This window comes from Taudactylus pleione, unplaced genomic scaffold, assembly GCF_031769625.1.
Source record: "Taudactylus pleione unplaced genomic scaffold, aTauple2 ptg000156l, whole genome shotgun sequence".
In the NCBI taxonomy this organism is placed as follows: domain Eukaryota; kingdom Metazoa; phylum Chordata; class Amphibia; order Anura; family Myobatrachidae; genus Taudactylus; species Taudactylus pleione.
The window spans coordinates 4,180,017-5,333,449 of record NW_028284558.1 but is presented as its reverse complement, the minus strand read 5'-3'; the positions used below and the strand labels follow the sequence as shown (position 1 = coordinate 5,333,449).

General features: G+C 43.6%; 4 protein-coding genes and 1 pseudogene across 7 annotated transcripts; 3 read left to right on the top strand and 2 right to left on the bottom strand.

Moving 5' to 3' along the window:
• Positions 1-66,212: 66,212 nt before the first annotated feature.
• LOC148521618 (5S ribosomal RNA) lies at positions 66,213-66,330 on the bottom strand (annotated as a pseudogene).
• Positions 66,331-244,142: 177,812 nt separating this feature from the next.
• KCNH7 (potassium voltage-gated channel subfamily H member 7) lies at positions 244,143-765,192 on the top strand. 4 transcript variants are annotated; one of them, XM_088474824.1, is made up of 16 exons: positions 244,143-244,494; positions 263,160-263,390; positions 476,917-477,072; positions 523,554-523,982; positions 537,316-537,339; positions 544,456-544,667; positions 609,345-609,770; positions 628,676-629,075; positions 635,077-635,276; positions 719,161-719,413; positions 726,788-726,993; positions 728,603-728,699; positions 739,504-739,764; positions 758,284-758,455; positions 763,394-763,586; positions 764,599-765,192. In XM_088474824.1, exons 1-16 carry the CDS (start codon positions 244,419-244,421, stop codon positions 764,863-764,865), a joined length of 3,603 nt encoding a protein of 1,200 aa, XP_088330950.1. In that variant the 5' UTR covers positions 244,143-244,418; the 3' UTR covers positions 764,866-765,192. The 4 variants fall into 4 exon arrangements, with proteins under 4 accessions (XP_088330950.1, XP_088330951.1, XP_088330952.1 ...); XM_088474825.1 differs by lacking the exon at positions 537,316-537,339 and adding an exon at positions 536,489-536,509; XM_088474826.1 differs by lacking the exon at positions 537,316-537,339.
• A 63,795-nt stretch (positions 765,193-828,987) lies between these two features.
• Positions 828,988-855,449, bottom strand: GCA (grancalcin). The gene is made up of 8 exons (XM_088474823.1): positions 855,242-855,449; positions 844,837-844,971; positions 844,022-844,091; positions 842,041-842,084; positions 840,540-840,687; positions 839,289-839,402; positions 837,375-837,433; positions 828,988-830,129 (listed from the first exon to the last, which is right to left on the bottom strand). Exons 1-8 carry the CDS (start codon positions 855,263-855,265, stop codon positions 830,103-830,105), a joined length of 621 nt encoding a protein of 206 aa, XP_088330949.1. The 5' UTR covers positions 855,266-855,449; the 3' UTR covers positions 828,988-830,102.
• A 129,096-nt stretch (positions 855,450-984,545) lies between these two features.
• IFIH1 (interferon induced with helicase C domain 1) lies at positions 984,546-1,060,634 on the top strand. The gene is made up of 18 exons (XM_088474889.1): positions 984,546-985,057; positions 992,165-992,333; positions 993,951-994,109; positions 998,224-998,397; positions 999,864-1,000,025; positions 1,007,867-1,007,935; positions 1,016,601-1,016,821; positions 1,020,881-1,021,079; positions 1,022,332-1,022,549; positions 1,024,917-1,025,030; positions 1,033,471-1,033,594; positions 1,041,139-1,041,357; positions 1,045,107-1,045,363; positions 1,045,616-1,045,765; positions 1,048,488-1,048,649; positions 1,051,298-1,051,488; positions 1,056,635-1,056,728; positions 1,060,018-1,060,634. Exons 1-18 carry the CDS (start codon positions 984,611-984,613, stop codon positions 1,060,213-1,060,215), a joined length of 3,327 nt encoding a protein of 1,108 aa, XP_088331015.1. The 5' UTR covers positions 984,546-984,610; the 3' UTR covers positions 1,060,216-1,060,634.
• Positions 1,060,635-1,079,864: 19,230 nt separating this feature from the next.
• LOC148521614 (speriolin-like) lies at positions 1,079,865-1,091,902 on the top strand. The gene is made up of 4 exons (XM_088474765.1): positions 1,079,865-1,080,045; positions 1,080,302-1,080,317; positions 1,090,447-1,090,615; positions 1,091,585-1,091,902. The coding sequence occupies exons 1-4, from the start codon at positions 1,079,865-1,079,867 to the stop codon at positions 1,091,900-1,091,902; spliced, it is 684 nt and encodes a 227-aa protein (XP_088330891.1).
• Positions 1,091,903-1,153,433: the final 61,531 nt, after the last annotated feature.

Genomic DNA, 1,153,433 nt, shown 5'->3' with positions numbered 1-1,153,433 from the left:
TGTCCTTAGAGGACAGCACTAAGTTCAGTGATCCACATATTGTCAGCTTTTTTTTTTTTTGCCAAGACCCTGGATGCCTACATGGACAGAAGAGGATGTGATCCAGGCATAAGAGCTTTGGATGGATTTTTTATTACAGACACTCTATGGATTCTTACTGCACAAGGGGACATGATGGCTTTAGGGATACATAGGTGAGTATGTGAGATAGTGAGTGTGAGTGTGCATGTATGTTTTAAACTTTTACTATCACAGTGTGTTCTGTAAAGAGAACATGATATTGTATGTGTGTCTTGTGTTTTTTCTTCCTCTATTTGATTTTTTAGGTCAGTGCCATGAGAACCTATTTCTCACTCCGATAATGTGTATATTATCCATTTGCCAGTGTCTAAGGAGATTTCATGTTTTATTATCCCTGCAGTGTCCCATTGGGCTACTAATATGTTGCTTGATTATTTTGTTGAGTTGCCCAGTATATTAATGGGGACATGGTTCCCATTTCCCCCAATTAGAAATTTTACAGGTTAAAGTTAAGGGTATCATGTTTTTGTCATGTTTACTGTGTGATTAAGTGTAATTTAGTTTGTTATAGATATGCAAGATGGAATTATTTGGGTTTTGGGCATCGTGTGCTATATTTTATATTGGCTTTGTTGCTATAAATCTCTTATATTTATTGCATTTTTTTATTCCAGGGTCACATAATGTTGCAGTGCTTTGCTTTCAGCTGTGCAGAATTAGTTTAATTTATCTATTTCCCAGTCCTTGTATTGTTCATGTTGTTCATAGATATCCAGGATAACTGTGAGTAGCTCAAAGTTGGAAGGAAAGGGCTCTGTCTGCTTGCCTGGAATGTTAAGGGCTTAAATAACAGGATCAAATGGTTTCTTGTTTTTATACAGTGTTACATGTGGTACTATGTTCAGCAATTATGACTTGCCTGTACAAACTCAGAGCACTTTGACAAGTTTACCCAGCATTACAGGTTCTGGACATTTGCAACCATCATCCACAGGTGTAGAGAAGCGGATGGAAATGGTCGGAGACTGTTATCACAGGTACAATGGATGGTGGTAATAAGACTATATAATCAGAGTGCTTTGAGTAATTATTAATGAAATTATTTTATGATGCATACAAATACCAGTAAAAAAAGTTTTATAAAAAAAAAAAATGTGTTTATAGCCCTTTTTGGATAATGGAATTTGCGGGTCTGGGTTTTATTGTGCAGGATTCCAATGTAAGCCTTGTGGAGGTGGGTCTACAGGTACTGTGTTTAGATGCCTAACTTTCCCTATCTAGTACCTGAATCTTCCTCTTGGCTGGTCACCTCTCCACTTGTGCGGCCACTTCTGGTGACGGCGTCTGCGAGCTTCCGGATTTCCGCTATCATCAACCAACGTGTTTCATGCTTGTAGCACTTTGTCAAGGTTGTTGGTGGTTTCATGAGGTTGCTCCTTTATACTTTAAAATTTCAACAAACTTTATTAGCTATTTGAGGTTAAAAATGTATATCTTTTATACATTTTATACAGGAAGTGATGTAAGGAGAGCGACAACCATGTGGATTATTTCTTTGGTATTGCATGCATGGGTAAAATGTTTCTCTTAACTTGTAAAAATTGTATAATAAAAGATAACATTAAAAATAGATTACATTTGTATATTTCTTTATAAAAAAAGGTTTTAATTCTAGATCTACATTTAGACTGTGAGGTTTTAGTGTTTTTAGGTAAACAATCCATTTAGTTTCATTTCTTATTAATTCTGAGTTTGGATTTCCTCCTCTCCAATTATGTTGCACCTTTTGAATACCAGTGAATTTAAGAAAAGATGGATCTCTATTGTGACAATCTGAAAAATGTTGGGAGACACTATGAGTTTGGAGACCCCTTTTTATATTATATATATGCTCCAATATTCTCACTTTTCATTTTCTTTTTGTCTGACCCACATATTGGTGGCCACATGAGCATTCTGAGAGGTATATGACATTTTCAGTATTACATGTTATTTGATCCTTTATGTCATATTCCTTTTTTGTTTGATTCGATTGAAACGTTTTTTCGGGGGCAGTATTGATTCTTTTTGTGGTTTTGCAAGCCATACACTCTAGAAAGTAGTAATGTCCTTTTCCTTCATTTTTCTTTTTATGAGTCCAAGTGTCAATCAGTATGTGGCTTTTTGTGAGTTCTTCTTTTAAATTTCTGGATTTTTTATATATTACCTTGGGGTTTTTTGGTAAACATTTTGATAGATGTTCATCTAACTTAAGTATGTACCATTGATTTTTTAGATTTTTTTCTAATAGATAATACTCACTACTAAATTGTGTGATAAATGCGAATTCAAAGTCATTTCGTATAGTTTTCTGTTTATAATTTATCATTATTGTTCTGTCCATCTCTGCAATCTGTTTTATCTGTTTATGGAGGTGTTCTTCCTTATAACCCCTTTCTACAAATTTTTTCTTCATGTTTTGACTTGTAATATGTAGTTTTCTTTATTTGTACATTTGCATCTTACTCCTCTGAATTGTCCTCCTGGGATGTTCGCCAACCAGTTATTATGATGGTTACTGTTGATGGATATGGCATTGTTTCCACTTATTTCTTTAATGTGGGTCCTCGTTTCTATATTTTCATTTTTCGCAAAGATTTCTAGATCCAAAAAAACAACTGTTTCCTCACTATTCGTCAATTTGAACACCAGACCATATATGTTGTTATTTATATGTTAACATCTTCCAGTAGTTATTCTGGGCCATTCCATACATAAAAGAGGTCGTCTATGTACCTATATATAAATTTACTGGTATTCAAAAGATGCAACATAATTGGAGAAGAGGAAATCCAAACTCAGAATTAATAAGAAATTAAACTAAATGGATTGTTTACCTAAAAACACTAAAACCTCACAGTCTAAATGTAGATCTAGAATTAAAACCTTTTTTTATAAAGAAATATACAAATGTAATCTATTTTTAATGTTATCTTTTATTATACAATTTTTACAAGTTAAGAGAAACATTTTACCCATGCATGCAATACCAAAGAAAAAATCCACATGGTTGCCGCTCTCCATATATAACTTCGTGGAGAGGTATCAATTTTTAACCTCAAATAGCTAATAAAGTTTGTTGAAATTTTAAAGTATAACGGAGCAACCTCATGAAACCACCAACAACCTTGACAAAGTAGTACAAGCATGAAACACTTTGGTTGATGATAGCGGAAAACCGGAAGCTCACAGATGCCATCACCGGAAGTGACCACATCAGTAGAGAGGACACCAGCCGGGAGGAAAATTCAGCACTACATTAAGGTACTAGATAGGGAAAGTTAGCCATCTAAACACAGTACCTGTAGACCCGCCTCCACAAGGATTACATTGGAATCCTGCACAATAAAACCCCCACACCTGCAAATTCCCTTATCCAAAAAGGGCTATAAACACTTTTTTTTTTTCAAATAAAACTTTTTTTACTGGTATTTGCATGCATCATAAAATAATTTCATTAATAATTACTCAAATCTGTTAAAGGGGGTAGGAGGGCGTAGATCCAGGGCATGTCACTGTATGAACATAATGATCATCATATATTTGACAGGAGATTGCAGCACAAAAAGGAATATAGCAATTTCTCCACAGAAGTGAATAGGCAATGGGCAATAACACTTTCCAATAGTTAAACTGGCTTATTTTACATTTGCTGCAGCAGCACCTCTTTGGCTATACCTAGGATAAGGGCAATTTCCCAATAGTTGTCTCAATATGCTATACATTTTATATTATTAGTATTATGGACCCATTGCCTTTACATCAGTAGGAGTCTGATGAAAGATAGGGAATATGTTTGGAATGACAGGCAGTAGCAAAGGGATGTGTATATTTTGCCTTTATTGTTTTTCAACCAAGTAATGTGCTGAGGGAGATGTATAAAAAAGAGAACATATTGTGGAATAGAGGTGGTCTGGTACCCAACTTATTGTATATGTACCACCATGTCACATCATCTGTTTCCATAGAAGACACAGCCTGCATGAGCGGTTACCTCTAATAAGCTAGCCAGGGTAGAATTGCACCAGCGAGAAGATGAGCTATAGGCTACACAGTGACAAGGTAAAGCAAAAGCAAAATCCACTGTGCCCCACCTCCCTCCCTTCTCACCACTTTTCTGTACAGCTAATGTGCCTCAATATGCCTGTGTCCCCAATCTGGGTCTTATTATTGCTGACAAGTGCAGACTTTCATGGGGACATCTCCCTATGAACAATTGCTGCACCTATTCACTCACCTGGTCTGCTAGTGAAATGGCTAGAGACCACTCCCAATTTAAACTAGCTCCAGTGTTCAAACCATTGCCTGAACAATGAGTTCATACCCAGATATTTTAAGGCTCCAGGAATTCTCTGTATCCTCTATTGTGTCCTACGAGACTTCCTCATTGCCTCATCAATTCCAGCAAGTTACCATCCTTCGCTGAATATTGCTCACCAGTCAGCTTCACAGCATTCATGCTGCTACAAACCAGCATCATAGCGTTCACACTAATATGCCAAGTTCCATTTACCACAGTATTCCTATCCTGTCAGCGCTGCAACTTACATGCTGTGGACAGATCCATTACTCATCTGCCGCTGAGTTTGCAGTCCCGCCAGCATTACAGTGTCCACGCTACTCACCATCTTGTAAACATATACCACAGTGCTCTGTTACCTGCCAGGCCTGCAGTTCCCATATTGCATACAAGTCAGCCATACCATCGCACTCCAACCTGCAAGTATACTCTGCTATTTACCTGTGAACTGTATACATCCTCGGTCTATACCTACCGCTGGGACATTGCTTGTTGTTCTGTTCTACTCTGTGTTCAGTAGTTATCCAGGTATATAGTATACTACCCTGCTAGTGGTATTGGTTTCCCTGCACTGCGGTCTGTTGTCTTGGGCTGGTTTAGAGAAAGGTGCTGGTTCCAGGACTGTGGTTCAGTGTAAGGTATACAGTCTGTGCACTGAGATGTTCAGAGACTATTACTTTTCCTAACATTCAGTTTCTGAGTTCTGCACTGGTTCCAGTCCCAAGTCTTGCATCAGAGCTGTGCCAGGTTGACAGCTTTCTCAAATTATATTCTGGATACATAAGACTCCGATTCCTGGTCTGAGTTCTGAGTTCCTATATACCAGTACTATGCTATTCTGAGTTTTGGGGTCACTCTTGTGGTTGGAGCATATTCCTGGTCTAATAGGCCTCCATGGTTACTAAGCAAGAGAGTGCCCAGTTACCTAGGTCATCACCCAAGTTCCAGTTTAACATCCTTGCACATTATTAGTCCGTGGTTCCCACACTTGCAATAGTGTCTAGCCTCCTGTTTGCTCATGAGCCAGAGCTGGATCAAACCATCTCCTTTCACAAGCACATCAGCCAGACCCAGGGGTCCTGAGGCAGATCTACAAAATAATCAGATCATGACAGCCTGCCCACAATCCACTCTGCCCCATCTTCATCCCTCCATCCTCACACCTTTTCTGTACAGCACCACAAAATAGAAGAGAGCTGCTCCCTCCTCTGCCTGGCAGCCGCTGCAAATAGTTCATGTTGATATCAATATCACCACTGTCCATATATCACAGTCAGACTGATGTATTGAACTGGGTTTTGGTAAAGGCAGCAGAGAAGAGAGAAAAGAATGGTAGAGGGACACATGGGGGCACAAAGAAAGAGGATGAAATATGGAGCAAAACAAGAGATAGATGGGAGGACATGAGTAAAGAAAGAGATAGGGAAAGGGTATGAGAGCCAGATAATGGATAGGACAGGAGGACAGAGGTACAAAAAGGGGAGGGAGTGGTACAAATAAACAGAAAGACAAGATGGCAATGCTGGCCACAACAGCTAACAACTCACCACACAAGCATACTACCCCCAGCAGTCACAGTGAGAATAGGAGGCATAGGGGACATAGGACAGGAACCAATAATGAGGTAAGAAAATCATAGTAAAATGGGGATATGGGAGAAATAGGGTAATATAGGAGGAATGGGAGAGATGAGAGGAATAGGTAAATGAACACATGGAGACATAGGGATAGGTATGAGGAAAAGGGTGAGATGGGAAGAATAGGAGAAGACAGAAGGAATAGGGAGAGATGGTAAGAATTGGTGAAGATTGGTGGAATAGGGCAAGAAATAGGGGAAAAACAGAGACAACAGGTGCAAGAATAGGGGATACAAGAGGATTATTGAAAAATAGGGAGAGACGGGAGAAATATGGGAAAGAACAGAGGGAGATGGGAGGAATATGGGGAAGAAAAGGCAAGATGAGATGAAGAGGGGAAGAATAGGGAAATAAATAAGGTAGACTGGAGCAATTGGGACAAGATAGAGGGGAGAGGAGGAAAGGGGAGACTGGAGAAATAATGGGAGAAAGAGAGGGCGATGGAAGGAATAGGTGGAAGAGTAGATGGAGATAGAAGTCATAGGGGGAGAATGGAGGAATAGGGGAGAGAGATAGGTAGGTGGGGAATTAAGAGGAAAAAATCTGCACATTTGCTAGTGACTCGGCAAATGACGAATCCAATATACTAGGGATATGTGCCGACACCAGTGTTTTGGTTTTGGTTTTGGATCTGTATCTCCTCCAAGGATTTGGATCTGGATTTGGGTTTGCAAACCACCCTCAAGTGTTTTGGTTTTGGTTTTGGATCTGGATTCTTTAAATAAAAAAGAAATAAAAAGTTTTAAAAACAGCTAAAATCATGTAATTTATGTGATCCAAAACCTGAAATTCGGATTTAAAATCCGAATTCCGAACCGCAAAAAGATCAGAACCGCGACCCAGATTTAACCGGATCGCCTCAGTAGATTATAACCGCGACTCGGATTTACCTGGATTCACAAACTTCGGGTGGTTTTGGATTTCTGGAGAACCGAACTGCACATCTCTACAATATACTATTATGTATTACTAAAATATGTCTTTATCGTAGAAGTTGGAACAAAAAGATAACATTATTAGTATTACAGTACCTACAATCAGTTTGAAACATTATTAAAACAACAGATTATGGTCAGGAAACTTAAGGCAAAATATAAATTATTAACAGACCTTCACTGTGCACTGTACCCATGGGATAATGCATTATTCGGTAGATAAAGACTATATTTCCACACCAGGTCTATTAAATCTTCTATTATTGATGTACATACCATTTGATTTAAATATCAGTTACCTGTAAGCAAACTTTTCCAAACTGTCAGGTAAACAAGAGATTTAGCGAAATATATAAATACTATAAAGAAAGACGAAAATATATAAAACAGTCTTGTAAGGTAGTAAAATTAATAGGTAATAAGCAAAGCATACTGCAAAGTATTTCATGTATTCTTGAATTTTTGCTGCTGGCACAATAGATTGTCTAAGTTGCCCTGAGCAAAGACATTCATCTAAGACTCCAAGATCAACTATATTTTATATGCTACAGTCAGGACCAACCATTGGCATATTATTGTACAGAGAATAATCCTTGCACCCTTCCTTATCTTAATGTGCTTCTTTCAGACATCTCCTTACCCTCTTCAATCCAAGGGGTCTATTTACTAAGTAAGCAGTGTTAGGAGACAGAGTGAAAAGTGATAAGATGCCAGACGATCAGCTCCTAACTGCTATCTTACAGGCTGTGTTTGAAAAATTACAGTTGGGAGCTGATTGGCTGGTACCTTATAACTTTTCACTCTGTCTCTTAACATTGCTTAGTAAATAGACCCCTAATATTCTGTAAATCAATCTTTATTATTATAGCCAAAATAACTAAAGTATATTGCAGTATACTAAAGTATGTGAAAACAATAAAGTTTTGTTTAAAAAATAACCTGTGCTATAGGTATCCAGTAGAGCACAGGTTCTCAAACTCGGTCCTCAGGACCCCAAACATGTTTTCCAGGTCTTCTCACAGAATCACAAATGAAATAATTAGCTCTACCTGTGGTTCTTTTAAAATGTGTCAGTCAGTAATGATTACACCTGTGAACCTGCTGGGTGACCTGGAAAACGTGACCTGTGTGGGGTCCCGAGGACCGAGTTTGAGAACCACTGCAGTAGAGGATAGGAGAGGCTGGGAAGAGCATTGTAGACAATAAAGTGTCCTGGGCTCGCAAGCCAGCCAATCTGAGTAAGCTGAGGTTTGCTCAGCTGACCAGAAACCCGTCACCGTCCACTATCGCGGCCATCGACCAAAGATGGTCGCGATGGTGATCCCAGCCTTTATCCAAACACCGGAATGGTACTGGAAAAGATGACTGAACACCGTGGACAAGGAGAGTGTAGTGTGAGTGTATGTAATAAACTTCTACTTTCTATGCTGTGTGTGTCCTGTCTTTATTTTAATAATTTATTTTACAGTGGGGGTACCGATGCTGGTCAGCTGCTGGCACTTGTAGTTCTACAAGTGCCAAAGGGCAGGCATGCTGTGACCAGTAGTCCTGCTGTAAAAAGCAATATTACATTATGATTATTATTGCTATTACCCATGCACCCACTGCCCAGGTGTACAGTAAAGAGACCCGGGCTCCAGCCCAGACCTGAGGTGGCCAGGAGAGGGGGAACCCCTTTATTGGGGTTCCACTAGTCACTATACCTCGGCTAGTGGAACTTGGTGCTGGTTTTAAAAATATGGGGAACCCCAAGCATTTTTTCCCCGTATTTTTAAAACTAGAACCAGCTCAGTGAGCCCAGTACTGGTAAATGAAATATGGGGGCCCCCTATACATTGTATCCCCTGTATATTTTGAACAAGGACTGGCTCACAGACCCTGGGGCTGGTTATGCTTTTGAAGGGGGACCCTCACCATTTTATTTTCACTTTAACCCTTTTTTGCGCTTAGTTACAGGCAGAAACATGCACAGATCACACTGATCTCTGCATGATTCTGTTAAACACGAACTTCTATTGTGGACCGTGTATGCTTAATTACATCCGTGATTACAATCATGATTCTTGGTAAATTCCCATTTTGTATTCCTGTCTATGGAAAGTATCTGCAAGTTTGACCAATGTTGTATTTATTTCTATTTGTGTTTTCAACCGTGTTTTCATGATTTCTCACCTGAGTTTGCCTTTAGTAAAACACACCCGTAAATGCCCCCCTCTTACCTGTCAGCAACCCAGCACACGCTACTGCATGCTGGGCTGCAGTGGGAGACTGCTCGCTGCTGCTAAGCATCAGCAGTCTCCTCTTCTCTGCGTGTGGGGGGAAGTGATCACGACCCTCCCTGGAGTGGTGCCCGGCTGAGGGGCTCACCGCGCTCCCTCCCCAGCACGCATAAATCCCCCCCCGAAGGAGGTGTGGCCGCACCTCCAATGATTAGGCCATGCCCCCTTCCCGGGCTCGGTCTGGCTCTCTATGCCCCTGATGTTACATTATTATTTTCTTATTGTCATAATGGTAAATAGCAGAGAGCACATATGAGTTTTTTTTTAACAAAAAGCATTCTCCAGTATTTCAGTCACAAACAGTGATTTTCATCAACGGTACCATTGTCTACTACTATTATAAATGAACCCACACCAATGGCATTCAGTCCAGCTACTTGTGATGTTACAGCATGCCACATACATACCCTCTCTCAGCTTTGATATAAGCAAACCATTCATGAGTTTACTGCTTAATAACAATTTTCTGAAGCATTGTATTACTTGATAACTGCTACAGGAGAATTATTAGAATTTTTTCCGTGGCAGATAGTCATATGCCAGATGTACCTGTTTACTATATACAAGCATGCAATGAAATATTTTTTATCTAGACATTATTTTTAATAATTCTACACACAATGGTCTATAAATAAGTAAAGTGTATTTTCCTTAATACAATACAATGCCTATTCGCTTCAAATAGAGAGCATTGACCAGTGGTTCCCAAACTGTGCACCGTGGCACCCTGGGGTGACTTGGGACACTTGCAGGGGTGTCTCAGGTTGGTGGTCCAGCACCAAATATACTTATTTATGGTCAATGTAATGTAAGTATGTGGACAAACAGAAGCTCAAACCTGTCCACTACCACATAACTGAATCTAACGATGACAGGTCAGCACAATTTACTTCACTTTACTACTATTTTTATTTCTGAATTTCACAAACTTTCGGTTTAGGGGTGCCGTGAAAACAATGCTGATACTTTAGGGCACCGTGATTCAAAAAAGTTTGGGAACCACTGGCATTGACCATACATCTACTGACATTAGGTTGCTGATATAAAAGTTACAGTTTCCCAATTTTGGAACTTTTCCAGCAGTTTATATGTATGAGTAATTTTCACAGTGAAATACTTTGATTAACTGACATTTTATTAGTGATGTCATTTTATATGCAGAACACCAAAAGATCTGTGCTGTATTTTGTTTTCATAGTACAGTATGTAAGCTTGTTTTTGAAAGTGAATTCTTTGTATATACTGCCATCTGCTGGTAAATATCTGCAAAACGTAAATTATCTGCGTGTAAAGGGGGATATTTCATAAGAGGAAAAACAGCAATTTTACCTTCATATGTCTTACGGATTCTCCGTTTTTGTATTGTGTATTCTTCAAATATATATAGCTTCTATGTTAATGAGTAAAAAGTGCTTGTGGATTAGCTAACGTTATAATAAAATGTAACTTTTATTAGAATACATGTAATGTAGTAGCTTTTAATGTATTTTTCCGATCGAATTAACACATACATACATTCAGTCCTCACTTGGGGGTCTATTCACATCATCGGGGGCCGTATCCACCTCGCCGCGGGGGATTCTCATCACAGGAGCAATTCATCATTGCTTCGGTGCGAGGACAGCTGCTCCGAAAAGCAGGTGTTGCTGTGATCGGTAACAATACTACTTAGCAGTGTTACTTACCTATCCCCTTCGCTCTCTTCTGCACATGTGTGACCTGAGGTAACTCATGCGCAAATCAGCTGAAGAGGCAGTGAGGAGGTGGCGGAAGGATCCGCACGGATCCCTCTTTGCATCCCCAGAACTCTTTCCAATAGGAAGGAGCAGTGCTCTGACAACAAGTGCCATCTGAAGATGGTGTTTGTTCTCACAGGCAAACTTCAAAAACTTTAGGTTTTTGTAGTTTGCTGAATATCAGGTGGTCCTATCAGAGCTCTGATGATGAATGGACCTTTTAATACACTGTAAATGTGTTGGTTCATGTAGACACACATTACATGACAATAATCATAATCACATACATTTTGCTACATATAGAGATATATTTACCCTAGACAAACCTGTATTTTTTTTCTCACAAATATCTGCTTGGATCCACACGCATATATTCTCCCGAAATACCAACATGCATTTTGCCTTGAATAAATGAATATCCCTACATACACATACATACAACCAGTCCCGTGTACACATGCATTCTTTCTCACAAACAAAACCTACAGCCAGGGGCGGAACTAGGTGTTTGTAATGCCGCATACACACTACACGATGTGTGTACGCAGCGATATCATACTCGGCGGACCCAGCGGGGGTGCCAGCATTGGCAAGTGTATACACACTTGCCGATGCCGACCAGCGACAGACGACGGCAGGGGATCAGTGGGACCATGCTGCATTCAGCAGCATGGCATTGCTCACGGCAACCCTAGATTGGGCTGCATGTACAGCCGACTGGGGTTATTGTAAACGACCAGCGGGAGCGTGCATCGCTGGTCGATTTTAGCATAAACACTAGTCATTATCGCTCAATCGTTCAAAATATCGGCTAGTGTGTAGTTGTGTATGCACCTTAAGGGCCCCTATGTACCACCTAATGATGAAGAATGTATATAACACATGTTACCTTGACAAGGAAGATGGGTTCCCCTCAGCACTGGGCCCCATAGCAGCTGCACTCCTTGCTTGCACCTATGCAGTGGCATCACAAAGGGGGTGCGTGCCGCCAAGGGGTGACACCAAAGTGCCAACTCCTCTTCAGTGACAGGAACCGGGTGCTACTAGCATTATGTACAGCACTCGGCTCCTGACACAGTGAGGGAGCCGGCACTGAAAACAGAGTGGTCCCCGGGGGCAGTCCGTATCTCCGGGACCCCCAGTGTGACTAAAATGTGGGTTCAGGCCGCAAGGCCACACCTAACCTACCCCTACCCCCTCACCTGATTACTGACCTTCTGGCTCTGTGTTGTGAATGCAGCAGCATAGTCAGCACTGTTGCATAGAGCGCAGAGTGGCTCCTGAGGCCCCACATCAGTGATCAGCATCACAGACATGTGTCACGTGATGCTGATGACAGGACACCGGAGCCGCTATGTGCTGTATGCAGCAGCGCTGACTGTATTCAGAACACAGAGCCATGGTTCAGGGCAGGGGCAGACTCAGGATTTTCCGGGGGATTCCATATATATACTGTATATACAGCGCATCCGGAAAGTATTCACAACGCTTCACTTTTTCCACATTTTGTTATGTTACAGCCTTATTCCAAAATGGAATAAATTCATTTTTGTACTCAAAATTCTACGCACAGTGGGCCTGATTCAGACCTGTTCACGAGCGCTGAGCGCTCGCAAGCGGGTCGATGGTGGCCCAGTGCACATGCGTACGATGGAGCCGGCTTCGTCGTGCGCATGAGAGAGACCCAGATAGCGACGGCCAAAAACCGTTGCTCCGGGTCTCGCACCAAAGGGGGCGTGCTGTCAATGTTGGGGCGTGGCTGCACAGATGGAGGCGTTCCCATGGGAACGCCTACCATCTGGGGCCAGCCTCATTGACATCACAATTGATGTCAGTGGGAGTGCTTTCGGCTCTGTTTGAGCCGAGAGCACTTCAGGGCTTGCGGCAATGAGACCCTACCACAAGGGTCTCGTTGCAAGCCCAATGGTCGCGATGGTCTTGACCATCACGACCATCTTCCTGGCCGCTCGCTATAGCTGTGGGTGGTCACCCACAGCTATACGAGCGGCCAGGAGGCCGCTCTAAAAATCAAGTAGGATGGCCCTGATTCAGAGCGAGTGCTCTGTCAGAGCGTCCAGCTCTGAATCAGGGCCAGTACCCCATAATGACAATGTGTAAAAAGATTTTTTTGCGATTTTTGCAAATTTAATTAAAAAAAAACAACTAAGAAATCTCAAGTATATAAGTATTCACAACCTTTGCTCAATACTTTGTTGATGCACCTTTGGCAGCAATTACAGCCTTAAGTCTTTTTGAATATGATGCCAAAAGCGTGGCACACCTACTGTATCTTTGGGCAGTTTTGCCCATTCCTCTTTGCAGCACCTCTCAAGCTCCATCAGGTTGTGACTGACGCTAAGGGCGCCCTGGACTTACCTTGTTCGGGCTGGCGTCCTTCTGCATTTTGGCGTTGGGATTAAATATAGGCGTCAGTATTTCGACACCTATCTTTATTCCCTTGTCGGGATTTGGATGTTGATATGGAGACTGGTGGCATCGCGGCCGCAGGTCTCATAAAAACAGACCCCAGAAACACTGATGAAAATTAACATACGATTGGGAGTCTTTCTACATCTACAGTCACTGTTACAACTGTCGTAAAACGAGATACCAAATATGAGAAAAAGGCCCCCCCCTGGCCCTATAGTAGTCCTTGGCCTATTGACCCCCCCCTATGAAAAGTCTTGCTCCTAAAGTTTGCCCCTGTATGAGAAGACCTCTCATGTTTTCCAGCTTCTCTATTTCATTGCCCTACTTGTTAGTTTTGTACAGGAGTCTTCATCACACTCCACTATTGATTAATTAGAATTAATTATTTCACATGTGTAAGTAAAAGGATCAACAAATATATGATATATTTTAAATGATTAATTAAATTAAGCTTATCTTCCTCCTCCACAGAGCGACAACACGTGGGAATTGTCTGTGGTTATGATGAATGCGCGTGCTCCTCTTTTTTCCCGGAACATGCCCAATGCTCCTCTACAAAGCGACAACATGTGGGAATTGTCTGTGGTCTTGAAAAATGCGCATGCTCCTCTTCTGTCCCGCAACATGCCCAATGCTCCTCCACAGAGCGACGACATGTGGGAATTGTCTGTGGTTTTGATAAATGCGCATGCTCCTCTTCTTTCCCGGAACATGCCCAAAGCTCCTCCACAGAGCGACGACATGTGGGAATTGTCTGTGGTCTTGAAAAATGCGCATGCTCCTCTTCTTTCCCGGCACATGCCCAATGCTCCTCCACAGAGCGACAACATGTGGGAATTGTCTGTGGTTATGATGACGTGCTCCTCTTCTTTCCCAGCACATGCCCAATGCTCCTCCACAGAGCGACAACATGTGGGAATTGTCTGTGGTTATGATGAATGCGCATGCTCCTCTTCTTTCCTGGCACATGCCCAATGCTTCAGATTCCATGGTGTTGGCCAACAAATTTGTGAAAAGTATAAATAAATAATATTGCATCTTGAAACTAGTTTGGCAACCCACAGTGGTTTTCGCAATGCTATATTGCTCGTAAATCTTTAGTTACATTCTGCCGATAACAGTTTTTTACACCTTGCAAAACTCTGAGATAATAGGAGGATTGTTTTTGCAAAAATAATGCGAAAATTTCAACATACATTTTTAAAAATGTTAATACAGTATATAAACACCAAACAAAAAGATTATGCTAGAAAATTACACTATGATTCAATGAAATACAATGTATTATACTTATTTCAATGTTACACTTGTTAAAAATTATGTACTGCATGGTTATAGAGAAATAATGCTGGGTATACTCACCAGACTGAGGGGAAGAGAGAGGGATGTCTGTATCCTCTACGGTAGCATCTCATGAAGAAGTACTTGATATAATAATTCCTCATCAGTATATATTGGATGGAAAGAGTTGACCACCTCCCATGCTAAACTCAGATCTCATCTCATAAGATATTTTCTCTTTTAACTTAGTGTATATGAGAATCCTTTCCTGTAGGTTTCTACGTATTGAAGCTCCACACAACTCTGGGCCTGATTCAGACCCACCCGCGTGCGCTGAGCGCTCGCAAGAGGGTCGATGTTGCCCAAGTGCGCACGACGGAGGCGGCTCAGTCGTGCGCATGTGCGAGACCCGAATAACGACGGCCAAGCTGTCGTTATGGGTCTCGCACCAAAGGGGACGTGCTGTCGATGGTGATTGACAGCACGCCCCCTTTGGTGGACATGCCGGGGGCGTGGCTGCCCAGATGGAGGCGTTCCTATGGGAACGCCTACCATCTGGGGCTGGCCCCACTGACATCACTAGTGATGTCAGTGGGAGCCAAAAGCACTCCAGGGCTTGCGGCAGCAAGACCCTACCGCAAGGGCCTCGTCGCAAGCCCGATGGTCGCAATGGTCTTGATCATCGCGACCATCATTTTGGCCGCTCGCTATAGTTGTGGGTGGTCACCCACAGCTATGCGAGCGGCCAGGAGGCCGCTCCAAACAGTAAGAGAGACGGCCCTGATTCAGAGCGAGCGCTCTGTCAGATCGTCCGGCTCTGAATCAGGGCCTCTGTCCACAGCTGTCACTTTATGGCCATTGATGTTTTGGAAGCTTGACTGCCCAAAATTCTCTAATAGCATGTGACAATGCTAGATCAGAGGTGGACAAAATACTTCCCGTGGGCTGCATGCAGTTCGCCAGACAATTGGGTCAGTCCAGTGCCTCTTACTAATTTGTATGCGGCCTGTTGAGTGGATAAAAAATATTTTGTGCGATTAGTCCTTGGTGGCTAGTGTGTCAGAAGTCTCTATGGTCTAGTTATGGGCGGCTGGTGTTTTTATGACAGACACTCTGTCCTGCCATCTCCCTGCCCTGAAGTCCCAGAAGCTGGTAGTGAGTCAGGATGGTTGCAGAGTCCAGAAATCATCCTCAAGGGGGGCAATTGGTGGTGGTATGTGCTTATCTAAGTGGTCTTCAGCTTTCTGTGACCTTGCACAGAATAGCAGGAGGGCATCAGCACACTAAGGGCCTGATTCAGAGCCGAACGCTCTGACCAGAGTGCTCGCTCTGAATCAGTGCCCTCCTACCTTAAAATGGAGCGGCCTCCTGGCCGCTCACATAGCTGTGGTGACCACCCACAGCATATGCGAGCGGCCAAAAAGATGGTCGCGATGGTCAAGACCATCGCGACCATCGGGATTGCGACGGAGACCCTGCGGTAGGGTCTCGCTGCTGCAAGCCCTGGAGTGATTTTGGCAAAATCACTCCCACTGACATCACTAGTGACGGACTCCGTCGTGCGCATGCGCATTGGGGGAACATCGACCCACTTGCGAGGGTCCTGCGCTCGCGAGCGGGTCTGAATGACCCCCTGAGTACAGTGTGGTGTACTGATCAAGAGCTGAGAACCAGGATGTATCCTCAGGGAGCCTGTCACTCTGGTATATCTGGGTCCAATTTCCCCATTCATGGACACTGAGGCCCCTAGTGTCAGAAAATGATGATGTGGCACACTCATAACTGAGCTGTTATTCTTTTTACTCCTTCATTCCTGGAGTCACTACCAGGAGACAATTGCCACACACAGCACTAATCAGGGATAATGGCATTGACTGATAACTCAGGGTCTTCATTGATGACCTCACATTTTACTTCAAGTTGACAAATAAATCTGTGTGACATAATTTCTGGTTCTCATACAAAGCTGAAATTTACAGTAGATAGTAATATTTCCCATTCCCTCTGCTAATTACCCATCCCAGAGAGCAATAAACCAAAAGGGGGCTGATTTTTCCTGCTGGAGCTAAATCACTAATTTACTAATACTTTAAAAAAGCAACTGAAATATCATCAGTTAGTAAATGTGTGATTTTTCCCCAGAAACACACCATCGTTGTTGATCAATTTTCATTGATTTTAAATCGATCGACCTTTAGTAAATATATCCCTAGTTCCTTTTTTTCCCCTAAGTCTCTCCCCCTCCTCCTCTGCTAACTGCTGCCCTATGGAAATGTCTATCACTCAGCAATCAATAGTCAACTTACAATGCTCCGCTAATCTGTCCTCTCCTCTCCCTGCTCTCTCTGCAGTCACAAATCCCAAAACCCCTTTCCTGCTAATAGAAGTCTGCAGGTGTACACAGATGGTGAGGTAGTAATCACATGGGTGTCACGAGTGGTTTGGAATCAACCAGTCAAAAAGAAGCTTAAACTGTTTGGAAGGTTTTGTCGGGTTCGAAGCCACCATACATTGTTGCCACAACCAGCCATTGCCGGCAATTAAAGTTTTAACCTTCCAAACCACTACATACATAATAACTGTAGGGAGATGTAAGGAAATATGCAGCAATTAAAAACCCAGAAAACGTTGTGTGATAAATGTATGCAGTGGTGCACACACTGAGCCTGATTCAGAGCCACTCGTAAGCGGCCGCTCGTTCGCTCTGAGCGATGTTCGCACATCTGCACATGCGTATGGGTCGTAATGCGCATGCGCAAACCAGTCATTGTGGTCGTAAATCGTGCTCTCGCAAAACAGCGAGGGGCTGTTAATTTGAGTGACAGAATGTACCATTTGTGGGTGGTAACAGGGGAAGGTGCTTGAAAACGGGGGAGTGGAGATCCGAATGCAGGCGTGCCTAACAGTAAAAAGGGCGTTTAATGGGAGTGCATAATTAGTAAAGGAGTGTCATCGACCACGTCACTTGGTTGTCTTTTAGCCTGAACTGCTCGCAGTGATTGCGGTAGGAAAATCCTACCACAACCACTGCGAGCAGTTCTGATGCCTTTCGATGTTCCCGATTAATCTAATAAATACCGGAGATGATGTGTGATGCGAACGGCAAAGGGGCGTCTTTACAAAATAGCAAGCGCATTTTTCGTTCGCTCGCTCAGACATAGAGGCGTCAACAAACCGCAAAGAGCGAGCGCTCAATTTAAATAGCCGGCCCCTTTTTTGGAATGACCGTCCGCAAATAGCGTCCGGGTCTGAATCAGGCCCACTGGTCACTGCATCTTTGTGCAGATCCCCCGCAGAGATAATATGCAATTGCTAGTTTCAGCCTATTTCTTGTGTTCTAGCGTGTGCCAGAATGTGCAAGCCCTGACACACCTGCTTTCAGAGACCGTGCACACTACAACACTGCCGCTCACTCTCAACAATCCACTATTGGCGCACAAACGCGTGCACCATCCACATTTGCAGCAGCTCCATGGCAGATGCAGTGTCTCCAGCTGAACATGGCCTCAGTGTTTCCGTACACAACAGCGCATTTGTGCATACACTCAAGATAACACATGTGCCATAGGGGTTTTCAGAATATTTTGTGCAAAATAATCCTTCAACTATGTGAAGATCGCCATTGCCTCCACTTATCGTGCCACTCTGATTCAGGACCAGGGTTATCAAAGCACAGTGAATTTTTTAAAATAAGTTAATTTAGAACACATACGGTAGATAGATAGATAGATAGATAGATAGATAGATAGATAGATAGATAATAATTCAAAATGACCACTAGATGTCACCATTATCTTTAAAACTGTTGGTTACGCAACACAGCAATCAGGCTAAGAATCTCATGGTGCTTTGAGTTTTCTTTAGATTTTATTGAAAATCACTGGAATTAATTGTAATTCCCCAGTAATTATCTCCAGGACATAATTATAGGGTGTATATATAAGTTTGCTGAGCCAAAAGTGTGTTTAATTTACAATGCCTTCAAAACAGTCTGTATCTCACATGGTATATAATGTACATAAGACCACACTATCTGTAATGGTGTATGCCAGATTCCATCTGAGGCCCTGATTCAGAGCCGGATGCTCTGACAGAGCGCTCGCTCTGAATCAGGGCCGGCCCTCTTGTTTTTTTAGAGCGGCCTCCTGGCCGCTCGCATAGCTGTGGGTGCCCACCCACAGCTATAGCGAGCTGCCAGGAAGATGGTCGTGATGGTCAAGACCATCGCGACCATCGGGCTTGCAACGAGACCCTTGTGGTAGGGTCTAGTTGCCTCAAGCCCTAGAGTGCTTTTGGCTCTACCAGAGCCGAAAGCACTCCCACTGACATCACTCGTGATGTCAGTGGGGCCGGCCCCAGATGGTAGGCGTTCCCATGGGAATGCCTCCGTCTGGCCAGCCATGCCCCCAACTCGCCCACCAAAGGGGGCGTGCTGTCACTCAACATCAACAGCACGCCCCCTTTGGTTCGAGACCCGGAGCAACGGCTTGCCCGTCGCTATCCGGGTCTCGCGCATGCGCACGACGGAGCCGGCTCCATTGTGCACATGCGCACTGGGCCAACATCGACCCGCTTGCGAGCGCTCAGTGCTCGTGAGCGGGTCTGAATCAGGCCCTGAGTCTCTACCAATTACTCTCCAAAAGAGTGTGAGCAGCATGAACTGCACAACATTCACACAAGAACAACAGGTAGTGGTGGGAAAATTGCCGCATAGACCAGAACTATCACTTAAAACTATTAAGCTACATATGTCTATTCTATTTTTCCCAGTTTTGCTGATTTACTATTATGCTATATATCAGGGGCAGAACTGTACTGGGTGCAGGTGGTGCATCGGCTATATGAGAGTGCAGAGGTGTGGGTTAACCCCACATTGGTGGCCCTTAGGCCCTTGCAGGGGTGTATTAAGAGAGAAAGGAGAGGGGATGGGGCCCGTGTTCACTGTTCGGGGAGTGAACACGGGCCCCCATCCTATAGGGCCGTAACTAGGGTGGTGCGACCTGTGGCTGTGCCATGGCACAGGGCACCACAGGTCAGGGGGCGCTGTTTGGGCCTGTCAATTTGCCTGTTTATAATCATTCTCACTTGTAGCTTCCTCTTCTTTTATCCCCAACATCTCCAGACCTCCCCTATCTCTTCCCTGACCCTTCCCCATTAGGCCATGGCCCTTTATCAGGTGCACTATTTTATGTCCCTACTTTAAAAATGGGGGGGAGGGGGCGCCAAAGCTCTCTCTGGCACAGGGCACCAAAAAGTCTAGTTATGGCTCTGCCCTGCTCTCTCCCAGGCTGCCGTCAGTGAACTGACAGCAGCAGTAGACTTCGAGCACTAAAGTGCCCTGCAGCCATTTTCCCGGTGATTTCCTACTTGCACTTGCATGTGCACAACGCTGGGAAAATGGCAGCGGTGGCCATTTTCCATGCGTTTTCAGCAGCGCTACTCCATGGGACATTGGAGAGGTAAGTATGAAAAAAAAGGTATGGGTACAGGGTGTGCAGTGAAGGCCCCCCTGGCCCCAGGGGCCTGTCTGCACCGCATACCCTGCACCTATTGTAAATACGCCCCTGGGCCCTTAATCTTAAAGCAGCAGAGCTGGAACTTCTGTCCAGACTTTATGTAATCCATTGAGAGCACATAGTGGGCCCGGAGGAGTAACCAACATCGCATGGTACCTACTCAAATGTTACTTGGGTAGCATAGACATATTTAAAATGGGTGCAGGTCAGGGGAGTAGCGAGGGTGGTTCCAGTGTAGCATGAGCTCCGGGCGCCAAAATGGACAGAGGGCGCCATCCAGGGTTCCGGAATTCATGGGGTGCTGCACAGTATGATGGCCGCCTGTTAGTGTTATCTCGGTTCGTTTGTTCTATATCCTAAATAAGTTATGGATCTGAGATCCGTTTATACATTTCATGCTCCCTCAAGCTGCCCAGATTGCCTCCACTCCCTCCTCTGTGATCATCTTCTGTCACCTCCCCATTCCTAAAATAGATATACAAGAGAAGGAAAACCTATTGGGCGCTATATTGTTTGACGATTTAATATAGGTGTAAATGGAAGTCACTCGCTGCCACTCGGAGGAGCTGACCCTCCTATATAAATATGAAAACACTAGAAGGGGATAGTGGAGCACTGACTTTGACTGATTAGATAATCACATAAATTAATAAATATTAAAACATGTTTAATTCATATACAAAATGTAAAAACAATTACGGACAATAAAAATACAATAAATCTAAGTCAAAGAATACACCCATAAAATAAATAAAGACCTATAAAATACCACCATATATAAAAAGAACTGATGTAAATAAAATTGTGGTAATGGAATATTTGTCAACCAGGATCAGTATAAATAAGCACTGATAAGCACTGTTCAGTTTAGCAGTAAAAAGCAGGTAGATTCAGCAGCCAGATAGCTAGTAGGTCTTCAGTTAGTAACAAAGGTGGTGAGTAGGGTTAATATATTGTCTTTAGTCTCACACTGAATATATAAAAAGAACCTCAAGTGTTGATCAGACACTGAGGAATTATCTTAATAAATCGTGGATCTTGTTTCCACCTAATAGCCACAACTGATATGAAGTCTGTAATACCCCTTTTACACTGGAGCTAAAACCCGGGTTTTTGAAGGGTTAACTCGGGCAGCTCCCTGGTGTAAAAGGGCAGAAGGTTGGATCGCCGGGTCGAGTGACCCGGCAATACAACCCAGGTAACTAGCAGGGTTTAACACGGGCGTAGCCCGTGAAACCCTGCTATGGGAACAGCGCACTCCGGGTCACGATGACCTGGAGTGCGCTGCGAGCCGGCCGATTGGTCCGGCTTCAGTGGCGCTTGGAGATTACGTCATCTCCAAGCGTCCACTTTCACTCCGCAAAAGCCGGGTCTATGCAGACCCGACTGCGGTGTGAGCGGCGCTGACTCGGGAATATCCCGAGTCAGCGCCGGCAAAATTCCGGGTCTGATCCGGATAGGAACTTTGGCCCTCATTCAGAGCCATACGCTCTGAGCAGATCGCACGCTCTGAATGAGGGCCGGGCTCCATGAAAATGGAGCGTCCTCCTGGACGCACGTATAGCTGTGGGTCACCACCCACAGGCTATACGAGCGTGCATTGTGATGGCCACGATGGTCGTGACCATCGCGACCATCGAAATTGCGAGCCGGAGCCTGCGGTTGAGGTTTTCAACCGCAAGCTCCGGAATGATTTTGGCTCTATCAGAGCCAAAATCACTCCCACTGACATCACTAGTGATGTCAGTGGGCCGGCTTTTGACGGGAGGCGTTCCCGTGGGAACGCCCCCATCAGGGAGGCACGCCCACCAAAGGGGGCGTGCTGTCAATCAACATTGACAGCACGCCCCCTTTGATCGGACACAACGAGCGAAGGACTTTCCTTCGCTCGTCGCGTCTGGCGCATGCGCACGACGGAGCTCCCTCCGTCGTGCGCATGCTCAGTCCATAACATCGACAAACAGCCGCTTGCGAGTGGGTCTGAATCAGGCCCTTTGTTCCAACTCCGGGTCAGACCCGGAATTTAGGTGGAAAAGGGGTATTACTGGACAAACAGGAGGTATTGCATCTCCAATAACATTTATCTCCAGTTTAAAGCTGTATTGCCTCCACTTGGGAGAAGGGTTACTCTCTGTGCACAGAGGGCCTGATTTAGAGCCGGACGCTCTGAGCAGAGTGCTCGCTCTGAATCAGGGCCCTCCTACCTAAAAATGGAGCGGCCTCTTGGACACTCGCATAGCTGTGGGTTACCATCCACAGCATATGCGAGCGTCCATGATGATGGTCGCGATGGTCAAGACCATCGCGTCCATCGGGCTTGCGACGAGACCCTGCGGTAGAGTTTTGTGGCCGCAAGCCCTGGAGTGATTTTGGCTCTATCAGAGCCAAAATCACTCCCACTGACATCACTAGTGATGTCAGTGGGGCCGGCTCCAGACGTAAGGCGTTCCCATGGGAACGCCTCCGTCTGGGCAGCCATGCCCCCGGCATGCCCACCAAAGGGGGCGTGCTGTCAGTCACCATCGACAGCACGCCCCCTTTGGTGCGAGACCCCGAGCGACAGCTTGGCTGTCGCTATGCGGGTCTCGCGCATGCGCACGACGGAGCTCCCTCCGTCGTGCGCATGCGCATTGGGGCACCATCGACCCGCTTGCGAGCGTCCTGCGCTCGCGAGCGGGTCTGAATTAGGCCCAGTGTCCCATGGAAATTGCGCTGACTGCTGACCTCTAATAAGTCACGTTTTAGCGCTGCCCAGCGTGGTCCTGCAGTCTGTGTATGCCAGCCTGGAACTTCGCCGCTCGTAACTGACAGCGTGTAGTGCATCTTATTGCAGATTACTTCCTGGTTTGATGTCAGAGGGCGTGGCTTAACGTGTTTCTTGGCCAAATGCCGTTTCGTCAGAAGCACTTAGCCCTCTTAGGATACCCTCTTTTATTAGGCTGCCAGCCAATCGGCTATTACACACTTTCAAATCTTAGTTAGTGCATTAAGAGATCAGTTATATTAATAAAGTACTCCAACGAGCAGCAATTATATTCTCAAAATAGGTTTAGTTTAATGTTTGGGAAGTTGACATTGCTGGCAATGACCTCTACATACAGACTGGATCTACAGAGGCAATATGTCATTGTCATTATCATTCTCATTTCTCATCAGTGTGTACATCATCTTCACACAATAATAATTTGTCCCTCGCAGGAATCCACAACCACAGGTGCCTCTGGACTTTGATACAATTGACTTTAAAGGTCTTCCTAGTGGATTTGTAGTTAATTTTGTTGAACATAATCTTTTCGACATTTTGAGGAAGTAGCCTCCTACGTCGATCGCTAGCAAGGTTCCTGGCTGTGCTGAAAACTCTTTCTCAGTACACACTGGAGGGTGGGCAGCTTAAGTAAAGCAAAGCCAGTTTGTACAAGAGCCTCCAAATTGCCTTTTGTTTCTGCCAGTAGTCAAAGGGACTGTCTGACATTTCTATTTGAATGCAGTTATTTAAGTAATCCTCCACTATTCTTTGAATGGTGATCATATCAGATAAGGTCGCGGTAGAGGTGTCACTAATTTTAGGCATGTCTCTTAGACCCGATCAGATGTCAAAATCTTGTGTTGACTCATCTACATCACTAGTGAGTCTCTTAAGAAAGCTAACTTTTTTTTCCTGGCAGCTGCAGGAGAAGATGTCATTGTGTCACATGCCGCTTGAGCTGAGAACTTGCTTGCAAACAGTTCTTTGCATCTCTTAAGATCATCTTTTCAGAAAGACACAACATACGACTTATACCTAGGATCAAGCATGACTGCCAAATGTATTGATCCAATTTCAAGATGCTGATAACCCTTGGATCCTGGCAAAGCGAGCAAAGGACTTGATCTACAAGTCCGACATAATTAGCGGAATCGCTTCATTTTATCTTCTCCTTCAGTTTCTCAAGCTGCTGTTCCAAAAGTCTAATTAGAGGAATCACCTGACACAAGCTGGCAGAGTCTGAACTCACCTCACATGTGACTACTTTGAAGGGTTTCAGTAACTAGCACAACAAGGAAAGTATTCTCCACTGCGCTGGAGTAAGGTACTTTCTCCCTATGTCATGGCTCACTGTGTAGATTTGAATGGCTTTTTGCTGTTCCTCCATCCGCTGAAGCATATAGAGGGTGGAATACCAGCTTGTTACTATCTCTTACTTCAGCTGGTGGCAGGGCAAATGGAACTGTTCTTGCAGGTGCTGCAATCTTCTATATGCAATGACGAAAATTACCTGAAATTTTTTCGGTCCACAGACAGCATCTTTTGCACATCCCTGTCATTTTTCAAACAATTCTTCACTACCAAATTGATTGTGTGTGAGCTAAACAGGGCATGTGTTCGAAATCACCCAGCTGTAATGCTCTCACAATATTTGTGGCATTGTCAGAAAGAGTCCAAGCAGGGTAAGCCATTTTGCAATAACTTCCCTGAGTTTTTCTAAGAGGTTAACTCTGGTATGCCTCTTAGTGAAGCAAATGATATACACAGTAGCCTGCCTCTGAATGAGCTGATGTTTGTTAGATGCTGCTGCAGTTTATGATGCTGAAAGCAATACGCCCACCCATTGGGCTGTCACAGTTATGTAATCTTTAGTTTTCCCAGTTCCATTTGTCTGCATATCTGTGGTTAAGTGGATACAACAGCATTTTTTAGGGCACTGATTAAATTTTTTTTAATGTCCATGTATAGGTTGGTAAATGCTTTTCCAGTGAAATGGAATCTAGATGGGATTTGGTAGTGGGGACCTCAATTAACTGTCTAACACACACTGCATTAATGGCAGATATTGGATGCAGATCTAATACTAGCATAGCCAGTATGGTGTCAGTTATTGCTGTGCAACTGGGTGACAGCTGTCATACTTGCTTCCACTAGCAAAGGATTGTTTAACAGTCATTTTTTTAAGCTACTACTAGTAGTCTTCTTGGTCTCCTTCTGGTATGAAGGTCCACCCCCAACAGCAGGCCTAGCACTCAAGGATTCTTCTAAGGAATCCTGGATAGAGGAGGAGTCAGTTACTTTATCAAATTGGATGCAGAACTATTTCCAATAATTATTAAGGATATTGATGATGACGTAAGCATAAGTTTCTGATTTTGCCAAAAACTTTTTATAAACATGTTGCAAATCTCATTACAGAGAGTAGGTTCCTAGATGGTTAAAGTTTACAAATGCTACAGATGGAAAGACAATTGTTGGCTACATTTGGGTAAAAATAATTCCACACAAAAGAGGTGGATTTTTCCATCTTATGTCCAAGCATGGCAATTACTTTCTTCTTATCACAAGCAAGAACAGTTTCCACTGGTGCCTCACTTACACAAATAACAACCTCATAATCAACATCCTCATCATCAACATCCTCATTAGCACCGGGTATACATATATCCCCTTCATCCTGTTGCACTTCTACCATAGCATCCTCAATTTCTAGATCAGAGTCTTCTTGACACCACATTGGCAGAGGGTGCAGAATGCTGGAAGGAGGCTTTCGTACAAGTACAGTATTAGAAAGATCAGGCTCACACATAGCGCTTGCAAGTACACTTAGACTCTCCTCAGGGTTTTGTGATGTTTCTGAACAACACACTGGGCCTGATTCTGCAAGTGTCATAATTGCAAAGCTGCACGCAGATATGGTAATGCAGCATGAGGCATCATTCCTCCTGTGCATTGCTTATCCAAGCTGCATTGTCCAATGCAGCATTGTATAATCTGTGTAATCTGCATACGATCACACGGCTGCAGTGACCCATGGGGCCCTGTAGCCGGCTGCCACAGTTTAGAGGAAGAGGCCGGGAAATCTCTGTCAGCCAATGGAGATCCTAGCTTCTTCCTTCCCTCAACAGCAGTGAAATGCCTCGTTTCAGGATATGGAGGGCATCACCGGCCCCTCCCCACCCACAAATGGCAGCAGACTGTCAATCACTGATGGTTTGCTGACAGTCTGCGAGCGAGTTAGCAGGACCCATTGTGCACACTTGCAGAATGGGTCCTGAGACTGCGCAGATTTCCAAACATTGGGAATCTGCATTCTGCTAATTCAGGCCCACAGTTTGTTCTACTGCCTTAGTGTGTTCTTGCATCACTAATATACCACTTTTCATTTTTTGGCACCTCTTCTAGAATGAGACACTCTTGCATCATCATGTGAGGCAGAAGAAGATGCCTGACTAAAAGCAGTTGCAGAACCACCACTCAGAAATAAAGGACAAGGCCTCTCCTTGTCACTGCGTGTGGTGTATGGCTTGGTTGCAATTTTATGTTTTTCTGCCTGAATCATTCCCTTTATTAAAGGTTTTTTTTTCTTTAGCAACGTAGTAAAATGTTTTTTTTTATTTTAGATGCCCTGACTGAAAGCCTCTATGCCCTTGAGCATCGGCTTTAGTAGATGATGTTAAAGCGGTATAGTCATGATGAATGGTGGTGGCAGCAGCTGCAGTGCTAGTGCTTGGTTGCTGCTCCTGCTGTTCTATTGACTGATCATCGTGTTCCATATTGACACCTGAAGATTTTTTTAACAAAAAATAAACTACCCACCAACTGTGACACACTGCACAGATAGTATAAAGGCAGTGGCCCTTGACCTACTGACCATTACTGTTATATATTGTCATAGTATCACAGCCTGAAGTTTTTTTTTTTTAAAAAACACTTTTTTTTACCACACATAAGTAATTATTAATTTATTATTACTATTAGTAATATTAATAAATTATGTTCCTGCACTATAAAACAAACAAACAATGATTTGCTGACTGCCTATCCAAAAAAGTAGCTCAGCCTAGGGTACTGATGTTTGCGGCACTGCCCGTCAAAGACTGTGTCACTGAACCTGTCCTGAACTGTCTATGTCTCACCCTCTCCAGTCTTCTAACTGACTACTCTAAAGCTGGCCACACTCTAGACCAACTTACATCCAACCATCCAACTAGCTGATTGGTTGGAATGAAAATCTGGTAAGGGATGAAAGCAAATGACAATCAGCAATTTTCTCCCAAACGCCGGAAAGTGGACTAAAAACTGTTGTTTGAACAAATTGTTTAGATCAAACATTTAACAAACTTGTCTGATGACCATTTTCATCTGTTTTCTGGCATTTACGAGCAAATTGCTGATCATCAGTTACTCCCATACCTTACCAGATTTTCATTCTAACCAATCAACTAGTTGGCTGGTTGGATGAAAGTTGGTCTAGTGTGTGGCCAGCTTAAGTTCTTGCCCTCCAGTGGTCCTAAGACAAATTATGCAGAATCACAGAGGGAGGGACTTATATCTGATCCAAAACATGTGAGAACCAATGCCGGGTAGATGATGTTACGCCTCGTTTTGGGATCCGAAAATGGCGTGGTGATCTGAGTAGCAGCTCGGATCTGCTCGGTAAAGGTAAGTTCGGGTGCATTCGGTTTCCAAGAACGCTCATCTCTAATAGAAATGTGTCTAAACATTTATCTTTGACGGTAACATATTCAGCTGCAGTGAAGAGATATAAAGATGAGGAATGTTGCAGATCTCTCAATCACTTGTATTTACTTCCACTAAAAACCCAAATGATGTGTTAGGATTGATGTCTGAGCTCTAACACAGTTTCTTTAATAAGCATGGACTTAGAAATGCCCTGTTACATGACAGCATAGAACACTGCGAGTTACAATTTATTTCCCAATCAATCTACCTAGAAGCCACAGTTTCACACCATCAAACTGATCTTTCGTTAATTTCTTCAGTAAGGTCTTATTACACTTGTGCCAAAAAATGAAAAACAAATGTCAGGCTGCCAACTTTATTTTCTTTTTTCTACAAGAATTGTAAATTAGTTCCAAAATGAAAACAATCCCTGTTACTGAAAATGACAGAAGATATTAAGTTAGTCCTGAGTTTGCTGTGCGCTCTGTCAATCGTTCATTACATGCTGGTATTCTTCATCTTGTACACATAATTTACTCATCTAAAATAGCATAAAGAAAACTCAAAATGAACCCGTCATCTGCACACCGTGTAGGCATCCGCTTTGGAGGTTGAAGATGTATGCAGTCTATTAATGGGCTTGGGAACAGAAATGATGACAGAGGGCCCTATTCACTACTTAAGTATCCACCTCGCAGCGGGGGATACTTATCACCGGAGCAATTCATCATTGCTACGATGTGGGGACCGCTGCTCCGAAAAGCAGCTGTCCCTGCAATTTGTAGCATTATTTACCTATTCCCCGTCGCCACTTCTGCACATGTGTGACCTGAATGACCTGAGGTCACGCATGCGCAAAACTGCCAGGGAGTCAGTGAGGAGGATGCAGAGGGATCCACTCTTTGCATCCCTGGAACTCCTTCCCATAGGAAGGAATGGGGCTATGAGAACAAGCACCATCTAAAGATGGTGCTTGTTTTTGCAGGCAAACTCTGAAAACTTTCAGTTTTATGAGTCTGCTAAAATATCAGGTGGTCCTATTCGTACCCCTGATGATGAATGGCCCATTAACTTAAATATGCGGAAATTAGCATTTCCACATGGTTACTGGGCCATTTAATATATGATGAATAGGCCCCTTAGTCACTATTCATGGCTTATAGTAGATATAGAAATTTGCACTTCCTGTTTGGAATTGTATGTTTTTGTGATGTAAAATAAGATAAGAAGATAAATAATGTCAGATCTTTTTCCACTTTTAAGGTGATCTTGCAACCAACAAAAAAGCAAAACCATATGGGGGGATGTAATAACCTGCAACTTGCAGACTTCGGCAATCATTTAAAAGGCAAAACCATACGCGCTGGGATCTTGCTGGCTATTACATTTCCTCCATGGACATTTTTAGGAAACAGGTGTAGTATACAAAAACCTACACTGCCCTGGTTGCACACCCTTTTTTGAAGTGGCCGTACTGTAGCTGTGTTCAGATTTAACCAATCACATTAAAGGGCATATTTATTTAACAATGAGTGATATTCTTGTTATCACTCATTACTAATCTTAAATGGTGCCCCAAAAAATGACAGTTAGGAGCTGACTGGTTGGAGCACCATTTAAGATTAGTACGAATGATAACATGCATATCACTTGTTATTAATTCATACCCTCAGAATTATGTTCAAAGATAATTAGCATACACCGGCCAGCAAATAAAGGTCAACTATTCCTGTAGAAACTGTCCTTCTAGTACATTTTATAGCATCCTACTGGGCTAGCCATGGTACATAAGAAACTTTCAAAACATTCAGGAGAGGGGTATAAAATAATTTTACAGCCATTACTTGGACCACAGAAAACTGTGAGACTTCTAAATCTTACAAGTATTATAAGTAAATGGAGAAAATGTGGCACATTGGGAACATTGCCAAGATTAGTTGATGACAGGACAAAGAGAAAGCTAATTTGGGAGGCTACCAAGAGACCTAAGGCAACATTAAGCTGCAGGAATATTTGACGGGAACTGGCTACACCTTGCAGAGGTTGAATAGACACTTCTACCATGTGAGGAAAGTTCACCAAAGTATTATTAGGTGAGGGGAGTCCAACCCCTTTGCTCTTGGTTCTCTTAGGACATGCATAAACACACCACAACTACTGTAACATTAATAAAGAAATATCCCAATGAATCAACTATCCCATTATAAGTAATGCTTGTCTGTAGTACCTGACTGAAGATGGTGTGATGGGCTGGGTCACACAGACTAATTTCAGTCAGAGGACAGGGGCTGGAATCAGTAGCAACAGCACAGGAAACAGCATTCTGTGATTTCCTCACACACACCCAGACAGGTAAATACCAGATAACAGAAAAGCATCCTAAACATAATTGTCATGGCACTAGGAGTTTCTTGATTTGGGTCGGAGCCCTTTAGACTAGTTGTATGGGCTGGAGTGTGAATGAAGCTGTGTGGCTTGATAATTCTGTTCCTCATGCAGGTTACTAGTAGCAGTAGAATACTGATGCTGCAGAATGGTATTTAGAATAGGTGCAGGCTAGCAGGATAACCCATGGCTGTAGCAGAATGTAGGATATTTAGAGACAGACTGTGATACACTGTAACTGGGTGCTGGTATCCCAACTGAGGCTGACCACAATGAAATATGCTGTGAAGCAATACTGGAGCTGGTTTTTCAGACAGCATGGGATCAGGATGCTGTGAAGCAATACTGGAGCAGGTTTTCTTAAAAGCATTGGAGCAGAATGCTGTGAAGCAATACTGGAGCAGATACTGAACCAGGAGCCAGGGTACTGATCCTCAGAGAGAGATGTTGTTCTGGCAATGAGCAGTCAACAGCTCTTGGTATACAAATGACATGCTTAGAACTGACAGGTTGGATGAGTCATCTGATCAGAATTGCTGGAGACTGGTTTGTCAGAGCGGATCATGTGATACTATCCAAGATGCAGAACAGCAAGAACTGCATGTTTACAGATGAGTGATCATATGTCTCAGGGATGCAGGCAGCCAGTAGGGACACATATGGCAGTAAGGTGATACCACCAGACCCAGTAACATAGACCTAAAACCCAAATTTGTGACAGTATTGGAAGTGGAATTGCAATTCTTGCCTACCATCCTGGAATGGCCAGGAGGCTCATGGAAAATTAAGTGCTGCTCTTGGCCATCCAGAAAGGCATATGAGTATTCTGCAATGTCCCCCATCTACCCAGTGCTGACCAGTTCCCTGAGTAAAGTGGGTGGCTGGGCAGCTGATGATGCAATTTGTACTGAATTGCGTCATCATAGCCACACACCCTGCTTTACAATGCAGCCAATATAGGCACTGTATAGCAGGACCCTGGCCACAATGATCCTATAATGCTGAAAAGCCCCCTGCACCACCCACCTATGGTGCGCCATGCTCATGGGTGCCTACCTGGCTGCCCACTCCCAAAGGGGGCAGCCAGAATGTTGACACGAATGGGTATTAGGTGACAACCTAGAACCAGCACGCTAAATGTAAGCTGATCAGGGAATACCTCTCACTGGACAGGGCCCTCATGACTTGGAGTGAGAGCCTGCCACACTTCTACAGGCTTTATATAATCACACAGATGGGCTATTGCCTCAACTAATAGAGTGAAAATGTCGACATTACTGTTAGGATTAGGAATTAGGGTTAGGGTTGACATTATGGCAATGTTGACATGTTACAAGTCAACATCGTACATGTTGATATGATGAATATGTTGACATGTACTCTGTAGCCATACAGTAAATATCAACATTGTGTAGTTGACATTATGACCACCAAACATAACGTGTGTATCCCTTTGGTGGGATACCCATAGCTTTTTACATTATTATTCTCTCTCTTTCTCTCTCTCTCTCTCTCTCTCTCTCTTTCTCTTTCTCTTTCTCTCTTTTCCATTCCCATGGTCTTTGGTCTGTTCAACATTTTTTAAACTAATTCTTGGTTGTCAACATTGCATGAGACCTTTGAAATCACCTGCCATGGATATAAATCAGACAGGATACAATGTTACCTGGCTCGGCCCATCCAGATGCAGATTACAGAGGGGGCATGTCCATGGGTATGATTGGAATTCCCTATTTTTCCCTCTCTTTACTCTGCCTTCCATCGATCTCATCACCACAGATGTAACACACTGTTGTCTTCCTATCTAGTCACCCACTGTTCCATATTGCTTGGTCTTCCTTACTTTCTGCATAATTTATCCATTTGAAACTTGTATTATGGTCTGGTATTCAATGTGCCTCCCTCCACTACCAGCATTTACACATGTGTTTTCCTTTCCCATCTCATACCTAAAACATCAACCTCTTCCTGCTATTAATTTGTAAGGCACCACAGTTGTCTGCAGCACCAGGCCATCAACATACAAGTTTACACTGAGATTATAAAGGAATCTTTGAGAAGGTCAGGGAAAGATTACAAAAGAAAACAATCTGCCAGATACGAGCAGAAGTTCAAAGCAAATCTTCATATTTTAATTAAAGTCTTTACAAGTTTTTTATCTGTAGTTAGGCTTTTATCAAATAATTTTTGATGGTTGCTACAAAAAACTTCTTGTGTGCTCCAAAGACACTTTTTGGAGGGAAAGCAAGTGATATACAGCAATCTGTAAGATATCAGTTAAGACTTGTCCCAAAGCATCCCCAGTTAGTGACAGCAGAAAACCTTGACTGGGAGTCCAGCAGCCATTTTGGTAGTAACTTTGTTTGAAGTTGATCTTTTTGAGGAGACATGAAGTGACAAAAGAAAAGAGACCTACAAAAACAACTGAGAAAGAGAGAAGGTGGTGTAGGACCCTGCAAAAGCAAAGGTAGGCATCCATTTTGTGGACTGAACCTGTTTGCTGCCTGTAAATTTGCTAGGAAACAATTAGAGATACTGTCAAATATAATATTCATGAGGCTTAAATCATTCCCATGAGGCACTGGATCCTAGTGCATTGATAGACACCTTCTCATCTCAGTTCAACCCACAAAATGGCTGCTCTGGACCCAACTGTGTGTAGGATAAAATTCCACTTTATACAAATCATCATTGCATCCTCATAGCTTATGACAAAAGCTAAAGCAAAACTGTTTTTATCTCTGACTGTTCAATATTTCTTCATTGTCAGATACAATATGTGTGATTAATAAAATTCTTGAGAACATTGCAAGATGAAGAACAATGTACATTATTGGTAGCTTTCAGAAACACTATATCATTTATATATGCACAGTCAGCATTTATATTATTTATATGGTTATGTGGCCCTTGTGATTGACATATAAATGATTCATGCGAAGAGTTACATTCATCAGAGAGAATAAGCTTTCATTGTAAGCAAGTCAGAGTACAGTCTGTCCTACAGATAATTTATAATATAGTTGATGTCTAAAGCTTTTCTGGACTGTATAAATTTGGTAACAATAATTATTTTACTAGGGAAAGGTTTCTATTTTATCATAGCAATATTCAATTGTTTACTAGAACAATTGCCAGAAGGTTGTCTATTTTTGAATACAATTACTATTGAAAGTATACTTGGATTGCACCAGAGTACCAGTCCCGGAGGCTCACACACATTTTTGCTAACTTTAATTACTGACATATGTAAATGTAGCAGGTAGTATAGTAAGGTCTAATACTGTACAGACTAAATTCAATCCGACAGAACATGTTTGGATTATATGTGCAACTATTACTAGTTAAAGGGATATGTTGGATCTTCTGTTGATACGTGATGTACTAACAACTCATATTGCTTATTGTGGATTCACACTACGTATGCAATAATGGACTCACCAAACAATGAGTTTGCTGTTTCTGCAAGTAAAAAATGGTCTGTTCAATAGAAGAAGAGGAAAGTTGGGTGACTATGTTAATTTTGAGATGAATGGACAGAGACTCACCACCTTATGATTAATAACATGTTGGGAGCAGAATTAAAGGTGCATAGAATCTTTGCTACCAAACAAATATTGTCCAAAAGCTGATAATTATTTTTTTTTTAAATGCAGTACCAGTCATGATCCCTACATGCAGAGCTCGCCCATCTAAGCTATACATTTATTGTTTAATGTAGATTACACTAGGGCAGGATTTTGATATACTTTATTATATGAAATATATGTATTACAAAGTCAGATGTATGATTTATATAAAGGTGCATTTGATACCACAAACTTCCTTCATCACTCTGTGCTGCTGTGTACTTTGTAATAATCTGTTTTGATTCTGGTTGCATTATCTCCATCCACTTAAAAATTTGGTTAATCTGGATGCGTCGGGAATAAAGACTTGACATGTAGAAAGTTCTCTGGCATGAATAAAGGCATCATAAAATTTGATGGGTCATTTAAGAAAAAATTGGTGGCCATGAAAATCTTGTAGTTGTTCTGTTAAAAGATGTTCACTGTACTACAGGTTTTACATTTGGAATCTGGATGGACGTCCATTTCCAAACAATCCAAGATATAAATTATATTTTCTGTTAGAAATCATGAGATGTTTAACTTAATGGAACTGTCTGTTTTAACCTACTTATCCATGCAGCAATACAGACATTATCCTAGGTTCTCATTCCATAAAATTACAGTTGATTATGGCTGGAGCAGGTAAATGAGATGACAATTAAACAGTATGTAGAAATATGGAATCACAAAAAAAACAAATAGCTCGGAACAGGTTAACTCAGCCCAAGGCTAAAGTCAGCTTGGGCCTTCCTGACATACTAACATTCTCCCAAGCGTCAGCTTATTCTCACTTTACTAATCTGATTTCAGAGGAAGCCCTGTTCTCCCCTTTTTCCCTTGTTGCTCTTTTACATATAACACCCTCCAAACTTCCTAAAGGGATCGCAAATAATATTTTATTTAGAGATATATAAAGCCTGGCATATGATATACATGGGTTCTGACACTTACTTTTCTACCATCCCTCAGCATTTCTCATTACACAGTGTGGAGGAAAAAGTGAATTGCCAAATTGCTAAATATTTTTGATCCTGGAGGCTGACTTTATTCCTCTCTGGACTTTTTTTTATACCTGCAAGCTAGACATTACGCATTTAGTAAGTTACCTCCCAGCACCACTTGTCCACCTATCACACAGTGGGCCTGATTCAGACCCGCTCGTGAGCGCATAGTGCTCGCAAGCAGGTCGATGGCCGGGCAGTGCTCCCAAGGGTCTAGTCACAATCCCGATGGTCGCGATAATCGTGACCATCGCCAGGCCACCCGTTAAAGCTGTGGGTGGTCACCCACAGCTTAGCGAGCGGCCGGGAGGCCGGTGAAAAAAAAAACGTCCCGCCCTGATTCAGAGGGAGCGCTCGCAAATAGCGAGCGCCTCTGAATCAGGGCCAGTGCCCTATTTGCTCTCTTTTCACAATTTTCAATTCTCAAAAATGTAAATACTGTTTTTTTACTATGATTTATTACCAGATAATGTTGAGAAATTTTGGTCTAAAATGTTGGCAGAATTGTCCTTTGACTTTACGGATTGTGTTTAATATTTTTGTCATCTGTGCAAACCACCATGTGATTTGTTGGCATGGCCAAAATACAGGAATTCCATGTCAAATGTATTAATAGAGCCTACATTTCACAGGCCCAGACATTATATACTACCGGAAGATACAAATTGCAGACAAAATATCATGCTACTGCAGATCTGCAACTTTCATACATAATGTTTGGCAAGAGCCTTGTTTGGGTATATACTAGAGATGTGCAGTTCAGCTCTCCAGAAATCCGAATCCACCTGAATTTCGCGAATCCAGGCAAATCCGAGTCGTGGTTTTAATCTCCTGAGGAGATACAGGTGAATCCAAGTCGCGGTTCTGATCTCTTTGGAGTTCGGAATTCAGATTTTAAATCTAAATTTCAGGTTTTGGAGTGCATGAATTTCATGATTTTAGCGGTTTTTAAAACTTTTTATCTATTTTTTATTTAAAAAATCCAGATGCAAAACCAAAACACTTTAGGGTGGTTTGCAAAACCAAATCTAGATCCAAAACCTTAATGGAGATACAGATCCAAAATCAAAACCAAAACACGAGGGTCAGAGTACATCCTTAGTATATACTCCATAATTTAATCACACAGTTAAAAAGAGTTCCATTACCTTTCTTCAGTGAGGCATTTGTATTCGCTCATTTTGATTCATGGTTATCTACTGTTATACCCATTATTTATACCCTTTCTCTCAGCATTGATTAGTTTAGCCAGAAAGGTTATGGAAATGGTTCTTCCCGAATTCTCTCTTGCAAGAAATGGTTAAGGCTGAACTACTTCCAATATTATACTTAGATAGATGTACAGCAATGCTCGATATTGAAAAAGGTGTGGCCAGATTTCATAAAAAAATATCACCTGTACCTTTATTATTAACCCATTACTACATCCAAACAAACCTGATATCCAGAATAGATCCATACTTTGGGGTCTACGACTATGCCTTGGAGAGAGATAAAGTGGATGGAGATAAAGTACCAATCAATCAACTCCTAAGTATAATTTTTCAAACACAGCCTGTAATGTGACAGTTAGGATCTGATTGGTACTTTATCTCCATCCACTTTATCTCTCTCCAAGGCTTTTTACTAAGCAGTGTTAGGAGTCAGAGTGAAAAGTGATAAGGTGCCAGCCAATCAGCTCCCAACTGTCAGTTTTCAAACACAGCCTGTGAGATGACAGTTAGGAGCTGATTGGCTGGCACCTTATCACTTTTAACTCTGTCTTATGGAGGGTATCACTAAGCGATTTAAACAAGCGATTGCACGATAACGATGTCGTTATCGTGCAATCGCTTGCAAATCGCGCATGCATCGGGCATGTTTTGGACGGAAGCGACCCGCGATGCACGTACCCGCGGGTCGCTTCCGACATCCGACATCGCCCGTACATGCAGGTCAACCTGACGATCTCGTCAGGTTCTGCATGTGCGGGGATGAGGGATGTGCCGGGACTGAACGAGTGAACGTTCAGTCTAGGCACATCACTAGCTATACAAACGATAGCACGATTGCAATGTCGCAATCGTGCTGTCGTTTGTATATCCCCTTTTGTAAATAGACCCATATGTACATAGACCCCTTTATCTTTATGTCTACACTTTGTCACACTTGTTTTTATGATGATTGTTGTAACAGAGCATGGTTCTCTCCCCCTCACTCCTCTCATTCTTATCCTTCCCCTATCCCCATTACTCTAGGGGGTGTATTTACTAAATATGAGCGTTTTTAGAAGTGGAGATGTTGCCCATAGCAACCAATCAGATTCTAGCTATTATATTCTAGAAGGTGCTAGTTAAATGTTAAGAATCTGATTGGTTGCTATGGGCAACAACTCCACTTCTAATGTCTCTTCTGTTCTATACTCTTTTTCCACTTTTATCTCTATCACTATCATACCATAAATTAAAAAAATATGTATACTGAGTTTGCCATTTTAAATTACTCTCTGGACATTTATTACTGTCAATTTCCATCTGTTGATGTTTATCTTCTGCTTTCTTGATTATTACCAAAAGTCTAACAGGCTGTAACATCACACGTCAATTAATTCTATGCAAATACTTCTGATCTTTCTTTTGTTGATGTTGCTCTGTCTTTATATCCACTTGTTACATACTGTCATGTACAACGCCATATATTTTTCATTTTGTGTTTTGCATCCATTACTCAGAAAAACAACCAGCATGAAGAAGGCATATATTTATTTATTTTGTTCTGAAGAACACTTGAACTAATTCAACAGGTTTATATCAGTATTATTTTGTAAAACCACAAATTCAGGAATTGCTCCTGCAAGGAAAAATGTTATGTTTATCAAAACTGCAAATGTAAAAAGTCTATTGTTGACAACACAATCAGCAATTATTCATATTTAAATTTGTGCATTCAGTGTGGGTCTTCATAATATCCTATAACAAACAAATCTCATTTTTGCATTTGTACCATCTCTATAATCAGCCATATGATTGGGCATATTCTGAATACACATTAACAAGCAGACCTGCTCATGTCTTGTTAGCTTTTTTCATCATCATAAAAAAAAATGTATTTCTCCATCAACCGTTGCTGCCTCGTTATACTAATTGGCATACATGCCAACAGTCCCAATTTTCATTGAACAGTCCCAAAATTTTGGAGACCAGGAGAAGTGTGGTCTCCTGGAAACAGGGCCTTGTATTGCTGAAAATGAGCTCGGTGAACGGATTGGAAAACAATTTATCCAGAACGCAGATCAGTGGCATGACCTAATTTATCCCAAATTTAATTAGCCTTGTGTAGCCTAAATTTGTACATACATTCCTAAACAGGGGTGTCGCAGTGCAACATAGGTGCTTTATGTAACAAACATAAACAGACTTAGGAGCCTATTTATCAAAGTATTTCTGCCCCAAAAATGCAGATATTACTATTGCTACATGTTTATGGCAAAATCAATCAACATGTCTATTTAAGAAGGCTCCAAATCAGGAGATATCAGAGATTTATCCTGCCTTGCGAGCCCCAGCAATTGCAACAGATGTCCACATAGTTTTCTATGGGAACAGCATTCATTGGACTATTTGGTGTTGGTCTCTGATCACTAATGACATCTGTAGATGACTTTAGCCTTTTCTACCCTATGGTGGAAACCAAGCCGGAGAGGGATTTTCTGATCCCTACCTGGTGCACAGGATCTCTGTCTGTGTCCAGTCCCAAAGGTAAAGTGTTAACCCCATAGTGTTCCTGTTTGTGTAAGACTTCTAGTGCGCTCAATGTCCATGCAATTGGTAATTTATGGAAAATCCTCTTATACTATAAGATCTCTTTGATTTTACTTGTGCTATCATGACTATCAATGGGAAAGTCATTTTACATCATGTTCTACATACTGTAAAACGGGTTCTAATTTTTCTATCAAGCAATTTGAGGTTTGATAGATTGTCAAGACAAAGTAGGTACATTTTAGTGCAAAAAAAACTGTAAAATCTACTCAAAGTTTATTTAATTTATTTAAAATGAGAGCCTAAGTTTGGAAGTAGATGCTGTTCACATATCAAAGAGCATCACAATACAAACTGAAATTATTCCATTGGACCAAAGACGAATGCTCTACTGAAGTAATGGTCAATGTTCATTATATTTCATTATACAAGAATAGAAAAAAAATCCTTTAACATATATATTGCTGTAGTAGCCTATTATAACTATGACATCTGAAAACACAGTTATGGAATTCAAACTGTTTTAATGTAACACTACAAAACTGTCAGTCTTCATGTACTTTAATCTTTTTATAAAAGCTAGTTTAGCCAGAGGGTTTGTTTTTTTCTCACTAATTATGTGGCAATGACAGGAATGGTTAACAGCAGGATTATATGGCTCACATCTGGTTCCATGTCCATTTCATGAACTGTAGAAACACAGCAGAAATGGAAACCAGCTTATGCAGAACACATTTATCTAACTGTGTAAGCTTCAATATTTAAACGTTATGTTCCAAAACCCAGTGGGTATAGACAGTCAATTGTACGTTACGAAGTACAGTATAGCTTGCATAAATGGCTTTGCATGATGCCTTGTGTTTGATAAGCATTCACATCACATTAGAGCTGTACTTGATAATGCCATTCAGTGCAATGTTAAATTGAGAGGCAAAAATTTTGTGATTTGTTTTTTCATTTTACATTTTGCATTTAAAATAGAAAATTAATACAGTAGACCAGAGGCGCTTTAAGAAAGGAGGGGGCCGTGTGCAGGCTCCGATCGGGCCCCCTCCTCTCTGGCAACGCAGTAGACTCTGGCATTGTGCCAGAGTCTACTGCACATGTGCAGGTCTCCGGGAACATGGCACCCATGCCGCGTTCCCGGGACATCTCTATTGTGCATGCACGAATCACCAGGAAAATGGCAGTGGTGGCCATTTTCCCGGTGATTTCTGCAGCACTGCAGCCAGCACTGGGCTGACAGAGAGGTGAGTATATTTAATTGGGTATGTGGTGTGTGGGGCCCTCTGGCTCCAGGGGTCTGTGTGTAAAGCACACCTTGCGCCCATTATAAACATGCCCATGCAGTAGACCTCTGCTCACATAAACAGTTTTTGTCCACTAGAGAAAAAAATAATACAATTTTGTCTTCTTTTTTTTTGTAAAAGTCTATTGGTTTTCAGGAGATTTATAAACAAACAAAAAGGATGAAATGGGTGGGGAAGTCATTTTGGGTTTTTATAAATAATGTATCAATGGTTGGAGCCATATAATTGGTTTACATAGATCACCCTGAACAAAGTTCATGATTTCAGAACAAAACTGCATTTACAGGGGGGTTATTTTTGCCTTCATTGTAAAAAGTGGAGCTAAAAATCAAAATATTGTCTCAAAATTGCAAATTACCCTGTGAAAGGATGGGTTGGGGGCCTTGCTCATTACTAGGGTCCATGCAGCATAAATTGTGACTGCAGAAAAAATAAGCAAATAGATTTTTAGAAGAAGTTCTAAATCCTGTATGCATAACTGCAATTCATAGATTATAGATATTATAGACATACCTGCCGACTTTCTGGCTGCTCCTTCCGGGAGGGAGCAGCCAGATCGGCAGGACAGGGGGCGTGGCCAAGACCAGGGGGAGTGGCCGGCTGGGTGACATCACCTGTGGGCGTGGTGGGGGCGGAGTCACGCTATCGCGTCAGTTTGGCCCCGCCCCCGCTACACAATGCCGATAAAATAGGCATTGTGAAGCAGGGGGCGGGGCCAAAATGACGCGAATTGCGTCACCGGCCCTGCCCGCTGCGGGGGCTGCAGGGGTTATAGCGGGGGGATAGGAAGGGTGAGCGGCAGCCGGGAGAGTTGCCTGCCTTCCCGGGAGGTCGGGAGCGGCACCCGAATTTCGGGAGGCTCCCGACCAAATCGGGAGGGTAGGCAAGTATGATTATAGCTCTAAGACATACAGTAGATCAGCTGCCTATGCTTTCTCAGGGTATGAGTGCAATAAGCTGCACAATATTCTAAGCAGTAGCAAAACTAGGGTACTGGAGCCCAGGTCAAATTGAAAAATGGAGTACCACCCCCCCACTATGTGCACGTGCACCAAAAAATGGGTGTGGTCTCATGCCACAAGGAGCGTGGTCACTGAATAATGGGGCGTGTCAACATGACACAACCTTTTTTCATCACTCTGGGAACATTCCTTTCCATTCCATATGCACCTTACTGCAGTGCCCCTTATACAGTCCCCCCTATGCAGTGCCCCAAGTAGTGGTCCCCCTTATGCAGGCCCCCAGTAGTGCACAGTCTGATTCTCATTGGCTGCTGAAACACACACATCGCTGCCACGCCAGTGGCGATGTGTGTGTAAATGTGTAGTGCTGACCACATTCACTGAGGTCTGCACTAAACTGGCTAACTAGGACGGGCCTGTACCATGGCCAGCGGTGACCCCACCCCCAGTGTCGATGGCCCCACAGCGCCCAGGGCACGAGCCCCGTAAGCACTGCCCTAGTTACGCCACTCAGTATTAAGTTCTTTATTTTTCTATTTCTGTATGGTTTCATTCTTAGCCAATGGTAACCTTTCTGTGGTAAGAGTGATCATGAAGTATCTTCTATTGTACTAGTCATTCTTGTCTACTCCCTCGATTCGGCCGGGAGCCTCTGGAAAATCAGGTGGTGCTCTCAGCATTGTGCAGCGAAGGCGGGGCCAAAATTATGCAATTGTGTGGCCACACCCCCACTCCGCCCCGATTGGCGGGTAATATCCCCAGCCGAGCCCCCCTATGCCACACCATGCACCCCCCCTTGGCTGACTTGGCTGTCCCCTCCCAGAGGGGGCTGACAGATTGTCGGCGAGCATGTAGTAACTGCAACCTTGATCTAATAAGTATCTTACATTTCTACTTACAGTGGAAAAATTTATGCTAAAACTCTAAGGGCTAGACAGCTATAATCTGATTATTTGCTATACCCAACAACTTCACTGATCTTTTTTAAAAGTATTAGTATAAGTAACCCTGAATGCGACGTCACTGTATTTCTTTTTCATTTTACTAGAGCAACATCATTTATTTATTAATAGTCATGTATACAGCACATGCATACTCCACAGCACTGTACAGAGAATTTTAGACATTCACATCAGTCCCTACCCTGGTGAAGCTTACAATCAGTATAATCTACATATATATATATATAGAGAGAGAGAGAGAGAGAGAGAGAGAGAGAGAGAGGCAGCGGACCGGCACTCTGCTAAACTACTGTTGTAGTGCTCCTGTGCCAGCAGTCGTAATGAGATATAGCAATGGTAGATCAGCGGGACTTAAAGTCTGTCAAAAAGGTTTTAATGTGATTCTTTCACAAAGCACCAACGTTTCGGGGCTCACACGCCCCTTTGTCAAGGTAGATAGAATAAAAGGAAGAGAAAGCTTCTCCGGGTATAAGTATAAGGTAAGTGCTTTCTCTCCCATTGCTATATATCTATCTATATCTATATCTATATATATATATATATATATATATATATATATATATATATATACAATATATTATCAGTATGTTTTTGGATTGTGGGTGGAAACCAGAGCACCTGGAGAAAACCCATGCGAACACGGGGAGAGCATACAAACTCCACACATTTAAGTCATTAATGGGAATTGAATCTAAGACCTCAGTGTTGTGAGATTGTCATGCTAACCACTACCCCAACCATGCAGCTCATTAATCCAGCAATACTTTCATACACTTTGCAGTTTTCAGAGATTTGATGACAATAACCGTATGCACCAAGCACCGGAAAGCAAAGCTTCCCCGAGCTTTTTCCTAATAGAAGTCTACGGACTTATCTGAGACTTCCTGGAGAGGTATCCAATAGGATCTCTCCCAGGGTCCCCCTGGCTTGTACATGCACTGGCCAATGGCCACACATGCGCAGAAGGACTCCCGGGTCATAAACCCAGCAGTCTCCACACCGCAAAGGACAGCTCTTATCGAAAGAGCTGTCCTTTGGTTAAATCTTCATGCATATAGCATTACTAAAAAGCTGCTATGCATGTGACCAGTGGCGGTATGCATCCTGCCATGTGTGCTAGATCTAGTGGACTTTAAACAAATGATTTTGCTCTTGATTCCCTAACTAAATCTCAATGTTGTCATTCAGAGTTGGAATCTATTTTTATAAATGTCCGTTTGAAGATACTGTAAGGGGTAAATTTACTAAGAGTCGAGTTTGTTTTTTTTATCTCGATATGCATCGCCGAATCTCGGGTGATTTTCCCATTTTTCATCTTACAAATTTACTAAGAAGTGAGTTCAGCTGAAAGTGAGTATTCCGATGGTGAAGCAGATCAAGATATCTCCCCCGAGTTGCAAGTTAAGATGAGATTACTCACCCGAGATTGCAGTATTTTCTCTCTGCAAATGTCTCCCGAGCTAGCAGCCTGCACATATCAGTGAGATATATGAAGGCTGCTTAAGTGTTATACATGTAAAAGGAGGGTTAAATTAAAAATAAAATGATGTTGAGCCCCCCTCCAAAAGCATAACTAGCCCCGGATTGGTCAGCCAGTCCTGGTTCCAAAAATTACGGGGAACAAAATGAGTAGGGTTCCCCCGTAATTTAGGAACCAACACCTGGCTGCAGGGCCAGTGCTGGTTTTAAATATAGGGAGAAAAATATTGCATAGGGCCCCCCATATTTAAAACAAGCACCAGACCCAAACCGACCAGGGTGTAGTGCCACAGCCAGGAGACCCTATTACCGGGTCTCCATGGCCAAAGCTTTCTCACCCCAAGCTGGTCAGGACAAGCTGGTGATATCAGGGAAGTGGGGACCCCCCAAAAAAGGGTCCCCCCTCTCCCGGAACCCCAGGCTTGGTCTGAAGCCCTGCTCTCTTCCCCTCACCCCTTGGCTCCGGCTCTGACAGTTCTCACGTGGGCTGGTCAGTGAGTCAGGAGCCAGAGCCAATTTAGCACCCGCTCTACAGTTAGCACCCGCTGATTGGCTGCTGGCTCCTGACAGTTCACACTGATCAGTCATGAGCCGGTTAGCGGTGTATGTGGTTACACACATATACCACTGATGTAAGTATATGGTTCGGGTGCCGGTTTGTTTTTTTGCCATGACTCTATGATGCTATGGAGACCAGCGTGAGGATGGAGGTGAGTATAAGATCTTTTTTTCAGGTACTCCAAACGAGATCTATGGGGACAAGTGGACATGAACATCTGGCAGTAGGTAAGTATGTGTGAGTGAGGTAGGTATGTAATAAAGCTCTACTATATGTGTGTGTGTTCTGTATTTTTTTAACTATTTATTTTACAGTGGGGGTACAGGTGCCGGCCATCTGCTGGCACTTGTAGTTCCACAAGCGCAAAAGGGCAGGCGTTCTGGCACCTGTAGTTACACTATAAAATACAATAGTTTAATACTATTTTACACTTTATTACCACCGTACCTACAGCCCAGGGGTGCGGGGAAGAGACCCGGGCTTCAGACCAAGCCTGGGGTTTTGGGAGAGGGGGGACTCCTTTTTTGGGGGGTCCCCACCTCCACTGAGATCCCCAGCTTGGCCTGACCAGCTTGGGGTTAGAATGTTTTGGCCATGGAGACCCAGTAGTAGAGTGTCCTGGCTGTGGCATTAAAGCCTTGTCGGTTTGGGTCCAGTGCTGGTTTTAAATATAGGGGGACCCCTACCCAATTTTTCCCTCCCTATATTTAAAACCAGCACTGGCCCTGTAGCCAGGTGCTGGTTCCTAAATTATGGGGGAACCCTACTCATTTTGTTCCCCATAATTTTTGGAACCAGAACTGGCTGACCAGTCCGGGGCTGGTAATGGCTTTTGGGGGGAGACCCTACATATTTTTTTTTAAATAAAAACACTACACATTGACTACACATGCAGAAACATCAAATCACACTGATCTGTGTATGTTTCTGGCAAACTCGCAGCTCAGGAGGGTGAGTGTGTGAAACTTCAATTTCTCTGCGAGTTTGCTGTAATCTCACCTGAGAGTGAAATCTCAAATGTTAGTAAATTTGCAAACTGCATCTTTTCATGAAGAGTACTTCCGAGTTTGCCTGATGGTGAGAAGATTCGAGTTTGCAATCTGACCCGAGTTTTACGAGTGAGATTAAAGAATTCTCTCCCAATCTCACCAGTTTGCCTTTAGTAAATATACGAGATGAAAAACATGCCTAAACTCCCCCAAGATTGTAATCTCGACCAATCTTAGTGGTAAATTTACTAAGTTGTTATTAAAATGTAAAAAAAATATTGTTTACTTTCTGTACAAGAATAAACAACATTGGTTTATTTATTGTCTTTTTCTTTTTTTGTTTTTTGATATATGCAACCATTATGGATGCTATCTCCCCCACAGTGGTTAACATTTGAATATCATTTCCTTGGAAACTTATTTGAAAGCAGGTACTACTGTCTGTGTGGAAACCAAGGGCATTAGGAATGTCTGCTTACCTTCAGTATCGCTACACTATCACAGCATGCTTATTTCGCAGTGACATTCCAAGGCTGGAATAAGGCCGATGAAGTATTTTTTTTCTGAATGATCCACATATTTTGCTTGCACACAGCCTAATGACAGTAGAAAATGATGCTCCCTGCGTTGAGATATATCTTTATGACTTGTTCACTGTAATTGAGCTCCTGCTGGAGTTAGAACAATACAACACTGCTGACTGCTAATAGGTTGTGTTTACATACAAATGAATGCCCACACGTGGAGGGACAGAATGACCTCTGCTGTAGAGTCAATTCTACATGTTTTTAGGATTTTTGTAAACAAGGTACCTACAGCAGCTGGAGATCTACGTATTGCCTAATTGTGCTACAGATCAACATGTTATGATAGTATGTCTGTCTACACAATTTAACCATTACCCTAATGAAATGTCCAAAAACTAAAATTAAGTCATTGTAGCTGTGCAATTGATTATCAGCATGGATTTGGTATATTTCACGTTGACAGTGACCATATTCACTAACATAATGTCAACATGAGAACGTCTACAAAGAGCATGTCACCCCTGATGACTTCCCAGTGACCAAACGCATTGGGTGGCCTCCCACATTGTTATTGTCTTGGACCATGGGACTCTTCTATGAACTGGATTGCAGATCAGCCCATTTGCATTTTTTTAATTGTGTGTAACCATATTATTAATTATTTTTTATTGTCTGATTAAAATCCAACAATATCACACTATAAGGGGCATATTCAATTGGGCACAAGGTTTAGCGAGGAAAAAACCTTGTGCCCCTCGCACCCAATTTTGGATTACCATGGGTATGCACACTCCCGATACCCACGGTATCCAATTGTTAAAAAGTGGTTGCATAGTTTTCACCTCTGAAAACCCTGCGCAGAGTAAAAAGGAAATAAAAAATTCTGCACTTACCCACCCGGGGGTCTCCGGTGGTCTTCGCAGCTCCCAGTTGCCTCCCTTCTATCTTCTCACTGGAGAGGGTGCTGCTGGGAGTCCCGGGGAAGACACCAGGGGCTGGTGGGAGGGGCAAGGGCTGCTGGGAGATGTAGTTCCCCCCATCCCGGGGTGCACATAGACACTGGGGGACACACACATACAGCACTCATACATACACACTTACAAACACTAACAAACACTCGCACACACTGACATACTCACCCTGCTGCAGAAGACCTGGCTTCCGATGCTGGATGCAGAAGAAGATGCAGAAGACAGCCCTGCAGAAGGTAAGTAATTATGGACTAATTAAGCTAATTGGAAACTTCCAATTGCTTAATTAGTCCTCAGGGGGGGTGCCGCTGGGGTCCCAGAAAAAAATCACACTTGATCTGGAGGTGCGAGCATAAAAACCTCCCGGGGAGCAAAAAAAGAAAAAATCTGCACCTAATTGAATAGCAAAAATCCCAGGTGCAGGATTTTTGCTTTTCTCTCCCCCCAATTGAATATGCCCGTATGTTTGCCCGCCTTAGCCTGTGATTTTTTTTCTAGGGCACCAAGTAGTGGTCTTGGCATGGTTTTCCATTTGGGATGCAAAGATGAACTATATAGGTGGTGCTTTTGTACACAAGACAAAGGTTAAAAGGAATAATATCCTGTTTAATTGAATATAATGATAAGAATACAATATGCACACAAGTAATAGGCACAATTCTAGGTAAGACCTACAAGTTTTATATACTGTAGTGCAACTTTGGTTCATTTTTGGGGCGTGGGTCCCCCTGGATTGCCTTTGTTGATCTGTTTCAGGGTACCGCATTATAACACATTTTTCTTTTATAACACATTTTAACCCTTCACTGTTTGTTTATTATATATGTACCTCACTTTTTATTTTCATTCTTTATATGCAGCAGTAGCTGCTCCTAACTATCTCTTTCACACTGCACTTTTCTTACTATGGCGGTGCCCTGGGTTGGCTTAGCTGGGCTATTTTGGGGGTGTCCTGCGCTCTGGATTTGAATCGTAGTATGTTAGGGACCTACCCTACAGAGGTTACCTGGATATAGTGGGTAGGCCCATAACCTGGGCCAAGATTATGCTAAAAACCTCTATTGATTGCAAAATTGTATTGCATTTATATATTATTAATAATTTGGAGTTGTACACCTGAGATTTGTCTGTTTTTGTGCCTGCAATTTGTCTCATCAGGTAGCACCTCCCATTATATATATATATATTCAGGGTGTGCAGTCCAGAAATCTTTCCCATATAAAAGGAATAATATCCTGTTTAATTGAATATAACGATAAGAATACAATTATCTTAAAAACAGTAACTGTACAATTGACAAAAACTAGCGCTTCACAATATAAAATTATATAAATATATTCCATTTGAGAAAGCCTCTTGATGAGGAGAAATGCGTTAAGGTTACAGAGCACTGGTGTTGCTATATGCAAGACCATCTGTGTCACTTCTAGAAGTTTCAAGCAGACCGATTAAGTGGTGTCAGACTTTACAGTTTAAGGAAGCACTGTGCCGCTGTGCTCGAAAATCCCTCCTCCCCACTCCTACCAGGGCTGATTACCTACTACTGGCACCTCCATCCATTCACTGGAGGCATCGGCAATCAAGTTACTGCGTCTGCCAGGCAAGAACCTCGCTCAGTTGAGCTAGCGAGTGGGAGGCTGATAAGTGCATCGCTGACCGGAGGTACCAGTATACACTTACTTATGGCCGGACCTCTCATGTATTATACCGATTAGAGACTGTGGGGTAAATTTACTAAAGTGAGAGTTTTTAGAAGTGATGTTGCCCATAGCAACCAATCAGATTCTAGCTATTATCTTCTAGAAGTTGCTAGTTAAATGTTAAGTAGAATCTAATTGGTTGCTATGTGCAACATCACTTCTAAAACTCACTTCTAAAAACTCTCACTTTAGTAAATTTACTCCTGTGAGTATTAATGGAGAATTAACACTCCCCACAGCTCTTTTGAACTTTGCTGTTCTACTGCTATCTCACTGTTGGACCAGAGGATTCAGGTCCTCATTCAGAGGCGGTCGCAAGAAGCGATCGCTCTCTCCGAATGAGGGCAGCCACTTCTTTTTTTTTAGTGCGGCCTCCTGGTCGCTAGCTAAGCTGTGGGTTACCACCCACAGCTTAGTGACCGACCATGGTGATGGTCGCGATGGTCAAGACCATCGCGACCATCGGGGCTTTCGACGAGACCCTAATGTTGGGTCTCGGCAACCGCAAGCCCCAGGGAGCTTCCTGCTCTGATCAAGCAGGGAGCTTCCCACTGACATCATTGCTGATGTCAGAGCGGCCGCCCACAAAATGGCAGGCGTTCGCTTGGGAACACCTCTGCTTGTGTAGCCACTCCCCCGCCCCACCTACAAAATGGGTCGAGCTGTCAATCACCATCGACAGCCGCCCCTTTTGTAGTGAGATCTGGAGCGAGAGAAATTCTCAGTGCGGCTGCTTGCGCGTGTTCAGGGCCTTAACATTGACCCGGTTGCAAGCGCTCAGTGCTTGTGACCGGGTCTGAATGAGGTCCTCAGTGCTCACTTGATTACAAACTGATTGTGTTATCTAGGAGTCGACTGGAGACAGTGATTAATGGGGCAGATGTATGAAGCTCTGGGAAGTGATAAAGTGGAGAGTGATAAACAACCAACCAACTAACCAGCTCCCAACTGTCATAGGTGTGGCACTCAGCTCAATACATAAACACAGACACATAGAGCAGATCAAAATTTCAGTGTTGGAAATACTATTATCAGGATAGTACCTTAAATAGCTGTAATCACGACGGGGAACTACACAATATTAAGTTAGTGGTTTTAATGTTATGGCTGACAGCCATAACATTAAACCCACTAGCCTAATGTTGTGTAGGTCCCCCTCATGTTGCCAATGAGCTCTAACACATCAAGGAATGGACTCCACAGGACCTCTGAAGATGTCCTGTGGGATCTGGCATCAAGACATTAGCAGCAAGTCCTTTAAACACTGGAAGCTGCAAGGTGCGGCCTCAATGACATGGACTTGTTTTTTTATCACATTCCACAGATGCTCAATCAGAATGAGATCTCCGGAATTTGGATGTCAACACTTTGAGCACTTTGTCGTGTTCCTCAAAGCATTCCTGAACATGTTTGTAGTGTGATAGGGTGCATAACCCTGATGAAGGAGGCCACTGCCATCAGGTATTACTGTTGCCTGCAACAATGTTTAGGTAAGTGGTATGCGTCAAAGTAACATTTACATGAATCTCGACTTGCTTTCCTCGCATAATGCATCCTGATGCCATCTCTTCCCTAGGTAAACAACGCGCTCACACCCGGCCATCCACATGATGTAAAAGAAAACATGCTTCATCAGACCAGGCCACCTTCTGATGCTCAAGTGCCCATTGTAGGCACTTTTGGCATTGGACAGGGGTCAGCATGGGCACACTGACCAGTCTGCGGCTACACAGCACCATATGCTGAAAGCTATGATGAACTGTGTGCTCTGACACCTTTCTATCATAGCCAGCATTAACATTTCTTTCAATTAGTGCTACATTAGCTCTTCTGTGACATTGGACCAGATGGGCTAGAATTTGCACCCCACACGCATCAGTAAGCCTTGGATGCCCATGTCCCTGTCTCCAGTCCACCAGTTGTCCTTTCTTGGACCACTTTTGGTAGGTCCTAACCCAGTGCACCCAGAACACCTCACGAGACCAGGCGATTTTGAGAGGCTTTGACCCAATCAGCTAGCTATCACAATTTGGCTCTTATCAAAGTCACTGAGATCCTTACACTTGCCCATTTTCCGGCTTCCAACACACTAACTTTAAGATGTGAGTATTCACTTGCTCCCTAATATATCCCACCCTCAACAGGTGCCCCTGCAACAAAATAATGCATGTTACTCAGTAGTTTTAATGTTAGGGCTGACCAGTGTGTGTGTATTGAGATATATATATATATATATATATATATAAGACAAAGTGCGGCACTCGGCGGTCTAGTAAACACAACTCATAAGTTCCTTAAACAAGCAACGTTTTGGGCTTTATTGGCCCATCCTCAAGCGATATATGTCGCCTGAGGACGGACCAATAAAGCCCAAACGTTGCTTGTTTAAGGAACTTATGAGTTGTGTTTACTAGACCGCCGAGTGCCGCACTTTGTCTGTTTATTATCTATTTTGGTAGTGGGCACCGCGGCACATTGCATTTTGGAAGGAGTGTGCGTTTACAAAGGAAATTATATATATAATAGAATGCATTAAGCAGCGACTAGTGAATGACTACAGTGGGTCTGATCTGGTGGAGGAGAAATCATAGGTCAGGAGGAAACGGTACTATTAAGATTCCGGGGGTTGGTGGTCTGGTTAATGCCTGTATTTGGAAACTTGGATGTACAATATGTGTTTACTATAATTAAAGTTGTGTTTTATACATTATCTTACCATTGTGTGCGTCCTTATCTGGACAAACTCCTAGAGAATCTGAAGCTTAATGGAAAGAGGCATGTTGGGGAGCTGCCACCTTACTATTGACACTCCACCTGAGAAAGAGAAGTGGACATTTAAGAACTTTGGCCTTATTGTGCTGGACATTTCTGAACATATGTATTTTATATTTTTTTTGTATGGGAGTGCCGCCCGACTTGGTCTCCCTCTCTCTCTATAAATATATACAGTATATATGCATATATTATATATACACATACAGTGTGTATATATGGAACTGTGGTCTTGATGCACCCCAAAATACAGATGGATGGGATTCCGGCGTTCAGAATTTCAGTGCCGGAATCCCGACACATGTCAGAATCCTGGCGAGACGGAATCGCGAAGGTAAGTACCGGACTTAGGGGTAGGGTTAGCATTAGGGGTTACAGTTAGGCACTAGGGGGAGTCTTAAAGCTAGGCACTGGGGGGAGGGTTAGGTTTAGGGTGCGGGAAGGGAGAGTTTAAGTTTAGGCACAGGAAGGGGAGGTTAGGGTTAGGCATCGGGGAGGGTGGGTTATGGTAGGGAGAGGGGGAGAGTTAGCATACCTACCAACAAAGTGTCAGTATCCTAACCCTGTTGGGATGCCAGCATCAGGATTCTGATCACTGCAATCCCGAACGCCAGCATTCCGTACCCATCCCCCCAAGAACACATTTCCGTAGAATCCCTCTGGTCCTTAATGGCAAAAAGATCTTTCTTGGGATACAAAAACAGCCTTAACCTAATACCCCTTTCAAAACTCAAAATTAAAACATGGGTTTTTGCATGTGAACCCGCATCAACCCAGGTCTGGCGTACTGTAAGTCTGAAAAGTGCGACTCAGGTTGACAGTCCCGGGTCGCTAGCAGGGTTTTTCCTGGGACTTGCAATGCGGGTTGATGACCCGGCTTAAGTGTGAAAGTTGTGACCTGGGTCTTGATGATCCAGGTCACACCTAAAACAAGCTTATTGGCTGGAGACAGTGGCACTTGGAGATGAGATCGTCTAGAAGCGCCCACTAAATGCAGTGATCCACATCCGAAGTGAAGGGTCACAACCCAGGAATAACCTTGGTCATCCCCCTAAGTGTGAAAGGGGAAGCCCAGCTTCAACCCGTGCACAGTGTCCTGGGTCCGAGCCAGGTTGAACCTGGGATTGTAGATCTGAAAGTGGTATAAAGGACATTTTCATTGAACTGCATTGTAAAACCTTTTTAATCATCTGATTATTTCAGCTCATTATAGATATTGTATTTGTAAAATATATATACTGTATGTGTATATATGTATTAGGGGTGTGCACCGGCCACTTTTTCGTGTTTTGTGTTTTGGTTTTGGATCTGGATCTTTCTTCGTGTTTTGGATCTGGATTGGTTTTGCCAAAACCACCCTTCCGTGTTTTGGGTTCTGGGTTTTGTGTTTTGGATCTGTATTTTTTTGAAAGAAAGCATAAAAACAGCTAAAATCACAGAATTTGTGGGTTTTTATGCTCCTATTCAATTATTAACCTCAATAACCTTCATTTCCACTCATTTCCAGTCTATTCTGAACACCTCACACCTCACAATATTGTTTTTATGGCCAAAAGGTTGCACCGAGGTAGCTGGATGACTATGCTAAGCGACACGAGTGGGCGGCACAAACACGTGGCCCATCTAGGAGTGACACTGCAGTGGCAGACAGGATGGCAGTTTGAAAAACTAGGCCCCAAACAGTACATACTGCAAAGAAAAAAAAGAGGTGCAAGATGGAATTGTCCTTGGGCCCTCCCACCCACCCTTATGGTTGTATAAATAGGACATGCACACTTTAACAAACCAATCATTTCAGCGCCAGGGTCTGCCACACGACTGTGGCTGAAATGATTGGTTCATTTGGGCCCCCACTAAACAAGCTGGCAATTAATGTGCCCCTGCACAAACTGGCTCTACGGAGGCAAGATGTCGTCCTCATCCTCCTCATTCACCGATTCCTCACCCTCTTCAGTGTTGTGTACATCCTCATCCTCACAGACTATTAACTCGTCCCCGCTGGAATCCACCACCACAGGTCCCTCTGTACATTCTGGAGGCTGGTCTCCCTGGAAGAGTTGGTAATTCATTTTTATGAACATCATCTTCTCCACATTTTGTGGAAGCAGCCTCCTACGCCTTTCGTTGACAAGGGCCCTCATTCAGAGCCGTACACTCTGAGCAGAGCGCACGCTCTGAATGAGGGCCGTCCTCCATAACTATGGAGCGTCCTCCTGGATGCTCGTATAGCTGTGGGTCACCACCCACAGCCTATACGAGCGGGCAGTTTGATGGCCGCGATAGTCTTGACCATCGCGACCATCGAAATTGCGAGCCGGAGCCTGCGGTTGAGGTTTTCAACCGCAAGCTGAGGAGTGATTTTGGCTCTATCAGAGCCAAAATCACTCCCACTGACATCACTAGTGATGTCAGTGGGCTGGCTTCTGACGGTAGGCGTTCCCTTAGGAACGCCCCCGTCAGGTAGGCACGCCCCCGGCACGCCCACCAAAGGGGGCGTGCTGTCAATCAACATCGACAGCACGCCCCCTTTGATCAGACACAACGAGCGAAGGAAAGTCCTTCGCTCGTCGCGTCTGGCGCATGAGCACGACGGAGCTCCCTCCGTCGTGCGCATGCTCAGTGCAGAACATCGACCCACTTGTGAGCGGACAGCCGCTCCCGAGTGGGTCTGAATCAGGCCCTAGGTTCCCGGCTGCACTAAATACTCTTTCGGAGTACACACTGGAGGGGGGGGGCAACTCAGGTAAAATAGAGCCAGTTTGTAAGGGGCCTCCAAATTGCCTCTTTTTCCTGCCAGTACAGGTGCAGACTGTCTGACATGCCTACTTGGATGCTGTCACCGATGTAATCCTCCACCATTCTGTCAATGGTGACAGTATCATATGCAGTGACAGTAGACATGTCAGAAATTGTTGCCAGGTCCTTCAGTCCAGACCAGATGTCCAAACTTGGTCCTGTCTGCCCTGCATCACCGCCAGCGGGTTGCTTAGGATACCTAAGTTTTTTCCTGGCAGCCCCAGTTGCGGGAGAAAATGAAGAAGGAGCTGTTGACGTGCCACGTTCCGCTTCAGCTGACAGTGTTTTCACCAGTAGGTCTTTGCACCTCTGCAGACTTGTGTCGGTTGGAAAGAGAGACACCACATTGGCTTTAAACCTAGGATCGAGCACGGTTGCCAAAATGTAGTGGTCTGATTTCAACAGATTGACCACCCTGGAATCCTGGCAAAGCGAATGAAGGGCTTCATCCACAAGTCCCACATGCCGAGCGGAATCGCTCCGTCTTAGCTCCTCCTTCACTTTCTCCAGCTGCTTCTGCAAAAGCCTGATGAGGGGAATGACCTGACTCAAGCTGGCAGTGTCTGAACTGACTTCATGTGTGGCAAGTTCGAAGGGTTGGAGAACCTTGCACAACACGGAAATCATTCTCCACTGCGCTTGAGTCAGGTGCATACCCCCTCCTTTGCCTATGTCATAGGTGGATGTATAGGCTTGAATGGCCTTTTGCTGCTCCTCCATCCTCTGAAGCATATAGAGGGTTGAGTTCCACTGCGTCACAACCTCTTGCTTCAGGTTATGGTGGGGCAGGTTCAAGAGTGTTTGCTGGCGCTCCAGACTTCGGCACGCAGTCGCTGAATGGCGAAAGTGGCCAGAAATTTTTCGGTCCACCCAAAACTACTCCTGCATGCCCCTGTCGCTTTTCAGAAAATTCTGCACCACCAAGTTTGTGTGAGCAAAACATAGGATGTGCTGGAATTTGCCCAGATGTAATGCCTGCACAATATTGGTGGCATTGTCAGATATCACAAATCCCCAGGAGAGTCTAAGTGGGGTAAGCCACTGGGCGATGATTTCCCTCAGTTTCTCTAAGAGGTTGTCGGCGGTGTGTCTCTTACTGAAACCAGTGATACACAGCGTAGCCTGCCTTGGAATGAGCTGGCGTTTCTGAGATGCTGCTACTGGTGACGCTGCTGTTGTTGCTGCGTAAGGTGATACATCTACCCAGTGGGCTGTCACAGTCATATAGTCCTTAGTCTGCCCTGTTCCACTTGTCCACATGTCCGTGGTTAAGTGGACATTGGGTACAACCGCATTTTTCAGGACACTGAGGACACTTTTTCTGACGTTTCTGTACAGTCTCGGTATCGCCTGCCTAGTGAAGTGGAATCTAGACGGGATTTGGAACTGGGGACACACTACCTCCATCAATTGTCTAAATCCCACTGCACTAATGGCGGATACCGGACGCACGTCTAACACCAACATAGCAGTCAAGACCTCAGTTATACGTTTTGCTTCAGGATGACTGCTGTCGTACTTCATCCTCCTCGCTAAGGACTGTTGGATGGTCAATTGTTTAGTAAAAGTAGTGGTGTTCCTACTTCCTCTCTGGGATGATGAACAACTCCCAGCAGCAGCAACAGCAGCAGCAGCAGTAGGCGTAGCAATGCAGGATCCTCCGGAGGAATCCCAGATAGGAGAGTCTGTCATGCCAGAGACATGGCCTGCAGGACTACTTCCGATCCTGACTAAGGAGGAAATTGATGAGGAGGGAGTTGACGGTGTGGTTTGCAGGCGCTTGAATACAACAGGACAACGGGATTTAGATGTCCCTGGACTGCTTACGGTCTTAGCCAAAGTTTCTGAACTTGACAGTAACTTTTTATGAACGCGCTGTAGGTGCCGTATAAGGGAGGATGTTCCTAGGTGGTTAACGTCCCTACCCCTACTTATTTCACCTTTACATATGGTACATATGGCAAGACAGTTGTTGTCCGGATTTGGATAGAAATATTGCCAGACCAAAGAGGTGGAATGTTTGGTCTTCTGCCCAGGCATGACTGTGATGGGCTTTTTCATCCCACGGACATCAACTGTCTCCCCCGGAGCCTGATTTAAACAAACCACATCACCATCAGAATCCTCCCCGCCAACTTCCTCCTCAGCGCCAGCTACACCAGTATCCTCATCCTGTTGTACTTCAACAGTGACATCTTCAATTTGCATATCAGCAAGTGGACTGTGGGTGCTCCTTTCAGCACTTGCAGGTGGCGTGCAAATGGTGGAAAGAGCCACCTCTTCCCGTCCAGTGCTGGGAAGGTCAGGCATCGCAACCGCCACCACACTTGGACTCTCCTTGGGGATTTGTGATATCTTCTTAGAACGCACAGTTCTTTGCTGTGCTTTTGCCAGCTTAACTCGTTTGATTTTTTTAGCGGGAGGAGGGCTTCCATCGTCATGTGAAGCTGAACCACTAGTCATGAACATAGGGAAAGACCTTAGCCGTTCCTTGCCACTCCGTGTCATAAATGGCATATTGGCAAGTTTACGTTTCTCTTGAGATGATTTAAATGGTTTTTTAAGGTCATTTTCTTGAACTTTGTCATTTGGGATTGTACTATGACATTGGGCATCGGCCTTGGCAGACGACGTTGATGGCATGTTATCGTCTATGTCATGACTAGTGGCAGCAGCTTCAGCACTAGGAGGAAGTGGTTCTTGATCTTTCCCTATTTTATTTTTATCGGAGAAAGTTTGGCCCTCCATTTATGTTATATTGATTTGATATATACGTGCGGCTAAGGCGCACACAAACACAGAAAATATTTTTTTATTTTTGCTGGAGACTAGTGCACTTTGTGGGTTACACCACCCTTTAAGAAATGAGCAAGACGGCTCTTTACTTATGGGACACAGGCGCACGTTTGGCGCTGCTCCTTTGTTGATGCACGTGCAGCCACAGTGCACACAATTCACAAACACAGAAAATATTTTTTTATTTTGTTTGGAGTGTACTTTGGGGATTTCAGCACCCTTTAACGGACAAGCCAGCTGGCCCTTTACTTATGGGACACAGACAAACGCTTGGCGCTGCTCCTTTGTTGATGCAAGTGCAGCCACAGTGCACACAATTCACAAACACAGAAAATATTTTTTATTTTGTTTGGAGTGCACTTTGGAGGTTACAGCACCCTTTAACTGACAAGACAGCCGGCCCTTTACTTATGACACAGGCGCACGCTTGGCACTGCTCCTTTGTTGATGCAAGTGCAGCCACAGTGCACACAATTCACAAACACAGAAAATATTTTTTTATTTTGTTTGGAGTGTACTTTGGGGGTTTCAGCACCCTTTAACGGACATGCCAGCTGGCCCTTTACTAATGGGACACAGGCGCACGCTTGGCGCTGCTCCTTTGTTGATGCAAGTGCAGCCACAGTGCACACAATTCACAAACACAGAAAATATTTTTTTATTTTGTTTGGAGTGTACTTTGGGGGTTACAGCACCCATTAACGGACAAGCCAGCCGGCCCTTTATTAATGGGACACAGACGCACGCTTGGCATGGCTCCTTTGTTGATGCACGTGCAGCCACAGTGCACACAATTCACAAACACAGAAAATATTTTTTTATTTTGTTTGGAGTGTACTTTGGGGGTTAGAGCACCCTTTAACGGACAAGACAGCTGGCCCTTTACTTATGGGACACAGGCAAATGCTTGGCGCTGCTCCTTTGTTGATGCACGTGCAGCCACAGTGCACACAATTCACAAACACAGAAAAAAAATTTTTATTTTGTTTGGTGTGTACTTTGGGGGTTACAGCACCCTTTAACGGACAAGCCAGGTGGCCCTTTACTAATGGGACACAGGCGCACGCTTGGCGCTGCTCCTTTGTTGATGCACATGCAGCCACAGTGCACACAATTCACAAACACAGAAAATATTTTTTATTTTGTTTGGAGTGCACTTTGGGGGTTACAGCACCCTTTAATGGTCAAGCCAGCCGGCCCTTTACTTATGACACAGGCGCACGCTTGGCACTACTTTGTTGATGCACGTGCAGCTACTGTGCACACAATTCACAAACACAGAAAAAATATTATTTTTTTTTATTTTGCACTTGGGGGGAGCACCCCTGATGGACAGAGCACCCCCTGGACAACACTACAGCACCCCTTTAGGACTGGGACACTGCACAGGACTTTGGAGTTGACACAGCCCCTATGGACAACTGACTGCACAACACAGTCCAGCCAGCCCCTATGGACTTTGGAGGAGTGGACACAGCCCCTATGGACAACAGCAGCACAGCACAGCACAACACTACACTGCACTACACTACACTACACAGCCCAGCCAGCCCTAACTCCCACCCTCCCTCTTCACTGTCCACAGCCGAGTGAGAAAATGGCGCCGACGCGGGTACCTTATATAGGATCCAAAACCCGCGAGACCCGGAAGGCGGGATGATTACGTTTTGCCCCGATTTCAGATCTGAGTCAGGCGGGAAAAGTCGAGCCTGACTCGGATCGGCCTCGGATCGGGTGGCTCGGGGGGTTCAGATTTCAGAAATCCGAACCCGCTCACCCCTAATATATATATATATATATATATATATATATATATATATATATATATATATGTACAAACAGAAGGGGAAACAAAGATGAAATGTCGCATTGCTAGAATTTAAATTTGGGCTGGTCACAAAAGGGAGAAAAGCATTCAGTCGTTAAAAAATAAGTAAATGTAATAAAAATTCTTATGGCAGACCAACAAATGTTATTACTTATATATCTGGTTATACTATTCTGTTTTGTTTGCATTTAATTATCACCAGGGAATTATAGTTACAAAGTAACTCAATAGTTAAAGTGTGAAGATAATTCATGCTTCAGCCTTCACATACAGTGGACGGGGAGAGAAAATGTCCCCAGGAATCATTGTGCTCTCTGGTGGAAGTGGAACAAAGAGGAGGATTTGTAAACAAATCAGCAGCAGACAGCTTATGGTGCTGAATGAAATGCTTGTTTCAGTCAATGACAATAACCTGGTGTTGACAAACGTCTTGTAATAAGATAAAGGAGGACTGCTAAACATGCTCTTCATTTATCCACACACAATAAAATGATACATTATAAAGAACATGCTGATAAGTGTGCTAATGACTTTGTTGTAAGTTTTTATGTGTTAAGTTGTATTATATCACCTAAGTCTTTATACAGCATACCATAGTATATATTATATAGAGATAAGTCAAGATTTTTTAAAAGGATTATAAATGACAACATTTAATTAGACAAACACTGTTTTATCACAGTTATTAAAATATATTGGTAGTTGTTGCAATATTCATTCTACAAAAAAAAAATATTGGAGTTATAAATGAATAAAAATATTTAATCAAATAATTTACCCTCAAAAAAGCTGTGAAATAAAATTTGGGACAAATTTTTGTTATAAAATGTCGTTTTTGAACAGAATGCTTCTTCTGGTGGAGGGAGTTGGGGAGATCATGATGTTCTATGCCAAGTGATGGCTAGTGTCCTTTATTCACATTGTATTGTACCAGCAAAAGGGCAAATTAATTAATGGACATTCGCATCTGGGCTTGTAATCTACTATATAACTGCAGAATGCTATTTCAAAGGAAAAAGAGGCCATGCACCGGTATGTGCATTTGCAAAAAAACTAAATGCTTTGAGAGTCCACATCTTTCATGGTTAATATAACAGCCTTAGGCCTTGTAACACTGATGTTTTTTTTAATATCTGTTTGTCACTAGCATTTTTCTAGTGATTTAAGGTCATTTGAAGTCACATTATAATTCTTCATTGTATTTATATTTATATTTTTGTAAATGTCTTAAATGGATCAAGATGCATTCTGCAAAACACAATGCACCAATATATAGGATATGGTCAGGGGAAGATTAATAATAGGTCACTGGCCTCACATACAAATAGGTCCTTCAGGTTGATGCCACACGCCATGCCAGCCAGAATGGGTATGAAATACTGGTGGCTGTTTAGCAGCCAATTCAAATCCCGACTTCAAAGCCCGAGAGGACAAGATCCCGACTAGTGGCCGTATTAAATTAGAAGTGAAAAGCCGTTTTCCGCTAAAAAGTATCGCCGATTCTGGCTTTTCGCCTGGTCAGAACTTATCTCCGTATTCAATTCAAGACAGTTTTCGCCTACGTGGAAAGTCAATACAATGTTATAGGCGAAAAAGATTCGCCTCTGAATAGCAGGGGAAAAGAAGTGCAAAATTTTTATTTTGGGGTGCAAAGGTGGGGAAACCTCTCAGAACCCTTGGAACAGCCCCCATAGGATAACTGTGTCAAAAAACCCCAGGAAAAAACTTAAGAACACCCCAAAAATATACTATCATTTTGGGGGTGAAAATGCACAAAGTGGGGGGTCAGGCATAAAAACTAGCAAAATAGACTTCTTGAGGGTCTGCAAGGATGGGTCAGGTGTTTTTATGATTGCAGGTGCATGTAACACGTGCGTTTTTCAAGTTTTATAAAACTTCACTTTAGAGACTATAAAATACTGTATGCTAGGATCCATTTTCAAGTACCTCAAATTTGACAGGACTACTTATTTTCACCAAAAAATACTGCTTAATGCCATTATTCACCACTTGTGCAAATATGCTAATAAGAAGCTATTGAAACAACTTAAGTACCAAAAAATAGCTTTATTAGGGCTATTCGGGGACATCTATATTGATCCCCCAATGTTAGTGCATCTTTTTGGGGGGTTCAGGCTCATTTTCCCAATTCTGACAGCACTTTATGCTTGTTCTGAACTTGCCGTTTGCCATTTTCGCGTGGTTTGGAACTGAATACGGCAAATAGCAGGGACGTATATAATAACTTTCTGCGTCCAAAACACGCAATATCGGCGGAAAATCCGGTAGGCGAAACTTTTCCGCAGCTGCAAATCTAATTGCATACGGCCCTAGGCTGGTAAGTACCCTTACCCTCCTCTCTCCCCCCAACCCTAACCCTCATTTAGTGGTGCCTAACCCAAGAATCTCGGGGTGGTGCCTAACTCTAAATCCCCCAGGGGGTGTCTAAACCTAACCCCCCTCCCCATAGCCTAACCCTAAACCTCCCCTCTCTAAGCTTGGATGATAACACTAATATAGGGAGACTTACAATATGAGATGCTGCTGTCATTGGCACAAAACAAATGACTTCGGCGCTAATCCAACTTATAGAAATCTTTACAATTGTTTTATTGTGTAACCAAATCTAAAGAGAAAAATCTATAATTACCATATCAGCTGCCAGTCCACAATTACAGGGTGTGTGTACACCCAGAAGAAGACAAATTATATAATAAGAATGGGGCCGCGCTTATTTATTGGAACCCCCTATTTTGCAGCACCTTGATCTGTGATAAAGACACTGGAATGTCTTTACGGAGGAAGCCCAGCAAGCCCACAAGACAGTATCAGGGCTGCCCGAATCAGGCTGTTCTCTACAGCAACTCCGTGGTTCTGGTACACCTAGTGCTGTCAAGTGTGACACCAATTAAGCTTTACAAACATTACCTCATGGTCTTCTCCTTTTCAGGACTGTTAAACCATATGTGATCCCCACAGAGCATTCTATTCCATTTATGCGCATGCAAGTAGAATACTATTCAATACTAAATGTTTGCATTCACATTGCGAATGCAGCCAGGCATAAGGATGCCTGCTTCCCCTTACTCATATCGGTATACTAGGGCAAAATAGCAAAACAATCGGTAACATCGAGTAATATCGGACCCATAGGCACATTTGCACAAGCCCTGACCTTACTCAGAAATGGCTAACATTCACAAACGCTATCATTGCTATGGCTGCTTATGGCCACATAGTGGATAATTTATGCACGCCCCTGCAATGGCGTTGCAACGCACTGGCACTCCTGAGTTTGCACAACCACCCCCCCGTTACCACCCACATTTGGCACTTCCTGTCAATCATTCTGCTCTGGGTCTGCGTAGCCTCTGTAATCGCAATTCTGTTTGCAATTGCTAGTTCAAGCATGCGCACTGCATTGCATACACATGCACAAAATGCAACAATCAACCGATTGTGTGTGTCTTTGCAACTGCAATCTGTGATGAATCAGGCCCTTTATATGAAATCAGCTTGGTCATCATGGGGCAAAATGTCCGAGGAAAATAAGGCCCACAAAAAATTTCTGCCCCATAACTGGTCCTGACACCCCATCAATGGTGGGTGTCAGGGTTATAGTTAAAGGACAAAAATATTTAAGTTCTATTGTTAGGCTTACCATACTATCCCTTTAAACAAGGGACACTCATGAATTACACAAGTTCAGTGGCTGATTAAAACCAGGTGAAATGCAGGCTTGAAGTCAGGCAGCCACAGAACCTGTGTAATTCATGAGTATCCTTGTTTAAAGGGAAAAAATGGTAATCCTAACTATGGTGAAAATAATACAAGTCCTAGCAGCCAGGGCATTACTGGAACACATCGTTCCACAATAGTAACTAACAGTAGAATATTATGTATACATCACAATTTTAATAGTCCTTTAAAAGGGAACTACATTTGTTACATATAATTTAAAAGTAATAAAACTTAATTAGGTTGTACTAAAGTTGCCATAAATCCCAGAGACCCTTGGGCCTCATACACACTGGTGCCCATGCATTTTATTAGCCTAGTACAGTGGTACCCCAAACTTTTTTGAACCAAGGCGCCCAGGAGTATCAGCATTGTTTTCACGGCACTCCTAATCCAAAAGTCTATTACTGAAAAATTCTGAATTTTTTTTTTTAAGTAGTAAAGTGAAGTAAATTGTGCTCCCCTGTCATCCATAGGGTCAGTTATGTGGTGCTGGACAGGTATGTGCTTCTGTTTGTCCACATATTTAAATTACTTTGATCATAAATAATGTGATTTGGTGCTGAACCACCAACCTAAGGCACCCCTGCAAGAGTCCCAAGGCACCCCAGGGTGCCACGGCGCACAATTTGGTAACCACTGGCCTAGTCAATGCAAGTACATGGCATATAAATGGATCTGAACACAGTATTGGCTTATTTATAATGGGTGCAGGTTGTGCAGTGCACATGGTCCCATGGCCCACACCGCACACCCTGCAGCCATATATTAATTATACTTACCTCTGCGAAGTCCTGCATTGGCCGGGTCTGCAGACTGAAATCACTGGGAAAATGGCGCGGCAGACATTTTCCCAGTGACTTGTACATGCACACTAGAGATGCCTCCAGAAACATAGGGTGGACAAGATGTTTCCAGAGACCTGCACATGCGCAGTAGACTCTGACACAAAGCCAGGGTCTAATACGCTGCTGGAGAGGTGAGGGCCCGCACGGAGGCTTCACATGGGACCCCTCCTTGATTAAACTACCCCTGGAATACAGATACCATTTTTTCCTATGACACTTGGCCAGATGTACTAAGTTCTGGGAAGTGATAAAGCAGAGAGTGATAAACCACCAGCCAATCAGCTCCCAACTGTCATTTTTCAACATGACAGTTGGGAGGTGAGTGGCTGGTGGTTTATCACTCTGCACTTTATCACTTTTCAGAGGTTAATACAACTCCCCCGACCTGTTTTTTCCCCAAAACCCTTGTTTGCTTTAGTCTTCTCGTAATCTTCTTTATTTGTTCCTGAAGTTGTCCAATTGGAAAAGAACAAAAACTAAAACAATAATTGGCTTTGCTTCTAGCAGAGCCACAAGATGTGCCAATTATCTTTTTAGATGTTGAAGGCTCAATATGAGAATAACAAATCAGAATGGTTTTCCCACACTGCAGCCAATTAGATGAAAGCCAATCTGATTGGTTATTGACCCCTTTATTCATTCACATCATGGCTCTGATAGAAGCCAGTTACATTCATCTGCACAATGGGATTTAGCAAATGTTTCCATCCCGAAGTTGGATTTAATCATTCTCTTAATGAATTGCCCTTGCATTTGTAATACACTTTGATTTACAATTGTTGTAAATAGTTGATATCAAACAAAAAAGATTGTTTCCAAACAAATGTATCTAGAATATGTAAAGTATCTATTGTTTGATCATATATTATGCAAGCCGACCAGGACTATTTCTTGTACTACATGTATATATTACCTTGCTCTGGAGGGAAGAGTATCCTTCCTGCATGAGTTGGACATACAGTAACCTTATAAATAAGTCATACTTGCACGTAAATTATACATTCAAATCCTGACTTGTTTTCACTTCTTTTGTGACCAAGTAAAAACCTGACCATCTATATTTAATATTACTATACTTCAACATGACCAAGTGTTTTTAGTTTTTCATTTCTTGACATTAAGGCTCAGTTACTAACATTGCATTTTAGTGCAACAATTGCAGTAAATAATAACAAAAGTCAGATATTTTCATTGTTTGGCTTCTATAAGACAGATAAAAGTAAACTGGTGATTGGTTGTTTTTTATGATGTAGTGTAAATATAACACCTAATTGCAATGCTAGCTGAAAGCTGTAGAACAGTGGTTACAAAACTCAGGACCTGATTCAGAGAGAGACACAATAGTGATTTTTACACAGATTAAGCAAACGCATGCGCAAACGCCACACATTACTTTGCGACTGCATTTGTATAGAGTGACCATTTGCAAAGTAAGTGACAAGTAGTCAGCGTTTGAGGGTGGTAACAGGGGGGTTAGGTTAAAAGAACACAGCTGCGTCTGACCATTTAAATGCCGTTACAGGGTTGTGCATAAATGAGTCATTGTGATCTCCTTTGCAGGATGAGAGCTCTCTGCGTGTCAGGAGAGCTGCAGTGTTTGCGGCTGGTCAGACTTGTTGTGCATCGATAGTACCAATGTTTATGCACTTGTACATCATCGGATGCATATGAGAAGGCAGTCCCTATGCCCGGCTGTGCTTTGGAAGGCATTAGCATATTTTATCAACTGCGATCCGTGAGTGTATGCAGTTGCGTTTGCATTAGTGTCTGTCCCTGAATCTGGCCCTCAATCCTCAAGGCACCATAACAGTCCAGGTTTTAAGGACAGCCATGCTTTAGCACAGGAGACTTAGGGACATATTTCAAGGTGGACACAGTGACGCTGTTTGCGCACTTGAGTGATGTTTTGCTACTGCACTTGCGCTTAAAGTCTAGGAAACCCTTTCAGCTCACACACGGACCTAGTTGTGCGATGGTGTACGCAGTTCCATACAATATTACTAGAGACAGCATTTGAGATTTATGGGCATTTCAGGGTGGAGACTGGGAGGTCAACTGAAGCAAAAAAGTCACCATATCATGGGCGTGTTATGGGGGTGTCATGCGCGTTATTCGGAATACAACTGCAAATGTTTTTGCAGCACTACAGCCAAAGGGGCCATATTTTAGGAATGTTAAAGTGAAGACTCTGCGCTAGTCAAGGGCTGCTCAATAGATGATGTTCTAATTGACAGTGCATCAATAGTGGAGTGGTCATTTCCACCAGTGGACTTGAGCATTGCTCAGATATGCAAAGTGGTCATTGCAGGATTTGTTTAATGCGTTGCACGTCACTGCACAAGGGGAATACTTAAACTGGCATTTGCATACAGAAATGTTCACAAATTAGAATCCATGAGAGATCGCTTACGCACCTTAATATCATCCACCTTTGAATCCGACCCTTAACCAGTACCTCAGTCAGTTTGATTATACCACCTGTGCACAAGCATGGATATCCTTAAAACCTGGACTGTTAGGGTGCCTTGAGGACTGGGTTGGGAAAAACCTTCTATAAGAATGTCTCAATATGATATGCCAAAGTAATTATAGTCATTATAATGGTATGTTAAAGTTTATCTTGTTGGAAAAAATGCGTAGAATTTATTCAATATACAATATTAATCGTATATATCTACCACACTTTTTACATTTTATTGTAAATATTTTAATGTTAATATCTTATTGTTAAGCCATATATGTACGAGGGCTGATTGAAAAGTAATGAGACTGCCTCTGTTTTTCTGTCCATACTGTAGGTAAACGTGGCAACGCTATGTTGGTTATTGTGATTCTCATACATCAATGTGTCTGAACCTGCGGTTGGACTGCCGTAGTCTTCTTTGTTTGGTCACAGCGAGTGGAAGATCTTCATAAATTTTATCATGGTCGATGAGGAAGACGTGTCTGTGAGATTACATCAGAGATATGTGATTGAATTTTGTGTTAAACTTGGAAAAAGCGGAAATGACACTCATTAAATGTTACGACAAGCATACGGTGTAGAAACAATTAGCCGTGCTACAGTATTTTGGTGGTGGAATCACTTCAAAGAGGGTAATACGTGAGTGACTGACAAAGCGCGTTCTAGAAGACCATCCACTGCGGTTACAGATGTCAAAATCGCCAAAGCTGTGGAGATGTTGCAACATAGAAGAAAAAGGAAAGATTCCGCACAGAACCTATATTTTAGAAATTATTATAACCAACCATATTACATTACTAGATATTCATATTCATAATAATAAATACATGTTGGTGGTGCTCCCGCAGCCTAAGATAGGATACAATAGAAAACTAAGAGAAAACTAAGAGAAAAGTAAGGCTTTTTGTTGGGGCACACTTTAAAGAAAAATTCATAAATATTAAGTTAAAATATAACTTGAATAAGTATATTAAAATAATGTTAGAAGGTACCAATACTCACAAAATTAATTGCCGAAAATATTGAGTAGACAATTTCTGTGATTCACTTGACACACTTCAAGTATCAGTGAGTATACTTTAATAAAATAGGAAAATACCACAGATATTGGTATTCAAGTTACACCATGTGCCATCCTATTGGCCCCATTAAACAGTGCAGTTTTTTTAGCCTACAGCACCTGGTCTTCCTAGAAGGTCTCCCATACCAGTACTAACCAGGCTTTTACTGTTTCGCTTCCAAGATCAGATGGGTTTGGGCATAATCAGTAAAGTATGGCTGTAGGTTGTTCAATACCACTGAAAATGATTGGGGAGCTACCCTATGCACATGGTATAAACTTTTAAAAAAATGTAGGACTTTACATCAGAAAAGTCCAATTGATTATTGATAGAATTTTCAAGAAAGGTAATGCATAGGCATACTTTGCTTGTGATGCACACAGTTTGTAGTATAAATGTATAGATAATAACAATAACATAAGTATACATCACATGTGATAGGGTCCTAGATCAATAGGTATTTAGACAAAAAAGTATACAAAATTGATAAATGTTTAATAATTGCTTATATATAATGTATTATATTAGCCACAGAATAACTGAAAAACGCACATAAATATGGTCTCTCTCACTGTATACCCATTGCACATGCACCCAATACAGAGGGTATTCAATAGGTATAAGAGGACCTTTAATGCGCTAAATGGAAACACTGTTGAATGCTATAATCATACTGACCTACATTGGTCCTTTAGTCCCCAGACAAACCACTGGTTGAATAGTGTAAGATTTGTAGGGTTTAATATCCCACATAAATCTCTACAATACACATCTATGTATGGACAAGTAAACCAACAGGAAAGAGCAACATATATACATGTGTCAGTTAATCAGATACCACATGTCAGTTAATTAAATACCCAGATGCCATGATTCAGAAGAGGAAAATAGATGGCTGGTGTCAGTTTGTATTAACATGGGCTAAGTCTGAATAGACAATTGCAGGCTGACCAAAAAACAGTAAATTATCAGCCTAAATAAACAGTTTTAAGCTGGTAACTATGTACAGCAGTGTGAGTACAGGTCAGTGTGAGTGAGTGAATGAGTTTGTGCATGTATAATATAAGTATACAACCTTTGGTGAGTGTCCTTTCTTTATTTAATTTTTTTTTTTTACGGTAGGTTGGCAGTTTTATTACTATGTATTTTGCAATGATATACTGTATCATCATACATTTTCAGTACCATTGATCTGTCATGTTTTACTTTTACTGTGTATTTACCCTGTGGATGATTTGTGGCACCATAAAATGAAAGGATTATATTACAAATAATATTTATTATAATAATAATAATAATAATAATAATAATAATAATAAATCTTTCTCTACCCAACTCTGCCTCACAAAGGACCTCATTCAGAGGCAGTCGTTAGATGCAAGCAGTCGCACAGAATCAGGGCGGCCGCTTGCATCCTGAACGGCCGCCTCCTTGTCGATCGTTAAGCTGTGGGTTACCACAGGTTGATGGTCGCGATGGTGATCACCATTGTGACCATCGGGGCTTACGACCAGACCCTAAGGTTGGGTCTGGGCACTCGTAAGCCCCAGGGAGCTTTCTGCTCTGATGGAACAGGAAGCTCCCCACTGACATCACTGATGATGTCAGTGCGGCGGCCCTCAAAATGGTAGGCATTCGCAAAGGAATGCCTCCATTTTGGAAACCACCACCCCCGGCCCGCCTACCAAACGGGGGCAGCTTTCGATCAACATCGACAGCCGCCCCTTTGGTAGCTAGCCCACGCGCATTGTAGCCGCTGCGCGCACATAGGCCAAACCATCGAGTCGGTTACGAGTGCATCGGCGCTCGCGACCGACTCTGAATGAGGTCCAAAGTGCTGCTCTTCTTGAAATACAACCATCTAATGTCATTTGAAATGTAATAATTTGAAGAATCATGGAAAAGTATATTTCTTGCTTAAATCATTTCTTTGTAATGTGTCACTTACAATTCAAAGATATTTAATTGCACTTGGAACTGACTTTGCCTGACCTTGTATGGAAGACAAATTGGCTTTTTGCATACATGGCAAGTGGCCACAATAAGGCACTTTAATACATTATATATATGTATATATATTGTTGTATAGTGGAGAATAAAATCTTCTTTCCTACTGTTGTGGACCTGCATTATTTCACTGCAGAAAAAATTCATATTTTATACAAGATCTTTCACTGCTAACCAATCACAAAGGGCCAACATGAGAAATTGCACTTGTGATTTGCTGTGGGTAAAGGAGAATACTGGACTTGATCATTTGTAGAGTAGAAGTTGTTTGGAAAAATCTTACACTTTTGCAAACTAAGGGCCTAATTCACCAGCGGACACAATGGTGATTATTACGCAGATCGAGATATTGTTTACTATTGTGTATGCGCATAAGTCGCAATGCGCATGCACTTCAATCGCATTCCGATTACAGACGCAAAGAGGAATCCATCACAAAGTGAGTGACAGCTTATCAGCATTTGGTGGTAGTAATAGTGGGATGGTCAGAAAAATGCAGGCATGTCTGACCGGTTGAACGCCGTTTCATGGGCGTACATAAATTAGTCACTGCGATTGCACATGCAGCATGAGAGCCCTCTGCGTGTTAGGAGAGCTTCGTGTTTGCTGCTGGTCAGACATTCCGCAAGGGCAAGATGGCTGCTCGGTATGCATCAATGTTACCGATATCTATGCAGGTAAGCGACTTCATACGCATATGAGAAGGCAGCAGTGGTCGTACCTATGCTTGGGTGATCTTTGGAACTATTAGCATATTTTCGCAGCTGCCTTCCGTATGAAATCGCAGCTGTGATCGCATTAGCATCCATCTCTGAATCAGGCCCTGAGTGTGTAATGGATTTTGCACGCTCATCTGACTAGTTCCCATTGAAAACATGTGAAATGTCCCAAACATAGGGGTAAATTTACTAAGATGGGAGTTTTATTTAAGAAGTGATGTTGCCCATAGCAACCAATCAGATTCCAGGTATTATCTTCTAGAAGGTGCTAGATAAATGAGAAGTAGAATCTGATTGGTTGCTATGGGCAACATCACTTCTTAAATAGAACTCCCATCTTAGTAAATTTACCACATATACTGTAAAATAGTCCTATAGAAGCACCTATTGCAGCTTGTGTATAGGATGAGAAGGACCATCCTATAGCTACCTCCACAGTCAGCAGAATAGTTACTCACAACGGTTCTTGCAGCTATGTCTCAAAATGTGGGTCGTGTGGGGAAAAGAAATCAAAATGTTTGTGGGAGCTAAATATAACATATATTTATAAAGAAGAAAAATATATGTTTTTAGGAAATCCTTCCACTGAACTATACAATAATCTTTATACATTAGTTGAGCATCCCGTATTTCATTGCCATAAATATGCAAATCGCATTTGTCTGAAATATAATTTCAATGTAACATTTTAAAATCATTGTTACTTTCTTATAACACATGTATCTATTCCTGTTTCAGCTGTATCTCCCTTGATTTTTCGCTAAAGGCCCTGTATTTTGCTTTGTACACTTTTAATTTGGACTTCTCTGTTTGTCCTTGGTCAATGACTATATCTTGGCACATAAGATTGTCCCTTTTCCTCAGTGTGAGATATCATTGCCAACTGAAAGCTAGCATACAGCTGTCCAATGTACACTGCGCCAAATGGGAATAATTGTTTTAATGCTAAATAAATTGCCATACAGTATATTATCTATCTATAATATATACTGTATATAATTACACAAAAGCTAGAATATAATAGATTGCTCATTTGTAGTGACTTATTCACATTTACAGTGTGCAGCGATTTGTTCTTCAAAGTCACCAGATGTACAGTAAGAGCTGTCCATCTTAAAGGATACTATGAAGCTAAATGGCAATTTATGGCAGTTTGTAGTTAGCAGTAATCTGTGAACTTCTGACCATTTCACCATGGAGTTTCATTAAATATGGTGATTCTTGAAAATACTGCATTTTATCCATTTAGTGATAAAGGAAAACTGAACTTGCGCGATTTTGCCATCTCCAGCTGGGTTTGGCATATTATAATGGTATGTACTGTAGTTCTGTGGCCAGCGGGCACAAGGCCGCCGGTCACAATCCCGACGGCAGAATGCCAGCTAGGGATTCATGATAGGCGTCAACATACCGACGCCTATCATAATCTCGTCACCGTAATCCAGGATGATGTGGGCCCGAACGAGGTAAGTCTGGGGCACCCATCCTCTCAGCCGCAGGGGGGGAGGGTTAGGTTTAGGGAACACCGGGGAAACTTAGAGTTAGGCACCCCCCGGGGAGGGCTAGGGGTAGGCTAGGGGAAGGGGGGGGTTAGGGTTAGGCGCCATCGGGGGGAGGTTAGGGATAGGCATCCCCCAGAAGGGTTAAGTTTAGGAAGCGGGGAGGGGGGGTTAAGTTTAGGTACCCCTGGGGGGAGGTTAGGGTTAGGCGCTAGGAGGGGAGGTTAAGGTTAGGCACCCCTAAGGCAGGGTTAGGGGGGAGAGGGGAGGGTTAGGTTACTTACATGCCGCTGTCGGGATTTCCTCCCTTCGGTCAGCCGCTTCGTTCAGCTGTTGTCAGGAGCTTGGTGAAGGAGCTAAGAGAGGATGCTGTATTGCGGACTACTGACAACACACAAGTAATAACTGAGTATACCCAGGCTCAAATAATGATAAATCAAATTATCTCAGCTTTTTCACAGCTACACTCAGCAATTAGTCAGCATATACCTGGCCCAACCAGATTATGGACAAAGCAGTACAGGCGGCTGCCTAGGGCCAGGTGGAGCCTGGGGGACCCGTCTGTTACCCACCGCCATCTGGGCTGGACTCCCATTTAGTGATTGTGGACAGGGGCAGCGTCATACACAGCCCTTACAACAAGCAGCCACCAGCAGTGCAGCATAGGAGGAGCTACTATGCTGCACTGCTGGTGGCTGCTTGTTGTAAGAACACTGGAACTTGAGTAATAACTACAGCAGTGGTTCCACTGTTTTGAATCATGGCGCCCCAGAGTGTCAGCATTGTTTGCAAGGCACCCCTAAGTTTAAGTTTGTGAAATTCAGAAAAAAATTAAATAAAGTGGTAAAGTGAAGTAAATTGTGCTGACCTGTCATCCTTAGGGTCAGTTATGTGCTGATGGACAGGTTTGCACTTCTGTTTGTCTACATATTTACATTATATTAGCCATAAATAATTTGTTTTGGTACTGGGCCACCAACCTGAGGCACCCCTGCAAGTGTCTCGAGGCACCCCATGGTGCCACGGCATACAGTTTGGGAACCACTGAACTACAGTATACTGTAGTTAGTCTTTATTCAGCCATTACCAAACTCTAGAGACTTTCAGTTAAGAATCATGCTTGCACATAAAGTAAGGGAGTGTCTAAAACTACTATACTTCTACATTACAGTAACATCACAACCTGGGGCTCTCCCATCATTGTAGCCACTCAGCAGCACATTGATACATTGTTCTAGACTTGACGGAAACCTACCAAACTTTCCAGGGGACATTTATGTAACATTTTGCACTGGCACATGCTGTCAGAATGCATTAGCCCTGACTCTGTTCATTCATTGTGGTAACATTTGCAAAGTTTTTGTAATGAAATTTGCAGTCTTTATGGATCCTAATAAATAGATGCTAGTCATTGTATATTTGTTGTTAGATTGTTAACTAACATGATATACCTTCTCATGCCAAGTGTCCAATGATGCCTTGACATTGGTTGCAGATATTGGGAATAACTTATTCATTCTTCTCTTTTGTCAGTGGTGAAACCAAGGAGTTGGGTGGGAAAGTGGTCAGTTGTGATGGGCCTGTGTGGTGCCTGAGGACATGCAATAGGGGGTCTGATGGCATATGGTTAGATGTGACGGCTATGTAAGGTGGATTCCTATGTGCATCCGTAGTCCCAATGTGATTGCTACACATGCTCAGTGTGGCTTATATGCATGGAAAACAGTTGTTTGATCTGTGTTCGGAATTGCCATTGCATCCAGCTCTGAATCAGGCTCATATTTAATTTATAGTCAAATCATTAATATTGTTTACTATAATGTTAAATATGGGATCAATACCAACATTGGAATCCCGGCAAGGGACTTAAGATAGGCGTCGAAATATTGATGCCTATCTTAATTCCGATGCCGGAACTGCAAAGGACGCCAGCCCAAACGAGGTAAGTAAGGGGCACCCTTAGCGTTAGCCGCGAGGGGTGGAAGGTTAGGTTTAGGGAGCGTAGCTGGGTTAGGGTTAGGTTTGGGGGGCGTCCTTTTAGGCACCACTGGGGGGAGGGTTAGGGTTAGGCACCCCCCGGGAGGGTTAGGTTTAGGGAGCAGTAAGAAGGGGTTAGGGTTAGGCACTCCTGGGGGGAGGTTAGGATTAGGCACGAGGGGGGAGGTTAGGGTTAGGCTCCAATAAGGGAGGGTTAGGGGGCAGAGAGGGATAGGGATATACTGACCTGCCCTGTCGGGATCTTCTCCCTTCAGGCTGCCGGCGTCGGGATATTCAGCTGCCGGGACTTCATACCCATTCCGTTAAATATAACAGCTCAGTCTTGAGTGCATTTCAGTTAATATTTTTATGGCATGATTTAAAGAGTTCTTTATGACCTTGTACAAATAGTTGTCTAAATTGTTAATGCATTATAATATCGATGTGTCCCTGTTTAGGTTCAATATTTGATTTACAGGCAGACACTTTGGCTTCTGAGGTTGGAAATGATCATCCTTGCCAAATATTTATGGAGTTTTATAGCCTAATCCAAGTATTTGTGGTTTACTGTAAACTTGATAATGGTATTTTTGAGTATGGTTGATAAAGGTTGAAACTTAAAATATAATTACTGCATCTTTTTATAACAATAATATGCACATAGGGCCTGTTTGAGCAAGGATCACTATTCTGCTAATACGCACGCAACTCAGTTGCTAATATCAGCGGTGATATGTAAATGTTTGCATTTGCATTTTGAACGCAGCCTAACATAAGATCGCCCACTTCCCCTTACTCACATTCATATACTTTGGCAACATAGTGAATTAATCAATAACATTGGCCCCATGCGCACAGCTAAGGCTGGTCAGACCTCACTCAGGATTTCTAACTTCAGCCCATCGCAGTGGATCATTTATGTACACCCGTGCAACGGCGTTGAAACGCACTGGCACGTCTGCTTTTGCCCGACCACCCCCCCCGTCAACACCCAAAAATGGCACTTCCTGTCAATCACTCTGCGATGGGTCTGCACAGTAACTGCGATCGCAGTCCCGTTCGCAGTGGCTAGTTCATGTACGCGTACTGCGATATGTATGCATGCAAAGTGTGAAACAATCGTCCGATTGCGTGCGTATTAGCAACTGCAATCCATGCTGAATCAGGCACATAGTATGCTGTTCTCCTTTCAGATTTTATTACCTGTTTTAGCATTTTGTCTAGAGATGTGCACGGACCCCCGTGTTTTGATTTTGGCAAAACCTCCCTAAAAGGTTTTAGTTTTGTTTTTGGCAAAGTGTTTTGTTCTTTTCTGTATGTGTTTTCTTTAATATGGATTAAAACTGTTTAACTGTTATAATTTGGGCCTGTTTTTGTTCCCAATGTATTATTAACATTAATAGCATTTATTTTCAGTCATTTCCAGTCAATTTTGACCACCTCACAGCTCACAATACTGTTTTCACCAAAGGCTGCAGTGAACTGACTGGCTAAACTAAGACACAGAGCAGTGACACATGGCAGTTTTAAAAAGAGTATAGCACATCTGTGAAACATACTGGCACCGCAGTGACAGACAGGATGGAAGTTTAATATTATCTATACAATGCTATACAATGTTTTCATTAATCAAGAACTAGAGCAGAGACCAATGGCCATCACAGGTAAATGGAGGTGGAGTATTTAGTGGAAGCCAGGTAAAGGATTAATTGGTTGGTTGATTGATTGATTGATTAATTGATTGATTAAAGTACTGATATAACATATATAAATCTGAAATATGGAAGATACTATTAAAAAGAAGCATCCAAAATCCCAATAATAATTTTAAAGTGGAAACTGAATCAAAACAGCAAAGCACAGGCCTCAAGATTAAAGACAAAGTAAAAACCTAGTCAAAGTCTTTCATTAATTATTCATTATATATAAAATGACCTGATGATACTACTCTGCATCTGCTGAGAATCTGCAGGAAATGGGGGCCTACACACCTGGATGAGAAACTGGTAATAGATGGCATTGCAAGAACATGAACACCCCAGTAAATACAGTAATATGCAGTACAGTACATGTCAAACACACACAAACTTGGCAAGGCCAACAATGAAAAATGGACGCATGATGGAATTGTCCTTGAGTCCCCCCATCCAAACGTATATTGTATATTATAAAGGACAAGGACACCATGCACTTCAGTGACAGGGACTGCTTCTTTTGTTGCTGCAGAGCTTGGTTTGTTTGGACCCCCACAAACCAAGCTACCAAAGGGCTTAAGGTGGCTTACAGTGTTGTTAATTATCATCAAAGTTGGAAGATGTCATTATCATCCTCACATTAATGTTAATATCATTCTAACATCAGTGTTAATATCATCATCACACAATATTAGCTCATTCCCACTGGAATCCACTGTTACAGAAGTCTTTATACTTTGCTGTAATTGGTGGCATGTTGTAATTCATCTTTATGATTATCTGTTTTTCCACATTTTTTGGAAGTAGCCCCCTACACTAATTGCTCACAAGGTTCCCTGCTGTGCTAAACTCTCTTTCCAAGTACACACTGGAGAGTGGGCAGCTTAAGTAAAATAAAGTTAGTTTGTACAAGGGGTTCCAAATTCCCTTTTTTTTCCTCCCAATATTCAAAGGGACTGTGTGAGATTCTAATTTGTGTGTCATTAAAATAATCCTTCATCATTCTATTGATATTTACTGTATCAGATTGAGTCAGGGTAGAGGTGTCAATAATTGTGGCCAATTCTTTTAAACCTGACAAGATGTCATAATTGTTTTTCACTCTGATGCACTGATTCTCATTCTCATCACCAGTGTGTTTCTCGGAAAAGGTCATTTTTTTTCCTGCCCGCAGCAACTGCACAAGAAACTGAATCAGGAGACGTTTTGTAAATGTGCGACTTGAGCAGACAAGTTGCACGCAAGGAGCTCTTAGCATTCAGATGTGGATGCCGTGCACATCGCTGCTGTATCTTTGGATGCAGCCACAATTTGCAAATATTCTAATACTGTAGGAGGCTTCTGAAGGACATCTCCTGTCAGCATCTGCAATCTGAGTGCTGCCTCCAAAGACACTACATCAGATAACCAGAATGACCAGCAATCATACTCAGAACTCAGTACTTACCTACATTGCCAAGACCATGAAATCTGGAATGCAGGTGGATGCCACTCCCTCCCCACCCCCCCCAACAGTGGCAGACTATCAATCAGGCTACAGCTGTCAGGCACTGTGAGCATGATCGCAGGACTCAGTCTGCACATGTGCAGAATGGGTCCTGCACATGCTCAGTTCACCCACCATCGAATTAATACGTAAGCCACAGTCAGCATTTCCTGCACCTCTCATTTTACAAAAATTCTGAACCACCAAGTTTATTGTCTGTGCAAAACATGAGATGTGTTCAAATTCACCCAGTTGCAATGCTTGTACAATATTACTTGCGTTACAGGAAATTACAAATCCTGAGTAAGCCATTTTGCTGTCACAACCCTTAGTTTTTCCAAAAGGTTGACACCAGTATGCCTCTTAGTGAAGCCAGTGATACAAAGAGTAGCGTGCCTGTGAATGAACTGGTGTTGTGTGTTAAATATTGCTGCTGCTGATGGCGATACACCCATCCAGTGGGCTGTCACAGTCATGTAATCTTTAGATTGACCAGTACTGCTTGTCCACATATCTTTAGGTGCACGATAGCCTTTACTAGGCCAAGAATAAGTTGTTATTTTTGAATTTCCCGGTACAGGTGAGGAATTGTTGTTCTAGTAAAATTGAATCAAGAAAGAATTTGGTAGCAGGGACACAGCACCTCAACTAATTGTCTAAAACCAGATGCATTGATGGCAGATATTGGACACAGATATAATGCTAACATAGCCATCATAGCTTCAGTGATCCATTATGCAAAAGGATGGCAACTTTCATACTTGTTTCCTCTTTCAAATTATTGTTTCACAGTCAAATGTTGTTTTAAACTACTAGTCTTCTTAGACCCCTTCTCCCCTAGATTCACTCCTAGGAGCAGAACTAGCAAACAAGGATTATTCTTGGGAATCCTGGAGAGGGGTGGAATCAGTTAGCCTTTGCAGATTGGATGCAGGAGAACCACCTCTGATTATCGATGAGGAGGTTGATGATGAAGGTGTTGCCGGTGGATATTGCATGTGCTGGGATGTATCCATTCTGCTGCTAGCTGATACTGGACTGCTTGTTATTATTTTACAGGACTTTTAAGATTTTGCTAAATAACTTGCATGAACTTCCTGCAAATGATGGAACATGGAGGAAGTACCTAGATGGTTAACTTCCCTACCTCTAATTACTTTGGCTTCACAAATGGTACAGATGGCTTAACAAAAGTTATCAGTATTTGGGAAGAAATAATTAAACACAAAAGTGGTTGTTTTTTTGGTCTTATGCCCAGGCATGACAATGGCCTCTTCTTATCACTGGCAAGAAAAGCTGCCACTGGTGGATGACTTACTTTGACACAAACAACATTCTCCTCCTTAATTTTATCAGCTTTTTCTTGGCCAACACTGGCCAACACATTCATCATCAACATCCTCATTAGTGTCAGATACACAAATATCCCCTTCATCCTGTTTCACTTCCACAGTAGCATCCTCAATTTCTATGTCACCATCATTACTTTTACTACTACTACTACTCATCCTCACATTTGCAGAGGGTGCAGAAATGGTGCAAAGAGGCTTCTCTAAAATTACAGCTTCAGAAATGTCAGACTCACACATAGCACTCATGTACACCCTTATTGATCTGTGAAGTTTGCGAACACACAGTTTGTTCTTCAGCTTTAGTGTTCTTTTTGTGCCCTGATTTGACTGTTTTAAAGGTGACAGCTCTAGACAGAGCAATAAGGTGTTGCATGCGAGGTTACAGAAGATGCTCCTGCTTCCGCATTAGGCCTTTTAGTGCATGAAACAGCAGTAGCAAGAATACCCCTTGCAAACGAAGGCCATGGCCACCTTGCCACTGCGTGTGGTGTATGGTATGTTTGCAATTTTACATTCTTCATTAAATTTTCCCTTTATTGTTAGAGGTGATGTTTTTTCTTTAATATTGCGAAATACTGTATCAGGTGCCTTTTTTAAGCATTGTTTCCCCTTGACCACCTTTAATAGATGTCAAAGAAGTAATGTGACTGGCAGCAGCCGCAGCACTGGTACTGGGTTGCTGCTCCTAATCTTCTGATCCATGATTGGTTTTATTTTTGATACTAGGGCAGGAGTAACGGTACAGTTGTTCAACTTAACTGCCTTCATACATCAAGTGAATGTACAACATTGAAATAAGGAAAGGGCAGACTGTTACCTTTACCATGCAGTTTTATTAAAATAATAGAGTTTTTTTTTAAGCACAAGCCAAGATACAATTTTTTATACTTGAGAATTGTTTTGTGGTGCAGATGATGTGGGGTGGGGGGGGAATATCACTGCAAACATCATCGACCTACACTGGAAGGAATAAACACTATACAATTTTTTTTAATCATTTTTTTTTACACTGTTTTTACGCACTAGGAGGAACAGGTCTCCTTTGCAAGAGTTGTCTTGGGGTGCAAATGATGGGAGGGATGCCACTGCAAACAGAACAGAAATGTATGCTGCGTCACTTGTCTCAACACACACTTCTTGAAATACACAATATTTTTAAATGGAATTAGAAGAAACTGCAAGGGTTTTTTTTTTTAGACAACAGGAAAAGAAACATACAGATGTGTCCTTTTACATCCTTGGCCGTCGCGCTACAAATGTGCAAATGCATTGCACCATGCGATTACCCGCAGCAGCGTATGGTACACTATGGTGCGCACTGCAATCACGCCAATCAATCCTATGGAGTCGCTGGTGCAAACGCAGTGTGCGTATCCGCTCATGGGTGCACGCCTCGCACCGCATGACGCAGCAAAGATATAGCCGGACACATCTGTATATTTTTTTTATTTTTATAATAGGAAAAAAGACTCAAAACAAAATGGTCTTCTTGGGGTGCAGCAGCCTCAGCTCAGACACAGAGTATTTTTTGGACAGAATATGTAAAAAAAAGCCACCGGCGCTGCAAAGAACAATCACTTTGTCTATGAACACACACTAATTGGTGTTAATAATGTAGGTGTTTCACGCTGCTGATAAAGGTTGCTAACCATAGAAAAAACAAACAAGAAAGAGGATAAGTTTCACAGCGCTGTTATCCTCTTTCTTGTTTATTTTTTGGACAGGTAAACAATAAAAAAAAGATGCAGGTTCATTTTAACAAACAAAAATCAACAGCACCACACACAGTAGCCCATTCGCACTGCAATGTGTAAGTGTGCAGTCAGTGTGTGACAAATAACAAACACACATACACTAACAATGATGCCTGCAGTAACCCTTCCCAGGCATCTACTCCATCTAAATAAAAGGTAAGTGAGCGACGCTATACGATATAACCTTTCATTAAACCTTATAGTAAATCAATCTCAATACCATATATCTTTACCAATCCTTAGAGGCATCACTTACATGGGTGACACCCGGTGCGGCTGGATTGAGTTATTTTGTGCACCGTAGATGCGTGCTCTCTCGACCATCGGAAGCGCCCGCACTGCGAGCTCTTCAGTGTAAAAAACAACCAGGATCATGAGATCAGGAGATGTTTTATTGACAGCAAAAGTTTGAAGGTAGAAGGAAATAAGCCAGTAGAGAGGGACATGATCAAGGAATGAGATAGTTGCCAGCAAGTGTCATGCAAGAGAGAGTGGAGGGAGCATGGTCAATGGAAAAGGTTGAGGGGCAAGAGTATGAGAGCAATGATGGTAACTCAGTGTCCCTAACAGGAAGGAAGATTGAGAAGGTGGCAAGGGATTTGAAGAGCTACAGTACAGAGAGTGGCTTATTATTTATTTTATTATTATTATTATTATTATTATTATTATTATTAATAATAATAATAATCATCTTCATCATACTATAGTAAAGCCGCATACACATGAGCGATATCGTTCAGTGTTGTCCCTTCACCTGCCAGGCTCAATGTCGTTCCCGACATTGAGCATACACACTGAACGATATTGTTAATGATATCGTTGAGTGACATCACCGGCTGCATCACCGAACCTTAAGGATCTGACGATATCGTCAGATTGGTCTGCATGTACAGCCGATGAAAGATATCGTTAACGATCCCCGGGAGTGCGCATCGCTAACAATGTCTTGCATACACACGGAACTATATTATATTGAACGGTATGAACGATATCATTATCGTTCATATCGTTCACTTTATCGGACCATGTGTATGCGGCTTAAGACTGACTTAAGATTGTGCTCCTCATATTATATGTTCTCTCCTTTTTTGCCTCCATGTTCAAGGGTTTTCAACCTCCCCTGCTTTCTTCCCTTTTAAAAAAATTAGACATGTAAATAAAATCAAAACAGCAAAAAAAAACTTATAATGTTACCCAAAAAATATTTAGATATTATTTTTATAATGGATAATTTCATAATACTGTTTCCTCCAAGCTGCTTCATTGTCCCCTACGGACCTCTAAAATATATTTTCATTCAAACTCATCACCCTCCTCCATTACATACTCCTAAAAGCCTAACCTCTCATTGAGCTAATTGGGGTACAGCAACCATGTTGCCATTGGGTAGGCAAAGGCTCCATCTGTCAGACTAATATCACCCGTTGGGATCAAATGATAGATACAGGGGTCAATAGCTCCAAAACATAAGCCATATACATAGATGAAATATTTTTCTAAGCCTCAGGAAGTGGATGGGAGAACGTTGTACAGCATATAAATTGACAGCCCCTTGAGTAATCACTCTTTGAAGAACTTCCAGAAACATTTACTTTTACAGTTCATACTGCAAACGAGGGAAAGGAAATGAGCAAAATAATTGAATATAGTAAGACATGTTCACTCATTATCACGTTATTGCTAGGTAACCTATATTGTATATACAGTAATATGTATAATACACAACATTGACAAACGTAGACTCATATTATAATTTACATGAACAATGTACAAAGAAACAAAACACAAAAAAGCACAACAGATACTTTGGATAGATTTAGTAGTAAAGCTAATATATGAATAAACTTCTGTGCAGTAAGTCCAGATTCTAACTTAACAAGGACAAAGTACACTTATTTCATATAGCACTGTTTGGTAGTCCCCAGAGCCGTAACTAGACTTTTTGGTGCCCTGTGCCAGAAAGAGTATTGGCACCCCCCTCATTTTTCAAAGGGACATAATGCACCCAAAAAAGGGGAATGGCCTCATGGGGAAGGACCAGGGAAGAGATAGGGGAGACCAGGGGATGCTGGGGATGAAATAAGAATAAGCTACAAGTGATAATGATAATAAACAGAAAACTGACAGGCCCAAACAGCGCCGCCTGCCTTGTGGTGCCCTGTGCCATGGCAATGGCCGCACTACCCTAGCTACGGCCCTGGTAGTCCCACATCACTATTGAGTGCTATCTCTTAAGGGGTGGTGGCGGTGCAAGGTTTTCAGGCATCCCAGGTAGAACTTCAGTCTAGGTACCTCCCCTCCCCCTATTACACTTACTGGCACTCAACATACAGTACATGTGTTGTTAATATATATATTATATACAGTATATTACATATAGTGACAATAAATGTATGTTGTGTGTCAGTAAATGTAAAGGCGCTATAGACAGTATATAATATATTGTATATAGTGCCATTACACTTACTGACACACCCACATTCAATACATACATTTGTTGTTAATATATATATAATATTATATATACTGACTGTCCACAGCAGCATGGTTATTACACTTACTAATAGTGAAGTCTCTGAACTAAAAACTGAGTCTCGTTCCATTCCCAGCCGGGGTGGCATCCCTGCTCTTCGTCTCTGAGAGGAAGATGAGGGACAAAGAAGAATTAGAGGAGGCTAGAGGCAGGTGATTGATTAATTGATTTCACAAGCAAGTGAAAGCAAGCGCAGCGGCACGTCAGCGGCAGCGCTGACACTGATACAGGTATCCCGGACACAGCGTGAGGAGGTGCAGCACTGCCAGTGCACACTGTCTCAGTCACTGACAGAGCGGTGGCTGCGACTGGCTACATCAGCGCCGCAGCCACCGCTCGGGATTCATCAAAGTCTGACACAGCCATGACTCCTTAGTACATAAGCACATTTATAGGTGGTGTGTGGCACCCTCCAGTGGCCGGCGCCCCTAGGTAGCTGTCTAATGGTGGCACCGGTGCTGTTAAGGGGGTATGAATCAAGCCTTGTAGAGAGATAAAGTGGAGGAGTTGCACATAACATCAGCTTCTATAACCCCTTTCAGATATAAGACCGGGGAAATACACATGTATGTAAACCTGGCAATTTCCCGGGTCTCAGTCTGACCCTAGTACAGAGCAGGGTTGTGGACCCAGGACTTCGACCCGGGTCATTTCTTTTTACATATAGCAAAAACGCGGGTCGAATCGTGTTCACAGCAATAAACCCAGGTTTTTGCTGTATGTTTGAAAGGGGTATAACTGTAATTTCAAAGACTGTACTAGATAAATGGCAGAAGCTGATTGTTGTTTTGGGCCACTTCTCCAATTTATCTCTCTCCAAGGTTTGATACATCTCCTTCTCAGTCTGTGACATCTTACTGCCTCTATTCCCCTACCTTTTAATGGTACTATGGGGCCTCATTTACTAATGAGTTTTATCACCAAAACAAGTGTTAAATTTCCCAACTGTCAACTGTTTGAAAAATGATAGTTGGGAGCTGATTGGCTGGAGCACCATTTATCATACACAGTGACATTTATCACTCGTTTTGGTGATAAAACTCGTTAGTAAATGGGGGCCTATATCTGTCACATACAGCTCTGTCCTTACTATAATGGTTCTTAACTGTGCCTTGTGGCACCCTGGGGTGCAATAGCACACACTCAGGGGTACCATTGTCGGCCATATCAAATGATATGGACTTGCTTGTATGTAGGCTGGGATGCATGCTGCACGATAGCCTTAGAGAGGCAGCACATGGCCATTTAGGGCAGAATTCAATTGATTCCTGCCCCCATCGCGCCCGACGGAGCTATTCAATTCTTGCTCCTGTCGGGCGCAATCAGCTTCCAGTGCCACATTTCAGCTCGCAGCCCCTGGGGGATGAGAGCTGAAATGTGCGAAAAGCGACATGTTTGGGTGCCCAAACATCACTTTTCGCGATCGCGCCCTGCACTTTGGTCGGGTTTAGCTGCTTTACGCGGCTAAACCTGACCACTTTGGGCACAATCAGCACGAAAATCTAGAACAATTGCATAGCGGCCCGCAATCTCCTGTCACTTTAGACAGGAGATGCGGGCCGCGAAAACAATTGAATTCCGCCCTTAGTGTACAATAGTTGCCACTGCAACCCAACGCCTCCCATTCTGTAGCTCACAGTGGAGCACTTACAGTGAAGTCATAATTACCTACTTTTTGTTTTTCCTCCCCGGGAGAAGTCAGAGGAGAGTAGGAAAGTATGGCTGTACCGAGTTAGGAATTCATTAATTGCATCTACTGCCTGAATAGATGGCTGCTTATTCTTTTGCTTGGCCCTATTCTCTATTCATAGCAGGAATGAAGAAAGAGTCAAATTTAAGTACTGTAAGTGGTGTCTTCTCCCCCCCCCCCATGCCCCATTCTCACTCCGGTCCCCATCCCTCCATGTTTGTCACATTATTATTATTATTTTTTCTTACCAGTTATTTATATGGCGCACACATAGGGCCTGATTCAGAGCTGCTCGTAAGCGGCCGCTCATTCGCTCCGAGCGATGTTTGCCCAACTGCGCATGCGTATGGATCGTTATACGCATGCGCGAACCAGTCAGCGCGGTCGAAATTCATGTGCTCGCAAAATAGCGAATGCCTGATAATTTGAGTGACAGGAATAGGCGTATGTGGGTGGTAACGGGGGAAGGTGCTTGAAAACGGGGAGTGGAGATCCGAACGCAGGCGTGCTTAAAGGTCAAAACGGGCGTTTTATGGGTGTGCATAATTAAAACAGCAGCGTCATTGATCATGTCACTGGGTTATTTTATAGCCAGAACTGCTCGCAAAATTGTGGTAGCAAAAACCAACCCAAGAATAGCGAGCAGTTCATACCCTGGTCGATGTACTCGATTAATCTAATAAATAGCGGACGTGACGTAGGATGCGAGCGGCCAAGGGGCGTATTTTTTCAAAAAATGACCGCAAGTTTTGTTCGCTCGTTCAGACCTAGAGGCGTGAACAGACCGCAAAGAGCGAACGGTTGATTTGAATAGCCACCCCTATTTTCTGGACGAGCGAGCGCTAATTGTATCCGGCTCTGAATCAGGCCCCTATTCCGCAGCGCTTTAGAGAGAATATTTGGCCATTCACATCAGTCCCTGCCCCTAATGGAGCTTACAATCTATGGGGTCGATTCAGACCCAGACGCTAAGCTGCGCTCTCTCACTGCCAAAAGGAGCCATGTATGCAAATTCCATGATCGCACTGTCTGGTGTAAGGATACTCTCTATGTCTTAGACAGCGATGGCAGAGCGAACGCACACCAGTATAAAGACGCCCACTTTTCTTTCTTAACACACGTCATCTCCAGGAAGTGTATGATTAATCAGAACCATCGAGAGCCATCGGAACTGCACGCAGTGCATGAGGTAGACCCTACTCCACCGCAATCACTGCCATCACTGCAGGCTGAAAAACAACCAAGTGATGTGTACAATGACGCCTCCATGTTAATTATGCACACCCATAAAACTCCGTTTTGATGCCCAGACACGCCTGCGTTCGCAGCACCACTCCCCCTTTCACAAGCACCTTCCCGTTACCACCCACAAACGGCGCTATCTGTCACTCAAAGTAGCGCTCAGTCTTTGTGCTAAGAGCGCACGATTCACGATCGCAATGACTGGTTCGTGCACGCACACTGCAATGCATACGCATATGCAGTCAGGCGACAATCGCCCATAGCATGCGTCCACGGTTTAGCGTACGGGTCTGAATCGGGCCCTATATTCCCTACCACATGCACTCTGCACTCTAGGGTTAATTTTTGTTGGGGGCTAATTAACCTACCAGTACTGTATATTTTTGGAGTGTGGGAGAAAACCGGAGTGCCCAGAGGAAACCCACGCATGCATAGGGAGAATATACAAACCGCACTGTTAGGGCCATGGGGGGAATCGAACCCATGACCTCAGTGCTGTGAGGCAGTAATGCTAACCATTACACCGTCTGTGCTGTCCTGTCACATCTTGACTCCCCTTTTCCCCTCCCTTTTGCCCTCTTGATGTGTATGTCTCTCATTATCCCCCCCATCCTATCTGTTCCCCCGACTTTTTCCCGCACCCACAACCCATTGTGCACCACACATTCTCCCTGTAGCCTTCCATTTCACTCATTTTCATGCAGTCCTTTCCTCAGGGGTGTCTTAACACCCAAGAGGACCTGTGCGCAGCAGACCCCTCCGCTGAGCAGCGGGCCCTCACTAAGCCCATGATCTTACCCTGTGCCGGCAAGCAAGTTCCTCCTCTTCCACTATGCCATTGTCCCGAGGATGTTCGGGCAGATGCCACATGCGCACAAGAGAGCAAATGCTCTGTAAAAGTACCACAGTTTTTGCTTTCACTGTGCAGTGCTATCTTCCCGAAGATATCACTGGGAATATGGAGGAGGTCCCGCATGCACCGCCCACCCTGAACCCTTTATAAATATGCCAGTGGTGTCATGGCACACTGGAGTGCCTTGCGACACTTGTAGGGGTGCCTCAGGTTGGTGGCACAGCACCAAATCAAATTATTTATGGCCAATGTAATATGTGGACAAACAAGCACAAAACTATCCACCACCACATAACCACCACATAACTAAACCTAAGGATGACAGGTAAGCACACTTTACTTCACTTCGCTACATTTTTTTCCGAATTTCTCAATAACAAACTTTTGGCTTAGGGGGTGCTGTGAAACTAATGCTCATACGTCTATGTCTTTCTTCCTCTTCTGCTTGATGTTATAGGCAAAACCAGTACTGCCAGAGTAATGTAGTTAAATGACCAACGGCCGCGATGTCGTGGGTCAAAATGCCCGATGGGGAATTTCAGATAGGCATCAAAATGCCGATGCCTATCTTAATCCCGACGCCGGAACACAGAAGGACGCTGGACCGTACAAGGTAAGTCCGGGGCGCCCTTACTCTTAGCCGCTGGGGGGAGGGATAGCTTTAGGTACACCTGGGGGGACTTGGGGAAAGGTATCCCCCCTGGTGAGGGTTAGGGTTAGGCTAGGGGATGGGGGGGTTAGGGTTAGGCGCCACTGGGGGGAGGTTAGGTTTAGTCAACCCCCCGGGAGGGTTAGGCTTAGGGTGCGGGAAGGGGGGGTTAGGATTAGGCACCCCCAGGGGGATTTAGGGTTAGGCACCACCCTGGGAGTTTTAGAGTTAGGAAACAGAGGACGATCAGAAGCAGTGTGGACAAACAGAAGAGCAACCGTGTCCAGTGCTACAGCACTGACCTGAGCGATGGCAGGTAATCACAATTTTCTTTATAGGAAACTTTTGGGGGCAGATTTATTTAATTGTGAAGTTTTCCCTGTGTAAACAGCTGGTTATTACAGTACAAAAATGTTGCTCAAAGCCACTGAAATAATCTTACCCTTAGCCTAGGTGTCTCTTAAATTTTACAAGTACTGTACAAGAGACTATTTTAGGACTCCTATGAAGCCTTCATTATTTACAAGTCTAAGCTGTAAATTTGCTAAAGTGATAGTTTTTATAAGTGGAGATGTTGCCCATAGCAACCAATCAGATTCTACTTTAACATTAGGGCAACATCTCAACTTCTGAAAACTTTCACTTTAGTAAATTCTAATAGTGGACCACCTGTACAGGCAAGCCTAGGGTAAGTGCCCCTTTTCAAAAACAGCCATAAACAGTCTTCTACCTCTAATATATTATATTCTGCCTGTTCTGTCTGTTTCCAATAAACTGTTTCCAATAAACAGTTTCATCATTGTATTGCTTTGTGACTTTCAAGAATCAAATAAAGCTGTACTTGCTAAAATGCAGTACAGTATATATTAAATAGGTCGGCCAATCCTAAGAGATAAGACTTGCGTCACTAAAGGTGGCCCACCACTGTATGAGGAATATCCTGCCCTGTCTCCATGCACATATTGTAAAACACAAATATTTCTTTGTCAAAAGCTCAAGTAGGTCAAAGAAGACAGTTAAATATTTTAGTTGAACACTGTATTTATTGAAACAAATGTATTAAGAGACATGTGTATCTCTATTCAGTTATGCATACTAATATAGTTCATTAAAATACTGTCATCTGGCAAGTGGGTTAGTGTCAGCTTTAAATAAGATAACGCAAGTATTTATAGCACCTAAAAATCTGAGAATTTCTATAAACATTGGAAGCAAATGAGAAAAACATGCAGCAAGATACATTGAAACATCATATGCTTCAATAAGTCATACGCAATTTGTTATTAATGCTTGTTTTACATACATCCTACGATAAATTAGGCTTATATTTGACCTGTTTTGTCTCCTATAATCAGAGGGAACAGCCATTTTGTGGTGTGAAATAATATTTAAAAAAATATTTTTTTCAAAAGTTACAACCACATATAAAACAATGGGTATAACTTTTTTGGATGGATTGTTAAGTCATTCAATGGTTTTATTACTCCAGTTTGTTAACATAACGTAACTAAACTATAGAAATAAAGAAATGGACAAAGATATTTGGAATAAAGAGGTCACAGACTAATATATTGACCAAATTAAATAATTGCTTTGGTGGCAGGAAAAAAGCAGTATTAACACTGGAATAATAAAACTGTAAATAATAGGGACAGATGCCCGCCCTAGAGCAAACTATATTGGGCAATATCACCCCCATAATTGGCCCAGCATTGACTCCTCCCTGAGATGTAGAATAGGTTCTCCCCTGACATAGTGACCAACAAGTCGCCGCTCTGAAAGGGGAAATGCCACTCTAGTGCCATAATAGGCCGCCGTGGAGTACTGCTTTCCACCCCAGCTAGGTTTGAAGAATTTGACCTGCCTAGAACTAAAGAAATGAACAAAGATTCTTAATGAATAACTCCAAATCTACACCTGTGAGATGGACCCCATCTGGCCTATAAAAATTCTCTTCCTCAAAAATCAACTGGTGATGCATAACAACATGCCCAGCCAGACTAATAACAAGCTGGGATATTGCCTGATTGACTTTGGTACATACCTTATCCAACGCTGTGCCCCCTGTGTGCTCCTCCAAAAATGACGTGGTATGATCTCTGTCCAGACAACCCCAGGACAACGAATTACAAGCACTTGAATGTCATACTTAATCGCATTTATGAGTTTAATGTCTTTGCAAGTACTTAAATCAATTCCCCCTAGATGAATAACCACAAATTCAGAGGCACAAAACCTTGCCTGAGCCACCCACAGACTGTCCAAAAGCCTATTCCAGTGCATCAACACAACCATCATACATAACTGATTCCCAATAATAGCAAGGCCCAAACGGCTAAAGGGTGTTTACTAGCCCAGTAAATATATGAATGTCCCACAAACCACATCCAACTGTTAGACCTCCCAAGCAAGCCTGTAAGGAAAGTTCTCAAAGTTAGAAAACAATAATACACACAAACAACTAGCCATGAGCAGAGAGGGCAGGAGTTGGGTGACCCAGATGAAAGAGATAACCACAAAAACTTCTTTGAGAGCAATAAATGGAAAGAACTTTATTCCATCAAAAACTCACAGGAAGTGCAGTTAGATATGAAACTTATCCCTCCATAAGTAACTCTTGTAGACTGATGACTTCCACCAACCTAACTGTTTTATGCAGACGATGGAAGAACCTATCCTAAATGAGTGGGTTTCAAACTGGTCTACAGGTAAACCTAAAGCAATTAAGCATTTATGAAACACACTATTGAATTGAAACTTGGGCATTGGTGAAAGGTCGGCATGGATAAGCCATTGAGCATTACCTGCCAGCTGCAAATTGCTAGAGCGACCTGCCAAAACCACCGGGTGAACTAAAGGATCCAAATGCATTGGAATAGAAATCCACCGCCCCCTAGCCATTTGATCTCTCTTAGCCCTATGGACTTTGCATAAAATTAAATCTGATTTAATAATGACATTAACTAACAGCAGCCCCAAGGTCATAGAATGTTTATTAACTGCCACCAATTTGCCCACCCTAATCTCCCCAAACAAAGCCAACAAGAATACCATACTAAAAAGTGATGCCTCGTAGTCGCTCCCAAAGCAACCCCAGGTTCAGATCAAAAGGATTGCGGGAATCACCAGGACCCGCTCGCTCCCTTGCCCAACTTTTCAACACCTTGGAAAGTAAGAATGATTTTGTTGGGTCAAAAAAACCATGCAAATGAGAAAAATAAGAAATGCAGGATAAAGTCGCCTTGGGACAGCCCAGCTCATGCCTGCCTCCAAACAAACTCCAACATACAGTTATGAACTGTCTTACCTCACTGATCCCTCGACAAAAGGAACATTGTGAATCACTCTAAGGGGTAAATTTATCAACATTCGTTGTGGTCCCGATTTGCATTTTTGGGTGATAATATAACTTTTTTGCAAATCGGGAATTTACTGTCATTAAAGTCGGGTAATTTATTCATTTTAACAGGTTGAAATCGGGTGGTTTAATGCCGCAAATTCGGCCGTTTTAAACAACAGAAATTATATCACCGTCGGCTCAATTCGGAAGTACTTTTCACTTTTTTAATACAAATCAGGAATTTACCATTATTCGTTTGCTAAAGTCGCCCATTTACACTCAAATCGGGGACTCAACAGAAGTTTTAAATGCACCACTTCCTGAGCTGTGAGTTGCCATTGAACGTACACAAATCAGTGTGATTTGTGTATGTTTCTGAATGGCAAGTGTGTTCTAAGGGTTAATTAAAAAAAAAAAAACAACTTGAGGTCCCCCCCAAAAGGCTAACCAGCCCCAGACTTGCCAGCCAGTCCTGGTACCTAAAATTACGGGGAACAAAACATGTAGGATTCCAACTTAAAGTAGGTACCAGCACCAGGCTGCAGGGCCAGTTCTGGTTTTAATTATAGGGGGAAAAAATTACTTAGGGGTCCCCCTATAATTAAAACCAGCACTGGACCCTTATTAGTGTGGGGCTGATGCCACAGCCAGGGGAGCCCTTTCACTGGGCCCCCCAGCCGCAGCATCAGTCCTGATCACTAGTCAGCCCAGGCCAGGGATCCCTGGGGAGTTGGGGACCCGCTCCATCCTAATTTAACCCCTGTCAGTGACCCACTGCCAGACCCAGGGGCAATTTAAGAGAGGAGGGGGCCTGTGTGCAGCCTCCGTGTGAGCCCCCTCCTCCCTGGCAGCGCAGTGGACTCTGGTTTTATGTTAGAGCCTACTGCACATGCACAGGTCTCCAGGAATATGACACCCACACGTTATTTCTGGGGACATCACTACTGCGCATATGCAAATCACAGTCTGCGGAACTGGCCAACACAGGACTTCGGTGAGGTAAGTATACTAATTATATGGGTGCAGGGTGTGCGGTGTTGGTTCCCCTTGACCCAGAGACTCAAGTGCACTAACTAAACACCCTGCACCCATTATAGATGCGCCAATGGCAGGACCTCAGGTGTGTGCTAGTGCTACTGGCAGCACCTCCCGATAGCCAGGCCATCGGGCAGGAACGTGAAGCCATGGGCCTGCATTTCTACAGTCTTTTCCTTAGGGCCATCATTTAGCGTAACTTCACCATAAACTATTGTGATACAGTAGGTGCTTGCAATGAAATGAATGCCCTGAGAGAGCTCAGATAATATATGCATTATGAAGAAATAAAGGAAGCATGTCATAATATAGCTGAACATCTGCTTAATTAGTACTCATGTGTGATTGTTCTTTAATAATACAATCTATATTGATGTGATTAATATGCCTCATGTGTTACTTTTAGGTAAAAATAAATCAAATTCAGTTCATGTAGAGACATTTGCTTACTTAAAACATTACTTATGGTGACCTAAGTTTGCAATAACTGTGTAAAAGCTTCTTCCCTGTCTGTGCCCATATCTTTCAGCATCAATTGTTGTCACCTTGTCAGTTACAGCAGATCCGTTGGTAACAAACATCGTGAAAATTGTGAACATGTGAACAGATGATCATGTCTCTTTGAGGAAAGTAATGTATATCTGTACCTTGCTATTCAGTTTAGATTACAAATAATTTCCATGTCAAATTTTGACAGATTACAGATCATTACATATTATTATATCATTCAAATGTGTTATATGGCTAAACAACATTATGGCAGCACAAGGGAGAAATGATTCATAGTACTCACTATAAAATTGCTTAAAAAAAGAGGCACTTTATTTTCTATGGTAACATACTTCGGCAATTAATTGATCTGTCTACGGTTGGCAGCCCTTTGAAATATGTTAACTATTATGACAATTTCTATTGTGCTGTATAATATCATTACTTTAGGAACAATGGACCTGGGGCCTGATTAAGCAAGGACCAATTGTTGCGTTCTACTGATGCATGTGAATCGCAGTGCGCGTGCGCGAACACTCCACTGCAATCGGGACTGCAATCGCAGTGACTATGCAGACCCATCACAGAGAGATTGACGGGAAGTACCGTTTTGGGGTGGTGACGGGGGGGTGGTCAACAAAACACAGGTGTGCCAGTGCCTTTCAACGCCATTGCATGGGCGTGCATAAATTATCCACTGAGATGCCATATGCAGCTGTGTACTCATTACATGCGACCAGGTTAGCAATTCCTGAGTAAGGTCCGACCTTGTGCAAGTGTGCGTGAGGCTGCGATGGTGCTCGATGTTACCGACGGTTTCGCAGTCTTGCTAAGTATTACAGATGTGTGCAAAGTTATGTTGTTCTGCAACGACATAGCGATCGCAGTGGATTAGCGTATCATTGCAGTGAGACTGCGCGCGTAATCACAGATGCGATCCCAGTTGTGTTCCGTACTGAGGGCCTGATTCAGAGATGTACGCAACTGTAAATCGCACACAGATTGAGCGATTGTTTGCCATTGCGCATGCGCGAAGGCAGCAGTCCATTCGCTGTGCGTTCACGCAGACCACGGAGTCCAATTGCAGATTGATTGACAGGAAGTGGCCGTTTGGGGGTGTTGACAGGGGGTGGTTAGCGAAACGCAGGCGTGGCCTGGCCATTTGAACGCCATTACGTGGGCGTGCATAAATTAGCCACTACAGTTGTATACGCAGCTCTGCATGGCAGAAGAGCTCCCTGGCCTGCGTCAGGTCAGACCTGCCGCAAGGGTGAAATGGCCACCGATGAACTTCGATGGTACCGAAGTTTAAGTAGGTATGCGTAGTTGTACACAGGTGAGTAGGCAGTAGTGGGCGTCTTTATGCTCGGGTGATCTTTGGTAACATTAGCATATTTTTGCGACTACGTTGCGTACGGAGACGCAGTTGCGGTCGCATTAGCATCCGTCTCTGAATCAGGCCCTGAATCAGGCCCCTGATGCAGAATTGAATGTAATACAGGTGCCATTGCTCCAGCGTTGTGTGCATGGAGATAAATGGGTATATTTACCCTTTTACAGGGTTGCATATTGACGGTGCACCCGCCTGCTACCCATAAACTTGGTTTGCTACTCGCCATCATCAGGTCCCAAATGCACCAGCCTATACTTGGTGCAAAGGATATGTCTGGAAACAGGAATACAGTATTTACACTTTTGTACAATTCTGCATAGACTGCAATTTTATTATCATAACCTCTCTGAACTCTGGGATTGGTATGGGGATCCCAGAGACATTAGTGTACCAGGCCCCAACATTTCTGTTGCCGGCCCTCTGTGAGAACACCCAATTACAGCCTAGTTACACCCCTTAGTTCCCAACTGGAGAAACAGCTGAACTGCATACAATTATGCATTGCCCATATTTGCACATGCATGGTTCTGAGACAAGCGCAGTGCGAAAACAAGCAAGATACGCTCAGCAAATAGGTGTACTGTACATTGTCTACTCTGCAACAGCCCCAGTGTGTGCCATATAAGACAATGTTCCACTACAATTTAACTATACAGTTATAGGGGGTATATTTACTAAAATGAGTGTTTTTATAAGTGGAGATGATGCCCATAGCAACCAATCAGATTCTACTTAACATTTAACTAGCACCTTCTAGAGGATAATAGCTAGAATCTGATTGGTTGCTATGGGCAACATCTCCACTTCTAAAAACTCTCACTGTAGTAAATTTACCCCATAGTCTTAGCTATGGTTTATATGTAAATCTAGCTCGGCAGAACCATACATGCCTACCCTCCTGGAATTCGCGGGAGGCTCTCGATTTTTCGGGTAGAGTAGTTGCTTTTTTCCTGCATTCTGCCTACTTCCTAGTGAAGTGGGCAGAATGAGGAGAATTTCTGTGGCGATCGCGGGTCCCCGTGTAGGGGACGGGGCTTAATGACGTGATTCTTAATGAATCGCATAATTTAGCCATGCCCCCTATTTAGCACCAATCACGGTAATTTCCTGCAAAGGGGCAGGGCTTAATGATGTGACCCGTCAGGCACCGCCCCCATCAAAACCCACCTGCCTCACATCCCCAGGCATCTCCCGGGTAAGAGACAACAAAGGTAGGCAACTATGGGCAGAACAAGCATAGGGTTGGCAAATATTAATGCTACTGTAGCAATCCTCCAGAAGAAAACAAAAATGTTTTGTTCTTCCCACATAAGGCTATTTTAAAAATACCACTCTAACTAAATCACCTTGCTATGTTTGACTAATTAAATTATTCCTATTTGCATTTACTGTCATTAAATTGTTCCTTTTGGTCTCCAAGATGCCTGCAACCATCTGGCATCTATCCACTCTAATGGGTTAGCTTAGTGCCTTTGAACGAGAATTTTATTTCAGTTGTACAGTATTTACAGAAATTTGCAAAAGGTAATTGAACTGACAACTACCATCAAAATATGTTACAAATTTATTTTGATATGTTTTTTTAAAAAAGGGAGTGTGCACTGTAGTACTTGCTTTAGGTTGAATGTCAGAACAGCTATTTTTATCGAGAAAATCATTCACTACATTCTGCTTTATTTATATTTTTCTATCATTCACTGACTTAGGGCCTGATTCAGACCCGGTCGCTATCTGCGTATGCTCGCTGGATGCGTATGCAAATTTGTCAAAGTGACGCCACGGGAAGCAATCTCTCGCCAAGGCATAAGCACACCCACCATGTCTTAGTGAGCGGCCGCTTTGCGTATGCATACACCCAATTGCACAGGCAGAGCCGCCCACCAGCACACGTCATCTCCAGGAAGTGTATTAAAACATTGGTACATTGAGCACCATCGGATGCTAACGCAGTGCTTGCGGTTGCCTTACCCTACCACAAGCATTGCGAGGAAATCAGTGTAAAAAAAAGGCAAGTGACGTGTACTATGACGCTGCCTGTTAATTATGCATGCCTCTAAAATGGCATTGAAACACTCAGGCACGCCTGCGTTCGCATCTCCAACCCCCCGTTATTAGTGTCCTGCCTCTGTTACCACCCACAAACAGCCTCTACTGTCACTCATTACCCTGGGCTGCCTTTGCTGGGCGAGCGAGAGGGTTGCGTTCGCAGTGTGTAGTTCGCGCACGTGCAAAACGAAGCATGCGCATGCGCATACGCAGAACATCGGGTCGCTTGTGAACGTACAGCGCGAGCGAGCAGCTCTGAATCAGGCCCTTAGATCAATAAATAAACTGACAAAATACCCTAACCTAAAAAGATCAATGCTTCCTTCTTTATCGGAGGTTTCAAAGCTCTTATTATGTAGTTCTCAGTGCTGTGGTCAAGGAGGACACATTTTAGAAGTGACATATACAGGGCGGGATGTATTAAGCAGCAAAATGCGTCAGTTTGCTGAGGTTTTCCACAATACATATACTTCCCCATGTGTATTAAAGGGGTGTGGTATGATACGTCGACAATCATAATGTCAACAATCATCATGTCGGCATGAGAATGTTGACATTGACCATGTCGACATTCATCGTGTAGATAGTGATGAAATATCGGCATGGGAAATGTCAACATATCGCCCCTGGTGGCCCAGCAGTGACTTACCTTCTCCTGGTGGCTGCAGCGGCATCTTCCAGATCCCAGTGGTCATGTGACTGTGACTTCTGGGTCAGACCTCCAATCCTCCAGCATTCCGGTAAGTAATTCTCCCCTATCCCTTAGCCTAATCCCTATCCCTTACCCTCTCTCTAGTGCCTAACATTAACCTCCCCCCTGCAACGCAAACCTAACCCTCCCACCTACAGTCTAACCCTAATTTCAACATTCTGACAATGTCGACATGTCACATGTTGACATTCTACGATTGTTATTTAACAAAGTCCACATCATAACTAATGGCATTGTGTTGTCGACATTACAGATGTAAATATTGTTACTGTCCACCTTTTGACTACTTCCTGTATTAAAGTGGTCTGCAGCGGATTTTGGTGATATACGCTGCGGACCACCACCACTGCAAACCCCACAGCATTCTATGGGGCTGCAGTGTGCCCATATGCATCAAGCTCCGGAAAGCAAAACTTTCCACAGCATGTGCCCTATAGATGGAGTTGCCCATGGGCTTCTCTCCACAGAAATCCCCTCTCCCCAATGCCTTGCACATGTGATGGTCGACAGCCGCACAGGTGCAATAGTACTCCTGAATCATAAACCTGAAAGTGCTTTCATCACAAAATATCAGTTCTTATCAGAAAATCTGTGCCTAGCATCAGTAATCATGGGTATGCATGCAATAAGGGGCAGGATGTATCGTACAGTACATGCGATACATGATACATCCCATCCATAGTACTACATCATGACACAAAAGTTGGTTAAACTGCTCATAACAAATGTAAAATGACAACACACTGCAAAAAACCATCATATAAAATGTTGTATGGCATTAGAGGGCCTAGACAGCAAACAGGGATGCCCACAACATAACTTACATATGAATGTATTACCTAGCACAACTCTCTACATATTATATTCTTAAATGTAGGCTGTTCTGCATATTGAGAACAGTCAGATCTTGCAGTTGATGTGTTGGAAGCAGAAACGATGGGTTAGTGTAAGGGCACCCAAGGCTCATTGATGCACGTGGGAAGCAAAGGCTAGCCTGTCTGCTCTGATCCCACAGAATAGCTACTGTAGCACAAAAGGTTAATGCTGCCTGTGATAGAAAGGTGTCAGAACACACAATGCATTGTAGCTTGTTAAATATGAGGCTACGTAGCCACAGACTGGTCTGAGTGCGCATGTTGAACCCTGTTCACGGCCAAAAGTGCCTACAATGGGCACATGAGGGTCAGAACTGGACCATGGAGCAATGGAAGAAGGTGATCTGCTCTGATTAGTTTCTTTTACATTATGTGGACGGCCGGGTGCGTGTGCATCATTTACCTCTGGAAGAGATGGCACCAGCATGCACAAATTCCCTAGATCTCAATCAAATCAAGCATCTTTGAATGTGCTGGATAAACAAGCATGGGTGCCCCGCCTCGCAACTTACTGGATTTGCTGCTTGGCACCATATACCACAGGGTGCCTTTAGAGGTCTTGTGGAGTACATACCTTAATGGGTCAGAGCTGTTTTGGCGGCACAAGGGGGACCTAGACAATATTAGGCAGGTGGTTTTAATGTTATGGCTGTTGGGTATATACATATAGCATGTTTCACCTGCACTCACCTGGTGCATCTGTTTCCTCCCACAATGCAAAAATCAGGTGTTTGACTTAGGGGTGTATTTACTAAGCATCAGATATACTGTCTAATTCAAATCAATGGGCATCAACAGCAGATTGCAGTCTAAAAAAATTGTATTAAAAATGAATCAGTTTTGACATCCACTGTCGATATCCGTCGGATTTCAACACCCTATTCATCAGCGAAGCTCACAGCAATCCTCCATCAATCTGCTACTGATTTAAAGCAATGATCTGTGCAGGCTTCTTAGGTGTAAAAGGCTAAAAGAGTTAAAAGTTAAAAACAAAAATGTTTGAGGGCTCCCCATTAAATCCATAACCAGCGCCAGACCTCTCAATCTGGTCTAGTACTGGAAAATCATGGGAAAGAGGGCGTGGGGTTCCCTCTAATTTTCAATAATCAGCATCAAACCAAACTATCTGGGGGGGGTTATGCTATAACAGGGGGTACACACAGTGTGTGGTCCTCTGGCCATCACATTAAGTAGCCCCAAATTGGTTAGCACAGAGCTGGAATTTCTCTGAAAGTGGGGACACTCCTGAGGAACAACCAGCCCTGAGTCCACTGAATTTAACCCTTTAATTGCATTTACCTAACAAAGCCTGCACAGATCACAGCGATCTGTGCGGTGCTTACCCAAATTCGCCTGCCACAGCAGGTCCATTGTTTGAGTGGCTTTGCTACCGTTTGCCATCGGGTTTTGTCTGTTTTAAAACTAACCCTTAGTAAATCTCCAGTTTAATTGTTGGTCTGATGTTCTAAAGTGTTCTAAAGTCAGAGTTTTTGATAACGTTTGTCTTTAGTAAACATGTGGTTTTGGGTGGTTTGCAAAATCGACAGAAAATTGACCAAAAACAGTATTTACCCTTTCTTAGTAATAGGGGTGAGCGGGTTCGGATTTCTGAAATCCGAACCCCCCGGAGCCCCCCCGATCCGAGGCAGATCCGAGTCAGGCTCGACTTTTCCCGCCTGACTCGGATCTGAAATCGAGGCAAAACGTCATCTTCCCGCCTTCCGGGTCTCGCGGGCTTTGGATCCTATATAAGGTACCCGCGTCAGCGCCATTTTCTCACTCGGCTGTGGACAGTGAAGAGGGAGGGTGGGAGTTAGGGCTGGCTGGGCTGTGTAGTGTAGTGTAGTGTAGTGCAGAGTAGTGTTGTGCTGTGCTGCGCTGTGCTGCTGTTGTCCATAGGGGCTGTGTCCACTACTTCAAAGTCCATAGGGGCTGGCTGTGTTGTGCTGTGCTGCTGTTGTTAATAGGGGCTGTGTCCACTACTTCAAAGTCCATAGGGGCTGGCTGGCTGGACTGTGTTGTGCAGTCAGTTCTCCATAGGGGCTGTGTCCACTCCAAAGTCCTGTGCAGTGTCCCAGTCCTAAAGGGGTGCTGTAGTGTTGTCCAGGGGGTGCTCTGTCCATCAGGGGTGCTTCCCCCAAGTGCTAAAAAAATAATATTTTTTCTGTGTTTGTGAATTGTGTGCGCAGTAGCCGCACGTGCATCAACAAAGTAGTGCCAAGCGTGCGCCTGTGTCATAAGTAAAGGGCCAGCTGGCTTGACCATTAAAGGGTGCTGTAACCCCCAAAGTACACTCCAGTCCAAACCAAAAAAAAAAATATTTTCTGTGTTTGTGAATTGTGTGCGCAGTAGCCGCACGTGCATCAACAAAGTAGAGCCAAGCGTGCGCCTGTGTCATAAGTAAAGTGCCGGCTGGCTTGACCGTTAAAGGGTGCTGTAACCCCCAAAGTACACTCCAGTCCAAACCAAAAAAAATAATATTTTTTGTGTTTGTGAATTGTTTGCGCAGTAGCCGCACGTGCATCAACAAAGTAGTGCCAAGCGTGCGCCTGTGTCATAAGTAAAGGGCGGGCTGGCTTGACCGTTAAAGGGTGCTGTAACCCCCAAAGTACACTCCAAACCAAATAACAAAATATTTTTTCTGTGTTTGTGAATTGTGTGCGCAGTAGCCGCACGTGCATCAACAAAGTAGTGCCAAGCGTGCGCCCGTGTCATAAGTAAAGGGCCGGCTGGCTTGACCGTTAAAGTGTGCTGTAACCCCCAAAGTACACTCCAGTCCAAACAAAAAAAAAAATATTTTCTGTGTTTGTGAATTGTGTGCGCAGTAGCCGCACATGCATCAACAAAGTAGTGCCAAGCGTGCGCCTGTGACATAAGTAAAGGGCCGGCTGGCTTGACCGTTAAAGGGTGCTGTAACCCCCAAAGTACACTCCAAACCAAATAAAAAAATATTTTCTGTGTTTGTGAATTGTGTGCACTGTGGCTGCACGTGCATCAACAAAGGAGCAGCGCCAAGCGTGCGCCTGTGTCCCATAAGTAAAGAGCCGGCTGGCTCATTTCTTAAAGGGTGGTGTTACCCACAAAGTGCACTACTCTCCAGCAAAAATAAAAAAATATTTTCTGTGTTTGTGTGCGCTTTAGCCGCACGTATATATCAATATAACATAAATGGAGGACCAAACTTTCTCTGATAAAAATAAAATAGGGAAAGATCAAGAACCACTTCCTCCTAGTGCTGTTGCTGCTGCTGGGAGTTGTTCATCATCCCAGAGAGGAAGTAGGAACACTACTACTTTTACTAAACAATTGACCCTCCAACAGTCCCTAGTGATGAGGATGAAGTACGACAGCAGTCATCCTGAAGCAAAACGTATAACTGAGGCCTTGACTGCTATGTTGGTGTTAGACGTGCGTCCGGTATCCGCCATTAGTGCAGTGGGATTTAGACAATTGATGGAGGTAGTGTGTCCCCGGTTGCAAATCCCGTCTAGATTCCACCTGCATCCTCAAAGCAGCAGCGACAAGCGTGCGTCTGTCTGTTAAAGGGTGGTGTAACCCTCAAAGTGCGCTCCACAAACAATAAAACAATTCCTATTTTTTTTTTTGTCTTTGTGAAATGTGTGGGCTGTAGCCGCACCTGCATCCTTAAAGCAGCAGCAACAAGCGTGTGTCTGTCTGTTAAAGGGTGGTGTAACCCTCAAAGTGCGCTCCACGAACAATAAAACAATTCCTATTTTTTTTCTGTCTTTGTGAAATGTGTGGGCTGTAGCTGCACCTGCATCCTTAAAGCAGCAGCGACAAGCGTGCGTCTGTCTGTTAAAGGGTGGTGTAACCCTCAAAGTGCGCTCCACAAATAAAAAAAATTTTTTTTTTTTCTGTCTTTGTGAAATGTGTGGGCTGTAGCCGCACCTGCATCCTTAAAGCAGCAGCAACAAGCGTGCGTCTGTCTGTTAAAGGGTGGTGTAACCCTCAAATTGCGCTCCACAAACAATAAAAAAAATCTTATTTTTTTTTCTGTCTTTGTGAAATGTGTGGGCTGTAGCCGCACCTGCATCCTTAAAGCAGCAGCGACAAGCGTGCGTCTGTCTGTTAAAGGGTGGTGTAACCCTCAAAGTGCGCTCCACAAACAATAAAACAATTCCTATTTTTTTTTCTGTCTTTGTGAAATGTGTGGGCTGTAGCCGCACCTGCATCCTTAAAGCAGCAGCGACAAGCGTGTGTCTGTCTGTTAAAGGGTGGTGTAACCCTCAAAGTGCGCTCCACAAACAATAAAAAAATCTTATTTTTTTTTTCTGTCTTTGTGAAATGTGTGGGCTGTAGCCGCACCTGCATCCTTAAAGCAGCAGCGACAAGCGTGCATCTGTCTGTTAAAGGGTGGTGTAACCCTCAAAGTGCGCTCCACGAACAATAAAAAAAATCTTATTTATTTTCTGTCCTTGTGAAATGTGTGCGCTGTAGCCGCACCTGCATCCTTAAAGCAGCAGCAACAAGCGTGCGTCTGTCTGTTAAAGGGTGGTGTAACCCTCAAAGTGCTCCAAAAAATAAAAAAACTATTTTTTTTATGTGTTTGTGACTTGTGTGCGATGTAGCCGCACGTGCATCAACACAGTTGCAGCGCCAAGCGTGCGCCTGTGTCATAAGTCAAGGGCTGGTTTGGACATCTGGTCCGGACTGAAGGACGTGCCAACAATTTCTGACAAGTCTACTGTCACTACATATGATACTGTCCTCAAAGCAGCAGCGACAAGCGTGCGTCTGTCTGTTAAAGGGTGGTGTAACCCTCAAAGTGTGCTCCACAAACAATAAAAATATTCTTCTTTTTTTTTCTGTCTTTGTGAATTGTGTGGGCTGTAGCCGCACTTGCATCCTCAAAGCAGCAGCGACAAGCATGCGTCTGTCTGTTAAAGGGTGGTGTAACCCTCAAAGTGCTCCAAAAAATAAAAAACTATTTTTTTAATGTGTTTGTGACTTGTGTGCGATGTAGCCGCACGTGCATCCTTAAAGCAGCAGCGACAAGCGTGCGTCTGTCTGTTAAAGGATTACATCGGTGACAGCATCCAAGTAGGCATGTCAGACAGTCTGTACCTGTACTGGCAGGAAAAAGAAGCAAATTGGAGGTCCCTGTACAAACTGGCTCTATTTTATCTGAGTTGCCCCCCCTCCAGTGTGTACTCCGAAAGAGTGTTTAGTGCAGCCGGGAACCTTGTCAGCGAAAGGCGTAGGAGGTTGCTTCCACAAAATGTGGAGAAGATGATGTTCATAAAATGAATTATCAACTCTTCCAGGGAGACCAGCCTCCAGAACGTACAGAGGGACCTGTGGTTGTGGATTCCAGCAGGGACGAATTAATACTCTGTGAGGATGAGGATGTACACAACACTGAAGAGGGTGAGGAATCGGTGGATGAGGAGGATGAGGACGACATCTTGCCTCCGTAGAGCCAGTTTGTGCAGGGACAGATTAATTGCCAGCTTGTTTTGTGGGGGCCCAAACGAACCAATCATTTCAGCCACAGTTGTGTGGCAGACCCTGGCGCTGAAATGATTGGTTTGTTAAAGTGTGCATGTCCTGTTTATACAACATAAGGGTGGGTGGGAGGGCCCAAGGACAATTCCATTGTGTACCTCTTTTTTTTCTTTGCATTATGTACTGTTTGGGCCTAGTTTTTCAAACTGCCATCCTGTCTGCCACTGCAGTATCACGCCTAGATGGGTCACGTGTTTGTGCCGCCCACTCGTGTCGCTTAGCATAGTCATCCAGCTACCTCGGTGCAACCTTTTGGACATAAAAACACTATTGTGAGGTGTGAGGTGTTCAGACTAGTCTGGAAATGAGTGGTAATTAAGGTTATTGAGGTTAATAATAGCATAGGAGCAGAAAAACCTACAAATTCTGTGATTTTAGCTGTTTTTATGCTTTTTTTCAAAAAAATACAGATCCAAAACACAAAACCCAGAACCCAAAACACGGAAGGGTGGTTTTGGCAAAACCAATCCAGATCCAAAACACGAAGAAAGATCCAGATCCAAAACCAAAACACAAAAAGTGGCCGGTGCACACCCCTACTTAGTACATGCTAATATTATTTTTTTATTAGGCTTTATTGTTATTGCAATTATTCATCTTTACATTTTGTGTTCAGTTTAAATTACATTACATTATTCTTTTTGTATTGAAATACAATCTGCACGTTATAAACCTGTTTTGTGCACTGTTACTGAACAAGCATATTTCTTGTAATTGTTTATGGTTTATTTTACTTGTGAACTGTACATTTCAAGATTTTGTTTGATTTACACATCCTTAGCAAAGAGACATTGCAATCACATCAGTGCTAAAGTATTGAAATAAATCACAGTCTTATCCATTGAATCAGTTTTTTCATGTTGCGCAGTTCTTGCAGATGATATATAAGCCCCTTAATTCATTGTCATTCCAATGGGCTTTTAACTATGTGAGTCATACATATAGTGCCCTAAAGCAAGAATGAAAACAATGAAATAAGAATGAAAACAATTTTCATTTTGCTGACCTGGACCAAATCTAAAAATGGAGAAAAAACAACATAATCTCAGATGTATAAGTAATATCCAGACACTGACCAAAACGAATATTGTATATACCAGACTTTGGCCCTCATTCAGAGCCGCTCGCTAGCGGCAGTACGCTCGTTCCGAGCGATGTTCGCACATCTGCGCATGCGTACGGTTTTTAGTACGCATGCGCGAACCAGTCAGTGCGGCCGAAAATCGTTTGTACGCTATATAGCGAGTGCCTTCTTTTTGGAGTGACAGAATGAGGCGTATGTGGGTGATAACAGGGGAAGGTGCTTGAAAACGGGGAGTGGAGATCCGAACGCAGGCGTGCTTAAAGGTCAAAACGGGCGTTTTAAGGGAGTGCATAATTAATACATCAGCGTCATTGACCACGTCACTTGGTTTTTTTTAACTCAGAACTGCTCGCAAAATAGCGGTTGAAAACACCAACCACAAGAATAGCGAGCAGTTCATACGCTGTACGATGTACTCGATTAATCTAATAAATAGCGGACATGACGTATGGTGCGTGCGGCCAGGGGGCGTTTTTATCAAATAAACGAGCGTATGTTTTGCTCGCTCGTTCAGACTTAGAGGTGTGAACAGACTGCAATTTGCGAACGGATCATTTGAATAGCCACCCCTTGTTTTTGAACGAACGACCGCAAATAGCGAACGGCTCTGAATCAGGCCCTTTGTTTTTTTCCTGGCTTAATAAATCTTATGATTTACTTACCTTTCTCCGTGTCCTTTTCTCTGCTTCTTCTCCTCCGGCAGACGCTGGCAACGGCACTGCTCCACGGCTCTTGCGACAACTCCCATCCAGACAAAGGCGCGGCATGAATGTCATGACATCACGAGTGCCGACTCCAGGATAAACCATATTGACTATAGGGGCTGGCAGACCTCAGGGCGGCATGTCCTCATTTTACTTTATGGGGACCGGGTAGTGCAGTCCGGGTCAGTGGCAGGTGTTAGCAGCAGGTGGACCCACCTTTTTCACTCAAGGGAGCTGCGGGCTGTGGCGACCCTGCCAGGGGTTCCAAACCCCGTCATTACAGTCCAGGTTTTAAGGATATTCATGCTTGAGTCCAGATGGTTAAATCACATTAGGGGCTCTATTTATTATCATTATTTTTACTAAAATAAAGTGAAAAAGGGTGTTTTCACACTTCACATTATTTTAGTAATTTAGTAATTTCTAGTAATCAGAACGCATTTCCCATAATTATAATGGGAAATGCGATCTGTCGGGTAGTTACTAAAAATAAATTGTGAAAAAAAAAACCGGGGGAAGTCCTTTGATAATAACGCCATCTGGAGGTGGCGTTATCCAGGGTCTCCCTCGGTTACTGGATTCTTGCTCTGCTCTAACATGCAGGGCAGAGCCCAGAGCCGGCCCCAGTGATCAGCTGTGTGGTCTAAACAGACCACACGTTGATCACTGCTGAAAAAAACAAACTTACCTGAGTCCAGGGATCGGAGATTGGGGATCCGGTGATGTCCTTCCTCCGGTCAGCTGGTCTCCCATCCTGCACTGGGACCCACTCAGCTGACCAGGTCCCAGTGCAGGATGGGAGCTCAGCTGACCGGAGCCATGGAGGACATAACCGTAGCCCTGATCACCGTAGGTAAGTGTAATTAAGGGAGGGGGGTCGCAATCGCAGGGGGGCGGGACTTAGCAGCGGCCGGTTGGAGCATGCGCAGGCACTTGTCACTGTATTTTTTGCTAAATTACCGTGATAAGTGTGCAGAGAGGATTGGCAAGGACAGAGCTTTATCGCAAGCTCTGTCCCTCTAAGGGATTTTTTATAAATCCCTGTGATATTGGTTGAATTCGCAAAGTGAATTCAGTCGGTAACATCATACTACAATCTGCATTCCAAATGCGGATTGTAGTAAATAGAGCCCCAACTGAGGTACTAATGAAGGCACCTGTGCTCAAGCAGGGATATCCTTAAATTGTGGACTGTAATGGCAGAGGTTGGGAACCTCTGATATATACTACTAGCATTTTAAAACGTAAATGGGGACTACAAGGGCTGCATTATCTGCATTATTTGTGTTTATGATGCATAAAAAGCACAAATAGGACACATACTTAGCTTGACTTATTACTCATGCATTAACAATTAATAGCACATAAAGTACAAAAAATAAACAAACATTAAAATCACTTAAACAATTAGTTTTCCTGAGTTTTTATGCAATTTCCGCACACATATGTGTGAACGAGCCCTGGCAAATAGGTTTGATAACCTTTAACATGTTTCCTTCTACTGTTATTGGTAACTGGATTCCATTCTATCAACAATGATATCAAATTTGTCCTTAATAGCAATAAAAATATCTAACAAATATGCAGGGCAGTAGAGAGCTCTGCCAGGTACAGAGGGGGTGTGGCCTAATCACAGGAGGCGTGGTCACACCCCCTTGAACAAAAAAATTAAAAAAAAACGCACCAGGGAGGAGGGTGCTGTGAGCCCCTCAGCCCAGCGCAAAGCCAGGGGGGGCACGATCAGTGTGATTGCTCCCCCCCACAGGCATAAGAGACTGTTTCGGCTGCTGCTCAGCAGCCACGAGCAGTCTCCCACTACAGCTCAGCACACGCTGTGTGCTGGGCTGCTGTGTGGGAAAGAGAAAGGAGGGGGGGTGGCGCCGGGCCCCTCTGGATTCCCGGGTAAACAGCACCCGCTCCCCCCTCTCGGCGCCCCTGCAAATATGAGCCATGGAGCTAATAAATATGACACAAAAACATCAGCAATGAAACATCAACCACTCACCACTAGTGATTCTGCAAAGTAACCCTTGCGTAGAACGAAGCGTGCGCATGAGCGTATGCAGAACATTGGGCCGCTTGCGAGCACACGCATATAGCGAACGGGTCTGAATTAGGTCCAGTGTTCCAATGGTCACTGCTACTTTGTAAATCGGTTATTGCTCATCAGGTAGTGTCAAATTTTCAATCAATCGTTGGCAAATTAACACCAATTCAAGAACCACAGAAATTCTCACAAATTTACAAATGGGCCAAATCGATTTACCTATCTCTAGTATCGTGGCCCTTTAAAGTGTTTTCTTTTTTTTTAATATCTGAGAATTATAGTTGATATTACAAGAGTAGATAGCTTTCTTTAGTTTATCTTATAATTGTGGTAAGGTTTTTGAATACTAAGGAGAAGGAAATACATATATGTATAAATGCCTACTGGCAGCTTTTCCCCTTTAGTATACAGATAGCTTTATTTTGGTAAAGTAAAATATATTGTAGGGATCTCTCTCTCCCATCCGCCCTACACTTTCCCCATCCGCGCCATATTTTGCCAACTCCTCAGCTCTCGCCCCTTAGTCCCTACTTCTTCTCTCAGTCCCTACAATTCGTCCCCCATAGTGGAAGCAATAGCACATGCCCTGGATCCCACTACACATCTCACAGATAGGACAGACCATCCATGATTATTATATAGATATATATTTTTATTGGGAGACTTTCAAATGCTGTCTTTTATTCTCTTGTTAATGTGATATTTTTAAGAAAGACAAATACACTCTGTAATCTTTCACCAATATTTAAACCTTCTATCGGATGAGGTGTTGTCATGTGTGCAAACCACTTATCATACTAACATAAAATAAAGACACTGAGACGTGGATTTGGCAGATAACTTGATGGCGATTTATTGGAGAAATTAATATTATTTATTAATTCTTAAATTAATTAAGGATGTATGGTGGCAAAGAAAGGACGGCCAGAAATCAGCCAGATCTGCTATGCCCACACACAAACAACAAAAGACATAGCAGGCGTAGATCGCCCAGAGTGCATACACATAACCATGTAAACCATGTCAAACACAAAAGGTAACGCTCACCCTCTAACTTGACTACCCACCCGTTTAGGTGATGATACTGCCCCCCGTTAGGTTGGTACAGCCAACTACCAGTCAACGAAGGGAGCGCCCTTAAATCATAATTGCACCTGGACTGGTGAACTGCCGTTCTTTCCCGCCACAGCAAGGTTCAGCTTATAGAACCGCCGCACCGCCACCATACCAAGTACTACCCCAATAACGCCAACTCCTCAAAAAGATCCCCAATAAACAATGACACACCCTCCTCTGTTAAATGAACTCCATCAGGTCTATACATATAACTAAATCGAAATTGAATGTTATTATGGTAAATGAAACGGCCATAATTGGCCATCACAAATTTGGCAACTGCGAAATTAAGTTTCTTCCTAGCTTCGTCATTAGCAGGAAAACTCCTAACCCCACGCCAGACCTGTCGAGGTACAATGCAAGACCAAATTAATTTACACAAGGGCCAGGCCGATAGCACCCTCGCCAAATCGTTGACAATATCAACTCGTAATTCTACAGTGGACCTCTGCCCTAAGTCGTTGCCTCCTAAATAAGCCACCAAAATACGTGGCCTACCAAAAAGCCTTGCATACTCTAACAGTTTAGGACAAAAGGAATGCCATCTCATACCTCTGGAACCTATCCAACGGACCCTAGCTGAATATTCAAAAATTGGAGCTTGATCTGAACTCAAACCTAGCAGCCCAGAAAATATATGAGTGGCCTATAACCCAAATGTCCTGCGTGTCAAAGAGCAATCCTAAAGGTGGAGGAAAGCAGTAAATAAAAAATTAGTAATTGTCATAAAACAATAAAATTTTATGGTGTATTAGTGGGATCTGATAGAACATAAGTGAGTATCTGCCAAAAAGAAAAATTTTCTATTGGTCGCCGACTTTACTATTTGAAGTGGCTGAGACAAACAGAAGACACAAAGGGGAAGAATGGGTGGGGGGGAATTGGGAAAAAACAGGTGAACTCGGCAAGAGGTAAAATAAAAACCTGCTGAGGGATGGACTATGGCCTAATTAAATGATTGAGAATAGCCGAATTGAATCCGTCAGTTCAGGTAAAAATTGTAAAATCCCTCAAGACTCCCATTGCCAGCAATGGCGAGTAGCTAATCCCGAGTAGGACGGACAGGGGTAACAGACAAGACAGGACAGTACATGAGACAAGACAAAAACCAGGCAAGCATAAAATATAAACGTAACCGGAACAGACTGTGAAATGACTTTAAACAAAGGGCCTTCATGCCTAGGTCGAATGTAACCTTTATAACTATCCGATTTCCAATGTCCTAGGGCCTTAATTTCTGATGCCGAGAAACCCGCAGCTGCCGCCGAAGTTGCGGCTCCGATCAGAAACGAGTGTGTACCAAAATCTTGAGGAGAGAGGCCTAAAACTGATACACACCTCTTCAAAAACCAACCAAACTGGTATTTGGTAAGCGGAGTCCTGTCCATATGCATGAGTCATGACCCAGGAACATCCGGCCGCAATAACTCATACCGCATAGCTAGTGCCACGGGGCAGATCTGTTCGTCCCTAGATGGACCCAACGAGATCCACCCACCCCTACCAGTCTGGTCGGTCTTCGACTGCCGAATCCTACAGAGAACAGACCTCTCACTGACCAGGATATCCGAGAGGAGCATGGCGGCATCAACCCATTTGGATGATGCCACCAGCTCCGATACCCTCAAGGTGCCGTGAAAAGCCTCCGAAAACACCACTTGAATCAGGACCGCCTCATACGCAGTAAGAGCCACTCCGAGAACCGCCCCTAATACTGCCGGAAGCAGATGAGCGTCCACAGGTCTCCTACGGTCAGCTACTGGCCGGGAGACCCGTGCCCAACCCTTTAAAGCCTTCACTATCAGAAAACTTTTAGTAAAGTCAGGTTGGCCCTTCAATTTACAATAAAATGCAATGCCCCCCAAAGAGCGCGCAACAGAAGCCCTGGATCTGCCAGCCAAACGGAGACTCCAAATAAAAGAAAGCATCGAACGATGCTGACTCTTACCTGCCTGTTTGCTGCTACGGGAATAATCTTCCCATTCATTCCATGCCTGCCGATATGCTCGCAACGTGGAGGGGGCTAAAGACTGTTCTGCTTAGCCCTCCATGCCGGCTCGATCACCTGCCAAACATAAGAGGGACAAAGCACAACGTCAGCACCAGGGCCACAGATCGGGACCTAGCCCACTGGAAACGTGATAACGCATCGTCTATCTCATTCTTCACCCCAGGAACGTGTCTTGCCTTAAACATGATGTTACAGCGCAAACATGTGAGCACAGCTGCGCTAGCAAGCGCAAAACCAGCAGGGAAGCCGCATGTTGCTGATTGTATCGCATGGACCATGCCCAGGTTGTCCCACCTGATAATGATGCTGCGATTGCGTAACCATTCCCCCCAGATTTCCAAGGAAACCATTATGGGAAAGAGTTTGAGAAGGAGTAAGTCCTTAGTCAAACCCTTTCCCACCCATTCTTCCAGCCAACGGCCAACGCACCAGGAGCCATCAAGGTAACATCCGAACCCCGTGGTGCCTGCTGCGTCGGTGAACAGCTGCAGCTGCAAATTGTCAGCGGCTGGAGACATCCACAACCGAACGCCATTAAAATCCCGAAGAAACGAGACCCAGACAGAGAGGTCCTGCTTAATCTCTGAGGATAAACGTAGCAAATGTCTCGGTTAGTGACACCAGCCGTGGCCCTTTCCAATTTACGTGAAAAAGCTCTGCCCATTGGAATTACTTTACAGGCCCAGGAGGGATTGCGCCTGCCGCAGGGTAATTCTACTGGAAGCCGTGCATTCCGCTATGGCATTACTTGACAGGCTTATCGAGAGGAATGCGACAAGAACCCACCGAGGTACAGATCTCGATACCCAGGAATGACAAGGGGAAGGGCCCTCCGTTTTGTCCACAGCAACGGGAACTCCAAATGAAAAAACAGCGCTCGTAAAGAAAACAAAAGATAACTGCATCTGCCTGAACCGGAAGGGCCGACACACAGAAAGTCATCGAGATAGTGGGCTATTCCATGACTACCGCAAAAATTAAATAAATAAATTCCGCGCACCAGTGTAGGAAGGTGCTGAAATGCTCGAAAAACGCACAGGACACAGAACACCCCATAGGCAAGCATTTGTCTATGCAATATCCGTTGTCCAAGCTAAAAACCCATAAACTGGAATGACTCTGGGTGCAAAGGAAGTAGACGAAAAGCTGACTCAACATCTATCTTAGCCATCAGTGCGCCCGGACCATAACACCTAATGACGTCCAAAGCATCGTCAAAAGACTGGTACACCACCGAGGAAACCTCAACTGGTATGGCATAATTTACTGACGAGCCTGGCGGATAAGACAGATGTTGCATGAGCCCTTATTTTCCTGGAATTTTCTTGGGAACCACTCCCACCGGGGAATTCACAAGATCCCTAATGGGGGTTCTGCAAAAGGCCCAGCAATGCGCCTGCGCTAACCTCGCCAGCCACTTTTTCCCTAAGAATGTGAGGCAATTCAAAGGCAGACTTCAATTTTCTAGGCGAATATGTGTCGACATCCCTGCAAATAGGTAAACGAAAACCAAAACTGAAGCCTTTTAACGAAAATTCTGCGTCCTGCAGAACCGGGTACCAACTCAACCATTTTGCTATCGCTGTGACACGGACAGGGGATGGAACTTTACTTAGCACTTGTGCCTTTTGCTGGCTGTGCAGGCTGCTGCTGGGCACCCCCCTTGAAACACTTGGCAACTGGGTGATTGCCACCACATCGCAAGCAGAGGTGACGAAAACGACATTTTAATGTGGAATTATTAAAGGCGAAGCATTTTCCCCAGACGCCTGCTGTTAGCCCTGACGAACTGAACTAGCTGCTTTGCACGCGTTGTACCCCTCATAGGCAGGACGCGAAGGCTGCGTGACCTCCAGCAATGTATATTTGTCGAAGTAGGAGCATAGCTGAGAATGGAGCTTCCCGGTGATAGCTGCTTGGGGCAGTGATTGCAATAATAAGCTGTGCACCCTGTAGAAATTCACTGTAGCACATGTATTCTGTCTATTTTGTAAGTTAAATGCTCAGAATACAGTATATAATACAATCTCCTCTATTGGCTGATAATAATGATTCAAAGGAGATAAAAGCTAGATCTTAGGTGCTATAGATAAATAAAGCAGTGTCAAAGCCATTACCCCTTACTGTCATATAATATAACGCATCACTAAAGCATTCTATTCCCCCAATGATACCTCAATGCCCAGCATAATACTGACACTGTTTGCTGCAACTGTTTTCTACCATTAAGAGGGCATAATCAGCACTTAGACCATCTATAAAATACATCATACGAATGTACTGAATGATATAATTCTGGCATATACAGGACCAGCAAACACAGTAAGTAATTATATGTAGAAGTAGAGCCATCCTGTCTGAGCTGAATCTTTTTATTTCATGTGCCGGCTCCTTTACAGATCATATGAGCAAGTTGGGGAATCTGGGAGAGGGCAGAAAAAGAAACCATGCACTGTCCTGGAAACAGATGCACAGATTGGTCCCCCTATGTACTGGATGGTGTATTATCCAGTATTAATAATTGATCCAATAGGTGATCCATATCAGTGCACCCCGTACAGTGCATGTTTTCCAGATCTAGTTGGTGCACAACAATATTCATTACTGGCTTTTTAACTTTTTCTACTGGCTGACACATTTAAAAGATCAACAGGGACTGTAGTGCTAGTTATTTCATTTGTGACACTGAGGGGATCCTAAAAAACATGCAACTTTAGTATTATATGCTATTTCTATTGTAGTCATCATGGTGTGGGCTGAGGGGGGGTTCAGGCAAGGCACTCATAAACCCCTCCTGCATTTGCCTATGGTGCTGGCCATTGCAGCCACAAAGATAATATTGACCAGGGGCATTAAGGACTAAAGGGAAGCACCCCTCCCCCACACTGGCACACCTTCCACAAAGCTGCTGCAGCCTGAGGGGGGATAGAACTATCAATAGGGGAACCACACCTGCAGCTCCTAATAACATGGGGACACTGTGGAGCCAGGGACCAGGGTCTGGGGAGGCTCATTACTAGGCAGGACATAGCTACACCCACCCCCAGCAGAACAAGAAATCAGAAAAGACACTGATTGAGGACAGAAAGGAAAAGTAAAAGCAATGATATGAAGTAAATGAAAAGAGACTAAATACAATAAGGAAAAGGAGGAGAGAAGACGGAGAAGAAGGAGAAGCACTAAGAGAGTTTTATTAAGGAAAATGACAACTGACAAAATGCACTTCCCTGTCCTGGAGGAATCTGGAACCAAGAGGCTTTGGCCCTCACTTCTAGCCCCTTATATAATGTCTCTATTGAAAACCCGCCCCTGCTAACGATAGGCTAACTCTAAACAGTAATTTGCATACATGCCGGCCCCCATCCTAGAGGTTTAACACACCTCTTTTCTTATGCAATCTTTCGGTTTCACTTCATCCATAATGGGCAGATGACATAGATAAATATACACTGGTGTCCAACTCTAAATCAGATCATTGGGTATAGTATGCCCATTTTAGAAAAGAATCGGATTGGACAGCTGAGATGTGTTCTGTGGAGAAACTGAAAACTGTTTGGACAAATGCCATGAAATCAGCTGCTGCTATCTCAATGGAAGAACCTGCTAGCGGTTCAAAGCGTGCGATGTGAGATGTACTTATAAACAAGGGATGTCTAGATGTTAACGTGGGACCTAATTGAGAAATGTACACCACCTCAATGGTTTATGTACATCTCCGATATTTTTGGATCTGCGCAGACGCAGAAGTCGCACTGCACATGTGGATATCCGAGACTGCAATGTTGCTCGCAGTGCCTCAAACAACAGACAGAGGACCTCATTCAGAAGCAGCCGCTCGGTCGTACGCATCCGATGTTACCAAACCACGCATGCGCATGGTTAGTTGGGCACATGTGCGTACGAGGCTTTGCGATCCAAAATGCTCTATTTCGTACGGCTTACGAGTAGGAAGTGGCTTCCGAGAGTTGATTGACATGAAAGGCCGTTTGTGGGTGTTGACAGGGGTGGTGGTCTGAAAACGCAGGCGTGCCTCAGCGTTTTGAGGGCGTTTTAGGGGAGTACATAAATTACCTGCTACGACCGACATAGAAGGCCGGAAGTAGTAAAACGTCACTCTGCGAGCAGGTACGAGGCCTGGATGATCGTCCAGCTTGAGGTTGGGTACGTGCTCTTGCAAGCCCCAGAGTATAATCGATACTATCGAATATTACTGAGGTTAGGATTGATGTTTCTATTTTGAGCAACACAATGCAAGCAGCTAATAATCGTTTGTTGAAGCTAATAACACCGCTAATTGGATTGTAATTGATTCAGCTGCGTTTGCATTAGTGAATAATAAGAATAGATAAATTTCATGGGGATGGCTTATTCTATGCGGTTTTTTGTTCATTTTTGGTGTAATTTGCATTATTATTCCAAAATCCTGGTTTAAAATCTTTTTTATTAACAAACGCACTCCCAGTAAAACATCAGCATGAACTAAATGACATTTGAACAAAACAACATAAGCGGCCGCAACCATCAAAAGAAAATTAATATACAGCGACTGATAACGACTGACAACGATTGACTCGATCGCTAGTTGCTATCACTCGTTAGCTAGAGGAGGTGCATTGTTCACGTATGGGCGTCACTTTTGCTTCCTTTGTCAGTTTCTCGGTCATTAGGCGTACGACCGACCGACCGGCCGCTTACGACTGACTCTGAATGAGGTCCAGAGTCCTAGAAGACAGGTGCAGCAAGAATTCCCTGGTCATCCTGAGCAACCTGTGGGTTACTCGGATGACTGATGGTCACGTAGATGATCCGATGCTCAGATGCAGCAGAGAAGCCGTCAGGAGGCGTCTAAGTACACAAGACGCCTCCTGCAATATTAGTATATTATCACACAGCTTCTGCGTACAAAGTCACAGCGACTGTGTGATCAGCATCCATCTCTGAATGAGGCCTGTTATCTTAGAATATATATTGTTTTCATTAATGCAGCACATTTAATGATATATATAAAATACCTGACAGTCATTTCAAGAATCTCACAAGGTACTATTTTTAGATTTCTTTTTTTTAATTAGCCTGAAACGTATCAATGTGTTGTTGCGTAATTGTTCATATAGTATATTAGAAATAGATTATATTCAAAAATATCCCTCATGTATTTTCCTCTCATGGGAAATTGAGTTTGAGTCTATAACCAAGTGCATAAAATATTTATATATTAGTCCGTATAGTGGCAGAATCTAATCTACACAAGCATAACTCCAGTGATTTTATGCATTATGTTCTAGACTCTTGGCAGAATGTTCAAGCGAGTGAAATAGACCATGGCTGCACTTTGACGGATTGGCTTCGGGTTTACCTGCGACATAAGGAGTAAGAAAATCACTTATAAACAATAATTTACTACAGCAGCATTATATGTTCCCTATGGTGTTGCAATTAGTGATGTATTCATTTCTAAATTAAATTGTTGGGTATTTTAATCACAATTCAATTCTAATAAACAGAGCTCGTATTGTTTTTTTGACACTTTTTACCTGCCACACTCACAGATAGAAAGCTGACTTATTTTTTAACATTATTTTAGAGTCAGCAAACTTACAGTAGGGGCCCATTTGTCAGTAGTGTGATAATGTTTGTGATAGTTAACATTACGTATTGCATGTTACAAATTAACATAATCATTTGAAGTTATCATGGGTCACCAGGAAGAATAGTGGTTGTAAAAACCTGCTGTCAGCACTTTTTCATTGCGCTTTTTAACATATATAGAAAATAGTGCTTGCTCAAATCAGCTTAAGGGTTTTTCACAGGTGCATGTAAAGGACTACAGAAAAAATAAATAGAAAAGTTTCCCCCCAGCACACTGCAAAATGAAAAGCAGCAAAAAGACTTGAATACTACATGAAAATAGAAATCCAGAGGTCTTTGTTTCATATATTTGCAAATACATGATTAAGCACCGGGCCAAGTCAAGGCTCCTCTGTATCGGCATCCCTAACAGTGCATAACAATTAATAGCACCCACTCTAAGTCATGATTGCATACTGTTGTGCCACATGATAACAGCACATACATAAATATATTTCGGTTGAGAGCCAACTCACTTATACCCCAGAAATCTCCAAATAGAATTACAGGAACCAGCACACCCTCCCAATGCTGGTGCCATCCATGCCTCTCAGAATAGCAATACAAAATAGTGGTTGCTCATATCAGCTTAATGGTATTTCACCGGTGCTTGTAAATGGCAGGGTTTACTCTGGACTACAGAAAAAGAAAAAAGTTTCCCTCCAGCACACTGCAAAAAAAAAACAGCATAAAGGTTTGAATATTACATGATAATAGAAATCCAGAGATCTTTGTTGCATATATTTGCAAATACATGATTAAGCGCCATATCAGATGTACAGTACATCACCTCCGTATAGTACATCCTATACTGAGGCTGACACCTCCAGCACAACAGCCATCCTACCTCTGACTATCCTCTGCTCATTATATTACAACTAGCACTGCTATCATCTTACCTCTGAATGTCCTGTACTCAACACAACCAGCACTACTATCATCCTGCACCTGTACATCCTATGCTCAGCCTGTCATGACCAGCACTCCAAAAATCCTGCCTCTATACATCCCAATGCCATAACAGTGCACTAAAGGCCATTTGCTTTGGGATGGCCCTGTTCCTCTCCCCCATGGGACCAAGAAGCTAAGTGTCCTGTGTGTCCTAATGTAGTTAATAGACCAGTGGAATAATTTCCACCGGTTTATATCCCGACACCAGAAGACCAGCAAGGGACAGAAGATAGGCATCAAAATACCGACACCTATCTTCATCCCGACATCGGAGTACCGAAGGACCTCGGACCGATCAAGGTGAGTCCGGCTATACCAAGCACTTAGCCACGGGGAGGGTTTAGGTTTAAGCACCCCTCGGGGAACTTAGGCTTAAGCACCCCTGGGGAGGGTTAGGGCTGGGCTAGGGGAAGGGGAGGTAAGGTTAGGCACTGCTGGGGAGAGGTTAGGGTTAGGCACCCCCCGGAAGTGTGAGGTTTAGTGTGCAGGGAGGGGGGTTAGGTTTAGGCACCCCCAGGGGGGACTTAGGGTTAGGCATTACCCCGGGAGTTTAGGGTTAGGCACCCCTAAGGGAGGGTTAGGGTGGGAGAGGGGAGCATTAGTTGACTTATCTACTGCTGTCAGGATTTCCTCCTGTCGGGCTGACATTGTCAGGATTTCAATCCTATTTCATCCTAAGGACACACTGAGCAGCTCTTGTGCTGCTCTACATGCTGCGTGGTTCCATTACTGACACCCTATAAGCCAAATACAAGTGCCATTGGCCTTCAATGGTTCCATACACACACCCTCAATCAGCCTTGGACCAAGGTGGCAGTGCTGCTTGCTACGTAATGCGATGGTGTCACAGCTACAGACACTTGAGACTCCTGGGAAGAGTCAGGCTTACTAGGTAGTATGAACTGAGGTGGTTTTAGGAATTACCTTTTCATGAAATATCACTAGCACAAAATAAAAGTAAGTAGAATTTATTCAAGAACGAAAACTGTATAGCAAAGTTCCACATTAAATCTCAATAACACAAAGTTCATGACATGCACTAACAGGTGCAGGGGTATGCCCCTGTGAGAAACAAAGTTCAAAGTACACACTGAACTGGTGTGGGGTGAAACCCCGAATCCGACATGAGGCTAGGGCCTCAGGATAGAATGGAGGTCAATAACAGGGTTGAGCCCCATATCGCGACGGAGGTCCGGGACTGGGTTGAGCCCTGAGATGTAACAAGATCCGGAACGAGGTTAAGCCCTGAGACATAATGAAGATCCGGAACAGGGTTGAGCCCTGAGACGTGATGAGGGTCCAGAACATGGTTGAGCCCTGAGACGTGATGAGGGTCCAGAACTGTGTTGAGCCCTGAGATATGATGAGGGTCCAGAACAGGGTTGAGCCCTGCGATGTGATGAAGGTCCAGAGCAGGGTTGAGCCCTGCGGCATAATGAAGGTCAGGAGCAGGGTTGAGCCCTGCGACGTAATGAAGGTCCGAAGCGGGTTGAGCCCTGCGGAAGGATGAAGGTCTGGAGCAGGGTTTAGCCCTGCAATGTAATGAAGGTCCAGAGCAGGGTTGAGCCCTGCGGCAGGATGAAGGTCCGGAGCAGGGTTGAGCCCTGCGGCAGGATGAAAGTCCAGAGCAGGGTTGAGCCCTGCAATGTGATGTTGTTCTGAAGAGGATAGACTGTAATGGTGCAGTTGACAACTGTAGAAGAAGTAACCCCAGTGTACGTATGAGTCAATTATAACAAGTAAACCAAATAGTGTAGCGTAGAATGGAATAGCAGTAATAGAGCAGGATAACAACGGAAAGACAATTGCAATACTGAGCTCTGTAGTGCAGCTGATAACCTGTATCAGAACTTGAACCAGAACACGAGCAGGAATGTAGTGAGGTCCACAGCATACACCAGGCACAGCGGGGATCTGGCAGGAGTCCAAGGAAGACCTGAAAGTAACGTTGCACAGACAATGAGGCATAGTTAGTAACAGGCTTTATACTAGAGGTCTGTGATCCATAGGAAGTTCAGAACATGTTACCCAAATAGAACCAAGTTTGGAATAATAACCAATCAAGAAATCCAACAACCTGACAACACCTAAGAAACAGATGATCACTTTAACTCTCTGCACACTGCATGTGATGAATGCCAGCAACCAGGATAGATCCTCCAACGACCACAATGGAACTTCGGCAAGTGTAGTTTATCTTTATGTACTGAAATAGTCAAAGTCCTGACAGATGGTATGATTGACATGCTACAGCATTGAGGAAGCAGAACAAGGGCATGCTTAGACTATGTTCCTGGAAACAGGGGTGTGTCTCCCCTGTTTTTCGGGAGTACAGAGGCCAGGGTCTGCATCAATGGATGCAGATTTCTTGGCCTCACATGCTGCTTACTCAGACTGGCCAGGACTGCCGCCATCATGACCAATGATCTGATGCAACATCTGCGAGCACTGCACTCGGATCACAATTGCTGTCAGGAGGTATCTGCTTCCTTTAGACGCCTCCTGCAGCATTTAAATAATTGCTGGACGGTATTGCACAGTCGCTTCCTTGCGGCTGTGCAATACTGTCCACATCTGAATCAGGCCCTTAGTATTTTCATCATCCTATATGGCACATTCATACTTACATAAAAAAAACCTACTTGTATGTTATCCCTTATAAGGGTTTTATTCTGCTGGCGCAATTCCCTTGCTTCCTGCAATGGATGAATAGAGTGAAGAAGAAGTGGAGCCACAACACAAAAGGGATCACAGGGTGTGATTCAGGTTAGGATGGAAATGCATCGCTGCACACAAGCCGCTTTGCAATTCTGTCCTTGCTAAAACGTAAATGCAGCAGAAGGTGTATGATAGCCCCTGTTGCATTTGCAATACCAGCACTGTGATCGAGGTCACAGGCTGGGATCACCATAGTGATGGTGGACAGCGCCGGGCTGCCAGCCAGCTAGTTAAGCCTCAACTTACGCAGGCAGGAAACTGTCCGTGGATGCAGTCTGGGCTTTGCCACTCCAAGAAAATGAGGCCGACACTCCCCGTTTCCAGGAACGCCGACCATGCCCACCCCTTAAATGCCTGCACATTTACAGAACGGGTCTGTGCATGCGCAGATTACCGATAATCAGCCCCACAGTCCATAGGATAATCAGGGCTTACAAAGCCATGCGGAGAGAGTTTTCATTTACAAAGACAACAACAGCTTAATAAATACACAATATCCCATTTTCTTAAATTAATGCAAGAGACATATGTACCTGAATACATTCATAAATAGGAATGATACATACGTGATAATCATGCAGGAAGTTTCGTTTCTGCATGATTATTGCACCCGAGTACCCTCTATAATAGGCCTCCTAATTAGATCCCCTGATGGTAAGTTGTCAGGTCACATGTTTTAGCCAAAAACAAAGTACCAATACTTTATACTATGTTAGATATATACAGATTGATACTAGCAAGAACAAGTACTGACAACCATGTGGTACAGATTTATCTTGTAGGTCACATTCTCCTAGGACCAATTACCTGCCAGACTCCATATTTTTTATAATTAATTTTTTACTCTCAAGAGGAACCCCTAAAAATAAATAATTTATTTAATACTTTTAGTTGATGAATGTTTTTATGTCCATTCATTTTAAAGTAAAAAATTGGTAAAATGTGTAAATGTACATCGATTCGACAATCTCTGTTTATGCTGACTGGTCTTTAAATACAAGACAAAGAAAGATGGATCAGATTACCCTACATGTCTATATAATTACATTACACTAATGTTCTAATGTTAGAAATAAAGAGGCACATTCTGAGTTGAATAGATCTCTGTGAACAGACGTTTTTGCATACAGCACCTCCGCAGATGAGAATTTCCAAATTTTTCCACATATTCGTCCTATTCTAAATCGGGCAGCTGGATCTGTCTATTCTGTGAAATTAGGATTATCGGGCCAGAACTGAGCAGCAACAATGCAATTGTACTGAGCCGACGTTACTTGTGAGAGTGTCATAGTAGTACCATGGGCGTGTATCAAAAGCTTAGTGCGAGTCGTACATACAGGTAAAGCTGGGTACACACTTAACGATGTGTGTACTCAGCGATGCGATGCCCGGCAGGCCGACATATCGGGTGGCTGGTACACATTACAAAATCCAGCACCATTCCTCGCAATATGTAGGGCAACGGCTCCATTCACCTGTCTGGCATCGTTTATCACATTGACAGATTGATGAGCATGTACTGCATATCTGTCGATGTGATAAATGACCCCGCAGGAGCGTGCAAGGACCGGCATAGTGGGTACACATTTGCCGATGTGCACGATATCATCTAATGTGTACCTACCTTAAGGGATGTCTATTTCTGATGGCTCTCTTGCACCAAGCATGGGGCTTGTGCAAGTGTCTACGCTAAGAATGACGGTTTATGGCGGCTGGCGTAAAATCGATGAGTGGCTTGCCTTGCAGTAGTATGGACCCCTGCATTAGCTGAATGGAATCTCGCATGAGCATAAGCTAGTAAGTTTAACTTCCACAACTGCTTGTAAATACAGCCGCCAACTCAGAACCAGCCCCAAAATTAGAGATGTGCGCCAACCCCTGTGTTTTGGTTTTGGATCTGGGTCTCCCCTAGTTTTGGATCTGAATCTATTTTTGGATTTTTTTCCTTGGTGTTTTGTTTTTCGGTTTCGGTTTTGGATCTGTATTTTTTCCAGAAAATGATATAAACAGCTAAAACTACATAATGTTGGCCTGTTTTTGTTCCTACAGTAATATTAACCTTAATAACATTCATTTTCAGGCATTTCTAGGGAATTTTAACCACCTCACAGCTCACAATATTGATTTCACTATTTTTCACCAATATAGGACATCTATGAAACATTGCCACACAGCAGTGGCAGACTGGATGGCAGTTTAATAAACTATAATAATGTCAGTCAGTAATTCCCCAAACTGTGCCAAATGTAAAGTAAAGAGGTACAAGATGGAATTGTCCCTCCCACCCACTCTTATGTGGGATATTAAAAAGGACATGCACAGTTTAACAAACCAAGCACTTTAGCCACTAGGACTGACACTTTCGTGGCTGAACTCCTTGGTTTGCTTGGGCCTCCACAAAACATTTTTTGGAAGGACTACATTCAATTATTAAGGAGGAGGTTGATGATGAGGGTGTTGGTGGTGGAGATTACATGTGCTGGTCCAAACTGCTGGTAGCTGATACTGGATTATTTGTTATTAATTTACAAATTATAATTTTGTTAAACAAATTGCAAGAACTCACTGCAAATGACGTCACAGGGAGGAGGTGCCTAGATGGTTAACATCCCTTCCTCTGCTAACTTTGGCTCAACAAATGGAACAGACGCATTCACAACTGTTGTCAGAATTTAGATTAAAATAATTCCACACCCAAGACGTGGCTTTTCTGGCTTTCTTTTTATCATTAGCAAGAACTGCTGCCACTGGTGGCTGATTTACGCAAACCACATCCTCATCATCAACATCCACATTAGCGTCAGATAGGACACAAATTTCCCCCTCATCCTCCTTTTGCACTTCCTCCACATTTTTTATTATTTCACCATCTAATACTAGCACAGCCGTCATGGCATCAGTGATCTGCTGTGAAACTGGGTGACAGCTGTTATACTTACTGCCTCTATCAAAGGACTGTTTAATAGTCAATTGTTTTTTTAAATTACTTCCAATCATGAATGAGGATGTTGATGATGCAGGTGTTGGAGATCGAAGGCACTTGGATCCCACAGAGAGGGAGCAGGTAGGTGACACTGGACGTTTTGAGTTTTGGAACTTGGCGACATACAATTTGATATTTGATGAATGCGCTCCAAGTGACGTAACAAGGAGTAGGTTCCTAGGTGGTTTAGGTCCCTCCCTCTACTCACTCTTGCTAGGAAACAGTTACATATGGCTTGACAACTGTTGTCCGGATTGGGGTGGAAATAATTCCACAAGTGAGAAGTGGATTTTTTTTTCTTTTGCCCCGGCACGACAATAATGAGCTTTGGCTTTTTCAATCCATGGGCAACAGCTGTTGCCTTACTAACACAAAGGACATCCTCGGAGTCAACATCCTCATCACCAACATCTTCATCATCAACATTCCCATCATCCTTAACGCCTTCAACTACCAAAATATCCTCAATGTGCAATTCCACAGAAGCATCCTCAATGGCTACGTCTGCAAGATTTTGACTGCCCTTCCCCACATTATTAGAGAGGGCACGCAAACTTTGGAACTTGGAGGATCCTCCAGTACACTAGTATTTAGGTCTGGCTCACACATGACAACCGCAGACATACTTGCACTCTCCTCAGGGATTTGTGATTTCGATTTCTCAGGGCACACAGTTGTTTTTTCTGAAGGGCTATCAGAATCAGCAGTCTTCCTAAAGAAAGGCCAAGGCCTTATCCTTTTCTTGCCACTCGTGTAGTGAAGGGGATATTGCCAATTTTTTGTTAATCTAAAGGCAAATTTCCTTTAATTTTTTTTTCTTAACTTCATTACAAGTAGCTTTACCATATCGATGGCGTGACAATTGATTTTTATTTTTTTTCATCTCCAGAACTTGAGCCCAGAGCACCGATTGATCACGACTGGAGTTGGGCAGCACTAGGTTGTTACTTGCGTTGCTGGCTGGATCTTGGGAATTAAGCCTAACACGCATGTACATACAGACAGTAAAAGATCACAAAAAAGACAATTGATTTTTATTTTTTTTCAGCTCCAGAACTTGAGCCCAGAGCACCGATTGATCACGACTGGAGTTGGGCAGCACTAGGTTGCAACTTGCGTTGCTGGCTGGATCTTGGACGATTAAGCCTAACACGCACGCACACACACAGACAGTAAAAGATCACAAAAAAGACAATTGATTTTAATTTTTTTTTAAGCTCCAGAACTTGAGACCAGAGCACCGATTGATCACGACTCGAGTCGGGCAGCACTAGGTTGCAACTTACATTGCTGGCTGGATCTTGTGCGGTTAAGCTTAACACGCACACACACACAGAAAAATATTACACAAAAAGACACTTTTATTGTTTTGTTCTTTTGACTGTTTTTTTTTTTTTAGTCCAGAACTTGGGCCCAGATGGACGCAGCAGAGCCCAGATGGATTCTGCACCAACCCAGATGGACACAGCAGACAACACAGTACCACCATCCCAGGACACAGCAGACAGCATCAGCCCAGAATGGATCAGCAGTGCCTCAGTCCAGGACACAGCAGACAGCAGACAGCACAACACCAAACAACACCAGCAACTCTCCCAGCCCTACACTACCCACCCTCCCTGATCAGTCTCCACAGCCGGAGTTAAACGGCGTCTGCCGTGTGGTCCCTACACTACATTGATCATAGAGACGTAAGCTCGCGAACCGCGAGATTTCCGACTCTATGGTTTTGCCTCAGTTTTGAGATCCAAGTCAGGTGGGAAACCCCGAGCTTGCTTGGATCCAACTCGGATCTGCTAAATTCGGGTGGGTTCGGATCTCTGAAATCCGAACCCGCTCATCTCTACCCAAAATGTTTAAAACTGTTTTGCAGAATATTAGCCTCATCCCACAGGTGGGCACATAATTACACGCTTTTCTCCAGTATTTATTTAACCTTACGCATTCTGCATGTTATTTCACGATCTCTTTAGTTCCTCCAGGACTTACCTCTTTTTTATCCCAACCACAGAGCAGAGTAAATAAGCACCCTTATTTTCCAGACCATGAAATTAACAACATTGAGAATTGACATATACATTGTAAAATCAGTGATCGATCAGCTCATTAGTGCTATTCATAACAACATGAAGCAAATCTGTAGACCCATCCTCAGGTCATCTAACTGAAAATATGTTTGTGAATGGCCCCAATACGACTAATTGCTGAAAGTCTATGCCGGTGTCTTTTTATTTTTGCTATATGTTGAATTTATAAGCTAGTCAGTTTTTAAAGAGTACACTGCTGCCCCCCTGCCGAAACGAGTTTCAAATATTTTTCTTACTTAAAAGCACCCTTAGGGACACATTACTGAATAAAAGGTAGTGTAATTATTGCCCACTGTGCTAATAAGTGGGACTTGTACACTCATGCTTTAATTACCTACACTAGTTAGAAAATATACCCAAACCTTGTACTTTTTCATCACATTAATAGAGCAATAGAAGTACATACATTCATACATCTAAGAAATTTCTTTACATAAATGAGCCTTTCTACAGAACTCCATTGTAGTTTGCAGAGCGTTAAGGCTTCTGAACTCTGCTGGTACTGTACTTCCAGAAATGATGCAAAGCAAAGCTTGTCATATTATTTTTGGTCTGAACACATCAAAGGGCATTTAGCAGTCTTTGAGAAAGTGTGTTAAGTGCTTCAGTGATTTAAAAAAAATGCCAATGTGTATTGGATATTAAAGTCTTTTGGGGGGTGTCAGGCGGATTTTCCCAAATCTGACTGGACTTTTCGCCAGGTCCAAATTCGCCGGGTCCCGTTTTTGCTGATTTCTACAGTAATTGAATATGGGGATAAGCGGGGACGAGCGCGATACATTTTCCCATGGAAAACCAGTGATGTCGCCGAAAAGTCCGGCATGTGAAAAGTACGGGAGTTTTCGCACACAATTGAATATGCCCCTTAGGGGGAAATATATCAAAACTTGGAGAGATAAAGTACCAACCAATGAGCTCCTGTAATTTTTGAAATACAGACTGCAAGATGACAGTGAGAAGCTGATTGGATGAAACTTTGTCTTTCTCCAGTTTATCTCTCCCCAAGCTTTTATGAATCTCCCCCTTAGCATGCAATAACAAACTTGGCCCTGCACATTTTAGATTTAAATTTGGTAGTGCAGCCCCTTTATGGAGGTCAAATGGCTGAAACCGGAGGTAATTGTTATAGTTGCAGCAAAGATTTAACTACCTGGCACCAGTGACGTCATTAGGAGGATGCAGGCCGCACACGGATGTCACCCTCGGAGGGGGTGACACCAAAATGCCGGCTCCTCTGCAGTGACAGGAGCAGAGTGCTGCAGTATGACATTCTCCTGCAGCACCCGGCTCCAGTCATAGAATAGGAGCCGACAGTGCAGACTGCCCACTGTCCGGGGGGCAGCCCAGAATCTCCGGTGATGCTGGGCTGACCACGGAGTGATGTTAACGGGATCCCCCACAAAGCCACGCCCCTTTATTTAGGCCACTCCTCATTTTTGGCTGGGCGCACTTCCAATGCGCTAGAGGTATCCAGAGTGCACGTCGGGTATCACCAGACCCGGTGGCATCTGTGCCTGACACCTTTTTTTAAAAAAAACAAATGCCAGATATGTGTAAAGCTGGCCAAACATCTAAAGATTATCTGTCCAACCAGCCAACTAGTTGACTGGTTGGAATGAAAATCTGGTAATGTATGGGAGTAAATGATGATAAGCAATTTGATCCTAAATGCCAGAAAACAGATGAAAATGGTCGTTCAGACAAGTTTGTTAAATGTTTGATCTAAACTATTTGTTCAAACAACAGTTTTTGTCCATTTTCCGGCATTTGGGAGCAAATTGCTGATTGTCATTTTCATACCTTTACCAGATTTTTATTCCAACCAATCAACTAGTTGGCTGGTTGGACAGATAATCTGTAGATGTGTGGCCATCTTAACTCTCAAGAAGGATATTTGCACCAGATCTGAGCTAATGAAGGTCTAATATCATCCTATTGTACATGTTTAATGAGACATACGTTGGGTTTCCGTTGCACTTTGGCTGTGTGCAGCTTTATCTGCACATTTTGCCAATGTAAATACAAACATGTCACATTAATTTACCTATTAACTGATTCTAAGCCAAGCAATAGTCTAGGGCACAGGTTCTCAAACTCGAGACCTCATTCAGAGTCTCTCGCAAGATGCAATCGCTCGCTTGCAAATTGGGGCCGGGTATGCAAATCAAGCGATCGCTGTTTGCGCTGTAAGGACACCCTCTATGTCTTAGTGAGCAATGGCAGTTAGCGTACGGTGGACTATAAAACCTCCCACCTGTCACTCGCAGCACACGTCATCTCCAGGAAGAGTCTGATTAATCGTGAACATCGAGGACCATCGGAGCTGCTCACAGCGCTTGGAGTTGACCTAACCTACCCCAAGCACTGCGAGCAGTTCAGGCTAAAAAACAACCAAGTCACGTGTGCAATCACGCTACTTTGCTAATTATGCACACCCATTAAATGCCGTTCTGATGGTCAGACAAGCCTGCGTTCGCACATCCACACCCCCGATCACAAGCACCTTCCCCTCTTACCATCCACAAACGGCACTATCTGTCACTCAAAGCAGCGACCTGAAAGTGGCTTGCGAGCTAGCAAAATCAGATCACAACGAATTACTTGCGCACGCGCACTGTGAATTATATGTATGCGCAGATGTGCGATTATCACTCCCAGCGAGCGAGTGTGCCCTAGCGAGAGCCTCTGAATGAGGTCCTCAGTCCTCAGGACCCCAAACAGTGCATGTTTTCCAGGTCTGTTCACAGAATTGCAGTGAATTAGCTTCACTCGTGGATCTTTTAAAATGTCATTGTGTAATGAATACACCTGTGCACCTGCTGGGTGACCAGGAAAACGTGAACTTTGGGGTCCTGAGGACCAAGTTTGAGAACCACTGGTATAGAGCAGTGGTTCTCAAACTCGGTCCTCAGGACCCCACACAGTTCTCATTTTCCAGATCACCTAACAGGTGCACAGGTGTATTCTTTACTCACTGACACATTTTAAAATATCCACATGTGGAACTAATCACTTGTGATTCTATAAGGAGACTTGGAAAATCTGCACTTTTTGGGGTCCTGAAGACCGAGTTTGAGAGCCTGTTGTTTAGGGTAGCAGTTCACAAACTCCGCCATTACAGTCCAGGTTTTAAGGATATCCATGCTTGAGCACAGGTGGGTTAATTAGTATTAGTACCTTAATCAATTTGATTTAACCATCAGGACTCAAGCATGAATTAAAACCTGGACTGTAATGGTGGAGTTTAGAAAACTCTGGTTTAGGGGAAAGACTGAAGATAGAATTTTATGAAAGGGTGTTTCTAAAGAGGTGTACACATACTTGCCAGGTCGGCATAGCGGGGGGTGGCTATGTGACACCTGTGAAACGGACACCCCTAGGACCATGAGGAGTTAATACCACCTTGGGCCGGGAAGGAGTTAATATATATCTCCCCAGCACGTGTGAAGCACGGGGACAGAGGGCGCTGATTGGATGAGCCTGTCCTGTCTCTCAAGCGGTGGGTGTGGCCAGGTGCACACGAAGAAGAGGGTCAGTTATAGAGCGCGCCAGGAGCTGAGGAGAAGTGTGGCGTGCAGCGCAAGGACAGCATGCAGAGACCGCCAAGCTGCAAAGCTCTAGCGTAGAGTGGAGCAGCCGAGCCGGGAGCGTGGACGCCGGGGACCCGCAAAAGATAGACCAGGTCAGGTGAGCCACAGCAGTGGGAAGTTGGGACCAAGGGCAGCACTGAGCAGCAAGAGCCGCTCGTGGAGATACGCAGCCACAGTGGCAACACGCAGTACAGGGTAATCATCCTCCCTGCCCCATACCAAAACAGCAGCCATCATAGGGTAACCCCAAAGCACCCTCATTTAAGTTATACTACTTGTAAGAGAAGGCGCTGTCCTATTACGATTTATAACTTTTCCTGCCAACCACAAGATGGCCGCAGACTAACAGCAACACTTGCTTTGAGTTGCCATGCTGCCAACCACAAGATGGCCACCAATTAACTTCAGTATAGACATACAGCTCCAGCAGTGGAAAAGTTACATAGTCTTGCACCCGAGGTAACTACAGGAGTGGAGTGGTGAGTGGAGGACTGATTGCACTACAGGCAGAGCTGCACTGACACTCAGTATTAGTGGACTTTCTCATACCTTGTTGCAAATAGCAGAACCTCAGTGTTACCTTCACTTTCATTATATACGAGTTATCTGCTTCACCGACCAAGCTTACTACTATTTACCCTGCATGTTTTCCGGATCACACCAAGTCTGTCCTATTTCACAGCACAGTGATTCTTTGATACTTGAAAGCTGGAATACACTACTTAAAGGAGACAATATAGCCCATCAACCTGGGATAGAACTGTGGGACACTTTACAGTAACAGTTGTCTAGGAATATTGAATAACCTTCTGATTGCCTGTGAATTGAATGTGCCTATAGAGAGAAAAGTGGAATTAACATTCAGTGACTGAATTGCTGTACTGCGTACAGGACTTCCATATACACATTGGCGATTCTTCCCTCCGAGATTTAATACTAACAAACGTTACACTAAGTGGGACTAGTACCATGGTCAACTTAAACTGATCTATAAGAGCTCCACCAGCTGCAGCAGCGAAGACGGGTAGGAATACAGTGTTTTGTGGTTAAGGTCATGTGGACATTGAAATTGTTAGTTAGTTAAGTACTGTCATCATTGCTGAATTGTTTTCTTGTAGTGTGCAACCATTTGAGATAAGAATGTATGCTTAATACTAGGGGTGTGCACCGGCCACTTTTCGTGTTTTGTGTTTTGGTTTTGGATCTGGATCTTTCTTTGTGTTTTGGATCTGGATTGGTTTAGCCAAAACCACCCTTCCATGTTTTGGGTTCTGGGTTTTTTGTTTTGGATCTGTATTTTTTTTTTTAAAAACATAAGAACAGCTAAAATCACAGAATTTGTGGGTTTTTCTGCTCCTATGCTATTATTAACCTCAATAACCTTAATTTCCACTCATTTCCAGTCTATTCTGAACACCTCACACCTCACAATAGTATTTTTATGTCCAAAAGGTTGTACCGAGGTAGCTGGATGACTATGCTAAAAGATTCGAGCGGGCGGCACAAACATGTGGCCCATCTAGGAGTGACACTGCAATGGCAGACAGGATGGCAGTTTGAAAAACTAGGCCCCAAACAGTACATAATGCAAAGAAAAAAAAGAGGTGCAAGATGGAATTGCCCTTGGGCCCTCCCACCCACCCTTATGTTGTATAAACAGGACATGCACACTTTAACAAACCAATCATTTCAGCGCCAGGGTCGGCCACATGACTGTGGCTGAAGTGATTGGTTCGTTTGGGCCCCCACAAAACAAGCTGGCAATTAATCTGTCCCTGCACAAACTGGCTTTACGGAGGCAAGATGTTGTCCTCATCCTCCTCATCCACCGATTCCTCACCCTCTTCAGTGTTGTGTACATCCTCATCCTCACAGAGTATTAACTTGTCCCCGCTGGAATCCACCACCACAGGTCCCTCTGTACGTCCTGGAGGCTGGTCTCCCTGGAAGAGTTGATACTTCATTTTTATGAACATCATCTTCTCCACATTTTGTGGAAGCAACCTCCTACGCCATTCACTGACAAGGTTCCCGGCTGCACTAAACACTCTTTCGGAGTACACACTGGAGGGGGGGGCAACTCAGGTAAAATAGAGCCAGTTTGTACAGGGGCCTCCAAATTGCCTCTTTTTCCTGCCAGTAGAAGTACAGACTGTCTGACATGCCTACTTGGATGCTGTCACCGATGTAATCCTCCACCATTCTGTCAATGGTGACAGTGTCATATGTAGTGACAGTAGACATGTCAGAAATTGTTGCCAGGTCCTTCAGTCCGGACCAGATGTCCAAACTTGGTCCTGCCTGCCCTGCAACACCACCAGCGGGTTGCTTAGGATACCTAAGTTTTTTCCTGGCATCCCCAGCTGCAGGAGAAAATGAAGAAGGAGCTGTTGACGTGTCACTTTCCGCTTCAGCTGACAGTGTTTTCACCAGCAGGTCTTTGCACCTCTGCAGGTTTGTGTTGGCCAGAAAGAGAGACACCACATAGGCTTTAAACCTAGGATTGAGCACGGTGGCCAAAATGTAGTGGTCTGATTTCAACAGATTGACCACCCTGGAAGCCTGGCAAAGCGAATGAAGAGCTTCATCCACAAGTCCCACATGCCGAGCGGAATCGCTCCGTCTTAGCTCCACTTTCTCCAGCTGTTTCTGCAAAAGTCTGATGAGGGGAATGACCTGACTCAAGCTGACAGTATCTGAACTGACTTCACCTGTGGCAAGTTCGAAGGGCTGGAGAACCTTGCACAACATGGAAATCATTCTCCACTGCGCTTGAGTCAGGTGCATACCCCCTCCTTTGCCTATGTCATAGGTGGATGTATAGGCTTGAATGGCCTTTTGCTGCTCCTCCATCCTCTGAAGCATATAGAGGGTTGATTTCCACCGCGTCACAACCTCTTGCTTCAGGCGATGGCGGGGCAGGTTCAGAAGTGTTTGCTGGCGCTCCAGTCTTCGGCATGCAGTTGCTGAATGGCGAAAGTGGCCAGAAATTCTTCGAGCCACCCAAAGCGTCTCCTGCACGCCCCTGACGCTTTTCAGAAAATTCTGCACCACCAAGTTTATTGTGTGAGCAAAACATGGGACGTGCTGGAATTTGCCCAGATGTAATGCTCGCACAATATTGGTGGCGTTGTCAGATATCACAAATCCCCAGGAGAGTCTAAGTGGGGTAAGCCACTGGGCGATGATTTCCCTCAGTTTCTCTAAGAGGTTGTCGGCGGTGTGCCTCTTACTGAAACCGGTGATACACAGCGTAGCCTGCCTTGGAATGAGCTGGTGTTTCTGAGATGCTGCTACTGGTGATGCTGCTGTTGTTGCTGCGTAAGGTAATACATCTACCCAGTGGGCTGTCACAGTCATATAGTCCTTAGTCTGCCGTGTTCCACTTGCCCACATTTCCGTGGTTAAGTGGACATTGGGTACAACCGCATTTTTCAGGACACTGAGGACACTTTTTCAGACGTTTATGTACAGTCTCGGTATCGCCTGCCTAGTGAAGTGGAATCTAGACGGGATTTGGAACCATGGACACACTACCTCCATCAATTGTCTAAATCCCACTGCACTAATGGCGGATACCGTCTAACACCAACATAGCAGTCAAGGCCTCAGTTATACATTTTGCTTCAGGATGACTGCTGTCGTACTTCATCCTCCTCGCTAAGGACTGTTGAACGGTCAATTGTTTAGTAAAAGTAGTGGTGTTCCTACTTCCTCTCTGGGATGATGAATGACTCCCAGCAGCAACAGCAGCAGTGGCAGCAGTAGGCGTAGCAATGCAGGATCCTCTGGAGGAATCCCGGATAGGAGAGTCAGTCATGCCAGTGACATGGCCTGCAGGACTACTTCCGATCCTGGCTAAGGAGGAAATTGACGAGGAGGGAGTTGACGGTGTGGTTTGCAGGCGCTTGGATACAACAGAAAAAGGGATTTAGGTGTCCCTGGACTGCTTACGGTCTTAGCCAAAGTTTCTGAACTTGACAGTAACTTTTTATGAACGCGCTGCAGGTGACGTATAAGGGAGGATGTTCCTAGGTGGTTAACGTCCCTACCCCTACTTATTTCACCTTTACATATGGTACATATGGCAAGACAGTTGTTGTCCGGATTTGGATAGATATATTGCCAGACCAAAGAGGTGGAATGTTTGGTCTTTTGCCCAGGCATGACCGTGATGGGCTTTTTCATCCAACGGACAACAACTGTCTCCCCCGGAGTCTGATTTAAACAAACCACATCACCATCAGAATCCTCCTCACCAACTTCCTCCTCAGCGCCAGCTACACCAATATCCTCATCCTGTTGTACTTCAACAGTGACGTCTTCAATTTGCATATCAGCAAGTGGACTGTGGATGCTCCTTTCAGCACTTGCAGAGGGCGTGCAAATGGTGGAAAGAGCCACCTCTTCCCGTCTAGTGCTGGGAAGGTCAGGCATCGCAACCGCCACCACACTTGGACTCTCCTTGGGGATTTGTGATATCTTCTTAGAACGCACAGTTCTTCGCTGTGCTTTTGCCAACTTAACTCGTTTGATTTTTTTAGCGGAATGAGGGCTTCCATCGTCATGTGAAGCTGAACCACTAGTCATGAACATAGGGAAAGACCTTAGCTGTTCCTTGCCACTCCGTGTCGTAAATGGCATATTGGCAAGTTTACGTTTCTCCTCAGATGATTTAAATATTTTTTTTAAGGTCATTTTCCTGAACTTTGTCATTTGGGATTGTATGTGCCCTCTACTATGACATTGGGCATCGGCCTTGGCAGACGATGTTGATGGCATGTTATCGTCTATGTCATGACTAGTGGCAGCAGCTTCAGCTCTAGGAGGAAGTGGTTCTTGATCTTTCCCTATTTTATTTTTATCGGAGAAAGTTTGGTCCTCCATTTATGTTATATTGATATATATACGTGCGGCTAAGGCGCACACAAACCTAGGGGTGAGCGGGTTCGGTTTTACTCGGTTTTACTCGGATCTTTTTAATGGCTATCGCTGAACACGTGTTTTGGATAGCGAATGAAATCGAGCCAAAATTGCGGTAAAGTGGCGATAAGAACCGAGTAAAACCGAGTAAAACCGAACCCGCTCACCCCTAACACAACCACAGAAATTTTTTTTTATTTTTGTTGGAGACTAGTGCACTTTGTGGGTTACACCACCCTTTAAGAAATGAGCCAGCCGGCCCTTTACTTATGGGACACAGGCACATGCTTGGCGCTGCTCCTTTGTTGATGCACGTGCAGCCACAGTGCACACAATTCACAAACACAGAAAATATTTTTTTATTTTGTTTGGAGTGCCCTTTGGGGTTTACAGCACCCTTTAACGGACAAGCCAGCCGGCCCTTTACTTATGGGAACACAGGCGCACGCTTGGCACTGCTCCTTTATTGATGCACGTGCTGCCACAGTGCACACAATTCACAAACAAAATATTTTTTTATTTTTTTTGGAGTGCACTTTGGGGGTTACAGCACCCTTTAACGGTCAAGCCAGCCGGCCCTTTACCTATGAAACAGGCGCACGCTTGGCGCTACTTTGTTGATGCACGTGCGGCTACTGCGCACACAATTCACAAACACAAAAAAATATATTTTTTTATATTTTTGGAGTGCACTTTGGGGGTTACAGCGCCCTTTAACGGTCAAGCCAGCCGGCCCTTTACCTATGGGACACAAGCGCACGCTTGGCGCTGCTCCTTTGTTGATGCACGTGCAGCCACAGTGCACACAATTCACAAACACAGAAAATATTTTTTATTTTGTTTGGAGTGCACTTTGGGGGTTACAGCACCCTTTAACGGTCAAGCCAGCTGGCCCTTTACTTATGACACAGGCGCACGCTTGGCACTACTTTGTTGATGCACGTGCGGCTACTGAGCACACAATTCACAAACACAGAAAAAATATTTATTTTTTTGCACTTGGGAGCACCCCTGATGGACAGAGCACCCCTGGACAACACTACAGTACTCCTTTAGGACTGGGACACTGCACATGACTTTGGAGTGGACACAGTCCCTATGGACAACTGACTGCACAACACAGTCCAGCCAGCCCCTATGGACTTTGTAGGAGTGGACACAGCCCCTATGGACAACAGCAGCACAGCACAACACAGCCAGCCCCTATGGACAACAGCAGCACAGCACAGCACAACACTACACTGCACTACACTACACTACACAGCCTAGCCAGCCCTAACTCCCACCCTCCCTCTTCACTGTCCACAGCCGAGTGATAAAATGGCGCCGACGCGGGTACCTTATATAGAATCCAAAACCCGCGAGACCCGGAAGGCTGGATGATGAAGTTTTGCCTCGATTTCAGATCCGAGTCAGGCGGGAAAAGTCGAGCCTGACTCGGATCGGCCTCGGATCGGGGGGGCTCGGGGGGGTTTGGATTTCAGAAATCCGAACCCGCTCACCCCTACTTAATACTGAATTTAACTGTGAATAGAAACGTAAAAGTTGTCTTACATTGTACGGTCATACTGCCGAAGTATTATTACACCAATTCGTATGGTGCCCTGCAAATGCCATTGTTTTTTACGTGTAATCTCATTATTGATGTTTTTCCCACTGATAATGCAATACGAAAGCTGCCTCATTGAGTGAGGTGTGTTATTTATGCAAGTGCCCTGCCGACTCTCTAATAAACCTGTGTTCACAAAATAAAAACCACAAGCTGCCTCGTCACCCCTTCACGTGCTTCCATTACTCTCACCTCTCCGTAAGTCGAGTGAAGATTGAACCACAACATACAAGGTAAACTCTTTACTTACCACATAAAGTCAAGGTTACAACAGCATAACATAGGGGGCGTGGCCGGGATATTACCCTACATTAGGGACGTGACCATGTTGTTTTGCCATTTTGGCCCCGCCCCGCTACACTATGCCAAGATTACCAGCATTGTGAAGCAGGGTGCAGGGTCATAATGACGCGATTCAGCATGAATCGCATCATTGATCCCCCCCGCTGCAGTTTTTTTATAGTAGTTGTGGTGGCTCCGGGGGTGTCGGCCGGGAGACTTTTCCAGCCGAATCGGATGAGTAGGCAAGTATGGGTGTACATTTCATGGAACATAGAAACTAAAAAGATTTAACATCTGCACACAAGCCCTTATCACTTTTCTTTCACTTGCACTTATTGGATCTGATTCAGGGGTGGATGAAACTGCAGATGTTGTACGTAGTGGAGCAATTTCTTTGCCACTATGCATTTATTTATTTATTTATTTATTTACAGTTTCTTATATAGCGCAGCATATTCCGTTGCGCTTTACAATTGTCAACATTTATAGAACAAAACTGGGTAATAACAGACAGATATATAGGTAGGAAGGTCCTGCTCGCAAGCTTACAATCTATAGGGAAATAGGCATTGATACACAAGGATAGGTGCTATATATTGCATCTTCGTCTATGCATGCACGTGTATCCAGATTGTCTCCATACATGCATGCACGTGTATCCCGATTGTCTCCGTACATGCATGTAAGTGTATCCCGATTGTCTCCGTACATGCATGCACAGTGTCAGACAGGTACATGAAGGGTCCACCGGGGGAATGCAGAGCTAGGGGCCCATGCTTAGTGGGTGTGGCTAGTCACCACAGAGGCTCGGCTATCTATTAGAGAGTACATTACCTGCAGGCAACATGGATACAATAGTGTCTGGGCCCAAATATACTGTACAGTGCTAGCTAACGTCCAAATATACATGGCGCGGCTAAATTAGTTTGGCAGGAGATGGATCTTGGTGTAGTTTCTACAGAAACATATCAAGTTCCTGCTCTGCTAGGTAGCTGATCCTCTAATAGCAACAATAACAATAATAATAACAATTGTAATTCATAATAACAAGGTATAATGCAAGTACACAGTCTAGAACCTGAAATTAGAAGAAGGGATGGGGCCCAGAGGCAGTGGGGCCCATCGGGGATTTCCCCTGTACCCCTGTTGGCCAGTCCAACCTTGTGCATGCACATGTATCCCGATTGTCTCCGTACATGCATGCACATGTATCCCGATTGTCACCGTACATGCATGCACGTGTATCCTGATTGTCTCTGTACCCAGTCGCAGTTAAGATTTCAGATGCACACATGGAGAAATGTAATAAAAATTTAGTGGGCGTTCCTGGGCGATGAGAACGAGGTGTCTTAGCACATGCACAGAGATGGTCCATCTTATGGGTGTGTTAAGCAAGTGTTGAGGGCGTGTCAGTGAAAATGGTTGTGTACACAGACGGTAGTCTGCGCACACAGAGTGCCATACTCTGATGGAGAAAGTGCACTATAGGGCTGGTGTAAGTTTTGATAGTGCATCTAAAGAAGCGCCAATCAGTATTACAGCGTGCACAGGCACTGAGAGTAGGTGTCTCAGTCTCCGCACATTCGGAAGCACAGATGTGGACAAGGGTAGGACTTTGTCACAGTATTTGCATACAGTTGCAGATGGGCGACCGACAAATAGACGTAGCTGCAGGAGCTTCTGAATCAGGCCCATAGTCCCTCAATTATGAACGTCTTAGACATCACTCTCTCAGCAATTGATGGTGTTGTAACTAACAATACATATCAAAGTGCAATGGATATAAAAAATTACTGTATCTTTTTTAGGCTGTCATAAGTGTGGTTTAAATATAATGTATTACATGTTCATTGACTACACAGAGGTTTAAATAATTCACATGTACTGTTACAAACAAATCATTGGCGTATCTATAATGGGTGCAGGGTGTGCAGTGCACACTGGCCCCTGGGTCCAGAGGGGCCCACACCACACACTCTTCACCCATATAATTACCTCTAGTAATCCAGTTATTTGATCTATCTGATTTAGTGCAAATGTGGGGCCCAGTACACTAACTGGACCATTCAGAGACTGTGATGAGACCTACCAAGCCTTCTAAAGAGGACAATTGCTCCCTAATTGTATATGCACGACTATTGAAAGGTGCTTTATGCTACATGCAGTGGTCGAAGTGTGTCGGTATGGAGCGGTATGACATACCGGCACTTCGATTTTCACTGACCCAGAAGTTGCAGTGTCTTTACACTACAGTGAGTGGCTGCACAGCGGAGGAGTGACTTTAACGCTGCACATGTTACTCATACAGCCCACACACTCCAGAGCCCTGCTCGCCTGTATAATATTATATTCCCTGTGGGTCGATGGCTCAAGGGGCCGTTTGTTCCGGCCAGTGCAGATTTGTGCTGTCACTTTAAGCTCCTTTCTGGTGGCTGGCCCCTTCCACCAGAGGAACCAGCCATGCCCCCAGTCTTACTACACCAGGGCCGGGCAGTGTGCTTAACTGCCCGGTGGGGAGCACAGACGGAACAGGCTACAGGTAAGCCGGCTCCTACCTCCTCCGCACACGCTTTACTGAGTGTCCAAGGCAGCGGCCGAATCTCCGTGCTCGTCAGTCGGTTTCCACCAAGCCAGGGCTCAGGAGGCTGATCTTCTATTAAGCCTGGCAGCATGGTGTGAGCTGGGCCGGCTCTAGCTTATCAACAGCTGGCCCAAGAGATATCTGTTCCTGGTGGCTGGCCCCTCCCCAGGTACTATCCAATATACTGCTGCGGTCACACAAATCAGCCCAGGGCTGATCCGGACAGTCTGTCCTACACCTCCTCTGCCACTGCCTCCAAAAGGTGGTGACATTTTCTCCCCTCCCTTCCTAAAACAAGTGGCAGTCGACAGGGAGGGAGCTCAGATCTGTAATTTATCACAAGTGTCCCTTGCCACTGACAGACCCTCCAGTGCAGCGGCATCCCTGCTGATTTACACAGAGGCTACACACCAAGAGGTTAGCAGACTGGAGATCCAATATTCTGGGGTCTCCTACATAGGTAAAATGATACCTCTGTGTTTCTCTAGCAGTGATATCAAGTCCCAGCATTTTGTATCTTGTCAGCTGAATGTGCTGGTACTTGTAGTGCCACCACAGTTGGGGAGACCCTCTGATTCTCTATCTCATGAGCATGAAACACAGAGCTCCTGACTGACCCAAATACCCCCTCACACACACACACACACACACACCCCTTGTTCCCTTTCTTAAACACCATTCTCCTGTCGCCATTGAAGGGACACCCATCAGCAACACAGAACTCACAAAAGCCCTGGGGGACTTAATTATTATATTAACTATGGGATACTTATCCCAACTTAGGGCCGTATTCAATTAGGCTGCGAAAACCCGTTATCGGTGATAATTTATCGCCGATGACGTCATTCTCGCCTGTTTCACTTTTCCCCATAGTCAGTTACAAAGACTTTTCGTAGGTGTGAAAAGTCTTTGTTAAAAAATGAGGATAAGTATTCACCACTCTTTAGGTGGTGAAAAAAAGTGCAGAATTGGGGTTTAAGGGTGCAGAAAAAAATAGCCTGCAGCCTTTGTAATGTCCCCTTAAAGTAATCTGTCAAAAAAATTAAGAAAAGTTCATTAGGACACTCCAAAGAAAGGTACTTTAATTTTGGGGTTGAAATAAAAATATTGGGGGACAAACTTCTAAACTAGTGAAATCGATCCTGTGGGGGTTCCCAAGTAAGCGACAGGCGTTTTCTAGAATGCGGCTGGTAGCGGCAGGTGCATTATTGAAGAATTAACAAAAATCACTTTAGGGACTTAAAAATATACATGCACCCATTTACATGTACCCCAAATTTGATGGACATAGTTATTCCCCCCCCCCAAAAAAAGCTAAGTACTATTCTTCACCCATTCTCCTAAAACCGCATATATGCACCTGCCGCGGCTATTTAAAAACCCAGACTACCTTCAGCAGGCCAAATCGGGGGTACCCATTGTGATCCCCCATGTCAGGACATCTTTAATTTAGGGTATTATAACACTGCTGTTATCTGAATATATTTGACTATTTCAGGACTTTGTTATGTGATTATTGTATGTACACTATGATTACCTTATAACTTGATGTATCTATTGTTTTCCATCTGCCCTTGATATGTGAGACAGTCTTGGGACCCACAAAACATCATTTTACATTATACTGCTCAGTATTTTATCTACGACTAATAAAAGTTAATTCTTAATAGAATATATGCTTTAGGGTATTCGCATTTCTCTTTCATTAACTGACATCTCGTACAAATAAGAGTGCCCCCAAAAATAATTTATCTCTTTTCTTGCCCATACATCTTTTATAACCAATGTCTCCAGGTATTGTACAGTGATGTACTAATCCTGCCTACTTTGGTATTGGTCATGTCTACAGTTAATTTGGTGCCGCCCACATGAGGCGACTTCCAGAAATTTTTCCAGGGCCACTTTTAGTCCCAATCCGCCCCTGAGCCTATGTCTCTGTGTTTATTCCAGTGGTGGCCTATGTGTGTGTTTTTTTTCTGTGGGAGCTTATGTGTGTGTGTGTGTTTTTTTTTCCCTGTGGGAGCCTGTGTGTGTATGCCTATGTGTGTGTGTGTGTGTGTGTGTGTGTGTGTGTGTGTGTGTGTGTGTGTGTGTGTGTGTGTGTGTGTGTGTGTTTATTCCTGCGGGGGCCTATGTGTGTGTATGGTTTTCCTGTGGGGAATGTGTTTGTTTGTTTTTTTCATGTGAATTCTAAGGGTGGAATTCAATGTGCATAATGTGTAATGGGCATTACTGTGCGGCATAATGTATATGGGGCACTACTATTGTGTGGCATAATGTGTATAAGTGGTACACTACACTGATGAAAAGGGAGTGTGTCTTAAGGACACACCCCTTCTGAGTAGTCACACCCCTTTTCCAGCCTGGCGGGCACATATTTACGACCTTAATTTTTCCATACTCCCACTTCAAAATTCCCACTTCGACCACTGGCTACATGATAGCTGCTTGTGATTTGCTTGAGAGTATACTCATGCAGAATGAATGAAATGCTTCTATTTGACCCAAGGGATAGATGTTTTTTACTTGCAATGTTATTCTGATTCATAAATGTTATTTGTTTTCCATTAAAAGGTTCTGAAGCATCAGTTTTATTTGCTTTTTATACATGTAGAAGAATGCAGTCAGGGCCCCTGTATAAAGGAGGGGACAGGGGTGTCATGACCTCCCACTTTGATTGGCAGGAGGGCTAATCTTGGTGTAGTTTCCCTACAAACAAACCAAACACCCAAGTTCATCCATGATATTGCACAGCTGGTTACTGACCCTTATAGAGGGAAGGTGAAGCTTCCATTAAATATTATTATTACATTTTATTTATAGGGCACCACAAGTAGTCCGCAGCGCCGTACATACAGTAAAGGGTACACAGAACATCACAATACAGTGACCAAAATATAAACAGAACACAAGTAACAATTAGCAACACAATTTTCCATACACAATACAGCTCTGAAGGTGAAGGCTGTCATAGAAGTGCTAGAGAAGAGGGGTGTGAGACAGTGGGGAGGAGGACCCTGCTCCTAGGAGCTTACAATCTTATAAGCAGTGGTAATGTGGGATTGTATTGTATTGTATTATACCTTTCATCAATATCTACTTCTCATATTTCATTGGCTGTTAAAAGCTTTTCCCACTTAATAAAACCATGTCCACATGTTTTGGCCATGAACATTTTACCCTTGAATTATTGGTGTCCCTGTGAAGGGACCCACTTCCGCTGTCATGTTGGGATCATAGAATGAAACCAGGGCTCCAAAAAAGAGAACCTGGTGATCACCTTGTGCAGGAACCTTATACCTGTGGAGTTATGTTTCAAACTTTCAAGGCAATATGTTCTAGTGCCTTACATAATGCTCCTAATCTGAAATGCAAGCATTCCAGTATGTTACCATAGCATCACAGTCCTTATTTGTGCAGACTAATGGGGTTCCAAAGAAAATACCACAATTGAAGTAATAGTGGAATAGTGGCCTGATTCAGACCCGCTCACGAGTGCATAGCACTCGCAAGCGGGTCGATGGTCGGCCAGTTCGCATGCGCGACTTCACTCGCTCCGGGGCTCGCTACAAAACGGGGCGGCTTTTGATGTTGATCGACAGCTCGCCCCGTTTTGTAGGCGTGGAGGGGGGGTGGCTGGACAAATTGAGGTATTCCCGAAGGAACACCTCCCATTTGTGGGCGGCCCTACTGACATCATTCGTGATGTCAGTAGTGAATTTCCTGCTCTATTAGAGCAGGAAGTTCACTCGGGCTTGCGGGAACCGAGACCCTACCACAAGGGTCTTGTCGCAAGCCTGATGGTCGTGATAATCACCCACAGCTATGCAAGCGGCCTGGAGGCGGATTTTTTTTTTTGTCAAATCTGCCCTGATTCAGAGCAAGCGATCACAAATAGCGAGTGCCTCTGAATCAGGCCCTAAGCCTTTATTGGTAGCGTTTTTCTTCCCGTTCTGGATGGTTAAAGATTGATGTGTAGTTACGTGAATAAAATGTGGCTGCCTCATAGCAGCCATCTGGTTATTACTGTTTTTTTTTTCTTGATGAACCACAGAAAGTTAAATAAGAGTGATAACAGGAAAACATCATGCATTTCTCCCAGAGTAAGAGCATGACTGCACATGGCTAGCAGGCTAGCAGTACCTATTATCTCCACTCATACATGCTGACATCTCATAATGTTTTCCCACAAGTGCTGAACAGAAATAGACCATGAAGAAAGCATCACAGGAGAAAAACATTCCTTGTCTCTCAGAACAATGGAAAAGAATTACACAGAGGACATAGAGGGGCCTTATAAGCCCAGCAATAATCACAGACCATTATTTATCATATGCTACTGTCATAGTGCTTTTATTAAATGTTCAAATGTCAAAATATAGCTTTTTATATCTTGTACAGTAGTTGTAGTATCCCAGTAACAGATAGAATAGATGTTATAATGGCCTTACATGTTTAAAGAGTTTTATCTGAAATAGGTTGTCATGTACAGTACAATTGTAGAATTTTTATGTGAGCAGAGGCAATCTGCTGACCCCTTCATCTGACATCACTTTCCAGCTCTGTTCTATAATCTCACACTAGGCTTTGTTCACACTTACTTTTGCACTATGAACTAGAGATGTGCGCAGACCCCCGTGTTTTTGTTTTGGTTCTAAATAATCATTTTGTTTTGATTTAAGCTAAACCATCTTCAAGTGTTATTCCAGTATTATTAACCTCAATAATATTCATTTCCAGTCAATTTCGACCACCTCAGAGCTCACAACATTGTTTTCACCAATTTCGGCCAAAGGCTGCAGTGAGCTGACTGGCTAAACTAAGCAACAGAGCAGTGACAAACTAATGGCAGTTTTAAAGAATTTAGAACATCTATGAAACATAGTGGCACAGTAGAGGCAGGCAGGATAGCATTTTAATAGCCCAAAAATAAAAGCCTAGTAGAAAATTTAATATAACACACTTCTCCAGAAAGCAAATCACAGGTCTTAGCCCAATACAAGTGATTCAAGCCAGAGTACCAGCCTAGTAGAATAGTTAATAATGCCTGTACAGGTAAATTGAGATGGGGTAACAGGCCAATAGTTTTTACAACAAAACAGCAAAGTGGGCAAAGATCATAATGAAAAGTAGTGCATGACAGGATTGTCCTTGGGACCTCCCTCCCACCCTTATTTTGTAAAGTATATTAAAAAGGACATGCACAGTTTAACAAACCAAGCACTTCAGCAACAGGAACTGTCACTTTTGTTGCTGAAGTGCTTTGGTTTTTTTTGGGCCCCTAAAAAATAAATTTTGGTGGTTTGGTTAAAGCAAGTACCGATGGGCTTAAAGATTACATAATTAATCATCATCAAAGTTCAAGATGTCAGCATCCTCATCATTGTTCTCCACTGCTGTTAATATCATCATCATCATCATCATAACACAATATTAGCTCATCCCCACTAGAATCCATCGTTACAGTCTCTGTAATTGGTGGCAAAGATATTCCTCTTTGAATTTGTAGTTCATTTAGATGAACATCAGTTTTTCCACATTTATTTGGAAGAACACTCCTATGCAGATCACTCACAAGTTTCCCAGCTGTGCTAAACATTTTTTCCTAGTACACACTGGATGGTGGGCAGCTTAAGTACACCAAAGCTAGTTAGCTTAAGAGGATCCAAATTGTATTTTTCTCTTCACAGTGTTCAAAAGGACTGTGTGCTAATTTGTAAATTATCATTGAAGTAATCCTCCACCATTCTATTGATGCTGACTGGATCAGAATGAGTCACTGTAGAAATGTCAATATATGTGGGCAATTCTTTTAAACCTGACCAGATGTCAAAATGTTTCTATCCAGTGTGATCAGTATACTTACCATCATCATCTTCATCAGGGCCGCCATCAGGGGAGGACTGCTGGGACTGGAGTCCCGGGCCCAAACACTCGGGGGGCCCGCCCGTCCGCTCCTACCCCTTGCCGCAGTACAAGCCCAGGTAAGTCCTCCCGCTCTGCCCCTAACACAGCAGCGGCCGTACAGTCACTCTGGGGGCCCGCCTGTGCCTAACCCTGACGGTGCATAAGCCATGGCAGCAGCCGGACACTCTGGAGGCCCTGCCCGCTACTAGTATCGCCGCCAGCCAGCCCATGCCGCACACCCATTACCATTATTTACTGTGTCATAGCAGGAATTGCCGCTGCGCCGCCGAGCAAGACCATAGAGCTTGGCAGCGAAGCAGGAGTTCCTGCTGTGACACAGTATCTCCTACCTAAAGGACTGCTGGGAGCGCGATGCTGACCTTGTGATGTCACGTTGCGCTCCCTGCCGAAGAGAGGAGCCGCCGGCCACATGGGACTGAGACCCGCCGGACCAGCTAACAGAGGATCATGCAAAAGGTAAGACAAAGGGGTGGAAAGGGGGACATAGGCTGGAAAGACAAGGGGGTGGAAAGGGGGACATAGGCTGGAAAGACAAGGGGGTGGAAAGGGACATAGGCTGGAAAGACAAGGGGGTGGAAAGGGGGACATAGGCTGGAAAGACAAGGGGGTGGAAAGGGGGACATAGGCTGGAAAGACAAGGGGGTGGAAAGGGGGACATAGGCTGGAAAGACAAGGGGGTGGAAAGGGGGACATAGGCTGGAAAGACAAGGGGGTGGAAAGGGGGACATAGGCTAGAAAGGGGGGGGCTACCTATTTTGGTAGTCCCGGGCCCCATGATTTCTGATGGCAGCCCTGATCTTCATCATCATCTTCAGTGTGTCTCTTGGAAAATAACAGTTTTTTCTGGCAGTTGCATTTGCAGGTGAAACTGAAGCAGGAAACATGTCATATGCTACTTGAGCTGATAACTTGCTCTCATGGAGCTGTTTGCATCTCTTAAGATCTGTGTCAGTTGGAAGGAAAAACATTACATTGGACTTAAACCTAGGATCAAGTGTGGTTTTCAAAATGTAGTAATCCAATTACAAGATGTTGCAAACTATTTATTCCTGGCAAAGTAAATAAAAAACTTGACCTACTAGTACAACATACTAAGCAGAATCACTCCTCCTTCAGCTTCTCTAGCTGCTTTTCCAGTATTTTAATTAATGGTATGACCTGACTCTGGTTTCAGTAGCTTGCATAAAACCAAGAGTATTCTCCAGTGCAGTACTGCAGTAAGGTGGTAAATTGTTCCCCATCTTCCTAACTCATGGCTTGATGTATACATCATAATGGCTTGTTGCTGTTCCTGCAGACTCTGAAGCATATAAAGGGTAAAATTCCACCTGGTTACTACTTCTTGCTGCAGTTGATGGCATGGCAAGTTGATCTCTTCTTGCAGCTGCTGCAATGTTCTACATTAGCTTGATGAATGTTGAAAATACCCAAAGTTTTTCAGGCCACAGCCAGCAACTCCTGCATGGACTTGTAATTTTTTAAGAAATTCTGAACCACCACGTTTACTGTGTGTGCAAAACCTGGTACATGTTGAAATTCACCCATTTGTAATGCTTGTACAATGTTACTTGCATTATTGAAAATGACAAATCCTGAGAAGAGTCTTAGCATGGTACGCAATTCTGTTATTACATCTCTGAGTTTGACACTGGTATGCCTTTTAGTGAAGCCAGTGATACAGAGATTAGCCTGTCTGTGAATGAGTTGGTGTTGTGTTTTAGATACTTCTGCTGATACAGTGGGCTGTCACAGTCAGGGGTGCCAAGAGTGAGGGGGAATGGGTACAAATACCAGGGCCTGGGTTTGCTGCAGGGGCCTGGAGGGGGCCTGGGTCTGGCACCACTCCCCCTCCATCTTAAGTCACAGCAGCCCAGCACATGCTGCTGTGTGTTGCGCTGCACTGGGACACTGCTCGTGGCTGTTAAAGCAGCAGCCAGAGTAGTCACCTATGCCTATGGGGGGAGCGATCATGCTGATCATGCTCCCATTGGCTGTGTGCCAGGATGAGGGGCACACAGCGCCCCCTCCTTAGTGCGCAGCTGCGCTTTGCAGCGCTGAAATAATATTTTTCCCTGTTTTTTTCTAAGGGGATGTGGCCACACCTCCCATGATTAGGCCATGCCCCCTATCACTTGGGCCCAGCGCACCTCTCATCAGCCCTGGTCACAGTCATGTAATCTTTAGTTTGACCAATATCACTTGTCCACATATCTGTAGTTAAGTTGATAGTCAGTACAATGACATTTTGTAGGCAAAGAAAAACTGTTTTAGAAAATAAATGTGTTCCGAGTTTGTTAAAGTAGTATTCAGCTGCTTAATCAGATTCAATTGCTTGGATTGTTGATAATAGGTGCACTATTAAATTATTAAATTTAAATATGTGTATAGGCATTGATACTGACAAAAAAAATGAGGAAAATACATTTTGTAGTTAAAACCACATTGTAATGTTTAGGCTCGTTTTTCGGATTTGATTGTGGAGACCAGGTCCAGAGCCAACGATAAAGGATACGGTGGCATATTGGGCTGTCCATACACTTCCACTACCTTATCCTCCTGGCAGTCTGGATCACCAGTGTTTCTCTCCCAGTCTGGCAACAATAAACTAAAAGCTGGAGGTGCCCAGTGATAATGGCACTTTCCTCTGTGCTGTGAATCTCTGATCTCCTGTCTGTCTCTCTCCAGATCTAATACTAACATAGCCATCATGGCTTCAGTGATCCGATGTGCAACTGACTGGTGGCTGTCATACTTGATTCCTATTGCAAGTAATTGTTTCACAGTCAATTGTTGTTTGAACAACTAGTCTCCTTGGTGGATTTTATGGTCTTTTTCCCAGGCATGACAATGCACTTCTTATCGCTGACATGAAGTGCTGCCAATGATGGCTGACTTACTTCATTACAAACAATATTACCCTCCTGAAAGTTATCAACTTATTCTTCTCAAACACATTTATTATCCAAATTAGTGTCAGATATACAATTCTCCCCTTATCCTTTTGCACTTCCACAGTAGAATCCTCAATTTCAATGTCTAACCATCATTATCATCATTACATTTTCTACTACTGATCCTCACACTTGCAGAGGGTTCAGAAATGGTGGAAGGAGGCTTCTCTAGGATTGCAGAAATGTGAGACTCACACATAGCAATGTTAAGTTTGTGAACAAGCAATTTGTTCTACAAACTTAGTGTTTTTTGTGTACTGATTTGCATGTTTTAGAGGTGACACATTTAGTTTCAGAGCAAGAAGGTGGTACATCCGGGGGTTACAGAAAATGCCCGACTGTATTTGGACCTTGCATTTGCAATAGACATTCTAATTGAAGAGTAGTAGCAGGCCTACCACCCACAAAGATACACCATGGTCTGAGTAGCAGGCCCATGCCTAGCAATTAAAGGACATGGTCTGAGCCTTTTTTTGGCACTGTGTGTGGTGTATGCATGTTGGCAATTTTACATCTTTCCGCAGAAACTTTTCCTTACATAGTTAGTGGTGATGTTGTGTTTAAGATTGTGAAATATTTTTTAGATTTGAGGTGCATTTTCTTAAATCTTTCCACTTGACCTCATTAAAAGTAGATGTTGAATTATTATGGCTGACAGCACCAAGACAGAAGTAAAGCTACTGTACTTGAACCATGCAGTTTTATTAAAAGACCAGAATTATTTTATTATTTTGTGGTGCAGCTTATGGGGCCACAACATCCTCTAGGTATAGATATATACGCTGCCTCCCAAAAACACAAAATCTTCCCTTTAAATTAAAGATGAGCGGCTCAGTTTTGGCTTGGATCTTTGGACCTGATTCAGACCCATTGGCTAGATGCGGCCGGTCGCTCCCTGCGTATGCAAATTCAGCGAAGTGATGTCAATGCATGCGATCGCACGGCAAGGCATAAGCACACCAACTATGTCTTGATGAGCGATCACTTTGTGTATGCAGATGCCCATTAGCATATGATAAGATGCCCACTATCTCACGTCATCTCCAGGAAGTGTATTAAAACATTGGAACATTGAGGACCATCGGAAGCGATCACATCATTTGTGGTTGCCTCTACCATACCGCAAGCACTTCGAAGATTTCAGTGTAAAAAAAGGCTGGTGACATGTACTATAATGCTTCCTATTAATTATGCACGCCTCTGAAACGGCGTTGAGACACTCAGGCACGCCTGCATTCGCACCTCCACTCCCCCATTACTACTGCCCTGCCCCTGTTACCACCCACAAATGGCCTCTCCTGTCACTCATTACTCTGGGCTGTCTTTGCAGGGCGAGCGAGTGGGTTCCAATAGCTATGAGTAGTCTGCATGCATACGCATGCGCAGATTAGCGAACATTGGCAGCAGCGAGCGGATGCTTGCTAGCGACCGGGTCTGAATCAGGCCCTATATGCCAAGTTCAGATCTCACAATGAGGCAAATCATTATCTTTCACAGATATCTCAGCACACATGTCTGTGAAAGATAACATTTTGCCTCATTCTGAGATCCAAACTTGGCAGGAAGATCCAAGCCAAAATTAAACTGCTCATCTCTACTTTAAGGAGAAATTACTAAAGGTCAATTTTAATCGACTAAAATGCGATCTAAATCAATCAAAATCAATGTCATGTTTCCGGAACTAAATTGCACATTTACTAACACTTAAAAAATGTATATAAAAAATTGGCTGTTAGTAAATGTGTGATTTAGCCCCTGAAACACAACATCGATGTTGATTGATTTAGATCGATTTTTAACAGATAAAAATTGACATTTAGTAAATTTACACAAAAATATCTAAATTGAATTATAAAACACTTTAAATATTTTTTAAACCGCAAAAAAATATTTTTTCCACTTTTATTATTTTGGAATGCTGCTGATGGGAGACACCACACCCATTTAGTACAGTAATGTATGCTACCTCTCAAAAACACACAACCTTCCCTTGAAATATCTAAATTGACACTGAGAGTTCACTCAGACAAAGCACAATGTACAGTAAGCTTGCAATGACTATACTGGCTCTACCCTAGTGCACAGTAAATAAACCCTTGTTAAAAACAGTTGTACAGTAATTTGTAAGTGCAGCTCAATTCAACAAACAGGAACCCTCACAGACACACACATTAAAGATGCGTTATTTTAATATATACTGCAGTGTAGATGATAGAGACAGGGCCACCATCAGAAATTGTGGGGCCCAGGACTGACAAAATATGAAGGCCCCCCCAGCCCCATTATACAGATGGAGGCATATTAAAAATAGCTGGAGCAAGTGGAGTTGACCATGTTACTGTAATCACATCACAGCACCCCCCCTTCAGTAATCACCTAACTGAAAGTCCTCCCCATCAATAATCACCTCACAGCTCCCCCTCTTTAGTAATCACCTCACAGCACCCCCTCCTTCAGTAATCACCTAACTGAAAGTCCTCCCCATCAATAATCACCTCACAGCTCCCCCTCTTTAGTAATCACCTCACAGCACCCCCTCCTTCAGTAAATACCTCACAGAAAGTACCATTCTTCAATAATCACCTGACAGAAACCCCTCCCCTTCAGTAATCTCCTCACAGCAAGCCCCCCCCCTTTAAAAATCACACTACAGCTCCCTCCCTCCTTTAATAATCACTAGTCTCATATCCCCTTCCCCAGTAAACTTACCACCTTCTCTTTGGTCTCTGGTCTACCATTTTTTCCTTAGCTGGCTCCTGTGCTTTGATGGAGGCTTTCTCCACAGCAGCAGCTGGCATGCAGCAGAGCAGCCTACCCTGATGTGACATTGGGGCAGATGTAGTAAGCTCTGGAAAGTGATAAAGTGGAGAGTGATAAACGACCAACCAATCAGCTCTTAACTGTCATGTCACAGCCTGTGTTTGAAAAATGACAGTTAGGAGCTGAGTGGCTGGTCGTTTATCACTCTCCACTTTATCACTTTCCATAGCTGGACAGCTCAATTTCTCTGAGCACCTCAAGCACTGCTAAGAGGTGCTCAGAGAAGTGAAGCTGTGCTGCTCGACTGTGTTAAAGGCTAGCAGCACAGAGCAGTCGGGGAGCATCCTCTCCCACAGCCAGCCCTGAAAACGGCGGGGTTGGGAGGATGGGAGGAGAGATAGGGGACAGTGACTACTGCTGGCTGGTAGGAGTGGGCCCCCGGCCGGGCCTGTCAGTGACAGTTACTTACTTTTATTGTGCCAGGGGGGAAGGGAGGTAGCAGGCGGGCCCCTCGAGTGTCCGGGTTTGGGACTCCAGTCCCGGCAGTACCCCCCTGATGGCGGCCCTACCCACTTCAACCCCCAACAACTTGCTACAGCCCTCAACCCTCTACATGCACTCTCCTGTGTATAATGGTGCCTGAAACCACAAGTGAGGGACTTATATGCACTCTAAAACATGCAAGATCCAACATTTCTAAAAACATTAAGCTTTTACTCGTTTTGAGAACCAAACTTGGTGGGAGGACCCGTGCCGGGACTCAGATACACTCAGAAACTCCAAAATGTGGTTCTGTCAGATTCTCCAGAATCCAAACTGCTCATCACTATTATCAACAAATTCATAAATACACAAAGTTAATTAAATGGAGGTCAAATAAGATTCAATGATGCCACTTTCACTATGGCGTTATAGGAATTTTCTGCATTTAAAATTTTAGAATGTGGTACAGGCTCTTTATCAATTTTTACCTGGTGCTACACTTTGAGTCTCCCATATCCAAAATGCTTGGGACCAGGGGTATTTTGAATAACGGAATATTCCGTATTTTGGAATAATTGCATATTATAATGAAATATCTTGGGAATGTGACCCAAATATACACACAGAATGCATTTATGTGTTATATACACCTTATACACACAGCCTGCAGGTCATTTTATACAATATTTTCAATATTTTTGTGGCTCAAGCAAAGTTTGTGTACATACATGAAATTCATTTATGTTTCATATACACCTTATACACACAGCCTGAAGGTAATTTTATACAATATTTTTAATAATTTGTGCCTTAGACAAAGTTTGTGTACATTGAACCATCAAAAATCAAAGGTTTCATTATCTCAGTCATGCCAAAATTATTCCGTATTTCGGAATATTCCGTATTTCGGAATATTTGGATATGGGAGACTCAACCTGTACCAGTATAGTAGACTGTATTGGTAAAAAAAATTCTAGAAAAGAACATTGAAAAAATGTATTAAAAACATACATGTAAAATACTTCTAAAGTTCTTATTAGTTTCAGATGCTACTTACCAAAACTGCTAGCACTTCACACATTATAAGATCTGAGCACATTTTTGTTATCAAACCTGTGCTTGTCTGTGTCCCCTTCTTGACACCCTATAGCAACTCAGGGCTTGATTCAGACCCGCTCGCTAGATGCGTTCACACGCAACCAGCGTATGCAAATCCCGGGATCGCACGGCAAGGTATTAGTACGCCCATTATGTCTTAGCGTGCATCGGGGTGTGTAACTAGACGCCCACTAGCCTGACTAAATACGCCCACTAATGCACATCATCTCCAGCAAGTGTATGCAACCATCGGTTCCATCGGATGCATACGCAGCACTTGTGGTTGACCATACCCTACCGCAAGCACTGCGAGCGCTTCAGTGAAAAATTTAGCCAAGTGACGTGTACTATGATGCTGCGTCTTAATTATGCATGCACCTGAAACGGCGTTAAGACACTCAGGCACGCCTGCGTTCGCACCACCACTCCCCCATTTCCAGTGACCAGCCCCTGTCCACCCACAAATGGCTTCTCCTGTCATTCATTCTGGCAAGGTGGCTATGCTCAGCGAGCTATCACTTTGCGATCACATGGACTGGTTCGCGCGCACTACAATGTGTACGCATGCGCAGAATGCAAACATCGGCTGGTTGCGTGCAAATGCATCCTAGTGAGCGGGTCTGAATCAGGCCTTCAGATCCTTACAAGGAGCACAGAGCATTTCAGGAGATGCTTATTCAGTCACACAGTTTGGTGATGCATGCCATACAAATCGATAACCTGTATTACTGAGCACTTTGCCCGTACTAGAATTTTAGGCATTTTAGAACAGGAAATCTGCAGATCTCTAAGGAAAATGTGCTGGTTAGAGGCTTTGTGGGGCTCTTAGTGATTGGCAGCTGCCCAGGAAGCCAGAGCACTTTGGAGCTCATTCAGAGCTGCTCGCAAGCGGCCGCTCGCTCGTTCGCAGCCGATGGTAAGCGAATGCGCATGCGTACGCATCGTTCTGCGCATGCGTGAACTACTCTGTGCGATCGCGAACCACACGCTCGCCCAGCAAAGACAGCCCAGTGTAATGAGTGACAGGAGAGGCCGTTTGTGGGTGTTAACAGGGGCAGTGCAGTAAAAACGGAGGAGTGGAGGTGCGAACGCAGGCGTGCCTGAGTGTTTTAACACCATTTCTAAGGCGTGCATAATTAACAGGCAGCATCATAGTACAGGTCACCTGCCTATTTTTTACATTGAAGTCCTCGCAGTGCTTGCGGTAGGGTAAGGCTACCACAAGCGCTGCGTTAGCTTCTGATGGTCCTCGATGTACCAATGTTTTAATACACCTCCTGGAGAAGACGTGCACTAGTGGGCGTCTCAACATATGCTGATGAGTGTCTGCATACACCGAGCGACCGCTCGCACAGCCAAAGTGGGTGTGCTAATGCCTTTCCGAGCGAGCGCCTGCCATGGCATTACTTTGCCCGATTTGCATACGCTAGATGTGAGCGATCGCATCTAGCGAGCAGCTCTGAATGAGCTCCTTACTGTACATCTCAATCACAGCACTGCTTAAAATGTATGTGGCAGTGCAGGAGTTAAAACTGGGACCAGTAATAATATATTCTCTGCTGTAGAAGTACACTGAAAAATAGATCCTGAAGGAAAATCCATTTTGTCTTTTGTTCTAATCAGGCAATTGCATTTCTATACAATCACATCAATATATAATTAAGTCAAATATCAAAATAATTTAATATTACAATTACATTTTAATAAATGAAATTAGTCTAATTGCACATCACAATATTGATCTGTGAGAGCATTTTCATGTATAGCACACAGATGCACTTTTAAATCTTTATGTGTTATAGAACTGCATATTTTATGTAAAAAAACAACAAATGTTCAAGTTTATGAACCTCTTATAGATTATAGATTACATTCTATCCCAATGTATGTGGTGATTTATATTTTTTTTATTCCTCATACATTGTCATGGGGGGGGGGAATGTATGTTATTTGGACATATTGGGCCAAATGTAATAGGTAGTCTGTTTTGGTAAATTGCGAGTTAGGTGCTAAGCTCGCAATTTTTCACAACTCTCCAATGTAATAGGGTGTCTGTTCACTAAAACTCGCATTTTTCAGAGTTACTAAAACTCTCCATTCTCAAACTCGCATCCAGATGTTTTCACATTGAAAACAATCAACTCACCCAATGTAGTAGAGTGTCTGTTTCAGACTCGCAAAAAAAAGATTACCAAAAGTCCCCAAATAATAGACCTGCTTCAGGCTAGCGAGTACATCCTGAGCAGGTCAGATTAACACAGAAACATGCACATATCCATGAGATTTGTACATGTTTCTGTGTGTACTTATGTTAAATGTTTTAAAATAAAAAAAAAATGACGTGCACCCCCTCCCCAAAAGCATAACCAGCCCCGGGCTTTATAAAGCCTGTTCTGGTTCTAAAAATACAGGGGCCAAAATGCATAGGGGGCCCCTGTATATTAAGAACCAGAACAGGGCTTTGTTGAGCTGGTCCTGGTTCTGGAAAATCAGGGGACAAAATGAGTAGGGGTCCCCTGAAAATTCCAGAACCAGCACCGAACTCTTTCTAGCAGGGGGATAATGCCACAGCCAGGGAAAACCTTTCACCTGTTTTCCTGGCCAAAGCATTATCCCTGACTGCTAGTCAGTCCAGGCCGGGGATCCCTGGGGAGTTGAGGACCCCCCCAATAAAGGGGTCCCCCTCTCCAGGGCATCCCAGGCCTAGACTGATAGCTCGGGGCTGTCCCCGGCACCCTAGGGCAGCGGGTTCCGGGTTGATAGTGTAAAGTGTAAAATTAAAGTTTCCATATTGTCTTTGGTTGTAGAACCACAAGTACCAGCATGCGGGGCATTACGGGCCCGCTGGCACTTGTAGTTCCACAACTAAAGAAATACGTAAATAAACAAACATACACCATGAAAGTATAATTTTAATACTAAGAACCAGAACAGGGCTTTGTTGAGCTGGTCCTGGTTCTGAAAAATCAGGGGACAAAATGAGTAGGGGTCCCCTGAAAATTCCAGAACCAGCACCGAACTCTTTCTAGCAGGGGGATAATGCCACAGCCAGGGAAAACCATTCACCGGTTTCCCCGGCCAAAGCATTATGCCTGACTGCTAGTCAGTCCAGGCCGGGGATCCCTGGGGAGTTGAGGAAACCCCCAACAATGGGGTCCCCCTCTCCAGGGCACCCCAGGCCTAGAGGTGCCGGGTTGATAGTGTAAAGTGTAAAATTAAAGTTTCCATATTGTCTTTGGTTGTAGAACCACAAGTACCAGCAAGCCTCCCCTGCATGCTGGTATTTGGAGAACCACAAATACCAGCATGCGGGGCATTACGAGCCCGCTTGCACTTGTAGTTCCACAACTAAAGAAATACGTAAATAAACAAACATACACCGTGAAAGTATAATTTTAATAAAACATACATGCACACTCACACTCACACTCACACATACTCACCTAGTATCCGAAGTAATCCGTAGGGGTGTACCTGAAAAAAAAAATCCATACTCACCTCTCCTATGTGTCGATCATGTCCACTGCCAATCCAGGGGTTAAAATAAAAAAACGCAAAGAAACCCGATCCATACGGACTGAGCAAAGGTATGTGTGTACACATACCTTTGCTCCGCGTAAATGACCGGGGCACACGTGTGCCCCGTCAGTGAAAAGGCCGCCAGCCAATCGTAGCCGCAAAATTAATTGAGGTTAATCTTGTGGTTACATCAATGATACAATGTCGCGACATTGTATCATTGATGTGACCACAAGATTAACCTCAATTAATCTTGCGGATACGATGTAGCGGTTCTCACAATAGACGTCTATGGGGATTTCTCACCATAGACGTCTATGGGACACACAGGCTGGCCGCATTCAGCTAATCAGGGAGCTGCTCCGACGGCGATGCTCCCTGATTGGCTGGCGGCCCCTTCACTGACGGGGCACACGTGTGCCCCGGTCATTTACGCGGAGCAAAGGTATGTGTACACACATACCTTTGCTCAGTCCGTATGGATCGCGTTTTTTTGAGTTTTTTTATTTTAACCCCTGGATTGCCTACTTGGAGAAGAGGATGTGATCGACGCATAGGAGAGGTGAGTATGGATTTTTTTTTTCAGGTACACCCCTATGGATTACTTTGGATACTAGGTGAGTATGTGTGAGTGTGAGTGTGAGTGTGCATGTATGTTTTATTAAAATTATACTTTCATGGTGTATGTTTGTTTATTTACGTATTTCTTTAGTTGTGGAACTACAAGTGCCAGCGGGCCCGTAATGCCCCGCATGCTGGTACTTGTGGTTCTACAACCAAAGACAATATGGAAACTTTAATTTTACACTTTACACTATCAACCCGGCACCCGCTGCCCTAGGGTGCCGGGGACAGCCCCGAGCTATCAGTCTAGGCCTGGGATGCCCTGGAGAGGGGGACCCCTTTATTGGGGGGGTCCTCAACTCCCCAGGGATCCCCGGCCTGGACTGACTAGCAGTCAGGGATAATGCTTTGGCCAGGAAAACAGGTGAAAGGTTTTCCCTGGCTGTGGCATTATCCCCCTGCTAGAAAGAGTTCGGTGCTGGTTCTGGAATTTTCAGGGGACCCCTACTCGTTTTGTCCCCTGATTTTTCAGAACCAGGACCAGCTCAACAAAGCCCTGTTCTGGTTCTTAGTATACAGGGGCCCCCTATGCATTTTGGCCCCTGTATTTTTAGAACCAGAACAGGCTTTATAAAGCCCGGGGCTGGTTATGCTTTTGGGGAGGGGGTGCACGTTTTTTTTTTAACACACACAGAAGCCATCACGGATCTCACTGATCTGTGATGGCTTCTCTAAAACTCGCACCTTTTAATGCTACTCGCATTAAAAGGTGTCAGTTTACATAGTCCTAAACTCGCCTGCACTCGCAAATGAAGTAGCCTCGAGCTGAAAAGTTTGCAGGCTGTTGAATTTGCGAGCTTCAGTACAAACTCGCACTTTTTAAAAGTGCGAGAAAGTGCGAGTTTGTACTGTTACTAAAACTGACACCCTATTACATCTGGCCCATTGTCTCTAGTAATCGACAACTAATCAGAGTACGGCGCTAATCAAAAAGTACTAAAGAAAGCCAGAAAGCAGGTAACTCTGGCTTCATTGAAATATATACCGGCCAGTGCTGACTTACTTGGTGTATTATGAGAGTCCAGAATGGGCTTTGTACTGTGAGCTGCGGTGTGGTTCGTGCTGCAAGTGGGCTAACGTTCATGCAAACATCCCTGCACTGCATTTACAACAGGATCAGTATGAAAATCAAATCCCGACGCTGGAAGACCGGCAACTGAAGATCCCAACAGGTAAGTATTTTAACTAGGGGTGTGCACCGGCCACTTTTCGTGTTTTGTGTTTTGGTTTTGGATCTGGATCTTTCTTCGTGTTTTGGATCTGGATTGGTTTTGCCAAAACCACCCTTCCGTGTTTTGGGTTCTGGGTTTTGTGTTTTGGATCTGTATTTTTTTTTTAAAAAGCATAAAAACAGCTAAAATCATAGAATTTGTGTTTTTTTCTGCTCCTATGCTATTATTAACCTCAATAACCTTAATTTCCACTCATTTCCAGTCTATTCTGAACACCTCAAACCTCACAATAGTGTTTTTATATCAAAAAGGTTGCACCGAGGTAGCTGGATGACTATGCTAAGAGATACGAGTGGGCGGCACAAACACGTGGTCCATCTAGGAGTGACACTGCAGTGGCAGACAGGATGGCAGTTTGAAGAACTAGGCCCCAAACAGTACATAATTCAAAGAAAAAAAAGAGGTGCAAGATGGAATTGTCCTCCCACCCACCCTTATGTTGTATAAACAGGACATACACACTTTAACAAACCAAACATTTCAGCGCCATGGTCTGCCACACGACTGTGGCTGAAATGATTGGTTCGTTTGGGCCCCCACAAAACAAGCTGGCAATTAATCTGTCCCTGCACAAACTGGCTCTACGGAGGCAAGATGTCATCCTCATCCTCCGATTCCTCACCCTCTTCAGTGTTGTGTACATCCTCATCCTCACAGAGTATTAATTCGTCCCCGCTGGAATCCACAACCACAGGTCCCTCTGTACGTTCAGGAGGCTGGTCTCCCTGGAAGAGTTGATAATTCATTTTATGAACATCATCTTCTCCACATTTTGTGGAAGCAACCTCCTATGCCTTTTGCTGACAAGCTTCCCGGCTGCACTAAACACTCTTTCGGAGTACACACTGGAGGGGGGGCAACTCAGGTAAAATAGAGCCAGTTTGTACAGGGACCTCCAAATTGCTTCTTTTTCCTGCCAGTACAGGTACAGACTATCTGACATGCCTACTTGGATGCTGTCACCGATGTAATCCTTTAACAGACAGACGCACGCTTGTCACTGCTGTTTTAAGGATGCAGGTGCGGCTACAGCCCACACATTTCACAAAGACAGAAAAAAAAAGAAGAATATTTTTATTGTTTGTGGAGCGCACTTTGAGGGTGTCACCACCCTTTAACAGACAGACGCACGCTTGTCGCTGCTGCTTTAAGGATGCAGGTGCGGCTACAGCCCACACATTTCACAAAGACAGAAAAAAAAATAAGAATTTTTTAATTGTTTGTGGAGCGCACTTTGAGGGTTACACCACCCTTTAACAGACAGACGCATGCTTGTCGCTGCTGCTTTAAGGATGCAGGTGCGGCTACAGCCCACACATTTCACAAAGACAGAAAAAAAAAGAAGAATATTTTTATTGTTTGTGGAGCACACTTTGAGGGTTACACCACCCTTTAACAAACAGACGCACGCTTGTCGCTGCTGCTTTTAGGATGCAGGTGCGGCTACAGCCCACACATTTCACAAAGACAGAAAAAAACATAAGAATTTTTTAATTGTTTGTGGAGCGCACTTTGAGGGTTACACCACCCTTTAACAGACAGACGCACGCTTGTCGCTGCTGCTTTAAGGATGCAGGTGCGGCTACATCCCACACATTTCACAAAGACAGAAAAAAAAATAAGAATTTTTTTATTGTTTGTGGAGCGCACTTTGAGGGTTACACCACCCTTTAACAGACAGATGCACGCTTGTTGCTGCTGCTTTGAGGATGCAGGTGGAATATAGACGGGATTTGGAACCGGGGACACACTACCTCCATCAATTGTCTAAATCCCACTGCACTAATGGCGGATACCGGACCCACGTCTAACACCAACACAGCAGTCAAGGCCTCAGTTATACGTTTTGCTTCAGGATGACTGCTGTCGTACTTCATCCTCATCGCTAGGAACTGTTGGAGGGTCAATTGTTTAGTAAAAATGGTGGTGTTCCTACTTCCTCTCTGGGATGATGAACAACTCCCAGCAGCAGCAACAGCACTAGGAGGAAGTGGTTCTTGATCTTTCCCTATTTTATTTTTATCAGAGAAAGTTTGTCCTCCATTTATGTTATATTGATATATACGTGCGGCTAAAGCGCACACAAACACAGAAAATATTTTTTTATTTTTGCTGGAGAGTAGTGCACTTTGTGGGTTACACCACCCTTTAAGAAATGTGCCAGCCGGCTCTTTACTTATGGGACACAGGCGCACGCTTGGCGCTGCTCCTTTGTTGATGCACGTGCAGCCACAGTGCACACAAGTCACAAACACAGAAAATATTTTTTTTTTTGGTTTGGACTGGAGTGTACTTTGGGGGTTACAGTACCCTTTAACGGTCAAGCCAGCTGGCCCTTTACTTATGACACAGGCACACGCTTGGCACTACTTTGTTGATGCACGTGCGGCTACTGCGCACACAATTCACAAACACAGAAAAAATATTTTGTTATTTGGTTTGGAGTGTACTTTGGGGGTTACAGCACCCTTTAACGGTCAAGCCAGCCGGCCCTTTACTTATGACACAGGCGCACGCTTGGCACTACTTTGTTGATGCACATGCAGCTACTGCGCACACAAGTCACAAACACAGAAAATATTTTTTTATTTGGTTTGGACTGGAGTGTACTTTGGGGTTTACAGCACCCTTTAACGGTCAAGCCAGCCGGCCCTTTACTTATGACACAGGCGCACGCTTGCCACTACTTTGTTGATGCACGTGCGGCTACTGCGCACACAATTCACAAACACAGAAAATATTTTTTTATTTGGTTTGGAGTGTACTTTGGGGGTTACAGCACCCTTTAACGCTCAAGCCAGCTGGCCCTTTACTTATGACACAGGCACACGCTTGGCACTACTTTGTTGATGCACGTGCGGCTACTGCGCACACAATTCACAAACACAGAAAAAATATTTTGTTATTTGGTTTGGAGTGTACTTTGGGGGTTACAGCACCCTTTAACGGTCAAGCCAGCCGGCCCTTTACTTATGACACAGGCGCACGCTTGGCACTACTTTGTTGATGCACGTGCGGCTACTGCGCACACAATTCACAAACACAGAAAAAATATTTTGTTATTTGGTTTGGAGTGTACTTTGGGGGTTACAGCACTCTTTAACGGTCAAGCCAGCTGGCCCTTTACTTATGACACAGGCGCACGCTTGGCACTACTTTGTTGATGCACGTGCGGCTACTGCGCACACAATTCACAAACACAGAAAATAATTTTTTTTTGGTTTTGGACTGGAGTGTACTTTGGGGTTTACAGCACCCTTTAACGGTCAAGCCAGCCGGCCCTTTACTTATGACACAGGCGCACGCTTGGCACTACTTTGTTGATGCACGTGCGGCTACTGCGCACACAATTCACAAACACTGAAAAAATATTATTTTTTTAGCACTTGGGGGGAGCACCCCTGATGGACAGAGCACCCCCTGGACAACACTACAGCACCCCTTTAGGACTGGGACACTGCACAGGACTTTGGAGTGGACACAGCCCCTATGGAGAACTGACTGCACAACACAGTCCACCCAGCCCCTATGGACTTTGAAGTAGTGGACACAGCCCCTATTAACAACAACAGCACAGCACAACACAGCCAGCCCCTATGGACTTTGAAGTAGTGGACAACAGCAGCACAGCACAGCACAACACAACACTACTCTGCACTACACTACACAGCCCAGCTAGCCCTAACTCCCACCCTCCCTCTTCACTGTCCACAGCCAAGTGAGAAAATGGCGCCGACGCGGGTACCTTATATAGGATCCAAAACCCGCGAGACCCGGAAGGCGGGATGATGACGTTTTGCCTCGATTTCAGATCCGAGTCAGGCGGGAAAAGTCGAGCCTGACTCGGATCGGCCTCGGATCGGGGGGGTTCGGATTTCAGAAATCCGAACCTTCTCACCCCTAATTTTAACTATAACTAGCTCCCCTCTAACCCTACCTTAGGGGTACCTAACCCTAATCCCCCCCCCAAGTGCCTAACCCCCCTTCCCCGCAGCCTAAACCTAAGGCTCCCGGGGGGGTGCCTAACCCTAACCTCACCCCGGGGCTGCCTAACCCTAGCCCCCCCCTTCCACTAGCCCAACCCTAACCCTCCTGGGGGGGTGCCTGACCCTAGGTCCCCCCTGGGAGCCCCTAACCTAAACCTCCCCCCCACGGCTGTCTGCGCCCGCCGCCCAGCTTACCTCTGATCGGCATGCCGGACGTCTGGCTCCCGGCGTAGGTAAAATGACAGGCATTGGGATTTCGATGCCTGTTATTAGACCCCTGCCAGGATTAGACAGTTGGGAAGCCGGCAGTCGTCATTTTGACCGTTGGCTTCCTGACTGCATTCCTTTACAACAAGGCCCACTTGCAGCACGGGTCACACATCAGCTTACAAAACCCTTTCTGGACTCTCATAATACTCCAAGTAAGTCGGCACTGGCTGGTACTGTATATATTTCAATAAAGCCAGAGTTACCTGCTTTCCACAAGCGCTTATTATACACACAGGATACCCAATGTCAATCGACGGCTGAGACTGTTACATTGTTTCATACTGGAGTTTATGTGTTACGAGACATTCTCAATTTCCAATCCCAGTTGTTCAGTTCAGTTGGAACATTGAGTCCTTCATTTTTATAGAGTTACATTTAATTTCTATGTAAATAATATTTTATATATATATATTTTCCTTTTTTAATTTTTATTGATGTGTTTTATTTCTGATGTTTTCTTTCTATAATAAATGAGGATATTTATTGATGTGTGTTTGAGACCATAATTATATCCTGAAGGTGCGCAGTTTATATACTTGCTATATTGTTTCTAGGGCCTGATTCAGCAAGGAAAGCAGCTGTGTATACACATGCAATCGGTCAATTAATTCGCACTGCGCATGCGTATGCAATTTGCGATGGTAACTGAGTTTGCAGAGGCTACGCAGACCCAGAGCAGAGTGATTGACAGGAAGTGCCGTTTGTGGGTGGTGATAGGGGATAGCCGTGCGAACACAGGCGTGCCAGTGTATTTCAATGCCGTTGCATGGGCGTGCATATATTAGCCACTGTGATACCTGACACCTCCTGAGGTCTCATAGCATGTGCAGAAGTTAGCAATTCCTGGTTGAGGTCGGACCTGCCCTAACTGTGCATCTGGGTCCGATGTTACCGATTGTTTCGCTATGTTGCCCTAGTATATAAATGTGAGTAAGGGGAAGTGGGCGCCCTTATGTCAGGCTGCGTACGCAATGTGAATGTACACATTTAAATAGCACCACTGATATCAGCAATGCAGTTGTGTGAGCATAAGCAGAATAGCGATCCGAATCAAGCCCCTAGTTCCTTTAATCGTATTTTCAAGAAAAGTGTCAGTCATACATTTTAATTCCATGTACTAACAAAGGTCTAATGAGGGCAAGCCAAAATATGCTGCTATCAATATTATTAAAAATATACAGTATGTTTCACATCCTTTGGCCAATAAGAGAATCTATAATTCTAATTATCTCACACTGTCTGTTCTGAGGAATTGGTCCACCCAGTTCTCCTCTCTATCATATTCTTTTCATACCACACAGCTCTTTTCCTTACAGTACAGAATGTGCCTCCATTTTATTTGTTTGATTGTGTGTGTGTTTTTTGAGGAAGAGGCGGTGTTTGGACCTGATTCAGACCCGCTCACTAAGGCGCGATCGCTCGCTGTGAGCAATTTTCACAGATCTGCGCATGCATATAATTCGCAGTGCGCGTGCGCAAGGCATTCGTTGCAATCTGATTTTGGTAGCTCGCAAGCCACTATCAGGTCGCTGCTTTGAGTGACAGATAGTGCCATTTGTGGGTGGTAACAGGGGAAGGTGCTTGTGAACGGGGGAGTGGTGTTGCGAACGCAGGCGTGTCAGTCCCCAAAATGCCGTTTAAAGGGTGTGCATAATTAGCAAATTAGCGTCATTGTACACGTCACCTGCATGTATTTCAGCCCGCACTGATCGCAGTGCTTGCAGCAAGGAAAGGCAACCCCAAGGGCTGCGAGCTGCTCCGATGGCTCATGATGGTCCCGATTAATCATACATTTCCAGGAGATGACGAGTGTTGCGAAAGGCAAGGGGGTGTATTCAGACACTTGCGAGCGCACTTTGCCATAGCTCGCTAACACACAGTGGGCATCCTTACGCGGCGCAGCGCGAGCGCTTAATTTTAATATCTGGACCCTTTTGGCCAGCGAGTGATCGCATCTTGTGAGCGGGTCTGAATCAGGTCCTTTGTTTTTAAAGCATAGCCGGTGCAGTCCCTAGAACCCTGCACAAATATTACCTAAAACTTACCTCTCCGAGGTCATGCATCAGGTGTCTCAGCGCTGCTCAAAATGCTGGAAAATGGCCGCTGCGCCATATTTCTGGCATTTTGCGCATGCGCAGTGAGGAAATTGCTGGGAAAATGGTCACCGCGCCATTTCCCCGGCAATCTGTGCATGCACAGTAGACTCTGGGCACACTCTAGTGCCCAGAGTCTACTGATGCTGTTGTGGCCGGCAAGCTGCATCAGTCAGCTGCTGGTTGTCGGGGAGAGAGAAGGGGCCCCGGACGGGGAATCCACATAGGCCCCCTCCTCTCTTAAGACACCCCTGCCCTAGAAGCTGGTGTTTTGCGCATGCGAGGCGCCACCACCGCCAGATTCCATGGTCAGGTGCCGGGACTGCTTCCTCCACTCCTTAAGCAGTGGCAGACCACTCCATCCAAGAGGGTAGGACCCGCTGTTGGAGCTCAGTAACATATGTTACTGCCAGTCACCTGATCTTGCTCACCTGTCTCTTCTGCAAATCTGCCCTGATGTTTTTGCTGCAAAAGTAGGAGACTGTGGGGGAGATTTTTCAAAGCTTGGACGAGTTAAAGTACCAACCAATTAGTGCCTGTACCGAGCAACTATATAATAATAACAAAATAATATTTTGTTAAAAAAACTAATTCTGTGCAGGGTGCCTAGCCATAGAACACAGGTTCTCAAACTCGGTCCTCAGGACCCCAAACAGTGCACGTTTTCCAGGTCTTCTCACAGAAACACAAGTGAAATAATTATCTCCACCTGTGGATCTTTTAAAATGTGTCAGTGAGTAATGACTACACCTGTACACCTGCTTGGTGACCTAGAAAACGTGAACTGTGTGGGGTCCTGAGGACCGAGTTTGAGAACCACTGCCATAGAACATAACTTAGGATATATGAAGATCTCCTTTAATACCCAAAGTTGATTAAATCATCTATATGAGGTGCATAGGGCTGGCTGACAACTTTTAACCTAAGGTGCAAGCCCAGTAACGGCCCATCCTTAAATGGACATTTTTGTACAATAAATATTTATCAGTAATAACAAAAATTCATAGTGCTGGCACTAATAACAAAAAATGACATCTCTGATTTCCACACAAAATATCTCAAGGAGGTGGTATCAATTAAAACATATGACAAAATAATTTTGATAAATTAAAGGGTACTTGTGTACTTTACGGACTCATTGCAGAGAGAACCCAATGAATGTCTTAAATGGTACTTGTGTACTTTACGTACACAAGTACCGAAAGTTGTCCCCACCTAAAGAAGAAAAGTTGTCCCCTCGCGGGCTTGCTGCGCTCGACCACGCTTCGGGCTCGGTGGCTCGCTACGCTCGCCACAAGGTTATATTCCCCCTCCATGCCCACTTGGATGGTAGGGAATGACGCTGGACACTGGGAATGATGCTGGACACTGGCTGATGATGTCATGGTCCTCTCCGTGAAGGGGATTTAGACATTAAAAAACAATTCATTGGGTGCAGCCCCTGGCTGAATAATTAATGAAAAGACATTCATTGGTACAGCCCCTGGCTGTAAAATTGATAATAAATTAATTTTAAAATAAATCATTGGTTCCTAAACCAACCATAACATTAATTTAAAATGTCAGGCAGTGGGAAAACTTTTTCACATTTTTCGAATGGAATGGTTGGAAGCCTCACTGCAGAAAGAAAGATTTACAGAAAAGTTCTTTGAGACTTGGGAAAGCTACATAGGCACATTGCCTCAGACACTCAGGGAACAGATATGGAAATGTTTTAGAAATACTCTCTGGTATGAGACATGTGTTTGTGGACAAGATCCCCCGATCTCCCCTGATGTTACATAGACTAGGGTTGGGAACTGATGGTTACATACCTGGGCTCACACTTTTCTACTTTATTTTGTTTTCTTTTTTTTCTTTCTTATTTTATTATATATTAATATGCCATTGTGTAATGCGCTGACACTATTATATTTGAATTATGTAAAATGGTCACTATTCTGTAATTTGCTATATCCATGATTGAATGTGCTTATTTCAAATTTAAACTGTATATTTTAAGTGCTATGCTTCAATAAAGAAAAAATGTCAGGCAGCAATGCCCCAGCCAGCACATAATAGAAAGATAAAAGGTGCAAGATGGATTAGTCCAATTTTTTTACCAACAGCTCTTTGCACAGTTTTAGATTTGGGTCTGTTGGAAAAAAGCTCACAATGTAGGACTTAAACCTAGGATACAGAATGGTCGCCAAATATAATAGATTAACGACTCTTGGATCCTGGTGAAGTGAATCAAGGGCTTGATCCACCAATCCGACATACTTTGCGCAATCGCTCCGTTTCACCTCCTCCTTCAGTTTCTCCAGCTGTATTTGCTTAAGTCTGATGAGGGGAATGACCTGACTCAAGCTGGCAGTGTGTGAACTAACTTCACGTGTGGCAAGTTCAAAGGGTTTGAGCACCTTGTACAACACGAAAATTATTCTCCAAAGCGCTTGAGTAAGGTGCATTCCCCCTCCACGGCCTATGTCATAGTCCATTGTATAGCCCTGGATGGCCTTTTGCTGTTCCTCCATCCGCTGAAGCATATAGAGGGTAGAATTCCACCGAGTTACTACCTCTTGCTTCAGCTGATGGCAGGGCAAATTTAACAGTACATGCTGGTCATGCAATCTTCGACAAGCAGTCGCCGAATGTCTAAAATGTTCGTATACTTTGCGGGCCACCAAGAGCATCTCCTGCACGGCAGAGTCAGTTTTTAAAAAACGTTGCACCACCAAATTAATTGTGTGGGCAAAACATGGGACGTGTGTAAAGCTCTCACAATATTGGTGGCAATTGTCCGAAATCACAAAAAATCAGAGGAAAGTCCAAGTGGGGTAAGCCATTTAGCAATGATTTCCCTGAGTTTTTCAGTGGTATGCCTCTTAGTGAAACCAGTTATACAAAGAGTAGCCTGCCTCTGTATCAGCTGTCTTTTGGTAGATGTTGCTGCTGCCGTTGCTGTTGCAGGCAATACACCTACCCAGTGGGCTGTCACAGTCATGTAATCCTTAGTTTGCCCTGTCCCACTTGTCCACATATCAGTGGTCAAGTGGACAGTGGGTACAACAGCATTTCTGAGGACATTAATAAGGTTTTTTTTATTGCCCTTGTACAAACTTGGAATTGCTGTTCTAGCAAAGTGGAATCTAGAAGGGATCTGGTAGTGAGAACACAGGACCTTAATTAACTGTTGAAAACCCACTGCAGTAATGGCAGATACTGGATGCACATCTAATACTGGCATAGCTGTTATGGTGTCAATAATCTGTTGTGCAAATGAGTGTTTGCTGTCATATTTGTTTGCCCTTGCAAACGATTGTTTAACAGTTAATTGTTTTTTGGAGGATACGGTACAAGTAGTCTTCCTCCTGGTCCCCTTCTGGGATGAAGATCTACTCACAGCAACAACAGCAGCAACAGGTGTAGTCATCAAGGATCCTTCTGAGGAATCACGGATAGGAGAGGAGTCAATCATGCTTCGAATACCAATATTGGATGCAGCAGGACTACTCCCGATGATGAATGAGGATGTTGATGATGCAGGTGTTGGTGTTGGAGATCGAAGGCGTTTGGATCTCACAGAGAGGGAGCAGGTAGGTGACACTGGACTTGTTACGTTTTGAGTTTTGGAACTTGGCGACATACACTTTTATATTTGATGAATGCACTCCAAGTGATGTAACAAGGAGGAGGTTCCTAGATGGTTTAGGTCCCTCCCTCTACTCACTCTTGCTTGGCAACAGTCACATATGACTTGACAACTGTTGTCCGGATCGCTGTGGAAATAACTCCACACGTGAGAAGTACATTTTTTTGTCTTTTGTCCCGGCATGACAACAATGGGCTTTGGCTTTTTCAAACCATGGGCAACAGCTGTTGCCTTACTTACAGAAAGTACATCCTCGGCGTCAACATCCTCATCACCAACATCTTCATCATCAAGATCCTCATCATCCTTAGCACCTTCAACTACCAAAATATTCTGTTCCTTCATGTGCAATTCCAGATAAGCATCCTCGATGACTATGTCTGCAAGATGTTGACTGCCCTTCCCCACATTTACAGAGAGCACACAAATGTTGGAACTAGGAGGATCCTCCAGTACACTAGTATTTAGGTCTGGCTCACACATGGCGATCGCGGACACACTTGCACTCTCCTCAGGGATTTGTGATTTCGATTTCTCAGGGCACACAGTTCATTTTTCCTGAGCTGTCTTAACAACTTTCAAATTTTTAATTGGTACCACCACCACTACTTCTACAAGCAGAAGGGCTATCAGAATCAGCAGTCTTCATAAAGAAAGGCCAAGGCCTTATCCTTTCCTTGCCACTTTGTGTAGTGAATGGCATATTGCCAATTTTTTGTTTATCTAAAGGCAAATTTCCTTTACAATTTTTTTTTCTTAACTTCAGTAAAACTTGCTTTACCATATTGATGGCGTGACTTAAGCCCTGGGGCATGGGGCTTCATAGAGGACGAGGAAGTTGACGGCCCTGCACTGTTGGTGACAGCTACAACATGTGGTTCTTGAACTGGCTCTCCTGTCATGTGACAGCCCTCCATATTTTCTACGGTCTTGAAGCAGTGTCACAAGCACCAATAGTGTAGCCAAGGTGCGGTTACAAAATTCACACACGTGCAGTCATGTGCACACAGACAAATATTAGACAAAAAACATTTATTTTTATTTTTTTTCAGGTCCAAAACTTGGGCCTGAACTGGTCCAAACTGGAGTCGAGCAGCACAAGGTTGCAACTTGTGTTGCTGGCTGGATCTTGTGCAGTTAAGCCCAACACGCACAAACACAGAAAAATATTACACAAAAAGACACTTTTATTGGTTTTTTTTACAATATATATAGATTTTTTTTTTTTTAGTCCAGAACTTGGGCCCAGATGGACGCAGCACCAGCCCAGATGTATCTGCACCATCCCAGAATGACACAGCAGACAGCACAGCACCAGCCCAGAATGGATCAGCAGCACCAGCCCAGGACACAGCAGACAGCACAGTACCAACCCAGAATGGATCAGCAGTGCACTCTATGGTTTTGCCTTGGTTTTGAGATCCGAGTCAGGTGGGAAACCCCGAGCCTGCTTGGATCCGACTCGGATCTGCTAAATTCGGGTGGGTTCGCATCAGATCCGTACCCACTCATCGCTAGTATTAATAATGACAACTGTAAAATATATCACAATAGTAGGGGGAGTAACCCCAGCACCTACACCTACTCCCTGCACTCCTGTAATAGTGGTAGGCCAAACACTGGTGGGATTATACCCAGCACCTGCATACACTCATTGCACTCCTGCAATAGTGATAGGTCAAACACTGGTAGTATTATTCCCAGCACCTGCAGACACTCCCTGCACTCCTGTAATAGTAATAGGCCAAACACTGGCAGCATTATACTCAGCACCTGACCATGCTCCCTGCACTCCTGTAATAGTAATAGGCCAAACACTTGTGAGATTATACCCAGCACCTGCAGACACTCCCTGCACTCCTGTAATAGTGATAGGCCAAACACTGGCGGGATTATACCCCACAGCTGCACACACTCCATGCACTCCTGTAAAAGGCCATAAATTGGAGGGATTAAACCCAGCACCTGCATACGCTCCTTGCAGGGACATTTCTAGAGAGGAGGGGGCCCGTGTGCAGTCTCCAATACGGCCCCCTCTTCTCTGTCCGGTGGGCGGCAGCGCACTGAGCCGTGCGCGCCCAGCACCGGAGTTATAGACCCTGGGCACTAGAGTGTGGCCAGAGTCTATAGAGGATGCACTGGTCACCGGGAAAATGGCCACGGCGGCCATTTTCCCTCTACTGCGCATGCACAAACGACAGGAAAATGGCCGCGGCTGCTATTTTTCAGTCATTTTTGCAGCGCTGGACCCCTGCGCTGACGTAGAACTCCAAAAAGGTAAGTAATTCTATAGGTGCAGGGTGTGCAGTGCGGGGCCCCCCTGGACCCAGGGGCCCGTGTTCCCCGCACACCCTGCACCCATTACAGATACGCCCCTGGCTTCTTGCATTCCTGTAATAGGCCAAACACTGGCAGCATTATACTCAGCAAGGCCGGCTCCAGGGGTCTGAGTACCCTGTGCTGGCCTGGTACGCAGCGCCCTGCAATCACGCGCGGCGACCGAAATTGGGGGCATAGCCTCATTACCCTAAGCCACATCCCCTAAGTGACGTTATTTGGAGGTGTGGCCGCAAGGCAAGCCTCCAAATAACGTCAGGCTGGGGGTAAAGCCTAGCCCTCTGTCACTGGCTGGGCTTCCCCCAGCCCTCTCCCGTCAGTGAATGGATGCCGCGCGGTGGGGTTCCCCAACCTCCTGATTTGACCACCCACGGACCACTTCGGCCCACGGGTGGAACAGCGGGACAGTACTGTCCTGCTGAAATCGGGATGTTGGGGAGGGGTGCGCCCTCTATGGGTGGCACCTCTGTGCGACTGCACTGGTCGAACACCCCTAGAGCTGGCCCTGATACTCAGCACCTGACATTGCTCCCTGCACTCCTGTAATAGTGATAGGCCAAACGCTGGCAAGATAATACCTCGCACCTGACCATGCTCTCTGCACTCCTGTAATAATGATAGGCCCATGGGCATAACTACCATAGGTGCAAGGGATGCAGCTGCTGTGGGGCCCAGAGTTTAGGGGAGACCATCTCTCTTGTCAAAGTTACATGTGTTATATACATTTTTCACCATATGTTGTACATAGGAGCCCTTACAAACTTTTCTATGGGGCCTTCAAATACCTAGTTACACCCCTGGAAAGGCCAAACACTGGTGGGATTATACCTAACACCTAAACATCAGGGGGGGACTGCCGGGACCGGAGTCCCGGGCCCGAACACTCGGGGGGCCCGCCCGTCCGCTCCTACCCCTTGCCGCAGTACAAGCCCAGGTAAGTCCTCCCGCCCCGCCCCTAACACAGCCGCGGCCGTACAGTCACTCTGGGGGCCCGCCTGCGCCTAACCCTGACGGTGCATAGGCCATGGCAGCAGCCGGACACTCTGGAGGCCCTGCCCGCTACTAGTATCGCCGCCAGCCAGCCCACGCCGCACACCCGTTACCATTATTTACTGTGTCATAGCAGGAATTGCCGCTGCGCCGCCGAGCAAGACCATAGAGCTCGGCAGCGAAGCAGGAGTTCCTGCAGTGACACAGTATCTCCTACCTAAAGGACTGCTGGGAGCACGATGCTGACCTTGTGATGTCACGTCGCGCTCCCTGCCTAAAGCTCCCTGTGCTCCTGTGATAGTAATAGGCCAAAAACTGGTGGAAATCCAGACCCCCTCGACCTCCACATGCTCCTTATATGACATTAACTCTTCTACATGCCTCTAGTATAACATCAGACCCTAGCATTAGTACACAAGTTTGTCCATCTATATAATAAAATCTTCCTGTTTTTATTGGTAAAAAAAATAATAATAATGTAAAATAGTAAACATGCACTTACCTGGATTTTTTTTTGTTTCTCTTTTCTCTTGTCTAGATTAACCCCTCCCTTACTCGCACCTGTAATGGGTTTAGATATTGATTTGAGCAACCACTATTTTGTGTGTTAATGTTATGAGAGGCATGGATGGGATCAGCAGTTAGTGGGTGTGCTGGTCCTTGTAGTGCCATATTGGAGGTTACTGGGGTGCCTCCAGGTGAGTTAGCTCTCAAATTATAAATATATCAATGTATGTTCTATTATCATGTAGCATAAGAAAATGCATATATGTATGACCCACATGGGTGCTATTCTCGTGTAGCGTTAGGACCACCAAAAGCAGAGACACTTTGGAGTGGTTGGTGGCTTAACCAAATGTTTGCAAATATATATACTGAGATCTCTGCAATTATTATTATTTTATATGATTCAAATCTCTTTACTGGCCTATATACAGAGTGCTGGGGGAATTGTTTGTCTGTTTTCTCTTAAATAATCCCCTATGACTCCACCAATGCAAGCATTTAAAAATTAAATTATGGTTCATAGCATCTATGTGAAAAATTACCTATTAGCTGCATGATAAAGGAGATATACTGTATGTACTCAATATGTTCTCATATACTTTCAGCAACAGGTCTATAGTACCTCTATAAGATTTTTTTGACTACAGAGATACTGTATCTATGAATAGATAAATGGAGACACAGCCCTCTTCCACACACTCCTACTTTTGTACTTCTTAAGCTGACCAACCACCAGGGCTGCCATCAGAAATCATGGGGCCCGGGACTAGCAAAATAGGCAGGGACCCCCCCTTTCTAGCCTATGTCCCCCTTTCCACCCCCTTGTCTTTCCAGCCTATGTCCCCCTTTCCACCCCCTTGTCTTACCTTTTGCATGATCCTCTGTTAGCTGGTCCGGCGGGTCTCAGTCCCACGCGACCGGCGGCTCCTCTCTTCGGCAGGGAGCGCGACGTGACATCACAAGGTCAGCATCGTGCTCCCAGCAGTCCTTTAGGTAGGAGATACTGTGTCACTGCAGGAACTCCTGCTTCGCTGCCGAGCTCTATGGTCTTGCTCGGCAGCGCAGCGGCAATTCCTGCTATGACACAGTAAATAATGGTAACGGGTGTGCGGCGTGGGCTGGCTGGCGGCGATACTAGTAGCGGGCAGGGCCTCCAGAGTGTCCGGCTGCTGCCATGGCCTATGCACCGTCAGGGTTAGGCGCAGGCGGGCCCCCAGAGTGACTGTACGGCCGCGGCTGTGTTAGGGGCGGGGCGGGAGGACTTACCTGGGCTTGTACTGCGGCAAGGGGTAGGAGCGGACGGGCGGGCCCCCCGAGTGTTCGGGCCCGGGACTCCAGTCCCGGCAGTCCCCCCCTGATGGCGGCCCTGCCAACCACTATACAATATTCTGTCATATATGTGTCCAATCTGGCTGGTTGGAATGAAAACCTGGTAATTTATGGGAGCAAATGACAATCGTCCATTTGCTCACAAACACTGGAAAATAGCCAAAAATGGTTGTTCAGACAAATTGGTTAAAACACACAAATTTAACCAATTTGAAAACTTTTTTTTGTCCTTTTTTCAGTGTTTAAAATCATATGATAGATTGCCATTTGCTCCCATAAATTACCAGGTTTTCATTCCAACCAGCCAGATTGGACAGATATCTGACAGAAAATTGTATAGTTGATGGCCAGCTTTACCTATCTTTCCTTCTCCATCTCTAAAGTTTCCTGTAAAATTATAAAAATATGAATGAAAAATGACAAAACAAAAATGTATACAGTATATTATTGTGCTTCAAAACATTTTCAGGGGATAATATTCAGCTAAAACAATAGTCTATCGGGCATATATCAATATTATTTTTACTAAAATATTGTGAAAACAAGTGTTTTCACACCCTTTTCACATTATTTTAGTTTCACCTAAATGTACTAAAGAGTAATTGTAGGAGAATTCTTAAAATTCTCCTCCAAGTCCTAATTATCACATTTTACCAAGCAGTTTGCATTTTCCACAATTTTAATGGGAAATGTGATCTGCTCAGATTTACTAAATTTGAATTGTAAAATAATAACGAGGAAGCCTAGTGATAATAACACCACCTGGAGATGGCATTATTATGGCTTTCCACCTTCTCACCGAATCTTGCTCTGCTCTAATAGGGGTATTCAATATGGGTGCGATAACATCGTTTTTGCGTTAATATCAGAGGTATGACGTCATTATCGCAGGTTTTACTTTTACACCGTATTCAATTTCAAAGATTTATCGCAGTTTTGAAAAGTCTTTGATAAAAAACGGGGATAACTTTTCACCATTGAATAGGTGTTGAAAAAAAGTGCAGAATTGGGGTTTAGGGGTGCAGGCATAAAAAAAATAGCATTCACCCCTGGGACTGACATTTAAAAAAGAACTGTGTAAAAAAAAAATTAAAAAAAAACATAGGGACACCCCAAAAAATTAATTTAAAAATTGGGGTGAAAAAAAAAATGGAAAAAAATTGATTAACAATAGGGAAATAGGTTCAGGGCTATTCTGCATGTATGCGGCAGATGTTTTCTAGAATAGAATTATAGCGGCAGGTGCACAAATGCAGAATTTTTGAAAACTTACTTTAGGGACATAAAAATATGCTAGTACCCATTTTCATGTACCCCAAATTTGATGGGACCACTTAAAAAAACGAAAAAAATAACCTAAGTGCTCTTCTGCATCACTTCTTCAATGTCGGGAAAAAAACACCTGCTGCGGCTATTTAAATCCCCGACTTTCAATTAAAGGCTAAAACGGGGGTACCCATAGTGTTCCCCCATGTTTTTACAACTTTAGGGGGGTCTTACAATTATTTAAGGAAAAATTTGTAACTTTACGAAAATCCAACTTCGGAGTTTCCCATTTTCGTTAATTTTATATTGAATACGGGGATAAGCGGGAGCACGCACCATACCTTAACGCAGAAAAAAACTCCGATATGAAACGTTAACTTCGACAGTGAAGTTAACGTTTCATATTGAATATCCCTCTAAGAGGCAGAACAGAACTGGTAGCATCCGCCTGTGATCAGCCTTGTGTGTCTAAATAGAACACAGGCTGATTACAGCAAGAAAAATATTTAAAGAAAAAAAGCACTTACCTGCACCCAGGGTACTGGTGATCAGCGATCCGCTGTGCTCCACTGTGACTCCAGTCAGCTAGTTGCCTGGATCTTGCTCTGGTACCCCATGGTCAGCTGCTCTGCTGGCATATCAGTTTACAGCACAGAACAACTGACCGGAGGTCACAGAGCAGAATCCTGGCAACCGGCTGACCAGAGTCACAGAGGAGCTCACCAGATCACTGTTCACTGTACAGGTAAGTGTTACTTTAGTGGGGGAGAGGGTTGTCATGGGAAAGAGGGTAGTAGGTGAAGCATGTGAAGTCACACTGTCAGTGTCTTCTTTGCACAAAATACCCTGAGTAGTGCAGGGGAGAGATTTGCAAGGACAGAGGGCCTGATTCAGAACCGGACGCTCTGACCAGAGCGCTCGCTCTGAATCAGGGCCCTCCTACCTAAACTTGGAGTGGCCTCTTGGACGCTCGCATAGCTGTGGGTTACCACCCACAGCTTATGCGAACGTCCATGATGATGGTCGCGATGGCGACGAGACCCTGCGGTAGGGTCTCGGTGACCGCAAGCCCTGGAGTGATTTTGGCTCTATCAGAACCAAAATCACTCCCATTGACATCACTAGTGATGTCAGTGGGGCCGGACCCAGACGGTAGGCGTTCCCATGGGAACGCCTCCGTCTGGCAGCCATGCCCCCAGCACGCCCACCAAAGGTGCGAGACCTGGAGCGTCGGCTTCCCCGTCGCTCCCCGGGTCTCGTGCATGCGCACGACGGAGCTCCCTCCATCGTGCGCATGCACACTAGGGTACCATCGACCCGCTTGCGAGCACTCGCGAGTGGGTCTGAATCAGGCCCAAGATTCCTTGCAGACTCTGGCCCTCATTCAGAGTCGATTGCAAGAAGCGATCGCTCACTCTGAATGAGGGCGGGCACTTCTTGTTTTGAAGTGCTGCCTCCAGGTCGCAAGCTAAGCTGTGGTTTACAACCCACAGCTTAGCTTGCGATTAGGGTGATGGTCGCGATGGTCATCACCATCGCAACAATCGGGGCTTACGACCAGACCCTAAGGTTGGGTCTGGGCACTCGTAAGCCCCAGGGAACTTCCTGCTCTGAGCAGGAAGTTCCCCACTGACATCATCAATGATGTCAGTGGGGCCGTCCCCAAACGGCAAGCGTTACGACTGGAACACCTCCGTTTGGCCGGGCACGCCACCGGCCCGCCCAGCAAATGGGGCGAGCTGTCACTCAACATCTTCACTAGCCGGGGGCTGCGCTTGCACACGACGGCTCCGTCGTGCGCATGCTCTGTGGGGACCATCGACCTGGTTGCGAGCGCATCGGCGCTTGCGACCGGGTCTGAATGAGACCCACTGTCCCTGCATGCGATATTTGATATATCCTTGCGATGTATTCAAATATTGCATGACATCCCATCCGCGTCTAAGATACGAATTTGGTTTTGGTTCGGTTTTGGACTTCATAAAAATAAATAAAAACTGATAAAAAATTGATAAAACAGCTAAAATCATGGAATTTGGACCTGTTTACATGCAATCCACAACACGAGTTCGGTTTTTAAATCTGAGTTTCAAATAATACAGTACTGAAGGTTTGAGCTGTGAATATATAATATGATCTCTTTGTAGAGGCTATTTAGACTTTATCTGGATAAGGTATTAAATTGATTATCTTGTTTCCCAACACAACAGTTATACATCGCTCTACACAAAATTGAATAGTATAATATTGCTTTTAAAAAGAGATGACAGTAAGAAAGATTTGTGATCATGCTTTATATCAGCCTAACACTGGGAGTGTACTCTGTGCAATAATAATGCGTGGTATGTGTATTAAAATGGACTGGATGCTTGAAAATTGTTGCAGAAACATCGATTTATAATCTTGAAAGAATAAAAATCCTCGGGAAATCATTTGTTTCAGAATGGACTTTACATCTATTGTCTCTTGTCAATTGCTGGGACTTTTATTGTTCCTAAATAGGGACATAGAGTCACATACTGTATTGGGTGGTCAGATTAGAAATAAATGTAGTGTCTTTCTAATATCAGTTTCTTCCTGTTTACATGTACATTTATTTTTATTTATTTTTTCCATGTGTGACCATAACTATAGATGCTGTTATTGTGTTCTCTTCTGTTTTCTTTTTTGTCACATAGTAATACAGTATGTACATATTGCCTTAAAAATATTATGATTTAAAAAACTAAAACAAAATAGTAATGAGTGAGTGTAGACATGTTAATAGATTTCTGTCTTTGTGGGTGTTCAGGTATAAGTTTTATATATTATTATTTTTCTCTTTATTAACGAATTTGCTGATCTGTTTGAAGTTCTGTTGTAGGGCCAGATTCAGCAAGGAACGCAGGTGCTAATTTGCACGCAATTGGCCGATTGTTGTGTTCTGCACATGCGTATGCACCGCAGAACCGGCCACTGTGATCGGGACTGCGATCGCAGTGACTACGCAGACCCATCGCAGAGTGATTTACAGGAAGTACTGTTTGTGGGTGGTGATGGAGGGGTGGTCGGAGAAACGCAGGCATGCCAGTCTGTTTGAACACCGTTGCTGGGGCCCTACATAAATTAGCCACTGCGATGCTGTATGCAGCCTGAGGTCTCCTAGCGTGCGTGGAGGTTAGCACTGTCTGAGTAAGGTCAGAGCTTGTGCAAGTGTGTGTGAGGCTGCGATGGTACTCAATTGTACCAATGGTTTCATAGTCTTGCTAAACATTACGGATGTGTATAAAGTAAAGTGGGCGTCCTTATATAGTGCTGTGGCGGCATAGCTATTGCAATGGATTAGCATACTATCGCAGTCGAACTGCGTGCATAATTGCTATTGCATTCGCAGTTGCAATCCATAATGAATCAGGCCCATAGTCTTTGTAGTGAGGATTAATATTGGAAATGTAATTATTACAGATGTGTCCTCATACATCTAGCCTTAATATGCCATGAACCGTGACTTGCCTGACGTGAGTGAGCCGCAAGTTCCGTGATACTCTGCTAGCGTCAGGCATATTTTTTTGGCTGAAAATGCACTGATTAATTTTGTATGTGGCACTTGTATATCTGTGTGCACCTGAGTCTGTACATGAAGCACAATGGAACTTGGAATTAAACAGTTGCAGGTGCTACATTGTAGCACTTCGTATACAGATTCAGAGTCTCATTCTCACACAGATATACAAGTGTCACATATCACATTAATCAGCACAGTCCACTGGTACATCCTAGTCTCATCTCATTGTGACTTAGACACATTTTTGGCAAACAAAAGACACAAAAAAGATGTCCGGCAATAGCAGAGACTCACGGGACCTGACGCGCCGAGAGGGGCTTATTAGCACGACTACAGCAATGATGTGTAAGGACAAATCTGTATATTCTGGACCTTTGATGCATGCAGCACAGTAAACATCTCTGTCATAGTAAGGTCAAAAAAGGACACAAGTTTACCAAACTCAACCTTTCACAAATTGTAATTGTGGTGATCTGGTGGAGGGTAAATCAAAAAACCCGTGGGGACACTTACCAGTTTAGTCTCACTTTCTGACCCCCAAAATGCCAATATATAAATTACCTGGCTCAATGACTCCTTTACTGTTCTCTACTAATCTTCACTACACATACTATTTCTTGTAAGAAAGACATGCAACCCATTTTTGAAGTATTCCATCAACAACTCATGTAGAAAAGAATTCCACTTCTTAAATACCCTTACTGTAAACAACCTTTCTATGTTCAATGTGAAGTCATCTTTCAGACACAGGAGATGTTCATTCGTAACCCCTTACCTTCTGCATGGCACTCAGTCATGTCTTTTGTAACCCAAACGTTCTAAAGGACACTATGGTTGCCATTTTGAAATGTCCTGTATGTCTGAACAAATGTCTGCTCATATGTTCTGGAAGGTTCTCGTCAGTTGAAAGGAATAATGTTACCTGTAGGAGATTTATAGATACTTCCTGCTATACTTTCGCTGATCCATGATCTTACTATGTTTCTGAACAGTGCCTTGTTCACCTGGTACCTTGATCATCAACCTAATTACTGATTATTTGTTACTCCAACCTAGGCTTAACACTTTGACCTTTGGCCTTATACTCCTGGTGGAGATGATCTAACTGAATCAATATTGACCCTTTTTGATATTGCTTCAAGATGGACTCCCAGTGGGTGGACTCCTCCCCAGTAGATAAAAGCTGGGTTGGGTAAAACATTGAACTGCAGTCAAAGAAAACAATGGGGATCTCTCGTATCCATTATAGGCCTCCATGGGTTGTAAAACCATGTCTTGCAGTTTTATATTTGTCCCATGACACCATTCAGTTGTTAGGGCCCACACTCTTTTCATGTCCAGAAGTGAAGATCACACTGGGAAAGAGAAAAAACAATTTGAAGTTATTTACAAAATCATTCATAATGTTTGACAGTGATTAGTTATTGCGTTACACATAATATAATTTCTCGTTCATGATAATCTATCTTAAACATCCCCTTAGGTACCATAATACACTTAAATAAAAAAAAACGTATTTGTGCCAAATGTTATTTAATCAATTTAGATGTAACAGTTTTACTTTCTGAAAATCTCAAGAGATGCTTAATTTTCTGCTATTATTCACACTTTCACATGTTATCATTATCACATAGTTGTTCAGCAGTTTATAAAAGATCAGACTCCGTTAAATATTATGACAACAAAGGTTTAAGTAAAATGATACTGTGGTGGTGCACTTTATTGTCTAGTTCACTGGATCTTGGGAGGCATTCTGGTAAGATGCTCTTAGAAAGTAAACTCTCAGTTATTTTGTCTGTGTGCTTGTCCCTGCTTTATGTGTGCCCCACTTTACCTACTGCTGCTTCAGTGCACTGTGTTGCCTTATCAATCAAGGACAATAATACTGTAGCAATAGTAATATCAGTTCCTCGACCTTCCAATTTACAAAATTGTGTGAAAGAAAATGAAACAAAAAGAAAAATAACAATGTGATTTCAGAAACACATTCTTAATGTATAATTATTCTGGAATAGTCTTGATACAAGATCCCATTTCCCATATTGCTAACTTGCTCTTTCATCATATTTGACACTAATTAATTACAGGTCTCTAATGTAGAAAAATCATTAAATATATTATGTACTAAAAGGTTGTGCTTCATATAGCACATTTAAAGAAGCTGAAGCATATTACTGTACATTACTTTACAGCCAATCTATTATATTGCTCTGCTATAATGTTTCTTGTAAAGTTAAGTAGGAATGTTTGTAAAACACATTAAACCACTAAGAATTTATTTTACTCCTAACCAGATAACAATATACAAGGTACCATAACACATTATTGGCATTCTACAAAGCAGTGATGAAATGTGATAGTTTGTAGAGATGAGCGGTTCGGTTTTGACTTGGTTATTTTCTCCAAGTTAGCGCAAGTTCGGATTAGTTCGGATTAACCTTATTGGCTATCCAAAACACGTGAAAGCCGGATAGCCAATATGATGCCGTTTTTGAGAATCGAACATAACCAAATAAATCAGAGTAAAACCGAACCGCTTGTCTTTAATTATCTGGTAAAGTTGTCAAGCTAAAACCAAGCTCTCTAAACCTCCATGAAGTGCCATAACAGAGTGTTGCTTCATGCACCTTGCAAGCCAAGTATTGGGTCCACCTGGGCAGCAATAGTGTTGTCCTTTTGTCCTGAGAGATGGCAAGTTAGAAAACTTACCTTTGATTCTGACTGTCGGGATGCCTATGTTGGTATTCTGACCGCCAGCATCCCGACCACCAGGATCCCGTCACAGGCGTCTCAGGGAACACTACTCCGTTCCCAATCACAATTACACTGCTTTAGAGGTCATGTTTAGTTGGATTAGAGGAAAGTAGCTAGAGTAGCCCCTGGGCAAATGTTGATGGTGCAACCGATGTTGCATCAATGTTGGAGTGTTTACAATCTCCAAACAAATGCACAGACCACACCACCTGAATAGTGAGCGTCTCACCGCTCGTACACTCCATCGTATGATGGTGCACAAAAGGAAAGCTGAAATTAGCATTTGCATATTCCCGTAACCGCTATTGTGAGAGTGGCTGTGAGCGCGGATGTATTAGAAACCATCACTGAATCAGGCCCTGTATCTTCAGATACTTTTTTTCTTGGTATGGCACCTTTTTACATAGAAAATAAGATCATGGTATATGTATATAACAGGATGCGGTCAATATCCCGACCATGGGGATTCCAGCTCTCAGAATGCCGGCTCCAGAATTCCAACACTTGTCAGAATCCCGGTGCCAGAATCCCTAAGGTAAGTAGCGAGGTTGTGGGGAGAGTTAGAGTTAGGGTTACGAGTTAGGCACTAGGGGGAGGGTTAGGCACCAAGGGGGGAGGGGTAGCTTTAGTGTGCGGGGAGGAGGAGGGTTGGTTTAGGCACTGGGTGGGAGGTTAGGGTCAGGCACTGGAGAGGAAGGGTTAGGGTAGGGAAAGGGGGAGGGTTAGAATACTGACCAAAAAGTGTCAGTATTCTATTCCTGTCAGGATGCCAGTGTTGGGATTCTGACCGATGGGATCCCAACAGCAGTAGGAGTCCCAATCCCGACCGCCAGCATCCCCATGATAAGTACTAGGGTTAGGGGGAGGGTTAGGTTTAGGCTGTGGGAAAGGGGGATTAAGGTTAGGGGTAGGCTACTTATTGTGATGTTCTGGGTTGTTTGTGGACCCGGGGTGGTAGCAGGAGCGATCACAGAAGCAGATTTAAAAAAAAAAATAGAATTTTAATAAGTGCTTGAGTAGACATATAATGGCAGTAAATAAAAGTCCAGGAATATATAATGTGCGCAAGAGTTCTGTGGTGGGAGTAAAAGGGTTAATGTCCAAGTAGAAACAATTAGAGCTGTCCAGGTGTGCAGGTAGTGAAACTGAAAATAATCAAGCCAGGTTTGCAGGTAGTGAACTGAAAATAAACAAGCCAGGTATACAGGTAGTGAACTGAAGCGCAGGATGTCAGCAGGCTCAGGCACTCAGGTATGGGCAAGGGTGATGGAGGAAGCAGGGTAGTCCAGTGGGAGCTAGGAGCTGACAGGCAGACTGGCAGACAGCGAATTCACAGGAACAGGAAAGCACAGAGAACTCCCTCTCAGCTAGGCTGAGATACACGTTGCACTGGCAAAGAAGGAAGGCACTGACCCTTCCTAAATACCCCATGCCGTGCTGTTACTGGCCGGAGGGAACATGTGACTCACCAGGATTGGCCAGCCGCATCACATGGCCAGTAGGCAAGATGGCGGCGCCCATGCCAAACGGAACGGAGATGCCGCCAGGCCTCACCAGCACAGAGTGACAACAGGGCCGCACAACAACGCGCGCAGCCAAAGACCCCCGCCAGACACCAGCTCTACCACCAGACAGCCCGTGCCACAACGACCTCACAGGTAACACCCGCCTAGCGCCATGCTGAAATACCCTGGCCGTGACACTTATTTCAGGCATCAGGATTCTGACTGTCGGGATGCTGTTGTTGGAATTTGACTGTCGGCATCCCAACCGCCGGATTCCCGTACCCAACCCAAAACAACATGTTTTCAACCGTAAGGAGAAGTGTGTAAGTATATTGAGTTCTTGATCAGATAAATATTGGTTTCCACTCACAAAGCTGGTTGTCCGGTCTAGGGTAAGTGACATAAGTCTTCCCTGTTGCAGTGCTCCTATGCACACCTTTATCTCTATTATCACATTCATGTGTTATGATGTTCAACAAATTCCTTTACACTTTACATTTTACAATTACAACACAGGGGATTACACTGCACAAATATATTACTGCTGTCTTGAGAATGAAAGAGATTAAGCAGAAATGGGGATAGTCGTTAACACAAAAGCCGTGTTGTTTCTATGAATACTTGTTTTACCAGCTACAGAATGAAAAATGCATGACTTCCTCTGGGAAAACAGAGGCGATGCTGCATCAGCATATTCACTCTAAAATGTGAAAGTTATTTATAATATATGACACCAGAAACGGAAACTACCATTAGAGATTTCTCTTTTTTTCCTTCTTTTTTTTTTTCTTTTCATTTTTCTTCTGTATTGTTCCCGAAGACCCTAATTCTACTGCAACATCTATAACACTTGTGTCTATTGTTGGCATGTGTAGAATATATGCATAGGATGATGTCCTGAATATGAAACCAAGAGATATTTACAGACCAAAATATTTTAAATGCAGACAGATCCCGCGGATATAAGTAAACTACGCATGTGCCCTAGAAAGCAATCACAGACTATGCATGTGCACACGGACAGAGGGCCTGATTCATACCCGGTCACAAGTGCTGAGCGCTCGCAACCGGGTCGATGGTGGCCCACAGCGCATGCGCACGGTGGAGCCGACTCCGTCGTGTGCATGCGCAAGATCCGGCTAGCGACTGGTACTCCGTCGCTCCGGGTCTCGCACCAAAGGGGGCGAGCTGTCAATGTTGAGTGACAGCTCGCCCCCTTTGGTGGGCGGGCTGGGGGGGTGGCTGCCCAAATGGAGGCGTTCCCATGAGAACGCCTGCCATTTGGGGGCGGCCCCACTGACATCACGAGTGATGTCAGTGGAGAGATTCCGGCTCTGTTAGAGCCGAAATCTCTCTGGGGCTTGCGGCCATGAGACCCTACCACAAGGGTCTTGTCACACAGACCCTACCACAAGGGTCTCATCGCAAGCCCGATGGTCGCGATGGTCACCCACAGCTATGCGAGCAGCCAGGAGGCCGCACAAAAAAAAAATGCCCTGATTCAGAGCGAGCGTCCGGCTCTGAATCAGGGCCAGAGAATATAAGCAGTGGTGGCTCCAGAGGTGGGGTCACACCAACTGCCACCCCAAATGCGCCAAACATCACTGGTCGGGACTCACTGGCAGTTGGTGTGGCTCCCCTATTTGAATTTTGGACTGTGCTGCAGCTCCACCTCTGGAGCCATCACTGACTGTAAGTGATGATGAAGTGATCCATTCATTGATGCAGTTCTTTTTCTAGGATATGGGTGGTTCTGGGCAGCAACCAATCACACAGAACTGATACATTTTGCGGGACTGTCATGGAAGTGTCATTGTGCGTGTAGACAGGCTTCCATGCTCATTCACAGCATGCAGATGAAGAAGAGACGCCTGTTTCAGACAGATCTACTGCATCCAGCATTAGGTGAGTGTAAGTCCCATTCTAATGATAAAGACTGCAGCTGCAGATGAATAAATAGTGGACCCTTCATTTCCAAAGAAGTTGGAAAAAAGAAATCCGTATTGATGTACGAGAGTATTGATTGACATAAGTTTAAAATATAACCTTTATATACATCTTTTAAAATTATTACATATGTATGCTCACGCAAGTGAAATAAAGTTAAAAACAAAAAAAAGTGAAGAAAAATCTTTAAATAAAAATTAAGAATTAAAATAAAGACCCGGTGGTCTCGTCCATTCTTTGTTTATTATTTATTTTTAATTTCTTATAATCATCATTACAATTAAATTATCACCTTTTTATTGGCCATCCCAATCCAGTCCCATTATTCTATTTATTATAGGGACTGTTTTATTATCAAACCAGTCTGCAAAGAGATTACTGGTATATTTTACTGCAATCCCTGATAAAGTGACAGTTGCAACTGTGTAATGAAAATTACAGTATTGTTACCAAATATATTATTTTACTGCAACAGTTGCTTTATCATGTCACAATTTTGTCTACAGATCACCTCATGTACTGGGAGAGATGAATATGTATCTAATATCTTGAAATCTATTTGTGGTTTATAGAGATATAGGTAGACGGTTTGCAGAAGGTAGATATACATCTATACAATTGGAGACAATTGTTATTCTCATCATCTCATACAGGTTCACATGACCATGTTTTTATACCTGAAGTACATTTCATACAATATTAATTAGGAAACCACCGGGTCCTTATTTTATTCACAATTTTTATTTAAAGATTTTTGTTAACTTTTTTTATTTTTAACTTTATTTCACTTGCTTGAGCATACATATGTAATCATTTTAATAGATTTAAATAAAGGTTGTATTTTAAACTTATGTCAGTTAGTACGCTCGTGCACCACTGCAGATTTCTTTTTTCCAAGCTAGCCGTCGGCATAAAGAATGATGCATCAGCATGGGAAGGGCGCATACTTGCCATAGGATCAGGTAGCAAGCAGGCTCACACAGCCGCATGGAGATGCAGCCGCATATGTGCCTGATTCAGGATTAACCACATTAAATTTAAATTACTTTCTGCTCTCTATGTATATATATATGTTATATATTTATATGTAACCATAAAAAGCACACAATTGATGGAATGAGAGGAAGCATGAGAGGACCAGTGTTGGCCTGGGGCATGAAGGGCATACCATGCAGGGGCGGATTGGGAACTAAAAGTGACCCTGGAAATTTTTGTAGAAGTGGCCTCATGTGAGTGGCTCCAAATCAACTGTAGGCAACTGTAGGCGGTATCAGTACAGTACATCACTATGTACGGTGTGTGTATATATATATATATATATATATAGTGTATATAAAATCAAAAGAGTATGTAGATAAAAAGTGCATTATAATTAAAATTAGTACACATGACATTTGTAAGATATCTCACTATTGCACCAATTATTACATGAAAGGTTGTAAAGCACTATTATATACATGCACAACTCTCTCTCTCTCTATCTATCTTCGATCGAGAAAGAGAGAGAGAGAGATTTAAAACTATCTATCTATCTATCTATAATAATCTATATCCAGCTCTGGTGCTCCTTCTCCTGAATGCACGCCACAGTGACCTGGTGACACTGCTCCTGTCCATGACAGAGGTACCCGGATGCCTGCTCCCATTACTAGCCTGGTTGCTGGTGCTGCTGTTGGCTCCGGCACTGTGTGCTTGACCAGCTGTGCAGGGTACAGGATCTTGGTGGGATTGTTCTTGTAGGACAGGCATCTCCAGAGCAGGAGGCAGGCCAGATAGAGAAGGCAGCTCTGGAAGCTTAGGATGTGCATGGTACAGGCTGGAGTTACTGAGAGCTCCCTGTTAGCTCCCACCCTATATATACCAGGAGTGGATGAAGGGGCATTCCCAGGTGTCAGCAACTGCAGGGAGGGGAGATCAGCAGTTGTAGGTGGGTAGTTACAGGGAGCAGGTGGGGGCACTTGCAGGGAGTGGGTGTTTCAGTTGCAGGGGTACAGTTACACTGTGCAGGGGTGGGAGTTACAGGGTGCATGGGGTGAAATATACATGGTGCAGGTGTGAAAGATATAGGGTGCAGGGGTGTTACTTGTAGGGAAGGCAGTTTCAAGATGCAGGGGTAGCTTTTGCAAGGTGCAGGGGGAAGTTGTAAGGAGATAGTTTCATTTTCAGGGGATGGGTAGGCACAATAGCAGGGTAAGGGACAAGTGGTTAGTAAGGGACTGAACAATACCTTAGAGGGTGTGTAGGATCACAGCTCCAGGCATCAGGCAGGAACAGTCCCAGGTATTTTAGGGATAAGTGTCTATCTGCAGCAACAGGAGAGTAGATGAAAATGAGTTGGGAGAAGAGCACAGCAGGAGCCAAAGGCCAGCAACATCCCACAGCAGCAGCATAAGGCCAGATGGATGCAGTCAGAGGGGGAGATAAAGTACCAACCAATGAGCTCGTAACTATCATTTTTCAAACACAGCCTTTAAACTGACAGTTAGGAGCTGATTGTTGGTACTTTATCTCCATCCACTTTTCTCTCTTCAAAGCATAGTACAATAGACCCCTTTGTCTTGGTGATACTTGAGAAGGTGGAAAGAACGTACTTACACAGTCGTGCCTCTATTCACTGGTATCATAATTGTAAGTGCACTTAAACAATGAGGAATCTCTGGTGGGCCTACTGTACTGCTCAGTAGCTGTCGGCAAGAGTGCCATGGGTTTTCAAATGTCTACAACCCTCTGCCTTGTAGGACATCATTGAAATAATGGGACAAATGCCACAATATCTTAATAAGATGAATTACCTTTGCAGTTCTGCTGGTAGGTGGAGAATTAATGTTTATGGTGGCTGAAGGCTATTACTTAGATCAACTAATGACTGTACAGTATGTCAATGATAAGTTTGAAAACATGGATATGACAGCCAGCAGCAACAAGGCATCTGATGTGTGAAAGATTATGTCACCAGTCAGAGATCATGAAAGTTATCAATCTTTATTCAACTGGGGATGATGATTGGGAGACTTTTAGGATGAGAAGGAATATCAGAGTTGCACGCAGGTGACTGAGTAAGTGTTCTAGCCAAGATTGCTGAGTAGGCCAAGCTATTAAATGCCAAGTACAGATGATTGTCCATCTGGTTTATGGCTGGGTAGTGCACAAGCAGAATCTCTGGTGGTAGTATGGTACCACTCTCAACAAAGTCCATAGTCTACAAAGATCAGGACTTCGAGTCCTGCAGCATGTCTGCATTAAGTTGATACCATACTTTTAAAAGTGATCATTGTAAGCAGAATCATTTAGTTTTAGGTACAGCAGCCAAATTGACTTGCATACTTCTTAAACAATGGAGAAAAGATAAATTGCCATTTGGCTACTCAGTATTTTTTCTTATTCATTGGATAGGCTGTATTCTCATGAATTTGGTTCAGGGAACAATACGACTGCTTGCACCAGGGTTGGACTGGCCCACAGGGGTACAGGGGAAATCCTCGGTGGGTCCCGCTGCCTGAGGATTGCATCTCCTCTTCTAATTTCAGGTTTCAGGTAATGCACTTGAATTATACATTGTTACTCTATGACAGAGTTAGTTACCTTGCAGAGCAGGAACATGGATGAACAGACCATGCACTGTAGTATCCATGTTTTCTGCAGGCTATGGACACATACAACTGTCTTCCCCAAGTAGGCCCTTCATGCCCCAGTCCAACACTGGCTTGCATTACTATGGCCAGGTGGCAGGTGTGGACTGTGGACATTTGTTTAATGTGAGCAGTTTTCATGACTCATTTTAATGCATACAACCTTTGTTTGACATTACTACACACGTGCCATGAAGTGCCTTAACTTTTTCCATTTGATAATGCTTTCCATGCTGCTTAAGATTTCTGTTAGCGTAATTGGAGATCTAAACTGTATCAGGCTTCTAACTAGACAGTGGCAAGATAAATCTCTTCTGTAGCTAAAAGTAGCAAGCAAGTCTCGTATCATAATGACCTTTTAATTTTTCAGTGGTTGTGAGCTATTTGTCCTGTGCTAAGAGCTGCACAGAAAGCTTGAGCAATTGTGCAGAATCCATCAGTCACTTTCATATTTGTACAAATTGTGTCATGAGACTAAACTTTTGTAAATTTGAAGGAAAGCTGTGAATATGAAAACCAAAGAGCATTCTGAGAAAAATAAAGATAAAGTTATAAACAAGCACAAGACAGGAAAAAGCTGCAATATAATATCCAAAATCTTAGATGGAAGCTGCATTATAAGCCAGAACTCAGCATCAGAGCAGGGAGACTTGTGAAGGAAGCCACAGAGAGTACTGTACAACTATCTCTTTGAAATAAGCCATTACTGAAGAAAAACTACATGAGAACATGTCTGGAGTTTGCCAGAAAACATCTGAGTCAACAAGCTAAAATGTAGGATAAGGCTTTGTGGTCAAAACTTTCTTTGGCCCCAATTCAAAACTCTATTGGGCAGATCAATTAAGTGCGGACTTCCGGACGTGCGTTAATTCACAGTAGACTAATTCTGCTCCTAGCCTATAAATGTGTGAGCAGAATCAGCCCATCGTAAAGGGATGATAAATGCACAAACTGAACTGTCAAGCTTAATTAAATCTGTCCCTACTGTATGTGTGGCACAAACCTAACACTGCACATTCCTCAGCAAATGTTTTTCTATTTTCCAAAGACCAAGGATGCCTACCTGGACCCAAGAGGAGGCCACCCATAGGTTTGGTAAATATGAACTTTTTTTTCTTTCTTTGTTTTTTTTTAAATAAGAAAGATATGGACTACAAGTGGACAAATAGTGCCAGTGGGCCCTTAATGTCTAGGTAAGCTGGCACATGTTCCACAAGTGCCGGAATGCCTGGGTTGGCTTGGTGAGACCTAAAGTCCGCCTGTAAGGAAAAATATTATTCATTATTGCCTGTTCTGCCATTATCAAACCCAAGCCTGTTTCCGTTGCATGGCGTTATTACTGTACATCCTGACAAAATAGCAATGAATTTCAGCTGCTGATGTGTCATTTAGACTGAGAAATCTGATCACACTACGCACCTCAATGTTTGACCATGTTTCCGCCAGCCATGCCATCTTACAGCTGATGTTGGGACAGTGTGACTGATATGAGGCGCAGGCTAATGGCCATGAGGGGAATCAGTGGTCTACCTGCTCTAGCCTGGTTAGAAATTAGAATGAAATAGAGAACATTACACACATGAGAGGTCTTGTTACGTTACTTATTGAACCACCCTCGTATATTAAATATTTTTTTCTAGTAGGTGATTACTTTTAGGCTATTAGTTCTTGATTACTAAAAATATTCTATCGTCTCATGTAGTTTATTAAACTGCCGTCCTCTCTGTCATTGCTCTGTCACTATTCCTATAGATTGTAAGCTTGCGAGCAGGGCCTTCCTACCTATATATCTGTCAGTTATTAAGCAGTTTTGTTTTATTAATGTTTCCAATTGTAAAGCGCAACGGAATATGCTGCGCTATGTAAGAAACTGTTCATAAATAAATAAAATATTTAATAGATCTGTTATATACTTTTAAACTGTCATGTGTTTGTGCAACTGCTCTGTCCCTTTTAGTTTAGCCAGCCAGTTTGCTGCAGCCTTTGGCCAATACTGGTGAAAATAATATTGTGAACTGTGAGGTGGTCAAATTTGACTGGGAATTAATGTTATTGATTTTCATAATACTGTAGGAATAAAAACTATTATTAAAGAAATCCAATATTAAAATATTTGAGGGAGTTTTGTCAAAACCAAGACACGATAAAGATTTAGAACCAAAACCAAAATACGGGGGTCCATGCACATCTCCCAGACAGGGTTAAATATCCTACTGTTACCTGCAAGAAGAATTCTGCACACATGTGCTTTACATGGGTGTGTTTGGTTTGGGATATGTGGAGAGGATAAAAGGACTGTGGGATCCGGCAGGCAGGGCTTCGAAAGCTGAATAGCAGCCAGATGATAGCTAGGGCTGGTGGGTTCAGTTAGTGTCAGGAAGCTATGGATTGTTTTAATTGTAGTGTTACAGTGTATCTCTGATGAAATAAAAAAGCTATCTGACTAAGTAGACCAGAGTGAGGAGTAATTTTTAAGCAGGATTCTTACAAAGTGGAGCATTGAGATGTCTTGGCTTTACGGCAAATCCTGCCAAATGTGCGCTAGCCATGTCAGAGGCCAAATACCTTGGCTATGTGGTTGGTCTGGGGAACATTAAACATGAGGTGGATAAGGTAGTAGCTGTGAGAGACTGGCCTAAGAAAAGAATGGAAGTCTCAGCTAAGGACTTTCCTGGGTTTCCTGGGTTTGGTCAGCTACTACTGGCGGTTTGTTAAAAATTGCATTACCTGAATTGCTTCATTGACTGAACTACTTACAAAGAACAATCTAGGTTAAATTTGCCATATGGAAGGATATGAAGAAAGCCTTGTGTATGGCACCGGTGCTATGGGCACCTCATTTTGGGGAGTTTTTTTCTGCAAACAGATGCATCGGGAATGGGTCTGGGGGTAGTTTTGTCCCAAAGAGTAGAGGCCGAGGAGAGACCGGTTCTTTTCCTCAGCCGTAAACTCATCCTGAGAACAAATAAATATGCTACAGTGGAGCAGGAGTGTTTGGCCATTAACAGGGCAGAAGAGGCCCTCCAGTACTTTCAACTTGGCAGGGATTTCACCTTGGTCACCGAACATGCTCCATTACAATGGATGCTCACATATAAGGAGGTAAATGCAGGGTCACATGTTGGTTCCTGGCATTACAACCTTTTAACTTTTTAGTGGAACATAGACCTGGGGCTCTCCATAATAATGCCAATGCCCTGTCGTGAAAGTTTGTGCCTCCCAGGGCAGCCGATTCTCAAAGTTTGGTGAAGCTAAGAGAGGGAAAGTTGCGAAAAGGGAAATCTTTTTCCGGAGAAGAGTCCACTTCGCTAGTATGGCAAAGCGGATGAAATAAAAAAGCTGTCTGACTATGCAGACCGGAGTTAGGAGTCATTTGTAAGCAGAATTCTTTATATATGTCATGCCTGAGGTTTGGATTTGGTCGGAACAGGCATTGGAGGCTGAAGAGGAGACTTGGGAGCTGTGGATGAAACTGGATGACTTGAGCTGTAGAGGATGATGGGCACGAAGGCGAGGACAGTAAAGTGAATGTCTTTATTGAACAGCAGGTTGGACTAGGAACTGGACATATGATACCAAAGAAATGGGCAGAATCAGATTGGAACCGATGATGCTGGATTGGGAGCTGGATCGGTTTGAGACAGATATTGATGAATTGAAGAACTTGATCGGTGTGAGACTGATGTTGATGAATTGAAGAACTTGATTGGTATGAGAACAATGTTGATAAATTAAAGAACTTTATCGGTTTGAGACCAATGTTGATGAATTGAAGAACTTCTTTGGTTTGAGACCGATGTTAAATATATCGGTTTGATATCAATGATAGATGATATCAGATGAAACCGGTATTTGGAGATATCGGATGGGACTGATGTCGGCAAGTATAAACAAGTCTCTGTGGTAACCCAGACTGGAGTGGTAGATGGAATAGAGACTTGCAACCACATTTGAAACTGGAATCACACGGACTGGTACCGTTCAGATACAAAGTACCTTGGAGCTCAGCACAGAACTGTAACTTCAGCAGAAGCAACATTGTACTGGCAACAGAGGCCAGTCAGAAAATGGAATTTAAAGGGGAGGATCCCCAGGGTTTGGATGCTGCGATCAGGTGATAAAGTCCAACATGACTGCATCCATACTGTGGTTTAGGAGGGAACTCTGACATACAGCTTGTGTACCATCATGATGGGAAGATACACTGTGAGACATCTCCATGCTCAGTGACAGGACACTGAGTGGACAGGGCAGGATCAGCACAAACAGACCTCAGCACCAGCCAGTAGCGATGTGCAGCATGAGTGGACCTCTGTGCTATCCGGGAGCAATGCACAGTGCAAGCGGTCCTCAGCGCTAGCCTGGACAGACACTGGAGAAGAAAGTGGTTTTTAAGGGGCATAATGTGACAAATTTTATATATATATATATATATATATATATATATACATATATAATATGTTCATATATATCCCTCTGGCTCATACCATTTGTAGTTGGTGGTGTGAGCAAACGATGTTGTGACGGCCCAGTATCCAGATAATAGCCAAGTTTTGTTCACACCACTCAGCTTAGCCTTTTCAGGAGAGTGGAAATGTTTAGTCCAAGACCAAAGTCATTCAGCACAACATCCACACAATGCATTTTGGATTAGAGACATTCTTTATCAAGCATGGATCTATGCTTGATAAGGGATGTCTCTAATCCGAAGTGTGTTGTGTGGATACTGGGCTGCCACAACATTGATATGCTCACACCACCAACTACAAATGGTATGAGCCAAAGAAATATATGTATTTTGTTGACCATATATTTAGTTCATTACTGCAAATTATATACCAAATTCATTTATATTTATTTATCTTATCATATTTTTGAAACATGGTTGAATATTGTACCTACAAAAAGTTTTTTAATATTTTTTTAAATATATCATTACACAATAAATGTATTCTTCCCTTCAATAATTCAGAATTTTCTATCAGCTGGAGGCTTAAGGGTAAAACATTGTGTATGGACAATTTACGTCCTTTATGAAAAGAGAGCTAATATATACTCACCTACTTTTACTAAAGGCTGTTAAAGAGACAGTGCTTGTTACATGCTGTTAATTTTAGTGCCACATCAAGTAAAGTGTTTTGCTGTGCTGAGAATACAGTGAAAACAAAAGCTGTTTCTGTGTTTATGATGTGTACTGATAAATATGGGGAAAAAGAGGCAAGCTCTCATAAAAGGCAGGTAGCCTACAAGTGGAGAGTTGCAAATCCAGGACTTGAGTGTACAGTCTGAAAAGTGAAGCAAGTGTGTTGCAAGGAGGTGATTTAAAGTTGTTTGAAATCCTCTGGGGTAATTATTTTCAAAATGCTGGGGCTCAAAGTAATGTTCCAGAGAAAGAGACATTTAAATTGCCAAAGCAGAGTATAACTGGTAGTGTGTGTGTGATCAGTGTATAATGCAAGGTTTATATCAGCCTGGAAGAATTTGACCATATGCATAATGATTTGAATGACAGTAATACGTATTATGCTGGGCAGATTGATGACTTAATGGAACAGTTGGCTAATTAGAGAAATTTGCATGAGCAAGCTGGAAAGAAATTATGGAATGAAGTCTCCTCTTTAAAAATATTCATTGAACAGGAGGAAGAAAAAAGACTTAAAGCTTTTATAGAGATAGACCTTGTTCGACATTCTCTCGCTCTCCTCTTTTCCCAACACACAGCTAAAGGTCTAAAATGGTTATGCCAAACCTTTTATGAAAAGGGAGATAAGGCTGATAAGATTCTGGCATCTAGGCTCCGTGCGACACAAACCCATAGAAATATCCTCATGGATTAAAAAATCACCTTCTTCATGACCCGGCAGCTATTTGTTCTGAATTCCAGAGCTTCTACAGTAACCTGTACAACCTGCAGTCTTCCTCATCCCCTACTTCAGTCCCACTCATTGAAACAGCAATTCAAGAATTTATTTCCGCTGCCAATCTTCCTCAGTTGTCTCATGAGGTGATCCAGGGTTTGAGTAAGGAGATCTCAGAGGAGGAAATCATAATTTCCATTAAACAGCAGAAGTCCGGCAAGTCCCCTGGACCTGACGGCTTTACAGCTGCATACTATAAAAAATTATGGAGCATCTGGTTCCCCACCGGCACTCCCTTTTTAATGATGCTCTACAGGGGGGCTCTTTCTCTACAAATATGCTAGAAGCCAGAATCATCATGGTGCCTAAGGAGGGTAAGGATCCGTACAATTGTGCTAGTTATAGGCTTATCTCCCTCCTCAACCTAGATGTTAAAATATATGCTAAAATTTTAGCCAATAGACTTAACCAGGTCCTTCCCTCCTTAGTCCATTATGATCAGGTCGGCTTTGTCCCAGGATGTCAAGCTCGGGATAATACCCGTAGGACCATAGATTTAATCCATACCATAAATTCTAGGAAGTCCCCGGCTGTTATCCTTTCTCTAGATGATCAAAAAGCATTCAGTAGGATCTCCTGGACCTTTATGTCTCAAACCCTACGATCATTTGGGATATCGGGAGACTTCCTGACTGGTGACATGGCCCTCTATTCCACTCCCTCTGCTACTGTTTCCATCAACGGTGTCCCTTCCAACCGTTTTCTTATCTCAAATGGCACCAGGCATGGCTGCCCTCTGTCCCCTTTGATCTTCACCTTAGTGATAGAACCTCTGGCCTCCCTTGTCCAACTAAACCCTAGCATTCATGGAGTGCAGGTAGCATTCATCTTCCAAAATCACCCTTTTTGCTGACGACATTTTACTTACCCTTGCTCAGCCCACGATATCTTTACCCAACCTGTACAATTTATTAGACCGCTATGGTGTGCTCTCCGGATACAAAATCAATTTTTCTAAATCTGAGGCTATGCTCCTCCATATCCCACACCAAGACGCTGAGGCCCTTAAATCCTCTTACAGCTTTAAATGGCAACATAGAAAAATCAAATACCTTGGGGTCTTCTTGACATCCCATTATGATCTTTTATATCAGGAAAATTTTCCTCAGCTTTTTACGAAACTACAAGCAGATCTGACTTCCTGGAAATGGCTTATACTCTCGTGGCTGGGCAGGATCATCGCAGTCAAAATTAATATTCTCCCTAAATGGCTCTACCTTTTCCAGACCCTCCCAGTAGCGGTTCCCTTTACCCTAATTCAAAACCTTCATAAATCTATCAACAATTTTATTTGGAGTGGTAAACCCCCTCGGCTATCTTTGGCCATTCCTATTTCCAAAGGGGGTAGAGGTCTCCCAGTTTTTAAGCTCCACTACCTGGCTTCACACTTTTCCCAAATTGTTTCCTCCTACTCCCCCCATGGAACATCCTCCTGGCTTGATATTGAATCCAGCTATATCAATTCCCTGGATTTATCTTCCCTATGGGGCCTACAAAAGAAACACCGTCCTCCTCCCTCTTCCCTTCCTCCGAAACTTAAATTCCTTTTACACATATGGGTTTTATACTCACTTAAATTTGCTATTACCACTTCTATATCTCCTCTTACCCCCATATGGTGTAACCCCAATTTCCCCCCAGGTTTACATGCGGCTCACACAAGGTCATGGATAACAGCATTGCTTAAATTTCCTGCTGATTTTAGCTCACAGGGGCTCTGGCTTTCTCTCTCAGACCTACAACTGTAATGTCCAACCCAATACCTAAACCCCTTTGAATATTTCCAAATAAGACACTTTTTAGGCTCCTTGCCACAGGCCCCACTACTCCGCGACCTCACTCCTTTTGAATGACTCTGTAAATATTTCCTCATGTCTAAAGGGACGATTTCTCAAATATATGGCATTGTTATAGATGCTGCTCTGCCTACTAATAGTCCACATGAATCCTCCTGGGAGATAGATCTTGGCCCTCCACCTGACGAAGAGGCTAGGGACGACATGAGACTTGCAATTGCTAAAACCTCTATCTCTAGCTGCCTTAATGAAATTTCTTACAAATTGTATTACCGTTGGTACTATACCCCAGTACAGCTCTCCCATATGTTCCTTTCTGCATCGCCTCCTTGTTGGAGAAACTGTGGCCTCTAAGGTACCCTCAGTCATATCTGGTGGACCTGCCAACTCTTGAACTTTTCTGGACCTCAGTTCATGCTCTTCTGAACACTGTATTTGGGACCCCGATTCCGAAAGACCCATGGACCTTCCTTTTTAGTTACCCCCCTCCTGATCTTAGCAACTGTTCTGTTAAATTGTTGTCCCACATCTTAGTTGCTGCTAGAAGTTTGATTGCCCATAACTGGAAAAACCCTCTTCCACCAACCCTCTCTGCCCTAAAGTCACAAATCCGGCATATAGCGGAAATGGAAAATATTACCTACTATCTTCATGATAGAGGCCATGTTTGTAAGATTTGGGCTCCGTGGCTCTCATACGAAAACACTTCACCACCTCTGCTCCCCACGCTCACTACCCATATGTGACCCATCCACGATGGCTGAGTCTGCTCCCCCCAATCTGACCCCTCTGTGACAAACCCCCCTAATTAACTGAATACTTTTCACTACTGTTCTCCAAATGGCATGTTTTTCTTCCTTATAATGCTTCTTGTCTAGCATTTGGTATTCTCTATGGAATCTTGCTTCCTCTGGTAGTCCTGTACTCCCCCCCCAAAACACCCTCCCACCCCATCTACTGACCCTTCCTCATATGCTTGTTGCTAATTATTTCATTTAAAAAATGGCTCATTTGTAATGTTTATTATACTTGTGTTCCTCCATGTTTTCTTTTCCTGTGAGCTTTCTAAATAAAGAATAAAAAAAAAAAAGAACCAGACTTCAAACTAGCGGTTATGTCTGAACACCTTCAGGAGGCTGAAGCATTAAAGTCTATGATAAAGTGTGAAAATTATATGCTGCTCACAAAGAATGAAGTGTTGTTGGGAAAAGAGCATGAAAATTAGCAAAACAAAAGCAAGATATTGTTGAACTGCATCAGAGGTGTTTGGAATTTCAGAGGGAAGCGGAAGTGGAGACCGTGATGTCGCCATGTAATCAGAGTGATGTGAATGTAACCAGGTCATCCAATTTTGCAGTAGACAGCAAAGTTTTAAAAAAAGTTAATATTGACAGACTTGTGAAGCGTAAAACTACTGTATGAGAAACTGTTTATGTATCCAAGATGAAACTTGCAATGCAGATGAATTTGTCTGTGAGGAAGTGAAGTTGTCTCACACTACAAGGCTTGAAGCAGGTAACATAGATAAACAGAAGCTGAAATTAAATGGAGGGTGAATCTGGATCTGTGCTGATGGAACATGTTGAAGTCGTTCATCATAATTTCAATGCCCAACAAGTGGATGCCCCAAAAGATCCGAGAGATATGAGCATTGTGGAAGTGGCAGATTGCCATCAAATCTATGAGATAAAGTTTATGGGTCAATAGAAACATTTCAGTATGTTACATGGACAAGAGAGTCCAGAATCTGAGAGAGGCAGTGAAAGTTTGTCCTCTGATGATATAAAGCCAAAGGCCCTGATTCAGAGCCACTCGTAAGCGGCCGCTCGTTCGTTATGACCGATGTTCGCACATCTGCGCATGCGTACGGATTGTAATACGCATGCATGAACCAGTCAGTGCGGCCGAAAATCTTTTGTTCGCTAAATAGCGAATGCCTGCTATTTTGAGTGACAGGAGGAGGCGTATGTGGGTGGTAACAGGGGAAGGTGATTGAAAACGGGGAGTGGAAATCAGAACACAGGCGTGCTTAAAGGTCAAAACGGGCGTTTTATGGGTGTGCATAATTAATACAGGAGCTTCATTGACCACGTCACTTGGTTTTTTTAAAGTCAGAACTGCTCGCAAGATTGTGGTAGGAAAAACCAACCACAAGAATAGCGAGCAGTTCATACGCTGTTCGATGTACTCGATTAATCTATTAAATAGCGGACATGACGTATGATGCGAGCGGCCAGGGGGCGTCTTTTACAAAATTAGGACCACATGTTTTGTTCAGTCGTTCAGACATAGAGGCGTGAACAGACCGCAAAGAGCGAACGGTTCATTTAAATAGCCAGCCCCTTTTTCTGAACGAGCGAGCGCAAATAGCGTCCGGCTCTGAATCAGGCCCAAAGTCTGAAGTTTACTATGCTAATGGCACTCAGGATGATAGTGGCTCTTCAAAAGAGTATGGGTTACCAGTGAAATGGGCCAGTAGCCAATACAGTGCTTTAAGGCTGAAAGTTAGAGAAGTTTCAAACAGAAGTCCGACTGGTGTGCCAGTAAGAGGTTTAAGCATGAGAAACCTTGACTCTGTTAAGAAGAAAACAAGAATAAGATATGCTTTGTCTGAACTAGAAGATTCTGAGGAAAATAACTTACTGGATTTTGATGTAGTTGACGAGTGAAAATGAAGTAGATGACTTTGGGAAGAATTACTTCAAATTCTTAATGCTTAACATGGTATCCAACAATTAATCTCAAGTACTGCATACAGAAAGCAAGGAGTTCAAGTGGTACCATAAAGTGAGAAAAAAAGGAAACAAAAGAGTCTGGATGATCTTGGATGCGGTGGATGCCCCTCATGAGAAAAGTGAAGGACTTTACCATAAGAATGCCTCTTCCCATGTTGCTTAACCCAGGTGTTGTGAGCTGGGGAGGGGAATGTGTGGCAGTATCAAGCTAGGTAGTTATGTGAGCCATGGATGGGATGGAGGGATCCGCTCACATAGGTAGAAAAGCTAAGTGTGACCACACCTAAAGGCTGACTTTTGAACAGAGCTCAGGGGGGCTAACGAGGCAGGCCAGTCAGGCTAACAAAAGAGACAGTCCAAGTGGGATTGTGGCAGCTATAGAGTCCAGTGTGCCTGGAGGCCAGTGGGGGCCAGGAGGCCGGTGTCCAGACCTGCAGTCAGGCAGGGAGGACCACAAAACTCTGATTGTGTTTGCCAGGCAGGAGGCAGGGAAGACCACAAGAGAGACTTTGTGTAAAGGCCAGGAGGTTGTGTCTATACTAGGGGTGTGCACCGGCCACTTTTCGTGTTTTGTGTTTTGGTTTTGGATCTGGATCTTTCTTCGTGTTTTGGATCTGGATTGGTTTTGCCAAAACCACCCTTGCGTGTTTTGGGTTCTGGGTTTTGTGTTTTGGATCTGTATTTTTTTGAAAAAAAGCATAAAAACAGCTAAAATCACAGAATTTGTAGGTTTTTCTGCTCCTATGCTATTATTAACCTCAATAACCTTAATTTCCACTCATTTCCAGTCTATTCTGAATACCTCACACCTCACAATAGTGTTTTTATGTCCAAAAGGTTGCACCGAGGTAGCTGGATGACTATGCTAAGCGACACAAGTGGGCGGCACAAACACGTGACCCATCTAGGCGTGAAACTGCAGTGGCAGACAGGATGGCATTGAAAAACTAGGCCCCAAACTGTACATAATGCAAAGAAAAAAAAGAGGTGCAAGATGGAATTGTCCTTGGGCCCTCCCACCCACCCTTATGTTGTATAAACAGGACATGCACACTTTAACAAACCAATCATTTCAGCGCCAGGGTCTGCCACACAACTGTGGCTGAAATGATTGGTTCGTTTGGGCCCCCACAAAACAAGCTGGCAATTTATCTGTCCCTGCACAAACTGGCTCTACGGAGGCAAGATGTCATCCTCATCCTCCTCATCCACCGATTCCTCACCCTCTTCAGTGTGTACATCCTCATCCTCACAGAGTATTAATTCGTCCCTGCTGGAACCACAGGTCCCTCTGTACGTTCTGGAGGCTGGTCTCCCTGGAAGAGTTGATAATTCATTTTATGAACATCATCTTCTCCACATTTTGTGGAAGCAACCTCCTACGCCTTTCGCTGACAAGGTTCCCGGCTGCACTAAACACTCTTTCGGAGTACACACTGGAGGGGGGGCAACTCAGGTAAAATAGAGCCAGTTTGTACAGGGACCTCCAAATTGCTTCTTTTTCCTGCCAGTACAGGTACGGACTGTCTGACATGCCTACTTGGATGCTGTCACCGATGTAATCCTTTAACAGACAGACGCACGCTTGTCGCTGCTGCTTTGAGGATTCAAGTGCGGCTACAGCCCACACAATTCACAAAGACAGAAAAAAAAAAGAATATTTTTATTGTTTGTGGAGCACACTTTGAGGGTTACACCACCCTTTAACAGACAGACGCACGCTTGTCGCTGCTGCTTTGAGGATGCAAGTGCGGCTACAGCCCACACAATTCACAAAGACAGAAAAAAGAAGAAGAATATTTTAATTGTTTGTGTAGAACACTTTGAGGTGTCACCACCCTTTAACAGACAGACGCACGCTTGTCGCTGCTGCTTTAAGGATGCAGGTGCGGCTACAGCCCACACATTTCACAAAGACCAAAAAAAAAGAACAATATTTTAATTGTTTGTGTAGAACACTTTGAGGTGTCACCACCCTTTAACAGACAGACGCACGCTTGTCGCTGCTGCTTTAAGGATGCAGGTGCGGCTACAGCCCACACAATTCACATAGACAGAAAAAAAAAGAACAATATTTTAATTGTTTGTGTAGCACACTTTGAGGGTGTCACCACCCTTTAACAGACAGACGCACGCTTGTCGCTGCTGCTTTGAGGATGCAAGTGTGGCTACATCGCACACAAGTCACAAACACATTAAAAAAATAGTTTTTTATTTTTTGGAACACTTTGAGAGTTACACCACCCTTTAACAGACAGACGCACGCTTGTCGCTGCTGCTTTAAGGATGCAGGTGCGGCTACAGCCCACACATTTCACAAAGACCGAAAAAAAAAGAACAATATTTTAATTGTTTGTGTAGAACACTTTGAGGGTGTCACCACCCTTTAACAGACAGACGCACGCTTGTCGCTGCTGCTTTAAGGATGCAGGTGCGGCTACAGCCCACACAATTCACATAGACAGAAAAAAGAAGAATATTTTTATTGTTTGTGTAGCACACTTTGAGGGTGTCACCACCCTTTAACAGACAGACGCACGCTTGTCGCTGCTGCTTTAAGGATGCAGGTGCGGCTACATCGCACACAAGTCACAAACACATTAAAAAAATAGTTTTTTATTTTTTGGAGCACTTTGAGAGTTACACCACCCTTTAACAGACAGACGCACGCTTGTCGCTGCTGCTTTAAGGATGCAGGTGCGGCTACAGCCCACACATTTCACAAAGACCGAAAAAAAAAGAACAATATTTAAATTGTTTGTGTAGAACACTTTGAGGGTGTCACCACCCTTTAACAGACAGACGCACGCTTGTCGCTGCTGCTTTAAGGATGCAGGTGCGGCTACAGCCCACACATTTCACAAAGACCGAAAAAAAAGAACAATATTTTAATTGTTTGTGTAGAACACTTTGAGGGTGTCACCACCCTTTAACAGACAGACGCACGCTTGTCGCTGCTGCTTTAAGGATGCAGGTGCGGCTACAGCCCACACATTTCACAAAGACCAAAAAAAAAATAACAATATTTTAATTGTTTGTGTAGCACACTTTGAGGGTGTCACCACCCTTTAACAGACAGACGCACGCTTGTCGCTGCTGCTTTAAGGATGCAGGTGCGGCTACAGCCCACACAATTCACAAAGACAGAAAAAAAAAGAACAATATTTTAATTGTTTGTGTAGCACACTTTGAGGGTGTCACCACCCTTTAACAGACAGACGCACGCTTGTCGCTGCTGCTTTAAGGATGCAGGTGCGGCTACAGCCCACACATTTCACAAAGACCAAAAAAAAAAGAACAATATTTTAATTGTTTGTGTAGCACACTTTGAGGGTGTCACCACCCTTTAACAGACAGACGCACGCTTGTCGCTGCTGCTTTAAGGATGCAGGTGCGGCTACAGCCCACACAATTCACAAAGACAGAAAAAAAAAGAACAATATTTTAATTGTTTGTGTAGCACACTTTGAGGGTGTCACCACCCTTTAACAGACAGACGCACGCTTGTCGCTGCTGCTTTGAGGATGCAGGTGGAATCTAGACGGGATTTGGAACCGAGGACACACTACCTCCATCAATTGTCTAAATCCCACTGCACTAATGTCGGATACCGGACGCACGTCTAACACCAACATAGCAGTCAAGGCCTCAGTTATACGTTTTGCTTCAGGATGACTGCTGTCGTACTTCATCCTCATCGCTAGGGACTGTTGGAGGGTCAATTGTTTAGTAAAAGTAGTGATGTTCCTACTTCCTCTCTGGGATGATGAACAACTCCCAGCAGCAGCAACAGCACTAGGAGGAAGTGGTTCTTGATCTTTCCCTATTTTATTTTTATCGGAGAAAGTTTGGTCCTCCATTTATGTTATATTGATATATATACGTGCGGCTAAAGCGCACACAAAAACAGAAAATATTATTTTATTTTTGCTGGAGAGTAGTGCACTTTGTGGGTTACACCACCCTTTAAGAAATGAGCCAGCCGGCTCTTTACTTATGGGACACAGGCGCACGCTTGGCGCTGCTCCTTTGTTGATGCACGTGCAGCCACAGTGCACACAATTCACAAACACAGAAAATAATTTTTTTTTTGGTTTGGACTGGAGTGTACTTTCGGGGGTTACAGCACCCTTAACGGTAAAGCCAGCCGGCCCTTTACTTATGACACAGGCGCACGCTTGGCACTACTTTGTTGATGCACGTGCGGCTACTGCGCACACAATTCACAAACACAGAAAATAATTTTTTTTTTGGTTTGGACTGGAGTGTACTTTCGGGGGTTACAGCACCCTTAACGGTCAAGCCAGCCGGCCCTTTACTTATGACACAGGCGCACGCTTGGCACTACTTTGTTGATGCACGTGCGGCTACTGCGCACACAATTCACAAACACAGAAAATAATTTTTTTTTTGGTTTGGACTGGAGTGTACTTTCGGGGGTTACAGCACCCTTAACGGTCAAGCCAGCCGGCCCTTTACTTATGACACAGGCGCACGCTTGGCACTACTTTGTTGATGCACGTGCGGCTACTGCGCACACAATTCACAAACACAGAAAATAATTTTTTTTTTGGTTTGGACTGGAGTGTACTTTCGGGGGTTACAGCACCCTTAACGGTCAAGCCAGCCGGCCCTTTACTTATGACACAGGCGCACGCTTGGCACTACTTTGTTGATGCACGTGCGGCTACTGCGCACACAATTCACAAACACAGAAAATAATTTTTTTTTTGGTTTGGACTGGAGTGTACTTTCGGGGGTTACAGCACCCTTAACGGTCAAGCCAGCCGGCCCTTTACTTATGACACAGGCGCACGCTTGGCACTACTTTGTTGATGCACGTGTGGCTACTGCGCACACAATTCACAAACACAGAAAATAATTTTTTTTTTGGTTTGGACTGGAGTGTACTTTCGGGGGTTACAGCACCCTTAACGGTCAAGCCAGCCGGCCCTTTACTTATGACACAGGCGCACGCTTGGCACTACTTTGTTGATGCACGTGCGGCTACTGCGCACACAATTCACAAACACAGAAAATAATTTTTTTTTTGGTTTGGACTGGAGTGTACTTTCGGGGGTTACAGCACCCTTAACGGTCAAGCCAGCCGGCCCTTTACTTATGACACAGGCGCACGCTTGGCACTACTTTGTTGATGCACGTGCGGCTACTGCGCACACAATTCACAAACACAGAAAATAATTTTTTTTTTGGTTTGGACTGGAGTGTACTTTCGGGGGTTACAGCACCCTTAACGGTCAAGCCAGCCGGCCCTTTACTTATGACACAGGCGCACGCTTGGCACTACTTTGTTGATGCACGTGCGGCTACTGCGCACACAATTCACAAACACAGAAAATAATTTTTTTTTTGGTTTGGACTGGAGTGTACTTTCGGGGGTTACAGCACCCTTAACGGTCAAGCCAGCCGGCCCTTTACTTATGACACAGGCGCACGCTTGGCACTACTTTGTTGATGCACGTGCGGCTACTGCGCACACAATTCACAAACACAGAAAATAATTTTTTTTTTGGTTTGGACTGGAGTGTACTTTCGGGGGTTACAGCACCCTTAACGGTCAAGCCAGCCGGCCCTTTACTTATGACACAGGCGCACGCTTGGCACTACTTTGTTGATGCACGTGCGGCTACTGCGCACACAATTCACAAACACAGAAAATAATTTTTTTTTTGGTTTGGACTGGAGTGTACTTTCGGGGGTTACAGCACCCTTAACGGTCAAGCCAGCCGGCCCTTTACTTATGACACAGGCGCACGCTTGGCACTACTTTGTTGATGCACGTGCGGCTACTGCGCACACAATTCACAAACACAGAAAATAATTTTTTTTTTGGTTTGGACTGGAGTGTACTTTCGGGGGTTACAGCACCCTTAACGGTCAAGCCAGCCGGCCCTTTACTTATGACACAGGCGCACGCTTGGCACTACTTTGTTGATGCACGTGCGGCTACTGCGCACACAATTCACAAACACAGAAAATAATTTTTTTTTTGGTTTGGACTGGAGTGTACTTTCGGGGGTTACAGCACCCTTAACGGTCAAGCCAGCCGGCCCTTTACTTATGACACAGGCGCACGCTTGGCACTACTTTGTTGATGCACGTGCGGCTACTGCGCACACAATTCACAAACACAGAAAATATATTATTTTTTTAGCACTTGGGGGGAGCACCCCTGATGGACAGAGCACCCCCTGGACAACACTGCAGCACTCCTTTAGGACTGGGACACTGCACAGGACTTTGGAGTGGACACAGCCCCTATGGAGAACTGACTGCACAACACAGTCCAGCCAGCCCCTATGGACTTTGAAGTAGTGGACACAGCCCCTATTAACAACAGCAGCACAGCACAACACAGCCAGCCCCTATGGACTTTGAAGTAGTGGACAACAGCAGCACTACACTACACTACACTACACTACACAGCCCTAACTCCCACCCTCCCTCTTCACTGTCCACAGCCGAGTGAGAAAATGGCGCCGACGTGGGTACCTTATATAGGATCCAAAACCCGCGAGACTCGGAAGGCGGGATGATGACGTTTTGCCTCGATTTCAGATCCGAGTCAGGCGGGAAAAGTCGAGCCTGATTCGGATCAGACTCGGATCGGGGGGGCTCGGGGGGGTTCGGATTTCAGAAATCCGAACCCGCTCACCCCTAGTCTATACCTGTGAGAGACAGGGCTGAGACTTTTGAGACTTTTACATTTGCAGACTTGCTGCCTATTATAGTAAGGGTTCAAGAAGTGAGATAGTGCCCTAACTGTGGGGTTAGATTGTTTTATTTTTGTCCCTGAATGCTGATAGTAAAGCTCCATTTATATTCATTTAAAACTGAAAAGCTGCATGTGGACACTTATTATACACCTAGACACTGCAGCACTGAGCCTCTACCGAGCTAAATTACCTCAAGTTATCGCAATACATACATACAAAAAGTACTAAAGATGATGTCTTCTTTTTAATACTTGTGATGTTAAAATGTACATTGTGTATTATCACAGAATCTAGACCATTGATCAAAAACTAAGTGGTCTCTCTAATCATTCGAACTACTCACCTGGGACAGCCATATCCCTTACTACTGCAAAAGGCCAGAAGTCTGATGGATGTATTTTAAGAAATAGGAATCACTTCAAGCCCCTTGGGAAAAAAATATTGAACATGAAAGTAATTGCCTTCTCTACAGCATCAAAAGTCTTCAATAAGATTGAGTAAAAAAAAACCAGGAAAATCAGATACCTACTTAACTAATATCCATTTGATACACATAATTATATATTTAGTACTTTTAATTTACATGTGGCTATAACCAGTGGCATAAGTTCATCCCAGACGCCCGGAGGGAAATTATAATTTGGTTCTCCCCGTCACAGCCACTGACACTGTAATGTAGCAATTCGCATGCAGACAGGCTACAGATAGACGAAGGCATTAGGTGATGGTGTGACATGGAGCTCTCCACTAGTGTATGGTGGCTTCTCAGGTGCCGGAAAGAGGTGCCATGTATTGGGCGGCCGTGACGGTACACTATGGGTACATAGTTGCAGCCCTAAGTGGGGTGAATATGTTGGGACAATGGAGGAGGTGCCCCCTTCCGAGCTGGAGCCCGGCGGCAGGCATCTCCATTGTCTCCAATAGTCCTGGCCCTGGCTATAATTTTATGCAAGAGTGCAGTATCCTAATATGTTTCCTTTGTTGCTGTTTTAGTAGTATATGTTAGAGGAGGGGGCCAGGGTGCCATCTCCATTTGGGCTTCTTCCTATTTAGCCTGTGGTGCAAGTGAGTATACTCTGGGTATGTGCCAGAGTCTACTGTGCATACACATGTCTCCAGGAAAATGGCAGGGCGGCCATTTTCCCAGTGATTTGTGCAGCGCTGTTGCTGACGATGCAGGACTCTGGAGAGGTAAGTATTGAAGAACATTGGTGCATCCATTATAGATATGCTACTGGATCTGTGCACACAAAAGACCTGATTCAGAGGTGAATGCAGTGTCTACCAGTATGTTGGACACAAGCAGCCAAAGTTTTCAGTTTGCATATGCATCCAAGTTGCATTGCGCTTACGTGCTGATCTCACTGATCTCTGCATGCTTCTGTGTAACTCGCACCATGTAATGAAAGTCAAATTACAAGATGCACGTTTACCTGCAGCTTAACTTGCATGTACTTGCATGCCAGTCACAGTCAGACTCAGACCCTTTCACCCGCACCCTATTACATTTGCGAGTTTAGGGACAAACTCACACCTTAACCCGCAATAAAAACTCGCACCCAAGGACATCCTGACCCAACTCTGAATTTTCATCAAATCAACAAAATGCTAAATGTTATGGAAGTGTATACACATTATCAGTTACAGTGATTAAATAGATCATTTTAGATAAGCCAAAGAAAAAAAGTACTTTGGAAACTTGCAGTAATTTAATATTTTGTTTGACCTCTATGTAACCTCTTACAAATATAAATTATATTATCACCAATATCAAACCTGATCTCATTTGCTCAATTCAGTCCTTCCATTTTTAAATGTAATGAAGAGGTAAATTTACTAAGAATCGTGTCTGGCCAAGTTAGTATTCCCATGAGAGCTTCCCCTGATTTATAGACATGGAGATTTACTAAAGGCAAACATGGGGGTAATCTATCTGCTAAACACGGGTGAAAACACAAATAGAAGTCAATACACCATCGGCCAAAGTCGTAAGTACATTCCATAGACAGGAACAGAACACGGGGATTTACCAGAAATCGTGTCTACTCACACAATCGTAAATTCAGCAAATTTGGAACAAAATAGAAGTATCAAAAAGACCTCCTACCTAGCAGCGTGTTTAGCAGAGGCATGAACAGATCAATGTCAAACAGTGCTAAAAGGGTTAAATGTAAAAAAAAAATTATGTGGGGTCCCGCAAAAGCCTAACCAGCCCTGGACCTCTGGGCCCAGACTGATAGAAGAAAATCGGGGCAAAAACCGACATTGGGTTCCCCCTATTTTCCTTTTACCAGCACCAGGCTGAACCAGCTGTGGTGGTAATGCCAAAGCAGGGGGATACAGCAAGGGGCCCCCCTGCCAAAGCATTAATCAGCCCAAAACTGGTCAGCCCAGGGCTGGCAATCCTCTGATAATGGGGACCCCCTATAAACATATATTTTTTTTTGTATCAATTTCTTTATGGCTTTCTGAGCACAAAAAAAGACCTGCGCTGCTGCAGGCAATTCCTTGGTTGTCTGAAAAAAGGTGATAAGGGTGCAGGAAGTAAAGGTCTTATAAGACTCAGGACAGTTCACTGACAGCAGTCTTAGGGGTAGATGTACTAAACCTTGGAGAGAGATAAAGTACCAACCAAACTGCTCCTAACTGTCAAATACAGTCTGTAAAGTGACAGTTAGGAGCTGATTGGTTGGTACTTTGGGGTCTATGTACTAAGGAGAGAAAATGGGTAAAAACAGTAAAGATAAAGAAAATCCCTGTACCTAATACTTCTCAGTATGTACTAAAGTGTAGGCTACCTACGGCAGCGCTAAGTGTCCCAGGTGTACTAAGAGGAGAGGTCAGCTACCATCGGGTGTCTTCTCCTGCATTGGTATCGCTGCTTTTATTAGTTATTTGCTTCTCTTCTGAAGAAGAAGAAGCAGGAATCTCTATGTCACTTTGTCTGGATGTCAATAAAGTTTGTTAAAAAAAAATATCTTTGCTGCTTCTTGGGTCTCAAGAAGTGACAGGTGAGTCCATAGTGATGATGCAGAGTCTGCCTGTGCGGCCATCGCCAAGGGGGTGACTTACCAGTTCACCCTTTTCGACAGGGCCGTTCTTAGCACAACTTGTGGTAGCCATCAGGTTTTGCCAATATGAAAAACGCACTGAAGAATATCCCTTTGTTATACTTTTAGAAATAAAATAGATATAATATATATTATTTACTCAACTGTGGTACCTAAATGACAGTCCTATTTATCCTGAAAAAAAAAACAATATAACATTTACATGGGGTAGAGAAAAAAAAAGATTCATAATAAAATCAACGCATCACTATGGGGTATATTTAGTAAAGTGCGGGTTTTTAGAAGTAGAGATGTTGCCCATAGCAGCCAATCAGATTCTACTTATCATTTATCTAGCACATTATAGAAGATAATAGCTAGAATCTGATTGGTTGCTATGGGCAACATCTCCACTTCTAAAAAAAACCCGCACTTTAGTAAATATACCACTAAGTATTCGAAATTAACTCAACCTGCGGAGTGATTGCATCCCCTCACACCAGCAAGTGAACGTTCCTCTATGAACGTGCCGAACAAGTATAGGTGTATTTATGCAAAACAGTATTTTTTATTTTGGTAAGTGAACTGTGTATCTTTATACATGCAATTATCCATCTTGTCTGTATGTGCCCACTTGTCTGACTTGCACTGTAATGTATTCTATAAAAAAACATACACATAAGTCAGTGAAAGCAAAAGCACACAAACTCTAACTGTAGGTGTGACCAGCACACAGAGCCGTAACTAGACTTTTTAGTGCACTGTGCACCCATTTTTTAAATAAGGAAGTAAGATAGTGCACCTGAAAAAGGGCCATGGCCTCATGAGGAAGGGCCAGGGAAGAGATAGGAGAGGCCAGGGGAGATGCTGGGGATATAAGAAGAGGAAGCTACAAGTGAGAAGGATAATAAACAGGAAAACTGACAGGCCCAAACAGTGCCCCCTGACCTGAGGTGCCCTGGCCCAGGTCGCACTACCCTAGTTACGGCCCTGCCAGCACATCTTGTCACTTAGGGCCTGATTCAGAGCCGACCGCAAGTGGCCGTTCGCTCGTCCGCCGTACGAGCGGAAATATTAAAATTCAAGCGCTCGCTTGTAAGTTCGCTCGTAGCTAATTTTCCGCCCCATAGTCTCCCAACCCCTCCTCTAGCTAGCGAACGTTCAAAATAGCGACCGTCCGTCTCCTCTTTGGTTGCAGGGAACGCTCGCACAAGTCAATTCCGGAAGTGGCCCTGTCAGTTTTCGATTGCCTGCTATTTCATTCTTCAAACATACTTTAATCGTTTCATGGCAATCACTATATTAATTACCTTAATTGCTATTCACATGTTTTCAATCCTGTTTTTTTTTTCATTGTCAATAAACTTTATTCTTGTCAGTGTGTGTCATTTGTACCGCAGAATACGTGCGGTTTTACCAATGGTATTGTTTTTCGAAATTAAAGGTTTTTTGGAATGATACTATTGTTTTCCGTTGTTTTTATAGGCATATTTTAGTACTTTAATTTTTTTATTTAAATTAGCTTACGCATGTCACTGCATCAAGCCTATCATAACTCACATTATATTTGTGAGGCTGTAGTCACATGACTCATACAATAACCAATAGAATGGTTCCTGTTAATTTACAAAGTACATTAGCCAATCAAATTTTTTCTAGGGCCTTTATTAAAACTGTTTTGTGTAAAAAAAATCATTGCCATCATGAGAGCCTCCGCGTATTGTAGGCGTGAGCTCCTGGTCCTCACAGAAGTGATGGACCAGAGAATCACCTATCAGCCTCCCCCCATCACAAACCTCCGCAAGCGGATGGCTTACGTGGAGGTGCGCCACCGCCTGCGCTCCCTCGGCTATCGCCACAATATCGGTTAACTTGAGCGCAGGTGGTCGGATTTGCGCTGCCGGACCCCACGCCTGCTTGCACGTTTGCGTCTCCAGATTCTGGAAAGTAAGTGTTTATGTGTTTGTATATCTTTTTTGTTTTAGTTTTTTGTGGCCCTACCTGCGTGTGCATGTTTCCAGTATAGCCCTGTTTGTGAATTTTGGCCCTACCTGGGTGGGCATGTTTCTTACTATGCTGGTGCCCTGGGGCGGCGTGGCTGGGCCAGTTTTGGGGGGTCCTGTGCTCTGCATTTGAACCCTAGTATGTTAGGGACCTACCCGAAAGAGGTTACCTGGATATGGTGGGTAGGCCCATAACCTTGTCCATGATTATGCTAAAAACCTCTATTGATTGCAAAATTTTATTGCATTTATATATTATTAATAATTTGGAGTTGTGCACCTGAGATTTGTCTGTTTCTGTGCCTGCAATTAGTCTCATCAGGTAGCACCTCCCATTATATATATAGTCAGGTTGTGCAGTCCAGAAATCTTTCCCATATACTCCATTTAATGTGCTTTATTGCACTTCTGAGGGAAAGGAGACGCCCTCATTCTGGCCTAGCACCCTTCCTTATTGGTTTCAAAGCATGGAGTATGGTAATGTATATGCACACTGTATTAGGCACAATTCTAGGTAAGTCCTACAAGTTATATACTGTAGTGCAACTTTGGTTCATTTTTGGGGTGTGGGTTCCCCTGGATTGCGTTGGTTAATCTGTCTCAGGGCACCGCATTATATCACATTTTCCTTTATAACACATTTTAACCCTTCACTGTGTGTCTAATATATATGTACTTCACTTTTTTTATTTTCATTCTTTATATGCAGCTGCAGCTGCTCCTAACTATCTCTTTACACTGCACTTTTCTTACTATGCTGGTGCCTTGGGGCGGCTTGGCTGGGCCAGTTTTGGGGGGTCCTGTGCTCTGCATTTGAACCCTAGTATGTTAGGGACCTACCCGAAAGAGGTTACCTGGATATGGTGGGTAGGCCCATAACCTTGTCCATGATTATGCTAAAAACCTCTATTGATTGCAAAATTTTATTGCATTTATATATATTATTAATAATTTGGAGTTGTGCACCTGAGATTTGTCTGTTTCTGTGCCTGCAATTAGTCTCATCAGGTAGCACCTCCCATCATATATATAGTCAGGTTGTGCAGTCCAGAAATCTTTCCCATATACTCCATTTAATGTGCTTTATTGCACTTCTGAGGGAAAGGAGACACCCTCATTCTGGACTAGCACCCTTCCTTATTGGTTTCAAAGCATGGAGTATGGTAATGTATATGCACACTGTATTAGGCACAATTCTAGGTAAGTCCTACAAGTTATATACTGTAGTGCAACTTTGGTTCATTTTTGGGGTGTGGGTCCCCCTGGATTGCGTTGGTTAATCTGTCTCAGGGCACCGCATTATAACACATTTTCCTTTATAACACATTTTAACCCTTCACTGTGTGTTTTTAATATATATGTACTTCACTTTTTGTATTTTCATTCTTTATATGCAGCTGCAGCTGCTCCTAACTATCTCTTTACACTGCACTTTTCTTACTATGCTGGTGCCCTGGGGCGGCTTGGCTAGGCCAGTTTTGGGGGGTCCTGTGCTCTGGATTTGAACCCTAGTATGTTAGGGACCTACCCGAAAGAGGTTACCTGGATATGGTGGGTAGGCCCATAACCTTGTCCATGATTATGCTAAAAACCTCTATTGATTGCAAAATTTTATTGCATTTATATATATTATTAATAATTTGGAGTTGTGCACCTGAGATTTGTCTGTTTCTGTACTTTAAAATATTACATGTCTACATTGTGGCAATTTTAAACATTATGAGGAAATAATTACCTAAAAAATCTGGCCACAACTTCATCGCGTATGGCCCCCCCACATACTGACCTCCGACCAACCTCGGGAGGGCCGTTCTCAGGCAAGGCATCGTCTGGCTTGCATTGGGACACCACTCCTTATGGCGATGTTGTGAAATATCCCACACAGGACCACAATTTTTGAAACCATAGCCGGCAAATACATGAGGTCGCCACCAGAGCGGTGGAGGCATCTGAATCGGCCTTTTAAAAGGCCGATACAGCGCTCCACCACCTGCCTGGTGGCTGTAAGTGTGGAATTATACTGACTTTGTGGCCCTGGTGTGGGAACCAAATAAGGAGTGAGCAGCCAGGGCGTGCAAGGGTAACCACTGTCTCCTGTGAAAATATAAAAAACAACATCAGGACCATTCTGTACCAAGCTTTGCATTGGTTTCAACAGAAGGTTTCAACTTACCCAGAAGCCACGCATCACCAGCTTGTAGGTTGTTTAATTTGTGCCAAATCCCTGATTGCCGGATGACGAAGGAATCATGTGCACTGCCGGGGAATTTGGCATTCAGGGACAGGATCTGGAGGGAGGCATCACATACCACCATTACATTCATCGAGTGAAAGTGCTTTCGGTTCCTAAATATAGCCTCCAGCCTTGCTGGAGGCTGAAGTGGTATGTGAGTGCCATCCACAACCCCTATGATGTGTGGGAAGCCAGCTATTTGGTAAAAATTAGCCTTCGCCACATTAAGGGAACCCATATCCAATGGCATTTTAATAAAATGATGGAGGTGTTTAAAAAGTGCCTCCATCACTGCCCTCAGGATCCTTGAAAAGGAGGATTGGGATATTCCAGCGACTATTCCCACAGTGGTTTGGATCCTGAGGCACAAAAATGTAACACAGACATTAATTGCGTAAGTGGTGGTATTGCTGTAGGACTGTCAATTTGCCGTTCAAGATCACTCTCTATTAATGAGAGAGTGTCTATGATGAGTTGTGGCAGAAGACGGTAGCGCCTTAACACCTCATCATCTGGCATTCCAAAAAGGGTGACACGTGTTCTATATATCTGGGGCCTTGCACGCCTACGAGGCCTACGCCTGGGACGAAGTTGAGGTTGGTCGGGTTCTGGAACCATGGCCAATATAATACGACCAACATCAACCTGAAATGTTAAGCAAGGTAGTTATTGGTTTAGACAAATGTGTTAAGAAAAATATACTTATCTTTTCCAAGCAAACCAAAGATGCTTACAGGCCTGGGACGTGTCATGTGCAAATCAACCTACATTTCAAAATTAGAAATTTTTTTATAGATTAATTTAAAAAACTATGATTGAAAACAAATTTCGTATTCGAAAAAATAGAGAAGGGAGCACACATTAGTTCTCAAAATAGTACGCTACATTTAATGGTAAGACATGATTTTACACAGAAAAATTCAAAATACATTAGTTCGCTAAATAGTACGCTACTTTTACAGTTAAATAAGGACACATTAGTTCGCTAAATACTACTCTACTTTTACAGTTAAATAAGGACACATTAGTTCGCTAAATAGTACGCTACTTTTACAGTTAAAACCACTAAAACATTAGTTCGCTAACTAGTACGCTACTTTTACAGTTAAATAAGGACACATTAGTTCGCTAAATAGTACGCTACTTTTACAGTTAAAACCACTAAAACATTAGTTCGCTAAATAGTACACTACTTTTACAGATAAATAAGGACACATTAGTTCGCTAAATAGTACGCTACTTTTACAGTTAAATAAGGACACATTAGTTCGCTAAATAGTATGCTACATTTAGTGGTAAGACATGATTGTTCACAGAAAAAAAAACATTACTTAGCGAAACATATGCTAAGACCAACACATTGAATTTGTAAATTCATGAAACCAAAAACACTTACCAAAAACAGACAAATATGCCAAAGTTAAAAAACGTCACTGGGTCACTGCCAAAATAACTGTAAAGAAAGAAAAATATAAAAAAAAAATGTAAACTATTTACTATTATTTTTTACGGTGGTTTTTTTAAATACTTACTAAAAAATTCAAACAAAAAAAGCCAAAAAATAAACAAAAATGCTAATGGAAAATAAAGAAGTAAGTAAAAAAGCAAAAAAATCCAAAAAAACAAGTCCTCCTTCTACACAACAATCACCAACAATCCACTCCTACGCAAAACCTCCAACAATCATAACATGCCATCTCAACTCGAGTCACACCAAGCCATAAATAGGCTTTATTTTCCCGCTCAAATTAAGGACGGACAATAGGAGCGCACAAGGAATGATGCGGCCGAATAATGCTGACGCATGTCTAAAAACGTCACTGAAGGCCAAAATCGGTCTGCTATATTGAGAAAAAACAATGAGTACAGAGCAGCAAAGTACTAGCCAACAGGCACCATGTAAGTGTTTTTATTTTTGATGGGAAAATGCGTATGTTTAACATTACATTTTAAAACATTTTACTTAAAATATTTTTTAACATTTAAAAAAAAAAAGGATGCCATGGAAGAGGCTGCTGGCCCTAGTAGGCAAACTAGGGCCAAAAAAAAAAGGCAGCCACAATTCACAAGGAAGGAGATGGAGGTTTTGGTGCAAATGTGCAATGACAACCTGGCACAGGCACCAAGGAATATGGGTGCAACCCAGAGATGGAAACTGTGGGACGACATAGCCAGTGGTGTCAATGGTGTGGGTGAGTTTGAACGTTCAACCCGGGAGGTCAAACGCCAGTACGCAAAAACTACATTTTAGTAAAAAGTGTTTACAGGTCAAAATACTGCAGGAATAATGCCAAATTTTAAACCAACAGATGGAGCGACTTCAAATATCGGCTTAAACAAAAACTGGCTGATAGGGCTAGGCATGCAGGGGGGACAGGTGGGGGTACCAGCCCTGTGTCACTTGAGCTCACAGATTTGGAGGAGCTGGCCCAGGGGTGTGTGCAGGATGAGGAGGTGTTTGGTGTGTCGAACATGGATACCGACATGCCAGACCTTGCGGCTCCTCATGTTGCCCCAGGTAAATGTTGTAATGTTAACAACTCAGAAATGTGTTTTTGACAATATCTAGATTATAATTTTACTCTTTTCTCTTTTTTCTCACAGAGACACAGGCGGATGAGTCTGCTCCAGAGGTGAGCTTTGGCCGCAGAATTTCTTCTGGCTCTGCAGGGGAGGAAGCAGTAGATCCGGCTGGGGACCCTGTGGAAGACAGTCCAGGGCATTCCCCCTCACAGGCAGTGGCCCTCCCTCACTGATCTCAATGGTATAACGGATCAGCAGACCGAGATTCTGTTGAGGATGGACGCCAATCTGCTACGGGTGGCGGATGCCCTGGAGCAAAGTGCTGCGGCCAATGTGACCATTGCTAAGGCCCTTGCGGAAAATACTGGGGCCAACGTGCGAATAGCAAATGCCCTGGAGCAGCTCGTTCACCAGCACATGTTGGAGCCAGCCTTCCTTCCTGCCGGAACATCAGGACCCTCCACCTCTGGCACAACAACAGCCATCCCTCCAAATGTGCCTAGCCCTATGCCTAGTCCAGAGGCCACAACATCTGCCTCTGGCCAGGCCAGCCGAAGGACTTCCCGGACCCGTTCAGGCTCCCTCCAACCCCCGGCCAAACGGCCTAAAAGGCGATGACAGCACTGGCTAATTTCCCCACAATCCATCTCTGTGTTTGCCCCATATTCCTGCATGGCAAAAATCTCCCTCTCCTTTCTTGTGAATTGTTTTTATTTGTTTTATTTCTGTTCAAATGCCACTTATTTTGTGGGTGTGTGTCGGCAAAATGATTTCTAGATTTTGTCCCATGAAAAAAAATATATTTACTTTAATAAAAACTTGAAACAAAAATAGCAAAAAAATTAATAAACTTTGGAAGCAAAATTGTAAAATTCTATTGTTGATTTATTCACAAACTGGTTAAAAGGTAATCGCTCTAACAAACTTACAAACAGTACAACGGAAATAGAAACATTTCATATTTTGCCTTAAAAAAAGGGTTAAAATCAATTTATGAGTTTTAATTAACAAGTATCAAAAAACAAAAGGACGATTGGTTTCTTGGTCAAAAAAAAAAAAAGAAAAAAACCAAACATGCATACAATATTGTTTGCCTACAAAATAAACACTTACAAATATGTAAAAAGCACTCAAAAAAAACAAACATTTGTTAGCTAATTGATTGTATGCCCCAGAAATTAGCAGCTGAGTAGTTCACATTCGTTTCGGTTTTTAGCTACTAAAAAAGGTTTATTTGCTAAACACCTTAGAAGCTGTTTAGCAATTAAAAGATAATTGTTTTTGTTGCCTCATTTGATTAATCGCAACACCATCGATGAGTCCAGGGAAGTACGAGGAGACCATCGTCATTGCGGTAGACTATACCAGACCACAAGCTGAGCGAGCAGTCTTAATGGAAATTGGATCACACAGTGACGTGTACAAAATAGCGTCCACATTGGACGTTTGCACAAGATAATACATGTACGCCCAAAAAACGCCTTGCCACGCCTGCGTTTTCTCATCTCCACCCCCGTTACCACCCATAAACGGAACATTCTGTCAATCAAATGACATAGGTCACTTCCTGTTCGCTGTGTATACGAGCAAACGAAAAATTATCCAGCCGCACATGCGCAATGAGAACCGGACGCATGCGTGGTTTAAAACAATCGAATGCGTACGAGCGAACGGCTGATAGCGTCCGGCTTTGAATGAGGTCCTTATTTCCTTCAGCCAAATTGATAGGTGGTATTTGTACAAAGTTTTAACAAGTCTACTTTGTACAAGGGAAATGTAAATGGTGCTACATAGTGGCATGCGTCATATCTATCAATCACTCTGGCAATTTAACATGACCTCTGTTGCTTCTCATTGTCAGTTCCTTGTTTGCCTTTTAATGAACAAGAAATTGAGAAAAGAAACTCTCTTTTTTGTGGGGCACTCTATTAATTATGTTTAAAACTTAACTTTTAATATATCATATAAATAAAAAACATACATATTCAAAACCAACATATAGGAGTAAAAGCAAAAAGAGCTCATCTTAAAAAAAGCAACGAGATTATATTATGCAGGATAATTCAATCTAGAAGCACATTCATTGGCCCTCATTCAGAGCCGTACGCTCTGAGCAGAGCGCACGCTCTGAATGAGGGCCGGCCTCCATTTTCATGGAGCGTCCTCCTGGACGCTCGTATAGCTGTGGGTCACCACCCACAGGCTATACGAGCGTGCATTGTGATGGTCGCGGCGACCATCGAATTGCGAGCCGAAGCCTGCGGTTGAGGTTTTCAACCGCAAGCTCCGGAGTGATTTTGGCTCTATCAGAGCCAAAATCACTCCCACTGACATCACTAGTGATGTCAGTGGGCCGGCTTCTGACGGGAGGCGTTCCCGTGGGAACGCCCCCGTCAGGGAGGCACGCCCCCGGCACGCCCACCAAAGGGGGCGTTCTGTCAATCAACATTGACAGCACGCCCCCTTTGATCGGACACAACGAGCGAAGGACTTTCCTTCGCTCGTCGCGTCTGGCGCATGCGCACGGCGGAGCTCCCTCCGTCGTGCGCATGCTCAGTCCATAACATCGACCCACTTGCGAGCGGACAGCCGCTCGCGAGTGGGTCTGAATCAGGCCCATAGTCTTTTCTCTTGCTGTTTGGCTATGATATCCTAATCCTATAAACTCATTGCTTCAATATCTGCTACAGTAACAATTGCAGCTGTTACACTACCTCCTCCAGAATAAAGTCCCGCAATACACATTACAGGATAAAAGGCCTGATTCAGCAAGGAACACAGTTGCTAATATACACGCAATCGGCCGATTGTTGCGTTTTGCGCATGCGTATGCATTGCAGTGCACATGCGCAAACCAGTCATTGGGATCGGGACTGTGATCGCAGTAACTACGCAGACCCATCGCAGAGTGATTGACAGGAAGTGCCGTTTGTGGGTGGTGATGGGGGTGGTCGGCCGAACGCAGGTGGGCCAGTGCGTTTCACCGCCCTTGCATGGGCGTGCATAAATTATCCACTGCGATACCATATGCTGCCTGAGGCCTTACAGCATGCGCTGAAGTGAGCAATTCCTGCGTAAGGTCTGACCTGCCTTAGCTGTGCGTATGGGTCCGATGGTACGCGATTGTACTGATGTTTTCGCAGTCTTGCTAAACATTACGGATGTGCGTGTAGGTGAAGTGGGTGTCCTTATGTAGTGGTGCGGAAGCATTGGGATCTCTATGGATTAGCATAGATTCGTAGTTAAACTGCGTACGTACGCTATATTGCGATTCAAGCTGAATCAGGCCCAAAGTCCTCACTCAGGATGCATGGCTGTGATATATTTATACTACAAATAAGACAAAGGCATGTTGATAAGCAGTCCATATAAAATTAAAGCGTAATAATAAAAGCTTTCCTGCTAAATATGAAAAAGGGGTTGCTGCAGTCAAAGGCACGTGTTTTGCAATTAATTTGGATATCCCAAGCTATTTATATTGGAGTTGGAGAGTGCTACTGTGCATACTCCATACTTAGGTTCCTACAGGGAGGCTTCAAATCCCTAACCAAGATAACCGCCAACTCTATTACTCATACCCCCAACATTAAACAGCCTGAAGGAGGGACACCTCGCATGCGAGACACACTACTGGAAAAGGGGCATGGTCTAATGTGGGGGGTTGTGGCCTAGCATGGAGGGACATGGCATCACTGCAAACCATTGTTCCATCAATCAGGGGTGTGCCCAGCGCTTCCGGAGATGCTGGGCTGACCTCAGAGACTCTCCCTGCACTGTATAGATGCCATGCGCATTGCATCTACTCACCAGCTGTTCTGCTATGCAAAGCAGCACTGTGTGCTGCCGCCAACTTCTCCCCCACACTGTGCGTGGGTGGCATGGGACAGTCTTCGAAAAACGGGATTGTCCCACCCAAAGTGGGACAGTTAGGAGGTATGATTACTGGACATGCACGACGCCATCTTGTCACTGTTAGAACACCATAGATGAAGATAGACATCTTCCACTTAGCTCCAGACAGACCTGGAGTGTGTCAGGACGGCTGTTGCAGCCTCCCAATCAACTACAGACAAGAAAGTTTCTGTTGAAATTCAAAACTACTAATCAGTGGCCTAACTAGGGTATTTGGAGTCCAGGGCAAACTTGAAAATGGAGCCCCCCCCCCATGTGTGCGCCGAAAAATGGGCATGGACAATGAAAAAAGGGGCGTGTCAATATGACACACACCCCTTTCTTGTCACTGGGAACATTTCTTTCCATTTGCACCTTAATGCAGTGCCCCTTATTCAGTCCTCCCCTATGCAGTGCCCCTAGTAGTGGTCCTCCGTATGCAGGCCCCGATTAGTTCCCCTTATACAGGCCCCCAGTAGTGGTCTCCCATATGCAGTGCCCCTTACACAGTGCCCCCTGTAGTGGTCCCCCTTATGCAGCCCCCCATTAGTTCCCCTTATACAGTGCCCCCAGTAGTGATCCCTCATATGCAGGCCCCCAGTAGTGATCCCCCATAAACAGTGCCCCCAGTAGTTGTCCCCCTTATGCAGTGCCCCCTGTAGTGGTTCTCCATTTTCAGTGCCCCCTGTAGTGGACCCCCCTGTGCAGTGCCCCCAGTAGTGAGCCCCTTATATAGTGCCCCCAGTAGTAGTCCCTCCTATACAGTGCCCTTTATATAGTTCCCCCAGTAGGAGCCCCCTTGATGCAGTGCCCCCTGTAGTAGTCCCCAGTAGTAGTCCCCCACAATGCAGTGCCCACAGTAGTATCCCCCCCCAGTGGTAGTCCCCAGTAGTGGTCCCCCATGATGCAGTGCCCACAGTAGTATCCCCCCCAAGTGGTAGTCCCCAGTAGTGGTCCCCCACGATGCAGTGCCCTCAGTAGTATCCCCCCCAGTAGTATCCCCCCAGTAGTGGTCCCCCCCGAGGCAGTGCCCCAGTAGTATCCCCCCCAGTAGTTGTCCCCAGCAGTGGTCCCCCCGAAGCAGTGCCCCCAGTAGTATCCCCCACCCAGTAGTAGTCCCCAGTACTGGTCCCCCCAACCTGAAGCAGTGCCCACAGTAGTATCCCCCCCAGTAGTGCCCCCAGTAGTAGTCCCCTTCTTTGTAATAGAGCGCGCCCCCCCCCGAAATACACACTAAAATGAAACAAAAGAAAAATACTTACCTGTATCCACGCTCCTGCTCCCGCCGCCGTCCGCACGTCCATCCTCCCCGGCCGGGCCGCTCTGCATTATGGGAGAGATGTCATGACATCATGACGTTTCTCCCATTACCACTGCAGGAGCCGGACAGAAGCCCGGCTCTTGCAGTGGGCGCGCAGCAGTCAATGAGAGTCTATCTGACTCTCATTGGCTGCTGATTCACACACACATCGCTGCCGCTCTGCAGTGATGTGTGTGCAGCAGCTGCAGCCAATGAGAGTCTGTCTGACTCTCATTGGCTGCTGATTAACACACACATCACCGCCAGTGCTGGCGGCGATGTGTGTGTTATGCACAGTCTGAGCCCGCCTGCCACCTTCCTACTGGCGCTATTGGGCAAGCGCTCAGGGAGAGGGAAGGGGCTCAGCTGTGCAGCACAGGACCGGCGCTGGAAGCCTAGCGCCGGTCCTGTGTAAATGTGTAGCGCTGACCGCACTCACTGCAGTCGGCGCTACACTGGCTAACTAGGGCGGGCCGGTACCATGGCCGGCGATGCCGCCAGTCCCACGGCGCCCAGGGCACGCACCCCGCTCGCCCTGCCCTAGTTACGCCACTACTACTAATGAGTTTTTTCTGTATGGTAAGGTTCCCATGATGAAAATGCTGCTACATGAGCTTTACAATAAAACATGTCTGATTGGAGTTCTAGAAATATTTATGGCATGAGCATTGTACTTTCAACATCAGCATAGGTCAACTTCCACTAAAAAATATATTTTAACATTCATTATTTTCCCTACTCTCAGGGGCGTAGCTAGAACTTTATGGGCCTGATAGCAACATTTTTAAGGGGCCCCTTCTCCCTTGTAAAGAGACACCTCTCACTACAGCAGTTGTTAATTTTATGCACCATAGTAGTGCCCTAGTTAATTTTATGAGCTATAGTAGTGCCAGGGGCGTATCTACCCATTGGCCAGGATGGCACTCGCCAGGGGCGCTGGCCAAAGGGGGAGCACCATCCGGCAGTGCCACCAGCAGCCAATGGGTGGACTACCCTGCTAGTCCCCTGGACCCTAAGTGTAGGGCAGACCGCAGTGAGAGCGGTCTGCCCTACATAGTTTACAAACACACAGCCGCCAGCCTATAGGGGGTGCTGTAACATTATATGTTGGTAATGATTTCCAACCTATGCAACCACATGATTGATTATACTCTGATTTAACAGGGGGCATTACACTTTGAAATGGGATATGGATACATGTTCCCATGTGGCATATTTCTAAAATTGAAGAAGTACTTTGCCCTACAGAGGCGCTGTGATTATTACAGTAAAAACAATCATTAATCTATAGTCTCAATCATTAAGTTGAGACTGGCAAATTGTACAAGTTGCACGAATGCATTATTAGATTGAGATATCATTACCCTTATTAATGTATGAAGAAATTTGAATATTGCCGTTTATCCACAGTTATAGGTTTGCAATAGGAACAATCCATTTGGGAATATCAATATCAATAAGGAAGTGATCATAATTTAATTAATAATATCGAATGGTTTAATATACACAACAGAATAAGGACACAGAGACAAACAGATCATAAGTTACTTTATTGTTTAATGTTGATAACAAACTATTAGAACAATATATATTCATATGTCTGTTTCATGATTTACTTTTTTATGGAATATTTCACTAGTGAGGCAAGGTGAATTTTAAATATTTACAATAAAAGTTATATTTTAATTTATTTCTCTATTTGTGCACCAACAAAGAGACAGTGCTTTTTCTTTTTTCGTCTTTTGTATTGTTCATTACTGTCTATGGCAGCACCCCCATGGGATAATTGTACATTTGTGAGTTATAAATAAGTTGGGGCCACTACATCATTAATTATTTTCATATTAAACCTTATGCAGAGGTGTTCTCCAAGTTCCCCATTCCCTACCTTATTAATAAGAGAGACTACTACTGGGGGCACTGCATAGGGGGGACTACTAGTGGGGGACACTTTCTGATATTATGGGGGGCACCAGTCCATTACCTTGCCAGGGGAGCTCGGATCCCTAGATACACCCCTGAGTAGTGCCCTAGTTAATGTTATACCAGAAAGTAGTGTCCTAGTTCACATTATACACACAGTGCCCCCAGTTCATATAATGTCACTTTGCAGTGCCCCACGTCAACAATATGTCACAGTGAACTGCCCCCAGTATATATGCCACACAGTTCCCCCAGTTCAGATTATAACACACAGTGTTGAGCAGGCATTTCCGGGCCCCTGGTAGACAGCTTTATGACCTATGTGCATTTGAGTCAGGACCCAGAGGTCGGCCCCCTAAGCCTCTAGGCCTCATATCAATGTCACTCCCTGCACCCACTATAGCAATGCCCATAGTATCTGCTGATATGCATCTCAAAGCGAAATGCAGGTAGGATGTGATTTCTAACCTCAATAAGATGATCATGTGACTAGCTGTAAAACTGTCAATTATCAGTTGTATTGTATCTGTTAATATGTCTTCTGACCGTGTAATGTAAGTTCATTTTAACCTAAATGTTAGATAGATTATAAATAGATAGCAATTGTAAAATGCAAACAGGATGTGATTTTTCTTCTCAGTATGCTGATCATGTGACTTGCCTACATCATAAACAGCCTTTGTGATGTCACTCAGCTTTGGTAGAAAGGTCATTGCTTTGTAGAAAACTGTCAGTTATTAACTGTGTCTGCTAAAAAATGACATCTGACAGTGTAAGGTATGCTTTTTTAACCTAATTGTTACATGGTACATTGTTAATTGAAAATGATAGATTTTTCAAGGGTCCCCTTCCCACTTCTAAAGAGTTATCTCTCACCATAGCAGTTGTTAATTTTATGCGCCATAGTAGTGCCCTACTGTAGTATGTTTATACCCTAAAGTGAACCCATTTCATATTTCTTCTTCAGGGTCCATAGCGATCCACAGGGATACCATGTGGTAGGTGATGGTGTATAAGGATTGGACACCAAACAGTTAAGCTTTCAACTGCCAGGATGCAATGGTCCCTCCCCCCTAAACCCCACCCATGATCCTGAAGTAAATCAGGAGCTTGGATCACCTTTTTTTGACCGCATGATCCACTAGACCACCAGGGTACATATGGTGTGGGAATCCAGCTTCCTGTTTGTCAAAAATCAGCCAGGGGAGGTCAACTTTCCCTATTAGAGAGGCCCCTCCCCCAGCTCAAGACGCCATTCCACCTCGGTCTGGACGCTCATAGCTGTTATCCTCCCTGGACCCCACCCCCTCAGAGGTCTCCATCGACCATTTTCTGCAGGCTCAGCCTCGGCTCTCTCTGGAAAATGCTGGGTCCGGTCCCCCTACATACCTCTCCCAGGAGTCAGGTTATGTAGCACTATAGCCTAGTAGACATTGCGTCTGCGTAATTGAATGTAGCGCCCTTTTGCAGTTAGTATTTTTCTGCATAGTGTGTGACTTTTGCTAGCGCTGTCTGTCTTTATGATTTTTCTAATCTGTCAGCCTATGACTTTCCCTTTCCTATCACTATACCCCTATCATACCGGTGTATTCAGGGTCTACTATACTTCACCTTTACTTACAAATTTGAAGGCTGTCACATACTGTTTGGTTGCACTCTACACAGTACCATATTCTGTGCTGTGCTCTCCTGCAGCTTATTTAAGCATAGGCAGGATCACTATACTGAATACCCATTTGTATACAGTGTCGCATATTAGCATCTGCATACCCATCTGTATTTGGTGTATTCTGTCGCATAATAGCTTTTGCATACCCGTTTGTATTTGGTGTATTCTGTCGCATATTAGTGTATACTCTGTGACTAAGAGCCGTATTCAATTAGAGTGGACCCGCGATACTTTTCCGCCTCCCAGACCTTTCGCCTACATCGCGTGTTTTGTAGGCGGAAAAGTATTGCGTGCGTGCCCGCTTTACCCGGTATTAAATTTGAAAGTACGCAAAAACGGGACCTGGCAAAACTTGAACAGGCGGAAAGTACTGTCAGATTTGGGGAAATCAGAGTGAGATCCCCCAGAAGATGATCTGACATGGGGGTTAGCTATGGTTACAACCGATTTGGCTTGCTGAAGGTATTTGGTGTTTTTAAACGGGCTGCTAAATAGCGTTTTGTATACGTGGTGCAGAATAGTATTCAGTTTTTTTGCTTAAAATAGCTTAGCCCAGCAAATTTGGGGTACTTGAAAATGGGGGCCAGCATATTTAAAATTTGCTAAAGTAAAGTTTAATAAATCGTGAAAAATCCACCTGCCGCAAGCACCTGCAATCAAAAAAACACTTGGGTGTTCTTAAGTGTGTTTTTAAACATTTTTGACACAGTTTACCTTTGGGGGACTGTCTGAAGGCTGCATGGGGGTTCCCGCAACGTTGCACTCCAAAACCTCAATTCTGCACTTTATTCCGCCTCCCATTCATAGGCGAAACTTTTCCGCCTATTACATTGCATTGAGTTTCCGCCTAGGAGGAAAGTCTTTCAAAATGAATACGGAGTAAAGTCAAAACAGGCGAAAATGACGTCATCGGCGAAAAGTTTCCGCCACAAACACGCGGAAACAGCTTTTCGCCTCAAATTGAATACGGGCCTGTGTCTAACAAAGGCAAAAGTAGCAAGCAAGCAACTGCAACTACATTGCTCTCATGCAAATCCTGTGCAGCAAGCTTGAATGAGGAGAATGTTGTCCAGGACGCACTATAAAGAACGTGTTATATTACACCTGGTACGCCTTCTGCCCTTGCCCAGGAGCCTCCTTGGGCATCCCTGACTCAGGAGCTAGCTACTTTCGCAGACCACCTGACAGTCCAGGCAGTAATTCCCCCTATGGGGTTGCCGCAACAGGTACAGGCAGTACCGGTACCTCCATGGGTAGATGTCCTCTCTACTATGGTACAGAGTCTAGCAGCTTCCTCTACAGCCTTTCAAAATATGTTGCAAGGTGAGAAGCCCCTACCCAGTAAACCTACCAAGCGTACTAGTCTTCACAGTCTACGCAACTTTTAGAATCTGAGATATCATCTGAGGTAGAAGACGCTGACGATCTCTCTGATACTGAATCTCCCTCAGGGGATGGAGAGCATCAATCTAAAATGAATATACCTGCTTTGATGCGAGCTGTCAGATCTATCCTCCAAATAGAAGATGATAAGCCCTCCCCCAAATCAAAGCACCCACTATTTAAATTACAAAAAGTGGCTTCAGCAGAGTTTCCTCTCTCTGATTAGCTAGCTGAACACATGGCAGCAGCACAGCAGATGTCTGGTAAGAGGTTTCAGCTCCAAAAATGCCTGACCTATTGTTACCCTTTTCCTGCAGCTCATTGCGCAAAATGGGAGGCTCCCCCAGCAGTAGATTGACATGTTACATGATTGATTATAAGCTCCACATTACAAAAGAACAAATGAAGCGCTAGTGACAATCAAGTGACCACAGTATAAATATAAGTGTTTATTACAACAAATAAAAAAAAGTAAAATGGTAACCATATACTATCAAAGCACAGAGATAAGTAACATGGGGGACCGATGGAATAGAAATGATGAACCGGACCACTATATGGTCTTCCTTCTATATATGTCCACAATATGTTGTGCGGCAGTCCACTGTGTATAGTTCCTCGGTAGATGTGGGAACAGCAGCAGTAACATAAGATACCTGGTATGTACAGAGTGTAAAAAGTCACCTATGTAACAATGCCGGTGGTCACACTGGAGTGGGTCAGACTGATGCCTAGTAGTACTCCGGGATCCGTTCCAGACGGGGACCAGGCGTAACACACTGATGTGGCTGATTCCACCAAGGTGCCGGGGGCCGCATAGATGATCCACTTGGCTAGAGGTGAACTTTCTATCCCTACAACCTCCTCATTAAAGGACTCTACGGATAGAAAGATTGAAACTGGCCTTAAATCTGTTGCCTGGGTGGCAAAAACAATTGAGAGCTGGGCAGATGCCCTAGAAGAGTCTTTCTCCCTAGAGGTCTCTAGGGATCAGATGTCTTATATAGCTCACATAAGAGATGCAGCTTCCTATATCAGATAAACAACCTTGGATGCTAGTCTCCTGGCCTCTAGAAAATTGGCTATGTCAGTGTCTGCCCGCTGCACTCTTTGGCTATGGCCATGGAAGTAGGCCTTAGAATCATTACCTTACAGTGGTGAGATCCTGTCTGGCCCAGATATAGACAAGATTGTAACCAATTTGGCAGCATCAAAAACTGCTTTTCTGCCCTCAGCAACTACTGCAAAGCCTCGGACAACATCCTTCAGGTCCTTTCACCCCCAGGGAAAGCCTAAGGACCAGTCCTTTGCTCGGCAATCGGCTTCCACTAGGGCAGTCAAGCCCAGGACCAAGCAGACCTGGGCCACCTGACATCCTGCTTCCAAATCTGAGGACAAACCTTCAGCCTGATGGGATGGGTCTCCCCCTGGGGGACCCCAAAGTAGGAGGCCGACTTCTTCAATTTGCCCAGTGCTGGCGTCAAAGCACCACAGATGCTTGGGTACAAGAAGTGTGCCCTCTCATTCCCAAGATTGCCACCCCACCAGTTTATTTACTTTACACAGGCTCTCCATCAGACCCGAACAGGACTTTGCTTATCCAGAAAGCCATTCAGTCCTTGCTGAAAGTGGGGGTTATGCTATTGCAGCAAGGGAACAGTTATTATTCTACCCTGTTTCTGGTGCAGAAACAAATTGGGTCTTATCGGTCTATCCTCAACCTCAAATCCCTGAATAAATTCATCAGGGTGCCCAGATTTCGGATGGAAACCCTGCACTCTATTGTACTAGCTATGGAGCCAGGGGACTTTATGGTATCTCTGGATATTCAGGACGCTAACCTACATGTACCTATAGCACCCTCTCATTAGCGATATCTCCGGTTTGCTGTACTACAGCAACATTTCCAATTTCAGGCCCTGCCCTTTGGACTTTCTACAGTGGGTCTTTACCAAAATTATGGTGGTCATTGCAGCCCACCTGCATTGTCAGTATGATGACCTCTTGCTCTTAGCATGCTCCCCAGAGGTTCTTCAATGCCATCTTCAGATAACCATTGCCTTCCTACAGAGACACGGAGGGTTAATCAACTGGAAAAAGTCCTCCCTGCACCATTCACAAAGGATGGTCCATCTGGGGGCTCTTTTGGATTCTCAAGCTCAGAGAATCCTCCTGACAACAGACAGGATCTCCACACATCAACAATGAGTGTGCAGATTACTCCGCAGTCACCGAGTCTCAGTTCACTCAGCAATGCTGATTCTGAGATCCATGGTATTCACCTTCCTACATGGTGGAGTATGCTCAGTTCCATCCCAGGCCTCTGCAACACCTAATCCTCTCCAGATGGAATGGGTTGCCCCATCGGATCAGATCCCATACAATGACTCTCTCTGCAGAGGTTTGTCTGTCCCTCTTCTGGTGGTTACAGATGTCCAACTTACCTAAGGGTCGCCCCTTTTGGATCCTGGAGTGGGTACTCCTTACAACAGATGCAAGCCTCCAGGGCTGGGGTGCAGTGACCGGTCAACACTCCTTCCATGGCCATTGGGCATGGGTCGAGTTGACCCTGCCAATCAGTGTACTGGACCTCCGAGCCATCTACACAGCCCTCACTCTGGCTCAGGACATTCTTCAAGGCAAGCCTGAACAAGGGCAGTCCAACAATGCCACAGCAGTGGCCTACATCAATTACCATGAGGCACTCGAAGTCGGTCAGCTATGGAAGAGTTGTCACGCATTCTCGCATGGGCCGAAGGTCACCTCCCAGCCATCTCTGCGGTGTTCATTCCAGGAGTTCTCAACTGGGAAGTGGACTTCCTCAGCCATCACGACATGCATCCCGGGGAATGGTTTCTCCACTCAGAGGTCATTCTGCTCCTAGTGGACAAGTGAGGCCTGCCAGAGGTGGACCTCATGACCTCCCGACACAATCGCAAGCTGCCAGTGTATGGGTCCAGAACAAGGGACGCCGAAGCAGCCTTCATAGATGCCTTATCGGTGTAGTGGACCTTCCATCTGGCATACCTATTACCTCCAGTCTCCCTTCTTCCTCGAGTCCTTCAGAAGTTCAAGGAAGATGGAGGCACTGTCCTGCTGGTGGCTCCGGCCTGGCCCAGATGACATTAGTATGCCAATCTTCACAGCCTCTCCATAGATGCTCCTCTCATACTTCCTCAATGTCTGGACCTGTTGTCTCAAGGTCCATGTCTACATCCAGACCTAGCCCATCTGTCTTTGATGGCGTGGTTCTTGGGACATTCCTCCTAAGTTCCAAAGGATTTTCTAGCTTGGTGATCCAGACTATGCTCAGAGCGTGTAAGCCAACCTCTATCGACTAGATCTATCACAGAGTGTGGCACACATACTTCCAGTGGTGTGCTGCCAGAAGTTTTGGCCCTCAAGTTTTTAGGGTCTCTAGAGTCATGGCCTTCCTTCAAGCAGGATTGGACCTTGGACTCCGCCTGGCCTTGGTGAAAGTGCATGTCTCTGCTCTGTCCATCTGGTTCCAGTGCAGAATTGCTCCAATGCCGGATGTTCACACCTTCCTTCGGGGTGTCCTCCATATTCAACCTCCCTTTGTCCCTCCAGCAGCACCATGGGATTTTTCAGTGGTTCTCCAGGCCCTTCAGTGCCCTCCGTTTGAACCCCTGGAACCTGTGGAACTCAAGTGGCTGACAATAAAGATTCTCTTTCTACTGGCTCTTGCATCCACCCGCAGGGTGTCAGATTTAGGGGTGCTTTCGTGTCGCTCCCCATTTCTGATCTTTCATCAGGACAGGGCTGTTCATCGAACTCGTTCTGACTTCCTTCCAAAGGTTGTTTCTCATTTCCATATTAATGAGAAAATCATAGTCCTGGCCTTCTAATAACCAGACCTCTTGGCAGGTGAGGCCTCCTTGGATGTGGTCCGTGCTCTCAGAATCTACGTGGACTGTACAAGTTCTCTTCAAAAAACAGATTCCCTATTTGTCCTCTATGGATTCCACAAGAAGGGCTGGCCAGCTAACAAACAGACTCTGGCCAGATGGCTTCACATGACTATCTCACAGGCTTACACACAGACGGACCTTCCTGTCGTGGCTACCGTCTCTGCTCATTCCACTCACTCTGTGGGACCCTCGTTGGCAGCTTGGCATGGCATCTCAGCTGAACAGTTTTGTAAGGCAGCCACGTGGTCTTCTGTCCACACCTTTCTTAGGTTTTATACCTTTGATACCTTTGCCTCTTAGGATGCTTCATTTGGATGCTTCAGCTCAGGACCCTTGAACACTGGTATGGGACATCCCCATGGTATCCCTGTGGATCCCTATGGACCCTGAAGAAAATGAGAGTTATGGTAAAACTTACCTTTGTTAACTCTCTTTCTTAGAAGTCCATAGGGTCCACAGGGCAACTGCCCTGATGCCCCTGGCTTCTCTGGGTTGGGTTTCCTGGTCACCGGTTTCCTGTCTCTTTGATGTGAGAGTGCGATTCTTCTGTGTACCAATCTTCCTTCTCTCCTTTCCTCCACCTTCCTTGGGCTTGTTAACAAACTGATTTGCCTCAGGCTCAGGGGTGGGGTTTAGGGGGGAGGGACCGTTGCATCCTGGCAGTTGAATGCCTAACTTTTTGGTGTGCCCGGTCTTTATCCACCACCACCTACCGCCCCCACCCCCCTCATGGTTTCTATGTGGACCCTATGAACTTCGAAAAAAGAGAGTTAACAAAGGTAAGTTTTACCATAACTCTCATTTTTGTCACATCGTAGTCAACAATATGCCTCCAGTACACGGCACTTAATTCCCCCAATTCACATTATATCACACAGTATTTAACGGGCAATTCCTGGCACTTGGTAGACAGCCTTATAATCTATGTGCATCTGAGTCAGGCCCCGTAAGCCTTTAGCCCCATAGCAATGGCACTCCCTGCACCTACTATAGCTATGCCCTTGCCTAAACTATATAACTCCTATAATTGAAAAAAATCCCCAACTATACAGTAGCACCAAAAGAAAATCCCTATCCTGAAAACAACAATAATATGTACCTCGTATGATTTCTTTTTCTTATCTCACATATCTGACAAATGTGTACTGTATACTGATTGGTTATCTCTGGCAACCTTCTGTTATTAAGGTACCAATGGGTGTCTGTTTCTAGGTTGGGGATGAGGAATTTACTATAGATATTTGTATTTAACACATGTTTATTTAATGACGTTGTGTGATACCGCAGGAAATCCATAAGCCCAGCTTATGTTCAATGAATCTCTATTTTATTCTTTCAATATGCAGAGTGAGTGCCACTTAAGTATCGTAGTTATTCAAAAAATGCCACGCATCATAGCTACACAGGCTGCTCTGCCAGGCATCATAGCTACATGGGCTGCTCTGCCAGGATCATAGCGACATAGGCTGCTCTGCCAGGCATCATAGCGACACAGGCTGCTCTGCCAGGCATCATAGCTACACAGGCTTCTCTGCCAGGCATCATAGCTACATGGGCTGCTCTGCCAGGCATCATAGCGACATAGGCTGCTCTGCCAGGCATCATAGCTACATGGGCTGCTCTGCCAGGCATCATAGCGACATAGGCTGTTCTGCCAGGCATCATAGCGACATAGGCTGTTCTGTAAGACATCATAGCAATATAGGCTGCTCTGCCTGGCATCATAGCTACATGGGCTGCTCTGCCAGGCATCATAGCGACATAGGCTGCTCTGCCAGGCATCATAGCTACATGGGTTGCTCTGCCAGGCATCATAGCTACATGGGCTGCTCTGCCAGGCATCATAGCGACATAGGCTGTTCTGTAAGACATCATAGCAATATAGGCTGCTCTGCCTGGCATCATAGCTACATGGGCTGCTCTGCCAGGCATCATAGTGACATAGGCGGCTCTGCCTGGCATCATAGCTACATAGGCATCCATATCACTGCTCTGATGGTGGCTTTACCAGTGATTGATAGGTAAGCAAATCATTGTTCATTCAAATACCACAGTGCTTTCAGTTCTGGATAATAACACATATGTAACCAACTAATAGTAGCTAAATGTATAAAGCTGACAGGAAATGCAGGAATATGGAAAGCACAACAGAATATGCTTGTGCTATATAAATGTGAATACATACATGTAGTTCCACAATGGCTGCAGACACATGTTGCTTGAGCCTCATAAATATCTTATTATGTCCAGTAATGTACAATATGTTTGTACTACCATTAAATGGACCCACATGTATTGCAAGTCAAATTGACATGTTAGTAAGAAAGTAAGTAGCAGTCAGTAAAATTGAGATTCTCCCTATCACTATAATTTTCAGATTGATAGCATTGTATACACTTTATTTCAAATTCCTGACAAGCCCCTTCCCACATTTTGTTGTAGATGCTATTCTCCAATCAGTTCTGGACACATTTGCACAATACCCTTGCAGTCAAACAAATGCAATCCACCAGAATATTACAAAAAAAGTCAGTGAAGGATATTTGGCAATCATGGTGGCAGATGTATTACTGTAACTATATCAGCTGAATATATTTTAAGACGAAATAAAGACAAGCTTTTCTGTAGCATCCTGGGCTGCACTGTTTATTTGGATCTATCTTAGGAATAAACAAAACAATCCTTTTGATGTGCGATCCATCCGGACTCCTTCCTGGCTGTTAAGTGATGAAATCACAAGGACTATTGATCTGCTCCTCTAATATCAGATGCTGCTGCACATTAAAGTGAATACAATACTTATATGTGACGAGCCAGTAGCAGCAAGAAGTGAGAAACTCAATACAGCTTTTGCAGATAATATTTAATCATTCACATCAGTCTCTGCCGCTGTGGAGCTTACAATATAATTACCCTACCACATGGTACACACATATACACTAGGGTTAATTTTTTTGTCAGAAGTCAATTAACCTACCAGTATGTTTTTGGATTGTGGGAGGAAACTGAAGTACCTGAAGGAAACCAACGCAAGCATAAGGAAAACAAACTCAACACTGATAGGGCCTTGGTGGGAATGTAACACTGGACCTCAGTCTCTGAGGCATCATACCAATCATTGCATAAACCTATTTTCCACAATAAGAGATGGCATTGGGGTTATATACCCACCATCTCCTTCCTGCTCCTTCCATATATCATAACACCCCCTAATAACAGTAACTGTATAAACTGTAAGGGCACAATTCTATTCTACACAATGTGAATAGTGCTGGGAATCAGCTCCCAGAGTTATTCAATACACCGCGCAGCTAACCCCGACTAAGGTTTTTTTCTCGCATTGCTCCGGGGATGCGAGCAGAAATCCGACAAAAGTCCCGGCGCGAGGCTGTTTTCTGCCCTTCGTGCCTGGAAAACTGCATCGCGCCGGGAAGTTAGGCCCTCATTCAGAGCCGGACGCTATTTGCGGTCGTTCGTTTAAAAACAAGGGGTGGCTATTCAAATGATCCGTACGCACATTGCAGTCTGTTCACACCTCTAAGTCTGAACGAACGAGCAAAACATACGCTCGTTTATTTGTTAAAAACGCCCCCTGGCCGCACGCATCCTACGTCATGTCCGCTATTTATTAGATTAATCGAGTACATCGACCAGCGTATGAACTGCTCGCTATTCTTGTGGTTGGTGTTTGCTACCACAAATTTGCGTGCAGTTCTGGCTATAAAATAACCCAGTGACGTGGTCAATGACGCTGCTGTTTTAAATATACACACCCATAAAACGCCCGCTTTGACCTTTAAGCACGCCTGCGTTCGGATCTCCACTCCCCATTTTCAAGCACCTTCCCCTGTTACCACCCACATACGCCTCATTCTGTCACTCAAAATAGCAGGCACTCGCTATATAGCGTACAAAGGATTTTCGGCCGCACTGACTGGTTCGCGCATGCGTACTAAAAAGCGTGCGCATGCGCAGATGTGCAAACATCGCTCGGAACGAGCGTACTGCCGCTAACGAGCGGCTCTGAATGAGGGCCTTAGTTCAGGGAATGCCTGTTCTCGCAAAACCCACCCTGTTTAAGGCACGAGAACAAACCTTCCCCAACCTACCATCACGATGGATTGAATAGCCCCGGGAGCTATCTCCCAGCGCTATTTACATTGCGCTCAATTGCATTGAGCCCTAATATTGTACATTGTTTCATATTTGTAGAATACATCACTTTTTCCCCTCCATCAAGAGCTGGAGCATTAATTATACAAATGGAACATGCAGAGATTTCTGATTAAGGAAATACCGTTCACAGATTATAATTATATATAAATTCTAATGTGGAATTTTACTTTACTTTTTTTTTCCAACATAAAAAATGACTGTACATAATCAGCAGTTTCCTAATATATTTTACTAGTATCATTATGCCCCTCGGTTCTGTATTTCAAACAGCATAGTAATAGGGAGCACGTCTAGTGGGGAGCTGTCCATGGTGCTGAGCAGTGATCAGAGCAATTGCAGCCTATGGATAGCTAGTCACAGAGCTTGTGCCTTCAGTTCTTATACATGATAGTTACATAAAGCGATAGTCTAGGAATAGCTATTAGCGGGCAGTGATCAGCCACCATTATGTACGCATGACATTTGCTGTCAATGTCTAGTATTATGTAAGTAATCCCTGCTGTCATTTTGTCAGAGACAGCCAGTCTGGTTGTCTCAATAAACAACAGAGGAAACCTAAACCAATATTAGTCATTTTTTAAATCCAAATATTTATTTTTTATATTTGTGTTTTGTTAAGCTTCCAATGAATGCGCATTAAATTATATAACGCTAAAAAAAAGTTTGCCAGATCATCATAAATTATAGACTTGTCGTACTATAGGTAAGGCAATTGATGTCATGGTTCTATTTATAAAGAGATAAAATAATCTGCTCTCTCAACAATAATTTATTTCAAATACTTTCATTTTTTACAATGCTTACACCAGTTAATGTAGTTATTTTACATTTGTTTCTAAATATGGCTTTTATATACCTTCACTAATTTATTTCTATACAAGGCAGGTTACCCTACAAATCAGTTATGTCATAAACGTGGACAGGCTTCTTTCTTTTGGACACTTGGGGGTAGATGTACTAAGGCTTGGAGAGAGGTAAAGGAGAGAGAGCTAAAGTACCAACCAATCAGTGCCTAGATGTCATTTTTCAAACACAGCCTGTAAAGTCACAAGAGCTGATTGGTTGGTACTTTATCTCTCTGCACTTCGGACCTGATTCTGAGATGGATGGAATTGCACAGCTGCACACAAGCGGCTGTGCAATTCCGTCCATTTAAAATGCAAATGCAGAAGGTGTCAGACACCTCCTTGCTGCATTTGCGTGGTCCCAGTGCTGCGACCCAGGTCACAGCCTGGGGTCACCATCAGTCACCATTGAAACAATCGCGACCATCGCTTCCCACAGCCTGGCCGGATCCTGGCAGTTTGCAAGGCCAGGAAGTCTGCGTGCACCCACGCAGACCCTGGCTCTGTCCCACCTGGAAAACATGCCCCCGTTTCCAGGAACACTGCCAGGGAACGCCCCCGCTCCGCCTCCCAAGTACCGCAGCCTGTCAATCTGCGGCTGGGACACACTGCGGGCTAGCAGTGGGAGGGCTTCACATCTGCAGTACACCTGCTGCACATGCACAGTCCTCCAAACATCTGAGATGTGCACTAACCATCGGGTTAGAGAACATCTCTGAATCAGGCCCTTTATCTCTCTCCAAGGCTTTGTACATCTGTACATGCGTCCAAAAGAAAGAAGCACTCCCCACTTTTATTACATAATTGATTTGTAGGTAACCTACCTTGTATAGAAATAAATTAGTGTAGGCTTAGTACATCTCCCCCATGGCGAGATAGATGAATTCAGTGAATTCCATTGGTGGCTTTTGCTTTTCAGAAAAAAGTGTCACAATTTGCTATCATATGTATTTTCAATTATTCTTTAATTATGTATTAATAAGCTACTGCCCCGAGCTAATATGCCAAATTATATACTGTATGCTAAATATATTTTAGTTATACAGTAAGCTCATCTTCTTGTGATAATATTGGTGACTGACTTTCTGTTAAAGCACAGCTGTTAGAATTCTCTATGGAGTGTGCATTGCAGAGTTTATACAGGGTCATGTGTAATGTTCCAATACTCTGCAGTTACAGGGTTGAGTTGATTATTTAGAATCAATAAACCAGATTTCACTTCATTCAATTGAAACCTTAAAGGTAATAGTGTGAACTCAGATACAGTGTGCTGCTCATTGAAATTTAAACATGTAGAATGTTAAGCGTTTTCTATGATATATGTCATAGGCCTAGTTATTGATATAAATATATAATAATACCCATATTACAAACACGTTCAGTACTGATGACAATCCTATACATGTACATCTAATTTTATAGTATACTAGCTGAAGTACCTGGCGGTGCCTGGGTTTAAATCTTCAAGTTATTAAGTTATTATGTGATGTCATCCAAATACATCCAGTGGAAGACCCAGAACAGGCTTCTTGGGTCAAAGTACTGCCCGGCGCACTCCGTCGTGAGGTCTGACTGGGACTCCATTAGGCATCCCAGACCAATTGCCACCCCTCTGTGAAGTTTTCATCTAAATCCATCCAGTAGAAGGCCAAGAACAGGCTCCCTGGGTCAACGTTCTGGCCAGCGAACACCAACGGGAGGTCCATCCAGGACCTCAACCCCCTAGTATGTCTTCTGGGATCCAATATTACCACTCTGTGAGGCTTTTGTCCAAATTATCCAGTATTAGGCTCAGAACAGGCTCCCTGGGTCAAGGTTACGCCCAGCATACACCAATGGGAGGTCCGGCCAGGACCCTAACCCTCCTAAAATCTGCCCAGGACCCAACTGGACCACCTTGCACTGGTTTCATCCAAGTCAGTGCCGGGGTGTATCTTCAAGTTATTACGTTTTATTATGTGATGTCGTCCAAATCCTTCCAGTGGAAGGCCCAGTTCAGGCTCCCTGGGTCAAAGTTATGCCCAACACACACCAGCGGGAGTTCCGACTGGGACCTCAACCCCCTAGAATGTCTTTTGGGATCCAATGTTACCACTCTGTGAAATTTTCATCCAAATCAATAAAGTGGAAGGCTCAGAACAGGCTCCCTTGGTCCGAACAGGCTCCCTGGGTCAAAACTACGCCCGTCGCACTGTGCCGTGAGGTCTGACCAGGATCCCAACCACTCCAGTATGCACCCCAGACCAATTTCCACCCCTCTGTGAAGTTTTCCACCAAATCCATCCAATGGAAGACCCAGAACAGGCTCCCCGGCTCAAAGTTCTGGCCAGCGTCCCCAGGTCAAAGTTCTGCCCAGCGTACACCAACGGGAGGTCTGACCGGGACCCTAACCCCCCAATAACTTGGCAAGGATCCAATTGGACCACCTCATGTTGGTTTCATCCCAATCATTGCAGGGGAATCGGAATGCATAACAAACAAACAGACCAATGCATTTTATATATATTTGTACACTTTTTTAGACAGTATTTCAATATGCTAGAAACAATAATAGATAATAAAAATAAAGTTGTCTACTTTAGTACTGTTTAGTGACAATTAGTTTTATTTCCATATCAAAAAATAGTATATAGGTTGAAAAAAGGGAATTATCCTGAAAAAAAAAAACAATGGATACATGGGAGCCCTAAATATGGAATAATAAGAGCAGCAAGTTTAAGTGAACTACAGGTCCCAGCATGGCCTTGTTGCCAAAATGGCTTCCAGAGTCTGTTGGCACTTGGAAAACCACAAGTGAAAGTTTAAGAAAACCATGTATACTAAATACACAGACACAAAGTTTATTTTCAGTCATGTTTTATTTTATACTTACCTTGTCTCATTGTCCTGAACGAGTCCACTTACCCGCTGTAAATTGCTGCTCTACTCACGACTGCTGTCTTCTCCTCGCATCTCATGCAGCTCTAGAACAGAGGCAGCCTTGCTTTGAAAACAAGATGGCAAATGTGAAACTGCTTTAGCCATACAGCAGTTTTACATTGGCCATATTTGATCTCCTTGAGGGGGAGGCACAGGCAGGAGTAAAATTAGTCTGACAGAGTATCAGCCTACTTCTGTTAAAATCATTCAGTTGGGGGGGAGGTCCATCTTTTCCTCTATACTAAAACGATTATTTGGGAAAAATCAAACGTTTGGTTTCTCCTGCTAGTTGGAATAACCATTCTCGTCCATTTTTTAACTTGTGGGAGCAAACGGCTGATTAACGTTTGTTCACACATACACCAGCAGATTATTGTTCTACACAGCCAACTAGAACAATAATCCTTTATTGTATGTCATCTTAAGATATTTTGAGAACCAGCATTTCTTCTTGTATGTGAATTATTATGCAGTGTAACTTTAAGCAAAACGTCTGGTTAGCAGGACTGTCCAGACACAACTTGGATTAAAATGTACTCCATGGTTGGACTGGTCCCCCACCGGGTTCCCCAGTAAAGCCCAAGCCCAGGTATTTAGCACCCGCCCACCCATATCTCAGCACCCATGCTGGTTAGTCCCATTATATTTTTATTATTATTTATTTTTATAGCGCCAGCAATTCTAGTATACTGCACAGCTCTTTACATTGCAGAACAAACACAGTAGAGACTGGGGGCGGGATGTAATAGAGTTCTAGTTTTTAGATTTTGCGAGTTTCCCGGAAAACTGGTACATTTTGTAATATTGTCCAATGTAATACCGTGCGCAATCCTGCAAACTCGCAATTTTCCAAATACACATTTTTCAAACTCGCATCCAGATGTTTCCCCAGGTTGTACATACAACTCATACAATGTAATAGGGTGCGAGTTCAAAACTCGCACATAAACCATTACCATAATCTTGCCAAAAAATAGACCAAAGTGACAATGGAGAGTTGAAAGTTAAAAAGTTAAAAAAAAATTCTAAAAGGTTACAAATGAATCTTTCAATCCATAAACATATATAAATATGCATATAAGTGCAAAAACACATTTTTAAGGCTGTAAATCCTCATATTTCTTAATTATTACCAGCAATACTTTGACGCCTCCCGGACTTTTTGCCTACTTCGCCTGGTTTGCAGGCAGAAAAGTATCGCGCGCGCGGCCCGCGTATCCCCGTATTCTATTTGAAAGTAGGCGAAAACAGGACCCGGCAAAACTTAAACAGGCGGAAAGTACTGTAAGATTTGGGGAAATCAGCCTGACACCCCCCAAAAGATGCTCTGACATGGGGGTTAGCTATGGTTACCCCCGATTTGGCTTGCTGAAGGTTTTTGGTGTTTTTAAATGGGCTCAATAGCCTAAAATAACTTATCCCAGCAAATTTGGGGTACTTGAAAATTGGGGTCAGCATATTTAAAAGTTCCTAAAGTTAAGTTTAAAAAACTTGAAAAATCCACCTGCCGCAAGCCCCTGCAATTTAAAAAACACATGGGGCATACTTGGGGACCCCCCCAGAGTCAAGTTCGCTAGTTTTTAACTTTGTCCCCCAACTTTTTTTTTTCCCAAATTCAAAGTGTTTTTTGGGGTGTCCTTAAGTGTTTTTTTTAAAATTTTTGACGCAGTTTACCTTTGTGGGACTGTCTGAAGGCTGCACGGCGGTTCCCGCAACATTGCACCCCAAGACCCCAATTCTGCACTTTTTTCCGCCTGCTATTCATAGGCGAAACTTTTCTGCCTATTACATTGCATTGACTTTCCACCTAGGCGAACAGTCTTCCAAACTGAGGGCCTGATTCAGAGCCGCTCGTAAGCGGCCGCTCGTTCGGTCCGAGCGTTGTTCGCACATCTGCGCATGCGTATGGGTTTTAGTACGCATGCGCGAACCAGTCAGTGCGGCCGAAAATCGTGTGCTCGCAAAATAGTGAATGCCTGCTAATTTGAGTGACAGGATGAGGCGTTTGTGGGTGGTAACAGGGGAAGGTGCTTGAAAACGGGGAGTGGAGATCCGAACGCAGGCGTGCTTAAAGGTCAAAATGGGCGTTTTAAGGGTGTGCATAATTAACAAAGCAGCGTCATCGACCACGTCAGTTGGGTGTCTTTTAGCCAGAACTGCTCACATGATTGCGGTAGGAAAATGCAACCACAAGAATAGCGAGCAGTTCATACGCCTTTCGATGTACTCGATTAATCTAATAAATAGCGGAGATGACGTATGATGCGAGCGGCCAGGGGGTGTTTTTTACAAAAAAAGTCCGCATTTTTTGTTCGCTCGTTCAGACATAGAGGCGTCAACAGACCGCAAAGAGCGAACGGTCAATTTAAATAGCCAGCCCCTTTTTCTGGACGAGCGAGCGCAAATAGTGTCTGGCTCTGAATCAGGCCCTGAATACGGAGGAACGTGAAAACAGGCCAAAATGTCGTCTTGGGGAAAAGTCTTGGGGATAAGTTTTCTCCTCGGCGTAAAGTCACAATCGGTGTTTTTTATTCCCAGAAACCTACTTTTTGCTGATATATAAATACAAACATCTGTTCCATTTAAATAGAGTTTCAAATAAATGATACAATCTAAGTTTAGTTTGTAAAGAAAGACAGACACAAATTTAATTCAACTTACTTTACTAAACTAGTAAGGTTGTAAATATAGGGTAAGGGGTTTGAGGGAGACCCTAAGCACTGGTACCAATGATAATTAAATAATATAAATCAGGCAGAAAACTCCAAAGCTAAATAGACAAAAATAGCATGGTGGGGTTAAGCATACCCAAATGTAATAAGAAAAGAGGTGCACTCTTGAGAGTAAATTATAGCAGAAAAAGGGGAACGAAAAGTACTCTCTATTATTTGGGGCACAAAGACTGCCTATAATTGTATAAAACGTAACTTTTAATATATATTATTAAAAAAACAATAAATTACATAAAAGGACTGACAAGACTAGTCAACATATATAGAATAAATAAGCCTCATATACCTATATGTGAGGAAGGTCAATATTACCGTCCTAAAATGGTATATAGGTAAATCACACACGGTTATTGGTAAATTGTTGGTATAACATAAACACTCCAGCATATATCTGTGATCACATGTGATTAAACTCTATCAAGGACAATATATGAGGAAGGTCAATATTACCATCCTAAATAGGTTTATAGGTAAATCACATACAGTTATTAGTAAATTACTAGTATCACATAAACACTCCAGCATATATCTGCGATCACGTGTAATTAAATCCCTTTAAGGATATATGTGCTATCATAGCAATAGTTTTACAATAATACTATCCCAAAATGGTTTATAGGTAAATCACATACTGTTATTGGTAAATTATTGGTATCACATGAACATTCCACCATATATTTGTGATCACGTGTAATTAAATGCTATCAAAGATACGTGTGCTATCATAACAATCATACCAACAGTTTTTCAATATTACTGTCCTAAAATGGTTTATAGGTAAATCACATACAGTTATTGGTAAATTATTGGTATCACATGAATATTCCAACATATAATTGTGATCACGTGTAATTAAATCCTATCAAAGATACATGTGCTATCATAACAATCATAGCAACAGTTTTTCAATATTACTGTCCTAAAATGATTTATAGGTAAATCACATACAGTTATTGGTAAATTATTGATATCACATGAATATTCCAACATATAATTGTCATCACGTGCAATTAAATCCTATCAAAGATACGTGTGCTATCATAACAATCATAGCAACAGTTTTTCAATATTACTGTCCTAAAATGGTTTATAGGTAAATCACATACAGTTATTGGTAAATTATTGGTATCACATGAATATTCCAACATATAATTGTCATCACGTGCAATTAAATCCTATCAAAGATACGTGTGCTATCATAACAATCATAGCAACAGTTTTTCAATATTACTGTCCTAAAATGGTTTATAGGTAAATCACATACAGTTATTGGTAAATTATTGGTATCACATGAACATTCCAACATATAATCGCGATCACATGTGATAAAATCCTATCAAGGATATATGTGCTATCATAGCAACAATTGTTAGGTCTCAATAAATACATGTATTAATACTAAATATATAAATATATTTCTGTAATAAGCACTGGAGCATCAATCCGCCGAAAACAAATAATCACAAACATATCATAGGTATCAGTTGCCAAAACATTTGTTTATATAAGGCACAGTATAAGTATTAGTGATATAACACTGTCCAAAAGATTATACAATATATGGAAATTAGATGTTAATCACCACACAACAGAATACATATCAGGGTACTGATGTGACGATAGTCTGTATAACCGTGGTACTTAAGTAAAATCAAGGACAGAATAATGTATCAGGTATTGTGAATGATATCTAGGTTATTATTAGATAAAGATAGAGATACCACTCACTATAGGTAAGGGAATAGGTGGCTTCTGTGTCCCATGTTCTGTTGTAGTGAATGGCACATGAGCGGACCTACCGTATATACCATGAGGGTATGATATAATATGATTAATCTGCATCCACTAATATCCCATGTTCATCCACCTCAGGCCTGTTATGTGAATATAGGCTAGTCGGTGGGACAATAGGGGAGTGGGAGTGCTTAAGAATAACCAAATAGATAGTTGATAGCAGGGTGGTCAGGAGTCACCAGCGCCAGATAGGAGAATACTCTCGATATAGAACTGGTCAGTGTCTCAAGTGTCCTGCACCCACTACCATATAGAAAAGAAGGGAACAAACCGGAACTGCAATGAGCACACCTCACCCCACTGATGTCTCTATACAGCTCAGTGGGACCATTGAATGAGGCGGTGCAGTCCGGGTGTCCCTTGAAGATGTAGGAGAAATACCTGATACTGTGTGTGATGGCGGCGGTGTCTAGGCAGCGGGAGTCTCCAAGTGCACTCCGGAGGCTCCCCGCAAGCAGACGCGCGCTTCACTTGAGGGCTTCGTCAGTCAGTATCAGGAAAAAACCACAAATTTACAAAACAACAAAAATTACTGTGAGGCAGATGAACCTCTACCCCTCCCTGACCCTGTAGTTGCAGCCCCCCCGTGTCTGGGCACTTCACCTCGGGGGACTCATTGGTGAGACCATTTGGGGACTGGTGTCTTGTGAGCTGGGTGTAGATGCTGATGGCACTTCCCTAAGGGCCCTTTGTGCCACCAGCTCCCTTTGTAATGCCACAAAGGCCTGTGTTTGCTCCCGTATGGCAGCATTTTGGTCTCTGGCGGCCTGTGTTTGCTCCCGTATGGCAGCATTTTGGTCTCTGGCGGTCTGTGTTTGCTCCCGTATGGCAGCATTTTGGTCTCTGGCGGCCTGTTTTAGCTCCACCAGATGCCTACTGAAGTCACTAGCCATACGGGTGCAGGTCCCCTGGGCTACTGCGGAGGTCCTATTTAGCTTCCTGAGCTGGTGTGTGATGCTGTCCATTTGTATTTTTTGCATCTCCATGTATTGCATCTGGTGTTGATGGAAGCTGTGCAGGGACTGAGGCAGCTCATCTGCACTGGGGGTGGCTGGCTGTGCTGGTTGCTGTATTGGTGGCTGTTGGTGCTGTGCAGGTGGATTTTACCTTGTTTCCACCACAGGACTAAGAGAAATTGTTGCCACCTTATGGTCCTGAAAAATGTAAATAAAATATAGTAGATATAAAATGTTTAAAAATGTGTTTGTATTTATTTTTGAGTTTCAGTTTCACATATATAAAAACCAAAACAGGTACATTCAGAAGTGACTCCAATAAAGTGACACAACGGGTGTATCTGCATGATAAATGCTACGTTACAGTGGCATCGCTTATGACACTGTAACGTAGCATTTGGCATGCAGATACACCCGCTGTCTGTCAAAAAAAATAGGTATGCCGCATATCATTTGAATCAGAAGAAGCTGCTTGTCTATTCTTTTTCCATTGATGTGCAAATAAAACACATCGTTACAATTCAAATTTCTATAATATTTAAAAAAAAAAAAATTATAATGCCTGTTTAACATGCAAGGAGGCTATGTTTGTGTACACCTCTCTATCATTAACTTTTAATTAATACTTTAAAATAAATAATATGTGTAGAACATAATTTCGACTTCTCTATTGTTGTAGACTTTAATGTCACAATGCTAAGGTTAATTAAGTAATGTGACATTTTGTAGAAATTCAAATAAAAAAAAAAATCTGTTTAAGTGGGTTTTTCAAACGTTTGCTTAACTCACCAGCCTGCTCCATTGACCTTTCCATGCAAGGTCTTTTAGGAGCTCTTGACCTCCTTGGTGCAGCAGCTGTGTTTTAATAAATTTAAAAAAAAGAGATTATACAAAAATAAAACAATTTGGCCCTTATTCAATTGGAAAGGTCACAAAAAGGGCACCCGCCAAAACTAAAAGAGGCAAAAAATCCTGTCAGATTGGTGTAAAACAGCCTGACACCCCCCAAAAGATGCACTGACATGGGGGATCACTAGAGCTGTATTCAATTTGAAGCACACCCGCGATACTTTTCTGCCATGCAAACCAGGCGAAGTAGGCAGAAAGTCCAGGAGGTGGAAAAGTATCGCGCGTCCCCGCGATACTTTTCCACCATGCAAACCAGGCGAAGTAGATGGACAATCCGGGAGGCGGAAAAGTATCGCACGTCCCCGCGATACTTTTCCGCCATGCAAACCAGGCGAAGTAGGTGGAAAGCCCAGGAGGCGGAAAAGTATCGTGGGTGCAAATCAAATTGAATATGGCCATTATGGGAGTGCATACAGGTGCGTACACACTACACCATTTAAAATGAAAAACAAACATGGGATCTACAATACTTTGAAAAAAATACAGTGAAAAGTAGTAACATTTTTTTGCATACTCACCACGACGCCTAAGGGTTGCTGGCCGGTCAGTGTCTACAATATGTGGACCTGGAAAAACCTCAGGAGCAAAAACCGGCCTCAGCTCCTGTTCATATGGAGTGAAGTGAACACTCACTGCTCGTCCACCTTCTGTCACGCGTCGCTGACTATGCTCCTCAGCCATTTTCTCTTTTGTGTTCCTTTTAATGTCATTATAGCGCTTTTTGATATTTTTAAGGTCACGCCGGTATTCACTCACAGCATCAGTGATGTTATGCCACATCTCCTTTTGCCGCGCTGCTGACGTCCGGTGTGACTGTGCCCCAAGTAGGTTTGGAAAAGCAGGTACTATTGCATGGACCAGGGAGCAATTTTCATCATAACTGAAGCGTATATTATGCCCAGTACGTGTTTTCCCAGGGACTGGGGGTGCTTCAGCCTCCTCATCCTCAACACTACCCTCAGCCTCAGATTCCAGCTCCTGCGTTTCCTGCTCCACACTCTCCTGCTCCTCCACCTCTTCACTGCTCACCTCCTCACTGCTCACCTCCTCACCAATATCAGGTTGCAGTACAACCTCCTCCTCCTCCTCCACCATCCTGGCCACCCTCCTTGCTTTTCTGGATGCCATGCTGCAGCACAATAACAATACAATTCTAGGCTTTTTTTACTCTCTCTCACCACTCCTTCACAAAACTCCTTAATACCTTTCAATGGGCAAAATGGAGGATAGGGGTTTATATATGGTGTGTGAGGTAGGCATTAGGAGACTTTGGAGGGCCAATGAGTGACTTTGTTTAAACTCGACAGAACAGTAAATGAAACTCGCATTCCGGTTGGTCCAAAAAAACGCATACTTCCGGATCTGTATTCTCGCGAGAACATGCATGCGAAATCGCATTTTGGCAAAAAAATCGCACCCCATTACATCGCACGAGTTGTATGGGAAACACGATCAAAACAAATGTGCAAGAATGTGCGAGTTTAGAGATGACTAAAAACTAGAACTCTATTACATCCCGCCCTGGGTATTAACAACAAAGCAATACGAGCACCGCTGCTATTACCATTAGGTGAATAGTTATGGGCAGTGGTGGCTCCATAGGGGGGTCTGCAGCACAGTCAAAAATTCAAATAGGGGAGCCACACCAACTGTCACCCCAACTGGCAGTGAGGTCAAAGTCGAGCTCCACACTCCCTGTCTGAGCTGTGGGCACTGCTCTTAAGGGCTGCTGCACTGCTTCTGGGTGGGGCATGACAGGGCCTTGGGCACCCCAGGGTTTGCTTTGACCCTGTGTAAAAGGGCTGTGCTTGCAATCTTAAGCCGCATATCCACTAGGCGACTAGGGAAAGACAGTACGATTACAACATCATAATCATACCGTCGTTCCCCATCCCCTGCAGTTCCTACACTGAATGATTAGTCATTCAGTGTAGGCACCCTCCATCATCCCCGACCATGGCCAAACTGTCGTTATCGGCAGATTGACCGGCATGTTCGGGCAATAATTGATGTTGGGAACGGTCAGCGGGAGCGAGCATCGCTGGTTGTTTCCGACATTGTAGTGCACGATTTGTGCATGATTAATGAGCGATTGCATTATTACGATGTTGTAATCGTGCAATCGCTTATTAATATCGCCTAGTGGATGCGTACCTTTACAATATATAGGGAAATAAGAAATGGATACATGAAATTAACTGCCACGTAACACGTAATATTTCAATTAGATTGCAACAATTACAAGTGCTTTAGATCCAATCACAAAACAATATTGCTTTTTGGGTCCGTCTCTTTTTGGGGTTTTTTTATTTTCGTTTTTTGAGTGAAGGTGAAAAGTTCAAAAAAATAAAATTTTGCACCAAGAGTGTAGATGGATGTTAATCGGGAAGAATAGTTTGTGAGGCTAATTCAGGAAATGGAGAGATTGGTGTGGAGGCATGTGTTTTCTGGGACAGCTTGTTGGCTTGGAGGCTAAAGGAATGTCAATTTCACATAGTGGTGCTCAGAGCCATAGCAAGGGCTCTGAGCCCCCTGTGCTGGCCCCATCCTTTTTGCGCATAGTGGGCACCGGGAACTATAGAAATGCCCAGAGAGTCTTGAAGACGCTCCGGGCAGCTGTAATTAAGGCAGGGTGCCTGCCTGTAGCGTTCCAAAGGATGCTATAGGTGGCGCTGCCACAGGCATCTGCTAGCCAGAAGCAAGGGCTGTGTGCGGTCGCACCTGTTGCACATCCCTAGTTACGACCTTAGTGGAGCTAATTCTGAGCTGGTAGCAATGCAATAAAAGCAAGTAACTTTGCACTTTGATAAAACCATGCTGCACTGCAGGTGGAGCAGATATAAAATGTACAGAGGGATTAAAGCGGGCCATACACGATATGGCCCGCAATAAAGCAGCCGATCCGATGGATTGGTATGATTTGGCTGCTATATCGCACCGTGCATGGCCATGATGTCGAACCGAGCGCGCTCCCATGGGGTCGTACATCGCACCTCTTGATCTTACTGCAGGATCAGTCGATTAGGGGATGCAATGTGTGATCCCATGCAGCGCTATGCGGGTGGGGGAGAGGGGAGCCAGTATATGACCACCCGATCGCACCGTGTGTGGGGACCACCCGATATGTCGGACATCGGATCCCCGTCACGTCGCACGGTTCCATCGCACTGTTTATGGCCGGTTTTAGATTTGAGAGGGGTGTGTCCAAACTGAAATCTAAATTTCAGTGTACAAATAAAGCTGTCCAGCATTTGTGGGCTAGCTACATGCAAAAGCAGCCAGTATTTACCCTGCATGCAAATAAACAATATATATGTATATATTTTGGGTTTAAATGGTTTCACTTGTAGATGGCTGCTAAATTTTTTTATCTGATAGACCTCAGGTGGTCAAGGTGGGGAAATCCAGTTCCAAGGAGTTGGTGCAGAATGTTGCACAGGGGTGTGTATTGAGCACAGCTCTGTATTCATTGTTCACCCATGATTGTGCGTCTCAGTCTCGGTCTCTTTAGGTTGTTAAATTCAAAGATGAAATCACTATCGTTGATCTTATAACTAACGGGGATGAACCTACCCGTAGAGCTGAGGTGGCTAGAATGTTTGAGTGGAGCAGTGGAAACTGTCTACTCCTTAACACAATAACAACAAAGGAAATGATTGTTGATTTCAGGAGACGGAGTGCTCCTACAAAGGCCCCTGTTTGTTTAGGTGCTTTGACCATCGAGGTAGTGTCTTTTGCTGTTTTTTTTTTATTTTGTATACCTTGACATGGTCCCTGAACTCAACATTCTTGGCTAAGAAAACACATCAATGCTTGTTTTTTCAGCGTCGTTTAAGATTAGCATGTGTGAGTAGGGGGACCCTTCTAAAGTTTTATTGTAGCATTGTGGAAGGTATCTTGACTGATGGGATTGTGGCCTGGTACGGTAATTGTACTGTGGCTGAATGTAGGGCGTTGGATCGGGTGGTTTGGACGGCTAGCAGAATTATTGGAGTTGTGCTACCACGCACTCAGGAGAATATATGATATAAATATATATATATATTGATATGAAAAAGATTCCTGAAGAAATCTAGATCTATTCTAGTAGATCCCAGCCATCCTAACCATGCTCTTTTTGAGAAATTGCCATCTAACAGGCGTTTCAGAGATGTGCGCACTCGCACAAAACGTTTGCATAATAGTTTCTTTCCAACTGCAGTGCGTATGCTAAATGTTTGATTTATATTCCTGATTGATCAATGCTGTTTAACTAGTAATGTAATTGCTGCCTGTTTTATTATGTGGTATAGTGCTGTTTGTTTTTTTGTTGACATCATTCGTGCTGTCAATGACAATAAAGTATTATTATTATTATTGTTGTTATTATTATTTAACCTATTGTATTGCAACATGATTTGTTTTAGATACTTTTTTCTCTTCACTCCAAAACTCAAAATTAGCCCCAATGTGTGCAGCCCAAAACAAATCCGGAATAGGAGCAAGGTAGGAATGCATTTGCAGATATATAAAAAAATAAGGGGTATATATTTTGAGACAAGTGAAGAAATGCACATTAGCCTCAATGGTATAATAATCCATCATATTATGAATATATTAAATCACATACAAACTGGATGATAGCTAAAATGCTGCTGTGAACAAAAGGATACATCTGTGAAGAAACAGGCTATTTGGCTTCATATTACAACCACAATGCCCCCCTGAGCTGACGACAATAGGCGGCAGCAGCCCTCAGACATTAAGGTCACATCATATAGTACATTATATAGTACATTATAAGCACACGTAGCTAAGCAGCTGTCAGGTTCCCTGAGCATGTTTCACATGCTTCCTGTACAACCTGTCCTGTGACTGCTGACAGCTCCCTATGCTGAGAATGAGCTGTGCCAGCTGCACACCCGGGGACCTGGGAGGAGGGGGCCAGTCCTCCTGAGAGATGCTGATGACAAGGGCTCTTTAAGAGCAGTAAGGGAGACACGCTCTTCCCTCTCCCATGGAGCCTCCTATAGAGGCTGCGCTGTGACTGCCTTTCCCTCTCTCCCTCTCTCCCCTCCTCCCATAGCATCACTAGCTGTGCCTGCTTGGGCTCCGGAGGTGAGGAGGGGAAGGACTCTCTGCATTGGGGTGGGGGGTAGCACCTGGCATGCTGCTTATGAGGCTGTAGGACCCCACTATCCCTGGCCTTTATTGTTCGCTGGAGAATGATTTGTGAAGGAGAAGACATCGTACAGATCCTGTAGAAGCAGCAGCACAGGAGACCCTGCTGGGAACTAGCATTGTGCCCACTTGGGATACTGAATACACACACTTCCAAAATGCCTGTAAGGAGGGGACATGTGGCCCCACAGAATACATTTCTTGGAACCATAATAAGGAAGTTCGAAGGACAAAGTAAGTGTTCTGTTATACTGTCTGCTGAATTTATGATTATAGGTCTTATTATCCCTGCTACTTGACCATTGTTATGCAATTTACAGTACCAGCTATTTGACATTGTATTTTTTTATTGCTTGAGCATGAAAATGTGTGTATGCAATAATTTTACTCCCCCCAAACAATAATAATAATAATAATAATAATAATAATAATATAATATATATATATACACACACACACATAAACACACACACACATACACACACATATTCTGTTGTATGAAGCGCCCATGGATAGAATTGCTTTGGCCATGCAGAAAATGAGGCAACTTTATAATGACACTTATACTAATAGAGCAAGCTGCACGCATGCAGTTATGGGGATGAAGGCACTTGGCTGAAGTCAGTCCTGACTTACTTATTGTACATTAGGGGACTCAAGTTTACCTTGAAGCTTTTCCGTACGTGTTGTAGACACACAGCAGGTTCATGAATGGATGGAAACGGTGCTGTAAATAAATAGACCAGTAACAAGGTGTGTTCAGCAGGAGTAGAATGGAATATGCATTGTGTGCTGCATTTTGGAGATGGGTTACGTAATGATGCACTATTGAGAGCTAGGGGATTGTATACTGAGTAAAAATCTACAGGATATAACTGTTTCCATTACCTAAATCTATTTATATTGTAAATGGGTGTAGTATAGTTATTTAACCCTTTGGGTGAATCGATTATCTATAAACACTGGAGTACTCTTTCAGGTATATCTACCTGAAGGCTCTAATATGACATGTATGGATTACAAACACATAATGATACTAAGCGTACAACAGACGTGCAAAAGAAAAACATGATGGTTCATTTTATTAGTAGCTTAGAGAGGATGTTTTATTTGTCAGTGTGTTACCTTACAAAATGCAGGTAAGTCAGACCATAAACATTTTCTCCATCAGTCTCTAGTACACGGAAATATTATAAGCACAAGTGACCTTTTACAAAATGATTGGATGGTAAAAAGTCACTGACTAATTGGATGCCTTCGAGGACAGGGTACAAGATTATTCAATTTCAGTCTCTCGTTAAAATAAATACATATAAGGTGATGCAAATTACACTTATGTCCATGTGTAGTCATTAAAAATTGATATAGGTCACAACTGATACTGTAAGTCTGAGGTTTTCAACATGTGATATGTGTACCCCAGGGGTACAGATATATTTTACAGACAGAAGTAACCCTTAACGCTAGCAGCCAATAATATCATTTGGGTTAGTAAAGAATAAAACATTCACAATACTAATCCGGAGGAGAAGGGAGGTTCTTAAATAGTTGAAACACATAAGTATAAATTTGCACAGATTAGGGAATACTATAATTATAGTATAGTACACATAAGGCAATACTTAGTAAAAATGACCGCAGGTAAAGGGGTACTTAGTAAACATTTAACATCACAATGGGGTACAAGCTAATAAAAAAGGTCGCCGCACCTTGCTGTACATCAACATTGCATGAAAAATATTGATCATATTTAAATAACGTTCTGATAACTGTAAACATTAGCATCTTGTTTTTAAGACCCCCTCTACTGTACTCCGCAAACTGTTAATTAACTTTTATCAAAATCATGTTTGGAGTATTTGTATATGCCATGTGTTTATGTCATGTTATTTTGTTTTCGGCTGAACCCATACTGTAACTATATAGCTGTCAATGATTATCTTTTCATAGTATAGGGAAAACAGTAGCCAATGCTGTAGGAGTCCGCTCAGTGGGTACATGAGCACCCCCAGTAATTGTGCCGCCTAAGCCACTACCCTTGCCTATGCATGACAGTTTTTATTCATAGTCGCGGGTGAGTAAAGTGAGCTTCCCCGACCCCAGTTATTAAAAAAAGTTGGCTGCTATGACTAAAGCCATATGTGCTGTGATATAGAAAATAGTCTACTTTTGGCAAAAGCTGAAGCATTGTATACCATATTATAGATTGTGAAATAGATGTTCAGAAAGCTACAAGACCATAGAAGTATATGCCAACAAACTTTCAAATCCCCATAACAAAACTAAAATCTAAACGGAATATTTTTCAGAATACATCCAGTATTTTATTATTATATACAGTAATTCCATGTTTCGCATATATAGTTGAACTTTTTTAAGCACTTACATATAAAAAATATTTTAATTATACTCAAAAAGAATAGTGTTTTGGTGCACTCATCTAAAAATATTATTGAAATATAACTTTTAATTATAATTTATTAAAATTACATCTACACATGGTGAAATATTAATATACAATGACAATTCTGTGTCCGGGAACTCTGTATTCATGTCAAAATCTATACTTTCTGGAAGGGACAACCTTTCGTGTTGTATCCTCTTCCTTTCTTTTCATTACCACTGCTTGAATATGATGCACTTTGGTTCTAAAATATAAAAAATATTTGTAAGATAACAAGCATTTGTTTTTATATATTGGAACGTAGACCACTCTAGTCATTTAAACTTGCTACATATGTTTTTGCAATAATTTGTGACTTTTACTCAGAAGTTAGTAGCTTTGGTTTTTCAGCTACTGTGGAACTAAATGTTCCAGCATGCCTAAAGTTGGGTGCACACCACTAGATATATTGTTCGATCGAGCGACAACAATATATCAGTAGCGGATCGGCTGGTGTGTACACCCGATATGTCTGTGAATGATGTCGTTCACAGACATATCAGGTCAGCCCTGCCAGCATAGCCGATGCCAATATATTGGTGTATCTGCATGTGCGGTACGGGCAACCCACTGCCCGCCTGTATACTGGCTGCAGGGACTGCTGACTGGACGGCCAAATTTAAATGCCCGTCCAGTTGTGATTTCTGGCCAGACATATCGAGTGGCAGATTGGTAAGTGTGTATCGCTTACCAAATCAGTTGGTCGTTTCGTCAGGTGTGTAACCAGTTTTGGTTAGTATGTCTAAAAGACTACTCAGATCATTAATGCTAAAGTAGATTTATTATTCTGTGGTGGATGTCCAGTTCTTTCTTTGTTATCTGGAGGAAATAAACAAAAACGAACAAAAAAAATTGATGTACAAACGCTAATGAGAACTGAATACAATAAGAACATTCACATGTAAAACCTACTCTGATAACACAGTCCTGGTAACACATGATAACAGCATAAGTGCTGTAAAGTATTTTAGTTACTGCTTTATAACTGAAAGATTGCAGAGATTGTTTGCAGACCCAGATTTAGAGACACAGACCTTCCTAGGATCCGGGAAATATCCTGTAATGTTGTTGTATAGCAAAACTTTCCAATTTCACTACAAAATCTTATGAGAACACAATTTTATTCTATTACATGTTCACGCCTTCTCAGCTAATAAGTAATTCTGCTTTATAAAATATGATTTTGATAAAGAGATTTACAAGATTCAAATATTTGCAACTTGGATGGGAACAAAACTTATTTTTATTCATTAAAACCTTATGTGTGTATTGCGATTCACATTCATCATGTATATTAAGAAAAATGCACCTTCTATTTTGGGCGGCATGGTTAAGTGAATTATATAGCTAATGAGGGGCTGATATGTATATCTGTCTACTATATATAGTGTTCATTCTAGCACCCTGCACCTGTCACAACCTGTGCAGTTCCTCTTTCCTGACTGGCGTGTCGCTTTCTGCTCTGGTGCTTCTAGCACACTCTGGTTTCTATCCAGCAGTTTGTTATTTCAGCTGAGTGTGCTAGAAGCAACAGAGCAGAGAGCGACACACCATGCAGGAAAGAGGAACTGCACAGGTTGCGACAGGGGCAGGGTGCTAGAATGAACATGATATATATATCGAAATTGCAAAAGTCATGGCATAGATGACTAGTATCATATAGGAGCCCCTCTAGCCCAGCGAAGTGCGGCAACTCGACATGGCATTGATTCTACAAGTGGATGTAAAATCTCTGGAGAGATGTTGATCCATGCCATCTGGATAGTTTCCCACAGCACCCTTATTGTACTGTAGGTGCAGGACCTTCTGTGTGAATGGACCTCTCTTATTTGTTGGAACTCTCCAGTATGCTCCTCAAACCAATTCGGGGTAACTTGGGACTGATGACATGGTGCATTATCCTGCAGGAATATTCCATCGTTGTGGAAGTACATGAAGTCCATGAAGGGCTGCGAAAGCAACATAGCAGTTACATGTAAATTCAGGCTGACCAGCAGGCCCAACCCATGCCATGTGATTATGGAACCACCACCAGCCTGCACGGTACTTTGTTGACAACTGGGGTCCATGGCCTCATTGAATCTGTGCCACACCTGAACCCTACCATCAGCCCGAAACTACTGGACCCATGACTCATCGGACTATGCCATATGTTACCAATCCTCCAGGGTCAAATTAGCAATGCCACGAGCCCAAGTGAGACACTGCATCTGGTGTCGTAGTGTTAACAGGGGCACTCTGGTGGATCTTCTGCTCCCATATCCCATGGAAACTAAAAAACGCTGCACTGATCTACTGGATATGTGCTGGTAACTCCTGCATTGAATGTGATATGAGTCAGTGTCGCTTGTCTGTTACCAAGGACAATTCTGGCCAGACGCTGCTGGTCACGATCATTAAGAATCCGTGGTCAGCCACTGCACTGTCCACGCTGGGTGGTAATGCCTTCCATGAGGTATTCCCGGTACACACGTGACACCATAGACTGAGGAATGTTGAATGTTCGCACAACTTTGGAAATGGATGTCCCATCCGTCAGGCACCCACTATCTAGGCACCCACTATCATGCCCTGTTCGAACTCAGATAATGCACATCACCTTGCCATGAACAGACCAGGCTGTTTTCAAACGGACTCTCGAGATATCAGATTACAACTAATGCAGGTCTGGGCATTTCCAAGATGTCACAGTATGTTGACGCCACCTACCATTACCTTTGCATACCGCTATCCCATGCATGACTTTTGGAACTTTGGTATATTTATATGTGTGTGTGTGTTGTATAATAATATGTGTTTGTCTGCACAGTATATTCCAGAAAATTATCTTAACATTATATTATATGCACAGTGAGTTTTCACATGCTAAATTTTACAGATTAATTATGAAGTAAAGTTCTAGTATACAGTAGATTATCACTACTTCCTAATCCAATTTCCAACTCATTCATAAGCATTTTCCACACTGGACATTTCATTATCTCCCTTAATTTTACACCTCTCATGTCACTTAGCTAATTGTCCTGTCTAAGAAGAGCTGATAGACACCACTTTGAGACATCTCTCTAGACGCACATTCCTTAGGTCAATGTTCCCTAGGTGATCTGGCAGTAAATAAATTAAATTCTCTTTTTTTGGCTACATTGAGAATATGATGTTCAGCACAGACCTGCACAGTAAACTTTTCCTTCTATGTTTTCTTCTATGTTTTCTTTTTAACACTGTTATTTATATATTGTCCAAAACTAGATATGGGTAAATTTTGAAATTCGATTGAAATTCCGTGATTCTCAATTAGATCTGGCTTTGTCCTTATTTTGCATACTAATGTAAACACCTGGGAAAATCAGTTTAATCATAGCGCATGCAAGGTAAAGAAGCCAATCAGCAAGGATCAAGAAGCTTCGCAGGCTTATAAAAGGAGATCAGAGGCCCGTGGCATGTATTGAATTTTTGCAGGGAAAAACATCTGTGAATGCTGCTACTTGTGATTCTGACTTCCAACAGTCTCCTTCAAGACTGTTGGAAAACCATTCCAGGAGACACCTCATGAAGCTGATTGAGAGAATGCCAAGAGTGTGCAAAGCTGTCATCCAAGCAAAAGGGGGCTACTTTGAGGAATATAAAATATAAAACATATTTTGATTTGTTTAACACTTTTTTGTTTACTCCAGTCCCGGCAGTCCCCCCTGATGGTGGCCCTGGCAATAGCCTTTTTTAACCAAGGTCTTATAAGATTTCCTTGTAGACAACATTAGTCGTTATTCCTCCTGACGTCAACACGGACAGTTTTAGTCACGTGACATGCAAAAGGGCCATGTAAACTTGTCCATGAGAAAAACAGTCTCCACTCAGGTCAGTTAAGTGTCTATCCCTGTGCTTTATGTATTGTCATGCTAAAGCAAACTCTTACCAGGAATTGCACTTGTTTGAAATTAAAGAATCGTTTTTCACATGAATAAAATAGGAAAGTGAAAAAAGGCAAAAACTAACATCAGTAAACAGGGCTTATATAATTTTTTATGGAGAAAACGGATAATACGTATCAATCATTACATGGTATAAAATGAAGTCCATCGTTGTGATATATCAGTAACGTTTTATGCAGCGGAAGCCAAGAAAGAGTTCAGACGTCCGTTTTTTCATTTACTTGCTTCACTACAATCGTCACTGCTCAGCTCCCTTATGTCATACATTAATGTTTCATACACCTAAATCTTCCTTTCATACACCTAAACCTTCCTTTCATACACCTAAACATTCCTTTCATACACCTAAACCTTCCTTTCATACACCTAAACATTCCTTTCATACACCTAAACCTTCTTTTCATACACCTAAACATTCCTTTCATACACCTAAACCTTCCTTTCATACACCTAAACATTCCTTTCATACACCTAAACCTTCCTTTCATACACCTAAATATTCCTTTCATACACCTAAACCTTCCTTTCATACACCTAAACATTCCATTCATACACCTAAATCTTCCTATCATACACCTAAACATTCCTTTCATACACCTAAACATTCCTTTCATACACCTAAACCTTCCTTTCATACACCTAAACATTCCTTTCATACACCTAAACCTTCCTTTCATACACCTAAACATTCCTTTCATACACCTAAACATTCCTTTCATACACCTAAACCTTCCTTTCATACACCTAAGCCTTCCTTTCATACACCTAAACATTCCTTTCATACACCTAAACCTTCCTTTCATACACCTAAACCTTCCTTTCATACACCTAAACATTCCTTTCATACACCTAAACCTTCCTCGACAAATGCTCTATAGAATAGTGAAAACTGCATCAATATCCGTCCAGTGGTTTTCGAGATTAGCCCAAGCATACAAACAGATGCCTACCAGGGAGTTTATTTTATACTATGAGACGTATTAAATTCGAGCGGACCCGCGATACTTTTCCGCCTCCTGGAGTTTTCGCCTACTTCGCTTGTTTTGCAGGCGGAAAAGTATTGAGCGCGTGCCCGCATATCCCCGTATTCAATTTGAAAGTATGCGAAAACGGGACACGGCGAAACTTAAACAAGCAGAAAGTACTGTCAGATTTGGGGAAATCAGCCTGACACCCCCCAAAAGATGCTCTGACATGGGGGTTAGCTATGGTACCCCCCGATTTGGCTTGCTGAAGGTATTTGGTGTTTTTAAACGGGCTCAATAGCTGCTAAATAGCGTTTTTGTATAAGTGGTGCAGAATAGTATTCTGGAGGTTTTTTTGCAGAAAGTAACTTATCCCAGCAAATTTGGGGTACTTGAAAATGGGGGTCAGCATATTTAAAAGTTGGTAAAGCTAAGTTTAAAAAATCATGAAAAATCCATCTGCCACAAGCACCTGCAATCCAAAAAACACCTGGGGCCTACTTGGGGACCCCCCTGGAGCCTAGTTCTCTAGTTTTTAACTTTGTCCCCCCCAATTTTTTTTTTCCGCACCCAAAATGAAAGTGATTTTTTGGGGTGTTCTTATGTGGTTTTTTTTTACAATTTTTTGATTCAGTTTACCTTTGGGGGACTGTCTGAAGGCTGCATGGGGGTTCCCGCAACGTTGCACCCCAAAACCCCAATTCTGCACTTTTTTCCGCCTGCTATTCATAGGTGAAACTTTTACGCCTATTACATTGCATTGACTTTCCGCCTAGGCGGAAAGTTTTTTAAAATTGAATACGGCGATACTTTTCCGCCTGGCGAAATGACGTCATCGGCGAAACTTTTTCGCCGATAACGGCTTTTCGCTCCAAATTGAATACGGCCCTATGTATAGATTTACATCATACATACATTTTGCCCATCTACTCACATCATTAAGTACTGGAATAAATCCAAACCCTATTGTTTCTACATTTTTTAATAACTATATTGGCAATCTATTGCTACAGTATCTCTTACTAGTGTACTGTTTACAATGAATTGACTGAAGAAACAAACTTAACTTATCATTTGTGCCCTTAGTTATCAACATGCAGAAATATCCAAGCAATATATTTCCATTCCACCTGGTATAGATTTCACTGCACTTATCACTATCTCTAGTCTGTCTATCTACTCCCTCTCATGGAAACTGTTTGTACTGGGAAGCCAAAATGCTACATTTATTGCACTGACAGTAACTTACAGATGAAGGTGACTTGTGTGATTAATAGAGAAGTACTCACAATATTTGGTGGGTTTGTAGATATGGGTCAAACATGTGAAGTTATTCACTGGTCCATGTTGGTGGCTCAGATGATAATGAATCTCTTATCACCTGAATCTTTGTCACCCCCTGTCAGTGTCTGACATATACCATTCTATGTTTAGTCACACCTTTGTGGAGTTTGAAGACAATGTGTAAGGTCCTAGCAGTGGGTAAAACAAAGTATATTTTAAATTAAAAATTAAATGCCAGCAATTACTTACAGCAGTTTGAAGATGAACATGATGAGATAGTAGGGCATGCTACAGGAGGGGACGGTTAATGTTAGGCTACTGGGAGGTGATGGTTAGGGTTAGGCTGCGGAAGGGGACAGTTAGGGTTTGTAGCAGGGGCGGTTTTGGGTTAGGCACTAGGGGGAGGTTTAGACTGCAGGAGGGGTGGGTAAGGGACGGTTAGCGTTAGGCTATGGCAGGGGTGGTTTAGGGTTAGGCACTAGGAGGACGGTTAGGCTGCAGGATTGGATGGTTAGCGTTAGGCTGTGGCAGGGGTGGTTTAGTGTTAGGCAATAGGGGGAGGGTTAGGCTGCAGGAGAGGATGGTTAGGATTAGGCTGTGGGAGGGGACAGTTAGCAATAGGCTGTGGCGGGGTGGTTTGGGGTTAGGCACTAGGGGGAGGGTTAGGCTGTAGGAGGGGATTGTTAGAGTTAGGCTACGGGAGGGGACGGTTTGGGTTAGGCTACTGGGAGGGGATGATTAGGGATAGGCTGCAGGAGCGGACGGGTAGGGTTAGGCTACTGGGAGTGGACGGTTAGAGTCAGGATGCAGGAGGGGTGTATTGGGGTTAGAATATTTACCAAAATCTGTTGGGATTTTGACTGTCGGGATGCCGCTGTTGGTATTGTGACTGTGAGCATTCTGACTGTCGGGATCCTGTACCCAACCCAACTGCAGTAGTACTGCAATGTGGTAGTTATCCTCATAGTGTTGACTTAGATGAACATTTACTATTAATCCATACCCATGGATGGTCATATGAGGATGAAAAATTACTAACAAGACCTTAAAAGTATAAACATGCTCACATATCTTAGTACATTATACAAAAAATATACAATGCTGGTGCTTTGCCAACTTATTTCAATTTAAAAAAAAAACATTATATAGTAAGGAAATGTGTAATTTATCATGATCGAAGTAAAGCTAATAATGCAGTACCATACAGTGTTGTGGATGCTGTTTTTTGTGATAAAACGTTTGAAAATCGAGAAATAAAAGGTCCGAGACCACTGCAAGCTGAAAATTGTCACTTAGGAGGTTTTTTTTAAGACTGACATAGACAGGGAAGGATTTATGGGTCAGGGCACCCCTAGGCACAACAGTAATGGCTGCCCCCCTTGCCCAATGTTATCATTTTCATTGTTTGGTCATAAGCCCTTATTTGATAAGTAGCAATTTAATATAACATTAAATAATCCATGACTTTTCAATTTATTTTTACTTATGTATACATAATTACTAAGTAGGACAACTTCCTGGGGCAGTCTCCACATGTGTACTCACCCACACTCCACTCAAGATAGTGTACAGTACAGTAGAGTGGAAATATTTTGTAATTACAGTAAATTTCGGACTGACGCCACTAAAGCAACCCCCAAGCGCTGCCCCCAACAAGTGTCGCCTCCCAACAAGTGCATCCCCTAGGCATGTGACTAATGGAAAATTCACCACTGGACATGAAGAAAATGAAGAGCCTAGTATGTGGACAAAAGTTTGGTCGAGGTCACCAGGAAACAAAGCATGGAAATCTGTTTCAAATTCAGCATATGAAAAATAATTACTCTTCTTTGGGAAAAACTCATAAACTCTGGAAAAGTATATGGCAATTCAAAACGATTAATATGTTCATTTCAATGCTAGCATTGTTGTCTTTTGTGATGATGGGGAGTGATGATGTACAAGATTGTTCTCAAACTGAAGATGTAACCAATGAAAATTGTGACGTTCAAGCTGTAGGTTACTAATTATCAGCAGGTCATGCTTGCAGTGTTACCAGTCACCATGTCATGCTTGTAGTCCAAAAGCCATAGACAGCTAATGCAATCCTTACTTGCATAAAATCAACATTTGAGGAAATGTGAGCACTGGTTGTTGCAAAGATAACCAACGTAGGACATTTGTAAACCACTGTATCTCTTTGATGAGATGACTACGTTTCTTAGTTTATTGGCAGGAAAGATTGTGGCATTACTGTAACTACATTTCACTTCTTCTTTTTAGCTAGAGCAATTATTAAGCTGTATGCAACGAGCTGCTGCCCACTCCAAACCAATGATGAAGCCACAGATGTACAATGTCGGAAATGTTTGCCACTTCAGGAAGGGAGTCTGTGTTTTGCTGTTGCAAAGTCTTCAGTATTCGAAACCAAGTAAATGCTTCAGATAAAAAAGCATAATTACCTTCAAAACAACGTTATGGTAATGATTGTGCTAATGAAGTTCACCAAATTGTCACCCAGGGTAAGAAGAAATCACTCAATACCAATGTAAAAAGCCTACATCAATTGGAATAATGCTGAAGTTTATTGAAATATAGGATCAAACACCATAAAATTCTTCAATTAATGGACAGAAAATGGTAGCAGCATATTTGTTTTACCTTGAGTCCGGAAATATTCACATTCACAAAAAATTACAGTCAATTATGAATGCATTCCTGATCCTGAATGTGCAGCATCATGTTCCCAGCCAAGGTATCCTTGCAAGACAGACATCGAAAACAATCATGTACAGGGATCTAAAAATATAATTTCATTAAAAAGGGAAGTCAATCCACTCTTGAGTTCCTACACAAGTGTATTCTGCTGCCTTGAAGTTGGTTGGCGCTGAGCCAATGGAGCACAAGCCACCAATTACACAATGCTGGTAAAGATAATCCCAGGAGCCTGTGTGCATTTGTGTTTGGCCCTGACAGCATCATTGGGGGCTCTTTGTTTTCTACAAAGAGTCCATTGTTATGGGAACAACCTTCATATGGAGCATTAGTCATCCCAGTGTAGACAGGGTCCTCTACAGTTGCTATTAAATTCAGGGATATCTTTGTCCAGATACGTCCTTGTGCTCCCTCCACAGATGATGGTAGTGGGTGGAGGACTCCATGTACATACGCACAAAAACACTAATATAGAATATGTGAATTTGTTTCTATTAGGCTTATTTAATAAAGTAAGTTTGCAGGATATCCCCCCCTTTTTCGGGTATATACAGCTATGCGTTAGTCACAGATAAGATGACCTGTATGGTGCAATTAGCATTAGACTCAGAGTCCTCCTGATGGAGGCGAAAGCCAACTGATGTGGAGTGGGGAGCCCTCCTGATACCCTTGATGGAGGGGAAAACCAACTGATGTGAGTGAGGGCTTTGAGGACTGAGCTTGAGTCAAGATACTGTAAGACTGCTACTGCGGTGGAACTTCAAATCATAAAATGCCCAGTCTACTGCCAACTGCTTCATATGCTGGAAAGTTGCTCCACCAAAAGATGTGCCCCCAGATTCAGTCACTGGTGCCCCAGGCCACCGCCTCCCATGCCCTCTTAACCGCAGTCTGGTGCATCCTTGTTGACATCCAGCTACTGGGAGATTTGCAGCCACCCTTATGTTGGGGTCTGCCGCACAGGTCCGTGGCTAGAGCTGCCACCAGGGTGGAGTGAGAAGGGGAGTTGTGGGTGAGGGGGGGTGCCAGAGTCACACTGGCATGAGAAGCTGCTGAGGAACAGCGACATTAATGTGTGGTGACAGGCTATGGATAGACAGAAGTGGCATCTTATGGTCTGACATGGAGCCCTCCACTAGTATATGGTTCTGGTAGCTTCTTAGGTGCCGGGAAGAGGTGGCATGTATTGGGTGGCCATGATGGTACACTCCAGGTACATATTTACAGCCCTAAGTGGGGTGAATATATTGTGGGCAATGGAGGAGGTGCCCCTTCATTGCTGACGCCCGGCGGCAGGTGCCTCAATTGTCTCCCATAGTTCTGCCCCTGGTTGTAGTGATGGCCCAGGTGTACCAATGTCTGGACTCGTAGCTCAGTGATGTTAGTAAATTAATGGCGTTTTTTAGAAAAGAGCAGAAAATACTGACAATACATAGACGACTATGAGCAGGACTCAGGGCTATCCACATCTGTAGCAAATGTGAGTAAGGATAGCCATGTTCATCTAGAAAACTACGGGATGGGATGAATCCTGATAAGAAGGTAAGGTATCTACTGGAGCAACATCTATCTGTGACCGAGTACTATTGATAATGTACAGCTTTACCAAAGTAGAACTGCCAAAATCCTACAATGAAGTGATCAGTACTGCTGATGCACCCCCTATCAGGCTAGTGTTGGCGTTGTCTTGCCTCCTCCCCCCCTTTTATGTTATATATAGGATTGTTGCTGAATTTATCAATACATTGAAACACGTAAATTTTATAATAAAAATTTTCAGACTGAAATACATGTAAACAAAATATACTGTACAAGGTAAAATATTTAAATGGTTTAATGTTGTGTTATTTATTTGTGATGTGTATGGTGTAAGCTTTAGCTCTGAAGAAAGAGAATAGTTTTTACCTGTTCTAGTCATAAAACAGAAATACTGTGTCAAAGTAACTTAAGTCAGATCGAGAACAAGACTGCTGATTGTAATAGAATGGTTAAAATGATACATATGGAACTTGATACTTTCCACTGATCTACAGTACATGTAATTATCGCATTCTAAATTATACTCCACCAGAATTTGACACATGTGGTATTCACTAATACAGTATGTTAGCGCACTACTTTAACTAATACATTAAATCATATTAGCACAACTGATATTGTAAACTGAACACATACAGATGATCTAATTAACTTATTATGCCCAAAGGCATTGTAACAGTCTGTTTGTCTTAATAAACTAGCGGTAGACAAATAATTTTCAATATTAAAAACAATTACTTAATGGATTATATATCAACAGAATGTATCTGTTCAATGTTCTCACATAATAAATCCAGTCACTGCATAACAATTTGCTCATTTCCAGGTCCATCAAACCTAAAGTAGAAGTTACTTTATGTACAAGAACTTCTAGCAGTAGTCACGAGTTCTCTCTTAGGACTACTGTATAGCACAGAAGCCTGTAGACCAGGGGTGGGCAATAAGCGGCCCTCCAGCTGTTGTGGGCATGTTGGGATGTGTAGTTCTACAACAGCTGGGGGCTGCTTATTGCTCACCCCTACTGTAGACACTGATGATAGCTCAGCCCTGCCCAGCCTCCCCAGGGGCCATCACATTTTTGCTTTCAGTTCCACTGTGATAGTTATTACATAGGAATAGATCCACGAGGTATTTAATAATGCCCATATGCAACTGAAGTGATACAAAAAGTTGTCTTAATTAGAGATGTGTGGTTTGGTTTTACTCGGATTTACTCAGATATGTTCGGTTCTCAAAAACAGCATAACACTGGCTACCCGGCTCTCACGTGTTTTGGAGAGCCAATAAGAAAAATCCAAACTTGCGCTAATTTGGCGATAAGAACCGAATAAAACCGAACCCGCACATCTCTAGTCTTAATACATTCATTAAAATTATCATTAATTTAGCAGTCATGGCAATTTAGAAATTATATTAATACCCTGTACTATTGAAATGCTTAGCTGGGAACTCTGCTTCCCCTCCTTGTAATAACTGAGTGCATGTCCAGGGGGAGGAATCTCATTGTTATATGTAAAATTTATTTATGCCACCTATTCCGTAAATGCATTTTTAATCCCTTTTTTCCTTTGTGCTACACCCACTTGATTGATTGGAGTTCTACTCTTTTATGTTTGACACCTGGGGATCATATACTTAGGGGTTGATTCAGATATAGAAGCAAATTAAAGAAATGGCAAAAAAGGAGGAATTTGCAAAATTGGAAAACCATATTGCACATCAGGTTGTAGTGGTGTATCTATAATGGGTGCAGGAAGTGCGACGCACATGAGTTCAGGGGGGAAACCACACTGCACTCCCTGCATCCATTTCACATACTTACTTCTTGCCCGTCCCTGTCCCACACCGCTATTACATTAATATCTGTGGAAATATGTAACGGGATCCATGTTTCAGTAATCACCACAAATATGGTACTTGCACCATATTTCTGAAAATAAAGCTGGATAATTTTGCACAGTGCAGAATATTCTGGCACAAAATAAATTTTTTCCCAGAGGGGAAGGAGCCCACAGACATTTGCAGACGGACCTCAATCTGGCATGAAGAGCACAGAGATTTGGAGTTGGGAAATTGTGTGTTCTATCTTAATTGTAAATTTCATTGTAAAACTAAAGCTGTCCAGTATTTGTTCTGTTATTGAGAGTAAGGAGACGTCTACCAACATTTAGACATGGAAAGTCAGGACAAAATAAACCATATCACTAGCTGCCCAGAAATGCTTGTTTTAAGGAGAAACTCCAACTTTCATGGTACGCAAATTTGTGACTGTTCCACTTAAATTTGGACAGTGGGTAAATTTTTGGTCATTCTTAGGTCTTTATATTAATATGCATATTTTAGAAATGGCACCATTTATTAAATGCCTAATATAGAACAGGTCTGACACCCCTTAGGCTTCACAGAACAGAATATACCCACCCTGTACATTTCATATACTAAATATTTTTCTGAGATTACCTCCATACAATTCCTATTAATGATGCCTGTACATCTGTCCATCTTTTTGTTTTTATTTTTCACTGAAAATTTGGAAAAAGACTGATATGGCATAGAATGTGGGAACATTATTGTACATATAGTTTTGTGCTATCGGGACCAGATTTGTGTGCTGGCCTCCATAATTGGATCTTCCATTAGGCAATTTAGGTTCCTGTCTAGTGACCCTGATTACCCAACTCATTTCTATGTTATTGTTTTTTTGACAAATGGACTATGATTAGATAAGGCTGGGCCTAGTGCAGCAGGATTGCACATGGCAATATTATACCACATATGGAATGATGATGTTTGTCCATGAAAGATGATGTTTTGCCTCTTTCTAAGTCCCGTTTTTTGGATGGAAAAAATCCGAACCCGGCTTGCAAAACCGAATTAATCCGAGCCTGCACATCCCTAATATATATACATATTAGCTGGGATACCTGTCATTGCCCAGGTTGAAGAATGGACCTTGAAGTACATATGCAGCCTTCACACATGCCGGTGTTCCCTGTCCGGCAAAAAAACAGCCGTTTTTTTGTCATGTGGTGAATTTAATGATGCATGGAAGCAAGTGAGTTCTTTCACACAGCACGGGCACTGCACGGTCGCCGCGTAACAGCCGGGAGTATCCACTGAGCAAGACGGCTGCTGTGCCATGTCCGTGCCATCCAAGCAAGGCAGTGGAGTATAGAAATCAATGTTTCCTTACACATACACCGACCGGCTTGCACTGCAGCTGCAGCTGCTGCGCATGCTCAGTAGATGAAGGGAAAAAAACCCCATTAAAAACGTCTCAAAGCCATTCCATGTGAAAAGCACTGAGTGCCTGAAAAAAAACAGCCAGCTTCTGCTTGTTTATTGGCCGGCCGGCCAAAACCGGCAGGTGTGAAATACCTCTATGGCATATGGAAATGTGCTTGGAGGAAATTAGTAACTGTCAGTGCCGATGCAGTTTGACAGTTGATCCTCTGACTTACTGCTCTTTTGTTGGAGCTGTGCCTGCCCCCCACTGGTACATATCAACCTGTACCTTCAGATCAGTGCAGTTAGGTACTTGAAGACATCCTGAGCAAACTCGCTTAAACCAAAATTTCAAATCAGAAACCCCAAGGCCTACTTGGTGGGCAACATGTAGACCTCCATGGCTCTGATGAACTTCAAACATAGCCAAAAAACCTAATTCTGGTCAAACTACACCACTATGTCAAATTTCGTGGAGCTGGGTACGACAAACAGGCTAACACATACACACACAATTTCTTGCACATATATATATATATATATATATATATATATATATGTATGCATATATCAAAAACATCAGGTCCGGCACTCCCCTTCTCTTATGCCCCTCCAATTGACTGGCTTGGTGCCTTCCTAGGGGTTAGCATGCCCCAACATAGAAAAAATAATAGAAGGCAGCACTCCAAAGCTGTCTAATTTGTGAAAAACGTGGTGGTTATTCAATCGACTTTTCCGGGTTTCCCCCTTGGTGTGTCCTGAGGAAGGGGGAAACCCTGAAACGTTGATTGAATAAACACCACGTATACAGCCTTGGAGTTGCGTCTTCTTTTATTTTTGTATATCTATTTATATATATATATATATATATATATTTATATATGTACTAATGTACTATTGCTGAGGGTAGGGCAGCAAGTCTTTTGTTCTATTATACAGGTGGGTCCTAGGGTAAGCTGTATGCGTGGAGCTTTGCAGCATTGTTGTGTGCCCAGTAAAAATGTTTGTAGAGACTTGGTTGGCGGTGTTCCATATCTGTAATAATATAATAACTTATATACCTGAGAATGTTACAAAATGGCTGCCCTTTTTATATACTTGATAAGATGAAGGTGGTCTTTTAATATACATTCCCCAAACATGCAAATGTGCTCCATTCTTTAATATTTCCTATATGCAACATGAGCAATAGAAAAATTATCCTATTAAAGAGATTTAAAGCACATTAAAACGATCATCAATTTGCACATATGTTCCAGAATAGGAGAACTCCCTCGCCCTAAAGGGTGGAGTGGAGAAAGTGGCTATATTTCTAATTAGTACATATATTAAACTACCACAGGGTCACTTTTAGTATTGAAACATTTAATGATAGACTACATTCACTTGGCTACTTTATTTTAATACTGAGAGTGCTGCAGTGTGAAAAATTAGGCAGCAGTAATATTCATTCCACTCCTTGCATTCATGAACAAGCAGTTATATTAGAATTAGAAGAGGCATCCATCTAAACTTTAGGATGGTATATATAGGTAATATACACTGTAGTAGAGTATACTTTATTTGTTCAATATCAGCCTCGGCAAACTAGAAATTGCCTAATGAATCCTTCCAAAGCTGGAGGCAATGTTCTGAGAGCAAACCATTATGTAAAAAGACATGGTGATTTGCTTGTTTAGCACTGTAATATGTGTAATCCTATACGTTTCATAAAAACAGCTCCATCATAATAGTAATACTTTAATCTGCTCCTCATTGTAAGTAATATGAGAGATAGCGATATAAAGGGTTTGTGACATAAACTGCTCCTAAGTGGTAAATGTATTTACTTAGCTGCAGTTAGTGGCTTGGGATATGGCATCATACAGTCATGCTATAAACAATGAATACATGACTTCATAGAAAAGGTAATCTGGTAAATAATCAACAGTATCACAGTGGAGGATAGTAGGGCATGCTGTGACTTGTAGTTCCACACCAGCTAATGAGCCACATGATGCATAGTTGCCTACATTTTTTTTGATAACCTCTAGGGCATCCAGTGAGGAGGAGGTGGCCTCATTAGGGCTCTGCTTCCAGTGGCGTAATGCTGCAGTTTGTGGCCAAGATGAGACAATTTACAGTGAATTGTATCATCACGCTCCTGCCCACTTCATTGGAATAGTGGGCGATATGAGAAAGGATTGTCTAGGGATCCCACGAGAACTTCCCCAAATCAGGGAGTTTCCCGGATAATCTGGGAGAAAAGGCAAGTATTGCATGATACCTAAATCTAATGTCCTACTTTTGGTTATAAAAAAGTGCTGTCTAAAAAGAAATAAAATAATAAAATATTGAGTTAATATACCACTATTGTAAGACAATCTACTTCTGCCTTTTCCAGTTTTCTAGAGACCCCCTCATATACAAAGCTTAGCTTACAAATGTAGCAATTTAAGCTAAAGGGCAGATTCAGGTCGACACAAGGTCCTGTAGTAACCTCAAGGCTATGTCTCTAGACACAAATGCCACAATAAGAGTTATCAAAACATTGCAGATTGTTGCTTACACTCCAATGAGGTACGAGCAAATGCTTATAACCTAGAACATTGTACGGTTACAACTGCATGCCCTACTACTGAACTTCAGCGGACGTCTAATCGAATCAGTCACTATAAATCAAATCTTGTAGGTGATGTAATGTACTGTATAGGCATTTGGTTGATTTGTCTTTCTTGATTTTGTGTTGTTTTTTTTTTGCATTAACCATGAGTGACTCCATTTATGTGTTAAGCAGTGCTAACGCCTGACTAACCATTGTGATATATGTTTCTGTTGCAGATAAAAAGTTCATTATTGCTAACGCCAGGGTTCAGAACTGTGCGATTATTTACTGCAATGATGGATTCTGCGAGATGACAGGATTCTCCAGGCCAGATGTCATGCAAAAACCGTGCACTTGTGACTTCTTACATGGGCCGGAGACCAAGAGACATGACATTGCCCAGATAGCTCAAGCCCTGCTGGGATCAGAGGAACGGAAAGTCGAACTCACCTACTATCATAAAGATGGTAAGGCCTGCAGGCAAGATGTTCAGCACTGACATCTATACTGAAAGTCATATTGATTAATCTATATCCGTCTGTTGTCTGTCAACAATGTGTTGACGGCAGCCGTTATTAACGCATCCCTCATGGACACACTGTATTCCAGGATCTAAAGGAATCAATATGGGTCAAACAAGTGTGAAATCAATCGTTTGAGAAAGGTCTTAAAAAGGTGTATTCCATACTTAACGTTTGATGAGTGTTTCCATTTTGCGCCCATTGTTTGCAGTATGACCTTGGAGTTTTCATAAATGAGGATATCAACTGGTCATTCCAAGCCTTCATAATGTAGCTCGTAAATATGTGTTACAGCAAACAGCTGTTACTTTAAGAAGAATGTATTTTCCTCCCCATTTTGGAGGGGAGTAGGGTTTAGGTAAATGCTTTCACCTGGGCTCGATTTATGACATGCTTTCCACAACTGATACAGTATTCAACAGTGCAGGATAAAAGTCACTTTTAATCACAGTACAGCCTCTTAGAAAAATAAAGGATACAAGAAATAAACTGGAACCCTACTGATCATGTATTGGTAGGCAAGTGTTTAACTTAATGCAATGATCAGTCTAGCATAATGTTTAAGTTTGATGGATTCCTTTTTGTGCAGCTTTATTTTCAGATATTTTTGTATAATATGTACTGATAATATACGACTACCTTTGAATGTAATATCATACTTGACATATAATACATGAGCACCTGGAATATACACTTATTGCACATTTGTTAGAAAAAGACTAAAATAAACTCTTCTGAATAGACCTCTTTGTTTTCTCCTAACACTTTGCAAAGATAAAGTGATAACAATAAACCGTCTTTTAGTTTATCTTCTTGTTATCAGTCACAAAGGCTGGCACATAGATAATAAGCTGAAGGCTAAACGGATTGTTTTTAATATGTGTCTTATGTATGGTTATCTTAACTGTCATATGGTTATCTGGTTGTTTTCTGCACTTAAACAAAATTCAGTATATAAAATAAATGTCTCACGTTTGGAAATGCAAATGATTATATTGGCTGTGGGAAACAATACTTGTGAGAAATGGATTAGATTGGAAGGGGTATATTTACTAAAGTGCGGGTCTTTAGAAGTAGAGATGTTGCCCATAGCAACCAATCAGATTCTACTTAACATTGTTCTAACACCTTCTAGAAGATAATAGCTAGAATCTGATTGGTTGCTATGGGCAACATCTCCACTTCTAAAAACCAGCATTTTAATAAATATACACATAAGTGTTTGACCCCCTATATATGTGGACTGAACTAATATTCTTGAGCATATAAGGAGCCACTGCCATCATTGAGACGTGCCTTTAAATAGCAGCTCCCATAGAGTGTAGAGAACACTTTAATGATGATGTTTTTGCTCAATTTTCTATTATTCGTACTCACTAAGTTATCCATAAGCTAAAGTGGCTATTTCATTTGCAAATAAAAATGTAAATTTTGTTTTCAGAAATATGCAGACATACTTGACGATTCTTATATAGGAGCATGAATTACTTCTCATCCTGAATAGAGATGACCAAATTATTCAAATTTGCTTGAAAGTTGATCAAATTTGGCCTGTGCCTCAAACTTGTTTGTGCCACAGTCATGCTAATGATGTAGTTTCCACTTCCTATGCCAAATTTGTGGCTCAAACTTTGGGTTCAAAGTTCACAGTAAAAAATAAAATGTTATAATAATACAATTATTCAGACTAAAATAGCTACTTTTTTTTCAAACAACTGTACTGCACAATGTATCCTTTCAAACTAGAAAAGCTTTATCCTAGGAAAAGCTGTATAATGAATTTAGCTTTTTGTTATTGCAAATTTTTAAATTTTATAGCTGTTTCGGGAAACCGGTTCAAGAAACACTTTGAAATATATTCAAACATACCTAATGCTTAATAGTATTAAAATCTATGTGTTTGGGGGTTCCACTTTTTTTTATGAGGCTACATCATATTAAAGTAGATTCGTACAATAAAACAACTGTGTATAGCCAATAGAGCATACTTGCTCCTCATCGGGAGATACTGAAGGGCAGGTTCTAGAGACATGCATAGGAGGTTTGATGGCGTGAATAACGTTATCATGGTACCACCCTCAACTGTGCTCTGCTGCCATTCGTAGAATGTGTGAGTTGCCTGGAGTAACTCCTTGAATATTTATGAGTTATTCCGATGGAGTAGACGAGTCTGCAATACTAGAGCATGACCAAAGAGGACATTTGGTAGCAAAACAGAAACATGGCTGGTTCTTAGATCTTCAAGAGGGGATGCGGTCAGGATACCGGCGGGCGCTATCCCGACACTCACATCCCGCCATAAGCCTAAAGATAGGTGTCGAAATCCCGATACCTATCATTAGTCCCAATACTAAATGCCGTCACCCGGCATACTGAATGAAGGTAAGCCGGGAGTCTTAGCGTTTAACCGTGGGGGTGTTAGCTTTAGGGACCCCCGGGGAGACTTAGAGTTAGGCACCCCCACGGGAGGGTTAGGGTTAGAGTAGGGAAAGGGGGGGGTTAGGGTTAGGCACCACTGAGAGGGAGTTAGGGTTAGGCACCCCCTGGGAGGGTTAGGTTTAGGGTGCAGGGAGGGGGGGTTAGGTTTAGGCACTAATTGGAGGAGGTTAGGGTTAGGCACTTCGGGGGAGTTTAGGGTTAGGCACCACTAGCGGAGGGTTAGAGTAGGGAGAGGGGAGGGTTAGAGTTATTACCTCCTGTTGTCGGGATTTGACCCGTCGGGCTGACGCTGTCTGTATTTGATCTGGCGGCTAAACAGCCGTCGGCATTACATACCAATTCCTTTCAAGAGCACCTGTCTGACTATTGTTCATTAAAGTATAGCTGATAGTCACTTGAAACCAACGAATACGAGTCACACTTATTTGTCATTAAGACACTGATTTAAATAAAATTAAAAATTAGCCATACACTAATGTTTCTGCAGCTCTACATATATTAAGCTATGCACATTTTTAAATCATGCATATACTTGCAGCAGATACAGCTCCTAAAAGACATATATTAAAAATATGTATAAGAATATCAGATGCTTCTATAAGGGGCAGGGCCACCGAGAATGCTGGCAGGCCGCGGCACTAGCCATCATGGTAACTGGAGGGGGGCGTGGCTATGCCCCCTCATTCAGGATGTACCTATGGTGGGTGCTGCTGCTTTACGTAATGAGGGGTGTAGTTACAGCTTTACAGGGGTGTAGTCCTGCCTCCTACATCATGGTGCCCCAGCTATGGGACTAAGCACAAGGGGTTGTAACATTTTTATGCATAAATGGACTTATGTCGAACTTTAACCCAGGCCCTATGTGTACCTTTTAGTTAGTAAAGAATAGATAGGCAGCTTGCACATTAATGGTAGTCTGACTGTCACTCATTTTGTCTGTGCTATTTTATCAAATTTGATTTGTAATTTGCATATATATAGCGTTACAGTCTGTTATCCTAAGACACTGCGAAAATAAATCATCTTACAAATAGATAACTAGTTATCCTGGAAACCAGAATAGTTATTTGGGATTATTTCCTAAACACTTTTTGAAGTGTTAAGAAGATTAAGATAGCTCAAATTTGACATCTTTTGGGGTATTTTGGGATGACTGATGCTGGGTCCATATTTAAATCAGATATCTGAAAGTCTTCCAAGACTCCAAAAAAAATTTACAATCCTCCTAGACTGTGGGATACAACATATCATTTCACAGTGGTGGAGGCCTGCGGAAACTCATGTCTCGTCACCCAACGCGATAGCCTTGATTTTGTAGGCTTTTCATCTTCATCTACCATAGACCAGTTCTATGTAGAGGTGTAGTGTGTAGTGTGAAGCCATGGTGCTTGGTGCTACGGCGCTACCCCCCCCCCCCCCGTCCCCGTCCCCATCAAGGTTTCCAGAGAGGGTGCATGTCCAGCATGTGGGGGCAAATGAAAGGGAGATTAAAATAAACATATGGGGCAGGTTTGAAAAAAAAAACACATTTGCCCCCACAAAAAAGAATAAAATACATCGGCCCCTACAGGAAAAAATAAAACTTATTGGAAGAAAAAATAACACATTTGTCCCCACAACAGAAGAGTGACCTGCCAGGTGCTACAGGGTTAATCCCAATTGACTTGAGGACTGCATCCAGCCCATAGGCCAATGTCGAAGAAGCAACAGCAGGGCTCCAGGGTTGTCCAGGCACCTCCCAGCTAATGGCACCCGGCAGTGCCTTCTAGCTGGAGCAGATGACAGCTTCTGGTTTGCATTCCACAGTGGAATGCAAATCGCGGAAGCGTGGCAGCCACTATGAAATGGCCCAACATAGGGGAGAGCCATGGGCTGTGGCACCACTGAGGGGAGCATGGGACCAGCCCAGCGGGAACTGTCCCGTACTCTCGGTGGCCCACAAGACAGTTCCATTGGCCCCTGGTTGTATATATAGACAACAAGTATGATTTTAATAGATATATATTGTGCTTATACAGCCTTTGGCTCTCCAGCTGTTATAGAACTACAAGTCCCAATATGCACTGCAAGCCAGGCAGAGCACACTTTGGTTTGCATTTGCAAAATGTTGGGACAATCATATTTTTGCCTTGTTCTTTATACGTTACATTAAACCAATGAATCTATTATCATTGCGATCTAATGAATTTAGTAAATTAACATTCAGCATGATTTAGCAGGCGTAATAATTGTGTGGGATGAGTGAATTCCCGTTTTTTACTTGACTGGTTCTGAATGTTTGAAAATAAATAATTTTAAAATGATTTATACATTTGGAAAATGATGGCCATTTATAACTCTGCTGTAGAAATAAATACATATATTTCCCAAGTCAAGAGCTGTTATAATGTGAGCCTGAGGCAGTATTTTCCTCCAGAGATCTCAGTGGTAATCTAGCTTTGCTGACTAATCACTTAACAAAATTTGACACAGTGGACCATGTTTTGCTCAGTGTGCTTTGCTGCCTTCACATCCAGAATTTCATTTCTCTCTGTTAAACCTTACTATATTATGGTTTGCACATAAAATAAATGGTACTGTTAGGCACTATGCATTGACAACAGAAATAGATGTAGCATGTGTCAGTTTAAGACTTTATTTTCCACAGTTATGCCTAAATGGGAATCCTGTTTGTTAAATATGTGGTTATAATGTAACCTATACCACTAGCACATTACAGTTGACCAATATAGTGCAAGTTATGCCAATAAATGGCTTATTGTTCGCTATGAGCATATTAAGATGGGACCGTATAATGAAAACATACGGAGTAAACCTAATTAGTGTTGTATAGGTTATAACTAACACTGTCAAACAGTTAAAAGAAAATGGATACATTTATTTCATAATTTAATTAAATTAAGTTAAGCATTATCTGCAAAATGTATTTCATTAGACCACAGGTTCTCAAACAGTGCATGTTTTCCAGGTTTCCTCACAGAATCACAAGTGATATAATTAGCTCCACCTGTGGATCTTTTAAAATGTGTCAGTGAGTAATGAATACACCTGTGCACCTGCTGGGTGACCTGGAAAATGTGAACTGGGTGGGGTCCTGAGGACCGAGTTTGAGAACCACTGCATTAGACCATCCTCACCTGTTATTTCATCCCACATACAGCTTCCCTCCAATTCATCCACCAACCCTAATCATTATCCCCACCAGCCCTGTTAGTTGTCACCCCCTTTATTATCTCCTTTCTTCATTCCCACCCCTTTTATTCATCATCATGCTATAACGCTGTTAATCATCATGCCCACCATCTCCCCTCCCATCAATGTTTGACACACACCTCATCCCTCACCATCACTGCTCATCTCTAGCCACTTCTCTTACCAACAATAGAAGAAGCTAGGGTTGCCATCGATAATCAGAAATGTTTTCAATCCAATGGGGATGGATTTTCAATTCAGCTCCAGGAGGGCAATGGTGGCAACTATCGCCTGCTTCATTCCAATGGCTGGTTTCCAATGTTTGGTGATGCCTCTGCATACACTGTTTCCATAGCAGAGCTCCTTTTCCAGAAACTATTTCTGTCGATTGCCCATGCAATTCCATCAATGGTTCAAACTATCAGATGTTTAACAAGCGATGGTTACATGCCATCTATCTCTCCTTTGCCATGGCCATCCCTAGAAGAACAGAAAAAAGGTATTACTGGTTGGTGCCTATTGAAAGGCAGATCCTATGTTTGCAGACAAGAAAAAAATAGTTGCTTCCCAAATTACCCTTCAAAAGTCATATTGTTTGAGAGACAGAAGGATTCGAGCAGTTCTATGAAGGGTCAATAATTCCCAATATTTAAATACCACAAAATCCAACGGTGCACTCTTCTTTACTCAATCAAGATATTTGCTTCACAGTTTCAGATAAAAGCATACAGGGGTCTATTTACTAATCCTTGGATGGAGATAAAGTGAACGGAGATTAAGTACCAGCCAACCGACTCCTAACTGCCATGTCACAGGCAGTGTTTGAAAAATGACAGTTAGGAGCTGGTTGGCTGGTACTTTATCTCCGTTTACTTTATCTCCATTCAAAGCTTCGTAAATAGACCCCAAAGGCAGTGTATTAAACATTTTTTCAAAAAATATAAACCCTCTCCCCCCATAATATATAAAATATAATAATAATAAAGATATGAAACAGTGTTTTTTTTAAGATGCAAAAATAAAGCATAAAATTAAAAAGCCTTACTAAGTCACTCTAAGGAAGCGGCCAGGCACCGTGAAAGGTGTTGCAGAAGTACAGTGATACCTTTTATTTATTTTATGGTTTATTTTTTATGTTTTATCTATATCATGCCAATATTTTTATCATGTGATACTGTGATTCAAAAATATTTTTGTATTAATTTTTATCTTTCATTTAATTTTATTTCATGTAGTTGGTTTTATGTACATTTCTGTTATAATAATAGTTAGAAGAGTGTTAGACCTTTTAATCTGTCTCTCCATGACGCCATGGTTATGTATCTGTGAAAGTGCACTTTATTACAAATAATTTATTTTTTTAACATCAATTGTTGTTGGACACTTCATGTTTATATAAAGCTCAGCCTACTGGTGAGTAAAGGGATTGGTTCCGCCACATGTTCATCTGTAAAGTATTTATTGGTCAGTGTTGAGATATAGGGTCTGATTCAGAGCCGCTCGCTGCTGGCGAGTGCTCTCTCTGAATCAGGGCGTGTTTTTTTTTCTTTAATCTGGCCACTTACAAAGCTGTGGAAGACCTCCCACAGCTTGTGCGAGCGGGCAGGAGGCAGTCGCGATTATTGCGATGAGACCCTGTGGTAGGGTCTCGGCTACCGCAAGGCCGAGTGGACTTCCTGCTCTAATAGAGCAGGAAGTCCACTACTGACATCAATAATGATGTCAGTAGGGCCAACCACAACGCCAGGCGTTCCTAAGGGAACGCCTGCGTTTGTGTTGCCACCCTCCTCCCCGCCTACAAAACGGGGCGAGCTGTCACTCATCATCGACAGCCACCCCGTCTTGTAGCGAGCCCCGTGGCGACTGACCAGCAGTCGCTGGACGGGGCTCGTGCATGCCAGACGTGGCACGTGCGCAGTGGGGGACCATCGAGCCGCTTGCGAGCGGCTCTGAATCAGGCCCATTTTCCCATCATTCACATATGTGTCACAGACACCATTCCCAGACTAAGGTTTAAATTATGCTTCCAGTGCCAGAGAAAATCTTTTTTTTATAGATCAATTGTTGACATGCTTAGGAGATAGTTACACTTGCTGTCAGCCCTGCGGTCACAGTATAGCTGCTGCAGTCTTCACTCAGCTTATAATGGGTTAGAGAAATGCGATGTGATGTCACATTCTTTTTTCCTCTAAGCATGATAAGAATGCTTCATCTATGTGCTATGCTTGAGATTGTGTGGAGTATACAGAGGAAGTTTTGCTCAGACCTGAGCTGGAAGTATGTAATTTGCCATCCTCCCATAAATGGCACACCGGTCATGTACGTATATGGTTGTTGTGGCTTCCTATCCATCAGTGGGGTGGTGTATGGGCATACATATAGGCACCTATTTCTGGAGACCCTCCTACCCCTCACCACAGTCATGCCTAGTCTTCATCCTAAACTCAGTGGGTTAGAGCTTACGTGTGTGGTACTGACACAAGCATAGGTACAGTTGACCCAGTGGCTGGACATAAGACCATCTGACCTATGAGCATCTTTTTCTTCCTATACAGCATGTAGTTATATGGTCCTCAATGATATCTCTTTACCAAATCTTACACTTCCTCATCCTGGGGTTGCCCCTTAGCCTAGCACTATTTTCAGGCATATCCAGGTCTCTTTTCTTCCCCTGGCATCATCTCAACATTGACTACTTGTATTCTCAGTTCAACCTGGAGTTTGCAGAAGGATAGACTCTCACACTTGTACCTCTATGGATGCATCTCAGATTGCACACCCATTAAGCTTTCACAATTAACTAGTGTAGGGGTTTTCAACTCCAGTCCACAAGTATACTCAACAGGTCATGTTATTGGAGTTGCTGTCTGTACAAACACTTGGGATAATTACTGGCCCAATAAAATAGATTAATCCACCTGTGCGTGATTAAAGAAACTCTGAAAACATTATCTGTAAAGACCCCCATACATCTGAAGGCAGATTGCGTGATCCTGCGATCAGATCAGAAACGCTGATCCGCCAGCCGGAAATGCCGACCGGAGGACATCGATGCTTTGCGATCTGTCGCAGGATCAGTGAAATTCTACATGTTAAATTACACCGATGTGCCAATCACGATAAGTTTTTGATAGTGATCGATATATCTGCGAAATCCAACATGTTGGATTTCACAGATCCTGCGATGCCGGGTTGCAGGATTGCAACATCGCGACAATCCGTTGCAGATGTATGGGGGCCTTTAGGCCTAGAGTTAAAAACACCAGCACCTGGCTTCATTTCACTTAAGCTCTTTTACCGTTCTTATCTGCGGATACACAGGCTTGTTAATTACAGCTGATTATTGCTATCTCTAGGAGCTTCTGATATGTAGACAGGCTACTGGGTAGGAAAGTCTTCAACACTGAAACAAGAGTGCATCAGGTAGCATCTTGGGCTTGAAGGTAGGGTACTATACAGAGACACTTGTACAAAAGAGGCATCATATGGTAATTTGTATAAGAATGACAGGGGTAACTTTTCATTTGCCCTCTCACACCTCTCTCTATGTTACATAAAAAAACAAATATTTATTTATTAGCACGTTGCAAATAGATGTGATAGGCTACAATCATTAAAACACAATCAGCTTTTAGCAGTATATCTCAGTTGAATTAATTAAAGCTAATATCTGATTGGCTGTAATGAATCACATGTTCTGCTTGCCCTCCTTTATTAACCCTGGAACATTAACCTTAAAAAAAAAATAACGTTATTGTTAACCATGGGTCTGAGAGATACAAATAGTTAGACCTACACTGTTCAGACACTAACCACTGAATATTTATGCTAATAAAATTTTGTAGAACTCAAGAAGATTATCCACAGACGGTGAGCCATACACATAGGTATTTCACAGTTTGTATACTTGAACGACATCTTCCGGTCCTTAGACGAGGCACAAAAACCAAATTTTTGGCGAGTTTATAGTCTTTGGGTAGGTTGTGCTGGAGCTTGGTTTACTTGAAGGACACTGCAATAATGCCCAGGTTTCCCGAGGAAAAATTGGTCACTCCAAACGGTTCTCCAACCACGGAACCATCAGACTGTAAGCTAGCTGTTAAAGAAACAGACGCCTAGCCAATACAGTTTTGTTTTGTCTGATGTTGTTCTCACTGTAGATCACGTAGGTATTTATTCCTACAGCATTAAAATACACATAAGGGCCATCGCTATACATCCACATTATCACTAACCATGGGACTGAGAGACCCGAATTCTCTGTAACAGCTAAACTATCAACATTCCCAAATTATGGCTGATATAGATGATCTAATATTATAGTAAGGTACAGAAGATATCAGATTTAAAAAACAAAACAAAAAAAAAGGTTTTATTTACAAATGTGAACAATGTTCAGGTCTGACAGACCCATGGTTAGTGTTCCAGGGGTAGTAATTCCTAGTGTCTCTATGGGGCTGAGTGTGACTGTAGTATGCCAGATTTACTACATTAAATACTTGCCTACTTTTGAAAAAGCATTTCAGGGAGATTGTGAAAGCATAACCTATGAGCGCGGCGGTAATGTGGACGTGTACTGCTATATGTATATATCTCTGTTTTGTTTACATATCAGGGGAGTAAAGTGCAATCAGGGAGATTGGTAGACTCTCCAGGGAAATAGGGAGATTTCTGCTATTTCAGGGAGTCTCCCTGACAATCAGGGAGAGTTGGCAAGTAGGCTACATTATGCTACTGTACTGTGAGAATGTGGGGGCTCGTGCATGTGCAAACAGAAACCTGTGCCAGCCATTAATTTCACGCTGGTCGCCTAACCTGTCATCATTCTACCAGCTTCATGCTAAGTGCAAGAAGTCTATCACAAATAGGCACGACTAGCTCTTTAGATGCACAGCCACACCACTCCCATGGCACTCCAACAAGTCAGGCGCTTCTGTGTGCTCACATTGTTGTCACCCCGTTGCAGCTCCCAAATGCCCAATTTCACAGAAAGACAGATCCGACCGAGTTCCCTATGACAGCAAATAAGATGGAGATTTTTTAAAAAGCGTAAAAAACCGTATCGGCGCATGCACTATAGGCAAAACAAGCTCGCAATTTGTGCCCACGCCCAGAGATCCATCTAACTCGGAATAAGCCCTGTTATGTGCAAGCTTGTTAGTAAAACTGAAATGGAAACCAATATACTGTACTGTGGGCCTAATTCAGACCCGCTCGCGAGCGCTGAGCGCTCGCAAGCGGGTCGATGGTTCCCTAGTCCGTATGCGCACGACGGAGGGAGCTCCGTAGTGCTCATGCGTGAGACCCGCATAGCGACAGCCAAGCTGTCGCTATGGGTCTCGCACCAAAGGGGGCGTGCTGTCGATGGTGAGTGACAGCACGCCCCCTTTGGTGGGCATGCCGGGGGCGTTGCTGCCCAGATGGAGGCGTTCCCATGGGAACGCCTACCGTCTGGGGCCGGCCCCGCTGACATCACTAGTGATGTCAGTGGGAGTGCTTCTGGCTCTGATAGAGCCAAAAGCACTCCTGGGCTTGCAGCAGCGAGACCCTACCGCAGGGTCTCGTCGCAAGCCCAATGGTCGCGATGGTCTTGACCATCGCGACCATCTTTTTGGCCGCTCGCATAAGCTGTGGGTGGTCACCCACAGCTATGCGAGCGGCCAGGAGGCCGCTCCAATTTTAGATAGGAGGGCCCTGATTCAGAGCGAGCGCTCTGGTCAGAGCGTCCGGCTCTGAATCAGGCCCTGTGTTTACTGGAATACTGCACCTAATATGTATAATGTATATGTATAATAAGTATATGTATAATGGACAGGTGTGTATATACCTGTAAATTTGTAACACTGTCATCTCTCATCATCACAAGTTGGGGTAATGATGTCATCAGGAGTGTGATTTCACAATACCGCAATTGTCACAGTAATCTAATTAACACTTGCCATTGAAAAATAGACATTTTTCCTATGAAAGGTAAAATTGTACAACATATACAAGATACCAGCCAGGGGTTATTTGCAAAACGGTCACTTTGTTTTTTGTTTTGTTTTTATGAATGTGCATCACGGTACATAAAATGTATTTATTTTTTAACTGCTTTCTGCTTGTTTTTAGTTAATTTCATCTAAATCCTGTATTATTGTGTATAAAATGTACATAAACATAAAGCACAACAATTCAGTGCAATTTCATACATTCATATGTCAGAATTGTTCTATACCACCAGCCTAGATCAAGTTGTTTGTTGATATTTATACAGCTATTGTGCAGTTATTATTTAGTGAGCGCCCAGCAGGTTTTGATAACTTGTTAATTATGTCACAGAGCTATAGAAAACATTATTGAGTGTAAGCATGATATACGCAGCACCCCTGATGGTGATTAGTGCATTAACTCGGCAGTGGTTATGGCAAGCTGGATACATGATGTTTGTATTCTGGAATACAGCAAATGTACAATAATGATCCATGTAATTACCATGTAAGGTTTTATTTGATACAAGATCGCATTAAACATATTGGTATCAGATATACTTTAGCTGAAGAGTAATTATTTTTAAAATGTTTTTTTAATAGGTCATTGCATAGAATCTACCACTCCCCATAATAATCTGACCTTTTGGTGGCACCGTACTATTGATATCTGAGGATGAAACGTAACACGTCCTGAGAGCAAGCACTAGAATAACAAAATGAATAACTAATAGACATGTATATTAAACATCCTCTGCGATGCAGGTGTCCAGATTAAATGGTTAGTTCTACTTATAGCAACCAATGTGCTATAAATAGCAGCAATTAATCTCTGCACATTTCTGTAAGTGTTTAGGGGTTTCGTGTTTCTGGCAAAATGTGAATTGAGAAACATAATTTATATACTTCATATATAAAGAAAATAAAACAAATACTGTAGGGAATTGTGAAATCATACATAACACACATAGGGGTGATGACGAGCTTTATACAAGTCAGCAGTAATTTCACGGAAATAAATGTGTATCTTGCAGCAATGTTTATAAACCATGTCCTTGTCCTGCTTTGTACTGTAAGGGGTATATTTACTAAAGTGAGAGTATTTAGAAGTGGAGATGTTGCCCATAGCAGCCAATCAGATTCTAACTATTATCTTCTAGAAGGTGCAAGAATCTGATTGGTTGCTATGGGCAGTTTTCGCCATTTCTAAAAACTCTCACTTTAGTAAATATACCCCTAAGTCACTGTTTTCTTGATTTGCTCATTCGTAAGGAGCTGCAGAACCCATATGGCGCCATTAAAAATAATAATATTCCCTCTAATGCAGAGATGTACCCATCTTTGCGAACGAACCGCCCCTATACACTAGCGCACACAAGGGGGGGTTTCTGAGTACCCAGAAACCCCCCTGACAGACCCGAGAGCAGGCACCATCCTCTTAAACCCGGCTCCCTCGCAGCAAAATGCAGCAATTCGCGGGTCAATCTGGAGGAGGCGGAGCAATATGACGTGATTCCATTAGAATTGTATCATTTGGCTCCGTCCCCTCCCTATTTACTCGTGAATAGCGGCATTTTGTCGCTAAGGGGATGGACCTAATAACATGGTGCCAGCCTGCCAGGTCCCATCCTTATCAGGTCTACAACCTGCAGCTGCTGCAAGGTAAGTGTGTGTGTACGTATGTATTACATATATATGTGTGTGTGTGTGTGTGTGTGTGTGTGTGTGTGTGTGTGTGTGTATGTATATACAGTCAGGTGCATAAATATTGGGACATTGACAGATTTTTCATATTTTGTCCTCTATTCACCACCACAATGGCTTTGAAATGAAACAAACAAGATGTGCTTTAACTGCAGACTTTCAGATTTAATTTGAGGGTAATTACATCCAAATCAGGTGAACGGTGTAGGAATTACAACGGTTTCTATATGTGCCTCCCACTTTTTAAGGGGCCAAAAGTAATGGGACTATCAACTCAAACGCTATTTCATGGACAGGTGTGGGCTATTCCCTCGTTATTTCCTTATCAATTAAGCAGGTAAAAGGTCTGGAGTTGATTCTAGGTGTGACATTTACATTTGGAATCAGTTGCCGTCTACTCTCAATATGAGATCCAAAGAGCTGTCACTATCAGTGAAGCAAGCCATCAGTAGGCTGAAAAATCAAAAGAAACCCATCAGAGAGATAGCAAAAACATTAGGTGTGGCCAAATCAACTGTTTGGAACTTTCTTAAAAAGAAAGAATGCATCGGAGAGCTCAGCAACACCAAAAGACCCGGAAAACCACGGAAAACAACTTTGGTGGATGACAGAAGAATTATTTCCCTGGTGAAGAAAAACCCCTTCACAACAGTTGGCCAAATCAAGAACACTCTCCAGGAAATAGGTGTATATGTGTCAAAGTCAACAATCAAGAGAAGACTTCACAAAAGTGAATATAGAGGGTTCACCACAAGATGTAAACCATTGGTGAGCCACAAAAACAGGAAGACCAGATTAGAGTTTGCCAAACAACATCTAAAAAAGCCATTACAGTTCTGGAACAACATCCTATGGACAGATGAGACAAAGATCAACTTGTACCAGAGTGATGGGAAGAGAAGAGTATGGAGAAGGAAAGGAACTGCTCATGATCCAAAACATACCACCTCATCAGTGAAGCATGGTGGTGGTAGTGTCATGGCGTGGGTATGTATGGCTGCAAATGGAACTGGTTCCCTTGTATTTATTGATGATGTGACTGCTGACAAAAGCAGCAGAATGAATTCTGAAGTGTTTCGTGCAATATTATTAAATGCTCATATTCAATCAAATGCTTCAGAACTCATTGGACGGCGCTTCACAGTGCAGATGGACAATGACCCGAAGCATACTGCAAAAGCAACCAAAGAGTTTTTAAGGCTAAAAAGTGGAATGTTATGCAATGGCCAAGTCAATCCCCTGACCTGAATCCAATTGAGAATGCATTTCACTTGATGAAGACAAAACTGAAGGGAAAATGCCCCAAGAACAAGCAGGAACTGAAGACATTTGCACTAGAGGCCTGGCAGAGCATCACCAGGGATGAAACCCAGCGTCTGGTGATGTCTATACGTTCCAGACTTCAGGCTGTAATTGCCTGCAAAGGATTTGAAACAAAGTATTAAAAAGTGAAAGTTAGATTTAGGATTGTTTAGTTTGTCCCATTACTTTTGGCCCCTTACAAAGTGGGAGGCACATATAGAAACCGTTATAATTCCTACACCGTTCAAATGATTTGGATGTAATTACCCTCAAATTAAATCTGAAAGTCTGCAGTTAAAGCACATCTTGTTTGTTTCATTTCAAAGCCATTGTGGTGGTGAATAGAGGCCAAAATATGAAAATTCTGTCAATGTCCCAATATTTATGCACCTGACTGTATATGTGTGTGTGTGTGTATGTGTAAACCCTCCTGGAAAAATCCTACATTTTCCCCTGCTATCTGTATGCTCGGTTTGTTACCCATCATCACGCTCCAGCCCTGTCCTTAGCGCAAAAGGTACATCTAAAAACAGGTGTATTTACACTTGTGGCTATCTTTTGGCGCAGCCCCCAATTCCATTACCATTGCCTATCTTAGCTATGCCTATATGAGAATGCTCTAGTACAGCCCTGTTACTTTCCTTCAGTCGTGAAGATGCGATTGATATGCATACCACTCTGTATCGCCTGCATGTACACACACTTGGTTACAGAAAAAAACATGCAAGAGGTGCTACAAAAAAAGGGTGTACATTGTTCAACTGTGCCCAAGCCCCTAAACAAGTTTAAATACTATAATGTATTGTGGTCCAATTGTTTTGCTCATTCAAATAGGTTAAATAGTGAAACTAGGGGAGCAATGGCATGCATCTGTACATGGCATTTGTGCTATCTCATTTTTTTCTAAGTTAATATGGCAAAGATGAGTTCTAATGTCATGTGTTAAGGCGGTACGATAACAATATTGTGAATTGTTATTCTGGGCATGTCAGCTAAGCTTAAAGTTTTCTTAACCCAACATAACTGCTAAATTTAGCACAAGCAAAACAATCTTTGGCACAACATGCTGTATCTATTCTTAATTAAATATGTCAAAGCCAGCTGGGGAAATCTGTTAAGCTAATCTTTAATTAACAAATATTGCAATATATTCATCAATGCTAGAGGCCAAAAAAATGCTACCAGGCTTTTTTTATCCCATGACTACTGTAATCTACTTACTGACATATGGGGATGTCAAATTTTGCAACCTGACTTGTCAACGTAGGATATTTAAGGCAATTAACAACGTAAAAACATGAGGTCGCTTCACTTGAAAAGTAGCTGTTTTTCTTTGTTATATACAGGGTTTTTCATGTATTAACTGGCAGGCACATACCATAACAGGTATATAGTAGCAGATAAAGAAAGCCGCCTATACACCTGCAAAAGTCACAAACTTCCCAAATGGAGAATTGGTAAAAATGAGGTCATGGCCTTAACCACCAGGCCTTAATCCACCCTTTCCATTTGGACTACACTATATAGCCCAATTTTTCCAGTTTTTATTGAAAATTATCAATTGAAGTCCAGTGAATAACCTGAAATGGTACAAAGGTAAGCAATAAACTGCTAGAATAAAAAAAGTTTAGGTTAGTAAAAACCTGAAAAATTATCTAGATTTCAAGTTATGGGCTAAGGACTTACAGATGTTCTGCAGCAATTAAAAAGAGGCTTGTCTGGGCAACGCCACAACAGGGCTTTTACCACCGCCCTGTGCTGGCCACGCTCCCTGAGTGTATGACGTCATGACCAGCGCTGGAACTCTTTAGCCGGGCTTGTTCTGCAAACTCCTTTCCCCCCGCTGCCGCCCTTGAAGCAGGAAGTGGTACTTCGAGGAGGGGGTGAGAAGAGCACATGCTGCTGTGTGCTGGGCTAGGGAGAGAGGCTGCTGTCAGCAGTCAATCCACCCTCTCCCTTCATGATGTGCGGGAGGGAGCGTTCACACTAAACCAACCCCCCCGCGCGCGCACCCCACCAGATCTGCCATCGATGCCCTTCTGTGTGTCGCGTGTTGCTCGCACACCCCTGCTCTCTACTCCTGGCCAAGAAAACACAGCCAGTGGACTACAGAAGACTGGAATAAGGTCTTATGCCCAAATTTATAGAAATTTATATTCTGTGGTCCATCACATAGGTATTTGTAAGTCGTTGAGTCAGCAAAATGATGGCTCCTCAGTGGGTTTATTCAATTAGTGGGAACCGCTGCTTCCCAGTGTTTTTTAACAAAATTTAAATGAGTATTTCTTATAATAGCAAAACACCATGTGTGGTACAGTAAATAAGCTTTTGTGGTATGCAGGCATGAAGCCTGTCATTTTACCGACGCCGGAAGACCGGCGCCCGGCATCCCGATCAAAGTGATGCCGGGCGCCAAGCGTCGACAGCCACAGGGGGGGAGGGTTAGGTTTAGAGCTCCCGGGGGGGACTAAGGGTTAGGCACCCCCCCGGGAAGTTGTGGTTAGGCTAGGGGGAGGGAGGGTTAGGGTTAGGCACCCCCGGGGGGGACTTAGGGTTAGGCACCCCTAAGGAGGGTTAGGGTTAGGGGAGGGAATTAGGTTAGTGGATACTTACCTCAGGGACGATCAGGATTTTCACCCATGTCGGGCAGCCGCTGTCGGGATTCCAAACCGCCGGACAAGCGTCTGGCGGTAAATCATACCGGCTCTGCCTTTGTGACACCACCTGTCACACATGGAGGAGGTAGCCAAGTCTGTGACTTGCACAAAGTGACTGGTACGCTGAAACAAAAAGGGCTAACACACCCATAATATTTATTTTGTAACCTTTGTAATGAAATGCTCTCAAATAAAATTGAAACATTTTATTTTTTTGGATACAGTTAGCTCTCTTGCTTTGAATATGCACCATCACTGTATCACTGTAACAAAAAATCGGGATTTCTGTTCAGTGGATGAATCCCTAATAGAGATTTGCAGTATGGTTCTGTCTTTTCCAAAGTGTAAGGGCTTTAGCCTGAATACTCAGAAACTATATCAGATATGTAATCATAAATTTTGCAAAGTATGACAAGAAACCAATAATTGTTCCAAAATTCAACTTGCAGATGTAGTGGAGATTATTACTGGTAAACTGAAAATGTATTCTCATATCTATCAAGTAAATTTGAAAAGATGGCGTGTTTTCTACCCTGCAATACAGTAGCTCTTAGGGGGAGATTTATAAAATTTTCTGAAGAGGAAACATGGAAGTGTTGCTCAAAGCAACCAATAAGATTCCAGGTACCATTTTATAGAACTTACTAAATAAATGATTGATAGCTGGATTCGGATTGGTTGCTATGGCAACACCTACACTTGTCCTCTTTAAGGCCCCCATACATCAGCAATTGATTGCAGCAATCGTGCAATTTCGATTGTGTATAAAAATCTTTCCCTTTTTCAATCGATTGTGGCATCTCTGCAATCTGCAATCGATTGAAAAAGGGAAGGATTTTTATACACAATCGATTGCAAATTGCACAATCAATTGCTGATGCATGGGGGCCTTTAGATTTGATATACTCCCCCCATTCCCTCCCCATAAGGGAAAATTCAATTAGCACACAGGTTCTGACATAAATAGCCCCACCTGTGGATCTTTTAAAATGTGTCAGTGAGTAATGAATACACCTGTGCACCAGCTAGGTGACCTGGAAAACATGAACTGTTTGGGGTCCTGAGAACTGAGTTTGAGAACCACTGAATTTTTTGCTGACACCTGCTTGTACCTTCTGTAGTCATGTGCAGTAATCAACATAAACACACTGCAAAAGTCATTTTAATTTGCTCCCATTGACTGGGCTAATTGAGGTTAATTGTTGGAAGCATACAATCCTTAAGGTGGATACCAGTTGATTGGACGACAATAAATAGGTCGACATTCAGAAGGTCGACACATTCTGAATGTCACCTAAATACATGTCTTCAGAATGATGCTCGACCTAATGACCATGTCTTTACTGTTGACCATTTATATAGATGTGTCTTGAATTCCCCTGTTAAAGTAACCAAATATGATGTAGTTCTGTCAGGCAGATATGTGGTTTTAGAGCTCATGAGTCACAAATCGCAGCAAACAACATGTAATCTTATGTTGATCAGACTGGAGGCTTTATTCAGAGGTGGGCGCAGTGTCCATGCCTTAAGTTTTCAGTCTGCGCATGCATCTGAGTGGCACTCATAGGCATGCACAGAACGGTACCACTTTGTCATTTTCCACCTCCGACAGGTCATTGACTATCCCCCCTCCCACCAGGGCATAGACTACTCACCTGGGCAGCCAGGTTAGTCCAGGTGAGTAGTGTATGTCCCATAGGGAGGAGGGACCGGGTAGTCCATAACCCGGCAGAAGGGAAAGTGACGAAGTGGTACCCCCTGTGCCAGCTTCTGTGCAAGCCTATGGTGACACTGCCCATTAGTCCCAATGGTGGTTACCGCTGAAAGAGCAGAATGAATTTGGATGCTGAGAGATGCCAGTGGGCATTTCTGGGTGGTGACAGATGCGGAAGTGTCACGGTCAGTGACTGCATCTTGCTGCTGTTGCTCTAGCATTGGCGACCAATGGTGTATCTTAATGCGGATTAGCGCCGCATCTGATGGAAATCTCTGAACAACGTCCATCATTTGTGGCGTTAGCATTAACATACAGTCACACTGGTGCAAAAGACGCAATTGCGGCTGCAATAACATGCACCTCTGTATTAGGCCCTGGAGATCTATCTGTATATACAGTTATTCTCTGGCCAAATTAATTCTGTCCATATGATCTGACTGTTTGATTCTCAGGCTGACCAGCTACATTTTTGGGGGCTCAATTAATAGCTATCAGAGCTTGTGCCTGGTGTCCCAATATACTAGCTATAAGGGTTTAATTACATTTATTTTCCTATATTTGCATACTGGCATATATTTTTATGGTCATTAACCATGGTCAACACATACGTACTGTGATCCAGGACATGCAACACTGCCTGTAGGACGTTAATCTGGAAAAGCAGACACTGCAGCAAATGAGAAGCGCTGTATGTTTTCATGTAACTGAACTGCGTAGGCATTCTGTAAAAGCGCTCTCTATGGCTGCTTTATCTGATGTTGCTGATTGAATCTAACACTGGTGTGACAAGTCCTCCTGGATATCTGTCATCTACACCTAATGACTGTGCCACAGAGGATAACTAATGGGGTAAGTACTATCTGCGTAGAATGGGCTCTGCGTTGACAGCAGTAAGTAGCAATGCTTCTTACAGTATGAAGAGACACAGGGGTGTATTTCTCTAACAACATAGGTTGTTGCAACTGTTTTAATGAGTATTAGATTGGTTGCGCTTTTCACTCAATCATTTAAAACTATGGGGTATCTTTACCAGAGGCGGCTCCAGAGGTGGGGCTGCAGCGCAGTCCAAATTTCAAATAGGGGAGTTACACAAACTGCCATTTCAAAAGCTGCCTAACATCTCTGGCTGGAACTAGCTGGCAGTTTATTGTGACTCCCCTATTTGAATTTTGAACTGCGCTGCAGCTCCACCTCTGGAGCCGCCACTGATTTTACTAAAGTGAGAGTTTTTAGAAGTGGAGATGTTGCCTATAGCAACCAATCAGATTCTACTTAACAGTTAACTAGCACCTTCTAGAGGATAGTAGATATAATCTGATTGGTTGCTATAGGCAATGTCTCCATTTCTAAAAACTCTCACTTTAGTAAATATACCCCTCCCTATGTGTTACTTGTATAGAGATTATTAGAATTATTAATTATAATGACCAACTTCATTGATGAGAGCATCTCCTCAAATATAAATAGAATTTTCTATTTATCTTTTCAGGAAACACACACACGCGCCCTGAGAAAGTGTCTGTGCTGTAAACCATGTTGTAGTGGATGCAAACATTTTTTGCATGTTAAGCAAATTTTACAGTCTGCATGTCGGAAACACATACTTATTACTCATTTGCCTTTCAGAGTTGTGTTAGGCCACTCCATCTTCCCAACACTAAATTAGGCTATGCATTTTACAATGGGACTTAACATGGGTGGCAAATGTAGGGGTGGGGGGGTGTGGGGTGGAGGCATTGTATAGTGCAGTGGTTCTCAAACTCGGTCCTCAGGACCCCACACTTTTTCACTTTTCCAGGTCACCCAGCAGGTGCACAGGTGTAATCATTACTCACTGACATGTTCTAAAAGACCAACAGGTGCAGCTAAGTATTTCACTAGTAATTATGTGAGGAGACCTGCAAAATATGCACTGTTTGGGGTCCTGAGGACCGAGTTTGAGAACCTGTGGTATAGTGGATGACAAATGGTACAGGTGGATTGTCTACTTATTATTTGAGGCTGTTCTGCATTGTTGCCTGTTGATCAGATGTACATTGTGTTTGAGTGTAGCTCAAATTCAGCAAACAAAGTATAAATGTGGAATCAGGCAGCTTTATGACCCGCAAAGGTTCTCCTGATTTGAATTCTTCTAAAGCTGGCCACATACTAGACCAACTTACATCCAACCAGCCAACTTGTTGATTGGTTGGAATGAAAATCTGGTAAGGTATGAAAGCAAATGACAAACAGCAATTTGCTCCCAAATGCCGGAAAATGAACAAAAACTGTTGTTTGAACAAATTGTTTAGATCAAACATTTAACAAACTTGTCTGACTACCATTTTCTTCTGTTTTCTGGCATTTAGGAGCAAATTGCTGATCATCATTTACTCCCATACGTTACCAGATTTTCACTCCAACCAATCAACAAGTTGGCTGGTTGGATGTAAGTTGGTCTAGTGTGTGGCCAGCTTAAGTCAGTATATCTGCAGTAATTGGGTATCATCTTTAAACCCCGCAATGAGCGTATCTTTTCAAAAACCAACCTGTGTGGACATATTGGATGCGGCTTGCCACCCTTAGGGCTCTGGCCGGCCATTTGCTAGTTCATGGGCACTAACTATTAGTGCTGCAGTGATAATAAGCTTCATGCTGTTTTTCCACCCTAAAGCAGCCTACAAATGAATAACAATTACTGTATATTGTCCAACGGGGAATATAAATAGCAAAAATGAGTGAGTATCACATTTACATTTTGCATGAATTTATAGATTGAATAATCACTCACATTTAGGAATGGAATGGACAATTATGGCCATAAAAATATAGTTGTCAAACAAAAGAATCTTTCCATAATAATGTCACCTTAGATCCTGATTTTTAGATCTTTGGTGTATGCCTATTATTATAGAATTGGTGAGTTTAGTCAGGTTGTGTTTGTTGATTTAATTATGCTACAATTTGTTACCCCCCCTGAGGGCAGCTCAAGAGCCTCTTTCAAGGAAGAGTCATATTGCTTCACCGTTGTATCTAGATTTACAACTACGTGTTCTAACATTACTTGTTTCCTCGAAATTCTCATATCAAGTTTCATGTTTCCATTTTTGGTATATTTGAAAGCTGAACATTTAATCACAATTACTAAACTAACTCTGAGTTGACAGGGGCTAAATGTCTTAAATTTGCTATGTGACCAGAGACAATAGAAAGTTCGACAGTTCATTGAAAATATTCTATCCTACCACAGGAGTAATTAATCCCTATCGCTTTCTTTCTCACCTGGGTTTACATTTTCAATGAGACGGTTTCTGATTTTTAACATCAATAGTTTACTGTCTGGAACTCAATTCCATTTTAAAACAAATATCAATTGCTTAATCGACCAATAGAATTTAAATAGCAATATATTTATATTTATGAGCAAATGACATGCATTGGCTGTTTGACAAATATAAGAAGATCCTATACTGTTAATATTTGTAGATACAGTTTTTCATAAAAAAATATTATATAAAAGATATATATATATATATATATATATATATATATATTGTATAAAGATAAATGCAGAGGTACAGTAGATGAACCATTGTTGGACGGCGTCTCCCAGCAAGTGTGAGTTAAACCCTGTTGTTTCTCCTCCACGTCATGTCTTTCCCAGCTCATTTGTATTTGTATAAATAGATTATGCGAAATACATGAATACATGGCTGGTATTTACATAGTGTGACAGGCAGAATGTGTTTCTTTCATGATGTAGGAGTATTTCAGAACAGATGGAAGCTTATTTACCAAGTATCATGTGTGTCACAGACAACATGGCAGTTAATTGTGTGTTTTGCTAAAGAGCTATTTATGAAACATATTTGTTTAACATATAAGTGTGTGTTTAAGGCTATTAAATGACCACGCTGGCGTTGTCTACAAATCATTTGTGCCCAGAGCTCCACACACATCTCTCCCTTGTGCTTCCTGTAATATATCATGGATTGTGTCTGAGCAGAGAACACAGAGTTCTTTCCTGATTGATAGTGTGTTAGATCATGTTCTTCAATGATCTGCAAAACTACCAGTATTTTCAAGTGAGACAAACTTAGACCTACACATAATTACATAGTGGGAGCAATTCATCAAATGCTATAACAGGTCAGCACTAATGTGTCATTAATTTTATCTGCTTCTCTCTATTGCGTGTGCTTCCTTGGAAAATGAGAGGTAAAAAGAACTTAAAGACTAAAGGCCGGTATCCATTAGACGATATGCTCCATGAGCGATATCGGCAGTGATGTGCTCAATGTTTTTAACGACATTGAGCACCCACACTGAACAATATATCATCCAGTGACGTCACACTCCCTCATCTCCGTACTTGCAGAACCTGATGACATCAGGTTGCCCTGCAAGTACGGGTGATGAAAGATGCCGTCAACGACCAGAGGGAGCGCGCATCACTGGTCATTGATGGCATATACACTGGACGATATTGCAGACGATGAACACTAACGATATCGTTATCGTTCAAATCGTCCAATTTATCGTGTAGTGGGTATGCGGCTTAAGGGACTGCTACTAAATTGAATGCACACCTGTTGGTGGAGCATCATCTTACGTTTTAATATTCTACGCATGAGAAGCTTGTGATGCAGTTTGCAGATGTATTTAGGCTGACGCAGAGAGGCGGAATAAGTAAATGAGTTGTGCTGCAGCTTTAAGGATCAATCGAAGTGGAGAGAGTGGGTGCGAGGCAGGCCAGAGTGGATTAGGATGCAGTAATCCAGGTGGAAAATGATATGGGCATTGATGAAACTATGGTAGCATAAATGATGAAAAAGGATCAGATTCTAGAGATATTACAAAGGTGGAAGCACCAAGATTGCAGTAGATTGCATTCGGGGAGTGATGGAGAGTAAGCAATTAAGGTTGGGAGGAAAGGGGCCCTGGATGGGAAATACAAAGATTTTGGTTTTAGACATATCGAGTTGTGAAAGGGTGAACATCCAGGAGGAGATGGCAGAAAGATAGTTACAGACATGAGAGAGGATGGATGCAGAGAAGATAAGTGGTAGATTCAGGTGTCATCAGCATATAAACGGAAGGAGTTGTAAAGGGAGAAGAGAAGGTGGGCAAAAATAAACACCCTGGGGATACCAACAGGTAGAAGGAGAGGGAGGAGGAGGAGGAGTAGGAGGAGGAGATGCTATCAAAGGAGGAGAAGTAGCAGGTAGAAAGGTAGGAAGTCAACCAAGTAAAGAACAGAGACCAAAAGAGTGAATAGTTTGAAGTGGAAGAGGGTGGTATCAAAAGCTTCAGACAGGTCCAGAGAATAAGTAGCAATGAGTTTTCCTTGACAGGCAGTGCAGTTCAACTCCTCTCACCCCTGTCCCGATGTCCGCAGATGGTAGTAAGAAAGAACGGTGATTGCACCTGATGTTACTCTAGAAATTGTAAACAATTAGGCCCATCGGCGATTACAACAGCCCCTCTCTGGACCAGTCTGACCCTGCTGAACATACACAGGTATAAGAGGAACACAATGCACTTATAAGAACATTTAGTACCTCATTTATCATAGAAAGTGCTGTCTTCACTTTTCTTTGTCTGGCCTTTTGGTTATTCACGAAGAACTGTTATAGATTATGACCAAAAGGTTGTAATATATTCACTTAGGCAATAAGCACATTTTCTAGCACTTTTTGTGTGTAGTGTTTTCTTTGAAAGGGGTAGCAGGTTAGAGCCTTTTTGGCTACCAACTGCCTAGTGGAGGTTAGGGTAAGCACTATGGTTTCCAACACCCTGAACATTTCCAAGTTTTCCTTTTTGTTGGGTGGAGCCATACTCTACCTACTCTCCTCGAACCTCCTGGAGACTACCACATTTGCAGGGAGTCCCCCATGCTCCTGGAAGAATAGGTTGCCCTCCTTCATTATTCCCACTTCCTAGTGAAGAGGGTAGGGTGGGGAGAATAATGCTGGGAATCACAGCCTGTGTAGAGGGGGCAGAGCCAATATGATGTGATTCTATTATAATGACATAATTTTGATCTCACCCCCTCTTCTCAGATGCGCAATCAGGTATAGCAATTTGAACAGGTTAACAAACTAATGAAGATGGCCAGCCAAAGCTCAATCTAGATCAGCAATGATCTTTTCCCATAATTTGCAAATTAGCCACATTCCTGACAGATCTATAAAAAAAACTAATAATAATTAGAAATAAATATTTAAAAAAAATGCAAAGCAACATAGCTACAAATTTTGTATGTCACCTCTTGCTCACAGAATTACAGTTCCTTTCCCCTCTGTATGAATTAACCCCAGTGGTTACACAGCTGCTGAATTATAAACATCACAAATTGGAATAGGGCTTATCGTACATTGGTGCAAGCTATACTGGGCCTGATGGGCCCCCTGTTAGTAGCTGCTATTCCTAGTATCTCAGCAGCTATCAGATTTAATCACTGCAAGTTACATTTCATATATGTATTCCTGATTAATCAACTGATCTAGTAAAAATACTTTGAAGACTTACGGTGCCTATTTATCAGTTATCACAAAACGGCCCTGAAGATTAACTTACCATATTGTTGCGTATCGTCTGATAGAGCGTCTATAAGGAATTATTTTTTGTCAAAGACTTCTGGTCAGGACAGCTGCTTGGATAAATGAATGCTACAAGCTGTACTTCGACACTTATTGCAGTTGAGAAAGTTTACACTGCTGCTTAAAACAGCCAAAGGGAGCAGAGGGTTCTCTAGGGATATCTCTAGACACCTATACAGATAGCTCTTTCCATTGCATTTTCATCTTGACCAGTAGCGCAATTGCAATGTTCCCATGTATTGTATTGTCCCATATATTGTATTGTCCCATATATTGTATTGGAATGGAGGTGCGTTCTGAGACTGACATTAGTACATTGATATATAAAGCATTAGACAATTGATAAATAGGAACAATAGTTTATTTAGACAAAGTTGAAGCCAAAAAGCATGTTTGTTTGTTTTTACAGTAAATAGGCTGCTGAGCAATCTGGAATTCTTTAGTATTTCTTAATGTGGAAAAGGAATAACCATAATTATGGGCCTGATTCAGATGTAGCTGCAAAGCCGGTAATTATTGAGATTGGACGATTGTCAGTCATTGAATATGCATGTAAGTTGCACTGCGCATGCTCAGCGATTGAATTGTGGTTACGCTCACACAAAGGATTTACTCGCAAATTGAATGACAGGTAGTCAGCGTTTGGGAGAAGTAATGGGTGGTTAGAAAAACGCAGATGTGTCAGGCCATTTAAACACTGTTTTCTGGGCATCCATAAATTAGCCAATGCGTTCACGCTCACAGCAGGAGAACCCTCTCCGTGTCTGGAGACCTGCTATGTCTTCTGAGACTTACTCAGAAGGCTGACGGCTGCCTGATCTGTGTTCAATGTTTCCGGTTTTGTGTGTGAGCAGCGCATGTGAGATGCTATCAGTGCACGTCTCTAAGCACTGGGTGGTGAGTGAGTCATTAGCATATTTTCGCAATTACGAATCCGTGAGAGCTCGTAGCTGTGATGGCAATGCATTCACATCTGAATCAGGCCCTATGTCTGCGGTTTTCTCACATAAAACCAATAGATAACACATTATGGGGCTAAATCTGAGTCGGACACAGAGTGACTGTGTTTGTGCGGTGCAGCAGAAGCCTGATTTATTACCTTATGCTAATGAGAGTTTCCATAGGGCTAATGGAGGTTCCATGCAGCTTCAAGCAGGAGAACTCCGCCCACTGGTTTTCTTTCCACAGTCACAACCATCATCATTAGATCACTCTAAAACAGGCTTTCCTTCTTAGTATGCACAACTCAGTGCAGCATGGAACTCTAGCTACATGCCCACAACACTTTCATGACACTCTCACAAAACACAACAGCTCCATCCAATCGCATTGTCACTGCCCAGTTCCCACCCATAAAGCCTATTCATACAAAGAGACATATCTGGCAAAGATCCGTACATCTCGCAATAGGACGGAGATAGGCAGAGATGCATAAATTTTCATCTGCTCATGCGTTGTATTCCGCGACTCCTAGTTTGTGTCCATGCACAGAGACCAGCCATCTTGCGGGCTGAGTCAATATTCATAGAATGCACCCTTTGAATTCAGCAAGATTCAGAACTCCTGAGGCAATTCGTGACCCATTCACAATGCATTGATTCATAGATAGTTTACATACTCATGAATATTAATGGAGCCAACCTAATGTTGCTAACCTTGTGCATGAGTGCAGTTTAATGCAGAGTGTCTGGTTCGAGCTGTCATAACATTTTAAGCAGTCTAGTATTATGATGCAGCATGCTACTGATATGATTTGAAAATTGCTGCCAGTCTGAGTCACTATCACTATAGCCAGACATTGCTACAATATTGGAAACATGCAAAATATATATATAATTTTGTTACAACTTGCTTTGAAATATCTCTCCTGCTGATTCTTGACTGGTAACTTAATGTGTGTTTATGAGGTGTAATCACATCATCGCTGTCATTCTAAACGAGTCAACAAAAACCAGTAAATAAACAATTACAAGTAAATTTAATTTCTGTGGTAATAGGTTACATGTGTCTACTAACCAAACAGTTTTGGAATGGTATTTCAAATTAATTGCCACATTATTTACAAAAACACATTTATTAAATTATCAAAATACATTTACAGTACCTTCTCACTGTTTTATGAAGGGTGGCATTGTGGGAGTCATGTTTTTCAGGTGTGATTGCGATCATCTTTATTTGGTACAACTGCACGAGTCATTTCTAAAAATAGGTTAATATAATTATTTAAATATATTTTGGGGCAGATTCAATTAGCCACGGTGCTCACCGAGGACAGATAACCGTCCCGGAGCTATTCAGATATAAGCCCATTTCCTCCTTCGGTAAACCAGTGGCTAATGCATGTTAACCCATAGAGTTAAGTACCTGGAGCTATGGGTTAAAGCACTCACGGTGGCCACAGTAAAGAAAACAGCCCCATTACTACTTACTGTATTATATACTGTTACTACTGACAACCGCTGTTATACTGAGTAAACCACCAAACCTGCCAACGGATAAACTTACCGTCTTAAGTGCTGCAATTGAATAGCTCCAAGCACTGGTACAAGACTGCTTCAAATCAGTGGCAACTCCTACCTATGAGGCTGCCGCTGCGCTTCCCACCTGAGCTGCACTGTGATGTGAGGGAAGAAAACAAAATGAGGCTTACGCACAAGCTGCACCCAGGGCCGGATTAAGGGGAGGGTGACAGGGGCGGTCATCCCGGGGTCCCCACACACAGAGGGGGCCCCCCACCACTAGAGCACACAGTGGGGGTTTCTGGGTACATAGAAACCCCCCCTGACGACCAATTCCCCCTTCTACCTTTGCCACAATGGGGGCGGAGCCAACATGACAAGCATGAGGGGGCGGGGCCTAATGAAGTGAGCAGCAGCTGCGTAGAATGTAAGTGTATACTGTATGTATGTGTATATATGTGTTGTTGTATATATTGTTCTTGCGGCAGGGCATGGTCAACCTCAAGTGCTGCGATTGCATCCGATGGTGCTCGATGTACCAATGGTTTCAGGCACTTCCAGGAGATGACTTGCGTAAGTGGGCGTCTTATGAATGGCTGGTGGGTGTCTGCATACACATAGTGATCGCACGCCAAGAAATAGTAGGCATTCTAATGCCTTGCTGTGCGATTGCCTGCCTTGCTGGGTGTGCGCTGGATTTGCATATGCAAGGTGTGAGCGAATGCATCTAGCGAGCGGGTATGAATGAGCTCCTATATCCGTATTTAATTTGAGTTATACTCATTTTGCGTGCGCTCATCTTCTATCCTTATGGGTTTTTTTTTGGTACTCATCAAAAATGCTTTGTTACACCCCAGTTAAGCCTCCTCAGTCATAAATGGCGATCCAGTTGAAGTGCATATAGCACTGCATTGCCCTTACTTGAGATGTACTATGCAAACTGGCATAAGTTCAACTGTATACAGCGCCTTTTCCCAAAGTCTGCAATGATGCAACTAAACAAAGGAGACTGTGTCACAGTTTGTAAAGGGGAGACTCACAAATGTCATTCTGTCAATCTTTGGACCCTAAAAACCACCTGTTTACCTCTCTGGTTTCTGTCCAGGCTAGCGCTGAGGTCCGCTCATGCTTTGCATCAATCCCAGATAGCTCACGCTGCACATCGCTCCTGGCTGGTACTTAGGTCTGTCTGTGCTGCTCCTGCCCAGTCCGCTCAGTGTTCTGTCACTGAGCATGGAGATGGCTCTCCGCAGTCCCTTGCTCACAGCGTGTCTCCCCAGTATGATGGCACACAAGCTGCATGCCAGAGTTCCCTCCTAAACCACAGTATGGGCGCAGCCATGTTGGACTCTGTCACCTGCTGCTCTTCCTCCACTTAGAGTGCTGCTCCCAGACCAGCTGATCGCAGCATCCAATCCCTGGGGATCCACCCCTATAAATTCCATTTCCTGACTGGCTCCTGTTGCCAGTACAACGTCGCTTCTGCTGAAGTTACACCTCTGTGCTGAGCTCCAAGGTATTCTGTATTTGAACGGTACCAGTCCGTTAAATTCCAGTTCCAAGTCTGGTAATCCAGTCTCCTATTCCATCTCACACTCGAGTTTGGTTTTACCACAGAGACTTGTTATTATCCATCTCCATCGGTTCCAGCCGATACCTCCATTCATCGGTCCCAACCGATCTCTACAAAACATCGGCCCCATCCGATATATTTAACATCGGTCTTAAACTGATCCAGTACTCCAATTCATCATCATCGGTCTCAATCCGATCGAGTACTTCAAGTCATCATCATCGGCCTCAAACCGATCCAGTACTTCAATTCATCATCACTGGTCTCAAACCGATCCAGTTCTTCAAATCATCAACATTGGTCTAAAATCGTTTCAGCTCTTCAATTCATCAACATCGGCCTCAAACCATTCCAACTCCTCAGTTCAATATCATCGGTCTCAAACCGACCCTGCCCTGCAATTCAGCATCATCGGTCCCAATCCGATTCTGCTCATCTGTCCAGTATCATCAACTCCAGTTACATTATCTTCTGCTCACTATCAGAAGCCGAGTCACTGACAAGTGATCGTTCACATCACAAGTCACAATGACAAATGGCAGCAGACATTTTCCCTAGAATAGTCCCATATGAATGAATGCCAGAGGGGCTTTAATGTCCCAATTATATGGCTCCTCAAAACCCAACATTTATATGCTCCTTTAGGTTCAATACAATATGACGGCAAGATTCTCCAGGGGCATAAATTATTAATCAAATTTGGGGTGACTCTGGATTCTGGAATGATTCACAGATTGATTCAAGACACATGAATCACTAAACCGCAGCAGAATATAAGTCAGAGAAATTCATTTATCGACCTTTACTGAAAATCACAAAGAGAGCTAGAAATAAAAAAATAATGTATTTAATAGACGTTACAGTAGGGCATGCACATTAAAGTGCAATATATTGAGTTTAATTTATCTGCAGGTAGAAACCCATTTTTAACCTAAAATTAGAAATGCATGGAATAAACTTTGGACTAATTAACTAAAAACTTGTTTTTTGAACCTCTCATTTAAGAATGTAATTGGACATATTGGGGCTGATGTAGCGTGAGTACTAGGCGTATCTTGCAATTGTAGAGTTGCACGCCTCTGACACTTATCACTCCTTGGGGGGAATTCAATTATTAGTGCTGGACATCGAACTAATGGGCGTCTATCAGAGGAATTCAATTGTTGCTCTGATCAGAAACCTATTAGTATTTTACATGCCCAATAGGACAGGGTTTACCCAAGTAAAGCTGATAACCCTGTTTAAAATCCTGCTTTGGACGTCTAAAGTCCTGGTTTGGGTGCCTAAACTAAGGACTTTTCACCCATTTGTTCTCGCATCTCCAGAGGCTGTGAGAAATAATGTGACTGCCATGGCTAATGGGCGTCTGATCGTAGCAATAATTTAATTGCTCTGATAGATGCCCAGTGCTAACAAATTAATTCTCCCCTTTGACTGGAGGAAGAGAATGAGGGAGGGGGGTAGGACTGGTCTAACATGGACTGTGGGCCTGATTCAGAGGCGCTCGCAAATAGCGAGCACTCGCTCTGAATCAGGGCGGCCTGTTTTTGCTTTTTTCTTTTTTGGCCGGCCTCCAGGACACTCGCTAAGCTGTGGATGACCACCCACAGCTTTAGCGGGCGGCCAGGTGATGGTCGCGATGGTTGCGACCATCGGGCTTGCGACGAGACCCTTGTGGTAGGGTCTGATCCACCGCAAGCCCCAGTGAACTCCCTGCTCTAATAGAGCAGGAAGTTCACTACTGACATCACGTGTGATGTCAGTAGGGCTGCCCCCAAACGGCAGGCCTCCGTTTGGCCAGCCACCCCCCCGACCCACCTACAAAATGGGGAGAGCTGTCAATCAACATCGACAGCTGCCCCGTTTTGCTGCGAGCTCCGACCGAGTGAAGTTCTCACTCGCTCCAGGACTCGTGCACGCGCAGTGTGCATGTCGCGCGTGCGCACTGCCCGGCCATCGACTCACTTGCGAGCCCTGAGTACATGAAGGTATGTTCATGATAACGCATATATACCTGTTAGTAAATGTTTGTTTTGTACCTGCCAAGGGGCTGGCGCAAATATGCAGTAGGGTGGTGATGATGATGATGACTTTTTATAAGCTAGGAGTTTACACTGCCAATGTGAAGATGTTCGCAACTCTTGAGATGTGTAGGTCTCTGCATACTGTATGTGGGCAAAAATACGCTATTTTAGTAATTTACGCCCATGTTGCTACCCAATCAGCCCCATAACGTCTTATCAATTTTGCTAAACTTATCATCAACCAGATAATGTACATTTTATGCAACAAGCAGCACAGATGGTGTAATGGTTAGCGTTACTGCCTCACAGCACTGAGGTCATGGGTTCGATTCCCACTACGGCCCTAACTGTGTGGAGTTTGTATATTCTCCCTGTGCTTGCGTGGGTTTCCTCCGGGTACTCCGGTTTCCTCCCACACTCCAAAAATATACTGGTAGGTTAATTGGCTCCTCACAAAAATTGACCCTAGTGTGTATGTTTGTGAGCATGTGGTAGGGAATATAGAGTGTAAGCTCCACTGGGGCAGGGACTGATGTGAATGGTAAGATATTCTCTGTAAAGCGCTGCGGAATATGTGTGCGCTATATAAATAACTGGTAATAAATAAATAAACAAGCAAATACAGATACCATCTCTAATGTTACCTACTTTTAGCTCTATACACCTAGGCATTATGTGAAAATTGCTTGGCTTATAATATTAGCCTTGATGCTGGGAGGAAAAACCAATGTGTGACAAAGCCAAATAATTCACCTCTTAGCTTCAAGTAACTAGAGCACGCAATCTTATACAATTTTAAATAATAGCCTTATAATACAGTCAGGCTGTATTCTAATATAATTTATTTGAGCAGTAAGAACAAAATACATCAATGTGCAGGGCATGGAACTTCCAATTAATTACTATTTTACATATGTTTTCAGCTTGCATGAAAATTCCATCTTTTTCTAGCAAGTATAAAAGTTACTTTGAAATGTAAGTTATAATTAAGGGGAAAAATGTATATTATAATAAATAAGGATCTTTTTCCAAAGTAAAAAAAATAATTATTTTGTGCTAAAGGAGCTAAGGGTCTGATCCAGAGATGGACGCAAAAAGCAGAGCTGCTGTGTCTTTGTACGCAGTGGCTGAAAGAAATTACGCCGATGCCGCAGGAGGCATCTAATGTAAAAAGAACGCCTACAGCCGGCATCTCAGATCCGAGTACTGCATCCAAAGTCGGAGCATTGGATCTACCTAGCGACCATCGGTCGCAGCTTTGGCCATCTGAGTGAGCCTAAGGCTTCTAGAATGGCTGCCTCATCTCCGTTGCTAGGGATAGTAAATCAGCATTGTCACTGTCCTCGGCACTCCCACAAAATGTAGACGAATTGCCTCTGTTTCAGGAAGCGGTTCCTGGGTCCACATCGGAAGGCCTGCAGCCTGTAAGTCAGACTGTGGCATACAGGTCATTGTGATCGAGTCGCACGAAGAGAACCTGCACATGCGCAGTGCGTCTTTTGTGCATGTGCAGAGATGTATGTGAACATCAGTTTCGTACATTAGGCCCTTAGTCCTGTAATTAACCACTTTTTGTTATTTATATGGACTCACTAATACCCAGCACCACTAGTGCTGTCCACAAGTACACACAGCCAGATGCGCCGATATATCTACAGATACATCGGCCATCTGCTGTGCTACAGAGCAGATGCCATATGTCTGTGAATGACATCGTTCACAGACATATTGGATTAGGGGTACACACCAGCCGACCCGCTTCGATTGAACGGCTGATATATATCGCCCAGTGTGTACCCAACTTTACACACTTTGAGCAGACAGAAATATATCATCTTGGAGATAAAAACCTTAGGTATAGTTTTTTTCCCACTAACGCGTTTCGCTCTCATTGCAGGATTGTTTTTTAAGTTATCTAAAATGAGGGTGGACTGTGTTTATATACACTCCTTAATAAATACCTACTGTAGTATGCAAACTTGCATCTAAGTTCAGAAAATAATTTCTCAAGTCTCATACATCTCATACATCTCTACATGATTTTTGTCTCTAGCAGTCTGTCGTTGATATCTTGTTTTCCTACATAATTCTCAAAATGGCTGCTTCCACTGTGTGTAGGCAATGAGTGCACTTTATTGATGCAGAATAGCAAAGGCTGTCACGACTCACGTACAACACTAACTGACTTTGAAATTATTTCTTCTAAGTTCCTGGGGGTTTTATGTATCATTTAAAGGCAGTGAAATACTTTTGTTTAAACTCTGTGTCAAGAATCTGAAAGCCAGTGTGCACAGCTTGCCGTGTCAAGATTTACAGGCTACCTAATTACTCAGGAACTGACATTCTTTTCTTTTTCTACTTTTCTATAAATTAAAACTACATTATCAAACTTTTACACTCAAGTCTAATTCCAAATACTCTTCAAGCATCAGTAAAATTTAATAGAACACTGAATTTAAGATTAACTGCTTAGCCTTTGTATTGCATGAATCCAAATTAATCTTACATACATTAGGAAATGTACCTTTTAATGCACAGAAAAGTGGAGAACTTCAGCATTTTCCTTTTTAAAGTGAAAAACAAAAGAATGCAATGTTTGAAAATGGTGGGTTGCACAGTATGTTGTTTTGTAGAACTGGCAGCTTCGGATACACAGTGCCTCCACGCTGCATAGATATTCAGAGATATACAGCAAAAAATAATGTTTCCTAGGAAAGGGTTTTAGCTGATAAATGCAAAAACACAGCTGTTGGTGTGTAAAGGGGAAGATAATTGATCTTTTACCATTCATTCTACATCATTGCCTTAACACCACTTAGTACACCACCATGTAATATCTGCTGTATGTTTTGTGGAATCTAATTCCATAGGGCATTAGTATTCTGCTAATTGCAGATGTAAATTCTGTGCCTGCACAAAAACTGATACCAAGTTTGTGCCCCGCAAAAGGATATTTAAAAACTATTAGTACATTGGACCCATCATTCGATAGCTAACGTGCTTGACGTTGCAGGGTTTTAGTTTTTTTACACCTGTCTTCACCCACCTTCCTATTTCTGTTTCCCCAACCCACTGTGGGTTCCAGTCAATAGAGAGACAGCAAACTTGTCAACAATGTCTAGATAGATAACACATGTTAGGCAGGCAATAGGCCGACAGGCAGGGGCGTAGAGAGCCCGGCTGGGCCAAGGTGAAGGGGGGAGACTGTGCAGATTAATTTGATATGTGATTCCTATATATCTGTGTACGACTGAGTCTCTCAATCAGCATGCAAAGTGCGACGATGCAGCGGCCGCAGCTTGTTTTCCACAACAAGTGCCATTTATAGTCTCAGACGCACACAGATACACAAGTGTCACATAGCAAATTAATCAGCACAGTCTCCTGGTGCATTCTGGTCACATCACATAGCGACTTAGGTGGACTCACGCCAGACATATCGCGCTGCAAGGAGTATTGAGGCTAGATGAGCATGGACACATCTATACATAAAAATGGATGTATGTCTCTGGTGAATATAGAAGTCATTATCCTCATGAATGTGCACCAGCCTTATACTTGTTGCTGGAGCTCTGTCCGAAGGCACCCATCGTCTCTGCACATGCTCACCTCTGAATAGGCTGCAACTTGTTGTCAGCTTACCTATCACACGGCAAATTTAGCCTACCTGCGAACACCCTGTTGCTGCCTAGTTACATGCACTTAGGGCCTGATTCAGAGCCGGACGCTATTTGCATTCGCTCGTTCAGAAAATAGGGGTGGCTATTCAAATGAACCGTTCGCTCTTTGCGGTCTGTTCACGCCTCTATGTCTGAACGAACGAACAAAACTTGCGGTCGTTTTTTGAAAAAATACGCCCCCTGGCCGCTCGCATCCTACGTCATGTCCGCTATTTATTAGATTAATCGAGTACATCGACCAGGGTATGAACTGCTCGCTATTCTTGTGGTTGGTTTTTGCTACCACAATTTTGCGAGCAGTTCTGGCTATAAAATAATCCAGTGACGTGGTCAATGACGCTGCTGTTTTAATTATGCACACCCATAAACGCCCGTTTTGACCTTTAAGCACGCCTGCGTTCGGATCTCCACTCCCCGTTTTCAAGCACCTTCCCCTGTTACCACCCACATACGCCTCATTTCTATCACTCAAAATAGCAGGCATTCGCCATTTAGCGAACAAACGATTTTCGTCCGCACTGACTGGTTCGCGCATGCGTATTACGATCCGTACGCATGCGCAGTTGGGCAAACATCACTTGGAGCGAACGAGCGGCTGCTTACGAGCGGCTCTGAATCAGGCCCTTAGTCACAAGTTGAGATGGGTCCAACTCTGAATCCGCCATTATTGCTTAAAGTTTCATACGCTGACCCCGATGCATTTGCTGTTTTCTAAAAATTGCAAGATCCGTACGCACACTGAATTGTATGCAAATCAGAATATTTCTATTTTTACTTACTATCGGATTGTGTCCAAATCCTTCCTAAAGAAACAGTAGAGAGAAAAAACGCCTAAAGAATAACTTTCTGAATTTGGTCTTCACATAATGCCAGAAATAGAAAAATATAATAATCAGACTTTCCTATAAATTCCTTTACTTGACACTGAGTATCCAGCATGCCCAAAACGATGGCAGACAATTCAATCCTGTCTTTTGCTTATTAGGTAGTCTTTGGTTTCTAAGAGAACAAAAAACTTACTCAGCAATACAAGTGGAAAGATCTGCCAGGTGATTATCTGTCTTCAAAGTTCAGCATGAGATCTGTCATATGATAACAGTGAAATCTTTGAGCAGTTGGGTTTAGTGGAGTAGGCAGTGACAGATCTTATTAGCCTGGAAAAGTATCAGCCATCAACTTCAATAATAAACCAATTATTATGTAATCTAAAGAGGTGCTGCTGAGAACTTAATTATATTACTTTATACTTCTGTTGGTGTATTATATGATAAAGGAACGATCAACTCTTTAAACTGGTAAGAACATCACCTTCCAGAGTTATCATCTGGCGGGGGTGAATTACAAAGTTTCAAATAGCCAATGTATCTTTGTGTCGCCAATTACTCCAGTACACATTGATTTCCATCAAAGTGCAAAGGTTCAGGGAGTAAGATGGCTTTGTGCCTGATATCATATAAAGGTTTATGCAATTGCTGCCGCAGCTGCGAATTAGTATGCAGCGCTGTGAGAAAATATCCAAATGTAGCAGCCGCCGGGATTTGTATTGAGATGCCCACCGACGGCTTTGCAAATCCAAGTGACTGCGTACAAAGCCGCCACATCGGTCGCAGAACATTCGGTGATTGGCCTTTTAAGTACCTCTATGGTCGCGCAGACTGGCCGTGGGAACTAAGACGCCGGAATAATTTTTACTGTATACGGGATCACAGTCATAGGCTGACATGCCCCAAAACGGTTGCTACATGCCTGCGTTTAAATATACACCCCCCTATTACACTCCCAGAAACGGTCCCTGTTTGTCCATGATTTTGCAAGTAAATCCTCACTGGGACCGACATCTGTAATTGAACTTGAAACATGCTCAGTGCTACTTGGACGCATGCGCATATTACTGATAATCGCTCAACTGTGTAAGCATCGGCATTAGCGTACATCTCTGAGTCAGGCCCTTAGTTTGCAGTGGAGCTTAAGTAGGATGTTGTAAAGGTGGCACTTGTTAAGTATGGCACAGGGCTGGGGGCCCATGTTCACTCACCGTCTGGGGCCCCATCCTCTCTCCCTGGCTGCCGTCAGCGAACTGATAGCAGCGGTAGACTCCGGGCACTAGAGTGTGCCTGGAGTCTACTGTGCATGCGCAAATCACTGGGGAAATAACACGGCAGCCACAGGGAAAATGACTGCCGCGCCATTTCCCCAGTGGTTTCCTACTGTGCATGCGCAAAATGTCGGGAAAATAGCCACTTTTTTTATTTAATAAAGTTTAAAATGTATTTTTAAAAATATATTTAAATATTTAATTGAAAAAAATTATGCCTAGGGGGTGCCCAATACCGCCCCGTGACCATAGGTCCCCGTTCTAAAATTTCTCCCAGTAGACCCCCCAGTGGTCATAAATCCTATTAACAATACCCCCTGAGTACTAAAAGAATCACTGTTTTATAAACCAAACACCCCCTGTAAAAAGCTCCTATTTACCTTTTAAATTATTGCAGATTTAAATATAGTGGCTAAATCACCTAAATATTTTGGCTGCCTGCGACATACAGCCTATTACATGTACCCCATAACGTCTGATTCAGAGTTTACAGAGCGTATCTTGTGTGCCTTTGCAGTTTCCAGCACCCTGATATCCAGGCTTTAACATACTGTACGTACACTTATTAAAACAGCCTTGCCGCCTCCTCCATGATCGATGTCTCCCTGTATTTGGAAGCGTTATGGATCATTTCCTGCGTACTGCAAGACTCACAGTGCAGTGGATTTCAGATGGTGTTCCCCAGTGGCAGAGGTCACGTGATCCTCCTCTGATGTGTATGGGATTTCCCAGAAGAATAGCAATATTTTTTCCTGTTCTGCTTCACTGGAGCCTGATCAGGGATATGTTTCCCAGGCACTTGAGTACTTTATTAGTTGTTGGTAGCTAAGCTGTTGTTTGTTTGTCAGTATAACAACTAGGAGCTGGGTTATTAGAAAGGGGTTAGAGGTTAGGAGACAGACTTTCCCTGCAGTAGATAATAGCAACAAATTGATCCTGTCTATTATTTGCTGATCTGTTCAGTGTTTATGTGCATATGGCTGTTTCTCTGTGCAGTTGCTGGAAAATAAAAATAATACATTCATACCTGCGTCCCCAATTGGTTCTAAATGTCCCTCTTCCTATGCAGATTGTCCTTCTTTTTGCTCTGATATACAGATGGAGTATACTTTATTATAGCAGTAAATGGAATGTTTTTATACAAAATCTTTGGGGCAATTAACGCAAATATGTCTAGCTTCTCCCACTTACACATCAGGTATATCTCTTATAGCAGAGCCGGCCTTAACCAATTTGGTGCCCTAGGTAAGATCATACTTGCCAATCTCCTTTATTGTCAGGGAGTCTCCCTGAAATAGCAGCAATCTCCCTGTCTCACTGAAGAGTCCAGCAATCTCCCTGATTGCACCTTATCCCCATTATTAAGCGGTTATATAAAAATAAAAAACAGATATATACATTCATATGGGATCATTAGTATAATTTCCCTGCATTGGCTATAAGGCACATTGGACCTGATTCAGAGCCGCTCGCTAGGATGCGTTCGCTTGTACTGTAGCTGGCTAATTTTTGCTTTCAGCGCATGCGTACGCATCATAGTGCGCGAACCAATGCTAGAGATCGAGAAGTGTTCGCTCGTTGCGCATAGACTACCCAGCAGAGTGAGTGACAGGCGAAGCCGTTTGTGGGTGGTGATAGGGGCTGGCTGCTAGAAATGGGGGAGTGGACATGCGAACGCAGGTGTGCCTGAGCGTCTCAACGCCGTTTCAGAGGCGTGCATAATTAACACGCAACGTCATAGTACACGTCACCTGGTTGTATTTCACACTGGAGTGATCGCAGTGCTTGAGGTAGGGTATAGTCAAGTGCTGCATTCGCTTTCGATTGTCCCCGATGTACCGATGGTTGCTACACTTCCAGGAGATGATGTGCGCAAGTGGGTTTCTGCATACACAAAGTGTACACCAAGACATAGTGGGCATGCTTATGCCTTGCCGTGCGATCGCCTGCCGTGCCATCACTTAGCTGAATTTGCATACGCTGGGTGCGAGCAAACGCATCTAGCGAGCGGGTCTGAATGAGCTCCAATGATCCCTATGGCTACATGCATTTTCTGAAAAGTATCAGTGTGTTTTCATCAACAAATAGATCTTACTAACTGCTTTGGGGTTCATTTACATTTGGATGTAAGTCAGGTTTATGACATGCCTCTCAGATGTAGCAGTACACGGCCACGTTTTCACCGCACCCATATGTGTTGTTTTCACAATCTCCCTGAAAGATTTTTTTAAAAGTAGGCAAATATGGGCAAGATTTTGGCTGGTGTCCCCTAGCAGATAATCCCACCACCAAGCTTAGTGTTTATATACGGACAACATAAACAACACGTTGGTTTGTGACTTATTTTTTATTGTGCATTGCCACATATTCATTCCCTATATTTATACTGTATAGGGCCACAATAGTGTATTTAAGCTCCCAATTTTCACTTGCCTCTAATTTGTTCCTCTTTTTTCTTGCTTCCTCTTCTTTCTTCTGGCAGAGGACTCTCTCTCTCTCTCTCTCTCTCTCTCTCTCTCTCCACACACACATACAAAATATAAATATTGACATATATAGCCATAAATCTAGATATATAGATATATAGCTACATATATCACACACACCCTTATACCACATACTGCCCCTTCACTGCCCATCAAACAGCGGAAGCTTTTTCTGGTCTCCCAGTCTGCCGCTGGCCCTAGATTTGGGAATAGGGAGGCCTCTAGGCATTTGCCCACGTACTTAAAGCTAACTTGTCACAGCGACTTGTGTTCCTTGTTTCCTGTACATAGGAGAGAGCATTTTATCCAGTCCTGTATGTTCTCTCATTGGTAAGCATCCTTCAGCACGCACAACAATCTAGGACGTGTGGAGGAAGCCATCCTGCAAACGATTTAATCCTTAGCTGTGATGCCTTTTATGATTACAGCAATAACATCTTCATCTACTATGGAATGCCACATCAGCTGTCTCCAACACCTGTCACTTTGTATATATTTGTTAGGCTTTTTCTGTCATTGCGTTTGCATTTAGCAGGCAGTGTTATGTGAATAACTTCAAAGCTGCTTGCACAGGTCTCAAGTGGGAATAATACAAATGCAAGTCCCTATCTGTAGATATTTTAAATGTTGGAGGTCAAGAGTGAGGTTCAGCTGCACGTGTCAAGGCAACTAAGTGGTGGCAGTATTTTATGGGCCAAACCAACATTGAATTAGAGACTTCAACTTCAGAATTTACTAGCAACTAGTGACAGTACTGAGGTGTGAGAAAACACATCACACCTCAATGCCTCATTCATTTTTGGTTATGCCTCATGAATTTTAACCAGGTTTCATGAATATCACTCATGATGTTATGCAGTGATGTCACTAGGTGCTAGTGGATTGACTGCTTGCAGGCTCATGAATATTAATTCAGACCACTATATGGTCTCCTCCATTGGCTTCAATAAGAAACTTTAATTTGTTCAATGCAAATAATTAATTTTATCTTGTAAATATCATGCCTGAACTGCAGCACTGTTTGCTGTATTTACTATTCCCTGATTTGTAAAATGTACTTCCACCCCACTGTATGTTATACTGGTGTGCTATACCTCCACTGTATGCTATACTGGTGTGCTATACCTCCACTGTATGTTATACTGGTGTGCTATACCTCCACTGTATGTTATACTGGTGTGCTATACCTCCACTGTATGCTATACTGGTGTGCTATACCTCCACTGTATGCTATACTGGTGTGCTATACATCCACTGTATGTTATACTGGTGTGCTATACCTCCACTGTATGCTATACTGGTGTGCTATACATCCACTGTATGTTATACTGGAGTGCTATACCTCCACTGTATGTTATACTGGTGTGCTATACATCCACTGTATGTTATACTGGTGTGCTATACCTCCACTGTATGGTATACTGGTGTGCTATACCTCCACTGTATGATATACTGGTGTGCTATACCTCCACTGTATGTTATACTGGTGTGCTATACATCCACTGAAGTGCATCCTCCATGGGCAGGATGTACTTCATGTGGATCTATTCACACAGTTCACACAGAGTATATTATACTGCCACACATGTGTCAGTTTCCCATATATGCCTTGGGTCCTTGTATGGTTTATCACCCACAGTGCAACCCTCGTAGTACGCCCACCATGGCTGCCTCACCTGGTACACTCGTGGATGGGATGAAAAATACATGGACCTGACTATTTTGATGGGAACCTGCTCCTAGCGTCAGGACGCTGTAACCACACCCATTTTGTGTCATCTCTTCTATTCGTAACCTATTCCACCCAGGGTAATCCTACGTAGTGTGCCCAAGACGGCTGCCTCATTTTGTACCTTTTGTGGGAGGAATATATAACCCATGGAAGTTATTTCCCAAAATGTCTGCACCAACCATGCAATATGCTTATTGTGCTCTCTAGGTTTTGGTTGATTTTAATTATCTCTGTGTGGTTTTCTATTTTTTGCAACACCAAATCCTTGTACAATGTACCATGTTTTCTGATGTCTGTAAAGCGACTTTGAGTGCTATATAAAGAAAATTATTATTATTATTAAATAGAATGGTGTCAGAATTGTTTGGCGGACACCATTTCTGCGCTGGCCTTGAATTAGGAATTAAAAGATCATTAGGAAAGGTCTCTAATTTTAAGACATGATCCACTGAACAATTTATATAAGACTTCATAATCATTAATTATGATTTACAGTATACTGTATGGATATGGCACCTACATAAACAGCTGTCAGAGCCTGTAAGGACGTAAATCAATAATATATTTGTTATGACTGCATTGTATATAGTGAAGGGTTATTGGCTTCTTTTTCTCTTTGAAATGAGATTTGTTTGAAAGTCATTCATTCAGCTGTATCGGGCAGCTTACCTTTCCCTGTGTCACACTGATTTGCCTGATATTGCCAAAATTTTATGCAAAAGAAGCAAGGCTATTTACTATGGAAATATAGCTAAAGATTGATCTCCTGGCCTGTCTGAAAGGCAAATTAGCACATGGTGTATTTTACACTGCTTATGCAGTGGAAGCTGTCACTTTTATATATTATACTGTAACTTACTGTGTGAACGATTTAAACCATTCAATCAACTTCACAATAATCGTCGGAGGTTATTACGATGAATTATTTTTCCTGTGGGAATATTTATTTGAATACATTAACTAACCACCCCTTGCTACAGTTTAAATACTGTTTACCATGTAAATGTGGTAGGAAATGAATTTTGTACCCTGTGTGTTGCATGTAAATCAGGTGTAATAACCAGATCTCCAGCTGGTGTCGGATTTTGTCACAGTATAGTCTGCAAATGATTTCTTGTGTTTCCATGGTTTGTAAATGTAGTGACTATATAAAAAGGGATTACCACCAAACGTTTTGTTCATTTAATCTCCTTAACAGTGGTGGTATCACCCATACTAACTCGCTGGTAGATAATTACCACTTCCACGTCATGAGATGAATGGTGTCAGCTACGGCTCCCTACTGGCATTGTTATGACAACCTTAATATCAGGTTTTAAATATAATTACACAATTTTCACATAATCCAAACTTCTGTCTCTACTGAAGCTTCAAAAATGTTCGTTTCATGTGTACTTATGTATGCTAGTCGGGTACAGTTTGGCAAATATAATCAGCAAGATGAGGACAGGGTTCTTGTAGAAGTTACTTGCAAGAATGGACTTTCCATAAAGGGCTGTTGTATCAAAAGTACTTATACTTTCAACATATATTGATCGACACAGAATATCCTTAATTCCATTAACATACAGAGCTCTACACTGTACTGCAACTGCAAACATTATGGGAGAGATCTTTCCCAGCCGTTACATGCTATTGGCTTGGTAGCTGCAGGCATCCTAGATGGGTCAAAATGAATTTGTTCCTCTATTCTAAGATGTTTAAGTGTTACCTGTTACCTATATAGCTATAAAGGTGTAGATAATAAGGTTACTAAAGAGGGACAGAGGAACAGATCCATGACCAAATTTCATGTCCATATGTTATAAGTTGGACCATAAAAATCACAGGGTTTCTTTACATTTTTTTTTCAGCACTTCCATAACTTGGTTTTGAGAGAAAGGTGAGAAATCAATGCTTTTCATTATACACTCTCAATATTTCTTAGTAGGAACTGTTTTGGTAACAGTTAGTTAAGCATAGAGCAGTAGAGGGATGCGGTTAAGATGCCGGTGGACGGGATGCCGGACGTCGGCATCCTGAATGCTGGCATCAAAAGGTAAGTATGGTAGGGTAGCCCGGGGAATTGGGGTTAGGATTAGGGACCCCCTGGGGTGGGTTACGGTTATGCTGCTGGGAGACGGGGTTTGGGTTAGGCACCACCAGGGAGTGGTTAGGGTTAGGCACCACCCCGGGAGGGTAAGTTTTAGGGAGTGGGAAGGGGGGGTTGGAGTTAGGCACCACCGGGGGGATTTTTGATTTAGACACCACTGGGGGGGGGTTAGGGTTAAGCACCACCAAAGGAGGGTTAGGGGGAGTTAGGGGGATGGTTAGAGTACTTACCGGCCTCTGTCGGGGTGTTTAAGAACGGGATGCTGCTGTCGGTCTTCTGACCGCCGGCATCCCGTCCATTGATATAGCATACTGATTCCGCAGTAGATGCCATGTTGCTTTACGGTATATTGATAACAAATGAATCTCTGTCATCTTTATGTTATGTTTTTATAGAGATGGCAAAGCATATGCTTAATATCACTAAAGCACAGACAATCGGGACTGTAAGCACAAATCTTTGCTGTCCTATGCCCTACAGATTGGCTGTACAGCTTTTACATAGAACATTCCCGTAGTTTCATGCACAGCGTCATAGAGCTGCACATAACAGCACCACCCACAGTTGCTCATCTATTTTAAACTATGTTCTTTAAATTATCACTTCCCGAGTCAATTTATCTTGTCCCCACTCCAGTTAATGACACCTCTCAGTTCAACCCTTTGGCTGCCAATGTCACATATTTCATTTCAGCACAGTCTAACACTTAGATAGATGCATACATGAAACCCATGCCAGCAGCCAAGCAATAAAGGCCATAATGAATCTCTTCTTCGCTCTCCCTCTCTCTCTCTCTCTCTCTCTCTCTCTCTCTCTCTCTCTCTCTCTCTCTCTCTCTCTCCCTCTCTCTCTCTCTCTCTCTCTCTCCCTCTCTCTCTCTCTCTCTCTCTCTCTCTCTCCTCTCTCTCTCTCTCTCTCTCTCTCTCTCTCTCTCTCTCTCTCTTTCTTGCTCTTTCTGTACCCCTCAGATTTGTAGGATGACTATTTTTAGCCTGGCATCCAGTCAGAAAACACAGGGCTTTATGTACTAAGCCTTGGAGAGAGATAAAGTGGATGGAAATAAAGTACCAACCAATCAGCTCCTAATGTTCACTTTACTGGCTGTGCTTGAAAAATGGCAGTTAGGAGCTGATTGGTTGGTACTTTATCTCCATCCAGTTCATCTCTTTCCGAGGCTTAGTACATTGACCTCATAGTTATATAAGAAATACGTTCTTCTCAATGAAAACATTAGCGCCCCTCTAATATAGGATGATGTCACCAATAGCCAGAAAGTCTATGTTGTTGTAGGACAACTGTGTACATATACAAAATATAAGAGCATTTAATGTAAGCAAATTAAATAATTACTCTCCAATAGAAGATACATGATTTTACACTTTAAAAAGTAATATTAAATTATATATATTAAACATTGCACATTCCGAGAAACATTTCCATATAAACTTGAAGTGGGAGACCCACTTACAGAAATTAAACTTCTACTAAAGTATAAATGTATAAACATTGCGATACATTTGTAGGTTTGCACTAACTAAAATAAAGTAATGATGGCTAATTGTCTGTATTTTTCCTAGAAGTGCAAATGTTTCCCTAAGTAATCTAAATATTTATTGATGACCTATTGTACCTACAGTCTGTAAATCAGCTTTTATCCATATGCTTGCGGACAATACTATCTTCTATGCGCACAGTTTAAGCTTTCTGATCATAAGAATATATTGCTGTCCAATTGTTTCAGAACATTGCATAACTCAAAAACATTAATTAAACAGTATCCATGTCTTTTGGGGCAAAGGCAAAACTTGCATAGTGTATACAGTATATTCCTACAGTATATACTTATTAATGCAAATGTTGCTGTATGGCTTGATTCCAAGATTGGTTTGTGTGTGTGTGTATATTTAATGTAACAAATTTTATGAACAAAGTTACATTTTGTTATTCTTTTTATGTCTTGAGACTTTTGGACCACCCTGTGGACTGTGGGATTTAGGGCCTGATTCAGAGCTGCTCGCTACTGGCGAGCCCTCGCTCTGAATCAGCGCGTGTTTTTTTTGTTTCTCCAGCCCACTTGCAAAGTTGTGGGTGACCACCCACAGCTTGTGCGAGTGGTCTGGAGTCCGTCGCGATTATCGCGACCATCGGGCTTGCGACAAGACCCTGTGGTAGGGTCTCGGCTCCTGCAAGCCCGAGTGAACTTCCTGCTCTAGTGATGTCAGTAGGGCCGCCCACAAACACCAGGCGTTCCTAAGGGAACGCCTGCATTTGTGCAGCCACCCCCCCTCCCCGCCTACAAAACGGGGCGAGCTCTCACTCACCATCGGCAGCCGTTTTGTAGCGAGACCCATAGCGACTGAGCTGCCGTCGCTGGACGGGTCTCGCGCATGCGCTTGCTGGAGGCGGCGCATGCGCAGTGGGGGACCATCGACCCACTTGCGAGCGGGTCTGAATCAGCCCTTAGTTTGCTACAGATTCTCAAATTCAGCTCAGAAAGTATAATACTATTTCCATCTAAATCCAATGTTTTATTTTATTGTGTAACTACAAAACACACTATTGTGATATGCTGTCAGTTCTAGGATGTCTGGTAAATTCACTAATGATTAATTTCAATTGATGTTATTCTATTTCAAATCGATCTAAACTGATCAACATCAATGTTGTATTGCTGGGGCTAAATCACACATTTACTAACACTTAAAAAACAAATAAAACATTGTCGGTTTGTAAATGTGTGATACAGGGGTCTATGTACTAAGCCTTAGAGAGAGATAAAGTACCAACCAATCAGCTCCTAACTGTTGTTTTTCAAACAGAGGGCCTCATTTATCAGCAAATTTTATCATTCACAACGAGTGATAAAACTTGTTGGGTATGATAATGGTGCTCCAGCCAATCAGCTTCCAACTGTCATCTGTTTGAAAAATATCAGTTGAGAGCTGATTGGCTTGAGCACCATTTATCATACACAACAAATTTTATCACTCGTTGTGAATGATAAAACTCATTGATAAATGAGGCCCAGAATCTGTAAAGTGACAGTTAGGAGCTAATTGGTTGGTACTTTAGCTCTCTCTGCTTTATCTCTCTCCAAGGCTAAGTTCATCGCCCCCTTTATCTCTTACAATTTTATCTCTCTCCAAGCTTTCATGAATACCCCACTTTATCGCTCTCCAAGGCTTAGTTCATATTAAACATGAACAAACAAGTGTGATAATGAGCTGCATACAAGGTGTAAACATCCAAGTACTTATTAGGAAATTAATCAAGAGAATGGGATGGGTCTTAAGGGGCCTATCCATTACCCATGTCCATTACTCGACTTTATAAACAATCCGACCAAAACCAGGAGGTTTGGGTCGCATTGTTCACAAAGTCGGGTAATGGATAGCCGGCAAGGACCAGCGATGCGCGTGCACGCTGGGTCATTGCCGACCCCGACTGTCTACTGAACATGCCCGTCAACCTAGGTTCAGCATGTTCAGGGATAGGAGGTTGGGCTCGTTCACTGAATGATGTTCAGTGAACGCCATTCAGTGCGGTGTCCGCACATCGGCGACATGAAGGTCTGAACGCTGGACGTTCAGACTTTCATGTCGCGTAGTGGATACCCCCCTTTAACTTTCCAGTCTGAATGTGATAGTCTGACACTGGAGAAGACATCAGGGGATCACTAATAGTGTAGTAAGTAAAATAAATAGTTCATATCAGTGGTTCTCAAACTCGGTCCTCAGGGCCCCACACAGGACACATTTTCCTGGTCACCCAGCAGGTGCACAGGTGTACTCATTACTCACTGACACATTTTAAAATATCCACAAGTGGAGCTAATTATTTCACTTATGATTCTGGAGGAGACCTGAAAAACATGAACTGTTTGGGGTCCTGAGGACCGAGTTTGAGAACCTGTGGTTTATATAATAGGCTCAATGGTCTTTGAATAATCATCATAGTAATAGATGTTGAAATGATGGAAATGAGCATTGTTCGTGCTGTAATGAGGCCATGAACCAGTTCATACTGAGGCTGATTTGAAGTCAGAGACTTAAAGTTTGAATGGAGTGATCCATCTGCTGACAGGTCTCTCTTTGCATATAATGGGTGCTTCTGGGTGGTGTGAGCAGACGGGACAGATCCATCTCATGGGAATAGCATAGGAGTGTCTAGGGCATGTATCTGACTTCCAAGCTTGCTTGAGGAGTGCGTATGGAAAGGGGACACCTGGTTTTTACTAATCTTTTGCACCCAACATGGGGGTCTGTAAGTTCTTATACAAATGATGATGGCTGCACAGGGGAAAAATAGTGATTGGGCCGGCCATCCGCATAAAGACGGACGGATAATTGGCACAGATGAGTGAAAAATTGCTTTAGCATAAAGTAGCAAGCAGGCTAATATGGAAAGGTGGCCGAAGGGGTGTCTGAAACAGGTGCAATATATCTCTTTCTATCCATACAATGTGGACCTCTTCATTTCATATTATACAGTGGGGCAAAAAAGTATTTGGACAGCCACCGATTGTGCAAGTTGTTGCACTTTAAAAGATGAGAGCGGTCTGTAATTTCTATCAGAGGTACACTTTAACTGTGAGAGACAGAATCAGAACAAAAAATTCCGGAAATCACATTTTATGATTTTTAAACAATTTATTTGTATATTCTTGTGGAAACAAAATATTTGGACAATCAATACTTTGTAAAGTGACCTCGGTTGGCAGTTACAGAGGTCAAATGTTTCCTGTAGTTCTTGACCAGGTTTGCACACACTGCAGCAGGTATTTTGGCCCACTCTTCAATGCAGAACTTCTCTAGATGTGTCATGTTTTGGGGCTGTCGCCGGGCAATACGGACTTTCAACTCCCTCCACAGATTTTATAATGGGTTGAGGTCTGGAGACTGGCTAGGCCAATCCAGGACCTTGAAATGCTTCTTACGGAGCCACTCCTTTGTTGCCAGGTGGTTTGTTTGGGGTCATTGTCATGCTGGAAGACCCAGCCATGTTGCATCTTCAATTCTCTTACTGAGGGAAGGAGGTTTTTACCCAAAATGTCATGATACATGGCCCCATTCATCCTCTCCTTAATATGTATCAGTCGTCCTGTACCCTTTGCAGAAAAGCATCCCCAAAGCATGATGTTTCCACCCCCATGCTTCACAGTGGGTATGGTGTTTTTCGGATGCCACTCATCATTCTTCTCCCTCCAAACACAGTGTGTGGAGTTTATAGCAAAAAGTCCTATTTTGGTCTCATCTGACCACATGACATTCTCCCAATCCTCCTCTGGATCATCCAGATGGTAACGGGCAAACTTTAGACGGGCCTGGACATGTGCTGGCTTAAGCAGGGGGACCTTTCGGGTGCTGCAGGATTTGAATCCATGACGACGTAGTGTGTTACTAATGGTAACTTTTGTGACTGTGGTCCCAGCTCTCTTGAGGTCATTGACCAGGCCCCCCGTGTAGTTCTGGGCGATCCCTCACCGTTCTCAAGATCATTGCCTCACCGTTCTCAAGATCATTGATACCCCACGAGGTGAGATCTTGCATGGAGTCCCTGGTCGAGGGAGATTGTCTGTGATCTTCTATTTCTTCCAATTTATTATAATTGCGCCAACAGTTGATCTCTTCTCACCAAGTTGCTTGCCTATTGTCGAGTAGCTCATCCCAGCTTTGTACAGGTCTACAATTTTGTCCCTGGTGTCCTTAGACAGCTCTCGGGTCTTGGCCATGGTGGAGAGGTTGTAGTCTGACTATTTGAGGGTGTGGACAGGTGTCTTTTATACAGTTAACCAGTTCAAACAGGTGCCATTAATACAGATAATGAGTGGAGGATAGATGAGCTTCCTAAAGAAGTAACAGGTCTGTGAAAGACAGAATTTTTGCTGGTTGGTAGGTGTCCAAATATTTATTTTCCACAAGAATATACAAATAAATTGTTTAAAAATCATACAATGTGATTTCCAGGAATTTTTTGTTCTGATTCTGTCTCTCACAGTTGAAGTGTACCTATGATGGAAATTACAGACATCTCTCATCTTTTAAAGTGCAACAACTTGCATAATCGGTGGCTGCCCAAATACTTTTTTGCCCCACTGTAAATACAACCTCTTCAGTACAGACAGGGGCGCCGTGGCTGCTCTTTACCGGGGCTCATGCCTGTTGGAGGGCCAATAGGGACCTGCGTCCTGCAGCACCCCCGCCCCCCCCCCCTGCGATATTTAAAGCAGGGAGAGAGAGGACTGACTGCTGCAGCAGCCTCTCTCACCAGCCCAGCACACACACAGGCACTCTCCCTCCCTAGACACCAACACCCCGCTCTTTTTCATAAGGAGAGGGTCTGGCCACCCCTCCCTGAGTTGGCCACGCCCCCCCTCTCCCAGTCCCGGGTACCGGCAGAGCTTTCGGCAGCCCAGAGTACATATGAATGAATGAAAAACATGCAATGCCAATAACAGGTTACAGTAATTAGAAACATTAAAGTTAATGTGCATTCTTATCCTAGGATGTACATTTACTTTATTTAAAGCTCAGGTGAAATGTGATCGCATTTATTTTCAGTTATGCTTTCTTATGAATCTGTACGAGATCCAAGTATCGATTAATGTTAATGAAGCCTTACTGGCCTTTTCAAACATAATAATACTAAATGACAAAGTTATTTTTAATGCTGTACATTCAAGTGATCAAAAATTAGAAACAGCATTTCCATCGTCACAAATCATAAACTGCAAGATTTTAAAGAAGGATATTAGATTATGAAGACTTTGCTGGTTCATGTAAGGTAACGATCTGTCTTCTGCCGAAATGGACAATAATGTGTTATGGTCCTCCCTTGCTCCTGCAACTTCTTTCTAGATGAAGAAGGAATGCATTTATTTTCAAAGGATATACATTTATGTTAGACTTGCTATGGGAATATAATACACTGTGATTAAATGTGGTCCAGTTACTAAGCCTACAGTGTCGTTATTCATGTCAGGACAATGCAGGATTACTAGAAGAGGTGGAGGTTCGTGGGTGTGTGTGTGTGTGTGTGTGTACAATTACACCTGTCAAGAGGTGGGATATATTAGGCAGCAAGTGAACAGTTAATTCATGAAGTTGATGTGTTGGAAGCAGGAAAATTGGGCAAGCGTAAGGATCCGAGCCACTTTCACTAGGGCCAAATTGTGATGGCTAAATGACTGGGCAGAGAATATCCAAAACGGCAGTTCTTGTGGTGTGCTCCTGGTATGTGCTGCTTAGTACCTACCAAAGGTGGTCTTATGAAGTAAACTGACTACAGGGTCATGAGCACCCAAGGCTCATTGTTACATGTGGGAAGCGAAGGCTAGATTATATAGTCTAATCCCACAGAAGAGCTACTGTAGTCAAATTTGCATAAAAAAGTCATGCTGGCTATGATAGAAAGGTGTTAGGACACACAGTGCATTGCAGCTTGCTGTGTATGTGGCTGCGTAGCTCCAGACCGCTCAGAGTGCCCATGCTGACCCCTCTTCATCGCCAAAAGCTCCTACTCTGGGCATGTGAGTGTCAGAACTGAAACATGGAGCAATGGAAGAAGGTGGCCTTGTCTGATAAATCATATTTTCTTTTACATCATGTGAGGAAGAGATAGCACCAGGATGCACTATGGGAAGAAGGTAAGCTGGCAGAGGCAGTATGATGCTCAGGGCATTGTTGCAGACCAAGAACACCCCTTCATGGCAATGGCATTCCTTGATGGCAGTGGCTTCTTTCAGCAGCATAATGCACCCTGCCACACTGCAAACATTGTTCAGGAATGTTTTGCGGAACATGACAAAGAGTCCAAGGTGTTGACTTGGCCTCCAAATTCCCAGTTCTCAGTCCGATCGAGCATCTGTGAGATGTGCTGGTAAAACAAGTCTGAGCCATGGAGACCTCACCTTGCACCTTACAGGACTTAGAGGATCTGCTGTTTATGTCTTCATTCAGGACACCTTCAGAGGTCTTGTAGAGAACATGCCTCAATGGGTCAGAGCTGTTTTGGCAGCATGAGGGGGACCTACACAATATTAGGAAGGTGGTTTTAATGTTATGGCTGATCGGTGTGTATATAATAATAATAATAATAATAATGTTATCTATATAGCACTTCTCCCAATAGGAATCAAAGGGCTTTACATTTACATTTAAAACACAAAATACAAATAAGATTAACAGCAAAGAGAAACATTTGTGAAAGGATATTAGTGAAATGCGTGAGTCCTGAGTCTGTTTTTGAAGGATTCTAGAGTGGAGGCCTCTCGAACTATGGGCCTGATTCAGAGCCGGACGATCTGACAAGAGCGCTCGCTCTGAATCAGGGCCGTCCTACCTATTATTGGAGCGACCTCCTGACCGCTTGCATAGCTGTGGGTGACTACCCACAGCTTATGCGAGCGGCCAAAAAGATGGTCGTGATGGTCAAGACCATCGGGCTTGCGACGAGACTCTGCGGTAGGGTCTCGCTGCCGCAAGCCCATGGGAACGCCTCCGTCTGGGCAGCAACACCCCCGGCACGCCCACCAAAGGGGGCGTGCTGTCACTCACCATCGACAGCACGCCCCCTTTGGTGCGAGACCCATAGCGACGGCTTGGCCGTCGCTATTCGGGTCCCGCACATGTGCATGACGGAGCTCCCTCCGTCGTGCGCATGCGCACTAGGGCAACATCGACCCGCTTGCAACCGCTCAGCGCTCACGAGCTGGTCTGAATCAGGCCCTATGTGAGGTAGCGAGTTCCATAGAATCAGGGCCGCAAAGCTAGAAGCTCGACCCAGAGATGAATTCAGGGATATTCTATGTACTGTTAATAGTCCTAACAGATTGCAGTAATCGAGTGGGGCAGTAAGGGATCAGAAGCTGCTTCAGGTACTTTGTGCCCTGGTTCTCTAGGGCTTAGAAAGTCAGTAAGCCTATCTTGAAACAGATTCACCATGTTACAGGCAGCCATTGATGGGAGTAGAGAATGGGTGTTATGTGGCTGGAACGGAGCTGGTTGGTTAATAGTCTTGCATGTGTATTTTGTATTAGCTGCAAGCGGTGTATATAATGGTAATGTATAATGTCTAAAATAAGGGACGGCACTCCAGGGGGCATATTTACTAAAGTGAGAGTTTTTAGAAGTTGAGATGTTGCTCATAGCAACCAGATTCTAGCTATTATCTTCTAGAAGGTGCTAGTTACAGTAAATGTTAAGTAGAATCTGATTGGTTGCTATGGGCAACATCTCCACTTCTAAAAACTCTCACTTAAATATATCCCCAAGTATTTTCTTTCAAGTATATAATGTATTAAAAGTACATCATGATTATAGTGCAACTTTCAACGTTTCAGTGCGGCATGTGCACCGTTTTTAAGGCAATGTACCGACAGACGTAAATAAACAGACTGACACATTGTGGGTGCATTACTTTTAAAACTTTACGGATGCCCATTGGAAATTGCACTATAACCATGTGCCAGGGGCTCGCACACAGACATGAAGAGTCAGCTGCTTACAGGGTGCACAATGCCATGCCGAACTGTGCTGGAGGAAAGTGACTTCATGGATCAGTAGCTGCTTATCGTTAAACTCCTCTTAAATTGCTTCACCTCAACCTGCCTTCATATCTTAATGGTGGGAGGGGTCCTCTCATTCGCCATCCCCATTCCCAGGTCAGTGCTTCCAAGATGAAGAAACAGCACGTTCGCACAAGCCTCCTGTGTCACCATGGCTATGTTTTGTCATGAATCACTGTATACAGTTATTATTTCATATAGTTTCATGTGTGATTTACAGTCATTTAATTCTGCTCCCATTTTAAGCCCTAACATGTAATTACCATTAAGATTTTTTTATTGGACATTGAACCTGAAAACTTCCCTTTGTCTTATTTATCTTTACTTAGCAATCCATTAAAGGCATTCATCACACTCACATTTCCTGCTCCCTACAATGCAGAAAAATACTTTAGAATTGCTGTTAAAACCCAAGATGTTCGATTCCAGTTTAAGTGCATTAAGATTGCATTTTCTTATATTATATTCTGTTATTATACTAGGAAATGGTATTGGTCAATTTGAACTTAAAGCATTGTAGCCCTTAATGCATAATTATGCTATTATAAGGCGTCATATTGTCAAGAATGTCCTAAGGGAAAAAAGCACGCCTCCACCATGAAATATCCAGAGTCATAACTTGGGTAATTCACAGCATTTTAAACAACCATTACAGAAATACTAAAGGCACTAGATATAAATATTTTGTATGGTGTACCAAGAGTATTATGCATAGCTCAAAGACCACACAAAACTAAAATACAGTACAGGGGCAATAACCATCTTCAGTGTACTTTATTTTCCATGTGTACAGCACCGTTTTCTCCTAATACAGGGGTCGGTTCAGGGTTGAACGCCAGTTGGCCGTAACTACTGTACATTGGCAATGCTCACACAGAGCTAAATGCAGCTATTCGCCTGTATGCTGAGTTGTGCATATCTCTGCAGTCGGACCGATCCCTATCGGTACACTTAGTTAAATAGCCATCATCGTTATCAGTGTGCATTTGCACCAGCCCCATCCTTGGCGCAAGATTATTTATTTATTAACAGTTTCTTATATAGCGCAACATATTCCGTTGCGCTTCACAATTGGAAAGAAATGCGTCTGAATTTAGACTGATCTCTGCATGGGCACAGTATAGCCAGCAGTTACGTTCAAACACATTGTTGCCACCCGGTTACGCCCCTACAGTGAGTTGTGCATGGCTCGGAAAAGCCCTTAGAGGCGTGCGCTCGGCAATACGCATGCACAGTTGATAAAAATCGCAAGATCACGCCACAAAATGGAGTTGCACTGACATCAGCGGTCATATAGAGATGAAGATTCTGCACCTCCATAAGGCTGGTGCAATCTCCAATGGTTCGTCTAAATCATAGTTGCCGACTTTCTGGCTACTCTCTCCACGAGGGTCAGCCAGGTTGGCACAGCAGGACACGTGCCACGTCAAAGGACGCGTCCCTGCATGGTCACATCATTGTGGCCCTGCCCCCTATTTTACAATGCTGAGATTACCGGCTGGGTGGATGTGGCGGTGCACACTGCAGCCTTCGGGAAACTTGAATGCTCTTCGGGCGGCTGGGAGCAGCACCCGAGATTCAGGGGCCTCCCGGCTGTTCCAGGAGAGTAGGCTAGTATAATCTTATTACACACAGCAGCAAATTAGCGTTGAATACGATGGGCGTCTCTGTACAAAGTGGCATTAGCATATAGTTGCAGTTGCGCTATGGCAGAAGACACAGTTGTAACCAATCAGCTCCTAACCAGGGCTGAAACTATGAAACTAGGATTTTTGTCAAATAATTTGCCGCCCCCCCCTCCAAAAAACCCAATATGCGCAGTGCCGCTACGGACTGGACAAAGTCAGTGATGGGGGTAACCGGGGGATGGTAGGGGCGCTTAAACATTTTTCGTTTTTTTGCCTACAGGCTATAGAACTTGTGCCGGACGGGCGTCCAGACCATTATTAGGTGGCGTTGACCTGTTTTGAGCAGCTGAACCTCGGGGCCTCGGGCGGATGTACCCGTTGTATCCCCCTGTCGCCGGGCCTGGTCACAGGCTGTGTTTGAAAAATGACAGTAGCTGGTTGTCTGGTACTTTATCTCTGTTCACTTTAATCTCGATCCAGGGTTTAGTAAATACACCCCTATATTCCCTACAACATGCACAAGGGGTAATTTTTAGTCAGAAGTCAATTAACCAACCATTATGTTTTGTATGGGAGGAAACCAGCTGAATTAATCTACAGGGGTGTGAGGAATTATTGCTAACTGCTACGCCAGCCATGTTGTCAATATATGCTGTATGTTATACTGTAATGGAAAGATAACTTTTACAATTGTATTCCTTTCTTTACAATTACAAAGAAGAATAAAAAGAAAAACTTAAGGGAAACAATTCTAAAAACTTTTTGTAGTAAAAGGCTAAACATGATAAGAACTTAGTAGCAGCGCCGTAACTACATTTCCCGGCGCTCGGTGCATGACATCACGTGTCGGTAATTACAGCATTGCTGGGATGCTCCGGGGTGCTGTAAGGGCAGTGGTGGGCACGTCTGAAGTATCCTAAGGAAGCTCCAGGTGGCACTGCTGCAGAGATTCTGGCACCCTGCTAGCCGTTATTAGCACCCTGCTAGCCACATGCAGGGAACGTGGGTGAGCAGCGGTGCCGCCCACAGAGCTCTACGCAGCCACACCGCTCGCACACCGGTAATTACGGCCCTGCCAAGCAGTATGTTGTACTTTAAACCTTTCAACATAAACTGCTTTGGAATTGTATTTTTATTGTAGTATAATGATGTTGATTCAGGTTTGTTGTAGTTGTTAGAGCATCCTTACTGTGACAAAGTGTTTTCATCGTATCATGAAGTGAAAATTTGTAACATCATTTCTAAGATTGTTTCTGTAAGTCATGCTAAGTATCTTTGTTGCTCTAAATGCTTTCTGTTTAATCTGTGTTGTTTGTAAGTTATACAACTTGATTTAAAAGGGCGTGATGTACTAAGCATCGCTTCCACGATGCGGCACATCCCCCCTATCTTCGTTTATTACCGTGGTATATACCAAGAATATCGCAAAGGACAGCTATACCGATAAGAGCTGTCCTTGGCGATGGCTCCGGAAAGAGGGACTTCCGGGTTTAACATCCAGAAGTCCCTCTGGCGTCCTTCTGCGCATGCACAGAAGGACACGGGCTGTGGGGGGTGATGGGAGGGATCCCATCGGATGCCTCTCGAGGGGGAGCATCCCAATAAGAAGCCCATAGGCTTCTATAGGGTGATGCCAGCTGAAGGTGGCGTTACCCATCGGGACGAAGGATGCATTCTAGTGCTTAATACATTTGGGGAATGCGGTAAACCCCCCCGAAAATGCATTTTCAGGGGTTTTACTGCATTTTCAGCTTTAGTACATCCCGCCCGAATACATTTATACTGTTACAGTTGAATGGAGTAAGTGGTGAGTATAAAGATCTGTTTAATTCATATATTTAGTCCATATAATATATAGAACAGCAGGCGATGGGACAATGTCATATTCATACTGGTCACTGTTTATGTTATATAGTGCATTCACACTCTGCTATTTACATACAGTGCAATTCCATGAAGATAAATATATATGATGCTGGTGGTCACAATTATAGAGATAGGTTGGTCATAGGGGTCATCCTTAAGACCATGATATGAAAATTATATTGGTTAATTGCAAAAAAAAGAAAAAGCATACCACTAGAATGCAAAATATAATTTTACAATGTATTTTATATTATTATAACTGGCTTTTATACATTTTATCTCTGTAATAGTTCTATTTGTTTTTAGCCTTGTGGAATTAGTGATAAAATACAGTTCAATATTTTGCTAATCAGCTGAATTTTTGTTATTCTTATATTGTTTTGTATTTTATACACATTTCCGTAATGTAGGCTGATTACAGTAACAGCATCTTCACTTAAATTGGAGGTGCTGCAGGTGAGGTGCAATGATGACGATGATGGTTATCAGTAACTCTGTCTAGCTGCTTCATATTTGGGAGGGGGTGCATGAGACATTACACTCGGGATGCGATGCATCCCACCAGTCTTCACATGCATGCCAGCATTGGTAACGCCGGTAGGCATGATGATCACCGCAAAGGACTGCTCTCTTGGTAAGAGCGGCCCTTTGTGATGGAGGAACTTCTGTCCCATGTGTGCCGTGGTGTGTGCTGGGAGGGATCCTATCGGATGCCTCTTACAGCACTCCCCCGATAGAAGCCCATAGGCTTCTATGGGTAACAGGCTTGGTGCATAGGAGAAATGCGGTTACCCCGAAAATGCGGGTTTGGCCGCATTTCTCCCATTCCTGCAACCCACCCTTGATCCTTAAAGGGGACAACAGAAGTATGTGTTTCATTTCATTTGTAAAATAATTTTGGGTTTGTTCTTGAATTTTTTATATTTTCTATTGAACATGTGACTTTTGGATTTAGAACTGTGTCACTCTTAGGTACATGAAGCTTCATTACATTATTATATTGTGTACAAATAGGGTAATGAGTCTTTACAGTTAATATTGAAACTCAAGCCACATCTCTTTGATGCGTAAGTATACACTAGAGGTTCGGTTCTCCAGAAATATGAATCCACCAGAATTTCGTTAATCCAGAACAGATCCAAGCAGCTGTTCTGATCTCCTTAGGAGATCCAGACAGATCCAAGTTGCGGTTCTGATCTTCCCGTGGCTCGGAATTCGGATTTTAAATCCAAATTTTGGGTTTTGGATTGCAGAAATTACATGATTTTAGCTGTTTTTAAAAACTTTTTGTCAATATTATTTTAAAACAACAGACCCAAAACAGAAACACTTGATGGTGGTTTTGCAAAACCACAACACGAAAATGAATTCATATCCAAAACCAAAACACAGGCGTCAGTGCGCATCTATAGTATACACACTTGTATGCCTGACATAAGTCTGGTTCAGCTGCGACTATTTTAGAGGTGGACACATTGTCATATACAAATAATAAATTTTTTTAATGTGCCTCTTTTTTTACTTACGTTTACGGCAAATACAGTATGTCCACCTCTAAATAAGCCCCTTTATTACTTTGCCATTTGAGTTAATTACTGAGCTGTTTTTAGCATTATGAAATCTGGGAACATGGCTATTGCCACTCTTTTTTATTTTACTTGGTTTTGACCCACTATATATTTTCCCAGCAAATGTAGTCAGAAAGTGTGGTGGTTTGCTAGACAAAATAATATTAAACTGTGTTTTCAGATACAACATTGGGTAGATGTACTAAGCCTTGGAGAGAGATACAGTGGAGAGAGATAAAGTACCAACCGATCAGCTACTAACTGTCATTTTTAAAACACAGTGGTAGATGTATGATGCCCTGTTATGGGGTTTAGCAGTATCTGCGTACGTTATATGCTGCAGATACCAGTTTTCCCCATGTATTAATGTGGGGTTATGTGTTAAACGACAGGGGAGCTATGCACCTTCATCATTATCAGTGCTGCTATCTACAAGATAACATGCTGATGTGCCAGCCACCTTATGAACGGTCAATGGCACTGTGCCTGGCTGCAGCGGATACTGGGCTCCGGGCTATGCACGGGAGATCTCACATAAGCTCACTTGAGCCGGTCAGGATGTGAGACACAGTGCATCAGCACTACGCTGATGCGCTGTGGGGTCTGGCAGGGATCACCGGAGGGGGGAATTTCCACACCCCCACATGTTAATATATCTCGTCGGCACAGCTTTCTGCTTTTCCTCGTTAAAGAGGTAAAGAGGCGTAAGAGGAAGAGCTCTAGCGGCAGGATCCTTGCCACTATAATACTGCTCTCCCAGAACTGTCTGTAAAATTACAGTTAGGAGCTGATTGGTTGGTAGTTTATCTCTCTCCACTTTATCTCTCTCCACGACTTAGTACATCTCCCCCATAGGCCGGCATCACTTGTAAATATGAGTAGCTGTTAGAATGCATTGAAGCTGAATTTTGTACAGTATAACAATTCATATGCCACTTTCAGGAACAATCAAGTTTAATGTATACATGTATAAGTGACATCTCTTTGTGGAGCTAATGGATGTCCTACATGTGGATAATACAAATTATAAGTTGTTCATACAAAAACCTTGTCGACTGTCCAAGTGGTATCAGCGGTGCTGCCCTAACTACTGCAATAAGTAATTAGAACAGTCTGTAAGTTCTTTCTGCATAATCACACATTGCAAAATGTACAGAATCATGTAACATTTTAATTGGAACAAGCAATCAGTTCTCTGGCTTGTAATATGTTCTTGTAATATTTTGTACAAAGTTAATCCAATTCTTCTGTCTGTGCCAGCACATAATATCTGTTTATTAATTAGACTTCACATTCCTATGTAACGGTTGATAGTAATACAAAGTTGAATTATGATATATTTGATATATACTGTAACTCTATTTCTTAAAGTTTTCCCATGTAATTTGTCTAAATTCCTCCCTATTGTCTTTGTGTTTCCACTACTGTCTGCTATCATTCCCTTCTTATACCCCTCCTTATTTCCTACCTTCACAGTTTCCTCATCCTCTCTTCTATTCTTTGGACTCTTGTTCTTCTGACTTTTTCTTTTTTTCCTGGGAATCCCCCTTTTCCCCACCATTAGACAGCCTTGGTTGACTGTTTTACACAAAACCTCTTTTAACTTTCGCTAAATAAATGTCTTTATTTTTCTGACTTTTTTCACTATCATTAAAAAAGCCTCTTATATCTTCTAAGTAGCTTATTTTTTATGATCTTGTACATTCTAATTACCGGAATACATACCAAAATTTGAGGAATGGGATCGGCAGTGCTGTTCTGTGCATGCAGAGTAAAGCCCCGTTTGGGGCGTCAGTTCCGGAAGCTGAGGCCTCACATAGACTAGTATAGTTGGGCCACCTCAGCTCTGAGCCCAACGACCACCACAACTCCTGCAAAAGTGTTAGTTCCCCCACTGGTATATGACATATAACTAATATCTATACGAACTACAAAGCAGACAGGAGCTGTAACATTCAAGGTAAGTGAGCCATAATTTACCACCTATAAAAACCTCCCCTCTAGAGATCCTAAAAAAGAGGTGCGGGGGAATGTGGCACCGTGAATTGCATCCTCATGTCTCTACTCTACGCAGCTCAGTGTCGCAATCATCATTATCATGCAATGGGAGCCTGGGCCACAAAAACGTGTCATCAAGCCCTCAGACCTCCCACTTCCAAGAGGGTGGTCTACTCTACTGAGAGTTTTGAAGAGTTCCCCAAAATTGTGGAGTCGCCCTCACATAAACGGACAATAAGCAAGTGTGCAAAGAACTTAAACAACAGACTAGTTGATGTACAGGCACAAGTTACAATAAATAAATAATGTATAGTAAAAATTGCTAGAGAATACGTACAAACCAATAAACCTAACACATCAAAAGGTAGAAGGCATTTTAGCCATTCTTATTGTACGTCACCGAAACCTATTCACTCTCCTATCTCTTCCTATGGCTCTGAATACACAGTGCAATGCAATGCAATAATATGTTTACATAACATATGCATGTACTCGCATATTAGCTATGCAAACATTATACACTACGCGGCCGTACACCTGTCACCAGCTAACAGGCAGATGGCTCACAGATAGATTGTTTCATGACCTTTAGGTGTATGTGATTGATTGTTCTTCTAGACTCTTAGTGAATATCCATTTAACTATAAATCCAACCTGTTCTATCTAATTTGTCATGTGATTTGCAGGTGGAGATATTGTGAATAAGTCTAATTAGAATAATAAGAACGTAGACATGTTACATGTTGTAATGCTAATTAAATTGTGTTGTCCTACTCTTACCTAAACAAAATGTGGTATACAGTACTGTATATAAAATATAAACTTACCAGTTTCCTATGTACATATAAAGATAACTGTTAAATGTATGTGGATGTGTTGTATGTCTACACTATTAAGTACATTTACCATGTACAGGACATATACTGTAGCAGGAAGGACTGTACCATTACAGTGATTGAATAGAGTACTGGGTTGTACTATTTATTACCTTTCTTTTAATACTTTTCTGTAAAATGCAAAGGTTTTTTTATGTTTTTGTGCTGTTAAACAATAGAGCTGTAATTACCATTTATTTAGTGTTCTAAGCATTATTAGGATCTGTGGTAAAAAAAATATCTTCATGTATCAGCCTTTCCCCAAAACATTTCTGTCAGGTTGCGGCCTAGGATCGGCTGTTATTCACCTCAGGGCTGGCTTCCCCTGACCTCCCGAGCGGTTAGACGCCAGGCGCTGGCGGTGGGTGACGCACTGAGGATTATACCTGGGGTTTGCTAGGACATCCATATGCTCGCTCCGTGATGTGGTTTCTGCGGTTATCGTCATGGACACAGCCATGACAGTCTATATCCTGATTAGCCCTTTACCCAATGGTAGCATTGGTTGCGGTCAGCTGACACAATCCTCCAATGGACTGCTACCTTAGGGTATTTAACCGGGCTCTGGATAACAGGAAGTTGCCTGAACAACACTGTTACTTCCAGTGAAGACTTGGTGTTGCAGCGTTCCAGGTCCCAAGCTCCGTTGCTTCTAGTGACTTGTTACTAGTGTTTATCCACGGTGTGTGTACTCAGTACGTCTACTAAGTACAAACTCCTAGAGTCATCTCCTGTGCCAGTTATTCAAGTGCTATTTCATTATACCATTCTCCTGTGCCAGTTCTGCATCTAAAGCCACAGTGTGTGTACTTAGGGCCTTATTCAGCAAGGAACGCACTGATGCACACGCACCCAATCGGCCGATTGTTGCATACTGTGCATGCATATGCATCGCATTGCGCGTGGGCGAACTAGCAAATGCGATGGGAACTGCGTTTTCAGAGGCTACGCAGACCCAGAGCCCAGTAAGTGACAGGAAGTGCCGTTTGTGGGTGGTGATGGGGGAATGGTCGGGCAAACGCAGGCGTGCCTTGCGTTTTGATGGCGTTTCAGGGGTGTGCATATTTAAGCTCTTGCGGCAACAGACGAAGCCTGAGGTCTAGTTGCACACAGGAAGTGACAGGAATCCTGCGTAAAGTCAGGTCAACCACTATTATGCTAATGTGTTTGATGGTTCTCGATGTTCCTGATGTTTCCGCTGTCTTGCGTGGTATAACACATACACATATATACACTGTATATATAGAGCAAACAGTCAAAGTGGCACTCCCAAATAAATTCTGTCCAATTTTGCTGGGGTGTCAAACCTCAAGCTATGCTGCAGAAATCATCCACAACATGCTATAATATAGTGTAGGATAAAGAGATCACTCACCAGTCTTCTTAAAAAAGTTAAAAAACTCCTTTTAATAGCTCACATATTGCCACAAGTCCATTTGGTCGATGTTTCTGGCCTCGGCGGACCCTTTGTCAAGACACAGAGACCACAAAGTTTGTCCAAAGCAGATACAGATATATAGCGTACGCATATTCTGCAGAGTGGAAATATTTAATAATTCACAACAGTTCCAGTGGAGCTTACAGTCTAAAGGCCTGATTCAGAGCCGCTCGTAAGCGGCCGCTCGTTCGTTCCGAGCGATGTTTGCACAACTGCGCATGCGTACGGATCGTAATACGCATGCGCGAACCAGTCAGTGCGGCCAAAAATCGTTTGTTCGCTAAATAGCGAATGCCTGCTATTTTGAGTGACAGGAGGAGAGGCGTATGTGGGTGGTAACAGGGGAAGGTGCTTGAAAACGGGGAGTGGAGATCCGAACGCAGGCGTGCTTAAAGGTCAAAACGGGCGTTTTATGGGTGTGCATAAATAATACAGCAGCGTCATTGACCACGTCACTGGGTTATTTTATAGTCAGAACTGCTCGCAAGATTGCGGTAGGAAAAACCAACCACAAGAATATCGAGCAGTTCATACGCTGGTCGATGTACTCGATTAATCTAATAAATAGCGGACATGACATGGGATGCGAGCGGCCAGGGGGCGTAGTTTTCCGAAAAACGACCGCATGTTTGCTTCGCTAGTTCAGACCTAGAGGCGTGAACAGACCGCAAAGAGCGAACGGTTCATTTGAATAGCCACCCCTTTTTCCTGAACGACCATCCGCAAATAGCGTCCGGCTCTGAATGAGGTCCTAAGTTACCATCTACATATACACACATATACACTAGGGTTAATTATAGATTTAATTATTATGATTTTATGTGACTCACATAGTGCGCTTCCAAAAAAAATGAATTGTTGGTTAATTATACTTAGTATAAATAGACAGATTAACAGTACCTATAAACTGAAAGGCAATTCGCTATTGAAGCATGGTTTATTTGCAGCGTATGTTGTTATGTTAGTTTCTGCTGTAGCCAAATAAGGAGTTTGTAGTTTACCAGTCATCCTCGACAGACCCTTATGCTTCTGATTGTTTTTGTGGCATTGCTGAAAAGAACGACCATACTTGACAATCTGTTATTCAGATGCTATATCGCCAAACAAAAATCAAACATACTGTTTAACTCAGTAACGCAACATGTTACCAGCAGAATTTCTGGATGAATGGCTTAAAGTAATATATATTTTTTTTCATACTCAGTTGTCCCCTAATTCTAAATGACATTCAAAATGTTTTTATATTGTATAAATCAGTTTTCTGCATTTTTAATTTACTGGTCCACTAAGCTAAAAAGTAAGTGGAAGTATGAAATATCATCTTGTTACCTTCAAAAATATAATCACAAAGATAAAAATATGACCCCTACCCTAGAGAGTGTATATGTCAAAAGGTTACTGACAGGACAAAAGAAAACCTAAAACCCTTACTGTAGGTCTATCAGGATATAAAGGTCACTCCTAGATTATACTTGCCTTCTTTTGAAAAAGCATTTCAGGGAGATTGTGAAAGCAACACCAATGAGTGTGTGTTAAAGCAGGCGTGTACTGCTACATCTGAGGGGCGTCATAAAATTGCCTTACGACCAAGTGAAAACAAGCCCCAAAGCAGTAAGAATGATCTACTTGTAGATGAAAACACACTGATACTTTTCAGAAAATACATGTAGCCATAGGTATCATTGTGTCTTTTAACCAATGCAGGGAAATTATACTAATTATCCCATTTGAATTTATAGATCTGTTATATATACACAGTCGAGTCACATTATTATGACCACCTCCTACATTTGACGTCGGCAGCGCGTAACCCATGAAGTACTTCACGTGCCGTGCGCTGGCTTGGTGTGGTTTTAAGGTGTGCGATAGGCCGTCTACACACATATCACTCGTTGCTGTCATGGGTAAGAGGGGCGATTTATCCGAGCTGATTATTGGCTTTTGGGCCAAGGGTGGCAGTATTTCTCAAACAGAGCAGTTTGTGAACTGTTGATGTTCTGCTGTGGTGAAGGTGTATCGTAACTGGACAAATGGCACCATTGTGAATAACCGACGTGGAAACTGTGGAGCACCACGTGCCATTGATGTGAGAGGTGAACGTCGGCTATGAAGGTGCATGAGGGTCGACTGACACGCTACAGTGGAGCAGCTCACTGTCAAAATGAACATGTAGGCCACCAGACGTGTGTCTAAAATGACACTTCAGTGAACCCTGCTGCGTATGGGGCTCCAAAGCAAACGGATGGTCACTGCACCTTTACTAACGAAGATGCATTGGTGGAAAAGGCTTCAATTTTTACACCTGTATCGGTATTGAACCTCCACTGATTGGCGAAGGTTTGCATTTTCCGATGACTCACGTTTTCTGCTTTATCGGACAGATGGATGTTGGAGTGTCAGGCGAGAAACATCGGAGAACACACACCCTACAACCATTGCTGGAAGAACACAAGCTGGTGATGGCAGCGTTTTGGTCTGAGGAATGTTTTCATGGCATTCTCTGTGCCCAGCCATTCATGTGAAAGGCACTCTCAACCGATTTGGTTATGAATCCATCCTTGCATAGCACACACACACCCATACATGCTGATAGTCTTCTCTGAGGCAGATGGGATCTTCCAGCAAGACATTGCGACATGTCACACAGCTAGAAATGTCTGACAGTGGCTGGACTTCCAAGTACTTCCCTGGCCTCCTAATTCCCTGGACTTGAACCCAATTGAGCATCTGTGGGACCACCTTGATCGGGGGGTTGGTGGAAAACCACAAGTCACGTCATGGTGACCCCACCCCCTGCGATGGAAATGCCAAGATTTGCGGCATTGTGTTCTGGGGGGCAGGGCCATAATGACAAGATTCACAATGAATCGTGTCATCACATCCTGGTCCCTCAAGGATATTATTTTATTGGCTTGGCTGGAAAAAATTAAACATATTGGAAACTAATAGGGCATAATATAACAGATATATATTAATGCTTGTGCTTTGTTTTCTTGGAATCATGGCAACCGTTAATAGACCAGAACAACAAATCTGTATATTTTCTATGCATTAGGATATATTTGTTTTTTATTATAAATGCAATCTGTATTTCTCCACAGGGATCTTTTATCCCTGTCTCATATAATGGTTTGCTGCGATCATCCACAAGTCGAACATAGTACGAGCTGAGCGTATCATAGGTAGATACAAAATTCAGTACGTGCACAACCTTATATATATATCAGTTACTGCGTATCTGGACCCACCCTGATCATCATAGCTAGGTGCTTTACACTGCATCTAATAAAAATGGATTCCTGCTATACTATAGCATACTCTTGTCTATTATTCTGGAATGTCCGAGAGGCCCCCGACACCCGGATGGGTAGTGAAGTCTCCCAGACATGGGCGTACCTACTATAGGTGCGAGGGGTTCAGCTGCTATGGGGCCCATAGGAGATAGAACAGACGGGTCACCGAGGGTCCCCTTTCAGTTGTCCTGGTTTGCCTATATCAGTGCCGGCTAAATATACTGAGAGTCTGAGCACCATATCAACATCGGAAAAACTGGTAATTACACAGCTACTAAGTAACAAGATTTCAACACTAAACTATATAGAAGGGACACCACAAGGGAGTGAGTTTTTGGATAAATTCCAACTATGCATGCATGCTTTATTTTTTACACACTCCTCCTGTCAATCATGCCTAAATGAATCCACAGTTTACTATTTTTATATTGGAACATTTATACGTCATTCTTGGATCATTTGTTCTCTGTGTGTCCACCTAACACAGTTAATTATTCACAGACTTGCCACTTACGGTTCATGCCGTTTTAGCTATACAAGTTTGATCTTGCTACAAACTGTTCCTTGGGAATATCAAGAACCCATGAAATAGGTGGAAACAATTCTATTGATTGATTTTTTTTTGTAATATCACTCTTTTTTGCTTGTCCTATTTTTCAGAATATCTGACTACCAATTGCTATACTGTGCGATTGCCTAGACAGGACTGTTATATTATCATGTATACTGGATATTAGATGCATTGTAATCTTTATTTTTAAAGAGGATATTTTTTTGTTTTTATTTCTTAGTGTATTTATCTCTTTTTTTTCATTCATTTATTTATTATTTCAATTTATTGTTTTTAATAGTATACATTTTTTCATATGTTTTATCGATATTAAACCTTTTGTAGTTTGACCAGCGCCTCTCACACTTTTTGTTTTTTTATATTTCTTATTATTGGGGTCCAGGTCCCCAATTTGCGTAGGGGCTGCTGTCTATACTGTTTTAGTTTTGTGAGTGTTAACTACCCAGAAGGTTAGCGCCTACTTTTCGTTTATCCTAACAGTGTATGGGTCTCATTCAGACCCAGTCATTAGATGCAAGCGGTCGCTGTGAGGGCGGCCGCTTGCATCTTGAAGTGCGGCCTCCTGGTCGCTAGCTAAGCTGTGGGTTACCACCCACAGCTTAGCGACTGACCAGGGTGATGGTCGTGATGGGGCTTGCGACAAGACCCTAAGGTTGGGTCTCGGCACTCGCAAGCCCCAGGCAGCTTCCTGCTCTGATCAAGCAGGAAGCTCCCCACTGACATCATTGCTGATGTCAGTGGGGCCGCCCCCAAATGGCAAGCGTTCCGTCGGGAACGCCTCCATTTGGCCGGCCACCCCCCAGCCCGCCTTCCAAATGGGGCGAGCTGTCAATCAACATCGACAGCTCAGCCCCTTTGGTGCGAGACCCGGAGCGAAGGAGCGGTCGTCGCTAGCCGAGTCTCGCACATGCGCACGTCTGAGCCGGCTCCGACATGCGAATGTCCAGTGGGCAAACATCGACCCAGTTGCGAGCGCTCAGCGCTCGCAACCGGGTCTGAATGAGGCCCAATGTGTCTGCCCGTGACCGTGGATTGCCCCTCATCAATAGCGTCCTAGCAGCACTGGGCCTAGCTCCTGACGGAGTTTTCAAGTTGCTAGAGAACACAATTCAAACTGCCGGGGGTGGGGGAGGGGTGTTTCAACGCACACAGGTGGCTTTCTCAAGAAGCGGTTGTGTTAGTTTGGCGCAAGGATTCATTTGTATTTGCTCTTTTTCTTTGCTCCCACCTCCAAATCAGGCCCTTAATGCTTTTTAAGTAACTATTATTTTGAATATATAAAAGGGCAATGGCATGCAATAAGTGTGCGAGATGTTGGGCCTTAGCTGCACAGTATAAGAAGTGTCCAACCTCATGAAACTAAATATTACTAATAATAACATGCACTCTGGGGATAATTCTGTTGAGAGAGAAAACAAATCTCACCTTTACCTGACAGCATAACTAGTGTCCTGACCACTATTGTGAGGAGCCAGTGAGGAAGAATTACATGCTGCATACATCGAGATATACAGTATTATCATTTGGGAAGCATACAATTGGGAACAATACATGAAATGATTCCTCCCTCACCTAATTAGTTGGTTCCCATAGGATTTATATCTCAGTACATGCGTACAAACAATGGAATTATTTCTCATACAGAAGAGTACTCATAATCATTCACAGTAGACTCCCCCCCTCAACAGAATTATCCCCAGAGTGTGTGGTATTAGGTGTAATATTATTTTTGTAATTATTGAGCATAGTGACGGGAACGGTTCTTAGATGTCTTTCAGCATTAGTCTAACATACAAGTTAACGCAAACTTTATTTAAAGAGAACCTGAAAGAAACATAAGTAGATATTTAATAGTGTTCCCAATTTCTGTGTGGCCTTACTGTCTGTGTATTATTTGTGGGGTCTTTGGGGTATATCCCTACAGGAACTTTGGGTCAAGAGTTGAGAGACGATCAAAGTTGTTCAAGTAAGTTTCTGTGGGCAGCACATCAAGGCTAAATACACCCAGTTTATTACTCGACTACCTGTGTTACATACATTATGGTAAATCATGCCTTGTTAGTGGGCCATGAGGACTGGATTTGAGAATTACTGGCAAGCACAGATCAAGCCTGGGCATCCAATTTTTTGCTGAGTATGGGGCAATTGCATCTGCAACTGATTGCCGCAATTCCCCATTCTGCCAACAGCTGGCTTTGGGGACTGGAGAAATTCAGCATGTTGGATCTACCCGACTGACCAATTCCAACCAAATAATGTTCAGGTTCGGCGAGTCGGGAATTTTTAACATGCTGTTTTTTCCTGATCTGCCAACGGATTGCCGATCCTCGATGGCTGGTTTGATCGCCAATCGGTGGATCAAATCGGCAGAATGGAGAATTGGGGCCTTAGATGTATGTCCTGCATTAGTGTTGCTAGTATACCTTTCAGTTGCCCTCTTTTGAACTGAAATCCCACTGACTACTTACTACAACATAGAGGTCTATTAAACTTTGGATGGCAGTGGGCAGCGGTAGCCAGGGCCGGATTAAAGGGGGGGCTACAGGGGCGATCGTCTCTGGGCCCCCACACCTGAAGGACCCCCACACCCAGCCATCGGGGTTAAAGTGAACCGGAGGAGACGGAACCAGTTCCGCCTCCTCCGGATACCTAACCCCGGTGCCGCACGGAGACACCAGGTGCCTGCTGAGATTGTAACCAGCGTGTGCATGGCTCCCACCCAGCAGCGGAAGCCAGAGCCGGAGACTAGAGCTCACTCATGAGCTCCGGCTTACGGCTCAGGCAGTGAACTATGCGAGAGACGATATGCATCTCTCCAATAGTGCAGAGGAGCAGCGCCAGCCGAGCGGATCAGAAGGCAGCTGGAGTGGGGCTTAAGGTAAGTATGATTTCTTTTTTCTCTTCAGCGCAAGCGGCTTTTTCCACTGCTGGGGGGGACATTACTCGGGGGGGACATTACTACTGGGGGCATTACTCGGGGGGGGGCATTACTACTGGGGGCACTACTCGGGGGGGGCATTACTACTGGGGGCATTACTCGAGGGGGACATTACTACAGGGGACATTACTCGGGGGGGGCATTACTACTGGTGCCACTACCACAGGGGGCATTACTACTGGTACCACTACCACAGGGGGCACAACTACAGGGGTATTACTACTGAGGCCATTACTATTGGGCACACACAGGGGGCATGACTACTTGGGGCACAACTACAGGGGTATTACTACTGGGGGTATTTATACAGGGGCATTACTATTAGGAACACTGCTACTGGGGGTATAACTACAGGGAGCATTGCATAGGGGGCACTGGGGGCAACACTCCTGGGGGCACTACTACTGGGTGCACTGCATAAAGGGCACGTAATAGGGGCCTCCACATGTTTGTTGCCCAGGTGCCCCCACAGACCTTAATCCGGCCCTGGTGGTAGCTATCATTATACAGTATATCTCTGCAATATTCTTTACTTATGTGCCCCAGTGCAACCCCCAAACCCCCAGTTTCACTAACGGTCACCACTGGCGAAGATAAGTACTCACATGTGCATAGTTGTTTAATATGGTGGATCAGAATACCATTACCTAGTGGAAAAACTTTCTTTTTGATGCTAGTTAAATTGCATGAAGACTTTGGACCTGATTCAGACCCGTTCGCTAGATGCGGCCTCTCGCTCCCAGCGTATGCAAATTCAGCTAAATGACGTCAAGTCATGCGTTCGCACGGCAAGGCATAAGCACACCCACTATGTCTTGGCGACCAATCACTTTGTGTTTATAGATGCCCACCAGCCTGTCTTTAGCCGCCCACTAGCGCACGTCATCTCCAGGAAGTATATACAACCATCGGTACATCAGGTTCCATCGGATCTGACTGCAGAGCTTTCGGTTGCCTTTACCCTACCGCAAGCACTGCAAGCATTTCAATGTAAAAACCAGCCAGTTGACGTGTACTTTGATGCTGCGTGTTAATTATGCACTTCTCTGAAACAGCATTGAAACACTCAGGCATGCCTGCGTTCGCAACTCCACTACCCCGTTACTACTGGGGTGCCTCTGTTACCACCCATAAATGGCTTCTCCTGTCACTCATTCCACTGGGCTGTCTTTGCTGGACGAGCGAGCGCTTCCCGATCGCTCAAACTAGTTAGCGCATGCGCACTTGAATGCATACGCATGCGCAAATGCATAACATCGGCTGCATACGAGCGAGCGGCCGCTTGCAAGAGGGTCTGAATCAGGCCCTTTGTCTCTATAGAGGTCTAATTCTGCTGTCTGCAATTTGGTTAATAAAGCAGCATATTTAATTCAACCTTTAAGTCTACCTTAGTGCATGTGTTTATGAAAGCAGGAAAAGAGAGCATCTTTTTATAGCAAACATTAGGCGTCAAGCTTTGGCCTTATGAAATGTTGGTATGAGAACGTGCTGCCTTTACCAAATGTTGTAAATGTTGTTTTATATAGAAATGTATGAAATCAGTCACTTCTGTGTTTTCAGATGGTGACTCAGTATGTAGATAACTTACTATTTTTGTTGTTGTGCTACTAGTCATGGTTTCAGTTTGGCAGGAATTATACACTATGCTAATTCTAAAAGAGCTTATGACTCTCAGCATGTTAAACCTGTAAAAGTAATAGATTTGTGATTAATAAAAATAATAATAAAAAAATAAAAAAAGCAGTTCATTTGTTTTATATGAGCTTATCATTAACCCTAAAAATGATGGCCATATTTGTACGTGTATTCCTCAGTACCTAGCTGATCTTAATCTATAGGAAATTTTAATTTATAGTATTATATGTTTTTTTAGAGATATCCACTTCTGAAAGAGAGGTACTTATGAAAGGGTGGAAAGGAGGTATTGTTATAACAGGCTTTTTTTCATATCGCTGTATACATGAAAGAATAAACCCTGACGGTGATAGCATCCACATGCTGAGCCTGTGCAGATGCCCAGAGATTGCTTCAGTGAAGAGGTAACTTAACTCTTACTGGTCTGGGGAAGTATAGCTAGGGCAGCTGAGTATCATTCAGCTAGTCCAGCAAGATTTCCTTAATGATTGTTTGTTTATCTCCTAATAAGTGGAGCTTCATTAACCACTTCCCTGGCACTGTCGCAGCCAGCTGGGCTTCAGCATCCTCCATCTAGGGACGACCATCAATCATTGATGGTTAGAAACCACTGATGGTTTTACCATTGATGGCAGAGATTTAGATAGTTTCTCCCCGCTATCCGTGAGCCCAATGGTTTTATTTTCACACACTTGCACTGCAGCACAGAGCTACTAGGCTGTCAGCTACTGCAGTAGCCCTTCACTGCGGTGGTGCCACTGGCTCCAAGTCTGGTGGCTTACAGTTCAACGAGACAGTCAAACTCAGTCAGTGTGTGATGTGTCTGGGATAGGCTGGCCCATCGACCTCGTTGAGTTGACACTGGCTGATCTCCTCTGTCAGTCAGAAGTCCAGCCCCACCCCCAGCTCACTCACATACAGCAGTGATTGTACCACGATGGATGGCCCGCCCTTGTTCTCTACTCCTAGCTGCTGAATTGAAAGGCTCATCTGTCAGTCAGCAGCCACACCCCGCCCACTCACTTTATTTTCATAGGTGGGCAAGTTGATCAGCCTCAGAGAGGAGTTGATGACTCTGTCGCTTCTTCTGCTCTGCTTATCAGAGAGTGAACATGACACGAAGTGGCAGTCGAGCATGAGCAGGGGAAACTTGCCCCACTTATTCTGTCTCTGATGCAGAGCCGGCCTTAGCCAATTTGGTGCCCTAGGCAAAATTTTGACTGGTGCCCCCCTAACCCTACACACACATATATATACCCACTGTAATGGTGCCACTTACGCAGTGCCCTCAGTAGTAATAATGCCCCCTGGTAATATTGCCCCTAAAAATAATGCCCCCTGTAGTAGTGCCCCCAGTAGTGATGCCTTTGCAGTGCCCCCAGTAGTAAGGGCCTGTTCCCGGTGGAACGAGATAAGGTTCTTGGATACAGAAGGTAAATTAAGCCACACAAACCAGTATCTTGAAAAAAAGATATAATTTATTACAACAGATAACAAGATATGGAAGAATAATAGTTACTTAGCTTCGGAATATAAGATGGTTACACGATCCAGGAGCCTCCTCTCAGAATAGAGCTGGAACAAACAATATCCTGGCCACCAGCTGCAGTCTCTGGTCCAGGCATAGGGCAGGCCACTGGAAGCTTCTTTGTTCTTTGCTTAGATAGTATCCTACTTGCATACCCATCTAACTCTTACTAATATGGGCATAAACCTACTTCAAACTACTTTATTGGTTAACTACTGATAAGGACTTTCTAAAACTTAACGCAAGTACATCGCAGTAGACAATGCCTTGTGGATTTATGGCCTGTCTGCTTTCCACATTCCTGTACCATGTCATGCCTGATACACCATTTCATGTCTGATACACACATAAGAACCATGAATGGAAATGGCTGTCAGTAGCCATTTTGCTATCCCAATACAATCCACCCTTGGGCTTATGGTGTGGAAGACATGTATATCATGTTCTCATAGGAATCTTTCCTCCTAATCGGCATTAATTTAACAGAATCCAGCATGTTACAACATTTCCCTGCACAAAGAAATAATACCTTGATCCCGTGATACATACATATTATGATCATTGGCCCTCATTCAGAGCCGCACGTTAACAACAGTACGCTCGTTGCGTTCCGATGTTGACTAACCGCGCATGCGTCGGTGTTACACCGCGCATGTGCGTACGGCAGATTGCGAGCTTTTTTTCTCTCGTTCCTAAAATAGCGTACAGGAAGTGACATGTCAAATGTGATTGACAGAACAGGGCGTTTTTGGGTGTTGATGGGGGTGGAGATGAAAAAACGCAGGCGTGGCGAGGCGTTTTTGGGGCGTACATACATTAGCAGATGCGAACGTCAAATGTGTTCGGACCGTCTCATACGTCACTGAAACATCCGCTTTCCCTTCAAAATGCTCGCACAGCTTAGGGTCAGGATTACTCGACCACATTGGCGATGGCCTTCTCCTCCGTCCCGGGACTCCACGATGGTGCAGCGATTAATCGCGGCTGGTCAGTAAAGTAATTAGTGTTGGATTGAAATCCGGCTTGGTATGTGTTTGGAAAGCAGTTTATTGGGATAGCACAAAAGCGTACGCAGGTGGAAATCAGAGCTGCTAATGTCATGATTACACAATCAATTAGCGTACATTTTTGTGGTTTTATTTTGGCCACAATTTGGTGGTTATGGCCTATTGTAACAATAATGTCATCATCTTTTAATTAGCTCCCCTTTGTTTTGGTTTACTGTGGAATTTGCATCGCTATGTGATTTTTTAAACGTTCCTTAAAGAGGCCTTTTTTTTTTTGAAAGAGGGTCAGTTTTTGCGTTTAAGGCCAGGATTAAATGTAACCCATTTGTACAATAATGTCACAATACAATGTCAGTGTTTTGTTTTTAATTTATTGTTTACACACAAACAAATTGGCCTAATATTGTATTGCCTTTTTTTGTGGCCAAGATATTTGATCCAAAAAAAAAAAAAACATAACTACTAACATAAGCGTAAATACAAAATTTAAAAACATTTCACAAGAAAGGAGAGGGAAGTTTTGACCAGAAAGGAATATGAGCCAAGCACAGAAGGAAAGTGGGCAAAGTCGCCATTGGTGTCACCGTTTTCTCGCCCGTTTGGCTGGGTGAGGGTGGGCGCCAGACCGGGTCCGGGATGCCATCGGGCTGGCCTGTCCAGAGGCAGATGTTGTGGCCTCTGGACTAGGCACAGGGCTAGGCACATTTGGAGGATTGCCTGATGTTGTGCCAGAGGTGGAGGATCCGGATGTTCCGGCAGGAAGGGAGGTCGGCTCCACCATGTGCTGGCGAACGAGCTGCTCCAGGGCATCGGCGATGCGGATGTTGGCCCTGGTATTTTCCGCCAGGGCCTGACCAATGGTCACGTTGGCCGCAGCATTTTGCTCCAGGGCCTCAGCCACCCGTATCAGACTGGCGTCCATCCTCTGCAGAATCTCCGTATGGCAATCCGATTTAAAATTGAGTTCTGTGAGGAGGCCCACTGCCTGCGAGGGGGCACGCCCTGGACTGGCTTCTGCAGGGTCCTCAGCCGGATGTACTGGTTCCTCCCCTGCAGAGTCTGCTGAAATTCTGCGGCCAAGGCTCCCCTCTGGAGCAGACTCATCCGCCTCTGTCTCTGTTAGGAAATTGGAGAAAAGACTCACATTAGAATCTACATATTGGCACAATAGCATTTCTGAGTTGGTGACATCACAAGACTTACCTTGGCCAACATGAGGAGCCGCAAAGTCTGGCATGTCCGTATCCATGTTGGACACGCCAAACACCTCCACAGCCTGCACACACCCCTGTGCCATCTCTTCTAAGTCTGTCAACTCCAATGACACAGGGGTGGGACCCCCACCTGTCCCCCTTGCATGCCTAGCCCTGTCGGCAAGTTTTTGTTTGAGACGATATTTGAAGTCTGCCCATCTGTGGAATGAATTTGGAACCATTATCCTTTTTTTTACAATGGGGTTTGTTTATAGGATGGGAAAGTGTTTACTTACCGCCGTTTGACATCCCGGGCTAGACGGACATAATCACCCACCCTATTGACAGCAACGGCGACCTCCTCCCACATTCTCCACTTCTGGCTTTGGCTCATATTCCTGGCTGCCTGGGGCAGGATGTCAACGCACTTCTGGATCAAAACCTCCATCTCCTTGCTTGTGAAATGTGGCTGCCTTTTTTTTTTGGCAGCTTTGGCGGGTTGACTGGGGCCAGCAGTCTCTTCCATGTCATCCTCCTCAAATATTTGGGTAAATATGCAGATTTAGCCACTTCACAACTTGCACAATATTATGTTTTAAAAGAATCATTGACACAAAATGCATGAAGGCCTTACCGCCGCAATTTTGACCATTGTTACCCTGGTTTGAAGCCATGTCTCTGCTTCCAGCATGAAATCATCCAGAAATTCTATGTGATTTCGTGACGTATTTATACATGCGTCCTTAGTTTGCGGCCGCATCATTGATTGTGCGTCCCTATGATTCATCCTTAATTTGTGCGGGAAAATAAACACTATTTATGGCTTGGTGTGTGTGGATTCGAAGTGGGGTTGTTGGAGTGTTGTCGGTAAAGTGGTTTGGATTTGGTTGGTTGGTTGCGTTTGGAGGATTTTGGAGAGTTGTTTTTTTGTTTGTTTTTGCTACATTTCTTTGGTTTTCCCGTTCGCTTTTTTTTCATTTTTTCAACATCCTTTCCTGATTTGGTAAGTTTTGTGCATTCAAATTTGTGGCCAATTGGTGTATTCTTCTGTTTTGTGGTTCGTTAATTTGTTTAACACTCATTTCATCTTTTTTAGTTTTTTTTTGTTTTCGGACCCAAAGAAGTTTTTTGTGGAAATCTTATATATTCGAGTTGGGTAAGTCCATTTTTTGTCTTGCATTTGCGAATGAATTACGGCATTTTTGACTGTTGGTGTAGTGACTTGCATTTGCGAATTATTTACCGCATATTTGACTGTTGGTGTAGTGACTTGCATTTGCGAATTATTTACCGCATTTTTGACTGTTGGTGTAGTGACTTGCATTTGCGAATTATTTACCGCATTTTTGACTGTTGGTGTAGTGACTTGCATTTGCGAATTATTTACCGCATTTTTGACGGCTTATTCATCATATAATCCAGTTTTGCTTTTCCCTTTTCCATTTTTTGGGTCCATTTGAACCCTATTTGACGTACGGTGTGCAATGTAGTTTTCATCGATGGCCAAATGTGTTTTTCCGCTATTTTCTGTGTTGGCTTGCAACAATTTTTAAACAAAAAAAACACCCTCTAAATTTTTGAAGTCTCATTGTTGGCTTTTTTACAGTTTATACGTATCATGACAATACCCCGGCATGTAAGCAGCTATGGATGGTATCAGAAAGCTAAGTTGTTTTTTCTTACTTTTGGGGTGGGTCAAAAGCCTTACATTGTAAACTTTGGATTTCAGGTAGATCTGGGGCGAATTGTTCTGGCCCTGCTCCCGGAAGACGACCAACCTCAAACTCGTCCCAGGCGTAGGCATCGTAGGCATGCAAGGCCCCAGATATTTCGAACACGTGTCACCCTTTTTGGAATGCCCGATGATGAGGTTTTAAGACGCTACCGTCTACCTCCCAAAATCATCATAGACACTCTCTCATTAATAGAAAGTGATCTTGAGTGGCAAATTGACAGTCCAACAGCAATACCACCACTGACGCAATTTATGGCGGTGTTACATTTCTGTGCCTCAGGATCATTTCAAACAACGGTGGGAATAGTGGCGGGCATCTCCCAATCCTCCTTTTCCAGGATCCTGAGGGCAGTGATGGAGGCACTTTTCAAGCACCTCCATCATTTTATTAAAATGCCTTTGGATATGGGTGCCCTTAGTGTGGCCAAGGCCAATTTTTACCAAATAGCTGGCTTCCCACACATCATAGGGGTTGTGGATGGTACTCACATACCACTTCAGCCTCCAGCACGGCTGGAGGCAATATTTAGAAACAGGAAACACTATCACTCCCTGAATGTAATGGTGGTATGTGATGCCTCCCTCCAGATCCTGTCCCTGAATGCTAAATTACCCGGAAGTGCTCATGACTCCTTCGTCATCCGGCAATCAGGGATATGGCAGAAATTAACCAACCTACAAGCTGGTGATGCGTGGCTTCTGGGTAAGTGGAGACCTTTAGTACATAACAATGTTAAGCTTGATACACAGTGTTCCTGATGTGGTCTATTTTTGTTCACAGGAGACAGTGGATACCCTTGCATGTCCTGGCTGCTCACTCCTTATTTGGCTCCCACACCAGGGCCACAAAGTGCGTATAATTCCGCACTTACAGCCACCAGGCAAGTGGTGGAGCGCTGTATCGGCCTTTTAAAAGGCCGATACAGATGCCTCCACCGCTCTGGTGGCGAGCTCATGTATGTGCCGGATATGGTGTCGAAAATTGTGGTCCTGTGTGGGATATTTCACAACATTGCCATAAGGAGTGGTGTCCCAATGCAGCCAGAGGATGCCTTACCTGAGGATGGCTCCCCCGAGGTTGGTCGAAGGTCAGTATGTGGGGGGGCCATACGCGATGATGTGGTGGCCAGATTTTTTAGGTAAGTTTGAACAAAACTCCAGTGTTTATACCTAATGTGTTTGTGTTTTTTGGCGAACATCTAATTTATTTTTAATTTTCTCACCATCTTCTGTTTGTTCACATAATCTTTGGCACTCCAACGCTCACTACTTCCTGCTACCCTTACCAAACCTGGATCTGGTCCTTTTGGGCATATATTCTTGAACCCATATCGCAACGCCATGTTTGTGGAATCATGTTGGCATGGTCCTTCGTCAACCAGTTCTTGATTTTGTGTTTTTATTTAATTATTTCTTGGTATGTGTTGTATTTTCAATTTATCACTGTGTATTTTTTTTGGGAGTGACCACTTTGTTTTCTCTGTTATGTTGTGAATAAATGTTTGAAGAGTGAAATGGTCTTCCTTTTTTGGGACGTTAACAGCAAGTGTAACCAGGTTAACACAAGTTACATTTGACTAAGGGGTAAACCAGTACTGACGCCAGTTGAGCAAAACTGAAATATGTTTACAGCTTCCCAATCCACACCAAAAGGAAGCCGGGCCCAACCTTGGGATTTGTAAGATTGGCCTAAGCAGCTTGCGCACCAAGTAGGAACCTGGAAAATGTAGAAATCTGAAATTGACACTACACCCAAAAAGGGAAATTACATTGTTACTGTTATGTGTTTCTGGTGTCTGTTTGACATACAAAGACAAAACACAATCTAACTTTTAAAAAAGGGAAATCCTTGCAGGAACTTATGTCAGGCTAAACTATCTTGGTTTTGGTTTTTAAAAATGAGCCACAACGTATATTTGTCTTAATAAATTTATTTGGCAAATAGAACAAAAAAAAAAAACTAATGCCGAAGGAGGCCAGACAGCCGGTCGAGGGCCACCAGAAGGCCGATTACATGGTGGCGCATCTGCCCCACAACATCCGCCACCTCTTGCCGACGCCTCTGTTCCTCTGTGGGTGAGAAAAGTGTGTGGGTTAATACAACAATAGGGACTCCACAGAAAAACATTAAAAAAAAAAACAAATCACTACTAAACCCAAAAACATAAATAAAAAGGGTGGGCTGGCAAAAATACAAGGCCTAGGTACAAATTCCCACAGGTATGATATGTGTATGCTTAAATCACCAGGAAGAGGTAAAGGCAAACCTTCACAATCAACAAAAGTCAAGCCACAAAAACACGAAGAAAGGCACGACACATGATTACATACAAACAGTTTGTGCTTTAAAAAAAAAATTTAAAAAACATACCGGGAAACAAATCGGGAGCTCCGGCCAAACCTCCATGATCCTCCTCGGAGGATCCGTCATTCCCCAAAGAATGGGGCGGAGTTATGCTGGGGAAGTGGGACGGAGGGGAAGGAGGCCCGACATTTCCGGGAGAGGGTCTGGGAAGGATGGGGAGGAGTGGGGAATAGGGGAAAGATTTGGGGTGGAGTGTTGGCTGGGGGTTGGGGAGAGTGGGCGGGAACGCCGACGTTGACGGCGGAGTCTTGGCTGTCCCCCTAAAATATGTCAAATAAATTGCATTTAGTTTATGGACAAATCCGGGCAAACAAACAAAAAAAAAATTAAAAAAAAAAAAATAAAACCAAAAAAAATAGCAGTAGAATTAAAAATTCAGAAAAAGAGGGAAAACATGCAGACGCAGATATGAGTACAAATAATAAATAGAACAGACAGGAAAACATGCAGACGCAGATATGAGTACAAATAATAAATAGAACAGACAGGAAAACATGCAGACGCAAATATGAGTACAAATAATAAATAGAACAGACAGGAAAACATGCACACGCAGATATGAGTACAAATAATAAATAGAACAGACAGGAAAACATGCACACGCAGATATGAGTACAAATAATAAATAGAACAGACAGGAAAACATGCACACGCAGTTTGCCCCACAAACACAAACATTAAAACCACAATACATAACACTTACTTGCCAGGATCTGCATGCGAAAACATGCCAGCAAGCGGGGCGTTCGCCGTTGCAGGTCGGACCACCTGCGCTCCAGCTGCCCGATGTTGCGGCGTGATCCGAAGGACCGCAGGCGGGACCGTACCTCCGCATACGCGGAGCGCTTCTGCCGGTTGGTCATGGGTTCTGGCTGGCTGGTGATCCGGCGATCCATGACCTCCGTAAGCACCAGCAGCTCACGCCTGGTGAATGCGGAGGCTCTCATGATGGCAATGGTGTTTTTCTTAAAAATCATTTTTGATAAAGTGTGTAAAAATTTTCTGATTGGCTAATGTATTTTGGAAATTAACAGGAGCAATTTTATTGGTTAGTGTATGAGTCATGTGTTCGACAGGGCCAGAAATCTCTGGAGAGTTAGGATAGGCTTGATGCAGTGACATGCGTAAGCAAATTTAAATAAAGAAATGAACCCAGGGAAATATGCGGGGATCCACAGCAATAGTACAATTGTTTAATTGTGGTTCACATGTTTTTTGAACAATAAAAGCGAATGTTTCATCCGTACGTATTCTGCGGGTAAACACAAACACGGACAAGAGTAAAGTTTCTTGCATTGTGTTGAAAAAAACAAACAATTAAGCTAATTGATACATTGATTGGCATGATACGATTGATGGAGGTAGGCAGAATAAAGGAGCAGGTAATCGACATCTGACAAGGCCACTTCCTGTTTATACGTGTGCGTGCGTTCCTTTCAAGCCATTTCGGGGATGTACGCTCGCTATTTCGTACGCTCGTTAGTTAGAGGAGGGGTCGTCAGAGTTTAGGGTGGAATTTTAGATGCGAACGAAAATACGAGCGAGCCATTGAATTTAAATATTTTTGTACGTACGCCTAACGTACGTGCGCCCGCTTGCGAGTGGGTCTGAATGAGGGCCATAATTCCATAAATAAGCATATGCAGTAAACCAGTGAACCAACCCCCTATTTCTGAACAGGGTTGAACCACCGTAACCAACTTTCCTCATAATACTGTTTTAAAGGCCGCACTGCTCTCTTGGTTAACAAATTATGCGGAATCTGTTTGGTATAAATTTGATTCCCATCTGTAAAGAATGTGGTGGGTATCAAACGTCCCAATGTACAATTACCAAATCCCCCATAGGACAACCATTTGTAGGCCTTTCTCCCACAAAGGTAAAACACATCATCTGGAAGACTATGTGGAATATTAGCCAACACAGTGTATACAATGGCCTAAAGATCTCTGATCTTATAGGATCAAGTGTTAATTGCATCGTGTCTGGGGTATCACTACAATTACGTGTAATGTTTAACAGAGCCCGCCATTCACTGGCAACATCAACCAATTGAGCTCCTACATCCCATATTTGAAATATCTTCCTACCCACCATACACTCAGACATCAGCAATCCCCTTTTATATGTGAATAATAATACAAATGATTATATCAAATATATCAGTTACTTATAAGAAAATTAATATCAGTAAAGTAAAAAAGTCTTGAGAATATTGGTGAGTGTGGATCCAACCAATATAAGGCACAAGTTCAGTTTTGCAGAATACACACAGATGTATGTAATGGCTGTGCCATCAGATCTTGTAACTGTTGTCCTCCTGGATTCTCTCTTCTGTATAAGATATCACTCTCAAGCCATCGCCATCTTAGACACACCTCCAGCGACGTTCTCTCACCTCCTGCTCCAACCAGCAACCTGTTGGCTTAAACAAATAAACAGTGTGAGATAAACCATAACAACAACACAAAATAAGCATTTATTTATCCTGCTGCAATTATCTATTACACCTGTCTCTATTCTCTTCCTACTAAACATTTCTTTACAATAACCTTGTCATAAGTGTTTGTGTCTGTGCACCAGATGTCTTACTTTAAAAATTCAACCTTTTACCACCCTCCGGTTATCAAAATATATATATGTACATCCTGCTCTAAAAACCCAACATTGTGTATATATATATATATATATATATATATATATATATATATAAACAGTCCTGTTTCCTAAACAACACATCCATTCATTCAATCATACGGATGTCAGTTTTGTGAATGGTATGAAGCATAGAAAACCCAATATACTCCATGTTGGTTCTGTAAAATGAGTGTCTGTCTGCTTGAATCTTCTTGGACATCCCATATGTCACAGTTGGTGCTAGTGAGTTACCTGTATCAGGTGATGAGCTGGAATCACTGGAGGCCGGCTGGACTGGAACCATGGTTAACATGAATAGCTCTTTATTATAAGAAGTGGGTAGCAGTGAGAACTGCCTTTGGTGATGAGTGACTGGAACTGGAAACTGGAGACGTTGGAATGAGACCAGAAGGAACTCGGAGGGACCGGACTGGGACCGGCAGGTAGGCTGACTGAGCTGGTCGGGGTACCAGTAGATGAGCCTGCAGATGGATGGTAGCACGGAAGCTACTTGGTGCAGCTAACGAGCCGTGAGGTGAGTGAGCTTGGAGGAACTGGACTGGGACCGGCAGGAAGACTGGTATCTGGATGGCTACGTGGAGCGGCCGGTTAGCCGTGGGTAGACGCTGGTAGCTGGGTGGCTACGTGGAGCGGCTGGATAGCCGTGGGTAGATGCTGGTAGCTGGGTGGCTACGTGGAGCGGCTGGATAGCCGTGGGTAGATGCTGGTAGCTGGGTGGCTACGTGGAGTGGCTGGATAGCCGTGGGCAGATGCTGGTAGCTGGGTGACTACATGGAGCGGCTGGATAGCCGTGGGTAGACGCTGGTAGCTGGGTGGCTACGTGGAGCGGCTGGATAGCCGTGGGTAGACGCTGGTAGCTGAGTGGCTACGTGGAGCGGCTGGATAGCCGTTGGTAGATGCTGGTAGCTGGGTGGCTACGTGGAGCGGCTGGATAGCCGTGGGCAGACGCTGGTAGCTGAGTGGCTACGTGGAGCGGCTGGATAGTCGTGGGTAGACGTTGGTAGCTGGATGGCTTTGGGGAGCGGCTGGATAGCCGTGGGTAGACGCTGGTAGCGTGGAAGCTACTTGGTGCGGCCTGGGAACCGTGGGTGAGAGATGGTAGCGTGGAAGCTACTTGGTGCGGCCTAGGAGCCGTGTGGAGAAGCTGGTAGCGTGGAAGCTACGTGGAGTGGCCTGGGAGCTGTAGGTGAGAGTCTGGTAGCGTGGATAGCTGAATGCAGCAGGCTTACGGATAGCACTGGTCTAGGAACCAGCAGGAGCCTGGGACATACTGGCACACAGAGGAACAGCTATAGCACAAGCAGTACACCACGGAACGTAACACGATGTTCAAGCACTGAGTGCTATTAGAGGAGGATCTATATACCTAGAGTCTGGCAGCGATTGGTGGATACAGACAGGTGGTCTGGCAGTGGCATTCAGAGTGGAGCAAGGCACAGCATGCAGAGGGAGTATTCATCTCTGCAGCCCTTGAGAAACAGGACCACACCTGTGATTCCAATTAAGACTAGCAATGCTCACAGACAGAGCAGGGTCCAGGTGTTTAATCAGTGTGGGGGGAGAGCAGTCTGCACACACAGAGATGTTACAGCCAGCATGATTCAGCCAGAGCAGATATCCCAGGAGAATTACAAACACAGATCCATGGAGCAGCTGGCAGAGGTAAGTCACAAAAGGTAAAAACTAGCCAGGATTGTGACACCATAATATCAACAAATCAGTCTGTGTCACATCTTCAGGAAAGTCTCTTATCTTGTATCACTCTGCTTGAGACAACTTCACTCCTGTATGACAGTGTTTTGTAGCTGTTCAGTACAGCACTCGCCCTCCATCTTCTTGGTGGAAAATGATGAATTCAAATTGCCAGACTTGTACAGTCATTATTTCACAGTATATGAGGCCTTCAGTAGCAAGCAAGGTAGGCCACATTTTCCAGCTGTTGGCAAACACAACAGGTTTTTGCAATGTCTCTGACCATGGTTTTGATGTAAGGAAACCCTTTGATTTGAGCTTGCTCGAATGCAGCTTCAGCTCTGTCATGGCTTAACAGTTCTAGCACCATCAGTGCTGTCTTTGCGGTGAATTGCACACCATCTTCTGTATCCAGTTCAGTTGTGCACACACCATTGAAGCTGTAGGTGTATGCATCAGCATGTCCCACGTCGATCTTCCAGCTTTGGACAGCAGCGCATATAGACTTTGTGTCTAATGTCCATTTCTCAGTGTGAAGACTTACAGGGCATCCAGTCTTGTCAGTGACTTGGAAAACAGTCATAGATGCAACAAGTTCGCTAGCCCCTTCTTCTGGCTGTCGGCTGTCAGCTTGTAAAGAAAGATGCTTTGCTTCAGCAAAAATCCACAACAATCCTGTATGGGTGCAGGCGACACCATAGTCCATGAACCAATAATGCTCTCTGTCTTGGAAATCTTCCCACAACTGTGGAGCTGTGATCATAAAGAAATCCAGTATGGACAGTTCAAACATTGGTTTAAATTTCACTCGGCCAGCAAGTAGTGCTTTGAGCTCCTCAATTAGCATGAGAATTTCTGCCGTTGTCATTAACAACTGTGTCTTTCAGCTGCTTCAAAACCTTTGGCTGGTAAGGCTTTGTAAGGAAATACACTGGGATGTGAATTTCATTACCAAATACAAAATCTACAACTTTGTCACTACACAAACCCACAGTCAGTGTGTCTGTACTGCATGTATGCCCCTTGTGGTTGGTCAGTGTGTACCCACCAACCCCTCCTTCACAATGAGCAAGTAAACCATGAACATCATTTGCAATGGATGTTTCATCAGAAAACACATCTTGTTCACTTTTTGCATTGTTAAACTCAACAATGACACGCTGATCATGTCATGTAAATTTAATGTTGTCATGGGGGAAGTCTTCAGTCTCAGGGGCATGGTCTTTAACTGCAATCCTGCCTAATTCCCACCCTTTTTCTTTGGGCAATGCCCATGTCTCATTGGGCAAGGCAAAAGGCATCATCACCACCCCTTCACTTAGCAACACCCCTTTGAATGGCCATGAACATACATCCTGTTCTGCATTCATATCACAATGGTTGGCAAGCTGGACAGTCCTGGACAATTCAGGCATATCATCATTCAGCTCATGAGTACCAGAAATCAATGGCATGTTATCAGAAACTTCATTTGCATTCAATTTTGACTCTGATTTCTGGACATATTCTTTGCATTCATGTGTTTCAACATTTTGTTCACATGTTGTCAAATCATGACACATTTGCATCACACAATGACTCCTCTGATCAAAAATATTTTCTGTTTCAAGTTCTTTCTGACACACTTCTCTGTGTATCTCAAACTCTCTAATTTCTACACTTTCTGTGTGTAATAAATCAGCACTTATTTCTGCGCTAGCTGACATCTCAACTCTTACTTGTGAAGATTCACTCCCCCTCCCTATGGAATTTCTGGGACAATGTGAATTCAGGCTTACTCTCTCTATCTGTGAGACAGGCTTTCTTATCATTGCATTCTTCTCAACAGATTTTACACTTCTTTCAACATATATTGGTCTACGCAAAATTTCACTATTTTTACTCGTATCAATACCAGGCAGTGAAAAACCAACATTATGCTTTTTCTGGAAATCAGCCAGCTGAAATCCCAATTCATCTTTCAACATATTTACATATTTCTTAAAATGCATTGTTCTTGTTTGTTTCAACAACACAAAGACAGTAAACAGACAACATACAGATATACTGTGATGTACAGTATATACTCTGTGACTGATCAGGTCACACCTCCCTCATTCACTTATGAGACAGAGGATTTTTTACATGGGTTTGCACAACCCTGCATTTGCACAACACTACGTTTGCACAGCAATGCTAAAACAATCGACTACACATTCCAAGCAGATTTATGACTATTAACTCTCTGTATCCCACCTTCTGACACCACTTTAATGTTCCTGGTGGAACGAGATAAGGTTCTTGGATACAGAAGGTTAATTAAGCCACACAAACCAGTATCTTGAAAAAAGATATAATTTATTACAACAGATAACAAGATATGGAAGAATAATAGTTACTTAGCTTCGGAATATAAGATGGTTACCCGATCCAGGAGCCTCCTCTCAGAATAGAGCTGGAACAAACAATATCCTGGCCACCAGCTGCAGTCTCTGGTCCAGGCATAGGGCAGGCCACTGGAAGCTTCTTTGTTCTTCGTTTATATAGTATCCTACTTGCATACCCATCTAACTCTTACTAATATGGGCATAAACCTACTTCAAACTACTTTATTGGTTAACTACTGATAAGGAATTTCTAAAACTTAATGCAAGCGTACATCACAGTAGACAACGCCTTGTGGATTTATGGCCTGTCTGTTTTCCACATTCCTGTACCATGTCATGCCTGATACACCATTTCATGTCTGATACACACATAAGAACCATGAATAGAAATGGCTGTCAGTAGCCATTTTGCTATCCCAATACAGGGCCCCTGTAGTGCCCTCAGTTATAATGCCCTTGTAGTGCCCCCAGTATTAATGCTCCCTGCAGTGCCCCAATAGTAATGCCCCTTGAAGTGCCCCCAGTAGTAAGGGCCCCTGTAGTGCCCCCAGTTGTAATGGCCTTGTAGTGCCCCCTGTAGTAATGTTCCATACAGTGCCCCAGTATGAATGCCCCTTGAAGTGCCCCAGTAGTAAGGGCCCCTGTAGTGCCCCCAGTTATATTGCTCCCAATAGTGCCCCAGTAGTAAGGCCCTTATAGTACCCCCAACAGTAAGGCCCCTGTAGTGCCCCCATATGATGCCCCCAGTAGTAAGGCCACTGTAGAGCCCCCATATGATGTCCCCAGTAGTAATGCCGCTGTAGTGCCCCCATATGATGCCCCCAGTAGTAAGGCCCCTGTAATGCCCCCTTTAGTGCCCCCTGTAGTGCCCCCATATGATGTCCTCAGTAGTAAGCCCCCCCAGTGCACACACATACACACCAAAAAAAAACCAATACTTACCTTAAACCCCAGTGCCTGCTGCCATCTGTCCCCGAGGCCCGCTCCTCGGAACTATGGGAGTGATGTCATGACGTCACTCCCATAGTGCAGGACCCAGAAGCCGGAGCTCAGGAGTGAGAGAGAGATAGATCCCCTTCTGTAAATGTACGATGACGTCATCTGCCAGTGTCCAATGTCATTCCCTACCATCCAAGTCGGTATAGAGGGGGAATATATACATGTAGCGAGCAAAGCGAGCCACTGTGCCTGCAGCATGGTGAGCGAAGCAAGCCCGCAAGGGGCAAACTTTTTTATTTTCGTGGAAAGTATGGGCAGAAACCTCTGCCCTCACTCACGTCACTTCCAGGTACGGCTACTGAAGGGGTTTTATGCTCCTCCATCCTCCGGCTGCTGCTGGCGCCGGGGGGGCGAGAGGAGAGAAGGAGCCGGGCGCCCGCTGGTAACACACTCTCAGCGAGCGCCCGGCAAATGGAGGATGCAGGTGGTGCGAATGCTGGGCCGGCGGGCCCCTGGGCCGGCGGGTACCCTTTGCAACCAAACCCCCTGCATCCTCCGTGGTTACGCCACTGGGCAGTGGCAGGCGGGGAGCTGCGCCAGGTGGGGGCAGCATCTGAGCCATCGGATGCCCCGGGGCATTCCACTTGCCCCTAGGCAATGGCTTATAATGCCTATGCCTAGGGCCGGCTCTGCTCTGATGTCAGCGCGGGCCAAGTCTCTTCTGCATATGCGCGAACCTTCATTGGCAGAAAACATTAATGGTACTCCATTGCATAGTTGAATACCATCAGTGGTTCTCCAGTTTTATCTATCTGCTCTGGCTCCCCGGGAGTGATGTTGCAGTCTATGACCGTTGACATCACTCAGGAAATTGCAACCCAGAATGGCGTGCGAATGGCACTCTGAGGCAAATGCGTCATATACTAAAAGTGTGAGGAGGGAAACCGAGTTGCCTTCTGTGCAGTAGTACGCTGATTTGCTTAACAGTAACTGCAATATTTGAGTTAATAGCAGAATAAAACTTCTGTGCCATAGGAAGCTGAACGGTATCAGCATACAGCTCAGTCAGTTTTATTCCATTCCAGCTATAATAGAATGATAGGCCCCTCTCTGTGGATCTCATTCAGAGCCGGTCGCACAGAGCGTGCGGTCGGTCTGAATGAGGGGAGGACGTCTTGAATTTTCAAGACGTCCTCCTTTGCGGTGGTAAGGCTGTGGGTTAACACCCACAGCCTTACGACCGCCTAAGGTGATGGTCGCGATGGTCAAGACCATCGCGACCATCGGGGCTTACGACGAGACCCAAGGGTAGGGTCTCCCTTGTCGTAAGCCCAGGAGAGCTTTCGGCTGTGTCTGAGCCGGAAGCTCTCCACTGACATCACTAATGATGTCAGTGGGGCCGCCCCCAAACGGTAGACGTTCCCATGGGAATGCCCCCGTTTGGGCTGCCACCCCCCCGGCCCGCCTTCCAAACAGGGCGAGCTGTCAATCAACATCTACAGCTCGCCCCCTTTGGATCGAGACCCGCTACGGCCAGCGCTGTCAGTCGTAGCAGGTCTCACGCATGCGCACGACGGTGACGTCGTGTGCATGCTCTGTGGGGGACCATCGACCCGGTCCGAGCGCATCGGCGCTAACGACCGGGTCTGAATGACCCCCTGTATCCTTTACAAATCAAGATTTCAAAATAAGAAAACATGTATTTGCTACCAATACCTGGAAAAAGGTCAGTAGGTAGCTAAGTAGGTCACATGACCAATTGTACCATTTTATGTGTTCCAGGCCTCATTTTCTGTGACTGAAAGGATCTGGTTTTACCATTTTGAAGGCAGGGGATGTTCTCAATTAAAGGGGTTTGTGTTTTTATGGACTGAAAAGGTTGTAAAAGCTCTAGTGTTCATACCACTCAATTTGCTCCAATGCTGACACACTGAGGTGATGGGGTGACGCTCCCTCTCCCATCTAACACCAGTTTGTCACTCTGCTAAGTGATGATGTCAAGGAATGATTGAACTTGTGATGGATAAACTGTATCCATCAGAAGTCCTATGGACTATTATAGCTGACATCTTACCTTGGAAAATCTATACCAGAATATTATGGAGAAGCTCCCAAGTCTTTGAATGTGATATTAAAACTGGGCATAGAGAGGCCTGATTCACTTACGAGCAAATAAAAAACAAAAACAAAATAAAAGGAGCAATTTGCACCTTGGAAAAACCATGTTGCACTGCCGGTGGGGCAGATTTCAAATGTGCAGAGAGATATATAGGCCCGTTTTCAATTAGTTTCGCACCCGCGATACTTTTAAGCATGCCGGACTTTTCGGCTCTAATTGAAACCGGCCCATAGTTGGGAAAGACATATCCTGCTTAATACTAAATTTCAGTGTAAAAAGAGAGGACGCAGTATTTCCATTGCAGGCAAAAACTCCATCTTGCATTGAAACATGGTTCTAGGAGCAAATTGCTCCTTGGTTGCTCCTTTTTTTATTTGGTCCTAGCTTATAATCATGCCCAGTGTATCTAGACTCTATCAAAAAGCATTATTGTGCTTGCAGACTCCCAAAATGTCCCTGAGATGCCTGAATTTTGGGGCGCTCTCCCGCACTCCCATGAGAGCAGATCTGCCTCCCGGATCCTACCTAGTTGCCCAGTGGTGTGCAGTCTGGGGGCTTAATTATACCCCTTTTACACCGGAGCTAAAACCCGGGTTTTTGAAGGGTTAACCCGGGCAGCTCCCTGGTGTAAAAGGGTAGAGGGTTGGATCGCCGGGTCGAGTGACCCGGCAATCCAACCCAGGTAACTAGCAGGGTTTAACACGGGCGTAGCCCGTGAAACCCTGCTATGGGAACAGCGCACTCCGGGTCACGATGACCTGGAGTGCGCTGCTAGCCGGCCGATTGGTCCGGCTTCAGTGGCGCTTGGAGATGATGTCATCTCCAAGCGTCCACTTTCACTCCGCAAAAGCCGGGTCTATGCAGACCCGACTGCGGCGTGAGCGGCACTGACTCGGGAATATCCCGAGTCAGCGCCGGCAAAATTCCGGGTCTGATCCGGATAGGAACTTTGTTCCAACTCCGGGTCAGACCCGGAATTTAGGTGGAAAAGGGGTATAACATGATTTGCTTCGAAGTGCATCATTGCAGCATCGTCCCCCTCTGCACAAAGTCAAAACTTGCAGCATTTATTTGTGGTGCCTCACACCAGCACCTACCCTCCATGAGATAGCTGACAAATTAAATACCAGCATGCAACTGTCAGCTAATGTTTGGTATCTGCTGCTGCCTTCCACTACTTGTTATTAGCTGTATAACATGACACTAACTCTATGGCAATGCAGCACAGCAATATCTTGACTTGTTTGTCAAAACATCTCTGTTTACTAAGCTAATCATTTACTAATTTTATCTCTATGCCTCAATGCTGTCAATTTTTAATGAGAAAGTCCTTCCAACTCAATGAAAACCTGTCACCTTTTAGTTAATTAAATGTGTTAAATGCATATAAAATTGCAATGTTGTTGTATTTTTCTGAGCACCTTATTGTATTCACTTGGCAACACTTGCTCATTCTGAATATCCTCCCTGTTGGTGTGGGCGAGGATAGAACAACCTGTTGTCAATCATATCGTTGGGACATCTCTAGCAGCGGGAGATGGGTGACCTGTCCATTCCTGTGATTGTGTTAGTGAGTACAGGGCTGCGTGTGACAGGGACAGTGTCATGATGTGAGGAGGGGAATGTACACAGCAGTAATGTACAGACCCTTTTCACATTATTTTAGTTTCACATAAATTTACTAAAGGGCAATTGGAGTAGAATTCGTAAAATTCTACTCCAAGCCCTGATTATCACTTATTTTTAGTAATTAGATCACATTTCCCATAATTGTAATGGGAAATGTACCTGAGATTTACTAAAAATAAATTGTGAAAAAAATACCGGGGAAAGCCCTGTGATAATAACGCCACCTGGAGATTGTGTTATCCAGGGTCTTCCCCCGGTTCCCCGACTCCTGCTCTGCTCTATCAGGCAGAGCAGAGCCGGGAGCCGGGTCCCAGTGATCAGCCGTGTGGTCTAAACAGACCGCAAGCTGATCACGACTAAAAAAAACCTATAACTTACCTGCATCCAGGGTGATCGGCGCTCCGGTGATGTCCTCCATAGCTACAGTCAGCTGGTCTCCACTGGTGACCCGTGTCAGCTGCTGAAAACTTAAGACCTCAGATATAAGTGCTGTAAAAACACACCAATGTCATACTCATGTAAATACTAAAGTAAAATCAATAATCAATCCAAATTCTCTTCCAATTTCTTCTTTTTTTCCCCCCTCAATAGTCCAGACAACCGTAGATCGAGTTAATAGGAAGAGAGGGAGAAAAAAAGTAATGTCGGTCCTTATTTATATTTCACTGATATATGGTAGCAATAAGAATATCCATTAAGTGCACCTTACTCACACATGGTAGTAAGTAGGTACATATATCAAGATATCTTTCAACTCGTTTTAGTATTTCATATAAGAGGACACATATAATAAGTAAGGGATGTACCCCACTCACTTAAACATGTGTCTATATACTCCTATAACAGTTTCTTTGTAAGTGAGCGTACCAAGTACTCACATACAGCATCGGATGTTCTCTCCTGTATAGGTTTCTTTTAAGTTGGTCCTAGATATGGATGTCCACACGATCTTCATAGATTCAAACAGCTGACCGGGTCACAGTGCAGGATGGGAGACCAGCTGACCGGAGCCCTGGGGGAGGACATCACCGGAGGGTGGTGTAGTGGCAGCCGGTCGGCGCATGTGTGGCACCTTGTCACTGTATTTTTTCCGAAATATACAGTGATAAGGCTGTGGAGGGGATTCGCAGGGACAGACCTTTATCACAAACTCTGTCCCTGCAAGGGATTTTTAATAATCCCTGTGATATTTCCTAAAGTATCAATGCGAATTCAGTCAGAAATATCATACTACAATCTGCCTTTTAATGCGGATTGTAGTAAATAGAGCCCTGAGAGTTAGGGGTCTATTTACTAAGCTGTGTAAGGAGATAAAGTGAATGGTAATAAGGTACCAACCAATCAGCTCCTAACTGCCATTTTCAAACACAGCCTATGACATGGCAGTTAGGAGCTGATTAGCCGGTACCTTATCACTGTTCACTTTATCTCCTAACACAGCTTAGTAAATACACCACTTAGATCAGAGCTTACTAAACTATTGTCAATAAGCCCCCTAACAGCACTGCTTGCGCACAGATGACTTAATTAGTATCTCAGTCATTTTAATTTAACTGTATGTGCTCAAGCATTGATATCCTTACAACCTGGACTGCACTTACCTATTATCCCAGAACATCCGGGAGACTCCAGGGGAAAGTATGATGCAATTCTATGAGAATCACATCATTTTGGCCAGCCCCCTCTCTAGGGATGTGCAGTCAGTGTAGGCAGAATCTCCCATCGTACTCCTGAGATTTGATATAAAAATTATAAGAATAGAAGATATTTATAATTTATAAACCTCTTTTTGGTTTATTGTTATCACTTTTATAGTTAACACTCACCAGCTTTGTGGAGCTTTCCTGGGACTGCAGGGAGACGGGAGTTGAAGCAGCAATAGTTCAGCCTTGCTTCTGTATAGTCAGACACTGCTTGACAGAGTTGGGGGCGGGGCCACACCACGGGCAGTAAGCTGCACAGAAAGAGAGCTAACAGAGACATGCCTTTGAGTATGGGGGGCCTGCCTTGATCACTGGTGGACACCGTTGATGTGACATGTCACCCTGAAATGCACTGCAGTGTTTAGAGATCGTAGCTCAGTCAGCAGCAGCAAGAGAAGACCTAGTGATGCGGTAGGAGAATCAATGGACGCTGAAGCTTAGTTTAGTGAGGGGAGAGTTACAGTCAGTAGGGGGTGAGACAGGCTCTCAGCACTTTGAGGTCCAAGGGAAACACCAAGGAGCTGGGTCCCCAACTGCACAAAGTAGTGATGTGAGGTGTCGAACACACCTGTAAATGAAACAAACTGCATACATACAACCCATACTTGCCTACCCTCCTGTAATGGATGGGAGGCTCCCGAAAGTCACACGGCCAGCCGCCTACCCCTGGACCCCCTGCATCAGCACATACCCCTGCAGCGGGGAGGCTTATGACGTGATTCACGCTGAATTGTACCATCATGGCCCCGCCCCTGATTCACAATGCTGATAATCTCACCATTGTGTAGCGGGGACGGGCCATGATGAAGCAGTGGCACGGTCACGCACACCCCAACAACACCCAATAAAGCACCATGCCCCCTCCATGCCCCCGGAGGTGGCAGCCAGAATGTCAGCAAGAATGATACTACCCGCACACAACATGCTGCACTCTGACCCAAGCCACAAGCCGAGTGCTTGCTATGTACAGATTTGTCCATATACATCTTACCTCTGTGCGCTACAAGCAGTGTCATATAATGGGTGCAGTGTGTGCAGGACAGACGAGCCCCCGGGTCCAGGGCGCCCCACACCGCACACACTGCACCCATATTATTTTAGACTTACCTGTCCATGGTCCCACGTTGGGTGTCAGCGCTGCTGAGAACACCGGAAAATGGCCGCTGCAGCCATTTTTCCGGTGTTCTGCGCTTGCGCAATAGACTCCGTGCACACTCTAGTGCCTGGAGTCTACTGCACATGCAAAGAACGCTGGAAAATGGCCACCGCAACCATAGTAGACTCTAGTGCCCGGAGTCTACTAAGTCTCCGGTTGCTGGCTAGCCGTGTCAGTCAGCTGCCGGCCACCAGGGAGAGAGGAGGGGCCCCCGCACAGGGAGTGCACACAGCCCCCTCCCCTCTTAAGACGCCCCTGGCTACAATTCGCGTTAAACATAATGTGTGAGTGCCGAGTATCTTTTTGTGCGACTTTTTACCTTCAAATGCATCTTATTCGCAACTGCGGGTGTATCCGCATGCCCAAAATCCTATGTTACAGTGTCAGTGGCTGTGACACTGTAACATAGAATGTTGCATGCAGATTCAGCCGCAGTCGCACACAGTATATAGGCATGCCACATATCATTTTAATCAGTAGAAGCTGCTTGTGCATCCTATTCACATTGTGTTGCGAATAAGACATATTACGTTAAGCAGTCCGTCTAGCCTCGCATGGTGAGACTAGTCGGGCTGATTAACATGCAAGGAAGTAATATGCATGTGGACACATCTGTATGCTATAAATTGTGTCAATTGTGTGATTATTGACAGTGGGGCAGAGGAAGTGATTGTGGGAAGCTGATAAAATAAATAGATATAACATATGGAAAGAAAGAATGAAAACATGAGTAAATAAATAAAAATTATAAAAAATCTATGGTAATAAATAAAATGAACGTAAATCAAATGAAAATAAAAGTTAATGGAACAACAAGAATTTTCTTGTAATGTTTACGCTCTTTATAGGCATTTTTATGGGCTCTGAGCAGTTCAGCGTTGTGGTTGGTATCTGTAAACTTACTCTATTCTTACCCTATAACTTGCGGGGTCATCAGACCTAAGTCCTGGTCCTCCTCAAATGGTCTTTCTGGCTTGGAGCGTGGCAGTTCCAGCTGCTGCGGTTGTAGATGACGTTACACGCCGATCCTGGTTTGGCCCGTGCTTCAGCATGCATCCAATGCATTTCATAGCTATTGGCTACTTGCTACTTTTTCAAGGAGGATTAGTAAAATGGCTGGAAACTCCTTTTATTAGAAAATCTTTCAAAAAACTTTATTGAAAAAACAGAAGTTAAAAACAGGTAGTGCTCCTTAAAAGGTGGGAACCTCATGTTCCTTATTATTCTATTACAAGTTATAATGTGTTCCATTCAGATAACTAAATGAAAAATAATAATAAATAAAAATAAAAAATAAATAAATCTAAAAATAAATAAATATAAATAAAATAAGTATAGAAATAAAAATATAAATATAATAAAAATAAAAATAAAATCTAAAAATAAAAATAAAATAGGTATAGGAATGAAAAATGGACAAAAATGAAATAAGTAAAAGTAAAAGACATGAAGAAGAACATTATTCTGGGGCATTGAATGAGTGTTTAAATCATGTTAAAAAAATGGATATAAAATGTTAAAATGAGACTTTGGTAAAAATTGGGTTTGGAAAAGGATTTTATAATGCACAGGATTTTATAAAAAAACATTTAGTTCAATATCTATGATTAAGCCATATGGCTGTAGTGTTTTTAGCAAGTAGATCCAACATGTATTTTTTAGTGCTGTGATTAGACAACCACCTCTCCAATCCTTATTACTTTTTAAATTCCCACAAATTTAAGTCCTTTGGGGTTTTTAGTGTGACAATCTGCAAAATGTTGTGGCACACTATGGACCTCATTCAGAGTCAGTTGTTGCAGCCGCACGGTCATACGCCACCGATGTTCGCTAAACTGCGCATGCGTAAAGTTCACAATGCGCGTGCGCAAACTAGCTGCTACGATCAGAAATTTCTCTCTCCTTGAACACAGCCAGGTCGGTAGTTTGAGTGACAGAATGAGGCGTCTGTGGGTGGTAACAGGGGAAGGTGCTTGAAAACGGGGGAGTGGAGATCCGAACGCAGGCGTGCCTAATTATGCGAACTGTATTTTATGGGAGTGCATAATTAACAAAGTAGTGTCATGGCACACGTGACATGGGTGGTTTGTACACTGACCTGATCGTAGTGCTTAAGAGAGGGTATAGTCAACCTTAAGCTCTACGACCAGTTCCGATGGTTACCCATGATCTCGATTAATCCTTATATGGCTGGAGATGACATGTATTGCGTACGAGAAGGGGGCGTATTTTTTGTGTTATGGCCGCATCCTCGCCTTGGTCGGCCAGCTAACGATCCAATCTTAAGGACACAACTTGCGAGTGCATCATCAGCATATCCGGCCCCTTTTCCCTTACGACCGTGCGGCCGCAACGACCGACTCTGAATGAGGTCCTATGTGTGTTTAAAGTGACCTTATTAAATCAGTAACAGTGACCTTGTTAAATCCTCTTCAATACTATAATTATTATTATTATTATTATTATTATTATTATTATTATTTATTAACAGTAATAATATTACTACTGCTGTGGTGTTGAATTTATTTGTCAATATACTAATAACAATATAACCATTTTGCATTGTTATGATACTATTTTTTTTTTTGCGGTTATAATTATAATTTAAATCACAGCAGTTACTGTATGTAAATTATTGTTCTCAGCAGCAGGCAAATCACAAGCATTCATGACTTTGTCATTAATTTGCAATGACTGAATTTTCTTTTGATTTATTGTTTTTGAGTGTAAGCAAATGTGGCATTTACATAAATTGTGGGTCATCAAAAAAAAAGTGCTGCCACCTTGGAATTCCTCAAGTGATTTACAAATGTTTTGTACAAAGCTAAAATTAAATGGTGTCTACAGTGGGTGTGAATAGTGTTTACAACACAGCACAACAAGTGAAAAAAACATGAAGCTGTCATTATGTTGAGACTCACTGGTCCACTCATGTAGGAAAACACTGGTACAGCTAACTGGTAAAATTGTACAAAGGGGATAATTCAGAGTTGTACACTGATCACATAATGATGTGAAAAAATGGTATTGCCGCATATAGTGCATCATATTCAAGCAGTGGTAATAAAAAGAAAGGAAGAGGATACAACACGAAAGGTTATCCCTTCCAGAAAGTATAGATTTTGACTTGAATACAGAGTTCCCAGACACAGAATTGTCATTTTATATTAATATTTCACCGTGTGTTGATGTAATTTTAATAAATTATAATTAAAAGTTATATTTTAATAATATTTTTAGATGAGTGCTCCAAAACACTATTCTTTTTGAGTATAATTGAATGCCGCATAAGTAGCCAGAAGACATAGCATCAGATCACTATCCCAGTCATTGGTCATCTAAGTAAACCTAAGGAGGAGATGTACTAAGCCTTGGGAGAGTAATAAATTGGAGAGATATAAAGTACCAACCAATCAGCTCCTATCTGTCACATTAGAGGCTGTGTTTGAAAAATGGAAATTAGGAGCTGATTGGTTGGTACTTTATCTCTCACCATTTTATCACTCTCCAAGGCTTAGTACATCTTCCTCTAAGAATAGCAACCGGAACTCCTCTGCCGAGGCCAAGAAGTCTACATCTGAATTCGCAAACCGTGGCCTCGGCATGCCTATAAAATGAGGGTGGCACGCCACTTTTTGGTAAAACTGGCTCTCCTTCCTTCCCTGAAATGACCACAGCCTGTCAAACAGGCTGCAGCTTAGGGGGCACAACGTGCGACGACAGTCCTCCCACCATCGTAGTTGTATGCAAACCATCGGCTTTGCGTACAACTATGACTCAGGCCCAAAGATCCAAACTACATGCTACTATTAACATAACCCATTAATTGGCTATAAGGTCTTTAAGATTAGAAGGCTTTTGCCCTTTTATGGCCAAATAAAGTTTCTTGTTTTATGATGCACTGATTCTTTTTGTTTAAGATCTTTTTTTTACTCAAGTACTATAATTTAAAGATAGAGATTTTATTTGCTTTTGTATTGCTGTACATGAATTTTAATTTTATGGACACACAATTGGAGCTACCACATACATGGAATTTAATGAACTTGCTCTTCTTAATATAGGGATAGCAAATAGCAAACATGAGTGAAATTGTCAGAACTGTTCCACAAATATTCACAATGTTCAATATTTGGCCATGAAGGTCTATACAGATCGCCAGAGTATTAACCTTAAGTGTTCCCAGTCCTAGACCAACTGCACCATCCAGCTGAGTGAATTGACTGACACCACACCAGCTGTATACATACAGCAGAATATAAACTCTGTAAATTTACAGTTGCAGTGCAGAATTTAAAATTTGCGTACAAATCTGAATCAGGCCCAGTATACAGACCAAGGTGCATTGTTCTGTGTAGGTTGTCAGTATTGAGAAAAACACAAAATTTCCAGGAACAAATCTTAAAAAATTGGGATAGCTGACAACATAACATTGTGTGATGCCCTGGGGGGGTCCTTGGCTGGGCTGGTTTTGGGGTGCCCTGCTCCCCAGATGTGAACCCCAGAGTGTTAGGGACCTGCTCAATGAGGTGACCTGGATGCTGGTGGGCAGGCCTGTATCATTGGCCACTGATATGCCAGCAACCTTTGAAATTAAATTTAATTACAAAATATATTTAAATTGGATAAGTAATGATCGCATAGTGCATCAGCAATTTCCTTTTTTTTGTATAACATAACATTTTAAAAAGTGTGTTATTCTGGACTGAATAATACTTTTCCAAATGTTTTAATATACAAATAGAAATATTAATATATTTGTGTGCTCCAATTCACTTGGGGTCTCTTCTAGGACTGTGAGGATCATAGGTGAGCATCTCCTGTAACTGCACTTTGCTCCTTCAATATTTTCTTGTAAAGACTCCATCACATGCATCATTGAGTATAATAGATACAGTCAGGTCCATAAATATTGGGACATTGACAGAATTTTCATATTTTGGCCTCTATTCACCACCACAATGGCTTTGAAATGAAACAAACAAGATGTGCTTTAACTGCAGACTTTCAGATTTAATTTGAGGGTAATTACATCCAAATCAGGTGAACGGTGTAGGAATTACAATGGTTTCTATATGTGCCTCCCTCTTTTTAAGGGGCCAAAAGTAATGGGACTATCAACTCAAAAGCTATTTCATGGACAGATGTGGGCTATTCCCTCATTATTTCATTATCAATTAAGCAGGTAAAAGGTCTGGACTTGATTCTAGGTGTGACTTTTGCATTTGGAATCATTTGCTGTCGACTCTCAATATGAGATCCAAAGAGCTGTCACTATCAGTGAAGCAAGCCATCATTAGGCTGAAAAATCAAAACAAACCCATCAGAGAGATAGCAAAAACATTAGGTGTGGCCAAATCAACTGTTTGGAACATTCTTAAAAAGAAAGAATGCATCGGAGAGCTCAGCAACACCAAAAGACCCGGAAGACCACGGAAAACAACTGTTGTGGTTGACAGAAGAATTATTTCCCTGGTGAAGAAAAACCCCTTCACAACAGTTGGCCAAATCAAGAACACTCTCCAGGAGGTAGGTGTACATGTGTCAAAGTCAACAATCAAGAGAAGACTTCACAAGAGTGAATATAGAGGGTTCACCACAAGATGTAAACCATTGGTGAGCCACAAAAACAGAAAGACCAGATTAGAGTTTGCCAAACAACATCTAAAAAAGCCATTACAGTTCTGGAACAACATCCTATGGACAGATGAGACAAAGATCAACTTGTACCACAGTGATGGGAAGAAAAGAGTATGGAGAAGGAAAGGAACTGCTCATGATCCAAAACATACCACCTCATCAGTGAAGCATAGTGGTGGTAGTGTCATGGCGTGGGCATGTATGGCTGCCAATGGAACTGGTTCCCTTGTATTTATTGGTGATGTGACTGCTGAGAAAAGCAGCAGAATGAATTCTGAAGTGTTTTGGGCAATATTATATGCTCATATTCAGTCAAATGCTTCAGAACTCATTGGACGGCGCTTCGCAGTGCAGATGGACAATGACCCGAAGCATACTGCAAAAGCAACTAAAGAGTTTTTTAAGGCTAAAAAGTGGAATGTTATGCAATGGCCAAGTCAATCCCCTGACCTGAATCCGACTGAGCATGCATTTCACTTGGCGAAGACAAAACTGAAGGGAAAATGCCCCAAGAATAAGCAGGAACTGAAGACATTTGCAGTAGATGCCTGGCAGAACATCACCAGGGATGAAACCCAGCGTCTGGTGATGTCTATGCGTTCCAGACCTCGGGCTGTAATTGCCTGCAAAGGATTTGCAACAAAGTATTAAAAAGTGAAAGTTAGATTTAGGATTGTTTCGTTTGTCCCATTACTTTTGGCCCCTTAAAAAGTGTGAGGCACATATAGAAACCGTTGTAATTCCTACACCGTTCACCTGATTTGGATGTAATTACCCTCAAATTAAATCTGAATGTCTGCAGTTAAAGCACATCTTGTTTGTTTCATTTCAAAGCCATTGTGGTGGTGAATAGAGGCCAAAATATGAAAATTCTGTCAATGTCCCAATATTTATGGACCTGACTGTATATACTGTTTTTAGAATTGTTGTTTATCACACTATTGTTTTGTTTACTGGAACTTAAGCACATGCTAATAGTTAGTGTGCTCAGATCCTTTTATTTCTTTATGCTTTTGGTCCTATTTTGCCAGACAATATTCCTCACTTATTTATCTGTCCGACTGTGACACTACCATGTGGTCATACAAATCGTTTCAATCAATTGTAGAATTACTATTTGATAGGACATGGAACTTATATTGAGTTTATTTTGGTAGATTGCCTTAAGCACTGTATAATACAGGTTATCAGTTTTGCAATCTCTCTCAGTCTCAGTTGCACTTCAGACATTTCACACTAAACAGAATTTGCTGGTTAAGGATAAACATATTAGTAATTATATTTTGCTGGTGGGGAAAATAACAAATAGCCTCAAATGTAAGAATTTTCTTAAACCAGAAAGTCCTTCAGCGCTGGAGAAGTGTGCAGAACGTGATAGGATCTGGGGCCCTCTGGCAACGTTGGGCTGAATTTGTTACATTTAGTATGAAGTGATTGGAATGGGAGGAGAGAATGAATCAGAAAGGTTTTGTATATATTGCTGACTGCTTTCTTTATAAAGGGTTTGTTATGCTTTAAGTCACTGTACAGTAAGTACCAGAATAAGAGCACTAATGTTGTTACTATGCAGTTTGCGCTCTTTGTGGATTGACTGTATATACTGATAATGTTTTCAGTACATGGTATTACAGTGTTCAAATATTACTTTCATATACAATGAATGCACAAAATGTTATATTCGCTTACAGAGCTCTACATAGCTTTTCAGCTGTCCAATGCTTCCCTTCATATAAATCATCAGAGATATTTCACTTATAGCAATACACTATATAAAATACAATTATAGACTTTTTATTTGATTTATTTATGAAATTAAAAACCTCACAATTTATACTTTAGCAGAAAGAAAAATAGAATTTTTAATGCATAACTTTTTTTTCTGCTTAACCCAAACCCTACTGCCTGAGCCAGCTTTGTATCCTAATAGGGACAACTCTGCAGAGACATTACCGTGTGTGGTGAAATCCAATGTGGCACCAACAGACCCGACGTGCGTCAAATGTGCGCACACGTGCAAGGGAGGAAGGTTTCAGGCCCACCCTACAAGGCCACGACCCCTTGTTTTTTCCCATTTCGGATCATGCGTCCCTGTTGTCAACACACTGGGTGCTTGCCCAGCGCTCCAGACACAGAGGGGTGTGAAATAGCAGAGCAGCTCTGCTATTTTGGTGTCACACCCTTGGATGATGTCACCTGGTGTGGCACACTTTCCCCTAGTGATGCCACTGCAACTCTGTTAGTATGGCAGTAAATAAGTATTGTATACAAGATATGTATTCTATTCTTCAATCATGGGGGAGATGTATCACAAAAGAGGACAATAGGAGAAATTTCCCGTAGCAACCAATTAGTTTCTACTAGCTATATTTTTTCAAGTACACTCTATAAAGTTTTAGGCACAGTAGAAGCTGATCTGGGCAACTTTTCTACCTGTCCTTTTAGAAGATCTGAGACATCATGGGGACGGCTACCTGCAGGTGTGCTATATCATCTCCATTGGTAGTCAAATTACAAGATTGTACACATCACCGATTAGTTGATCAATGAAACATCTAGTGACCTGGTTCAGAGGTTTTCTTGTTCATCCAACAGTAAGAAGAATAATGTAGTAATGAGCAACTTGTACAGCTCTATGAAAGTACATGACGGGTTAGATTGGTTGTATATGTGTACAGTTATCACAAGGTTTGGTTTTGGTGGCAGATTTTCTATCAGCTATCTTTGCTCTATATAGTTCTCCATCTGCAAGGGTGTTCAGTAATGGCTTTCTCTGGGACATGTTCCCCTTCTCTAATGGTACTAGACAAGGGTGTGCCCTTTTTCCTCTAGTGATTGCATTAGCTGTTGAGCCTTTGGCAGCTGGGCTTTGAACAGACGGATCCTTACCTGGAGTTACCATAGGTTTGGACACTCACAAGCTTTGTCTTTTTGCTGATGATGTTCTTCTTTTTGTCTCTAATCCCTTGGTTTCATTGCCTCATTTACATTATGTTTTGGATGACTTTTGCTTTGCCTCATATTGTAAGATTAATACACCTTAGGTTGATGCATTACTTGTTAATCTCTCAGATTCTGTGGTCTCCATTCTTCGCTTTCAATTTTCTTATAACTGGCAAACTTCCTCTATTGAGTATCTAGGCATTCATATCCCTCGTAATCCTTCCTTAATGTTTTATGTTAATTTCCCACCATTACTTGAATGTTTGATGCAATTTACTAGATCTTGGTTATCCTATGAGATTTCCTGACTAGGTCGTGTATCAGCATTCAAGATGACCTTACTCCCCAAACTTATGTATTTTTTCCGCACAATCCCTTTTCACGTCCCTATCAAATATTTGGATAAATGTCATTATACCCTGTCCCGCTATCTTTGGAAGAATCACTTAACAAATAACAACTAGTAGAAGAGGACAGATAGCAGTCTGGTGCTAGGCATAATTGTAGGGGAAAATATGAGATAGGGATCCAAGCGCCCCTGGCAATGTAATGAGCCCCCAGTAGCAGGCACCCCCCCATAAAGTGCCCCAGTAGTGGCCACCCCCTTTTTCAGTGCCCCCAGTAGTGGCCAACCCTATAGAGTTCCCCCAGTAGTGGCCACCCCTATAGAGTGCCCCCAGTAGTGGCCACCCCCCTAAATTGTCCCCAGTAGTGGCCCCCCCATATACAGAGCCCCCAGTAGCAGGCACCCCCCCCATAAAGTGCCCCCAGTAGCGGCCACCCCTTATTTCAGTGTCCCCAGTAGTGGCCACCCCTATAGAGTGCCCCCAGTAGTGGCCACCCCCCTAAATTGCCCCCAGTAGTGGCCTCCCCTATAGAGTGCCCCCAGTAGTGGCCAACCTTATACAAAGCCCCCTGTAGTGGGCACCCCCTATTTCAGTGCGCCCCCTACACACACAAAGAAAAAAAAAAACTTACCTTATCCTCGCTCGTGACATGACTGCTGCTGTCCGCTCAGTCCGGCCTGCTCTTCTCCTGCATGGGAGAGACATCATACGTCATGACGTCTCTCCCATCAAATGCCTGCAGAGGGAGCCGGAAGACGGAGCTCATTAGTGAGCTCCAGCCGGCTCCCTCCGCGGAAAATGCAGCAGCAAATGAAAGTCTGTCTGACTCTCATTAGCTGGCTGCTATTACAAACACACAGCCACTGCTGGCGGCTGCGTGTTTGTATACTGTGTAGGGCAGACCGCTCTCACTGCAGTCTGCCCTACACTTATGGGGCCGAGGGACTTGTCCACCCCTTGGCTACTGGTGGCACTGCCAGGTGGCGCCCCCCCTTTGGTCGGCACACCCTGGCGAGTGCCATCCTGGCCAATGGGTAGATACGCCCCTGGTAATATGGTAAATATATGTGGGTAAATGTACATGTAAACTTGCTTAAAACAAGTAGTGGGTGATATGGACACAGGAAAGATAAGGAAGCAGGGAGAATGGGTTGGACAAACACAGCAAGAATCTCTGCTGTCTTCTGATGGTGTCCCTTATTTTGAGTTCTGTAGCATTTGGCAATACCTTGTATAAGCTTTTAAGAGATACTCTGTCACTGTCGGGTCAAGTCATACTTACAGATGTGTCCACATACATCTTACTTCCTTGCGCGTTAAACAGCCCTTCTAGTTACGCCATGCCGTGGAATGACTTGGTAGCACTGAGCGTCTTTTCGTGCAACATTTTACTGTCAAATGCTTATTCGCAGAGCAATGTGAATTGGATGCACAAGCAGCTACTGCTGATTAAAATGATATGCAGCATGCCTATATTCTGTGTGCGACTGCGGCTGTATCTGCATGCGAATGCTACGTTACAGTGCCACAGCTACTGATACTGTAATATAGCATTTCACTTCCAGACTACATTGATTCCACATCCACTGCTGGCAATATAGTCCCTCTCTTGGCTATAAGATCTGTTTCTTTACTGCAGGAAGAGTTTTCATATCCAACGTACATTTCAATGTTGTTACTATACAGTAGGCAGTTTATACACTGATGTATACTGTACAACAGCATTTTTTATGGCACCTGTCCCTTGAGCATTCACTTTTAGCATGGATCTTCAACCCATGGCACGCGGAGCCGTTCCCCGTGGCCGGCCGATGGTTAGTGTAGTTTGTTTTGGCAGCCAATGAGAGTCAGACAGACTCTCTCTGGCTGCTGCGCCCACTGCAGGAGCCGGGCTGAAGCTCACTCATGAGCTCCGCTTTCCGGCTCCCGCAGTGGGTCATGGGAGAGACATCATGACTTTTCTCCCATAGTGCAGAGCAGGCCGGGAGGATGGCGGACGGAGGAGCGGACAGCGGCAGGTACAGGGATTTAGGTAAGTGTTGTTTTTTTTTGTGTCTTTGTCCAATATTTGTAAGGGGCACTGTATAGGGGCGGGGGCACTGCATAGGGGGACTACTACTGGGGGCATTGCATGGAGGACTACTACTGAGGGCACTGCATAGGGGGGACCACTACTGGGGGCACTGCATAGGGGGGACTACTACTGGCGCACTACATGGGGGGACCACTACTGGGGGCACTGTATAAGGGGGACTACCACTGGGGGCACTGCAGAGGGGGGACCACTACTGGGGGCACTAGATAGGGGTGACGACTACTGGGGGCATTATATAAGGAGCACTACTGGGGGAACTGCATAGGGGGGACTATTACTGGGGGCACTATATAAGGGGCACTGCATAATGGGGACCACTACTGGGGCCACTGCATAGGGGGGACTACTACTGGGGGCACTATATAAGGGGCACTACTGGGGCAACTGCATATGGGGACTACTAATGGGGGCACTGCATAATAGGGACCACTACTGGGGCCACTGCATAGGGGGGACCACTGCTGGGGGCACTATATAATGGGTACTACTTGGTGCACTGCAGAGGGGGCAGTTATGGGACATAATTGTTTGAGGATGGGGGCAACTATCTGACATAATTAATGGAGTAGGAGGGACAGTTATGGGGCATAATTATAACTGTGGGAGGGAGGGGGGCGTTCTGGGACCTAATTAAAATTGTAGGAGGGGGCAGTTATGGGACATAATAGTGTGAAGAGGGGGCAGGGTCTAAATACTGCAGTACAGCTTAGTGGCCCTCTGGCTTCATTGAATTTTTTAATGTGCCCCAAACTATCTTAAAGGTTGAAGACCCCTGACTTATAGCATATACTACATGCAGCCTTCCAGTGAATAAACTTGAATAACATTGCCCAGCGAGCATAGCCAGTCTCTCAGTTTGTCTGCAGTAAATAGCACACCCATGACATTTTAACAACAATCATATATCATAAGGAATAACAGCTGGAGATTACCAAAACATTGAGAGATGAATAACTGCCCCAAGAGCTTTCTATCTAGGTCAGCACAACACTCCAGAATATGTTGGAAATTATAGTACAGAATTATTTTACTACTGCACACATTATTTGGAAACAGACGTCACAGATTTTTACATTAACAACAAACAATTACTCTCCAATATTCGTAGATATAATAAATTTTATCTACCTTTCTTTTCAGGGTGGTGTCATATGGATAGTAGAGCAGTGCAAGCATTCACAAGGGCAGATTCAATTACCCACGGCCTGTGTAGTGCAATATCTTCTCCAGAGGTGCAAGCAGAAAACTGCTACCTGAGGGCTGCTCACGGGTTGATCTTGGGCCTCTTAATTGAATAGTTCCGGGCACTGTACCCATAAGAAAAGAATGTGCAATGCAATGTATGGGTAATTGAATCTGCCCCATAGTGTTCAAAGGCTCCTGTAATGAAACATTGAAAGTGAATGGGGAATGCTCATTTCTTGTCACACTGGGGCGGTTACGCTCAGTAAAAATCACCTGTGTGTATCATTCACATTAGAGTGTCAGCATACAGTATGAGCACTTCATCGCTAGCTAGGGATGGCCATCGATGGGGTGTCCATCGGTGATTACCATCAATGGCATCTATGGTAAACCAGAGATGGTCTGCACCCCTTGATGGCCACCATTGCTGGGGGCACGGCGGGTTAAAGGGAAATAAAAAATGGGGGTGGGGCTTTGCGAACACCAAGGGACAGGGCTAAGCACTGTCCCGTAAAAATCTAAAAATAACCATTTGCTCCAACTCGTCTATCGATGGCGGAGAACCATTGGCTCTCAGTCATCAACAGTTAACCATCGATGATTGCTAACTATCGATGGTCGATGGCCATCCCTATAGCTAGCAATGTGATACCAACCTTACTGGAATGTATTATGATAAAACCAAGTTAAAAAATAAGATATATAACAAATAACTTTTAACTTTGGGGGTCATTCAGTCCCGCTCTCGAGCAAAGGACGCTCGCAAGCAGGTCGATGTTGTGCAAATGCGCATGCGCACGACAGAGGGAGCTCCGTCGTGCGCATGCGCGAGACCCGGCGAGCGATGAGGAATACGTCGCTCGGGGTCTCGCACCAAAGCGGGCATGCTGTCGATGGTGAGTGACAGCACGCCCCCTTTGGTGGGCATGCCGGGGGCGTGGCTGCCAGACGGAGGCGTTCCCACGGGAACGCCTACCGTCTGAAGCCGGCCCCACTGACATCAGTAATGATGTCAGTGGGAGTAATTTTGGCTCTGATAGAGCCAAAATCACTCCTGGGTTTGCGGCAGCGAGACCCTACCGTAGGGTCTCGTCGCAAGCCCGATGGTCACGATGGTCTTGACCATCGCGACCATCTTTTTGACCGCTCGCATATGCTGTGGGTGGTCACCCACAGCTATGCGAGCAGCCAGGAGGCTGCTCCATTTTCAGGTAGGAGGGCCCTGATTCAGAGCGAGTGCTCTGGTCAGAGCGTTCGGCTCTGAATCAGGCCCTTTACTCAGATGACTGTTTTGGCTTAACTGGTAGGTTACATAGACATGAAACATATGTAATTATCCTGAAATTCATATTCCTGTCTACAGCATTGATTTTCTATACTTATGAATGTTTAACAACTGTTGTATGCATTAATTTTCTTGATTCAACAAGCTTTCAGCAACTATCAGGAAACTGCAAATGCTGGGGGACAAAATCTAAAATGTTTTTAATGATGTATTAAGAAACATGTTTTATTACAACATTAACAAGCATAATCCACTCAGTATGACTGGGCCAATCCTCCTCAGGCTGAGATATTTTACCTAAGCTAATATGCAGCGAATATCTCTATATTGCTTTGACTAACAGAGACATCCTTAGGTAATTCTTTGCTATCTCTTAAATTATCATGTATTATATACAGCTGGTCTATTTTTTTTGTAATGCTACATGTCATCTCTGCTATTGTGCGACTAATGATAAATTATGAAGATTTTAATATTTAAATCTGACTGCATCACAAATATAGAGACGGGGCTAAATTATATAAGCAACCGGTTCTAAATCCTGGCGGTTTTGCAACCCACCAATTTACTAATGCCAAAACCGCTACAAAACCAAAGAGAAAGCACACTTTAGAATAGAATAGATCAAAGCATCATTGATGTTTTAGGCCATGGAAAGAATAAAATAGAATAGAATAGAAACCCCGGATTTATCAAACAGCGGTTTTGAAAACCGCCGACAAACGCGCCCATAAAAATGATTTTGCTCAGACAGACATATTTGTTGAAACAGCAGGTAAATTAATTGGTTTTGACAGGCAAGATTGATTGACAGGAATGTCATCCAATTGGGCTATGGAGGATTATGATGTCTCTTAGCAGACATGACTGGACTTTAACAAAAATACATAAGCAAACAAAGAGAGAACACAAACATGCAATCGCACCACACTCACACATGAAAAAAACACACACAGGACTTTAAAAAAAAAATTTAAAAAGAAAGAAAAAAAACAGACTATAGGGCTTAAACCTCTATATGGGAAACACCTCAAATAAACAATGGGGATGATTCACAGTTGTACGCTTGAGAAATATTTTCGCAGTTTGCCTTTTTTTCTGATTTGCATGGCTGGAGCCGCACTGCAAATACACTTCCGGGTTTCCAGAAGTGTAATTTGCAGTGGCGCATAAAAGGCGCATGCAAGGCCATTGAAGTTAATCTACAACATAACCCTTATTGATATTATAATAATAATAGTAATAATAATAACATATATCCAGGACAAGAAACACTAAGGGGTCAATCCTATTAGCCGCGATGATCTCGCAGATGCGAGTCATCACAGCAGTGGCCACACTTTACGGTAGCCCGGATTCGGTTAAAATTGCTCACAGCCACATAGGCTCGGAATGGGCCGCGAAGGGTGCAAGGTGCCGGACTGTTGCCAACGTTTTAACGCCGTTGCAACGGCAACTTGCACCCTTCGCCTGGAATATCATTGTGGTTGCGAGTCGCGAGTTTGTTTCATGCAACTTTCAGACTTTGCACAAATGCGCGCACCTGAGAATTCTCCAATACAATTAAATATGTCTATTCGTGGTGCCATGAAAAAGTGGGGAGAAAATCCTGGAACCCTCAAAATTGATAATGTCGTTAGCAGGACCGTATAGAAGGCTGTTTGGGGGCATTAGGAAACCACTGAAGGTTTTTTAATGGTGTCAAATAGTTGATTTGTGCTTTTTTAAAGAATGATAAAAAAAGGTAAAGAACAAACTGGTTTTGTTTAATTTCAAACTAATTAAACAAACAATGCAAAATAAATCTGTAATTAAATTTGGGGTATCTAAACTAATGAAAAAAATGATTTTGGGGTAATTTGAGGCATTTTTTACCCCAAAAAGTGACATGTTAGAGCCAAAAGCACTCCAGGGCCTGCGGCAGCGAGACTCTAACGCAAGGTTCCCATCGCAAGCCCGATGGTCGCGATGGTCTTGACCATCGCAACCATCATTTTGGCCGCTCGCTATAGCTGTGGGTGGTCACCCACAGCTATGCGAGCGGCCAGGAGGCCGCTCCAAACAGTAAGAGGGACTGCCCTGATTCAGAGCGAGCGCTCTGTCAGAGTGTCCGGCTCTGAATCAGGGCCTGTATTTGTTAGAAGTGAACTTGACGTGAGGTGCACATACTTACAATTGTTTTTCGTAGAGGTGCTATATTCTGTTAAACTGCCAAATGTGTTTGTGCCGATGCTCTGTCGCATAGTTTAGCCAGTCAGCTCGCAGCAGCCTTTGGCCAACATTGGGAAAACAATATTGCGAGCTGTGAGGTGGTCAAAAGTGACTGAAAATGCATGTGTTTGATGTTAATAATACTACAGTATAGTCAGCCAATAGCTCCTAAATAAAATTTGACACGTGGCATCCATGGAGAAAATCTCTGCTTATTTGGATAATGCCTCTGATAAATTCCTTTGGGTTTGGTGTGACTGGTTTGTCTATAATAAGGTGCGTACACACGGTATGATTATAATGGACAATATGAACGATAACGATATCGATCATACTGTTATCGGTCATATCATGCATTTTTCGTCCACCAATGACCTGTGATATGCGGGCACGTATGGTCGATATCGACCATCGCCCGTGCATGCAGGCCAACCTGGTCGATATCGACCAGGTTACTATAGGGTTGTTATAGTCGTTGGTGCATTGGTGGTGCGCTGGATGATCGATATTGATCGTCCAGCAGACCCGTGAGATCGAACAACGATATCGTTATCGTTGCCGATCGTCCCGTCTGTACGCACCAATAGGCTCCACGCCCCACGGAGCTCTTCCTTCTGGCGTTTTGAACCTCTTGCTATAACTATTTTAGGGATTCTCTCTACTGCTATTTTCTTTCTAAAGCTTTTAAACTCCTCTCCTCTACTATATACTGGGGACCCGGAATGGGCACTGGCATGACCATGGGTGCCATCAGCAGTAATTTATTTAGCAAAATATATTTCAATCAATACAATATTGTGACTTTTCTGTCATCAGTGTCAGACTACTCATGGCCAGTGGCACTTGTATTGAGATTACAAATATATTAACATTTAGGAAGACAGTACCTGTCCAGACAAATGCATTGGAAGATAACCATCGGAAAAAGAGTTATACCGCAGCGTTGTGCACACTCAGCTGGCCAAGCGAGGTGTACACAGCGACCTGATCTGGCAGCCTCACTCTTCATTTTTACAAACCACTCGTGTCTGCGCATATTTGAAAATGCTGCTGAAAATGAAAATATATCCCTGTTGCTGTGGTAACCAGTATAAAAAATAAACACTGTGCCAATAACTATTAAAATAAATGTAACATATTCATGAGCCAGTTTATACTTGCGACAGCAGTGATTTGCAGTCTTATTCATAATAAAAGGTCATATACAATAGCCTCACCTTATACAGAATATGGTAATAGCAGAGAACTCACTCTAATAGGTTGATACATTTTAATTAAGTGAAAGGAGGATATCACAGTCTTTGTGAAATAACTTATATTAACTTGCAGAATATTAGTTATCTCTTTAGCAAACTTTGCAGCATTCTACTTATCCTACAATGAATGTGCTTTACGTATATGTAAGAGGGGCAAGGGTTGGTCTACTGTGTGCGCCTGCTGCCATGCAGGTGTGGCGGGACACTTAACCCTCGCACCCCATTGCTCTCACCTTCAGGCCGCCATGGTACTCTTACCGACGGTCCTGGTCTCTCTGGTTTAACACAGCCGGGGTTTAAATAACCCGCCACACGGCCTTCTGGGGTTGATGACGTGGTGGGCCCTCATTTGCCCGCCGTGTTGCCTGATGATGACGCGCCACACCACGTGGGCGCGCCTGGTGACGTGGGGTCGTTCCTCTTCGGCGTCTTCGCGTAAGGAGGGGCACTCTTCCCTGGACCTCCCACACTCTCCCCCTCTTTTCCTTTTGTAGTTCCGACAAAGACCGGGTGGCATGACCACTTGAAGTCGGGGTCCGCAAACCATGGTGGTGGCACTCCCTGGGTCGACCTCGTGGACCTCAAGACTGGAGCACGGGGGACTGAGTGGCTGGTTTGGCCGGTGGTGGGCTGCCCTGGGGTCAGGGCTATGGCGTTCCCGACGTCCGTGCTTCCGGTAGGGGTGGTTCGGTTCTCGCCGGCTCCTCTGTGGCAACAGGAGGGTTGGTCGCTCTGGAAGGGGGTGGGGGTACCCACCAGGTGAACGGGGTGAACCTCGGGGCTCCTGGTCCTGTAGGGGGGGTGGGTGGCTCCATGCCCTGCCCACCTGGCCCCATGTTGTGGCCCCGCTCCTGTGGCTCTGGCTCGTGTGGGTCACCAAACTCCCAGGGTCGCAACTTGTCTAGGTGCAGGGTGTGACCGCTGGCGTCCTCAGCACGCACCTCGTGGGGGAAACTTGTCGCTGCACGATGTAGGGCAGCACCTCCCATCGTGGACTAAGCTTATTACATGGGCACTTCTCGCGAACCAGTACTCGTTGTCCAACTGGGACGGGCTCCCCCATGGCCCCGCCCCTGGGCTGGGGGTGCCTGGTGGCACCGATGTTGCGCGCTGCCACCTCCCCTGCCGTCCTCATCTCCTTTGCTCTTCGATTCACCCACTATGGGTCCACTCATCTTTCCCCTGGGGTAGAGATATGCCAAGGTCCTGCAATTCCCTCCCGTACCTACCAAACAGTAGGAAGTAGGGTGAAGCGCCCGTAGTCCAGTGTACTCATTTGTTGTACACCCACACCAGTTCATGAACGAATTCTGGCCAACGGTGTTTCTTTTCGGCTTCCAGGGTTCTCAACATCTGTAACAGAGTCCGATTGAACCATTCACAGGCCCCATTCCCCTGGGGATGGTAGGGTGTGGGCCTGGATTTTTGCACGCCGTAGGTCTGCCAGAGTCGTTCCATCACACGGCCCTGGAAACATGCTCCTTAATCTGAGTGGATGCGCTCGGGGCAGCCATACCTTCGGATGAAGTGTTCCTTGATGGTCTTGGCGGCTGCTTTCGCTGTCTGATCACCGGTGGGCACCACCGGGGTAAACTTGATGAAGTGGTCTGTCATCACCAGGGCGTACTGGTACCTGCTCGTCGACTCCGATATCAGCATGTAGTCCACCATCAACAGCTACAAGGATTGCCTTGTCTGGATGGTCTGCATCGGGAATCTCTGTTCGGTGATCTTGGTGACCACGCACGTCAGGAACGCCCGACACACGTCCTCTACCAACCCTTGAAGCCCTGAGAAGAAGTTCTGAGTGCATATCCACTGAATGGCCTTGGCCACCCCGAGGTGGCCCCCCTCCTCGTGGGCCTCCACTATGTAGCCTCGGGCCAGGCCTTCCGGGAGTATGACCTGCCAGACTTCAAAATTCTTGTTCCAGGTAGGTGCATCGGCACAACACCCCGGACGATACTTGATCTTGGGAGAAAATTTTGCCAGACAGGCAACCCAACACTGCTCCAGGGCCCCAACTTGTCCGTGTCCAGTTGTGCCAGAGGGTTGTTATCTATGATGACCTCAAACTCCGCCGTGGTCAAGTACTCGGCAAACTGCTCCATCACTGCCCACACCACAGCCAACAGCTCAAGTTTAAAGGAGCTGTAGTTTTTGGGGTTCGTCTCGGAGTCCCGCAGACTTCGGCTCCCTTAGGCAATCACCTGTTCATGCCCTCCCTGGATCTGGGAGAGGACTGCCCCCAGTCCTTTGTGACTGCCATCGGTACAGACCAAGAAGGGTTTGTCAAAGTCAGCGTAGGCAAGTACCGGGTCGTACTGCTGGACATTTGCGGGCAAAATGGCCGGGTTGATCACTCCCAGCAGACTGGACCCCTTGTGTCCCATCGGCGTGTTCCCGTCGACTCCCAGCGCCTGGACGGGTCTCGCTCGAGGGGCTTTCGACGTAGGGTGTCGGCCCGCTCTTCTTCGACACGGGTCTCCACCTGCTTCACCTGCTCCACTTATTGCTTTAGCTGGGATACTTCCTAATGGACCAGCAGGAGCGCATTGGTCAACTCCTTGACGCAACTCTCCGGTGGGTTGAGGGGTGGTTTGGGGTTGCGGGCGTCTGGGTGTGTCGGTTGGAGGGACACGGAGCAGGAACCAAACTCCTCGTCCTGATCTTTAGCCAATGCCTTCTCCAGCACCTTATGGAACAGAAGGTGGGGTCCCCTTCGATCCTGTCTTGGAAGTGGTGGCATAGGGGCCTACTCCTCAGACCTGTCACAAATAGGTCCCGTAAGACCAAGTCTGGGTTTCCAGCCAGCCAGTCGGCGTCCTGCCGAGCCTGTATCCGATCTGCGCAACGTTGGAGGGCGTTGGCAATTTGGGTGATCGACTCATCCTCGCACTGGATCCGAGTGAATAGCCATTTCCGGAGGTTGGTCTGTGTGGACCGGTCCCCATAATTGGCCTTCAAGATTTAAAACACCCCCTTGAGGTCCTTCCTCTGCTCAAGGGGGGGTTGGTGACGGATTGTTTAGCTTCCCCCAGGATGACCTGCAGCGCCAGGTCTACCTGTACCATCACGGGGAGATGATACAGACGGAATGCCGACTCCACCTGGTCCATCCAGTAGTCCAGTTCCATGTTCCATCCATCGAACGTCTAGTGGAGTTGCACGATGGCTCCGATGGCCGGGGTGACCCGAGGGTTGAAAATTGGGTCTGTCGTCCCTGATGGGTGTTCTTTGGTCAGAGGGGCGGAGGCTTGTTCCGTCATCTTTGCTGGGGGTCCTCCGGCTTGCGTCAGATCCTGCCAGCTACGCCAAAAGGAAGAGGGGCAAGGGGTGGTCTATTGTGTGCGCCGGCTGCCATGCAGGTGTGGCGGGACGCTCACCTCTGCAGCCCGTGGCTCTCACCTTCAGGCTGCCAAGGTACTCCTACCGACGGTCCTGGTCTCTCTGGTTCAACACAGCCGGATTGGTCTACCCAGTAAGATGGGTCGGACACACTGAGCCTCTAGAAGGGATCTTGTTGCCATCATTACGGACTAAAGGACAGACCGTATGGGGACTAGAAGATGGTCATCATTGGCACTTTTGGCCTCAGACTGGTTACACCCGCATGTCAGGCACCAGGGTGCAACCCAAACGGAAACGCCCAAGGAGGGAAAAGGGGTAGAGGGGATAACATACACAACAATAATCTCAAAACACGAGCACAGAATGCGCTCACTGGGTATGCTCTTGTCCCCTTGATGGACGGGTGGTCCTGGTCACAACCACTGCAAGAGAGCACAGCAGCCTACCGCCGCACAAGAGCAATACCTGCGGCCTATCACCAAATGAGCACAATACCTAAGGGCTAGCGCCATATCAAAGCAATACCTTAGGCCTACTGCCATCTGAGAATATACCTGCGGCCTATTTTCACAATAACTACGGCCTAGCGCCATATCAAAGAAATAGCTGTGGCCTACTGCCATCTGAGACTATTCCTGCGGCCTAGCGCCGGATGAGAACAATACCTAAACAAGGAGATACAGTGGCATTGGCCTAGCGCCGCATGGTGGTGATACAGTGGGTACAATGATGCACAGTAGCCTAACAAAGGGGGGTAAAATGATGGCCTCGGCCTAGCGCCGCACGGTGGTGATGCAGTGGGTACAATGATGCACAGTAGCCTAATAAAGGGGGGGTACAATGGCCTCAGCCTAGCGCCGCACGGTGGTGATACAGTGGGTACAACGATGCACAGTAGCCTAATAAAGGGGGGGGGTACAATGGCCTCGGCCTAGCGCTGCACGGTGGTGATACAGTGGGTACAATGATGCACAGTAGCCTAACAAAGGGGGGTACAATGATGGCCTCAGCCTAGCGCCGCACTGTGGTGATGCAGTGGGTACAATGATGCACAGTAGCCTAACAAAGGGGGGTACAATGGCCTCGGCCTAGCGCCGCACGGTGGTGATACAGTGGGTACAACGATGCACAGTAGCCTAACAAAGGGGGGTACATTGGCCTCGGCCTAGCGCCACGAGGTGGTAATACAGTGGGTACAACGATGCACAGTAGCCTAATAAAGGGGGGGTACAATGGCCTCGGCCTAGGGCTGCACGGTGGTGATACAGTGGATATAATGATGCACAGTAGCCTAACAAAGGGGGGTACAATGGCCTCGGCCTAGCGCCACACGGTGGTGATACAGTGGGTACAATGATGCACAGTAGCTTAACAAAGCAAGCAAGAAGGGGCCTCACTGAGGGCTTACCTGATCCGCTGATCTGCGCCCTGGACTCTGTCAAGCGCCGGTCCGTCTGCTTTGGTAACTCCCGTACACTCCACCACACTGGGCCGCACGCAGGGGTTTAAATAACCCGCCCCGCGGCCTTCTGGGGTTGATGATGTGGCAGGCCCTCATTGGCCCACCGCATCACCTGGTGATGACACACCACACTGGCGATGCGGGGTCCGGTCCTCATTGGCGTCTTTGTGGGAGGAGGGGCGCTCTGCCCCGGACCTCCCACATATACATGTTGATTATCTTATTGAATGAATTATTGTATGGCACTGCATATGATGTTATAGTGCCATTAAACTATATTTGGCTTTACCATCTGTCACCCACAGGGTAAGATGTGTTTTTGCCATTGGCAGTGTCTTAAGAAGGGTGGCAAATAGTGGGCCACATAAAAAGTAACGCCAGCTCTTTAAGTTAAAACACATGCTCTACTCTAGTAGTAGTTGGCAAAGGGTTAGGTATGAAATACTGGCAGTCGGGATGCCAGCTGTCAAAAGACCAACAATGGCATCACGATACTCAGTATCCCGACCATTGCTCAGTGAGTATGTTAACCCTCCCCCCTTCATTCAGGGCAGGATTGAGGGCTACATGGGCCTGGAGCTGAAAATGATCAAGGGCCTATTATGAGAAGCAGATGACATGTGACCAGTGCTGTGTGGTGTGGTCGGAGCCACATGGGCATATACACACTCTATAATTTCATCCCCAATATCTCCGTAAATATGTAAAAGAAAAAAAATGCATTATTTTGTGAGGTAAATAGAAATACAATTTTTCTACTTATGATTTATGGCTGACCGTGTGGAGAGCAGATGGTCAGTCAACATCCTGCTGTCATGATGATGGGCCTATTTTTATTTGGAGGCCTGGAGCTGTAGCTCCATCCGCCCCATTGTTAATCTGGCTTTGCCCTCTGTTCCTGCATCCTAACCCTAAACCTCTCCATTGATGCCTAAACCTAACCCTCACCTTTTGGTGCCTGAGCCTAACCCTCCCCCCTTAGTGTCTGAACCTAACCCTCCCCCTTTGTGTCTGAACCTAACCCTCCCCCCTTAGTGCCTAACCCTAACCCCCCCTAGTGATGCCTAAACCTAACCCTCCCAGACCGTATTCTAACCCTATTCTCCCCCCGTAGTCTAACCATAACCCCCCTGACCAAAGAACACCCATCAGGGACGGCGGACCCAGTTTTCAACCCTTGGCTGTTGGGATTCTGGCGTCGGCATCTGAACTGGCATCGGGATTCCGGCACTAGTGTTCTGTCCCAGGTCGGGATTACAGCACCGAGATATCAACAGCCGGCATCCCAGTTGTAGGTGTAATAACTACATCACATTGGCAAAGCACTGCACTATGCCCAGGCTCAGACTGGGCTGCCAGGGATTCGGGGGAATTGATATATAGCCACGCACTTTTTTGCGGGAGGGTGGGACTTTGTTTACGACACCGGCATCGTTGTTTACATGTGCAGCTGCTTGCCGAGCAGTCAGACTGTTGACTGACCCGGCGGGAGCAGCGGCGAGCGATGGACGGCGGATAGCAGGTGTCCAGCAGCCGGCTCCTTCAAGTGACACCACTGATTCCATTTTCACACACTGACTGTGCAGCTGCCTACCTGGCAGTCAGGCCATTGACTGACCCAGCGGCAGCTGCGGGTGGTGGTGGGCAGCGGGCATCCAGCTACAGGCTCCTTTTAGAAGAAACACCACTGATTCCACTTTCTGGAATCAGTGGTGACATCACGGTCGGAGGGGTTTAGCGCAGGTAACTAGCGCACCGTTGTTTAAACTGACTGTGCAGCTACTTGCCGGGCAATCAGGCTGTTCACTGATTCGGCGGTAGCTTCAGTGGTGCGGGTGGTGTGCGGCCGTCAGTGGGTGTCCAGCAGTCAGTTCCTTTCCAAGTAACACCACTGATTCAATTTTCCAGAGTCATTGGTGACATCACGGAAGGAGGGGCTTAGTGTTTGTAGGTCCAAATATACAATATTTGGCCACTCACATTAGTCTCTGCCCCAGTGGAGCTTACACTCATTTTTTTGTAGTGTGTTTATAACACCTCGTCTCCACCTGTCAGAGACATTATCTCTCTTGGAAAGCTGCACATATGTATACATGATGTTTTGTTCAAACTAAAACGTTCTAATTTGTTTTTAAGCGGGGGTGAAAAAAGACATCTCATTGAGAACAGACACAAAGGGTGCGATTCAGAGGTGGATGCAGATGCCGCTACATGCTCTGTGAGGTTATACAAATGCCGCTACATATCCTTTCTCTGCTCTACATCCGTGTGGTGAAACGCCCACTTTTAGTATGTGTGCATGCAGTAATAACGATTGGTGCATCCTTAGACGCTACCATCGGTCGCACCATAGAAACTTGCACCAGCCCTATGACAGGTTCAGTTTCTCCATCTGACCATGGCCTCCTATGTCTGTCCACCTCGATCACAAGACTGCCGGTGTGTGTACATACACTCTGTGTAACGCATGAGCCATACAAGTTCTTCTAAATGTTTGCGAATGCGCAGCTGCAAAAAATTTTGCAACTACATGAACATCGGCATCGCATTCGGATTGTACCATAAAATACTTAGGCGCCGACGCTAAGTTGGACACATTTTGCACCAAATACACAGTTCAAATTGCTACAGAAGGACAGATGTGTCCATTTTGTAGCTTGCAGAGCTGGGTGTATCTTACTTTGCATCCATCTCTGTAACATTATGCACCAGGTGTATGGATAGAGAACAGCAATAAACAGTATGTGCCAGGTTGAAGCCAGGAGAAAACACTAGCACAGTATAAAGTAGGGGTGTGCACCGGCCACTTTTCGTGTTTTGTGTTTTGGTTTTGGATCTGGATCTTTCTTCGTGTTTTGGATCTGGATTGGTTTTGCCAAAACCACCCTTCCGTGTTTTGGGTTCTGGGTTTTGTGTTTTGGATCTGTATTTTTTTGAAAAAAAGCATAAAAACAGCTAAAATAACAGAATTTGTAGGTTTTTCTGCTCCTATGCTATTATTAACCTCAATAACCTTAATTTCCACTCATTTCCAGTCTATTCTGAACACCTCAAACCTCACAATAGTGTTTTTATGTCCAAAAGGTTGCACCGAGGTAGCTGGATGACTATGCTAAGCGACACGAGTGGGCGGCACAAACACGTGACCCATCTAGGCGTGATACTGCAGTGGCAGACAGGATGGCAGTTTGAAAAACTAGGCCCCAAACTGTACATAATGCAAAGAAAAAAAAGAGGTGCAAGATGGAATTGTCCTTGGGCCCTCCCACCCACCCTTATGTTGTATAAACAGGACATGCACACTTTAACAAACCAATCATTTCAGCGCCAGGGTCTGCCACACAACTGTGGCTGAAATGATTGGTTCGTTTGGGCCCCCACAAAACAAGCTGGCAATTAATCTGTCCCTGCACAAACTGGCTCTACGGAGGCAAGATGTCATCCTCATCCTCCTCATCCACCGATTCCTCACCCTCTTCAGTGTGTACATCCTCATCCTCACAAAGTATTAACTCGTCCCCACTTGAATCCACCACCACAGGTCCCTCTGTACGTTCTGGAGGCTGGTCTCCCTGGAAGAGCTGATAATTAATTTTGATGAGCATCATCTTCTCCACATTCTGTGGAAGCAACCTCCTACGCCTTTCGCTGACAAGGTTCCCGGCTGCACTAAACACTCTTTCGGAGTACACACTGGAGGGGGGGCAACTCAGGTAAAATAGAGCCAGCTTGTACAGGGGCCTCCAAATTGCCTCTTTTTCCAGCCAGTACAGGTATGGACTGTCTGACATGCCTACTTGGATGCTGTCACCGATGTAATCCTCCACCATTCTGTCAATGGTGACAGTATCATATGCAGTGACAGTAGACATGTCAGAAATTGTTGCCAGGTCCTTCAGTCCGGACCAGATGTCCAAACTTGGTCCTGCCTGCCCTGCATCACCGCCAGCGGGTTGCTTAGGATACCTAAGTTTTTTCCTGGCAGCCCCAGTTGCGGGAGAAAATGAAGAAGGAGCTGTTGACGTGTCACGTTCCGCTTCAGCTGACAGTGTGTTCACCAGCAGGTCTTTGCACCTCTGCAGGCTTGTGTCGGCCGGAAAGAGAGACACCACATAGGCTTTAAACCTAGGATCGAGCACGGTGGCCAAAATGTAGTGGTCTGATTTCAACAGATTGACCACCCTGGAATCCTGGCAAAGCGAATGAAGGGCTTCATCCACAAGTCCCACATGCCGAGCGGAATCGCTCCGTCTTAGCTCCTCCTTCACTTTCTCCAGCTGCTTCTGCAAAAGCCTGATGAGGGGAATGACCTGACTCAAGCTGGCAGTGTCTGAACTGACTTCACGTGTGGCAAGTTCGAAGGGCTGGAGAACCTTGCACAACACGGAAATCATTCTCCACTGCGCTTGAGTCAGGTGCATAACCCCTCCTTTGCCTATGTCATAGGTGGATGTATAGGCTTGAATGGCCCTTTGCTGCTCCTCCATCCTCTGATGCATATAGAGGGTTGAGTTCCACTGCGTCACAACCTCTTGCTTCAGGTGATGGCGGGGCAGGTTCAAGAGTGTTCGCTGGTGCTCCAGTCTTTGGTACGCAGTCGCTGAATGGCGAAAGTGGCCAGAAATTTTTCGGGCCACCCAAAGCGTCTCCTGCATGCCCCTGTCGCTTTTCAGAAAATTCTGCACCACCAAGTTTATTGTGTGAGCAAAACATGGGATGTGCTGGAATTTGCCCAGATGTAATGCCAGCACAATATTGGTGGCGTTGTCAGATATCACAAATCCCCAGGAGAGTCTAAGTGGGGTAAGCCACTGGGCGATGATTTCCCTCAGTTTCTCTAAGAGGTTGTCGGCGGTGTGCCTCTTACTGAAACCGGTGATACACAGCGTAGCCTGCCTTGGAACGAGCTGGCGTTTCTGAGATGCTGCGACTGGTGGCGCTGCTGCTGTTGCTGCGTAAGGTGATACATCTACCCAGTGGGCTGTCACAGTCATATAGTCCTTAGTCTGCCCTGTTCCACTTGTCCACATGTCCGTGGTTAAGTAGACATTGGGTACAACGGCATTTTTCAGGACACTGAGGACACTTTTTCTGACGTTTCTGTACAGTCTCGGTATCGCCTGCCTAGTGAAGTGGAATCTAGACGGGATTTGGAACCGGGGACACACTACCTCCATCAATTGTCTAAATCCCACTGCACTAATGGCGGATACCGGACGCACGTCTAACACCAACATAGCAGTCAAGGCCTCAGTTATACGTTTTGCTTCAGGATGACTGCTGTCGTACTTCATCCTCCTCGCTAAGGACTGTTGGAGGGTCAATTGTTTAGTAAAAGTAGTGGTGTTCCTACTTCCTCTCTGGGATGATGAACGACTCCCAGCAGCAGCAACAGCAGCAGCAGCAGCAGGAGGCGTAGCAATGCAGGATCCTCCGGAGGAATCCCGGATAGGAGAGTCAGTCATGCCAGTGACATGGCCTGCAGGACTACTTCCGATCCTGACTAAGGAGGAAATTGACGAGGAGGGAGTTGATGGTGTGGTTTGCAGGCGCTTGGATACAACAGGACAACGGGATTTAGGTGTCTCTGGACTGCTTACGGTCTTAGCCAAAGTTTCTGAACTTGACAGTAACTTATTATGAACGCGCTGCAGGTGCCGTATAAGGGAGGATGTTCCTAGGTGGTTAACGTCCCTACCCCTACTTATTCCACCTTTACATAAGGTACATATGGCAAGACAGTTGTTGTCCGGATTTGGATAGAAATATTGCCAGACCAAAGAGGTGGAATGTTTGGTCTTCTGCCCAGGCATGACCGTGATGGGCTTTTTCATCCCACGGACAACAACTGTCTCCCCCGGAGCCTGATTTAAACAAACCACATCACCATCAGAATCCTCCTCGCCAACTTCCTCCTCAGCGCCAGCTACACCAGTATCCTCATCCTGTTGTACTTCAACAGTGACATCTTCAATTTGCATATCAGCAAGTGGACTGTGGGTGCTCCTTTCAGCACTTGCAGGGGGCGTGCAAATGGTGGAAAGAGCCACCTCTTCCCGTCCAGTGCTGGGAAGGTCAGGCATCGCAACCGCCACCACACTTGGACTCTCCTTGGGGATTTGTGATATCTTCTTAGAACGCACAGTTCTTTGCTGTGCTTTTGCCAGCTTAACTCGTTTGATTTTTTTAGTGGGAGGAGGGCTTCCATCGTCATGTCAAGCTGAACCACTAGTCATGAACATAGGGAAAGACCTTAGCCGTTCCTTGCCACTCCGTGTCATAAATGGCATATTGGCAAGTTTACGTTTCTCTTCAGATGATTTAAATGTTTTTTTTAAGGTCATTTTCCTGAACTTTGTCATTTGGGATTGTATGTGGCTTCTACTATGACATTGGGCATCGGCCTTGGCAGACGACGTTCATGGCATGTTATCGTCTATGTCATGACTAGTGGCAGCAGCTTCAGCACTAAGAGGAAGTGGTTCTTGATCTTTCTCTATTTTATTTTTATCGGAGAAAGTTTGGTCCTCCATTTATGTTATATCGATTTGATATATACGTGCGGCTAAGGCGCACACAAACACAGAAAATATTTTTTTATTTTTGCTGGAGAGTAGTGCACTTTGTGGGTTACACCACCCTTTAAGAAATGAGCCAGCCGGCTCTTTACTTATGGGACACAGGCGCACGCTTGGCACTACTTTGTTGATGCACGTGCGGCTACTGCGCACACAATTCACAAACACAGAAAAAATATTTTGTTATTTGGTTTGGAGTGTACTTTGGGGGTTACAGCACCCTTTAACGGTCAAGCCAGCCGGCCCTTTAATTATGACACAGGCGCACGCTTGGCACTACTTTATTGATGCACGTGCGGCTACTGCGCACACAATTCACAAACACAGAAAATATTTTTTTTTTTGGTTTGGACTGGAGTGTACTTTGGGGGTTACAGCACCCTTTAACGGTCAAGCCATCCGGCCCTTTACTTATGACACAGGCGCACGCTTGGCACTACTTTGTTGATGCACGTGTGGCTACTGCGCACACAATTCACAAACACAGAAAATAATTTTTTTTTTGGTTTGGACTGGAGTGTACTTTGGGGGTTACAGCACCCTTTAACGGTCAAGCCAGCCGGCCCTTTACTTATGACACAGGCGCACGCTTGGCACTACTTTGTTGATGCACGTGCGGCTACTGCGCACACAATTCACAAACACAGAAAATATTTTTTTTTTGGTTTGGACTGGAGTGTACTTTGGGGGTTAAAGCACCATTTAACGGTCAAGCCAGTCGGCCCTTTACTTATGACACAGGCGCACGCTTGGCACTACTTTGTTGATGCACGTGCGGCTACTGCGCACACAATTCACAAACACACAAAAAATATTATTTTTTAGGCACTTGGGGGGAGCACCCCTGATGGACAGAGCACCCCCTGGACAACACTACAGCACCCCTTTAGGACTGGGACACTGCACAGGACTTTGGAGTGGACACAGCCCCTATGGAGAACTGACTGCACAACACAGTCCAGCCTGCCCCTATGGACTTTGAAGTAGTGGACACAGCCCCTATTACCAACAGCAGCACAGCACAACACAGCCAGCCCCTATGGACTTTGAAGTAGTGGACAACAGCAGCACAGCGCAGCACAGCACAGCACAACACTACTCTGCACTACACTACACTACACTACACAGCCCAGCCAGCCCTAACTCCCACCCTCCCTCTTCACTGTCCACAGCCGAGTGAGAAAATGGCGCCGACGCGGGTACCTTATATTGGATCCAAAACCCGCGAGACCCGGAAGGCGGGATGATGACGTTTTGCCTCGATTTCAGATTCGAGTCAGGCGGGAAAAGTCGAGCCTGACTCGGATCTGACTCGGATCGGGGGGGCTCGGGGGGGTTCGGATTTCAGAAATCCAAACCCGCTCACCCCTAGTATAAAGTATTATCATCTTGTTACTGTTCATTATGTCTATTATTGCAGTATCATATTTATGACTACTGTTTAGTTGGTGCTGTTACAAAGAAAAAAAAAAGAACAGGTAGAGTTATACTGGGTTTCTGACCTTGCAGCTGGTCTGAGTGGATTTGCTCAAGATCTCTATGATGGAGACATTACTGATAGAACATACCATTGACATCAGGCGGTCCAATTCAGGCCAGTGGAAATATACAGTATATTTAATAATAGATGATTCCAAGACAATTTCTAGGGCTAAATAATGAGTTACTGTAATTCAGTTTAGCAATTTTCATCACTGATGAACAGTTTTTCTTCACTACCATCTTCTTCTTTTTCCAAAATAGAAAATAAAGCTTGCATCTTACAAGAAGCAGGCGTGACCACTTTTATACAATTGAGACAACCAGTTTTAGCACTGGAATATAAGTTAAAACATGGAGTGATAATAAAATAAAATGTCCTTTAAAAACATGGCTTATTACATGTAATCACATATTGTACACTAATGAAAATCTTTGTCTGATCGTGTATTGTGTAAAGATTAACTCCTGTGTGTCGGTACCCATGGGTCACCCATCTAGCCTTAGCTCAGTGAATATCTCTGACTTTATTACCCTGTGGGTGAGCAAGCAGGTGTTCCCGCACATGTAGGTTTAAGAACGAGAAATCAGATGTTGTGCAGATGCAACTGGTGAAATGATGCACAGGTGACAAGAATGAGACCCAAGTCATGTTAATTGGAGTAATATATGAAAGATGTGTTTATTAACAGTCTCTTATTTACAGCCTCTTGCCTTTTGGTTTGTGGACATTTGACAACACACATCATGTTGCTGCACCATATTATTTTGCTGTACAAATCACTTTGTTGGACATCACTGGGATAAAAACATAAATAATTATTGTGCCATTTATATGGCTTAGTTAGAATACATGTAAAGGAATGAGATTTGTTTTTTTGAGAGCCCTCTAATTATAGAGCAGTGGTGACCACTCTACATCAGATATCTACCAATTTGTTCACTGACCCAGCATTATCAGAGTATGACAATATACTGTAGATGGTTGGTCATCTAGGTGGCCACCATGCCTGCTTTTGGGGATATTTAGGGCTTTTGGCGTATAACTTTAATGTGTCAAGTACAGGTTTGAATACCTATAATTTTGTTTGTCTGAGCTGATGATGAGTTTAAATTAGGATAAATGTATGGTTCCAAATGACAGATTTCCAAGTGTAATATCAGAGAAGATAAATCATTATGCATTTACTGTAACTGCTAATTATCTGTTTGCTTTCTAATGCATCATACATTATTAAAAGTGCGGCTTGTAATATTTCTGCTGGAAGGTTGATAACTATTTACTGTAATTGGCAATTTTTATATTGTTAGTTTTTTCTAGCTGACTATGTAATGTTACAGCATTTGTAATCTGCTTTATTATGTGATGGAATGCTCAATATTCTGTCCTAGGATAATTGCCTTTAGTATGATGCTTGTTCTGGACATGAACACTTAGGGGTAGATTTACTAAAGCTTCTAAAAATGAAAAGTGGAGGTGTTGCCCTTAAGGCCCCTACACACTAGACGATATCTTGAGCGATTTGGCCAATTCCGACACATCGGAACGATAAATTGTTCATATTGTTCAGTGTGTATGCACGATGCCGATTCACACTTCCACAGGTCATCCGTCGCATCCTCAGATATTTTGTATGTGCAAAAAGATCTGAGAATGTAGCTAGCGATGCCATGCTGCCGAATACAGCATGGTCCCCGCTACCCCCCGCCGTTGCTGTGGGCATCGTCAAGTGTGTATGCACTTGCTGATGCCGGCCACCCCGCAAGGGTCCCGTCGCTCACAAGATCGTGCTGGGTACACATTGTCTAATGTGTACCCAGCTTTAGATTCCAATCAGATTCTGTCTATCATTTTCTAGGATGCAACATAGAAATGATAGATATAGTCTGATAGGTTGTTATAGACACTACCACCTCTTTTTATTTTCAGAGGCTTTTAGTAAATCCACCCTTTAGAGCTCTTCAGTTTTACCTGTTTGGCACACTTGTGGGGGAAAGTTAGTGGTTTGGAAGACCAAGGTGATGAGCATAGAAAGTTTTGAAATTCTTAGGACAACCCCCACAGCAGAAGATCCTGCCAATCACAAGTCTTGTTATACTGAAGAAGGAGCGCATAGAAGGGGTTGTTCACTTTTAGACAAGTCAGTTATATATCCTGCATCTGCAACTGAAGCTGGGAGATGACTTGTACCTCAGTTCACTTCACTGGAGTATTTTGAGGCATAATTAACCAATATAGTGGCCAACCCTCGAAAATTAACATTCCTCATCTCCACATATCATATGGAATGTAATTTCTGGGTTATTTACCCTGGCTGACACGCCAGGACATGGTCTCCGAAAAGAATCTGCCCGTTAAAGGCTAAAAAGTTTGGACACGGCCCAGTTACTGTGCATGCGTGGCCAATGGGCTGCACCAACATGAGCCATGATCACCAGAGAGGGATCTGGAGGATGCCTATGCGAAAAAAGTGGTGAGATGTAGTCCACAGGATACAAATGGTTAGTGACATCTAAAGATGGTGTTAGCTAAGGTATCCACGTTCCAAAGACCTCTTAGGAGCTTAGTAAATAGGGCTCTTTCGCAGTCCCCATAATCAACAGCTTTGGGGATTGCATTTGCATGTTTTAATGAACGTTGTGGGGCTGCAGCTGATGTTAAATAGCCTTGATACTAAAAAAATTACAACAATGCTTTAAAAACAGCCATTTTCGTAGGATTAAACACGCTGTTTAGTATGATAAATAGGTCCTTTATTATGTTCAGTCTCTTCAGCAGAGTTCCATAAAGCTACTGAATAAAGTGTACAGGTTAGAATTCAGCTTCATTTATTTCCAATACAGAGAGAGTGGAGGGTCAGGTCTTGTGCAGGTGGGGTTATCCAAATATGGACAATTCCTTTAAACGTAATACCTTAGGTCAATATTAATTACAATATTATGTACCTTAAATGTAGGAAATGAGGCAATAGAAAACAGGAACAGGACATACAGTATGTCTATGCAGTGAATGATATCACTTTTCCAGCCAGGCAGCTCTTCCGGGGGGTAGATGTATCAAGCCTTGGAGAGTGATAAAGTTTAGGAGTTGCCCAAAGCATCCAATCAGCTTCTAATGCTGGGTACACACTGGACGAAATATCATTTGTACAGTCAAGGAGTGATGTATCATCCGGACCGTTGGCTCTTGTACAATGTTGTCACAGATATATAATTTCGTCCATGCAGCCCAGCATATGTGATATATCTTGCAGGTATATCATTCACATCTGCTGGTGTGTACACACGACTGGCTGACCGATATGTCTGGCCACAGGAAGCAGTTAATATGACGTCAACACTGCCTCCATTGGCCAGACAATCGGTCGACTGATCATTAAGTGTTTATGCACAATCAATTGGTCAGCCGGTTGGCCGTTAATTGGTTGCGGGCAACTTCTCCACTTTATCTTTCTTCAAGGCTTAATACATCTAACCCCCCCCTGCATGGTAAATAACTGGTCCCTCCCTGTAACACAGAGAGGATGATTCTGATTTAAGAGTAAAGCAAGATGCAGGTTGGCATGGCGGCATGAATGCGCCATCGTGGCCACGCCCTCGCTATACAATGCCAAGATTATACACACACTTGTACAAACACACTCACAAATACATACTCTAGTAATATACAGGTGCACACAATGAATAAATACACAGTTATACAACAAAAACAGTGCAGTAATAATGAGATATACACACACACACACACACACACATGTACAGACTGGTTATGGGGGATTCATAACCATATCCGTACCATTAGTGTGGTGAATGCTGTATAAGTTTGTACTGTTAGAGATTGTCATGTATTTTATTGCTTTTCTTACTTACTGGCAACAATGTCAATATTTTTATTTTTGCTCGTTCCGGTAATGTACAGATCATGCTTTATTCTCACAACAATGCTATTAAGCATTTATGGCACTTGAGTCATGCTACCTCGCTTCCACTCTTGCGTACATCAGGTCACCACTGTATAATATGAATGTAATCCATATCACAGTTGATTTGAACTGCAACATAAAGGTATATTTGTCCTGTAACATATACTTGCCGGGATCATTTGTAAGTGAAGCTAGCAAGCAACACCTGTTTTTGCCATACTGCTAATTGGTGTTGTTACTAGGAAACCTGCCCCTCTTTTCTTACTTTTTATTGTGAAGTATTGAAAACCGTTCGGCCTCACTACAAAGTAATATTAGAAGGAGTAAGTAAAATGAGCTTTATGGACTCTTCTTCTAATACAGAGGTTCCCAAACTCTGCCAGGTTTTAAGGATATCCATGCTTGAGCATAGGTGACTTAATTAGTACCTTAGTCTATTTGCTTTAACCATCTTGGCTCAAGCATGGTTATCCTTTAATCCTGGTCTCTATTGGCAGAGTTCAGGAACCTCTTTTCTAATGCATGAAGAATTGGAGGGGTGAAAATTCAAAGATAAAACTGTTGGTGGCAGTGGTGGCTCCAGAGGTGGGGCTGCAGAACAGTCCAAAATTCAAATAGGGGAGCTACACCAACTACCCTACCAAATGCTGCCAAACATCATTGGCAGTTGGTGTGGCTCCCCTATTTGAATTTTGGACTGTTCTGCAGCCCCACCTCATGAGCCGCCACTGGTTGGTGGGTATCCTAAGCTGGCCAACTTAAGAATGGAAAAAAAAAAAAGAATGGAAATCAGAAGTGAAGATAGAAGTTGGTGCTGTGTTATGTACTGTTTAACATTATGGGGCTGAGTCTCAGTTATGCTCGACCGCGTTAGCGATTATATGCTAACGCAAGTAAAAGCTTTTCCCTTGGTATACAAGTGTGTGCCTGAATGTGCAAGGATTGGGATGTCCACTTTGGACATCTTTAGATGCACTAATACTGCTTGGTGGGCCTGATTCTGAGGTGAAAGCAGAAGCTCCCGTAGCTGTGTCTATTGGCAGACGCTCATCTGAGACTTTGTGCAAATGCCGGTACAAATCCCTTCCCTTGTGTACATCTGTGTTTCTGTATGTGCAAGGACTGAGACAACCACTTTCGGAGCCTGTACACACAGTAATAGCGATTGGTGAGGCTTTAGACGCATCGGCATTGGTCGCACCATTGAAACTTGCACCAGCCCTAAGGCAGGTGCAGTTTCTCTGATCAACTATGGCCTATGTGAGAGGCTGAGCATCTGTGTACGCAACCACTTTCACCAACATGCCTGCAACATACCATAACACATACTGTAAGATGGACCCTCTCCGTGCATATGCTAAGACTCCTCCCTGTCATCATCCGGGAACGTCCGCTACATTTTCAATATTTGTGCATTAAATCACAACTGTGATAGACGCAATCATGAGACGCACAACTGTGATAGACACAATCATGAGACGCACAACTGTGATAGACACAATCATGAGACGCATGCACAGTGCGACTTAGATGAATGCACAGTAGCAAAAACTCCCTCCACTATGTCCGACATCGGCAGTGCGTCCACCTCTGAATCAGGCCCAGTACATATTTAGAAACTTGCACCAGCCCTATGCTATGTGCAGATCATCCATCTGAGTATGGCCTCCCATGTAAGTGATTAAACTCCTGTGCACGCAACCATGTCAGCTACATGCTCGTGACATGCCCATAATGCACCCATAAGATGGACCATTTTTGTACATCTACTGTAGACAGCCACCTCCCAGGAATGCTCTTCACATCACAAATACACCTCTGAGACCTTGTGTCTCAATCGCAACTTAGCCTCTGGGTGTACACACCGTGAGACACTTGCGCCATACGACTTTTAAGTGACTAGGATGCTTGCGCACTTGCAAAACAGTGTTCAATTCTGTGAACATCGGCACTGTATATGTTTGGCTGTATAGACCTGTCAACTTCACATATTTTTCACAATTTGATCTACTATATTATTATTGAATGAAATGCTACTCTCCACATAATGTGACAGCGAAAAGTAGAAATTGTGCATGAGACATACAGTAATAATGCACTTTATACAGCTGTATGTGGAGAACATACAGTACATGCACATGTCCAGCACAGGGCCAGCAACATAATTCTTGGGGCCTGGTATATTAATGTTTTTGTGGCCCCCATCCTTGGTAAATACAGGCTGATTGACCATCGGTTCATCCCCCTGTGTCTATCCAGCCCCATCCCAGTGTCTTTAGTACCATGCCTAACATGTCTCTCCAGCCTCAACCCCTCACTGTCTCTCCAGCCTCATCCCCCTCCCTGTGTCTCCATCCCCAGCCTCATCCCCATCTCTGCCTCTCCAGCCTCATCCCCCTCTCTGTCTCTCCATCTTCAGCCTCATCCCCATCTCTGCCTCTCCAGCCTCATCCCCCTCCCTGTCTCTCCATCCCCAGTCTCATCCCCATCTCTGCCTCTCCAGCGTCATCCCCCTCTCTGTCTCTCCATCCCCAGCCTCATCCCCATCTCTGCCTCTCCAGCCTCATCCCCCTCTCTGTCTCTCCATCCTCAGCCTCATCCCCATCTCTGCCTCTCCAGCCTCATCCCCCTCCCTGGCTCTGCATCCCCAGCCTCATCCCCATCTCTGCCTCTCCAGCGTAAACCCCCTCCCTGTCTCTGCATCCCCAGCCTCATCCCCATCTCTGCCTCTCCAGTGTCATTCCCCTCTCTGTCTCTCCATCCTCAGCCTCATCCCCATCTCTGCCTCTCCAGCCTCATCCCCCTCTCTGTCTCTCCATCCCCAGCCTCATCGCCATCTCTGCCTCTCCAGCCTCATCCCCCTCTCTGTCTCTCCATCCCCAGCCTCATCGCCATCTCTGCCTCTCCAGCCTCATCCCCCTCTCTGTCTCTCCATCCTCAGCCTCATCCCCATCTCTGTCTCTCCAGCCTCATTCCCCTCTCTGTCTGTTGATCTCCAGCCTCATGCCTTCTCGTACAGGCAGGGTCGGTGCAGGGCTGGTGGCAGCGGTCAGAACCTAGACCGGACTCTGCGGTCTACTGAGTGGCTGGGGCCCCTATAAGTCCAGTACAATTATTCCCCTAGTACCCTTGTCAGCAGCCTGTTCCAGCACACGGATCCAGAGTTTTACATAAAGTTATGTGGCAAGTATAAAAGCTCTCTGCATAAGCTGCCACCATATTACACCATATTGCACCACAAAGCTCATAATGTCACTATTATTGTATAACATCATCATCTGATCTAGAGTTGAACAACCTGATCACATGGGGCCCAAGCATCAGCCAATGGTGTACTGTATGGTTCACATAGACTGGAGACAGATTATCTGGCATGTCTTATTACAATCTGGTTAATTCATCCCAGGTTTAAATGGTGTTTGTTGGCTCCATGCACATAGCAATGTATGTGCTATTTGTACAAATGCATGCACATCTGATTGTTCGTGTGACCATACTGTATTTATTATTAGTTTTTATATATTATTTATCATAGAGAATATAGCATCAGAGAGAGCAGAGGGAAATGGTGCAGGCTTCAGTGATCATCAGATTATTTGAGAAGAAGCTGAGTCATACTGAGGGCTGTAGATTTTAGAAAGACTGCGAAAAGCAGGGAGGGTTTTAATGGATTTTTTGACAGTGTGAAGTCATCCGTGGTTTGAGTAGTAGCTTGCAAGAAACCTGATTCCTGAAGTACTACAGTATAGGCCGGAGATCTTTATATGGCTGTTAGTGCTAATGGAAGGAATGGAAATGTCTGAACAAAAAGGTTGCAGAATAAATCAAAATGTATAATCTTGTGATGGAAAAGAGAACACTTTTACCGTATTGTTTGACCTATTAATTTTTACAACATTTCTCCTGTATTACCTCTTTGACCGGCATTTAACACCATCCCCTAAACCTCTATGGGCATGGCAGCTTAAAAAATGTAACAAGCAGTGAAAAGCTTTTCACCACTAAGTAATGCCATCATAAAATGGCATTACCTACAGATGTGTACTCATACATCTAGCTTGTATACGCCATGCAGCACGACTTGCCCGGCATGAGTGAGCCACCAGGTCAAGTACAACTCTGCTATTGTCGGGCGTCTATTTTTGCCGAAAATTAATCTAAGTTATAATGTGATGTGACTACGCAATACGATCCAACTAGAACGCACCAGACTGTGCTGATTAATTTGATATGCAACACTTGTACAGTATATCTGTGTTCACCTGAGTCTGTACATGTAGCACAACCAAACTTGGAATGAAAAAAGCTGCGACCACTATATTTCAGCACTTCATATACAGATTGAGAGACTCAGTCGCACACAGAAATACAAGTGCATACCTCCCAACTTTTAACTTCCCTGAAGAGGGACAGTTTGTGCACCCGAAAAAGTGGTGCGGCTTCGTGTGTGTAAAAGGGGTAGTGCCTTGGAAAAAAAGGGAGGAGCCTTGTGCCACCCCCATTTTGCATCACCGTGGGGGCGTGCCCAGCACTCTCTGAGATGCTGGGCAGCCCCCAGGCTCTTCCTACACTAGTGAACAGATGCCGTGCGACGTGGAGCAATGTTTTTCATATGTGCGTCCCAATTTTGATCGTAGTACAGATTTGGACGCACAGAATAAGAAATGTAAGGGGCATTCCTGTACAGTGACTGGGAGGGGGGATGGGTAAAAATAAGCACGTAGATGCTGCATCTTATGGGAGTATAGTGGGCATGTCACCGAAAGGGGTTTTGTCCAGAGATGCTGAACTGCTCACATAGGAGGCCATACTTACAGAGAAACTGCACCTGCCATAGGGCTGGTGCAAGTTTCAATGGTGTGACTGATGGCGGCGTCTAATGGTGCATACACACAGTCAGATTTCCCTGGTCGATTTGAACAATAACGATATCGATATATTGTTATTGTTCAAATCGACGAGTTTCTCGCCCCTTCAAACGACCAAACGATGGTCGAGGCGCGGGCATGGATGGTCGATATCGATGTTGACCATCGCCCGTGCATGCAGGCCAACCTGGTCGACATCGACCAGGTTAGCCTGGTTACTATAGGGACCCTCGATCATTGATCGAGGGTCGTTATAGTAGTTTGTGGAATGGTGCATGTGCTGGATGTTCGATAATGATCATCCAGCACATGTGGGATGAACAGACAACGATATCTGATCGTTGTCTGATCTGACTGTGTGTGTGCACCATATAGATGCAGCAAGCTGTATTTCAGCAGTTATGGACGCTGGCAGTGGGCGTCTCCTTGCACATTCAGACTTGGATTTACACCATTGGCGCCTTTGCCCTATAGTTTTAGAATGGAATTGAAATGAATGTTAAGCAAGCCTGATTAAGTATATATTTCAATTGCCGTTTTAAATCTGTCAAAGCCACCAATGATTGGCAGCTTTGACAACCCACTGGTTAGTAAATATTCTCCTTGGTGCTTGTCAAAATATATGATTGCCATTTTTAATCCATCAGTCAAAGCTGCAGATGAATGGCCACTTTGACAACCTGCGACTTTCTCTGCAGTTGCACTGATTCCGGTGGCCATGTTCAGATGGACATTCTGTGCCTCCATAGGTTAGAGTACAGTACATCTGATGTTTTAGGGTCTGGGACCCGTTTGCACATGTGCAGAACGGGTCCTGCGATCTCGCTCGCAGACATGATTGACATTGATCACCTAGGTCGCAGCACTCAGATGCAGCAAGGACGTGTCTGTTTCCCTTGTGTGCAGCTCTGCAATTCCGTCCATCTCTGAATCAGGCCCGAATTCCATCAGCTGCAGCATTAGCATGAAGGCGCACTCGTGCTGCATAAAGGGTCACAGTCGAGGCTGAATTAACGTCCTCCTGTGATTCAGTAAACAAGGTATAAGATAGCAGTATGCCTTACTGAAGATTTACTCTGTGGCTGAAATAAATGTACTCGCTTTTTCTTTTTCTATTGCGGCAAGCAATGTGTCTCTCCGTATAATCTCTTAACAAGTGCAGCAGGTAATAGGTATACTTTTTATTCTCTGCGTATGCAGATTTGGGAAACCTATTCTAGCAGAAATCAGATTTCTTTGTCAGCACCCAGCACTCAGGACAGCTCCCTCTGCAAGTCAATCCACGCTGCTCTCTCTCATACTGGATGTATACTGTATTACACTTTTACAGGTCTCACTTCAATTCTGCTTCCTCTGTATCCCCTATGACAGGACTTGCAGACTTGCCCAATTCTTCACTTCACCCCTGCACCATCTGATCACCACTGACAAGTCAGACTGAACTCCTAGCTGTCACTTCCACATACTCTCTTGCTCTCACTAAGGGCTCTATTTACTACAATCCGCATATTGAATGCGGATTGTAGTGTGATATTACCGAGTGAATTCGCATTGCGAATTCAGGCAATATCACAGGGATTTACTATAAATCCCTTGCAGGGACAGAGCTTGCGATAAAGCTCTGTCCCTGCGGATCCCATCCGCACTCTAGTAGCGGTATTTTCGGAAAAAATACCGCGACTAAGAGCCCGCGCATGCGCCGACCCACCGTCGCTGCTACCCCCCACGACGCTAAGCCCCGCCCCCTGCGATCGCGGCCCCCCGCGACCCCCCCTCCCTTCATTACCTGCATCCTCATGGCCTCCGGTGATCTTTTCTGGGCTTCCCGATCAGGTGATCTCCCATACTGCACTGGGACCCGATCACCTGATGACCGGGCCGCAGTGCACTATGGGAGACCAGCTGACCGGAGAGGAGCCATCACCGGAGGCCCGATCACCGGTCCCTGAATTCAGGTAAGTAAAAAAAAAATTTTTCAATTTTTTTTTTCTTTTTTTTACAGCAATCAGCTTGCGGTCTGTTTAGACCACATAGCTGATTACTGGTACCGGCTCCCGCCTCTGCTCTCCCCGTTAGAGCAGAGTGGGAGCCCGGTAACCGGGGGAGACCCTGGATAACGCCACCTCCAGGTGGCGTTATTATGACAGGGCTTCCCCCGGTATTTTTTTACAATTTATTTTTAGTAACTCTGGTGGGATTACATTTCCCATTACAATTATGGGAAATGCGATCTGCTTTACTAAAAATAAGTGATACTAGGGGTTGGAGTAGAATTTTACTAATTCTACTCCAATTGCCCTGTAATAACTATAGGTGATACTAAAATAATGTGAAAAGGGTGTGAAAACACCCTTTTTCACTTTATTTTAGTCAAAATAATGTTAATAAATAGAGCCCTAAAGGTACAGGGGCATAACACATTCCATGCAGCTCCTCTTTATATACACAGCAGCTCCCTATGCCTTCATCCCTGATCACCACAAAAACCACTTCTAGTATATTCAGTGGCGCGTGACCTCCCAAGTCTTTTCTAGCATTAACCCTGCTCTTGCCAGATCTGAAAGCTCTGTTGGGTGAATCTCGTCCCAGCCAGCAGACGCTGCCGGAACTTATGATTTCTTCAATTTCCCTTCGCTCACAAGTTAACCTTTTCACTGCCATCCTTCAGCACAAACGCATTGAGGGGGTACATTTAGAAAAATTAATCTACAGTGCCTTTTGACCATATCTTCATCCCTATCCACTTACTGTACCTTGCTTTCTCTTTGCTATTAGTGTCAACAGCAGAATTAACACTGTATGTATGCTGTCCTGATGTCCACTCCTCACTGTCTTCCTGTCTGTAGTAGTATGGTGACAAATCCCCAACTTACCTTGAGAAACTGGAACTTGTGACAGACTACGTGACGATATGTGTGAGAATGGGCACTCTAGTGGGAAGTCATGCTTTCTCCGACACGCTCAATTTGAATCGGAGCCAGTTAAGGAGTCCAGGATTGCTGTTTAATTACCTGTTTTGTTCCCCCAGAAAAACAGCAATGCCGTTATAGAATTGTATTAATATGTCCACTGGTTAGGTCATACTGGGTAAAGAATAACTACTGTATAGCAACCTATATACGTAATGAGTATAACAGAATTGTATTATTATGTCCACTGGTTAGGTCATACTGGGTAAAGAATAACTACTGTATAGCAACCTATATACATAATGAGTGTAACAGAATTGTATTATTATGTCCACTGGTTAGGTCCTACTGGGTAAAGAATAACTACTGTATAGCAACCTATATACATAATGAGTGTAACAGAATTGTATTATTATGTCCACTGGTTAGGTCATACTGGGTAAAGAATAACTACTGTATAGCAACCTATATACATAATGAGTGTAACAGAATTGTATTATTATGTCCACTGGTTAGGTCATACTGGGTAAAGAATAACTACTGTATAGCAACCTATATACATAAAGAGTATAACAGAATTGTATTATTATGTCCACTGGTTAGGTCATACTGGGTAAAGAATAACTACTGTATAGCAACCTATATACGTAATGAGTATAAAAGAATTGTATTATTATGTCCACTGGTTAGGTCATACTGGGTAAAGAATAACTACTGTATAGAAACCTATACTATATACGTAATGAGTATAACAGAATTGTGTTATGGTCCAACACAATTTGAATGTACTCTTTTGTGCTGTTGGTTTTTAATGATGACCTCATCATGCATAAATAATATTATTGGTTCACCCATCATGATGTATTTTACACAGTTATTTTTTTCTTATATATTTCTTCAATGTCGCTTTAATATCTCTTTAAATTTTGCATGAACACAAAACCGGCAGCTGTTGTCACTTAGGCTGATATGTTTTGAATTATTCAGGCCACAATAGGAGTCTGCCTTTTCACCGCAGAGACTGGTGTTGTAAAGCATGCATCAGCTGCACAGTTACTTGCCAAACAGATCTGTCAATTATTGCTCTGTTTCTTAAACCTCACCCCCCCCCCCCCTTTAAAAATGTGACTTTAGCATGAAGATTGAGAACTCTACTTCCCAAATATACTGTAATGCAGATACTGGAGTGTTCTTATTTCATAAAGCCCATTCATTTTAATACTTATTCTGGCAAATGTACCAGATTTCTCCAGTGTGTTTCTTTCAGTGCATTTTCTGTATTCCCGAAAGAGATCTCCAAAATTTGTCATTTTACATAAAAAATCATTTGTATTGTAATTAAAACTAAATTTCATCAATTTTCACATGTTGACTTAATTGAGGAAACAGATTTGTTTCCTAAATATATACTTCATTCAAAGTAGCATTCTATATATACTGTAGATAACGTTATTATACATACAGATGTGTCGTCATACATTCTTACTGCAGGCACGCCAAACAGCCCCTCTCGGCGCTCCAGGTCCCATACGATACTGAGCGTCTTTTTTGCTTCCATTTGGGACTAAGACCCGCGAGGAGACTACACTGATTAATTTGACGTGTGACTGAGCCTGAATCTGTATACTTGGTGCTATGTTGCCAGGGTTGTCTTAACAGCAGTGTGGGCCCTGGGCAAAGAAATGCACTGGGCCCCTACCCACCCATTCATGGGAAAATTTTTTTAAAATTCAATAAAATTAAACCCCCCTGCATGCCCATCAGACCTCCCACACTTGCAGAGAGACTCTGTCTGACTGGTCTGAAGCCAGCAGATGAAGTAAAACTGGGACTGAGGTGAGTATTCGCGGCTTTAGGGTGGGTGGCTTGGTGGGCCCCTACAAGCTTCGGGCCCTTGGGCAACTGCCCAACAAGCCCAATAGAAGAGATGGCCTTGTATGTTGCAGCAGCCAAGTTATGTTGTGCAAATTGAATCAGTGCAGTCTCCTGTCTTATTTGCATTACATTGCGACTAAGATGCATTTTGGGGCGAAAAAGACGTTTGGCGCTGACAGATTGACACGGGACCTGGTGGCTCGCTCACACCAGGCGTCTCGTGCCACATGATGCATGGAGGCTAGATGTATGAGGACACATCTGTAACTTCTGATCACTGAGTTGGGAGAGGGGGTGTCTATGTCACAATGAGGTGTGGCCACGTCCCCTTGGGATTTGCTTAGCACTGAAAAGAGCTAGATTGCCTGTGCTCTCCTATATATACTCCTTCATTGACATGAGCACAAGTCGCAGAAGAGGATAAAGTGAAAAGGCTGAATTTTTTAGGCCATCCAGAGCCAGCTGGGAATTTTCAGCACTGTCTAATAGGACAGATCCATAGCTGAATATTCAAATGATATTGTTCATCTTCGAAAGAATATTGTTGTATTATCAAAGCAATTACTGGGACTCTAGTGTAATATAATGAATAGCTACAACATTTTTTTTTTACATTATAATGAGAATTTCTGGAAATACAGTGTGTGATTGGTTGATGCCATTTAAAAGTACTTTGCTGATACAGGCATAATGTGATAAGCTACATTACCCGCTGGGATGCACCAAGTTCCAAAACAAACTTAATTTTCCAGCAGCTGGGAAAGGAATGATTTTGCTAGTAGAGAATCTGTTAACATCCTTATTGAGAACCAAAGCCGTTCTTTCCAAGCAAAGGTTGAAATGGGTTTTCTTTCCCTCAGAGGGTGTCCTGCTGTTATCTTGATTCAATAGATAGGCATATTGTCAGAGTAGATGTGTATCAGGCTTACTTAAGAGATTTTGGGATGGCTCAGGCAGGTATTAGAAAAACAATTGAGTTATTGTGTATTAGATGGGAAACAGGACTGATTATCTTATCATGAAACGCTAAAGATGGAGCAAGTTTGATCTGTATTATAAAATCGAATTAATTGTCAAGAATAAATCACAACTTATTTGACTGCTTGATTAATCTGGAATTTATGTATTCTTTAGAATGTTTAAAACAAAATTCTATTAAAATGTTTTTATTTTGCATAGTGAATATAAAAATGTGTATAATTTGTTTGACAGTCAAATACATAAATAGCCATTTCATTATTTATTAACAACGTTAGTCCTTATTTGATGCAGTATTATGATGAAAAATGATTTACTATTAAAGGAGAGAGGGTTATTTGTAGAGCAATAAATAAAATGAACATAGATTTGTATAATGATACTTGCTCTAGATGATAGTTTAGAAATAGTGACCTTTCTTATTTATAACTACGGAATATAGCCGAAAAGACACACACACACACACACACACACACACACACACACACACACACACACACACACACACACACACACACACACACACACACACACACACACACACACACACACACACACACACACACACACACACACACACACACCTTTGTTCTTATGAGAGCAGAGTGGTGACCTAGAGGAAATTGTATAAGATATGCCCAAATGTTTTAAGGAAAAAGACCAGTGGCTAAATGTACTGGTTTTTATTGGCATAGAGTGACTTACTGGAAACCCCACTGTTAATCCCAGTGCATCTATTTTTGATTTTAGATGCCCACACTAGCTACCAACTATAGTGCCAAATGCATTAGCTGAGCATATCTCAGCCATAGATACTGTTTCTTTGTGTGTACGAAAAAATTGTACATACTCACCCTTATGCAGAGTTGTACTCTATCCGTGCACTTGGTTCGATATCTATCATCATCAGGCCCCATGGCAAATGCATGTGACTTGCAGGGTGCCTGGAATGGCTCTCTGCAGCCACTATTACTACTACAGAGCTATCCGGAGCGTCAAAGGGACAGGGCGGCATACAGCCTTGTTACGTCACTGATCAGGGTGCACCTGCACAAGCCCTATCCTTGGTGCAAAAGATGCATTTGAAAAAAAGGGAATATTTATTCTTCCGTCCTACTCTGCAATGTCTGCAATACTATCAACACACTTTCTCTGAACTTTGCCTACACGAGAGTGCCCCATTACAGACCAGTTGCTAGTGAACCCGCATTCTGTTCAGTAGCACTGGCCATTCACTAGAATGTACGACATTTATGCCATGTTAATTGGAAAAATGGACAAAAAGTGTGCTGGGAACTATTAGGTATTATGGCTTCCCAAGCAATCAAAGTTCATCTAAAGCTAACGTAGAGCCAGCACAGGAGAGTTATGTAATCTTCCTGGGCCAGCCTTATGTTACCATTACAGATCTATGGGTTAAGTCATGGTTCGTCATATGCCGGTCACCATGGTGACTAAGATTGTTGGCTAAGATTGTTGGCCTGGTGACTAGATTTTACAAGAGCCAGGTACTCTCCCTTGCATGTTGCAATGTGTGAGGCTGACTGTAAAAAAAAAAAATTCAGGACAGTGACAAAGTGCAGGTCTCCCCGGCATACAGGTTATTGGAGTGGGCGGTCTGTTACATGGAGAGAAATGTAGGCCAGCCTGCCAAATTCAGTAAGTGTGGGCCATCCCTTATGTCTGCAAGATGCTGCCAAGTGAGTGTTTGGAGTCCAGACCTTCTCTCTGCAGATGCAGTACTGTCAGCTCAGTAAAGGGAAGAGCATAGTATGGTAGAGTGCAACCTCCTACAGGGATCTGGGTACTGGCAGTTCCAAAGCAAGAGAACCCTTGCACTCCCTCATCCCTATGTAAAGGAAGTAAATGACTTGGAAATATCTGGTAGCTGTTACATTAAAGGGAAACACTTATTTTGCTATAACTTGTGCTTATAAAATAACAATAACAGTCCATTGTTACACAGATAATAAAGGATACGCTAAACTAGCAAGGCCACTTCTGAAAACTGAGGCTAATGAGAATAGCCATCAAAGTATAACTCATAGTAACCAACAAGATTTTATAGTTTTTCTACAGTAGTACTGTGTAGAATAGGATACAGAGGGGTAAATTTACTAATATGGGAGTTCTATTAAGAAGTGATGTTGCCCATAGCAACCAATTAGATTTTACTTCTCATTTATCTAGCACCTTTTAGAATATAATGCCTGGAATCTGATTGGTTGCTATGGGCAACATCACTTCTTAATAGAACTCGCATCTTAGTAAACTTACCCCAAAGTGTCTGTGCAAAAATTATGCTGTTAATGATAGTGGAGCTAAACGAGATTAAAGATCCGTTCCCCTCCCTAATTGTCTGGCTCTTGAAATTTTAACATGCCTCCTAGATTTTACAAAAAGTGTCAACACCTGGATTAACTGGTCTGCATTGTAAAGTAGAAAAAGGAAGGGGGTTGAACCCCCTATTGTTCCTTAGCTCACTGAATTATACTTGCAACAATATATGAAGACTATATGGTAATAGAAATTCAGAGATATTAGTTGCATGCATTTGCAAATACATGGGAGGCTGCTAGGCCACATCACGGCTTCTATGTCACTAGCAGTCCCTAACACTAAGGGGTTCACGTCCGGGGCGCAGAGCACCCCAAAAAAATGTCCAGCCCAGGACCCCCCCAGGGCATCACATGAAAAATACAAATGCATGCAACTAATATAGATCTGAATTTCTATTACCATATAGTCTTCATATATTGTTGCAAGTATAATTCAGTGTGCTGAGGAACAATAGGGGGTTAAACCCCCCTCCTTTTTCTACTTGGTATGACCCCTCCCTTTCATGCACCTGAAAAGCACTATCAGATTGATTGAGCAGCTGCCATTTTTTGTTTGCTGCATTGTAAAGTCTCCAGCAATTGGTTGATCAGAATTGTAAAGTCACTAGAGATTGAATGGATAGTCTGTATTGTACATCGACAAGAGATTCGGTGGTCTGCACAGTAAAGTCAGTCAGCATTGTAAAGCCACCAGAGATTGGATAGTAGTCTGCATTGTTAATCCACCAGAGAAGTCAGCATTGTAAATTGAATTCAAAAAGGCACCAGAAATTTTGAGGTGGGACTCATTATTAACCCACCAATGACTGGGGGGCCAGTTTTGTAGAACCACAAGATATCTTGGTTTTGGATAATAATTTGTTAGATCGCTCCTCTGCTTCCTACTCTTTGTGAGCACATCAGCTGACCTACAGTACAGTCGCAATCCCTTACGATCTTGCACTGAAAAGTTATTAGCTGGAACCAATGTTAGAGCCATTCATTTCTACCCTACTACCTGTCATTAACCCTATGCTGTTCAGGTCAGACCAGTGACGCACAAAAGATTCCCAGAGATGAAGCTGATGATACTTGGAACTTGAAATCGCATTGATGTGATCTGTGTGATTCGCATTGTACTGCTCAGTAATAGGACACATTAATATGTAAGGGAGGTAACATAGTTTGGAAATGAGTGATGAAGTATTCTGACACTAAAGTACGTAAATGATTGGATGTGTCAGTAATATATTTAGCAGACGCTCACTGATGTGACATGTAATCATTGTGACACTTACAGTGCTTGAGTGAGGAAAACGGAAAGAAGTTGTGTTTGTGCACTGCTGATCCATACTTTGCTAAATTAAAACCTAATTGACAAAAGGAATAATTGCAATAACATTAGCAGAAATGCCTTAAGCACATTAGATAAATATATATAAAAAAAATATATAAAAAAAAAAAATTTTTAGGCCAGAGATTATCGCTGTTCAAATTTTCACTGAAATCCCTACATGCCGCAAACATAATATCCCACTTCAGATCGAATTAACCCCATTCAAGACATCTCCGCGACCAAGTTTATATTAAACTTTTCATTTGATTTCGATTTTACTGGGAATAACTTATTAATTTTTTAGTCTACACATGTACATGTAAAGGAGCGTACACACGGTATGATTAAAATGCATTATATGAACAATAACGGTATTGATCAGATCATTATCGTTCATATCGTGCATTTTTTGGTGCCTCCAACCCACCAACAACTATGCTCGGGTACGTATGGACGATATCGTCCATCGCCCGTGCATGCAAGCCAACTTGGTTGACATCGACCAGGTTACTATAGGGACCCACGATTGGCCGTTGTTGGTGGGTTGGTGGTGTGCTGGATGATCGATATCGATCATCCAGCACACTCTTGAGATCTTCAACGATAACGTTATCGTTGACAATCGTCCCGTGTGTATGCACCATTATACTTTGTTTTTCCAGACATAATAGTATGACTTATCAACACCAACAACAGTGAGTGTACCACATAAACTGGAAAGGGAAAGCCAGCTCACAAAATAACACATGCGTCCAAATCACTTACTATCCATTTTCCTTCCCCGCAACAAATAGTTAATTAGTAACTATTAACACTACAAGCTCCATGGATTAATCTTTGACTGTTGTAACTCTAATACCCTCTCCCAAAGAATGCTCATTCACATTTATAGAACCTTACTACATTCCCAGACTCTGCAAGACGCATATTTCAATATACAAAAAGTACACTCGTATATAGCTTAAAGCACAAAGCATGCATAAAATATAGCATAGATGGCTTTATTTCTCATTTTAATAACCACCTTTCTGGCATCTCTTATTGTACGTCTCTCTTTGCTGTTCCATGTAGGTTTAGTCATATTTCTACAGAAATAATTGCACCATAGTTTGCACATGACACAAGTTTTGTGTCATATTTTTTGAAAAGTTAAAAACTAACTTACTTGTTTGATGTGGAAAAAAAATTACTTTAATGAACTGTCCTTAACTTTATTAATAGGAATCCCACCATCACCAGGGCGAAATTTAGAAATTGTGACTAGACCTTAATAGCTAAATATGGTCCAGTGGCTAAGTGCACTGTCATTTTCTAGATGCCCACCCTGATGCTTATTTCATAGGCCAATTACCAGCCATATGCAGTGGTGTCACCATGGTTGGTAAACCTACTCACCGTGTCATCCCGACCACTGGACACATTGCGCGCGCCAACGGTGCATGCTCATGAAAGGGAACGTGACCTCATGCCAGCAAAGCCACATCCCCTATTGTATGACATTTTGGGGGCGTCCCCATTCTTGTTTCTCCATGTACAGTGTAGATGACTCGGGCATGCATGCATCATCCATCACTGTTATCACAGCTCTGCAATTTTGGTATTACCTAATGCGGCCCCCAACCCCGCTTCCCCCACGTAAAGCAGCTAAACATGTGCAAACTACTGTGCGTGATGACTTTAGATGCCCAAAAGCCCAACTTTAGGATGATTTCTGCTCGCCACCTAAGGAAGGTGCGAGCAGAAATAATGGGCACCCGCGGCACAAACAATTGAATAGCTCCCATCACTTTAGACACGCTGCGGGAGCACGTAAAGAATTGAATTCCCCCCATAATGTCACCAGTTTTCATTAGTATGTAGGCAGCAGGTATACTTTAAGAAATGTATCACTGCTTCTATTTGCAGAAGAGATAAATAACTCCCAAATCAATTGCTAAACCGAGACTCCATCTGGCGCCTGTAAGCTGTTATAAAATGAGAAGTACAGAAAAGTAAAATGTATTCATGTTTCATACAAAAGTCAGATAGAACATTTTAACTTAACTAACAAATTCCTCACAACTTTTGCTGTCATTTTTTTTTCTTCATTATACAGTAAATGTATGTGGCCACAGTAAAGTTTTATGGAAATCCGAGTCAAGGAACTTAGAGTTTTGTCAGAGATACTTTAACATTTTTGCTTACAGAATGACAAAGGGGGAAACGTACTAAGCCTTGGAGAGAGATAAGATGAAGAAACATAAAGCACCAACCAGTCACCTCCTGTCATGTTTTAAACAAAGACTAAAGTGACATTTAGGAGCTGATTGGTCGGTACTTTTTCTCTCTCCACTTTATCTCTCTCCAAGCTTTGATACATCTCCCCCAGAATCTTTAATTGTGTGTGATTCAATTAACCTTCTTCCGCACACAAATGGGAATTTCCAATATATTGTATAAATGTATCTTTATTATATAAATGTATCTTTATTATTGGTGCAGTTTTAAATACAGAAATTTTACATTGGTACTCCCATTTCTGAATTAGCATGTTGATGTAGGTAGCACTGAAACAATTAACATCTAGCCTACTCCAATGTAAGGTGAAGGCATCACCGTGACAACTGCAGTACTTTCATTTGAATGCCTAATGTGTCACTATCGGACTGTGGGTCTCATTCAGACCTGGTCGCAAGCACCGATGTGCTCGCAACCGGGTTGATAGTTAGCCCTGCGCACGTGCGCAAGCCTCGGAGAAACTCTCTTGCTCCAGAGCTCTCTACAAAAGGGGCGGCTGTCGATGTTGATCGACAGCTCGCCCTGTTTTGTAGGCGGGCCGGGGGGGTGGTTTCCAAAATGGAGGCATTCCTAAACGCCTACCGTTTTGTGGGCGGCCGCACTGACATCATCAGTGATGTCAGTGGGGAGTTTCCTGCTCTTTCAGAGCAAGAAGCTCCCTGGGGCTTGTGGCTGCCGAGACCCAACCTTAGGGTCTCGTCGCAAGCCCCGATGGTCGGTCGTTAAGCTGTGGGTGGTAAGTAACCCACAGCTTACCTAATGACCAGGAGGCCGCACTTCAAAAATGAAGCGGCCGCCCTCATTCAGAACGAGCGCTCGCTTCTTGCGAGCGCCTCTGAATGAGGGCCTGTGTGCGGTCATCTTCTAACCGAACTTAACAGACCCCAGTCATGCCAGAAATGTTCCAGCTACTTGGCCCAAATGGGTAGATCTGGGCCATTTTGTATTTATTATTCCACATTGGCATAACCACATTGAGCTGCTGGGAAGCAAATTTGAAATGTGTGGACAGATTTAGTGTTGGGAGTGGAGAGTGTGAATGCAATTTGTCATCTTTAGCTGGATTTGCTACTTATTGTAAATGAGGCCCTATGGTGGCAAAATTGGACAATGGTTGTATCACCAAATCATACTTACCGACCTTTGGGCTGCTAGGCCAGCAACGCAGGAAGCGTGGAGCAGCTGAAGTGGGTGGTGCCTGGGTCATGGCAACACAATTGCGTCATCTGGGCCCAGCCACCCTCTAACCTGTAGCTCGCGAGCTACTGGTAGCTCGCGGTATTAATTATGGTAGGTAACCTAGCTGCAGTACTGCAGAGTCAACTAGGAGGAAGTGACCTCTGACGTGTGCTCCCCCGTGGCATCGACGCCATTGGTGGAGCCACAGGGAAGCACGTCAGGTGATTGCTGCAGCCTCTTACCCACGGCGTCTACACTACGGTGGTGCAAGTGACTCCTGCCCAGACCTGCCGGAAATTCACACAGCAGCTTTGCCTATATCTTTTGCTCCTCTACTGCACGTACCTCCTTGGAGTCGGTAATTAACAGTGAAATGTGCCTGTGCTTAAATGTTATTTACAAACTGAAACAATATCACTGTAATAATTAAATGCATTTTTATTTTCTATGAAACCTTTTTTTTTTATTTAATTTTCCTTAAATTACCTTCAATAGTTTGGTTATTAGCTCTTCAGGAGGTTTAATTTTTCTAAAGTAGCTCACACCCTAATTAACCTTGGAGACCCCTGCTCTAGACCATACCGAGATGACTGTTATTGTACAGCAGGGGACGGGGCCAAGATGTCGCGATTCACCGCAAATCATGTCATCAGCCAGGGTAGCAGCCAGCACCAGGAGAATTGGCTTCTTTTCCATGCAGCAGGGCGTTCCACCTGATTTACGGGAGCATCCCACCCATTCCGGGAGAGTAGGTAAGTATGCACCAAATGTGTGTGAGAAGATCGGCCTATGTGTGGCCAGCTTAACTAGTGTACAATGTGCAGTCATTGGGGATGAATTGCGTTACGTATTGATTTGTGTTTATATTGACTTTTTCATTGATTATAATATAGCAGTGATTTATTACACTTATTTGTATTTATAAACATTAAAATTGCCAGTTTAAAGGAGGAATCCCATGATCATAAATTAGAGATGAGCGCGAACTCTGGATCTCAGAGCGAGGCAAAACGTCATCTTTTACGGACATCTGTGCCGAGATGGCCGCCAAAGATGACATTTTGCCTCATTCTGAAATCTGAGCTTGGTGGGAAGATTAGAGCCAAAACCGAACCACTCATCTCTATCATAAATCAAAGTAGCAGGCGATAAGAAAATCCTTTGAAATGACCATTGTTCCTTGGTTTGTTGCTTCAGACTACTATTCATGATTTATAATTTTGCAGAGTTTTCACAGTGTCATTGACTACTACAGCAACCACAGTCGTGTTATGTAGGGAGCAGAGAAGCTTCGGAACACTCATCGAGCTTTGTCTGCACTGTACATAATAAAATCCATGTTCTCCTTCTCCCCCCTCTCCTTCTCCTTTTCTGAATATTTTACCAAAAAATTCCTAGCTTACTTAGGACCTCATTCAGAGTCGGTCGAAGCGGCCGCACGGTCGTACGGGAAAAGGGGCCGGATATGCAAATGATTCCCTCGCAAGTTGCGTCCCTAAGTTCGGATCGGTAGCTGGCCGACCAAGGGGAGGAAGCGTCCGGAATTAAAAAAAAATACGCCCCCTTCTCATATGCATTGCACGTCATCTCCGGGCATATAAGGATTAATCGAGACCATCGGGAACCATCGGAACTGGTCGTAGAGCTTAAGGTTGACCATACCCTCTCTTAAGCTCTACGATCATGTCAGTGTAAAAACCTCCCATGTCACATGTGCCATGACGCTACTTTGTTAATTATGCCCTCCCATAAACCGTATGCACTCCCATAAAACGCCGTTCGCGTAATTAGGCACGCCTGCGTTCGGATCTCCACTCCCCCGTTTTCAAGCACCTTCCCCTGTTACCACCCACAAACGCCTCAATCTGTCACTCAAACTACCGACCTGGCTGTGTTCAAGGAGAAATTTATGATCGTAGCGGCTAGTTTGCGCACGCGCATTGCGAACTTTACGCATGCGCAGTATAGCGAACATCGTTGGCGTACGACCGTGCGGCCGCTTCGACCAACTCTGAATGAGGTCCTTAGTTTCTAACAGTTTTTATTTCTTCATCAATAGTAATATTGTAGCATTGCTTAATTATTTTGTGTTAGGCAGTCAATGTGATTCTTCTCAGTTGAACAAGAATAATCAGATTTCCTTGTTGGTAGCACATTATCTAATGGTAGAATATGCATCTGTATTTAAAGCTTCAATGGAGACAGCTAAAGAATAAAACGTGTATTGATCATCTAATGCAGCAGAGCTTTGTGAGAAAAAGGGAACTATACCCATTATAACTTTAAGAACATTGATTTCTCACTTTGAATTATCACTGCATAATCCCATATCACACAAAATCTATCCATCTGTCCCAAAAATACTTAATTTATTTAGTTTAAACTTCCTTTTTCTTATTTTTAGTTAATCCCTGTTTGTTTGTTTTTGTTTGTGTGTGTGTTGGGGGGGAGGGGGGAGGGGGGGCACTGCTTCACTTATACAGTGGACAGTGCTAAAGTAGTATATAATTCAGGGACATGGTCAAAGCAGGTCACATGGCCAAGCATGTCCTGTAATTATTTATTATTCTATTAATTAAGAAGTCAATGTTTTTGATGACCAATCAAAACACTAAAATGTTACGAGTCCATTATATTCACAATACAATAAAATAAACCAGCACTTCACTAATCGATGTAGCGAAATATATACAGGAGTGCACACTCTAACCATGCTGAACCTAATAATATAACTGCTAAATAGCATCAAAGAGGTTCTTTGCATAATAATGGCCATAATTATGGCCTTGCCAACCGCGTCCAGATGACCTCTATCAGGCAGGTCCCTAACACTCCTATGGAACAAATATAGGGCACGGGACTCCCCAGGGAAACCCAGCAGAACCGCCCCATGGCATCACACTAGTGTGAGATTTAAAGTGAGGGTTAAAGAATAATAAAGAAAGACTTTGTGTTAAGTCCTACATAAGTAGGAGGTTACAATAAAAAGTGTATAAAGTGCTACATATATAAAAAACAAACTAAAGAAGTGAAAAAGTGTACATTATGATGCCATGAAGCAGTCCAGCCACACCAGTCCAGAGAGCCCCGCACCCCAATACCAATACCAAAACTGACACAGCATATATATGATACGTCTTGCCCTCAGTGTACCTCATTATATGTGCAGTCTTGGAGTGCAAGGACTCCTTGCTAATTAAAAACACCCAGGAACAGGTGGGAGGAATGCTAATCAAGGTGGGAGGAGTCTCGTCCTTCCAGTGTACATACATACACACAGTACAAAATACATAGGTGGAGGGGCCTTAGATTGTGATTGGCCCGTGGGCCAATCAGTATCGGGGATACATAGCATAGCTCTTCCCCCCGACACCTGCAAAGACACTTTGCAGGTGTCGGGGGGAAGAGCTATGCTCCGTGTCCTTGCACCTTGAAAAAAAAAACTATTCGGTTATGTTCTTCCATCGGAGGGAAACCATCTGGAAAAACATTTGACATCGGCCATAAACCATCGATGATTACAAATCATCGTTCGTCGATGGCCATCCCTAACTGATACACATCCCTAGTGTATGAGACCACATCTGTATAGCAATGTAAAAGTTGCAGTACAAACCAATACATTAAATCTTTCAGAAGGTGATCAAGGAAAGCATTGTCTGAAATATTTTTAAATGTTTGCAACTATGCCTGTAACATTTTTGCTTCAACTCTATAAATTGAGTCATTCATCACTTACACACAGAGAAAATAACAATTGCTGAGTAAGGTCAATAACGCTCCGCCCCTATCTATCACATACCCATGTGACCCAATTTCCCAGAGTAGGACATGATTCTTTGTTGTAACTATGGTTACCATTCAAGTATAGTATATCATTAATCACAAACTCCGAGTAAACTGCAGGTGAGGTTAGGGAGGATTAATCGATGGTAGAAATGTATTACAAGGCTGTACCAATTAAAGCCCTTTATGGAGCCAAGCATAGAAAATACAAGAAAACACTTACATTTTAAGCAACCAGCAGTTCTAGCTTAAGACAACAAAATAACTACATTCATTGAATTATTTGGTAACTTTTAATCTTAAACAGCATCCTATTAAGGCACCATTGTATCTCGATATGCAGATACAGGGACCTTTTTATTAAGGTCAAAAATGCGGCCAGTAATTTAAAAAGATATTTTTTAGCGGATTCCCATATTCAGGAGAAACGTGGCAATTTAACAAGGAGGTAACTCAGAAGATAGCTCTGATATTTGCAGCACTCGCCCACTTTACATTTGCAAATGCAGTATGTTTATAGGGAAAGAGAAAATGCCCCATTTACCCAGCTTGGCCCTGTTAGCGATAACCATCTGTGCACATAATTATAACACATCCACAGTAGCTCAGCAAAGTCCAAACACAGAATTACAGTGAACACTTGAGCAGTGAGCATTCCCTCATCAAGTGCAGAGTCCTGTGTATGAAAATGTCATTAGCCATTACTTTGGGCATACCCCTAACTGGCATACTTTTGGAGACATTCCTGCTTTTCAGGCACTGTCCCACCCATGAGCCTCAATGTCCCACCAAGGGGGGAGTTGGGGAGCACTCACTTAGCAGAGGGTGAATAGATGCTCAGGGAATCTAAACTATGTGATTGTGATTCTGGGGGGAAGTTAAGCACCCCAAAGGGATCCTAGAGCATGCCCACAGAGTGATGGGAATGCCTGTCATGAGGTCACATCCCTTGTTGGAGGCATGCACAATGTGGTCCTTCTTTCTTACTCCTAGATGTTGGGAGGTATGCTTCGGTGTTTATTTTAATAATGTATTGCAATGTTTAGTAATTTGATTTAACCAGTAACAAACAAACAAACAGATGTATCTTTTATTTTCTTAAATTATATCTATAATCTGCTAAGTTGCAGGGAGATAGAACACATTGTGCCATACTTGCCGACATTCAGCTCCCTCCTTCCAGGACGGAGCTGAATGTCAGCTTACAGCGGGGGGTGTGGCCGGATGCTAGTGACGATTTGGGGGCGGAGCTGAGGGTGTGACTGCGAGATCGCGTCATCGCGGACCCGCACCCTCTTCACAATGCCGGAATAAACGGCGTTGTAAAGCAGGGGGCGGGGCCACGATGACGCGATTTAGCGTGAATCACGTCACCATGCCCCCCCGCTGCAGGGGTTTCTCCATTTACTCTGGGGTGGGGGTTGGGAGGGACGGCGGCCTGCCTTTCCGGTGGGCGGCTTCGGGAGGCTCTCGGCCAAATCGGGAGGGTAGGCAAGCCTGCATTGTGTACATTTTATTGCCATAAACAAGCCTTAGTGTTACGAATGTCTCTTTTTGCTGGTCCATCTCAGGACCTTTGGATCTAGCTGAGGCAGGAGTTCTGATGAAACGGTCCATTTAAGGTCTGAAACGCGTTACGCTTGGCTTGTATTTACTCCGAGGGTGATTACTGTTTCTGACTTATTTGGTGGATGGATACACACCTATTGAACATTATTTTCACACATTGGTGAAGTGAACATGTTTTAAGAAAGAGGTGCGCCAGAGGTTTGCATAGACTTTTTTATTTATAGTTCTATTTGCAGAGTATTGGATGAATGCTCCTTTTCTGCATATCTTGCAGCATCTTTTCCTTTATTCTTTGTGCACTTTTCATTTTAATTATTGTATATTGTATGAGATATTACAAAGTAAAACTTTATTTCTATAGCCACTTAGTTTGTTCCCCATGCATTATACTGGATGTAGTGCCGCCAGTCACAATCGCGACAGCGGAATGCCAGCTAGGGATTTATGATAGGCATCGAAATACTTACCTGCCTCCGTCGGGATCTTCATCCTGTCGGGCACCCGCTGTCAGGATTTGAACCCCACCGACATTTCAATCCCATTCCGCATTATACTTATTACAAGTTAGAGAAAAGTGTGTAATTATAGTGGCTTGTTTTGCTTTGTCAATAAATATTGTAAAAAGTTTTCATTTATAAAGGATGCTCAGCTTCTGGCAGCCATTTTGTGGGGATGTTTTGTCCTACATTGATACTCTGAGTAGTTCCTGCTTAATTTAAGCAACTTTGGATATTGACTACTGATTTGGACTTTAGATTACTGTACATCTTCCAATAATGTCATGCACAGCAACATTTTCAGAAAAAGAATCTGAATAACATCTTCAGGTAAGGACTATATAACAAATGTTGGCCTGTCACCCTTACCCCTTCAGACACCTCCCTCCATTTTATCTGCAGGTTTGAATTTTTAAACAATGATAAAGCAAATTATTATTCGTCTGACATGATGCTGAATGGTTTAAGATGGGTACACACTTGTCCAATCCACCGGGGATCCAGCCCCAGACCAGACTTGACACAAACCTACTGAAAACCTGGATGCAGATTCAACACCCAATATATGCATTCACACCTGTCCAATTTTGTTAGATCTGTATCTGATAAGATAATTTGCTGAAAGGATTGTGGCCCTGATTCAGAGCCGGACGCTCTGACAGAGCGCTTGCTCTGAATCAGGGACGGTCTTTTTTTTTTTTAGAACGGCCTCCTTGCCGCTCGCATACCTGTGGGTGACCACCCACAGCTATAGCGAGCAGCCAGGAAGATGGTCACGATGGTCAAAAGAGATTTACACTCGTGATGTTAGTCAGACCGCCCCCAAACGGAGGCGTTCACATGGGAACGCCTCTGTCTGGGCAGCCACCCCCCCCGGCCCGCCCACCAAAGGGGGCGTGCTGTCACTCAACATCGACAGCACGCCCCCTTTGGTACGAGACCCGGAGTGACGGAGTGCCCGTCGCTATCCGGGTCTCGCGCATGCGCACTGGCCCACCATTGACCCGGTTGTGAGCGCACAGCGCTTGCGACCAGGTCTGCATCAGGCCATGTGTCACCGTTCACACTCTTCCAAACTCGCAGTGCACATGCCGCGTGTGCGCACTGGGCCACCATCGACCCGCTTGCGAGCGCAATGCACTTGCGAGCGGGTCTGAATCAGGCCCAAAATGCCTAATTCCCAGGACAGTCCATAAGAATCTCGACTGTTCTGCTAAAAATGGAAAGTTGGGCATACAGTATGTTAGTACATGTACTAATTACAAAAGTACAAATCCATAAACAAAATGAAAATAACAAGGTTATTCTTTTGTTAAACACTATACTTAAATTCAGCATGTGCTCAAATCTGTAATTTTGCTATTTTAAAACTGGCAGGAAACACCTTATCCTGGGGTCTGTTGGTACTGACTGGCATACAGAAATCAGACGTCAGAAATCAGAAATAGCTTCCAGGCTGAAATATACCCAAAGTGACTTGACGCATCAGGAGATATCTTTTTAAGTCTAGCTGTTTTGTATGTTTAACATTGACTAAGAGCCTGATTCAGCATGCGTCGCTGTTGTGATAGCGTAATCAGTCGGCCGATTGTTGCGTACTGCGCATGTGTATGCACCGCAGTGCGTGTGTGCGAGTTAGCATTGCGATAGCACTGCGATCACTCACGCAGATACAAAGCCATCGCAAAGTGGGCGATGTCAGGTCAGCGTTTGGGGGTGGTGACGGGGTGGTCGGAGAAACTGCATGCGACGAGGTTAGCAATTTCTGAATAAGGTCAGTCCTTCTGTAATTGTGCTTGAGGGGACGATGTTACTCGATGTTCCAAATGTATACGCATGATTGCAAGGTATTACGGACGTGCGAAAGCGGTAGTGGGCGTTTCTATGCTGGCTTTGGGCGTCGCAGTCATTAACATATTTTCGCAGCAGATCTGCGTGCGTAACCGCAACTGCGATTGCAATAGCGATCCATGCTGAATTAGGCCCTAAGCTCCTTACCTAAACGTTTGCTTGGTTATACCTTCATAAGACTGTGCGGTTAAAGGTTAAAGAGAATTCAACTGCATATTAAACTTATTACATTATTCTCCTGTGAGAATAAACATTGTAAGTAAATGTAATTTCCACTCCATTAAAATAAATATAAAGCTTATTTTGACTTATGTACTCAAAGAATGTAAAACTATTAGTGGATCCACCAGAAGACATTAATCTACGTACTAAATGCTAATGCAGAGATTCCCATTTCCCAGCAGCAGAAACACAATAACAATGTTTTTGTTAAATCAAGACGATCCAGATGTGATCTTTAAATTAACCATATACATATATATATATATATATATGCATGTAATGAATTTATGTTTAACTGTCACCATTAAGTATTAAAGGGCCATATTAATAAAATAGTTTTAGTTTCAAATGATTATTTGCAAGGCAGGTTATAATAGGTTATATCTCCCAGAATGCCTGTGCGGCACATCGTGTAACATCATCGCGGCCGCATCTGGCATTCTGGGTCTGTGAGCAGCCGCAGGGGAGAGCAGACCCGGACACAGAGGAACAGCCTTCAGCCTGAGCCTGGAGGGACAGTGCTTGGCCGACCTTACTGCCCCCTCCCGGAGGGGGCTGGCAGAATGTCGGCAAGCATGCTCTAATTTGGCACCCAGCACCCTGACGGCTACTGATCCTGTATATGCCTCTTACAGCTATATTCAATTTGAGCCGAGCCGCTTAAAGTTAACGCGGACCGCACTTAACGCCGACTTCGCCTGTTTTGTAGGCGTTAAAGTATCGCGCGCGTGCACGCTTTACCCCATATTCAATTTGAAAGTACGCGTAAACGGCACCCGGCGATACTGTAACAAGCGGAAAGTACTGTCATTTTTGGGGAAATCAGCCTGTCAACCCCCAAATGATGCTCTGACATGGGGGTTCACTATGGTACCCCCCGATTTGGCTTGCTGAAGGTATTTGGTGTTTTTAAATGGTCTCAATAGCTGCTAAATAGCGTTTTTCTATACCTGATGCAGAATAGTATTTAGGAGTACTTTTTCCAGAAAATAACTTATCCCAGCAAATTTGGGGTACTTGAAAATGGGGGTCAGCATATTTAAAGTTGAAAAAATCATGAAAAATCCACCTGCCGCAAACACCTGCAATCAAAAAAACACCTGGGGCATACTTGGGGACCCCCTCAGAGTCAAGTTCGCTAGTTTTTAACTTTGAACCCCAACATTTTTTTTTTTGCCCCCTTTTTCAAAGTAAATTTTTGGGGTTTCCTTAAGTTTTTTTAACATTTTTGTGACACAGATTACCTTTGGGGGACTGTCTGAAGGCTGCAGGGGGGTTCCCGAAACGTTGCACCCCAAAACCCCAATTCTGCACTTTTTTCCGCCTGCCCTTCATAGGCAATAATTTACCGCCTATTACATTGCAGTGACTTTCCGTCTAGGCGGAATGTCTTTCAAATTGAATACGGGATAAAAGCAAAACAGGCGATAATGACGTCATCGGCGATAACTAAACACGGATCCGGACTTAACACTTCAAATTGAATACGAGCCTTAGACAGTGATACTCAGATTGGAAGTTGCTCCAAATTAATATACACAGGTGTGCGAAAGAGTGGGGTTATTTAAACAAGAAAACAAAAGTTTTAGAAAAATTGATACAAGGATCTGCCAAGAGCAAAATATGTATAACTTGAAATACGCATGTTTAATACATCAAAGCACATTTTTACATCCTATAAATGGACTTATAGTCAACTCAAATTGAGGCCCTTAGCTTTGCTAAATGCCTGTTTTTGCCCAACATGCCACCAGTCCTCCAAAGAAATGCTTTTTAGGGGGCAGTGCTTCTATTTCTTATATCATTTCAGAAAAGAGAGTGTGACTGTGAACAATACTTGCTTACTTTTTGTTGCTCCTCTCCAGGAGAAGCCTGTAGAGGAGAAAAAAGCTGACCACTTTGGGGGGCAAGGTCGGGCTCTCACTTCATTAGTCCCGCCTACCCCATCTGTGTCACTCCTGTTTGTTTGCCCCTCCCTTAAAGAATGTAAGCTCTTTCGAGCAGGGCCCTCTACCCTTTTGTGCTTCTCCCTACTGTAATTTAATTTATCTCTTACTCGCCACTAGGGTAACTAACACTCGGCTGCTTATGTGGGCGTAAAGGTCGCTAATATAACAATGTTTATTATACATGTCCGTGTCCTGCTTTGTATTGTATTGTAAGTCGCTGGTTACTTATTGTTTATGTACTTTGTAAGGCGCTGCGGAACACTTATGGCACCATATAAATAAATTATAATAATAATAATAATTAGGCCCCGTATAAGTTGCAATGTGACTATCAGGCACCAGCAGACTGTGCTGATTAATCCTGATATATTGACACTTGTATATCTGTGTGCGACTGAGTCTATATACTGTATGAAGCACAACAGAACTCAGAATGAAAAAAGCTTGCGCTGCTACATTATTCGCACTTTGTATACAGATTAAGAGACTCAGTCGCACTTACTGTAAGTAGTACTTCTAACTAGAACTGTGTAAGTAGATCTGGTCTGACTATGAACTACTTTGGGTTGCTGTTAGAATGGTTGCTATTGGTTAAAACACATTCTTGTTAAAAAAAAAATATATATATTTTTTTCTCCTTATTAGAGCTGCAGGTTAAAAAATAAACAGTATGGGGTTAGTCATAATCAGACAAATATGGAGGACATAGCAATAGATTTCCATTTTTCCCTCCATAATAACAGGTGGGATCATTTGGCTGGAGTTGGATTCCGTACACAGGGCCTGATTCAGAGATGGACGGATTTACACAGCCGCACACAAGCGGCTGTGACAAACCGTCCATCTCGCATGCAAATGCAGAAGGAGGTATCAAACACCTCCTTGCTGCATTTGTGATCCTAGCACTGCGACCAACGTCTGAGGCTGGGATCACCATCGGAACCATCGCTCTATTGGTCAGGCTGCGGGAGCTGAAGCTTCCTGCAGATTGGCTGGCGCCTGGTCACGCAAAAGGCCAGGAATCTGCATCCGCCAACTCAGACCCTGGCCTTCTCCCTCCCGGAAAACAGATGCGACATGCCACGTTTCCAGGAACGACGACCAGGCACATCCCTGCTCTGCGCAGGATGTAGACCCCTAAACATCTCTGAATCAGGCCCATAGAGCCGTAATCTTACTTCCATATTACAGATTAATGACAGATAATAAAATGTTGATATCTACAAATCCTCACTGCACATATATTCTACATTAGGCACAAAAACTAAATGTCTCATTGTCGTTATTACTAGACCTAGAACCTAGAACTATATTTGATATGATCAGATATGGTGCAGTAGGAAGCCGGCTAATTGCAGCTTTTCTGTATAAGTGGTTTAGTGCATCCATTGGCTCACTGTAATGCATCTCTCAGCATTTCAAATAATTACTAATAAAGTTTATGAACCGTTCATTGAGTTTCTCAGTGCTCTTGTATAATGGAGGAATTATATCTCTATTGGCCATTATTCTCCCCCCTGAGAAACAACTGGGACTAATGAAACCCAAATCTTTGTTTTAGTCCATTCCCTTAGTTATCCATAACAGCCTGTACTGATGCCTAGCATATGTCTCCATTCACAAATTTCCAGAATCATTTATTTTATGTTCCTCCTCAAAAGCTATTTTGTAAATACATGTGTTAGAAAACAACACATTCAAGCTAGTAAAGTGGTAACTCCATTTTCCACATGGTGTCTCATTGTTGATGTATCAAGTTATGGAATGTATAAATTTCTGGACTTGTATAATTTTTTTGCATAGCTATATAAAAAAAATTTAGTTAGTGACAGAGCCCGCCCTAGGCATAGGCAAACTGGGCAAATGCCTAGGGTATTTGGAATAACCAGGGCCAGCTCAGCTTAACAGCGTCGAGACCGGGACGAGCGAACGACACAGTCGACCCCTGTTCTGGCTTCCCTATTGCAATCGGAGTCTTAGCTCAGCACCGATCAGGCGGCAGCTCATACAGCCGGCAGCAGCGGGAGTGGGGAGCAACACGGACAGTGGGGGCAGTGGGCAGTAACAAAAATGGCCCAGCCGCAATTTTTTTTCCTGTCATTATAGATCATCTATGGATGTTTTTTAATTCAATTTTCAATGATGTCACCATATCATACAAAACAATGTTGGCCATACCCTGCAATACTGTAGTGTCAATGTCACTTTGGTCTGACATCGCTGGTGAACATCAGTCAGTAGCTAGTAAGAAACAAGGGACTCACCTCTTTTGCATGTGTCCTTGAATTTATTACAGCCCATACTTACCGACTTTTGCAAACTTCTCTTCGGGAGCAGCCCACAGAGGAGATGCTGCTGGCCGGTTCGGGGGTTAGACCATAGACGTCATTAGGCCCAGCCCCTTTCCTGGAAAGTCCGACATTCGGTGGTCCATGAGGAGGGGGCTGGGCTAAATTACGAGATTTGTCTCATTTAGCCATGCCTCCTCCCTACGGAACCACAAATTCCCCATAAAATCTCCCCATCCTGCCCACTTCACTAGGAAGTGGGCAGGATGCAGGATTCCTGCCTACGCTTCCGGGGGTGTGGGGGGCTACACGAAAAATCGGGAGCCTCCCCTGACTTCTGGGAGTGTAGGCAAGTATGTTACAGCCATGATTGGGAAATACTCCCACATACCTGGACTTCTTTATTTTTCTGCAGCAGGTTATTGTCTATTGATCACACTGATCACAAAAAAAAGAATACTGTATGTAAGGGGACACAGAGTTTGAAAGAGGAGTTATTATGACTGACCAGGCCGCCACCCCCACTCTATGCCACGTTTAGTTTCCGGTGGGGGGCTAGATTAGAATGTTTTTTACTTTTTAAATACTTGCATGCTGTAGATAAGTAGAATCACATCCCTGACTTTATCTGTTGTTCTGATAAGTTCCTGTAACTCTTTCGCAGGAGCACTCAGAAGACTAACAAATAAATAGGTGAAGACGCTTCTCACAGGCGCTGTGCAACAGCTCCACAACATCCAATATAAAAAGTGCAATAATAATAAAACAAATTCCTTTATAAAATCACCTTTATGGTGAACTTCCATGTCCATTAACCACCACGGAGTGAACTTAATTTTGCAATTTTAATTCTCATGATTTATGGCCAACCATGTGGCCAGCAGGGCGGCTGGTCATCATCATACTGTACTGTCACAATGATGGGCCCATTTTTATGTGGAGACCTGGGGCTACAGTTCCATCCACCCCATTGTTTGTCTGGTCCTATCCAAGTTGCATCATAGACAGAAAAAATAATTTGGCAGACGAAAAGCTTCTATTGTTCCATGCGGTCACACCCCTCCTAGCTTGTGTGCACAGCACTCTCAGCATGGGGGGTGGAGTGGGATTACACGCACTTTGGTTGCTTGTGCAACCTCTGAGGATCCAAAAGGTGGCCCAGCTTTTACATGCCTACTTCATACTTGCTGTCTTCGGAAATACCTCTCCAGGAGTTCCCAAGAGGGACGGTCCAGGTGGGTGGCACGCTGCAAATTGCATCATCGCGGCTCTGCCCCCTGTGGTGTTCTTCCAGGAAATTCCAAGGAGAGAGAGGTTCAGGTGAGTGGGAATGGGTCGGGGCACCACGAATCGCACCATCGCAGCACTGTACACATTATATTTTGCCAAGATTCCTGGCTTTGCATCAATGGAGGCAAGTGATGTTGCAATTCATAGCAAATCATTGCCCGTTGTCCCGCTCACTTCTCAGTGTGGCCAAGGTTGATCAGAGATTGTGTGAGAGTTAGCCACTTTTCAGAGAACAGGGAAACTCCCCACAAAAATATGGAATCTCCCTGAAGTATGGCCTACTTGTGAATCTTGTTGTTAGCATTAACTTGTATTGTGGGTTCAGAAGTCCTCTACAGGTGTAGCAAGCATTATATATAGAGCCATTTAGCACCTATCTAAATGTGTATTTTTAAAGTATGCCATTTGCTAACCATGCACTGGTGAGTAGTCTCTGTGCCCCCCCCTCCCCCCCCAATTCCCCCCATAAAGCCGACATGTGCTGAGAAAACTTTGGCTCTGTGTGGCGCCATTTTTCCAGTGGTTTTTGCAGCAGTGGCAGAAAGATAAGTATAGTCAATAGGTACAAAGTCAGCAGTATGGGCCCCCATTGCCTCATGGGGTCCGTGTGCACCAGACACTCTCCATCCAATATAGATATGCCCCTGTTGTTAACTTATTCACAAACACACTTCACACATGTGTATAGTACTATACCTGAATTTAATATAAATATGTGTTTTTGATGCACTAATGAAAGACTGTTGTATGATGGCTAAAGGCAAAATAAGTGTTTTAATAATATTGACTCCTGCTCTTTCTTTTCTTAGCTCTTCAGCACCCTGCAAATCATATATATATTCCTTACATACATTAGATATAGGCTGGGAAGAACATGATGTCCTCTGCAGATGTGCTGAGCCTTATCCCATGAGGTTTCACTGCAAGAACCAGCTCAGCTACAATGTCCAAAGTAATAGAGAAAAGGGTCAAATCATTGTATTCATAGTAGCCAAGGGAGCAATTGCCCTCTGTCACCACTGGCTATGAGAGCATAGTTGGCAGTAAGGTTCAAATTACAGAAAGAAATGATGATAACGGAACTCGAAGTCTTCATAAATTTAAATTGACAGTGAAGACCCTAATACCCAACCATATATATGTGAATAATGGAGTGTATTATAATAAGGTCATATTGAATTTCTATCTGGGTGCTTTAAAAATTTAAAGCAATGATGGAATCCTATGATCATCAGTTATTCTGCCTAGTAGAGGACTTTGAAAGTCATCAAGGCAACACTGAGCAGTGTTATTAATAGCCGAGCTTTACATTTCAAAGGACTTTGCTTCAATTCATTATACAGTTGAAAGAGTCCTTCTTCAGGTCTTTGTGAAATGTGTTTGTTCCCTACAGATATGTAGAATATTGTATGTCATGTTACATAAATATACCGGTAACACTTGTCCAGTTTCAGCAACGACTCCTGGGTAACAGAAATTGGTAACTTGAGTCAATGATATGAGTGTGAGATATTAATGGAATGGGAATTTGGGTGTAGGCCAAGAACAGATTTGATTTCTTAGTGTTATTTATCTAGGTATTTATTTTGTGGAATACATATACAAGACACAGACTAGCCATCTAAATAAAATAAAACATTGTACTACCTTATATGTACATAGAACAGTATGACCCAGCTTACTTCAGTCAGTAGACAGGGTTCATCTTATTTCTGTCATTATCCTCAGTTAGACATTTAGGGGCATATTTATTTAATTATGCGGTGTGCCCCTGTAAATTAAGAATCCTTATCACCACAAATGGCAGCAATAAGGATTCTTGTTCCTCTTGAATGAATCAATTTGAGATTGAGCCCGTCCTGGCGATCAGGAAGAAATAAAATGATTGTGTCTGCCATCACTGTAATTCTATGTATCTACCGTCTTCTGTGCAAGCGCGACTTTCAACCTACACATGCACAATGCAGCAAGCCGCAAAGGGCTTGGGGATGTCCTGCAGCCTACCGGAGAGGGATCAGGGCAGCCCTATAGCAGGTATTGGGCTAACACCATCTAAAAATGGCGTTAGCCCACACAGGCAAGCTACGCAAAGCTTCGTATTGTGGATCTTGTTAATACCGTTCCCACAGAAAGCTATGTGGATGGCGTATGGAAAGCAGGAGATGCAGTATCTCTGATATCTCCTGCTATCTTCGGTGGCATATTTGAGGAATACATAATGCTGTCCTTACCAGGAATCATTTGGGATGGTGATTTTTTCTACTATTAGGGGTAAATTTACTAAGATGGGAGTTCTATTTAAGAAGTGATGTTGCCCATAGCAACCAATCAGATTCTCCTTAACATTTAACTAGCACCTTCTAGAAGATAATACCTGGAATCTGATTGGTTGCTATGGGCAACATCACTTCTTAAATAGAGCTACCATCTTAGTAAATTTACCCATTAGTGCTTTATGCGCCCACAGTACATAGCACAGTAGGACAGCAATCAAAACTGGATACTTTTTACTGAGTATCAATTATGTGATTTATTATGATTGTTTTCGTATCCATATCTGCAATATATGTATAATATGTTTGTGCCTTATTAAATATTTTTACGTTTAAGAAAAACCTGTATTATTGATCAATCAAACCTTTGTTTTTATACCTGCTCTAGCGCAGTTCCTCTTTTTAGTATGTGGAAATAGCAGTTTTCGCATATTTCAAGGGCAGGATTAATTAGTAAATATGCCCCTTCTGACCTTATTCAGGGGCTGATTCTGAGTTGGGAGCAAAGCAAGAAAAGCAAGAAACTTTGTATCTGGAACAAACCATGTTGCAATGCAAAGGGTGCAAATACATTTATTTTATTTTGCATATAGAGTAAACATTGGCTATCTTTCCATTTAGCACACAAATACTGGGCAGCTTTATACTTACAGTATACTGCAATTTATAAACAATTTATAAAGTGCCGGCATTGTATAGCGGGGACTGGGCAATGACAATGCTATCAAGGTGCCACACACCCGCGCTGCTCCATGCCCCCTTGGACCTCCACCTAGCTGCCCCCACCTGCATGCTTGATTTCTTTCCACACTGCACAACAATACTGGAAAGTTAATCAGATTCTAACAAATTTAACCCTAGTGTTTATATGTGTGCATTGTATATTAGGGAACAGACTGTAAGCTCCAGTGGGGCAGGGAAAGGCAAATCATATATATTCTCTGTATGGGGCTACACAAAGTGGTGCCACTATGTAAATAAAATATTATCATAATAATAATAATAATAATAATAATAATAATAATAATAACAACTAATGTCTTAATTGCTTAGGCATGCTGCCAGTACAATAGATTGTATTGGTAAAAAAGTGAATGCATCACTAAACGGTGTCTCAGCATTTCAGAAGAACAGAAGGCATTTTATATGCCTGTAGTGCATTAAACCTCTAGTCTGCGTCTAGTTATATTGTTTCAGCAGGAGTTAAAATATTATCAGGAGGAGTTACAGTATAGTATGGCCAGTGTTTCCTTTAGCCTATTAAATATTTTGGGGGGGAGGGTTGTTTGTGGGTCTAGTTTGTTAGGGTATAGTAGTTGTTTCTGGGTGGAGGAAATCTCTTGGATTGGATACCTTAAGTGTGCATATGATGGGCTGGCAGAAGCCACCTGATTGGCCTGATTGGGGTTTTGAGCAGATGGCAACACTGCTGTGTAGAGACGTTCTTTCTTTGCCCTCCTTCCTATCTTATAAATAAAGCCGACCCTTTTCCCTGCCAATATGTCTCTATCTATCGATCTATCTATCTAACTTAATTATATGTTTTATCTGCTTAGAAATATAGATGGATATAGGGAGTTTATTTTACCCATTTTGCCATGACAGGTGGATGGCTGATGTGAAAAAAGTTGATCACCTAGACTTAAATTGTCTATGTATACAACTTTTTTTTGGTTGAAACAGTAATAAAATATTTGTGAATCTATTTGCCACAAATGTAACTAAATGTAACTGTAACTGAATATAACAAATTGTTTCATATACTGAACTACAAATAAACAAATGTTTAATCTGTTTTTGAAATTCGATTTCCTTTAAAATATGTATACTGTCTATGGGCGTGATTCAGAGATGGACAGTATTACACAGCCACAGGGTGGTAGCTGTGCAATACGTCCAACTAATATGCAAATGCAGCCGAGGTGCCTGTAGAGAATAGACTCCTCCTGCATGCTTCTGCCATCCAAGTGCAGCATGACGACCATGGAGATCCTGGACTTCCATGCCTCCAAAATGGGTTCCACCATTTTGGAGCGCAGTCCTTGTGTCTGTCCCCGCTCCACCCCCCAAATGCCGCAGCATGATTGACATGATGATTCACCAGAGTGGCAACTACGCAGACTCTTGGCTTGGCACGCCTCCAAAATGGGGGCCTCCGTTTTGGAGAACAGTTCTTGTGTTCACCTCCGCTCCGTCAACCCCTAAGGGAGACTGTGAGCGATCATGTAGGACTAGTTTTGCAAATGCAATCCATTGGGTTTGCGTATGTCTCTGAATCAGACCAGATATGGGCATGTCTGAGCTTCAGTGCATTCAGCAAAAAGTGACCCTATACAGTATGTCACTCTAACTTTCCATAGGATATACTGGTCCATATGCTGACTATAGGCTTGATGCATATGGACTGAACAGAGGAGCATGAATGTAAATAGTGCAGTGTTCATGCTCTGTCCTCCATTCCCTATAAAATCCACGTATATAGATGTAGGGACCAATGATCCTTACTAAATGATTATCTCAGCTCCATTCACCCTGTTCACTATGAGCTGAACTGAACAGAATCTCAGGAATAGAACCTCAGTGTATATACTGTACAGTTAATTGATAAAAAATAAACTATTAACACTTCTATTTTTTAAAGTATTATTACTTTGCAGCATTTTTTCCACACCTGCCTAAAACATTTGCACAGTATTGAGGAAGTATATAAGTGGTCCAGTGCGCTCTTCAACAATAAGCTTATGTTAATATTTATGTTAATATTTGACTGTTGGTAATCTATACCCTAGTGCTGCCTCAAATACCTGTGGCTTTCCTGTACCACTTGCTTGAAATAGATAATAGAGATCGTATAGGGCGCAAAATAGAGTAAAGATAATGGTCTGTAAAAAGGGATAACAAAAATAATTTATTGATGGTTACATGTATGTTAAAAGATGATCCTGGCAAGACAAGGATTAAAACAAAAAAATTAATATGAACGTTGATTATAATGGTGATATTCTATTATTCCTAATTAGATCAGGATTGCTATATTAACAATGGTATGGTGTTACCCTTGTTGGATGGATATATCACAATAATGGAAACAAATGGATATTAAAACATATAAACATGCAGCATATAATAAAAAAACAAGTATGGTAAGTAGCGTGGGTATAATAAATAAATAAATAAGTATAGTCCAAGCTAGTAGCAGCAGCTGTATAAAAGATCCAAGAATGTCTTTTAATAATGGATGTCTCATAAATCCTTGCTGTATATAGTCATGTAAAAAGACATGTCAGAGTTCAGTTTCCAAAAAATGTTTTAAAACGTTGGTCGGTGCATGCACCTCCTACCTCCGTGTCAGTATAGGCAATGTCAGCATTCCTTACTGGTGTGTCGTGTATTGCCTCCTTGCGGTTAAATCCCCGGTCCCGTTGGAGATGTTAGAGACCCGTCCTGGGTGGGTCCCGTGGGGTAGCAGCCGAGGCGATGGAATTCTTCAGCCGCTGTAGAGGGATGTTACCGGCGGTGTGCGTGCACGTCTGTGTCACCGTCGGCTTCCCTCTTCCGGGTATTGTTCCGTACAGGGGGCGTGGCCTACGCGTTTCGCCCGTAGAATCAGAGTGCGGGCTTCGTCAGGGCTGTGAGTGAGTCACAGCCCTGACGAAGCCCGCACTCTGATTGGACGGGCGAAACGCGTACGCCACGCCCCCTGTACGGAACAAAAATAATTTATTGATGGTTACATGTATGTTAAAAGATGATCCTGGCAAGACAAGGATTAAAACAAAAAAATTAATATGAACGTTGATTATAATGGTGATATTCTATTATTCCTAATTAGATCAGGATTGCTATATTAACAATGGTATGGTGTTACCCTTGTTGGATGGATATATCACAATAATGGAAACAAATGGATATTAAAACATATAAACATGCAGCATATAATAAAAAAACAAGTATGGTAAGTAGCGTGGGTATAATAAATAAATAAATAAGTATAGTCCAAGCTAGTAGCAGCAGCTGTATAAAAGATCCAAGAATGTCTTTTAATAATGGATGTCTCATAAATCCTTGCTGTATATAGTCATGTAAAAAGACATGTCAGAGTTCAGTTTCCAAAAAATGTTTTAAAACGTTGGTCGGTGCATGCACCTCCTACCTCCGTGTCAGTATAGGCAATGTCAGCATTCCTTACTGGTGTGTCGTGTATTGCCTCCTTGCGGTTAAATCCCCGGTCCCGTTGGAGATGTTAGAGACCCGTCCTGGGTGGGTCCCGTGGGGTAGCAGCCGAGGCGATGGAATTCTTCAGCCGCTGTAGAGGGATGTTACCGGCGGTGTGCGTGCACGTCTGTGTCACCGTCGGCTTCCCTCTTCCGGGTATTGTTCCGTACAGGGGGCGTGGCGTACGCGTTTCGCCCGTCCAATCAGAGTGCGGGCTTCATCAGGGCTGTGACTCACTCACAGCCCTGACGAAGCCCGCACTCTGATTCTACGGGCGAAACGCGTAGGCCACGCCCCCTGTACGGAACAATACCCGGAAGAGGGAAGCCGACGGTGACACAGACGTGCACGCACACCGCCGGTAACATCCCTCTACAGCGGCTGAAGAATTCCATCGCCTCGGCTGCTACCCCACGGGACCCACCCAGGACGGGTCTCTAACATCTCCAACGGGACCGGGGATTTAACCGCAAGGAGGCAATACACGACACACCAGTAAGGAATGCTGACATTGCCTATACTGACACGGAGGTAGGAGGTGCATGCACCGACCAACGTTTTAAAACATTTTTTGGAAACTGAACTCTGACATGTCTTTTTACATGACTATATACAGCAAGGATTTATGAGACATCCATTATTAAAAGACATTCTTGGATCTTTTATACAGCTGCTGCTACTAGCTTGGACTATACTTATTTATTTATTTATTATACCCACGCTACTTACCATACTTGTTTTTTTATTATATGCTGCATGTTTATATGTTTTAATATCCATTTGTTTCCATTATTGTGATATATCCATCCAACAAGGGTAACACCATACCATTGTTAATATAGCAATCCTGATCTAATTAGAAATAATAGAATATCACCATTATAATCAACGTTCATATTAATTTTTTTGTTTTAATCCTTGTCTTGCCAGGATCATCTTTTAACATACATGTAACCATCAATAAATTATTTTTGTTATCCCTTTTTACACACCATTATCTTTACTCTATTTTGCGCCCTATACGATCTCTATTATCTATTTGCACAGTATTGTATATCCACATACTGTAGAATGACTCCACCCAAAAATAAATGTTGAGTACAATACCCGCTGCTCACGACTTTTCGAACCTTGGAGGTCCAGTGCCTGGGACCAACACCATCTGTAAGATGCTCACCCCCTGTGTATATAATTATTTTTCTGAAGATGGAATGGGAAATTTGAAATATTGGTGTTTTGACATCTCATCTTTTCTGTTTGCGCGAAGTGAAGTCAGAATGGTGGGCAACCGACGATGTAGCTGTAGTGCTTGAATGCTAAACTTTTTCTGCCTTCTCTGATAGCAATTGTACCATAAAGCACGTTCCAAATAGCGACAAATCGTGAGAGTGTCAGACCCAACAGTCTGCTAACCTGGGAATTGGAGGTTTCCCACTAGAATTGTATTGCTGAATAAAATGCATGAAAATGCATTGAGATTTGTTGCAATATGATATGTGCACTGATAAAATCGTCTCACTTTCTTCAATTAAAAGTGTTCCTAACCCGCCATACCTTGTACTATACTGGCAATACAAACGCACAGCTTGTAGAGATAACTACACCATCATTGTAAGCATTGGCCCTCTGAGATTGCTGGAGAGAATGGAACAGAAGGCACAAATCAATGAAGACATAGAACTCTGACAAGTGTTACAGACCTTGGCTAATGCATTAGTATGTTTGGAAAGTACAATAAACAATACTGAAGAAGAAAACACAACACAGTTCAGGTACAGAAATAAATCTGAACGAAAACGCTGTCTCTGTTTGACAGGTTTACAATTGTTTTAACACTTTATTTATTGCAGACAGGTGTACATAGATTCCCCACTTTAAAAAGGTTAAAAAATAGTTCACAAAATTTGCTACACATCTATAGCCAAGGAAGGCTTATAGACTCCCCTATCCAGGAAATAAAAATCTTTGTATCAATCATATTGCTTCCTGTACAGTGGGAGGAATTCTGTGTCATGGTATACCTCTCTCAGATAACTAGTTCACTCTATCTCATACATTTCTACAATTTTACGAATGATCATGAAAATAATTTAGCTAGTACAGTATGAAAACTTCCAATGATCCAGGATGAACTGTACTTAATTTTAATGGGATCGAAACTAAAATGATGGCATTATTAGGGCGCACATCCACTAGGAGATATTAATGGACGACTGAACGATAACGTCATCATTATCGTTCAGTCATCCATTAATCAGTCATGAATCGGGCACTTAAATGCCGGAAACGACCAGCGATGCACGCTCCCGCTGGACGTTTCCGGCATCAATCATCGCCCGAACATGCTAGTCAATCTGCCGATAACTACAGATTGCCCATGTTCAGGGATGACTGAGGCCCCCTAAACTGAACAACTAATCGTTCGGTGTAGGCACTGCACGGGATGGGGAACGACGGAACGATGTCGTAATCGTATTGTCTTCCCTGGGTTGCGTAGTGGATGTGCCCCTGTCGTTTTAATAAGTAAATAAGAACTTCAATGTTCTGTTCTAAAAAAAAAAAACCAATGACTTTCATAATTTGTCTTCTAGCACAAGGAGACTAATGGTAAAATAGGTGAATATTGTTGACTAATTACTTTTCATGTGGTAGTAATAGTATAGAATTGGAAACAAATTTTTCAGGCATGTGAAAAATAAAGTATTAACTCCTATGAAATTTGTGCTTTTACATATCAGGTCATAATAATAATAGTCCTCACTAACAGGGCCAGATTAGCAATTGGGCAGATAGCACTACAGCTCCAGGCCTCCACATAAAAATAGGCCCATCATTATGACAGCATGATGATCACCAGCTGCCGAGCTGGCCACACTGTTGTGCCATAAATCCTAAGGGGCAAATTAAGTTAGCCACGAAAAGCCAAGGTCGGTGAAAAGCGCAATGATTTTGCCTGTTTGGACGCAATGTTTTTGCCATGCGCGTACCCGCTTATCTCCATATTCAATTCCAAAACAGGCGAAAACGTGGATAGGCGAATGTATTTAATAATGAAACTAGCGAAAAGGACAGAATATTTTGGGGAAATCAGTCTGTACCCCAAAAAAACCTCACTGGCCCTGGAAATCAATATAGAAGAGTATTAATAGCCCTAATTAAAGTATGTAGTGATCTTAAAATGAGTCAAATGCTGTTATTTTAGAAAAATAAAAATATTTTTTTAGAAAAATAAGTACAACAGATAAATTTGGGGTACATGTAAATGGGGTACTAGAATATTTTTGCGTGATATTAAAGTGAAGATTTAAAAAATCTAAGAAATACACCTGCTGCAGCTTCCTATAATCTTAAAAGCACCTGTCTCAACCTTATAGCCCCCCAAAATACCTGCCCCCTACTTTTTAACCAATTTAATTTTCACCCCAAAAAGACATGTCTTTTTTTGGGATAAATCAAGATAATTTTTTGACTAATTAGTCATTAGGGGGGTGTCTAAAAGGTCCTGAACCAAATCCCAACATTTGTACCCAAAATATGGATTTTGCACTTCTTTTCTCCTGCCTTTTGCTGGAGAAACTTTTTCGCCTGTTTTTGCCTATAGAGTTTTCGCCTAGGCGACAACTCCCGGAAATTGAATACGGAGATACTTTGAAAACAATTTAAATGCGCAACTCGTTGAAAAATTTTCGCCAATTGCGGCTTTTCACCTCTAATTGAATTCGGCCCTAAGTATTAACATTTTTCTAGTTTTCTCACAAAGTTATGCAATTTTAATGTATGTAGAAAGACAGTGGGGCTGATGGTGTAGGGGTGTACTGTACATACCCACATGGCTCTGGTCACACCCACACATCACTGATTACACCCACATGCTCTGGCCACACCCACACAGCACTGGTCATAGCTCCTCCCCTTCTCATTATAGGCCTTTGAAAATTTTCAGCCCCAGGCCCATGCTCACTGAATCCTAAAATGTCATACACCTTGTTTCTTGATAAATAACCCATTAGGGGCCCTATTCATTATGATAATAATGTGCACAGTGATGATTAAGGATTGAACACGCTGCGAGTTCATTCTAAGTATCGGAGACATTCATGCCACCTATACTTAATTATTATATCCGTAAAAGTTGCTCTTTTTGAGAGGACAGCGTTTCGGAAATAGGGCATTTTTTTCCTTCTGCTTCGGTCTTGGACTCTTCGCAGCCTGTGAGAGCTGTCCTTTGTGAATGTGGGGCTTCCGGGACTATGACCCAGAAGTCGCTGTAGTATCATTATGCACAAACGTAGAATGATACACACACCACGGGGGATGCCTGGAGGGATCCGATTGGAACCCTCACATCACTTCCTGAATAGAAGCCTATAGGCTTCTATAGGGTAACGCCATCTGTAGATTATGTTACCCACCACATCCAGGCTTGGTGCATATGAGAAATGTGGTCAAACCCCCAAAAACAGCATTTTCGGGGGTTTGATCGCATTTCTCACATTGTGGCATCCCACTGTATGACTCTACCCTCAGATAAAAACTAAACCAGAGTTGCCGATATTCTGGCTTCCCCTTCTGGGAGGGAGCAGCCAGATCGTCATAGCAGGGGGCGTGGCCAACACAAGGGGGTGGGGCCAGACATATTACTGTTATTTGTGGGCGGAGCATGGCGTGGATACGCAATCGTGTCATTTTGGTCCCGCCCCGCTACAAATGCAGAGATTACCGGCATTGTGAACTGGGAGGGTAGGCAAGCATTAACTAAACCAGATGGATGAAAGTTGACATGATTGATTTTAATACTTAATGCCGTGACCAAATCAGAGCATTTCCGCAAGTTCGTCATACCAACTGTCAAGGACTGTGGCGGAGGTGTAATGATTTGCTGTTGTTTTGCATCCACAGGACCTGGACACTTCACAATCATTGAGTACACCATGAAATTCTAAGCCCACATTCAGAAAGGAACATGTGTAGCAGTTCTTTGCATCCACACTGAAGCTCCTAGGCAGGGCCGTAACTAGGGTGGTGCGACCTGTGCCCTGGCACAGGGCACCGCAGGGCAGGGGGCGCTGTTTGGTCCGGTCAATTTTCCTGTTTATTATCATTCTCAATTGTAGCTTCCTCATCTTTTATCCCCAGCATCTCCTGGCCTCCCCTATCTCTTCCCTGGTCCTTACCCATAAGGCCATGGGCCTTTTTCAGGTGCACTATCTTATGTCCCTATTTGAAAAATGGGGGGGTGCCAATGCTTTCTCTGGCACAGGGCACCTAAAGGAATCATTTTGCTCCTAGTACAAATGTAATTCCAGTGACTTGGGTGGAAATGTATTAGATATTCTAAAGAGTGAAGAAGCCCATAACAACCAGTTGGCATTTATCAAATACATTCTATAAAATAATAGGAAGAAGCTGATTGGTTGTTATGGGGTATGATATATCTCACCTTTGATAATAACACATTTTGAAGAACATGCAAATGCTTTACCACATATAAATTTAGATACATATGTCTCCTCATACACTGAGTGTCTTTAGGCCATACGGCACGATATGCCTGGCATTATTGAGACACTCCAAGACATGTAGCACCCTGTATTTATCTTTGCATTTTGCATCTTAGTTACATCGCAGATGCATCGAAGAGCTGCTCACAGTTATTGAGTCTGCATCAGCTGCAGTCCCTAGAAAACAACTAGAGCTGCCGGAAGGACTAAGTAGTGGCTTTCTACTGGAATTGCTCTTTGTGTTAATCGTTGCCCAGACTTTCCATCCCAAGGGAGAAAACACCTTCTTCTGGGACTTCCTGTCCTGAGTGTGATTGGCAGGTAGCGCTTCCAATGGCTCACTCGGGGTGGCGGATTTTACTGGGGGGGCTGCAGCCCCTAGGTAAAATCCACCACTGATAGTGGCATCAGTGATGTGCAAAATGCAGAAATGATTTATTTACCAGCCTGTTTCCCAAGGATTATTGCAGTATTTGTGTTGCAATCTCCAGACTCTGTAGGTCGGGTAAGCCTTTCCCCTAAGCCTTTCCTGTCCGTCTAACTTTGAGTTGAAGAACTTTCGCTATCACTTCCATTGTTCATGGAATTCTTGCTATTTTGTGTAGAATCAATGTGCTGTAGTAGTACTCAGATGATTTTGGCACACTTGTATTATTAATGGGTACACTGTACATGGCAGCACCGCTTAATTACACAGCCCATTTATCTAATGGGAGATGATTAAGTATTCCAAGTACACTGAACTGCAAATCGTGCCTTTCAACTCTACAATCTGCCTGACTGCTTCCAGTTTTGGGTATCTAAAGAAGAGGTAAAATTTCAAGTGTGATAATATAATGAGACAATCTAGAAATCAAAATAAATAATGTTTATTTTTCTGAAAACAGGCGGCCCTCTTTAGTGCTTTAGCTTAGATATCCTTTTTCTTCTCGTTAATCCAGGTCTGTGCTGCACCATCCTTCATGCCATAAAATGACATCACCATTAGCCTGTCCTTATAATGCTAATGTGGTGTATCTGTAGAAAGACATTAAGTTATCTTAATAGGAAAGAAAGCAGATGGAGGCATTTCTTATTAGATGCCCTGCCCGATTGCACATTTTCTCATAAAGCAGCATGCTTCTATATGTTGTAATATGTCCCACAGACAAAAAATACTGCAGCCCAGCCACAGACAATTAGCTCATTATAGCATGTAACAGTGTTTTCTTATTCATAGTGACTGCATTGCTATTTGTGAGTGGCTGCTTAATTGGCATATATTGATTTTGTATTAGGTGTCCTTACAGCTCCTGCATTTCATGGTATTGTCTGATTTATGCAAATACATGTAAATATATACAGTATGCAAACCTCTTTCTGATTCCTCAGTGCTAAACTATTATTTCATGACTCTCCTCAGTAGTGGAGAGGGTGTGACCGACAAATGGGAAGTTAAATGAAATCCCTGTCCAGAAAGACCCCAGAGGGGGGGGGGGCACATGCCCCCCCCTATCCTAAATCTAGCCCTGGATTAGCCGGCACCATCTCTATTAGACACTGAAGCTTGGGCAGTGACATGCTGCGCCTCATGGGGGTATTACCTGGAGAGATCCCAGCAGGCTGTTACAGAGGGAGCTTATCCAATCGGGGAAGGTGAAGGAGGAGATTGTGGCAGGTGGGAGACTTCTGCTCTGCCTCTGCATGGGATCCAGGAACAACAAGGATGTGGCGGAGAGCTCAGCTGAGTTGATATTTGGGGAAAACTGATGGCATATAAGTTGTGGGCAAGGGTATTGAAACGGGGGTTTGGGTGGGGGTGGGGGCCCCTCCCAAACATTTGAGAAGGGTGCCAGTCCATGTACTGGGTCTTTCGGAGGGCGAGCCAGTATATTGACTGGTGTCCCTCTCAAATGTTTGAGACAAGCCTCTGTAAGAGCAGTTCTGACACTTGCCTGCTTGATATAGTACGAAGGAGTGGAGGGCACATTATATCTCCTCCTCCATGCAGTGCAGGGGCATGCAGCCTATTCCTACAATGCACAACCACTGCCTTCTCCCCGTTGGTCCTGGCCTCCTCCCCCGTGGTCCCTATCTCCTCCTCCTCCCCCATTGTGCCAGCCTCCTCCTCTCCGGTGGTTCAGCCCCCAGTCCTCACAAGGCACCACAGCTAACTTGAACCCTGTTTCCCATTGTTGCTAAAATCAACAAACTGGCTCTCATTGGCTGCTGCAACAAGACAGAGAAGACATAGGAGCGTGACCCTGACAGCAGACCAGACAGACGATACTCAGACTCAGTAACAGGAACGTTGGAAGGGAAGGGAGGGTGAAGGGTATAATTGAGGACAGTTAATAAGTACAAGGGGATAAGGTATGAGGAGGGCTCATTATGGGGGTGGAAGGGTTAATGCTGTGTTAAGATGAAGGAGTTTTTGCTTTTAATTCAGTTAATTAAGATTTAAGCCGGCCATACATGGTGAGACAAGCCACATGTGTCGCAACTGGGAATCCGACGTCCGACATATCGGGCGGTCCCCACACATAGTGCAATCGGGTAGCCGACCACCCAATATGCCAGCTCCCCTCTCCCCCACCCGCATAGCGCTGCATGGGATCGCACATAACATCCCCTGATCAACTGATACTGCAGTAAGATCAGGGGGTGAGATGTACGACCCCACGGGTGCGCGCTCGGTCCGACATCATGACCATACACTGTGTGACCGAGCAGCCAAATCGTACCAGTCCGTTGGATCGGCTGCTTTATGGCACCGTGTATGACCGTTTAAGGAATTATTTTGATTATACTGAGGGAGGTAATGAGGGGGTCAATTAATGAATTCAATTAATTGATATGTGAGGAAATGGCAACATTCAGTGATTCAGGGGTGCCAAAATGAAATTATATCTTGGCCCCACCCAAACTAAAAACGTTCTTCAGCTCCTGATTGTGGGGACAGATGATGGGCATATAAGGAAAATTGAGGACATCTGACAGACATATAATTGGCATGTTTGGGACATTCGACCGGTATACAGGGGCGCAAAGGGGGAGGGGGCTTACTAATGATCTCTGGGCTTGTTGTCTCCTGAGGAAGCTGCCGACTTTGTCAAAGGCAGAGAAACACGTAGAGACGTTCTTGTGAAAGTTCTGACTGGTCTTCATTTACACCATTCCCATGGGTTACATTGTGCGAGAGGCCATAGAAAAGAACAGGCTAACTGCCTAATACACCATCTGTACTGGGATCTAATATTCTACAGATACATTATCTGTGAAGACAAATATCTGGTTGGTGATTTATAGGACTATACACAAGGCTTATTTTCAAGTGCTTACCTATTTCTATATGTTAACAATATTTGGGGAGTGAATGACATTTCGCCTAATAGAGAAATCAATATATCCAAATAGCAATGTATTCTTTTCTCTACAAAGTGTGACAAGTAAATGACTCCATGATAACATGTTGCAATATGGAACAAAGAAATTCTGACTACAGTATACTGTATATTGGATTTATTTGTCTGCACTGGTGGATACAAATTACTAAATGTGTCATCGCTATTTGAAACACAAGCACTTGGAACTAAAATAACAACGAGCAGTTTGTCCTAATTTGTACAATAGACAATTATCTATTTTTTTCCGGATTTAGAAATGTTGTTTTTTTTTGGGGGGGGGGGGGGGGGAGTTACGGTCATAGGTTTTATTACATTGGACTTATTGTATTTTATGTATGTATGTACACTTTTAATATCTGATTAAATGTATTAATCTGACAGCGCCTTGGAACACTTTTCTATTTTTGCTACTTGTTGGAAGGGCCTGGGTCAGCTGCTGAGGGGGTCAAATGTCCCCCTTTGCAGCACTGCTAAATGCTGCTCAAATGTTCCCCGTTGCAGCACTGCTGAGGGGCATAAATGTCCACCTTTGCAGCGTATGGTGCAGCATAGTATCTTTTCACATTTTTTGTGGAGAGGGCATGGCCATGCCTACCTTTTGGCGATGCCCCCTAATACCTGGCAATGTTGCTGTTGTGGAGGTAAGTACCCTAATCATTTTGCAGATGTCTACTGCACGTTAGTTGCCGACATCATAACTGTCGACATCTCAACAGTGTCGACATTGTTACCATTGATATACTGACAGCATCCCCATCTTCCAACTACATTCGCCAACATAACCAATGAGTACAATGTTTTCATTTGGATCATTATCGGTCAAATGGATTTGGGGTCACGCAGATAGCAATATAAGTCTAATCTGAAATGATCTGTGCCAGTCTCATATCAATAGCACTGTGCCAGGACAGGACCTTTACCATCTTCTGCTTATTCAGGAACTTCTGGAAATATTACATGCAAGATGGTCAGAAGGTGGGGACACTGCTAGAGCCGCCAAAAGGGGGTGTGGCCAAATCCGGGTAGGAGTGGCCACAACACATCAAAACAAATTGTAAAACACGGTTTCCTGCGCCATAAAGGGAAGCCCAGTTAATTAGTAACAACCCCCCTTTCCCTCCCAGGCGCCCTTGGGCAATGAGTTAATAAACTTTGCCTGTGACATCTCGGCCTGTTCAGCCCAGGTTAGGATTAATTTGTGTTCTGTTTTCTGAAGATAGTTCAAATTTTGTCAATGGAAATCTTTACCTCAGAATGCTTATTCTCCAACTATTCTAACTTTTGAAGAATCTGAAATACTTACAGTAGACACGAAACTCGTAATAGAAATTTTATGTCTGTATCCAGGCATTTACTCATTATTACCTTCACTAAAAAAAAAAAATCACAAACCAGCCATGAAAAAGTTAATTGCATAACAGAATCTGATTAATGTGAGATCAGAAAATTTGAAAGAACTTCAAAGGTCACCATATTGACCAGATGCATTTTCAATATCCTTCAAACTTTAGGTCTGTCAACCTATGCCATGGAAACATTGCAGGTCATGTGACCTATTTTAAATCAATTTGCTTATGAACAATTAGAGTAGAGAAACCAATCGATATAGTATATGTGGAAATAGTACACAGTGCCAAGCACTGAATCTAAAACCGACGTTCGGTGTCACAATAAATTCAGTATTTACAGATATGAGATGGATGCTTCATACGGGCAGTAAAACACAGTCTCAGGCTAGCTAGACAGATAAGGAGATGTTTCAGAGTTTGGGAGCAAAGCAAAAAAGAAGTAGATTTGCAAATTGGCTAAACAATGTTGCACTGCAGGGTGCAGGGGGACAGACCTAAAATGAGCAGAGTAATATAGAGTTGGAAGGGGCGAGAACTCCAAGTTGCAGCATATAAATAGAGGGTAGTGTCCACTCTAGATGCCCTTCACCGAGCCAACCCTGACGTCATCAGTTACTGTCCAACGTCATTCCCTACTATCCACGTGGACATAGAGGGGGAATATAAACCTGTGGTGAGTGAAGAGAGCCACGGTGCCCGAAGCATGAAGAGTGAAGCGAGAGGGGACAAATTTCTTCTTTTGGTGGACTGTATGGGCATAGAACCGCACTTCCGCCTTCACTGCACATCACTTCCAGGTACTTAGCATGAAGAGGAAATAAGCTCAACCATAAATAGACCTGTCTAGTATTTTGTGGGCTGTATGTAAGGTATGCAATCGGGAAGCCGACTGCCTTAATACCGGCAGCCGGCTTCCCGACTGTCATATCCCGGCGAGGGTGAAATGCCGGGCGTCTAGATGTAGACGCCCGGCATTTCCCCGACGCCGGGAGACCCGCGCCCGGCATCCCGATCGTAGTGATGCCAGGCGCCGCGAGCGGACAGCCGGGGGGGGGGAGGGTTAGGTTTAGGCCACCAGGGGGGACTTACGGTTAGACACCCCCTCGGGAGGGTTAGGGTTAGGCTAGGGGGAGGGAGGGTTAGGCACCCCTGGGGGGGACTTAGGGTTAGGCACCCCCCCGGGGGACTTAGGTTTAGGCAGCGGGGAAGGGGGAGGTTAGGGTTAGGCACTTAGAGGGGGGATTAGGGTTAGGCACTTGGGGGGGAGGTTAGGGTTAGGCACCCCTAAGGAGGGTTAGGGTTAGGGGGGTTAGGTTAGTATATACTTACCTATCCACGATCGGGATTTCCAGCGCTGTCGGGCTTCCGCTGCCGGGAACTCTGCTGATGTCGGGCTGCCACTGCCGGGAATCAAACCGCCGGCCATGTGGCCGGCGGTATTTCATACCGATTCCATATGTAACAGCAGCCTGTATTTAAGTGTATCTGTACCCCTTGCATTGCAACATGGTGTGCCCATGTGCAAAGTTGCTCCTTTTATTTGCTCCTAAATCTGAATCAGCCTCAGTCATAATGCTCTTTGTCTACATCAGACCTACAACTATTTATCAATATTTTGTCTTAAAAAATAAAATTGAAGCCTATTAATCAATAGACCCGTTACACCAGTAATAATGTTAGTGTCGTACCACCAATTATCATAGTGATAAAAAATCCATTATGGCTTATTATTATTACAGTACAAACAATAAGGCTAATCAGTTTTTAAAGTTTTTCAGTCCCTTCTTAAGAGGGCAGGTTGTGATGAAATGAGTCACATGGTTATAGGTCCCTGTGCCAGGAACGGCTCCGGTTTCACAGTTAATGAAATTCCCCCCACAGTAGTGCCCCAGTTTATAATAAGCCCCCACAGAATTGCCAGTTAATAATATGCCCACACAGAAGTGCCAAGGTTAATTATATGTCCCCACAGTAGTGCCATTTAATAATATGCTGCCACAATAATACCTCACTGAATATTATGCCCCCACAGTAGTGCCACAGTTAATATGCTCCACACTAGTGCTCTAACTATTATTCCCCTACATTGTAAAGCCTTATATGACCCCATACTGTAGTGCCGCATATGCGCCCACTCTTGATGTGTCCCATATGCCCCCATTCTTGTAATGCCCCATATGCCCCTACTCTTGTAGTGCCCCATAATGTATGCCCCTACACTGTAATGCTCTATATAACAATTACCCACAGTACAATGTTTGTTATTTAAAACAAGTAAGCTTCATGAGTCCCCAAGCCAAACAAAATCAAAATACCAGACATATATAGTACCAGATTTTTTGATATTCTGCTATCTCCACGGAGTACATCCAAAAAGAAGGCTACCAGCAGTGCTGGGAACCCAATTGAAACAATGGTGCTTGAGGCTCTGGCACTATGTACCATATTTCTGGTAGTGTTTCTGGTGTGGGTCCCCCTTGACCCACCTTGCACCTATCATAGATAAGCCAGTGGTCACTGCCACCACAGTTCTGAAATATAAAATATCACTTGATATTCCAATACATTGGAACCAAATACCTTTTAACATTAAAGTCAATTTTGATTCCCCCTTACATTTTTGTATATATTTTAGAATAGGAGCTATAAAACAAAAGCTGTATTAGTAACTGGGGTATACCATTAACTTAATCAAGAGCTAAATGGCATTAGATTCCTGGTTACTCGCAGAGAAGGCCATCATATAATTAGGTTTAATTCCATGTCTATATTTCATCTCATTAAAGGTTGCATATGGTAAGTATTTTCTGTGATTAGGATAACTTGATCTTACTGCTGTCATTTTATGCTGTATAATGAAGACTGTTCTCCAGACAATTAAATTGCACCCATCTCGGCCATTTCTTCCTTCAAAACTTTTTACATTACTGTTCTCTATGACTCCTGCTTCAGCAATTTTAACATTTGTATAATAATTAAAACTAATGCAAAAGCTTTTGCCTTTAATAAAATATAAGGAGAGTTTGTAACTGTGGTTATAGTATAATAATAATAGGCCAGCATTTTGTAGACTACAACACTACAGTGTACTGTAAAACAATTGCCCTCTCTCCATGGTGTTGGCTCAAGTTATTCAAGTTATCTAACTGCAAGACATTTACATGTGTCTCTAAAGGTTTCTCCACATACTGGATTTCAGATAAAACAGACTTAAAAAAGATCAGCAAACTCTGCTGGATTAACAATATGGCAGCTGGGGCTTTGTCCCAGGGACCAACTCACGGGGAGGGAGGGGGGGCAGGGATGGTGCTAGGGTGTATGGCACCTATCAGCGAACTATAAATTTGCAACCACATATAGTTATCATTCACAAATTTCTAATGAAGGAGCAAGTGATTGACTGCAAAGTATGAGGTGATAGGTTTGAATCCCAGGTAGAACAGTATTTTAAATTAATAAGAATGTGAAGTAACTTCATATTGTTAGAATTCACAAGCTTCCATTGTAGGAGCGTATGCTCCATTGGTAAGGTAACTGACTGCAATATATGAGGTATGAGTCGCAGCTATGACAGTGTTTTGAAATGTGTTAAATTAAGGAGAATGTGACTGAAGGAGCTTAGGGTCAGAACTCAGAAGCAGAGCAGAGGAGATGCTGGGAAAGAATGGCCAGCTCAGCAGAGCGGGGAAGGCACCTCTCCAGCCCTGCACCCCCCTGCAATGCTTACCGCACTATGGCATATGGGGGCACTATGGCATATGTGAACTTTGGTTTCTGTGTGACATAATGCGAACTGGGGGGCACTACATTATGTTTAATACATTTGTGGTACTGGGAGTATTTACACATTATGTTTTTTAATAACATTGCCATCATATCATATTGACAAATATTTTGATAGGGCCCCCTACAAGTTAGGGCTTCCACAATCCTTAATCCAACCCTGAGTGAACTGCTAAAATGATGGTTCAGAAACTTGCATCTAGAGAGCATGTAGTCATCTGAAGCAGATGAGACAGTGGTCCTGATTCAGAAGTGGACAGAGTGTAGATGGTTGTGCGATTGTCCATTGGTCTTTGTACTGTGCATGCATCCGTGTCGTATTGTGCATGCTCCCTGATGATTACTGCAGGGGGACGCAAAACGAATTTGGATGCAGAGAGAGACAAATTCAGTGTGCATTCCTGGTGGTAACAGCGGGTGGCTAGCTATATGCGGGCGTGTCATGGCCAGTGATGTCTTTCTTTGCAGTAGCACTGTATATGCGGGCGTGTCATGGCCAGTTATGTCTTTCTTTGCAGTAGCACTGTTTATGCGGGCGTGTCATGGCCAGTGATGTCTTTCTTTGCAGTAGCACTGTATATGTGGGCGTGTCATGGCCAGTGATGTCTTTCTTTGCAGTAGCACTGTATATGTGGGCGTGTCATGGCCAGTGATGTCTTTCTTTGCAGTAGCACTGTATATGTGGGCGTGTCATGGCCAGTGATGTCTTTCTTTGCAGTAGCACTGTATATGTGGGCGTGTCATGGCCAGTGATGTCTTTCTTTGCAGTAGCACTGTATATGTGGGCGTGTCATGGCCAGTGATGTCTTTCTTTGCAGTAGCACTGTATATGTGGGCGTGTCATGGCCAGTGATGTCTTTCTTTGCAGTAGCACTGTATATGTGGGTGTGTCATGGCCAGTGATAACTTTCTTTGCAGAAGCACTGTATATGTGGGCGTGTCATGGCCAGTGATGTCTTTCTTTGCAGTAGCACTGTATATGTGGGCATGTCATGGCCAGTGATGTCTTTCTTTGCAGTAGCACTGTATATGCGGGCGTGTCATGGCCAGTGATGTCTTTCTTTGCAGTAGCACTGTATATGCGGGCGTGTCATGGCCAGTGATGTCTTTCTTTGCAGTAGCACTGTATATGTCGGCGTGTCATGGCCAGTGATGTCTTTCTTTGCAGTAGCACTGTATATGTCGGCGTGTCATGGCCAGTGATGTCTTTCTTTGCAGTAGCACTGTATATGTGGGCGTGTCATGGCCAGTGATGTCTTTCTTTGCAGTAGCACTGTATATGTGGGCGTGTGATGGCCAGTGATGTCTTTCTTTGCAGTAGCACTGTATATGTGGGCGTGTCATGGCCAGTGATATCTTTCTTTGCACTAGCACTGTATATGTGGGCGTGTCATGGCCAGTGATGTCTTTCTTTGCACTAGCACTGTATATGTGGGCGTGTCATGGCCAGTGATGTCTTTCTTTGCAGTAGCACTGTATATGCGGCCGTGTCATGGCCAGTGATGTCTTTCTTTGCAGTAGCACTGTATATGTGGCCGTGTCATGGCCAGTGATGTCTTTCTTTGCAGTAGCACTGTATATGTGGGCGTGTCATGGCCAGTGATGTCTTTCTTTGCACTAGCACTGTATATGTGGGCGTGTTATGGCCAGTGATATCTTTCTTTGCACTAGCACTGTATATGTGGGCGTGTCATGGCCAGTGATGTCTTTCTTTGCAGTAGCACTGTATATGCGGCCGTGTCATGGCCAGTGATGTCTTTCTTTGCAGTAGCACTGTATATGTGGCCGTGTCATGGCCAGTGATGTCTTTCTTTGCAGTAGCACTGTATATGTGGGCGTGTCATGGACAGTGATGTCGTTCTTTGCAGTAGCACTGTATATGTGGGCTTGTCATGGCCAGTGATGTCTTTCTTTGCAGTAGCACTGTATATGTGGGCGTGTCATGGCCAGTGATGTCTTTCTTTGCAGTAGCACTGTATATGTGGGTGTGTCATGGCCAGTGATATCTTTCTTTGCACTAGCACTGTATATGTGGGCGTGTCATGGCCAGTGATGTCTTTCTTTGCAGTAGCACTGTATATGTGGGCGTGTCATGGCCAGTGATGTCTTTCTTTGCAGTAGCACTGTATATGTGGGCGTGTCAAGGCCAGTGATGTCTTTCTTTGCAGTAGCACTGTATATGTGGCCGTGTCATGGCCAGTGATGTCTTTCTTTGCAGTAGCACTGTATATGTGGCCGTGTCATGGCCAGTGATGTCTTTCTTTGCAGTAGCACTGTATATGTGGCCGTGTCATGGCCAGTGATGTCTTTCTTTGCAGTAGCACTGTATATGTGGGCGTGTCATGGCCAGTGATGTCTTTCTTTGCACTAGCACTGTATATGTGGGCGTGTCATGGCCAGTGATATCTTTCTTTGCAGTAGCACTGTATATGTGGGCGTGTCATGGCCAGTGATGTCTTTCTTTGCAGTAGCACTGTATATGCGGCCGTGTCATGGCCAGTGATGTCTTTCTTTGCAGTAGCACTGTATATGTGGGCGTGTCAAGGCCAGTGATGTCTTTCTTTGCAGTAGCACTGTATATGTGGCCGTGTCATGGCCAGTGATGTCTTTCTTTGCAGTAGCACTGTATATGTGGCCGTGTCATGGCCAGTGATGTCTTTCTTTGCAGTAGCACTGTATATGTGGCCGTGTCATGTCCAGTGATGTCTTTCTTTGCAGTAGCACTGTATATGCGGGCGTGTCATGGCCAGTGATGTCTTTCTTTGCAGTAGCACTGTATATGTGGGCGTGTCATGGCCAGTGATGTCTTTCTTTGCAGTAGCACTGTATATGCGGGCGTGTCATGGCCAGTGATGTCTTTCTTTGCAGTAGCACTGTATATGTGGGCGTGTCATGGCCAGTGATGTCTTTTTTTGCAGTAGCACTGGTACCGGCAGCCATATTCTGGCGGACATTCTGAGCAACCATAGGGTTGTTCTAATATCTGATGGTATGACCAATTTGTCACTTTTTACATGAAGCAGCGGATTAGTGATGCAGCCGGTGGGTATCTCTGTACAAGACCTATCGGCTGTGGCATTAGCATGAAGAAGCAGCCGCACTGAGTAAAAAGACGCTGAATCAGGCCCAGTGTCTCCAGGTACTGCAGTGTATTACGGCTCTCTATAGGCTCTCTGTGACACAAACCTTCTCAGAATGTGTGACTTACTGGGGATCAGCCCCACTTCAGATGTCTTTGTCAGGGTTCAACTAGGTGTTACATGAATCCTTTAAAACACCACTGGGTGTTGCCATTTTATTTTGTGTTATATAAACAAGCAAGGACACATTTACAAAAAAATTTGTGTCAATATGTTTTTAAATATCCAGTTTTAAATGATGGACTAATAACAAAATTCACAATTAATGCTGATTGCTTCTCTGAATATGAACTCAGTGATGTGGAATTTAAAGACATTAAAATTCTAAAAAAGACTGATCTGTTTAATGGCGTTTTCACACATGTTTTCACTTAATCGAGAAAGAATTAGGGGTAAATTTACTAAAGTGAGAGTTTTTTGCACCTTCAAGTAGATAATAGCTAGAATCTGATTGGTTGCTATGGGCAACATCTCTATTTAAAAAAACTCTCACTTTAGTAAGTTTACCCCTTAGAATTAATTTATTTTAAGATTACTTTAATCATTTATTTATGCAGTTTTCTTTTAGATCAGTCCTTTGTATAAATCATATGGGGAAATCCCGAATCCATCTGAAGCAATGATGTCAGGTGTGACAATCTGTAGAAGGCTGACTGTCAGAGAGCTCACCTTCTCAGGTGCAAGTGTAGAACATGAAGGACATTTAACTATGATTCTCTCAGAAATAGTATTTATATTGCTTGTGACCAATCCCTTCCTAACATTAAATATTTCTGATAATACTTTTTCTCATTTTAAGTACTTAAAATCCCTACTGAAAATCCGATCAACTTAATTATTACACTCCAGTATTGACAATAGTTAGCGGCACTAGAAAGCCTTCTACGTGTGAGCTGCAACGCCCCCACCAATAATACAGGGGCAGTTTTAGCAAAGGCATGGCTACGATGGTGTGATTCCTAGCGAATTCCGTTACCACACCCCTACCCACTTTCCGGGAGCATTGGACTGGATGCAGGAGGGTTGGCTACACTTCCAAGATGACGGTGCTCTCCCCTAAGATCATGAGTCTCCTGGAAATTCCAAGAGGGGATGTAGTCAGCATCCTGGCAGTCGGGTTGCCGGTGGTCAGAATCCCGGTGCCGGAATCCCGACAGTAGTCGGAATCCCGGTTCCAGAATCCTGATGGTAAGTACTAGGTATGGGGTTAGGGTTAGGGGTTAGGATTAGGCACTAAGGGGAGGATTAGGGTTAGGCTGTGGGAGGGGGTTAGGCTGCAGGAGGGGGGATTGGCTGCGGGAGGGTTAGGGCTAGGCTGCGGGAGGGAAGGGTAAGGGATAGGCTGCAGGAAAGGTGGGTTAGGGGGAGGGTTAGGGTACCTGCAGGTGTCAGGATTCTGACTGTCGGGATACCACTGTCGGTATTCTGACAGCTGGCTTCCCGTCCGCTGGGATCCCATACCCAACCTTCCAGGAGAGTAGGCAACTATGTAACATGTGTGCTCATTGTTTTCCTGCACATAATGTAGAGTAACTTATTTTTCCCATGTGCTTCCACAACATACAGAGCAGCCCAGGCTGTTCTCTGTCTATTCCATTTTATAACATGGAGAAAATGTGGTTTTACACATTCATTCTCATATTTACATATTCCTTCTCATCTTTGTCTATTTACAGTGGGCAAATGCCATTGTTTCAACACAATTTTTACAGGCGATGTGCAGACGTGCAGTTCTTACTATAGTAATAAATGAGGCAGCTGATGGAAAATTTTTCTGTGCTTCTACTGTGACAATCGCAAAGGGATGAGGAGAAAGTCATAGGGGAGTGAACATCAACATGAATCATCGTCTAACTAGGAATGGAAATGTAAATATTGTAAATGAACACTGATTTTTGGCAAGTTTTCCTCGGCACGAGGCAGTTTTTTGGACATGTAGAGATATATTCAGGCTAGTGGAAAAAAAGAGAAGTTAACATAATTTAGCATGGTCAATTATAACATTAATCTTTATTGACAGTTATTAGAGGACGCTTGTCAGAGCCAGTGACTCAGAGGATAAGCTCATTGTACTAATACAGTTGCAGTGGAATCACAGGAGCATTTCTGCATAGAATCTCTTTAAATAATAGACAACATCATGTTTACACAGAACTCTGTTTTGACAGCGTGCTTAAAAATCAAGTGAAGAAATAGCCAGAAGGTTTTGATTACAACAATCCGCTATTCGTAGCAATAACAGATGACGTCTATTGGCAATTTATCAATATCCTCTTCCCGGGACAGTGTTTCCGATAAGAGCATGTCCCGATGAAGAGTGAATAGTAAAGTGATACCGTAGCTTTCACTATATTCTTACGGCATACTTGCATAATCTACCGAAATGGCTGGGAGGCTCCAGAAAATTGGGTGGTACTCCCGACTGCCCGTAAAAGAAGCCAAGTCTTCTTGTGCCGGCTGCTACCCCAGCTGCGGCCATCCGCTTCCCGAGTTTGCGGTGAATTGAGTCATATTGGCCCCGCCCTTTGCTTTACTCTACCAGTAGTCTCGGTATTGTCTTTGGGAGCCACATGTATCACCACGCCCCCAGCACTGCCCACTTTAGCTGCTCCACACCCCACGCAGTGCCAACCTGGCTGCCCCCTCCCGGAGGGGGCAGCCCAAAGGTCGTAAAGTATGTCTCACTGGTGGTACGTATGTAGTTTATGTACTGCACAGCAGGGATTCAAAAATCCCAGGGTGGTAGCTGAGTATCCCTCTCTAGCGAAATCTTTGCCTGTAGGCTACCATGGCTTGCAACCATTTGAACATCATGTTAGCTATCGGGGCCAAATTCCGAAAAGCTGATTGGTAAATTTGGACTATATCACTATTCTCAGAGACATCTATGAGAGTGGCAGATTTGTGCTGGTCCTTAATTAACACAGAAAATATCTGTGATATCTCCTTCTTTACTGCTTGATTACATACCCCCAACACTTTTTGTAACATACTAAAATTGTAAATAGGCCCCAGAGCCTGTGTGCAGCTGAAATGACAGCAGTGTCAGTTCAATCTACTCTGCTGTAGTTGGAGAAAGAGGAGGGAAGTCCGCATGGTAAACATGAAGCAAAATGACCCAGAATATAAAGGGTCACCATTAGCTCATTTTTAAAGTCAAGAGGTTCTTTATCAGCTACACAGCAGATTATTCTCAAAGACTATGAGTATGATATCACATGGTTTGAGAAACAGTCTAAGACTTTGATGATTAAACAGTGCAAATGAGCAGTAAACTATAGCAACACATATTTGGCGATGCCCGCTCCCTTCCCTCTCTGTATGGTGACTGCTCCCTCCCCTGGGCCACCAATGTATTGCTGTCTATAAATCCCTTCTCCTGCCTCTATATGTCACTTGTGAGGGTATTTGTGGCATGGTAGGCTAAAATTTTGCCTAGGGCGTCATGACACCTTGCACCTACCCTGCTTACATGTGGCCTGCTGTGTCTTAAATTGGTATAACTCTTGTGAGTGACAGACACCCCCTCTCCAAAAAAAAAAGAACCCAAATATACCAATAGTGCAAGTTGCGTGACAGGGATAACTGTGTGATGTAACCTCTACTAACTGGGTTATGTAAGTGCTACTAACCTCTACCGCCTTCTGGTAAAGCAAAGCTTTGGACATACATATACCGGTGCTCTTCACTCCTGCTTTGTGAAGTATATTTTCTTTTGCTGTGGAAAATGAACTTGCTACAGTATCTTAGATATAAATTCCCCCCTACCAAGCACTGCCTCCTCTAACCGCCTCTATTTCTGTGCTGCAGCAAAAGCTTTTTAGTTACGGCCTCTGTTGATAGAAAGTGATGTAGAATTTGCCATCTGCTACAGGATACCCTTCAAGTAAATGTCCCCTGTATTACCATGCTGAGCTTCCCCCTTGACTCACTGGTGTAAAAAAAATGATGCAAACTGTATAATGGTTTTCAGTGAGGCAGCAGACTCCTCAACGCAGCAATTGAAAGGTTTATTTCTTACCTGTTTTTTTTTACAATCAAAGTTACAATAATTAATATCTGCCAGTATATTCTATTACTATCATTGACTATTTTTGCTAAATCTTCATTGTAATTGTGTAAGGTTGTCTTGTCTTCTCAATGTGCGCGCACCCCAATGGCTCCCACTGTGAGCGTGAGAGTCAGGACAGACCTGGAAGAGGAGACTGGCAGCCACCAGGGTAAGTCATACTTGCCGACTTTGCAGAACTCCTCCCCGGGCGCAGCCCGGAGAGGAGACTCTGCAAGCATTTTTGGGGGGTGGGGCCGAATTGTAGATATCATTAGGCCCCACCACAGGAAAAGACTGTATTTTGAGAGTCCGTGGGTAGGGGATGGGGCTAAATGATGCGATTCGCCTCATTTAAGCTCCACCCCCTCCCGACGAACCTGTAAATTCCTAGGAAAATCTCCCTATCCTGCCCACTTCACTAGGAAGTGGGTGGGATGCGGGAGATCTGCCTACACTTTCGGGGGTGCGGGGGGGCTACCCGAAAAATTAGGTGCCTCCCGCGACTTCCGGAATGTATACAAGTATGCGGTAAGCATGATAGCAAAGGAAAGGGATTCGCGTCGGAGCCACAAGGAGGGAGGGAAGGGGGCTGATGGAGCCATGATGGAGATGGGGGGAAGGAGGGTGGTTACAGGAGAGAGTGCCAGAGTGGTGGGCGGAGCTGAGGAGACGAAGGGGGGGGGCTGAGACTGTGGTGACCAGGTATATTCCTGGTCCGTTATACTAGTATGATAATAGAATTGCATGCACTTTATCAATATTTAACAAAAAGTATACATTGATGGTAGTTCTTGCCATGCAAGCACAACCACAAATAACGTCACTTAGGGGGCATGACCTATGGTCATTAGGCCACACCCCCATTTTGCAAGCGACTAGAAGGCGCAGTATACCCAGCATGGCACAGGGCTCGGCTACCCCTGGAGCCGGCCCTAAGTACACACCAAGTAGCAGGGCATGATTACTTGACCAAAATGTCACAGCTCTGCCCCTAGATGTTTACTGAGGTGGGCTGGGCATAATGACGTGGCAGGAATAGAGGCTAATTTTATAAATGAAACACAAATGCTAAATATTACTCCCCTGTGTCCCAGCGATCCATATAATGATATCTGCCAGTGTCTTGGAAAGCTGTGCATGCTTTTGGCAGCAGCATATTGTCAATGGCGTATTTATAATGGGTGCTGCACCTATATATAGTTATATTTACCTCTCCACAGTCTCCAGAGTACAGAGCAGCAGAAACCACATGGAGAATGGTGGCGGACATTTTCCCTGTGAGTTGCAATTGCACAGCAGAGATGTCCCTGGGAATAAGGCCCGGTCGCCATTTTCCAGGGACCTGAGCATGTGCAGTAGATTCTGGCACCAAGCCAGAATGTACTGTGCTGTCATGGAAATAGGGGGCCCAGACCGAGTCTGCACATGATCCCTCTCCTCTCTTTAAACACCCTGCTTAGTACCCCCCCCCCCCCTTGGCAGGAGCTCGGATAGCATATTTAGAATGTTGCAGTCATTGGGGGGTCTATCCTTACTATCTGCCAACAAGCCTTTATTCAGTGTTGTCCATTGGCTATCAGGTGCGACAACAGCCTGCTCTGACCTTGTCTGATGTGCTCCAGGTAAGTAATATTATACCTTTGTGGTTAGCTTATTGTATAAAAATACTATTTTTCATTATCATAACATACCTTTTAATATTTTATATGTGTTCAACATTTACTAACTTAGGAACCCTGCTTGAAAAAAAAAGTTTTTATTTTTTTTATTTATTAATGACTATTTCAGTGGTTCCCAAATTGTGTGCCGTGGGGTTTCTCGGGACACTTACAGGGGTGCATCAGGTTGGTGGTCCAGCACCAATCAAATTAGTTATGGTCAATGTAATGTAAATATGTGGGCAAACAGAAGAGCAAACCTGTCCACCATCACATAACTGGATGACAGGTCAGCACCATTTACTTCACTTTACTACTTTACTTCATTTTTTTCTGAATCTCAATAACAAACAAACTTAGGGGTGTTGTGAAAACAATGCTGATACTCTAGGGTTCCGTGATTCGAAAAAGTTTGGGAACCACTGGACTATTTATCAAACACAGATAGTGGTAATAAACTGAAGGAGATAAACATAAAACTTCACAAACTCAGTTATACATCTGGAAAATAATGTTTGCTTGACAGTGCAAAACAGCCTGTGCTCAATTGTATTTTAATGAACAGATGCTTCCCATAGTCAGCTGCGATGGGTACGTATCCTGAATATAGGAGCACAATAATGAAGACCATGGGGTTTCCCTATTTTGGCTCACTTCTCCCTTATCAGGTTAAAAAGGTCACACACATGCAGACTGACACTGTAGGATATAAGAGATTTTGACAGTGAGTTATGAAACCCAGCCAGCGATCTATAAACAGATGGCATGAAAATGCTGACTATACAAAGAAGCTGAATATGTAGAGAAATGAAATGTCAGAAGGCGGAGGGAAATAAAATACATGAGAAGGTAATGCTGCTTAAGTGTGGAAATTCATGGAGTGGAAAATGTTGTTGATCTTACTCATAAAACTCAGGGCCTGATTCAGAGCCGATCGTAAGCGGGCGCTCGATCGCTCCGAGCGATGTTCGCACAACTGCGCATGCATATGGGTCGTAATGCGTATGCGCCAACCAGTCAGTGCGGTCGGAAATCGAGCGCTCGCACAATAGCGAGTGCCTGCTAATTTCAGTGACAGGATGAGGCGTTTGTGGGTGATAACAGGGGAAGGTGCTTGAAAACGGGGAGTGGTGATCTGAACGCAGGCGTGCCAAACGGTCAAAACGGGCATTTTAAGGGTGTACATGATTAACAAAGCAGCGTCATCGGCCACGTCACTTGGTTGTCTCTTAGCCTGAACTGCTCGCATGATTGCGGTAGGAAAATCCAACCACAAGCACTGCAAGCAGTTCAGACGCCTTTCGATGTACTCGATTAATCTAATAAATAGCGGAGATGACGTAGAATGCGAGCGGCCATTGGGCGTCTTTACAAAATAGCGAGTGCATGTTTCGTTCGCTCGCTCAGACATAGAGGCGTCAACAGACCGCAAAGAGCGAGCGCTCAATTTAAATATCCGGCCCCTTTTTCTGAACGAGCGAGCGCAAATAGCGTCCGGCTCTGAATCAGGCCCTCAGTTGGAACACCTCGAGCTTGCGTTTTGTATGTACAGCTCATTGCCAATGGGATTAGCCGACATTTTTTATGATTTTGTACATTGTTTCAGAGACGAGCTTTAATCAGTATCCACATGAATGGGCTCCGTTGTAGGAAAACTGTGGCTCCCTTGAACTACAAGTGCCAGCAAACCCTTCCATCAGTCATTCTACAGTGTGACAAAGTTAGCTACATTGTCATTTACTAGACAAAAAACAGAGTATTAGTGCATGTATGTCGGCATATACATATGCCGCACTCATTAAAGCTGGCTGACCATTGTGTTGACCATGCAGTTCGATTATTTTAGATGTGATATTAATGTTAAATACCAAACTATTACAGTTTTACTTATAATTCCATAGATAATCACACGGTTTGCTGTTGAGTAATTGGAAACATATGAGGTTGTGGGGTGAGAAAAGCAGATTACACTTACTAACAGATGCTGCCAACTATAGTTAAGTGAAAAATTGTATTTCATTTGAAATTAACGATTTAGTGATAACTTGTGCTCTCCCTGTTATTTATTATTATTTATTGCCAGTTATTTATATAGCGCACACATATTCCGCAGCGCTTTACAGAGAATATTTTGCCATTCATATCTGTTCCTGTCCCAGTGGAGCTTACAATCTATATTCCCTATCACATGCGCACACACATACACACTAGGGTTAATTTGTGTTGGGAGCCAATTAACCTACCAGTGTGGGAGGAAACCGGAGTACCCGGAGGAAACCCACGCAAGCACAGGGAGAATATACAAACTCTGCACAGGTAGGGCCGTGGAGGGAATCAAACCCACGACCTTAGTGCTGTGAGACAGTAATGCTAACCATTACATCGTCTGTGCTGTTATAGTGCAAGAAAGTAAGTACTGTGTAGTGCTGATGGTGGGGCTGTCACAGTCTGCTTTTATTGAATTATTTACCTTATTATGCAATATCTGCAGCATCTGTGGCTTCCTTAAACCATAGTTGCCCGGGAGGAGGCACTGCAGGGAGCGGGGCTCGGTGTAGGTGTGTGGGTCGGTTGCGGTGGTGGGCGGGCTCGGTGAAGGCGGGCACTTCTGGTGATGTGACAATGCATTGTAGCACCGCTCCACACTATGCAATGCCGAGATAACCGGCATTGTGGAGCGGGGGGGGGGGTTAAGCCACAATAATGTGATTCAACGCAAATCGCGTCATCAGTCACCTGTGCCCCCCACTTCCCCAGTGAAGCCCCAGCCCCTGAGAGACTTGTCCACCTTTCCGGGTGGCTGCGAGTACCACCCAATTTTCGGGAGCCTCACGACCATTCCATGAGGGTAGGCAAGTATGTCTTCACCATTTAGCAGAGACAGTCGCATCCCATACGACTGTGCAGTCCCTCTGCATCACCCGGCATTTAAACAGGGAATCCGTTCTGCACATGTACAGAACTAATTTCCTCTGAGTCCTTGATCCCCCCCCTCCCACCGCATTGATATATGATGACTGCCAACATCACTGCAGGAAATAGCAACCCAGAATACAGTGTGAGAAGATGGAAATTCCTCAGGTAACTGTGATGGCTCTACAGTGTGCTGCAAAAAAATGTACCCCCAACTATTCCCCCCATATCGCTGTTGAAATCTTCTGATGTTGGGAAGTATGCTATTAAATTACACCATTTTCAGCTATATATTATTTTTGAAACCCCTTTCCACAGCTCTTGTTTTCAGGGTTTATTTAATTGTGTACAGATGAATAAAAGGTCTAATTATCTATGGGAGAAGAGCCATAGAAGAATGTCTGATTCTGATGGAGACATGACTTCTCCCTATTTAGGAAGCACCGAAGCCGGTGATGGCCATTGCCGGGCAGTATCGCCGGCAGTAGCTGTCGCTCTGGCTGTCCTGTGATAGCATGGGAAAGTTACCCATTGCATCTCAGGATGGCAATAGTAGAGGCATTTGAGAAGAAACAAAAATGTTTGTTTTTTATATAAATGTATATACAGATAATCATTTAATATTTTTTTTACAGATGTTATTTTTTCTGTTTTTCATTTTTTATTAAATGTAGAAACTGTTTCTGTAAGCCAAAATCTGACCTTCCAGAGCAGTGACTATGTGTGACCTGGCATGCTTACTGCGGCCAGCCAGTTTCACCAGGGAGCTGGGCATCGCTTAGCTGCACTGATTCATTTTTCTTGATAAATTGGCCTGACAAAGGTTTTTTATTGCCGTGAGAAGTTCTGATAGGCGGGGAATGATTATGAGATGAGGGAATGAATATGAGATGAGGGGGTGGAGAGAGAAGGAACTTGAGGAGCACTGTAGAATAGGGGAGATAGAACACTCATCTCCAATGAATACCATGGAAAAGTTGGGAGGAAGGAGATAGGAAACCTTGAGAGGGATAGGAGGGGACAATGGCAGCACTAATAGTACTCCCACAATGGACATTGCAATGTGAACTAGGCTATAGGCAGCTAGGTGCTGATATTCAGGGGAGAGATAGATGGCGTTTAGTACTGAAGAAATGCACCATGGTACATGTGCTGTACAGTAATTCCCCACGTCTGACTCACAGAGCTGTGATGCCACTGCAACGTACACCTTATTAAGACTGCATTTTAAAAAGATACCAAGCCAGACAACTGCTGGCATTCAGAGAAAGCTACAAAAGCTATTACTGTGGTCACAATGACACAAAACATGAAACGCTTATTAGCTTTATAACATATATTATTTCAAATGGGTTTACTTATAAAAGAATTTCAATTTTGGCTGCTCCAAAATTGAAAAACAGAATTACCATGAAGCCATGGTAATAAAGGTAAGTGCTAGATATGCTCTCTAATGAGTCACATTTATTTAGAAATCATCATTGTACAGTACCTATAGAGTATCTTAGCCAGGATAGAGTCAAAATGTGCATTACAGAGCTTACCTCAATTCACAGAGATTGTATTGCTATTCATAACTTGAAACTATTAGAAGAAAAAAAAAACACCATATCATATTATACATGCACACAGGGGCTAATTCAGCATTGCACGCAGATTCCCGATTATCAAATGTGAAAAACGGGTCCTGCGTGATCGCACTCAGCCCCTTCTATGCCTTCTATGCCTCTGCCTGATTGACACGCGAAGGCATTTAAGGGCTGGGTAGGCTGGCGTTCCCGGAAACGGGGAGTGGCAAGGCCAGGATCTGCGTCCATGGTTTCCTGGCCTCGCAAGCCGGCGAGTCTGAGTATTTGTATTTTTACAAGGATGGAATTGCAAAGCTGCTTGCGTACAGCTTTGCATTTCCATCCCATAGTACATAGTAAGATTTTCCTGAGAAAACATTTCTCTTTATCAGTACACAAATGCTGTATTGATAATTACGTAAATCATATATCAGGAGTTAAAAACTTAACTGCACTATCTTGAATATTACGTCCTCTTTCTTGTGTTTCTAATTATGCCTAATCTATTAGGCCAGTGGTAGCCAAACTCAGTCTTCAAGGCACCATAACAGTCCAGGTTGTAAGGATATCCTCAAATAACTGCAGTGACGGTAATATAATACAAAGAGCTTCAGCGATGGCCATATACTGTAAATACAAAGAGCATACGTGGTAGCCATGTAATATATCAGTGCCTGCTATATAATACAGAGAGCATCACTAACCACCATGTAATACAGAGAGTATCAGTGACCACCATATAATACACGGAGCCTCTGTGTCTGCTGATCCACTCTGTCAGTCCCTCCATTGGTTACTGGTCTTCTACTGTATTCAATATAAAATAGTTACACTCACACATAAAGCTATTAACCAAACCATACCAACATCCATCTCTTCACTTATCTCAAAATATCTTCCAACTCGATATCTCCGCTCTGCACAAGATCTGCGTCTCTCCTTACGCATTACTTGTTCCCATGCACGGTTACAGGACTTTTTTGTGCTGTACTCACCCTGTGGAATTCCCTCCCACGCACAATAAAACTTTCCGCTAGTTTCCAAACATTCATGCGTTCTCTGAAAAATCACCTCTAGTTTATCAGATTCCAGAATCGCCTACATAACCTTTATAGCTTCCCTATGTAACTCTCTTCTTATAGTATACATATCACATTTTCTCTTACTTCAATTTCACATCCTCCTAACCCTAGGCCAACTTTCCAGTGTGACTGGATCATACAGCTCACCAAGAAAATCTGCAATCGGGCTGGACCAATTTGCAACATGTAGCCCCTATCCTTGTGTGTCAACACCTATTTCCCTATAGATTGTAAGCTTGCAAGCAGGGTCCTCTTACCTTTATGTCTGTCTCTTACAACCCAGTTCTGTTCTATTAATGTTGTTTCAAGTTGTAAGACGCAATGGACTATGCTGCGCTGTATAAGAAACGTAATAAATAAATAAATAAATATATTACAGAGCGCATTAATGTTTTCCATACAATAGAGATCATTAGTGACTGCCATATAATACAGAGAGCATCAGTTACCACCATACAATACAGAAGGTAGTACATTAACTCCCTAATTACCTCCCTCAGTCTTACAGAAAAAAACCCAGTGCATTTAATTAACTCCTTTAAAGTATTATCCATTTAGCCGCTTATTAATGATTAATATGACCCCCAATATACTATACCTAAACCCATTCCTTCCTATACCCTAACTTACTTGATCACTGGTGTTCCTTTTCTTGCAGCCATAGTAGGATTCAGGAAGCAGCCAGGCAGCAGGACCCACCAAGGTTGTGAGCAAGGAGGGGGTCCACCAGAGGGGAGACAGGGACCATTGAGACTATTGCTGCTTGCGCCTCCTCTCTCCGTCACCCACTAGCTGTGCCCCTGCCAAGATCTCTGGAGGCGGTATACCAGATCCTTATATCTGTGGTGGCAATACAAATTGCTGATAGCAATGCAATGGAGGAAGTGTTGCTAAAGCATTTCTGGCACTGTGATTGGTGAATAGCACCAGCCATCCACCAATCACTCATACTGTACTAGTCTGACTACAAAATGAGCCAGAGCAACTAGTCATATTGCTGGAAGGGCCAGTTTATCATTGACCCAGAGCTTGTCACAAACTCTAAAGCAGAACTTCAGGTTCCAGTATGCTCTGCCAACAATGCAAGTCAAAGGGGATGCTACATCAACTAGCAGGAAATGTTTAATGAGAAATCACCTTCTCAGAGATAGCGAGGTATGAATGCAGCAGAAATATGAAACAGATGGTATGATTCCTTCTCGGTGCTGTTCTGACAATCAAGGAATAGCAATATAGCACAGTTCTTACTGTACCAGAACTTTTGAGTTTTACTTACAATGTTTTGTTTAGCTGTTCTTGCTCTTTCAATATGCTGATGAAAAAAATGTCAGTATCTACATTCTTGTTTCCATGAAATGACAGGACTCTAGCTTTAGGTGAATATTGTCTAGTACCATTTGAGAAGACCTTTAAATTATTAACCATAAGACAATCAAAGAAAACATAAGCCACTGTAGCTCGACTACTGAGGCAGATAGCTTTAATGTGTTAACTGAATCCACTGACTTATATTTTTTTAATGCTTTTGCAAAGTTCATTTGTGTAAAAGGTCAGGAAAGAACAGCATCTCGGCAGGTCGTTGACCATTTACATATGTACATGGAAGATAAGATGTGCTAGCTGTCTTATATGGCTTCCCTTACCATTCTGACAGATGCTAATCAAGCTTGAGTATAAAGTTTTATTCACTGAGCTTTGCAATGTGTTACTGATGACCTCAGCAAGTCTGTCATCACCAATTAGATGTCGTCTGTCTACTGGACAGACACACCGGCAAGGCTGCTGTTACAGTTGATGCTGTGCATTGTGAGTGAGTACACCCTAAATGAGAAATTATACCTGACTTGCACCCCATTCACTGATTCTGCTCTATCCAATGACCCCTTCTTCATTATTTTTTACATAGGAAAAATAGATCGAAAATACCAACTGATATAATAAAATTAAAGCCATAAAAACAACAAAAAAACAAAAAAAAACGCTGCAGGTGCTTAATTTACCTGATTAAAAACAAACTGTAAATACATGCCCAATGGGGTTTTATCCTGTAGGCTGTATTTATAGAGGGTGAGAGAATTAATGTTGGGCTGCAGATGCCTATTGTATTTTCCACAAAAGCTATATATCCTATTTGATCAACTATTGTGTATACAGACTTCTTTCATAACGCTGTATATTTATAGTTTGATGTAGTTGGTATATATTATTAGGACATAATTTATACATACAGTACAGCGACAGCGGGAGCGGGCATCGGCATCGTAATTATCACCACACACCACACTTGGTCGTTCCAATCGATCGAAAATGGCCAAGTCGTGTAAAAAAATCGCACCGTGCTTGGGGACCTTAAATCATCAACTGAAAAGACAAGTTAGCTAATTTATATACTCCTGTTCAAAATATACCTTTTTTACAAGAGGGAAGTAACTGGGTATAGCAATAGCCGAATTAAATTAGACTGTTCATTAATCCCATTGTAACTTCTGAATCACACACAGAATTGGGGGAAAAGAAAAAGAAAAAGAAAAAAACAGCTTGATCTTCTCTCATCATCAAATGCAATTGATCGATGACCTAATGTATTTTTACACCTCTAGCTTTATGCTTTCACTTCGCCCACCACGAGCAGCAGTTCTTATTGATCCAGCACATACTTCCATTCTTAAATCTCTTGGCATTTTCAAACAAACTCAACAGGGCAGTCGTGGCAAGCGAGGCCGAAAATCTCTAATCTGCTGTAACCACCTAAGTTCCTTGCCTTCAGGCTCAACAGTTTCATATAGGAGACAAATAGGAGTGGTACCTAACAAACGGTCCTGTGCTTGGAAGAACAGACCTGTAAATTCTTGCTCTGTGACTGACATGCCCAGAGCCCCTACTAAATATAAAGAAAACTACAGGCCCTCTGGTATGCCCAATCAGGTCTGTCCTTTGTACTGCCAGCTCTATAAGAAACAAGACTACTACAATTGCTGACCTTATTCAATCTTCAGATCTTGCCTGTATTACAGAGACTTGGCTAGATGAAAATGCAGCACCTACTGTATCTTACAAGCTGCAGTTCCGCAAGGGAGGGAGAATGGCCATATGCTTTAAAAAAGCACTCCAACTTAGGGTCCACCCATTGGGAATTACTCCCTCATTTGAGTGCACTGCTGCTCGGAGTTCTACAAAATTAAGATTCAGAGTACTTCTCTTTTACCGCCCCCCTAGAGATGGAATGTTATTTCTACAAGAATTTGCAGATATTGTTGCTGGACTACTCCTGGAGCATCAAAGATGGCTGGTCATTGGTGATTTCAACGCATGAGTTGATGACGAGCTCTCACTCCATGGTCAAGACCTCCTGTGCACAATGAATGCTCTGGGCCTCACACAAGTCATTCTTTCTGCTACGCATATAAGTGGTCACACTCTTGATCTTGTCTTCCAGATTGGATTAGAAGTCCCTGACCTAAATATAAACCCAGTCATGTGGTCAGACCACCACTCACTTTGCTTCTCAGTTGCAACGTCTCGAAATAGAACTATTCCCATGGAGCTGACAAGGTATCGTCCAAGGAGGGGCATGACACCCCAGGCTCTTACAGCAAACTTGGATCTCTCTGCAGTAATGGGGGCCTGTGAAGATCCTTGTTCCCTAGTCCATTACTATAACAGGCATTGTTACAGCTGCAATGGACATTATTACTCCTGTGCATATACAACCCCACATACCACACCATCAAGCTCCTTGGTTTGACGGTAGTGTTAGTGAACTCAAGAAAAGGGGTTGTAGACTTGAAAGATGATGGAGGAAGACGAACCTGGTAGAGGATATGTTAACACAAATCAAACATATTGGAGAATATCAATCAACAATCACCCGTAAGAAAACAGAGATCCTTTCAAATAAGATCAAGGCAGCAAACAATAGGCCAGCTCAGCTTTTACGTACGGTGGAGATGCTTTGCAAACCAGCATGCCAGCAGCTTGATGAAACCCTCTCCTAGTTAAGATGCAATGAGTTTGCAAAATTCTTTGCAGATAAAGTATCCTCCATCCGGGCTGGAATTCCCACAGTGCCATCAAAGTGCCAAACTACCAAGTCTGCCAAGGTAAGCCACCTGTCTCCCTGGAACAGCTTTGATATAGTGGATGTAAAAGACATTGCTAAAATTATCAGAATGTTGCGACCCACCACCTGTGATCTGGACCCTGCCTCAACCAAGCTTCTCATAGGGTATATGGACATGATTGGCCCTGTATTTGCAAAAATTGTTCAATGCTCTTTGCAGACAGGCATTTTTCCAGAACCACTAAAGGAAGCAATTGTTAAACCACTTCTTAAAAAACCTAATTTAGACCCCGACTGCATGTCCAACTACAGACCGGTATCAAACCCTCCTTTTCTAGGAAAGCTCATTGAGAAAGTGGTGGCAATGCAACTGGAAACCAGCCTGTCTACCCATGATATTTATGATCCATTCCAGTCAGGATTCAGGAGAACACATAGCACTGAAACAGCCCTGGTATGTGTGCTTAATGATCTTCTGGTGGCAAAAGACAGATGATTGTTCAGTCTTAATCCTTTTGGATCTCTCTGCAGCATTTGAAAGCATGGACCACGGGAATCTAATTGAGAACCTGAAAAATTTCTGTGGACTGGATGGCAAAGTCCTTAGCTGGTTCAAATAATTTCTGACCGGTAGGTCGCAGAGAGTTTCTTCTGGAGTAAATTCTTCATCACCAGTGCTACTTCCATGCGGTGTCCCACAGGGTTCAATACTATCGCCATGCTTTTTGCAGTATGAATACTAAAATAACGTTATTTAAGGAAAATGTCCTTAAAAACGTTAATTTAGTGTTGATGAACAGGCCCCTGAGTCTTTTAGGAGAAAAGCGCTATGTAAATAACAGTATATTTATATATATATATATATATATATATATAGAAAAGTAGAAAAAAAGAAGAAGAGGATTATTGTGATCCCATATGGGTGTGTCACCCCAGCAATTTATTATTGAAGACGAGAGTGTGGAGCTATTTGGACTATATATATATATATATATATATATATATATATATATATATATATATTTATATATATATATATTGTTGTGTATATATTATATGTACACTATGCATATATCAAACATGTATGGCATTTGACTATGACTATGAGGATGAATTGACTATGAGCATGAATTGACTGTGAGCATGAATTGGTTCTAGAGATGTGCGCTGACCCCCGTGTTTTGTTTTAGGATCTGGTTTCATCTTCACATTTTGGTTTTGCAAAACCACCCTCAAGTGTTTTGGTTTGGGATCTGTTTTTTAAAACAGCTAAAATCATGTAATCTATGCAATCCAAAACCAGAAATTCGGATTTAAAATCCAAATTCTGAACTGCGGGAAGATTAGAACCACGGCTTATGTTTGTGTAATCTTTCTCTAAAACATTTACATTTACAATTCTGCCTTTGCCCCTGAGCTGCACCACTGTACCTATGAAATGATCAAATACTGTAATACATATGTGAAATGTGGCCACTACAGTCTTCATCATTCTGCGTGTTCCAGCAACCAGAAATATATATGAGAACGTTTAATAAAGTTTGTACAGACTTTGATGATGTTAAGCTGGATTTGCTCCATAAACCTTCTTACACCCAATGCCGCTGCCTCTTCAGCGTTTATTGTCCCGGCATTGGGCAATATATATTTTCCTTATTTATTGATCAGAATTAAAGTTTTTATGATAAATTATTGTAGGTCACCTTGTCAAACATGGTCCACCCGTCTCGGAACAGTCTGTACAATTTGATCATGAATATATTTTTATATTTTTAAAGCTGGTTCATACTATTATTTTGCTTCATTTTAGTTTTGTGTGAGTGATCAACTGTCATTTGAAACTGACTTTGCTTTTAACCCTAACATTAATTAAAGTCACTTTTTTATAATAGCATCATTATTCTAGTTCATCTTCTAAGCTATGTACTGTATGCTTAGTACTTAGGGGTCTAGTTACTAAGTAGTGTTAGGAGACAGAGTGAAAAGTGATAAGGTGCCAGCCAATCAGCTCCCAACTGTCATTTTTCAAACACAGCCTGTGAGATGGCAGTTAGGAGCTGATTGGCTGGCACCTTATCACTTTTCACTCTGTCTCCTAACACTGCTTAGTAACTAGACCCCTGAATGTGGTTAAAGTATCTTATTACAAGGTGTATAAAGTGGATTGTTTCTTGGGGCTGCTATTAATAATGTCTAATTCTGCAGAGTTTCCCCAGTGTCATGGACTACTATGGCAACCACAGTCACGTGGCACATGATGTAGAGGAAAAAACAGCTTTGGAATGCCCCTTTATGATCTATCTTCTCTGCATGCTGTAAAATCCTCCCCTTCTTCCCCCTCTGCCTCCAGATGACATGCTGAGAGCTGTGAGTCTGTATGTGTGTAGTTGGCAGCCATATTGGGAATCCCTTCCAGAAGGATATTGAAAATTAATGATTTGTAGGAGAGCTAAGAAAATGACTAAGATGCTTAAAAAGTACTTTATTTGCTATTTAAAAAAAAATAAGTTATATATGGGATTGATGATTTTAAATAAAGATAGGTTGTGTAATATCAGGCATCTTAAAATGAGCTGTATCCATCTTAGTAAGATATTTATACCTATAATGAATGACTTGAAAATAACTTGAGCTATTATTGCTTTCTGAGATTCCATTTTCCATTATAAATATGGTTTTGATAGCTTTTATAGTCCTATAAATGTCACTTTTTAAAAAAGAAAGGATATTTAGAGCTTCTTGTTGAAAGATATACAATTATAATAATAGACTAGTGAGAAGTTGTTTGATTAAATGAGGCTCAATGAAAAACTGAAAGAGGAAGTGTACCATACGCTCCCGGCCCCCCGGAAAGGCAAGCAAGCCTCCCGGCCCCCCGACCCATCCGCCCCCCCCCCCCTGCTGTTACAGTGTAAATCCCCGGCAGCAGGGGGCCGTTGATGCGATTTGTGCTGAATTGCGTCATCGTGGCCCCGCCCCCTGCTTCACAATGCCATTAATAACGGCATTGAGAAGAGGGGGCGGGGCCACAATGATGCATTCACGCTGTCAGCCCAAGCTCCACCCCCAAATTCATGTCATTTGCCGGCCACGCCCCCTTTTTACCGCGACCCGCCCCCCACCGAGAATGCCCAACCACTCCCTCCCAGAAAGAGGGAGCGAGATGTAGGCATGTATGAAGTGTAAAGTAGATTTTGTGTAACATTTGACAAGATTTTTGGAGTATCCTTTTTAATGCAATTATCACCTTTCAGGGCCTATTTATTATCTACCCGATAAATTACAGCTGAACTGACATCTCCAATTTTATGTAGTTATTTATCATAGTTTACTTTGTGGAGAGCACATTCAAAAACAACATGTCACGCCAAAGCACTTTCCTCATTGTGAAGTCTTTCAATGAAAGCCCTCACATCCCAGATACCTTGGGGAAGCTACTGTGCACGCGCACAGTCCATCTGCAGATGGGAGCCAAAGATACCTCTCCAGTAATACAGTGGCCCATAATTTACAGCAGCTAATGAGGAAATAGGGACTACGGTCAGTAGCGTTAGTTTGCCTAACGCAGGAGATATCACTTGCTTTCAGGTTTTATTAAATAGCCTACTGTAGTTATGTAAATCATGCTAAAACTATTTACATATAATTTTTGCTTGAACTTAGTATAATAACTAGTCCCCCTAGGTGTATTAGGCAGTAAGGTGAAGTTCAATTCCTAGGTATACATGTCTTATGGGAGAATCAGTTCTCAGTAGATATCTATTTTCATGCAGATGTTGGTTGGGCCCATAAACACAGCAATTTGTGGTCAATTAATAATAATAAAAACAAATTAGTTATTAAAATTGTAGCAGCTATTGGCTCCTTAAGATAAACCCCTGAAAAATAAGTGTGTGCACATACACACTGGTCAGTAAATGCCCAGTTGTTCATGATAGATTTCCGAGAAAGTAATTTCTGTTTGTGATGGTAAAGAAGAGGCGCACCCATTACAGTACCATTTTTGCTAGTACATGTTGACATGTTGAGTCTCCCATATCCAAATATTCAGAGATACGGAATTTTTTTAGCATGACTGAGATATTGAAACCTTTGCTTTTTTATGCTGCTATGTTCACCAACTTTGTTTAAGGCACAAAATTATTACAAATAAAGTATAAAATACCTCAAGGCTTTGTGTATAAGGTGTGTATGAAACATAAATGAATTACATGTATGTACACAAACTTTGTTTGAGCCACAAAATTATTGAAAATACTGTATAAAATTACCTGCAGGCTGTATGTATAAGGTATATATTAAACATAAGTGTATACTGTGTTTAGATTTGGGTCCCATTCCCAAGATATTTAATAATGGTATGCAAATATTCCAAAATATGTAATGTTCCATTATCCAAAATACCCCTGGTCCCAAGCATTTTGGATATGGGAGACTCAACCTGTACTATAGATAGTAGAAGTCTCCCATTTGCCATTGACAAAATATTGGACAATGTGTCTTGTAAACCATGCTAAGGCATGTCTTGTATATTATGCATTGTTGAGGCTTGCCTCATTTTTATGTATTATATTTAAAGTACAATGTTTGACAAGATTTATGAATGAAATCCCCTATGAAACTGACTCACTATGGGCTCTATTTATTAACATTATTTTTACTAAAATAAAGTGAAAAAGGGTGTTTTGACACCCTTTTCACATTATTTTAGTATCACCTACAGTTACTATAGGGCAATTGGAGTAGACTTCGTAAAATTCCTGGAGGTTGCGTTATCCAGGGTCTCCCCCGGTTACTGGACACCTGCTCTGCTCTAAAAGGCAGAGCCGGGAGTCGGTCTCAGTGATCAGCTGTGTGGTCTAAACAGACCGCAAGCTGATCACTGCAAAAAAAAAAAAAAATAGTAAAAAAAAAAATTTACTTACCTGACTCCATGACTGGTGGTCAGAGCTCCGGTGATCCGGTGATGTCTCCCCTCCGATCAGCTGGTCTCCCATGCTGCACTGCGGCTCGGTCATCAGGTGATCGGGTCCCAGTGCAGTATGGGATATCACCTGACCGGAGGACATGGAAGACATCACCGGAGGCCCGGCTCATGCAGGTAAGTGTAATTAAGGGAGGAGGGGTCGCGGGGTGGGGGTGGGGCTTAGGGCTGGAGGCGGGGCTTAGCACCAGGGGGGTAGCAGCGGCGGCCGGTCGGGCACTTTGTCACAGTATTTTTTGCGAAGTGCAGAGGGGATTCGCAGGGACAGAGCTTTATCGCAAGCTCTGTCCCTGCAAGGGATTTGTAGTAAATCCCTGTGATATTGCCTGAATTCGCAATGCAAATTCAGTCGGTAATATCACACTACAATCTGCAGTACAAATGCGGATTGTAGTAAATAGAGCCCTATGCCTCTTGCTAGATTTGCATGCTTACCACCCTTATTCTCCAATATTTGGTAGGGATGGGGGAGATTATTGTGCTGCCTCTGATAGTTTGTAGACTTTTGCCAAATCCACCAAAAATTTCACGAACATCAATGAAAAGTATCTATTGAGCACCACAATATGGTGGGTCGACGGTATCAGAAAACACACACACACACACAATATGTGACATATTTTAAACACATAACAAGTATACTGTGTATATATATATATATATATATATATATATAGTGTTTTATTGTTCCTGTCTTCTGCTTTATTTCCATATTTGTTGTATTATCTTTTGTTAGTAAATGTGTTCTAGATGAATCTGTATTGCTCTTTCCTAGCTGGAAAATGTAAACAAACAATTGAAAAGCCATTTATAAATGCTGACGCTTGCTGTACATTCAGATGAAAAATCTCCTATCTGCCAAGACAGCTTTACGGAATATTATTCATTAGCCTAAAGACTGCTATTCTCAGATTGTGAAAGCTATAGTGCTTATTTAATCAGTCTGAGCTGCACCTATCCTACAGCATGGCTATTTTTAGTAGTTGTGGAACAGTCCTAGATTGCTTATTTTCTGTTTACTAAAGTCATTTTGTTTGTTTCCATGGAAACTGAGGCAAGTGCCATTGTATAACTATTCCATGAGATGGTTTTAAAGGCACAATGGATAAAACTTGAGCAGTATGATCATAACAAACAGATAAACCGAATTGAACTTAAAAAAGTCATATACTGTACTATAAAAGGGAATAAATACTGTGTTGAGAAACACAATTGTTGTGGAAACAAATATTTATCGTGTGCTTGAGGAACAGGAGTACTCACATTAATCTGAACTGCTCTGTTCAACAGCCTAGCAGGACCTATACTTTAATGTGCTATAAAGTACATCTGGAAAGTATTCACAGCGCTTCACTTTTTCCACTTTTTGTTATGTTACAGCCTTATTCCAAAATATAATAAATTCATTTTTGTCCTCAAAATTCTACACACAACACCCCATAATGACAACGTGTAAAAAGTTTTTTTGAGTTTTTGCAAATGTAATAAAAAAAAAAAAAACGAAGAAGTCACATGTACATAAGTATTCACAGCCTTTGCTCAATACTTTGTTGATGCGCCTTTGGAAGCAATTACAGCATCAAGTCTTTCTGAATATGATGCCACAAACTTGGCACACCTATCTTTGGGCAGGTTCGCCCATTCCTCTTTGCAGCACCTATCAAGCTCCATCAGGTTGGATGGGAAGTGCCGGTGCACAGCCATTTCAGATCTCTCAAGAGATGTTCAATTGGATTCAAGTCTGGGCTCTGGTTGGGCCACTCAAGGACATTCACAGAGTTGTCCTGAAGCCACTCCTTTGATATCTTGACTGTGTGCTTAGGGTCGTTGTCCTGCTGAAAGAGGTCAAGAGTGCTCTGGAGCAGGTTTTCATCCAGGATGTCTCTGTACATTGCTGCATTCATCTTTTTCTCTATCTTGACTAGTCTCCCAGTTCCTGCCACTGAGAAACATCCCAACAGCATGATGCTGCCACCACCATGCTTCACTGTAGGGATGGTATTGGCCTGGTGATGAGCGGTGTCTGGTTTCCGCCAAACATAATGCCTGGCATTCACGTCAAAGAGTTCAATCTTTGTCTTATCAGACCGGAGAATTTTGTTTCTCATGTTCTGAGAGTCCTTCAGGTGCATTTTGGCAAACTCCAGATGGGCTGCCATGTGCTTTTTACTAAGGAGTGGCTTCCATTTGGCCACTCTACCATACAGGTCTAATTGGTGGATTGCTGCAGAGATGGTTGTCCTTCTGGAAGGTTCTCCTCTCTCCACAGAGGAATGCTGTAGCTCTGACAGAGTAACCATCAGGTTCTTGGCCACCTCCCTGACTAGGGCCCTTCTCCCCCGATCGCTCAGTTTAGACGGCCGGTCAACTCTAGGAAGAGTCTTGGTGGTTCCGAACTTCTTCCCTTTACGGATGATGGAGGCAACTATGCTAATTGGGACCTTCAAAGCAGCAGATATTTTTCTGTACCCTTCCCCAGTTTTGTGCCTCGAGACAATCCTGTCTCGGAGGTCTACAGACAATCCTTCAACTTCATGCTTGGTTTGTGCTCTGACATGCATTGTCAAGTGTGGGACATTATATAGACAGGTGTATGCCTTTCAGAATCATGTCCAATCAACTGAATTTACCACAGGTGGACTCCAATTAAGCTGTCGGATTATCTCAAGGATGATCAGTGGAAACAGGATGCACCTGAGCTCAATTTTTAACTTCATGGCAAAGGCTGTGAATACTAATGTACATGTGATTTCTTAGTTGTTGTTTTTTTTAAATTAAATTTGAAAAAATATCAAAAACATTTTTTACACATTGTCATTATGGGGTATTGTGTGTAGAATTTTGAGGTAAAAAATGAATTTATTCCATTTTGGAATAAGGCTGTAACATAACAAAATGTAGAAAAAGTGAAGCGCTGTGAATGCTTTCCGGATACCCTGTATTACTGGTCTTCTACACACAGCCAAGGGAGCTACTGTAGTTTCACATCGCTATAGACTAGTAACATAATTAAGGCACTTCTGCCTCCATGAAGTCACAAAGTACCAAATTAATCGAAAAACAAATTGATAAGCTATATGATCATGAATGGTGGTCTAGTCACAAAATGACCAAGTCCACCATGAGCTGACCAGTCAACTGTAAATGTATTAATTTTAAGAAGTTTAGTAATAACCTTCAACTCTTTAACTCTTTAGATTTATTTGTTAAGTGAATGTGCTATGCCAGAAACTATGACAGCCGTGTTCATTCATAACAATTACACTTCAGATCCGTTGTGTCTAGGGAGGCCAATCGGGGTCGGCAGGATCTGGGAATTTTGGCCTAAAATTGCCGGCATTTGAAGCTTCTGGACTAATGAGTACATTCATTTTTTAGGTTGTTTTTTGCTGCCACCTGCAGCCCTCACTCAGACACTGCCCAGCTGCCCCTGCCTCTGGCTGTGCAGCGTGACATGACGTCGGAGGTCACGCTGTGTAACCACATGCCAGCCTGCCCCTTCAGCTGTGCCCGCTCGACCGGGGATTGGCCTCCCTAGTTGAACATCATTATAGATCTTTGTAGGGTTGTATGCAATGGAATGCAAGTTCTATTTTTATGGTTAGAGGAGAAAAACATATATTTGACAAAACTTCCATTGATATTTTAATTCCCAATACATTTCTAATTTAAGTAGTCGCTGATACTTAACAAGAAAAGATAACATATTATATATACATATTGTATAATATTATTTTAAATACTTGTGTTGGAGGCATGTCCTTGTACAACAAAGTTTGAATACAAGCGCTAAGAGTTTGTTTCTTTTATTAATTTATACTTAATTTTATAAACTAGGGCATCAGCACTTTTCATTAAGTCATTAATCAATATTAGGGGATTATCCATGACATCCCCTCACGTGAAAGACTAAGATAAAAATATGAGATGAAGAACTTTTAAATAAGCATTACTCTAATTAAAGTAATATGTTTCTATTAAATAATGCATGCAAATTAGTACAGCTAAATTTAAGATATAAATTATTCATGTTCCTGCTGTTTGTTTTTAAAATGACTACAGTACACATTTGTTCACTCTCTGACTCAAATATATAAGTTAATATAGTTCATTTTAAAATTTCCACTGCTTCCAACAACTTCTGTCTTTAATTTCTACTCTATCCTGTCCTAATCTGGCACTCAATCAAACTCACCAGTATCAGTCCATGATCATGTATCTCCAAATACTTTTTCCTGAGTGTTGAACAAAATCTTTTTTGGACTGCGCTGTAGCCCCACCTCTGGAGCCGCCACTGCTCCTTACACTCTATCACCTGTCTACTTGACCCTATCCCCTCACAAGCCAATCGATTGCTTTCTCATGTACTTATCTTATCACAGCCTTAAATAATATCTGTAATCTCTCTGTTCACTGTATATTCTCATCATTATTCAAGCATGCAATAGTTGCCCTATCTAGAAAACATAAATTCTGACCCAAGCTCTCTCACAGATTACCATCCCATATCTCAGGTCCCATGTCCCAACAAGATTCTTGAAATGGCTCCTCATACCGGGGTAGTATGAAGCAGTGAAAAGAGTGGAGAAGTGTGCCAGTGGAGAAGCTGCTCATGGCAACCAATCAGCTTTGAGGTTGCATTTATTAAGTACATTATATAAAATGATTGGTAGAAGCTGATTGGTTGCCATGGGCAACTTCTCCACTCTTTCCATTGCTTCTGTTCCTTTTCTCACACAACATATTGAACACTCTTTAGTCAAGGCTCAGTCCAGACACTATGCAGAGATTTCAATGACTAATATGGTCAATGATTTGATCACTTCTCATGTACAGTAAACACTTCTTTCACTAGGTCTTTAAGACACTGGGCCTGATTCAGACCCTGCGCTCGCAAGCGGGTCGATGGTCCCCCACTGCGCATGCGCACGCCAGAGCCGGCTCCGGCGTGCGCATGCGCGAGACCCGGCCAGTGATGGGCGCTCCCTTGCTACGGGTCTCGCACCAAAGCAGGGCAGCTGTCGATGATTGACAGCTTGCCCCGTTTTGGAGACGGATAGGGGGGTTGGCTGGCCAAACGGAGGCGTTCCCGAAGGAATGCCTGCCATTTGGGGGCGGCCTCACTGACATCACGAGTGATGTCAGTGGTGAGCTTCCGGCTCTATTAGAGCCGAAAGCTCACTGGGGCTTGCAGGAACGAGACCCTACTACAAGGGTCTCGTCGCAAGCCCCAATGGTCGCGATGGTCGTGACCATCGCGACCCTCACCTGGCCGCTCGCTAAAGCTGTGGGTGGTCACCCACAGCTATGCAAGCGGCCAGGAGGCCATCTTTAAAAAAAAACAGGGACGCCCTGATTCAGAGCAAGCGCTCTTAAAGAGCGTCCGGCTCTGAATCAGGCCCACTGTTATAGCCTAGTTCTTATTCCACTTATGAAGCCACTTCTTTAGTGTTCATTTCTCTGGAACCACCACTGCTTCATCTATCAGTTGGTGTACCTCAAAGTTCAGTATTAGGACATCTACTGTTCTCTAGAGTACTTACCTTGCCAGAGTAATGACCTCCTTCTTATTATTTAAGTACAGGTTGAGTCTCCCATATCCAAATAATCAAAAATACAGAATATTCCAAAATACTAAATTATTTGAGCATGACTAGTATAGTGAAACCTTTGCTTTCTGATGGTTCAATGTACATAAACTTTATTTAAGACACAAAATTATAAAAAATATTGTGTAAAGTCACCTTCAGGCTGTGTGTATAAGGTTTATATGAAACATAAATGCATTCTGTGTTTAGATTTGGGTCCCATTCCCGAGATATCTCATTATGGTTTGCATATGTATTCCAAAATACGGAATATTCCGATATCCAGAATACCCCTGGTCCCAAGCATTTTGGATATGGGAGATTCAACCTGTATCATCTCTATGCAGATAACAACCAAGTCTATCCTCTTCAACTCTCTCCCCTGTGTTGGCCTGGTTACAGATTATCTTGCTGCATTTCATTGCGGATTTCCTATTACCACCTCAAACTCAATATTTCAAAAACTGAGTTACTAATCCTAAGAAGCACCCCACCTCAACAACACAAAATTACATTTTATTCCTTAGACTTGCTGCCTAGGTGTCATTCTTGACTCAGAAATGTACATTGTTACACACATCCAATCTCTATTCAAATCCAGTTACATACAGTACATCCCGGGAATATTTTCATAATACACACATACGGTATCTCACACTTCAAAATGTTATCAATGCTCTCACACATTGACTATTGCAATTCTCTCTCTCCTGATCTTCCCTAACCAGACTGTCACTCCTACAATCTATGTTGAATACCAAGGCTAGACTTATTTTCCTTGCAAACTTTCATCTACTGCTGCTGCGCCCTGTCAGTCCTTTTGCTACCTGTATTTATTACCAAATTTATGTAAAATACTGTTACTAACATGCAAAGCTATTAACAAAAATGCACTTGTAGATGATTCAGAATCACCAAAGAATGTCAGTATACTGGAGATGAATGAATATGTCTTTACTATAAGAATGCTAATACCAGACTGGCTAAAACAGTGGCTACCGGGGAACTTCTGGGGCAGAGAGCAAGCTGGCAGGGGGAACATTCCAACAGCTGCATAATATCTACAGTAACAGCATACATCTCTTCCCTTGTTTCAAAATATCTTTAACTAATACCCCTTTCACAGTGCCAATAAATAACCCGGGTTATTGCACATGAATGCGCAGCAACCCGGGTTACTGTGCAGTGTGAAAGGGCCCAGTTGAAATAACCGGAGTCGAGCAACCCAGCATTTCAACTCGGGTAACGAGCAGGGTTGAACACAAGTTCAACTCGGCTCGCAGTGCAGTGTGAATGGGTAACCCAGGTCCAGGCGACCCGGGTCCCGTTAACTGCATAGGAATAGCCGCGTTTGCAGATGATTTCATGTCCAAGTGCCGGCTCAGCAGTGATGGTGGTGATGTCATCGACCCGGCATTATTGCCGGGTTGGGCCGTCAGTCTGAAAGGGGTCTCAGCCAGGTCACATCCGTGATCGATGCATGCACAAATCCCAGGTGCGATGTGAAAGGGGTATAGCTTGTCTAGTGGGCCCAGCAGGGGCTAGGCCAGCTGTGCAGGTGGCAGAATTCCCTTCTCCTCTGTATATGTAGTTTTTATTGATTCTTTTTGCGAGCAAGCGTGGTCATGCCCCCAAGATTTGGACACACCTCCCCCTTCACCAGGGCACACTGTTGCTCTCTACGGCCCTGCTGACTCCTGTCTGGATCATATAGCCCCACAAAGCACTTTTTCTGAAAGCTCTCTGGTTATCCTTTCCGACATTCTGGCAGGCACCTACTGGAGCGGGCTGCCATGTCGGTGCAGCAGGGAGGGTGGGGGCACCTGCCCCCCGCTTTATAATGCCGATATTACCGGCATTACAAAGCAGGGGGCGGGACTACGATGCCACGATTCAGCGCAAAACGCATCATCGCCCCCCCTGAATCGCCCACTGTCACGTGTGGGCGCAGGGGGCCTGAGAACAATGCAGAGGACTTGCCTACTCTTCCGGGGTGCCGGGAGTGGCACACAATTTTTGGGATCCTCCCGACAATCCCGGGTGAGTAGACAAATACTATGTCTCTGGTGTCACCAATATTAAATAAGTGACACAACATCATGTTTCAAACTCCTATTTTCCTATAGAGGTTAAGCTTGTGAGCAGGGCATTGTTACCACTTTGTCTATTAATACAGTTATATAAATACATTTTAATAATAATCCACTATTTAGCTTCTTATAAATATTTACCTTCCTACCTCCTGCAGAGGTATAACTGTCATAGTATGCAATGACAGGTTTTCCTTTTAGTGCCTCTAGATTAGTTACTTAAATTTTCTATATTAAATAGGCTCCTTATAATAACTCTTATTTTATTTTTTACATTTTTCAACTTTTTACATTTGTTTTATTTTTATTTTCACATTTGTTTTTTTACTGTTGGAGCTTCTCCTTTACTCTCTTCCTCACCTCCCACCCTGTGGCACTGTGTTCCCTGGTGATATACTGTGTATGCAATATGTTTTCTTTAATTGTAATCTGCAGTGATTGTCGAGTGCCTGTTAAGTATGCAATCTTACTCTAATATAACAATTCCATTCAAATTAGCAACACTGGTCTTCGTGTGTTGCTTGCGCAGCGATATCTCGCATTAGCCTTTATATGGGATGGAAACCCACATTTTCTCCAAATTATACCATGCTTTCCCAATTTCAATGAATCGATGAGTCCCACTGCAGCAATCCATTCATACAGGGTCCAAATGTAATGGCCTGCGAGATGCATGCAATTGCGAGATTTCGGCAATGTAGCTGTTAAGTTTAAGCCTTACAACAATTTGCTGCTTTAAATTTAGCAGCTACATTGGCAAACTCTTGCTGCTGCTTGCATCTCGTGCCTTTACATTTCAGATTAAAACTTTGAATTAAGTTATGTCAGTTCAACATATGCACAGATATTTGTAGTAGGAGCTTGCCTCCCCTACCAACCAAGGGAAAACATCTGCAGAACTGTAACGCTGGGTACACACTACACGATATATCTTAGTGACACGGAACAGAACGATATATCGTATGGATCGTGTCGTTTATACGGGTTGGGTACGGGATGCCGGCACTCAGGATCCCGGCGGTCAGAATCCCGACATCGGCATCCTGCCAGGGTTAGTTTACCGACACCTCTCTGTAAATATCCTAACCCTACTCCTAAACCTAACCATCCCTCACCACACCCTAAACCTAACCACCGCCCTAGTGCCTAACCCTAACCCTCCCCCCCAGTGCCTAACCCTTACCCTCCCTACTGCTTAACCTTAACCCTCCCCCTAGTGCCTAACCCCTAACCCCACTACTTACCTGGGGGATGCCCATTCCCGGCACCGGGATTCTGACTGATGTCAGGATTCCGGCGCCAGCATTCTCAGCACCGGCATTCCGTCCGCCAGGATTTAAACTACATCTTGTTTATACGCCCAGTTGCACGTGCATGACGATCGTTCATCGCATCGTCCCATCTTCTGTCAGACAGAGCAGATGGAACGATGTGGTGAAATGGCCAGGTGCTGTTACAATCAACATGTAACGACACATCCTGCAGTGTGTATGAAGCGATGTATCATTACATCGCATCGCACCATCGGCTGGGTCACACATTATATAGTGTGTATGGCGCGATGTATCATTACATCGCATCGCACCGTCGGCTGGGTTACACATTATATAGTGTGTACCCAGCTTTAGAGTTGTACAATGTACTGTAGTTGTAGCAGAGAAATTAAAGCTGATTCATTGGGATTCTAACAATTTTTTTTTAAGCAACAGGTAATTTCATACTGACAAATCATTACAAGTGAAGTTACTACGACAATGATATTATAAACTGTATTGATCTGAATCTGATCCTAGATTCATTTTATCTTCAACAAATTTTGTTCTACCTCTTTTTGATGAAAGCACAATGCTAACAGGTCTCCTAATAATATTGTCTATTCTGACTGAAGAGTACAGACCCAACTATTATCTACAGAATATATTAGGGTACCTTTACTGCTAACGTTACATTTAGGCTGCAAAATTTACACTACATCATAGCAGCCAATGAAAAAACTGTTTTCATCATCTAACTTGCTCTGACAGATAAAAGCTGCTTGCTGTTTAGTAGGTTTGGTGCAGCAAAAATATTATACCAGTATGCAATGTTATAAAGAGCCCTACTGATTGCAATATAATAAATCCATATATAGTGGAACAAAACAAAATTGTATTTCATCATGACTTTTAGAGTAGGGTGAACCATACTTGCCTACCCTCCCGATTTGAACGGGAGCCTCTCGAAAATCGGGTACCGCTCCTGGCTCCCCGGAAAGGCAGGCAAGCCTCCCGGCAGCCGCCGACCCCTCCTGTCCCCCCCCCCGCGATTGTATGAGAATCAGTGGGGGCCAGTGATGCGAATCACGATGAATCGCGTCATTTTAGCCCCGCCCCCTGCTGTATAATGCAGGAAATCATGACATTGTGTAGCAGGGGCGGGGCCAAAATGACGTGATTTTGTGGCCATGCCCCCGCTCCGCCCACAAACACTGACCATGCCCCCAATTTTGCCATTCTGGCTGCCCCCTCCCGGAAAGGGGCGGCCAGAATGTCGGCATCTATGGGGTGAACTAGGCCTATATTGCCTTACTTCATGTTTGAGCAATTAAGTACATTGAATCCTATATACTAGATAAGGTACAGATATGTCCACTACATCTAACCTCCGTGCACTACAAGTCGCGTTGTAACACGTGAGTATCGTGTGCCTCGGTAGCACCGAGCGTATTTTTGTGTGACATTTTACCTTCAAATGCATCTTATTCACAAAGTGAGGCGAATAGGATAAAATGCTATGTGGCATGCCTATATTCTGTGTGCCACTGCGGCTGTATCTGTATGTGAAATGCTACGTTAGTGTCACAGCCATTGACACTGTAGCATAGCGTTTCGCATGCAGATACATCCACAGTTGCACACAGAATATAGGCATGCCACATAGCATTTTACAGCTTCTGCGTCCTATTTGCATAACTTTGTGAGTAAGACACATTTGAAGGTAAAAAGGCGCACAAAAAAACTCTGCGCTACGCAGGCACGGCATGGCGCAACTAGAAGAGCTGTTTACAGCGCCAGGAAGTAAGATGTATGTGGACACATCTGTATGCGTTAGTGCTAAATATAAGGATATTAGAAGATAACAAATTGTCCTGTGACTTTTAATGGCACAAGGTTTTAAGATGTGTTATCATGAAAAACAGGTGATTTCTAATCTTTGTAATAATAAGTTAGGTTACAGGATGTGTTTTTTGCGGTACCCTGGGGTGTCTCGGGACACTTGCAGGGGTGCCTCAGGTTGGTGGTCCAGCACCAAATCAAATTATATATGGTCAATGTAATGTAAATATGTGGACAAATAGACGAGCAAATCTGTCCACCACCACATAACTGACCCTAAGGATGACAGGTAAGTACAATTTACTTCACAGTACTACTTCACTACCTTTTTTCTAAATTTCTCAATAACAAACTTTTGGCTTAGGGGTTTCCGTGAAAACAATGCTGATACACTAGGGCGCCGTGATTCTAAAAAGTTTGGGAACCTCTGGCATACAGTATGATTTTAAAAAAAAGAGAAACACCCAGCTTCTGTTCTGCATTTCCCAGTTGTAAATGTGATTTGACCATTTAAGAATAATTTTTAAATATTCCATTTAGGAAATGAAACTTAAATTGAAATGTCAACATTATAACAACTAATGTACCATACTCAAATAATTTTAAATTATGTTCTCTATTTCAGGGTCAACATTTGTTTGCAGCACACATGTCATACCAGTGAAGAACCAGGAAGGTGTAGCAATGATGTTTATTATTAATTTTGAAAATTTGTCAAAGATTGAAAGTCCAAGTTCCCCTGAGAAGATAAGCCAAATTCTTCCAATCAAGGCAGAAAACCGTGAGTACATATTGACACATTGTTTCATTTTTTTTTTCATTGTTACTTAATTTTAAGCAATAAAGTGTAAAATAAAGCTTAAGGCCCCTATACAGCTGTGATATATTGGGCCAATTCCCAGATCCCTAGATGCCAGGGTCGGGGCATCTGTGAAATCCAACATGTTGGATTTCACTGTTTTGCTGATCCCTATCAAAATATGGTCTGGATCAGAAAATGTGAGATTTTTAACATGAAGAATTTCACTGATTGCCCAACGGATCAGCGATCATCGATAGCCCTCCAATCAGCATTTCCAACTGGCGGTCCTGGTACAATCGGTGACTCAGGGAAATGGTCGGCAGATGTATTGGACCCTTTATTCAATAGAATTTTGAAAGCTTTTTATCTGCGTGATTCTCAGGGGCCAATTCAATGAAGCGTGAAGTCCGGCTGTAGCCTCGAGTGATGCTTCTTCCATACAATGAACATTGCTAATTTTTATAGAGGCAAAAATAAGCAATATTTTATGTACTGAAATTGCCATAAATTTGTGTAGAAGATAATCGCACAATGCTGCAACAGGACATTGTGCATTAATGAATATGCCACTTATAGTGGCATATAATAACTGCAACTATTATGGGGATATATTTAGTTGCAAGTTAGAGAACACACAAAAGGAAACTAGTGAATTATTACTTTAGTTGTAAACACAATTCATATCACAGACTAAAAATAAGCTAAGAAATGTTTATTAGAAATATCACAACACAAGAATTAATAAAAAATATAACTATTGAAGACCACAGATTGACTTTATAGAGGTGGACAACTGAATTTATTTTAATTCACATATTCTTGTCTAATATCACTACTTTAATTTTTATATTTCGCTGCTACAAACACACATTATATTTTAAGGTACAATATACAGAAATATTACGTTTTAAGTACACAATATACATTCATAAATAATTCTTTGGTTGGATGTAGAAATATAAAAAAAAAATGAAAAAAAGAAAAGTGCTGTATGCTAAAGAGGAGTAAGTGCACTGAATAAAGAAATCCCCACTTTCCTCTTTCTTCAAACTGAGGGCCGTATTCAATTAGTTTCGCTCTGGCGAAAAAAGTTCCGCCTACCAGACTTTTCGCCTACATCGCGTGTTTTGGATGCGAAAACTTATCATTCGCGTCCCCGTTTTTCACCCTATTCAATTACTAACCAGGCAAAAACGGCAAGCGGCGAATGTAGAACAAGCGGAAAGTACTGTCAGAATAGGGTAAATCAGTCTGAACTCCCAAAAAAGATGCACTAACATTGGGGATCAATGTAGAAGTGTTCCAATAGCCCTAATAAAACTATTTGGGTACTGAAGTTGTTTAAAATCCTTGTTGTTAGCGTCCTTATAAAAGTGGTGAAGAATGGCATAAAGCAGTATTTTTTGATGAAGATAAGTAGTTTTGTCAAATTCGGGGTACTTGAAAATGGGTGCTAGAGTCTTTTAAAGTCTCTAAAGTGAAAGTTACAAAAAATGTGAAAAAACGCACCTGCAATCCTAAAACACCTGACCCATCCTTGCAGACCCCTAAGAAGTCTATTTCACTAGTTTTTATGCTTGTCCCCTCACTTTGTACTTTTTCGCCCCCAAAATGAAAGTACTTTTTTGGGGTGCTCTTATGTTTTTCTTCCCGAATTTTTGACACAGTTGTCCTTTGGTGGCTGTCCCAAGGGTTCTGAGTGGTTTCCCTATGTTTGCACCCCAAAATAAAAATGTTGTACTTCTTTTCTCCTGCTATTCTTAGGCAAATTATTTTCGCCTATTACATTGCATTGACTTTCCGCATAGGCAAAAAGTGGATGGAATTTAGGGCCTGATTCAGAGCCGCTCGTAAGCGGCCGCTCGATCGCTCAGAGCGATGTTCGCACATCTGCGCATGCGTATGGATCGTAATGCGCATGAGCCAACCAGTCAGTGCGGTCGGAAATCGTGTGTTCGCAAAATAGCGAGTGCCTGCTAATTTGAGTGACAGGATGAGGCGTTTGTGGGTGGTAACGGGAAGGTGCTTGAAAACGGGGAGTGGAGATCCGAACGCAGGCATGCCAAACGGTTAAAACGGGCGTTTTAAGGGTGTGCATAATTAACAAAGCAGCGTCATCGGCCACGTCACTTGGTTGTCTCTTAGCCTGAACTGTTTGCATGATTGCGGTAGGAGAATCCAACCACAAGCACTGCGAGCAGTTCAGACGCCTTTCGATGTATTCAATTAATCTAATAAATAGCGGAGATGACGTAGGATGCGAGCGGCCAGTGGGCGTCTTTACAAAATAGCGAGCGCATGTTTCGTTCGCTCGCTCAGACATAGAGGTGTCAACAGACCGCAAAGAGCGAGCGCTCAATTTAAAAAGCCGGCCCGTTTTCTGAACGAGCGAGCACAAATAGTGTCCGGCTCTGAATCAGGCCCTTAGTTTGGAGATAGGTTCCAACCATGCGAAAAGCCGCAATCGGCAATACTTTTTCGCGGAAAACGGCTTTTCGCTTCTAATTGAATACGGCCCTAAGTGTGTATAGCTTACCTAATCTGCCGCTCAGACGGTGGATTGGTCTACTGACCGATCCATCGTCCTAGTGTGTCCTCAGCATAAGTCCTGAATTAATTCTCTAGCTGACATAGTAGTAGCTGAGATATATAACCAACCCCTTTAAATAAAGGAAGACATTGTAAAATTCACATACTATAAATAAAGCAAATTCTATAATGTACGGTACCTTCATAGAAAATAAGTACAAGGTCTGAAATATAGGTACAGTATTTTTATACTATTGCTTACATGGCGTACTGTATAAACCTGTACAATGCTGCCTTTTACTCATCTGCCAGTCTAATTATTTGTTAGTGACTGTGACTTGCTTTATCACAGCGGTTCCTTCACTGTTTGTAGAGAAAATTAAACATTTCAGGTTAGATACAGTATTGGATATAGATGGCAAATTCGTACCAATGATTTAATTTCTAAAATTGATTGTTTTTCTTCTATTGTATATAGATTTGTCAGTATTGCAACTTTGTATATTGCTATGAAAAATTAAATATGCCCTCTTTTAAATATATTATACATTCAAACAACCATACACAAATACATATATTATTATTATTATTATTATTATATTTTATTTATAAGTCACCACAAGTTGTCTGTAGTGTCACACAGGTATTAAACAACACAGTTATACATCAATACCTAGGAATGTAAGCGAACAAGTATCCTCCCATCATATGGGAAAATGGCCATGAGTCACGAATAAATAGGGTTAGTGTCTATATACTAATACAATATATTTTATGGATGAAACCAGCTCTATATATAGCTCTATATAGAATATAGCGGATTGTGCCTGTGAAGGACACTGGGGGGCCTATTCATCATACCTAAAATATCGAGGGAGGTAATTAGGTTTAGAACTCGCATGGAGTTCTTCCTAATTACCAGAGGAATTCATCATTTTTGCAATGACACCTTTTCGGGAAATAGATAGTTTTCCCTGCCTGCTCTAACTTACCGCAGTTGGAATCCGTGCTGCGCATGCGCTGTTACAATCATAAACCCAGCGTATGCGCAGCACTACTTACAGCTGCGGTAAGTTTGCATGTGCCCCCCAACCCCACCTCCCCCATCCCGCACTTACCTGCCCGCTGCAGCGCCTCCGGCTCCGTCCTGCTGGTCTGTCATGTGGTCTCCTAGCAGCCCACAGTACAGTTTAGAAAAAAAATATATATATTTTTTCTAAACTTTATTGTGTTCTGCTGGTAGAACACAATGTCAGCATTGCAGACGGAGCCAGAGGATGCATCAGAGCGCCGGAGGGAGACGTCGGGGGACCTGCACGGCTGGAAGCAGGTAATCCTGTCCTGCTATTCGTCACCTCACAGCGGCGAACAGTAACTCCATCAAATTCCGAAAATACATAATTTTCGGAATTTGATGAATACCATAATTTCCATATCCCCATACTAATGTATGGGGAGTGTGGAAATTAACGCAGGGGAGCTTAGCAAGGAGATATCAGTGATATCTCCTGTGCTAAGTGGCTTCATGAATACTAAAATAACGTCAATTAAGGAAAATGTCCTTAAAAACGTTATTTTAGTGTTGATGAATAGGCCCCTGGGTGTTAAATGTATTTATCCAGCAGGAGGACAATACACTTGGCCACAGTGTGAAGGATGTTAAGTGTGTTGCGTAGTAGAATGGTGCTAATGGCGGATAGTCCACATGTGCTACCGCTTAACCAGCTCTTAGGTTTATATAACCAGGTATAATAGAGACCCAGGGATATAACAGGTATATTCACTATATGGTGCAGCCTGGAGCGCAAGGATATTGCTGGTTGTTGTAGTACACTGTATGGCTTTCTGTCTGCGAGAGTCTTAAGAGGGCACGACCAAAGAGCTGGAACACTTGGGAAGAAAGATGCATCAACAGGGTGCGCATGCCCAGGTCAGAGTTTAGGTCTCCTCCTGAACCGTAGTGGGTCCTAGAGATGCGCTACCATTAGGCAACTTTAGGCAGCTGCCTAGTGCATCAGCTCCTGGGGGGAAGGCGACATTGGGTTTGCCTACAAAAAATATGAAGGAAGTCTCTTTATGGTATGGCGGTCTGAAAAATGCTCTCAGTATTGTGTAGTGGTCAGAAAAATGTTCTCAGTATGTATTGTTTAGAGGTCACAAAAATGCTCAGTATTATATGGCTGTTACAAAAATGCTCTCAGTATTGTATTGTGGTAAAAAAAAAAGCGCTCAGCTGTATGGTGGTCACAAAAATGCTCTCAGTATTTATTGTATGATGGTAACAAAAATGTTCTCAGTAGTTTATCGCGGTAGCCATGGCAAAATCTGGTAGGCTTGTCTCTTCCTGTAAAAATTGTAAGAAAATATTATATGCTCGGCACATGGGTAACTCCAGAGGGGGTTCAGGAGCCAGCCCTCCTGTAAAAATGTTACTCTCTGCCCATTACCGATGCGGCTGTGTATGTATGCCCGCACAGTGGTGGCACATCGGGCAGTTAGAGAAAGGAGACTGCTTCTGCTCAGAGGCAGCAGTCTCCTCTCTCTCACTGCCCAATGTGCCACTGCAGCTGCACTGCTATACAGACGCGGCCACAGCGATAGTGGGCAGAGAGAAGAATTTTTCAGATGGGGGTGATCGCTAACCCTGGCCCCTTCCGGTCCCCTCCAACCAGCTTGGGGCCCTGTAAGAAGTATTCGCTCGCCCCTTCCTTTTCAGCACCCTGGCTCCAGTAGATTGGATATGGTTTTCCTAACTTGGTAATGTCTTGCTATATACATAAAAGTAAGAATACTGCTTTACTTTGTGAGGAAAATAGAAATACAATTTTAATACTTATGAATCATTGCCAACCATGTGGCCAACTGGGCGACTGATCATCGTTATGCTATCATGATAATGGGCCAATTTTTATATGGAGGCCTGCAACTGTAGTCCCATCAGTCAAATTATTAATATGGCACTGCAAGTTTTATATAGATGTGCCATAAATTACATTGCTCCAGAGCAATACAAGTTGCTTGCCTCCTCTGTGCACCATGCAGTGACACAGACAAATCTTTAGAGATGCATTATACAATTGTGTAAACCTTAATTGAATGTCCAATCAATTTCTCTTTTGATTCCACCATTTTCAGTTAAACAAACCTTTAACTATATCATAAGATAATACTTGATTTAGGCTCATGTATGGCTTACGACATAGTAGTGAGGGTTTTTGTGATATTTGAGCCTCTTTATTTCAAGTGGTATTTTTATCTTGTATGAGAAGTCTTATGGCATTGCTGAAGTGCACATAGTAGAAATGTGTTTCCCAGAAAAATTGAAGGTGCCAAGTAAGTTTGCCCAGTGAAAATGGCCAGAGCACCCTTCTACGTGGCATGGAATGCACTTGGAAATGCACCTTTTCCACTTCTTTACCTTATTTCTCCAGTCTAGCCCCAGATCCTCTAATCTTGTTTCTGCCAATGGTCCATGTTTGTCAGGATCAACCGTTCAGGTCTGTAGCTGCAGGGAGCCCTGAGTACCTGCAGCAGTTTGGCTCCTCCCATGTGATGTCACCGCTGATTCCCGAAAATGGAATCAGTGGTGCTGATGCACAGTACACTGGTGACTGCCGCTGCTGGGTCAGTCAACCGCTAACTGCCCAGGAAGTAGCTGTACTCTGCCCTGCAGGCCAATCTAACCCTGGCAGCAGCAGCAAAGAGCGGGTGCACAGGCACTTATTGTTAGTGAAGACGGATGCTGCTTGGGACAATGGAGAGGTGTCCCCTTCGAGGCTGGCGCACGGAGGCGACCGCCTCCATTGTCTTCTGCAGTTCTGCCCCTGCTCCCTGGAGTCTGGGAGAGCCACTCAAAAATTTGGAGTCACCTGGACATTCCAGGAGAGTAGCTAAGTATGAAACAAAGGCCTAACACATTGTTTCTGGCTATAGTTTCCTCTAGGTTACATGACATTACAAAGGCGAGCATTGGGCCTGATTCAGACCCACTCGCGAGCGGCTGTCCGCTCGCAAGTGGGTCGATGGTGTGCACTGAGCATGCGCACGAGGGAGGGAGCTCCGTCGTGCGCATGCGCGAGACGCGACGAGCGAAGGACTTTCCTTCGCTCGTTGTGTCTGATCAAAGGGGGCGTGCTGTCGATGTTGATTGACAGCACGCCCCCTTTGGTGGGCGTGCCGGGGGCGTGCCTCCCAGACGGGGGTGTTCCCAAGGGAGCGCCTACCGTCAGAAGCCGGCCCACTGACATCACTAGTGATGTCAGTGGGAGTGATTTTGGCTCTGATAGAGCCAAAATCACTCCGGGCCTTGCGGTTGAGAAACTCAACCGCAGGCTCCGGCTCGCAGTGGCGATGGTCAAAACCATCGCGACCATCAACCTGTATGCTCGTATAGGCTGTGGGTGGTGACCCACAGCTATACGAGCGTCCAGGAGGACGCTCCATTTTTATGGAGGACGGCCCTCATTCAGAGCGAGCGATCTGCTCAGAGCGTCCGGCTCTGAATGAGGACCATTGTTTGCTCTTTGACAACTTAGATTTGTAATTACATGAACATGTCCTTACTGTACCTACAGTTTCCCTCCCCCATTCTGCCCCTAAGGATGCCAATAATTCTGCATTCCTTGTTGGTAAAACAATAATTTATCTATTCATCAATCAGTTGGGTAATTGGACAATCTTTCTCAGATATATGGCAGCATGCAATGAGTAAATTAATTTATTCAAGGCTATCTGACATCTAAGGTGGCATAAGAAAATTGTAGTTCAATGTTACAAAACATCAAACTTTTTTAACTTGTGAGGTGACATACTGTATTTCCTTCAGTCAGGAAACACTTGTTGGTTAACTATTTTGATGTCAATGTTAGTAAGCTGTTGTTGTTTTCCCGGGCTCTATGTTATCACACATTCTCAATTGCATGATGTCCTGAACATCTCAGAACACTGAGTTCATTTTCTTGGAGATTGTGATAAAACATTTACTTTCACTGGTTGTTACAGCTTTACTATCTGTCATGGAGAGAAGGATTATTGATGTCCTGCCTCTCAGCATGGGAGATAAAAACATTGCAAACAATGTCGATTTGATGGAAGTAGAAGAGTGTTGCCTGGCCATTGAGCAAGAGACTCGATAATTGTTTCAATATGTCAAAGGTAGGAGAAGATGAGACAGAGGAAGACACTGAAACAGACGTTGCAGAAAATAAGTTATGTAATTCAAGGGTGGAACATTGCATCAGCAACGTTGCGTCAACCCAACTCTTTACTCGGAGAACAAATTCATGCCTGACCAAGTGATAAACATGGAGATAGATGTGTCTTACACAAAGTCATTTGACCCCTGCAGGGAATAAACTGATTTGACACAGACAAGGAGATAAACATGGATGAAGATGTGCCTTCTACAAAATCATTTGGCCCCTGCAAAGAAACACCTGAATGGACACCTGTCAGGAAATAAACAAGGAAAGAGAAAAGATATCAACAGAGTAATTTACCACCAGTAAATCATATGGAGGGTGTAACAGCAGCAGGAATCAAAGTGAGGATCTACAAGGTGGTGAACATGATGTTGTATGGAGAGACATGAAGGTAACACAGAGGCTGATGTCACTGGTGATATACAGGAGGGATGAAATCTGCAAGACTTGTTGAGGAAATAAATGAGTGATTGGCTGACCTGCGTGATAGCTACTTCGAAAGATGTAAGTGGATGAATCCTATTGGACAGAAGCAGTGGCGTAACTAGGGGGGGTCGGGCAGGGTGCGTGCCCTGGGCGCCATGGGACCGGCGGCGTGGGGGGGCGCCGCCGGCCATGGTCCGGCCCGCCCTAGTTAGCCACCAGTGTAGCGCCGACCGCAGTGAGTGCGGTCAGCGCTACACATTTACACAGGATTGGCGCTAGGCTTCCAGCGCCGGTCCTGTGCTGCACACCTGAGCCCGTTCCCTCCCCCTGAGCGCTTGCCCAATAGCAACAGGAGGCGGGCTCAGGCTGTGCATAACACACGCATCGCTGCCAGCGCTGGCAGTGATGCGTGTGTTAAACAGCAGCCAATGAGAGTCAGCTAGACTCTCATTGACTGCTGCAGCACCCACTGCAAGAGCCGGGCTTCCGTCCGGCTCCTGCAGTGGGTAATGGGACAGATGTCATGACATCATGACGTCTCTCCCATAATGCTGAGCGCGCCAGCCCGGGAGGACTTGCGGGCGGTGGCGGGAGTGGTGTCGCGGACCGGAGCAGCAGCAGCGTGAATTCATGTAAGTATATTTTTATATATATTTTTTTTAAAACCTGCCTGCACTACTGGGGGCACAACAGGGGAGGGGGTGGCTACTACTGGGGGGACCTCTACTGGGGGTGGGGGCACAATGGTGGAGGGGTGGCTACTACTGGGGGCACCATTATTGGGAGGACCTCTACTGGGGGGCTATTACTGGGGGCACCATTATTGGGAGGACCTCTACTGGGGGGTCTATTACTGGGGGCACCATTATTGGGAGGACTTCTACTGGGGGGGCTATTACTGGGGGCACTTAATTGGGAGGGGGAACCTCAACTGGGGACCACTACTTGGGGGGGGACTACTACTGGGGGCATTATAAAAGGGGCCTACTACTAGGGGCACTGCACTGGGGGGACCACAACTGGGGGCAATAATAGGAAGGACAACTACAGGGGGCACTGGATAGGGGGGATCTCTACTGGGGGCCTGCATCAGGGGGACCACTACTGGGGGCACTGCATGGGAGGGGGGGAACTAGTACTGGGGGCATTATAAAAGGGGCCTACTACTAGGAGCACTGCACTGGGGGGACCACTACTGGGGGCAATAACAGGAAGGACCACTACAGGGACCACTGGATAGGAGGGGTCACTACTGGGGGCCTGCATCAGGGGGACCACTACTGGGGGCACTGCATGGGAGGGGGGGTACTACTGCTGGGGGCACTATATAAGGGGCTTACTGCTAGGGGCACTGCACTGGGGGGACCACTACAGGGGGCACTAGATAGGAGGGATCACTACTGGGTGCCTGCATAAGAGGGACCACTACTGGGAAAACTGCATGGGGGGGACTACTGCTGGGAGCACTATATAAAGGGCACTGCATAGGGGGGGGTACTACTACTAGGGGCACTATATAAAGGGCACTGCATAAGGGGATACCACTACTGGGCGCACTGCATTGTGGGGAATGCTACTGGGGGCACTGCATAAGGGGGAACACTACATAGGGCACTGCATTTGGGGGGACCACTACTGGGGGCACTGAGTAAGAGGGACCACTACTGGGGATACTGTATAAGGGGCACTACTATGGGCCTGCATAAGAGGGACCACAACTGCATACTGGGGGTATAGTATAAGGGGTACTACTGGGGTTAAGGTGCATATGGATAGGAATGTTCAGCGTGAAAATAAAGGGGTGTGTCATGTTGACACGCCCCATTTTTAAGTGACCACGCCCATATTTCCCACGCGCGCCGAAGGCGCGCGCACATATCGGGGTGATGTGGGGGGGGCCTCCCTTTTCAAATTTACCCTCAGCTTCAAATACCCTAGTTATTCCACTGGTCAGAAGAAAAACTGTATGAGACTGAAGATGCTGGTTCAGCTGATTGACTGAGCGATGTATGAAACCATTCTTGATGGGCTTCTGGACTCTGTACTTACCGGAGAGTGAATCAGTAATTCTACAAGCACTTGCATAAAAGAATGCACATTATCTGTCAGTAATTGCTAGTACTTGTAGTGCCACAGGTGATTGCACCATATTTGGACAATTTTATTCTGGTACCCAATGCCCAGGGTTACCAGTATAGTTACCAGGAGTACTACTCAGGGTTATATTCTATAGATGCGAGGGCCTGATCATTTTTTGGGGCTCCCTCCTATAGGATCAGGCCCAATAATGACTACACTTAGCTTTCATAAAATGGAGGGGGGCAGAGGGAGCATTTTTTTAATGCCATATTAATTAAAGGGTGTGACATATTATGTGGACGGTCATAATATTGACTTTGATGTGGTCGACATGACCATGTCGACATGGTTGTTATGTCTACATTGAACATATCTACATATTCATTTGGTTTACATTGATCAACATTCAGCCTGTCGACACTGATGTAATGGTGACATAGTTGAAATTTTGGCAATGTGATGTTAGTTTGCTTTTATCCATAACGCTAACCATAATGCATATGTCGACATTTTCACAATGTTGACATTTTATATGTTGACATTCTGACCTTGTTGAAATTTTCAGGTATCGAAATTTATGATGTCAACATTTCAACCATCAAAATCATAACTGTCAACATTCTGATGCTGACATTCTAAAGGTCGATATTGTGAATACTGCATACCCAATTATATTCGAGTTAGCTGGCAGGGTGACTTCCTCTCGGATTGCCCTTCCGTATAAGTTTGCCTGGATAATCTTTTAGCTACAGTACAAATGATTATACAGCACTTCTTAATCTAGAAGGCCCTATATACTGTATGCCACAGATGACAATAAAATAATAATATATATAGTTTTTGTCTAAGGAGGCAACATTTGGTCCTGGGTAAGCAGAAGTAAGTGGCAATGGTTCTACTGAAGCATGTGTTTATACAGTAATAGGCTATTATGGGATGGACTGCAGATATAATAGTCATGAGGGTTCCGCGGCTGTGTTCTCTCTGTTCCCTTGCAGGATAGACATGGCTATTGGTGTTTCCTCTCCTGAAGCATTTTATTAAATTCAGTGAAATCTGCTATATAACTTCCTGGCATCATACTTGCTGACTGTACCGGAATCACCAGGAGGATTCCGCAAATCTGGTGGCCCCCCGCAAGAGAGGGCAAGTCTGCCAAGCTGGCCGCAAATCCCCCCCCTCCTCCGTACCTCTCCCTCTCCCCCCTGCACTTTTGTACGGTGATAAGATACAAGGAACAGCTGCAGCAAAATTATACTACAGGCTCTTGCGAGTAATGTTAGAAGGAGATGAATGCTTTATGGGTCTGATTCAGCGTTGATCGCAGTTACTTATACGCAGGCAATCAGGCGATTGATGTGTTCTGTGTATGCGTATGCATCGCAGTGCACATGCGCCACCAGTCATTGCGATCGGTACTGCGAGTACGCAGACCCATAGCACAGTGATTGACAGGAAGTGGCGTTTGTGGGTGGTGACCGGAGGGATGGTCGGCCGAACACAGGTGTGCCGGTGCGTTTCAACACCGCTGCATGGGCGTGCGTAAATTATCCACTGCGATACCATACGCAGCCTGATGCCTCATAGTGTGTGCTGAAGTTAGCAATTCCTGAGTGGGGTCTGACCTGCCTTAACTGTGCGTGTGGGCGTATGTTTTCACAGTCTTGCTAATCATTACGTACTGTGTATGCGTGCAGGCGAAGAAGGTCGTCATTATGTAGTGGTGCGGCAGCATTGCGATCGTTATGGATTAGCATAAATTTGTAGTAAAACTGCGTGCGTACGCTATATTGTGATCTGTAGTGAATCAGGCCCTTTGCTGTTTTGAAGGATGAGGAACAGATATGGTGGGTACACACTGGGCGATATTACTGAGCGACTGCACGATTACGACATCGTAATCGTGCAATCGCTCAGTAATCGTGCACAAATCGTGCACTTTTTTGTCGGAAACGACCAGCGATGCGCACTCGCTCAGGGAGCATATCGTGTAGTGTGTACGCACCTATAGTGTCACTTATCTTCCTGCATCTGAAAGTTTTCAGCTTCATTTGCAACTAGAGCCAAAGTGATATCTGCCATAGTTTCTCTCTTAAAGCTCGAGTGAATACCATCTGGTCGTGTAGAGTTAGTAAAATGTACCCTCAGGATCGCTAAAATGTTTTCTTTTCAATGATCTGTTAAATGCCTCCCAGTGAATCAGGTTTTGACACTGATTCTTGAATAGCAAAAATAATGTACCAGGAGACAGCATTTCAAGTATTAAAGTTTTTGCCTGTAGCTCAGATCATTATAGTCATAAAAATCAGGGTTGTAAGAAGCCTTACAAATTCTGTTTGCCGCGCTGCAGCCGGATTTTGGTTCAAAATTTGGGATTGATGCAAACATTTTTTTTTTTTTAAATTCTGCATGTTACTTGCTTCTAATTGTTCTAATTTTGTAAACAAAATAGAAAGAAAAAAGAACTTATGTGTGGTAGCACAGTTTCTATTGAAGCTTAACTTGTATTAACGGTTTACCAATAAATTACATACAGTACAAATATAACAAACATAAATGGTGGAAGAACTTTAGTGCTGAACCGTTTTGTGACACTTGGGGGTAAATTTACTAAGAATTTAGTTTGGTCATGTTTTGTTTTTTTTAAACTTGTGTGATTTTTTATTTTTTTTTGGTTGCAAATTTTCTAAGAAGTGAGTTTAGTTTTTCGATGGTGAAGCAAATCCAGATATCTCCCCCGCGTTGCAAGTGAAAATGAGATTACTCACCTGAGATTGCAGTGTTTTCTCAGTGTAAATCTCTCTCGAGCTAGCAGCCTGCACATATCAGTGAAATATGTGCTTGCTGCTTGTGTGTTAGGACCTGTAAAAAAGGGTTACATTTTATTTAAAAAAAATGACGTGAGGTCCCCCCCAAAGAACTAACCAGCCCCGGACTTGTCAGCCTGTCCTAGTTCTTAAAATTACAGTGAAATAAATGTGTAGGGTTCCACTGTAATTTAAGAACCAGCACCAGGCAGCAGGGCCAGACCTGGTTTCAAATATATGGATAAAAAAATTGCGTGAGGTTCACCATATATTTAAAACTAGCTCTGGACCCTTTCTATCGGGGGTACTTGCGATCTGTGACGAATCAGGTCCACTGTTCACTGTCTTTGATGCACAGTGAGCAGCAGAATACGGAAAACAATTCTACACTATCCTATATTGGGATCAATTCAGTTATATACGAAGGGTGCGAGTTACCGCTGCAACTGTGTTACAATGCCAGCAAAGGCACCGCACTTCGCACCCCTTGCGGCGTGCCCTCCGAGCCTGAATTTGCATAATTTTGGTTCAGGCTGCCGTCAAGTGCTGCGAACTGGTGTTTTCAGGGATTTTACCTCAAATACACCTTGATAAATGGGCCCCTATGAAACCAGCATACAGGGTTTGTCAATCTGGACAGTAACATCAGATAGAAGTTGTGCAGAACAGTAGATACATTGAATAAGTAATTTAAATAAAAATATATATTCATACAAAGTATATGTAAATATTTACAGATCAACATATTCAAATCTATACAGTACATGTATGTACAGTCAACATGCCCCCCACCCCCATTCCTACCCCCAGCAACGACCCCATCCTCATAGGATAAACCAAGCAAGGAAAAAAGGAGAGAGAAGAAAAGAAAAAAGTTTGACAAACACCATAGATGATTTATAGCTCTTTTGAGATAATTCAATGGAGACCTACTAGGATAAATTCCAAAAGGTGTGCAAGGGATCACATACTGACTTTCCCTACCTCTATCCTGGAATGGAAGTGGCAGTAAAGTCTGTTGGTCTTGTCCCGGTGATGATGCGATCCCTGCCGATGGTACTGAGATGTTAATCTCCGCTAGGTGTGCAGAATGTCCTGGTGGTCTCCACTGATAGTCTCAAGGAGGCCACCAGGACATTCTGCACACCTAGCGGAACTCCCCGCATCCACACCGTCACCCGCTGCACCCACCAAGTACATCATCACCCTCCGCAAGGCTGGGCCGGTCACGCCGGGATAGAACGCTGTAAACAACCCACAGCTGCAAGCCGTGAGAGACGCTTTACCACCAGGAGGCAGCAGCGGGAAGGAGCGCGGAGATTAACATCTCAGTACCATCGTCAGGGATCGCATCATCACCGGGACAAGACCAACGGGACTTTACTGCCACTTCCATTCCAGGATAGAGGTAGGGAAAGTCAGTATGTGATCCCTTGCACACCTTTTGGAATTTATCCTAGTAGGTCTCCATTGAATTATCTCAAAAGAGCTATAAATCATCTATGGTGTTTGTCTAACTTTTTTCTTTTCTTCTCTCTCCTTTTTTCCTTGCTTGGTTTATTTTATTGGTTTTATTACATCAGTAGCGCTCTTATCATTTTTTATCAAGTTATTTATTTCATATAGAGCTGCTTTTCATTTAGCGCGGCTACACTGTATCTGCTATCCATCCTCATAGGGCTTGGCTTGCACTTGACAGACTTACTTTACTTTAATGTTTTACTGCCAGTCAGTCTGCCACAGCCCACAGAGCCACTGCTTATCTCTCCTGAGTGCCGACCACTGTCCCCTTAGTCAGTGACAGCCGTTGCGGCTGCTCTGGTTTCCCCGGCATGGTGTCCACTGCAGCCACCGGTGCAGTATCTGAGACAGTCTGTGAGTCTTGGCTCCTCAGGCGGGCAGTCACATGGTCATGGGCGGTCACATGCTACATGACGTCCGCGACCACAGAGTTCAGACATGGAGGAGGAGCACCGCTGATTCTGATCGGCGCTCAGCTCAGTGGCTCCTCTGTTTTCGAACTAACTACAGTTTGACACCACTGACAATGAAGGAGGTGCCCCCTTCAGGGCTGGCGCCCGGCGGCAACTGACTCCATTGTCTCCGGGAGTTCTGCCACTGGCCTGATTCATAACACTGGGGAACAGTCAATCTTTTGCCATTGATTTAAGAGTCGATTTTGATTAATTTTGTGCTCCTGATCATGAATATGCCATGCTTTTTTCAATTGGTTCTAGTTTTTGAGATATGCATATGTCTTTAATATTTATGAACAATTTAATTAAACAATGTTAAAAATAGTTAAAAAGATATATTTATATTTATAACATTTAAAATGTTATAAAAACACACAGGATAATTACATACATAAGTGTTAGGAAGCTATGAGAACCGTTATTGTCCCTCTGCAGACTCCAACAGTAATCAGCCATCATGTGACGTTCCCACCTTCCTTGATATCTTTCTTCCATTACCAGAATATCCTGGTGGAACCGTTCACACTGTTCTTTGCTTAAATCTCCTAGATTGGACAGGAAGTGATCTAAATGGCTGTACAAAAAATGTACTTTAATACTCATGTTGGCAACTACTTTCTCGAAACATTTTAGCATGTTGTGGACTAATTCATGATAGTTGTCTGCCTTGTGATTGGCTAAAAAATTTTGAATGACAGACACATAACTCAGATTCAGTTTCAGTCATAGATGTAGTAAAATTTGGATCCTTCACCAGTTTCCGTATCTGTGAGATGGAAATGTTCGACAAATATACGTGAAACAATCGCCTGACTTGTCAATGCTTTTACAAATTATTTCATTAAACCCAGTTTAATATGGAGAGGTGGCAGTATGATTTTTTTCCTGTGAATTAATGGCTCATGAATGATGTTGGCTTTTCCTACAGTTATAACTTCTGTTTCTTTTGTTTTGCACGACTGTCCCATAAGATTATGTGACAAGGATACTTAGTATATCCACTTTGTTTCCCAAGTACAAAGTTGACCATTTTTAAATCGACACAGTCAGACCGCTGATGCTGAGAATAAGCAATTTTTTTTAAGACTAACTTGATATTTTCATGCTGTTCTTTAAGTTTTGATGAATGACCAATTTGACTCAACGCAAATTTATTCCCATTGTGCAGTAATACGCATTTTAAGCTCCTTTTAGAGTTATCCAAAAAGAACCGCCAGTCTTTTGCTCGATATTCTGGTAAACCCATCATCTGGAGAAGTTCCGGAATATTGTTGCAATAAACAAAATTGTTATCTTGGCTAAAGAATGGCAGTATTGCTTGTTCTTTATTTCCATACGACGTAATAGTAACATCTGGCTCAAGACAGTGCTTTTCTTGAAGTCTGGATGCTAAAAGCTCAGCTCCTTTTTTCTATAAATTCAAGTCATGAATTAAAACGTTTAGTTCGTTTTGAGAAAATTTGTTTGGAGCAGAGGAACTTTCTTCAAACTGACTTTCATCTGTGTTGTCACTTGCACTGGATGAAATTAATGGGATCGGAATGAAACACCACCGGACGCATGTTCAAATCCCGAAGCCGGAAGGCTGGCAACAGAAGATCCCAACAGGTAAGTTTTTTTACTATTACTAACCCTCTCCCCCCCCTAACCCTAACCCTCCCTTAGGGGTGCCTAATCCTAACCTTCCCCCAAGTGCCTAACCCTAACCCCCCCTGTAAGTGCCTAAATTTAACCCCCTTCCCACAGCCTAAACCTAAGTCTCCCAAGGGGGTGCCTAACCCCCACTTCCCCTAGCCTAACCCTAACCCTCCCGGGGGTGCCTAACCCTAAGTGCCTCCCGGGAGCCCCTAACCTAACCCTCCACCCCACGGCTGTCCGCGCCCACCGCCCGGCTTACCTTCATTTGGTATGCCGGGCGTCGGGCACCTGGTGTAGGGATAATGATAGGCGTTGAGATTTCGATGCCTATCATTAGTCCCCTGTCGGAATCGGCTTCCTGACTGCATGCCGAAATTAACATTTCCACATCATCACATTCAACTTCGCACAAAGAACTGAATGATGGTACAGGTAAATATTTGCTATGTGGTATCGGTTGTTTTGCATAATTCATACTTGGGTATTCCCATTTGCATTTCTTAAAGCGATTCATACTCTTCACATGTACAGCACAAAAATAGCAGTCACTCAAGTGATCTTTTGGCTCACACCACATCATAGGTATGCCAAAATGAAGTTCTTTAATCCAATTGCGGAGTGAATCCACGCAGATTTTACAAACTTTGTGAGGCACCCAAATCTTGTCTTGCTGGCTTACGTGACGTCCAAAGTAAGCCTGATACACTTGTTTTACGAATACAGTTATATTTTTTCTTTCTTTTGCAACACTATATTGCCGCAAATATAACTAAAAACATCAGGGTTGTTAGTACACCATCTCTGAGAAGAACTAATTTTTACGGCGAAAACGTTTTGTTTCACACATTCAGTGCTAACTCCCAACAAAAGCCGAGGACGTACTGAACAAAACAAGCCCAAACGGCGGGAAATTGGTTGTGGTGGGACAGAGAGAGAGCCAAACAAAGGAACAGGAGGTGTGCTAACTGCGTCACTCGGTCCTCTCCATTGCTCCTCTCTGTATGCTGGGAGGAAGCATAGCTGTGGTCTGAGGATGTCCCAGCAGTGCACTGCCACGCCTCCTTCCAGGAGATTTGAATGTGTTATGTGTCTCAAATGTGACTACCAGCTACATTATCACAAATAAAACAAATTCTTGTTATTGTTGAAAGAGGGTAGTTGTTAAAAAAGCAAAACTAAGGGCCTGATTCAGACCCGCTCGCGAGCGCACTTCACTTGCTTCGGGGCTCGCTACAAAACAGGGCGGCTGTCGATGTTGATTGACAGCTCGCTCCATTTTGTAGGCGGAGAGAGGGGGTGGCTGGACAAACGGAGGCGTTCCCGAATGGAACGCCTGCCGTTTGTGGGCGGCTCTACTGACATCATTCGTGATGTCACCAGCGAACTTCCTGCTCTATTAGAGCAAGAAGTTCACTCGGGCTTGCGGGAACCGAGACCCTCGTCGGAAGCCTGTCACCCACAGCTATGCGAGCAGCCTGGAGGCTAATTTTTTTAAATAAAAAATCCGCCCTGATTCAGAGTGAGCGCTCGCAAATAGCGAGCGCCTCTGAATCAGGCCCTAAGTTGATTCTGTTAAGTAAAGCAGGCCTAAACTAGTAAGGTCCTCGAAATGAAAAATTATTTTCTCCATTAATTTGAAAACTGGAGCCAATTCAGCTATAGCGAAGATCTAATGAGAAAATAGGACCTGTGAGTACTCTCAAACCGATCTTAAATTCTTGGCAAGAAAAAAGTGTTTTTTTTGTTCCCCAGTGTAATTGGACGCGAATAGCAATGGGCCTGATTTAGCAAGGATCGTAGTTGCTAATACGCATGCAATCGGCACCAATGCTGCGGTTCTAACCACTTCATAGAAATGTCTCCTTCTATCTACTTTTTCCACTAATATGGCATCATGATGCCTCTGTTACAGTCACTGTAGACCTTTATTTATCTTTCAAAGGACACAATGCCTGTGTCCCAGATGAGCGCAGATGTTCAGGCACCAGTACCTCTTTATCTGGTGTGGGTATAGTAGCTCAGAGAGGATGCGGTTAATATCCTGACTGCAGGGATTCTCACGCTCAGAATGCCGGTGCTGTAATCCCGGCACTTGTCAGAATTCTGGCGCTGGCATCCCGACCGCCGGAATCCTGGAGGTAAGTAGCAGGGTTTGGGGAAAGCTTAACGTTAGGGATAGGTACTACAGGGAGGGTTAGGATTAGGCACTACAGGGAGGGTTAGGGTTAGGCACTAGGGGGAGGTTAAGGTCAGTCTTCGGGGAGGGAGGGTTAGGGTAGGGAGTGGGGGAGGTGGCTGCTATTTGAGGCAGTGGCACCAGTGGCCCTGGAGTACCTGGCAGAAAGGAGCAAGCCTATGCTGACATATCCCTATCAGGGTAATAAGCAAATGCGTGGAGACTTCTACAAGTGCTTCTGCCAGCATTACACAATCTCTGGCTTTAGAATCATCCACACAGCTCCAACCAACATGCTGGTAACAATTTTTGGTGACCAGGATGAACTCACTGCTATACATTCCGGCAAAGTACATGCGCTTCCATTCTATGGAACATAAGTCTGAGCAGTGATATGTTCTAAATGCAGCTGTTCAGCTAGCCATGTGTGTGTGTTGTCAGGTTCCGTTACTGGAGTTGAAGGACCTCCTTGCACATTTACAGGTAATGCTTTACAGTGTATAGAGAGGTGATTTGTAGAAGAACAATAACATCTGAAACAGATTCCAAAATATTAGAGCATACTCATCTAGAGACAGATATGCTTGTGTAATCATATTTTGTAACTGCTTTATTTTTACTTCTTCTTACTGATAATTGCTGAAGCTGGCACTTTCAAACATTCATTGTTTTAAACCTTGAAAAAAATAAGACAAAAGGAATTTTTCTCTTTATGCCTCGATCCATTTCTTCTGTATGACATACAGAAGTTTCTCAACAATAGCAGTATCTAGTTAACTGATCCTTGAGGGTTCTTCGCATCCCATGAGTGCATGTGTTGAAAAGGATCACATTTACTCTATCTGTATCTAGTTACTTTCAGCATCAGTAATCTCTACTTTATTGGATAAGAGGACCATTGTATCAAAACTTCTAAAAATGGGCAAGTGGAGAAGTTGCAGAGCTCTGTGGGCAGCACTGTCGTCCCATGGCCCTTGTTTCTGGTTAGCAGATTGCCTTTAATGGCACACATCAGTTAGAATCACCATCCTTTAGATGCTTCTGGCAGGCACCCAGTGGTCTGTTCCAGATGGTTAGTAAAGTTTTACTGGTGTTGCTAAGCCACTGGGATTTGAACTAAGCTCTGTCTCAAACCCAACTCCAGGATGTAGTGTAGGCAGTCTATTGGATAGGATAAAGGGCTTTAAGTTTATACACCGATCAGCCATAACAGTAAAACCACTGACAGATGAAGTGAATAACATTGATTATCTCATTACAATTGCACCTGTCAAGTGGTGGATATATTAGGCAGCAAGTGAACAGTCAGTTCTTGAAGTTGATGTGTTGGAAGGATGAAAAATTGGCAAGTTTAAGGATCTGAGTGGCTTTGAAATGGGCCAAATTGTGATGACTAGAAGACTGGTCAGAGCATCTCTAAAACAGCAGGTCTGGAGGAGTGCTCCCATTATGCAGTAGGTAGTACCTACCAAAAGTGGTTCAAGGAAGGACAACCAGTGAACCGGAGACAGGGTCATGGGCACCCAAGGGTCATTGATGCACATGGGCTAGCCAGTCTGGTCTGATCCCACAGAAGAGCTACTGTAGCACACATTGCTGAAAAAGTTAATTCTGGCTATAATAGAAAGGTGTCAGAACACACAGTGCATTACAGCTTGCTGCGTATGGGGCTGCGTAACTGCAGACTGGTCAGAGTGCCCATGCTGACCCCTGTTCACCACCAAAAGGACTTACAGTGGGCACGTGAGCATCAGAACTGGGCTATGGAGCAATGGAATAAGGTGGCCTGGTTTGATGAATCACATTTTCTTATGCATCATGTGGATGGTCGGGTGCATGTGCGTTGCTTGCCTGGAGAAGAGATTGCACCAGGATGCACTATAGGAAGTAGAGAAGCTGACGGAGGCAGTGTGATACTCTGGACAATGTTCTGCTGGGAAACCTTGGGTCATGGCATTCATGTGGATGTTACGTTGACACGTACCACCTACCTAAACATTGCTGCAGACCAAGTAGACCCCTTCATGGCAATGGTAATCCATGATGGCAGTGGTCTTTTTCAGCAGGATGATGCGCCCTGCCACATTGCAAACATTGATCAAGAATGGTTTGAGGAACATGACAAGGAGTTGAAGGTGTTGGCCTCCAAATTCCTCAGATCTGAATTTGATCGAGCATCTGTGGGATGTGCTGGAAAAACATGTTCGAGCCATGGAGACTCCACCTCGCAAGTTACAGGACTTAAAGTTCTCCTAACGTCTTAGTGCCAAATACACTTTCAGAGGTCTTGCAGAGTCCATGCTTCAACAGTCAGAGCTGCTTTGGCGACACGTGCAGGTGGTTTTAATGTTAAGACTGATCAGTTTATAACCCACTAAATTAGACTAATACAGCCAGGCAAAGAAACTCTCCCATAATGCCATACTTCTTTTCACCATCAGACATTGTGTGTTTCCTGTGTAAATCTTGGGAGGTATAAACCAGTTGTTTTATTCTTGTATGAAATTGATAGTGTTTGTAAATTACTTTCGCTTATCTGATGCATTAGCTGTTGTTACTTCATCCACAAAGAAAAAGCCAATTTCTTTTTCTCTCCCGTATAATGATAGATGGCAGTATCGCCCCTTATTGTCTTTCAGAATTCTCCCTCCATGATGTGTATTAGATTCTCTGTATTCCCATCTGTGTGATGGACTGAGTGACCTGCCAGCGTAGTAGAAGAATCTCAGCTGGCCTATTACACATTGCACCTTACTATAAAACAATGATGTTATCGTTAAGTTGCTGTTTCAGAAAAACCAATGACACAGCGTTTAGGATTGGTGAAAAATCATAATTACAGTTGTTTAATTTTGCTGTACAGCACAACAGGGAAATGCTGCAACTGGCAATTTTATATCAAAGCACAGAGTTTTACAGTGTGATTGGGACCAACATCAAACACATTATACGTAATACAGTATGCCTCTGTGTGTAAGAAATGTGGATGGCACATAACAAACGTAGGGAAAGGTTGCCAATATCACAGCTGTAGAGAAATACTGTATACTTTAATAATTAGATAACTGATTGACCATCCAATTCCATTGAATGGTGATGGGCAGCACAGACGGTGTAATGGTTAGCATTACTGCCTCACAGCACTGAGGTCGTGGGTATGATTTCCACTATGGCTCTAACTGTGTGGAGTTTGTATATTCTCCCTGTGCTTGTGTGGGTTTCCTGCGGGTACTCCGGTTTCCTCCCAACTCCAAAAAAATACTGGTAGGTTAATTGGCTCCCAAAAAAATTAAGCCTAGTGTATGTGAATGTAAGGAATTTAGGGCCTAATTCAGACCCGCTCGCGAGCGCTGAGCGCTCGCAAGCGGGTCGATGTTGCCCAAGTGCGCATGCCCACGACAGAGGCGGCTCCGGCGTGTTCATGCACGAGACCCGAATAACGACGGCCAAGCCGTCATTATGGGTCTCGCACCAAAGGGGGCATGCTGTCGATGGTGATTGACAGCACGCCCCCTTTGGTGGGCGTGCCGGGGGCGTGGCTGCCCAGACGGAGGCGTTCCCATGGGAACGCCTACCGTCTGGGGCCGGCTCCACTGACATCACTAGTGATGTCAGTGGGAGTGCTTTTGGCTCTGATAGTCACCCACAGCTATGCGAGCGGCCAGGAGGCCGCTCCAAAAAGGAGGAGGGACGGCCCTGGTTCAGAGCGAGCGCTCTATCAGAGCTTCCGGCTCTGAATCAGGGCCACAGATTGTAAGCTCAACGGGACAGGGACTGATGTGAATAGACAAATATTCTCTGTAAAGTGCTGCAAATATGTGTGCGCTATACAAATAAGAAATAAATATTGAAATGAGTATAAACAACAGGAATATGTACTTCAGTGAGATTACAAGTGTATTGCAAGATGCGGCACTGTATTCTGGGCTTTATTCAACAGTGTACACAATGGCGATTACGCATGCAGATTGAGTGTTTGTTTGCCATCGCGCATGCGTATAAGATGTTTACAGACGCACAGATGAATCCAAAGTGAGTGACAGGTTGTCCGGGTTTGGTGATGGGGGTGGTCATAAAAACACAGGCGTGTGCCCGTTTTAAACGCCGTTTCATGGGCGTGCATATATTAGCCACTCCGATTGCATACGCATCATGAGAGCTCTCTGCTTGCAAAGAGACTTGCAGGGCCTGCCGCTGGTAAGACGTGTTGTAAATGCTGCATGACTGCCCAATGTACGTTAATGGTACAGATGTTTATGCAGCAGAACGACACTGGACGGACATGAGAAGGCAGCAGTGGGTGTCCCTATGCCGGCTGTGCTTTGGCAGTCATTACCATATTTTAGCAACGATGATTGCAGTTGCGATTGCATTTGCGAACGCTCCTTACTCAGGACCCATGCTTGTCATCTAGATCTAGCTTGTGATCATGCTTGTGATCCATCATATATTGTGGACTTTAAAATATTCTCCTGCTTACAAGTTACTGGAAGTCTTATGAAATTCCTCCACTGATCTGTTTTTCACAATATGATGCTGGATACACACTTAAACAACAGATCGGTCAGCTGACCTCTCCGCCATCCAAGCGGGCTATTTGTAAGCTACAGATATGGCCTCTCGCATCTTTGCCGATCGCGCTACAGACGCATCGCGCCCTGCGTTATACCATTCCACGCGTTGCATTCGTACCATGCAATCCTATGGAGTCGCTGATGCGAGCACAGTGCTCGTACCCACTCGCGGGAACGCATCTCTCGTCATGCGTGGCGTGTTTTGCCGCAAAAGTGGCAAAGATGCAAGAGGTCACATCTGTATACACAATTACCAATCAGCTGCTCAATATGTCTGGCCTGACACCAGACATAGGGCATTTAAATTTGCTCACCCAGTTGTGATCTCAGTGTCGGCGGTCTCTGCAGCCAGTGTAAGGGTCAGCCGTACACACATGCAGATGCACTCTTATATCTTTCAGATATATCGGCATCGGCTGTGCTACAGGGCCCACCTGATACTGTATGTCTGTGCACAACGTAGTTCACAGACATATCGAGTGTACACACTAGCCTATGCACTGGTAATATGTTCTTTATTGAAATTTATCGATCGAACGAACAATATAGTGACAAGTGTCTACCTAGCTCGGGGGCAAACGCAGGAATTTTAAGGGGGTTACTTGTGTGTATATAATATATATATATATATATATATATATGTGTAAATATATATATATATATATGTATATATATATCTTATATATTTACACACATACATATATGTCACACATACATTACACACACGCACACTTACCATGCTGCAGGTTGGAGATGGATACGGGACCAGGCACCATGCCAATAAGCCCCGCCCCCTCGTGGCTAAATGCTGCGATTCCTGGGTCGTTTGGGAGGGGGCGGAGCCAAATGATGCAATTCTAATTATATTGCATCATATTGGCTCCGCCTCCTCCCCATTGACACGCGAATCGCTGCATTTTGCAGCGAGGGGGCGGGCTTAATAATATGGTGGTGCTTGATCTCCCCTCTGTCAGAGGGGGTTTCGGGGAACTCAGACCCCCCCCCCATGTGTGCTACTGCAGTTTAAAACAGCCACTGCACTTGATAACAAATAAATGTCATAAGTAGTACTGGTGCATCGAGTATCATGATAACCATCTGGGGTAATGCTGTCTACATCTTATCTTCCTGATAGTACAGTACCAGGACTTCTTACATACTGTATATTTGTAACTGTCACATGATACTCTACAAATGTAGAGTATCCATGAACTTTTGAGGACAAAATTAGTTGCCCAATTCACACTTATATTTAATAACAATTTCCTTCATTTATATATCTAATAATATCCTGTTAGCAATCATCTTCTATTGCTAAACAGTGAGTCTATGACTTTGTATAAATATAATGCATTTAGACACACCTCAGTTTATAATACAGTATCATCATTTATCAACCCTATAACAACTGTGTATTTTAATTTATCTATATATTATTAATCTATCCATTCTGTGTGTGTTTTCAACTTTAATAAAAATTTTTACAATCACAGTTATAATGTACTGTATGTTCAATAGCAAAACAAATGGAATCCTTTAAATATAGAATCCATAGAAAATCTATTGTGCAATCGTTAATAAATGGATGCAAACAGCTTAAATCTTGTTTGTAAGCAAATCAATTGTGAGAAATTTGTACAACTCTAATATATGTTATTGTAAAATATGTGATTTACCTTGTACAGTAGCGCTGGGTAAGGAAGGTGAAATGAAATCGCTTCATCGAGCATGAAGATATTAAAGGACCATTAAAGCTCTAATGCTGATACATAGCTGACACCTGCTTCTTTAGGCTCCTTGCCTGCCTGGCAGGTACACTACCTTGTCGCACAGAGCAGTGCCAGTTTCTGCAAGTTATATGTGCATGATTGTGCCCAGGTGTATGCATGCATTCATCTGTTAAATCACTAAGGTAACCTATGAGAACCCTACCTATTTCATTTGCTCCTCAGCTGGTCAACAGTTGCCCTGTGGTTCTTGCTCCACAGTTCTTGTTCCTGCTTTTACCCTATTGGATTTACCTAGTATTGGCTCAGCTTGTGTTTATCGCTTGATAAAATATGAAGTGTTTAAAATTGTGTATTCTGGTAGTTGGCTGATTCAGTGGCGTAAGCAGGGTATTTGGAGCCCAGGGCAAATGTAAAAATGAAGCCCCCCCTACTATTTGCGCAGCGAAAAATGGGCGTGGTCAGTGTAAGTGCTCCCAGTATAAGTGCCCCCAGTATAGGTCCCCTCCATTAGTGCCCCCAGTATAAGTGCTCCCAGTATAAGTGCCCCCAGTATAGGTCCCCTCCATTAGTGCCCCCAGTATAAGTGCTCCCAGTGTAAGTGCCCCCAGTATAGGTCCCCTCCATTAGTGCCCCCAGTATAAGTGCCCCAAGTATAGGTCCCCTCCATTAGTGCCCCCAGTATAAGTGTCCCCAGTATAAGTGCCCCAAGTATAGGTCCCCTCCATTAGTGCCGCAGTATAGGTACCCTCCATTAATGCACCCAGTATAAGTGCCCCCAGTATAGGTCCACTCCATTAGTTCCCCCAGTATAAATCCCCTCCATTAGTGCCCACATTAGTGTCCCCAGTATAAGTGGCCCCAGTGTAAGTGCCCCAGTATAAGTGCCCCCATTAGTGCCCCCAGTATAAGTGTCTATCTGACTCTCATTGGCTGCTGTTTAACACACACATCGCCGCCAGCGCTGGCGGCAATGTGTGTGCAGCAGCAGCCAATGAGAGTCTGTCTGACTCTCATTGGCTGCTGATTAACACACACATCGCCGCCGCGCTGGCGGCGATGTGTGTGTTAGAATGCACAGCATGAGCTCACCTGCCACCCTCCTCCTGGCGTTATTGGGCAAGTACTCAGGGGGAGGGAAGGGGCTCAGCTGTGCAGCACAGGACTAGCGCTGGGAAGCCTAGCGCTGGTCCTGTGTAAATGTGTAGTGCTGACCGCACTCAGGGCCTGATTCAGAGCCGGACGCTCTAAACGAGCGCCCGCTCTGAATCAGGGCGTTTTTTTGTTTTTTTTGGTGCGTCCTCCTGGACGCTCGCATAGCTGTGGGTTACCACCCACAGCTTATGCGAGCGTCCATGATGATGGTCGCGATGGTCAAGACCGTCAGGACCATCGGGCTTGCGATGAGACCCTTACGGTCGAAGGGGGCGTGCTGTCGATGTTGAGTGACAGCACTCCCCCGGCACGCCCACCAAAGGGGGCGTGCTGTCACTCAACATCGACAGCACGCCCCCTTTGGTGCGAGACCCGTAGCGACATCTTGGCTGTCGCTATCTGGGTCTCGCGCATGCGCACGACGGAGCTCCCTCCGTCGTGCGAATGCGCACTAGGGCACCATCGACCCGCTTGTGAGCGCTCTGCTCCCACACACCCCAGGGGCCCCACCACTCCCCGCATCGCCGTTCCCCCAGCACCCATCTCTAGGTCTTCGGGTAGAACAGGCAAATTTCCCTGAATACTCCACTTGGACCTGTTTTGTATGCCGGGTGTCAGGCTCCCGGCATACAAAACAAAGGTAAGCCGGGCGCTGGGCGCGGACAGACACGTAAGGTTAGGTTTTAGGGCTTCTGGGGGGACTTAGGGTTAGCCACCCCACCGGGATGGTTAGGTTTAGGTTAGGGGAAGGGGGAGTTAGAGTTAGGCACCCCGGGGGGAGGTTAGGGTTAGGCACCCCCCCAGGAGACTTAGGTTTAGGGTGCGGGGATTGGGGGGTTAGGCACTTAGAGGGGGGTTAGGGTTAGGGGGGAGAATAGGGTTAGTTATACTTACCTTTTTGGGATCTTCACCCCTGCCGGGCTTTCGCTGCTGCTGGTGGTATTACATACTGATTCCAAGAGCACAATATATGAAGGAGATGAAAGCCTGATGACTAGCATTCGCTAGAGGTCGTTCATTTGTCCAAATGTTAACGGAAGTCCAATAGTGATCAAACTGTGTCCTGTTAATGTAAATAATTGTCAATTGACATGGTGTGGCATGAAAAACGGTGCCTCGCTCAAAATAATGGTACCTGTAGTTACAAGTTGATAGTACTGTAGCTTCCTCACTCTGAATAAGTGTGCAGATGCTTAATTAATACATTTTTACAATTATTTTACTGATTTCTTGTTTCTTGAACTATTTCTAAGAATTATAAATATGACCCCCAAAAAAGGTTCTGGTACTGTATACCTTTGAGTAGTAGCACAGAAACACTGGTCATTGGGCCTGATTCAGATTTCAGATGTAGATGCTATTTCTATGTCCACACATTTGTGGACAGCGCTTACATCTTAGCTACGCTGTGCATGCGCGGCCATTGAATAGCAATCAAATGTGACTACGGTTGTAGTGAGGGTCTATTCGTAAGTGGGACGCATCAGGGCAATTATCTGCCTACGTCTGCAATCCCGTATGCAGAACATATGGCGCCAGCATCTCCATCCCCGCGTTCATACTGCTCAACAATAGGGTTACTTAGATGGTCAATTGTCAAAGGATCTGCGACTACCGCTGCTTATTCGTACGCAGTTGCTTGGATCTGCGAGGCCACTGGTGGGCGTCTCAATACATTTCTAGGCGGCATATTTTCGCACGCCAGCTGCATTCAAAATCGCAGCTGCTAATGCATTAGGGTACATGTCTGAATCAGATCCCTTGTTATGTCTGTGTGTCGGTGTTAGGTCCTTTTTAAATTGTATCATAATACATAACCTAGCCATTACAGTTGAGCAAAACGTTAAAACTGGCCTATGGAACAGTCACCTCATTCCGCATTTGACTTTAGAATATCTCACATTTCACCAGCTTGATTTTGCTATGGTATTGACTGGTCTGCATACAATTCATCCAATCACTTTTACTCCAACTAGGTTTTCCACGATCATTTATGGTCCACTAACTTTTCTGTCATTATTCCATACTTACCTACTTTTGAAAAAGGTTTTCAGGGAGATTGTGAAAGCAACACCAATGAGCGCGTGTTAAAGTAGACATATGCTGCTACATCTGAGAGGCTTATCATAAAATTAATTTACATCCAATTTTAAGTGAGCCCCAAAGCAGTTAGTAACATCCATTTATTGATGAAAACACACTGATACTTTTCAGAAAATGCATGTAGCCATAGGGATCATTGGCCCTCATTCAGAGCCGTACGCTCTGAGCAGAGCGCACGCTCTGAATGAGGCCGCCCTCCATAATTATGGAGCGTCCCTCCATGGACGCTCGTATAGCTGTGGGTCACCACCCACAGCCTATACGAGCGTGCAGTTTGATGGCCGCGATGGTCTTGACCATCGCGACCATCGCCACTGCGAGCCGGAGCCTGCGGTTGAGTTTTTCAAACGCAAGGCCCGGAGTGATTTTGGCTCTATCAGAGCCAAAATCACTCCCACTGACATCACTAGTGATGTCAGTGGGCCGGCTTCTGACAGTAGGCGTTCCCTTGGGAACGCCCCCGTCAGGGAGGCACGCCCCCCAGCACGCTCACCAAAGGGGGCGTGCTGTCAATCAACATCGACAGCACGCCCCCTTTGATCAGACACAACGAGCGAAGGAAAGTCCTTCGCTCGTCGCGTCTGGCGCATGCGCACGACGGAGCTCCCGCCGTTGTGCGCATGCGCAGTGCACAACATCGACCCACTTGCGATCGGACAGCCGCTTGCGAGTGGGTCTGAATCAGGCCCATTGTGCCTTATAACCAATACAGGGAAATTGTACTAATTATTCCATTTGAATGTATACATCTCTTTTTTTTATATATATATTTATATATATAACAAATTCATAATGGGGGTAATGTGCAATCAGGGAGATTGCTAGGTGTATATTTACTGAAGTGCGGGTTTTTAGAAGTGGAGATGTTGCTCATAGCAACCAATCAGATTCTTCTTAACACTTATCTAGCATCTTCTAGAAGATAATAGCTTGAATCTGATTGGTTGCTATGGGCAACATCTTCATTTCTAAAACCTTGCACTTTAGTAAATATAACCCCTAGACCAGGGATGGGGAACCTCATGTCCGTGGTCCGTATGAGCGCCCCGGAAACATTCCCGGGTGCTTCAGACGGTCACACCGCTGCCCATTGCTGTAACCACCGGCGATTGTGGCCCCGCCCCTGTGTGACATCACAAGGAGGGGGTGTGGCCAGCACCAGCATTAACCACACCACAGAGAATTAATACCTTTACCTCCACATTTGAATCAATATATCTTAATATATGAAACAGCATACATTTATATGTGAGTGCTAATTATTATTATTTCGCAAGTTATATTAAATAAGATACAGTATCTTGCACAGTGTTTAACATCACTAATGAGCAATGCTTATGGTTTTACTTAAACACTATTATTAATTACCATTGACCTAAAAAGGAGATACAGTATATATCACATTTTTGGTATGATACAAGGTAAAAGTTACTTATAATTTCCAATTAAAATGATGACCTAGTCAAACGTTTCAGAAAGTTTCAGCAGTAATTTTGGAGCCTTGCTTGACGGCACAAGTATATTTCTAGTGAGATAACTGTAGCGTTGCCCTGGTAACGATTTATGCAAGATAACTGACTTACGTGGTTACTACATTCCAGTGTATGGGTATGTGTGATTTACAACAAGGGATCATTTGAAACATCTTCCAGGCCATTGAAAAATCCTGAGTAAAGATGCAGCTCTGGAGAAGCTTTTTACAGCAGTTGGCAAAGTACTGTATGTTTGCTTAGTTGGCAGGTGCCCCTGATTTCTAGAGACAGTCCTAAGTTTTAAAAATTTGCTCCTGAAAATTTTTATCCCAGGTCTAGACTCAATTTTTCAGCATTGAAAAATTTTAATATACTATTATTTTACATCTGGAGCAAATCAGAGCATCACTGGGCCTCAAAGCAAAATTTGGTTAGTGACCCAGGGATACTACTCTTATATCCATGTCCCATTGCTCTCAAAACATCAGTGCCCGCAGCATAGAGCCTGCTGTGCATACAACACTCAGAAGAGTACTTTTGTTTGCTATTTCGAGTCCGGTAACCATGCGGAAATGCTAGTTTCTGCATATTTTAGTTACCGGGCCATTCATCATCAGGGGTCTGATAGGACCCCCTGATAGTCAGCAAACTTCGAAAGCTGAAAGTTTTCGGAGTTTGCTTCTGAGAGCAAGCGCCATCTTCAGACCACGCTTGCTCTAGTAGCCCAACTCCTTCATATGGGAAGGAGTTCCGGGGATGCGAAGAGGGATCCGACCGCCGCCTCAACACTATCACCCCGGTGGCTGTGCGCATGTGTGACCTCAGGTCACGCATGCGTAGCCGGGACAATGGGGAGGAGGTAAGTAACGCAGCTACAGATGTGGCTGCGATACTAACCGAGGGGACAGCTGATTTTCGGAGCAGCTGTCCCCGCACCGGAGCAATGATGAATAGCTCCGGTGTAATCTTTGCCCCGCTGCGAGTTGGATACTTAAGTATCCCTCGCAGCGAGTTCAATACTTCATCATCCGGAGGCCGGAGATCAGGACCTTAGCGGAAACTAATTTATTATTTTTTTTATTAAGCATAGTCTTACCCCCTCACCTGCTGCTCCTGTAGTGGCTGCAACCATTATAGTTCCATCACTGTTCTGCATTTAAAATGCAGATCTTATAATTTATTATAAGGAAGAAATGACTATGCACATTGCCACTTTATATTACAAAGGCATAAAATAGTCAATTTGCGCCAGTCCTTTTAAAATATTAATGAATTAAACGTATCTAAACTTCAGACACATAGTACAGGTTGTTGCCATTGCTAAACAATGATTGATTATGTTAATATTTTATTACATTGAATGTGAGCTTGCAGTGGAACAAAGCAATTACAACAATACATGGGCTAATACAAACATACGTACATATATTTAATCATTCATCTGTAAGCAATTAGGCATGCACAAAATGCAAACATGTCATGCCACCAACTAAAGTAGTACACATACATCTTCTTAAAGGAAAACCCCAGTGTGCAATATATTTTTATATAAACATAGATGCGTAAAAACTCAATCCCCGGGCCAACGGCAAAATTTATGGAGGGGCAACAAAGCACGGTAGAAGCACCATAGCAACCTCATTAGCTGCACCTTCCCCTGAAAAGAACTCTGATGTTTTGTTTTTATTCACTAACATACACTAAGATTTACTTGAGTAATAGGTCCTCATTACTTTGCAATTTTCCTTCCCCAAAACCTAGTGTGGCATGCATTTCACATAAACTGTAAATACAGTATTAGTTTTATAATTTATTTATATAGTGCCTTCATTATACTGAGGGCTGTACATAGATATTTATCATTCACATCAGACCCTGCCCCAGAGGTTCTTACAGTCTAAATTTGATAACTTGGAAGTGCACACACTCAAGGGTTCATTTTAGTCAGCATAAAATTAACCTATCGCCATGTTTTTGCAATGTGGGAGACAGCAGGAGTACCCAGACAAAACCCATACATGTGAAGAATATACAAACTCAACACAGATGGATCCTGGGTTGGAAATTGAATTCATGATCCCACTAATGTAAGGCAGCAATCCTAACCACTGTGCAACCCATATTCTCTCAGATACATACTTGGTTATCCAGCAATAATAGTGAACTGCTCGTTGGTTAAAAATAATGAATCATACTGGCATATTTCCTCCTGGGCCTATCCACTCTCAAGCTCTACACACAGTTTTAACAAAATCCCAACATCAAATTATTTTACAAACACCCCAAATTTGTTAAGATAAGCTCATAGTGGAAAATCCAGCAATTCGTGAGATGAGATACTACTAGGGGTGTGCACCGGCCACTTTTCGTGTTTTGTGTTTTGGTTTTGGATCTGGATCTTTCTTCGTTTTTTGGATCTGGATTGGTTTTGCCAAAACCACCCTTCCGTGTTTTGGGTTCTGGGTTTTGTGTTTTGGATCTGTATTTTTTTTTAAAAAAGCATAAAAACAGCTAAAATCACAGAATGTGTTGATTTTTCAGCTCCTATGCTATTAATAACCTCAAAAACCTTAATTTCCACTAATTTCCAGTCTATTCTGAACACCGCACACCTCACAATAGTGTTTTTATGTCCAAAAGGTTGCACCGAGGTAGATGGATGACTATGCTAAGCGACACGAGTGGGCGGCACAAACACGTGGCCCATCTAGGAGTGACACTGCAGTGGCAGACAGGATGGCAGTTTGAAAAACTAGGCCCCAAACAGTACAAAATTCAAAGAAAAAAAAGTGGTGCAAGATGGAATTGTCCTTGGGCCCTCCCACCCACCCTTATGTTGTATAAACAGGACATGCACACTTTAACAAACCAATTATTTCAGCGCCAGGGTCTGCCACACGACTGTGGCTGAAATGATTGGTTCGTTTGGGCCCCCACAAAACAAGCTGGCAATTAATCTGTCCCTGCACAAACTGGTTCTACGGAGGCAAGATGTCGTCCTCATCCTCATCCACCGATTCCTCACCCTCTTCAGTGTTGTGTACATCCTCATCCTCACAGAGTATTAACTCGTCCCCGCTGGAATCCACCACCACAGGTCCCTCTGTACGTTCTGGAGGCTGGTCTCCCTGGAAGAGTTGATAATTCATTTTTATGAACATCATCTTCTCCACATTTTGTGGAAGCAACCTCCTACGCCTTTCGCTGACAAGGTTCCCGGCTGCACTAAACACTCTTTCGGAGTACACACTGGAGGGGGGGCAACTCAGGTAAAATAGAGCCAGCTTGTACAGGGGCCTCCAAATTGCCTCTTTTTCCAGCCAGTACAGGTATGGACTGTCTGACATGCCTACTTGGATGCTGTCACCGATGTAATCCTCCACCATTCTGTCAATGGTGACAGTATCATATGCAGTGACAGTAGACATGTCAGAAATTGTTGCCAGGTCCTTCAGTCCGGACCAGATGTCCAAACTTGGTCCTGCCTGCCCTGCATCACCGCCAGCGGGTTGCTTAGGATACCTAAGTTTTTTCCTGGCAGCCCCAGTTGCGGGAGAAAATGAAGAAGGAGCTGTTGACGTGTCACGTTCCGCTTCAGCTGACAGTGTGTTCACCAGCAGGTCTTTGCACCTCTGCAGGCTTGTGTCGGCCGGAAAGAGAGACACCACATAGGCTTTAAACCTAGGATCGAGCACGGTGGCCAAAATGTAGTGGTCTGATTTCAACAGATTGACCACCCTGGAATCCTGGCAAAGCGAAAGAAGGGCTTCATCCACAAGTCCCACATGCCGAGCGGAATTGCTCTGTCTTAGCTCCTCCTTCACTTTCTCCAGCTGCTTCTGCAAAAGCCTGATGAGGGGAATGACCTGACTCAAGCTGGCAGTGTCTGAACTGACTTCACGTGTGGCAAGTTCGAAGGGCTGGAGAACCTTGCACAATACGGAAATCATTCTCCACTGTGCTTGAGTCAGGTGCATACCCCCTCCTTTGCCTATGTCATAGGTGGATGTATAGGCTTGAATGGCCTTTTGCTGCTCCTCCATCCTCTGAAGCATATAGAGGGTTGAGTTCCACCGCGTCACAACCTCTTGCTTCAGGTGATGGCGGGGCAGGTTCAAGAGTGTTTGCTGGTGCTCCAGTCTTCGGCACGCAGTCGCTGAATGGCGAAAGTGGCCAGAAATTTTTCGGGCCACCCAAAGCGTCTCCTGTACGTCCCTGTCGCTTTTCAGAAAATTCTGCACCACCAAATTTATTGTGTGAGCAAAACATGGGACGTGCTGGAATTTGCCCAGATGTAATGCCCGCACAATATTGGTGGCATTGTCAGATATCACAAATCCCCAGGAGAGTCTAAGTGGGGTAAGCCACTGGGCGATGATTTCCCTCAGTTTCTCTAAGAGGTTGTCGGCGGTGTGCCTCTTACTGAAACCGGTGATACACAGCGTAGCCTGCCTTGGAACGAGCTGGCGTTTCTGAGATGCTGCTACTGGTGACGCTGCTGCTGTTGCTGCGTAAGGTGATACATCTACACAGTGGGCTGTCACAGACATATAGTCCTTAGTCTGCCCTGTTCCACTTGTCCACATGTCTGTGGTTAAGTGGACATTGGGTACAACGGCATTTTCCAGGACACTGAGGACACTTTTTCTGACGTTTCTGTACAGTCTCGGTATCGCCTGCCTAGTGAAGTGGAATCTAGACGGGATTTGGAACCGGGGACACACTACCTCCATCAATTGTCTAAATCCCACTGCACTAATGGCGGATACCGGATGCACGTCTAACACCAACATAGCAGTCAAGGCCTCAGTTATACGTTTTGCTTCAGGATGACTGCTGTCGTACTTAAAGGACTGTTGGAGGGTCAATTGTTTAGTAAAAGTAGTGGTGTTCCTACTTCCTCTCTGGGATGATGAACGACTCCCAGCAGCAGCAACAGCAGCAGCAGCAGGAGGCGTAGCAATGCAGGATCCTCCGGAGGAATCCCGGATAGGAGAGTCAGTCATGCCAGTGACATGGCCTGCAGGACTACTTCCGATCCTGACTAAGGAGGAAATTGACGAGGAGGGAGTTGACGGTGTGGTTTGCAGGCGCTTGGATACAACAGGACAACGGGATTTAGGTGTCCCTGGACTGCTTACGGTCTTAGCCAAAGTTTCTGAACTTGACAGTAACTTTTTATGAACGCGCTGCAGGTGCCGTATAAGGGAGGATGTTCCTAGGTGGTTAACGTCCCTACCACTACTTATTTCACCTTTACATATGGTACATATGGCAAGACAGTTGTTGTCCGGATTTGGATAGAAATATTGCCAGACCAAAGAGGTGGAATGTTTGGTCTTCTGCCCAGGCATGACCGTGATGGGCTTTTTCATCCCACGGACAACAACTGTCTCCCCCGGAGCCTGATTTAAACAAACCACATCACCATCAGAATCCTCCTCGCCAACTTCCTCCTCAGCGCCAGTTACACCAGTATCCTCATCCTGTTGTACTTCAACAGTGACATTTTCAATTTGCATATCAGCAAGTGGACTGTGGGTGCTCCTTTCAGCACTTGCAGGGGGCATGCAAATGGTGGAAAGAGCCACCTCTTCCCGTCCAGTGCTGGGAAGGTCAGGCATCGCAACCACCACCACACTTGGACTCTCCTTGGGGATTTGTGATATCTTCTTAGAACGCACAGTTCTTCGCTGTACTTTTGCCAGCTTAACTCGTTTGATTTTTTTTAGTGGGAGGAGGGCTTCCATCGTCATGTGAAGCTGAACCACTAGTCATGAACATAGGGGAAGACCTTAGCCATTCCTTGCCACTCCGTGTCGTAAATGGCATATTGGCAAGTTTACGTTTCTCTTCAGATGATTTAAATGTTTTTTTCAAGGTCATTTTCCTGAACTTTGTCATTTGGGATTGTATGTGCCCTCAACTATGACATTGGGCATCGGCCTTGGCAGACGACGTTGATGGCATGTTATCGTCTATGTCATGACTAGTGGCAGCAGCTTCAGCACTAGGAGGAAGTGGTTCTTGATCTTTCCCTATTTTATTTTTATCGGAGAAAGTTTGGTCCTCCATTTATGTTATATTGATAAATACGTGCGGCTAAGGCGCACACAAACACAGAAAATAATTTTTTATTTTTGTTGGAGACTAGTGAACTTTGTGGGTTACACCACCCTTTAAGAAATGAGTCAGCCGGCCCTTTACTTATGGGACACAGGCGCACGCTTGGCGCTGCTCCTTTGTTGATGCACGTGCAGCCACAGTGCACACAATTCACAAACACAGAAAAAAAAAATGTATTTTGTTTGGACTGCCCTTTGGGGGTTACAGCACCCTTTAGCGGTCAATCCAGCCGGCCTTTTACTTATGGGACACAGGCGCACGCTTGGCACTACTTTGTTGATGCACGTGCGGCTACTGCGCACACAATTCACAAACACAGAAAATATTTTTTTATTTTGTTTGGAGTGTACTTTGGTGGCTACAGCAGCCTTTAGTGGTCAATCCAGCCGGCCCTTTATTTATGGGAAGCACACGCTTGGCACTACTTTGTTGATGCACGTGCGGCTACTGCGCACACAATTCGCAAACACAAAAAAATATATTTTTTTTATTTTGTTTGGAGTGCCCTTTGGGGGTTACAACACCCTTTAACGGACAAGCCAGCCGGCCCTTTACTTATGACACAGGCGCACGCTTGGCACTACTTTGTTGATGCACGTGCGGCTACTGCGCACACAATTCACAAACACAGAAAATATATTCTTTTTTTTAGCACTTGGGGGGAGCACCCCTGATGGACAGAGCACCCCCTGGACAACACTACAGCACCCCTTTAGGACAGGGACACTGCACAGGACTTTGGAGTGGACACAGCCCCTATGGACAACTGACTGCACAACACAGTCCAGCCAGCCCCTATGGACTTTGAAGTAGTGGACACAGCCCCTATGGTTCAACAGCAGCACAGCGCAGCACAACACTACACTACACTACACTACAACACTACACTACACTACACAGCCCAGCCAGCCCTAACTCCCACCCTCCCTCTTCACTGTCCACAGCCGAGTGAGAAAATGGCGCTGACGCGGGTACCTTATATAGGATCCAAAACCCGCGAGACCCGGAAGGCGGGATGATGACGTTTTGCCTCGATTTCAGATCCGAGTCAGGCGGGAAAAGTCGAGCCTGACTCGGATCGGCCTCGGATCAGGGGGGCTCGGGGGAGGTTCGGATTTCAGAAATCCGAACCCGCTCACCCCTAGATACTACTAATTGTTCATAAGAAATGATCAGTTATTTTCTTTATATATGAATACCATAATATATCACAAACAATAAGATTACACAGGGATGATTATCACAGAACTGGCTAATGTCACAATTTACAAAGGGCTTCTGGCAGAAGTCAAGGAAGCCTGAGAGGGGCTGGTACAATGCCAAACATGGTTTTAGATTTAAGTTGAGCGTGACTTCAATACAGTGGATTTGGCTTTATTTGGGTCATACTTGCCTACTTTTGACAACTAGTTTCAGGTAAATTATGGCTGGTAGTAAAATGCCCCATTTAATGGGCATGTCAAGCTCTGCCCAAAGGGTGTGTCTAGCTCCTCCAATGGGTGTAATAACACCGGTAAGCATCTCAAAGGACAACTCTCCCGGTAAGAGCGGTCCTTTGTGATAAAAGGACTTCCGGGTTTATGACCCAAATGTTCTTCTGTACATGCGATGAGTGACGCACGCGCGCCATGGGAGTTCCAGGGAGGGATCTGAATAGCATCTGCTGGCTGCAGTGGCTGATATGTAAATCTTCACAGGCTGTCGTGTAAACAGCAGTCTATGTAGATTATCAGGGGTGTTTGCCATCTGAAGATGGCGTACAGTAAAACCACCAAGTTCCGCGCCCATTGGCATATCTATAATGGGTGCAGCGTGTGCAGTGCGCCCATAATTATACTGACTTCTCCGAAGTCCCACATCGGCCGGTACTGCAGAACAGCAGAAATCACTACAGTGTGGTATAATGTTAGTTCATGTGTATTGGTCTCATTTACCAACAACTGATCAGCATTGCAAGGGTTACTGGGCGGCTCACCACTACCTCTCTGACTCCTCTGCGCTTACCACTGCCTCCGACCACTCCATACTCACCACTACCTATGTGCACTACCCTGATCTTTCCTTACCTAACCCTATCTCTCTGCACTACTTCACTGACCTCTCAATACCCACCATTACCTATCTGCACTAACGCCCTGACCTGTCCTTACCAAACACTATCTCACTGCATTACCTCCCTGACCCCCGAATACACACCACCTTCTATCTGCACTTCCTTCCTGACCCCTGCATAGTCACTACTACCACTCTGCACTATTCCCTTGACCCTTCTACTGTATACCAAACACTACTGTACCTCTCTGCAGTCTGTGCTATCCCCCTGGTCCCTCTGCCTCCATAACCCCTCCATGCCCACCACAACCTCCCTCACCCACGTATCTGACTGCCATCCACAGGAGTAGTGTATATATATATATATATATATACTAGAGATAAACGGTTTGGATTCTGTGGAATCCGAACCACTCCGAACACCGGGGATCCACGGCTCGGGTGTTCCTGCCTGACTCAGATTCCACTTCGAGGCCGGACGTCAGCCTCCCGACATCTGATTCTCGCGAGAGTTCGTTTCTATATAAGGCGCCGCAACCGGGTCTCGGCGCCATTTCACTGTTTACTCGCATGCTGCTCACTGCTCTGCAATGTCTCTCTGCATATCTTAAAGTGGCTGTGTCCAAAGTGGCTGTGCTGGTAAAGTGACTGTACAGGGCACACTGCACACTGATGTATGCTGCGCTATTCTGCTGATTAAAGTGGCCGTAGCCTGTGTCCAGACTCCAGACTCACAAGTGGCTGTGCTGTTAAGTGACTGTGTATAGGGGGCACACTGCACGGCACACTGATGTATGCTGCGCTATACTCTGCTGATTAAAGTGGTTGTGTCCAGACTCACAAGTAGCTATGTGTGCAAGGCATACTGATGTATGCTGCTCTGTACTCATGCCCATCTGCTCCAGTGTAAAACAAAAAGTAAAATAATATTTTTTTTAAAAGTATAAAAAAAGTATATAAAATGTATAAAAGTTAAAAAACTGTTTTTCTTTCAGTGCTGTATCCCACTGTGTACTGTATACAAGCACCATGACTACTTGGGCCGTAGCCCTCTGTGTATACAAGCACCATGACTCCTTGGGCCGTAGCCCTCTGTGTATACAAGCACAGTGACTCCTTGGGCCGTAGCCCTCTGTGTATACAAGCACAGTGACTCCTTGGGCCGTAGCCCTCTGTGTATACAAGCACAGTGACTCCTTGGGCCTTAGCCCTCTGTGTATACAAGTACCATGACTCCTTGGGCCGTAGCCCTCTGTGTATACAAGCACTGTGATTCTTTGGGCAATAAGCCCTCTGTGTATACAAGCACTGTGACTCTGCTGGCCGTACCCCACTGGGGGCCCCAAGGACAATTCCATCGCACACTAGCTTTAATTTCTGCCACTGCTGTGTGGCAATGTTTCATATATGTGCTTTAAACTGCGGTCTCTGTGCTGCAGCTCTGTCGCTTAGTAACCAGCTGGCTCAATGCAACCTTTGCCCAATAATGGCGAAAACAAAATTGTGAGCTGTGAGGTGGTCTAAATTGACTGTAAATGACTGGAAATTAATGTTATTTAGGTTAATAATACTCTAGGAACATAAAAAATTGTGATTTTAGCTTTTTTGTCAATTTTTGTAAAAATTTTGTAAAAAAATCCAAAATTTATTAACGACTTTGAGAAGCAGTTGGTGGGGCCACAATGGCGTGAATCACATCACTGCCCTACCCCGCTGCGGGGGTGTATTTAAGGGAACGCGATTTTCGGGAGACTCCCCGCCATCCCGGGAGAGTAGGCATGTATGTGGAGGGGGAGTCAGCTAGGGAGGAGATAGGCGCGGCCATTAGATGACAGGTATAAAATAAGAGGAAGCTACAAGTGAGAATGATAAACTAAAAATTGACAGGCCCGAACAGCACCCCCTGCCCTGTGGTGCCCTGTGCTGTGGCACATGTCTCACCACCCTAGTCAGGGCCCTGCTGCAAGAACTATTACTCCTATAATTCATAAATTCTACATATAATATTCTACTGACTGCTCACAAACAAGACGTCTGGTGAGAATATAGAATGCTCCCTCATAGATCACACACTTATCTAAAATATTTTTATCTATCTAGTTTATGAAATCCTGCTTATATATTTGTGAATTGTACAAGTCCTGTATCTACTGTATGACTTTTATGCTTAAGGGATCTAAAGCCAGTACAGCATATGTTACTTATACACTTTTAAAGTAGATATTGTGAATTATACATCAGTAATGTAATGCTATATGTGAAAAAATAAAACAAGACAAAACATTGCAAGTAGAATCAAAATGCAAGGTTATCATATACAGTCATGCTGCTTTCAATAGGATTATATTTAACAGCGATCTAAATTGTACATACAGTAGTACACGGCAAAGCTGTTTCTCTCCGAGCTATAAATAAAACCATGGTGAGCAATCTCGAGTTAAAAAAAAAACGTATTGCTTTGCTGGTTTCTCATAATGTTGTTAGAACATGGCATAACATACCGTGAAATAGTTATCTTTTGGTTTTGATCCAAATACTCACAAAGTTTTAATTATTTCTGATTAGCATTTTGACAAGTAACTTTTATGGGATATAAAACAGTAATATTTTAGCCTGGCAATGCCTCTTTTGAGTGACACTTTCTTTAAGCTGGGTACACACTAAATGATGGGTGTACCTAGTGATGCGACTGACGGCCCCCTGCCGAAGGGCCGACATAGGGGGCGGCCGGTACACATTAGACTATACTGTGCACGACCGCCCGATATGTCAGCCCCTGCCGCATCCCGCTGCATGGGGTCATCAGTTTAATTGTCAGATTAAGCTGCATGTAGGGCCGACCTGATGAAGCGGCTGATGACTCCACGAGAGCGTGCAGCAGCCGACATAGTGGGTACACACTAGACGATTTTGTCGGCCCGATCAGTTGGATTGGGGGAAATATCAACTAATGTGTACCCAGCTTTAGTTCTTTAATAAATAAATTGCAATGGAAATGATTAAAGCTTGATGTTTATACTGTACATACTTTCTGTTCTTAATGTTCGCACACTAAGATCAATATCAACTACAGCTACTGCAGGTGACATGGCTGTTATGGGCAGGGGCATAGAGAGGGGGGGAGCCAGCACTAATTACCCGGGCCCGGGCTGCTGGAGGCATCCGGCACCACTCCCCCCTACCTCATAAATCACAGTAGCCCAGCACAGGCTGGAGTGTGCTGGGCTACAGTGGGAGACTGCTTGCGGTTGCTGAGCAGCAGCTGCAGCAGTCTCCTATGCTTTTGGGGGGGAGCGATCACGCTGTTCGCGCCTATCCCTGCGGCTTTGCGCCGGGTTGAGGGGCTCAGCCTCCCCCGTGTGCAGCGCCGCGTTAAAATATCCTTAGGGGGCGTGGCCACGCCCCTTTCACCTGGGCTCGGCCGGCCTCTCTATGCCAGAAGTGACTTGGGCTCACATATGTAGAGCCATCCTCTGACGCCTGTTCTAGGCTTTTCTGAGCATCACTGGGCTCTCTCAAATATTGCTTTCCGGTATGTCATGTTCTGCAGCTGACTAACACATAAAGTTTTATATTGTGGAATAGCTTTAAATCAAGATCTTTAAGCAGTGGTTTACTTCTGCTTTAATCTCCTGAGGGGCAGGGCTGCCCATGGCAGATTTTTGGCATATTTGTGACCCTATGTCTATAAGTGGCACCTGATACCATCAAGAGAAAGTATGCAATGGATGACTGTGACCATACAGTACTTAATAGTTGTCATGGCATGTCATGAGTGAGGAACCAAGCTGTGTGATTTCTGGTCATGTGATCACCCTCAGCAAATCACAATGAGCAATATACAACGTATTTTTAAATGAATGAACATTCTGTAGCCAGCCCTTTGTCATTCCAAGCCGTTTTGTCTGTGCCTATGAGGAAAGAGGTATTACTGTAGCTAAAATGTTACCAAGATGTTTGAAAGAAACGTATGGCTATTATTTATTTACTCCCTACCCTCTTTTTATTATTTATTCTCTTCAGGTAGATGTCAGCTAAAGAAGGGATTATGCAGATAATAGGAATGCAAACACATATAAGAAGTTACTTAATAGGGCATTATGCCATCAGATGCAGCCTATGGGCCTTATTCAGAAGTAGATGGAGACGCGCCTGTGTCTATTGGCACTTGCCTATCTGCGGCTTTAAGCAAATGCTGCTGCAAAGTTGTTCCCTGGTGTACATCCATGCGTCCAAATGTGCAAGGACTGAGATGACCATTGTCAGTGTCCATAGGCGTTGAAATGTCTTTTTGTGCACCATCAAAGCTTGCACCATCCCTCTAGCAGGTGCACCATCTCTATCTGTGTATAGCCTTCTGTGTGAGCAGTTTAGTGTCTGTGTATACAACCACTTTCACCAACACTCCCATTATATAGCCATAAGACAGACCATTTCCACACATGTTCTAAGCCACCTCCCAGGAACCACCCAGAAACATCCATAACTATTTCAAGACCATGAGTCTCGATTGCAACACCACCTTTGTGCATACACCCTGTGTAACATATGCGCCGTAGTACTTTTTGGGGATTTTCGCACACGCAAAGTAGTAAAAAATATCACAAAACTATGTGAACAACGGCATTGGGTGCTGCTCTGCATCAGGCTCTATATGTGCTATGACATTGACTCTTCCAAAGACAGTAATTGTGCTGGATAGATGCAGCACTATCTGTCCACATGTCACCCATGACACATAGTGGAGGATGGTGGAAAATCGGAATCTAAATTTGGTTCATATCTAGTGAGTGAAAGGCCATGGCACATGAACATGTAAACAATCAAGAACATGGTAAATGATTCATCTGGCCGCAGCCACCCAACTATGATGTCTTTACGGCAGTTCCCACGAGTCCCAGTCATTCTTATAATCAATCATTAGTTATTAGTGTTAAACATTGAGGGCCTGATTCAGAGGTGGACGCAGCACTGTAGCAGCTGCGACTTTTGACGCAGCCACTGCGGCATCTGTATGGTAATGTCGCTTAAGCTCCATACCCCTTGCACCAGTCAAGAAAAAAATATCGTTAGAATTGGATTGCCACCATCCATGGAAAAACCATTGATCATCGGTGGCAAACCTTTGATGGTTGCTAACCATCAATTGTCGTTGGCATCCATACAGTGAACAGGTATATGAATTACTTTGCCTGCTTATTGAAGTGATGGGTAAGAAGCTCGTTCTGAGTTTTACACTATAGAGAATAGTATCAGTAGAAAAGGTTAATGGCTACCTTTGATGCAAACTATGAAGAACCACACAATCAAAAGAGAGCCAGCGCCAAAAGCCCAGAGCCCAGGAGTGTGAAAGAGACTGGTAGAAGCAGCTGCATGCAATGTTACATACTGACAGTGGTTTGCCATGAGGGTGAAAGAACGACACTCGCATAATGTGAGGATACAAAGCAGACAGCCACAGATATCCCAGAGTAGTGTGTCAAAGGAAACACTTAGCCCTTTGTGGTTAGCCCCTAATACAGAACTCTTCACCTTCTGCAATGCTCAGTGCAGAGAAGCATTCATGTGCAGACAATTACATGCCTTTAGAGTTTAAGCAGCTATTTATCTTGGATGACTGTAAGCTTTAATTATAGAGCAAACAAATGTTCTGCTCCGCAGTTCATAGCTGAAAATCCCACATATAGCTCTGCAAGTTCTGAAGGCCATCTACTGTGCCAGAACACAGGAGGTTTTGGTGGCTTATTGGTCTACACATCCCCTACAGTGCATCATATTTTCTGCATTGAAGCTCAGGTCACGTTATGAAATCGGTATATACAGCACAGATAAGTGATATCACTCTATAATGTACAAGTAGCTATATACTGTATGTTATGGGGTGCAGTTCTCCAGTTGCCCATGCTTTGGGGAAGATTCAGTTAAGCGCAAGTCTTGTGTGACATATTTCTATGGGATGTTGTGGTACTAAACCTTTGCTTATTTCTTTAATTGCAAGTTAATCAATGTTTACAGTACAGTACACACTGCACACACACATCACGAAGGCTACTACAAGATCTCACACTTACCTTCTTCACGGAAGCGGGCAGATTCTAGTATCACTGCAATGCAACATTTGTGAAAATAATACCATTTCCATTTATTGGATGCCTACTACAAATCGACTCCTGCAAAACAAAACAGGAAGGTTCTAGGTATTTCAAAGTCTCTGCAAAGACATTAAGGAGCCCAAAAATCAGCTTCCAAAGATGTGCCCCTCCCCCCCCCCAAATCTAAATATGTGTTCCATGATTTCTGGTCAGTGTGACATGTTCAGGCAGCAGGTAATGCGTCTGAGTCGCACTGTGCATCTATCACGATTGTTACTGCATGGAGACGCAGAACAAATTGGGGCGCAGGGAGTGTGGATTTTAGTGGGCGTACCTGGGAGGTAATGGGGGTTGTTAGGCAGTACCGGGCATATCTTCAGATGATGTTAGCTACTGGGGCCAAGCTCTGGAATGCATTGCATTGCAGTACGTGGTAAATTCGGCAAAAAAGAAACCTACATTCAGTACAGTACGTACATTCAGGTCATAAATATTAATTGCGGGTACCCCCGGGAAAACTTCTGTTTTCGGGGGATATCTGTCAAATAAGAATTGATAAATAGGCCCCTTACACTGGACAGCCCTGACTTCAAAGACTGCTCTACCATCCTGACAGTCAGAATTTTTGTCGTGACTGCCTGGACTCTTGGAGATGTGTCTCACTTAGGGGTATCATTTTCTATAGTGCGGGTTTACCAACATGGACAGGTTGCCCATAGCAACCAGTCAGATTCTACTTACCGTATATACTCGAGTATAAGCCGACCCGAATATAAGCCGAGGTACCTACTTTTACCCCAAAAAACTGGGAAAACTTATTGACTCGAGTATAAGCCTAGTGTGGGAAATGGCAGCAGCTGGTAGTGCCCCCAGTAGTAATTCCCCCTGGTTGTGCCCCCAGTAGTAATCCCTCCTGGTAGTGCCCCCAGTAGTAATCCCCCCTTTCAGTGCCTCCAGTAGTAATCCCCCCCTGGTAGTACCCCCAGTGGTAATCCCCCCTTTTAGTGCCCCCTGTAGTAATCCCCCACTGGTAGTGCCCCCTGTAGTAATCCTCCCCTGGTAGTTCACCCAGTGGTAATCCCCCCCTGTAGTAATCCCCCCTGGTAGTGCCCCCTGTAGTAATCCCCCCCTGGTAGTTCCCCCAGTGGTAATCCCCCCTTTTAGTGCCCCCTGTAGTAATCCCCCCTTGTAGTAATCCCCCCCTGGTAGTGCCCCCTGTAGTAATCCCCCCCTGGTAGTTCCCCCAATGGTAATCCCCCCTTTTAGTGCCCCCTGTAGTAATCCCCCCCTGTAGTAATCCCCCCCTGGTAGTTCCCCCAGTGGTAATCCCCCCTTTTAGTGCCCCCTGTAGTAATCACCCCCTGTAGTAATCGCCCCCTGGTAGTGCCCCCTGTAGTAATCGCCCCCTGGTAGTGCCCCCTGTAGTCCCCCCCCCCAGTAGAGAGAGACGTGACAAGAATAAAATAAAAAAATCACTTACCTGAAACTCCCGCTCCTGGTCCCGCCGCTGTCCGCTCCTCCGGCCGCTTTGCATGGGAGAGACGTTGTCATGACGACGTGTCTCCCATCACCCACTGCGGGAGCCGGAAGATGGCTCCCGCAGTGGGAGCAGCAGCAGCCGCTGAGAGTCTGACAGACTCTCAGCGGCTGCTGATTACACCAAACACGCAGGTGCCGGCTGGCGGCTGTGTGTTTGGCAGTGTAGCGCTGACCGAACTCCGTCCGGCCAGCGCTACACTTGACTCGAGTATAAGCCGAGGGGGTACTTTTTCAGCACATTTTTTGTGCTGAAAAACTCGGCTTATACTCGAGTATATACGGTATCATTTATCTTATCATTTACCTTCTAGAAAATGATAGCTAGCATCTGATTGATTGCTATGGGCAACATCTTCACTTTTGTAATCGCTCATTAATCGTTCAGTAATCGTGCATGTCGATTATGTCGAAAACAACCAGCGATGTGCGCTCCCGCTGGTCGTTTTCGACATCAATCATCGTCTGAACATGACGGTCAATCTGCCGATAATGACAAATTGTGCATATTCAGGGATGAGGGAGGGTGCCTGCACTGAATGACATATCGTGCAGTGTAGGTACTACAGGGGATGAGGAACAACTGTACGATTACAATGTTTTAATCGTACTGTCGTTCCTCTATAGGCAAGTGGATACGCACCTAAATGAACTTTGGGAGATTATATTGCTGTGCATTACAATTATTACTCTCAAGACGTATGGTAAATGTATTTCTCCATTGTTTGCCACAAGGATGACATATGTCTTTATACTCATATATCAATGCATTGTCACTTGTCTCTTTTCAGGTAAATTATTTGGATTCCGATTACCATCACTGAGACTCCTGAACTACAGAAAACAGTCGTTACCGCAGGAGGATCCTGATGCCGTCATAGTGGACTCGTCCAAGCACAGCGATGACTCTATGGCTATGAAGCACTTTAAATCCCCTACAAAGGAAAGCTGCAGCCCATCCGAAGCAGATGATACAAAAGCACTAATTGACTCAAATAAGTGTTCACCTTTGGTTAATATAACTGGACCTCTAGACCATTCTTCACCTAAACGACAGTTTGACCAGCTTTTTCCAGACAAGTTGCACGATGGATCTCGATTATCTCATGCACGGTCAAAAGAAAGCATTTGTAGCATGAGAAGAGCCTCATCCGTGCATGACATAGAAGGATTTAGCATTCATCCCAAAAGTGTTTTTAGAGACCGCCATGCAAGTGAAGGTATGACCGCATCTTTCTATAATTAAATATTCATATATGAAAATATTACAAGAGTACTACACATCATCAGACATTACCTGTTGATTCCGATAGTTTCATCATTCAAAATGTTTTTATGAAATGGCTTATTGTATTGGTTAGTTTGGTAGCATGTCCCATATTACAGGTGGTGATATTGTTGTCACACATTCATGTAGAATCAACATGATTGTTCTTAGGGGCCTCCGTTCTGGTAGGCACTTAGTCATAGCCCATTACAGTATATTTGTAGAGAAGAACCTGATTTTGAAGACATAGGCCAATATCCAATTAGCCACGAAAAATTTTCGGATGCAAAAAACTACGATTTTGGGGTCTTTTTCACCAATTGTTTCTTCGTGCTATCCAATTAAACCCCGTTTTTTACGTCCACAAATTTTCTGTTTTTCTCCCGAAACACATAGGATCCGCGAAAAGTTGCGGACATATGTATTTTTACTGCCGTGATCGGAAGTAAAACAGCCTCTTATCATGAGGCAAGTGAAACAAAATCCCTGATAAGTGCTGGCCTCAGGGCTAATTAGATAGCCCCGACCGAGGTAATTAGCCGCTGTAATTTACCACGGCTAATTAGATACAGGCCTTAGTGGTAAACTTACTAAAGGCTCATACACACTAGACGATAAAGTGAACGATATGAATGAAAACGATAGCGTTCATTGGGCCTGATTCAGAGCCGTTCGCTATTTGCGGTCGTTCGTTCAAAAACAAGGGGTGGCTATTCAAATGATCCGTTCGCAAATTGCAGTCTGTTCACACCTCTAAGTCTGAACGAGCGAGCAAAACATACGCTCGTTTATTTGATAAAAACTCCCCCTGGCCGCACGCACCATACGTCATGTCCGCTATTTATTAGATTAGTCGAGTACATCGTACAGCGTATGAACTGCTCGCTATTCTTGTGGTTGGTGTTTTCAACCGCTATTTTGCGAGCAGTTCTGAGTTAAAAAAAAACAAGTGACGTGGTCAATGACGCTGCTGTATTAATTATGCACTCCCTTAAAACGCCCGTTTTGACCTTTAAGCACGCCTGCGTTCAGATCTCCACTCCCCGTTTTCAAGCACCTTCCCCTGTTACCACCCACATACGCCTCATTCTGTCACTCAAAATAGCAGGCCCTCGCTATATTGCGTACCAACGATTTTCGGCCGCACTGACTGGTTCGTGCATGCGTACTAAAAACCGTACGCATGCGCAGATGTGCGAACATCGATCGGAACGAGCGTACTGCCGCTAGCGAGTGGCTCTGAATGAGGGCCAATATCTTTAATGATGCGTGCTCTCGCGGATCGTTAACAATGTCTTCCATCGCCTGAACTTGCAGGACAATCTGACGATATTGTCAGATTCTGCAAGTTCGGGGCATGGCATGGTGATGTCACTTTTCAGTGTGTATGCTCAATGTCGTTCCCGACATTGAGCCCGGCAGTTCAAAAGATAACACTTAACGATATCGCTCACGGAGCATATCGTTAAGTGTGTATGAGCCTGAAGAATCGTGTCTGGTAGAGTTAGTGTTCCCTTGAGAGTTTTCCCTGACTTTCAATCACGGAGCTTTACTAAATGCAAACACAGTAGTAAAAACACAAATATATCTGCAAAACAAGGCTGAGCACACAGATAGAAGTCAATACACCATAGAATACAGGGATTTACCATGAATCATGTCTGCTCACACAATCATAAGTAGAGCAAACTAAGGTCAAAACAGAATTTTGAAATAGACTACCTCCTGAAAAAAATAGGGGGTACCCCACATTTGTTTATTTCCCCCAATTTTACTCTACCAGAACTGGCTCAAAGTACCAGGGCTGGTTATGCTATTGGGGGAGACCCCACGCTGTTTTTTTTTTAATTTATTTTTTATTAACCCTATTATCACTGTAGAACACACAGAAGCCTGCACAGAACACACTGATCTATACAGTGCTTCTGCTAAACAGGGAGCTCACAGGCAGGTCTATTGATATCACTCCAAATACGACTGAACACACACACTTGCAAACACGATTGCATACACCATTGACAAACACCATTCAGTCAGAACATGATTCTTAGTAAATTTGAGAGTTTGCGCGCAACAAACGCACTCGTGTCCATGTGATGCCCAGCGTGTTTAATACTTGGCCAGACACGATTTGTAGTAAAGTCACCCATTAGGAGCTATTATGTGTGTTATTCTACATTGTATGAAAACAGTGCATCAGAACTGCATGTTTAATCTCGGATGAGTGGTCAGATATGCCATCAGAATGACTAGAAAAGGACATATTATAACAAGCAATCTTTTAGTGTGCACTGTACGTACAGCCCAAACAGTAGAAATGTATCGCTTGCTAGTCAGCTTGGCAAGAATATATAACCAAACACATTTTTTTGGGATAAATATTTACAAGAATGCAGCCTGTCTAGTAACATGGCATTATTCACATCACTTTGCTGATTCACAGTGTTCCGTTTGTCCTGTTGGCTTACATGATATTACAATGGGCTGTGAACGAGAAATGCATCCACTTTATTGAAGACATACATTAAGGTCATTGTCCTTCTGCATTTTTATCAAACAGATAAAAGTTGTTTACAATATTTTCTTTTTTGATGTACTTATTAGGACTCTTAGGGGGACATGTACAGTATCAAATCTTCAAAAGAGGGCAAGTGGAGGTACTGCCTATTGCAACTAATCAGATTATAGCTACTGTATCACTTATCTAGTACTTTCTATTAAATGATAGCTAGGGCCAAACATAATAGGGTGAAAGTTTAGTAGTAAACTCTCACAATATTATATTGATCGAGTTGTATCTTCAAAATGGGAAAACATCTGGATGATAGTTTAAATTGTGAGAGTTTTCTGAGTCTGGTATACATGCACTTTTTCATGTTCTTGGACTCTATTACATTGCCGAGTTTAAATAGTGTGAGAGTTTACACTCACATTTTCCAAACTCTCACCCTATTACATTTGGCCCCTAGAATCTGATTGGTTACTTATCCTCTTTAAAAGGTATGATAAATCTCATCCTTAGATCCATTTTAATTAGTATTGTAGTCAGATGAGTGTACAGCACACATTTTAGTGCAAGTGTATTGAAAGTTTAAGACAGTACAAGACTGTAAAGAGACCAACCTCTTTGAAGGTAAAAAGTTGCATGAAAAGACGCTCAGCGCTAACGAGTCACGCCACGGCATGGCGCAACAAGAATGGCTGTTTAACGCAAAGGAGGCTAGATGTATGTGGACACATCTGTAGGTGTTCCTCCCTTTTCTTTCTTCCTTTAGGAGTCTGGCAGAGGATACAAATTGTTATTTATCTGCCCCCATTTTAACATATCAGCACCCCATATCCAGCAGAGCATCCCGGCCCTCATTAATTATGCACCCCTTTCCCAGCACGTTCAGCACCCCTTATCCAGCAGAGCACCCCGGCCCTCATTAATTATGCACCCCTTTCCCAGCAAGTTCAGCACCCCTTATCCAGCAGAGCACCCCCGCCCTCATTAATTATGCACCCCTTTCCCAGCACGTTCAGCACCCCTTATCCAGCAGAGCACCCCCGCCCTCATTAATTATGCACCCCTTTCCCAGCAAATTCAGCACCCCTTATCCAGTCGATCAACCCCAGCCTAATTAGTTATGCACCCCTTTCCTTGCACCTTAAGCACCCCTTATCTACAGAGCACCCCTGTTCTCATTAATTATGCACACCTTTCCCAGCACAGCACCCCTCATACATCTAGCTCAGTCAGCACCCCTAGCCAGCCTGGCCTCTATGCAACCAGCCCTTTGCCAGCACAGTCAGCACCCCAGGCACAGGCAGCACCTCTCAGTCAGTTTAGTCAGATCCAGACTCCAGAATCACCCCTCTGCCCACAGTGCCCTGTCCCAGCTGAGAGCTCAGCTTCAGCTAACATAGACAGATACAGTCACACTCTCTACCTGGGAGTGTGACCTACCTTCCCTGCTTCTCCTGTCTGCTGTCCTCACTTGATGGGCACTGGGCAGCGGGGGAAAATAGAGGTGGAGCTGTGAATTGTGACTCATGACTCACCTACGCAAAGGCCCATGGGAGGAGTGGCCATGGCTGGGCATGCGCAGCAGCTCATTCTGACCACTGCCCAATCTGAGCTGAGCTCCAATCGTGGTAGCCGGCGGGGGCTGGCATCGTCGGAGCTGCTAGGGCTGGCTTTGGGGTAGATAGCCGGAGCCATCATAGCTGCAGAGTTGTGGGATGCCCCTAAGGCCTTCCAGATGCCATAGGCATTTGCCTAAAATGCCTATGCCTAGGGCTGGCTCTGCCAGGGATAATCCACTTATGCATACAGAAATTATAAAGTTAAATGCGGTTAAACTAGAAATAAAAGGTTCAGCACCCCTTATCCAGCAGAGCACCCCGGCCCTCATTAATTATGCACCCCTTTCCCAGCAAGTTCAGCACCCCTTATCCAGCAGAGCACCCCCGCCCTCATTAATTATGCACCCCTTTCCCAGCACGTTCAGCACCCCTTATCCAGCAGAGCACCCCCGCCCTCATTAATTATGCACCCCTTTCTCAGCAAGTTCAGCACCCCTTATCCAGTCGATCAACCCCAGCCTAATTAGTTATGCACCCCTTTCCTTGCACCTTAAGCACCCCTTATCTACAGAGCACCCCTGTTCTCATTAATTATGCACACCTTTCCCAGCACAGCACCCCTCATACATCTAGCTCAGTCAGCACCCCTAGCCAGCCTGGCCTCTATGCAACCAGCCCTTTGCCAGCACAGTCAGCACCCCAGGCACAGGCAGCACCTCTCAGTCAGTTTAGTCAGATCCAGGCTCCAGAATCACCCCTCTGCCCACAGTGCCCTGTCCCAGCTGAGAGCTCAGCTTCAGCTAACATAGACAGATACAGTCACACTCTCTACCTGGGAGTGTGACCTACCTTCCCTGCTTCTCCTGTCTGCTGTCCTCACTTGATGGGCACTGGGCAGCGGGGGAAAATAGAGGTGGAGCTGTGAATTGTGACTCATAACTCACCTACGCAAAGGCCCATGGGAGGAGTGGCCATGGCTGGGCATGCGCAGCAGCTCATTCTGACCACTGCCCAATCTGAGCTGAGCTCCAATCGTGGTAGCCGGCGGGGGCTGGCATCGTCGGAGCTGCTAGGGCTGGCTTTGTGGGTAGATAGCCGGAGCCATCATAGCTGCAGAGTTGTGGGATGCCCCTAAGGCCTTCCAGATGCCATAGGCATTTGCCTAAAATGCCTATGCCTAGGGCTGGCTCTGCCAGGGATAATCCACTTATGCATACAGAAATTATAAAGTTAAATGCGGTTAAACTAAAAATAAAAGGTAAACTTAGATCCCTGGGTTGCATCTGAAACTTAAAAGTTGAGCAAGTATTGGTTAAATAACCTCAACATTTGTAAAGTGAAGGTGGAAGAACTCAAGAAAATGCTACTGATACTTACATTCTGAACAGTTCTACCAGACAAGAAAGATCCAGGGGCCTATTCATCAACACTAAAATAACGTTTTTAAGGACATTTTCCTTAAATAACGTTATTTTAGTATTCATGATGACACTTAGCACAGGAGATAACACTGATATCTCCTTGCTAAGTCCCTCTGCGTTAATTTCCACACTCCCCATACATTAGTATGGGGATATGGAAATTATGGTATGCATCAAATTCCGAAAATTATGTACTTTCGGAATTTGATGGAGGTACTATCTGCCACTGTGAGGTGGTGAATAGCAGGTAACACTTACTGTACCTGCGGTCAGCTGGACAGGTCCCCCACAGCTCCCTCGGGCACTCTGGTCCCTCCTCTAGCTCTGGTGGTTGCTCGCACACTGGGCCTGATTCAGACCCGGTCGCAAGTGCTGAGCGCTCGCAACTGGGTCAATGTTTGGCCACTGGGCATGTGCACGACGGAGCCGGCTCCGTCCTGCGCATGCACGAGACCCGGCTAGCGACGGGTGCTCCGTCGCTCCGGGTCTCGCACCAAAGGGGGGTGAGCTGTCGTTGATGATTGACAGCTCGCCCTGTTTGGTAGGCGTGGCCGGGGGTGGCTTCACAAACGGAGGCGTTTCCCAGCAAACGCCTGCCGTTTGTGGGCGGCCCCACTGACATCACCAGTGATGTCAGTGGGAGAGCTTCCGGCCGTATTAGAGCCAGAAGCTCTCTGGGGCTTGCAGCCACGAGACCCTACCACAAGGGTCTCGTCGCAAGCCTGATGGTCGCTATGGTCTTGACCATCACGACCATCAACCTGGCCGCACGCTATAGCTGTGGGTGGTCACCCACAGCTATGCGAGCCGCCAGGAGACCGCTCCAAAAAAACCCCAAAATGCCCTGATTCAGAGTAAGCGCTTGATAGGTTAATAATCCACACTAACGCGTTTCGCTGCTATTCCAATGCAGCTTTATCAATTTACCATCACTACTCCAAAAATTGGGACACTTTTTTTATCTGTCAATCATAAAGGACTCTACCAACAAGACAACGCATACTGGTGAGGAATTCACAACCCCCCATTAATATTGGGATAACAACCACTATTGAATACGGGACTGTTCCTCCAGCGGTGTGGAATTGGGAGACCTAATATGTGGAATGTATTCCAGCATGCCTACATGCCATTTTGTCCTAGTGAGTAGTAATATTTCAGTCCAACCAACAAATTAGGAACAAGTGTATGTATCATTGGTTCTTGTACCATGTATTTTACTATTTATTTTTAAAACTTTTTATATATTTATTTGTAATAAATACCATTTAACTGTGAGACATACTGTTGTGCATTTTGCTACCATGGGCATAGACATGCATGCCCCAAAAAGATGCAATAATTTACACAAATCCTTAAAGATAGGAATGCATATTAATCTACATATTTTTGCACAACCCATGGAGTAAGTTTTAGCTTTGGTGATCATAACGGCCTCATCTTTGCAGTGAAGTTGTCTATACACTAGGTTAATAGCATACTTGCCTACTTTTGTAAAAGCATTACAGAGAGATTATGAAAGCAACACCTATGAGCGCAGCGTTAAAGTGGGCGTGTACTGCTACATCTGAGAGGCGTGTCATAAAATTGATTTACATCCATATCATACTTGCCGACTATTAAATCGTCCTCCCTGGGAGAAGGCCGGGGAGGTGAGGCAGGTAGGCGGAGTAGGGGGGCGGGGCCAGCCAGATTGCGTCGTTAAGCGGGAATTCACCATGATTGTGCATAATTAAAATAGGGGGCGGAGCTAAATGATGCAGTTGTCATAGAATCGCGCCATTAGGTCCCGCCTCCAACACTCCGAACCACCGATCCCCGCTAAAATTCTCCCCATTCTGCCCACTTCACTAGGAAGTGGGCAGAAATTGGGAGAAGTGCCTACCCTTCAGGGGGTGCGGCGGGTTACCCGAAAAATTGGGTGCCTCCCGCGAAAACCGGGAGGGTAGGCATGTATGATCAATATGTAAATGAGCCCCAAAGCAGTCAGTAAGATCTACATGTTGATGAAAACACACTGATACTTTTCAGAAAATGAGTGTAGCCATAGGGATCATTGTGCCCTATAACAAATGCAGGGAAATGATACTAATGATCCTATTTGAATGTATATATCAGGAAGATTGCTAGGCTCTTCAGAGAGTCAGGGAGATTGCTGCTATATCAGGGAGACTCCCAGACAATCAGGGAGAGTTGGCAAGTATGGAAGAGTTAACTGTTGTACCAATAGTTTCATGCATACATTCGGCCCACGTTTTTGCTTTTAACCCTAAATACTGCCCTTTCAATAAATGTTCTGTCTTAAGCCCATTACCAGATTTCATTGTGTTAATGGCTACTGCAAGTAAGTAACTAGTGAAGAGTTGTTGTGGCTTGCCAAATTATTCTGCAGAGAGTAGGGACTAGTATCTATTCAAATGGAATTAATATACTGTAGTACGTGTCAGATGAAATCTCAAGAACACAAGTAAATAGGCTGGAAATAACTTTATATATGCTTATGATAAGATGGCAGCAGGAAAGTTAATAACAATATATTGTAAAACGTCTTATTATAATTTGGGGGAAATGATCTTAATTGTGTGGACATCCCTTTAAGAGCTTTATAAATATTTATTTCCGTAACTTGTTTGTTTGTTACCTTTACACACTAGTTCCCTGGAAAGTAGTCCTATTAATCTTGGGTTCCCCATGTTTCTCACAAATTCCTGGGCTAAGTACATGGATGATCTTCTGGATGATTATATGTCAGTGTTAATATAATGTGCCTAACTGGCAGCTAGTAATAGAAGTGACAGCACTGGCCAGCAGTTTGATAAGTGAGCAGTGTTTTACAAGTTCTGCCATTAAAATAATATTTTGGTGTAGAATCCTAAAGCTACACACATGCAAAGAAGGATTTGATGGATAGCAGGGATGTCTGTAAAGTTGCACAACTGGGATCTATGTGACACATAAACATATTATATTGCATTTTTAGTAGAGAAAAGAGACCGGAATACAAATATATGAACTCCAAAGCTCTCGGGCTCATTATTTAGTTATATCATGCATCAAAAGACGCTGCTTTTTGAAATAGATATTTGTATTGATCGTATCTCGGCTTTGTATGCCAGTTAGGGCAGGACTCCAAGAGATGTGTTTTCCCAAATGTCTGGCAGAGCTCTGCAATCTTGTTTCATGGAGGAGCATTTGGTGGCAGTAATGAGAAAGTGACCGTAAGAAAAGGAATCTTGTGCGAGTCTACACATCCGTCTATAGTTTTATAGAATGCTCAAATAGAAAGCAATAAAGATGCAAGAAAATATAGAAAAAATAAAGAGGTAACTTTTGGACATTGCTAATTCCTAGTTCACTTTAGCTGTAGCTACAGTGATCCCAAGTGGCTTACTCAATGTATTATTTATTCCAGCGATTCCTAACCGTTTTGGTTTGCAAAGCTGTTTTAATAAAGAGCAAAGGAAAGTGCAATTGCACTGGACCTTGGAGATACCCTAAAATAGTTTCTCTCTCAGCCCCAGGCATCTGTTGTTTTAAAGAGAGGAATGTCTTCTTTGATGTGCTTTTTATGATATAATTCAAAGATTTATTTCATATATGTTTTTCTATTAAAAAAATAAAAATCAAAGCTGACCTCGACCCGCAGTTAATAGTCTCGTATAGCAATATTGTTAGACCAAGGTTTAAATATGGACTTACCCTAAGTTTGAACCGTAGACTAAGGGGTATATTTACTAAAGTGCAGGTTTTTAGAAGTGTTGATGTTGCCCATAGCAACCAATTAGATCTACTTAACATGTATCTAGCACCTTCTAGAAGATAATAGCTAGAAGCTGTTTGTTTGCTACGGGCAATATCTCCAATTCTAAAAATCTACACTTTAGTAAATATACTCTTAAGAGACATGATGACCCATTAATGTGATATTTGCCCTGGTCTTGCCAAACTCTAAAATGGACCTGTTAAATATGATAAGAATTATATCACATTCAGCTTTGTGAAGATTGTCTGCTTTTCCACAAGTAATGAACTTCTTTTTCTTTCATTTATAATTATTTTTTGACAACCACTTTTGTTTACAAATAAATATATTTTGTTATAAAATTATTGAAAAGAAGAAGAGACCAGGGACTTGTCCGAAATTATAATATTGAGATTTAATTAGTATTAATATACCACACAGTGCAGTTTACAAAGAGAGTATTGTGGAGACCCAGTCTAATGTGAACAATATTTTGACTCCAATATTTTGAATCCAACAATATTTTGACTCTATCAATGAGTTTTATCATTCTCAACGAGTGATAAAACTCATTGCGTATGATAAATGGTTCTCCAGCCAATCAGCTTCCAACTGTCATTTTTCAAACAGATGACAGTTGGGAGCTAATTGGCTGGAGCACCATTATCATACCCAATGAGTTTTATCACTCGGTTTGAATGATAAAACTTGTTGACAAATAAGACCCACAGGGGGAAATGTATTTACACGTTATGTGCGCTGATACCGCTTCTCTCCCATGTATGATTGGAGGTCTGGGCGGTAAATGAAAATATCAGCGCTGTCATCTACAAGATAGCGCTGATTACCTGGGTTATAGGCACTAGGCTGATGCGCTGTGGTCTCTAGCGGGGATTGTTAATACATCTCATTGTTAGTGCTTCCTGCTTCACCTCGGTAAAGAGGCAAAGCAGGAAGCATTATAGCGGCATGTTAAGTGCCGCTATTATACATCTCCCCCACAATTATGTCATTTTCTCTGTAACTGTTTTCTATACTTTAACTAATAGGTGTTAAGGAGATAAAGATTGCCCGAGTTATGTGGTTTACTCACTTGGCCGACGGTGCCATAATCCGATGGAACCAGCGACCGATTTTAGTAAGCATTCACACTTACCAAAGAGCTGGTCAGTCATCACAACTGGATGGACAGCCCAGTTGTGATGTCATTGTCGCTGGCTCCTGTGGTCAGCATATGGGTTGATCAGTCGTCTGTACACAAATGCAAATGTGAACAATATATATCTTTTAGATATATCGCATGTGCCATGCTGCTCGACACATGCAATTTATCTGTGAAAGTTGTTGTTACATACTTACCGACATTTAGAGGAGATGCAGGTGGACAGTGATGGGGCAGGTCCAGACTATTTGCATCATCAAGATCCACCCCTTGTGGTAAAATGCCAACAATCCCACATATTTTGCCTAGGGGGCTGAGCCAAATGACACGATTCTCATAGAATTGCATCATTAGGCCCGTCCCCTACTTACAGACCCACTAGTCCCTGAAAAAATTCTCCCATTCTGCCCACTTCAATAGGAAGTGGGTAGAATGTGTGAGAAGTGCCAACTCTTCCGGGGGTGCCGGGATTACCCGAAAAATCGGGATCCTCCTGCAGGTCCTGGGAGGGTAGGCAAGTATGTGTTGTTCACAGATGTATCGCGTGTACACACGAGCAAATGCACTAAACGAATGATATAGTTTGTTGGCTGTACGATTGATATATCGCCAAGTGTGTACCCAACATTAGGGTAAGCTCTGTTGATTCTGTTTATGCTCTCTATTGTAAAGCATGCATCCCTTTGAACAATTTCGAAAAACACAATGGATTTCTGTGACTTGTGGACCTTTGTCTCTGTGTTATAAATCTGCATTGATAATATGCACTAAAATGTACAATGTCTATATTATTCTATATATAAAGGAAACTACAGAATGTTATGCTTTTTAATACATGGAATAGCTTTAAAAATTATTGCAAACTAAATTTTTCATGAAATGTAAATGCATGGGATTTTGTACTATTTGGGAAGTTGCTGCTTGGCCGGCTATGTCCTCAACCCTAAAACACAAAAATGTTTAGTGGAAATCAGAGTCTTCATTCTTGAGTTCCTCTCCTCCATTAATTGTATAAATCCACTCTGGCGAAGTCCCGAAATACAGCTGTCTAAAAATTTTATATTCTATTAAAGAATTCTTCCAAGTGGAGTATTTTCAGTGGTATAAGCATGGCACTCCTACATAATGTGAGTAACCTGTATGTGTAGCAGTGAAGATAAATGAAACACTTCAAAAATTACATAACATCTACCATGTTTTATAGGTTTGAGTACTATTTATATTGTAAATATTATAATTAAATAATTTGACAATAAAATTATTTACAAATCATTGATTCATTTTTACCGCTGCCTTATGGCAAAAATAAAGTAATTACTAATATACTGTAGAAACCTCAACCAGACCTATTTCATACAAGAGATGGTTGTTCACTCCTGCAGTTAGCACCAACTTCCTAGCAGAGTAAACCTGGGATTAGTTAATTAATTGACATATTTTATATTAATTAGTTAATTGAGCTGATTAATATAGTCAGGAAGCAATTACCAAGAACAGAAGCTGACAGAAATCTTTCATTCGAAATGGGTTAAATTTACAGTTCTGCAATAAAAAAAAAAAAAAAATGTCTGCAGAAGAATCCAAGTGACCTTAAGCAAGTGAGTTTGACAAGACATTAGTCTAGAGTTTCACAGTTTACGCTCAGTTGATACAGTACTTGTATAAACTGTGTCTTAAAAGAGTTACCCTTTATTAATACAGAGATTCAGATGTAAAGCTGATTTAAATTGTGTATCTTAAACAATAGGTAACATAAGAATTAATTATAATGTTTGAAGATTATCTTTTTCAATGTGACGTGAATTAAAAATTGACCTAGGTATCTTCTTTAAATTGTGGTGGTGGGTCTTTCTTTATAATTTGTAGAGGAGTTTTTCACAGGATATGAATATTTTAAACTTTGCTGTGACACTTTGCTGTTATGTGCAAGTATAAGGTAACTAAATTTCCTTGATTAGTAACCAACATTCATATAATTCTTTCCATTTGCTATATTTCTCATTGTCTTGAGTCCAAACCACTTAGAATATTCTCTTTTGTATTTCCTTTGCTCTGCTAAATATCAGACAATGGTCGCGATATCAAAGGTAATGTTTGGTTGATGAATGTCTTATTTGACGCTTTAAAGTGCCATTTTGCCTGGCATGTTAACTTGCCTGTTGCATGATCTATAGAGTATGGTGCCCTCTGCTGGCCTGATAATGACTAGATGCATTTTTGAACTTGTATTTGTCTTTTGATGTCTAGCTGGCAAGTTTTCTTTGTGGCAACACACAATGCAGTATAATGGTGCATACACATGGGACGACCGTCAGCGATAACGATATCGCTGAACAATCTCCCAGGTGTGCTGGATGATCGATATCGATCATCCAGCACACCAACAACAACGGCCAGCGACCCGCGATCAACGATCGCGGGTAACTAGTGTAACGTGGTCGATATCGACCAGGTTGGACTGCATGCACGGTCGATGGACGATATCTTTATCGTCCATACGTGCCAGCGCATCGCATGTTGTTGGTGGGTTGGAGGCACCGAAAAATGCACAATATGAACGATAACGATATGATCAATATTGTTATCATTCATATCATGCATTTTAATCGTACCGTGTGTACGCATCATAAGTAGAGTAGTAATAATAAATGTTACTTAGCAGCATGAAATTGTTCAAATTAAAATAGTAGCTACATATACTCCTAACTACTGATTTATTTTTTAATTTTACAGGGTTGGAGATACAATAATGAAATCTAGTTAACTCCTTTGCTGCCAGACACATCACTATTTATTGCAATATTTATCCTCTGGTAGCAAAGAGGTACATTTTCAAAGAAGCAAAATTTGCATATTTTCTTCATTTACTCCTCTTTTGTCTCCTTAAAACTAGTTTCACATTCCTGGATGGCAGGGGGTATGGTTTTTTAAGTTTAGATATTCATGCATGCTTTTCTGAATGCAACACCCACTGAAATGGTTTGCCCTGTGCACGGGATCTGTTTATTTGGTGCCATGTGCATCTAAGCAATGATTCTCAAACAGTTCCTTAAGGCTAGGTTAAGGTTATTTAATAAAACAGCTCATTCAGGTTAACATAGAGGTCATGTAGATTCCAAGCCATTGTAAGTTACAGCAATGTTGGGCAATTTGTCGTTTTGACAATCACAGCTCATCAAATTACCTTTAAGCAATATTTATTGATTTGGCATATGTATAATTTTCCTGCCTCATAAATACAATGTATAGGTGATAACCATCTAAATTAAGAGAAAGCATATTTTCCATCTTGACCTATCCCCTGGCACAATCATCTGCCACCATTATCATTTATTTTCTAATTCCATATTTTAATTTCTATATGTCAGTGCATTAACTCTGCTACATACTGAAAATATTGGGGAGCCCAGGAAGGAACCCCATCCAAGTACCAATAAAGGGAATTTTATTTAAATTTACTGAAAGCAAACACTCCTCCCCCCTCCATCATTAAATGCACTTAATCAGGAACTGTGTAATAATTGGAAAATTGTAATTAAATTAAAATATTGTCATCCATTCACATACAGTATCTTTTAAAAGTAGTTGCTCACAGGTCAAATATCTTTAATAAAAGTATATCACATAATGACGTTTACGAAGGTTGTCAGGAAGCTGCCCCAAACCGCAAGCTTCCTGACAGGTTCCATAAACTTTCTTCATTTGTATGGCCAGCCATGGATCAACAGTTTACAACAACAAATTCAGCCCAGGCCACTGCAATTGATAAATAATTCAAAATAATCCATCAAAATCAATTATGCACTACGTGGCATGGGTGATATGGCTGGGTTAGGCATTTTGGCAATAATGGGTAAATTTACGAAAGTGCAGGTTTTTAGAAGTGGAGATGTTACCCATAGCAACCAATCAGATTGTACTTAACATTTATCTAGCACCTTCTAGAATATAATAGCTAAAATAAGATTGGTTGCTATGGACAACATCTCCACTTCTAAAAACTCACACTTTAGTAAATATACAGCTAAATGCCTGCAAGGAACAATCTGCTTCTAAGAAGAAACTATAGAAGATCTAAGATACATTTCAGAAAACAGGTCTTAAAATTAGGAAACCTAATTGGACAGTGGCGTAACTACCATAGGTGCGGGGGGTGCAGCTGCTATGGGGCTTGGACCTCCTCCTGCACCTATGGTGCCAGGCCTCGGTCTGCGTCCCCCCCTCCTCCGCACCCCCTCCACCCACACCCTTCTCACTCCACTCTCCTTGAGTCAACTTACCTGCTCCGTGGTCGCACCCCCCTCAGTGGTCACGTACTCCCAGTCAGCTCCGCCTTAGGCTCTTCTGTCTTCTCATTGACTGATACTGGGAGGAGGCGTGGCCGCCTCTTCCCAGCATCAATCAGTGAGGACTGAGGAGATGGAGCCGACCGCGAGAGGAAGTGTTCCTGCCCTGTGCAGCACAAACACCGAGCAGATAAGTCTACTGTCGAGGAGAGGAGGGTGCGGGGGGCGAGGACCTATGAGGGCCCGTGAAAATTTTGCTATGGGGTCCCCCTAAGTCCAGTTATACCCCTGTAATTGGACCATTTTCTGTCACTTGTTTAACAAAATAACAGTAGCCCCTTACCCCTTATGAGATTATTTATGACAAATATATAGGCCATGCTATAAAGTTTCACATTCCTTAACCAGGATCCTCTGGTTCAGGGCCATCTCTTCCATTGGGCTTGTTGGGCAGTTGCCCAAAGGCCCAAAGCTTGTAGGGGCCCGCCAACCCACCCCCCTTCAGCTACGGCCAGTTGGTATATTTGTGATATTTTTATAAGCTGGCCGCCGGTGCACTGTATTCTGATCTAACCTCCCTCAGCCCCATTCCCCCCCCCGGTGACGAGTACTCACCTCAGTCCCAGTTTCACTTCATCCGCTGGCTTCAGACCAGTCAGACAGAGTCTTTCTGCATGTGTGGGAGGTCTGATGGCATGCAGGAGGGTTTAATTTTATTGACCATTTATATTTTATTCCCGTGAATGGGTGGGTAGGGGCCCCAGTGCATTGCTTTGCCCAGGACCCACACTGCTATTAAGACAACCCTACTCTGGTTGCCCAAATACATTTTCTGCAGAACACTGGAGGTTAGGTGAATTATACACAGTCATTATTGCACTCTTACAAGTCTACAGTCATAATGCACTTTTATTACAATAGTCATCTTTTCTGGAATCTTGGAGTGGTAGGTTAACAACAGCCTTGGAAAGACAAGTTCACAAATCCTATAGCATATTGTAAAAACATTTTACTAATCTCGTTAGTAAAATATACATATTTAAAGTTAGTAATGCTATTGGTCTCTTTTATACAACATAGTTGTCAATTAATGCCCGTGGCAAACGATTCAGTGCGGTATTTGAGCGTGAAATTGCTAGCTTGCACGCTGTGTATGATTATGTCGTCATAACACATTGTATGCTTACTAACCATTGTATTTGTTTGTATTTGTACATGTAGTTATTAATCTTCCAGATGAATGTGTACTGATATGAAACATGCTTTTTACCTATATGATATACAGGATTCCCACTAATGCATATATTAGTATATATTATTTTATTGAACATTACATTTTAATTTTTCATAATGTGTTATCTCTGGATTACTTATCATTGAAAGTATGCACATTTCCAAAAGTATTTTTAATCACACTTTTTTTTATTTTATACAACAATGAACACTGTCAGGCACAGTTGCCTGGAACCATTGACGTTATAGTAACATTATTGGTGCCTGGGATACAGGTAGACAAGGTGACATGTCGATAGTCACAAAGTGATACAAGTGGATTTTCTCTTAGTGTTGATCAGTGCCCTTAACACTTGAGCACTTGAGATTTTCTCTTTTAAGTTGTGCAAGGTCAACATGATTCAGAATCTGCAAAGTGAATTAAGGCTTAAATATCCAGGTGTGAAGGATCTCATTTAGCTTTGCATTTTCCCGAACCACTACAACAGAGGTTCCCAACCATGGTCCACAAGGCACACTAACAGTCCAGGTTTTAGGGATAGCCATATTTGAGCACTAGTGACTTAATTAGTGCCTCAGTTATTTTGATTTAACCCTCTGTGCTCAACCATGGATATCACTAAAACCAGGACTGTTAGTGTGCCTTGAGGACCGAGGTTGGGAATCACTGCACTACAGTATTTCAACCATGCCCAGGTACATGGGCAACTTTCTGGCAGGGGGACAAAAACAAGACTGCAGGAGTGCGAAGATGCCCCCATAACTCCTCTTGGAATGATTACATGCTCAGATCCAGATTCCTGATGCAATAAGGCTAACAGGATCAGTAGAAATGTTATCCAACAACTTTTAATGTTTTTTGTACTAAAAAATTAACGCTTTGGATGCATGAACTTACGGAGGTGTCTTTGACCCAACTATCAGTGTGACATAAGCCTGATATCACTAGCCTGTGCTGCCGTATCTAATGTTCAATCTAGAAGAGATTTGTGAAATTTTCAAAAATTTCTCCCCCCCCAAAAAAAAAAACACTTTACATGTTTCGTTGGCCACAAGTATTCTGCACAGCATTTCCCTATTGTTTCTGTTCTGCCTGGATTTCTTAGCTGATATACCGCAACTACACCACAAAGCAGAATTAATTAACTTTCTATTGGACCCAGCTCTATTTATAGTTTATACGTTTAAATGTACAAATACTGGGGCAGTTGCAGAGTTGAAGTTGGCAGTAATTGCTCCTGCGTTGCGTTAGCGGAACTAAGTGCGTGCATAGACCCATATGCAGATTTGTACGCTGTACACGGACAGACTGCCCCATCTGCATGCTTGTTTTAATACCCGTCATCATTATCAGTGTGGACTTGCACCAATCCTATACTAGGTGAAAATGATACATTTAAGCAGACATTTTTACAGGTGCGCATGCTTAGTATATCCCACAAATCTGTTGATGTGCCCACACTAAACTTAGTCTGCATGTAAACGACTCATTTCCACCCAGTTATGCCTCTTCAAAAACAAGTAGAAATGCAATTGAATGGCATAAAACTCTGCATTGTGGCATAGACTCGACTCCAGAGCATGCACAGTGTGATAGCAAACAAGATATGTGCACAAAACTGTCTTGCATTCAGCTATGTGTCAGCCTCACAGCATGCTTACCAACTTTCTGTCTGCCCACTCCACATATAGGGGGATGTGGGCAGCTACAGGCGATGCAGGAAAGTGGCGGGCAGCTCCGGGAGACTTGCCTGATCTTCTGGGCGGCCGGTAGCACCAGCCAATTTTTGAGAGCCTCCTCGTTGTTCTGGGAGAGTAGGAAATTATGCCCACAGTATGGATGCCAATTTGCAGAAAAAAGGCAAAAACTCTGAAAATCGTGTCACAGTAACTGCACACTGCCAAAACTGCCTGTTCCGGAGCAAAAACTCTATAAGTGTGACACTTCACTGGCAGTTTGCTCATCTCATACTGTAGCTTTCTGTTTACCTTCATTCCACTCCTCACACTGTAACACTGCCCATGTCACATGCTGCTCTGCCATCACTAACACAATCACATGATAATTTCCTGAAGTGTTATGTGCTGCTGTGAACATTTAATTATTTGATTGGGGCCATATGCATACCTTCCATTATTTAGACACACAAAATAAGGGCAAAACAAGCACAGCTCCGATCTGCCCAAACTCCGATCCGATGCACTCACGCCCCACGCTAGCCCAGATATGCCCACTTTGGTTCAAAATTCTGGCCCTTGGAAGGTCCGCCAATCATGTCTACCCTGCCATAATCTGGACAATTGGAAGGTATGGCTGTATGGAAGTGCAATAAAAAAAGATTCATAATTAATATGAGCTCTGGCTTTTGTCAAATTCACCTACAAAATAACGGAACCATAAAAACATTTTAAATGTTGGAAGGTATGCATTGTGTTCTTGTACTAATTGAAGTATGAAAGGCAGTATCTATGTTTTTATCTGCAAAACCAAGAATCCTGGGGGGCACTTGCCCTCCTAAATGCCCCCCCCCGAAACCCTTTTAGGTCTTGTCAATTTTGTTTCCTATTATCAACATGCTTATCTTTAATATTTTTTTTAATATGCTTATGTGCTCATAACATAGAAAGATATAAAGTTGTATAGACTGTTCTCTCCTTTGCAGAAGTACAAAAAAAATTGTCTAGAAAGACTTAAAACTGAAATTGTAAATGTATTATTAATTTAAATGCATAATAATAATAATAATAATAATAATAATAATAATAATAATAATATATCAGCTGTTACAGAAAGTGAGTAAACAGCACCAATCAATTAAACTAATCTACATTTCTCCTTGATCAATTAAAATGTCTTTTGTAGTAAGCCTCAGTGTGTCATATATTTTATTACACAAGGTTTTTAGTTTCACAGTTAATAAAATGTATCCATCATTCGTCTTTATCTAGCTGTTAGACAGATCAAATTAGTGATTTGAGTGAGTCATGGACGTATTAAGAGATGAGGCTATGCTGGATAATTGTTCAGCCCCCACTGCTCTAGTGGGACAAGAGACAAAAGGAAATAATACTTCACAGTTCAGGAATATTCTGTGCTCTATTAAATGGAGCTTACTGCACCACATGTCAGTGATGAGCCAGTTTCAGTAGCTTAAATATGAGTAATCATACAGTACATAAACAAATAGGGGATCTTTTATCCAGAAAATCTAGAAAGCATTCAATATTTGCAACTGCTTTGTGTTAATATCTTACATATAGACCTGATCCCCATGTGCCTTTTCTTGCAGTGACTGTGAGGAACACTGCTAACTAATTAGCAATGTTAAGGCCAGCATGGGGAACGACTAGGGTAATATTTAGATGTAATTTGGTATAGATGAAGCAAAATGCACAAATTTATGACAAAAATTCCTTTAATAGGAACCCCCCAAGTTACAAGCATTCTGGATAATGGGACTTGTACATACATACTAGTTGTGTAAGTGTTTGGGGGGGGGGTGGATTTGCAGACTGAAGACCTAATGTAAGTCAGTACTGTTTTTAACCTTTTCTAAAGCATTAAGGGAGAGATACTTCAAGCCCTGGAGAGAGATAAAGTGGAGGCGTTGCCCAAGACATCCAATCAGCTTATGTCATTTATCTAGCACAGTCTTTGAAATTGACAGTTAGAAGCTGGTTGGTTGCTTTGGGCAACTCCTCCAATTTTTCTAAGGCTTGGTGCATCTCCCCTTTTGCAAGTTGAGTTTTTATATACTTTTGGCTTTTAGTTCTATTTTCAGTCAGTGGGTTCCATAAACTGAAAAAGGCCTGTTGCTGCCAGATTAGCTTCTCGGCCCCACTGCCGTTTTATTGACCTTTTGTGCAAAGCTTGTACCTTTTACTAGCTCAGCTTCCAACACTTTGTAAGAATAGAAGCTGTTTGTTGTGTTAGCCATGTCTCCCGTTCCTCACTGTAATGTGCTTTACTGTACGTAATATAACAATTGAGACAGAGGTGGTATAAATGGAGCTCAACTTTATGATTGCAGGGTAAAGGCACTGTAATCTTATTTCCCTTTGTATGTGTTTAATGAAAATATTTAGAACTTATTGTATGACAGTATTCACATTATAGGGCTTTGATTATTTACTATAAAGGGGCCAAGTCTGCTTACAAGGTTCGACCGACCTTACGCAGTAGACTATCTCTGTCTCACAGTCCCATTAATTTATCCTAAAGCCACTCAGTCAATTTTATTAATCTATAATAATCATCTCCTAATACCTTAGGGACGTTACCTACTGGCTACCTCCAAACTGCATTTCTTTACCAACCAGACAGCAGTCGTATAGCAGATCAAGACTTATATCTATTACTAATCTACCATACATGCTAACTGTTGCTCATTTCTACATAACATAGTAACACATTGAAGCATACCTTTCTCAGAGATGAACACGATCATTCAGTGTTTTTACTTACAGTTTTCTGTGTCTGTCCATTGATAACATGTGTTTTTAACTACTTCCAGGCCCTTTTAATCATATCAAATCCAGCCTTTTGGGTTCTACATCTGATTCAAACCTGAACAAATACAGCACCATCAACAAAATCCCCCAACTCACTTTGAACTTTTCAGACATAAAAAATGAAAAAAAGACATCATCACCTCCTTCTGAAAAAGCAATTATAGCACCCAAGGTTAAGGAACGAACACACAATGTTACAGAAAAGGTTACGCAGGTAAGCCAACCCCAAGTAACTTTTTAAAGTTTTTGATTCTAAGTACAATATACAATAGTTAAAACTCTCAGGCAGATGTTCGGATTTGCAACTGTGATCCTCCAAGCTGTGTCTACAGTAGCTTCTTCCTTACACAGTGTGTATGCCATATATATTTTTTTAATGGAATTAAGTGTACGTGATTACACAATACTTTAAGTCTTTTTTAATGTCCCCTCTGGGTGATCATGGAGGGGACAGCCAGGTGGGAGGTACCATGAAATGCATCATCCTGACCCTATCCTTACTTTAATCTTGCAATTTGTGGCATTGATCAGTGGGGGTGGCACTATAATGATATGATTAACTGCAAATCGAGTCATCAGGCCAAAAGGCTTCCAAATGGGGAGGCTGGTCTACTCAGGAGTTCGTAAGAGCTTCCCAAACCTCGGGAGTGTCCTGGACATTCTGCAGGAGTAGACAAGTATGGATTATGTATTGGTAACAAAATAAACCTGGCGGTATAACTACTATCAGAGCAACTCTTCAGGCACCTGGTAGTGAGGAGGCTCAGTGATATGCCTCCAATAAAGTGGCCTGAGCTCAGCACTTCTGAGCGTGCTCTGTGGCCGGCACATGCACAACCCATCCCATTTTAATTAACAGTTCTACAGTGGAATTGTAAGCCCAAACAGTGCTCTACAACTGTTCTGGACCCTGTGCAAGCCTCATAGAGTAGACAAGAGCTTCTAGTGTGGTAGGAGATATTAATTGCCAGGATCCGCCACCCACCCAACAAATTTTGCCATGGGGCCCAGTGATTGTGAGTTATACCCCTAATGCAAGTAATCAATTCTCTATTAACCAATTAGTTCCTCGGCAATGTCTCTGGCTCCCAATGAATTAGTAGGCTGCATTCTCATGAATATTTGTTCAGTCCTCAGAATGTCGATCTCCACTTTGGGTTGCTTAAAGGTGTAATTTAATGGTCCGTACACAATGATTTTAAAATTCTGCATTTACAGTAGCAGACATAGTTCTAACGCAAGTATAGCTAAATAAAAACGAAAACTTTATTGCAACAAATGAAATAATTTTAAATGCATTTAAGTTATGTTGTGCTGCGGTTCACTTTTAAACACTTCCAGTGTCTTCTATCTCAGTGCATCTGACAAGCATTAACTATGCCTCCCAGCTATCTCAATTTTGTTGTGACTTTCTTAATTTGAGGGGTCTGTCCTATGGTCAACATGGTCATCACAATTTGCAGGAAGTTGGAACACATTTCCCTGCTCATTATGGTGAAGTTATACAGACAGGAGCTTGACAGCAACAATGTCTACTACTTACACTATGTGACCGTACAGGTGTCATCATTTTAAACATGTCGGTAAGCATGCAAGTAGAGTTCCACCCATGTTAAGATTCTGACATCGGCCTAGTGAGGTAAATATAGTGACTGGTGACTTTCAGAGGCGTCAGTGGGTGTGGTGACACCCGGTGTAGCAACTACCGACCCCTCGTGGGCCCCAAAGGCGGAGTGGTCACGTTGCCTACAAGACCAAACCCCCTAATTTGTGCAATGTTGGAGGCGTGACTGCATATCAGGTCCCCGTCCTTATCACGCTGAGGGCCTGCTACTGCAGCTCTGCTCATTAACAACCTCCGAGTGGGTGACAACAAAATAGCAGTGCAGCCCTGCTATTTTGGTGTCACCTCCTTGGATGGTGTCACCTGGTGTGGCCCGCATCCCCCTAGTGATGCCACTGGTGACATCTCTACTGTGGACTTCCTATACCCAGCCCATCGTGATCAAGGGCTGAATGCAGTGATGGCAGGTACCTCCAATGTGTGTGCAGCAATTCAGTGAAGTTTTAAGGGGAAGGGAGAGCAGCTTAACACTTCATAAATGCTAAGCACACTAACGGGGGCATGGCCACGCCTACTATGACACAGACACGCCTTCAAAGTGCTGCATCCATGTCACTGTGTCCCCATTGGGACTCAGCAGATGCTGGATGGTATACATCAACAGAGTCAGAAATGTACATTCATCTTAATTGGAGAGAATTATGTATTGTACAGATAAGAAGCATAACACATGTGTTTTCCCATTGTGGGTCAGTGCTTCCTGTTTTGTCACAGAAACATGTTTGCCAAAGGCAAATTGAACACATTTGTACATACTATGAAGTCTATTACTGGACTTTAAGTTAAAGTTGTTACTTACAGTATGTGCCCAATCTATTACACTTGTATTTATACTTATTTTATCGCTTTTATGTGCTCATCCTGTTATTCTAGTGCTAACCACAGTGTCTACATGTTATGAGTACTCCCTGCAGGCATTGCTGCCTTCCAGTGATTTAGTGGACATTTGTCTCACATGGTTCCCTGCTTCTTTTTTTTAATGTTCTACCCGTGAGAGCACCTAATTGTGAAATTAAAATAATAATGCAATAATACAAAATAAAATAGGTATCAATTTGGGAGTCTCTGCAAAGGATACAGAAATTAATGCTATCAATTAATACTGAAGGATCGTTTTAAATGTACTGTGAATAAGGGGATGCAGTTGAAATGCCGGCAATTGGGATACTGGCGCTCAGAATGCCGGTGCTGAAATCCCAACAGCAGTCAGACTCCCGGCGCCAGCATCCCAAAGGTAAGTAGTGGGGCTAGGGGGAGGGTTAAGGTTTAGGGTTAGGCACTAAAAGGAGGGTTAGGGATAGGCACTGGGGGGGAGGGTTAGGGTTAGGCACTCAGGGGGGGTTAGAGTTAGGCACTGGGGGGAGGGTTAGGGTTAGGTACTGGGGGGGGGTTAGGGTTAGGCACTCAGGGGGGAGGGTTAGGGTTAGGCACTAGGAGGAGGATTAGAGTTAGGCACTGGGGGGAGGCTTAGGGTTAGGCACTAGGAGGAGGGTGAGGGTTAGGCACTCGGGGGGGAGGGTTAGGGTTAGGCACTAGGAGGAGGGTTAGGGTTAGTCACTCAGGGGGGAGGTTTAGGGTTAGGCACTAGGAGCAGGGTTAGGGTTAGGCACTGGGGGGGAGGGTTAGGGTTAGGCACTGGGGGGGAGGATTAGGGTTAGGCTCTAGGGGGAGGTTAGGTTTAGGGTGTGGGGATGGAGGGTTAGGTTTAGGTGTAGAGTTAGTATACTTAAGGACCGTTGTTGGTATTTTAACCCTGTTGGGATGCCACGTCAGGATTGTGACCAACCCGTGAATAAGCATAGAATAAAAAATTTATTCTCAACAACAGATATCTGCTAAAGGAGTGTGGTATGATATGTGGACAGCTATAATGTTGATATAAGAATGTTGACATGGTCATAATGTTGAGGTTGAACATGTCGACATTCATCATGTAGACAGTGATGAAATGTCGACATGTTAAAATGTGGACATATCGTCCCTGGTGGCCCAGCAGTCACTTACCTGCTACTGACGGCTGCAGCGGCTTCCAGGTCCCGGCAGTCATGTGACCGTCACTTCCGGGTCAAATCTATGATCCTCCAGCGTTCAGGTGAGTATTCTTCCCCTAACCCTAACACTCTCTCAAGTGCCTAACCCCAACTCCCCTTCCCGCAACCTAACCTTCCCCTAGTGCCTTACCCTAGTCCCCCCTGCAGCCTAACCCTACCCCCCGCAGCCTTACTCTAGCCTTCCCCTAGTGCCTAACGCTAACCCTCCTGCTTGCAACCCTAATGTGCACATTCTGACAATGTCTACAATTCACATGTCGACATTCAGATAATGTTAACTGTTGACATTTTAACAATGGTGACAGCATAACCGGCAACATTGTGGTGTCAACAGTATGAATGTCGACATTGTAATTGTCACCATAATGACTACTACCTCCTTGCTCTAGGTGTTTTCCAGTGGATTGGAGGACAGTCCCACGAGGTGGTGCTGGTCCATATGCTCCCTTGGAACCTGCTTTTTACGAGAGCCCAATAGTAATGGCAGGTCACTTGCAGGCACTACGATATTAATGAAAGAGCTTGGGTGTTGCCATTCTCTGACTAGTCAGATTGCTCCCATTCATTCCAATGGCCTGCCATTACCTCCAGATCGATTAGAGATAAGCGTCGACGGGGCTGCTAATGAGTTGATTGCAGGTCTGTAATAGAATAACTCTGGGCACTTCAACTACGAGAACAGACTGCACGACTCAGTTGGCTGTGCCTCTATTCTCAAATGTGCAGCCATTTGGTGGACTGGAATGACCTCAGGATTACAATATTGCAAGATGCTTCTCAGGCCACCTTCCCCCATAGGGAACAGTGGGATGACACATTTGAAGATGGCATTAGCAAACGCAGGCAAAAACTTATCTTTCGGAGCTTGTTAAACAACCGACCATATTGAAATTTATGAGGATGGCTACTGAAGAACTCTGTTGTTTCCAAAGCGGGAACTAACTCTTATATCTCCTGCTTTTTTAGCCTTGAAATATCTGTTTCCACTTTTTTTAAGGATATAGGGCCTGATTCAGACCCACTCGCGAGCGGCTGTCCGCTCGCAAGTGGGTCGATGTTATGGACTGAGCATGCGCACGACGGAGGGAGCTCCGTCGTGCGCATGCGCCAGACGCGACGAGCGAAGGAAAGTCCTTCGCTCGTTGTATCCGATCAAAGGGGGCGTGCTGTCAATGTTGATTGACAGCACGCCCCCTTTGGTGGGCGTGCCGGGGGCGTGCCTCCCTGACGGGGGCGTTCCCACGGGAACGCCTCCCGTCAGAAGCCGGCCCACTGACATCACTAGTGATGTCAGTGGGAGTGATTTTGGCTCTGATAGAGCCAAAATCACTCCGGAGCTTGCGGTTGAAAACCTCAACCGCAGGCTCCGGCTCGCAAATTCGATGGTCGCGATGGTCTCGACCATCGCGACCATCACAATGCACGCTCGTATAGCCTGTGGGTGGTGACCCACAGCTATACGAGCGTCCAGGAGGACGCTCCATGGAGCCCGGCCCTCATGGAGCTCCATGGAGCCCGGCCCTCATTCAGAGCGTGCGCTCTGCTCAGAGCGTACGGCTCTGAATGAGGGCCATAATTAGTTTGATATACAGACTCCAGTCCTTAGAGAGTTACTTTTCTGTGTTAACAATATTGCCATGTAAAGGCAGTATAGATTATTTTTAAAAACATGATAGCGAATATCTACTCTCATTTCTGTATAAGATATCAATTTCCAAAATGCCACCAATTAAGCAAACCTGAAAGGCATATTTGTAAAGCTCTCATGTGTTGCAATTTTTTTGTCCTTCTGTACTTTCTTGCTATGTCTAATACAGAGCTGTAACTAGACACTTCCATTCCAGTGGGCAAGAGAGCACACTGGCACCAAAGCATATTGATGAAGTAGATACTAATCTAATCTAGGCATCTCCCCCTCCACATAAGCAGCATGACATTAAATTAATAGTGTTTATGTTCAATAAATAATGTTACTTCTCCTCCCAAAAACTACAACATTAAATTTAGAACTTTAACATTTAATAAGTAACATAATTCATAACCTTCTCATTTAATAAAGAATCTTATTTTCCTCCACCAGCTCAAAAAGTAAATTAATAATATTCCCATTTACTAAATAGGTCTAATTCAAATATAAAGTTAATAACATTTAACCCAACGAGCCGTGATATTATTTTATTAGCCACCTTATTTACACGACCCCTACATTGCTTTAATAGCACCCAACACAACATCACCTAAACAAATTTAATACTGAGTGCAGTACATAATAGTTGAGTAGGTTTAACACAGTGATTCACAAGCAGTGATGCAATGCAGCATGTGTTCTCTGTCACCTACAGTGTATGCCGATGTACTCTACTAGAAACCAAGGGGGTGGGGGTCACCAATGGAAGTAGATTGGACAAATGTAGGATACATTTAGAAAAGCACTCCCTGGTGACCGTCCTAAGCAAAAGGGGTCAGGTCACAATACTGTCTCAAGACTAATATGGTTGCTATAGTTTTGCCTCCTATTCTATTTGTTAGGCAAGAATAGTATCTAACCTTCTATAACATAGGTTGTATGAAAAAAGAAATAGAAAACCTGGGCTGTTCCATAACAACAAAGTTTGAGAAATGTTACTTTAACAAGCTAAAATGTTTGTATTTGTTCACAGTTAATCTGTTATTTGGTAATTGTCATTTTATGCAAATATTCCCAAATATTTGCAAATATGCAAATATTCCCAACAAGTTATAACTTTAAAAGTACAAAGCTTTTAGAACCCTTCCACAAGAATTGTAAATATGAATATTCACAAATTATTAGTCTGTTGATATGGAGTATTGATATCCATTTTAAATATTGAGCAATTTAAGTTAGTAAGTTTTTAAATTATATATCATCATTGCAAGTTAATGCTCTCACTTAGATATAGGTAAATAAATAAATATCCCTAACCTGCCCCAACATAAAATTTTTATCCCCACAAATCATGAAGCACCCATTTAACATTTATACCCCCAACAGCTCCTCAAAAATAGCATTTGCCTGTATTAATTATGACAGGGATCATAACCATGACCATTTAGTAAATAGATGGCGGAACCTAAATATTGAATGGTCAATCTTGTCATAAAAAGCCAATTGGTGTGAGCAATCATTTATTACATGCAGAATACAGACAGGTATACAAATACGGTATACCCCTGAATTTACAGCCTTCCAGCACAAACATGCATTAACAAAAGCCATTTTGGTGTCATGGGATTTAACACAATTGGCCAGGCCCAGACGGCAGTGGTCTCAGCATTTCATGCAGGGTCAACTCTTCATGGGTGCTGCCATCTTAGATTTACTTCCTTCTCTACCTCCTCTATTAATAGGCTGCCTACTTACCGGTAAATCTTTCCTGTTCATTGCAGCATTGCATGAATATCATCTCTCCCTATAGGATTGCTCTAGAAGGCACCTGTTGATTCCACTGCCCTGCCAGCTAGATGCTGAGCTCCATTCTTGAATCTCCATTATTGCAGTGTCTCTCCAGATTGCTGCATATTCAACTCAGCAGTACTGTATCTCTCCAGTTACATATGCCACTACTACAGTCTCTCTCCAAACTGCAGCAAAAATTAATCTCAGCATTATACCTCCAGCCATATACACTGCTCCTGCCGTGCCTAATCAAATCACTGCATATTCATTTCAACATTATCTCTTTGGCTACCTGCAATGCCCCTGCAGTTCCTTGTCTAGTTTCTGCATTCTGTGTTCTGCAGTATCTCGCCAGCCAATGTGAGCAGCTATCTTCTCATGCCAGTTCATTTCCAACTGCAAGACATCTCTGCTACTACTTGCAAGTTTCTATAGTGCCTACTCCATCTGTGCTAAACTTCCACTGATATCTGATTTTCATCATGTACACCATCTTCAAGTCCCATCTCATCGCCCTCTATCTGCCTCTCTCTTCTACCTTAGAGGCCTGTGACATGCTCCTAGCATTGCTAGTCCTTTGCAGTCTATCCTGCCTTGTGGCAGTTCTTGTTCATCACCAGAGGGCTAGTTAGACTTTGGGCCCCTAGGTCAACAGTGCCACACAGAGAAGGAAACTCCACAAGACTTCCCAGTGCAGTAATAAACAGATCCACAACAGGTCTCCAATAGTATTGCAATTGTATATACAAGACCTCCTTCAATAGCTTTAGATTGAGTTAAACATATCTGTAATCATCGGATTTTCTTTATCCTATGTATTTCCTTAAATTAAGTTTTTAATGCAGCAACAGGAGTATGTAATGTACCAATGACTGGTAACTATGTATTGCACAGAAACACAAAAATTTAAGAAGGCTGTTTTTAAATGGTATCTCACCAATCACCAAACAAGAGGTAATTTGCAGAAATGACTGATAGTTAGTGTGGACCAACATAAATAATAATTATAATAATATTCCAAAGTAGTACAGTGGGGAGATATAAAAAAACATTAATTCATTACAATATAGGTACATAAAATAACCTTTTGTAAGTGCTTATTATCTAATTAGCTGTTACTTGCAACTTCACCCACGATGAAATAGCTTCTGCCAACATTTTATTTATTTGAGGTGTTCTAGTTGTATTGCTTTGCATAGTGGCCCTGTCGCGGGATTGGCCCACGTGACCAGCAGTGCTATATAGACTGGTGGCAGCAGCGCCTTCACCCACCACTCACACCAATGTCGCTGTGTGCCTGTGCACAGACTGCTATGTAGCCTATCCTATTCACCCACCACTCACACCAATATCACTGTGTGCCTGTGCCCAGACTGCTATATAACCTATCCTATTCACCCACTACTCACACCAATATCACTGTGTGCCTGTGCCCAGACTGCTATGTAACCTATCCTATTCACCCACCACTCACACCAGTGTCACTGTGTGCCTGTGCACAGACCGCTATGTAGCCTATCCTATTCACCCACCACTCACACCAGTGTCACTGTGTACCCTGTGTACAGACTGCTATGTAGCCTATCCTACTCACCCACCACTCACACCAATGTCACTGTGTGCTCTGTGCACAGACTGCTATGTAACCTCTCCTATTCTCCAACCACTCACACCAATGTCACTGTGTGCCCTGTGCACAGACTGCTATGTAGCCTATCCTGTTCACCCACCACTCACACCAATCTCACTGTGTGCCCTGTGCACAGACTGCTATGTAGCCTATCCTATTCACCCACCACTCACACCAATGTCACTGTGTGCCCTGTGCACAGACTGCTATGTAGCCTATCCTATTCACCCACCACTCACACCAATGTCACTGTGTGCCCTGTGCACAGACTGCCATGTAGCCTATCCTATTCACCCACCTCTCACACCAATCTCACTGTGTGCCTGTGCACAGACTGCCATGTAGCCTGTCCTATTCACCCACCTCTCACACCAATGTCACTGTGTGCCTGTGCACAGACTGCCATGTAGCCTATCCTGTTCACCCACCACTCACACCAATGTCACTGTGTGCCCTGTGCACAGACTGCTGTGTAGCCTATCCTATTCACCCACCACTCACACCAATGTCACTGTGTGCCCTGTGCACAGACTGCTATGTTGCCTATCCTATTCACCCACCTCTCACTCCAATGTCACTGTGTGCCCTGTGCGCAGACTGCTATGTAGCCTATCCTATTCACCCACCTCTCACTCCAATGTCACTGTGTGCCCTGTGCACAGACTGCTATGTAGCCTATCCCCCCACCCCTTATCGGCCGCAAGCATGGTGCCACACCTATCTCTTGCATTGATGATGTCAATAAATTTTGGTTTTGTTTTTGCTAATGTGACAAATCGAGATGGAACAAAGTGCAGATTATTTCTAGGAGTTTCCACTACAAAATGATGGAGCTTTCATGAAAATCGGTTCTGTAGGTTTAGTGCCAACTTGGAACAAACAGACAGACAGAACGTTCTTATTATATTAGTATAGATAGTGAATACAAGAGTGATAAATAAGGAACACAAGGGAGTGTTTATAATAGGTGCGGTGCACACTGGCCCACACTGCACACTCTGCACCCATATTTTTTAATACTTACCCCTCCAAAGTCCCGCGTCAGGCTGTAGCACTGGACAAAGCACCTGAAAAATATTCACCGCATACGCATTCGGGAAATCGCCGGGAAAATGGTGGCCGCCCCATTTTCCCAGTGACCTGTGCATGTGCAGTAGACTCTGGGCGCAGACTAGTGCTCAGAATTTACTGCTGCGGTGACGTGGCTGGCCACCGGGTAGAGAGAACGGGGAATGCACAAGGGCCCCCTCCTCTCTTAAGACACTTCTGAAGGCACAAGAACATATTTTGAGTATTTAATTAGTTAGAATAAACCAACTTTGTTTAGCTCTGTCTACATTTTTGGTAACTAAACTTTTGACATTAAATAATGTAAGTTTCAGTATTAGAGTCCATAGCATATAACATTATATGGATTGATGTTCCTGTGCTTTACTTAAATGCTTTCGTATTTACTACCTAATAAAACCCTATCTGCAGTATTTTATATATGTATATTCGGAATGGGATTTAAATACCGGCGGCTCAACAGCCGACAGTGAAAAGCTGGCAATAGGAGATCCCGACGGCCGGTGGTAAGTATCCTAACCCTCCCCTCTTCCCCCCCCTTAACCTAACCCTCTTTTAGGGGTGCCTATACCTAACCTCCCCTTATGGTGCTTAACCCTAACCTCCGCCAAGGGGTGTGTAAACCAAACCTCCCCCTCCCTCACCCTGAACTTAACCCTCCCGTTGGTACCTAATCCTAATCTCCCCCTAATGGCGCCTAACCCTAACCCCCCCCTTCCCGTAGCCTAACCCTAACCTTCCCAGGGGTCCCTAAACCTAACCCCCCCATCCCTGGGCTAAGTGTTATATTTACCCGGCAGATGACGATCAGGATGGCGGGGGTCGGTCTTCTGGAGTCGGGAGTAAGATAGGCGTCAGTCCCATGTCGGGCAGGAAGTGTTGGGATTTAAACCCGCGGCATTACGTCCGCTGGTCTATTAACTACATCTCGTATATTCAGCCCATGTTTGATATTTAGAATAAGTTATATTTTTTTAAATAGCGCAATTCAATTATTTTGTGTGATATTCCTTTCCAAAAAATATCAGCTATGGAATCTCTTGTTATCATTGTTAAGAAATGAAAGTAAAATTATTTATGATTGATGTATAGAGTAAGAGAAGTTAGTTATGCAGCTTTTCATGGATTGCGCAATCAGATTACTTCTTTTTTTTATTTATTTTTTTACACATATTGTATTGGTAGGTTGACAAAAACATAATACATTATGTAACAGTGAGCATCGTTAACAATGGAAAATATTGAGGTATTTCCAAAACGGAAAAATATTCATATATATATTGCATAGAATATCAGTGTCTAGTTCCAACACTAGGCAATAAGAGTCCACAGAGCAATTATAATCATCAAACCATACAAGATGAGGCTAGAATGAGATCTCAGGATGTATATGATAATTTGTGTCTGAGTATATATTCCAAAAGGCCCAAAACTTGGAGACAGATCACATCTGTAAAGCAAGTTTATTCGATTTAGGGAATTGGAAGCCTAGGCTAAAGGAAAACACAATACAATAATTTGAATTAATCTATCTTTACTATTCATGACTTAATAGCTTATTCAGGGCTGCCTGGCTTTGCACATCTTCTTAAACAACTGTAGCCAATCTAATAAATATTCATTAAAGTATTTGTGATATAAAGGCACAACTTAAGATGCTGTTCTTCCTTGCTGGCTAAAAAAAAATTACATTATTAATATATTCATAATTTAATTGGCTTGCATGCTAACATTTAGATATTATGGCTTTACATCTGAATGTGGATTAAAAGATAAAGATTATGCGGGCTTGCAAATAGGAACTTTGAAACATTAAAACCATTGCAGGTTCAGTGAGTTTAATAAATACAATTTAAGTTATTCTTCTGTTACAAAAAATGTAAATAGATGAAGAAGAATTAAAGGAACTAATCTCAAAATATATCAAGTACAAGTTCAAGAACCAATAAACCCCAAAATGTAATTTTCAGATAAGGACTAAAAAAGTTAAAATATATCTATGGCCCTGATTCACAACCAATCGCAACTGCGATTACGCACAGAATCAACCGATTGTTGCGTTCTGCAAATTCGTATGCATCGCAGTGCACGTGCACGAAGACTCCACTGTGATCGGGAATGCGATCGCAGTGTCTACGCAGACCCATCGCAGACTGATTGACAGGAAGTACCATTTGTGGGCGGTGATGGGGGGGTGGTCGGTGAAACGCAGGCGTGCCAGTGTGTTTGAACGCTGTTACTGTATAAATTATCCACTGCGATGCCATATGCAGCTTGGGCTTTCACTGCGTGCGATGAAGTTAGCAATTTCTGAGTCTAAGGTCAGACCTTGTGCAAGTGTGCGTGAGGCTGCGATGGTACTCGATGTTATCGATCATTTCACAGACTTGCAAAGTATTACGGATGTGTGTAAGGTAAAGTGGGCGTCCTTATGGGGTGTGGTATAAGAGATAGACAGTAATTAGTTAGACAATGTCTAGATAGACATCAGATGTTAGACAGTCAATAGTTAGACAGGGAAAAAGTTTGACACAGACAAAAGTCAGACACACTAAAGTTAGACATGTAAAAAGTTCGACAGGTGCAAAAGGTCGACAGGGTCAAAAGTTCAAACATGAAATTTTTGTTTTTTTGTTTTTTAGCCCTAATCTTTACCCTAACTCTCCCTTTGGTGCCTAACCCTAACCGTCCCTCCTGGTGCCTAACCCTAACCATCTGGGTAAGTGCCTGACCCTAACTGTTGGGGTAAGTGCCTAACTCTAACCCTCCCCTTGGTCCTTAACCCTCCCTCCTGGTGCCTAACCCTAACCGTCTGGGTAAGTGCATAACCCTAACCGTGGGGGTATGTGCCTAACCCTCCAGTAAGTGCCTAAACCCTAAACCTAACCCTAATCCTAAAAAAGAAATTAAAAATGTGTCAACCATTTTTGTGTTGATCATTTTCATGTCGAACTTTTGACCCTGTCGACTTTTTTCTACCTGTCGAACGTTTTACATGTCTAACTTTAGTGTGTCTGACTTTTTTCCATGTCAAACTTTTATCCTTGTCTAACTATTAACTGTCTAACATCTGGTGTCTATCTAGACATTGTCTAACTAATTACTGTCTATAGTCGGGAACCCGTCCTTATGTTAGGTTGCAACGGCATTGCAATTGCAATCATTAGCATATATTCGCAGTGAGACTGCGTGCGTAATCGCTATTGTGATCGCAATAGCGATCCTTACTGAATCAGGCCCTATATGTGCTATCCTGACATTATACATCAGGTGAAGATGAATCAAACCTTCTAAAGAGAACATTAAAGAGGTACATTCTATAAAATGATAGCTAGAATACGATTGCTTACTATGGGCAACTACTACACATTTTAATTACTTAATTATTAAGTTATTAAGTTTCAGAATCAGGACCATTCATTAACACAGTAACGCAGGTAATAGCACGGATATCTTCTCTTTACAATTGTCCCCCGATAATTTCTACAGTCCCCATACTTAAATATGTAAACCATCAAGTTCCGAAAAAAAAAATGTTTTCCGGAACTTGGTAGTGTAACTGTACGCCATCCTAAGATCCTAAGATGGCGTACAGCCCCTGAATGTGTTCAGAAGCTGCCATTTACATGGCAGCTTGTGCAGCAGAGGTCATTTTTCAGATTCCTCCCCGCTGTTTTCTGTCTGTCTACAGCTGCTAGCTCAGCCCTGTCCCTCCTCCCAGCTCCACTGCACTCATGGCTGCATGAGAGGAGTCTTCATGCCGGTGGTGGTTGTCAGCACTCCAGATGGTCCCTCTGTAACATCTGTCTTGTCTCACTTTTCTCCTGCTGTCCGGTCTTCCCAGAATCTTCATAGCCTGTCTTCGCGCTTTTAGGAAGTATCTCACTTCCTAAAAGCTGACTCCGTAGAAAGAGCAGCTATTCAGAAGTGATAGGTTAGGTAATGAGGCATGATGAATGTCTCCGAAAAGTTATTTGAATTTGTAGCAAGTTCAAAACATAATTATCACTATTGACAATTATATCATGATGAATAGGCCCCTTACTCTTACATCCAGTAGTAACTCTTACACTGCCAGTCATTCTGGAATAGTACTGAATACATTCAGAATCAGACAATTTCCACCAAAATACAATGTCACTCACAGCCCTGGGTGTGGCATTTAGCTGAATGGAATCACTCTTCTGCAAAGCAGGTCAATAAAAATCTCTCCTCTGTCACTCCGCTCTCTGGTCTCTTGCTGCTCCACTCTGACTGCTGCTCCTATCTGTGTCTCTTCTTTTCTCACCCTCAGTGTTCTGTACTCTGTGGGGGAGATTTTTCAAGTTTAGGAGAGAGATAAAGTGGAGAGAGATAATGTAATAACCTATCAACTTTTTTCTGTTATTTTTCTAGCACAGCCTTTAAAATGACAGCAGCTGATTGGTTGGTACTTCTCTCCAAGGTTCTGCTACTCACCTCAACCTGTTTGCATCTGCCTGCTCTTTGATTTCACCTTTGCTGCCATCTCCTACTGTCTCTAACACTTTCTCTCTCTACTCCATCTCTCCTACCACCGCTGGCTGCCTCGCCTCTTTTCCTCACACTTCCCCCTGACCAACTGCACCTCACTAACTGCCTCCTCTCTTTTAAGATCCATCCTCCAGCTGACCTCTCACCGGACCCCTCTCTGCTTGCACATGCGTAGTAAGACACAATGATGTGTGGCAGCTATAATACCCCACATACAGTATGAAGTGGTATTACAGCAGTGGCCATGCTCCCATGCTTGGCCACATCCAACCTCTCATACCAAGGCCCTCAAAATGTCTCAGTGTCATTGATTGTTTATCAATTTCTTTAAGCTGATTTAATAATTATGATAACATTACCTATTAATTCACAGTGTGCTAGTACCTCATGAATATGAGTCAGGCCTCATGAATTTATGTAAGGTAGAGCCTCAGTGATGTCACTAGGTTCAGTCAATCACTGGTTCAGCCCACAAAATGGTCATCTTAACAGTTTTTAGATGACAGGCCAACTTTAACTGGTTTGCAGTGCATCAACTCCAGTTCCTTGATTTGCGTAAGTCAGACAGGAAACCATAAAAATACACACTACAGCTGGGTACACACTATATGATATAATGGCCGATCTGCAATGGACTATCATATAATGTGTACACCCAAATCCACCCAATTCATAGACCGGTATTCAATTAGCCCCGATATTATGTCGGGGGTGGAAAACGTTTTTACGCTGATGTTTTTTTTTCCCCATATCCTATTATTTTGGACAAAAAAATAGGATATTTCACCAGAAAACACATAGGATTCGTGATAAGCTCAAGGTGTGTTTTAACCATTTCAGCAGTGAAAAAACGTCACTTTTCGTGAATAATTTTTCGGGACGCATCAGGTCCCGACAAAACCGACCATAAGTGCCGACGTTGGGCGGCACTTTGAGGCTAATTGAATAGCCCTGCAATGATCCATTAGCAGCGATACTTAGCACTGCTAATTAAATACCACCCATAGTTTGAGAAATTTTGTGGTCGCACATCAGATGTGCTGCACATCAGGTGGGATGATGCGCTGTTGTTACATTAGGTACATAATTATATATTGTGTCACGGCAAATCGTACAGTTGCACGGCGATGCAATATATCATTACATCACACTGGCACATTGCTGAGTTGTGCACCCAGCTTAAGGAAAGGAAAATTTATCAATCAAAAGAATATTTACAGTAATCTTGCAGTATTAATGTCTATAACAGTATATGACATGCACATAAAATATTTTCCGTCTCACAGAAGTAGGCATGCAATAATGTCTGACTTCTGTAAAAAAAAATGTCATTTGATCAAGGACTAACCCTTTGGCAACATGTTACTATATATAGAAAAACTTACATTTGGACACAAATTATCAGGTAATTGAACCAAGCTGGGCAGACTTCCTGTTCTAAGATTGTGGGCTTAGCTGTAATCATTTTCTAGAAACATAGGCACAGTGATGTAAAAGTCATTCTTTCTTCACATACAGCATGTCTTCCGATGCAATGCATTATAAATGTGCTTTCCTAAAATAGCATATCCCTGTATTTATCATCACTAATGAGCTGCTACATTATTACCATTTCTAGAATTACCATATTTATATTTCACATTTAATTCTATGTTCTTTTTAGTCTAAAAGTGGCCTAATTTGGAATGTGAAAAAATTATAATTGTAAATAAATTATATCCTCTTTATATATTTAACGAAAACAGCAGTTTGCAATAATTACATACAGTACATCTATTTATTTTTTGAATGTCAATACTGTACTGTAGTGCTGATATTCCTATTTGAGTATGAGCAATGTGGTATGGCATATATATATATATATATATATATATTTATATTATATATATATATATAATATATGGAGAGGGGGGTGAGTTGACAATAGGGCAACTGGTTTGCTATAATATCATGTGTCAAGAGGTAAATAACATTCCATGTAGTGCATAAATATAATAATTACAATAAAAAGTGCCAGTGCAAAATAAATATATATAAAAAACTATTTAATTTAGAAACAGAGATAAAAAACCTTTTAAATATCAGGCTTTTCTTATTCAAATATTTGTAAGCAGTAATTTCAAAAATGGCTAAAAAATCAAGAGGCAGTTCATACAATAATGAGGTTTAAATGGAGGTAAAAATTGGAATTGAAAAAACAGTAAATAAATATAGCAGCTTATCTGATAAAATGAGAAAGGTTTTTCTTCCAAAGTTCATGAGGCATGTGTCAAACACTCCCAACGCGTTTCGTTCTAAGACTTCATCATCCCCTTGATGGGGATAAGCTGCTATATTTATTTACTGTTTTTTCACTTCCAATTTTTACCTCCATTTTTACCTCCCTGCGATACGGCCGGAGTGTGTGCGAGGCTGCTGCGCATGAGCGGTACCCATTGCCGGCGGAGGGATCTGGGAGATCTCTCCGCCGGCTGACTTGCGGTAAGTCCCCATAGACTACAGCAGCTAACACTATCTTCAGATAGCGTTAGCTGCTGGGGCCAATATCGGGAATGCTTCGCATTCCCGATATTGATACATTTGGCAGCATCGCATCCCCCACAGAAACCTATGGGGGAAGCGGCTGCCGGTGGCAATGGAGGGATCACAGCAGGTATCGGAGATACCTGCTGCGGTCCCTCCTTCATACATCCGGGGGATACTAAGTATTTGAGGTAAACCCCCGAAAACAGGCGTTTTGGGGGAATTTACCTCAAATTAACTTTGATAAACGGGCCCCTTGGTTTTGCGGTTAGATCCTGGGAATTATTCGGATTGTAGCTCCCCTCTTTAAACCCGGGATTCACAGGTGGCTTAAAAACTAAAAAAATAAACAAAAAAGCAGGGGACATTATATCGTGCATGAATTGTTTTATTTTAAAAGCATAACAAATATTCCAGGTGTTAGCAGGTAATGCTTGTACCTAATATGAAAACTCTGTGGACTGGGTACACATGGTATTAATAATGAACCTCCGTGGCAAAACTCCAGCTGTAGCCAGTAACCGGGACTTTCTCCGCGTACCGCGGACAAGCCTCAACCGGATGCGGCATGCCGGGACACCGGAAACTCATGCTGCAGACAGGAGCACCACTAGGTAGCAGGAACAGCGTCAGTCAAGCTCCGAACTAATGCGTTTCGTATCACACTGCGTCAGAGGGCTGGCTTGACAGACACTCTGAACAGGCTTTGTAGGAAACTAGCAACAAATTGCTGCACAGTATGTCATATATAATTACATAAGTAAACAATTATGTCATCACTGGATGCAGGTGAAAGGGGATTTTTTTCTGCTAGTATTAATAAAAGACCCATGCATAGGCAGATCTCCTTTATTTAGCAATCTAATTGCTTAGTCAGACCATATCATGTTCTAACTAAACACTGGTCATGTGACAAGCAAATAGCTATATAATCCTTCAGGTAGATATAATGGATATAATACAATACACTGTAGTATAACTTCAAACTGTATCATCCATGATATCTACCTGAAGGATGATATAGCTATTTGCATGTCATATATATATATATATATATATATATATATATATATACAAATAGTGGTATACAGCGATATATATATATATATATATATATATACAAATAGTGGTATACAGCGCTAGTCTTCTCTCAGATCAATTAGTTCAAATATTTGTTCATAGAAAACAGTCCGTTCAGTATTTCAGTCTGCTTTAAATGCACTTCTCTATACATAGGGTGGCTGCTCCGCTTCCCAAATAACTGTGGTTCAACCAGCTCCAATAGTAACCTGAAAAAGGTGGAAAAAAAGTTTTATAGGCAACAATAATTATAATTTAGCCTTTACATATAAGATTGATAAATACCAAGCGGAATATCTAGATCTGGTACTGATGAATATAAGTAACGAGATACAAACAAAGAATTTTGTCAAACCAGTCGATACTAACTCCTATGTGCACTATAAGAGTGGCCATGCTTGAAAATGTAAAATTTTTTTTTACCATATTCCCAATTTTGTAGGGTAAAAAGGAACTGTAGCATTGAACAACACTGTGAAGCACAATTGGAAGAATATATGAATAGATTTAGGGATAGGGGCTATCCAGAAGAACTTATTATGGATTCCATAAATAAAACAAGGAACACTGAATGTACAGATCTGTCACAATATAAGAGTAATACTACAGATAAAGGTGAGGAGATTCTGTTTATCACTCCCATCAATATGGATGAAAAAAGAATACGGAAGGTGTTAACTAAACATTGGAGCATTTTACAGAAGGATACAGTACTTAACACTATTCTACCAGATAAACTTAAAATAGTTTTTAAAAAGGCTAAGAATTTAAAGGAAATTTTGGCCCCCTAGCCAGTTGTGACAGATTGTCCCCAAAAACAAGGTTCCTTGGGAGAACCTTTGCAACGGTTTTTATAGATGTGGTCATTGTAACATCTGTAAGTACACCCATCCCAATACTTGTTCCTTTGGGAATTACAATGATTCAAAAAGTTATCGAATAAAAGACTGTATTAATTGTACGACCACATGGGTCATTTATGTTCTCGAAAGTCCATGTAAACTCAAATATATTGGTAAAACTAAACGTCTACTAAAAACAAGGATACAGGAGCATGTTTGGAGCATAAAGAATAGATTAGAAACATAATTCAAATGTAGAAGACCTTAGATTTAAGGCTATTGAACATGTGACATTAGGTGAATGAGGGGGGGGGGATTATGACTATAAATTGTCCAGACGAGAAATGTTTTGGATTTATGAGTTGAATACTCTTGTCCCTAATGGTCTTAACTACAATTATGAAATTGCCCCATTTTTATGAATTTCTTAAAAAAAAAAAAATATGATCATTTACTGATTCTTATAATTATTATACATATCTTTTATTATACTCATGTTGTCTCTTGCTTTTTAAGATCTTAGAGATTATATTTATATATTTTTAACATAATCTTCTCTTATATGTTTGTTTTATATATATCAAATTTCTTTGATATAACTATTATTATTAATGTACCTTATTGAAAGCCAAAGCACTTTATTCCTGTTCATTACCATAGTAACTGAGCATGATTTACCATGTACTACGTGTAATGGACATTAGAAAAGGGTTATAGCAGAGGTATTGGAGTCAATAAGAACATGAGACTCCAACAAAATGGGCACTGCAATGGAAATGTAGTTACTAGGAGTAGGAGACTCCAAAAAAATGGCCACTAGGACTCTCGCGTGATTTGAGCCGGGACACTCATGATGAATGGAACTGGCGGCATTGTGACCGCTTACTAAAGATCCAGTTTGTGCGGGTGAACAGGAGCAGGACGCGCAGTAAGAGTTTTAGGTATGTAATAATGATGCGGCTGTTAGCCGCAAGTATTGAAAGGTTTCTCTGGGTTCCGAGAAGTGAGGTCACTTCCGGTCCACTTCCGGTACATGGAACGCAAACCGTGATTTTGCTGTACACACGCCTACTAACTAGGCTAATAGATAGGGGTATTTATATGTGCTTGAGCATACTATTATGTTATTCCTCCTGATGAAGTCCAAGGGTTAAGACACAAGGACGAAACGCGTTGAGGCGATAAGGTCATATACTACATCCATCCTCTACCTATTTGGAGATGGTATACTTCAGATAAGCTTTTGGTTTTGCTATTTGGTTTGATCTGTACATAAACCTGTGTGTGTAGAATCACAATATGTTATTTCACTTTTTTTCATGTCTGCTCTGAGTCTTACCGGATGGTTAATCCTGGTAGTATGCCAAAGGGATTAGGACCCGGTGATTTGCTATCCAAGGTTTTTGGAGTCAGTACATGTGAATTATCAAGTGGTGTAGTCCACCATTTAAGGTACACCTCCAACACATAGAGGGTGCTAAGTCCTGGTGAAGGATTTCTTTCTTACCAAAAATACTGCACTAGGAGGCGCTTTTTTCCACCTTTTTCAGATATATATATGTTCAGCAACTCAACTTGGCACTGATTTTACAAGTGGACGGAAGACCTTTGGAGAGATGTTAACCCATGCCATGTGGATAACTTCCCACAGCTCCCTAATATTTGTAGGTGCAGGATCTTGGGTGCGAATGGACCACTCCACCATAAATGCTCTATTGGGTTCATGTTGGGTGAAAGTTGTGACCAAACCATTCGTGGTAAATCTTCAGAATGCACCTCAAACCAATTCTGGACAACTTGGGACTGATGACACGGTGCATTATCTTGCAGGAATATTCCATCGTTTTGGGGGTATATGAAGTCCATGAAGGGCTGCAAATGATCATCAAGCAATGCAACTTAGAGGTTACTGGTCAATGTTGTATTCAGACATACCAGCGGACATAAACCATGCCACATGAACACACTCCACACAAGCATGTTACCACCACCAGCCTGCACAGTGCCTTGTTGACAACTGCAGTCCATGGCCTCATGGGGTCTGTGCCACATCCGAATGCTACCATCAGCCCAAAACAACTGGAACCATGAATCTTGGGACCACGCCACATATTCCTCCAGGGTCCAATTAGCAACATCACGAGTCTAAAGCAGTCTCTGCTGCTTGGTATAATCATTTGCACCACACTGAACACGGACCAGAGAAAGCAAGGGAGATGAGGAGATCAGAAAGAAAATGATAAGCTAGCATGTTAAAGGTAAAGGCTATAGGACCATCTACATGCAGCTTGATGTTCCTGTGACTACATTTGCAGATATTATTAAGAAGTTTAAAGTCCATGGGACTGTAGCCAACCTCCCCGGAAGTGGCCGCAAAAAGAAAAATGATCCCAGATTAAACAGAAGAATAGTGAGAATTGTAGAGAAAAAGCCATGGGAAACTTCCAAAGAGATACAAACTGAACTCCAAGGTCAAAGTACGTCAGCATCTGAGCAACAGTGGGCTTCATAGAAGAAGACCCAGGAGGAATCCACTTTTGAAAAAAACAACATAAAAGAATTGCTAAAATGCATATTGACAAGCTACAATGCTTCTGGGAGAAGGTCATTTGGATAGATGAGTCAAAAATGGAGCTTTTTGGAAAATCACATCTGCTCTATGTTTACAGATTAAAAAAATTAAGCTTTCAAAGAGATGATCATCATACCTACTGTGGGACATGGCAAAGGCTTAGTTATGTTTTGGGGCTGCTTTGCTGCGTCGGGTATGGGGTGCCTTGAATCTGTGAACAATGAAATCACAAGATTTTCAGGGCATTCTGGAGCAAAACATACTGCCCAGTGTTAGAAAGCTCTGTCTCAGTCACAGGCCAGAGGTCCTCCAACAGGATAATGACCCAAAACACACAGCTTAAAGCACCCAAGAACGGATGAGAACAAAACATTGTACTATTCTGAAGTGGCCTTCTATGAGCCCTATTCTGATTCCAATCACACATCTATGAAAAGAGCTGAAACATGCACTCTGGAGAAGGCACCCATCAAACCTGAGACAGCTGGAGCAGTTTGCTCAGGCAGAGTGGGCCTGTTGACAGATGCAGACATCTCATTGAGAGCTACAGAAATTGCTTGATTGCAGTGATTACCTCTAAAGATGGGATGTAGTGATGAGACTGGCGGCCGCGACGCCGCTGGTCTCTATCCCAACAAGGAAATTCCGACAAGGCACTTAAGATAAGCGTTGAAATACCGACACCTATCTTAATCCTGATGCCGGCATGCCAATGGATGCCAGACCGGGGAGCTCTTACCGCTACCCAAGCCTAACATGGGGGGGGGTAGTTAGGTTTAGGGAGCATAGCAGGGTTAGGGTTAGGTTTTTTGGGGAGGGTTAGGGTTAGGCACCCCTTGAGTGGAGGGTTAGGATTAGGCACCCCCGGGGGAGGTTAGGGTTAGGCACCCCCCCAGGAGGGTTAGGTTTAGGTGTGGTAAGGGGGGGTTAAGGTTAGCCACCCCAGGGGGAAGTTAGGGTTAGGCACTAGGGGGGATGTAAGGCACTACTAAGGGAGGGCTAGGGTTAGTGGGGGGAGAGGGGTAGGGATAGCCGGGACTTCATACCCATTCCCTAAATATGGTGCAACTAAATATTAGGCTAAGGCTCACTTCATTATTGTCCATACCATTTTCATTTGTTTTATTCTTTAAAATATTCTGTTAATAGAAATCAGATTTTGCATTTGATTTTTGATTTAAGTATGGAATTAATAATCATGGATGCCAAATACATTTGTTACAAGTTATTTCAGCATAAAAATATGGGTTGTTCTTGTGAGCATCAACAAATTTGTCGGTCAAAACCGTCAAAATCCTCCTTTTCCAGTTTTCCTTTTCCAGTTTTTACTGAAATGTAAGCAACTCAAGTCCAGTGAATAACTTGAATGGTACAAAGGTAAGCGGTAAACTGCTAAAGGTTAAAAGAAAAAAGAAAAAGTTTAGGCTAGCAAAAACTGAAAATATTGTCATTTTCAGAGTTACAAAAAAAGTATTTTTCACAGGTCATGGGTTAAGAACTTGCAGCTGTTCTGCAGCAATGAAAAAGAGGCATGTCTGGGCCAGGAAGCAGCGCTAGTGTACTACTGAATATTGGAAGAAGGTCTTATGGACCGATTAATCAAAATTTTAAATCTTTGGTTCATCACTCAGGGTTTTTCTATGATGTTGAAAGGATTGTTTCTCACTGTATAGGGCTTATATACTAAATGGTGTGTTAAAGCCCAAACTTTAAAAGGGCAATGCTTTTAATAGCAAAATAACCCATGTTTTATTATGAAAAGCATTACCTTTTTAAATGTTGGGCTTAAGCATGCAGGGAAGTGACAGGTTTTACTATTAAATAAACCCTGGTGACACCAACTGTCAGCCATGGAGATGGAAGCATGATGTTCTGCACTCTTTTACTATTTTAACTATTAAGATGATCATGAGCAACCACTATGTTTGTATTGCTCTTTTACTGGATTCTGAGTCAGCAACTTTCACAGAGTGACTGGCACCCTGAACCAAAAGAGCTAACACAGCATTATGCAGGACTATGTAATAGTCAGGGCCAGATTAACAATGAGGTGGATGGAGCTACAGCTCCAGGCCGACACATTAAAATAGGCCCATCATCATGACAGTAGATAGCATCCTATTGACCTCATTCCCCCTAAAGCCATTCACTATATTTTATATAACCCTGTACGTTGGGACACCTACCATTACGCCAATGTGTATGTGTGTCATGCCTTTGGAATAAAGCCTTGTTGGAACTGAATGTGAGTGTCGGTCTTTCACTTTAACCTTGGGTAAGAGGTGAGTGTGTTTACATCTTATATAGCACATTCTCCCTAAATAGTGCTATAAGTAGGGATGTCATAATTTAACAGCCCTGTACATTAAGCAGGCTTAAACATACTGCTCACAATTAATGATTTAACAACTGGGGCATGCTTTTTTGGCAGGCTATCTGATATTGTGACTTTGAAAGAAATGTGGCCTTCATGATAATGTTGGTGTGGCTAGGTGCATCTGGTCAGAGCAGTGGTGGCTTCTGCGGGTTGTATCTTGTCATGATTTTGCTCTATAATTTATTGGGAAGTATGTGCTCCCCTAATTCTCCCAAGCCATAAACCCAATGCTATATAGCAAAAAAGGAGTATTCAATGAAAACTGGGATGCTGTGGTCCGTAATAAAATTTTATCTGTAACTATACACATAGAATGCAGACTGCCGGCTTCCCGACAGTGAAATCCCAGCATGGGACTAATGATAGCTGTCGAAATACAGACGCCTATCATAAGCCATACGCCAAATCCTGATGACCGGGATTCCAAACATAGGTAAGCCGAGAGTCTGGGGCTCATAGCTGCGGGGCTTTAGGTTTTGGGACTCCTGGGTGGACTTAGGGTTAGGCACCCCCCCTGCCGGGAGGGTTAGGGTTAGGTTAGGGGAAGGGTGGGTTAGTATCAGGCACCACCGGGGGTGGAGGTTAGGCTTAGGCACCCCCTGGGAGGGTTAGGGTGTGGGGAGGGGGGGATAGGGGTTAGGTTTAGGCACACCTGGGGAGAGGTTGAGGTTAGGCATTAGGGGGTGCGGTTAGGGTTAAGGGAGGGAGAGGGGAAGGTTAGGGGGCTTACTCACCTCAGTCGGGATCTCCGCCAGGCTTAGGTCAATACATACCGATTCCGGGGAAAAGGACACACAAACATTTGTGGAAAATATATAGCATAGCCTTCGGGGGCGATACAATTGTTTCAATTGTTTTTTATGGCACGCTATGTTTTGTTGCAATTCAATTGTTTTTGGGTGTTGCTTCCAATTAGACCGGGTTTAGCTGCATAAAATGGCTAAATCTATTTAAAGTCCTTGCCCAAACCACAGACTTTTCGCATATAGAATCCATCTCAAGTCCATCCCAAGTCCATTAGAAAACCAGCACACACAGATCATGAATGAATGCAAAAATGTACAATCCATAATATAGAATAGCAACAAAGAAATCACAGCAAGTTGCAAGACATCATATTCATATGTGTAAATTCAGTTTAAATACCCCCATCTGATGCCAATATTTACATAGAAGTATGAATGACCATGTTATCAATTAATGCAAACATACAAAAAAATTGAATAGATATTGCTTATCAGTGATTGTAACATTATTATTTATCTGCTCTCTGATAAAAGGTGTTGGGTATGGGATACCAGCTGTCAGTAAGTATCCTTCCCCACACCCTAAACCAAACCTCCCCATTTTAGTACCTAAACCTAACCCTCCTCCCCTTGTGCCTAACCTTAACCCTCCCTAGTGCCTAACCCTCTCCTAACCCCAATACATACCATGCGGGATGTCGATGATGGGATTCTGACTGGCGTCTTGATTCCAGTGCTGGCATTCTGGGTACCGGTATCCCAACAGCCGAGATTTCAACTACATCCCAATAAAAGGGTCATCAAAGGTTTATAGTATAGGTTGTATTTCAGAATAACATTTCTATTTCCACATATAATACAGTAGGTTAAAATCATAAAAGGTTAAATTAAAAACACAGTATCTGCAATTAAAGGTATGTTGTGATTATATTTATTTCCTATGATTCCATGATAAGGTTTTCTGCTTCCACTAGAAATCACAGTAGGAGTTAATTACATGATGCAGTTACTAGGACTGTCACCAGGGTAAACAATTAAAATTTACTCCCAATGCATTTCATCTCTAAGGACTTCATAAGTCCTTACCATTAAGATGTATGTAAGTCCTTACCATTAAGATGTATGTAAGTCCTTACCATTAAGATGTATGTTTACACATAATATGTTATAGCACTTGTAAAACTAAGAAATATGTGTAATGGACAACATAGCACAAATAGGAAGATTGGTCTCCTCAGTACTTTCCATCATCAACAGTGATTCAATTAATTGGTGCTTTAGCAACTGTTAAATTCACACATGTGCATTATGATCTCTTTGATCTCTTGTGTTCAGTATTCACACATACAGATGGACATGATACAAAGTGTAGAGAACATGTACAGTAAACTTCCTCAAATTAGAGTGAAGAATGATTTATAGATGTATATATTGTAGACATCATGGGGATTTATACAAGTGATACCATACTAACTGTAAAGGAAATACTTAGAAATATAAAAAGATGAGTAATTAGCCACCAGTGTTCTGTAACTAGTAATAATGCAAATGTTTACAGAATATATAAATAAAAGATTATTACATAATTAATTATATCTGTTTAATCTATTAAAAAATGATAAGCGATCGTAGAAACTAATATGTTAAATGTATCATAAGACAATTATAATTTATATGAGAGATCCTAAGGGGAACATTGAACACTAATGAGGAACTGTGCAAATCATGACTTAAAGGTCCCAAATATACAATTAACATGATTGCAATACAATTCGGGACATAAATTAAGCAGTAACCATCAGTATAATGTTTACATCTGATGGCACTTGAAGTAAAATAAAGTTATCTGATTGCACAGTTATTTTTATATTTAAAAACACCTAAAATAAACAATAACAATATCATCTATAAATGTAAGGGGCATAGAGTATGTATGAAAGCTGTATTTGCGATAAAATGCAGTTTAAAGGATTTTTCACGTTTTTATCACATTTTTATTTTTTTTTGCATATGCATTATATGAGGTATTAAATTTTTATAAAAACTTTTTGCTGCATTATTTGTCTGCATTAGCAATAATGCAGAACAGTTCCAAAACCATAGAAATTAATTAAATTGTGTAAATGTTCATATGTATCAAAATCTTAGGTTGGGTATAGGATTCCGGCTTTCAGGTTGCCGGTGGTCAGAATACCTGTAGTGGCATCCCGACACTTTTAGGTAAGTATCCTACCATTAACCCTTACCCCTAAGCCTCCCTCCCCAGTGCCTGAACCTAACCTCCCCCTTATGCCTAAACCTAACCTCCCCCTCCCCTCACCCTAAACCTAACCCTCCCTCCTTAGTGCCTAATGACAAAACTGAAGGGAAAATGCCCCAAGAACAAGCAGGAACTGAAGAAATTTGCAGTAGAGGCCTGGCAGAGCATCACCAGGGATGAAACCCAGCGTCTGGTGATGTCTATGCTCTTCCAGACTTCAGGCTGTAATTGCCTGCAAAGGATATGCAACAAAGTATTAAAAAGTGAAAGTTAGATGTAGGATTGTTTAGTTTGTCCCATTACTTTTGGCCCCTTAAAAAGTGGGAGGCACATATAGAAACTGTAATTCCTACACCGTTCACCTAATTTGGATGTAATTACCCTCAAATTAAATCTGAAAGTCTGCAGTTAAAGCACATCTTGTTTGTTTAATTTCAAAGCCATTGTGGTGGTGAATAGAGGCCAAAATATGAAAATTCTGTCAATGTCCCAATATTTATGCACCTGACTGTAGTTTCACCTTGCCAGTCCACAGAATAGGAAGAGGCACAGCACTGCAGGATAAGATTACTACACTTTTTTATATGAAAAGTATACTTGCCTTTAGTACATCTTAATCCTCACATATAGTCAACATTTCAGGGCCTCACAGGACCCCGTCATCAGAACAGAGAAGATGCAGAGTAAAAGACAGATACAATATATTTATACACACATGCAGAATGATATATACATAAATACTGTTACGGTCACCTAGGACTCACCGTGTAAGACCTCTAGAACCACTGAGATGAGATCTTTACCAATAATAGCCATCTGCTGTTCCAATAGTACTGGAAATGTTCACCGTTACTTAGGTGGCTGCCTGGACTTAACTTGAGACAGTAGAGGCTTGCACGGTTAACCTAGGGCCACTAGATGTTATGGGACTGATGGAGATACAGCTTTGAGAGCCGAGGTGGTGCAGACTAAGATGCAGCCTTATTGGCCGAGGTGCGGCTAGACAGCCAGGATGCGGCTTAGAAAGCCGCGATGGTAACAGACTGAGGTGCAGACTTGTGGGCTGAGGTGTGGCTAGACAGCTGGAATGCGGCTTTGAGAGCCCAAATGGTAACAGACTGAGGTGCAGCCTTGGGGGCCGAGGTGTGGCTGATAGCTGGGATGCGGCTTTGAGAGCCGAGATGGTACAGACTGAGGTGCGGCCTTGTGGGCTGAGGTGCAACTATTAGCCGAGATGTGGGTTTGAGAGCCAAGATTATAACAGACTGAGTTGTGTCCTAGCGGGCCGCAGTGCGGCAAGACAGCTGGGATGCGGCTTTGAGAGCCGAGATGGTAACAGACTGAGTTGCGGCCTAGTGGGCCAAGGTGCAGCTAGACAGCCGGGATGTGGCTTTAAGAGCCAAGATGGTAACAGACTGAGTTTTGACCTAGTGGGCCGAGGTGAGGCAAGACAGCCGAGATGTGGCTTTGAGAGCCGAGATGTTAACAAACTGAGGTGCAGCCTTGTGGGCTGAGGTGCGGTTGATAGCCGGGATGCAACCTTGAGAGCCGAGATGGAAACAGACTGAGGTGTGGCCTTGTGGGCCGAGGTGTGGCTGATAGCCGGGATGTGGTTATGAGAGCCTAGATGGTAACAGGCTGAGATGTGACCTTGTGAGCCGAGGGGCGGCTGATAGTCAGGATGTGGCATTGAGAGCCTAGATGGTAACAGGCTGAGATGGTACAGCTGGCTAGAAAGAGCAGTGAGCACGCAGGCAGAGCACAACCAGGAGAACCGCAGGGAGCACAAAATGAATACTCTAGATGACAGAGTAAGAGTGTGGGATTAGGATTGCTGAACTCAGCAGAACAGGCACAGACAAGCAGGACCACGACTGGCAGGAACCGGAAGAACATGTACAAACATGCTATAGCTGGTGATGAACCAACAGGCTTAAATTTATTAATGGAATCTACAGGTGAGAAGGAGGCCTCATCCAGTATCACGAGCAGTAGACCAACGTTCCAATCCCCTAGCAACTGAAGATGCCATCCCAATACAGCGTGTACATTGTCCGGGATTCCCTGAGAGTGACTGCGAACCAGGAGGAGAGACACCCAGAGAATGAGTAACAAGGCGTGCTGGCAACTTATAACAACTGTACATACAGAAATTATATATACAGTATACATATATACTTATACATATACTGTACATATATATATATATATACATAAGAACGGGATGTAGTCACAGTCTCGGCACATGGGGTGCCAGCGCCGGAATCCCAACACCTGTCAGAATCCAGGCGGCAGCATTCTGAAGGTAAGTATTGGGGGGATAAGGAGGGCTAGGATTAGAGTTAGGCACTAGGCAGGGAGTGTTAGGGTTAGGCACTAGGAGGGGAGATTAGATTCAGGATGCGGAAAAGGTGGGGCAGGGTACGGGAAGGGTTAGGATACCTACCAACAGGTGTCAGTATGCTAACCCTGTCAGGATGTCAGCATCTGGATTTTAAACGCAGGGCACCCCTGCGTCGGCATCCCATACCCAACCCATATAAACAAGAAGTAAAGGGTGGCACTCACCAGGATTTATATTTCAAAGTAGAAAAACAGTATTTATTTCTCACATGTCCAATAGAAACTGTCTCATCGTTTTGGTCTCCATAAGACCTTTTTCAAGAAGTTCAGCAGCAGCAGAGCAAAAGATTAATAAATACCTGGGGCATATATACTAAAGGTCAATTTTAATCGATTTTGATATAATACTTTAGAAAAAAATGCAAAAAATTGTCTGCAAAATTAATTTTCATCAATTTTAAGTTGATAAACATCAGTGAAAAGTAACCTTTAGTAAATATACAACCCTAACAGTCTCTGCACTTGCAGATATCAGCAAAATAGTGCTTTTAGGAGAAGACTTCTGTCTCCGGTTCATGCACTCCAGAATGACGTTTGCATTCTGTGCTTCAGCTTGTGAGCTGTAGCACAGCTGGCTGTGGTCACATTACATGCAACCACACCAGTTAAGTGGTTAATGGTTCAGAGTACCTAAACTCTGATTTAGTCCTGTCTGTTGTTTGAAGACATTGTATTGGCTGCAGTTTCTCTTGACACTGGATAACTGAGAATAAAGAATGTTATTCTTCCATTGTTTCAGGTGACAAATGGTTTAATTCAGATTATTTTTTTTTAAATAATTCGGCCAAATCTTTTTAGAGTCTTGAAGACAATTTAAGATTGGAATCTTTGGCTTCAATATATACCATAAAATTTATGAATTCTTAAGAACTGGCTTGCTAGATGATCAAAATGTGGTCAATATAGCTTTTCTAAAATGTAAAATGAGAGGTAAAAACATATTCATCCAGAATATAACAGCTCATCTACACCCTACATGTTGTTTTGCATAGCTTGGGGCAAAGACAGCCCCCATTGCTGTCCCTCATTCCTGTAAGTAAATACATCTAAGAAATATAAATATTTAAGTTGGAATAATGTTAACAAGTGCACAAATTAGATTTGGTTACTATATGCTTATCAATAGATGAACATTTCCTGCTAAGAATGTATTCTATAAGTGTGTTTAGTATAGATATAGAGGACAATAAAAATCATCTAAGCAGCCAATTTTTTGCAAGTGATTTAAGTTGTTTTGCTATCTGTAAGGTAAAAATTTAATTATGTGACATATTTCTTAAGAAAAATATCTATATATTGAGAGGCATGTGCTTTTAGTGTACCAATTATTTATATGATGGGTATCCATTGTAGATTCAACAGAGATTCATGAATTTTCAGTTGGTAATAAAAAGTAGCAATAATCAGATTAGTTTGAAGGCTGTATTTATGTTTGTCATTATTGATGACTTTGTTACTGAGACCTTCACTTAGAAAGGTGACTAATACATGAAGTAATTAGATATAGCATCAGAATTAAATTTCTGATAAAAAGTTCTATCTTGAAGAAGTATATCCACGTCTGTAATATGGTTTAAATTACAATTTTTAGAGTTAACTGATCATATTTAGGTCAATTAGATTTAGGCAGCAGAAGGTTAAAACATGAACCATAGAAATTTTAAAACTGTCTGCTGATGTCAACTACAAGTGTCCTTCACCATTTATTCCAATTAAATTTTATTCCTAATCTCGTTTTAAAGAAGGGTTTTGCTCTCGAGCTGCACAGGTACTATAGTAGTTATCCATCAGTTTTGAAGTAGCTAGGTGCCTGGTATTTCTTTAGTATCATTCTCACTGCTGGAACATAACCAGGATGGTCTTACACCTCAATGTTCACCCTGTACACTTTGATGACCTTATTATTTAGCTGGAACAACTGATGACATAAAATCATAGATAATTAGTATTTATGAATGTATATCTATAAAAATAACTGTTTTAAAATAGTGCTATTTCATGCTGCCTAACACCTCTTTGGAACAATTCCCTATGGGCATGACGCAGTTGACCATGAGTCGAATCTGCAGTGCTAGTGCATCTGGAGCCGCACAGGGGCAAAAGGATCCCGGAAGGAGACGGACTGGGGCAAAAGGATCCCTTTTCGCAACCCGGGACTCCTTTCCGCTGATTGCGGGAGCAAACATCATCAGATGATGGCGAATGCTCCCGCAGTCAAGCTCAGGAAATATAGTATTTTCGGGGCTTGATGAATTTCTGTCCCCATACTAGTGTATGGGGACAGCGGGCCACATTGCAAGTGAAAGTAAGCAGGAGATATCTTCTGCTTTACCTTTTTTGATGATTGGCGCGGACACTTAATTTCTATAAAAGCAGGTGAAAATTTTCCTTTTTGATCTGCTTTCATAGAAATTAAGTGATAATGAATAGACACCATAATGTGTGAATTGCTACAGCACTAATTATTTTCCTCTCCCTACACATGCAGCAGGAAATGCTTTACAGTATATTTTGTGCATTAGATGTCATGCTAACTTTGGGCCTGTTTCATGAAGGATCGCAACAGCGTACGCATATCGACTGATGGTGCATACTCCGCATGCATGTTAGCATTGCGATCGAACTGTGATCACTTATGAACTGCAATCACTTACAAAGCCATCGCAGATCGAGGGATGGGATGTCTGCGTTTGGGGGTGGTGACGGGGCAGTGGTTGTAGAAATGCAAGCGCATCTGTCCGTTTGAACGCTGTATCCAGGGCATGGATAAATTAGCCACTGCGACGGCATACGCAGCTTGAGTACTCACTACGTGTAACGATAGTTGTAATTTTTGAGTAATGTCAGACCTGTTGTAATTGTGCATGAGGAACCGATGTTACTCAAAGTTACCAATGTATACGCAAGACTGCAAGGTATTACAAATGTAAGAAAGCACTAATGGGTGCCTCTATGCTGGCTTTGCGATGGCAGACATTAGCATATTTTCACAGCAGATCTGCATGTGTAATCTTACCTGCGATCGCAATAGCGATCTGTAGTGAATCAGGCCTTTTGACCCTTAACTATTATATATTATGCCGTATGAGCAGTGCTCGAAGTGTGCCGGTATACAGCGGTATGATATACCGGCACTTCCTTCGAGCACTGAGCCCTGCTGTGCCTCCCATTGCCCGCCATGAAGATGTTTGTTCTTGCAAAAAGAAAAGTTTGCAAGAACAAACCGGTTTCTATTGAAAGAGCGCAGCATACAGCACAGCCATCATTATTAATCTGGGACTGTCTGCGAGCTAATTGTAGCTCCCGGACAGACAGCCAATCAGGAGCAGCCGCAGCGGCGTCTCTTGATTGGCTGCCAGTCCATAAGCTAATTAGCTAATAGACAGCCCCAGATTAGAAATGATGGCGGTGCTGTGTGTTGCGTTCTTTCCATGGAAACGACGTTCCTCCTCATTCCGGACCTGGCCGTCAATAAATGGCTGTGCCCCCGTGACCCCGCTGGCCCACCCACCGCCGCATAGGCAAAACTGTTCAAGGAGCCGCCGCTGGCCCACCCACCGCTGCACTGCCCTCACGCTGCCTGCCCACCACCGTCTTTTTTAGACCCGGTGAGAGAACAAACCTGCCCGGCCGGCGAGAGGACACCTATCCCCTGTGCTGGAGGGACCTTTCCGACATCAGGTTCTGGACGGAGCTGAGAGCGGAGTAAGGTGTCCTGACCCAGTGCTAAGGGGACAGCAGTCTGAGCAGGGGGTGGGGTAAGTGATGTCAGGAAAGGTATTTGTGCTGTGATGGGGTCTGTGCTGTGAGGGGGGGTCAGTGCTGTGAGAGGGGGAGTCTATGGTGAGGGGGGTCTGTGCTTTGAAGGGGGGTCTGTGCTGTGAGAGGGGGTCTGTGCTGTGAAGGGGGGAGTCTGGTGAGAGGGGTTTGTGCTGTGAGGGGGGTCTGTGTTGTGAGGTGGAGGGGTCAGTGATGTGAGAGGGGGTCTGTGAGGAGAGGGAGGTCTTTGCTGTGAGGGAGAGGAGTCTGTGCTGTGAGGTGGGTCTGTGCTGTGAGGGGGAGGGGTCAGTGATGAGAGGGGGAGTCTGTGGTGTGGGGGGGCTGTGCTGTGAGAGGGGGTCTGTGCTGTGAGGGGGGGAGTCTGGTGAGGGGGGTCTTTGCTGTGAGGGGGAGGGGTCAGGGATGTGAGGGGGGTCTGTACTGTGAGGGGGGAGTCTGTGCTATGAGGGGAGTCTGTGCTGTGAGAGGGGGTCTGTGCTGTGAGGGGGGGAGTCTGGTAAGGGGGGTCTGTGCTGTGAGGTGGAGGGGTCAGTGATGTGAGTGGGGGTCTGTGGGGAGAGGGGGGGTCTTTGCTGTGAGGGGGAGGGGTCAGTGATGTGAGGGGGGGTCTGTACTGTGAGGGGGGGTCTGTACTGTGAGGGGGGTCTGTGCTGTGAGGGGGAGGGGTCAGTGATGTGAGAGGGGGGTCTGTGCTGTGAGGGGGGAACCTGTGCTGTGAAGGGGGGGTCTGTGGTGAGAGGGGGGTGTCTGTGCTGAGAGGTGAGAGGGGTCAATAAATGTGAGAAAAAGGGGGTCTGTGCTGTGAGGGGGGGTTCTGTGGTGAGAGGGGTCAGTGATGTGAGAAAGAGGGATTCTGTGCTGTGAGGGGAGGTCTGTGCTGAGAGGTGATCGGGGTCAGTGATGTGAGAAAGAGGGGGTCTGTGTTGAGAGGTGATCGGGGTCAGTGATGTGAGAATGAGGGGGTCTGTGCTGTGAGGGGGGTCTGTGCTGAGAGGTGAGAGGGGCCTGTGCTGTGAGGGAAGGCGGTGGTCTGTGCTGTGAGGGGGGAGTCTGTGCTGTGAGGGGGGTCTGTGCTGTGAGGGGGGTCTGTGCTGTGAGGGGGATGGGTCAGTGATGTGAGAGGGGGTCTGTGCTGTGAGGGGTGGAGTCTGTGCTGTGAGGGGGGGTCTGTGGTGAGAGGGGGGTGTCTGTGCTGAGAGGTGAGAGGGGTCAATAAATGTGAGGAAAAGGGGGTCTGTGCTGTGAGGGGGGGTCTGTGCTGAGAGGTGATCGGGGTCAGTATTGTGAGAAAGAGGGGGTCTGTGTTGAGAGGTGATCGGGGTCGGTGATGTGAGAATGAGGGGGTCTGTGCTGTGAGGAGGGTCTGTGCTGAGAGGTGAGAGGGGTCTGTGATGTGAGAATGAGGGGGTCTGTGCTGAGAGGTGATCGGGGTTAGTGATGTGAGAATGAGGGGGTCTGTGCTGAGAGGTGAGAGGGGTCTGTGATGTGAGAATGAGGGGGTCTGTGCTGAGAGGTGATCGAGCTCAGTGATGTGAGAATGAGGGGGTCTGTGCTGAGAGGTGAGAGGGGTCTGTGATGTGAGAATGAGGGGGTCTGTGCTGAGAGGTGATCGAGGTCAGTGATGTGAGAATGAGGGGGTCTGTGCTGAGAGGTGAGAGGGGTCAATAAATGTGAGAAAAAGGGGGTCTGTGCTGTGAGGGGGGTCTGTGCTGAGAGGTGGGGTCTGTGCTCAGAGGTGATCGGGGTCAGTGATGTGAGAAAGAGGGGGTCTGTGTTGAGAGGTGATCGGGGTCAGTGATGTGAGAATGAGGGGGTCTGTGCTGTGAGGGGGGTCTGTGCTGAGAGGTGAGAGGGGCCTGTGCTGTGAGGGAAGGGGGTGGTCTGTGCTGTGAGGGGGGAGTCTGTGCTGTGAGGGGGGTCTGTGCTGTGAGGGGGGTCTGTGCTGTGAGGGGGATGGGTCAGTGATGTGAGAGGGGGTCTGTGCTGTGAGGGGTGGAGTCTGTGCTGTGAGGGGGGGTCTGTGGTGAGAGGGGGGTGTCTGTGCTGAGTGGTGAGAGAGGTCAATAAATGTGAGGAAAAGGGGGTCTGTGCTGTGAGGGTTGGTCTGTGCTGAGAGGTGATCGGGGTCAGTATTGTGAGAAAGAGGGGGTCTGTGTTGAGAGGTGATCGGGGTCGGTGATGTGAGAATGAGGGGGTCTGTGCTGTGAGGAGGGTCTGTGCTGAGAGGTGAGAGGGGTCTGTGATGTGAGAATGAGGGGGTCTGTGCTGAGAGGTGAGAGGGGTCTGTGATGTGAGAATGAGGGGGTCTGTGCTGAGAGGTGATCGAGCTCAGTGATGTGAGAATGAGGGGGTCTGTGCTGAGAGGTGAGAGGGGTCTGTGATGTGAGAATGAGGGGGTCTGTGCTGAGAGGTGATCGAGGTCAGTGATGTGAGAATGAGGGGGTCTGTGCTGAGAGGTGAGAAGGGTCAATAAATGTGAGAAAAAGGGGGTCTGTGCTGTGAGGGGGGTCTGTGCTGAGAGGTGGGGTCTGTGCTCAGAGGTGATCGGGTTCAGTAATGTGAGAAAGAGCGGATCTGTGTTGAGAGGTGATCGGGGTCAGTGATGTGAGAAAGAGGGGGTCTGTGCTGTTAGGGGGGGTTCTGTGGTGAGAGGGGTCAGTGATGTGAGAAATAGAGATTCTGTGCTGTGAGGGGGGTCTGTGCTGAGAGGTGATCGGGGTCAGTGATGTGAGAAAGAGGGGGTCTGTGGTGAGAGGTGATCAGGGTCAGTGATGTGAGAATGAGGGGGTCTGTGCTTTGAGGAGGGTCTGTGCTGACAGGTGAGAGGGGTCTGTGATGTGAGAATGAGGGGGTCTGTACTGAGAGGTGATCGGGGTCAGTGATGTGAGAATGAGGGGGTCTGTGCTGTGAGGAGGGTCTGTGCTGAGAGGTGAGAGGGGTCTGTACTGTGAGGGGAGTCTGTGCTGTGAGGGGAGTCTGTGCTGTGAGGAGGGTCTGTGCTGAGAGGTGAGAGGGGTCTGTGCTGTGAGGGAAGGGGTCCGTCTGTGCTGAGAGGGGTTAGGCTGCTAGGGGGATGGGAAAGATTAGGTTGCAGGAAGGAAGGGTTAGCTTTAGGGGAAGGGTTAGGATACTTATCGGCAGGTATCAGTGTCCTAACCTTGTTGGGATACTGAGCGCCGGCATCCCATACCCAGTCCATACATACATAGCTGATGTTTCAAGGCCGCAGTGGTGCTGTACACCTGCTGCTGCTGACTGGGAGATAAGAGGCTTCTGCTGGTTGCTCATCAGAGGTAGGTTATAGGTTGTTTTAGGGACACGGGGCAGTAAAAGGCTGCGCAAGAGCTTAACTGTGGCATGATGTGTAAGGGGCATTAATACTTCATGGCATAATTTGCAAAGGGTATTACTGTGAGACATAATGTGTAAGAGGCATTACTATGTGTGGAATAATGTGTAAGGGGCAATACTGTGTGGCATAATGTATAAGAGGCACTATTACTGCATGGCATAATGTGTTATAAGGGCACTATATATTGTGTGGCATTATGTGTATAAGGGGTACTTCAGTGTGGTACACTACATTGATGACATGGGGGCGTGCCTTAAGAGCTCACTTCTTTTGAGTGGCCAAATCCCTTTTTATGACGTGCAAGCACCTTCGGCACGTACATAGGTACAGCCTTAAATTTTCCATACCCCCACTTAAAAATTCCCACTTCGACCACTGCGTATGAGGATATTATGTTTGAGAGCCTATTATAATGACAGATTATGCCAAATCCTGTATGATAACAAAAGAAGAAATCTAGAGCAGAATACAGTGTACACCTTTCTATTCCATTCAGGGTGAATGTGATTGATATTAGAATGAGATTCCCTTTGCTGCATCATGTCACAAACAAATTTCACACTTTTATGCACATTTGGTCGTTCATTTTATTCAAGGTTTTGAATGCGACAGTTCTTTAAAAGCGTCAATTAATTCAACAAATCCAGAAAGTTCTCATTAAACTTGTCATGTTAATTAATTAAATTTGGATTGTAATTAGCATATTGTCACTATTGACTGTCAGATATCACTGACATTTTTTTTTAACTGGCTTTCTTAAAAACCTTTTTTATGCTGTTACTTAGCTACTTTATAATAAAAATAAATTTAATAATATTATTATTTTGTAATAATAACTATATATAACTTATCAGGATTGGATACATTCCGATAAGAGCAATCATGCAAAATGCATTTATATTATGTTTCTATTGATCTGAATGATTCAACCTTCTTGTGACCGCAGAAGTACCAGGATATGGTTGAGCTGTTATAGGACGCCTTCTATATAGGAAGCTCTGGGCGCTGACATCATCACAGTACTCCCATGACAATTTATTACCAGAAACCTTCATATGTAAAGCAGGTCAGGCTGATGCTCCTGTGATTACAAGAACAGAGGTAGTGGAACTAAATCATGGGAGGCAACGGGAAGATCTCACTGGAGACAAGTGGAGATGGCCTTGAAGGATAGACAAGGAGGGAAGGTGTGACGGAAGGGGACAGACAGGAGATGGGATGGGAAAACATATAACAGATAAAATAGGTTATAATGGTAGGCAAGGCAGGCAAAGTCTCTGGCATTATGAAGTGTTGTAATAGGCACATGTAGTACTAGCTAGAGCAACACAAAGGAATGTAAGAAGAGTTGCTCATTACTTTACAGGTACAGGTGTGTTTTTGTTATCTAGAAAGCATAGGACAAGGTTTTCACATGGGTTTATTTCTGTGTTGTATGGATCTATGCGACTGCATTGCCCCTATCAATGTGCTTGATTTCAAAGGCATCATCACTAGCAGGACGCTCTTGCACCCGCCCTACCCAAGGTGCTTGAGAATAGGTGCATCTTTACTAATGCACAACCCTGCATACAGTAGCCTGTAATTCTGTTGGCAAGCTCTTGCTAAACCTAGCCTACGCGTGAATGCCCCATTACCACCCAGTTATGCCTACTAAGCTGCAATTGGAGATGTGACTGAGTTGTGTATGAAACTGATTTGCCCATAGATGGGTGCGCTCAGCTACGGAGCATGTGCAGTGTGGAAGCAAGCAAACTGACTTGCGTTCAACTCTGCATCAGCCCACTGTCCCTATCATTCTCTTCCCTATGATATTGTATAGCAGTGCTCCTCACAGTTACTGTACCATCATAACATATGCAGTAAATAAGAGACTGGAAAAACACAAAGCAGATTGGCATCAAAACATGCAAAGTGCTCTATCAGTTCATCTACTGCTTACTTAAAATCTCTTAGGCACTGAAGATTCAAAGCTACATACAGTAGGTCTTATGGAAGCCAGCCAAGCCTGGACATTTTTGATTCCCAAAAATAATCCGTATTAGAATTATTAAATCCCTGGTATTATGGGATTCATAATATAATGTGGATTGGGCCAGTGGCAGTGGGGTAATACTGACCTTCTTGGTTCCGGTTACATTATCCAGTTCTAGCAGGCTCTCCCAGCTGCCCATAGAATAAATGGAGTCCCATGATTCAAATGCTCTCAGGCACTGATAGTCTGGAAGTGCACTGCGTGGTGACATCATCACTGTGCAGCGCCCCCCCAGCCAATCGGTAACTGAGAGCAACTGTATCACAGGACTCCAGCTCTTCTACTGCAGCTGAGCCTAGGAGAGGACCGGACAATGGGCCTGATTCATTACGGATCGCTATTGTGGAAAAAATGCTGCAAAGTAAGAATGCTTTAAAAAATAGAAGTGTTAATAGTTTACTTTTATCAATTAACAAAGTAAATTAACAAAAGAGGAATTTAAATCAAAACAATATATGGTGTGACCACCCTTTGCCTTCAAAACAGCATCAATTCTTCTAGGGACACTTGCACAAAGTCATCGATTTTGTAGGATTATAGTCATCATTTTCATATGTAGGTTGAAACATAGGCCCTGATTCAGACCCACTCACGAGCGGCTGTCCACTCGCAAGTGGGTCGATGGTCTGCTCCGTCGTGCGCATGCGCGAGACGCGACGATCGAAGGACTTTCCTTTGCTCGTAGTGTCTGATCAAAGGGGGCATGCTGTCGATGTTGATTGATACACTCCTGGCAGGAGTTTCTCAACCGCAGGCTTCTGCACGCAGTGGCGATGGTCGCAATGGTCAAGACCATCGCGACCATCATCCTGCACGCTCGTATATGCTGTGGGTGGTGACCCACAGCTATACGAGCGTCCAGGAGGACGCTCCATATTTATGGAGGTGGGCCCTGATTCAGAGCGAGCGCTCTGGTCAGAGCGTCTGGCTCTGAATCTGGGCCATAGTCAATAACTGAAACAAAACCAGCTGTGCAGGAAGCTTAAAACTGGGTGAGGAACAGCCAAACTCTGCTACAAAGGTGAGGTTGTGGCAGACAGTTTCGTGTCACAGGTCATACACCATGGCAAGACTGAGCACAGTAACAAGACACAAGGTAGTTATACTGCATCAGCAAGGCCTCTTTCAGGCAAAGATTTCAAAGCAGACTGGATGTTTAAAGATGTGCTGTTCAAGCTCTTATGAAGAAGCACAAAGAAATGGGCAATGTTGAGGCCCGTAGATGCAGTGGTTGGCAATGGAAACTTAGTGCATCAGATGAAAGACACATCATGCTTTGAAATGCTTTGAAATCGGAAGATGTCCAGCAGTGCCATCAGCTCAGAACTGGCAGAATCCAGTGGGAAGTCTGGCCAGAAGTTGTCTTCATGGAAGAATTGCTGCCAAAAGCCATACCTTTGATGTGGAAATAAGGCCAAGTAATTCAACTATGTACGAAAACATAGGAACTGGGGTGCAGAAAAATGGCAGCAGGTGCTCTGGACTGATGAGTCAAAATGTGAAGTATTTGGCTGTAACAGAAGGCAGTTTGTTTGCTGAAGGGCTGGAGAGCGGTACAATAATGAGTGGCTGCAGGCAACAGTGAAACATGGTGAAGGTTCCTTGCAAGTTTGGGGCTGCATTTCAGCAAACAGAGTTGGGGATTTGGTCACGATTAATGGTGTCCTTAATACTGAGAAAGGGCGTCTGATTGGCTCCAAATTTATTCTGCAGCAGGACAATGACATACAACCAATGTCATTAAGAACTATCTTCAGCATAAAGAAGAACAAGGAGTCCTGGAAGTGATGATATGACCCCACAGAGACCTGATCTCAACATCATCGAGTCTGTCTGGGAATACATGAAGAGACAGAAGAATCTGGGTAAACTACATCCACAGAAGATCTGTGGTTTGTTCTCCAATATGTTTGGAACAACCTTCCTGTCGAGTTCTTTCAAAAACTGTGTGCAAGTGTACTCAGAAGAATTTATACTGTTTTGAGGGCAAAGGGTGGCCACAACCAATTATTGATTTGATTCAGATTTCACCTCTGTCCATTCACCTTGTATTTTGTTAATTGATAAAAAATAAACTGTTAACACTTCTATTTTTGAAAGCATTCCTACTTTGCAGCATTTTTTCTACACCTGCCTAAAACTTTTGCACAGTACTGTGTATATGTGTGTATGGGAGGCAATCGGGAAGCCGACTGCCTAAATACCGGCAGCCGGCTTCCTGGCTGTCATTTCCCGGCAAGGGTGAAATGCCGGGCGACTAGATGTAGACGCCCGCATTTCACCGACGCCGGGAGACCGGCGCCCGGCATCCTGATCATAGGGATGCCGGGCGCTGCAAGCGGACAGCCGCGGGGGGGAGGGTTAGGTTTAGGGCTCCCGGGGGGGACTTAGGGTTAGGCACCCCCCCGAGAGGGTTAGGGTTAGGCTAGGGGGAGGTAGGGTTAGGGTTAGGCACCCCCGGGGGGGACTTAGTGTTAGGCACCCCCCTGAGGGACTTAGGTTTAGGCAGCGGGGAAGAGGGTGGTTAGGGTTAGGCACTTAGAGGGGGGATTAGGGTTAGGCACTTGGGGGGAAGTTAGGGTTAGGCACCCCTAAGGAGGGTTAGGGTTAGGGGGGTTAGGTTAGGTTAGTAAATACTTACCTATCCACAATCGGGATTTCCAGCGCTGTCGGGCTTCCGCTGCTTCGAACTCTGCTCCTGTCGGGCTGCCGCTGACGGTAATGCGGCCCGCGGTATTTCATACCAATTCCTGTGTGTATATGTGTGTATATGTATGTATATATATATATATATAAAATAATGCTCTTTCTCCAAAATGTATATAACCCATACTTGCCAACCCTCCCGCATCTGGCAGGAGACTCCCAGGTCAATGTATAATCTCCCGATGCCCCGGAAGGTTACTTAAAACGCCCCGCATCCCCCTGATCCGCAACAGGCTCTCTCACCATAGAGAGTCACAGGAATCTGGCTTACAGGGGATGTTATAACCTGTATGTAGAGCACCCTCTAGTTGCAGGTGCTGCCGACGGCCTCCAAGGGGAGAGCAAATGATAGAGAGGTGTCCGGTATTATAGGACTCTGGCAACATGACTCATCTAGATATCTCTGCTCTCTGCTGCTCGACACAGGGCTGTGGTAGATGCTGAGTTACAGGTACAGTAATATTACTGCACTGTTATGTGTGTATGCCTGACACTATGGGTACAGGGGGTGCATGTTTGGCAATGTACTGGTATGGGGGTGTATGCTGGGCGCTGTGTGATTTTGGGGGGTATATGCTGGGCACTGTGTAAGTGTTTGGGTATGGGGAAGTGTATGCTAGGCACTGCGAGTGTGTGGGTATAAGGGGGGTGTATGCTGTGCACTGTATGGGTATGTGTGGGGTGGTGTAGGCTGGGTACTGTGTAGGTATGTGGGGTGTGTGTATGCTGGGCACAGCCTGGGTATGGGAGGGTGCATGCTGAACACTGTGTGGGGTATGGTGGTTGTGTGTATGCTGGGCACTAGATTTGTAGAGGGGGTTATGCTTATGCTGGGTAATGTATGGGTATGCGGGTTGTGTGTATGCTGAGCACTGTGTATATGGGGGGGTGTATGCTGAGCACTGTGAGTATGGGGGGTGTAGGGGTATGGGGGTTGTGCGTATGTTGGGCACTGTGTGGGAATGAGGCGGTGCATACTAGACACTGTATGGGTAAGGGGCATACTTGCCTCCCCTCCCACATCCTGTAGGAGACTCCGGGTTCAGTGCAGGACACATCCGAGTGGCAATAGATACGACCATAGGTGGAGTTAGACAAGCCTTTGGGCAGAGCATGACGCGCCCCCTCGCGGCGCATTCTGCTCACAAATATAATCTTCCTGAAATTAATTTTCAAAAGTAGCCAAGTATGATATAACCACAAATATATTAGAATCCACACATTGCAGTCATAGTATATTAATAGCCTCCACCATGCCTACATTATAGCCTTCACCCATATAACATAAAAATCCCTTACCAGCCCACATATATTAATAATCCCACCACCCTTATCTGATTTAAAATTTTGTAAGTGGCACTGTGGCAGGCTCCCAGGGAAAGTGCAAGGTTTCTTGGCACCCTAGGCATAGCTTCAGCCTAGTGCCCCCCTTCCCTTGGATAGCTACACAAGCCCTTATACAGTGCCCCCAGTAGTAGTCCGCTCTATGTAGTGCCTATTATACAGTGCCCCCCTATGCAGTGCCACCAGTAGTGGTCCCCCTATGCGGTTTCAATTATACAGTGCCACCAGCAGTGCCACTTAAACAGTGCCCTCAGTAGTGGTCCCCCTATGCAGTGCCCCTTATACAGTGCCCTCAGTAGTGCCCCTTATACAGTGCCCTCAGCAGTGGTCCCCCCATGCAGTGCCCCCAGTAGTGGCCCCCTATGCAGTGCCCCCAGTAGTGGTCCCCCCTATGGAGTGCTCCCAGTAGTGGTGCCCCTTATACAGTGCCCCCAGTAGTTGGCCCCTTATACAGTGCCTCCAGTAGTTGCCCCCCCTATGCAATGTCCCTTATACAGTGCCCTCAGTAGTGGTTCCCCATATGCAGTGCCACCAGTAGTGGTCCCCCCTATGCAGTACCCTGTACACATAAAACACACACAGATAGACATTAAACATTATACTTAACTGAATCCCCGCTTCTGCGCCCGCTTCCGTCCACTTCTCCATCCTCCCACTCTGCACTATGGGAGAAATGCCATGACATCTCTCCCATCACCCACTGCAGGAGCCGTAAGGCCGGAGCTCATGACTAAGCTCCATCCCAACTCCGGCAGTGGGCGCAGCAGCCAATGAAAGTTTTAAGTGGAGATGTTTTCCATAGCTACCAATCAGATTCTACTTAACATTTATCTAGCACCTTCTCGAAGATAATAGCTAGAATCTGATTGGTGCTATGGGCAACATCTCCACTTCTAAAAACCCGCACTTTAGTAAATATACCCCTAGATGTAGGAGAGCACTGGTGAAGATGCACCTGCGGTAGGATTTGTCCGTCATAACAGCCATGTACTAGCCTGGAGCCAACAGTGTAGATCACCAACTGAAGGTATAGAAGGAGCGCTACTTGTAGTGTATATGCTGCAAATATCAGCAGCAGGGAGATCTGTGTATGTACCCTGCGCTGGCAGCTGAACTCCCCACCATGGGTACTCGACGTGTGCTGGTAACACCTGAGTCATGGATTGGTGGCTGTGTTCAGGGTTACCATCAGAAATTGTGGGGCAGATAGCTGTGTGTGATATATAAAAGGGGATGTGACTGAAGGTGCTTGGGGAGGAGGCCATATGGAGGGAGAGTCAGCCAGGGAGGAGATAGGGGAGGCTAGAAGATGCCAGGGATAAAAGAAGAGGAAGCTACCAGTGAGACTCATTATAAACAAAAAATTGACAGGCCCAAAGAACGCCCCTTGCCCTGCGATGCCTTGTGCCATTGTACATGTCGCTACACACTAGTTACGGCCCTGCCTATGACCAATCATTTATTTTGTTTCAAAATTAAATTTAGCCTGGATATCCATTCAGTTTCTGCCAGAACATTTTATTATGGATTTTGGTTTATACTACATTCTTTAGACTACAGTTGACTTTGAGAAAATAGCTTTTTACCAAGGGCAATCGCTTTACACAGTGAAATCAACTGAAAAATCTATTCTGCATATTTCTGAATTTGCTAATTATGCCCCTTAATCTGTTATAGCAGTTTGCTTTCTGTTACATGAATCAAATGCCCGGTATCAATGTTTTAGTATGTTTATAGCTCAGTGGTTAAGGAAATGATAATATTCCTTTAAGACCATAGTTTCTAAAAGCAGAAGGTTCTCTAACGCTGCTTTGGTGCAGAATATAAAAAAAAGAAGTCCTACAGGGAATAGTGAACACCGGGCACATACGTAATTATGTAAGTGTGATCATTAACATCTAGGCTGAAAGCTCTGGGGGGTTTTATCATCCCTGTTCTGTTAATTGCCATGCACCTTTAATGGCACTCATGGCAGAAAGACAAAGTAGTATAATCAGCTGTCTTGACTGGCAAAGCCTAACAACTATTGTTCATATACTTTGGCCAAATCACAAAAACATTAAGATCACTGTCATAAGTGTTTCGTTCCACTGAGCTGGCCAGTGCCAAATGTCTTATGAAACAGTTGCTCATCTTCCCACTGGGTATTGGCCAGAAGACCGCTGGAAATGGACAAGATCCAAGCTACAATTAAGGACAAGCCGTTTGTTAGATGTTTCTCCATGTATCAGGTTTTGCCTCTTGAGTATAGACTGGAGTAGAAATGAGGTGTTATATATGGCTGAGCTGTACAGATGACCTTGTGATAGGTTGACTGCAGAAAATATAGCAAAGGTTCTGCTCTGTGAGATGAACAAATTGAGTAACTGCTTACAAAGTAACATACTTGTCAGCTCTGTGCAATAGAGGTAATTATGTACAGCAGACTAACTTGTATCTATATAATATGCCTGTGGTAAGGACACCTATAGTAGCTGCTAAGTACATTACTCATACACTCTCTCTCTCGTCATATGTCCATCTATCTATCGATCTATCTACTGTAGTTTATGGCTGATGTCGATTGCTTTTACCATTGATGGGGGAGAACCAGATGGATTCTCTCAATTGATGGCACAGCATAACCGAATGGGTTTTAAAGAAAAAATTTTACAAGGTGCTGAGACATCAAGCTTAACTCTATTCCCAATACCCACGAAGCTCCGCCCTCAGGTTCTGATTGGCCCATGGGCCACTCAGTCAAAGAACAGGGATGACCATCAGTTGGTGAAACCATCGATGTTCATCCATTGCATAGTTGGTAACCATCGATGGCCACTTGCTATATCCCCATCGATGGTAACCACACTGATGGCCATCCCTCTATCTAAACACAAGCAAAGTCCGGCACTCACTTTTAGAATGTAATTTCTTCACCCCGTTGCCCTCATCGTAAATTAAGCCTTGCAGCAAGTATATACATACAGAGAAATGCGGCACTCAGGGATTTGAAAAAAACAATCTAACGACTCCCAGCAGTGTCAATATATCAATGTCAAAACAACATCTTCATCCTGACGAAAATGTTGTTTTGACATTGAAACTTTGACGCTGCTGGGAGTCGTTTGAGGTTTTTTTTCAAAGCCTGAGTGCTGCATCTCTCTGTAACTATCTATCTACTTATCTATCTGTCGATCAATACTTCTAAATATGCACACACTGCATGTACACATACACACCTGCCAACATTTTGGAGCTTGGCATTGAGTCAGGGGACTTTGCCGTGACTGCCTAATAGCACCCTAAAATGCCACTGTCTCAAGTGCCTGCAGTAGGGGAATACCTCCGATGGGATAATCCCAACGATTGGGACTGCACTGCTGAATTGGGGATGGTTGGGAGGTATACACATATATATGTATAGTAATAGTTGTCATTTCTGTCTATAACACTGTTCCGTGTGACATAGTGGCTAACGCATCTGAAATATTTTACAGACCAAAGATATAGCATTTATTCCAAAACATCATATTTGCCTATTCTCCTCGAACACCCGGGAGACGCCCACAGCCCCTGGCAGCTGCCTGCTGCCGCCAACTCCCCAAGAGAAGAAGAGATTAGTGCTCAATTGTGTCAGGAACCCCCCCTCCCCTTAGAATGAAGATAATTGTGGTAATGTATAGAGGGGAAGGGGCTAAGATAGCATCACACACACCCTCCCCCTACTCCACAACCCACTTTGCTGAACCAAGCCCCCTTGCACTGCTGACCTATCATCTGCCCCCTCCCAGAGGGGGAAGCATGATAGTCGCCAGTATGCAAAATATTAGATATCATGAAAATACTGCATTTTTACATAGCTGTAGAACACAACATTCAGCTGTCACACGATTCACATATTTATATAATCATAGTTTTCTTTAATGATACACTAAGCCACTTCTTAGCCTTTTGTTTATTTTTTATTTTTGTTTAATATTTAGAACTAAGGGCCTGATTCAGACCCGCTTGCTAAGCCGCTGACGCACACTTTAGGCGATAGTCGCCCTGTTTGCGCATACGTATGCATCAATATGCGCATGCATGCGTCACTCAGTGCGATCCAGAATCGTGCGCTCGTAGTACACAGACTGGACGCTATTTTGAATGACAAATAGTGCTGTTTGTGGGTGGTAACAGGGGAAGGTGCCTGTGAATGGGGTAGTGGTGCAGCGAACGCAGGCGTGTCTGGGCGTCAAAACGGAGTTTTATTGGTGTGCATAATTAGCATGAAAGCGTCACTGTACACATCACTTGGTTGTTTTTCAGCCTGCAGTGATCGCAGTGCTTGTGGCAGAGTAAGGTCTACCTCATGCACTGCATGCAGCTCCGATGGCTCTAGATGGTTCCGATTGTTCACACACTTCCTGGAGATGACGTGTGTTAAGAGAGAAAAGTGGGCGTCTTTATTCCAGCATGCGTTCGCACTGCCGTCGCTCTCTAAGATATAGAGGGCATCCAAACACCATACAGTGCAATCGCGGCATTTGCATACCCGGACCCTTTTAGCTGCGTGAGAGTCTGCGGGTCTGAATGAGCTCATAAATGCATAATTAGATATTTAATACAGGCCCTTACCTGTTTTCTATGGATTTGCTAGTAAATCAATTTGCAGAGCTATACATTAAATAAAACACCAATATTATTTAAAAGTCACTTAATTCCTTTATCTCCTCCATGAGCTATCCTTCCATCAGTGACATTTCACACAATAGTTGAGCAACCAATCAGATACCCGCTAGCATTTATAAATTACATTTTGTAATATTCTCCACTCTTTACAAGATTTGATACATCTCCCCCCCATGGAGCCTGTTCAAGGTCAGGAGGACTGAAAAAAATCAAGCAAATCAGCAATATTTTGTAACATTTTATTCTGTTAAGTTTCTACATATATAAAGTAGGAATGTTAGCAAAAGTGTTTCAGTTTACAGTATGTGTCTATTTAATATGTTGGTCTCTAATGCAGTATACACATTTGAATTACACTTTCTAGCTCTATCTTGGAAGAAAACTGTACTTTAAATCAGTGATATTGTTTAGTGGTTAGTGTAACAATGTGAAATTGCTGTAGTAATATCAGACCATAACTGTTTCATGGAGCACTAAACTCTAAGTGCCTCCCATGATATAATAGATGTTTTCTGTTCAGACAAGCTGCACCAGTGGTGTTTCTAACAAATGCCATTTGTACTCAGCAATTTCTTTTTTTGTGAGCACATTATTTTAGAAATTACATATTCTAAAGGTTTTGTTCCAAGTATGTCATGTTTTATTCCAAACCAACAACAGTCATACTCTTGCAAACAGAATTCCACTTGAATACTGAGGGCCTGATTCACTAAGGATCACTATTTCGTAGGCAGGTGCTAATTCACACGGGACGCAGCTGCGACAGTATGCTAATGCCTGCCACAGCTCAGCCGGCATAGAGACGCCCACGGCTGCTTTCTCACATCCATACTACCTCGCACTCCTGCATATACATTTTCACCAGGTCTGACCAGCCACAGAAATTACAAGCCTCGTCGCACGCGGTGAGTACTTAAGCTGCGTATGCAATCACAGTGGCTAATTTATGCACTGGCAATAAAACGGCGTTCAAATGGACAGACAACGGCGTTTTTTCCAACCACTCCCCCGTCACCACCCCCTAAAGCTCACAGTCTGCCACTCACTCTGCGGTGGACTACTCAGTGCGTCCGTAATCGCAGTGTGATCGCAGTACACACACAGTACGATGCATACGCATGCGCACTGGTTAACAATCGCTCGATCTGCGTAAGTAATTGCAATTGCTGAATCAGGCCCTGTGTGTCTGATGAGCAGTGAAAACTGGTTAAGAAACATCGTTTCCATACCGTCCCCACTAATTGAATTACTGATATCTGGTACACTCCTGGTATTGCATTTAATATTATTACCATTTTAAATCCCACAGCAAGAACTGCCAATGGGTGGCTTTGAAAAGCAGCTGCTCGTAAATATTCCCTTTACCATTAACCCTTTCACACTGAAGACCAGGCTCTGACCAGTATCCTACACAACGTTCATACCACCTGTTAGATCCAGGTCATTCCCGGGTCGTCGCCGTTCACATAGGACGCTTGGAGATGTCATCATCTCCAAGCACTCCCATGATGGCCAATTAGCAGCCTTTCAGTCATGGTCATACCCATGAAATAATCGCTGTCCAGACAATAATTGTGTTCTAAAGCACAAAAATTCTTACTGCAATAAAAAAGATACACGCTTTGATCTAGCACAATTAGTGCAAAGACTATTAAATACAGAATATACGATACAACCCAATACATATGCATGTGCACCGGTCCCAGCATACAGTCATCAGTCCAGAAGCCTGTGGTCATCCAAAGAGAATGGCTACTGACTGGGACCGGGACACAGGCTAACAGATCATGATAACAACAATGTAGACAGACAAACATAATTCCATTTGTTCTTGCTCTTGGTCTTTGTAGTACGCTGTAGTTCATAGGACAGTTCACTAGGGGTATGTCCCAATTCTCCACAGTCTCTTGAGAGTACATTGTCTTCCTTTAATTGGTTTAAGACACTACATACAGTGTATACATTCTAACCAATAATTTCCTATGATCCATAACATCAAACGCAAGATGCGACTCCCTCACTGATAGACTCGAATATCTGGAAATAAACAGGGTATCAGTATAGTACCAAACATGCCATGTCTACCATGTTGTATACCTTAAATATCATATACATACATTTCACAACATAATTGTATGCTACTAAAACCTCTAATATTACGTTTAATGTAAAGGAACCTTTTATGAGTGAATGTATATTTATGATTATGTGTAAGTATGTGTTGTGCGTCTACACACAGCGTAAAAGGTGCACTGTGTGCAGGGGTTGTGTACAGTGCAAACATGCGCTGTGTGTCTGTTTATTTAGCAACTGTGTATATGTGCGCACGCATTGTGGATACACATGCAATTGTTTGTGTATGTATATATATATATATATGTGTGTGTTTGCAAATGTGTATCAGTGTCATATACATATATTTATATATATATATATATATATATATATGCAATAGACAAAAGATAATGACCGGCGCTGACAGTCTATCTGAATATAAAGTCAATAGGTGAGTGTGTGTACAGCTCACCACACATCGACCGATGCTGGTCTTAAAGCACTAGAGTCCTCACAGAAAGCTGGGAACGCTGCTCCCCAAATGAATAACAAATGGATCCTGGATCTCTTAGGATAATGGAATCTAGAAGAAAAATGACATATGGGGGCGCTCCATTGTGCGTAAAAGTATTTAATCAGACACAGAAACAACGATGCTTAACATCACAAAGGGTATGCTCATACCAATGTTTAAAACAGGGTGGACTGGTTACCACATGATGAAATATGAACCAACCAGGCTAGTCACCAGCACGTCCTTCGGAAATCTCACAGATTTCCACACACCACTCCACAGACCACTGGAGATGGATGCGGCGTGTCGGGACCAACGTGGAGCACAGGAGCCGGGCGGTGACACTGGAACGGGATGACGTCAATAGGCCACGCCCTAACGCGTTTTGTCAACAGACTTCGTCAGAGGTCTGAATCAGGCCCTATGTTTCATTCAAAACACTCATCTGCACCTCACGGTATGTGTGTGTTTTTCAGTTGCTAGTCACAGACATGACCACAGGACTTGTCTCCCAACACTGACCAAACTTTGCATTTTTAAATATATATAAAGTATTTAAATACATATGTGTATCCGTGCACATTTATTATGTAAAGACTTCAACAGTGTGCACTAACACGGCAGATGTCCACAACGCTAAATAGTGCCGTACACAATGATATTATACTGACTATGCCAATTGGCGTCATGCAGACAACGCAAACATGGCGTTTTCAGATATTAATTTAAGATCTGGTCTCAGCCAATCATTGGGCTTTGACATACCTTTCACATAGCTGGCTACCTGGGTGTTCTCGGTGAAACAAGATAAGACTCTTGGATACAAAGCCGTTAATCAAGCCACACAAAGAAATATAAGTTAAAAAGACATTTATTAAAAAGTAAAAGAATTAGTAACACTCAACTTGCTCATCAGCTCATCTACTTAGGACATAAATGGTTCATTTCCAGGTACCCACTCCAACACCTTGTAGCTGGTATCTCGCACATTGAGGGAAAGTCAAAGGCTACTGAATCTCCTTTGTTCTGAACTTTTATACCAGCCTGCCATCAGGCTGCAGACACCACTTACAAATATGGATATAAATCTGTTTCAAGCTACTCTATTGGTTAAATACTGATAAGACAGCTATAACAAACTATGCATGCATATAGACCTAAAGACAACGCCTTGAGGATTTATGGCATGTCTAGTTCCCACATTCCTGTACCATCTAATGCAATGCCTGACCACCACCTAATATCTGACCATTATCTAATGCCTGACACATTCATAAAAGCACTTCACACAACATGGCTTTCAGCAGCCATTTTCTGTTCTCCCATTACAATACACCCTTGGTTTTATGATGTAGAAGGCATTCATTCATTTATCACCTACTCACATTCATGACTGTACAATTACCATATCTTCCAAATGATATCCATTCATTCACCACACTAAGATAATACACATTATCAGGTTAGATATAACAAATCCCTGTTTGTATTATGTTGAGTGTAAAACCCCTTGTGTTAATATTCCATTACATTTCATAATTTATTCAGCATCTTTAATAACCATTCTTTGGCTTTTCACCATACTGTACTTGTACAAATATACCATTCATATAAACATAGTGCCAGACCCCTGACACTTGGACAAATTGAGTCCTTGATGGTATCTGAAATTGTCCTGTGTGAGAACACCAGATTCCAGTTGTTGTGAAAGTCTCATTTAAAGTCAATACCTCCCCACCCTGCGCTGTGGGAGATCCCATGCAATTTTACAGTCTTCCCCGAGTTGTCATCGGGTAACTTGGTAATGCAGTCTCTGATATAGTAGACAAGAAAGCACTGATATCAGCAGGCCTAGGATAAACATAAGGGACGCATCCTTTTTGATAATACATCCTGAAAGAAGGAAGAAAATAAGTTGAGACTCAATAGCTAAGACAGCATAATAAATTTGTCCTATAGATATAATTTTCTACTTAAATGTTTAGTGTATTTGCCAGACAACGAAATCTACACCTTAACCCCTTTGTACATACTCCTGCTAATTCTTAATAAACATTTCATTTAATCAGCTACTATACTGTAATAAACTTCGAACTTCTCAATTCCCTAAACAAAACATTCACTCACTTACACTGGCAGTTTTGAGGTTAGCAAGAAATACAAATGACCATCCAGTGTACTCTATGCTGTTTTTGCTCGAAGTCTCTCAAAAGTCTCAAAGATCTTTGTCTTTGTCAAAAATTCAAGTCAGTTTCAGCGATGGGCTGATAGGCAGGGTTGCCAACATTCTGGCTGCTCCTTCCGGGAGGGGGCAGCCAAATTGGCAGTAGCAGGGGGCGTAGCCAGCATTGTGGGGTGGAACGGCGGCGTGGCCATGCAATTGTGTAATTTTGGCCCCACCCCTGCTACACAATTCCGATATTACCAAAATTGGAAGCAGGGGGCCGGGCCAAAATGATTCTTGTGCAGTTCTTATTTCACAGTTCATTAGGCCTTCTCCAGTAACAGGTAAGGTAGGCCCATTGTCAATTACTGCATTGTCTCTGTTTATCGTTCGTAATAAAGCTTGCTGGAACGGAACTTCAGCACCTTTATGGCTCACAAGTCCTTGCACAATCAGTGCTGTGTCTGCGATGAATTGCACACCATTCAGGCTATGGGTGTGTGTATGAGAATGTACAGAGGAGCGAGCGGCAAGCACCAAAGAGTAGGTGTCCACCGCAGTGCAACAAAATTTGACTCCCCCACGTCCAGTGGGCACAGGGCCAATGAAAGATATCTGCCACACCTGTCCTGCTTGTTTTTTCTCTGTATATAGAGCCCATGTCTTCGGTTAGCCTTTTCCTGTAATTCAACAGATGACCTGTTTCGCATTTCTCCACGATTTCTCCTTAGATTAACTGTGTCATGGGAATTACTTTCCTCTGGGCCCAGACATATGTGTCTTCTGCTCCTCTGTGGCCACACTGCGTATCAGCCCTTTCTTGCATCCAAAACTTCACTGCCATCTTGTCCAATGTGGGCATTGGCATGGCCCACTGACACAGGCCGACGGTTGCACAGGGCAGTGCTACCCCGGATTACTTTGCAGTGGATTTGCTAGTTGTTCAGCTTCCATGTTGGCATCCCAGTGTTTAGGCCTTGGAATATGGCCCAGCTGTTTGTGTAGTGTACCATAGGGCTTTGGGTTTCTTCCAGTACCGTCAGCACAACTCGCAGTTCTACATTTTGGCTTGATCCACCTTCACCTCTCTCATGCAACAGTTCTTGCGAAGCTTGTTGGAACGCTGCTGCTGTCCAGCAATGCCCTTGTATTGTCAGTGTGGCTGATCCATCCGTGAACCAGGCATATTGCTATTGCCCCTGTGATAATTTGGCATACAGCTCTGCCACTTGAACTTGTCTCCCACCTATTTACAGTAGGAGTAGCTCCTTTTCTTCATGTGTCTGCCTGACAGTCTGCAAACATGGCTGCATTGCTGCAGCAAGAGTCCATAAAAGTTCTGTATAGGTGCAGACAGCACCATAATCCATGAACCAATAACACACCATAAAGAAATCCAATATGGACAGTTCAAACATTGGTTTAAATTTTACAAGGCCAGCAAGTAGGTCTTTAATCTCCTCAATCAGCATGAGAGTTTCTGCCGTTGTTGTCGGCAACTGTGTGTCTTTCAGCTATTTCAAAACCTTTGGCTGGTAAAGTTTTGTAAGGAGATACACTGGGGTCTGATTTTTTTTTACTACTTACAATTGGCTTTTCTGCAATACAAAACAAAGGCCCTGATTCAGAGCCGGACGCTCTGACAGAGCGCTCGCTCTGAATCAGGGCCGTCCTTCTTAATTTTAGAGCGGCCTCCTGGCCGCTCGTATAGCTGTGGGTGACTACCCACAGCTATAGCGAGCAGCCAGGAAGATGGTCGCGATGGTCAAGACCATCGCGACATCAGGCTTGCGACAAGAGTGCTAACAGAGCCGAGAGCACTCCCACTGACATCACTTGTGATGTCAGTGGGGCCGGCCCCAGAAGGTAGGCGTTCCCATGGGAACGCCTCCATCTGGGCAGCCACACCCCCGGCCCGCCCACCAAAGGGGGCGTGCTGTCACTCAACATCGACAGCACGCCCCCTTTGCAGCGAGACCCGTAGCGACGGCTTGCCCGTCGCTATCCGGGTCTCGCGCATGCGCACGATGGAGCTGCCTCCGTCGTGCGCATGCGCACTGGGCCAACATCGACTTGCTTGCGAGTGCTCAGCGCTCGCGAGCGGGTCTGAATCAGGCCCAAAGTGTTTACACCCCAAATTTTTCTCTGTTCTCTATTATCAAACAGTAATTCTCCAATCAGTTTGTATGTTGTGGGTGCAAAACTGTTGTGCATTGCTATATGTGATAGCTCACTGGTTATCAGTATCAGTGTTTTTCCCACCACTACTGTCTCATCAATAGCTGATAAACCATAAACGTTACTTGCAATGCATGCTTTTTCTTCATTGTGAAACTTCACAGTAACTCTCTGGGAATCATGCCATAGAAATTAAATATCCTCAGTCTTCTGTCTCAGGGGTATGGACTTTGACTGCAATCCTGCCTATCTCCCACTCCCTGGTTCTTGGTAACTCCCATTCCTCGCTGGGCATCATAACCACTGCCCCATCATCACTTGGCCCCACCCTTTTTAATGGGCACTCAAACACTTCCTGATTCTTGTTCAATTCACTACACATAGCAAACTGGACAGGGTTTGGTAATTCAGATGTACCATCATTTATCTCACAAACCAATGGCATGTTATCGGAAACCTCATTTTCTAATACATCTTGCACACACTTGATTCCATTCAATTCAGATTCATACTCTTGTTCTAACAATGCATGACTATCAAGATCTTCTGTAATATCACAAGAATCTTCAGATTCATTCAATCTTTCTATCTGAAAACTTTGGGCCTGATTCAGAGCCGTTCGCTATTTGTGGTCGTTCGTTTAAAAACAAGGGGTGGCTATTCAAATGATCCGTACGCACATTGCAGTCTGTTCACACCTCTAAGTCTGAACGAGCGAGCAGAACATACGCTCGTTTATTTGTTAAAAACGCCCCCTGGCCGCTCGCATCCTACGTCATGTCCGCTTTTTATTAGATTAATCGAGTACATCGACCAGCGTATGAACTGCTCGCTATTCTTGTGGTTGGTGTTTGCTACCACAAATTTGCGAGCAGTTCTGGCTAGAAAATAACCCAGTGACGTGGTCAATGATGCTGCTGTTTTAAATATACACACCCATAAAACGCCCGTTTTGACCTTTAAGCACGCCTGCGTTCGGATCTCCACTCCCCATTTTCAAGCACCTTCCCCTGTTACCACCCACATACGCCTCATTCTGTCACTCAAAATAGCAGGCCTTCGCTATATTGCGTACCAACGATTTTCGGCCGCACTGACTGGTTCGCGCATGCGTACTAAAAACCGTACGCATGCACAGATGTGCAAACATCGCTCGGAACGAGCATACTGCCGCTAACGAGCGGCTCTGAATGAGGGCCCTTGTTTCTAAATAGCAGCTGTCTGTTTAATCCCTCTCAGTAGCTGCTGATGAACCCCCTCACTGCCCCCTCCCTTGTGAGACAGGTTTGCTTATCACTGCTGCATTCTTCTGCATAGATTCTGCACTCCCTCCTCCCTTCACAACATCTACGGGACTAGGCAAAATTTCACTAACATCATTAACAGGCAGTGATAAGCCAACATGCTGCATGTTCACATTATGCTTTCTCTGGAAATCAGCCAGCTGAATTTCCAATGTATCCCTTAGCAAATTGGCATATTTCTTAAAAAACTTAAAATGCATTTTTCCTTATTTGTTCAGTAAGTCAAAGACAGTAAACAGACAACATACACATATAACATGCAACATTTAAACTCCAACACCTTGGAGCTGGAATCTCGCACATCGAGAGAAAGTCAAAGACTATGGCCCTCATTCAGACCCACTCGCAAGTGGGCGTACGCACGTTCGCCGTACATAAAAAAATATTTAAATTCAAGCACTCGCTCGTTTTTTCCTACGCAGCTAAAAATCCGCCCCAAACTCAGGCGACCCCTCCTCTGACTAACGAGCGTGCCAAATAGCGAGCGTACATCCCCGAAATGGCTTTAAGGGAACGCACGCACAAGTACAAACCGGAAGTGGGACTGTCAGATTCCGATTACCTGCTCGTTTTTTTGGCCTACCTCCCTCAATCGTATCATGCCAATCAATGTATCAATTAGCTTAATTGTTTTTTTTTTTTCAACACAATGCAATAAACTTTAATCTTGTCCGTGTTTGTATTTGCTCGCAGAATACGTACGGCTGAAACCTTCGCTTTTATTGTTCCAAAGACATGTTAGCCCCAATTAAACAATTGTTCTATTTGTTTGTCTCCCCACAATTTTTCTGTGGTTCATTTCTTTATTTAAATTTGCTTACGCATGTCACTGCATCAAGCCTATCATAACTCTCAAGAGATTTGTGGCCCTGTCGAACACATGACTCATACACTAACCAATAGAATTTGTCCTGTTAATTTCCCAAATACATTAGCCAATCAAATTTTTTTGTGGTGCTTTATTAAAAATATTTTGTCAAAAAAACACCATTGCCATCATGAGATCCGCCGCATTCACCAGGCGCGAACTGCTGGTGCTGACAGAGGTGATGGACAGGAGGATCACCAGTCAGCCTCCACCCATCTCCAATAGGCGCAAGCGTTCCGCATATGCGGAGGTACGTCGACGCCTGTGCTCCTTCGGCTCACGCCGACATATTGGCCAGCTGGAGCGCAGGTGGTCGGACCTGCACCGGCGGACGCCCCGCTTGCTGGCATGCTTTTGCATGCAGATTGCGGAAAGTAAGTGTTCTGGACTGTGGTTTTCAAGTTTATCTTGTGGGCCCTAACTGCGTGTGCATGTTTTCATGTCTGTCCTATTGAGTCATTGTAGTCATATCTGCATGTGCATGTTTTCATGTCTGTCCTATTGAGTCATTGTAGTCAAATCTGCATGTGCATGTTTTCATGTCTGTCCTATTGAGTCATTGTAGTCATATCTGCATGTGCATGTTTTCATGTCTGTCCTATTGAGTCATTGTAGTCATATCTGCATGTGCATGTTTTCATGTCTGTCCTATTGAGTCATTGTAGTCATATCTGCATGTGCATGTTTTCATGTCTGTCCTATTGAGTCATTGTAGTCATATCTGCATGTTCATGTTTTCATGTCTGTCCTATTGAGTCATTGTAGTCATATCTGCATGTGCATGTTTTCATGTCTGTCCTATTGAGTTATTGTAGTCATATCTGCATGTGCATGTTTTCATGTCTGTCCTATTGAGTCATTGTAATCATATCTGCATGTGCATGTTTTCATGTCTGTCCTATTGTTTTTTTTTGTTTGTTTTTTTGTTTCCTGTTGAAACTAACAACAATTTTTTGGTCATTTTTTAGGGGCACAGCAAACACTACGGCGGCATCGCCACACAAGACGCCGGTCCCGGCCCCTCTCTCCAACCCCCAATTCCTCTATTCCCCCCTCCTCCCCAGACCCTGTGGCTGAAATTTCTGGCCTACTTCCCCTCCAGCCCAATTCCCCCTCTCCTCCATCCGTCCCTCCTCCAAATACCCCCTCCCAGGATCGCGAAAACACCTTGCCCCTCGGGTTGGGGAATGTAGCCACCTCCGAGGTGGTCCAGGGAGTGGCTTCTGGCTCTCTCGTTTTGGAGAACGGTATGTTTTTAAAGTTTATTTTGGACACCACAAACTGTTTGTATGTAATCATGTGTCGTCCCCATTTTTTTTGTCTTTTTTTCACCTTAGGGTATTTTTGGGGGTTGTCTTTACCTGTTCCTGCTGATGTCACCATACACATATCACACCTGTGTGCCTTTTTTTAGGGCCCTTGTATTTTTGGCATACGACATTTTGGGGTTCTGGGTTTTATCCGTGTAATTTATGTTTGGCCCACAAGCTTGTAAGTTTGTGTTTGCTTGTTTTTTGTTTTTTTACAATGTTGCTTCATTATCGATTTATTAATCCCCAAACTTTTGTCACCCACAGAGGAACAGAGGCGTCGGGAACAGATTGTGAATTGTGTGGGCCGTATGCGGGAGCAGGTCACCGGGCTAATGCAGGGCCTTGACCATCTGTTGGTCCTCCTTAGGAATTATTATTATTTTTTTTTTTTTTACAAATTGTTTCTTAATAAATCTGTTTAAAATCAAGCTCTGTCTCATGCGTTTGGAGTAAATCCAAGATTCTTTACACTGACATAAGTAGACTCTTCAAGCAAGGTTTGCCCCAGAAACTCGCTACAGATTGTGTGTTGTATTTTGAATGCAAACAGGCACAAGAAACACCTCCCAGTACCAATGTCATTTTCCTTTTTTGTGGTGGTCAACATGATAGTTTACACCATTTTTCAGGTTTCTATTTGGTGGCCAAACTGCTTAGGACAATCTTACGAAGGCAACTGATTGTACACGATTCCTTGTTGTGTTGGTTAGTACCCCGAAAACATATTACATTTTAGCTCCACTTGCTTCATTACTGGGTTACCCCTTAGGTAAAATTAACGTTTGGGATTTTGTTTACACTTGCTTCTAACGTGCCCAAAAAGGAAACAAATTACACTCTCCAAATATTTATTCACAACAGAAATCAAAATACAAAGTGGTCACTCACAAACAAAACACACAGTGATAATCAGAAAAACTCCACATACCAAAAACACTAAACAAACACACAACAAATCAAGAACTGGTTGACGAAGGTCCATGCCCACATGATTTCACAAATATGGCGTTGCAATATTGGTGTCAGAATATATTCCCGAAGTTTCCACAGAAAGGTTTTTGAAGGGTAGCAGGAAGTAGTCATCGTGGGAGTGCCAAAGATTATGCAAACAAACAGAAGATGGTGCAAGAATTAATATAAAAAAAGTTGAACGTTAAAAAACCGTAACACATTGGGTATACACACTGTTGTTTGATCAATAATTACCTAAAATATCGGGCCACCACATCATCGCATATGGCCCCCCCACATACTGACCTCCGACCAACCTCGGGGGGGCCATCCTCAGGTAAGGCATCCTCTGGCTGCATTGGAACACCACTCCTTATGGCGATGTTGTGAAAGATCCCACACAGGACCACAATTTTCGAAACCATATCCGGCAAATACATGAGCTCGCCACCAGAGCGGTGGAGGCATCTGAATCGGCCTTTTAAAAGGCCGATACAGCGCTCCACCACTTGCCTGGTGGCTGTAAGTGCGGTATTAAACTCACTTTGTGGACCTGGTGTGGGAGCCAAGTAAGGAGTGAGCAGCCAGGGCATGCAAGGGTATCCACTGTCTCCTGTGAAAAAGAATAGACAACATCAGGATCACTGTGTATCAAGCTTAACATTGTTATGTACTAAAGGTCTACACTTACCCAGAAGCCACGCATCACCAGCTTGTAGGTTGTTTAATTTGTGCCATATCCCTGATTGCCGGATGACGAAGGAGTCATGTGCACTTCCTGGTAATTTTGCATTCAGGGACAGGATCTGGAGGGAGGCATCACATACCACCATTACATTCAGGGAGTGATAGTGTTTCCTGTTTCGAAATATGGCCTCCAGCCATGCTGGAGGCTGAAGTGGTATGTGAGTACCATCCACAGCCCCTATGATGTGTGGGAAGCCAGCTATTTGGTAAAAATTGGCCTTGGCCACACTAAGGGCACCCATATCCAAAGGCATTTGAATAAAATGATGGAGGTGCTTGAAAAGTGCCTCCATCACTGCCCTCAGGATCCGGGAAAAGGAGGATTGTGAGATGCCTGCCACTATTCCCACCATTGTTTGAAACGATCCTGAGGCACAGAAATGTAACACCGCCATAAATTGCGTAAGTGGTGGTATTGCTGTTGGACTGTCAATTTGCCGCTCAAGATCACTCTCTATTAATGAGAGAGTGTCTATGATGATTTTGGGAGGAAGACGGTAGCGTCTTAAAACCTCATCGGGCATTCCAAAAAGGGTGACACGTGTTCGAAATATCTGGGGCCTTGCACGCCTACGATGCCTACGCCTGGGACGAGATTGAGGTTGGTCGGCTTCCGGGAGCATGGCCAGAACAATCCGCCCTAGATCAACCTGAAATGGCAAGATTGTAATGTAAGGCTTTGGACCCACCCCAAAAGAAAATTCAAAACAACTTAGCTTGATGATACCATCCATTGCTGCTTACATGCCGGGGTATTGTCATGATACGTCCAAACTGAAATTAATCACAAAAATTATTTGAAAAATTTCACTCTGTGCATTTTTGTTTCTAAATTTTGTGCTAGACCAAACTTAAAATATGCGAAACACACATTTGGCAAAAGAGCAAAACGACATTGCACACAGTACATCAAAATGGGTTGAAATGTTTGCCCAAAAAGCGAAAGAGCAACCTCAAAAAAATTAAAATGATTAATAAGCATTTAAAAATGCGCAAATTAGTTTGCAAATACAAGTCCCAATAGTAAGTAGTAAAAATGCGCTAATTAGTTCGCAAATACAAGTCACAATAGTAAGTAGTAAAAATGCGCTAATTAGTTCACAAATACAAGTCACTATACAAACTGTGAAAAATGCGCTAATTAGTTCACAAATACAAGATAAAAAATGGACTTACCAAGAGCAAATATATAAGAGTCCAAATCACAAGGTCTTTGGGTCCGAAATTAATCAAAAGCTAAAATATATGAAATTATGGATCCAAAATTTACAAAAATGAAGAAACACAATGAAACAACAATTGATCAAAAGTTAGACTTCACAAAACTTACCAAATCAAGAAACGAGGTAAAAAAAATAAAAAACAAAAAAGAGAACGGAAAATAAAAACGCAAATCTACCAAACAAAATAATCTCCAACCGCCAACTCCTTTATACGCAAACAATAAACTCCAGCCAAGGTAACCTCCAACAATCCAAAAACGCCACCTCGACTCGAGACACACCAAGCCATAAATAGTGTTTCGTTTCCCGCACAAATTAAGGAGGGATCATAGGAACGCACAATCAATGATGCGGCCGCAAAATAAGGACGCATGTATAAATACGTCACGAAAACACATTAAAATTCTGGTGTATTTCTTGTTTGGACCTCAGACATGGCGACAGACCAGGGAAACAATGCCCAAGAGTCAGGCGGTAAGTCTTTCATGCATTTTGTATCAATGATTAATTTGAAACATAAGATTGGGCAAGTTGTGATTTTGTGAAATCTGAATATTTACACAAATAGGTGAGGAGGATGACATGGAAGAGGCTGCTGGGCCCAGTATTCCGGCCAAAGCTGCCAAAAAAAAAAGGCAGCCACATTTCACAAGAAAGGAGATGGAGGTTTTGATACAGAAGTGTGTGGACATCCTGCCACAGGCAGACAGGAATATGAGTCTAAGCCAGAAGGGGAGAATGTGGGAAGAGGTAGCTGTTGCTGTCAATAGGGTGGGTGATTATGTCCGTCTAGCCCGGGATGTCAAACGGCGGTAAGTAAACACTTGCCCCCCCTAAAAACAAACACCATTTTAAACAAAAGGATAATGGCTTCCATTTTTTCCCACAGATGGGGCGACTTCAAATATCGCCTAAAGCAAAAACTCGCGGACAGGGCTAGGCATGCAAGGGGGACAGGTGGGGGTCCCACCCCTGTGTCATTGGAGTTGACCGATTTAGAAGAGCTGGCACAGGGGTGTGTGCAGCCTGTGGAGGTGTTTGGCGTGTCCAACATGGATACGGACATGCCAGACTTTGCGGCTCCTCATGTTGTCCCAGGTAAATCTTTGGATGTCATCAACTCTGAAATGTTATTGTGCCAATATGTAGATTCTAATGTGAGTCTTTTCTCTTTTTTCCTAACAGAGACACAGGCGGATGAGTCTGCTCCAGAGGGGAGCCTTGGCCGCCGAATTTCTGCTGGCTCGGCAGGGGAGGAACCAGTACATCCGGCTGAGGACCCTGCAGAAGCCAGTCCAGGGCAATCCCCCTCGCAGGCAGTGTCCCTCCTCACAGAACTCAATTTCAAATCGGATTTCCATACGGAGATTCTGCAGAGGATGGACGCCATTCTGCTACGGGTGGCTGAGGCCCTGGAGCAAAATGCTGCGGCCAACGTGACCATTGGTCAGGCCCTGGCGGAAAATACCAGGGCCAACATCCGCATCGCCAATGCCCTGGAGCAGCTCGTTCGCCAGCACATGGTGGAGCCGACCTCCCTTCCTGCCGGAACATCAGGATCCTCCACCTCTGGCACAACATCAGCCAATCCTCCAAATGTGCCTAGCCCTGTGCCTAGTCCAGAGGCCACAACATCTGCCTCTGGACAGGCCAGCCCGATGACATCCCGGACCCGGTCTGGCGCCCTCCCTCCCCCATCCAAACGGGTGAAAAAACGGTGACAGCAATGGTGACTTTTCCCACAATCCTTCTGTGCTTGGCTCATATTCCTTTCTGGTCAAAACTTCCCTCTCCTTTCTTGTGAAATGTTTTTACATTTTTTTTGTATGTTTATGTCAACAGTTATGTTGGGCCAATTTGTTTGATTTTGGGACATATCTTTGGCAAAAAAAGATGTTCCCAATTTTTTTTTTTTTTTTTTTTTGTTTGAGCAATAAATTGAAACAAAAAATCTGACATTGGATTGTGAAATTATTGTACAAATGGGTTACATTTAATCCTGGACCAAAAGGCAAAAACTGGGAAAAAAAAAAAAAAATGGGCTCTTTAAGGAACGTTTAAAAAATCATATAACGAGGCAAATTCAAGAGGCAAAAATAAAATTGTGCGAAAATTAAAACATGATGACATTATTGTTACAATAGGCCCTAACCACCAAATTGAGGGCAAAATAAACCCCCACAAATGTACGCAAATTGATTGTGTCATCCTGACATTAGCAGCTCTGATTTCCACCTGCGTACGGTTTTGTGCTATCCCAAAAAACTGATTTCAAAACACATACCAAGCCGGTTTTCAATCCAACACTAATTGCTTTTCAGCCCTCCCGCGATTAATCGCAACAACATCGTGGAGTCCCGGGACGGAGGAGAAGGCCATCGCCAATGTGGTCGAGTAATCCAGACCCTAAGCTGTGCGAGCATTTTGAAGGGAAAGAGGATCATCCAGTGACGTATGAGTCGGTCCGAACACATTTTACGCTCGCATTTGCTAATGTATGTACGCCCCAAAAACGCCTCGCCACGCCTGCGTTTTTCCATCTCCACCCCCGTCAACACCCAAAAACGCCCTGTTCTGTCAATCACATTTGACATGTCACTTCCTGTACGCTATTTGACGAACGAGACCAAAAAAACTCGCAATCTGCCGTACGCACATGCGCACTGTTACACCGACGCATGCGCAGTTATTCAACATCGGAACGCAACGAGCGTACTGCTGTTTGCGAGTGGCTCTGAATGAGGGCCTATGTTCTGAACTTTTATATCAGCCTGCCATCAGGCTGCAGACACCACTTACAAATATGGTTATAAATCGGTTTCAAGCTACTCTATTGGTTAAATACTGATAAGACAGCTATAACAAAATATGCATGTGTATAGACCTAAAGACAACGCCTTGAGGATTTATGGCGTGTCTAGTTCCCACATTCTTGTACCATCTAATGCAATGCCTGACCACCACCTAATGTCTGACCATTATCTAATGCCTGACCACCACCTAATGTCTGACCATTATCTAATGCCTGACACATTCATAAAAGCACTGCACACAACATGGCTTTCAGCAGCCATTTTCTGCTCTCCCATTACACTGGGTCAGACCCAGGAATAACCCTGCTAGTGACCCGGGTAGCTGACCCATGATGCATGGCCCAGGTCAACACTTTCAAACCGAGCCAAGACTCAGGTCGTGCTGGATTGCCCCGGCAAAAACCCGAGTTCCATGCTTGGTGTGAAAGGGGTATATGTGAGATATGCCCACCCAGGTCCGTAACTAGGGTTGTGCTAGTAGTGCTGCTGTACAGAGCACAGGACTCTGTGGGTGCCAGCATTGCTTCCCATGGCCCCTGTATCTGGCTATCAGGGTGTCAGGAACGGCACCCTGCAGCCAGATTTGCTACTGCGGTGCCACCCGAGGGATTCTCTGGATGCTCCAGATATGGAAACAGCAGCCTATACAGCCCACCCCCTGAGAATCCTCAGGATGCTCCGGGCACTACTGTTCTTCCTGCCGTTAGCTCGTCAGCTCTTGTGGCTGAGAGGAAAAGTGCACTCTCTGGTAATTAACACATGGGTATAGGCAGCTAATTGAATTGTTCAGTACTGACAATTAGTTGCGGGATAAACCCCGCAGCTAACTGAATATGCCCCATTGTGTACAATGTAGTTAGTGGCGTGGAGTCAAACTTCTCCAAAATGTTCTTGGATTTCCAGTGTCCTGCTCCTTCATGAAAGCAATATTAGAGATGATTCTGTATATTTAGTACTTTTCTGAACCCCCTGTCTTCATTATGGCATGTTGGTGCAGTCAGAAGATGACCCCGAACACAGGGTGATAATATATTGTCTGCATTTCATGTAATTGCGGATAATGATTTTAACGAAATTTTGTAGGATCATTATCTAGAATTAATGTTAATTTAAGGCCACAGATGCTGCAATATAAGCATACCTCTCAACAGTGAGACATGGTAATTGGGGCAAAATATACCCCTGACCTGTCCAAACTCTACTTAGATCCACCACAGAACTTCCACTTTGAGTGAAACTATGTCCATTTTGTGTAAACACTGCCCCCTTCGAGGCCCATGATTTGGGACTGCCCAGCAGAAATCAGGATAATTGGGAGTTATTCACAGATTTGGCATAGTGAAAAGTGCTTAGGAAGTCGTCACTGTTATAATACTTCAGTGTGTATGTACCATCCAAAATAAGTTACATCATGGATCCTCCTTCCTCTTGCTAGTAGCATAGAGAGCTGCAAGAATCTGCCAGGCTATTGGACTGAGTTGTCCAGACACAAAGCTTCATCCCTCTCTCCAGCCCCAGTGTTGCAACCTCATCTAGGGAGAGATGTAGCAAGTCCAGGGAAGTTGGGAAGTGATGTCACTTGGGAGAGGGTAGGTTTCTTATGTGGTCGAATTCCTTTGAAAAGTCAAGTGGGGAGACTCTAGTGACTCTTGCACCCCCAGAAAGAAGGTTTTCTCTTGTTGTATCTTGTTTAATACCTACTCGTGGCAGGTTGTGTCAAAGCTTTTATGGTAAAGTGAGGCAATACATTTAAACTAATTTATTTTCTTTAATGCTGTCTCTCCACAGGTACTTTCACTGGGAGCTGATGTGTTGCCAGAATACAAACTTCAAACACCTCGTATGAATAAGTTTACTATATTGCACTACAGCCCTTTCAAAGCCGTATGGGACTGGCTAATTTTGTTGCTTGTTATTTACACTGCCATCTTCACACCTTACTCAGCTGCCTTTCTGCTGAATGACTTAGAGGAGCAGAAGAGACGAGCGTGCGGATATTCCTGCAACCCCCTGAATGTTGTAGACTTAATTGTAGATATCATGTTTATTATCGATATCCTCATAAACTTCCGGACCACGTACGTTAATCTGAATGAAGAAGTTGTCAGCGATCCTGCAAGAATAGCAATTCATTACTTTAAAGGCTGGTTCCTAATAGATATGGTTGCAGCAATACCATTTGATCTTCTGATTTTTGGATCTGGCTCAGATGAGGTAAGTAACACACACTAAACAATACAAACCAATTAAATGCTCTGAAGGAATGTATCAGTACTCCACTGAATATAAAAATAGTATTTAGGATGTAGTATTAATTTTTTTTTTTTGGTACAACTGAGCTCAAACATTAGCTTTAGTACTTTAAGTTTATTTAAAGCATTTTGTGACCTGATTCATGAGAATGCAGCCTATCACTTCACTGGGAACCAGCGACATCACTGAGGTACTTTATGCCTGAGTGATGTCAGAGGTTGCTAGTAAAGTGATTGGTTTAGGGTGTAACATGAAAGTACAAATATCTTAATGGAAAAAAAAATATTGCTGACTTCACTTGTCTGCTAGCATGTATCATAGGCCTTGAGTTTATATGTATTTCCAGATCTTTACTATTTCAATATATTGTATACTTGCCTAATTCGTATGCCGCATGGGAAGTCCTACTTGGAAGTGTGGGGTGGTGGTAATGAGAAATGTGTCATTGTGGCCCAAAGCGTAATGCCACTATTTGAGGCAAATCGCATCATCAAGCCCCATGGACTACACAATTCAATGGGAGGTGGGTGGGATCCAGAAATTCAGAAGTCTACCGGACATTCCCGGGAGAGTAGGTAAACATGGCTGTATGCAAACTATGCCATATAAATTATACATACTACGATATACATTGATAGGTAATACAGAATTCCTTATAGACACGTTGATGCTTCATGAGATGACCCTCCTTTCATGCCCCTCACCCCCCACAGTCTTAATATATATGGGCCCCATACAAAAGTTCTAAGAGGGATCCTGGTAATGCGTGCCTATCCGATGCTCTTCTGAGTATGCCCAATGTGCTGTCCATGCTCAGTGAAGCTCCATTGTGATTACAGCACTTCATAGGCTGTAATCTTCAAAGTGGCTGCCTCAACTCATCTATCACATGCAGACAATGAAGGAAGCCATTTTGTCCGTGGACCAATACTCTGCATGCCTTTCTCAAAATGACTGCTTTTACTCTGAGTATTTAATTAGCGCACTTCAAGGGCCAAATACACTTATAATTGCAATTGTAACTGATTTTATGAAAGATTTACATCAGGAAAACATTTCATTAAAGACAGTATGTAATTTGTATTCACATAGAAGAAATATAGTTTATATGATTCAAAATCCCTGAGCTATTGAAAGCCTTTCAACAAGGAACTTAGGCCCTCATTCAGAGACACTCGCTAGCGGCAGTACGCTCGTTCCGAGCGATGTTCGCACATCTGCGCATGCGTACAGTTTTTAGTACGCATGTGCGAACCAGTCAGTGCGGCCGAAAATCATTTGTACGCAATATAGCGAGTGCCTGCTATTTTGAGTGACAGAATTAGGCGTATGTGGGTGGTAACAGGGGAAGGTGCTTGAAAACGGGGAGTGGAGATCCGTTCGCAGGCGTGCTTAAAGGTCAAAACGGGCGTTTTATGGGTGTGCATAATTAATATAGCAGCGTCAATGACCACGTCACTTGGTTTTTTTTAACTCAGAATTGCTCGCAAAATAACGGTTGAAAAAACCAACCACAAGAATAGCGAGCAGTTCATATCCTGTTCGATGTACTCGATTAATCTAATAAATAGCGGACATGACGTATGGTGCGAGCGGCCAGGGGGCGTTTTTAAGAAAAAAAAGAGCGTATGTTTTGCTCGCTCGTTCAGACTTAGAGGTGTGAACAGACTGCAATGTGCGAACGGATCATTTGCATAGCCACCCCTTGTTTTTGAACGAACGAACGCAAATAGCGAACGGCTCTGAATGAGGGCCTTAATGTCTGTTTAATAGTGGAAATTAGATCATAATATGTACAGACCTATTTCCTGAAAAATATCTAAAAAAAAAACCAAGGCTAAACCTGCAGAACATTGCTCTCCTGAGTTATTATATAAAAGGGTAATTTAGCATTAGATGTTGATGTTTAAACATTGATGAGGAAATCCTAAGTGATATATCATTTTACATTATAGTTTTTTTTAACGCAGTGTTTAATTAAAGGCCAAAATTCGAAATAATCCTTAGCTATTTTTCTTAAAGGAAAACTATTATTAGGATATATGTCGCTATAAATAACGCTAATTGTAATTGATTTAAAAACAAGTAAGAATTAATAATTCACCTCTAATACCCAAATCCCTTAATAACTGAATAACTAATGAAAAAAACATGGTTTTACTCATAAAAGAAGCATGCAATAACGCAAACTATTAAAATTAATAATACAAAGCCCAAAGCCCTGGGACTGATCGCTACAAACCGTAATTGCTCCCACCTTCCGTGCACAGAAAATGTGTTTATTCACCCATTCGCCCATTCGCCAATGCACAGGGCACCAAAAAGTCTTGTTACGGCTCTGCCAGGTGGTCCGGAGAGATCTTAGGATATGCCTATCATTGTGATGTGCTGCAGCTGCCCATAAGTCACTAGCTGTCTGAGGAATTTGTCTAAATAAGTGCAGCTGGAATATATGCAGAGGAGCACTCTACAGTGGGTCATATTTACTACACCTTAATATCGGTTCCATAAAGACTCCATTAGATACGGTACCATATTAGACATAATAACCGTTTTTCCCTGCATAGACTGTGGTTTAGTGCTTCTCAGTTTAGCCAGTTTGCTTAACAATGGCATCGGCATTCCTTTAAGTTAAAAATTGGAGGGCTTTCCACTAAAAATATCAGATTGTGACTATCCTCGGATAATTTAGTACCTAGATAAATTGGTCCATATAAGATTATTAGAATTATAAATCCAATCCCTGTTCAGTCGAATTTGACATTATAATTAAAAAATTTCCTGGACATTTCATGTATCCTTGCTGAATTAAAAATGATAAATTCAGTTTAGTTGTTGTGAGCTGAAAGGCAGAATATGAGATTGTTAGAATCTCGGGGCCTCCTTCATTACTTCATTTATTGTAAGAAATATAACCTGGAAGAGAGACCATGGGTGATTGGGTGCTTCCAAGAATGTCTATACTGAGAGGGAATCTTTCTTAGTTAGTTTCCAGGAACTAGTCATCTAGCGGGGAATTACTGTTAGAAGCAATGGGGTTGTCACAATCCTCTGCCTGGTATAACTCCTCTCTGTCAGCTGCTCTCTTACAATGGATGCTGCTGTGTGGCCAGCATTAATTAGCAATTATATGATCACTTCTCAGCCATAGGACTTGGTGGCCAGGTATAAGTGTTAGCTTATATATATGTTGTAGACCTGCTCTCCAAGAGATGCAGTGGGAGGTGTACATAGTCGGTCAGGGCAGTTGTGGGTGATTATATTACATAATATTACAATCCCATAGCCCTGATGTAAACTGGAACCAATATTTGCAGGTATGTGGCTCACTCACTTCTGTACTATGCCAAGAGTTGTGTAAGTTTCAAACACAGAAGCTGATTGGACAGCAGGGACGTGCAGAGCCTCCCCTGTCATACTCCCTCCCCTATCATACTCCCTGTAATGCTCCAGAGTTTTGATATAAACATTGTGTTTTAATACATGTGTGCCTCCCCAGCCATTGACCTCACTGCACGTCACTGTTGGACAGAGCTTAGCATACTAGTACTTGAACGCTGACCTTTGTTATCAACAAAGGGAAAAGAACAACCAAAACAATACCTTACAATTGACACTCTTGTTCGGGATGGCAATCAACCATCGATGGTTAACAACCATCAATGGTTAATAACCGATGGGTTATCCATCGATGGTGGAGATCCAATAGTTCTCTGCCATCGATGGCATAAAGCCCCGTAATGTTGTCCCGTGGCACTGGGACACCTCCCAACTAGACCATCGAAGCCCCGCATCCACCTCTGATTGTCCCACTGTTCGATGAGCAATATAGCAGGGATGACCTTCGGTGGGTGAAACCACGGTTCCCCGTCAATAGTGTCATACCTTCATCCAGCAATGATACCATGAATGGTTAAATCATCAATGGCTATCCCTAATTTCTGGAGCTTCAAAGGGACGGGGCGTCAACAAAAGTGTTTGGGGTTGGTCTGAAAGTGGACTTAATTTGGCAAATTGGGGCAGGATTCGTATAAACTGGTGGCATGACTTGTTTACCTTTTGCACAGAAAAATATAAAAAAATATTGAGTTATGATTCCACCTCTGGTGCAGGTTCCTGGCATAGATTTCCTATGTTTCTGCAGCAACAATGGTGTTCTCTCTTATCGGTGGAGCTGGAAAGATTAGGACTTTAGCCTTTGCATGATAAAATGTGTATGGTCCCCAAAACACTGCAATCTGACTTATTTTATATGTATTTGTAAAAAAGATACAAAGCTGACTGCGCAGTACAGTTTCTGAGGCTGATGCTGAGTTGGGTCATGTGGCCATTTAGTGTAAAATATGCAAATATGTACTGTGCTTGCCCACACACAGAAAAAACACATTTGTATGCAGATTAGACACTTGCTCCTTCTTGCCCTTGGAGAGGTGGAATGGGGGAGAGAAAGGGCAGTCAAATGCAGTACGAGAACAGTGAGGGCATGTCTGTGTAATTGCAAACTGAAGCAGACCCGCACAGAGAGACAGATGAACCTATCAGTAGCCCTATTACTTGCGGTCCCTGAGGGCTGATGCAAATACACTGATGACGATAACAGCTACCAGCAATGGCTAGCCGCTTCTGATTGGCTGATTGTGGATTGACCTCTAAAGCTAGTAGTGCTTTCTTAACTAATTGTGCCTATATATGATTTTGTGAGTGTATGAATTCATTTTTTGCTAATAGCAAATACAGGACCTCATTCAGAGTCGGTCGTAGCGGCCGCACGGTCGTACGGGCTACGGCCGCAAAATCCGATCGTACGGCTGGTCGATCGTAAACAAGGTGACGCCCATTCGTTAGCACTGCCCCTCCTCTAGCTACCGACTGATCTGATCGAACGAACGAGACAGTCGTAGTCAGGCGCTGTCAGTCGCTGTATGCAAATTATGTTGTGATGGTTGCGGCCGTATGTGTTGTATTGATGGTCACATGTCATGTTTACATGGACTATCGAACAGCTTGTTATTAGCTTGTTGTCAATTATCTAATTAAGAGTGTTTAACTCTTACTGTTCTTTTTATTCAGTTTTTTTTAATGTGTCAATAAACTTTATTGTTTTTTTTGTGGTGGTTTTCCCCGTCCTCGTTTTTTTTATTAAATTCCAAAACAAAGTAATGTTTATTATCTGTGAATGTACTGTTGCTAATTGTGTTAACTTTAAAAATGCATATGCATTTTGCTTTAGGATCATTTGCACTCTTATGTTTGCAATTGCACACTGCGTGTTTTAACAATCAAATCTGACCTTATTTTTCGGGTCACATGATTAAAGGATTGATTAAAGGTTCCAATAGTGTTTTTTTTTTAGGAAACTGAGTAAATATTTTAGCCAATCATCTTTATTTTACCCCATGTATATTTCATATTTTCTGTAAAATCGGCCATTGCCATCATGAGAGCCGCGGCCTTTACCCGTCGGGAATTGTGCCTGGTAAACATTTTGGTCAGGCGGCTTACAAACGCCCAGCCTCCCATTTCCAACCGCTTAAAGCGTGCAGCCTATGCGGTGGTGAGGAGAGCCCTTCGCCGTGCTGGATTTCGGCGCAATGTAGCGCAACTAGAGAGGCACTGGTCTGATATGCGCCGCCAGTTGCCAGTCCTTTTGGCTAATTTGCGGGCGCGATTACGCAGACGTAAGTATGCGTTTGTATAAGTGTTAAAATTAGTGGACTGTTAAAAATGTCTGTTCCGTTTCCAATTCTTTTCTTAAGTGTAAACAAACCCTCCTGTATGTTGTCCCTATTGTCCTGAATGTGTAAAGTGTACTTGTATTGTGTAGCCGAAAGTGAAAACTAAACTTAGATTTTTTTAATATCTTTAAATTTTAGAAACACAGCGGAGACAGAGAAGGGCCCACAGATTTGGCCACAATGCAGGTCCCAACCTGCAGCCCTCCCCCTCACCTTCCCCATCCACTCAACCCAGCCCTCCCTCCCCACCACCATACTCCCCAAGTAACCCTCCCTTCCTCTTCCAAAACTCCCCTAGTATTCCTCCCTCCCCTGCCCACTCATCCCAAATCACCACTCCCGTGCCCGAGTCCTCAACCCAAATATCCCCTCCCTTGGATTTTTTCCAGGCCATTTCCCCTCCCACCATTCCACCAACTCCAACTTTCTCCCCATCTCCATCTCCAGCACCATCTCCATCGGGTGCTTCCTTGCCACGCTCTGATGGTATGTGTTTTTTAATATTATGTTTTTTTGTTTTTTTTTGGAGTGTTGTTGTTATCCATGTTTTTTTTAAAAATATTTTGGCTGTGTGTTTGTTTTCATTTTTACAGTATGGGTGTCATAATCAGTGGTTATGTTTTGTGCCTGGGCCCTTTTTTTGGGGGGGTGGCCAAAAATGTATGCCTTTTGGGGTTTACAAAATGCTTTTTTTTTGGTGTAAAAATTGATTGCATTTGGATTTGTATTTTAGATTTAAATAAAACATGTCGCAGAAATTGGGAAGGTGATAGGAACCAGACTAACCTTGTTAATGTTGTGTACACTGTGTTTAAAATGTACTAAGATGTAACTTCATTAGGAAAAGTGATGTTAGCCATAGCAAACAAACACATTGTAGTTTTGGATTATCAAGAACATTCTAGAAGTGAATACGTGCAGTGTGTTTTAAGGATATGGCCATCATGACTTAAGAATACACCTCCCAGTTGTTTATAAATCATCCTAGGGAGTTTTTGATTTTGCCAAATAGTTAGGGTTTCAAAGTGTTTTTACACCATAAAAGTTTAGACATAATAATAATGTTGTGTGGAGTAAACTTTAGAACACACCCTAACATCATTGTGTCTACCCACTGTTTGGGACATTGAATAATGTTTAATGTTAAAATGTGGGTAATTTTTTAGATGTTTTAACCTACAAATAAATTTTTCTGTCCACAGATCTAACCAACATACTTGTGGGAATACGTGAGGAGCTCACTAGAACAAGTGGCCATCTATTGGAGTCCTACTGCTGCCTACAGCGGATTGTGGGGAGTCTGGAGCATTTTTAGTTTTTTTTTCCCTTTGTACATTTTAAAATTTTGATATTTCCAGTAAAGTCTTTGTTCTAAAAACATTTGTCCTCTTTTTTCATAAAAATTAAATGGTGTAATTCTGCATTTCAAATACTTTGTGAACAAAGCTGGGTGCCTTTCCATAGTGTAACTAATACAAAAATGTTTATGTAAACCTTAAGAACATTTGCAGTAATGTTTTTTTGTTTTTTGTTTGGGGTTGTCCTACATTATCCACCTCAAAATGGGTTTCAAAATACATTTACACCAAACCTTTTTTTTTGGTAAAACATTTATTAAATAACAAACATGTTGCCAACATGCTTTTAATTGTAAAAAGCATTTCATCACAGAATCACACTAAAAAATGGCCTCAGGTTTTTCTAAAATAAAATATCTTGCTTAGTCAGACATAAACAACAAAAGCAAAACTCAAACATAATACTGTATTTCTTTTTTAACAGACAAAATAAAAAAAAATAATCAAAATTAACTAAACATGTGGTGGTATATCCGGAAAAATTATGTTAGTTGTCCAAAAACAGTACAGGGTATTGCCAATGGGTTCCATTAGTTTTTCAGTTTTGGAAAGTGTTGTGATTTTTGAGAAAAAAAAAAAATTAGGTTCACCTTAAAATACATTTGCTCTAACTGTAAAATTAAAAATAAAGTAAAAAATGATTACGTAAAAAATCTTGAAACCACAGAATCGCGTCTGGCCCCCCCGACAGAATCACAACACCTTCCTCTGGGGGGCCATCCTCTGGCAAGGCATCCTCTGGCTGCATGGGTACTCTATTCCTTATTGCAATGTTGTGTAAAATCCCACACAGGACCACAATGCGAGAAACCATATCCGGCGAGTACATGAGTGCACCACCAGAGTGATGGAGACACCGGAACCGGCCCTTTAAAAGGCCGATACAGTGCTCTACCACCTGCCTGGTGGCAGTAAACGCGGCATTATATTGAGTTTGTGGCCCTGGTGTAGGATTCAAATAAGGAGTCAGCAGCCAGGGCGTGCAAGGATATCCACTGTCACCTGATGGAAATGGGACACCAAAAGATCCATAAATTGTCAATGAAAACATGTTTACACTATTACTATAGCTACATACTGGATTTATACTTACCAAGAAGCCACGCATCACCAGCTTGCAGTGTGCTTAATTTTGTCCAAATCCCTGAATGCTGGATCACGTACACATCATGGATGCAGCCTGGAAATTTGGCATTCAGGGAGAGGATCTGGATGGAGGCATCACATAGCATTACCATTACATTTAGCGAATGGAAATGTTTACGGTTCCTATAGATTTGTTCCCTGCATGCAGGGGGCTGAAGTGCTATGTGAGTGCCATCCACTACCCCTATGACGTGTGGAAAGCCTGCAATCTCAAAAAACTTCTGCTTTTCCACATCAAGGGCTTCCATATCCAAAAGCCATACTAATAAAATGTGCTATATGATTGAAGAATGCATCTAGCACACGCCTCAGGATCCGTGAAAATGAGGGCTGGGAGAGGCCACCCACCAGCCCCATAGTGGTTTGGAAGGACCCTGAGGCGCAGAAATGTAACACCGCCAACAACTGTGTAAGTGGTGTGATTGCTGTAGGAATGTGAATCTGACTTTCTAGATCATTCTTTATTATTGAAAGAGTGTCTAGGTTAATATTTGGAGGCAGGCAATAAGTGGTTACAACCACATCATCAGGCATTCCAAAAAAGGTGGCACGTGTTCTATATATCTTGGCCCTTGCACACCTCCTATGCCTACGCCCAGGAGGATGCTGAGGAAGGTTGGTGGGGGGCAACATGGCCACTATTAGCTGGCCCACATCGCTCTGTAAAGTTAGAATTTAAAAAAAAAAAGTGTTGTTGAGAAAGAATTTTCTATATTTTTCAAAAAATACTTAGCTTAGTAATAATGGTGCATATTCTTACAGGGTCGGGCTGTGCAATCTTCGGGAACCCCTACAGGTGTTGTTTGTGTACGGGTTTTTATTTTATGGAAGAAAAAGAAAATATTATTTTGAAAAAAAAAAATGTCTATTACTACTATTATTGTTAAAACAATCCTTAACTTTGAAATTGGGCAATATTAAAAATTGAAAACATAATTATTGTTTTAGCAATAAAAACCACAAATGCATTATTAAATGTAAAAAAGACAGCTTAAAACACTTCATTATTAAATACAACAAACTTTTAGGTTTTTAAAAATAGACACTTACCTGAATCCAGTACAAACTGGACTGTTAAACACCTAAAATAAAACAGTAGAACACGACAATAATTTTTTTAATAATGTCCTTTTTTTGGTTTTAAATTCCCCCCCAAAAAAAAGCTTGCAGTAGGCTGGCACACTTACTGGAGTCTGCAAAGAACGTTGCTATTTTGTTCCTCCGAAAACATGTCCACCCAAACACACAAAGTAACCGGGTTTGTTAAATTTATTTACAAACAAAAATTAAAAAATAACCCACCCCCCCAAAAAAAATAAAAATAAAATGGAACCCCAAAAAAACAATAAAAAAGCCACCACCCAAAAAAATATTTAAAAAAAGTAAAAAAAAGGAACACCAAAAAAAACAATAAAAAATCCACCACCCAAGAAAATATAAAAAAAAGTAAAAAAAGGAACACCAAAAAAAAGAGAAATAAAAAACCCACCACCCAAAAAAAAAAAAAGTAAAAAAAAAAAAAAACACCACTCAAACAACACACACAAGCACCACTCAAACAACACACACAAGTACCACTCAAACAACACACACAAGCACCACTCAAACAACACACACAAGCACCACTCAAACAACTCCAAACATTGTAAACGCTAGCAATCCCTTCCTGCACCACAAATCACTCCAACTACAACCCACAAGTAAGGTAACATTTGGCTTGGCCTTAAATAAGGCCAAAAAAAAGCAATGATTGAATAATGCAGGCAAGGTGTGCATTGTACGTAGGCAAATAGGGATGCACGGGTAACCAATCCTGGGATGCGCTCACATCTCGGACAACCCACGCAGTGATTACGGAATGCAGGCAAGGTGTGCATTGTACGTAGGCAAATAGGGATGCACGGGTAACCAATCCAGGGATGCGCTCACATCTCGGACAACCCACACAGTGATTACGGAATGCAGGCAAGGTGTGCATTGTATGTAGGCAAATAGGGATGCACGGGTAACCAATCCAGGGATGCGCTCACATCTCGGACAACCCACGCAGTGATTACGGAATGCAGGCAAGGTGTGCATTGTACGTAGGCAAATAGGGATGCACGGGTAACCAATCCAGGGATGCGCTCACATCTCGGACAACCCACACAGTGATTACGGAATGCAGGCAAGGTGTGCATTGTACGTATGCAAATAGGGATGCACGGGTAACCAATCCAGGGATGCGCTCACATCTATAAAATAGTCATCAAAAGCACTATTCTTCATGCTCTCTCACAAGTTTTGAAAATGGCAAGCGAGGAGCATGGTGGGCAGAAGACAAATGAGGCAGGTAAGTGTTAAACACATTTTTAAAAAACACAATTACAGTTCATATCTTCCACAAATGCATTTTTTAAATTAAAATATATTGTAGGTGCTGGGAATCCACTACCACCACCAGAGGAGGAGGAGGCGGGGCCAAGCAGGCCAAGGCCCAGAAATCCACCGTTTTCAAGGCTAGAGCTTGAGACATTGGTGACCATGACAATGGATAACCTTGTCCATGCCCCAAGAAATATGGGGGCTGGAGGTAAAGACAGGATTTGCGAGGAGATATCCAGGGCTGTTAATGCTGTGGGGACAACCCATAGAACCATGAAAGTCATCAAAAAAAAGGTAAAAAAATGATATTGTGAGTGTACTGAAGTCAAAAGCGAGATCTTATTCTCTAAATGTCTTTACCATCATAGTTCACAGTAATATGGTGTGTACTGTTCTAGACGTCTGGGGGGGATTCATTTGTTTTTTTGGGGGCGTGCTATTTCACTGCCCTGTTTCTACGCCTACATCGCGGCTATCCAGCCTGCTGGTTTGGTCACAATTCAATTTTTTCCTTTTCCCTTTTGTGTGGGCGTGCAAAACAGTTGGGCGGCGATGAGCTTTTCTGCACGCCCAGGACCGGCCCCAAGAAATATGGGGGCTGGAGCCAAAGACAGGATTTGCGAGGAGATATCCAGGGCTGTTAATGCTGTGGGGACAACCCACAGAACCATGAAAGTCATCAAAAAAAGGTAAAAAAAATTATATTGTGAGTGTACTGAAGTCAAAAGTGAGATCTTAATTAAATAAACTAACCCTTAAAAAATGCCAAATCACATTGTCAGATGTTCTGATTTCAAATACCAGCTGAAGAGGAAGCTACGGAGTAGGGTGGACCATGCTGCGGGGCAGGTGGTGGTCCCATCCCTGAGGAGCTGACCTTGACGAGGTTGGAGACATTGGCTCAGGGATGTGTGATGGAAGAGGAGATAGTTGGCGTGTCCACTATGGACACTGACATGGCCGACTTCACCACTCCACATGTGCAAGAATGTAAATATTTTTTGGACTCAAAAAAGTATAAAGCTAAAACGTGTATGCGTTTTTTTTTTATAAAAAAAATACAAATTATTTTTTTTTTCCAGACTCAGAGGAGGTAGTGCCTGCTCCTGAGGTCAGGTCTGGGTCCAGCACAGATGGAGACTCTGCAGGGGAGTATCCAAGTACTCCATCTGGGGACCCTGTGGAGTCTACTCCAGGGCAACCATCGGAACGAGCAGTGCCTCTCCTCACCAGGTTGGTCTCCCAAACTCAGGAGAACAGATGTGTTCTTCTGAGGATGGAGACCACTCTGGTGAAGGTGGCGACCTGGAGACCATTGCTGGGGCTATAGATCGTTGGGCCAATACCCAGGAGCAGGCAAACCCACCTGCCATGATGGAGCATGACTCCCTTCCTCCCAGGACCACCACCTCTGGCAGCCCAACAGCCACCCCCACAAGTATGGAGAGCCCTATGCCTAGGCCTGAGGAAATAGCATCTACCTCTGGCCAGGCCAGTCGGCGGGTTACACAACAGTCGGCTGTCTGTAGCTTACCTCTTCCTCCGAACCGACCCAAACGACGCAAGTAGCCCTGGATATCTCCTCCCTCACCTCTTGTCCAGTCCCCATATGTCTTGTCACCAATGTCTCAAGCTCTTTTTTTTTTTTTTTAGAATTGTGTTTTTTTTTGTTTTTTTCTTAGGCAAATGTTGCCCTAACAATTGTAACTAAAATTGTGATTAAAGGCTAATTTCCTAAAAATAAAAAATGTTATTAACAAAATGTCTAAATTTAACTATATCAATGTATACATGGTTTAAAAAGTATGGTATCTGAAAAGGCTGCTACGCAAAACACAATGCTAGATGTTTTAAAAAATGCCAGAAAAAAATAAGTTAAAAAAGCACAAATAAACAGTTGTGTTACGAATTCCCTAATGCACACGCAAGTGAAATCATTTACAAGGTAATTAGCAGTGTTAATAGTTACAATGCACCAATCTTGGTTTGTGTGGTTCCAATTAGAAACATCACAAGTAACATCGGATTAACGATTGTACTGTTGTGGCTTACGGACGCTTCTTTGCCTACCTTAGCCTGGACGATCATCCTGTTCGTAGAGTGACGTTGTCATGCATCCGCAATTCATGGTCGTACGAAGCAGATAATTTATGCACTCCCCTAAAATGCCTGCAAACTCTGTAGCACGCCTCCGTTTGAAGACCACCACCCCCGTATACACCCACAAACGGACTTTCCTGTCAATCAACTTTCGCAAGCCACTTCCATTTCCGAAGACCTACGACCGACAGTATTTTGCATCGGTAGAGCTCGTACGCACATGCACACAACTAGCCGCGCGCAGGCGCAGAAAGAAAAACATCGGATGCGTATGACCGTGCGCCCGTTACGACCGACTCTGAATGAGGTCCACAGTTTCACTATCAAAATAGAATGTGCTTATGACCTGGTTTGGTGTCATTGTAAATGACATACGCCTAGCATGAGCCTAGTGCTTATGCTATTGATGCAGAGCTGGAAGCGTACAGTATATACATTATCTTTCCATGTATATTTTTTTTATTTACTTTTAGTTGGATGCCTATGTGTTCGACTCAGCATCAGCTCTTTTGAGTTTGCTATATGTCATGTTGATGCTCATGTCTTCGGTTCTGAAATAACAATGCTATCTTTTATTTTTGTTGTAATGATTCACCCATATTTTATCCTCGGCTGTGTTCCATATAATCACTTCTCTTCAAAAGGTCAACATTCTGTAACTCCTTGCTCAGAAAGCAGCATTTGTTTTCATCTATTACCGCATAAGCCACTACCCCACTATAGGGTCACCCTCCTTGCTGGCCTGACATGTAGACACAGCAGGCATTCTATACTTTCAGCTACAAGCTGCCACTAAATATGCAGACAACAGCATTTAGCCTTTCATTATAAAACAGAATCCCTTTTCTTGCTTCCTGGGAAGTCACGATTAAAATACCGCTCATTTCATATACAGCACTTTGGAACGTGTGGTAAAGGCAGGTTTTCTCCCTAATTAGCGAGGTTGTGTGTAAGGAATTTAACCCCGCTTCCCACAACACCATGTCACTTATTACTAAGGCCTAAGCATGTACAGTCACATAGCCATACAAATGTCTTTACCATCATAGTTCACAGTAATATGGTGTGTACTGTTCTAGACGTCTGGGGGGGATTCATTTGGTTTTTTTGGGGCGTGCTATTTCACTGCCCTATTTCTGCGCCTACATCGCGGCTATCCAGCCTGCTGATTAGGTCGGAATTCAATTATTTCCTTTTCCCTTTCGTGTGGGCGTGCAAAACAGCTGTGCGGCGATGAGCTTTTCTGCACGCCCAGACCCAGCGTCCCTCCGGCTGCCTCAAGCTGCATTGCAAACTGGGCCGCTGTATTTAACCCAGGTAAGATCTTCTTACTTTGGGGCAAGCGGGGGTAACTAAGCTTAATTAGGGGAAATAGGGCAGCGGGGGCGGGGCGCGATCCAGGTAACTGGTGTGTAGTGCCAGGAGTGCCCCCAGTAGTGTGTTCCCTTATGTATTGCCCCTTAGAGTGTCCCCAGTAGTGTCCCCCCCATGCATTGCCCCTTAGAGTTCCCCCAGAAGTGGTCCCCCATCCCGCTTACAAATACACACACAAAAACAAATTCATACTTACCTTAATCCTCACTCCTGCTCCCGCCGCTGCTGTGCGCACCTCTGTCCTCCCACATCGGGAGCCGGAAGGCTGAGCTCTGGAGTGAACTCCAGCACATCTCCCATTAAGGTAAGTATGTATTTGTTTTGCATAGGGGGGGACCTCTACTGGGGGCACTGTATAAAAGGCACTACTGGATGAACTGTATAAGGGAACACTGCATAGGGGGAACAATACTGGGGACACTCTATAAGTTGGACTACATAGGGGGACCACTACTGGGAACACTGTATAAGGTGGCATTGCATGAGGGGCACTGTATAAGGGGCACTACTGGGGGCACTGCATAGGGGTGAACAATACTATGGGCACTATATAAGGAGCACTACTGGGGGCACTGCATAAGGGGCACTGCATAGGGGTTAACACTACTGGGGCACTGCATAAGGGACACTACTGAGGGCACTGTATATATTTATGAGTGACTGAAAGCATTCATAATAAATATTTATTTTACTACTTCCTCCGGTTTATTACCTATGTGGGGTCAATGTAGTTGTTTATATCCGTTGCTGCTGAAGTTGGGCACCTGACAGAGCAATTCAATTGTTGCTTTGCACGGGCGCATACAGCTGCGGGAGCGCAATTGTAGTAGAAATGCGCGATAAGTTAGCACTTTGTGCATCAAAACGTGGGTTTGGGCACTTAGTAGGACTTAGACGCTTTACGCGGCACAAGCTCCCTCCTCACAGCTGCAGTTTCTTGTAACATGATTAAGGAGGAGTTTCTTGAACCAACTCAAAAGAGGGGGATAAAGGAGCCCAAACAAAGTAATTTTATTGAAATATTTGATTAAATAAATGATATTCACCCTTAAAAATAGCATGTTTTTGGTGGTGAGAACTGATAAGTGATAAAGTGAAAAATAGGTTGACCAATATTTTTTATCACGCCTAACTTACAACAATTGAATAGCCCTGGCCATGTTACAGATAGGCTGGAATTTAGGCGTGATAAATCACAATTATCACGACCAATAAATGTACAATTGAATAGCGCCTAAATTTTATCACTCCTATTGCTCTATTTACTACAATCCGCATTGGGAATGCAGATTATATTGTGATATTACTGACTAAATTCGCATTAATAGTTAGTTATTTCATACATACATTTATTGAGTAGGTATCAGGTTTATGGCAGGGGCGTGCAGTCAGGGGAGAATTTGCCATTATAATTTAAAAATCTCTTAAACATTTCATGTATTCTTGTTGCATTAAAAATTATAAATTCTCAGGTTAGTTGTGAGCTGAGAGGCAGAATATGAGATTGTTAGAATCTAGGGGCCTCCTTCATTACTTCATTTATTGTAAGATATACTGTATTACCTTGAAGAGAGACCATGGGTGATTGGGTGCTTCCAAGAATGTCTATACTGAGAGGGAATCTTTCTTAGATAGTTTCCAGGAAATAGTCATCTAGCTGGGAATTACTGTCAGAAGCAATGGGGTTGTCACAATCCTCTGCCTGGTATAACTCCTCTCTGCCAGCTGCTCTCTTACAATGGATACTGCTATGTGGGCAGTTTTAATTAGCAATTATGTGGTCACTTCTCAGCCATAGGACTTGGTGGCCAGGTATAAGGGTTAGTTTATATATATGTTGTAGACCTGCTCTCCAAGAGATGCAGTGGGAGGTGTACATAGTTGGTCAGGGCAGTTGTGGGTGATTATATTACATAATATTACAGTCCCATAGCCTTGATGTAAACTGGAACCAATATTTGCAGGTATGTGGCCCACTCACTTCTGCACTATGCCAAGAGTTGTGTAAGTTTCAGACACAGGAGCTGATTGGACAGCAGGGACGAGCAGTCAAGGGAGGCAGAGCCTCCCCTGTCATACTCCCTCCCCTATCATACTCTCTGTCATGCGCCAGAGTTTTGATATAAAAATGATAATAATTATTCAAAGAAGATATGTGTGCCTCCCCAGCCGTTGACCTCACCTCACGTCACTGGTTTATGGAGTGCCTCAGTAACATCACTGTTTCCCAGTGAATTGTATGGCTGCCTTCTCATTAGGCCATTTAACAAAATGACAGCCTCAACACTTGTATAGTGAGAGGTGCACTGCACATAGGGGAGTAGCGAGAGTGGTTCCAGTGGAGCATGAGCTCAGGGTGCCAAAATGGACAGTGGGCACCATTCAGATTTCCAGAATTCATGGGACGCTGCACAGTATGATGGCCGCCTGTTAGTTTTATCTCGGTTTATTTTCTCTATAGCCTAAATAACTTTCAGATCTGAGGGTCACCTTTGTCTCTCCCCTCTCCTTTCTTATTGGCTTCTGTCACTACCTCTCTCCTCTCCTTTTCTTATTGGCTTCTGTCACCTCCCCTCTCCTTTTCTTATTGGCTTCTGTCACCACCCCTCTCCTCTCCTTTTCTTATTGGCTACTGTCGCCACCTCTCTCCTCTCCTTTTCTTATTGGCTTCTGTCACCACCCCTCTCCTCTCCTTTTCTTATTGGCTACTGTCGCCACCTCTCTCCTCTCCTTTTCTTATTGGCTTCTGTCACTACCTCTCTCCTCTCCTTTTCTTATTGGCTACTGTCGCCACCTCTCTCCTCTCCTTTTCTTATTGGCTTCTGTCACTACCTCTCTCCTCTCCTTTTCTTATTGGCTTCTGTCACCACCCCTCTCCTTTTCCTGTTGGCAGGTATGAGTTAAAAATAAGTCACTGCTTGGCTTTTTAAAGTAATGAGCTGTTCCTAGGCATGACCACAAAGTGTTATTTGAAAAGTCTTTTTAAAAATACTGTATTAGGAGACCTGAAATAATGGAGTTAGACAGAACATGATTAGTAGTACTCACATTAATATAGGTGCAATGTATATAAGTGAGTAGTAGCATAGCTGAGAAGGGAGCTTCCCATGAGCGTTCCCACTCCAGTGAAAGCTGCTTGGTGCAGTAATTGCAGTAATAAGCTGTGCACCCTGTGGATTTTCACGCTAGCAGTCTATTCCCCCAATGGGACCTCAATGCCCAGCGTGATACTGCCACTGTTTGCTGTTTTTCTCTTCATTTCAGTATTTCCCCACAGGCTGGCCATACCCCACTGGGGGGGGCGCTACGACATGCACTATCTCCAGGCGCCATAGTTCCACGCTACTCTTCTGACTGCACACATAAAATATCCTCAGTACCTAAAATGGGTCTATTGTTCAGTTTGTCTGGTTGGTCCCCTGATGTTTCATGCATCCACTATTGCTCTGCTCACTCATGTATGCTTCCTGTGGCAGCATCGTGTTCATGTCTCCCAACTTTCCCAATTTAGGTGGGACAGTCACGCTTTGAGGGTTTGGCAAACTGTCAGTAATGATGTGGCCATGCCCATTTTGTGTTTTGCAGTGGTCTGCGTACACTCTGGGAAATGTATTAAAGGGTCCACTAAAGATCCTTAAATACACCTTGTGCTTCGCCCATTATTGAGGCAAAATCAGAACAAGATATAGATGAAAAATATTCTAAAATAATAGGGATAGGGTTAACCCTCTTTGGTTATTCTTGGTCTCCTGTAGCGCTGTTGGTGACTGGGGCAATATCTCCTACCCACAGCGGCATCATCACAAAAAAAATAAAAAAAATTCAAGCAATACAACTTTATTTAATAATGACAATACGATTTCAAACATGTTGATTATGACTGCAGGAATGTCAGATAGCGGTGCCAGGACATGGCAAAAACATTCTTGACTACAAGGCAGAACGGTAAGTGCATCTTGCAGGGGCGTTTTAAGAGAGGAGGGGGCCGTGTGCAGACTCAGTGCAGTTCCCCTCCTCTCTCTGGTGTTGCCATGGTGCAGGAGATTCTGGCTTAGTGCCAGAATCTACTGCACGCCATTTTACCGTGGACAGCAATACTGTGCATGCGTGAGTCACTGTAAAAATGGCCTTTTTCCCAGTGATTTTTGCTGCTCTGTGGCGCCGGCCCAGTTCTGCAGAGCAGCCCTCTGAAGACAATGGACAGGTAAGTACAAGACTATATGGGTGCAGGGTGTGCGGTGTGGGCCCCCCTGGAGCCAGGAGCCCATGTGCACCACACACCCTGCACCCATTATAGATACGCCCCTGGCATCTTGCTTTAATAAGTTTGATGCACTATTGTCGCCATTACCATTTAGCAGCAATGAAATTGACAGAGGGGCCACCAGTGTTTTACATAGCATTTTTGTTATACACTTTAATACAGTACACTATGTCAGTTGACAACATGCTCCCTGTCTGAAAAAAGACCAGGTTGGACGGATTTTGAAGAACTCTGCCATGTCTACCACACTCTTGCCTACATTAATCCACTGACACCATTCTACCACTGTGAGCTTAGTGTTTTCAAGTCTTCAGGGGACTATCTTGTTGCCTTATGGCCAAATCTCAGGTTCTTAATCATTTGACACAAGGATATTAGATCCTAAATTGAGTTTTAGTCATGTGTGGAGTAATCCATTCGTACTGGAAACTGAATATTATGCTAAATTCTGAGCATGCAAAATACAGTACCTGTCTAACATACATGACTATACGGGTCCTTACCATTCTTTATTTCTCTTCACAGACCACTACACTCATTGGACTTTTGAAAACTGCAAGGTTACTTCGTTTGGTCAGAGTTGCAAGAAAATTGGACAGATATTCGGAATATGGTGCTGCCGTCCTTATGTTGCTCATGTGCATTTTTGCATTAATTGCTCACTGGCTTGCTTGCATCTGGTATGCAATTGGCAATGTAGAACGACCTTACCTAATTCACAAAATTAGTTGGTTGGATGCCCTCGGGGATCAAATAAAGAAACCTTACAATTACAGCGATCCCAGTTCTGGACCATCTATCAAAGACAAATATGTCACAGCACTTTATTTTACATTCAGCAGTCTGACAAGCGTGGGTTTTGGAAATGTGTCCCCCAACACCAACTCGGAAAAAGTCTTCTCCATCTGTGTTATGTTGATTGGCTGTAAGTAGAAATCAGTTTTGAGAGTATGTATATTATCATGTGTTCAAGCCAATAAGTGTATGTAAAAGGCAAAAAAATACAGCATCAATATTACCATGGTTACTTGCAGGTAATGTACAAGCATTGGCACTGAAGAAAATGAACCCATGTTCTATGTCCTTTGTTATGTATTGCTGTACTATCCTTCCTCGCTTACTCTGGTGTGTTGGGAAATTTATTTTGCCAAAAAATTCTGCTGTGCCTGCAGAGATCATTTTCTGCTATCAGGAGAAGGATGTTTTATGTAAAATAAAAAAAAGTTAGTAGCACTTAAGCTCAATAGGAGTGATAAGTTATAACTAACCTATAATTGCCAGAGACAATAATGGAGGACATACTGTATGTGTATGAGCATGTGGGGCGCAGTGGTGTATCTATCATAAATGCAGGTGGGTCCAGGAGGGCCAATTCCCCCAGGATCTACCACTGTGCACCACTTTACATGCCCATGTGGCACCCTGGCTACATATGCTTGTCCCATGGCACCATCTTTCTAGTTATATATTCAGAAAGATGGCATCGCACAAGAAGTACTGTAGCAAAGATTCTGGCACTGTGCCAGAGTCTTGGCTCTCTTCCACAAATGCGCCATCTCTCCTAATTTATCACTGGAAAGATGGCGTCACGGGATGATAATAGGGAGCCAGGATATTTGCATGGGTAGCACGTTGTAACATGCAGGAGGGAGGGGGGTGCGTGCTTCATGCCGGGGGCCCGCTGCACAGCTCTTAATGCGCCCAGCAGTGGAGCACCATAAGATTTTTCAGGTACCAGTTCTTCGAGGGTTGTTTCCATGTGTATGAGAGCATGGCACCCCATGTTGTGAATACCGGAGACCCCTCTCCTCACTTGCCCTCTGCTTTCATGCATCATATGGTTCATATGAATGATTGCCGATCACCATGAGATAGAATTACCACTATAAACTCATTGACATAAGTTTGAACATTGTAGTTCATGGTCTTATGATGTCCATCCAGGGCATGATCCTAGAACACACAAATTCAGCTAGCTTGCTGCTTCCATAAGAGTCATAAGGGTAATTGTTGGAATGAAAGTTAGTACATTGGGTCCTCAAATAATAGAAGACTGTCCATTATGCTGCAGAGGGTTTGATGATCACCACAGTTCTTGAGTTATTGTTCAGTCACTACTACCTAGTAGAAACTACAGTAGCTCTTGCTGAGCTGCCCTTTCTCATTCTGATCTTTCCCCACCCTCTTGCTTGGGATATTCCAAACAGGATATGTGAACACATGCCTGCTTTCACCCCCTCAGATAAGTGAAACTATTATACCTATTTTCTAATATGGCAACCTGGAGCAACCGAAAGAGACATAGTGAAACCTCTTGGGGGCATTGTATTACATGGCAATAGGTTTTTAAATACTTTGAGAGAGTTATGATCAAATACAGTACAAGCCCATATTAAATTCAGAATATGTTCTAGTGACCAATTTACAATACAGATACAAACTTGCTCACCAATGTACAATACAGAGACCATACAATTGAACACTACAATACACAGTGCATACTAGTAACCACTATACAATGGATATCCTGTTCTGTCAGCCACTATATACTATGTCAACCACTATACATTGCAGACCACCAAATATCTGTGGCTGTACAATGCAGACTGCCCTGAATGTTTGGTGGCTTTACAATGCAGACCCCAGATATCTGTTGGTAATGTATTTAAAGTTCTAAAAATCGCAGGTAGCAATACAATGACCCAGCAGTAACTATTTGTATTGGACAATACCACTTTTCAGCAGTAAAAAGGGGTGTGGAATGATGGGTTACTATTGCCTTAATTTGTCCTAACATTCCAATAAGGAATAGTGGGAGGTTTGGCATTTACTAATCTGCCCATGGGAGCTGAAGCGAAGTGGATCAAGAGATCTAGAAGATAGGGAGAGTGTAAATTAGAAGTTGGCAGATCTTTTTTCAGTATCAGGTGAAATACAGATATCTATACATAGTACCTACCAATCATGGATAGTAGAGAAGGAAAGCCGAAAATATTGCAGAGAGCACCCAAGCAGCTGTTAGCACAATGGGAATGACTCAGAGGTGGACTCAATGTTGGACACAGTGGAGCAGTGTTTTGCCACCGTGCATGTGTCACAGCCATACTGCACACACATGGTGATTGACTAGAGATATTGGACGGAGCAAAGATTTATTCACAATGTGAGTGACAGGTAGTGACCATTTGGGGGAGGTAACGGGGGAGTGACTACAAAAGCACAGGCACGTTGTCATTGTTTTCTGGGCATTCCGTAGTCAGCCATTGTGATATCATTCAGTTGGACTGGCCCCAGCATCTTAGTCTCTGAACACAAGACAGTGGATGAGTCATTAGCATATTTTTGTAAGTCTGCTGCGTCTGAAATCACAAATTATGATTTCAAATGTGCTGCGTCCACCTCTGAATCAGGCCCAACATAAGCACTGGCATTCAAAATCATCATGATAAAAATAAATTGAGCAGTTTCAGGTAGTAAAAATTCTCCCATTCCAACAAACCTTACATGATACACATACACATGCATTTTAATTAGTGACAGCAGCATCTTATTTGAATTAGTGCCTTCACACCAGCAGCTTATGGTCAATGAATGCACTTCCTATGATGTCAATAACTGAACAGCTGATGCAGCTCCCAGGGCTAAAAGAATCTTCTCTGACATTCTAAAATTCAAACTTTCCAAAGACACTACATCAGCTTAGGCCAACCCAACCAGCCAATAACACCAGCAGTCCATTAGATCCCACCCGCAACCCTGTGTGCCTTCTCCAAGAAATATCAAGAACCCCTTTTGCAACAGAAATTGGGACTGTACAATGGAAAATCGGACAGTTAGGGGTATGTAGGATTACTCTCTCTTTCTCTTTGGATTGAAGATCAGTCCTGTAATTTATCTTAGAAATAAAAGAACTTAAAAAAGTGAATTTATAAAAAAAAAAAAAATAATAATAAGTCATTATAAATTATTTACTATAAAACACATTTGATGTAGTAGTTCATAGAGCATGTGTCCGACCTTTATTTTGTGAGGATAGATATCCTCTTGATAGGAGTACTAACCATGGTGCTACTTAGAATTGTACCTATTTATAAATAGAGGATGGGTACGGGATGCCGGCGTTCGGGATACCAGGCGTTCAGAAACCCGACGCTGACATCCCGACAGGGTTAGAATACTCACACTTGTTGGTCAGTATCCTAATCCTCCCCCTCTCCCTATCCTAACCTTCCTTCCCCAGTGCCTGACCCTAACCTGCCCCTAGTGCCTAAACCTAACCTCTCCCTCCCCGAACCCTAAACCTAACCCTCCCCACAGAGTGCCTAACCCTAAACTTCCCCCTAGTGCTTAACCCCTAATGCTAACCCTCCCCCCCAACCCTGCTGCTTACCTTTGAGATTCTGGAGGTCGGGATTCCGGCGCCTGGATTTTGGCAAGTGTCAGGATTCAGCACCGGCATTCTGAGCTCCGGAATCCCCTCGGACGGGATATTGACCAAATCCCATAAATAGGCATTGTAGGAATATTTTAAGCTACATTGAAAGGCAAGTGTGTCAATATATATTGCAGAGGTTCCCATACTCAGGGCCTGATTCAGACCGGGACGCTATCAGCAGTGCACTCGCTATTGCCGATGGTTGCTAATCTGCGCATGCATATGTATTGCAGTCCGCGTGCGCGATCTACGCAATGCGATCATAGTCCGCTCGCTTGCCCAGCACAGCCAGCCCAGCAGAGTGAGTGACAGGAGTGGTAATTTGTGGGTGGTACCAGGGGCAGTCCAGTAAAAACGGGGGAGTGGCGGTGCGAACGCAGGCGTGCCTGAGTGTTTCAATGCCGTTTTAGAGGCGTGCATAATTAACAGGCAGCGTCATAGTACACGTCACCAGTCATTTTTTTTACTATGTTTTCCCCGCAATGCTTGCGGTAGAAAAAAGCTACCACAAGCACTGCTTTCACATCCCATAGTGGTCGATGTACCAATGTTTTCACAATCTTCCAGGAGATGACATGGGGCAGTGGGCGTCTCTGCATTCGCTAAGGGGAGTCTGCATACACAAAGCGAATGCTCGTACAGGTAAGATGGGGGTGCTTATGCCTTGGCGAGCGATCGCTCCCCACCGCGTCACTTTCAAATATTTGCATATGCATTGAGCGAGTGTACACTCGTAGCGACCAGGTCTGAATCAGGCCCTCAGTCCTCAAGGCACCCTAACAGTCCAGGTTTTAAGGATATCCATGCTTGACTACAGGTAACTTAATTAGTACCTCCGTTAAATTTATATAACCACCTGAGCTCAACCATGGATATCTCTAAAACCTGAACTGTTGGGGTGCCTTGAGGACCGTGTTTGGGAACCTCTGATATACTGCATTCATCTACATTTGTGTCTTTAAATATTTATACAGTAATTTACTAGAGATGAGCAAAAATGTCTAAACTGTTCTGGAAAACGTTTGCCTCATTCCATGCTTGGCCATGATATTTTGCACATCTTGCCATTGGAATTTGGCCTTAGGCGTTCCCAGTACTACCACACCACAGAATAAATGATTTATTATAGCCTCAGCTCTATTCTTATACTGTGAGTGTACATGAGAAAAAAAATTAGGGAAGACAGAGAAAAAAACACAAATACAGAAAAAAAACATTAAAATGAGGACCAAGCCCATCATGGTGTGCAAAGGGTTTTTCTGATGCCTAACCTGGCTGGTCTAAATCTGATATTTTTATTTGAAAGAAGGATAAGGAAACACTCTAAGCATTTCTCGGACTTCAAAAAGGCAGTAAAGTAGAAATATGTTTTGCTAAATATATACTTTGTCTATATATACCCTCATACTCTGAGTAAATGCATTCAAAGAGTCAGACGCACAACTGAAATAAACAGGAGCAAACAATGTGATCTATATATTGTCTTGTAGGTTTCCCAAATAAAGTGGCATTTACTAGACATCTGATTTTACGATTGGGAGTAATTTGCATATTGTTCCAAAAGCTTAAAACTCTCCTAAACCCTACTCATTAGTTCATAAGTTGGTGACATACGACCAGGTTGTACAGCAATCTTTTCCTTGTAGACTACTCAACTATTTACCTGCCTTAAAGTCAAATGAAAATTGAGCCGGTGAATTGGCATTTACACGAGGCAGTTGGCATAGACCAGAAGATAAAGAATAAAACAAAGTCGATACCTGAAAGTAATATAAAATTGATTTTTATCCATGTCATTTAGGACAGGAAATTAATTGAAATGAAGGTTATGAAACAACCAAAGAACTCCCACTTTTGTCATTAAAATGATCAATGAGAAACCAATTGTCTTCTATCCTCTTGTCACTGTTCTGCACTATGGACTTGTACTGATATCCAGCCTTGATAATTGTAGCTTAAGCGCAAGAGAGTGATCTATAATTCGCCCCAGTGAGACCTCTAAACCAACTGCTAATTAGCTCTGGCAGGTTTCTAAGGTCCTTGTGTCTCTGAAGGTATCTTGCAATGACTAATGATCTAGAAATAGGTTTCATTAGTATAAATATCAGGAGAATATTACAAGATATAGCACAGAAGTTGATGAGACCTGAGCTAGAAACATAAAAAGAAGTTATATAGTACTCTTGATTTTTTTGCAGTTGGGTACGTTTTTGATTTTGTTAGGTCTATGTGTAATCTTTTTGTACAAAATGTTAAATGTAGCGTGAGATGTTTCTCTATCGTTCGTCTGCTTATTTTGTCAACAAAAATTCTTTCATGAGCTACAAGCAGGAAAAAAGAAATTATGAATTGTTTGTCAAAAATTGTATTTTATTGTGCGGTAAGTGTTATTTTTTTATTATATTATGTAACAATTGGAAACGAAAAATTAGAATTCAATGTAACTTAATTGCTCAGCTAATTTGCTCATTTTTGTTTCTTTTCAATCCAGCATTAATGTATGCAAGTATTTTTGGAAATGTATCTGCAATAATCCAAAGATTATATTCAGGAACAGCGCGGTACCACATGCAAATGCTCAGAGTGAAAGAGTTCATAAGATTCCATCAGATTCCTAATCCTTTACGCCAGAGACTGGAAGAGTACTTTCAGCATGCATGGACCTACACCAATGGCATTGACATGAATATGGTATGCCATTAATCTTTTAAAAAAACAGATGCATTGTATAACTTCAAGGAATTACATGATTGTCAATGATAACTTTATATGTATGCTTTTTTTCTAGGAGGCAAACAATATTTAAGCAATAATTTAAATTTAGCTTAAAACATAAAACCTTTTCACCATCTAGAGTTTATGTAATGTTTACCACTTGAATGCTACTAACAAATACAGATGGATTATTGATATGTAATCGTACATTATAAAAGAATCCTTTGAATCTGTATTTACAAATCCTATTCCTGTTAAAAGTATAGTTCTGTTTTTCATTTTTAGTTTAATACCAAAGAGCACTTATGCACATTGTAGAGAAAGCCATTTTGTCCGTGGAGCCAACAGCAGTCAAAATGGCTACCTCTTACAATTGTAAGATATTTTATTGGATAACACTCAGTTTTCTGTATGCATATTTAGAAAATGTATTGCCCAGCAGTACCTCATTCGGGCTGGTATCCTCGGCGTTCCAGTGTTGGGATTAAGATAGGCGTCAGTATTGTGACCGCTATCTTAAGTGCCTTGCCGGGATTCCGATGTCAGTATTGAGTCCGGCGGCATCCCGTTTGTTCCAAGTGGCGAGTGATGGAATTGATGTTCTGCATGCCAAGTACCTAGATAACTTCCAGGCCTGTTAGTCTAAGGTCACATATACTAATATGCACATTTAGATCAATTAACACAAGATTATTATCAGATATGTTTTAGGGCCCCACATACTGCTGTATTGGGCTGTCTTAAATCTTATGCTATGTGTATTTAAGTTGAATAAGAAATGAAGGATAAATTTAAAGTGTCAGTCGTATTAACTACTTTCTGTTGGACAATTTATGTAACCATGCAAGGCTCTAGAAAAGAATGTAAAAGTATAGATAAGTCACACTTTAAGATAGCTTCCTGTAAATAGTAAATACAGTACATAATAACCAGTCATACAGTATAATGATCAAGCTTTCGTATTGTGAATGATTTGCGCCAGATGTGTCTGAAATTCATGAAGACCAAGCACATGCAGCTTGGAACATTAGAACCATTCCACTACTGTACAGTTCTAGGGGGTTGTAGTCTATGGATAGGGAGTTTTTGTCCTGGTGCTTTCTCAGTCTTATTGGTGCATATAAATAAATAATATATCATAGATTATAATAATATATACTGTAGCAATAATATATATATATATATATATAAATAATATAGAGTGAATTGTCCAGCGAATGAACGTTTAAGGGAATTATCATATTTAAGAGAATGGTATATGTAGAAGATACAACATAAAAACTAACTTCCTCCCAGCAAAACTCATTTATATGGGCAGTTTTTATATTTCATCGTACACCTTCACAACTGTACAGCAGTATACATTATTATCTCGTTTTCTTTTCATTTTATATCCACACTACTGGAGGAAGTTATATTATTTATACACACCAATAACACAGAGAAAGCACCAGGACAAAACTCGCTATGTATAAAATATAATCATCAAAGACCAGACTTTTTCTTCCCTTCTTGCTACTCTTTCAAATTGCGGTAAAGAAAATATTTCTGTGTAACCTGAGGAAATCTCCAATCTCTCACTGGCACTGAACCAGAAGCGATTACAATACATTAATGAGTTATTATCAGTAGATATCATACTACACTTGGTTGCAAAGTGCTTTGTCGATCTGGGAATCAGAATCCACTTGAATACCACCATTTATGTTTTATTATTAACAGTTATTTTCGTAGTGTTACATATTCTGCTGTGCTTTACATAGACTACTTCAGTCATTCGCATCAGTCCCTGCCCCAGTGGGGCTTATAGTCTATAATCCTTACTACATACACAGATACATACACAGTACACACTAGGGTTTTTTCAGAAGCCAATTAACCTACCAGTATGTTTTTGGATTATGGGAGAAAACCGAACATACAAACTCCACACAGATATGGGCTTGGTGGGAATTCTCATTTCTGAGAGGACCATGCTGCCCGTCATATCATCTTGTGTGGAATTGAACAGCTACACAGCCCATTATAAATGTTTAATGTGCCTGAAACAAAACCCTATTCATGTGTTATGTTTATGCAGCGATTTAAATAGAACAAGTCTGAGAATATTTGTTTCAATTTCGGAAGCAATGTCCTATAACAAATACAGTAAAATGGATGACGCCAGAGTTGTAAATAATGTTGATCTCACACTGGACAATTTTACAGTAGATTATTTCTGTCTTGAACAATGTCTGATAGATAAAATGTAGAAGGTATATCTGCAGCAGGATTCATGTTAGAGTTACAATTTTATTGATTTATGCCCTAAGTAGCGTTTCTTTGGTTTTACCGAAACTCTGAGTCAAACAAGTCTAAAGATGGCTACAACCATGCCCATTTTGCCGATAGACCTGAGTGCCAAGAAACAGGATCATTGTCCAAATTGGCTTTACGTGTGGGTGGCCAATGTGTATGAGACAGGCCGAGCGGATGGATCACTCCCGGCTTACACTCGGGCCTGTTGGTGCAGGTCAGAAGATGACCCACACATAGGGTATTTTTCAACTTGCCCGATAATGAGCCAATCAATTGTGATGAGATTATTATCGGGTATATTGCATTAGAAATCCCTGCATGCATGACCAGGGTAAATCAAGTAACCCTCCAAACGGCCTAAAAGCCTAACCAAAAAAAAAGACTTTCAAAAATATATTTTTGACATTAAAGTGTATTGGATAATGTCTACCTATTCATAATAAGGTTGACATTTTCTGGTTACCGTGACTTTATCCATCAATCATCTATGCGAATGCGGATGAATTGCAGTTTACACTTTAAATGGTTTGTCTAAAAATGTTGCAAGACACAAATTTTGCATTGCATTGCATGCATTTTGCCACAGTATTAGTAGCATCTTAACGTGATAAAATAATCACGTGGCTACCTTCAACCTATATACATGGGAGTATATTTACTTGAAGTGCAGGTTTTTAGAAGTGGAGATGTTGCCCATAGCAACCAACCAGATTCTAGCTATTATCTTCTAGAATGTGCTAGATAAATGTTAAGTAGAATCTGATTGGTTGCTATAGGCAACATCTCCACTTCTAAAACCCAGTACTTTAGTAAATATACCCCATGAAGCTAGTTGTCAAAGCCTGTTATTATTTGTATTGCTTTTTTCTAACATACTTATAATATATTTATCTCTTTTGTGCCTGCCTCAACCCTTAATCCATGGATTAACAACACCCACGGGTAAGAACAGGAGGTATTTCATATAACTCTTTGCTCTGTTTTATGTGTGATATATTTGTGGATTTCCTGTGGGGATGAGTTTCATACATTATCAGATATTTTACTTCATTCCTCTGCATGACTTGGAGTGACATAATATGGAAGTAAAATATTTTGTGACTGAATGCCGAATGGAATGATGCTTTCCAGTTGTGGTCAGTACATTAGATTGCTGAGCATGGTGGGTGTTGTAGTTCTGAGACAACTGGGAAGCTGCGGCTTGCATACAAATGATAATGTCCTGTTTATGTGGCTGCTGACAACGCATGTACAAAATGTATACCAATTTCCAACTGTGATTTATGTCCTCAATTATGGCTTGAGCCTAATGTATTCTGGCATTCAATAAAATGATAACTGGACATAAATATTCTCCCTCGTGAAGACTGCCGTAGTCGTCATGTGTGGGCTGGAATTAATCTTATTTGCTGATTATACACTTATTAAATTTGACACAAATGCCAGAGGCCCAGTTAATAATTAATTGTCAGGCTTGGAGCTATGTTGCTAGTGTGGTTGATTGCACATGCTTTGTTGTGTACCCCCAAAATATAAATGATTAAGGTGATCAAGACTTGAAATGTATTGTATATTTTATACATGAAATACAAGCTATATATATATATATATATATATATATAATTTATAATAAAATTCACATAACATACACATTTAATTAGAGTGTGCAGGGATACATTAATTCATCAGCCATTAAACCTCATACTCAATGTGATCCCATTCATTATTTATCATTAAACCCTCACCATCCATCAGTCATTAACTGCTAATCCTTAATCATTTACCCCATATCATTGTCATCACTCTTCATCAATCACCTGTTATCATTATTATTTTATTTTCCTGTAATCCCCTTATCCTCACAATATCATCCGGCGCTTGGTAAATTGAATATATTTGAGATAAAGCTGTGGGGACTGATATTTGTCTTATAGGGGGGAATTCAATTCAGCGTGATGTTGAATAGCGACCTGAGGTAGCTCCCGAAGCTATTCAATACACCTCGCTGTTTGGGCGGGCTAAGGATTTCTTCACGCACCCCCTGGGGATGCGAGGAGAAATCCGACCAAAGTGCCGGACGCGCAGCTGTTATTCTGCATAGCGCAGCGCTAATAGCCGCACGCCCAGCACTTTGGTCAGAGAATGCCGGTTACCGCACCTTAACACCCTTATTGAGGCGCGATAACCGGCATTCTCTGACCACACAGCGCACTGAATTGAATTTGCGTTGAATTGAATTCCCCCCATTGAGAGCACACTTCAGATTCAGGGAGATTCAATTATCGTGGTTTACCCCGCCAATGTTAATCCACAGAGGTGGACTTTTCCTCGTATTTTCAGTCGCTGTAAGGAAAGGTCTGCGAGAAAAGGCACCTTCTCAGGGGGAGGGGGGTGTTAATAAGTGAGGATAACCCCTTGATTCAGCAGTTTATGGGGTATCAGTGACTTAGCACGTGTTAACCCCTGGTTTACCATGCAGGGAAAATGCTATTTAATTCAATAGCTTTTCCCTGCGGCTATTTTAAGGTGACTGCAGTCAGTCTGTTTTAGGCCGCATACCCACTGGTATTTGCTATGGCTTTAAAAATCAAACAAATACAAGTGCCATTAAAAATCAATGTCAAATGCAAAAAAAATATTATTTTTACTCGCATTTTGAAAATCTTTGGAAGATACAGTATCTTGGCTTTCCCAATGTGTTTTGCTGTAGTAGACGCAAGTTAAAAACACAGCTCACAACAAGGTTGCAGCCCTCCTGAATTCTAGTTCAATACACAAAATTAACACCAGTGAGTTTGCGGTTCCAGCTACTGCATAAAATGCCTGATAATAGAGAACAATAGCGTGTACACAACTGCAAAAATGTAAATATTAATACTGTCAAACATCTCACATCGAGTCAAGTTATAGGAACTTTTTTATTTTCCTGTATAGTGAATTGTATTAGTAATATGTAAATTGGGCAACTTGTATTTTAGGTCTACAGGAAATGCTATGAATGGCTACTAATGTTAAGATTTAGGCGTTTCTTTATATTTTACTCTTTTTTTACCTGATGTTTCCTGGTGTGATTGCATGCCTCCATGACATCTTTCCAGTTCTTGCCTATCAACAACTTGCATGCAACTTATCAAAGATTCAGCCTGCATGAATGTATTATACAATATTAGCAAAATGTCATTTTATCATACAGTGGGCCTGATTCAGAGCCGCTCGTAAGCGGCCGCTCGTTCGCTCCGAGCGATGTTCGCACAACTGCGCATGCGTATGGGTTGTAATACGCATGCGCGAACCAGTCATTGCGGTCGGAAATTGTGTGCTCGCAAAATAGCGAATGCCTGATAATTTGAGTGACAGAATGAGGCGTTTGTGGGTGGTAACAGGGGAAGGTGCTTGAAAACGGGGGGTGGAGATCCGAACGCAGGCGTGCCAAACGGTCAAAACGGGCGTTTTAAGGGTGTGCATAATTAACAAAGCAGCGTCATCGACCATGTCACTTGGTTGTCTTTTAGCCTGAACTGCTCGCATGATTGCGGTAGGAAAATGCTACCACAAGCACTGTGAGCAGTTCAGACGCCTTTCGGTGTACTCGATTAATCTAATAAATGGCGGAGATGACGTAGGATGCGAGCGGCCAGGGGGGCGTTTTTTTTAAAATAGCGAGCGCATGTTTCGTTCACTCATTCAGACATAGAGACGTCAACAGACCGCAAAGAGCGAGCGATCTATTTAAATATCCGGCCCCTTTTTCTGAACGAGTGAGCGCAAATAGCGTCCGGCTCTGAATCAGGCCCAGTATCCGTGCAGGCCAGAAATTGCTCGAGGTCTGATTATCAAGCTCTTGTTTGTAATATACAATTAAATACACTCTGCCATCTGCATTGATTTTTTCCCAATAGCATTTATCTAATTGTTTTTTTATTTTGCACTGCGTGCATTCCAACATTCTCGATTTATAAATTGGGACATCTTGTCACTATATTCTGCATATTACCAGTGTCCCAACCCAACCTATGGCCTGATTCAGAGATGTATGCTATAGCAAAGCCACTGCATACAAACTGTGCTAAAATATAAAATGGCCGCAAGAGACGTCCTGTGTAAAAAGATGCCCACTGCCGGCTTCTGTGGCCTGCTGCTGCGTCCGAACATGCTGCATCGGATCAATTGCTTGAACATTGGATGTCTGTGTAACCCTCTGGTTACTCAAGATGACTGGTGAAGCCTTGCAAGTGAAGCTGCTACCAAGGAGGCAGCCACTGGCTTCTGCACGCCCGGAAAATGGGCTGACACGCCCCCGTTTTCTGGAATGATGCCCATTGCCGCCCCCAAACACCAGTGGCATCTCTCTCATGCTGTTTTTTTTTTGGCACTGGGAGCGACATCACAGAAATAGATCTGCACATATGCTGATCTGCAAACATTGGAGATGTATGTAAGGAAACCAGTCGGGAAGGCGACAGTCAAAATCTCAACCGCCGTCTTCCCGACTGTCTAATCTCGGCAAGGTACAAATGACAGGCATCGAAATCCCGACGCCTGTCATTAATCCTAAACTGGGAGCCCGACACCTGGCTTACCGAACGAAAGTAAGCCGGGTGACGGGCGCGGACAGCCACGGGGGGGAAGGTTAGGTTAGGGGCTCCCGGTGGGGAGTTAGGGTTAAGCACCCCTGTGGGGAAGTTAGGGTTAGGCTAGGGGAAGGGGGAGGTTAGGGTTAGGCACCCCTGGGGGAGGATAGGGTTAGGCACCCCCCTTGAGATTTAGGGTTAGGCTGCAGGGAAGGGGGGGTTAGTTTAAGGAACTTAGAGGGGGGTTAGGGTTAGGCACTTGGGGGGGAGGTTAGGGTTAGGCACCCCTAAGGGAGGGTTAGGGTTAGGGGGTAAAAATAGGTTAGTTAGTACTTACCTTTCTAGCTTCGGGATCTTCACCCCTGCCAGGCTTCCGCTGTCGGGATTAGAAGCGTCGGCTATGTGGCCGGCGGTAAATCATACTGATTCCGTATGTAAATATCGAATATACATAAATCTCTAAATTAAGCACATAGATGATGTAATAAATAATAATGATATAAATAAATAAGTGGAGCGTTGTTTTTCGTTTGCACATGCGTCTGAGTCACACCGTGCATGCGCCTCTATGATTTTGTACGCATATTTTAAAATTCATTTTACGATACATATTCTGTATGTATGAGGGTTTTTTATTTAAATAAAACTATGTAATTAATTTATTTTTGCTATTGAAAAAAATGGAAAACTTTTCTCATGCTTATGGTCTGGTTGAGCGTGAGAGTATTTATGTGTAACTAGGTATGGCGTAAACCTGGTGTTGATATGTGCTATTGGTGTAGAACAATAGACACCAAATGAATGTGTGAAAAGTAGGCTAGTCCAGACAGCTTATCCTTAAACAGATTTGGAGGTTTTTCAAGATAACAGCAGTTGTCAGATGTAACACAATGTCATATGGACTAAGCGGTTATGTCACCAGAGACAGTGGCAGCAGTAGCGGTGATGTCTGCAGTACTACTTGTGTGGAGGAATATGTGCCGCATGTGTCTAAGACACATATACAAGATGGCATGGGGGCATGCTAAATAAGGGATGGCGGTAGCCAACTTGGTAAAGGTGGCTGCTTGGCATCAATACTAGAACAGGAGATATCGCTGGAGCGTACTCCTCTCTAAAAACCTCCTCGCTACAGACTATCTCCGGCTACTATAAACATATTTATCTTATCTCATAAACATATTGAAAATGTCCTGTACCTGAAACAGGGGTTATGCATCAAAACATAAAACATTGAAAATATATCAACATGTCAAATACTTTTCATTCTACATTTCCCAATGAACATTTCTTGTAACTGTGACGTTAGTCCCTTAGTGAACATATTGGCAGGATTATCTCCACTTGCTTCAAAGGTAACACTAATAGATTCTCTCTCCACTACCTCACGGATGAAGTGGTATCTAAAAGCAATGTGCTTGGTCCGTCCATGGTCCTTGGTGCTGTACGACAGATCATTTGCTCCTTTGTAGTCACATTTCATAGTTTCATTTCATAGTTTCATCTTGGTCCAAAAGAGTCAATTCACACAAATAATCTTTTAGGAATAGTGCTTCCTTAGCTGCTTCTGTAAGTGCCATGTATTCCGCCTCAGTGGTTGATAGAGCTACAGTGGATTGATTTCTAGTTGTCCAGCTGATGGCTCCACTTGCTAACACAAGTAGATGTCCCATGTTGGAATGTCAATCATCCTCATCTGATCCTCAGTTGGTATCACAGAAAAAATTCAAATAGGAGTTCCCAGATTTAGAAAATTCTAGATTTAAGGAAGATGAACCTTTCATATATCTGAAGATTCTTTTAACTGCTGTCAAACGTTGCTTCCCTGAGTTGATAGCAAATTGGTTCACCTGGCTCACAGCATGTGTGATGTCTGGACGAGTTGCTACACTTGTGTACATTAAATTTCCAATATCACTTTGATATGGTACATCTCTCATTGTTGTTTATCTTAGAATTTCTACTTTGTTGTTTAGTGTAGATATCTGTACTGTCAGCTTCTGGTTTAGACACATTTTCTGCTGCTGGCATCTTCAATATAACAAACTTGTTCTGTATTTCTTGTTTCAGCTTTATTTTAGGTGGTGCTTTTCTTAAAATATAAAATCTCTACTTTATGAGCTTTTTCTTTGTGGTGTCCCAAAATCTGTATCCCTTGTTCTCTTGGTAATATCCAAGCATGATACTTCCCACTGATATGGTATCCAGCTTATGTCTTTTCTCTTTATTGATTTTTGAGCATATGCTTTGCATCCCAATACTCTGAGATGATTGATGCTTGGCTAAGTTCTAGAACATGCCTCTAATGGTGTGTTGCATTGTACTGCAACTGTGGTCGAACTACTTAGGTAGAATGCTGTAGACACTGCTGCTGCCCAAAAGCATTTCTCCAGGTTGGCATCATGCAACATAGATCTTGCTTTTTCCACAATTGTACGGCTGGCACACTTACACCATTTTTATGCAGTTGTTAGTTAATGTTAAATTCTTTACTTTAGAAAGGTTGTTCTGCTCCTATTTTCATGTTTTCCACCATTGTCAGATCTCAAGACTTTTATATTCTGACAAGTTTGAGCTTCTACTGATCTCTTATAATCTGCAATTTTAACTATTACTTCGCTCTTTGCTTTAATGAAATAAATGTGTCATTCTTGTGAAGTCATCGATGAATATTAAAAAGTATTTGTACCCACCTATAGTTTTTTCTTCCATTGGACCACACACATCAGTATGTACTAATGCTAGGTGTGCTTCACCTCTGGTTGCTGATTTTTGAAAGGGGCAATGGGTTTGCTTACTCATTATACAACTTTTGCATGTCGATCTCTCTGTGTCACTCACGGTCTTTCCTGTTACCATCCCATCAAGGAGCTTCTGGATGTTATCATACACCTGTGCCAAAGTTCCATAGATTGATTTGAATCAACACTCTTCAGTGTCTAGGACGTACAGTTGCTGACATCATGTTGCTGTCACTATTATACTCCTTCTTTATTTATGCACAAAACATTTGCCCTTTGTGAACTTGACCTCAAAACTTTTTTACTCTAGAACACTTATGGCAATTAGATCTGTCCCCATATCTGGTACCAATAACACATCTGGAATATCAGTGATTATGGTCTCACCTTTTAGCTAAGGCAAACTGTGATTGCCCTGACTTTTGCAGCATTAAGAAGCTTTTCTCCAATCCCACTGATCTTTATAGGATCACTCATGGTCAGTGATGTGAACCACTCTTGGTTACAATTTAAGTGTCCTGTTGCTCCTGAGTCTATGTGTTAGCAGTCCCTTCTGCAACTGTCTGTACACTTGTGATTGACTCGTTTTTCCTGCCACGCTTGTTTTGTTGTGTGGCATTTAAATCTTTCAGTTTACAGTTTGAGACCTTGTGTCCAACTTCACAACATATGTATCACCTGCACTTGGGCTTTTTGGGCTTGGTATTTCTTGTGTGTAATTAAGTATTCCCAGCACTTATTTCAACAGGCATGCATTCTTGGAACTGCAGCAGTTTTGTCCTCACTATCACTGTTGATAGCTTTTTTGTAGCTACAGCTAAGAAATCAAATTCAGATATTAGATTCTGTAGCAACACCTTTGTGACTTCCTTTTAAAAAACCTGGACACCTACATATGTTAATTGATAGTATAGACATCATCTTATTGGTTTAGTGATTCATGTCTCTGTATTCTCTCAGTTTGGTACAGTATAGTGTACACTTAAAATGTATTCTCCTAATGAGACCTTTGTCTTCATATGCTGTCTGCAGGGCTATCATGTCATATGTTGACACTTTCCTGTGTATTATGGAGTAAACCTGTTGCTCCATAATTCCTTGGCTCCATGACTCTGTCTACTTCATATGGGTTAGGATTATCACCTGGTTTAGTTGTAGTCTTCCACAGCTTCTAACACTTGAGCTGCATGTCCATAGTAACTTCCATGTGGCATAATTCTCTGAGCCTTTCAGTTTCATGAAGTTCATATTTGTTGCTGCTGGGGCTGCTGTTGGTGCTGCTGCACAGTGCATGCTGTTTGCTGATCCGAATGCAGGACTCACTGTATGCTATACACGCATGCTACTTTGGCATCTGTGTTGCCTGGGCCCATAACTTGTTGATATGCCCTTGTAGTGTAGAACAATAGGCACCAGCGGAATATCTTCTTGTAGTAATCATTTAATTTATTGGGAGAAGCCTTGACTCCTCCAAAACAGATAGACACAGTAATTAGAAGCCAGGTCTAGCAAAGTTTATACCCATGATAGGATTTTCAAGCCTATTGCATTTTAATTCAGTGAACAGACATAAAACTTCAAACTAACAAACTATCCTTGAGGCCATCGTCCATGAATAAGATGCCAGCTGAGGACGGTAGAAACTATTACTATACACCATTTAGTGTAATACATTTCCAAATCATATTTAGTTTTCAGAAACTTGATCATTATCAGATGCAGTAATGCTTAATTCTCTAATAAAATGTGTGATCATATTGTTCAAAACATTACAATTGAAACATATTCATCAATATTACAGTGCTACTTATTTATGCAGGCTTGGAAATCAGGACTAATCACTTAAATAGTAACTAAATTTCTCTAATTTTCTCTATGATTTAGCAATCCCTGAAAATGTCCTTTTTTCTTGTAATAATAACTAGATGTACAATTCCTACTATTCGGCATATTACGTGCAGTTATTAGCTTCACTTTCACTTTCTAGACTTTGCCAGTTAATATTTATTAAACTGTACCAAATTATGGTATTATGATGATGTACAGTGAATATGTCCTAATAGCAATGTTCAGCACACTGGTTAATATTTTGTTACAAGAGTACTCAAATTACTGTAGATTGTAATAGGTGGAAAATTTGTTGGAAGGTTCTGCCACTTATTATTTCTGACATCCCATATTTAAAGATTATTGAGTAAATTTACTATGTGGTGCTTTTCAAAGCCAGCAAAGATGCAGCAACTTTGAAAAGTGCGATTATTACATTTAAATGAGATCTTTTGAATAAATAGAAGCAGCAATCAAGTTTTATATACAAGTTTTATATATATATATATATATATATATATATATATATATATATATTTGTATGTATATTGACTGGGAGGACAATTTCCCTGCCATAAAGTAGTGTCATTTGTATTAACAATCAACCAAATAAAATCAGATTCTAGTGCGACAGTAATTGAGCCCATGGCAGTACCTTGTAAATGATGACTGATTTTTTTTTTAATTGTCTTTTATTTTTACATTTTTAAATATACACCCACAGCATCAGAATAGACAAAAGACAATGCACATAGACAAAACAGTACTATACAGAAAAAGCATAAAATAAAAATACACAGTCAGTATAAACACTGAGATATCACATAACTACATACTGTGCACAAATTGAACAGACACATATAAGAAACTGGAGCAATCATACCTCAAACCAACACAGGACAGCAAATACTAGTATGTACTGCATAAAAAAAATCACAAGTACCTAAACTCCATATGGTAAAGTAACGAATGGATGGGTGGACTGATAATAGCAAATGGACGGGTGCCCAAGGTGCCATTTGGTCCCCCCTGGGAATGTACAAAAGGGCAATAGAGGAAAGCGTAGGCACCAGTAGGGTAATAAAAAGCTCCTTTAAAAAATAGCATTGGAAAAGTGGTCAAGTAACAAGCCATCAAAGGAACGAAACACACGCGTGCCAATGCACCAAAATAATGGACTACAACTAAAAAAATTCCACTCCCCAAGACACCCCACCCTATATGACCATCCCCCAACTTAAGACATACCAGGATTCCTTAAATATCCCCCCTTCCCCCCTAAGCTAAACTAAAAGAGAGAAAAAAAGAGGGCAAGTATACCCATGAACCTCAAGGGCATAGAACCCCCCAACCCAGAATTGAGGGCCCATCAGAAGAACCCCAAAATAAACTACACAAATAAACTGACATGCAACAAATAGGGAAATACAGTATATATGGATAATAGGACCAATCGAGTCATAAGGGCAACTGCACATCAACAGGTATATAAAAAGGATATAACAATACTGAGCAGTCAAAAAGGGTTCAAACACTCGTGCACATATCACAATGATAATAAAACAGAATAAAATCAAAGAAAGAAAGAAAAGCACAGATGTAAGAGAATTAAGGAGGATTGTCCTGCTACAGAGTCTATAAATTAAACAATGCCTTGACTAAGTAGACTGGGAGCCAAAGATCACATATACAGCCTTTAACTCAGACACATAAAGGAGAAGAAGACAACTGGACCTCATCAAATAAATCCCGGATGTGAAAATCCAAAGTGCGTCTAATTCCAAGATGGAGAAAAATTACTCCAGAGGAGTTTCTAGGAAGGAAGGCTGTGAAGGCACACAGTAGGCCTGAACATCAATAGATGGAGGAATAAATTAGCCTGTAACAGGGTTCCATGGCAAGCACAGGAGAAATTACTTTAGTATTAACAGTGGGGTACAAATCCCGATGAAACATGGACAGATCTGAGTGAATGTCAGTCAGCCAAGAAAACCTCCCTTGTTCCAAAGCAAGGATTGCTTGAAGGAGCTGCTCCATGATTACTGGAGGAGAAACAGGCAGAGGAAAGTGCAAATCACAACAGGATAATCCCTCAGCAGGAGACCGACTGGCAAATTTGAAGAAAGCAGCAAAATTCTTATGTACCCCAGCGTCTCACACATTGTCCAAAGCCACACAGCAATGGAGACTAGGATCTAAAATAGCTGCATGAACAGGAGATCCGGGTAATGAGGGAACACTGCAGGTAGCTTAAGTGAAACAGCCCCAGTATATGAATTCAAGATATACCGGCTGGAGAGACAAGGCCTGGCGTCCTACTTCATGCCCGTCCATGCCACGCCCCTGAAATGAAGACTGAATGAGCCATACAGTACATGATAAATAAGCATTCAAATAAGGGTAACTTTCCAGATTTCAGTTGCCACAGCATGTCATGCCACATCTTAAATTTTATTTTTCCTTGTGCTACAAAATGACTATACTTGGAAAATATACCCTTTTATAGGCAGGTTGTCTTCTGATTTTGATTTTCTAAAACAATATTTTTAAAAAAAATTGTGTATGAGATTTTTATTAACAGAATTATTTTTTTAGCAGAATATTTACATGAATAGAAATTACGGCACAACTGAAACTATTTATCATTGCAAAAATGATCATTTGTATAATAGTGACTTATTGTTACTAGTATTGTTTGTTTATGAACAGTGGACAGGCGAAAGGGAAAGAATAGTCCTGGGTATGTTTCCACTATGCTGCTAGCATTTGCTACTGGCTAGATCTGACACACAGGGCCTGATTCAGAGAAGTGCGCTTTTGCAACCGGCCCTGCACCTTTGTATGCAGCGCCTGTGCAAAATGATGCAAATGCCACAGGAGTCGTCTAGTGTAAAAAGATGCCTACTGCCAGCTTCACACATCCAAAGATACAGCATTGGATCACTCTGCATGAACATTGGTCATCTGAGTGTTTTCATGCTGCCAGGGCCATGGAACCTGCGTCGGAAGACGCAGACACTGGCCTCGGCATGCTTTAAACACAAGGCCGAGATGCTCCGGTTTTTCGAGAACGCTGTCCGTTACCTCCTAGTCCACTGCAAGCGACCTCGCAGAACGAGACCTGCACATGGGCAGTGCGGCATCTGCGCATGCACAGATCTCACACCATCGGAGATGTACGTAAACCATCGGGTTACATACATCTCTCGAATTAGGGGCCTGAGTCGGACCCGTTCGCTAGGCTGTGTTCATACGTAGCCTGCCGATGTTTGCAATCTGCGCATGCGTATCAGACACAGTGTGCATGTGCGAACCAGTTTTCGCGATCGCACCCTTTACACAGTCACACCGCAAGCATGAGTGACAATACGTGCCATTTGTGGGTGGTGACAGGGGGTGGGCGATGGTAACGGGGGGTGTGGTGGTGCAAGCTCAGGTGTGTTTGTGCGTCTGAATGTCGTTTCAGGGGCGTGCATAATTAAGACACATCGTCAGCATATGGTTGAATTAAACACAGCAGCACTCGCAGTGCTTGCAGTAGGGTATGGTCAGCCACAAGCGCTGCATATGGGTCCGATGTTACACGATGTTACTGATTGTTTCATACACTTCCTGGAGATGACGTATGTTACTAAGGGAAAGTGGGCGTCTTGTGTCAGGCTGGTGGGCATATAAATACATACCGCGATCGCATGGCAAACCATAGTGGGCGTGCTAATGTCTTGCTAGTGATTGTGGGATTTGCATACTTTGGTTGCTGACGGCTGTGTGCGAACGCATCCTAACGACCGTGTCTGAATCAGGCCCTAGGTTCACAGAGTCTAAGGGAGACTGTGGTTTTCATTGGGGAAATCTTTGGAGTTTAAACGTCATTGTCTTACATGTTACTACGCTTAGTAGAGACATATCTTTTGAGTTATATCGATGGTACTCTGCATTCTTAATTATTATGCCTCACTAAAGGCACCTACTATCCTGAATTTAATGTAATCTATTGTCAAAATTATTTGATAAGTTACATTTTTCCTGTACCTCATCATTGTCACTTTAATATTGTGCGATCTTAGGGCCTGATTCAGCAGGGATTGCAACTGTGATCACAGCTGCGTAATTGCACGCAATAAATCTGTGAAAATACACTAATTTCCCACTGCTCAGCCAGAATAGAGACGCCCACTGCTGCTTTCTCACATCCGTAATACCTTGCAGTCCTGCGTATACATCGGTAACATCTGCCCTTCACGCACAATTACAGCAGGTCTGCCTGTCTCAGAAATTGCAGGTCTCGTTGCACACAGTGAGTACTCAAGCGGTGTAGGCAATCGCAGTGCCTGATTAATGCATGTTTATGCAACGGCATTCAAACGGACGGGCACGCCTGCATTTCTGCAACCACTCCCCCGTCACCACCCCCAAATGCTCACGGCCTGTCACTCACTCTGAGATGAATTCCACAGTGCGTCCGTAATCGCAGTGTGATCACCTGTGGTGCATACGCATGTGCAGTATGCAACAATCGGCCGATCTGCATACACTGGGTCTGATTCAGAGCCGCTTGTAATCTGCGCATGCGTATGGGTCGTAATGCGCATGCGCCAACCAGTCAGTGCGGTCAGAAATCGTGTGTTTGCAAAATAGCGAGTGCCTGCTAATTTGAGTGACAGGATGAGGCGTTTGTGGGTGGTAACAGGGGAAGGTGCTTGAAAACGGGGAGTGGTGATCTGAACGCAGGCGTGCCAAACGGTCAAAATGGGCGTTTTAAGGGTGTGCATAATTAACAAAGCAGCGTCATCGGCCACGTCACTTGGTTGTCTTTTAGCCTGAACTGTTCACATGACTTCGGTAGGAGAATCCAACCACAAGCACTGCGAGCAGTTCAGACGCTTTTCGATGTACTCGATTAATCTAATAAATAGCGGAGATGACGTATGATGTGAACGGACATGGGGCGTCTTTACAAAATAGCGAGCGCATATTTAGTTCGCTCGCTGAGACATAGAGGCGTCAACAGACCGCAAAGAGTGAGCGCTCTATTAAAATATCCGGCCCCTTTTTCTGAATGAGCGAGCGCAAATAGCGTCCAGCTCTGAATCAGGCCCACAGTTGCAATTGCGATCCATGCTGAATCAGGCCCATAGTCCACAGTTGCCAGCTGTTCCTAATTTTCAGCGAAAGTGCTAGGTTACAAAGAGTTGTCCTTGAAAATTTAGCAACTACACAATAAAGGAGCTCATGATGTGTTGGACGGAAAAGTTAATTTCTTATTCCTTAACTGTAGAATGTGTCTTTTCACACTGCTTATGCACTTCAAATTATGCAGGCATTTTATGGCTTTGTAGAATGAGGCACATTTACCATTTGCGCAATGTAGGCTGGCACAAGAGTTGGAGGTGCTGTGTACAGCCATAGTACAGTAATGGTAATCCTGCAAAGAGCATCCAATACTGAGTACTAAACTGAAGCATATGTGTTTGTTTGTAGAAGGTACTTGGCCAGGCTTGCCTACCCTCCCGATTTGGTCGGGAGCCTCCCGAATATCGGGTGCTGCTCCCGACCCCCCGGAAAGGCAGACAAGCCTCCCGGCTGCCGCCTTCCCCCACGGACTACTAGTAAAAAACCCCGCTGTGGGGGGGGCCCAATAACGCAATTCGCGCTGAATCGTGTCATCGTGGCTCCGCCCCCTGCTTCACAATGCCTTTTCCCATGATTTGCTGAATGCTTCTAAATCCCTCCCACTTATGCTAATATTCTAGTAATATTTCATAAGTTAGCATTAATAAAGCATATTTCCTATTAAGCTGGTAAAGGAAAGGCAACTCATATGTTTGTTATGGTGTACTTAAAAAAATTATATTTTTATATGTGCGTCTTGTTCTATTTTTGTTTTATATGCTCATGTATTCATTGTGCTGTCCAGCCATGTATGTACAGTATTATGTGCTGTCTATTGAGCATTTCTTACTATCGCTGTGAAACCACACCCCATGTCATGCCAGACACATTGCTTCTGTTATCTGAACACATTTTGCATTTGTGATTAGAAGCAAATTGCATCAACTCAGCATAAGTTCAATAATGCCTTTTGTTATGCCTCTCATATGCATTTCTTTTCCATTTTCTGGGCTTTATATTTATTTATTGAAGATATATTTATTGAAAGGGAATATTTAGAACTATCTGGGATACCTGGCGTTGCCTGGGTTGAAGACTGGACTCTGAAGTATACCTGCAGCCTATATTTGTGTACCTTGTACTCACCTATAACACCATTCCATTGATCCTGAAAAGAACCCCATTGTTTGCTAACATGCATGCAAATAGCGGCGTAACTATCGTGGGTGCAAGGGGCGTGGCTGCTATGGTGCCCGAGCTTCCTCTGTTTTCCGACGCCTCGCCTGCACCCAGTCACGCACACAAGGTGGGCCGGTCCAGTCAAAACTGTCGAGGGGGGGCCCGGGTGTCAGCAATGTTGATTTGTTGCTGGCCCGTCAGCTGATTACAGCTGGCGCACTGGCAGGCAGTCATGGAGAGACAGCACCGCCGGCCACGAGGCAATCAGAGCTTGCAGACTGGCAGCCAATCAGCAGTGGCGGCTCCTGATCGGCTGGCGGCCTGCGAGCTTTGATTGCCTCGCAACCGGCGCCAGATTCAAATTGCACTGGGCACTGTGTGTCCATGTCAGTCATAGTTTTCCCACAGCTTTTTGTCACACTGCCAATTTCCACTGTAGCCAGCCCTGGAACCTGTGTAATTTAAGAGTGTCCCCATTTTTAGCGATTGTGTGACAGTGTGTGGCCCTGACATAGGGCCTGATTCAGAGCCGGACGCTATTTGCGCTCGCTCATCCTGAAAAAGGGGCTGGCTATTTAAATTAACCGTTCACTCTTTGCGGTCTGTTCACGCCTCTATGTCTGAACGAGCGAATGAAACATGCGAACGTAATTTTGAAAAAAACGCCCCCTGGCCGCTCGCATCATACGTCATGTCCGCTATTTATTAGATTAATCAAGTACATTGGACGGCGTATGAACTGCTCGCTATTCTTGTGGTTGGTTTTTCCTACCACAATCATGCGAGCAGTTCTAACTATAAAACAACCAAGTGACGTGGGCAATGACGCTGCTTTGTTAATTATGCACACCCTTAAAACGCCCATTTTGACCTTTTGGCACGCCTGCGTTCGGATCTCCACTCCCCGTTTTCAAGCACCTTCCCCTGTTACCACCCACAAACGCCTCATTCTGTCACTCAAAATAGCAGGCATTCGCTATTTAGCGAGCACACGATTTTCGGCCGCACTGACTGGTTCGCGCATGCGTATTAAAATCCGTACGCATGCGCAGTTGTGCGAACATCGGTCGGAACGAACGATTCCGCTTACGAGCGGCTCTGAATCAGGCCCATATTTCAAACCTAGGCAAAAACCTAATCCTGGTCAAACTACATCACCCTGCCAAATTTGGTGGAGTCAGGTCCAAAACTCTGGCCATGCATAAATGCTTTCTTGCTTATTATATTGATGCAAATGTTACCATTAAGTTCTAGAAACATGACACCAAAAAATCCACAGCACAAAAGATGTTTTTATTTTAAACTTTGTATATTTCTAAACAAACCACAATATTATAGTGTGACCACTTTTCATAAGCGATAACAAAAAAAAAAACAAGTATCTAGTAAAGCTCTATATAGTTACTGATCTGTATGCATCAATTCAACTAAAATAGAATTGCTAAAACTACAGAAGTTGAGGCTTGAATAAACTCTTCCAGATATATTTTATTTTTACCAATTTATCTATCTATCAGGAGCTTTTGAGTTGCTAAGTGTGATCATAATTCTGTCTTACTTAAGAGATATTTTAGATTTTTAAAAAATAGCAACTACTAACATATTTCTATTTGCATAGAAATGAAGTGAATAAATGCTGGTTTTGGTGTTAATGAGTTTTTTAAATAAATAAATAAATAAAAGAAATTACAAGAGATTATAGCGGCATTAGTTGCAATCTGTAACTACAAATTACCATGGTTTCTACCCAGTGGAATATTTGTTCTCACTTGAATGGGTGTTAATGAGTAATAATGGCAAATGCGTGACAGCAGATAGACCCTATTGTATTATTATCTTGAGGCTAGCACACATTTGTGCACCTTGAGGTAATTACAGTTTTTAAATGTATTTGAAGGGCCACTAAACTGAAACTACAAGTTATCTTCCATAAAAGACCTGCTTATAATCTTAAAATGTATAGGTACCAGATCCAATACTTTGACAGAATTTAAAATGCTTTCCATTCTATTTAAATTTTATTGTGTAGCCAAATGCAAGCTATCGTTCTCAGTTATCAGACATTCACTGTGAAAGGAAGATGGAAGAGGCTTCTTGCAGTATACAACGTGGCCATCAAATTTAGTATTTAAGGAATGGGTAGAAGGATTCTGTGAAAAAAAATAGTTCTAAAATTTTCCGATAAGGGAAAATGTGGAGCCGTACAACATACAATGCATTTAAAGGTACCAACAGATTAATAACTAAAAGAAAGCTAAATTTTTATTTGAAATTTTTATTTTTCCTCTTTGTAAAAATTGAAAAAAGAAACAAAACTGATTTGAAATTTTAATTCCAAAATAAGAAAAGTGTTCACGGGATTCTCTTATTTATTGATTTGTTGGTACCGTTTCATGAAGTTTACCTTGTACGGTGCCACATTGGTAGATGTTGGAAATCATAATTTCCTTTTTTAATGGAATCCTTCTAACCATGCCTTGAATAGTATACTTACTAAATTCGGTAGCATTCTGTCAATTATTTAGAACTGCAGACATCTGCAGTATGATAAGGTCACCTTTATTAATGTCCAAGCTGTACTTTAATGGATTTACTGTCAGGACGCTAACTGCATGTTGGAAAATATTTTCCCAATAGCCACAACTTTTATCTCAGATATTTACTGTTCTGGTAAACTCCTAAAAGTTTTACATATATATTTAAGATTGGCAATATGGCATAATTTATGGTGGGGCCAAAGGGTGGATAAAACAAAACTTTAAATTTGTACAGAAGAAAGAGTATTTGTTAAGTCACGGTGGAAGTGAAATGGGAAATGTGCACATGACTTGGGTTTTGCTTTGAAAATCTTTATAGATAATGATATATATGTCTCATTTAAAACAGGCTACAATTGTAAAACCCAAATATAGACATGAACCTAAGGCAACAAAAGTGTAGCCTTCTGTGTTTATTGTGAGTTGCAATAATCTTTATCCTTTCACTGCTGAGAGTTTTCCCACCCCTGTGCTGAGCCCATTCCACAATAGCCACATAAATAGCAAACATCAGTAACATGTAATGTTATATGAAGTACCCACAACAATTATACTTTTTTATCAGAAAATGCCATTAGAGGTACTGTATATTTATCAAAGTTCTATTTTGCATTAGGTTTTATGTTCGATTTAGTTGACCTGAAATTGAATCGAATCGAATGTGGATATTAGTGTCCAAATCCCACATTTACAAAAATGTGAATTTGTAAGCCTTTTCTAAATCAAATTCGATGTGGTTCGATTTTGACTAGTAATTTATTGATCGATTTTGGATGTCCATATCCAAATTGAACACAAAATTGAAAAATGATCCCCATAATAATAGACCAGCTTCATCCTGGCAATTTTAGCCTGAGCAGGTGCCAGTTACACAGAAACATGCACAGATTTGTAATATCCGTGCATGCTTCTCTGTGAAAAAACCTATTAAAAGTGTCAAATTAAAAGAAAAAATATCAACGTGGGGTTCCCCTCTAAATGCACTACCAGCACCGGGCATTTCTGTGCCAGGCCCGGTTATGAAAATATGGGGGAGGAGACATAAGATTCCTGCATATTTTCATCAGCCAGCACCAGGCTCAGTGAGCCAGTCCTGGATTTGGAACTACAGGTGATATAATGAGCAGGGGTTCACCGAACGCTGCTTAGTGGGGTTGTAATGCCACAGCTGGGGTACCCTTTCACCGGGTTCCTTGGCCAAAGCATTTACTCCTGACCACTATCAGCCCAGGCAGGGGATCTCTGGGGAGATCCCCAATAAAAGGGGAGACCCCTGGGGAGACTCTGGGGAGTGGTCAGTGGACCCCTGGGGAGACCCCCCAATAAAGAGGTCCCCCCTTTCGAGGTCACCCCATGCCTGAGTTGATAGCTGATTTTGTCAAAAATTAGATGAAGTAATATTGTCTTTTACATTAGAACTAGAGGTTCCAGCAAGCCTCCACCACATGCTGGTACTTGTAGAACCACAAGTACCAGCTCCAAGACCCAAGCTTCAGACTTAAGTACCACCTTCTAAGGATGGTACTTCTCAAATGACAGCTCAGCCACGGCACTTCACATAGAAATGCATAGGCGGAGCATTCATTGGCTGAAAGAGACAAGCCTCCTTGATTTCAATAATGGGAACCGCTTGGGGATTTTGAGTTTAATTTTGTGTTTGATTTGGTGTTAGATTTAAAAAGGAATATTAGTAAATCAGGGGTTCCTATGTTGGTTTATGTAAAAGTACTCATATTTCGATGATTTTAGATTTTGAAGGGGATTCACTTTTATATTCAATTTCACATTCAATTTTGACTTTATTAATTCTTTGCTGCTTAAAATTGAATTCAAAATTACCCAAATCAACCAAACTCGAACTTTGATAAATATACCCTTAGTCTTTTTGCTCATTCTAACAAGTCAAATAAAATGTGACCAAATTAATGTTTTATTATTGAAATTTCAAGAAAGTGAAGTTAATGCAAATTAGTTTTTTTTTCTGTAAACATCATCGTTTTACAGTAATCCTCCTTTCCAACTCAGAAAAAAAGCTGAACTTTACGTGCATGTCTTCATAGTAAATTCTATGTTTGAAAATGATAAGGCAATTTTTTTGTTCATTTTCACTGCCTCAATTTAAATGCTTCCAATGTGTAGGAATAATATCATAGCCCAACAATTACCACCGTTTTTAAAACTAGAAAACTTATCACATTAAACAAGGGGACCAACATTTATTTGACACAAGATGGGGGAGTGGAAATTAGGTCCACCCACCTTTTCAAAATGTATTTGTTCACTGTTTTACTTATTGTCTGGTGATCACCAGACAATAACTACAGAGGGGACCCATTGTTTGAACTGTGCGTAAATATAGTTGGATCTTTCTCTGGCAGAGGCAGGGCTTGAAGTGCAACAGTAAAGTGAAGTACAACGGAGGCTCATTATATTCCCATATGCTTTTTAATCATCGTACATCTTTTTTATCTGCAAGTAAAGTGTAAATTACATTGATATACTTTACAATCTCACTTTTACCGCTGTTTGCAATACATTTTGTGAATGCCCATGAAAGCAGACCATGGATCCAAGAAATAATTTGCAAACACAAGTAAAAGTGAGATTTTTTTAATACTTTTAAAATATTTTATATAAATATAATATTTTGAGCTACGCATTACTCCACCCCCTAGCTCTGGTTGCCTTGAAGTATGCCATGTCTCAGCAAGTAGGATGTGTGGTCACCTTGTAGTATATAGAAGGAACATCCACCTGTAAAATACTGTATCTGGGACAGTCCTCTTCATATGAGTATTATGAGCCCAGGAGTGCCAAGAGGTGGAACGGGATACAGGGCTAACCTAGCAAGCAGCCCCCCACCCACTGTGACCATGCCCCTGATGCACACTCCACCTCTACCCTCCAGCGTACGCCATAAACATGTACACAAGGAAGAGCGTGGCCAGCACTCAGGAACAGTTTTTTATGCTACTGAAGCCGCTTTTCTTCCACACTAACATTTATGCAAATTTTAAAGTTCATGGGAGGGACTTTGAGAATACTGCTGAATGTATGAGTCAGGTATGGAGCATCAGGAGATGGGATCACAAGGTTAAAGCACTTGAGCCTTTGGTGCCATTCACTCTTGTCAGGTTAACACAAAACTAAAGCTAAGCAAAATTTTGTATTTTCTTGTAATGTAAAATTAAATTAAAAATTTTGGGTGTGATTTTTTATTTATTAAACCAAGCAGCTGAAAGTCTCTCTTGTGCACTATCCTGTGGCTCTGGGGCATATCTATTAGAATTTACTACATGTAGCAGTAAGAAGTAAAGTGATCTCTTAAGTGGCCACTTCTGGGTTTGAACTCAGCCATGTAACTGCATCTGTGCGACCATTGGACTGTGCATGTACCATTTGAAAAACTTGCTCCAGCCTGAAGGAGAAGGTTTGCAAGATCCCTCTCTGGTAGGGCTGCTCAATGGAGGTTAGTGGGCTAACATAAGCAAGGTCCGAAAACCTAACCTTTTCATAGCTTGTTAAATACATGTATATTTACTAAAGTGCAAGTTTATAGAAGTGGAAATGTTGCCCATAGCAGCGAATCAGATTCTAGTTATTATCTCCTAGAAGGTGCTAGATAAATGATAAGTAGAATCGGATTGGATGCTATAGGCAACACCTCCACCTCTATAAACCAGCACTTTAGTAAATATACCCCCAGGAATTAAGACTTATTTTCTCATGATCAGTCAACATACAAAGTGGTCTTATTGCTTCAAAGCAAGGATGAAGTACCAGAGAAACTCTAATAATATCTTCTAAACAGTTTTGCATGTTCCAGATATACTACAGGGTTGGGTACGGGATGATGGCGCTCGGGATCCCGGTGGTCAGAATCCCGACGCTAACATCTCGACAGGGTTAGGATACTGACACTTGTCTGTCAGTATCCACCTCTAAGTCCGTCTAGAAGAACCACAAGATGAAACAGGTGTATTTCAGCTCAAAGCCTTTCCTACATGGTTCAAACAGAACTAGAACTCAAGCCAGTGTCAGGGTAGGAGATGCAATGCATGACGGTCAGCGAGAAGCAGAAATGGATTAAAGTTGCAGGTGAAGAGATGTTATCTCTGAACTCCAGACCTAGTAACTCACTAAGGTACCAATAGGAAAAATATTAAATTGGATGTAAATAGGTTTATAAGACAAAGTGCAGACATACATAGAATTGGATGTAAATAGGTGTTTAAGACCAAATACAACTCTAAAGGCAAAGTTTACATAAAGGTCAAAGGCAAAATTAGTCATTTGAATATTATGGTGCCATATTTGATCCTATCACTAAACAAACTACATTCAGGGGACTGATAGGTCATCTGTATGGAAAAGGAATGTGAGACAGCATGACTTCCAATGAAAGGGAAGTTGTACATATCATAACCTGAAGGTGGTATCAGAAAGGGAGAATATATCTAAGCCTGGCCAATTAGTTAGAACATTGGGCTTGATTCAGAGCTGAACGCTCTGACCAGAGTGCTCACTCTGAATCAGGGCCCTCCTCCACGAAAATGAGCCCAGCATAGTATTGGCTGCTCGTATAGCTGTAGGTGACCACCCACAGCATATGCGAGCGGCCAAAAAGATGGTCGCGATGGTCTTGACCATCGCGACCATCGGACTTGCGACGGAGACCCTGCGGTAGGGTCTCCCTGCCACAAGCCCTAGAGTGATTTTGGCTCTATCACAGCCAAAATCACTCCCACTGACATCATTAGTGATGTCAGTGGGGCCGGCTTCAGACGGTAGACGTTCCCATGGGAACGCCTCCCTCTGGCAGGCACGCCCCCCAAAGGGGGAATGCTGTCAATCAACATCGACAGCACGCCCCCTTTGGTGCGAGACCCGGAGCGATGGAAAGCCCGTCGCTCCCCGGGTCTCGCGCATGCGCACGACGGAGCTCCCTCCATCGTGCGCATGCGCAGTAGGGAACATCGACCCGCTTGCGAGCGTACTGACACTCACGAGCGGGTCTGAATGACCCCCATAGAACTCTAAGATAAACACCTGTTTTTAGATGAAGGATTCTAAGTAAAGTGGATATATAGGTGTATTCCAAGCAGAAATATGAAAATGCTTCGCTATGAATGTCTTATCCTAGGTCATAACATATTTTCATCTTTCTGGCTGCCCCTTCCGGGTGCACGCAGCCAGCTCGGCACAGGCATAGGTGGGTGGTGCGAGTGGCATGGTGGTGCCATAGTGTCATCATGGACCCGGCTCCCGGGCGAGATCACAGGCATTGTAATGAAGGGGGTGGAGCTACAAAGACACAGTTCAGCTTAGATCATGTCATCCCCACCCCGAACTGCACACTTTTGCTTTGTAAGTGGGAGGCTGCGGGGTGAGGGAGTGCGGGTGGGTGGCAGGAGTCTAGAAGACTCCAGGCAGCCGGGAGCACCACCCAATTTTCGGGAGCCTCCCTTGCCATTCCGGTAGAGTAGGCAAGTATAGCTCACAAGGAAGACAAGGAAATCACAAAGTTAACTTTTCAACAAACGCTTTGAGACTAAGTACATACTAGAGAACCTAAACCTCAACAAACAGTGATGTGAAGGACAACCAAGAGTGTATAAAAGATGCAAATAGTGAAAATATCAATACTAGAGATAAGCATATTGGCATTTTACTGTCAGACATACCACCTACACAAATCCAGAATAGTATGGTGTTCCTGACTTTCTGAGGATTTCCAGCCCTGGGCTGACCAGTTTGTGACTGATGTTACATTATGGCAGGGGTACCTCACATTGTGTATCTCCCTGCTATAGTATAAGCCCCCGGTTGGTTCAGCCCGGTGCTGGTTACTGGAAACACAGGGGGACCCCATGACAGTTTTCCCCCTAATTTTCCAATACTAGACCAATGCTATGCTGGGCTCAGAGGCCCAGGGCTGGCTACACTTTTGGGGGGACCCCACTCAATTTTTAAAAAAGATGAACCCTTTATTTACACTTTTAAACATAAAAGTCTGCACAGGTCATACTGATCTGTGCAGTGCTTCAGACAAACATGAGGTTCACAGGCAAATCTATTGATTTTGTTCATTGTGCTGTGATTTTGGTGTGATTTGGATTGTGTTTGACAATACAATTCTTAGTAATGTCATGATTTGTGTTTGAGGCCATGTAAAGGATACGATGTTTGGTCCGATGGTGTATTGTGCCAAAATGGTCTGTTAAGTCATGTCTCACCTGCAATTTGCAGTCGAATTGGCCTTTAGTAAATCTACAACTTGCAAAATCCCACAAAAATCACAAAAACACCAAATTTACCAAAAAATTATTTAGTAGTCCAAAAGATAATGTATATTGATCCTTCTTTGGCCTGGAAACTTCTTTTTCGACAGTGGTCAGAAAGTAATTATGTAATGAGTTCTTTAAAGCAGATCATCTGTTCCTTTCATCCCGTCCTTTCAAGGCAATTTTCTGCAGAAGGATGGAGGACCAATAGTGCATCATCACATTGGGATGTAGTTGGCATCCTGGCAATCCCAGCACTGGAATCCTGACAGCAATCGGAATCCTGGCTCCAGAATACCGACCACTGACATCCCAACGGTGATTAGGGTTAGGGGTAGGCACTAGGGGTAGGGTTAGGCTGCGGGAGGCGTGGTTTAGGGTTAGGCTATGGGGGGAGGGTTAGAGTAAGGGTTAGTAGAGATGGGTTAGGGAGAGGGTTGGAGTAAGGGTTAGTATTAGGGATGTGCAGGCTCAGATTAGTTCGGATTTTACCACCAAATTCAGATTTTTCCTGCCAAAAATTGGATCTCAGAAAGAGGCAAAACGTCATCTTTCATGGACAAACATCATCATTCCTGGACAAAAGTCCATGAAAGATGATGTTTGTCCATGAAAGATGACATTTTGCCTCTTTCTGAGTCCCGATTTTTGGCGGGAAAAATCCGAATTTGGCGGGAAAATCCGAACTAATCTGCGCCTGCACATCCCTGGTTAGTATACTTACAAAATGATGTCAGGATTCTGACTGTTGAGATGCCACTGTCGGTATTCTAACCGATAGCATCGTGACCACCGGGATCTCATACCTAACCCATCACAATATACACAGGATTTATTAAATGACACCACACAGATATATAAAATCACGTATACCAGACTCATGATGGAATAACACTGTATCACATGATAAACAACATCGGAGCATGGCCAACTAACAGGAATTCTGATGGTCGATGTGGTGGACCATGTACTTCCTCCATACCGGCCATCGGGATCCCTGTTAGTTAGCCATGTTCCCTGTGTTGTTTATCGTGTGACACATTGTTATTCCATCATGAGTCTGGTACAAAGTCATCTTATTTTTCTGTGTTGTATGATTTAAGAAATCCTTTGTACATAATGCACTATTGGTCATCTTTTATTCTGCTGAAAATTCCCTTTAGTGGAGGGTGAGAACCGATGATCTGCTTGAAAGCACCCGCTAAATTTGACTACTTTAGAAAGAGAAGTGTCCAGGCCAAGAAGGATCATTATACAAAGGGGGGGATTCAATTAGCAGTGATAAGCCACTTTTCTGCGAAAAATTGCTTATCGTGCGAATTTGTACTTAGTACGCAATCCTGTTAGCCACGAGTTTTCGCGGGTGCGAATTCTCCAGACCATTTGCCGTGAAAGTTTTCAGCACCTCCTGAGCAGGTGAAAAGTTGTTCAAAACCCCTATTTTTGGGTAAAAATGTCAGGACTTGGGGCCTGATTCAGACCTGGAAGCTAAGCTGCACTAGCTCGTTCTGAGCGATGGTCGCACAACTGCGCATGCGTATAAGTCGCAGTGCTCATGTGCAAACAAGCATCTGCGATGTGAAATCGTCCGCTCGTAGTACACCGCCTGGCCGCTACTTTGAGTGACAGATTGTTGGTGGTAACAGGGCAAGGTGCTTGTGAACAGGGGAGTGGATGTGCGAATGCAGGCGTGCCCGACCATTAGAAAGGAGTTTAATGGGTGTACATAATTAGCAAAGTAGCGTCATTGCACATGTGACTTGGATGATTTTTCCATGAACTGCTCGCACTGCTTGCGGGAGCCTAGGTCTACCTTAAGTGCTGCGAGCAGCTCCGATGGCTCCCGATGGTCCCGATTAATCCTACATTTCCCGGAGATGACGTTTGCCCTTGGTTCAGAAGCACTGGGGCACTCTCCTTAATGACTAATTAGGCAAAAAGGTTTTTTTTAATTAGCTTAATTTGACCACTAATGACATGTCATTTTTGTGGTGAAAAAGTACAAAGTGCAGGAAAATTGGTTAATTGATGTGGGACAGGTATATAGGGGTGCTGTATGAGTGGGACAGGTGTTTTTAAGATTGTAGGTGGGTGTTAGAGGCGTGTTTTGAAGTTTTTTAAAAGTGTATTTAAATGACACAAATATTTATAGGCATTTTAATGCACCCACAATTTAAAAAGAACAGTTATTTTTTTTAAAAAACCCTTGCTTTATATAATTATTTTACTGTTTTAGATACATGCATATAACAGCCATTTGGCACAATTTAAGAACCCCAAATACTTTTATTTAGGGCCACTAATAAGCTTCTATATTGTTATCCTAGATGTTTTTCGGGGGTACAGGCAATTTCCCAGTTTTTACCTATGCTTATCTCGGGTACAAAAAATTATTGTGCAAATGCCGTATTGTGTCATTTGCAATAGGATTTGCGCATCAAATGCGAACACGCATAGCCGCGATAAGCAAAAATAACCTGCAAAGGGTGCGATAACTTCATGCGTGTTAAGTTATCGCATTATCATGGCTAATTCAGTTCCCCCCGTAATCTTTTAGCATGCATATCAACTGACCACTATATTGTTTATATTATTTTCTAGTGTGGGAGGTTAAGTGGACCTCTTAGATTAATGTGGCTGCACCTAGGGTGCATTTCTATATCAATCAAATGTACATAAATTAAACATTTAACTAAGGACAGAATAATAATAAGTTTGATGTTCCTCTTAACATCCAGTTGTATGTTAAACAGTTCACTAGCTAGAAGTGACTTTTTATTTATTTTTTTAAGGTTTGCTTTTATGGCATTGTCAGAAAGACAAATTACATCTGGTGTAAAATAATTGAATTTATAATTGTATACATGTACTTGTGTACCCATGAATGGATCCACAGAGATAGCAATTTCTTAAGGCATTAAGTATTTTTTTATTATAGTTATTATTATTATTATTTTTTTTTTCTTTTAACATTGATAATTGGTACTCTTCATTAATCTTTTATTTCTGAAATGCTGTTTTCTGCCAATTATTGTTAAATTATGCTGGCAATTATCACACTCTCTTGCAATATGTAATTAAAGAACTGTAGGAAATATGTCATGTTTTAGACATTACGGTACATTTTTTCATATTAACACGGATTTTAATACCTTTACGGATGCGGTGCAGCATATTGCCTTTTATTTCACCCATTAACGCATATGTTATACTTATTTGTTTTGCTATATTTCCTGCTATTATTGTCATTGTAGACACCTCATTTTATTTATGCTGCTGAAAAAGGAAGATTTATATATATACTGTATAGTGCTGAGTCTGTGGTCTTCATCATGAACATTTATAAACCTGTTAATGTGTGCCTGGCTTTTAAGTGGAACAAAGCTGAGAAAATAGTCTTACATTTCTGGAACAGCTCTGGTTGAACAAAAAAATGAATTAGAAGTTGCTTAATGCTTTAAGTCGGGTATTGTCATTTTTCTGGGAAAGTCCTCCCACGTCCTTAGTCACAACTTGTCATTTATCAATTGCAAAAGTGCAAAACCACAATGCAAATGCTCTTTTTGTGACATCACACACATACATTTTAAACAAACCCCTTTTTTTCTCTTTATGGGGAGGGGGAACATGGGAGGTGTATTCCAGGGACATATTGAGGTAGGGAGGGGGGCAGTATGAGTGGAATAAAAATCAAATATGTATCTATGCTCTAAATTGAAGGTTTAGGATGAAAGGTGTCTGATCATAAGATACAAAGCAGGGGCTGAAGGTACCAAAATGACAGGTGATCATGGAATGGATGATGCGTATGGGTTTGATCGGAGTTTGGAGGGGCAGAAGAGGTTTGTTCTTAAAAGAGAGCCAGAGAGCCCATGCTTGGATGAATGTGTGACCCCCTATCATGCAGGTAATAGATGAGTTTCTCCATAACTGAAATCTGTCAGATATGTTATGTTATGGCAGAAAGTGATGGAGGAAATGGACTCTTCCAGTGATTTGACTCCTTGTTGCAACCAGAAAATTAGGCCAGCTTTGCAGATAATTTGAAAAGAAATATAAATGGATATTTTGATACTTGGGCTTCAAATTAATTATTCAGGAGATTATGAATCAGGGTCCATATGATATAGACTGAGAACATCATGGTAGTTTCCAGAGCAGATGAACAAGGCAATAGAGAACATTTGGATAAGTCACAGAGGGGTATAGTACCACCAATAGTGCAGCTTGTAAAATATTTCCTTGTGTCCAGTGGAGATAGAACTATAGCTGTCCCCATCTCCCTCCTAGGCCTCCTCATCAGGGGGAAAGGGAGGCAAGGTCCCTCTCTCATGCTGTTTTGTGATAATTGTATATAGGAAGGGCAGCATCAAAGAGGATGCCATATATTTGGGATATCATGCCTTTAGAAATGGGGCAGTGTCTTCCTTACGTGTTCAAAGGGGGTAAGAACTGAATCTTGAGGGAATAATTTAAGGACATGTTATATTTGAAAACATTCAAATATGTGGTATATCATCTGCAAAGATTCCGATGGTGAGTATTGGGGTTCGGTTTAGGGTTAGAGGTTAGGTAGGCACTAGGGCTAGGGTTTGGGTTAGACTGTTTAAGGCTTTGGGAGGGGAGGGATAGGGTTAGACTGCGAGAAATGTGTTAGGATTAGGGGTAGGGTTTGGAGAAGGGTTACAATACTTACCTGCATGTGTCGGGATTTCCAGCCTTCAGGATTACTCTGAAGTGATTCTTACCGCCGGCATTATTAGCGCCGGGATCCCATACCCAACCTGTTAGCAACACCCCTAACAGAGGAGGGGGCCTGTGTGCAAGCTCCATTACTCATCTCCGGCGGTGCAGTAGATGCTGGCACCACATTCCGGGACATCTCTACTGCGCATGCGCAAGTCACCAGAAAACGGCCACAGTGACCATTTTCCCGATGATTTCTGCAGCTCAGCAGACAGTGCCAGGCAGGGGTATGTATATTTTAAATGGGCACAGGGTGTACGTGTGTGGGTCCTCCTGCACCGCACACCTTGCACCCATTATAAATACACCCCTGATCCCTAAGTATTTTATATTTTTTGTGTTGCCACCTGAAGTCATAATTTGACTTAAGAGAAGACATGGAGAAGCATGGTTTCTCACTTAGTGTAATTAATTTTGTAGTACGTCAGTTTGCTACTGTATAACGTTGCATAACTCTTGATTAAATTAGGCAGGGAGATATATGGTTGGGACTATGTCAGTGATTTATCATCTGCAAAGAGCGTAATCTAGGGATCAGTGTTCCCCACTTCTATTCCCTGGATGCTGAGATTCAATCTGATATGTGAAGCTAAGGGTTCAATCACTGGGGCAAAGATCAGGGTGGTCAAAGTGCAGCTTTTTATAATTCCATTGGCTCTAGATATCTTTTTAGAAGGGAATCAATTTATTAAGATTAAGACTAAAGTGTTAGCATAAAAGCCCCCCAGTTATGCCAAAGTACTGAAGTGTACTGTATGTGTCAGAAAACCTCAGGAGATTCTTTTAAAGGCTTTCTCAGTGCAAAGAGAGAGAGAAAAATAGCCAAGGAACTCCAGGATTGAATATTTGTTCTGCCTCATGTTGTGCCTCATATAACTTCATGTTATGAAGCCCACTTGGTCATAGTTTATCAACGAAGAAACAACTTGATTCAGGCTATTGCCCAGTTATTTTTTGCAATGATTCGCATTGATTTTCACATCTAAATTGAGAAGTGAAATAGGCCTATAGTCTGCACAATGTGTAGTTCTTTTCCATCTTTGTGAATCACAACAATCCTAGTTTTTAATTTGCGGGGGAAGGAGTCACCTTCTAAGTTCTTATTAAATAGGGAGCCAGGAGGTTTGAAAACTTTTTTTTTTTAATATGCAGCCATGAAGCCGTCAGGGCATAGGTTTAACCATTTTGTTTGCTTTGTGGTCTGTTATCTCCTCAATGGTAATCTCCCTCTCAAACACTCAGCAGTATGTCATGATAATTGGAGATGCTGAGCTTTGGCAAGGAAGTCACAAATTGTGGCATCGGTAAATGGGTCTGATTAGCGATATAGGCAAGTGGGTAAGTTCTAGTGGTTGTTTGCTACAAAGGTTGCTATAGTCTGACACTCATAATGAATGATGGCGGGAGTCATGGATTAGGTGACTTTTAGAGTATTTAATCGTAATAATTTCAGATTGTGCAGATCCACATGTTTTGGATTTGGTTCTAAATCATAATTGTGTTTTAGTTTTGGCCAAACCACCCTCAAGCGTTTTGATTTGGTTTTGGATGTCTTTGAAAAATTATAAAAACAGCTAATATCATGTAACTTGGACCTGTTTTGTTGTTATAGTATTATTAACATCAATAACATTCTTTCCCTGTCAATTCTGACCACTTCACAACATATGAAATCATGAGGGAGGGACTTAAATGCAATCCAAAATATACAAGATCTGGCTTTTAGGTACGAGTTCCGAACTTGCGAGTCAGGGCTCAGTTCTACACAGAATCCCAATGTTCATGTGTGTTTGGTTTTCAGCAAAATTGAACCGTTCATCTAGTAATAAGATTGTTTTTGGGTTTTGCCAATATTGTGGGACATCCTCCAGTCTGCAAAATAAGAGCAAATTAATTTTATTGGGTGTGCATATAAAAAAAAAACTTTGCATGGCCAGGCAGACAATCAGGGATGGTCTCTCATCTCTCCTGGATGAGAGACTTCCTCCAATTGGCTACCATATAATTTAGATGACTTTCTTACTGGACATAAACTCATTTGGCATTGGGAGTTCCTTGGGAGGAGTCTGGCTCGTTTGAGTGTTTATTTATTTTTTTTACTCATATACTGTAGGATTAGGTTGGACCCAAAAAAATTAAGATTGTAGAATTGTAAGATGCCACTGCACTACAGGAAAAAAATGTGAGCCAGTTAATTGGATTTAAAATGATGGCACTTATGTATTTATTCAGCAGGGATACAATTATTTATTTAATCAGCAGGGGCATAATTATTTATTTAATCAGCGAGTGCACTATGATTTATTTATTAAGCAGGGGTAAAATTATTTATTTAATCAGTGGAGGCTCTGATATTTTTTTTAATGATTGGGGGCACTATTGTTTATTAAATCAGTGGGGACACTGATTTTTTAAATGATTGCGGCACTATAATTTAATGATTAATTGGAGGCACTATATTAATTTATTATTATATTTAAACAGTATTTATTACTTCTCTGGTACCGCCTGGTCAGGGTTTCAAGTACAGTGCTACTTAGCATTAGGCCAGGCACCCCTAGAGGACCATACTTGATGCTGAGTAGCACTGAACAGTGACAGAATGCAGGGTGCAACCAGATGTTTTCCATACAATTTAGCTAGTCGGTTTTCCCTAAATCACATGTCATTTAATATAAACCACGTGTCATTTAGCATAAACCACATTTAGGGGTTTTGAAACTGACCCACATTGGGGGTCATTCAGACCCACTCGCAAGCGGCAGTACGCTCACAAGTGGGTCGATGTTCCCCACTGCGCATACGCACGACGGAGGGAGCTCCGATGTGCGCATGCGCGAGACCCGGACTGCGACAGCCAAGCTGTCGCTCCGGGTCTCGCACCAAAGGGGGCGTGCTGTCGATGGTGACTGACAGCACGCCCCTTTTGGTGGGCGTGCCGGGGGCGTGCTTGCCAGACGGAGGCGTTCCCATGGGAACGCCTACCGTCTGAAGCCGGCCCCACTGACATCACGAGTGATGTCAGTGGGAGTGATTTTGGCTCTGATAGAGCCAAAATCACTCCAGGACTTGTGGCTGCGATACCCTACGGCAGGGTTTCCCTTGCAAGTCCGATGGTCGCGATGGTCAAGACCATCGCGACCATCTTTTTGGACGCTCGTATATGCTGTGGGTGGTCACCCACAGCTATACGAGCGTGCAGGAGGATGCTCCATTTTAATGGAGGAGGGCCCTGATTCAGAGCGAGCGCTCTGGTCAGAGCGTCCGGCTCTGAATCAGGCCCATTGTCAGCAGTTTAAGTTTTCACCTTCCAAACTTCTGTAGAGTAAACCTATCGCTTAATAAATGTCCTCCTAGACCCATATTAGCATAAAATAGTGTTTTATAGCATCCATAAATAGAAGTTACAGAATTTTTTTTATTTGCTTTGGGCTATTATTTCATAACATCCCGCACTTTTAACTTTGTAACCATTAATTAAAATATAATGCAAGTAACAGATTGAGCTATATAGTATTCAGGAACCTACAGTATAACTATAGGTGAAGGATAGAGATGGTGGCTAGAGATATTTGAACGGATGATGGATCAGTTCTCAGGTTTGATGAATCAATTCAAAAATTTTTAAAATTTATTGAAATTTGAAAATGTTTTGATTACAAAATTTTAAAAAGTCTAACAGGTTACACCAGTGGTTCCTAATCTGCGTGCCATGGGACACTAAGCAGGGGTGCTACGGTTTGGTAGTCCAGGACCAAATCAAATTATTTATGGTAATTATGATAATAAAAACCAATGCTGGTGGCTGCCAATCAGAAAATATGTGGACAACTCGAAGCCCAACCCTGTCTACTACCACATAACTAAGGATAAGGATAACAAGTAAACACAATTTAATTTAATAATTTTTGATGAATATCTCAATAAGAAACTTTTGGCCTTTGAGTGTCACAATAAAATTCTGATACTCTAGGATGCCATATTTCAAGAAAGCTTGGGAACCACGGGGTTAGACCATGATTGCGCTACAGTAGTTCAATGATTTTTTTTTTAATATGTTCGCACATGATCGAACCGGATTGCACATGTGAGAACCAGCTCAAACATGTTTGTGCTTTAAAAAAAAATTTACAAATGGAAATTGTGCTTCTTCTATGTTTGTGTTTTAGTTGATATTTTTTGTTAAATTGTTTTTGTGGCTGCAAGCACAGTAGTTTTTAAAGTTCACATTAAACAATATGTTAAAATACTTTTTTATTATTTCTAAATACTATTTATAGTGTTTTACAATAAGAAAATATTTAGAGACCAGTTTTTACATTAACAACGAACTCAGAAGCAAACCTCAAACGTGAACTGCAAATTTTCAACTGCATGTTTCAATTTTGGTCTATCAACACTTGTATCACAAATATTTTTGCAGCCTTTAATGAGAATGGTTACAGAATTTTCAGTGTCTCTAGTGGTGTATTAAAACAAGTTTGTGCTATAGGTAATAATCAAATCATGGCTAGTCCACCATTCACTTCATACTTTTTCTTTTTGCCATAAAATGTGTTTACACAGTATGCTAAAATTACAGGGCATGTGAAATGTTATAGTTTGCATTATCATACATTGTGTACCAGTTAGGTGACAAACACATGTACTTTCTGAAATTCCTTTGTATTCTCAATCTTCATCCAAGTTTTGACCTACCTGCTATAACTGCTTGAGAGATTATTAGATTTAGCCTGTCAAGTCAGTTCAGCCAGTAACTACTGCATCCACTGAATTCTGACCCTTTTTTGTAAATGATTACCCTGGATACATAACTATTGTCTTGCAGATCATAAGATTCACAAGTTCTTGGTGAGATATTGCAATTGTGTGTACGCTCATGTTCTATCCATGCTTATGGGGGCGGGAACTAAATATTTGGCTCAGTCATATTGGCCCCACCCATGTACCGCCATTCCCAGCATTATTCTCCCCATCCTGCCCACTTCACTAGGAAGGGAGGGGGGGGGATGTGGAAGAATCACCCCCTCTTCCCAGACTCCGGGGGCTATCTGAAAATTCTGGAGTCTCCCAGAGGTTCCTGGAGAGTAGGAAAGTATGGTTTTATCACAGGAATACTTGTTGTGTCTGCTGACTTGGTTTTATGTAAATCCTAAAATGTATGGAACGCGATGGTACAATGTCGGACAAACGTGGACGTGTATACACTACCAACCATAATAACCAGTACTTCTGCTGTTGCTCCTACAGTCACAATCTTTTCAGCAGATGGTTTTGAGAGATGAGAATCGCGGAACGCATGGTAGATTGTAATAGTGTGTATGCACGAATCCGAATGTCCATCTGGACTCTAAATTGTGTGATTGCAAGAAGTTTCACATCTCCTGTATGATTGTACAAGTGCGTACCTAGCTTTATAAATACAGTCTTACCAGCCTGATGGTATACAGTTCAGCATCTCAGGCTGTAAGTGACCCAGAGTAAATCCTCTCTCAGCCAAAGCAATGAATGCACAGTATACACTGTATTGTTAGCTGCATCCTTTTATATCATTCTGCATAACTATTGTGTGCATGTCTGTTTGTCATGCATGTCCTATACCAAATTCATCTTCCATGCAATTTGTGCCATGTAAAATAATATCCACTAATTTTTATTTGTCATATTTGTAATTGTCATGTACTGTTCTTACAGATAATTATCATACCCTGTCAAAGTCCTTAACTTTTGTAGCATTACACCCTGGAAAATAAACTACATTTAATCAATCTTTTTCCAGCTTTATTTATTTTACATTATAACGTTACCTCAACATCAAAGTGAAAATAACATTTACACAAAATCATAAAAATATATTTTAATTACTAAAATACCCAGTTTATGATCATACGTTTAGAGTAACTATTATAAATTTGCTCAGGTACAACCAATGACCTCCCATATCACACAACATACTAATTGGCCACTACCTGACATCAGTGGTAGTGGTTTTGATTACTTCAGAATAAAATTGGCTGTTACTGGGGGATTCCACTCCTAGTAGTGCATAGCACTGCAAAGAATTCATCACGTTGGAAAGGTTCTTTGAAAAGGACTCCAGGATAAAGTTGTGAAAAGGCACAAGTTAGGGGAAGGATACAAAAAGATTTCAAAGGCTTTTACTCTCCCTCAGAGTACCATTCAAAGCTTTATTAAACTTTATTAAGAATTGAAAAGCATGTGGCACTACAAATGCCTTGCTTAGATCGGGACCTCCCTCCAAACTGGATGACAGAGCCGGGAGGATATTTAACAGGAAGGCCAACAAGAGGCAATTGTCAACTTTGACAACTTTGGTCGGCCTGTGCAGGAACAACTATCTCACAACCTTTACACAAAGCAGGCCTATTTGGGAGGGTGGCAAGATAGATGCCTCTTTTGAAAAAGTGCCACAACTAGTCTTGTTTGTGTGTTGCAAAAAATAAACACTTTCAAGATTCTGACATCTATACCCCTGGTCCCAAGCATAAGCATTTTCGATATGGGAGACTCAACCTGTAGTAATGCTTTAAGCATATGCTATGGTTGTCTGTTGTGTAGTGTACTTATGCTCGGTAATACTGATATGTTTTCATGTCTGTCCCTGTGCGGCTCTGCGGAAACGTTGTGGTGCCTTATAAATAAAAGATATTACATTGCTGAGGCAGCTGTGTCAGATTGGAAATTATGTCATTAAGACTTCATGTCATTATTTTGCAATGGGGCATATCTTGGAGGGTGGGTTTAACTAGGGTGAATTAACTTGAGAAGGTAAGGCCTTATTAATACTTCCTTCTATTTGAATGTGAAATAAGTGCTTTCACTAATATCTGTCATATTCACAAGATTTGGGGATTTAAAACCTGACTTTTCTTTGAAGTGTATGTTATGTAATAGCATAAGATCCAAAAACCTTGACAGTTGGTTCATCCTACTGGGAAGGAATAGTGAGATATTGTTATATGAGCACTGGTGCTTACATTACCTGCTGTTAATCTTTATTTCAATACACTAATCCATTGTGACGTTATTTTTTAATTTTGATATCATCCTGCAGCTTCCTCAGTGTGTGGATGCTGTGGGTATATACATTTTATAAATATCTCAGCTGTTAATTCGTTTGACTACCTGCCAGTAGCCACTTACTCCCAAGTGAAAATACTTCTCTGAAGTCATAATAAAAAACTTATTTTCAAAGTGAAGCTGGGCAGGATAGCAGTTTGGAAGCTTCTTATAGGTCAAGCTTCAAGTTGGTTGTTTTCTCATGAGACAGTCAAGAAAATGATGAATATGTTTGATCAGCTCAGTGTGATGAACTTTCCATATGTTCAGAGATGAAGAATGTTGAATGTGAACCATTGAGGGTCTTAATTAATTAGTACCCACCAGCCACCTCTCTGTACTTTTGTGCTTATTTATGGAGGAATTCCTTATTCGGAGGAGATGTATTAAACCTTAGAGTGAGATAAAGTGGAGAAGTTACCCATAGCAACTAATCAACTTTAAACTCATTTTATAGACTGTGCTAGATAAATTACAGCTAGACGCTGATTGGTTGCTATGGGCAACTTCTACACTTTACCTCTTTCTAAAGGTTTGATATATCTCTCCCTCAAAGTCTACTAATGAAGTACTTAAGAGTTGTCATTGATATAGTTTTGACAAGGTCCATGTCACTCATCTTGAAAGATGTAATCTAGTTGAAGTTGCTGCTGCTGAGAGATTAAGGGGAATCCAGAATCCCTTTTGGATAAGTGAAAGACAACAGATAAATTCTTGGGCGCAGGTTCACTAGAGAAATGAAATGTCCAAGTATTTATGATTTCAAATAGTGGTCATCATCGAAGGTCCTTAGAATAATCTGTTTTCGATAAGACTTATATGTCCAGTAAAATCAAGAGAAAAACTGCTCTAATAAGTGGTGACTCAAAAAAGTTTTATTGTATTGATATGAGCAGATGACATTTCATTAAGTAATAAATATTTTGGTTTCCGTCAATATATAACGCGTTTTGCGGGTTGCAGTTCGCTTCTTCAGATATACCCATTACCAAACTGCTGTTAATCTTTATTTCAAATACTCAAATCCATAGTTACATTGTTGTTTTATTAACTTTGATATAGTCATGCAGCTTCCTCAGTGTGTGGATAAATATTTCTTACCATTTGACTCACTGATGATAAGAGTGAAAGGGTCACAGTTTGTGGTCAGGGTAGAAGCTTTAAATCAGCAATTCAATTGAGTTCAAGCTCTGCTCGGAATCCTGGGTATTCTGATTTATGAAGGAATGACTTATTCACATTCTATTCATGAAGTACTCAAGAATAGTCATTGGTATAGATTTGCTTTGTGTTACATTTAGGGATGCAATGAATTCATGTCTTGGGTGCAAATACAGAGATGGACACAATGGCCATTTACATGCAGAACAAGCGATTGTTTGCTATTGCACATGCAGATAAGCTGCACTACGCATGCGCTGCAATTGTCTTGTGATCCCGCACGCACAGAGACCCCATTTGCAAAGTGAGTGACAGGTAGTCAGCGTTTGGGGGAGGTAATGTGGGTTGGTAAGAAAAACGCAGGTGTGTCTTACCGTTTAAATGCAGTTACATGAGCGTGCATAAATTAGCCATTGTGATTACATATGCAGCATGAGAGCTCTCTGCGTCGTATCAGGAGAGCTGCGAAGTCTGCGGCTGGTCAGACCTTCCGCAAGGGCAAGATGGCCACTCGATGTGCGTCAATGTTACTGATATTTACGCAGGTAAGCAATGTCATATGCATATGAGAAAGCAGCAGTGGGCGTGCCTATGCTCTGGCCAGCTTTGGAACCATTAACATATTTTCACAGCTGCGTTCAGTGGGAAATCGCAGCTGTGATCGCTTTAGCGTCCATCTCTGAATCAGGTCCAAAGTCCTTATACAATGGACTTGGCTGACTACCAAACTGAATATAAAACGCAATTTGCATATAAAAATTATTCAGACGAGTCCTTAACAATAAACTTTCCTAAAAGGCAATAAATTTAGGAAGTTGCATGGAAATCAGGATTAAGATTGTTTTAACACACATGCCAAAAAAAGTACAGGTTGAGTCTCCCTTATGAAAATATTCCGAAATACGGAATTATTTTAGCATGACTGAGATAGTAAAACCTTTGTTTTTTGATGGTTCAATGTACACAAACTTTGTTTAAAGCACAAAATTATTACAAATATTGTATAAAATCACCTTCAGACTGTGTGTATAAGGTGTATATGAAACATAAATGAATTTCATGTATTTACACACGCTTTGTTTGAGTCACAAAATTATTGAAAATATTGTATAAATTACCTGCAGGCTGTGTGTATAAGATATATATAACACATAAATACATTCTGTGTATAGATTTGGGTCCCATTCCCAAGATATCTCATTATGGTATGCAAATATTCCAAAATACGGAATATTCCGATATCCAAAATGCCCCTGGTCCCAAGCATTTTGGATATGGGAGACTCAACCTGTACAGCTAAATTTTATATTCAACACAAATTTGAATGACAAAATGCTGGTAGGAACTTAAATTGTAGCCTACAGCCTCTTGGATTCTGCCACCCTAGACCTTGGCCTAGATGGCCAATGCAGAAGGGAACACATTTTGGCTACTAGTGGCCCCAGAGTAGGGTTAGCTGATGACCTCTCACATTGCATATAGACAATGAAGGCTATATACATACTCGTAACTAATCAGATTTTATTTTTTAGACAAACAAATATTTTTTGTGGCCACACACCCTGAGATTGTGGCTCAATTTTATTTAAATGATCGATGTGTCTCACATAATAGCCTGATTAAAATCATCATTATAATAGGTTACCATTACATTTAAGCACAATGATGGGCAACAGGTGGCCCAGGGACTGAATGTGGCACACTGAGCCTTCACATGAGGCCTCCATCTCCTGCCTGCTTTAAACATGACAGTCATTTTCTGTGCTATATGCTCTGTTGGCCCCAGCTCTTTTTCTCTGCTGTATGTCCCACAGAGCTACACACAAACACAATAGGCTGACCGATAGAAACCTCTCTGCAGAATTGCCTCTAGAATCTGGCGGATAATCTGATCACCCAGAATTCAACTGAGTTGTCAGATTTATCAATGCTTGTTTATGTTACTATACATTACAATGACTGCTGATATGTTGATACAGATTGACGTCTCTTTGTTTAATTTATTACAGTGATTTAGGGTAATGTGCTATCATTTTGAATCTTATCAGGATGCTCATTACCACTTTAGATACATTGGTGAAATTTTTAACCTAAAGAACCCATCTAATAAGTTACTATGGGATGCGGTCAATATCCTGGCACAAGGGATGCCGTCTCTTAGAATACCGGAGCTGGAATCTCGACACCTGTCAGAATCCCGGTGCCGGCATCCCGAACGTAAGTTGCGGGGTTAGGGGGAGGATTAGTGTTAGAGTTAGGATTAGGCACTAGAAGGTGGGTTCGGGTTAGGCGCTAAGGGGGGTGGGTTAGGTTTAGGCACTAGGGTGGGGAGGTTAGGTTTAGGCAGTGGGAAGGGAGGGTTAGGGGTAAGGAGAGGGGGAGGGTTATGATACCTATCGACAGAAGTATGGATGCCAGCATCGGGATTTTGGCCGTCGGGATACCGAGTGCCGGCATCCCGTACCCAACCCCTTTACTATAAGTTTTGTTATGGGTGGAGCTAATTAAATTATAGTAAAATGCAAATTTTAACTGTTGTTGATGCCTTACCCCCAGAGAACTTCTGAGTACTACATCATGTCATACGTTTTGGGTAAAGTTCTTGTACAATTTGTTTGTATTTTTACTTATGTTGCATTATGCCCCAAATCTCTAACTTCTGCATCAAGGTGCTAACCACTAACAGATATATTTTTATATCACTTTCAGGGTTTTTACTAGAATAAAACTGTTGTCGGCCAGCACAAGTGCAGTATACCCTGGGAGGGATCCTGTTGAAACTCTTTAAGGGAACTATGTGGAAAAAAGCCCATAGGCTTCTATTAAGCAGTACCATCATAGATGCGTTGCCCATTGGGTACAGGGTCCGGAAAGTTTTGCTTTCTGGAGCATTGTACATATGGGAAATGCGGTCAAACCTTGAGTTGTGATTGTATTTTCCCATTATTACATCCTGTTTTATGTGCATTGCAGCTCTACTTCAAATATTCCTTTACTTGCAAACCCTACAACACTGCACCATAAACTCACTAATAGTGTAACCTGTGCATTGACCCAATGTTACCTGCATCACTAAATGAACCAAATACAGCATAATACTGAAATAAAGACAGACAACAGTGCTGGTATTTTTTTTTTTAAATGCTACATTTTATTGAACAATTAATAATAATGAATTGGTGGCAGCATTTAAATAATGGACATGACAAACACAACCTCACAAACCAAACATGACCAACACTCCAAATAACAGAACCCACTTGTTCAGGTGGTGTACCCATTTCCCGGTCAGGATATTAGCTACTATAGCTGATGTCATGAGAAGGAGAGCACACCCACTAATCCTAAACGAAACACTATCAAGTCATATACCGTGCCTTACCGCCACACACAACACTACAGTTAAATAGGGTGGGAGGGAAAATGAACCGTGACAACAAGGCAGTTAAACTACCATGCAGCAGTTATCAAACTATAAAAGTTCTCCCCTAGCAATTCTATAGGTTAACAAAACCCAGAATTAAAATGCTAATTCTTAAAAGGGGGATTCCACCAGCACATTACAGGGGCAATGCACAGAAAACACCTGGTACATTATACTCCTTGAAAACCTTCAGTCCCGTAAAGTCATAACTGGACTAAAATGTGATATTTATTATTACCCAGGTGTCACCGATACATTAAAAGTAACTGTACTATTGGTGATTCTCAGTAATGTTACCCTTAGAAAGAAATTGTTAAGTGATAAACTTTTCACATCTATGTGGATTCTATTATTCCTTGAAGTACATTTAGAATTTTTAAGCAAATCTATTTTCATGTATTTATACCTTTTCTATTCATTTGTATTAGGTAAAATGTTCTATATGTGTTAATATTCTTTTATAGTGCACTTATTTTATAACACAGTATAAAAATATTTGACATTAAGAGGTTTTTTCATTAAGATTTTTTGCACTTTATGCATATTACTATTCACATTTAAAGAACAGTAAAAACTCTTCACATAATAGTAAATGGTGTCGTACCTACCATCGTTTTCTAAAAACTCTTCACATAATAGTAAATGGTGTCGTACCTACCATCGTTTTCTAAAATTTTGACTCCACATACTGTATAAAATTCAAGAATACTGAACAATCTATCTGGAAGGTGCATCACTAAAACATGTCCAAAGCACCTATTAGTTTTCATGCATTTGTATCCATTGTACCAACACATATGTGTTAATGAGCCCTAAAAGTACAACCTGTGTGAAAACAGTAAAGTTCAGTTAGTGTCACACATATTATTTTTCAGTATGTTAGTAGGTAAGCTGTGCCTTCCTCTATGTTTAGTACTTCCCGATAATTGCTTTATGCATTGTTTAATCTGTTAATGTAAAATAAATAGAGGGAATTGCTGTTCATTACTATTCAGTCACCTATCAATAAGTATGCTCTGCAAAAACAGGCGTTAGACTCGAAAGAAAATAAAAAAATAAATAAGTAAAAAATAAATGTGAAAATAAATCAAAATAAAAAAATAATAACTAAGAACTAAATAATACAACAAAAAAATAGAATAAAGGTAAAATACGAGTATATGTGAATCAACAAGAAAAAAATAAAGATAAAATAAAAATAATAAGAAAAAGAAAAATAATATGTAGAGGTAGATGGATTGAAAACAATGGAGGGTATTGTTTTTACAGTATGGTGTAGAAGAATATGAATGGGTTAATAAGTTGTATGGCGTAAAGGATAACCAATGACTAGGGGTGTGCACCGGCCACTTTTCGTGTTTTGGTTTTGGAATCTGGATCTTTCTTCGTGTTTTGGATCTGGATTGGTTTTGCCAAAACCACCCTTCCGTGTTTTGGGTTCTGGATTTTGTGTTTTGGATCTGTATTTTTTTTAAATAAAGCAAAAAAACAGCTAAAATCACAGAATTTGTGGGTTTTTCTGCTCCTATGCTATTATTAACCTCAATAACCTTAATTTCCACTCATTTCCAGTCTATTTTGAACACCTCATACCTCACAATAGTGTTTTTATGTCCAAAAGGTTGCACCGGGGTAGCTGGATGACTATGCTAAGCGACACGAGTGGGCAGCACAAACACGTGGCCCATCTAGAAGTGACACTGCAGTGGCAGACAGGATGGCAGTTTGAAAAACTAGGCCCCAAACAGTACATAAATCAAAGAAAAAAAAGAGGTGCAAGATGGAATTGTCCTTGGGCCCTCCCACCCACCCTTATGTTGTATAAACAGGACATGCACACTTTAACAAACCAATCATTTCAGCGCCAGGGTCTGTCACACGACTGTGGCTGAAATGATTGGTTCGTTTGGGCCCACACAAAACAAGCTGGCAATTAATCTGCCCCTGCACAAACTGGCTCTACCGAGACAAGATGTCGTCCTCATCCTCCTCATCCACCGATTCCTCACCCTCTTCAGTGTTGTGTACATCCTCATGCTCACAGAGTATTAATTCGTCCCCGCTGGAATCCACCACCACAGGTCCCTCAGTACGTTCTAGAGGCTGGTCTCCCTGGAAGAGTTGATAATTCATTTTTATGAACATCATCTTCTCCACATTTTGTGGAAGCAACCTCCTACACCTTTCGCTGACAAGGTTCCCGGCTGCACTAAACACTCTTTCGGAGTACACACTGGAGGGGGGGGCAACTCAGGTAAAATAGAGACAGTTTGAACAGGGGCCTCCAAATTGCCTCTTTTTCCTGCCAGTACAGGTACGGACTGTCTGACATGCCTACTTGGATACTGTCACCGATGTAATCCTTTAACAGACAGACGCACGCTTGTCGCTGCTGTTTTGTGGATGCAGGTGCGACTACAGCCCACACAATTCACAAAGACAGAAAAAAAAAAGATTTTTTTATTTTTTGTGGAGCGCACTTTGAGGGTCACACCACTCTTTAACAGACATACGCACACTTATCGCTGCTGCTTTGAGGATGCAGGTGCGGCTACAGCCCACACAATTCACAAAGACAGAAAAAAAAGAAATTTTTATTTTTTGTGGAGCGCACTTTGAGGGTTACACCACCCCTTAACAGACAGACGCACGCTTGTCGCTGCTGCTTTGAGGATGCAGGTGCGGCTACTGCGCATACATTTACACAGAAAAAAAGAAGATTATTTTATTTTGGTTGGAGCGCACTTTGGGGGTTACACCACCCTTTAACAGACAGATGCACGCTTGTCGCTGCTGCTTTGAGGATGCAGGTGCGGCTACTGTGCATACATTTCACACACAAACACAGAAAAAAAGAAGATTATTTTATTTTGGTTGGAGCGCACTTTGAGGGTCACATCACTCTTTAACAGACAGATGCACGCTTGTCGCTGCTGCTTTGAGGATGCAGGTGAGGCTACAGCCCACACAATTCACAAAGACAGAAAAAAAAGAAAAAATTATTTTTTGTGGAGCACACTTTGAGGGTTACACCACCCTTTAACAGACAGACGCACGCTTGTCGCTGCTGCTTTGAGGATGCAGGTGAGGCTACAGCCCACACAATTCACAAAGACAGAAAAAAAAGAAAAAATTATTTTTTGTGGAGCACACTTTGAGGGTTACACCACCCTTTAACAGACAGACGCACGCTTGTCGCTGCTGCTTTGAGGATGCAGGTGCGGCTACTGCGCATACATTTCGCACACAAACACAGAAAAAAAGATTATTTTATTTTGGTTGGAGCGCACTTTGAGGGTCACACCACTCTTTAACAGACATACGCACACTTATTGCTGCTGCTTTGAGGATGCAGGTGCGGCTACAGCCCACACAATTCACAAAGACGGGGAAAAAAAGAAGAATTTTTTATTTTTTGTGGAGCGCACTTTGAGGGTTACACCACCCTTTAACAGACAGACGCACGCTTGTCGCTGCTGCTTTGAAGATGCAGGTGCGGCTACAGCCCACACAATTCACAAAGACAGAAAAAAAAGATTTTTTTAATTTTTGTGGAGCGCACTTTGGGGGTTACAGCACCCTTTAACGGACAAGCCACCTGGCCCTTTACTTATGACACAGGCGCACGCTTGGCGCTGCTCCTTTGTTGATGCACGTGCAGCCACAGTGCACACAATTCACAAACACAGAAAATAATTCCTCCACCATTCTGTCAGTGGTGACAGTATCATATGCAGTGATCGTAGACATGTCAGAAATTGACATTGTTGGCATGTCCTTCAGTCCGGACCAGATGTCCAAACCGGCCCTTGACTTATGACACAGGCGCACACGTGGCGCTGCTGTGTTGATGCACGTGCGGCTACTGCGCATACATTTCGCACACAAACACAGAAAAAAAAATTGTTTATTTTTTGTGGAGTGCACTTTGGGGGTTACACCACCCTTTAACAGACTTATGGGACACAGGCGCACGCTTGGCGCTGCTCCTTTGTTGATGCACGTGCAGCCACAGTGCGCACAATTCACAAACACAGAAAATAATTTTTTATTTTGTTTGGAGTGCACTTTGGCGGTTACAGCACCCTTTAACGGTCAAGCCAGCCAGCCCTTTACTTATGACACAGGCGAACGCTTGACGCTACTTTGTTGATGAACGTGCCGCTACTGTGCACACAATTCACAAACACAAAAAAATATATATTTTTATTTTTTTTGGAGTGCACTTTGGGGGTTACAGCACCCTTTAACGGTCAAGCCAGCTGGCCCTTTACTTATGACACAGGCGCACAGTTGGCGTTACTTTGTTGATGCATGTGCGGCTACTGCGCACACAATTCACAAACACAGAAAAAAAATTATAATTTTTTTTGGAGTGCACTTTGGGGGAGCACCCCTGATGCACAGATCAACCCTGGACAACACTACAGCATCCCTCTTGGACTACAGCCTTTATGGGACACTGCACAACACAGTCCAGCCAGCCCCTATAGACTTTGGAGTGGACACAGCCCCTATGACTGCAACTGACTGCACAACACCCAGCCCAGCCAGCCCCTATGACAGCAGCACAACACAGCCCAGCCAGCCCCTATGGACAACAGCAGCACAACACAGCCCAGTCAACCCCTATGGACTGTGGTCACAGCCCCTATGTACAACAGCAGCACAACACAGCCCAGCTAGCCCTAGCTCCCACCCTCCCTCTTCACTTTTCACAGCCGGAGTGAGAAATGGCGCCAATGTGGGAACCTTTTATAGAATCCAAAACCAGCGAGATCCGGAAGGCGGGATGATGACGTTTTGCCTCGATTTCAGATCCGAGTCAGGCTGGAAAAGTCGAGCCTGACTCGGATACGACTCGGTTCAGGGGGGCTCAGGGGGTTCGGATTTCAGAAATCCGAACTCGTTCATCCCTACCAGTGACGTCATGGGTGGATTGTCAGTGCAGTGATATTCAACTCTGTTTGTAGTATGTGGTGTGCTGTAACTGAAAACACACACGTAATACTGCAATTCATCCAACAGAATTTTTATATGTATTTTTGGGGCGCGAGATGTGTCAAACTCCATATCAGATTCTATGTCTTATTCCCACACCATGTCATGCATGGCCCCACACAATGTCAGATATAATCACTCCATCACTTTGGCAAATATTTTAATTCCCCTGCCTCCACTATTTTTACCTTGATTTGGTGTCTAAGAGGAGATTGTGCACAGGCCAGAGACATCCACTAGTGACATCAGAGCCTATTTGCTAAATAATATTTGCGGGATATTCAGCGAAAACATATGTTTTCGGTGGGGGTACTATTGGTTGTACCATGGCGGAGATATCTGCTGCTGTCCCTCCATTTCCAAAAGTAGCTGTTTCTATGGGGACTGCTAAGCTGTGCTTGACCCCTATAGGATAATGCCATCTCCAGATGGTGTTATTCTACAGTAGCCTATGGTCTATTAATTTGCACATTTATATGGCCTGCCAGTGACACATTTGCACCAGCCGATGGCTGCGTATGTGCATTGTGCTCCAGAACCAAAGCCAGGAATCAGTATGATAGCTTTACGCTATCATACTGCTTCCAGCTCTTCACCAGAGTGGGCTGTTATTGGAGCCCATCTCCCGACAAGAGATGATATGCAAATTTACCTAATTTTCACATTACGAACTTATGAAAAAAATATTTATCACATCCGCATTTATAATGCAGAATGTGATAAGTATGCTCCTTCACAACGCTTTGCACAATCTCCTTCCACATGGTGATGTATAAAAGATTGTGAATAGCAGCATCTTAGACACCGAAGTAGACACCAAAGTAAACAAAGTTGGTGGAATAGATCAGAGTCAATTCAGGTTAGTCCTCACTGTCCAATATTAGAGCTGACTGATCATAATTGTAGTAGGGTCTGGGCAGGGGCGTATTAAGAGAGGAGGGGGCCCATGTGCGGTCTCTAGCGGGGCTTCCTCCTCTCTACTCGGCGGCTGGCAGCGCACTGAGTGCAGCAGAGTAGACTCTAGTGCTATGCCAGAGTCCTATTGTGCATGCGTAGGACACTGGGGATATGGCATGGCAGACACTTTCCCGGCGATTTCCTGACTGCGCATGCGCAAGCTGGGAAAATGGCCGCAACACCATTTTACCAGTGAATTGCACAGCGCTGCTACCGCCAAAGCGGGCCTACAGAGAAGTAAGTATTGAATAAATGGGTGCACTAATTGATAAACCCCTGAACCTGGGGTTCATTTCAATAGGCATTGACCCATAGCATGCTATGGATTTGAGGGGGTCACACCACCTAGGTTGACGTATGCTGAGGCAACCTGAAGGCAGCAAAAGAAGCCATTGTAGCAGAGTTCAAGTTTCCTTTTGTAAACCTGCTCCTGCCAGTAAATGGACTGTTCACTACTTACTCAGAAATATCATGTAGAGTTTGTTTGCATTAAATATGCATTCACATACTGCACAGGCCCACAAAAATGCTTACACTTGTGTCCATAAACAGATGAATTCTAATGTTTATGACTGCTTAAAGAGGAAGTGGAACAGAGTTGAAATTGTCAGGCAAGCTTAGGCTGAGTACTACTTAATTGCTATTTACATTCGAACTGCGGCAGCTAAAATATTTACATTTGATTTTTAAAAGAGAAGATAATTGGACGTTTGTATTTAATCGGATTGAGTTTGTACTATTACTCATTATATTTTTGTATTGTGTACAAATTGGGTAATGTGACTGTAACATTTACTACTAATACCCCTTTCAGACAGAGAAAAGGAACCGGGAATTTGCCGGGGCAAGCCGAGTCTGTGACAGGGTCAACCTGGGTTGAAATTGCCGTGGCTTTAACCCTGGTCACTACCGTGGTTATTCCCGGTCCAACATCCAACCATGATTGCCTGCTGTGTGAAAGGCATGACCTGGGTCACAATGACCCAGATCATGCCTAAAAGGAGCAGATTGGAGGGCACAGTGGGCGCTTGGAGATTTCATCATCAGGCATCCACTGAGAGACAGAAGACCCGGGTCACTGGAAGACCCAGGTTCGTTGTGAACGGCAATGACATGGGAATAACCCGGGTCCATCCACCAGTGTGAAAGGGGGTAAGTACTGAAACCCTGGCTTCAGCCCATATTCAGTGTCCTGGGTCCAAGCTGGGTTAAAGCCGGGGTTTCCTTCTGAAAGTGGTTTAACACTGTAAAGTCACATCTCCACACTTTTGTTACTCCAGGCATAAACCAAGCGCATCTGATACTGTTCCTCCTGGTGAAAACCTTGCGTATACACTACTCATGCAGTGGTGGACGCATCTTAAGATGCATCCAGCTCAATGTACTACACAAGACCCCATATGTGCACAGACATTTCCTAACTTCACGCACACATGACACATGTATACCTGAATATAGAGCAAGCTATACAGCCAGGGATGTACTGTAGCTACTGTGGGTGCAGGTGCTATGGGGCTCAAGCACCTTCAGGGCCCACCTTCCCCTGCACTTAGCTCATCTCACACAGGACTGATGCAGAGTGAAGCAACCGGGCTGCACAAGCAGACAGAAAACAGCCAGGTCAGCTTATCACAGGCTTCATGCAGACCCACCCTCCCAAATCCACTCTTGGTGACTTACTTCGGCAAAAGGGGACGGGTTTAGAATGGACCGAAGCTACACGAGTGCTGCTGAGTACTATTATAGCAAGTTCAGTTTGTGTGTGTATGGTCAGAACCACAGGTGCTGATGCCTCTGTGCTTATAACTTACCAAGTGTTCCTCTGACCCCCCCCCTCCTTAAGTGTACCTCTGACCTCCCTCCTGAAGTGTTCCCCTGACCCTCCTCTTTAAGTGTGCCTTTGACCCCCCTCCTTAAGTGTGCCTCTGGCCCTGCCCCTCCTTAAGTGTGCCCCTGACCCCACCTACACTAGTTTTCCCCTGTCCCCCCTCCTCAAGTGTTCCCCTGACCCCTCCTCCTTTAGCATTTCCCTCACTCCCCCTCCTTAAGTGTTCCCCTGACCCCTCCTCCTTAAGCGTTTCCCTCACTCCCCCTCCTTAAGTGTGCCTTGACCCCCCCTCCCAATTGTTCCACTGGATCTGCCTTACCATGTGTGAGTCTGCCCTTATCCCTGCACAAGCGTTCCTCTAAACCCACCTCACAGAGTGTTCCTCTGACCCCCCTCCTTATGCGTTCCTCTGACCCCCTCCCCATGTGTGCCTTTGAACACACCTTTCCATGAATTCCTCTGGCCCCTTCCTCATTTTTACCCCTGCAACCAAACCCAGCTGTGCATTTTCCCCTCCACAAGGTTAGTGGTTTCCAATCAGAAGTAACATGGACAAACGGAGACAAGACAGTGGATAAAAATAGTACTGAAAGGTGCTCAAAGATGGCGCAGGAAGAAGCTGCCTAGGTGTAGTAAGTTTCTAAAGTATATTTCACCAAATATACAATGAAACATTAGATAAACAGAAATTGGAAAAAAATCAATTCAAAAGTAAAATAAAATTAAAAAAAAAAATGATATAGACAATACGTTCCTTTTTTAGAGGTATAACGAACTCTCTTGTCTTTCGTGGGGCAGGATGTTCTCTTCTCAAGATGGAATTAAAGTCCTTGGACACTCAATATGTATTTGAAAAAAACAACCAATGTGTTGTAAGTTCTTTTTTCAAAACTCCAGATGAAGCACCACTTGTACAGTATAAGGATTCCTTTTAACCAGTAATAGTGAAGAAGCGTACCCCACTCTCACTGAAAACACTACCGGTGCACATATCTAGATTTCTTTATCAGTAAATCTGTACAATAAACATCTCAGAAGGATCTGACATCAAGTGTACCCCACTCATTCTAAAGGGAGATGTTCTAATCCTATCAAGGTTTCTTTATACAAAGATGTATCCTGAACCGATGACACGTGTAATAGACTTGCATATAGAATGATATCTTATCTCACTAGGAGCCAATGCATACCCCAAAGGAATAAAAAATATTTATGCACTACTGGATGCCCCCTCCTCTTCTGCTATTTTGCATATAAATATATACTGTATAATAGTGATATTTCTATTATATTTTTGGAATCTTATAAAAGCCTATTTAGGCTTGCTCTAAAATTCATCATGAATCTTTTGATTTATAAAAAATCCTATTACTCTGCTCCGGGTCCCCCATGACTAATGCCATTGAACGGCGCATCAGTCATTGGTGGTCGAAAGAGAGGGATCAGAAGGATTCCTCTACAATAAAAATCTGCACTATAGAAGCCCATAGGCTATTAATGACTAGCAGCATCTAACGCCATCTTCAGATGCCGGGGCCAAGTAAATTCAACAGTACAGCAGCCCCCATAGAAGCCTTGGGGGCTGCCTTGCAGTTGGAAATGGAGGTTCTGAGGCAGATATCAGAGATAACTGTTACGGTCCCTTCATGGTGAATCCCGAGACTCCTTAATATTTGCAGGTACCCCCCTAAAAATGGGTGTTTTCTGTGGATATCCTGCATATTTTCTTTAATAAATATGCATCAAGGACTGCTTTCTATAGTAGTGTATTCATTCACATTGTACAAAGATAGATAGCCTCATGAACATCATCTCCATGCAGCTACTGTATATATGTTATGCAGCATAGGCCCGTATTCAATTTGAGGCGAAAAGTCCGGATCCGCGATACTTTTTCGCCAATGACGTCATTTTCGCCTGTTTTGCTTTTACCCCATAATCAATTTGAAAGACTTTCCGCCTAGGCGGAAAGTCAATTCAATGTAATAGGCGGTAAAGTATCGCCTATGAATAGCAGGCGGAAAAAAGTGCAGAATTGGGGTTTGGACAGTCCCCCAAAGGTAAACTGCATCCAAAAATTTTTTAAAAACACTTAAGAACACCCCAAAAAATCACTTTCATTTTGGGGGCGAAAAAAAAATATGTTGGGGGATAAAGTTAAAAACTAGCGAACTTGACTCTGGGGGGGTCCCCAAGTATGCCCCAAGTGTTTTTTTTGGATTGAAGGTGCTTGCGGGAGATGGATTTTTCACAATGTTTTCAACTTCACTTTAGCAACTTTTAAATATGCTGACCCCCATTTTGAAGTACCCCAAATTTGCTGGGATAAGTTATTTTCTGCAAAAAATCCTCCTGAATAGTATTCTTCACCACTTGTATAAAAACGCTATTTAGCAGCTATTGAAAAACCAAATACCTTCAGCAAGCCAAATCGGGGAGTACAGTTGGGAACCCCCATGTCAGAGCATCATTTGAAGGGGTGTCAGGCTTATTTCCCCAAATCTGACAGTACTTTCCGCCTGTTCAAGTTTCGCTGGGTCCTGTTTTCGCGTACTTTCAAATTGAATACGGGGTAAAGCGTGCATGCGCGTGATACTTTTCCGCCTACAGCACGGGGGTGAAGTAGGCGGAAAGTCCGGCCCGCAAAAAAGTATCGCGGCTTGGCTCAAATTGAATATGGCTCATAGTGGCATAGTGTTTAGCATTACTGCCTCACATTACTGAGGTAATTGCTCTTATGTGTGGAGTTTGTATGTTTTAGCCATTTGCTTGGGTTTCTTTCAGTGCGACAGAGACTGATAAGAATGACATATATTCTCTGTAAGGCACTGCACAATTTGGTGGAGCCATATAAATAATCTACAGTAATAATATATATTAGTAACCTATGTATGGTGTGCATGAATGAGCACTTGGCCACATAATATGTTGGACATGAGACTAAAAAAGAATTTGGGTCAACTATATACAGAATAACAGTTTTTGTCATATAAATTCTGAAAGTATTTATTGTTTGTTACAACATTCTCTGTGTAAGCACAGTGTACTAGGTAATGCTTTAGGAAATCACAACTGTATTCAGTCTTTCATGGAACTTTACTCCTCTGAGGCATAGCACAAAGTGATCATATAAATCATCATACAAATTTGGTTGATGGAACAAACAGTGAATAGTACCCATAACATATTCTACTAATTTATTATTCTAAAAAATATGTCTATCTTTGCAACGCTATAAAGTCATTGTGATGTGATACTCTATGATTGGTTATGCTACTACAGTATCTCTAGAAGGGAGACACTTATACAGTGGCGTAACTAGGGCAGGGCGGGCGGGGTTCGTGCCCTGGGCGCCGTTGGACCGGCGGCGCGGGGGGGGGCGCCGCCGGCCACGGTACCGGCCCGTCCGCCCTAGTTAGCCAGTGTAGCGCTGACCGCAGTGAGTGCGGTCAGCACTACACATTTACACAGGACCGGCGCTAGGCTTCCAGCGCCGGTCCTGTGCTGTACGCCTGAGCCCGTTCCCTCCCCCTGAGCGCTTGCCCAATAGCGGCAGGAGGCGGGCTCAGGCTGTGCATAACACACGCATCGCCGCCAGCGTGTGTTAAACAGCAGCCAATGAGAGTCAGATAGACTCTCATTGACTGCTGCAGCACCCACTGCAAGAGCCAGACTTCCGTCCGGCTCCTGCAGTGGGTAATGGGACTGACGTCATGACGTCTGTCCCATAATGCTGAGCGCGCCCGCCCGGGCGGGAGCGGCGTCGCGAGCAGGACCAGGACCAGGAGCAGAGATTCAGGTAAGTATATTTTTATAGATATATATATATATTTATTTATTTTTTTTAACCTATCTGCACAACGGGGGAGGGGGGTGGCTACTACTGGGGGGACCTCTACTGGGGGAGGGGTGGCTACTACTGGGGGGACCTCTACTGGGGGAGGGGTGGCTACTACTGGGGGGACCTCTACTGGGGGAGGGGTGGCTACTACTGGGGGGACCTCTACTGGGGGAGGGGTGGCTACTACTGGGGGCACCATTGGGAGGACCTACTCTACTGGGGACTACAACTTGGGGGGGAAACTACCACTGGGGGCATTATAAAAGGGGCCTACTAGAGGCACTGCACTCGGGGGACCACTACTGGGGGCAATAATAGGAAGGGCCACTACAGGGGGCACTGGATAGGGGGGATCACTACAGGGTGCCTGCATAAGGGGACCACTACTGGGAAAACTGCATGGGGGGGACTACTGCTGGGTCACTATATAAAGGGCACTGCATGGGGGGGGCTACTACTGGGGGCACCATATAAAGGGCACTGCATAAGGGGATACTGCTACAGGGCGCACTGCATTGTGGGGACTGCATAAGGGGGAACACTACGTGGGGCACTGCATTTGGGGGGCCACTACTGGGGGTACTGAGTAAGGGGAACTAATTGGGGGCTGTATAAGGGGGACCACTACTGGGGATACTGTATAAGGGGCACTACTATGGGCCTGCATAAGAGGGACCACAACTGCATACTGGGGGTACTGTATAAGGGGTACTACTGGGGTTAAGGTGCATATGGATAGGAATGTTCAGCGTGAAAATAAAGGGGTGTGTCATGTTGACACGCCCCATTTTTAAGTGACCACGCCCATTTTTTCGGCGCACGCGCATATCGGTATGTTAGGGGGTGGGGGCGGGGGGGGGAGGCTCCGTTTTCAAATTTGCCCTGGGCTCCAAATACCCTAGTTACGCCACTGCACTTATATGTTTGTTAACGTTACAAGATTTTATGGTATTCTAGCTCTGTTTATCCTTCAATCCTATAGAATTTTGTTCCCTATATTTAACTTTTGAAAACAACTCCTCTAAAATTGTCTAAATCCCCAGCTAAACATACAAACTATGATCCTCTATTACAAACATTCTGCTGACTTAATCAAGAGTAGAATTAATGTATTAAAAAAATTGCAAAAGGCATTCAATATGCCTGGTGGCCATTTAAACACTAAAGGTGTGTCAACTAACACAGGGAAGACAGGGTTAATGTTTTTTGTCAGTAGATTAGTCTTGTTAGTTCATTGGTTAGGCTTGTAGTTTGTGGAGTCAGTGGTGTATTTTTGTTTTGGCTTAGGCTGGCTGGAACATTCTGGTTCCTCTTTGATCGTTTGGCAAAGTTGTATTTTGAGGATTGTGGGACCATCTCGTCATTAGATCTTGAGGTGCGCATCCCGCCAATACATGGTTAAGGCTGATTCTAACCTACTGGGTCAGCGGCACCACTTGCCAAGGTGGGCTTTGTGTTTTGTGTCAAAGGGAGGGGAGTCGGGTACCTCAAGTGGAGTATGACAGGATGGCAGAAGGCCCACTCTAGGCTTGATGTGTTGTGATTGATGGGTTTGGTTTATTGCCTTTGGGTAAGGCCTTTCTTTTACCACCATTCTATCCTAAAACTAATTTAAATAAATAAAACTGACCCTTTTAACCAAAGGTGTTTCTAGAGAGGAGGGGGCCCGTGTGCTGTCTCCATCACGGGCTCCCTCTTCTCCGTCCAGTGGCCGGCAGCGCACTGAGCGATTCGCAGCCAGCGCCGCACTTATAGGCTCTAGGCACTAGAGTGTGCTCAGAGTCTATAGCGCATGTGCAGGTCATCGGGAAAATGGCCGCGGCGGCCATTTTCCCTGTACTGCGCATGCATAAACGACGGGAAAATGGCAGCGGCGCCCATTTTCCAGCTGTTTTTTACAGCGCAGACACCGGCGCCGATGTGGGACTCCGGAGAGGTAAGTATAATATGGGTGCATGGTGTCTGTATGCCCCGCGCACCCTGCACCTATTATTAATACGCCCCTGCTTTTAACTGCCAATACTTGTACATGTCATTATTTTAGATAAATTATGTTTTGTTCATTGTCTGGGAAGTGTGGCTGACATCAGACGGTAAGTTGTTTAGTATTTTTCATAGCCTCATCTTCTCCCCTCTCTGACTGATTACTGCATATTGCTTCCCAGGAATTCCTGAAGGTCCACAATTAATGAGTTGAGTTCCCTCCTCCGTCTTCCTTTGGTACCCTTTGTAAATTGCTTAGACATTCCTTCCCCTCCCCGTGATGACCATCTCCTTGCCCCGCCCACCTTCTTTCTTGTCCCTCCTCCTCTTATACTGTTCCCCTCCCATTTCCATGTTAGGGTTGTATCCAATTAGCCACAAAAGTAATGCATATCATGCTATCCTATTAGCAGCGGCTTTTCACACATCTGAATTTTACAGAGCTAAAAGCAGCAAAGAGTTTTCACCATCTCAGAGCAGGTGAATAAATTAGCAAAACCCCTATTTTGGGCTAAAAATGTGGGGACTTGGGACCTGATTCAGACCCTGTCGCTAAGCTGCGATTGCACGCTATGGACGATAGTCACCCGCCTGCACATGCATATGCATAGCAGTGCGCGTGCGCGAGCCAGTTACTGCGATCGAGAATCGTGCGCTCATAGCACAAAGACAGAGAGCTACTGTGAGTGACAGATAGTGCCGTTTGTGGGTGGTAACAGCGGAAGGTCCAGGAAAACAGTGGATGAGTGAATGCAGGCGTGTCTGAGCGTCAAAACGGTGTTCTTTGGGTGTGCATAATTAGGATGGAAGCGTCATTGTACACATCACCTGGTTGTCTTTCAGCCTGTAAGACAGTGCTTGCTCCGATGGCTCTCGATGTTACTGAATAATCATACACTTCCTGGAGATGACGTGTGCTAAGAAAGAAAAGTGGGCGTCATTACACCGGCGTGCGATCACTCAGCCGTCACTCTCTAAGACATAGAGGGCGTCCTTAAGCCTGGCCGTGCGATAGCGGAATTTGCATACCCGGCCCCTGTCGGCTGCAAAAGTGCGCTGCGCTGCGAACGGGTCTGAATGAGCTTCTTACTAATTAGGCAAAAATAATTTTTTAATTAACTTAATTCCCCCTAATATTGAGAATGGGTTTAAAGTAGTGTGGTAGGTAATTTGTGGGGCTGTATGGATGGGACAAGTGTTTTTGGGATTGCAGGTGGCTGCAGCAGGTATATTTTTAACTTTTTTTTTAAAGTACCCTCTAATGATACAAAATTATTCTTGCATCCATTTTTATGTACCTAATTAAACTGCAGCATTTATTTGGCCATTTGATATAATTTAAAAACCCCAAACCCTTTGATTATGCCCAATAATACACTTCTAATATATTACCCAAAGTTAGTTTACCCTTTTTTGTTGTACAGGCACATTTCCACATTTTTAGGCGCACTTTTCACCTTCTTCTTTTCGGGCGAATGGGGCATCGCATCTTTTGTAATAGGATTGCCTGAAAACCTGCATACACAATAGTGGCAAAAGTGACACATTCGGGCTAAGAGTTCGAAAACGTAACTTTTTCACGTCTAATTGGATATAGCCCTAAATGGCAGTGTTTATTTTTGCATGCATTTTTTATGTTTATCCCTGAGTCATAGTGTATAGCCTGTCTGTTTTGCCGAATTTTCTTTTTTTCTTACACTTGTTTGTCTCCCTCATGTTTACACTCATTCAGTTTTAGAACCTGCTATGCCTCTGTTTGTAATGTTTGTCTTTTCAATGAACATAAACTTAAAAAGAGATGTATTTAAAAACAAAATAGTATGTTCATCTTATAACAATCTATTTATTTATTTGTTTGCAGTACATGCTAAGAATCTCTTTAACCATACCATGTGAAGTGCTTTGACTGGCACTACATTTTTTTTCACTTTGGTGGTTGAAGAGGGAAGTGCTCCAATGACAAATTGTAGTATTAGCCATGTAACCAGTTTTTTTATGCCCACATATATAGCCAGTGCATCCTCAACGTTATTAACAATGTTTCAACATAAAAAGCAATTCCATCTATATAAAAAAAAATGTATTGGGTTTAGCTACAGGAATTCAAATACATTTCACAGATAGATAGATAGATAGATAGATAGATAGATAGATAGATAGATAGATAGATAGATAGATAGATAGTTAGATAGATAGATAGATAGATAGATAGATAGATAGATAGATTATATACTAGTTGATGCACCCAGGTAGACCTTAGATATTTACTGTTTCCATTTCCATCTCACCACTCCAATAATACATTAATCTTTCACCTCTATAGTAATGCATTACAGCTATAGTAGGACATTACCTTTCCTCACCTCTGTACTAATACATCCCACTCCCTCACCTCTGTAGTAACACCTTTCCCTGCCTCGCCCGTTGTGACACATTCAACATTCCCCTCCCTCACCTGTGTAGAAAAACAACCCCGCCCACACACCTGTAGTAACACATTACCCTCACTCACACCTGTAGCAACTTATTCCCCTCGCTCACCTCTGTAGTAACACAGTACCCCCGCTCACCCCTGTAGTAACACATCACCCACACTCACACCGGTGGTAACACATTCCCCTACCTCACCTCTGTAGTAACACATTACCCCCACTCACCCCTTTAGTAACACATTTCTCTCCCTCACCCATGTTGTAACACATTCCCTTCCGTCACCCCATAGTAACACGTTTGACATTCCCCTCTCTCACCTCTGTAGAAACAGAGTAGAAACACAGTTTCCTCTCTCACCTCTGAAGTAACACATTCCCCTCCCTCGCCCGTGTTAGAACACATTCCCCTCCCTCACTAATGTATTATCATATTCCCCTCCCTTAACTCTATAGTAACATACCCCTGTCTCACTGCTGTTGTAACACATTTTCCATTCTTACCTCTATAGTAAATTCCCTTCCCTCACTATTCAAATAGGGGAGCCACAACAACTGTCAGTGATGTTTGGCAGCACTTGGGGTGACAGTTGGTGTTTGAATATGACCTGTGCTGCAGCCACGATGAGTCAGTCAGTAGGGTCATTGCACCGGGGGAGGAAACACTTTAGCCCTTTTTGTCCCCTTAGTAGTCGAATTTTCATGTTTCTAGGTCCAGGGTTTTGGGCTCTTCCCAATAATGTTTTACTTGTTTGGGCTGGAATTATCATTTAATGTTCAAAAATTAGAATTTAATTGTTGAGTATTGTGTTATTAACATTGCTTAATTAAGTAATTAAAAGCACCTAAAAGGTTTAAATAATGCATTAATGGTATTTGAAATAAGAGTGGCTCATGAATGCAATGTGCCTGATTTCCAGTATACAGTATACCACATTGCCAGTATACAATATGCTCAGTTTCTATATACAGCATTGACTAATATATACTATGCCATATAGCCAAGTGTCTGTTGTTTGTTTCTGAATTCTGCTTACACTTATAAGGTCAAAATAAGGCATTTACTAATACTGGCCATAATTAGGGGCAGTGGGGAATGAACTAGCCACTACTGCAATCTCCATTTGCTGGGCGCCTGCTGCAATGTTTTAATGCCCGGTTTCTTCTCAGCCCTCTCCGGAGCTCACTCCAGAGCTCCGCTTTCTGGCTCCCTCACAATGTGTAGAGAGAGATGCCATGGTGCTGATCAAGGACTCAGGAGCCGTTGGTTGGTGGGAGCAGCAGAGCGGCTTCAGCTTGCACAGACAGTGACTGAGTCTATGTGATTGCAGAGTGCCAGTGACAGACAGCGAGGCAGCTTCTGACTGAGCTTACAGATTGGTGGCCGGGTAAGTGCTCTCACTGACTCACCCTATGGAAGCGGCTCTAGCTTTTTGTGTGTAAATGGTAAAAAAGGCAAATACAGTCAAAGCAGGTAGAACCAGCTACAGAGTGGGGAGGTTGGGGGAGGACTTATTCAGGGGGATATTAGAGTTTAACTATGAATTTGAAGACCAATAAAATAAACATTAGTCCTGCGGTGCTGTTAGATCAGGATCAGGCAGAGGAAGGGGGATGGGAGCTATTAGAATTCAACTATTAAAGAACAATAATTTACTGTTCTTTAATTTAATACTTCCATTCAAATGTGTCCCCTCCCGCCTCTGCTTAAACCTAATCTAATTGTCCATAAAAAAACACTAGTCCTACAAATTTATCAACACTCTGACAGCCATTGAATGGAAGCACATGCTGTGACTTGTAGTATCACAATAGTAACAACTGGAGATCAACAGATTTCTCTCTGTGATCTAGCCAGGCTGGGCTGTGCCTCAAGGGAGGTCATTTTGCTCCTTGTTTGTAGAAGGTGTTTAGGGATTTCTGTTAATCAAGAGTCTGACATTTGAACTTGCTGTTTCGTAGATAAAGTTATATTAACTTCCCCTACCCGACGCTCTCCTTCCAGCGGTTTCATACTTCCATAAAGTAGGTACTACTGTGTAGCATAATGTGCTATAAGGGGCAGTGGCGTCCCTCCCTGCGGTGTCACCCGGTGCTGAGAGGGACGATGTGCGCACCGCTGAAAAGGGGGCATGGTCACACGACATGGGGCGTGGTCACACAATATGGGGGAGTGGTCACACGAGAAGGGGGCATGGTCATTCAGCCCGAACCCCCGTGGCTATTACTTGGGGGGAAGGGGGGTGCAGAAGGTCCCTGTTTGCAGTGCCGTCTGGCTCCCTCAGTGACAGGAGCTGAGTGCTGCACATAATGAAACAGTGCAGCACCCGGCTCCTGTCAGTGAGGGAGAGTCTGCACCTTGGTGTCACCCCTCAGCGGCTGACACCTGGGTGCAGACCGCACTCTCCTTGTGACGCCACTGATAAGGTTCACTACTGTGTGGAATACAGTAACCTGAATAATTGGCACTACTGTGTGACATAATGTGTATAAGGGGTACTGCTGTGTAGAATCATCTAAATATATGTGTATAAGGTGTACTACTATGTGGCGTAATGTGTATAAAGGGCACTACTATGAGGCATAACGCAGAGCCGTAACTAGATTTTTTGGTGCCCTGTGGCAGAAAAAGCATTAGTGCCCACCCTCCCTATTTTTACAAATAGGGACATAAGACAATTTCTCAAAAAGGGGTGTGGCCTCATGGGGAAAGGCCATGACAAATCTGATTTGTCCCATATGATGATGAAGAGGTATCAATCCCGTTGTACCACTGTTATCCAGGTATCACTGCCAAATATAGCGTGAATCCAATGGCTAATTTGATGCACAATAATTATGCAGCATAATAACTCAAAAGCTCTAGATGTAGGAGAGCACTTGTGAAGCTGCACCTGCAGCAGAATTTGTCCATTGGAGCAGCCGTGCACAAGCCTGGAACCGGCAGTGTAGATCACCGGCTGAAGGTATAGAAAGAGTGCTACTTGTAGAGTATATACAGCAAATATCAGCAGTAGGGAGATCCATGTATGCACCCTGTGCAGCAGAACTCACCAGCATGAGTACTCAAGGTATGCTGGTAACAGCTAGGTCAGAAATTGGTGGCTGTGTTCAGGGCTGCCATCCGAAATTGTGGGGCAGATAGTTCCATTTGTAAGGTGTCTGACTGCTAAGTGCGTGGTGATAGGTTAGAGTGCCGGTTATGACAGTATTTTGAAATGTGTGTGTTAAATAAAAGATGATGTGACTGAGGGTGCCTAGGGAGGTGGCCAGATGGAGGGGGAGTCGGCCAGGGAGTAGATAGTGGTGGCCAGGATATGCCGGGGATAAAAGAAGAGAAAGCTACAAGTAAGATTAGTAACAGAAAATTGGCCAAACAGTGCCTTCTGCTCAACCGTGCCATGGCACATGTCGCACCACCCTAGTTACATCCCTGGCATAACATGTATAAGGGGCTCTACTGTGTCATGATTACCGACTTTGTATGATTCCTCTCCGGGAGCAGCCCATTTCGGGGGGTGGGGCCGGATTATTGGCATAATTAGACCCCTTTCCTTTTCTTGAAAAAGTCTGCAGGTCCACAAGGAGGGGGTGGGGCTAAATGACGCAAATCGCATTGTTTAGCCCGGCCCTCTCCTCGCGCACCTGCAAATTCCCCATTAAATCTCACTTCACTAGTAAGTGGGCAGGATGTGGGAGATCTGCCTACACTTTCGGGGGTGCGGGGGGCTACCCAAAATATCGTGAGCCTCCCGCGACTTCCGGGACTGTAGGCAAGTATGCTGTGTGATGTAATGTGAATAGGGGCCACTATTGTGTGGTGTAATGTGTATAAGTGGCACTATTGTGTGGTATAACGTGTATAAGGAGCACTACTATGAGGCATAAAGTGTATAAGGGGCTCTACTGTGTGATGTAACGTGAATAGGGGAGACTACTGTGTGGTGTAATGTGAATAAGGTTGCACTACTGTGTGGCGCAATTTGAATGGAAGGGACTGTTGTGTGACCACGCCCCCTTCCCAGCAAGATCATGCCCCTTTTTTAGGACATGCACCTTAGGAGCATGCTTTTCCTTTTTGTAATAGGAGGAGGGCACTAATGCTTTTTTTGGCACAGGCACCAAAATGTCTAGTTACGGCTCTGTGACCAACCATAGGCATGTTCAGGCAGTCAACTAAACTATAATTGTACATTATGTAGAATTGGTTATGCCCCATCTACTGATACATGATAAATTCTATGTGGGGTTTAAACAGACTGCCAATAGCTTATCCTATGGGGATTCTATTAGCCACGATACTGTGGTAATTTTTCACACGCTAAGTTTTTGCACCCTTCCTGTGCTTATCGCGATCCGGTATTTGCTCAAATATTCTTCCTGATTTTACCGGCGAGTGTAGGTGAAAATGGGGACATCTGCCTGTACCCCAAAAAAAGGAAAAGTGGCATAGGATAACAATATAGAAGTGTATTAGTGGTCCTAATAAAAGTGGGAATAAAGGGGGTAAGGTGAGCTCTACCTGGGTGTAGTGGTAAAAACTGTTGTGTTGATGTTGGTGAGTATGGTGTGGGGTGACTGGGTATGGTGCGAGTGTTGCATTGCTGAGCAGTGTGGATGGGAATGGTGTTGTGGTGATAATGCTGCGATGGGAATGGGAAGGAGGATGGAACCGATGGAAATGAAAGTGAAAATGAAACCAGTCCTAATAAAAGTATTTGGGGGTTTTAAATTGTCATATGCAGATTTCTAAATCAGTCAAATAATAATAGAAAACATGTGTTTTTTTTGTCCAAATAAATTTTCTACTTAAATTGGGGGTGCATAAAAATGCCTATAAGCAGGGCTTAAACTGGTCCTGGAGAGGTGGTGAAACTCATATCTCCCGCAGCCTACTCCCCACCCCTCTGCCACGCTAGTCTGACAGGCCAAAACAAGTGTGAAAACTGTTCTTTACACACACACAAACACACACACACTGTTGTGTATAGGAAATGGTAAAGTGAATGGCTGGGGGTCGCCTAGGCACTATATCATCAATATTATTTTTCTGCCGTGCCTCTGAGTTTTTTCTATGGGGTTCCCACAAACTAGTCTATGTCACTTGGATGGCCAGTGTTTTTTTGCAACCCCTATGTATTGTCTTCACTTGATTCTTTCCTTACCTATATGCTGGTTTCTATGAAATAAGGGTCCTCTGAAGAAATTGAGCCTCCCTAGGCAGTGAGTGGCTCTCTGTGGGACTTCTCTGCAGGGACTTGGTGGAGGTGGAACTAGTTCCACCTACCATTAGAGGTGACGGAACTCAGTTCCACCCCATTCCTGCCCACTTTAATCCCTGCCTATAAGTATATATTTGTGTAATTTAAAGACACTTTGAAAAAACATCAAAATACTTCTCTAACACCTACCTGCAAGAGTAAAAACACCTGTCCCACTCATACATCTCCCCCATATACCTATCCCATATCAATAAACCCATTTTCCTGCACTTTGTACTTTTTCACCCAAAAAATTACATGTAATTATTGGCCAAATTAAGCTAATTACAAAATTATTTTTGCCTAATTAGTCATTAAGGTGGGTGTCCCAGTGGTTCTGAGCTAAGTCCTGGCATTTTTACCTTGAAATAGGGATTTTCCCCAACTTCTCAGTTGTTCAAGAGGTGGTGAAAATGGTTTGTGACTTTATGCTATGGAGAATTTGTACCCCCAAAAGCCGCAGCTATAAGAATAGCGCGATAACTGCAAATATGCGTGATAAACTGCTTAGCGTGGCCAATTTAATTCCCCCCTATACTAATGTGTATGATAAGAAATTGGCACTTTGCATATAATTCCTTGCTGACAGTATGCTCTTACACAACACATTTTTCAATCACAATTGCAGCAAGTGTAGTCCTGGCATACACCTTGGGGAATAGCTTATAGATCTCAAATCCATGCTGTAGCTGAAACACCAAAAAATGTTCTCTAAAGCTGCCTATATATTCCCTGGTTGCATTACCCATTTTACTTAAAATTCCAGATAAAGCAATCTTCAGGAATATAAAATGTTTAGAATGCAAGATGACACCTTCTGCATGTTTGTCCATTTCCTAAAGGTGATGTAAAAAGGGCTCTTTGGGGACACATTTGTTTTAGCCAAGGAAACCCTGTACTCTTAATGAAGTGCTGGGTTCTGGTAACACAACAGCAGATATGTTCTGTGAATGCTGTCAGCAGTTTTTTTCAAAACCCCATATTCTTCCCATGACATAAATCCACTAAAGCTGGGTACACTCTGCAATGGGAGGCAATCGGGAAGCCGACTGCCTAAATACCGGCAGCCGGCTTCCCGACTGCCATTTCCCGGCAAGGGTGAAATGCCGGGCGTCTAGATGTAGACGCCCGCATTTCCCCGATGCCGGGCGCCGCGAGTGGACAGCCGCGGGGGGGGGAGGGTTAGGTTTAGGGCTCCCGGGGGAGACTTAGGGTTAGGCACCCCCCCAGGAGGGTTAGGGTTAGGCTAGGGGGAGGGAGGGTTAGGGTTAGGCACCCCCGGGGGGGACTTAGGGTTAGGCACCCCCCCGGGGGACTTTGGTTTAGGCAGCGGGGAAGGGGGTGGTTAGAGTTTGGCACTTAGAGGGGGGGGATTAGGGTTAGGCACTTGGGGGGAAGTTAGGGTTAGGCACCCCTAAGGAGAGTTAGGGTTAGGGGGGTTACGTTAGGTTAGTAAATACTTACCTATCCACGATTGGGATTTCCAGCACTGTCGGGCTTCCACTGCGTCGCACTCTGCTCCTGTCGGGCTGCCGCTGACGGGAATCGAACCACCATGCGGCCGGCGGTATTTCATACCAATTCCATACAATATATCATACAATATTTTTTCCCGAAGCTGATCAGAGCAATATGTCGGACACATTGTATAGTCCGATTCGTCGTTTTCGGCCATCGTTCATAGCAACGTCACATTTGCCGCCCTGCACGCCAGATGGGGCGATGCAATGAACGACGCGGTTTAGTAATATGCAGAATGTAATGAAACATGGCGGCATCATACACCAGATCGCGCAATGTGTATAGCTCGCATGCTGTTTCGTTACATCATTGCAGTATTACTGCGTCGCACCGTCGTATAATGTGTACCCAGCTTACGTATTGTAAACACTGGTTTTATAATGTACAGAGAAGTATTTTTAAACACTCAGGCTAGGGACGCATAGGCAGTCTAGCTGTAGGTTGGTAAAGCTAGGATGCAACATCATTGGGGAATAAACAGTTTGAGAGTCCAATTTTAACTCATTTCACCAATTAAGATGTGGACAGAAGCGTATAAAGATTTCCTTTTGTTTCTCAGTAAAAATGTCCTGGTAACAGCTTTATTTTCCCTGGTGTTAAGTTTTCTTTTAATAGACTTTCTTTTTATAGCTATAAAATAGCAAAATACATTAGGGTGCATTTCTTGTTTTAGAGAAGTAAAACAAACCAAAATATCACGTAATTTGTCATCATCCTGAGGACTCATTTATTTTTTTTAATGATACAGTGAAAATGTATGAAAATATAAAAAAAATATTTTAGGGGGAGATTTAATAAAGCTGGAGAGAGATAAAATTGTGAGAGATAAAGCACCAATGAATCAGCTCCTAACTGTCAAACACAGCCTGTAAAGTGACAGTTAGGAACTGATTGGTTGGTGTTTTAAGTCTCACAATTTTATCACTCTCCAAGCTTTCTGAAATTTCCTCCTTCAGCCCTAAATTATGCTTTGCTGAAAATATCAGTTTGTCAAACCGACTGGCTTAGTGTTTGTGCTGCCTTCTTGGCTTGTTGTGCAGCTGTGTCACTTTATTGAGAGTTAGTACATCCAAATGAGGAGTTACTGTATGTATATGTTTTAATCAGCTGCCTGTGAAATGCAGAACTGACACAACTGCAGAAAGTAATATTAAAAATAAAAATCTGTATAATGAATTGTACCACTGTAACTTTATTGCCTAAATTTCTAAAGATAAAAATATCTTCAGCATTTAATGTAAATAGGGTTGATAAATCATGTTAAGATTATGATAAGCTTAATGTGTTGATTAAGGTATTTTTTTTCCATAAAACATAATAATTAGGGGTGAGTGGGTTCGGATTTCTGAAATTCTACCCCCCCCCCGAGCCCCCCCGATCCGAGGCAGATCCAAGTCAGGCTCGACTTTTACCACCTGACTCGGATCTGAAATTGAGGCAAAATGTCATCATCCCGCCTTCCGGGTCTCGCGGGTTTTGGATTCTATATAAGGTACCAGCTTCGGCGCCATTTTCTTACTCGGCTGTGGACAGTGAAGATGGAGGGTGGGAGTTAGGGCTGGCTGGGCTCTGTAGTGTAGTGTAGTGCAGTGTAGTGTTGTGCTGTGCTGTGCTGCTGTTGTCCATAGACCTTTTGTCCACTCCTCCAAAGTCCATAGGGGCTGGCTGTGTTGTGCTGTGCTGCTGTTGTCCATAGGGGCTGTGTCCACTCCTCCAAAGTCCATAGGGGCTGGCTGGACTGTGTTGTGCAGTCAGTTGTCCATAGGGGCTGTGTCCACTCCAAAGTCCTGTGCAGTGTCCCAGTCCTAAAGGGGTGCTGTAGTGTTGTCCAGCGGGTGCTCTGTCCATCAGGGGTGCTCCCCCCAAGTGCAAAAAAAATAAATATTTTTTCTGTGTTTGTGAATTGTGGGGGGTCATTCAGACCCGCTCGCGAGCGCAGGACGCTCGCAAGCGGGTCGATGGTGCCCTACTGCGCATGCGCACAACGGAGGGAGCTCCGTCGTGCTCTTGCGCAAGACCCGGCTAGCAACGGGCTCTCCGTTGCTCCGGGTCTCGCACCAAAGGGGGCGTGCTGTCGATGTTGATTGACAGCACGCCCCCTTTGGTGGGCGTGCCGGGGGCATGGCTGCCAGACGGAGGCGTTCCCATGGGAACGCCTACTGTCTGAAGCCGGCCCCACTCTGATAGAGCCAAAATCACTCCAGGGCTTGCGGCAGTGAGACCCTACCGCAGGGTCTCCATTGCAAGCCCGATGGTCGTGATGGTCTTGACCATCGCGACCATCATCATGGACGCTCACATAAGCTGTGGGTGGTAACCCACAGCTATGCAAGCGTCCACAAGGCCGCTCCATTTTCATGTAGGAGGGCCCTAATTCAGAGCGAGCGCTCTGGTCAGAACGTCCGGCTCTGAATCAGGCCCTGTGTGCATAGTAGCTGCACGTGCATCAACAAAGTAGCGCCAAGCGTGCGCCTGTCTCATAAGTAAAGGGCCGGCTGGCTCGTCCGTTAAAGGGTGCTGTAACCCCCAAAGTGCACTCCAAACCAAATAAAAAAATATTTTCTGTGTTTGTGAATTGTGTGCACTGTGGCTGCACGCGCATCAACAAAGGAGCAGCGCCAAGCGTGCGCCTGTGTCCCATAAATAAAGGGCCGGCTGGCTTGTCCATTAAAGGGTGCTGTAACCCCCAAAGTGCACTCCAAAAAAAAAATATTATTTTTTTTTCGTGTTTGTGAATTGTGCGCGCAGTAGCCGCATGTGCATCAACAAAGTAGCGCCAAGCGTGCGCCTGTGTCATAGGTAAAGGGCCGGCTGGCTTGAACATTAAAGGGTGCTGTAACCCCCAAAGTGCTCTCCAAACCAAATAAAAAAATATTTTCTGTGTTTGTGAATTGTGTGCACTGGGGGCCTGATTCAGAGCCGCTCGTAAGCGGCCGTTCGTTCGTTCCGAGCGATGTTTGCACAACTGCGCATGCGTACGGATAGTAATACGCATGCGCGAACCAGTCAGTGTGGCCGAAAATCGCTTGTTCGCTAAATAGCGAATGCCTGCTAATTTGAGTGACAGGAGGAGGCGTATGTGGGTGGTAACAGGGGAAGGTGCTTGAAAACGGGGAGTGGAGATCCGAACGCAGGAGTGCTTAAAGGTCAACACGGGTGTTTTATGGGTGTGCATAATTAATACAGCAGCGTCATTGACCACGTCACTGGGTTATTTTATAGTCAGAACTGCTTGCAAGATTGCGGTAGGAAAAACCAACCACAAGAATAGCGAGCAGTTCATACGCTGGTCGATGTACTTGATTAATCTAATAAATAGCGGACATGACGTAGGATGCGAGTGGCCAGGGGGGTATTTTTAAAAAAAACGACCGCAAGTTTTGTTCACTTGTTCAGACCTAGAGGCGTGAACAGACCGCAAAGAGCGAACGGTTCATTTGAATAGCCACCCCTTTTTACTGAACGAGCGAGCGCAAATAGCGTCCGGCTCTGAATGAGGTCCTGTGGCTGCACGTGCATCAACAAAGGAGCAGCGTCAAGTGTGCGCCTGTGTCCCATAAGTAAAGGGCCGGCTGCCTTGTCCGTTAAAGGGTGGTGTAACCCTCAAAGTGCGCTCCACAAAAAATTAAAAATTCTTTTTTTTCTGTCTTTGTGAATTGTGTGGGCTGTAGCTGCACCTCCATCCTCAAAGCAGCAGCGACAAGCGTGCATCTGTCTGTTAAAGGGTGGTGTAACCCCCAAAGTGCACTCCAACAAAAATAACATATTTTCTTCTGTGTTTGTGAATTGTCTGCACTGTACGTGCATCCTCAAAGCAGCAGCGCCAAGCGTGCGTCTGTCTGTTAAAGGGTGGTGTAACCCTCAAAGTGCGCTCCACAAAGAATAAAAAATTCTTTTTTTTCTGTCTTTGTGAATTGTGTGCTGTAGCTGCACCTGCATTAGCTGCACCTGCATCCTCAAAGCAGCAGCGACAAGCGTGCGTGTGTCTGTTAAAGGGTGGTGTAACCCCCAAAGTGCACTCCAACAAAAATAACATATTTTCTTCTGTGTTTGTGAATTGTCTGCACTGTACGTGCATCCTCAAAGCAGCAGCGCCAAGCGTGCGTCTGTCTGTTAAAGGGTGGTGTAACCCTCAAAGTGCGCTCCACAAAGAATAAAAAATTCTTTTTTTTCTGTCTTTGTGAATTGTGTGCTGTAGCTGCACCTGCATTAGCTGCACCTGCATCCTCAAAGCAGCAGCGACAAGCGTGCGTGTGTCTGTTAAAGGGTGGTGTAACCCCCAAAGTGCACTCCAACAAAACTAAAATATTTTCTTCTGTGTTTGTGAATTGTCTGCACTGTACATGCATCCTCAAAGCAGCAGCGCCAAGCATGCGTCTGTCTGTTAAAGGGTGGTGTAACCCTCAAAGTGCGCTCCACAAAGAATAAAAAATTCTTCTTTTTTTTCTGTCTTTGTAAATTGTGTGGGCTGAAGCTGCACCTGCATCCTCAAAGCAGCAGCAACAAGCGTGCGTCTGTCTGTTAAAGGGTGGTGTAACCCCCAAAGTGCATGCCAACAAAAATAAAATATTTTCTTCTGTGTTTGTGAATTGTCTGCACTGTACGTGCATCCTCAAAGCAGCAGCGCCAAGCGTGCGTCTGTCTGTTAAAGGGTGGTGTAACCCTCAAAGTCCGCTCCACAAAGAATAAAAAATTCTTCTGCACGTTCATCAACAAAGGAGCAGCGCCAAGCGTGCGCCTGTGTCCCATAAGTAAAGAGCCAGCTGGCTCATTTCTTAAAGGGTGGTGTAACCCACAAAGTGCACTAGTCTCCAACAAAAATAAAAAATTATTTTCTGTGTTTGTGTGCGCCTTAGCCGCACGTATATATCAATATAACATAAATGGAGGACCAAACTTTCTCCGATAAAACTAAAATAGGGAAAGATCAAGAACCACTTCCTCCTAGTGCTGAAGCTGCTGCCACTAGTCATGACATAGAGGATAACATGCCATCAACGTCGTCTGCCAAGGCCAATGCCCAATGTCATAGTAGAGGGCACATACAATCCCAAATGACAAAGATCAGAAAAATTACCTTAAAAAAAACATTTAAATCATCTGAAGAGAAACGTAAACTTGCCAATATGCCATTTATGACACGGAGTAGCAAGGAACGGCTAAGGTCTTTCCCTATGTTCATGACTAGTGGTTCAGCTTCACATGACGATGGAAGCCCTCCTCCCGCTAAAAGAATCAAACGAGTTAAGCTGGCAAAAGCACAGCGAAGAACTGTGTGTTCTAAGAAGATATCACAAATCCCCAAGGAGAGTGGAAGTGTGGTGGCGGTTGCGATGCCTGACCTTCCCAGCACTGGACGGGAAGAGGTGGCTCTTTCCACCATTTGCACGCCCCCTGCAAGTGCTGAAAGGAGCACCCACAGTCCACTTGCTGATATGCAAATTAAAGATGTCACTGTTGAAGTACAACAGGATGAGGATACTGGTGTAGCTGGCGTTGAGGAGGAAGTTGGCGAGGAGGATCTGATGGTGATGTGGTTTGTTTAGATCAGGCTCCGGGGGAGACAGCTGTTGTCCGTGGGATGAAAAAGCCCATCACGGTCATGCCTGGGCAGAAGACCAAACATTCCACCTCTTTGGTCTGGCAATATTTCTATCCAAATCCGGACAACAACTGTCTTGCCATATGTACCATATGTAAAGGTGAAATAAGTAGGGGTAGGGACGATAACCACCTAGGAATATCCTCCTTTATACGGCACCTGCAGCGCGTTCATAAAAAGTTACTGTCAAGTTCAGAAACTTTGGCTAAGACCGTAAGCAGTCCAGGGACACCTAAATCCCGTTGTCCTGTTGTATCCAAGCGCCTGCAAACCACACCGTCAACTCCCTCCTCGTCAATTTCCTCCTTAGTCAGGATCGAAAGCAGTCCTGCAGGCCATATCACTGGCATGACTGACTCTCCTATCCGGGATTCCTCCGGAGGATCCTGCATTGCTACGCCTACTGCTGCCGCTGCTGCTGGGAGTCGTTCATCATCCCAGAGAGGAAGTAGGAACACCACTACTTTTATTAAACAATTGACCCTCCAACAGTCCTTAGCAAGGAGGATGAAGTATGAATCCTGAAGCAAAGCGTATAACTGAGGCCTTGACTGCTATGTTGGTTTTAGATGTGCGTCCGGTATCCGCCATTAGTGCAGTGGGATTTAGACAATTGATGGAGGTAGTGTGTCCCTGGTTCCAAATCCCATCTAGATTCCACTTCACTAGGCAGGTGATACCGAGACTGTACAGAAACGTCAGAAAAAGTGTCCTCAGTGTCCTGAAGAATGCGGTTGTAACCAATGTCCACTTAACCACGGACATGTGGACAAGTGGAGCAGGGCAGACTAAGGACTATATGACTGTGACAGCCCACTGGGTAGATGTATCACCTTATGCAGCAACAACAGCAGCGTCACCAGTAGCAGCATCTCAGAAACGCCAGCTCGTTCCAAGGCAGGCTACGCTGTGTATTACCGGTTTCAGTAAGAGGCACACCACCGACAACCTCTTAGAGAAACTGAGGGAAATCATCGCCCAGTGGCTTACGCCACTTAGACTCTCCTGGGGATTTGTGATATCTGACAACGCCACCAATATTGTGCGGGCATTACATCTGGGCAAATTCCAGCACGTCCCATGTCTTGCTCAAACTAAAATAAACTTGGTGGTGCAGAATTTCCTGAAAAGCAACAGGGGCATGCAGGAGACGCTTTGGGTGGCCCTAAAAAATTCTCTCCACTTTCGCCATTCAGCAGCTGCGTGCCGAAGACTGGAGCTCCAGCAAACACTCTTGAACCTGCCCCGCCATCACCTGAAGCAAGAGGTTGTGACGCAGTGGAACTCAACCCTCTATATGCTTCAGAGGATGGAGGAGCAGCAAAAGGCCATTCAAGCCTATACATCCACCTATGACATAGGCAAAGGAGGGGGTATGCACCTGACTCAAGCGCAGTGGAGAATGATTTCCGTGTTGTGCAAGGTTCTCCAGCCCTTCGAACTTGCCACATGTGAAGTCAGTTCAGACACTGCCAGCTTGAGTCAGGTCATTCCCCTCATCACGCTTTTGCAGAAGCAGCTGGAGAAAGTGAAGGAGCGATTCCGCTCGGCATGTGGGACTTGTGGATGAAGCCCTTCATTTGCTTTGCCAGGATTCCAGGGTGGTCAATCTGTTGAAATCAGACCACTACTTTTTGGCCACCGTGCTCGATCCTAGGTTTAAAGCCTATGTGGTGTCTCTCTTTCCGGCCGACACAAGCCTGCAGAGGTGCAAAGACCTGCTGGTGAAAACACAGTCAGCTGAAGGGGAACGTGACATGTCAACAGCTCCTTCTTCATTTTCTCCTGCAACTGGGGCTGCCAGGAAAAAACTTAGGTATCCTAAGCAACCCGCTGGCGGTGATGCAGGGCAGGCAGGACCAAGTTTGGACATCTGGTCTGGACTGAAGGACCTGGCAACAATTTCTGACATGTCTACTGTCACTGCATATGATACTGTCACCATTGACAGAATGGTGGAGGATTACATCGGTGACAGCATCCAAGTAGGACTGTACCTGTACTGGAAGCAAAAAGAGGCAATTTGGAGGCCCCGGTACAAACTGTCTCTATTTTACCTGAGTTGCCTCCCCTCCAGTGTGTACTCCGAAAGAGTGTTTAGTGCAGCCGGGAACCTTGTCAGCGAAAGGCGTAGGAGGTTGCTTCCACAAAATGTGGAGAAGATGATGTTCATAAGAATGAATGATCAACTCTTCCAGGGAGACCAGCCTCCAGAACGTACAGAGGGACCTGTGGTGGTGGATTCCAGCGGGGACGAATTAATACTCTGTGAAGATGAGGATGTACACAACACTGAAGAGGGTGAGGAATCGGTGGATGAGGAGGATGAGGACGACATCTTGCCTCCATAGAGCCAGTTTGTGCAGGGACAGATTAATTGCCAGCTTGTTTTGTGGGGGCCCAAACGAACCAATCATTTCAGCCACAGTCGTGTGGCAGACCCTGGCGCTGAAATGATTGGTTTGCTAAAGTGTGCATGTCCTGTTTATACAACATAAGGGTGGGTGGGAGGGCCCAAGGACATTCCTTCTTGCACCTCTTTTTTTTCTTTGCATTATGTACTGTTTGGGGCCTAGTTTTTCAAACTGCCATCCTGTATGCCACTGCAGTGTCACTCCTAGATGGGCCACGTGTTTGTGCCGCCCACTCGTGTCGCTTAGCATAGTCATCCAGCTAACTCGGTGCAACCTTTTGGACATAAAAACACTATTGTGAGGTGTTCAGAATAGACTGGAAATGAGTGGAAATTAAGCTTATTGAGGTTAATAATAGCATAGGAGCAGAAAAACCCACAAATTCTGTGATTTTAGCTGTTTTTATGCTTTTTTTTTTAAAAAAAATACAGATCCAAAACACAAAACCCAGAACCCAAAACAAAGAAGGGTGGTTTTGGCAAAACCAATCCAGATCCAAAACACAAAGAAAGATCCAGATCCAAAACCAAAACACAAAACACGAAAAGTGGCCGGTGCACACCCCTAATAATAATGATACATTGTTAATGCTAAAAACCATCAACAACATTAGCTGGGAAGGGCTGCCGTGATAGCAGGGGAATGGCATCCCATTGGAAGGGCTCTCTATTATCATAGTCCAGACTGGCAGTCCCAAGGCTGGTAGTTTTATACTGGTTCAAATTTATAAGGAAGACAATGAATGTAATGGGCACTGGAAAAGTGCAAAATTCTTATATAGCCTTTTTCACCAGTGCAACCCAGACAGATGTAGCTTGATGAAACATTGGCAACCTCAAGCATTAAGTCTGAGATCTGCCTATACTGTAGGAAACGTATGCGCAGAGTAGGGACATATTAACGGAATCGGTATGTATTCAATTCCCGACAGCGCATGCCCGGCAGGGGTGAAGATCCCGACTGCTGCTAAAGGTAAGTAACCCTTATCTCCCCTCCTAACCCTAACCCTCCATCAGGGGTGCTTAACCCTAACCTCCCCCCCAGTGCCTAAACCTAAACCTCCTTCCCCTCTGCCTAAACTAAAGTTTCCTGGGGGGGTGCCTAACCCTAACCTCCCCCCCAGGGGTGCCTAATCCTAACCCTCCCTTTCCCTAGCCTAACCCTCCCGGGTGGGTCCTAACCCTAAGTCCCCCCCCGGGAGCCCTAACCTAACCCTCCCACCCGCGGCTGTCTGTGCCCGGCTTACCTTCGATCGGGATGTCGGGCGTCGGGCTCCCGGCATAGGTCTAATGACAGGCGTTGGGGTTTCGACGCCTGTCATTAGACCCTTACCGAGATTAGACAGTCGGGAAGCCGGCGATCGGGATTGCGTCCGTCGGCTACAAGACTGCTTCCCAAATTAACACCTAGATAAAGCAAGCTAATTCCAAACATATTTACTAGAATTTAGAAATACATGAACATATGACCCATAGTAGGTGCTAGTATCATGTAGCATTTGGTCCACCAGAACAGAGACGCCTTGCCGTGGCTGGTGCGAGCCGGCGCCGCTGCAGGAATACATGCAATGATGCCCATATTTTTAGAGCAGTAAGCATGTTAAAGGCTAAACCAAGTTGATTTAGTCTTTAACATCCTTTTTGCTTTAAAAATACGGGGACTCGCATGTATTTCTGCTGCGGTGCCGGCTCGTGCTCTATTACATTTAGCCCACAGTATCTGAGATATCTTTAGTAGTAATAAGCCCATTAAACTTTGCAAATATATTTTTTGGATTATATTTATAGTTCTTTACGCATAAAGCAGCTGTCACCTATTCACAGTGGAGACAGCCATTTTTTATATTTTTACCAATGTTCATTCATCAGCAGCCTATCTGTTCACTAGGTGCCAATGACAGTACTAAGGTACAATGGGGCCTATTGTTGTACATGTTACACTAACTGAAAATCTGTATCAGCACTTATGACAGCAATACTGATTTCTTCAGTGCTAACCTTTTAATAAATTGAGAAAAACACTTTCTCCGGTGAATACACTGGAGAAATGTATCATCTCAACTCTATAAATAGACCCCAAATTTCTCAGTTGACCAGTATATCAGGAATCGGTATGAAATACTGATGGACGGGATGCAGCCTATCAGTACACTGACAGCGGCATCCCGATGGTTCAAATGCTGACAGGGGAACGGTAAGTAATGTTCCCCTGTCCTATTTACCCCCTAACCCTCCTTTCCTGCACCTTCATACTAACCCTCCCTACCCCACACGCTGACCCTCCCGGTAAATGCCTAAACATAACCCTCACCCTTTAGTGCCTAACCCTGCCCCCTTCCCCTGGTGGTGCCTGAACCTAACCCACCCTTCCCGGAGCCTAACCCTAACCTCCCCCCTCCCACAGCTTAACTCTAAGCCCCCCCGGGCTGCCTAATCCTAACTCCCCCCCACACACACACAGCTGATACTTACCTTTCCCCGGTGTCCTTATGGTCGGGATGCCATCTGTCGGGATTTCGGGGCCGGTGTTGTCTCGGCGATCGGGATTCCAATGCCGTGGTCCGGCAGACGGCATCCTGGTTGTCGGGATGTTAACTGCATCCTGTATATCACAGGTTTCTGGTGAAGCATTCATTAAGTATCTATTATCACAGTTATACTATTCACTGATATCTGAATGTAATTAGTTACTAGTGAGTTCATAGGGGGTGATTCAATTATTTTGGACGCCCCCACTGGGTGTCTATAAGATTGGGTGCCCTACGGACCAATTCAATTTTGTCTTCATTCGGACACCTAAAACCACGGGGGGGGGGCACATTTCTTCTCGCTGCCTCCTGATCTGCGAGAAGAAATGTGTGCAAAGTCCGTAATTTTGGGTGCCCTAACCACTACTTCAGATGGGTTTAGCCACACAAAGGTGCTTTTAATCGTGTTAAATATTAATGGACGCCCAAATGGAGAAACAATTAAATTGCTCCGTCTGCCACATATTCGTATAGACACCCAGCAGGGGGCGCGCAAAATATTTGAATCTCCCCCATAGGCTGAATTCCAATGAATAAAGTTCTGTTTGTAATGAATGAATGCAGGGCCGGATTAAGGTCGGTGGGGGGCCCTTATTAAATGTGACGAACTGGGGGTATGCGCAATGGGGACCTCAGTAGTGTTAGTGCCCACAGTAGTGGTGCCCTTTATGCAGTGCATCCAATAGTAGTGCCCCCTATGCAATTCTCCCATTAGTAGTGCCCCCAGTAGTCATGCCCCCTGTAGTTATGCCCCAAGTAGTAATGCCCCAAGTAGTAATGCCCCCTGTGGTAGTGTCCCAAATAGTAATGCCCCCTGTATAAATACCCTCTGTAGTAATACCACTGTAGTTGTGCCCCCAATAGTAATGCCCCCAGTAGTCATGCCCCCTGTGTGTGCCCACTAGTAATGCTCCCTGTCTAAATGCCCTCAGTAGTAATACCCCTGTAGTTGTGCCCCCAGTAGTCATGCTCCCAGTAGTAATACCCTTGTAGTAATGCCCCCAGTAGTCATGGCCCCTATGGTAGTGGCCCCAGTAGTCATGCCTCCTGTAGTAGTATCCTCTGTATAAATGCCCCCAGTAGAAATGCTCCCCCCGTGTAATGTCCCCAGTAGCAATGCTCCCCCCTGAGTAATGCCCCCAGTAGTAATGCTCCCTCCCGAGTAATGCCCCCAGTAGTAATGCTCCCCCCTGAGTAATGCCCCAGGAGTAATGCTCCCCCTCCTGAGTAATGCCCCCAGTAGTAATGCTCCCCCCGAGTAATGCCCCCAGTAGTAATGCTCCCCCCGAGTAATGCCCCCCAGTAGTAATGCTCCCCACCCGCGTAATGGCCCCAGTAGTAATGCCCCCCCCGAGTAATGCCACCAGTACAATGGCCGCTTGCCGTAAAAGAAAAAAAAAGAGCTATTACTTACCTTAAACCTCGTGCCGTCCACATCGCTCTGCTGCTGCTCTGCACCATGGGAGAGACATCGACGTCTCTCCCATAGTGCACTGCGTGAACCGGAGCCCTCTAGTCCAGTCTCCGGCTGCAGTTGCAGCTGCGGGGAGTGAGCCGGGCGCCCGCTGGTTACAATCAGCGAGCGTCTGGCAAATGGTGCCTCCCTGCGGCTCCGGGGGTTAGGTTGGCAGGAGGAGGCGGAACTGGTTCCGTCTCCTCCGGTTCACTTTAACCCCTTGAGGATCGCCCCTGTCGCCCCCCCATTAATCCGACCCTGAATGAATGTACTTTAGTTCTGCAGTAAAACACATCAAACTTAAATAAAACTAACATGACTGCTCTGGTGTATGAAATCCAATTCAGTACTATTACATATACCTGTTTTCAAATGAACACAGATGGCTTCTATAAAGGAAAAAACAAAACATGTAATATCAACAAATATTAACTATAAACCAAAAATATCTTTATAAAACTGTAATTCCCACCATTTGGACCGCAGAGAAATATGTATAAAATATGCCTGTTTAACAATTAAAAGGTCTGAGATTCGTAGAATAAATAGTAGGCAGTCCCAACCTGGAAGTTTCAGCATTTAATATATATCACAAAGGTTCCATAAAGAGACAGTTGTCACTTAATATTTGTATCCGCAGCTTGGAACATCTGTATAGTAGATGTGACTCACCACTGTACGTCTAGGGACTTGAGACTGTGGGGCAGATGTATGAAGCTCTGGAAAGTGATAAAGTGCAGAGTGATAAACGACCAACCACTCAGCTCCTAACTGCCATGTTACAGGCTGTGTTTCAAAAATGCCAGTTATGAGCTGATTGGTTGGTCGTTTATCACTCTCCACTTTATTACTTCCCAGAGCTTCATATATCTGCCCCCGTGTGCAGTGGTGGCAAAAGATAAGCACAAACTGGCAGTCCTGCTAAGTTCAGCGGAGTAGTGCCTCTCAGAATGTGCAATGTGCTAGGGAAATCCTGTAGTTGTTGGTCAGCTGGACTAGTCTCAGCAGTGGGATGCAGGTACTTCCTAATTTCAGAGCGCACCCTCACATTGTGCAGGAACAATGTAGCAATAAGCAAATGTAATAACTTTTTGCTTGTAGAAAGTAATAACTTCTTTGGAACGTCCATGTGTAAAATGAATGCAGCAAAGTGGAAAGCATCAAACCGTTTCGTTCTACTAGTGAGATTTTCAAGATCTTTTTAAAAAGATCTTTATAAAGGTACTTTTGGTTCATATTTAATATTTGTTGATATTAAATGTTTTTTGTTTTTTTTTAGAGAAGCCATCTGTGTTCATTTGACAACAGGTATATGTAATAGTACTGTATTGGATTTCATACACCAGCACAGTCATGTTAGTTTTGAGTTTCTTGTTCAAGACTATATGGCGTTTAGTCTGCACTGACTTGCAGCAGGTGTTATTATTGAAACCATAAATTTCTTTTTATTTATTATGCATCTTTTAGCGCCGGGATTGGGGATTCTAATATCCCTTGTAATATAAAAATACATCAGTAAGGAATAGATATTATCTTGTATACATTGTGTATCCAGGGGTCCTGGCACCATTCGCAAAGTGAAGGACTTAGGGGGTCATTCAGACCCGCTCGCGAGCGAAGGTCGCTCACTAGCGGGTCGATGTTGGGCGAATGCGTATGCGCACGACGGAGGGAGCTCCGTCGTGCGCATGCGCGAGACCCGGCAAGCGACGGGGAATCCGTCGCTCGGGGTCTCGCACCAAAAGGGGCGTGCTGTCAATGGTGACTGACAGCACGCCCCCTTTGGTGGGCGTGCCGGGGGCGTGGCGGCCAAACGGAGGCGTTCCCATGGGAACGCCTACCATCTGAGTCCGGCCCCACGGACATCAGTAATGATGTCAGTGGGAGTGACTTTGGCTCTGATAGAGCCAAAATCACTCCTGGGCTTACGGCAGCGAGACTTTACTGCAGGGTCTCGTCGCAAGCCCAATGGTCGCGATGGTCTTTGACCATTGCGACCATCATCATGGATGCTCGCTATAGCTGTGGGTGGTAACCCACAGCTATGCGAGCGTCCATGAGGACGTTCCAAAAACAGGTAGGAGGGCCCTGATTCAGAGCGAGCGCTCTGCACAGAGCGTTCAGCTCTGAATCAGGCCCTTAGTCAGCTGCATTGCAATGTCATGACGCCATGTACACTGCACTTGTGGGCCACAACAATGATGTAGGCATCATGAAGGTGCCAAGAGCTTGGATAAAAAGACAATACTGTGGTAATTTGCAAAGAGTCTTACCCAGCGTCAGGCATCTGCGGGCTCTTCTTGGCATGAAGATGAGCCAGTCAGCGACCCACCCCAATCCTCACCAAGCAGTAGTTCTGACCTGACTTGTACAGCATGGGTTCTCAACAACAATCCTCAAGTTCCAATTCAAATCACATTTACAGGATGTCTAAAATCATGTAGAGGTGAGTTAATCTGTTTTGCTGGGTCAGTAATTGCTCCCAGGGCCAATTGCTATTAATAATGCTGACCTTCTGATTTTCACATACATCTCAATGCATACCGTTCTTGTGCCTATGTCAGTTTGCCTCTTTCTACTTGGAAATACTGTCTTTATCTTAGCTCTCTTGCCTACCCTCACATCCTTTATCTGCCTACAGTCTACGTTATTATTCAAATTCTGCACGTATTAGATCCCCGCTTTTAATTCACTCAATAACAAACTTGTGTTAATGTGCATACATATTTACCAACACTGTTCTTCCACTTGCATTTCTACAAATCTCTTGCATTCATATTTCATTTATATTTCCAATTTTCATCCCTCTAGTTTACTTATCAAAACCATGAAAAGGTTTTCTTCAACTCCCTCCTTCACTCAGTCTCTACCTAATCCTCTGTTTTGCCCAATGCTTGCACCTTTATCCTTTCCCCCTGGTCTCTTTCACCTTCTCCTCCCCTTCTCTCTCCTCCTCTGTCTGCCTACTCTCCCCTCCTCTCCCATTACTCCACTTTCATCCTGTTCTACCCCTCCATTTTTCCTACTACCCCAAAGCTAATCCCTCCTCCTACACTCCTTTCCCTGTCACTTCACACCACTGCCATCCACATCTCCCTCCCTGCCCACCTCCTACAGGTTCCCTTTCTAGCTCAGGTGCCCGCACCATCGCTAAACTCTATTCATATCAGTCCCCCAAATTAATCTCACCTCCATGCTATAGCAACCCTGATAATCTTATTCACATCTCCCCCACAAACTCTATACATCTATCCTGTGCCCTCTGGAATGTCAGGTCAGTCTGTAATAAACTGGTCCCCACCCATTACCATTTCATCTCCAACTCCCTACATCTCCTAGCCATTACTGAAACCTGGATTTCACCCTCTGACACCACGTCTCCTGCTGCTCTCTCCTCTGGGGGCCTCACCTTCTTCCACACACCCTGTCCTGGGGGTCTCCATGGTTGTGGTGTGGGGGTCCTTCTATCCGCCAGTTATTCCTACCAGCTAATACCCTCTGCACCATCCCTTACTCTCTTCCAACCAGTAAGCCTCAGGGTAGCTGTCATTTGCCATCCCCCTGGCCCTCCCTCCAAATTCCTTGACAACTCTGCTTCCTGGCTCCCTCACTTTCACTCCTCAGATCTTCCCTCCATTATCCTAGCTGATTTTATTATTCCTATTGACATTCCCACAGAATCATCTGCTGCTAAGCTCCTTACCCTCACCTCTTCCTATGGTCTTCCTATGCTCACATGACCTGGTCTTTACTCACCGTTGTGATATTTCTATTTACACCAATTCCCCCTCTATGACCATCACCTTCTCTCTTTTACTTATCCCTCTCTCCTTCCCTCCTCTACCTCCTAAGGCTAATATTACTAAGCATAACATTGAGGCTTTTGACACTGCTGCTTTTTCCTCCCTGCTGGACTCTCTTCTTTCTCCTATCCTTTCTCTATCCTGTCCTGAACAAGCCACTTCCTTGTACAATGCCTGCCTTACTTCTGCTCTTGACTCTGTTGCTCCGGCAATAACTACTCACCCTCGCAGATCCACACCACAACCCTGGCATACCCTGCAAAAGTGTTCACGAATTACCGAGCGTCAGTGGAGGAAATCGCGCTCTAGGGCTTACTTCCTCCATTTCAAATTTATTCTCTCATCTTACAGTGCTGCCCTGTCACTCTCCATACAATCATATTTCAAGAACCTCATCTCCTCCCAGTACTCAAACCCCCGGCATCTCTTTGCCACTTTTTAACTCCCTCCTCGGCCCTTCCCCACCTCACCTCCCCTTCTCACTCTCTGCCCTTGAATTTGCCACTTACTATACATCTAAAATTGACTCCACATATGTGAGGACATCATATCCCATCAGACCCTCAACACTCCTGCCCTTCCTTTCCCTGACCACACCTCCTCATCTGTCTCACCAACTTTGACATCCTTCTCCCCTGTTTCTGGAGAGGAAGTCATGGCCCTCATTTGGTCCTCCCCTCCTTCCACCCCACTTGACCCTGTCCATTCCCATCTCCTCTCCACTGTTACCTGTCTCCTTCTGCCTGTTCCCATCTTGCCCACCTCCTCAATCGCTCCCTATCATCTGGCACTGTCCCTTCAGCATTCAAACATGCCCTTGTCTCCCCCATTCTTAAAAAACCTACCCTTTATCGTAACATACTCTACAATTACTGACCCATCTCTCTACTCCCTTTTGCTTCCAAACTCCTTGAGCGTATTGTTTACAACCACCTTTTTTTCCTGCCACTCCCTCCTTGACTCATTTCAATCTGCCTTCCGTTCTCTCCACTCCACTGAAACTGCCCTCACAAAAGTATGCAATTACCTCCTTGCTGCCAAATCCAGGGGGCACTACTCTCTGCTCATTCTCCTTGATCTCTCTGCTGCATTTGACACTGTAGACCACCCTCTCCTCCTTCAAATCCTTCACCCTCTTGGTCTACGTGGCACTGCCCTCTCCTGGCTGTCCTCCTACCTCTCTGATCATTCCTTCTCTGTCTCCTCTCATGACTCCTCTTCCCCCCCACTTCCACTAACAGAAGGAGTTCCCCCATGGTACATCCTCTTTAGGTGAACTCATCAACTCTTTTAACCTCCAATATCATCTCTATGATGATGATACTCAAATCATCCTTTCTGGCTCCTTACCCGTATCTCCAACTGTCTCTCTTGTATCTCTTTCTGCATGTCCCAGTGCTTTCTTAAACTTAACATGTCTAAGACTGAGCTGATCATCTTTCCACCCTCTTCCATTACCTCACTTCCCACAATTTCATTACCTATTAATGGCACAACTATCTCCTGTATCCCCAAAGTGAGCTGTCTTGGAGTTTTCCTAGACTCCTCCCTGAACTTTAAACCACACATTCAGCACCTCTCGAAGTCCAGCCATTTCCACCTAAAAAATATTTCGAGGATTAGACCCTTCCTCACCCTGGATGCTACTAAAAACCCTCATCCACTCGTTGGACTATATAACCTTTTCCTAGCTGGCCTCCCAATTTCCCACCTCTCATCCACTACAATCAGTCCTCAATGCTGCTTCTTGGCTCATCTTCCTCTCCAGACGTTCTACATTTGCTTCCCCTCTCCTTCAAGCCCTACACTGGCTCCCCTTCCCCTTCAGATGCCAATTCAAGGTTCTTACACTCGCCTACAAAGCCCCCGCCAAATCCTCTCCCACTTGTGCTACTGACCCAGGTAAGAGCGACCTTCTAGCAGACCTGGGTAAGTAGTAGCCGCCCCCACCCCCACTCATCGCCCCTGATTACTCCACTTGTTTCAACAGGTAGAAATCCTGAAAACATGACTTGCTGATGGTACTTGAGGATAGGAGTTGAGAACCCCTGTTGTATAGTAAAAATGTGCTCCATGTAATTTTTTTATTTCTCATTTCTGACGATGTAGCAGAGTGTTTACTTGCACTTTTGTGAATGTTTGAAAGTGATTTTTGTTTGTATTTTATCCATAACTGTACTTTCAACTTTTGCATGTTGGAAATATTAGGTTTTTGTATGAGACACCATTTATAGGAAACAGTTAAGCTATTACTTTATTTGTTTTATTTGATTCCAGGTACTAAAGGGATTTCCAGAATGCCTGCAAGCTGATATTTGTCTGCATCTCAATCAAACTTTGCTGCAGAACTGTAAGGCCTTCCTAGGAGCGAGTAAAGGCTGTCTTCGAGCTTTAGCTATGAAGTTTAAAACCACCCATGCCCCCCCTGGAGACACTCTTGTCCACTCAGGAGATGTGCTGACTGCATTGTACTTTTTATCAAGGGGTTCAATTGAAATCCTTAAAGACGACATAGTTGTTGCAATTTTAGGTAAGTTTATTTTAAGTGATGCATATTGTATATGGGCAATATTTGAGACTTTTATTAAACCAATAAATTGATGTATTCACAAGTTACTCGGACACTAACCTATTGGCCTATTGCATTTATTCAGTGTTTTCATAAAATATTGGACTATTTTAAGGAACTAACTCATATTCATTTATGATAAAATGATGTAAGACACCACTATGTATTAATTTTTAGATTAAATACATTACGACTATTAAGAGCTAGACTTACCCTACTGTCATTATATAGAGCCACTATACTGTGATTTGCAATGTATCTAATTCTTCCCTAATTATTCCCTATGAGTAGGTAGGTACAGTGTAGCATACAGTAAAGTACAATATTGGATCTGTGAAGAGTATAATACAATGGCTCAGATTTGCAAATTACAGTGGTGCTTCACTTCAGTCACAAAAATAGATAAGGATATTCCAATAAACAAGCAGAACACATGAGGGTATGCTTTTTCATTCATTTACTGATGAAAATGATCCAACATTACATTTATTTGTTAAAAAAAAGTGTGTGAATCAGTACAATTAAGGGGATAATGAGAGCCAGGAGTGTCTATCAATGGGATGACACTCAGGTTTCAGATTCTGGTCTTCAGTACACAGGGTTGTGAGCGCATGCCATGAGCCAATCAAAACAAATTTCTAAAAACTAAAAAGTTGCTGATACTCATGAGGCTAGACAAGTTTACACATTTCAGGTCACATTAATGCAAAAATTCAATCAAAAAATGTCAGTAGCACCGTAGAGGGAAACAATTAAAAACACAACTATTTGAATATGAAAAGTACAAAAAAGCAATGTATAAGAGGATAGAGTACAGTGGGGATAGACAACTTCAGAGTGACAAACAAAAATCTAACTTAATGACCCAATTCCCTGGGGTTGGCAAGCATAAAGGATCATTCACAATCACCATGAGTGGGAGCACCCTGGGGACATGGATAGTACAGGGAGAGAACAAGAGACAGGAGGGCCCTGTTCATGACAGCTTACTGAGTAAGGGAGAAAAGCTCTAACTTGGAGGCGAATTGGGAATAAGAGACAGGAGGGCAGAGAGATGAAAGCTAAGCAGGGGAAGAGAGCTGATAGCATTTGAGGAACAGGAGTTATAAGGGAGCATTTGAAGAGTGCAGGATGGTAGACAGTCTGATAGAATAGGTAAGTGAGTTCCAGAGGAGGGGAGCAGCTCAAGAGAAATCTTGGATGCAGGAATGGGATGAGGTTATTAATATTGAGGCTAGACAACATTCTGAGGAAGAGCAGAGTGAGGGGGAGTGTGGATAGTGGTGAGGTCAGAGATGTAGGTAGGAGAGGAGTGATGAACTTGAAGGATAGGGTGAGGAGTTTAAACTAAATTCACTAAGGGAAGGTCAGCCAGTGAAGGAGCTGACCCAAAGCCATGGGATAGTAAGATAAGATAAGTTGCAGCATTTAAGATAGATATGAGAGGCAATAGTTGGGAGACAGGAAGGCCATAAAAATGAGGTTACATTAGTGCATGTGAGAGATGACAAGGGGATGAATAAGAGATTTAGTAGACTCACAGGTAAGGAATGGACACATTTTAGAGATGTTGCAGAGGTGGAAGTGACAGGATTAAGAGATAGCATGAATGTTGATGTGAAGGAGAGGGAGGAGTCAAGGATGATCCACAGGCAGTGGACTTGTGTGACAGGAGAGAGGACAATGTTGGCAGAGAGAAGTGGAGGGTCCTGAAGGAGGAAGTAAATAAGCTAAGTCTTAGAAATGTTGAGTTTAAAAAAACAGTAGCACATCCTGAAAGGAATGGAAGAGAGACAGTTGGAGATGAGAGAGGGTGGAGGGGGAGAGGTTCAGGGGAAGAGAGGTAGGTTTGAGCATCATCAGCGTAGTGAAGGCACCTATGAGTTCACCTTGGGAGGAGGTGCTTTGATAAAAAAAGAAGAAGACCAAGTAAAGACCCTTGGGGACCACCGACAAGAACAGGGAGAGAGAGGATGTATAGTTGGAAGTAGAAAGTGAAACAGAATAGTAGGATGGTCAAGTAGGATTAGAATAGAAATGTGGCCTTATATTTAGACCCCCCACCAAGACGCAGCAAGTCAATCATGATTGACATGCTGTGGCGTTTAGGGGGCAGAGTGGGGGGTGTGTCTGGTCACTGTTCCCGGAGACGGTGCTGTGACGCCCCCATTTTCCAGGAAGGATGAGGCCAGGGTCTATGTTGATGGATGCAGATTCCTGGCCTCTTAAGTGACTGGCACCAGGTCAGTCTGCGGGAAGCTTCAGCTCCCGCAGCCTGACCAAAGGAGCAACCATCATGCCCATCGTTCACAATGGTTGCGATGGTGATCTGATTGCGACCAATGACACCTCCTACTGCATTTGCATCTGATATGGATGGAATTGCACAGCTGCTTGTGTGCGGCTCTGTAAATCCGCCCATCTCTGAATCAGGCCCAATGTCCAGAAACCACTATTTAGCCCCACAGCTCACAATTTAGATCACATGTCGCAGTATTGACCTGCAAGGTGCAAACATTGGCAAGGGTTGTAGCCTCTAGATTTAAAACGTTCATTTTTTGAAAGGCAAGTTCAGGTTTACTTTGCTTTTTAAATATCACTGCTGTTTTTTTAAAAAGTGCTTAAAACTCACCACTGTCTTCAACTCCCAGGTTATTACATTTGGGCCCTAGTCTGCAAACCTATCTCTGATAGCCACATACCAGTAGCGCTCATCCTTGCTTTAGGGTTTTTCATTTTTTTTTTGAGAATTTGGAGCATCGTGTTTAAATAACATATAAAAATGTACTTATTTTCCAACTCTAAATGAGGTCCTATATGTGTTTATTAAAACATACTGAATATTTTTGTATTAGGTAGACTAGTTTTGTTATCAATAATATTTGTCCTGTTTTTTTGTTTTTTTATAGCATCTTAAAATGTTCCTTCTGAAAGACCTCATGTAATATATATTTTCCAATTTCTTTGCAACAAATTTAATATCTTTCTCACTGAGCATTTGCATCTCACTATTAATGATGACTCAGTAATTTAAATATGGGATTTAGATTATTTTTCTTAATAAATTATTAAATGCTATACATTTCAAAAGTAACCTCAACCTTAGCACTTGCGAATAAATGTTTTGCTTAGAAAAAATACAACCATCTCATCATGGGATGAAAAAGGGGGGAAAAGTCTCAAAACTTCTAAAAAGTGGACAAGTGTAGAATTGTCCATAGCAATTAAACAGCTACTACCTATCACTTGATAATTGCTAGGTAGAAGTTTATGTGTTTCTATTGGCAACTTCTCTACTCTTTAGAAGGTTTGATACATCTCCCATTAAATTCGTTATTATTGGTCAGTTAACTAATGGTTCCAAACCCTTCCAAAGTAAAGGATTTCATGCATGTAACACATTTACTGGGTCTCAAGCAGTCCTATCTCTGTCCCGTGCAGTGAAGGTAGCAGGCACCATTATATGATCAGAGAGTAGGTGTTGTGAGGGATCTGAGCGGTGTTTACAGCTGATTGTAAGGGTGTGATTAGAATGTGGTGTGACTTTCTTTGATTAACTGTACTGTTTTAACTTATAACCAGAGACAGAGTTTACTTAGGAGCTGCAGCCCACCCCACCCCCTAGTAATATCTACTACCCTCATTGAGTACCTAGCAATGACTTCCCATTGGAAGAGCTCCCTGGTAATCACATGATAGACAAGCAGCCCCAAGGGGAGGTGTTTTCTCCCTCTGGGACTGTCAGTCTAGACTGCGATAGCGGAGAGCACTACCCATGGGAAGTTACTCCCCTGCTATTATAGCAGCCCTACCTGACTTCTAGGGGATGAACCTAATGTAGTCCCAAGAAGATGGCCGGCTTGTTAATTTGTGAGCATGCATGGGATTGCGATCCTGCACATGAGAACATTTACAGACCCACTTGGCCAGCCAAAGAGCTGCTATTGCTTATAAATGATAATAATGGTAATATGCGGTCCATTTGAAGACAAGATATCTGCTCATGTGGCCCTTGAAGAATAGCATGTTGTCACTTTACAGATCATAGTTGTTGAACACATGCTGAAAACATCTTCTGAAGTTGATGCAAAACCTCTTCCCCTTTTCCATTATCTTCTGTACATTTGTATAAATCACAAAAAAACTCTAAGGGGTCTATGTACTAAGCCTTGGAGAGATATAAAAGTGCACAGAGATAAAGTACCAACCAATCAGCTCTTAACTGTAATTTTTCAAACACAGCCTGTAAACTGACAGTTAGGAACTGACTGGTTGGTACTTTATCTCCATCCACTTTATCTCTCTCCAAGGCTTAGTACATAGACCCCTATCTACTTAGTAATACATGTAACTTTCTTAAGATAGTTGAACTTACTTTTATGGTCTTCCTGGATTTTCCTGTTTGGCAGCAGAGTTGTGGGAGCAGGAGGGTATAGATGAAACACTAGATAGCTTTATGTTATTGTCATATGTTGGACTGAATGTACCACACACTAAAAAAATCCCAAGGGGTATATTTATTAAAGTTACATTGTGGGAAAGCCACCAAAACCAGCTGTCTTCAGAGGATCCCCACAAAATCTAAGCATCCCCAGGATGTAACAGGAAAGGGCCGCTCAGCTATCTCTCATATTTGCCACAAAAAGAGCCCCCATAGGTGTCTATGGAAGCTGCTAAACTAGTACTTACCAAGCTCCAGAATGCAAAGCATTCTGTAGCTTGGCCCTGGTAGCTTATGCCATCTGTAGACTATGGGCTACTCAATCTCAATTTTTTTCAGAGAGGGACACTCCTGATCCCTCAATGTTACCCCCTACTAACTCATGTATAGGCTGAAGGCCGCGCATGTGCAGTACATTTGCCGGGACCATGCCCGGAAGCAAAGTGATAACAGTATCATTCACCAGGACAGGGCATTTTTCAGAAGCTCTGTCCTTCTGCCCCTACATTGATAAATGCTTTTCATTACCACATTGTGATTTGGGGTGTAATTACCACATCCAAATGTAGTTGGTAATAAATAAGTCCCAAATGAAGAAAACCTAAATCAAATGTACAGCATATACACCACAAAGCTAAACATGCGTTTACATATGGGATATATTTCCATACAGTTAACTAAATAAAATAGCTAGCAAAAAATATAGTAGTTGCTCAATCATCTTAATGATATGCTACAGGTGCTTGTAAAGGGCGGGGTTTACACTGAACACAGAAAAAAGAAAATTGCTCTCCAGCACACTGCAGATAAATCAAAAATACTTGAATCCTACATGATAATAGAAATTCAGAGGTATTGGTTTACATACATTTGCAAATATATGAATAAGCGCTGGGCCAACGTCAAGGCTCCTCTATACACTGAATTTCTATTATCATGTAGGATTCAAGTATTTTTAATTTATCTGCAGTGTGCTGGAGGGCAATTTTCTTTTTTCTAAATAAAATAGCTGTTCTAGAATCATACCACACCTGACAGATCTGTATTAGGATATTCCTCAGGCATTTGCCAGGTTTGACAGTTGTCTATTCCAGTGGTTCCCAAACTGTGTGCCGTGGCTCCCTGGGGTGCCTCGGGACACTTGGAGGGGTGCATCAGGTGAGTGGTCCACCACCAAATAAAATCATTTTTAGTCAATGTAATGTAAATATGTGAACAAAACAGAAGCTCAAACCTGTCCCCCACCACAAAACTGACCCTAAGGATGACAGGTCAGCACAATTTACTTCACTTTACTAGTTTACTACAATTTCTGAATTTCTCAATAACAAGCTTTGGCTTAGGGGTGCCTTAAAAACAATGCTAATGCTCTAGGGCGCCGTGGTTCAAAAAAGTTTGGGAACCACTGGTCTATTCATTACCTAACTTAAGCAACTGTTCCTTTATTTTGTTCCAGTTTCTGGTATTGTGTAGATATTTTAGCTCTGATATTTCTGTATCCAAATAATTTTATTCCCTTTAAAATGTTTTTTCTAAGTTTATGTCTTTGAAAACCTCTCTACAATCCACATTTTGAAACATGTGTTTCCTCGCTGTTGTGCTTCATACTTTATAAAGATTCATCTTGTTGACTGTGTATTAAAACCAGAAAGGATTTTTGTATTTTTGTTTTCATTATGTTCCACAAAGCTACAGTACAGTAATAGAGGCCATCTATTTAAAGTATTAGATGGTGTGCTTCAATCTGTTACATCCCCCGTACTTGCATAGAATGCAATTTGCATGTGGAAGGAGTTGCCAGGAAAGAACAGTGCGGATAATAAAATAAACTGGAAAAAAAATGGAAAAAAATTAAAAAGTAACAGTTCTATGTAAAATGATAAATACAAGCAATATATGTGTAACTTTCAAAGATAAAATGTTATTTCTGTTAAAAGGTCCACAGAAAGAAAATATAAAATTCACATTTTGGATGCTTAGTTACGGAGATTTTGTTTTGTTTATTTGATGGCTAAAATTTTTACTGTTTTACTGACTTCGGAAATTTACTGTTAGCAACTACACTCTACTGTACATATTCATACTCTGCCACCTGCTGTTTAAATAGATGAAATACATATAAAGACAGTCAACTATATTTTTGGAGTGCTTATCACATAGGGCCTGATTCATCAAGCAATGCACAGGAGAGAACGCACGCACTTGGGCGATGTTTCAGCTGTGTGCATGCGAATGCATCGCACTGCCCGTGCGCAAGCTAGCTATTGCGATGAGTACCGTGTATGCAGAGGCAATGCAGAACCAGAGAAAAGTGATTGACAGGAAGTGCCGTTTAGTGGGGGTGGACGGGCAAACCCAGGCGTGCCTGTGTGTTTGGACAGCGTTTTTAGGGGCATGCATAATTAAGCCCTTGCGGCGACGGCCATAACCTGAGGTCTGGTTGCACGCAGGAAGTGGCCCACATCCTGCGTGGAGTCAGGTCAACCACTAATATGCTAATGTGTTTGATGGTTCTCGATGTTTCCTCATCGTGGTATAACAGAATACACGTTAAGGGAAATGGGAGGTATTGTGTTTTGCTAGGCGTCTGCTTACTCTGTGTGCGTATGCATTTTTTAGCATATGCTCGCAGCGGACGGGTGCATGCGTTTGTATCCTTGCTGAATCAGGCCCATAGTGCTTTCACTGTGCTTCCTTCTGTTTGTGCCTTTCATTATTTACTAGTACCCTAGCGATAGTTCCTGTGACATTGCGTGGATGCTTTCTCATGAATACAGTAGTGGTTGAGCCTTTACAATGTCAGCCTCCACAATGTGTAGATAGCTCTAAGAACACTTTAAACATCTGTATTTTATCATTATTTGTTTTTTAAAAACTTCATTTTCTCCTCTCAGGTAAAAATGATATTTTTGGAGAGATGGTTCACCTGTATGCCAAGCCTGGAAAATCTAACGCTGATGTACGAGCCCTGACATATTGTGACCTACATAAAATCCAGCGGGACGACCTTTTGGAAGTTTTGGACATGTATCCAGAATTTTCCGACCAATTTCTTACAAATCTAGAGCTGACCTTTAATTTAAGGGATGAAAGTGCAAAGGTTTGCAGTTTCACTATTCATGTTTTGTATTTGAATTTTATTAATACTAATAGTAATACTGTGGAATGTATCTTATAGTACTTTTTTGAAAATGAATGTTCATCTTAGTGGGATGTATCATGCTTTTGAAATTTTTATTACTACACAATATATTAATTAACTCTTCAATGAGTAGAATCGACAACTGTCTAGGAAAAAAATGTTTTCAAGATCCACATCCCAAATGTAAAATTCTGCATCTCTGAGAAGGTAATTAAATTCTGATCACTGTGCAGCTGTGCGCATCACTTGGAATCACGATAGCCCGTCATCAAAGGGTTTACGGCCCACCATCACGGGTTGCAGGGAAATTCTTCGATGTTTGATTTCGCAAGTTGCCAACAAAACAGTCAGAATGCCGACAACTCATGGCCATCACTCCCAATTGAATCGCTCCCCCAGTTGGCTCCCACTTCCCATCCAAGCTGGTGATTTAATTAGGAAATTTTGGTGTCAGGATCTTCACAACTAGGAGAATTCCCTAAGGGGAAGGAACATCATTGTTCTGCTAATTTAATGGAGGTTACTACTATAAGCCTCTACACCCAATTTCTAGATACTTTTGACCTCTTTTGAATCCTTGTTCACTGCAAATGTGTTCTTATTACTTGTACTCCATTTATTGACTGTACAAAACCGTTGCTCAGAAATGACCTATGGGCCTAATTTAGAGATGTACGCAAAAACATTGGTTTACGTACATCTCCAATGGTTCAAAGACGCAGTGGCTGTGCTACAGCGTACAAATCTGAATCAGTCCCTATATTATTAGGTGAGTAGAAGTAAGTCATTATAAAATTGTATAGACTCTAGAAAGTGATTGATTAACTGATTGATCAGTCTGTGATGAAGTGTGATAGTTAAGAGACAAATTCTAGACCATATGGGATAATCAATGTAGAGGTAAATTTACTAAAAGTTCCGCATTAATATGAGCAAAAACATGGTAAATTCCACCCTCACGTTTTGCCAAACAGAATAATCCACGGCACAAGTCACAATATCTATTAAATACTGTAGAAGACGTGTTGCAAATGGGTTGGGTACATGTGTGCCGACGGTCATAATCCTGACACCGGCATCTCGGCAGACTTAGGATACCGACACCTGTTGGTAAGTATCCTAACCCTAAACCTAACCATCCCTCCCCGCAGCCTAAACCTAATCCCTAACCCCACTACTTACTATCGGCATGCCGGCGCTGGGATTCTGACTGCCGACAGCCAGTATTTAAACTACATCCTGTTACAAATAACCACCTTACCAAAACTGCAACACCTGCAAATATGGGTTTGACCTTCAATGTTTACTGATCATGACATCCTGTTTGGCAATAGAGATGTATTATATGGTGAGTGCTGAGAAAATGTGTGTTTCGTATACACATTGCTGATGTAGACAAGGTAATTTTTGTTCAACTGCATTTAGCAGGTATTGTAATAAGCCATATACTGTATGATCATGAATTACATTACAATTCAATTAAACTCCATATATTGTCTTTATTTGTGTAATATCATGCTGTTCTGAGATGAGTTATAATAATAATCTATATATTTCATTAAACCAGGCTGCTCTCCTAAGATCACAAGCAGATGCTGACTTTGATGAAGAGAACTGCAAACTTCGAAGAAGGAAATTGTCTTTTAAAGGAAAATCAGATGGAGGTAATTGCGTTTACTGTATTTAATGTTTAGAGGCTATTTTCAGGTTTACATTTGGAGCATTCTGTCTTACTATGTTATCAAATTACTTTTGATTATATTTTGCTTTATGTTGTTCAGTACATTATTTTTCTTCTTTTTTTATGTTTTTGTGTGATTTATAGGCAGTTAGGTGTTCATTCTTCTATATCAGCTTCTTAAGGTGCGTACACACTAGATGATTTGCTCCATGAGCGACATCGTCGAGTGTGTCCCCGGCAGGGGTGGGCAGGGGTGTGCTCAGTGTCGTTAACAACACAGAGCACAAACACTGAACGAAATCGTTCAGTGCCGGGTCCTCTCCCTCATTCCCGAACATGCAACAGCCTGACAATATCGTCAGGTTGGCTTGCATGTTCGGGGATTGAACGACAAAGACAAACGACCAGCGGGAGCGTGCATCGCTGGTCGTTATCGTTCATAGTTTTTGCTAAAAAAATGAACAATATTTTGGATGACTTACTTTGACACAAACAACATTATGCTCCTTGGGCCTGATTCAGCATGGATTGCAAGACTGCGTTTGCACGCAGCCGGCCAATGTTTGTATTCTGCGCATGCGTATGCATCACAGTGTGCGCGCGAACTGGCCACTGCAATCGGAAAGTGATTGCAGTAAGCATGCAGTGCCTTCACACAGTGATTGACAGGAAGTGTCCGTTTGGGGGTGGTGATGGGGGATGGTCAGAGAAACGCAGGCATTTGAACGCCATTACAGGTGCATGCATAATTAAGCCCCTGCGTTGGCATATGCAGCCTGAGTACTCACTGTGTGCAGGAAGTTTAGCAGTTTGTGAGTGAAGGTCAGGTCAACCACAACTGTGCGTATGGGTCTGATGGTTCTCGATGTTACCGATGTTTTTGTTGTCTTACTAACTAATGCATATGTAAGTAAAGGTAAGGGAGCTGCTTTATGTAGTGTTGGGCGTCTGCATCTTGTGCTGTGGCGGCAGTGCGATCGCATTCATTTGCATAATTTCACATCGGCCGGGAGTGTGCGAACGCAGGCTTGCGATCTGTGCTGAATCAGGCCCTTTGTTCGTATCCAACACATTCATCATCAACATCCTCATTAGTGTCAGATACACAATTATCCCCCTCATCCTGTTGCACTTCCAAAGTAGCATTTCTATGTATAAACCATCATCAACATTACATTTAGTACTACTCATCCTGATATCTTCAGAGGGTTCAGAAATGGTGGAAGGAGGCTTATCCGGGTTTACAGCTTCAGTAATGATAGACTCACACATAGCACTCACGGTCACCCTTAGACTGTCCGTTTGTTTTTCATCCTTAATGTTCTTTTTTTTGCACTGATTTGCCTGTTTTAGAGACACATCTAGACCCAGAGTGAGAAGGTGGTACATGCAAGGTTACAGAAGATGCCTGACTGTGTTTGGCCCTGGCTTTCGCAATAGGCATTCTAGTGCACAAAACAGAAGTAGCAGGTCCACCACTCGCAAAGAAAGGCCATGGTCTGAGCCTTTCCTTGCCACTGCGTGTGGTGTATGGCATATTGGCAGTTTTACTTTTTTCAGCAGTAACTTTTCCCTTCATAGTTAGAGGTGATGTTGTCTTAAGGATTGCAAAATACTTTTTAGATTTTTTTATACCTTCTTTCCCTATGACCTCCTTTTAAAGTAGATGTTGTAGTACTATGACTGCCAGAACTAGTACTGGTTGCATTTCTTCTGTTGACTAATGCATGATTGATTTTATTTTTTACATCAGGACAGGTTGAAGTTAACTACTGTAGATGATCTTAACTGCCACCACACCAAGTGAATGTATAATATGATAGGGAAATGAAGGGCTGTTATCATACAGTGTTATTGAAAGACTGCAGATTTTTTTTTTGACGCTAGAAAAACTTTTTTTATTTCTTTCCACTTTAATTATTTTATGGGATGCAGCTAATAGGGATACAACACCACCCAGAGTAAGTACAATAATATATGCTGCCTCTCCAGGACACACACTCTTGAAATACTATTTAAATTTAATAATTATAGACTTTTGATTTTTTTTAACACAAGAGTGTTTTTTTTTTTATTATTTCAACTTTGATTATTTTTTGGGGGTGCTGCTAATGGGAACTTGACAACACCTATAGTAAGTACATTAATAGGAATTATAATTGAATTATAAAATACCGCACCTTTATCTTTGACACCAGAAAAAAAAAAAATTCCACTTTTTGGGGGTGCAGTTAACAGGGACACCACAACAACAAGAGTAAGTATAGTAATATAGGCTGCCCCACCAAGACACACACTCTTGAAATATTATTTAAGCTAAATTGTTAAAGACTAGAGATTTTTTTCAATTAATTTTTTATAATAAGAAAAGAGATCTTCTTTGAGGTGTAGCTCACTCAGATTCACCACAGTATAATATTTTTTGGACAAATAATCCTGAAATCACACTGTCTCTGTCCTCATACACAATGACAATATAAATTATATACCGCAGTGTAGATAGATTAGATATCCTTGTGAAAAAAATAAGGCAATTTAACAAACATATACAACAGCCTGTTTGCAACACTGGATTGCAGGTGCAATTATGTCTGACAAACAAACACACAATAGCCAGTTTGCAGTGCACTGTATTGTAGGTGCTAGCTAGTGTGCCTGACATACAAATACACATACAATGATGCCTGCAGTCACCCTTCCCACCTACTCCATCTACCTACTACCACTCCCTCTAATCTAATGGCATCCTATGAAGAGAAAATAGAGCCCACACCCTCTTCCTACACTTTCCTGTGTGAAATGGCATCTGATCACGAGGGAGGGACTCTTATATGAAATCCAAAATACACAAGATCCAACATTTCTGGGAAAATTACGTTTTGCCTCGTTTTGAGATCCAAACTTGGCGAGTCAGAACTCGGAAACCCAAAGTTCAGGTGTGTTCGGTTTTCTGTTAAACTGAAATGCTTATCTCTAACATAAATATATCACACACACATACATCTATACATAGCAGTGACGTGCGGTGATTGCAATGGCTGGGGGAGGTACACATGGAGATGGGTCTGAGTGCTGGGAGCCCGTCTCACACCCTACTCACTACATCACTGTGTCTTCTCTTGCTGCTGAGCTCCGATCTCTAAACACTGTAGTGCACTTCCTGGTCATATGACAAATCCAATGTTCAGGCACGCCCCCCATACTCAGATGCATGCCTCTATTAACTCTCTTTCTGTGCAGCTTACTGCCCATGGTGTGGCCCTGCCCCCAACTCTGCAAGTAGTCTCTGACTATACAGAAGCGAGGTTGAGCTGTTGCTATCTCTTATCAGGGGTGTATCTATGGATCCAAGCGCCCCTGGCAATTTAATGGACTGACGCCCCCCCTTCTCCCCCATGCAGTGCCCCCAGTAGTAATCCCCCCTATGCTGCATTGCCCCCAGTAGTAGTCCCCCTATATAGTGCCCCCAGTAGTAATCCCCCATATGCTGCATTGCCCACAGTAGTAGCCTCCCCTATACAGTGCCCCTCGTAATAGTCCCCCCTATGCAGCATTGCCCCAAGTAATAGTCCTCCCTATACAGTGCCCCCAGTAGTAGTCCCCCCTATACAGTGCCCCCAGTAGTAGTCCCCCCAATGCTGCATTGCCCCCAATAGTAGTCCCCCCTATACACTGCATCCAACTGCAGCTGAATTACCCCGTCCCATACACAAAGATGAACTATGAGTAACAGTTGTTTATGACTTGTAACCAATTTAATAGCCAAGTATTGTAATATTTAATCATTAGATCTACTAAGAAGTTAGTTACTGCTAAGGCATGCAATTGAAACAGTAATAAAAAATTTTTCTTCATTAATTGCCTTTATTATGGAGTACCTATAATTTGAGAATGTGCAGCAAAAGCAAATTCGCACAGTCCAGTTAAGTGATTTTTGTCGCCTCTCATTATATTTTTCCATCCCACATACTGTATAGAGTCCCACTTCCATGACAGGTGAAATGTGTCTGCTGTGCTCTAGAGAGAGGAATCCAGCACGTGTCGTCGCACTTTACATACTCTTTTTTCACTTTTGACAGAGATGCTAAGAAAAGTGCTTAATTAATAACTTGCATTGTTCTATTACTGACCTTTCCCTGGCAAATATGATAAGATTTAGATAGATTTTAGGTGGCATAGCCTGTGGCGTTTTGAGTCTGCTGGCCAAAGCCATGAATGTATATAAGATGGAACAAGAACAAGGCACATGGAAATAATTAGTAGCTGAACATAATTATAGTGTATATCCACCTGTCTGGTTGTGTGTCTGCTGAACTGTTAATACCATTGGAGCATTTTAGCTACTTTTAGTCCTTGTCAAGAACTGCTCCAGATATTTCATGTGTCTTCCAAAGTGCTGAATATATTTTCATCTTGATACTCAAGAGTACAGTTGGCTTATGTAAAAGAGTAACTAAGAGCATTCAAAATGTATGAGTACAACTTTTCAGGCATTCATCACGACAGAAAATATTCAAAATAAAGTCCTATCTTCCTACACACAAAGGTGTCCTGTCAGTAAGCCCATTGAAGAAGACACTGCAAGTAGAGACACTCCAAATTCAAATAGTTTTAAAATTAGATTGTACTTGGCCAGTTCCAGGTACAATCGGTTATTTCTAGATCTGCTTACTGGGGCCACTCAGACCTTCATATTTACCTTTGCTGTCCATAGTTCATGTTCTCAGTTACCATTTGCACTATAAAATGTTGCATGTGTCACTTTAAACCGCTATAATTTCTAGTTTTTTTCAAAAAAAATAAAATTAGAGCTGTGAACATTACTGTGTTCAAGTTGAAAGTTTGCTGTTCATGTGGAATACTGTTAAAAATACTGTACCCTAAAAACAATTTTTTTAGTTTTTATTGAAATTTAAGCAATTCAAGCCCAGTGAATAACAAATCGTTGCTCATCAGGCATGGTTTTTGTACACCATTGAGTAGGAGAATAGATGGTTTCTCGGTGTCTGGGGTTTATTTATTAAGTGGTTACCCAGCGTGTTTAAACTCAAAATTTAAAGGAGCACTGTTTTAAATGCAAAGCACCCAATGTTCTGCTTTTAAAAGCATTGCCCTTTTAAAGTTTGTGTTTAAGCACGCCAGCAGAGGTGGCTTTTGCGAGCTTAGTATATAATCCCCTATGACACCAACTGTCAAATATGGAGGAGGAGGCGTTATGGTCTGAGGCTTTTTTTGCTGGACCCTGAGTCAGCAACTTGCACAGAGGTGACTGGCAGCCTGTACCAAATGGTCTATGCTTGATTGGTCAAGGGTTAATGTTACTGCAAGATAATGACCTAAAATATGCCTCTAGGCTACGTCAAAATTTCCTTTGAAAAAAAAAGTAGGTTTCAAATTATAAAATTTACAGCACAGTCTCCAGACTTAAACCCTCTCAAGCTGGTTTGGGATAACATGGAACAGAGGAGTTACTGGGTCTGGTGACACTTAGTGCACACTCTGACTATACCTACATGTCAGAGGTGTGCCCACGCCCAAAAAGGGTCATGACCTAAAATAAAGAGGCGAAGCCTCGCAGGGGATCCCGATTACTTCACTCCGGGGGCAGCCCAGCATCGCCGCAGATGCTGCGCTGCCCCTGGAGACGGAGCTGTCAGTACTGTCAGCTCTATAACAGGAGGCAGGTGCTGCAGGAGAATGTCACACTGCAGCACCCGGCTCCTGTCACTGCATAAGAGCTGACATTTTTGTGTCACCTCCCCCGAAGGTGACAACCATGTGCGGCCCGCACCCCCCTCATGATGCCACTGACCTGGACAGAAGGGTAACCTACAAGTGCAATTCATTTGTGGGAAGTTCTCCAACAGTATTGGGAAGTTGTTCCTGAACAATATTTGATTTCCATTGTAGACAGCATACCATGAGTGTGTTTGGCGATTATCTGTAAAAGTAGACTATTTTTGTTGTACCAAAACATTAGATTAAACACAATGTTTCTATGATTTATTGTTTTTCTCCAATTGTTTATGTTATCTATGCTGGAAAAATGGGGGTGTTTCAAAACTTTTGAATGGTTAGTGTATGTGCAGCCATGAGGTTTAAAGATATTTGAAAGTGTACGAACTGATTTGAAATCATATTAACCTGTTCTTAAATTTTGCTTGAATTTCTATAATAAGCTACTATTCTATAATTTATTGTAATTTTTTTAACTTTGGAAGTGGATTCAGAAATTTTTAAACAATTAGTGGTACTTGTGTACTTTACGGACTCATTGCAGAGAGAACCCAAGTATCCTACACTCATTAATTATTATCAATCATGGTAATGTCTAAATCCCCTTCACGGAGAGGACCCTGTCGTCATCAGCCAGTGTCCAGCATCATTCCCAGTGTCCAGCGTCATTCCCTACCATCCAAGTGGGCATAGAGGAGGAATATAAACTTGCAGCGAGCTACCGAGCCCAAAGCGTGGCGAACGCAGCGAGCCCGCGAGGGGACAGCTTTCTTCTTTAGGTAGGGACAACTTTCGGTACTTGTGTACGTAAAGTACACAAGCACCATTTAAAACATTCATTGGGTTCTCTCTGCATTGAGTTCGTAATTTACACAAGTACCCAATTAGTATCTCTAATAGCAATCAACCTCTCTTAGGGGGAAAAGTTATAAACAGTGCCTGGTTTTGCCTTTAAACAAATTGCCACTTTAACGATGCTAAAATTGCAGAAAAACATAAAAAAAATTCTGCTTTAGCTACAAATGTCGCTCACTATACAGCAAATGTAAATAGAAATTAAAATAGCTGAAGATCTGTCAAAGTACAGTATGACATGGTGTACATTTATAACGGCCCTTTAAATTAAGCTGGCCATACACCAGATCAACCTTCCTCCATGAGTCCAACTAATGCTAATTCAATAATTCTGTTTGATTTAAACAACTTGTCTGAACAACAGCTTTCGTCTGTTTTCCGGTGTTTGGGAGCAAATGGCTGATTGTCATTTGCTCCCATACATTACCAGATTTTCATTCCAACCAGCCAACTAGTTGGATGGTTGGAGGAAAGTTGGTCTGGTGTATGGCCAGCTTTGGTCTTAGATTAAAGCTTTGGTAGGTTTGGAATCTGGGTTGGACTGGATAAAGTTCTGGATAAAAGTTAGGATGAGTAATAAGCACTTAAGATTAACAATTTGTACTTTCTCAAAATCTTTGGATCAGGTTAATTAACCAAATTATAGTAGACTCAGTTTTACACAAGGGGTCAGTTGTCCACCTGGGATATTGAGGACAAATTCTAAAATAACTTAGAAGTAAGCATGTGTTTATTGTTATCATTGGAACGCATAGCATCATACATTAGAACAGCAATGCTGAGTGCCATAAGGATATTTCAGGCCCTAACATATGGCCCTGAATTGTTAGTGGAGGATATATATACATAATATGTTCACAATGAACCCAGTACACCTGTATGTTTGTTACTAGCATATTGGACCCATCATTTGACAAGTCGACAGGTCTCGTACCTCCTTACACTTCACTTACCCAAGCCATGTTTTTTTTTTCTGTCTCCTGCAAGGGGAGCCACCAGCCATCATAGTACCAGTAGTGGATCACAACTAAGTCAAGTAGCAGATTACTCTTAACTGGGTGACAGGACATGTTAGCATTATGTTGCTGAATAATTTAAAGTATATAGACAAATTATTTTCCACTCTGGGAGTTTCAGGTGTCCTGTTGTCACCAGGATGAAGCAGCCGCATAAAGTGGCAGGGCTGGACCCTATACAATACTCTGCTGTAGTTAATTGTTTACATGGGATCTTCCTTTGTAGAGGGCTGGTCTCTATAGGGGTTCCCATGGAGCAAGAGAAGGCAGATATCTGAGGAGGGTCTCCTAATATACAGGTATACAGTCAGGTGCATAAATATTGGGACATTGACAGAATTTTCATATTTTGGCCTCTATTCACCACCACAATGGCTTTGAAATGAAACAAACAAGATGTGCTTTAACTGCAGACTTTCAGATTTAATTTGAGGGTAACGGTGTAGGAATTACAAGGGTTTCTATATGTGCCTCCCACTTTTTAAGGGGCCAAAAGTAATGGGACTATCAACTCAAAAGCTATTTCATGGACAGGTGTGGGCTATTCCCTCGTTATTTCATTATCAATTAAGCAGGTAAAATGTCTGGAGTTGATTCTAGGTGTGACATTTGCATTTGGAATCAGTTGCTGTCGACTCTCTATATGAGATCCAAAGATCTGTCACTATCAGTGAAGCAAGGCATCATTAGGCTGAAATATTAAAACAAACCCGTCAGAGAGACAGCAAAAACATTAGGTGTGGCCAAATCAACTGTTTGGGACATTCTTAAAAAGAAAGAATGCACCGGAGAGCTCAGCAACACCAAAAAACCCGGGAGACCACGGAAAACAACTGTGGAGAATGACAGAAGAATTATTTTCCTGGTGAAGAAAAACCCCTTCACAACAGCACAACAGTTGTCCAAATCAAGAACACTCTCCAGGAGGTAGGTGTATATGTGTCAAAGTCAACAATCAAGAGAAGACTTCACAAGAGTGAATATAGAGGGTTCACCACAAGATGTAAACCATTGGTGAGCCACAAAAACAGGAAGACCAGATTAGAGTTTGCCAAACAACATCTAAAAAAGCCATTACAGTTCTGGAACAACATCCTATGGACAGATGAGACAAAGATCAACTTGCACCAGAGTGATGGGAAGAGAAGAGTATGGAGAAGGAAAGGAACTGCTCATGATCCAAAACATACCACCTCATCAGTGAAGCATGGTGGTGGTAGTGTCATGGCGTGGGCATGTATGGCTGCCAATGGAACTGGTTCCCTCGTATTTATTGATGATGTGACTGCTGACAAAAGCAGCTGAATGAATTCTGAAGTGTTTCGGGCAATATTATATGCTCATATTCAGTCAAATGCTTCAGAACTCATTGGACGGCGCTTCACAGTGCAGATGGACAATGACCCGAAGCATACTGCAAAAGCAACCAAAGAGTTTTTTAAGGCTAAAAAGTGGAATGTTATGCAATGGCCAAGTCAATCCCCTGACCTGAATCCGATTGAGCATGCATTTCACTTGATGAAGACAAAACTAAAGGGAAAATGCCCCAAGAACAAGCAGGAACTGAAGACTTTTGCAGTAGAGACCTGGCATAGCATCACCAGGGATGAAACCCAGCGTCTGGTGATGTCTATGAGTTCCAGACTTCAGGCTGTAATTGCCTGCAAAGGATTTGCAACAAAGTATTAAAAAGTGCAAGTTAGATTTAGGATTGTTTAGTTTGTCCCGTTACTTTTAGCCCCTTAAAAAGTGGAAGGCACATATAGAAACCCTTGTAATTCCTACACTGTTCACCTGATTTGGATGTACTTACCCTCAAATTAAATCTGAAAGTCTGCAGTTAAAGCATATCTTGTTTGTTTCATTTCAAAGCCATTGTGGTGGTGAATAGAGGCCAAAATATGAAAATTCTGTCAATGTCCCAATATTTATGCACCTGACTGTATTATTGTTTAAATAAATGGAACATATATTAAGCACATTATTATTGTCTGAACAAAGGGGACACATTTTTCTACAGAAAAGCCCATATTATTACACTAAGGGGCATATGCAATTGTGTGCGAGAATAGCAAAAAACCCGCACAAGCTTTTGAGCTGATAGTCCCATTACTTTTGGCCCCTTAAAAAGTGGGAGGCACATATAGAAACCCTTGTAATTCCTACACCGTTACCCTCAAATTAAATCTGAAAGTCTGCAGTTAAAGCACATCTTGTTTGTTTCATTTCAAAGCCATTGTGGTGGTGAATAGAGGCCAAAATATGAAAATTCTGCCAATGTCCCAATATTTATGCACCTGACTGTAGATTGATGCAGTATTTAAGGAACGTTTCCTGAAATGACAAACTCATAACATCATATAATATAACGAGCATGTCCAGACCAGCATTCTGTATTTGTATTAATACTATGGCAATTACGTTTAAACCTTGATGTCATATTTGGAAAAGATTAGAACAAGAAACGCCTGAATCTTGTATTAAAAATGAACCTTTGTTTACTTCTGATTGATCCCTGAAGTGTATTCAAAGAGAGGATGTCAGTGATCAATATCTGTGACAGTTGCATTTGTAATCCAGTTTTCAAGCAGTTTGCCTGTGGCAAATGTACCATGGGCTATTGCATAGATGAAAACAAGCCTTAGGCTTTACTACATGATGCCAAATAATACATGTACCTAGGCTCTGCCATCCTTAATCTGATGCCCACATTGGACACCTCACTGAATACAGATTAATCAAGTTACTTGTAACTCTATAAGTACATTGCATTCTGTTTTGTTTAGTTTTGTTTCTTAACTATATTCTAGAAGTGTGTTCTCTAGTTGACTCCCATATGCTGTAACCATTCCAACACACTCATCTCTTTAAAAAGAGTGATCTGTTTTTTTTATAGTTTTTTCTTTGTCGTTGATGATAGTATAAATATCTAAATTATCACTTATTACCTATATTTGGGAATGACACTGGTTTTACTCATACTGAAGAAAAATAGATTGAAGAAATTGTTTTATTTAAAATTGTACTGTGAAGGCAACTTGGTAATATATAAAAGTGCCTTAGTTATTCTCATCGATATTGCATTATCCCACTATATTGGCCTCCATTGGGAGTAGGTGAAGTTAAAAAAATGGATATACAGTTTCAATATTACTATCTATGTTTTCCATGTGTCTGTAGAGTGCAGCAAAGACAACAGTCAAGATGGTTCAGAGAATTCATTGGACAACCCCAGATATTATTCTTACAATAAGAAGAATCCAGAAAAAAAGAAAAGTGGATCATCTTCACTGGTGTCTTCCATTAATGAGCAGAAGCCATTATTTGCTGAGCTGGCTGGATTTAGCTCTGCTTTCCCAAAACCCTCAAGGCCACAGTTTGAAGAAGCAGTGTGTCCTTCTGATACGTTCACTCTTACCCAAAGAAGTTTGTCATACCGAGGTAAGAAGTGTTTTCGGTGTTTTATCCTTCAATTAAAAATACAAATGTAATAAATTAGCACACAGGAAATATTTTAATGAGATTCACTTCCTGAAAGTTCTTATCTACATAATCATTCTCTAAAGTCTGTCCCATCTCCCATGTGTGTGAAGTGGAAGCCATGGCAAGCGCCGCCCTTCAACGGCATATACTGCTAGGTAGATAGGTGACCTAGGAGATGAAGAACCACCGAGAGCGGGAATGGATGTAAGTATGGGAGCGGGATGGTATTACAAGCTTGTGGGAAAATAAATCATGGCAAAAACAATTACTTGTTGCCTAACAATGCAGTGTGGTATATTTTGTCAGCATTCATGTCGACATTCATACACTTTGCCATTCATCATGAATTTTGACAAAGCGCTCCTAGTGGTTTAGTGGTGACTTACCTGGTTCGGCGGGTCAGGTAGCTCCAGCTGTGTCTTCCGGGTCCAGCGGTGACCTCTTGATGACTTCTGGCTCTTCCAGTAGTGACTATATCACTAATTCCTAACTCTCCCTCTAGTGCCTAACCCTAACCTGCCCTCTCGCAGACTAGCCCTAAACTTCCCTTTAAACGAGTAATGGGTCTCTTGCGCACTGGATAACTGACACTAGTTGTTGCAGGGTGTGCTGCGAGTAGAACAGAGGTGCCTCGTTTCTCTTAGGTTTGCAAATAGAAGGGAGTGATTACCGCGCTCAACCCCTGGATGGTGTATTTGATGCTTGTGTGTCTATAGATCAAACTGGTATGTGGGTTATAATGTAATTTATTAATACAATACAATATGGACTTTTATGTGTCAAAGAATAAAGTCACAGTATTACACACAAATATACAAACATACAAGTGAATACATTCTGAATGGTACAGTTGCAGTAGGTCAGAATAAAGTATTAACACAAGAATATAAATGCCTGACCAGCAGTAGACGGCAGAGTGCGGCGTCCCGCAGTGCTGTTATAGTTAGTTGGCATGCATATAGAATAATGAAGTCGGTGGTTAGTGGTGAAAAACAAGGGATATGCACGATCCAATAAGGTGCACAGATCGGATATAGAAAAAAATTGTTAAAAGGTTGAAGAAACGTGGCCAGGAATAGTTACTGTAGATGATGGTAGTGGCTGTTAATGCACAATAATTTGGATAGCTTGGAGAGTGAGGTAGAAACAGAACAGGGGGGAGGACAGAGTGTGAATCAGTCTCGGCAGAAGTGGATCAAGTACCTTTGCAGATAGCCTCAGTTCCGGTATGCCTTATTCGGATGGGGCGCTGGATGGTTGTAAGCTGGGGTGGTATGCCGGCTTCCCTGCAGTGTGGGCTGCAAATGACGTGCCTGATGCGGCCGGATCGTTGGGCTCACTGGGCTGCCTGGATGTCGGCTGGTTCAGTCTGGCCACGGCTTTCCTTCTGTGGGTTAGTCGTGGGGGGGGACCGTTCCTTCCTCCTAGCTGGTGGTGCCGGGGACCGCTGGCCTGCGTTCCTCCTTCGCTTCTGGGTAGGCTTCCGGAAATCCCGGTCACGTGACGCTGGGAGCTGGGGCTGCTGGATGGTACTAGTCGTATCCTGCTCATATGATCGGAGATTGTGGGTGTGTCCCAATGCATTTCAGGGGGTTGGCCATCCTCTGGGGCTGTGGAAACTCAATCTCATCGGTGTTGTTGGTTTATAGTGGTGCATGGGTCCGCCCCCTGTTCTGATAGGGTGGTGGTGCGTGAGACTGCCCCCTGTTCTGATTGGGTTAGGGGCTGGAGGTGAGGTCTCCTGGTTATTGTAAGTACATTGTCTCCTGTTTAATTGTTTGGTGGCCATCTTTCCGGAGTCTCTGTATGTTTCAGCTTTTATATGCTTACTGCATTGTCCGGCCGATGGGGGGTTAATGGGCCATTTTGTGATGGTTGACTGGATAAGTAATATTCGTGCTTGCAGACTGTAGTAAGTGCATTGTCTCCTGTTTAATTGCTTGGCGGCCATCTTTCCGGAGTCTCTGTATGTTTCAGCTTTTATATGCTTACTGCATTGTCCGGCCGATGGGGGGGGTTAATGGGCCATTTTGTGGTGGTTGACTGGATAACTAATATTCGTGCTTGCAGATTGTTGATGAACATCAGGGGTAATTATAGACAGGATAAAACATCCTGCATGGATAAATTAACTGGTATGCATAATAAATGGAAATAGGTTCTGCATGAATGCCGATAGCCATATCGGTGCACATCACATGACATATTGGTATGCATACCATGATAAACTTATGTTGTGCAGCAGTTGTATATGGGCTGGCATAATTGATATGCTCCTATAGAATTACTGACTCATGAGGATTAGTAGTCTCGGTATGTGGAGTGTGGGTTGGTGTTAGTGTTTGGACTCGAAGGTAGATTACGGTATAGGCTGGTGTGTGGAGTGCTTGCACGTGTGTAGAATCTCTATTTGCAGATGATAGATCTCACTTCGTTGTCCACAATTAGTCCTCTTGGGGTTATTGTGTCTAGGTGGATGATCATTCTTAATTCTTCTTTGTTAATTAGGTTGTTGCAATCCCCCCCTCTCCATCTTTGTTTTACTTCTTTTATCCCTAGGAATTTCATTTGAGCTGGATTGCAATTATGGTGTTTCTTATAGTGTGATGAGAGAGGGTGTTCCTCGGTGCCTTTTTGGATGTTCTATAAGTGTTCACATACTCTTGTTTTTAGGGGCCTGATGGTTCTTCCCACATAAATTTTTGGGCAGGGGCATTCTAGTACGTAAATTAATCCTTTTGAATTGCATGTTAATCTGTCTCTGATCTTGAAGACAGCTTGGTTCCCTGGGGAGGTTATTTCTTGGATTGGTTTTGTGCTTCTGTTTTGGGTGGTCTTACAGGCTTTGTTGGTTCCACAGTAGTAGAAGCCTCCTATTTTCTTGGTTGTTGGTATTGTTGTTTGGATTAGGTTACTTGGGGGAATGTGGTTTTTAGTTAGTTTCATTTTGATATCTGGTGCCCTACGGAAAATTACTCTGGGTCTGGATGGGAGTACTTCTGCTAGGGTCTCATCTTGGAGTAGTATATGCCAGTGTTTCTGTATTATTCGTTTGATCTGATGGGCGTTTTGATTGTATCGTGTGATGAAACTTATGTTTGTGTTAGAATTTGTTTGTTCTTTTGTGAGTTTGTATTCTAGTAATGGTTGTCTATCGGCTTGTCTTACTGTTGTTCGTGCTTGTTCAATGGTGTTTGGGTTGTATTTTTTTTAGATGAATTGTGATTTTAGGGTAGCACTTTGTGTGTCATAATCTCTTATTTTGGAGCAGTTACGTCTTAGTCTTTTAAATTGGCCTAAGGGGACACTTTGCAGCCAGTTGGGGTGATGTCCACTGGTTGCCATGATGAAGCTATTGACATCCACTGTTTTATGGAAGGTGTTAGTATGGATTGTGTCATCTTCAATAAAGATATTAAGGTCAAGGAATTTGACTTTGGTTCTGCTATAGTGGGAAGTGAATATTAGGTTATTGTCATTGTTGTTGATGTATGCGAGAAATTTGACGAGAGATTCTTCCTCGCCATCCCAGATGAAGAATATATCGTCAATGAATCTTACCCATAGGACGAGATTTGCGCCAAGCTCGCTTTGGGACCAGCTGTATTTGTTCTCCCATGTGCTCATAAAGAGATTCGTGTAGCTTGGCGCAAATCTCGTCCCCATCGCTGTCCCCAGTGGTCTGTAGGAAATAGGTATCGTTAAACCATACATAATTGTGTGTAAGAATGAACCTTATGCAGTCTGTGATGAATTTGTTCTGTATTTCTGTCATGTCCGGGTCAGTGCTAAGGTGGTGGCTGATGCTTTCTAGTCCTTGTTCATGGTTGATGATAGAGTATAGTGAAGTTACATCGCTTGTCACAAGCCAATATCTGTTGTTCCATGGTGTTCTGTGTAGTTTATTTAAGATGTATGTAGTGTCTTTGATATAGGATTTCTGTGTTTTGACATAAGGCTGTAAGAAGGTATCTATGTAGTGGGACAGGTTTGAAGTTAGGGAGTCAATGCCTGAGATTATCGGTCGGCCTGGTGGATGTGTCGGATTTTTATGAATTTTTGGCAGGTAATAAAATACCGGAATGATTGGATGTTTTATGTCAAGGTAAGTGTATTCTTGGGTGTTAAGGATTCCTATTTGCAGGCCTTGTGTTAGTAGTGTTTGTAGTTCTTTTTTGAATTGTTCAGTGGGGTCCCTTTTCAGTGGTTTGTATGTGGTCTGATCATCAAGTATTCTCTTTGCTTCGGATATGTAGTCATGTTTGTCCAATACTACTATCCCCCCTCCCTTATCCGCTTGTTTAATTATTATTTCATGATTGTTTTGGAGTTCTTTTAGGGCTTGTGTTTCTGCTCTTGTTAGATTGGTTTTGTTCTGTTTGTTAGTTGGTTTGTCGTGGATTTTTGATATGTCTCGTTCCAGTAGTTTGGTGAAAGTGCTAATGTGGTTACTCATTACATAGCTTGGGTAGAATTGTGAGGGAGGCTTGCGATCGGTGTGTTTGTATATGTTTGGGGCTTGGTTCTTATGTTGAGGTAGGGGGGTTTGGTGGAAGAATTTCTTTAGAGTAAGTTTGCGGGTGAATGTGTGTATGTCAAGATATGTTTTGAATTTGTCGATTTTGGCTGTCGGGGCGTATTTTAAACCTTTATCTAGTAGCTTGATGTGGTCTGGATTGAGTGTGGTTGAGCTTAGGTTAAATATTCCTTGTCCTGTTTGGGGTGATGTGTTCATTTTTATGACGAGGAAGAATCTCTCGTCAAATTTCTCGCATACATCAACAACAATGACAACAACCTAATATTCACTTCCCACTATAGCAGAACCAAAGTCGAATTCCTTGACCTTAATATCTTTATTGAAGATGACACAATCCATACTAACACCTTCCATAAAACAGTGGATGTCAATAGCTTCATCCTGGCAACCAGTGGACATCACCCCAACTGGCTGCAAAGTGTCCCCTTAGGCCAATTTAAAAGACTAAGACATAACTGCTCCAAAATAAGAGATTATGACACACAAAGTGCTACCCTAAAATCACAATTCATCTAAAAAAAAATACAACCCAAACACCATTGAACAAGCACGAACAACAGTAAGACAAGCCGATAGACAACCATTACTAGAATACAAACTCACAAAAGAACAAACAGACTCTAACACAAACATAAGTTTCATCACACGATACAATCAAAACGCCCATCAGTTCAAACGAATAATAAAGAAACACTGGCATATACAACTCCAAGACGAGACCCTAGCAGAAGTACTCCCATCCAGACCCAGAGTAATTTTCCGTAGGGCACCAGATATCAAAATGAAACTAACTAAAAACCACATTCCCCCAAGTAACCTAATCAAAACAACAATACCAATAACCAAGAAAATAGGAGGCTTCTACTACTGTGGAACCTGCAAAGCCTGTAAGACCACCCAAAACAGAAGCACAAAACCAATCCAAGAAATAACCTCCCCAGGGCACCAAGATCAGAGAAAGATTAACATGCAACTCAAAAGAATTAATTTACGTACTAGAATGCCCCTGCCCAAAAATTTATGTGGGAAGAACCATCAGGCCCCTAAAAACAAGAGTATGTGAACACATACGGAACATCCAAAAAGGCACCGAGGAACACCCTCTCTCATCACACTATAAGGAACACCATAATTGCAATCCAGCTCAAATGAAATTCCTAGGGATAAAAGAAGTAAAACAAAGATGGAGAGGGGGGGATTACAACAACCTGATTAACAAAGAAGAATTAAGAATGATCATCTACCTAGACACAATAACCCCAAGAGGACTAATTGTGGACAACGAAGTGAGATCTATCATCTGCAAATAGAGATTCTACACACGTGCAAGCACTCCACACACCAGCCTATACCGTAAGTCAGTAATTCTATAGGAGCATATCAATTATGCCAGCCCATATACAACTGCTGCACAACATAAGTTTATCATGGTATGCATACCAATATGTCATGTGATGTGCACCGATATGGCTATCGGCATTCATGCAGAACCTATTTCCATTTATTATGCATACCATTTAATTTATCCATGCAGGATGTTTTATACTGTCTATAATTACTCCTGATGTTCATCAACAATCTGCAAGCACGAATATTACTTATCCAGTCAACCACCACAAAATGGCCAATTAACCCCCCATCGGCTGGACAATGCAGTAAGCATATAGGAGCTGAAACATACAGACTCCGGAAAGATGGCCGCCAAGCAATTAAACAGGAGACAATGCACTTACAATAACCAGGAGACCTCACCTCCAGCCCCTAACCCAATCAGAACAGGGGGCAGTCTCACGCACCACCACCCTATCAGAACAGGGGGCACCACTATAAACCAATGACACCGATGAGACTGAGTTTCCACACCCCCAGAGGAAGGCCAACCCGGCCGAAATGCGTTGGGACACACACACACAATCTCCGATCTTACGAGCAGGATACGACTAGTACCATCCAGCAGCCCCAGCTCCCGGCGTCACGTGACCAGGATTTCCGGAAGCCTACCCGGAAGCGAAGGAGGAATGCAGGCCAGCGGTCCCCGGCACCACCAGCTAGGAGGAAGGAATGGTCCCCCCCCCCACGACTAACCCACAGAAGGAAAGCCGTGGCCAGACTGAACCAGCCGACATCCAGGCAGCCCAGTGTGCCCAACGATCCGGCTACATCTGGCACGTCGTTTGCAGCCCACACTGCAGGGAAGCTGGCATACCACCCCAGCTTACAACCATCCAGCGCCCCATCCGAATAAGGCATACCGGAACTGAGGCTATCTGCAAAGGTACTTGATCCACTTCTGCCGAGACTGATTCACACTCTGTCCTCCCCCCTGTTCTGTTTCTACCTCACTCTCCAAGTTATCCAAATTATTGTGCATTAACAGCCACTACCATCATCTACAGTAACTATTCCTGGCCACGTTTCTTCAACCTTTTAACAATTTTTTTCTATATCCGATCTGTGCACCTTATTGGATTGTGCATATCCCTTGTTTTTCACCACTAACCACCGACTTCATAACTAAACTTCCCTTTAGTAGCTAACCCTAACCTACCCTCCCGTAGACTAGCCCTAACCCTCCTCTAGTGCCTAACCATAACCTACCCTCCCGCAGACTAGCCTTAACTCTCCCCTACTGCCTAACCCTAACCCACCCTCCCACAGACTAGCCCTAACCCTCCCCTAGTGCCTAACCCTAAACTCCCCTTCCGCAGACTATCCCTAACCCTCCCCTAGTGCCTAACCCTAACTCACCCTCCCACAGACTAGCCCTAACCCTCCCCTAGTGCCTAACCCTAAACTCCCCTTCCGCAGACTAGCCCTAACCCTCCCCTAGTGCCTAACCCTAACCTACCCTCCTGCAGACTAGCCTTAACTTTTCCCCTAGTGCATAACCCTAAACTCCATTCACACAGACCTAGCCCTAACCCTCCCTCTAGTGCCTAACCATAACCTTCCCTCCCGCAGACTAGTCCTAACCCTCCCCCTAGTGCCTAACCCTAACCTACCCTCCCGCAGACTAGCCCTAGTCTCCCCATAGTGCCTAACCTCCCTCTCCCACAGACTAGCCCTGCCATCCACCTAGTCCTTAACCCTAACCCACCCCTTCCATAGCCTAACCCTCCTGTGTCACAGCCTAACCCTAACCCTTTGGTCTGTGCAGAATATCAACATTTTATATATCGACATTTCACATGTTGACATTGTGAACATGTCAACATTCAGCAGATGCCGATATGTTCAATGCCTACATTAAAATAATGTCAACATAACTGGTGTCAACATTATGAATGTCAACATCGTAAATGTTGACATTATCACTACATCCCTTAACAATAATATCACTACGATTAGTAACTATAGCGTGAGTAAAATCAACTTTACCAACAAGAAAGAACACAATTAAGAAATGTCAATATTGGGATAAGAGGGAAGGGGGGGTCAGTACTCTGGAGGGAACATAGCATGGGTACAGCTCAGAGAGTCAAAACATTGAATAGAGCTATCTCTGGGGGAGCAAAGGCATGTCAGGTGAGAAAGAAGATGGATAAATAAATGGAGAATAAACTAAGTTCAGTTAGACAATGTTATATAGGAAGTAGATTTCTTGAGTTCCAACCATGGAATCCATATGGAAGAAAATTCTTGGCACATAATAGTGGCTGACATGATAGATATCGTCCATTGCCATTTAAAGTTCTGTGCATTTGAACCAGTCAGAAATGGAGGGCAGGGGAGAGGATTTCCAGTCCGCTGATATAAACACCTTACCAGCAGTAGTTCAGATATTTAGGATAGAATTTTGTTGTTGTTTGAGACAGGCATGTGTAGATAAGATAGGAGCCAAAAACCAGGGTCAGTAGGGACATGTATACTCGCTGTCTCTTTAGATAGTACAAAGACTGATTGAAAAAATGAAGTGATTCAGGGGCATTCTCACCAGATACATAGGAAATATAGTTATAAGTTTATTGTTACATATCCAATAGGAATCGTATTTGTTGTAGGTGATCTTATGGAGTACTGTACCACTGGAGTTCCATATGAGCGTAATAATAAATTACACTGGGTCTCTACCACACAGGTACTAATGGAACCAGCATTGGTGACTTAGAAAATGTGATCAATTTTTTTGTCTCTAAGGGGTATATTTACTAAAGTGCGGGTTTAAAAAAGTAGAGATGTTGCCCATAGCAACCAATCAAATTCTACTTACCTTCTAGAAAATGATAGCTAGAATCTGATTGGTTGCTATGGGCATCATCTCCACTTTTGTAAACCTGCACTTTAGTAAATATACTCCTAAGAGGATTGGGTAAAACTCTGTTCCAAGACTCTCCACATGGGGTAGGCAACCAAATGAATCATGAAGGATTAATTCTATAGATTGTAAGCTTGCTTCCTACCTATATATCTGTGTGTTACTACCCAGTCTTGTTCTATTTATGTTTCCAATTGTAAAGCGCAATGGAATATGCTGCACTATATAAAGAAACTGTTAATAAATAATAAATAAAATACATTTTATAGGGTGTTGGAGCTAAGGAGAAGGAACCTGGCTAAAGTGTGGCAAGTGACCAAAACTAACAAAAAAATGCTGTAGCTGCAAAAAAGTCCACATATCATGCAGTGAAAGAGAGTACTTCTCTTGGAGGTTTTGTAAAGAGTGCATTCCTTCCCTGACCACCAGCTGACCCACCCGTGTAACGCCAACCCAAGTCCAACTCTACAGATTCTAAAGCTGAAGACTTGGTGAAAACTTAAAATTATAAATAAAAGGGGTTATAGGAGACAATGCCAAAGAGATACAAATCAATATGGAACCTGGAAGGTTCCATATTGATTTGTATTCATTGTTGCTTTGAGTGTTAGGTGACGCTCAGGGACCTGTTGACGGGTGCTGCTGTTAGAATTGTTTGCGCAGTGGAGTTGTCTGGATTTGTTTAATGCCAAAGAGATGCTTTGCCAGCAGTCTTAAGTGGGCCCAATTGTAGGATGCAAAACTGTTGGAACACTGGCAAGCCAAGGTAGGATGTTGAGAGGAGTTGAGGTATGACAATTCTCAATACTAATCCATTAAGTTTCACCATCTGATCGAGTTCAGTCCAAAATTCTATTTAGCATTATGGTATGATAGAATCCAACAAATAAAGGGAGCTGCAGGCCTACCCTATCTTTGGCTCTATGTAGGACATCACAGACCTGCCCCCCCTCCTCCCAAACAATGTCATGGATGACTCGTTGAAGATCACCAAAACTTGAAAGGGATCTTTATCGGTATCACTTGCAATACTTACAGATTCTAGGGCAATATATTCAAGTTGATTATGCTGATTCTACCCTGCCAAGATGATTTTTATGCATATATTGTATGAGATCTCATGTCATCGTGATCAGAAGGAGTAGAAAGTTAAGGTAAAATAATGGGAGGCATCCATAGATACAGTAATTCCCAGATAACGGACCCATAGAGAGTGGCAGGAGAATTTAAATGCTGACTGAAGACCTAATGCCATGACATGTGGTAAATACAAGCCCTATGCAATAGATTTGAAATAGTTATGGAGAGATTAAGTAAAACTTGGCGAGCTCTCCCAGCTTTGATAAATCTCCCCTTTAGTCTAATGCATCCTTTGTTGTTAACCTTTTGTTTTGAAAACTATTATATGATTAGCTTTTAGGCATGATTATACAAAATAGATAACCTGGGAAAGATGTACTAAGCTTTGAAGAGAGAGATATAGTACCAATCAATCAGCTCCTAACTGTCATTTGTCACACACAGCCTGAAATGTGAAAGTTAGAAGCTGATTGGTTGGTGGTTTATCTCTTTCCAAGGCTTAGTATAGACCCCCCCAATATTCCTCCTTAACAAAACATTACAGTTGGCAGTATGGATTCCAGAAGTGTTCTCCTAACATCCACCAAATGTAGACTAATCCATCAGACTGCCAGATTGTGAAGTGTTATATATCACTACAGATAATGCTTTTTAAATAAACAGTCTGTATAGTGACAGTTAGGAGTTGATTGGTTGGTACTTTATCTCTCTACACTTTTTCTCTCTTCAAGGCTTAGTACATCTCCTGTAGTCCTTTTCAATTTATCTGTCCCAACATATGTTGCCCTTGAATGATTGTTTTGGGCCCATCTAAAATCTAATCAGGGTCAGTGATTCTTATCAAGGTGACTGACTATTTTAAGGGATGACATCATGTGGACATTAGCCAGATACAATGTGCGGGGGCCCTTTGAAGTACAGTGTTTTGGTTGAGTGTAACACCTTAAAAACTCTTTAAGGAGCCACTAAAGCTAAAACGTATTTTCTTAGAGACACTACCACTCTGGAGATTATCTGAACCATAGATATTTGAGATTTTGCTGTGATTAGTGTGAACTATTTTCATATTTTTAAATTCACATTTGACTTAATGTTTTAGGCCTTTTAAAGAAGACTGAATAAACATTGCTTACTAAACTGCAGCCAAACATACTTCATTGGGACGTTTTTACACAAACAGGTGTTCTAAAGAGATCCTAATTAAGACTCCATGGGTCAATAGGCAACATACTAGTTACTTCTTACTTCATACTTCTTACTGTGTTGCCCAAAATTAACACAAGTGCCTAGTGAGGCCATAGGTGTGAGCCTACTCTGCATAATTGATGATCCGGCACTGGTGCTAGCCACATATTGACCACTAGCCACACAGCAAAATTTAGGTAAGCTCCCAGCTATGTAGTTCTCACCTCCTGGGCCACCATCTTTGTTTTCAGTTGACCAGAACGGGATCCTCTCTTGAGCAATGCACTATTATGCATTCCTCAGTGGGGTGGAGAGGCATTGAAACCCTCTTTCAACCCTCGTTAACCTAGGATTAGTGGCACCGCACCACCTATAGTTCCACCCTGCCATGAATACTTCCATAGAATTTTTTTTAAAAACAATTATGATGTTATGATTTTTCTTGGGGGACAACTGCACAGCACCACTGTTTTTAAATTACTCTTTGTACGTCTTTATATTTATTTTTTATATTTAATTGCAATATATAACATCGCATCAGCTTACATTCTGATTTTCTCATTTGCAACCATACAATAATTACGTATGATTATTAAGATAATCATACAATAATTATGTAGATTATTAAAATGTAAGCCATAATGAATCAGGTACAGAGTATAGATTTTGGGGATGGGCACATGAATTCTAAACACTCTCAAAAACCCAACGCTTCTTTTTCCAAAGTTGTCATGAATGACTTTTCCAACTGAAAGATTTCTTTCCACAGGCTTATTTCGGGCTGAATCATTGTGCCCCTGCAGCCATAGCAACTCTTACCAAGGCAACCCACTGCAGATCTTAGTCTGAGCTAAATTTAGAAAGTCTGCAAAAAGTGTGCATTTTTTAACAAGCCTGTACATGATCCGAAAATTCCTTTTTAAAATACGCAGAATGTTTTTTGTTTAGTTTTATCTTACGAAAGTAAGACCTTAAAAAGCTTAAATACAGCATATAATAGGTAACTAACACCTACTGTAATAAAGCTGAAGTGATGCAATAAAACACAAGACTTTTGACATAATTGAAAAACTAATTAGGATTTATTTTTTTGGGCTGTAGCCTCTTACTAGATAATAAGCTTCCATTCTAATTTTATCGATTGATTTACAAGGACAATCCAATTACAGCAAGTCTGAAATTGCTATCAGATTTATAATTATTGTGGTTCTTCTGCAGAGAAGCTTCTATGCACAAACAAAAGTTGTTTATTATTGGTTAAGTGTGAGATGCACGGCTTATCATAATGACCAATGTAAACATAATTAGTCTTATCAAGTCTAGACATATATAGATCAATGACAAGCATAGTATTTTTTTTTTCCGTTTATTTTATCAGATTATTTGTGGCCAGCAAGTAATATAATTAGTAAATATGTGATAAGGTGGATACAAGTGTAATGAAATTATCATTTGTGTCTTGTATCCTGTTTTAAAGAGGAAGTATCATTTTCTTAATTGAAATGTGTGTATTGGTAGCAATTTCCTATAATATGAATTAAATATACTGTAAAATGTGTCCTAAACTGGATATGAAAGTTGCAGTATTTTATAGCATATGGTGGCTTATGTAATAAGTGGCGAGCTTCAGCCGCTGCGGGAACCCCTGTGAATCTTTCAGTAATTTTAAAGCAGCAATCATTTTAAAGGAAAAACAAGCTTGGTTTTGCCTTTAGAATGATTGCCGCTTTAAATACATCAAGATTTGCAGGAGTTTCTGCAGTGGCTGCGGCCCACCACCTATTACATAAACCCCATGGACTTTGTTTAGCACCATTTAAGGACAGTTTTCCGCCATTTTGTATCACCTTAGTTATGGATGCTAGGGGGCTGATTCAAAGTTGGAAGCAAATCAAAAAAAGGAGCAAATTTGCACCTTGTTAAAACCATGTGGTGCTGCCAGTGGGACAGATTAGAAATGGCCAGAGAGATTTGTGGTTTGATTCAATTAGGAGCGATATGGTCTCGCAATCCATTTTTGCGGCAAAAACACGTCATCATTTTCATTTGCAATTCAATTCCAAAACCGCACCAGATTAAAAAAAAATTATGTGTATCTCCCTGAGCAGATGAAAAGGAAGAGAACATTTTTTATTTTTAGGTAAAAATGGCACACACAGTGCAAAACATCTGTTACACCCCTTCCATTTTTCTGGTGTTTTCAGGTCAGAAAAATGGGTTAAATGTTATGGGGCATGTATGTAAAGGTGTGGTATTGATGGAAAAGGGCTTTTTGGATGTCCAGGTGGGATTTTAAATGGATTTTTTAAAACTGTTTACAATCTTCTACTTACATAAATTTTTATGTACCCTGAATTACTGTAAAGACTTGTATTTGCTGAAATGTACTTGTTGTCAAGGGTTATAGGGCCTGATTCAGACCCACTCGCGAGCGGCTGTACGCTCGCAAGTGGGTCGATGGTCTGCACTGAGCATGCGCACGACGGAGGGAGCTCCGTCGTGCGCATGCGCCAGACACGACGAGCGAAGGACTTTCCTTCGCTCGTTGTGTCCGATCAAAGGGGGCGTGCTGTCAATGTTGATTGACAGCACGCCCCCTTTGGTGGGCGTGCCGGGGGCGTGCCTCCCTGACGGGGGCGTGCCCACGGGAACGCCTCCCGTCAGAAGCCGGCCCACTGACATCACTAGTGATGTCAGTGGGAGTGATTTTGGCTCTGATAGAGCCAAAATCACTCCGGAGCTTGCGGTTGAAAACCTCAACCGCAGGCTCCGGCTCGCAATTTCGATGGTCGCGATGGTCACGACCATCGCGGCCATCAAAATGCACGCTCGTATAGCCTGTGGGTGGTGACCCACAGCTATATGAGCGTCCAGGAGGACGCTCCATGAAAAAGGAGCCCGGCCCTCATGCAGAGCGTGCGCTCTGCTCAGAGCGTACGGCTCTGAATGAGGGCCATAGTCAGCATCCCAGTGCACACAATACTGGGGTTAGAATCTCGGCGCCGGAATCCCAACAGCAGTCAGACAGTGAGTATTAGGGTTAGTGGGAGGGTTAGGTTAGGTTTAGGCACTAGTGGGAGAGTTATGGTTAGGCTGAGGGAGGCGAGGGCTAGGCTGTGTGAAAGGGGGTGGTTAGGGTTAGGCTGCAAAAGGGGTAGGTTAAGGTTAGGCTGTGGGAGGGGTGGGTCACGGTTGGGGCAGGGATTGGGAACCTTCCAGCCTGCGGGCCGTATATATGGCCCTCAAGAGGATTTAATCCAGCCCGGCCAGCTGTGGTGCTCTCCCCTCAGCCATGCTCTTCCCCACAGCCGTGATATCCCCCTCAGCTGCGCTCTCTCCCTCAGCCGCGCCGGCTTACATTGCCTGCCGGGCCAGCTCACAGTCCACTGCTTGCTGACCCAGCTTCCGCGATTTGCGTTCTTCTGTGGAACGCAACACGGAAGCTGTCATCTGCACTGGCTAGCGGACACTTCCAGGTTCCGGTAGTCGAGAGTGGTGGACCCCCTGGGAGCCACTGGCAGTGCCGGCTGCTGCTAACACTTACCGTTTCAACCTGACGTAACACAGCCGCGGCCGCTGCTGACACTGATTCCTCCCTTAGTCTTCCTCTGACAGCCTGCCGCTGTTCAGGGGAGAGAGGAGGACTAAGCATCAACACCTGCAGAAAGCTAAAAGCGCTTGGATCCAGGGGCTGTGGGCAGACTGCGTAGTCTACATAGGGCAGTACCTAGCAAGACTTTGGCTGATGTACTCACTCTGCCCAGTAAGTGTCCTAATAGCTCCACTCCCTCCCCAGTACTATTTAATATAAACGATTGCAAGCCCACTAGCCCAGTCTTTGTCCCATCTTTGCAGATGTATCCTATAGTAGGAGGCTGGAGCTATATGTAATCTCCATTATCTATCCTGTCTAAAGTCAGAACTTGTGTCAGCCTCTTAAATAAAAATGTAAATGTTTCAAGTTGTAAGTAATTTATTATTTTTTTATCATGTGAAGCCTTATGTACATTATGGCCCTCATTCAGAGCCGTACGCTCTGAGCAGAGCGCACGCTCTGAATGAGGGCCGCCCTCCATGAAAATGGAGCGGCCTCCTGGACGCTCGTATAGCTGTGGGTGACCACCCACAGCCTATACGAGAGTGCAGTTTGATGGCCGCGATGGTCTTGACCATCGCGACCATCGAAACTGCGAGCCGGAGCCTGCGGTTGAGGTTTTCAACCGCAAGGCCTGGAGTGATTTTGGCTCTATCAGAGCCAAAATCACTCCCACTGACATCACTAGTGATGTCAGTGGGCCGGCTTCTGATGGGAGGCGTTCCCGTGGGAACGCCCCCGTCAGGGAGGCACGCCCCCGGCACGCCCACCAAAGGGGGCGTGCTGTCAATCAACATCGACAGCACGCCCCCTTTGATCAGACACAACGAGCGAAGGACTTTCCTTCGCTCGTCGCGTCTGGCGCATGCGCACGACGGAGCTCCCTCCGTCGTGCGCATGCTCAGTGCATAACATCGACCCACTTGCGAGCGGACAGCCACTCGCGAGTGGGTCTGAATCAGGTCCTATGTTTTTTTTCCTGTGGGGGCCAATGTGCTTTATTTTTTTCCTGTCATTGCCAATGTGTAAGTTGATCATAAACACACCTGACAATCAACTGGAGGCCTGTACATTAGCCATCAGCAAAGCAGCCAGGCCGAGCCTTAGCTACAGGCTGCACACAGCTACCTGCACTGAGGCTTTGGATCAATAATATTTGTTATAACTACTCTCTGTGGAGTTAAGATGACATCAAAGCAATTGTGTCTAGTTTTCCAGTTAATTTGCTGTGGTTTTTGAACTTGGGATGTCCACCTGTGCTAATGGAGCATACACGATTGAACGATTTGAACGATTTTGCAAACGATTTGAACTACGAACGTTTTTTGACTGCATTAAAATGACTGAAATTGTCCAAAACTGACTGCAAACACATCAGATGTCAGATATCGTTATCTGACCATCGGGAACACGCATCGTTCATCGTTCATCATAACTACTCTCTGTGGAGTTAAGATGACATCAAAGCAATTGTGTCTAGTTTTCCAGTTGATTTGCTGTGGTTTTTGAACTTGGGATGTTCATCTGTGCTAATGGAGCATACACGATTGAACGATTTGAACGATTTTGCAAACGATTTGAACTACGAACGTTTTTTGACTGCATTAACATGACTGAAATCGTCCAAAACTGACTGCAAACACATCAGATGTCAGATATCGTTATCTGACCATCGGTAACACGCATCGTTCAGACATGTCAGATATGTCAGATTTTCCTTCAGATATGAACGATTGAATGGTTTTTGAAATCTGACCATGTGTATGCACCATTACAAAGAGAATTGGGAATTAATATCAAGGGAGTGATTACTGTATTTGCCAAAAAGAAACATGCACAGGCTGGACTGTTAGGGAGGAAACATATGAATGCTGTTATGTTTCTATTGTTTTGGCTTGGCCTTTACCAACTAGCTACAGTAGTTCTCTAATAAAATAAAGGAGATGTTATATACTGTTACACAATATACACATACCCCCAAACTGTGCCTATTTTGGCAAGATAGTTCTTATTGTGGACCTCAGTCAAAAGGGACAGGTTTTGGGCAGACCTAGGGCAGAGCTTATTTTGTTCAAATTTCTAAATGTTGGCAGGTATGTATGTTTATAACTCTAAATACAGTTATTGGTGTCCTATCTCAAGCAACCAAGCCTAGGTTGGAAATTGTCAGTATTACTATGAATGGCGGCTCCAGAGGTGGGGCTGCATCACAGTCTAAAATTCAAATAGGGGAGCAACACCAACTGCCTTTTCAAACGCTGCCTAACATCACTTACCCGGGACTCACTGGCAGTTGGTGTAGCTCCCCTGTTTGAATCTTGGACTGTGCTGCAGCCCCACCTCTGGAGCTGCCACTGATACTCTAAACTGCACTAAATTCATTATGACATATCCTCAGTGGTAATTACGACATGCGCAATTGCATCACTGGGGTTGGTATCACCCAGTGTGCCTACTCCATACCTCCCAACATGACCCTCTCCAGGAGGGACACAATGCTCTGGTCCTGGACTTCCCTGGTAAGAGGTGGGGCTGCAGCACAGTTCAAAAGTCAAATAGGGGAGCCACACCAACTGTCATTTCACACACTGCCAAACATCACTGGCTGGGACTCACTGGCAGTTGGTGTGACTCCCCTATTTGAATATTGGACTGTACTGCAGCCCCACCTCTGGAGCCGCCACCAATCATAAATTACCAGGTAAGTCCAGGACCAGAGCATTGTGTCCCTCCTGGAGAGGGTCATGTTGGGAGGTATGCTACTCAACGTTTCACCCTCATAGCTGTGGTGCGCCAAAGATGAGCGCGTTCACAAAAGGGGAGTGGCCTCATGCCTGGAAAGCCATTTAATCTGTTGAATGACATTTTGTGGGCATGGCCGCGTGCCACGTCCCATTCTTATCACGCGGGGGCTTGCCCAGCGCTCTTTGAGCTGCTGGGCAGTCCCCAGCCCCTGGGGACACAGTGGTGCACGCCTTCCATCACCAAAATTACCGCTGCTTTATGTTTACACAAATGCGCCTCATACAGACCAGCAAGTAATCATATATACAACTGTTAGGAGGAGTATCTTGTGCACCAGCTGTAGGGCTAGTGCAAGTACACATTGCTGACATTTGTAGTAATCCTGACGCATATGCTGCCAATGCAGTGGTGTATGCATCACTAGATGCGGACAACTCTGCACATGTGCAGAAATACACAATTTGTATGTGCACTTTTGAGTGATTTTGCCCATTTTACTCTAAGCTCTGCATCAGTCCCAGAATGTTTACTCGTTCACATCAGTCCGTTGACTGATGTGAATTGTACCTTAGGTTGTAAGTTCTACTACCCCAGTAGAACTTACAATCTTATTTTTCTCTTTGTCACATAGGAGCATACTATATATTTTCCATATTGAACCCATTGAGGTTTACAATTTAATTTACCTACCACAGGAACACAACCTAATAAGGAATGCCCACATGGTTATTGGAAGTACATACAAACACCACACAGATAACACCGGCAATTCATTCTAACCCAAGATCCCAGTGCAGCAAGGCTGACCACTGAGTCACCATGTAATCTACTGGATATATGTAATGTAATGAATAATAATACATTTAATATGGTGCCTCGTCACCCAAGTGTCATTATATACTGGTCTGTGATATGCTAGATGTATGGTTACATATACACAGAACCTTCAAGGTCAGACAACCTGTGGATCTCCAGCTTTTGTGGAATTACAAGCCAACAGTATGTCCTGGAAAAGTTACAGAGAACGAAGACTGTGGTGTGAAGAATGTTAATAATGTGTTTATTATTGTGTTGCAGATATAGCGAGTACCAGGAACTGGGAGAGAGAAGCTGCTGTGCTACACGAGAGTGGGACCACCAATCACACAGCTTTAAACAATGTAGCCTGGGGGATCTGTGAAGGCGACAATGACCTGACATATGGAGAAGTGGAGCACAGGTTAGATTTAATGCAAGAACAAATGAACAGGTACGCACAATGTAACTTGCTGGCATCTGGTGAAACTAAAGAGGAATTCCACCTTCAGAGAAATCTATATTGCAGATTATTATTATTATTATTATCATTTATTTATATGGCGCCACAAATGTTCCACAGCACCTTACAAAGTACATAAACAAGTTGTAGACAAGTGACTTACAGAACAACACAATACAGGACCAGGACATGGATAATATATATTGCTACATTAGCGACCATAACACCCAGATAAGCAACAGAGCATAAGCAACCAAGTGTTAGGTTCCCTAGTGGTGAGTAAGAAGTAGATGAAACTAAAGTAGGGAGAAGCACAAGAGGGTAGAGGGCCCTGCTCGTAAGAGCTTACATTCTAAAAGGGAGGGGAAGACAAACACGGGTGACACAGATGGAGTAGATGGGGAGTAGATGTTATGTTTTCATTACCTTAGCATACATAACTGAAGGCCTGAGCAGAGAATACAATTGTGCATACATACCAGATATGTGGTTGTATTTCATGGCAACAAAAATAAATAAATCCGCCTGTAAATAGAATTCTCCAGAGGTGGAACTCTGCTTTAAATCACATTTTAGACATTTATGGACCTTTATGGTGAAACTAAGTGACATTGAAGTCGGTAATGGACTTGTATGATGCTTCATGTTGTGTTACTCTTCAATAAGAGCTCGTCCAGATGGCGATTTCCACTCTGTAACTTTTCTCAATGGTCATTATTATAATTTTGCATACAAGCTTCTGGTGGAGCAAATAATATTTATGCGACCCAGTGTAGTCAAAATAAATGTGTTATATATCATATCAAATTAAAATGAACGCATACCACATTTTCTGGTACTGTTGTCCAAATCTTACATCATGTATTCACATATACAACAGCATAGTTAAAAAAGTACTTTCAAATGAATTATTATTAGCTGTGTAATTGGAAACTTTGTATTTTAGATAAATGTATTGGTCAGAATAAAGAAGGACATCATAAGGATAAATCAATGTATGTAAAACTTGCAGGATGGTATTTACAAACCAACAAATAGCAATGACGGACCGGCACTCACTTTTTAGATGAAGACAATGTGAAGCTTTATTCCCTGAGGGTCCCTGATGATAGCCAAATATATGGCTGAAACGGGCACCATTGGGCGAATATTACTTCTATAAAGTGTGGATAAAGCTTCACATAGCCTTCATCTAACAAGTGAGGGCTGCTCTGTCATTACTGTCTGTCTCTGGCAGAGTGTGTTATTATTTTTTATGGATCGTGGCACCACAATTACTGTCTAAATGTTTTGTGTGCATCACATTCATACATTACAATGGCTACACCTGTATTCAAGCAGGGCTTCATAGTTCTATATAACACAATATTTATTAGAATATTATATGCTCTGTCCAGTCCTAGCACTATAAAAATGTTTGAAATAATTTAAAGTAGGCTGCTCCAAGCACATTTCAAATAATTTCCTGTATTTCAAGCATAAAGTTCAGTAAAAAAAAATTAATGATTTACAAATAATCCTATTACTACTGAGCAAGTCCCTTTTAATAATGTTTGGAGCAAACGTGGATGTTCCAGTCTAACAGTGGTATACATGATTAGGCTCACTGTTTCTGTCCCAAAAATGTCCTGTGATGAGCTTGGAGGAATATCTTTATGTGTGAGAGGCTAATTTTCCCTAATAATTGTGAACTAACAACAGGCTGACTTGGCCATAATCCATGGGTACCCTGAGCCTTTCATTTGCCATCAGATCTAAAAAGAAGCTCAATGTGAGGTGTTACATGTCATATGCATAAAATATTAAATCATTGTATATGGGTAATAGAGAGTGGGACGATGACAAAACCGTAATTGCTTTTTTCATAAGATTTTTTGAATTATTTGCTTTACCTAGTACGTGTTCTTATTGTCCAATGCATTTGGACCTTCAGGTTATTTTTAAACCATTTGCTTTTTTGTTGTCCTCTGCTTCTTTTTGTAAGTACGTGTCTTTATATTTTTGGCTTACTTTTGTGAATTTCTGGCATGTTTTTGAATTTTTATAAAGATTTCTGTATTTTGTATTAGTTTTATAATTTAGTGGAAAAATCAACTCTTCCTAGATGATACAAAATACAAGGTTGTAGGGCAAGGGGAAAAAAGATACAAAGAAAAAACAACTTAGTAAAGATTCTAAGAGGGCAAATATATACTGATAAGATCAAATGTGCCGATGGTGGAAATACCATTAAATTGTGTTTTTAGCTTTGTTATTAGATTTATTTTATTTTTATGCATATTTAATTCTATGTGGAACTTAATTAAACACAAATGTAAAAAATGTTGTGGAAAAATCTTAAATCTAACTATTATAAGCTTCTAATGGTTCAAGTACAAGTTAGTCTGCTTCTGTATTCAAATATCCAGCATAGCTCGCAGTACAAACAAATTATGTTTCTTTGCCTTTACTAGATTATTTTACCTGTTTGATATTAATAAATTTGCTTAAGAGCCTAAAAACCTAATTTGGTTCGTACAGTAGTAATTTCAAATCGTAGCACTTGAGCAAGACCCTGGCACGTTATGTAAAGTACTGTGCAAGATCTCCCTCTACTGACTATACTATGAACTCAAAATCAAACAAAGATTGCAATGTCATTATTTTATTTAAAATATTTTTATTTTATTATTTCTCTTTGGGTTTTTTTTTTTTTCAAACTAAAAATTTCCAGAGCAAAATATGTAGGATACTAGGAGGTCATATTGGTTAATGCAGTACCTACTTTAGATTAAATAAACTTATCACCAAAATACAACTGCAAGTATAAAAAAGTTAAAAGAAAAGGTAAAAAAAACAAAACACTCTTTTACTTTTTTTATACTATGTGTAAATAGATTGCTCTTTTAGGTATCTATGTATGAGACGGGTGCAGTTATACAAGTGAAGACAAATGTATTAAAGTCTACTTACTGTATAACTTAATCTAGTTTTGGCCCCCATTTAAAGAGTAAATACAGTTACTTGTTTAATATAAGGTAGTTTGTTTTATTAGATGGCACTACAAGTACATAGCACCACTTTAATTACTATGTGGTAATTAAATAAAAACAAACAAACATAGACTTATTTATTTTTATTTTTTTAAAGGAATAGTCAGGTGAGACTGTCCTTGCTGATACTAGCAAGAGTAAAGCAGGGTTTACACCTGGCCGAACTATCTGACAATTGGAAAGTGCATACCAATCGTCTGCCCGATATGTCTGCCAGCAGAGCCATTTGAGTTAACCCGCCCACTTGTGATGTCATATTCAATGGATTCTGTGGGCGACATACCGGGCAGTCACCGGGTCGGCCGTACAGACAGCCAGATGAAACAGTATATCTGCTAGATACATCGTCATCGGCTGTGCTGCAGGGCCGATCAGATATGTCTGTGAACAACGTTGTTCATAGATATATTGGGTGTACACACTCGCCGATGTACCGTTGACATATTTTCATTGATCGAACGATAAATCGTTCAGGTGTGTACCCAGCATTAGAAGCAACGTGATGATAGGTAACCAATGAATTACATGTCTCTGGCAATAGAGTATTCTTCATGCACCCTGATATTTATATTTATAAATATTTTGAATAAACACAAATCTGTATGGATTCAGTATATGTCAGATATAAAAAGTTTGAACATTCGCATTGTTTCACCCATTACAAACACCAGGGCTATGCAGATAATCAGAAAATATGTCAGGCAGTGTAAGATACATTGTATAACATGCACCATCGGTGTAGTATGGCAGTGGGGAGTGAAGAGTTGCAACCATTGTTTTTTAAACAATCCATTTCATCACGGCCGCAGCTAGGGTAGTGCGGCCGGTGCCATCGCACAGGGCACCACAGGTCAGGGGGCGCTGTTTGGGCCTGTCAAATTTCTGTTTATTATCATTCTTGCTTGTAGCTTCCTCTTATTTCATCCCCAGCATCTCCTGGCCTCTCCTATCTCTTCCCTGGCCCTTCCCCATAAAGCCATGTCCCTTTTTTGGGTGCATTATGTCTATTTGAACAATGAGGGGGGCGCCAATGCTCTTTCTGGCACAGGGCACCAAAAAGTCTAGTTACGGCTCTGCATTTCATACACTGATGGCTCTACAATGGAAATGTCAGGTCCCAGTAAGGTTCCCCAACAGAACATTAACATCTTCATACAATATAAGCCATCCACATTATAATAATGTAGAGGGACCATGGCCTACAGGCAGGTCTCATAGCAAAACTTTCTAAGGGCACAGCAATATAATTTTAACCTCTGCTCTGAAAAGAGTAGAGAGGGGGCTTTTTCTGAGAATGCACATTCACCTACTGCTCAGAAGAGGACTAGACTCTGCTTTTTCCATTGGCAGTACTGTGGGGGCCTTGTGGGGTGACTGGCCAATCGCAAGCCAAAATCAGTAGATTTCAACCTGTAATTGGTTCTCCACTCATAACCTAGCAAAACCTACCACCTGCTGTTGTCCAGGAACTTGTGGACAGTTTGCCAAGAAGGGTGTTTGCAGTAATCACTGCCCGTGATGGACCTACAAAGTACTGACGTCCATAAAATCTAGTTGATCTCTTTACTATCAGTATCCAATCACTTTTGTCTACGTAGTGTATATGTGATGGGTCTTGTGTACAACTGATCAGCACACTCAAATTTAAAGTGACTAGTAGACCTCTATATGTGATTTATTCCCAAATTAATTACTGTAATTCCCTTTTGCACAGTCTACAACTAACCATTCACAAATCCCAGTGTTAATTAACAGGGTGAGAAGATTAAAGATGATCTTTTTTGCAATTCCATAAGTTTCCTATACCTGAAATAATGTTTCCAGCAAACTAGCTGAGCAAACATTTGTAGTAGATTTTGTGTATCAGCATTAATTCATGTTTCATTTTTAATTACAGGTTAGAATCACAAATGACTGCTGATATCCAGGCTATTCTCCAGCTCCTGCAGAGACAGTCATCACTCGTTCCGCCAGCTTACAGCATGGTAACAGCCAATTCAGAATATCAGAGGCCAGCTGTCAGACAAGTACAGAGTGTTCACCCCAGGTCATCCATCAAAACAGACAGGAGCTTCTCTCCATCATCCCAGGCAAGTTTGTGGAACAAACATTCATCTAACACCTGTAAACTGGCTAGAAGAATACTATCTGTATAGCTAATGGGAACATTGATATAAATAAAAAACAGTTGTCACATTGATTACACATCTGCAGCAGATTATACCTTAAATTTGCCCATATAAATGAAGAAAACCGAAATCAGTATGGGGAAGTGGCTAATAGAATAAACTGCTTACAAAATGGGGCAAAACCAGATAGGGCTTCACAGCAAAATAATGGGGAGGGTTCAGCGAGGCTGATCTAGCCTCCTGGGCCACTGTGCATACGTCATTCATAAGAAGTTCCTCTTTGCTGTTTTAATAGTGATGAGGATGCAGAGGTCTTGAAGGGAGGTTAACCGATGATGCAGCCTTCCTTACCTTGAGGGTCTGTGGTGGCCACACCCACTGCAGGTCCCCCACTGGCTTACAAGTGCCTGTGCCAGAGTTGCAGGTGTAGGTAGCCACTACAGCTAGTATAAATGTGCTGGTGTAAACTGTTTCATTTAATTTTAAAAAGGGCTATATTGTTTTTATCCCTTATTTCTCATTACGGAGTGCCTGCCAAATTTGGTGACTTGGGGCTTCTCTATCTTCGGCCCACTAATTATATTAGGGTGGTTTCTAAAGACAGATATCACTTTACAATTTTGGAAAGTTGCTTTAATGAATGTTACTTGCAATAGAAATACAGGTCGTCAGTAAGGGTAGGACACGACATTGCCGTGTTTACAGTGTGACACCTATATTTTATTATTTAATAATGTGGTAAATTGATATTTGGTGTTAAATAAATACTACTTACATCTAAAGAAACCCTAAAAAATATCCATGCAAAATGCTCAATAACCCTACCCTACAGACACACATCTTTGCTGGCAACTTCTGACTGTATGTCTGCCTGATGGTGCAACTAATGGTCATCATTATTTATGTCACTATAGATTTAGGTCAATAATACGGCTTCCATTAATTTTTTTATTTATTTTTTCTTACCTCCTAGAGTCCTGAATTTGTAGACTTTGAAATGTCCACACAAAAATCCAAAGAATCTCTCTCTAGTGGAATCCATCTAAAGACAACGTCCGAGGACAACTTGACATCACTACCGAATCATGAGCATGGTTCTCCACTAGAGTTACAGTCGAGGCATTGTACATCATATCTCAACCCAATGAGACACACATCTCTGCCAGATTCTTCCGTACACAACAAAGGGAACATGTCCCTGCACAGGCACGAATCTGACCCTGGTCTTCCTGGAAAATAATCCAAAAGAGTTAATTTTATAAGTACCTTCAAAATAAATTGTAAGTGCTTTTAATGGCTGTTTTCCCTCTCTGTATTTAAAATCCTCTTTACTTGACTCAGGGGCAAAAAAAAAGGATATCTAATATGCAATAGTACTGTATATTTTGATACATTTGAAGCTTACTAAAGGTACATTTGAAAAGTCATGATGTAATATCATGTAAAGACTGTATGCTTAAAAATATAAAACTGCCAGCATCAAAAGGCACCTTCTATTTTTTTATTTTATTTTTTAACACTTGCATGTTATGAAGTTAGGTTTTACCGCATGAAGAATGATATTAAATTATTTCTCGGAGATGTAACGTTATTGTGTGAATGCTTTCAATCGGCCATGAGTCGGAATTACTCTTTTTAAGGGACATGCGCAGTGCGGACTGTCCATTTTTAGCAAAAAATTCTCAGTTGTGACAACTGCAAAAAGAAAAATAGATTCCTTCCCTCTCCAATGTGTTCTCCTCTAAGCAGCAATTAATTTGTTGTTTGCCCAGAGATGGTGGCCTGCCAGCATGCTCTACCAGCCAACAGAGTTTTAGAAGCTGGCAATGCATGATGGGAGAAGCAAGGCCAATGATATAGGTGCATGTTGTCTGCTATTAGTGTAGACCTGGTTGAGGCAACATGTGGCTCTCATTCAACTGTGGAATTACAACTACCAGCATGTCCTGATGTCGACTAGTTGCAGAAACCACAGGTTGCCCAACTCGGGTCTAGACAAACTCTACGATTTAGAATGGCCCTTCAGTGAGTGTAACTCCATTGTACAACATCTCGGAAATAAGTAAATAAAGAAAAAAGATGTAGTTATTAGCACATCTAATTACAGATTAAATCACAAGGATGAAAATGGTTAAAACGTAAAAATTTTCTTATGATCTTTAAAATATAGATGCAAAAGTTTAAGCACAGAAATGATTACAATTAATACAATGACTATGTAGCAATGTAGTTTTTTTTTTAAACTGTTTTTATTTTTGTGGAAGCCCTGTCTTTTGCCTTTTGAGTAGTGTAGGGTTTTAATAGGGTTTTAATATAAATTCATTGGCATTATTGTATATGATGACTTAACATCTGTAAGCCTCCACAGCACAAGGTCCACACAGAAATATTATTCTAATGGTGAAGGTATGAAGCCAACTGTGTATGGCCAGGACACAGATGTTGCTTTGGCTATACATGCACTCATGTAACAGAACAAGACAATTGTACCAGCTAAAATCACACAAGTACTTTCTTACAGAGAAGGGTACAACTTAATTAATGTTGGTTCAATAACCATTGGGGAGGCACACCATCACCCGCATTCAACTCTTCGCTATGTTCGGCTGCCAAACGCGAGGTAGAATACAGAACCCCAATATCACCAATTGTGGAGTATACATGGGGTGTAAAGGAAAATGCGCAATGTTGATGGTCTTTAAGTGCTGCTAATGGAACTTTGCGATCATTGCTGCTAAGAGTTGCTCTGTTTGCAAATGGTTCTTGTGATGTTACTCAACAATACTGAGTCCCAGCACATTTGTTTTTCTGGAAACATAAGGCAGTTATTCTGCGTCACTGCTTGTATATTTTAAGTTCCTTCCTGGAACTTGCATGACCACACTAGTCATTTACAGCTACTTAATAGGTCACGGAAACACTAACCTGGCTACAGCAGGTTAGGAGAGTACTGGTACCATTTTTATTGCAAAGTACCAGTACTTTTTTTTTTTTTAACAGAACATGACATTGCTCCTATTACTTATACAGAGAATATAACATGAAGTATAGACACTGGGGCTGTTTCTCAGTCGGATAATGCTTCGCCCGTGTTTGCGCCTATTGGCGGTCGCCCGTCTGTGTCTTTATGCAAATTCTGCTACAAAGCCCTTCCCCGGTATACATCGGTGCATATGATTGTGCAAGGACTGAGACGCCCATTGTCAATGCCTGTAGACACTGAAATATTGTTTGGTGTGTCTTTAGATGCAACATCGAAACTTGAACCAGCCTATGGCAGGTGCAGTCTCTCCACATGCGAAACTCCCATAAGATGCAGCATCTCTGTTCAACCTCCTTGTTACCTCTCAGTCACTGTCCAGGAATGTCCTTTACATTTCTGCTTCCTTGTGTCTAAATTTGATATGCAACTCTGTACAAAACTAAATTGGGACTCAGTGCGGGAACTCAGACGCATGCACAGACAAAAGGCATTGCTCCACTGCGTCCGAATCAGAATCATGCTCATTATTGGGAGATCACGGGCTGATAAGGAGAGACTAAATCTAGACATTTCTGCTCAACTCTAAATAGTATCATGTAATTCTTTCATTATAATATAAATGATTAGAGCACATGACCTGACGTAATGGGATAGTAGTGCCTCTGACGTGACTTTAGCAGTGCTTTCCCAGTGAAATTGTTTTCTTAGAGATACTAAAATTCATCCCTTTGACACTGATTTAATATGGAATTAGGAGTGTTATTTCCCAGGGTTTCACTATGTATTATTTAACATTTTCTCTGAACCTTTGAACTCCCTAATAACTTGGCCTTTGTATGATTTTTGTATCAACTGGGTGACAGAAAGAGGGTTCTAGATATTTGTAAAACCATTGCCTCCAAAAACCCAAACCAAAAAATGAATGTGAATATAGTGACCCGGACAATATGTCAGAACAACATGTATGATTCATTCAGTCGCTTTGACAGACAGCGTACAATTCAGTTACTGTAAATGCGACATAGGGGCTTTGTAGGTGATGTGCTGTCGGGATGGCGTGTGAATGACGTCAGCGGCACCTTACACCGACCCTACGTCATGCTCTTTACCTTACACTTCCATAGGGGTGCAAATTAAATGCACAATGTTAGGTTACAGTATGTATGAGTTATGTGCGCACTTCAAATCTCCTGCAACTTGTCAGAACGTGTAATCTTACATCACTTTTATTTGAATTGCCCCTTAAGTTTGTTCAACTGGTTTCATTCACAAAACATGAATTACAGTACTTACAAAAATAACTCAATTTATGCTTTGTTGTGTGATTATTCATTTACAGATATAGATAACTTTTCTGAAGGTAATAACATAAGGCTCTGGGACAAAGCTTGAGCATTCATGGCACAGAGACAAAGTAGTGGTTTCATAATATATGAACAAATAAAATAAAACAAACCCAACATTTAGCTCTAAGTCACAGCATAATCCTACAGTATAAATGATCAAATGCTTGTATTATGTTAGGGTATGTGTTCACGGATGCTTGTACCTGTTAACCATTGCCCATCTGGTAAATGCATAGGTAACAGATTTCATACTAGTGGTGGTAGATCACTACGAGAACATCAATATATGATAATGACCAGGGCTGTAGTTAGGGTAGTGCGGCCGGTGCCATCGCACAGGGCACCACAGGTCAGGGGGTGCTGTTTGGGCCTGTCAAATTTCTGTTTATTATCATTCTTGCTTGTAGCTTCCTCTTATTTCATCCCCAGCATCTCCTGGCCTCCCCTATCTCTTCCCTGGTCCTTCCCCATGAAGCCATGGCCCTTTTTTGGATGCATTATGTCCCTTTGAAAAAATGAGGGGGGCGCCAATGCTCTTTCTGGCACAGGGCACCAAAAAGTCTAGTTACGGCTCTGATAATGACTTCTAGCTATGGACAGACCTGGACATAGTTTGATACAATTTGGTCAGCTCAATGTTTGAAGGCAGTACATGAGTACATATACAGTAATGTAGTCCTCGTAATGACTTGGGCAATCTACTTATGAAGTAGTGACAGCTTCTTTCTATGGCTTTTTTGCACTTCCTCCTATTTAACAAGAGGGATACTGCAGAGAAATTAATGATTTATCTTGCGGTTCCTCTATTTTTGTGGCTTTCCACGTACCCACTTCTATAGGGGCTGCTATTAAGGGGGAGAAAAACACCTCTTAGTACCAGGATTTTATCGGAGCTCCCCGAGGAGCCCTGGATCCATAGATTGCTCTGAAAGCACATTCCATATCTCTGCAATATGTGGCAGTATTGATTGTACAATTTGGAGGGCCCAATGCAAATGCTAATAAATAGACCCCTTGGTCAGTCCGGTGAAGGCAGGATTTGAGGACACAAAGTGTAGTCCTCACAGTGACTTATGCTGAGGTCTTTCTCATAAATAAACCACAGATGCTAAATGATTTTTAAACTCCCAACATGCTCTACTAACCACCAGAAGTTTAACACACAGCAAAACTGTGAAATGTATGGCCGATGCTAAAATTTCAGGATGTACTCATACCATGGCTATCCAGATGTTGTGGAATTATGTCACAGCATGTTCTGCAAGACACGGTTAGAGATCTGGACTCCGGTACATTTTTTAACTCTTTTTACCATGCACAATTTCAATACGGTTAATTATAGAGCATTTTTACAGTGGCAGTTACAAAACAAGATCAGAAATCTGCCATGAGCTTTGATGTATGAGAAGTGAACAATTAGGTTAATTTGCGCAAAATAAAACATGTTACGGGCGTTCTTTTTCACAGTTTCTTAATTTACATTATTGTATCCTATATATACAATTCAGTATTTGTATTTTGTTGTAGGCAATCATTATATACTATAATTGTACTTCCAGCTTTAGCTTTCAGTTATAGATAATGTAAACAAACACTTTCAGGAATAATGCTGAGATTAATTTTGATGTCTAACTTTGAATGACCTTCACAATAATACAACAATCAAGCTAAGACCCAAAAACCTGCAGCGTACTGTACTCTGCTAAAGTGATTGCTAAAGACTGTAATTTACTTGTGTTTTTTAGTCCCCAAGGGTAATTAGTGAGCTTCCAAACATTTACCCATATTATAGGACAGGAGACTCAAATTTGTCTTTGACTGTGATACTTGCAAGGTATTTGCATACAGGAGAACACAGGAGAGAATAAATAGTTGTCTAGATACTGTATTTACATATTGTCCTGTGTATGCCAAAGTAAGCAAACACTTCTATTATGACATCATCTATTATATGTGCTTTTTGACCAATAACCAGAAATGCCCTTTAGCTTTTACTATGCTTGCTGATGGAAAATAGAGCAATTTCCATATGGTGGCAATAAAAATGGACAGTGGACCTCATTCAGACCCACTCGCAAGCGCTGAGCGCTCGCAGGCGGGTCAATGTTTAGACCCTGCGCACGCGCAGCGGCCGCTATGCGCGTGCGCAAGCCCCGGAGCGAGAGAGTAATTCTCTCGCTCCGTGGCTCGCTACCAACGGGGCGGCTGTCAATGTTAATCGACAGCTCGCCTCTTTTATAGGCGGAAAGGGGGGGTGGTTTTACAAATGGAGCCGTTCCTTAAGGAACGCATGCCGTTTTGTGGGTGGCCGCACTGAAATCAGCAGTGATGTCAGTGGGGAGCTTCCTGCTCGATCAGAGCAGGAAGCTCCCTGGGGCTTGCGGTTGCCGAGACCCAACCTCAAGGGTCTCGTCGCAAGCCCCTATGGTCGCGATGGTCTTGACCATCAACCTGGTCGGTCGCTAAAGCTGTGGGTGGTAACCCACAGCTTAGCTAGTGACCAGGAGGCCGCACTTCAAAAGACAAGCGGCCGCCCACATTCAGAGCATTTTGCGAGCGCCTCTGAATGAGGGCCCTTGTCCACTAGGGGGCGTGGTAACATACAGTCCTCTGTTATATAACTTTTTGTTTCTGTATGTCAGTGACCAAGGATTATCTTTTTATAAATTTTTATTCATTTAGCACTAATGTCAGGGGCAAACACAGGATTTTTAGAGGTGGGGTTCCATATGCTTAATTTTAGAGTGTGACCAGTGCATGGAGAGGGCATACTTAGCACTTAACATGATACAATCTGGTCTGGTGCGCTAATGGAGTGCTCAGTTCCACACAGTTCCTTATACTGCATGTTGTGGCCGCAACTCTAGTAAAATCTTATTATACAATATAGCTATTGTGGTCATGATTTCATCCGTTGGTCTGGATGGAGTTTCCAGGAAACTGGAATTCCCCCCCCCCCCCACGTTTGCATATGAAAGTATCATGAATTTCCCAGTTACAGCAAAATAGTCGCAAAATCAATATTTGAAAGATGACTTCCTACTTTAATTATATGGATATCTGAAACCACAAAGTTTTTATATATGTCACAAAATTCTTCCAATACCTATAATAATTTAGAGCATGAGCCGTACTATGTGGCTGATTCAGCCCCAGCCGCAGTCCTGATTTGGTCGCAAATTACCATATTTTCAGGACTGCACATGTGCTGGAGCCACAGTGTGCATGTCTCACGATGGTGCTCCGGTCACAGTGCCCCATTGATTGTCAGGCTGCAGGCTTTTGGGGTAGTGACGGGGAGCATTCCAGAAACCGAGGACATGTCATCCTAATTTTCTGGGCATGCCAAAGCCAGTGGATGCGTTCTTGGACCAATGCTGCGACCAATTGTGGTGATGTTGATCTGATGCTGCATCTCTGGATGCAGGGAGTGGATCAGAGAAGCAGGCAGTGGCATCTTTTTATCCAAGACGCCGCCTGCTGCTTTTGCATATTTTCGCACAGCCACTGAGTACAAAGACGCAGCGACGACGACAATTGTGTCCACCTCTAAATCAGGCCCTATGTCTCATAATACACAGGATTTTCTAGCAAACATTGTATTGATTACATCAGAAATAATTATTATAAAAGATGATGGGGTACACAGAGATAGAACAGTGGATAAAACCTTAAAGCCTACTATAGGAAGCCAGTCATTTGAGTATGTGAAGAGTGTTTAAATAACTTTGTAATTAGTTTCTTCATTAGAATCTACCTTGCTGTGTAACAATGTTTGTTCTTGCTTGGAAAGAAGGAAGCAACCACCACACCACACCCATAGAGAGGCAGGAGTTCAGAGGAAATGTCCGCACTCTTAACCACATATTTTAATATTAGAAAGTATTTATTAACCTCTACAACCATCATCACTCCAGTGAATGAGATAAAGACTTAGAATACCGTATTTTCTGACATATCGCCTTCCTTTGCCAGGATTACATTGGATTTCACTGTGAGCAGAAAGCAGAAGTTGCCTCTGCCCTGTACTTCTGCTTTCTTGCTCCTCCTGTACCCATTGGCAGTGACCTGTGCTCCTGTTCCCCTCTGTACTTGCTCACAATGACTTCTGTCTTCTGTTCCTGCTCCCTCTGTACCCGCTCACAGTAACCTCTGCCCTGTGCGCCCGCTCTCCTCTGTACCTGATCACAGTGACTTCTGACTTGTGCTCCTGCTCCCCCTGTACCTTCTGACAATGACCTCTACCCTGTGCTCCTGCTCCCCCTCTACCTGCATACAGTGACCTCTACCATGTATTCTAGCTTTCCTAGTACCCACTCACAGTCACTTCTGTCCTGTTCTCCTGTCTAGCTCCCACTGACCTCAGCCCTGTGCTCCGGCTTTCTTGCTTCTCCTGTACCTGCTCACAGTGACCTCTACCCTGTGCTCATGCTCCCTCTGTACCCGCTCACAGTAACCTCTACCCTGTGCTCCTGCTCCCCCTGTACCTGTTCACAGTAACCTCTACCCTGTGCTCCTGCTCCCCCTGTACCTGTTCACAGTGGCCTCTACCCTGTGCTCATGCTCCCTCTGTACCCGCTCACAGTAACCTCTACCCTGTGCTCCTGCTCCCCCTGTACCTGTTCACAGTAACCTCTACCCTGTGCTCCTGCTCCCCCTGTACCTGTTCACAGTGGCCTCTACCCTGTGCTCATGCTCCCTCTGTACCCGCTCACAGTAACCTCTACCCTGTGCTCCTGCTCCCCCTGTACCTGTTCGCAGTGACCTTTGCCCTGTGCTCATGCTCCCTCTGTACCCGCTCACAGTGACCTCTACCCTGTGCTCCTGCTCCCCCTGTACCTGTTCGCAGTGACCTTTGCCCTGTGCTCCTGCTCCCCCTGTACCTGTTCACAGTAACCTCTACCCTGTGCTCCTGCTCCCCCTGTACCCGCTCACAGTAACCTCTACCCTGTGCTCTTGCTCCCCCTGTACCTGTTCACAATGGCCTCTGCCTTGTGCTCATGCTCCCTCTGTACCCGCTTACAGTGACCTCTACCCTGTGCTCCTGCTTTCCTAGCACCCACTCACAGTAACTTGTGTCCTGTGCTGCTGGATTCCTGCTCCCTCTATACCCGCTCACAATGACCTCTTTCCTGCTCCTTCATTCCCCACTTGCAGTATCCTCTGTCCTGTGCTCCTGCTTTTCCATACATCCCAACTTTCATCAGGTTCATGTTGGGATCATTGCTCACGCCAAAGATGTGTGCCCGAATTTAGTTGGCATGGCCTAGTGGTAAGGATGAAAAGGCTGTGCCTGTGAGTCATGCCCCCCCTATTTCATCGAGCTGGGAGCAGGCCCAGTGCCACAGGAGCTGTCCCCAGGCCTCACAACCTCCCTTCCACTGCGGGACAGTGCGCCCCGCAGATTTGGTGGCAGTGCAGTGCTCAAATAGTGGGACTTTTCTGCCAAAATCAGGATGGTTGGGAGGTAAGGCTTTCCTAATACCCCATTACCCACTCACAGTAACCTCTGCCCTGTGCTCCTGCTTTCCTGCTCCCCTTCTACTCACTCACAATCACCTCTGCCCTGTGTTCCTGCTTTCCCAGCTGCTCCCCCTCTACCGGCTCACAGTAACTTCTGCCCTGTGTTCCTGCTGTACTGGTCTGTCTACCTACTCACAATCACCTCTGCCCTGTGTTCCTGCTTTCCCAGCTGCTCCCCCACTACCTGCTCACAGTAACTTCTGCCCTGTGTTCCTGCTGTACTGGTCTGTCTACCTACTCACAATCACCTCTGCCCTGTGTTCCTGCTTTCCCAGCTGCTCCCCTTCTACCTGCTCACAGTAACTTCTGCCCTGTGTTCCTGCTGTACTGGTCTGTCTACCTACTCACAATCACCTCTGCCCTGTGTTCCTGCTTTCCCAGCTGCTCCCCCTCTACCTGCTCACAGTAACCTCTGCCCTGTGCTCCTGCTTTCCTGCTCCCCTTCTACTCACTCACAATCACCTCTGGCCTGTGTTCCTGCTTTCCCAGCTGCTCCCCCTCTACCTACTCACAGTAACTTCTGCCCTGTGTTCCTGCTTTTCTGCTTTCCATCTACTAGCTCACAATCACCTCTGCCCTGTGTTCATGCTTTCCTGCTCCCACTCTACCCATTCACAATCACTCTGCCCTGTGTTCCTGCTTTACTGCTCTCCGTCTACCAGCTCACAATCACCTCTGCCCTGTGTTCCTGCTTTACTGCTCTCCATCTACCAGCTCACAATCACTCTGCCCTGTGTTCCTGCTTTCCCAGCTGCTCCCCCTCTACCTGCTCACAGTAACTTCTGCCCTGTGTTCCTGCTTTTCTGCTCTCCATCTACCAGCTCACAATCACCTCTGCCCTGTGTTCATGCTTTCCTGCTCCCACTCTACCCATTCACAATCACTCTGCCCTGTGTTCCTGCTTTCCCAGCTGCTCCCCCTCTACCTGCTCACAGTAACTTCTGCCCTGTGTTCCTGCTTTACTGCTCTCCGTCTACCAGCTCACAATCACCTCTGCCCTGTGTTCATGCTTTCCCAGCTGCTCCCCTTCTACCTGCTCACAGTAACTTCTGCCCTGTGTTCCTGCTGTACTGGTCTGTCTACCTACTCACAATCACCTCTGCCCTGTGTTCCTGCTTTACCAGCTGCTCCCCCTCTACCTGCTCACAGTAACCTCTGCCCTGTGCTCCTGCTTTCCTGCTCCCCTTCTACTCACTCACAATCACCTCTGCCCTGTGTTCCTGCTTTCCCAGCTGCTCCCCCTCTACCTACTCACAGTAACTTCTGCCCTGTGTTCCTGCTGTACTGGTCTGTCTACCTACTCACAATCACCTCTGCCCTGTATTCCTGCTTTCCCAGCTGCTCCCCTTCTACCTGCTCACAGTAACTTCTGCCCTGTGTTTCTGCTGTACTGGTCTGTCTACCTACTCACAATCACCTCTGCCCTGTGTTCCTGCTTTCCCAGCTGCTCCCACTCTACCCATTCACAATCACTCTGCCCTGTGTTCCTGCTTTACTGCTCTCAGTCTACCAGCTCACAATCACCTCTGCCCTGTGTTCCTGCTTTCCCAGCTGCTCCCCCTCTACCGGCTCACAGTAACTTCTGCCCTGTGTTTCTGCTGTACTGGTCTGTCTACCTACTCACAATCACCTCTGCCCTGTGTTCCTGCTTTACCTCTCTCTACCTGCTCACAATCACCTCTGCCCAGTGTTCCTGCTCCCCCTCTACCCATTCTCAATCACCTCTGCTCTGTGTTCCTGCTTTCCAGTTTCCCCTCTACCTACTCACAGTAACCTCTGTCCTGTGCTCCTGCTATCCAACTCCCTCTATTCCCGCTAAAAGGGACATTTATGGAAGTGTGTTATTTTGATATATGCAATGATTTTGATGCAGCGTTTTGATGGGAGCAACATTCGTAATAGATTTGGGGATTTTTTTATTTTTTTTAGCTGCTTATTTTGGGGTGCAGTTTTAAATAAGAAATCACGTTACTCAGATTACCTAACGTAATTTTTGTTAATTACAATTAAATCAACTTTTCCACAGTCATATAATCCCCATAAAAAACAGCCTTTGTAGGATGAGCCGTCATCTTTGTTTTGGTGCATTGTTGAAAACATTTCTCACTAGTCTGCATTTCACTTTTTAAAAGAAGCTAATTCAGAGTGATTTTCTTTTTTTTTTTTTTTTTTTTCACAGAAGAGCAGATCTGCCCTTCCGTCAAGCAATGTTAAATAATATGAGCAAAGAGTTTCTAATACGGGTTCTCTTTAAGTGCAGGAGCACTAATAGCCATGTAATATGATGCACTTTAGCTAATCTCTTAATTTATAAATAATTGATTTTAGTTTATTATTTACAAACCTTCTTAATCAAGTTCCTTTTCTAAATGGTCATAAATATAAATCAATAGCTTACTATTTCCTACAACAACATTTGACTCAGTTATAAATATATTAATAAGAAAAATAAGTATATGGCTGTGTAAAATTATTTAAAGACCAACTCATTACTAAGTACCTGCTCAATATATTACCTATTGAACAGTATCAATTAACAGTTCATAATGATAATAACAAATAGGATTTTCCAGCATTGGATAGAATGGCGGAGCACTCACTTCCTCCTATCTGATACCATTGTGTATTATAGCGTCTCCTTTGTTGCTGATTGATACATCAATGAAGCCTTTATTATAATTTTCCTCTTTCTAGTCTGGCTGCAGTTTATGTAATGTCACAGTCTGGTTTGAAAACTGCATATTTTAGTTGAGACCCTAAAGTGTGAGGTAATGTCCCCCTTAGCCACATTAATTGTGCCTGTTGGTCAATATGAAGTGATAATCAATACCTGTCAACATCTGATTGACATCAATCACTGGATCACTGTGGTCACTTTGATAGGCTTACCACTTAACAGGTCAGCATATTATTTATTTATTTATTAACAGTTTCTTATATAGCGCGGCAAATTCCGTTGCGCTTTACAATTGGAAAAATAAATAGAACAAAAGTGTTTAATAACACACAGATATATAGGTAGGAAGGCCCTGCTCGTAAGCTTACAATCTATATATGATCCAAACATTTAGCCTGAGCTTGTTTGGATGGACATGTGTCCAGATCTACTTGTGCATGGGCTACTTTAATTTACACAATATATTTTTAGAGTCCATTAGCTCAAAATCAGACATTGATCAGTAATGTAATAATAGAGTGGATAAATCATCTTTCAAGTATGAATATTTAGATATAGTTGGGGTGTTTTGTTGGCAATGGAATGGGGACATAAAAAGAAATAATATTTATAGATAATTGCAGGTGACTATTGATACCTGTAACTCCAGAACTAAAGAAGTAGATGGGTTTCTGTTGGAACAATTGTTAGTCAGTCTAATATACTAAAAAAATAGTAATTAGTGGCAATAGCCATAAAAATTAATTGAGGCAAATCCTCAAGTTAAAGTTGTTTCATTCTTCATACTTTTTCGCACCACTAATTACACAGTGACCAATGATTGGTGTCCATTTAAATGTAGTTGATGATCTATAAACTTTCAATGTCATATTAATTGTAGATTCTGTTCCAGAAAACCTTCAGCGTCAGGTACTTATGCAGGAGAATTCAATATTCAATTAAATATAGGTTCAGAAATCTTTAGTTCCCATTTAACATATTTACTGAGCCCAAAACGTTCAGTCTCCCGTTATGTAGGCGCTGATCCAGAAACCTACAGTGTTCTATTAAATGTTGGTGCTATGCTCGACCAACAAAACATTCATATTTTTGTGTTTACCAAGAAATGTCATTGTGTTCTTCCTGCACATCCCTATTATATTTGAAGGAGTCTACACCCCAGTGCTTCTAGAGAAACTCTATAAGCAGTTATTTATGCAGTAGTCCCCTAGTTAATTTTGTGCGACATAGTACAGCACCGCGTTCACATTATGCCATTTTGCATCACAGTGCCCCCAGTTCACATCATGCCACATTGTAGTGCCCCCAGTTCACATCATGCCACATTGTAGTGCCCCATTTCACATCATGCCACATTGTAGTGCCCCCAGTTCACATCATGCCACATTGTAGTGCCCCAGTTCACATCATGCCGCATTGTAGTGCCCCCAGTTCACATCATGCCACATTGTAGTGCCCCCGGTTCACATCATGCCACATTGTAGTGCCCACAGTTCACATCATGCCACATTGTAGTGCCCTCAGTTCACATCATGCCACACTGTAGTGTCCCCAGTTCACATTGCTAGTCTGTTTACTGCGCTGCTAGCTAAATCCATTATCTGTGAGGTGGGTGAATCAGGTTGGGTTTCCCACACATCTAGATGCTAACTTGGGTTAAAGATGCATTTGGATATGTGACCCATCCATAAAATGGTGGCATGGGTGTTGGCCATTATTGTTGTGCTTAGGGGCAGCCTTACACCTAAATCTTCACATGATGATGATGATGATTATTATTATTATTATTATGCTATATTTAGAGTAGTTTCTGTGTTTTTTTTTTTCTATTTGTGGATTTCTGAGGTTGCTCTTTAAAGGGCATGACCTTAGTTGAGCTGAAATACAGTTTATTTATGCTACTACAATATTGGCTGCACATAAAATCAGCAGAGGGAAACATGAGCAGAAACACTGCCCCCTCCTGGCCAGTGGAAATGGTCTGTAATGTCCATGGGGTGCAGTAAAATCCAGACTTAACACTAGCAATGACTATTTTAGCTTGGTTGTGCAATATATCTAGTAAGCAGTCTGTTCATTAAATATAAGGAGCATCATTTTAAGTTTCAGTTTATAGACCTCCGGACACTCGTTATGTAAATATCTGTAAAGACCTCAGGATTTCCCATTAGCAGCCTTGTTCAGTAAGCTCCAACCATCTACTTATAAACATTTAGCTATAAACAAAGATAACCAATAAAGCAAAACAAAAGAATTGCCTTATCTGTACAATGCTTATTTTTGTACTTTTATACAACCAGAACTTAAGTACATTATTTAAGTGTATTTGACACACAGCATAAACATTTAATGTGCATATTAGACATACGGTAGATTTGAGTTCATTATTACTCCTTTTTGAAATATGTCACCTTGTTTTCTTGCTGCCTTTTCTTTCCTTCCAGTGGCTCCAGTATGCAAATTGGTGACAAAATTAGCAGCACACATATTGATTAAAAATAAAGAAGGCCTTTTTCAATGTGTTTCCAGGTAATAAGTAATTACAACTGTATGTTTCTGTATTTAACATTCAGTCACACCTTTGGTTTCAAGAAATTACTGTAGAGTAGTTTTAAGTGGAGATGGTAGGTCAGCTGGCAGGGAAGTGCATACCATTTATTCATCATTTCAAAACACCTGGAGAGTTATAGATTACTAAAAACAAAAGCATAAACAACTTTCAGGGGAAAATTGATTTAGTCTCGGTAACATTTTTGTTTACTGTGGCTTCAATTAACATGCGTCACACACAGTACTTTCACTTTAACAAACAAGTAATTTATCAGTTAACAATCAATCCAATTGTAAAAAGCAGTTGTGCAGTAATTTTCTATGATGCTAGATGCATTAAGTATGGACAAATGGGGAAATCAGCTTTTACCTCAAAAAAGTGCAAACTAACATTGCATAACAGTATACAAGTATATTAGTGGCCAAAAGCAAAGTAATCGGAGCTCTTGAAAAGTGTCAAATGGCCGATTTTTGCATTTTTTAATAACATTAAAAAAAAATATAGAAAGCAACTGTTTTTTGCAGCAAAATAAATGCTGTAGATTAATTTGGGGTGTCACTTTTAAAGTTTTTTTAAAAAAAAACCCTTGTAACTCCTAATAAACACTTGCAAGCCTAAAAAGACCTGATCCATCAATACAACACATATTCCGCACCCACATGAATTAACCCAATATTATGCATATTGCAAACTATCACCCAAAATGTAATGTCATTATTAGACAAATTAAGCTAATTAAAAACTTTTAAGGTTGAGCACCGGTTATTTTCTATGTTAAAACTTTTAAGTGTCTAATTAATCATTAGGAGGGGATGGGGGGTATACCATGGGTTTGAACCAATTCCAGACATTTTACCTTAAAATAATGATTTCCCAAACTTTTCACCTGCTCAGGGGCTGCGAGAAAAAAAGCTGTGTTAAATCCTATAGCAAGTTAACTCGGCTTAATTTGCAAGGCTAATTGGACAGCAATAAAACTCAGTCTGGTCCTGTTAAGTTGCATTTGACCGCATTAAACCTTATAATTGGATTAACTTGGCTAATTGAATTCCCTCCTTACAGTGCTGTGTAAATAAATGTCTCTCACTTTCTCTGTGGTGTGGGACCAGTGAACTCGCCAGCATTAATTACAGAGGACAAAACTGTTAGGGAATCACCTTCTACGATTGGTGATATGCCCTGTTTAGTTGGACTTATAGAACACATTGTCATCATTTGTGATGGGTTGGGTATGGGATCCCGGCGGTCAGAATCCTGATGCCGGCATCCTGACAGAGTTAGGATACCGACATCTGTCAGTCGGTAACCTAACCCTCTCCTCTCCCTACACCCTAACTCTCCCTCTTCCTGGTGCCTAAACCTAACCTCCCCCTTAAGCTGGCCACACATCTAAAAATTATCTGTCCAATCAGCCAACTAGTAGATTGGTTGGAATGAAAATCTGGTAAGGAATACATCAGCAACTTGCTCCCAGACGCTGAAAAATGGACCAAAACTGTTGTATAAACAAATAGTTTAAATCAAACATTTAACAAACTTGTCTGACGACCATTTTCATCTGTTTTCTGGCATTTAGGAGTAAATTTCTGATCATCATTTACTCCCATTCCTTACCAGATTTTCATTCCAACCAATCAACAAGTTGGCTGGTTGGATGTAAGTTGTTCTAGTGTGTGGCCAGCTTTAGTGTCTAAATCTAACCTCCCCCTCCCCACACTCTAAACTTATCCCTCCCATCCTTAAACCCTAACCATCCCCCTAGCCCCGCTACTTTCCTTCGGCATGTCTGCGCCGGGATTCTGACAGGTCTCGGAATTTTAGTACCGACATTCTGAGCGCTGGAACCCCAGCGGTCGGTATTATGAACGCATCCCATTTGTGATTTGCTCTATTTTTATTGTCTATTTGTAAGTGCAACTTTTACATTAAAGAATCCAGCTACTTACCACATTATATTCTTTATTCTTGTTATTTTATGATATCCACTGTTGCTGTGAACTGGAGGAAAATATATTATCGAAAGGTGTTTTTTTTAATCTTACATAGAGTAAGAGTATTCAATTTGGGCACTGTCACTTTTGAAATATACAGAAGAATCTTGCATTGAAAGATTTCTCCAAATGGTTGTAGGATGCACATAATCTCCTTTATTTACATTGGGTGTGTGTTTTATTTCATGTATTACACTATGACGATTTTCTTTTTTATTTAAGTATAATCATCGGCAGAGGAACCGAGAAACATTTATTTACACAGCACTGTAAGAGTTGTTTTTGTTCTTTATCATTTGGGTGATATTGAGGTGGCACCTGGCACTACTCCAGTAGCTGCAGTGTTCTCAGGTGCACTTTATCATTGGGGCATATTTAATAACATTGGGTAAAGAGCAATGAGGTGCTATAGCAGTAGCAACATATCATAGTTCACTTTAATGAAAACTGAAAAGTAATTGGTTGCTATGGGCATAGTTGCCAAGATTTTGGGTGGGCCAGTGTGCTTGGGTGAGTCGCTACACCCTTTGTTCTATATATTTATACGGTGCATGGGGGCTTTGTTTGTGGCATTGCAAATTTGCTCCTTGCTTGCACTCCCGGGTTTCTACAGAGGCCAGGACCAAGAGTGCAGGGAGGACTGGTTATCTTACAGAGTAATATGTACCCCCCACCCCTACCTCTTGGATTATGGGATACAGCTTAATATTGCAATTTGAACTTTAATTTGGACCTTTAAGTAACCCTAGTGTGTCATTTACTTAATGTTAGTTTGTTTATGCTAACAGGAGGTTGGACATCTGCTCATGATATCCCCCAGAAGGTAAACATGTCTTAAACACTTGTCAAAATAGTGATCAACTATGACAAACACCTAATGAATGCTTGCACACAATTGTCGAAATCAGGGGTTCAACACACATTAACAATGTCTAGTAAATCACTCTCCAACTCCATTGTGTAGGTTTTCGGAGCTTGTCTCAATTCGCTAATGTCATCTTCACTTTCTTCTTTGAACAAAGCCTGGGTGGAGAGGGATCTTCTGTTCCCTCCTGGGTGGACTTCAGCTCTTCTCATTGCTCACCGCATGTATTTTGCTATGTACATGCACAGCACTATAGTGATAGCAAAAGCTATCACTTTATTGTTTTCTGTTCACCAGGACAGCCTCTTACCAGAAGTGGTATTCCAGCTGAGCTTCTTTGATAAATAAGGCACAAAAATAATTTATCATTCCGATTTGTGGCGATAAGAAATAAAAAATTAATGGGGGGCGATATGGAACACATCTCAAGGCTCCTCTGAAGCACCTACTTCAACTAGTCTGGTTTTTTTAGCACTATTTTGTATATAGCCTTATATTTAAATATAGCTGCAGAAAATTATACAAAGCAAAAACAAGTGACGTTTATGATCTACCTAGCATTGCTAAAACTACATGAATAGGGCAGTAAACTTTACTGTTCATTGCTGTGACAGCCTTTCAAGTTGTTCTTGCCTCCACAGCATGTAAGATGTTAACCACCCATGAATAAGCACACTAATTAAACAGTATTCACACAGCTGCTGTAAAAGAGTCATATGGGTGGGAAAATATTATCACCCAGTTATGGCTTACTCTGCAGTAGAGATGACCAGGGAAAAAAATGCTATTATGCATCCTCAGGAGTGCTCCCAAAATATTAGTTGCATATAACCTATTTAAAAACTGCCAATTTTATGTACCCTATTGTTAAACCTAAGTGGTAATTTTCCATTTAGAAACAAAATTCTGTAACCAATCGTGTAGCTTTGCTTTCTTCCCAACACTGATTAGGCTTTAAATGTTTCACAAATCAATAAATTATCCACAAAATTGCTGACTTTTATCATCAGGTTTATGCCTTGTTTGAAGAATTGTTTTCAAATCAGTTTATTGCATTTATTTTTTTAAGGATTATAGAAACAACCATATATCATGTGTTGTAGATTTGGGTAAATGCTCTGTACATTTTTTCAACCTTTTCTAAATATCAGTAATTCTGTTTGAAAATTTAAATTTAATTTCACTGTGCCTGACACAAATTTTGCCTTGTAATAATTTAATTTTAAGGTTTACTGTTTTGTGTACACTTTTCCTATGCTTTCAGGTAGAGAAAAAAACTGTCAATTTTACAAAGACTGTTTTCATTTGTAGTTGCAAAAAGCAATTTAACACCCCTGGTAGTGTTTTCTACTGGAAATACAGTTTGCAAAAACATAATCACATTTGCAATTTAAGCATGATTAACAACTGTTTGACGATTTTACATGTAATGTATCTATATTTTGTAATGTAATATACCTAATTACTGGGCTAGACCCTGTATGGGTACGGATGGCATGCACTTGATTTTACAAGTATATATTATATCTGTATGTATATAATGTAAGTAGCAAATTTTAGTGAATGTATAAGTTATAAATATCCCAAATGTTAGGATTTCTATATTGCTTGCAGTATACATTTTGAAACATTTTACAATGATGTAAATATGGAAATGTATAATTCACTGTAAAATATTTGCAAATTGATTTAGTATTTAGAAATAAAATATATGCATTGTTATGATTATAAAAGGTAGTTTCTAAAATATTTAATGCATTTTTGTTTCATTATTACAGAAACAAAGGTCTGTGTGTAAAATAAAAATGTACATATAAATAATAACATGGACATGAATACATTCATGAAAATATTTAATTTGATTATTATTACCAGAAGTCCATGTTGTTCTATTATAAAATCTACTAGTTAATATTATTTTAAGGGATTATATATTAATTATACATAGTTGGTAGAATTAAATTAAATGAAAAAAAATATATATATATTTAAAATGCAAGACCCTGCTGTAAATAAAGCTTAGGCATGAATTAAGAAAATAGATATGAAGTTTCATTTTACAAATGAGAGGGTTCACTCACTTATTAGCTCTATCCAACAACAGGTAGCCCCAAATAAAAAAAGGCACAGTGGTCATTTCACACCTACCAAAATTACTTAAGCCTTTATGGGCTAAGTAGTAAATCTTTCCATTTCAACTGATGGGACTAAACCCTGATGGCTTTTTTAGGTTTACATATTTTTGTTTTCCAAAAAGGCTACAAAAAATACAATGATTTAATGAACTCAACAGTATTACAATGCTGTCCGGATAAAATAAAATGTTTTCTTAATTTTAAAATTAGAATAAAAATTATAGCAGGTAACACTAAATCTGTGGTTTGATGAGACAACTCAAGTAAAATTATGTTTTACTATATATCAAAGATTGCAAACTCAGCCATTACAGTTCAGGTTTTAAGAATATCCATGCTTGAGCACAGGTGACTTTATTAATACCTCAGTCAATTTGATTTAAACATCTGGACTCAAACCATAACCTTAAAACCTGGACTGTAATGGCGAAGTATGGGAAACTCTGCTATATATAAATGAGGAATCCTGCATCGGTTCCCACCTTTCCCTACTCCCTTATGGTAACACTGAACCTATACTTGGTGGTTAAGTGCGTGGCTGCATGATTGACAGAGTGAAATGCTTATTTGGGCTGGCACCGACAACTTATCCATATAATAGTTGACAATGTTATGTAATCAGCCACATCTAGGGGTATATTTACTAAAGCGCAGGTTTTTAAAAATTGAGATGTTGCCCATAGCAACCAATCAGATTCTACGTAACATTTATCTAGCACCTTCTAGCAGATAATAGCTAGAATCTGATTGGTTGCTATGGGTATCATCTCCATTTCTAATAACCAGCACTTTAGTAAATATATCCTCTAGAACAGGGGTTCCCAACCACAGTCCTCAAGGCACACTAACAGTCCATGTTTTAAGGATAGCTATACTTGAGCACTAGTTTCTTAATTAGTACCTCAGTTGTTTTGATTCAACCATCTGTGTTTAAGCATGGATATCACTAAAACCTAACTGGACTGTTAGTGTGCCTTGAGGACCATGGTTGGGAAACACTGCTCTAGAATCTAATTGGTTGCTAAGGAGAACACTTCTGCTTGTCTGCTTTAGAACGATTGATAAATCTGTAATGGCTCTTACACATATATTAGCTAAATGTCACTGTATGACTGGTAATTATTTTGAGCCCACACAAGTAAAGCACCACTAGTGGCAATTGGAGAGAGTTTGTATGTTGTCATTATTATCTTTTTAAAGCACAATACACATACTTGCCTACACTCTTGGAAGGTTCAGGAGACTCATGATTTTTCTGGTAGTCTCCGACACCCCAGGAAACGTGGGTGACTCTCCCACATCCTTCCCACTTCCTAGTGAAGTGGGCAGGATGAGGAAATAATAATGGGTATTCCTGGTCTGTAGGGAGGGGCTAAAATTATGTGAATCACATAGTTTTTGCCCAGCTTCTTCCCCACGGACACGCAGAGTCTAATGACTCGACAGTCCGGCCCTGTCCCTTAAAGTGGTATACTGCATCTCCTTTGTGGTCTTTTCCTGGAGAGGAGACTTTAAAAGTAGGCAAGTATTACATTACATAAAACTCTGTATTGAGGGGATAATGATACAAGTAATATAAACTGAAAACAGAATGTAAACATGGACCTGCCCAAAGGAGATTAAAATATTAGAAATGGGGAACAATCGACAAATAAGAATTAAAAAATAGTGTTCACAATTACACAAGGCAGCCTAAGTCAGACACTTCAGAGGAAAGGTATCCTCCTTCCCAACAAGAACTTTAAAAGAAACAAAAGAAGTGTCACACCTGGGCGCCTTTTGAGTAGAAATATACACAGGAGCAATACTTATCATATATAGCAGTGTTTCTCTTACTCCTTGCTCAGGACTTCCAGTAATACTGAAATTTGATCAAGTAATTCACAACATGGAAGAAACAAGAAAAAGACAATCTAGTGCAAACAATTCCTCATAAATGTAATTTACATATCATTAAAATAAAAAATAAAAAAATCATAACAATATTGTGTAGCAATTGATCATCTAAATTGTTACATGTGCAGAAATCCCATTCCTTATATGAAAACCATAACAGTTTTTTGTCCAGAAAAAAAGAAATGATTTCTTTTACACAAGCATATTTTAAAAATATTTTTAATAGAATATCCAAAGATAAAAGAGCCCCAATAAAAACATATGGGCTAAGTCTTCCAACAACAAATATGTTGATACAACTTCACAGGTGAAGGAGGACTCCTACCAGAATCAGGTAATATAGTGCCTGTAGTAACTGGAAAGATGTTCAATATCCTGGGTTGAGCCTCAGCTACACATCAAGATCCACTCTACTCTGGTTATGAAAAAGGTCCCTTTTCTCTCCCTCAAAAGCATTGTGTTTTGACACGATTGGTCTTCATTAAGGCAGTGAGGGTAGCCTTACAATAAACCCCCTTTGTACCAATATCAATTAAATCCTGAATACTGGGAGGAGCCAACTCCATTACAATGAAAATTACAATAAATGTACAATAAAACTTCACATAAAATCAATGAATACATGCTAGCTATATATGATACACCCTATCTATTCAAATATAACTATAATCCTCACCAAAAGGCATTAATATATAAGAAAGAATGAAATTGCAGAAAACCGGAAGTCCACACACTTCCTACTTCCAGTCCCAATTTAATATACTCTGGAACAGACAGCTTTAGGTCTTTGTTTACATTGTACAAACTTTGGCGCTGCCAAACAATGTCTCTTTATATTTCCAAAAAGGAACCACAATGAAGTCCTCTGTATATAACTTTTCTTTGGTTTATTCCTCCAATTTCAATATGTGTAAAATTCCAATTCCAATTCCTTTGTATCAATATCTCAAGAAAGAGAAACCAAACATAGTGCAATACTGAAAATGAAATTACACTTGTACTGGTGATAACAAAGGAACACTCACATGTTTCAAATGAATAGAAAACGTATAGTATCTCCAGTCTGTAACACCATCGGAAACTCCAACTTCAAATATAGATCAGCTCAAAGAGAAGAGTATACCACAAATAGTGCAATACTGTATATATTAACAGAAAATTTTATTCAGATGAAAAAACACTCACATTTGTACAAAATAAAAACCGCTTGTGTTTGTCATTAATATGCATCACACCGGAAAAGCAGGATATGGGTACCGATATTGGATGTTAATAGGGAGAAACCAGTGGTTCCGGATACCAACGGGATCCCTCATGTACTTCACGGTGCCCCAGTCTCAGTGTTCCATGTGCGGTCACCAGCCGGAGTTTCCGATGGTGTTACAGACTGGAGATACTATACGTTTTCTATTCATTTGAAACATGTGAGTGTTCCTTTGTTATCACCAGTACAAGTGTAATTTCATTTTCAGTATTACACTATGTTTGGTTTCTCTTTCTTGAGATATTGATACAAAGGAATTGGAATCGGAATTTTACACATGTTGAAATCGGAGGAATAAACCCAAGAAGAGTTATATACAGAGGACTTCATTGTGGTTCCTTTTTGGAAATATAAAGAGACATTGTTTGGCAGCGCCAAAGGGTGGAACTTAACTTTGTTCAGTTGTATGTTTTTTAGAGGGTAAGCGAGGAACCTCTTACAGTTTCCCCTAGGCTGCAGTCACTGATTGCGCACATTTGAAACATTACATTACTGTAATAGTCTACATTGTACAAACGAAAAAAGTTGATTGAGACATAATGTCCGCTAAGTCCTATCAATTCTTGGCTCATGACGAAACAGAATCCAGATCCCATACAACAGTAACACATTAATCTTCAACTTCAAAGTGTAGATGGATTATCCAAATCTCCCATTAAGATATCTTAAATCCTTGTATTGTAGCAGTATAAAAATTTATGGGGAGAAATGTTGTCCCAAAAATCACATGATCCGCAAAACTGGAAATGCATCAGCTGCCATCTTAATTATTGGCTACAAACTCAAAACATAACAATCATTAGTTATCAAATAAAAATGGAGCGCTTGTGCAACAATAATATCAATGTGCAAACACAATACCTGTGAAAAGAATTATGTTAATTAGTAGCAATGTTTAAAGCTCTTTATGATATATTTAAAATATCCGTCCAAGTTGAAAAAAGAGGGTTCCGATGTAATGCCGACTGTGCAGTGGTTAATGGAGACAGACCGGGTGCTCTATCTACCTTTCCCTATTCTGCCTGCCTGTAGGCTTCTGTCCTCCACTCCGTCCGGCTGGTTTCCTGTGTCGGTGTGCATCTTGCTTGTCCGCTTCAACAGCGCAATGCTATGAAGTCATTCTTGGTATGATGTGTGCTAAACCATCGCATTTCAGGCTCCTGGCCTTTTGTCAAGGCTAACGCTCCTTGTTTGAAGTCTCTACTTTATTGAAAACTTTAATTGACTCAATTAAAAACACTACTTGATGAAAAAGGCAGTTTGTCTTTATTTCATTATATAAACCAATGGTATTGTTTCTATATATTAAAAACAAGTGTATAAAAGTATCTAATTTAAATATATAAAATAGTAAAACAGTGTAGTTAAAATGTTAATAACGATAGAAGATTTGTTTCTTAATTGTACGTTATTAAAGAAAGGCATTTATCACAATGTCAATATTTAAACCTACAGGTTGCAAGGTTTGCATGAAGAAAAGCCATATGGTTTCTATTTTTCTCAATTTCTGTGAGATATCTCCTCCTCTCCAATTAGTGGAAACATTCTGAATCCCCATAAATATAAGTATTGTGGGGGTTTTTTCATGACAGTCCGTGAAATGTTTTGATACGCTGTGGGTTTGTCAACCTTTTTTAATATTAAAAATGTGCTCCACAATTCTTGTTTTTAATTTCCTTTTTGTCTGTCGAATATATTGGTATACACAAGGGCACTCTAATAAATATATTACTCCCTCTGTTTCACATGTAATTGTATCTAAAATTTTGTAACTTTTGTTTGTTACATTGGATTAAAATTCTGTTATAGGCTGCATAATTGTCTTTTTTGTAGTTTTGCATGCTAAACAGTTTAAACAGAAAAAAATTACCTTTCTTCTAGATTGATGTATTTTGTTTATTTTCTGTGTGGCTATGGCTTTTTACCAGTTCTTGTTTTAAATTGTGTGCTTTTTTATAGATGATCCGGGGTTTGTTCTGAATGAATGGTTTTAATTGATTGTCCAAAAGTAATATGTGCCAATGTTTATTTAATATAGTTTCAATCATGTGATGTTGACTGTTGAATTGAGTTACAAAGGCAATGTTGAAATCTTCCTGTCTCCTCTTCTGTTTGTATGTGAGCATTTCTCTTTTATCTGCAAGGGATATCCTATCTATTTCTTCTTGTAGTTTATTATCATAATATCCTTTCCTTAGAAATGTACTCTTCATCTCTTCACTCTGTTGCAAGAATGTTTCATTCTGTCTACAATTTCTTTTCAGTCTGCTAAATTGACTGCTTGGGATGTTTTGGATCCACTTTGTATGATGATTGCTGGTATTGTTCCCGCTAATTTCTGGTGCTAATGTTGTTATTAAATATGAAGATTTCTAGATCAAGGTATCTTACCATATTCTTACTGAAAGTTGAGATGAATTCCAATCCAAAATTGTTTTTTATTTAAATAATCACAGAACTCTGTTAACAGATGTTCAGGCCCATCCCAGATGAAGAATCATCTATATATCTTTTCCAAAAAATTATGTTTTGCTGGTAGGGGTTATTTTGCCAAATATTTTCCTCCTCCCACTTATCAACAAATAAGTTTGCATACCTGGCTGCAAATGGTGAACCCATCACGATTCCCTTAATTTGGTTATAGTATTGTCCTTCATTCCAAAAATAGTTCTGTTGCAAGATGAATTGGATGCATTCCATAATGAAGTTAATTTGAGCATTATGTAAAGTGTGGTTGGAAAGAAAAAATCTGGTTGCGTCACAGCCAAAATCTTGAGCTATACAAGTATATAATGAGTGAACAATAATGTCCTTAAGGTAACTCTTTTGTTGTTGTACTATGATTTGCAGAAGAGTCTACATATTTTGAAATATTTGAGGAAAAAGATCCTATTCCCGATACTATAGGACGGCCAGGGGGATTTACTGGGCAGTTTTGGTAATTGATAAAATGTTGGGACTTTAGGATAATTGATGTATAAGAAGGCATATTTATTCTTGGACAATATTTCCATATGTAGACCCTCATCCAGTAGTTCTTTCAATTCCTTCTGGTAAATTTGTGTGGGATCTCCTTTTAATAATTTGTATGTTTCTGTATCTGACAACAGATTCATGACCTCTGCCTCATATTTATCTTTATCCATGATAACCAGTCCTAAACCTTTGTCTGCTGGTTTCAGAATTATGGAGTCATCTTCTTTTAATTTCTTAAGTGCTTTCTTTTCTTCTTTTGTCAAGTTAAACTTTTCTCTTTGCCGGATAGTTTTCTGATATCATTTTCTACAAGTTTTTGAAAGGTTTCAATGTGGGGGCCTTTCTTGTGTCAAGGGAAAAACGTGGAAGTTGGTTTGAAGTTACTGTGTGTATATATTGTTATACACAGATGTATTGTTGTCTTCTTTCGGTGTGATATCTGTGAAGAATTTTTTAATACATAATTGTCTTAGGAATTTATGTGTGTCTATGTATATGTCAAATTGGTCTGCATTTGAATGTGATGCAAATTTGAGACCTTTATACAATAAAGAGATTTCTTGTTCTGATAATTGTTTTTTACTGATATTGTGTATTGTTTCATCTCCTTTATCTCTATTTTCAGTTATTGATTTGGTTTTCTTGTTTTTCCCACCCCTGACACCCCTTCTCCTGGTGAGAATTCTAGCCGTTGCTTCTTTTGTGTTGTCTTTGAAGTTTGCCCTGGAGGTTTCTTTGTTTCCCAGTGAAACTCAAAAAAATCTTCATCAGCATTTTCTTCTTCTAATGGTGTGGCTCATTTTCCATTCTTGGTGTCCTGTTATGTGTACTTCTAATATCCCTTACCTCTATGTTTTTTTATTAATGTTTGGTATTCTATTGTTTCCTCTTCTTTACCATATTCTCTTCATAGTTTGAATGATTTTTTTATTATTCTTTGCAGTGTATTGTTGCCATATTTAAAATTCCTTGGATTGTACGGGGGGGGGATTTTTTTCTCTGTAGTGGTGAGGGTGGATGTTTTCTTATTAATGGTTCTTTGTTTCTGTATGGTTCTTTTTTCTTTTGTTTACAATTTTGATCTTTAGAGGAGTATTTTCTTACTGGGTTATTGTATTTCATACAGTATGTGTATTGTCCATCAAAAATTCCCTTGATGGATTTATGTTCTCCATGTGTGTTTTTCTTCCAGGCTTTCTTCTTTCATTATTAGCAATATATTGATTCCCTGTGGAATTTTCTCTGTTTTGGATTTCTTATCGATTCTTCCAATTTTTCTATTTGTCTTTTTTAGTAAATCTATGTATTCCTTCATAATCCCCAATGGTTCGAATTTCTTTTCTATCATTTTTATTTTTTTATTAATATATTCTAGAGATTGACTTTGGGCTTGAATTATTAATGTTATGAGTTCTCTGGAACAATTGTCTAGGATATTGTTCTATTTTGAAAAGAAATCTGGTAGTGTGGGCTCAAAAGTAGAATTTTTTTGTATCCTAAGACCTCTGGGGATTAACTCTAATTCCAAATATTTTTTCAAAGTTGTTATTTCCCACCACTGTTTGGAAAATCAAATATATTGCTAATAATAAAAGAAAAAAGCCTGGAAGAAATACACACATGGCAAACAGAAATCCATCAAGGGAATTGTTGATGGACAATACACATATGAAATACAACAACCCAGTAAGAAAATACTCATCTTAAGATCAAAATTGATAGCAAAACAAAAAAGAACCACACAGAAACCATTAATAAGAAAACGTCCACCCATATCACTACAGAGAAAAAAATACCCCCTGTACAATCCAAGGAATTTTGAATATGGCAACAATACACCACAAAGAATACTACAAAAAATCATTCAAACTAGGAAGAGACTCTACCAAAGGAGAGGAAAGAATAGAATACCAAACATTAATAAAAAACATAGAGGCAAGGGATATTAGAAGTACACAAAACAGGACACCAAGGTATGGAAAAGAAAAAGAAAAAGAAAAGGAAAAAGAAGAAGAAGAAGAAAAAGAAAAAGAAGAAGAAGAAGAAGAGTCTTTAGAGTTTCTCTGTGAAACAAAGAAACCTCCAGAGCAAACTTCAAAGACAACACAAAAGAAGCAACAGCTAGAATTCTCACCAGGAGAAGAGGTGTCAGGGGTGGGAAACAAGAAAACCAAATCAATAACTGAAAATAGAGATAAAGGAGATGAAGCACTACACAATCTCAGTAAAAAACAATTATCAGAACACCTAATCTCTTTATTGAATAAAATTGTCTCAAATTTGCACACATTCAAATGCAGACCAATTTGACATATACATAGACACACATACATTCATAACAAAATTATGTATTAAAAAATTCTTCACAGCTATCACACTGAAAGAAGACAACAATACATTTGAACAAACATATACACAAAGTAACTTTAAACCACATTTTTCCCTTGACACACGAAAGGCCCCCACATTGAGACCTTCCAAAAACTGAATCTGTTGTCAGATAAAGAAACATACAAATTATTAAAAGCAGATCCCACACAAATTTACCAGAAGGAATTGAAAGAACCACCAGAATGAGGGGTTACATATGGAAATATTGTCCAAGAAAGATTATGACTTCATATACATCAATTATTCTAAAGTCCCAACATTTTATCAATTACCAAAACTGCACAAGGGCTCAGAATATCCCCCTGGCCATCCTATAGTATCGGGAATAGGATCTTTATCCTCAAATATTTCAAAATATGTAGACTTTTCTGCAAATCATAGTACAACAAAAGAGTTACCTTAAGGACACTCTGAATATTTTACAAAATCTAGAAAGTATTCAATTGAGAGACAGTTACATCCTTTACACAAGTGATGAAAGCTCATTATATACTTGTATAGCTCCCGATTTAGGCTGTAACACAACCAGATTTTTTCTTTCCAACCATACAACTTTACATAATGCTCAAATTAGCTTCATTATGGACTGCATCCAATTCATCTTGCAACTGAACTATTTTTGGAATGAAGGACAATACTATTTCCAAATAAAAGGAACCATGATGGGTTCGCCATTTGCACCCAGTTATGCAAACTTATTTGTTGCGAAATGGGAGGAGGAAAATATTTGGCAAAATAACCCCTACCAGCAAAACATAATTTTTTGGAAAAGATATATAGATGATCTATCTCTTCATCTGGGATGAGCCTGAACATCTATTAACAGAGTTCTGTGATTATTTAAATAAAAACAATTTTTGATTGGAAGTCATCTCAACTTTCAGTAAGAATATGGTAATATACCTTGATCTAGAAATCTTCATATTTAATAACACCATTAGCACCAGAACTCACACAAAAGAAATTAGCGGGAACAATACCTTGTTAAATACCAGCAATCATCATACAAAGTGGATCCAAAACATCCCAAGCAGTCAATTTAGCAGACTGAAAAGAAATTATACACAGCATGAAACATTCCTTCAACAGAGTGAAGAGATGAAGAGTAAATTTCTAAGGAAAGGATATCATGAGAATAAACTACAAGAAGAAATAGATTGGATATCTCTTGCTGTTAGAAAAGAAATGCTCACATACAAACAGAAGAGGAGGCAGGAAGAATTTAACACTGTCTTTGTAACTCAATTCAACAGTCAACATCACGTGACTGAATCTAAATTAAATAAACATTGGCACATATTACTTTTGGACAATCAATTAAAACCATACATTCAGAACAAACCCCGGATCATCTATAAAAAAGTACACAATTTAAAACAAGAACTGGTAAAAAACACAGAAATTAAACAAAAGACATCAACCGAGAAGAAATGTAATTTTTTTGTTTAAACTGTTTGCATACAAAACTACAAAAAAGACAATTACGCAGCCTATAACAGAATTTTAATCCAATGTAACAAACAAAAGTTACAAAATTTCAGATACAATTACATGTGAAACAGAGGGAGTAATATATTTATTAGAGTGCCCTTGTGGATACCAATATATTGGACAGACAAAAAGGAAATTAAAAACAAGAATTGCGGAGTACATTTTTAATATTAAAAAAGATTTACAAACCCACAGCGTATCAAAACATTTCACAGACTGTCATGAAAACCCCCCCACAACACTTATATTTATGGGGATTCAGAAAGTTTCCACTAATTGGAGAGGAGATATCTCACAGGAATTGAGAAAAAAAGAAACCAAATGGATTTTTTTCATGCAAACCTTGCAACCTGCAGGTTTAAATATTGACATTAATGCCTTTCTTTAATAACCTACAATTAAGAAACAAATCTTCTATCGTTATTAACATTTTAACTACACTGTTTTACTATTTTATATATTGAAATTAGATACTTTTATACACTTGTTTTTAATATATAGAAACGCAATACCATTCGATTATATAATGAACAAAAGACAAACTGCCTTTTTCATCAATTAATGTTTTTAATTGAATCAATTAAAGTTTTCAATAAAGGAGAGACTTCAAACAAGGAGCACTATTCTTGACAAAGGGCCAGGAGCCTGAAACGCGTTGGTTTAGCACACACCATACCAAGAGTAACTTCATAGCATTGCGCTGTTGAAGCGGACAAGCAAGACGCACACCAACACAGGGAACAAGCCAGACAGAGCGGAGGACAGAAGCCTAAAGGTAGGCAGTATAGCGAAAGGTAGATAGAGCACCCGGGCTGTCTCCATTAACCACTGCACAGCCGACATTACATCGGAACCCTCTTTTTTTAACTTGGACGGATATTTTAAATATATCATAAAGAGCTTTAAACATTGCTACTAATTAACATCATTCTTTTCACAGGTATTGTGTTTGCACATTGATATTATTGTTGCACAAGCGCTCTATTTTTATTTGACTCACTACTGTTTATTTATGTGGAGCAGCTATTACATTAACATCCTATAGTGCAGATCTACTGTATATTGTTATATATCATTAGTTATATCAAGTTGATCCAACAGGTCTTATAAATAAGATTAATGGCTGACATATTCCAGACATCCTAATCATTTTGCACCATTATTTATTCCAAAAACCATTTAACTTCACAGTCCTTGTTAATTCCATTGGGATGGAAGGTTCTTAAAGAATAAATAGAATGCACCGCAGCCTTTGCTAATCCTTCAGCCAAGTTCATTTTACTTGTTTTAATACCCCAAATTCCTTAATCTCTTTAATATTACTTTTATGGATTTCCTTAAAGTGGAAAGGCAAAGCATGAATCTCGAAAGCCTTTTTTATGTTTTGGATATGCTCTGCTAACCTAATCTTCAATGGTCTCGAGGTTCTTCCAATATAGGCCTGTATTCAATTTGAGGCGAAAAGCTGTTTTCGCGTGTTTTTGGCGGAAACTTTTAGCCGATGACGTAATTTCGCCATGCGGAAAAGTATCGCCATATTCAATTTGAAAGACTTTCCACCTAGGCGGAAAGTCAATGCAATGTAATAGGCAAAAAAGTTTCGCCTATGAATAGCAGAAGGAAAAAAGTGCAGAATTGGGGTTTTGGGGTGCAACGTTGCGGGAAACCCCGTGCAGCCTTCAGACAGTCACCCAAAGGTAAACTGTATCAAAGTGAAAAAAAAAAACCGCTTAATAACACCCCAAAAAATCACTTTGATTTTGAGGGTGAAAAAAAAAAATGTTGGGGGACAAAGTTAAAAACTAGTGAACTTGACTCTGGGTGGGTCCCCAAGTATGCCCCAGGTGTTTTTTTCATTGCAGGGGCTTACGGCAAGTGGATTTTTCATGTTTTTTTAAACTTAACTTTAGCAACTTTAAAATATGCTGGCCCCCATTTTCAAGTACCCCAAATTTGCAGGGACAAGTTATTTTCTGGAAAAAAAAAAACTCCAGAATACTATTCTGCACCACTTGTACAAAAACGCTATTTAGCAGCTATTGAGCCTGTTTAAAAACACCAAATACCTTCAGCAAGCCAAATCGGGGGGTACCATAGCTAACCCCCATGTCAGAGCATCTTTTGGGGGGTGTCAGGCTGATTTCCCCAAATCTGACAGTACTTTCCGCCGGGTCCCGTTTTCGCCTACTTTCAAATTGAATACGGGGATACGCGGGCACGCGCGCAATACTTTTCCGCCTACAAAACATGCGAGGCAGGCGAAAAGTCTGGGAGGAGGAAATTATTGCGGGTCCGCACAAATTGAATACGGCTCATAATATTTATTACAATTACACCTAATATAATACACCACATTCTTCAAATTACATTAAACAAAATCCTCCACGATTTTATTTGTTCCATTTATTTGAACTTCTGTACATTTCCTTTCTCCCTTAACAAACTTACAAATAGTGCATTGGCCAAATCTATGAAATCCCTTAGTTAAGATACTCCCTTTAGTTGTTGTAGAGGATATAGTGCTTTTCACAATTTTGTCCTTAATATTTTTTGCTCTCCGATAAGTACATTTGGGGTTTTCTGGACAAAAAAAATTATGTTTTTCCTATAAGGAATGGGAGTTCTGCACATGTAACAATTTAGGTGATCAGTTGCTACACAAAATTGTTATGATTTTTTTAATATTTTAATGATATGTAAATGACATTTATGTGCATGGCTATTTAATTCAGAAATACTGCAAGCCCCCAAAATTGACCAGGCTATTTAATTTCTGTACATCTACCAATAATGTGACAGATAAATGAGTAGAGACTGTGGAAAGTAGAATCATAAACGATGAACCACTCTGTGGAGAAATGTTGAGTCCATCAGTTACTGGCAACCATAAATGTTCTTCACCTTTTCTCTCAACTGAACCTCCTTTCTCTTCTGCTTCTGGAGAAGGCTTTTGCTCTCGTGTTGCATGGGCTCTTCTGTGGTCATTAGCCAGTTTGGAGTAGATGTTCTGTATGCCTGTTTCTTTTGCCATCACGCTCACTGCTGGATACATCTTCACAAAGATTGTGGCAGCAGTTGCTGTAATCTAATAGGCAGTGAAGACTACCAAAGAAAGACTATAGATGACAATGATGGCAGATGAAATATCTTGGGTCCACTACAATTTCTTCCCACAATATAAAGACATCTTGGTAGGTTGATGATAAAACACTAGTTAAGTTCTACATTATACCTCCCGAATACTGTTGTTCTCACAATTATAATATCTATGAGCACTGGGGAGAGTCACTGCATCAATAAAAGGTTGTTGCCAGGATCTACTAGAACCAACTCTGTTTGCTAGACCCACAAAACCCAACTGCCAAGGCCACATGTCCAAGTGGACCATTTTGCCTACCTCATTATACTGTATATGCTTGTAAGGTGGTGGGCAGCAAAAAAGCCTCCATCTCATACACTGTCCTGAATTACCTGGATCATATGCTCCTCCCCACCATCTCAAGACCAACTCCCCATCATCCACTTAATACTTTTCATCACTTTTCTCACCAAGCTACTCTCCAGCATCCTATTTCCCCTCACTTGCCTGTCCCGACCTCATTAACCACCGTACACAGGAAGAAACAAATCTCACATCCTTAAATCAATTTCCAATGTCATCTTCCCATCCTGCTAGATTTCATAGTTACTGACAATATCTTACTCAATACTGGGCAATATGCACCCTGTTCATGCTCCACATCCACCGCAGGACTTACCATCCCTTCAGTTTCCCTGTGTAAATTGAGAAACAATGGGAGAGATTTAAGGAGAGATGAAAAGTGCCAAATGCGCTATAACCAGTGCTATTTGGCACTTACATTGAACTTCGGTATGTATGAAAGTAGATAACGTAGAGAAAAATTACTGCAAACATTTAATGATTTTTCTATAGCCATACTATTGTATGGCGACAGAAAATCATTAAGATGTTATTAAAAATTCTAAGCGCACTTTTGTAGCTTATTGTTTTTTTTCACATATCGGCAGGATTAACTGCCAGTATGTGTTCCTGACTGTGGCAGCTGGGCGGCTTCTGTGGCGGTCTCAGGTGGCGCACTAGATTTTGCAATGATTGCGAGATCTCATACATGCACAGTGGGACCGGCCAGGAGGTAAGATACTAGGCTGATGCGCTGTGGGTCTTGTACAGATCGCCAGAGGGGGGAGTTTTTGGTGTTATTTCCTGTTTTGCCTCAACAAGAGTTAAGTAGGAAGAGCTATAGCGGCTCGATAAGTGTCACTATAGTACATCTGCCCTTGGGTCTTTTATTAAAAAATTTGCATAATTAATCATTTTAAAATCACTTATCCTTCTTGCCATTATAGCCAGTTGCCTTTTTTCCTATGACACTACAATGTTCCTTGCAGATCTCTACTGCTGGCCATATTGGATTGGGCATGAAAGTCCCACCAGGGGAATGCAATGGCAATGGCCACCAAAGGGGCATGCCCAGCAACTGTGTGTGTGGTCATACACTGGAGGAACATGGTCATCCCATAAAGGACATGGCACAACATTATGCAATCTCAGATTCACAGACATTACACTGCTGCGTAAGATGCACTGCTGCCTGTTACCCACCTCATTACAACAATAGACATAAATCAAGATATACACCATACATGCCTACCCTCCCGCATCCCGCGGGAGCCTCCCGCTTTAAGGTGGGAGCTCCCGCTACCCCGGAAAGTATAGTCAATCCCCCGATTTCCACACTACCGCGTCTAAATCCCTATCTGCGCATGCGCGATGAACGGGGCGGGGTTCAGGCACGTTATGACGCTTGCCGTCATTACACTTAATATAACTGTAGGCCGGCCACCGCGGGGTTGTGGGAAGCGGTGGCCGGGCCGCCTATCCCATGCCGTCTCCGTGTCAAGAAAGGTGCTCACAATGTCTTCCAGGGAGCCCGGTGACAGTGAGTGCGGCTGTCAACAGATGCAGTAGCTGGGCGGGTGGTTGGCAGTGCTGTGCTGCGGCAGTGCAGCCTGTATGGCCACTTGTCCCTTACCTTTGCTTTCCGATGGCTCCTCCTCTGAATGCAGCGGGACCAGCTTCCTCCTCCACGGCAGCCACACTGTAATTATCGGAGCAGTGAGATCTGATCAGCAGCATGAGTCATGAGCTAGTGACACACTGGGGAGACTGCACACTGACAGGGATTGTACAGATGACTCATGCAGTGCTAATCATCAACTCCCAGCACACACTGACATGAGGTATTGTTTTTATTATTTACAATAGAGGGGACTTTCTAGTGATATATGAGGGGAGGGGGACACAGCTCCTAGCAAACACTGATATGTGGCATCATTATATAGAGGAGAGGGGATTATAGTAAATATGAGAGGTAATAACACAGGTCCTAGGACACACTATGTGTGGTATTATTATATAGAGTTGAGGAAACTACACATCCTGCACCACCAACAACAGGAGTGAGACACCAGCCCACACAGCAACTGGACAGCAGTTACTCTTACCCACAACCCCCCAGGACCTGCATTCCGCAGAATCCAACCCCGATATCCCATTATTTCTGGCGCCCCAACCCTGAGTAGCAATCAGGGTTGCCTACCCTCCCGATTTTAGCGGGAATCTCCCAGTTTTTAATAAAGCCTCCTGCTCCTCCGCAAACATTATGTTAACTCCCGTTTTCTTTAAATCTTTGGACTGCGTATACACAAATCTGGACTGTGGGAGGGCGGAGCAGAGTCTGCGGAGGTAGTCATGACGTCACAACGCGTGATGCCATAATACTTAAAGGCCGGCCACTGCGGGGTTGTGGGTAGCGGTGGCCGGGTCAGGCAGGCTAGTGAGCGTTGAGTGCACACATGGAGTGTGCTTGGGCGGCGGCAACAACATCGGGCAGAGCCGAGCCTGTAAACAGCAGTGCCGCACTGATCAGTGACATCAGCGCAGGTATATGGTGGCCTTTTCTCCCCCCACGTTGCCCTCAAATATAACTGTAAGCGGCCAATGAGACCTGCGACTGTGTCATATTCAGTGATGGTGACTGGGCTGGGTGCTGAGTGTCAAAGACATTATTAACTGCACTTTGAAAGGGCATTCACTGACAGACAATAAATGGATAGCTGTCAGCGAGTGCCCTTTCAGAGTGCAGTTAATGCTTGTGACTGACTGGATATATCACAATAAGGGAGCTCTGACTAAAAATACAGCTGCCCCCTCTGAGCACATTTCATTTCTTCACACCCAAATCATTGGCAATTATTGCCTGGGGAATAGTCAAGAATGTATTAATATTTGATTTATATATTTTTTTAAACAGGCAGCTGTACTTTCAGGAGCCTCCTGCTAAAATGCTGCTCTTAGTACTATAGTTTTCACCTGCCACTGCAGAACACGCCCCTAAATGACTAGACACACCCATAGGTGAAGCTAGACACGCCCCCTGGGCGGGACATGACACGCCCACTCAGCGGTGTGCCGTGCGGACCACCTGCAATCTCCCTGAAACTAGTTTTCAAAAGTAGGCAAGTATGATATACACACAGTCCAAACAGTAGTTTAACATACAGTGTGTTCGGTTAGTCAAGCTGGTGAAAGGATATTACCACCGTTACACAAGTAAGAGGCCATTAGGCATGGGTTCAATCGGAGTGGAGTTTGTATAGTATGTCTAAATAAATAACTACAATCAATATGAATAATACATATAAATAAACAATTATAGTATTATACAGATAACCTACAGTTGGCATAGAGTGGATTACAGACAAAAAGATACAAATAAGGGCATACACTGTTAAAAATATAGATTAAATGCAGGTACTTATTGTCATATTTGTGCGATCACATGAAACATTGCTTAATGAAAAAGCCAGATAACCTAACAGACATATGTACATGATATTTTGCAGCAAATAAAGGTAAGCCTCAACCCAACAAGATATTATTCAATGTATTGTCCGGCTTTCTAAAGTAGTATCTGTATCAGTAATGTGGCAAGTTACTCAACAATAGGGCACACTAGAAATGTTGTCAAGAAAATCTTGTAAAGTTCCAAGATGCATGGGTAAATTATCATAAAGCAGTACAAATAGGACCATTAACATAATATGGTTTGATTAGTAGAAAACAAAAAAGTACAAAAAAAAATAGTTTTTTTCCTACACTTGACTGGATGTTTTAAATGTATTCTTCACTGGGGCAAACTGATTTTTATTCTATTAAACTTTAAGGGCTAGATTTACTAACAATTGTGTTTGGCAGTTGTTTTGAATTGCTGGCCGTTCTGCTCTCCAAAATGCAGGATTTACTATACTGCAGGGCCGAGGGTTGAAATCAAACCACCAGCGATAAGCAATGTATATAAAAAGAACACCTAAATCACTGGTTGTTGAAGAAAAATGCCACCATTCCTAAGGTAAACTGGGCTGCCCCTACCTTTTCCCTAGTACCCATGGCAAGTGGGTATAGGGGAGAAAAATGTGTCCCCTTTTGTCTAACAATAATCTTTACCATGTTTAGTCTAATAATAATGTACGGTATGTCTTCTTTATACTATTTATACTAATCTGTGCCCCCTTTAGTCTAATCATAGAAACTTCAGTAGAATAATAAGTGTATTCCCATTAATTAAACAACAATAATACTCTGTGCCCTCTTTAGTAGAATACTACTACTAATACTACTAATACTTGGTGCCCCCTTTAGTCTAATAATGATAATCTGTGGCTTATTTAATTGAATAATACATCTGTGCCTATTGTAATAGAATAATAATGTGAGCCCTTTAATCAAATATTAATATGTGTCTCCTTTATTAATATAATGGGACTGATTCAGAGGTAAACGCATTTTGAACACAATGAAGATATTCACGTAGTTGAGTGATTGCTTGCAACTGTGCAAAAAGTTCAGAAAACCCCTATAACGCATAAGTGTACGTTCAAACTTCTATTACGATTGGGAGACAGTATCAGATATGAGGCGGAAAAGTAATGGGCATTCCTGAGTGGTGGCACGGAGGTGGCCTAGAGTGAACGTAAAAAAAAAAATGTCATGGGAATTTTATGGGAGTGGCACGGGCATACTCAGGCGCACAGCTGCTGTGGCCATGTTCAGTCGGAGAATTAGCACCTGTCACAGGGCTGGAGCAAGTTTCGATGGTGCACGCAATGGCGTGTCAAGAATCACTGGAGGTGCTACAGCGCGAAAGTAGTTGTTTCAGTGCTTGAACATTCAGACGCAGACTATTGCACCAGGGGAAGGCTGATACTAGCATTTGCATATTATCTCAGCAGTGACTCCAGAAACAGAGGCAAGAGCGGACAACTCTGAATTAGGTCCAATATGTGCCCCTTTTAATAAAATAGTAATGTGTGGCCTCTTTAGAATAATAATCTATTCCCATTTAGGGGCATATACAATTGGGCACGAGGTTTAGCGAGTTAAAAACCTCGCGCCCAATTCTGGAATACCACGGGTATGCACGCTCCCGCTACCCGCGGTATTCAATTAAAAAAATAGTGGTCGCAGGGTTTTCAGCTCTGAAAACCCCGCGCCCCTTATAATGAAAAACAAAACAAAAAACACCTACCTGGCAGTGGGTCTCCGTGGCTTCCTCTCTCTTCTTACTGGAGAGGGGGCTGCTGGGAGTCTTGGGGGCTGATGGGAGGAGCAAGGGCTGCTGCGAGATGTAGTTCTCCCAGCGCCCATTCCGGGGGGGCCACACACACCGCATCGGGGGTCACACACACACTCACTCATACACACTTACATACAGCACACACACTGACATACTCACCCTGCTGCAGAAGAGCTGGCTCCCGACGCTGGATGCAGAAGAAGATGCAGAAGACAGCGCTGAGGAAGGTGAGTAATTAAGGACTAATTAAGCTAATTGGATACTTCCAATTGCTTAATTAGTCCTCAGGGGGGGTGCCGCTGGGGTGTCAGAGCAAGTCCCGGTGATTTTACATTAAATCATCCATTTATGGAAAAATCACGCTTGCTCAGGAGGTGCGTGAAAAAAACATCCTGGTGCGTGTTTTTTAAAATACTAGATCCTAATAGTATAGCAAAAAACCCGCACAGACAGACAATAATAATGTGTTTAATATGTGTTCCATTTAGTTAAATAATAATACAGTCAGGTGCATAAATATTGGGACATTGACAGAATTTTCATATTTTGGCCTCTATTCACCACCACAATGGCTTTGAAATGAAACAAACAAGATGTGCTTTAACTACAGACTTTCAGATTTAATTTGAGGGTAATTACATCCAAATCAGGTGAACGGTGTAGGAATTACAATGGTTTCTATATGTGCCTCCCACTTTTTAAGGGGCCAAAAGTAATGGGACAAACTAAACAATCCTAAATCTAACTTTCACTTTTTAATACTTTGTTGTAAATCCTTTGCAGGCAATTACAGCCTGAAGTCTGGAACACATAGACATCACCAGACACTGGGTTTCATCCCTGGTGATGCTCTTCCAGGCCTCTACTGCAAATGTCTTCAGTTCCTGCTTGTTCTTGGGGCATTTTTCCTTCAGTTTTGGCTTCATCAAGTGACATGCATGCTCAATTGGATTCAGGTCAGGGGATTGACTTGGCCATTGCATAGCATTCCACTTTTTAGCCTTAAAAAACTCTTTGGTTGCTTTTGCAGTATGCTTCGGGTCATTGTCCATCTGCACTGTGAAGAGCCGTCCAATGAGTTCTGAAGCATTTGACTGAATATGAGCATATAATATTGCCCAAAACACTTCAGAATTCATTCTGCTGCTTTTGTCAGCAGTCACATCATCAATAAATACAAGGGAACCAGTTCCATTGGCAGCCATACTTGCCCACACCATGACACTACCACCACCATGCTTCACTGATGAGGTGGTATGTTTTGGATCATGAGCAGTTCCTTTCCTTCTCCATACTCTTCTCTTCCCATCCCTCTGGTACAAGTTGATCTTTGTCTCATCTGTCCATAGGATGTTGTTCCAGAACTGTAATGGCTTTTTTAGATATTGTTTGGCAAACTCTAATCTGGTCTTCCTGTTTTTGTGGCTCACCAATGGTTTACATCTTGTGGTGAACCCTCTATATTCACTCTTGTGAAGTCTTCTCTTGATTGTTGACTTTGACACATATACACCTACCTCCTGGAGAGTGTTCTTGATTTGGCCAACTATTGTGAAGGGGTTTTTCTTCACCAGGGAAATAATTTTTCTGTCATCCACCACAGTTGTTTTCCGTGGTCTTCCGGGTCTTTTGGTGTTGCTGAGCTCTCCGATGCGTTCTTTCTTTTTAAGAATGTTCCAAACAGTTGATTTGGCCACACCTAATGTTTTTGCTATCTCTCTGATGGATTTGTTTTAATTTTTCAGACTAATGATGGCTAGCTTCACTGATAGTGACAGCTCTTTGGATCTCATATTGAGAGTCGACAGCAACTGATTCCAAATGCAAATGTCACACCTAGAATCAACTCCAGACCTTTTACCTGCTTAATTGATAATGAAATAACGAGGGAAAAGCCCACACCTGTCCATGAAAAAGCTTTTGAGTTGATAGTCCCATTACTTTTGGCCCCTTAAAAAGTGGGAGGCACATATAGAAACCGTTGTAATTTCTACACCGTTCACCTGATTTGGATGTAATTACCCTCAAATTAAATCTGATAGTCTGCAGTTAAAGTACATCTTGTTTGTTTCATTTCAAAGCCATTGTGGTGGTGAATAGAGGCCAAAATATGAAAATTCTGTCAATGTCCCAATATTTATGCACCTGACTGTATGTACTCCCTTTACTTAAATAATATTGATAATAATCTGTGTCCCCTTTATTAGAATAACAATAGCCTGTGCCCCCTTTAGTAGAATATCAATAATCTATGACTAATTAGTAGAAAGATAATTTGTGCCCCCTTTAGAATTATATGTGCACCCTTTAGTAGAAAAATATATGCCCCTTTAGTGTAATAAAATAAATAAGTGCCCCTTTAGAGTAATAAAATGTGCCCCATTTAGTCTCATATGTTCCACTTTAGTCGAATACTAATTATTGCCCTATTTAGTTTAATAATGGGCCTGATTCAGAGTTGTATGCTGATGCAAAGACGACGACCACCAGAGCCCTCGCAACAGCGTACACAAGTGCAGCATTGGACGCAGATCCTGAAAACATTGACTCCTCCAGTGAGTCTATGGCCACTCAGAATGGTCACGGTAACTGAGACACTGGATCTATGTTCTCTGTATGCAGTCAAACAATTATGAGTGGTCTGCTCATGCGCCGCGATGAATTGTGATTGAGCTCGCTGTGAGGATAGCTCTCAATTGATTGACAGGAAGAGACCATTTTGTGGGTGGTTACGAGGAGGTCTAGCCAAAACGCGGGGGCAGCCGCTTGCTGGTCGACACGTCCGTGTTTTGGCCGTAACTCCCTGTAACCACCCACAAAACGGTCTCTTCCTTTAATTCAATTGCGAGTTATCCTCACAGCGAGCTTGATTGCAATTCATTTGCTGTGCTTGGCAATGTAGCTGTAACGCATGCGCAGAACACCAGTAATTGCTCAACTGCATGAAAACTGGCATAGCATTCAACTCTGAATGAATGCCCTATTTGTGCCCATTTATTAGAATAAAATTAGCTCACTTTCTAAATGTGCTTCTCCTTCAGTAAAATAAAAAATGTATTGCCTTTATTTTTTTTACTGTATATTGCCATCGTTAAAAATTTATTTCACCCCATATTTTCTGTAGTGTAGTGGATGTAACCTCTGCGATACTTACCTTAAGGCTCTTTACGTTTCCTCGCAACACTTCTTTCTGCACTGGGGGCCTTCACACCCGCTCGCTAGGTGCATTCGCATGCAGCCGTCAGCTGCTAAAGTATGCAAATCCCATGATCGCATGGCAAGGCATTAGCACCCCCGCTATGTCTTGGTGTGCGATTGCAGTATGTATTTAGACACCCATCAGCCTGTCTTAAGATGCCCACTTTCCCTTAGTGATACACGTCATCCCCAGGAAGTGTATGCAACAATCGGTAAAATCGAGTACCATCGGATGCGTACGCAGCACTTGTGGCTGACCATACCCTACCGCAAGCACTGTGAGTGCTTCAGTGTAAAATTCAACCATGTGATGTGTACTATGACGCTGCGTCAAAATTATGCACGCCTCTGAAACGGCGTTAAGACGCTCAGGCACACATGCGTTCGCACCACTACACCCCCGTTTCCAATGACCAACCAGTCACCACCCACAAACGGTTCATCCTGTCACTCAATCTAGCGAGGCATCCATGCTTAAGAGGCGATCACTTTGTTATCGCATGGACTGGTTCGCGCACACGCACTGCAAATGCATGCGCACATTGCAAACATCGGCAGGCTACGTGCGAACGCAGCTTAGTGAGCGAGTCTGAATTGGGCCCTAGGTGCAAAGTGGTTTCCAGTTCCCTTAAACATTGTGACATAATGATGCTACAACATTTAAGAGTCAGGGCCTCTATCTGCATACAGTCGTGGTGAACAGGTGCCCCTGGAGCTATTAGAGAGAGAGGCCCTCAGTCTGTGGGGCCTACCTGGGATATCCCCAGCTCTCCTTTGGGTCAGTCTACTGAGGACTCCTTCTCAACTCAAAGAACCAAAGATAAGGAATGTGGCAATGCAGGTATCCTACATTATCCATGCTGCAACTTCTGCTTTATACTCCCTTTCAGTTCTCTTCCTTTGAAGTCAACAAAATGTTTCTTCACAATTTCAGTCTCTCAGTTCCTTGATAACTTCATTGTATAGCAAATATGTTCTATCCTTTGACATAGTATGAAGCAATTTGAACATTCCGACTGACAAAACATATTTCCCAGTGAACATCTCCCACCCACTGTGGAGGACACTCTCTTGACCTTGTCTTCTCCCACTTCTGCTACAACCCTAGTGTGTCTAATAGGCCTTCACACTCTCCGACCAAAACCTCCTTTCCTTTCAACCTCAACATCACCTCAAAAGCTGTCCCATCCCCATGCACTCAAATCCACACTCACCAATGCACTTATCTCCATAAAACTACTAATCTGTCCTAGATCTAGGCTGTTCTGCCCTGATCTGCCTATCTGCTGATAGAGTATGTTCAATTCAGTCTGAGACAAAGAAGCTCTAGGCACCATATAAGTTTCCTCTGATCCAAGCCTTAACCATGGCACAACAAAGACCTGCTACATGAAAAATCGCTCATGCCACCTTCATTTATTATAAATACATCCCTTTGTCTTACAACACCGTGCTTTCAAAAAGGGACTTTCCCAAAGTGCAGTGCAGATTGCTGAGTATATCTTTCGTATGAAAAAGCAAAACATTTCACAATACAAAGACTTTGTCAATGTATGTAACAAGGGCCTGGTTCAGACCCGCTCACGAGCGCATAGCGCTCGCAAGCAGGTCGATGGTGGGCTATTCCACACATGCGGCGTGAGCAACGAGCGTGCACGAGCTCCGGAGCGAGTCAGGCTGCAGAAGCTTAAGCTTCTGCAGCCTGACCAAAGAAGCAACCATCGCCACAATCCGTCGTGATGGTGGTCCCAGCCGCTTGTGTGCGGCTCTGCAAATCCGTCCATCTTTGTATCCGGCCCTCTGCTCCAAGCACTGCATCTGTTGGCTATGTGAGATCAAGGCAAAGCATTATCTGTACTGAAAATATTATATGAATGTGCCTTTCCATAGTTTATGCTATGCGTAGGGCATGTGGGGTTGTCTGATGGCATATGGGGAGTTTAAAAGCATAAATTGTTATGGGACCCAGAAACTGTGGAGTAGGACCCCAATTTTTTAAAGTGAAGGGTCCCAGGGACTCAGATTTTTTTTCGCTCAGTGCGATCACTGTGAACGATAACATAGTACTAATAACAATAGAAATTATACTTTTATTCATACTTCATCAAGTTTTTAGTTATGAAATTACACATTGAGTTCTTTGTATTATGTAGATACCGAATATAAAGATCAATTATGTGTAACATGTCTATCATATGTTTGGTAGACTTCCTTTTGGCAGTGTGCCTGGCGTTGGTGCCTTCCTTTGGCCTGGTTTGAATATCGGAGGTCATTCTAGTGTTCCCCTGTGTACAGAGATCAGGGCTGCCATCAGAAATTGTGGGGCCCGGGACTGAAAGAATAGGCAGGGCCCCCCTCCTCTCCATTATTGAATGCAGTCTGTGCGCCCTTCCTTTTTATTTGTATTACCTCACCCCCCCCTTATTGAATGTAGTCTGTGTACAGGCCCTGCATTTTCATCACCTCACCAACCACCCCTCGTTAGTGAATATATTCTGCGCGTGGCAGGCCCTGCATTTTTATTTTTATTACCTCACCTCCCCCCATTAGTGAATTTAGTGAGCTAGTGAGCGCAGCAGGCCCTGCATTTTTATCACCTCTCCCCCTCCTGCCCCCCTGGTAGTGAAGTCTGTGAGCGGCAGACATCTCTCCCCCTCCGCCCCCGGGTAGTGACATGTGTGCGCGGCAGGCCCTGCATTTTTATCACCTCACTCTCCCCCATCCCCCTGCTGCCCAGACATTCCCCCACTTACCTTATGGATCCGGCAGCGGCTACTTCCTCCACGGTCCACCAGCACTGCAGACGCGCTCCTCTTCCGCAGCTCACCCTACACTGGCGCGCCGTTATGTCACGTGCGCTGACGCCAAAACAACCTCGCGGACCGGCAGCCAATCAGGAGCAGCCGCTACGGCCGCTCCTGATTGGCTGCCGTTCCGCAACCTCAAGTTGGCTTGCGGCCGCCCTGCTCCAATCTCTCTCCCTGCATCATTTGCTGCTGCAGCAGCGCTGCTACCCGGGCCCCCCTCCGTCTACCCTCCCTCCGGGCCCGGGACTCGAGGCCCGGCGGTCACCCCCTGATGGCGGCCCTGACAGAGATGTTCACGCTTCAAATGATGCTTCGTCAGGAGTTCAAATCCAAAAACAGATTTGTACCTGAATATATGCTGACGAACTGTGTTTAGCAATAGTTATGTCCTTTTTGGGAGTGTCACAAATACACTTTACCAACACATTTAACTCCCATGAGTGTAGCGTGCTTCCTCAAGGATCAGTATACAGTATATAAGCAGGAGCATCCAGGAAAACACTCTGTACTATTTATACCAGAGGCTCCCCAACAGTTCAGGTTTTAGTGATAGCCATTGTTGAGCACAGGTGACTTAATTAGTACCTCAATCAATTTGATTTCACCACCTGTGCAAAACCATGGCTATCTCTAAAACCTGAACTGTTGGGCTGCCTTGAGAACAGCGTTTGGGAACCTCTGAATTAGACTATTTAATGCATTTTTTTTTTGTTTAAAGACAATTGGTTATTCTTTTTTTTTCAATGTACTTCTAATATACAGTATTCAAAATGGTCTGAGGATGTTCCACATTCATCATTAGGTTACAATCAACAGGTTCCATGGCTGTAAGTCTAGACTTGTGATTGTTAATTACAAGGTACTACAGATGAATAGCATTCTCAATATTAAAGCTTTATATACCTCCCTTCTGGGAAGGAATTATTATGATAGACATATTGCTAGGTTAGGAATCCCCCTTTGTATCTGATGAAAATATAGCAGACAGATGGTGTCTGCCTTTTTATTATGTGATGTAAGATGTGACTTAACCACTTAACGATTATATACCAGTAAGAATGTCAAAACAACACCCGCCGTGTCTATAGGATCCCTTTGTAATATAAACCCTCCCTCCAATGTCTACACAGGACCTAATTGAATAAACCCATTCCAACATTCCAGTGGCAGCAAACTGTGTCAAAAAGACCTCTTCTCCAGTGGCAATGATTCCATGCATGGCATGAAACCCCTCCCCTGTAATTAACTGTCCCACCTAATACAAGGCACGGCAGAATGCAGAGATCAACAATAGCTTACTTAAACTTTACTTAACTGCAGAGCACATGCACTACAGAATGCCATTCGTATGCAAATTTGGCAGTGAATTCAGCAGTCACAGACCACTACATCACTGCTGGGGGGCCGGAGGTGAAGGACGAAATCTACAAATGCAGAACGGATTTTCTCTTAGTTCGCAAGGGCTGGAGGATGTGTGGTACCAGAAAGCGCTATAAATTAAGTGTAATAAATACTGTGGAGCAGCAGACACTGATGTATGGGATGCAGCAGTGTCAGGGAAAGCCTGCTGGCTGAGGTTGCATCCCATGCAACCACACCAGGTAAGTGGTTAATGAGAATTAGCAATAATGCCATTCTAACTCTAAGCGATGTACAAGGCATCATATTATGCCTGTGTTCAGTTATACTCTCATTTGGTCCACATACTGGTTGTACCCAAAAACAAATACATGTTGAAAGCATCCCATTGTTAATTTCTGGCTCTATATTAGCTTCAATATCCAAAGCAGGCTTGCCTACCCTCCCGATTTGGCCGGGAGCCTCCCGATTTTCGGGTGCTGCTCCTGCCCCCCCGGAAAGGCAGGCAAGCCTCCCGGAAGCCTCCGACCCTCCCGTCCTCCCCCCTGAAAAGATTAGAAACCCCAACAGCGGGGGAGCCGGTGACGCGATTCGCGCTGAATCGCGTCATCGCGGGCCCGCCCCCTGATTCACACTGCCGAAAATAACGGCATTGTGAAGAGGGGCGGAGCCACGATGACGCGATTGTGCGGCCCCGCCCCTGGCTCCACCCCCAACTGGCTGGCCCGCCCCGGCTCCACCCCCAATGACCGCCCCTGCCCCCCCACTGTTAGCCGACAATCAGCTCCCTCCCGGAAGGCTGGAGCTGATTGTCGGCAAGTATGATCCAAAGTGATTCAACTTGTCTAGCAGGGTCATCCTTTGAGTCTGGGACTATTGTTTGATGTATTGTACCCTACGAGGTCTGTCTAAAAAGTTTGGTGAATGGTCTGATATATCTGTATGCAACGCTTGCAACAAGGTCGCTCATGCGTGCTGACATGCATGGATATGTCTGGACCTGCCCCCAGTCGGGGTTTGCCCGAGGTTGCCACTGCACTGCCATTGCATTGCAGTGCCCCGAGCAGTGTGCGTCGAACAAAAATGGAGCAACGACACAACATTAAGTTCTGCTTCAAATTGGGTAAATCGGCGACGGAGACGCAGGAAATGTTGGTGAAAGTGTACGGGCAGGATGCTGCGAGTAGAAAATGTGTGTACGATTGGTTTGCACGCTTTCGCAGTGACAAGGAATCGGTGAAAGAAGAGCTCCATTGCTGTTCGACGCACACTGCTCAGGACACTCTGTTGAAATGAATGCAATGGCAGTGCGGTGGCGGCCAGGGGCAAACCCCGACTGGGGGCAGGTTCAGACATGTCCAAGCATGTCAGCGCACATGAGCGACCTTGTTGCAAGCGTTACATACAGATATATCAGACCATTCACCGAACTTTTTAGACAGACCTCGTATATAAAACTTAGGGCCTGATTCATACCCGCTTGCAAGCGTATTGCGCTCGCAAGCAGGTCGATGGTGGCCCAGTGCGCACGTAGCGAGTGAGACCTTCACTCGCTTCGGAGCTCGCAGCTCGCCCCATTTTGTAGGTGGGGGGGGTGGCTGAACAAATAGAGGCGTTCCACTCGTGATGTCAGTAGTGGACTTCCGGCTCTATTAGAGCTGGAAGTCCACTCGGCATTGCAAGTGCTGAGACCCTACCTTAGGGTCTCCTCGCAATGCCATTGGTCGTGATAAGCGCTGCCATCTCCTGCCTGCTCGCACTAGCCTTGGTTGGGCACCCACAGCTTAGCGAGTGGACAGGAAAATTAAAAAAATAAATACTCCCCCGCCCTGATTCAGAGCACGCGCTTGCAAATAGCAAGCAGCTCTGAATCAGGCCCTTAGTGTGTTGGAGAGTAACACTTAATTTTCTGTGAAATGAAGGCAACAATGGGTCAGATTCAGGGGTGCACAGCTGCAATTTTTCTAATTTGCTGCCTGCCGACAGCTCTATTACAAGTGACTCAATTCACAACAGCGGTCTCTGCATACACTCAGACTTTTTGCCCATGCGCAGCAGCAAGAATGTTTAAAAATACGATTTTTACTCACTGTAAAATCTCTCCCTTGGAGCCCATCTGGGAGGATGCCATTACTTCTGGGTTATGCATAGTGAGGTGTGGAGTCAGGTACTAACTAATTAAGACCCCTATATAACCCCTCCCCTTCCACTTGAACCTCAGTTGTTTAACAAAGCCAGAGAAAGATCCACAAAAGAACTGAGAAGCCAGAAACCAACAGGTATTTAGTATGAAACCAAACAAGGGAGGGATCCCGGCATCCCCCAGATGGACTCCAAGGAAGAGATTTTACAGTGAGTAAAAATCGTATTTCCTTTTCAGCCATCTGGGGGATGCCATTACTACTGAATCATACCAAAGCAAGCCAATTAAAAAGGAGGAGGGTGTCGGAACTGACCGCTCCAAAGAATTGTTCGTGCATCACTGGCGTCCCTCGCTCCAAATGTATGGAAGCGGTAAAATTTTGTAAAAGTGTGTAAAGATGACCAGGTAGCAGCTTTGTACAGCTGCTCAACTGAGGCACCATGCCGCACAGCCCAAGAAGCCCCGACAGCACGAGTCGAGTTGGCCAGAATTGAGGCCGGTGCCTGTCACATTTGAAGACAAATATGCCAGCCGAATGGCAGAAGTGGCCCATCTAGCAATGGATCCTTTCGAGGCTGGCCAGCCTCTTTTTGGTCATTCAGCCAATACAAGTAAAGAATATGTACACCACAAAGAAGCAGTGCATTCCAAATAAATGTGCAACGTACGTAGCACATCCAACAGTGCTAAGGAAGATGCTTCACTAGTCACTGAATCCTGGCAAAAAGGACAATATCCTGGTTAATGTGGAAAGCCGATACCACCTTCGGAAGAAAGGAAGGTTTAGTGCGTAACCCTACCCTATAACGATGAAAAATAAGAAGCGGAGATTTACAACAAAGAGCCACTAATGCAAATAGCCTTCTGGCCAAAGTAATGAATAAAAAGAAAACAGCCTTCAAAGTGAGATATCGCATTCTACAGATTCCAAAGGCTCAAATGGTGCTTTTGAAGTGCCTCCAAAACTAAATTCAAGTCCCAAGGAGGAACCAGCAGGACATAAAGGAGGCTTTATGCAAAGAACCACATGCAAGGTCTGAACTTCAGGAATGGAGGCCAATTTCCTCTGAAACAGGATCGATAGGGACGAAACCCCTCTAGCAGAATAGACAACAGACGAGACAATCGGAATCTTTCGGGTTTGAACTTGTGTCATTTACACCAAGAAATATATATCTTCCATATCCAATGATAAATATGGGAACTGACTGGTTTGCGAGCCTGTATCATGGTTTTCACAACAGATTCTGAAAAACCTTTGGCCCTCAAGATATTGGATTCAAGAACCATGCCGTTAAGGCCAAGTGAGGCAACTCGGGCTGACGACATGGACCCTGAAGCAATAGATCTGAACGCAGGGGCAGATGATATGGAACATCTTCCAGAATGTTCCGAAGAACTGTGTACCAATGACGGCATGGCCAGTCTGGAGCCAACAGAATAACCAGCCATGCCACTAATTGAATCCGCTGATTTACCTTTGGTAACATTACCAGAGGAAAAGAGATGCATCCCAGCTGGAACACCCAAGGTGCTGCCATGGCATCCATCAGAGATGCCTGAGGATCCCGCGACAGAGATCTATACCTTAGAAGTTTCTTGTTGACTTGAGAAGCCATTAGATCTATGTCTGGAGTTCCCCATCTGGATACTATTTCCACAAACACCTCCTGGTGTAATTCCCATTCCTCTGGATGCACACTGTGGTGACTTAACAAGACTGCCTCCCAGTTGTCCACCCTTGGAATGTAAATTGCTGAAATAGCTGGAACCCAAATTTCTGCCCATTGAAGGATGTGAGAAACCTCCCTCATTGCGCGCCAGCTGCGTGTGCCACCCTTCTTGTTTATATAAACAACTGCTGTGGCATTGTCTGATTCGCACACTGGTAGGCTCCTTACATGGAATTGAGCCTGAACCAATGCATACCGAATCACCCTTAATTGCAGTATACCGATGTAAAGAGAAGCTTCCTGGACAGCCCAAAGACCCTGTAGGTGCCTGTCTAGAACCACTGCCCCCCAGCCTGTTAGGCTGGCATCTGTGGTGACAATGGTCCAACTTATTACTGACAATTGGCAATCCCTGTTCAGATTTGCATCCTGTAGCCACCATAGAAGTGACTGACGGATCTGGTCTGGCTTCACCTTGATGAAGCAATTGGTTTTGCAGTGGTCGGGCATGAAATCTGGTGGAAGGAACGGCTTCAAATGAAGCCATCATTTTTCCCAGTAGCTGCATAGCCCTGAAGACTGATATATGAGGCATCTGTAAAATGGTCTTTATTTTGGATTGAAGATCCTGAATCTTTGCCTGCGGAAGAAACACTGACACTGGGTGTCGAAGAGAAGACTCAAAAATACCATCTTCAGAGATGGAATTAAATTTGATTTGAGAAAATTGATGATCCAGCCAAATCTCCGGAGCATGCCTAAGGTAATCTGAAGAGGTTGTCGCAATAGAGCTATTGTAGGATTCCCTTAACAACAAATTGTCCAGATAAGCTAACACATTGACCCCCCTACTCCTGAGTAGGGAGATCATGTGTGCCATAACCTTTGTAAAGAGTCTGGGAGTGGTGGACAAACCGAATGGCAGAGCCTGGAACTGCAAATGCTGGTGCCCCACTGCAAACCGCAGATGTTGATGACCCCTCGATATAGGAATATGGAGGCCAGAAATTCCCCTTCCTCCATGGAACAAATGCCTGACCTTATTGACTCCATTTTAATTAATCCAAGTGCAGAAGAGCATTTAACCCCGAGGTTGAGAATGGGACGAAATGACCCGCTGTGTTTGTCTACCAATAAAAGACTGGAGTACAACCCAGGCCTTGCTGTAGTACCAACACCAGAATAGGAAAGCGCAGAAATTGCCTGTACAAAAGCCACCTTTCTGCAACCATCCACAGGGAGAGACGTGAAAAGAATCTTTCTGAAACAGGACCCTCCAGATCTAAAATGTAACCCCTGGTTACTAGTTGATTTAACCAAAAATCTGGGTTGGATTGAATCCAAGTTTCCTGGAATATGAGTAAGCAGCCTCCCACTGTCCCAGTCCCATGACAGTCATGTGGATTGACATGCTGACTTAACAGGAGGGCGACGGGTGCTGGGGACAGAACGTCCACTGAAGGCACCTCTACGGGAACCCCTAGGTATACCCCAGAAGGCCTGAAAGCTTCCCCTGCCTTGAGTCCGAAAGGAACGAAACCTAGGGGATTTTGGTGTTGTTACGGGAAGGTAAGGACTTTTTCCTCCTGTGACCTGAAAAATAATTTGTTAATTCTGGACCAAACCTCCTTCAAAAGGCAATGTCTCTAAACTCTGCCCTCCATGTTTTGAGCCATAGAGAACGTCAGGAAATGGCCAAAGCAGAAATATGAGACTGTACATGAATAGTATCTATTAAAGCATCACCTATAGGTCAGCTTCCGAAATCTGATCAGCTAAAGACCTAGCTTCAGACAAATCACCTGATTGAATGCCAGCAGTCATCTGGGTCATCCAGGTACTGGTAGACTTTATCACCCAGGCGCTAACCAGAACCAGGCACTGCGAGACTCATGATAAAGGGAATATAGAGTAGTACAGCCTCATTCTTTCTATCCATAGGATCTTTAGGAGTTACAGAATGTGTTGTGAAAATATCCGTATTCCTGACCAACCTAGCAATAGGAGCATCCACCTTTGGTGGAATTTCCCAAAGCTTGATATCCTCTTCTGAAAAAGGATACTTAATTTTTTTCAGAATGTTAATTTTGGAATCAGGTGTTAACCAGGCTTCATTTAATATTTCCTCAAAATGTGAAAATTCTGGGAAAACAGATACATGTTTCTTTTTACGTTTAAAGAAACTGAACAGCTGTTTCCTGTAGATGCAAATTCTTCCCGACCGCATCGATTAACATAGAAACTCCTGAATAAGAATGGGTATCACCCTCCCAGTTTGAGGTGTCTTCCCAGTCATAATCCAATTCCCATTCTTCCTGGGAAGAGGTAGCTGAAAGCCTCTTCTCCAGGAAAATCCACTGAGGTATGGCCTGAACGTCTCTTAGCGGCTGTGGCCCCTGCTGACTTTAACATTTTATTTAGTGATGTTGCCATCTGAGCAAGGCATCGTCCCATATCCTGGGCTCTACCAAGGGATCAGACAAAGTAGGAGCTCGAGCATAGGGTAGCACATAATTTACCTGAGAGTGACGTAATTCACCTATGGCCTCAACCATAGACCTGGCCCAATCAGGCATCACCGACTGTTCAGCCAATCATCCTGGTAATGAATCCCCCTGTAAACAACCAGCAGAGAGCAACCCTAGGTCAGTACCTAATCAATACAGATAGCTACCTAAATTCCTCTGGAAAAAAAGTGTAGCACTATTTCAATAGAAAAAAAATAAAAGGGTTGTTTTATTTTTAGAACCACCACTGCTTCTGAAATGACAGCACCTGGTGCTGCGGAAGCCCGGGGAGGTGGAGGCACATGCACCCGCACCTACAGCTACTGACCCGTGAGTAGTAACATGCCCAGCCGTTCTGCTTAAAAGCGGGAAGCAAAAAATACTCTAAATCACCTGTTTAAATGCAAAAAAGAAAAAACAGACTCTTGCAGTCCACATTCACTTGCAAGAAAACCAAAGACAAACAAAGAATCTTTAGTACAACCATGTATGTTACTGCCTAGATTCCTGGGAAACAGTGCAGTAATGGTGCATATATATATATATATTATAAAGATAGTTGGCAGATCATATACTAACATTGACTCACATACATCAGATTCAGATCAATCAGGCCCTAAAGGACATCCTTTTTAAGAGGGGGTACTACTGCCCGCACCAGAAACAGAAAAGACAGTGCAGGAGAGGCAGAGGGGGTAGCACACCCAAGTCAGGACTTCCCCCAAAGAGGGAGGAGGAAATAAAGGTATTTCATATTTCAAGTCAGGTACTTACGCCCATTGAACTATTTTATCAAGGGGGCTATCATTTGTTCAAACCCATAAACAACGGACTTTTGACTGTGAGGTTGAGCTTTATAAATTTCATTGACAATTAAAATTACAAAAATGTTTCCATAAAACTAGTAAGGTTACCAATACTAAATCCCCATTTCATGTTGCTAGTACTTTTGATCCCCCTAGTACAGTGGTGTCAAACTTTGGCCAGATGTGTAGTTCCACTGCAGGTGGAACTACACATCTGGTCCACCTAGTGAATTTCTCTTACTGTTAATAGATGTGATCTTGCACAAGAATTATTTCTTGTTCGAGAATTCTTTCTACCTGCAATTACATGGAACAGCCATGGGGTCCAATATGGCCCCATGTTATGCAAACTTATATATGCACGAATACGAGCATTTGAATATTCTGAACAATGTGTCCTTTTCTAGGCATATTGCCTTTTACACAAGATTCATCGACGATATCTTTTTGATATGGACTGGCGTCCTTGGATCAATTTGTTTTGTGTTTGAACAGTTTAATTAGCACTATCAGAGTAACATGTTCTAGCAGCCCTCAGACACTAAATTTTTTAGATGTAGCTGTCTCGATTAATTACATTAAATTTGTGACCAACATCTTTAAGAAACCCACTGACCTTAACACTGTTCTTATGGCCGACAGTTTTCATCCAAGACCACTCAAAAAGGGTTTACCATTTTCTCAACTAGTACATATAGCAAAGGTCACGTCTGAAAATTGGGATTTACCTGATGCCCTCTACAAAATGGGAAATTATTTTATACAACGCGGCTATAACCAAAATGAGGTTGATGAGGCAATCCAGAAATGCCTATCTTTGAACAGAACCAGTCTACTTCAGCCTGAGGAGAACTTAATTGTTAAACAGGAGAGAATAGTTTTTCCAACAACATTCTCAATTTCCTCTGGCAAGATGAGGGAATCTATCCTAAAGCACTGGCACATCATCAGTGCCGACCGGTCCTCAAAAGTACGTCAAAACAATCCTATGTTTGCATATAAACGCAGTAGTAACTTAAAAGACCTGGTGACCAATGCAGACATTCATCCAGGTATAGCTAATGACAATTGGCTCTCGTTGAAAAAAGGTGCACTCCAATGCAGTGGGTGCGTTAACTGTAGGTTCTTACTGACAGGGGACACCTTTGTTCATCCCAAAAGCGGTCAACATTACCGCCTACACCAACATATGAATTGTGAAAGCCGTTTTGTCGTTTATGCCATCACATGTCCATGCCTTATGGGTTACATTGGCAAAACTACAAGGATGTTACAGGAACGTATTGCCATTCACAGGTCATCAATCAAAAAGGTTTCTTCGTTAATAGACCAGAGCACACCGGTGGCCAGGCATTTTGTGGGCCATGGACATGCTATCAAAGACTTTCGGTTCATGCCTTTGGATCAGATTAAGCCCCTCAGAAGGGGTGGAGACTGGGGGAAAACACTTCTCCAAAAAGAATGTGAACTGATTTATAAGCTGGAGACTTTACGACCAATGGGCCTTAATGATGAACTATCCTTTAATGTTTTCCTCTAATATCAGTTTGATGCCGATATAATCGAAGGCTGCTGAACATTATTATTGAATAATACTACTTAATGCTATGTTGCTTAGTTTTTTTTGCTAGTAAGCTTCTTACTCTCTGGTGCTTTTTTTTCATGTTTATCTTTTTACTTTTTTCATTAATTATGACTAAATTTATCAATGGTGTTTTATATAATCTTTTCCTTTTTTTTGTTTTGGGGCTTCATTTTAGTATATTATATTTATATTTATTTGATATGGCGATTGGGTTATTTTTGTATCGGAATACTTAATATCTGTCTCTTGTGTTAGTCTGTTTGTTGGGTTTGTGGTGCCTGTCAGACATTTACACTGTTAGATCACGTCTGTGTTTACCTATGGTGGTGACCATGGCAACACCTACAACATTGATGTTCCATGGCTGCAACAAACGTGAGACGCGCTGACGTTGGTCCCTTTGCAGTGTGTTTCTCCCTATGGGCAGACCTGTTATGCCTGACGTGTCCAGCTGGTTAGATGGACCTCTCTGCGATGTTGCTTCCAGGATGCGATGGCCAGCATAGAGTTTGGTCCCGCGGTGACAGGTGAGATCTATGTTTGTTTGATTTGGCACCACACTCCCTATTTAACACCATGCTCTGGCACTTATTCTGTGCTCATGATGAAGGTGGTCCACCACCGAAACGGCTGTCGGGTGCTTTGATGGAATATATACATATGGTCATCAGGCACTGATAAGTATACAGTAATCCACTGCATAGCAGATGTAACATGCGTTTATGTATACCCAATTAAGCATGGCTGTGTTTTAATATACTCAATTTTTCATGCATTAAGTTAATGGTGTGCTGGTTTCATTTTTTGGTCCTTTGGGATTGAACATGAAGATATATGTTGCAGTATGGGACCATTGCACCCGCTCATCTCATTAAGTGCGTGCGGTTTCGCTCTATGATTTTTTTATTTTATATATATATACATACACACACTATGTTATAAGACCAACATATATTACCAGGTTAATACACAAAATAATCCCAGTTTAACTGCTTATCTGATCATAGACAGCCAACCCCTTGTAGTTTACAGTTAGTCTCAGCCAAGCAGAACTTCAGCAGCGCTGAAGGGCATGGCTCTGAAGGCCCGTGAGCCTGCTGTCACTCAAATACCTGTAGGTGGTGTGCCTGGGCGAGCCATCAGTGTCCTGCTTCATTCAGGACACCTGACGTCATCCTAAGAAATTACCTAGCTGCCCACGTTTCCATCCAGAGAACCACAGAGCTCTGTTACACGGCTCATAGTGATGACATCACAGACGGTGCGCCTGCACGTGCAGCTGTGCCGCGTTCAACATGTCTCCCTCTTCCACAAAAGCTGGCATGTTCCACTGTGTAATCTCAGCCGGCGGTCCCCCGGGAGGAACCATCGGGTCATCTAGCGAAGGTTGAAAGCGGCAGGTGCTGCGGAAGCCTGGGGAGGTGGAGGCACATGCCCCAACACTTACTGCGTGAGTAATAACATGCCCAGCCATTCTGCTTAAAAGCGGGAAGCAGAAAATACAGCAACAAGGTCTTTTATATATAAAAAGTATCAAGCTCAGCTTATTGCCAGCGGCCCCCTCAGATGTGTGTCTGGTATGGAGAGAGACCCAGGAACTGTGTAGTTTGGCGACTCTCCAAAGGCCAGTCTTTAGAGTGTGATACAGGGTTCACACAAACCTCTATTCTATCTAACCCCCACTCTGCTAATGTTCGTCACCAGGAACAGAAACCAGAAACACCCAAACCAAATAGAAAAAAAATGAGTTATGGTAGACTTCCCTTTGATAACTCTTTCTTCGAGGTCCATAGGTCCACAGGAACTACCTTGGAGAATATGTATTTTGGAGGAAACCCGGCACCAAACAGTCAACTATTTCCAGTCCCAGGATGCACTAGGTCCTCCCCCATATATACCCTGTTTGTAAACAAGCCCATTGGCAGGAGAATGAGAGTGGAGAAGAAAGTACACATTATACTAGAAACACTCATACAATAAAGAGGAAATCAGTGACAAGAAGAAACAGATTACACTGAAGCCAGGTGCATCAGGGAGGTTGCCCTGTGGACCTCGAAGAAAAAGTTATTAAAAGGTAAGTCTACCATAACTCTTATTTTTTTTCTTCAGGGTCCATAGGAACTACCTTAGGGATGTCCTAAAGCAGTTCCCTTAAGGGTGTGGGCACTACTGAGCCGACAGCAGGATCCGTCACCCAAAGGATGCATCCTTGGGAGGCAAAAGTATCAAATGCATAGAATTTGATATAGGTATGGATGGAAGACCCAGTGGCTGTCTTGCACAGCTGCTCAGCCGAGGCGCCATGCCTAACCGCCCATGAAGTCCTACAGACAGAGTTGAATGTGTTGTCACCCTGCTGGGAACAGGGAGATAAGCCTGCGTATAAACTTGAGAAATAGTAATATGCAGCTACCAACCCAGAATCTGCTTGTTAGCTGGCCAACCATGTTTGTGAAAGCCATACAAAACAAAAAGTGCATCAGATTTCCTGATGGAGTCAGTACGATCCACGTGGATCCGAAGGGCTCAAACCACATCCAATGAAACTTCACCAGCAGAAATGCCTGAAGACTTGAAAGCCGGTACAACAATTTATTCATTTATATGAAAACGGGATACCACCTTTGGAAGATAGCCTGTCCGCTTACGAAGGACAGCTCTATCCTTGTGGAAGATCAAATGTGCTGCCAAATCAGATTCTGTAAGGTGAGGAGATAGCAAAGACAAAAAGTGTCTTCACAGTCAACCACTTGAGGTCCACTGTATTCAAAGGGCGGAGCCTGTAGCACCCTCAGAGCCAAAGACAAATCCCACAGTGCCACCGGAGGACCACAAGGTGGTTGCAGATGGAGAACACCTTGCAAAAACGTTCTAACATCTGGCAAGGGAGCAATTCTACGCTGAATCCAAACTGACAGCACAGAAACCTGTACTCTCAATGCGGCCAGGCGGAGACCAAGGTCTAATCCAGCCTGGAGAAACTCCAGAACTCGAGAGAGACCCGAAAAACCTTAGAACACTTGAACCTATGGGAACACCATAGAAAAAAAAGGAATGCCAAATTCTGTAATTTATGCAGGCAGAGGAAGGCTTTCTTGCCGCAAGCATCGTATAAATCAGAGTTGGAAAACCCTTTGGCTCTTAAGATGGAAGACTCAAGAGCCAAGCCGTCAAAGACAGACTAGGTAGGTCTGGATGTAGGCAGGGACCCTGCACTAACAAATCCGGCCAGGGAGGAAGTGTAAACAGAGTATCTAAGGAGAAACATACCAGGTCGTTGAACCAAATGTCTCCTGGGCCAAGCTGGAGCTATTAGAATCACCCTGCCATCCTCTTGCTTAAATTTTCTGCGAATTCTTGGTAGTAGAGAAAATGGAGAAAAACAGGTAAGCCAACCTGGAATCCCACCCCACTGCCTGCGCATTCACAAAGGCAGCTGAGGGGGTCTCTTGTCCTGGACCCGTACCTGGGGACCTTGTAATTGTGCCATGAGATCCACATCTGGTAGTCCCCACTTGTCCACTAGGAACTGGAAGACCTCCGCGTGGAGAGTCCATTCTCCTGCATGTATGTCCTGATGACTCAGGAAGTCTGCTTCCCAGTTGTGGACTCCTGGGATAAATATTGTCAGAAGATGACATTCCACCCAAGTCACTTCCCGCGCCACCCTGATGGTTGAGGTAGCCTACAGCGGTCGCATTGTCGGACTGGATCTGGACAGGCCTGCCTTTAAAGGAGGCCTCATGCTAGAACCAGTGCCCTGTATACTGCCCGGAGTTCCAAATATTTTTTGGGCAGGTGACTTTCTTGAGACGTACACCTTCCCTGGAAAATACGATAACTTGTCACCATGCCCCATACTCGAAGACTGGCATCTGTGGTGAGGAGTACCTACTTTGGGATACACAGAGGACGATCTTTGTTTAAATGAGCAGCCTGAAGCCACCAGGCCAGGGAGAGATGAACCTCTGGGGAGAGAAGGATCATCCAAGAATTTTTCCCCTGATACTGACCATTCCAGCGAGACAATCAAATAGCTGTATGGGCCTGGAGTGGAACTGGGCATATTCCACCATGTCGAAGGTGGAAACCCATGGACCCCAGTACCTGCATTGCTAAATGGACTTATACTCTTCGATTGTGGAGCAATTTGCGCACCCGCAAATGTAGAGCTGAAATATTTTCTACTGGCAAAAAGATCCTCTGTGTCTAAGAATCCAGGAGCGCTCCCAGATGTATCACCCGCTGATTTGGAAAAAGTGACAACCTTTTTCAATTTCAAAGGGCAATGGTAATCTTGCTGACGAACAGCAAAACTCAGAAACCCTTGGGCAATAGGCACATGCAGATATGCATCCTGTATGTCTACGGAACCATGAAATCCCCAGGTTCCATTTCCAGCATAATTGACCATAGGGTCTCCATACAGAACTTGGGCACATGGATGAATCTGTTGAGATTTCCGATTTAGAATTGAGTGACGAGATCCATTTATCTCCTGAATCAAAAAAACAAATATGAGTAATCACTCCTTCCTTGTTAGCCAAAGGAACCGGGACCACCACCCATGAATTTAGCAGAGCATGAATGGAAAATAACCTACAGCACCTGGTATTACCAGGTGGTCTCCCATCCAAGTACTAACCAAGCCCAACACTGTATAGCTGTGTAGGTTCTACTAGATGGCAAGGGCCTAGATAGAATCTTCTGGGGAGTAACCCCTTAGGGAGGTGTCATGTAAAAAATCCCAGTAGGGAGGGGTATTTCCCACCTAATGCACTCTCCCTGTGGGAGAGGGTAAAAAGAAACTAGTCTTTTTGGAATCCAGATAAATTGTTCCAGAGTGTTCCATGCTTTCCCCCACAATCTCAGTGCTGTTCAGATTGAGGTAATCCAGCCTAAATTTATTATTTATTTATTAACAGTTTCTTATATAGCGCAGCAAATTCCATTGCGCTTTACAATTTGAATCAACATTATACTGGGTTGTAAAAGACATACATAAGGGTAAGAGGGCCCTGCTCACAAGTTTATAATCTATAGGGAAAGAGGTGTAGATACACAAGGATAGGTGCTACATATTGCAAATTGGTCCAGCCCGATTGCAGATGTTCTTGGTGGGCTGTATAATCCAATCACACTGGAAAGTTGGCCTAGGGTTAGGATGATGTTAAATTGAAGAAAGAAGATGTGATAGGTGTTTACTATAAGAAGAGAGTTAGATAGGGAGCTATAAATGGTTAGGTGGGCGGTCCTGAAATCTGATAAGCTTGTCTGAAGAGGTGAGTTTTCAGGGAACGCTTGAATGTTTGTAAACTAGTGGAAAGTCTTATTGTGTGTGGGAGGGCATTCCACAGGGTGGGCGCAGCCCGAAAAAAGTTCTGTAACTGTGCATGTGAACACGTAATGCACAGGGATGAGAGACGTAGATCTTGTGCAGAGTGAAGACGTCAGGTTGGAAGATATTTTGAGATAAGTGAAGAGATGTATGTTGGTGTGGTTTGGTTAATACCTTTGTGTGTGAATGTATTTTAAATTGAATACAGTAGAAGACCAGCAGCCAAGGGACTGACAGAGTGGATCCGCAGACACTGACCGTTTGGTGAGAAAGATCAACCTCGCAGCTGCATTCAAAATGGATTGTAGTGGGGAGAGCCTGTTTTTGGGAAGACCAATAAGGAGACTATTGCAATAGTCAATGCGGGAAGGAGTGCGTGTATTAAGAATTTTTGCAGTGTCTTGCATAAGATATGGTCGAATTTTGTCTATGTTTTTTAGATGTATGTAACAGGATTTAGAGACAGATTGAATGTGGGGAACAAAAGACAGTTCAGAGTCAAGGATGACACCTAGGCAGCAAGCTGGTGGGAGTTGATTGTCACATTGTCAACAGTAATAGAGATATCAGGTTGGTAACTACTATTGGCCGGTGAAATATAATTCTGTTTTGGATATATTAAGTTTATAAATCACCTCCTGGTGTCTGAACACCAGGTTTATTATTCCTTAGGAGCCAGTACTTTATTTTCTATAGAGGATTGAATTAACCAGCCCTGCTAGAGAGGAACATTCACTGAATGACGCTCCTCCTCTCCAAGATAGGTCCAGAGGGAGCAACTTGTGTATCCTCTACCCCCTCAGATGATAGAACATGAAAGCTGTGTGGACTGAGAGGACGGTCCAGTCCATTTATATGGTTAGACAGCTGATGCATTATTCACCTGTAACATCTGCAGATAAGTAGATGCTAAAAATCCAGATTCTGAACATAATCCTCCATCTAGAAAGGATGTATAGGAAGAGGAAACATAGCAGGCTGTAATCATTGTGGATAATCCAAAGTGGGAGGCAGGGTAGGAGCTGCTCACTGTGTCATAACCTGAAACCAGGATGACATTCAAGGGGGCAGCACAGACTATGTAATGGTTAGCATTACTGCCTCGTAGCACTGAGGTCATTGGTTCGACTCCCACTACAGCCCTAACTGTGCAGAGTTTGTATATTCTCCCTGTGCTTGCGTGGGTCTACTCCGAGTTCCTCCCACACTCCAAATATATACTGGTTCCACACACAAAAAAAAAATTACCATAAAGTATGTGCACGCGCATGTCATAGGGAATATAGATTGTAAGCTCCACTGGGACAGGGACAGATGTGTATGGTAAGATATTCTCTGTAAAGCGTTGCAGAATGTGTGTGCACAATATAAATAACTGGTAATAAATAAACATAAAAGGTAACCACTGAACAGGTGCTGGCAAGGTGGACTGTTGTGGTGTATAACAATCAACACAGTCCATCCTGTACGAAATCCTGAAAGGCCTTCAGCACAGGCCTTAGCAGAAAGCAGCCCCGCAACAACAGTCTCCCGTTTACCTTTGTCCTGAGACATGGGAAATATTTGCAAGCAACCAAGTGTAGGGGTTAACAATGCAATGTGACCCCCTTCACAGATCAAAGTAAATGTGAAGCACTCTTAACGCCAATACTCCAGGTAGTTGGGGGAGTTAGGAAAAATTAAGAGATACAGAAAAAAAAAAAAAAAAAAAACATTTTCCAACATTAGCATAAGTCACATGAAAATGCTATATATGCGCAAAAGGGCATTAAAAATCAACCAAACACAAGTTTAGTAGGATCTACATGTATATAAATATATTTGCAAATGGGCACTAAATCACAGTCACATTGGTAGGATATACAGTGCATCCAGAAAGTATACACAATGCTTCACTTTTTCCACATTTTATGTTGCAGCGTTATTTCAAAATTAATAAATTCATTTGTCCTCAAAATTCTAGACTATACCCCATGACGACAATGTGTAAAAAGTGAGATTTTTGCAAATTTATTAAAAACCCAAAAACTAAAATCACATGTACATAAATTTTTCACTGCCTTTGCCAAGAAGCTCAAAATGGAGCTCAGGTGCATCCTGTTTCCACTGATCATCCTTGAGATGTTCCTACAGCTTAATTGGAGTCTACCTGTGGTAAATTCAGTTGATTGGACGTGATTTTTAAAAGGCATACGCCTGTCTATATAAATGTCCCACACTTAACAGTGCATGTCTGAGCACAAACCAAGCATGAAGTCCAAGGAATTGTCTGTAGACCTCAGAGAAGATTTTCTGGGGAATGGTATAGAAAATGAGCACAGTCCCCTCCATCATCCATAAATGGAAGAAGTTCGGAACCACAAGGACTCTTCCTAGAGTCGGCCGGCCATCTAAACTGAGCAAATCAGGGGAGAAGGGCCCTAGTCAGGGAGGTGACCAAGAATCCGATGGTCACTGTCAGAACCTTCCACAAGGATAACCATCTCTGCAGCAATCCACCAATCAGGCCTGTATGGTAGAGTGGCAGACGGAAGCCACTCCTTCGTAAAAAGCACATGGCAGCCTGCCTGGAGTTTGCCAAAATGCACCTGAATGACTCTCAGACCATGAGAGACAAAGACTGAACTCTTTGGCATCAATGCCAGGCATTCTGTTTGGAGTGGTCATCACCAGGCTACAGTGAAGCACCATGCTGTGGGGATGTTTTTCCAGCCACAGGAACTGGGAGACTAGTCAGGATAGAGGGAAAGATGAATGCAGCAATGTACAGAGACATCCTGGATGAAAAAATGCTCCAGAGCGCTCAACCTCAGACTGGGGCAACAGTTAATCTTTCAGCAGGACAATGACCCGAAGCACACAGCCAAGATATCAAAAGGAGTGGCTTCAGGCCAACTCTGTGAATGTCCTTGAGTGGCCCAGCAAGAGCCCAGACTTGAATACAAATTGATCACCAAAGCTTCCCATCCAACCTGACGGAGCTTGAGAGGTGCTGCAAAGAGGAATGGGCAGTTTTGCCCAAAGATAGGTGTGCCAAGCTCGTGGCATGTTCAAAAAAGACTTGAGGCTGTAATTCCTGCCAAAAGGTGCATCAAAGTATTGAGTAAAGGTTGTGAATACTTATGTACATGTGATTTTTTTTTTTTTTTTTAAAGATTTTTGCAAATTTAATAAAAAAAAAAAAACTAAAAAACTTTACACGTTGTCATTATGGGGTGTTGTGTGTAGATTAAGGACAAAAATGAATTTATTCAATTTTGCAATAAGGCTGTAACATAACAAAATGTGGAAAAGGTGAAGCGTTGTGAATATTTTCCGGACGCACTGTAAGTGCAATGCATACAAATCGGCACTGAATCAACTAACAGAAGCTTGTAGGGTTCCAGTGCTATATAAGTTGGTCCTAAGAAAAAGGGGAGAGCCCAAATCTCCCCTCAGCAACACTCAACTGCAGTTGAGCATCTCCAATTAAATAGGGAAGAGGGGGGGGTTGGATGGGCAGTTCAGTCTTCACAAGTAAATGAAGTACAATTTAACCCCTACACACCTGGTAGTTGAGGGTTAAATGGGGCATTAGTGATAGTTTTAACTTACAGTCATAAGTAAAACCCGCATGAACTCCTGTTTCCCTTTACGCTTAGCATATAGAAGTATACAAAGGTAATAATGCAATGTGACCACCTTCCCAAATAACTTATACTGCCTTTTATTTCTAAACTCAGTTATCAGACACAGCAGCGCTAGCACAAAGTCACATACAATGCAGATACAATCTTTAGTTGCAAATGGGCTCTGAATCAACTATTCAAAACCCTAACAGTTGATTGATAGGATATAGAGTGTTATATACCCGTACCCTGGCCTAGAGGTATACAGGGATATCCCAACTCCTGAGACCAAACTGCTTTCACAGAGGACAGGAACATGGTCAGTGAGCATCTCATATAGAGGTGGGCTGAGCGACCCAGGCGCGCAAAACTTCCATAGCCCTGCATCAGGGGAGGGGCTGCGAGCTTACCTCCCCCTATGCTGCAAAAGCCAAAATCGGGAACGCTAGCCTCCCAGCAACAGAATGTGTCTGAAGCACATCCTATGCACCATGGTCCCAATTGCCTAGGTATGGGAGTGGCAGCTTCCACGCATCTTCCATGCTAGAAGCTTGGACTGCCTTGCTCTTACTTCCCCGTATCCCCTGGTTGCATTCCAGGTCACGGTATCGCAGCTAGCATGCTCCCCCATGACCCTGCCGAAATCACCAGACCACACAGGTTACTGGTGTTGTGGCACCGGCGGGGGTAGATTGAATCGCGGCATGGGTGTCCTATAAGACACCCTGCTGTTAAACTCAAACGAAAAAAAAATAATATACTTGGGACGGTTTCAAACCTGTACTGTTATAACGGTGCGTCTCCTGCAGCAAACAAAAAAAAACAAAAAACTGAGTACCGGAGGTGGGGTGTATAAATATGTATTGAGATATAGATATAGATATGGACCCAGTGCATTCTGGGACCGGAAAGAGTTGACCATTTGGTCCCGGGTTTCCTCCAAACCACATATTTGAAGGTAGTTCCTGTGGACCCGGAAGAATAAATTAAACCTAACTAAAAGCTAGGAGCTAGCTAGTGCCTTAATCCAAGGCACTAAAATCAAGACTGAAGTTCTAGTGAAAGGAGAGGTATATAGGGGTAGGAGCCAGTCTTAGTTAGTGCCCGACTCTACACCTCACTATGCATAACCCAGAAGTAATGGCATGCCCCAGGGGATGGATGAAAAAGGAATTGCCTATTTGGTCTTGGTTCACATTTATCAAGCAAGCATAGTCATAAGCCTTAAAAAATGTTTAACATTTTTTTTATTTATTCTGGAGCTTGTAATTCGCCTTATATTGTGGTTGCAGCTGTTGGGTATTTAATTAAATCACTTCCTTTGGGCACGCTGTTCCATTTACTTAATAATTGCTTATCAAATAACCTAGCACAGATGTACACTCTACCCAGGATTGAGGAAAGACCAAGCTATAATAATAATTGCTTAGCACATAACCTAAGTGGCATATCTGGTACATGACTACCGTTACTACTATTCATCACAAGGTAAGCGGATCTCGCTATTACTTACTATAAAAGCAAGCACCTGTTCAAAAAAATAAAATAAAAATGTAAATATATTAAAAATTCTAAGAGTTTTGAAACATGAATATCTGGAATAATTTATTTCTTTAATAATCGCATTCATTTATTGTAGAAAGGAGTCATAACAATGGTTTAAATAATTTAAGCCATACATTACAATACAGAGTGATAAATTCCCTTAAAAAAAAAAAAAAAAAATCTACAGTTTGTCATAAGTGATAAAGCACTGGGAGGCTATGAAATGCACATTTCTTCTATCTATGGAAGGCCAAGATACAAGTTCCAGTGAACAGTTAATGGCACCAAGTTTTAAACAGCCGATTACACTTTTGCATTATGTTATAACTGAACAGGTCAGAAGAGGTCTATGTCCAAGGTTAATTCAAATACAAAAAAGTACTCAACTTCACTAGCTTTGTTTCTACAAACTATAAGCGTAGAAAGAGGAAAACAAAGTCAAATTTTTGCTCAAACAGAAGATAGTTAAACTTTCTTGCAAAAACACCTCTGAAAAAAAAAGAAAAAAAAGTCTATAGATTAAAAAAAAAAGTAATTGAAGTTTGGCAAAATACTAAGCGATTTAAGTAGATGAGGCAGAATATTTTATTTACGTTTATATTGTAAACCTGCCTTGTGAAGCCTCATTTATTAGATTATAAAAAAAGGTAATTACATTTTTATGTATTAACCCACAAAACTGAAAACCATGCATTAATGCAAGCTAAATTAATTTTAAATTCTGCTAGAAAATGGCAAAGTGTCAAAAGCTCATAAAACTACATTGTAGGATTAGGCATCAATTTGTTATTAATGCCCAATGTTTGCTATAATCCCAAATAGATCCCACAGCATGCACGAGCCAAAGTGTAAGGTCAAAAAAGAAAAAAGTTGCAAGAATGTAAATTTTTAACATTCCGACATTGTTGCTTATAAAAACAAAAACACCTGCATGGTTTATAATTTTACAGAAACTCTTGTGCCGTAGTATACAAAGAATATAAAAATAACTTAATGTATTGAGCCTGTGTACTACAGTCAAAGTATATCAACTGACTAAAAACGGAAATTTGAAATGATACAACAAGGTGGATTCGCAGCAGGGTCACTTGGGTCCTTCCTAGTAGAATTCACATGTTGGGTTGTAATGCCATTCTTCATTATTTGATTGGCGTCAGGAAATTCAGATTGACATGGTGCACTGCAAGAACTTCCCATGAGAAAAAAAAAAAAAATGTCAAATGTTTTATTTTTTAGAAGAGAAGCGATTTACCTACGTACGTGTTACACACGTTGAGTCTCCCATATCCAAATATTCCAAAATACGGAATATTCCGAAATACAGAATTTTTTGGCTTGACTGAGAAAATGAAAACTTTGCTTTTTGATGGTTCAATGTACACAAACTTTGTTTAAAGGCACACATTTAAAATATTGTATACAATTACCTTCAGATTGTGTGCATAGGGTGTATATGAAAAAAATTTCATGTATGTACACAAACTGTTTGAGCCACAAAATTATTGAAAATATTGTATAAAATTACCTGCAGGCTGTGTGTATAAAGGTGCATATAACAAATGCATTCTGTGTGTATATTTGGGTCCCATTCACAAGATATTTCATTATGATATGCAAATATTCCATAATACGGAATATTCCGTTATCCAAAATACCCCTGGTCCCAAGCATTTTGGATAATAGAGAGATAGAGATAGATACACACATACATTAACATTAATATGCAGCTATCAGAGCTGGTTCACAATGGCTAAAAAAGATTCTGGCAGTATATGTGGTAACTTTGCATCTGTAACAAACCATGTTGAATGCAATGGGAGCATAGCTTTTTTTGCATGCAGGGTAAAACAAGAGATATGGTAAGAACTTACCTTTGTTATCTCTGTTTCTACAAAGTCCATAGGGTCCACAGGGTTGACCTTGGGCACCACGCAGTTAAAGCTTTAGCTGCTCCTAGGATGCACTTGGGTCCGTCCTCCTCTATACCGCACCCCCGAGCCACAGGCACCTCAGTTGGTAAGCAGCCAAGGCCGGAGGAGGAGACTAAACAGAGAGAAGGAAGACTGGAACACAAGAAACCATACTCACAGAAATGGGAGACGGAGAACCGGTGACCTGCAACACAGCCCATTTGAAGCCAGGTGCGTCAGGGCGGGCTCCCTGTGGACCCTATGGACTTCGTAGAAACAGAGATAACAAAAGGTAAGTTCTTACCATATCTCTTGTTTTCTACTTCAGGGTCCATAGGGGGTCCACAGGGTTGACCTTGGGGATGTCCCAAAGCAGTTCAACTAAGGGCGTGGACGCTCCTGTGCAGAAAGGAGAATCCTGCGCCCGAAGGATGTATCCTGAGTTGCAAAAGGTGTCAAAAGGATAAAACCTCAAAAAGGTAAGAATGAAAGGAAGACCAAGTGGCTGCCTTGCACAGCTGAACAGCGGAGGCACCACGTCTAGCAGCCCAAGAGGGACCCATAGACCGAGTGGAATGAGCCTTAACAGAGGCTGGAACAGGTAAACGTTCCTGTATATAAGCCTCCCTAATAGAACAAAGCCAACAGGCTAAAGTTTGTTTGTTGGCAGGTCACCCCCTCTTATGAAAACAAAAGAGGACAAACCGAATCGGACCCTCTAACAGAAGCATTCCGATCAACAAATTCTGAGAGCACGGACAACGTCCAATGAAGCATCGCCAGCTGTATGATCAGGGGACTGAAAAGCTGGCACCACCAGTTCCTGATTGATGTGGAACTTAGAGACAACTTTAGGCAAAAACTCAGGACGAGTGCGAAGCACTGCTCTGTCCTGGTGCAAAATTAAGAAGGGGGGACTACACGTCAGACAGTGTAGCGATTCTACGTTGGAACCACACAGACAGAGCCGATACATGAACCTTCAGGGAAGCAAGACGTAAGCCCAGGTCAAGAGACCTGACTGCAGAAATGCCAAAATCCTAGAAACCCTGAGGATTAAAGTTTCTGGACTCACACCATTGAAAGTAAGTGTGCCACACTCTGTGGTAAATCCGTGCAGAGGCAGGTTTACGCGCCGTCAGCATGGTACTGATGACAGAGCTTGAAAAGCCCCGGGACCTTAAGACGGCTGTCTCAAGAGCCACGCCGTCAAAGACAGCCGACCCAGATCTGGGTAAAGGCAAGGCCCCTGAGACAGCAGGTCCCGACGCTGAGGCAGAAGGAACGGGGCATCTACGGACAAGCTCCTGAGATCGGAGTACCAAGGACGTCTGGGCCACGCTGGAGCCACCAGCAAACTTTCCCCCATCAGGTTTGATTTTTGCTAGTACCCGAGGTAGCAGGGAGATCAGAGGGAACAGTTACGCTAGGTGAAATGTCCATTTCACCGACAGCACGTCCACCAGGCTTGCACCTGCGTCCCTTGACCTTGAGCCGTACACGGGTAACTTGTAATTGTGATGGGAGGTCATGAGGTCCAACTCAGGCAGTCCCCATTTGTCCAGGAGAAGTTGAAACACCTCTGGGTGAAGCGGCCATTCCCCGGGATGCACGTAGTGACGGCTGAGGAAGTCTGCCTCCCAATTGAGGACTCCCGGGATGAAGACTGCCGAGATTGCTGGAAGGTGGCACTCCGCCCAAGCCAGGATCTGAGATACCTCCCACATCGCAGCTCGACTGCGAGTTCCTCCCTGGTGATTGGGAGGTGGTGTTGTCGGATTGCACCTGAACTGTCCTTCCGTGAAGAGTGGCGCCTGACGACAGAGCCCTGTACACGGCCCGCAGTTCCAGCACGTTGATGGGAAGAACTGCTTCCTCCGCAGACCAACGGCCCTGAAGGGACAACGAGCCGGTCACTGCCCCCCAACCTCGGAAACTGGCATCTGTTGTGAGAAGAACCCAGTCCGGTATCCAAGGGCGACCCTCGATGAGATGAGCTGGCTGTAGCCACCAACCTAGAGACTGGCGCACTTCCGAGGACAAGACCAGAGTCTGGGATCGGATCCGGTGAGGTAACCCGTTCCATTCCGATAGAATCTGCCCCTGCAGGGGCCTGGAATGGAACTGGGCAAATTCCACCATGTCGAATGCCGACACCATGGATCCTAGGACTCTCATGGCCGAGTGGACCGACACCCTGGCACTGCTCAGGCAACTGTGTATCCACAGTTGTAGGGAGGACACCTTTTCCGGAGTCAGGAAAATCCTTTGCTGACGAGAATCCAGAAGGGCTCCCAAATGAACCATCCGTTGTGATGGGATCAGAGAGGATTTCTTCCAATTTATCAACCACCCGTGTGCCTGAAGACAAGCAATGGTCAGGTGGAGATGTCGAAGAAGTAACTCCGGGGAGCTCGCCAGCAGAAGAAGATCGTCCAGATACGGCAGCAGCCATATACCCTGGCCCCGAAGTTGGGCCATAATAGCCATCACCTTGGTGAACACCCTCGGAGCCGTGGAAAGGCCAAAAGGCAACGCCCGAAATTGGTAGTGATAGCAAACCTCAGATACCGCTGGTGTGCAGGTGCTATGGGCACGTGGAGATAGGCATCCTGGATATCCAGGGAGACCATGTAATCCCCAGGTTTCATTGCCAGAATGATGGAACGTAATGTTTCCATCCTGAATTTGGGAAGCCTGAGGTATGTGTTCAGAGACTTCAAATTCAGGATAGGACGATGAGAACCATTGGGCTCCTGTACCAGAAAGAGTAGAATAGTACCCCGTCCCGCGTTGAGACTGCGGAACGGGAACAATGGCTTGTAGCAAGGATTCTATAGCTACCCGAATCTGGGAAGCTTTGGTCTTGTCCAGAGAAGGACTCGTGCAAAAAAAAAAACTGGTGGGGCGGCCTGAGCCGGAAAGACAGGGCGTACCACTGAGAAACGCCTTCTCGAATCCTGCCATCTGTGGTGGTATTGTGACAGCATTGGGCGAATTGGAGAAGTCGGCCTCCCACTCTGAGGTCCCCCAGAGGGAGGCCCGTCCCATCAGGCAGTAGGTTTATCCTCCTGCTTGGAAGAGGGCGCCGAACACTCCATGCCTGTTTCTTGGGCTTGGGTGCGGCCTTGGTCGCTGAATGTCTCGGGAAGGACTGACCCTTGGCCTTACCTTGAACCCGAAAGGACCGAAAGGCAGAGCGCCTTACCTTGGTCGGCGCTGAAGCCGAAGGAAAGAAGGCCGACTTGGATTTAGCCATAGTATCTACTATCTTGTCCAAGTCCGGACCAAATAGTAACTCTCCATTAAAAGGCAAGGCCTCCAGACCCTTTTTAGAGTCCATATCTGCTCGCCAAGACCCCACAAGGACAGACGAGCAGACACAGCTGCAGCCGAAACCCTAGAGGTCAGCAGGCTAGCATCCAACGACGCTTCCCCTATATAGGAAGCAGCATCCCTCATTTGCCCAATTAATACTCTCTGGATATCCGGAGCATCTTCTGGAAATGAATCCTCCAAAGCGTTAGCCCAGCTCTCAATGGCTTTAGCCACCCACGAGATGGCCATGGACGGGCGCGCCACCGCCCCCGAAAGGGAGTAAATGGGTTTCAAACAGATCTCTACCTTCCTGTCCGTGGGGTCCTTTAAGGAGGAGATAGACGGCAACGGTAGCGTAGCGCTCTTAATCAAACGGGTGCATGGGAATCCACCGCTGGTGGGATCTCCCACTTCCTGCAATTAGCTTCAGGAAAAGGGTAATTAGATGCCAACCTCTTTTGAGGCTGGAATCTCTTACTGGGCATCTGCCAGGCCCCCGCCATATGATCTGTCAACTGGTCAGACAAGGGAAAGACACTCGAAGTTACCTTGGTCTTTTTAAAATTAGGGTACTTAGACTTAGGGGCCGGTGAATCATCCTCTATATTCAGGATAGCCCGCACCGCCCTAACCAATGCCAGCACATTTATGGAGGACTTAGTCTCCATCTCCTGGGCCATGGCGTCTGAGTCAGAGTCCAGGTGGACTTCTCAGTCATCTGACGACACATCCAAGTCCGACAGCTGCGCCGTCAGAGAACTCACTATGGGACGCTTGGACGCCTTAGAGGGCAAATCACTCTGCAACATCGACTGAAAAGCCGAAGATGAGGCAGCCAAACTCTGTACAGAGTTAGAGAGGACATCCACCCATGGTGGAGGAGCCGCTTGAGGCAAACCCAGAAAAGGCACCGCAGACTGCTGCGTCACACGGGGGGACTGGACATCCACAGGTAACCCCGCATAAGGACCCACAGTCTGAGACCCGGGGGGAGACTGCAATAATTGCGGAATACCCGGGGGATGCTAGGCTGGGGGCAACGCCCTGATAGGTACTGCAGGCGGAACGGCTAAACGGTCCACAATTGACGCCAGCACCTGTGAAAACATCGCCCAAGGAGGATCCTGCGACATAGGGGGTTTAGAGGGGCCAGGTACCACCTGGCACCACCCGCACAGACCATCCTGAGGTAGTTCCTCCCTATTCACTCCTGCAGAACAGCGTCTGCAGGAAAGCAACACAGGAGCCACGAAGTGCTCAATTTCCTCGTCAGACATGACACAATAAATATGCAATAAATCTGTATCACAAGGAAGAGATGTTATAACACCAGCGCACTCACAAGTATGCAACACAAACAGTCCACGATATGGCACTGAGTAGCATACAACTATGTGACAGACCTCACAAATACTTGATTTATATACGTGAGGTCCACAGAAAAGCCCTTCCCACACACACCTATCGGGCCGTAGGAGAAGAAAAGGGACAGGTATAAGCTGACAGTAAGTAGAAAAAGCACAGACAGGCAGCACTAGCAATAGTCACATACAATGCAGAGGATATGTTATATATACTCACTGCACCTTTACACTACAATCAACCTCCCAGATTCAGTGTCTGGGAGGGCTATAGCGCTGTGTACTCACAGGGGAGAGGTACGCAGGGGGACCGGGTCAGCACTGCCTGGGAGATCTACTGCGTTGATGCCAATAGAAGATGGCCGCCAGAGAGCTCTGAGGAGGAGTGGCCACAGTAGGAGCAGCTCAGCGATGCCAGCACACGAGAGTAGGCGCGCTGAGCTGAGGGGAGGAGCCGCTAAACCAGGGTAGTGGTTAGTGTTTAACCCCAGGGATGCCGGTTCCCTTCCGGTCCTTACACCCTGGTGGTCCAGCGGTCACGTAGGGTATTCCTGTATTCCAGAGACTGGCGGCAATACACTGCATTTTCCCCACGAGCAGCGGAAGCAGCGCTGCTCGCGGCTTACCTTGTCCCTGTGAGCCCGGCAACAGTCAGTGGGAGGTTCCGGAGCCACGCTAGTACTGACTCCGGGGTCCCGCTGCGATCCCCAGATCAGTACTGGCGTCACAGCGCCAGCGGGGATGTTGGAGCGGCAGCTTGGACGTCCAGATGGACAGTCTGATGCTGCCGCTCTGAAGATAGAAAAAAAAATAAAAAAAATAAGCTCAGCGACTGCTACTGCAGCCCCACTGCGCCAGGGTGACCCGACTCCGGCCGGGCACCAACTAAAACTGAGGTGCCTGTGGCTCGGGGTATAGAGGAGGACGGACCCAAGTGCATCCTGGGAGCAGCTAAAGCTTTAACTGCGTGGTGCCAGTCGTGGATCCAGATCCAGCTATACCCCAAGGTCAACCATGTGGACCCCCCTATGGACCCTGAAGTAGAAATATTGGCTGCTTTTGCATGTAGCCCACAAATTATGAACAGTTAATTTTACACTTCTGTATAGATTTAAGATTGTACACTCCCCTCTCCAAGCTAATTCTCTACACATTTTAAATCTGCCCCATCTGCAGTGAAACATGGTTTTGCCAAGGTGCCAAGTTATTTGCTTTTTTATTTTGCTTACTACCAACTCAGGATGAGCCCAAATATCATGTCTCCCAACATGACCAAATGTAGGAGGGACAACATGCTCTGTTCCTAGACTTCCCAGGCGACGGCAATCATTAAGGAGGAAGTCCAGGAACAGAGCACTTTGTCCCTCCTGGAATGGGTGCAGTCATCAGGACAGCAACATCAGATGCACAGTACACATGGTATCGTCTACTGTGCATCTGATGGACCCGTCATCAGGACAGCAACATGTGACTTCTATTATGGTGATGTTAAAGAATTCAATAAAGATGTGATTTTAATGTTTTCATCTACCTGGTGAGTGCTCTTTTTTTCTATTTCTGCATATATGGATACCTACGTGGATTTCTTAAGGAGCACACCCGTGATTGTCTCTACAACATAAGCAGTGATAGAAATATAATATCTATCTATCCACACAAGTCTCAAGCATTTTATTAAAACTGGCCTGCAGATCTAGAAAAGGAATAGATTGTGCTGAGTTACACAAAAAAAAAAAATTACCATTTTGGCAATTGTTCCTTTATGCTCGAGTCCCAGCCTCACATGCCAACATCAATAACACTTCACAAAGATGTACACAGCAAATCCGCTTAGTAGATACTTACATCATCATACACAAAGTTGACATATCCTTGCTGCATGCCATCTCTTCGCCGAAAGGCATCTGCGTTAAGAAGAAAGTTGTGCATAAAACCAAAATCATTTCTCAAAATCATGCCAGGGGAGGCACCATGTGGCACTCCAGCTGCTGTGGCACTACACAGCCAAGTTACCTACTACAAAAACATGAGAGCTTTAACCAAGCATCAGAATAAGGAATTACTATATAAAAATGATCATATCTGTATTCTAATGGTTTCTTCTGGGACATTTGCGAGTTTTGACTTGTTTTGTTTGAATGCTGAAATACCAACTAATTACCAATTTTGTATACTTTGATTTTGGTCTTCCGAATAAAAAACAGAAGACTTAAAATTAACTCTAGTTGGAACAAAAAGGTTTTGCCACCCCAGATTATACTGGAAAACAATTTACACTAGCAGAAAGAAAATATCTCACCAAAAATAGACTTAGGTTTTCAGTGACCAGAGACCCCATCTGTATTGTACCCATGGAACAATACACTGCGCCGTCTATACACACTGCGTGATACAGCAGACGTCACAATAGGTCGTTCCATGCTGCATTTAGCAGCATGGCATCGCTCATGGCAGCGTCCCATCTGCTGTGCAGTACAATAGATGAGAATGCGATGAATGACCCACGGGCACGTGGAATCTGGCGTACACGCTATGCATGACAAACTATCGTAGTCACTGGTGGAACAAGGGGTGTTGGTTTGCCTGGCGCTCACTCGGATGCTACTTGTGGTGCCTGGTAGGGCTGCAAAGGTTCTAAAAGGGAGAACCCTCTGTTCTCTCCCTAAATTTGTCTATAATAAAGGTTTGTATGTATTCACATACATCATAGAACTGCGTCTGTAAGTGTTAAAGTTTTGGGTCAACAGTGATAGTAGGTGCTCTACACTGAAATGATAGCCCAAAGCTATGTTGGTAAGAGAAAATAATAATTCTATTGTGAAAATAATAATAGGAGAAAAAATAAAAATATATTTATATATATATATATATATATATATATATATATATATATATATATATATATATATATATATATATATATATATATATATATACATACACACACACACATAAACTCTCCTGTATACAATGTATTGTATAGACCTTATTAGTGTAGGTCGGTAGAGAAAATGTTAGTTCTAATATATAAGGTGTAACCCCACTTACAAAGGGAGTGCAGGTGGGATGCACGTTCCTTATGTGTAGTTGATTGGCAGGAGGGGAAATTAGATGAGGGAGCTACAGGAGACAGCATCAGGTCTCTTTGGGCTGCCCCATGTAATCTGTCTGTCTCCCTTAGATTGTAAGCTCCTAGGAGCAGAGTTCTCCTCCCCACTGTCTCACAGCCTTCTTCTCTAGCACTTCTATGACAGCCTTCACATTTCCAGCTGTATTGTGTATGGAGAATTGTTGCTAATTGTTACTTGTGCCCTGTTTATAATTTGGGTAATGTAATGTTCTGTGTACCCTTTACTGTATGCACGGCGCTGCGTACCACTTGTGGCAATCATAATAGTAGTGGCTCGTGGTGTAGGGTTCCATCTGACTCTTGCTTCATTCAGTTATCAGCAGTCTATGCTATATGCAGACCTCTGAGCCATTTATTCATAATGGTTATAGTTTATTTGGGCATTGACTGAAGCGATATATTTGGGTGACCAATCAGTATGTTACTAAAGATAAACCTACTTGAATGTCATGGTCACGAGACCAGACAGATACTGCATGCCAGTAATAAGGATTTTTTTTATTTATAGCGGTTCTGCATGCTACTTTTAACTCACTGGCCAGATACGGAATCCTTATACACCTATATCGGGGTTCCCATGAACTGCTAAGACTTAAGTATATTGCATCTGAAGCACATAAATAGATTACCTGTTAAAGCACGAAGCTTCACACAGCATGCAACATAGTCGTCAAAGTATATCCTGCCGTTCTTACTGTAACGCTTCAGTACTGCATTCAAAGTTTGTGGGTTTAATCTGTAACCTAGAAAAATGGAAAAAGTAACAAATTACACATGCAGATTTCCATGGGCATTAGAGATGTCAGCTCGCGACAAATCGTCTCAATGCTTGGGTAAAGCTGCTGCCATCGCATAGCCGATTGAGTGCACCTTCTCCATGCACAACATTGAATTTCAAACCATTGAAGCTTTACTTGCCCATGACGAATCACAAGGTGCACTGTTGAATCACTATATAGGAGTCTGTGCTGAGATCTGTAGTTTACTCTGAAGAATGCCTGCTTTATACAACGACCACAAAATGATGAACCAGAATTCCTATTCCAGGCGTCCAGTGCGAGAAAAAGGCTTGCGATGTCTGGTAATGAAGGCCAATAAACGCCATCCCCACCATTTCATTCTTTTACTGGACATTTTGGGGTGGAATGCAATGGTTTTTTGCTCGCCTGTAAGTAATGGACACCGGACAGAGCCATTTGTTTACTTATTGCGCTTGCTGTGCCCAAATGAACCGGGTTTAGACGCAGAGAGAATAAACCGGTCTAAAGTCCCGGTTAGAGTGCCAAGTGGTAGTTTGGCCGCCCAAAGGCCTGGCTTTTCACCGATTTGTGCTGGTCACCTCAGGAGGGAGCGAGCAGAAATCTGGATGCCTAGGGCATTTGTGCCAGTTAGAAGAAACAAGTGAATAGCTCACAGTGGGTGCTCATAAACAATTGAATTCCCCCCCTTTATATTTATTTTCTACATTGGGCCAAAAAAAAAAAGTTTATAAGAGGAAACGTAAATTTTATGCTTTGGGAAACCTGTGATGATCTGCTTAAATCATAATAGTGAAGATTAGTGAACACCAAAATGCTAAGGCTCTAAAAGATCACTATTACTACACATTACATGCCACTAAAAGCAAACTTAGCTGCAACTCCCATCATCCCAGACTAGTCTACCTGGGAGTCCCTTCTCTTCTGACCCTTGCCATGCACATAATGTGGCTCACCCTACTGCACAAAGATTTACATTGAAACGGTTTTACAAAGTCTTGCAGGTACTGTATAACACACAGTAGTTTATTAATAAAGGAGGTTTCCAAATGGATAAGTGACAAAGCAAGACATTCAGGAGCAGCCACTTACTTAATGTACACATGCATATAAATCACTTACCCATGGACATTATGGCCTGACTCATCTCAAGAGGCTCCACTGTGCCACTTCTGTCTTGATCAAATGCAGAGAAGTTTTGTTTCCAAGCGCTCAATGCAGCCCATAATTCTTTAAATTCATTGAACCCCATTTTGCCAGTATGATCCACCTGGTTTGATTTTGTTAAAGGAATTAAGACTTACTACTAAAGAGTATTTAAACAAATATTTCATTAGCAAACTCTAAGGTCACTGGTGCATTGTACACATGTTGTTGTATTACTGCTAGGCAGCACTGATATATCCTCCGACAGGACAGTTTTATAGCTGTGCTATATAAAAAAAAAAAACAACAGGTATAAGACAGCTCTGGGGAACCCTGGAATTTCCCAGGTGTCATAAGGTGGCCGTCCAAGCAGTAAGAGGAACACAACTCAGCTCTGCAGAAAAGCATCAGGTTACACATAACAGTAAGTGAAAGTAAGGCTGCTCTGTCAATCAGGCGAGTAATCACCATGTAATTAGAGACTATCCAGCAGCGTCCCCCATGTAAATTTATTCCATACTCAGACTTCATGGTAAGATTGTCGAAGTAGTCATATAGTTGTGTCAGGTAGATTCAGGGTGAATTTAGGTTCTCTCTACTGTTGCCCGAGAGCACATATGTAGCTCACAGCTGTATAAATTGCTAGCTATAAAGCAGCATAGAATAACCAAAACTCTATACCAGATCTATAGATAGTAAGGCATACATTGGGGGGGGGGGGGGGGGGCGCACGCAGGGAGGGTTCGATTGTTTAAAAAGCGGCCACAGTGAACAGTCTAAAGTGACAGGAGCTATTCAATAGGATGTGCCCATTATCTTTGCTTGTACTCTCCTGATACAGCAAGAAGAAAACTGCCAACAGTCAAGCTTTAAGGTGGGTACACACCTGAAAGTTCTGCAGATATATCTCCAGATGATCGTTGTTCATACATACTGAACCACCATCTGCTCGTGAGTCGCATTGCGCCCCCTTCCCCACGGCCTCTGCAGCAAGAGCAACTGTGCAGGCAGTCGGCTGACCTGTACACACAGCACAATGAGAGGATTTATCTGCCATCGGCTGTGCTGCACAGTCGACGCAATATGTCTGAACGACTACATTCACAGACATTTCGTGGCCGACGCACCCACAATATATTGGCCATTCAATTGAACAGCTGATACGTCAGCCAGTGTGTACCCAGCATTAGGGTGTAAAAAACACATTGCGCACAGTGCAATAGGGTTCAACATGCGCGATAAGTAATGGCCACTCACGGCACTCGCGCCCATTGCCAAAACAATTGAATAACGCCCATCCAGTGCCCAAAAGCAAATTAATTCCCCCCCCCATGGAGTTTTGTGATAACAGCTAGAGACTACCTGGTGCCAGTCCCTCATAATTGCTTCAGATAGAGGATGGGGTGGTTAAGAGTCAATGGGTCATTTTACAGCTTTTGTAATCAAGCTGTTAGACCAGCTGTTTAAGAAAGGATACATCCAACATGGCAATCATAATGCGGCATGTTTCCAGGCTGAAAGCTAGAATAGAAAGGAGGATAATTAATAGTTGATATATTAAAATTATCCAATGTTAGTTTGGTAACCGATATGGTTAGGAAAAATTTAAATAACCAAACGGAACTTACTACATTTTTCTTCACACTTACTGGCAGATTAGACAACCTAATCCAATTTACTGATTTAACATTTAAAGAAAGAAAAAAAAAAAAAAAAAAAAAAAAAGGGAATTTTCTCTGACAGAGTTTACCATCAAAAGCAGATCTGCATAGATGCAAGAATCTAATTTAATATTTCAATCTTCACAGTAAAAAGAAAAATTTTAGACAATAAGTCATTTCAAGCAAGATTTCTGACAAAAAAAAAAAAACCACCACAAGTTATTCACATGTAGAAAGTTAAAAAAATAAAAGTTCCCAGTGCCAAGGGAAAAAAGAAACAAACTAGTGTCTGCTGTGGGCAAAAACATCATTAGTTATCTGTAGAACATTTTTCATAAGTGACCTCCCCCACCCCAGAACCAATTATTAATAAAGATACCAATTCGCCATATACCAACAGAGCCACAGGGGATTTATACCAGGGCACCCATGGCTATAGATATTTTTACCATACTAGCATTAGAAGTTATTTTCTCCGGAAATAAAAGCCTTACGTGCTATGGCTGGACATGGCTGACGCAGCCTATTGGACAGTTGACAACACTACATCAAAAACATTCAAATTCTTGAACACACACCAAAAAACAATGGACATCAAAACTAGGCTTATTGCATTTTAAGAAGGTAATAGGAGGACAAAAATAAAATTGAGCAGACACCGAAACCAAGAAATTAAAATCTCCAACTATATAATAAAAAACAAACTTAATATGCAGTGATGCACAATAAAGTCTAGATTTCTTAATGCGCCAAATACCCACAGAGATTCTGCCGTTGCCTTGCACTAGCTTCTATGGTTTACAGCACAGGTTCTCAAACTCTGTCCTCAGGACTCCAAACAGTGCATGTTTTCCAGGTGTCCTCACAGAGTCGCAAGTGAAATAATTAGCTCAATCTGTGGTTCTTTTAAAATGTGTCAGTGAGTAATGAATACACCTGTGCACCTGCTAGGTTACCTGGAAAATGTGCACTGTGTGGGGTCCCGAGGACAGAGTTTGAGAATCACTGGTGTACACAAAGTGCCCTATAAACAAGAAAGGGTTATCACACCCTTATCCTAGAGAGAGACTATAATTAGAACTCATTGTGAGAGTCTTGCATGACTAGTTTAGCCTAGTATGTGGGCCTTGCAAATGCTTCAATCATGAACTAGACGAACAGCATTAAATAGATAAAATCCTGCTTGTTGTCATTCTAATTGCAGGTGCAGTCTATATGAGTTTAAGTACAAAAATATGTATACACACACAGACCATAGCATTACCTGTATGTTTTGAATACATTTAGGGCAATTAAATTGTTTTTTTGGGTGGTAATTAATGGGCGCCCAATGGAGCACTTAAACGGTTTGGGGCTCCTATTAATTATCGCGCTTGTGGCACACAAAAGCACAACTAAACTCATAAAGTATTGGTTAGGACGCCCACACATTTTTCGCACATTTCTGCTCGCCACTTCTTGCGGCTTTTAGCGCTTGATCAGAGCGACAATTGAATTGCTCCCTCGGGCGCCCATCACTGAATGGCACGCTAAAAAACAACCAAAACGCCCCCATTGTCTTTGCCATAAAGCTATATGCATTCTTAAGACCTCTCAAGCAGCCAAACTGTACCAACATGTCTATTATCCATTTACAGAACAAATGCCAGACTATGAACCACCAACATTATGGTAAACATACATGCGATTTTGTAAACCAGGTCATGGCCATATTAGGACTATATAATTAATACAAACTATATAACTTTGTACATCATGTATGCAGAACGGGGCACAGATTTTTTTTTTTTCACTTACGAGTATAGGACCCATGGATTCCAGCCTGTGTTAAACATCTCTGTAGTTCTTCAGCATCTACTTCACCATCCTATAGAACAACATTTATTTAACACAACACACAAAGTAGGGGGTAGATACCGAACAAGTACAGAATGAAGACTAATAATCAGTTTGGCAAAACAATAACAGATAAAAATAGGGATTGGCCAAAAGAAGAGGGCAACTGATAATGGCAAATATTCGTGAGGCACTAACACCTCCAAGACGGAAGAGTTTTTGTTTGCATGTGAAAGCTCACCATGATCTTTACACTGATTACATACCATTTCCTCTGACAAAAACTGTAGTTTCTATTACAAAAAAAAAAAAAGCAGATCTGTATGGTTCTGCAATACAGATACGTGAAGACTAACTTGGTATTTCAACTCTCCGTGATGTGCCTCCATAACGGAGCTCTGGATAATGAGCAAAGTTTGCTTACTGTAATAAGCAGTCGTTTGCACAACCAAACAGCACAGAGAACTGAGCTGCCCCTAATATGGAAAAGGGCAACTTAAAGAGGAACACAAACAAACAACACCCTCCTCACCTATCCCTCAATGTAAGACAGGTATACTGCTACAGCAGAAGTTTCTAGCAGGCTCAATGGGAAAGTAGTAACTAGGGCACCCCATACCTAACCCTCAGTATGGGACCTAAATACCACAAATCTGACAGCTCTAAATATAAACAGCATGTAAAAAAAAACAACAAAAAACAAAACAAAAAAACACACACACACACACACACACACACACGGCGATTGAGATCTGACGGCAGTTGCATACACATACCTGCCCAGCCACTGCAGTGAAGTACGCCCACATTGGATCACTTGTAGCATACTGGGTTTGTCCAAAGTAGCCACCATGTACATTTTGTGCCATGGCCTGCCCCATCATTTGCATTTGGGGATTCATGTTTCCAAACTGAGAATTAAGAAAAAAAAAAAAAAAAAAAGTCAAACATTACAAGTTTTCACACCAAAGTCAATCTATGTATCTTAACATAAGCAACTTTTAAATAAAAAGGTAGCACAGACCCACAAACAGCCTTTGGAACTATAAGAAAAGGGCAATCCTTGAAACTGCATTAAGAAATATATTACATTATTTGTTCCTAGCCTCTCATCCTCTTTTGCTGGGTGGACTAAGCAAAAATCTGAAAAAAAAAAATAAATAAATTTGAAAAATCGACAGTTTTTAGTGTTCCTGCGGTGCTCTTTTAAAATGGCAAAGTGTGCCCACTCCAGGGTCAGCTTATGCCCTGTACGGGAGTACATGCGCCTAAGGCGTGAGCAGAAAAACCCTGCCCGCACCTCGGCGCCCTGCTCCCGGTCTGGCGTGAACACAATGTTTGGGCACCCTAACGGGGACTTTGCACAGGTTTAACCACTTTACGAGTGATGTCCAGCTCCACATGAGAACAAATATATGAAGCTCTGTGCCAGCGTTACAGGAGAATGTATGTGCTAGATGTACTCGGGCATTTTTATACAGCCAATGAGGTAAATTCAATTAGGGGCAATGTGGTGCCATACATAAACATGAGTTATGGCTGCACACACACACGTATGTATCTCCATCCATTACGGTAGCTGCTACACTTTCCTGTGCACCTCTACAGTATAGCTGTGAGGCAAGATTGCCCAGTCCATAGATGCAACTAAACCTCATCCATTCTGTAATCACCTTCTACCTTAATTTCTGAAACCTTCTCTAGCATTGCCTTATCAGTCAGTACTCAATGCACCAGTTATGCTGGCCATACAGCTGCACGATTTCAGGCCGATTTTCGATGAGTCATAAAATGGATCTTGTGAAAATCGTGAATTATTATAAGATCCAATGCGTGCTCCCGCAGCTCCTATAATCGGATCTTATGGTCAGATGTGCAGCCCATATGTTCCATCGTAGCGTGTGCAGATCGTGCAGTTTATTTTGTTCATGCGATCCATCGTGCAGCAATACAAGTCATTTCAATGACAGTTTCCCTTATGAGGCTGTGAGACACAGGATCGATCTTACGACAGATCCTGTGCTAAGAAAAACAACAAACATGCTGCCGGGACTGCCAGGGAGCTCCGAGGAATCTAAGGGAAATTGTATGATGAATCAGATCTTATGCTGGTTGTGTAGGTGTATGGTCAGCTTTACACTGTTCTCCATCTCATTGTTCTACATCCACCCTAAAGATCTCTGCTTTACATATCTTTAGTATCAAATACAAGTTTCTCATCTTCACACACAGCACTCAACACTTCACAAATCTCAGGCCTCACCTAGGAAAGCTATCCCTCAGAGGACATAAAAAGCAAGTCAATTCACAAGGGAAAAACTGGATATGAGAAGACCGTCGCGAATACACTAATACTATAAAAGATATAGTTTGTGTAACATGATACAAGGCTTGGCAGCTCAGCCTAGGCCCCAGAAGCAAAACCTGAAGCCAACATGACCTGGTCCAAAGGTTTGAAAAATCGGTCAATAAAAGGCAAAGGGCCATAATTACAAACCCAACGGGACAAAAAGCATTTTCCTTCTTTGATTAAGACCCATCTCTCTAGTTCTTTTCAAGAGACCATTAGAGCTGATGCTGGGTGATCACTTTCTGAAAATCAGAAAGCCAATGAACAACATTCTATTATAAAACAAAATACGATTTAGATTTTAGACCTATGATTGCCAAATGACTGACTCGCGATAGACAAGTGTGCTCGTCTACGGATCATGCACAGTGCGAAAACCAGCAACATCCTTCCGCAAAACTGGTTTGCATTCAACTCTACAGCAGCTGGCATTATCTTACAAGAGGAATCTCATTTATTTAGTAATAATTGATAAAGTAGTCAACTTCTAAGACCACTAAACTAAGAAAAGCAAAACTTCTCATACTTGTATATAATTATCACAAGAAGTAGTAATACATAATCTATACAGGTTTGATAAAACAAGATTAATAACTTAACTAATCTGGTGGCAGATAGTAAAAGAACATCAATATGTAAATTATTAAACGTCCAATTCACTGAAGTATGTGTGCATAAGATAAGGAAGTCAATAAAAGCACCTTGCATACTGTACACTAGTATTTCCTCAATTTAGAAGAATGTATTCTTATGCATGAAACTGAAGGATATAGTAATCGGAAAAAAAAAAAAAAAAAAAAACACACATAAAAATGAATGAGTATGCGTGCACAATCAAAACAGCATAGATCTTGAAAAATAAGCCAGCCTAGAGTATTGCCATATAAACATACACAAAAAAAATAAAAATAAATAATGACCTTGCATAATATAGATAACAAAAAGAAGAAGTTTTGAGACCAGGGTTGGAAGAAAAAAACAAAAAAAACAAAGTTAAAGCATTAATGCAAACAAATAAAAATAAACGGATTTAATTTCGATCAAGTCAATTTGTACACAAGGTCAGATTATAGGTCAATACTTTTATTCATCTGTATTATTGTTTATTTACCCTGTTGACCATAAGCCTCACATTGTAATTGTCTTTGTTTGTACCATGTACATTTACTTTAAATTATTTTTAGTCAATAAAATGTATTTAATTTTGTTAAACTGTTTTACAAAACCCCAAAGAATTAAAATGGTGTAAACCAGTGGTTCCCAAACTTTTTAGAATCACTGTGCTGTAGAGTATCAGCATGTTTTCCACTGCACCAAGTTTCTTATTGAGAAATTCAGCAAAAATTAAATGAAATAAATTGTGTTTATAAGTCACCCTTAGGTTCAGTTATGTGGCGGTTTACAGGGCTGCGCTTCTTTTTGTCCACTATATTTTTGGATCTGCAGTCATTAGCACTGGTTTTGCCCATCATACTGACTACAAATCATTTTATTTGGTTCAGGACCACCAACCCGAGGCAGCCCTGCAAGCACCCTGAGGTGCCTAGTTAGGAACCACTGGTATAAAACAGAAAAAAACATAGGTTTTCCAACCTTGTTTGAAACCCATATGGTTCACAATGAATGTTAAAACAAAGAATAGTATTCAATTATATACTTAACATAGCATACAGTTTGGGGCCATTCTGTGCCAAATCAACAATTTTTGTTAAAATTTTACCTCACCAGCTCAGATTTTGTTCAAATTCGGTATATGGAGAGTATACATGTAGTTAAGAAAAATACAAAAATTTTATTTAAATATCTCATGCCGTTTCTAAAATATGGCTATGTAAAGTTTTCACAAATCTATCAAAAACGCACAACCAGCATATTTTCAAATTGCCATAGCAGCTATCCTAATTAAGAGAGATGGGAGTGGTGTCATTTTATTGTGTTTTATATGGCCTTTCCTGTGATATACAACACAATAGGCTTTGTGAGGAAAAAAACTTTCCAAATTCAAGCTGAAATTTTTGAACATGATTATCTCAAAAAGTGCGACAAAAAAAATAAAAAATAAAATGTATGGAAATAGTCTATAATGTTAAATGTTTTTCAATTTATAAAAAGGGGAGGAGAATGGGTTCGTAGTTAATAGTTTTAAACAGGAGTCGGCACTACATTTGAAAAAGTCAGGTCCTACTTTAAAATCCAATGATATGATGGAACAACTAAAATTATGGTGAATTGAACACAAAACACTGCTTAGCAAAAGGGCTATACAATCCTGCAAATATAGATTGCAACATGGGTGAATGTACATTTTGTCCTGGAGGTGCTGGGATATGTAGTATTCTAGAGGCTTTTTTGAATAAACTACCTTGCTTTAAACTTAATATTAACTATGAACCCATTATCCTCCTACTTTTAAATTTTGACAAACATTTAACATTAGTATAGACTATTTCCAGAAATGTTTTGAACTTTGTCAATGCACTTTGAGATAACCATGATGAAAAATTTCAGTTTGAATTTGGAAACATGTGTTGTATATCATAGGAAAGGGCATTAAAAAAAAAAAAAAAAAAAACACTGTAAAATGACAACTCCCACTTCTCTAGCTTAATTAGGAGAGTTGCTATGGCAGAATTATATATTTAAATATTTTGTATTTTTCTTAGACTACATATATACTCTCCATATAGCAAATTTGAACAAAATCTGAGCTGGCGAGCTAGAATCAGGGTGTTTATTTGACACGGAATGACCCTTTGTGATTAACAGAGCCATTTGGCTTCAACAAATATCGTACCCAATTGGACAGTCTGCTCTTCGGCCTAACCCACCTTCTGGATTGCTCTTGGATCCCACCGTACTCCCTACTGGAAAAGACTAAATCTGTGCACCAGCTCCTACCTTCATCAATAAGCCAATTGTCCAATTTTAAGCCACCTCAGACCTCCATTCCTCACAAGCGAGCTTGCATATCTCTCAAGTCTGCTGTAAGCTGCAGCACCAGTTCTAGCAACACTTCAAGGTGCATCAATTAGGTCTCCTTTATTACTCCTACATGCTTTAGATACCTTCCTGCCACTTTGATCGACCACCCAGCACCCACTTGCTAGCTGGATGTGGGAGGGTTGAATGAGGTAGCACGCCGATCCTACCTTCTCTGTCTTTACGCCCTCAGAACCATCTGCTACCACACCATATGGACCTTACGCTAAGAGCTCAAACACTCTACTCTGTACCTCTACTTTGCCAATTGCTTTCCATGTCTCTCCACATCGTCCCGTAACTGGATGTACATCCCAAACTAGATTGTCCTGTTGATCAAATGTTCCTTCTTCAGACCCTGCAAACTTCAACGAGCAGGTTCCGCTCTACATTATGTCTGTGCTATATTCATCTACCGCTGTCCGTATGTTCCTTCTCATGTCTGAAGCAGAACTTTTTCTGTATTTCACACAATTTGTTCTTTTTATCGCATCCATACATTATTCTGCTGAATTGTACTCATGTACCTGTAGGTAGGTCATATGTCAGCTGAGGAATTTAAATAAAACGGTAAAGATATGAATCATAGTGTTCCCGCTAGGATCAATTGCGGGCAGGTCGCCGATGACCGGGGGCACTAGCGCATGTGGCTGGTGAAGGGAGCACAGCCCCGACAACATCACTGTTGGGGGTGTTGTGGCCCCCTCAATGCCACTTTTGGTGGCGTGACGAGCCAGTGGCATCATTAATAGGGGTGTGCCCAGCACCTACAGAGGTGCTGGGCTTCCCTGAAGCTGTTCCTTAATGTTAAAAGATGCCGTTCGCATGCCACAGTATCTATTCACGCGGCGGAAGAACAGCAGCAGCCAGACTGTTAGCATGGCGCCGCTAAAAGGGGCAGGGTGCATTTTATCATTTAAAAATCAGGCAGGGCGCAACGCACTACTAACACAGCTAGCATGAACACTACATACAAGCGCTGTATGTTGGGAACAAGTTAATTCAGCAATCCGCTGTTCAGACAAATTTAGTTTAAAGATACATTAAGTTTTTCTAGGGATAATAAATAAGCCCAAAACAATGTATATAATATACCACCATGTATCTTAAAGAACAGGATTGCAAGTTTGATAGTCTCCATGTACATTACAGAAAACACACAAGTAATTTGTCAAAGACTCGGATGTTTCCCAACTTTCGATAGGGAATAAAGTTCTCAATGCAAAAATAAATGATATACCTTTTCTGCAAAGCTTCTGGAATAGTGGGAATGTGATGTAGGACTATTTTGGACAGTTTGCTGGCTATATTAGGTACGGTGCTATATTACCTACCAGCATACATCCCCACACACTATTTTGCGTGACTATAAGTTTGCTAGTTGCGTACCTTTGCTGAAATTGGTCAGGTCTTGGCCTAATTGAGCAGTGCAACAGGATTTGCTGTCGCTATAGAAATGCTAATATATACATAAGGGATTTGTTGTGTCCATTGGGTGCGAGTGATGCCACGTCAGGGTGTCTGCGAGCAGAAATGTGCTGAAAGTCAGGCATTTTTTGGCAGCGGGCCCAATAATTTAGACAGGTTTAGCCACTTTACGTGTCTAAGCTTGGTACATTTGGGGCACAAAACGTAATAGGGCACAATTAATTGGGTGCCCATCGACACAACAACTGAATATCACCCCGTCACTTTAGACAGGAGATCAAGTGCAAAAAAACAGTTGAATTCCCCATTGGATGCTCTCTAGGGTTATGAACTAAGCACTATCAGTCCATTACCCCAGTTTGGGTTTGTATTTTGTTTCCATCAGCAATAATACCATACTCAAAACTACTTATTACATTTTATGGACTATGCGACAAACAAGAGTTTTGATCTTATCCTTAAAAGCACATACACATGTACTGAGCAGCTGCACAGTTACTATACCCAGCTTTCTTCCACTACAGAATCTAGAGGAACCAGCTGCCCAGTAGACAGCTGGGTACAAGAACCAGGGGTGGTGATCTTAGATTACAGAGAGGAGGAGGAGTTCAGACCAATGGGTGGCACAGTGGGTACCATAGCTGCCCCTCTGTGCTAGGACAAGGGGTTTATTCTATCCAGGGAACCATCTATGCAGTTTATATGTCCTTCCCATTTTTGCATGATGTATGCAATGGATCTCAGCTCTTAACTAGCTGCTACTAATGGTCCTCGTTCAACAAATAAACTTCACCTCATAGTTCCAGTCTCTCTATTACCATCCCTCCATTCCCTGTGCACTAGATCTATTAATCTTCTCCTCCAACCTTCCTGCCATTATAGAAACCTGATGTACCTGATCTGGAACATTGCAATACTTTGATGGTAAAAAAAATAGCCCCCTGTAGCAAAGTATTAATAGGCACTGAGAATGTAATGATGTTTTAAAGTAATGCCCAAGACTGGCAATAGCAGCGATATATCTGCTATACACGACCTCCCAGAAACACACATCAGCTATGTATATTTAACATGCAGCCCCACTGCTACTGTGGAACTACACAACCCAGCATGTGTGCGATTGGTCCTTCCACCCACACCCCCCTTCTGGTGAACCAAATTTGCCAGTTCTTCATTACATGTGGCAGCAAACAGGACCATGGTTAGGGGAAAGAACATCTTACTAAAATATTATACATCGGTGCAGCTTTAATGCCAAGTACACGCTAGATATGTCATCCGATCCCGCGGATCGGAGCAACATATTGGGTACATAGTCTAGAACGTACCCATGATAAGCATGCTCCCGAGCGGGTCACTAGCGACATTGCCCTTCAGCCCTGCTGCAAGGCCGATGTCGCCAATGATGCCATGCTGCAGAATGCAGCATGACGTGGCTCCCCCCGTTGAACCCGGCATCGGCAAATGTGTATGCACTTGCCGCATGCCCAGTCATGCTGGGTACATATCTAATCAGCTTATGTGTATACTATGCTGTACTCCACAGAGTGTGTGTGACCAAACACCTTCACATTTAATTTCTAGCGGTGTGGCAACCTCAGATATAAAGACTATGGAAGTGAAAGACTGGTTATATAAATAACATCCTCTTTACCTTTTCAGAGCCTTGCATGTTGCTTTTCAAGGAAAGTTTAGGATTACCATAGTAAACATACTTGTTAAAAGCCTGCAGTAACCATATCAGTCAGGAGCACAATTACATCAAATTCACACTGTTCAAGAATGGTTGTATCGCCTTACAAATGGTAATTTGTGAGAAGATACCACCACTAGCCATGGACTACTTTATCTGACTTGGCAAACTAAGAGGGTCTATTTACTAAGCAGTTTAGGAGACAGAGTGAAAAGTGATAAGGTGCCAGCCAATCAGCTCCTAACAGCCATCTCACAGGCTGTGTTTGGGAAAAAAAAAAAAAAAAAAGAGAGAGACACAGTTGAGAGCCGATTGGCTGGCACCTTATCACTTTTCACGCTGTCTAACACCGCTTAGTAAATAGACCCCTAAGTGCAGCATGCTGGTTGTGTAACTATAATCACTAGACCAGAGTCTGGCAACCTAAGACGTCGGGGGCCGCACTGGGCTCCCTCTTACCTTCAAAAACACTGCACATTGCTCTAAATTTCAGTAGTAATTTCAAGTAATACGTGCAATCAATTAAAGAGACACCTGTCTTTAAAAATATAAATAGGCATTAGCATTCAGTCTAGGGTGGTCAGAGCAGCTATAAGAGAAGGGTACTTCTCTGCGTACGTGCCAAAAAAAGGGTGAGGTCAATAGGAAGGGGCATGTCCTTGAGACGCATAATGAAAATTACGCAGAACCCAGGGAATTACTGCAAACAAACAAAAAAAAAAGCCAATGAAGATAATCCACTATGTGGGCTGAGCTAATATTCAGACTATAAAGTCACTATAACAACGCTTTTATACCGAAAAGCTGGGTCTGACCCGGAGGTTGGAACAGGGTTCCAATCCGGAACAGACCCGGAATTTACCCAGCGCCGACCCCGGATATTCCCGAGTCGGCGCCATTCACACCGGAGCCGGATCTGCAGAGACATTATCTCCAAGCACCACTGATGCCAGCCAATCGGCAGGCATGTGGCACAATCCAGGTCACCCTGACATGGATCGCGCCATGTACACTGCAGGGTTTCACGGGTTATTCCAGTGTTAAATCCTGCAAGTTACCTGGGTTGGATTGCCACCTCTCCCCTTTCACACCAAGGAGCTACCCGGGTTAACCCTGCAATAACCTGGGTTTTAGGTCTGGTGTAAAATGGGTATTAGTCAGCCATGCCTTCATGATAGCACTAGTTCCTACTCATTTTATAGGTTGCATTCTCAGTAAGGTTATTGCAGTTGCCACTCAGTACAGGACACAGATACACATCAAATGCTGAAACCAGACACTGCATTTACACAATTCCATCATGCAATGTTTAGAAACTGGAAGGTGTCCTGGAAATTGAGTAATACCTTGCACTATTAAATCTTACACACCAAAAGCAGTTATGAAGCATGTTTATCAGAGGAACCATCAGCAAGTACAACACACGCTCCATCACAACCCCCAATTTACAAAACTCAATTCACCCCAATCAGATATGATTGAATAGAATGGTTTAGGGCCACACACCGACCACATCAGGTGCAGGCACAGCACCTAAGGACCAAAGTGATTGATCAGACTGTAGAGCGCAACTACTTTAGGCAGGGACCCACTGGATTTCAAACACCTCAAGTTCAGACTTTAGTGCCCCTACACACACCATGGGCCCTATTCAAGGTGGACACAGCTGCATTAGCGACCATCTTTTTGCTGCGGCCAATGGTCTCATTACGGAGATGCCCACCAGCTGCTGTACTAATCACTAAGCATATTACAACACCAAAGATTGCACTAGTCCTAAGTAGTTGTAGATTCTCCATCTGAACATGGCCACCTGTGTCAGTAAAACTGCAGTTTTAGACGCAGCTGCTGACCGCAACATGCCCATGTCTGCCTAACCAACCCCATCACCTCCCAGAAATGCCCACTGAAATCCATGGCTCTTGCATCCAAATTTGTTCTGTGTCTCCTCGCAGTAGCCATCGTGGCGCACGCACGGTGCAAGTCTTACACAAGCACAGTACTTCCATCATCGGCTTTACTGGCAGCAAGGGTGCACCTTCCAAATGTGAACACGCTGTTTAGAACGTGCACTATGTGAAGTCTCATGGCACCTTCTGACATAGCTGGATAAAACTGGCTTGAAGCACAAGCCACACACAGGCCATACCTCCCCCTCACATTCAGTGGCTCACTATGGCCAGGCGGAAATGCTAGCAGAAAGATTCTGTACTTGTGCAACCAGGCCATGTATGTCATGTGTCTACACCTATGCAACCAGGCCATGTATGTCATGTGTCTGCACCTATGCAACCAGGCCATGTATGCTGGATACTTACACATGTGTTAGTATAGCTCTAGAATTAAAAGCATCCTGTGACGGCTAATGAATGGATCTGACAATATTTGGTGGTACCCCAGCAGCAGCCTAGAAGCCTTGATCGCCCCCTGAGCAAGCTCCCACAATGCAATGGTCTTATACCATGTATGAAGCACACACATGCGGCGCTGATCATACAACGAACATGCATAGGGCGGATGATAACGTTAAACATAACAACCAGCAGCGAGAGCCCCAGGATGGGGAGTACACAGGGCCCGTAGGATGGTAGCATGGACACCGGGCTTGCTGGGCCCGAAGGGAGCATGGGGGGGGTGTCAGCGACACCTAATCAGGATCCACAACTGGTTTAAACCAGACCAGGTGGGGGCCAGCGATGCCTCCCAGACAGCAGCGCCCTACCATACTCACGCCTCCGTATCCTGGGTACGCCATGGTGAGAGCGGTGTGAGGAGGCGGCGGCGACGGGGGCTGGAGGAGGCGGGGAGCCGGCGTCCGTTATACACAGCGAGAGAGCAGCGATCTCCGTGTGTCCCGCTGAGAGCGTCTTACGTGCGCCAACTCCAATCTCGGAAGTGTGACCGACCAAACACAGCCCGCAGCCTGGAAGCGCTCGCCTCTGATTGGCCGGCTTCCACCCCCCTCCCTCACCAGGGCACCGCCCAACCTCAAGTGACGTCATCGCGAACGTTGACGTCTATCCTCTCAACGCCCTGCGACAGGAATGCGATTCCTCCTCCCGCGGCTTTCTGTCGCCTCCTCCTCCTGTTGATCTGCCGCTCTGTCTAACATCACACACACTGAGCACTGACACGTCGCGTTCCCGAATCCCTAGGACACAGGGCAGAGCTGGCAGCATGATCTCTGATATTGTTTGTTAGGAGGTCGGGTAACCGATGTATCAGTGTAGTCACTGACTAATACCGTCAGGTGTGGGGTTGCTGGTTTTAATAACCAATGCTGTCTAAAGATAGACTTATAGAGGGTTTGATTTGATTAGACTCACCCCACAAGTCAGTGTGGCTATATGCCGGACTTAAGGTAGGTTGGAACTCGCTTTTTTGTTTGCAACCCCATAGGGCTGTGGATGAGTTTGGGATGAGAGCAAGCCATGAAGAGGGAGAGCTGTTGCTGGCGTTTACACGCCGCAGTAACGGTAGCTCGCCCTGACTCGCAGATATTAGTCATTGCCGTAGTTTGTATTTAACTTAGCTTCCAGCAGCACATATGTAAACATAAATACTTGTCACCATAAAAGACATTCACACACCTACAACTATATTCTTCTGCTTTAATTAGCTGGTGCCATCACCAAATCCAGGCCCCACCCACATGCCCCACTCACAATGGAATATAAATCCAGCAAACCTTACAAACATCACGTTTCTCACCCTCCAAGTCACTAAACTTCCTAATGGAATGCTCGCTCAACAAATAAGATCCATCCATGATCTCTTTATCTCAACTAACCGCAACCTGGCCATAAGAAACATGTCTCACACATTCAGACTCCCTCGTCTGGCCTCCACTTCACACAACTACAGGCCTGGTAATAATAAAGGAATTAGGGTTGGAAAATTACTGTCCAACATTTTCACCACCTTTCTCTCCCTGTGTTGATGCTATCTATTGCCCACCTGGGACCCCAACAAGTTCTGTATTTATTGCCTTGCTCCCTCACTACTTCTCTGACATCTCCCCCATTATCATGGATGATTTCAATATACCTATAGAGTCCACAATCTCCTCATGCCTCCAAACTACTCCCTCTCATGGCCTCTCCCAATGAACTGACTCCTCTACTCATCAGAAGGGCCACTGCCTTGATCTAGTATTCACCAGACTATGCTCCGTTTCTGCTCTCCTTTCCCTCTCAGATCACAACCTAATCACCTGTACACTCTTTTCCAGTACTTCAACCTCAATGTCATTGAAGGCAACCAAGCCTCCTGAAACCTGCAGAAATATTAACGCCATTAATTTTCAACACTATCCACCTCTCTGCAACATCTATTCTCACTGATATTTACATTTACTTCTCCTGTGACTGCTCTATCACACCTCAACCAGACTCTAGAAATAGCCCTCAATAAAGTGGCTCCAGCTACCCATCACACTCCACGTAGAATTAGACATCAACCGTGGCATTCTAAATTAACAAGACACCTACAAAAACTCACGTAATGTAGAACTTGAGTGGAGTAAATCTCGTCTTCCAAGTGACTTCCTTAAATATAAGTCTTATCTACCACTCTTGCCATAATGCTGTGAACACTGCCAAACAAACATATTTCCAATATCTCATCTCTGCTCAAGCCTTTAACCACAAGAGACTTTTTAATAAATTTAAATCAATCCTCACACCTCCCTCTCCCAACCCACCTGCTACTATCAGTGCACAAGATCTTGCTTTCTATTTCAAGGACTAGATTGATAATATCCCAAATGAAATGGTATGCTCTTCATCAGCCAGTGACCTGCTCAATTCTCTACATGAACCCTCTGGCACATTCTCTTCATTTGACCCCACATATGAAGTATCTACTCTCTTCCTCCTACTTTGCCTCTCCTCTTGATCCTATAGCCGCATAAATCAGGAAAGCTGTCTCCTGTGCTCATACCAACATTAACTAAAATCTGTAATCTCTTGCTCTCTCTACTGGTATCTTTGCATTACTGTTCAAGCACGCAGTTATTTCTCCCATTCTGAAAAAAACCCCAAAATTCTGACCCTATCAAATTGCCGTCCCAGCTCCCATGCCCCTCTAAACTACTTGAGAGACTTGACTACACTCGCCTCACACAACTTATTGGACCCAATTCAGTCAGACTTTCGTTCCCAATACTCCACAGAGACAGCACTGACTAAAGTAGTGAATGATATGATCACTGCTAAGTCTAAGTGCCATTACTCACTACTTATTCTTCTAGATCTCTCTGCTGCTTTTGACACTGTTGACCACTCTCTTATACAAACACTACAATCCCTAGGTCTTCAGGACACAGCCCTTCCTTGGTTCTCATCCTACCTAATCGCTCTTTTACTGTTCATTTGTCTGAATAAATCTTTGCGCTATCTCTTATCAGTTTGAGTACCACAAGGTTCAGTCTTAGGTCCTCTGCTTTTCTCAGTCTATACCACCTCTCTTGGCAAACTAATCAGCTCTTTCAGATCTCAGTATCATCTGTACATGGATGTTACTCAAATCTACCCATCCTCCCCATATTTGTCACCTTCTGTATTGGTCCATGTCACTGAATGTCTTTCTGCCATTTCATATTGGATGTCATCTCGCCACCTCAGACAATATTTCCAAAACAGAATTAACTATTTCTACTTCAGGATCCATAGAAGGTCCACAGGGAGACCTTGGGACATAGGTGATGCAGAGTCATCCGGGCACCTTACGCCGTAAATTTTACTCCCAGGATGCAACGGGTCTCCCTCTACACCCCGCCCCCAGGCCGGAGGCTCCTCAGTTTTGTTGGGTGCTAGGCCGGAGTCGGGTCACTGAACACGCAGTGGGGCTGTTAACACCCCTGAAGTTTGAAGATTAGAAGATTACTTTTCTTCTAGCGTGGACAGTTCAGTGGAAGTTCGCACTGCCGTCATCACCCTGCTGGTGCCAAGAGGCTGGTACTAATCCGGGGATCTTGGCGGGCCTCTGGGGTCTTAGCTAGCAGAGACCCCGGAGGATTCCTAGACTGCGGCCGGACACTACGGGGCAGCAGGTAAGCGACATTCACCACGGTGATGCGTGCCAAATTGCAGTTTTTTTCCTCCAGGGCTGGGGACTCCCTGGGGTTGACAGCGTGTGGAACCAGGCACTGAGTCCTGCGCTTCCACAAAGCCACCTGGGACAGCGGGCTGGAGTTTTTGCAGAAACGCTCCAGCGTCCAGGAGGTTAATCGCTAGCCAGGGGAGACAGCCTTCCCTGTTTTACAGCCGGCTCCCTGCTGCACAATGCGCCTTTCCGCTGTGGTCTGGCCGGGCTGTGACAGCTTTCCATCTTCCAGCTCCACCCCCCATGAGTTCTTTGATGGCCATTTCTCCTGGCTACGTGTCGCAGATCTCGGCGGGCAGTGCGGAGTACGGGTCCCCCTACATACCTCTCTTCCTGGTGGTGGTCAGTGTATGTAGCGTTTTGTCCTACTAGACGCTAAAGCTGGCCACACACTAGACCAATTTACATCCAACCAGCCAACTTGTTGATTGGTTGGAATGAAAATCTGGTAACGTATGGGAGTAACTGATGATGAGCAATTTGCTCCTACATGCCAGAAAACAGATGAAAATGGTCGTTCAAATAAAATTTTTGGTCCATTTTCCGGTGTTTGGGAGCAAATTGCTGATTGTCATTTGCTTTCATTCCTTACCAGATTTTCATTCCAACCAATCAACTAGTTGGCTGGTTGGATGTAAGTTGGTCTAGTGTGTGTCCAGCTTTAGTCTGTGTAGTTGACCATTAACTGCAGGTACTGTTATTACTCTACATTTGTCTGCGACTGTATGCTAGCGCTGTCTGGGCCTGATTCTGACCTCGCGAGCGCTGAGCGCTCGCAAGCGGGTCGATGGTGCCCAAGTGTGCATGCGACGACGGAGGTGGCTCCGTCGTGCGCATGTGCGAGACCCGAATAACGAGGGCCAAGCCGTCATTAAGGGTCTCGCATCAAGGGGGGCGTGCTGTCGATGGTGATTGACAGCACGCCCCCTTTGGTGGGCGTGGCTGCCCAGACGGAGGCGTTCCCATGGGAACCAGCCATGGGATGTCAGTGGGTCCGGCCCCACTGACATCACTAGTGATGTCAGTGGGAGTGCTTTTGGCTCTGATAGAGCCAAAAACACTCCTGGACTTGCGGCAGCGAGACCCTACCAGGAGGCCGCTCCAAAAAGGAGCACGGACGGCCCTGATTCAGAGCGAGCGCTCTGTCAGAGCGTCTGGCTCTGAATCAGGGCCTCTGTCTGAGTTTCTCTTTCTGTAACTGCCAGCCTTTTTGCAATCCCTGTACCTATTCTGCTATTCTGAGCCCTAGCACTGGTGTTGTGTGGGTGTGGCTAAAGTCGCAGTCTGTGACCTTACTACACAGTCACGTTATAGAATGGTATCCTCTTCACTATGACTGGCAGTGAGAGTGATATGCCTAATTTGGCTCCCACTAAGCTGCTCTGTAAAAAATGTACAGCGGTGTTAGGGGCGAGGGACATAGCCTCTAAGGAGTTATGTTTGCTCTGTTATACCCCTCCAGGTCCCTCTGCGGCTTCTGCCGCTCAGCAGGAGCCGCCATGGGACTGCTTTGCAAAACACTAACAGCCATTGTGTTGCAATTGGTAGGCCCTCCTGGGTTTCCCCAGTTTGGTTTTCAACAGCAGCACCTTATGCTAGCACAGAACCTGCTGCAACAGTCTACACTCATGCAGGTGTTGCATCCTAAGTGGGTTAATATATTTCCCACTGTGTTGCAAAATGCGACTGAGGTACGGCATAATGACGCACCCGTCAGCAGACCCGGCTAAAAGTGTCTTGCTGTTGTCGCAATCTACTGTGTGTGATGCCGATGATGTGTCATCTGATGATGGACTGCTCCCTGATGAGTCTAACTCTGAGCTCCCTCCACAGGAAGCATAGTCCAAGTCTGAAATATACATTCCAGGTCTGTTGCAGCCCTGCTCATTGAGGAGGATGAGCCTCCTGCGCCTACGTCTAAACATGCATATTTTATGGAAGAAAAAGTGACTGAGGCCATATTCCCGTTGTCTGATCAACTGGTGAATCACTTGGAGGTAGTTTGGAAAACGCCAGGGAAGCATTATCAGTTGCAGAAGCATTTAGCCTCTGCTTATCCTTTTGCTGAGAATTATTTTAGCAAGTGGGAGACTTCACCGGCTGTGGATTCCCATGTCACGTGCTTGGTAAAAAGTGCGATGCTACCTATGTCTTCCATGTCATCCCTGAAGGATTCTACAGATAGGAAGGTAGAGGTCTGCCTTAAATCTGTTTATTCCCTTTCGGGGGCTGCATGCAGACCAGCTATGGCCATCTGCTGGTTGGCTCCGGCGATAGAATGTTGGGCTAATAGCCTGGAAACATCTTTAATCCCAAATGCTACCAGAGAACAGCTGAATCTTGTGGGAAATCTCAGAGATTCTGCTACCTACATAAATGAGGCAGCATTGGATGTTAGCTTATTAAATGCCAGGATTTCTTCTGCGGTCATTGTGGCTCCATTCTTGCAGGGCAGATGCGAACTCCCAAGAAGGGGTTGGAATGTTTGCCTTATGACGGTAAAGTCTTGTTTGGCCCTGATTTGGACAAGATTGTGAATAACTTAGCAGCAGCTAAGTCGGCTTGTCTGCCTTCTGCCCCGGCCTCTTTGGGGGCTCGGACTTTGGCCCTCATTCAGAGCCGGACGCTCTGAGCAGAGCGCTCGCTTTGAATGAGGGCCGTCCTCCATAAAAATGGAGCGTCCTCCTGGACGCTCGTATAGCTGTGGGTCACCACCCACAGCACATACGAGCGTGCAGGATGATGGTCGCGATGGTCTTGACCATCGCCAGTGCGACCAGAAGCCTGTGGTCGGGTTTTTCGACCACAAGCCCTGGAGTGATTTTGGCTCTATCAGAGCCAAAATCACTCCCACTGACATCACTAGTGATGTCAGTGGGGCCGGCTTCTGACGGTAGGCGTTCCCTTGGGAACGCCTCCATCTGGCAGGCACGCCCACCAAAGGGGGCGTGCTGTCAATCAACATCGACAGCACGCCCCCTTTGATCAGACACAACGAGCGAAGGAAAGTCCCTCGCTCGTCGCGTCTGGCGCATGCGCACGACGGAGCTCCCTCCGTCATGCGCAGTGCACACCTTCGACCCACTTGCGAGCGGACAGCCGCTTGCGAGTGGGTCTGAATGAGGCCCTTTGTCCTCTCTGACCTATCGGCCCCCAGGTAAGGCTAGAACTCAGGGCCTGATTCAGAGCCGCTCGTTCACTCTGAGCGATGTTCGCACAGCAGCGCATGCGTATGGGTCGTAATGCGCATGCGAAAACCAGTCATTGCGGTCGGAAATCGTGCGCTTGCAAAACAGCGAGGGGCTGCTAATTTGATTGACAGAATGTACCGTTTGTGGGTGGTAACAGGGAAAGGTGCTTGAAAACGGGGGAGTGGAGATCCGAACGCAGGCGTCATCGAACATGTCACTTGGTTGTCTTTTAGCCTGAACTGCTCGCAGTGATAGCGGTAAGAAAAACCTACCACAAGCACTGCGAGCAGTTCAGATGCCTTTCGATGTACCCGATTAATCTAATAAATACCGGAGATGACGTGTGTTGTGAACGGCAAAGGGGTGTCTCTACAAAATAGCGAGCGCATTTTTCGTTCGCTCGCTCAGACATAGAGGCGTCAACAAACCGCAAAGAGCGAGCGCTCAATTTAAATAGCTGGCCCCTTTTTTGGAACGAGCGTCCGCAAATAGCGTCCGGCTCTGAATTAGGCCCTCAGTCCTTTCCCAGGTAATCCACTGCCAAGAAATCTGCCAGGCCTAAGTAGCAGGCTTGGAGTACCAGACATCCGGCTGCCAAGCCTGATGACAAGCCCTCCGCCCGACGGGACTCCTCCTGGGGGACCCCAGGGCAGGAGGCCGACTTCTTCAGTTTGTCCAGTGCTGGTGTCAAACTGCCACGTATTCCTGGGTGAGGGAAGTGGTCTCTCCTGGGTATGCCCTCTCCTTCCATAGAAGGCCTCCCCATGAGTTCTTTTGCACAGGACTTCCGAAAACCACAGACAAGGCCTAGGCTATTCAAAAAGTGGTACATTCCATACTGCAGTCAGGGGTCATTGTACCGGTCCCGTTGTCCCAAAGGGGCATGGGTTATTATTCCAGCCTTTTTCTAGTCCAGAAACCAGACGGTTCTTACCATCCTATCCTCAATCTCAAGTCCCTGAACAAATTCCTCAGGGTACCCAGGTTCAGGATGGAAACCCTACGCTCAATTATACTGGCTATGGAACCTGGAGATTTTATGGTGTCTCTGGATATTCAGGATGCATACCTGCTAATTTCGATTGCTTCAACTCACCAACGTTATCTCAGGTTTGCTGTGTTACAACAATATTTCCACCTTCGGGCTCTGCCGTTTGGCCTTTCGACCGCACCTCAGGTGTTTACAAAGGTCATGGCGGTAATGGCAGCCCATCTGCAGCTGCAGGGGATCCGGCTGTTACCATACCTGGATGAGCTCTTACTACTAGCAGGCTCCCCAGAGGTGCTTCACCACCACCTGCAGCTGACGATATGTGTGCTCCAGGTACACGGGTGGTTGATCAATTGGAAGAAGTCCTCACTGATTCCTTCTCAAAGGATGCTCCATCTGAAAGCTTTGTTGGATTCACAACAGCAAAGAATTTTTCTGACAGCAGAAAATATCACTTTGCAAATGCCTTTATGCAGATGCCTTCACAGTCGCCGAGTATCAGTCCACTCGGCAATGCAGTTACTGGGATCTATGGTGTCGACGTGTCGTGTATCAATACCTATTTCCCTATAAATTGTAAATTTGCAAGCAGAGCCCTCCTACCTCTATGTCTGTCTGTTATTACCTAGTTTTGTTCTTTTACTGTTGTCTCAAATTGTAAAGCGCAACTAAATATGTTGCGCTATATAAGAAACTTATAAATAATTGCTTGTAAGCATTTGATTGGCTTCGCAAGATGGCTGTCAAATAGTGGCGGAAATGCCTCAATCATGAAGTCATCGTTCAAGGAAACTTGTCAATGGTTTAACCATTGATAGTAGAAACATGAATTGTGAGCATTCTCAGTAAAGCTGTGCCGGGACTCCGCTTCTGGGTGTCCGCAGTGGAAAGCAGGTACTTGGTCATGGGAAGCAAACAAACAATGGTAGCAACCATCACAAATCTGATATTGAATGCAAAAAGCATTTCCATCAAATCAGGAACACTGATGGTTGCCAACTGTCACTGGTAAGCATTAGCTTAGTTGCACTCTCTCATGCTTAGAGCAACAATATAATGTAAAGTGACAGACCCTTACTCATACACTGAATGATAATCTTTCTAATCCTGATTTGAAACCATTATGAATGATTATCGTTCAATATATGTACATGAGGCTGGTGTAAGGGTTAATGGTGTGCTGACAGTGGATTGTGCAGAACCACTGGCGGAGTTGCACCGTCTACGGGCATTGAAAGTGGATGACTCAGAGCATGCCCTCTGTGGCACTAGATAGTACTGGAACTAGCATTTACGTATTATCGCAACTGCAACTCTGCCACGGAAAACTATCGTGTTTTCATACAGCTGAAGCCAGAGAAGCTACGTACAAGGACGCATCCGCTGGCCTCAGCACGCCCTGTAAACGTGACTGACACGCATCCATTTTCCGGCACACTGGTTCCAGCCAGGCAGTGTGCCAAATGGCAGCAGCCTGTCAATCAGGCTGCGGCTTATGGGAACTGCGAGCAAGCGAGCCTTCTGTGTTATGCCTGTCTGTCTGCCCCTCCCCTTTAGAATGTAAGCTCTCACGAGCAGGGACCTCATATGCTTCTCTTTACATTTTTTTCTACTCCTTCCCATAAGGGCACCTAACAATTGACTGCCAACAACCTGCTGCTTATTGTGAGTGCTTTAATCGTTATTGCAGCAATGTATATAAATTGTGCCCTTGTCCTGCACTATAATGTTCTGTAAGTTACTTGTTTCTTGTTCACTTATTAGTTTTATGTACTATGTAAGGCGCTGCAGAACAGTTGTGGCGCCATATAAATAAAGGATAATAATAAGGAATCTGCACATGTGTAGTACAGACCATCCACATATCTTCCAACATTGGAGTTGTATGTAAACCATTGTGTTTGTGTACCACTCTGAGGGCCTGATTCATTATGGAAAGCAACTGCGAATGCAATAGCGATTAAGCACGCAGTTTGCATTGGGATAGTATGCTAATCCATTGCGATCGCTATGCCGTCGCAGCACAACATAAGATTGCCCACTTCACCTTACACACATCTGTAATGTTTTGCAAGACTGCAAAACCATCGGTACAATTGAGTACCATCGCAGCCTCATGCACACTTACACAAGGTCAGACCTTACTCAGAAATTGCTAACTTCAATGCACAGTATGAGTGCTCAGGCTGTGTAGTGGCTAATGTATGCATGCCCCTGCAACAGCGTTCATACTCACTGTAATGCCTGTGTTTCACCAACCACCCCCCCATCACCACCCACAAACGGCACTTCCTGTCAATCACTCTGCGATGGGTCTGTGTAGTCACTGCAATCGCAGTCCTGATCGCAGTGGCCGGTTCGTGCATGCATGCGCAGAACACAAAAATCAGCCGATTGCATTTTCGCAGTTGCGATTGGTAATGAATCAGATCCTCGGTTATGTCACTTCATTACAGTCACATAAAAACGTTCTAGTTGTTTCAAATATACTATTCAGCCCCATAATACACAGCTTTCAGGTATTTTTAGGACAGCCCCCTTTTTTCCACCCTAATCGCTTACAAAACTTATTTTTCCACACTTAGGGGTAGATTCACTTAACATCAAGTTTCCATCAGATCATCTCATGCTACTGTAAATCTGATTACCTGAGTAGAATAACATTACTCATTTTTGCTGGCAACCCATAGAGGAGCAATTATATTCCTTCCATCATAACTAATATGTCCACAGCAGAGGTTATTACTGATTATTTGTAGTGAAACTCATTAATCGACTCATGGGCAAAGTAAAATGATAATGAGATTAGGTTGCTACAATCACAATTATACATTTTAAAAACTTTCGTAAGCATCTCAGTTAATTTAGATTCAAGTTATATGTTTGAGAACGAGTGCTTTTATCTATGTGCAAGCAATCCTTCAAAAACAATAATAAAAACAAATACTAAAAATATTTTCTAAAAACATATTGTTAATATTAGAATGAACCTCTATACACACCTTCCTATACCTTCTAATGTCCTGCCTATACCGTCTAAGGATGACGCTAATTTGTGTACGCAGTCACACCATAAATAAAGACTTAGACGTGGAATCTGTGGTTCCAAAGCACAAGTGATATTCAGGTAAAAGTTCAGACAGTTACACGCAATTGATCGAGACACAATTTAGGCGCAAAAGGAAATTATACAGACCCCAAGTACAGTATACATACGCATGCGCTCTGGGACCAGATACCGGCATCAAGATTGAGACCTCCGCCGACAGCATAAACAGGAACACTGCAGACTGGCATCTTGTTTCAGAGCACTCACATATATACCCGTACTGGGATAAGCAATACAATAGAATACGTTGGCAGGTTCTCATTGGTTCCTCTTCTTGCTTCCGTTACGGTACAATTCATAGGTCAGTGCAAAGACACAACCCGGCCTCCAACAACCTGATTGTGTCCACTTTCCCGCTGCATAATAAATCTAGTCTAAACTATGGCATACAACATTTCAAGAAGTTATTCTCTCTAACATTCATATTTCATAGCCGCATGTTCTGATCTTCTCACCGATGCCACTGGAACGCTGTTGAAACAGAGTAGTTCAGTACGGCACGAAACACGGTCCAATTGTCATTTACTAAGCCATAGTTACAGAAAACATTCATTTCTTTATATGCTAGCTTTGCGACTAAACCAAGTAATAATTATCCTTTTTGCGTTACGGGACCATTGCTTTTAAATGTATGTATGCGGGGAGAAACAGCACTGAATTGCGTTGTGCGTCTGAGGGTCGGTGGGGCACTCGGCGAGCAGCACTAAGCTGGAAGGGCAGCCATGCCAGTATGATTTTGGGAAGGATCACTAAAAAGCTGACTGTGTTCTGTTTAACATTGTGTGTACGAGTTGCAGGGAATTTTGCTACTTTTCAAATATAAGTCTGTGTGTGATATTATACATGCATGATGGGCCATATGCACACACATACATATATATACACACACACATAAGCACACATGTATTTTTCTGATGTTTTTAAACTGCAATTGAAAAATGTGTTTATACAGTGAATTTAGTTCTCATACAGGGTGGAGGCTCCCAGCAGTGCAGTCGGAGCCCCACTCTTTATTCTGCTTGTTTTGGTTGTGGGGATGGACTCAATTGTGTAGCTCCATAGCTAGGCTACATTACAATTGCCACAGCTCATATATTCTTATGTAAAAATGCTCATAGCACCACGGTATATTGTGTCGTGTTATGGTATAGGGATTTTCTCCAGGATGGGCTTTGTATAGGATTCCAAATGCTAATAAGTTAGTGTTTATGTGTTAAACACTGTCTGCCTGTGTTTGAGGAAGGCTGACTACCTTTTTTTCAAAACAGTGTTGTGAGATTTTATTTCTAAGATGGAGTCTTGTCGCCCTTTACAAGATAGCATTGCGCAGATTCCAATTGCAAACAGATTCTGTCTTCGCCAATTATCCGGTTTCGACAATATACAAACATAAAATGTTTATAGCTCTTAATAGAGTAGGTGGTAGGACGGATGGATGTACAGCTGGTTATCGGCAGTGCACTGGAATTAATCTGTCCCTGCCTCACCCTATGTTGCTAATTTTTTTCCTTCTGGATGCGGTCTGGTTACTGCTTGGCTGGTCTTCCTGTTTTTTCCATTCTCTGGGTTCTTGCTGGAGCGGTGACAGGGTCCCGATGTACTGCCGGAGTGTGCCCCGCTGCATCAGTTGCACCAGGACTGTGGCCGGACGTCACGGGGGACATTCAGGTAAGCAGCGGGCGTCCGCTGATAACAGTTCATTTACTTCCCAGGGCTGGGGGGTCCCTGGGAAGAGGCTGCGTGTGGCACCAGGCACGGCGCCTGCGCTATCACTAGGCCACCAGGGATAGGGGGCCACAACATGCGGATGCATGCCATTGGAGTGGGCCTTCCATATATGGCACAGCCGGCCCCTCCCCCGCAGCACTGCGTGCCTCTCCACAGCGGTTTGGCGGTTGCAGGCAGCTCTCCTCCCTCAGGCAAGCCCCCTGTGAGTCCTCCAGCAGCCATTATAATGTGCATAAAACGCTAGTCTCACAGGGAGCTGCGGAGCCTGGGTCCTCCTACATACCCCTCCTCCATGCAATTCGGTGTATGTAGCACTATTGCTACTAGACACAAGGTCTAGTTAGTTGATAATAGTGCAGGTTTTCCTGGCATTGTATGTGTCTGTTGCTAGCGCTGTCTGACTGTAAAACTCTCTCTGTCAGCCATCAAATTACTTTACAGTTCAGTGGTGAAGGCGGAGCCTAAGTTGAGCTGAGGAGTTTGACACATACATTCATTATGTCTGGCAGTGATTCTGCTCAGGCTGATATCCCCCTTACACAGTCCTGCAACAGGTGCTTTGCTGGACAAAAGGAGGGAGAGATTATTGTGTACCCTGTGTACCAGAAATGCAGGATTACCTGCTGGGCCCAGCTCTTCTCAAGAGCCACCCTGGGCTTGTTTTGCACAAGCACTAACTACCCTGATGGGTCGGCTTGCTGCACCTCCAGTGGCCCCACAATTGGGGTATGCTCCGTAGGTTGCTATGCCATCTATGTCACAGGGGATTCCCCGACAGTTGGTTGTGGCTCATAATATGCCCTTACAACCTACGCCCTACCAGACTGAACCTGTTTGGGTTAATTCTCTCTCCAATATGGTGCAAAACCTGATGGAGGTTCTACAGGGGGAGTCTTTCCAGCGCTCTGCTAGGAAGGAGATACTGTCTTCCCAGTCCACGTATTATCAAGATGATGTGTCGACTGATGATGGGGAAATTCAGACTTATCTGATACAGAGCTCCCTCAAAAGTAGGCAGAGCCTAAGTCCAAAATTATGTACACGGCCTCATTCGTGCAGTCTGTGTGGCTATGGATATTGGGGATGAGGATACCCCAGCAGCCAAATCCAAACATGCTTTCTTTAAGGAAGTGAAAAGTTCAGCGATGGCCTTTCCCCTGTCAGATCAGCTAATTGAACATCTGGAAGAAGCCTGGAAAACTCCAGGCAGGTTTCAACTGCAGAAACGATTGGAAGCCACATACATTCGATGAGAAGTATTTCTCTAAATGGGAAACTCCTCAGGTGGATTCTGATATTACATGCCTTGTCAACAGTGCAACACTTCCTATGCCATCCATGTCATCATTAAAGGATGTTACGGACAGAAAACTGGAGGTGTGCCTAAAGTCCATTTATTCCCTCTTGTGGGGGGTCGCTTGGCCAGCTATAGCTATATGCTGGGTGGCCAGGGCCATGGAACGTTAGGCAAATGCCTTGGTGCATACAGGCCTATCCTAAACCTCAAGTCCCTAAACAAGTTTCTCTGAGCAAAATGGATCTTTCTTTTAGAGACATTAGGACCTCATGGTCTAAATATACTGTAGATATAGAACTCAAAGCCTTTTTATAAAATCTTTTATTAACCAAATGATTTTAGTTTACCCTTCTTTTCTTATATGATGTTAAAATACATTTTCATAAACAAAATTCACTTTAACACTTTTTTAAGCATAATAATCATCAAATTAACCAGTTTTATAAAAAAAAAAATTTCGGGCCATGTGCTTGGTGCCAAATTCTGGCTTACTTCCGGATCCAGGATATCCGTTTTTTATTTATTATCTTAATAAAGTATACTATATAAATCCCTAAGGGGATACCACCCACCATCCTTGAAAAAGGACCAATTAGGTCCTTTTTCAAGGAAGAGTGGAAGAGAAGTGTATTGCAAGCTGAGAAGACCCACCGCTAAGTCCGTGGATACAGCTGGCGTCTGACGTCATCTTACAGCGCCGCACCCGAAACTAGCCGGAACTCATCAGGCTGAGGAGGAGACGGCTCGCTAGGAGGCCGCAGCCGTATGAGGTAGGGATAGCTAGGGAGAGGGGACTGTTCCATGGACTATTGACATCTGCGGGTCACACCGGGGTGCCACCACTGCAATCACCATTCCTAACTTGTGCAAAAGGACTATAAACTTTGCAGTATTTTTGTATTTTATTGTATGATTATTATGCTATATAAACTATATAAGCGCTCATTTTATTGTATGATTATTATGCTATATAAACTATACATATAAGCACTTATTTTCTCACATTTATGATATATATGAGCTGCTACCTTTTATATATACAAGCGCAAGACACATATATTTTTTAAGTTTTTCCGAGTGCCTCGGTTCAAAATGGAAACCCTGCGGTCAGTTATACTGGTTATGGAATCTGGGGATTTTATGGTGTCTCTGGACATTCAGGATGCCTACCTGCATGTCCCAATAGCTTCGGCTCACCAGAGGTACCTCAGGTTTGCAGTGTTGCAACAACACTTCCAGTTTCAGGCCCGCCATTTGGACTGTCCATGGCACCCAGAATGTTCACCAAACTTATGGCAGTGATGGCGGCCCAACTGCTGCTGCAGGGGGTCCGTCTGTTGCCCTACCTGGACGAACTACTATTGCTAGCCAGGTCTTCGGGAATGACTTCTTTAGCATCTACAGCTGACAATAACAGTGCTACAAAACCACAGTTGGTTGATCAACTGGAAGAAGTCCTTGCTGACTCCCTCACAGAGGATGCTAAATCTTGGGGCATTGTTGGATTCTCAACAACAGGATTTTCTTGACCAGGGACAAGATAACCACGCTTCAGCAGTGGGTTCGCAGCTGCCTGCACGGTCGCCGGGTGTGGATTCACTTGGCAATGCAGTTTCTGGGCTCCATGGTGTCGACCTTCGACATGGTGGAGTATAGCCTCTATGGAGTATAGCCTCCACCATGTCGACCTTCAACATGGTGGAGTATATCAATTCCCAGCCTCTACAGACACTGATCCTTTCCAGATGGGACGGATCTCCACGCCGGATACGAACCCAGACATTGGTACTGTCTCTGGAGGTACGTCTGTCTCTGACTTGGTGGCTCCACACAAGTCACCTTACCAAGGGCCACCCCTTTTGGATCCTGGAGTGGGTCCTTCTGACAACGGATGCCTGTCCCCGGGGTTGGGGTGCAGTGACTGGTTCACACCTCTTCCAGGGAAGGTGGACAATAGAGGAGTCTGTGTTTCCAATAAACATATTGGAACTCAGGGCAGTTCTAAGGGCTCTTCAGCAAGCAAGGCTCATACTTCACGGAAAACCCGTGCAAGTCCAGTCAGACAACGCCACCACAGTGGCCTACATAAACCGCCAAGGAGGCACTCGAAGTCAGGCGGCACTAATGGAAGTGTCTCGCATCCTGACTTGGGCGGAGGAAAATGTCCCAGCCATATCGGCGATGTTTATCCCGGGAGCCCTGAACTGGGAAGCTGACTTCCTAAGCCATCACGATGTACACCCAGGAAAATGGTCTTCACCAGGAAGTATTTCAGCTTCTGGTGAACAAGTGGGGACTTCCCGAAGTAGGTCTAATGGTATCTCGGCACAACCACAAGTTGCCAAGGTACGGCTCGAGAACAAGAGATGTGGGGGCTCTGCTGGTAGATGCTCTGTCGGTCAAATGGACCTTCCAGTTCACGTACCTGTTTCCTCCATTCTGTCTCAGGTGATTCAGAAGTTCAAGCAGATCTTCGGAGTCTATCCATAGACACTCCGATGCTGTTGCCTCAACATCTGGACCTGTTGTCCCAGGGTCCTTACCTCTACCCGGACCTGAGTCGTCTGTCTTTGGCTCTTGAGACTGCCCTCTTGAGTTCCAGGGGTTTTTCCAGCTCGGTGGTGAACACCATGCTCAGAGCTCGCAAGCCTGCTTCTGCGAGAATTTATCACAGAGTGTGGCACACCTTCTTTGAATGGTGTTCGCCCCAGGGGTTATAATCCTGAGACATTTGGATTATCCAGGATTTTGCCATTCCTACAGGCGGGCTTAGATCACGGTCTTCGCCTTGGTTCTCTGAAGGTGCAGGTTTCTGCCCTGTCAGTACTGTTTCACCATAGGATTGCTATTCTTCCGGTTGTACACACCTTTATGCAAGGTGTGCTTCACATCCAACCTCACTTTATCCCACCGGTGGCTCCTTGGGATTTGACTGTTGTCCTTAGGGCTCTACAAGGACTGCAATTTGAACCACTGATCTCAGTGGATTTAAAATGGCTCACAATTAAAACTTTTTACTTCGGCCACAAGGGTGTCAGATTTGGGGGCTCTTTCATGTCACCCTCCCTTTCTGATTTTTCATAGGGACAGGGTGGTTCTTCGTACTCGCCCTGGTTTCCTACCTAAGGTGGTATCCAGCTTCCACATTAGTGAGGAAATTGTAGTACCAGCTTTTAACTCCCCAGACCTTTCAGCTGGTGAGGCCTCTTTGGATGTGGTACGTACTCTACAAACTTATGTGGACCGTACCAACTCATTTCGGAAGTCGGACTTGTTGTTTGTCCTTTTTGGTTTCCGAAAGAAAGGATGGCCTGGCACTAAGCAGACTTTGGCAGGCTGGATTCACCTGGCAATTTCAGAGGCTTACCTTCATGAGGGCCTTCCTGTACTGTCCTCTGCTAATGCTCATTCTACTCAGTCTGTGGGTCCTTCATGGGCAGCTTGTAGTGGCGCCTCTGCTGTTCAGCTGTCCAAGGCGTCCACATGGTCTACTGTCCATACATTCTTGAGGTATTATGCTTTTGATACCTTTGTCTCTCAGGAAGCTTCCTTCGGGTGGCGGATTCTCCGTTCCACACAGGAGCATCCCCACCCTTAAGGAGACTGCTTTGGGACATCCCCAAGGTCTCCTGTGGAGCCCTATGGACCCTGCTGTAGAAAATAAGAGATATGGTAAGACCTTACCTTTGTTATCTCTATTTCTACGAATTCCATAGGGATCCACAGGACTCCCGCCCTGTCGCACCTGTGCTGCAGATGGGCTGTGTTCTGGTCACCGGTTTTCTGTCTCCTTCTGTATGTGAGAATGTGATACTTGAGTGTTCCAGAATTTCTTCTTTCTCTCTTCTCCGGCCATTGGCTTGTTACGAAACTGAGGTGCCTTGGCCTGGGGGCAGGGTATAGGAGAAGGAGCCCAGTGCATCCTGGGAGCACAAATTTAACTATTGAGGTGCTCGACGACTGACGTCATCAACCTATACCCCAAGGTCTACTGTGGATCCCTATGGACTTCATAGAAATAGAGATAACAAAGTTAAGGTCTTACCATATCTCTTATTATTGTCCATTTTGGATTAAAAAAAACTGTATTCTTTTTTCACAGGAAGTTGTCTTCGAATGAGCAGCTAGCTCATGGTAAAAATTATATAAAGGAAAATGTGAAAATGTACCTTGTTTTTTCCTTTTAGGATTGCTGTTTAAGCATGACTGATAAAATTTTGATGGTAAAAATGTATAAATATGTATGAGACATATAAACTTTTTAGATATAAAATGTGTATATAAAAAGATAAAAGCAGTAAAAATGGAAAAGTGGAATTTCATAGACTTATATTCCATAAAAGGAATAACGGTTATAAAAAGGAAGTCAGTTCTATATCAATGTTCAATCCATGTGGTTCTATGGTTTTTATGAGGTATATCCACTTTTTGTTTCTTTTTGTTTTAATATCGTTGTTGGGTCTCCTCTCCATGGATTTTTTGCATGTTGAATACCTGTGAATTTAAGTCCAGTTGGGTCTTTTTGGTGATATTTATAAAAGTGAGCAGACACACTATGGCTTTGTAATCCCTTTTGTATATTAGAAATGTGTTCTGCTATATGTGTTTAAATTTTTCTGTTTGTTTGCCCTATATATTGTGTCCCACATGGGTATTCCAGTAAGTATGTTGCTCCTTCAGTTTCACAGCTAATATTTTCTCCGATTTTGTACTCTCTGGTTTGGTTTGACTGTTGGTTTTGTATTGTATTTTTGATTTTTGCTTCCTTTACAGTTTAAGCAATGAAAAAAGCATTTCTTTTTCTTGATCTCTTAGGTAACTTTGGCCAGCTCTTGGTTAAGATTTTTTGCTCTTCTATATATTATTCTCGGTTTTGAAGGTATAATTGATTTAATTTCATTGTCTAGGTGAAGTATGTGCCAATGTTTGTCCATCATATTTTTGATTTCGTTATAATTACTGGTATATTGTGTTATAAATGTTATTTGTGGGTCTTCTTTGTTCTTTTTTGTTTGGTAGTTTATGAGGTCTTTTCTTTCCATTGCTGTGACTTTTTCAATTTGTTGCTTTAATAATGGTTCTTTTCCTTTTCCTATCCTTTTCTTTCAAACTGTTTTTCATTGTTCCGCATTGTTCTTGAAATATAGTTGGTTTGGTACAGTTTCTTTTTATTCTTCGGAATTGATCTCCTGGTATGTTCCTAATCCAATTAGCATGGTGGTTATTATTTAAAGATAACATGTTGTTTCCACTTTACTTCCTTAATATGTGTTCTGATGTTGATTTTTTTCTTCTTTGATGTAGATTTCTAGGTCTAAAAAGACAACCATCTCTTTGCTATATGTGGTGGTAAACTCTAGATTAACAGAGTTATTATTGATGTGCTGAATAGATTATTTTAATTGATCTTCTGGACCATCCCATATAAAGAACACATCGTCGATGTACCTTTTCCAATTTACAAGATGTTTTTTGTGTGTATTATAATTCCAGATTTATAGCTCCTCCCACCATGCCACAAATATGTTGGCATAACTGGGTGCAAAGGATGTACCCATCACAATACTCTTTCTGTAAGAAGACATCGTCGTACCAAAAATAATTATGTCACACTTTCCATTATAAAATTAATTTGGGCATTTGGAACTTGTGTTTGTTCTGAAAGGGTTTGACACACTGCTTTTCATTCTTTGTCGTGGTCTATGTACGTATAAAGTGACTTAACGTCACTTGTGCATAGAATTTAGGAGTTTTTCCATGTGTTTCTTCTATCACTTGAAGGATATGCATTGTGTCCCTCAGGTGATTTTTTTTGTAGTTCTACTAGATCTTGATGTGAGGGAGTTGATACCTGAGATAATTGGTCTTCCCAGTGGATTTGTCTGGTTCTTATGAATTTTCGGCAGATAATAGAATGTTGGTATTTTGGTGATTGAATGTTTATATATTCCTATTCTTTTTTTGTTAATATTCCCATTTTGAGGCCTTCGTCTAATTGCTCAATTAACCTTTTTTAATTTTTTTTTTTTGGATCTTGCTTTTGTTTTTCCTATGTTTCTGCATCTTGAAGGAGTTTTCTTGCTTCTTGGTCATAGTCTTCTTTATTTAATAGGACAATTCCTCCTTTGTCTGCAGCTTTGATTACTAAAGTGGTATCTTCTTTAGGTTCTCTTAGGGCTTTTTTCTCTTCTGTTGTGATATTCTGAGTCATTTTTATTCTTTCTGGAAGATTTGTGATTTCTTCTATGAGCTTCTCGAATGTCTCTATATGGGGACTTTTTATGTTGGTTGGATAGAATTTTGAACTTTGTTTGAGTGTTGTATGTTTACATTCTTGCGTAACATTGGTGATTTGTCTGGTTGTCGGATTTTTCATCTAAACATTTTTTAGAAATAGATTTCTAATACATTTTTTTTTAATCAATGTATAGATGAAACTTATTGATTGTCGGATGTGGTGTGAATTTCAAACCTTTTTCTTATTCGGAGGTGAGTTGTTTTGAACTGAGATTATATATTGTTCTTTGTCTTCTATAGGGGGACTGTCTATTGATTTTCTTTATTCTCTTTCCTCCTCTTGTTCCCCTATGTCTTGTTTTTTTAGTTCCTTTGTTTCTTCGGTGATGATTTTTTTGTGGCCTGGGGGCTCTTCTGTGTTACAGATTATTTCTAAAAATCAATTTCATCTTCTTCATCTGAGTCCAAGTTTTCTTGATAAATTCTTTGAGATCATTTTCATTTTCTCTTTCAATATTTGTTGTAAGGGTTTGATAGTTTGATGTTTCTTCTATTTGAGCTTCTTGTGTTCCCTGATGGAATGATTGTCTCACTAATGTATATGGATTATTTCCGGAGTATGAAACATTGTTTTGATTGTAGGGTAGATATTTTCTTTGTGATCCTGTTGTTTTCGGGTTTTGTTTGATTAGGGGTTGTTGTTGTATGGGTCTTTTGCTGTTCATGTTATTTTTTTTTTATTAGTGTTATAGTTTATTATTTATTTATTTATTATCAGTTAGTTATATAGTGCACACATATTCTGCAACGCTTTACTTTAATATGTGGCTACTCACATCAGTCCCTACCCCAGTGGAGCTTACAATCTATTCCCTACCACATGTACACACATACGAACTAGGGTTAATTTTTGGTGGGAGCCAATTAACCTACTAGTATATTTTTGGAGTGTGGGAGGAAACTGGAGTACCCGGAGGAAACCCACGCAAGCACAGGGAGAATATGGGGTAGTATTTTTTCGTTTTCATTCCTTTGTAATTGTTCTTTTTCTTCCACATCTCTTATGTATTTTCTTTGTTTTTGATTAAGAATATTTTCTTCTAGTTTTTCTATTTTTTTGTTTGTCATTCATAATAGATTTTTTAAATCCTCCTTGGTATGTAGGGATACATTTTTTTTGATTGTATATTCTCATTTACTGTTTTTAAACATATCTCTCTCTCTTCTCTACTTCATTTTATAAGATTATTCTAACAATTATCAAAGATTTTATTCCATTTTTTAAAGAAGTCCTTGCTGGTCGGTATAAATGTCAGATGCTTTATTGTATTCGTAATCCACTTGGAATCATCTATTGTTCCATATATTTTTTAAGGGTTGTTATTTCCCAATAAAGCTGGGTTTCTTGGTTATAATACTTTTCTAGTTTTAAAAATTGACCACAGAATCTTTCATTTTCCACTGTGGGTTCCGAGATATTCTTTGTATTTGAGAATATGTCTGATAAGTTTTCTTTTCTTAGTTTTTGTGTGATATGTGTGGTGTTATATGTCATGTACATGTTATTTAGCAGCAGGTCAGGGCTAGATAGAGTTACACAATTGAAAAACTTTCCTGCGCTTGAAGTGTTTGTAAGCAGGTCAGTTAATTTAGATTCAGGTTATATGTTTGAGAACGAGCACTTTTATCTATGTGTAAGCAATCCTTCAAAATCAATAATAAAAACAAATATTACAAATATTTTCTACAAACATAAAATGTTTACAGCTCTTATAGAGTAGGTGGTAGGACGGATGGATGTATAGATGGTTATCGGCAATGCACTGGAATTAATCTGTCCCTTCCTCACCCTATGTTGCTAACCTTTCTCCTCCTGGATGTGGTACGGTTACTGCTCGGCTGGTCTTCCTGTTTTTTCCATTCTCTGGCTTCTTGCTGGAGCGGTGACAGGGTCCAGATATACTGCCAGAGTTGCTGGTAAGTGTAGCGTGCCCTACCGCGTCAGTTGTCTGACATCACCGGCCGCTCCATGTTCAAAGGAGAAATGGTATAGCTGAACCTCCATCCTTTGCCCACTGTCATCCAGCACATTTCACACTACAAGTGCTTTTTCAAGGTTTGGGCTATGGTGTCAATAGTATTTATATATACTAAAAAAAACTTTATTGTCCATTTTGGATTGAAAAACTTTATTCTTTTTTCACAAGAGCTCATGGTAAAAATTAAATAAGGGAAACTGTGAAAATGTGTCTGCTCACTTTTATAAATATCACCAAAAAGACCCAACTGGACTCAAATTCACAGGTATTCAACATGTAAAAAATCCATGAAGAGGAGACCTAATAACGATATTAAAACAAAATAAACAAAGAAAAGAAACACCTCATGAAAAACATAGAACCACATGGATTGGACATTGATATAGAACTGACTTCCTTTTTATAACCGATATCCTTTTTACAGAATATAACTCTATGAAATTCCATTTTTTACTGCTTTTATATACACATTTTATATATATATATATATATATATATATATATAGTTTATATTTTTCATACATATTTATAAATTTTTACCATCAAAATTTTATCACAGTCATACAAAGAATAGCAATCATAAAAGAAAAAAATTAAAAAACAAGGAACATTTTCCTTTTTTCACTTTTACCATGAGCTAGCAGCTCATTCGAAGACAACTTCCTGTGAAAAAAGAAGAATAAAGTTTTTTAATCCAAAATGGACAATAAAGTTTTTTTTAGTATAAATAAACACTATTGACACCATAGCCCTTGCAGTGTGAAATGCATTCGATGACAGCGGGCAAAGGTCGGAGGGTCAGCTATACCACTTCTGCCCTGACATCGGGCAGCCGGTGACGTCATATACAACTGATGCGACGAGGCACGTCGCACTTACCAGCAACTCCGGCAGTACATCGGGACCCTGTCACCACTCCAGCAAGAAGCTAGAGAATGGAAAAAACAGGAAGACCAGCCGAGCAGTAACCGGACCACATCCAGGAGGAAAAAGGTTAGCAACATAGAGTAAGGCAGCGACAGATTAATTCCAGTGCACTGCCGATAATCATCTATACATCCATCCGTCCTACCATCTACTCTATTAAGAGCTATAAACATTTTATGTTTGTATGTTTTTTTGAAAATATTTTTAGTATTTGTTTTTATTATTGTTTTTGAAGAATTGCTTACACATAGATAAAAGCACTCGTTCTCAAATGTATAACAATCACAATTATGCCATATTTGGTACCTAACATGGAGTAGATTTCGGGTCATATGGGATTCCCAATTTATCAATTAAACTGATGGATGGTCCTGTATTTACACCAGGGGTTATCCTTCACTCTCCAAAATCTGAAATCCCTCCACACATTCTTAACAACATCTTATTCTGTGACACTTATCTTGCCTGGTGGGTCATTAATAAAAAGCTTGAGATTTTTAGCCAGGCATTCTAAATTTATTCCCTCCCACACTGGACAATTATACCTACCCAAGATTGAAATCCAAAGGCATACATTCCATGGCAGACATCTTTGACCCTGGGGGCAGTATAATGTCTTTCACAACTCTGAGAGAGAAATATGGGCTACCGGATTCTTATTTTTTATCTATACCTTCAGATTGGATGTTGTCAGCCCGGCGCAGACAATGCTGGTGGACAGAATCTCAGTGCCAGAATCCCGGCTCCAGAATTCCGATGGCTGTGATCCCGATGGTGAGTATTAGGGTTAGGTACTAGGGGAAGGGTTAGGGTCAGGCTGCGGAGACAGGTTGGTTAGGGTTAGGCTACAGGAAAGGTGGGTTAGGAGAAGGGTTAGAATACTTACCTGCATGCGTCGGGAGTTCCACCATTGGGATTACGCTGCCAGGATTCTGACCACCAGTAGTATCAGCGCATATCAGCGCATACCCAACCCCTTCAGATAAGGCATTTTCTCCCATGACTACATCTCAATCACAAGATACAATGATGTCTTTGGTGTTGTTTATTTCACCAACAACATATAGGACGTGTGATTTGATTAAGTCTGGTATAGGCAAAGTTTGGAAATATTCTCTACAGGTATGACAAGAAGATTTTCTTCTTATTGTCATAGCTCAGGAACTCCTAGATATTATTGAATTGTCCCTTTGCATACTACAGTCAGCCAGGCTGCAAGAAGTGCATATAAAAATGATTAACAGAGCTTACATTACCCCATCCAGTTGTTGTCATATGACAGATCCCAAGACAGGTGCTTGTCTCAAATGCGGCCATTGACATGCTACTTTCTTCTTCAGGGCGCATAGGGCTCCACAGGGAGACAATGGGGTGTAGGTGGTACTTGAAGGACCAGACACCAACAGCCAAGCTTTTACGTATTTCAGGATGCTCCGGACCTTCCCCCTATACCCTTCCCACAGCCTGAAGGCAAATCAGTTTAGTTGGTGTCCGACAGGAGCTGGATCACTGTTAGACAGTGGGGCTGCTATCAAGCAGCCCAAGCTTAATTTTTATGATTTATTTTCAATTACATTTTTTTGACTACAGAGCAGCAGCACTAGTCAGTCCTCTGGACAGCTGCACTGCTGCTCCATCATCCCTCCGAGGTACTGCTGCTCCATCACCCCTCCATTCCACTGCGGTCTTGCCACCCCTGAGCTGCTCCTCCCTCACCCTCCACCCACTCTGAGACTCATGGCAACCATTTTCTGCATTCATATCTCCGGGAACGATGAGTTCGGTCTCCCTGTATACCTCTCCCAAGGGCCAGGTTATACAGCGCTATTCCTACCAGCCATTGTGGTCTGTGTAGTTGAACTAGTGCCCACTGCAATTATATTGTATGCCCTGCATTGTATGTGACTTGTGCTAGCGCTTCTGTCTGTTTATTTTTTTCACAACTGTCAGCTTATACCTTTCCCTTTCTTTCATTCTAACGCTGGAAAACTGAGGTATGGGGGGTTTATTGTACCTCACATCTCCCTATATTTGTTAGGGCTATCACATACTATATATTGGTGTTGCGCATTACACTGTGCCATATTGCACATATATCTGGGTTGCTCGCTGCACTGTGCCAGATTGTGTGCTACATTATCTTGCAGTTATGTCTAGCAAAGGCAAGAATAATAAGCAGCCTGCTGCTCCCACTCTGGTATCTTGTAAGCATAGGCGAAACTAAGGGGTGGTCCGGGTTTGCATCGGACCACCCATTAGCCAGCCTGCCAGAATTTTTTTCTTTTACTATTACTTGCCGGCGCCGTTGCTTTCTGCCTAGTAAGAGCACCTTTTTTTTTTAATTCAGTAATTTTTATTTGTTTTCAAGAAAAAAGATTAACATAAACAGTAATAAAAATAAAAATTGTTTTACAGCACAGTAAACAGTCTATGTGTGGTCATATTACACATATTCTATACAATAGTATAAATCAAACAGGACATACTACAATACGGGTTCTCATTCAGGACATTCTAGGCATAAATTATATAGCGAGATTGAAGCAATTACACAACTTCTTTATGCAAATATATATTCCTGTTCACATACATATCACCTCGACTACATTACTTTAAATACAAGGAATCTCAGTACTACGCACAACTCTATCCCCAGTGGTTATCTGCATCGTATCAAGTCTAGTCTCACCCAATCTCTGCACATATGATGAATCCAGCCATCTACCCCAAATAAGATGAAATTTCTTTTCAGCCTTTCTAGCTAAGTACACAAATTTCTCATGCGCCAAGGTCTCATTTACTAGTGCTATCCATTGTCCTATCGTTGGACCTTCAGGGGCCATCTATGTTCTAGCTATGCTAACCTTGGCAAGCATGCATAAATTAACAACATATTGTGCAAAATATTTATCTAATGTATCTTCTCCAATAACAGCTAAAGTGCACACTATTGGAGTTAGCACATCCCGGGGAACACCAGTGGACACCAATATACAATTAACCTCTTCCCAAAAGGAACTGACAGTAGAGCATGTCCATAATAAGTGCCAAAAACTACCATTAGGGGAATTACATTTTGGACATTTTGAATCAGATCTACCACCGAATTTAAACAAGCGATCTTGAATAAAATATATTCTATGTAACAGGAACAACTGAATTTGTTGAAACCGAATTGTTGTAGTAGCCATTTTTGGACTACCCAGTGCTCCTTTCCACGCAGCATCTGGCAATGGTCCAAGGTCAGCTTCCCATTTTTGCCTAATGGATGGTAAATCTGTACCATGATATTCTCTCATCAAGGCTGCATACATAACAGGGCAGGGCGTCTATAGCATGACGAAGCTGAAGATATCTATAAAAATATTGTCTTGGGATATTAAACTCACTTTGCAGCTGTTCAAACATCTTAAACACCCCAGACGCATATAATTGTCCTAACGCATTCACCCCCCATTTCCCCCAGGCCTTATTAATCTGCAGCAAAGCAAGTTCCTCAAGCCCCCTGGTATTAAATAAGGGGGTATCAGGATCCCTTCCCTGTCCCTGAAAAATCTGCGTGACCTGTCTCAAAATCAAAACTGCTTGTCTAACCAATGGAGCTCTAACACCCTTCAGGTTGCTACTAAGTAGTATTTGAAGTGGAGTATGCCCCCTAGATTCCTGTTCCACCAGAACAGATAATTCATCTACCTCCAAAACCATGTCCATGTCCACAATTGCGCCAATTGTGACGCATAGTAATAAAACTTAAAATTGGGTAGTACCAGTCCCCCAGCATCTCGTGATCTAATAAGTGTATTCAATTGAATACGGGCTCTACATTTAACCCAAATCAGGGAGGATAACAATCCATCTATTTGTCTAAACACACTCTGAGGGAGATAAATTGGGGAATGTTGCACCACATAAAGGAGTTTGGGTTGTAGAACCATTTTTATAAGATTTACTCTGCCAGTGAGCATTAATGGCAATTTCCCCCATGTATCTACCCGGGATCTTAAATATTCTATTTGCGGCTTAATATTTAAAGACACATACCTATGAGGATCATTAGTTATCCATACACCTAGATATTTGAACGAGTCTACCCATTTTAATGGAAGTGGTATAAGCGGATCAACAGGACACGCTCCCCTAATGGGAAGTACACATGATTTGTCCCAATTTATCGACAGACCTGAATACTTTCCAAAATAATTAATAATTGCAAGAGCATTAGGCATGGTAGTGTCATACTCTGAGACAAAGAGCAGGATGTCATCAGCATATAACGCTATTTTATCCGATCTAGTTCCCATGGAAAATCCCTGAACAGCAGGACTAGCCCTAATCAAACAAGCCAATGGCTCAATGGCCATAGCAAATAGAATGGGTGACAAGGGGCAGCCCTGCCGTGTACCCCTCGAAAGGGGGAAGGGAGATGAAGTATATCCATTGACCAATACCCTGGCCACAGGCACAGAGTACAGCAATTTAACCCATTTAGTGAAAACAGCCTATCCCAAAACCACTCATTGTCTCCCATAGAAATGGCCATTCTACAGAGTCAAAAGCCTTAGCGGCATCTAGTGACACTATTATTTTAGAAGTGGGGTCCTCATGTGAGATCTGCAATTGGGTAAAAAGGCGTTGAAGATTAAGCGAGGTTGACTTTCCTGGCATAAATCCAGTTTGATCCGGATGTATCAACTGGGCAATCACCTGATTCAACCTAATGGACAGAACTTTAGCAAGGATTTTAATGTCTGTAGGGAGGAGAGAAATAGGCCGATATGACTCTGTCTGTTTAGGGTCTTTTCCCGGCTTTGGTAACACTACTATAAGGGCTTCTGACATGGACTGAGGGAGAGAATTACATTCATACAATTGATTGAATAGCTCTAGTAGGCGGGGCACATAAAACTGGCTATGTTTTTTATATAGCGCCAAGGGGATCCCGTCTAACCCCGGGGCCTTGCCGTTTGGGAAGGATCTTATAGCTATATCAATTTCCTCCATAGTCAAAGGAGAATCGAGGAAATCTTTAGCCCCAGAGGATAATTTAGGAAGAACTATAGTCATAAGATTGTGGCATAGTTCTTCAATACTATATGACATGCCAGAACTATATAGTCGCTGATAGTATCTAACAAACTCCTGTGTGATGTCTGGTGTTTGGTCATAAATTATACCCCCTGGACCCACAATCTCTACTATAGTTATTGAAGGACGTTCCAATCTTGCCAAATTGGCCAAATAGCTTCAAGGTCTGTCACCTGTTGCATATCTAGAGTGTGAATTGAATAGCAATTTATATCTAGCCTTATCTGTCAAACAGTCGTTCCATGCCTTCTGTGCAGACAACCATGCAACCTTGGACAACTCTAATCTATCAGCAAGGTAAGTAAGCTCTAATGATTGACAGGAAGCCTCCAACTCTAATTCCTTTTTTTTGTAAAAAGACCTTAAATCAGAGACATGTTTAATCAAAGTCCCCCTAAGAAAAGACTTAAAAGTGTCCCATATTATCTGATCTGGGGCCGTACCACAGTTCAGTTCAAAATATTCCTTCCACATTTCTTCCAAATCAGAGTCCTCCCCCATACGGGTCAACCAAAATGAATTAAGTTTCCAAAACGATTGGCCTCTTTGACATCCCAGATCCAAGCTAAGTGTCAATGGAGAATGGTCCGAGATTCCCCTGGTCTCATAATGCACAGACTCAATTCTAGGCAGCATATCCCGCGTGAGCAGCGCCAGGTCAATCCCTGAGAACGTGAGGTGAGAATACCTTGCAGTAGGGTTTTTCGTCCTCCACGCATTGACCAAGCCCAGCCCAGACACATAAGCCAAAAACCTGTTGCCGCGTGATGAGCGATCTTCTTAGTTGTAACCCTTTTATCCAAATCCTGATACAAAACATTATTGAAATCCCCAACACATATTGTAGCCGTCCCCGGGGACAGGGCCATAAACTCCGCCACTCTCTTTAAAACTACAGGAGAATAAGGAGGCGGTATATATAATGCCAGCAATAAAAGTGTTAGATTATTAATCCTACATTTCAAAAAAACATAACGACCCCCTGGGTCAATCTGCACTGACTCCATTACAAAAGGGACCGATTTGTGGACAAGAATGGAAACCCTCCTAGAAGTGGACGTTTGTGATGCATGATAAACCCAACCCACCAACGGCTTTTTAAGGGAGAGCAATTTCCCACCTATCAGGTGCGTTTCCATAAGGCAGACTATATGTGCCCCATAATGTTTAAGTTGTCGCAGTACAAGGGAACGTTTTATTTTGTCATTAAGACCTTGTACGTTCCAAGTGAGAATATTGATGTTAGCTTGCGTCATAGTATTCCAGCTATTATAACATCTCCTTCCAAGATATATATCCAGAGGACAGTCCCACATAGACCCACAATACAAGCACACCCTGAATTAAACACAATATTGCAATATATAATTGTGACCACATAAAGAATCAAAAAAAAAAAAGAAAAAATAGTAAAATAATAAAACTACAACCCTTATCCCTTCTGTCCCCCCTCCCTGTATACCCAACCCCAACTGCGGCATACCTATTCCCACTCCCTTCCCTCAACAGGTAAACAATAAAAAAATAAGTTTACCAAATAAACATATAACAATTTATCCCGTATACAGGGTGAGGCAAAATATATAATGACCCCTGAAACACAGGGAATCCCCCAATATTTCACACCCCGGGAATGAAAATAAAAACAAAATACTGTCCTGACCCAAAATAGAATACTACTAGGCTAGGGAGCATAGATATTATACAGATATTGGAGAAAATAGTTATTATATCAAACCGCACTATCCCACAGCAATTAAAATAACCATATACATAATCTCAGAGAAAAATAAAAATGGGAATACAGTGGCAAAATTCACATACCATCTAAGATAAAATTTTTAGATCAATATTAGTAAGACCTAAAAAAAAGGAACATTTAACCATGTTGGCAGTCACATATATAGCATCGTTACGTGCTACGCAATTCAGGAGCTATGATCCATGTTCAGTCATTAATATCCCTTTCAGATATACAACCTGGGAAATTTCCTGTTAGGTAATAATGTTTTCAGTATTTTAAAATAGATGCCATATATAATAAGGAACAAGCTCTTTTAATAAGGTAATAAAAAACAGTAATTTACATAGTATAACACTACGACATAAATAATAACATTAGATGCTAAATATGTTTACACACCTGGTACAAGTTCACCTCGTACTGTTGCGGGCCTCTCTGCAACTGTTGCGGCACTTAAATCCGCCTTGTAGCACTGCACTGGCTTCTTAGCGCTATGTTTAGCGTTTATATGGTGTCTGCCCTCCACTGTCCGGCTGTTGCTGATGATCTCATCAACAGGCAGCCGCGTCCGGCCAATCAGGAGCTGTTTGGTGAAGCCCGGGAGTAAATTCCCGGGTAGCACCATTCAGATAGAAGCAGGGTAATTTCCTTGGGCTTAAGTCCCAGGAAAAACCCTGGTCGATTGCAGGGGCGGCTACCTGGGAACGTGTTCCAGGGAAGGTACCTTTCAGACAGACGCAGCTACACGGGAATTTGGCTGAGGCAGGCCAAATTTCCGGGATTCTCGACAAGTCTGAAAGGGGTATAACTAACGGCCTCCTGGCCGGGACACGGCGATCCAGCCACAAAGCAGCCTCTCTCGGGGTGAAAAAGAATTTTGTTTCACCATCCGTGACCACTCGTATTTTAGAAGGGAACAGCATGGCGTATGGAAGATTGAGATCCCACAGGCGACGCTTGACTGGAAGAAACTGTGCCCTCTCCTTTTGAACCTCAACGGAGAAGTCAGGGAACACCGAAATCCGAGAGCCATTGCGTTCCATAGGACCTTTTGTGCAAGCCAGTCTTATCACAGTATCCCGATCCTGATAGTGTAGGAATTTGGCAATAAATATATACGCGGGGGTGCTCCAGGAGGAAGCGGTATGGTCGGCACACGGTGAGCCCGCTTTACTGCAAAGTGTGAAGTGAAGGCCTCCTGGCCATATGTTTCCAGCAGCCATTTTTCAAGAAATTCCTCAGGGCTCCAGCCTTCCTCTTTTTCCGGTAGTCCCACAAATCTGACGTTATTACGCCGAAGGTGCCCCTCCATATCCGACATCTTCTTGTGTACCACAGCTATCTGAGAATCCAAAGCAGCCACTTTCTCTTTTAATGAAGATACTGTATCCTCAAGCGTAGAAGTACGTGTTTCCACCTCTTCCACTCTCTCCCGGACTCGCTGCAGATCATGATGAATTATAGATAGGTCAGACTGCACTTTGCCAATTTTATCAGCGAGCCTTTTTTCACTGGCCGTGACCGCATCCAGTATGCTCTGCAAAGTGGCCGCAGAGGAGTCCTCCGGTATAGTATCGGCAAGAGGAGACGCAGGACGAGATCCAACATCCCGTTCATCGCGGGGTGGGGGCTGACAATCATTATACAGTCATTTTCTGAACTTGTGGCTGTTAATGGCCTGGGTCACATTGTCTGCATTGTATTTATTTTTTCTTTTATTTGATGTCATTTTTTGTGTACCATACAGGCTGTGTGGGATTAATATATTTTACAAGGTAATTCCACCCTCAGCTGTCGCAAAATAAAGTTGAAATTGTCTCGTATTAATCCTCATACTGTTTAAAATTAATATGTGTGGTACCAGGTAAAGATTAAACATTCAAGTATTCATTTTATATACATCTATCTATCTATCTATACATATATCCCACAGAGCAGTATAATTTTGTTTTAATATAAAATACATGTATGTATAGATGCAGAAGGTACCATGCTAGCTTGTATTTACAGTGTGTGTGTTTATATAAAATTAGTATGTTGTACAGCTCATTTGCTGGGTCACTAGTTGTTGTGCACTCTCTACCTCTTTCCTTTTGTTTCTATCTTTGCTTTATCCAATATCTCTCTATATCTGTCCCTTGTCCCCTTTCTCATCTTGGGCTCTATTTACTACAATCCGCATATTGAATGCGGATTGTAGTGTGATATTACCGAGTGAATTCGCATTGCGAATTCAGGCAATATCACAGGGATTTACTATAAATCCCTTGCAGGGACAGAGCTTGCGATAAAGCTCTGTCCCTGCGGATCCCATCCGCACTCTAGTCGCGGTATTTTCGGAAAAAATACCGCGACTAAGAGCCCGTGCATGCGCCGACCGACCACCGCTACTACCCCCCCACCGACGCTAAGCCCCGCCCCCTGCGCTAAGCCCTGCCCCCACGATCACGGACCCCCGCAACCTCCCCTCCCCCCCCCCCGCAACCCCCCCTCCCTTCATTACACTTACCTGCACCTCCTGGCCTCCGGCGATCTTCTCCGGGCTTCCCGATCAGGTGATCTCCCATACTGCACTGGGGCCCGATCACCTGATCACCGGGCCCCAGTGCACTGTGGGAGACCAGCTGACCGGAGAGGAGCCATCACCGGAGGCCCGATCACCGGTCCCTGGATTCAGGTAAGTAAAAAAAAAAATGTTTAATTTTTTTTTCTTTTTTTTACAGTAATCAGCTTGCGGTCTGCTTAGACCACACAGCTGATTACTGGTACCGGCTCCCGGCTCTGCTTTCCCCGTTAGAGCAGAGTGGGAGCCCGGTAACTGGGGGAGACCCTGGATAACGCCACCTCCAGGTGGTGTTATTATCACAGGGCTTCCCCCGGTATTTTTTTACAATTTATTTTTAGTAACTATGGTCGGATCACATTTCCCATTACAATTATGGGAAATGCGGTCTGCTTTACTAAAAATAAGTGATACTGGGGGTTGGAGTAGAATTTTACTGATTCTACTCCAATTGCCCTGTAATAACTACAGGTGAAACTAAAATAATGTGAAAAGGGTGTGAAAACACCCTTTTTCACTATATTTTAGTAAAAATAATGTTAATAAATAGAGCCCCTTGTCTCTCTGCTTCCCCTACTCCTCTCTCTCTTTTTCCCTGTGGCTCTCTTTCACTGTTCCAATTCCTCCCGTGCCTCTGTCTCCCTTTTGCTCTATTTTTGCCCCTTCTTTCCCCTGAGACATATTGCCACACAGCCTTTATTCAACCTTATTCACAGACATAAAGCCACTTGCCCAGCTCAATAACTGCTCCTGTTCCATGGCCTCACATACTCTGGTCTCTTGTTATGGGTTGACACTTGCTCAACAGGGCTTTTGGGTTGCCATCCCAGCAGGGCACCACCAGCTGGGTTCTTTTGATACTCGCTGTTTTCATTGTGCAGACACACAGGGAGCTTGGGCGTTACATCCTTCTCTAACCCATGCTTTTGCTGTTGGGAGTTTAGATCTGATTTACCCTCTGGGTCCTCCAGTGTTCAGGGCTTGTAGTGACATCCTTCTTGTCGGTAAATACCCGTAACCCGTCCTGCCCCTTGGCCCCTACAGATACAGATACAGTTCGCCCTGGCCCAGGGATATACACTTTCCGCACTACCACACCCCTCCAAGGTATGTACACTCACCACCCACCAGCCCTTTAGTCACAGGACATACACTATCCACCATATTATTTTCTTGTGGAGGCCAACGTGGAATCTTTTCCCCTGTGTGACTAATGTGTTTTTTTTATATCCTGTCAGGGGTTGTTGTGTTTGGGGTTTTTTTTCCTGTGGGGGCCATTGGGTTTTATTTGTTTTCCTGTGGGGGCCAATATGTTTTATTGTTTTATATAAGGGCCAATATTTTTTTATTTTTGTTTGTGAGGGTCAATGTGTTTTAATTTCCTATTGAGGCCAATGTGTTTGTTTTTTTTCCCTGTGGGGGCCAATGTGCATGTTTTTTGTCTGCGCATGCATCTGAGTTGCACAGCGTAGGCTTCCTGATGGTGTTCATACAGAGTTGCAATACAGAGTCAGAATCATGCATGCAAGAAGTGTATTAGAAATGAGTTGAGTGTCCCTAGGTGGTTACAGGGAGGCTGGCTAATCAGACGCCGATGTAACATCCAGCATGTTGCTGAATGTGGTTGCGTATAGAGATGCTGAATTGCTCACATTGGAGGCCATACTCAGGTGGATGATAGGGCTGGTGAAAGTTTTAAAGGTGTGAACGATAGGACAACTAAGAACTAAGCATCTGTAGACAGTGGGTGTCTCAGTCCTTGCATATTTGAATGTTCACCAAGGAAAGGAATTGTAGCAGCATTCGCCTAAAGTCACAGACGCAACTGCATCAATAAATGAAAGAAAGGCTGCAACTGCATCCAACTCAGAATTAGGCCATATGAGGAGAGATTCCGCTCCCCATGAACAGACCCCGCCCCATTAGAGCTGCATCCATATATTTCCCAGGCTGGTTTTCCATCCCAATCCACCCCTGCCTGTAAACCCACCTCAGTGTCCCTACCCTCACTGTCCCTGAGCTCCCCCTCAGTATCCTTGCCCTCAACTGCCCTGTAACTCCCCTTCAGTGTCCTTGCCCTCACCGTCCCTGTAGCTCCCCCTCAGGGTCCCTGCCCTCATCATCCCTGTAACTCCCCCTCAGTGTTCCTGTGTAAGGTTCTGGTCTAGAATGGGCCATTACTCACCTCACCTCCCCTGACTTCTGGCTTGGACAGATGTCTGGTGCAGTGGCGAGTGACACGCTGAGGATTATGCCTTAGGTGCACTTGTGTTCCAGTTGCTGCTCCGTGATTTGGTTACCAAGGTTGCCATCATGGGTGCAATCCTTGACAGTATTCATCACCTGACAGACCCTCTGTCCAATGGTAGCATGATCTTTGTCAGTTGACGCTGCCTTCCAATGGACTGCTACCTTTGGATATTTAACAGGCTCTGGACAACAGGAAGTTGACTGTACAACAACGTTACTACTAGTTTTTGCTTGCCATCACTACGTTCCAGGTTCCCTTGTTGTTCTACTCTCAAGTCTATTCTAAGTTCCTCCTGTGCCAGTGGTGCATCTGAAACACCTTGCCCGCGTACTCAGTGCACCCTGCGAGTACCATCACAGCGAAATCCTCCTGTGCCAGCGGTGTGTCTGAAACACCTTGCTCGCTTACTCAGTACATCCTGCGAGAACCATCACAGTGACATCCTCCTGTGCCAGCGGTGCATCTGAAACACCTTGCCCGCATACTCAGTACATCCTACGAGTACAATAACAGCGTCATCTTCCTGTGCCAGCAGTGTGTCTGAAACACCTTGCCCACATACTCTGTACATCCTATGAGTACAATCACAGCGTCATCCTCCTGTGCCAGTGGTGCACCTGAACACCTAGCCCACATATCAATACATTCTTCAAGTGCAACTACCATTTATACCTCCTATGTCATCCTCGTACAGTGACCTCGCTAGTGCTTTCTGAAGTACAAACCTCCTGGGCCTCATTGGTGTTCTAATCTCCATTCCCCACATGTATCGGATACCTGATCAAAGGGCCGTGACCTGCTTGCTGGGTGCAGCTTAAACTCATATCCCCATTGGAGGGGTCACTACTGAACACCTCCCAGCATGTTAGACTCCACACTTTTCATCAGGTCTCACCAACATCCAATACTTTCAGCTCCTTAGTAGAAGATCCTCCTGAGTCATTCGTGACAGTTTGTAAAGGTCAAATGGAAGCTCCAGGATCCCACGGTGCAGGGGCATTACAAGATCTCGCCTCTTGCATGGATAATCAGGAGGCAGCACAACATCAAATGGCTCAATATTTGCAAGAGCTTTCTTGATAACTACTTCCCATCCAATCTACTTTGGCCTTGATACTCCCTCCCCCAGCAGTGTCTGCTACTCTGAATCTTCCAATCCATCCCCCAGTTCCTGTAACACAGAAGTCTCGTTTTCAGTTGGCATCCCCAGAACGCTTCGATGGAAATCCACGACGTTGCCAGGTTCAATTTCAGACCATCTCACTCTAATTGAAATGGAATGAGGAGGCTCTTAGGGTAGCCTTTTTACATGGTCTTTCTGAGAAAATGAAAGATGAATTAGCCTCTCTGGATCTTCCAGAGTCCTTCTCCAAGGTAATCTCACTATGTATTAAAATTTACTTACACCATTGGGAACGTTTGGATAGTAGAGGGCGAGGAGATTGGCAGTTCTTTGATACATGTTCTCCTTCTCTAGCCATAAGTAAGGAAGAACCGATGCAAGTCAATAAATCTCGGTTTTAAAGGTGTGAACGATAGGACAACTAAGAACTAAGCATCTGTAGACAGTGGGTGTCTCAGTCCTTGCATATTTGAATGTTCACCAAGGGAAGGAATTGTAGCAGCATTCGCCTAAAGTGACAGACGCAACTGCATCAATAAATGAAAGAAAGGCTGCAACTGCATCCAACTCAGAATTAGGCCATATGAGGAGAGATTCCGCTCCCCATGAACAGACCCCGCCCCATTAGAGCTGCATCCATATATTTCCCGGGCTGGTTTTCCATCCCAATCCACCCCTGCCTGTAACCCCCCCTCAGTGTCCCTGAGCTCCCCCTCAGTATCCCTGCCCTCAACTGCCCTGTAACTCCCCTTCAGTGTCCTTGCCCTCACCATCGCTGTAGCTCCCCCTCAGGGTCCCTGCCCTCATCATCCATGTAACTCCCCCTCAGTGTTCCTGTGTAAGGTTCTGGTCTAGAATGGGCCATTACTCACCTCCCCTGACTTCTGGCTTGGACAGATGTCTGGTGCAGTGGCGAGTGACACGCTGAGGATTATGCCTTAGGTGCACTTGTGTTCCAGTTGCTGCTCCGTGATTTGGTTACCAAGGTTGCCATCATGGGTGCAATCCTTGACAGTATTCATCACCTGACAGACCCTCTGTCCAATGGTAGCATGATCTTTGTCAGTTGACGCTGCCTTCCAATGGACTGCTACCTTTGGATATTTAACAGGCTCTGGACAACAGGAAGTTGACTGTACAACAACGTTACTACTAGTTTTTGCTTGCCGTCACTACATCCAGGTTCCCTTGTTGTTCTACTCTCAAGTCTATTCTAAGTTCCTCCTGTGCCAGTGGTGCATCTGAAACACCTTGCCTGCATACTCAGTACACCCTGCGAGTACCATCACAGCGAAATCCTCCTGTGCCAGCGGTGTGTCTGAAACACCTTGCTCGCTTACTCAGTACATCCTGCGAGAACCATCACAGTGACATCCTCCTGTGCCAGCGGTGCATCTGAAACACCTTGCCCGCATACTCAGTACATCCTACGAGTACAATAACAGCGTCATCTTCCTGTGCCAGCAGTGTGTCTGAAACACCTTGCCCACATACTCTGTACATCCTATGAGTACAATCACAGCGTCATCCTCCTGTGCCAGTGGTGCACCTGAACACCTAGCCCACATATCAATACATTCTTCGAGTGCAACTACCATTTATACCTCCTATGTCATCCTCGTACAGTGACCTCGCTAGTGCTTTCTGAAGTACAAACCTCCTGGGCCTCATTGGTGTTCTAATCTCCATTCCCCACGTGTATCGGATACCTGATCAAAGGGCCGTGACCTGCTTGCTGGGTGCAGCTTAAACTCATATCCCCATTGGAGGGGTCACTACTGAACACCTCCCAGCATGTTAGACTCCACACTTTTCATCAGGTCTCACCAACATCCAATACTTTCAGCTCCTTAGTAGAAGATCCTCCTGAGTCATTCGTGACAGTTTGTAAAGGTCAAATAGAAGCTCCAGGATCCCACGGTGCAGGGGCATTACAAGATCTCGCCTCTTGCATGGATAATCAGGAGGCAGCACAACATAAAATGGCTCAATATTTGCAAGAGCTTTCTGGATAACTACTTCCCATCCAATCTACTTTGGCCTTGATACTCCCTCCCCCAGCAGTGTCTGCTACTCTGAATCTTCCAATCCATCCCCCAGTTCCTGTAACACAGAAGTCTCATTTTCAGTTGGCATCCCCAGAACGCTTCGATGGAAATCCACGACGTTGCCAGGTTCAATTTCAGACCATCTCACTCTAATTGAAATGGAATGAGGAGGCTCTTAAGGTAGCCTTTTTACATGGTCTTTCTGAGAAAATGAAAGATGAATTAGCCTCTCTGGATCTTCCAGAGTCCTTCTCCAAGGTAATCTCACTATGTATTAAACTTTACTTACACCATTGGGAACGTTTGGATAGTAGAGGGCGAGGAGATTGGCAGTTCTTTGATACATGTTCCCCTTCTCTAGCCATAAGTAAAGAAGAACCGATGCAAGTCAATAAATCTCGGTTGACCTCGGCGAAACATAATTGCCCCTTCCAGATTAAACTCTGCATTTATCGTGCAGCTCCAGAACACATTCTCAAGAATTGTCCTCTTCTTGCGGGAAACGCGAGACCCTAATTGGATCTGGGAGCGTCCAGTTGGGGGTAGTGATCAAGCCTTCTCACTTAATGGATAGTCTCTTAACAGTGTCCCTTTCCCACAAGTCAAGGACAAAGGAGTCCCTTGGTAGATTCTGGAGCCGCTGGGAATTTTATTTTGGTGTCTTTGGTGCGAACCTTGGGTATTCTCAGCCGCACTGACTGGTTCGCGCATGCGTATTAAAATCCGTACGCATGCGCAGTTGGGCAAACATCGCTCGGAATGAATGAGCGGCCGCTTACGAGCGGCTCTGAATCAGGCCCTTTGTCAGCTGATGCTGCCTTCCAATGGACTGTTACCTGTGGGTATTTAACAGGCTCTGGACAATAGGAAGTTGCCAGTACAATGTCGTTACTACTAGTGTTTGCTTGCCATCACTATGTTCCAGGTTCCCTTGTTGTTCTACTCTCAAGTCTATTCTAAGTTCCTCCTGTGCCAGCGGTGCATCTGAAACACCTTGCCCGCGTACTCAGTACATCCTGCGAGTACAATCACAGTGACATCCTCCTGTGTCAGTGGTGCTTATGTAACACCTTACCTGCATACTCTGTAAATTCCATGAGTACAATCACAGCGTCAACCTCCTGTGCCAGTGGTGCATCTGAAACACCTTGCCCACGTACTCAGTACATCCTACAAGTACAATCACAGCATCATCCTCCTGTGCCAGCAGTGCATCTGAAACACCTTGCTGACATACTCAGTACATCCTATGAGTACAATCGCAGCGTCATCCTCCTGTGCCAGTGGTGCATCTGAAACACCTTGCCCATGTATCAGTACATTCTTCGACTGCAACTACTGTGTATACCTCCTGTGCCAGAAGTCACCTGATACCTTGCCTGTATACTTAGTTCTACATCCTTGTACAGTGACCTCGCTAGTACTTCTTTCTGAAATACAAACCTCCTGAGACTCATTGGTGTTCTAATCTCCAATCCCCACATGTATTGAATACATGATCAAAGGGCCGTGACCTGCTTGCTGGGTGCAGCTTAAACCCATATCCCGCTTGGAGGAGTCACAGTTGGGAAGTATTTGATAAATTTTGTATTGTCTGTCAGACATCGGGCGCACTTGAATTATCACATACCTTGTATTGTTATATGTATCCTTAGTATCTGAGGGTGGTAATACTTTTGATAATTTGTATGCAGCTATTAGAGTGTCAGGCGCCTATAATCACTTCTAAGTTATTTTCTATTTACCCCCGGGGGAGGTTAGGGTTAGGCACCACCGGTGGGAGGTTAAGAGTTAGGCACCACTAAGGGAGGGTTAGGGGGGGAGAGGGGAGGGTTAGAGTACTTACCAGCCCAAGTCGGGATCTTCAGCGTTCGGGCTTGTGGCGTTGGGATTTAGTCAGACGGCTTCCCGGCCCTCTGCATTTCATACCCAACTCATTTCTCCTCTCTTTTCACTTCTTATTCCATCTCTCACTTCCCGCTCTCTCATCCCCATATCTCTCTCCTCCCTGCGCTATTTCTTCTCCTTCTGATATACTTGCCCCTCTGTCTCTGATCCCGCTGCTTTGTCTCTTCCTTCCCTTGTCTTGCTCTTTTCCCACTCTCGCTCTACTGTCCTTCTATGTCTAAGTTTTGTTTCTGCCCCTTTTTTGCTCATTTTATGTGATGGAGAACCCTGAGGATGATTAAGGGGCCTATTCATCAACACTAAAATAATAGTTTTAAAGACAGTTTTCCTTAATTACCGTTTTTTTAGTATTCATTAACACACTTAACACAGGCGATATCACTGATATTTCCTGGTTAAGTCCATCTGCGTTAATTTCCACACTCCCCATACTTTAGTATGGGGATGTAGAAATTAGGCTATTCATCAAATTCCAAATGATGTATTTTCGGAATTTGTTGGACCCTGCGTTCCATCATTTTGGCGATGGATTTTATGGTGTTGCTAGATATTCAGGATGCTTACCTGGATATTCCCATTGTCTCAGCACACCAGCGTTTCCTCAGGTTTGCAGTAGGAGACCAACACTTCCAATATCAGGCACTACCCTTTGGTCTGGATGCAGGGGGTCCGCTTGTTGCCCTATCTGGATGACCTGGCACGGTCTCCAGAGATCCTTCAGCACCATCTGAAATTGACAGTCTCTGTGTTGCAGGCTCACAGGTGGCTGATAAACTGGAAGAGGTCATCCGTGGTGCCATCACAGAGGATGCTCCATCTCAGAGCCCTGTTGGACTCCCAACATCAGAGGATCTTTTTGACGGAGGAAAAGATCTCTGCATTATAGGCAAAAGCAGAGTCGCCGGGTGTCTATTCACTCAGCGATGAGGTTACTGGGTTCAGTGGTGTCGATGTTCGACATGGTGGAGTTTGCCCAGTTTCACTCCAGACCTCTGCAGAAGTTGATCCTCTCCAGATGGAATGGGTTGCCCCACCGGACATAGGCAAAGACAATGGTGCTGTACCGGAGGTACGTCTGTCGTTAGCCTGGTGGCTGCAGACTACTCACCTGAACAGGGGGCGCCCCTTTTGGATTGCGGACTGGGCTCTTTTGATGACGGACGCCAGTCTTCGAGGTTGAGGATCAGTTTCGGGTCCACACTTCTTACAGGGAAGGTGGACGCCAGTAGAATCTTCATTCCAATCAACATTTTGGAACTAATGGCAGTATTCAAAGCTCTCCAACAAGCAAGACATGTTCTCCACGGAGAGCCCGGGCAGGCGCAGTCGGACAATGCCACCATGATGGCTTACATAAACTGCCAAGGAGGAACCCGCAGTCAGGTAGCCCTGACAGAGGTGTCCTGCATTAGCATGGGCGGAAGGCAATCTCCCTGCCATCTCGGCAGTGTTCATACCAGGAGTCCTCAACTGGAAAGCAGACTTTCTCAGCTGTCAAGACGTGCATCCAGGAGAGTGGTCTCTTCACCATAGGTGTTTCAGCTACTGGTGAACAAGTGGGGCCTTCCAGATATAGACCTCATGGCCTCCCGACACAACAACAAGCTTCCTATGAACGGGTCAAGAACAAGAGACACAGGGGCACTTCTGGTAGAAGCTCTGTCTGTCCGGTGGACCTTCCAGTTTGCGTACCTCTTCCCTCAAGCAAGAAGACGGCACGCTCCTGCTGATAGCTCCAGCATGGCCCAGATGGCACTGGTACTCAGATCTCAGGAGCCTATCCGTAGACGCTCCGATGCGGTTATCTCTATGTCCGGACCTGTTGTCTCAAGGTCCTTGCCATCACCCGGACCTGGGCCATCTGTCTTTGACGGCGTGGCTGTTGAGACTGCCATCTTGAGGTCCAGGGGTTTTTCCAGCTCTGTTGTTAACACCATGCTCAGAGCTTGGAACCTGGCTTCTGCAAGAATTTACCACCGAGTTTGGCATACTTTCTTTGAATGGTGTCGATCTAGAGGCTATGATTCTCAGGTTTTTAAGATATCCAGGATTTTGGCTTTCCTACAGGTGGGCTTAGATCACGGTCTTCGCCTTGCTTCACTGAAGGTGCAGGTTTCCGCCCTCTCAGTGTGGTTTCAGCGTAGGATTGCTACACTTCCTGATGTCCACACTTTTATGCAAGGTGTACTTTGCATACAGCCTCCCTTTGTTCCACCTGTGACTCCTTGGGACTTGGCTGTGGTCCTTAGGGCTCTCCAAGGACCGCCATTTGAACCACTGGGCTCAGTGGATTTAAAATGGCTCACAGCTATGACTGTGTTTCTTCTGGCCATTGCCTTGGCCAGAAGAGTGTCAGATTTGGGGGCTCTTTCATGTCACCCCCCATTCCTCATTTTTCATAGGTACATGGCAGTGCTGCGCACTCGCCCTGGGATCCTACCTAAGGTGGTATCTAGTTTCCACATCAATGAGGAAATTATAGTACCCGCCTTTAATTCCCCAGACCTATATTCTGGTGAGGCCTCCTTGGATGTGGTACGGGCTCTTAGGATTTATGTTGACCGTACCAGTTCATTTAGGAAATCGGACTCTCTGTTTGTCCTCTGTTTCCATAAGAAGGGTTGGCCTGCCACTAAGCAAACCTTGGCAGGATGGATTCGCATGGTGATTTCTGAGGCTTACATTCATGAGGGCCTGTCTGTACCATCCTCTCTTAAAGCTCACTCTACTCGGTCTGTGGGTCCTTCATAGGTAGCTCACCATGGTGCCTCTGCAGTTCAGCTGTGCAAGGGAGCCACGTGGTCTTCTGTCCATACCTTTGTGAGGTATTATGCATTTGATACCATTGCCTCTCAGGATGCTTCCTTCGGGCGGCGGATTCTCCTTCCAGCACTGGAGCGTCCCTACCCTTAAAGGATACTGCTTTGAGTCTGTGGGTACCCTATGAACCCTGATGTAGAAAATAAGAGATATGGTAAGAACTTACTCTTGTAGTCTCCATTTCTACGAAGTCCATAGGGTTCCACAGGACTCCTGCCCTGTCGCACCTGTACTGCAGATGGGCTTTGATTTGATCTGGTCACTGGTTTTTCTGTCTCCTTCTGGTGAGAATGTGATTCTTGTGTGTTCCAGATTTCTTCTCTCTCTTTGTTCTCCTCCTCCGGCCTATGGCTTGTTATAAAACTGAGATGCCTTGGCTAAGGGGCGGGGTATAGGAGAGGGACCCCAGTGCATCCTGGGAGGATGAAAATTTAACTCTGTGGTGTCTGATGCCTGACGTCATCACCAATACCCCAAGGTATCCTGTGGAACCCTATGGACTTTGTAGAAATAGAGATAACAAGGGTAAGTTCTTATTATATCTCTTATTTTTTAGTCCTGCGTCGGTGTTTACGCCAGGATTTAGTCAGACGGCTTCCCTGCCATCAGTATTTTGACTATACCCCGGAGCAGAGGAATTTCTATGAATTTAGTATCATTTTTCCGTCCATCATTTTCAATATATTTAGAGCCTGATTCTGAGGATACGGGTGTTCTTGCATCTTTTGCTGCAGTTGTGCCTGCGGCTTTAAGCTGCTAAAAATCCCTACCCTGGTGGACAAGCGTGTGCCCAAATGTGCAAGAACTGAGACACCCACTGACAGTGTCTGAAGATGCTACATTATCACTAAGAAGCACCATTGAAACTTGCACCAGCCCCATGATATGTGCAGTTTCTCCATCTGAGTATAGTCGCCTAAGGGAGCTGCTATGCGTCTCTGTATGTAGCTGCTTCCAGTGACACTCCTATAAGATGCAACATCTGCATGTGTCAGATTTGCCATCCCCCGTTATCTACCAGTTGCTGCACATAAACGGCCTGATTCAGACCCTCTCGCAAGCGGGTCGATGGTCCCCCACTGCGCATGTGCCACCTCCAGAATGCGCATGTGCCAGACCCGTTCAGCGATGGCAGCTCCGTAACTATGGGTCTTGCTACAAGACGGGGCGGCTGTCGATGGTGAGTGACAGCTCGCCCTGTTTTGTAGGCGGGGAGGGGGGGTGGCTACACAAACAGGCGTTCCCTTAGGAACGCCTGGCGTTTGTGGGCGGCCCTACTGACCACTTGTGATGTCAGTAGTGGACTTCCTGCTCTATTAGAGCAGGAAGTCCACTCGGGCTTGTGGGAGCAGAGACCCTACCACAGGGTCTCGTCGGAAGCCCGATGGTCGCGATAATCGCGACAGACTCTAGGCCGCTCACACAAGCTGTGGGTAGTCACCCACAGCTTTGCTAGCGGGCTGGAGGAAAAAAAAAACGTACATCGGACCTGCGAGCTGCCTCCGGCAGCGAGCGGGTCTGAATCAGGCCCAAAGTCCCAATATAATTCCGACACCTTATGTACAAATCTGTACTGCATCTCTGTGGGCAGACAATAAGGATGCATGCGTGGTGCAACTAAGATGCATGCACAGATGAAAAAACATTGGCTGGTTACATGCTTATCGGCATAGCGTGTGAATCAGGCCCTTAGTATGGAACCACCTTTTCCAATATATTGGTATGGGTCCAGTTTTTCTGGGTGTGTGGATCCAGCTTTTTCAATATGCTTCCTATGAATCAGTCTTTTTCTATATACTTTATATGGATCTAGCTTTTACTCACACCCTTAAGGTGCCCACACATATACCGATGTGCTCACGATACAATTTTATGGCCAATTTCCTCATGAACTTTCACGGGAGCTCCCTTGTCGTCGTGATCACGATTTGGGAAAAAAGACACCCAATCTGTCTCACGATCTCACGATCTATCGGATCGTATGCATCGTGAGATTGGACATAACAAATCGTGAATTGAAAAAAAAAATAAAACAGGCTCTTGACTATTGGAGGGAAATTTAAATAGTCATAACAATGGGAGGGGCTAGTTTGGGAGTATAAAAAAAGCAGGCACCCTAAACTCTGTGTACATTCTGCTCTGCTACTAGATGAGGCTAGGTGTATTCCTGCTGAATCCTGTACATTGCTACTGTGCTCTTTGTATTTGGCTTGCCTTATACAAAGTTTATTCTACCTGCAAGTGTGTGCTACCTACCTGCATTCTATCCTGTTTCTGAATTCTGTACTGATGTGTCCCTATCAGTATAAAGTGTTGGTCGCTGAAGCCAGGGTCCGGGAGATTAGGAAGAGGGCCCAGCGAAGAAGGACGAGAGCATGCTGGACCAAGGAGTGGCTGCTACAAAGGGATACCCGCTCTCACATTTCCCTGCTGATAGAGATCAAGGAGAACAACCCGGACGACTATCGGAACTACCTGCGCATGGATGACGCCAGCTTCCAAGAATTGCTGCATCTGGTGACCCCCCACATCAAGAGACAGGACACAAGGTGGCGGAGGGCAATCCCTGCTGAAGACAGACTGGTGGCTACCCTGAGATACCTGGCTACAGGAAGGTCACTGGAAGACCTAAAGTTTGGAACACTCATCTCACCTCAATCCTTGGGCGTCATCATTCTGGAGACCTGCAAAGCCATCGTAAAAGTGCTACAGTACCAGTATTGCAAGGTAAGTTAAAAAAAAACACCACACATTGGTTTCTTGTGCAAAGAAAAATTTTTATATTTATTTTTTACTCAACATAAAGCAAGAAATTGCCTTCTTTTAGTACAATGTGCACTGACCTGCAGGCAACTGAAAGTGTGCACTAAACTGTGTGCAAAATACTTTTTTATTACAACTTTACAAAAGAACTTTATCACCAAATTTTATGAATCCCAATAGGTAGCTGGCTGTATGTGATAGGGTGGGTCAGACGCCAGTTTGAACAGGCCAATACACACATGGCACAAGTACACATTGTGGCCCCGGCTTCCAGCTATGTGTACTTGTGCCATGTGCGTAGTGACCTTGTTCAAATGGCGTCATCACCACCCTATCCCATGCAGCAAGCACCGATTGGAATTCATAAAATTTGGTGACATTAAAAGCAAGTAAAAAAAACAAGCAAATTAAATATCACCAAATTTTATGAATCCCAATAGGTAGCCGGCTGTATGTGATAGGGCGGGTCAGACGCCAGTTTGAACAGGCCAATACACACATGGCACAAGTACACATTGTGGCCCCGGCTTCCAGCTATGTGTACTTGTGCCATGTGCGTAGTGACCTTGTTCAAATGGCGTCATCACCACCCTATCCCATGCAGCAAGCACCAATTGGAATTCATAAAATTTGGTGATATTACAATATAGAAAAAATTTACATCTCTGTATATTGGGGCGACTCATCTGCTGCATCCAGCAGAGCATTATACAAGGTGGTGCTGGTGCTTGAGGTGCTTGGTGGGGGAATAATATCTAACTGGGCAGGGGGGGGCGGACATACCTATTTGGGGCAGGGTAAAATAGCATTGGATCTGCAATGTATGTCGAATTTGAGATATTTTTGCTCATACAGCGACTCAAGAGGTCGTAGTTTAACCGTAAAAAATTTCGTTGGATATCTGCATCCAGATTTCTCAATGTGCTGTTCACATGAGCTGTGAAATCATCAATTGCATCTGGGGGTTTCTGCAGCAGCCGTTCTGCGTTTTGTAAAAAATGGTCCTCTCGTTCTGTAAAATTCTCCTTTCTGCCTTTTTTTTTCTTTTTTTGGGGTTGTTGCGAAGATGAGGGTCCAGGTGGAACTTGACTTTCCACTTGTGTGCTATTCTCCGGATCACTGTCGCCACCGAGCAGACTGAGGTCCGGTGTTGATGTTAAATCAGGGTCTTGGGTGGGAGTCTATATAGGGAAAAAAGATATAAAAAATATTATAGTCATGTTTTAACATCTTTTTTCCTATTTTTACAGTTTCCTAACACCGTGGAGGAGTGGACCAGCATCGCGGAAGATTTTAAACAACGTTGGAATTTCCCTAACTGCAGAGGAGCCATCGATGGGAAACACATCCGCATCAACCCACCTGCCAACACCGGATCATATTACTACAACTACAAAGGATTCTTCAGCAACGTTCTCATGGCAGTGGTGAATGCCAACTACGAATTTCTGTTTGTGGATGTCGACAAGAATGGGCGTGCTTCAGATGGTGGGTCCTTCAAAAAGACGGCTTTCTACCAGAGACTCGCCAACAAAACCCTCAACCTGCCCTCACTGGACCAGACAAAGCACGGCCTAAATTACGTTTTCGTTGCAGACGAGGCTTTTGCATTACATGAACATGTGATGAAGCCATTTGCACACAGGGGCCTGACCAGAGAGAAAAGGATATACAACTACCGTCTATCCCGGGCACGGCGCATTGTGGAAAATGCATTTGGAATAATGAGCAACCGCTTCCGCATTTTCCACACCACCATCAATCTACATGTGGAGAAGATAGACTGGGTCATGATGGCGTGCTGTGTGCTGCACAACTTTCTGCGAAGAAAATGTACTCAACGAGGACCAGTCCCAGCTAGACCAGAAGATGTAGGACCCCTGGAGGACATTGGACATTTGACATCTGTGTCTGCACCAACAACTACAACAACATCCACCGCACGTGCCAAAGAAGTGAGGGAGGAGTACATGACCTATTTCAATGGACCAGGTGCTGTACCATGGCAGGAGGACTGTCTGTGAACTACTGACTAAATTGGACATTTGGGATTTAACAACAAAAACATTAAGGATTTTGGTTTAAACTGTGTCACTACTTACCAAGACTTCTGCAACCTCCTCATCTCCCTCACGCTCCGACATCAAGATGATTGATTCCCTTTGAGGCTCTTGTTGACTGATGAATGACATCATTTGGTAGTACCACAGCGCAGGAGTATATATTTCATCTGTAGCCGCTCCTGATTTTTTGGAGTCATCCACTTTCTTTTTTTCTTTGATGTATACTGTCCTGAGATTTTGTATCTTTTGCCGTACAGTTTTCAGGTCTGCATCAGATATGTATTTTTTTGTATACACCAACAGTTCCTCGAGTGCGGCCAACTTCTGCGACTTATTGTGGTACTTCCGAGAACTGATCTTCCACAGACAGTCTTTCGAGTGCAGGATTTCAATGAATCCTGTAACGAATTCACGTTCTGAATCCATGGACATTATCTATGAATAAGAAAAAAAAGGACATTTAAATATTTGTGTATATAGTTTTGTAACATGTAATGTTGTTATAGTTCACATTTTTAATGTTTTAATATTTTCTTTTTTACAGGTTTTTAAAGGTTTGTTATGGTATTGTAATCATGTTTTCTTTTACAGGAATGTTATGTGTTTATTGCTTGGTAATATAATGTTTTTCTTTGACAGTATGGGTTTTCCACCTTTGGGCCTGTCGTTGTGGTAGAACTACAGATCCCGGGATGCCGTAAAACCGGTTTCAAAGGTGGGTGGCAGGTCATCCTGGGATCTGTAGTTCCACAACAGCTGGAGACCGAAAGGTAAAAGACCCCCAGCTTGAAATAATGTGTGTTTTTAAATGTAATGTATGGTGTTTTTTTGTAAAAAACGTGTTTATTTATTTATTTGAGGTATTACACACATTGGTGGGCAGTGGGGGAGCTTAATGCATGACCCAGCCACCGCGTGGCTGGGTCATGCATTTGCCTGGGGGCACACATTGGTGGGCAGTGGGGGAGCTTAATGCATGACCCAGCCACCGCCCGCCTCAATACGGCGGGCGGTGGCTGGGTCATGCATTTATTGCCTGGGGGCACACATTGGTGGGCAGTGGGGAGCACATATTGGTGGTCAGTGTGGTTGTATTTAAACTGTACCAATACTCACCAAAAATTGTCCAAAACAAGACTTCAGTGTGCAGGCTCCTCAATGTGCGACTGTCTTGCTCCATACACGATGCTGCACAAAACGGCGATGGGGCGTGTCCAGGCTTCTGTAAGTCAAATTCGCATTGTGTGATGAATCGTACGATTCATCGTGAGGAAAAAAACCCTCACGATCGGCGTCCATCGGGTTCATGGTTGGCTAATCTGCCCTACAGCACGGCAGATCAGAACATGCGATATACGACGAGCGGGGACGCGCATCGGCATCGTGCTTGTGAGTATAAACTTACGATTTGTACTTTTTTTACCCGATTCATCGTCACGATTCGTCGAAATCGGCCAAATCGTGTAAAATGTCGCTATGTGTGTGGGCACCTTTAGTTTTGCCATGTTGAAAATGCTATTGACATTTGGGAAATAGAGCAATTTCATTATTGCATTGCTTCCGGTACCTTATCATACATTAATAACAAGTGTGAATTTTAAAAATCTTCTATGTCGATATTTTTAATCAATATAAATATGTGATATATATTGTTTAGAGTGTTTATATTTATAAACTCTTGTAATGGGTACTTATGAGTGTGCAGACTGTGATATATTTGGCATAGAGGGCTTTTAGGATGGATACTTTTTGAATGCATGCCTAATAAAGAACTATCTTACTTTTTATATTTATTATTATACATTGCCAGTAGTGAGTTATCTGTAACGTTGTTTGGATTATTGAAGTGTTTGACCACATATGTAGTTTAAAGACATTATTGATGTACTGTATGGCGGACACCGGGATGCTTGACATATTGTAATGTTATTAGGTTAATGGTTTGCTAGTTCCACTAATGTGTTTGTTGGGCCCGTCTACAGTTGATTTGGTGTTGCCAACATGTGGCCCCTTTCAGGAAATTTTTCCAGGGCCACTTTCATTTCCCAATCCACTCTTGGGTGAGGAGATTATTTGGTCTCTAAACCTTCTGAGGAGGAAATCCGACTAAAGTGCCAGCCATGCGGCTGTTTGCCAGCTTAGCACGACGCTAACAGCCACACAGCCTGCACTCTAGTCGGAGAATGCCGGTTCTCACGACTAAACACCCAGGTTAAGTCTCGAGAACTGGCATTCACTGACTTAACATTGTGCTGAATTGAATAGCTCCGGGAGCTCCCTCTCTGGGCTATTCAAGCATTGCTTTGAATTGAATCGCAACCAATGTGATTGGCAACCACTAGAACTTGGTTTGCCTATCATAAAATATATGGAAAGGGAAGCAAAACCATGTCCACCATCACATAATTGACTCTAACTTGTAAGTACAATTTATTTAATTTTTGCAGAGTTTTTTAATAAGTCTAGGGGTGTTGTGGAAAAAATGCTGATACTCTAGGATGGATTCATTAAAAACGTTTAGGAACCACTGCGTTACAGAGATTAATTTTTACCCATCATGGAACACAGTGGCAAACTTCTAAGGTAACATAAGTTCTGGCGAGGGGTTGGAACTGGGACCACCCATTACCAAATGTCTAGTTTCGTCTATGCTTGCAAGTCCTGCTTAGCAGGTTTAGCATCAGAGGATCTAATTCAAGATGGTCTGTTGTCCTCTCCTCAGGACCACCCTGGGTTTTCTTTTCACAGGTCTTGGCAAAAATTGCGGACCACCTAGTGGTCCCAGTGGTGGCTCCCCTTAGGGAATGGCCACAGCAGGTACGCCCTGCAAATCCTTTGCCTCAACCATGGGTAGACGTACTTTCTACCTCAGTGCAGAGTCTGGCGGATACCTCTACAGATTTTCAACAAATGCTGCATAAGGAGAGACCCTTGCCTAGTAAACCTACTAAGCGTGCTGTGTTATTGTCACAGTCCACCCAACTATCAGATTCTGAATTATCATCTGGGAAGGCAGAAGATGCAGACCACTCTCACTCTGACTCCCCCTCGGGAGATGAGGAACCCCCTTCTAAATTGAATATACTGTACCTGCACTTGTGAGAGCTGAAAATCTATTCTTCAAATAGAAGAGGCGGAACCCACTCCTAAGGCAAAACAGACACTATTTTAAATGACAGAATGTAGTTTTGCCAGAGTTTCCTCACTCTGATCAGCTATCTGATCATTTGAGTGAGACATGGAGTATGCAAAGTAAAAGGTTTCAGCTGCCTAAACACTTAATTTCCTTTTACCCCTTTCCAGCTTCTGATTGCAATAAATTGGAAGTTCCCCCTGCAGTGGATTCCCACATGACACGCCTAGTTAAAAATGCTACTTTACCTATCCATACTGCAACCTCCTTAAAGGAGACCACGGATAGAAGGATTGAAGCTTGCCTGAAATCTATATACTCTTACAGGAGCTATTACTCGTCCTGTCAGGGTTACGGCCTGGGTGGCAAAAGCCATTGAGAGTTGGGCAGAGGCCCTAGAAGATACTTCGAGGAAACAGCTGTCCTACATATCTCACATTAGAGATACAGCCTCCTATTTAGGTGAAGCCGCTTTGGATACTGGTCTCCTATCTTCCAAGGCATCTGCTACTTCCGTCGTAGCCCGCCATCTTGTTTGGCTTCGCTCATGGAAGGTAGATTCGGACTCTAAAAAGGCATTGCAGTCTCTGCCTTATTCTGGGGAGATCCTGTTTGGCCCAGAAGATTGTGACTACCTTGGCAGCTTCCAAGATGGTGTTCTTGCCTTCTGCATCTTCTGTGAAGCGTCGGATGTCATCCTTTCGGTCCTTTCATCCTCAAGGAAAAGCTAAAGATCAGTCCTTTCCAAGGCAGTCAGCATCCACTAAGGCTCCAAGCCTAGGACCAAACAGGCCTGGGCTACCAGATGTCCACCTACCAAATCTGAAGACAAGCTTACAGCCTGTTGGGGTGGGCCTCTCCCTGGGGGCTCCCAGGGTGGGGGGGGCTGATTTCTTCAGTTCACCCAGTTCTGGCGTCAGACTACCTCAGATGCCTGGGTAAAAGAAGTGGTCTCCCATGGATATGCCCTCTCATTCCTTTGCACAGGACCTCCATCGGACCCAAGCAAAAAACTGCTGCTCCAGAAGGCCATTCAGTCCTTACTGCTCTTGGGGGTAATAATTCTGGTCCCCTCCTCATAGTGAGGGAAGGGCTATTATTCTACCCTTTTTTGGTTCAGAAGCCCAATGGGTCTCCTCGGCCTATCCTAAACCTCAAGTCTCTGATCAAGTTTATCAGGGTTCCCAGGTTTTTCTTATGGAAACCCTCTGCTCTATTGTCCTGGCTGTGGAACCTGAGAACTTTATGGTGTCTCAGTACATTCAAGACGCTTACCTTCATGTACCTATAGCACATTTTCAACAGCAGTATCTCCGGTTTGCTATGCTACAGCAACATTACCAATTTCAAGCTCTGCCTTTTGGGCTTTCTACAGCTCCTCGGGTCTTTACCAAGATCATGGTGGTTATGGTGGCCTAGCTTTGTCGTCAAGGGATCAGACTGCTCCCATACCTGGATGATCTCTTGCTCTTATCAAGCTCCCAAGAAACTCTTCACCGCCATCTAAAAATAACCATTACCTTTCTACAAATACAAGGTTGGCTGATCAACTGGAAAAAGTCTTCCCTGGCTGCTTCTCAAAGGATGGTGCATCTGGGAGTTCTCCTGGACTCTCAGGCTCAGAGAATCTTCCTCACAGCAGACAAAATGTCTGCACTACAGCACAGAGTGCGCAGGCTACTCCACAGTTGCCGAGTGTCAATTCACTCTGCAATGCAGACCCTGGGATCCATGGTGTCTACCTTCGACATGGTGGAGTTCGCTCAATTTCACTCTAGGCCTCTACAACACCTAATCCTCTCCAGGTGGAATGGGCTGCCCCATCTGCTCAGATCCCAGACAATGGGCCTCTCTCTGGAGGTTCACCTGTCCCTCTCCTGGTGGCTACAGACGTCCCACTTAAACCAGGGTCACCCCTTTTGAATCCCAGACTAAGCACTCCCCATCAAGGATGCAAGCCTCCGCTGATGGGGTGCAGTGACCGGCCAGCACTCCTTCCACAGTCGCTGGACTCCAACCAAGGCTTTCTTGCCAATCAATGTCCACGACCTCCAAGCCATTTACAAAGCCCTCACTCTGGCTCAAAATCTTCAGGGCAGACCAGTACAAGTACAGTCCAACAAAGCCACGGCAGTGGCCTACCTCAATAACCAAGGAGGCACTCAAAGTTGGTCAGCAATGGCAGAAGTGTTCCGCATTCTCACATGGGCCGAGTGCCATCTTCCAGCCATCTCCGCAGTGTTCATCCTGGGGATTCTCAATTGAGAAGCAGATTTCCTCAGCCATCATAACGTGCATGCAGGTGAGTGGTCTCTATATCCAGCTTTCAGCTCCTCGTGGACAAATGCGGTCTACTGGATGTGGACCTCATGGTCTCACAACACAACTACAAGCTTCCAGTGTATGGGGCCAGGATGAGGGACCACGAACGCAGCCTTCGTGGATGCATTATCTGTGAGGTGGACATTCCATTTGGCAGACCTCTTTCCTACAATCTCTCTTTTGCCCCGGGTTCTTTGGAAGTTGAAGCAAGAGTGGGGAATGGTCCTCTTGGTGGCTCCGGCTTTGCCCAGATTCCATTGGTACTCCAAACCTCAAAGTCTCTCCATAGACATTCCTCTCCAACTTTCTCTGCAACAGACCTGTTGTTTCAGGGTCCCTGTCTACATCCGGACCTGGCCCGCCTGTCTTTAATGGCTTGGCTCTTGAGTCATCACTCCTAATGTCTAAAGGGTTCTCTAACTCTGTGGTCCAGACCATGGTCAAAGCACGTAAACTGGCTTCTGCCAGGATTTATCATGGAATGTGGCATACATGTTTCCAGTGGTGTGCTACAAGAAACTATGACCCTCAGGTTTTTAGGATTTCAAGAGTCCTTGCCTTCTTTAAGCTGGATTGAAAGTACAAGTCTCTGCTCTGTCCATCTGGTTCCAATGCAGAAATGCCCCTCTACCAGATGTTTACACCTTCCTGCAAAGTTTTCTCTGTATACAACCTCCCTTTGCCCCTCCTGTGGCTCCGTGGGACCTTCCCAAGGTGGTCTCCCATTTACACCTTGATGAGGATATTGAGGTTCTGGCCTTTCTATCACCAGACCTCTTGGCAGGTGAGGCCTCTTTGGATGTGGTCCGTGCTCTGAAGATCTACGTGGACCATACTAGTTCTATTAGGAAACCAGACTCCCTCTTTGTCCTATATGGATTCCACAAGAAGGGATGGCCAGCTAATAAACAAACTCTGGCCAGATGGCTTTGCATGCCTATCTCACAGGCTTACACACAGACTAACCTTCCTGTGCCGGCTACAGTTTCTTCTCCTTCTACACGCTCTGTGGGTCCCTCATGGGCAGCCTAACATAGGGCCTCTGTTGAACAACTATGTAAGTTGGCCAAGTGGTCTTCTGTCCACACTTTTCTTAGGTTCTATGCCTTTGATACTTTTGCCTCTCAGGATGCTTCTTTCGGGTGCCGGGTTCTCCTCTCAGCTCAGGAGCGTCCCCACCCTTGAACAACTGCTTTGGGACATCCTCATTGTCTCCCTGTGGAGCCCTGAAGAAGAAAAGGAGTTATCGTAAAACTTACCCTTGTTAATTCTCTTTCTTCGAAGTCCATGGAGTCCACAGGGCATCCACCCTTACATACCTGACTGCTATGGGTTTCTTCTCTTGGTCACTTGTTTCCTTCTCTGTGTGAGACTGTGATTCTTCAGTGTACCAGTCTTCCTTCTCTCCTATCCTGCCTTGTTAACAAAACTGATTTGTCTTTAGGCTGTGGGTGGGGTATAGGGGGAAGTGTCATGGTCCTGCGGGCTGACCCTCCAGATACACCAATCTGAGAATCGCTGCCTGTGACTTTTTACTGGTTACCTCAGCACATGTGGTTACTCAAACACGGTCACTGCCACCAGTAAAGGGGAACTTTAGTGTTAAAACACAAGGTAAGCCTTTGCCCTTACCTGCACAAGGGAAGCCTTAAGCCTTACCTGCACACACAATTATGCACACTTAGTAAAAATAGATAACATGGGCCACATGAGGCCTTGGGTCTGAGAACACAGAAATCAGAACTAGAAATTAGATTTTAATTTCAAGAATACTTCAAAGCTTATGTCACAAAAAAAAGTTACAAAGATGATGATAATTTTAAAAGGTCACACAAGTTACTAGCAATTTCAAGGAATAAAATAAAGGGAAAAACACTAAGTTCAGATCACCTATGCAGGGTTGAACATTGGCAAACGTGAGGTCTCTTCTTGGGGTTATGGCGCATTCTGACCGACAGGCTTCCTAACGAAAATGAACAGTGGGCCTGATTCAGAACCGGACGCTCTGACAAGAGGGCTCGCTCTGAATCAGGGCCCTCCTACCTAATATTGGAGCGGCCTTCTGGCCACTCGCATAGCTGTGGGTGACCACCCACAGCTTATGCAAGCGGCCAAAATGATGGTCACGATGGTCAAGACCATCGGGCTTGCGACGAGACCCTGCGGTAGGGTCTCACTGCCGCAAGCCCAGGAGTGCTTTTGGCTCTATCAGAGCCAAAAGCACTCCCACTGACATCACTAGTGATGTCAGTGGGGCCGGCCCCAGACGGTAGGCGTTCCCATGGGAACGCTTCCGTCTGGGCAGCCACGCCCCCAGCACGCCCACCAAAGGGGGCGTGCTGTCACTCACCATCGACAGCACGCCCCCTTTGGTGCGAGACCCATAGCTATTCGGGTTTCGCACATGCGCACGACGGAGCCGCCTCTGTCGTGCGCATGCGCACTAGGGCACCATCGACCCACTTGCGAGCGCTCAGCGCTCGCGAGCGGGTCTGAATCAGGCCCTGTGTTTCATATCAAAAACACATTTTTATCATTTCACAGGCTGCCCTGGGTCACTCCCCCCCTCCCCCCTTGGGATAGTTTAACCCTTCCCAGATCAGAATTAATTATTTAGATGACTGTAACACATGGTCTCCTAGTCATAAGAGCAGGGGTTAGTTAATTACTTGCTCCATCCTATTTGAAGTTTTGGAGACCAGGCTTGTGTCAACATATCTGGACAAGTTTTACAACTGGCTAGCAAGAGGATTCAACACTTTGAGGGCCTGTATGTCTATTTGGCCTGTAAGCCTCACCCCCTGTGGTGTTATAAACAGACCCCACTCTTTGATTAGTTTTTCAAGTGAGAAAACCACAGATATTAACAACTTGTACACTGAGCCTAGGTTAATAAGTAACCACTAGCCAGTCAATTACCTCTCAGCTATCTGCCCTACAATTTAAAATACATTGTTCCTACAGCAAATAGATATTACATGCAATGTAAACAGTATAATTTGTTAATACGCCAATTCCAATACGAAATGGGCTTCCCCGCTACAGGGAGTACCGGAGCATCCTGGGATATGAAAAAGCTTTGCTGTTGGTGTCCAGTCCTCCAAGTACCACCTACACCCCATTGTCTCCGTGTGAACCCTATGGATTTCGAAGAAAGAGAGTTAACAAGGATAAGTTTTACCATAACTTTCCTTTTTGTCCATAACTTTTGGGAATGTGGGATTATTAAAAAAAACTGGGACAAATTACAAGTGCATCTTAATTTACTCTTTAATTTGCAGCTCTCCATAGACCCTTTAGCCGTTTTATGTGCAAATTTTAAAGCATGGAATTTCGGTTTGGAGGAAAAAACTCCTAGCACCATTCCTTACAATAGTGGTTACTATAGCTAAGAAAGTTATTTTGCAACATTGCACTTCCCATTCTAGGCCTACTATTTAATTGCTTACACAAATGCTGTTACGATTGATGTATTATTACTGAAAGCCTACCCTTCTAGGTATTGAAAAGGGGGTGATCAGTTTCTACCGTTGCGGGTAGAAACATATTGATACCCTTGATCTAAAAATGCAAAACCATATCTTTCAGCTTTTTGAGTCGACAGATATTTTCATAGAAAATGAGCGTTGGCACCCTAAATTTCTCTACCTATCCACAGAACTAAAAGGTGAGGGTGCTGTGTGGATATAGTGTCTACAGTTGGAGGAATTTTCAGGTGGATGTTGTGGGGCTGCTAGAACCATATAAACACTTAGCCTTATTTACCCTTTTCCTCTTGTGTTTTACCTGGTCTTTGCCCTGTTTGGCCGATATGATTTATATATATTTATTTTGTTATTTGTAAATGTTTATCCTTTTCTTTGAAGCTCACTAATCACAGTCAAATTTTTGTCACTAACATGTCTCTGACTGTACATAATTTACAAGATTTATTGAAATTCTTTATTTTGGATAATTCAATATATAATTCCTCTTTGCCTAAGTGTATATATATATAAATGTATTTATTTTTGCTTGTCCATAACTCTAGCTGGTCTGAGATTTCCTATATTATATACGATATTACTCTTTCTCTATGATGATTGTGATTGTTCTCAAAGAGTTGGAATTATTTTCTGTGGTATGTGTTCTATTGTTTCTGTGAAAAAATCAATACAAATATTTTTTAAAAATTGATGCAAGGTCCTACCTTTAATTTATTAATATCAGATTATGGCTTTAATAGCTTTTTTAATATTTAGTAGGAAAGGCAAAATATTCATTCTATCAGTCTTTAATAATCATGATTGGAGTGTTCGTAGTATAGAGAGTTCTCTTTGTCAGTACTATGCCTGATATGTTTAGATGTACAGTACATGCACAGAAGCATACTTTCTCCCAAACAAAAAAAAAAACAACAACTCAATTTTAGGTGGCATTTAATTACAAGTTAAACATTAATTCCAGGAGTCCAGCATACCACCCAGTCCTGTAGGTCCCTTGATTTCTGCTAAAGTCTGGTGATACTCTTGCCAGCAGGGTTAACAGTGATTGCTTGGAAAAGCATAAATTAGGGAATCCCCCAGCTCAAGTGGAACAGTTGACCCAAAATAAGTAATATCCTGAAATAACTTCTGGAATGCACCCAAAACTAAGTTTTTAGTTTTAAATGGAATTAGCCTATAAATTGTTGTCAATTATGAATGGTACAGGTAACTTTGGCATGTCTGAAATTCCTGTTCATTGTAAAATTGTGGGACTATTAAAAATATTCTGAAATTCCAAATTACATCTGTGTAATTTTAGATGTAAGGGTAATGGGTTAACATATGTAGGGACCACACCATCCCTGCCAACAGTCCAATGTTTTGCAGATCATTCCTAATTACCCTGGCCAAAAAAACCTTGAGCATTATAATTTGGAGGCATTGTTTGGGCTGGGGAACGTTAAATGAATGTCTCAAATTTAAAAGCGGACTAACTATTGTAGGAGTAGCCCTGCATCATTTAGATGTCCACATAAGGTGATAGTCCTCTTGCATTGCCAGAAAGAATACTCCCAGTGTGTAGGAGGGCCAGGTATACATATATATATATATATATATGTGCGTGCGTGCGTTAAAGAATAAAGACACATTTTCACTGTTGCACTGTCACTGTGTATGTAGTTATGTCACAAAGCTTTTTGTCTATATAGGTCATTGTTTTAATTTTAGAAAATACTTTGTGATAACTTCCATAGCACTGCATGGAAGAGAAGGGTGTTTTGAATAACTGCTATAGTTTTCAGTAAATTAATGAATTATATTCCCCAATCAGACACATTCTAACATAGCAGACATATTTCATGTTAATAAGCGTAATTGCAGAAATAAAGTATAACCCAGATTATCAGTTAGATTACTAAATTTGTATAGATTGAGGCATTTTTCCAGAAAGTAAAAATCCAAAGGACAATTTGGCAAAGCAGCATGTAAACTGGACTAATAAGCATGTTAAACAGCCTGATTAGCATTCTAATTTTTCAAGCCACCAAAGCCTCTCCTGTGTAAATTCAGGCACTTATTTCTTAAAATTTATAATAGCGTATTGTTAATAAAAAGAAAGCTATCACAGAGGTAACAATTTTAATTTAAAGTGACTTAAGAAGATTTATATGCGGTCTAACAGTTCACTTTACTATATTATACAATGTAAGATGTAGTGTAAAATGAGTATTTGTTGTATTATTACTTTTATTATTATAATAGCAATGAAAATAGTTTCTAATGTGCTGAACAGAAGAGTGCATGCACTCTATTATGGCTGTTTATGCAGAAACTGTAGAGTCTTTTTGCTAATAGGTGATGAGCAGTGGCGTATCTATAATGGGTGCAGTGTGTCCAGGGGGGCCCCGCACCGCACACCCTGCACCCATATTATCTTAAACTTATCTGTCCGCGGTGGGTGTCAGTGCTGCTAAGAACACCAGAAAATGGCCGCCATGGCCATTTTTCCAGTGTTCTCCGCATGCGCAGTAGACTCCAGGCACACTCTAGTGCCCAGAGTTTACTGTGCATGCACAGAACGCTGGAATATGGCCGCCACGGCCATTTTCCCGCTGTTCTGCGCATGCCCAGTAGACTCCGCACATACTCTAGTTCCCGGAATCTACTAATGCTCTGGTGGCTGGCCAGCCGCGTCAGTCGGCTGCCGACCACCAGGGAGAGAGGAGGGGGGCCCGCATGGGGAGTGCACACAGGCCCCCTCCTCTTTTAAGACGCCCCTGGTGATGAGGCTGATTTTCTGTCACTACTTATTGTGGAGATATAAAATTCACCTGTCACTGCAATCTAGTAATACAAAATCACCAGGGCAGTTGAGAGATACTCAGCTGCCTCTGCGATCCAACTGTAAAAGGATCAACTGGATGATGACTTTAGTTTATACCAATGAGGGTCATCCAGATATCAGAACGCCCCATTCCTTCCTTGGGTTAGTCCTGTCAACGTTAGAACTATTGGGAGATATGCAGCTACCTAAATTGTCTAACAAGTGTAGAATATAAAAGATCAGAAAGTAAACCCTAGTAGCATTGCATTAGCTAAAAGTATTTCAAGGGATACATAGCGTCCAATTAGGACCATCTAAAGTTTTTTGACACTATGAGGATCATCGTGGTTTCCATAGTTACCCAAATTTTAACCTATCTTTCCTTGTCTCAATATTTTCTCTGTCAAAGATTCACATTTATTAAGACAGTGAGGCAAGGGGATATATTTGTCAATTGGTGGTTTTGCTGTGGTATGTAAAAACCATGTCATACATTACTAGACACCAGCATTATAACTGGTGCAAAGTTCAGTTGCTTAAAGTAGCTGTCTTTATTCACCAGTACTAGGGGCTGTCTAATGGAGCTATGTCCATAAGCTTCCATACATTATGATTTACATTGTCAACTGACTCCTGCATTATACACTAGGTTGTGCTGGAAAGAGCTATGACGTGGTGAACTGTAATTGGCTTGCTGCCGAAGAATCTGATTGATTGGCCCTTGGAGAGCTCTGATTGGCGCTCTGGTGGCCTGCCATTAGCTGCCTTTGAATCTTTGCAGAGACATCAGCTTCCTTGGACAAGATACCTCAATGTTTCATTGTTTCTCCAAGTGGGCACTCTTTCCAGGACTGGGCATCTCTTCCCTAGACCTCATCCAGCAGCTCCTCATCCTTCTCCTGTGGTATCATTTCCTCCTAGGGGCAGATATTCACATCAACATAGGAAAACACATAGAAACGCAAACACTTGTATATATGCATATCAGATTAGAAATAGTAGCATTTGTGTATACTTATGCCCCCGTATAGTGCAGAGATGAGGCTTGATGATATTTCTTCAAATGCTAAATTCATACATTACACTATTTGTACACAATATAATAATGCGATGAAGTGTCATATACATAACAGAGAATAGTGTTTTCGCAGCTATTACTAATTCTCTATACAAAATATTATTTAATACAAACACATATATCAATTACTACTTTAAAAATCACACCCTTACTGTACTCAGGTGCAGTTGCCTGCCCCTGCCTGTTCCATGTCTCCAAACATAGGAGATGCATGTTAACAATACCCTAAGACCAAAGTAAAAAATGTGGTTGGGTAGCACCTGTCGGTGGTGCCTAAGGAAGGGCCGATGCCCACATCATTTGCGTATGCCCTGAGTTCAGCCACTTTCACATGGGAGGTGTAGGAGGCAGACGGGGCTGTAGGTAAATAAACCTTTGTAGCTGAGCAGATCTATGTAGTGTGTGCCTGCAGGAGATTGGATGTGTGGCTGCACATTAAATAGATCTGCTTAGTTGCAATGGTTTAAAACTGACAATTACACCTAGCTTCACATAGTTAAAATTACAGTAGCATGTTTACTAAACAGGAGCAAATATATCCATGTATATGTGTCTGACTGCAGTCTGAGAGGTGCTGGGTTCAAGTCCTGGCAGAGGTGTAAGTTCATACCAGGGTCCCTGAGGCAAAATAGTTGATGCCCTCCCATCTGCTCGCATTCACTACCAACACCCCAATCCCAGCAGCACTCACACAAACTCACCCAAAACCACATTTACTACTAACACCCAGCAGCACCTAGTCACATTGGCTCCTCCCTCCCTTCCCGTCGGCTGGCTCCTAAGTAGGAACTTCTCTGGGTCCTCAAAGTCTGGGCCTTCTCCTAGGGTTAGGTCTAGACTGTACAGGGCTGATGGCCCTGTGACATCACACCCACGTGACTCGGCCTGAAAGGGGGAGGGGCGGGGATGGTAACGGGGGACCAAAAGTGTCCCCTCGCGGGCTCGATACGCTCGCCACGCTTTAGTGGATGGTAACGCAGGAGCGGTCCAGCTTCCTGCAGCGGTCACGTGGTGTCTACGTCACAGAGGTCCCTTCTCCAACTTGGAAATAGCAGCAACCCTTCTCCTAGTGTCTCGACGTCCTCATCAGCAGCAACGGCAGCAATCCTGGGCAGGTCCGGTCAGCAGCGTACTCCTCCGCATCACTCTCCAGCGATGCCCTCTACAGCGGCAACACCCTCCCAACAAGCAGCTGCCTCCCAGTGTAAGCCCTCCGGCTCTCCTCTTCTGGGGCTGTCTTCTTTGTTGCCTGCGCTGTCCAGCGCTCCTCTCACTGGGGCTTACAGTTCTCTTCATCCAACACTCGGCAATGACATATGCGGTGGTCTGGTTCCTGCTCCAGCTCATCAGTCTTCAGTCAGCTGCAGCCCATCACAGCAGGCACCAGCAGGGCAGCTCCCCAGCTCCAGGAGTCCTCCAGCTTGCAGGTAAGCTCCTCCTCCAGATGGCCAGTCACACCAGGTCCACGGAGTAGCAGGGGGTCTGGGTCCCAGTCGGCAACTGCCCCTATAGCAGCATGGGGTTTCCTCACAGCAAGGGAGAGGTAAACAGCTGGACTCTAGGACTTTGTACCACAGCAGCACAAGTACCCCCCGATGGTATGTCCCTCTAGACAGCGGATGCAGAGTCTGCAGTGCTGTCCCCACTTTGGTAATTGGATGCTCAAATCTGCTGTCCACCAATCATCCTCCTACCTTCAGTGGGGCCTCTTCTTAAGCTCTCACCTCTAACTTTAGCTGACCTCCTGGCTTCTGTATCATTGGTAAGGGGCCCCTAGTATAAACCCACCCCTTGGGCCCTCTGCCACACAACCCAGGGCAACCAATCAAAATGGTCACTTTAAGCAGGCTCCTTGGATACTAGCCAGTTATCAAAATTTCTTCCTGGGCTGCGCAGGCTCAGGAGTCCCAGGGAGAGAGAGAGAGAGAGAGAGAGAGAGGTCACCAGCCAATACTGTGGCATAATGTGCATGGACACTACTGTGTGGAAAAATGTGTATAAAGGGCTCTACTGTGTGGCATAATGTTAATAAGGGGCTCTACTGTGTGGCATAACGTGAATAAGGGACACTACTGTGATGTTCTGGTTTTGTTGTGGACCCGGGGTGGTAATAGGAGCAGACACTGAAGCAGGTTTAAAAGTAAATGTGGAGTTTTTAATGAGTGGCTTAACAGACATGAAAGTGGTAAAACAGAAAGTCCGGGTATAGCACTAAAGTGCACTTGGGAGCTGTAGTGAGTCAAATAGGAAAAAGTCCAGTTAGTGACAGGCAATGGAAAATGTCCAGGTAGTGACTGGTTAATAGAAAATGTCCAGGTAGTGGCAGACAAGGGGAACTGTCCAGGTGGTGACTGATTAATGAAGAATGCAGACTGAGGAAGAAATATCCAGCAGAGTGTCAGTGGAGGCAAGGTGCAGGGTGAACAGCAGGACTCAGGTGCTCAGGCAAGGGGAAGGTAATGGAGGATGCAGGGTAGTCCAGCGGGGTTGGAGCAGACAAGCAGGTTGACAGGTAGCGTTTCACAGGTAACAGGTGGTGAGCACAGGGAACTCTCTCTCAGCTATGCTGAGAAACACGTTGCACTGGCAATGAAGTGAGGCTCTGAACCTCCCTAAATACCATGTGGCAAACTAGGATTGGGCGAGCAAATCACATGGCCGGAGGCAAGATGGCGGCGCCCATGCCAAACGGAACGGAAGCACTGCCAGGCCTCACCAGCCCAACGTGACAGCATGCCTGCACAGAGCCACACACAGACAATGCCCCTCGCCACACTCCAGCACCACCGCCAGACGCCCCCCGCCACAGTGACCTCACAGGTAATACCCGTTGACCACCATGCAGAGAAACTCTGATCGTGACAACTACTGTGCGGTGTAATGTGAATAAGGTTGCTCTACTGTAAAGCGTAAAATGAATTGGGGGTACTGTTGTGAGATCACGCCCCTTTTTTGGGTGCCTGCTATCTCTATTTAAAATATGGGCTTGGGGGTAGGGGGGAGGCACCAATGTTTTTTCTGGCACAGGGTACCAAAATGTCTACATACGGCTCTGCTGTGTGACTTAAAAACTATTGGTTCTTTTGACCCCACACCCACTTCAGCAGTAGCATCTGCTCTATGACCACTGCTGTGCGATGTGATGTTACTGGCATTTTTTTTCAATCTATTTATTAAGAGGTAGATAACAGGTGAATACAAAAAATAAAAAAAGATGATATACAGCCATAACAAAGAAACAAAGCAATTATAAAAAAATTGAACATAAAAAAACAATAACATCTAGAAAATACAGTTAAGAGTATAAAATAAGGGAAAACGGATATAACGGGGGGGGGGGGGGTGTTGGGGACACCAGGCAGCAGAGTCGATCTAAACAAAAAAAAGAAGTATATATAGAAAATATATAAAAGAGTTCCAAAAACTCAAAATGAAGGTCAAACTAGAAATATTAAAGTAAGAATACCAGGGTTTCCATACTGCATGAAATTTGGGTATTTTGTCATGGAGGAGGGCAGTGATCTATTCCATGGAAGCAGTGTATCAGATTCTATTGAGTAATGCAGGCATGGGGGATGAATATGTTTTTTTACAGTGAATAGCATTCAAAATTTTTGCAGCGTTAAATGCATGACCACATAATAGTCTGTTGTAGGGTTTAGAAGTATCAGGAATGGTTTACATAGCAAGACATGTAATGTATCTTTAATAGATGCAGAATTGAAGATATTGCCTAGAAGCGATAAAACTTCATCCCATTACTTTGAAATCGGTGGACAGTCCCACCATATGTGGAAGTAGGAGCCTTTATGTCCACACTGACGCCAACAAAGATCTGATGTCAATGGGTAGATGGAATTAAGTTTTTCAGGAACCATATACCATCTGGTATAAAGTTTGTAAACCGTTTCTTTAAGGTTGGTGTTAATAGATGTCTTAGAGACCAATTCTATATTCTCAAGATAATAGAGAATATAGAATAGAAAAAGCACCTTTACGACCAGGGTTGTAAGTACAGAGTGGCTCAAAGGAGCTGAGTTCCCTGAGGGATCGTGACTACTGAGGGAATTGATAAAACTAATTATCTGTAAATATGCAAAATAGTATTTCAGTTGCGAGCCATATTTTTTGCACAGTTCCTCAAAAGTGTGAGGGGCAAAATCCCCAACATGTAAAACTCTAGTGATACCCACCACTACCCAGGGGCGCGTGTAAGAACCTACACAACCCGAAGAGAACTGATGGTGTCTCCAAAGGGGTGTCAAAGGGGATGGGTACGAGGCTAAGTCTAATTGTTTATACACTCTGGGCCTGATTCAGAGCCGCTCATAAGCGGCCGCTCGTTCACTCTGAGCAATGTTCGCACAACTGCGCATGCGTATGGGTCGTAATGCACATTCGCAAACCAGTCATTGTGGTCGGAAATCATGCGCTCGTAAAACAGCAAGGGGCTGCTAATTTGATTGACAGAATGTACCGTTTGTGGGTGGTAACAGGGGAAGGTGCTTGAAAACGGGGGTGTGGAGATCCGAATGCAGGCATGCCTAACGGTCAAAAGGGCGTTTAATGGGAGTTCATAATTAGTGAAGGAGCGTCATCGACCACGTCACATGGTTGTCTTTTAGCCTGAACTGCTCGCAGTGATAGCGGGAAGAAAATCCTACCACAACCACTGCGAGCAGTTCAGATGCCTTTCGATGTACCCTCTTACTCTAATAAATACCGGAGATGATGTGTGATGCGAACGGCAAAGGGGCGTCTTTACAAAATAGCGAGCGCATTTTTCGTTCGCTCGCTCAGACATAGAGGCGTCAACACACCGCAAAGAGCAAGCGCTCAATTTAAATATCCAGCCCCTTTTTTAGAACGAGCGTCCGCAAATAGCGTCCGGCTCTGAATCAGGCCCTCTGTCCCAAATACTCAAAGTGGCCATAACACATGGAACCTTATGTACCGAGGCTGGTCTCAGATGTGGAGGGAGCCATGGGAGAAAACCCACCCTCTGGTTCCCAATCAAATCACTTTCAATATCCACCCATTTTTTATGTCCAGGGTTTAAATGCCAAGACATAATGTGGCTAAGGTGTGCAGCAAAAAAATAACGTTCAAAGATAGGGAGGCCTAGCTGGCCACACACATAGCGATATTTTACCCAATCTGGCCGATTCTGACACATTGGAACGACAGATCGTGTAAAATATGGCCAAATCTTCAGTAAATCGTGAGTCCCCACTCACGATCGCGATGCGCGTCCCCGCTGGTCGCACATCGCATCATCAGATCTGCCGTGCTGTAGGGCAGATCTGACAATCTAAGAAAGCGATGCACTGTGAAAGTCTGGATGCAGGAGAGATCGTATGAAGATTGGACACCAAATTGTGTGCAGATAGTGTGGAGATTGTGTGAAGAGCTGCCGAGGAGAGTTTCAAGGGAAATCGTACACAAATCGTACACGTCGGCTGATCGTGTGCAGATTGCCATGTGTGTGGCCAGCATTAATAGAGGACTTAGCTAGACAATTTCTGCGAGTACGAGGTCTTTTACCCTGCCATATGAAAGTACCACATAGTGACTCAATGGTGCGTAGAAATTTAGTCGTTATAGCGATTGGGAACGTTTGGAATAAATAAAGCAGTCTGGGCAAAATATTCATTTTGATAAAATTGATGTGTCCAGTCCAGGAAACACAGAGGGGAGCCCATCTGGCCATCCGCTTTGATAGATTGCAAGAGAGGGATATTGGCCCTCATTCAGAGGCGGTCGCAAGAAGCGATCACTCTCTCTGAATGAGGGCGGCCACTTCTTTTTTTTTAGTGCAGCCTCCTGGTCGCTAGCTAAGCTGTGGGTTACCACCCACAGCTTAACGACCGACCAGGGTGATGGTCGCGATGGTCAAGACCATCGCGACCATCGGGGCTTGTGACGAGAACCTAAGGTTGGGTCTCGGCAAGCGCAAGCCCCAGGGAGCTTCCTGCTCTGTCTGCTGATGTCAGTGGGGCCGCCCCCAAACAGCAAGCATTCCGTCAGTAACACCTCCGTTTGGCTTGCCAACTTCCCCTGCCCGCCTCCCAAATGGGGCGAGTTGTCAATCACCATCGACAGCTCGCCCCCTTTGGTGAGAGACCCGTAGCGATGGAGCGCCCGTCGCAAGCCGGGTCTTGTGCATGCGCACGTCAGAGCCAGCTCCGACGTGCGCATGCCCAGTGGGCAAACATCGACCCGGTTGCGAGCGCTCAGGGCTTGCGCCCAGGTCTGAATAAGGCCCATAGTTAGCTGCATACAACTGGTCATACAGTTTTGTTATCTGGATACCAAGGTAAGTAAGAGACTTCGGCCGCCAGTGGTAACCAAAATTAAGTTCTAGTAAGTTAGAAGCTGAAGGGGAAAGGTGAAGTGCCAATGCCTCTTATTTTGATCCATTTATTTTATACCCTGAATATGTACCGTACAAGGCTACTTCAGCCTCCAAATTCGGAAGTGAGGTCAGAGGAGGGGAAAGGGTCAGTAATACGTCATCCACAAATAGTGATAATTTATATTCCTTATTTGAAATAGAAATACCTTTTGATATCAGGGTTTTCCCGTATCTTGGCTGCCAGAGGTTCGATGCTTAAGGCGTAAAGTAAGGGAGAGAGGAGGCAGCCCTGTTTGGTTCCATTATTTATTTTGAATGTCGGGGATTGAGAGCCCATTAGTGGATACTATTTCGGTTGGATTGATAGACAATGCTTGGACTGCCTGCAGGAAACCACCACTAAAACCATACGCCTGTAGCGCCTGAAACATAAAAGGCCAGGACAACCTATTAAAGGCTTTCTCTGCATCCAATGATAACAATACTGCAGGTGTTTTAAATCTATTAGTATATGTGATCAGATTAACTGTACGCCGAGTGTTGCCAGAGCTTGTCTGGTAGGCACAAAGCCAACCTGATCTATATCAATAAGCTGCTGGAGGTACAAATTAAGTCTATTGGCCAGTATTTTAGCGAACAATTTAAGGTCAGTGTTAATCAATGAGATTGGTCAGTAATTAGCACAACAGGTAGGGTCTTTTTGTGGCTTTGGAATTACAATAATAACCGATTTAAGGGTATCTGTATGAAAACTTTCCCCCTGTAAAATCTTATTAAAAAGAGTGATCAAATGGTACGACAATACACCTGAGAAAGATTTGTAGTAAGAAGCAGGAAGGCCATTTGGGCCAGGGACTTTAGATGTTTTTTGGCTGTTCAGGGCGGCAGCTAGTTCTTCAATTGAAATTGGGGAATTAATTTTAGATATAGAAGAACTATTCAGTTTGGGGAGGTTACAGGAATCTAAATAGGCCTGTAAATATAGCGAATGTGGTGCAGGTATATGGTCACCATCTTGCAGGTTGTACAGGGATTTGTAGAAAGAATAGAAAGACTCATTAATAACTACTGGATCATAGCTAATAGTACCCTTTTTATTCCTAAGGGACGTAATTGTTTGGGTTGCTCATTTAGCACGCAAGTGAGCCGCTAACAACCTTTCACATTTATTTCCTTTCTCATAAAATCTCTGATTCAACCATCTAAGAGATCTTTCTGTCTGTTCATCCAATAAAGACTGGAGCTCCCCTCGTACGGCCTGGATCTGGGAATATACAGAATGAGAGTGGGTAGATTTATGAACACGCTCAAGCTGTTGCAACTTCAACAATCTTTTCAGAATTTTGTTTCTTTCTGTGGGAAGCATATTTAATCACTGCGCCTCTCACTACTGCTTTGTGTGCTTCCCAAACTGTGGGGAAACTAACATCTGGGGTAATATTCAATTGAAAATAGTCCTCAATCTGAACCCGGTGATACTTCTTAAATTTAGGGATATGAAGAAGCGCTTCATTCAGTCTCCATGAGGGACGGCCTCTAGGAGATTGGAGGGGGTCAAACTGTGCTACCACTATAGAATGATCTGACCATACATTAGAAACCAAATCAACATTAGTCAGAGTCTTTAAAACCTCACCACAACCCATTAACATATCAATGCGAGAATAGGATCCATGAGGATGCCAGTAGAAAGTATAATACCGAGAGGATGGGTGATGCGCCCGCCATGTGTCGAAGAGACCAGCCTCGGCCATGTGTCTACGTAAAGCACCTGATGGATGACGTTGAGGAAAAGCGCTACGTGGACCTGATCTATCTAAATGTTACTGGCATTTTCTTAATGCTGCCAACACCATTGTGCTATTGTATTATTTATTATAGACTATAATTGAACAAGCTAGCTTATATACACATCAGGGACGTGCAGTCAGGGTAGGCAGGGGAGGCAGAACTTCCCATGTCATACTCCTCCTATTTCTGCAATTAAAAAAATATTATTTAAATGTTTATTAAATTATTGCTGCTAACATTGTTTTGAGTCAAGAGTATAAAAATATAATAATAATAATATTTAAAAAAAATCCAATGTGAGAAGATTGTATGAAAAAAAGAAATCTGTTTATGTGATTAGGTACGTACATAAAAATGTTCTGCTTGGGGAGGTATATGAGAAAATGTTAATTTTCTAAATATGATTGAGACGTACACAATGCCCACATTATGTTCAACATAATTTGGTGATTATTTTAGAGTCATAGGGCTCTATGTGCTAAGCCTTGGAGAGAGATAAAGTACCAATCAATCAGATCCTGTCAGTTTTCAAGCACAGCCTGTAAAGTGACAGGAGCTGATTGGTTGGGACTTTATCTCCATCCACTTTATCTCTCTCCAAAGCTTAGTACATAGGGCCTGATTCACTATGGATCACTATTCTGCTTATATGCACGCAAAGCAGTTGCTAATATCAGCGATGACATTTAAATGTTTGCATTCGCATGACATAAGGACGCCCACTTCCCCTTACTCACACCCGTATACTTGGCCAACATAGAGAAACAATCGGTAACATTGAGTAAAATCATACAGTTAATGAAGCCAAGACCTTACTCAGGAATTGCTTATTTCTGCGCACGCTATGAGGCTTCTGGTATCGTAGTGGCTAATTTATGCACGCCCCTGCAACACCGTCGAAATGCACTGGCACGCCTGTGTCCGCCCGACCACCCCCCTTACCACCCACAAATGGCACTTCCTGTCAATCACTCTGCCATGGGTCTGCGTTTCCTCTGCGATTGCTGTCCAAATCACAATGGCTAGTTCACGCATGCGCAACAATCGACCGATTGCGTGCGTATAAGCAACTGCGTTCCTAGCTGAATCAGGCCTTTAGACCCCATAGAGCCATAGGACAGATGTATCCTCACTGACTATGGAATGTACCTGGGAGATGGCATAACCGCTGCACAAAGATGTTGGGCATGTTATGGGAGTGTTGCGGGCGTGTTGCAGGCGTGGTTTCAGACTCTGATGTGCATATGTTGGAGGCAGTACTCTGATGAAGATTCTGCACCTAGCATGAGGCTGTGCTTCCCATATGTGCTTCCGATGGTTGTGACTGCAGCCGCACAAAGTACATGTCCCAGACTTTGCGCATTCAGAAGCACAGTTGTACACCAGAGGAAGGACTGATACTAGCATTAACATAAAGACGCGGACGTGACTACGATAAAAGACGCTAATGCAGTCGCAGCACCATTCGACTAAATGAGCCCCATTATGTGTATAGTATTTTAGTTGATTTTTATTGATATTTTCCTTCCATGAGAATCTACATCCGTCCTAAACAAGTGTGAGTCATACAAATAACCTTTAAGTTTGATGTTTATCTTTATCCATGTCATTGTACTTCCTACTTTACTGTCGTGTGTTTCTGAAACTGCTGTCAGACTTGTTCATCCAGTTAATATTATATGTGTAGTCCATGATACTAGCCACATACCACGGTTATGTTAATGTGGTTATACAGTAGATAGATCTAACTCACCTTTTCTCGGATGCAGCATCTCCGCACAAGTTTAAAGCGGATCATCATTCTGAGATGGGAAATCCCTGCCTGATGTCAAAGGGAAATAACTGCAAACACTGGATTTCTAGAGGGGGGTTTCCAAATGCTTAATTTTAGATCGAGTGTGGCCAGTCCATGAAGAGGCATAATTATTATTATTATTATTATTATTATTATTATTATTATTATCCTTTATTTATATGGCGCCACAAGTGTTCCGCAGCCCCTTACATAGTACATAAAACTAATAAGAAACAAGTAACTTACAGTACATTACAGTGCAGGACAAGGACACTATTTATATACATTGTTGCAATAGCGATTAAGCACTCACAATAAGCAGCAGGGAGTTGGCAGTCACGTGTTAGGTGCCCTTATGGGGAGTAAGGAGTAGAAGAAAATGTAAAGAGAAGCACATGAGGGAAAAGCTCCCTGCTTGTGAGAGCTTACATTCTAATTAGCACTTATCCAGGTTTAATATGCATCATACAAAGTATATTGTGTGTCATAATTCCAGCATATACAGGACCAGCGATCACAGTAAGTCATTAAATGCGGCAGTAAGGCCATCCTGCCTGAGCTGAATGTTTTTATTTCACATGTGCATTATTCCAGATCATTGGAGCAATTCCAGAGTCCTGGGGGCAGGGCCGGATTAAGGTTTGTGGGGGCCATGGAGCAGCTAAGTTGTGGGGGCCCCCACCAAGACACACAGAGCCTACCTCTCCACCCCCCAGATTATTTACCTTCTGGCTCTGTGTTGTGAATGCAGCATCACAGCGCTGCTGCATAGAGCACAGAGCGGCTCCTGAGGTCCGAAATCAGTGATCAGCTGACTGTAATGCTGCATTCACAACACAGAACTGTGCAGCTCAGCCCCCATACGGGAACAGGTGCCATATATATATATATATATATATATATATATTCCACAGTCAAAAAACCTTACGGTCTCACATGTCCCATTAAGGCTGCTTAGACCTGATCTGAAAATTCACAAAACCTATTGAATTTCAGCCACTCAAACTCCAAAAAGCAATGAAATTACGATCATTAAGACTAACGCCTTAATGGACGAGTTCCTTGCGTAATAGAGATATGGTATGCCATGACACCATGTGGTTAACTGCAGATTCAGAACTTTCACAGAGTGAGATTGCTGTCACTCACAAAATGGTGGAGCTGCTAACTCAGAGAATTGTGTGCTCATTGGAATACACACATGCAGTCTATGCAACTGAGGTCTGAGCAGTTATGTGGCACCCACATCCCACTCAGTGCCCACAATCTTCCCATTCAGTCACCACAACAATCCCACTGGGTTCCAACATCCTTCTAACTCAATACATCTAATTTATTATACACATTCAGCTTTTGGCTCGCCCCCATCTGTACTGCCTAATCTTCCCCTCTGCACACCTTTCTGTCTGACCCATCCACAATGCCCTGTCTTCTCCCCCATCCACCATACTCTTGTCTTATCTGCGCAGCTCTATATTCTGCTCAGACCTCTGTTGCATAGACTGCATGTGTGTATTCCAATGAGCACACAATTCTGTGAATTAGCAGCTCCACCATTTTGTGAGTGACAGCAATCTCACTATGTGAGAGTGCTGAATCTGCAGTTAACCATACAGTATCATGGCATACTATATCTCTTTTACGCAAGGAACACGTCCATTAAGGTGTCAGCCATAATGATCATAATTTTATTGCTTTTTGGAGTTTGAGTGGCTGAAATTCAATAGGTTTTGTGAATTTTCAGATCATGTCTAAGCAGACTTAATGGGACATGTGAAACCGTAAGGTTTTTTGCCTATGGAATTTCATAGCTTTTTTAAAGTGTATTAACTATCAGGGTTTGGATGAGCAAGCCGGGCCACCTTCTGGGGAGAAGGGCAAAAAATGGTACACTAACGCAGGTGGAAGAGGGGACAGCACACAGGAGGTGGTTTGGGAGGTGCAGAGTGCGAGACGGCTGCAGGGGCAGGCTGTAGGCATGCGGGGTAGCAGCAGCAGCGGTGGTGCAGACCAGTGGCAGCAGTGCAGTGCAAACAGGGCATCAGCGGGTGACAGAGGGCTCACTGATAGTGCACATGCACCTGAAAAAATAAAATCAATTAGTCACAGATGCACAAACACAACAGTGAGATCCTTCTTACGCATCTATGTTAAAAATTGAATGTGTAAAATAAAAAAGGGGCCCCCCTCCCCAAAAGCACAACCAGCACCGGGCTTTTAACAGCCAGTCCTGGTTGTGTTTAAATACAGGGGAAAAATGATGTAGGGGTCCCCTGTACTTAAGCACAACCAGCACCAGACAAGTCAGAACCAGCCCTGGTTGCCAAAATATGGGAGACCCCCATATTTAGCACAACCAGCACAGTTGAAAGGGCTCCCCTAGCTGTGACATCATCCCCCCGCTAGAAAAAGTCCGGTGCTGGTTCTGGAAAATACAGGGGAACCCTACTCATATTTTTCCCCTGCATTTCCAGAACCAGGACCGACTCAGAGCCCAGTGCTGGTTACGCTGAATATGGGGGACCACTACATCATTTGTCCCCCATATTTTGGCAACCAGGACTGGTTTTGATTAGCCTGGTGCTGGTTGTACTTAATACGGGGGACCCCTATGTCGTTTGTCCTCCGTATTTTCACAACCAGGACTGGCGGTAAAAATCCCAGAGCTGGTTGTGTTTGGGGAGGGGAGGGAATTTCCATTTTTTTTATTTTACCCAAATTCAAATTTAAACACAGATGCATAGCTGGATCTCACTGATTCATGCATGCATTTGTGTCTTATTTTCTCAGATGCATGCCCAGTGCCAGTGAGCACCTCTGTCGCCCGCTGATGCCCCTGTGCAATGCTTCACCGCTGCCACTGGTCTGCACCCTGATGCTGCTTCTGTCCTGCACTCCTTCAGCCCGCCCCCACAACCATCTCTCCCTGTGCATGCCCAAAACACCTCCTGTGTGCCGGCCTTTCTCCACCTATGCTAATGTACCATTTTGTTGCCCTTCTCCCCTGCAGGTGGCCCAGTTTGCTCCTCCAAACCCTGATAGTTAATACATTTAAAAAAAACAATGAAATCCCATAGACAAAAACCTTACGGTTTCACATGTCCCATTAAGGCTTCTTAGACATGATCTGAAATTTCATAAAACATATTAAATTTTGGCCACTCAAACTTCAAAAAGCAATGAAATTACGATCATTAAGGCTGACCCCTTAATGGACGTTTTTCTTGCGTAATACAGATATGGTATGCCATCACACCATGTGGTTAACTGCAGATTCAGCACTCTCACAGAGTCCGTGTCGCCCCTACCTTAATCCAGCCCTGCCTGGGGGTGCAGCAGAAGAACCTAGCAGTGCCCCTGGACATATATGTACTTTACATATATGTTCATATTGGTCTCCTTATACACTGTATAGTGTATTATTATACAGTAATAATAATTAACAATATTGATGGTCTATAGCAGTGCACCCCTAACAGTGCATGTTTTCCAGATCTCCATCTCCTAGTTGGTGCACAGGTGTATTTATTACTGGCTGTTACATGTTAAAGATCCACAGGTGGTGATAATTCTTTTTTTTGTAATACTGAGAAGAACATGCAGCACTAGTAAAATTCTATTATATTACTACTTCTATTGTGGTAATGTTGTGGGCGGGGGGGGGAGAGGTCTCCAGGCAACCGGACAACCCCCCCCTACATGCAGACTCTCTAAACTCTTTAGGCACTAGGGAGGAGGTTAGGTTTAGGCATCGGGGAGGCAGGAGTAGGGAGAAAGGAAGTGTTAGGGTAGTGAGAGAGGGAGGGTTAGGATACTGACCGACCATACCGTGTGCCCAACCCCTTCATAATATGGGTCGGACCCATCCGTGGCTGCTTTGGCGTCCGGCTGCAGCAGCTTACTTACTAGTTTATGCTAATGTGGGTGAAAGGCCCATCTATGCGAGTATCCATGCGTCTGCATGTGTAAGAGTAACACCACCCACTGTTTAACCGTAAGAAGCCACAGCTGTCATCATGCTAGGTGCAAAAGATCCATCTGAAACAAGAGTCTCATCTGTGTCCAAATGCCTCAAACAAGCACGGAAGTCTGGCCACGTGCCCACAACACTCCTATGACACTTCCACAAGACGCATCAGTTCCAGCTTTCTAGATGGTCTCCACCCAGAAACACCCATTTCACATTAGGTTACGTTCATTCGGGATGCAACTCATATGGAGCTACTTACTCATCCAGAAGATATTGTGCTGCACATGCACAGACCTCATTCCGACACATCTGCAGTCAGCGGCAAATCGTTAGATGCAGTAGAAATTGTTTAACGCCTTGGAGCACCTGGACTAGATCGAGTCCTCTCTGGACACCTGGAAGGGTTGAGGTACTGTAGACTATTATTACCATTACAAAAATATTACATCTTTTGTACCTCATAATGGTACAACCAATGTTGGCCATCCATAAGAATAACAAGTGATAAAGATGAAAAAGAAGGGATGGGTGTTATTGCAGCCCTTAATAGTGATGACCTGTATTAAGGATTGTGAGTGTGGTACTTCAAGATTTTGTGTGGAGCAATGACTTTAGGATAAATGTTTTCAGGTGGCAACCCTACACTGTTAACTATTCTTGTCTCTGAGGAATATCTACCATGTCACAATGTGCTGTGAAAGCTGCTCGCCCTTTCAAAACCCAGAACATTTCTGCACGTTGAACTGTCGTTAAGGGTCTCAGTGGTTTCCAACAATTATTTTACATTTACGGTGGAGAAGATGAAAGTGGGTGGAGTGCTGGACACTTATAAGCAGAGGATGGTGACTTTCTTGGATAGTATTTCCACTGATATATTATTATTATTATTATTATTATTATTATTATTACTATTATTATCCTTTATTCATATTGCGCCACAAGGGCTTTCATAGCGCCTTACAATGTACTTAAACAGGAACAGTATACAGTAATTTACAGTACAAAACATTGCAGTACAAGGACAAGGTTTGGTGCCAGTGATGGCAGTGAGGAGATGATAGTATTATACCCCTTTTACACCAAACAAATAAGCCGGGTTATTGCCAGGTCGATCCGGGTTGAGGCTCTGTGTGAACGGCTCCCAACAAAAAAACCCAGGTCGATTTACCGGGCAATCTTACTCGGGTTGAGAGCAGGGTTGAAAACTGGTTGTTCCCGGGACATGAGGCAGTGTAAACAGGTGCTACCCTGCTTATTTGACCCGGCTAGCTCTGAAAGATGCTGATTGGAGCTTCTGGGGCACCGACAGATGATGTAATTTGTCAGTGCCCTGCAGAGAGAGACGCACATGAAGCCATCGCTTGCCTGCCTAACCTCCTGCACCACAGCAGCTTGACCAGCAGCCACAAACGCAGGCTGATACACAGCCAGAACTGCAGCCTGACCAGCAGCCACAAAAGCAGGCAGGCACACAGCCTGCCACAGCCAGAACTGCAGCCTGACCAGCAGCCACAAACGCAGGCTGATACACAGCCTGCCACAGCCAGAACAGCAACCTGTAGCAATGCTGTAAGCAGTCCCCACCCCTCTCTTTTGTTGCCTTATGTGACCATCTTTATCAGACCTTAAAACAGACCATTTTTAATGACTTCTATAGAGAAAAGCAAGGATTACCCAGGTTCAGTGTAAACGGGGCAAACTCGAGTTGCAGTGTAAACGGAGTCTGAAGCCGAGTTCAACCCGGGATTGACCAGTGTTCAAATTCCAGGGAACGACCTGGGATTTTGGTGTAAAAGGGGTATTAGTGAGGGAAGGAGAAGCACAAGAAGAGGGCCCTGCTCGCGAGAGTTTGCAATCTGAATTTTAGATGTTGACCTCTGCTTACGTGTTCCTGACCATCCGCTATACTTATCCCCATTCTGAAACTTTTGTGTACCGAATTGGCTTGTTGTACTTTAAATTGTCTATCTTATTCCTGCCTGTCTGCCTGATTAACTGTAAAATACACTTTTCTTCTGGCAAATACAACTAGCTTTATATAGTTAGCTTCCTGTGCAGGAGGAAATAGTTCCATGTGTAAGGTGCCTGAATGTAATGAATAAGGTTATGGGGCCTATTCATCAACACTAAATTAACATTTTTAAGGACATTTTCCTTAAATAACGTTATTTTAGTATTCATGAAGTATCTTAACGCAGGAGATATCACTGAAATCGCCTGGTTAAGTCCCCCTGCGTTAATTTCCACACTACCCACACATTAGAATGGGGATGTGGAAATTATGGTATTCATCAAGTTCTGAAAATTATGTATTTTCGGAATTTGATGGAGGTACTATCCGCCACTGTGAGGTGGCGAATAGAAGGTGAAACTTACCTGCTTACAGCTGGACAGGTCCCCTGACGTCTCCCTCTGGCGCTCTGGTGCGTCCTCTGGCTCCGGAGGCTGGTCGGACACTGTGTTCTCCCAGCAGAACACAATAAAGATTAGAAAAAAAAAATTATTCTAATCTGTACTGTGGTGTGCCGGGAGACCACATGACAGACTAGCAGGATGGAGCCGGAGGCTGCTGCGTGGACAGGTAAGGGCGGAATGGGGGGGAGGTGAGTGGAGGAGGGTTGGGGGGGGTACACAAAATTACCGCAGCTCTAAGTAGTGCTGCGCATGCGCTGGGTTTCCGAATGTAACAGCGCATGCGCACACGGATTTCAGCTGCGGTAATGCAGTGTAGTGAGGGAAAACTGTCTATTTCCCGAAAAGCTGTCATCGCAAAAATTACAGCTTTTCAGAATAGATAGTTATGGAGAGGAGGAATGGTGAATTCCTCCTGTAATTAGGTAGAACTCCATGCGAGTTCTAAACTTAATTATCTCCATCGAATTTCATGTGTTTAAAAATAGGCCCCTGAGAGAGTGTTAGGTATGACATTACTGAGAAATGTGTGTTTTTAATACAGGGCAATGTATCTGAAGGTGTCGGCCTCGCCCACAATACATCAGTAGAACAACAGTTATCTTAGAGACTCCTCCGTCAGAAAAAAAAATTGGTCATTCAGGGTATTCAGCCCCCCCCCTGCGTGCACCACTGCTGAGTGCTTATCTGGGCAAATACATTTATATATGTGAGAAATATCTTACATATTTATATCCACTGGTTTGCTCACCATCATTATTGTACTACTGTGTGTCTCTGCAATTGAAGTTTAATTTGAGAATACTGAGTTAATACTAATATCTTCTGACACACCAACTGCTTTTCTTTTAAATTGTTGTGCACTAAATTTGCTAAAACCTCTTACCAGCTGTATGAGGAGTACTAAACTATGAAACAGTAGATAAATGGTGTGAATTATTAGGAGTGGATATATTTGGGATAAATGTAGAATGGAAAAACAGTGGGCACAGCGACCATAAGAATGAAGACGGACAGATATTCACATATATGGATGGACACTCGCATTAGAATAATCTGCTACTTTTGTTCTGACTCAGAATAAGGCCATGCTGTATGTTGATGGGAATGTGATGTACTGTAATACTTGATCTACATATATTATTGCTAAATATGCCCCTTTCTCTACGAGGCAAGGACCCAAGGAAAACCCAAGTTGTGTGTCTGTATGAATGGGTCAACCCTGGAAATGTGTCCTTGGTTTGTGACCCTTGTCATGACCAGGGGTTTTCCCGGGTCTGAGCCGCTGCAGTTTGAAAGGATGTTCTTGGGTTAGTCTACCTGGTTTATGTTAAAAGAACCTCTCATTGGTGGATCAGACGCTTATAATGATTTAGCAAATTACTGTTCTGCAGGCCGGGCCGGCGCTAGGCAGTGCTGTGCCCAACGCCGTATTGAATTGCTGCCCGTCCCCTACTCCGCTCCCTCCCCCTGAGCTTACATTATCCCTCTACGGCCAGGCAGATGGGTGGGTGTTTCCTGCACCCTCCGGATACAGTGGCGCTCCGGGCGACTGACCGGCTTGCTCGTGCCTGGAGCAGCTACTGTCTGCAGGACAAACACGGGTCCATTGTGAAAGGCAACGACCTGGGATTTGGAGGTCCAAAGTGTGGTGTGAATAGCTGTAACATGGGTATAAATTGTGTTCATTATCATGGGTTGGACCAGGATTTGTGTCTAAAAGTAAGCAAGATAAAAGAGTAAATTTAGACATTTTACTGACACAATCTATGACCACTTAAACAATGGTGAACTCATAGTATATAGGATAACGCTCAACAGGCAAAGGTCAGGGTCACCAGACCCGGTAAGAAGGCATTCAGCATTTATGACAAGCTGCTATTGAATGGGCATGCAGATAAGTGTAGATGCAATCATATGATCGCTTTGTGTGTACTTGACTGCAAGGCGGAGGCATGTCTCATACATTTATTATCTGTTATTTCTATGACATCACCAAGTGTCCGTAGCACCTTACAAAGAAATGAACAGTATAAAAATATTCCAACAGAAAGTACAGGAAGGTGGTGGTGGTGGGATCAAACTGAGATAATTATACAATAAAGAGCAAATAATCCAGGCACCAGTCGGGGTGTAGAAACTGCCTATCCTCTACTAGTACTCAAAGCTGCACACCTACAAAGAGGCTTTTGCCAGTCCTCTTACAACAAACCATATACAAAAAAAAAATGTAGGTGTCGCTTGTTAGTTACAACAGAGGACTGATTAAATGATTTATTAATATATTGATATATATCCTCAGCAATAATAAATGCCCAACTTTATAGAACTCCTGGGAGTGGGGTTAATTTACTGTGCAGCATAAATAAAACCATACATTCATCAGGCAACAGAGCACATAAAAAAGCACATATAAAACTGACTAATAAGTGGCCAATCAATATAAATGAAGTCTCACTGTCCCTTAGAGCCTCTTGTAGCAATTATAATCCCATATACTGATCCTTTGCTGTTACTGGATCTATATAGTTCAAACAGGTGACTGTATATTATATGTCTCCAATATCCGGATACAAAGTAGCTAGTTTGTAGCAGTATGTTGCGGCTCAGAATAATTCTTAACAGGCTCCCGGGAGCCTCAACTCTCCATGTACTCAGTGTCCTGGTGTTACACTGTGGATAATGCTTGGCTCGTATAACAGGTGTCAGCGAGTCATCCATAAATGTGAATATTCCTCCAACACAGAAGCACGGCTCCACTCCCCGCGGTACTCACATGCCGGAGTCCATGAGATGGAAAGTCCTGCAGTTCCTTATGCGGTGATATGTGGGGGTGCTGGTAAATGCGATTGAGTTTCACAGATGAGCTCTGCCACAGGACCCACCGTATCAATGTGTTTCCCCACACCAGGCGGCTTTTTCAAGAGCCTTTTTCCGCCCAGGGTACTAGAGAGGGTTGCCATTCTAAATGACCTTTGTGACTCCTGTGGCACTGCTCAGTTGGGTAAGACACAAAAGTTTTGGGTTAGCAAGTTGCAGAAGGCAGATATCCTTCCTAAAGTGTTGCTTTGTTGGACTCATTTATAGGGTCCTAAACATTTTAAGGATATTTAATATGTCTTCACCTTTATATTATGTGATATCTGACACTAGAGCTAGAAAGGAGTTTATACACTTTATTTCCACGATGGTAAAACATGAATCTACAGTTTGGTAAACCTCAGATGCGCTCTCTGGAATTGTTTACTCCGGGGCCCATTTATCAAAGTGCATTTGAGGTAAATTCCCCGAAAACACCTGTTTTCAGGGGTTTACCTTAAATACTTAGTATCCTCCGAATGTATGAAGGAGGGACCGCAGCAGGTATCTCCGATACCTGCTGCGATCCCTCCATTGCCGCCGGCTGCCGCCTCCCCCATAGGTTTCTATGGGGGATGCGATGCTGCCAAATGTATCAATATCGGGAATGCTTCGTATTCCCGATATTGATCCCAGCAGCTAACGCCATCTGAAGATAGCGTTAGCCGCTGTGTCCTATGGGCACTTACCCGCATTTCAGCCGGCGGAGGGATCGCCCAGATCCCTCCACCGGCAATGGGCACCACTCATGTGCAGTCCGCGGGACTGCACATGCGCAGCAGCCCGGAATGCACTCTGGCCACATCGCAAGGACGGGCTCTTTTCGGAGCCTGTCTACCTGCATGTGCAGGGTCATACATTCAGCTGATATGATCGCATTTTGTAATGCGATCATGGGCGGTACTGCATGCCCTGATCGCATTGCAAAATGCGATCCTTAATAAATGGGCCCCTAAGAACCGCATTAGCCATTTGCCAAAATAATACTAAGGGCTCTATTTACTACAATCCGCATTGTTAATGAAGATTGTAGTGTGATATTACCGAGTGAATTCGCATTGCGAATTCAGGCAATATCACAGGGATTTACTACAAATCCCTTGCAGGGACAGAGCTTGCGATAAAGCTCTGTCCCTGCTAATCGCCTTCGGAGCCTTATCACGGTATTTTCGCAAAAAATACCGTGATTAAGTGCCCGCGCATGCGCCAACCGGTCGCCGCTGCTACCCCCCTACGGCGATAAGCCCCGCCCCCCGCGATCGTGGACCCCCCGCGACCCCCCTCTCCCTTACTTACACTTACCTGCATGCTCCAGGCCTCCGGTGATGATCTCCATTCCTCCGGTCAGGTGATCTCCCATACTGCACTGGGGCCTGATCACCTGATGACCGGGCAGCAGTGCACTGTGGGAGACCAGCTGACCGGAGGGGAGTCATCACCGGAGGCCCGATCACCGGTCCCTGGAGTTAGGTAGGTAATTTTTTTTTTACTATTTTTTTTTCTTTTTTTTTACAGTAATCAGCTTGCGGCCTGTTTAGACACAGCTGATTACTGGGACCGACTCCCGGCTCTGCTGTCCCCGTTAGAGCAGGGCAGGAGGCCGGTAACCAGGGGAGACCCTGGATAACGCCACCTCCAGGTGGCATTATTATCACAGGGCTTTCCCCGGTATTTTTTTCACATTTATTTTTAGTAACTATGGTCAGATCACATTTCCCATTACAGTTATGGGAAATGCGATCTGCTTTACTAAAAATAAGTGATACTTAGGGCTTGGAGTAGAATTTTACGAATTCTACTCCAATTGCCCTGTAATAACTATAGGTGATACTAAAATAATGTGAAAAGGGTATGAAAACACCCTTTTTCACATTATTTTAGTAAAAATAATGTTGATAAATAGAGCCCTAAGTCATGTAGATGCTTAGAATACGTATGGTCATAAGAATGCCAATCAGACTATAGCATATATTCAAAGTTCTGAAAGGAAGCCAAGCTATAGGGAAAGCACTGCTGGCTGTAGATATCTTAGACATTTCTAAGGTAACCCAGATCGCCGTATGGTCTGAAAGACTTAATATACTCAATCCCAGCTGAATTTGTCATTGTAGCTAACATGTGAGATACTAACATGTAGTTGATTCTGAATAAGTTATCAGAGATATACAGTAAATTCCCTATCGTTGGAGCACCAAAGCCTCCATACAGCTACAACTTGTAATTGCTTAACAAAGTATTGAATACCAATATTATATTGATTGTGTGTGACCCTCCGCATTATTCTGTCTTTCCATGAATTGTGAGGCGGCAATTATGAAATCCTCGCCTGTAAGAAGATTAGTGTCAGAGTAATGGTTAAAAAAAAGTTGGAGCATATACAGTAAGTTACATAGGTGCTGATACTAAGTTGCACACATTTCACAATGCACATGGATCCCTTATGGATTTCAGCATATGTGCTAAAGGAAGAAATCTGCTTCTGTGCGCATACACCAAATCAGGTATCTGCAAACAGACGGAGATCACAAGTTCATACAGATTGATCTGTCCGCCCACATACCACACTTTCTGTGAAGTGGGCATTTCTGGTCAGTAACTGGGCTGCGACAATGCGGGTGCACAGAACTGTTCTGTCTCATGAGAGTGTCGTGGGCATTTAAACCAACTTCCTTGCTCGATTGTAGCATTCAGACAGAGATGGAACCAGTGGCGTAACTAGGGCAGGACGAGCGGGGTGCGTGCCCTGGGCGCCGTTGGACCGGTGGCGCGGGGGGTGCTGCCGGCCACGGTACCCTAGTTAGCCAGTGTAGCGCCGACCGCAATGAGTGCGGTCAGCGCTACACATTTACACAGGACCGGCGCTAGGCTTCCAGCGCCGGTCCTGTGCTTCACACCTGAGCCCGTTCCCTCCCCCTGAGCACTTTCCCAATAACGCTAGGAGGCGGGCTCAGGCTGTGCATAACACACGCATCGCCGCCTGCGCTGGCGGCGATGCGTGTGTTAAACAGCAGCCAATGAGAGTCAGATAGACTCTCATTGACTGCTGCAGCACCCACTGCAAGAGCCGGACTTTCGTCCGGCTCCTGCAGTGGGTAATGGGACTGACGTCATGACGTCTGTCCCATTATGCTGAGCGCGCCAGCCCGGGCGGGAGCGGCGTCGCGAGCAGGAGCAGAGATTCAGGTAAGTATATTTTTATGTATATATATATATATTTTTTTTAACCTTTCTGCACAACGGGGGAGGGGGGTGGCTACTACTGGGGGGACCTCTACTGGGGGAGGGGTGGCTACTGGGGGCGCCATTGGGAGGACCTCTACTGGGGGGGCTACTCTACTGGGGACTACTACTTGGGGGGGAACTACCACTGGGGGCATTATAAAAGGGGCCTACTACTAGAGGCACTGCACTTGGGGGACCACTACTGGGGGCAATAATAGGAAGGGCCACTACAGGGGGGCACTGGATAGGGGGGATCACTACAGGGTGCCTGCATAAGGGGACCACTACTGGGAAAACTGCATGGGGGGGACTACTGCTGGGGGCACTATATAAAGGGCACTGCATAAGGGGATACCGCCACTGGGTGCACTGCATTGTGGGGACTGCTACTGGGGGCACTGCATAAGGGGGAACACTACGTGGGGCACTGCATTTGGGGGGGCCACTACTGGGGGTACTGAGTAAGGGGAACTAATTGGCTGTATAAGGGGGACCACTACTGGGGATACTGTATAAGGGGCACTACTATGGGCCTGCATAAGAGGGACCACAACTGCATACTGGGGGTACTGTATAAGGGGTACTACTGGGGTTAAGGTGCATATGGATAGGAATGTTCAGCGTGAAAATAAAGGGGTGTGTCATGTTGACACGCCCCATTTTAAGTGACCACGCCCATATTTTTTTTTGCGCGCGCCTTCGGTGCACGCACATCTCGGGATGTCAGGGGGGGGCTCCCTTTTCTAAATTTCCTGGGCTCCAAATACCCTAGTTACGCCACTGGATGGAACATCTGTTTCAGCTGGATCTTTTGTAGCATAGGGCTGGTGTAAGTCCATCTGCTAATGATGATGGCTACAGATGTAAGAATGGGTGGGATAGGCTTGCACATGCAGACTCATGGATTTTTACTATACAAAGGTGGATTCTTGAATTACCATAAACTAGTAAGTAGGCTGCCACGGCTGTACAGAAAAGCAGCTGTATATGTGTCTGATTCAGAATCAGGCCCATAATGTGAATCTAGCACCCCCAATCAGAGCACCCAGAATAACATCACTAGATAGGATGTGTGAGGAATGATTTCAAACTGGAGCCCTCTACGAATAAACATAACAAGTCAGATTTGGAATTGTGTGAAGTAAAGACCACTTTACATCACAGCATATGAATTTCTTAGAGGAAAGTTATATCTGCTTCAACATTATTGATATACTGTAGGTAAGAATTTTTATATGCAAATTGATGCTCCTTAGAGTCCAAGAATACATCTTTGAGAAAGGCATAATAGTCTTTTAATGTGCTAAATGAGCCTTTTCTTATACCATCTAAATGTTTCAACATGGCCATAACATTAGAAACACACAGAAGGGAATATATTAATTATGAATGCGGTAGTAGCGCCTAGCAGTTGTAAGGAACAAAACAGTATGATTAGAGATAGCGCCAACTCCTAAGAAGCAATGGGGCAAGCTACAAACACACTACATTGTAAGTATAATTAGTAATATAACCATGTATGATCCACCCAATACTTATAGAACATCAAAGCTCCAGGGAGGCGGCCACTAGGATACAATGTAGACAGGGCCAGACTGCCCATCTTGCATTTCTGGCAAATGCTTGAAGGGTCGATGGCCAGATGGGCCGGTCCAGTGTTAAACCCTGGCCGAGCAGCTCTACCTCACTGCGCTCTGATCGGATGGGATACTAAAAGACGGGTCGTGCTGCGAGGACAGGTCCCCAGGACTCATTGCATGCCCGTTTTGTGGACACCTGTTCAGGTGGACTGCCAGGGCTAATCAGAAGCCCCAGTCCATCCCTGAACATAGATGTATCTCTCATGGGGCCTAAGCGATGAGTCCTCTCAATTACTAAACCTTTTAGCTCCTCTGGGATGTTTAATATAGCAAGGACTTCAGTAGTGAGAAACTTCAGGAGCCCAGGACCTTTGATATGTTCTGTTAAGCCCACCAGACGTGGAGTACAATGAAGGGAGCAATTATCCAAATCATCCATCTTGTTTAACATTTGTAGTTGTTTTTTTGGTGTAATCTTTTATTTAAAGATGCAAAAGATAGATTAAACATACAGTAAAATTATAAAATCAACAACACACCATATACAGATGCATCAATATTTTAAAGAATAACAAAACAACAATTACAAAGACAAACGGGGAGGGGGAAAAGAGAGCAACCTAGGTCTCCTACATACTGTACTATGCCAAACACAAATTGAATCAATAAGAGGCAGCACTAGATCAGCTCATGTCATTAATGCCTTGTATTTGTCAGATTCCTTAAAATCTAGCCAATAGAACCATGTTATGGTAAATATAGAGAGACGATCCCTTGTTAGAACGCTGATAATGTCCTGCTTTTGTATATCTTCCGGAATCCCCATATCCTTAAATTGTTACGTCTGCCACGGTTATCCATATCATCGAGCCTGCTCTGCATAAGCCGTAACTCGTAGGCATGAGCTACTGCTGTAGAATGAAGCGAGCGTTCCTTCCCGGTCTTCCAATTCCAATAAATGATCAGCGACCTGGGCGATGTCCACCTGTAAAGCAGAGACGTCTTTTTTGAAAGCGTTGTGGAGCTGCTGTTCAGAGGCAAGCGAGTCCTGTTTTGCGGACAGAGAGTCTAATCATTAAAGAATGGTGGCCAGGTCATCCTTGGGAGATGAGGAAGGGGAGTGGGGTGAAGACGCCATCGAATAGTCTGTAACAGACAGAGGAGTGGGGTCTCGACTTGGTGAGGTAGCAACAAGTGTACTAGTAGAAGTGAGAAAATGTTCTAATTTAGATTGCAATAACGGGGGCTCCGGAGTTATGCCTTGCATTGTACGGCGCATGGAATTCCTTCCTTTCGTCATTCATCAAATTCCAGTGCAGAGACAACGATTATGGAGAGTACAGCATATTCACAATTTGTAGCTGGAGTGTAGATCCATATTGGCCGAAACACTTCAGAATTCATTCTGCTGCTTTTGTCAGCAGTCACATCATCAATAAATACAAGGGAACCAGTTCCATTGGCAACCATACATGCCCACGCCATGACACTACCACCACCATGCTTCACTGATGAGGTGGTATGTTTTGGATCATGAGCAGTTCCTTTCCTTCTCCATACTCTTCTCTTCCCATCACTCTGGTACAAGTTGATCTTTGTCTCATCTGTCCATAGGATGTTGTTCCAGAACTGTAATGGCTTTTTTAGATGTTGTTTGGCAAACTCTAATCTGGTCTTCCTCACCAATGGTTTACATCTTGTGGTGAACCCTCTATATTCACTCTTGTGAAGTCTTCTCTTGATTGTTGACTTTGACACATATACATCTACCTCCTGGAGAGTGTTCTTGATTTGGCCAACTGTTGTGAAGGGGTTTTTCTTCACCAGGGAAATAATTCTTCTGTCATCCACCACAGTTGTTTTCTGTGGTCTTCCGAGTCTTTTGGTGTTGCTGAGCTCTCCGGTGCGTTCTTTCTTTTTAAGAATGTTCCAAACAGTTGTTTTGGCCACACCTAATGTTTTTGCTATCTCTCTGATGGCTTTGTTTTGATTTTTCAGCCTAATGATGGCTTGCTTCACTGATAGCGACAGCTCTTTGGATCTCATATTGAGAGTCGACAGCAACTGATTCCAAATGAAAATGTCACACCTAGAATGAACTCCAGACCTTGTACCTGCTTAATTGATAATGAAATAACGAGGGAATAGCCCACACCTGTCCATGAAATAGCTTTTGAGTTGATAGTCCCATTACTTTTGGCCCCTTAAAGAGTGGGAGGCACATATAGAAACCGTTGTAATTCCTACACCGTTCACCTGATTTGGATGTAATTACCCTCACATGAAATCTGAAAGTCTGCAGTTAAAGCACATCTTGTTTGTTTCATTTCAAAGCCATTGTGGTGGTGAATAGAGGCCAAAATATGAAAATTCTGTCAATGTCCCAATATTTATGCACCTGACTGTATCTATCTATACTACTGTAGTGATAATAGCAAAAACTTGTTTGAGTAAAACAAATTAAAAATTATAGTGGTGGCAAAGATACCGATATCGGCCACAAGGTGGAACTCCAACCCAAAGTACAAAATGGAAAGAACACAATAACTGCAGATAACAGAGAGAATTGAGTAATGTTAGAAAAATGGGATGTAAAGCAGACGAGTTTTCCAGTTATAATAGCCTGGATAGCATAACCTTTCTCCTTCCAGGGAAATGAAACGCTATAAAATAGGGCGATGTATTAAACTTCCCAGCCCAGCAACTGTAGAGAAAATTGAGGAACTGCTTGAGGGAATAGTAAAGTAAAGAAGCAGGCTGAGTGGTAAAGTATGAATCCAGGGATAAGGGTAGGGAGTTATAGCAGATAAAGATGAATCAACACAGCAGGAAAATCCTTTGGTTAAAGTAGCCGCTGCAGTAGAAGCTGGGGTTGCATCTGTCCCTCTCCCCACTGCTGGAGTAAAGCAGGACAGGGCTCCAGTGATCTGTAATGTCTGGCACAGAACTGTACTCCCAGGTCAGATGATCTCCGAGTGTGAGCAGTGCCCACAGAGTGTGAGGGGCATAATATGTAGAATCACACTCACAATCATAGTGCGCCACGGTCAGCGGGAGAACCGGCGCCAGTAGTTCAACCCCAGGCCTCAGCTGACTATAGAGTAATGGGAGAGAGAATACAGGTGAGTGCAGGGAGACAGCCTTCAGCCGTGGCAGGAGGCATCGGCTGGACAAGGAGCCGCGTCTCCAGCGCCGGAGGGCCATGTGGATACCAGAGGTAAGTAGGCCGCTGGAGCTGCAGGCAGGTGGGAGCTGAGTGTGAAGCCATGGTAGTTGCAGACTCTGCAGAGTAGGCCCCCACTGACAGGACTATGCCCCGGGAACAGAGGCACACCCGAAGCAGATGTGGCAGGCTCAACAGGTCAGTCCTCCATTCAGCCAGGCGCAGAACACAGAGGCAGATGAACTGGGGTCCAGGAGAAAGGTGGTAGCCCACTATAGCTCGGCTTACAGTGGAACTCAGAAGAAGCCATCCACCATATTGGGCTGCCAAGCCACGCCCCTGTAGTTGATTTTTGGCGTAGAGGCAAGTTGTTATTGTAACATGGAAACATTGTGCTTGTGTTTACCAATTCATTGCTCGTTTTTGACAACCTGTTCATCTGATAGATTTGAGACTATATGAAGAGAATAACATAATATATATATATATAGCTAACGCTGTTCCTCACCTCTATGGGGGGAATTCAAGTGTCAGTAATTGCATTAAGCAACAAAATATGTGGGTCCCAGAGACCCGCCAGTTTGAAAAAATGGGGTCCTGCCCGACCATTTCTGGGTCCCATCATAATTTATGCTTTAAAGCTCCCCATATGCCCCTCAGACCTCTCCACATGCCACCACACTTCCTCGTATACCCCTAGAATGCCCATCTGATAGTATCAGTTTTATACACAGGTCAGACTTCAGTACCCATTGACAATAATAGTTAGCTTTTTGCAGGAGATTTCTGTAAAATATTCTGCATTAGACTGTTCTTACATAGCAGTGGGGAACCGGGGACAGGAGTAGGAAGGTGGGGTGCCGGGGACAGAATTAGGAAGGAGGGGAGCAGGGGACAGGATTAGGACGTTTGGAAACTGGGGACAGGAGCAGTGGCGTAACTAGGCCCCATAGCAAAAGTTTGTAAGCGCCCTATGCATGACCCAATGCCAAAAACTGTATATGACACATATAACTTTGACTAGGAAGATGGCCCCCATCAGCTCTGAGCCCCATAGCAGCTGCACTTCTTGCACCAATGGTAGTTACACCCTGTCACAAGCCGGCGCTCTTCGCGAAAGCAGGGCGAGAAGAATGCCGGACGAGCAGTCGCTGAAACTCCTACCTCCTGTCCATCATTCTGGGAGTTTTCCAGATTGGCTCATGCATCTATATCCTGCTGGTGCGACCGCTTCTCTGATGCCGGTGATAGCGTTTCACGTGTTTCCAGTTCTGGCATTGTCTCCTGTAATCCAGTCGAGTTTCCAGTATCCAGTCAGCTTTGTTGTTCCTGCCGTTTGTGTCATCCAGGCGGCACGGTCCGCACATATACTACCTGCCATTTGTGTCACCTTGGTGGCATGGTCTGCATTCCTGTCATCCAGGCGGCAAAGACCGCACTCAGTGCCCAGAGTGCGCAACCCAGCATCCAGCGGCTTGTGTCTACCCGGCAGCAAGAGTCGCACTCCACAGTATGCGATCCTGTGTACTGCCGCTAGTGTCATCCTGGCGGAAATCGGTGCATATCAGCGTCCTGAGTACACAATCCTGTGTACTGCCGCTAGTGTCATCCCGGCGGCACTTAGCGCAACTTAGCATCCTTAATACACTAGTGTCATCCATGTGGCACTTTGCACATCCCAGCGTCATCTAGCCAAATTTACCAGCCCTCAAGGCTGCTACACAACCCAAAGGCTGCTACTCAGCCCAAAGGCCGCATCTAGCCAAGTTTACCAGCCCTCAAGGCTGCTACACAGCCCAAGGCTGCTACTCGGCCCAAATGCCACATCTAGCCAAGTTTACCAGTCCTCAAAGCTGCTACTTGGCCCAAAGGCTGCTACTTGGCCTAAAGGCCGCATTTAGTCAAGCCTTCCAGCCCTCAAGGCTGCTACAGAGCCCAGAGGCTGTCACACTGTCCAAAGACTGCTACCCAACCCAGAGGCTGCAGCTTGTTATTTGGCCCACAAGCCACTACTTTGAAACATCCCAGCCTTCTATGCTGTTGCTGGACTGAGTTTCTGGGTAACTATCCCTACAAACCCTAACACACCCATGACTGTTATAATAACAACACATACCCTGCCGCTGAATGCTACCATCAAGACCTGCAGAACACCAAGACACCAAAGCCCTGGTGGGTTGGTGCCCACCAAGCAAAGATGCCAAAGTCCTGGGATGGTGGTGGCCACGCAAAAGGTAAAGACACCGAAGCCTTGGCGGGTTGGCACCTGCCAGGGGAAGACGCTGAAGCCCTGGTGGGTTGGTGCCCGCCAGACAAAGACGCTAAAGCCCTGGTGGGTTGGCGCCAGCCAGACAAAGATGCTGAAGCCATGGTGGGTTGGCGTCCACCAGGCAAAGACACCGATGCCCTTGCGGGTTGGTTACTGACAGGCGAAGACGCCATAGCCCTGGGGTGGCGGTGGCCACACAAAAAATCTTAAAGGACGCCGCCCCCCCCCAGGTGAAGATGCAGTAAAATAACATTTTACAATATTAAAATGTATTGTGTTTATTTTAATATTTTTACAGGTGCCAGTGGGCCCTAATGCCCTGCATGCTGGTAATTATGGTTCTCAAAGTACCAGCATGTAGGGACCTGCAAAGGACAATATTTATACTATACATAATCAACCCGGGAACCCACCGCCCAGGGGTTCCCGGGGATATCCCCGTGCAATCAGGCTAAGCCTGGGGTACCCAGCTCCCCAGGGAACCCAGGCCTGGGCTGAATAGTGGTCAGGGTTAATGCTTCACCTGGAGGGTCCGGTGAAAGGGCTCCCCTGGCTGTGGCATTAGCCCCCCCACTAGAAAAAGTCTGGTGCTGGTTCTGGATAATACAGAGGGACCCTACTAAGTTTTTCCCCCTGTATTTCCAAAATCAGTACCAGATCAGATTCCAGTGCTGGTTGCTCAAAGTACGGGGGACCCCTACATCATTTTTCCCCCCGTATTTTGGCAACCAGGGCTGGTTCTGACTAGCCCGTTGCTGGTTGTGCTAGATACGGGGGACCCCCATGCTCTTTGTCCCCTGTATTTTCACAACTATGACTGGCAGTGAAAAGCCCAGGGCTTGTGCTTTAGGGGGATGGGGGGTCACTTCACACAATCAACACAGCACCCACCACCCAAGGGTGCTGGGGATAGCCTCGGGCTATCAGCCTAGGCCTAGGGTGCCCTAGAGATGGGGAACCCCTTTATTGTGGGGTCCCCAGCTCCCCAGGGTTCCCCGGTCTGAGCTGACTAGCAGTCAGGGTTAATGCTTTGACTGGGGGGCCCAGTGAAAGGGCTCCTCTGGCTGTGGCATTAGCCCCCCACTAGCAAAAGTCTGATGCTTGTTCTGGATAATACAGGGGAACCCTAGTTATTTTTTCCCCCTGTATTTCCAGAACCAGGACTGGCTCAGAGCCTAGTGCTGCTTGCTCAAAGTATGGGGGACCCCTACATCATTTATCCCCTGTATTTTGGCAGCAAAGGCTGCTTCTGACTAGCCTGGTGCTGGTTGTGCTAGATATGGGGGACCCCTACACTTTTTGTTCCCTGTATTTTCACCACCAGGATTGGCTGTGAAAAGCCCAGGGCTGGTTGTGCTTTAGGGGATGGGGGAGTCACTTCACACAATTAACTCAGCACCCACTGCCCAGGGGTGCTGGGGATAGCCCTGGGCTATCAGCCTAGGCCTGGGGTGCCCTGGAGAGGTCGGGTAATTCTTTTTCTGGGGGAACTGATAAAAGGGCTCCCCTGGCTGTGGCATTAACCCCCTGCTAGAAAGGGTCCAGTGATGGCATTGGTATATACAGGGAAACCCTACTACATTTTTTCCCCTGTATTTCCAAAACAAAGGACTGGCTCAGAGCCCAGTGCTGGCAGTGCTAAATACAGGGGACCCCTATGTCTTTTGTTCCCTGTATTTTGACAACCAGGACTATCTCTGAAAAGCCCAGTTCTGGTTGTGCTTTAGGGGGGGGCACATCTGTTCTTTATTTTACACATTCAATTTTTAACATAGATGGTCCATGCATCTGTGACTTATTGATTTTATTTTCTCAGGTGCGTGGCCAGTACAGGTGAGCCATCTGTCATCCTCTGATGCCCCTGTGCACTGCCCTGCTGCTGCCACTGCTCCGCACCCCCACTGCTGACGCTACCCCGCATGCCTACAGCAGCCGTCTCTCACTCTGCACCTCCCAAACCACCTCCTGTGTGTCGGCCCCTCTTCCACCTGCGCTAGTGTACAATTTTATTGCCCCTCTTCCATGCAGGTGGCACGGTTTGCTCCTCCAAACGCTGAGAAATAATACATTTTAAAAAAGCAGTGAAATTCCATAGACAAAACACCTTACAGTTTCACATGTCCTATTAATGCTTTTATGAATTTTCACAAAACCTACTGACTTTCTGCCGCTCAAACTTAAAAAAAGCAATGAAATTCCGATCATTAAGACTGACACCTTAATGGACGTGTGCCTTGCAAAATACAGATATGGTATGCCATCACACTCTGTGGTTAACTACAGATTCAGCACTCTCACAGTAAAATTGCTGTCACTCACAAAATGGTGGAGCTGCTAATTCACAGAATTGTGTGCTCATTGGAATACACACATGCAGTCTATGCAACTGAGGTCTGAGCAGAAAGGCATGGAGAGGGGGATGAATAAGCAGTAGAGATGGGGGAAACCAAAGTGATTCAGATGGGTGGAAAACAGTGGTGCAGATGGGGGGGGACAAAGTGATGCAAATGGTTGGAAAACAATTGTGCAGATGGGGGAAAACAGCAGCGTGGATGGGAGGAGACAGAGTGGCACGGTTTGAGGGGACAGAGTGACATGTATGGAGTGCTACAGAGTGGCATGGACCCAGGGAGACAGAGCAGAGCAAATGGGTAAAGACAGATTGGTGTGGATGAGAAAATACAGACTAGCATAAATGGGAGAACACACAACAGTAGGGATTGGGAAAAACAAATTGGTGCAGATGTGGGGGAAAACAGTGGTGCGGGTAGGGGAGACAGATTGGTGCAGAAGGATGAAGAAAGAGTGGCAAAGATGAGGGCAAGACAGCAGCATGGCTGGGGGAAAGGTGGTGCAGATGCAAGCGCTTCTTTAGCATACATTAACCCTTACCTGGCCAGTGATCTGGCCATTTAAAAGAAAGCTGCTTATCACTGGGAGCGCATGATTCATTATTATAGATGCAAGGAAAGACTGGCACGGATGCAGGAAGATAGGGCGGTGTGGATGGGGAAAGACAGATTGGTGCGGATGAGGGAATACAGATTAGCACAGTTGGGAAACCACACATCAGTAGGGATTGGGGAAGATAGGGCAGCATGGAGGCGTATAGAGGAAGAAAGTGTACATGCATAGACAGAGTATAATTGTTTTAGCAATTAAGGAGCTGAATGTGTATTCTAAATGAGATAGATGTTTGGAGTTAGAAGGATGTTGGAACCCTGTGGGATTGTTGTGGTGACTGAATCGGAAGATTGTGGGCACTGAGTGGGATGTGTGTGCCACATAACTGCTCAGACCTCAGTTGCATAGATTGCATGTGTGTATTCCAATGAGCACACAATTCTGTGAAATAACAGCTCCACCATTTTGTGAGTGACAGCAATCTCACTCTGTGAGAGTGCTGAAACTGTAGTTAACCACAGAGTATGATGGCATACTGTATCTGTATTGTTCAAGAAACACGTCCATTAAGGCGTCAGCCTTAATGATCTGAATTTCATTGCTTTTTTAAGTTTTTTTTTTTAGATCAATCTATCTATCTAGGTGCGGGATATAGGCGCAATATAGCGCAACTAGAGAGGCGGTGGTCGGATTTGCGCCGCTGGTCGCCAGTCCTTTTGGGAAATTCGTGGAGCGATTACGCAGACGTAAGTATGCATTTGTATAAATGTTTTAATTAGTGGACTGTTAAAAATGTATGTTCCTTTTCCAATTATTTTATTAAATGTAAACAAACCCTCCTGTATGTTGTCCCTATTGTCCTGAATGTGTAAAGTGTACTTGTATTGTGTAGCCGAAAGTGAAAACTAAACTTAGTTTTTTTTAATATCTTTAAATTTTAGAAACACAGCGGAAACAGAGAAGGGCCCGCAGATTTGGACGCAAAGCAGGTCCCAACCTGCAGCCCTCTCCCTCACCTTCCCATCCTCTCAACCCAGCCCTCCCTCCCCACCACCATACTCCCCCAGTAACCCTCCCTCCCTCTTCCAAAACTCCCCTAGTATTCCTCCCTCCCCTGCCCACTAATCCCAAATCTCCACTCCCGTCTCTGAGTCCTCAACACAAATATCCCCTCCCTTTGATTTTTGCCACTCCATTTCCCCTCCCACCATTCCCCCAACTCCAACTTTCTCCCCATCTCCAGCACCATCTCCATCGGGTGCTTCGTTGGCACGCTCTGATGGTATGTGTTTGTTTTGGTTTTTTTTTTTTTTTTTTTGCGGAGTGTTGTTGTTATCCATGTTTTTTGTCTGTGTGTTTGTTTTAATTTTTACAGTATGGGTGTCATAATCATTGCGCAGTAATCCTGTTATTCCATATTTTGTGCTTATGTTTTGTGCCTGGGCCCTTTTTTTTTTTGGGTGCCCAAAAATGTATGCCTTTTGGGGTTTACAAAATGCTTTTTATTTGGTGTAAAAATTGATTACATTTGGAATTGTATGTTAGATTTAAAAAAAAAATGTCACAGAACTTGGTAAGGTGATAGGAACCAGACTAACCTTGTTAATGTTGTGTACACTGTGTTTAAAATGTACTAAGATGTAACTTCATTAGGAAAAGTGATGTTAGCCATAGCAAACAAACACAATGTAGTTTTGGATTATTAAGAACATTCTAGAAGTGAATACGTTCAGTGTGTTTTAAGGATATGGTCATCATGATTTAAGAATACACCTCCCAGTTGTTTTAAAATCATCCTAGGGTTTTTTTGGTTATGCCACATAGTTAGGGTTTGAAAGTGTTTTTACACCATAAAAGTTTCTACACAATAATAATGTTGTGTGGAGGAAACTTTAGAACACACCCTAACATCATTGTGTCTACCCACTGTTTGGGACATTGAATAATGTTTAATGTTAAAATGTGGGTAATTTTTTAGATGTTTTTAACCTACAAATAAATTTTTCTGTCCACAGATCTAACCAACATACTTGTGGGCATTCGGGAGGAGCTCACTAGAACAAGTGGCCATCTGTTGGAGGCCTACTGCTGTCTACAGTGGATTGTGGGGAGTATGGAGCGGTTTTAGTTTTTTTTTTCTCTTTGTACATTTATAATTTTTGTTACTTCCAGTAAAGTTTTTGTTTGAAAAACATTTGTCCTCTTTTTTCTTTAAAATTAAATAGTGTAATTCTGCATTTCAAATACTTTGTGAACAAAGCTGGGTGCCTTTCCATAGTGTAACTAATACAAAAATGTTTATGTAAACCTTAAGAACATTTACACCAAACCTTTTTTTTTGGGTAAAACATTTATTAAATAACAAACATGTTGCCAACATGCTTTTAATTGTAAAAAGCATTTCATCACAGAATCACACAAAAAAAATGGCCTCAGGGTTTTCAAAAATAAAATATTTGGCTTAGTTAGACATAAACAACAAAAGCAAAAATCAAACATAATATTTCTTTTTTAACAGACAATTTTTCACAAAAAAAACAAAATTAACTAAACATGTGGTTGTATATCCAGAAAAATTATGTTAGTTGTCCAAATACAGTACAGGGTATTGCCAATGGGTTCCATTAGTTTTTCAGTTTTGGAAAGTGTTGTAATTTTGGAGCAAAAAAAAAAAAAAATTAGGTTCACCTTAAAATACATAAATTAGTTTAAAAATGATTACCTAAAAAATCTTGAAACAACAGAATCGCGTCTGCCCCCTAGACAGCATCACAACACCTTCCTCCGGGGGCCATCCTCTGGCAAGGCATCCTCTGGCTGCATCTTACTCGACTCCTTATTGCTATGTTGTGTAAAATCCCAACCAGGACCACAATGCGAGAAACCATATCCGGCGAATACATGAGTGCACCACCAGAGTGATGGAGACACCAGAACCGGCCCTTTAAAAGGCCGATACAGCGGTCCACCACCTGCCTGGTGGCGGTAAACGTGGCATTATATTGAGTTTGTGACCCTGGTGTGGGATTCAAATAAGGAGTCAGCAGCCAGGGCGTGCAAGGATATCCACTGTCACCAGTGTCGGACTGGGTCATTAAAGGCCCACCAGGGAAATGCAGAGGCAGGGGCCCGCCGAAGGGGTGTGACCAACCATAGGGTAGTTGAGGTCATTAATGGGAGGGGCACGACCGTCCCACAAAGAAAACAGCATAATATTATGCATTTAGTCTAACACATGTTATCTGTGCCCCCTTTAGTCTAATAATAATAATAATCAGTTGCATTATTAGAATAATAATAATAATCTGCCACCTTTAGTTTAATGATATTAATGTGTAAAGTGGCATAGGGACCAGAGCCGGATTTATATCTCACGGGACCCTAGGCAAGATATTGGTTAGGGGCCCCCTCCCTCAAACAATCCTTTGCATATATTACAGTACGTGTCACTGGAGCAAGACACACACATCATATTATATACATGCATCATAATATATATATATATATACATACATAGTTTTATTTCTCCAAAATAAACCTGTCCGATCTGTGGAAAGGAATAGGCGGCACTCTTGAATCCTAACGAAAAGGTTTTAGGACCTTGAAACGTTGACTATATATTTAATCCATCGGTGATCAATACACGTTTTTTTGGAGACATAAGAATGCCGCTTATTCTTTTCCACATGGGGAGGGCCAGGTTTTCCTTTTAATTGCTCCAGTGACGCCTACTGTACTATATGCACAGTTACTACAGTCTTCCTAGATCACATTATATATATCTATATATCATCCTGTAACAAATATATACATGAAATAAGTGTGCATGTATGTGTATACATATATACATACATACACACAGTGTGATAGGCGAGACGGGATAAAAGGGGGTCAAATGAACAGAGGAGGACAGGAGGAAAAATAGTGAGAGACTGTAGGAAAGGGGGAAGAACAGAGGGAGACGGGAGGAAAGGGAAGAACAGAGGGAGACGGGAGGAAAGGGAGAAGAACAGAGGGAGATGGGAGGAAAGGGAGAAGAACAGAGGGAGACGGGAGGAAAGGGGGAAAAACAGAGGGAGACGGGAGGAAAGGGGGAACAACAGAGGGAGACGGGAGGAAAGGGGGAAGAACAGAGGGAGATGGGAGGAAAGGAGGAAGAACAGAGGGAGACGGGAGGAAAGGGGGATGAACAGAGGGAGACGGGAGGAAAGGGAGAAGAACAGAGGGAGATGGGAGGAAAGGGAGAAGAACAGAGGGAGACGGGAGGAAAGGGGGAAAAACAGAGGGAGACGGGAGGAAAGGGGGAACAACAGAGGGAGACGGGAGGAAAGGGGGAAGAACAGAGGGAGACGGGAGGAAAGGGGGAAGAACAGAGGGAGATGGGAAGAAAGGGGGAAAAACAGAGGGAGACGGGAGGAATGGGGTAGGAACAGAGGGAGACGGGAGGAAAGGGAGAAGAACAGAGGGAGACGGGAGGAAAGGGGGATGAACAGAGGGAGATGGGAGGAAAGGGGGGAAGAACAGAGGGAGACGGGAGGAAAGGGAAGAACAGGGAGATGGGAGGAAAGGGAAGAACAGAGGGAGACGGGAGGAAAGGGGGAAGAACAGAGGGAGACGGGAGGAAAGGGGGAAGAACAGAGGGAGATGGGAGGAAAGGGGGAAAGAACAGAGGGAGACCGGAGGAACAGAGGGAGACGGGAGGAAAGTGGGAAGAACAGAGGGAGACGGGAGGAAAGGGGGAAGAACAGAGGGAGACAGGAGGAAAGGGGGGAAGAACAGAGGGAGACAGGAAGAACAGAGGGAGATGGGAGGAAAGGGAGAAGAACAGAGGGAGATGGGAGGAAAGGGAGAAGAACAGAGGGAGACGGGAGGAAAGGGGGAAGAACAGAGGGAGACAGGAGGAAAGGGGGAAGAACAGAGGGAGACGGGAGGAAAGGGGGAAGAACAGAGGGAGACGGGAGGAAAGGGGGAAGAACAGAGGGAGACGGGAGGAAAGGGAGAAGAACAGGGAGACGGGAGGAAAGGGGGAGGAACAGAGGGAGATGGGAGGAAATGGGGAAGAACAGAGGGAGATGGGAGGGAAGGGGGAAGAACAGAGGGAGACAGGAGAAAAGGGGGATGAACAGAGGGAGACGGGAGGAAAGGGGGGAAGAACAGTGGGAGACGGGAGGAACAGTGGGAGATGGAAGGAAAGGGGGGAGGAACAGAGGGAGACGGGAGGAAAGGGGGGAGGAACAGAGGGAGACGGGAGGAAAGGGGGGAAGAACAGAGGGAGATGGGAGGAAAGGGGGAGGAACAGAGGGAGACGGGAGGAAAGGGGGAAGAACAGAGGGAGACGGGAGGAAAGGAGGAAGAACAGAGGAAGACGGGAAAAGGTGAGGGAACAGAAAATTAGATAAAAACACCTACACAATAGGTAGTAACTCAGCACTATATATATATAATATAATCTAGTGATATTGTAAAAACTGCATAAATCTAGCAGGTGTCACCAGGTCAAGTCTTGACCTAGTGACAACTACTGGATATATGCAGTTTTTACAATGTCAACAGATGAGAAAAAGATAAACAATAATATTAAAACATATATATATATATATATATACAGGACGGGGCGCGGACCCGGTCAGTCACTTTGTCTCTGGGGCTGACCTCTTCCTTCATGTGCAGGCTGGCGGCCGCACCGCATTCAGTCTCTCAGACAGCCGCGCGGGAGAGGAGGCGGGACCGCATGACGTCACGTGGTACTCGCGCAGTGCTCCTCTGGGAGTGCTGTGATCCTGTCATTTCTAAGGGCAAAGGGGCCCGTCCACGGGCTCCTTGGGTCCCGTCGGGCCCTAGGCGAGTGCCTAGGATGCCTAGCGGGAAATCCGGCCCTGATAAGGACAGGTGGGGAAGGTGTCAGAGAGGCAGGTGGGAAAAGTGGCAGAGGGACAGACGAGGAAGGAGGGCAGAGGGACTTCCGAGGAAGGTGGGCAAAGGGACAGCAGAGGAAGGTGGGCAGAGGAACAGCTGAGGAAGTTGGCAGAGGGACAGCCGGGGTAGGTGGGCAGAGGGACAGCTGGAGTAGGCTGTCAGAAGGCTGCTGAGGTAGGCAGGCAGAGGGACAGTCGTGGAAGGTGGGCAGAGGGACAGCTGGGGAAGGTGGGCAGATGGACAGCTGGGGAAGGCGGGCAGAGTGTGGGCAATAGACATGTGCAGGGAATAATGGGGTGTAGATATCAGAGCCTCAATTGATACCTGGATACTGGGTCCACAGTTTGACTGCAACACCAGGCTGTGTGTTGATAGGTGCACATTAGATGATGGCCACATTGAATTGAAAGCCCAAGTTTAATATGGGCACAGCATAATCTCTATGTTGGGTGGTGGGATAAGCACATGTCCATAATAAAAGCTACATTAGTCAGTCAGTCTGCATGTACAGTATAATAATAATATTCACTTACCAGTCCCAGTTGCTGTCCGACCAATCAGGAACCAGTATATTGGAGGCATCCTGCAGCATAGAGAAGCGCAGGAGAAGCTCCCCTGGCCATAATAGCACTAGGGAGCTGCCACTTGTTGGGTGCTGGCTGCAGCTGGTGTTTAGGAGGGGAAGAGGCCCGCTGCTGTCGGTGCTCAGGACAGGTGGGGGGGCCGCTGCTGCCAGTGCTCAGGATGGGGGGGAGTCCGCTGCTTCCGGTGCTCAGGATGGGTGGGGACCTGCTACCAGTCTTCAGGATGGAGAGGGCTGCTCTTGATGTTTAGGGGGATGTGCGCGGTCCACTGCTTAGAAAGGGGGGTGCTATTGCTGGTGCTTAGATGGGGGCCAAATATATTGGAGGCATCCCGCAGCAGATAATGAGTGCTGGCTGCTGCCGGCGCTCAGCAGCCAGCACTCAGGAGGGGAGAGGGGTCCGCTACTGCCAGCTCTCAGGAGGGAAGTGGGGCCCGCTGCTGTCAGCGCTCAGGAGGTGAGGTGGTGCCAGCTGCCTCCGGTGCACAGTAGGGGGCCCGCTGCTGTTCAGGAGGAGTTGGGGAGCCCACTGTTGCTGGTGCTTAGATGGGGGAGAGGGCCTGCTGGAACTGAAGATGGGGGCTTCATGTAATTTTGTGCAATGTACATTACATCATGCTGCCTGTAACCCCCTCATGCATGGCCCCGCCCCCAGGTTAAAGTGGGCGGAGCTTCAAAGCAGGAGGGCCCACCGGGGATTTACCCGAATCCCCGGCGGCCTAGTCCGAGCCTGATGTCACCTGATGGAAATGGGACACCAAAAGATCCATAAATTGTCAATGAAAACATGTTTACACTATTACTATAGCTACATACTGGATTTATACTTACCAAGAAGCCATGCGTCACCAGCTTGCAGTGTGCTTAATTTTGGCCAAATCCCTGAATGCTGGATCATGTACGCATCATGGCTGCAGCCTGGAAATTTGGCATTCAGGGAGAGGATCTGGAGGGAGGCATCACATAGCACCATTACATTTAGCGAATAGAAATGTTTACGGTTCCTATAGATTTGTTCCCTGCATGCGGGGGGCTGAAGTGCTATGTGAGTGCCATCCACTACCCATATGACGTGTGGAAAGTCTGCAATCTCAAAAAACTTCTGCTTTACCACTTCAAGGGCTTCCGTATCCAAAGGCATACTAATAAACTGTGCTGTATGATTGAAGAATGCATCTAGCACACGCCTCAGGATCCGTGAAAATGAGGGCTGGGAGAGGCCACCCACCAGCCCCACAGTGGTTTGGAAGGACCCTGAGGTGCAGAAATGTAACACCGCCAACAACTGTGTAAGTGGTGTGATTGCTGTAGGAATGTGAATCTGACTTTCTAGATCATTCTTTATTATTGAAAGAGTGTCTAGGATAATATTTGGAGGCAGGCGATAAGTGGTTACAACCACATCATCAGACATTCCAAAAAGGGTGACACGTGTTCTTTATATCTTGGCCCTTGCACACATCCTATGCCTATGCCCAGGAGGAGGCCTAGGAAGGTTGGTGGGGGGCAACATGGCCACTATTAGCTGGCCCACATCGCTCTGTAAAGTTACAAATCAAAAAAAATAGTGTTTTTGAGAATGATTTTTCAATATTTTTACAAAAATACTTAGCTTAGTAATAATGGTGCATATTCGTACAGGGTCGGGCTGTGCCATCTTCGGGAACCCCTACAGGTGTTGTTTGTGTACGGGTTTTTATTTTATGGAAGACAAAGAAAAAAATATTTTATGCAAAGAACACTAGTATTACTAATATTATTGTTAATACAATCCCTAACTTTGAAATTGGGCAATATTACATTTTGAAAACATAATTATTTTTTTAACATTATAAACCACAAATGCATTATTAAATGTCAAAAGACTGCAAAAACACTTCATTCTTAAATACAAAAAACTTTTAGGTTTGTAAAAATAGACACTTACCTGAATCAAGTACAAACTGGACTGTTAAACACCTAAAACAAAACAATAGAACATGGCAATAATTGTTTGAATAATGTCTTTTTTTTGGTTTTAAATAACAACCAAAAAACAAACAGCTTGCAGTAGGCTGGCACACTTACTGGAGTCTGCCAAGAACATTGTTATTTTCTTCCTCAAAAAGCATGGCCACCCAAACACACAAAGTAACCGGGTTTGGGAGATGTATGGACAAACCAAAATTAAAAAATAACCCACCACCCAAAAAATTTTTTTTAAAAACCCACCACCCAAAAAAAAAAAAAAAAAATCCCACCACCCAAAAAAAAAAAACCCATCACCCAAAAAAACTAAAAATAAAAAAACACCACCCAAAAAAATTCCAAAAAAACACCACCCAAAAAAATAAATTAAAAAAACCCACCACCCAAAAAAATAAAAAAAAAACACACCACCCAAAAAAAAAAAACAACACACACAAGCACCACTCCAAAAACACACACAAGCACCACTCAAACAACACACACAATGACCACTCCAACAATACATACAAGCACCACTCCAACATCACACACAAGCACCACTCAAACAACTCCAAACACTGTAAACACTAGCAATCCCTTCCTGCACCACAAATCACTCCAACTACAACCCACAAGTAACTGAACATTTGGCTTTGCCTTAAATAAAGCCAAAAATAACACAATGATTGAATCATGCAGGCAAGGTGTGCATTGTACGTAGGCAAATAGGGATGCACGGGTAACAAATCCAGGGATACGCTCACATCTAGCCCAACCCACGCAGTGATTACAGAATGCAGGCAAGGTGTGCTTTGTACGTAGGCAAATAGGGATGCATGGGTAACCAATCCAGGGATGCGCTCACATCTAGCCCAACCCACGCAGTGATTACAGAATGCACACAAGGTGTGCTTTGTACATAGGCAAATAGGGATGCACGGGTATCCAATCCAGGGATGCGCTCACATCTAGATCAACCCACGCAGTGATTACAGAATGCAGGCAAGGTGTGCTTTGTACGTAGGCAAATAGGGATGCACGGGTAACCAATCCAGGGATGCACTCACATCTATAAAATAGTCTTCACAAGCACTATTCTTCATGCTCTCTCACAAGTTTGGAAAATGGCAAGTGAGGAGCATGGTGGGCAGAGGCCAAATGAGGCAGGTAAGTATTAAACACATTTTGATAAAAACACAAGAACAGTTCATATTTTACAAAAAAGCATTTTTTATTTATTCTAAATTTAAAAATATTGTAGGTGCTGGGAATCCAAAACCAACACTAGAGGAGGAGGAGGCGGGGCCAAGCAGGCCAAGGCTAAGAAATCCTCCGTTTTCAAGGCTAGAGCTTGAGACATTGGTGACCATGACAATGGAGAACCTTGTCCATGCCCCAAGAAATATGGGGGCTGGAGCCAAAGACAGGATTTGGGAGGAGATATCCAGGGCTGTTAATGCTGTGGGGACAATCCACAGAACCATGAAAGTCGTGAAAAAACGGTAAGAAAATGATATTGTGAGTGTACTGAAGTCAAAAGCGAGATCTTAATTAAATAAACTAACCCTTAAAAAATGCAACATCACATTCTCAGATGGACCGATTTCAAGTACCAGTTGAAGAGGAAGCTACATAGTAGGGTGGACCATGCTGCGGGGACAGGTGGTGGTCCCATCCCTGAGAAGCTGACCTTGATGAGGTTGGAGACGTTGGCTCAGGGATGTGTGACGGAAGAGGAGATAGTCGGCGTGTCCACTATGGACACTGACATGGCCGACTTCAACGCTCCACATGTGCAAGAAGGTAAATATTTTTTAGAAGCAAAAAAGTATAAAGCTCAAACGTGTATGTTTTTTTTTTTTTTATTCCAGACTCAGAGGAGGTAATGCCTGCTACTGAGGTCAAGTCTGGGTCCAGCACAGATGGAGACTCTGCAGGGGAGGATCCAAGTACTCCATCTGGGGATCCTGTGGAGTCTACTCCAGGGCAACCAGCAGACCAAGCAGTGCCTCTCCTCACCAGGTTGGTCTCCCAAACTCAGGAGAACAGATGTGTTCTTCTGAGGATGGAGACCACTCTGGTGAGGGTGGCGGTGGCCCTGGAGACTATTACTGGGGCCATAGATCGTTTGGCCAATACCCATGAGCAGGTAAACCCACCTGCCATGATGGAACGAGACTACCTTCTTCCCAGGACCACCACCTCTGGCAGCCCAACAGCCACCCCCGCAAGTATGGAGAGCCCTATGCCTAGGCCTGAGGAAATCCCATCTACCTCTGGCCAGGCCAGTCGGCGTGTTACACACCAGTCGGCTGTCCGTAGCTTACCTCTTCCTCCGAGCCGGTCCAAACGACGAAAGTAGCCCTGGATATCTCCTCCCTCACCTCTTGTCCAGTCCCCATATTTCTTGTCACCAATGTCTCAAGCTCTTTTTTTTTTTATTAATTTATTTTTAGAATTGTGTTTTTTATTTTTTATTTATAGGCAAATGTTGCCCTAACAATTGTAAGTAAAATTGTGATGAAAGGCTAATTTCCTAAAAATAATTTTTTTTTATTACAAAATGTCTATATTTAACTATATCAATGTATACATGGTTTAAAAAGTATGGTATCTGAAAAGGCTGCTACGCAAAACACAATGCTAGATGTTTTTAAAAATGTCCAAACAAAATAAGTTTAAAAAGCACAAATAAACATATGTGTTACGAATTCCCTAATGCACACGCAAGTGAAATCAGTTACAAGGTAATTAGCAGTGTTAATAGTTACAATGCACCAATCTTAGCTGCTTGGTTTGTGTGGTTCCAATTAGAAACATCACAAGTAACATCGGATTAACGATTGTACTGTTGTGGCTTACGGACGCTTCTTTGCCTACCTTAGCCTGGACGATCATCCTGTTCGTAGAGTGACGTTGTCATGCATCCACAATTCATAGTTGTACGAAGCAGATAATTTATGCACTCCCCTAAAACGCCTGGAAACGCTGAAGAACGCCTCCGTTTGCAGACCACCACCCCCGTATACACCCACAAACGGACTTTCCTGTCAATCAACTTTAGCAATCCACTTCTGTTTTGGAAGCCCTACGACCGACAGTATTTTGCATTGGTAGAGCTCGTATGCACATGCGCACAGCTAGTCGTGCGCAGGCGCAGAAAGAAAAACATCGGATGCGTGCGGCCGATACGACCGACTCTGAATGTGGTCCTGAATATGGGGGGTGAAGGAGAGGGTGGAGTCAAGGGTGACATGCAAGCAGCGAAGTTGGGTGACAGGGGAGATGATGGTGTTGTCAACAGTGATAGCAAGATTGGTTGGAGTGGAAACTCTATTAGGGGGAAAAATGATGAGTTCTGTTTTGTACATGTTGAGCTTCGGAGAGCACTTGGACATCCAGGAAGAGATGGCGGAGAGGCAGCTGGATACCTGAGAGAGGACAGAAGGGGAGAGTTCAGGAGAGGAGAGGTACAGTTGCGTGTCATCGGCATAGAGGTGGTATTGGAGGCCGAAGGAGCTGATGAGTTCTCCTAGTGTAGAGGAGTACAGGGAGAAGAGCAGGGAGCCCAGGACAGAACCCTGCGGGACACCAATGGGAAGGGGGGAGGTGGAGCCAGAGGCAGCCACAGAAAAGGAGCAGTTGGTGAGGTAAAAGGTGAACCAGGCATGGACAGTGTTAGAGATGCCAAAGGTCTGAAGGGTGAGGAGGTGGAGAGGATGATCCATGGTGTCGAATGCTGCAGAGAGGTCCAGGAGGATAAGCAGAGAGAAGTGGCCTCTGGATTTGGCTGCAAGCAGGTCATTGGTGACTTTGGCCAGGGCAGTTTCAGTGGAGTGATGTGGGCAAAAGCCAGATTGGTGAGGATCAAGGATGGAGTTGTCAGAGAGATAGATGGTGAGGCAGCTGTAGACAAGCTGCTCCAGTAGTTTGCAGGCGAAAGGGAGAAGAGAAATGGTGCGGTAGTTGGTGGCTGAGGATGGGTCAAGGTTGGGTTTTTTAAGAATAGATGTGACAAGAGAATGTTTGAATGATGATGGAAAAATGCAGGTGGAGAGAGATAAATTGAAAAGGTGAGAAAGGTGGGAGCATGCGGTGGTGGAGAGGGAGTGTAGAAGGCGAGAAGGGAGGGGGTCAACGGGGCAGGTGGAGGGGTGAGAGGACAAGATGAGGGAGTGGACCTTGTCACTCTTGGTGGGGCTGAAATAGCACAAGGTGGGATGGCCGGGAGGTGCGGATGATGGGGTTGCAGCAGGGAGATTGGAGGATATAATGTGATGGATTGCTTCAATTTTAGAAGAGAAGAAGGAGGCAAAGTCAAATGCAGTGAGGGAGGATGGGAGGGGTGGAGGGAGGGTGAAGGAGAGTTTTGAAAGTACCAAAGAGGTGGCGGGGATTGGAGAACTGAGAGGAGATGAGCGACTGGAATAAGGATTGTTGGTGAGGGAGAGGGCCAAGCTGTAGGAAGATAGGATAAACTTGAAGTAAAGGAAGTCCACCAGAGAGCGAGATTTACTCCAGAGGCACTCGGCGGTGTGTTTGCATTTTTGGAGAAACCGGGTCAGTTTGCAGTGCCAGGGTTGGGGTTTGGACTGACGGAGGGGGACAGAGGAGATGGGGGCAATGGAGTCAAGTGCAGAAGTGAGGGTGATGTTGTAGGAGAAGGCCACCTGGTTGGGGCAGGCTATGGTTGACAGGGGAGAGATGAGAGTGTCAAGTGAGGAAGACAGGACAGCAGGGTCAAGAGTCTCAAGATTGCGCCTGTTGATGGTGGCTTTGGGTGAGCGGAAGAGTTGAGAGAGTGAAGAAACGTAGATGGTGATCAGAGAGGGGGAAGGGAGAGTTGGAGAAGTCAGAGAGAGCACACAGATGGGTAAAGACAAGGTCAAGGGAGTGGTCGAGGTCCATTGAGAAAGACCAAGAGAGGAGGAGAGGGCAAGAAGATTTGTAGATGCAGGATTCGTAATGTCAATAGGGATGTTAAAGTCACCAAGGATTATAGAGGGGAGGTCAGCAGAGAGGAAGTGGGGAAGCCAGGCAGCAAAGTTGTTGATGAATTGGGTGGGGGAGTCTGGGGGATGGTAGATTACTGCAACATGGAGATGAATGGGGTAGAAGAGACGGATAGAGCGGACCTCAAAGGTGGAAACAGAAAGGGAGGGCTCATGTGGGGTAATGCGAAAAGTGCAGTTGGGGGATAAGAGGATGCCCACTCCACCTCCTTGGTCATTGTCAGGTCTAACAGAGTGGGTGAAGGAGAGGCCCCCATAGGACAGGGCAGCAGGGGAGGCGGTGTCAGAGGAGGAGGGCCAGGTTTCGGTGATGTCGAGAAGATTTAGAGAGTGGGAAATAAAGAGTGGATAGTGGGCAGTTTATTGCAGACAGATCTGGTATTCCAGAGTGAACAGGAGAATGAGAGGGAGGGTACGGGGGATATGTGGATGAGAATGGCTGGGTTGTAGGTGAGGGGAGGTGGGCTAGATCTACGGGGAAGGTGTGAGTTGGTGGAGATGGTTGGTATAGAGCAGGGGCGAGGAGGCATGGTGGCTTACTCAGGGTGGAGGTAGGAAGGCGAGAGCAAAGGATGGCAAGTGAGCAAATATGAGTAGGAAAGCACAGCAAATGATGCAGGTATTTAGAGGGGAGGCAGACAATTAGGCAGTATAACACATTGGTGAAGTAAGAGAGTAGGTAAATAGTGTTGGAGGAATAAAAGTCAAAAGAAGAGTAGTAAATATTAAACTGGTAAGAAGTAAATTCAGGCAGAGTAATCAAGTATATAAAGAGCAAAATGACATTGTTTGGGATGTGCATTCAAATGTTTCTCAGAAACTGACATTTCAAATGCAAGTAGATGCAGCTGAGGAGAAACGTTTTGCAGTGTCCAAACCAGGGTGATCAGTGTAGAGTCTGCAAGCTATGCAGAGGGATTCAGTATGAAATGTGGCCGGCGGTTCGATTCCCGGCAGCGCCTGGCCGACAAAAGCAGAGTTCCCGGCAGCGGAAGCCCGACAGCGCTGGAAATCCCGATCGTCACTAAGGTAAGTATAAACTAACCTCACCCCCTAACCCTCCTTAGGGGCGCCTAACCCTAACCTCCCCCCCAAGTGCCTAACCCTAACCCCCCCTTCCCCGCTGCCTAAACCTAAGTCCCCCGGGGGGGTGCCTAACCCTGAGTCCCCCCCGGGGGTGCCTAACCCTAAGACCCCCCGGGTGTGCCTAAGTCCCCCTCTAAGTGCCTAACCCCCCCTTCCCCACTGCCTAAACCTAAGTCCCCCGGGGGGGTGCCTAACCCTAAGTCCCCCCCGGAGGTGCCTAACCCTCCCTCCCCCTAGCCTAACCCTAAGTCCCCCCTGGGTGCCCTAAACCTAACCCTCCCCCCCCGCACGGCTGTCCGCTCGCGGCGCCTGGCATCCCTTAGATCGGGATGCCGGGCGCCTGTCTCCCGGCGTCAGGGAAATGACAGGCGTCTAGATATAGATGCCCGGCATTTCACCCTCGCCGGGATATGACAGTCGAGAAGCCGGCTGTCTGTATTAAGGCAGTCGGTTTCCCGATTGTATACCATGCAGAGTGCTGGAGTTACTTTGTTGACTCACTGTGATGCTTGATTGTAGTCAATCTGTGTAGGTGTTGGCTTGCAGTATGTTTTCCTTCGGTTTAACTCTGGTATAACACTGATATTAATTTTAAATGCTCAATACAATTTAGAACTAAACACTTCAGAAACTAAACGCCCTAACAGCCTAAACGGCCTAGCAGCCTATGTACAAAACGTAATGACTCCTGCGCTCACAAAAAATTAAAGTGCTACCTGTAAACGATGTGGTCCCAACCACATATCAGATAAATATAAACAAATACAATGTTACAAGCGCTCATTTCTCTGGGATATAGACACACAGTACAAATCAGGGGCGGACTGGGCTGGGGGGCAGGGTGCCATCTGCCCCTGGGCCGGTACAATTTCAGTGTTCTCGGGCCGCCAGGCTGCGGCAGGCAGGCAGAGGATGCTTCTGTTCCTCGGCCACTGCCCAGCTAGAGAGATCCGACTGAAGTAGCAGGGACAAAAAGAAAATGGCTGCCCCATAACAGATTACAAAAAGATGGCCGCCTTCGACCAATGGGGAGCCAGTTTTCCCTACCCAGAAACCCAAGAGGCTGGAGAGTGGGAAAAGGGGGCGTGGCTTATCGAGTGGGAAGAGGAGCTGAAAAAATGAATTTTATGGCACCCATGGAGTTGAAAGTCAGAGGACAGAGATGAGTTTCACAGAGTGGAGGAGAGCCTGCTTCCTGTCTTTTCCGCTCATACCATAAGTGGAAGGTGGGGCGGGGCATATATATATATCTATATATATATATTAACACACACACATATATATATATACATACACACGCACATATATATATACTATATATATATATATATGAAAGGAGATATAACTATTACCACGCAACTGTTTTATTTTTTTTCTGTGTAATATGTATGACCAAAAAATTTGTTATAAAGTTGTAACTTACATTAGTTCCACGGTATCACTATTTTTGGACTGGTAACTGTGCTGTGCATACAGCATAATAATAGCAGATAAAAAACTTTAGTGGATGGAGAAAACATACCAACCAATCAGCTCCTAACTGTCACTTTACAGGCTGTTTTTGAAAAATGACAGGAGCTGATTGGTTGGTACTTTATCTCCATCAACTTTATCTCTCTCCAAGACTTAGTACATAGACCCCTATGTACTATGGGCCTGATTCAGAGGTGGACGCTATTGCAATTCGCACGCAGACTGAGCGATTTTTTGCCATTGAGCATACGATCGCCGTGCGAGTACGCAGACCACGGAGGCCCATTGCAGATTGGTTGACAGGAAGTGACCGTTTGGGGATGGTGACGGGGCATGGTTAAGGAAACGCAGGCGTGCCTGGGCGTTTGAACGCCGTTTCATGGGCGTGCATAAATTAGCCACTGCAAGTGTATACGCAGCCCTGCTGGCCGAAGAGCTCCCTAGGCTGCGGCAGGTCAGACCTTCCGCAAGGGTAAAATGGCCACCGATGTCCTTTGATGTTACCGATATTTATGCGTGCATACGATCGCGCACGCAAGTAGGAACGCATCAGTGTGCATCTTTATGCTCGGTGATCTTTGCTAACATTAGCATATTTTCACAGCTGCGAGCGTGGGGAAGCACGGCTGTGAACGCATTAGCGTCTACCTCTGAATCAGGCCCCATGTCTCCAGCAGCCCAATCCACACAAGCACACCCAAACGTACAGCTTTCCCCTATGACTGCGAGACACCAGAGCACATGATTTTCCTGAAGGATATGGAGCAGGCTGAAAGCTTTGGGCCAGAATCACTCCCACTGACATCACTACTGATGTCAGTGGATCAACATCGACAGCACGCACGCTTTGGTGCGAGACCCGGAGCGACAGAGAGCCCGTCGCTAGCCGGGTCTCGCGCATGCGCACGACGGAGCTCCCTCCGTCGTGCGCATGCGCAGTGGGGCAACATCGACCCGCTTGCGAGCGTCCTGCGCTCGCGAGCTGGTCTGAATGACCCCCACAAGCTGCTGGTCATTTTGTAATTGTGAGTGAGAGGCTTAAGCAGAGGAGAGGGCAGACTGGCAGCTAGACACAGGCAGATGGTAGAGGCTATAGCTGAATAACACCTCACCATGAAGAGACCCCTATTTCCACTGTGACCTTAGCACAGTCTAAGCCTTTTTCTTTTTTTAAAAATCAGCCCACCGTAATAAACAGCCTTAAATTGACCTGATTTTATGCAAACCACACCCCCAACATTATTGTCACGCCCATTTTTAAAATTGCATTTGCTGGGTCACTTGCTTGTGTTTGCCCCCCAGGCTGAAAGTTGCCAGCCAGCCCCTGGTACAAATAATAAAATAAAGTCCAAAATTTGGAAAGAGTCTCACATAAAGTCTTTTTCTTCTGAGAAGCCTCTCATTCAAATTTCCTCTAACAAAGGAGAAGAAAATATTGTTGAAAAAAGTGGTTTGTGCATATACTGGAATTTGTATTGCCAACTTACATCTAGGATTATGCAGTCCGTCTCCCCCTGAATGATGTAGACTTCTTCCTCCTTAGGTTTCTCCTTTCAATAACAATAATTACTCCACCGAAGGACATACAAGTCTTATCCAAATCACCAATTCCCCCCAATTCCAACAATGAACGTTTTCATGGCTCGTCCTTTTTCACTCCTTATGCGAGGTCCTGGAGAAACAATGCTATTGTCAGCTGGGTTTAAGAGGCAGGACAGTTACACATGGCCATGTGGCTCAGTGTAAGCAGCACTGCAAAGGACTGTACTTGCTTATAAATTACCACTGCAAAGGACTTTGCACAATTCCTCCTTGCTCCTTCAGGGCTGGACTGTAATTGCACACACTGCGCTCCCCTTCTCTCATCCACACCCCCACACAGCGCTTCCCTGCCCCTATCCACATCCATTGCTCACCTTCTCCCATCAACAACCCACACTGCACTCCCCTTCCCATATCCACATCCGTACCCACACAGGGTTCCCTCCCCTTCCCCTATCCACATCCCACACAGGGTATCCTCATCTTCCCCCTTGTGTTCCCATTCCCTTCCACCTAATGCCTCAGCATAAAATAACCCCACCCCCTCCGGCGGCCACGACTACCCTCACTGTACTGCACTGAAGTTACTCCCCGGCCGGTAAGTGACATAAAATTCCCCCCCACGGCTGCTGCTGGACGGTACATAGAGAGAGAGGCTGGGCACTGGGTTGGGGGCGTGGTTGCTTGATGATGACCACTGGCTGAAAGATCAGAGGAGTCATCAGGCAGCCCTGCCCCCACCCCAGTGCTGCTCACCCTCTGAAGGAATGAGCAACTGTCTTATTAAAACAGTCACAGCTTCTGATGGCGGCCAATTCCTGGGGTCGTCTGTGTGAGAAGGGCTTACATCATCATAAGAGGCAGAACCACCAGTTATAAATAAAGGCCAAGGCCTTAGCCTTTCCTTGTCACTTTGTGTGGTGAAAGGCATATTGCCAATTTTATGTCTTTCTGCAGCTAACTTTCCCTTTGATGTTTTTTTCTTTACCAATGTAAAAGATTGGTTCTTTGATTTTAGATGCACTGACTTAAGCCCTGTATGCCGCTGGGCATCGGCTTTAGTAGATGATGTAGATGGACTAGTATCGTCATGATTGGTGGCACTGGCAGCAGCTCCAACCCTAGTATGTGGTTCCTGCTCTCCTCTCAACTGATCATTCTCCATATCAACAAACACAAATGAAGTGGGATACAGCACACATGTCAATTTGTACCAATTCTAAATATTACACAGCGGTATCAATGACCTACAGTGTCACAATATTTTTTATGAATAAGAAAAGAATAACACACTGCGCTACCACTTACAGTGTCACAAGATTTTTTATGAATAAGAAAAGAATAACATACTGCGCTACCACTTACAGTGTCACAAGATTTTTTATGAATAAGAAAAGAATAACATACTGCGCTACCACTTACAGTGTCAAAAGATTTTTTATGAGTAAAACACTGTGCTACCACTTACAGTGTCACAAGATTTTTTATGAGTAAAACACTGTGCTATCACTTACATTGTCACAATACATAGATGATAAACTGTGGTCTGGCTGGCAGTTTCACCGAACAATAATAGCTAGCACACACAAAAATAAACTGAATTTTTTTTTTTTTTGGAATGCTAATTCTATTTAACATTTATTTTTTTTACACTGGGTAAGAGCATCTCTAGATGAGGCAGCAACTCCTTGATGAACAACAGAGCACCTCTTTATGGACAACAAAGCATTCCCCTGTGGAGTGCGGACAAACCACCTGGATGACAAACCATGTGGATGATAAACTGCGGTCTGGCTGGCAGTGTCACCAAACAATAATAGCATAGCTAGAACACACAAAAAAATATATATTCTTTTTATTTTTTGTGGAATGATAATTATTAATTTTAATTAACTTTTTTTTTACACAGGGGAAGAACACCCCTAGATTGACAGAGCACCCCTGGATGACACAGCACCCCTTTATGTACTGCAGCCCTAGCCGCTTGATGGACAGGACAACACAGCAGCACCCCTTTATGTACTGCAGCCCCAGGCCCTTTATGGACAACACAGCAACAGCCCTTTATGTACTGCAGCCCCTTGATTGACAGGACAACAGTGACACAGCAGCACCCTCCCCCCTTTCAGTACTGCAGCCCCAGCACCTTTATGGACAACACAGGAGCAGCCCTTTATTTACTGTAGCCGCCCCAGCCCCTTGATTGACAGGATAACAGTGACACAGCAGCACCACCCCCTTTATGTACTGCACCCCCAGCCCGACAACACAACACCCTTGAACAAGCAGAGCAGCACAGAGCATGTCTGTTCTCTGTACAGCCGGAGTAAGAATGACGCTGATCACAGGGACATTTATAGAATTCAAAACCCACGAGAATCCGACAGCGGGATGATGACGTTTTGCCTCATTTTGGATTCCGAGTTAGGCGGGAAAACCTGAGCCATACTCGGATCCCCTATGTTCGGGTGAGTTTGGTTCTAGGGGAACCGGACCCGCTCATCTCTGATAAAAACAAGGACACCAGGAAAAATGTCAGTCCCTGGTACTTACAGGGATATGTGGCCAAGTAGGTGTGTGTGGGGGGGGCGCTTTGTATGCTCAGGGAGGGGGTGTGACTGATCCTTCATGGCAGGCCTGGTCCATGCTTTGTACTTGCTCCCACCCTCTCAGCTTCCCTGTATGAAAAGCCCTGCTTTCAGACTAAAGCTGGGTACATCACATACAATGGTAAGACCCAGCGACCGAACAATGCAATGTAACAATACACTTTATGATATGGTGTATGATGGCACAATCTATCGTTACATGCTGCATGTAACAGCACCAGGTCATTCATTGCAGAATAGCAGATGGATGGATACAATGAACAACCGTCGTGAACTATGTATCTATCTATCGTCTCTCCGGGGGGTTTCTACATCTATCTATCTACAGTGCATCCGGAAAGTATTCACAATGCTTCCTTTTTCCACATTTTGTTATGTTACAACCTTATTCCAAAAATGGAATAATCTAATTTTTGTCCTCAAAATTCTACACACAATACCCCATAATGACAACGTGTAAAATGTTTTTTTTTAGATTTTTGCAAATTTAATAAAAAAAAAAAAATAAGAAATCACATGTACATAAGTATTCACAACCTTTGCTCAATACTTTGTTGATGCACCTTTGGCAGCAATTACAGCCTCAAGTATTTTTGAATATGATGCCACAAGCTTGGCACACCTATCTTTGGGCAGTTTCGCCCATTCCTCTTTGCAGCACTTCTCAAGCTCCATCAGGTTGGATGGGAAGCGTCGGTGCACAGCCATTTTCAGATCTCTCCAGAGATGTTCAATTGGCTTCAAGTCTGGGCTCTGGCTGGGCCACTTAAGGACATTCACAGAGTTGTCCTGAAGCAACTCCTTTGAATGCAGAGGGGCATTGTCCTGCTGAAAGATGAACTGTCGCCCCAGTCTGAGGTCAAGAGCGCTCTGGAGCAGGTTTTCATCCATGATGTCTCTGTACATTGCTGCACTCATCTTTCCCTCTAATCTGACTAGTCTTCCAGTTCCTGCTGCTGAAAAACATCCCAACAGCATGATGCTGCCACCACCATGCTTCATTGTAGGGATGGTATTGGCCTGGTGATGACCAGTGCCTGGTTTCCTCCAAATATAACACCTGGCATTCACGCCAAAGAGGTCAATTGTTGTCTCATCATGGTCTGAGCATCCTTCAGGTGCATTTTGGCAAACTCCAGGTGGGCTGCCATGTGCTTTTTACTAAGGAGTGGCTTCCGTCTGACCACTCTACCATACAGGCCTGATTGGTGGATTGCTGCAGAGATGGTTGTCCTTCTGGAAGGTTCTCCTCTCTTCAAGGAGGAATGCTGTAGCTCTGACAGAGTGACCATCAGGTTCTTGGTCACCTACCTGACTAGAGCCCTTCTTCCCCGATTGCTCAGTTTAGAGGGCTGGACAACTCTAGGAAGAGTCCTGGTGGTTGTGAACTTCTTCCATTTACGGATGATGGAGGCCACTGTGCTCATTGGGACCTTCAAAGCAGCAGATATTTTTCTGTACCTTTCCCCAGATTTGTGCCTCAAGACAATCCTGTCTCTGAGGTATACAGACAATTCCTTGGACTTTATGCTTGGTTTGTGCTCTGACGTGCACTGTCAAGTGTGGGACCTTATATTGACTGGTGTATGCCTTTCAAAATCATGTCCAATCAACTGAATTTACCACAGGTGGACTCTAATTAAGCTGTAGGAACATCTCAAGGATGATCAGTGGAACATCTCAAGGATGATCACAGGATGCACCTGAGCTCAATTTTGAGCTTCATGGCAAAGGCCGTGAATACTTATGTACATGTGATTTCTTAGTGTTTTTTTTTAAATTAAATTTGCAAAAATCTCAAAAAAACTTATTACACATTGTCATTATGGGGTATTGTGTGTAGAATTTTGAGGACAAAAATGAATTTATTCCATTTTGGAATAAGGCTATAACATAACAAAATGTGGATTAAGTGAAGCGTTGTGAATACTTTCCGGATGCACTCTATCTATCTATCACTGGGAGGGCTTTCTACAGCTTTAAGTAAACACTGCCCGAGTGGAGCTGAGCTCCAATCGTGGCAGGGATGTGGGCCTCACAAAATGTTTATTCGGGCCGCATGCGGCCTGCGGGCCGCATGTTTGACATTCCTGATCTACAGTGTCTCACTCTTTGGGGAGTTTCTACATCTATCTATAGTGTCTCATTCTCTGGGGGATGTCTACATCTCTCTATCTATCTATCTACAGACTCTCACTCTCTGAGGGGGTTTCTACATCTATCTATCAATCTATCTACAGTCTCTCACTCTGGGGATTATTACATCTATCTATCTATCTATCTATCTATCTATCTATCTATCTATCTATCTATCTATCTATCACTTCCTGACCCTGGGTATCCTCAGAGAAGCAGCAAATGGGGTGGCTGTATATATGTCTTCCTCATAGGCCAAACCCAGGTGTTGGCGAGACCTGACCTGAGGCGCGGAGTCTAACCCACCTGGTGGTCTTCACCAGTGACCCCTACAATGGGGATTTGAGTTTCGCCGCACCAAGTGAGCAGGTCACTGCCCTCAGGCCAGGTACCTGAGAATAGCGAGGAGACAGAGAGATAGGACAGAGAAATGGAGGATTTAGAAGAAGAGATGTGTACAGCGGTTGGCACAGTGGATAGTATTGGAGATTGGTTTGCACTTTTGCACAGTGAGTAATACAGAGGATCCATATGCAGGTGTGCACCGGGGATAGTTTGGAGGTTCCAGAAGCAGGTATACACTGTGGGCAGTACAGAGGATCCAGACGCAGGTGTACACTGCGGGTAGTACAGAGGATCCAGAAGCAGGTATGCGCTATAAGCAGTACGGAGGATCTGGACGCAGGTGTGCACTGTGGGAAGTACAGAGGAACCAAAGACAGGTATGCGCTATGGGCAGTACAGAGGATCTGGATGCAGATGTGCACTGTGGGCAGTACAGATGATCCAGACGCAGATATGCACTGTGGGCAATACAGAGGTTCAGTATGCAGTTTTGTTGAATACACTGAAAACTCTTCTCTGAACATCAGTTCACTGATAGAGAAGGATACTAGGGAATGTCATAGAAAATCAGTACACAGTAGGAATCACTAGTGAAAATCACTGGGGATCCAGATGCAGGTTTGCTCTGGAAGAGAATACTGGAGTCATTCACTAGGAACCAGCACAGTCAGGAGCCTGGGATGCTGTCACAGCAAACAGTCACTGTATTAGCGAAATTGTACAGGCAACTTCCTGTTCCTGGAGTCCAGCTATATACTCTTTTGCTAGTTGGTCATCGGAGAAAGGAATCAGCTTAATGATCGCTGCACTACCATTGGAGGAAGGTCCGGTCAGGGGATACAGACAACATGGCTGCGCCCATGACCGTAGCCACGGGAAACTCTGCAATGGAGCATCGCATAGAAGCAGACCCTGGGGAGAACAATCAGCGCGCCACCTGCCGCTGCACCTGACCGTCTGGAGGATCAGGGGAAGCCCATGCCGTGAGTCATGGCCGATTCCAGGACGCATCCTGACAGTACCTCCCCCTTTCAGGGTGGACTCTAGACACCTAGAAGGTTTATCAGGAAATTTCCTTTGGAAAGCACGGATAAGCTGTGGAGCATGCACATCAGAGGCTTTGATACTTGCTTGTTCCTCTGGGCCATAACCTTTCCAGTCAATCAAGTACTGGAGATGACCCAAGCGATGTCAAGAATCAAGAATTTGCTTTATCTTGAATTCAACTTGCGGAGTCTTTGGTGGAGCATGTTAAAACCGATTGAGGATCAATGGTCGAAGTAACGAAACATGAAAGGAATTAGGTATTCTCAAATGAGGAGGTAGATCCAATTTATGAATTACTGGATTAATGACTCTCAGAATCCGATAAGGCCCGATGAAATGTGTCTCACTCTCTGGTGGGTTTCTCTATCTATCTATCTATCTATCTATCTACAGTCTCTCTTCTGGGGGGTTTCTATATCTATCTATCTATCTATCTATCTATCTATCTATCTGTGTCTACTCTCACTCTGAATATTCAAGGTCCTAAGAGTGTGTGGACCGCAACAAAACAAAAAGTCTTATATGCAATTTTAACAGGTTTATTATTAAAAAAAAAATGCAGTTCCCCCTGTAGTAGTGCCCCTTATGCAATGCCCCCTGAATTTGTGCCCCTTATGCAGTGCCCTATAGTTGTGCCCATTATGCAGTGCCCCAGTAATGCCCCTTATGCAGTGCCCCCAGTAATGCCTAGTATCGCCCCTTATGCAGAGCCCCCAGTAATGTCTCTAGTAGTGCCCCCAGTAATGCCCCTTATGCAGAGCCCCCAGTAATGCCCCTTATGAAGAGCGCCCAGTTATGTCCCTAGTAGTACCCCTTATGCAGAGCCCCCAGTAATGCCCCTTATGCAGAGCCCCCAGTAATGTCCCTAGTAGTGCCCCCAGTAGTGCCCCTTATGCAGAGCCCCCAATAATGTCCCCTATGCAGAGCCCCCAGTAATGACCCTTATGCAGTGCCCCCAGTAATGCCCCTTATGTAGAGCCCCCAGTAATGTCCTTAGTAGTGCCCCTTAGGCAGAGCCCCCAGTAATGCCCTTTATGCAGAGCCCCCAGTAATGCCCCATATGCAGAGCCCCCATTAATTCCCCTTATACATAGCCCCTTATGTTGTGCCCCTTATGCTGTGCCCCCTCCCAGTATAGAACAGGCCCCAGTCACCTGTGCAGTACTTATCTTTCTTCACGATGGCCACTGGGCACTGCTCCAGTCAACACCGTCTTCACTCCCACCGTCCCGCGTAGATGCTGTCACTGACTGGATCTAATTAGATCCAGAGCAGCAGATGCAGGCTCTCATTGCGCTGCATCACTGGGAACGCTGCCCGAGTGGAGCTGAGCTCCAATCGTGGCAGGGATGTGGGACGCATATTATATATATGTGGGCCCACACTGTCGGGCCTCACAAATCGTTTATTCGGGCTGAATGCGGCCTGCGGGTCGCATGTTTGACATTCCTGATCTATAGTGTCTAACTCTTTTGGGGGGTTTCTACATCTATCTATAGTGTCTCACTCTCTGGGGGGTTTCTACATATATTTATCTATCTACAGTCTCTCTCTTTGGGGGGTTTCTACATTTAACTATTTATATATCTACCTACCTACAGTGCCTCACTCTCTGGGGGTTTTCTACATCTATCTATCTACAGACTCTCACTCTCTGAGGGGGTTTCTACATCTATCTATCAATATATCTATCTATCTATAGTCTCTCACTCTCTGGGGGATTTCTACATCTATCTATCTACCTACAGTGTCCCACTCTCTGGTGGGTTTATCTATCTATCTCTCACTCTCTGGGGGGTTTCTACATCTATCTATATATCTACAGTCTCTCACTCTCTGGGGGGTTTCTACATCTATCTACAGTCTCTCACTCTCTGGGGGTTCTACATCTATCTATCTACTGTACAGTCTCTCACTCTCTGGGGGGTTTCTACATCTATCTACAGTGTCTCACTCTCTGGGGGGTTTATCTATCTATCTATTGGGTCTCAAGGTCCTTGCAAGCGCCCCCATAACAGTTCAGGCTTCAGGGCCCCAAAAATATAGATCTGCCACTGAGCGCAATCGCATCTGCATGGAAATAAATGTGGATAATTGCTTGTGTACAGCGTTGCAATGCATCTATACAGTCACAATACCTCACCAGTCACTCATATATTGCTGCAAAATGTCCATGGTGGTGTACAGGGGACACTGACACAAATAATAAAATATAATCAGATAGTTTATTGGGAATCTGCGTGTGCACAGGACCCGTTCTGTGCATGTGCACCTCGGTCTCAGTGCTGGGATTGCAAATGCATCAGGGGCTGTCAGACACGTCTTGTTGCATTTGCATATTTGCAAGGAAGGAATTGCAAAGCTACTTGCGTGCAGCTTTTCAATTCCATCCACTACTAAATCACCCCAAAGAACAATGAGTCAAAATAATCCTGATAAACTCTACAATTAACATGGAGTATAAGTGAGTTTCTTAGTACATGTTTGGCCAAAGATACCCATGCACCATGTCAAGGTGAACCCCATCAGATGGGTCCCTAACATCGCTAATACTAACACATTATGTTAATTTATCCAGGACTTACCTGTAATAGTGCCCTTTCTAAAATGCAGACAATGTAGATGATTATTAGAATGTAAGCTCGCATGAGCAGGGCCCTTTTCCCCCATGTGCTTTTCCTTCCCTTACTTATACCTCTTTTCCACCAAAAACCCAGGTCCGACCTGGGTTTTTGGACAGGGTTCCAACCCTGGTCAGACCCAGGTCAGACCCATTTACACTGCACCTTTGATCTGGGTTACTCCCAGGTCAGCCCTGTTCACACTGAACTCAGGTCTGCCCTGCTAAACCTGTGAGGTCATAAAAAGTGGGAGGTGAATGCTCCACAACCACCAATCCACTCATTTTAGGCATGATCCAGGTCAGATAACCCGGGTTGCACCGTTTACACTGCACCATTACCTGGGTCCATCCTGGGTCCAACCCTGGTAGCTACCTGGGTTGGATTGCAGGGTCACCTGACCCAGGTTATTTTTCAGGGACCCTTTTACACTGAGCTGCGACCCGGGTAGACCCAGCAAAAATCCAGGTTTTTGCTCTGGTGTAAAAGGGGTATAATACTACTATCTACTCCATACTCCTTACAACAGCACCTAATACTTGACTTCTGCCACCATACTACTTATTTGAGGGTTATGACTGCTAATGCAGCAATGTGTATATACCATGCACTTGTCCTGCATTGTCTTGTACTGTAAGTCACTGTTCTCTTGTTCTGCTGAACTGTTTATGTTCTTTGTTAGAACAATAATAATCCAAATTAGTTTTCAAACATAGCTGTTGGTTGGAGGAATCGGTTAGTCACTGTACATATATTAGTAAATATAAAATTGGAGTTTCCAAAAAAGAGTCAGGTCCAGTAATAGTTATATAGGGCAGTTTGCTGTGTTACTCACTTTAAGCCACCTCTTAGGCATAGGCAAACGCAGGGGGGGGGGGGCTTAACATCTGCCTGGAAACCCCCCTCTCCAGCATACACATGACCACAGTAGAAATAGTAATACAATAGAATTTTACTAGTGTTGAATGTTCTTCTCAGTATCACAAATGAAATAATTAGCACCACCTGTGGATCTTTTAACATGTATCAGCCATTAATAAATAACCTGTGCACCAACTAGGAAATCTGGAAAACATGCACTATTAGGGATGCACTGCAATAGAGCTCAATATGTACATATATGTCCAGGGCAGTGCAAGGTTCTTCAGCTGCTCCTCCGGGCTCCCGGACTTGCTGCAATGGTATGGAATGATGCCCACATCTAATATAAAAACATCCAGCTCATGAAGAATGGCCCTACTGCTGCATCAAATGGCTTATTATGATCGCTGGTCCTGTATATGCTGGAATTATGATACACAATACACTTTGAGGGGTATTCAATATGAAACGTTAACTTCACTGTCGAAGTTAACGTTTCATTTCGGAGTTTTTACCTGTGTTAAAGTATCGGGCGCGCTCCCTCTTATCCCCGTATTCAATATAAATTTAACGAAAACGGGAAACTCCGAAGTTGGATTTGCGTAAAGTTACGAATTTTTCCTTAAAAAAATTGTAAGACCCCCCTAAAATTGTAAAAACATGGGGGATCACTATGGGTACCCCCGTTTTAGCCTTTAATTGAAAGTCGGGGATTTATATAGCCGAAGCAAGTGTTTTTTTCCCGACATTGAAGAAGTGATGCAGAAGAGCACTTAGGTGAGTTTTTTCATTTTTTTAAGTGGTCCCATCAAATTTGGGGTACATGAAAATGGGTACTAGCATATTTTTATGTCCCTAAAGTAAGTTTTTTAAAATTCTGCATTTGTGCACCTGCCGCTATAATTCTATTCTTCAAAACACCTGCCGCATACTTGCAGAATAGCCCTGAACCTATTTCCCTATTCTTAAACAATTTTTTCCCATTTTTTTTTTCACCCCAATTTTTAAATTAATTTTTTGGGGTGTCCCTATTTTTTTTAAAACTTTTTTTGACACAGTTCTTTTTTAAATGTCATTCCCAGGGGTGCAGGCTATTTTTTTTAAGCCTGCACCCCTAAACCCCATTTCTGCACTTTTTTTCAACACCTATTCAATGGTGAAAAGTTATCCCCTTTTTTATCAAAGACTTTTCAAAACTGCGATAAGTCTTTGAAATTGAATACGGTGTAAAAGTCAAACCTGCGATAATGACGTCAAAAGTGCGATATTAACGCAAAAACGTTATTGCTCCCATATTGAATACCCCTGTATGTATGATGCATATTAAAGCTGGTTAAGTACTATTTCTGCCCTCTTCATGGACTGGCCACACTCACTGTAAAATCAAGCATTTGGAAACCCCCCTCTAGAAATCCTGCGTTTACCATTGTTAGGTACATACTGTATATTCTCCGGATGATCAACAACCTTAAGCCAACTACCTCCAGCTCCTGGGGCAAAATCAGCAGTGGCTGAACCGGGAGGCTCTCGTCTCCAATGCATCTGTCTGTAATAACAGTGATTAACAAGCGGTGAGAGACGACTAATGCTTCCCAGCTGTCAGCTCCCAGAGACAGATAAATGCAGAGGCATATCTATAATGGGTGCAGGGTGTGCGGTGCACACGGGCCAGGGGGTCCCACACCGCATATCCTGTACCCATTATAGTCTTTACACTGACCTGTCCGTTGTCTCCAGAGTGCTGCTCTGCAAGCGCTGCAGAGCAGCAAAAATCACTTGGAAAATGGTGGCGGCTATTTTCCCGGTGACCCGCGCATGCGCAGCACTGCTGTCCCTGGGAAAATGGCACGGGCGCCATTGATTCTGGCACTTAGCCAGAATCTACTGCACCTGCGGCGGCCACAGCACCGCCGGAGAGAGGAGGGGGTCCACACTGAGTCTGCACACGGGCCCTCTCCTCTCTTAAAACCCTGGTATGCTGGTCTGGATCAAAACTCACCGCACAAGATCACATGCAGCAACAGGCTTCAGCTAGTAAAGTATCATGCACACAGCAGCCGCTGTACATGTCCTGGTAAAACTTAAAGTACATAAGCAATGATCAAAGAAGAAAGAATAATAGGACAACATCGTACCATCAAGTCATGCATATACAATACATCAAGATAGAACTTCAGATAAAATAGTATTACTATCCCAGTGGCAATAACCAAATAAATTTGACGAAATAAACAAAATATATAAGTGTGAAAGGCAATTGTGCAAAATAAACAGGAAATTCTGAAAAAGTTACAGTAAATATAGAAAAAGAAGTCAGACAGCTGTGCGGGGGAATCCCCAAGAGAAGCAGAGGGCCAACTTTATTAGGAGGAGGATATCTGATCATCCTGGAGAAGCTGTCGAGTTTCATACCACATTGTAGAATGAAAACACTTACGAATTTGGACCTTAATACAATGGGGTAAATGTGATAGAGTGCGAGTTTGACAAATGTGCGTATTTCCTGCGAGATTTCTTCGAGATTGGATTTGCCGTATGTAACGTAATGTGAGTGCATGCTAATTTGGCTGAATCTCGCAACAACCATTCTCGTCGAGACACCACTCGCCCTTCTGATGTTTCTCATGTTAAACATACAACTCGCTGGATGTTATACTGAGTAAATTGCAAACTCTCCCGAAACTCGCAGTAATAAAACTCGCCAAACAATAGACGGCCCCCAGGCCAGTGAGATTAATAAGAATCAGCATCTGAGGTCTGTTATCCCGCATATGTGGCCTATTAGAGAACACATGCAAACCCAACAGCAGATCCAAGGCCCCATTAGGGTATGTGCCACACCTAGCTACAGATCCCGGATGGCCTAGACTCCCTTTTAGATCAAGAGGTGGTCCATCATTTTAGGCTGAGCCGCACAAACCTCCTGAGCCCCTATGAGCAGATGAGAGATCCATTGTCTGATAGTAACTATTCAGTGCCTGAACTGCATAAATGATTGTATGGCCACATGCTCCTTTCAGTCTGTGAGATCTAGGTTGTTAGGATTAAACAGGCTACTTTTTTAAAGCATTTAACACTAGTGTTATGTGCCTTAAAGTAAATATGGGTCCAGGGGGACACCCTGCACCCATATAGTATACTTACCTGTAGGTAGTCTCCAGAGTGCTGCGCTGCATCGCCTGGGCTGGCACTGCGGACCAGCAAAAATCACTGGGGAAATGGTGAGGGACATTTTCCCTGTGACTCGCACATGTGCAGTACTGCTGTCCTTGGAAAGCGGCTCGGGCGCCATTTCCCAGGAGACCAGCGCATGCGCAGTAGATTCTGGCTCTAAGCAAGAATTTACTGCACCTGGGCACCGCCAGAGAGAGGAGGGGGCCTGCACTTAGGGCCGTATTCAATTAGCGGCGAATACTGACTTTTTTTGCCAAAAAACTGTGATATTTTCACCAAAAAACAGGCGAAAATGCAATTGGAGAAAAAAAAACTTGAAAAAAGTTTTCTCCATCCCAGATCAGGCGAAAAAAAATGAAAAATCCATATTTTTGGCAAAAATGTGGGAATTTCTTTCAGAACACTTTGGACAGCCCCCCCTAATGATACTATAGCAAAAAAAAATCGTAAGTTGCGCACTTTGGCGAAAAACGGCCGCTGAAATTTTGGTACAAGTGTTCTAAACATCACATGTGGCTGGCACAGGTGTTTTTTTAGTGGCTATAAAAAAACGCCTGCGCCAGCCACGTGCAATGTTTAAAACAATTGGCGCATCCTTATGGCCCTCTGAAATACCAGCCCCAACACGTTAATGCATTTTTCGTGGGAACAAAAAAAATTTTGACCGAAACTTCAGAGGTCGTTTTTCGCCAAAGTGCGCAACTTTCGATTTTTTCCCCGCTAAAGTATCATTAGGGGGGCTGTCTAAAGTGTTCTGTAAGAAATCCCCACATTTTTACCCAAAAATAGGGATTTTGAAAAAATTTTCACCTGCCCTAGGCTTGAGAAAAGTTTTCTCCAGTTTTAGGTGAAAAACGTCCGTTTTTCGCCGTCGTTGACGAAATTGGCCGCAAAATCGTCCGTTCGCGGCTGATATCAACTGTGATATCGGCTGATCGGATGGTCGATTTCGCCAACGACGGCGAAAATGGCCGATTTCGTTTTTAATTGAATAACCCCCCCTAGTCTGAACATGGGCCCTCTCCTTTCTTAAAACGCCCCTGAGAGAGTAATACCCCTTTTACACCAAAGCAAAAACCTGGGTTTTTGCAGGGTCTACACGGGTTGCAGCTCAGTGTAAAAGGGTCCCTGAAAAATAACCTGGGTCAAGTGACCCTGCAATCCAACCCAGGTAGCTACCAGGGTTGGACCCAGGATGGACCCAAGTAATGGCGCAGTGTAAACGGTGCAACCCAGGTTATCTGATCTGGATCATGCCTAAAATGAGCGGATTGGTGGTTGTGGAGCATTCACCTCCCACTTTTTATGACCTCACAGGTTTAGCAGGGCAGACCTGAGTTCAGTGTGAACAGGGCTGACCTGGGAGTAACCCAGATCAAAGGTGCAGTGTAAATGGGTCTGACCAGGGTCTGACCAGGGTTGGACCCATGTCCAAAAACCCAGGTCGGACCTGGGTTTTTGGTGGAAAAGAGGTATAAGTGTATGTCATTGTCAATTGATATAACTCAGGGAAGAAACAGCTGCAACAAGCAGGGGCGTAACTAGAACTTTGTGGACCCCTCCACAGTGAGTTTACAGTGGCAAACGCAGGATGTCCAGAGGGGGGTTTCCAAAAGCTTAATTTTAGAGCAAGTGTGGCCTGTCAATGAAGAGGGCAGAATAAATAAGCATCATACAAAGTGTATTGTGTGTATTAATTCCAGCATATACAGGACTAGTGGTCACAGTAAGCCATTAGATGCGCCAGTAGGCCATCCTGCCTGAGCAGAACGTATTTATTTTAGATGTGGGCACCATTCCAGACTATTGGAGCAAGTCCAGGAGCCTGGACCCCGAGAGGTTAATCACCACATTCATACAAAAGGGGCTATAAACATCTTTTAAGTGTGCATTTTATGTGTTTCCTATTAACTGATTACACCCTGCAGATCCGTTTTTATTAAACATTTTATATTATTTCTATATATTTTTTATTTATTTTATTTTTTTGATATTTATTGTATTACACTTAATTTATAGCGCTTTCTGGCACCACACACAATTTAAGACAATTTATTTTGTTTAAGAAAGCTGCTTTGGTTACAAATTAGAAGCGCTTGACCGCATTCTATATGGACCTAGCACTGCCCTGGACATACTGTATATGTACATATTGGGCTCTATAGCAGTGCATCTCTAATACCTCTTTTCCACCAAAAACCCAGGTCCGACCTGGGTTTTTGGACATGGGTCCAACCCTGGTCAGACCCAGGTCAGACCCATTTACACTGCACCTTTGATCTGGGTTACTCCCAGGTCAGCCCTGTTCACACTGAACTCAGGTCTGCCCTGCTAAACCTGTGAGGTCATAAAAAGTGGGAGGTGAATGCTCCACAACCACCAATCAGCTCATTTTAGGCATGACCCAGGTCGGATAACCTGGGTTGCACCGTTTACACTGCACCATTACTTGGGTCCATCCTGGGTCCAACCCTGGTAGCTACCTGGGTTGGATTGCAGGGTCACTTGACCCAGGTTATTTTTCAGGGACCCTTTTACACTGAGCTGCAACCCGGATAGACCCTGCAAAAACCCAGGTTTTTGCTTTGGTGTAAAAGGGGTATAACAGTGCATGTTTTCCAGATCTTCTAGTTGGTGCACAGGTTATTTATTACTGGCTGATACATGTTAAAAGATCCACAGGTGGTGCTAATAATTTCATTTGTGATACTGAGAAGAACATGCAGCACTAATAACAATCTATTATATTACTATTTCTATTGTGGTCATGGTGTGGGCTGGGGAGGGGGGTTTCCAGGCAGACGTTTGCCTATGAGTTTAGGTAGCTTCTGCCCAAACAATGCAGTGCTATTAACATTAAACTGCTAGGCGGTGGCCCCATGACATCACCGGTCACGTCGCCCTACTAAGTTCTCCCAGGCCTGCTGTCGGTGCCGGGTGCCTCTTCTCCACTGTCTCATAGCTTTCTGCCCCCTGCACCGTCCCCGCTGGGGTCCCTGTGTTCGGTGGCAAGCAGTTTGGATGTTTGATGAGCGTGCTGGGAGGTGGAGCGGGAGTTCCTCAGATGCGGTCACAACGAGCTGGACACCACCTTAATGTATGTGGTTGGGGAATGTTAGCAGGTGCTTCAGGCACTCGGGCTCAGAGCAAGAGGTGAGAGGCACCACTTTTTCCAGACATGCTGGGGGTCAAGCGAGCCTTTTCTTTGAGCAATTGTCTGCCAATCAGGAGTCGGTGTGGGGTATGGATGGGGACCGGGGTGGTGATTGACAACTGAAAACATTGGCCAGGTGTCACCTGTCTCAGGGACAGTCTCTGTATTTGTAGCCTTGTTCCTGTGTTTCTGTAGTGTCAACATTGTGATTGCTATACTGTACATGGGTTGTAATCCTCTCCTTATCCTCTTGCTTTATAATGCTCACAGAGAGGTTTTGCACTGCAATGTGATTTGAGGGCACTTTGTTGCATATAATTTGATTTTCGGGACAGTGTGGGATGGAGCCCCAAAATATAGGTGTACCGGGCCCCAAGATTTCTGTTGGCGGCCCTGACTCCTTATAAACATTATGCCACACAGTTGTAGTACCCCTTATAACACATTATGCCATGCAGTAGTAGTGCCCTTATATATTATGCCCCACAATAGTAGTGCCCCTTATATTTTATGCAGGGCCGGATTAAGGTCTGTTGGGGCCCCTGGGCAACAAACAAGTGGGGGGTCCCTATTAAATATGGCCGAAATGGGGGTATGCTCAATGGGGACCGTATCGCTCGTAAGCGGTACATTGACAAAGCGATAAGCTAAGCTCAGCGCTATTTGTTAAATCATACTTGCCTACTTTTGAAAAAGCATTTCAGGGAGATTGTGAAAGCAGCACCAATGAGCGTGGCGGTAAAGTGTGTACTGCTACATCTGAGAGGCTTGTCATAAAACTGATTTACATCCACATGTAAATGAGCCCCAAAGCAGTTAGTAAGATCTACTTGTTGATGAAAACACTCTGATACTTCTCAGAAAATACATGTAACCATAGGGATCATTGTGCCCTATAACCAATGCAGGGAAATTATACTAATGATCCCATTTAAATGTATATATCTCTGTTTTTTATTTTATATAACAGTGTCATAATGGGGGTAAGCTGAAATGAGGGAGATTTGTAGGCTCTTCAGGGAGACATGAAGATTATTGCTATTTCAGGGAGTCTCCCTTACAATGAGGGAGAGTTGGCAAGTATGTGTTAAATACTGAAAGGAGGACATAACCCCTCAAATTGACTGTGGTACTAACTAAGGCCCTGATTCAGACCCACTCGCGAGCGGCTGTCCGCTCGCAAGTGGGTCGATGGTCTGCACTGAGCATGCGCACGACGGCGGGAGCTCCGTCTTGCGCATGCGCCAGACGCGACAAGCGAAGGACTTTCCTTCGCTCGTTGTGTCTGATCAAAGGGGGCGTGCTGTCGATGTTGATTGACAGCACGCCCCCTTTGGTGGGCGTGCCGGGGGCGTGCCTCCCTGACGGGGGCGTTCCCAAGGGAACGCCTACCGTCAGAAGCCGGCCCACTGACATCACTAGTGATGTCAGTGGGAGTGATTTTGGCTCTGATAGAGCCAAAATCACTCCGGGCCTTGCGGTTGAAAACCTCAACCGCAGGCTCCGGCTTGCAGTGGCGATGGTCGCGATGGTCACGACCATCGCGGCCATCAAACTGCACGCTCGTATAGGCTGTGGGTGGTGACCCACAGCTATACGAGCGTCCAGGAGGACGCTCCATAATTATGGAGGGCGGCCCTCATTCAGAGCGTGCGCTCTGCTCAGAGCGTACGGCTCTGAATGAGGGCCTAAGTCATCTGTACTCAGCCATGGACAGGGCCGGATTAACGGGGGGGCGACAGGGGCGATCGTCCCTGGGCCTCCACACGTTAAGGGCCCCCACACCCATCGGGGTTAAAGTGGACCGGAGGAGGCGGAACCAGTTCCGCCTCCTCCGGCCAACCTAACCCCGGCGCCGCAGGGAGGCTCCTATTACCTCACCGCAGCACAGCGGGAGTCGGAGGCTTGAGCTCACATGAGCTCCAGCTTCCGGCTCACGCAGAGCACTATGGCAGAGACGTCATGACGTCTCTGCCATAGTGTGGAGGAGCAGCCGAGCGGACTGCAGCGGACGCGGGGCTAAGGTTAAGGTAAGTATGGGCTTTATTTTTTTTTAGTGCAAGCGGCCTACTGGGGGCATTACTGGCGGGGGGCATTACTAAAGGGGACATTACTCGGGGGGGAGCATTACACATTACACCTGGGGCATTACTCGGGGAGGGGAGAGGCATTACTACTGGGGGCATTACTGGCGGGGGGCATTATTCAGGGGGGAGCATTACTACTGGGGCATTACTCGGGGAGGCATTACTACTGGGGGCATTATTCAGGGGGAGCATTACCACCTGGGGCATTACTCGGGGAGGGGGGAGGCATTACTACTGGGGGCATTATTCAGGGGGGAGCATTATTACTGGGGCATTACTCGGGGAGGGGGGAATTACTACTGGGAACATTACTCGGGGGGAAGCATTACTGCTGGGTGCATTAATCAGGGGGCATTTCTATTGGGGGCTCTACTAGAGAGGGAGCATTAGTATTGGGGGCACTAATAGAGGGGCATTACTACTGGGGGCATTTCTACAGAGGCCTCTACTAAAGGGGGGAATGACTACTGGGGGCATTACTATTGGGGGCACAACTGCATGGGTATTTCTACTGGGGGATTTATACAAGGGGCATTACTACTAGGGCATTACTATTGGGCACATACCCAATTACTACTGGGGGGCATTACTATTTGGGGCACAACTACAGGGGTATTACTACTGGGGGCATTTATACAGAGGGCATTACTACAGGGGGCACTACTAATGGGAGTATTGCATAGGGGGCACTACTACTGGGTGCACTGCATACGGGGCACTACCACTGTGGGCACTAACACTACTGGGGGCTCTGCATAAGGTCCCCATTGCGCATACCCCCAGTTTGTCACATTTAATAGGGGCCCCCACATGGTTGTTGCCCAGGGGCCCCCACAGACCTTAATCAGGCCCTGGCCATGGATATCTCTAAAACTTCAACTGTTGGGGATCCTTGAGGACGGCGTTTGGGAACCTCTGGCTTAAAGCATACCAGTGCAGGGCAAGGAATCTCACAATGATGTAAGGAAATGAAAACTACAATAATTACTCTGTAATCTTATCTCACAATGATGTAAGGAAAAGAAAACTACTGTAAATATGCTGGGTAGGTTATGTTTTCAAGTTTTTGTAAATGAAACTGTGATAAAGAACCAGCCAATCAGCTACTAAGTGTCATTTTACAGGCTGTGCTAGAAAAATGACCATTAGAAGCTGATTGGTTGGTATTTTATCTCTCATCACTTTATCTATGAGTGAAACGTCAGCTGAGAGAAACAGACTTCAGAGAAACGAAAGTGAAACTGTAACTGCTATATAAGGAGCCTGCAGTGCTGACTCGGGCAGCAAAACAGAGAGAGAACACGATAACACAAGTTCCGTGTGTATTACAGTGTCTGCATTGCACCTTTGTCTCATTCGCTCGTCACCGTGATGGATCAAGAAGGTAGCGAAGACAGCCACATGCTCTACATGATATCAGTGTTTAAAGATCGGCTCATCAGAGACATCCAGGTGACCCGGGTGCTGGACTACTTGCATAGCTTTGATGAAGTGTTGAAGGAGAAGCTAAGGAGCGAAGAGAGCAGTGAGGGCCAGGCGGCAGCAGCCAGGATGCTCTTGGATCACATAATACAGGGTCCCAGGCAGCGCGGGTGGTTTCAGGAGTTGGTGACTGCCCTGGGGCAGGTGGAATGCTCCCAAGCTGTCATGTATGTGACGCCAGACAATCTGCCTCCTCCTTCAGAAGAGGTGAAATCTGACTACTGTGGGCAGCTCATCCAGATTCTCTGCCCAGACCTAGTGCACAGGATGGAACCTGCGGAAATTGCGATTAGTTGCTACTCTGAACATATCTGCAGCAAAGAAGATCTTCAGAGGGTGAGTGATGCCATTTATTTTTACCCAGTCTTTTTTATTTTTTCTATGACGGTTGGGAGGGTGGGGTCAGTGTATATCGCAATACCCTCATTTTTACAGAGTGCACACACCAAACAGGAGTCCTGGTTACTGTTCCTTCCAACCCCCAAATTGCAGGACAGTCACACATATTATGCAGTGATGTTAAGAAAATATTTGTCATACGCAGGGGCGTAGGTTCATACCAGGATCCTGGAGGATTCCCCGCCCCTCCTCTCGCATTCACTACCAACACCCTAGTCCCAGCAGCACTCACACACACGCCCCCTAAACCACATTCACTACCATCTCTCCTCCCCCTGCATTCACTGTCAACACCCCAGCAGCACCCAGACACACTCTCACCCCTGCATTCACTGCCAAAAGCCCAGCAGGACCCATACACACACCCTCCCCTCTGCATTCACTACTAACACCTTAGCAGCACCCAGACACACACTTTCTCCCCCCTGCATTCACTACCAACATCCCAGCAGAATCCACACACTCTCCACATTGCATTTACTGCCAACACCCCAGCAGCACCCAGTCACACACCCTCCCCTCTGCATTCACTACTAACAACTTAGCAGCACTCAGACACACACCCTACTTCCTGCATTCACTACTAACACCCTAGCAGCACCCAGACACGGAATGGGATTGAATTGCCGGCGGATGAAGATCCCGACAGAGGCAGGTAAGTACCCTAACCTCCCCTGCCCCCCCTCTAACCCTCCCTTAGTGGTGCCTAACCCTAACCACCCCCCCTAGTGCCTAACCCTAACCCCCACTGTGGGGGTGCCTAACCTTAACCCCCCCTTACCGCTCGCTTAACCTAACCCTCCCGGGGGGTGCCTGACCCTAACCTCTCCCTGGGGGTGCCTAACCCTCCCCTAGGGGTGCCTAATACTAACCTCCCCTCCCCCCCAAAAATCTAACACTAACCCCACTAACAGCCCTAAACCTACCACCCCCTGCAGCTAAGAGGACGTGCGGCCTGAACTTACCTCATTCGGGTAAGCATCCTCCTGGATTCCGGCATCGGGATTATGATAGGCGTCTGTATTTCGATGCTTATCATTGGAATGGGTATGTTTGACCGCCGGACGTCAGCACGGCGGTTCAAATCCTGACGCGGCAGCCAGATGCTCAAGATCCCGACAGCGGAGGTAAGTTAAGTATTCCTAACCCCCCCCCCAACCCTCCTTTAGGGGTGCCTAACCCTAACCTCCCCCCTAGTGCCTAACCCTAAGCCTCCCTCATAAGTGCCTAAACCTAGCCCCCCTCCCTGCACCCTAAACCTAACCCTCCCGAGGAGGTGCCTAACCCTCCCTGGACGGTTGCCTAAGTACCCCCGGGGTGCCCTAAACTTAACCCCCCCATCCCCGGCTACATACATACTTACCCCCGGCATTGGACGATCGGTCCGGCGTCCTGTCGGGGTCCCGGCGTCGGGATTAACATAGGCGTCGACATTTTGACGCCGATGTTGGATCCCTTGCTGGGATTATGCTATCGGTATTGAGACCATGCGTCTGCCGGTCTCATAACTGCATACCGCATCATTAATCCTTTGCCGGCATTCAGCAATTGGTATTGTGACCGGTCACATAACTACATCCCCCCAGACACACACTTTCTCCCCCCTGCATTCACTACCAACAACGCAGCAGATTCCACATACTCTCCACATCGCATTTACTGCCAACACCTCACCAGCACCCAAGTCACACACCCAGTTGGGTTAGTGATTAGCATGCTAATCAGTCTGACTTGTATGCTAACCAACCAACTTAGATTGATGACCCCACAAACACTGCCTTTCATGTATGTCTTAGTACTCTAGACTTACGATGCAGCACAACATGCTTCATCCAGGGCAATAATCTAAAATGGAGAGCTTCAACCAAAATTTTTTTTAATACGAAGCTCCATCCTGTAATATTTAAAATAAAATTTGTGACATAAATGAATTAATAGATTCAGCATCAGTTACTGCAAAATGGAAAAAAAAAAATACAAGTTCAAAAATATTAGTAGATAATTGGGGTACAAAGTCCTTCTGTTTTCACAATCAGTGTTTCTTGTAACACTGGGCTTAATTCAGACCTGCTCGCGAGCGCTGAGCGCTCGCAAGTGGGTCGATGGTGGCCCAGAGCGCATGCGCACGACGGAGTCGGCTCCATCGTGCACATGCGCGAGACCCGGGTAGCGACGGGCAAGCCGTCGCTCCGGGTCTCGCACCAAAGGGGGCATGCTGTCGATGTTGAGTGACAGCACGCCCCCTTTGGTGGGCGTGCCGGGAGCGTGCCTGCCCAGACGGAGGCGTTCCCATGATGTCAGTGGGACTGCCTTCAGGTCTGATAGAGCCGAAAGCACTCCAGGGCTTGCGGCAACGAGACCCTACCACAAGGGTCTCATCGCAAGCCCGATGGTCGCCATGGTCTTGACCATCGCTATCTTCCTGGTCGCTCGCTATAGCTGTGGGTGGTCACCCACAGCTATACGAGTGGCCAGGAGGCCGCTCTAAAAATGAAGAAGGACGGCCGTGATTCAGAGCGAGCGCTCTGTCAGAGCATCCGGCTCTGAATCAGGGCCACTGTCATACCTCCCAAATGTCCTCATTTAGGTGTGAGAGTCCCACGAAAATGTGGACTTTTGTTACCATTTTAGGACAGTTGGAAGGTGTCTTTCAACACCTTACATAACAGCGTCAGGCACTCTCCGCATTAAAGGGGTGTTTTAGGGAAGGCAAAGGGGGCTGGGACGTCTTAGACAGGATCCTAGAGGTAATACACATACCCCAACTTGACAAGAAGCACTGGCCCTCATTCAGAGCCGTACGCTCTGAGCAGAGCGCACGCTCTGAATGAGGGCTGCCCTCCATAAAAATGGAGCGTCCTCCTGGACGCTCGTATAGCTGTGGGTCACCACCCACAGCCTATACGAGCGTGCAGTTTGATGGCCGCGATGGTCGTGACCATCGCGACCATCGAAACTGCGAGCCGGAGCCTGCGGTTGAGGTTTTCAACCGCAAGGCCCGGAGTGATTTTGGCTCTATCAGAGCCAAAATCACTCCCACTGACATCACTAGTGATGTCAGTGGGCCGGCTTCTGATGGGAGGCGTTCCCTTGGGAACGCCCCCGTCAGGGAGGCACACCCACCAAAGGGGGCGTGCTGTCAATCAACATCGACAGCACGCCCCCTTTGATCAGACACAACGAGCGAAGGACTTTCCTTCGCTCGTCGCGTCTGGCGCATGCGCACGACGGAGCTCCCTCCGTCGTGCGCATGCTCAGTGCAGACCATCGACCCACTTGCGAGCGGACAGCCGCTTGCGAGTGGGTCTGAATCAGGGCCACAATCCCTTCCAAAGTGTTTCAGAGAAGTAAATTCCCAGAATCAAATTATTGGGAGGAATGCACTATTATGGTAAGGGTATACAAGGAGAAACCTGTAATATAAAAGGTGCCTAGGTAAGTAAGTAAAAAATGTGCTGTAACTATAACAACCAATCATTTCCTAGTACATTCTGCATAAGTAAAGCTGGGTACAAACTAGAGGATTTCTTGGACGATATGGCGAATTGGACCAACAAATCGTCTGGATCGTCTGTGTATGCACTATGCACACTCCCGCACAGTGGTAATGGGGGTCGTTCCATGGGCCGTGCATGCATGCCCGTTGGCACGACCTAGCTTCTGATGCCAGGAAGGTGAACAGTGCAGTTGAACGATGTATCGGGCGGGCGGATACCGGATCATGCAGTGTCTTCCGACCGCCCAATATTGCTTCATCAGACCATTGGGCGTCGCATTGGAGGGTTGGATGTACCCGGCTTAACTGTACAGTATTGTCCCCTAGTATTTTATGGTTTTCTTACCATAGTGAATTATGTAATATGTAATTGAAACAGCAAGCAATAAATGAAAACACATACCCAGTTACTTTGGTATCCAACTTGCCACAAGTAGCAGATACCAAACTGCCAGAGCAATTCAGTATTTCTCCATAATGCGTCTGTCTCGGCAAGCCTATCACACTATTTCACCGCTCATTACTAGTAATGAACGTGTACACTGCCGGTTTTGTTCTGGCAGTGTTACTGAGCATGCATGAACTGAGGGGGTCGGAGGGGAGGAGGGATGCGAGTGAATCCATCTTTGTAACTCGAATCTCCTTCCCATAGGAAAGCGTGGTGCTCTGGTAACTAACGCTATCTGAAGATGCAGTCATTTACCGCAGTCAAACTCCAAAAGCTTTCCGTTTCCGGAGACTGATGAATTTTAGTCTCCATACTGGTACATGGGGACGGTGCTGTGCACAGAAGATACCAGTGACATCTCCTGCATTTCAGCCATGCAGAATTGATCTGTTACTAAAAATATCCACATGTGTAATGGACCTATTAAGCTTGATGAATAGGCCCCTTAGTTCTATCTCCATCAGGATGGGTGGCGTAGTGCTCTAGATCCCATGATAGGGAAATTACTTTGCTGTAATCATTCCATTTCTAATACAAGGTCTATACATTGGGCAATATATTTACTTACCAAAGTCAGACTGTGGATGTGGGACAAACATTCACAATAATATGGTAGTAAGTACTTGCAACATTTGAATAATTTTCTGCGTATACCATGAGTTAACCTGACTTTAAAATAGCATAGTACATATCACCCTGTTCTGCAACTCAATTGTCTTCTATTTTTATATCCGTCTATCTTTCACAGTAGTGGAAAGCATATCTGCCAGCATTCAAGATTCAGGGCAATTTATGTAGGCCTTATCAGATTCCCTCCGTGTCTATTCTCAGTAGATGCACTCCAATTTGCTCGGAGACCATCATTTTAGTCCTCAAAAATCAGAACCTTCATGCGGAAATCTGGACTGTTGTCAGCTTTGGAAAAGCAAAATTCAAGTATTTATTAACTAATTAATTAATTAATTAATTCACTAAGGTTCACAAACATTTAAAAGGAAACTCCATGGCAACCTGGAGATGTCTGGATACAGGGCCTGATTCAGAGCTGGACGCTCTGACAGAGCGCTCGCTCTGAATCAGGGCCTCCTTCTTGATTTTTAGAGTGGCCTCCACAGCTTTAGCGAGCGGTCAGGAAGATGGTCGCGATGGTCAAGACCATCGCGACCATCGGGCTTGTGATGAGACCCTTGTGGTAGGGTCTCGTTGCCGTAAGCCCTAGAGTGCTTTCGGCTCAAACAGAGTGATGTCAGTGGGGCCGGCCACCGGCGGTAGGCGTTCCCATGGGAACGCCTCCGTCTGGGCAGCCACGCCCCCGGCACGCCCACCAAAGGGGGCGTGCTGTCACTCAACATCGACAGCACGCCCCCTTTGGTACGATACCCGGAGTGACGGTTTGCCCGTCGCTATCCGGGTCTCGCGCATGCGCACGACGGAGCCGGCTCCGTCGTGCGCATGCGCACTGGGCCAACATTGACCCGCTTGCGAGCGCTCAGCGCTCGCGAGCGGGTCTGAATCAGGCCCACAGTCTGCACTCTGCTGGGCTGTCAGACAGGTAGTGTTCACTCTAGGTCTAAGTCACTGAATTTATTAGAAAATAGGAGACACAATGCTCCAATAATTGGGAGTGGTAGATGGATTGTCGCATAGGCCTATGGAGCTCATTTAGAGTCGCTCGCAAGCGACCTGATGGTAACGCATTGCGCATGCGCCGCGTCCGGCGTGTTCGAACCCCCACTGAGCGACTGAAGTTCAGTCACTACGGGACTCGCAACAAAATGGGACGGCTGTCGATGGTGAGTGACAGCTCGCCCCATTTTGTGGGCGGGTAGGGGGGATGGCTGAACAAACGCAGGCGTTCCCTTAGGAACGCCTGGAGTTTGTTGGCAGGAGTTACTGACATCACTATTGATGTCAGTAGTGGACTTCCTGCTCTATTAGAGCAGAAAGTTCACTCGGGCTTGCGGCAGCCAGATCCTTCCACAGGGTCTCGTCGCAAGTCCGATGGTCGTGATAATCACAATGGTCTCCTGGCCACTCGCACAAGCTGTGGGTGGTCTCCCACAGCTTTGTGAGCTGCCGGAGGGAAAAAAAAAAAAAAAACACCCACATTCAGGCCCTCATTCAGAGGCGGTCGGAGGATGCAAGTGGTCGCTCAGAAACTGGGCGGCCGCTTGCATCCTGACCGCCCGCCTCTGTTTCGGTCGTTAGGCTGTGGGTTTACACCCACAGCTCTAATGTCCGCTCGGGTGATGGTCAGAGACCATCGCGACTATCGGGGCTTACGACGAGACCCTAGGGTAGAGTCTCACTTGTCGTAAGTCCCGGAGAGCTTCTGGCTCTGTCAGAGCCGGAAGCTCTCCACTGACATCACTAGTGATGTCAGTGGGGCCTCCCCCAAGCGGCAGGCGTTCCCATGGGAACGCCTCCGTTTGGCCTGCCACCCCCCCGGCCCGCCTTCCAAACGGGGCGAGCTGTCACTCAACATCGACAGCTCGCCCCCTTTGGAAAGAGACCTGCTACGACCGGCGCTGTCTGTCGTAGCGGGTCTCACGCATGTACACGAGGGAGCCGGCGCCCTCGTGCGCATGCGCACTGGCAAAACATCGAGGCGGCCGTGCGGTTGTAGACTGTACGGCCGCCTCTAAATAAGGTCCTCAGAGCGAGCGCCTGCCAGCAGCGAGCGGCTCTGAATCAGGGCCTATGGCCGGTGTGTGGTCCGGGAAACAAATGTGCTCTTTTAGGGAGTTACTATCCGTAGCTTACCTACGTTACCCTGGGCCACTAGTGCAGCTGAGAGAATTCCGGACCCTTGGGTGGTGTATCAGTCCAGGTGTGTCTGGGGGGCACCTCTCGGTAACTATGTCGGTGATGTGGGAGGTCAGTGAGCCCCTTGAGAGGGCTACTCGCCATATGGTACTTTGTACCTACGTTACCCTTATGTTGTCCAAAAAAAATAAAATAAAATGACCTTAATTTCCAGGATAAAAGCAGACACGACAGACATACCCACGAGAAAGCTGTGCACAGAAGTGAACAGGCCATGTGATTATTGTTGGTAAGATATTTCTTCGTTTTATTTTCAAATTGTGGTTTCTTTCAGATCAATAAAAAGATTTATAGAGTATCAGACATTGAAGGTAACCGGGAAATCCTGAGAAGTATCACTAAAAAAAAAGGCTGGTTTCGCACTTTTGTGAAAATATTGCATGAATTACACAAGAAGGAGATGGTGAAAGAATTGACAGGATGCACGTATGAAGAATTTGTAGGTGACTGAATACTTTGACAAATCTTTTTATTTGTTGACACATGCAAATTAAGCCAAACACTCGCTCTGTGAATCTGTCACCTAGCACCCCTCAGGTCCAATTTAGCCAAGCACTTTGGTGGCTAATTTGCATGAGTTCTAAGGTTCCATCCACCTCCGCCATCATTTTGGCAAAAAGGGCCATTGATAGTTTCTTTTTGGTCTCATTTATGAAAATGCTGATGATCCTTTCAATCTCTACATTATCAGTATCGATGGGCAGATTTATAGCGGGTCTGATGGGTATTTACAGTATTGCACGTAGATGGAAATGTAACAATACCAACCAGATATTTGCTTTCTCTACACCTCATTTACTAACAGTGCAACAATGCATCCAGCAAAGAACTCCCAGTTTGCTAATTGCACCAAGGTAGTATACAGATCGCTACAGAACACGTATAAATTACAAGGGTCTGTACTTAAATGTTTGTGTTGACAACATTGTTTTTTTTTCTGGGTTGAATACATTTGGGACTCTATTTATTAACATTATTTTGACTCCGCTTCAGGCGGATCCCTCCCAGCACCCCCCACGACGAGTGTGTCGTTATGCGCAGAATGACACCAGAGGGAGTTATGGGTTATATAGACCCTGATTTGCAAATGACAGCACTTACAGAGAGAGCTGTATTTTGTGATTTTGTTCATGTATACAGGCATAATAAACGCTGGCATGCATGCGAAGAGTGGCTGGATGCATCGCATCCCGAATGCGATGCGTCATGCTTCCCGTCCAAAGGTAAATTTACTAAAGTGAGTTTTTAGAAGTGGAGATGTTGCCCATAGCAACCAATCAGATTCTACTTAACATTTAACTTGCACCTTCTAGAAAATAATAGCTAGAATCTGATTGGTTGCTATGGGCAACATCTCCACTTCTAAAAACTCTCACTTTAGAAAATTTACCCCTAGAGTGAGATAAAGTGAAGAAGTTGCCCATAGCAACCAAACCGCTTCCAGCTATTATTTATCTAGCACAGTCTATAAAAAAAACAGTAGGTGATCGGTTGCCATGGGCAACTTCTCAACTTTATTTCTCTGTAAGGTTTGATATATCTCCCCATAGTCTTATTCTATTGTACCACTTTTACACCTAAATTCCGGGTCTGACTCGGAGTTGGAACAGGGTTCCAATCCGGATCAGACCAGGAATTTAGCCGGCACCAACCCTGGATATTCCCGAGTCGGCACCGTTCACACCGGAGCCGGGTCTGCATAGACCCGGCCTTTCCGGCGTTGAAGTGGACGCTTGGAGATGACGTCATGTCCAAGCGCCACTGAAACCGGACCAATCCGCTGCACTCCAGGTCATCGTGACCCGGAGTGCGCCGCTCACACTGCAGGGTTTCACAGGTTACTCCCGTGTTAAACCCTGCAAGTTACTTGGGTTGTATTGCCGGGTCACTCGACCCGGCGATCCAACCCTCTGCCCTTTTACACCAAGGACTACCCGGGTTAACCCTGCAATAACCCGGGTTTTAGCTCCGCTGTAAAAGGGGTATAAGTTATATTACAGATGTTACTAGATTTAATTATTCAAATGTGCAAAGATACTAAACATATATTTCCTTAATAGTGGAGAGCCAGGAAACATTCCGTCTGGATTTTAACAGCCCAAAGGATAAGAGTGATTCCCAAGGTGGCTGTGGGATTAGTGACGTAACAAATCAGAAGGGAGGAAACGGAGAGATGACAGGTGACAGGAGCATGCTGTCAGAAAGCTCTGATCAGTCAGGTAAGAAGTTATTTGTGTTAATAACCCGGTAGCTGCTAACATCTCAGATTTCAGAGAGCTATGTACACAGATTACACTTATTCAGACATTTAGGGGCATATTCAATTAGGTGCTGGGTTTTTCAGTTTTTGAGTGCCGGGAGGAATTTTTTAATTTTAGAAAAAATGAGCGGGACTTGCTCTGGGACCCCACCGGAACCCCTCCTGAGGACTAATTGAGCAATTGAAAGTGTCCAACTAGCTTAATTAGTCCTTAATTACTCACCTTCCAAAGTGGTGTCTTCTTCCTCCAGCGTCGGGAGCCGGGTCATCTGCAGCAAGGTGAGTATGTCAGTTTGTGTGAATGTTTGTAAGTGTGTATGAGTCAGTGTGTGTGTGCATGAGTGTGAGAGACCCCCAGTGTGCGTGACCCCCCCCCCCCCATATAGCCGGCACTGGGAGAACTACATCTCCCAACAGACCTTGCGCCTCCCAGCACCCTCGGAGCCTTCCAGCAGCCCCTTCACCAGTGACAAGATGGAGGGGAGGCCATCGGGAGCCGCGGAGACCACCGGAGACCCTCTAACATGTATATGGACATGTGTTTTTTTTTTTTGTCATGCGCCGCAGGGTTTTCAGCCCTTAAAATCCCATGACCACTTTTTTTAAATTAGACACCACGGGTATCGGGAGTGCGCATATCCGCGGTAATCCAAAATTGGACGCAAGGTTTTTTACCTCTCTAAACCTCGCACCCAATTGGTTATGCCCCTTAGCAGGATATTTACTAAAGTGCAGGTTTTTAGAAGTCGAGATGTTGCCACCAATCAGATTCTAGCTATTATCTTCTATAAGGTGCTAGATAAATGTTAAGTAGAATCTGATTAGTCGCTATGGGCAACATCTCCACATCTAAAAATCCGCAATTTAGTAAATATACCACTATGTGTGCTTGTGTATTGATGAGGTCTACTGTTCATTACTATGGCACATCTAAAGCTCAATTTGCAGAAATACTTGTAACAGTTGCTAATTTTTAGCGATTTGCGAGTCGATTTGCTAATCTATTTAAGAGATAAGCCAAAGGCTCTTTCTTTGCGTGCTCAGCTGTTTTAAGCCGCATACTGCTATCACCATAGACCTCTATGGGGATGGTGGCATAGGCTATTTACAGAAAATGGTACTCTGGCATTGACATAGATATAACGAACCCTAGAAATAATGCGGATTCAGAAATAGGATCTAAAAATGATCCTGAATATCACAGGTATGGAATAATGGGACAAATCCAATTACTCATTAATGAGCTAAAATCACAGAATGCCCATCCAAAAGGTTAATTAAAATGTAATTTATTAATAAAACAATATGGGTAAGAACCCCCAAATTACATACAATAATCTTTTTTTCTTGAAAGCTGCAATCTAACAATGAGAGACAATAAACAGTTTCACAGTATCTAATAAATATAGGAGGCTTTTTATAAAAAAAAAAAAGAATATATGTATAAAACACTAAAGTGATCTTTTAAAAACAAAAATAAAGCATAAAAGAAAAACAAAGAGAGCCTAACAAAGGGCCTGATTCAGACCCGGACGCTATGCTGGGCTCGCTTGCATTGAGCCATTTTTCGCAATATGCGTATGAGTCGCAATGCGCGTGCGCGAACCAGTCATTGCGATGGGAAAGTGTTCGTCCGTAGCCCGCAGTCGGGCCGCTATTTTGAGTGACAGATAGTGCCGTTTGTGGGTGGTAAAAGGGGAAGGTGCTTTAAAATGGGGGTGTGGATGTGCGAACGCAGGCGTGCCCAACCGTCAGAATGGCGTTTAATGAATGTGCATATTTAGCAAAGTAGCGTCATTACACACGTGACTAGGTTGTATTTTAGCCAGAACTGCTCGCAATGTTGTGGTGGGAAAAGGCTGCCACAAGCACTGCGAGCAGCTCCGATGGCTCTCGATGTTCCCAATTAATCCTACAACTGCCGGACATGACGTGTGTTGTGAGTGGCAAAGGGGCTGCTTTATATAGGTGGGAGCGCATAGTGTAGCCGCTCACTATTACTTAGTGGGCGGCTTTACGCGACGCAGTGTGAGCACATGATTTAAATAGCCGGCCCCTTTTAGCCAGCGAGCGGACGCAAATAGCATCCGGGTCTGAATCAGGCCCAAAGTACATTTAACAAATAAGCAAAAATAAGGAAACCGCTAATTACAGTAGAAGACCATGCATGATTATAAACGTTGCTGCATTAGCAGTTGTAACACTCAAATAAGAAGCAGGGTGGCAGAAACCAAAGGCTAGGTGCCATTGTAGGGAGGATGGAGTATATGATAGTATTAGTAAGCAAAGGAAAATCACATGAGGGAAGAGGGATCTGTTCACGAAAGCTTACATTCTAAAGGGGAGGGGCAGACATGGGTGACACAGATAGTAGACATTGAGCATGGAGGAGTGGGTTAGGATGAGAGCAGGATGGCTTTGGCAAAGAATTGGGTCTTGAGAGCCCATTTGAAGTGTTGTAGAGTTGGAGAGGGAGAGAATTACAGAGGTAGGGAGTAGCACAAGCAAAATCTTGGAGGCAGGAGTGGGAGAAAGTAATCAGTTGGTAGGTGAGGCGGCATTCATTTGAGGAGCAAAGAGGGTGGTCTGGAGTGTGAAGGGAGATAAGGTTAGAGATGTAAATGGGAGATGATTGGGTAAGTGTTTTGTAAGTGAGTGTAAGAAGTCAGAAAGGGAAGGGGAGTCATTGTAGGGCTTGCAGAGGCAGATGTAGTACATTTGGAGAGGAAGATGAGCCAGGCAGCAGTATTGACAACAGACTGGTGTGGAGAGATGTGGGAATCGGAGGTCAATGGCAGAAGGTTACAGTAGTCCAATCTGGAGATGACCAGTGAGTGGATGAGGGTCTTAGTAGCATTCAGGGTGAGAAAGGGTCTGATCCTTTAAAATATGTTTGAGATGGAAATGACAGGACTACAAGAGGTACTGAATGTGTGGTTTGAAGGAGAGGGAGGAGACCAGGATAACTCCAAGACAGCACATTTGAGGGCTACAGGATAAGGTTATGCTGTCAATAGACAATTCAATTGTGGGAAGTGAGGTTATGCCGGAGGGTAAGAAGATGATCTTCTCAGTCTTAGACATGTTAAGTTCGAGATAGCACTGGGACATATAGGAAGAGATAGCAGAGAGACAGTTGGATATACGAGAGAGGGGGAGAGGTCAGGAGAGGAAAGGTAGATTGGATTGTCATCAGCATAGAGCTTATATGGGAGGCCAAAAGAGCGGATTAAGGCCCTCATTCAGAGCCGGACGCTCTGAGCAGAGCGCTCGCTCTGAATGAGGGCCGTCCTCCATAAAAATGGAGCGTCCTCCTGGACGCTCGTATAGCTGTGGGTCACCACCCACAGCCTATACGAGCGTGCAGGTTGATGGTCGTGATGGTCTTGACCATCGCCACTGCGAGCCGGAGCCTGCGGTTGAGTTTTTCAACCGCAAGGCCTGGAGTGATTTTGGCTCTATCAGAGGCACGCCCCCAGCACGCCCACCAAAGGGGGCGTGCTGTCAATCAACATCGACAGCACGCCCCCTTTGATCAGACACAACGAGCGAAGGAAAGTCCTTCGCTCGTCGCGTCTGGCGCATGCGCACAACGGAGCTCCCTCCGTCGTGCGCATGCTCAGTGCACAACATCGACCCACTTGCGAGCGGACAGCCGCTCACGAGTGGGTCTGAATCAGGCTTTTTCCCATTCCTTTCAATGGTCCATTAATTTCAATAGGCTTTCTATATGTATTTCATATTCTGGAAAACCCATAGTCAAGAATGGGAAATTAATGGGAAAGCTCTGCTAATAAATAAATAAAATTGGACAGTGTAGCCTCCGGCAAATCTTCAACTGCCAGCCAGCATCAGACCACCTAAGATAGCTCCCACTAAAACAGGGAAACAGCTTATCCTATCTGAGATTACCAGCACTGTGCTGAAAAACAATGAGCCTCTATGGCGATTTATTTAATATTTTAAATTCTATTCTATTAGTTATATTTCACATTTCATTATAGTAATTAAAGTGATTTAAATGTCCAAATATATTACACATATTTGGAGTAACAGTGTTATTTTCTTAATAGCAAAGAGCAATGGAACAGATCGTCCAATAGATGGTGTCAGTACAGAGTACAAGAGTGATTCCCAGGGTGACAATGTGATTAGTGAAGTAACCAATCAGAAGGCAGGAAACCACAATACAGCAGGTGACATCAGCATGTCGGAGGTGTCACATGCAGAAAGCTCTACTCTCCCAGGTAAGGAGTCAGTCATGGTGTGTGGCAACTTCTTATATCTCAGATTTCAGAGATATTTGTATTCTAATGTAGAGTAGGGGTTATGGATGATCAATTTAATAAGTTGCTGTGGAAAGAGCTAAATATGTTTTAATTTCTACAACAAACGCAAGAATTTTTAAATGTGTTTTTAGAGCTTTTCTAATTACTTTCAATGGTCTATTCTTTTCAATGGGGTTTCTACATGATGGAAATCCTATTGAAGTGATCATTTAAACCAATGGTGGCTTCCACTACAACATGGAAACAGCATGGCCTTTCTGTTCACCTAAAGACTACCAGCACTGTGCTCAAAAATACTGCATCTTTCTTGTATCCCTGGGCTGTGGATCCAGGCTAATGAAGGTGATTGAAAGCCCTTGATTGACAACTTTTCCAAATCAGTGGTTCCAATATATATTGCTCAGGTCTATAAGACCTCTGTCCATTATATAAAATAGAAAGAATATGGACACACACATTAAAATAAAGTTGATTTGTATAAAACACTTCTCAAACCCTAATTTACTACTTAATTAAATATTAAATACAAACACATTTTCTTCTTTCCTGATCTGTTGTAGTTCAGTTGGAAAATTAATCTCTCCTTCTGTCTTAATCCATCATAGTATAATGGCATACCCCCCAACATTTATGGTGCATACACACGGTCAGATTTTCCTTCAGCTATGAACGATAACGATTTAAAAAATTGTTCAATCGTTCATATCTGAAAGAAAAATCTGACATGCGGGGAACGATGAACGATGCGCGTGCCCACATGTCAGAAAACGAGATTTGACATCTGATGTGTTTGCAGTCAGATCTGTCAGATTTCGTTCATCGTTCAAATCGTTCATCATTTATGAAAAATCGTTCAACAATATCGTTCATCTGACAAATCTGGCCGTGTGTATGCACCATTAGACATGTGGAATCGGGACAAAATAAGACCATCCTGATGCACACATAAAAGCCCAGGAAGAACCTCTACCAACTTCCGTGTAAACTCTTCCCCTTTCGAGGTCCCCGAAGTAGGATTGTGCAACTGAAATTTTGTTTAGTGATTTACTATAATTTAAGTATATTTTATTTTATGCTGATAGTTTTATTTCACATTTTATTGCAGCAAACTAAAGTATTTAAATGTCCAAATACAGATACGCCCATTTGCATCTTTGCCGCTTGCACGGCAAATCGTGCCACGCATGGCACGAGTCGCGCACCCACGACCGGTTACGCTCGCTGCATTCATACCCGCGAGTCAATAGGTTTGCATGTTGCGAACGTAGCGCGCGGCATGGCGTACTGTGGCGCAGACGGCCGCGGCTAATCGCATGGCACGATGCGTGCGCACGTTTGCAGGACAATCGGCGAAGATGCAAGAGGACACATCTGTATCTCACATATATATTTAGCATTACGCAGTGTTATTTCTTCATTTACAGAGAGCAATGGAACAGATTGTCCACCGCACGATACCATCATAGAGTGTATGGGTGTTTCCCAGGATGACAATGTAATTTGTGAAGACACAGATCTGAAGGCTGATGCGAAAGGTGACAGCAGCATGTTGGAGCTGTCAAACGCAGAAAGCTCTGCTCACTCAGGTAAGGAGTCCGTCATTTCCAGCCAGGGAGATCTCACTTGTTTTAACTCGCACCCCTTAGAGGTCTGAGAACAATTATGCGAGATGAACATAACTGTATCATTCCCTCAGTTATGCCAATTGCAAAAGGAGCAATGGTCCCTGGGTAAAACAAAACCTTTATATCGAACAATGGTTGGAGCAGGGGTCCACATGTAAATTGACATGTGTACTGATGGTCATTATGTACTCAGAATCAGGCAGTAGGTGATGACTGTGGAGAATAAATATGAACAATTCAAAACTATAATTATTAACTTATCATATATGCATCAATACTGTCTTGGGTTCATATAAACTGAAAACATGGCACTAAAACTTGTCCGTGGCTTCAGGGAGATATTTGTTTGAAAAGGCTGATGTTGATTAAAAGGGGCGATAATGACATCGATGATGACATTGGCCCTCATTCAGAGCCACTCGCTAGCGGCAGTACGCTCGTTCCGAGCGATGTTCGCACATCTGCGCATGCGTACGGATCGTTATACGCATGCGCGAACCAGTCAGTGCGGCCGAAATTCATGTGCTCGCAATATAGCGAATGCCTGCTATTTTGAGTGACAGAATGAGGCGTATGTGGGTGGTAACAGGGGAAGGTGCTTGAAAACGGGGAGTGGAGATCCGAACGCAGGCGTGCTTAAAGGTCAAAACGGGCGTTTTATGGGTGTGCATATTTAAAACAGCAGCGTCATTGACCACGTCACTGGGTTTTTTTTAAGCCAGAACTGTTCGCAAAATTGTGGTAGCAAATCCAACCACAAGAATAGCGAGCAGTTCATACGCTGGTCGATGTACTCGATTAATCTAATAAATAGCGGACATGACGTATGGTGCGAGCGGCCAGGGGGCGTTTTTAACAAATAAACGAGCGTATGTTTTGCTCGCTCGTTCAGACTTAGAGGTGTGAACAGACTGCAATTTGCGAACGGATCATTTGAATAGCCACCCCTTGTTTTTGAACGAACGACCGCAAATAGCGTACGGCTCTGAATCAGGCCCATTGTTTCCTAACATTGATTTTCTTACATTCATCCCTAACGTCTATAGTTAGCCTGTGGTAAGGTGATATGGGGGTAAAAATAGAGATTTGCAGATATGATTCTTTGAGAACTGTGTTTCCCATCTTCGCACTGTGAGAACCCCCAACTTTTTTGAGGAGTTATGACTGTTGGAAGAGGTTGGATAATTACTGACACAGCCACATAGATATAACTCGCCTATCACCAAATCCACAGAAGATGTCTTGCGAGGACACAGTAGTTCATAAACTCTGATTAAAAGTATTGTGCATTTTAACTTTCTTTTTTAAAAGATGGAACTCTATTACCAACATTGATCAGCAGAGGTTAGCAAAGTCTTTCAGAACAAGCGTCTGCATTTTTTGTAAAAAAAAAAAGTGCAATCCACCATAAGCCTCATTATAAAATAAGTGTATACTCACTTTTAATAAAGTGACAATACACAGGGCAATCCAGCCCCATCACCAGACAGTGCCTTAGGCTGGCCATACACGGTAAGATTTTGTTAGACGATGTGCACGATTTCGATCGATTGTAACGATCAATCATGCCCATCGTGTGTGGTTTGGCATACTGTACAACGGCAATGCGCGACCCCACCGTCTTACATCGGCATCGCAGATCTTATGGTTTTTCCATAAGATCTACAATCTGTCATGCTGTTAAATAGGTAACCGAAGAATCTTGTAAGATGCATCGTTTACCATTCACAGCAGCATGCAATGCATCGGGCTGAATATTAAAACGTACCGAGGTGTTGTATGTTTTCAAATCGCCCCGTGTATGGCCAGCATTACTCAGATTTTACTTACACAGTGTATCCAAATCTGAAAGGTCCAAAACAGTTGGCTCATCCAGAGTACAGTATACAGCACAGGACTGTTATCAGATGTTTATTGCATAAACAATCTTTTGGGGCTTATACAGAGCAAATGTATGGGCAATTCACTGGAAAAATGTCAGACTATTTGTTAATATGTTAATTCACACTCATACAGTGGTTCCCAAACTCTGTCCTCATGGCACCCTAACAGTCCAGGTTTTCAGGATATCCATACTGAAGCACAGGTGACTTAAGGTGCATACACACTGGACGATATTTATGAAGGTTTTGAATGACGTCATCTTTGAACGATATATCGTTCAAATCGTCCAGTGTGTATGCACTAAGCAATGAACAATGCGCGCTCCTTCAGGTCGTTAACGATACCACCAGACGCCTGTACATGCATCTTGATCTGGGGAAATAGTTAATGATGCCATGCTGCTGAATGCAGCATGCCCCCCCTGCCCTCGTTTGTCGTATATGCACTTACCGATGCCTGGCCCGCCGTTGCCGATGACGCACAATACTCACATTGTCCAGTGCATATGCGCCTTTAGAGGGAGATTTATCCAAGTTTGAAGAGAGATAAAGTGGATGGAGTTAAAGTACCAGCCAATCAGCTCCTAACTGTCATTTTTCAAACACATCCTGTAAAGTGACAGTTAGAAGCTGATTATTCTTGATTTATCTTTCTCCACTTTATCTCTCTCCAAACTTTGAGTAATCTCCCCCTTGTCACCTGTGCTTAAGCATGGAAATCCTGAAAATCTGAACTGTACCTCAGTCAGTTTGATTATACCATCTATGCACAAGCATGGCTATCCTTAAAACCTGGATTATTAGGGTACTTTGAGGACCGAGTTTGGGAAACCCTGGTCCAATATTATTTGCCTGCTATTCCCGCTGTGGGTTTGTTACATTTAATTTAATATGAAAGGCACAATTCGCTTCTTTAATCTCTGTGGGGGCCATGTATGAAAGCTGGTGCAATGTGGTGTTGCCATTAGCGACCAGTGAGGATCTAGTAAATGTGAAAAAATTAAGGCAAATATATAATTAGTTATTATAGGAAACAGAACTTTTTTTCTTTACACCAATTTTATTAGTTGTGTCTTAAGCAAACATTGCAAACCAAGCAAGATGGAAATAAGATTGCCTTTTCAGAAAACATAATGATCAATGCACAATCTGTCCAGCAGATGGCGCACATGTCCATGAAAATGTCAAAACGTACTTCTAAGAAAAATTGTATGATCATCATTGGCCATAGGGGGTCATTCAGACCCACTCGCGAGCGGCAGTACACTCGCAAGTGGGTCGATGTTCCCCACTGCGCATGCGCACGACGGAGGGAGCTCCGTCGTGCGCATGCGCGAGACCCGGGGAGCGACGGGCTTTCCATCGCTCCAGGTCTCGCACCAAAGGGGGCGTGCTGTCGATGTTGATTGACAGCACGCCCCCTTTGGTGGGCGTGCTGGGGGCGTGGCGGCCAGACGGAGGCGTTCCCATGGGAACGCCTACCATCTGAAGCCGGCCCCACTGACATCACTAGTGATGTCAGTGGGAGTGATTTTGGCTCTGATAGAGCCAAAATCACTCTAGGGCTTGTGGCAGGGAGACCCTACCGCAGGGTCTCCGTCGCAAGTCCGATGGTCGCGATGGTCAAGACCATCGCGGCCATCTTTTTGGTCGCTCGCATCCAGCTAGTGTCCATGGAAATGATTGATGGGTTTATGTAGCTAGGTGTAACACCCTTGGCATGGAGTTATGCAATAATTCTCCCTTTGCTAAATCTTAGGCCACAGCTGTTTTCATAATGTTTCACCCTTTGTTTACCATAGGCCTGACTGAGAGATCGACGGAATGCCGATGTTTACTCAGTTGAGCGATTATCGGTATCTGCGCATGTGTCTGAGTCACACGGCACGTGCGTCCTGTTTCATTACCGATGCTGCTTATATTAAGGATGTATTAACAAAATGATTGACATGCAGGGAGCATTTGTGGTGGGGATGTGGCGACTCAAACACAGGCGTGTTGTGACTGTTTTCGCCTTTCTTCTCAGTTCCTGCAGTCATTCTGCGTGACCATAGGGTTACTCAGAAGTCCAATAATCTACTGATCTGCGTCCGATGCAGTGTCTTTGTAATCATTCGCTTGGATTCATAAAGCCGCCAGCGAGCGTCTCAATACAAATCCCGCCGGCCGCGGCATTTGTATATTTTCGCACAGAAGCTGCGTACAAATTTGCAGCTGCGGTGGCATTAGCGTACATCTCTGCATCAGGCCCCATGTTACGTCACCCAAGCATAGGCGTGCGCAGACGCCGACACAGGAGGTGCCACTTCGGCGCTTCCCCCGTCCACACCTCCCAACAGGACATAGACTACTCAGCTGAACGGCCAGGTGAGTCCAGGAGAAAAGTGTATGTCCTGGAGGGAGGGGGGAAGGGGTAGTCCATGACCTGGTAGAGGGGGAAGTGCCAAAAGGGCACCCCCTATGCCAGCACCTGTGCACGCCTATGCACCCAAGGCTATGTCATCCATAGTGCAGCATAACTTATGGGGGAGATAGATTGGAGGGGATATTTATCAAAGCTTGGCGAGAGATAAAGCAGAGAGAAAAAAGCTGCTAACTGTCATTTTGCAAACTCGGCCTTTGAAATGACAGGAGCTGATTGGTTGGTACTTTATCTCTCTCCACTTTTTCTCAAGCTGAAGTTTGATAAATTTCCCCATAGTTCGGTATAGGAGATTCACAATACAGATGTCCACAAAACAAAAAGAAAAAATAAATACTGAAAAGTGCGTCATCTACTTGAGAGATTATAGGTCACAATGCTCAAACAACTCAGCAGTAACTTATACCCCTTCCTCCTTATGATCTTATTTTCTAATGTTCGTTAGAGCCTCTTGTCTACTTTTCTGAACCCGTTATAAATCCTTGTTTACCATATATGAATACATACAATTAATGAAAAAATAACCAGTCATTTATATAGTGCACACGTATTACGCAGCATTTTAGAGATAACATATGGTCATTCACATCCGTCCCTACCACAGTGCAGCCAACAATCTACATTCCTTCTCACATGGACACACACACACTAGGATTACATTTTTTTTTCTCTGGAAGCCAGTTAACCGACCAGTGTGTTTTTGGATAGTGGGAGGATACTGGGGAACTCGAAGGAAACCCACGCAAGCACGGGGAACACGGGCCCCTGGGTCCAGGGGGGCCCCACACACCCTGCACCCATAATAATATTTACCTCTCCGGAGTCCCACGTTGGTGCAGAGGTTCGGCGATGTAAAACAACTGGAAAATGGCCACAGCGGCCATTTTCCCGTCGTATGTGCAGTACAGGGAAAATGGCCACCGTGGCCATTTTCCCGGTGACCTGCGCATACACTATAGACTCTGGGCACACTCTAGTGCCCAGAGTCTATAACTCCAGCGCTGGCCGCGCACAGCTCAGTGTGCTGCCGGGCGGAGAGTAGGGGGCCAGTGTCGGAGACTGCACACGGGCCCCCTCCTCTCTAGAAACGCCCCTGCATGGGGAGAACATACAAACTGCACAGATAGGACCCTGCTTGGAGTCAAACTGATGACCCCAGTACTGTAAGACAGTGATGCTAACCACTATGATAATAATTATCATACAATCACATACTGTACATGTCGTACTATAAACGTACTAAATGCACAATATTCCAATTGAATGTTTGTTTTATTTATTTTGTATCTATACATACATACAAACCTAAACACAATACAAACCATAAACCAATCACAAAGCAATATGTCCATATTTATTTTATACCCTCCAAATATTGCTGTCAAAATGACAAACACAATGGAACCATATGGGTTTGTATCAGCCCTAAAAGCAACTATAGAACAAATATATAAAAAATAATATTTTAAGCATGCTATAACAATATGTTATAAATAAATATAATAGGGATACTATAATAGGAGTGATGGACATTAGAAAGGGTTTGTACTGCAGTGTGCTGGCCCAATTCATTCAGTGCGTTCGTCTTTCCACCCACCGTATTGTCAACCCCAAATGTCCCTTATCTCATTGATTTTAGTGTATTAATATGTGTATAGCAGAAACCAGCCATCAAAGCTAGAAAAATAATCATTTAAGGTCCGTATTCAATTTGAGGCGTTAAGTCCGGATTCGCGGTAATTTACCGTCGATTACGTCATTATCGCCTGTTTTAGTTTTTCTCCGTATTCAATTTGTAAGACTTTCCGCCTAGGCGTTAAGTCACTGCAATGTAATAGGCGGTAAAGTATCGCCTATGAATGACAGGCGTTAAAATGTGCAGAATTGGGGTTTTGGGGTGCAACATTTCGGGAACCCCCGTGCAGCCTTCAGACAGTCCCCCAAAGGTAATCTGTGTCAAAAAATAAATAAATTAAGGGCACCCCAAAAATTTACTTTGAAAAAGGGGGTGAAAAAAAAAAGTTTGGGTACAGATTTAAAAAATAGCGAACTTGACTCTGGGGGGGTCCCCAAGTATGCCCCAAGTGTTTTTTTCATTGCAGGTGTTTGCAGCAGGTGGGTTTTTCACAATTTTTTTAAGTCACTTTAGCAACTTTAAAATATGCTGAACCCCATTTTTAAGTACCCCAAATTTGATGGCCATAGTAGTTTTGCCCTAAAAAAACTTCTAAATGCTCTTCTGCATCATAGTGATCCCCCATGTCTACACATCTTTAGGGGGGTCCCTAGAATATTTCCCGAAAATTCCCGTTTTTTTTAACCTGTAAAAAAAAGTTGTAAAAATGTACAAAAAAATTATATAAGGTCCCCCCCCCAAAAGCCAAACCAGCCCCAGGCTTGCCAGCCAGTGGTGGTTTCTAAAAATACGGGGAACAAAATGTGTAGGGTTCCACCGTATTTTAGAAACCAACACCAGGCTGCAGGGACTAGTGCTGGTTTTAAATATAGGGGGCAAAAATGACGTGGGGTACCCCCTATATTTAAGACCCGCACCAGACCCAACTGACCGGGATGTAATGCCACAGCCCGGAGACCCAATCACCGGGGCTCCAGGTCCAAAGCATTACACCCCAAGTCGGTCAGCGCAAGGCGGTGATCTCGGGGGAGTCGGGGACCCCCCATAAAAGGGTCCCACCTCTCCCGAGCACCACAGGCTTACGCTGAAGCCTGGGGCTCATCACCATACCCCTGGAGCAGTGGGTATGGGAGTTATAGGGGGGGCCAAATAATGTAACACTATTATACTTTACAGTGGAACTACAAGTGCCAGCATGCCGGCCATTTTCCACTTGTGGAACAAGTGCCAGCAGAGATGCGGCACCTGTACCCCCACTGTAAAATAAATAGTTAAAGAAAGACAAAACACACACACACCGTGACAAGTATAACTTTATTTCATGCCCCTACTCGGCTCAAATTGAATACGGGCCTAAGTTGGCATGAAATCACCTCTACGCTGCTCCTGCACAATACAGACCGATGTAATTTCGCTCTTAGGGCTCCCTTATTAAACTTTATGTAAACCTCTGTCTTTGGATTGAGAACATTAGGGAAATAATAGAGACCATACTAAATGACCTGCTCGGAACCAAATAAATCATATTTTTATATTGGCAGTTATTGGCTTATGTAGAGAGGTAACTTGAGCAATCCTATTTAGTAATCCTCTGGAAAACAAGGTGTTGGACTCTCTCTATCACCGCAGATATTTATTTTGAAGGAAGAAGTTGCTGAAACAGTCAGTACCTATGAAACATGTACAGTGCCATAAAGATTAGGTCATACCAAGCAGACTTGCCACAGATGTTGTACGGTAATGAATGGCCTTTCCATTTTTAAAGGTCATTGGTGAAATAACACTTCAGCACAGTACAGTTGTTTACTTTTGAAACGTTATTTTTCTACATCCAATTTATGGATTTTTTTTTTTTTTTCAGATTTGGAGTCAAGTTTTACTGAATTAAGTATGAACAGAACAAATGAAACTGTTGAGAGCACAGAATCAGGTAACACATAATATACTTGCTCTGAATATTTGGTGTTTACAATTTTGAAATTCACATTTTGGGAATGTAGATGGAGGCAAAGGTGGATTAGAGATGTCTGGAATCCTCCTAGACCAGGAACTACTAAAGGAGTTTTCCACTTTAAATAACATACATGCTGGGACTTACACCATTCATCTATCTAACATACATGCTGGGACATCCACCATTCATCTATCTAACATACATTCTGGGACTTCCACCATTCATCTATCTAACATACATGCTGGAACCTCCACCATTCATCTATTTAGCACACATAGCTGGGACCTTCACCATTCATCTATTTAGCACACATAGCTGGGACCTCCACCATTCATCTATTTAGCACACATAGCTGGGACCTCCACCATTCATCTATTTAGCACACATAGCTGGGACCTCCACCATTCATCTATTTAGCACACATAGCTGGGACCTCCACCATTCATCTATTTAGCACACATAGCTGGGACATCCACCATTCATCTATTTAGCACATATAGCTGGGACCTCCACCATTCATCTATTTAGCACACATAGCTGGGACCTCCACCATTCATCTATTTAGCACACATAGCTGGGACCTCCACCATTCATCTATTTAGCACACATAGCTGGGACCTCCACCATTCATCTATTTAGCACACATAGCTGGGACCTCCACCATTCATCTATTTAGCACACATAGCTGGGACCGCTGCCAATTACCTTCGGTGCTGTTTATAGCGGGAGAAATCTGACGCAACAGCTCTAAGATTTTCTATTAGAGCTGCTACAGAGGGTCTCTCCCGCTACAGAGGGTCTCTCCCGCTACAGAGGGTCTCTCTTGCTACAGAATGTAGCAGCAGAGCGACACTCTGTAGCAAGAGCGACACTCTGTAGCAAGAGCGACACTGTAGCAGCAGCGACACTGTAGCAGCAGCGACACTGTAGCAGCAGCGACACTCTGTAGCAAGAGCGACACTCTGTAGCAGCACAGCCACACTCTGTAGCAGCACAGCCACACTCTGTAGCAGCACAGCCACACTCTGTAGCAGCAGCGACACTCTGTAGCGAGAGCGACACTCTGTAGCGAGAGCGACACTCTGTAGCAGCAGCGACACTCTGTAGCGAGAGCGACACTCTGTAGCAAGTGCGACACTCTGTAGCAAGAGCGACACTCTGTAGCAAGAGAGACAGAGTGGCTGTGCTGCTACAGAGTGTGACTGTGCTGCTACAGAGTGTGACTGTGCTGCTACAGAGTGTGACTGTGCTGCTACAGAGTGTGACTGTGCTGCTACAGAGTGTGACTGTGCTGCTACAGAGTGTGACTGCGCTGCTACAGAGTGTGGCTGCGCTGCTACAGAGTGTGGCTGCGCTGCTACAGAGTGTGGCTGCGCTGCTACAGAGTGTGGCTGCGCTGCTACAGAGTGTGGCTGCGCTGCTACAGAGTGTGGCTGCGCTGCTACAGAGTGTGGCTGCGCTGCTACAGAGTAGCTCTCTGTAGCAGGAGAGATTCCCAGCATTGGAGGTGACAGGCCTAAAATACCAAAACTGAATGTGCTGTATGATTTAGTGGCTCCACTAAATTCTGCAATATTGTACAGTCATTTATGTCACTGCGGAGAAAGATATGTTTTTTCCGCAGTGAAATAAATAACTGTACAATATTGCAGAATTTAGAGGAGCCACTAAATCATACAGCACATTCAGTTCTGGATATTTTAGTCTACTATACAAAAAATACGGTTCAAGTTTTCACATACAGTCAGGTCCATAAATATTGGGACATTGACAGAATTTTCAGATTTTGGCCTCTATTCACCACCACAATGGTTTTGAAATGAAATAAACAAGATGTGCTTTAACGGCAGACTTTCAGATTTAATTTGAGGGTAATTACATCCAAATCGGGTGACCGGTGTAGGAATTACAACGGTTTCAATATGTGCCTCCCACTTTTTAAGGGGCCAAAAGTAATGGGACTATCAACTCAAAAGCTATTTCATGGACAGGTGTGGGCTATTCCCTCGTTATTTCATTATCAATTAAGCAGGTAAAAGGTCTGGAGTTGATACTAGGTGTGACATTTGCATTTGGAATCAGTTGATGTCGACTCTCAATATGAGATCCAAAGAGCTGTCACTATCAGTGAAGCAAGCCATCATTAGGCTGAAAAATCAAAACAAACCCATCAGAGAGATAGCAAAAACATTAGGTGTGGCCAAATCAACTGTTTGGAACATTCTTAAAAAGAAAGAACGCACCGGAGAGCTCAGCAACACCAAAAGACCCGGAAGACCACGGAAAACAACTGTGGTGGATGACAGAAGAATTATTTCCCTGGTGAAGAAAAACCCCTTTACAACAGTTGGCCAAATCAAGAACACTCTCCAGGAGGTAGATGTATATGTGTCAAAGTCAACAATCAAGAGAAGACTTCACAAGAGTGAATATAGAGGGTTCACCACAAGATGCAAACCATTGGTGAGCCACAAAAACAGGAAGACCAGATTAGAGTTTGCTAAACAAAATCTAAAAAAGCCATTACAGTTCTGGAACAACATCCTATGGACAGATGAGACAAAGATCAACTTGTACCAGAGTGATGGGAAGAGAAGAGTACGGAGAAGGAAAGAAACTGCTCATGATCCAAAACATACCACCTCATCAGTGAAGCATGGTGGTGGTAGTGTCATGGCGTGAGCATGTATGGCTGCCAATGGAACTGGTTCCCTTGTATTTATTGATGATGTGACTGCTGACAAAAGCAGCAGAATGAATTCTGAAGTGTTTCGGGCAATATTATATGCTCATATTCAGTCAAATGCTTCAGAACTCATTGGACGGCGCTTCACAGTGCAGATGAACAATGACCCGAAGCATACTGCAAAAGCAACCAAAGAGTTTTTTAAGGCTAAAAAGTGGAATATTATGCAATGGCCAAGTCAATCCCCTGACCTGAATCCGATTGAGCATGCATTTCACTTGATGAAGACAAAACTGAAGGGAAAATGCCCCAAGAACAAGCAGGAACTGAAGACATTTGCAGTAGAGGCCTGGCAGAGCGTCACCAGGGATGAAACCCAGCGTCTGGTGATGTCTATGCATTCCAGACTTCAGGCTGCAATTGCCTGCAAAGGATTTGCAACAAAGTATTAAAACGTGAAAGTTAGATGTAGGATTGTTTAGTTTGTCCCATTACTTTTGGCCCCTTAAAAAGTGGGAGGCACATATAGAAACCGTTGTAATTCCTACACCGTTCACCTGATGTGGATGTAATTACCCTCAAATTAAATCTGAAAGTCTGCAGTTAAATCACATCTTGTTTGTTTCATTTCAAAGCCATTGTGGTGGTGAATAGAGGCCAAAATATGAAAATTCTGTCAATGTCCCAATATTTATGGACCTGACTGTATAAGCAGTATAACCGTATCATTCTGTATGTGCACAGAAGTGTCCTGGGAAAACTGAAAATACACATTTCTGTGAAATAAGAAAACTATTTACAGCATTAGTAAATATAAAACTAAATGATCCTAAATCTTACTCCAGCCTGAAATGTACTGTGGTGTTTCCATTATAGCACAGCAGGCTGAGAGTGCTTGTTGCTAGGTATTAATGATGAGACCTAGCTAAGCTTGTTTTCATAGCAAACTGTATTCCCTCTGCAGACCTTCCAGTATGACACAACTGACTGTCTGTTTTTCCCACTTCCAATAACGTCTCCTTAATTACATAATGGATGGTAAAAGGGACTATTAACACTTAACTTAAGGGTACTTCTCCCTATACAACTGCATCCCATCTGACAACTCACATGGCTCAAAACATTTATTATAGGGTTTAAGGGCCTGATTCAGAGCCGCTCGTAAGCGGCCGCTCGTTCGCTCCGAGCGATGTTTGCCCAACTGCGCATGCGTACGGATCGTTATACGCATGCGCAAACCAGTCAGTGCGGTCGAAATTCTTGTGCTCGCAAAATAGCGAATGCCTGATAATTTGAGTGATAGAAAGAGGCGTATGTGGGTGGTAACAGGGGAAAGTGCTTGAAAACGGGGAGTGGAGATCCGAACGCAGGCGTGCTTAAAGGTCAAAACGGGCGTTTTATGGGTGTGCATAATTAAAACAGCAGCGTCATTGACCACGTCACTGGGTTATTTTATAGTCAGAACTGCTCGCAAGATTGCGGTAGGAAAAACCAACCCCAAGAATAGCGAGCAGTTCATACCCTGGTCGATGTACTCGATTAATCTAATAAATAGCGGACATGACGTAAGATGCCAGGGGGCGTATTTTTTCAAAAAATGACCGCAAGTTTGGTTCGCTCGTTCAGACCTAGAGGCGTGAACAGACCGCAAAGAGCGAAGGGTTGATTTGAATAGCCACCCCTATTTTCTGGACGAGCGAGCGCTAATTGCGTCCGGCTCTGAATCAGGCCCTAAGTCTTTTTACTAAGCCTTGAATGGAGATAAAGTGAATGGAGATAAAATACCAACCAACCAGCTCCTAACTGTAATTTCTCAAACACAGCCTGTGACATGGCAGTTGGGAGATGATTGACTGGTACTTTATCTTCGTTCACTTTATCTCCATCCAAGGCTTAGTAAATAAACCCCTTAATTCGTATTATTGTACACGTATACATCGAAAGCAGTATATTTAATGAAATGTAATCCCTACATGGTGAAACAGTATTTACGCTGGATGGCGTATGGTGTAGGTGTTAAACTATACTTGTTAACTGTCCTGATTTTGGTGGGACTGCCACAATTTGTGTCCTAGCAAGTAGGGCTTATGTAAGTGGTTACAGTTTCACCCAAAACTCATCCTATCTGGATGCATTGGGGCAGGGGGCTTTGGCGGCTTGGGGGCTGGGCCTCCTGACACCATCGCAGATCTGAGTGCTGCTTCCGAAGACGCAGCATCGAACCGATGGTCTTGATGGCTGCAGCATCGGCCATCTCAAAAAGCCAAAGGCTACTCAGAATGGCCATCTCACCTGCATAAGCAGGAAATCTGCATCTTCCGACGTAGGACCTGACCTCTGCACTCCCAGAAAACAGGGACGACGCTCTCGTATCCAGGAACGCAGGCTGTTGCCACCCCCTCCTGCAAATGGCTCGGAGACATTGGGATGGAGGCCTGTAATTGCGCAGTACACCTCCTGCGCATTCACAGTCCTCCCACCATCTTTGAATGAGATCCAATATCTGGATGGGCGGAACAGGGGCTTTCTAATGTTGGCCAAGTATAGTAAGCGTGTATTCGTGCAATTACGAACATATGCAGACTGGCAAAAAGATACATTTATATCTGGGTGCAAATAGCGGATAAGTAGAGCAGTCGCCAGCACTAGCGAATCATTTGCGTTTGGCTTTTTGTGGTCTGACACTGATAGGTGCTTTTGTCGTTGTTGGGGCATAAATTATGCTTTTGTAAACATGTTTGAGAGAAAACAATAGTTACTTATTTCATAGGTGAAAGGGTTTTGTAGTGTAATTAATGACTAATAGCAGTTGTGTTTGTTGCACATGTATAAGGGCATAAGTGTGATGTAAGTGTTGTGCGTGACTGATCTAAACTAGACGCATATGATCTTGTTGAAGACAGAAACACATCTCCAGTTTTGCATATGGGCTGTAATGTGCTATTTTTGCATGAGACTTTTTCAGTCGTAAGTTAAGGTGCATACACACCTGTACGATATGGGCCCGATTTGGCCGATTTAGCCAAATCGGAACGACAAATCGGGCATATCGTGCAGTGTGTATGCCCAATTTGCGCATACCCGCGGTTGCTTGCGATATCGTGCGATTGGCTGTGCTGCACAGTCAATCATATGATATCGTATGTGAGCCTGTACAAGTTAATGAAGGATGGAACACTGGGCCTGATTCAGACCCGCTCGTAAGCGTCCGCACACTCGCTCTGAGCGATGGTTGCACAACTGCGCATGTGTATGGTTCGCAATGCGCATGCGCAAACCAGTCATCGGAAATCGTGCGCTCGTAAAACACAGAGGGGCTGCTATTTTGAGTGACAGAATGTTTGTGGGTGATAATGGGGGAAGGTGCTTGAAAACGGGGGAGTGGTTGTCCGAACGCAGGCGTGCCCAACGGTCAAAAGGCCGTTTAATGGGAGTGCATGATTCGCAAAGGAGCGTCATTGATCACGTCACTTGGTTGTCTTTTAGCCTGAACTGCTCGCAGTGATAGCGGGAAGTAATTCTTACCTCAAGCGCTGCGAGCAGTTCAGATGCCGTTCGATGTTCCCGATTAATCTAATGAAAACAGGAGATGACGTGATTTGCGAACGGCAAAGGGGCGTCTTGAAAAAATAGCGAGCGCATTTAGCGGACGCTCGCACAGACATAGAGGCGTCCTCACACCACAAAGAGCGAGCGCTCAATTTAAATATCTGGCCCCTTTTTGAGAGCGAGCGGTCGCAAATCGCGTCCGGGTCTGAATCAGGCCCAGTGATTGTTCTGTCTTTCATTACATCTGTCAAGTGTGTACCGGCAATCATGCGACGTCCAGGGTGAAGACAATCGCCCTGAACATCGGCATGATTGCCGGTCGTTTAGGTGTGTACCCAGCCTTACTCTCATTTTATGGCCAACTCTGCCCAAGCCCCATTATGTCAGATGTGTCTGGTTCTGTTTAATATCCACAACCCTCCCTATAGCCACAGTCTGTGTATTGAGAAACATGTTGTTATTACTTGGGGATGTGGTTTCTTATTTAACATGACAAATATATATATACAGATGTACGCTAATGCCAACGCAACTGCAAATTTGAACGCAGCGGCTGTAGAAAAATATGCAAATGTCACAGCCGCTGGGATTTGTACTGCGACACCCTCCAAGCGCGTGTGTGCAAAGGTGCAGCATCGGTCGTAGATCAGTCGATTAGCGAAGTTCTCAGTAGTCTTGTTACTCAGAATGGCCACCTGAACTAGACACTCGGCTGTATAAGGGATCGCAGTCGCAGTTTGTGTCACGCCCCCAACACGGTCATTACATGCCTGCATTTTCGTCTGCGCTTTCTCGTTACCTTCCTCAAACGCTCCCTGGCTGTAATTCACACTGCGGCCAAATCCTTGGTGCGAGCGCCAACGGTATTGAAACTTGGCGCATGCGAAGTGCAACTCCTTGTCATGCGCAGATCACCGATATCACTCAACTGCGTAAACATCGGCCATTGCATCCATCTCTGAGTCAGACCCACTATCTGGTTTCTCTTATTACTATGACTCCACCTCATTCAAAGCAGAGGTTACAGTACAAAAAATAGGGTTGAAATATGAACCCGTTATCTCTATGTAGGCGAGCTCTTCTGAAGGGTAATGGGCCTTATTCAGAGGTGGACACAGTGCTGATTGTGCAGTTGACCAATGTTTCTTGTACTGTGCATACATAGCGATGGCTTAGCAACGGCGGTCGCAGTGAGGATTTGGGCGAGTTATTGACATTTAGTGAGCGTTTATGGGAGGTAATGGGGTTGCTAGTCAAATGTGGGTGTATCGCAATGTTTTATGGGTGTGTCGCAGACTGGGACCACATCTTTGTACTGGCTTAGGGCCTGATTCAGAGCCGCTCGTAAGCGGCCGCTCGTTCGTTCCGAGTGATGTTCGCACATCGCATGCGTATGGGTTTTAGTACGCATGCGCGAACCAGTCAGTGCAGTCGAAAATTGTGTGCTCGCAATATAGCGAATGCCTTCTAATTTGAGTGACAGGATGAGGCGTTTGTGTGTGGTAACAGGGGAAGGTGCTTGAAAACGGGGAGTGGAGATCCGAACGCAGGCGTGCCAAACGGTCAAAATGGGTGTGCATAATTAACAAAGCAGCGTCATCGACCACGTCAGTTGGGTTTCTTTTAGCCAGAACTGCTCGCATGATTCCGGTAGGAAAATGCTACCACAAGAATAGCGAGCAGTTCATTCGCCTTTCGATGTACTCGATTAATCTAATAAATAGCGGAGATGACGTATAATGCGAGCGGCCAGGGGGCGTTTTTTTACAAAAAACCGTCTGCATGTTTTGTTCGCTCGTTCAGACATAGAGGCGTCAACAGACCGCAAAGAGCGAACGGTCAATTTAAATAGCCTGCCCCTTTTTCTGGACGAGCGAGCGCAAATAGCGTCCGGCTCTGAATCAGGCCCTTAGTTATGACTGACATTCTGAGCAGCATTTTGGGCAACCTCAATTGATTGCAAAATTTTATTGCATTTATATATATTAATTTGGAGTTGTGCACCTGAGATTTGTCTGTTTCTGTGCCAGCATTTTGGATTACTCAGAAGTTCGATGTTTGCGACCGATATGCGACCAATGGTGTATAGAGTGTGTGTGTGTGTGTGTGTATATATATATATATATATATATATATATATATATATTGATATAGACAAAACAAGCCAAATGTGGAAACTCAGAATTGGACGCAAATCTGGCTACACACCCACGACACTCCCACGAGAAGGTTCAACTTCATCCATAACCCAGTTACCACCTAGTTGACACCCAGGGAATGCTCAATTTCACGTGCGAAGAGAAATTACCAATATGATATATTTATAAAGTTGAACTGTATAGGTAAAAAACACCCCCTAATATTACAGCAATATATAATGTACTGTACGTATTTCTCTCATGGCAGATGACGATGTGACATCAGAAGGAGCTTCTCCATTTTCAAAAATTACACTCCGAGATTACCAGATGGAAGTGGCCAAACCAGCTTTGGAAGGCGAGAATGTTATTGCATGCTTGCCCACAGGAAGTGGGAAAACCAGAGTGGCTGTATACATAGCCAGGGATCATCTGAGCAGTAGAATGAAAAATAATCTGCCAGCAAAAGTTATTGTGTTAGTCAACAAGGTACAGCCACTTTCCTTTTTACTAACTTTTGCAGTCGCACTTATTTTTTGTAGTTCTTCTACAGTGTTTTAATAACATTTAAAAAGTATGGATGTGCACCAGACCATTTTTGGTGGATTTGGTTCTAATTCGTCGTCCGGCTTTGGATTTGCCAAACTGCGGTAACTGGCTTTGGATTTGGATTTGGATTATTTACAAAAATTGACAAAAAAAGCTAAAATCATATAAATTGTTTTTTTTTTTTTCTTCCTAGAGTATTATTAACCTCGATAACATTAATTTCCAGTCAATTTAGACCACCTCCCAGCTTAAAATATTGTTTTCACCATTATTGACCAAAGATTGCAGTGAGCTGACTGGTTACTAAGCGACAGAGCATCGACGCAGCGACACAGACACCACAGTTTAAAGCACATATATGAAACATTGCCACACAGCAGTGGCAGAAATGAAAGGTAGTGCAAGACGGAATTGTCCTTGGGCCCTCCCACACAGTGGGGCACGGCCAGCATAATCACAGTACTTGTTTACACAGTGTGCTACGGCCCAAGGAGTCACAGTGCACAATCTTATTCACATTACACCGCACATAGGCTTGATTCAGGGCCGCTCGCAAGCGGTCCGATGTTTTAGCACTGCGCATGCGCAGTGTTCAGCGTGCGCGAGCCCCGCCGAGCGACTGAAGTTCAGTCGCTACGGGGCTCGCTACAAGATGGGGCGGCTGTCGATGGTGAGTGACAGCTCGCCCCGTTTTGTGGGCGGGTAGGGGGCTGGCTGGACAAACACAGCCGTTCCCTTACTGATGTCAGTAGTGGACTTCCTGCTCTATTAGAGCAGGAAGTCCACTCAGCCTTGCAGCAGCCTAGACCCTACTGCAGGGGTCTCGTCGCAAGGCCGATGGTCGCGATTATCGCAATGGTCTCCTGGCCACTCACACAAGCTGTGGGTGGTCTCCCACAGCTTTGCGAGCAGCCGGAGACCAAAAATAAATAAATAAATAAAACGCCCACAATCCCTGCGAGCGCACAGCGCTTGCGAGTGGGTCTGAATCAGGCCCATAGTGCAGTGCCCCCAGTAGTATCCCTCCATTAGCAGTGCCCCCTTACACACACACAGAAAAAAGAGAAAAAAAAACTTACCTGAATCCCCGCTCCTGCCGCCGTCTGCTCTGCTCTATGACCCGCTGCTGAGGGAGCCGGAAGACGGAGCTCATGAGTGAGCTCCAGGTGGCTCCCTCCGTGCAGCAGCCAATGAGAGTCTGCCTGACTCTTATTGGCTGCTATAACAAACACACAGCTGCCGCTGGCGGCTGTGTGTTTGTTTCTGTGTAGGGCAGACCGCTATCACTGCGTTCTACCCTACACTAGTCGGGCCCTGACGTCGGATTCTCTCGCGAGAATCCGACTTCAGGAGGCTGCCGTTCGGCCTCGAAGGGGGATCTGAGGCAGGCGGGGAACACCCGAACGGTCTAGGATCCAGAATGTTCGGAGCGGTTCGGATTCCACAGAATCCGAACCGCTCATCTCTATTAAAAAGCCCCTTAAAGTCTGGAAAATTCAATTATTTGGGATATATTTACTACAGTGCAGGTTTTTAGAAGTGGAGCTGTTGCCCATAGCAACCAATCAGATTCTACAAAATGTATCTAGCACCTTCTAGAAGATAATAGCTAGAGTCTGGTTGGTTGCTGTGGGCAACATCTCCACTTCTTAAAACTCTCACTTTTACATATTTTATGTTTCACCATTATTTTCAGAATTTTATGTTTCTGTTGCACTTTAGAGGCAGCTTGCTTGCCTCTCTTCTGTGCCCACCCACCAGGATGTTGTACAGTCCTAATCAGGGGATGGCTGGCAACTTTCAGCCGGGGGGAAAACAAGCCAGTGGCTCCGGCTTTTCTTTCAGCATAATGTGAAGCATTTAGCAGCTTGGCCCCGAAAGGGTAATGCCTGAACGCACCATCACTGGAAAACCCCGCCCCCACCCTCCCGCTGGCGTTACTGGATAAACGCTCCGGGGGAGGGAAGGGACGCGGCAATGCAGCACACTCTATTTATATATACAAACACACGTGCAATATTGGTGACAAGAAATGATATTTATAGGGACTAGGAACCGATAATTAATAAAAATGCTGCTTTGGGGCTCTATATTAATGTCTATACATTGTATAAATACAAACATATATACTTCACACAGCTTCCCCCCCCCCTCCCCCACAGCTCTCGCCCCTCACTCATATCTTTCCCTTCATATAGCTCTCCCCTCCTCACACAGATTCCATCCTCTTATAGCTCTCCCTTCCTCACACAGACCCCCCACCACACAGCTCTCTCCACTTACTCATATCCCTCCATACAGCTCTCTGCCCACTCACACAGCTCTCCCGATCACACACACAGCCTCCAACTCTCAGACCCCCCCCCACACATACAGCGCTGCACCCACAGATCCCCCACCACAAAAAGATCTTCCCCCTTTCTCAGATCCCCCTACTCACTCAGGACCCTACACATAGATACCCCACCCCTAACACAGAACTCACGGTGGGAGATCACCTGCTGAGCCTGCATTACATTGAGAGATCAATGCCTCTGGGGTGTGGGCGTGGCGGGAGCAGCGAGTGCCACTCCGCCCACACCACGCCGCCCTGTCTGAAAGCACTGATCTCTCAATGTAATGCAGGCCCAGCTGGTGGCCCCCTAACCACCTGCCCGTGTCATCCCTTCTTCGGGCAGATAGCCTGCACAGAGTCAGCAGCACATACCTCAGGGGGCTGGAGCAATGGAGGAGAGAGCCTCCATTGTATCCCGTAGTTCTGCCCCCAACCGCACCGCCCGGCCTTACACCAGCAGAGGGAGAAGGCGGAGCTGAACAACCTCCAGGCAGCTTTAGGTCAGGAACCAGCACACTTTGTAATAAATGCAGCGGGCAGGACGGGTGGTGCGGTGCACCCCCAGACCACACTCCATAGTTTCCCCAGTGCATGTCTGTGTTTCCCGGCCCCTTCTCTACTTGCACTGCTGCAGCCTGACATTGACAGCCGGGAGGCAGGCATAGGAACCTCCCCGGCTGTCACTGATATACTCTTACAGAGCACAACGGCGGCCCCTAGTGCTGGACAATTGTACGGGCCCGGGGGGCAGATGGCACTCTGCCCCCCAGCTCAGCCCGCCACTGGTCCTAATTACCAGATTATTATATAGTCACAATAACAAGCATCTTATTCAACCACAGTGATGGCCGTGTATATAATACAAGAGAAAATATCCAGCATATGATACAGCTGCACTTGTACAACATATAATACAGGCAATGCTGTCAGGAGATCTAAAAGACCTCAGTACAGGGGGCATGGTCTCTTGCATTGGGGGCGTGGCCACCACATTGTGAATGGATCTTTCCACTTTATTTTGATGGCTGGGCTGTGCATTCCCACCGGGGCCCTAGACAAAGCATGTCTACTGTACCTTGTACCTGTCCCTACCCCTCTCTTTGCATCCCTGCATACAGTCATATCTGCTAAGGATATAATGCAGCCAACAATAATTTTCTCACTAATCACACCTAGGATTGATCATATGTGCATGTGTATAATTTTCCCACTGTCACCCTTGGGATTGAGCATATCTCTGTTTCATTTTCCTATTATTTATCACACCTGGGATTGAGCATATTTGCATGCTTGGGGTTTCCATTCATCAAATCAGCCTGGTTGAACACCTCCAAACTTAACAGGTCCTGGATGTGGGACATTGCGCCTCATGGCACCCCCGTTCACGTCACTGCGGGAGCGTGCCCAGCACTCTCTGTGATGCTGGGCTGCCCCCATTCTCCCCATACACTGTGACTATTCTCCCGGTGCTGTGTGTGTGCCCTCCAGCCCCCCCCCCCCCGCCCCCCCTACACACACACAGGTGGAACAGCGGGACAGTCCAAGAAAAACTGGACTATCCTGCTGAATGCGGGACAGTTGGAAAGTATGTTGTTGTCAGGCTGTAAAATGTATTACTGAAAATGTAATCTTCAAATGATTTCTAATTGTTTTACTGTATGTAGGTCCCACTAGTTGAGCAGCATTTCAGCAGCGAGTTTAATCCGTACATGAAGGGTCGCTATCGCGTCATGAAAATCAGTGGGGATTCGCAGTTGAAAATTTCATTCCCTAATGTCGTAAAGGAAAATGATGTTATCATATGCACAGCTCAAATACTGGAAAATTCATTGAAGCTGAAAGATGAAGGGTTGGAACTATCTGGTATGTTAATATGCTTTCCATTTACTGTACAGTAAAGGATACTTGTTACATTGGACATTCTGTGGGGTCTATTTATGAAGATCAGCCCTTTCTCCAAATAAAAACATGCCCAAGAAAGGGCTTATCTCAACTTCTTAGCCTGTATCCCTCATTGCGCTCTTTACCGCCATACCCATAACCCTCTAGTGCACAGGTTCTCAAACTTGGTCCTCAGGACCTCAAACAGTGCATGTTTTGCAGGTCTCCTCACAGAATCACAAGTGAAATAATTAGCTCCACCTGTGGATCTTTTAAAATGTGTCAGTGAGTAATGACTACAACTGTGCACCTGCTGGGTGACCTTGAAAACATGCACTGTGAGGTCTAGAGGTCCGAGTTTGAGAACCACCGCTCTACTGGAACAGCAGCCTGACTCAGGGCCTGATTCAGATCCGCTCGCGAGCGCTGAGAGCTCGCAAGCGGGTCGATGGTGCCCTAGTGTGCATGCACACGACTGAGTGAGCTCCGTCATGCGTATGCGCGAGACCCGCATAGCGACGGCCAAGCCAACGCTATGGGTCTCGCACAAAAGGGGGCGTGCTGTCGATGGTGAGGACAGCACGCCCCCTTTGGGGGGCGTTGCTGCCCAGACGGAGGCATTCCCATGGGAACGCCTACCGTCTGGGGCCGGCCCCACTGACATCACTAGTGATGTCAGTGGGAGTGCTTTTGGCTCTGATAGAGCCAAAAGCACTCCTGGGCTTGTGGCAGCGAGACCCTACCGCAGGGTCTTGTCGCAAGCCCGATGGTCGCGATGGTCAAGACCATCGCTACCATCTTTTTGGCCGCTCGCATAAGCTGTGGGTGGTCACCCACAGCTATGCGAGCGGCCAGGAGGCCGCTCCAATTTTAGGTAGGAGGGCACTGATTCAGAGCGAGCGCTCTTGTCAGAGCGTCCGGCTCTGAATCAGGCCCTCAGTTTTACAAGAGGCGTGTTGTTTGACTAGATTAAGAATTGATTTGAAACTGGAGCATAAGCTCTGGGGTCTTGGATGACAAAAATCTACCTAGCAGTCATCATACAGTCTAAAATTGTATAAAACTGAAACAACATGAGGCTGTAACAAAACTAAATAACAGCAAAGGAAAATCCAATCTGCGTGCTCATGAAGCTGCATGCTCGGAAAACCTGTCAGATATAAATATTTATTTTTGTCTATCAAATCATCTTCTTTAATATTTCACTTCTCTAATTCTGATACTATCTTTTCAGATTTTTCCCTCATCATAATTGATGAATGCCACCACACTCAGAAGGGCGGTGTCTACAATAACATTATGATACGGTATATAAAGCAGAAAAAGAAGAATGCAAAATTGCGCAAGATGCTAGCACCGGAGGTCCCTCTGCCGCAGATACTGGGGCTGACTGCGTCGCCTGGAGTGGGCGGAGCTAGGGACAGTAAGAAAGCAGAGGAGCATATATTAAGGGTGAGGATTTGTTATCAGTTGTCTGAATATAAATATTTCCCAGATGAGTCTGGTTTTGGGGACTCTTCTTTCATCCCTCCCAAAAATGCTCAGTTCTGTTCTGGACTGTTCTGTGCCCTTTGATGTTGCAATGGCACTGTGAGCTTGATGTGCGACCACCTTGTCTCTGTGCACTAGCATATATTAACATTTTTGCACACATCCTAATACATGTGTACATTTCTCACATGTCCAGATCCCTCGCCATCTTTGACACCAGAAAAAAGGCCTTCTGTACACTGTCAGGTTACGGTCATCATACTCTCCCAATCTGCCACAGATAGGGAGAGTATGATGGCTATAGCAAAGCAAAGCGCGCCCTCCAGGCTCAGTTGAAAAGTGTCAGGCAGCTATCCTAGGGGTCTACTACCACCCACTAACTAAGAAGGAAAAATACATAAAAATAGATAGCACCAATCTTCTAACCCAGACCAAGGAGACAGGCAATAGATGTATACATAAAAATTTTATTTATTAGAATCTGAAAGGCAGTTTATATGAAATAAAGGCTCTCTTGGAGGAACTATGAATTACTTGATATGTGACATAAAAATATACTTAAACATGAGAGAGAAAACCAATCTACGTGGTAATACACAGGTTCCACCAGGATGTATAAACTTGTAGTACACTTCTTACATGTAAAATGACATATGGATGTAATGATAAAATAAAACGGTCACAATAGCTTATATCAACTAAAAATATAAATACAATAAAATAAAAACTGCAGAAAAGTAAATGAGTAGACAAAAATACAAAATAAGCAATGTATAAAAATAATGTGAAAAAACATAAAATGAACATAGGTGAAATATCATGGGAGTAAATATTGCATGGATAAAAACATAACAAATCTCAGAATAACATAGTATCAAATCTGTATCCACATAGCTAATTGGACACGCAGTATAATGTATCAACAAAACAAATAAACAAGTCTAATAGATTCAAAGCTCTTCTTTACTCCATAAATATAAGCTATCCCAAGAAAATATGTTGGTAAGGATATGATGAAAAAAGAGTTAATTATGTATTCCTGTCTGCCACAGGTAGGGAGAGTATGATGGCTGTAGCCTACCCTTATCTGATGTTTAATATGGAGTCTACAGGGTTTTTTTTGTTCAAGAGCCTTTCATTAGGTAAACAGTGCATACTTGGGCATGTATTGAGTGATAGTGGTTGTAGCAAACTATGGACCTCATTCAGACCCTCTCGCAAGCGCTTGAGCGCTCGCAAGTGGGTCGATGTTTGGCTGTACTGCGCGTGCGCAAGCCCCGGAGCGAGAGAGAAATTCTCATGCTCCGGGGCTCACTACAAAAGGGGGCGGCTGTCGATGTTGATCGACAGCTCGCCCCGTTTTGTAGGCGTGGAGGGGGGGTTTCACAAATGGAGGCGTTCCCAAACGAACGCTTGCCGTTTGTGGGCTGCCCCACTGACATCACCAGTGATGTCAGTGGGAGAGCTTCCAGCTCTGTTAGAGCCAAAAACTCTCTGGGGCTTGCGTCAGCCGAGACCCTACCTCAAGGGTTTCGTCGCAAGCCCCGATGGTCGCGATGGTCTTGACCATCGCGACCATCATCCTGGTCACTTGTTTAAGCTGTGGGTGGTAATCCACAGCCTAGTGAGCGGCCAGGAGGCCGGCTCAGGAAATGGAAGCGGCTGCCCTCATTCAGAGTGAGCACTCGCATTTTGCGAGCGGCTCTGAATGAGGTCCTATGTGTGATCCATGCTAGTGGACTGTAATCATTGGAGGTTGGTTACAGTACGCTAGAATTAAGTGCATCTCTCCAGGAGAGACATCTCTCCATCTCACCTGACAGCAGTGCTGTGGTTTCTAGTAGAGAACCCTGTTTGCCATTGTTGAGTTCCCCTTTTCCTTGTAGCAGACTACAGCCATAAGATGCCATGTGACAAGATCCCATTCAAGGAAGTTGTTGGTTTGCTATAGTTATGTCAAACTCAATATCCCAAGTATCAGCTTTGGTAAAACACTGAATATAATGTCAAAATGCCATTCATGGTATTAGCAGATGGACTTTGCCAATAGTTGATATAAACACGTTTCCTATTTAACAATTACTTAAAAATAGGAGTCTCCCTTGTACTGGCCATTTCTCTTGCTTGGAGGTTTGAACCTTTTATTCTTTAAAAAAAATTTCCCCAAAATACAGTGGTCTGTGACAAAGATCTGGAGAAATCATAACTGTAACCCCCTTGCTATCTCTCTCAGGGGATATGTATCAGGGGATGAAGTTGTCTGAAGCAACCAATCAGCTTCTGTCATTTCTCTAGCACAGTCTTTGATTAATTGTTTTGCTGTTCCAGATTTGTGCCAACCTTGATTCTAGGATCATGACTGTACAAAAACACATTGATCAGCTCGCCAATCTGGTGAAACAGCCATACAAGAAAGTTGATATTGCAGAAGATAACAAGAAGGTATTACTTAATTTCTGAAATAAATATGTTCTTTGGGGGAAATGTATCAAGCTTTGGATAGAGATATAGTACCAACCATTCAGCTCCTAAGTGCCAGTTTTCAAACACAGCCTGTAAAATGACAGGTAGAAACTGGTTGGTTGGTACTTTATATCTCTCCACTTTATCTCTCTCCAAGGCTTAGTACATCTCCCCTTATGTATGAAAGGAATAATCTGCTATTGTGAAAAGTTATGTCCTCATTTTTTTCACATTTAAAATTAGATTTTTGTATTTGTAATTAAGGGCCTGATTCAGTACAAATCGCAACTGCGAATGCAAGTGCGATCCCTCACTCAGTTCAACTGGGATAATATGCTAATCCATTACGATCGCTATGCCGTCGCTGCACTACACATCCGTAATGTTTAGCAAGACTGCAAAACCATTGGTACAACCAAGTACCATGGCAGCCTCACGCTTGTACAAGTCCTGTCCTTACTCAGAAATTGCTAACTTAATCGAACACTATGAGGCTGCGAAGGCCATCGCAGTGGCTAATTTATACACGCCCCTGTAACGGCGTTGAAACGCACTGGCACGCCTGCATTTCTACTTCAGGGTCCATAGGGGGTCCACAGGGTTGACCTTGGGGTATAGCTGGATCTGGATCCACGGGCACCACGCAGTTAAAGCTTTGCTGCTCCCAGGATGCACTTGGGTCCGTCCTCCTCTATACCCCGCCCCGGCCACAGGCACCTCAGTTTTAGTTGGTGCCCGGCCGGAGTCGGGTCACCCTGTCGCAGTGGGGCTGCAGGAGCAGCCCCTAAGCTTTATTTTAAAAGAGAAATTTTTTATTTTTTTCTTCTTTTTTTACACTTTTAGAGCGGCAGCATCAGACTGTCCTTTAGGACGTCCACGCTGCCGCTCCTTCTCCCCGCTGGCGCCGCGACGCCAGTACAGCTCTGGGGATCGCGGCGGGACCCCAGAGCCTGTACTAGCCGGGCTCTGGGGACTCCCTTGACTGCTGCCGGACGCGACGGGGATCAGGTAAGCCGCGGGTCGCCGCGTGCGGCGGCCCGCGGATACTTCAATGCAGTCAGGAGCCTCCGGTCTCTGGGGACAGACCGGAGGCGCTAGCGGCGGCGGCGGGCTCCCCCTCAATTGAGGAATACCCCGCGTGTCCGCTAGACCACCAGGGTATCAGGCTGGTAGCGGGACCGGCAACCCGGGGGTTAATTGCTAGCCAGGGGAGGCAGCCTTCCCTGTCTAGCGGCTCCTCCCCTCAGCTCAGCGCGCCTTTCAACAAGCAGTCTGGCGTCGCTGAGCTGCTCTTATCTTACGGCCACTCCTCCTCTGAGGTCTCCGGCGGCCATCTTTACTGGCACATCGCAGACTCCCAGGCGGTATCAAGTGGACCGGTCCCCCTGTGTACCTCTCCCCTGCTAAAGGACAGTGTACACAGCGCTATAGCCCTCCCAGACACTGAATCTGGGCGGTTGATTGTAGCGGAAGGTGCAGTGAGTATAACTTTTCTGCATTGTATGTGACTATTGCTAGTGCTGCCTGTCTGTGACTTATTCTCCTTACTGTCAGCTTATAACTATCCCTTTCCTTCTCCTACGGCCCGGCAGGTGTGTGGGGGAAGGGCGTTTTTCTGAGACCCTCACATATATATAACACGTATTTGTGGGGTCAGTCACATACTGTTGTGTGCTACACAGTACCATATCTGGGCTGTTGTGTCGCATACTGGTGAGTGCGCGGGTGTTAAAACCGTAATTCCTCTGGTGATACCTATTTCTTGTGTATTTACGGTATCATGTCAGATGAGGAGACTGAGCGCTCTGTGGCTCCTGTGCTATTTTCCTGCAGACGCTGTGCTGCTGGAGTTGATGGGGAGGACTTATCTCAGGATGGTCTGTGCGGGCGGTGCCAGCTGGTACCGGGCCCCTCCAACCCCCCTGTATCACAGGACCCTCCTTGGGCGATGTTTTCACAGGTGCTGGCGTCTATTGCGGACCGGTTATCGGTCCCATCAGCGGTCCCTTCTAGGGCGTTACCGCAGCCCACCATCCCCCATTCCCCGAGGGTTCCACAAATGTTGCGGTCTTCCCCCGGGGCCCAGACTGTGGGTCCTTACTCGGGACTGCCTGTGTATGTGCAGTCTTCCCCAGGGACGTGTCAGTCTGTAGTGCCTTTGCAGAGTGTTGCTCCGACGGCTCCTCCTCCTTGGGTGGATGTTCTATCCAGCTCCGTACAGAGTCTGGCGGCTTCATCCTCGGCGTTTCAGTCTATGTTGCAAGGTGATGTGCCACCAAGGGTGTCTAAACGTCCGGTTGTGAGTTCACTAGCTGCGCAGTTGTCGGACTCGGAAGTGTCCTCAGATGATGGAGAAATCCATGAGGACTCTGACTCTGATGTCATGGGGCAGGAGGTGGAAGCTAAGTCCTCCATTAATGTTCCAGCCTTAGTTAGGGCGGTGCGGGCTATCCTACATGTTGAGGATGATGCGCCGGCTCCTAGGTCGAAGTTTCCTAATTTTAAAAAGGCCAAGGTGACCTCAACTGTGTTCCCCCTGTCTGATCAATTATCGGATCATATGGCGGCGGCCTGGCAATTACCTAGTAAGAGGTTCCATCCACAGAAGAGGTTGGCGGCGAACTATCCTTTTCCTGAAGCTCATTGCAGGAAATGGGAAACTCCGCCGGCGGTGGATTCCCACGTTACCCGCTTGATCAAAAGCGCGACGTTGCCATTGCCGTCTATCTCCTCTTTGAAGGATCCCACGGACAGGAAGGTGGAGACTTGTTTAAAGTCCATTTATTCTCTTTCCGGGGCGGTGGCTCGCCCGTCCATGGCTATCTCCTGGGTGGCTAAAGCCATTGAGGCATGGGCCAATGCCTTGGAGGATACCTTTCCTGATGAGGCTCCGGATATCCAGAGAGCGTTAGTGGGACAGATGCGGGATGCAGCTTCCTATATTGGGGAAGCGTCTTTGGATGCCAGCCTGCTCACTTCTAGGGTGTCGGCTGCAGCGGTATCTGCTCGGCGCTCCCTGTGGCTGAGGTCCTGGAGGGCTGATGCAGATTCAAAAAAGGGTCTGGAGGCCTTGCCTTTTAATGGTGATTTACTATTTGGTCCGGATTTGGACAGAATAGTGGATACTTTGGCTAAGTCCAAGTCGGCTTTTCTCCCTTCAGCCTCTGCGCCGGCTAAAGTGAGGAGCTCTGCCATTCGGTCCTTTCGGGTTCAGGGTAAGGCCAAGGGCCAGTCCTTCCCGAGACATTCGGCGACCAAGGCCGCACCCAAGCCCAAGAAGCAGGCATGGAGTGCTCGGCGCCCTTCTTCCAAGCAGGAGGATAAGCCTGCTGCCTGATGGGACGGGCCTCTCTCTGGGGGACCCCAGAGTGGGAGGCCGACTTCTCCAATTCGCCCAGTGTTGGCACAATACCACCACGGATGCCTGGGTTCGAGAAGTAGTCTCTCAGGGGTACGCCCTGTCTTTTCGGTTCAGGCCGCCCCACCAGTTTTTCTGTACGAGTCCTTCTCTGGACAAGACCAAAGCTGGTCAGATTCAGGTAGCTATAGAATCCTTGCTACAAGCAGGGGTCATTGTTCCCGTTCCGCAGTCTCAGCGCGGGACGGGGTACTATTCTACTCTGTTTCTGGTACAGAAACCCAATGGTTCTCATCGCCCTATCCTGAATTTGAAGTCTCTGAACAGATACCTCAGAGTTCCCAGGTTCAGGATGGAAACGTTACGTTCCATCATTCTGGCGATGGAACCCGGGGATTATATGGTCTCCCTCGATATCCAGGACGCCTATCTCCATGTGCCCATAGCACCGGCACATCAGCGGTATCTGAGGTTTGCTATCCTGAACCATCACTACCAATTTCGGGCGTTGCCTTTTGGCCTTTCCACGGCTCCGAGGGTGTTCACCAAGGTGATGGCGGTTATGGCTGCTCACCTTCGGGGTCAGGGTCTACGTCTGTTGCCGTACCTGGACGATCTTCTGCTGCTGGCGAGCTCCCCGGAGGTGCTTCTTCGACATCTCCACCTGACCATTGCTTGTCTTCAAGCACACGGGTGGTTGATAAACTGGAAGAAGTCCTCCCTGATTCCATCACAGCGGATGGTTCATTTGGGAGCCCTGCTGGATTCTCGTCAGCAGCGGATTTTCCTGACTCCAGAGAAGGTCTCCTCCCTGCAGCTGCGGATACACAGTTGCCTGAGCAGTTGCCGCCTGTCGGTCCATTCAGCTATGAGAGTTCTGGGGTCCATGGTGTCGACATTCGACATGGTGGAATTTGCCCAGTTCCATTCCCGGCCCCTGCAGGGGCTGATTCTATCGGAATGGAACGGGTTACCTCACCGGATCCGCTCTCAGATGCTGGTGTTGTCCGCGGAGGTTCAGCAGTCTTTGGCTTGGTGGCTTCAGACGGTGCATCTGGTCGAGGGGCGCCCCTTTTGGATCCCGGACTGGGTCCTGCTCACGACGGATGCCAGTCTTCGGGGTTGGGGGGCAGTGACCGGCTCATTATCGCTTCAGGGTCGTTGGTCCGTGGAAGAAGCACTTCTCCCCATCAACATCCTGGAACTGCGGGCTGTGTACAGGGCCCTGCAGTCGTCCGGCCCCGCTCTTCACGGAAGGGCGGTTCAGGTGCAGTCCGACAACGCCACCACGGTGGCGTACATCAACCACCAAGGGGGAACTCGCAGTCGGGCAGCAATGTCGGAGGTGTCTCGCATTCTTGCTTGGGCGGAATGTCACGTTCCAGCGATCTCGGCAGTCTTCATTCCCGGAGTCCTCAATTGGGAGGCGGACTTCCTCAGCCGTCACGATGTGCATCCCGGGGAATGGTCGCTTCACCCAGAGGTGTTTCAGCTACTCGTGGACAGGTGGGGGCTGCCGGAGCTGGACTTGATGGCCTCCCGTCACAATCACAAGTTGCCTGTTTACGGGTCAAGGACAAGAGACGCAGGCGCCTGTCTGGTAGACGCTCTGTCGGTGAAATGGACGTTTCACCTGGCGTATCTGTTTCCTCCGATATCCTTACTTCCTCGGGTTCTGCGGAAATTCAAGCAGGACGGCGGCGCGCTCGTGCTGGTGGCTCCGGCGTGGCCCAGACGTCCTTGGTACTCCGATCTGAGGTGCCTCTCCATCGACGCTCCGTACCTTCTTCCTCAGCGTCGGGACCTGTTGTCTCAGGGGCCCTGCCTTTACCCGGATCTGGGTCGGCTGTCTTTGACGGCGTGGCTCTTGAGACAGCCGTCTTGAGGTCTAGGGGATTCTCCAGTTCAGTGATTGATACCATGCTTAGGGCACGCAAGCCTGCCTCCGCGCGGATTTACCACAGGGTGTGGCGCACTTATTTTCAATGGTGTGAATCCAGAAACTATGATCCGCAGGTGTTCCGGGTTTCCAGAATCTTGGAATTTCTTCAATCGGGTTTGGACCTCGGCTTACGCCTGGCCTCTCTGAAGGTTCATGTGTCTGCTTTGTCCGTGTGGTTTCAGCGACGGATTGCTACACTGCCAGATGTTTACACCTTTTTCCAAGGTATTCTCAGGATCCAGCCTCCCTTCGTGCCTCCGGTGGCTCCGTGGGACTTGACGGTGGTACTGAGGGTCTTGCAGGGTCCTCCTTTTGAGCCGCTTGAGTCGGTGGAGCTCAAGTGGCTGACGTTTAAGACCATTTTTCTCCTGGCAATTGCTTCGGCCAGGAGGGTTTCAGAATTGGGGGCGCTTTCCTGTCGCCCTCCTTTTCTGATTTTTCACCAGGACAGGGCAGTGCTCCGCACGCGTCCTGAGTTTTTGCCCAAAGTGGTTTCAAAGTTCCACATTAATCAGGAACTTGTTGTGCCAGCTTTTCAGTCACCTGATCTTTCGGCTGGTGAGGCTTCCTTGGATGTGGTCCGGGCACTTAGAATCTATGTGGACCGGACTGCTTCGGTTAGGAAGTCGGATTCTTTGTTTGTCCTCTTTGGTTTTCACAAGAGGGGTTGGCCTGCCAACAAGCAAACGATAGCCCGTTGGCTTCGTTCAGTTATTTGTGAGGCTTATGCGCAGGAGGGTTTACCTGTGCCAGCCTCTGTTAAGGCTCATTCCACTCGTTCTGTGGGTCCCTCTTGGGCTGCTAGACGTGGCGCCTCCGCTGTTCAGCTGTGTAAGGCGGCTACTTGGTCTTCAATTCAGACGTTTTTGAGGTTTTATGCGTTTGACACCTTCGCCTCTCAGGATGCATCCTTTGGGCGCCGGGTACTCCTTTCAGCACAGGAGCGTCCCCGCCCTTAGTTGAACTGCTTTGGGACATCCCCAAGGTCAACCCTGTGGACCCCCTATGGACCCTGAAGTAGAAAACAAGAGATATGGTAAGAACTTACCTTTGTTATCTCTGTTTCTACGAAGTCCATAGGGTCCACAGGGCGCCCGCCCTGACGCACCTGGCTTCAAATGGGCTGTGTGGCTGGTCACCGGTTTTCCATCTCCCATTTCTGTGAGTATGGTTTCTTGTGTGTTCCAGTCTTCCTTCTCTCTGTTTAGTCTCCTCCTCCGGCCTTAGCTGCTTACCAACTGAGGTGCCTGTGGCCGGGGCGGGGTATAGAGGAGGACGGACCCAAGTGCATCCTGGGAGCAGCAAAGCTTTAACTGCGTGGTGCCCGTGGATCCAGATCCAGCTATACCCCAAGGTCAACCCTGTGGACCCTATGGACTTCGTAGAAACAGAGATAACAAAGGTAAGTTCTTACCATATCTCTTGTTATGGTGCACATACTGTATATTAAAATATAACCTTTATTATGTTATTTAAAATTAGGCAAATAATACAAAAGTCCATTGTATGATCCAACTTAGTTGAATAGGGCTGCACCCCCAATATCCAATTAACCATTGGGATTTTGAATATATAGGGGTCATGTAATCTACTATTAGTGTGCAGATACTTTTCCCTCTTCCTCTATCCTCCAATCTAAAAATAATACAAAAAAAAAAAGCGAAATATTTGGTTAAAAATATAGAAAGAAATGTGTACAATATGAAAATAATTTTGGTGATTAAAATAAAATAAAAATAAATTTTAAATTAATATTGATATCTGGTTTTATTGTAATTCTATATACTGATAAGATCATACACGTTTATAGCTGCTATTCTCAAAGCATATCTCAGATTGACTCCAGCTAGTTGACAGTATTGTCCATAATTAAGGCAACTATGTGTCTCTTATATTGAAACAGTAGTTCACTGTCTGTATAGAAAGGATACATTTACCTCTACTACAGTTATCTCAGTTCTTACATTCCCCACTATATAGATAATCACACCGCTCTTTACTCATTGGATTATTTGATAATAGTATATCAATGTGTGATGTATGTATTTGAGATTTGTGTATCGGGTAATTATTTATACAATAATCTACATCAATAGCACATCAATTATTTAATATACAATATACATACAGTTGCAATTCATATAATTTTGTGATGATAAGATAGTAATGTGATCTTAGGTGATCAGATACCATATATTAAATATATATATATATATATATATATATATATATATATTTGCATTTCATACGATCTCATAGGAGTACAATTCTGGTTAAATCATATGGAGATTATATTATGTCAGCTCATATTATTGCTAGATAGTCAGTATATTGCTAGATAATTAGTATAGCATAGATCATGTGTCTTTCACTTTGTTTAGATGAATGAAGTAGGCAGTGAATATTCTCTTAATAGATAAATATCAACTAAGATATCGATGTGTTTAATTAGTTATAATGATACCATATCAGTGACTCAGTATTCATGCATGACGTATCACTGATGTCAGTACTCAACAGACACTATATAAATCATTCTTCCCTAACGCATATATGTTGTGCCGCTAGTTATATTTTAATATATGTGCACCATATACAGATTCCTTTCCCCTTGGATAAAGAAAACATGACATTATTTAAGGACTGTAGTTAAAAACCAGGCTTACAGGAATAAAATAGTAATCACCAACCTGGTTCAATGCTTTTTTAGTTTTGTGCATGCAATACGAGAGCAATTAGGATCATCTTGCTTTCAAATCTGCATTGACCCTTAGTGAGCAATTATCAATGTCTGTAGTCAATTTGCAGTGATCATTTCCACTAACATGCTTAGGCAACTTACAGTATTGTTCTCTGCTTCTTGATAACCATGTCCTTCTGTATGTGCACAGTAACAGCTAGGGAACCACTACCTCCTGCTCTGGTTAGGCATTTCCTATATCAGGACCGTCAGTTGATAGTCATACAAAGCTTCAGCCTCCAATCAGAAAGTGTAGTCTTGGGTGCTTATCAGAACAAGAAGTAAGTTGGCAGCACATATCATTAAATCAAATCTAAAGTGTTAAGCAGCAGGCTCACCTGCGTATATATTTTTGATACTTATTTTTTTTTTCTTTCAGGATCCATTTGGGGATAAACTTAAAGATCTGATGCTGAATATTGAAAAGTTTAGTGATTTAAATCCAACATCTGAGCATGGATCACAGTCATATGAACAGTGGGTGGTTCAGAAAGAAAATACAGGTAAAATAATCTGCTGCGGAAAAATAAGAGCATTTGTCCCAATTACATTCACTCATATTTATTAATAATAATGTGCCACAAGGGTTCCCTAGCTCCATACATTGTAGGTGGAACATATAGCAAAATTAGATAGACCAGTTCACAATTTTATTTATATATATATATATATATATATATATATATATATATAAAACAATAATTATTAGATTTCATAATTACATAGGTCCCACAGATGTAGAGAGAACCCTTCTCACAAGAGCTTACATCCTAGAGGGTGGACACAAAGGGGGAGGGGAGCACATTTGGGGATTGCAGAGGCTGGAGGAAGGGTGGTAGGTTTGATGGAGAGATGAGTTTTGATGGCACGTTGGAAGGCTGGGAGAGTGTCTGATAGAGATAGAGCATGTAAGGGCATTCCAGTGTAGGAGCAGCACAGGAGAAGAGACATTCTGTAGCCAGGGATGGGAGGTGTCAATCCGGGAGTGGGAGAGGTGACAGTAATTGGGTGGGAGGAAGTGTGGTGGGGGGGGAGATGAGGCTGGAAATGTAGGGAGGAGAAGACTGGCTGAAGGCTTTGTAGATCAGTGAGAGGAGTTTGAATATTGTTCTAAATGGCACAGGGAGCCAGCGGAATGATTGGCACAGTGGAGCAGCAGAGGGGAATCATTGAGTGAGTAAAATGAGTTGGGCAGCAGAATTAAGGCTAGATTAAAGGCGGAGAGGTGGGAGATCAGTAGGCTTCATTCCTAGCAACTATTTGATTACCTCTGAGATGGAGAACTACATGTTGCAGACCACCCTAGTTTTAGTCACTCTACTGAGCCACTATGTGTTACTTGACTGTTGAGTAGATAATTCACAGTGATGCTAAAGCCAAGAGTAAGGAGTTGAGCCTTGCAGTGAGCCAGAGAGGATGACTGACTTGGGCTTGTTGGCTCGGAGAGGTGTACTATGTCTATCTTTGACACAATTAAGCTCAATTGTAGCCAAACTACTGCATAGGCGCCAAATATGCTGTTATTTGTGTGCGCCTGAAGCAGTCACTGATCTTGTTCAACATGTGTTTGGAATAGATCAGATGTTATTTAGGACTTGCGAAAAGGTGTAAAAATAATGTCCAATATGACCTTATGCGTGGTCATCACTCAACCACACTAATTATGCGCATAAGGTCTTGCCATTCAGCTCTAGTGCCACATATATATCTTTGCAATTTCAATACATATGTTTGATCAACTGGGGCATAGATCTGGCCACTTGCACTTAGGTCAATCAAATGTATCTATCCAGCTGTTTTAAACGATATCCTGTAGCTATATTGTCCTGATCCAGGTTATTCATAACACGTCAACCTCTGGTATATTAGCAACTGTGGTGTCCTGCTCTCCCCCTTCTATCCCGACAAGCGCTTGCGGGGGGTGTAGCCTATTTGACCTGGCGGCCATCTTCCCTTTTTGCCCTACCCCCTGCCTATATCTTCATTAGGGGTTGATGCCTCTAGTATAGTCTATAGTCTGCCCATATGCAGAACAAATTACTGGATGTGAAAGGCGGGTTGCACCAAAACAATGTCCAGTTTTGTGGGGCTTCCTGAAAGGGAGGAGGGGTCCTCTCCTTAAACATTCTTGAAAACATGGCTAACTGAATTCTAAAGCAGAGACTCTCCTTACAGTTCGCAGTAGAAAGTGCACATCGTGTACCAACTCACCCTTTTCCACCTGGCTCTCCTCCTTGTACCTATATTGCTAGGTTCTTTCACCATAAGCACAGGGATGTGGTGCTACGTCTTGGACATACTAAAAGCCCTCTAGTTAGAAAGGGAGTGAATATTTCTACCTTCCCTGATTTCACTATGGAAGTTCAAAAGGATAGTGCCCAATTACTCCCATCCATCTAAGCTCTGGCGAATGGGGAATCCAGATTCTTCGCTACCCTGCGTTAGACGGCTGCCTGGCTGGACCGGTATGCTCCTGGTGGACGGCAAATGGCTCATAACTGAAATCCTTTCCTTATTCTATACTGCATTTTTCCATTGTGCCTATTTGGGGTGCAGGTTTATATTCTGCTGAGCTGCATATTCTTTAACTGACATGTTTGATATATTTGATATACATTTCATATTGTTTTATGTTAAGTGTTATTTACATTGGGTAGCTGTTGCCGGGGTTGCAATGGTGGTTTCTATATTCATTGCCTTCTTTTACGGTATTGGCTATTTGTTGTTTATAACTATGATACAGTGAGTTCGTTTTTAGTTTTGTGCTAGGAGTCTAGGTATGCCAATGTTGGGGGTGGGATCGGGGTGGTTTTAGTGGTTTGGAACTAGTGTTTTATTTCTTAGATTTTTTTTTTCCTGTTTTTGTTTCGCTTCTTTATTGCTGCACCTGGTTGTGTTTCCAATTGATACTGTGTGCTGAATCGGAGGGTGGAGGGTCTGGGATCCGAGATATTATTTCCTTCTTTTCTGTATGTCCCAATTAAATATACTTACGAAGAATGTCCCCAGAGTGAACAACAAAGTCAAACACTCCTTGGTGTTAAAACTGCTTAAACAATATAATTCTGACATTATTTGTTTAACTGAGACCCATTTAGTAGGTACTAGGCTCCTTTCTCTCCAGCGGCCATGGGTGGGATTGGCATATCATGCCTTGCCCACATCATTATCCAGAGAGGTCTCTGTCCTCATTTTAAAATCTGTTTCCTTTGTGTTAAATACAGTTAAAACGGATCCATATGGTAGATATGTATTTCTAGATTGCAAGGTCCACTCCATGCCTCTATATATTTTAGCTGTGTATAGACCTCCCCCTTCTCATATGAGGTTTTGAAATGTGCTGCTGAATTTGTGGCACATTCTCCTAGCACCCGTTATATGCTTAGGAGATTTTAACAATCTCTTAGATCCTCATGTGGGTAAGTGGCGGAAGGCTTCCTCTCCGTGGGTGGGGGGAGATAGGTTGGTAACTTCATTGATAGTCTTGGTTGGGTAGATGCTTGGAGGGTTAGGTATCCAGGTGTACAACAATTTTATTGCTTCTCCTCCACCTATCATTTGGCACTGATCTCGTCCAGTTTACTCCCTAAACTCCGTAGTATTACCTATAAGGCTAGAGGGGTGTCAGATCATTCCCCCCTTCTAATGTGCTTGGAGATGGATAGTCCTAGGGGTCAAACATTTTGTATGTTACATCTCTCTTGGCTCATTCAAATGAGGACGAGCTCCGAGTTAGAGGTCAAGTGGGATGGGTACTTTGCTGATAATGTTCATTCTGCCTCTGCGACAGTTGTATGGGATTCTTTTAAGGACTTTGTTCCAGCTTGTTGAATTGATATTTTATAGGAAAAAAGAGACTGAGTTAGAGTCTGAGTGTCGTCGCTTGGAACTCATTTATTTGAGGGATAAGTTAGCTTTGTCTAGGTTACACTGGTTGGCTGCCCAATCCGCTTGGACGGATCATTTGTCTGATAGGAACATGCATTGTCTATTGTACAATTCGCATATACATTACACACATGCTGATAAGACTGGTAGTTTCTTGGCACGTTTGATACAAACAGATCACCCTTCTGTGACTGTTGCAGAGCTTACACATGCTGATGGTAGTATAGCTATGGCAACTCCAGATATAGCTGACACCTTTCTTGTATATTATAAAGATATTTATAGTTTGCAGTTGTCCTGCTCCATGGCCGAGCTGCAGTTTTAGCTTTCTGCTAATGGATTGCCAACATTGACCCATGATGCCAAAGCCTTTCCTGATGCCCCATTCTCCCTGGATGAGGTTGAAGCCGCTGTTAAATCTTTCCCAGGTGGTAAGGCCCCAGGTAGTGATGGTATTTCTTATTGAACTATATAAAAAACATACTGGGGTATTTATTCCCAGACTGCTTACATTGTTTAATGATTTATATGTGGAAGGTATCTTCACATCATCTATGTGTGAGGCGATTATTATTGTTTTGCCGAAGCCTGGGAAAGACCCCAAACTCCCAGATGCTTATAGGCCAATCTCGCTAATCCCTACAGATGCAAAGATTCTGGTGAAAATTTGGTCTATGAGACTTAATAAAGTTATTACCTCAATAGTGCAAACGGATCAGACTGGGTAAGTTCATCTCGATAAACATTAGGGGGTATATTTACTAAAGTGATTGTTTTTAGAAGTGGAGATGTTGCCCATATCAACCAATCAGATTCTAGCTATTATCTCTAGAAGATACTAATTAAATGTTAAGTAGAATCTGATTTGTTGCTATGGGCAACATCTCCACTGCTAAAAACTCTCACTTTAGTAAATATACCCCTAGGTGTCTCTATACCCATCTACAGGCTTCTCACGGTGGTGAACCCTGCTCTGTTATAGTTTCTTTAGATCCAGCAAAAGCCTTTGATTCAGTGGAGTGGTCCTTCCTGCGGGAGGTCATGTGCTGTATGAGAGTGGAACCTGTTTTCCTAAAATGGATGCAACTCCTATATGATAAACATAGCGCTAGAATTTAGGTTAATGGGTTCATTTCCCCCTCATTTTCACTGTCTCGGGGCACCAGACAGGGATGCCCTCTGTCCTCTACTTTGTTTGCCAAGGTAATCGAACCACTGGCATGTATCCTTAGGGCCCGCCCTGATATTCTGAGGCTCCGACTAGGAAATAGAGTGGATATGGTGGCTCTTTATGCAGATGACTTATTGCTATTTCTTAGACACTATATAAGTTGGCTATGCCAGTGATCCTTAGAGTAATGAAGGAGTTTGGTAGATTCTCGGGCTTTACCACCAATTGGGATAAATCCTCTATACTACCATTACGTGGTGCTACTCCCGATACTCCAGAGTAGCCTTGCCCCTGTGCTGGGTTTCTAAATGTAAATATTTTGGGGAATGACTATCTAACCAGTTGGGAGACAACATACCTTTCAATCTGGGCCAGACCAAATAATTTCTTATACCTGAGCTTCCCCATCCCTGCCCTAAACCATATCCCTCTCTTGAATAAAATACAGCAAGAACTGACACAATGATTTACACAAAATTTTTCTTGGCTGGGACCCATAAACATAGTTAAAATGAACATACTCCCTAGGCTCCTGAAGAGGTCTTCCAGGGGGACATAGTCAATATCCCGGTGGCCGCGATGCCAGCGCTGATATTACCGGCACTGGGATCTCGACGCCACTCACAATACCGACGCCGGCATCTCCACCGCCGAGATACCGAAGATAAGTAGAGGGGTGGAGGGAAGGGTTAGGTTAAGGGGTTAGGCACTACGATGAGGGTTAGGATTAAACACTAAGGGGGAGGGTTATATATAGAGTGCGGGAAGGGGGAGGTTAGGTTCAGGCACTAGGGGGGAGGTTAGGGCTAGGCATCAAAGAGTTAGGGTTAGGGAGAGGGGGAGGGTTAGCATACCGAACAACAAGTGTCGCTATGCTAGCCCTGTCAGGATGCTGGTGTCGGGATTCTGACAGCCAAGATCCCGACTGCCGGCATCCCATACCCATCCCCTTCCAGGTCATATCCCTGAAACTTCCCACCCAGCTTTCTCTCAGAGGCGCAGACAGGTATCCGTAACTTTGTCTGGGGTGGACGGATGCCCAATTTTAAGCATATTCATCTTTTTAGATGAAAAATGCAGGATGGCCAGCAACTACCCATGATTTCAGCTTATTATCAAGCCACAGTCTTACACAGGATTCTAGACTGGTTTAGAAACAATGGGTAGACATAGAATTCTCTTCTGTTACTCTTTGCTTGAGCAATATACCGGGGTGCTTTAAAATTATAAACTCAGATCACCTCACAGTTGGCCTAAGTTTATTACTGTGGAGAAAACTACGCCTTAGGCCGGGAATTTCCTCAGTAGTATCTCCACTTACATCTATTTTGAATAACTCTCTCTTTCCGCCTGGGATTTTGGGCCGGTCAGTGTCTATGTGAAGGGAGACAGGTATTACTAGACTGAAACAACTGGTCTCCAATGGGGTGTTTATATCATTCTCGGAACTATGTACCTCTGCAGGTATCCCAGCACGGGATTACTGGTTTTATTTTCAGGTCCGCCACTTCGCCTCTTCTCAGGGGGGGATCTCTCAATGCATCAGATCTTACTGCATTTGAGACCCTGTGCTCTCACTCCTCAGACCCCACTCATGTTATTTCAGGTATTTATGAAATCTTTATATCTGGCCATTTTCCTACTAACCCACCACTTGGTGCAGCAGGATGGAGACCTTACACATAGGGGTATACATATGGAAAAGGCCTTTCATATTACATCTGTATGCTCTTCTAGCTTAGAAGTACTCGAAACTCAATATAAGCTCCTGACAAGATGGTACAGGTGTCCGGGTTATGTTGCATAAGTTCTTCCCTTCTGTTAGTCCTCTTTGCTGGAGATGTGGCAAAGATAGAGGCACTCTTATACACATACGGTGGGACTGCCCCCTAATTTCTCCCTTTTGGTCTCAAATTATAACAATATCTTCTGAGATTCTGGGTTATCAGGTCCCGATGGGACTGGAGTTTTGGTTCCTTTTGTACACAGACACACCTATATCCCAGTATAAACAATCCCTCCTCAAGCAGTTAAATAATGCAGCTAGAACGTTGTCCCAATACACTGGCGTTCAATGGTAGCCCCTTCGATATGGGAATGGTGTCAGCACTTGGACTTCTATATGAATATGGTGGATAATTCTTACTCAACTCTAAAGAAGCACTCAGATTTTGTAGCAACTTGGTTTAGTTGGATGGAGTTAAAGTCTTCTCCCTCATAATAAGCCCTAGTCCCTAGGAATCAAATGTAAATTTGTTTAGCCCTGTTCCAATCTTCTTTTTCTTTTGTGACTGTTATATATATTTTTTTACAGTCATCTGATCTACCATTGCGTCTCCTTGTTCTCCCCAAATCCTGCACTTTCCTTCAGGGCCGTAGCTAGGGTAGTGCGGCCGGTGCCATCGCACAGGGCACCACAGGTCAGGGGGCGCTGTTTGGGCCTGTCAAATTTCTGTTTATTATCATTCTCGCTTGTAGCTTCATCTTATGTCATCCCCAGCATCTCCTGGCCTCTCCTATTCTTCCCTGGCCCTTCCCCATGAAGCCATGGCCCTTTTTTGGGTGCATTATGTCCCTTTGAAAAATAAGTGGGGCGCCAATGCTCTTTTTGGTACAGGGCACCAAACAGTCTAGTTACGGCTCTGCTTTCCTTCCCCATCCTTCCTTTGTCTCATCTTCCCTTCCTCTTCCTGGAAAACGTTTTAAGTACTGTATATGTCTTTTTTGTGCTGAAGTTCTGGTTGTATATGTTAATATCAAGGGCTCTGCATTGTGTTTTTATCTGATTTTGGTTAGGATATTGACTTGTATATATTTTTGTACACTGTGAGACTTTTTGAACTCAAAAATAAATATTTTTTTTCAAATTTTTTAAAAAGATGCAAATATGCACTAACAGTTGCTGCTACTAGACGAAGTGACAGTTCTGAAAATTATGCCAAATTAAGTGCAAGGTTAATAATTTTTCAATGTAAATGTTGTACACAGCTGCCAAGGAAGGGAACCGCAAACAGCATGTATGTGCGCAGCACCTGAAGAAGTATAACGATGCTCTGCAAATCAATGACACAATCCGTATGAATGATGCATTAGCTCACCTACAAAAATTCTACACCGAAGAAAAGAAGAAGACCATCCTGCTTAAAGAGTCAGAAGAGCCTGTAAAAATCGACGAGACTGACACGTTTCTCATCAAATTATTTTATGGTAAGAATAAATACCTATTATATCCCATCTGCCTAACAATGGCATTAAATCAGATGTATTCCTTAGAATGTTATTAGCCCACTGGTAAGATATGTACTGCCCAGTGTGAGAGTTTGTAAATTCCAGATGGATTTCAGGGAAATGGACAGGGTTCTCAGTGTTCACTCTAGGGCCCTGATTCAGACCCACTCGCGAGCGGCTGTCCGCTCGCAAGTGGGTCGATGTTCTGCACTGAGCATGCGCACGACGGAGGGAGCTCCGTCGTCCGCATGCGCCAGACGCGACGAGCGAAGGACTTTCCTTCGCTCTTTGTGTCTGATCAAAGGGGGCGTGCTGTCGATGTTGATTGACAGCACGCCCCCTTTGGTGGGCGTGCCGGGGGCGTGCCTCCCTTACGGGGGCGTTCCTAAGGGAACGCCTCCCGTCAGAAGCCGGCCCACTGACATCACTAGTGATGTCAGTGGGAGTGATTTTGGCTCTGATAGAGCCAAAATCACTCCGGGCCTTGCGGTTGAAAACCTCAACCGCAGGCTCCGGCTCGCAGTTTCAATGGTCGCGATGGTCAAGACCATCGCGGCCATCAAACTGCACGCTCGTATAGGCTGTAGGTGGTGACCCACAGCTATACGAGCGTCCAGGAGGACGCTCCATAGTTATGGAGGCCGCCCCTCATTTAGAGCGTGCGCTCTGCTCAGAGCGTACGGCTCTGAATGAGGGCCTAGGTTCGGAGCTGGGCAGGGTGTCTGACCTAGAGAAAGGGAATTTCTGCGCCCGCCCACCCAAAAAAGGGGGCGTGTCCAATGAAAAGGGTGTGTGTGTGTCTTTATGACGGATATGCCGGGGAGCTCCCAAGCGCTGCGATCACTGTGAATGGATGCTGGATGCATGTGCCCTGCATCAATTCACCAACTGTGACCACTGCACCGCCACTTTCCCCATCCGCGGGAGGGAACAGAACCTGCGGGCTGTTTCAGCGGGGCGCCGCGCTGGAGGGCAGGGTGCTTTCTGCCCTATTGAAATAGGGCAGGGTGCGGCACCCCACTGAAACAGCCTAGCGGGAACGCTAGTTCTCTTATCACAGAACTGTAGCTGGAGTAAATCCTATGAAAAAATTAATCGCTAGTTAAACAATACAGATCATGGGCATAACTACCATAGGTGCAAGGGGTGCAGCTGCTATGGGGTCCATTTTCCTTGCCAAAGTTACATGTGTTATATACATTTTTCACCATTGGGTACATGAGGCCCTTACAAACTTTTGCTATGGGGCCTTCAAATATCTAGTTATGCCCCTGATAGAGGTATGAGGTCTATTATCCAGAATGATGGGGACAATGTTTTTCCTGAGATGGGTTTTTTTCATTATTTGGAACAACATGCCTAAAATATAATAAATTACAAAAAGAATTCCATTCTTTCTTTCCCTTCCTCATTAAACCATTTAGCGTCGCTCCTCGCAGTACAGAAAAACAGCCTAAAGCCGGGATGAGGTTCTTATTTGGGAATTCAGTGTTTGGTTTTCTACTGGGGAGAGTTACTATGATGTTGAATTTTCTCCAATTGTACGCTATTGCCAGTGGATTGGTGATGGACAAAATCTTTAGGAATATTTCTGTATATAATTTTGTTATCCTTTTCCAGCCTGATGAGCATCAATAACACTTTTTTTTTGAGGTCCTCAGAAATTTGCTTGATGTATGGCTTGAGTCCACTAACCTAGTGATGAGGCATTATTGTTTAAAAAAGAACAGAGCCACCCAAACCTGCACCTCAGTGTCTACCCGTCAATTGCTACTCTTAAACTGTTACCCCCAACTTACTTATATTATTTATATTATGCTAGTGTACATATATGTGTGTGTGTGTGTGTGTGTGTATGTATGTATGTATGTTGTATGTGTATATATATATAATATATATGGGCAAAAAAGTATTTGGACAGCCACCGATTGTGCAAGTTGTTGCACTTTAATAGATGAGAGAGGTCTGTAATTTCCATCATAGGTACACTTAAATTGTGAGAGGCAGAATCAGAACAAAAAATTCTGGAAATCACATTGTATGATTTTTAAACAATTTATTTGTATATTCTTGCGGAAAATAAATATTTGGACAATCAAAAAGTTTAACGCTGGTATTTTGGCCCACTCTTCAATGCAGAACTTCTCTAGATGTGTCATGTTTTGGGGCTGTCGCCAGGCAACATGGACTTTCAACTCCCTCCACAGATTTTCATCTATCGTGTGTGTGTATATGTATATATGTATATATATATATATCTATATCTATCCATCAGCCATAACACTAAAACCACTGACATTTGAGGTGATTATCTCCTTACAGTGGCACATGTCGATGGGTGGGGTATATTAGGTAACAAGTGAACACTCAGTTCTTGAAGTTAATGTGTTTGATCCAGGAAAAATGGGCAAGTGTTAGGATCTGAGCGACTTTGAAATTGCCCGAATTGTGATGGCAAGACTACTGGGTCTGAGCATTTCCAACTCTGCAGGTCTTATGGGGTGATACCGGTATGCAGAGGTTATTAGTACCTACCAAAAGTGGTCCAAGGAAGAACAACCGGAGAACCAGTGACAGGGTCATGGGTGCCCTAGGCTCATTGATGCATACGGGAAGTGAAGGCTAGCCTGTCTGGTCCTATCCGACAGAAGATCTACTGTAGCACACGTTGCTATGATAAAAAGGTGTCAGAACACACAGTACCCCGCTGCTTTCTGCTTATGGGTCCACCACCGAAAACATGGGTACGTGAGGATCAGGACTGGACCATTGTGCAGTGGAAGAAGGTGGCATGGTCTGATGAATCACATCTTCTTTTACATTATGTGGACGGCCAGGTGTGTGTACATCGTTTACCTGGGTAAGAGATGGCACAGGGATGCACTATGGTGAGAAGGCAAGCTGGCTGAGGCAGTGTGATGCTCTGTGCAATGTTCTGCTGAAAAATCTAGGGTCAATCTAGGGTCAATGCCATGTGAATGTAATGTTGACACGTACCACCTCCCTAAACATTGTTTCAGACCAAGTACAGCCCTTTATGGAAATGGTAATCCTTGATGGCAGTGGCTTCTTTCAGCAGGATAATGGGGAACATGACAAAGAGTACAAGGAGTTGTCTTGGCCTCCAAATTCCCCAGATCTCAATCCACTCAAGCATCTGTGGAATGTACTGGAAAAAAACAAATTAGTGCCATGGCAACTTATGGGACTTTAAGAATCTGCTGCTAATGTCTTGGTGCCAGATATCACAGGACACCTTCAGAGGTCTTATGGAGTACATGCCTCGGTGGGTCAGAGCTGTTTTGACAGCACAAGAGGGACCTTCACAGTATTAGTGAGGTGGTTTTAATGTTATGGCTGATGAGTGTGTATACAGTATATAGGTTTTTTATGTAAAAGCATAGTTTATTGAAAGGTTCTAAGAATAGCTTCGATAAAAAATACAGAGATAAACAAACAAAGCAAATGACAGGCGTGTTTGGTGTGCCGCTCAATAGAACATGTGACTATCTAGCTTTAAATTCACTTTTTGTCCTATACACAGTAGAGGCAGCCATTTTGTGAGCTGGAACAATACTCTGAGAATGTGAGTTTAGTTCACCATGAACCTGTGATATCACTGAGGCCTGTAAAAGACCAGAAAATTCAGAAACAAGTATATTCATGATTTTGGACATTGTAGTAAATATATAGAACAAATACTAAGCATAAACTGTTTATACATGCAGATCACAGGAAAGAACTGACGCGACTGGCTGCAAACGAAGACTATGAGAATGAGAAACTTGTAAAACTGAGAAGAGCCATAATGGAAGAATTCACCAGGAATTGCAAAGCCAGAGGAATTATATTCACAAAGACTCGACAGAGTGCAGTTGCTCTGTGTCAGTGGATCATTGACAATGAGAAATTCAAAGAAGTGGGCATCCGTGCACATTATCTTATCGGGGCAGGGAGCAGCAGTGATTTTAAGTCCATGACTCAGGTACATTTAAAATTAAATCAGTAACAAAGGCAGAAAGAGATCTGTGTGTATAAAGTAAAAAAACTTCAGTATTCTAACCGCATTCCAGATAAATAGATATATTCAAAGTTGCTGAGAAATGTAACTATTTGTGCAAACGTCTGCTGTTGGTGAGAGATTGTTTTCACAGAATGGAAAGCCAAAATAATGTGTTAGCTTTGTACTTTCTGTTACAGTGTAGGTATAACACAAAATGTCATTGTTTTATTTTAGAATGAACAAAAGAAAGTGATTCACAAATTTAGCACTGGAGAACTTAACCTACTAATTGCAACTAGTGTGGCTGAAGAAGGTTTGGATATTAAGGAATGTAACATTGTTATCCTGTATGGCTTGATCACCAATGAAATAGCAATGGTACAGGTATGTTAATGTTGACTGTTCTGAATTTATATATAATAGAGGTCACGTAGAGTTTTTAGCTTCTGTACTGCATGTGCACCAAACATGCCTACGTAGATCTCTGTATGCAGATTTTGTTGTATCTTACATGCAGGGCTGCCATCAGAGATTGTTGGGCCCGGGACTCACAAAATAAGCCGGGCCCCCACTTGGGTGGGTGGGGGGGAGGGGGCATTGCTGTGGTAATGTGCGTAAACCAGTTACAAAAAATATATCAAAGTTTAGGCTGTGGGGGTGGGTGTTAACATGTCAATCTATAATATACAGTAGAAGTGATGGTGATAGAGCAGGGTGAGGGTGTGGGATGGGGTGAGGGTGGGAATGCAGGGTGGGAGAGAGGGTGGAAGAGAGGGGTGAATGTGGGAGATCAGGTGGGAGAGCAGGGTGAGAGTGGGAGAGCAGGGTGAGAGTGGGAGAGCAGGGTGAGAGTGGGAGAGCAGGGTGAGGGTGGGAGAGCAGGGTGAGAGTGGGAGAGCAGGGTGAGGGTGGGAAAGCAGGGTGAGGGTGGGAAAGCAGAAGGCACTGTACCTGGACTGTCTGTACCACTGGAAAGCTGGAAAGGAAGTTGGATCCCCCGCACCATCTCCTGTCCCTTAGGTCTTCACCATCGCGCAGCAGCGGATGCAGACTTATTCTTCCTCCTTTTGCTATCTCTCCCGCTGCTGCTGCTCTTCCTCCCTCTCCCCTGGCTGTTGTCTTCTCGGCAGGCTGCCTTCTCCCAGCTGGCTGGCGGTTGCAGACTGCGGCTTCTGCTTCAAGCACGCTGCTGCCGCTAACACTCTCCCAGATAGAGGGGCCCGGTAACAGTACTATTTTGCATTTGAAGCCGGCCGTTGCAGTGGCGGCTCCTGATTGGCTTGCGGCACCTCCTACAATATGCCACTGGCGCTTATCAACTCTGCTGCCTTCCGGGCCCAGCAGCCCCCCCCTGATGGCGGCCCTGCTTACATATATGGCTCCTTGAACTTAGAGTGGTGGAACTGGGGTAGGGGCAGGTCTGCCATGCATAGGTCATATACAGTAATTGGTTGTTTCCCTAATTACAACTCGGGTAGACCTGGATGCAGATGTCTATTATGCATCTGGCAGGTAAGTTGCAATAATGATGATAATCAGTAGCACTATTTGTCCGGTTTTCATTGACTGATTGCGGATGTCCCCTTTTGTAGAAAATAGTTAATTTGTATGGGTGTGTGGCACATTAGGGGGGTCAGGTGTAATGCTTTGGGGTCCCGGTGAAAGGGTTTCCCTAGCTGTGGCATTACCCCCTGCTAGAAACAGTCCAATGATGGTTCTGGAATTTACAGGGGAACCCTACGTATTTTTTCCCCTGTATTTCCAGAACCAGGACCAGTTCAGAGCCCAGTGCTGGTTGCGCTTAATACCCCTCTGCCGTTTGTCCCCTGCATTTAGCACAACCAGTACTTGGTCTCCAAAGCCTGCTGCTGGTTGTTCTTTTGAGGAGTGGGCCACGCCTTTTTTTTCTTCCAATTTTAAAAACTCTGGATATTTACACATGTGTCCACATACAGCTATCCTTGCTAGCAAATCCTTTGTAGATGTCATCCTGTCACTCAAGCTCTTATCATTATCATAACTCCAAGATTATAGCCCATCCTGGTATCCTAAAAAGCAAGGACCTGATTGTCAGAAGGTACTGGTGATTAATTTGAAAGAATTACGTCTTGGGGCCGTATTCAATTAGCCACGAAAAGTGCCGTTTGGAGAAAAGTTTTCTTCGATTTGTACTTTTCGCCTGTTTTTCAAGGTATCTCCATATTCAATTGCCTGCTTTACTTTATGAACTCCTGGTTATTAACCTGACTTTGCCTTAGAATTTCCCTGTGCCTGCTGTATGTTTACCTGCTACTCCATTACTGATTTGGCTTACCTTTCACTGTTACTTTAAGATCATAGCCCTGGCCTTTTGGCCTGTTTTGACATTTCAGCAAACTTAGGAGGCTGCAACTTTAGGTCCCTGGTGAAGACCAGTCACTCTGCATCTCAGTTGATTCGGCAGCAAAGAAGGACCACGACCAACAGTCGATGATATTAGCACATTTACCCACCTATATATTTAAGTCTAAAATTTGCTTAATTGAATTATAATGTATTTGGGACTGGAACCTTTGCTTTTACCCTAGTGCTTTGCCGATACTCTCAATTTGTTTGTCTCATAAATGCTTTGCATACATATATGTCGTGCCATCTATATATTTATATATATTATGATCCATTGTTTCTTATTTGTAACACCACATCTATGAATAAGTTGGCCCTGTCTTGGCAAATGGTCCAGATTATTACATATAAAATGCAATCAGCCTTATTCAACACTAAATACACATGTTTTTAAAATTAAGTATATGTTCTGAATCTGCAGTAGTAATGCCCAAGGGCTTAAGAGATGGTGGAGCTCGTGTGCATCATGCATCGCCATACCTGTTACTGGCATCACCATCTTTCCAGAGGGGTCTTTATAATTAGTGCCGCACAGGCACACTGGCTAATCTCTCTCGCAATGGAACCCCCACTTGACCCATGGGCCTGCTCGCATTGCACACCCTGCACCCATTATAGATACGCCACTGGCAGTACCCTCTATTTATGGCATTTCCTACTGTAATTATACATGAATGTATTTTAGCATTATAACCTATTCTCTCCTTTTTGCAATTACTAGGCCCGCGGCCGTGCCCGAGCGGAAAATAGTGCAGTTGTATTGGTGGCTTCTAGCTCGTCGGGGGCTGTTGACCATGACAGTGTCAATGTTTACAGGGAAGGCATGATGCATAAAGCCATTCAAAAGGTGCAACAGATGGACCCCAAAGTTTTTGCTGAAAAGGTAATACAGCAATATTTAGAAATAATAATGGTATACAAATACACAGGTATATTGCTACCTTCATTTAGATCAGGATGGGTACGGGATGCCATATCGCATGGGATCCCGACGGTCAAAATCCTGACACCGGCATCCCAACGAGCTTAGCATACCGACACCTCTCGGTAGGTATCCTAACCCTACCCCTACCCTAACCCTCCCTCCCCAGTACCCGAACCTAACCTCCCACTCCCCACACCCTAAACCTAACCCCCTCTCCCTAGTGCCTAACCCTAACATCCTCCTAGGCCCTATAAAAAACAATAGTATATACCTGTAAAAAACAATAGTATACTATTATTAACACTATTACCCCTGCACCCACCGGCCAGGGGTGCAGGGAAGAGCCCCGGGCTTCAGCCCAGGCCTGAGGTGCTTAGGAGAGGTGGGACCCCATTATTGGGGGGGTCCTCACATCCCCTGGGATCCCCGGCCTGTGCTGACTAGTTTGGGGTGTAAATGCTTTGGCCGCGGTGACCCAGTGAAAGGCACCCCTGGCTGTTGCATTACACTCCGGTCAGTTTGAGTCCAGTGCTGGTTTAAAAAATATGGGGAACCGCATGCCATTTTCCCTATATTCTTTAAACCCGGGCCTGCTTACAGAGCCCAGTGCTGGTTCATAAAATACGTGGGAACCCTACGCATTTTGACCCCCCTATTTTTAGAACCAGGACTGGCTCCTGGAGCCCTGGGCGAGTTATGCTTTTGGGGGGGCACCTCACGTTTTTAAATTTAACATTTAACCCTATTTTGATTATTTACAGGCAGAAACATACACTGATCACACTGATCTATGTATGTTTCTGCAAAACAAGCAGTTCAGGAGGTAGTCTATTTAAAACTTCTATTTAGGACAGAGTTTGCTAAAATTACACCCGTGATTATAATCCCGATTCTTGGTAAATTGCTGTGTTGTATTCCTGTCTATGGGATGTACCTGCGCGTTTGGCCGATGATGTATATATTTACATTTGTGTTTTCACCCCTGTTTTACAGAGAGTTTCATGATTTCTCACTCGAGTTTGCCTTTAGTAAATTTGCGAGTGGTAAAAATGGCCAAACGCACCCGTGATTAACATGTCGATTCTTAGTAAATTTACCCCTAAGAGTCTGCACCCAAAAAAGGGGGCGTGTCCAATGAAAATTGTGTGTGTCTTTATGACGGACATGCCGGGCAGCTCCCAAGCGCTGTGGTCACTGTGAATGGATTGCATGCGCCCGGCATCAATTCACCAACTGTGACCACTGCACCGCCATTTTCCCCCACCCGCGGGAGAGAACAGAACCTGCAGGCTGTTTCAGCGGGGCGCCACGCTGGAGGGCAGGGTGCTTTCTGCCCTTTTGAAATAGGGCAGGGTGCAGCACCCCACTGAAACAGCCTAGCGAGAACGCTAGTTCTCTTATCACAGAACTGTAGTGGAGTATATCCTATGAAAAAATTAATCGCTAGTTAAACAATACAGATCATGGGCATAACTACCATAGGTGCAAGGGGTCCATTTTCCTTGCCAAAGTTACATGTGTTATATACATTTTTCACCATTGGGTACATGAGGCCCTTACAAACTTTTGCTATGGGGCCTTCAAATATCTAGTTACGCTCCTGATACAGATAATAGAGGTATGAGGTCTATTATCCAGAATGATGGGGACAATGTTTTTCCTGAGATGGGTTTTTTTCATTATTTGGAACAACATGCCTAAAATCTAATAAATTACAAAAAGAATTCCATTCTTTCTTTCCCTTCCTCATTAAACCATTTAGCGTCGCTCCTCGCAGTACAGCAAAACAGCCTAAACCTCTCTGTTTGATAGCCGGGATGAGGTTCTTATTTGGGAATTCAGTGTTTGGTTTTCTACTGGGGAGAGTTACTATGATGTTGATTTTTTTCCAATTGTACTCTATTGCCAGTGGATTGGTGATGGCCAAAGTCTTTAGGAATATTTCTGTATATAATTTTGTTATCCTTTTCCAGCCTGATGAGCATCAATAACACTTTTTTCTGAGGTCCTCAGAAATTTGCTTGATGTATGGCTTGAGTCCACTAACCTAGTGATGAGGCATTATTGTTTAAAAAAGAACAGAGCCACCCAAACCTGCACCTCATTGTCTGCCCGTCAATTGCTACTCTTATGTTACCCCCAACTTATTTATATTATGTTAGTGTACATATGTGTATGTATGTGTGTATATATATATATACATATATATATATATATATATATATATATATATATATATATATGGGCAAAAAGGTGATTGTCCAAATTGCGAGTGGTAAAAATGGCCAAACGCACCCGTGATTGACATGTCGATTCTTAGGGGTAAATTTACTAAGTGTCTGCACTGATCCATAAGTGCTTCCAGGGTCAAATGTACATTAATGCGTAGAATACTGAGTTAGGTTTTGTCAAACTTTTCTGAACAAGAATACATTCATGTTTTGCATACTGTATATTTGCTGTCACCTAGAAAAATGACTGCTACAATTTGATTAGTTGCTTCACAGCCAACTGTGGAACCATTTTCATCAATGTGGCCATACTGTGTTCCATATAGGATTAGAGCATTACTGGACTGGGTCTAGAACTTAATGTTTTATGTTTAGATCCAGGAATTTCAGACTCAGAGCGTCATCGAAAAAAAAGTGAAGAAGAGGAAAAACAAGCGCAAAGTGTACCAGGAGAACCCTTCTATGGTGGCCTTCTTGTGCAAGAAATGTCAGAAGCTGGTTTGTTCTGGAAGCGACATTTATGTCATAGAAGACATGCATCATGTCATTGTAGACAGAGATTTTAAGTACGTTTTTCATTGGAAGTATTTGATTTCCTTGCAAATGTTGAGGTCTTTACCTGCCAGAAAAAAATTGTGTACTCCTACTCCATTTTGTTTTTTCTTGTTAGTCGCCATTTTGTTTTTATTTTTTAAATCATGGAGATCTCATCTTTGATATGCTGAGCCAGCCATTCAGAAGTGCTGGTCATAAGATAAAATACTGTCTGGGTTGTGTGAACATGCTGCACAGACCAGCTGATATCTCAGCTGGATATAGAGAGCATGGTCCCCAGGTTACGTTGTTCATGTGAGGGCAGCATACACAGATGGAGCTGGTTATTTTCACACAAATAGTGTAATCTGACTTCTGCAACTATGCCAGGTTTACCTATTACACAAACAAAATAGCATGTTATCAATGCACTTGTAGTGCGGCATATAGGGTCCATGTTAGTCTATGGCAGGGGTTCCCAAACTCTGGGCCTGATTCAGCAAGGATCGCTATTCTTCTTATATGCAACGCAGTTGCTAATATCAGCGGTGATATGTAAATGTTTGCATTCGCATTGCGATCGCCCACTTCCCCTTACTCACATCCGTATACTTTGGCAACATAGCAAAATAATCAGTAACATCGAGTAACATCAGACCCACACACACAGTTAAGGCAGGTCAGTCCTCACTCAGGAATTGCTTACTTCAGCGTACGCTATGTGGCCTCAGGCTGCTTATGGTGTCACAGTGGATAATTTATGCACGCACATGCAACGGCGTCCCAACGCACTGACACACCTGCATTCGCCGGACCACCCCCTGTCACCACCCACAAATGGTACTTCCTGTCAATGACACTGCGATCGTACTCCCGATCTCAGTGGCCGGTATGCGCAAGCGCAGTACGCAACAATCGGACAATTGCGTGCGTATAAGCAACTGCATTCCTTGCTGAAACACGCCTCTGTCCTCAAGGCACCCTAACAGTTCAGGATTTAAGGATATCCATGCTTGTGGATAGATGGTAAAATCAAACTGACTGAGGTACTAATTAAGTCACCTGTGCTTAAGTATGGATATCCTGAAAACCTGGACTGTTAAGGTGTCTTGAGGACTGAGGGCCTGATTCAGACCCGATCGCGAGCGCATAGCTCACTGCGCGTGCGTGAGCCCCATAGCGAGTGAATTTTCACTAACTGCGGGACTCACTACAAGACGGGGCGGCTGTCGATTGTTATTGACAGTCCACCCCGTTTTGTAGGCGTGCAGGGGGGTTGGATGGACAAACCGAGGCGTTCCTGAAGGAATACCTGCCGTTTGTGGGCGGCCCTACTTACATTACCAGTGATGTCAATAGAGCAGGAAGTTCACTGGGGCTTGCGGTGGATGAGACCCTACCACAAGGGTCTCGTCACAAGCCCGATGGTCGCGATAATCGCGACCATCGCCAGGCCGCCTGCTAAAGCTGTGGGTGGTCACCCACAGCTTAGCGAGCAGCCTGGAGGCCGGTGAAAAAAAAAACCAAAAACGTCCCACCCTGATTCAGAGCGAGTGCTCGCAAATAGCGAGCGCCTCTGAATCAGGGCCTGAGTTTGGAAACCACTGGTCTATGGTTTTGAGGGTCACATCGTACTGCATGTCCCAAAGAAGCATGATCCATCTTTACTGCAGATTCACCCATGAGTGGGGCATTTTTTCCCCCTACAGAATTGAGTGGTACTAAGAAACTGGAGCATTTTAATCTCTGCTAAATTTCTCTTCCTTACTGTAAATATAGTCTGGGGTTGCTGCCATAATGATCTGTTGTCAACTAGCCCGTGCTCCTGTGTATACGTATGCTGGGTGCTGTAATAAAGGAACTCATTTGTTCCTTTATTAAAAGTGTGATGTTTAATCAGCAAGTGACTTCTCATTTGTAAATTACCTATGATACCTGCTGGCAAACTTCTATAAAAGTTCCAAAGTGCAAATGCGGTGCTGGAACCATGGCGTGACTCGATGTGCCCAGCTGTACCTGGGCAAATCGCCAAGGTGCCAAGGCTTGTGGAGAAAACTGGCTGCATCTTTAGTGAAGCAGAAGTTTAAAGAGACAGAGGGAAGTGGTTGGGTAGAGTAAAGGTCCTACAGAAGTATAGCGTTCTGCGGAGCAGTGTATAAAATCGATTTATTTTTTTTTCTATTACAGTTTGTACAATTTGATTACTGTAATAAGTTAAAGCAAGGACTTATATTAAGGAGCATTTCTTGAAATTCAGAGCGATGCGTATCAAATTTCACCGTGCAAAACAGGGGCAGATGTAGGATTTCTAGAGGGGGGTTTCCAAATGCTTGATTTTACAGTGAGTATGGCTAGCCAATTAAGAGGACATAATTAATACTTAACCAGCTCTTGTCTGCCTCATACAAAGTGCAGTGTTTGCAGTACTTCAGACTTGTACAGAGCCAGCAGTCACAGTAAGCCATTAGAGGTGGTAGTAAGGCTAAAGTGGTCAAGAAAAGGTAAAAAATTCCATAATAAATATACAAAATACAACCAGTAGGAGACAGAACTGAACTCCTCAAGCACATATTCTCCCACCGCATAGTAAGATGCCTTACCCTCCTTGCTGGCAGCTGTTCTTTGGTCTAGTGCACTGATTGATCGCTCAGATCCACGCACAACAGACTTGGTAGGAGAATCTGCTGCCACTCGCAGCAGCTCCGTTCCATCCCTTATACTTCATGTTGTGGCCATAGCTCTAGTAAACTCCTGTAACATACTACTGCTATTGTGGTCAGGGCGGGGGGACTCTCCTGTGATTACCTGTGCAAAAGTACATAAACTTTGAGTCAACTTAATGTTAACAGAGGGCCTGATTCAGAGCCGCTCGTAAGCTCCGAGCGATGTTCGCACATCTGCGCATGCGTATGGGTTTTAGTACGCATGCGCGAACCAGTCAGTGCAGTCGAAAATCGTGTGCTCGCAAAATAGCGAATGCCAGCTAATTTGAGTGACAGGAGGAGGCGTTTGTGGGTGGTAACAGGGGAAGGTGATTGAAAACGGGGAGTGGAGATCCGAACGCAGGCGTGCCAAACGGTCAAAACGGGCGTTTTAAAGGTGTGCATAATTAACAAAGCAGCGTCATCTACCACGTCACTTGGCTGTCTTTTAGCCTGAACTGTTCGCATGATTGCGGTAGGAAAATCCGACCACAAGCACTGCGAGCAGTTCATACGCCTTTCGATGTACTCGATTAATCTAATAAATAGCGGAGATGACGTATGATGCGAGCGGCCAGGGGCCGTTTTTTCCAAAATAGTGAGTGCATGTTTCGTTCGCTCGTTCAGACATAGAGGCGTCAACAGACCGCAAAGAGCGAGCGCTTAATTTAAATAGCCAGCCCCTTTTTCTGAACGAGCGTCCGCAAATAGCGTCCGGCTCTGAATCAGGCCCTGAGATCACAGACAGTGCCAAAGACCTCACAGTCTTATAATTAATGCAAGTCATAAATTTGAGATATTTTTGAAGAAAAATTGAAACGTTTATTTTATTAAAAATAATAAAGAGGTAAGAGATTGGCCAGTGATGTGAAGTTTACACTCTTGCACAGAATGCTTCTTCAGATTTTAGTACCGTTCTGTACATTGATTTGAATTTATAGTTTGTGGCATTATATCCCAAGGGTGGAGAGTTGATACTCCAGTCCAGAACCAAAATGTTTTGGGGGGAATTTACCGAAAGTTCAAAAAAGTAAAGTTGTTGCACCCAATCAGATTCTAGTTATCATTTATGTAGTGCATTCTAAAATGATAGCTAAGATCTGATTCGCTGTTAATAAATTATTTTTTAGAAGTCTCCACCCTTGTTTTGCACATTGGGGGTCTGATTCTGAATCGCAAGCAGTAACAACTATTGTCAGTTACCTTTTTGCCAAGGTCGCCACAACCCTTTCCCTTCTGTACATCCAAGAGGTCAAATGTGCACGGACTGAGACGTTCACTTTTACTGTCCGTGCATATAGTAATACTGATTGATGTGTCCTTATACACCACCTTCGGTCGCATCATCGAAACTTGCACCTGCACCAGCCCTATGGCAGGTGCAGTGTATCCGTCTGACCATGGCCTCCTATGCTGGCGGCTGTGAACACTGGCCCTGATTCAGACCCGCTCGCAGCCGCTGGCCGCTCGCTGGGTCTGTAGGCGTTTTTTTTTTTTCTCCTGCCGCTCGCACAGCTGTGTGAGACCACCCACAGCTTGTGTGAGCGGCCAGGAGACCATCGCGACCAGTTTCCCGCCCAGCGAATGCCAGGTGTTCCTATGGGAGCGCCTGCGTTTGTACAGCCACCCCCTCTACCCGCCCACAAAACGGGGCGTGCTGTCACTCACCATCGACAGCCACCCCGTCTTGTTGCGAGCCCCGTAGTGTCTGAACTTCAGTCGCTCGGGGCTCGCACATGCCGGACGTGGCGCATGCGCAGTGCGCAAACATCGGGCCGCTTGCGAGCGCACAGTGCTTGCGAGCGGCTCTGAATGAGCTCCACAGCCCCTTGCGTTGACACACCCACAACACTCCCATAACACACCCACTGAATAACCATTTTGCGTGCACTAAAATACACCACCAAGGAACGCCCATCACTTTTCCACAACATTTTTTATTCTGTGTGTCTCGATCGCAACAACACCTTTATGCAAACACTCTGAGTAACGCGTAATGTGCCATAGGACTTTTTAGAATGTAATGATTAGCGTCTGAATTAGGCCCTGGGTGTGCTGCGTAAATGATCTCCATTGTCTGGTAAATAAGAAAAAACCTAAAAGAAAATATTTTTTGCTTTCTTTTATTTATAAGGTTCCACAAAGGTTCTCTAGTGTTGTACATAGGAGAAAGCACAAACACCATGGCGTATATTTACTAAAGGTCGATTTTGATCGATTTTAAATCCTTCCAAATCACTGTTGACTTTCTAGAGCTAAATCACACATTTACTAACACTTAAAAAAAAAAAAAAATGTCTGTTAGTAAATGCGTGATTTAGCTCCAGAAATTCAATATTGATTTAGATGGATTTAAAATTGATCAAAAACAATTAAAATAGACCTTTAGTAAATATACCCCCATGTATCAAAATGAAACTGATAAACTCACTGAAATATTTACACATTTAATATGTTATTTTTTTTTTCTTTTCAGGAAACTGTATAAACTGGGAGAAAATAAAACACTTCAAGAAAAATCTGCCGATTACCAAACAAATGGTGAAATTATTTGCAAGGATTGTGGACGAGTAAGTGCAGTTCAAATGGCGAAGAGAATTAACTATGATTTTAAATCATTTGATCTCGATCCTCATGCATTTAACTGTTTGTTAAAATGGGGTTGAGAGGAGGTCCTGCTGACTTACGTTGTGTAAGGAATCCTGGTTGCACTTACCTTTTACTACTTAGGATGTTGCCACTACTAGTATTATTTCTGGATGCCCTGGAGGTCAGCCTCAAACCACAACACCGGGAGCAAATATGTTAGGCAGAAACTGAATACATTTCATTTTACATGGCAAGATGTGATTCAGACAGGACAGGTATCAAGTGCTGATACCTGTCCTGGAAGCTGTTACTAAATGTGAGACTGCACTTGTTAATTGAATGGTAGAGGTAGATATTTTCCCTCGTGAGACAAGGGGACTGATTCAGTAGAGGATGCAGATGGTGATACTCATGCAGATTCACGATTATCGAGAATCGCCGCATGCGCAGGAACCATTCCGCGCATGTGTAGGACAGGTACTGCGAGATCGCATACAGGGTCCCTTATGCCGCTGCTTAAATGACAGGCAGGCATTTGCGGGGTGGGGCAGGGCCGACCTGTGTTCCCAGAAACAGGGGTGTCATCTGCGTCCATGCCTCCAGCATTTACATGTTAGCAGGATGGAATTGCAAAGCTGCTAGTGTACGGCTTTACAATTCCATCCACTGCTCAATCAGCCCCAAGATACCAAGCGCCCGCTGGAGAAAGTAACAATGGAGACATTTTCATCAGCCATATCAGGGTCGGGGTCTCCTTATTGGAATGAAATTTTGAGAGATGCAGTTGCAGATTTTCAGATTGTAAGAGTCCAGGATGAGTAATAACATAGGCCTTGGTTCGCAAACCTTAAGTTTGTGGGTATCCTGGAGGTGGTGGAGACTTACCTCTGGAAAGAGAGTACACCGCATGTTTTGTAAGAAACCAATATACACTAATTTCCACACTGTTGTATTATAAGGACGGCTCACACTAAAGGCCGATTACACTTAACAAATACTTTAGTTTTGATATATCAGGATTTCACATTGGAGATTCAACTCCAAAGGGCCAAGCTTATCTTGGCATATAGGAGCCAGTGAAAGCTAACTTTGACATAGGCAATTCTGTATCCATATCGGGCTGAGAGTAATTGATGATGACAGGTCCCACTTTCTCATTGCCCTAGAAGACATGCACCATTGGCTGGAAGCGTGTGGGCCAGCCAACTCAACTCAGGCCCAGTAATACATGCCTGACACAAAGGCAGGGGACATGTACATATAAGTGTATTTTGACTCCCTATTTTTCCAGCATAGCCTCAAGAAGAACAGCATTTTGCATATTTTTCTCTGCTGTTTGGTTCTTTAGCAGAGAATATTGACAGCCATTGTTCTTCAGTCATGTTTAGTTTTAAAATCTCCATTTGTTGCACCTGCAAACATCCTATGTTTCCTGCCAACCCTGGCTGGTGCTTTCTACTGCCTACACCAGCTCCATCCTATATATCAGCTACTTGGCAGCAATTGTGGCCGAGGTCATCTTCCCCAAGTCATTACCTCAAGTACAATTCTTTATACACTCACATTAGTATTAACCTGCCAGCATGTGGGATTTTGAAGTGCAGTTTTCACCCCTGGCATCTTTGTTCTCAAAAGGAAATCTCATTTTATGCATCTCCCTCAGCAGTAAAAATCCACCTAGGGCTGCCCATTATTCTGGGCAAAATTTGCTCACTCTGCACATTGATGCAGAGTTCCATGCAGGGAGGCTCACTCTACACAAACACACATTCAGGTCAGGTTCGTCAGTGACCTTTTGCAGTGGTGACCATCTGTTTTGTGGACGGATCTATCTGTGGACCTCATTCAGAGCCGCTCACTCTGAATGAGGGCGGCCTCTTTTTTTTATTTTTTTTTTAAGCCGGCCTCCTGGCCACTCGCTAAGCTGTGTGTGACCACCCACAGCTTTTGCGAGCGGCCAGGTGATGGTCGCTACCATCGGGCTTGCGACGAGACCCTTGTGGTAGGGTCTCATCTACCGCAAGCCCCAGTGAACTTCCGGCTATAATAGAGCCGGAAGCTCAATACTGACATCACTGTAGGACCGCCGACGAACGGGTCTGTTTGTCCAGCCATCCCCCCACCCCGCCTACAAAACGGGGCGAGCTGTCGATCTCAACATCAACAGCCGCCCCGTTTGTAGCGAGTGAATTTCTCACCCGCTCCGGGGCTCACACACGCGCATTGCACATGCCGCACGTGCACAATGCCCCACCATCGACCCGCTTGCGAGCGGGTCTGAATCAGGCCCTATATCCATTCTATGTCTATCAATGTTGAGTGACCATGCACAATGCCACATTGCCGCCACTGGTTGAGTTAAGCGATAGACGACATTTCCTTAAATCATAATCCAGCCCATAATTGCTGCCTCCACTGTTTGTAGCCAATAGATTCACTTTAACTTGTTCATTACACATTTAATATAGATAGTAAATAAATGGAAAAAAACACTAGCGCTTCAAAACATTATACAGGCAGCAAAGAACTACATAGGAGGAGTCTCTATTCCTCCAAAAAGTTACATACACATATAGAGATATAATTCTTGCGCCACTGAATGGGGTCAACGAGTGTTCCTTTATATAATATCAGGAATAAATCCGATAAAATCAGTCACCAATGTTCCTTATCAAATTCTACTTTCTCTGATCTTCATAAGCCTCAGGATAACACTTTCATGAATATTTCCAAAGACCATGTGAACGAGAAGAAACAGAATTTCTATATGGTGAAGTACTTCAAAAAAACTTTATTACAACATCAACATATAAAATATCAAAACATAATCCACAGGATAGGGTAAAAAATAGCCGTGTACCGTGTTGTAGGGGTGTAGTCTCCTATAGCACCCAAGCAAGCATGAGATGGTAAAACCCCACCAGTCTCCCGGGAATGACTCGTGGACTTGCTTCAGTTTTTTTTAAGTACTTCACCATATAGAAATTCTGTTTCTTCTCGTTCACATGGTCTTTGGAAATATTCATGAAAGTGTTATCCTGAGGCTTATGAAGATCAGAGAAAGTAGAATTTGATAAGGAACATTGGTGACTGATTTTATCGGATTTATTCCTGATATTATATAAAGGAACACTCGTTGACCCCATTCAGTGGCGCAAGAATTATATCTCTATATGTGTACATTTAATATAGAGTATTGTTTGTTTAATTTTTTTTGTCTTTGCGACTTATTACTGTAATTATTTACATTATAACATTTTTGTTTTGCAGACATGGGGAACAATGATGATACACAAAGGCACTGACCTACCCTGCCTGAAAATTTGTAACTTTGTAATCAAATATCAGCATGGAAAGTTGACCACAGACACCTTGGATGCTTGGCGTGAACTGCCAATTAGGTTTCCACCATTTAAACACAGTGCCTGTGGTGATGATGATGATGAGGAGGAGGAGGAGGACGACTAGGTACAAAATGTACCAGAACTTGTTTTTTTCGCCGCTTTTAGGAGCATCACAATATTTATTGCAACATATTACAACATAGCTGGGCAATTGGCTCATCTAACCGCTTTCCAAAGAGGTCACTCCAGGTTTGGATATATGAGCATCATATGATTGACTCAAATCCTAATCTGAGACGGCCCCTTCACTTAGGTAAACCTGGATACTTTCCAGACCTCAGGCGAATCTCCATAAATGTTGCAGTGTGGCCAGGAGTTTCCTATTTCTCTAAACTTGCTCTTCAGCCTTCTTAATGGGACTTGTGGTAAAGGGATGCGTTTGGCATCCCCGCGGACAGGATGCCGACAATTACATTACCGGCGCCGGTCATAATCACGGCACCAGCATGCCGACCCCCAGGAGGCCGAAAGTAAGTAGCGGGGTGGGGGGGAGTGTCAGGGGTTAGGCACTAGGGGGAGGGTTAGGCACTAAGGAGGGAGGTTTAGGGTGCGGGGAGGGGGAGGTGAGGTTCAGGCACTAGAGGGGGAGGTTAGGGTTAGGCACCAAAGAGAGAGGGTTAGGGTAGGGAGAGGGTTAGCATACTGACCAACAAGTGTCGGCATATTAACCCTGTCAGGATGCTGGTACATCACCATGTTTTAATAAATAATATGGTTGATAATGCAAAAATAGCAGCCAACTGGCCAGTAACATGTCTCCTACAGTGGTACATTTCCCAGCATTAAACTCATGGGTGTCAATTCAGTTAGCCACAATGGAAAGAGTTGCTGTTGCTCGTTACTTGATCTTGCCCCGGGCTCGCTGATTTCTGTACGAAGCCCTATTGGGCAGCAAATAAGATTCAGCGAGAACGGAGCTACCATAAGTGTGGCATACAGCTGCACTTACTTGCATGGGCAAGATTATTGAATCGACCAGCTACAGTACACAATGGTGTATGGCTTATGGTAAGAAGAAGAGTAAGGCCCAAATGTAATATGTTTTGATTTGCTGGTCCTGGCACCACTAGTTTTAAAGCGGCAATTAGTATCATGGCAAAACCAGGTTGAATCCCGGCGGGACCAGCAAATCAAGCTTATTACCTTTGAGCCTTAAGCTAGGTACACACTTGACAGATTTGCAAATTACTAGACAAATTCTGATGACCAAAACGATCCCCATAACATCAGATGTGGAGCGTATACACTACACAATACTTACTTTGTTTCAATCGAACACCTGGGCTTCAAATCGAGGTGACTTTTTTATATGCAGGATTGGGTCGATCTCCATACACACTGCAAAATCCAAATACTGCCTTTTTCAATGGGACCGACATAGCATGTGCAGCACACGACATATGCGATGGGTTATTGACCGTTCATCAGGCCCTGGTGCAGCGTACACAGGGCCTGATTCAGAGCCGGACGCTATTTGCGGACGGTCGTTCTGAAAAAGGGGCCGGATATTTAAATTAAGCGCTCGCTCTTTGCGGTCTGTTGACGCCTCTATGTCTGAACGAGTGAACGAAACATGCGCTCACTATTTTGAAAAACGCCTCCTGGCCGTTCGCATCATACGTCATCTCCGCTATTTATTAGATTAATCGAGTACATCGAAAGGTGTCTGAACTGCTCGCTATTCTTGTGATAGCATTTTCCTACCGCAATCATGCGAGCAGCTCAGGCTAAAAGACAACCAAGTGACGTGGTCGATGACGCTGCTTTGTTAATTATGCACTCCCTTAAAACACCCGTTTTGACCGTTTGGCACGCCTGCGTTCGGATCTCCACTCCCCGTTTTCAAGCACCTTCCCCTGTTACCACCCACAAACGCCTCATCCTGTCACTCAAATTAGCAGGCATTCGCTATTTTGCGAGCACACGATTTCCGACCGCACTGACTGGTTGGCGCATGCGCATTACAACCCATACGCATGCGGAGATCTGCGAACATCGCCCGGAACGAACGAGCGGCTCTGAATCAGGCCCACAGTAAACAATTCTCTGCCCCATGAAGTGTATATCTTATACCCAGCTTTAGAGATGTACAGTTCGGTTTTCTTGAAAAAACGAACACACCTGAACTTTAGGGGTTCCGAGTCGAGTCAGATCCCAGTTCAGAATCACTTTGGGGTCAGAACTCGAATTTAAAAAACGAACTTCAGTTTTGGATTGCATGTAAACAAATCCAAATGTCATGATTTTAGCTATGTTTATCGATTCTTTTATCAATTTTAAAGGAGTCCAAAACCAAATCCGAACCAAAACGCTTGATGGTGGTATTGCAATAATACGTTAATGAATTAGAACCAAAACTGAAACACGGGCCATTGTGCACATCTCTACCCAGCTTAAAACTTTAGTGAGAGAGACTAAGTAAATTGTGGATGTTTACCGGTACTACACTGATAATTGCACTATTTATAGGAAAGAATACTCCGTCCTTTTCGCTTTTGGGCCTTCGTAAACAAATGTACTCATGTGCCAGCTATCCTGTTATGTCATAAATACAGTTCATTATTCTGCATAAAACAGATCTTCCAACCAGAAATCATTGGGAAAATGGTATTGTGGTATCAATTTATCTTGCTCTTTGACCTGTTTTTTATTTTTGGGCGTGATTAAAAATATAGTATGTTTTGTGGATGAATTATGCCCATTTTCAATCTGGCTGTTTTAGAGTGTATGTGATCATTTAATTGCAGTTTGACTTCTTCCTGTTTAGCAACGTTACATATTTCAATCCTTTTTATTCTAACGGTCTGTTCTGCATCATGTCAATAAAGTTGGTTATGAACAATAATTTATTAACAGATAAATGTAAATAATATGGCATACAATACAAATTTCCAATCATCTATGCAGCCCTTATGCATTGGCACGGGTATTTAATTGTTACTGTAAATTGTTTAAATGTACAGTACATGTTGTGTTTCCCGTTTAACCACTTGCCTGGCATAGTCGCATCGTTTGCGACCCCAAAGGCGACTGCAGAGAGGAGCAGACACCGGGGAAATGTATATTAACACCCCTCAGCCCCCCAGTGTATACCTGACGACTGATTAGAGGAGCAACCGCTAAGGAAATTAAAGTTGCAATGGTCGCGATGTTCCTATCATCGATAGTCTGATATATCGTTGACCGATGTTAATGTTATGTGTTTAAAAAATATATATTTATTTCAAATAATATTGTGTTGGATAAGTTTTTAATAGATGTTCTTGACCTAATTCCATCATAAAATTAAAAAAAATTAGCTGTTTTTGAAAAAAAAAAATTGCCAGATAACTGGTCAAATTGTGTCGCTGTATCAGTCTATGTAACCCCTTTATGTAACCTCTCTGTTTCTACTTCAGGGTCCATAGGGGGTCCACAGGGTTGACCTTGGGGTATAGGTTGGGAACCAAATCCGGGCACCACGCAGTTAAAGCTTTTAGCTCCCAGGATGCACTTGGGTCCACTCTCCCTATAACCCCACCCCCAAGCCAGAGGCACCTCAGTTTAAGTTGGTGCCCGGCCGGAATCGGGTCACCGTTTAGTGCAGTGGGGAGCTGATTAGCAGCCCCTAAGCTTTATTTTTTCTAAAGGACAGAGTTTTTTATTTTTCCTTTGGATTCTTCAGAGCGGCAGCGTCAGACTGTCCATAGGACGTCTAAGCTGCCGCTCCGTCACCCCGCTGGCGCCGAGACGCCAGTACAGATCTGGGGATCTCAGCGGGACCCCAGAGTCTGTACTAGCCGGACTCTGCGGGCGCCCAGGACTGCTGCCGGATCCACGGGGAGCAGGTAAGGCGCGGGTCACCGCTTGCGGTGATCCGCGCATTTAAAATGCAGTCCTGTGCCTCCGGTCTCTGGGGACAGACCGGAGGCGCCGGCAGTGGCGGCGGGCCCCCCATACCCCGTGTGTCCACTAGACCAGGGACTTAGTGTTCGGTGCAGGGAGCCGGCGTCCCGGGGGTTAATAGCCGGCCAGGGGAGACAGCCTTCCCTGTTACAGAGGCTACTCCCCTCAGCTCAGCGCGCCTTTCAGTATCTATAGTCTGGCGTCGCTGAGCTGCTTCCTCCGCGGGCCACGCTTCTTCTGAGGTCTCCAGCGGCCATTTTCTCTGTGGTGCAGCAGAAATCTCTGGAGATGGCAGTGAGTCCAGTCCCCCTGCGTACCTCACCATCAGGTCAGTGTACACAGCGCTGTAGCCTTCCCAGACACTGAATCTGGGCAGTTGAATGCAGTGTAATAGTGCAGTATATTATATGACATGTTTATGTATATATGTATATATCTGCATTGTATGTGACTTATGCTAGTGCTGACTGTACTTTATTCTCTCACCTGTCAGTGTATATCTATCCCTTTCCTTATCTGCCCTAATACAGCTGTACTTGGGGTGGTTCTGAGACCTCACATTTATATACTTGTTAATATTTGTGAGGTTTGTCACATACTGTTGCGTGCTGCACGTTGCCATATTTTGAGTGGAACTGTGTGTTGCATACGCTGAAAATGGGTCCCTGCAGCTAATTTTTAGTTTCAGTCAGGACCAGTATAGCGCTGCTTGATCACAAGGCTTGGTCAGATATGTCTGACCAGGAGATAGAGCGTTATACTGCACCCATTTTTACTATCCTGCAAGCCATGTGCTGCAGGTGTTAGTGCGGAGGATTTAACTCTTAAAGGGTTCTGTATGTGGCGTCATCGGGTGCCGGCCCCTTTCACGACCCCCTTGGGCGGTTTGTTTTCTCGGGATCCTCTTAATTGCGGATCGCCGGGCGGGCCCCATTGTTGTACCTCACTTGGGGTTACTTCACCATACTGCCCTTTTTCATCTCAGGGTATCTCGCAGTTTCTTGCACTCTTCGCCTGTGACACAGACTACCGCTCCCTACAGGGGTTTTTCGAGTATATGAATTCCCCCTGGTGCCACAATAGTCTGTCATGCCCCTTGCAGGGATTACCACAACAGCCACCCTGGGTGGATGTCGTTTTTCTATGAAACGCAAATTGGCGTGGTTGACGCCCTGTGCTTACTTCCCACTTGGCTCTACCGTGAACTGGATACTGTTTTGGGCTCTTTCCCTCTTACACGGGGGGAAGCCTATCTCAAGTATTATTATCCCTGTTTTAGGGCTGGTAGCAGGTCCATTCTGCACCTGTATCATACACCCTCAGTATTACGTGCCTTTTGGGTCCCTGTTGCTGACTAGCGGGTGGATCGCATGGCGGGACTCTGGCTGTTGCCAGATATGAGGTATTACAACAGTGTTTGGTCTCCTGTCCCAAATTCCCTGAGGGTCATCATGAGCCCCTCCTGGGGTGGATGGGCGTGTTACTCGTCGGATTACAGACGTTACTACGCATCCCATTCCTGCGTGGTCGGATTCTTCTGATCCGTAGGTGGTAACTCTGCCTGAAATCAGTATACTCGCTTTCAGGGGTTGTTACCCATCCTACCATGGCGATAGCATGGTTGGTTAATACTATTGCATACTGAGCTGATGCATTTGTAATGTTTTTTCCCCTCCAACACGTCTGGGGTTCAAATGTATTTGGTTGCTCACGTAATATATGCAGTTGTCATAGGTGGACATGCCTATATTGGATACCAGCTCCTAATTTTCAGAGTTCCGGCTGCGACGGTATCCTCCGTAATACCCTATGGCTGCGCTCTGGGAATGCAGAGGTGCAGATACCATCTATAGGGTATATCTTGTTGGGTCCTGACCTTGACAGTGGCAGTACAAATTTCCCGCCGTCAGCTATGCTCACTACGGGGCCTCAGACTATTAAGTCTTTTTGTCCTCTGGGTCAGCCTAAAGGTCTGTTTCTTCATAGACTGTCGGCCTTTACAAGGGCCGACATATCCAGTTCCGAGCAGACCTGGACTGCCAGCCGATCCTGCTTCTGAACCTACGGATATATCGTCAGCCTGACGAGACAGGCCTACCACTGGGAGATGGCGATTTCTCAGTTTGCCCGGTACTAGTGTCTAGTTGCCACGGCTACGTGGGTAGGAGGGTACGCACTCTCTTTGCTCAGGCGGCCTATTTCCATGTGATGGTACGCAGGCCCTTATTCGGAACAGGGCCTTACAAATCCAGAAAGCTATACAGTTGTTGCGGTAAGCGGAGCTAATTGGGCCATCCCCACTTTCTCAGCGAGGGACTGGTTGTTCTGCTTTCTTTCTGGTGCGGTGGCTGAATGGTCCTCTTTGGCCTATTCTCTGTCTCAATTCCCCGAACCAGTTCCTAAAGCTACCTGGGCTCAGGAAGCAATCCCTATGCTCCATCATACTATGTTTGGAACCTGGGGACTTTATGGTATCACTGGATATACAGGACGCGTGCCTACGGGTACTTACAGAGACCTTACCTCAGCATGGACTGAGGTTTGCTGTATCACAGCACTTACGATTTTTCGGGCTCTGCCTGTTGGGACTGCTCTCAGCCCCACAGGGGTTTACCAGCGTTTTGGATTTTCTGACAGTTCTTCTGTTCAGTATATCCCAATGCTCCTGTACCTGGATGGCCTCCTGCTCTTAGCAGGATCACCGGGGTACTTTACAGCCGGGTCTGACTGACTGACAGGGGGGTTGACTGCAGACGTTTAATCAATGGGGAAAAAGTCCTCCCTGCATCCCTCTCTGGGTATTCTTCACCTAGGAGCCCTGCTGGATTCTCAGAATCTGAGAATTCTTCTGGCATAAGACGGCATCTCCACTCTTCCATTAGGAGTACATGGATGTCTGCGCAGTCGACATATGTCTTTACACTCTGGGATGCATGGTCCACTATTCAGTGTCTGCCTTTGGAAGGGTGGAATGGGCTTAGTTCCATTCCAGGCCTTTCCATAATTGGCTTATCTCCAGATGGAACAAGTTATTTCTGTCTGATCACTGTTCAAACGATGATGCTCTCCCCGGAGGCAAGTCGGTCCCTTTTCGGGTGACTATGGCCATCTCGTCCAGGGTATTCTTTGCTAAGGACAGTGTCTGGTTCGCATCCATTTCAGTGCAGTTGGATGTCTGTCGATTCCACCCTGTCAATTAACTGGTTGGAACTTTAGCCTGTCTTGGGCCTTCACTCTGGCATAACCCTTGTTTCCCGGTGAACCTGAAAAAGTTCAGTCCGACAGGGTCAGAACAGTGGCTTCCTTTTTAGCAATACTGTTCGTTGGGTGGCAATGTCAGGTATGTCATACATTCGGACATTGTCTGAGGGTCTCCTCCCGACCATCTCGACAGTGTTCATTTCAGGTGCTCTCCATTGGTAAGCGGGAGTCCTCAGCCGTCACGACGTGCATCCAGGGGACTAGTCTCTTCCCCAAGAGAGGTTTCATCTCCTGGTGAGCAGGGGGGGGGGGTCCTCCTGAGGTGACCCTCATGGCCTTCTGACTCTATCACACTATGGTGTTACAGTCCAACTCTGGGGATTCTGAAGCAACCTTCAGTGACTCTTTGTCGGTGAAGTAGTTCTTCCAATTTGCGTACCTGTGTTCTCCGGTCTCCATTCTTCCTCGAGGGAAGTGTTTCAATCGAGACGGAGATGCTTTCCTGCTGGTGGCTCCTGATTGCCCCAGATGTCAGGGGTACTTGGTTTTTCGGAGTCTCTCCATCGATACTCCATTCCTGATGCTTCACTGCCCAGACCTGTTGTCTCAGGGTCCTGGGGTTTGTCTTGGACCTGGGTCGTTTGTCTTTGACTGCGTCCCTACAGTGGTCTTACGGCTTCCCTGGCTTTGTCATCGTTGGAATGATTAGAGCACATGGATCAGTTTTTGCTGGGACCTACCACAAACTGTGGCAGCCATAATTCTTATGGTATTATACCTGTCGATATGATCCTCTGGTGTCCAGGATTTCCAGATATTCTGGCATTCCTTCCGGCTGGCTTGGGTTTCACCCTCGGCCTGGCCTTCCTGACAGTGCGGATCTCTACACTGTCAGTATGATTAAGATATGGAATTGCTCCGCTCTGGTATCCAGTTCATCCTTTGGAGTGTTTTCTGGATTATGCCTCCATTTGTCCTCCCTAGGGACTCCTTGGGAGTTAGTAGTGGTTCTTCGTTGACTCCGGGGAAAGTTAATGGAACCGCTGGTTGTGATTGCCATTACATGGTCTATTGCTTTGGCTTTCTCTCTTTCTCTCAGGGAGTTTATATCACCCAGGTGAGTGTCGGAATTGGGAGCCTTCTCATGTGGCTCCCTCTTCTGGAGGGCATCTTGTCAGGGTGTGAGTTGCTCTCACCCTGTGTTTCTTCTTAGTGATTTTTAGGTTCCATATTATTCTGGAACTTATGGTGAGGCCATTCAGTCCCCGGTCTTATCGGCTGGTGTGGCCTCATTGACTGTGGTCCGGCCTCTGTGGATTTATGTGATCCGTTCAAGTTCCTGACGGAAATCGGACTCCTTATTGGTGGTCTGAGATTTCTGGTTTTAACAGGAAAGGATGGCCAGCCTATGGCCAAATGTTGGCTGGACGGCCTCGTATGTCTTCTTCAGGGGCCTACCCATGGGTAGGCCTTTCTGTTGTTGATGCTTGTTTTTTCTCGGGCCATGTAACCCTCGTGGGTGGCTCGCTGTGGCGCCTTGGCTGTTTTGCCTTGCTAGATGGCCACGTGGTCTTCTGCCCACACCTTTTTAAGGTTCTAGGCATTGGTTTCCTTTGCCTCTCCGGATGCTTCCTTTTTGGCGGCGGATTCTCCTCTCAGCACAGGAGCGTCCCCTCCCTTGGTTGAACTGCTTTGGGACATCCCCAAGGTCAACCCTGTGGACCCCCTATGGACCCTGAAGTAGAAAACAAGAGATATGGTAAGAACTTACCTTTGTTATCTCTGTTTCTACGAAGTCCATAGGGTCCACAGGGCGCCCGCCCTGACGCACCTGGCTTCAAATGGGCTGTGTGGCTGGTCACCGGTTTTCCGTCTCCCATTTCTGTGAGTATGGTTATTGAGTGTTCCAGTTTTCTCTCTCTTTTTTTCTCCTCCTCCGGCCTTTGGCTACTTACAAACTGAGGTGCCTCTGGCTTGGGGGTGGGGTTATAGGGAGAGTGGACCCAAGTGCATCCTGGGAGCTAAAAGCTTTAACTGCGTGGTGCCCGGATTTGGTTCCCAACCTATACCCCAAGGTCAACCCTGTGGACCCTATGGACTTCGTAGAAACAGAGATAACAAAGGTAAGTTCTTACCATATCTCTTGTTATTTTATTAAGATTAAATTCTACCTAATGATTACAATGGACGTTTCAGAGTGTTGAAGTGTAGTGTTTGTGTAAAGTAAACACATATATAGAAATATGAGCTCTGGACTTCAGGCAGATTCTAACATTATCCATACTGGAAATAACAAGGAAACCATGCTTGGCGTTTGGTGGGGAAGAGAGGCTGATGGGCATAGATAAGCAATATTTTTGCTGTGTTGTAGAGGAAAAGGTGCTTATTCTTACATAACGCGTGCTGAGGTGTCCTACATTTCTCTTGCGCAGAAACTTCAAACTATGTGGTATTGTTGAGGTATGAAATTCCACAGATAAGGAAGCGCATGAGAGGAATCTTGCAGGAGAATGTTATATAAAGGAGTGAGACATTTGGGAAGGAACCAAGCAGGACACAAAAACAATATTATTTTTTTTAAGAGCACAATTAAACACAAATGATCTCCATTAATGAAGTGCACTGGTTGCCTATTCTCTGTTATTGAGAGATGCCTACGCAAACTTGTGATTGGAATAAACATTGGTACACCCTTCATTACTGTGCATTTGAAGTTCTGTTTTGCAATGTGGGCAAAGAATGCCTAGATAAGATATGTAGTTCTCTGCCAACGGGCAGCCGGAAGGCCCAAAATGCATCTCAATAACAGTAAAGAATGAGGCCTGAATTCTGGTAGCTTAGAGATGGTATAGAAATCCAGTTTCGTGGTGTGGAAATGGCTGTGTACCCCTCTACACAGCAAGGATTGTCACCGGAAATGTACCCCCTTTATCTTATTTTAGTAATCTTTACATTCAGGGCTGCACAATAAGGAGCTGATTCTCAGTCGCACATAATGGGCTGTAGTTGCGGACAGAGGGCCTGATTCAGAGCCGGACGCTATTTGCGGATGGTCGTTCCAAAAAAGGGGCCGGCTATTTAAATTGAGCGCTCGCTCTTTGCGGTTTGTTGACGCCTCTATGTCTGAGCGAGCGTTCGAAAAGTTAGCTCGCTATTTTGTAAAGACGCCCCTTTGCCTTTCGCATCACACGTCATCTCCGGTATTTATTAGATTAATCGGGAACATCGAAAGGCATCTGAACTGCTCGCAATTCTTGTGGTAGGATTTTCCTACCGCTATCACTGCGAGCAGTTCAGGCTAAAAGACAACCAAGTGACGTGGTCGATGACGCTCCTTTACTATTATACACTCCCATTAAATGCCGTTTTTACTGTTAGGCACGCCTGCGTTAGGATCTCCCCCGTTTTCAAGCACCTTCCCCTGTTACCACCCACAAACTGTACATTCTGTCACTCAAATTAGCAGCCCCTCACTATTTTGCGAGTGCACGATTTTCGACTGCAATGACTGGTTTGTGCATTACGACCCATACGCATGCGCAGTTGTGTGAACATCGCTCATAGCGAACGAGCGGCCGCTTACGAGCGGCTCTGAATCAGGCCCAGTACCCGAGGTCTCTGGCTAAATAAAGGAGAGATGTTACAAGCAGTAGCAAAACATCGCTCCCCTGCGTGCACTTTGTCATTGCGGCTCTGAATCAGGCCCAAAGTGAATTCTTCTCCAGCAGTCCCATCTTTCCAGTATATTCTCAATCTAGTGTAATGCAAGATAATGAAGCTTGGAGCTCTGAGCAGCTTTTACAGATTTCAGCAAAGGAATGAAGCAGCTGCTGCCTACTGTATATTTAAAGACACAGGGCCTGATTCAGCATGGATCTCAATTGCAACCGCGTACACAGACCGGTCGATGGTGCGTGCTGGGTATGAACGCGGTGCGCTGCTAAAGCATTGCGATCACTCACGCAGATAGAAAGCCATCACAGAATGGGTGATGGGATGTCAGCGTTTTGGGGTGATGACGGGAAGTGGTCTGAGAAACGCAGGCGTGCCTGTCCGTTTGAACGCCGTTGCATGGGCCTGCATAAATTAGCCACTGCGATGGCATACACAGCACAGGTCAGAGCTGCGGTCATTCTACGTGAGGGACTGATGTTACCGATGTGTACGCAGGACTGCGAGGTATTACGGATGTGAGAAAGCGGCAGTGGTCGTCTCTATGCTGGCTTGGCAGTTGCAAAAATTAGCCTATTTTCACAGCAGAACTGCGTGCAATTACGCAGCCACTATCGCCAGAGCAATCCGTGCTGAATCAGGCCTACAGTTGTTTTCAGTTACTATATTATGATCAGTAGTACAAATTTTTTTATTCAGTATATTATCACCCAATATGAATGGATATTTGTTTTTTAATGGTGTATATTTTATGTGAGTGCAGCATAAAAGGTACATAACTCATGAGTGGTAATTCGTACAGGTAAGAAGGGGAAAGTCTGTGAAGTCAGATGTAATTCTGAATTTCACTTGGGAAAGAGAACTCAAACTTTATATCACTGTTTCATTGGGGGAGATTCAATTCAGCGCAATGCTAAATAGCCCCGGGAAGGAGTTCCCGGGGCTATTCCATTCACCGCGCAAAGGGCCTGATTCAGAGATGGATGCTAATGCGATTGCAGCTGCGAAAATATGCTAACGATTCCAAAGAGCACCCGAGCATAAGGACGCCCAACGCTGTAATCTCACATATGAACGACGTTGCTTACCTGCATAAATATCTGTAACATCGATGCACATTGAGCCGCCATCTTGCCCTTATGGCAGGTCTGACCTGCCGCAAATTTAGGAGCTCTCCTGCATAGGAGATTGCAAGGTCTAATTTATGCACACCCATGTAACGGCATTCAGATGGTCAGACACGCCTGCGTTTTTATGACCACTCCCCGTTTCCACACCCAGTCGCTGACAGCCCGTCACTCACTTTGCGATGGATTCGTCTGTGCGTCCGTAATTGAAGAGCGATTGCTGCATACGCACAGTGTGGCTTATATGCATGCGCAATGACAACAATCGCTCTATCTGCGTACGTAATCGCTAATCGCCTTTGTGTTTATCTCTGAATCAGGCCCTGTAGTTGGACTTTACAGCGCGATGAATTGAATAGCTCCAGGAACTCCTTCCCGGGGCTATTCAGCATTGAACTGAATTGAATCGCCCCCATTGTGTTTTAGTGATTAAATTAGTATATCACATACAAAAGGAGCACCAAGCTACTGTGTTATGGCCTGATTTAGAGTTGCACCCAAGTCGGCCTAATTGCGCTCTAGGTACTAAGGGCTCTATTTATTAACATTATTTTTACTAAAATAAAGTGAAAAAGGGTGTTTTCACACCCTTTTCACATTACATTAGTATCACCTATAGTTATTAAAGGGCAATTGTAGTAGAATTTATAAAATTCTACTCCAACCCCTAAGTATCATTTATTTTTAGTAAGCAGATCACATTTCCCATAATTGTAATGGGAAATGTGATCCGACCAAAGTTACAAAAAAATAAATTGTAAAAAAATATCGGGGAAAGCCCTGAGATAATATAACGCCACCTGAAGGTGGCGTTATCCAGGGTCTCCCCCGGTTACCGGGCTCCTTCTCTGCTCTAAAAGGCAGAGCCCAGGGCCGGTCCCAGTGATCAGCTGTGTGGTCTAAACAAACCGCAAGTTGACATACTGCAAAAAAAAAAAAAAATGTACTTACCTGACTCCAGGGACCGGTGGTCGGGGCTCCGGTGATGTTCTCCCTCCAGTCAGCCTGTCTCCCATGGTGCACTGCGGCCCGGTCATCAGGTGATCGGGTCCCAGTGCAGTATGGGATATCAGCTGACCGGAGGCATGCAAGACATCACCGGAGCACCGATGACTGCAGGTAAGTGCTATTAAGGGAGGGGGGGAGTCGCGGGGGGTCCACAATCATGGGGACGGGGCTTAGTGCGTGGGTAGCAGCGGCGCCCAGTCGGCGCATGTGCGGGCACTTTGTCACGGTATTTTTTGCGAAAATACCATGACTAGTGTGCGGCGGGGATTTGCAGGGACAGAGCTTTATCGCAAGCTCTGTCCCTGCAAGGGATTTGTAGTAAATCCCTGTGATATTGCCTGAATTTGCAATGCGAATTCGGTCGATAATATCACACTACAATCTGCATTCAATATGCAGATTGTATTAAATAGAGCCCTAAATGTGGATCCGCAGAGTTTACCGCACCGCCCCTATGCGTCCACTTTAAAAAGCGGCCATTATTACAATTAGAGCGCCATTGTACCAGCTCTGTACCTGGTACAATACAGTCATCTGAACTCAGGCTGACCTCTGCATACGCTGACTAGTCTGCAGTTCCATCTGAATTGCTCGTTGTTGCTTAAAGTTGCATATGCTCGGCCTAGGAGCATGTGCGGTGTAACATTTCCAAAGATCCATCTGCAAAACGGACCTTCCTGCAAATCTGAATCCGGCCCTTGATCTAAAATTACCTGGAGAGATTTCAGTAGACACGTTTCCAATAACATTTTATGCAAGATCCTGGTGTGATTTCAGAAGATAGATTTGGTGTAGATTGGGCACCCTAGTCACTCCTCCTCCTTGAATACCTGGAGCGCCCCCTTGAAGCACTGACACCTCCCGATTGCTTGTTACTTGTTTTGAAGTGAGAGTGGCAGCATCTTGTACTAATTTATCAGGCTGGGATTGTGGAGCTGGGCAATGACATATTCCCAGCCCATCATCGAAATGGAGGAAACGCAGCCAACATCTTACCAGGCTGGAGATCAGTTGCTGACACTCAGCGGTATATTTACTAAAGTGTGGTATTTTAAAAGTGGAGATGTTGCCCATAGCAACCAATCCGATACTACTTATAATGTATCTAGCACCTTCTAGAAGATAATAGCTAGAATCTGATTAGTTGTTATGGCAATAACTCTAAAAACCCACTCTCAGTGTGGGCGGGATGTGTGACGCATCGCATTCGGGATGCGATGCATCCCGCCGTCCTTCATATGCATGACGGCGTTAATTACGACGGTTTGCATCTCTGACCCAGAAGTCCCTCTGGCGCCCTTCTGCGCATGCGCAGAAGGACACTCGCTCCACGGGGGTGCTGGGAGGAATCTGATTGGATCCCTCTCACAGCACTCTGCGGAGAGAAGCCCATAGGCTTCTATAGGGTAACGCCATCTGAAGAAGGCTTAGTGCATATGAATGCATATGAGAAATGCAGTCAATTCAGCATTTTCGGGGTTTGACCGCATTTCTCAGGTTGCTGCATCCCGCCCTGTACGGTTTTGCTTTTTTGTTAAGAAACATATGGAAGAACTGCCTGTGATAATCATATACAGCTGAGATAGGAGTTCAAGGTGGAATAAGGGTACAGGAAAGTATTAAGGCCCCCATACACGGTGCGATATAGCAATAGCAGCAGATCCGACAGATTGGAATGATATCACTGCTATATCGTTACGTGTGTCGGCATGGTATCGGCCAGTGTGTGCTCCCATGGGATCATACAATGCTCCTCCAGATCTTTCTGCATGTTCACTTGATCTGGGGATGTGATGTGCGATCCCATGCAGCGCTATGCGGGTGGGGGTGCTGGCATATCGGGTCTGTTGGCCACCCGACCGCTCCTTGTGTGGGGACCGCCTAATACTGTATGTCAGCCGTCGCATTGCAAGGTGCATATCGCACCGTGTATTACTGCTTTTCGATTTGTGAAAACTCTGTGGCGTTGAGAGTATCGGTGAGAGAGGACCTGAGCAGGGGTGGAGGAATGTTGGGAAGGGGTGAGTATCTGGCTCTTATCATCCAGGTCCCAAAATTTCATACTAGATAACCTTGGTAATAAACATGACTTTTAACGATTGAAACCCTGGATTGACCCAATGTCCTACTGTCAGCTGTGGCAATAGTTTAGCCCAGGTGTCACCCTAGTTTTGACAAGTCAAAACCTGATGACAAATTTCAACTGTTCTTTTGGGGAATTAGATATTGTAGATGCAGCCAAGGCCAATGCAAACCTTAACCCTCAGCGACTCCTTTCTCCTACCAATTACCTCTCTCTAGTCAGGAATCTTATACCCTCCCTAGAATCCCACACTATGGCCATATGGGACATGGTGTGAATGATCTCCATAATTAAGGGGTCTATTTACTAAGCTGTGTTAGGAGATAAAGTGAAATGAGATAAGGTGCCAGCCAATCAGCTCCTAACTGCCATCTCACAGGTAGTGTTTGAATAATGACAATTGGGAGCTGATTGGCTGGCACCTTATCTCCTTTCACTTTGTCTCCTAACATTGCTTAGTAAATAGACCCCTCAGTTTCATAGGTGGCAGTCATCTTTAGGAAGTGACCATCTTGCTATTCCTCATGTGACTGGCACCTTTATCTTTGGTGTTGTTTCCCTTCCTGGAAAAGGAAGACCAAAGTTTGTAGTAAACCAGGGATTTGAAAACTGAACATCATGGAAAAACATTTGTTCCTGCTCTAACCCATTTGCGATAAGTCTACATTTGTCTAACATGTATCTTTAAAGTAGGCCATTCACACTAATGCAGATTTGCATGCCAGTCTGATTTGCGGACCTAAATGTTCCTTTGCTTAGCATAGGCAGTTATGGGAAATTCAGAGTTGTATCCATCTTATTTGCATCTCCATTTGGGTGTAATGGGGCTAGGTCATTCAGAAGTAGGATAAGTGTTCTGTGAGCGTTTCTTGGGCGTGTATGTGGAAGGCATATGCAGAGATATGTCTGATTTTGATCAGATCTCTTGCACCAGGTATAGGGCTGGTGCAAATGTGTACTGATAGCATAACTCCCAACATGACCCTTTCCAGGAGGGACACAATGCTCTGGTCCTGGACTTCCCTGGTAATTTATGATTGGTGGAGGCCCCAGAGGTGGGGATGCAGCACAGTCCAAAATTCAAATAGGGGAGTCAAACCAGCTGCCAGTGAGTCCCAGCCAGGGATGTTTGGCAGCGTGTGATATGACAGTTGGTGTGGCTCCCCTATTTGAATTTTGGACTGTGCTGCAGCCCCACCTCTTACCAGGGAAGTCCAGGACCAGAGCATTATATATATATAATAACCCCCACATCCTGCTGTGGGAGCATTTTCCCCTTAATCACATACAAAATCCTTTCTCTCACATTGCTGTTCCTTAACCTTATATACATTTATTTTTATTGAAGTATTATCTAATTTCATTACTTAGTATTACTGCATACATTTATTATCAATAGATCGTCTATTTATAGTTTAACCCTTTAGTGTTCAGCAGTCCGAAACTAGAAGTGTACGAGTGGTGCAGTCGCCCAGGAAGCAGGGCCCTAGGGGAGGCACCGCCACTGTCCTACGGCCCCTGCATCTATAATGGCACCCTGCAGCCAGTATCACTTTGGACATGGTCGTACTTCCCACTGCTGGTGGTCCCTACCCCTTGGAGCAATGTCATGACTTCAAGCACCTTATCCTTCTAAGACCCTTCTGAGACTGGCCACACACATGCTGAGAATTTTACTTCCACCACTGCTATACTTTACCTAAACCCAGGGGATGTTGATGCATACTGTATAATGTCATGTGAGCTACAGAGGTGTCTTCTATGAACATGAGTAACAATGTATGCCAGGTATGCTGAGAAGGAGGTAATTTCAATGACCAATATTAGGCAGCTGTGTAAAGATAGCCAACCCGAAGAATGACTAATATAAAAATGCCAAAGCACTCCAATATTGGCACCGACATTTGACAGCATATCGTTCCTGGTCGAAGGGAGCCTACAGCCGACATTTATAAAGAGGTAATTTAAATAACGAAGTACACAAGGCAGCATTTACTTCTATTTTCTTTGTCAACCTTTATTTCCATTATACTCATGGGACCAGTGGCGGCTCCAGGGATGGGGCATCAGCGCAGTCCAAAATTCAAATGGCAGTTGGTGTGGCTCCTCTATTTGAAATTTGTACTGCGCTGCAACCGCACCTCTGGAGCCGCTACTGCATGGGAGCCATATCTGTACGGCTGTTATCAGGGGCGTTGCTAGGTATTTGAAGGACCCATAGCAAAAGTTTGTAAGGGCCTCTATGCGAAAAATGTATATGACACATGTAACTTTGACTAGGAAGATGGCCCCCCCTCAGTTCTGGGCCACATAGCAGCTGCACCCCTTGCACCTATGGTAGTTATACCCATGGATGTTATAATAACAACACATGCCCTGCTGTTGAATGCTACCATCAAGAACACAGAACAATACTACAGGTTCATTTTTTGACCATTTTAATTTGGCAAAAACAAATGTTGGCACTATTAATTACAGTGGAGAGTTATCCATCAGTATAACACTCTGGAAATTTGGAATCTTTCAGTTATCTACAGTGGTGAGAATTTATAACTGGCAATACTACTACCTGTACCTTACCATATTGTGGCCACTTACATTCACTTATATGTATGGGAATGTTTTATGGTAGGTTTAATATATTTTATAGCTTACACAGAATTATATAGAGGATTTTATACAATCATTTTTAATATATTTTTATAGCTTACACAGTATTATATATAGGATTTTATACAATCATTTTTAATATATTTTTTACTACTACGATTAATAATTCATAATACCACACTGGAGCGCTGTGGAATTTTTATATTAGTCTTTATGAACATGTTAAATGAGTTATCACATGAAAATGATGGCTGCCGGCCATATAAAATTGATAATTCCAATAGTGAGTGACACTGACAGTAACATATTCCCTGGGAGAGACAGACTCACCTGTTGGTGGTAATATGAAGTGTGGTATGAGACAGGCAGGGCTGTACCATCTCTCTCTGCCAGCAAATCCTGGGTGGTACAGTAGTCCATTTTTGGCTGACATCAGAGCCAGCCCTAGCTAAATTAGTGCCCTAGGCAAGATTTTGGGTGGTGCCCCCCTCCCCGTGGGATCCTGAAAAGGGATGTGGCCTTACGGAAGGGGCCCTCACCCAGCACAGGACCCCCCCTATTCCAGCACAGTGTCTGCACCCAACCTCAACCCTTTCCCAGCAGAGCATCCCTCTCCCAGCAGTGAGCACCACAGCCCTCTTCCAGTTCCAAACTTACTTTGCTTGAACGCAGCCTGCAGAGCCGCCCAACTCAAGGTACAGCAAGTCGCGGGTGGTGGAACCGCTTTTTCAGTCTCATGTTGGCAAACTGCAGCTATGTGTGATGATTGGTGAAGGTGGAGCCCAGAGCTGTGAGGTGTGACTCACTTATCCGAGCTCCGCAAAGGCCCATGATGCAGCATCCCTCCCATGACTATTTACTTATAGTCCTGAATGAGCCTCTGCCCATGAGCAGAAGCTCATTCTGATTGTGTGACGCCCCAGACCTAACCCAGCGCTAACCACTAGCTGCCGTCCAGGTTCCCTGCCCCCGCAAATAGCCGCCGGGTGTTCTGCCGCTGCCAGCTGACTTTTGCTGCTGCCAGGCGCGATCAGAGCTGTTAGGTGAGTTCCGATCATGGACACTGCACAGCAGAAGTAGCAGCTGCCAGAGTATCTGCCCAGCCGGCAGTAGATACCCCGGCCGTGCCTGCACCAAACCTCCACTGGCCCTAGGTGGGCTTGGATGCCCCTAGGCATTTGCTTAGTTTGTCTATGCCTAGGGCCGGCTCTGGCTGACATAATGAGGCCGGGTTCCAGATGTTGAATCCTTCCTTACATGTACACTTCCTTTGTTTTTTAGAAAAGACACCCATTTATATTCCCTATCAGACAATGCAATTATATGTATTTTTTAAGTAACAAAAAAAAATAAATCTAATTTCCTAAAGGTTGTAATTTAACTAGTCAGAAAATAGTAATTTGAAGGTTTAAAGAATTATAAAATATAGGTAACACAATTCTCTACTATGTTAGTTAAAATTATTCTATAAAGTGTAATTGTATCCAATATATATATATATATATATATATATATATATATATATATATATATATATATATATGACACTTAAAAATCCTTGTCAAAGTCACTCAGAACCTTATGCTTGCCCATATTTCCTGCTTCCAACACATCAACTTCCATAACTGACTGTTCACTTGCTGCCTAATATATCCCACCCCTCGACAGGTGACACTATAATCAATATTCACTTCACCTGTCGGTTTAAACGATATGGCTGATGGGTTGTTTGTATATTTATATATGTTTTTATATACTTATACTTGACTTATATAATAAATATAAACAACAGTTTTTACGGATGTTTTTTGTAAACAATATTTGTCAGTTAAGTGGTTATCCATTACTCATAAGGTTATGATTAAATTCCACTAGAGATCAATACTCTGCTTGTCTGTATGCTGATCTGTAGATGATAGTCTTGCTGGATGCCATTACACTGCAACCTCCTCACAAGCTCTCAGTGACATCACTCATATGATCTCACAACAGCCTGGCCACCAATTAGTAGCTGGTGTCTGTTGGTAGCAGTATTTATGTCTCATTGGAGGAAACTGCAGGAACAATCCCAGTGGAGTGACTAGTTGGAACTGAACGCCTAAGGAGTTGCCTTTAAAGAAGGAAAACATGGAGGTTTTGAAGAGAACAAATAACCGTCCCCTGGCGGACATTGTCGATGTTCATAAAATGTTTTATCTGATTCAGAAGATTATTGAAATTCTAAAAACCCCAAGGAAAATTGAAAACCAGACAAGCAGCTTCTCACCCAAAGGGAAACATGACAGTTCCGGGAACCACAATGATATTGGTAAGCATTGGCAGCAGGTACTAGGGAGATGCAAATTGTGTGGGGATTTAATATCTATCTATCTATCTATCTATCTATCTATCTATCTATCTATCTATCTATCTATCTATCTATCTATCTATCTATCTATCTATCTATCTATCTATCTATCTCATATCTCTATCTATCTATCTATCTATCTATCTATCTATCTATCTATTTTTTTTTATTATTATTAAATGTTGTTCTATTCGAAGTATTAATTTTCTGCCGTTAGGTCTAAGACAGTTTTGGTAACATTAATATGCCATATTTATAGAGAAGACTCTTTATGACTATAAAAGCCAACAAATAATGTGGTACACATCAGGAGCATAGCCAGAACTTTGTAGGTCCCATAGCAACATCTAGAGAGACACCCTTCTCTGCAGCTGTTCATTTTATGCCTCATAGTATTGCTCTAGTTAATTTTATACCCCATAGTAGTGTCCTAGTTAATGTTATGCCCCATTGTAGTGCCCTAGTTAATGTTATGCCCTATAGTAGTGTTCCAATTAATGTTATGGCCCATAGTAGTACCCTAGTTTACAATATGCCACATTGTAGTACTGCTAGTACACAATGTGCCACACAGTACCCCCAATTCACATTATGCCATACATTGTCCCCACAAAATATCGCATTGAAGTGTCCTCATTTCTTAATGCCACATTGTAGTGCCTCCAGTTGATATTATGGCAAATTGTTGTGGTGCGAGTTAATTTTATGCCCACAGTGTATACAGTGAAAAATTTCAATGCCACCAATTTATATTGTGCCATCTGTTCCCAGTTCATATTATGCCACATTACAGTGTCTTCTGATCATATTATACCATACTATAGTGCCTCCAGTTCATATTGTGTCACATTACAGTACCCTACAATTCATATTATGACACATTACAGTGTCCCCTAAACATATTATACCATACTATAGTGCCTCCAGTTCATATTGTGCCACATTACAGTGCCCCAGTTTATATTATGTAACATGACAATGCCCTCCAGTTCAGATTACGCCACTTTACAGGGCCCCTTTACCATTATAATATTCACTATACACATCATACACTGAGAATGGATTGTCACCCTATATAGGCCTGGCAACGGGTCAGTCCCAATTGCTTAGCAGGCAATTCAGGAATTTGGTAGACAACTACAGAACCAGTGTCCAGGGCCCCCTAATCCTCTGTACCCCATAGCAATGTCTCCCCCTGCACTCACTATAGCTATGCCCATGGTACAAACTTACTCTCAGGGAACAGAGTACCTGAGTAATAATGAAGATCTTGGACAGTGTGACATGAATATATAGGCCACCCTTTATCTTACATTCTTAGAACACAACAAGAATTGTAAGTGTAGCAAGGTTTATGTTACAATAAGGCCAATGCATAATAGAATAAATATATATTTAATTATGCTTATGTGAATAATTGAAGATAGGGGAGACTCACTAGTCACCCTCAGTTTAAGGTATGTTTTCATGAGTATATTAAGATCATTCTGTGTCACACACACAGCTCATAGAAGTGGGCTCCTCATTCCAACCTTATTCCATATTATTATCTTCCATTTTCCCCTGTTGGACTTACATATCTTCCTCTCCTTATTTCATCCTGATATCCCGGGAGCTGCTACTCTCTATGCCAGAGGTTCCTAAAGTCCGCCATTACAGTCCACATTTTAGGGATATCCATGCTTGAGCACAGGTGACTTAATTAGTTACTCAATCCATTTGATTTAACCATCTGGACTCAAGCTTGGATATCCCTAAAATGTGGACTGTAGTGGCAGACTTTGGGAACCTCTGCTCTACGCTCTTCTATGCCCCACTCTACCTCTCTCTATGTCTCATCATCCTCTCCTGCATTCTGTCCTCTATGGCCATAACCTATATTTCTCTTTTACCCTGGATTTATTCCTATTCAGCTACTTCTGCATATACAATATATTGGCAATACATTTTAATTTGCATTGAAGTGTTATATCATGTTTGTAGGAAACTAATAGTAACCAGAGTGATGATGGGTGGTATGAATACCTAATGATCTTTATACCCTAATGTCGCTATTTAGTGTTGTAAGTCGCACAAGAAATAATTGCTTTCCAGACTTTGAGTGAGGTTCCAAAGCACAAAAAGTTATTATCCACATAAAAAGCATTTAGTTACATGCTGTGATCTAAATACAATTAGCGCAAAAGATTATACATAAGCAAGGTACAGTCAATACATGTGACTAACACACATTTCTGGTTGTATAATCCTGGTACAGTACCCTTCTGGTACCCTACCCACCATTTCTTTGGTGTCACTACGTGTATACCGATACCGGAAGTGTCTCCCACCTAGTCTAATTGTGCATAAAAGTTAAAAATTTATAGGTTCATTATCAGCTCTTAGTGAGAAGGTCATCATCTGGTTATTCCCAGTCACCTCCCAACTTCCTGGTTTATTGAAGTTGGTGATGTTCAAACATAAAAGTGATCTATCTACTTGATACTGGTGGAGTTTAAAATGAGGTGGTTTGGACATAACAAATTTTCCATCCAGTGTCTTCCCGTGTTGCAATTCTAAGACCTCAGAGACATTTACTGGAAATGGCACTAACCCTACATTATGTTGTCCCTGAGGCATGTGAGAGCACACCCAACAGTCAGTCTGGTCTAAAACTTTGCCCACCATGGTATGATAATCCTCTAAAGGATACCCACCCCAATACTGATTATACTTAGGTTGGCACCGTTGGGTGCATCTCTCATCAATTAGGGACCCACAAAACTCACAAATACAATATTCCTCAGATGATAAACCTTCACACTGTCTCCGAGTTTCCAGGCTAACAGATCTCTTAGCAATTACTGTACTGAGTTTGGTCAGATACTCCTCCGATTGGTTTAGCACTCCTCCCAACTCCACTCCATCGATATCCACCATCAGCTCCCCTCTCCGTCATCTGTCCTCTGTCACAGAAACCAGAAATCCCGAAACAAACTAGGATGAAGAAAACTCTGGAAGAAGACACAATCGTAACCCTAGCACACCACTCCATTGCTGGAACAGTGATCTACAAATTTCTTTAGCTCAGGTGTCTCACTACAACTTTTAACTCTCCCGCCACAGGCTCGCAATTGACCTGTCTACGTTATCTGTCTCGACTCCTCCTTGTATCTCCACTGGTTGGTTGACCTTTTTGCAGTGAGTGGAATGGACCCAGTTATCTCTCTCTGCCACTTTCAAGGATGTTGTACTTGTCAGCAACACTTGATATGGACCTTCCCATTGATCTGTCAGACAACCTAAATGTAAGAAATTTCTGATCATAACAAATTCTCCAGGTTCAACATCATGACAATTTGTTTCTGGCATTTCAGGTGACAACAATTTCAGTTTCTACTGCTGTTGTTTTAACTGTTTACTCATTGTTATAAGATACCTTACAGTAACCTCGTTGTTACTCTTCAAATCTTCCTGTGGACTTATAATCAAATGAGGTTGTCTACCAAACAGTACTTCAAAGGGGGACAGATTAAGAGGGAGTATAGGAGTTGTCCTGATGCTATGAAGGACTAGCGGTAAGGCTTCTGGCCATCCTAGTCCAGTTTCTGCCATGATCTTACTCAGTTTATTTTTATTAGTACCGTTCATCCTCTCCACCTTGGCGCTGGCTTGCGGTCGGTAAGGGGTGTGAAGTCTACTATTAATACCCATCAACTTAGACATGTTCTGAAAGACATCTCCTGTGAAATGAGTACCCCTATCACTTTCAATAATTCTAGGGATACCGTATCTGCATACATATTCCTGAACAATCTTCTTAGAAGTAAACGCAGCAGTATTAGTGGCAGCTGGATATGCCTCAACCCAATTAGAAAACACATCTGTGCAAACTAATACATACTTGAGATTCCTGCAGGGTGGTATTTGGATGATTTGTATTACCTGAAAAGGTCCATCTGTCGGAGGGATGTGAGATGGCTCGGTTGGTATAATTTTTCCAAGTTCTTCCTCAAGCATGTCAAGCAGAACATTGCCCTCTTTTCGGCTTGGGAAGAGAAACCTGGTGCACACCAATACACCCTGACCAACTTGCACATACCTTGCTTTCCCAGGTGAGTCAGACCGTGCGGTGCCTCAGCCAAGCTTGGGTAGTATGCCTTGGGTGCTACCGGCTTACCTTGTCCATCTCTCCAGAGTCCAGAGTACTCTTGTCCACATCCCTTTGATCTGCAGACTGTCTTTTTTTGAATGGAATACAAATTTTGCATCTCAATTAACTTCTGCAAATCAATCGTTTGAAACATCATCATTTAGTTAATTGGCATGTTCACTCTTAAACCTGCTGCCCATTTGGCAGCTTTGGCAGCCCTGTTATTGCCCAGTGACACCGGATCTTCCTCACATGTATGGGCTTTACACTTAATGACGGCCACTGCCTTTGGTTTTTGGATTACTGTCAACAGACCTTTTATGTGGTATGAGTGTGCTACTGGTGTGCCTGCTGCTGTCATAAAATTTCTCAGACACCAAAGAGCTCCAAAATCATGCACTACCCCGAAGCATACCTGGAGTCAGTGTAGATATTAGCTGACTTACCTTCTGCCAGTTCACACGCTCTCCTCAATGCCACCAGTTCAGCCACTTGGGCCGAGTGAGGTGGACCAAGGGGTTTGGCTTCTATAACGTCCTTGTCATTTACCACAGCATAACTTGTACATAACTCTCCAGTGTCAGTTTGTCTATGACAACTCCCATCCATGTAAAATGTCACATCTACATTTTCTAAAGGTGTATCATGTATGTCAGGTCTTGCAGTAAAGGTCTGATTCAAATATTCCATACAATCATGTTCATCAATATACCTGCAGAACTCACCTTCTGCCAGCGACTCACTTCTCTACACCCTTTGTGCATCCTGAGGCACATATGGTAAATATGTTGCTGGGTTTAACGTACTGCACCGTTTAATGGTGATGTTTGCAGATGCTATTAGAGCTAGTTCCCATTTCGTGAACCTAGCTGAGGAAACATGTCTGGTTTGGGCAGAATTCAGCAAAGCAGATACAGCATGGGGTGTATAAACAATCATATAATGGCCTAATACTACATCCTCACTCTTACTGACCAATAGAGAAGTCGCTGCTACACTTCTTAAACACGTTGGAAGTGATCTTGCCACGGTGTCCAATTGTGCACTGTAGTATGCTACGGGCCTACTGGCATCACCATGTTTTTGTGTGAGGACACCTGCTGTGCAATCATTAGCTTCCGTACAGTATAAATCAAAAGGTTTTTCATAACCTGGTATTCCCAATGCAGGTGCTCTTGTCAGATTGTCCTTAAGGTTAAGGAAAGCCTGCTCTGTTTCCTCTGTGTGTATGACATGATCGGGCTTTGTGGAGAGACTAAGTCCTGCAATGGTAAAGCCAAAATAGAAAAACCTGGGATCCATGATCTGCAGTATCCACACATGCCCAAGAAGGTACGGATTTGCTGTTGGTTCTGTGGCAGTGTCATGGTCTGTATGGCCTGTATCCTGTCATTAGTCAGATGTCATAATCCCTGGGTTAGGCAGTGTCCCAAGTATTTAACCCTGGTCTGGCATTGCTGTAAGTTGTCCTTATCAACCTTGTGTCCTGTCTGTGAGAGATGAAGCAACAGTAGTTTAGTATCATTTAAACATGACATAAATGAATCAGAACACAACAATAAATCGTCTACCTAATGTATTAAAACAAATCCATTGGCAGGTTGAAAAGATTGTAAACAGTCGTATAAGGCCTGGGAGAAGATACTGGGGCTGTATAGGATGCCCTGGGACAATCATGTCCATGTGTATTGTACCCCCCTGTATGTGAATGCAAATAGGTACTTACAGTCAGGATGAAGAGGGACAGAGAAGAAAGCAGAACAGTTTCCTGTCCATCTTTGGTCCAGAGGGACCCTGATATTTGAGATAACATCTGCTCTACCTGAGATGGATTTTTATCTGAAACATTAACCTTTGGGGAGTGTCCAATATATCCCTCACCTCATGCGCAACTCACTCTGGGATATATAGAAATATACCATCAGGGGTACAATAAATGACACATCTCATTTTACATAACAAATCACTTCCCAGAAGATTAGTAGGAGCTGCTGCTGCCAGGAGAAAGGAATGCCTGGTATGCAATGGCCCGATAGTAACCTCTGAAAATTTGGTTAAAGGATAATGTTGCACTTTACCCGCTACATCCATTGCTGGTACTGTTTTTCTGGTCACCTGTAAATTGGATAGAGAATTTAACACTGATCTGGTCACCCCTGTGTCTACAAGATAAGAATGTTTGTTACCAGCTATATCAACTATCATTACAGGTTCTTCCCTAATATCCTCAGTTAACCTGACTGGCTGTAGACTACAGGTGTGACCTGACCCCTAGAGCTGACTGTCTTCCTCCATTTACTTCTACCATGTGAGCAGGTGATTGCTGGAACTGTCCTGATCTGTTGTGGGTGCCTCTTCTGTGGGTATCTCAGTGTTCCCTGGTTTGGCGGTTCCCACTTTCTAGCTTTACAAAACCTACTTATGTGTCCCTCCTGGTTACAAATGTAACACCTTCGTGATTGACGTGTATTGATAGGTTGTTGTTGTGTGGGTTGGGGAGTGTGGAAAGATTGTGGTTGTATATGGGGATATGGGTTTGGAGGTTGTGTGGGACGGGTGTATTGTAGCTGTGTGTGATTAGAGTGCTGAGGTGATATTTGCATTCCTTCCAAAGCTTGAATACTAACAGCCATTAGTTTCTCGCTCTGCATTTCTCTCTTCCTAAAGATGTTTTTATCATGTTCAATTGCAGATTCCCTGATTGTGTCTACTGTAATTCCCCTCCATCCAGGAAGTGAAGTCTGAACCCTGGTCTTTAGAGTGTCTTTAAGACCATCCATAAGCACCGTGATTATCATTTCCCTGTGGTGTGTGTTGTCTTTGTTATTTTCTATACCTGTGTATTGGGTAATAGTCTGCAGCGCTCTAGTGAAATAATCTGCTGCAGATTCACTCTCTGCTTAATTGTAAAAATTTGACTCCAGTTAACTACTACTGGAAAATAAACGGCCAATTGGTTGACAATGCGGGTTATGTTGTCCTGATTACCTTCATCAGTTATGGGACCATCTCCATCCAATACACAGGCTGTGATAAACTTTTTCACGTTGGTATTGTGTGGAAGACATGCCTGTGATACCACTCGCCAATCTTTGTTGGTTGGCTCATGAGCATTACCCAAATCCTATACAAATCTCTGGCACTTTGCTAGTTCTTTCCTAGGGTCAGGGAAATCTGTCATTATGGAATGTAGCTCCGCTCTCGTCCATGGACAATGTATTGCTACGTCCCTGGTGGTCACTATTCCATTTGCGTCTGGATTCCAATTGGGAACAGTTATTGTCTGGATGGGATGGAAGCCTGACATACTGCTACCTTTGGCCTTGCTACCTGGTTGAGGGTTCAGCCTATTACTACTACGTATGGTATTAACAACCTCTGCTACTGTTACAGTGGGTGTTAATACTTCCTGCATTGGTGGGGCTACCTCCATCACTGGTACTAGTGGGTCAGTTACCTGTGCTTGCAGTGATGGTATATTTAACATTTGGACAACATGGGAAAGAGCTGACATTATAACAGGTTCATCATCTGCATTATAAACATGCTCCTTATAGTTACTCAGGAGAGGATACAAGTTACTTGTTACATTTTTATGATTTTTGAGATCGACTGTACCTTCACCCCATCCACATAGGGTGGAGGTGGTGTGCATGTGCTACTAACATTACCTTCTGCAACGCTATCTTGGCGTGCGTGCTCGCTCTTTTGTGGCACGCACACAACGATATTTTGCGTTGCATACGCGCTCTCTTGCGGCGTGGGTGTGATACTAGTTTGCGTCACGTGCACACCGCTAAGCCACATGTTCCCCTCGTGCTGCCACAACTTTAAACAATCATTAAACTTTATCCTTTTCTTTAGAGATTTCACTAAACATATACTATCGCTAACATTATTCAGTACCTCCGAATCAGAGCTGCCAATCTTAGGAAAAGGTTTTCTACATTCCTTGGTCATGTTGACCCATATGTCACAGTATGCCGTAGCGTACGCACTATACTTTTTAAACATGATATACCTGGCCGATCCAGTTGGTCCTTCCATCAGCAGCACATCATCGACCATTACCAGAGATTGCTTCGCACCCATCGGAGAAAACGCTTAGCAATTTCTAGAGAATTTTGATTGGTGAACGATTTTCAGTAAGTTACGTTCACGCACTCCCTCCAGTTATACACAGCCGGCCTGCAGGGCGTTACAGTCAGCTTGCACAATGATGAGCAGAATAATCACCAATTGTAAATTATTCTACCTGTGGCGAATTCAAATCAAGCTTCAGCCGCTCGCTTCATCCCGTTATGCACCACTTTCCCGATAAGCGATATGGTCCATGTGCATAAACGAGGAGTAAAATAACCGTCTGGCTGATTATTTTACTTGTGGTGAATTCACCTCAAGATTCACCACTTGGCTTCCTACTTTGAGTTTACTCCCAGCTGGTAGCATCTAGGAGTTCCAATAACTCCTAACCTTGCCAGCAATTTCACTCTCACAACAACCCACTTCACAATCACAGTTCTATATAACCATGTGGTTCGATCGCATTGCCCAAAGAACCTAACTGATCAATGGACTTTGCGATTAATGGTTGTCGGACCGAGAAACCACTTAGTTTCTTGATAACCACAATGTACCTGCTTTGTACACTAGCCCAGTAGTTTGTACGGCCCCGTCAGGCACAACCTAGGCTTAACCAGACAGTAGCCACCACTTTACACTTAGACTTAACCAGACAGTATCCTCCACTTTACAATCACACATTTCAATTACATACACCTTTTCTGCGCAGAAAAAAATTGAAACCTTTTCCTTAAATATAGCAGTGCAATTCAGAGGTTTAACAAGCAATCACGCTATGAATACAGTGACCGTTTGAACACGTGGCAGCAATACAGGAAATATGCGTACGCTATTGTGCGACTTACCTCCCTAACACAAAATTTTAACAATGAAAGGAAACAAACTTTTGCTTCCTTGTCCCTGGATTCTAATCAGCGCTCCTTGAACTCACACAATAACTGATGGTCTCTCAACATCAAGTGGTAGCAGGTTTTCGGACACAGTGCGTCCTTTCCTGCATATGGCGCCGTCCACCCTTTGGTGAGAGATCGATAACCGTGTGTTACCATGTAAATTGTGGTAGCGTGACCTCACTCTACGAGCCCCCAAAAACCTAATGATCTTTATACCCTAATGTCGCTATTTTTCGTTGTAAGTCGCACAAGAAATAATTGCTTTCCAGACTTTGAGTGTGGTTCCAAAGCACAAAAAGTTATTATTCACATAAAAAGGATTTAGTTACATGCTGTGATCTAAATACAATTAGCGCAAAAGTTTATACATAAACAAGGTACAGTTGATACATACACAGGCGCTCTGGATCCAGATTTCTGGCATCAAAGGTGAAGCCTCCATCAAAAGAAAGAATATGATGACTAACTACTGGAAATAGAGCGCCTGAATATATATCGTACAGAGAGTGGGCAATACAATAGAAATGAGTTGGCATAATCCCATTGGTTCTTCTTCTTGGTTCTTCTGTTACGATGTAGTTCATAGGTCAATTTAAACAGTGGTAGTTCAGCCCTCCAACGGCTCTTTGTGTATCTTTTCCCACCGAATAGCAAGTCTAAACTGGCTAGTAAACATTACATTACAGAGTACATTTCAATGCCTAACACTCTATGGTTCATAACTTGCAGATGCATGCTGAGATCTCCTTGCCGATGGAACCGGAGATCTTCAAATAAACAGTGGTTTAGAATGGCACCAAACATGGTCTACTTATCATGTACTAAACCTTAGATATCAAATACATGTGTTTCACAACATAATTGATAATGAATAAAACCTTTAATATTAACCTTAATGCTAGAGAACCTTTCAGTGTAAGTGTACAATGTGTAAGTATAGGGATATTAAGTAAAGACGCTAGTATGCGTTGTGCGTCTACGTGTTTGTGGAGTACATTATGAAACGTGATTTGTGGGGGTTGTTCATATTATATGTATTAATGTACGTATTTGTGTACTGAGGACTTTTGGCATAGGGCAGTGGCAGACGCACAACGCTAATAATCATAATATAGCACTGTACACGGATGTATCGTGTAGGCGCTGCAAAATGGCATCATGCGGACAATGCAAAATGGCGTCGTGCAGATATTAATTTTAGAATCTGGTCTCAGCCAATCATCCGGCTACAACAGTGGACGTATGACTCTTTAGTAAATTTAATCTTTTAACTCCCACAGATGCAAAACAGCTTCAACACTGCAAAGAAATAGTTGGAGAGATTGCTTTACAATTGGAGCAGAGGATCCTATATGCTGTTTTCCAGGAGAAGACTGGACCATATAATTTCTCCGTGTCTGAAATAGAAAGAAAAATTATTCAGGTAAAGATTGAATTTAAAAATTGGGATGAAAGAATAAAAAGGAGTGCCAGGTAAGAAGTTTGCAATAAGATATAAAAGAGGGGGAGATGTATCAAAGCTTGGGGAGAGATAGAGATAAAGTTTCGCCCCATAAGCTTCTAACTGTCATTTTTCAAACGGCCTACAAAATGACAGTTTGAAGCTGATTGGTTGTTACTTTAAAGCTGCCCATCCGCTAGAAGACATGAAAACGACTGCATGATTACGACATTGTAATCGTGCAGTCGTTAGACAGCCTGTGATGTGCCTACACTGAATGAGCAGTCGTTTAGTGTAGGCACATCAACCATCTGCAAATATGCTGAACCTGACATTATTGTCAGGTTATCCAGCATGTTTGTCCGATGATAAATGCGGGAGCGCGCATCGCTCGTCGTTTTAGACATTTTTGCAAACTATTTGCAAACAATTTATGAACGATTGAACGATAACGAAATTGTTCAATTGCTCAGTTAAATCGTCTAGTGGATGGGCAGCTTATCTCTCTCCACTTTATCTCTCTCCAAGGCTTCATACATCTCCCTCTCCCCCCCCCCCCCCTCATTCTCAGTGGATGATATTATATTTCTTCTTAGAAGGTGAAAGTGGACACTAATGTGTTTCCAAAGAATAAAAAGGTTACTTATGGTAAGTTAAAAAATATAAAACAAAGCCATTGAAATGTAATCAAATTGCTTAAAATAACAATTTCCAACCCCACTTTGTATTGTATAGTATTGTCCAACCCTCAGCTATTTTTCTAGATAAGCTTATCTAATAATAAATTGGTTCTTGGTGTCTTTATAAGAAATACTGATACAATCTAACCTTCAATATGTGACATGAGATATTGTAAATTGTGACCAGTTGTCCTTTGTTTTTTACTGTACTTTGGAATATACAGACATATTATAATTAATTGTAATGATCTAATTGCTTTCATCCTCACAGGTGACTTCCTGGCCAAGTACAAAGGAACCTGATGAGAGACAAAGAGCTGAGATGACTCAGCGCTACCATGACATTATGATTCGTCTGAAAACGTTGGGGTACGATAAGCACGTCCACCCTGACATATCATGGAGACTGGTGAACACATATGGAATATTGGATGACGACTCCAGGGAACGTGCATGCTACACTGGCAGAGAGACCTTGCTCAAGATTGTGAGAGAATCCATAGCAAAATATATAATGGAAGGTGTGGATGTTCTCTTCAACTGCCTCAACTTTATGTCAGAAGAGGATGGAAAACCGTTCTTTATTTAGCCAGTGAGCAGGGAATTGTCCACCACCGCTAACAGACAATGCCCATCATCGTGTTCATAACAGAAAGCTAAACAACAAACCTTCTGTGATTAATATTACTGCATTGCAAAAATAAAAAAAAATGTAAACCAAAATGTTATTAATTTATCATTATTGTACAAGAATGAGGTAGCAACATTATATACTGGACCCATATAAACACACAATGGAACATCTGCGATTCAGACTCAAACAACACACCACAATCAGTAATACCTCTGGCTAGCTGCAGTGTACCTTTGACAATCATTTACTAACTATAGTAGAACAAATAGAATTAAGAAGTAAATTATCAGGTAGAAAACAATTCTATAATAACCATAAGGAGGCACTTTGCAAAAGCCACACCAGGATATATAAAGTGCAGTGTGTGTTCTTATCAGCTATACAGTAAGTACATTAAGTAACAGTATAAAAAATACCAAAACAGAATAAACAATATTTTCTCAAACAAAATGTAATGATAATGGCAGGTGCAAAACTGAGATATCACAGTGATCTTACATTAAATGTATCAGAGCTGGGAAACCATTGTCTATCTGATCACAGTGATTGCAAAAGAGAAATACTGTACAATCATTCTATAATAATATGAAAACAAGGCCACCATGAAAAACGTCAGACCCCGGTACTTACAGGGGTATGTGGCCAAGTATGTGTGTGTAGAGGGGCACTTTGCATGCTGAGGGAGGGGGTGTGACTGATCCTTCATGGCAGGACTGGTCCATGTGCTTTGTACTTGCTCCCACCCTCTTAGCTTCCCTGTATGAAAAGCCCTGCTTTCAGAGTAAAACTGGGTACACCACATACAACGGTAAGACCCAGCGACAGAACAATGCAATGTAACAATACACTTCATGATCTGGTGTATGATGGCGCGATCTATCATTACATGATGCATATAACAGCACCGTGTTATTCATTGCATCATTAATAAGCAGTGCAAAACGGGATCCAGTTAAAATGCCACCGGATAGGATGCCCGACGTCAGGTTACTGACACCGGAATCCCGACGCCCGTCAGAATGCGGACACCACTATCTTGAAGAGATCAAGATACCGACGTCGGCATCCCTACCATCAGCATTCCGAAGGGTAGTATGCTGGTTAGCATTAGGGTTAGCCCGAGGATGGGGGGGTTAGGTTTAGGGACCTCCCGGGGTCAGTTAGGGTTAGGGACAGACCAAAGAGGGTCAGTGTTAGGCTACGGGGAGGGGGGTCAGGGTTAGGCATCACCCCGTGAGGGTTAGGTTTAGGGTTCAGGAAGGGGGGTTAGGGTTAGGCCCCACCAGTAGTGGGTTAGGGTTAATGGGGAGAGGGGAAAGGTTAGTCTACTTACCGGCCCCTGTTGGTATTTTGCACAACGGTATGCCACTGTCAGTCTTCTGACCGCCTGCAACCCGTCCATCGATAATTCATACCAATCCCGTGCAGAACAGCAGATGGATAGATATAATCAACAACCACCGTGAACTATGGATCAGGTTCTACACATTATACAATGTTTATGTTATTTTGTTCTTATCTGCGTTGGAATGATATATCCTACGATACATCATATAGTGTGTTCCCAGCTTTAGATCTGTGGTCTAATGTTGTGGTGATTGCAGAGCTATACCTTCAACTGATAACAGGCTGCTTTAGCACTGCATGAAAGTCAGCACAATCATAGGTGGATCTACTGTACTGTGAAACTAATGAAGCATAAGCTTCAAGGCCCCTAACCTCGGAAGGGCCCTGAAGCAATTTTTTTTTTAATGAGTGAAGTTTTCAACAAAATCAATGGAGTTTTTTAAGTGTGTGTTTTTAAAATAAGTTTATTTTAGTGATAGAATTATAAGCCAATGAGATATAGTACTTAATAATGACCTTAGAATAAGATCTACAGTAGTGCATGTAGAGGGGGTTTCTGAATACCCAGAAACAACCCCCTGTTCAGTACTGGCCGGCAGACACTTTCTGCTCTGCCCAGAGGATGGCTCTTATGAGCTGGCCAGGCACAGAATAAAGAACTGCTGTCAGTGTCACTGCTGAGTACAGTACTGCCAGTTGCCACTAGATGCTCCTATCTCTATTTGTACTGTCCCATCTGCCAGAAGTCGGCCCTGCAGTGCTGACCAGAAATTGAAAGCTGAGCTGACTGAGGGAGGGCATGCAGCTCAGAGGCGGGAGCATGCAGCGTCGGGGAGAGACCTGACTCAGGGGGATCCCAAAGATCCCACTCAGCAGGATCAATAGCTGTGATCCTACAGAGGAAGTGAGTAAGTTTTGGTTGTGTGTGATCTATCTACAGTCTCCCTCTCTCTGGGGCATTTCTACATCTATCTATCTATCTATCTATCTATCTATCTATCTATCTATCTATCTATCTATCTATCTATCTATCTGTCTGTCTGTCTGTCTGTCTGTCTGTCTGTCTGTCTATCTATCTATTGTCTCTCTGGGGGGTTTCTACATCGATCTATCTATCTATCTATCTATCTATCTATCTATCTATCTATCTATCTATCTATCTATCTATCTATCTACAGCCTCTCTGGGGGGTTTCTACATCTATCTATCTATCTATCTATCTATCTATCTATCTATCTACAGTCTCTCACTCTCTGGGGGGGTTCTACATCTCCGCCTTTTGGGCCTCAAGGTCCTTGCAAAGGCAGCAAGGCACTTTGGACCTTGTTGGATGTTGCCCTATTGTTGCTGGTTGCACAGGGGCCCTCATAACAGTTCAAGCATCAGGGCCCCAAAACTGTAGATCCGCCACTGACTATAGGTGACCTACTATAGGGCTGGTACAAGGTCGTTAGAGTTTTGTCCAACTGAAGGGGAGCTTCGTGATATGCTTGCAGAGGTTAGATCCTTATCTCCACTGTAAAAGTCTCTGGTCAAAGGTCAAGAAGCAAATAGTCAACAAAATGGGAAGGTCGCCCTTCCCATTTTGTTGACAATTTGCTACTTGATAGGCTCTGCTTTGGGATATAAATGAACAGTAATATTGTTGCAGAAGACAATTCCCTGTAATGGCTTCTCATGTTGTACGCAGAGAAAACAAAATAGATTAATTCAATTCCATTCCATTGTTAGTGAATATTAAAAAGTATGTATTACTTGTTCAAATCTGATTGTTGTTTAGGAAGCAATTGCGACTTCCGATGGGCGGGCCGATGGCAGCTGCCGCATCTCTCTCCAGCTCCCCACAGCCCTTTATGAATTTACCAACTATCGCCAGAGAGGTACAGCTGACTGTTGTTGATACCACCTAGGCACCTGCGGGAGATCGTCTGAAGCAAACGGAGATGGGTCCCGACATCACCAGCCCAACCACTATCTTGGAATCCGGCTCTGTGAAAGCAGGGTCGCGGCTTAATTTTTGATTCGGTGCGGCTTGCAGGTACAGCTCTGCAGCCTTAGCTGGCCCGCTTCTATTCCCCCTCTGTTGCCTTTACCCTGGAAAGGGAGTTTTGGTGAGCCCCCCCATATCCTTATATGCCCGCTTGACCCCTGACCGACTGGCCGGTCCTTCACTTTTCGTGCCACTTTTTGGACTCTCTTCCCTCGGGGTCTTCCCCTCGAATGGATGATGCTGATTGAAACTGCCAATTTCCACCTTTTGCCGAGATGCAACACCACCTCATCTATATAGTACTGTTTATGTTTTGTATGGTCTTTTCATGTTATTATAACTGTTTTATCCATGTTATCTCTCCCTCCTATGATTTTTCTCATTTCCTTTCTCACTATTTCTTTGTTTGTTTATCTATTTTTTTTTTTTCTCCCTCTCTTTGGTGTAAAAGCTCCACTAGTCCTCTCAGCTTTCACCTTTTACCTTTCTTTTCCCCTATGCTCAGTTTCATGAAGTTTTTAAGGCTGTCTTGTTGGCGGCCTAGATAGGTTCTCAAAACTTTCACAAAATATAAAAGTCATGCTTTAGAAGGCAATCGCATGCTTTTTTAACTGCACTATAGCTCCAAGCATATATGTGTGAGAGGTTTCGTTGTCCACGCTGGACTTTCCTCCAATCAGTGGCGTCACAAGGGGGGTGCGGGCTGCACCTGGGTGTCACCCACCAAAGGGTGACACCAAAGTGCAGACTCCTCCTCAGTGACAGGAGCCTGGTGCTGTACTGTAGAATTACGTGCAGCACTCGGCTTCTGTCACAGTGAGGGAGCCGGCACTACAAGTACAGTGACCCCCACGGGCAGCCCGCACCTCCCGGACCCCTGGAGAAACTTAAACCGGGATTTGGGTGCATGACCCTGCCCAAACATGTCACGAGGTCATGCCCCTTTTTTACCGGCGCGCGGCTACGCTGCACACACTACTCCGTTACCAGCACCGGGTGCATCTAAAGGTAGGGACGCCACTGCCTCCAATAACAGATAACAAAGTTAAGGACACACCTCTTGAAATGAGCAAATTGCTGTGGCAACAGCAGTTTCCGTCACTTTTCCCCAACTTGGAGATTGCATTTCAAACTTTTTTGTGCACAGCGGTGACGAACTGTCCTACTGAATGCTCATTTTTAACATTGAAGAGGATTTAAGCCCTGATTCAGATCCGGACGCTCTTTCAGTGCTCGCTCTGATTCAGGGTCTTTTTTTTTTGCTGCGGCCTCCTGGCCGCTCGCTAAGCTGTGGGTGACCATCGTGACCATCGGGGCTTGCGATGAGACCCTTGTGGTAGGGTCTCATTCGTCGCAAACCCCAGAGAGCTTCCTGGTCTAACAGAGCAGGAAGCTCTCCACCGACATCACTGGTGATGTTAGTGGTGCCTCCCACAAACGGCAGGTGTTCCTTCGGGAACGCCTCCGTTTGTGTAGCCACCCCCCCTCCCCGCCTACAAAATGGGGCGAGCTGTCGATCAATATCGACAGATACCCCTTTTGTAATGAGTCCCGGAGCGAGAGAATTTCTCTCTCGCTCCAGGGCTTGCACATGCGGGCGGCGGTCTGAATCAGGCCCTTAGCCTTGCCTCTGAGAGACCATGGGATAGAAAAGTTTTAATTCTTATTGTCGCTTAACATTGAAGCTTAAATATTGAGCCATTTTGATTATGAGGACTTTATAGAAGAATTTACAGTTTTGAAAGAAGGAAACTCCTGTAAGATTACATATTTGATGAATATGTATAGCTTACATAATTAAAAATAATACAACATTGTTTTATGGCTCTTGGTTTGTTTTACTATTGTAGTATACTGCCGATAATGGGGTTGGGTACGGGATCCCGGCAATCAGATTACCGACAGCAGCATCCTGACAGTCAGAATCCTGACGCCTGCAGGTAAGTGCCCTAATCCTAACCCCTAACCCTCCCTCTAACCCTAAAACACCTTTCCCACAGCCTAACCCTAACTCTCCCCTCCCACAGCCTAACCCTAACCCCCCCATAGGGCCAGCGTGCCGGGTCTTTAAAGAAAAAATGTATTGAAAGGCGCCGACGGGAGGGTAGGAGCAGGCAGCGGGGGTGGGGGGGCTGTGGCTGGCTGTCATTTAACAGCATTCAGAATGTAAGGAGGATCAGCGCATTGGGGAGGACTCAGGAGAGGGGAGGAAGGGGAAGGGCCGGCAGGAGAGGGTACAGCAAGGTGTGGGAGGAGTCTGTGCAAAGAGCCGTTCAGGACAGGTTCAGCTGCACTTCTCTGTAGTAGGCTGCCGCTGCTTGCCATGCAGTTTGACAGGTGCAGCGGCTGCCGGCAGCAGTAACAGCGGTGGACTAAGCAGCAGCTGCAGGGAGAGCTCTTCACCAGCCTGGCACCTCTCTGCAGTGCAGAGTCTGCTGAGTGGGTTGCGTCAGCCCTGCCTCCTCCTAGTGCCTAACCCTAACCCCCTACCCAAACCCCAAGTCTAATACTAACCATCGGAATGTCAGCAGTCGGGATTCAGGAGCCTGGATTATAACTGCTGTCGGGATTCCAGCACTGGGATTCTGACCGCCAGCATCTGGACCACCGGGATGCCTACTACATCCACAATAATGTCTGACCATGGGTGCCGAGAGGGGGGGAGCGGGTACTAATAACCCGGGCTTGCTGAAAGGGCCCGGCACCTCTCCCCCTCCCTCTAACATCACAGCAGCCCAGCACACGCTGCTGTGTGCTGGGCTGTACTGGGAGACTGCTCGTGGCTGCTAAGAAGCAGCCACAGCCGTCTCCTATACCTAAGCTGATCGCGCCCCCCACAGGTTATGCACCGGGCTGAGGGGGCTCACTGAGGGGGTGTGGCCATGCCTCCCATGATTAGGCCGTGCCTACTTTTTACCGGGGCCCGGCACAGCTCTTGACGGGCCTGTGTCTGACCCTTAAATCCGCCCCTGGCCCTGGTGCAGAAAAAGAATTGTAATCTACCATTTAATGCAGTGATTCCCAACCTCGGTCCTCAAGGCACCTTAACAGTCCAGGTTTTAAAGATATGGGGAGAAAAACCTAAGCGCTTAAATGTACACTGTTAAAAACTGTAACTGCAGCGGTATATGGAAAAAGTCGAAATATTGCAACCCCACACAAAGCAAAATAGGAGAAATTACCGCACTGTTGCAGAGTACAGAGATTTCATTGATAGAATAATGAATAAATAATAAATATAAATAACATGAATGGCTAGGCATGAAATAAAACACATAAAAATCTAATAGACAATAAATGATAAATGAAATAAATAGCAGATGAATATAAATTGATAATTGTATTTTAGTAGAATTTGGTCAAACATATTAATGCTGTTCAGTCGCTAATTTGCGCTGCAAGTCGCTTTAGAAAGAATTGCTTTCCAGTCTAATCATGTGGTTCCAAAGCACAAAAGTTATTTATGTAAAAAGGGGTAACATGATGTAAGTTTAACAATTAGAGTAAAAAGCAATCAAATAAAGAATGAGTACAGCCGATACATATGCGTGCGCACTGGTCCCAATATACAGTCATCAGTCTTGAAGTCTGCGGTCGCATAGAAGATGTCTGTACACTTGGGTCAGGACACAAGCCTATATACCTTACAGGTTTCAGAGTTAACAAAGGGACAAATTGACAGGTTTTCATTCTTTCATTCTTGCTTCTGGTCAAACTGGTCATTGGTCAGTTCATACGGTGTCATCAGGGGTATGGCTCAGTCTTCCAACAGTCACATTGTGTAGCTCCCCACCGAAGAACTGGTTCAAACTGGCTACAACACTGCATACAAGTAATAACATTCTACTCAATAACTCCCTATCATCCATAACTAGCAGATGCATGATGCGACTTCTTTGCCGATAGAAACGGATGTCTGCAAATAAACAGGGATTTAGTACGATACCAAACATGACATGTCCACTGTATTCTGAACCTTAGATCTCTTTTAAGTACATCTCACATCATAATTATTAGCTAACAATACCTTTAATAACTCTGGTTATTATCTATAATGTGTGGGAACTATTTTATACATATGCGTTCACATATGTGCGTCTGTGTGTGGAATTCGCATATGTGCGTCTGTGTATGTGTGTGTGTATGTGAATACATGTGTGCATTCGCATTTGTGCGCATTGGATTGCACTGATGCAAAGCAGCGTCCAAGTAACTCATCATCAGAATTGTAGACGACTATATCGTCAGATATTAATTGTAAAGCGATCATACCCAATTATTTGACTTTGACAGTCTGTACTGTGTCCTGGACAATAGATCAATAGTCTGTAGCTTGGTAAGTATTCAAGTGCAACAGTTACAACATACAGTATGTAACTCAAAAGTGGGTAACAGAGTAGTATCTGTGGCGGTAACAAAGTGTCCACTGTTCTTTAATGATTGTATCCATGATGAAAAGTCATCTAGGTGAATAGCATGGAGCTGGAGAGGTGACCACATGGCACTATGAACGGGGATGACCAGGGGACACCCCGTTGACTGCCACAATATAGGTCAGTTGCAGATAGAATGGTGAGTAACGACCAGCATGGAACACTCAGGCTTGGAGGAGTAATCTGGTAAGGACTCCTTATTTGACTCACATGTAATGTGAGAAAGCCGTCCGAGTGAGCACAGCCTGGAGCGGTGTGGGGAATGGGTGATCGCGTGGAAGAAAGCGCTGTCAAGTCGCAGCCGTGCCTTCTTCCACACGATCACCCATTCCCCACACCGCTCCAGGCTGTGCTCACTCAGACGGCTTTCTCACATTACATGTGAGTCAAATAAGGAGTCCTTATCGGATTACTCCTCCGAAACCTGAGTGTTCCATGCTGGTCGTTACTCACCATTCTATCTGCAACTGACCTATATTGTGGCAGCCGATGGAGTGTCCCCTGGTCATCCCCGTTCATAGCGGTTTTGTGGTCACCTCTCCAGCTCCATGCTATTCACCTAGATGTCTTTTCATCATGGATACAATCATTAAAGAACAGTGGACACTTTGTTACCACCACAGGTACTACTCATTTACCCACTTTTGAGTTACATATGTTGCAACTTTGCACTTGAATACATACCAAGCTACAGACTATTGATCTATTGTCCGGGACACAGTACACCTTGACCAAATTCTACTAAAATACCATTATCAATTTATATTCACCTGCTATTTATTTCATTTATCATTTAATTCCTATTAGATTTTTATGTGTTTCATTTCATTTATGTGCAGAAGTTCCCATACATGATCCTCAATTCACCCCAACAGTTCAGGTTTTAGAGATATCCATGGTTGAGCACAGGTGGTTTAATCAAATTGACTGAGGTACTAATTAAGTACCTGTGGTCAAGCATGGATATCCTTAAACCCTGGACTGTGAGGGTGCCTTGAGGACTGAGGAGTCCTCAAGGCATTCAGAGTCTCTCGCTAGCACTGTGCACTCGCAAGCGGCCCGATGGTTTGCGTACGTGCATGCGCATGCTTTGTTCTGCGCATGCGAGAACTACTCTATGTGCGGTCGCAGGCCGCTCACTCGCCCAGCAAAGACAGCCAGTGAAATGAGTGACAGGAGAGGCCGTTTGTGGGTGGTAACAAGAGCAGGACACTAATAACAGGGGTTGGAGATGCGAACGCAGGCGTGCCTGAGTGTTTCAACGCCGTTTTAGAGGCATGCATAATTAACACGCAGCGTCATAGTACACTTCACATGCCTGTTTTTTACACTGAAGTCCTCGCAGTGCTTGCGGTAGGGTAAGGCAACCACAAGCGCTGCGATCGCTTCCGATTGTCCTCGATGTACCAATGTTTTAATACACTTCCTGGAGATGACGTGTGCTGGTGGGCAGCTCTGCCTGTGCGATTGGGCGTATGCTGGCCGCTCACTAAGACATGGTGGGTGTGCTTATGCCTTGGCGAGCGATCGCTTTCCACGGCGTCACTTTGACAAATTTGCATACGCTGGGGGCAAGCGATCGCATCTAGTGAGAGACTCTGAATGAGGACCTGAGTTTGGGAACATCTGATCTAGTGTGTACCCAGCCAGAGCTCTAACTAGACTTTTTGGTGCCCTGTGCCAGAAAGAGTGCCAAGCCTGGTGATATGGGGGACTAGGGGCACAGCCGTACCAGGCTCTGAGATTCTAGGGGGCGCCAGAGGTGCCCAGAGACAAACCCAACTGTAACTGCTGCCTGCTTTGCTGCAGGCATGTATGGGATGGGCATCACAATCTAGTGACCAGCCTCAGCGCAAAAAGCAGATGACAAGAGTCTGGCCTGTGTTCCTAGGGTATACGTTCGGCATCCTGGCTAGACCTAGATCAACTACTGTCAGGCATGTGGGTCCTGGTCTCCTCAGTCACTCATTGGGCTCTGGCTTTGCCCTGCTGTGTCGGCTAGGGAAAGATGCCTGCTGTAGATAACGGCTCTGCACAAGGACTGGGTGAAAGGTTTTATCACCCCTATTTCTGGTCAAACCTTTGCTATATGACAGTCACATTGGTTATATTCCTTCGCAAACAGACATCTTCCGGACATGTGATCTCCCTCATGAAAACTGAATACTGACTGCAGTCATAGGGAGGAACAATTTCTTCAAAGGTTCCCCATTGCAGAGAAAACACATATAGGTAAGGCAGACTCTCAAGCGACTGGCCCGTACCTGACAGAGACCCGGGGATGGGGGGGGGGGCCTAAAAAAATCTGTGTACCAGGCCCCGAGATTTCTGTTGCCGGCCCTGATTTGCGCCCCCCTATTTTTTAAACAGGGAGATAACACACCTGAAAAAGGGCCATGGCCTCATGGGGAAGGGTCAGGGATAGGGGAGGCCAGGAGATACTGGGGATAAAATAAGAGGAAGCTACAAGTGAGAATGATAATAAACAAAAAATGTACAGGCCTGAACAGCGCCCCCTGCTCTGCGGTGCCCTGTGCCATGGCACTGGTCGCACTACCCTAGTTACGGCCCTGTACCCAGCTTGAGAAAAAAGGTCTTATTTAACACTGGCACTTCACACCAGTCTGCAGCTGTAGTCAAATGAAGGAGTAACCAGTCTTTCATATAAGCGATGCAGTAAAGAGATACTTATGACCACAAAGCATATCAATACAGACAATCTGTCACAATGTTTCCAAAATTATATCACATGCAGAAGTTTGGCTTTTAATGAGTCTTGTTCTTAGAATTTGCAGTTGAAACTGCACATTCACTGATACAATCCAACTCCCATCCAGAACAATAAAGTTACTCAGCTGACTTAATTATCACATATGGGAAATCCATTCAGTAAAAATATAAAATAAAAACATCACACGGGAAACATCATTGCTGGTTATCCCGCTGCACTCAGTACACATACAGGGGTCCAGTGAGCTATGATTCCGCCTAAGCACACTGAGAGGCTAAATGGAGGTACTTTTGATTTTATCCATTATCATCTGGATTTATCTCTGCTGCTCACAAGTATGTCATTGTTAGGTTATATACAGTAACTGGTTGAAAAATGTGATGGGAGAATAAAAAATTAGTTTTTTTTTTACTTTTATGGAGTGTTTTAATATAAATAAAAACTGTTTTTTGTTTATAATACTGAATGGACTTCCCTTGTGTGATAATTAAGTCAGCTGAGTAACTTTATTATTCTGGATGGGAGTGGATTGCATCAGTGAATGTGCTGTTTCTCAGGGGTCGATCCTATTAGCCGTGATGAGTCATCACGGCAATGACCTACACTTTACGGCAGCCTGGATTCTCTGAATTTTGTTTGCAGCCCTATGGGGCTGCGAGCAAAATTCCGCAAATTCGGGCTCAGAGCGGGCCGCAATGGGTGCGCCGTTGCCGGTGTTTTAACGCCATTGCAACTCAATTTGCACCCTTCGCACTTAATAGGATTGACCCCCTAAGATCAGGACTCATTAAAAGCCAAACTTCAGGGGCGTGGCCTAGCGTGAGAGGAGAGAAGACGCGTTTCTGAGGAGCTCCGGCTGGTCGTAGCTATTATTGGCTTTTCCTGCTCGTCCGAGGCCTGCAGGATTCCAGCCCCTTCTCCCTAGAGGCCTCCTCACTTACCCGGTGCAGCAACTGCAGAGGTCCGCAGAATCGGAGATCATTAACATGGTCCTGCGGATTGCAGCCTTGCATCCAGCGGAGAGCCGGGGACTCCATTTGGAAGACGCGCGCCAGCACTTTGTGACATAATCGCAAGTGCGGGAGACCCGGTCTGAGTGGCTACTCTATACCCTGGAGTTCTGTGTGAGTACCGGAGGGGCTGCTGCCTCACCACTCACCACCCTGACCCATTCTACAGTGCAACAGAGCAGAGGAGAATATCGACCAGAGGGTCTCTGGTAGGCGCCATTTTCTGCTTCATCACAAATTATAAGGCACTATACAACTACCAGCAGGCTTTAATTCATAGGTGAATCATTATCAGTTACTTCTTGGTGCACTGATATAATTGTTTTCCTGGGTGACTCTATACCACCATATTTGCTGTTTCTCACAGTGCCCTATTTGTGCAATTATTACCATTTTTGTTACTCTGGCTCCACTCGGTGGCAATGCCTCTCTATTACACTGCTCATCATCTATGACACATGTCCAGCATTTATATTTATTGGTGTCTGGTCCAGCCGCTTGTTCTATATCAGTTGCTTTGTCCACTCTGTGGTGTGATAATAATCTCTCAATAATCCTCCAGATGTAGTAAAGACGAATGCATATATCCCCCCACCATTCTTTGATGTTTTGACATATAGCATCACTTTTTATCCCTCACCTATAAGTGATACCAACTCTTCTGTGGTTAAGGAAAAGGGAAAAGATAGGTGTGGTAACGATGGCTCCTAAACATCAGAAGGATCCGGCGAAGGTCCCTCCTGTCAGTTTTTTCAAACTACCTTCTTCTGCACAAGCCTGTAAAAATCAATCCGGTGACAAGGAAGCTAAACTTACTTCCCCCACTGAAGCGCTGCCTAAACCTACTGGATCACCCCCTAATTCAGGGGACTCGTTGGGTGACAACACTACCCTAAAAGTGGTCTCCATGAAGTTTCTCCTGGCTTCCTTCAAATTGGACATCTCTTCAGAATTCATGGCTGCACTCCAGTCATGCCAGCAGTCAGGGGACATCCTCGTAGATTGGACAGATCATTTAGAAAATAAATTAGAAGAAGTTGTCAAATCTCACAATGACCTAATTACATTACATGAACAACTCCAAACGGAGGTCACCTCCCTGAGAGATAAAGTCGGGGATTTGGCAGATAGGTCCTGACAAAACAACATCAAAGTCCGAGGTATTCCATAGTCAGTAACATACTCAGATCTCAAGGAATTTGTCACCAGTCTGTTTATGAAGCTACTCCCAACAGTGTCCATCCCTGATTTTCTGGAAGACCTCATCGTATACCTAAACCTAGAAATGCCCCGGACGGCTCACCCAGAGACACTTATGTGAATGCTTTACTTCCACATAAAAGAAGCTGTTCTACATGCAGCTAGAACTTTGGAAACCCCTGAGCCTTTTCTGGGCGATCTTAAAATCTATGGAGATCTAACGGCTTCTACACTAGCCAAACGCAGATCATTCTATCATGTTACAAGGGCTCTGCGGCAGGCTAACATTTTGTATTGATAGGGCTTTCCTACTAAATTGATGATTAATTGCAACAGTTCCACCACAGTCGTCTCATCACCAGATGATGGTATCCAACTTCTGGTTTCCTGGAACCTAGAGAACATTTCTGCATTGCTATCCAACAGCCCGCGGGTTGAACGTGAATGGTCTTAAACAAAGATGCCATGTTCACAACACACCATGCCGGTTTTCGCCTTAATCTAATTAAGTGGACACATTGAAAGATGTCTGTAGGCTTATACTGTTACTTATATTGTTCATGATACTGTTCTAGTTCATCTGATTATATTCATAATTTAGTTTGTTCTGATAATGTCAGATCAGTTGGTAACTTTTTCACTTTACTCTTTACCATAATTGGAAATTTTATGATGATATTTAGTTTAATTTTGTTGCAATTTGGAGTGGTGGGGGGTGGCCGCTACCCCCTACTTTTCCTTTATGTACCACCTTAGGAGGTGGCCCTCTCTAGCTCCTTCATGGTGCTATTTTCCTTTTTCCCCTGTATGTTTTATTTCTTTATTGTTTCTGCCGTTGTTTTTTCTTATGTTCTTATTGTTTATTTGTGCCCCCAATTTTGTTACTTATTTGCTCCAATGGTACTATATATGCGGACCTGGTATATCTTTCTGTAGGCTATAAGTTAATTTATCGTTACTTCATTATAACACAATGGTGAATTTACTGTCCTTGAATGTTATAGGGCTAAACTTGCCCAATAAGAGGCAACTGGCCCTCCACTTCTTCCACAAACATAAGGCACACATAGTAACGATTCAGGAAACCCATTTCATCAGCTCAGCACCTCCGAACTTCTCATATTCTAATAACCCCAAATCTTATATGTCCAATGACCCACAAAAAAAAGCTGGAGTGGCCATATTATTTTCAAGCTCCTTTCAATTTGCGCTAGATGAACAAATTACAGACCCTAACGGGGTCCCAGGCAGACTTAGAGGTAAAATTGGCAGATCTTGATACCAGACATAAAAATTCCCTCCATAATGATAAAATATATCGGGAACTTCTTAAAACTAGGGAAGAATGGAATGTATTGGTTTTGGGGGCAGATATACTATATTTCAATAAAACAGAAATATTATGTTCATGGTGATGGAGCAGGAAGAATGCTAGCTCAGAAGTTAAGGGGCAAATCAGCTAAGGAATGAATTTGGACGATGTACAATTCCCAGGGAGCTAAGGTCACTGATCCTAATGACATAGTGAATGCTTTCGCAGATTACTATTCTAAACTTTATAATCTACAAGACGATCCCCTAGTGTTCCAACCCTCCTCGGCGGATATTGATGAATTTCTAAATTCCATTTGGCTTCCCTCCTTGGATGACGCCTCTATCAGCTCCTTGAATGAACCTTGGTCAATTGAAGAGGTAGGTGCGGTTATTGCCTCTCTACCTCTAGATAAAGTCCCAGGCCCTGATGGGTAAATCAATAAAATTTAAAAAGAGTTTAGATATTTGCTGGCTCCAATTTTAGTAACTCTCTTAATTAAGTTTCTGATAGTGGTTTTTTACCCAGGGAGATGCTGGAAGCTAGATTGGTGGCATTTCCCAAACCGGGTAAGAGCCCTACTCTTATCTCCAACTATCGATCAATAGCATTATTAAATTCATGAAGTATCCAACTTTGATACACCAAGCCTACTGTAAGTAAGTTTTGTCTGGAGCCGCCAGGCCCCGGACAACACCAGACGAGTAATTGACTTGATCGAGGCCTTCTCTGGTTCGGGTGAGCCATTATTGGTGCTTTCCTTGATTGCAGAGAAGGCTTTGACTTCACTGGGGGTACTTAACAGTGGTGCTACAACGTTTTGGAATATGTAACAGAGCCTTGTCTTCTATAATGGCTCTGTATTCCAATCCTTTAGCTAAGGTGTTCTCTAATGGTATGCATTCCAATGGGTTTGATATATCTAATGGTACCCGTCAAGGTTGACCATTATCTCCATTAATATTCAAGCTAGCCAGTGAACCTCTTGCAGAGTCTATTCGGTCAATACCTGCTAATCAAGGCCCTGTCTTTGTGGGAGTACATCATAAATTCTGCTTACTCGCAGATGATGTACTGCTGACACTTACTCACCCAGTTTCTAGTTTGTCGTGTTTACACTGTGTACTAGAGAGTTATTTGCAAATTTCAGATTACAAGCTTATATTCATATGTCTGGAAATCAGGAAGTCTGAAATACCTCAGAATCCAGATTGCCCCGAAAATATCTTATTTAATTTCATGCAATTACCTCCCCTTATTGAGCTCACTATCTTCACTGTTAAAAGACTGGATGATGCAACAGGTCTCATGGTTGGCGCATATTGCCACCTTGAAAATGATGCTTCTCCCTAAACTTTTGTACCTTTATAGAACAATTCCGCTGTTGGTTCCAAAATGGCTATTGGATAAGTTTCATGCATTATTCATTGCATATATTTGGAAAAATAGAGTTGCTAGGAGAAATTTGTCCATATAAAAATTGGAGGGGGGATTAGCATTTCCAAACTTACAAATCTACCAGGTGGCATGTTTACTGAGTGAAGTTTGAGAATGGTCCGTGTCAGACAATCCAAAGACATGGGTTAGTCTGGAACGAGGTGTAGTTTCCCCATTACCTTTGACAGACTTACTCTGGTTACCTCAATCCAGTAACCCTCACCGAACCGGTTGCTTAGCAGCGGTCACATCCTCCAGAAAGGCTTGGCTGGAAATGGATTCTAGGTTGGATGACATTACTCTCCCTACTACTAATCTTTCCCTTAAGGGAATTGCATCCTTTATTCCAAATTTATGCTTCGATAACTGGACAAATAGGGAGGTGAATTTCTTAAATGATGTTACCTCAGACGGTATTCTGAACTCTTTCGCTCAAACATGTGAGAAATTTTCTATACAAGTAAATTACTTCTATAAATTTCTCCAATTACGCCATTGGTTGTATAGTGCAATGCATACTCCCCATCATATTTGCAAAGTTCCTAAATATTTGCGCGATAGGGTTTCTACGGTCTCTTACAAGGGTGGTATAACCTGGTGGTATTCCCTTATAATTGGTTCCACAAAACCCTCTAAATTTCCTTCTCTGGTAAAGTGGGAGTCAGATTTGTCATGCTCATTGACTGAAGAAGACTGGCAGTCAGTCTTACGCACCTGTTTTAGGCTCTCTAAATGTGTCTCTCATGTGGAACAATTCTATAAACTCCTCCATAGATGGTACCTAACTCCAGAGAAGCTTCATATGATTTGGCCCACAACTTCCAAATTGTGTTGGCGACAATGTGGCCAAGTGGGTACTCTACCACACATGTTCTGGTCGTGTCCCATGTTACTTCCATCATGGACTTGGGTATTTACACTCATAGAGCGTGTTTTGAAGATCTCTATAACCCCAGATCCTCTAATAGCTATCTTCCATATTTATCATGGGTCCCTTACTAATAATAACTACTACATAATTGGCCACATACTTATTACGACTAAATTATTAATTGCTCAACAATGGAAATCAAATGTTATTCCCAGTAAAATAAAATTCAGGCTCATTATGAATTTGAGACAGCTGGGGTCCCATACTCGTCCCCAGTATCCAACCCCCTGATTTGTTGGTTCGCTTGGAATGAATATTGGAGTCATAAACGTTTCCTGGGTAACTAAACTGAATAAAAATACAATACTGCACTATTTTCAAGGCTTTAAAGCACGTGAATGCTAGAATAAGCATGAGAGGACATAAGCACCCTGTTTTTTATTGTGCTAATACTGGTTACAACTGGCTGGGGGTTGCAGTCTCGTTATAGGTTAGGTTAATGGATCAATCAGTAGTGACAGCCTATCAGGGACCTGTTTGGGCGGGCTCTGTTTAGGAATATTAGGGTGCTGGGAGGAGTCAGCTTCCTCTTTTCCAGTTGTGATCTCCTCTGGATAAGTACCTCAGTGTCATAAGACTAATCTATTATTCCTGCCATTGTTTGTTTTTACCTATAATTTTCCTACCATATATTTTCTTCCTCTCCTATATTGTTTCTCCTCTATTGATTTTATCTCACCTGTGTATCCCCCCTCCCACACACTCCTCACCTCCCTCTGTCTGCTCTTTTCCTTTGACAATTTTATACCCCCCCATCCTTTGCCAATACATTATGCCACGCCCACGCCGCAATGCCCCCCCCCAGTGGCTGGTTGATGCAGCCAGGCCGCTTGCAGTGGCTGCCGCTTCCCCTTACATGCACGGCACACGCACTGCGCCCATGCGTGTGTCATCCAGGGCGCCGCCGGCGACCGCTTACAGCGCGGGCCCCGGCGTCCTCACGGCTTCACCGTCGGACCTCCAAGTTTGGCTGGCCCGCGGTGCGGGTCCTTCCACTCGTGCCTCTCAGTCTCTGGGGGCTGGCGGTGGGAGCTTTGCCGCGGTCACTGCGGCTCCCATCATTGGCCCTGCTCAGCAAACAGCGGCGGCCATTTTAGGTGTGCAGGGCCTTCAGGGCCCTGCATTAATGGCAGCCGACTGTCAGGAAGCGGCGAGGGCGGAGTCGCTGACCCCAGTCCCTGGCCCTACACCCTCAATTAATCAAGCTCTTGCTGACCCCCAGCGCTTGCGCAGCCCTTCACCTTGTCCCTCCACTGCCTTAGGGGCAGGGAGGGTGGGGCTCTACATCCCTATTCAGGCGCAAACCCCCTCTGGCATTTCTCTTTTCTCTAGCCCGGCTGGGCTGCAGGCTTCCATTATGAGGCGTAGTGCTGCTGCGGATGGACATGGCAGTGTCTTCGCTCGCAGCACCCCTGTTACTCCGCAGTTAGTGTTACCTGTCGTGGCACCATTGCCGCAGGTGCCCGGGGTTACTGTCTATGGTCCCGCGCAGCATAACCTGCCTTTGTACAGCCCTGCATTAGGAACGCCCATGGCTTTGGGCAGCAGGCGCTCCCAACCGCCCCTCCAGCATTCCCGCAGCAATACTTTGACCCGCAGTTGTTGCAGGTGGCGGGTCATTTTGTGCAGCAGGTGGTGCCGCTCTGTGCGGGCCAACAATTGTATACTGCTCCTACGTGGTTCCGCCTTCAGCATCCAGTTTCCCACCTGGCGCGGGGCTATTTTTGCCGACAGGATCCAATTCCGCAACCCCCTCTGCCAGCGGCCCCTCCTCCGATTAGGCCACCCACCCCCCCCAGCTTGAGCCACGTGCAGGCAAGGGCTTCCCCGTCCGCAGTGGACCCTCATCAAGCCCCCGCAGTGGCTTCTGTTGTTGACGAGATCGGGTCTAACACTGTTGTTCCCAGTTCACAGGGTCCATCGACTCCGGCCATTCTTGCTTGAGATGCTGCGACTACATGGGATACCCAGGCGTCGTCAACTGCAAACGTGGTGGGCGCACCGTGCAACGCGAGTCAGGATGCAGTTTCCGCCGTGGGGCCCGCTACCCCGTCGACTTCTGGAGCAGGCAAGACAACATTGCACCACAGCACCATTGATTTGTCACACTCGGAGGATTCGTCCGACTCATCCAGTTCAGTAGAGAAACCACGTAAGTTAATGCGATATTTCGTTCAGCAATTGAAAGGGAAGCGTAAAAGCCCGAGTAGAGCACGTAGTTCACCTGGAAGCTCGGTTCCGGATGCGACGGGCGATGCGGTGCATTGCTCTAACACTGCCATTTTAAGAGGCGTTAGGTCGAAAATGAGGGAGCGTATTAGGAAAGGCAAGTACATAGACATGTTTTCTATTATGCATGATGCCAAAAAAGCTTTGGATACAGCTAAAACTGGGGGGGCAGCAGCCGAGCAAACTCGTCGCAGCTACGCGAATTGGCTTTGCGGGATGTATATTTTTGCGGTTGCTACATTGAGACTAGGCCTGCCGATTTTTTGAACATCCTGAAGTACTTACACCTTGTTCATAGCATGCAGTTGTCCGCTAGGCATAATGTTTGGCGACAATATGACGAGGCTTTCCATAAGAAGCAGGATGGCCAAAAAATTCTTACTTTCGGTTATAAGGACGTGGAGGTTTGGCTTGAGATCACTCAGCAAAACAAACCCACCACTGAGACACCAGTTGGCCGTAAACAGCCCTTTGTTGCCCGTCCAGGTTTCAACATGGCAGGAAAGAGAAAGTGCTTTGCATTTAATAACGGACAGTGTAGCAGAGGAGCCAGCTGCCGTTTTAAGCATGCCTGTCTGTCGTGTGGAGGTAATCACACAGTTAAAGAGTGCAAGCGTGCAGGCGGGCAGGCAGCTGGACAAGGCGAGCAGCGTAATGCTAAATAGAGCTGTTTCACCAGTGCAAATAGATGGTTGGGCCGCTATCCGCTCAGGGCGGAAGCGGCCTTTTGTTGCAGGGTTTTAGGGAGGGTTTTCGTTTGCCAATAGTTAGGCCAGTTGCGGTGTTAGCAAAAAGGAACCTTAAATCGGCTAGGGATTACCCTGATATTGTGAGGGCCAAAGTGATGGCGGAGGTGGATTTGGGCCGCATGGCCGGCCCTTTCCAGTCTCCTCCCTTAGCAGATTTGTGCATATCTCCTTTGGGCGTTGTCCCCAAGAAGGAGGTAGGTAAATTTCGGTTGATCCAGCACCTGCCCTATCCGGATGGGGGCTCAGTTAACGATGCTCTGGATCCGAACGATTGCAGAATCGCTTACCAATCTTTTGAGGATGCTCTCTGGATAGTGCAGGAGTTTGGTAGGGGAGCGCTATTGGCCAAAATAGACATAGAGTCTGCTTTCAGGTTACTTCCATTGCACCTCGAGTCCTTTAGGTTCATGGGTTTTAAGTTCGATGGTTCATATTTCGTTGATAAATGTTTGCCAATGGGTTGCTCCATTTCCTGTTCCTTTTTCGAATGTTTTAGCTCATTCTTGCAATGGTGCATTCGAGCGGGTTCGGGAAAAACTGGGATAGCCCATTATTTAGATGATTTTTTATTAGTTGGTCCAGCTGATAGCGAAGTCTGCAGCGAGCTGCTTTTATCAGTGCAGGCTCTTTTTCGCGTTATGGGCGTGCCCATTGCGGTGAAGAAGACAGAAGGGCCTACCACAGTTTTATCCTATTTGGGTATCGAGATCGATACCGTGATGGGTTTATGTCGTTTGCCCCAAGATAAAGTTGCTAAGATGCAGGAGTATTTAGGGCTCTGCCTCTCTGCAAAGAAGATTTCATTGAAGCAGTTGCAGTCATTACTCGGCCTACTTAATTTCTCTTGCCAGGTGATCCCTATGGGTAGGATCTTCTGCCGTAGGTTGGAGAGGGCCACGGCGGGCGTTAAAAAGGAGCACCATTTAATTTGTTTGACTACGGAGCTTAAGGAGAACGTGCGTTTGTGGTGCGTCTTTTTGCGGGATTTCAATGGGGTGAGGATTTGGTTACCCGAATCGGTGGCCAACTCTGAACTCCAGCTTTATACGGATGCGTCTGGTGCTTGCGGTTTTGGGGCCTTTTTCGAGGGGAAATGGTGCGCGAAAGCATGGCCGAAAAGCTGGCATGACACCGGTTTTACAACCAATATGCTCCTTTTGGAGCTTTTCCCAATTGTGGTGGCAGTAGAGATTTGGGCTGCGCAGCTTAGTAATCGTAGCATAAGTTTCTGGTGCGATAACTTGGGAGTAGTTCAGGCCATAAACAACCAGAGGTCAGTCTGTCCTCAGGCTCTCAGTTTACTTAGGCGTCTGATACTTTTATGTCTAAAGGGGAACATTGATTTCAGGGCTAGGCACGTCCCGGGTGCTGAAAACGAGATAGCGGATGCTTTATCTCATTTTCAATGGCGTAGGTTTAGGTCATTGGCGCCCACAGCCAGCGTTCATGTCTTACCTTGTCCCGCTCATGTCTGGCAGATCATCGGGCCGGCATCGATGGACTCGCGTTGAGAGCTTTGGCACCGAGCACCTTAAAGTCCTATACGGCTGCGTGGGATTCGTGGCTGGCTTTCTTAGCTGAAGTAGATCGGGGTAAGACCATTGAGGATAACATGTTGCAATTTGTGTGGATGTGGCACGAGCGGGGCAGGTCTAAGGCCGCAATGTCCGGTGCCTTAGCTGGCATTTCGTATTTTTCGCGCTTGCGTGGCTTGGTAGACCCAACCAAGTCGTTTCTTCTTGCCAAAGCATTAAAAGGTTGGGCTAGAGGGCAGGCGGGTCCAGGTGACTCTCGGAGGCCGGTCGACACCGGTTTATTGAAGAATCTCCTGGTGGCAGTAGTAGCCCTAGGCCAATATGATGCCGTTTTGTTTAAATTAGCTTTTGTTTTGGCATTTTTCGGCGCAATGTGGGTAGGCGAGCTGGTGGCTGCTAGCAAGAAGGCAACGAGCACGGGGATTCTTTTGAATAATGTGATGATTACGTCAGATTTGATCTTGCTCAAAATTCAGAGATCAAAAACCGACCAATTAGGTAGGGGGCATTGGTTGTCGATCCCTGCGTATCCGGACCCGAGCATATGTCCCGTAAGAGTAGCTAAGTGTTACAATCTCCAGCGTCCGCTGGGCGGTTTGCAATGGCTAATTCACGAGGACCTCTCACCGCTGACGCATTTTCAATTCTCTGCAATTTTTAAGAGGTGTTTGATAGCACTTGATTTGCCTGTTGAGCATTATGGCACACACTCGTTTAGGATTGGCGCGGCTACTTGTGCGGCAGCAGCAGGCTCTTCCAGCGACACAATCAAACGGTTGGGTCGTTGGAGGTCTTACGCTTATAAAGGTTACGTGAGAGGCGACATGCTGCCTAATTAGACAGCGCTTCTGGCGAGTTTGTTTTTTGGGAAACCCAGTGCCTTAAGCTACCCGCCGCTAGGGGGGGTTGGAGTTCTTTTCACCTTTTGCCCTCAATTGAGGTTTTGGTGTTGTTCACCTCCATCTGGGTCACTCAAACAACTCAGTTTTTTCCCAGCCCTCGTTGTTGGTTACTTTAATTCGGATTTATACACTAATGTTCCTTTAATAATTTTCCCCTTACAGGTTGTGGAAGGGTGTTCGATAGGGTGTGGATTGTGGGGCATTCATATGTGTTTTGGGCTTGCAGACACCCCATTGCTCGTGATAGCCCCGGTAATGTGCGATGGATTGGGGTGCGAGGTTTTAGAAGGAGTGGTCTGATGTCTCTTCTTTGGGAGTCAGAGAAGAAATGGGGTGCCCCGGATTGCTTGATCATCCATCTAGGCGGCAATGATTTGGGCACGTGTAAGGGTGTTGAGATCATCATGGCCAGGAAAAGCGATTTTCAAACAATAGCTGAGCGTTGGCCGCAGGTGCAGTTAGTGTGGTCGGAAGTTATTCCACGTAGGTTCTGGAGAGAGGAGCAAGGTGGCGCGGCTTTAGATAGGGTGAGGAGAAAACTGAATGCCGCAGTGTCTCGTCATGTAGCAGGTCTTGGAGGGCGTGTGATCAAACACCCCCGTATCCGTTTTGAAGAGGTTGACTTCTATAGATCGGATGGAGTGCATTTGGCAGGAGGTTTGGCTTTGTTTGTTTCGGCTCTTTTGTCGGGCATTCGTGGCAGTTAGTGGTCCTATTAGCTGGTGGCGGTACGTTGTCAGTGGACCCCATTTTTGGCGGAAAGCAGTGCTCCTCGGCGGCTCAATTTAGTGCAGCTGAACTTAGGGGAGGACCAGGTCTCCATCTTATGGAGGGATCAGCACTGTGCTAGATTAAGGGGGGATGATACTAGTCAAGACAGCTCACATTTGGTGGTGGATTCTCCACCTCCTTCTTAGTAATATACTCTCAGATGGGCTGTAGCCGAGTTAGCACTGCTTTTTTCGCCACCAGGCTCGATCATACAATTCAATTCCTGATCTGATTTTAATAAATTTGGCTGCGACCTCTTTTTTGCAAATCTATATCGTTGTCAGTGTCGTTATTTTAGTTGAATAAGTTTAAGTTAAGTATGGTAGAATAATAAAACTATGGGTGACTTATTGGTCACAGTTCACAATTCATTGTAAGGTTAATGCAATACAAATAGATATTCTGCCAATTTTTTATGTGCCCTTATATAAGAACAAATGCATGATCAAATTTGTATTTGACTATTGTGTTATTGCTCTGTATTCCATTACTGGATTTAGGGTCTATTCTGGCCTAGTGTTAAGTTTGCACTGTCTGTACCACTGATAGTTATTTAATATTTCTTTGTTTTATACCCCTCTAATGTCTTTTTTGTCTATGTATGTTTCTCTGAAAATCAATAAAAGTCTAATATTGAAAAAAAAGAAAAGCCAAACTTCTGCATGTGATCTGCTTTTGGAAACATTATGACGGATTCTCTGTATTCTGTATTGATAATTGACACACATTGCACTTTGTGGTAATAAGTATCTATTTTCTGCAACTGCTAATCGGTGTCTGGGGGGAGAGGCAAACAGTTGGTAGCTTCCTTACTGTCGTGCTGTGTCATCTGTCATCAGTTCCAGAGCATGTGCAGTGAGATAATATGCAAACAAGCATCTCTTGGGGAGTGTACAATTATATTTTCATATTTGTATGATTTACTAGTAGTTAATCCTCAACCACAGGACTTGGCATTTACAATTCCCCTCTGGTTTGTTTCTTCAGGCTGCTACTAATGATTTATAATTTTGCACCATGTCATAGATGAACATTACAACCAGTCACATGGCACATAATGGTGTGAGCAGAAAGACTTTGAAACACCCCTTTGACCTCCTTCTGTTTTGTGGACTTTAAATCCATCTCTCTCCTATGCCTCTACATGAGGAGAGCTGTGAGTCTGTTTGTGACTGGCAGCTATACTTTGTTTGCACCCTTCAAATAGATCTTGAAAAGGAGATAATAATTTGTATAGGGCAGATAGGAAAATGACAAGTATATATATATATATATATATATATATATATATATACAGTATATATATATTTAGATAGATAGATAGATAGATAGATAGAAAGATAGATAGATAGATAGATCGATCGATAGATAGATAGATAGATAGATAGATAGATAGATAGATAGATAGATAGATAGATAAATTGATAGATAGATAACAACTCCAGAGAGCAGCACTCGGCGGTCTGATAAAAAATGACTTCTCTCAGTTTTACTGAAGCAACTTTTCGGGCTTTAATGCCCTTCGTCAGGCTGCATACATATCAACAGTACATAACATAAATACATACCTTAAATACCCAAGATCGTCACCTGCCAGCGTCCGGTCTCCAACAGCAAACCTCCGCCTCGTGTGCTCAGCTTCTGGAAATACTGGATGTTCATTACTGCTACCACCTGACCGGAAGGTTACCATGGTAACCCGACACCAGCCAGGGAAGATCGTGCATACTAAAAACATATGTGCTTATACCTAAAACAAACAGACAATAAAGTACATGAATAAAGTGAAGTGTGCTCCAAAGAATAATCACCAAAACAATAAACAAAAAAAGGTAAACATGCAAACAATAAAACATACAAAATGAATGATGAAACATAAAAAATGAATGATGAAACATAAAAAAATAATCCATAGATAAGAAAGAGGGGAATTGATGTATCAAATAGGGAAAGAATGCAAACAAATATATTAACAATCTAGATATTATAGATATCACACTACCATAGCCTCCACTAACAAAATCAGAAAAAAACTTTATAGTTAAGATGATCGTTAAGTCCTCTTGGTTTGACAGTGTCCAACAAGTGGATCCATTTCACCTCCAACCTCATGAGTTTCTTGTTCCTATCACCTCTTCTCCCATCATCAGGGACATGATCAATTATCATATGTTTAAGACTAGACAGGTTGTGTCTCAATTCAACAAAATGCCAAGCTACTGGTTGTTCACACCCTTTGCCATTAATGGCTGCTCTAATTAATGATCTATGTAGGGCCATGCACTCCCTAAAAGTGTGCATGGTCTTCCCTACATAGCAAAGACCACAAGGACATTTAATTAGATATATCACAAAGGAGCTGGTACAGGTAAGTCAGTGTCGTATTTCAAATTTATATCCAGAATGCGGGTGGAAAAAATATTTTCCTATTATCATGCGGCCGCAGGTTGTGCAACCCATCCATTTATGACTCCCATTCTTGGGTCTACATGTATAATTGGGTAATGCATTATATTCCGGGATGTCAGACACGACTACCCAATCCCTAATATTTTTACCTCTTTTGTAACAAGATCTGATCCTAGTTTTTCTAAGGGAGGGTAGATCTCGATCATTCTGTACCATGGGCCAAAGATGGTTATTGACCTTCCATATAGCGTCATGTGCAGTGGAATATGTATGCACCCAATTGATGACATCATCAGACTTCCCTCTCTGTACATGTTTCAGAGTATCCTTGCGGGCAACACAGTCCACTTTATTTTACCCTCTATTTTCAATTTAAAAATAAATAAATAAATATATATTGTGACACAGTCAGGTTAGGGGGTCCCTCTCCTGGGTAGAGGACTCCTTCCTTTCACACACAGCAGCTGGGAAACAGTACGCCAGACTGGATTGAGTACAAGCTGGTTGGCGCCAGTCTTTATTGTACAACGTCAGAAATAACATAAAGAAAACAAACATAAATCCTAGCCCTGTTGGGGCACTAACTTCACAAGTGACTTCCCTCACTACAAGAACCTGGCAAGGCCTAATGCCCTCGCCAGCAACATAGGCACAGCACAGCACTTACAAATAGGTTTTCAAGTATCTCTGAGCAAACTCCCTGCCTGCTCTCCCAGGTGAGACACTCAGCCTTATCCAAACTAGGCTTATATTGGCCACTCTTAGGTGGAAACCCTAACAAGCCTGTTACCAGGCTGCAAGATCCAAAACCTGGAGTGACCATGGGTGGAGCCCTCCCTCTCCTCTCACCCACAACCCCCAGGTCCCAAACCGGCTTTTCAAAAAGCCGAGACTCAAGCCTGCTACACTGCAGACTTTCTCCTGGGGGTTTAAAACACATAAGACAGGAATCTGGGACAAATGTACCTGCCACAGACCACTTTACCAGTGATCCTATCACAATATATATATATATATATATATATATACATACAGTATACTGTATATATATATATATATATATATATATATATATATATATATATGTGTGTAAAGTTATTTAACTTGCTATTTGAATGAAAAAAAAAAACTTTCATATGCGATAAATACTATAAAAAGGGCCATTATTATATAACTGCAAATACAATATATGGCTTACTTCAAAGACAAGGGCCAAAATTGAGACACCTTAAATATCTTGCTCTCCAAACCACTGCTTTTTTGCACCTTTATGTTTTAGATGATATTTAAATCTACCTCAAGTTCTTCCAGTTATCCTATGTATATCTTGTTCATGCTGTGCTTGTACACTGCCATACATATGTTTTGTGACCTTAACTGTACTCTGTGCATCATGCAACACATTGCTTATGACATGACTCACACTCCTGTTTTGCAGGAAAAAAATAATTAAAAGAAAAAAAAACCAGTAACTTTTCTTTAAGTTTGCTGTAGTTTGCAGTTTGTAGGAATCTAGTTACTTTCTTAAGTAACTTCAAAAGACATGCAGTACTGTATATCAGATTTTACATATCTGCACATTTTTGTGCATGAAGCTGTTGAATCATAGATGAGATTATTGGTGCACGAGAAGTTTAGCTATTCTTTCACTGGACAGTGTGGTTTGGATATAACGTGGCACCACCCACTTTTCTTTCTAAAACAAGAACGCCCATAAGATCTGTTTTCAATTTATTTTAAAAAATCTGAAACGCTAGCAAAACTATTGAAAGTATTGAGCAAAACCTGCATCCTTCCCAGATCATAAAGTAACTTTCAGCACTGTGTTATTTCACAACCATTCAAAAGCAACTTTCAAGACAGATCATTTATCTTTCGTGTCCAGCGAAGATGAAGGTGAGTGCCACTGCTTCCTGAGTTTGTAACTGAAGCCTATGGATTGTAAAATGTACATATCCTTGTGCCTTTTAATCTTAAATTGCAATGTTGCAATGCATGAATGATGTGTTAACTGCTGAAAAATATATAAAATTATTTCCTGGGTTTCTTTTATATTACAGACTCCGATAAAAGTAATTCTTGGCATAGCTGTGACCATTGTTGTTATAGTACTCGTGGTGATAATTGCACTTGTGTCAGGTAAGTGGAACAATATATGAAATAAAAGCAATAATGGATTCACAGCATTAATCCTAATTTAATAAACAAGTGCAGAGAGTGTGGATTGCATAACCAATCAAACATTTGCTGTCATTGGTTTAACTTCATCGAGATTGCTAAAACTTAATTCTGATTGGTTGCTTCAGTTTGCAGCAATTCTTGGTGGCATTATTGATAAAACCAACTCTGCTTTTTTTGTAATAGTGCCAAATACTGTGTATTATCTTCTTTAATCCCATATATATATATATAAAACGTAGAGGTCGGCACTCCTTACCTATGATTAGCAATTGCACCTGGTGCCTTCCATTTACCACCCCGGCAGGGAGGAAAAAGTTATATAGTGTAGCGTCGGGCGGCACTCAGGACGACTTGTAAATAATGCACAGACCGCAAGTCAGATGTTGGATCAACGTTTCAATGCTACTGCATTTTCGTCAGGTATCCTTGCATTGAAACGTTGATCCAACATCTGACTTGCGGTCTGTGCATTATTTACAAGTCGTCCTGAGCACCGCCCGATGCTACACTATATATATATATATATCAAATACCTTATTAATGATGCTATATTTATCAGGGAAGTTCTCAGTTTGAAATTACTTTATTAATAAACTCAGCAGGAATTCTGTCCCTGGCCATGACAAGGTCACTGTTTTGTTTGCAATATTTAGTTTTATTTTGACTCGGGTCTGATTCAGAGATGTACATTAATCCAATGATTAATGTACATCTCCGATGTCGAGGGGTCTGTGTCTGTGCAGGACGTGTTTTGTGAATATTCAGAATGGTGACTGCGATCGCGCTTGCAGACCCCCCATAAGCCACAGCATGATTGACATGCTGCGGCGTTTGGGGGTGGAGCGGGGGCATGCCTGGTCACTGTTCCTGGAAATGGGGGTGTGTCGCCACCATTTTCCAGGAGGGACGAGGCCAGGGTCTGCCATTCCTGGCCTCTTAAGTGACCAGCAACCTGTCGGACTGTGGGAAGCTTCAGCTTCAGCAGCCTGACCAAAGGAGCAATCATCGCGACCGTTTGTGATGGAGATCCCAGTCTGTTACGTCGGTCTCAATGCTGGGATTGCAATTACAGCAAGGAGGTGTCTGACACCTCTTTCTGCTTTGCATCTCAGATGGTAGGAATTGTACAGCCACTTGTGTGCAGCTCTGCATATCCGTCCATCTCTAAATCAGGCCCTCAGCGCGCTCATCTCTGTAAGTCCAAGAAATGTAGTTATTTGTGCAATATGACTGGTTACAATGTAACTCCGCCGCTGAATTACAATACATATCCTATAGTTGTTATTGAATATAGATATTGTTACTTTAGACTGTCATTTCCCCATTGCGAATGAAGCAAAGATTATTGCAGTGAGCAGCCCAACCTGGCAAAATGTGTTTTAGTTGTTTTTTGGCAGCTCTCACATTTCACAATGTATTTGTAGCTAAATATGCCATGGATAATGTAACTTCCAGTTATGGTGCATTATTGCTGCAAAAGAAAAAATGTACTCTAACTGCATATGACTGGGATATGCAGAGGTTAATAAGATGATCGTCATATATTGGGAGGATTAGCTTCCATCATCCAATTTCCAGACATAAATCTATTTGTGTTCTTTATTCACTTACTCTCCACCCAATTACTAAATAGACTTAAAATTTGTAATGTTCTAATGAAACCATCCTTACCTGGATCTGTTCTGGCTGGGAGGTCGCTTTATTCTGCTGAGGTCATGGCAGGAAATACTTACTCATACAGCACAGGGACATTAGTCAGGAAGTGGGAACAGTTCAAAAGAACACTAGGTTTAGTATATGGATGAATCACGGACAGCTTGGACTGTAGTAATATAGCTTGGACTGTAGTATTGTAGAATTATTATTGTTTAATTATATAGCACCAGTAAAGATGCAATGCTAAAAAAATTTTTTTTTGTCATTCACATCAGTCCCTGATGTGAGCTTACATTCTAAATTCCATACAACACAAGCGTGCACGCACACACGCACACACGCACACACGCACTAGGGCACCTTTTTAAAAAAAACTCAGTAGCCAGTTAGCCTAACAGTATATCTTTGGTGTGTGGGAGGAAACCAGATTATCCAGAGGAAATCCACTCAAACATGGGCTGGGTATTGAACATATGACCCCAGTGCTGTGACGCTACAATGCTGGCCGCTGTACCAATGTGCTGCCATATACAATGTACTGAATATATGCATTTGGGAGTAAGCTTACTGTATGTTCTCACTTCCTCTCTGAGTGGGAGAATAGTGGTCGGTAGCAGCAAGAAAGGTGAGAATGTCTGAGACTGTTCTACGGAGTAGGGGGAAGATTTATCAAATCTTGGAGAGAGAGAGAGAGAGAGTGGAGAGAGATAAAGAACCAACCAATCAGCTTCTCTAAAGGGGCCTATCCATTTGCAGATAAAAAGAACAATTGAACGATATATCGTTCAATCGTTCATTATATCTGCTAATGGATAGGCCCCGAACGATGACAGATGCGCACTCCCGCGCAGTGGCGTCACAAGGGGGGTGTCACCTGGGTGTCACTCTCCGCTGGGTGACACCAAAGTGCAGACTCCCCCTCTGGTGACAGGAGCCGAGTGCTACACTGTAGAATTACGTCACAGTGAGGGAGCCAGCACTACAAGCACACTGGTCCCCAGGGGCAGCCCGCACCTCTTGGACCCCCGGGAGACACTAAAACCATGCTTCGGGTGCGAGGCCATGCCCACTTATCTCAAGGCCCCATCCCCTTTCTCCGGCACGCGTGGCTGCGCCGCGCTCATTCTTGAGCGCCCGCGACAGGTGCAACCAAAGGTAAGGATGCCACTGCTCCCGCGCCCGATAAATCGCATCTATCATCTCCCCAACATGTTGCTCAATTAACGCATATAGCTGTATGAAATTAGCATTATTGTGCAGTTTATATGCAGTAAACGGCAAACAACGAAAGATATTAGCAGCAGCTACAGAGCGCTGCAGAGAAAAAATCCACTCCCTGAATGATGTCATGCGATATCATACATCATTCATCGTTTGCCAAAATCTGTCATGTACATGACAGATATCGTTCAGCACAGCCACAAGAATTTCCAAAGGGATATCTTTTGTCTTTCATCGCTCAGAAATACATCTGCTAATGGATAGACCCATGTCATTTTACAGGCTGTGCTAGAAAAATGACAGGAGCTGTTTGGATAGTACTTTTTTTGTGCAATCTGTTTTTACTGGAAAACATCAACAGCAGCAATAAATACAGAAAAATAAATTTTCACATCTTTCAAGTAGGAAACAAGGACAAAACATAAATGGTTCAGAAAATTCCAACTGATGACCAATAAAAACAGCTGCTTAATCTAGGTCAGTTTTAGAATGGATATAAAAAATTACAAATGTATAAATGATCATAACAAAAAGAGAAGAAAAACAACACAGAAATAGAGAAAAAAAGAAAGGTAGAAAGGAGGAAGGATCAGGAAGTGGGGAAAGGGGGATAGGATCGCCACCCTGTTTACTGAGGTAAAGTAGAGGAGGGGGATGCAAGGTGAGTAGCATAATCTGGAAATTCCTTGAATTCCAGCCAATCAAACCACATGGTGCTAAAGGTGGAAGTTGCCAGGTTTAAAGAAGACGTAAGGTCTTCCATGGACATGTAGAGGTCAATCCTCTGGAACCACCGAGAAACAGGGGGACGAATGGGGGACCTTCAAAAGCAGGGGATAGCTGCTCCGCTGCATTCAAAAGATGGTGAAGTAGTGACTTCTTAAATTGCGAGATGGACATGTTCATTAAATTAAAAAGCCAGAACTCAGGTATGTCGGGGAGCGGGTGACCAGTGATCTTTTCTGAGAGCTCGCAAATCAACCGCCAGAAGTCAGCCAACACCGGGCAGAGCCACCAGACATGAAGTGGAGTGCCCAATGCATGACCGCACGTCCAGTAGAGAGGTGTGGTCAAGCTTAGGCTTACTCAGATGGCCGATGGCAGCGACTATAGAAACTGTGATCCAATGCTGCGTTTTCGGACACAGCACTCAGATTTACGATGCTGGGAGGAGGCGTCTTTTCTCCTCAGACGCCTCCAGCGGCATTACCATAAGTTCACATCACTGCTGAGTCAAAAGATGCAGTAGTCTTGCAATTGGCTTACAACTCTGATCGCCCCATTACTCAAAATTACAACTAAAAACCCCACTCCCACACCATCCACTCCATTATGTAATAACAAACAAACAAAAAAAAAATATATATATATACATGTCAGTGCACATTTTTTAAGCAAAATTTTTAGCCATTCATAGTGCAAGACACTTTAAAATGAAGCCTTGAATAATAATTAAGGGGTTGGGTATGATATGCCGGTGCATGAGATGCCGATGGTTGAAATACCGATGACAGAATCCCGATCGTGCAGAATCCCGACAGAATCTGGTAAGTACCCTAACCCTCCCCCTCTCCCCCTCCTAACACTAACCCTTCATTGGTGATGCCTAACCCTAACCCCCACCTGATGGTGCCTAACCCTATCCCCCCCTTCCCGCACCCTAAACCTAACCTTCCCCAGGGGTTGCCTAACCCTAACCTCCCCCTAGTGGTGCCTAACCCTAACCCCCCTTCCCCGCAGCCTAACACTAACCCTTCCCAGAGGTGCCTAACCCACCAGGAGAGGTTCCTAAACCTAACCCCCCCATCCCCAGGCTAAGTGTAATACTTATCCACCCACATCCTTACGTTCGGGATGCCGGGATTTGGGATGCCTGATGTGTTCGACATTACGGCGTCGGGATCGGGATTCCGGCGTCGGTATATCAACATCTGGGATCTCGTCCACCAGCATCTTAAACATATCCCATAATTAAGATTTGCAAAAGTCTGCAGTTTAAATTTGGTTAAATAATCTATGATTACCACAAGCACCACTGGAAAGGAACATATCTTGCCTCAAGTAAATGTACTGAAAACTGAATAGATGATGAATTTTGTGCTCACTTACTGAAAGGAATTACCGTTAAGATGAAATGTGACACTTGGAGATCTATTCACTAAGCCTTGGAGAGAGATAAAGTGAATGGAGATAAAGTACTAACCTGTCAGCTCCTAACTGTCACTTCTCAGGCTGTGTTTGAAAAATGACAGTTAGGAGTTGATGGGTTGGTTATTTATCTCTCTCCAAGGCTTAGGGGTCTATTTACTAAGCTTTGTTAGGAAACAAAAGTGAACGGAGGTAAGGTACCAGCCAATCAGCTCCTAACTGCCATATCACAGGCTGTGTTTGAAAAGTGACAGTTAGGAGCTGATTGGCTGGTACCTTATCTCCGTTCAATTTATCTCCTAACAAAGCTTAGTAAATAGACCTCTTAGTAATTAGACCCCTTGAAATACGAATATCTTTCAACTTGGCCCATTCAGGGCAGAATGAATAATACCCCTTTCACACTGCATTCCTGGGTCACACCTGGGATTTTGTACACGGGTCCATCCCGGTGTGCGACATGGACGAGACCCCTTGTAGACTGGCAGCCCGACCCAGCTAATGGCTGGGTTGATGACATCACTGCTGTCACGTGCCAAGTCGGCGCTTCCAATGCTGTGAACGGGATCTTGGAGATGAGATCATCTACAAGCGCCGGCTCTTCCTATGCTGTGAAGCGACATCGACCAGGGTTATCTGTTCACACTGCACTGCGAGCCGGGTTGAACCAGTGTTCAACACTGCTCGTTACCCAGGTTCAAATGCTGGGTCGCTCGACCCGAGTTATTTCAACTGGGCCTTTCACACAACACAATAACCCGGGTTACTGCGTGTTCACATGAAATAATAACCGGGGTTATTGCTGGCAGTGTGTAAGTGGTAACCGTATAAGAGAGTTAGCTGCAACATCACCTCTGACTAAATAGGAACATACAATCAGTGTAAAATAACTTTGTGCTCTTCTGCTTTTGTTTTAGGTGGACTGTGGGTGGGAGAGGATATGTAGAGCATTCATATACATTTGGGCTGATGTTACATTTGAAAAAAAAGCAACTACGCGAATATGCAAAGCTGGGTGGATCACAAGAAGATGCGCTAGTAATACTGTCCATGTGCCAGGTTTGTCAGGAATACCTCAGATGCACTTACACCCAATTTTGAAAATATTTGTTTTGATAGCTAAATACTCATTCACTATTAAGTTTGATTAGAACAACAAAAAAATCATATCGTATATGCAGTATGCACAACCAATGGAGAAAGCAGCTCAGCCCACAATCAGCCAATCAGAAGTGACTAGCTAGTGCTGTTGTTACCATAGTCAGTGTGTATTTGCACCTGCTCTTTCTTGGTCACCCCGGTTTGATTGGGGATCGGTTAAATGGCTGCCTGGTGTATTGGGCCCTTTAGATGTAGCTAAGCCTCCATAGAGACATACTCGTAGGTTTAATTTTTTTTTCTGTCATGCTACATAGAAATTACACACCTGGAAGTTAGGTAATGTGTAAAAGAAATATTATATTGAAGCTTAAGTACATTATATAGAAAAAAAACAAAATCTAACAAAAACATATTGCAAGTAGAGGCCAGATAGCAAATGTGACCTAGGGGGAAAGGTCTGCAAACTACTCCCTACTTTCCCAGTGATATCACTGGTTCCTACTTCCTAGTGAAGTGAAAGACTGTATTGTCATGAAGATTGATTTCAGCTCACAAAAAGTCAGCCCAGTCAGTAGAATACCCCTGCCAAAGTTTCCACTTCAAACTCATAAGCACCTTGAAATATTAAAACAGACTGTGGCTTGTGTGGGACATCTGCCAAATAGTACCAGCTGCTTACTTGGTGCAGCTGTTGTGTGTTGCACTAAAATTTACAGGACGTGCCTAGTGATTGTCTAAACAGCTACTCTCTCTTTGCCATACACCCAGAGGTAAATTGATACATTTGGAGCAAAATGCATGGATATAGCTTCAGCTTTACTAGATTAAAATCAACTAGGATTTAAATCCTCATTTTATGCTCTATATGTTAACATTATTTTTACTAAAATAAAGTGAAAAAGGACGGTTTCACACCCTTTTCACATTATTTTTGTTTCACCTAAATTTACTAAAGAGCAATTGGAGTAAAATTCGTAAAATTCTACTCCAAGCCCTGATTATAACATATTTTTAGTAAGCAGGTCGCATTTCCCATAATTGTAATGGGAAATGCGATCTGCCTGAGAATTACTAAAAATAAAATGTTTAAAAATATAGGGGAAGCCCTGTGACAAAAACGCCACCTGGAGATGACGTTATCCAGGGTCTCCCCCGGTTCCCAGAGTAGAGCCGGGAGCCAAGCCCTAGTGATCAGGTGTGTGGTCTAAACAGACCACAAGCTGATCACTGCTGAAAATAAAATTGTAAATAAAAAAAAAATTCCATGCCCGGTGATCGGTGCGCCGGTGATGTCCTCTGTGGCTCCGGTCAGCTGGTCTCCCAGCTCCTGCCCTGTGACCCTGGACAGCTGCTGCATAGAACAGCTGACTGGGTCATAGTGCAGGATGGGAGACCAGCTGACCGGAGCCCTGGAGGGAGGACATCACCGGAGCAGCGATGACCGGATGTAGGTTAAATTAAGGGGTGTGGGTGTAGCGGTGGCTGGTCAGCGCATGTGTAGCACCTTGTCACTGTATGTTTTCCAAAAAATACAGTGATAAGGCTGAGGAGGGGATTCGCAGGGACAGAGCTTTATCGTAAGCTCTGTCCCTGCAAAGGGATTTTTAATAAATCCCTGTTATATTGCCTGAATTCACAATGTGAATTCAGTCGAAAATATCACACTACAATCTGCATTCTAAATGCGGATTGTAGTAAATAGGGCCATTAAAAACGGATTCTATTTATACTAATGTTCTGTAACCTGTAGCAGGTTCTAGAATTATTTTAGTGCAGACCCGGCCAACCTGTGGCTCTCCAGCTTTTGCGGAACTAGAAGTCCCAGAATGCCCTACCACAGGGCATGCTGAGCCCTACTACAGTTTTAGCATTCGCTAATAGCAAAACTATGACAGGGCATGCTGCTATTTGTAGTTTCACAACAGCTGGAGAGCCACTAGTTGGCCAGGCCTGCTCTAGTGCATTTAAATAAAATTTAAGGAGTAATGTGTGGTTGCAAAGATATTCCTATGCAGTTCTGTAGGGTAGAAAGAAAAATCTGCAGTATCAATAGTTGTTTGTTGCCAGAGAACCACTGTGCACATTTTTTTTTTTAGCATCAATGGTTTTTATTGAAATTGTTTAGTTTTTTTATAAGGTATGCAGAAAGAAAAAAAAGGAAAGGGAGGGGAGAAAAAACAGGAGGGGGGTACAAAACACATACACAGCAGTATACATAATGTGAGATTATCATGTAACATTGAGTTCAATAAATCAATTTAAAAAAAACAAACATCTAAATATAACAGTCATAAGCAAAAATCAAGTCAAAATGGGAGATTCATTTAAACTAAATTGTAGGGGAACTGATGAGGATGGTTTAGATAGAAAAACAGCACCCTCTCCATCTGTCACGTCATCATGCCAAGCTCTCCATTTACCAAAGGGGAGGAGGCAGAAGTAGAATAAGGTACCGATTCCGTCTCCATCAGAAAATGAAAATGAATTTTGTGAAACACTTTAATGAGTGGAGGGGGAACAGGCTGCTTCCAACATTGAGCTAGTGCAGCACGAGCCGCAATACAAATATGACCTAATACATAGTGTTGGTGTGACGGTATTGTGGCAGGATTATGTAACAGGGCTAAAGACGGAGAGAGTGATAAAGATAACCCTAAAACTATGAATTAACAAAAATACCTCTAACCAGTAGGTTTGTAAAAGATGACAGGACCAGAACAGGCGAAAAATGTGACCTACCTCACCACAGTTGCTCCAGCAGAATTTAGAACAGGGTTGCCAATAAGGGTGTAATTTATCAGGAGTGAGGTAAAGTCTATTTGGTAGTTTTATTTGCATCTCTGTATGATGCAGACCAGGGCCGTAACTAGGGTAGTGCGGCCTGTGCCATGGCACAGGGCACCACAGGGCAGGGGGCGCTGTTTGGGTCTGTCAATTTTCTATTTATTATCATTCTCACTTGTAGCGTCCTCTTATTTTATCCCCAGCATCTCCTGGTCTCTCCTATCTCTTCCCTGGCCCTTCCCCATGAGGCCATGGCCCTTTTTTGGGGGGGCGCCAATGCTCTTTCTGGCACAGGGCACCAAAAAGTCTAGTTACGGCTCTGATGTAGACATCTAGATATATAGAAAGAGGAAGAATAAACTAACTGCCACTGAGAGTCAGAGATGGAATGACCCAAATCTTTCTCCCATCTCAACTGAGCTGCAGATTTATCAAATGGGCACAATTCAAGAAGGATTTTATACCAAAATGAAACATCGCCTCTCAACTGGATAATCATTTATTAGAAAGTGGACGGATCATTCTCCTTGAACCAAACAATTTTTTAAACCAAAGTCGAATCTGCATAGTAACTCCGTCGTAGGCAAAGAGAAATGGGACTGCAATGGGAGATTTAAGCTGCCTTCCAGCAGGTCCCCTAGAATATGTATTCCCCTATCATAACAGATAGCAAGATTTAGGTTAGTCATCAATTTAGCAAACGCCTTAATAGATAATTCATGGCATGGGGGGAAAATATCAGGAATCCGATAAATCAACTTATCCCAAACTTGTAGCGAAGCTCAAATAGATGGCAATAAACAGGAGACAGCTGGCCGTAAAGATTTGGGAGTCCAAAGCAAATCCCTTAAATAAAATCCTGGGCAATTATTTTGTTCTAAGGACACCCAACAAGTATCATAAGGATGACGAAACCATTCTTGAAGAGAAACCTACAGGCAAGCTTCTTGATATAAAATTAAGTCTGGTAAGGCTAGACCTCCATGTTTTCTTGGGAGAATCATTTGAGATGTGCCAATTTCGGTGGGTGGTTCTTCCAAAGGTAACGGGATAAAAGAGATCAACACTTATCCAGTTATTTACTGGGGAACATAAAAGGGATTGTGTGAAAAAGATACATTAGCTTTGGTAGTAAAGACATTTTAAAAGCAGCCAACCGACCCAACCAAGATATCTCGTAAGAAAACCCGGATTTAGTAAAGTTGGACAGACTATCAATCAAAGTGGGTATATTAACATCAAAAAACAATTTAGAGGAGAGGGGAATATGTATGCCAAGATATTGAATAGAAGATGTACGCCAATTATATTGAAAAATAGAGCGAAAGGAAGCAACAACAGAGAGTGTAAAGTTAATGGGCAAAGCATCAGTCTTGGTCGTATTTAACCTATAGAACGAGGAAGCACTGTATGTCTCCAACACCAAATGAAGATGGGGTAGGGTCTTTTCAGGGTCTGTAACAAATAGGAAAACGTCATCTGCGAAGAGATAGCTTATGAGATATATTTCCAATTTTAATTCCAGGAAACTTAGCATCTGCTCTCAATTTGGCAGCAAGTGGTTCAATAGCTAAAACAAATATGAAAGGTGAGAGGGGGCACCCCTGGTGTGTACCGTTAGAAATAGGGAATGTGTCCAACAAAAAAACATTACTGAAAATCTGTGTAGACGGAGTGCTATATAAGGCTAAAATATGATCTACAAACCCAAATTTGGAAAGAACAGCTTCAATATACGACCAATTTAAACGATCAAATGTTTTTTCAGCATCGAGAGAGAGCAAGAGCAGTGAAGAATGGGAAAAATCAATAAAGTCGATAAGATCAAATACTCTACAGGTGTTATCAGAGGCCTGTCTGCCGGACACAAACCCTACTTGGTCGGGATGAATTAAGGATAGGAGAAGAGGAGAAAGACGATTCGCAATCAATTTGATATATAATTTTACATCCCCATCAAGGAGCGCAATAGGGTGATAATTTTGGCAGAAGGCTGGGTCTTTTCCAGGTTTGGGCAGAGTCACCACTTGTGCCTCTAACCAGGGGCGTTTCCAGAAAGGCATGGGCCTGTGTGCAGTACCCGTCATGGGCCCCCACCTCTCCCTCCGGCAGCTGGCAGCGCACTGAACGGTGGCGGACATTTTCCAGTCATTTTTACAGTGCCGCCCCCCCCCACGCTGGCGTGGGACTCCGGTGATGTAAGTACATTATGTACCCATTATAAATACGTCCCTGCCTCTAACATCTTTTTGGGAAATGAGCTTATGTCAGACACAACATTAAACGCCAATGTCAGAATGGGAGTTAAATAGTCAGAAAAAATTATGGAAATTGCCGCTGCAAAATTGCATTTTGAGGCCATGGAGCATTCAAGTCCAGTAATGGTCAGCCGTCAGGAAGGGTAACCAATGTCAGATCGAAAAGCAGTAATATTAAGGGGAGAAGGTTGAGGAATAGATAAATCAAATACTAAATTATATAATTGAGAATAATAAACAGCAAATAAATTGGCAATATCAGAAGGATTTTCTATCTTAGAACCCGTCAAAGAAATAATGTGTCTAATTCTATGCTTGGCTTGTTGCGTATGAAGTTTACGGGCCAGGAGTCTCCCTGTGCGATTTCCCAACAAATATAACTTTTGACGTAGTCTATTTAGTGACTCTTGGGTGCGTGCCATAAGGAGTTTTTGCAGCTGACTTCTAATAGCGAATAATTCTTCACGTAGTTCTTCGGAAGAATGTAACTTATGACGACTCTCCAAGTCATGAAGCTTGGTTTCCAAATCTATTTGAAGTAGGGAATTTTGACATTTAAGTCTAGCAGCGGCTTGAATAGCGGAGCCCCGTACAACAGCCTTAGATTCCACATAAGCTTTTATACTATCTGTTATGTGTTGTTTAGCAAAATATCCGAAAGAAGATGAGATGAAAGTCTCCAAGGGCGTGGAGGCATATATTGGTTGAATAAATTCCATTTCCATAATAGTGGAGCATGGTCAGACCATTTAATAGGTAGAATATCTAGTGAATGGGAGTATTGTAATGTCCATTTATCTGTCAATATGAATTATAGACAGGAGAAAAGAATGTGTAATCTCAACCAGAAGGATTTAAAATCCTCCACACATCATACAAATTAAATTCTGCTAAGAGAGAACGAAATGCTAAATAAGGGCGCGAAGGAAGGGGGATTGGCAAGGGGATGACGGGATTTATCTAACTTGGGATCTAAAACCAAGTTAAAATCACCCAGTAATATTAGAGAGCCTTGCTTAACGTTTTGAATAGCTAAACACAATTTCCTAAGAAACTGAACTTGATTAGAATTAGGGGCATAAACTGATACTAAAGTTACCCATTTATCATCTAATTGACCTCCTAAAATTAGGTCCCGCCCACTTTTGCAGACACTGATGCACGTAAAACAAAATAAATTGAATTGTGAAATAAAATGGCAACCCCTTTGCGTTTAAATGGGCAGTTTGTGAAGTAACCTATTGGATATCTATGGTCTTTAAGGACAGGCGGATTCTTAGTATTAAAGTGTGTTTATTGTAGTGCCAATATATCCGCTTTATGCTTGTGGAATGTAGACAATTCTCCGTTTATTTGGAGGGTTCAAACCTTTTACATTTAAAGAGAAAATCCGTACCATTACACTATAATAAAAAGAATAGACATCCTGACATTTTGAAACACATATAATTCTAACATTTAATGTATCACATTATATATTTGTGTAAAAAGACCCCAAAAATAAAATATAGGAAGGGGTAGATAATGGCAAGGGAAAATAACCGAAATGACCCAGAATATAACGTGTCAGCATAGTTACTGCAGGGATAGAAAAACAAGCAGTAACAACAAAGTGGGAGGGGGGGGGGGTAGGCCTAAATGTCACCACCCATGTACTAGCATCATAAAAGAGATTAGAAGACACATAGGGCCATATTCAATTTGAAGCGAAAAGGCCGTTATCGGCTATAATTTATCGCCGATGACATAATTTTCGCCTATTTTCATTATCCCCGTACTCAATTTCAAAGAATTTTCGCCGGTGCGAAAAGTCTTTGAAAAAAGGGGATAAGTTTTCACCATGTTTTACATGGCGAAAAAAAGTGCAGAATTAGGGTTTAGGGGTGCAGGCTTAAAAAAAATAGCCTGCACCCCTGGGAATACCCCCTAAAAATGAACTGTCAAAAAAAGTAAATAAAAAATGTAGGGACACCCCAAAAAAAGTATTTAATTTTGGGGTAAAAAAATAATATGTGGAACATGTGTTTAAATAGCAAAATTAATTAAGGGGGGGGTCCCAAGTATGCGGCAGGAGTTTAAAAGAATGCGGGTGGTAGCGGCAGGTGCATTTTTGAAGAATTTTTAAAATGCACTTTAGGGACTTAAAAATATGCTTACCCACATTTTCATGTACCCCAAATTTTATAGAAATAGTTATTTTTACAAAAAAAAAAATCTAAGTGCTATTCTTCACCACTTCTTCATAGCCACAAATATGCACCTGCCACGGCTATTACAAACTCCGACTTTGTTCAGCATGCAAAAATGGGGGCACCCATAGTGATCCCCCATGTCTGGACATCTTTAGGGGGGTCCCAGGCAGATTTACCAAAAATTCCCGTTTATTTCGTAGATCCAATTTTTCTGGGCCCGTTTTCGCTCCTTTAAAAAGAAAACGGAGATAAGCAGGCACGCGCCCGATACTTTATCCCCACTCTAACCTCCGATGTGGAGTGAAAAGTCCAGCATGGACTTTTCGCTCCCATATTGAATATGGCCCATAATATTAAAAGAAAGAAAGAAGGGACACACTTATAAACCTAATCAACATGTCATACCTAAAGAGAACTAGTACTAGAGAACTCTTAATTATACATAAACATGTAAAAATAGAAAAGAGTGTCAAGCACAATAATAATAACAGTAATGGAGAAAGCATTTTGGTGACTCACGGATCCTAGGATATATATCACTATATCCAAGAACAGTCCAAGGAATGGTCAAAGAAATGTAACTCCAGTATCATATAAAAGTCAAGCAATAGAAATAGCAACAGGATTCAACAGCAATAACAAATATACAGTATACGCTTCAAGTAGAGTACCATTCAGGTTGAGGTGGAGGCGATTTCCGTGAAGCACTTGGTAGTTTAACTGAAGTGTCCCATTCCGAAAGAAGTTTGGCCAAAGTTCTTGGAAATAGTTGTTGCTGAATAATCCAGAAACAAATGTAAGCCATCTAAAATATCTGTATCTTCCGCTGATCTAACTGCACAGAGAATATGTTCTTTTATCGGAAAGTAATGAACACGTAAGAGAGTATCTCTAGGCAGAGATCCGGAGACAGATCGAAGTCTAGGGGGACGGTGTATGCGGTCAATGAGAAGATCTCTATCATCCACATTAGGGAGACGTTTTTGAAAAAGCGACATGGCGTAATCCTCTAATTCAGTTAGAGACAGAGTCCGGGATTCCCCGAATTTTAAAATTGTTCCAGCTGGAGCGGTCCTCCGTGTTCGCCATTTAATTTTTAAATGACTCCAACTCAGATTGCTGTTGGTTATGTACCGTAATGAGATCGTTATGGGACATCACTAATTCCTCCATTTTACGCTCCAGATGATCATTGCGGGAACCGATAGCTAAAATTTCTGATTTGACTTCCCGAAGAGCCGTTGTGAGGTCAGAAGTGAGTTCAGTTTTGAAGGCAGCTTAAACTTTTTACAGGGCCTTGACAGTCAGAGGAGCATTAGAATCTGGATCAACACCAGAACCCAGTAACAAATTAGTAGGTTCTCTTGAGTCAGTACCGGATGATGGGGACTGAGACAGAGCTCCTTTAGAAGGGCCAGAAAGATGAGAGTTAGAAAAGGTCACAGGTGGAGGGATGCGGACTTTAGCTCTTTTCAGAGGCATGATATAATAATTGTAGAGGATACACAAATGGGAGAACAAAGTTGAGGTTACACACTACACTAATAAAGCCTCAGCAGGCACAACAATCAAGTTGCAGCCACAAGGAGAGGCAGATGAGCTTTTGACTGTACCTCCCAGCTGCTCCGGATCCAAATCACGTGACTTGCATAGTCGTGGCACTCGGACACCCGTGATCGGGGAACCCTCCCCGGGAAAGTCTGCCGCTTCAGCTGATGCACTACGCCACAGGGATAGAAGTCCAGCCACGGGGACTGTCGGGCGGCCAGACAGAGCGCTGGTGTCACTGGAGGTTGGAGAGGGCTGCTGGAGCTGAAAAAAACTCAGCTAAGGGCCACTAGAAATGGGATTAATAGCCGGGCTGCAGGAGCACTCAAGATACATGTCTGCACTCTGCAAATGCTAGACCACGTCCTCCCATTGCGCACATTTTATTGTGAATATTGTATTAAATAAGCTCCTACTAATCTAACACATTTTCCACAGTTGAATTTGTGCATTTAACAACAATCTCAGATGAAGGACTGTAAGCCTGTTTCATAGATTTACATAAATTTGATATTTACTTAAATCTCAGATGTTTTTTGATCTGCGCAGGAGCTGCACTGCACAATTGCAGATCTGGTCCTACGACACCAGTGCCCCAAAAGCCACAGTATGATTGACATGCTGCTGGCATTTGGGGGTGGCGACAGGTAGCGTTCCAGAAAATGTGGGCGTGTTGGCTCCATTTTCTGGGCGTGCCAAAGCCAGTGGCTGTGTCATTGGATGTAGCCTCACTTACCCGAGCAGTGTGATTTTGCCAGACATCTCGTGTATCCTGAGGGCTACTCAGATGTTCGATGGTCACGCAGTTTAAATGGATTTAACATCTCATCTGGAGGACTACTGCACTAAGCACATTCCCTAAGTTTGTCTGTGACAGCTTTACTCTGCTACTACTATCTGCTGTCACCATACTACTCTGCAAACAAAAAAAAGGGTCCTCCCAATTCAATAACCAACCTGGTCTGGTTCTGGAAAATTGGGGGAAAAAACTGTGTAGGACGGTTATGATATAACAGGGAGACACACAGCATGGGGTCCCCCTGTCATAATGTAAACCAGCCCCAAACTGACTAGCTCAGGTCTGGAATCCCTCAGTAAATCAGGACCACCCACTCCTGAAAACACAGGGTTAAAGGGGACCCCATTTTTTGGTGGGTAAAATCTCCTGAAGGATACCAGCCTTGAGCTGACCTGTTTGGAGCTGGTTTACATTATGGGCGGCCAGGGCTGGTTCTAGACCAAGTGGCGCCCATGGCAGGAATTCCCTATGGCACACCCCCAACACACACATCCTGCCCCCATAGCACCACACACAGACACATACACAGCCCCCATAGCCTCACACACACACTTGCTGCCCCATAGTCTCACGCACACATTGTCTCCATAGCCTCACACACAGTTACTGCCCTCATAGCCTCACACACACACTCACTGCCCCATAGTCTCACACACACACACACACACACACGCACGCACTGCCCTCATAGCCTCACACACACACTCGCTGCTTCCATAGCCTCACACACACACGCACGCACTGCCCTCATAGCCTCACACACACACTCGCTGCTTCCATAGCCTCACACACACAGCCTGATACACACAGAGGCGCAGTGAGGGTAGGAAAGTGGGTACTAATTACCTGGGCCTGAGATAAAAGAGGAGCCCAGTGCAGCCCAGGCCTGGCAGTCTGTATATAGATATAACACAGAACAGGGGAATGAACACTTTAGAGGGAATTAGGTGCAGTCTCTGTATAGATATAAAACAGAAAAGAGGACAGACAGGGGAGGGAGGACTGTGCAGAGAAATTATGACAGGAGATAGGGGCAGTCTCTGTATTGATATAACAGTGGATAAGAGGTAGAGAGAAACAGGAGCAGATCAAGAAGATGAGGGTGATTGCTCTGATCCCCTCCCCTCACGTAACACTCTCACCTGATCACTGTATAGCAGTGCAGCAGTCACACACATCGTGCAGGGGTAGAGAGGAGACAGTGGCAGCAGCCCCCCAAGAATCTCCGCAGCCTATCACACAGCAGCTTGTGCTGGGCTAGGGAGGGAGACTGCTGCTGCCACCACTGTGTCTCCTCTCTACCCCTGCATGATGTGATCCGTGCCTAGAGAGAGAGGCGGAAAATGACTCACCCCGGGACCCAGCCATTGGCAAGGCCGCCCAGGGGAGTCAGAAGTTGGGCTGACCAGGGGAAGGAAAGTAAAATAGAGCGGGCAAAGAGAGGACAGTAACATCTGCATGTTACAAGTGGGAAGAAGGTTATAGTGTATCGGAGAATGGGTGGCTGTGACCCGCAATGAGGATCCTGTCCACTTCTGGTGCCCTAGCCCTGCCCTGGTTGTCAGGAGCAGCGCAATACTAACCGGAGTCTGGGATGGAGGTGGGACAGAGGTTCAGCTGGGGGTGCAAGACTTCCAGGCTATGGTGCTCCAGGTGATGGACCTGTCAGCCCGTGCATTGAGACACCCCTGATTATGGTAGGGGAACCCCACGCAGTCTCCCGGCAATAGCGTAACCCCCTCCCTCTAAGTTTTTTTTTTTAATTAACCATTTATTCTCTGTTTTACATAACAAAGACCATACAGATTGTTGTATCCTGATTAAACCTTGGTACAATCCTGCCTATACCTTCTAAATCCTGCCTATACCTTCTAGAATTGTCGCAATTTAGCGTAATGAGTCGCACAGTAAATAAATGCCTTCAGACTTTGAATGTGTTTCCAAAGCACAAAAAGTTATTATTCAACATAAAAACAGATGGTTACACGCTGTGATCTAAAGACAATTAGTGCAAATAAATCATACAGACCCAACGTACAGTTGTTATATACGCACGCACTCTGGCCCAGATACTGGCATCAGCAAGAAACCTCCGTCAACAGCATCAGCAAGAAGACTCCTGACTGGGGTAAGAAAGCGCGCATATATACCCTTGCAGGGATTTAGAAATACAATAGATAAGTTTGGCATGATTCCATTGGTTCTTCTTAAAGGTGTTTTGGTTACAGGATCGTTTATTGGACAATTTCAAATGGCCACAATGGCCATTTTTAATGTTTTAACTCTCTATAGTCCATAGTTTGCAGATGCAGGTTCCGATCTTCTCACCGATGGTACCGGAAATCTGTGGAGACACAGTGGATCAGTACAACACCAGACACGGTCTGCTTACCATGTACTAAACCTTAGATATCAAATAACCTTTATTACACAACATTAATAATCGCTGAATAAACCTTGAATATTACACTTTAATACTAGGGAACCTTTCATGTAATTTGTGTATGTATAAGTGTAAGAGAATATTGCATAAAGTTGCTAATATGCGTGGTGCGTTTATTTCTAGAGTGAAACAGCGCAACTGTGCGTAATGTGCGTTGTTTATGCATGTGAGTCTATGTGTGTGTGTTTTATGCATGTAAGTCTATTTATGATGGATTTAATATATATATGTATATATATATGTATATATATATATATTCTATCCCTTACTAACATATTTTTAAATCTATAATGCAAGGTGTTGCAAACAGCTAGGTTCACTTTCAAGCAGGGTGGGGACCCCCAGCTGATTGTCGTTGCCACTGACCATTGTTAACTCAGACAAATTAAATTGTGCATATCAATGTCTGGGTTATATTTCAATTGCCACAGCCATACTTGTCTATATACAGGGCTTCCCAATTTATATGTAAAACACTCACAATATCCTGGTGTATTGTTTTTTTTACTTACTTTTCTCAGACATGTATACAGAAGCCGTTTCTTGTTACTAACTAAACCCTGCATGAATATTGTGTTTGCCTGTGTGAGAGTGTTGTATATTATTCACTATTTAGTGTTGTCCGAATGTGTGGATACGTGCACACACTGGGTGCGTGCGCACGCAATGTTACATCGTGGATTGTACCAACATAAATCGGGCAGCGGACGACCAAATCGTCCGATAACAGTTGAATTGCGGTTGCATGCAATCATTCGACTTCGACAGTATCATACTGATGTGTGCAAATCTTCGGGCACACACACTGCTCGCAGGCAGGTCTATGTTATTTACCTATTTAGCTATGATGGTTCCGCTGCTTCTATCCTGTTTACAAACAGTTAGTAAATCCAGAGTTTGTATTGCTGTGTATGAAAAGGATTCGATGTTTGGAACAATGGTTTAATGCCGTCTATTAGCATCTAAAGTCAGTTTTCTCAATCAAATTTCCATCAGTTTGCATTTAGTAAATCTCAGATTTGCAAAATTGACTGAAAATTGTAGAAAAAATACACAAATCAATGCTTAGTAAATTTATCCCTTGGAGTCCGTCCTGTCCTCATGGATGCAATGGAGTAAAGATGCAAAGGGACGCTGAGCACACACAGTATCTCGTGTCAGAGGTCGAATCCCTTCTGATTCAGCTCTGGTAGGTCCTATTGACCAACGGCTCAGTGTAATTAATAGGATGCTGGAGGAAGGCAGCGTAGGAGAGCACTCCTTCCAGCACAAATAAGACAGGTAGCCCTTTATTTAAGGATGGTCCTGTCACTATGTTAAAGAGATATAAAAGGACCATGACAGATGTCCATGTTGTTCACCCTGGTAGCCCTGTCAGCATAGGCAAACGCAGGGGAAAGCATGCACTGTTAAGGGGCACTGTTATAGACCATCTTTAGGCTTAATTATTAATACTGTATAATAATAAACTATACAGTACTTAAGGAGACCAATATGTACATATATGTCCAGGGCAGTGCTAGGTTCTTCTGCTGCTCCCTCAGACTCCAGGACTTGCTCCAATGATTTGGAATGGAGCCCACATCTGAAATAAAAACATTCAGCTCTGGCAGGATGGACCTACTGCCGCATTTAATGGCTTACTGTGATCACTGGTCCTGTATATGCTGGAATTATGACACACAACACACTTTGTATGGCACTTATTAAAGCTGGTTATATGCTAATTGTGCCTCTCCATGGCCTGGCCACACTTGCTCTAAAATCAAGCATTTGGAAACCCCTCTCCAGAAATTCTGTGTTTACCACTGGTCAGGATTCATCTGGAGCTGTTGTGTTGCAAGTGAGTACCAACATACAGGCTATAATGCCTCGGTTGCAGTTATGGTTGCCTAGAGGCCACTGAAAATTTTCTGTTGCTTGGCAGTATTTCACATTGCCAAGAAGAGGCTAATCTTGATGATGGCCATCTATATTTTATACAGCGCTTTTCTGTGGAGAAGTGGAATATGTGGCCTGAGCAATGTTAATACTGGCTAGGTGGCAAAGGTAGAGGCTCTTACCTCTACTGTGACTGCTACATCTGAGTGACTGTTGTGCTGTAGTGAGGGAATCTCTAGGAAGGGAATTACTGATGAGGTTGAGTGGGCCTAATGTATACAGTTTCCTGCAGGTGCCTCTGCCAACTCTGTGGGGTCAGTGGCTTGCTCTCCATCCTTGCAGAACCAACCAGCAACCAGGCTAAAGGTTATATTTGTGAGGGAATGGAATACTATCAGCAGGTTCTTATCTCACCTTCGCTCTACTAACATGGCAGTTTTAGGCCTGTGACCTGGATGGTTGCTGTCTCTGATATGAAAAAGGTGTCTCTTGATGAGCGGGATCCTTTATAACACATTGCTGCATAGTCAGATGGAATGTGCTTTGCTCACCCTGAATGATTCTAGGCCATGGAGCATGAGCATGTTGAGTTCTGAATGAACTTGCTCAGACACATGTGCTTTGGTAGGTCCATTATCAGGGATATCGGACAAGGGACCTCCTTGCACTTACAAACACTTCTAAGGTCAGTGTGCCTTCCCTGTTCCCCTATATTTTGTCCCTGACTGTTGCTATTAGTTTCTGCTTTATGTCAACCTTTTAGGTGACAACAGACTGTGCTGTTCTATTGCTATTCCACCAGCAGCATAGGACACACATGCAGATAACACACTAGACTAGAGCATGGACAGGAAAGTGCTTTGATGGAATGTTTGGACAATTCTTGCCACCGATGAGGCTTTTTCTGCCAGTATGTAAGTGTATCACACTCAGATGGAGGTACTATAGAGATATTCAGGATTTACATTCGTAAAATTATTGTGATCATTTTGAAATTAATGTGATCATATTGATGATAGTTTCTTATATGCCAAAAAGTACTCCCAATACACATTGAAATAATTATTTATTTTCATTGTATATATAGTATATAGATTGTAAGCTTGCGAGCAGGGCCTTCCTACCTATATATTGGTCTGTTATTACCCAGTTATGTTCTATAAATGTTTCCAATTGTAAAGTGCAACGGAATATGCTGCGCTATATAGGAAACTGTTAACAATAATAATAATAATAATAATAATAATAATAATAATAATAATAATAATAATATTTTGTATATATATGGTCCTCTGGTTAGCAGCACCTCGGTTGGGTTTTTTCACTGTCATCTGTTGACTGCAAGTCAGGTTCCTGTGCTGAAACTCTTTAGGGCCAGGAGATTCCAGGTGGTTGGTATAAAACATTGTTCTGGAGTTACAGCCACCAAGTTAAGTGCCATATTCACACACATCTCCCATTCATAGGATAATGAGTTAGACGGATGGTTGGGCTGATAATGTACAGCAATCTATCCTGCTAGTATGAAGACCAATGTATCTATTAACATCTATAGAATCATGTTACAATCTGTCCCAAGTCAGACATGTATGAGGGAACATATCTGTCTCGGGACAGACATACTCTAGGTGAGGGGATGGAGAGAATAGAGTGCGGCTGGGATAAATGTAGAGGGAGGGACACCTCAACAGTGTTTTACAATTGGGAACAAATCCAGTAATACAACAAGACTTGGTATTACCAAACAGGCAAAGGGGGGAATTGTAATAGTCCCCGATTTTTGAAAAGAGGCGATTTTCCAATTACTTTCTGTTGAGATTGTAGTGGCTGTGTGTAATAGCCTGAGAATAGAGATAAAATAACCAGAAATCCACCAGAATCACTGTTCACTGTATACAAATTTCCGTTGCGATTTTTGCCATGTCAACCATTCAAGTTGCCAGATATAATAGTGTGCGACTTGCAAACTTTCCAGAATAGTCGCAGATTAAAAGAGGTGCCACTGGCTGGCGAGTTTGGTCAAATTGCTCAAATTGCAGGCATTTTATGTTCTCATTCCGGGCATAACATAACAAAGAGCTGCGTTAAATATATGTATTACTTTTCCACTACTTAAGACTCAGTTTATGGGGGCTAAATATCTCGATGGGCCATAATTATTTAATTTAGTTATTTTTTGGGCAATAATGTTAAAATATAAGATAATTTTAAGCTATATTATTTTTTATGTTCTTTGAGGCCATATTAATTAATGAGAGGTAAATCCATGCTGACACCTGTAGTGCCACACATTTGTAATTGATGTTTCTATCAAAAATTAATTAAAATGCCCCCATATAACATATAAATATTATTGTCTGCATCATTTTAAATGTTATGGTGTTATGTTCCTGTTAAAAACTCTTTAAAAAGAAGAATTTTGTAACAATAGCTATATTAAATAACCCACAGCACATTTATAATATATATATATATATACATATATATATATATATATATATAAAATACAATATATTGTATATTTACAACATTAAAGTACAACATAATGCTTTATAGCAGGAAGATGTAAACACATACAACATTGTTTCATTTCATATTGTAATGGACAAGCATTAAAGGAATACATATTATATTATGTTTAATTATGCATTAAATATGAATGGAAGGGACCCAAGGAGCTTTTCTAGAAATAAGAAAACAGAATATTTGTCTCATGATTTTGCAAATCGCTTTAATATTGCCCTATAATTCACACACAACAAATTAATGTGTAATGGTTGATAAATCTTGATAAGTAGAAATATGGAGATAATAAGATTGAAGTTCCTCTTTTTCCACTGTATAAAATCAGGCAAGCATGATGGGTGACAAATCTAAAAGGCTTTTTTATCTCTCTTCCTGGATCACCTCCATCTGATGCAATATACTTCTGCTCCAGAGTGGCTATTAGTTACAGCACAATACACATGTCAGGTCCACTATTGACACTGGTCACTGTTTGCAGTAATGCCGTAGGAAGCTGTCAGGCAGATTAAGTGTGAATAACCAATCCGTAAACAAATATCCATTTCACAGCAAACATTTACTTTGGTGACACATACTGAACATTTTCATAAAAGTTCAAAGAAGAATGAGCAGACTATTTTCACTCTTACAGAAAACTTTAAGGGAAAAAAAGCACAAAAAATAAATAAATAAATAAATAAATAGGATTAATCACTGTCATGTATCTAACTATAACAAAAAAAACATATTGGGCAGACATTATTGATCTTTCTGTCTTGTTCAAATGCATATGTCAAAATACTGCCAGTGCTGTATGGATGACCGTACCAGCGGCCACCTCATAGTGGGCACGGGATGTAGTGAACAGACCGATGGACGCAATGCCGCCGGTCTAAATCCCGACTGGACCTGCCCGACAAGGGATTTAAGATAGGCGTTGAAATGCCGACGCCTATCTTAATCCTGACGCCGGAGGACAGACCCCCGATCGTCCGCTGATGGGTAAGCATAACACAGCACAGGGGATGGGGGGGTTAGGTGTAGGGACCCCCGGTGGACATAGGGTTAGACCACCCCCCCGGGGAAGGTTAGGGTTAGGCTAGGGGAAGGGGGGTTAGGGTGAGGCACTAGGGGGAAAGGTTAGGTTTAGGCAGCCCCCCAGGAGGGTTAGATTTAGGGTGTGGGGAGGGGGGGTTTAGGTTTAGGCACCCCTGGGGGGAGGTTAGGTTTAGGCACTAGGAGGGAAGGTTAGGGTTAGGCACCCCTAAAGGAGGGTTAGGGTTATGGTGGGAGAGGGGAGGGTTAGGGTACTTACCAACACGTCTCACTGTCTGGCTCTCACTGTCAGGATTTGAATCTCATTCCGTGGGCACAGTACGGCTGTCAATCCCAGTACCTACACCCACTGCGCTGCATCCGATTCCTTGTACTAGCCTAGCCCAGAAAGTGCTGGGCTCTTCCAGGTGGCTTAGATGTGAACAGGGTGTGACCCTATAGTCGGCGCCATGTCGTTGTGACTTTATAGGTCATGTAGCAGCACGCCATCCCCGGCCGCGCACAGTGATGCAGTGACTGAGTGAGTGAGTCACTGACGTAGTGGTTGGGCAGGATGCGGTGCTGACTCCGGCTGGCTGCGCTCCCATATGTGAGAATGGTCCGGTTGCTCTGCTCCTCCAGATACAGGATGCCTATAATAGTAAATAAGACGCCTCTTCCACTATTTTCTAGCAGTTTTTGATGCTTTGCTCTTTATAGATTTATGTTTTTGCTGTATATTATATATTGATATACTTGGTGGTTCCTCTATATCAGGCCAGGCAACCAGTGGCTCTCCAGCTGTTGTGAAACTACAAGTCTCAGCATGCTTTACCAGATGATCTGTGTTAGAGGAAGCTGGAACTTGTAGTTTCACAACAGCTGGAGAGCCACTGGTTGGTCCATATATGCTCTATATTAGGGGTGGCCAACCAGTCAGAGACAAAGAGACAAAAAATATCTGTAGCCAAGCTAAAGAGCCGATAGCATGCGTGTGTACAAACATGGATTTGGGGCGTGACCTTGTGACATCTAGGCCACGCCCCATCTTTGTGAGCACGCCTTTGGTATGATATTTGCAGCAGCATGACCTTGTGTTACACCTCTGTTTTTAGTCACACTGGGGTCGAGCCCAGCACATTGAAAGCCAGATCCACATAAAATACATATTAAAAACCACATCCACACAAAATACATATTAAACTCCAGAATCACATAAATACATCGAGAAAGCCAGAACCACATAAATACATCGAGAAAGCCAGAACCACATAAAATACGTTTTAAAAAATTAATTTCACATAAAATACATTGAAAAGCCACAGCCACGTAAAATATGTTTTAAACACCACATCCACATAAAATACATTTTTAAATCCAGAACCACATACTGTATATGAAAAATAAAAATAATAGAGAACTAATAGTGCCCCATATCATTTATATACAATGCAACAGAAATGCAGAAATGATAATTATGCATGTAACTTTTGAAGTACATGGGAAAGGTTATTTCAAATATGGAATTCCTTCAGGCATCACTGCACCAGAAAATAACATCCTCTCCAATGGTTACTATAATAGAAAATTACCAACTAGTGTATTACTGTGAAAATAGAAAATGCATTAAAAAAACAGCATAAAATATGCTCACAAGCGGGTTCTTTATAAAAGGCATATCTGAATACCCAGGGTGCCAGATCACTCAGGGGTGACCCCTGACAAAGTCCTTAGAGAAAACGTGTTGGTGGCCTCCCTCACTTTTCAGTCTGGTGATTTTGCTGCCGGTATCTGTTCCTTGGTGCTTCCATATTGGTCCAGTGGCCCACGCCTGTGTGATCTGGCATCCTGGACTTTCAGATAAGCTTTTTATCAAAAATATGCTTATCACTTGTGAGCATATTTTATGTTGTTTTTTAATACATTTATAAGAAGGTAGAGATGGGCATTCAAGAATTTCAGATATTCTTTCAGGTACCAGAACAAACGGATGATATATTGCATACTGCATGCAGGAAGGACCAGCACTCTGGAAACCGTTTGAATGCATAAACTACTTTAGTTAATTTGGTGCAAGAAAATGCAACGTTTTGGGTCTGCTCAGGACCTTTGATCAAGCTATACAAACCATACCATATGTATAGCTTTATAAAGGATCCTGGTGCTCCAAAAATTCTTGCACAGGGTGCTACTAGACCTGGGGTACTTAGTGCTAGCTGTGAGCCATTAGAGCTAGATGCTGCATTCAAAACTGATTTATTCCATGATACCCCTTCTTGTTAGTGTTTAGGTAAGTTTATTCTAGGCTATTTTGACTGTTTAGCCTGTAACTACCTGAGTTCATTGTTAATTATCTAATGAAGATTAGCACTGCTTTGTCCTAGAGGATTGTGTGAATGATCCTTGCAACAGCCGTAGGGATAACTTATCTTGTTATAAACTTATTTTGGCCTGCATTCTGTTACTGTTCAACTGAGGTTAAAACTAATCTAAATAAAATAGAGAGACAATGTGGGCTGAACACCCACATGAACCATACCTCCCCACTGTCCTGAATTTAGGGTTCTCTGCCGATGTACCTGTCGGGCCAGAAAGTTAGGCAGTTTTTCCCGCTCACTGCCACTGAATGGCAGCAGCCCCCCTCGTCCCTCATTCTGCAGTGGGAATATCATGAATCTGAACGATGGGTATGATGAACATCCTAAAGTGCATTGTTGTTAGCTAATTACTTATTGGTGTAACTAGATGACAAATAGATTTCCCATACATCATTAGTCCCCCTCCCGCTCCCTGGGCCCTTTATCATCATAAATTGTAGTATTATTTGTATTGTGAGGAATCTCCGCTGCTTTCTGCCAAAGTTGAACATAAGGACAGAAACAAAAAACCGTCTTTACATGTTCCCGGTCCATATACTTATAATAGGGTCATGCACTAATACAAGTCTACGCAGGAGAGCAAATCCATATGCTGTGCATATGACTGTGATGGAAGGTACTGTAGCTCAGGAAGAAGAAACCATATTAAAATGTGAATAAGTCAATATTATAACAACTGGATATTTGCATTGCAGTATTATAGTCATGGAGCAATCTGCATTAAACACTATATAGAACAGGTTCACCTTATTATAGCCTTGAAAAATGTTGTTCTAAATGACAGTACTCACCAAACCACCTGGGCCTGTAGGGTCAGGTCCCTCCAGATGACACCAACCTTTTTCTGAGCCCTGGGGACCACAAAACAACATTGTCTGATTTAATGAATGCTGCACAGAGATACACTTATATTATTTATTTCCAGTTGTTTATATAGCGCACACATGTGCGGGAGGATACGAACGCAAGTACAGGGAGAATATATAAACACACAGTTAGGGCTGTAGTGGGTATCGAACCCACAAACTCAGTGCTGTGAGGTAGTAATGCAAACCGTTACACCGTCTGGGCTGCCTCATTGTCCTTCAATAGAGGGTGTCAAGGAGAGAGCATAAGTAACAGTTTGTCTATTTACCCCTTTTTCTAATGGGTACACCAGTTCCTTAGGGGTATATATTAATATGTTTTAAACCTGACAATTATAATTTCTTAGCAAATTAAAAAGAATATGTATGCAGAATCACAGCGCACTATAAGTCATAAGCAGCAGATGAAACTAAAACAATGATTCACCAAATCAAAAACATACAGAGGTATTTTCTTAGGAAGATAGGAAGATATACACCCTTTATGTTTCGAAACAGGGAAGTTGTCCTGTTACATTTTGAGGTACTATTTGCTATCCAGTTTTCTGAGCCTTGTATACATCAGAATGAAATCCATCAGGGAGGGTCCTGTATGATGTCCCAGTATTGAACACCCGACTTTCATTTTTTTGTTTGGACCGCATATGTGACCTTGGGGGAGATGTAAGAAGCTCAGAAGCGGTATCAGTGCATGTTATGTGCGCTGATACCGGTTCTACCCGATGGATGATCAGGGATTTGCCGGTAAATGACAGGGGCATATCATTATCGGCACTGCTATCTACAAGATAGCAGCGCCGATAGCCTGGGCCATGTATGAACGGTCAGGTCACCTGACCATTCAGCCTGCTGTAGCTGTCGCTATATGACATGTGGGGAGATAAAGAAACCTTTATGTACCTGATGACAACCATATATATGTAAGAATACAAGTGAGCACCTGTATAGTTACATCACACACAGAGGGTGTATAGCTTCCTACTACAAGTGCACCCGGGCTCTTTTACTATGGAAAGCTCCTTTTTATCTGGAACACTTCATTTCGAACTTTTAACACTGAGGTGTTATCTTTGAAAATACCTCTTGGAAACTGATACAGTATTGTTTGTTTCTTTCCCTTTTTGTCCCTATCATATTGGAATTTATCGGAGGAAATACATCACATCTCTCACAAATTTGTGGGTGAGACCAAACAGTTTGGACTGAGATCTCAAAAGTTTTTCTCATGTTTGTATTTAAGTCTAGCGCATGATTATATACTAGGGGTGTGCACCGGCCACTTTTCGTGTTTTGTGTTTTGGTTTTGGATCTGGATCTTTCTTCGTGTTTTGGATCTGGATTGGTTTTGCCAAAACCACCCTTCCGTGTTTTGGGTTCTGGGTTTTGTGTTTTGGATCTGTATTTTTTTAAAAAAAGCATAAAAACAGCTAAAATCACAGAATTTGTTGGTTTCTCTGCTCCTATGCTATTATTAACCTCAATAACCTTAATTTCCACTAATTTCCAGTCTATTCTGAACACCTCACTCCTCACAATAGTGTTTTTATGTCCAAAAGGTTGCACCGAGGTAGCTGGATGACTATGCTAAGCGACACGAGTGGGCGGCACAAACACGTGACCCATCTAGGAGTGACACTGCAGTGGCAGACAGGATGGCAGTTAGAAAAACTAGGCCCCAAACTGTACATAATGCAAAGAAAAAAAAGAAGTGCAAGATGGAATTGTCCTTGGGCCCTCCCACCCACCCTTATGTTGTATAAACAGGACATGCACACTTTAACAAATCAATCATTTCAGCGCCAGGGTCTGCCACACAACTGTGGCTGAAATGATTGGTTCGTTTGGGCCCCCACAAAACAAGCTGGCAATTAATGTGTCCCTGCACAAACTGGCTCTACGGAGGCAAGATGTCATCCTCATCCTCCTCATCCACCGATTCCTCACCCTCTTCAGTGTGTACATCCTCATCCTCACAAAGTATTAACTCGTCCCCACTTGAATCCACCACCACAGGTCCCTCTGTACCTTCTGGAGGCTGGTCTCCCTGGAAGAGCTGATAATTCATTTTGATGAACATCATCTTCTCCACATTCTGTGGAAGCAACCTCCTACGCCTTTCGCTGACAAGGTTCCCGGCTGCACTAAACACTCTTTCGGAGTACACACTGGAGGGGGGGCAACTCAGGTAAAATAGAGCCAGCTTGTACAGGGGCCTCCAAATTGCCTCATTTTCCTGCCAGTACAGGTATGGACTGTCTGACATGCCTACTTGGATGCTGTCACCGATGTAATCCTCCACCATTCTGTCAATGGTGACAGTATCATATGCAGTGACAGTAGACATGTCAGAAATTGTTGCCAGGTCCTTCAGTCCGGACCAGATGTCCAAACTTGGTCCTGCCTGCCCTGCATCACCGTCAGCGGGTTGCTTAGGATACCTAAGTTTTTTCCTGGCAGCCCCAGTTGCGGGAGAAAATGAAGAAGGAGCCGTTGACGTGTCACGTTCCGCTTCAGCTGACAGTGTGTTCACCAGCAGGTCTTTGCACCTCTGCAGGCTTGTGTCGGCCGGAAAGAGAGACACCACATAGGCTTTAAACCTAGGATCAAGCACGGTGGCCAAAATGTAGTGGTCTGATTTCAACAGATTGACCACCCTGGAATCCTGGCAAAGCGAATGAAGGGCTTCATCCACAAGTCCCACATGCCGAGCGGAATCGCTCCGTCTTAGCTCCTCCTTCACTTTCTCCAGCTGCTTCTGCAAAAGCCTGATGAGGGGAATGACCTGACTCAAGCTGGCTGTGTCTGAACTGACTTCACGTGTGGCAAGTTCGAAGGGCTGGAGAACCTTGCACAACACGGAAATCATTCTCCACTGCGCTTGAGTCAGGTGCATACCCCCTCCTTTGCCTATGTCATAGGTGGATGTATAGGCTTGTATGGCCTTTTGCTGCTCCTCCATCCTCTGAAGCATATAGAGGGTTAAGTTCCACCGCGTCACAACCTCTTGCTTCAGGTGATGGCGGGGCAGGTTCAAGAGTGTTTGCTGGCGCTCCAGTCTTCGGCACGCAGTCGCTGAATGGCGAAAGTGGCCAGAAATTTTTCGGGCCACCCAAAGCGTCTCCTGCACGCCCCTGTCGCTTTTCAGAAAATTCTGCACCACCAAGTTTATTGTGTGAGCAAAACATGGGACGTGCTGGAATTTGCCCAGATGTAATGCCCGCACAATATTGGTGGCGTTGTCAGATATCACAAATCCCCAGGAGAGTCTAAGTGGGGTAAGCCACTGGGCGATGATTTCCCTCAGTTTCTCTAAGAGGTTGTCGGCGGTGTGCCTCTTACTGAAACCGGTGATACACAGCGTAGCCTGCCTTGTAACGAGCTGGCATTTCTGAGATGCTGCTACTGGTGACGCTGCTGCTGTTGCTGCGTAAGGTGATACATCTACCCAGTGGGCTGTCACAGTCATATAGTCCTTAGTCTGCCCTGTTCCACTTGTCCACATGTCCGTGGTTAAGTGGACATTGTGTACAACGACATTTTTCAGGACACTGAGGACACTTTTTCTGACGTTTCTGTACAGTCTCGGTATCGCCTGCCTAGTGAAGTGGAATCTAGACGGGATTTGGAACCGGGGACACACTACCTCCATCAATTGTCTAAATCCCACTGCACTAATGGCGGATACCGGACGCACGTCTAACACCAACATAGCAGTCAAGGCCTCAGTTATACGTTTTGATTCAGGATGAATGCTGTCGTACTTCATCCTCCTCGCTAAGGACTGTTGGAGGGTCAATTGTTTAGTAAAAGTAGTGGTGTTCCTACTTCCTCTCTGGGATGATGAACGACTCCCAGCAGCAGCAACAACAGCAGCGGCAGCAGTAGGCGTAGCAATGCAGGATCCTCCAGAGGAATCCCGGATAGGAGAGTCAGTCATGCCAGTGACATGGCCTGCAGGACTACTTCCGATCCTGACTAAGGAGGAAATTGACGAGGAGGGAGTTGACGGTGTGGTTTGCAGGCGCTTGGATACAACAGGACAACGGGATTTAGGTGTCCCTGGACTGCTTACGGTCTTAGCCAAAGTTTCTGAACTTGACAGTAACTTTTTATGAACGCGCTGCAGGTGCCGTATAAGGGAGGATGTTCCTAGGTGGTTGACGTCCCTACCCCTACTTATTTCACCTTTACATATGGTACATATGGCAAGACAGTTGTTGTCCGGATTTGGATAGAAATATTGCCAGACCAAAGAGGTGGAATGTTTGGTCTTCTGCCCAGGCATGACCGTGATGGGCTTTTTCATCCCACGGACAACAACTGTCTCCCCCGGAGCCTGATTTAAACATACCACATCACCATCAGAATCCTCCTCGCCAACTTCCTCCTCAGCGCCAGCTACACCAGTATCCTCATCCTGTTGTACTTCAACAGTGACATCTTCAATTTGCATATCAGCAAGTGGACTGTGGGTGCTCCTTTCAGCACTTGCAGGGGGCGTGCAAATGGTGGAAAGAGCCACCTCTTCCCGTCCAGTGCTGGGAAGGTCAGGCATCGCAACCACCACCACACTTGGACTCTCCTTGGGGATTTGTGATATCTTCTTAGAAAGCACAGTTCTTCGCTGTGCTTTTGCCAGCTTAACTCTTTTGATTTTTTTAGTGGGAGGAGGGCTTCCATCGTCATGTGAAGCTGAACCACTAGTCATGAACATACTAGGGATCGACCTTAGCCGTTCCTTGCCACTCCGTGTCGTAAATGGCATATTGGCAAGTTTACGTTTCTCTTCAGCTGATTTAAATGTCTTTTTCAAGGTCATTTTCCTGAACTTTGCCATTTGGGATTGTATGTGCCCTCTACTATGACATTGGGCATCGGCCTTGGCAGACGACGTTGATGGCATGTTATCGTCTATGTCATAACTAGTGGCAGCAGCTTCAGCACTAGGAGGAAGTGGTTCTTGATCTTTCTCTATTTTATTTTTATCGGAGAAAGTTTGGTCCTCCATTTATGTTATATCGATTTGATATATACGTGCGGCTAAACACAGAAAATAATTTTTTTTTTGGTTTGGACTGGAGTGTACTTTGTGGGTTACAGCACCCTTTAACGGTCAAGCCAGCCGGCCCTTTACTTATGACACAGGCGCACTCTTGGCACTACTTTGTTGATGCACGTGCGGCTACTGCGCACACAATTCACAAACACAGAAAATAATAATTTTTTTGGTTTGGACTGGAGTGTACTTTCGGGGGTTACAGCACCCTTAACGGTCAAGCCAGCCGGCCCTTTACTTATGACACAGGCGCACGCTTGGCACTACTTTGTTGATGCACGTGCGGCTACTGCGCACACAATTCACAAACACAGAAAATAATTTATTTTTGGTTTGGACTGGAGTGTACTTTCGGGGGTTACAGCACCCTTTAACGGTCAAGCCAGCCGGCCCTTTACTTATGACACAGGCGCACGCTTGGCACTACTTTGTTGATGCACGTGCGGCTACTGCGCACACAATTCACAAACACAGAAAATAATATTTTTTTTGGTTTGGACTGGAGTGTACTTTGGGGGTTACAGCACCTTTTAACGGTCAAGCCAGCCGGCCCTTTACTTATGACACAGGCGCACGCTTGGCACTACTTTGTTGATGCACGTGCGGCTACTGTGCACACAATTCACAAACACAGAAAATAATTTTTTTTTTGGTTTGGACTGGAGTGTACTTTGGGGGTTACAGCACCCTTTAACGGTCAAGCCAGCCGGCCCTTTACTTATGACACAGGCGCACGCTTGGCACTACTTTGTTGATGCACGTGCGGCTACTGCGCACACAATTCACAAACACAGAAAATAATTTTTTTTTTGGTTTGGACTGGAGTGTACTTTGGGGGTTACAGCACCCTTTAACGGTCAAGCCAGCCGGCCCTTTACTTATGACACAGGCGCACGCTTGGCACTACTTTGTTGATGCACGTGCGGCTACTGCGCACACAATTCACAAACACAGAAAATAATTTTTTTTTTGGTTTGGACTGGAGTGTACTTTCGGGGGTTACAGCACCCTTAACGGTCAAGCCAGCCGGCCCTTTACTTATGACACAGGCGCACGCTTGGCACTACTTTGTTGATGCACGTGCGGCTACTGCGCACACAATTCACAAACACAGAAAATAATTTTTTTTTTGGTTTGGACTGGAGTGTACTTTCGGGGGTTACAGCACCCTTAACGGTCAAGCCAGCCGGCCCTTTACTTATGACACAGGCGCACGCTTGGCACTACTTTGTTGATGCACGTGCGGCTACTGCGCACACAATTCACAAACACAGAAAATAATTTTTTTTTTGGTTTGGACTGGAGTGTACTTTCGGGGGTTACAGCACCCTTAACGGTCAAGCCAGCCGGCCCTTTACTTATGACACAGGCGCACGCTTGGCACTACTTTGTTGATGCACGTGCGGCTACTGCGCACACAATTCACAAACACAGAAAATAATTTTTTTTTGGTTTGGACTGGAGTGTACTTTCGGGGGTTACAGCACCCTTTAACGGTCAAGCCAGCCGGCCCTTTACTTATGACACAGGCGCACGCTTGGCACTACTTTGTTGATGCACGTGCGGCTACTGCGCACACAATTCACAAACACAGAAATTATATTATTTTTTTAGCACTTGGGGGGAGCACCCCTGATGGACTGAGCACCCCCTGGACAACACTACAGCACTCCTTTAGGACTGGGACACTGCACAGGACTTTGGAGTGGACACAGCCCCTATGGAGAACTGACTGCACAACACAGTCCAGCCAGCCCCTATGGACTTTGAAGTAGTGGACACAGCCCCTATTAACAACAGCAGCACAGCACAACACAGCCAGCCCCTATGGACTTTGAAGTAGTGGACAACAGCAGCACTACACTACACTACACTACACAGCCCTAACTCCCACCCTCCCTCTTCACTGTCCACAGCCGAGTGAGAAAATGGCGCCGACGCGGGTACCTTATATAGGATCCAAAACCCGCGAGACTCGGAAGGCGGGATGATGACGTTTTGCCTCGATTTCAGATCCGAGTCAGGCGGGAAAAGTCGAGCCTGACTCGGATCGGCCTCGGATCGGGGGGGCTCGGGGGGGTTCGGATTTCAGAAATCCGAACCCGCTCACCCCTATTATATACTGAACCTTTTTATTATAATTATAATTTCTTATTGCCACTTATCACGGCAATAAGAAATTAAGTATTGCCCAGCTGTATTAAACACACATTCAGAGACAGTGGCTGTGACAGTAGCCCATCTCTGGAATGTGCTAGCAGTAAAGTGATCGCTAATGCAATCACTTTACTATTTGGTTCGGGAGCCATACTTGCTACTGAGCATGCAAGGACATCAGGCCATGGAAGTGCGAGCAGCCATTGTCAGGGAGGGATCCTTTAGGCTACAATGGGTGTGCAACCGATGCCGTAGGGCTCTATGGGTGGCATCTTTGCTGCTCCATGGCCC

What these genes read in the sequence shown, in the direction of transcription:
- KCNH7 (XM_088474824.1), top strand. Translation starts at nt 244,419, where the DNA reads ATGCCTGTAAGGAGGGGACATGTGGCCCCACAGAATACATTTCTTGGA. An exon ending in CATAGTTGTTGCAATTTTAG is followed by an intron (nt 719,414 to 726,787) that starts GTAAGTTTATTT and finishes TTCTCCTCTCAG; the next exon opens with GTAAAAATGATATTTTTGGA. An exon ending in TAAAGGAAAATCAGATGGAG is followed by an intron (nt 728,700 to 739,503) that starts GTAATTGCGTTT and finishes ATGTGTCTGTAG; the next exon opens with AGTGCAGCAAAGACAACAGT.
- GCA (XM_088474823.1), bottom strand. Translation starts at nt 855,265, where the DNA reads ATGGCGTACCCAGGATACGGAGGC. An exon ending in TCACTGCAGTGGCTGGGCAG is followed by an intron (nt 844,092 to 844,836) that starts GTATGTGTATGC and finishes GTTGTTCTATAG; the next exon opens with GATGGTGAAGTAGATGCTGA. An exon ending in TCAGGCCATAATGTCCATGG is followed by an intron (nt 839,403 to 840,539) that starts GTAAGTGATTTA and finishes CCATTTTTCTAG; the next exon opens with GTTACAGATTAAACCCACAA.
- IFIH1 (XM_088474889.1), top strand. Translation starts at nt 984,611, where the DNA reads ATGGATCAAGAAGGTAGCGAAGACAGCCACATGCTCTACATGATATCA. An exon ending in AGAAAGCTCTGCTCACTCAG is followed by an intron (nt 1,000,026 to 1,007,866) that starts GTAAGGAGTCCG and finishes TTTTTTTTTCAG; the next exon opens with ATTTGGAGTCAAGTTTTACT. An exon ending in TTTGCAAGGATTGTGGACGA is followed by an intron (nt 1,056,729 to 1,060,017) that starts GTAAGTGCAGTT and finishes TTTGTTTTGCAG; the next exon opens with ACATGGGGAACAATGATGAT.
- LOC148521614 (XM_088474765.1), top strand. Translation starts at nt 1,079,865, where the DNA reads ATGGAGGTTTTGAAGAGAACAAATAACCGTCCCCTGGCGGACATTGTC. An exon ending in TAGAAAGAAAAATTATTCAG is followed by an intron (nt 1,090,616 to 1,091,584) that starts GTAAAGATTGAA and finishes TCATCCTCACAG; the next exon opens with GTGACTTCCTGGCCAAGTAC.